This window comes from Zootoca vivipara, chromosome 14, assembly GCF_965207765.1.
Source record: "Zootoca vivipara chromosome 14, rZooViv2.hap1.1, whole genome shotgun sequence".
Lineage (NCBI taxonomy): Eukaryota > Metazoa > Chordata > Lepidosauria > Squamata > Lacertidae > Zootoca > Zootoca vivipara.
In genome coordinates, this window is record NC_142597.1 from 35,403,792 (window position 1) to 36,557,224 (window position 1,153,433).

Here is a 1,153,433-nt window from a genome sequence, read left to right on the forward strand (position 1 = left end):
ACATGACAAGTTTCAAGGCTGGTGGGCTGTGAAAAGCTCTCGCTTTGGCAAATCTCCTTGTTAAATTGGTTCATAATACTGAAGACACAGGAGGAAGGCTGACATACAAGTTCTCTTCTTACTCTTCCATTCTTTGGTAAGTATGTAGACTTGGGCAGCCCAGCAAACTAAAAATGAATCCTGGACAAAACAGACCACCACCATCTAATGAGGGTTGCCACAAAAGGGTCCAAGATCTATTTGACGTTGGGGGAAAAAAGGGTTTCTATGTCTGAGTGTGAGTTGGCTCTCAAATCCTATAGATAAATAGGACCCTCTTGCAGCAAGATGGATTGCTTAGACCAGTGTTTCCTGACTCGACAATGGTTCATGAAGTCCTTATTAAGTAAGCCCAAAATAGCCTTCAATCAGATGGTGTGCTCACAATCCCATGAACAAAACTGTGAATAACCTTGTAAGTCCTATAAATATTTCAACAAATTCCACATTAATAGGGATGCTAAGTACCTTTTCACTTGGATGCCTTAAGGAATGGTTATAAAACTGGCAAACTTATTGCTAAAACACACACACACACCAATGGCTGCCAAAGACCTAAGGTCCAAAATTTGTGTAACCACAGTACTTCTTCACTAAACACATAACTAAGGGCCAACCTAGGCAATATGTTAATCATAGCCTTAGCATCAGAACTGAAGAAGAGACCTGTTGACAAGGCCTTGATATAAAGACCTGATACAAGGCCTTCCTTACAGTGAAGCCCAGAAACAGGCCAGGAGGGCAGTAACATGTGTGATCTGGACTAACTGGTGTTCACAGCCATATGAACTCCGATAGTACAGAGGTAGAACATAGACAACATGACTAGTAGATATTGATGGCCACTGATCCTCTGTGAATTGGTCTAACCCACTTTTGAAGCCACCCAAGTGGGTGGCCATCTTTACCACCCAGTACATCTTTACCAGAAGTACTGTTTGTGGGGGACAGGAGGTGGGCAGGTGTGGAGGACTCCCTGGTCCTGAATGGGGTAACTGTGCCCCTGAAGGACCAGGTGTGCAGCCTGGGAGTCATTTTGAACTCACAGCTGTCCATGGAGGCGCAGGTCAGTTCTGTGTCCAGGGCGGCTGTCTACCAGCTCCATCTGGTACGCAAGCCGAGACCCTACCTGCCTGCTGACTGTCTCGCCAGAGTGGTGCATGCTCTAGTTATCTCCCGCTTGGACTACTGCAATGCGCTCTACGTGGGGCTACCTTTGAAGGTGACCCGGAAACTACAACTAATCCAGAATGCGGCAGCTAGACTGGTGACTGGGAGCGGCCGCCGAGACCATATTACACCGGTCTTGAAAGATCTACATTGGCTCCCTGTACATTTCCGAGCACAATTCAAAGTGTTGGTGCTGACCTTTAAAGCCCTAAATGGCCTTGGTCCAGTATACCTGAAGGAGCATCTCCACCCCCATCGTTCTGCCCGGACACTGAGGTCCAGTACCGAGGGCCTTCTGGCAGTTCCCTCGTTGCGAGAAGCCAAGTTGCAGGGAACCAGGCAGAGGGCCTTCTTGGTAGTGGATGTGGTACTTGGTACTTGGATTTGGAACGCCCTCCCATCAGATGTCAAAGAGGAAAACAGCTACCAGATTTTTAGAAGACATCTGAAGGCAGCCCTGTTTAGGGAGGCTTTTAATGTTTAATAGATTATTTTATTTTATTTTTCTGCTGGAAGCCACCCAGAGTGGCTGGGGAAACCTGGCCAGATGGGCAGGGTATAAAAAATAAATTATTATTATTATTATTATTATTATTATTATTATTATTATTATTGGCAGCTATGCATGGGAGTTGTAGGCCAAAACATCTGGAGGGCCGCAGTTTGGGGGTGCCTGCCATAGACCATCATGGCCAATAGCCATTGATAGTCTTCTCCTCCATGAATCTGTCTAATTTCCTTTGAAAGCCATTTATTAAAGCTTCATTGAATGGGCAACAGATGGGGAGGGCTATTTTCTCCTTTAGTTTCCCCATCCTTAACCCCCACTTCCCCCACACGTATACACACTCCTGCCCTTGCCGCTCAAAGCCCTCCCCAGCCATTGCAGCCTAAACATAAATTTACTGCTTCTCTCACTGTGGGCTCGGGCAATCTCTCTGAATCTGTTCTTATTGATTGAAGGAAAAAGGCTTTGATTCTGTGAGCCGTGGAGCTGTTACTCATGAAACTATGACAACTCAGTATTAGCTGCGAATCAATGAGCTTTTTAAAGGAAGTCGACGCAACAGAAAAACTCTCTCGCTGCCGAAGCCTGATAAGCCCATTGCTGGAACAAGTCATACCTTTATCTTAAATGCCATGTGATCTCTTTCCCTCCCCAGTTTGATAGTTCCATTTACTGCATTGATTGCGATAATAACCCATCTCGGCTACGATTTCACCCTTTCTGGAAGCACTTACACAGAAGGGTAATATTGAAAAGGACTGTCTTCCTTTTCTTTCACACTACAGAAGAATCACAAATAAGACACTTCCAGGAACAGAGAGGCAGGGAGACTCAGAAACTGCTACATCCTAATAAACACTTGTGGTTTTTTGCATGGGGTTTGGCTGAATTACGCATCTTTGCAAAACAATTTGCCCATATGCAATACATTTGTGTGTGTGTTATTTTCCGAATGTATGCATTTTTTAATGCACACTTTACAACACGGCATGCATTTTTGTATATAAAATAATTGGCTGGAAATCTGCATTGCAAAATTCAGGGAAGTGTGAATTTTGAAGGGTGGCCGGGTTTTGGTTCTCATCCTGTTTTCGAAAGTGCAGATTTGGTAGGTTCCATTTTTAAAGTGCAAATGGAATCAGATTTCTCATCCATTCCTACTCACTGTATACATCATTAGCCTTCTGTTTCTTGCCCAGTCCAGATCCAAGTGAATCCAAAGACACTTCTGTTAATAGTTTAGCAGAAGAGCTACGTCTCATCTTCTTCTTGGCTCCCACTGCCTAGATGCGAGAAAAACTTGAAACTGAGTCCATGATAAATGAGGAACGCAAAGCTGAAAATGCTTCTTTCCAAGTGTCCTATTGATCCTCTGGCAAAAATTCCCGTCATTCCTGGATTCTGAGGCTGGCATTTCAAATGAAGAGATGCTTTTATATAGTGGGACAAGTTCTGCTTCAGTATAGTGGTACAAGGTTTGCTCTTGAGTTCAGGAAAGTTTTTTTCTCCTGCTACTGCAGGATGCAGAGCTTCCATTAAGGAAAAGGGACACCCCCTGTCATCTGGGAACATAATTGCTGCTCCTAGTACATTTGACCCTCTTCATGACCCTGATTCCCCCTGCCCTAGCTTCTCAGACTGCAAACAGAATGGCAACATCAAAGCCTTGGAGGCTAAATTTGGCTCGATCTATCTATCTATCTATCTATCTATCTATCTATCTATCTATCTATCATCTATCTATTTATCATTCATTATTTTATTTTATTTATGATTTTCAGTTTTATACATTTCAAAAATTGTACAATCATTTTAACATTTCAAAACTCGACTTCCTCTCCCCCCTTTCCTTAAGTTTATTATTTTATGGTTACAGGTGGGTAGCCGTGTTGGTCTGAGTCGAAGCAAAATAAAAAAATTCCTTCAGTAGCACCTTAAAGACCAACTAAGTTTATATTTTGGTATGAGCTTTCGTGTGCATGCACACTTCTTCAGATACACTAGAAACAGAAGTGTCAGACCCTATATATATACAGAGGGTGGTGGGGGTGGGTGGGAATGGGAGATGGGCTGATGGGAGTGGTAAACCTGTAGATGGATGTTAATGGCTGCTGATGGCTGCAATTAGTCCTGGGCTGAGGTGCTAAAGAAAGCTAGATCATGCATAATGAGATAAGAATCCGATGTCTCTATTCATCCCAGGTGCTTCCATGGTTTTAAGCACCTCAGCCCAGGGCTAATTGCAGCCATCAGCAGCCATTAACATCCATCTACAGGTTTACCACTCCCATCAGCCCATCTCCCATTCCCACCCACCCCCACCACCCTCTGTATATATATAGGGTCTGACACTTCTGTTTCTAGTGTATCTGAAGAAGTGTGCATGCACACAAAAGCTCATACCAAAATATAAACTTAGTTGGTCTTTAAGGTGCTACTGAAGGAATTTTTTTATTTTTTTATTTTATATTTTCTGCATATTCCAAATTAACTTAATTTGCTCATTTATTCATCTACTTTAAACATATATTCTTATAAAACTGCAGGATATTACAATAATCCTATCAATGTTCTTATCTGTTTACAGATTATTTGTAAATATTCAATAAACCAATTCCATTCTTTATTTTAAAAAAGTTTGTTGTCTCGATTTCTTATTTTTCCAGTAAGTTTCACCATTTCTGCATATTCCATAAGTTTTTGTATCCATTCTTCTTTCTCTGGGACTTCTTCTTCTTTCCATTTTTGGGCAAGTAACATTCTTGCCGCTATAGTCACATACATGAATAAATTTTTATACAGGTAGGTAGCTATGTTGGTCTGACGCAGTCGAAATAAAAAAATAAAAAAATTTCCAGTAGCACCTAATAGACCATCAAAGTTTGTTCTGGTATAAGCTTTCGTGTGCATGCATGTGTATCTGAAGAACTGTGCATGCACATGAAAGCTTATACCAGAACAAACTTTGATGGTCTATTAGGTGCTACTGGACAATTTTTTATTTTTTTTATACAGTTTGGGTAGTTCTGTCCATATAATTCCCAAAAGGAAGGCTTCTGGGTGTGGGTGTGTTTTTTACAATGTTATTTTGAACATCTTTTCAATTCATTATATATTGTTTCCCAGTAAGCTTTAACCTTACTACAAGAGTACCACATATGATAAAAAGAACCTTCTTTCTCTTTACATTTCCAACACTTATTTGATTTGGATTTATACATTTTTGCCAATTTACTCAGTGTTAGGTACCATCGATATATCATTTTCATATAATTTTCATATAATATTTATTCAAGGGGTTTCCTGGTGTCATAAGTCACTTACCATTTAAAGAGTCTTTAATGATCACAGCAAAAGAACAATGCAGCCATTCTCAGAATGACAGTATTCCCCATTAAGGCTTCCACCCACTTCCCCCCTCGTCACTTCCGTGCCTTGCAACCTGATCTCACAACCACTGTGCCTTTTGTGTAGCCACCTATTCTGCTCAACCTGACCTTGGACTGATAGGATGAATACTTTCCAGAGAGAGAGAGTCTGTTAGCTCTCTCTCTTCCTCTTTTGTCTTCACTTTGTTGTTCACCCCCCCCCAGTTCTTCCCAACTTTTGTCTTCAGAACTATGCCCCTCTGCAAACCACTGTTCCAAATCTATACTGCTCCACTACTCCTGGGCAGCTTCAGGATCCTGGCCAGGAGCAAGGGCAGGGGGAGGCTCCCACCATTCCTCATCAGAGCAGTATTCCTCAGCCTGGTCTCTGACAAATCACTTGGCAGCAGCTGCCCAGGAGGTGGTGGTCTCAAAACATTCCTTGTTTCTTCTCAGGACAGAGCAGGGTTACTGAAGAATGTGCCTCTGGGAAAGAACAAAGAGGCCTGCCTGCCTGCCTGCCTTCCTTCCTTCCTTCCTTCCTTCCTTCCTTCCTTCCTTCCTTCCTTCCTTCCTTCCTTCCTTCTCCCCCCCACCCTCCATTAGCTATTGAACTGTTTAATTGCCACCACTGAGCAAAGACAGTACATCCAAGACATCTGCTATAATTAAAATGATTTGTGAGCATAGGTTAACAAATTAGTGCATCGTAATGTTGTCGAATTAGGAGAGGAAAAGCCCCAACTTCAACCTTAAGGGAGGGAGGGGTAAAGAAAACTGATAAGAGGAGGCCCCAGTAAGAATGATGTTCAACTGCACTGGCATGGTTGTTCACTTAAAAGGATATTCCCACCAGGAATCCTGCTGCAACCTCAAAAGGACTGCAGGTTTCATGTAACAGACTGCATCCAAAATGTATCATCCATGCCTTCCTTAAGCAATCTGGACCAATCAGTGTGCATCTTCATGTCAGGAACTGTTCTAGGGGTGGGGAAATAGGTTTGATTTGGTTTGGATTTCAATGCACGCCTACCTCATTCACATTTCTTGAACAACTACTATAGGGTTGCCATATTTCAAAAAGGGAAAAACACAAAAGTTGAGCTGTTTATGCCAAATTTGTTGAAGCTTTCTTGGGGGGGGGGGGCGCAAAGTTGTTGAGTTTAGTTTTTTTTAACTTGGGGCAACACCATTATCCAAGAGGCTGGGCTCTATAGCCTCTCTCTGTAAAGATTGAAGTAAAAAAGGACTGTAAGAAACTTTTCATTGTCTTTATACTTTCCTGGACAACCAGCCGGGAGCCGCTGACAGCATCCTGACAAGTTCTGACAGTGATCATAGAATAGAATCATAGAATCATAGAGTTGGAAGAGACCACAAGGGCCATCCAGTCCAACCCCCTGCCAAGCAGGAAACACCATCAAAGCATTCCTGACAGATGGCTGTCAAGCCTCCGCTTAAAGACCTCCAAAGAAGGAAATTCCACTGTCAAACAGCTCTTACTGTCAGGAAGTTCTTCCTAATGTTTAGGTGGAATCTTCTTTCCTATAGTTTGAATCCATTGCTCCGTGTCCGCTTCTCTGCAGCAGCACTTCCGTATGACATCATTTTATATATTTGAACATGGCTATCATATCACCCCTTAACCTTCTCTTCTCCAGGCTAAACATGCCCATCTCCCTAAGCCGTTCCTCATAAGGCATCGTTTCCAGGCCTTTGACCATTTTGGTTGCCCTCCTCTGGACATGTTCCAGCTTGTCTGTATCCTTCTTGAACTGTGGTGCTCAGAACTGGACACAGTACTCCAAGTGAGGTCTGACCAGAGCAGAATACAGTGGTACTATTACTTCCCTTGATTTAGATGCTATACTCCTATTGTTACAGACCAGAATTGCATTGGCTTTTTTAGCTGCTACATCACACTGTTGACTCATGTCAAGTTTGTGGTCTACCAAGACTCCTAGATCCTTTTCACATGTACTGCTCTCAAGCCAGGTGTCCCCCATCCTGTATTTGTGCCTTTCATTCTTTTTGCCCAAGTGTAGTACTTTACATTTGCACCCAAGCAACCCCCACACTTAAACAACACCCCCCCAAAAAATTCTACATCCCAGTTCTGTGTCAAGAAAGCAAAATTCTGCAATCTGCAAGGCTTATGGAAATCCACATTTGTGTATTTCCCCCTTCTTTTGCTATCTGAAGAGAAGACAAACAGTCATGCCTAGCACCACATCACCACACCCCCAGAAAGACCATTCATTCTCTACCACGCTATCCTGCTTCTCAGATTTCACCATGTGTTATCTATACATGCCATGTAGCCTCTTTTCGTTTTAATGTTGCGGATGAGTAGCGGGGGTTTAAAAAACGACAACGCAAACACACACAAACACAATTTGAGATTCCTTGGAGGCTGAATTCCACACCCGGTGCAAATCCCCACCCATCTTCACCCTGGTCCAATTGTTCTGCCTATTGAGAGATGTTTGCTTTCCCCTCATCTTTCTTCCCCTATCCTTTCCTAGTCACTATAATTAGAAACCATGGAGTTTCTGATGCTATTTTGAAGCTCATTAGCCCCGTCGTTTCTGCTCAGGTTCTGTTCAGCCTCCTCCTAATCTCTTTGTTCCTGCTGTTGGGGAAATGAACTGAATCAGAAATAATGTTTATGATAGTGTAATCCCATTATTTTTATATCAACATGCAACACACCCCCATGCCAAGTGTAACTTCGCGACTGTTGCAGGATAACACAAGAAAAGCCATTGGCAGGTAGCAGTGTTCTGGACGGGAGAGCTTTCCAGCTCACACACTTAAGGACCAGGTCCGCTGTTTGAGGGATGCTGCAAGGTCCTGCCTTGGTATCAGAGGACAAGTGCTTTCGGTAACAACAACAACGATTATTTATATTCCGCCTGTCAGAGGTTCTTGCGGCTACTCTTGAGTAACGATGCTCCACACCTGCTTGTCTTTAAGGTGTTTTTATTGTGCATCCTATTTACAATGCAAAGAGTCTGGAAAACATGTCTGCTTAGTCTGAGTCAGAACCTCGCAATGGCTGCTTTCTGTTTCGCGCCCAACATAACAGCTTGGGAACCCCAAAGCGCCTCCCTCTCGCCCTACGGGGTGCCGTGTGCCTCAATTCAGGTGTCAGGGGCAAGGGCCGTCCTTCTGACTGCTCTCCCATCATTTCCTCCCCAGCTGCTTCCTTCTCTACTCGGTGTTGAGGCTCTCGCATGCTGTCCGAACCTCTTCTCTGCCTCCTGATTCCTGTAATCTGATCAGCTACTGGACTTGCTGCTCTGAGAGGAACACGACCTGGTGAGGGGGGGGGGCTGTTCCCTATAAGCCCTCCCCCTTACACCACCCATCTGACTGGGTTGTTCCATCCACTCTGGGCAGCTTCCAACAAATTAAAAACTTCAAACATTAAAAACTTCCTGAAACAGGGCTGCCTTCAAAGATCTTCTAAAAGTAAGATAGTTGTTTATTTCCTTCACATCTAATGGCGGGGTGTTCTACAGGGCGGGCGCCACTACCGAGAAGGCCCTCTGCCTGGTTCCCTGTAACTTCACTTCATGCAGGGAGGGAACCACCAGAAGGCCCTCGGCGCTGGATCTCTGTGTCTAGGCTGAACGATGGGGGTGGAGATGCTCCTTCAGGTATACAACTACCGGTATTTAATTATTATTTGATGGTGTTTAATTTTACTGTTTACTATTAGAGTCTGATGGGTTGCTGAATGTTGCTTGGTTTGATACAAGTTGTTTATTTTAAAGATATTGTGACTTTTATATTGGACCAGAGTGTTACTCTTTGATGTTTTATTATGTTTCTATATGTGTTGGAAGTCGCTCAGAGTGGCTGGGGTATAAATAAATAAAAATTATTATTATTATTAGGCCTAAACCATTTAGGGCTTTAATGGTCAGCACCAAAACTTTGAATTGTGCCCAGAAATGTACTGGGACCCAATCTTTTAGGACCAATATTATATGGTCCCGGCGGATGAACACAAGAAGGTCAGACTAAGAACATAAGTGGAGCTTGCAGGATCAGGCCAATGGCCCATTTCAGACCCTCCACGTGTCCCTATTTCCAGGGACAAACCCAGATTTACAGAAGCCATTCCGGTCTCTGATGTGATCCCTCTCTCCCTCCTTCTTAGGACATCCCTATTTTCATCAGAGAAATGTTGGAGGGTCTGCCATTGAGTCAAGCATCCTGTTCTCATTGTGGTGCCCCTTGGGAAGCCTGCAAGCAGGACCTGAGCCCAGCAGCACTCTGCCCACCTGTGACTTATATTCAGAGGCATAATTCTTCTGACAGTGGAAGTAGAACATAGTCATGTGGCTAGTAGCCATGAGTAGCCTTATCCTCCAGGAATTTTTTGAATCCTATTTCAAAGCCATTCAAACTTCTCTAGCCTAGCATACTGTTTCCCAGTCATCAATCCAGAGGTTCACAGGAAGCAATAAAGCAGCACAAAACCAGGTTCCTAAGCACGGAAAGGATTATGGAGCCCCACCTCCATGTCATTTAAAAGAGAAATGGTACTAAATAAAATAAAATGAAATGAAACATAGCAATCTATAAAATAAGCAAACTTTCAGCACCCTTGGCAAACTACAGTTCCCAGGATTCTTTGCAGGGAGAGGGGATCAAAGTGATTATTTATAGTGTAGATGGAACCCCAAATTACCGTATTTACTCGAGTCTAATGTGCCATCAAATCTAATGCACACCTCAGTTTTCGGAACCCAAAAAGTATTTGCTGGTGAATGTAAATGTGCCATCAAATCTAATGCGCACTTTAATTTTCACAATGTAATTTGGCCAAAAGAGGTAAGCATTAGATTCGAGTAATCTGCACCACTGCTTGGATGACCTGAAAACTTGCTGGCCATCCAGCTATCTCTGTCTCTCGGACCACCCGCTACCACCTTTTCAGCTTCTTTGGGGGTTGGACTAGATGACCCTTGGGGTCCCTTCCAACTCTAAGATTCGATGATTTGCTGGATGGATATATCTGTGACTCTGCCACCACCCTTTCAGGAGCAGGTTAAGCTCACTGTGGCTGTATATCCTATTTCTCTCTAGCTTTCTCTCCCCTTGGCATTTCCTGATCTCCTTCCCCACCCCCCACCCCTAAGTGAACTTCTCATGCTCCAGTGAGCCCAGTCCATCACGAGCCTGCCTTCCGTTCCAACAATGCATCCTCTCTCCCCCCCGCCCGCCCCCCCAATGAAAAAAAGGAGAGGAAAAAACCCGACTCTGCAATTCTGCTATGGTGCATCAACAGATAAATGGCCAGCATTAGAACATTCTGCTAGATAGACGCCTTTGGCGACATTAATGGGCCACTGGAAGCACATCTAACTATAGCCATCACAACTGCCTTAGAGCAGGGAAGTGGGGAGATTATGGAAAGATGATCTGCCAGCCCATTCCTTATCGTTGTATTCCTCTCCCTCTCTCCCCCCCCCTCTCTTTTGTTTATTGCTGGAGAGAAGTATGGTCTGTATTGACTGTTGGGAACCCATCGTCCTTCAACTACAGATAGATGGAGCTATCTGTTTTGCATCCAGTGCTAGTCCTATGCAGACTCATCACAATTAATGGGCATGACTAGCAAGGCTTACCAGTGGCTACCAGCCACAGTGCCTACCTTCTACCCACACAGTCAGAGGCCTTTGGCTTCTGAACACCAGTTGATAGAAACCACAGGAGGGGTGAGTGCTCTTGCGCTGAGGTCCTGCATGCAAGTTTTCAACAGGGTGACCACAGTGAAAACAGGATGTTGGACTTGGGGGGACCATCGGCCTGATCCAACAGGCTCATTTTGTGCTCTTAACTTGGGCCCGTTAATTTCAATAGGCCCGTTCTGAGTATACCTTAGGCCACCTTAGGTTTTGAGCACAGACCGCTTTTAGGGTTGCCAGACTCAATAGTGGACAGGACTTCTGTGCCTTTAATTGGCCTGCTCTCTTTTGAGTCTGGAAACCTTAAAGAGAAACCAGCAGACCCTTTGTTTAATTTCCAAGCAAATGGTCTGCTGGTTTCTCTTTAAGGTTTCCAGACTCAAAAGAGAGCAGGGCAATTAAAGGCACAGAAGTCCTGTCCACTATTGAGTCTGGCAACCCTAACTGCTTTAACCGTCATGGCTTCCCACAGATAAACTTGGGGAAAGTAGCTGGTTATGGGTGCTGAGAGGTGGTTTTTTAGGAGACCTCTGTTGCCCTCACAAAGCTGCCATTCCCAGAGTTTCCTTTGAAGAGGGACTGTTTGTTACACCACTCTGGGAACTGTAGCTCTGTGAGGGGAACAGGGGGTCTCCCCAAAAAACTCTCAACGCCCTTAACAAATGATAGTTCCCAGGATTCTTTGAGGGGAAGCCGGCACTATTTAAAGTGGTAGAATGGTTCTTTGAATATGTGATGGGGATATGATAGCCAGTGTTATTCTTCTAGAAAAAGAGGGGCTGGAACTCATCCTGGTTCTCTTAGAATGGCCATGGTGCCCACCTGAGAGATGCCAGAATTGAGTTCTAGTGAGTTCTGGCAGAAACAAAGCTCTGACCATAGCTGGATACAACCCCTTGTTTCTGAACCATGTCCATTTTTCCATCTGTTCATCCATAAATCACTTCCAGATCTATTTCTGCCATCCAAAACAAAAAAAAACCAGCTGCATGCAAATTTTGTACACATTCCTAAACCTATTTGAACATAAGAGACACATTTTAAAGCATTCTGATGCTTGCCCCCCTCCCCTTTGAGCCAGGAACTGAAGCACAACTTTCAGAGAAGTTGCAGAATCCAAAGGGTCATTTTTTTTCCTGATCCGTGCATGAGGTGTGGATCAGGTCCATTTCCTCCAAGGAGTCACAGAAATTGAATCCCTCAAGCGCCCCCCCCCCACTTTTATCTCTCTGCTCCCTGGCTAAGTGCATCTTCCTTCATTGCTTTGCTCCTGTTGCTGAGTGATTGCTTGGATCACCAGCAAAGTGAGCACCAGCGGAGTGGGAGGGGGTTAAGGGGGGGAACAGCGAGGAGGAGGAGGAGGAGGAGGAGGAAGAAGAAGAAGAAGAAGAAGAAGAAGAAGAAGAAGAAGAAGAAGAAGAAGAAGAAGAAGAAGAAGAAGAAGAAGAAGAAGAAGAAGAAGCTGGAAGAAAGCAGCATGATGAATGCTAATGGTCAGCACTAGCTGGATGCCATGGGGAATGGACTCTTGTTGCCTTTGCTAGCTGTGTTGAGCAAGAGCTATATGAGCAAGAGAAAGGTCGCGAGCTGGGGGAAATGGGAAATACTTAAAGCTAAATGCCAGAGCATCATTTCAGAGAGTTAATGAAACTCAGCGGCCCATGCCTAGAGATGCTATCAAGATCTAGAGTTTACCCTCTTCATCTTTGTCTAAAGAAATACAGAGGTACAGAATGAATAATAAATGTCTCTTTGACCAAACCAAACTTCCTGTTTTTCTTTTAAAGCTACAAGACTTCCAACTGGGCTGAAATTGCTTAAATGTCCGGGAAAATCTGGACGTATGTCAACTCATGTCATAAGTGTTGATTTGGGTGAGGTTCCTTAAAAACAGCTCAACAACTTTTTCCTTTTTTTTAAGAGGAAAAGCTCAACAACTTTGCCAAAAAAAGGCTCAACAATTTTTGCGTCTGGGCTTTCACTTTTGAAATATGGCAACCCAAAGTAAACCCTGCACAAATCCAGAGTGGATTCAGGAGTAAAGCCCAAGGAGAAATCTATACCTGCTGCCTTGTGGGACAACACACTGGCAGAAGAAAATGCTAAGGAGTAAACCCTCCGCAAATCTGGAGTGGAATCCATGAGACGGTTGGATGGTGCCTTGCGCGCCTCCTTCCGGCAACTCCTATGGTCTAGCGGGTGCCAAATGTAATGCTCTGCTTTCCTTTGGACCACATCAGCAAGGCTGAGGGATGGTCTTGTTGTCTGGGGAGCCCAGGACTTCCACACACAGTGCCCAAACTTGTACCCTGGATAAAAAACAATGCAGGAGGCAGCAGTTATGAGTTACCAGTCTCTGCAGCCACAGCAGGTGTTGTGATTTTCCATCGTTTTGACTTCACTCCTGGAGGCACACTCCATTGTCTTTCGAGACAGATGGATGCCAGCAAAATTTGCTTTAGCAACAATTCCTCTCCTCTCCTATTGTTTTATTTCTGCCAACCCTTCCTTTTTCCCTTCTTCTCTACATGCAGTAGCTAATCTGATCTTGAGACGTCCATAATTAGCGCAGTTACTTTGTGCTTGGAGTAATTCCCTTCTCTGGAACTAATACAGGGGAGCTGTTTAAAAAGCCTCTGAGTTGAATACCCTCTAGGAAGCTACAGGTAAGACATGATCGCTACATTATTAATAAATAAATATGCAAAGAGAACCGAAATTCATTTATGCAAACACCCAGGAGGAAACTCAACATATTCGGGAAACAAGATGTGTTGATAGAGGCAAGAGTGCTAAGTACACAGACTATTCTGTTTTATTTTAGGCGAGTCTGCCACCTGATCCATCCTGGATGGAGGCTTGCGTTGGGGAACAGTATTGAGTAAAAACAATGCTCCGAGTCCCAAATCCTGGCTTTGACCCTCAGTCCGAACTAGGGATGGTGAAGAAATTCAATTCAATTCACATTTAAAGGCGAACCTGTCATATTTGTACTTTCCAAAATAATACACGAATCTTTGAAATCCACACATCTCCACAATGCAATTCTGCAGTCAAGTGATGTGTACGAAAAACATATACACAAGGGCTTGCATGTGTCTCTGCCAACCCCCAAACTACACATTTAATCAGGGTTTTTAAGTTTTGGGGTGTCTATTTGAGGGAAGGATGAAGGGAAGACGCATGCTTGTTTGGTTATTACATTTATATACCACCTTTATCTTCTAAGGATCTCAAGGTGGTGTTACATGGTTTTCCTCCTCCCCATTTCACCCTCACAACAACCCTGTGAGGTAGGTCAGGCTAAGAGATAGTGACTGGCCCAACGCCAACCAGTGAGCTTCATGGCCATGTGGAGATTCGAACCCTAGTCTCCCAGGGCCTAGCCCAACACTGTTACTGGGACTTCTGGGCTGCATCAATAGGAGTATAGCATCTAGATCTAGGGAAGTAATAGTACCACTGTATTCTGCTCTGGTCAGACCTCACCTGGAGTACTGTGTCCAGTTCTGGGCACCACAGTTCAAGAAGGATACTGACAAGCTGGAACGTGCCCAGAAGAGGGCAACCAAAATGGTCAAAGGCCTGGAAACAATGCCTTATGAGGAACAGCTTAGGGAGTTGGGCATGTTTAGCCTGGAGAAGAGAAGGTTAAGGGGTGATATGATAGCCATGTTCAAATATATGAAAGGATGTCATATAGAGGAGGGAGAAAGATTGTTTTCTGCTGCTCCAGAGAAGCGGACACAGAGCAATGGATTCAAACTTCAAGAAAGAAGATTCCACCTAAACATTAGGAAGAACTTCCTGACAGTAAGAGCTGTTCGGCAGTGGAATTTGTTACCAAGGAGTGTGGTGGAGTCTCCTTCTTTGGAGGTCTTTAAGCAGAGGCTTGACAGCCATCTGTCAGGAATGCTTTGATGGTGTTTCCTGCTTGGCAGGGGGTTGGACTGGATGGCCCTTGTGGTCTCTTCCAACTCTATGATTCTCAGAGTCCCCATCAGGATAAAACACTGTCTATTTGATTCGCCAAATGAGGAAGAGCAGGAACGGACTCTTGTGTCAGATCTTTTCCTTCTATGGATTCTGGGACTTTTAAGCTCAGTCGAAAAATGCACTCTGTATGTCTGTGTGAGTGCACCTCCACTGACTCCTTCTCCTTCCCTAAAGAACTGATTAAAGTTGGGGTAAGAAGGTGTACCATGGAGGAAGGTGGTTGGTGCTGTCAGGAGGCAAGCAAAATAATGGCAGGAGGGCTCATAACAGCCAGTCTCTACTTCAGTTTGGCTCATAAGCAGGGGATAATGACATATTCCAGCAACGCCACCAGCCTCACTTGTCTGCCTGCTTGCTCACAATCAGTCAAAGAGGAGCTCTGCCTGCGGTTGGCTCTGGTGCCACCTACTGGTGGTCTCCTGGCTGTTCACTCCACCTGTATCAATGGGCACCAGTCACCACTGCTGTCATTGGGTCTGGCGCCACCTACTGTCTGGCTCCCTGCCTACTGCCCTATCAGTCCCAATGGGAACTAGCCGCTGCTGCTTGTGAGGATCTGAACAGAGCTGTTCAACAGCATAAGCGCTCTGCTTCAGATTCCCGAGGCGCCGGACTAGTAGAGCCAGCTCAGATGTGTTCCCTGCAGGAGTCAGAGACAACAGCCCCCCTTCTGAGCTTGATTCAAAATAGTTGTAACATAATGAGCCCACGGTGTGTGGGTGGGTGGGGGGTTGTTGTTGTTGTATAGCAAGAGGGGCTTTGAATCTTTTAAGGGAGAGCATGGAAACATGTTCCTTTGTGGGGAAAATAAATAAATAAAAAGCAAAGGGGGTGGGGGGTAAATCAAAGCCTTGTCTTGCAAAAGCAACATCTTCTCTCCTGGCATTAACAACAAAAGCGCTGGTGCTGTTTGCCTTTTCAGATGAAGTTGCCATCTTTTAAGAGCACTGAAACTACGGTATCTCCGCTGCTGGGCTGTGCAATGACAGGTAGAGTCAACAGCGTAGCAATGCAGACTGCTAGCAGGAGGTGCAACAGGAAATACAGGCCAGGTTTTTTGTACCTGTTATTTATAGGCTGCCATGCAATGCTGAACTGAAGATCATTTGACAATCCTGCCCAGTGGCGGCTAGTGCGGGTGGCATATCCCATTTCACTGCTTGAGGCAAAATGAGAAGTAAAACCATACCCCGCTCTGCCACTCCTGCCGGAATATTGGGTTGCCACACCTCTATCCACCCTGCCACCTCCACCACTGGCAGAGAAGCAGCGCCGGCATCGGTGCTGATTTTTCTGAAATTTCATGAGATCTTAGAATCCTAGAATGGTAGAGTTTGAAGGGATCCCAAGGGTCTTCTAGTCCAACCCCCTGCAATACAGGAAGCCATTCCTGGGTGGGCTCGAACCACCGACTTTCTGGTTAACAGCCAAACTGACCCACTGAATGACAGAGTCCCTTGGGGGCTTGCAAGATCTCACGTGATTTCAGCTGATAGTGGTTGTGGGACACCTAGGGGGTGCCCACGGGACTGCTGCCTTGGTGGCTCCTGGCACATTAAGCTTCATTAGTTTAATAATCTTAACAACAACAACAATTTATTATTTATACCCCACCCATCTGGCTGGGTTTCCCTAGCCTCTCTGGGCGGCTCCCAACAGAATATAAAAAAAAGAATCAAACATTAAAAACTTCCCTAAACAGGGCTGCCTGTTTAAAGTGGCTCCTCCCCTGTGTACACATCATATCTTTAAAGCATATTTTCCCCCGCAAGCAGGATGAGAGTGCATTAGCCCTCTGCTGGCGTTGTTCTCCAACAAATGGTACTCAGAGATGTGATGGTCAAAGGACATTTCCGCTTGAATGTGTCTAGATGAAGGCCCTTGAAAGTGTGAAGGCCTTTCCTTTCCCATCTCCACTGGGAGATCGGAGAAACAGTAAACACTTCTTGCTCATCTCTCAACTTACAGAAGTACGGTAAGATTGGACTGGACCTTCCCTGCCTGGTTTTTGAAAGCTTCCCTCAATCTTCTGTTCAGAGTCTGCTTGCTGAGTGACAGTCCTATACTTTCTCCAACACACGCTTTGATGAAATTATTGGCTGGCTGTGATGTGCCCAAACATGCCTCGACTCTCTGATCATCGCCAGCCAAAGTGCTATACATAATGCACTTTCCTTTCAGAAGCTCTGGCAGATCACGCAGATACGGGCATATCTCACAAAGTAAGTTTGCAAGCCATAGGTATTCAGAATTGGTATCAAGGGGATTTATTCCCTCCAAATACATAGGACTGCAGACACAATCTTAGATCTAAGTTGGATAGGCTTTAAGGACATGTTTTCAGATGTATCAACTTCATCCTCTCACGGTCCCTTCTCGCCCGCTGCCTTCTCTCCCCAGAAACTACTCCTGACTCCAGAGAGTACTGCACACAGATAAAAGGCCTTTTCAACATTTATTCTGATATGCCGTTACAAATTATTCTTGCTTGGGGCAAGGTTCTTGCAATTTCCCCAAGCAATGAGTTACCTTCTCTGTTTCCAGCTATGGAACAAAATTCTTCACAGATGCCAGAGGCTACTCTGCAAATTTGGTACTACAAGATCTTTGTGATACCCTGATTACATCTGAAACTTCATTTTCTTCCAATGAGACATGGAGTCATTTGCACCAGAGCTAGATTTAGGGCTGTGTCAGCAGTGTGTACCAGGTGCTGAGCTAAGAAATTGCTGGGTAATGGAGGTGCTGGGCTTTGGGAAGGAGAAGGGAGGGCTCTAGGACCTTGCCAGAGCCCTTGAACCTCCTTCCCAAAACCGGGCACCTCCTTCCCCACCTTTGGGAAGGCAGTGTGAGGGTGGGGGTGGGGACAGATTTTGGCCTTGCACAGGACCCCATAGTACCCATGTCCACCACTGTTTGCAGAACCGAAACTGAAGCCAATTTCCTGAACACTTCTAAATGGACATGCAGAATATTGTATTGTGAATGGTTCCGTATTCAGCCTTCCTCTTGTTAAGCACAGAGATGAGTGGGTTGCCTGTGTTATGTTCCATTACTAGTTTGTGGATTTGTTCTGCATTGCACATCTCCTGAATTGGAGACCTTCTCAGACCTTCAATTTCTCCACAAAATTACAGTGGTACCTTTTGTTCTCAAATGCCTTGGTACTCAAACAACTTGGAACCCAAACACGTTTGTTTTTTTGGAAGCCAAAGGTGCTCTGTTTTGAGTGCCACGCTTCCGATTTGAGTGCCACACTTCCGTTTTGAGCATTATGCTGAGGTCTGTCTGTTTTTGCTATTTATTTGGCGTTTTTGTTTTTGCGACTCTTATTTGTTTTGTTTTTGTGACAGTGTGGAACCCAGTTCAGCTACTGATTGGTTGGCTGTGTGACTGCAGTACATTGTTTATGGCTTTCATTTTATGGATCAACGGTCTAGTTAGATAGCAAAATTCATGTTAAATTCAGCAAACTTTTTCAGCAGGGAGCTGCTCCACCGTCCCTCAGACCTTGGGGGGGACCGGACTATATTGGGGGGGGGGGAAATTAACGAATTCCTATGCCCCACAAATAACCCAGAGGTGCATTTTAAATAAAGAGACACATTCTACTCATGTAAAAAACACGCTGATTCCCAGACCGTCTGCGGGCTGGATTTAGAAGGCAATTGGGGCGCATCCGGCCCCCGTGCTGTAGTTTGCCTAACCATGAGCTAGCATGTCCACCACCCCACCCCATATTTGGTCATCCCTGCTTTGAGGACAAGGCCATTGATGGCATTCATATATTGATGAAATTGCTTTTGGTGCCAGCACAAAATGGCTGCTCTGGTAAGGCTGCAGGCCACCTTCTGAACTCTTGTGCATGGAAAAAGAGAGCGAATCAGCCACAGAGAAGCCCAGCTGCAGCCCTTGGTGACAATGTTCCAAAAGGACCTCTTCAAAGTGAATGAATGTGCAATAAAACACAATTCAGTGTAAACTAATGTAACGTGATGCAAGTCACACCAAAAATTTTTTATTAAGCATCTAATTTTGTGTTAAGCCATGCTCCACAGCAGCCATTTTCTGTTAACACACACACACCACACATAGCATCCATTTTGTGACTGGTACCACATCGAAACCCTAATTTTGATATGCTTTCATTTTATTTAATTCTTTAAAACCCAATGTAATGAGTAGTATCTAGAAAATGCTAACTGTTTCAGTTTTGATTTTTGATTTTTGTAATCAACATTTCATTTAATCACAAATTCAATAGAGGTGGGTTGAGGGAGATGGGAGGGATAGCAATGGCATTTGACAGTTCCTCAAGATACTAGTAAAGGTAAAGGTAAAGGGACCCCTGAGCATTAGGTCCAGTCGTGACTGACTCTGGGGTTGCAGTGCTCACCTCGCGCTATTGGCCGAGGGAGCCGGCATACAGCTTCCAGGTCATGTGGCCAGCATGACAAAGCCGCTTCTGGCAAACCAGAGCAGCACACGGAAACGCAATTTACCTTCCCGCCGGAGCAGTCCCTATTTATCTACTTGCACTTTGACGTGCTTTTGAACTGCTAGGTTGGCAGGAGCTGGGACAGAGCAACGGGAACTCACCCCGTCGCGGGGATTCGAACCGCCGACTTTCTGATCTGGTTTAACCCACAGTGCCACCCGTGTCCCAAGATACAAGTACCACCACCTTATTACTAATATTTCTACAAAAAACAACAGCAAACATATCTGTTTCAACATACAGATTGCCTATTTTAATATATATGTTTAACTTAGGATTGATTACTCTGCTTGTTAACATGAACTTTTTTTCTTCTGTCTGTTTGTCTTTCTCATATTTGCATTTCTTTTTAAAGTAACACTCCATTGATAATTAGCCATTACATGTTTGCATATACGCCAATTTTATCAGCTCCCTGCTAGGCTCTTCCAACTGCCTATAGAACAAATCCTTAGCGTTCCATCCAAGCAAAACATAAATAAATCCTGCATTAATGACCGGAACTGACCAGCTGAATACAGGGATGGGCGGAACTGCTGGGTTCTACTCTGTAATTAATTTGTCCTTTGAATTAATTACAGGTTCCACTTCATAATTAATTCAGACACTGACAAAGAGGCCACATTAATTACAGATAGCCCCTAGTAAGGCAACAAAATCATGGGTATGCCAGGGCCAAGAATAAACAGAGCAATATATATATTTATAAAGCTACAATATTATGTGCAGTTGCTACATAACCACTTGGATTTCTCAGTTGGTTATAGAGCATGGTTCTGATAACGCCAAGGTTGCAGGTTCGATCCCCGTATGGGACAAATGCATATTCCTGCATTGCAGGGGGTTGTACTAGATCAGGGTTTCCCAAACTTGGCCTCCAACTGTTGTTGGACTACACCTCCCATCATCCTTAGCTAGCAGGACCAGTGGCCAGGGATGATGGGAACTGTAGTCCAAAAACAGCTGGAGAGAGACCCAGGTTTGGGAAACCCTGGACTAGTAGATCCTCAGGGGTCCCTTCCAATCAATTCTTTGATTCTATGAATTAGTGCCCGAGTTTTGCTTCACTCCTCGCTGTGTTCATGCCACATCCTTTCGATTGGATCCTCCTGTTTGTTATTGTTAATTTGTTATTGATGGGCTATAGCTCAGCGGTAGAGCAGAATGTCCCAGGTTCAGTCTGGTTGCCATTGCCATTATAAAAGAGCAAGGGAGGTGTTCACGGTGAGTTCCGGCGGCGGCTCCTCTTTTTCTAGAAAAATAGCACTGGCCAGGACCATATAGGTAACACACATTGGCTCCCAGTACCTTTCCAAGCACAATTCAAAGTATTGGTCCTGACCTTTAAATGGCTTTAGCATCTCCACCCCTATTGTTCAGCCCAGACATTGAGATCCAGCTCCGAGGGCCTTCTGGCAGTTCCCTCACTGCGAGAAGGGAGGTCACAGGGAACCAGGCAGAGGGCCTTCTCGGTAGTGGCACCCGCCCTGTGGAACGCCCTCCTGCCAGATGTCAAGGAGATAAATAACTTTAGAAGACATCTGAAGGTAGCCCTGTATAAGGAAGGTTTAATGTCTGATGTTTTATTAAGCTTTTAAATTCTTAATTTGTTGGAAGCCACCCAGAGTTGCCAGGGCAACCTACTCAGATGGGTTCATTATTAATGGGATTATTATTATTATTATTATTATTATTATTATTATTATTATTATTTCTTGGGTTCCATGATCACTGCAGATGGTGACAGCAGTCATGAAATCAAAAGGCCCCTGCTTCTTGGGAGAAAAGCAATGACAAACCTTGGGAGAAAAGCAATGACAACATCTTAAAAAGCAGAGACATCACCTTGCCGACAAAGGTCTGTATAGTTAAAGCTATGGTTTTCACAGTAGTGATGTATGGAAGTGAGAGCTGGACCATAACGAAGGCTGATCGCCGAAGAATTGATGCTTTTGAATTATAGTGCTGGAGGAGAATCTTGAGAGTCCCATGGACTGCAAGAAGATCAAACCTATCCATTCTGAAGGAAATCAGCCCTGAGTGCTCACTGGAAGGGCAGATCCTGAAGCTGAGGCTCCAAGATTTTGGCCACCTCATGAGAAGAGAAGACTCCTTGGAAAAGACCCTGATGTTGGGAAAGATTGGGGGCACTAGGAGAAGGGGATGACAGAGGACAAGATGGTTGGACAGTGTTCTCGAAGCTATGAACACGAGTTTGACCAAATTGCGGGAGGCAGTGGAAGACAGGAGTGCCTGGCGTTCTCTGGTCTATGGGGTCACGAAGAGTCAGACACGACTAAACGATTAAACAACATTATTATTATTATTATTAAAATATCTCAGGTACAACTTTGCTTGCTATTCAATGGATGCCTTTAGATGTCTTTCTTTCATTCACTACTGGATATTCACCACCACCCCGATTCACTTCACTGGCTGAATTTTTGCATTTTTCATGGAGTGGTTCAAGGCACATAAGTCCTTGCCCCCCCCCCCCACGCTGCCCTCCCAGCTCCTGCAAGGCATCAAGCAGCCCTCTCTGCAGCAATCAACCTTCCTTGCCACGACCCCGCCCCCTTCTCTCCCTCCCCCGCCCCCACCCGCCGCGTTAAAGGGCCAGAGGCTCCCGCGAGAATTCCCTTCCCCATTCATTCCTTCTTCTGGGCTGGATGGAGCAGAGCGCAGAAGAGGCAGCGCGCAAACTCGGCGCGCATGCCTGCAACTTATTTCGCGCGGCTAGGGGAGCTTTATTTCACCCTGCGCGGTGGGGATGGACGGAATGGGGGGTGGGGAAGAGAGAGGAAAGTTCGTCATGTGACCGAGGGGGAGGGAGGGAGGGAGAGGCAGACACACACAGAAAGGTAGGGAAGATGTGAAAGGCGGCTGGATCCCGGCTGCTGCTGCTGCTGCTGCTGCTGCTGCTGCTGCTGCTGCTGCTGCTGCTGCTGCTGCTGCTGCTGCTGCTGCTGCTGCTGCTGCTGCTGCTGCTGCTGCTGCTGCTGCTGCTGCTGCTGCCGCCGGAGGCGTGCGGGGAGAGCCAAACCGAGATTACATCTCTTATCTTCAGCAGCAGCCCCCCCAGGGAAGGATCCTGTATCTCTTGGCCCCTTCTCGTGCCGTTACGTTGTCGCCCCCTCCCCAGTCTGGAGGAGAGGCAGCTTCCCGGAGACTCAGCAGCCCCTTTCCTCCTGTCCCCCCTCCCACCACCAGAGACATTTATTTGGGGTGGTGGTGGATGTTTGGCGTGTACCCCCCTCCCTCTCCATCTCCTCCAGCAGCACCTCTCAGTTCTCCTTTCGGCTGTGTGGCTCCTCCTGGGAGGAGAAAGGGAAGAGAGAGAGAAGGGGGGAAAGAGAGAGAGAGAGAGAGAGAGAGAGAGAAAGAAAGAAGGAGCTTGTCAATTTCCTTTGTGTTTGGATTCTTGGATACTCGGCGTGGATTCCGTGGCGCTGAACTCTTCCCCACCTCGGGCTGCGCGACTTTGAGGCTGCTGGGGCTTCATCTCTGGGGGGGTTGAGGGTGGGTTTTTTTGGGGGGGGGCAGGCAGTGCTAACCTGGAGAAAGGAGGGCCCAGGGGTGCGGGGTGGAGGGGAAAACTTGAGGCAGGTGGGTGTCTCTGCGCTGGCAGGGCACCCACTCGACCTGCTCCAGGACCAGGTGCGTCGGTCTATTCCAGCTGGAGGTTTTTTTTTTCTCTCGCTCGCCCCACCGGATTGAACCACGACGACGAGATTTTCCGGCGTGAAGCAAGACACGGCGGAGGGGAGGAAAAAACACACACACATACCACCAAATCGGAAGCAACTTCTCCCTGTTTAATCCAAAGCATCTAACGGGGCGGGGAAAGAGTTCCATTTACTTATCCGTGTTTGTGTGTGTGAGAATATATCCATACATATTTACACGGTCGCTGCCTTCAATTCTGCAAGCATGAAAAGAAGAAAGGAGCCAACCTCTCGGGTGGAGGAATAGTTTGTCTCCCCACCCCTTCCCTCCTCCTCAATGGATTAAAAAAAAAATCAAACGGGGGGGGGGGTGCGGAATCAAGAGACAACCCCGCCACACACACCCCTCCTCACGCTTGCCTCTCTCTGCCTTTGGATCAAGGCATTCTGTTCCTCTAATTTATTTTCTGCTGCCGAGGTTGGAAGGAATTACACGTATCTATTTTCCCAAGGAAGACCAGTGACCAGCCTTTACTTTCCTGGGTTTGCTCGGAGGAATCTCTCGACATCTCTCTCGCCGCCCCCCCCCCGGGTGCTGACATTCCTTGGGAGTCTCCCTTTCTTGCCCCCCTCCTTCTCCTTCCTCCCCCTCCCTCCCTCCCTGTATTCCACCGGGGGGTGGGGGAAACGAAGTTGGAGGGGGTGGGTAGTTGGGGGGGAAGAGCAGGAGGGAGGGAGGGCGAAGGCAGCGTGGAGTTGTCTGGGGGTGGGGTGGGGGGCCCTGTTGTTGCGACGAGAGCGAGCGAGCCATGGACGGCCCCACACTCTGCAACGGCTTTCGCAAGAAGCGGCGCTCCCGCTCGCAGCGCGACCGGGCGAGGCGCTCCAAACGCGGATTATTACAAGGTGCTGTTGCTGCTGCTGCTGCTGCTGTTCCCGGCGGGGCGGCTCTGGTGGTGGTGGCGGCGGAGCCCAGGCGGACGCCCCCCGCCCCGTCCGTCCTTTCTTCCTCGGGCTCCGAGCTCGACAACAATGGCAAGCCGCCGCTGCCGCCGACGGGCCGGCCCAAGCCCCCCAGGAGGAAGAGGAGGGAGTCGTCTTCGCCCGAGGAGGACATCATCGATGGCTTTGCCCTGGCCAGCTTCGTCACGCTGGAAGCCTTGGAGGTGAGGGCGCCCGGGCTCCCCGTCGGGGGTGGCGGCGGGGCTATATTATAGGGAAGCCCGGAAGGGGAGGGGGCGGCCGGGCTTGCCCTCTCACTCATTGTTTGCTGACTGTGGATGGGGAGGGGGGGTAATGGCAGCATAGAGGGGTGTGTGCACTTGAGGGGGGGTGTCCTCTTTCCTCTCCTCTGGTCCCTACTGCTTGGATAACAATGCAGACCAGGAACCCCATCTCTTTCTTGGCTCCCCCCCCGCCCCCGAATCCCTTGGCTACTCCAAATATTTATAGGTCGAGGTGGTTTCTTCCCCTGCCTTGCTGTGCGCTGAGTGTATTTATTTTTGTTTGGGCTGCAGTTTGATGGATGTGCTGCTTTGAGGAGCGAGTTGGCTGGGTCTCTCTCTCTCCCCCCCCTCTTCCCCTCGCTCTCCCCAGCTGTTGGGGAGTGGTGGTGCTTTATGTGTTCGGAGGTGGGGAGGGAGTCGGGGTGTATTCCTTGCGAGCGAGAGGGGGGGGAAGAGGAGGGGCTTGGAGGAACTTGGAGGTGGGGGTGGGGGCAGAAGAAGAGACGGGCAGTGGCATTGGACTTGCGTCTCCTTTATGCTCCAGAAGGCTTGGTTTATTTATTTGCTGCCCCTTTAAAGTATGGCTGGGATGAAAAAGGGGTGTGTGTCTGAAGAGATGTGCAAAAGAACAGCCCCTGGCTGTCATCTGAAGGGTTGCTTGCAAGTGGGAACCCGGTTGTCAATGCCCCCTTAATCCCCTCCCTCCCCTTCTTTCTTGTTGCAGAAAAAAGTGCTTTTGTGTGTCTGGTGTGGACAAGTGGAGGCTTCTCTTTATTCCTCGCCGTGTGCTGCTTTCTTTCCCCTCCCTCCCCAAAATGCACTTTTCTCCTTTAATGTTTGATTTCTCCTGGGGAGAAAGGGGTATGTGTGTGACATCAAGAAAGGGCAGGTTTGAAGATGATGGGCATCTTATCTTGACATGATTTCTTGGGGTGAGGAGAGGAAATCAGACTGGTATCACTGAAAGACAATGCCGGTTCTATGCACATTGTCACAAACGTGGTGTGCAAGAGAAACAGGAGTTGTGGAAGAAGCATGCAGCTTCCCCTCCCCCCCCCATCTGACAGTTGAGGGTAAACATAATACCATTATTTCCCAGATTCCTTCTGTCTCTTTCTCGCCATCCTTGACCCTCATATCTTAGGCTAATTTCTTGGTTTTGTCAATTTCATTCACTCCCTTTTCCCAAATCAGTTTCACATAACTTTTTGGCCCTTGGGTTTCCTGTTCTTTTTCATGGTGTTTACATTGTATGCCATTCAGGGTTAGACCTTTCAAGCTTAGGTGCCTTTCTAGAGTGAGTTTATGTGTTAATCGAACGTATCCTTGCCTTTTGGTATATCAAGATAGCTAAGTGTTTTATTTCTCCTGTGTTAAAGGCTGATTTGGACAATGGCCCTTTAACTTAAGCACACTACTCTGTTCCCACCCCCCCCTTCAGAATATGTGACAAAAATGCCTCCAGTTCTGATGTTCTCGAGAATTCAAAACAGCTGTTATGGTGTCCCCGGTTGTATAGAAACATTTGTGTACCAGTGATTTCCACTTACAATACCCACCTGGTTGTAAACTTCTTGCATTCCGTTCCTTCAGTCTCTCTCTCACCCCCACATCCCCACCAGTCAAAAATCCCTTCCTTCCTTGATTTGAAAACTAGAGGGATTCAGGGTTTGGGGTTTCTCCCTCAAAAGCTACTGACATGCATATGAACTGCCGAGTAGGCCAAGCCCACCTTATAAACTCTCCGTACTTGCAAAGCATTTTCCTTTCCTGAATTTTTTGGCATTCATTAGATTTAAAACACAAGCAAGGACACTATCACTGAAATGCATGAGGTATGGGATCAAGAAATATTGAGCTGCATGCTTTTATGGTGGGGGTGGAGAAAAAGGCTTGGACATCTTTATGTGGTGGCTTGAGGTTTGGCAAGTGTATACATTCTTTCTAGGTATTAGCGCACAATGTTGCCAGTTGTTGCTGTTGTTTGAGTAGTTTTGGAGTTCTGCTTGTACAGTATACAGTATATCTTGGCTCTATGGCCCCACAGTTTGCACTCTGTATGCAGCTTGGGGGTCCATATACCGGTATGAACATCTCCTCCCATATTTTCCTGCCTGTACAGTTATATCTTTAGCTGAGGCCTTTCTGTCACTTCAGCGAGAGGGGCTTTTCTGTGGTGGCCCCTTGACTTTGAAATAGGCTCCCTGGAGAGGCTGGACTTGTAATTGACACAGTGCAATCTTCTTGGTGCCAGGTTAAGACTTCATTTTTTGCCCAAGCATATATACACACACACACACACACACACACACACACACACACACATATACACACACATATATACACACACATATAAAGAGAGAGAGAGATTATACCACCCAGGAATCCATCTGGATGAAGGGCAGGTCAAAAATTATTAAAATAAATACACTTGAAAGAAGTTTGGGCAGAGATCTGACTCCACAGAAATCAATCAATATTCCATTGATTTTAGTGGACCTTATTCCTTCGAAAAGATGCTTAGGGTGACAGCCTCAGTTGTCTTATGGTGCCAAGACAAGCATACCATTTCAAATGCTATTTTGAAAATAATTGTCGATGAGCAACAACCTGTCATCAATGGGCTGACAGGAGACAACATAGGTGTGCAGAAAGAGGGAGTTGTTTGGGTGGGCGAAACTTGTCACATCACAGTGGATCTGCAAAACTCACATTTGCTGGAGTCCCATGCTCTGTGTAACTAGATGCAGAAGAGCGGCTGTTAGGAAAGTGTGCCAGCACAATTGGCAACAACTGTTACGTCTAAGGAATGTATACACGGGGTGTGGGGAGCATTAACTGGCATGGTAAGCTGGCATGACACAATGGTTCCCATTCCCAGTACGTACATTGGCTCTCAGTACGTTTCCGAGCACAATTCAAAGTGTTGGTGCTGACCTTCAAAGCCTTATATGACCTCAATCCAGTATATCTGAAGGAGTGTCTCCACCCCCATCGTTCTACCCGGACACTGAGGTCCAGCACCGAGGGCCTTCTGGTGGTTTCCTCACTGTGAGAAGCCAAGTTACAGGGAACCAAACAGAGGGCCTTCTCGGTAGTGGCACCCGCCCTGTGGAACGCCCTCGCACCAGATATCAAAGAGAACAGACTTTTAGAAGACATCTGAAGGCAGCCCTGTTTAGGGAAGCTTTTAATGTTTGATGGATTACTGTAATGGGCAGGGTATAAATAAATCATTATTATTATTATTACCGGTGGTATTATTATTATTATTATTATTATTATTATTATTATGGTTAGCATTTCAGAATTGGACCAGAGGGACCTGGGTTCAAATTCTGACTCTTCCCTGGGGCCATGGGTGCCCAAGCACCAAAAAAATTCCCCATGAAGGGGCTGGGCACCCACAAAGGCATGCTGTATGGCACCCATGGCCCTGGGCACCCATGGACACGGGGGCAAGTTGGCACTCCTGGACTCGCTGTATGACACTAGGCCTTTCTCACAGGGTTTTTAGGAAGATAATATTGTGGGGGGGGGGAGTGCAGAGAACCATGTACCGTACCTTGAGTTCCTTGGAAGACAGGCAAGATAGAAATATGGCAAAAGTACAAATAATAAAATTATTATTGTTGTTTCTTCTGGCTGCAAAAATACGAAAAGGACATTGCCCCCAAATTATTAAACTTATGCTGTCTGGGTGCTGTTTATAATCTGGTTGTCATACTGTTACTTATTTATTTGACTCACTCTTAACTTCCATATTTTATAATAAGATATCATATTTTAGATGTGTTTTAATCACTCCTGATATCATTTATGTATTACAAACCTATTTGGATATATTTTGCATATTGTGATATTTTACTTGTCTTGTTGTTGGTTCTGTTTTGCGTGACTGCGCAATAAAGGATCTGTTTTAATAGCGCAGTTGGCTGGAGCATGCTGCTAATAATGCCAACGTTGCAGGTTTGATCCCTATATGGGACAATTGTATGTTCCTATATTGCAGGGGGTTGGAATACATAATCCTCAATTCTACGATTCTATGATTCTAAGTCCACTTAAGTGAATGCATTTTCAGAATCCAGGGGGTTGGTTAACTTGCTTTACTGCAAGTGTTGTGCTGCATCCCTGAATGCTTATTGTCATGACAAATAAATTGTACTCAAGTCAAAAGCTTGTACACCAGAAGTCTGGGTGAAGCCTTTTGCCCTGACATGCTAATTCTCTATAGACCATGAGCTTGTTTGTCATATGGGAATATTCAGTGTTTAGGGTTACTCTCATTTTCCTACTCATATTGAAATACCGCCTCTCAATGAGGCCAAACCTATATTCATAAAATGTTTAGGGGGTATTCATCTCCCCCAGGAAAAAAAGCACTAAAGGTAAAGGACCCCTGACAGTTAAGTCCAGTCATGAATGACTCTGGGGTTGTGGTGCTCATCTTGCTTTACAGGCCGTTTGTCCACTCCCCAGACAGTTTTTCCGGGTCATGTGGCCAGCATGACAAAGCCGCTTCTGGCGAAACCAGAGCAGCGCACGGAAACGCCGTTTACCTTCCCGCCGGAGCGGTACCTATTGATCTACTTGCACTTTTGGCGTGCTTTCGAACTGCTAGGTTGGCAGGAGCTGGGACCGAGTCACCCCGTCGCGGGGAATCGAACCTCCCACCTCCCTCCCTCCCTACTATTCCCCAGATACCCACAGCCTGAAATGGGACACTCCAGGAAAAACTTTGCCATTCAGTGTATAAAATTGGTGCAGTGTAGGAATGAGCAAATCTCCCCATTTCTCTTTCAGTTACAGGGAACCAGGCAAAGGACCTTCTCAATAGTCCCCCCCCCCAATCCCTGTGGAACACCCTCCCATCAAATGTCAAGGAACTAAACAGCTTTCTGACTTTTAGAAGACATCTGAAGGCAGCCCTGTATAGGGAAGTTTTTAATGTTTGATGTCTCACAGTGTTTTAGTTTGTTGGAAGCTGCCCAGAGTGGTTGGGGCAATCCAGTCATATGAGTGACATATAAATAAGTTGTTGTTGTTGTTGTTGTTAAGTGCACACAACTACTCTGTGTGGTTGGGCTGGCAGTTTTTTTGTGCCCGGCTGCAGCACCTCACATATTTAGTCTTCTTAAAGCAATGACCCTGGATTGTGATATTTCTTGGTTTTGCTATTAAGTGTGGCACCGAGGAGGCAGGTTGTGTTTCTGCAGAATAGAATATAGACTTCAGAGTTTGTCCCTGTTGTCTGTAAATGAGTTTCAAAATATTGCTTTCCTTAATATAAAGACGCTCACAACAAGGAGAAGCTCAAATGATCCTCATAAAATTGGTTAAATCAAGTGAACATCCACAGTGGAACATTCACGGAATGGAATAAATAACTAAATATGCACCTGTGATTTGAGAATTATGGGGTAGGAGGGCAGGCATAACTCCTGTGTGGCTCAGGGATCTAAGCCCCTTCAAGGAGATTCCTCCCCGACCTTTTTGTGGATTCTACTTTTCAGAATGACAATCCTTGTCCTTTTGTCAATGGTGGATATATAAGTGTCTAAGTCTATCCAGTTGCTCACTAAAAAAAGCAACGTCATCAAATGCATTTAAACACATGCCCCATCTGCACTATACGTAGGGTTGCCATATGTCCAGAATTTCCCAGACATAACCGGCATTCGCAAGAAGTGGAAAACACTGAAATGTCTGGGAAAATCCGGATGTATGGCAGCCCATGTTGGAAGTGAAGATTTTGGTGAATTTCATTACAAATAGCTCAAAAACTCAAGTTTTTTTTTCTTTTTTTGAGATTGTGCAAATTGTGTCTGGATTTTCACTTTTTGAAATACTGTATGGCAACCTTGCTGTACAGTATCATACCACGTTAGGCAGTCATAGTCATGGCTCCCCCAAAGAATCCTGGGAACTGTCGTTTGTTAAGGGTGCTGAGAGTTTCTAGGAGACCGCTGTTCCCCACAAGCGGCAAGGCCAAGACCAAGGTCTTCCTCCATCCTCAACACGTTAGCACAGGCATAAGCAAACTCGGCCCTCCAGATGTTTTGAGACTACAACTCCAATCATCCCTGACCACTGGTCTTGTTAGCTAGGGGTGATGGGAGTTGTAGTCCCAAAACATCTGGAGGGCCGAGTTTCCTTATGCCTGTCATACTGGTAGCTGTCAAGTTCTCCCTTTTTTTAAAGGGAAATCCCTTATGCTGAATAGGCTTTCTCGCAAGAAAGGGGGGAACTTGACAGCTATGGTGCCTGTATTAGCAAATCAGAGAGTATCTGAGTAAGAATTAGGTAGCTAAAGCTGTGTAGCACCTGTCAGTAGGGTATGAGAGGCTTCTTTCCTTACAGACTCTCTTGAGGGCTAAGGTCATTAGAGGTGGCCCTTTTAGTGGCTCCCTTGTCCTCAGAAGCTGAGGGGGTGGCAGCAAGAGGGCAATTTCTGTGGCAGCCCCATAGCTGTTGAATTACCTCCCCACAGAGGTATGTCTGGCACTTTCCTTATGTAGTTTTCATTATATTTGAAAGACAAGCCTCTTTATCCTCGCAACTCTCTCTCTCTCTCTCTCTCTCTCTCTCTCTCTCTCTCTCTCTCTCTCTCTCTCTCTCTCTCTCTTACGGACCCACCCTATTCTCTTCCTTGCAATCAGTTGTTGCCGTTCCTAATAGAATCGTAGAACTGTAGAGTTGGAAGGGATGCCAAGAGTCATCTACCGTAGTTCGACCTCCTGCATTGCAGAAATCTCAACTAAAGCATCCACGACAGATGGCCATCCAACCTCTGCTTAAACCCACCCCAGGGAGGGAGAGCCCACAACCTCTTGTGGGAATCAGTTGCATTGTCAAACACCTCTTATAGTCAGAAAGTTCTTATTGATGCTCAGTAGGAATCTCCTTTCTTGTAACCTGAAGCCATTGGTTCGAGTCCTACCCTCCAGAGCAGGAGAAAACAAGTTTGCACATAATATTGTGCGTCAAATGGCTGTAACCCACCCCGGGATCTTGCAGTGAAGGGTGGATAAGAAATCAAACCACTATCATTATAATTATTAATACATGTGTACAGTATAAGTTTTGATTTTCTCTGGCCCTCCAGGATAGGGTTCATCAGTTTTGCGTTGCCGAACTTGAACTATTATGCCCGTTGGCTAAATGACCTCCAGAGAAAGTGCAACAGAATCTCCAGGCGCAGGGAACAAATGTTCAGCAAGGCATTATCTTGCTTGCTCTCCGAATCTGCATCATATCATTCCATCCACTGAGTGAGCATAATTGTAAGCAGTTGCTCAATTACATTTCATGTGATCCAGCCAGATGTTGCTTGCAGTTGTTTTGCGTTCTGAACAGAGGAGGAAGAAGAGTGATGCAAGGATGTTTCAGAATAAGAAAATGCATTCCTTTTCGAGACATCTGAAGCATGGTGCTGATGGACAGATATACAGTGGTGCCTCGCTAGACAAATTTGATTCGTCCCGCGAGTCGCTTCGTATAGCGAAAAATTCGTTTTGCGAAGCGGTTCCCATAGGAACGCATTGAAGTGTGGTTACCCATAGGGTGCCTCGCAAGATGGGGGAAAAAATTCGTATTGCGAGGCACCCTACGGGATGAAAAAATTTGTCTTGCGAAGCGCGCCATAGGAAACATCGTCTTGTGAGTCTCCATTGAAATTGCATCTATCTATCGTTTTGCGAGTTTTTCGTCTTGTGATGCATTTGTCTAGCGAGGTACCACTGTATAGGTCATTTTGTGTTTACTATAGCTGACTCACTTTGGTATTAAAAGAATTTGCTGTATAATACGCGCCATTGTTTGTTCTAACATTGTTAGGACGTTATTTGTTCTGAGTGTAAATGGCGTTTACATTTTGGGGATTGTTTTTATGTTGAGGTTTATTTTGGAAGCTGCAGCACCCTGAAGGTCAGCAACCTTTTCTTTCTTTCTTTGAACAAAGGTCACTAACATGTAGTTTTGAACCTACAGTTCTTCATAATGCACTTACCCCCCCCCCCCAAACCAGAGTTGCCAGGTGTTTGATTAAATTTTGTTTCAGTGGGTCACTCCAATGTTCCATGAGACAACAGGAGGTGCCCACCTCAGGCAGCAAGATCCACAGGGGCAGCAAAGCCCGATGGAGATCTTTCTTACCCCCTTGTTCCTGAGGTAGACCTTTGCTCACGCCTTCTTCCCTGGCTGGGAGGGGGACATGGCATTTTGTGGTTTGCCTCAGGTGCCAAAATGTCTTGGTCTGGCCCTGTGTATTGCATTGGGTGGCCTCTTTAATTTTTTAAGTTTTATTTCTAGGCCTGATGATTTTGGTTTGGCAATGAGACCCCGCTGTATCCCACTTGGGAGCTGACCTGAAAGGCGTGCAATTATCTCCAGCTAAATTAGTAGTTTGATCTTCATTTTGAAGCGGAACAATACATTTGAGCCGGATGAACCTTATTAAAAAATAGCCCAAGTGCTCGAGTTCCTGTACAAGTCTCCGATGTAATTAATAAAAATGGAGTTTGGAAGTTGGGAGGGTGGAAATATGAGCTTCCCCTCCCTTTTTTGAGTTGTACTTTAGATAGATGTGGGAAATCTACCTCTTACCTATTTCTATCTATCCATATATTTAAAGTTTCTATCTATCCATATATTTAAAGTTTCACTATTTTGCAGGAATTCTCCATTCCGTAATCCATGAACTTTGCTCGGGGTCCAGCTTGCTAACTGCTACAAACCTTTGTGCCTTTTCTCCTACAAGAAATCCAGTTCAATGTAGTAGATGGGACTTTGCACTGTATATTCATGCTGATCTGTATTCATGATGCTACTATAAGTGATCCTACTTTCAATACTGTTTATTTACTTGTTGCATTTATGGCACGCATGGTACGGACCTTCTTCCTTTACTTTCCACAACAACCCTGTGAGGTAGGTTAGAATGAGTGTCTGTGAGCCCAAGGTCAGCCCAGGGAGCCTTATGGCCAAGTGGGGATTTGAACCCTGGTGTTTCCTAGGTCTCAGTCAAACACTCTAACCACTACACCACACTGCCTCTGTTTGCCTGCAAAAGTTTTGGGGGAAACGTACTGCTTTGTTTCTGACCAGTGCATGCCCCAATGCTTCTGGTTAAGACACTGCACTTTTTCACACCACAAGTGTGGTGTGCTGTTGTTTCAAACTGCTTTTTAATAATAATAGAATCATACGATTGTAGAGTTGGAAGGGACCCCCAGGGGTCATCTAGTCCAACCCACTGACATGCAGGAAGCACATCTAGCTAAAGCATCCCTGACAGATGACCATCCAACCTGTGTTTAAAAACCTCTATAGAAGGAGAGCCCACCACTTAATGAGGTAGTCTGTTCCACTGTCAAACATTCTTACAATTCTTTCTCCACTGTCAAACATTCTTACCATCAGCAAGTTTTTCCTAAGCTTTAGTTGGAATCTCCTTTCTTGTCATTTGAATCAATTGGTTCAGGTCTTACCCTCTGGAACAGTAGGAACAAGCTTGCTCCATCTCCCACCTGACAGCCCTTCAAATATTTGAAGAAGGCTATCATATCACCTCTCTGTCTTCCCTTCTCTAGGCTGAAACATATTGCACTGTAAAAATCGCAGCAAATGGATCTGGCGATAGCGGCTTAACCTGTTTTATAAGAGCCACTTCTCACATTTCATCTTAATCCTTTGTGAGGATAAAATGGGCTAAGAGATGGTGCTGTATTTGTTGGAGGTGCCCTTCAGTGTCATTCACAGTGCCTGGATGAGAGAGTCGGTGGCAATAACAGCCCGTAATGCCCAACCTGTGCAGACATTCGTTTTCAAAGACATGGGAGACGACCTCAGAGCCTCCTGGTGAGGCGGTGGAGCTTCCTTCTCCATCACGACTGCATGAAGAAGTTTGGATGCTTTCATTTTGGTTTCGATGAACTGTGGCTTGCCATATTGTCCTAACCCAACACACTGTGTCAATCTGAACTATGGTTTGTTTTGAAACAACGCTGCTTCAAACCATAGTTTAAAGAAGTGGAAACGAGCCTGCTTTGGATCATGGTTCGGTGGAACTGGCTTGCTTCAACCAGCCATTGTTAAGACGAGCCAAACTCCAGTGTTCAGATATGATGCTTAATTGTTGTCAATCTCAGAGGGAAGAAGAAGCTTCTGATCTCAAGCAGCCACACAGGGAATGGAGTGAAAAGGCCACTGCATTTCACCCTCCTAATTATAAACCAGGCTCCCTCAATCTTGGACCCACAAATATTTTTGGACTACACCCTCCATCATCCCTGACCATAGGGACAGATGGGATCCGGAACCCAAAACCTCTGGAGGGCACCAGGTTGAGGAAGCTTGCTTTGGCATGGCATGCTGTGTCTTCCAAGTATTTTGCGAGCTTCTGTATCACTGATCCCCAAAGCTCCCTGCTCCTGGACTGCTTGGCAAATGCTTGAAGGTCTAGATGGGACCCCTCAATGGTTTTCTTTCCCGCCTATTGTTTCGCAATAGCTGTGCACTGTGATAGGTTCTAAAACGTTTCTTAAAAATCGCACAGAATGCAAAGTTGTCTGCACTAAAATACTGCCGCTAATTTCCTTTTTCGGCCTTCCTTTGTCTATCTTCAGGCTTCCTGCTTTTGCTTCTTGGCAGCAGGCCACAGTGTGAGTGGCTTTAGAACATTATCGTCTTAGGGGAAACCTCATGTGCATTAAAATGGATGCGAGCAAAATCCATCCCATAAGTAGCAGAGAAAATGACTAATGCAGGTTGGAGCTTTGTTTGCCCCTAATGCCATCATGGGCTGCAGCAGTGCCATGTCTCTAGGTGGGCCCTTATAAAGTAATGCATTCATGAAGGTCTCGCGGTTTCTTCCCTCCCTTCTCTCTCTGCTGAGAAGATCTCTCCTCTTTGCGAGAGGGGAGACTTTGCGGATGGGATCTGCTTCCTGTGCTCAGAAGGGGGGGGGGGTGTTTCGGCCTATCCCTATCCCTGTTGCCGCGCCCAGCCTCTGGCTGGCCAATAGGGCCAGCTGGGGGGCGGGGTTTACCTGCAGGGATCACATTCATCCAATGCTTTACCAGCTGCACTGGCTCCTGGTGGAGTACAGGGTCAGGTTTAAGGTGCTGGTTTTGACCTTTAAAGCCTTATGCGGCTTAAGACCCTCGTACCTACGGGACCGCCTCTCCCGGCAGTGGCGGTTGGCGCCCATGGAGTACTGATGGGGCAGAAGGCGGGGAGCCCACCAGTAGGTGGCGCCAGAGTCTATGACAGGCACAGTCAACTCACCCTAGTTTTGACCCCATCCTCCTCCCTGGTGAGGTGCTGTCAGCCATCGCCACCTGCTGGACTGGTCGTTCTTCAGAAGGCAGGCAGGTGATTACTGGTTGAGGAAAGACTGAGATTGATGGGTCATTGTTCCACTAGTCTCAAGTTTGGGGTGGAGGTTTGGGGTGTCCCATCACCAGTGTTGTAGTGAAAACCTAGCTGGCTACTCTACCTGGAAGGGTGTGTAGTGTGGCCTCAGGCAACAAAACGTCTTGGGTCCAGCTGGAGCCCATAACTGCCAACCTGGATTGTGGTAATACTCAATGCGGGTTGACGTTTCAACTTGTGGGACTTATAGTTTCTGGATCTATCTATTTTTCATCTCTCTCTCTCTCTCTCTCTCTCTCTCTCTCTCTCTCTCTCTCTCTCTCTCTCTCTCTCTCTCTCCCCTATCTCTCATCTACAGTATCTACCATCTATCTCCCAGGAGCTGTACCTCTGCTTGTCCTGCTTGCCAGTCTCCTTGCTTTTCTCCCTCCAGATCAACCCCTAGAGCAGAGTTTCCCAAACTTATTTGGCCTACTGCCCCCCTTTCAGAAAAAAAGATCCCAGTGCCCCCTTGGAAATTGACCTTCTTTAAGTGAACAAAGATGCAGCGACAAATTTGTGTTCTTTTATGTATCTATGTATCTCGTACCTACGGGACCGCCTCTCCCGGTATGCCCCGCAGAGGACATTAAGGTCCACAAATAATAACATACTGGAGATCCCGAGTCACAAGGTGGTTAGGCTGGCCTCGACCAGGACCAGGGCCTTCTCAGTACTAGCCCCGACCTGGTGGAACGCTCTCTCTCTCAGGAGACTAGGGCCCAGCGGGAGTTGTCATCGTTTCGTAGGGCCTGCAAGACAGAGCTGTTCCGCTTGGCCTTTGGACTGACTCAGTCTGACCCCGGGGTTACCCTCCCCTTAGGCTTCATCCTACAGATATTCAAATGAGGCTGCACTTGTAGATTCCTAATTTTAAAATTGAATTTTAACATTGTATTTAATCTCTATTTTAATTGAATTGTTTCTTTTATGCTTGCTTTGATATTCTTGTTGTTAGCCGCCCTGAGCCTGGTCTTGACTGGGAAGGGCGGGGTATAAATAAAATTATTATTATTATTTATTTAAGGTGGCGCGGCAGCACTCAAATCCTCTTTCTGCTGCTGCATCCCGTCGGATCTCCCACCCTCCCTCCCTTTAGGTCTTCCTTTTGTGTGTTTGCTTTGACCTTGCTATGGACTTTGGTTGGTTGCCTTGGTTGCCCAAGGGGCCTGATAGGAGTTTTTTTTTATCCATTTGGCTAATTGGCACCGGCCTCTTGGTTTTTTCGCCTACCTCATAGCATAGGGAGCAAGGGAGGCGGAGACATTCCCGCCATCGATCAGGATCCCACAATCGATCTGGATCACCCGGGGATCCTCCTGTCGATCGCAGTTGACCACTTTGACATCTCTGCTCTAGCAGACAGGTCTATAACCAGGTGGAAAGAGTGTCAGGAAAACCAATTTCATCTAGACATTAGGAGAAACTCCATAACTGTAAGAGCTGTTCAACAGTGGAATCAGCTGCCTCAGGAGTTGATGACACCTCCCCCTGCTGGAGGTGTGGTCCCCCCCTCCAAATGCAGAGGCTTGGGTGGTCATCTTTTGTGGATGCTGCCATTGCAACTTGCAGTGAAAACCCTTCCCTGAGTGGGTTGGTGGACTAGACTGGATGACCGTGAGTCCGCTTGGCATGCCAGGAGAACAAAGAGAGCAGGATTTATTTATTTTTTAAAAAAATATAAAAATTGAATGTTGCGTACTGCACTTCTGTAGCTTCTGAATTACGAGTCGAACAATCTGGCACCCATGCAGGGGTGGGGGTGAGAGAAGGATTAGTCATGGAATGTTGACATTCCAATTGGCGCTACTGTTATGTGAAGGCATGTTGCGTGTTGGCTTGGCTGGATGGAAAACCTCGCGCGGGGGCTTGGGCAGGAAAGCCTAAAGGGACTGGGGGGGTGGGGGAAGGCTGGGAGGCGAAGGAGAGCCGCATTTCCCCGCTGGCTCCAAATCTCCTGCCAACGCCGTTGGTTGTGCGCTGCCAGTAATGAAGAGATTCCATAAGACAGTAACAGTATGCCGAGAAGGATGTAATTAAAGCAGAAGCAAATTGGCACTCCTAGATTAAAGACAAGCCGCAAATGAAAACACCTGTATGTTATTCCTTTATGTATCGGCTGTCAAGGGCAGGCTGCCAGATACGCAAATAAAAAAAGACATTGACAAATTTCCTTGCATGTGTGGTTTTCGGAAACCGAACTCTCTTATTATTAACTTGGCATTTGCCTGGGCTTTTTGACAACAATAGAGCTCTTATTTTATGCCGTGCCTTTGCCAGATCAGGAATAGAAGTGTGCAACTAATATTTGGGAGGAGTCAGAAGCCAGGGTGCTTAAATATTTGCAGAGTGAGAGCACCCAAAGGGTAGGTTCGCACATCGGCTGTGATCATCGCTTGATAGCTCGCTGCACCTTGCTCTGTGATTTCCTGTAGCAAGAGACATGCATTGATGGCCTTTATAGTAAAATCGTCAGCTTTGTTTGGTGACAGCTGTTTGACATACAGAAATTGCCTCTTGATAATGCATCACTGGGCATGCCGTGTGTGAACTCCTGGCTAATTAGTTTCCACTCTTTGACATACATTTGCATGACCCATGGGTTAATTAGAGACTGAAACAAAGAGCATCCGGGAAGGTAGGTTGTTGCTATCATTTGTTAGTTGCTTTTCTCACATAGTTGACCCAAAGTGAATTACATTGAAAACAATTAAGGGCAACCTAAAACACACACACATGATTAACAGAGCCCAGCTTACTAAAAGAGGCCACGGTGCCACCTTTCAAATTAAGTGGCAACAGTCTGGGTAAAGAGAAGAATAGAATAGAATAGAATACTTCCGGGTTTTGGCACTCGCGCATGCGCAGAAGCACTACATTGCGCTTTGCGCATGTGCAGAAGTGCTGAATTGCGACCCACGCATGCACAGATGCAGCGCTGCGGTTTGCAAATGTGGTGGGTTGAGAACGTGCCTCCCGCACGGATCATGTTTGCAACCTGAGCGTCCACTGTAAGCTCTGTTTGCGACCACTGACAAATCAGCGAGAGGAGGCAGCCGTTTGAATTGCAAAGGGCTGTGAAAATGGGGAAACCGAGTCTCTTTCATATCATATCTAATGTATTTAGGGCTGAAGAGGAATCACTGGAGAAAATAGGCTTTGCCCAAGACATTTGGCTTTTCGAAACAGAAGAGCAAATTGTGCACAAACAAACAAACAAAATAGGCATAGTACTGAATATTGGAAAATAATATATAATAAGAATAATATAGGAGAAAACTGGGTATTGAAACTTGCTTAATCTAAATCATATATCCCAGTTTACAGTGGCCCTTTAAAGTACGCTTCGCGCAGAGTATACGCAGTCAGAAGTTGACCTGGCTAAGAAAACGCCACCAAGAGCGTAGGGAATTATCTCCCTTATATGAAACCCCTTACTAGCTGCACACTTGTAAAAGTATGCAGATGAAAATACGGTTGGGTTTCTTTAACTGAAATACAAACTGACTCTAAAGAGACTTAAACTAAAGATAAATGCTTTCTCTCTTAGCAATGTTATCTACCCACTTTCCAAACCTCCCACAAAATTCCCACAAAACTCCCATTAAACTACCCGAGAATTAACAGCAAACTAGCATTATAACTAAGCAATCATACTAAGATTCAACTAAGGAATCTCTTAAACTGAGAACAACTGAGAGAGTGATCTACTTAGAGATGAATCAAACTGAAAGATCTAACTAAGAGATACAGAAGGCTTTCTGGCAGAGCCTTATATACAAGAAGCAGAGCCCACGCCTGTGAGCAATTAACAGAAACACCGGCACCTGTTTCTCTTAAACAGACAGTATTTACATTAGACCGGCTCTAAAGTAACTTGACTATTCAAAAAATCCAACACTGAAACCAGGCAAAGTTATGGCCATCATCAATGTCCCACAAACATCTCTTCCTATCCTAGATGTAAAATGCAATGATAGCAAACTAAATAACTGCCCATTTTTGTTGCCCCTTTCATGACACAGCTCACTGAGGAAGGTGCCTAGCCCAGGGACTAAGAGGTGTAATTTCAACGTGACTTTAAATGCCTTGTGTTCAGACCAGCTACTGAAGTGAGATTCTCTTTCTTCCTCGAGCTTCAAAAGAGAATCACTAATGTGCCATCTTCAATCTTCATTTTAGTTCGAAAACTTGATTAATTTTTAAATGAAATTAGAGATGCTCGTTTTGCAGCTTCTTCTAATTAGTCTAAAAAGCTGCGATATTAGCCTTTCTTTAAAAACAACAACACAACACACTTGTGCACATTAAACTGCTTTGCCCCACTCCCTCTGCCCCATTACGGTGACAATGATCTGTCTCTCCCTGGAGATCAAAATTCTGCAAAAACTGGTGACAATTCTTTAGTTGAAACAGGACCCCGAATCAGAGTTTCTGCAGGGAACCTGGCACCTTTTAGCTTTTACCTGCTGGACTGAATTGGAGTCAAACTACATTTGGAGGGCACCATGATGGGGGAAAGCTACCATAGATTAAAAGGAAAAACCAAACAGAGCCTCTCTGCCACTTTGTATCATAAAGCTAAGTCTTCCAGCCCACTCGCTGGATGTGTTTGTTGTTAGAAGGAGCAGCATCTAAAGGCAATCATAGTATTTTTTTAAAGAAAATCTTATGAATGACATTACTTACTGAACATGTGAGGTGTAAAAATGGGATGCACATGCAACCATTGCCCTCAGTGGCTTTGGGCATGCAAGATGCTCTTCAGAACTTTGCCCATTTAGGGGAAAGGTCTCAAGAGAAGTCGATGTGCCCAGGGGCATTGGAGGCACACCCATTAGGCTTAGCCCTGAACTGGCACCAGACATGGCATCCTCCAAGGATGAACCATGCACCCCAAAGTCGAGGACTTTCAGTGGCAGGCAGGGTAGGAAGAAGAAGAGAAGAGTTTGGATTTGATATCCCGCTTTATCACTACCTGAAGGAGTCTCAAAGCAGCTAACATTCTCCTTTCCCTTCCTCTCCCACAACAAACACTCTGTGAGGTGAGTGAGGCTGAGAGACTTCAGAGAAGTGTGACTAGCCCAAGGTCACCCAGCAGCTGCATGTGGAGGAGCAGAGACGCGAACCCAGTTCCCCAGATTACGAGTCTACCGCTCTTAACCACTACACCACACTGGCTCCCTGAAATCTGTGCGGAAGCTCCCCTTATGGGACCTTCTGGGTTGGGACCTGCCAGAGAACCTCTGGAGCTGTCAGAGGGGGAGGTTGAACCACTTAAGAGTGCCAAGAGGTTTGAGTCCAGATTGGCATTGTGGCATGCGTCTATGGACCCAGAACTGCAGTGCTGCTTGTGAGTAAGCAATCCCTGAAATTTTATCAGCCCCTGTGGTCAGGGTGTGGTCCAGGAGATCAGAGTATGTGAGGCCTCTCTCAGTTGTTGGAAAGGTCTTTGGCTCCTTGGTCCATAGCTGCTAAGTCTCCCGTTTTTCGCGGGAAACCCCCCTTTTTTGTTACCGTTTCCCGCTGTTATCCCGAATGGATTTATATCCCGTAAATCCCCCGGATTTGGAATGTCTGGACATGCGTAGAAGCGACTTCCGGTGCCACTCTGCCCATGTCTGGGCACCGGAAACCAGGCAGCGCCGGCACCGGAAGTCACTTCTACGCATGTCTGGACATGCGTAGAAGCGACTTCCAGTGCCGTGCTGATCCCGGATTTTTCAATCCAGGAGTTGGCAGCTATGCCTTGGTCCCCTCGGCCTTGCTCCCGAATTTCATTCCTTCTCCTTTCTGTGTTGCCCTTTGTGGAATGCCCTGCGATATTGAACTTGGGATGCTTCCTGACCTTGCTTCTGGGCCATGTTTGAACATCGCCCAATTTCCTCTGTTTGAACTTGACTTGTTTCAACTGCGCTGCACCAGAAACCCTGCCTGAAATGGCATGTAAGCTTCTATCTCCTGGGGACCGAGGCTCAGTCTAGCCCCTGAGAGCATCCACTGGAGCGAGACATTACCCCTCTCCCTGCTTTTTACTCCTTGTGTGAACACATGGCAGCAACTCAGATGTGTGAAAGCAAGGCAAGTGGGTGTACATGTTTGTAAGTTCCAAGGCAAAAATGTTTTCATTAAGAATGATGCAGCTTTAAATGTTCTTATGCCAAATATACTGTTATAGGCTTTTTTTTGGGGGGGGGGGTGTCATTCGGGATGATACCCTAGCACTAATTTCCTGGCCCTAATTCTTTGTCAATAAGGCTTAGTATCTAGTAGAAGAGGCTCAGTTCTTTTGCCAGGGTAATGGCCTTGGATGTTCAGCGAATTTCCCATCACCTGCATCTTAAAGAGTTCTTCATTTTGTGTTGTAAAAGTGTGTGTGTGTGTGTGTGATATACACACACACACACACACACACACACACACACAGTGGAACCTCGGTTTATGAACACCTCGGTTTATGAATTTTCGGTTTATGAACGCTGCGGACCCATCTGGAACGTATTAATTCATTTTCCATTACTTTCAATGGGAAAATTCGCTTCAGTTTATGAACGCTTCAGTTTATGAACAGACTTCCGGAACCAATTACACCCATGCTTCAGTTTATGAACGCTTTCAGTTTAAGTACTCTGCGGACCTGTCTGGAACAGATTAATCCACTTTCCATTACTTTCAATGGGAAAGTTCGCTTCAGTTTATGAACGCTTCAGTTTAAGTACTCCGGACTGTCTGGAACGGATTAATCCACTTTCCATTACTTTCAATGGGAAAGTTCGCTTCAGTTTATGAACGCTTCAGTTTATGAACAGACTTCCGGAACCAATTGTGCTCATAAACCGAGGTACCACTGTATATAGATAGATAGATAGATAGATAGATAGATATAGATAGATATAGATATATAGATATATATGCATAATACAAATGGTCGGTCTGACTATTGCGCTTTTTAAAGCAGGATGGATAAAAATAAATGATTTTTAAAATATATTTATAAAAAATAGGATTTTAAAAAATTAAAATCAGATTTTTAAAATTAAAACCAGATTTTTAAAATAAAATGCTTTTGGAGGAAAAAAATCTTTCTAAAGACAGTTTTCTATTTAAGTTACATTATAGTCCAAAGGCTATTCATCAGGAAATAAGGATTTGTTTTAAGTTTTTCATGTGTGCTAAAAACAACAACACACGTTTAACCACATCAGTTAACAAACATGGATACATATGCTATATAATGTTACTGCTTTAGTTAAATAAATGGTTTAAATTGTTATTAAGGAAATGATTATTTTTCTCCTTCCGATAAAGTACAGCAGAAAAGTTGTCCAAATATAAACAGCTAACTTATTAAACCTCACAATAATTTCATCATTATCTGTCTATGTATTTCTAATAGTATAACCAAATCAGTAATTTTTGATATAACTATAAAAACTACTCTGAAAATTTATTATTCCAAAAATGAAACCTTCCTCTGGTTGTAAATATTAAGATTATACCAGCAAGAATGAGTCTTTCTGTAAAGAAAATGATTTAAATCAAGTCTTACTGACTAGTGATTTAAATTGTGGTTTAAATTGATTTGATTTAAATCAAATCCACCCTGTTTTAAAGATTTTGGAGTTGGCGGCTTTGGAAATTAGAATCATAGAAATGCAGAAGGTATCCTGAGGGTCATCTAGTACAACCCCCTGCAATGCCCACAGCCACCCCTGGGTGGGATTCAAACCACCAACCTTCTGGCTAACAGCCAGGCGCACTGACTCATGGCGCCACTTCAAGCTGTACCGATTTGCATGAGACTGTCAAAGACCAAACGCTGAACTGTAAATCGTTGACGCCAAGCAGGTTAACGAAGAATCGTGATCTGTTATGGGAGATATGCCACTAGGTAGAGGTTTAACATTTCGGTGTGGCCAACCTGGCGCCCTCTGGAGGATGTTGGCCCATATCATACCTAACCATTGGTCCTGCTGGCTGGGACTGATAGGGATTCAGAGTCCAGTAACAACTGGAGTATTACCTGTTCCACATCCCTCCTCTAGAGGATATAATGACACGTTTTTGAAATAACAATTTCATTAATACAACCACAGCGATAAAGTTCTCTGCAAGCTTTCAGATATTTAATTATTGCACAAGTGACTAATTGAGAGGTCCAGTAGTTAACATTACATAAAATAACACACATCGTTAAGTCGTTTATCTTGACCCAGCTGTAAAATTGGGAACTATTTACTTTTCTCAGCAATGCCGGGGTGGGGATGGGTGGGAAGCGAGATTAATCTCTTGTTTTTGACAAACGCCATCCTGCTTTAATTCTGCTACAATTTCTGTGTTTGCTTTTTTTAATGACTACTGTATATCCAGAACACTACCTGAAATGTAGCCAGCGTGTTATGTGAGGAACTCCTTCTTGGGGGGGGGGGGACTCGATTAGAGAAGTGAATGGATGATGGTGTCATAGCTGTCAAGTTCTCCCTTTTTTTAAAGGGAAATTCCCTTATGCTGAATAGGCTTCCTCGCGAGAAAAGGGAAAACTCGACAGCTTATGGATGGTGTATCGCCACCGAGTAGAATGTGGAGCTACTGCCCTGCGATTGATGACATTGTTGCTTTTTACCTTCATCGAAAGGGTTTTTGGTTTATGAGACCCCTTGCAAGGCTGCGACATCTATCAAGCGAGCAAGGAGGAATGGGAGTTAATTACCCAACACTGGTTATTCTGATTATAGCTAATTATTGGGCTGTTAAATGTTTATCACCCCTTTTAATGCTCCTGCCCCCTTGCAATTGCGGCTACACATCCTTGCAGCGTAAAACTAATAAAAAGAGGAAAGGCGGTTTAAAGCTTAAACGCTGCAAACACTTAAAACAGCGTCTTGTCTTAGTAGGAGTGTCAAGGCAAGATTTGGTTCTTTTTTTATTTTGTGTTAATGAAAGTTAGTGTATTTATTTGGGTAAAGCCGTGCTCCTAAACCAGTGTCTTGGATCTCTTTGGTTACAAATTACTCTGGAGTAATTTGGCTTAGGGCTGATCCACACTTGCTGGCAAAATCCTGACTTTCGTTATTTGGTGGCGCCATATTTTTTTTTAAAATAATTAAACTTTATTGAAATTCAAATCAAAACAACTCCAATCAAAACAAACAGACTCAACTCATAAAAACTCCACTCAAAACAAACAAATTCTACAAATCATACCAAAATATCATATAACCAATTTTAAACATAAATGAAATCAGATAAAAATTCCGCTAGATTTCCTTGGCTAATCTCTTTGTTCCATCTAGGTCAGATAGGATGGAACGAAACATACAATAAATAAACGGCACAAACATAATAAACCAAAAACAAACAATCATACCATAAATAAACATAAATAAATAAACATCACAGACAAAATCTTCCTCTCCTATAAGACTTCCACTTATCGTCATTTTGGATTCTTTAATTTTTTACTAATTACTGCTTCCCTTACCTTAATAAACTTCCCTAATATTTCCTCTTGAATTATAATCCTTACAAACAATACAGAACTTTAGAAATAAATCCAGGATTTTAATCTAGGGCATTGTTTCTTCATGTACGTTTCCGAGCACAATTCAAAGTGTTGGTGCTGACCTTTAAAGCCCTAAACGGCCTTGGTCCAGTATACCTGAAGGAGCGTCTCCACCCCCATCATTCTGCCCGGACACTGAGGTCCAGCTCCGAGGGCCTTCTGGCAGTTCCCTCGCTACGAGAAGCCAAGTTACAGGGAACCAGGCAGAGGGCCTTCTCGGTAGTGGCACCCACCCTGTGGAATGCCCTCCCACCAGAGGTCAAAGAGAACAACAATTACCAGACCTTTAGAAGGCATCTCAAGGCAGCCCTGTTTAGGGAAGCTTTTAATGTTTGATGGATTTCTGTATTTTAGTATTTTGTTGGAAGCCGCCCAGAGTGGCTGGGGGAACCTGGCCAGATGGGCAGGGTATAAAAAATAAATTATTATTATTATTATTATTATTATTATTATGTAATCCCCAAACTTTCCCCAACTTTGGTCGAATTTCTGTTTGCTACAGCCTCTGATTAGTTAATTTCGCTAGATCCATGTAACTGAATAATTTCCCCTGCCATTCACTAATTTTTGGAATACTGTATCCTGTTTTTTTCCAAATGTGGCAATCAGTATCTTTGCGGCTGCAATTGCATATAGGAATACTTTTTCATCCTGCTTATTTACTCCTTCATATAGCATCCCTAATAGAAAACATACAGGACTCTTCTTTATATTGTATTTCAGTATTTTTTAAATTTCTTCATAAATCTGACTCCAATATAGTTTGATCTTTTCGCATTGTGGTGGCCCCATACTTTTGCCCTGGTACCCTCTCCGGAAAACCTGTTTCTTTGCCCACTCTTGGGCACTGCTTAGACTATTTTTTCTGCATATATTTGCCTTGCTCCCCATTTGTGCTTGTCGGGACTCAGAGTGGCTGTTGCTGGGAGGGGCTGCCAATAGCTTTCTGGGCTTGATCGTCCTTCCTTCTCCCTCTCCGTTGACTCTCTCCATTATCTGGAGATACCGGCTCGTTTTATTTTTTTACGGGACAGATTTTCGTCATTATGCAAAGGTGTGATGCAATCTGAACAGAGGCAGGAGTGTTATTCTGCATAGCAATAACCAGGCAATAACCACAACTGTGCAGTTCAACAGTTGGAAACAAAGGAGAAACTGATCTTCGGTGAGCATGGAAAGAAAGAGAGGTATAGCGTTGTGGGGCGTCAGAGGGGCTGTGGCCCCGGGCGCAAAATCCTGAGAGGGGTGCAACCGTGACAGGCTCCTTGCTGAGCTCCTGCTACCTTTAAGAGTTGCAGAGAGGCAAGCCCTTTGCCCTGTGGGGCTGGCTTGGTGCCTCCTCCTCCTCAGACACCCATGCCCCCCCGCCCCTGGGATCTCCCAGTCTGTGAGGCAGCAAGAATGGAGGCAGTGGGGCCTGGGGAGCACTGGGCGCCAGTGGGAGTGGTGGCTGAGAGCAAGGTCAGGGAGGAGGGATCTGTTCTTGCAGAGGAAGAAGAAGAGAATACAGTGGAGGGGGAGCTGGGGTTGCCAGGGTCACTGCGGGTAGAGCGGCGCTGCTTCCACTTGGCGCTCGTGGGACCAACGTGCTTCACAAAATTTGGAGAAGCGCACAACCTGATCAATAGTTACATTCCAGCGTATTTGGAAGCATCAAATTTGGTTGGTGAGCCGCCATAACACAGTGGTACATAATACAGATATACAAAGAAGAAATGTTTGCTCTTGTTTTTTGTAGAAATATTAGCAATAAGGTGGTGGTACTTGTATCTTGGGACACGGGTGGCACTGTGGGTTAAACCACAGAGCCTAGGGCTTGCTGATCAGAAGGTCGGCGGTTTGAATCCCCGTGATGGGGTGAGCACCCGTTGCTCGGTCCCAGCTCCTGCCAACCTAGCAGTTCAAAAGCACGTCAAAGTGCAAGTAGATAAATACAGTGGTACCTCGGTTTACAAACACAATTGGTTCCAGAAGTCTGTACTTAACCTGAAGCGTACTTTCCCATTGAAAGTAATGGAAAGTGGATTGATCCGTTCCAGACGGATCCACGGGGTACTAAAACTGAAAATACTCAAACTTAAACCGAGGTATGACTGTAATTATTATTATTATTATTATTATTATTATTATTATTATTATTATTATTATTATTATTTATACCCCATCCATCTGGCTGGGTTTCCCCAGCCACTGTCAGGGGACCACCAGGGGTCAGCGGAGAGACCCAGAAGTGGGGACAAGGGCTCTCCGATGCAGCCAGAGCCCTGGATGGCAGTGAGGCGGAGCCGTCCACTGGAGATGGTGCTGAACCTCAGGAAGTGGTGCAGACCCTTGAGGATGCTGAGGAGGGAAGGTCCTCAGAGGGAAGCGTTGGAGGGTCGGATCAGAGATCCCAGGAAGGGGAGTTGCCAGAGGAGGTAGCACCAGCCCCCCAGCTGGTCAGTTCCAGTGGGGAGGGTTCTCCAGCAGCCCCATCACCCCAACAACGGAGGGCTGAAAAGAGGCGGGCAGAGAGGAGGAGATTCCGAACGCCCAGTGTGTTTTGCTGGAGGAAGTCACGAAGGGCGGTGCTTCCGGATTCTGACTCAGGATCAATCAGTCATGCTTTTTCTTGCTCTGTCTTGTACATATGTATATAAATAAAACTCTGTAAAAACCAGCCACAGAGTTTGGAGCGGATTACTCGTGAGGAAGCCCCAGCACCATTACAGCCACTCTGGGCGGCTTCCAGCAAAATATTAAAATGCAATAATTCATCAAATATTAAAAGCTTCCCTAAATAGGTCTGCCTTCAGCTGTCTTCTAAAAATCAGATAGTTGTTTATTTCTTTGACATCTGATGAGAGGGCGTTCCACAGGGTGGGCGCCACTACTGAGAAGGCCCTCTGCCTGGTTCCCTGTAACTTCTCTTCTTGCAGTGAGGGAACCGCCAGAAGGCCCTCGGCACTGGACCGCAGTGTCCGGGCAGAACAATGGGGGTGGAGACGCTCCTTCAGGTCTCCTTCAGGTCTGAAAAGCAGACTGAGCAAATTTGTTTTCTTGGGGAAAGGACTGAGATTGGTTTTTTCATGAGTACCCTTGCCGAAGAGCTCTGTTCAAAATGTGTTATGCTCAATGAAGTATTTCCCCCCTGTACCTGTAGGTCTTCCTTCTGCAGACAGAATCTCAAACAAATAGACTCAACTAAAGGTCACCATCAGAGGGCATTTGGTCAACCACGCCCAACTGTTTCACAACTTGCAGTTTTGTGTTAAGTGAATAGTTGCCAGTTGCTTCACTGAGAGACAGAGCATACACTGTTTTAAATATATATACAGCTGTATCTTGGTTCTCGAACGCCTTGGTACTTGTACGTTTTTGGCTCCCAAACACTGAAACCCAGAAGTAAGTGTTCTGGTATTCAAACGTTTTTTGGAAGTCGAACGTCCAACGCGGCTTCCGCTTGAGTGCAGGAAGCTGCTGCTGCCAATCGGAAGCCGTGCCTTGGTTTTCGAACGTTTCGGAAATCGATCCTTTCGGAATGGATCACGTTTGAGAAACAAGGTACGAATGTGTGTGCGCGCACACACACACATTTGGTGGGGAAGTGGAGGGAGACAAATGCTTCAGTTGCTGTTTTCTAGCAAATGTTAGGTGTTGATCAAAATGGCATTTAGGATGAAAGCTGGAAGGCACAGAAGGCAGTAATGCTGCTGAAACTGGATAAAGGTTAATGCGGCAAAGCGTCTGTCATTAAGTACAACATGCGGCCAGCCTGCTGCTCAACAGGTTCTGAACTGGGAGATAATGAGGAAGGTTTAACTCTAATTCGATTATGATGTACAATTGAGTGGCATAATTGATAGTGGTTTTCCCAGCACATGTATCTGAATCCACAAAGGCCTGTGTGTGTATATTTGCTCATGGTGAATTTTGATGTGCTTGTTGCCCTTGAAATAATTTGGATGTAATCTGAGGATAAAGGCCCCTGACCATCAGGTCCAGTTGTGTCCAACTCTGGGGTTGCGGCGCTCATCTCGCTCTATAGGCCGAGGGAGCCTGCGTTTGTCTGCAGACAGCTTCTGGGTCATGTGGCCAGCATGACAAAGCCGCTTCTGGCGAAACCAGAGCAGCGCACGGAAACGCCGTTTACCTTCCCGCCGGAGCGGTCCCTATTTATCTACTTGCACTTTGATGTGCTTTCGGACTGCTAGGTGGGCAGGAGCTGGGACCGAGCAACGGGAGCTCACCGCGTTGCAGGGATTTGAACCTCCGGCCTTCTGATCAGCAAGCCCTAGACTCTGTGGCTTAACCCACAGCGCCACCTGGGTCCTAATCTGAGGATATAAATCATCAAATCATAGAATTGTAGAGTCGGAAGGGACCTTGAGGGTCACCTTGTCCAACTCCCTGCAATGCAGGAATCCTGTCCCCCAGCTGTGGTATGTCTTTGCTGGTTCTGTTTTCACTATTCCCAAAATGCCTCATTGGACAGAGTTATATAGATACCCCATCTTACAGTGCAACCATCTAGGAAGCTTTTTTCAAATTAAAAACTTTGTTTATGGGGAGAGAGTGGAGAGTGCAATTCTTAAAATAGCAAATAAATGGATAGTTCCATAGAACTCTCAAGTGTATGAGCTGGGGTGTGTATAATCAAATATACTGTAACACCAAGTACAAGATTTATTGGCTTGTCTTGTCTAAGCGCCTTAGTGGAGGCAGGCAGATCTTAATAATAATAATAACAATTTATTATTTATATCCCCCCCCATCTGGCTGGGCTTCCCCTGCCACTCTGGGCGGCTTCCAACAAACATTAAAATACATCAAGTATCACAGATTAAAAACTTCCCTAAACAGGGCTGCTTTTAGGTATTTTCTAAATGTCAGGTAGTTGTTTATCTCTCTGACCTCTGATGGGAGGGTGTTCCACAGGGCGGGTGCCACTACCGAGAAGGCCCTCTGCCTGGTTCCCTGTAGCTTTGCTTCTCGCAGTGAGGGAACCGCCAGAAGGCCCTCGGCGCTGGACCTAAGGTGCTGGACCTTAGACACAGGGCAGTCTCGAGCAGGTCGCGCGTCCTGGTGCTGAGGGGCGGAGATCGCTCCAGCGCCCCGCCCTCACAGGGCACAGCATGGTTTCCGCGCGGCTTTGCCACACTACGCCACGCGGGGTCTACCTAGAGCCAGCCCTGCTTAGACATAACAAATGTCTGCTGAATCAGGCCAGTGGCCCTTCCAGTCCTGCATCCTTTTCCCATTATGGGAAGCTTGCATGCAAGATCTGAGTGTAGCAGAAGAAGAATTTGTCAATGGCAGAAGCTCACTTCATTTTAGGCCGTATTCTACAAACCACTGAAGTTAATATCTGAGCCTGACTGAGGAGAACTTCTACTGCATCTCCAGGTTCAATGCCCTTTGCATAGTGTTTACTAGAAGTTAAACACCTGAGTGGATGCATTCAGTCTTTACAGCAGTTGACACAGGGAGCTGCCTTACTCTGATTTTGGCCATTGGTCCATCTCGCTCACTTCTGTTTTTGCTGACCAGAAGCAGGTCTTCAGGGTTTCAGACATGACTTTCTCATACCAACCTAGAGATGGCAGGTGTTATTAAACTGTGGGTGTTTTGCCACCCTGGGTTCATTCAGGAGGGAAAGTGGGATATAAATTAAATTAATAGCTTAATTTTATTCATAGCTCAGTTCATAGCTCAGTTGCTCAGAATGTGGTGCTGATAATGCCAAGGTGGCAGGTTTGATCCCCTTATGGGGCAGCTGAATATTTCTGCATTGCAAGGGGTTGGACTAGATGATTCCCAGAGTCCCTTCCAACTCTACGATTCTATGATTCTATCATTTCACAAGCTGGTGAGACTCATTTTGATAGAGGCAGCAGGACAATGTTGTTATTAATTTTTTTGCTCCTAGCATTGCTTTAACCCAAGGTAAAGGTAAAGGGACCCCTGACCATTAGGTCCAGTCGTGACCGACTCTGGGGTTGCGCGCTCATCTCGCATTATTGGCCGAGGGAGCCGGCGTACAGCTTCCAGGTCATGTGGCCAGCATGACAAAGCCGCTTCTGGAGAACCAGAACAGTACATGGAAACGCCGTTTACCTTCCCGCTGTAGCGGTTCCTATTTATCTACTTGCATTTTGACGTGCTTTCGAACTGCTAGGTTGGCAGGAGCTGGGACCAAGCAACGGGAGCTCACCCCGTCACAGGGATTCGAACCGCCAACCTTCTGATCAGCAAGCCCTAGGCTCAGTGGTTTAACCACAGCGCCACCTGGGTAACCCAAAGAATGGCTTTTAAATTTGTGCAAGGCAGATACAGAGTAAATTCTCCTCCTCCTCCTCCTCCTCCTCCTCCTCCTCCTCCTCCTCCTCCTCCTCCTCCTCCTCCTCCCCCTCCCCCTCCTCCTCCCCCTCCCCCTCTATACCACCCTTCATCTGCAGATCTCTGGCCAGTTCACAACATAAAACCAACAAAATATATCAGTGTTTCCCAAACTACGGCCCGGGGGTCTCATTTATGTGGCCCACAATGATCCCTGCCGCCCGCTGCCACCACCAGCTCTTACCGGTGCGGCGCGGCTGCCCACTTCCGGATTGGAAAAGCACCGGAAATAGCTTGCGCGCATGCACAAGCATCATTTCCAGTGCAATTCCGGGTCGGAGGAGGCCCGTGCGCATGCACACAAGCTATTTCTGTCACTTTTCTGACCCGGAAATGTGCCAGAAATAGCGTGTGCACATGCGCACGGGCGTGTGCCCCCGCCACACCCGAACACTCCCCCACCCTCCGGCCTGCCACGTGATGGGTGCTGCGGGCACCGGCCCAAAGCCGGGCAAGTTTGGGAACCCCTGAAATATATAGTAAAAATAACAACAGCAACAAAGCAATAATCACCCATCCCATTCAAAGGATACAAAGTCCAGGCTTCAGCAATGTGGCTGTTTGTTTTAGGGATGGGTGGGTGGAGGCCTTAGCCTTCAATGCCTTGGCATGAGAACAGGGGTGTTGAAAACATGCCCCCTTTTCATCTGCGAAACTGCAGATGATGTGTGCGGCTGGGAGATAAGAGGACTGCTTTTGCACCGGAAGCGCAGAGAGTTTGATCATCATCAGTGCTTCAAGTACCTAAGTGGCGCTCAACCTTTTGCAGCCCCAAGAGCCACTCCATCACTCGAGTAGAGGCACAAGAGAGACTCGAAGCGCATTTGGCCAGGCAAGGGGAAATGTGTTACGAAATAATGGCCACAGCACTCATCACGCTGGCCAGACAAAGGTCAGCATCAAAGCTGTCCTGCGCTACATTTGCCTTTTACTTTATGGCTTCTTTTATTCATCTGCAAAGAGGAGCTAATTGCTGTAAGTGGAACGATGCCAAGACCTTTTAACTACACCTGCCATTGCTCCTTCTGTTTGCTGCCAAAAGGAGTTGGTTGAAGGATCCAGTGGCTGGCAATCAAACGTGGTGGTGGGGTTTTTGTTTTGGCCTTTCATCATTTCCCCGTGCTTCAGGAAGGCAGGCTATCTGCCACATTTTCATGGAAATGGAGAAAGCAAAGAAAAAAAGAGACAGACACCTGAAGTTACCTAATACGTACTAAACGAGCCTCTAAGTACTAGCTGCTTGGAATCTTAGGTGGGCAGAGTGCTGTTCTGCTCAGGTCCTGATAATGATAATGATAATGATAATGATAATGATAATGATAATAATGATAATGATAATAATAATAATAATAATAATAATAATAATAATAATTTATTATTTATACCCCATCCATCTGGCTAGGTTTTCCCAGCCTTTCTGGGCCACTCCCAACAGAATATTAAAAACACGATAAAACATCAAACATTAAAAACTTCCCTAAACAGGACTGCCTTCAGATGTCTTCTAAAAGTAAGATAGTTGCTCATTTCCTTGACATCTGATGGGAGGGCATTCCACAGGGTGGGCGCCAGCAGCAAGAAGGCCCTTCTTGCAGTGAGGGAACTGCCAGAAGACCCTCAGTGTCTGGGCTGAAAGATGGGGGTGGAGACGCTCCTTCAGGTATACTGGGCCGAGGCCGTTTAGGGCTTTCCACAAGCTTATGGTCAGCCACTGTGAAAACAGGATGTTGGACTCGATGGGCCACAGGCCTGACCCAGCAGGCTCTTCTTATGATAACTCTATCCACTGTCTGAGGGATTCAATTCCAAAATAATCAGACTAATATGGAGATGGGAGCTTGGGTGTTTGCAGTTCCCAATTGTTTTGATGCAGTTGGACAGTGCAAAACATAGAATCATAGAATCATAGAGTTGGAAGAGACCACAAGGGCCATCTAGTCCAACCCCCTGCCAAGCAGGAAACACCATCAAAACATTCTTGACATACGGCTGTTGAGCCTCTGCTTAAAGACCTCCAAAGAAGGAGACTCCACCACACTTATTGGCAGCAAATTCCACTGTCGAACAGCTCTTACTGTCAGGAAGGGGGATCTTTGCCCCGTTTGTCCCTTTCACAAGGTGAGCCAGCTGGTGGTGACTGGGTGGGTGATGGTGGGCTAAGGCAACCTGGCCGGACAGGTGTGTGTGTGTGTGTGTGTGTGTGTGTGTGTGTGTCACACATGTGATATCATGCATGCATGGTGCCCCCACCAAATATTGGGCACAACTCAGCATGCCTGTACTCCCCTAAGTGCTACATTGAATAGAACCCATTAAGGCTACCTATTGCAGAACTGCTAATGGAGTCCTCATTTCAAGGGTGAGTCTGGCAAACGTACTTTAGGACTCGAAGCAGAAAGTCCCACAACTGACAAATCCCACCCCCCTCACTGGTGGTAAAAATAAAAATACAGTAATAAGGAATTGGATAACCCTTTCTTGACACCCACAATTCGCTGCCTGAGGGCAACCGCTTCACCATGCCTAATAACAGGGCTGGGCCAAATTTAGATCGGCTCTGAAATGCTCTGATCTTTTTGCCGATAGCTTGGCTTGTTTCTGAACCAATCTAGTCTGAGTTGGCCACAGGAGAGGGGAAGGAACTTGCCTACCATGAAGAATTTTAGGGCCCCATTTCATGAGACGAAGAAACCAGATGTTCTGTGTTTTGGTTTAATATATCTGACTGCATAACTCTCTCCACAAGTCAGGCTTGTATTGCAGTGTATCTCAGTGAGGCCAACTGCAGCGCCATTGCTACCTGCTGTTGTAGAAACGACCTGGTTCTAATTACAATTTTGCATTTTAGCAAGATTTCTTAAGGCGGGCTTGGTTGCGTGCTCTATTTCTCTCTCTGTTCTCTCTCCCCACCCCCACCCCTTGTGCTGGGTTTTTAAGTCACTGTACATCTTGTGTCTTTAAATAATGTATTAGGAACATTGTCAAGTCTGTAAGTGCTTTTTTAATGAGAGTGTGAAGATTTAATGGGGTTAGATTGCTTTCCATGACATTTTAGAGTGACTTAATTGTAACAGCAGAGAGAGGTTGTATTTTAAAGTTTTCTAAGTATGTCAGCAGCGGATTGCAGTGCAGCGCTTTACAGGCAAGATGGATGATGAGTTGAGAGACGGGGTCCCCTCCAACCCTCTTTGAAATGCTGGCCTTCGTTAAATAATAACATAGTTTTGAATGCAAGTGGAAGTCCTATACTGTTCAGGTATCTTAATAGCCAACTTCTGTCCTGCTCTGTGAAATAATCAGGTGTTCTTATGAGGAACGTCTTAGGGAGCTGGGTATGTTTAGCCTGGAGAAGAGAAGGTTCAGGGGTGATATGATAGCCATGTTCCAATATATAAAAGGATGTCATATAGAGGAGTGAGAAAGGTTGTTTTCTGCTGCTCCAGAGAAGCGGACACGGAGCAATGGATTCAAACTACAAGAAAGAAGATTCCACCTAAACATTAGGAAGAACTTCCTGACAGTAAGAGCTGTTCAGCAGTGGAATTTGCTACCAAGGAGTGTGGTGGAGTCTCCTTCTTTGGAGGTCTTTAAGCAGAGGCTTGACAGGCATATGCCAAGAATGCTTTGATGGTTTTTCCTGCTTGGCGGTGGGTTGGACTGGATGGCCCTTGTGGTCTCTTCCAACTCTATGATTCTATGATTCTAAATGCTCAACAAAGGCTGGGCATGGCCTAACCACCCTGTAAGCTGTGTGCAAGTGAATCAGGAAGAATGCTGAATATAATAAGGTCATCCGGAGGAGACATACAAGTCAGGGAGCGGTGAGGAATGGTGGGAATTGGGAGTCCAGCAACATCTAGAAGCCTACAGGTTCCCCATTTACCCAATCTAGAACAAGCCTTGATTCATTTAAACTGGCTGTGCCAGGGCCCCACATTTTAATAGATGCTCACCTGGCATGCAAAGATGGCTCGCTTTAGAATTGACATAGCACCTAATTTGCAGCTGCTAAACTCAAACTATCACCACTTGGCAAGCAGTTGCTTTTGATTTAACAAACTCCTCTGGTTGTGTGTCTGTGTGTGTGTGTCTGTGTGTGTGTGTGTGTGTGTGTGTGTGTGTCCTTCTTTGGAGGTCTTTAAGCAGAGGCTTGACAGGCATATGCCAAGAATGCTTTGATGGTGTTTCCTGCTTGGCAGGGGGTTGGACTGGATGGCCCTTGTGGTCTCTTCCAACTCTATGATTCTATTATTCTTTCTCAGGACTAAGCGTTCTTTGGAGTGTGGTTCTATCTAATGCCAGGGGTTCCCCCACACATGGGCCAAATACAACCCATAGCCAGAACCAGCTGTCTGGGTCTCCTCCAGGTACTTTGCTGTTCAACAGGGGTCATGCTGAGAGGGAGAAGGGCGTTGGCATTGCCTACTGGCAGAAGATCGAAAAATGAGGAGGAAAGGTCTGAGCAGTAGATTGGTCTTCCTTGCAAATATGCAAAGAGGGTTTTTGGGTTTTGGGGTTTTTTGGGCCAAAATTAGTTTTTGAGCTATTTTAAATTAAATTTGCCAAAATCTACACTACCGACACAGGCTGCCATATGTCTGGAATTTCCTGGACATTTTTGAGCTTTCCACCCAGACGCTGTTTGCGAGGGCTGGATATCGGCTATGTCCAGGAAATTCCAGATGTATGGTAACCCTATCATAGAATTGTAGAGTTGGAAGGGATCCTGAACATCAGCTAGTCTAACCCCTGCAATGCAGGAATATGAAGCTGTCCCATGCCAGGATCGAACCTGCAACCTTGGCGTTATCAGCACCACCCTCTAACCAACTGAGCCATCCAGACTGACATAGTTTTTGCAACTGTGCATGCAGTTTTCACCACACTGGGAAGCAGGCATTGCAGTTAAACTTGTCTGTTGATGATTATGTTGTTCAGCTGGAATTGCAGAGTTTTTTTTCTTGCTTATGGGGACTTTGAGAGCTTCAAGAGGTGTTTCTCCCCTACAAACTTTGTTTAAAAAATATCTGGAGAAAATGGAGAATGGAAGATGAAATATCTTGTAGAGTTACTAGATAAAACACATTAAAAAAATCCTCCCTGTAGCACCTTAGAGACCAACTAAGTTTGTCATAGGTATGAGCTTTCGTGTGCATGCACACTTCTTCAGGTATCTGAAGAAGTGTGCATGCACACGAAAGCTCATACCTATGACAAACTTAGTTGGTCTCTAAGGTGCTACTGGAAGGAATTTTTTTAATGTGTTTTGACTGCATCAGACCAACACGGCTACCTACCTGTAACTAGATAAAACACATGTCTGTGTTTTAAATATGTGATTTTATAGGTCTGTCCTGGGAGTTGGCCATGGTAACTTTCGACCAAGGTAACCCCCCGGAAATTTGTTTTCCCCACTCCTGCATTAATGAATCTTGGGGGTTAGCGGTTCCTTCCTTCCTTCCTTCCTTCCTTCCTTCCTTCCTTCCTTCCTTCCTTCCTTCCTTCCTTCCTTCCTTCCTTCCTTCCTTCCTTCCTTCCTTCCTTCCTTCCTCACTGTACAGAGAAGCAAGGTCTTCTACAAATGGCTGCACATTTTGAGAACTATTCCAAGCAAAGTGGAGCAGCTTTTGCCTCCATGCCTTCCTTAGGGACTTCCTGGGAGCATCTGGCTGGGGAAAGGATGTGAGGTGACGTAGGCTTTAGGTACCCAGGACAGCGATTATTATGTGAGCACTTTCTGTGTTTCTTATCTTTTGAGTGGTGAGAATGTAGCTGATAGAACTGTGTGGGTGTTTGGGCGACACCTCCAGTGTGAAAATGCACTCTCTGGGTTGCAGCTGCTTTTAAAGGGAACATTTCACAAACTGGGGCAGACCGCGGCTACCAGTCCTCATGGAAACAGGCAGCAAATTAGGCATGCCTGCTGTCCAAGTAGGTGAAGTCATTGTGTCCTTGTTGTATCTGTGACATTGTCTCAGTGGAGGCTGGTCTATTAGGGCAAATGGGACGCTGCCCCACCAGGAGTGCCAACGTGGTGTAGTTGTTAAGAACGGTGGAGTTGTAATCTGGTGAACTGTCCTCCACATGCAGCTGCTGGGTGACCTTGGGCTAGTCACACTTCTTTGAAGTCTCTCAGCCTCACTCACCTCACAGAGTGTTTGTTGTGGGGGAGGAAGGCAAAGGAGATTGTTAGCTGCTTTGAGACTCCTTAAGGGGAGTGAAAGGTGGGATGTCAAGTCCGAACTCCCCCCTCCTCCTTCTCTTCTTCTTCTTCTTCTTCTTCTTCTTCTTCTTCTTCTTCTTCTTCTTCTTCTTCGCCCAGCAACTGTGGGTGCCTAGGGAAAGGCCCTGGCACTGAAATTTGTGAGTGCCTGGCCCCTTCATGGGGAATTTTGTGGATGCTCAGTCACCCAGGGTCCCAGGGAATGGGCACCTATGTGCCCCAGCCAAACCCCACTTGCCTGCCTTCTTATTTACAACCAGTCCAGGGGTTGTCACTGCCTGTTAGCTTCCTCTTCCTTAGTCTCAGTGTTTCCCCTTCGTAGAATTCGGTAGGAAGGTGGATGGGGACAAAACTAGAATGAATTGGCTCTGCCTGTCATTGGCTCTGGCGCCACCTACTGTTGGGCTCCCTGCTTTCTGACCTACCGGTTCCAATGGGCGTCAGCCACAACTGACTTCTCTACGTGCATCTTTCCAGTGCTGGCAGACTGGCAGCTATGTGTTTTCTCAGGGTGGAAGCTGGCTTGCAATTGCCCAGTGCACAGATAGACCCGTTAACAAAGTATGCCTAGTCAGGCTTGATTCAATTAGATTAAATCCAATGGCCATGGCATCTGGAGGGTCCAGCATGCCTGCCCCCCCACCCCACGAGAGCTTCCCCAAATCCTATTAGACCAGTTAATCTGATTGGAGAATGCATTCAAGTCCTATCTGAACTTCATTGCAATAATAACTTTCTGTCGTAGTCTAATCCTTTAAGAGAAATTCCCTCACAGTGCTTGAACATCACTTTGTAATGTTTAACCCCCCCCAAAAAAAACCAGAACCTCCCCTTCTTTCTTTTCATATTCCTGCTTTCCACATTTTTTTAAATCCTGGGAATTTTAGCATTTCAGCAGAGAACAGGGGCTGTATACAGAACTATAATTTAATGTACAGTGGTACCTCACAAGATGAAAATAATTCGTTCCGTGGGTCGTGCCATCTTACAAAAAATTTCGTCTTGCGGAAACAAACGGCAGACGGCAAAAAAAGCGGCAAAAAAACCAAATTCCTCTTGCGAGACGTGGCCATAGAAAGCTTCGTCTTGCGAGGCAACAAAGAATCACTAGACGCTTTCGTCTAGCGAGTTTTTCGTTGCGCGAGGCATTCGTCTTGTGAGGTACCACTGTACACGGCTCCCCACTCACACCCAAGAATCCTGGGAACTAGGGTTTGCCCCTCCCTCACAAAACTACAGCTCCCAACACTCTTGACAAACTGCGGTTCCCATGATTCTTTGGGAGGGGAAAAGTGGTGTGCTTTCAATGCGCAGTGTGAACGCAGCCAGTACCCCTTTTATATCCCATTGCTCAGCTGTGGTTTTTTTTTTTTGATGGCAAGAGTTTCTAACCTTTTGATGACAGATGTTTTAAATCAACGAAAAAGCAGCTACTACTGTGTGCTAATTTGCTGTGTTGGTGAATTATATATTTGTTTTAACTGAACAAAACTGATTGCTGGCGTGGCCTTCCTTTGAGGCATTTGATTCATTTCCCATATGGTGATGTGAAGTGGCGAGGAAAAATGCTGTGGAATTAACACACACACACACACACAACACTGCAGACATTTGGGGTGGGGGTGGTTGAATGCCTAAAGGCAGAAGCATTATATTGATTCAGTAATTTACCTGCTTCAAGCGGGGAATCATAATGCGAAACCCTTGATAAACTCTCGGTGTGATGGGGAAACACCTGTTTCTGCCAGTGCCTCCTACTGATTCCCCTGGAAGCTACCTGCTTGTGACAGGTGTTCGCTAAGTGGAAAGCAGATAAAGTTATTAAGAGATAATGAAATAGATCTTCAGACCAGCTTATTTGGGGGGCTGGGGAGACAATGGGCGCCCTGGATGGAAAGATGAATTTAGTATCTTTTTTTTAGGGGTGGGGGATTCAACTCTATGCCACAATTAGGGTTGCCAGACGCAATAGAGGACAGGACTTCTGTGCCTTTAATTGCCCTGCTCTCTTTTGAGTCTGGAAACCTTAAAGAGAAACCAGCAGACCCTTTGCTTGGAAATTAAACAAAGGGCCTGCTGGTTTCTCTTTAAGGTTTCCAGACTCAGAAGAGAGCAGGGCAATTAAAGGCACAGAAGTCCTGTCCTCTATTGAGTCTGGCAACCCTAGCTACAATGTGGGAAAAGGCTTTCCTTAGAGCTCTTCCATTGAAATCTGACTTTCCCAACCTGGTACCCTCTATGAGTGTTTTGTTTCACAACTCCCATCAGCTCAGCCATCACAGCCAGTGGTCAGGGAAGATGGGAATTGTAGTCCCACACAAAGCATCAGGTTGGGGAAGGTTGTTTAACACAGAAATAGACAATGAAACCTACTAAGGTCATGCCATTCCCAGAGATGATGTTTGTAAAAGAGGGTGGGGAGGGGAGAGAAAAGACAGACACTTCCATTTATCATTCCATTCCCTGCTGTGTAGAATCCCCGCCAAGCTGGAGAGAGATTTTTTGACCCAGCTCAAGTACAAAAAGATGCATGGTGCCAGCGTGGTGTAGTGGTTAGAGCAGGTGTAGGCAACCTAAGGCCCGGGGGCCCGATGTGGCCCAATTGCCTTCTCAATCCAGCCCACAGATGGTCCGGGAATCAGCATGCTTTTACATGAGTAGAATGTGTCCTTTTATTTAAAACAGGCATCCCCAGACTCGGCCCTCCAGATGTTTTGGGACTACAGCTCCCATCATCCCTAGTTTACAGGACCAGTGGTCAGGGATGATGGGAATTGTAGTCTCCAAACATCTGGAGGGCCAAGTTTTGGGGATGCCTGATTTAAAATGTATCTCTGGGTTATTTGTGGGGCATCCTCTGTCATCCCCTTCTCCTTGTGCCCTCAATCTTTCCCAGCATCAAGGGTCTTTCCCAGGGAGTCTTCTCTTCTCATGAGGTGGCCAAAGTATTGGAGCCTCAGCTTCACGATCTGTCCTTCCAGTGAGCACTCAGGGTTGATTTCCTTCAGAATGGAGAGGTTTGATCTTCTTGCAGTCCATGGGACTCTCAAGAGTCTCCTCCAGCACCATAATTCAAAAGCATCAATTCTTCGGCGATCAGCCTTCTTTATGGTCCAGCTCTCACTTCCATACATCACTGCTGGGAAAACCATAGCTTTAACTATACGGACCTTTGTCAGCAAGGTGATGTCTCTACTTTTTAAGATGCTGTCTAGGTTTGTCATTGCTTTTCTCCCAAGAAGCAGGCGTCTTTTAATTTCATGACTGCTGTCACCATCTGCAGTGATCATGGAGCCCAAGAAAGTAAAATCTCTCACTGCCTCCATTTCTTCCCCTTCTATTTGCCAGGAGGTGATGGGGCCAGTGGCCATGATCTTAGTTATTCTGATGTTGAGCTTCAGACCATATTTTGCGCTCTAGGCTAGAAGTTTTCTTTCTGATACTACTAGAACTTGTCACTGAAATAGCCATTCAACAATCTCTGTACCTCTGCATAAGCTCTTAATATTTGTGCATCCAGCACAGGAATTATGTCAAGCCTTGTGTAGGCAGAACAGTTCTATTCTTTTCAATTTTTTAAGATGCACTTCTTCTGAAATCTTCTTTTCGGAGTGTGCATATGTGTCAAACTTCCTGCACCTTGAGCAACGCCTGCTGGGAGGATGCTACAAAGCATTTGCTAAGTCCATTTGAATGATTCTGTTTGGGTTCCCTGTGCCCTGCCCCTGCAGCTGATGCTCTTAAAGAGAACTTGCGTAGATTAACTCTGGTGTAACTAGATTTGTTTTTATTTTATTGGCTTTGGAGGATACCCTGCAGGCCTGCTGGCATTGTGTTATCTGGCAAGGAGGGACCTGCTGCAGAGTACAGTAATAGGATTTTGACAGCAGAGATGTCTTCTATTCTGCATACCCTTAAGTGTTGCTCAAGGTGTAGCCTTGCTAGCAGACGCATGCTCAACCTGCTTGGAGCAAGATTGGGCAGGGTAAGCATTATTCTGCCTGGATAAACCAGCGTTCTGGGCAAAGGCGGTCCAGGACCTTTTGCTGCTAGAGGCGAAACAGCGAATGCCACCCTATGCCACACACTGTGGTCATCTGTAAGGGAATCCTACATGGCAGGGACTCGGGTGGCGCTCTGATCTAAACCACTGAGCCTCTTGGGCTTGCTGATTGGATGATCAGCGGTTTGAATCCCCTTGATGGAGTGAGCTCCCGTTGCTCTGTCCCAGCTCCTGCCAACCTAGCAGTTCGAAAGCACACCAGTGCAAGCAGATAAATAGGTAACGCTCCAGCGGGAAGGTAAACGGCGTTTCCATGCGCTCTGTTTTCTGTCACGGTGTCCCTTTGCTCCAGAAGCAGTCTAGCCATGCTGGCCACATGACCCGGAAAGCTGTCTGTGGACAAACGCCGGCTCCCTCGGCCTGAAAGCGAGATGAACGCTGTTACCCCATAGTTGCCTTTGACTGGATTTAACTGTCCAGGGGTCCTTTGCCTTTTACATGGCAGGGTTGATGTTGCCAGCCTTCATGTCATGTTTTCAGGCAGCTTTGTAGCACAGGGTTGATAGTGCAGGTGGATTAAATACAAACTTGAACACACCCACCCACCCATATGTGGGCCTACTTTTCGTGCTGATATTCTAAAGCATTTTGGTTTCAGAAAGTCCTTCCCAAGCAACGATATCTGCAGAGGATCACAAAGCGCAATGAGGCACAACATTGATTTGTCTCTCTTTCTGGGTGATGCTTGAGCATCTTTGACAAGGGCAAGCCATTAGGTCTCAGCTGTGTACTTCATGGCGCTCTCTTCCTTGTCATTCATGATAGCTTTTCTGAGCCATCCATTCTTCTGGGAGCGCACAGGCAGAGGCTCCCACAGGCAAAAGGTCAGCCCACTAACAAGCTCAGAAACAGGCATGTGGCAAAGGAACTTCTGGATAATTAAATGGTTCACAATGCTCCAAAAAAGAAAAAAGAAAGAAAAAGATCTCAGGGCCTCCACTTAACCTATTCAGCAGGTTCTCTCCCAGAAAAGCAGAACTGTCGAAACATTTTGCAGCAGCCTTGTCACCCGCAGAGGGGGCATCTAGTTTAGTGGCAATCCCCTTTGAAGGGGAATTTGAAGGCCGAAGGGGGCATTTTGTAATTGCACATTTTTGTTATGTAAATAGCAGCCACGGGGGAGCCTGAGCAGCATCAAGGCCACAGTAGGTGGGGAGACGCAGACTTGAAGGCTGCTGAGGCACCAGGTAAGGTGGCAGATCAAGTTCAGGGCTCTGAGCCAGCTGCAGGAGATCAGGGGACCACCGCATCAAGACTGGTGGACAGGAGCCCCCAGTGATCTTTCCTGGGCCACCAGTGCCGGAGGAACCAGATGTATCACACCAACCTTCAAACCAGCCCATTGGCACAGGGAGTGCATTAGGTGAGAGGCTATAGAATGGCGGGGGAGTGTTGATATTGGTTCTTTAAAGCTCTGAAGATCTCTTCTCTGGAGACAGAGAATTAAGAGGCTACCGTCTGCTCCCAGTCTTTGTTAGAACAAGTTGCTCAATTGGAGCTGCCTGTGGCAATGCAAATTATAACCAGCTTCACTTTGCCACATTCTCCATGGAATCCAGCACCAGAGTGGAACATGACAGGTCCAAATAAAATTCTGACACCCACATCCCCCCCCCACACCACTTCTATTTGCATTAGCACGGGAGCTACTTCTATAAAGTAGGCTCCACTCTGATTCCAAAGTGATTTCTTTTGGGATCACGAGGAGAGATGAAAGGGTAAACTCCACCTGTTCACCCCAAAGTCCCAGCTCATTTCAAAACTAAGAGTAAAGAGATCTCCAGAAAGGAATAGGCCAGCAAGGCGTGTTAAATTTTCAATGTTCAAATTCCAAAAATGAAGGTCTGCAAAAAAAGTTGTAACATGACTTGGGAATTCAAAGAGATTATGGTTAGATGAATTAGTTTTGCTTGGAAAATAAAATCTGTAAAATTGCATAGAAATCATTAGAAATGTTTGCCAAGTACTTTCTCTCCCTCCCTCCCTCCCTCCCTCCCTCCCTCCCTCTCTCTGTGTTTGTATATGTATGCATGTACACACACACACACACACACACACACACACACACACACACACACAAATATATTTTATATTACCTGACACTTTCTGAAGGTAAAATTTAAATTCTCTGTTCTTCTGAGAGCACTTCATTTGCTTCTAAATCAAACATAGACTTACCAAACTAAATGTTGCTCAGTCACAAAAATAATAGCAGATATGAATTCCTCACACACAAAAACATATTTATATGACCCCCCTCACTGAATAAATTTGCAAAAATTAAGTTTTACCCCCTAAAATGACATGCCCTAATGGGCCAATCACTCAATTTTAGTTTCTTATTTCCGAACCTTAAATTCACATTTCTGTAGCAATTTGTTTTTTTGTTTTGAATAATCCTTATGAAAATTCATTACCATTTTAATATATTGGTTGGAGAGGTGTAAATTGGGTTGTTTCTTATTAAAATGCAAATGAAATCAATTTTCTCCCCCATCACAAAGCACGATCATCTGAGAAGGTTGCAGAGTGCAGATCGCTGGTGAGAGGGATTTGTGGAATAAAGGGAAGGAGACTCATAAAAGCCCATCGGCCACCACAGAAGCTAAATATGCAGAGCACAAACTCGGCACACTGCCCATGAAAATTTCATTGAGCTCCCTCCCCCCATTCATGGTTTCCAAATCTTAAAGAGGAGACCGAGAGGAGATACCATAGCCATCTTCAAATATCTTAAGGGGACATGCCGCCACATGGGAAATGGATCAAGCTTGTTTTCTCCTGTCTAGACAGTAAGACTTGAACCAATGGCTTCAAATGACAAGAAAGGAGATTCTGACTAAACCTCAGGAATAACTTTCGGCAGTAAGAGCTGTTCAACAGTGGAATGGCCTCCCTCAAGAGGTTGTGGTCTCTCCTTTGAGGGAGGTTTTTAAGCAGAGGTTGGGTGGTCATCTGTCATGAATGCTTTAGTTGCGTTTCCTGCATTACGGGGGTCGGGATAGTTGACCCTCGGGGTCCCTTCCATCTTATGATTCTATGATTCTAAGAGATACAAAGCTCTTACATGACCAGCTCTAACTGCAATCAAAGTGTTTCTCCAGTGTGGTGTAGTGGTTAAGAGCGGTAGACTCGTAATCTGGGGAACCGGGTTCGCGTCTCTGCTCCTCCACATGCAGCTGCTGGGTGACCTTGGGATAGTCACACTTCTCTGAAGTCTCTCAGCCCCACTCACCTCACAGAGTGTTTGTTGTGGGGGAGGAAGGGAAAGGAGAATGTTAGCTGCTTTGAGACTCCTTAGGGTAGTGATAAAGCGAGATATCTAATCCAAAGTCGTCGTCGTCTTCTTCTTCCTGAAGGATTGCGTCCAGGCAAATTCTGTGCATTGTGTCATTTGAGAGTTTCTCATTCTCTGTGATGTATCGTGAGATGGTAAGATGCTCCCCAGGTTTCATGCTGCTGCTTCCCACCCCCAGGACTGCCTTGGGTGGCTGTTTGAGCTGTAAGGTAAAAGGTAAAGGTAAAGGACCGCTGGACGGTTAAGTTCAGTCAAAGGCGACGATGGGGTTGTGGCGCTCATCTCACTTTTCAGGCTGAGGGAGCTGGCGTTTGTACACAGACAGCTTTCTGGGTCATGTGGCCAGCCTGACTAAACCGCTTTTGGTGCAACGGAACACAGTGATGGAAACCAGAGCGCACGGAAACGCTGTTTACCTTCCCGCTGGAGTGATACCTATTTATCTACTTGCGTGCTTTTGAAATGCTAGGTTGGTAGGAGCTGGGACCGAGCAACAGGAGCTCACCCCGTTGCGGGGATTCGAACCGCCGGACTTCCGATTGGCAAGCCCAGGAGGCTTGGTGGTTTAGATCACAGCGCCACTCGCGGGCCACCCCTATGTTTAGCAAAATGTGCCACGGAGTCTTTAATGCTTTTCGAGAAGGAAAGCATTCTTTAAAAAGAAAAGAAAAAATCCCTATCAATGTGAAAGGACAAATCCAAACAGTAATGGAAACCAGATGGGCCAACTATTTTTGGAGTTCTTTACGCATATATCGTGTCTCTTATTAGCATTCATTAAGTCAAAGGCGGGGAGGGTGTGTGTGTTGGAGAATAGGCATTTTTTCCCTAGCAGCATTAAACCAATAACCCTGGCATGGAGCCAAGGCAGTTCTTGTGGATTAATTGTTTTATAACTGCTTTAATTAAAACTGTTCAGTGTATGATTAACCTAAAAGTTTTTCATTTTCCACCAAATTGTTGAACAAATGAGACATTAATATTTTACATTAACGGTAGTGCTGTTGCTTCGGCGTTCCGAACAGCTTGGGCTGTGTTTACTGTAAGCAGACACTAATGGATTGCTAAATCGCTCTTTCAGGGACAGACTTGCATGTCCCCGTTTGTGAGCAAAATGCAACAAGCCTTAATTTTTCCCCTCAGTGGGTTTTGGGGCTACTGTACTGCTCTTTTGTAGCTTCTAGCTGCTTTTGTTTAGCAGGGAGAGCTCTGGAGAGGGAGCAGAAATTTGATTTTTGGTTGCATCTTGCAAAGAAATGAATCCACGCTTCTCGAGCCAGTCCATGAACCAAGAGGCCATGATTCTTCAGAATTTGCACCTCTCCGAATTTTGCAATGCAGTTCTTCAAACAACAGATGTATACATAAATGCTTAGGGAAACCATGCAAACGTGCAATATTTTAATGCACACTGATGAGCATTGTACTAAGGGAAATGGCTTTTTAAAATGTATATATTAGTCAAGATTGCATCTAAAACTATGTTTACAGGGGGATATTCACGCTGAAACACTGAGAAATTTGGGGAAGGTTTTTTTTAAAAAAATCAAATTTGTGCCTGAATGCAGAGTACTGTACTAAATTTGTGGCTCTAGGGAACAGAATTTGAATTTAAGGAAAATGAGAACCTGAATGTGAGAGAGTCATCCATCATTAGATAGTCCCGGTTTCTGTTTCCTGATTCCAGTGTGCCAGTTTGAATCTTTTTTTTTTTTTAATTGTTCAATATCCCCCCCAGGATGAATTTCTAGAATTGTCATTCTACTATAACCAGGTGCCTCCCAAGGTCGCTAGAACTTAAATCTCTGATGGGGAGTGGATGGATTTTGTCCTTTTGTGCACATTAATGCATGCATGTTCATTAGAGAATTAACACGCACAGTATGATAGCATGTGGCTCAGACTTTTGCACACTGCAGCTCGAGGTTTCTATGTAATAATTGGGAGCAGGGGGAGCTCAGACAGTGTGCTTTGGTATTAGAACAAGGTTGCGAGTGGGTGCCTATTTCCATCCATGTAAAGCTGGAGTGTTGGGTATGAATTTTCCAATGCCTATCCACAACGGCCAAACATCAGCTCAGCCTCCCTGATGATAATAAGAAAAACTCAGCCTAGTTTCAAATGCTGTCAAGTGTTAAAGACCATTGATTTGCTAATGCTCAGACAGCTAGATAGCATAGCAGGGGCGTAGCCAGGATCAAAACTAGGGGGGGCAAGCCATGGTCGTCCAGGGGCGGGGCCAAGGCACGGAAGGGGAGGGGCCACAAAGTGGGTGGGGCTAAAGGGCCAGCGGGCCTGATGACATCGTGGCAGCGGCAGCAGCGGCCACCTTGTGCTTCTGGGGCTGGTAGCGTTGGCGGCTACCCTGCTTGGCTGGAGAGGACAGGAGGGTCGGGCAGGCGAGAGGGGGTGGCAGGGCGGGCGAGGGCGAGGCAAGACACGGCCGCAGCCACGACGGCTCCGAGGTGTTGCTGCATATCAGCATAATATTTCAACCATGGTTCAAGCCCCACCTTAGGAAAAAAATCCTGCATTGCAGGGGGTTGGACTAGATGACCCTTGTGGTCCCTTCCGACTACAATTCTATGATTCTATTGATATATTACCATAGCATATGCATCATTCTGCTTTCTTGAATTGTCCTACTCCTAGGCATAGCATCCAGCTCCTAGAGGCCTAGGTGCCCCCCCCAATTACTGGTAAATACCGTATTTGAAAGAGTCATCCCCCCATGTTGATGGGCTTTCTATGTGGGGCTTATCTGCCCCCCCCGTATTTTATTAAGGATGGAAGAGGGAGGGAAGGAAGGAAGAAATAGAGAGAGGGATAACTCTGCAGCAAGAGGACAGGAGGGTCGGGCAGGCGAGAGGGGGTGGAAGGGCGGGCGAGGGCGGGGCAAGGCATGGCCGCAGCCACGACGGCTCCAAGGTGTTGCTGCATATCAGCATAATATTTCAACCATGGTTCAAGCCCCACCTTAGGAAAAAAATCCTGCATTGCAGCGGGTTGGACTAGATGACCCTTGTGGTCCCTTCCGACTACAATTCTACGATTCTATTGATATATTACCATACCATATGCATCGTTCTGCTTTCTTGAATTGTCCTACTCCTAGGCATAGCAGCCAACTCCTAGAGGCCTAGGTGCCTCCCCCCCCCCAATTACTGGTAAATACCGTATTTGAAAGAGTCATCCCCCCATGTTGATGGGCTTTCTATTTGGGGCTTATCTGCCTCCCCCCGTATTTTATTAAGGATGGAAGAGGGAGGGAAGGAAGGAAGAAATAGAGAGAGAGATAACTCATATTTGTGGGTGTCTCTGGATGACGCTGTGATGCTGGAACTCTGCATGTACAGGAGCCTTGTAAGCAGCTTTCTCTCTGCTTGATTTACAGCAGGCACGTCCAACAGGTAGATTGTGATCTACCAGTAGATCACTGGATGTCTGTGGTAGATCACTGGTAGGTCACTGGCACCCCTAAAAAAAGCTCACCCAAAATTTTCCTCCTCCCTCAAAAAAGTTGAACTATGACCTGAAGCCCTAAACAAAAATGGGCCTCCCTCCCTCCTAAAAGAAGCTCAACAAGTTTGACCTAAACCCCAAAAAACAGGGCTTCCCTTCCTTTAAAAAAAACTCAGCAGCTTTGACCTGAACCCCCCAAAAGGGGGTAGATCACCCCCAGTTTTAAACTCTGAGTAGATCAGAGTCTCTTGGGAGGTGGCCACCCCTGATTTACAGTATACAGATGCAGGAGGAGGGGCAGACTGGAACACCAATGCTTTTTATAAACATCACTGTGTCTGTCAAAGCTACAGCCTCCCCCCTTTCTTATTCACTTCTTTTTAGCCTTGCAGAGCCACCTTAGTCAAATTGAATCCTCTGAGTCTGCACCCTCATTAAATCGCCAATAGAACTCTTAATGCTCCTGAATGCTCATTAACAACTCCCATTTAAGAACAATAGGGTGAAATGGTCAGCTATCGAATCTTGCCTGGGGATATATGCTCCATTGTCTTAACTGCTTAACTACTGGTAGCCACTTTGCTTTATTTATTTGATGTGTTTTTGTTACTGCTGTGTTCCCCCCCCCCAGCAAGCGGAGACTTAGCTGCTCTTGCTAAAGCAAAGCCCTTTCCACTTCAGTTTTTGGAGGGGAAAAGTGCTGGTTATGGTCTGTAAAATACATTAATTTTTTTGCTTCTAGGGGGGGCAGCTGCCCCCTCCTGCCCCCCCTGCCTACGCCCATGTAGCATAGAACCCACACTCAAACACAAATATCAAGTGTTCCAAAGCTCTCTGGTAAAGATTGACTGTCACAACTGACAGAGGATAAAGTAAGGGCAAATGTCGGCGAGCAAATGGATCTCAACTGCAGCACCATAAGGCTTGTGAAATTCTGAAAAAGTGGGGTGTCTGACAAGCAGTTTTTAAAACAAAACCCCTTCCGCCGTAGAAGGAGGGGGGATTGTGGGCACCACGAGACATTCACGTGCTGGGGGAATGGTTGCCATCCCCCCCAGCCCATTGGCCGGCTCCCGGATACTGCGTTCCCTTGGCGCGTCCAATCCGGACGTTCCAAGGGGGTATGGCTCGCTGATTTAAGCGAGCGCGGCCGGGAGTCTGCCTCTCTTTCGATTATCTCTGAAAGGGTACAGGGGGGGGAGGTTGCTGCCATCACCTCCCCCCAAATGCCGAAGGGTACTCCCTTAAGGAGTCTGGGGGCGTGGCCATTTTCGAAGCCGTGGTAGGTGAGGACCTAAGGCATGCCCCCTGGCGAGTTCCTAGCTGATCTGCATCGCAGGGCTCATCCAACGGTGGTTAACCCTTCACAGACTGCCCGCAGACTGGGCTGGAGTCGGATATAGACAGTTAGATCCAATGCCTAAGCCAATACCTGTCTACATCCGTAATCAATAAAGTTGTGGCCTTTTACGCCCATGAACCTTAGGCAATGTGTCCTGCGTCTTTATTTATTCCGGGAAGGATCGGGGTATCGCCACACAATGAGTTTACATTGAAGTTTTAAACCACACACTTTTGGTTAATGTTGAGTTCTCTACCTGTGGTTTCCAATATGAGTGCTTTGAGGTTCCAGAAGCAGTACCCCTCACTCTCTGGAAGAATAAGGTGCTGCCACATCTAGATGTTGCCTCAGAGGTCTGAGACTTCTGTACGGAGAAAGCGACAGGCTTTGAATGAAAATGACAGTGCTGAGTTTGAAAAAGAACTTTTAGCAGATCAGCAGATACATTATTTGGAATGCAATGTGGTTAAAAGCGAAGGGAGATCTGTTCAGGATGATGAGTGTCAAAATCTGGACAGCCTTTTCTTGCTGCTTTCTCAGATGTGCTCAGGTGGGAACACGCTCTCCTGTTTGCCTCTAGGGGAGTCACCTTAGTGGACTTTGGAGAACCCAGTTGTTGGCGAATTCTGCATTAAACATCAGCCTATGCTGTCACCTTTCAAGTATGTATTTTTCCAGTTGGCTGGTCATCCCCTTGGGCAGGTGCTTGTAAATCTCGTGTACCACAAAGGTGATGAGTTCAAGCGACCAAATGGGACATGCTGGTCCCTTGACCCAAGAAAAAACAACCCTATAAGTTGAAGTGGCAAGAGATGGGGGAAATGAATACACCGGTTAGTTGGATGGGCACATAAATCATACAAATAAGTGAGAGTTGTGTTTCAGGAGAGGTTAATATTAAAGAATGTGGATGGATATATCCACAGAGCAATCTTATTAACCTGACTGCTTAATGATGATGATGATGATGATGATGATGATGATAATAATAATAATAATAATAATAATAATAATAATAATTAATAATATATTATTTATACCCTGCCCATCTGGCTGGGTTTCCCCAGCCACTCTGGGCAGCTTCGAACAGAAAAGTGAAATAAAATAATCTATTAAACATTAAAAGCCTCCCTAAACAGGGCTGCCTTCAGATGTCTTCTAAAAATCTGGTAGCTGTTTTTCTCTTTGACACCTGATGGGAGGGCATTCCACAGGGCAGGCGCCACCACCGAGAAGGCCCTCTGCCTGGTTCCCCGCAACTTGGCTTCTTGCAATGAGGGAACTGCCAGAAGGCCCTCGGTGCTGGACCTCAGTGTCCGGGCAGAACGATGGGGGTGGAGACGCTCCTTCAGGTATACTGGACCGAGGACACATGTGCAGAATCTTATACAACAGGGGTTGCCACCCAGCACTCGTGGGCACCATGCCACCACCAAAGATTCTCATTGGCACCCCCAGTGAAAGACCTTATGTGCTGAGCTTTCATTTTTTGAAAAATAAGTAAGTCTCTAGTCCTCCTGGAAAGGATGTGCTGATAGAATTCTAATCAATTTCTGTAAAGTGAGCCAGTTTTGCTGCTCCTGTCTGTCAATGCTTTTAGCCAATAAGTGAAGTCAGAGTGTGATAAGTGAGTTGTTGGGACACCAGGCAATACGAATCCCCGAGGTCCCAAAGAGCTGCTGTTTCCCCCTCTCCTTTGGTGCACTTTTCCTGCTGTGCTAAACAGTGCGACTAAAACTGAAAACAGTGCAACTCACACAGGAAAAAGGGGGGATTATCAGCAGAGTAGTGAGGGAAATCTCTAAGCTTGTAGTGCAAAGTGGGGGGGGGGGGGGGAGAAGATAAACAGGAGAACCCAAAACAGCACAGTGATGAATGAATGTGGGCATTAGGCACAGGGGAGAAAATTGATTCAGTTTGCATTTAAAGTGGAACCTATCTAATCTGCACTTTCAGAAGCAGTGCACAAACTGAATCACAGCTACCCTTCGAAAGTCACACTTCTGCGAATTTTGCAATGTAGTTCTCCAGCCAAGTAACAGTGTACAACAGTGAATATACTAGGGTAAAGTGTACTGCATATAAGGATAATTTCACTGATGAAATGAGCATTTAAAAAAAATCAATCACAAAGTGATGTGGAAAAGTAGAGCGTCTTGATTCTTTGGCATCCACTGTTGTATTATTGGCAATACTCAGTGGTGGTTTGGGCAGTGGCATAGCGTGGATTGCCAGCACCCGGGGTCATGTGGAAGGGAGGGAGAGGTCACTTCCTGGTTTGCATGGGGAAGCTGTTTTCAATGAGCCCAGCAACAGAAGCACACAGCTGTATTGAGGCAGCAAAATTTTGCGTCCCTAAATTTTTTGCACCCAGGGCAACCTGCCCTGTGGCCCCTCCACACTATTCCACTGGGTTTTGGAGTCCGTTGGAACTGGTAGGGCAGAAGGCAGGGGTCCAATAGTACGTGCAGCTGGAGTCAATGGGGGGTAAGGTTGCCAGACTCAATAGAGGACAGGACTTCTGTGCCTTGAGTCTGGAAACCTTAAAGAGAAACCAGCAGACCGTTTGTTTAATTTCCAAGCTCCTTGCTGAGTTCTACCGGGGCAACAGTGAGACTAAGGTTGGGGGAAAGCCTTGATCCCTTTGTTTAGCATTGTTGTATTGTGCACCTTAATCAGGTCAACTGCACAAAATAGCTATTGGTGGTGGGTTTTTTTTTTTTTAAAAAAATCTATATACTTTAAGCGCATTAAAGTTTTACAGCCCAAACCTGCCTTGTGTGTAATTGGCCTCATTGCTTAAAAATGTAGCCAGGAATGTAACCGAATAGAGCTAGAAAATTAACAACAGATGGTCTGGAGAGGCTCAAAATGATCGGGGGAGATATACAAGTAATGTCTTGACGGAGGGACGAGAGAGAAACTGAAGGAAACATTTGGTTGGTTGGTTTTCGTTGGTTTTGCCCTTTTGGATTGAGATGGTGATTCTATCAATTGCAGAGTAAACCTGAAAACCTATGTTTGCATGCTAAGTGGGGTAGAAAGGTGTTTTTTCTCCTGGCTCCCTAGTATCATAGAGTTGGAAGGTACTTAAGAAGTCATCTCGGCTGGAGATTCACTGCTTCAGCACCCACGACAGTGTTGTGAACAGTGATTTTCAACTCTGATAAATATGAAAGTTCAGAAAAGTCAAAGGCTTATTTGTGTTGATCAGGAGATGAGTTTGTCTGTCTCCAATTAGACCTAATATAAATGAGTTACCTGGCAAAAGCAAGCTCACCTCTCATAGAGATTGTATACATATTTAAGGTATGTATTGAGGCTTGCTTATAATTATATTTTGGGAATGATTCGTGTTCTTCTGTAGCTACATTGTTTTACACTTTTTGGACGTCCCAGTATCATGCTGCAAAGCAGACCCTCCAAGTGTCCCTATTTTCCAGGGACGTCCCTGATTTAGAGAAGCCATCTTGGTTTCTGATTTGATCCTGGAATCTTTCACTTTTCATTAGGATATCCCTATTTTCTTTGGAGAAATGTTGATAGGTATGGAGTCATCCACCCCCTGAGCCGTCTGAAGGTGATCCTGTGCAGGGACGTGTCCCCCCCCCCCCATGTTAAATGTTTTATTATGTTTTAATATATGTTGGAAGCTGCCTTGGGTGGCTGGGGCAACCCAGGAAGATGTGTGGGGTATAAATAGAAAAATTATCCTTATGGAATGGGACGTCCATATTTTCATCAGAGAAATGTTGGAGGCATAGCTGTCAAGTTTTCCCTTTTCTCACGAGGAAGCCTATTCAGCATAAGGGAATTTCCCTTAAAAAAAAGGGAGAACTTGACAGCTATGGTTGGAGGGTATGTATAAAGTAGTTGTGTTCTTCTGTTTTCCAGTGTATTTTTGTTTTCCAAAATAAAAAAAAACATTGGTGAGGACCGAGCAAATTTTTGTTCTGAAAGTGTGGCCCAGAGAAATTTTTTTGAGGGCCACTGCAGTAGACCTTCGTTGAAGGGTGTGGCCTGGGAAGAGCACTGGGGGTAAGAGAGAGAGGGCCCCCCCTGCACCCGAGCTTTTCCCCGAGCCCTGGGAAGTTCCCTCTTTTGATTCAAATTCATTGTGAAAGGACAGCAAAACTGAGGGAGAGCTGTTCTCTATGTTTAATAACGCTGGGCATTGTCACGGAAGTCGCTTAGATCTGTTGTCTAGTTCATGCTATCTGAACAGCCAGCGTTACAATAGCTTCCTCTTATCTCTGCTTCCCTTTGCCTGAGTGGGTCCTTTGCCTTTTGTTTTGGTGTTTTTTCTGTTGTTGAAAGCCTCTCATATGACGGGGGAAACACGCAACTGAAGCATTCTCCGCACGCAGCCTTCTATTTTTCTCTGTGGGGTTTATTCTGAGGGCACCTGCTCTGTGGTCAGGGATGAATCCGACAGTCAACACAGCATTCTTTGAAATGCAGCGATACGTCTCCAAATGAAGAACCTACAAAATACAAGAGCTGCCAGGAGTCAATAGCAGGGCTGAACTAGCTATCCATCACATGCTCTCTCTCTCTCCCTCTCTCTGGGAGCCAGTGTGGTGTAGTGGTTAAGAGCGGTAGACTTGTAATCTGGTGGACTGGGTTCGCTTCCCCACTCCTCCGCATGCAGCTGCTGGGTGACCTTGGGCTAGTCACACTTCTCTGAAGTCTCTCAGCCCCACTCACCTCACAGAGTGTTTGTCGTGATATTAGCCGCAAGCCATAGGAATCCTCTCGCTTCTTGAGAAATGTTCCCCTCAGACCAGCTTCCATCCAGTTCGAAAATGGAAGTTGCACCTCAAACTGAGGTGTGCATTTCAGGCAATTGCTGCATGCTCTCAGATGACAGCGCATGTGTGGACAGCAGCATCAGAGGACTGGAGTTCGGTGGGAAACAAATTGGGCAATGGGCATGAGCTGAAGACGACCCCTCTTTCCTGGCCTGCACAGCCATGTAAGAATGTGACTTGAGATGCGAGCAGGGAGAAGCAGAATGACCTCACTGCATTTCAAGCTGCGAATGTGTCATAGCTGCCAAGTCTCCCGTTTTTACCTGGGAAACCCCCATTTTTCCAGCTGTCCCCAGCCGAAAAAACGATTTTTTTTTGTTTTTCCCCGGTTTATTCTGGCGCGGCGGCCATTTTGGAACTGGGCGGAGCATGCTCAGAAGTGACTTTTGATGCTGCTCTGCCCAGTTCCAAAATGGCTGCAGTGCGACTTCTGGTGCAGTGGCCATTTTGGAACTGGGCACAGCAGCATCAAAAGTCACTTCTGAGCATGCTCCGCCCAGTTCCAAAATGGCCACCGCGCTACTTCCGGTATGCTAATTTCGGTCCGGTCTCTTATTTTTCAGAGAGGAACTTGGCAGGTATGGAATGTGTACATGCACAGTGTGACACACTCAGCTCTGTCCTCCTGGGAGAGGACGGCAGGCAGGAGAAATGGTTAAGAGAGGAGGGCCTGCCACTGTGTACCCACCTGCCCGGTACCCACCCACCATGCATCCACTACAGCAAAATGGCGACCATTCTCTTCAACTCTGAGAGAACAAGAGAGAGATAAGGCTGTCTTCCGTTCCCACAGTCTTCTCAGACAGGCGTGTGATTCACACCAGCCACATTGGCAGCATCGGCTGCTTGAAATACTAACAGCCACCACCCAGCGGAAGCAGTGAGCACACAGCAAAGCAGCTGACAGGAACTAGAGGCAGATCTACAGCCTTTTCCAGCTATCCGGAATCTATCACCTTAAGGCAGGGGTCAGCAAACCTTTTCAGCAGGGGACCACTGTCGGGGCCAGATTGAGAAGGTGATTGGGCCGCATCCGGCCCCCGGGCCTTAGTTTGGGAACCCTGCCTTAAGGCAACCAACTGACCTTGCCTCATGAGCAGGCCGGCCCTGTTTGGGAGCTTCCGCTGTTATGTTTGTTTGTTTGTTTGTTATTACATTTATTCATTTATTAAATTTGCACCTGAAGATTGCAGGGCGATCCGCAACAGCAAAATACAAAATGAAAACACCAATGCATTTTAAAAAGTGTGGGGGGGGGGGAGCAAAGCAAAGCAAAGCAAAGCAAAGCAAATGAAAACGAACTTTTCATCCTCAGCCACCTGGTTGCCTCCCTTCGCCTAATGGTAGGGCTGGGCTGAGCTGATTGGCGGACACTTGTGGATTTGCTAGCATTGCCTTGGACTCCGTTCCTGTTTACTGCTGTCGTTTTCTGTGAATGATTCCCATAAGTAGCCCAATAAGAGGAGGGGCTGCTAGCTGCTGTGGGGAAGTGGGGGGGGGTATTAGGATGTGGCAGCCTTGAGGAGTCCAGACTTGGGATGCTTCTCACATCTGCACATTGAATTAAACTGAATGCTGGGAGATTCCGGAAAGGAAAAAGAAAAGAAAGCCCTTCTTTGTGTAGTGCAAAGATAAACTCTGGGGAACTCACTCCCACAGGAGGCATGGTCACTGACTTGAATAGCTTTAAAAGAAGATTGGACAAATTCACAGGCTCCCGGTGGAGTACCGGGTCAGGTTCAAGGTGCTGGTTTTGACCTATGCGACCTAGGACCTAGGACCCTTGTACTTACGGGACCGCCTCTCCTGTTATGCTCCACAGAGGACCCTAAGGTCCACGAATAATAACAGCTTAAGGGTCCCAGGCCCTAAAGAAGCCAGATTATCCTCCACAAGGGCCAGGGCCTTTTCAGTGATGGCACCGACCTGGTGGAATGCTCTGTCCCATGAGACTAGGGCCCTGCAGGGCTTGATCTCCTTCCGCAGGGCCTGTAAGACAGAGTTATTCCACCTGGCCTTCCATTTAGCCTGATCCCCCATTCCCTTTTCCCTCCCCCTTTTTAAGAAGAAACCCTTCTGGGTCCCCACGTCAAAATTCTTCCCTGGTCTCCTTGCTGGCCGTAGCAGGACTAACTTAGCCAGTTAGCCCTGGTGATGCTACATTGATGTTGTATTTTATGCTGTTTTTTTAAGTCGCTTTAATCAATGTTTTATATTTGTTGTTAGCCAGCCTGAGCCCGGTTTCTAAACTGGAAAGGGCGGGGTATAGATAAAATTATTATTATTATTATTATTATTATTATTATTATTATTACTACTACTACTACTACTACTACTACAGCAGCAGCAGCAGCAGCTATGGCTATCAATGGCTACTAACCTGATGGCTATGCTCCATCTCCATGTGTTGCAGGAAGTATGTTTCTGAATACCTGAAAATGCAAGGAGAGTACAGTGGTACCTCGCAAGACGAACGCCCTGCAAGACGAATTTTTTGCAAGACGAATGCGTCTTGCAATCTGACGGTGACTCGCAAGACGAATTCATTTTGCGAAAAATTTGTCTTGCAAATCGTGGTTTCCCATAGGAATGCATTAAAATTTAATTAATGCATTCCTATGGGCAAAAATAGAAATTTCAATGCATTCCTATGGGAAACTGCGATTCACAAGACGAATTTTTCGCAAAATGAATTTACTCGCAGAACGAATTAAATTCGTCTTGCGAGGTACCACTGTACTGTTGCTTGTGGGCTTCCCATGGGCCCCTAACTGGCTACTGTAAGAACATGATGTTGGACTTGATGGTCCTCTGGCCTGATCCGGCAGGTTGTTCTTATGTTCCCTGGTTTTTGCCTCCAGTGCCAGAAGCAATTTCCAGTATCAATTTCTGTGACTCAGGGGCTGGAGACTGCTTATTGAGCGCACATCCTGCTTGTGCTCTTGTCATAGGCATCTGGTTGGCCACTATGAAAACCAGTGTGGTGTAACCTCCCACCCCACCGCCATTTTGGAGCTTGCAGCCTTGGTATTCCTGTCACACCACACCCTAGTTTAGAAACCTGTGCTTTCCCGGCGTGAGAAACTTCCATTCTCACGGCTGTACCTTTCCGCCAGGAAAGGATGGTGGGCATGCCGTTCGTTTCATGCCGTTCGTTTCAGCAAGGTTTGTGATCTTATCCCCGTTTTCTGCTCAGCACCCCAGCTACGCCTCGCAAGTTAGGAACTTAATTTTCAACTACAGTAAACAATATTTCAGCCTCGACTGGGTTCAGCAGCAGGGTGCGGGGCGGGAGGAATCTCACAGCTTCTACCGTGGTATACTGAAATGGTTTTTCAGTCTTGTACGTATTCATTTTTAGGAAATAAATTGTTTGATCTGCCTAATCAAAAGAGAGGTGGTGTGTGCAGCTCTGTGAGTAGCAAGGGAAAATACCAAAATAGGTAAGGGGAATTTTTGTTGTTTTTATAGTGTTGGCCTAGGAGTATGTGGTACTCTTCATCATATAGAAAGGGCTGGTTCACTATAGCATTGCTAAATTTATATTCATTTTAAATCAGCAGGATCTAGAGACAATTATGACCTCTTCACCAAGAGGTCCCTTTAGCTGACAGAGCACGGACATACGCCGTTCGTTAGTTTTACTTGCAAAAAATAGAATCACTCTTAGGAAATGTCAGTTTTCAGAAACATAGGAAGTCAACATATTCCACAGGGATGAGGATCCTGTGCCTCCACTTCCAGAGGTTGCTGGAGACTCCTAGCTCCCATCAGATCCATTCAGAATAGGCAGTGATCAGGGATGGTGGGAGATGTAAGACGACGACGACGACAACAATAACAACAACAACAATAACAACAACAACGACAACAGGAAACCCTCAGATTCTGCATTCCTGTCCTGGGTAAGACACACAGTAACCTGCCTTATGCAAGGTCAGAGAATTTGTCTATCTAGCCCGGCATTGTATAATCTCGACCGACAGTAGCTCTCTAGAAGAGAAAGACCTTCCATACCTTCTACTTCATGGATGGAGAACTTCCAGCCCACAGACTAATTCTGACCCTCCAGCGGATCCAGTTTTTAGCCTGTGAGATCGTTACCCAAGCCACTCCTGTCCCAATCGTCAGCTGACATCATTTGGGATGTCACCTTGATGGGCAGGATGGTGAGGTTAAATCCTGTGCTGGCTGTGCCTCCATGTTTCCTGCAGAGAACAGCCACATGCAGCCAAAGCAGCAATAATCCTGCTCAGTTTGGATTCCATGGAACCCTTTTCCTGATTCAGGATGGAACACCCTGTTAAAACGAAGTGATTGTTTTATTATTATTATCTATTTAAGGTTTTTATTAAATTTTCATAATTTACACCAATTAATTTCAATTGTCAATTTTTTAGACATTTCTCTTATAATTTGACTTCCTACCTTCCCGTCCATGCTGCTTTTACAACCATCCCTTTCATATACTGCATAATATCACACATTTCATCTGACACATTCGACTCCCGGAACTGTTTGAAAACCAAGGCGCAGCTTCCGATTGGCTGCAGGAGCTTCCTGCAGCCAATCAGAAGCTGTGGAAGCTGCAGCAGACATTCGACTTCCGAAAATCGTTCGAAAACCAGAACACTCACTTCTGGTTTTCAATTGTTAAGGAGCCGAAGTGTTCGGCAACTAAGGTACGACTGTATTAGCACTTTCTTCCTGTTGCTCAGATTTCAACTCGGTTTCATTTGCTTATGATATTTTTCTCAAATAATCCAAAAAAGGCTCTGACTCTTTCATAAATTGTCCATCATATTGATGTCAAGGGATTGTTGTGTTGGGCCGAAGTTGGCCCGCAAGTCAATCCTGGTAAAGATCTAGTCCCTGTTTTACTCGATCCTTTTAACCGGATCTCCCAGCAATCCTCACACCAAGGACCCACGGATCTTTCCCCACAACTATACCCATTATTGAGGGCTTGCGTCCTGCCTTCAGCATGACATCCTTTTGGAAGATTCAGGGCAGGTAAAGAAAGCACTTCCTTACACAGCGCACGGTTAATTCAGGGACTCCCTCCTGCAAGAAGCAGTGATGGCCCCCAACATGGATGGCTTTGAATGAGGATCCGGCAAATTCACGGAGGAAGATAAGGCTACTGGATGGCTATTCTTTCTCTCTATAGTCAGAGCCTTCGTTTCGCGAGGAATGAATGGTGGTATTGTAATATTAGCTAGGCCTGTCTGCTTGCACTCTACAGTGAGAAGGAATATTTGGGGGGAGTGGGCTGAAAAAAAAACCCTGAAGCAGGCCCTGAACCTGAACACTTTTTCTAGATTATCGTGCCATGGGAAACTCAAAAGAGTATCGATTTTAGAAGGAAATCATGGTGGTGAAATGCACTAGTAATCAATCTATAATGGGGAGGAATCCATAAAAAAATTTTTTTTACTTGATGTCTGTCTCCAGCTTTGTGCAATGTGATCACTGAAATTACCCCATAAAAGCTTTTATTGATTTTTATAAGTTGTTTCCTCCAGCCCCACAATCTCCCACCGTTACACGCATCTATACAAGCAGCAACACTGTTTTCTTTCTCCGTATGGCATGTTGCCATTCTGAAAACTCTGAGCAGATATTCATTAATTGTAGCAGTCAAGTGTATGCGGTAAGAAGGAAATTGTTGTGAACGCATCCGATCGTTACAGATGGTGTCCTTTGTGTGGGTTTCTTGCTACATTCAGCAGGAAAGAGGAGGTTGGAATGAACGCCTCGGGATTTGCTGTTGAGACAAGGCAGCAACTTGCCCTCCAAGTATCCCTATTTTCCAGGGACAGTCCTGGAATAACAGAAGCTATCCCTGTGTCTGATTTGATCCCGGAATGTCCTGGTTTCCCTTTTTCCTCCCCTCCACATCTTGGGAGAACCATTAAAAGCAGGGGTCCCCAAACTAAGCCCCGGGGGCTGGATGCGGCCCAATCGCCTTCTAAATCCGGTCCGTGGATGGACCGGGAATCAGCATGTTTTTACATGAATAGAATGTGTCCTTTTATTCAAAATGCATCTCTGGGTTATTTGTTGGGCATAGGAATTCGTTCATTTCCCCCCCCCCCCCCAATATAGTCCACCCCCCCCACAAGGTCTGAGGGACAGTGGACCGGCCCCCTGCTGAAAAAGTTTGCTGATCCCTGATTAAAAGTGATATGTGTGTAAGAGAGAGGGATGGAAAAAAAGCTAGTTCTGTTTATACTGAAAATAAAATTCCTGCACCAAATGAAGGAAATGGAGAAGCTGGCATATGAAATCAATGGATCTTACTTCCAGATAACTGGGCAAAGATTGTGCAGCCTTACACTGCAATCCGAAGCATTTTTACTCAGAACTAAGTCCCACTGAGTTCAATAGGATTTACTTTCTTGTATGTTCCTGATTATTCTCATAGTTTCCGTTGTTGTTGTTGTTGTTGTTGTTGTTGTTGTTGTTGTTGTTGTTGTTGTTGTTGTTGCTATACCCCAACCTTTTCCCTGACAGGGACTCAAGGCAGCTTACAGCTAAAATGCTATTTCATTCCATTTATCTGTGGAAGGTGTTGTACAATATCCCTTCCCTCGCACATTTTCCCTTCACAACAGTCCTGTGCGGTAGGTTTGGTGATGAGGTTGCAATTGGCTCAAGGTGACAGATGTCTATGTGTAGAAGACGTCTATGCGTACGGTGAGATCAAATGCGTGAGAAGCTTCCCGATGTATAATAAAAATGTCCCTATTTCATCGGGAAAATGTCGGAGGGTATGCAGTAAGGAAGTTGTCATCGTTATCCTTATTTGATTTCTTACCATTTATTTGATTTCTTCGCCATAAGGTCCCAGGGTTTTAAAATTCAATATTAAAAATGGTTCAAAACTCATTACGGTCACAGGAAACAGGGTAGGCCCTGAAAAATATACATCTCTTGTATCGTACTCCAGGCTAAAGAGATGCATCCTCAACACAGACGCTCGTTGAAATGGGGCAGCTGTCCCCTTTGTTGTTTAGTTGTTTAGTCGTGTCCGACTCTTCGTGACCCCATGGAACAGAGCACACCAGGCACTCCTGTCTTCCACTGCCTCCCGCAGTTTGGTCAAATTCATGTTTGTAACTTCGAGAACACTGTCCAACCATCTCGTCCTCTGTCGTCCCCTTCTCCTAGTGCCCTCCATCTTTCCCATCAGGGTCTTTTCCAGGGAGTCTTCTCTTCTCATGAGGTGGCCAAAGTATTGGAGCCTCAGCTTCAGGATCTGTCCTTCCAGTGAGCACTCAGGGCTGATTTCCTTCAGAATGGATAGGTTTGATCTTCTAGCAATCCATGGGACTCTCAAGAGTCTCCTCCAGCACCATAATTCAAAAGCATCAATTCTTCGGCGACCAGCCTTCTTTATGGTCCAGCTCTCACTTCCATACATCACTACTGGGTAAACCATAGCTTTAACTATACGGACCTTTGTTGGCAAGGTGATGTCCTTGCTTTTTAAGACGCCTGCTTCTTCGGAGAAAATCAATGACAAACCTAGACAGCTGCCCCCTTACAGTCCTTCAAATAGAAAGACATCTACCCTTACTCATTTTGCAAATGAACAGGGACTTCCTGCCCTCCCCCTCGCAGCTGCGCTCCAATCACAGCCGTGTCAATTCCCCCACTAGGTGATTTATGGTGGTTCAGATAACCCTTCCCCAACCTAACACCAGGCTGGCCCTCCAGTTCCTGAGCGAACCAGCAATCTTTAATGGATCTAATTTCTTCTGTGGCTGCTGAAGTAATAAAAATGTTCTGCAGATGGAACGCTCCCTTGGAGCTTGGAAGGGTTCCATTCTTTTTATTGAAAAGCTCCAGGCACAGTGCAGCGATGTGAAAACCTAACCCGCAACATCCCATGGCTCTTCAGATAGATCAGAGATGACAAAAGGATGGAACGAGGCAAGCAAGCAGTTCCAGGTGCCATCAGAGGGGATGGCCCACAGCTCAGTGACAAAGCAGAGGGCACCTCCGGTGAAGAAGACCATGAAACAAGTGATGGGAAAGACCTTGACTGTAGACTGTCCTGTTCATACTGGGCCTCTCACAGAGGACTTGCCTGCAGGGGTGGAGCAAAGTGACAGTCCTGTGGTCCCAGGCTGCTGGAGGAGGTATTTAGGCAGGCAGGGAGAGGACGGGAAGGAGGCAGGTGAGCAAAAAAGTGGAGGGTGGAGGGAAGGAGAGAAGCAGAAGCTCTCTCAGCTCAGGACCCACACCCTGCAACTCCCCAAAAGCTCAACAACTTTGGCCAACCCTCCTCTAAAAAAAGCTCAGCAACTCCTGGCAATGACAATAGGTAGATCATAGCCAGTCTTTTTATACTATGAGTAGATCGCAGTCTCTTGGGAGTCCAACTAGATTTCAATGTCCGTGTGACAATAATTTTTTTGCACCGGGTACCACCTGACCTTGCTATGCCACTGCTTGCCAGCACTTTCTTCAATGGGGCAACAACCAAAGCAGTATCTAGGGCTGGCCCAATGTCCGAGTCCAGGCAAGCAGAGTCCCCGCCAAAGGGTCATGTGAGAGGCAAAGTCAAAGCAGCCCAAGGTTAGGGTCTGAGCTAGCAGAAGTCATAACAACGGTCAGGCGTGAGGCAGGGTCAGGTCAGAGCACTTCGTGGTTAGGCTTCCGGTCCCACCTGCCTTAATGGAGGCAGCCCCCACGACAGCGGGGGATTGTCGGCAGATGAAAACAAGGATGATAGAGGGTAAATCATCCTTGCAAATTCCCCTCAGGGACGGGGTGAATGGGATTTACTTGCAGTTTGTCTCAGTACCTGGCTCTCGCTCCGGCATAAAATGTGGGAGGCAGGGAGGTGCTGAATGCAAAAGCACTTCACCTGGCGAAAACCCTCCATTAAGAAGCAGAGGTTCTCCATTCAATTGGATCTTTAATTGACTTTAATGGGTAGAAGAAGAAATATGTATGCCACCTTGAGCTCCTTGGAGGAAAGGTGGGATATAAATTAAATAATCATATTAGATCACATTAAATAAAAAAATGTTCTAGCTTTTCCATTGGTTGGACCAGAGACACCAGGTCGCCCTCAAGATTGAGGGGGTATCTAGAGGAGACTGAGAACTCTGGAGGAGCCGGCCGCTGATGCTGCTGTGGTGTCAGAGCATGACACATCCGTGATGCACGCAAGGCCCCCTCTAATAAATATTCAGGGGGTGAAGACACCTCAGCCCCCTAGAGTTGGCACTCCTGTTTGGGACCCCTTTGGCCTCAATGTTACAGGCTGAAAAGAAGTAAGCCAACCTAATTTAACAACTTAAAACTAAACAAGAGAGGCAATAAAGTCCAAGAAGGAAACAAAATGGTAGCATACAAAGTTATACTGGGGGGGGAAGGGGGTCACTCTTCCTAAACAATGTGCCACAGAAGCGCACTACAATGAGCTTGCATACATTGTATGGTAGGCTTGTCTCCCAGCTCTCACATGACTCTCATCTCAGCCATATCCCCATCACTCATCTGGGGAGTTAAAGATGATCAGTCCTCCTTCAAGCTCCATCACAGTTCAGAAACGGCAGGTGATCTGAGCAGATTGGAACAGCCTCCTTCGTTATGCTCAAGCCGTTGATGCTCCACAGAGATGCAAAGTATTGCATGCAAGCTCAACTCTCCTGCAAGAGTTTCTCCTCCCGTTTTCCACAGCCTGCCTTTGTTGGCTCCCACGGTTTCTCCCCTGCAGCAATACATGACAGGGATCAGGTCCTCCTTCCAAGTGTCCCAGGCAAGGCAGGTGGGAAACACTTGCCCCTTGGAGGTTAATGATATGCATGTTAAGTATCTGTTGAGGAGAGAGAGCTCTTTTCCCCGTTAAGAATAGCAGGAGTGGAGGAAGAGGTCATTCCAATCAGCACCAAAGCAGGAGCGAAAAGTTAGAAGTCCCCCCACCTTCACCCCACTCTGCTATGGTCCTAACCCAGCTGCATCCGCCACATGCCAGCTATTTGTTTAAAAATAAATGAATCACTCCAGCACAGTGTCTACTTTGACCCTATAGATGTGCTCTTTGGAAATAATTAACCTAGTTTGTACTGGGGAGGGGGGATGCCTCTAGAGCATTGCAGGTTTATGAAGAGAAGGGTGCAACAAAGAACTGCTATCTTTATTTTAACTCTACATGGAAGATGAATGTTCCCTGGCCTTAATTGCACTTTGATATCCTGACCTGCTTGCTGTTGCAGCGTGTGTTTGTTTGGCTAATAAATTCATGCCGCTTTTGAATGTTGCAGCTTTTTGTTCTGAGGTTTCCTGGTGGCAGTGGCGGTTGGCGCCCATTGAGTACTGATGGGGCAGAAGGCGGGGAGCCCGCCAGTAGGTGGCGCCAGAGTCTATGACAGGCACAGCCAACTCACCCTATTTTTGACCCCATCCTCCTCCCTGGTGAGATGCTGGCAGCCAGCGCCACCTGCTGGACTGGTCGTTCTTCAGAAGGCAGGCAGGTGCTTACTGGTTGAGGAAAGACTGAGATTGATGGGTCATTGTTCCACTAGTCTCAAGTTTTGGGTGGAGGATGTTGTCCCATCACCGGTGTTGTAGTGAAAAGCTAGCTGGCTACTGTACCTGGAAGGGTGTGTAGTGTGGCCTTTGCCTCAGGCAACAAAACGTCTTGGGTCCAGCTGGAGCCCATAACTGCCTACCTGGATTGTGGTAATACTCAATGCGGGTTGACGTTTCAACTTGTGGGACTTATAGTTTCTGGATCTATCTATTTTTCATCTCTCTCTCTCTCTCTCTCTCCTATCTCTCATCTACAGTATCTACCATCTATCTCCCAGGGGCTGTACCTCTGCTTGCCCTGCTTGCCAGTCTCCTTGCTTTTCTCCCTCCAGATCAACCCCTAGAGCAGAGTTTCCCAAACTTATTAGGCCTAATGTCCTCCTTTCAGAAAAAAGAGAGATCCCAGTGCCCCCTTGGAAATTGACCTTCTTTAAGTGAACAAAGATGCAGCGACAAATTTGTGTTCTTTTATGTATCTATGTATCTCGTACCTACGGGACCGCCTCTCCTGGTATGCCCCGCAGAGGACATTAAGGTCCACAAATAATAACATACTGGAGATCCCGAGTCACAAGGTGGTTAGGCTGGCCTCGACCAGGACCAGGGCCTTCTCAGTACTAGCCCCGACCTGGTGGAACGCTCTCTCACTCAGGAGACTAGGGCCCAGCGGGAGTTGTCATCTTTTCATGGGGCCTGCAAGACGGAGCTGTTCCGCTTGGCCTTTGGACTGACTCAGTCTGACCCCGGGGTTACCCTCCCCATAGGCTTTATCCTACAGATATTTAAATGAGGTTGCACTTGTAGAGTCCTAATTTTAAAATTGTATTTAATCTGCATTTTAATTCAATTGTTTCTTTTATGCTTGCTTTGATATTCTTGTTGTTAGCTGCCCTGAGGAGATGTTCTTGTAAATAAGACACTTGGAAGCTTGAAATAATAATAATAAAAAATTATTAAAATCTGCCGGCTCTGTCCGATCTGCCCCATGGACAGGGCTGGCACTGCAGCCCACCTGCCATTGGCCAAATAGGCAGACAAACTGCAATCCACTTCCCAGGCCTGGGTGGGTGAAGCTAAAAAAAGGGTTCACCCAAGTCTGGGAATACCCCTTGCCTCCAGCATGACTGCTGGATCCAGGGGAGGAGGTGTCGCCATCTCCAAACAGCCCCTTACCTGGTGGTAAGCATTGTTACACAACAGACCAAACATGTCCAAATGGGTTTTTTGAAATTTTCTTCTCTTCCACTGCTCCCTTTGCCCCCCATTGCACCCAAGGCTATTATCAGTCCAGTGCCCCTAGGGGGCGGTATCACCCACTGGCCTAGAGCTTTCCCTTCCTATCCCATGAAACTACCAAGCTCACTTTTCAGCTTCCCAACTCCATTTCTCCATGTCATAGAATCATAGAATCATAGAATCATAGAGTTGGAAGAGACCACAAGGGCCATCCAGTCCAACCCCCTGCCAAGCAGGAAACACCATCAAAGCATTCCTGACAGATGGCTGTCAAGCCTCTGCTTAAAGACCTCCAAAGAAGGAGACTCCACCACACTCCTTGGCAGCAAATTCCACTGCCGAACAGCTCTTACTGTCAGGAAGTTCTTCCTAATGTTTAGGTGGAATTTTCTTTCTTGTAGTTTGAATCCGTTGCTCCGTGTCCGCTTCTCTGGAGCAGCAGAAAACAACCTTTCTCCCTCCTCTATATTACATCATTTTATATATTTGAACATGGTTATCATATCACCCCTTAACCTTCTCTTCTCCAGGCTAAACATACCCAGCTCCCTAAGCCGTTCCTCATAAGGCATAAATTCCAGGCCTTTGACCATTTTGGTTGCCCTCCTCTGGACACATTCCAGCTTGTCAGTATCCTTCTTGAACTGTGGTGCCCAGAACTGGACACAGTACTCCAGGTGAGGTCTGACCAGAGCAGAATACAGTGGTACTATTACTTCCCTTGATCTAGATGTCGATTCAGGATCCAGGTGAGGCACTGCAAACCCACTCGTGGGGGCTGTGTTCTGACTTCCTGCAAGTCTACAGGATTGTGAGGAAGTAAGATCTTCCAATAAGGGCTGCGAGACGACAACTTTATGTATGCTGTATAGGAATGTACATACTGTACAGATATATTTCAGAATGGAGGAAAAAAAGAGAGTCTAGTCTCTTAATAAATACTTCCAGGCTACGACTGGAGCTTTCCGATTCCCTTCAGGAATTTAAACCACTTTCTTTGAGATGATAAAACGCCATTATCCCTATGAATAACGGTGCTAAGCCCTTATGCAGCACTATTTCATCAGTGGGATGTCAAAGCAATTTAACGATCGTTATCTTTCGAAGGATACACCCAAACAGTAGCTTCCACTGCTCCTGGCTGGGCTCTGCAGAACTCAAGCAGAGCAGCTCAAAATGTCTTGAGGGAACATGCAGCTTATTGCAGGCTGGGGCTTCAAGCCAGAGCCAGTTCGGGGGCTGAAAGTGGGAGCCTCCTTTAGCTGATTGGAGCACCCAAGCTCCCCAGTGCTGCAACTGTCTCCAGTTAAGCCTTACTAGCGAGGTGGGGACACCGGTGTAGGTGGGGGACCAGTTGGGAGTTTCCTGAGAGACCCCACAAATATAAGTCCTTTTCAGGTGTGCACACTGAGTGTAAGCTAAACGCACGAGGGGATGTGCTCTAGTTATCTCCTGCTTGGACTACTGCAATGCGCTATACATGGGGATACCTTTGAAGGTGACCCGGAAACTCCTACTAATCCAGAATGTGGCAGCTAGACTGGTGACTGGGAGCGGCCACCGAGACCATATAAGACCTGTCTTGAAAGACCTACATTGGCTCCCAGTATGTTTCTGAGCACAACTCAAAGTGTTGGTGATGACCTTTAAAGCCCTAAAGGGCCTCGGTCCAGTATACCCGAATGAGCGTCTCCACCCCCATTGATCAGCCTGGAAAATGAGGTGAAGTGAGGTTACAGGGAACCAGGTAGAGGGCCTTTTCAGTAGTGGCGCCCGTCCTGTAGAACACCCCCCCATCAGATGTCAAAGAAATAAACAACTATCTGACGTTAAAAAACATTTAAAAAGCTTCCCTTCAGATGTCTTCTAATGTTTGATGTTTTATCGTGTTTTTAATATTCTGTTGGATGCTGCCCAGAGTGGCTGGGGTAACCCAGCTAGATGGGCGGGTATGTATGTATGTATGTATGTATGTATGTATGTATGAATAAATAAATTCCTACTACTATTGTTGTTGTTGTTTAGTCGTTTAGTCGTGTCCGACTCATCGTGACCCCATGGACCATAGCACGCCAGGCACTCCTGTCTTGCACTGCCTCCCGCAGTTTGGTCAAACTCATGTTCGTAACTTCAAGAACACTGTCCAACCATCTCGTTGTCTGTCGTCCCCTTCTCCTTGTGCCCTCCATCTTTCCCATCAGGGTCTTTTCCAGGGAGTCTTCTCTTCTCATGAGGTGGCCAAAGTATTGGAGCCTCAGCTTCACGATCTGTCCTTCCAGGGAGCACTCAGGGCTGATTTCCTTCAGAATGGATAGGTTTGATCTTCTTACAGTCCATGGGACTCTCAAGAGTCTCCTCCAGCACCATAATTCAAAAGCATCAATTCTTCGGCGACCAGCCTTCTTTATGGTCCAGCTCTCACTTCCATACATCACTACTGGGAAAACCATAGTGTGAGGGACAGGGGATATCGCGAAGTCCCTCCCCTCCTGAGTTCAAGCCCATCCCCGAGCACAGGGGAAAGCAGAGAGAGTTCCGATGCCAGTGGGGAAGCAGGAAGTCGTGTCCGAGGCTCAGGCAAGGTAGAGGAGCCAGGGTCCCAGGTGGGACAGGAAGGGGCGAATAAGGGGGGGAGACCCATCCCCCCAACTCCGGAATTACGCAGAAAGAGGAGGGGAAAGAGGATGGGTCTGCCAAAGCTTTTGTGTTGGAGAAAGACGCGCCAAAAGCCATTCGGAGGTTCTGAAACCGACTGACCACACCACTCCGTGTAAATAGCAATGACTTCAGCACTGTAAATACGCAGCACCAATAAAAGAATAAAATGCAGAGCTGCGTAGCGTCGTTACTCTGAAGTAGCCCACTCCGGCCACTGTGACAGCAACCTCCGAATCCTTTTTGGGCTACTTTGGAGTTGCCGGGATGAGTGTGTCAGAGGCGGAGAGATGGCGGCAGATCGCGGAGCAAGCCCAGCAAGAACTGCAGCAGCTGTCGCTGCAGGCGCAGGGGGAATTGAAGGCAGCTAAAGAAGAGACTAAGAAGGTCCAGGACGACCGGCTACAACTTGCGGAACAGGTGAGAGCGCTACAGGAAAGAGAGCAGGAATTAAGGGCGGTGGCGGTAGACCTCCAAAACAAGCTGGATGCAGAGAAAAACAAGGCGGGAGGGGCACCCCAAGTCCAAGTGCTGCCAGGAAGGAGAGCCGGGACCCTAGTAAGCAAGTTCAATGGAGACCCGAGGGAATATCAGGGCTTTGAGACTGAGATTGTGTATGCTCTTGAGCTGCACCACGATGAGTTCCCTGATGATGAGCACAGGGTAGCGTTTATTGTGGAGCACCTTACCGGGGCAGCCAGGGAGTGGCTAAGACCGTTAATCGCAACAAAGAATCCTTGCATGAAGAATGTCAAACTATTTCTAGAAGGTTTGAAAACGATGTATTCGTCCGATAGTCATATGGACCAGACTAAGGAGGAACTTCATAATTTACGCCAAGGAAATATGACAGTTCGCGCGTATTGGGCGAAATTCACCATGCTGGTGCACAGATTGGGGTGGGAACTAGAGTCACCCCCAATGCAAGCGGCGTTCTACTTGGGGTTGCATGAGGAGGTGAAGGATGAGCTCTCGAGAGGTCCAAAGCCCAGTAATATGGATCAGCTGAGCAAAGCGGCTCTGGCGGTGGGGGTGAGACAGGAATCCCGGTGGAGCGACAAGCAAGCAACGCGCGCAAAGCGGGCTTGGTTCCCACGGTCGCAGGAGAAGCCACTCCCCCAACAACCCTTTCAAGCCACGCCTGGGGCCAGCCAGGACCAGGAACCCATGCAGATTGATAGCGCGCGCGCGGGCTTTTCAAACCCCAGCGGCGCCAAGACGCAAGGAGGGAAGGGGTGGGAATTGCTTTCTCTGCAACTCCCCCCAGCATCTCGTCAGAGACTGCCCTCATCGCAGAGAGTGGCAAGGAAAGGCGGGAACGGTTGTGCCCTCCCCCACTGACGCAGCACCACAGCAGGGAAATGGGAAAGCCTGGCTGCAGGAGACAAGGGGCAGCAGCCAGGCACAGTCAGCAGACAACAGCCCCAGCCCACCCACCCGCACAGAGAGGAGCAGAGCCAGCCCACCCCTCCCAGAGCAGGAGTGGTTCTAGAAGTGACGCTCACGCTCCCAAATGGCTATCCCCTGACGGTCCTCGCCCTAATTGACAGTGGGGCGTCAGCGAACTTCTTCTCGAGGAACTTTGCAGAACAGCACCAGATCCAGCTTCTGCAGCTGGATTTTCCTCTGCACGTGGCAACCATTGACGGCAGAGAGTTGCTGGGAGGGGCCATCACCCATCAAACCCCCCCCCATGAGAATGACGGTGGGAAGGCACTCAGAGACACTGGCATTCAACGTCACCACCATCTCAGACCCCCCCATCGTCTTGGGCATGAGCTGGCTGGCGCGCCACGACCCCTCCATCAGTTGGCACCAGAGATGCATCACTTTTGGATCGGACTTTTGCCTGGAACACTGCATGCAGCACCAACCAGGGGAGGGGCCTCCGATAGCCACGGTAGCCACCATGCACGTCAAAGGGGGTGAGGCGATACCCAAGCCGTACTGGGACCTGCAGGAGGTCTTCAGCGAAGCGGAGTCCGACCACCTACCCCCACACAGGCCTTTTGACTGCCAGATCAACCTGGTGCCAGGGGCAACTATACCCCCAGCCAAGCTGTACGCCATGTCGGACCAGGAACTGGAGGATCTGCGCGCTTTCATCGACAAGAACCTCAAGCGGGGGTTCATCAGAGAAAGCAAGGCAGCAGGGGGCAGCCCAATCTTCTGGGTGGACAAGAAAGACACGCAACAGTGCCGTCTTGTGGTGGATTTTAGACGGCTGAATTCAGTGACAGAGCCAGTGGCTTTCCCCATGCCCAGAGTGGATGATCTCCTGACAGCGGCACGCAGGGGCAAGATTTTCACCAAGCTAGACCTGAGGGGGGCGTACAACTTGATCAGGATCCGGGAAGGCGATGAATGGAAAACCACGATGTTCACGCCTCTGGGCTCTTTTGAATATCTGGTGATGCCCTTCGGGTTGCAAGGGGGCTCAGCATGCTTCCAGGCCTTCATGCACCACGTCCTGGGGTCCCTCCTCTTCAGGAAATGCTTGGTCTTCCTGGATGACATCCTTATCTATTCCGATGACCCAGTGCAGCATGTGAAAGATGTCAGGGAGGTGTTGCAGCGCCTGAAGGAGAACCACCTGTATGTGAAGCTGGAGAAGTGCAAGTTTCACACCAAGGAGGTGGACTTCCTGGGCTACAAGCTGTCAGACAAGGGGCTGGTGATGGACAAGGACAAGGTGCAGGCCATCCTGGACTGGCACAGCCCCAGGACGCGCAAAGATGCCCAACGCCCACTAGGCTTCGCCAACTTCTACAGGAAGTTCATCAAGAACTTCTCTCGCGTTACGGCTCCCATCACTGACTGCCTGAGAGGCAAGCAGAAGTTCAGGTGGACACCAGAGGCGCAAGCAGCGTTCGAAAGCCTCGAGAGGGTGTTCGCCTCAGACCAGAACCTGTTCCACGTGGTTCAGGACGCGCCCCTACGCGTGGAGACAGATGCTTCTGATAAAGCTGTGGGCGCCATTTTGTTGCAACTGGACGCCAACAGAGAGTGGAGACCCTGTGCCTTCTTCTCCAGGAAGTTGACCCAGCCAGAGCGAAACTACACGGTGTTTGATAGGGAACTTCTTGCGATCCACGCTGCGTTCCAGCACTGGAGACACTTCCTGGTGGGCGCCAAGCACCCCATCCAGGTGTGCACGGACCACAAGAACCTGGAGTTCTGGAGAACTGCCAGGGTGCTCAACCAGCGGCAGATACGGTGGGCAGAGTTCTTCTCGAACTTCAACTTCTCCATACACTACATCCCGGGAGAGCAGAATGTCAGGGCGGATGCCCTCTCACGCAAACCAGAGTACATGGAGGAGGAGGCGCCACCGGCACCCAGGCACATTTCCCCCCCGTCAGCATGGTCCTGCGGAGCAGCAGTGGTGAGCGAGGCGGAGCTCACAGCACTGACGGCAGCGGATGAATTTGCCAACCGCATCTTCAGAGAACTGAGAGGGGGGGGAGCAGGCAAAAGACTTTGCAGAACGCAGGGGGCTGCTTTTCTACAAGGGTGCACTGTACCTGCCCACCACCCAGCTTAGACGTACGGTCCTCAAGCAGATGCACGACAACCCAACGGCGGGTCATTTTGGGAGGGACAAAACCGCTCACCTAGTCATGAGACACTTCTGGTGGCCAGGGGTGCGGGAAGATGTTCGAGACTATGTACGGGGCTGTGACACCTGCCAGCGGGCAAAGGTGGTCAGAGCAGCGCCACCGGGATTGCTGGAGCCCTTAGCCACGCCACACAGGCCGTGGGAAGTGGTGTCCATGGACTTCATCACAGATCTGCCTTCTTCCAGGGGCAAGACCGCAGTGTTGGTGGTGGTGGACCTCATGTCCAAAATGTGCCACTTTATACCGTGTGCCAGGGCGGTCTCTGCAGAAGAGACAGCCAAACTGTTTTTACCTTTAAGGGTTATTTCGGATCATGGCCGCCAATTTGTTTCCAGGTTCTGGAGACGGCTCATGAACCTCCTGCAGGTGGAGGTCAGCTTGTCGACGGCTCGGCACCCGCAGACCAATGGACAGGCAGAGAGGGTCAACGCCATTCTGCAGCAGTACCTGAGATGCTACGTCAGCCAGAGGCAAACGGACTGGGTGGATCGCCTGCCACTGGCAGAATTTGCCTACAACAATGCGGTGCACGTCTCCACAGGGGTGTCGCCCTTTAAGGCCAACTACGGGCGCGACCTCAGATCTTTCCCGGAGAGGGAGGGGGAGGAGGAGGAGGAGGGCCCGCAGGCAGAGGATTGGGCAGAGGAGCTGGAGACGGTGCACCAGCAGCTCAGAGAACACTTGGAGAGGGCCAAGGAAGCGTACAAAAAGGGGGCAGATCGCCACAGGCGACAGGGGGAGGTCATCAGGGTGGGGGACAAGGTTTGGTTGTCCTCGGAGGGCCTTCCCACCAGAGGGAGGTGCAAGAAGCTGGCACCCAGAAGGTTGGGCCCTTTCACGGTCACGCAGCAGGTAAACCCGGTGGCATACAGGCTGGCACTGCCAGAGGACATGAGGGTGCATCCAGTGTTTCATAGATCGCTGCTGTCGCCGTACAGGGAAAGCAGCAGGCTCCGAGACAGCGCACAAACCCCCGAGGGAGGGGGGCAGAGGGAAGGCAGGGAGCAACTCAATGAGGCCACGGCCATCCTTGATTCACGGAGAGGGGTGGGGGGCCTGGAGTACCTCATGGCATGGGAGGATGCTCCACCGTCCCAGAATGAATGGGTCCCAGCCACTCAGATACAGGAGGAATTCCTGGTAGAAGAATTTCACGCCCTCTTTCCCCACAGACCCAAGCCCTGGCACATGGAAAGGGAAGGGGAGGGGGAGGAAGCACGGGAGAGCAGTTCACCATGGCGCTGGGAAGCGGAGTTTGAGGAACCAGAGGATGAGATATGGGTGTCACCGAGATCCACCCAGTCAGGGGAAGGAGCAGATTGGCAGAACATTTTTACCCCTACCAGCTCTGATGCCACGGACTTTTTGGGATTCCCGTCCTCCCAGGCGGAAGGGGGGGGCTCGCAGGACTGGGGGGAGGTGTTCACACCAACGGGCTCGGAAAGCACTGAGTTCTTAGGCTTCCAGTCGTCACCGACACCTGGGGGGGGGACCTGGGGAGGGGTGAAGGAGAGCTTGGGAGGGGGGTGACACATAGCTTTAACTATACGGACCTTTGTAGGCAAGGTGATGTCTCTGCTTTTTAAGATGCTGTCTAGGTTTGTCATTGCTTTTCTCCCAAGAAGCAGGCGTCTTTTAATTTCGGGACTGCTGTCACCATCTGCAGTGATCAAGGAGCCCAAGAAAGTAAAATCTCTCACTGCCTCCATTTCTTCCCCTTCTTTTTGCCAGGAGGTGATGGGACCAGTGGCCATGATCTTGGTTTTTTTTATGTTGAGCTTCAGACTATATTTTGCGCTCTCCTCTTTCACCCTCATTAAAAGGTTCTTTAATTCCTCCTCACTTTCTGCCATCAAGGTTGTGTCATCTGCATATCTGAGGTTGTTGATATTTCTTCCGGCAATCTTAATTCCGGCTTGGGATTCATCTAGTCCAGCCTTTCGCATGATGAATTCTGCATATAAGTTAAATAAGCAGGGAGACAATATACAACCTTGTCGTACTCCTTTCCCAATTTTGAACCAATCAGTTGTTCCATATCCAGTTCTAACTGTAGCTTCTTGTCCCACATAGAGATTTCTCAGGAGACAGATGAGGTGATCAGGCACTCCCATTTCTTTAAGAACTTGCCATAGTTTGCTGTGGTCGACACAGCCAAAGGCTTTTGCATAGTCAATGAAGCAGAAGTAGACGTTTTTCTGGAACTCTCTAGCTTTCTCCATAATCCAGCGCATGTTTGCTATTTGGTCTCTGGTTCCTCTGCCCTTTCGAAATCCAGCTTGCACTTCTGGGAGTTCTCGGTCCACATACTGCCTAAGCCTGCCTTGTAGAATTTTAAGCATAACCTTGCTAGCGTGTGAAATGAGTGCAATTGTGCGGTAGTTGGAGCATTCTTTGGCACTGCCCTTCTTTGGAATTGGGATGTAGACTGATCTTCTCCAATCCTCTGGCCATTGCTGAGTTTTCCAAACTTGCTGGCATATTGGGTGTAGCACCTTAACAGCATCATCTTTTAAAATTTTAAATAGTTCAGCTGGAATATCATCACTTCCACTGGCCTTGTTATTAGCAATGCTTTCTAAGGCCCATTTGACTTCACTCTCCAAGATGTCTGGCTCAAGGTCAGCAACCACACTACCTGAGGTGTACGAGACCTCCATATCTTTCTGGTATAATTCCTCTGTGTATTCTTGCCACCTCTTCTTGATGTCTTCTGCTTCTGTTAGGTCCTTACCACTTTTGTCCTTGATTATGGTAATCTTTGTACGAAATGTTCCTTTCATATCTCCAATTTTCTTGAACAGATCTCTGATTTTCCCCATTCTATTGTTTTCCTCTATTTCTTTGCATTGCTCATTTAAGAAGACCCTCTTGTCTCTCCTTGCTATTTTTTGGAAATCTGCATTCAGTTTCCTGTATCTTTCCCTATCTCCCTTGCATTTTGCTTGCCTCCTCTCCTCCACTATTTGTAAGGCCTCGTTGGACAGCCATTTTGCCTACTACTATTACTATTGCTATTACTATTATTTATAGTGGGAAACTTCTGAATGGAGTCCAATCATTGTAGCTCAGTATTGTCAACACTGATTCATAGAGGCTACCCAGGGTTTCAGGCAAAGGACATTGTCGGCCCTCCCTGGAGAAGCCAAGGATTGGACACGAAATAGATGCTCTGCTCCCAGGGCCAGCCCAAAGCATTTTGGCAAGCCGCAAGATGGCGCCACCCCTACCAGGGAAGAAGGGCTGAGTGAAGATCTACATCAGGATGAAGGAGGGCAGGATAAAGATCTATAGAGGGAACAAGGCTTGGAGGCGACCAGCAGCGCTTCCTATTCCCTAGAGACCACTGTAGAGGTGGCATTGGGAGGGGGGGGTCTGTTGCCAAGGGAGCGGCAAATCCAGTCTCCAAGAAGTGCCCTGCGGCTGTCACTGTTGCTGCAGTAGCAGCCGCAGGTGATGCATTCCTCACTTGCCTCACGGGTGGGCTGGCCCTGTCTGCTCCCGAGCTACAGTCCTTCTCCTACAGAATTTGGATTAGGGGCTCCACTGACCGGCAGCTGCTCTGCAGGGTTTCCGACAGGAAGTCTCTCCCAGCCCTACCTAGAGACACTAGGGCAGGCATCCCCAAACTTGGCCCTCCAGATGTTTTGGGACTACAACTCCCATCATCCCTAGCTAACAGGACCAGTGGTCAGGGGTGATGGGAGTTCTGGTCCCAAAACATCTAGAGGGCCGAGTTTGGGGATGCCTGCACTAGGGCTTGAACCTGGGATTTCTGCTTGTGAGACAGATGCTCTACTGTCACACTATCCGCCTTCTCCCAGGATGCTCGCTCTATGTGCCCTGTGGTTCTCTTCACCTTCCTATTCCTGGAGGCTCAAGTTCAGGGGGAGGAAATCTACATTATTATTTTTTTAAAAAATAGTTTTTATTGAAGTTTTTTTGTGATACAAAACAAACAAATTAGCAAGGAAAGGTACATATAGCACCTCCACTTTCAATTCATTGACTGTTTGTCACAGTTCATCTACATTTGGTACGAGAGACTGTTGTCCTAGACGTTGGGGGGGGGGAAGAGATGGAGGGGAGAGGGAGGAAGGGAGGGAGAGGGGGTGGGGTGGGGAATAATGATCTTTTCATTCTGAATCTAGTTCAGCATCCTGTTCTTACCGTGGCCAACTTATGGGAAGCATGCAAGTGTCACCTGAGTGCAACGGCCATTTCAAACTCTCCAAAGTGTCTCTATTTTCCAGGGATAGTCCCGGATTTACAGAAGCCGTCCTGGTTTCTGATTTGATTCTAGAATGTCCCGCTTTTCCTTAGGATGTCCCTATTTTCATTCAAGGAACGTTGGAGGGTATGGAGTTATCTGACGCACACACACACCCGAGCCAAGGAGGTAAATAACTGTACAACCTTTAGAAGACATCTGAAGGCAGCCCTGTATAGTTTTAATGTTTAATGTTTTATTATGTTTTTATATATGTTGGAAGCTGCCCGGGGAGGTTGGAGCAACCCCCTCAGATGGGCAAGGTATGAACAATCATAAAATAATAATAATAATAATGGCAAAATAGGATGCCCCTATTTTCATCAGAAAAACGTTGGAGTGTATGCCATTTCCCCATTTGTTAGTCATGGTGTTTAGAACCGTATTGTCACAGTGGAGGTAGAGAGTAGCCATCTGGGTTAGTGGCCATTGATAACCTTATCCTCCGTGAATTTGTCTAATCCTCTTTTCAATGCATCCATGTTGGAGGCCATCGTCGCCTCTTGTGGACATTCTTACTCATGACCTGCCCACCGTACTTCTGTTGGAAATGCAGTTTAGTCTTCTCGCTGCATCTCACAGCTGACTCATCATTTATATAATTTCATCAAGACTTGTTTTCCATGTGGTGTTTTATTGACGCATGCATGGATTTATGCGGATCTGTAAAGCACAAGCGGAAGGATGAGTCACTGAGTAATAACATGTGAAAATGGCAAGCCAGTCAGCATTTCAGCACGGAATGAGAATTACGTTTGGCCCAACGAGCTCTGAATTAGCAAATCTTTTAGTGGGGTTGATTGACACCTGTGCAAGCGTGTGAAATACTGGTAACTCTTCAGAAAATCTTACACAGATGCAAAATAATAATAACAATAAGACAGTGTCCCTGAAAATAAGACACTCTCTTATATTTATTTTTCCTCAAGAAGACACACTATGGCTTATTTTCAGGGGATGTCTTATTTTTTAATTACGTGTCCAGCCTCGCCTCTTCCTTGGCGCCCTCCAGAACTGCGCCTATCACTATGTCTTATTTTTGGGGTATGGCTTATATGGCGCAAATGCTTAGAAATCCTGCTACGGCTTATTTTATGGGCATGTCTTATTTTCGGGAAAACAGGGTAATAATAATCACACTGTCTGCTTTTGCAAATAAGCTCCCTGAACTTGCAATGTTCAGAAGGAATATCTGTGAGCTTTGTAGGCCTTCCTAGCTGCAAACAAATAAGAGCCATGCAAAATGGATGAAGTTCCATACAAAGCTGGGACAAGCAGCCCTGATTCTCTATTGCATCAGAGGAAATGGGCCCATCAGGGCTGGGCTACGGGCAGCAGACAGGGACGCGGGTTGGGCCGGGGTGAGACAGGAGCAGTGAAACCAGCCAGTGATTAAGAGCCCCATGCTAAGACTGAGAGACCCATGCTCTGCTACCAGTTCCTGGGAACTTTCTTGAAACAGAGTCACATATCTCTGTTTTTGAAAACAGTATTGGGGAAGGAGGACAAACGTGTTTGGTCTGCATTGAGCAGCACAAATTTGATTGCCCCAGGTTCACATAACGATTGCAATCTAATTGATCAAATTACTTATTTCTCCAAATTCCGTGATGTGGTTTCAAGGTTTGCTTTTAAAATGTACCCAGTAATGCATTTTTTAAAATGTGTATTTTAGGGGAAAATATTATGGAAAGCGGGGACCCAGGTGGCGCTGTGGGTTAAACCACAGAGTCTAGGGCTTGCTGATCAGAAGGTTGGCGGTTCAAATCCCTGCAATGGGGTGAGCTCCCGTTGCTCGGTCCCTGCTCCTGCCCACCTAGCAGTTCGAAAGCACATCAAAGTGCAAGTAGATAAATACGGACCGCTCCGGCAGGAAGGTAAACGGCGTTTCTGTGCGCTGCTCTGGTTCGCCAGAAGCAGCTTTGTCATGCTGGCCACATGACACGGAAGCTGTCTGCAAATAAACACCAGCTTCCTCGGCCTATAGAGCGAGATGAGCGCCGCAACCCCAGAGTCGGACACGACTGGACCTGATGGTCAGGGGTCCCTTTACCTTTTATTATGGAAAGCATACGAAAATGCATATCTAGGGGGAAGATTGGACAAAGAAGGCGACTTAAACAGAATTTTGGGGTTGTGTGTGTGTGTTTTAATCTGCAAAAAAGAGGGGGGTAGAATGGGCCTGCAAGTGAGCACATATGAAGGTGGTATGGAATGGAAACAGATATGATCTGTCTTTCCTAATCCGGAACCTTTGTTTCTTGACAAATACTGCTGTTTGATGTGGTTTCTTCTTAAACCAACTCCAGCCTGGCTAGAAACATAAATATTGACGAATGATGTGCATAGGTGCCAACTCCCTGGGGCCCTGGGTGCCTGAGCACCCACAAAATTCCCAGTAAAGAGGGCAGGCACCCACAAATTTCGGTGCCAGGGCCATTCATGCTCAATGGCACCCATGGCAACAGGCACCCAGAATGTTAAACTGATGGGGACAAGAAGCTGGAAATTCAGATCAGTAAGGACAGTTGGGGCATTTGAATGTCACAAATGGATGGGAAAGCATCAGGAAAAGCTCCCTGTGGCATCTGCAGTCTGTGACTTGCAAAGCTGTGCCTGTGGGATTTCTGCCTGTCTTTACAATAATCGAGGCAAAACAGAGCCCTGCTACACAGGGAGATGGTGATGCAGAAAGTCCCCGATGCTCTTAAATTGCAGGTGGTTTCTGTATAACAATTAGCAGCAAATATTGAGCCTTTGATGGAGGGCAGGGCAAGGGCTTGTCAAAAATAATTCCTTCTCTCTCTCTCTTTCCACCTCTCCCCACCCCTGTGTTTCGTTTCCCCCAAAGTCTGGCTAATGCAAAACAGACCTGACAGCTTCACGTTTTGCTAACAAAGCATTATTTGCTGAATCTGTGCATAAGCTTATTTTCTTTCTTTTGCCATGTCCATTAAAACCAGAGTCTGGCAGGCAGGCACATCATGTGCTTCGTCCCAAAGAGAGTTGCTTGATTGGATTTCAGCTGTTTGCCCTCCTGTGGTCCGCAAGGCACGCGCTGAATGAGAGCTAAGCTAAGCAGCTTGCATAGCAGATGCCTCTGGGTGGGATGGAAAGGGACAGGCGCTCTCTCTGTGTGTGTGTTAGTGAAAAAGGGGGGGGGAGGGAGAGAGGGAGGAAGGGGGAGAGAGAATATGTTGGACCAGGGCAAATAATAAGAGGCTTTAATTCCTGATGTTTTAAACTTGGTGGTAAATATACACCAGTATGAAGGCCAGTGTGGTCTTGTGATTTAGAGAGTTGGACTTGGACCTGGGAGACCAGAGTTCAAAGCTACACTCATAGAATCATAGAGTTGGAAGAGACCACAAGGGCCATCCAGTCCAACCCCCTGCCGAGCAGGAAACACCATCAAAGCATTCTTGACATATGCCTGTCAAGCCTCTGCTTAAAGACCTCCAAAGAAGGAGACTCCACCACACTCCTTGGCAGCAAATTCCACTGTCAAACAGCTCTTACTGTCATGAAGCTCATCGGGTGACCTTTTTAATGTATTTATTTCATAAAATATATACAATTTTTTTGGGGGGGGGCAGCTCAAAACGGTTTATAAAAATATAAGAAAATCAAAGCCTCATAGTTTACTTTGTAATGCACCAATTGTTATTCATCCATCCATTCAATTTATATACAGTGGTACCTCGGTTTAAGTACACAATTGGTTCCGGAAGTCTGTACTTAACCTGAAGCGTACTTAACCTGAAGCGAACTTTCCCATTGAAAGTAATGGAAAGTGGATTAACCCGTTCCAGACGGGTCCACGGAATACTTCAACTGAAAGTACTCAAACCGAAGCATACTTAAACCAAGGTATGACTGTATACCCCAGCTCCTCCTCCTTAAGAAGCCCTGGGTAGCAAACACATCATAGCAACAGAAGTATAGTGTCCAGATCAAGGAAAGTAATAGTCCCACTGTATTCTGCCTTGGTCAGACCCCATCTGTTATGCTGTGTCCAGTTCTGGGCAGTGGGGTTGAAGAAGGATGTTGACATGCTGGAAGGTGTGCAGAGGACAGCGACCAAGATGATCAAGGGCCTGGAAACCAAGCCTGATGAGGAACGGTTGAGGGAGCTGGGTATGTTTAGCCTGGAAAAGAGGAGATTGAGATGAGATAGGATAGCCAACTTCAAATATCTAAAGGGCTATCACACAGAAGATGGAGCAAGCTTGTTTTCTCCTGTTCCAGAGGGGACGACCTGAACCAATGGATTCAAGTTACAAGAAAGGATATTTCAATTAAACATTAGGTGGATGTACTTCCTGACAATAAGAGCTGTTCGATAGTGGAACGGACTGTCTGTGAACTCTCCTTCCTTGGAGGTTTTCAAGCAGAGGTTGGGTGGCCATCTGCCAGGGATTCTTTAGCTGTGATTTCTGCTTTGCAGTGGGGCTGACCTGGACGACCCTTTGGGTAACCTTGTAACTACAGCTGTTAGTAAAGTCTCTTAGATACCAGTCAATAGAGAAGAATCCCAATCACTTTAATGCACAATTTGAACAAAAATAGTATACAGTGGTACCTTGGTTCTCAAACGCCTTGGAACCCAAACACTGCAAACCTGGAAGTAAGTGTTCCAGTTTGCGAACTATATTTGGAAGCCGGAAGTGCTGTTTTGAGTGTTACGCTTCCGTTTTGAGTGTTACGCTGAATTTCTGTTTTTGCTATTTATTTTCCTTTTTTTTTTGCTGCTCTTTTTGTTTTGTTTTTGTGACTGTGTGGAACCCAGTTCAGCTACTGACTGATTGATTGTGTGACTGCAGTACATTGTTTATTGCTTTCATTTTATGGGTCAATGGTCTCGTTAGATCGTAAAATTCATGTTAAATTGCTGTTTTAGGGGTCGTTTTTAAAAGTCTGGAATGGATTAATCCATTTTGCATTATCCCCCATGGGAAAGTGCGCCTTGGTTTTGGAACACTTTGGTTTTGGATCGGACTTCCGGAACTGATTAATTTTGAAAACCAGGGTACCACTGTATAATGTGAGGAGAAAGAAAGCAGAGAGCTTTTGCCCATGCACAGCGTGGGGAGACATTCAGCCAAACACCCAGAGGAAATACTGCCTCCAACCTACACAGCCAACATGCTACATCACTAGAGATCATGCCACTCAGCCTGGTTGCTAAGCTGCACCTCCCTCCTCCCTTGGTTAAATAACTTACTGATAAGAGAATTAGCCCCTAAGTTTCAAACTGAATGATCTCTGCTCCTGCACTTCTCTATTGCTCTATTGATCTCCGTTGCTGCACAATAGCTCCCTGCCCATTCTGGACTCTCCATTAAGGGATATGCAGAGTAAATATAGTTGCATCGTCGCTCAAGAGGTTTAATGCCTTTGTGCTTTTGCTCAACCATTATAATGCTGCATGCAGCTGCTATCGCCGTCTGCTCTCGGTACAATATCTTTTTTTTTTTTTCAATTTAAAAAAGCAAGTTTATTAATCAATTTAAAACATAACATAGAACAGAGGCATAGACGGCAACAGTGTAAGACAAAAACATCCAATCTTATAAATCATGACCATTGCCTATATCTATGCATATCTATGCGAATAAAAAAATACCCCTTCCCCCCTCCCCCCACCCCTCTTTCTTTCTAAACCTTCCCTTACCATCATCCCTCCCTCCCCTCTGTTACCCTCTTTCCATATCGTACAATATGTATGTTATATATATATACAACAATTTCAGAACAAGAAGAGAGAGAGAAAGATCAATAAGAATCATCGAAACTATAAATGTTAACTCCTTCCTGCCATTTTCTAATGTATTCTTAAACTTATGCGAACGTACTACACCCAGTATATTTCTCTATTATACATGTCTAATACGTTCATTTTTCTTCATGCATCAAAAACCATATATATAAATTCAATTTTTCTTTCCCCTTTCTTTCTGTTTAATCAATTATTACCAAATTCAGTGCACCTTTAGTATAGTTTTGAACGTATAATTTATATTTTATCCAATTTTCTGAGAAGTTTTTTTGCGATTTGCCTTTCAGGTTGTTTGTTAATAGGGCCATTTCTGCCAATTCTTGTAATTTACTCTGCCAATCCGTCAAAGTGGGGGCTTCAGTCTCCTTCCAGCTTTTTGCTATCAATAACCTAGCGGCTGCGGTTGCATATAAAAATAGTTCTTTCATTGCCGTTGGAATTTCGTTTCCAATTATACTTAAAATAAACGCTTCCGGCTTCTTAACAAAGGTTGTTCCTAGCATTTTCTTAATTTCCTCATAGATTTGGTTCCAAAATGTTTTGATCTTTTGGCAGGCCCACCACATGTGAAAAAGGTCACCCTTGTTTGCCCCACACCTCCAACAGGTGCTTGATGCGTTTTTATATATTTTTGATAGTCTATAAGGGGTCAAGTACCACCGATGCTGGACTTTGAGCATGTTTTCTTTAATAGTATAACTCGCTGTAAAATTCATGTTAACCCTCCATAGTTGTTCCCAGTCTGCCAACATAATGGGTCGCCCAATATCTTGCGCCCACTTTATCATATTGCTTTTTACAGCCTCCTCCATTACGTGGTAATCCAGTAATAATTTGTACATTTTTGATATAATTTTGTTATTATTATTTATTAAGTTGACTTCTAATTTTGATGGTTTTTTCTCGAATCCTAATTTCTTATCCTTTATGAATAAGTTATAAATTTGATGGTACTCCAACCATGTTGTGAAATATTTTTTAACTTCTTCATATTTTTTAATTGTTATTTGCTCATCCTTTTCTATTAATATGTTGTTATATGTTGTCCAGCATCCGTTCATGTTTCTTTTCTTGACCGCTGTTGCTTCCGTTGGGGATATCCATTTTGGGGTTTTTGGTTCTAAGTATTTTTTATATTTCCCCCATGTTTTTAGTAAAGGATATCTTATTATATGTGTCACAGTGGCCGGAGTGGACTACTTCAGAGTAACGACGCTACGCAGCTCTGCATTTTATTCTTTTATTGGTGCTGCGTATTTACAGTGCTCAAGTCATTGCTATTTACACGGAGCGATGTTGTCAGTCGGTTTCAGAACCTCCTAATGGCTTTTGGCGCGTCTTTCTCCAACACAAAAGCTTTGGCAGACCCATCCTCTTGCCCCTCCTCTTCCTGCGTAATTCTGGAGTTGGGGGGATGGGTCTTCCCCCCTTACTTGCCCCTTCCTGTCCCACCTGGGACCCTGGCTCCTCTACCTTGCCTGAGCCTCGGACACGACTTCCTGCTTCCCCACTGGAATCGGAACTCTCCCTGCTTTCCCCTTTGCTCGGGGACGGGCTTGAACTCAGGAGGGGAGGGACTTCGCGATATCCCCTGTCCCTCACATCCACCCCCCTCCCAAGCTCTCCTTCACCCCTCCCCAGGCCCCCCCCATGTGTCGGTGACGACTGGAAGCCTAAAAACTCGGTGCTCTCCGAGCCCGTTGGTGTGAACACCTCCCCCCAGTCCTGCGAGCCCCCCCCTTCCGCCTGGGAGGACGGGAATCCCAAAAAGTCCGTGGCGTCAGAGCTGGTGGGGGTAAAAATGTTTTGCCAATCTGCTCCTTCCTCTGACTGGGTGGATCTTGGCGACACCCATACCTCATCCTCTGGTTCCTCAAACTCCGCTTCCCAGCGCCATGGTGAGCTGTTCTCCCGTGCCTCCTCCTCCTCCCCCTCCCTTTCCATGTGCCAGGGCTTGGGTCTGTGGGGAAAGAGGGCGTGAAATTCTTCCACCAAGAATTCCTCCTGTATCTGAGTGGCGGGAACCCATTCATTCTGGGACGGTGGAGCATCCTCCCATGCCATGAGGTACTCCAGGCCCCCCACCCCCCACCTTGAATCCAGGATGGCCGTGGCCTCATTGAGTTGCTCCCTGCTTTCCCTCTCCCCCCCTCCCTCGGGGGTTTGTTCGCTGTCTCTGAGCCTGCTGCTTTCCCTGTACGGCGACAGCAGCGATCTATGAAACACTGGATGCACCCTCATGTCCTCTGGCAGTGCCAGCCTGTATGCCACCGGGTTGACCTGTTGCGTGACCGTGAAGGGGCCCAGCCATTTGGGTGCCAGCTTTTTGCACCTCCCTCTGGTGGGAAGGCCCTCCGAGGACAACCACACCTTGTCCCCCACCCTGATGACCTCCCCTTGTCGCCTGTGGCGATCTGCCCCCTTTTTGTACGCTTCCTTGGCCCTCTCCAAGTGTTCTCTGAGCTGCTGGTGCACCGTCTCCAGTTCCTCTGCCCAATCCTCAGCCTGTGGGCCCTCCTCCTCCTCCTCCCTCTCCCTCTCTGGGAAAGATCTGAGGTCGCGCCCGTAATTGGCCTTAAAGGGCGACACCCCTGTGGAGACGTGCACTGCATTGTTGTAGGCAAATTCTGCTAGTGGCAAGCGATCCACCCAGTCCGTTTGCCGCTGGCTGACGTAGCATCTCAGGTACTGCTGCAGAATGGCGTTGACCCTCTCCGCTTGTCCGTTGGTCTGCGGGTGTCTAGCCGTCGACAAGCTGACCTCCACCTGCAGGAGGTTCATGAGCCGCCGCCAGAACCTGGAAACAAATTGGCGGCCACGATCCGAAATAACCCTTAAAGGTAATCCATGCAGTCTGAAAATGTGATCAACAAACAGTTTGGCTGTCTCTTCTGCCGAGACTGCCCTGGCACACGGTATAAAGTGACACATTTTGGACATGAGGTCCACCACCACCAACACTGCAGTCTTACCCCTGGACGAAGGCAGATCTGTGATGAAGTCCATGGACACCACTTCCCACGGCCTGTGTGGTGTGGCTAAGGGCTCCAGCAACCCTGGTGGCGCTGCTCTGACCACCTTCGCCCGCTGGCAGGTGGTACAGCCCCTTACATAGTCTCGAACATCTTCCCTCACCCCTGGCCACCAGAAGTGTCTCATGACTAGGTGAGTGGTCTTGTCCCTTCCAAAATGCCCCGCTGTAGGGTTGTCGTGCATCTGCTTGAGGACCGTACGTCGAAGCTGGGTGGTGGGTAGGTACAGCGCACCCTTGTAGAAAAGCAGCCCTCTGCGTTCTGCAAAGTCTTTTGCCTGCTCCCTCCCCCCTCTCAGTTCTCTGAAGATGCGGTTGGCAAATTCATCCGCTGCCGTCAGTGCTGTGAGTTCTGCCTCGCTCACCACTGCTGCTCCGCAGGACCATGCCGACGGGGGGAAAATGTGCCTTGGGGCTGGTGGCGCCTCCTCCTCCATGTACTCTGGCTTGCGGGAGAGGGCATCCGCCCTGACATTCTGCTCTCCTGGGATGTAGTGTATGGAGAAGTTGAAGTTCGAGAAGAACTCCGCCCACCGTATCTGCCGCTGGTTGAGCACCCTGGCAGTTCTCCAGAACTCCAGGTTCTTGTGGTCTGTGCACACCTGGATGGGGTGCTTGGCGCCCACCAGGAAGTGTCTCCAGTGCTGGAACGCCGCGTGGATCGCAAGAAGTTCCCGATCAAAAACTGTGTAGTTTCGCTCGGGCTGGGTCAACTTCCTGGAGAAGAAGGCACAGGGTCTCCACTCTCTGTTGGCGTCCAGTTGCAACAAAATGGCGCCCACAGCCTTATCAGAAGCATCTGTTTCAATGCGTAGGGGCGCGTCCTGAACCACGTGGAACAGGTTCTGGTCTGAGGCGAACACCCTCTTGAGGCTTTCGAACGCTGCTTGCGCCTCTGGTGTCCACCTGAACTTCTGCTTGCCTCTCAGGCAGTCAGTGATGGGAGCCGTAACTCGAGAGAAGTTCTTGATGAACTTCCTGTAGAAGTTGGCAAAGCCTAGTAGGCGTTGGGCATCTTTGCGCGTCCTGGGGCTGTGCCAGTCCAGGATGGTCTGCACCTTGTCCTTGTCCATTGCCAGCCCCTTGTCTGACAGCTTGTAGCCCAGGAAGTCCACCTCCTTGGTGTGAAACTTGCACTTCTCCAGCTTCACATACAGGTGGTTCTCCTTCAGGCGCTGTAACACCTCCCTGACGTCCTTCACGTGCTGCACTGGGTCGTTGGAGTAAATAAGGATGTCATCCAGAAAGACCAAGCATTTCCTGAAGAGTAGGGACCCCAGGACGTGGTGCATGAAGGCCTGGAAGCATGCTGAGCCCCCTTGCAACCCGAAGGGCATCACCAGATATTCAAAAGAGCCCAGAGGCGTGAACATCGTGGTTTTCCACTCATCGCCTTCCCGGATCCTGATCAAGTTGTACGCCCCCCTCAGGTCTAGCTTGGTGAAAATCTTGCCTCTGCGTGCCGCTGTCAGGAGATCATCCACTCTGGGCATGGGGAAAGCCACTGGCTCTGTCACCGAATTCAGCCGTCTAAAATCCACCACAAGACGGCGCTGTTGCGTGTCTTTCTTGTCCACCCAGAAGACCGGGCTGCCCCCTGCTGCCTTGCTTTCTCTGATGAACCCCCGCTTGAGGTTCTTGTCGATAAAAGCGCGCAGATCCTCCAGTTCCTGGTCTGACATGGCGTACAGCTTGGCTGGGGGTATAGTTGCCCCAGGCACCAGGTTGATCTGGCAGTCAAAAGGCCTGTGTGGGGGCAGGTGGTCGGACTCCGCTTCACTGAAGACCTCCTGCAGGTCCCAGTATGGTTTGGGTATCGCCTCACCCCCTTTGACGTGCATGGTGGCCACCGTGGCTATCGGAGGCCCCTCCCCTGGTTGGTGCTGCATGCAATGTTCCAGGCAAAAGTCCGATCCAAAAGTGATGCATCTCTGATGCCAACTTATGGAGGGGTCGTGGCGCGCCAGCCAGCTCATGCCCAAAACGATTGGGGGGTCTGAGATGGTGGTGACGTTGAATGCCAGTGTCTCTGAGTGCCTTCCAACCGTCATTCTCATGGGGGGGGTTTGATGAGTGATGGCCCCTCCCAGCAGCTCTCTGCCGTCAATGGTTGCCACGTGCAGAGGAAAATCCAGCTGCAGAAGCTGGATCTGGTGCTCTTCTGCAAAGTTTCTCGAGAAGAAGTTGGCTGAGGCACCACTGTCAATTAGGGCGAGGACCGTCAATGGATAGCCATTTGGGAGCGTGAGCGTCACTTCTAGAACCACTCCTGCTCTGGGAGGGGTGGGCTGGCTCTGCTCCTCTCTGTGCGGGTGGGTGGGCTGGGGCTGTTGTCTGCTGACTGTGCCTGGCTGCCGCCCCTTGTCTCCTGCAGCCAGGCTTTCCCGTTTCCCTGCTGTGGTGCTGCGTCAGTGGGGGAGGGCACAACCGTTCCCGCCTTTCCTTGCCACTCCCTGCGATGTGGGCAGTCTCTGACGAGATGCTGGGGGGAGTTGCAGAGAAAGCAATTCCCACCCCTTCCCTCCTTGCGTCTTGGCGCCGCTGGGGTTTGAAAAGCCCGCGCGCGCGCGCTATCAATCTGCATGGGTTCCTGGTCCTGACTGGCCCCAGGCGTGGCTTGAAAGGGTTGTTGAGGGAGTGGCTTCTCCTGCGACCGTGGGAACCAAGCCCGCTTTGCGCGCGTTGCTTGCTTGTCGCTCCATCTGGATTCCTGCCTCACCCCCACCGCCAGAGCCGCTTTGCTCAGTTGATCCATATTACTGGGCTTTGGACCTCTCGAGAGCTCATCCTTCACCTCCTCATGCAACCCCAAGTAAAACGCCGCTTGCATTGGGGCAGACTCCAGATCCCACCCCAATCTGTGCACCAGCATGGTGAATTTCGCCCAATACGCGCGAACTGTCATATTTCCTTGGCGTAAATTATGAAGTTCCTCCTTAGTCTGGTCCATATGACTATCGGACGAATACATCGTTTTCAAACCTTCTAGAAATAGTTTGACATTCTTCATGCAAGGATTCCTTGTTGCAATTAACGGTCTTAGCCACTCCCTGGCCGCCCCTGTAAGGTGCTCCACAATAAACGCTACTCTGTGCTCATCATCAGGGAACTCATCGTGGTGCAGCTCAAGAGCATACACAATCTCAGTCTCAAAGCCCTGAAACTCCTTCGGGTCTCCATTGAACTTGCTTACTAGGGTCCCGGCTCTCCTTCCTGGCAGCACTTGGACTTGGGGTGCCCCTCCCGCCTTGTTTTTCTCTGCATCCAGCTTGTTTTGGAGGTCTACCGCCACCGCCCTTAAATGCTGCTCTTTTTCCTGGAGCTCTCTCACCTGTTCCGCAAGTTGTAGCCGGTCGTCCTGGACCTTCTTAGTCTCCTCTTTAGCTGCCTTCAATTCTCCCTGCGCCTGCAGCGACAGCTGTTGCAGTTCTAGCTGGGCTTGCTCAGCGATCTGCCGCCACTTCTCCGCCTCTGACACGCTCATCCCGGCAACTCCAAAGTAGCCCAAAAAAGATTAGGAGGTTGCTGTCACAGTGGCCGGAGTGGACTACTTCAGAGTAACGACGCTACGCAGCTCTGCATTTTATTCTTTTATTGGTGCTGCGTATTTACAGTGCTCAAGTCATTGCTATTTACACGGAGCGATGTTGTCAGTCGGTTTCAGAACCTCCTAATGGCTTTTGGCGCGTCTTTCTCCAACACAAAAGCTTTGGCAGACCCATCCTCTTGCCCCTCCTCTTCCTGCGTAATTCTGGAGTTGGGGGGATGGGTCTTCCCCCCTTACTTGCCCCTTCCTGTCCCACCTGGGACCCTGGCTCCTCTACCTTGCCTGAGCCTCGGACACGACTTCCTGCTTCCCCACTGGAATCGGAACTCTCCCTGCTTTCCCCTTTGCTCGGGGACGGGCTTGAACTCAGGAGGGGAGGGACTTCGCGATATCCCCTGTCCCTCACAATATGATTATTAAATCCTGTGTGGGACTTGCATTTCTCATAATTTAGGTAGGCATGCCACCCGAATCGGGTGTCATGCCCCTCCAAATCTAAAAGTTCTGTATTTTTCAGAATGAACCATTCCTTTAACCATACGAAGCACACCGCCTCAAAATAAATTTTTAGATCCGGGAGCCCGAACCCCCCCCTTTCCTTAGTATCGATTAATACTTTATGCTTTAGTCTGGGTCTTTTCCCGGACCATATAAATCTTGATAATTCTTTTTGCCAATTATCTAAAAATTCTAATTTTCGTATGATTGGAATTGTTTGAAATAAGAAGAGTAATTTTGGTAACACATTTAATTTAATTGCAGATATGCGCCCCAGAAAGGAGAGGTGAAGTCTATTCCACAGTTCTAAATCCTTTTTTATTTCCCCCCAAGTTTTCCGATAATTATCTTCAAATAGGTTTAAGTTTTTTGGAGTGATCCAGATCCCCAGATATTTTATTTTCGAATATATCTTTAAATTTGTTGCTTTTTCTATATTCAATTGTTCTTCCTTTGATAAATTTTTAACTAATAGCTTTGTTTTTCCTAAATTTAATTTAAATCCCGAGACTTTCCCATACTCTTTCATTACTTCTAATACTTTATTCAAGCTTTCTTTAGGCTGTTCCGTAGTAATTATAATGTCATCTGCGAATGATTTAATCTTATATTTATTTTTCCCTAAAATTATCCCTTTAATCTCTTCTTCATTTCTTATTTTTTGACATAATACTTCCAGGGCTAATATAAAAATTAGTGGGGATAGTGGACACCCCTGTCTTACTCCTTTGTTAATTTCGCATTTTTGAGACACCCTTCCGTTTATTATGATTTTTGCTGTTTGTTTTGTATATATTGCTTTGATGTTGTTATTGTACTGTTCTCCAAATTCCATATGGTGCATTAATTCTTTCATAAATTTCCAGGAGACCCTGTCGAAGGCCTTTTCGGCATCGACCGCCATTAAGGCAGCCGGTTTCTCTATCCGCAAATCTAAATATTCCAATATATTGATTATATTTCTTGTGTTATTATAGATATGTCTCCCTGGTAAGAAGCCTGATTGGTCCCTGTGTATTAATTCATTGAGGACCTTTTTGGTCCTCTCTGCCAGTATACTCGTATACAGCTTGTAGTCATTATTTAGAAGAGCTATAGGTCTATAATTAGAAATATCTAAAATATCTTTCCCTTGTTTAGGTATAATTGTAATGTAGCTTTCTTTCCAAGAGTTTGGCATTTTCCCTGCTCTCGGTACAATATCATTTGCGTTCCTCCCCTTGCCTTTTCATAGCAGGAGCCCTTGCTGTTTTTCAACTGACAAGTGGGTTTGATTTAAAACTGTCTTAGATTAGAATGACACTGAGCTGGAATAGATGATACGTCTGATCCAGCCTGTGCCACAGGCAGTGAGGCACACACCTCCCCCCTCATATTTCTACCCTACCTCTGATGCCCCTGAATGCTGACACCAGGGCACATATTCCTTTATACCTTAAGCATGCAAAATCCAGTGTGCAAGTACTCCTATCTTGTCCATTGCAATCCTATCTCAAACATGCTGTCAGGGTTATTCAGACTACTCCTGAGTAACGACCTTCCACATACTTGTCTTTCGAAAGTCTTTATTGGTGCACATTATTTACAGTGTAGTGAGCTGGCGGTTCATGTCTTCTCGTTCCGTTTCAGAATCCGGCACTGCCCCTTTTCGCGACTTTGACCAACATAAAAGCCTCGGGACAGTGAATCTCCTCCCCTTTCTCCTCCTCCTTAATTCCGGTGTCGGGGGGGGGAGGGTCTATGATCTGCTTTCTCCCTGTCCACCCTTCCCGCCTCTCTCTCTTCCCGCCTGTGGAGCAGGGGCTCTCCTGTGCTGCCAGAGACCTGGCATTCCTTCTCCGTCTCCTGACTAGCCCCTTGAGACCCCGCGCTTTCATGACTGCTTGGAGACGGACTGTTCCTGATGAGGGGGGGGTGTTCTCTATAATCCCTCCCCCTTACACATGCTTACCAGGATGTCGGTTCTGGGGAATCCAATGGAAATTCCCATACCCTCCAACATTTATTTCTTCACTGAAAATAGGGACATTCCATTCTATTCTATTCTTTATACCCTGCTCATCTGACTGGGTTGCCCCAGCCACTCTGGGTGGCTTCCAACACATATAAAAACATAATAAAACATTTTTAAAAAACCCTTCCCTATACAGGGCTGCCTTCAGATGTCTTCTAAAGGTGGTATAGTTACTTATTTACCTGGCTTGGGGGAATCACATAACTACATACCCTCCAACACTTCTCAGATAAAGATAGGGACATCCTAAGAAAAACCAGGGCATTCCGGGATCAAATCAGATATAGTGCTTTAAATGTATGGTGTGAATGTGGCCTACATATAAGGTGTTGTAGCCAAGGGTAGCCCTACTCAGAGTAGATCCATTGCAGTCAATGGGTCTGACTGGTGCAAATTTTTGGTAGATCTACTCACCTTAATTGGACGCAACCATTTGAGCTTTTTTTTGTCTTTTTCAGATTGCTAGAATTTCACTGGGATGTATCTCTACCGCAGCCACAAACATCTTTGGTTCACCAGCCGTTCTCTTTTGTGTTCCTAAATATTTTCATTGAATATGAGAACCCAGATTTCACTTAAAGTAATATTTTCTGTGCAACAATTTACGCTGAATATTTTGGCCTGTGTGTTTCGCCTTGTGCACTGGATGTGATTAAGCTCTTTCTGCCACTTAATGAGTGTGAACTGGTTCCTGCTACGAACACTTTTTGAAACGCTGACCTGTATAATAGCTAATTGCCATGGAGAGAGGGGGGGAAAACACCCCCTGAACATTATATTAATTATAAAGTCTCTTCTGTGAGCCACTAAGATTTGTCCTTGGAAAGGCTTATTAAAAATTGAATTAGCAGCAGATAATGTGCATTTGAGCAGGCCTGCTTCTCTATGCAAACTTATAATTGGGGAGACCTTAAATAGCATCCTCTTACCAGTGGAAACTTCCTTTTCAGTGTTCTCCTCCACAATTCTCCATTTTACACCTTGCCCTCTGCCAGGGCCCACCCAAGCTGTGTTGCCTCTTGAGGCAAATGAGAACATGGCACCCATTCTGTGTCCCTCCTGCCGCTTCCTAAGACAACTGGAGGCAGCCTGGTGCCCCGAAGGAGGCCGGAGAGGAATAGATGGCTGTGGAAGAGGGTCAGGGTCAGTAGTAAGAGCAGGAGATGGTGAGTGGCACTGTCATGGACTGTCTGGATGCAGAGGAATGGTGGGAGGAACCAGCTGGGGAACCACCAAAGGAGGAAAGCTCAGAGCCCAGGGAATGGTGGTGGGTTGACGATGAGTGGCCAGAGGGAAAAGAGGGAGAAGACTGAGAGGAGGGGGCATTGAAAGCTGAAGCGATAACAGGGTTTAGTGAGCAGGAAGAGGCTGTGGCAGAGAGCAGTCTAGACGCAGAGGCTGAAACTGAAGCAGGAGATCAAGAGGAGGGAGGTGAAGAGGCAAGGGTGTCTTCCCCTCCTGCTGAAACATGCTCCTCTTGCCCCCTGACTCCCAGAACCAGGAGAGAAGGAGACACAGATGGCTGTGGGGATGTGGGGAGCTTTAGTCTCAGCAACTGATTTCATGGAGTAAGACCTACAGGGAACGAGCTGCTCTGCTCATCAGGCCTGGTACTCAGCCAACTCTGTGAAGACTTGTGTGTGTGTTTTTTTCCTAATAAAGAGTTAACTCCGACATTGAACTGACCAGCTCCCTCTGTGGCAGGTACATACCCTCGGGGCATGGATCTGCCACCCCTTCCTAGCAGTCCCCAGTCTGCCCCTGGGGCAACTGCCTCACCATGCTTCATGGGCTGGCTCTGCCTCCTGCCTCCTCCTCAGTATTCCATGGCCATTGAGCATGCTCAGTACTCATATTTCGGTGCAATTTCCAGCTGAGGATTTCCTCCTTAAAGAACAGAAAAATCATAAGATGAGCCTGCTGGACCAGGCCTATGGTTCATCCACTCATTCTCTCCCAGTGGCCAATCAGATGCCACAATGGGGATCCTGCACATGAGTGCAACAATGCTCTGCACATCGGGCGATTTCCAGCAGCTAGCATTCAGAAGCATTACTGGTCATTGTGGCCAGTACCCATTGGTAGCCCTATCCTCCATGAAATAAATTTGTATATCATGGAATCATAGAATCATAGAGTTGGAAGAGACCACAAGGGCCATCCAGTCCAACCCCCTGCCAAGCAGGAAACACCATCAAAGCATTCCTGACAGATGGCTGCCAAGCCTCTGCTTAAAGACCTCCAAAGAAGGAGACTCCACCACACTCCTTGGCAGCAAATTCCACTGCCGAACAGCTCTTACTGTCAGGAAGTTCTTCCTAATGTTTAGGTGGAATCTTCTTTCTTGTAGCTTGAATCCATTGCTCCGTGTCCGCTTCTCTGGAGCAGCAGAAAACAACCTTTCTCCCTCCTCTATATGACATCCTTTTATATATTTGAACATGGCTATCATATCACCCCTTAACCTTCTCTTCTCCAGGCTAAACATACCCAGCTCCCTAAGCTGTTCCTCATAAGGCATTGTTTCCAGGCCTTTGACCATTTTGGTTGCCCTCCTCTGGACACGTTCCAGCTTGTCAGTATCCTTCTTGAACTGTGGTGCCCAGAACTGGACACAGTACTCCAGGTGGGGTCTGACCAGATGTTTGTGTGTGTGTGTGTGTGTGTGTGTGAGAGAGAGAGAGAGAGAGAGAGAGAGAGAGAGAGAGAGAGAGAGAGAGAGAGAGAAAGAAAGAAAGAAAGAAAGAAAGAAAGAAAGAAAGAAAGAACTAGTATTGGAAAAACAAATACCTAGTATCAGGGCTAGGGGAGAATCCGATTGCCTCGTGACCATCAGGAACTTCTAAAATCCTGCTTATTTATTAATATTTTTATTTATGTAATTTATATACCACCCATCCTCTGGGGATCATAGGGTAAGTTACAGTATAAGACCACAAAATTATGCATAGCATAATAGCAAGCAAAAGAATTACTCTCCCCCACCTCCCCGGCCCCAGTTTCAAAGGCCATAGATTGTTTCATTAGCCAAAGGCAAAAGGGCTGTGATTCACAAAAGAAATGTCTGTTAAAAGGAGAACTCTTCTTGGAGAGGGGGAGCTGCTGTGTAAAGTACCAGAATGGAATTTGAATCAGTGGCACGGAGTGTCTCTAGTTAATTTATGAGAAGTCTGAAGGAAGATTAAAATCGGACTTGATGCTGATTCAGTATTCATTTTGAGAATCCCCCAGGAGGCTTCTCTCTTAGGCTGATCATACAGACCTTTCTTATATATTACACTTTCATTAGCAAGTGACTTAGGGGGACCATCCTGACAGGTTTGTGAGCCCAGCGGGTGGGGGATGACCATGGAGACTAGCTGTTTGAAAAGGCACCCCCCCCCAGAGACTGGAAACAAAGATCCTGGTTGGTATTTGAGCCAAAAATGAAGGTTTCGCTGACAGACCCCTCATCTGACACCCCAATTTGGCAGAAGATGCCCCTGCTTCTCCTCCCAATCCCGAATGTCCCAATTTTGCTCCCCCACGCTGGTCGCACCAGAGCGAGAGAGCCAAAGAAGGGCATTTTTTTCCTTATTAGTTCTGCTGTGGTGTGAGTCCAAAAACAGGACTATATGGGATCTATAGTCTGTTTGGAATGGGTGTGCCTGATTTTCCCCAAACTCAGAGATCTGTTTGCTCTCATGACCACCCCCACAGAAGAAAACTTCGGCAGTCTTGTGGTGTTGGGGGTTCTTCCTCCCCACCCCACCCCACCCACTGCCCCCCAAGAACCCCTGTTATGTTCTGTGGATTGTGGTGATTACCTCAAGTTATTAGATCCCCGGGCAGCGCGGCTGTCTGGCGGGCGCGGCGCGGCGCCCCCGGAGGCCCCGGTGCCTTAGCGCATTGCGCCACCCAGCCTTGCCTTAGGGCTGGCCCTGGGGACCCCTTGGCTGTGGAATATTGAGGGGGCCAGGCCACCTCATCAATTTTTTTGGGGGGGTCCCTCCTGGCCTCCCCACCGATGGTGCTCCTGGACAGTAGATATGACACCTGGCTGATATTCAAGTTGAGGTCCTTCCATAGAGCAGGTACCCTGATGTCTATATTGTACGGTACGCGCCTCATGATGAGATGGCATCTGCAGGAGGCCCTCATCTGCAGAGTGGCTGGGTATATAAGGGGTCAGGCGATCTTTCAGGCACCCCAATCCTAAGCTGTCTAGGGCTTTGTACACCCAAACCAGTGGCTTGATCTCAGCCAGGTAGCTGTTTTCACCTGTGAAGTGCCTTTGTCGATTCATCTCAGTTTAGTTGGGTCAAGAGACCTCAGAAGATCAGGAAAAGGCAGGGGAGGAGAGAGGAGGGGATCTGTAAATGAGTCATTTGACTTAGAGGCATTGCTGCTCATGTTTCAGTCATTAAATTGCTGACTCTCACAGAGGCTTGTGCAACACAGGGCTTTAATGTTGTTAAAGTGATTTCTTCCTTCCTTCCCTTTTACTGTTTTAATTGTACAAAGGATCCAGCACGAACAATCAGCTTTGCTGAGAAACCTCTTAGGTAAAATTAGCTTATGAATAAGCGGGTTGTTGCACTCCCAGTTCTGGTGGTAAAAGAAGACTTAATAATAAAGGTCTTGATTGTGCTAGGGAGCTAACAAGATTCTTTCTTTTTTTTTCTAAACCGAACAAACCTAAAGTGAGCTACACTAGCATTCAGCAAAAAAATACAGTGGTACCTAGGTTTAACTACACAATTGGTTATGGAAGTCTGTACTTAACCTGAAGCGTACTTAACCTGAAGCAAACTTTCCCATTGAAAGTTACAGGTAGGTAGTTACAGGTAGGTAGCTGTATTGGTCTGAGTCTAAGCAAAATAAAAAAATTCCTTCCGTAGCACCTTAAAGACCAACTAAGTTTTAATTTTGGTATGAGCTTTCGTGTGCATGCACGAAACTGGCTGACACGTTATGAGAACATTGCTCTATGTAGCTCAGAACCGTATGCATGGATGGGTAGCAACTCTAGAAATGAGTATTTTCCAAATGCATTTGGTGATGGTGATAATGATTTCTTATTTATTAAATGTATATGCTGCCCTTCATTTGAAGATCACAGTAATAATAATAATAATAATATAATAATAATTTATTATTTATACCCCGCCCATCTGGCTGGGTTTCCCCAGCCACTCTGGGCAGCTTCCAGCAAAATATTAAAATACAATGGTCTGTTAAACATTAAAAGCTTCCCTAAACAAGGCTGCCTTCAGATGTCCTCTAAAAGTCTGGTAGATGTTTTTCTTTTTGGCATTTGGTGGGAGGGCGTTCCACAGGGCAGGTGCCACTACCAAGAAGGCCCTCTGCCTGGTTCCCTGTAACTTGGCTTCTCGGAGCGAAGGAACCACCAGAAGGCCCTCGGCGCTGGACCTCAGTGTCCGGGCAGAACGATGGGGGTGGAGACGCTCCTTCAGGTATACTGGACCAAGGCCGTTTGGGGCTTTAAAGGGCAGTTTACAACATAAAAATACAAAATGAAAACACCCCCCTTAATATTGCATAACCACCATCACCACCACAAAAAGATGTCAGGCATTTAATGTCCTGCCCACAATCCATACTCTTTACCACAAAATGCTCCCTTTTCCCAGGGGAACTCTGGGAATTGAAGCTCAAGGGCATGGGAATAGAACTCTCAATACCCTTAACAGGGCCGTCTTAAGCAGATTTGGCGCCCTGGCGCCGTGGTGCGACGGATCCCTCCGCCGCCCCCTGCCGCCCCGTTTTCCAGCACGACGGATGGGCGGCAGGGCTTGCTGCTCGGCGGAATGGGCGGCAGGCGGGCAGGTGTGGCTGCGTGGCGCCCCCCTGGCGGGCCGGCGCGTGGTGCGCTGCGCCACCCAGCATGGCCGTAGAGCCGGCCCTCACCCTTAACAAACTACAGTTCTCAGAATTCTTCGGCGGAAGCCATGATTGCTTAAAGTGGTATCATAGTGTGAATGTTGCTGAATTCCGGTTTTGTCTTTATCATCCTCCTTGGTGAGTCTTATAAGGGCATCACTGAGATTAAAGAACAGAAGGTTGATCCCCAGTGCCACTGCCTGGACTGGATGTAAGTAGGCAGGCAGGCAGGTGGAGGCTGGCTGAGAGTAGACTTGAGGTTGGTGGGGCACTGCCCGCTTTGCCCTAATGCATCAGCTACTCCTGTGCCTATTGGCATTGTGTCTGTATTGTTCTGGAGTCTTGCATGAAGGCACAGCTGCATTTTCTGCTTTTTGTCTTCCATTTTGAGCAGGGCCTGTTGCCAAACGAAATGGCTGGCTGACTTGGTTTGTATGCCAGTTCTGATACTACTCTGTACATCCCATGCTCTTTGATCTGTAACAACAGCCTCCGAGTGTTTTCATCGCTGATTTGCTTTCATGGAGGTGTTCAAATCTCCTCATTACATCTGCTAGTTTGTGAATTTGCAGGCACAAACATCTCGAAATGCAAACTTATTACTTGGCTACCCTTGCATGCAAATTTCAAATTTAATATCGGGCTGCAAGGTCTGTTCATTTTTATGCAAATTCATAGAGGAGATTATATTTTGCCGTTGTAAATTAGAAGCTACAGCAGTTTACATGGGTTGTGCATGGGGGGGAAGCAGGGTTTTTGTTTTTGTTTAGTTTAAAATCATTTGAACAAAACACAGGGAAGAAAGGGCTTGAATAGCAAACACCATTCATAGCAGATCATGCTTGGTGCCGAAAGAGAAACAAGGATTGTTGCAAATGCCTATGAGGTTGCCTTGCCTAGTTTCCCTAAACTAGCAGAAAGCCAATGATTTAAAAGCACATTGAGTTGGGTTATAGAGAAGCAAAATCTGCTTGGCTAAAGGACTGCTATTGCCCCGTGCACGATTCCCAGTGTTTTGCTCCAGAGGGTGAGATTGCCTTATTTGTAAAGCCACCATTCCAAACCAAAACATCTTCTCTTCAAAATTTGCACTTCTACGAATTTTGCAATGCAGTTGTCTAGTACAGTAGTACCTTGGCTTTTGAATATAATAATAATAATAATAATAATAATAATAATAATAATAAATAATATGCTATTTCTACCCCACCCATCTGGCTGGGTTTCCCCAGCCACTCTGGGCGGCTTTCAACAGAACATTAAAAACAGAATAAAACTTCAAACAAGTCTTGGAAGTTGAATGTTTTGGTTTTTGAACGCCGAAAACCCGGAAGCAAATGCTTCCGTTTTTGAATGTACCTCGGAAATCAAACAGCTTCTGCTGAGTGTTTCTTAATTAAATTTGCAGACCACCCTTTGCGCCTCAGTTTTTGAACATTTTGGAAGTCAAGCGGTCTTCTGGAATGGATTATGTTCAAAAACTGAGGTACCACTGTAATGTGTACAAAAATGCATATGCAAAGTTTGCAAAAATGCACCTATTTGTGAAAGTAACATAGAAATGCATTCTATTGGGGAAATCGCTTTGCAAAAATGTGCACATTAGGCAGATTTGCATACAAAAATGTGTGCCAGGAGAAATTCACTGGGCACTTTAACAGGCTCCACCTGTGTCCCTGCAGCAAAATGTTGTAAGGAAGCCTTCCTTCTTGCTATGAGAGCCAAGTGGATGTGAACCTGAAGTTAGCCCCACCATAGCCCTACCAGCGTTGACCCAGATGTGCATGGCAAGTCTAAATGGCACCCCAAGGTCCTCCAAAGCCAAGCCAGCATTGGGCAACCCAGGAGTGCCCTTAACCCAGCAATGCCACTGATACTGTATCTACTCCACCAGATGCACAAACTATATTTCCTGCCTAGACCAAAAGCAGAAAAACTTCCATCATTATGAAGCAGGTGAAAAAGGAAGTCCAAGGCCAATCAGGGACTCTCCTCAAAAAAATCCTGTTCTGCCTCTAAACAAGCATTAAGATAGGGTTGCCATCTTTGTTGGTTTTGTTTGTTTCTTCTTTTTGCCAAAGTTGTTGAGCAACTTAGCCATATGTTCGGATTTCCCAGGATATTTCAGCGATTTCTGCCCGGGCAATGCTTAAGGGAGCTGAATAGTGGCTATGTCCGGGAAATTCTGGCATCCCTGGTTAAGAGGCTCATACTGCATAGGTGTCAGGGACTGTGCTGAGGAGGAATGTTGGGAGCCTGTCCCTCTCCCTCTCCCTCCTCATGATCAGGATCCTGAATCTTCCCAGGAACAGAAGGACAATATAGATTTGGAACAGTGGTTTGCAAAGGGACATAGTTCAGAAGGCAGAAGCTGGGAAGTATTGGGTGGGGAACAGCTAGTAGGAGAAGCACTGCGAGGGAGACAGTTAATAGAACACTCTCACTGGAAAGCGTCCATCTACTCAGCCCAGGGTCAAGAAAAACAGATAAGGTGGCAGCACAGGAAGCACAGTGGTTACGAGATCAAGTTACAAGACCTGGTAGTGATGTGGGTGACCAGGGAAGAAGTGGGTGAAACCCTTATTTGGGAGCACCTTCATTCCTAGGACATGGATTCTTTCTTCTCTCACTGTGATTGTTAGTTTCAAACTGGTAAGAAGACCCCTTTCTTTTTGTTCTGCTTATCTACTGCCAAAGGCGGGAAGGAAGCCTGACAATAGGGAAGGTGGAGAGTTTGGGCAGGAGCCAGCTAAACTTGGTCTCTCTCTCTCTCCTTCAGTCTGATTGGCTCCCCACAACCATGTGGCCGCCCTCAACTTCTACCATCCCAGGTCTTCTTCAAAGGGGAGCTGGGGTGGGAACAGCATTCCAAAAAGGCTCTTTCCTTTTGCAGATGAGGGGGTGTATTTTTGCAGAGTTCCCATCTGTGGAAGAAGATCCATAGAAGGAGATGTAGTCTCTCATCTCCCCACATTTGCTCTGTCCACAGTGAAAGTCTGAAAGGGATTCATGGGCAATGATGTAATTAGAGCATGGAGTAACCAGCTAATTTTTGAACATGAGGGAATAATGTCTTGATATTCTTTTTTAAAAGGCAAATGCATACCATATGAATTCAAATGACAAGAATGTAAGATCAGACAAAAATCAAATCAAATATGCAAATATATAAACATGCACAAATGATTACAAATTTCTCCACACAAATTCATATTTAGAAGGTATAAGAGACCGGGAAGGTTAACTATTCATGTGCAATGTAAAATTCCTTCACACTGTTGCATAGTCTTCTAGTTTGGCTTGTACTCCTAAAGTGCACAAATAATTTGAGAGGCCTCTTCTGCACCATACATTTATTCCCAGAGTGGTTAATCAGTCAATCCCTGGGAATTGTAGCTCTGTGAGGGAAATAGTGATATTACAGCAGGTCTCAGAACCTTCAACAAACTACAGTTCCCAGGATCCTTCGAAGGAAGCCTTGACTGTTTAAAGTGGCAGGATATTGCTTAAAATGGATTGTGTTAGTGAAGCCTAATTTACTCAGAAATTGCTGTAAATAACACTTTTGTCCCAGCTCTCTCAAATAAATGCTAATGCATCATTCCATGCCTGTGAAATAGCTCAGTGTGCTGCCATCAAATAAATCATTACGGGCTTACAAAGAGCAACAGAACTTTCTCCAGCCAATAAAGATAATATAAGTAAGCTCTGTCTCTTACGGGGACATTAATATTTGCAACCACTTGCCCCCCAAAGAATTTTACTGCTGGACAGGTTTAACCAGGGGTAGGCAACCTAAGGCCCGTGGGCCAGATGCGGCCCAATCACCTTCTTAATCCGGCCCGTGGATGGTCCGGGAATCAACCTGTTTTTACATGAGTAGAATGTGTCCTTTTATTTAAAATGCATCTCTGGGTTATTTGTAGGGCCTGCCTGGTGTTTTTATATGAGTAGAATGTGTGCTTTTATTTAAAATGCATCTCTGGGTTATTTGTGGGGCATAGGAATTCGTTCATATTTTTTTTCAAAATATAGTCCAGCCCACCACATGGTTGGAGGGACGGTGGACCGGCCCATGGCTGAAAAAGGTTGCTGACCCCTGGGTTTAACAGATGTCCAAGTGAATGCCTCTTTCGTTGCATTTCTGCCAACAGAGAGCTGCTTAACTATTTGTAATTAATTCCATTTCATCATCATCATCATCATCATCATCATCATCATCATCATCATCATTATTATTTAACAACAACATGGTGACTATGGACTTGTCCACACTCTCATTTGTCCCATATCTAGAAAGCACAGGCCTGAATAGTTTTCCCTTTGTACCACTCCTTTCCCAAGGAAAGCCCGCTCTTTCGTGCTAACCCAGAGCAAGCAAGCGTCAATCTAGAGAAAACCTGAATTGCCACTTGCCCTGGCTGAAGAGTGGTTTTTTCCGGGGCGGGGGGGGGGAGGAAGTGGGTCAATAAGAAGTGTGGGCAAGCCCTCTGATGCACAGACAGCTAACCACATTCAAAAAGAACGGGTATAAACATTGCTGCAGGCAGGCTCTCCATTTCTTCAATAGAAACCGTGTGGTGCAGCAGGGCAGCAATATATATAGTGCTGAAAAGAGGAAATTGGTTTCTGTGGGTAAATTTGGACACGACAAAGAATGTTTCTGGGGTCCTTCCTGGTTAACAAAGAATTTGTCATGTGTGAAAATTTAATTTAAAAATGGTTAGACTCTAGTGAGCCTATACGTTCAGTAGAAAATGAATATTTTCTCCTTCTTTCCGGGTCCACAATCTTATTAGAGAATGTTTTGTAGGGGCATATTGTTTCAATGATTGTTTGGTTGGTTTTAACTATTCCCATCCCCGAAAGCCGAGAGCACTTAATAACTACACACACAGTTGGTTTAAAAAAGAAAGGGGAAAAAAGGTTCTGTTGCCAACATTTGTCTAAAGCAGCCTTCTCTAACCTGGTCTTTCCCAGATATTTGTACTATAGTGACGTGACTCCCATTACTTCTGGCCAGGCTGGGCCTGATGGGGACTGCGGTCAACCAAGGTCTCTATAAATGCCTGTGTCTGTACCAAGTTAATCGCCAGAAGACCATCAAGGTGTAAATGTAAAGGGTAAAGGGACCCCTGACCATTAGGTCCAGTCGCGGATGACTCTGGGGTTGTACCTAGTGCTCATCTCGCTTTACTGCCCGAGGGAGCCGGTGTAAAGCTTCCGGGTCATGTGGCCAGCATGACTAAGACGCTTCTGGCGAACCAGAGCAGCGCACGGTAACGGCATTTACCTTCCTGCTTGAAGTGGTACCTATTTATCTACTTGCACTTTGACCTGCTTTCGAAATGCTAGGTTGGCAGGAGCAGGGACCAAGCAACAGGAGCTCACCCTGCTTACATACTATCAATTAAAACAAGACAGTCCTTGCCTGCAGGTTTACAATCTAAAATAATATGACACACAAGGGGAAAGCAACAAGGAGGGTAGAGGTGGGGAAGCAAAATCACACATTAAATTGTTCTATAGTAGTTTTGTGTGACTTGTGGCCCATCGGTGTTGGGAATACAACATCCTCAGGGTTTTCTGTTATCTCCCTACCTTAAGAATCTTACCGAACCAAACTATCACCACCTGCTTTTCTCAAGCCAGATTAAATGTCTTCCCATCTGAAGTGTTGAGTGGAAGGTTGGCTGGCATCCCATACCAAGCTAGGCTGTGCCCATGTTCCCAGGATGTTGAATGTACGAAACACATTTTACTACACTGTGGTTTGTATAAACGGATTAAGACAGCGTCTAATCCAAACCAATATTAACACGACAACCTGGAGTTGCCGACTCCTTTTACATTTAGGTCCTCCTTGAGGATAAGACTGATACTATTACACTGGCGGTAGCGAAATGTCTCTTGGAGGCAGTAAGAATCAGAAATCAATATCTACGGTCTAAAGCTCCTCTGTTGGCTAGCAAGGCCGCTCCTCCACCTTAATAGTTGTCGATATATACCATCGTTGTACTGTGGGTTTATGGACCGCAATAAAGCTGTGTATATGTAGTTCTTATAATGAGCAGCTAGTGTAGAAACATTTCAGGGGCAGGAGGTGTCGGATGGAGTTGGCCTTTCTGCAAACATAGCAGGTGGTTGAGGAAAGAGAATCTCTGTCATCCAGGAGACACCCAGTGCAAGCGACACTGAGGTCGATGGACCAGTGGTCTGACTTGGGACAAGCAAGAGTGCACCCAAAAAACCCCAAGTTTAATGGTCAGCATCTCCCAGCAGGGCTGGAAAGACTCCCGTCTGAAACTCTGGAAAGTTGCTGTCAGTCAGCGTTGGCCAACAGCCTGACTCATTATAAAGTATCTTCCTAGACTGATGTTCAACGGCATACAGCCTCTGCTCTCAAGTTATTCCGCTTTGCCACCCGATTTGTGTGCTAACCATGATGAAAAAGAAAAAGTCTCTCGCGTAATCTTATTATGATAATAATCTCAGGCAGACGCCCCACTCTCCATGCTTGTCAGCAGACAAACAGAGCCACGAAATGGAATGCAATTGTTCAGTGATGTCTGCAGGAGTTGTTTATGACACAAGATAACTTGAGAAAGACCCCCCTCCCGTGCTAGCAAATGAAGTATAAAGATTGACTTGTTTAAGTGGAGGAATAATGCATACCTTAAAAAATACGCCAGCTTTTAAAGGAAGCTTGATGAAGTGGGTTCTTTGTACCCCTGGACTGTGTGTTATTTTCTTTTTTGGCTCCGACACAGCAGGAGGGAGTTTCATATCCACTAGCATTGGGGGTGGGGGTAGACTTGGGCTTGCAGGAGTGTGTGTGTGTGTGTGTGTGTGTGTGTGTGTGTGTGTGTGTGTGTGTGTGTTTTACTCAATCACTATAGCATATCATTCAGACCTGGGGTGAGAAAGCTTTTTCATACTGAGGGCAGCATTCCTTTCTGTGGAACTTTCTGTGAGCTGCATGGCAACAGTGGGCAGGGCAAGGGAGAAAATCATGAGGAACAATTAATGCAAATTTTACCATTGTACAGTCGTCTTCTTTTTCTTTGGCGATCACTTGTAGCCGAGTAAGATTGTCTTCCATAAACACGGTTTTAACAATGGGTCCGTAAGTGATTGTGGAGGCCAATTCTGGATCCACACGTCCTTCTGCAGTGGGGACATTGGTTTCCAGGTGGGAGTTGAACACGGTGTGGATTTGCCAAGCGTGCCTTCCTCTTAGCACGTTTCTCCCTTGCGTCCTGAGATCGAGTTTCTTCAAAGCCCATGACACCTTTGGCAAAGGCTGTTCTCCAACTGGAGTGCTCGCAGGCCAGTGTTTCCCAGTTGTCAGTGTTTATACTACATTTTTTAAGATTTGCCTTGAGACAGTCTTTAAACTTCTTTTGTTGACCACCAGCATTACGCTTTCCATTTCTAAGTTCAGAATAGAATAGTTGCTTTGGAAGACGATCATCAGGCATCCGCACAACATGACAAGTCCAATTAAGTTGATGTTGAAGAATCATTGCTTCAACACTGGTGATCTTTGCTTCTTCCGGTGCACTGATATTAGTTCGCCTGTCTTCCCAAGTGATGTGTAAATTTTTTTGGAGACACCATTGATGGAATCTTTCGAGGAGTTGGAGATGGAGTTTATAAGTGGTCCATGTTTCATAAGCATATAGTAAGGTTGGTAGTACAATAGCTTTGTAAACAAGCATTTTGGTTTCCCTGCGAATGTCCAGTACAGTAGGCTGGTTTTATATAACCTCCACCCAGACAAGTGAGATGCATGAGCAAAGTTCCAGGACACATTTCAACCAGGCACAGACACTTGTGGAGGTTGCAAAGCAGGTGAGGGGGGTGGCCTGGGAACGTGGTGGTGGTGGTGGCCTGGGGAGAGTCTTGAGGACCAGATGGAGAAGACTGGAGGGCTGCATTTAGCCTGAGGTTCCCCATCTCTCTTGAAGGTACAGAAATGCTGTATGTGTAATCATCCCAAAGTGCCATCAATATGCTTGATACGTATTGCACAAAAAGAGCTGCTGCAGCTTACAAACACCGATATAGGAGATGGAAGAGGAGAGGAGGAGGAGAAGCCAGAGATAAACAAGGATGTTGTTGCTTAGTCATTCAGTCGTGTCCGACTCTTTGTGACCCCATGGACCAGAGCACGCCAGGCACTCCTGTATTCCACTTCCTCCTGCAGTTTGGTCAGACTCATGTTGATGGCTTCGAGAACACTGTCCAGCCATCTTGTCCTCTGTCGTCCCCTTCTCCTTGTGCCCTCTATCTTTCCCAGAATCAGGGTCTTTTCCAGGGAGTCTTCTCTTCTCATGAGGTGGCCAAAGTATTGGAGCCTCATGTGATTATTTCAGGCAGCAATCCTATACAAACTTACCTAGCCTTCAGACCAACTGCACTCAGTGCAGAACAGTCCTATACATGCCTACTCAGAAGTAAGACCCATTGAGCTCATTGGGGTGGTTATAGGTGACCCAGCTTTCAATGTTGTGTTTTGGGGGGCAGGTATTGGGGTGGTTATCCACAATTCTGCTTTTGACACAGTTTTGCTGACAGACGTAAAACTTCGTTTCCAATTGGTTCATAGCTTCCTACTGAAATCCTGTAACTTTGTAACTTTTCGAGCTACATAAATTGTTTTGGTTTTGTCCTGTTTTGGTTGGCTAGAGTGCAAGAGTGCTCCTCCAGGCAGCAATAATGCAGTAAAATAGGTGATGCATCGCAGACCAATGAATGATGTGTAGACAGGCCAGTATGTCCTAATGTCCCACAACACCTCAAAGACCACCACTTTCCATATGAACCTACCCAGACCCTGAAATCATCTTCTGAGGACCTTCTTGGTGTGCCTCCACCAAAAGAGGCCCAGAGGGTAGCAACACATGAACACGGCTTTTCTGTAGTGGCTCCCCATTTGTGGAATGCTCTCCCCAGGGAGGTTTGCCTGGTGCCTTCATTATACAGCTTTAGACACCAGGCAAAAACCGTTCCTCTTTAACCAGGCCCTGGCTGGTTGACATCTGATGCCCTTTTAAAATGTGTTGGGGAGGTGGGGATTTTTTGGGTTGTTATTGTTTTTGTTTTTATTATGCATTTTGTGCTTTTATGTTGTGAACCGTCCTGAGACCTGTGGATATAGGGCAGTACACAAATAATAATAATAATTGTTGCATCAATGACATTTTGCAGAATAAATTTGCAAAAAAAAGTGCCAAGTCTAGAGGGGCCTCCTACAAGGGTCTTGTTGCTTGTAATAGTAATAGTAGGCTTGCCATAGTTCAGGGAAGTTCCTGACATGTCCTAGTTTTCGGGTGTAAAAATGGCATCAGGCAAAATGTCAGGGAAAACCCAGGTGTATGGAAAAAGCAGTGGGGAAAGCTCAAAATAAGCTCAACAATTTGGGTTTGCTCCCAAATGGTGGGTTTCTTTTTGAAATATGGCAACCCTAATTACAGTAATAGTAAATTGCAGTCGTGGTTTCACATTCTGTGAGATATACCCATCATCGCAAATGACGATCCTACTATTATTTCTGTGGGGCACTTAACTCTGCGATGAAAGAGAGGTGATTGTTTTCAGGAGTGTCTCTCAATTTAATTCCAATTCACATCTCGCACGTGTAAAAACATCACAGGCTTAAATGGAGTGCCAAGTCTAGAGGGGCCTCCTACAAGGGAAATTCAGGGAAATTCCTGACATGTCCTAGTTTTCGGGTGTAAAAATGGCATCAGTTTCCGAGCACAATTCAAAGTGTTGGTGCTGACCTTTAAAGCCCTAAAAGGCCTCGGTCCTATATACCTGAAGAAGCATCTCCACCCCCATTGTTCAGCTGAGATCCAGCGCCGAGAGCCTTCTGGCAGTTCCCTCACTGCGAGAAGCAAAGCTACAGGGAACCAGGCAGAGGGCCTTCTCGGTAGTAGCACCCGCCCTGTGGAATGCCTTTCCATCGGAGGTCAGGAGATAAACAACTACCTGACATTTAGAAAACACCTAAAGGCAGCCCTGTTTAGGGAAGTTTTTAATATGTGATATTTTAATGTATTTTGGTATTTGTTGGAAGCCGCCCAGAGTGGCGGGGGAAACCCAGCCAGATGGGCGGTGTATAAATAAATAAATAAATAAATAAATAAATAAATAATCAGGCAAAATGACAGGGAAAACCCAGGTATATGGAAAAAGCAGCGGGGAAAGCTCAAAATAAGCGCAACAATTTGGGTTTGCTCCCAGATGGTGGGTTTCTTTTTGAAATATGGCAACTTTAATTACAGTAATAGTAAATTGCAGTCGTGGTTTCACATTCTGTGAGATATACCCATCATCGCAAATGGCGTTTCTACTACTATTATTTCTGTGGGGCATTTAACTCTGCGATGAAAGAGAGACGATTGTTTTCAGGAGTGTCTCTCAATTTAATTCCAATTCACATCTCGCATGTGTAAAAAACATCACAGGCTTAAATGGAGTCGTTCTCCCGCGGGAGCGGACTGCACAAAGAGACACCTTTAAGCTGCATTTTATTTTTTATTTTTTTGCCACTTTGGGCTACAATGCCCACAACGCCCAGGCAATTCTTCTGGAAGCTGTGAAGATCCCTCGGCCCCTTTTCAAAATGCTGGACGGCAATTGCTCCTGAAGTGCCGTGAAGTGGCAAGACAGTTGATTTGTGTAACAATGTAATAAGAGCCTGGAGTATCCAACATGAGTGCCTGGAATCTCCCAGCGGTGATGCGGGGTAGCCAAAATGCCAATCACGGCCTCATAGCTGCTGCTGAGAGCGGGTCCTTGTGCAGCGGAAGGCGTTCCCATGGCAACGGCGGGATTGAAGGGGAGGAAGCGATTGACAAATAGGTTACGGGGGGGGCACTTCATCACCTCTGCCTCAGAAGCAATTGAGACGTGGCACTTTTCTGGTTTAAGCTGGCTTTACGTCTGGAGAGAGAGTGTTAAAATAACAGGTTCGGGTGTGTCGGCTTTGTTTTTTAAAGTGTTAGATACACACACACACACACACACACACACACACACACACACACACACTACTGGGATCCTGCTCACAGTGGCAGTGGAGGGATTTGGGCCCCATCAAGCTCAGTCTGCCCTCAGCCATTCCCCACCTGCCTGCCTATGTTTCTTAGAAATAGGTGACACTTAGAGTTGCCAGACTCAATAGTGGACAGGACTTCTGTGCCTTTAATTGCCCTGCTCTCTTTTGAGTCTGGAAACCTTAAAGAGAAACCAGCAGGCCCTTTGTTTAATTTCCAAGCAAAGGGTCTGCTGGTTTCTCTTTAAGGTTTCCAGACTCAAAAGAGAACAGGGCAATTAAAGGCACAGAAGTCCTGTCCACTTTTGAGTCTGGCAACCCTAAGTGACACTTCCTGTCTCCTTATCCCCAGCTCTCTGTAGAAATTAGCAGGGAGAAGAAGGATGGAAACAAAACCAGAATTAGCTGGCTCCGTTGAATATTGTTTGCAGACTGCGAAGTTGGGGCAAAGATTTCAGGAACAAAGTAGGGAAGAGATCTTATTGGTGGTGACAATGTCACCTGAGTCTGCAAGTGAGTACACTCTTTTTTTATGAACAAGATTCTAGAGTGAGGGTATAAATAGTGCCCTCACTCTGATTTGGCTCCGTAATGATGCCACACGAGTCTAAAGCCAAATGAGAGGGAGGGCAAAGCTAAGGGGATTGTTTTGTTTTGTTTTTTAAACAATGGATTCCAGGAACTAGCCGCAAACATGATTGTTGATGGTGAAGGAACAGTGGAACGCATGATGTTGATGAAAAAGACGAGTCGGGGAAAGGGCAGTTCTCATCTCCCGACATCCCCACTTGCAAACCAAGAAAGTTCTGAAGATCAGCTTTGGTTTAAATTACTTGTTTTATGGGGCTATTTAGCCACCTTCTGGATCTCGGTGGAACTGTTCGAAGAGCTGTCACAGATGACAGAACAAATTTGCTTTCTGCTGCTCCTGAGTCAAGTGACAAGGGAGAGGATTTTGATTAAACACTGAGGCAGAAGTTTCAGGTGGTGCAGGCTGTTCAGCGGAAGCAGCTGTGCCTCAAAACGTGGTTGACTTGCTTTTTTGTAAGATATTTTAAAGCAGAGACTGAGTGGCCAATTTCCAGGGATGCATTGGAAGAGCTAGGTGTCCTTTGAGGTCCCTTCCAAATTGATTCTGCTGCCATGAATAACTAGGGCTGGAACCAAGAGTCCACCTATCTGTGTACCGCTGCCCCAATGTGGTGGTTCTTTACCCTGGTTTTTGACACCTGAGATGTCAATTTTTAGAAACCACCTTATATCTGTAGTTGTAAGTTGTTTTAAACTGTTTTGAACATTACAGGTGGGTAGCCGTGTTGGGCTGACGTAGTTGACACAAAATAATAAAAAAAATCATTCCAGTAGCACCTTAGAGACCAACTAAGTTTGTCATTGGCATGAGCTTTTGTGTGCATGCATGTATCTGAAGAAATGTGCACGCACACGAAAGCTCATACCAATGACAAACTTAGTTGGTCTCTAAGGTGATACTGGAAGGAATTTTTTTATTTTGTTTTGAACGTTGTTGTTTAATTGTTGTAAACTGCCTTAGGACATTAGGTAAATGTAAGTAGTAGTAACAACAACAACAACAACAACAACAACAACAACAACAACAACATCTGTGTCAACCTGCAACAGCATCCACACCTGGTGTAGGTAGCCAATGGGTCTCAAACTCTCAAAGCGACTCTGCATGTAAAGACAGGCTCAAGCAGGTTGAGTGAATGAGACCAATAGTGGGCCAAGCGCTCAAGAAGGCAGTTCCTGCATGTGCTATAGAGGAAATTGAGGGGCAGATGGGGCTCATCATCTTGGGAAGATGGCCCATCTAGGGGAACGAAAACTCTCTGATCCTAAACCTCCACTTTCTCGCGGGATATCTTCAGGAGAAGAAAAGGCTAAGGAGTAAACCCTACACAAATCTGGAGTCCCTGAGATGACTGGATGGCGTGTTGTATGCCTCCTTCCAGCAACTCCTGCAGCCAAGCTGGTGCCAAACATATTGCTCAGCTTTCCTTTGAACCACATCAGCAAGGCTGAGAGGGGGATCTTGTCTGGGTAGCTCAGGACTTCCATAGCCGCTGCCCAGGCTTGTGCCCCGAGGAGGTCACTTTGGTGCTGCTAAACAGCAGTTTGACTTCGCCCCCGAAGGCGCACTCCATGGGCGTACCCAGCACGGGGCGGGGGGGGGCAGCTGCTCCCCCCGAAGCAAAAAAGGGAGAGCACAGCACGACAGGCAGGGACGCTGCCAGCTGTGCTCTGCCTCGGCCTGCTTGGCAGCAGCGGCAGCAAAGCTGCCTCTGTCGAGGGAAACCTGGACCTGGGCTAACTTCCGCCCACACTCCTTCAAGTCACAGCGAGCACAGCACAGAAAGTGCTGCCCCACAATGCTCTGCGGCACTTCATTTGAAGTTAGCCCAGGTCCAGGTCCAGGTTTCTCTCGACGGAGGCAGCTTCGCTGCTGCTGCCTCGTTTTAGTCACCTCTGCCGGTAAAGGAGAGGGCGAGGCAGAAGCACAAGCGCGGGTGGCTCCGTGTACCGCCTCAGCAATGGCTGGAAATGGCCCCCTCCCCTCTGGGGGGCGTGGACATTGACCACGCCTCCTGGGGATCCCAGCCATGTCATTGCCAGCCAGCCAATCGGGTGGCTGGGGTGGGGGGGGCGTGCCCCCCGGTTTTGATCCTGGGTACACCCATGGCGCACTCCATTGTCTCTCAAGACAGACAGGTGCCAGCTGTAACGATTAGAGGCTGTTTTGGCTGGTGGGGCAGAAGAGGAGACAGAATATAGGGACAGACCCAAGTGACTTGGATATGTTAACATATGTATCTCTCTCTGTGTGTGTTTCTCTATCCCTTTGTGGCGTGCCTGTGGATTCTCTGGTGGGCTTGCATTAAGCAGAGCACATCGCCGACTTCATTGATCCAATGTATCCCCGAAGATGTGTAACAGCAACATGGTTTCAAACGGGTTAGCGCAACAACATCTGTCTCCTGTAATATTCTGCATAGTAAAACGTGGTTCCCTTTCCTTGATCACATGTTGCGCCTTTGTTCTCCGGTCTTTGATAAAGGCAGCTTATGCAGGCCCAACAGGAGTCTTCTTTTTTCTTTTCCTTTTAAAAAGGAAACAACCCCCCCCCCCCGGAACAAGGAAAGACACTTCATGCTTTATCACAAACTGTTTTGGAAACACCCATCGCTTTTCAAAATCACAGGACAGTGTTCCTGTCGGTTGAGCACACATCAAAAATTCGATCCCAACCTGTGTTTTTAATACCAAAATGTAACACTGCATTCACATCATTCCCTTTCCCTAGCATTTCCCTTACATTTGAACTTTCACACAACGTAAAATCCACTTTCAGAAATCTGGCGGAATATAGCCGAAGTTTAGCGCTCATTTCCATATTCATCGCTTCCAGGAAATCCATTTGCAGCTCCATTAACCCAGAATAGGGCGGGAGCAACGTGACCAAAATTGGGGTGGTATGCCGGCATATAGTTTTTTTCTTGCCATTTTTGTGGGTGAATCGTGGGGAAACAGAAGCACACAGGTGCAGAAAATGGTAGAGAAGTGGGAGTGCCGTCCTGTAACATTAACTGTTGTTCTGCCACACCCCACCTTCTGGTGTGAATGAACATCAGCATAATGTGAAGGTGTATCAGTCAAAAAGACTCTGTTCCATAAGGCAACAGGTACTGCAAATTGAAAGGAACATTAGAACATGAGGCAGAAACACCAGCCTTAGAATAAGAAAAAACTAATGCATGTTAGTGCATTTCCCACACCTGAATGCACCTATTTTCCTCAATAATAATAATAATAATAATAATAATAATAATAATAATAATAATTTGAAAATTTAGATGCAGTGAAGGTTTATCATTTTTTATGAACCTGTTTGGTGCCATTGCCCTGGTAACTGCTTCTTATTCTATGCTATTCTCCCCAGTGGCATAGTAATGGGGGTGCCGGGGGGTGCGCCACCCCGGGCAGCAGGCTGGGGGGGGCAGCAGACGGGGGGGGGCTGACTACCTCCGACGGCTGCCGCCATGGAGGAGAAGCCCTGATGCAAGCAAGACTGCCTCACTCCGCGGCTTGCTCCGCAGGATTTGCTGTGGCGCTGCGTCACATGCCTCCTGTGTGCGCATGCGTTGCACGTCATGGCGCATGCATCATGCGTCATGATGTGCAATGGACACCCCACCCCACCCCCCTCGGTGAGGTGCCTTCGGGTTTGCCACCCCGGGCAGCCAGGCGGCGAGCTACGCCGCTGATTCTCCCCTCCCTCCCCTCCTTTGCTGATTTAGTCACTTGAGTGATTTTATCCAGTCATGGTCACAGAGGATGTGACCGTGTTTCATGGAGACCATCACCATATTTAGCTATTTAATGATATCAATTGATGGAGCATGCAGACCCTCCTAGTGTCCCTCTTTTCCAAGGACAGACCCAGGTTTACAGAAGCTTTTCCCGGTTTCTGATTTGATTCCAGAATGTCCTGCTATTCCTCAAAAGGCAAAAAGTAAAAGACCCCTGACAGTTAAGTCCAGTCCTGGACGACTCTGGGGTTGCGGCACTCATCTCGCTTTACAGGCCAAGGGAGCCAGCGTTTTTTCAAAGACATTTTTTCCAGGTCATGTGGCCAGCAAATGATTAAGCTGCTTCTGGCGCAATGGAACACCAAAACCAGGGCAGCGCATGGAAACGCCGTTTACCTTCCTGCTGGACTGGTACCTATTTATCTACTTGCACTTTTGGTGTGCTTTCGAATTGCTAGGTTGGCAGGAGCTGGGACGAGCTCACCCTGTCGCGGGGATTCAAACCGCCAACTTTCTGACTGGCAAGCCCAAGAGGCTAAGTGGTTTAGTCAACAGTGCCACCTGCGTCCCCGCTATTCCTTAGGATGCTCCTATTTTCGTGGGAGAGATGTTGGAGGGTATGGAGTTATGTGACCCGTGAGCCAAGGAGCTAAGTAACTACACAACCTTTAGAAGACATCTGAAGGCAGCCCTGAATAGTGATGTTTTTCAATATTTAAGGTTCTGTTATGTTTATATATATATTGGAAGCCGTCCAGAGTGGCTGGGGCAACCCAGTCAGATGGGCAGGGTATAATAATAATAATAATAATAATAAAATAATAATAATAATAATAATAATAATAATAATAATAATAATAATAAATAATAATAATAATAGAATAGGACATCCCTATTTTCATCGGAGAGATGTTAGAGGGTGTGCAAATGAAGACAATGGTAGCAACTCGATAAACTTTTTCCACACTATAGGGAAGGGAAGCATTTTTCTGCGCCACGAAAAGGCCTGCGAAACAACCTCAAAGTGGTTTCGACTCTGCTTTGCTTTCCTGCCTCTTGCAATTTTGAGACGTGCATTATCCGCTTATCTTATAAGCCGATAAACATGAGAGCATCTGATCTCCAGTGTGGGGATGAAAAGCAGGCCTGGCCTTGTTGATTTGCCTAAACGATCTGAGCATTACAATTAGGAAGGGCTGTGTCGGCACAGATGACAACACAATTTAGCAACAATGGGAACACAAAGCAAGGGGTTTAACAAGGAACCAAATGTATTTGACACAGAGATCAAAACATATTGATGGCACCTCGCGACTTCAATAATTCCGCCGAGTCGAGCCCGGTTTACCCCTGTTTCTTTGCACACATAACCCCTGATTAACCGTAAGTGGGTCTGTCATTTTGACAATGCCAGATAAACCAATATCGAGTAACCTATTAAACATGCCAGCCTCAAACCCGGAAGCATGCTTCTTATTACATTGTTTTGGCAGTAATTAGACAAGTGATAAGATCATAAACAGACATGTTTGGTGAGCCTTTCCCTGATAGTATCCAGAGACACCTGGATTAGAGCTGAACATTGCAGACATGAGGGGAGGAAGAAGGGGGAGCTGGAAACATGCCAAGCATGGGATGCAACCCATGGGAAAGCGGGGGTGGGGCAGGGAGTGTGTGTGTGTGTGTGTGTGAGAGAGAGAGAGAGAGAGAGAGAGAGAGCGCAGAAGCTGAGTGATGATTTCTTCAGTATGCACAGAGCAGACTTCTGTATCTCCAATGAAATTAGCCGCAGCCTTCCTTGTCTGAATGGCCACCGTGATGGATAGTCATTCGTTTAATGGGAAATGTACTTCAGCTGTTTTACAGCTTAAAAGCTTGCCTAATTGTGTTTTTGTAGATAAACATCTTCATTCAGACCACTTTTTGAAATAATGACTGTCCTTTTTGAAGAAGAAGAAGAAGAAGAAGAAGAAGAAGAAGAAGAAGAAGAAGAAGAAGAAGAAGAAGAAGAAGAAGAAGAAGAAGAAGAAGAAGAAGAAGAGGCCCATGAGGGTTCAGAGGAGATGTTGCCGAAGTGACACTTCTTGGCAATCACAGCCCTCCCTGGGTATGAAAAAGACCGGCCTGAAACTTTTGCTTTTGAGCCAGTGCCTCAAAGCAAGATGCACGAGACCTAAGGACAGCCAATTCACTCCCCCACCTTCAGTGGCCAGGGTGGTAGCAGTGGCGGGGCTAGCTGCTCGGCGGGGGTCCGATCCTCCCGACGGGGGTCCAGTTGTGGTGTGATCCTCCCTGCAGAGGTCTGATCACAGCACGGCAGCGCGATCAACCTGGTGGTGGTGGTGGGGGGCGATTGTGGCACAGCAGCACGATCCGCCCAGGGGTTCTGTGTCACCCCCTCTGGGATGACACCCGGGGCAGACTGCCCCCACCGCACCCCCTTCCTACGGCCGGGGATGGTAGCTTTGTGGTAGCTCATAAGGCCTGGTTTCTCAACCCTTGATCATCTTGCATACCTTCCAACATATCCCAGAGGAAAACTGGGACATGCATCTTTCAGACCCAAGCTCCTACATGAGTAATGTGACCCGTGCAAGAGCGCAGTGCCCCCCCCAAATGTGCATCTTTCAGGGCCGTGATTTTGCAGGAGCTAGGCGACTTGTGTGAGAGTGCAGCCCCCCCAAATGGGGTGTCCCAATTGAATTGGGACACTTGAGGGATATGATCTTGGTCACCCTCCTCTGCACGGCTGTGTGTGCTTCCTGTTGCTTAAGCAGATGTGTACAGACTGAAATTGTATACCATCAATATGCTCTGTAAAATAATCAATGATTTCAGAGCTCATGTTGAGCTGGAATAATAGATTCTGTGGCCATTTGGGTTCTGTGTTTATGCATCTTGCATACCTTCCAACATTTTTGTCAGGCCTCTTAAGCTGTTTGCATAGATGCGATCGTTTTGATTAATTCGTACCTTGGTTTTGGAACGGCTTAGTTCCCAAACGTTTTGGCTCCCGAACGCCGCAAACCCGGAAGTGAGTGTTCCGGTTTGCAAACTATTTTTGGAAGTTGAAAGTCTGACGGGGCTTCCGCGGCTTCCAATTAGCTGCAGGAGCTTCCTACAGCCAATCAGAAGCCGCACTTTGGTTTCCGAATGTTTTGGAAGTCGAATGGACTTCCGGAACGGATGCCATTCGACTTCCAAGGCAAGACTGTAATAGCAAAGTTCTGCTCTCAGACTATGTACCGGTACCTATTTGCATCAATGCTAGCACGTTCTTAGTGTTCTGATGTTGTTGTTTTTAATTTTAAAAAAGAACAACACCAAGGATAAAGAAGTGTGATGGCAACAGACCACAGACCCCCAACACATCCTTGGGAAGGTGTGAGCATCTCAATTGCTTCGTGGAGAGAAATTTTTCATTGTGTCGCATGCAAGTTGTGGTGAGCAAGTTGGGGGCTTGCTATGGGGAATCTGTTTTGCCATGTTGATGGTAAGGGCAGCTGCATGGAAGCCTGTGTGTTTAAATCGTCTTAATGCCATATGGAACAGATTTGCCACCCTGCCTTTAACATACACAGCCATTGTTTATTTCTAAAAATAAAATGCTTTCTCTGAGTAAGCAGATCACTTGCTCTGCCCTCCTCCCCCGCTGCCTCCATCCGCCATGGGTGTATGTGACTGTTTGGGGCTGTTTGAGAATTCTGTTGCTGCTTTATTCCCAAAAGGGAGCTGAAAATCAACAGCCAGCAACAACAAGCTGTGTAAAACTAGGAGTCTTAAGCAGCGGAATGGCTCAGTTTACCACGGATGCAAAGCGACCAGCAGGGCACCTGGTGTGGTCCACCCCCAGGCAGAAGTGACTTGCGCTCAGATTCTGTAAGATGCAGTCTGATTGATTGTTACAAGGGTGAGCAAGTCAGGCATCTCTCTAAGATTAGAGAGGAGAGTGGATTTCTGGGACAAGCAGTGCCTGATGGCCTGAAAACATATACAGCTTTGAAAGGATGCTCCAGTCCCTCCAAGTGTCCCTATTTTCCAGGGACAGTCCCAGATTTACAGAAGCTGCCCTGGTTTCTGATTTGATCTCAGAAAGTCCTGCTTTTCCTTAGGATGTTCTTATTTTCATCAGAGAAATGTTGGGTGGGGAACCTCTCCATTTTCATCTGAGAATTGCTGCAGCAACCCAATGCGCTCCTTGGCATCCTCAACCAATTCCCACATCTGTAAGGGAATGAGAGCCTTTATTTCAAGCTTTCCCAACCTGGTGCCCTCTAGATGTTCTGGACTAGCAGTCCAATCAGCCTAAGCTCTTGTGGCCAGCGGTCAGCAGCAACGGAAGGACCATAGCTGCCAAGTCTCCCGTTTCCCCTGGGAAATCCCCGTTTTTCCAGCTCTTCCTAGCTGAAAAAACGGATTTTTTTGTTTCCCCCCCGGTTTATTCTGGCGCGGCGGCCATTTTGGAACTGGGCGGAGCATGCTCAGACTTTTGATGCTGCTCTGCCCAGTTCCAAAATGGCTGCAGTGCGACTTCTGGCGCGGCAGCCATTTTGGAACTGGGCAAAGCAGCATCAAAAGTCACTTCTGAGCATGCTCCGCCCAGTTCCAAAATGGTGGCAGCGCTACTTTTGGTCTGCTATTTCCGGCCCGGTCCCTTATTTCTCTGACAGCAACTTGGCAGGTATGGGAAGGACCATAAGTTTCCCATCCTTGCTTTAGAACAGAGGTAGTCAACCTAAGGCCTGTGGGCCGGATGCGGCCCAATTGCCTTCTCAATCCAGCCCACGGACGGTCCAGGAATCAGCATGTTTTTACATGAGTAGAATGTGTCCTTTTATTTAAAATGCATCTCTGGGTTATTTGTGGGTCCTGCCTGGTGTTTTTACATGAGTAGAATGTGTGCTTTTATTTAAAATGCATCTCTGGGTTATTTGTGGGGCATAGGAATTTGTTCTTTTTCTTCTTCAAAATAAAGTCCGGCCCACCACATGATCTGAGGGACGGTGGACTGGCCCACGGCTGAAAAAGGTTGCTGACTCCTGCCTTAGAACAGTAATGGCCAAACTTGGCCCTCCAGCTGTTTAAGGACTACAATTACCATCATCCCTGACCACTGGTCCTGTTAGCTAGGGATGGTGGGAGTTGTAGTCCCAAAACAGCTAGAGGGCTGAGTTTGGCCATCACTGCTTTAGAACTTCAATCCGCACATGAATGCGGAGAGTAGAAGAACTTCAGGAGAGCCTGCTGGATCACAACTGGGGGGACGGGGGGGCATCGCATTAGACGGGCATTAGTCCGAATCTTCTTATGATTGGTGGGAACTTGATTGAGTGCCTGCTCAGTGGTTGCGTCCACATTTGGAACCCCTTGCACAAGACAGCAGAACCTGCTGTAGAATCTGCTGGATCAGGCCAGTGGCCCACACAGTCCAGCATCCTGTTCTCACTGTGGTCAGACAGATGCCTGTGGGAAACCTGAAAGGAGGACCCGAGCACAAGAGCCCTCTCCCCTCCTTTGGTTTCCAGCAACTGGTATTCAGAAGCATTGCTGCCTCTAACCTTTGTTGCTAGTAACCACTGATAGCTTATCCTCCACGAATCTGTCCAATCCTTTTTTTAAAGCCATCCAAGTGGTTTGATTTCCACAGTTTAGCTATGTACTGTGTGAAAAAGTACTTTCTTTAATCTGTTCAGATAAAAGGGAGGCTCATCTGGCCCTTTTATTGATGGACTTCTATGGATCAGGAAAAAAGCTTCTTTTTCATTTAAATGGGCATTTAGCTTTTTCTTTCTTTTCACGCTATCTTTTAATTTGTACCTGTAATTTAATTACGCCATTTTTAGCCGCTCTTCTTTGATTTTATTGCCGTACTGCTGACTTTTTGTGTTTGTGAATTAAGGTGCTTCCAGGTGATTTGATTTGTGATTTATTTTGATTTGTGCAGAAGTTAGATATAGCATTCTTCAAAAGGAGTTACTCAATATAATAATATAATAATATAAGAATAATAATGATTTATTATTTATACCCCGCCCATCTGGCTGGGTTTCCCCAGCCACTCTGGGCGGCTTACAACAGAAACCTTCTCTTCTCCAGGCTAAACATACTCAGCTCCCTAAGCCGTTCCTCATAAGGCATAAATTCCAGGCCTTTGACCATTTTGGTTGCCCTCCTCTGGACATGTTCCAGCTTGTCAGTATCCTTCTTGAACTGTGGTGCCCAGAACTGGACACAGTACTCCAGGTGAGGTCTGACCAGAGCAGAATACAGTGGTACTATTACTTCCCTTGATCTAGATGCTATACTCCTCTTGATGCAGCCCAGAATTGCATTGGCTTTTTTAGCTGCTGCATCACACTGTTGACTCATGTCAAGTTTGTGGTCTACCAAGACTCCTAGATCCTTTTCACATGTACTGCTCTCAAGCAAGGTGTCACCCATCCTGTATTTGTGCCTTTCATTTTTTTGCCCAAGTGTAGTACTTTACATTTCTCCCTGTTAAAATTCAGATTGAGAAGGTGATTGGGCCGCATCCTGCACTAGGGCAATGGAGTCCTTGATGGCACCCTTGGAATCCAGAACTCTGCCTGCCAGGTGTGGGAAGGATCATAGCTCAGTGGTAGGGCATGTGCTTTGTGTGCAGAAGGTCCCAGGGTCAGTTGCTAATGGTGTCTCCAAATAGAACTGAGGATATTCCTCATGTGAAATCCCAGAGAACCACTGAGCTAGATTGACCAGTGGCTTGACTCAGTATAAGGCAGCTTCCTGTGTTTCTATACTTGCCATGAAAGTATTGGTCCAGGATCTGGAAGCTCCAGTTTAAAAGAGAAAGAGAGAGAGTGACTGCACAAAGAACAATACACCCTTTTGCCTTTTTATTCAGTGGAATGGCCATATACCACATACTGAGACCGAAGGAGAGCCTTCAGCAGTGTGTAGCGGTGGACGCAGAGCTCTGGGGCCTTGGTTCTTGGCCAGAGGAATAGAAGGGCACCCCTGTTTTCATCTGTGAAATGTTGCAGTGTGGATTAATCTGGCTTTAGGTTCCATCTTTGCTATGAGGGGCGACTATCTTTCCAGCTGCCTCTTTCTAAGCCTGAGGTTAAGGTACCCTAATCAACTGTATTTTTAAAAGCCTATTAAAAAACATTACATGAAATTGGTTTTCAGCCACGTGTGTAATTAGTCCAAAGTGTCTGCTATCAAAGTTGCAATTAAGGGCCTCTTGGTGCCTTTTTTATTAGTTTGGCTTCGGAGAGGAGAGAGAGAGAGAGAGAGAGAGAGAGAGAATGTGTCAGTATGAACATCTCCTCGTACATGCTCTGTAATTGGCTGGCCTTGGCTATGTTCACTGCAACACCCTTTTCATCTGGGGACTCTTCGTGAGCAGGCTTTAAAATGAACGCATTGTCAGCAAATCAGTGTTTAGGGTGCGACACAGGGCCAGGCCGTTGTGCCTGCATGAAATATTGCCAACCCATGCCTTTATACTGCTGTTCCCAGCAGCTTGTGATGATGTAGGTCAAATCCCTGCCGATGCCCTACTTTCTATTTTTGCATTTACCATCAAGAGATCCTGAGGAAGCCGAGTCCGCAGATTACCCCTGTCTGCTTGGGTAGTCCAGAGCCAAATGTTAACTTCAGCTTTATTACAAAACAGCAGTGCTTGTGGCCAACCTTGGTGGCGAGCATGGTAAAAATCACAAAATGTTTTGCGGAGTACGGACAGTATAACCAGGCCTTTGAAATTAGGAAAACCAGGCGGACTACGCTAACATTTTATCACCCTTGGGTCAGAAGCAACCAACAAGTATTTTTTTAAATTATTATTTCTTATTCTCATTACGATAACAAGGATAGCATAATCCATCTGTTTCCTGTTATATAAAGAGCTATTGCTTTTGTTGTTTCATTAGCCTTTTGAAACACTGTTACTGGGATTTCATTTATTTCAGAAGCAACCCATATAAAAAAGTAGTGAATGCTTTTAGAACTGATTTGTTGGAGAGTAATAGGGACGCGGGTGGCGCTGTGGGTTAAACCACAGAGCCTAGGGCTTGCCGATCAGAAGGTCGGCAGTTCGAATCCCCACAACAGGGTGAGCTCCCATTGCTTGGTCCCAGCTCCTGCCCACCTAGCAGTTCGAAAGCACATCAAAGTGCAAGTAGATAAATAGGTACAGCTCCAACGGGAAGGTAAACAGTGTTTCCGTGCGCTGCTCTGGTTTGCCAGAAGTGGCTTAGTCATGCTGGCCACATGACCCAGAAGCTGTACGCCGGCTCCCTCGGCCAGTAAAGCGAGATGAGTGCCGCAACCCCAGAGTCATCCGCGACTGGATCTAATGGTCAGGGGTCCCTTTACCTTTAATTGTAATAATAATAATATATTCATACCCCGCCCATCTGGCTGGGTTTCCCCAGCCACTCTGGGCGGCTCCCAACAGAATATTAAAAACACGATAAAACATTAAACATTAAAAACCTAACATTAAACATTAAAAACAGGGCTGCCTTCAGATGTCTTCTAAAAGTCAGATAGATGTTTATTTCCTTGACATCTGATGGGAGGGCGCCACCACCAAGAACTCTGCCTGGTTCCCTGTAACCTCACATCTTTCAGTGAGGAAAGTGCCAGAAGGTCCTCGGAGCTGGAGCTCAGTGTATCAGAGCATCAACCATTGACTGCTTGTGCATTCCTGTCAGCATATAACACCTCTGCTGAGATATCCTCTGCCCTGGTTGCCACTTTGCTCCCAGAACACATTCAAGGTGTTATTACTGTAATATAATAGGGACGCGGGTGGCGCTGTGGTCTAAACCACTGAGCCTCTTGGGCTTGCCGATCAGAAGGTTGGCGGTTTGAATCCCCACATCGGAGTGAGCTCCCGTTGCTCTGTCCCAGCTCCTGCCAACCTAGCAGTTTGAAAGCACACCAGTGCAAGTAGAGAAATAGGTACTGCTGTGGCAGGAAGGTAAATGGCATTTCTGTGTGCTCTGGCTTCCGTCGCGGTCCTCCATGCGCCAGAAGCGGTTTAGTCATGCTGGCCACATGACCCGGAAAGCTGTCTGTGGACAAACGGCGGCTCCCTCGGCCTGAAAGCGAGATGAGCGCCACAACCCCATAGTCGCCTTTGACTGGACTTAAACTTCCAGGGGTCCTTTACCTTTATACCTTTTTTATTGTAATATAAAGCCCTTAATGGCCTGGGACCAGTTTGCTTCCAAGATCACTTTCCCCATATCTGCCTTGACCTGCAGAACTGGCATTGCTACAGATCACCACATAACAATGCTTATTCTGCTCTTGTAAGAAACTGATCTTTTAGCATGGCAGCAGCTGAACCCTGGAACTCCCTGCCTATTGACATCAGGCAGGCATCTTTGCTATCCTCTTTTTTGGTACCTGCTTACAACCTTTTTGTTTAGGCAAGCCTGTCCAGACATGGAGGTGTTGATGTGTTTTCATCTCTTTTACTTTTATGCTGTGTTGATCCATATATTTGAATTAGTTTATGTGGAGTCAATTTTTCATCATTATCATCAGCAGCAGCAGCATTCCTGCATTGCAGGGGGTTGGACCAGATGACCCCATGGGGTCCCTTCCAACTCTATGAATCTGTTCTTTGCAACCACTGGTGCAACACTGTGGCAAAGCAAACTTAAGAATGGAAAGAGAGAAGCAGGGAAACCCAAAGCGATAGCTTTGCTTGCTCATGTGCCACTCTGCAGAGTGTGTTCATTTTTTTCGCCAAGAGTTCTTTTTGCAAAGACAGCGGTACCTTTTACCACTCAGGTAAGGATTTGTTTCAAAACCTCAGCCTTTGTCCCTCTGGGGAGCCAGGTTTTCACTGTAAAAAGCACTCTGCTGCTTCGAGTAGACATGTAGTTTTCATGTCGTCTATCTGGCGAACAGCAAATGCTCAGATGAGCTTTCCCTTGGTGACTGGACACCTCCTAAGGGCAGCTATAGTGGGTGGCAAAGAATGGAGCCGAGGTATCCTGCCTCATGTGCTGTCATTTCAGCTAGTCTGCCAGAGGTGTTGTTGTTTTTCAGCACATCAACAATTCCCCAAACGGTTTGGAATGCCTGTGAGATGCTTCTTCCAAGATCTTTTCTGCTCGGGTTATGTATACCTTGGTAACAAAGTACAGGAATGTCACATCAAGGATGAAGCTACATTGATGGGCAAATGGAAAAGGTTTCCTTTCACAGTATTGCCCTTTTAAACATAGAATAAGCTCTGTACAGTCTCAGGTAGATGTCGTTTTGTGGCCCTGCTACCAGAGACCCATTTAACAGGGAATGAAAATGGGACCTTCTGCTTTCAGAGCATGTTCTTCCCTCTTCTCAATTGCTGCTTACAGGTTCATTATATACAGTGGAACCTCAGTTTGCGACTGCCTCCATTTACGCCGAACTCGGAGAGTGACCGCCGCAGACCCGGAAGTATTTACATCCGGGTTCCGCGCTCGTGGATGTGCAGAAACGATCTGCACAACGCGTGCATGCGCACAGAAGCGATCTGCGCAGCCACGTGTGCGCAGAAGCGCTCTATTGGTGCTTCACGCATGCGCAGAAGCGTGCCTTCAGCGAGCGACGAACTCGGGGAGCAACCAGCTCCCCGGAACGGATCGTCATCATAAACCAAGGTACCGCTGTACATACTGCTGCTACCACCATTCTGTCACTTGAGTTTTGAGGAACAAGAACAAGAAAGCCTGATTCTCTTTCGCTGCAAGCCTAAAGCCCCTATAAATTAGTAGCAGGTGGACCAAGCAATTAACTGGATTCAGTTCCAATGCTTGTCCAAAGAAACCACATCAGGATTGAAGAGGTAGATAAGAGGTAGATTTATAAGCACAGGGGTTTTTTTTTAAGCCGGAACTCGCTAGAACTCAGTTCTTGCACCTCTTAGGTGGGTGCCATTGCATAAAAATACGTACCAATGAGAAAAGAGAATTTGGAAAGCGCTGTTAAGAGTGCCTTTGGGAATTGCAAATCAAGACAAAATAACAAAGTTAAGTTAGCCTAGCTCCAATACATTACGAAACCATCAAAGACCCCAAAGGGGGGGGGGAATCACATAAAGGCACAGCACAGGTGTCAACCAGGAAAAATGTGAGGCATCCAATAAAAGATCATGGATATTGTAAGGGGGAGGGCTTATAGGGAACAGCCCCCCCTCATCAGGGAGCAGCCCATCTCCCAGCAGTAATGAAAGCAAAGGGTTGGAAGGGGAAGGTCAGGAGACGGAGAGGGAGTGCCAGAGCTCTGGCAACATCCAAGAGCCACTGCTCCTCATGCAGGAAGAGAGGGAGGAGGAAAGAGAGGATGGGACTCAGACGGGCCACAGACCTTTCCCACCAATGCCGGAATTAAGGAGGAGGAGAAGGGGGAGGAGATTCGCAGTCCCGCAACTCTTATGTTGGTCCAGATCACGAAAGGGGGCAGTGCCAGATTCTGATTCGGACTTATGAGACATGAAACCAGCAGCTCACTTCACTGTAAATAATGTGCACTAATAAAAACTTCTGAAAGACAAGCATGTGGAGGGTCGTTACTCAAGAGTAGTCGCAACAACCCTGACAGATATGTAGCAGGGATTGTGGGTGCTTTTGGAACATAAATGTTGTTGTTGTTGTTGTTGTTAATAATAATTTATTTATTATTGATTGAATATGTACCTGGGGGGCTCAGGATGGTTCACAGAATAAAATCAAGATATAAAACCACAAAATACCTAATAAAAATAAAAATAACAACCCAATAGCACCCCCACCCACCCACCCACAATTTTTATTTTTTTAAAAGGGCATAGGATGTAAATTGGATCAACCAAAGGCCTGGTTAAAAAGGAACATTTTTGCCTGGCGTCTAAAGGTGTATAATGAAGGCACCAGGTGAACTTCCCTGGGGAGAGCATTCCACAGAGAGGGAGCCACCGCAGAGAAGGCCCTGTTCTCATGTTGTCACCCTCCGGACCTCTTGAGGAAGAGGCACATGAAAAAGGGCCTCAGAAGATGATCTCAGGGTCTGGGTTGGTTCATATGAAAAGAGGCTGTCCTTGAGGTATTGCGGTCCTAAGCCATTTAAGGCTTTATAAGTCAAAACCAGTATTTTGAATTGGGCCCAGAAACTAATTGGTAGCCAGTGCAGTCGGACCAGGATTGGTGTAATATGCTCAAACTGTCTTGCTCCGGTGAACAACCTGGCCGCTGAATTCTGCACCAGCTGAAGTTTCCGAATCGAAAGCACGTCAAAGTGCAAGTAGATAAATAGGTATCGCTCTGGTGGGAAGGTAAACAGCATTTCTGTGTGCTGCCAGAAGTGGCTTTGTCATGCTGGCCACATGACCTGGAAGCTGTACGCTGGCTCCCTCGGCCAATAATGCGAGATGAGCGCCGCAACCCCAGAGTCGGTCATGACTGGACCTAATGGCCAGGGGTCCCTTTACCTTTACCTAATGTATCACCAGTGAATATATCTTTGAGCACTGAATATTCATATCGAGAGCTTGCAAGCATTCTCCCCTTTCAATAAAGGCTAGGCTGAAATCTTCCCCACACACCTTCTTTTCTGCTCCTTTCTTAAGAAGGATGAGAAATTCCTCTGAATTCATTTTTTGTAGGCGGTTCCTGCTTACCTAAACGGCCTCGGCCCAGTATACCTGAAGGAGTGCTCCACCCCCATCGTTCTGCCCGGACACTGAGGGCCAGCACCAAGGGCCTTCTGGCGGTTCCCTCACTGTGAGAAGCAAAGCTACAGGGAACCAGGCAGAGGGCCTTCTCGGTAATGGCACCCACCCTGTGGAAGGCACTCCCATCAGATGTCAAAGAGATAAATAACTACCTGACGTTTAGAAGACATCTGAAGGCAGCCCTGTTCAGGGAAGTTTTTGATGTGTGACATTTTAATGTATTTTGAATTTTTGTTGGAACCCTCCCAGAGTGGCTGGGGAAACACAGCCAGATGGGCGGGGTACAAATAATAAATTATTATTATTATTATTATTATTATTATTATTATTATTATTACTTTAGCGGGGTTTGCCAGGAAGCATGTCTGGTGGGAACTGTGGTCCCACAGAGAAGCCATGTTTCCCTGAATGCCTTGGAAGCGACAAGATCTGACATAAATGTTGCTTCCAATGCATTCCAGGACATGCAGCATTTCAGAGGGTTCCCCCCCCCCTTTGAAACAATTAAAAACAACACTAAAACCCTTGGCCACCTCATGAGGTTAAGTTAGGTAAATGCCACCTGTCAGGGTGTGTTGTGACTACTCTTGAGTAACGACCTTCCACATGCTTGTCTTTCAGATGTTTTTATTGGTGCACATTATTTACAGTGTAACGGATTGCTCATTTCATGTCTACCCGCTCGAGTCAGATTCCTGCACTACCCCCTTCCGCGTTCGGGACCAGCATAAAAGCCTCGGAACTGAGAAGCACCTCCCTTTCCTCCTCCTTCTCAATTCCGGCGTCGGGAGGGACGGGTCTTCTGTCCGACCTATTCCTGTCCACTTTTTCTGCCTCCCTCTCTTCCTGCCTATGGAACATCTTTGATGTTGCCAGAGCCCTGGCACTCCCTCTCCAATTCCTGACTACCCCCTTCAGACCCCTCGCTCTCATGACTGCTGGGAGACGGGCTGCTTCTGATGAGGGGGGAGGGTTCTCTATAATCCCTCCCGCTTATGCCACCTCTCCCCTAATTTTTTTGGATACATTTCTCCCTGCCCTATGATATTCCAGGAGGATTTTGTTTTGCCCCACCCATGCAACAAATGGTCCCCAAAGCAATGTTGTGCTCAGCTTTGCTTTCCGTATTTGAAACCAATTGGTTGCAAAACACCCTGTCATTACATTTTACATGTCTGTATGTTTCAAGCTCCCAGGGCATCATTCACTTTGATTTGGTTGGGTCGTGTGTGTGTGTGTGTGTCTTGATAGCGAGTTTGTTGACAGTGTAAAGCAATAGCTCAGCTGCTGGAAAGTTCACTCCCGGAACACAAATCACAGCCTCGACACAATTTATTGAGCTGGCAGGGGAAGAGGTGCGCTGCAAGCTGCTGTTAGTCCATTTTTGCAGCTCTGCAATCTGAGGGCTTTAAATAACAGTATTTGAAAGACATGTCAGAGTGGCACACTTTGGGGATGAAAGGCCATTGTTCTGCCCGTCCCCCCAAAAGCAACACCCAGGTTCCACATGGACTTTCTGCCATATATTTATTTCCTGTGCTGGTTCCAGTCTTTCTTACTTCTGGTTCCCAAGTGTCTTCAGAGCGTGTCTCTTATCTTCAGAGATGCCTGGTGACCCTACACCAGGCACCCCCAAACTGCGGCCCTCCAGATGTTTTGGCCTACAACTCCCATGATCCTGAGCTAACAGGACCAGTGGTCGGGGAAGATGGGAATTGTAGTCCAAAACATCTGGAGGGCCGAAGTTTGGGGATGCCTTCCCTACACCCTTTCGTGGTTAAGGCTCTTCCCATCAATATACTGCTTGCCATCCCCTTTTACTCAGCTGTGAGCTCTCCTCTCTTAATTCACCACAGCCGGTGATGCTCTTTCCCCTTATTCTTGCTTTAGGTCAGTTTGTTACACTTGCCATAGGGGCTGCTGAACGTCCAGAATTTCCTGGACATAGCCAGGATTTGTCCGTCGAAAATAGCGCCTGGGTGTAATTTTCACAAATGTGTTCTGCTCATGTGTGGGGGTGTTTTTGTTCCCCTTTCCAGAAACACCCCCATTGTACCAGCATTGGCTGGATTTCCCCAGCCACTCTGGGCGGCTTCCAACAGAAATATTAGAACACACTAATTTCTTAAAGATTAAAAGCTTCCCTAAACAGGGCTGCCTTCAGATGTCCTCTAAAAGTCTGGTAGTTGTTTTTCTTTTTGACATCTGGTGGGAGGGCCTTCCACAGGGTGGGTGCCACTACCGAGAAGGCCCTTTGCCTGGTTCCCTGTACCTTGGCTTCTCGCAGCGAGGGAACCGCCAGAAGGCCCTTGGCCCTGGACCTCAGTGTCCGGGCAGAGTGATGGAGGTGAAGATGCTCCTTCAGGTATACTGGACCGAGGCCGGTATAAGAAAACGTGTGTCCATTTATGCAAATGCTCTCCCACACATGCCGTGCAAGTGTGGGAGTGCTTGGTTTTTGTGTGCAGGACATGGACAGATCCTGCCTATATCCCCCTGCTAGTTTGGAAATGGAGATGGCGTTGGAGCTCCGAACCATTTCCCCCCACCCCAGTCCCTGAAGTGTCTTTATTTTATTTCCTTAAACAGCACAAGGGTGGGGGGTGGGAAGCATAACCGGAGAATAAATAACTGGGAGAGGGAAGGCTACTCTCAGCTGATCAAATAACGATAGAGATAAAAGATAAGCAGGGCAATTTGTGAAGCTCACCCCCCCCCTTTTGCTTAATGGTCTGCAGTTATTATCAAGAAATGTAGGCCTGAGTTAATCTTCAGACTGTCTCTTTATTTGGGAACACAGAGAGCTATTTCAAACCAAATTAGTTTGCCTTTGTGACTTCTTTGAAAAGATATAAGAGGTTCCGCTCTCCCCCTCCAGTTCTCCTTTCTTTATTTCTGTTGGTAAATTGAAGGGATATGCTCTTCGGTACTTTGCATCCTGCTTCAAAAGTATGGGGGAAATGAGGAAGAGGGAGCGTCGGAATAAATAATCTTTCCAAGTCAAACAAAATGTGTGTGTGTGAGAGAGAGAGAGAGAGGAGGGAAGAAAAGGAGAGGAAAAGAATGAGAGCACTCATTCAGAAGAGGTGCAATCTGTAATTCACTTATTAATATTTCATTGACAAGAAGGTCAAAATCTACATTTAAATGAAAATATTTTTAAAAGGGAGATACCTAATATTTGGAGTCATTGGGCCTTTGATAGCTCCGGAGAAGCAAAGGCTGGGAGCAACTGGGCTGCAAAACGATGGGGCATAAAGGGAATTGTCAGGGAAGATGAAAGGAATCAGCCATTAGCCTCCATCAGCGCCGCTGATACAGGGGCATGCGCTTTTGAGCTGCTTTTAATTTCAAAGCCCCTTTCAGGCATATCTTTTCACTGAGCGAGGGTATACTTGGGTGAAAGAGGGACTTAGACATCACATAGAAATGTTATCTTGGCATTGTGAAGTATAGGTTAGGGGTGGGGTGGGCAGGGCAGGAGCAGAGATGAATTGCGGGGAAAGCAGGCAAGTTAAGGCAACGGCGTAGCAATTTGCTCTTCAAAGGAATTATGCAAGGAATTGAATCCACCGTGGGCTTTGAACTGATGACCTCTGGAGTGGATTTAACCTCAGGTCATCCCCACTCAACTTAGCCAAGGATGAGATGCTCATAACTGCCAAGTCTCCCGCTGAAAAATGCAGGATCAGCAGCGGCGCGGCACCAGAGGTTGCGTAAAGCAACTTCCGGTGCCGCTCTGACCATGTGTGGGTGCCGGAAATAGGGCAGAGCGGCACCAGAAGTCGCTTCTATGCATGCCTGGTGACCATCTTGGTGGTGGCCACATGGCGACGGCCATCTTGGTGGTGGATGCCGCCATGCGGCCACCACCAAGATGGCCACCGGGCATGTGTAGAAGTGACTTCCGGTGCCACTCTGCCCTATTTTCGGTGCCCACACATGGTCAGAACAGCACCCAAAATGAAGGCTCCCTGGCAGGTAGGAAATCTGGGGGATTTCCGGGATTTTTCTCCATTCGGGAGAACAGCGGGAAACGGATTAAAATCCGGGGTTTCCCCGCGAAAAACGGAATACTTGGCAGCTAAGGAGATGCTCCCTGGCTGTTATAAAGGCTTCCAGGGGATCCTAGCCCATGCCCCTAGCACTGCCCCACTAACCTCAGCCTGCCCTCCCCAGTCTACCTTCTTACTTACAACCAGTTTAGACTGGTTTATTATACCAGACTAATGAGAACTTGAAGGATCCAGAGCGAGTGTCGTGATGAGCTTCAAAAGGCAGAAGGGCGCACTGCACTGGGAGTCCAACATGACCAATCATGCACTTCAACAGATGGCGTACATAAAATGGCATGCAACTGCGTGGTATATGCTACCTTAGTGTTCATGCACATGCATTTGCAGCAGTGTTTCCCAAGCTTGGGTCTCCACCTTTTTGGGGGACTACGATTCCCATCATCCCTGACTACTGGATGATGGGTGTTGTAGTCTGAAAACAGTTGGAGACCCAAGCATGGGAAACTCTGATCTACAGGTGTGTGCACCAGAGACTAGATGCATCCACTCCACCAGCAGATGATGTGAGTCTGCGCCACTCACCTGATCTCCTTCCCTCTGAGCTGGGAGAGAGGGACAAGGAGGTGTTTCTTCTTCTTTGGCGATCATTCGTAGCCGAGTAAGATTGTCTTCCATAAACACGGTTTTAACAATGGGTCCGTAAGTGACTGTGGAGGCCAATTCTGGATCCACACGTCCTTCCACAGTGGGGACATTGGTTTCCAGGCGGGAGTTGATCACGGTGTGGATTTGCCAAGCGTGCCTTCCTCTTAGCACGTTTCTCCCTTGCGACCCGAGGAGGTGTTTACACTATGCTGGCAGGTACATCATGGCTCCACCAGCGCATTTGCACCACAACAACCTTGGCACCAACTTGTCCCTCCCCATCTCGTTCCTGGTATGCAGCAGTGACTCGGTCAGAAGGAGGGGGGTGTCATGTGAGCAATGTAGCCCCCTTATACTGCTGTCCAAACAAACAAAACAAGAAGTGAGAAACCCATGGACCTCCTAATGTTGTCGGCATGTGCTATAACACCAATCACCCCAGAGCAGGGGTCAGCAAACTTTTTCAGCAGGGGGCCGGTCCACTGTCCCTCAGACCTTGTGGGAGGGGGGCAGATTATATTTTGGAAAAACAGAATGAATTCCTATGCCCCACAAATAACCCAGAGATGCATTTTAAATAAAAGCACACATTCTACTCATGTAAAAACACCAGGCAGGCCCCACAAATAACCCAGAGATGCATTTTAAATAAAAGAACACATTCTACTCATGCAAAAACGTGCTGATTCCTGGACCGTCCGTGGGCTGGATATAGAAGGCAATTGGGCTGCATCCGGCCCCCGGGCCTTGGTTTGGGACCCCTGCCCCAGAGCATAAGCAGGGGTGGAATCCAACAACTTATGGAGGGCAGGAGAGGGCCCTGCTACAAAGCATTCTGTACTGTAGACTTTGCATTGATCAGGAGCTAGACTTGGTGCCCCACTAACTGACCAGCAACTCTAAAATTCGATGGTGCTGCAGCAACATTTGAGAAGGGAATTTTATCTCCCCAGTGAGGCAGGGGGAGCAAACAAGGTGGTGGAAGGAAATGGAACCACAGGGCCAACAGAGCAAAAACGATCCGCAGTCGATCTTTTGTTGTTGCATGGGTTTTCTTTTTCTTTTTTCTTTTAGCTGTTTGAAGGTAGGAAACAAACATTTCCTCCACCCTCTAGCTAAGATAAATATATAAGATCAAGCCAACAGATGATCGCTTTTTCATTTACTAGCAGCTGCTGGCAACAACATACCCCTCACTCTCATATTCCTATTAACCGAGCAGCCACTGATTTATTAAAGGCTAAGACGCATCAAAACAAATGGCTGAGACATCAGTTATATTGCTGTTTACAGCACTTTAATGGGGTTACATAAGAAGGGCAACATGTCTGAAATGGGAGATTTGATGGGCTCATAACGGGGGAGGGGGAGAGAGAAGGCTCATAAAATTACAAGAGGGGAGAGAGACTTCCTACATCATTTGCAGTGGGTAAGATGTTAAAAGAACCCGCAGTCACGCTGGAGGAAAAGCCGGTGGCCATGTGAGAAGGGTTTCTTTTTTTCCACCCAGAGAACTACCACATTCTTTAAACATTTTCAGAGATGAACACAGGGCAGGGGCAGCTTGTGAGACCCCCTATTCAGGGCTGACCCAGGACATTTTCCACTTGAGACAAGACAGAAACAGGTGTGTCCCCCTCCCCCCCCAGGATGACAGAGGGGAGGGGGAAGAATACTGGAGAGAAGCAGGTGGCGGTGGGTACCATTTTGTGTATTGCTTCCTCCTCTGTTGCGTCCTCACTGCTTGCTCATCTCTGGCCTTCTTTTGTCTCACTTGCCGCTATCAGCGCAGGGGTGGAGGAGGCAAAACAGAAAATGGTGCCTGCTCCATTACTGCCCCTGCTCCTGCCACTTCACTGAAGGCAGTGGGCAGAGGCTGGAGAGGAGCAGATGGCAGTAGTGGCAGAGGAGAAAGCGGGGTGACAAGCACAGGAGGTGGCAAGTGGCATGTTCCTGGCCGCTTGGATCTGCCGCTCCTCCCAGTTTTCCCCAGCCTGGTGAGATTGGGCCTCACTGAGCCTCATGGGCTAAGTATCACTGTAAGAATCTCACTCCCCCATTTGCACTGCAGAAGGTTCCACTCCACCAAGGATTGCCATATTGCAAAATTCAAATTGCAAAATTCACCAAAATCTAGACTTCCGACATGGGTTGCCATACGTCCAGACATTTCAGCAATTTCCACCCAGATACTGCCGTATTCCAATGTATGGCAACACTAACTTCACCCTCATGCTACATTTCTTTACTCTAGGCTAGATTACTTCAGGGCTCTCTGTGATGGGCTGCTGTGATGGGTACAGAACGCAGCAGAAGCTGAATTCCTCCTGGTTCAGGTCATATTATGAGGGAGAGACTGTGAGGGGAGAGAGACTTTCTGCTGTCCACTAGGCATTGGCTTTTCCCAACTGCCTTGCCCCACCCTCCAGCCCTAGGAGCCTTTCCAGATCACGACTTTAGGAACAGCAGAAGCAGCTGGGAAGAGAAGAGTTCAGGGATATATTTTTAAAATAATTTTATCAGTCGTGTGTCTTTGCGTCTCAGTTTGTAATGTGTTATTTATGCACTGTGACTTTCTGTTGTTTTTATTGATTATAGTTTAGAAATTATTTATTGCAATTGTTTAGAGTGAATTTCTGTTTAATTGTTTGTTGCTGGTATTTAACTTTATTGTGGACTATTATATTCCAATGGATGATTTAATGTTCAAAGGCTTGGAAACAATGCCTTATGAGGAATGGTTTAGGGAGCTGGGTATGTTTAGCCTGGAGAAGAGAAGGTTAAGGGGTGATGATAGCCATGTTCAAATATATCAAAGGATGTCATATAGAGGAGGGTGGAAGGTTGTTTTCTGCTGCTCCAGAGAAGCGGACACGGAGCAATGGATTCAAACTACAAGAAAAGATTCCACCTAAACATTAGGAAGAACTTCCTGACAGTAAGAGCTGTTCGGCAGTGGAATTTGCCGCCAAGAAGTGTGGTGGAGTCTCCTTCTTTGGAGGTCTTTAAGCAGAGGCTTGACAGCCATATGCCAAGAATGCTTTGATGGTGTTTCCTGCTTGGCAGGGGGTTGGACTGGATGGCCCTTGTGGTCTCTTCCAACTCTATGATTCTATGTTACTTTATTTGATATAAGTTGTTTATTTTAAGGTTATGTTTTTATTATGACGTTTTTATTATGACGTTTTTTGTATTGGATCATCAGATTGTTATAAGGTGTGCAATCTTTGCTGCTGTTTCAGCTTGTAAACTGCCTTGTGTATGGAAATGTGATATACAAATTAAAAGTGAAGTGAAATGAAATGAAATATTATGGGAAACCCACTAACAGAGACTCTCCTGAAGATCTCAGCAATGAGGCAGTGACTTGAGGAATGAGGTGCCTCTTAAGGTATCCTAGACCCAAGATGTTAAGGGCCATGTCAATTAAAATGAACTTGATGCAATGTGAACTGAAAGCCTGGGCGGAGCAGTGGTTAGACAGCTGGGCTAGAACCTGGGAGACCAGGGTTCAAATCTCCACTGAGCTATGAAGCCCTTTGGGTGACATTAGGCTGGTCATGATCTCCCACCCTCAGAAGGATTGTTGTGAGAATAAAATGGAGACAGGGAGTGGTTTGTACATCATCTTGAGCTCTTTGGAGAAAAGAAGGAATATAAATGCAACAACAACAATTTATTATCTATACCCCACCCATCTGCCTGGGTTTCCCCAGCCACTCTGGGCAGCTTCCAACAGAATATTAAAACATGATAAAACATCAAACATTAAAAACTTCCCTAAACAGGGCTGCCTTCAGATGTCTTCTAAAAGTCAGATTATTTCCTTGACATCTGATGGGAGGGCGTTCTATAGGTCAGGTGCCACTACCGAGAAGGCCCTCTGCCTGGTTCCCTGTAACCTCACTTCTCGCACGGAGGGAACCGCCAGAAGGCCCTCAGAGCTGGACCTCAGTGTCTGGGCTGAACGATGGGGGTGGAGACGCTTCTTTAGGTATACAGGGCAGAGGCTGTTTAGGGCTTTAAAGGTCAGCACCAACACTTTGAATTGTGCTCTGAAACGTAAGGTAAAGGTAAAGGGACCCCTGACCATTAAGTCCAGTCGTGACCGACTCTGGGGTTGCGCGCTCATCTCGCATTATTGGCCAAGGGAGCCGGCGTATAGCCTCCAGGTTATGTGGCCAGCATGACAAAGCTACTTCTGGCGAACCAGAGCAGCACACGGAAACACCGTTTACCTTCCCGCTGTAGCGGTTCCTATTTATCTACTTGCATTTTGACGTGCTTTCGAACTGCTAGGTTGGCAGGAGCTGGGACTGAGTAACGGGAGCTCACCCCGTCACAGGGATTCGAACCGTCGACCTTCTGATCAGCAAGCCCTAGGCTCAGTGGTTTAACCCACAGCGCCACCTGGGTCCCTTGCTCTGAAACGTACTGGGAGCCAAATTAGGTCTTTCAGGACTGGTTATGTGGTCTCGACGGCCGCTCCCAGTCATCAGTCTAGCTGCCGCATTCTGGATTAGTTGTAGTTTCCGGGTCACCTTCAAAGGTAGCCCCACGCAGAGCGCGTTGCAACAACAACAACAGCCATGTACACAGGGGCCAGCGGTGTTGATGGCAGGCTCCACCCGGAACTACATGCTCATTGCAATTCCTGAAGAGAGAGAGAGCTCGGATGCTTGTAGTTCTCTCCCCAGGCTACAGCTTTGCAAATAAATGCACAGCAGCTTTCTGCAGACAGTAGAAAGGCAGGCATGTAGACCACAGCACCTTCAGTTCCCCCAAACTGAACGAATAAAAGGGCTTAGAGCATCCAAACAATAATTCATTGCTTTAAAGTGGCTTCCTCTGTGACCGCCAACAGTTTAGCAGAGGCTGAAAAGTCTCTCTTGCTAGCAGGCTGTCTTGGTTTTAGTTCCTGGTGGAATTATTGCACAGTGTGATGGGTGTTCGCGTTAAGAGTAGCATCAAACGACTGAACATTCCTTTTCCCAGTGTACAGTAGTATTTTCAATGGAAGACTTAGCATGGTTAATTATCAGAGCAAAGTGCTAAGATTTGTTTTCTTTCCCCTAATTAATTGCTTCATCTGGAGTGGAATGTTAATTTAGATAAATGTTCATTTCCTTTATACTACTGAAGTTTCCCCACTTCCCCAGCCCCTTACTGTAATGTTTATTCAGAAAAATCCCTGCTCAGATTTGGCAAAACGATACTGCTTAGTGGGGTGAGGGAATTTTTATTATTATTATACAGTTTGCATGTAAAGCCAAATTTGTCAATTTGCATTTCTACGAATTTTGTAGATCTTCATCCAAAGTGTGTACAAAGACACATAGGTTAGGGGAAAGAGTGTGTAAAAATGGAGATATGAGTGAAAATAGTATATAAAATGTATGGTATTAGGGGAATCGGCTTGTAAAAGCACGGGCATTAGTGATAAACTGTGTATAAAAATGTGTTTATTAGGAGAGGTTTTGCACTAAAATGCTGGTGAATTTTCTTTTTATTTTCTTTTAAAAATGGCTTTATTAAACTTAGAAAGACATAACACAAAATCACAGTTATCCATGAAAAAGAACAACAAAAAACAAACGTATTATCCATTTGTTGCACTCTTACACAGTCTTCTTTTAGTTCCATTGACTTCCCGCCAATTCTATATGTTGTTGTTGTTCTTTAGTCGTTTAGTCGTGTCCGACTCTTCCTGACCCCATGGACCAGAGCACGCCAGGCACTCCTGTCTTGCACTGCCTCCCACAGTTTGGTCAAACTCATGTTCGTAGCTTCGAGAACACTGTCCAACCATCTCATCCTCTGTCGTCCCCTTCTCCTTGTGCCCTCCATCTTTCCCAACATCAGGGTCTTTTCCAGGGAGTCTTCTCTGCTCATGAGGTGGCCAAAGTATTGGAGCCTCAGCTTCACGATCTGTCCTTCCAGTAAGCACTCAGGGCTGATTTCCTTCAGAATGGATAGGTTTGATCTTCTTGCAGTCCATGGGACTCTCAAGAGTTCTATATAGCAATTCTATATAGCATTGATTATATATTTATCTATTGCACTATTCATATCTGTTTTTCATAATTTCTTATCAGAAATATTGTACGCTGATGAATTTTCATGAGGATTTTTTTAAAATGCAAATTGCTACAGAAAGACGTGCTGAATTTATAACTGGAAAGAGGAAAAACGGAACTGAAATTGACAGATCCTTCCATCTCTACTGCTTACCAAAACTAATCTGGAGGTAAAGAGTATCAAAAGTTTTTAGGGTACAAAGGAAGACACTCCAGGTCTCAGAATTACCTTGCAAATCATAGGAAACTGTTACATCCTTAGCTTGGTATTGACTGTGTCAACTTTCTCCAACCTGCTGCCCCCAAGATGTTGCTGGGCTACAGTTCCCATCAGCCTCAGCCAATAGGTCAAGGATGATGGGAGTTTTAGTCTAGCCACATCTAGAGGGCTCCAAGTTGAGAGAGGCTGAGCTACAATGACCAACAGTGACTCATCCATGGTTTCAGGCAGGAGGATTTTTCCAACTTGAGATGCCAGAGTTTGAATCTGAGACCTGCATGCAAAGCATGTTCTGTGTCATGAGTCCTGTAGAAGCAATCCAAGAGGTTAGAGAAGGGCAACTTCTGTCAGAGAGGAAGGAAGAGTCCAACAAGAGAGATGCTGGGGGGGGGGGCAGGACTCAAGCCATCGCGCTGGGAGAGGGCCTACCCACTGGTGTCGCTGGACAACCCAGAAGCGGAGGGGGAGCCACTTGAGCCAGCCCCAACATCACTTCCTTTGCCTGAAGTTTTTAGGGTTGCCAGACTCAATAGTGGACAGGACTTCTGTGTCTTTAATTGCCCTGCTCTCTTTTGAGTCTGGAAACCTTAAAGAGAAACCAGCAGATCCTTTGCTTGGAAATTAAACAAAGGGTCTGCTGGTTTCTCTTTAAGGTTTCCAGTCTCAAAAGAGAGCAGGGCAATTAAAGGCACAGACGTCCTGCCCACTATTGAGTCTGGCAACCCTAGATGTTTTCACAGCAGCCAAAGAGCTGGTTCACCAATCAGCAGGGCCCTGTTAGCCAACACCTGTACCTGACTCTTAGTGTGTGAGGAATGAGCCAGCTCCTAGTGGAACTTTACAGCCGGTTGCAGAACAGAGAGGGTTAGATCTGACGCAGGCTGAGCAGCGGTCAGAGGAAACTTCCCCACCCCTTGGAATGCCAGTTGCCAAGGGAACAACTGAGAGTGGGCTGGAACATAGCCAAAGCTCTCAGGAAGCTCAGATAGGCGCGAACAGGCATAAAGACAGTCTGTCAGAAAAGGAAGAGGCTGGAGCTGATTCAATATGTCCGAGGAGTCGGCGAATAGAAGGGCTGCTAGACAGGAAGCAAAACAAGAGATGTAAGGGGTGATGGTTCAAAATATTCTGTAGACACCAGAAGGAGTCTTCAGAAGGGTCATCTTGAGTCAGGCTTCCTCAACCTCAGCCCTCCAGATGTTTTGAGACTACAATCCCCAGCATCCCTGACCACTGGTCCTGCTAGCTAGGGATCATGGGAGTTGTAGGCCAAAAGCATCTGGAGGTCAGAGGTTGAGGAAGCCTGACTCAAGATGACCCTTCTGAAGACTCCTTCTGGTGTCTACAGTTAGAGGCTGTGTTAGAGCCGTCTGGAGCTATCTCTTTGTTTTTGCAATAAATCCTCCTTTTTAATTACTTATGCTTACTGTGTTAATCAAGCTGGGAACCTGGACTCCTGACATAGTGGCGCCAGTGATGGTTTTAAAAAGCAGCATGATAGCTATGTTCTACCTCTGTTGTTGGAAGTAGAATATTGTTCAAATATGGGGAAATAACGTTAAACACGTCAGTGTAGATCCAGCCTGAGGCTACATAAGGAAATGAAAACCTCCTGGCCTTATGAAGGGACATCCCTTTCAAGAAAGTTGTTGCTGCTCCCTAACCAAATCCGAAGTGTGCACTCTTGTTCCCATGGAAGATTCAAAGTCATCCATTTTCAGCTGGGGGGAAAAATGCATCCATTATTTATTGACTTATGTTTCTAATTTATCCTCAATGAGCTTTTTAGCCAGGCCTGTTCTTCCCTCGCATGCAGTCTGCCCATGTAATGAGAAGATTTGCTTTTAAGATTGTTTGTTCCCTCGTTCAATTTATCTTTAATGGATGTTTTATTTGAAGCTAGGGTTTCAAATGGATATACGTCAGATTATTTGGGGGGGGGGCGTAGAATGAGGGTCTTGCAAAGTAATTTGAATGCAGGTCAGTTTGTTTTAAATATTTGTGGTGGGTGGTGTGGTGGGGTCGGGTTGTGCAAAAACGACCTCCCTCAAATTCTCCATCCTATTGACTGGTGGCAAAATCAAGGCAGGGCAAAGAATAATAATTAAATATTCTCTAAGACGGGGGCAGGAATATCTGAATGGTAATAGGACACCCCCCCCCAAGTAATTTTTATTGGTTTTCCAAATTTGTTACAGATCATCCCTAGATGTGAAATTAATTTTTATTAATTTTAAATTAATTTTAAAATTAATTCTAATTAATTTTCCCCAAAGACCGGTTCCCCACTCCGGTTCTTAGATAAATCCATGGTGTTTCCCCATTGATGTGTATATTACAAATTAACCTCTAATTGGCATCTTTTTTTGTTGTTGTACATCAATTTTCTTAACCATCTGATTATCTGAGACTTGGAGGTCAAGTCTCAGAGGCAGGGAAGTGGCTAGTACAGTGGAGAGATGCAAATGGACGCCATTTATGTGGTGAACACATTTAATAAAATATGCAAGGAAATATTTTGGGTTGCGCTGATGTTCTATGTAATGCAGGTGTGAGATATTCTGATGTTCTATGTAAAGCAGGTTTGTGATAGAAATCAAAGATACTTATAAACATTTTTTTAAAAACTGCTTTGCTAGGGTTGCCATATTTCAAAAAGTAAAACCCAGGACACCCCAAGGTTTTGTTTTTGTTTTTTTTAAAGGAAACCACTGGAAATCTCATTTGACAACCTGAGCGGCAGGGGAACTTTTTCCCTGGAAGGGTTGCTTGATTTGTAACGCATTTCCATGTATCTAACTCTGCATGCTTTGTAGCATATCTATATATATATAAATGTAAACTGGGTATGTTCCTTTGTCTCCAATGTTCAACAAAACCGCTAGACCGATTGAGGTGAAATTTTGACACAATATCACATGCGAATGTCCGAAGGCTATAGGAAAGTTTGCTAAGACAAATGTCACACCTCCGTCAGGTAACCCCCCCCCCCCAAAAAAACCCAGTGTTTCAAAACACACCACTCAGACGAAAATGCATGCTGGGAAAAGAACCAGGTTGCAAAGCAGCGCCCTCTAGCGGCGGCTACACTGGTACTGCTCCTATAAAACCTTCCCTCTCAACAGCACCTCGGCTCCTATTTACATACTAGGCCAAAGTCTTTATAGACTAGGCCAAATGGAGGTACTGACTCGCCTGGGTGGGGGTTGGGGGTGGAGGGGACGGGATAGGTCAGGACATGGTGGGACCAGTCACAGGGATGATCCGGGGGTGGGGAGAAGAGGGAGCGGGAAGAGGGGGCGTGATACGTCATGGGGGAATCACAGGGATAAGCCGGGGGTGGGGGGAGGAGGAGGATACGTGTGTGTGTGTATGTGTACACACACACACACACACACACACACACACAGTGGTACCTCTGCTTAAAAATTTAATGCATTCCGAACGCACATTCGTAAGTAGAAAAAAAAAAGTAAGTTGAAGCAACCCTATCTAAAAAACGTAAGTAGAAAAAATCCTACCTAAACCGTATCCAAGATGGCAGACGGAGCTCCATTCTTAAGTAGAAACATTCGTAAGTAGAGTTATTCGTAAGTAGAGGTACCACTGTATATATTCTGGCCTTCAGCCAAATCAATGAAAGCAGTTCTTGTGCTCCCATGTATTTTGCCTTTTCAATGCCCAGCTGAAAGGTTGGTTTATCCAGTGGAGTAACACCAGGCAAAAGTGGCCGGGTTGGAGGGATTTATTCTCATTGCATGGCTGAAAACCACTTAGGAAGAGGGTTGGGCGCAAATGCATTAGATTATGGTTAAGCAGCTTATGGACGTAAAAACACATTAGAACTTTATAGCACCCTATAAATTATAGGCCTTGCAGCTTGCTCTTTCACAATGGGAGATAATTACATTCATTAATCTACTACTACTAGGACCATAATATTGCCTTCCAAATAGTGCTTGTGTTCCGTTTGCTCTCGGGTTGATCAGCTGGGAGCAAAGCGCCTTGGTGGGGGTGGGGGGGCAACAACAGCTCTTTCCCTTTCTTCCCACCCTCCTTATGACTTTTAAAATAATGATGATTTGTTTTCATTGCAGAATTTTAGATCTGGGTGGGAGCTCATGCATCTTTCAGCTCACTGGTGTGTGTGGAGGTTCCTTTCTGAGGATAAGATTCCAGGGTTGTGAAAAAGAGTAAAAGGTTGTGAGCGAGAGCCTAGTTGAAAACTGCCCTGCAAAGATTGCAAGCAGAATGGCTTCTGATATGACTGGCCCTTTAAGGAGGACCCAATCCACTTATAACAGGAACCAGGGCTGACATTACTTCATGCTAGCTATTTCTCGGAAATGAAAGTGGGTTAATTGGTGAAGTGGCATTTTCGGAGACTTCAGTTGGGCTTGTAATTTCTAGATCGCTCTCAGAAAGAATTCACCCAATGCCTCTGGAGTAGGATTACTAGATAGAGCCATCCAGTCTTTGCATAGCTGCCAAGTTATCCCTTTTTTAAAGGGATTTTCCCTTATGCTGAATAGGCTTCCTCACGAGAAAAGGGAAAACTTGGCAGCTATGAGTCTTTGTGATGAGCTAATTTCTTTGGCTAGGCAGCAAAGAAGTGGCAAAGCGGAAGATCATTTTCAAGTGGCATTTGCACACATTGATTAGCTTGTGGGTTCCGTAATGATGAAGTCCGCTTACATAACCCAATGTTGTGAACACTCTCCTCCCTGCAGTCACATAGAAACAGAGGGAGCTGCCTTTTTTCTGTCTATTTATCTGTCTAGCTTAGCATAGTCTGCTCTGTGCCCTGGTGGCTCGGTGCTAGAACATCTGCTTTGCATGCAGAAGGTCCCAGATTTGATCACCAGGCAGGGCTCTGAGAAAGAACCGTGCCTGATTTCATGGAGAGCTGCTTCTAGTCAGTGTAAATAATGCTGAGTTAGATAGGCAGTTCTTGAGTTTCTACCAATGACTTTCAGCAACCCTCCGGGTTTCAGGGAGGATTCTCCCCCAGTCCTAATCGGAGATGTTGGGTACTGAACCTGGGACCTTTTGCATACAAAGCAGATGCTGTACTGCTGAGGTTTTGTCTCCCCCCTCATTATAATGGTCCAGCAGTCTTAAGGTGAGAAATATATTTCTCATCACCTGCTCTCTGAGTCTTTTAATTGCTGGGGATAGAACCTGGGAACTGTAGTTTAAGGGTACTCAGATGTGATAGGATGTGCGTCTGTTGGGACATGCTCCACAGCAAGTCACGTGACCTGCACCATGATCTCGCTAAAAAAACAAAACACACTGCACTTTTTTGGGGCGTGAACTTGTACAGCCCTGAAGAAGAAAAAAAGCTTTTTAGAGGTGAAAGCACAGCACTCAAAATATCTGTTGCAATCTAGCACAGGAAAAAAAATGGGACATCCCATTTTTTTCCAGGACACTTGGCGGGTATGCAATCAAGCTCTCTTCCTAGGGAAACGTAGCTCTGTGAGGGGAATAGGGGTCTCCTAAGAATTTTAAGAGGCAAAGGGTTCTCCAGGATTCTTTGGGTGTGTGTGTGGTGGAAACCATGAATGTTTAAGGAGTATAATGATGCTTTATATATAAGATGTGTATCTGGCCTTAGTATCTGATAGCTTGAATTTCCAGCCATAAACTCTTAAGTCCTGCCAAACAGTCTTCCTTTCAGGCACTGGTAGGCTGGGACCCCTTCCCTTGTAGCCATTTCAGACTATTCTGTTTAACAAATCAAGACGTCTTTTCTGCAAGTTAAGCAAATTCCGAAATCATAGATTATGAATTAAAGGTATTGATGGTGCATTTTAGCAGGTTATCACGGAGCATTTCGTTCAATCTGTTTAGGGATAAATCTGACATCTAATTCTCCAGTTACTCCGCAATCATCTCTCTATTGATCTCTCCCTCTGCCATGCTTGCATAGTGTTTTATAAACTTTACTATTCACCCAAAGGAGTAGATGGATTCCAATAGATAGCCTGATGGATTTGGTAAGCACATAGCCATATTTAAATAGACAACATTTTCCTTCCACACTAAGCTGATTCTGCTTATATGAACTGATCACATCTGGTTGACGTGTGAAAGAAAGCCCTGTGAGGGGAGAGACTCGCCGAATGGGTGCAGACCCTCTTCATCTGCTGGCTGAATGTGTGGATGATAGGCCCATGGTCTGACAGCAGGGCTGGCCCATGAAGCCTTGCAACCTGGATAGCTCAGTCGGTTAGAGTGTGGTGCTGGTAATGCCAAGGTTGCAGGTTCGATTCCCGTATGGGACAGGGTCCCTTCCAACTCTACGATTCTAACACACACACACACACACACACACACACACACACACTGCAAGTTCTTCCAGTTCATGAGGAAGTAGCCCCTAGTGAGGAGCAACATAATGTAGGCAACCCATAATATATTTACCTCGTTCAGTGCCCATGTAAGATGGGGTATGTGGTGAGGAAGGCAACTGGATCAATGACAGTTGTTTATTGGGTGGGTGGGTGTCCAGACACACTGAGGAAGGAGAGGGTCCTCTGCACACCCCAGGGGTGGACTTTTCCTTCTTTTTGTATTACTTTTGTTAGCTCAGTTGGTTAGAGTGGGATAACTCCAAGGTTGCCGGTTTGATCCCCATATGGGACAGTTGCATATTCCTGCATTGCAGGGGGTTGGATCAGATGACCCTCAGGGTCCCTCTCAATGTTACAATTCTACGATTCAGGTGGGTAACAAATTACCCTAATATACCTGGGGGCAGGGGGCAGAGAAACTGGGATCCTTGGTTCACCAGCGGTTCTCCACCCGAGGCACCTTGACACACCCCACCACTGTCTTGCTGTGCCATTTGCTCTGGCTTCATGCCTGCTTTTCAGCTGAGGATGCCAGGGTCTTAGCAAAGAGCACCAAGATAATCCAGGCAGCTTATAACAGACATGATACCGAGATGACATGGGGCCATCCAGTTTAATCCATCATGGCTGACCTATAGTGTGCTTTGTAGTGGCTGGTTCTGCAGGTCCAGTGGGGCCCAGATGCAGGGGCGGACCCAGGATCAAAACAGGGGGGGGAAAGCCATGGTAAAGGCGTCTGGAAGGGAGGAGTGGGACAGGAATGGGGATTAACACTCCCGCCGCCGCCCAAAGTGCTCCACGATCCTTCGGGGGGGGGCAGCCTTAGGGAAGCCTCCGCCGCCTTATTCACGGCTCCTCCTTGGATCTCTCTCATCGGGGCATGGCGGGCGTGGCACACGCAAAGATGGTGCTGGCTGGAGGGGGCCCCTCCGGCTTGCCTTCCCTTTGTGTGCCATTTCCTTCCCAGCCGTGGCCGCAAGTGGCACTTGGCGAAGAAGGTGCGCCGTGGGAGCGGAGCGGGGTCCTCCTTTCTTTGCGCTTTCTGGAGCAGAGATTAAGGGCGGGCGGGGGGTGGGCTGGCGTCTGCGAAGAGGCTTGGTGGGGAAAGTTGGAGCGAGGCACAGCATTTATTTTTTTTTCTTCTAGGGGGGCAGCTGCCCCCCTGCCCCTTCTTGGGTACGCCCATGCCCAGATGGACAAGAGTCAGAACTTGAGTGCATAGGACCTTGCAGGATGCAATTCCTTTTTGTTCCCCACTTTTATGATCTTCCAACACAGCCAGATGGAGTTGAAGTTTCACTGCATGGGAAAGGTTAATGCCAGGGCACCTCTGTCATTTTGCAAACCTCTGCCTTGGACTGGATTTATACTTTGATTAAGGACCATGTTTCTGGTGGCCTAAATGAATACAGTGGTACCTCTACTTACGAATAACTCTACTTATGAATGTTTCTACTTACGAATAGAGCTCCGTCCGCCATCTTGGATGTGGTTTAGATAGGATTTTTTTCTACTTACGAATTTTTAGATAGGGTTGCTTCTACTTACGAATTTTTTCTCCCAATGCATTCCTATGAGATTCGACTTATAATTTTTTTCGACTTACAAATGTGCGTTCGGAACGCATTAAATTCGTAAGTAGAGGTACCACTGTAAAGGAGCTAGATAGCGGCATGCCCATTGAACTATCTCATGATTCGGGTATGGATGTCTCACCCTGTCTTTTTGGATTATGTGCCTATATATTTTCCTGGTTGGGTTACTTTTTTTGTTGTATTACATAGCGATGATAAGTCTCCCTTCCCCCCGTGGTTCATGTTTAGTTTTTGCAGGATTAGCCATTCTTTTTGTCTTATCGGTAGGTGACCTTTAAAGGCAGAACTTGTTCCTTCCTTCCTTGCCATTGGGAGTAACACTTGTGATATCTTAGATAAGCATTAAGTCCAGCCTTTGTCCTGGCTCCCACTGGATGAAGGGCTTGGACTCGGATTACGTTTTCTGTCAAAACCTTTCATGCTGAGATCAGTGTGATATATAAGCAGGTGCAAAGACATAACTGCAGTTGCGAAGACATTGATCCAACAGCTGACATCCTCCCTGGGCTCCTGTTAGGAGGAAGTGGAGCAGGCACAGCTCTAGCCTGGCAAGCAAGAGGCATCTTTCACCTGAGGGAGCAAAAAGAACTCCGCCTGGTGGGCTGGCCATGAGATGTCTCTTCACAATGGCATTGGTGTCTCTGTGTCCTAGGTGACACACTCCTGGAGCCACTCCAGGAGTGCTGGAGGGGGGAACCCTCCTCTGGCAACCAATGTGGCCCTTTGGTTTCAGATAGCATATGGGTTGTTGTTGTTGTTGTTTAGTCATTTAGTTGTGTCCGACTCTTCGTGATCCCATGGACCAGAGCATGCCAGGCACTCCTGTCTTCCACTGCGACCATCCTAAAAACCCCAGGACACAAATTTTCACAGCCCTTGGAGCAGCTATGGTGACTCATTAACCAGAAGTAATTGAGCATTAACTCTGGGAGTGTATACAGTGGTACTTCGGGTTACAAACACTTCAGGTTACAGACTCTGCTAACCCGGAAGTAGTACCTCGGCTTAAGAACTTTACCTCAGGATGAAAACAGAAATTGTGTGGCGGTGGCGCAGCAGTAGTGGGAGGCCCCATTAGCTAAAGAGGTACCTCAGGTTAAGAACGGTTTCAAATTAAGAGCAGACCTCCGGAACAAATTAAGTTCTTAACCAGAGGTACCACTGTATTCGATTCTGACCATACTAAGCTCCCTAGAGCAAACTATACATAGGAGTCTGACCTCACCAGAACCAACTGCTTTGCAGTTTAGCCATGCCCCTATCTGCTCCATGCCTGATATCTTATATGGCATCAGGTGTGGAGCAGAGAGACATGACTTGGCGTAAATGGGGTCTCCCACCACTGTTCCAGATTGTATAGTGCTGATGGGTCCCAAGTTAATCTTTTCAACTGTCAGGGCTTCTTCCAAAGAATTCGGGGGACTGTTGTTTGTTAAGAGTGCTGTGAGTTGTAAGAAGGTCCCTATTCCCCTCGCAGAACTACAGTTTCCCAAGAAACGATGTTGATTGACAAACCACACTTGGAATGGTTTCCCGTGTGCATGTGCTCTCCCCACTAAGCTATGGCAGCTGCAGAATCTGGTTCAAAAGTTGGCCACCATGTTATTGAACTTGAAAGCTTAGCTGGGGTCTCTAAAAACCTTATACTTGTAGCTGATAGTCTTCCAAAACAACAACAGGATTTCTTTCTCTTTCTCCCCTCCCAACCATTCAGAAGGAGGTTGTGGTGAAGCCTCATGACCTCATGGAGAAGCGTCTGGACCCCTTTGTGAAGAAGAAACGGGACGTGCTCACTAATGGACTGCCATACCACCTGAAAAAGAACAGACTGCACCATCACCACTACAGCTCAGACCGTGAGAATGACCGCAACCTCTGCCAACATCTCAGGAAAAGGAAGAAGTTCCTGAAAGGACTCAGACAGGTAGGAAGCGTTGAAAAATGTGTTGGAGTGGGATGGACTTATTTCTCCACTTTAGGCATACCTGTTTGTTATCTCTGGCATTGTTTTCCCTCCTGGTTTCTGCTGCCACGTCTCTCTCCTCTTGGGGTTGGGCCCTTGAGGTTGCCTCTTGGCAAGTTGGGAATGGAATGTTGAGTCAAAGTTGGGCTGATGTTGTCTTGGGTGTTTCTCTGGCTTAAAGATTCCTAAATGTAAATGAGTTGCTACTCCAGTCAATGGAACTGATGAGACTAGGGTTGTCTCAATATGACAGGCAGCCTAGGGGGGCAACAGACCCTTTCTCTTGTCAGACCAAAATGACCAGATAACAGCAAAGGTTGCTAGATACATAGATGGTGCAATTAGATTAAGGGCCACCAACTGACTGATAATTTCAGATACTAAAATGTGCCTTTTATTCAATGTTTTCATTTGTACATATTGTATTGTTTTATCATTGCTATGACCGTTGGCTATGGCGAATAAAGTTTATTACTTAAAAAAAGGTGGCACAGCTCTAGGGGAATGGCGTTGAGCGCCACGCCAGAAGGTGGTGCATGCAAGTGAGTTTGTAAGCAGGATTGCTTCTGGGATCTGTGTAGGATCTTGTGGGATCTTGCATTTCTGCTTTACGAGATATGTTCCTTGCAGCTGTACAACACAGGGTTGCTGTTGTTGTTTTAATTTTTTTTTTTACTAAAATCCCAGGGGCTTGCAATTAAAGGAGAGAAAAAAATGGAAAATTAATGAACATAGAAGGACAAATGAGCTGGAGATTTCAGGGACAGAAATGGCTGTTTCCAATGGTGATTTTAGATGGAGAAATAGCACCCTATTTCAATTGTTGAGGTTTTATTTATTATATTATATTTTCATTTCCCCTCCCCACCTGGTAGGATCAGAATTTCATTTCCTCCAGAAGGGTTTTGTAAAAATTCCTTTCTTTTTAAGGAAACGGGTCACGGTTTGGCTTTGTTCATTACGACCACAGATGGCTCCAAGTGAGCAACTTGCTCTTACAAAGTTTGGGGGGGGGAGACTGAGGCCTTTGGTGCCCCTGTCCTCAACCTCCTCCAGGCTCCACCCCCTTGAGAGAAATTCAGGGCCTTAACTGGCCAACCTTCTGACCTGAAGACGGACACTCCGCCTTCATTCCATAGTTTTCTCCTGATGTGCTCCTGGTACTGCTGGACTGGTGATGTGTGGTGGGAGGCATCTGGTTCTTCAGGATCAGGGAAAGGTGCCTCTGAGAGCCTGGGCTGTGACCCTATAGGCCCTGGTGGTCTGGGAGGTTCCTCTGGGAGTTATTGTCCAACTGCCTCAGGTGCAGTGACCTCCAGTGATCTTCTGCAGTCTGCTCTGAGCCTGATCTAGATCCTGCTCCATATGTGGTGCCCCCTGCAGCCTCTATGTCCAGTTAACTGCTGGATGCAGGGCTCATAACAGATGTTGACAGGCACAATATGAATGGCATCTTAGGAAGGTGGATAATAGGGTGATGACTTTTTTACAACCTCATTTCCCTGTATCATAATTTGATGAGCTTTCATTAATGATTAGATAAAATCTTACTTTTAAAGAGATTTGATTAAAAAAACCTGACGCACAAAATGATTTTAAAAATTTCATCTATCAGTTTTTTTTGACCATTTTTGAAGTCACTGTAAGCAGATATAAAATTGAACCCAAGCTTTAGAGTCACATATATACAACATCAAACACACAAGGGTCATCAAACACACAAGGAAGCTTTTTTGAGCTGCAGTAACAATATAGACGCCGCTAGAGGACGATGTTTTGCTACTTCTCCTGTAGGTTCTTCTCCCAGCATGCCCGGCAGGGTCTGCTGGCTGAGTTTTGAGGTCCCAAAAAGGGGGCTTTTACCTTGCGCAGGTGTGACATTTGTATACCCTATGTTGCTAAGAACACTCCCCATTGTGGAATGTGGTGTTGTGTCCAAATTTGATACAAAATATATATGGAATTGTTAATACAATTTTATGAAACGGTAAAACGGCATACAAAAAAATGGTTTGTGCGTCACCTTTTAAAATATTTCAGTGGAATATACCTCATTTTAGTCATTAATAGACAAAAGTTCATCCATTTGTGCTACAGGAAATAATTTTTGAGAAAAAAAAATGAAAAAGTCATGACCCTAGTGGATAACCTGTTGTTGAGTACATAGTACAAACGTTGCCTAGATGCTACGCTGGCATGGCATCTCTATGTACTGAGGATGCACTCTTAATCTTGCTGGTTGTAGTGCATGAGCCCATGACTACCTTGCCATGCTGTATGATAGCGCCTTCGCGTTTTCTTACAGGCAAACCGTTGATGGAGTGCTCATAATTAAGTAGGAAGTTTTTTTGGGGGGGGGTGACCATATGGTTTATGAAATAATAGTGATCGTTTCCAGTAGAAAGTGGCTTCATGTGTGCGTGCGTGCGTGTGCAAACACGCTTAGGAAGTACATGCATAGACGCAAACATACACCATGGAACTGCAACACCATTCAAGGAAAAGTTTTGGAGAAAATTTTAAGTGAACAAGTAGGAGATGGTTGCTTAACCTTTTGTATATTTGCCACTCCTTGACATCAAATGGCCCCACAAGTTGTTGTCCGTGCCCAAATCAGATCCAAAATGCATGTTTGCCTGCATTTTGAACTTGGGTGAGAAGGTGAAGCCACTCAGAAGTGGAGAGATGGTGGCCAGGCGTCTGATCCCAACCATTTCTCCTGTATTCCCCCCTCAAAGCTGTCTTTCCTCACGGAGGAAGAGACATTGCATGCCTGCTTATGCTCATTTAAACACAACGTGCAACCTCTCAGTGGTGCTGAATGCCCTGCCTGATGTGAAACAAAAAGAGCTGCCTTATGAATCTTTGTAGAAAAGCTTTCTGGCACAGTTTGCTTCTTGGGAGCCTCCAAAGCATGCAAGGGTTTCTCCGAGATTGCTTAAGGGAGGGTCTAATGCAGGCTTCCTCAACCTCGGCCCTCCAGATGTTTTTGGCCTACAACTCCCATGATCCCTAGCTAGCAGGACCAGTGGTCAGGGATGATGGGAATTGTAGTCTCCAAACATCTGGAGGGCCAAGGTTGAGGAAGCCTGATCTAATGTAAAGGTAGATCCAACAAATTGGACATTAGCAAACCTATTGTTTTGCAAGCTTGCTTAGAACAGTATAAATCACCCTCTGAATATCTGGCAGAAGGCACAAACAAGGATTGGTTGAAATGGAAAAAAAGACTTCTGCAAAGACTGAAACTGTTCTGAACAGTTTATTATAAGAACACTTTTATTATTATTGTTTTATTTCTGTACTTCTTAGTTCCACATAGTAGCATCTGGTTAGAGCCTCGTAAATATTCAATATGTGATGTTCCATGTTTCCAACACAATATTTGGGTGCTGGTGTTCCAAATCTGAGAATCCTGTGAAAAGAAGACGGGAGGTTTTGAGCAGTTCCAAGTAGGAGGGAAATATCACTTGGCGCACAGTCAGAATGAGAAATTCATCTTGTTCCTTGTCGGATTGTGTCACTTTTAATGAACTGTAACGCCAGACTCCAGGCATGTCCATGTCACCCGATGCTGACTACGGTGGTCTTTCCACTGTTCAGGAAATGCTTCCTCAGAAGTGTTGAAGATAGCCATCTGGCCAAGAAGTGCCTCATAATATACAGCTCAGCATTGTGCTTGTGCATCGCAACACACACAAAGAGGAACACCTGCAAGGCTTAGAAGTTTAGAGAAAAGGAGAGAAAAGGGGGATAGGTTGCAGAGGTGTGAATGGTTTGGAGAAAGTGGAAAATCTCCCTCTCACATCATACTGGAACTCAGGGACCTCTAATGAAACTGAATGTTGGGAGATTCAGGACCGTTAAAAGAAAGTACTTATTTGCACAGGGCATAGTTCAGCAATGGCATTTTCTCCCACGAGGGGTAGTGATGCTACTCATGTGGAGATCTTCCTCGTTGCTTGATCCATGCTCAAAAATGCCCTGCCTGATGTGCATCCTGCCTCATCCTGTGCTACATTCTGTTATATTTCCAGAAGTGGTTTTGAGACTGTGTGAAAGCTCAAAGATAAGGTAGAAATTGATAGGGAAACACCCACCAAATGGAATAAATTGTTGTGTGAATGAAGCCTGGGTTGTGTGACAAGGACCCAGCTGCCAAAACTGGGTCTAGGTGTGGGAGAGGATTAAACCATTTTACTTCCTACCCCTTCTTTGTCAATGGTGGTGCACCACCTGTCTTGGTAGAGTCTTAGCAAGACAGCAGAAATTGAAGCTGGGAAGGGGAGAAGTGTCTGATTGGCTGTGCCAACAGTTGGGGGCGGGGAGCGAAGCCGATGAGTTTGGATAGCGTCTTGCTGTGCTGTTCCAAGGCAAGTTGACAGCAGTGACAAGCGATTTACAACATGCTATTTAAAGTTTTGGATTTGCAGCCTCAACGTTGACGCGCGAGTGCTCTTTAGCAACTGCTTTCATTACTCCCCATCCAAGAACTGCTAATTGAAAAGAAAGCAGTGGGTGGGTTTCAGAGAAGGAGGGAAGAACGGATTGACGTGACTGTATCAAATACACAGGCTTCTATCCTGGCTTTATTTTGACAATCTTATTAACTTGAGATTGGACTCCACCAGAATTTATGCTGCCTGCCAATCCCCCCGAAACAAATGTATATGCCTGTCTTCTAGGGACTTATCAGTCAAAGGCATATAGAGCTCCATGGAATATAATCCAAGATGGCTTAAGTATGCTTGGAAACCCTAGTCCTACTCAGTGTTGGAAGGTCAAGGGTGGCGTAGGAGTGTTTGGCATGCATGCAAACATTGCAGTTTTGGGGTGCTCCAGAGCACTGCTGTTGTGCGGGCTTCCCAAGTAGGGTTGCCAGACTCAATAGAGGACAGGACCCTTTGCTTGGAAATTATACAAAGGGTCTGCTGGTTTCTCTTTAAGGTTTCCAGACTCAAAAGAGAGCAGGGCAATTAAAGGCACAGAAGTCCTGTCCTCTATTAAGTCTGGCAACCCTATTCCCAAGGGGCCAGCCAGCCAGGCATGGTTAGAGCAGATGGGTAGACAAGATGGGCCACTGACTTGATGTTCCAGTCATGTTCCTAATAAGGATATCGAGTGTTTAAGAACTTAGAGATCCACCACTAACTCGAATAAGGAGTAGTGGTCTAGATCAGTGTTTCCCAAACTTGGGTCTCCAGCTGTTGTTGGACTACAACTCCCATCACCCAGATCACTGGTCCTGCTAGCTAGGGATGATGGGAGTTATAGTCCAACAACAGCTTGAGACCCAAGTTTGGGAAATCCCGAGCCAGTCTGTGAATTGGATCTCTCTGAATGGATTAAGGCTCCCCTAATGACTCTTAGCAGCACCCTTTACAGATTCCAGGGTTCATTGGGAGAAGCCTCGATTGCTTAAAGTGGCGTGATATTGCTGTAAATGTATAGTACATTTGTATAGATGGGGCTTTGATGTTGCTGTGTTCCTCATTTCCCCCCAAAACTGAAATCTCCTCCTCCCTCCCCTGCTCCTATTTGGAGCAGAGTTTCTTCCTTCCTTCCTTCCATTGACCGTGATCAGAGTTCGCAATTGTCTGCTCCGATCAGAAATGGAAACAAAATACCTCACCTAAAATATGGGCTGGTGGGAGGAACCAGAGCTGCTCTTTTCTTGGATGGAGGCGGGGGAGACTTTATCGCAGATGCTGTTGAATATTGTAACATCTTGAAGAAAATGTGTTAAACTAATTCTGTTTGGTATCTTACCATCTGGCCATGATAGCTTGCATTAAACACACACATATAAAAACATAAAGTGAACACACAGACACACCTTTACAGTTTTGCAGCTGAATCACTTGACTGATGAATCTGAGTTCCATCACATTTTCTTTCAATATGTGCACATGCTAAACCCCCTTTTTGTCAGCATTCCTTATGGATGCGTGTGTCTGAATCAGATAAGCTCCGTCTTCTATTGGGACTAATTTACTCAACAGAATATTGGCTGCTTAGTACCCACATCAGATAAATCTATAATGCCCACAAAGGCATCCGACAGAGAAGAGTCAAACTCTAGTGCTTTTGCTGAAGAAAGATATTCATTGTGGTTACTCTTCATGTTTTGGAGTTCTTCAGGAGTTATAAATTTACTGGAACACCCCTCCCCCCCAAACCCCCATTGTTCTGTAAAACTGAATTCAAAATCTAGCTTTAAACAAGCTATGAGGTAACGTTCTTTCTTTTTTGCATCTCTGCAATGAATCTGAAAGAGTTTTGAAGTCTGAAACACAAATGCAACTCGCACGCCTGTAGTGGGAGCACCAGAACTTGTCTCCACTTTGCCTGACTCATTGTTGTACTACTTTCCTACATCTAATGTATTTTAAAATTTTGTTGGAAGCCACCCAGAGTGGCTGGGGAGGCCCAGCCAGATGGGCGGGGTAAAGGAAAAGGAACCCCTGACCATTAGGTCCAGTCGTGACCGACTCTGGGGTTGTGGCACTCATCTCGCGTTATTGGCCGGCGTATAGCTTCCAGGTCATGTGGCCAGCATGACAAAGCCGCTTCTGGCAAACCAGAGCTGCGCATGGAAACGCCGTTTACCTTCCCGCTGTAGCAGTACCTATTTATCTACTTACACTTTGAGGTGCTTTCGAACTGCTAGGTTGGTAGGAGCTGGGACCGAGCAACGGGAGCTCACCCCGTTGCAGGGATTCGAACCACCGACCTTCTGATCGGCAAGCCCAAGAGGCTCTGTGGCTTAACCCACAGTGCCACCTGCGGGGTACAAATAAATAATAATAATAATAATAATAATAATAATCCGACATACACACAGAAGCAACACAGAGGTTCACTGGGGCATTCAGATCTATCACAGCAAGGACATTTTTATGAGAGGGGTAATTTCGCTAAGCAAATTTTTGTTTATTGACCTGTATGAGTTTTAGTTAATGAATCAACTATTGCTTCCTGTTTGTGTATAAATTAATAGGGGGTGAGGCCACATCTGCACTGCATATTTAAAGCACTCTTTTTATACCTAGAGAATCCTGGGAAGTGTAGTTTGAAAGGGTGCTGATAGATGACAGGAGACCCCCCCCATTCCCCTCAAAGAGCTACAGATCCCAGAGTGGGTTTGCAATCAGTCCTTTCCCCCAGGGAACTCTGGTGTTTCTAGCTGGCTGTGTTGGAGGAAAAGGGTATGGAACTGACTATGCCTTTGGTCTGATTTGGCAGGAAGACTTACAGAGTTTCTCGTTTTCTCTTCCCCACCCCATTCCACACACCTCATTCGATAACTTCTCTCTTGCTTGCAGTATTCGACTTTACTGTGTTGCTTTGTGACAACCAACCCATCTGGAAGAAGAAAGGGCCCAGTTTGATAACATGTAGAATAAATCTGTATACCTGTACAAGAAAATGAGGGAGGGGAGTTAAGAAAAGGGACTTACTACTTCCCACACATGCAGTTATAGAACTCACTCCTAAAACATACCCTTCAGCATTTCTCCGATGAAAATAGGGATGTCCTATTCAATAATAATTATACTCCTCCTCCTCCTCCTCCTCCTCCTCATTTTATTATTTATACCTCACCCACCTGACTGGGCTGCCTCAGGCACTCTGGGCAGCTTCTAACACACACACACACACACACACACACACACACATATATATATATATATATATATATATATATATATATATATATATAAAATAGGGATATCCTACAAAAAAAGCAGGATGTTCTGGGATCAAATCAGAAACTGGGATGACTTCTGTAAATCTGGGACTGACCCTGGAAAATAGGGACACTTGGAGGGCCTGCAAAAAGAGGCAGTGATGGCCAAGAACGTGGTTGGCTTTCAAAGAGGGTTGGGCAAACTCTTGGAGCCTCATGGAGTCTACTAGGTATGATGGCTCTGTTCTGCCTCTGCTTTTGGAGGCAATATGCTTCTGAATACCAGTTTCTGGAAACCACGGGGGGTGGGGGGGGGAAGAGAATGCCATTGTGCTCAGGTCCTGCTTGCAGGCTTCCCATAAGCTTCTGGTTGGCCATGGTGAGAACAGAAAGCTGGTCTAAATGGGGGGGTTTGGCCTGACCCAGGAGGTTCTTCCTGTGCTCCTACATCCTTAAACTTTAGTCTAATGTTCCCTGATACTTGGAGCCTGGGGAAAGAGAGGGCCCATGTGGTATCATGTAAAATATATTTGTTAATGCAAATAGAGGCGGGGAGTTAATAAAACCATATTAATTTCCATAAGCAAAAGATGGATGAAGCTGAGAAAAGCTTCCCCCAGAGGAGCAGCCGTTTAAAGTTACAACCATCTTGAGCTTATGATGACAGTGTATTATTTTGGGTTTTTTTTGATTAAAAGATGATTATTTTCCACTTTTAAAATTTGGCACCGGCAGGGTTGGAAATTAACTTTTTGCATTAGTATTCAATAAATATTGCAAATGGTCCTCGCCTACGTTTAGCTTTCAGATAACAATACCCCCGGGTATAATGATTGGAAGTGCGTTTGTGCTGGAGGTACCGATGGGCCTGCTATTTCCGCAAGCCGCAAAAGAAATGACGGTGTGTTGCGCACTGTTTTAGAGCCCCTCGTAAAACATTTCCTGGGGAACAGAATAATCATCATAATCGTCCATGACTGGAAGATGAGAGCATTAGAATAAACTCTTGCTCACCAATGCTATAAGCATATGGCATGGTGTTCTAATTATTCCTCTCCTAGACAGAATAACTTAAGGGATCAAGAAGCTGGCATAAAGAAAGCAGGTGTGAATTAAGCTGCCGTAAAAGTACACCAGGTACAAACTCCGTCCAGAAGCAGGGCTGTTGCTGGCTGGGTTGCCCAACCCTGGCAGAGGGAAAACAAGATTAAGTTACACCCCCTTTGTGCCAGCTTAACTTGACACTTGGTTGCACATGTAGTGTGCTAAGGATGTTGAGAGCTGTTTGGAGCCCCCACTTCCCCAAACAGAACTACAGTTCCCAGAGCAGTTTAAGCCCCTGGACAGCAGTCTAAGTAAGCACACAGGTGGCCCAGGTACAGTCTCCCAAACCATGGGGCTACAGTTTTAATTTCTACCTTAATCATGTGACCTAAGGTTAAACACTCATGTGAAAGAGCAGAGGAAAGCAACAGTTAATCATTAACCCAGCTAGGAATCTCAGAGAGCTGTCTTCTAGCTCAGTATATGCCAGTGGAATTTTCCAATGTTAAGCCCTTCAGCAATATACATACAGGCATTTTCCATTTCAGTATGCAATTGAACAATTCTACTTAATGGTTTCCAGCAAATGGAATTTAAAAGCATGCTGCTTCCAACTGCAGTGGTTGGACACATCCATCAGGCTGTTGATAGCCTTAATCCTCCATGCATTTGCCCCATCCTCCTTTAAAGCTATCAAAGTTGGTGACTGTCACTGCAGAAGTTTCTTCGGTAAACTAGTTTGGAGGGTGAGGAATCTTTCCCCAACATTATTAAATTCTCAGTTTGTTGGTTGGGATTTTCTGTTTACTCACTATACACTGCAGAAGCCAAGGGGTCCTACATCTTCATTTTATGTCTGCCCTTATAGCAAAGGGGTAATAGAAAATCCAAAACAGTGTGGCCTTAAGAGTATGAATACTGAGTCCTAAGGCATAAATAGATTCCCTCTGTAGTTGAGAATCTTTTATCTCCTCTTCCTTTCCTTGCTGGCTCTTCCTTCTTTCAATATATAATCTTTCTTGGTTCAAGGTCAAGAATCGTATTAGAATGATTGACAGATATTTGTGGCTTGCAGTGGAATAATATGTAGTGTTCCTTGCATTTGATGGATGGATTTTCTTCCTTATTGATGGATGGCTATATAAGCATAGAGGGGCGCAGGTGACGCTGTGGGTTAAACCAAAGAGCCTAGGGCTTGCTGATCAGAAGGTCAGCGGTTCGAATCCCTGTGACAGGGTGAGCTCCCGTTGCTTGGTCCCAGCTCCTGCCAACCTAGCAGTTCAAAAGCACATCAAAGTGCAAGTAGATAGATAGGTACCACTCCGGTGGGAAGGTAAATGGCATTTCCGTGCGCTGCTCTGGTTCGCCAGAAGCAGCTTAGTCATGCTGGCCATATGACCTGGAAGCTGTACGCTGGCTCCCTCGGCCAGTAAGGCGATATGAGCGCCGCAACCCCAGAGTCATCCGCGACTGGACCTAACGGTCAGGTCAGGGGTCTCTTTACCTTTACTATATAAGCATAGACCTGTCTCGTAATTTCCTTATTCATTCTCTGCATTTTTCATTGTATTCCAATGGCAAATAGTGAGAACAGCACAGCAAATGTGACATTTCCCAGTCCCTTTCTCCAGCTGCTCTCACCATCCAGACATCCTGCCTAAATCCCATTAAGGAGATCTGCATGCAGAAGGAGGCTATGGTGAACCTATTCCTTACTGAAACGGAAGCTACAGGTCCAAAATGTGTGTTCATCCAAATGCAGATCTGATGAGTGCATTGTGTTGCTTCCAAGGGAATGGACCCTTTGGGGGTTTGGATTTTGAAACAGGTCAGGAAGGGGGTGGGTTGAAGGAAGATTGAATATTTAATTATTCAGGATAGACAAAAAGGACTGATAACTGGACTGACGACTTTGGAACTTACTGGACTGGAAGGGAAAGGCCGAGACCAGGGGAGGGAGGGGAAAATCATGATATTCAAAATTTGTGAATGCAAGAATAATAAAGAGGTTCTTTGGAGGACAAAAAATAGGCAGGTCAAGAAAAGTAATGAGTAGAGTTGATTATGAAAAGATTCGGAAATATTAATTTAGAATGATTAAAGAGGATTTAAAAATTGGGATAGTTTTTATAATATAAGGTGGAAATTTTTTTTTTTTGTGGCAATAGAATGGGAATAAGAATAAGAATACTGCTAAATAAGAATTGAAAATGGAAATCGGGGTAGGGGGGAGGTTGGGGAGGCCCACACAATGATTATAGAAATATAAGTAATAATGATGTTTTATCTTCTTCTTTTTCCTTTTTAGTCTTATTTTTTCTTCTTTTTTTATCTTTTTCTTTTTAGGGGTTTTTTTTCTTTTTGTTCCCCCTCCTTTTTCCTCTTTGTTTCTTTTTCTTTTTGTTTGGATAATTGGTTGGATGGATGCCCCCCCTCCGTTTCCTCCCTTGGAGCCTCTCGGTGGCAAGGGGGGTGCCGGGGGGAGGGGGAGGGGTGGGGAGAAATTCAACCATAAAATGAAACACTGCCGGCTGCCTACCGTTCGGGGGTCCCTCTGGTGGGAGGAGAGGGCTCTGGGAGGATGGACAGAAGTCAGTGGAAAATATGCTATGTATTTTTTCTTTTGTATGTTTGTTCTCTTTATAATATAAAATCAATTATATATATATATATATATATATATATATATATATATATATATATATATATATAAAGGGAATGGACCCTTTGGAAACACATTGGAATCTGCATCTGGATGAGGCTAGAAGCATTGATTTTGGTTCTACAGCCAAGTGTGTGGGAAGCAAAAGCAATGAGTGCTGTTGTACTCAGGTCCTGCTTTTTTGCTTTCCACAGGCATCTAGTGGGTTGCCATGAGAACAGGATGTTGGACTAGATGGGTTGCTTGGTCTGATCCAGCAGGCTTCCATTAAGTGGGCATCAACCAAGCACTGGGGGTGCAGGAACCAGAGTCAGAACAAGAAGGTACAGCCCGGTTGTCCAGGACTAGGGGGTCACTTCTGCCTCCAGGAACAGACCTGTCCTCTGTGACACAGTATGCATCTGCACACTCAATGTCCCCCCCTGTAAGGCAGAGGAGTTTGGTGAGTGAACTTGCTAGGTGGGCATACCAACCTGTTGGGACAGCTCTATTGTTCCCATGCAGTTCTGAACATCATGTCCTGATCTTGGACTCCTTCAGCTTGGGCTGTTGCTTCCAGACCACCTAGTCCTGCCCTTCCCTCCAGCTTGTGTGAGCTTTGAGGCTGCTATGAGCCTGCACATTTAATCTGCCTCGATAAAGACACCCTCCTTACTCTCATGTAAGTGCCTCTGCCATCGTGGCCTGAGTGGGAGCCCGGACACTGATCTCGCCTACATTTAGGGACAGGCAAATCTGTCAATTTCAGTTCGTCACACTTTCTCATTTTCCCCAGCCACAAGTTCAGTTCCCTACAGTTCCACATCAGTTTGCAACTTCCTTAAACCAGACAGAGGGCCTTCTTGGTAGTGGCACCCGCCCTGTGGAATGCCCTTCCAACAGATGTCAAGGAAATAAGCAGCTATCCTATTTTTAAAAGACATCTGAAGGCAGCCCTGTTTTGGGAAGTTTTTAATATTTACTGCTGTATTGTTTTAATTTTCGATTGGAAGCCGCCCAGAGTGTACAATAATATATTTATTATTATTATTATTATTATTATTATTATTATTATTATTATTATTATTTTATTAAGCCTTCATGAAAATTCATCAGCATTTTAATGTGGATTTCACACAGCACACACATTTTTGTAGGCAATTTCGCCAAATATGTGCACTTTTACAAGCATTGTTTTTCTCTCTAATGTAATGCATTTTTTGTTGTTTTCACAAGTAATATTCATGTTTATGCGTGATTTAGCCTAGCATATGCATTTTTTTAAAACAAATGCACACACACGACCAATGGCTATGTTTTGGCTCTCATATCATTTTGTAAAGTGTGAACTGGGTATGTTTCCCTTCTAATGTGAACTAAATGGGATTTCTTGCCCCATCGCTTCCCCGTGAGTAGACTCTCCAAGTCTGTTTCAAGGAATACAGAAAGGTCACCTGGAAACAACTTTAAATAAGTTGAGGGCAGGCTGAGGTTGGTGGTGCAATGTCCCATTCACCCTAATTGGCCAGCCTTTAAAGGTAATTTGGTATTTAGGGATGAGGAACCCCCACTGAAGAGCCTCTTTCTCTTTCTCCCCCTTCTGCTGCTCCTGCTGCCCTTCAGACAGCGGGGGCACCAGGAAAAGGCTTCAGATCATGATAGCACTGGATGTGTAGATTGTTGTGACAGAAGTCACAACAAATATCTGGGTACTAGCAGTACAGGGTTTTCAAAGGCTAATATCAGCACTTTGGACAGAGCTTGGAAACTTACTGGGAGGCAGGAGTTCTTTCAAGATAGGCAAGGTATGATCTCCTGATCTGGTCCCTGTTAGCATCACAGCCACAGTGTCTTGTGTTTTCTGGGTGGTCTTCAAAGGCAAGACCCACACAGAGTGCATTGCAGTCATCTAACTTAAAAGTTAGCCAGAGCACGGGCGACTCGTCTCCATAGGGGAACTTGACAGAACTTGCACAACACAACCCCGTATTGCAAATTATGTGAAACATAATCTCCATCTATGATGGAGAGTGTTCAGCTTTAAGGAGCTATGAGTTAAGATTTTAATGCTTTATCTATCTGTCCATCTATCATCTTTACACCTATCATATCTATCTATCTATCATATCTGTCTATCTATCTATCTATCTATCATCTATCTATCTATCTATCTATCTATCTATCTATCTATCTATCTATCTATGTCAAGGTGGCTCAGTGGCTCACCCCCTTTTTTAGTTATTGAATTCTTCTGTTTCCCTTAAGACACCCCTCTCTATCTATCTATCTATCATCTATCTATCTATCTATCTATCTATCTAAAGGTGGCTCAGTGGCTCACCCCCTTTTTTAGTTATTGAATTCTTCTGTTTCCCTTGAGACACCCCTCTCCTATTCTATCTGCTCAAGACTATTATAAGGGCTGTTTTGAATGTTGATTATCTGAAAGCATTTCTGGCTTTTCCAGCAAAGAGAATCTCACAGGAGAATGGTGTTCTTAGGTTCTAGCCCCCCCTGCAGACTAAGATGCGAAAATGCTCCTTTTTTTCCCTTTCTAAAACATTTTTGCTGATTCCAACCAGCAGAAGCGAGGAATCAGCTTTTCTCCCTTTTGCTGCAGCCATTTAGGAAATTCCACTCTTGCTCTTACCAAGTGCAGTTTACCCCCTCCCCCTCCCCAAGGCTCTTTATCCATGCATGCTGGTGGGATTTGCCACTGGAAGTCTTCCAAGTCCTAACAGCAGAAGCACATCACACCCATGGAAGACTGCTGGAAATGCAGACACCCACAAGCAGATCTAACTCATTGAATTGTAGCATTGGAAGGGACCCCCAAGGGCCATCTAGTCCAACTCCCTGCAGTGCCAGAATCTCAACTAGATGGCCATACAGCATCTGCTGAAAAGCCTCCAAGGAAGGAGAGTCCACCACCTTCCGAGGGAGTCCGTTCCACTGTGATGGACTCGTGGCAATCTGTTCCTACTGTCAGAAAGTTCTCCCTGGTGTTTGGCTGGAATCGCCTTTCTTGGAACTTGAAGCCATTGGTTCAGGTTCTACCCTCCTCTGGAGCAGTGGAAACAAGCTTGCTCCATTCTCTATGTGACAGCCCTTTAGATATCTGAAGAACTACTTTCAGCTGTAGTTCAGAGAAGCTTGAACTAATTCAGTGAACTATGCTAAATTGAACGAGTTCATTCCAAGCACCGGTAATGGGCCCTTGTCTTTAAAGTGCCTTCTGTTCTTTTCGTTTTGTTTTCCTGCTTTCCACAATGTCTTAAACCTTTTCCCAGCCTCTTTCTGCCTTGTCAGGACTGGATCATTGGCAACAGAAAGTGTTGAGTTTTTGTAGCTTGCAAAGCTTCCGCCCATTAATTCTGGGACACTGTTTGAATCGCTTAAGATTGAGTGCTTTTAAGAAGAAGCCATTGGCCACCCTCTCAATTTGCTTAGTGTGTTTTTGTGTCTGTAAGGAACACAATTGTTTCTGCGGGACTTAGAAAGAACCGAATGTTATTCTTTTGCTCTGGCGTTGCTTGTACCATTCTTTTCTGCTATAAAGCAGCAGCAAGATATTTCAGGATGTTTTCTTGTTGGGAATGACACAAAATCTCACCCAATGGAAAATTTACAAGAGCTTTGGACTTCATTTTCTAATGTGCCATATTAAAGAATGGTTTTTTGGCAGCAACCTCAATTCGTGCCTCAGAATTCCTTGATGAGTTAATTATCAACTTGAACATATAGAAAGGAGTGAAGGATTTTATTTTTTTTAAAGAATTCATGGTGAGTTGACTTTTAATGATCTCCCTTATGCATCCAGTAGATCCCTGTGGTTTGCAGGAAAGTTCCTCTTGCAAGTTCCAAAGATCTCATAAACCTGTTCTACAGTAACTCAAAGCAGGGTTTTTAGTTTGGCTGCCCCTGTTCTGTGGACTAGCATTCCAGTTGAGATATGACCCACTGCCTGTACCTTCTGGGAACAACTGAATACACCCCCCCACCAGCTGTCCAAGCTGAATAAATGGGTCTTTGCCATGAGTATTGTTTTAGTTTTGCTTAGATGGAGTGGCTGGTGTTTTTTTTTTTTTAAAAAAAACAGCTTTTGTTATTTTATTGTACATTGCCCTGAGACGATTGCATAGAAGGAAATCAATAAATTGATGGTGATGTTGATAATAATTTCTGAACAAGTGGATGTAGGAAATGCAAACTAGAAAGTTTGTTTTCCACATGCAATCATTCTGCACCCTGGTTAAGTTGATAAACTTTGTTACTAGTGGAGCTGTTCCTTGTTGCTCTTTAACAGTGTGCCCTGTGGATGGTGCTGTGGTTAAACCACAGAGCCTAGGGCTTACTGATCAGAAGGTCGGCGGTTCAAATCCCTGTGACGGGGTGAGCTCCCATTGCTTAGTCCCAGCTCCTGCCAACCTAGCAGTTCGAAAGCACATCAAAGTGCAAGTAGATAAATAGGAACTGCTACAGCAGGAAGGTAAACAGTGTTTCCATGTGCTGCTCTGGTTTGCCAGAAGTGGCTTTGTCATGCTGGCCACATGACCTGGAAGCTATACGCCGGCTCCCTCGGCCAATAATGTGAGATGAGCGCGCAACCCCAGAGTCGGTCACGACTGGACCTAATGGTCAGGGGTCCCTTTACCTGTGGATTTTACTGTGCTTTATATTCATAACCACTAAGTGTCCCTACTTTGTGGGTCTATGTCAGTGCTAGAGCATTTTCTCTGCATTCAGAAGGTTCCAGGTTCAATCCTGGACATATCTGGGTAGAGAGAACCTCTGCCAGTTGGGAGAAAACTATATTGAGCCTGATGAACCCCAGCGTTTGATCTGCTTTAAGCCAGATTCCTATGCTCCTACTTAAAACAGCCCTTAATTCAGAACCACGGAGACTGGAATCTTACTTTAGTTTGAGAAGAATAACCCTCCTTGAGTGGTAGAGCAGCAGATACTTTGCATGGAAAATGTCCCATGGTGAATCTTCAGCTTCTCCAGGTCATGCTCAGGATAGACACATCAAATTGTTTCCAGCTCACATCAGTTTCACACCTGTTCTTTCATACATATGCTCCATCCACTGAGCCTCTTGGGCTTGCTGATCAGAAGGCCGGCAGTTCGAATCCCCGCGACGGAGTGAGCTCCCATTGCTCTTTCCCAGCTCTTGCCAACCTAACAGTTTGAAAGTATGCCGGTGCAAGTAGATAAGTAGGTACTGCTGCAGTGGGAAGCTAAATGAAGGATGGGGAGAAAACCAGAATTTGCTGGCTCCACCCAATGTTATTTGCAGGCTGCAATGTTCAGGGCACAACTAGAAGCAGTTGTGGCTCTGACTCTAACTTGCATGCGGGGTCCCTGCTTTCCACCCTTCCGGTCTCAGTAAGCACCGCTTGCTACTGCTGCCATTTCTCGAGGTACTTGGGCCACACTGAAGGAGCAGAAGCCTCCTAGACTAGATTTGGGAAGGTCTCCTGAAATGCCATTTTCAAATTGTAAGAAAACATCCCCCAAAAGTGCAATGGAAGGGAGAGAGACCCAATTCATGCAGGGATCTACAAGGAATCGGAGCTAAAAATATGGCAGAGTTCTGGAAAATAGGGGCAGTTTGATGCTACAACTGCTTCTCTGCAGAACTATGTACACTGCTGTCGCTTTCGAGCAAGGTTGTCTTCTTCACCTTTTGGCCGGCACATCTTTTATTAATTTAATTGATTGAGCTCTGCCAGCTGCAACGTGCCTGCCTCCTTCGTTCTGCTGTTTGACCATTATTGCAGTTGACGGGTGTCTGCAGCAGACCATGCCCTGCGGGCCTGTGCTGAAGTTTCTAACCAACATGACGTTTGGGTACAGCATATTGCCTTGGTTAGATGCGGCTTTTTGTGGAATTCCATTTCTGGGAATGATTTGCAGCGTCAAGAGGAATGCCTGTGAGCCAAGGGCCGTCCTGTGGGATCCTAAATGGGCCAGTTGTATATTTCAAGAGGTGGAGGTGGTGGGGAAGAGGACCTCTTTCCAAATGCACTCCTTTCCTAGAATTCACTTTCTTGCATTGGCAGCCTGCGTTGAGATTTAACTCCCAATAAGTGTATAGGAAATGGCTTGGCTGGATCAGGCCAAGGGCCAAGCAAGATCATCTCTGCACTTTCCCCTATAGAATCATGGGATCTGTAGTTTGTTAAGGATGCGGAGAGTTCTTACAAGACCACTAATTCAACTCACAGAGATATAGTTCCCCGAGTGGTTTAACAATAGGAGAATAGAAGTCCGCTAACAAAAGGACCAAGTAGACTTGGCAGGGGAAATCTGTGATTGGTTAGAAATGCCCTTTTCTTGGGGCTTCCCGAAGGGGAGGTCAACTTGTAACCTGAGGGCCTATTTTATGTGGCCCTCAACCCTAATTACCTGCATGTAGCAACGAAAGGGAAACATGTGAGGAAGGAAGAAGGGCAGAGAGATACAAAATATGTCCTACCTATTTTTTTTTACTCAAATCCCACCTACTGGTGGTTTTGGCCCCCGACAGGTTACCCTTGGGGAAATACGGTTGCTTAACTATAAAGACCACTGTCTTGCTAGAGAACTAGCACAATATTTCCCCTGAAAGAAATTTATTCGGATGGGCCAGTTTCCTATATGCAGGATTTGATTTTATTCATTGGAGAGCATTTCGTTCTATGACCATCACCCGTCCCTACAAACATACAGCCCAGAAGGTGCATATTAAAAACCCACCTTAGATCTAAGCTATTCTTGACCATCACCATCATCACCCCCACCCCCATATTTGAAGTTGTTCCAAGACTTCAAAACCTGGGATAAAGTTTGGTGGGGAGAGATTCAGATGTGCCCTTATGCCCAATTAATACATTTGAATTTGGTGGGAAATTCCCTGCTCTGCTTCCATATATTAGAAGTAGCCAGTGAGTAAGCACACTTGCCTGATTCATGCTAAAGTTACTTAATGGGTGGTGGTTATTCCAAGGGCGAGGGACTAGTGTGCAGATGCTTTTTGCCTTCATCATGGCAGCCGGAGGAGAACAGTCGAGAGTTCATGGCCTAATTCAACTAGCCCAGCCGTACACCTCGAAGAGCACACTTATCTTCTCTCCTATTTCAATAGGACTGTCTGTCTATTTTTCCCTCCGAAGAGCACTTCGGAACGCTTTTGGTTTCTCCACTCACTCTGCAAGAATCCTTTTGTCTGTCTGCCAAACGCCGACAGGAGCCTCCTACCCCTTTCCACCATCTTTGGCCTTGGAGCCTTCCACAAATCAAAGCAAATCTGTGGTTTATTTTTAAATACAGCCCTTCTGGAGTGTAATTTCATTAGATTGGCATCCTTTAATTTGGAGTCGCCGCAACAGCTGTCGGTGCCCTGCTTTGTTGCCCCTCTTGTGGATCACGGGCTATGCTGGGTTAACCTGCTGAATAAATACTGTAGAAACAACTATTAGCTACACAGATCATTAGGAGCGAGGGAGATATTTGATTCGGTCCACAGCTAGAGACAAACCTACCTTATTCCTGCTTTCTGAAAACATTTACTTAATGTTCAAATATCAGGATATTGTCTTCCAGGTCTTGAAAGCTGAAAACTTTCTATCTATCTATCTATTTTTGAATTTATAAAATTTATATACCGCCCTATACCTGGAGGTCTCAGGGCAGTTCTCAGAACAAAATCAGAATATAAAACCACAAAATATATAATCAAAATAAAAACAACAACCCAATAACCGCCCCCCCAAAAAAACCCACAATTTAAAAGGGCATAGGAATTCTGAATTGTAGCATATTTTGCAGGAGGCATCTGTATTATTTTTGGTTACGTGTTCATTCATTAAATAAAGAAATACAAATATTTAAACGGCATGGGGAAATGTCTGTGCCCAAATCTGTGGATAAGCAAAATTCCCTACCAAAAAAAAAAAATGTGTCTGTTGGGTAGGAATTTGCACTGAAATGCTGATGAATTTTCACAATGATTTTTTTTAAAAAAGTACACCACAAAGCGATGTGGAAATGTGGAGAATTTGAACTTAATATTGGGAAAAATGGGAACATAAGAGAAACTGAAAGCAACACACTTGCCCATTTCTGCTGAACGTTCTTGGGTGGGTAGGTATAAACCCATTTAACAGCGGGGGTTCCCTTAAGGACCAGTGTGGTGTAGTGGTTAAGAGCGGTAGACTCAGAATTTGGGGGACCAGGTTAATGTCTCTGCTCTTCCACATGCAGCTGCTGGGTGACCTTGGGCTAGTCACACTTCTCTGAAGTCTCTCAGCCTCACCCACCTCACAGAGTGTTTGTTGTGGGAGAAGAAGGGAAAGGAGAATGTTAGCGGCTTTGAGACTCCTTAGGGTAGCGATAAAGTGGGATATCAAATCCAAACTCCTCCTCCTCCTCCTCCTCCTCCTCCTCCTCCTCCTCCTCCTCCTCCTCTTCTTCTTCTTCTTCTTCTTCTTCTTCTTCTTCTTCTTCTTCTTCTTCTTCTTCTTCTTCTTCTTCTTCTTCTTCTTCTTCATGTAGCACCGGAGACCCCTGACTGGGTCCCCCAACCAGCAGCAAAGCGGCAAGTTCATAAGTGCAGGGTTCCTTCATGAGAGTCAAGGCTCCCAGAATTTCTCACAACTGGATGAAGCTTACAAACTACTGGCATATACCATCAAGTATGGGAGCCCTTGGCTTAGGAGAAAGAGCATATCGAGTCAGGTTCAGAGTGGGGAGAAAACAACCTCCACTTAAGAAGAAGAAAACAAGTTCATCTTCTCTGACTGCGTGGAAGTATGCTGGACATTTGTTTTGATGATGGTGGAAGAGAAGGTGGGTAGATTGCAAGTGTAGGGTTGCCAGAATTTCCTGGGCATAGCTAAGATTCAGCTGTCTGTAACAGCGCCTGTCCACAAATTGCTTAAATGTCCGTGAAAATCTGGATGTATGGCAACCCATGTCAGAAGTGTAGGTTTGGGTGAGTTTCCTTAGAAATAGCTCAAAAACATCATTTTAAAAAAAAAGATTTTGCAAAATAAGCTCAACAACTTAGAGCAAACCTAAAGAAAGCTCAGCAACTTTGGCAAAAAACAACAACAACTTAATAACTTTTGTGTCTGGATTTTCACTCTTTGAAATATGACAACCCCATCAAGTCACCTGTTTGAGAGATCTCCAACAGCTCTAACCTGGTTGAATGTAAAATCTGGGCTTGGACCATGCAGGGCATGAGGCAGACAGTCCCCTCAAGTGCCAGAGGACACCCAAAGCCCAAACAGGAAACATGAGTGCAAAGGACAGATGGTCGTGCTTCTTGGCTTTGTTGGCACAGTGTGCAGATGTGAAATATAAACAGTTCTGTTGCGTATGACAATACAAGGCTGGAGAGGGGAGTTATTTGACCTCAAGTGTTCCAAGAATGCATGCAAAAGCTGTTTCAAGAACACTCTCTCCCTCTCAAGGAGTTGTGAATTTGTCTCTGGAAGATCCTCGAAAAAGTCAAGTGTTGTGCATAAGACATGCTTCTAAGACAACCGCCGACAGAATACCACTCTTTCTGAGTTCAAGATTACTTAGAAATCAGGTCCTCCCTACAAAAGGGCATGTGTTGTGGTGTGACCTGGCAACCAAACCCTGTGTTGTGGGTGGCAACGTCTGGATGGCCACAACACCCTATTGGAGGTCCCTCGATCTTGGGTGCAATCTGACCAATGGGATGCCATCTAAACTCTATCGAGGGACCTCTGTTTAAGCCCATGCGCAAGTCCCGGATCTTCCTCTTTTGGGCCAGTGCATTGAAACACCCGCCCACCTCTCCCTATATTTAGGGCTTGCACGCATGACCTTGCTATGCCCTCGTCTGTTGTTGGGGACGGGCACGGCAGGAATTTTCCCCACTTGGCTGATTGGCTGGTGCCATTTGGGTTTCGCCTGCCACGTAGCAAATCGTCACAACTTGTAAGGTTGCAGATATGCTCTGGTTCAGGTGATAGGGGTGGCAGAACGCTCTGGCCATCCCTATGCGGTGGGTATCCAGGGACTCTTTGGTTGGTCAACCCTGAGAGGGGTTGTGCCCTGAGCCTGAGTCCGGAGGACTAGCAGGGCTCCTGCTTTCCACTGTCCCAGGTGTTCACCCAAGGCTGACCTATGGTGTGCCCTGGGTCAGTGCTACCTGCAACGATGCAGGGAGCTAGTTGAACCAGAGCCTATGCAACCACTCACTTGATTGTAATCAATAAAGTTGTGGCCTAAATTATGCCAAAAACCAAACCTAAAATTTGAGTCTTGTCTGAATTTATTTGGGGAAGGGTAAAGGGTCTACACATGCAATTAGATTTGGGCTTGAATTCCACCTAAAGCAGTATTTGAGGTTTTGCATGGGTTGAATCGTTTTCAAGGTGAGCTGTGTTTTTTACACATGCACACACACATATACACAGGGGAACAGACACACAGTTTAACAGTAACTTCACTGTTCTATCAGATACTGGCTGATCCCTAGTGAAGACATTGCACTGCCATACATGGTCTATTATTCAAAACAATTTAGGCTCCAGATATCCTGAACCTATGGTCTGAATTGCAATGCATCATCTACTTCACCATCTATAGTTGTGCTATTACATGCAGTTAGTGTTTAGTGATTATCACACTTAACACTAATGCAACTAGCAAAGGTGTGAACAATATCGACTCCAGAGATGCTTCCAAAATTATTTTCTTTTTGATCTGGCTGTTTCACTGTTCTGCTCCTATTAGTTCCCTGTAAACTTTCTGACATTTGTAGAGGCACATTCCAGGTTCGTGAACCTTTTTGGGGCCAGTGGGCACATCTGCCATTTTGAGATTTGGCTGTGGGCGCCCTTCACACAGTGGCTGCTGTGGGGGTGTGGCACGTCATAAAAAATAGCTGCTCTGTGGGCTTGCTGTAAAAGGCTGAAATATAGCAGCAGCTGAGCAAGTGTGAACAGGAACTGACCAGAAAGTTTCTTGTGCATTGTGGAGGAGTGGCCCTGAGACCCCATAACTCTGGTCCTGAAAGACCTACACTGGTTCCCAGTATGTTTCCGAGCACAATTCAAAGGGTTGGTGCTGACCTTTAAAGCCCTAAACGGCCTCGGCCCAGCATACCGGGTTTTTTCCTCCATAGGACGCACCTGACCATAGGACGCATCTAGTTTTTAGAGGAGGAAAACAAGGGAAAAATATTTTGCTTTCTTGAATTGTCCTAGGCATAGCAGTCATCTCTTACAGGCCTAGGTGCCTTTGCCGCCCCCCCATTAAATATTTGAGGAAGCTTCTTTTGCAAAGGGGGAAAGCTCCAATTTTTTGAGATCAGCTCAAAGTTGCTGAGTTTCCTTGCAAAGGGAACAAATCCTGTTTTTATGGGGTTCAACTCACAGTTCTGCAGCTTCTCTAGGAAAGGGACCCATTTCTACAGTTTCCAGACAGATAATCTAATCAGCCAGTCACATGTCTCTCTCTGCAGACAACAATTGAGACCTAGGCAAGGGGCCGGGAGGGGCCGGGAGGGGCCGGGAAGGGAGCTAGTTCTCTTATCTCTCTCCCCGATCTCTAGCAATCAGCTGCTGAGCGAGTTCCTTTCAACACGCTCATTCCCTCGTTAGCCTTTAGCTCTTTCTTTCTTTTTTTTTAAAAAAAAACATGATCTGCCTTTAGCCCCTGGGCAATTTGGCTCCAGGGACCACACATTCGCTCCATAAGACACACAGACATTTCCTCTTACTTTTTAGGAGGAAAAAAGTGTGCCTTATGGAATGAAAAATATGATACCTGAAGGTACGTCTCCACCCCCATCATTCAGCCCAGACACTAAGATCCAGCTCCGAGGGCCTTCTGGCGGTTCCCTCCCTGCGAGAAGTGAGGTTACAGGGAACCAAGCAGAGGGTTTCGTCGGTAGTGCTGCCCTCCCTGTGGAACGCCCTCCCACCAGATGTCAAAGAGAAAACCGTCTACCAGACTTTTAAAAGACATCTGAAGGCAGCCCTGTTTAGGAAAGTTTTTAATGTTTGATGTTTTATTGTATTTTTAATACTTTGTTGGAAGCCGCCCAGAGTGGCTGGAGAAACCCAGCCAGATGGGCAGGGTATAAATAATAAATTATTATTATATGTTATTGAGACCTTTCACAGGTGTCACAGAGGACATACTGGTGGGTCCTCTGGCGTTCACAAGTGCCATGTTGGTGACCCCTGAGCAATTCTAGTATTAATGTTCTCTATGTTCACTGCTGTCTCTCCCCACTCCTCGCTGGCACTTTCCTGCTAAGTACGCATAGAGTTCTAGGTAATTGTTTTCCCAAGGCCTGCAATGCAAAGCAATCAAAATGAACGAAAGCAAATGGAAGAATGGAAACGCATAAGGTTTCATTTGTTTTTGTTTTCCACTCATTTTCATAGTTTCCATTCTTATTCATCTTCACATGATCGATTTTCACGGAGAGGTCCCTGTGTGCATGACGATCACTTGCAGATGTCCTACCTCCGCTGTTGCAGGCAGAATGCTCCTGAATGCCAGTTGCTGGGAATCACAAGTTGATAGAGCCAAACTTGGGTCTCCAGCTCTCTTTTTTTGGACTACCTTGGTTCTCAAACTTAATCTGTTCTGGAAGTCCGTTCCAAAACCAAAGCGTTCCAAAACCAAGGCTCGCTTTCCCGTAGAAAGTAATGCAAAATGGATTAATCCGTTCCAGACTTTTAAAAACAACCCCTAAAACAGCAATTTAACATGAATTTTACGATCTAATGAGACCATTGACCCATAAAATGAAAGCAATAAACAATCTACTGCAAAATAAAAAAAAATTCCTTCAGTAGCACCTTAAAGACCAACTAAGTTATTATTTTGGTATGAGCTTTCGTGTGCATGCACACTTCTTCAGATCAGTTCCAATTCAGCAACTTCTCTTTCCAGTCTGTTCCTGAAATTTTTCTGTAATAAAACAGCTGCTTTGAGATCTTGTATAGAATGTCCTGGGAGATTGAAGTGTTCTCCTACTGGTTTCTCTGTCTTGTGGTTCCTGATGTCAGATTTATGTCCATTTATCCTTAGGCGTAGGGTTTGTGCATGCACACGAAAGCTCATACCAAAATAATAACTTAGTTGGTCTTTAAGGTGCTACTGAAGGAATTTTTTTATTTTGCTTCGACTCAGACCAACTACTGCTGTCACACAATCAAAAACAAAACAAAAAGAGCCGCAAAAACAAAAACGCAAATAGTAAAAAACAGACCGACCTCAGCGTAGCACTCAAAACGGAGGTTTGGCTCTCAAAACGGAGCATGTTCAGCTTCCGGAAAAAGTTTGCAAACCGGAACACTTACTTCCGGGTTTGCAGTGTTTGGGTTCCAGGTTGTTTGAGTACCAAGGCATTTGAGAACCAAGGAGTCACTCTACACTTCCCATCATCCCTGACCACTGGTCTTGCTACCTAGGGATGATGGGAGTTGTAGTTCAAGAACAGCTGGAGACCCAAGTTTGGGAAACACTAGGATAGAGTGTTGTTGCTCTCAGAGCCAGATTCTCATGAGCATCTAGTTGGCCACAGTAAAAAAAAGGATGCTGGGTGAGATGGGCCATTGGCCAGCAGAGGTGGTCTTATGTTCTTAGATGTGTCCCAGAAAATGGGTATGGTGAAAATGCAGACTGTCAGTGCCATTCTGCCCCCCCCCCCCCCATGAAGAGCTCTCTCCCCACTTGTGCAACCACATCCAATCTCATTTTATGCAGCCTCCCAACACCTTCTGACTCGGCCCTGTTCTTCCATTCCATCGGAATCCCTCCCTTTTCATTTCCTCATTTTTCCTAAACTGAGGCAGTCATGGTGAAAATTGAAGCAGGGGCATTGTCAGCAATAAATCACACGATGTCGGTGAAGTTAACAATTTATTCAAGGAAGCAAGGTCGACTCAAGAGGCTAGGCCTAGTGAGCACAGCAACTTGTCCTGGTAGAGCTAGCTCCTACGAGACAGTTGTGGGGACTGTAGGTACCCGCTTTCCCATAGTTGCCTAAATCTCCTCCTCCCCCTGGTCCTTCCCTAGCAGTTTGAGATCCTGTTGCCATGCCTATCTTTGCTCCTCCCTCTTCATACCTCATCTGGTTCTGGGAGACCAGGAGGGAGGGGAGCCGGTCACTGTAGGAAGGGGAGATACCTTGGCTTCTTCCGCAGCCTGACTCATCTCTGCCTCTTCACCCCCTCCCTCTCCAGCCTCCACTTCCGCTTCTGCCTCTGATTCTGGACTGCTCTCTGCCACAGACTCTCCCTGCTCACCAAACCCTGTTGCCTCTTCAGCTTCTGACACCACCCGCTCCCAGTCTGCTCCCTTTTCTCTTTCTGACCACTCCTCATCATCCCACCACTGCTCCCCTGTCTCTGAGCCTTCTTCCTTTGGGGTTCCCCCAGCTATGCCTCCCCCCCCACTCTTCTGCATCCAGCCAGTTCATAACAGCCAATTTTGATTCTGGATTAGTTCATCCAGAACACATTTTTTTCCTGTAACCAATCATTGACACTCTGTCTCCACCCGCTACATGCATGCAACCCTCCAAATAGAATCATGGAGTTGGAAGGGACCTTGGGAATCATCTAGTCCAACCCCCTCCAATGCAGGAATATGCAGCTGTCCTTTACGGGGATTGAACCTGCAACCTTGGAGTTATCAGCACCACGCTCTAGCCAGCTGAGCTATCCATGCTCAGTCAATAGCTCCAATGGAATGCAGTCATTTGCAGTCAAAAAGTTCTGGCCTGAAAGACACTAATTCCAAATGCAGAGACCAAGACAAGACTTTCTGGAGTGATGCAGCAGAGAACATAGAGGTAAATAATTCTCACAGGTATAAAACTGAACAAAATGCATGCAGGAAGTCAGAAAATGAGCAACATACTTTGCTAGGCATGGGCAAGAAATTATTAATGTTGAGTCACGGTTATGCTTGGGTTAAAGATAAAGGGGGAGATTCTGAATCCTTTGCTTGCTGTCATTGGTGCTTCCAAAAAGGCTTGCTAAGGTCTCCTCTCCAAAGCCTGCCATTGCTTCCCGACCTTGTAATGTGACATGGTGCATCTCGATGTCTAGCTTTCAGCACGTATCCTGTTTCTCACATGTCACCCGATGACATCTCAAGAGAAACCCCCTGGAGTGAACGGTAACATCCTGAATTACAATAGTTAGACAAAGTGGCATTTCATATTTGTGAAATAGGGTGGCAGGCAGTGTTTGTTTACCAGGCCTTTTTTCTCCATGATGACAAGGCTACTTTGACGGCTCATTTGTTTCTTCGTATAAAGTGGTTCGATCCTACTTTTCAGACAGTTGCTTTCTCCCAAAGTGCCTTATCACAGCAATAATAAAAAGAGACAGGAGGCTGTACCTAAAACAGCTCCAGAGAAATTCAGCGGTACAATGACAGTATAATCCCCCAAACAACTATCAACTAATAATAATAATAATAATAATGTATACTGCCCTATAGGGACGCAGGTGGCGCTGTGGGTTAAACCACAGAGTCTAGGGCTTGCTGATTAGAAGGTCGGCGGTTCGAATCCCTGCAACAGGGTGAGCTCCCGTTGCTCGGTTCCAGCTCCTGCCCACCTAGCAGTGCGAAAGCACATCAAAGTGCAAGTGCAAGTAGATAAATAGGGACCACTCCAGCGGGAAGGTAAACGGCGTTTCCGTGTGTTGCTCTGGTTCGCCAAAAGCAGCTTTGTAATGCTGGCCACATGACCCGGAAGCTGTCTGCGGACAAACGCTGGCTCCCTCGGCCTATAGAGCGAGATGAGCGCCGCAACCCCAGAGTCGGACACGACTGGACCTGATGGTCAGGAGCCCCTTTACCTTTACCTTTATACTGCCCTATACCTATAGATTTAAGAGTGGTTCACAACATCAAATTGTGTGGTATATAAATTGAATTAAATATATAAATATAATTCGTTGAGTCGATTTTATTGTTCATGGAGTTTGTGTTTCTGTGTTTTGCCCTCTACACCACTCTGATAGCTTTATGCTGCGAAGCAATTTATAACATATTTATTTATTCACTTAAAAAACCCCTCACCCTTGAATATTGGGCTATGTTGACTGTGCATGATGGGAATTGTGGTCCACCCACCTCTGGGGGCCCAAGGCTGAAGAGCACTGATTTAGATGATAGATGAGAGAGAGGTTAAACCACACAGAGCTCAGAGCTTCTTTAAAATGAGAAAGAGAGAGAGAGAGAGAGAGAGAGAGAGAGAGAGAGAGAGAGAGAGAGAGAGAGAGCGCTCTCACAGAAATGGCAAGTTAAGGCATCTGGGCGTAATTTCCATGCCATGTAAGAAGGAAACATGTTAAGCAGCCCCACAGATTGCTCTTCCCTTACCATTTAGCCTCCACACACCCATTTGCCGTCCTTCGGTTGGGAACTCCTATCTCTTATTCTCCATTTTACTTAAGTAGTTCTGATGGCGGCTGCTAGATTAAACTCGGGAGCTTAAAAGATTAAAAGAAACCACTAAACACAGTTTGAAGGAAGTGAAGCATGTGTTTGTCTGAAGGTTTCTGCTTGCATGCCGGTGACTGATCAGAAGATTAGAAACAGACACTGACCTACAACAGAGCGATCGCATTCGACAGGGCACTGCAGAAAAGTAGCCGTCGGTTCCAGCTCCGCTCTTGGAGGGCAGCTGGCCTATATCTTCTAGGCCTGGCAGATAATGTGGATAAATGCATGTAACAATCAAAATGAAAGGAATCTGATGTCTGTTGGGAATAATAACATGTAATGGTTGCAATGATGGGGTTATGCAGCGACCCTTGGGCCTGGTTGACACATAATGCTAAGTCAAATTAGGGCTAAGTAAGAATGGGTGAGGAACCAGGTGGCGCTGTGGGTTAAACCACAGAGTCTAGGGCTTGCTGATCAGAAGGTCGGCAGTTTGAATCCCTGCGACGGGGTGAGCTCCCGTTGCTCGGACCCAGCTCCTGCCTACCTAGCAGTTCGAAAGCACGTCAAAGTGCAAGTAGATAAATAGGGACCGCTCCGGCGGGAAGGTAAACGGCGTTTCCGTGTGCTACTCTGGTTCACCAGAAGCAGCTTTGTCATGCTGGCCACATGACCCGGAAGCTGTCTGCAGACAAACGCTGGCTCCCTCGGCCTATAGAGCGAGATAAGCGCCGCAACCCCAGAGTCGGACACGACTGGACCTGATGGTCAGGGGCCCCCTTACCCTTACCTTAAGAATGGGTGAGTCTGCAGGGAATCACAGGGAAACGTCACAGTGGTTTTGCTCCTCGTCCAGTCTTAAGCTATGGTTTGGCTTGTTAAATGTATTGGGAATTATATCTCTGTGAAGATTGAACTATAACTCCCAAGATTCTTTACAGAATCCAAGTGCTTTAAATGTATTCCCGTGCCTAGAAAGCACAGGTCCTGAGCTCTTTTGCCTGTTCCTTGCCACTTTCGCCTGGAAAACTTGCTCCTTAGCACTAAAACAGAGTAAACAATCTGGAGAAAACAGAACGGCAGTTTGCTCAGATTCAGCAGTACACAAAGGGTTTACCTGGGGGAAAGGGCATACCGTACTTTTCTGTGTATAACACGCCCCCGTGTATAACATGCACAAAAAACCAGCAAATCGATTGCCCAATTGCTGCAGCGACAGCCAATCAACAACAGCTCTTGCAGCAGCCACCAATAACGATCTCCAACTTGTGCCACCAACCTATTCCCCACAATGGACTACCCGTGTATAAGACAACCCCTAATTTTGAACATGATTTTGGAATAAAAAACCATAGTTGTCAGGGAGGTTGCTGGCTACCCTCGAGCAACGACACTCCTAACCATCTTGTCTTTAAGACTTTTATTGTGAATATTATTTACAGTGCAAGAGCTTCATGAAAACATGTCTACTCGGTATCATCAGATTCTCCCAATGGTGCTTTGCAAGCAGCTCCTCCCCCAGCAGAGTAGTTTGGGGACCCCAAATCTCCGTCCGCCTGTGTTTGCGAGCCGCCGATCACCTCAGTTCCGGGGTGATTTTGAAAGGACGCCCCTCTGATATTTGCCCGCTAGAAACCTCTGCTGGCCCCCTTGCTGGTATCATAGTCTGTAGGCAGTGCTCCTGGATGCTGCCTGAGCCCTGGCTTGCTCCGCTCATTTCCTCCTTCCTGTCTCCTGCCCCTCCATTGTTGTCAGAGCCATCCGAAGAACTGGATTTGATGAGGGGTGGCTGTTCCCTGTAAGCCCACCCCCTTGTTGTTGTTTAGTCGTTTAGTCGTGTCCGACTCTTCGTGACCCCAGGGACCATAGCACGCCAGGCACTCCTGTCTTCCACTGCCTCCCGCAGTTTGGTCAAACTCATGTTCGTAGCTTCAAGAACACTGTCCAACCATCTCGTCCTCTGTCGTCCCCTTCTCCTAGTGCCCTCCATCTTTCCCAACATCAGGGTCTTTTCCAAGGATTCTTCTCTTCTCATGAGGTGGCCAAAGTATTGGAGCCTCAGCTTCACAATCTGTCCTTCCAGGGAGCACTCAGGGCTGATTTCCTTCAGAATGGATAGGTTTGATCTTCTTGCAGTCCATGGGACTCTCAAGAGTCTCCTCCAGCACCATAATTCAAAAGCATCAATTCTTCGGCGATCAGCCTTCTTTATGGTCCAGCTCTCACTTCCATACATCACTACTGGGAAAACCATAGCTTTAACTATACGGACCTTTGTCGGCAAGGTGATGTCTCTGCTTTTTAAGATGCTGTCTAGGTTTGTCATTGCTTTTCTCCCAAGAAGCAGGCGTCTTTTAATTTCGTGACTGCTGTCACCATCTGCAGTGATCAAGGAGCCCAAGAAAGTAAAATCTCTCACTGCCTCAATTTCTTCCCCTTCTATTTGCCAGGAGGTGATGGGACCAGTACGGAAAAGTACGGTACTCTCCATCCTTTCTCTGATGAAAATGGTCTTCTTCTTCTTCTTCTTCTTCTTCTTCTTCTTCTTCTTCTTCTTCTTCTTCTTCTTCTTCTTCTTCTTCTTCTTCTTCTTCTTCTTCTTCCTCTTCTTCCCCAGCCACTCTGAACAGTTTCCAACATATTTATAAAAACATAATAAAACATTAAAGATTAAAACAAGCTTCCCTACACATGTCCTCCTGTCTTGTTCCCTCTACAAAGACCTGAGGAACGAGATTATCAATGAGATTATTACCCCACTTCTACTAACTATCCCAGGTCGCTCATCTGCGGCCATAATGCACTTCCTTTTATCAGACCAAAATGACCAGATAACAGCAAAGGTCGCTAGATGTACATAGCTGGGGCAATTAGATTAAGGGCCCCCAACTGACAGATAATTCGGGATACTAAAACGTGCCTTTTATTCAATGTTCTTTTTTTTGTATATATCGTTGCTATGGCCATTGGCTAATGCGAATACAGTTTATTTATTTATCAAGCTTCCCTATACAGGGCTACCTTTAGATGTCTTCTAAAGGTGGTCTAGTTACTTATCTCCTTGGTTTTTTTGTGGGGGGGGGTTCACATACCTCCATACCTTCCAACATTTCTCTGGTGAAAATAGGGACTGTCCAAAGGAAAACCAAGGCGTTCGGGATCAATTCAGAAACTGGGACGACTTCTGTAAATCTGGGGCTATCCCTGGAAAATAGGGACACTTGGAGGGTCTGCAAGTGGCTGGAAGTGTGGATGAACCCTTAGTCTTAGTGTTTGTGGATGTCAGCAGGGAGGAGGAAGAGGACAAAACTAGAATTATTTTTCTCTGCCTGATATTTGCTCTGGCTCTTGTGCCTGTTGGCCTCTACCCACCCAGGTCCAGAAGGTAGCAGTACCCCTGCCAAACATTTCTTTGCTCCAAATTTCCCTCACCTAAAAAATGCTTTTCTTTAGCAGTCAGGGCCGGGGTGGGGTGGGGTCTTCCGTAGACACACCTGCGTGTGATGTTTTAGCAAGGATCATTCTCTTCCTTTTAATAATCGCCTTGTAGCGCATGACAGATCTAGTTCCCCTAGACTGTGACTATCGCAACTCTTCATGCTATAAGGGTTTTAAGAAGGAAGGAGAAAATATATAAATTGGGGTGGGGAGAGAGAGAGAGAGAGAGAGAGAGCGTGGTGCAGCAAGACTCTGGATTATGAAGAGTAATCTAATCTTTCCTTTTTGAGTACATGGATACAGCTTGCTTGCTTCTTAAGGCAGGGCTCTCAGATCTGCTTGTAGTTTACTCTGTAATACTATGTGGATTTGTGTGGATTTTCCAAGTAAATGCATTATGTATATGGCTTACAGATTGCTTAGACTGTCTGCATCAATAATTAAAGCGGTATTATGAGGGATGATGGGAAGGAGAGCTCCATTTTCTGCCTATGTTCAAGGCATGAAAAACATAGCTCCTCATTTTTATTTTTGGTAGGGAGTATTTCCCCCTCATTCTGAGTTCCATCTCCAACCATCTCTTAGAGGAACGGACAAATATGACAATTTCAGTTTCTCTCATTCATCCCCCCCCCCCCAATATTAGAGCCGTTTCTTCACATTTCTGGAGGAATTTACCTTTCTTAAAAAGACGTCCTCATGAACGTGCACCAGCATTATGTCATTTCCGTCACTTCCACCATCATACTTGATTTATTGACCAACTTCTAGGCTACCATCTCAAGGTGATTTACATACAAGCAAATTAAAAACTGGTCATTTTTTGTGCAGGTTTCTCCTAAAATACACATGTTTTCTATGCAGTTTTGCCAAACATACACAATTTTGCAAAGCACTTTCCCGTAATAAAAAGCTTTTTTTTTAATTAATGAATGAATTATTATGCACATTTTAGCATATGCACTTTTTGCACAGTTTCCTTGGCTGGAGAATAGCACTGAAAAAGATCCAGTAAAGTGCCATTTCCAAAGGGTGGGTATATTTGGGTTTGTGCTCTGTTTTGAGAATGGCAGATTAGGCAGGCTCATCTTTAAACAAAAACTGAGTCAAATCATGTTGTTGTTTAGTCGTTGAGTCATGTCCAATTCTTCGTGACCCCATGGACCAGAGCACGCCAGGCACTCCTGTCTTCCACTGTCTCCCGCAGTTTGGTCAAACTCATGTTGATAGCTTCGAGAACACTGTCCAACCATCTCATCTTCTGTCGTCCCCTTCTCCTAGTGCCCTCAATCTTTCCCAGCATCAGGGTCTTTTCCAGGGAGTCTTCTCTTCTCATGAGGTGGCCAAAGTACTGGAGCCTCAGCTTCAGGATCTGTCCTTCCAGTGAGCACTCGGGGCTGATTTCCTTAAGAATGGATGGGTTTGATCTTATTGCAGTCCATGGGACTCTCAAGAGTCTCCTCCAGCACCATAATTCAAAAGCCTCAATTCTTTGGCGATCAGCCTTCTTTATGGTCCAGCTCTCACTTCCATACATCACTACTGGGAAAACCATAGCTTTAACTATATGGACCTTTGTCGGCAAGGTGATGTCTCTGCTTTTTAAGATGCTGTCTAGGAATGAGTCAAATAATAGAATCATAGAAAATTACAATGTGCCAGACCTTTTGTCCATGTAGCTCATTCATGTCTACACCAGGCACCCCCAAACTGTGGCCCTCCAGATGTTTTGGCCTACAACTCACATGATCCCTAGCTAACAGGACCAGTGGTCAGGGAAGATGGGAATTGTAGTCCAAAACATCTGGAGGGCCGAAGTTTGGGGATTCCTGGTCTACACTGACTGACAGTGACTAAGGTTTCAGACAAGGGGTCTCTCCCAAACCTGCCTGGAGATGCCATGGTTTGAACCTGGGACTTTCTGCATGCAAAACAGAGGCTCTCCTACTGAGCTACGTCCCTTCCCCATGCAATGCCAGCGAAATCCCAGCCATCTGAACACAGAACATATGTGCAATAGCACTACCCCCCTTCTGATTCTCAACAACTGTTGAAGAGATTCACACTGCCTGCAATACTGGAGGGAGCTCACAGCCATTGCGATGAGCAGCCGTTGGTCTCTTTAACCTTCAGTGAATGTGTCTCATCCCCTCTTCAGGCCAACCATGTGGTTTCTCTTTTCTATGATTATAATTTTACTGAGACTTTTCAACATGCAATAGAAAACAAAAACTAGAAATAAGAAATGTGGAGAGTGAAAAGAAGAGCAAACATAGTCATAACAGAATAAAAGAAAATGAAAGAGCCATTTATGTTGTTTCTCTATCTCACTAGGGATGTGGGTGGCGCTGCAGTCTAAACCACTGAGCCTCTTGGGCTTGCCGATCAGAAGGTTGGTGGTTTGAATCCCCACGACGGAGTGAGCTCCTGTTGCTCTGTCACAGCTCCTGCCAACCTAACAGTTCGAAAGCACACCAGTGCAAGTAGATAAATAGGTACCACTGTGGCGGGCAGGTAAACGGCATTTCTGTGCACTCTGGTTTCTTTCTTTTTCTTTTAACTTTTATCTCAGTCATTGACAGAACCCTTTGAACAACTGTCTAAATCAGGGCTGGGAACCCGTGGCCCTTCCATATATTTTTGGATTTCAACTCCCATCCGCTGCAGTCAGTCTGGTCAACTTTCAAGCATGATGGGGAGCTGAACTCCAGTGATATCTAGAGGGCCGTAAGTTTCTCTTTCCCTGGTGTAAATATTGACAGTGTCAGCAGAATATAGCACACCTCTTTGATTTTACATGGACAACCATTACACAGCCTCACTGGTAGATTTCTATGTGATTTATGTTTCTGGGTCTCCTAAGGACAGGGATCCCAGAGTGCTTTTGTTCATTGTTTCAGAAACAGATGAATTCATTCCTCCTTCCTACGCATTCTGACTTTGCTTCCTGGCTTCCTTCATATGCATAGGATCACAGTTTGGTTCAGGAACTGAGCAGGAATAAGAATATGGGTGCCTAAAATGCAATGGGGAAGAATCCATTGATCCCAGACTCATAGAATTGTAGGGTTAGAATTGCACATCATAGAATTTTAATGTTGGAAGGGATCCTGCGGACCATCTAGTCCTACCTTCTGCAATGCAGGAATCTCAGCTAAAGCATCCATTACAGGTGACCATCCAACCTCTGCTTAAAAATTTCCAAGGAAGGAGAGTCCACCACCTCCTGAGGGAGTCTGTTCCACTGTTGAACAGCTCTTGCTGTCAGAAAGTTCTTCCTGATGTTTGGTCAGAATCTCTTTTGTTCTAACTTGAAGCCATTGGTTCAAATCCTGCCTTCTGGAGCAGGAAAAAAACAAGCTTGCTCCATCTTTAGGATATTTCATATTTAAGATATCACACTTTCCTGAATTTTGCAATGCAGTTCTCAAGCAGACTAATGAGTACAAAAAAAAAAAATCACATACTGGGTTCAGAGTGTCTATCAAAAAGCTTATATTGGTGAAAATAACATTATGTTAGGATAAATTGCTTTGCAACATTGCACACGAAAACGTCAATATTAGGAGAAAATTGCACTGAAATGCTCATGATTTTTAATGAGGTCTTTTTAAATACAGATAGATAAATTGCAAACTGATACAGAAATGTGGAGAGCTGAGCTTGAGAATGGCAACATTTTAAACAGAGAGAAACTGAAAATGATGATTCACCCATCTGTAAACTGTGCACACGAGAGAACTTATCTCACTAGGTAGTCAGTATGAGTTTTCTGGAGTGGGGCAGCCTTGAAATTTAATCAACCTACCAAGTTGAAGAACACACATGAAGGTAGCACTGAATCTGGGACGAACGCCAGAGCTCCTTGTAGTTGTTGAACCTTCTTCTAAGAATCGATCCTGTTGGATTTAATCCATAACATTAAGTAGTGCACGGTTCTCTTAATAAACCTCATCATTCTTCGGGAAAACACTGTAGATGTTTACAGGGGATTTAGGGAAGGCATATGGTTTTATTCTCTCTAATCATGGTATAATTCCACTTCCCCACCTTCTATTTAGCAAGAAGGCAAAGGGATCTGCGCTGCTCTTTGTGTTCCTGAAATGATGTGGCAATTAGGAAAGCGCTACAAAAAACAATTGTGATCAAAACATTGGGTTTGGTTTTCTTAGGGCTAGAGTGGAGTCCTTGATTTATCTGTCACACACACACACACACACACACACCCTTTTCTTTTTCTTCTCTTAGCCGTTTCACATAACCTTAAAGACCAAAAAAATTGTCCTTCTTAAAAGTACGTGCACAACATTATTTGAAGCAAAAATCTGTGATGGCCATTAGCCTGAAACATTTAAAGAGGGGATTAGACAGATTCATAGAATTATAGAGCTGAAAGGGACCATGATGGTTATTTAGTCCAACCCTCTACAATGTAGGAATCTTTTGTCCAAGTGGAGCTCAAACCGATGACTCTAAGGGTCTCATGCTCTACTGGCTGAGAATGAGATGGCTATCACCAGCAGTTAGCCACATGGGGAGGGGGTGGCACAATGCCAGCCTCTCCTTGCCCCCTTCTTGATTCCATGTTTAACGTGGGTTCTAAACTCTGATTTGAAAAGCTAGGGGGTGGCTGGGAAGTGGGGTGGGTTGCCACTAGGGAGGCCCAGAGCAAATTGCACAATACAGCGGGGTGGTTAGGGATCTCTACATGCCCTAATTCAGGGGTAGGCAACCTACGGCCCGGGGGCTGGATGCGGCCCAATCGCCTTCTCAGTCCAGTCCGTGGAAATCAGCGTGTTTTTATATGAGTAGAATGTGTCCTTTTATTTAAAATGCATCTCTGGGTTATTTGTGGGGCATAGGAATTCATTCATTCCCCCCCCCCAAAAAAGATATAGTCTGGCCCACCACGTGGTAAGAAGAAGAAGAAGAAGAAGAAGAAGAAGAAGAAGAAGAAGAAGAAGAAGAAGAAGAAGAAGAAGAAGAAGAAGAAGAGGAGGAGGAGGAGGAGGAGGAGGAGGAGGAGGAGGAGGAGGAGGAGGAGGAGGAGGAGGAGGAGTTTGGATTTGATATCCCGCTTTATCACTACCCGAAGGAGTCTCAAAGCAGCTAACATTCTCCTTTCCCTTCCTCGCCCACAACAAACACTCTGTGAGGTGAGTGGGGCTGAGAGACTTCAGAGAAGTGTGACTAGCCCAGGTTAAGAGCGGTGGACTCATAATCTGGGGAACTGAGTTCGCATCTCCCCTCTTCCACATGCAGCTGCTGGGTGACCCCTCCACCTACCTGCCGTTCTTTTATGTGTTTGCTTATTTATTCAGTTGTTGGTTACATTTATATCCCGCCATTCCTGCAAGGTATGTATGGTTCTCTTCTTCCTCATTTCATCCTTATAACTGAGAGGCAGTGACTGGCCCATGGGTCTGTTTCTCAGTTGAAGGGCACTCCTTCCCAGCTGAACAGAAAGATTTCTGATTGTGGTAGAAAAGAGAACTTGAAACACCCCACGTAGCTTTAATTGTCTCCAAGGCAAGCTAGAAGGCACAACCATTTCGGACGTGACAGTCTCATGGAGCGGATAGATGGCTTCTTGATTTGTGTAGTTGTTTGGCATGCACATGGACAGGCCTGTTAACAAGCAAGGATGATTGATCTAGCTGAAGCCGGCCTATTGTGCGATGGTCGCATTTTGGCATAGACAATAGCGGCTGTAAGAAGAGAAAACAAACAAGTTTTCAGGGGGAAATGCTGACACGGGAAGCTTTGAAACAAACAAGGGTGTTATTCTCAAAGCCGTGAAGATAAAACACCCCATTGAGAATTGAGCTGTGATATTTCCCCATGCGCAGACAGAATGGCTGCTATTCACAATCCATTTCATCCTGAGTATTCCTATTAGACCTGCTGTAAGTGTGTTGTGTTATGTTGCAGTTTCCTGAGCATAAATACTTGGGAGGAAGATGCAAGGAACATTTCCCTATACCAAGCCAGATCATTGGTTCATCTAGCTCAGTAAATAATAGAACCATAGAACTGTAGTGTTGGGGGGGGTCACCCAAGGGTCATCTAGTTCAGCTTCCTAAAATGACTGGCAGTGGCTCTCAGGCAAAGGTCTTTCCCTGCCCAACCTGGAGATATTGAAGATTTAAAACAAACAAACAAATTTACAGTGTTCATAGCCCACTCTTCATTGAATATTTGCAAAGATTACAAAGTCATATGAGCAGCTCCGATAAATAGCAAATGAACAATTCTGTCAAAAGGGGGGGGGGAAGCAAAATTACTATGACAAAAAAATAGAATTTCCAATTTAGCCAAAGACCTAAGTAAAATAACCAAACCCAAGACCTTTAAACAGATTAAACCAGCAATGGACTCTAAGTAATACAGTCATACCTCAGTTTAAGTATGCTTCGGTTTGAGTACTTTCAGTTTAAGTACTCCGCGGACCTGTCCTGGAACGGATTAATCCACTTTCCATTACTTTCAATGGGAACGTTCGCTTCAGGTTAAGTACACTTCAGGTTAAGTACAGACTTCTGGAACCAATTGTGTTTGTAAACCGAGGTACCACTGTAGTTCCCATCTTGTTTTTCCCATTTACAACTGCCCAATCACTACCCCTCTATCTCTCACATGAAGAGAGCTCCACCCTGGCTCCCTCCAGCCAGGCCATCAAGGTTTTATTATTTATACTGTCTGGTGTTTGAGTAACTTAGCCCCTTTCATTTCCCAATTTTTCCAACCCATCTAGGCTTTCAGCCTGAGCAGCTAACTCCAGTTTTGTTCTCCTCTCCTACAAGGGCAACACAACCAAGAAGGAGGAAGCTGCCAGACACTGTGCAGCCCCCAGGACTGGGTGCTACTGTGTTTCTCCAAAAATAAGACACCGTCTTATATTTATTTTTCCTCAAAAAAACACACGGTGGCTTATTTTCAGGGGATGTCTTTTATTATTATTATTAAGTATGCCTATCACTATGGCTTATTTTTTGGTATGGCTTATTTTCGGGGTATGGCTTATTTTCAGAGAAACACGGCAGTAAGAAGGCAGGCAGGTGAGGGAAGGCTTTATACCCTCATGGACCGGCCTCCACTGCAGGGCCGGCTCTAGGCCCGCTCCTGGTGGCACGGGGCGCCAGGGCGCCGGGCCACCAGGGGCGCGGCTGCGCCCGCTGAGAGGCGCGGCTGGGGCTGCCCCAGACGCGCCTCCGCTGTTCAGCGGCTTCAGGCCGCTCTCCGGAGGCACGCACGCCTGGGGCCGCCTCTGCTGCGCGCAGGGGCATCGCAACAGGGGGCGGGCAGCGCCCCCTGGCCCAGGGCCGGCCCTACGGCAGGCTGGGTGGCGAAGTGCAGCTGCGCCCGTGGCAGGCGCCCGCTGCGCTGCAAAACAGGCGGGGGGCGCTGGAGGGATCCGGCGCGCCAGGGCGCTGGGCATGCTTAAGACGGCCCTGCTCCACTGAGTATGAAACCTAGAGACCAAGTCCTATGAGGAAAGGCTGAATGTTTATCCCAGAGAAGAAACCCTGGAAAGATAAAGCATAGCTCTCTTTGGACATTTGAAGGTGATGGAGCACATTTGGTTTTCTGTTGAGCTTGAAGCAGTGGGTTCAAATTACGATAAGGTGGATTTTGACTAAACGTTAAGAACATCTTGCTGTGCTGTTGACCCGTGTAACGGTCTGCCTTGGGAGGTGATGGGCTCTCTTTGGCTGAAAGTATTTTAAGCAGGAGTTGGACAGCCAACCTATCAGGGGTACTGTGCTATTGATAGGTTCTTGCATGGAGCACAGAATTGGACCAGAATACTTCTGAAGCCCCTTCTAAGCCTACAATTCTAGAGCCTTATTTCTAGAACCAACCTAAAGCATTCTTTTCACTGGTGTTTTGCCGGCAACATATAATATACACCCACCCTTTATTTTAGGTGTGCGTGGTTATTTGCACTGCTTACAGAAGATGTGTATTTTGATTCTTGGCCAATGCAGGGTGCTTGCTGTGATCTTTAGAGTCCTCAAACCCACAGGTATCCAGGACAACCTCTTACCTTTTTATGGTATTAATCTGCTGTTTTGCTTTTCTGTGTTTTCTTTTTACCACTGTGGGCCATATTCAATGAAATTGTAGTGCTAGCAGAAGCCAGTGCAACGTTTTCTGCTAGTGCAACCAGTGCCAGATTTATGTATAAGCTAAACAAGCTATAGCTTAGGGCCCCACTCTCTTGCTCCCCCCCCCCATTTCACTATTAATATACTTCTTCTTAATTGTATTTCAGTTCAACAATTACTTTGATAAAATACATATTTTGTTATGTGCAAATGGCTTTAGATACCTATGAGGTCCATAAATTACCACATAGCATATCTTCAACACAAAAAACAGCGACAATGTGTTGTTGACAAAACACAGCTGGGCATATAAAGGACCCCATTACCTTCGGTGGGACCCAGGTGGCGCTGTGGGTTAAACCACTGAGCCTAGGGCTTGCTGATCAGAAGGTTGGCGGTTCGAATCCCTGTGACGGGGTGAGCTCCCGTTGCTCGGTCCCAGCTCCTGCCAACCTAGCAGTTTGAAAGCACGTCAAAGTGCAAGTAGATAAATAGGTACTGCTACAGCGGGAAGGTAAACGGTGTTTCCGTGTGCTGCTCTGGTTTGCCAGAAGCAGCTTTGTCATGCTGGCCACATGACCTGGAAGCTATACGCCGGCTCCCTCGGCCAATAATGCGAGATGAGCGCGCAACCCCAGAGTCGGTCACGACTGGACCTAATGGTCAGGGGTCCCTTTACCTTTTACCTTCGGTAGCTTAGGGCCTCATCAAACCTAAATCCAGCCCTGGGTGCAACTCAATCTCTCTGCCTCTCCTCCCTCTGTGGCCTCCAAATATCAGCTCTCGAGGGTTGGGAAGACCCCCAGAACAACACATGGAAAGGGGAAATTGCTCCAACAACAAACTTCTTTTTTTTCTTGCCTAAGGGAACAATCTCCTTAGCACTATAGTGAATACAACCCTAGTAGTTTGTTAAATGCATTTAGTTGCTTTAAACCTCCCAGAAAAAAGCGCTCCTTCCCCTCAAATGTTTTAAAAGAAATTAAGTTCCACAGTATTTGGTCTCACTAGCTTCCCAGCTGCTGTCCTGTCTATTGAAAATGCAGAAAATGAGTCTCTTTTGGTTGACTGTCAGTATGATTCAGAGAAAAAAAGAAAGAAAGTTGGGATGGGGGAGCCAGATAACAGGTGGTTGCTAACTTTGGGTTAAAGCTTCACGTTAAATTACTATACTATAAAATACTATAAATATGTGTTGCCTTTCACTCTGTTAGCAGTATGCTATTGTTTACTAGTCCGCCGTAGTGTGGAAGGCCGAGGGTATGGTTTGGCATTGATCAATAATTTTGATATATATTTCATGTGAGCCGCTTAGAGCTTTTGATGAGTAAGTGGTATAAAAATCTTGCGAAATAAATAAATAAATAAATAATAATAAGGGGGGATTTAGGGAGCAACCCTACAGGCACACCGACCCACATTCCCCTGCTCTGCAAACATTTTAGTTCCATCTGGTTCTATAAAGGGGAGGACTTCAAGGGTTGCAATTATGTTTGGTCTAAGGCAGGCATAGGCAACCTTGGCTCTCCAGATGTTTTGGAACTACAACTCCCATGATCCTTAGCTAACAGGACCAGTGGTCAGGGATCCTGGGAGTTGTAGTTCCAAAACATCTGGAGAGCCAAGGTTGCCTATGCCTGGTCTAAGGGGACTACTTCCACTGACAACCAGGGGTTAATCCCATGCCCACGTCCCAAAACAGATCTGACTCCCCAAGGCATGCTGTTATGAGCCCCTGACTTAATGATCCTGCCCAGAAGATCCCCAGCCAATCATGGCTCATCTGGACTTGAGAGGGAGGAGCTCCAGGCTTAGAGGGAGTAGCTTAGAGAGAGGGGGGGGGGAGAGGGAGAGGGAGAGGGAGTCTATTTTATTGCCATTAAACCCAGGCTAGGGTGATGTTCATTATTTACTCTGGGGCTGCAATGTACTGGGATATAAAAGACGTTTTCTCAAAATGGGAGGCATGTTGAAGGATGCCAGAAGCAAGACAGGGAGGGTGGGAGATGGACCTCACACCGTTCCTGTGATGGCATTTGGAATACAAAAGATTTGACCGCAGAATTGGGAAAGAGACGGTGGCTTTTTGCTTAAGAGGCTTAATAGTTTCTCTGCTATATTTAGTCCTGTAATCTTTTTTTTTTTTCCTCTCCTTTTGAAGTGGAGGAAGAGGTTTTTTCACTGGGCAGGAACCTCCTTCCCTTCTCCCCACGCTTTGTTGTTGTTTATAGGGAAGGCGGTGGGATCGGGACGCGGCGAGTGCAAAGGGTTAAGGCCGCCACCATGGGCTCTCCAAGCAGGCCAGCCAAAAGCCGCTCAGCCTTTGGTTGTCAGAATAATGTTTAGCCAGGTGTTAATCTGTGTCTGGAGGGGGAAGCGATGGAATTCATTATTCATTCCGCCAGGGGAGGTCACAGTCCTGGGTGGCTGCCAGCTCTGAAGCCAGCCTCTTGGATTTACTGACATGTGCCACTTGTGATGAATGCAGCTTGCGGTCCGTTTGTGGAAGTGTCTTGTCAGGCAGCCAAGTCAACAGAGGAGCACAGACGGAGGCATTTTGGACAGCAGTTACGGGGAGGCAAAATCCAGCATTCCTTCAGCGAGGGTGCAGAGCTATCAAGCTGAAAGCGAGAATTTCTTTCCCATTCCCTTTCCTTCCTTCCTTTTTCTCCCTTCCTCCTCCTCCTCCTCCTCCTCTTTTTTTTTTAAACATTCTGCTGTCCGAGAGAGCCCTTGGGATCCTTTTTTTGAAGGAGGAAAAAACATTGCTGGGATCTCCTTTTTCTGGAAAAAAAAGCTTACCTGAGAGTTAGAGACGATGATTAAGTCGAGCTGGTTCTACGTAAAATTCAAGTATGCAGAAAAGGTATGTGAAGCTGTTCTATTTCCTTCCTGGGAGGAGAGGTGCATGTGGGCATCTTTCCTGCATAGCTCCCACTTTTGGACAGGTATTCCTGGTCACTCGTGGTCCTCAGTGCTGCCATGAAGTTTCAAAGGGGCATGTGTTTTCCTTGGCTGTGGTCATTCTTGGGCTGAAATCTGTTCAAAGGCTTGGAAGTCTGGCAATCTGACTTGCCTGCGAGTAACGCGGGAAAATGTTAGGTCTGGTTTGTGACCTGGTTTCTTTGCAATAGCCACAGGAAAGAAGTGTGTGTATATTTCCTGCAAGAGGAGAAAGGAATATTTTATTCTGTGCAGTTGTTGGAGAAGTAAAACTTCTGCAGCATGGCAATGAGGGGGCAGGGGTGAAATAAAAACACTGGTTTTCATTTTATTTTGTCGAATAGCTGAGCGGGGGATCTCCACCTATCTGTTTATCTAGAGCCTCGGGGGGGGGGGGAGAGAACCATATTCCATGGGTCAAATGCAGAGACCAGAATTGCACCCTCTCCCTTACCATGGCCATCATTTTTATTCTTTCCAGCTGGACAACTTATCTAGTAATGTTACATGTCAAGGTTGTTGTTGTTGTTGTTGTTGTTGTTGTTGTTGTTGTTGTTGTTGTTTTGTTCTCTTGCTGCACTCCATGGCTCGTGAACACTGGAAGCTAGCTTATAGCAAGTCAGATAATTGGTCCAACTAGCTCAGTATTGTCTACACTGACTGGCAGCCCCTGTCCAGGTTTCAGGCAGGGGATCTTTCCAGCCCAGCTGGAGATGCCAAGGTTTGAACCTGGGGCCCTCTGCATGCAAAGCAGATAGTCTAACCACTGAACTGGGGCCCTGTGACCCATTGGATGCCCTCCTCCATATGGCTTGGGGCTGCTTCCCTTCCAAGTTGGGGATATCCTATTATTAGGAACATCAGAGACTGGGACAATTCAAGCTAGAGCCTTTGATTGCGTGGTGGCCCAATCAAATTGGTTGACTGGGGACTTGTTCTTGCTCTCATCTGTTTTGCCATCTTTGGAGGGCCGGGGCAGATTTTACTCTTGCAAAAGACCAGGTAGTGTTGCGGGAGGGAGGTTGCTCCCCTGGCACCATGTTTACTTCTTGGGGTGGCTGGTATGGATCATCTGGAGTAATTTTGTTCATCAGTCACCTTCTGTGGGGCATCTTGATTGACAAATTGCGGGATTAGTTTTGGGATCTGGAAGCTGAGGGTAGTCTTGAGAATAGTCCCTTGGCTTCAAGGGTCGTACAGGAATAATGATCGCTAAGGTGTTTGCCTGTCACCCTCCACCCAGGGAAGACATTCAAAGTCTAGTTTGAATGGGAAAAGGAAGTCTTTCTCCAGTGGAGGCTGGTCCATTTGGGCACATGGGGGGCACTGCCCCACCAACTCTGAAGGGCTGTAACTCAGTGGTGGAGTCCATTGCTCTGTACACAGGTTTCAGGTTCAATCCCTGGCTTTTCCAGGTAGGGCTGGGGGAGATCTCTGCCTTAAATCCCGGAGAGCTGGTACCAACCATTGTAGGCAATACTGAGCTAGATGAAGGATCTGACTCGGGATAAGGCTCCTCCCTAGGTTCTTAACTTCAGGCTTAATTCTTCCCATGTGCCTTCTTACTTGCAAGCAATTCAGAGGGTAACCCACAGGTCTGGACTGCTGGTTCACCAGTGCGAGGCTGGCCCATTAGGACTGCCCCATCAACTTCAGTCCGCCTGCCTTCTTACTTGAATGGCTCTGGCTATCACCTTCTTCTTCCTTGGTCTCAATGTTGCCCTAAGAGAACTCAGCAGGGAGGAGAAGGAGGGAGACCAAACTAGAGCGAGTTGTCTCTGCCTGTCATTGGCTCTCGTTGCCACCTACTGTCGGGCTGCATCTGCCTTTTGCCCTCCCAGGCCCAATGGACACGAGCCGCCGCCACCTTCGCTCCATTGTGTTCTTCATGTTGGCGGAGTGGGGGAGAAATGCAAGTTGAGCAGATTTGCAGCAACCCAGAAAGGACAGGGGATGGGGAGGAGAGAAATATTTCCATTGCCAAGGCGTAAATTTTTATTGAATATCAGACAACTTTTACAGCTCACTGCACAACGAAGATGCATGGAAACAAATAAACTTTGCACAGTGGGGTGTATGTAATGGGTTAAGAACAGGCCTGGTGTCACTGTGTAGCATTTTTAGGCACATTCTGGACTCATTAGACATTCCCTCTCCACCGTGTCAATCAGTGCCAGGTGGGCAAGTCTGGGAGCATTTAAATTTTATTTCCTGAAATAGTGGGGCATTCGGGGAAAAAATAACTGATAGCTCCCAACTCACCTGGTCACCATTGATCCAAGGACTTGTTGCCCCTTATTATCACCACCGCCACCTCTTCCTCCTCCTTGCTCAGGCTAGCCCAATGATGTAAGAGAATGCCTATCAGGATGCAGTTTGCCAAGGTCTCATTGAAATGAGGCTGGAGGAAGGTGGAGGACAGGACCCATAGCTCCCCCGTAGCTCAGGGGTCAAGCTCATGTGTTGCATGAAAATGTTCCCGAGATCATTCTCCATCTCCATTTAAAGCAGAGGCTGAGATATGCTCCATGGTGAGATCTCGTGCGGCTTTTAGGGTCTCCTCCTGACCGTCAGCTGTTTGGCGAGGAGTGGGGAGGGCTCTGATGTTCTCCAGCGATGTTTCGCTCTGCAAGAAGATCAAAGCAGAGGGGGGAAGCCCTCTCCACGGATAGGGAGATTGGTATTCTTTGCAAATAAGCAAGAAGTGCCCGGGAATGTTTGCGATTGCATGCCTGTAATTTTGGGGACACAATTGCCTTTTGAAGTTTGAGACTTTTAAGTAGCTGCAGGGCAGGGCGTGTAGTTCAGCTATGCATGGATCATAGCAGCTTAATGCAGAAATGGGATGGAATGGGCTTCTGGGTGAACACATTCAAAAGTGATATGGAAGGGAAACAGAATAACCAAATCAACCCACCCAACAGAATAACCAAATCTGTGAATCCTCAGTTGTTGCTGGGTTCCAACTCCCACCGGTCCCAGCTGACCAGTAGCCTGGGACTGCAGGAGTTGCAATCAAACAGTGTCTGGAGGCTATGGATTCTCCATCTTGGAATAAAGAGACCAGCAAAAGTTGGGAAATTCTGGAATATCATATGGAACCTGGGCATTTTAGGGATTGAATGGTTGTCCATGAGGTCAGGGAATATCACCGAGATTAAAACACTACCTGATGTGTACTCTGTACTCTATTCTGGCTCGGCATTGGTGGCTCGTTGGGGTTGCCCAACACTACAAAAAGATCCCAGTCCTTCCCTCCCTGTGCTACTTTTTATTGCACATTTTACCCCAGTACAGTGGTACCTCGGGTTACAAACGCTTCAGGTTACAAATGCTTCAGGTTACAGACTCCGCTAACCCAAAAATAGTACCTCAGGTTAAGAACTTTGCTTCAGGATGAGAACAGAAATCATGCTCTGGCGGCGCGGCGGCAGCAGCAGGAGGCCCCCATTAGCTAAAGTGGTGCTTCAGGTTAAGAACGGTTTCAGGTTAAGAACAGACCTCTGGAACGAATTAAGTTCTTAACCCGAGGTACCACTGTATATGCATGTTTGTACACATCAGGTGGCTATAGAACGACCTTGCAGAAATCGGGAGAGCACAAATTCAGGGTCTCCTGTTCTCCTACTGTATCTAAAATGTGAATTAGGTTGGTTTGTCTTTAAACGCAAAGTGAACCTTGATTTCGCCTCCATGCCTTCCCTTTCTGCTGTCTGTGGGGTGGGGGTGGGGAAGCAAGCCTATGTGAATGTGAACGGATGCTGCAGAGTGTTAGAAGGGATGTTCACTGTCCAGTGTTAGAAGGGATGTTCACTGTCCGTATCCTTGGGGGCATTGAACAAAGATGAGAGGGTGGTGTGTGTGTGTGTGTGTGTGTGTGTGTGTGTGTGTGTGTGTGTGTCCCCAGTGCATGTGCCTGCCTGGAAGGGAACAGGCTTGTGACGAAGAGAAGGAACAAGAAGACTACACAGAGAAAGGCTCAGTGGGATTCTGTCAAATATGTTGTGGATGGCAGCTTTTGACTTGTAACCCCGAAATACATTTTAGAAGCTACGACGAGTAACAACCAGATGGTTGAATATTCAGGATGCTTTCAGTGTCAAAAGGTGGGCTCGGGGGAGATTGGGTGTCACACGCGGAGTCATTCCTATGTAATGCTTTTCTTTTAAAAGAGAAGAGGAATACTAGACCGCTACCATGTCTAACAACAGTGATGCTGACAGATAACTGGGAAACTATATGAATCCCATCCCCACCCGTTTGCTTTCAGGATTCAGTTGTACTGCAAGCTGAGATCTCGTTTCCTGAAATCCTTACTTTGTTCATCGTTGAACTTGGGATGTATTCTGGGTATATGTGCCCATTTTAACCCAGTATAGCTGAACCCATCGGGCCCAGAAAGTTGACTGTTTGCACCCTAACTCTGAAATGAAGCTGTTTTCAGACTGATGCTGAACTTGAGTTGGGATTTCAAAAATGGGAATGGTTTTACAGAACAGCTACTTAGTTCATTGTTATCCAGATACTCTGTGTTTCGCCTAGGACAGGGTGTTCCCAGGAAACACACTAGAACAGCATTTCCCATTCTGGTTGCATTCAGATGTTCCTGGACTCCAGCTCCCATCAGCCTCAGCCAGTGTGGCCAATGCTCATTGTTTTGGCTTCCACTCAGCTTCGACTCTTGCCTTAAGAGTTCCCAGAGGCTTTATTTGGTTTAAACATTGGGTTGTTGTTTTTAATGAATGTTGATGTGGAAAACTGAATGTAAAAGTGAAGAGAGAGAGAGAGAGAGAGAGAGAGAGAGAGAGAGAGAGAGAGAGAGAGAGAGAGAGAGATGGAGATGAACCAAAACTGTTAGCTATAAATGGATGTGCATGGATAGTAATATACCCTCAACTACTGTCAGGGACTGGCTAGACACTGAGGAGTGGGCACCAGGAGAAGTGGAGTTGGAGACTTGGCTTGGAAGAATGGATCAGGGCTCTGGGGGAGCCTGTAACAGCCGGGAGATGAAAGTCAGAGGCAGGAGAAGCTGCAGGATTGGAGAGTGAAGGACAATTGCAGTAGGAGGGAGACAGAGGTCAGGTTGGTGGAGAGTCAAGGGCTTCCATATCTCCTCCTGCTGCCCCAGGACTAGGAGAGGATTGAAGAGGGAGGAGCAGAAGGTGACATGCAGGTGGAGTCTTTGTCTGCTTGCACACAGCTTGAATGGAGGAGATACATTAGCTGAGGTCAGGGGCGGGGCCTCTCTGTTGAAACAACTGTCTCATTGGGTACACACCTAGGAGCAGCTGAGAGACGTAGGACTGATGGACATGCCTTTCTCTAATTTTTAAGTGTGCTTTTGACAACAAAGAGTTTATTCCTTACTCTGGACGTTCCTGGCCTGACAGCACCGTGACAGCTACTTGAATATATTTTGAATGGTTATTCCCAGTGATTGTGAGTGTCATTGCTCATGTATCCAAAATGGTGTCACTCAAGCAGAAGGGGGGGGGAATAATCTGGCACACTTTGCAGGTGCACAAAACGTATTGCTGGGTGTTTGGAGATCTGAAGGAAGGGATCCCAGAAATAACCCCGTGATGGTTGAGCTGCTCAGTGGACGCACAATGCTGGTTGACAGAGTTTTTGGTTTTTTTTGCTTTGGTGGGGGGATGGAGAACTAGTTGGGAGGGAGGGAGGGAAAATGAACATCCTGGAAAGGGGCATGGCTGGCTGCAGCCCTGAACAGATGCTCTCCATGCTGCAACATTTTGTTGCAGCTTCCAACGGCTACTCAATTGTTTTGGAAGTTGAGGGCACTTCTCTTTTCCTTCTATACCTGTAACAGAAACTAACATGAATCCTTCTGGCTATTCAGTTGATGGAAAACAGGCCATTTCGGCGTCAGTGAGTAAAGCATATAGAAGCCAGTTTGAAATAGTGGGTGGTGGGTGACTTGTGCAGGAATCTTAAGTGCATCCCTATTTTTCGTTTGTGAAATGCTGGAGAATATGCCACAGTGATGATCAAGCTGTGCTTGTGTTTGCAACTCAGGTGGTGGTTTCTAACAGATTTGCTTAAGAGATGGTGAGAGCCGAGTCTTAACTCATTAAGCCGAAATGTTTTATGTCCTTGAGCGAGAGCTGTGAAAGCTCGCTTGGTAGCAAAGCAGGTTCAAAGGTGTGCATGTTATCCGTTAATCCGTTTAAGTGGCTGGGGATATTATTTCTCTGTCTCTGTCTAAAACTCAGATCCGGTAACCTGCCTGTCCCTCTTATTGTACATGCAGAATATACCATTGGTAAGGTGAGCTGAAAAGCAACTCAGATGGCCAAAGTTGTCCATCCAGGAGGAATGTGAGAAAAGAACCTTGAATGCCACTCTCAAGAGAGAGGGAGGTTCATCCCCGCACAACCAATTCTCCTAATAACCCAGTCCCAAATTCTTTAGTTCAGATATGCTTTTATGGAGCCATACATTTTGGACTTACCTGAATTTGTGTTTTGCTAGATTCCTGGATGATTAGCAATTCAGTGCTCCTTTTGTTAGAGCTGTTGGCCTTTCCAAACATTAGTGCATAGAGATTTGGTTATGGCGCCTGGCATCTTTGACAAGCTTGGCTTTTTAATTTATTACTTTTCAACACAAGTCTCTAGGTGTAATTCACAGGCATGCATTTGAACCCAAGAGGATTCTCCTGCTGATACTAGGTTCTCCTGGGAAAAGGGCTTCCATAGTCTCAAAGGCCACCAGCCACATTCTCCTCCTCCTGGTGGACACCAACCACTCGGCAATTATTCTATACCACTTCTTGTTCACTTATGGCTCAGTATAACTCAGCTCATATCCTTTTCATTCTTTTTTTTCCCACAAATGATTTTTATTGATTTTCCCAACATTCACAAAATAAAGAAAAAACGCAAACAAAAACAATTACAAAAACAGGGAAAAAATACAAAAATACAAAACATAAAAAGCAAAACATATTCTTACTATCATTGTTTAGTTAACATTGTTGACTTCCTCGATTCCCCCCACACTGGGTCCATTTTTAAATCCAAATTAAGCAGTTTTCATATTATTTCTTATATCATTCTAACACATTTTAACATTAACAATTTGCCCTAATCTTGCTTCTAATCTAAAAAAAATCAACTATCCACATTCTAGCAATCACTGAATATTCTAAATCCAAAATTACTTTCCCATCCATTTATCTTCTATTTCTCCCCATAGCCTATATTTTTTCTCAAAAATTTCCATCTCAACTAATACTATTTCTACCATGATCACAATTAAACTATTAAATCTAATTCAGTGACCACCCCCCCCCCCGGACTCAGGGTCTCCAGGTGACTCAGCCAGCTCCTTAAATCGTTCCAGTTCCGGATCATTTTAATCAATCAGAAAAATAACATATGTTAATACCCATCACCCCACTCCTACTTTATCCCAGCCCAACCACCACTCTTCCCTCTTCGTCCCCTGCTGCCTCCCCAAATCTTTAACTATCGCACCACACCATCCAACTTTGTATCTACATTTCAGCCTTTTCTCAGTCATATCCTTTTCATTCTTAGGACTTTGGCCCAATAGATTACATGCCCTATGTTCAAATAATAGAACAAGGCTTCCCAGACTGCGATGGCCCACTCTGATCCAGTGCTTCTCAAACTTGGGCCCCCAACCGTTGTTGGACTACAACTCCCATCATCCCTAGCTAGCAGGACCAGTGGTCGGGGTGATGGGAGTTGCGGTCCAACAACAGTTGGGTCTCCAGTTTGAGAAACACAGAAAACGACGACATCTGCATTCTTACTTTTGTCCAAATTCTCAATTTGTGTTCAATTCTGTTTCAGCTCTAGTCACAAATGGTATTAGTGTCACCCAGATGCTCCTGTTAAGAAGCCACTGATGATCAGTATTAGACAAAAAGTTATTAAATAGAGTCTTGCCTAATCTCCTGAGAATTGAATGTCAACTCCACTAAACCCAAAGGCCTCTGTTTTCCCAGAGGGCCATTACCATTCAGCTGACATGGGAGGGGGGAGTTGGACTGTCATGTTTTTGTACTTTCTCCACCCCCCCCTCTTGCTTCCTCTGTCCTGGAGGATAAATGCTACTCTGGGAGTATTTATAGCCTTCATTTTCTTCTCTGTCTGTATACAGAAACTACCAGTGCAAGCTCTGATTGATGGTGTTGCTTCTAGCACAATGTAAATAGCAAGTGACCTTCCATATTCTGAGTTTTGCCTACTGGAAGCAGTTCATTTTGATACTGAAGAGTAAGATGCACTTTCAGTGATCGTACTCTCTTCCCATTTGACCAGGGTGGGAGAATCTGTCACTTTTTGGTTTCTCTTGGTTTCCCATTTTTGCACGCTTACCTTAAGTTCTCCACATTTCCATATCAGTTTGCACTCTCTTAAAAAAAACAAAACAAAAAAACCTCATGAAAATTCACCCGCATTTTAGCCTGAAATACACATGTCTGTCTGCAATTTTGCCTAATATAGTGATTTCCGCAAAACAATTTCCCCTAACAAGGCTGCATTTTTTTGTATGTTGCACAGCACACAGATGCAAGCATTTTTATGGACACTTCACGAGTATATTTGTCTTTACAGACCCTCAACCTGGTATATGCATGTTGGTACACATTACTGTGAATCAGTACACATTACTGGCCTGGAAAACAGCTCTGCAAAATTTAGAGAAGAGCGACTGTGTTTTGAATGTCAGATAGTTTTAGAAAGTGTGAATTGATTCTATTCACCTTCAAAGGTGAACCTACCTAGGTTTTTCCCACATCCCTAGTGTTCCTTACCCAACAAAGGTTTCTTTCTTCAGCCAAAGCTGGAGCAGTTCAGCAGGTCAGTCTTTGGACCTAGGTTAAAAATGGCTGGATCATAACATTGTTTCCACAAAACAAAAGATCAGGAATGAGCTTAGAATGAAGTTTCTGAACTCAGCTGCTGAATTTCAGCTAACACTCAGCATTTGAAGGAGCCAACTACACAAGCTCTTAAGATGTTGCCAGATTTATAACGGTGGTGCAGTCATACATACCTCTTGTTACGAATGCTGTGGGTTGCATACAACACAGAATACATACGCGCCGAACCCGGAAGTTCCAGAATGGGTTACTTCCAGGTTCGGCAGTTCGCACATGCGCAGACGCAGTGAATGACGTCATGCGCAAAAGCATTGAATCGCACTGTGCACATGCGCAGACGTGGCACTTAGTGTTGCGTACTGCTCATGTTGCGTACAGGGCTCCGGTGTTCATTTATGAATTGTTTCCGATGAAGCATTTAAAAGGATTCCATAACAGTACCTTTAGTGTCCCCGGTTTCATATTGTGGAAACTTATTCTGGCAGAACATCTCCAGGCATCCCTGACTGTCCACTTCCAAGGATCTTTTAGAAGGCCTTCCTTCCTTCCTTCCTTCCTTCCTTCCTTCCTTCCTTCCTTCCTTCCTTCCTTCCTTCCTTCCTTCCTTCCTTCCTTTTGCCAACAGGCCTGAACAGCTCTTTTCTATTATTTTCTATTATTTTTATCATGTTTTATTCCAATTGTGTATATTTTTTGTTGTGTACTACCTTGATATCTTATACAGTCAAACCTCGGTTGTCAAACGTAATCGGTTCCGGAAGCCCATTTGGCTTCCAAAATGTTCGACAACTGAGGCACAGCTTCCAATTGGTTGCATGAGCTTTCTGAACTCAAGTGGAAGCTGTGTCAGACGTTCAGCTTCCGAAAAACATTAAAAAAAACCCCGGAGCATTTACTTCCGGGTTTTCTGCATTCGGGAGCCGAAACGTTCCAAAATGGAGGTGTTCAGGAGCTGAGGTTTGACTGTATGAGTTTGCGGTGTGTATATACACATACAGAAAGAGCCAACCAAAAGCTAGCTGAAGCTTCTAGGTCCATGTGATGATCCTTTGAGTTGCAAGTGGCTTCTTTACCAGTGAAGCACCACACCATCAATTGGATCTGGTCAATTGGATCTCCCTGGGCCAATTGGATCTCCCTGGGCAGGACACACTAGAATGGAATTCCTGTTCCAGAGTCTTCCTGGACTCTGCCGTGTGCTCTATCCTTTAGGTTCTGATTTCTGGTTTGCTCCTCTAGTTCTTACATGCTTTTTTTGGCCCTGACTTGGACTTCTTCCTTGGCTTCTTGTTGCTGGACACTCCCGCCTGAGACCCTGGAGAGCTGCTTCCAGTCAGCAGAGACAACACTGAGCTAGATGGACCAATGGCCTGACTCAGTATAAGGCAACTTCCTATGTATTCATTGTCACATCTCTTTAAAAGGATATGTTTTTTGGTTCACCTCAGCACATGACCAATCCTGCTCTTGTTCCTTCTGACCTTTTTTTTTTTTTTTTTTGTACAATTCCTTCCTTCTCCAGAAGGCGTCAGCTGTCATTTCTTTGTATATAACTTGTGTGGTCCACAGGATCTATGAAAATAAACTGGGGTGGTTTCTGCCAGGTCTTAATCTTCCCTATAATGCTGTAATTAAATGCCATTTGTTTGAGGAGTTTGGAAAGTACGGGAATAGGCCCATTCCAAAAAGTATCAGTTCAGGATGCGTTTTGATTAGCTGAAATGAGTTGTTTACAACACTTGTTGGAAAATTAGAGTATTTAATTTGAACAAGAACAGGTAATGACTGCATGTTTTCCTCGGGGGGCCAAAGTAAAAGATAATATGAAACAGATGACGGACCCCTTTTTCATGTTACATTTCCCTGTGTATGTCTCGTTGTGGTCTGTCTCAGCATATTCAAGGGACTCTCTTAAGATCAGCGCAAGTTCACTTTTTTCTGGTGGATTATGAGAGAGTTGAACTGTTATATCTGTTATATACATACATTTATGTAGTAAAGTTGTGTACTGCTTTAAACAGGCATGGCTTCGCCAAAGAGTTATTGGAACTGTAGTTTTATAAGGGTGTTGGGGAGTTGTTAAGGAGGCCCGTAGTTTCCTCAGAGAGTTGCAATTCCCAGAGTTCTCTGAGAGGATGGCTTGATGGTTAAGCCACTCTTGAGAACTGTAGCTCAGCCAGTGTGGTGTAGTGGTTAGAGTGTCAGACTAGGACCTCAGAGACCAGGGTTCAAATCTCCACTCAACTATGCAACTGGGTGGGTGACCTTGGGCATTCTCAACCTAACTTACCTCACCGTACTGTTGTGATGATAAAATGGGGAGGAGAGCTAGGTTCACCACCTTGAGCCCCCTGGAGGAAAGCTGGGGTATAAATGTAATAAAATAGGTAAGTAAGTAAGTAAGTAAGTAAGTAAGCAAGCAAGCAAGCGAGTGAATGAATGAATGAATGAATAAAGTTTACTCACACAAACTTTACTCATTGTGCAATGATTAGTAACTTTCTTCTTCTTGGTTCTGTCTTCCTGCAATGTTAATTAGTAACTTCCTCCTCTTTCCAGTTCTGCTGCTTTCACTCTTGCCTGTTTAACATGACTGGAGATTAAACAGGACACGCATGTCATAAAAAACTATATAAACTAGTAAATACTAAAATCCATGTGATTTTTATTTTTCTTTAAATGCTCAAGAGGACTACATGCTGTTTGTTGTTATTCCTGTAAGGAATTCTCTGCTCTCCCAGTTGAGCCAGTATCCAGAACCAGGGAGAAGCAAATGCAGACTTAGACCTTTGTCTATCGTTCCCACATCTGTGAGTTAACTCTACGTGGTTGTGTTTTTAAAACGAAACCCTCTCTTCCACCTACGCGCTTTCCTTCCTCTTCTATCTATTAGAAAGCTTCATTCTTTGAACACAACTGATAGCATCGTTTGGCAAACCCTTTCCTGCCTTGTGTTTCACTCCACATTGGCTTAAATCTTGGAACGGCTCCCGCACCTTTGGTGACCTCTGACTCCTACAAGGCCTGTTCACTTCAATAAGTCCTCTGTAGTCAGCACTCCAAATGTTGGTGCGCCGCTCAGACACTGGCATCGTATCCGGCCGTCTTTCAGATCCATCCCTGATACATCACATGCTCTCGGGAGTCAAACAAGCCTCTTTGTATTGAGGCTCTGCAATGTTTGGCAGAGAAATATGGCTGTAATTACACTCCCTGGGTTCTTTGGTTTTGCTGCCTTCATCTTCACCCCCACAGATTTATGAAGGCAACCAAGTTCCGAGAGCTGAAATGAATGTCGGGAATGAGCAATAATTTCCCTTCATTTTATGCAGTAATTAGGTTTGTTTGGGGCAAGCGCAACACCGTAGAACAGTGGTTCCCATACCCCGTTTTTTTTTCCATGGACCACTTGAAAATTGCCGAGGGTCTTGGCAGACTGTTTAATGACTTTTCTGCCAATTATAGCAGTTCGAATGCATTGTGGTAGACGCTGCCGTGATTTTTAATTGAATCAAGATTAAACTTCTGAATTCTAGCCTCCCATGAACTTTGATGCCGGGGACTGGCTGGACAAAGAGGAGTGGTGGGAGGCAGTGACCAGGGAACCCCCAAGGAGGGTTTGTCCCTCTCCTGCTGTGACAAACTCCCATCGTCCCTCGTCTCCAAGAACTTGCAGAGTAATGAGAAGAGCAGAAGTCAGAGGTGTACAGATGCAGCTTGAGACTGCTTGGGAAACATCCAGGAGAAGAAGAGCCTTAGATAGGTGTGCAAGGCAGGGAATCTCCTTTCTTTTAAGGAGAGACAGGAAGAGCTGTTTGACAGTAGAATGTTCTCCCTTGAGAAGCTGTGCATTCTCCTTCATTGGAAGTTTTAAAGCAGAGGTCAGGTGGCCATTTCTCATGGATGCTTTAGCTGAGATTCCTGCATTGCAGGGGGTTGAACCAGATGACTTTTTTTGGGGGGGGGGTCTGTTTCGACTCTATGATTCTGGCTGTAGATATTCTCTTCAGAGTGGATGTTACACACAGCTGAGAACCAACCCTCCAACTCTTTCCTGTAGCTCTTTCCCTTAAAATATCTCCTTAAACTATCTGAACGCCCTCTCAGAAATGGCTCCTTTTATATTCCCTCCCAAAGTGCTGCTCCACCCCACTCTTGCTAGCTGTCTTGATACAACAACAACAACAACAACAACAACAACAACAACAACAACAACAACAACAACAACATTATTTATACCCTGCCCATCTGGCTGGGTTTCCCCAGCCACTCTGGGCAGCTTCCAACAAAATATTAAAATACAGTGGTACCTCTGGTTAAGAACTTAATTCGTTCCGGAGGCCTGTTCTTAACCTGGAGCACCACTTTAGCTAATGGGGCCTCCTGCTGCCGCCGCACTGCCAGAGCACAATTTCTGTTCTCATCCTGAAGCTAAGTTGTTAACCCGAGGTACTATTTCTGGGTTAGCAGAGTCTGTAACCTGAAGCGTTTGTAACATGAGGTACCACTGTACGATGGTCCTTCAGATATTAAAAGCTTCCCTAAACAGGGCTGCCTTCAGATGTCTCCTAAAAGTCTGGTAGTTGTTTTTTCCTTTGATATCTGCTGGGAGGGCCACTACCGATAAGGCTCTCTGCCTGGTTCCCTGTAACTTTGCCTCTCGCAGTGAAGGAACCTCCAGAAGACCCTCAGAGCTGGACCTCAGTGCCCGGGCAGAACAATGGGGTTGGAGACACTCCTTCAGGTATACTGGACCAAGGTATACTGGACTGATAGCCAATCAGAGAGAGGCTCCAGCCCTCGGGTGGAATTCCGAGGCACTGCATCACCAGATTCTGGTCTAGCTCAGCTGCCCGTCACAGAGGACTTCTAAGGAAGGGTCATAGATCAGTGAGACAACATGTCCCTTGCATGCAGAAGGTCCTAAATTCAATCTCCCCTACCTCCAAGGTACGTCTGGGAAAGACAGATGCCTGAAAGCCTGAAGAGCTGCTTCCAGTCAGTGTAGATAATGCTGCGCAGGATGCAGCACCCTCTGTTCTTGTGGGGGTGTTTCAGTACCTGTGGGGAGTTAGGGGGTTTACAGGAGGCATTTAGAAACCCCATTTCACTCATAGTGAGTTTCTGAATTCATTATCGGTCTTGGAAAAACTGAGCCAGGCGCACCTGCCAAATCCTCAAGGAAAATAACTTTCATATTTCTTATTTTGTAATAATAATAATTAATAATAATAACAATTTATTATTTATACCCCGCCCATCTGGCCGGGTTCCCCCAGCCACTCTGGGCGGCTTCCAACAAAATATTAAAATACAGAAATCCATCAAACATTAAAAGCCTCCCTAAACAGGGCTGCCTTGAGATGCCTTCTAAAGGTCTGGTAATTGTTGTTCTCGTTGACTTCTGGGGGGAGGGCATTCCACGGGGTGGGTGCCACTACTGAGAAGGCCCTCTGCCTGGTTTCCTGTAACTTGGCTTCTCGTAGCGAGGGAACCGCCAGAAGGCCCTCGGCGCTGGAACTCAGTGTCCGGGCAGAACGATGGGGGTGGAGACTCTCCTTCAGGTATACTGGACCGAGGCCATTTAGGGCTTTTAAAAGTCAGCACCAACACTTTGAATTGTGCTCGGAAACGTACTGGGAGCCAATGTACGTCTTTCAGGACCGGTGTTATCAAGCATAGGGAGATTCACTCATGTTCAAGTTGTATAACTGAAAAGTAGCATCTCATCTTAATAAACGATCATGTATACTAGTGAAACCAATCACCAGCTTTATAGCTCTGCTCTTTCCAATTTAATCCGAAGAGTTAGTCTTAAAAAAAAAAGTTTAGGAACAGTAACATTTTTGGGGTTCAACATGAAATCTTGAGCCCTAACTGTTCTCAACTGCCTCCAAGTAGTAGGATATATTCTACTCTTCTACTTCATGTTTTTCCCTGGGGTGGGGGTGGGGAGGCCTCCCTCCTTAGCACCGCTATGATTCACAGCTGTTGTCTATTCTGGTTAATCTGTTGTGGTTCGCCATTTGAAACAATGTCATATTCAATTAACTTTTGTTAAAGTCTCTCACCTCCAGGCACTCGGCATCTGCAGTGGAGTCTAGTTTGCTTTCAGGATGTTTTGTAAGGGTTTCTCGGGTCTTGGACATGTCCATCTGCCATGTCCGGGCTTACATTACAGGATACAATACTTGTAGATAGAAGGAACTGGTTTGCTGGTCTCACATCTGTACATCAGCACAAACTTTTTTGGTCCAGTTGTGGACTAGCTGGCAAGTCCCATAAAATAGGTTATTTGTCAAGGAGGAGCTATAGGCATAAGCATAGCTGCCAAGTTATCCCTTTTTTAAAGGGATTTTCCCTTATGCTGAATAGGCTTCCTCGCGAGAAAAGGGAAAACTTGGCAGCTATGGGCATAAGTCAGCAGATTGACCAACTGTCCAACTTTACAGAGGCCTTTGAAAGGCCATCGGAAGATAGTTCTCTGTCTGGAGGACTTCCTGGCCCAAGTCTGATTGGAGGGACACCATTCAAATTGAGAGCAGGGACCATATTCTGTTATGGACAGAAAACGGAATAGGCATGTAGGTCACCTGGTCACAGTCTTAAGAATATGAGAAGAACCTGTTGGATCAGGCCAATGGCCCATCTAGTCCAACATCCTGTTATCATATTGACCAACCAGATTCCCACAAACATGACCTAAATGCCCCAGCACTTTGCGCCCCTGCGGTTTTCAGCAGCTGACAGTCAAATGCATTCCAGTGAAGGCAGAAAGGCAGTGATCGTGACCACTGATAGCCTTCATGGATTTAGCTAATCATCTTTTAAAGCTATCCAAGTTCGTGACCATCACTGCCCCTTGTTGGAGCAAATTCCATAGTTTCACTGAAACTCCCAGCATTCAGGTTCATTGAATGTCAATAAATTCTAGTGTTATGAGAAAGGAAGAAAAGTTATTCTTTATCCACATTCTCCACACCGTAATTATTTCATATATGCCTGTAATGTTGTCTCCTACTTGGCTTTTCTCTAAACTAAAAAGCTCCACTTGTAACCTTTCCCCAAAGAGGAATCGCTTGATCCCCTTCCATTAGAGACACCTAGAACATCTTAACCACTTACACTAACAGCATCTAGAACTGGAAATAGAGGTGATGTCCTAAGGGAAAGCAAGAAATTCCTGGATCAAATAACAACTTCTGTAAATCCGGGACTGTCCCTGGAAAATAGGAACTCTTGGAAGGTCTGGATTATGGGAATCTGGAAGGAGGACTCCCTGGTCCTAAATGGGGTAACTGTGCCCTGAAGGACCAGGTGTGCAGCCTGGGAGTCATTTTGGACTCACAGCTGTCCATGGAGGCACAGGTCAATTCTGTGTCCAGGGCAGCTGTCTATCAGCTCCATCTGGTACGCAGGCTGAGACCCTACCTGCCTGCTGACTGTCTCGCCAGAGTGGAGCATGCTCTAGTTATCTCTCGCTTGGACTACTGCAATGCGCTCTACGTGGGGCTACCTTTAAAGGTGACCCGGAAACTACAACTAATCCAGAATGCAGCAGCTAGACTGGTGACTGGGAGCGGCTGCCGAGACCACATAACACCAGTCTTGAAAGATTGGCTCCCAGTACGTTTCCGAGCACAATTCAAAGTGTTAGTGCTGACCTTTAAAGCCCTAAATGGCCTCGGTCCAGGAACATCTCCACCCCATCGTTCTGCCTGGACACTGAGGTCCAGCACCGAGGGCCTTCTGGCGGTTCCCTCATTGCGAGACTTCAAGTTGCAGGGAACCAGGCAGAGGGCATTCTCGGTAGTGGTGCCCGCCCTGTGGAATGCCCTCCCATCAGATGTCAAAGAGAAAAACAGCTACCAGATTTTTAGAAGACATCTGAAGGCAGCCCTGTTTAGGGAGGCTTTTAATCTTTAATTGATTATTTTATTCTTCTGTTGAAAGCCGCCGAGAGTGGCTGGGGAAACCCAGCCAGATGGGCGGGGTATAAATAATAAATTATTATTATTATTATTATTATTATTATTATTATTATTATTATTATATTTATTTTATCCTTCCTGTCAATGAATTCACTCTCTCCTCATGAGCAATAAAAACATATGCACTTGGTTGGGTGCATGGTGTCTCCCTCCCTCCCACTTCCCCGGTTTTCCTCTCTGCAAAAAAAAGGAAGAAAAGAAAAACATATCAGATGTTGTATGAACAAAGATATGGAAATGTGAGAAGAGGACAGCATCTGGAGGTTTTCAAACTCGAGACCACAGCCTGCGTGTTTCGTTTGCTCTTAGAAGAGTGAAAATCTGTTCGCTGTCATTTCCCATCTTGTCACTGGTAGGCTTGGCATCTTGCAGTATCTTCCCCTAGCTGTTTCTGTTTTCTGAGCTCTATAGACAGATGGCTGGAGTTCTTTGATATTTCCCCCCTCCCCCCATGTTCTAAATATCTTGCATCTGTTTCTATCTTTTATGTAGCAATCATATAACTCTGTTGTGCCTGTTATCCTGTTAGGAGAGCAATTGGATTGGGTGGGGGGGGGAGAGGAAGAAGATGGCGTACATAGTATAAACACACATTACCGGCTACTAAGAAGAAAGTCACATTGCAAAGGCCTTTCTAATACCATCTTTAAAGGTAAAGGGACCCCTGACCAATTGGTCCAGTGGTGACCGACTCTGGGGTTGCGGCGCTCATCTCGCATTATTGGCCGAGGGAGCCGGCGTACAGCTTCCAGGTCATGTGGCCAGCATGACAAAGCCGTTTCTGGCGAACCAGAGCAGCACACGGAAACACCGTTTACCTTCCTGCCGGAGCGGTCCCTATTTATCTACTTGCACTTTGACGTGCTTTCAAACTGCTAGGTTGGCAGGAGCTGGGGCCGAGCAATGGGAGCTCACCCCGTCGCAGGGATTCGAACCGCTGACCTTCTGATCAGCAAGCCCTAGGCTCTGTGGTTTAACCCACAGCGCCACCTGTGTCCCTAAGATGTCTAAAAGAAGGTAGGAGCTGAACCTTTACTGGCAGGGAATTTCACAGGGCTTGGCCTGCCTCACCAAAAGTCAGCCCCTAGTAAAGGCTGTCTGAACCTCAGGGGTGTACCGTAGGCAGGGGAACATCAAGAACTGGCCCATCAGAGGGTCTTGGTGTTTGAGGTTGAGCATAAGGGATCAGATGGGATAAAGTATTTGAAATTTCTATCTTACCCTTCCTTCCAAAAGAGCTCATGATGGTCCTCTCCAGGGCAGTAGGTGAACTACTTGTGGACCATAGCTACTTGAGGACTTGGTGTGATACTTGGGTCAGAGGGCCATAGGAAGAGCTGTGGGCCAGCAGCAACACACACACACCCCCAAGCTGAAATGATGATAGTTGATTGCATCCTGCACTGACTGAAGGTGGGTGCTTCTAGGAAGGATCCTGAACTTTGCTCTGACACCACTGTCATGGCCAAGAAATCTGGAACTGCCACTAATGTAAGTGAGAGAGCATAGGTCTTGAAAAGTGGCACCTAGAACTGGACACAGTGTGTGTTGTCCAACTAAGTTCTACTCTTAGCCCAGGGCTGCGAGAGGTAGAGGTTCTGCTACTATTTCTGCAGCAGGGTCACGGTCTCCAGCATCATAGAGGTGCCCAATCAGAATGAGGGTGAGCCTTTTAGGCACTGAGAAAAAGTCTTCTCACCATCAGTGATGATTGGAGTCAATCAGAGTGAAAGGAGGTCAGCAAGCTCTTGAGGATTGGCTCCCAAGGTCATTCTGGAGAAGGCTTGCAGGAAGTATACCGAGGAAGGGTTGTTTTCTATGCTCCAAAGCTAAGCATTTGGGCACACTGAAAATGCAAGGCGCTCCAGTTTCAGGAGAGTGATGTGCAAGTTCAGTTATGTACAATGGAATTTCAATGGAACTGATGCTCTTCAAATTACGTGTGTGTGTGTGTGTGTGTGTGTGTGTGTGTGTGTATGCTGTCTATCTATAGAGTAAAAATGCTTTGACGTGCAAGTGGTAGAATTGACAGTTCAGTACAAATCTCCAATGAGATCGTCACAGTTTAGTTGGTCCCGGTAGAATAAAACCTTGGTGTTGATCGAGTCCCACATTAGTAGAATCAAACTCAATGAAACATTCTATTCCAGAATTGGCAATAGTGTGAGATGTGCTGTATAAATTGTGCCAGCCTGTCAAAGAAATGTTTGTGGTGGTTATCATTCAGGGGATGGGCTGTAGAACAACCATGCCTTCCATTAAGAAGGACTAAGTGTCCATTCCTGACATCTGCAGTGTAAACGATCAGATGGCAAGTGTAGGAACATATCTCATCCTGAGTCCCTGAGAGCTGCTGCCAGTTAGAAGATTGAGCTGGATGAACTCTGAATCTGAATGAAACAGAATTGTTGGGCTTTTTTTTTTTTTGCAAAATCAAAATGATTTTTAATGAAATTTGCCAATATAAAGACTTCCGATAAGGGCTGCCATTCCTCTGGATTTCCCTGGACACTTCAGCGATTTATGCCCGGACCGCCTCAAAGTGGTTTATGAAAAGAATAAAGCAATAAACCTATCATTTGAAAAGCTAAAAAAACAACTGTTTATTTTTTCCCTTTTTAAAAAATAAACTTTATTTAAATTCTTCTTAAAAAAGAGTACGAAGAAACTCAAACAATCCATGAAAAGAGATATACAATCTCATATGCAAAAAAATGTACATAAACGATTGAAAAGAAAAGAAAAAGGAAAAGGAAAAGCACAGAAAAAAAGGGGGGGAGAAAAATCAAAATTTAAAACTGACTCCCAATTGCTTGTACGTAGTTTTCTTTAACAACTGCTTAAAATGTTCATAAAATAATTAAAATCAGTGCTTTTTTCTGGGGGGACGCAGGGGGGACGCATACCCCTAAACATTTTGTGAATCTTTGTACTTTTGTCTATTTACTGTATTTATTTTTCCTGATTTGAACTATAAAATGGTGATTTTCTTCAGTCAAAATGGGAGCACCCCTAAACAATTTTTTTTAAAAAAAACAACGATTAAAATCAATGATATGTTCAAAGCCAGATTGAAGTACATGTCAACATTCTATGTACATGTCTGGATAGGTGCTGGGGAATGTGCAGAGTGCTCACCCTGATGCCAAAAGAACAGAGAAATGTTAAACAGCTCTAGGAAGAGTCAGTTGCTTTTCTGACAGACAAATGCAGTTTCAGTTACATACAGTTGTAGATGCTGCAGGGGCCAAGAGCAAATTGTCCTGAGTCATTCTCACCTGCTTGCCAAGTCATCAAAACACCCAAATTAAAGAGCACACCAAAATTAACCCTTTCTTGTCCTCCCCCCCAGCAAACATAAACACTTATACATTAACAAACATGTTTTAGCAGAAAAAAGTTCCGCAGAGGCACCTGTCAATAGGCAGGGAGTTCCAAGGTGTATAGGTGCCACACACACATCAATTTTTTTAGAAATGTGGAATGCATATAGTTGTTGTTGTTGTTTAGTCGTGTCCGACTCTTCGTGACCCCATGGACCAGAGCATGCCAGGCACTCCTGTCTTGCACTGCCTCCCGCAGTTTGGTCAAACTCATGTTCGTAGCTTCGAGAACACTGTCCAACCATCTCGTCCTCTGTCGTCCCCTTCTCCTAGTGCCCTCCATCTTTCCCAACATCAGGGTCTTTTCCAGGGAGTCTTCTCTTCTCATGAGGTTCTCATTGATCCCCTTCATGGATCAATGCCTTGTCGTGGTGAAGGGGCTTGAATAACTCAGAGAAGCTATGAGCTATGCCATGCAGGGCCACCCAAGATGGACAGGTCATAGTGGAGAGTTTTGACTCAGCGTGATCCACCTGGAGAAGGAACTGGCAAGCCACTCCAGTATCCCTGCCAAGAAAACTCCATGGACAAAGACAACAGGAACGCATATTATGTTGTAGCTATAACAGTTCCACGTCTACAGATCGAAGGGGTCAACTCGGCAAATATGGGGCAAGGCGATATTTCATGCTCATTAAATTTGCTTGTAGCAGGCATCCTTCCTCGCCCCCTGCCCCCAACGCTTTTCTTTCTCTGCCCACCACAATCCTCCTCTCGCTTCCGCGTCTGGCTTCGAGAGGAGAGCCGCGTTGGCAATTTGCGACTGCCGTCTCCTCCTCTCTTTATGATTTTATTTTAATTAGGGAAAGGGCACAGTTTACCCCGAGGGACTTATTTTCTGCCATGATCGGATGAAGAAGGCAGGCAGCTGCCTGAGCTAGGAAAGGTCACCCAGTCACATTGGTTGATGAAAGAACCAGAGAGGCTGTCATCTCGGCCCTCGCTGAGCTTCCCCAGCTGACGGGAGGCCCTGGCACAAAGGCAGTGTGCTACCTTGACAAAGCAAAGCTGTCACTTTGGGCATCTGTCAAGGCCCGCTCCCTTCTTCTGCGCCGTGAGCATCAGCCTGTGATGTAGAGCCAGCCAGGGCGGGGGAGATTGCCAATGGGGCAGTGCTGGGCAGGGTGGAACCCGACTGCCATCTTCGGGGCTCGGTTGAATGGTTTGAGATAGAGATGGGTGGGTGGGTGGGAGAAATTCAATATTGCTTGCATCTTAACCAGAAGTCGTCAACTTCACATTTCTCCAACCAAGGTGGAAACCGAAATGCAGCAGTTCTCCAGATTTGGCAGTGCTGATATCCAACCCCACAATGTGCCCCTCTCCAATGCCATATGTTAGGGGTAAATGTGGATAGAAATGTATATATTACTGGGGGGGGGGGAGACTAACAAAAATGCATTATATTGGGGGAAATGGCTTGCAGAAATGTGTGTTTTTGATCAAAACTGTACACAAAAATGTGTCTGTCAGGAGAAATTTGCACTAAGGTGACAACAAATTTTCGTGATGGTTTCGCAAAAGCAAAGGGGCGAGATTCACAAATAGCTGCAGGAATGTGGAGAATTTAGGAATGGAGGGTGGTGGAGACCAAGTTTATATGAAATATTTGCAGGTTTTAGCAAAGAGCCACAAGAACGTTGTGGTTCTTATTGGTCATGTTTATTGTGATGGAGGAGGAGGATTTCACAGACAATGTTTGGTGGGGGGCATTCAGAAATTCTTTTGTGCAATCAAGTCCAATCTCGAGCCTGCCTAGTGAGGCTCACTCACTTATAAGGTTCATGATAGTGGACAGCTGTAAATGACAATGGACCAGGACAGGTGAATTTAGCTTCTAAATCCCAAGACCCTGGTGACGCCCACACCACAAATTTAATGCTTCCCCTTGAGAACCATGGGTGCTATAATTTACTGCTCCCAGAGCTGCAATTCCCTTAGCAAATTGCAGTTCCCATGATTCTCTGGAGGAAAGATACGTGCTTTAAATGTGCAGTGTAGATGTGGCCATTCTGCCTCTTGAATGCACCATGTTGGGTTGTAGCCTGGGGGACTGTTCCCTTCACGTTTTTCACTCCTCTGCTCAACAACAGGTGCCCTCCATTCAAAAGTTGAAGCTAAATTTGTGTCTGTCTATGCACCCATCTCTTCCTAACCTTACATCATGCCATGTTAATGTCCTCTCTGGTTGATATAAATAGATGTCTCGCTGTCCTCTAGATTTCACACTAATGGGTTTTTTGAAGTTGGATACTCATCCCAGGCAAATCTGACGAGAGACAATGGATTAAAATTAAGCTGAGTAAACAGCGGCACGTAAATAGATCTGTCCTATTAGCTTTGTCAAAACGTTTGTTAATTAACCTCTGATCCCCTCATTGTGGGAGGGGAAAAGAAGTAGTTCTTTTCTTGGGCGAGCCCGGGAGATTGAGCTGGAAATCTGAGGCCTGCTGTTCAAGGCGGGTGGAAGAATCCTTTCCCAGTATGTAAATTAGATTTGTAGCTGAGTGGAATTGATTCTGCTGAGACTAAATTAATCACAGCGCTTAATCACTGTAACCTTTAAATATAGCAGTCCTGACCGCAGCGGCAAGGAGGGAGGTCAGGGGGAAGGGAGAGCCTGGTGTCCATGAGGTTTTCAACTTTTCAAAATATCAAGGTTTGGCTGGTGATAGGGGAGAGCTGGGAAGAGGCGGAAAAGGTGGAGGGGGGGCAACAGTAGGTGGAGCCAATGACAGGTGGCACCGCCCCTTGAACTGGTTGTAAGTAAGAAGATAGGCACCACTTGCCTTAGAGATGCAGCCTCTACAGGACAGGAAAGGTAAAGGGACCCCTGACCATTAGGTCCAGTCGTGACCGACTCTGGGGTTGCATGCTCATCTCACTTTACTGGCTGAGGGAGCTGGCGTACAGCTTCCAGGTCATGTGGCCAGCATGGCAAAGCTGCTTCTGGCGAACCAGGGCAGCACACGGAAATGCCGTTTACTTTCCTGCTTGGAAAGTAAATAGGGTACCTATTTATCTACTTGCATTTTGACGTGCTTTCGAACTGCTAGGTTGGCAGGAGCTGGGACCAAGCAACGGGAGCTCACCCCGTCGCAGGGATTCGAACCACCGACCTTCTGATCAGCAAGCCCTAGGCTCAGTGGTTTAACCCACAGCGCCACCTGGGTCCCCTACAGGACAGTAGACTGGCCAAGATTTCTGGCTCCCACAAGAGTTAAACAACAGCAGCAATAAGAAACAAAAAAAAGGCTCCCCACACTTCCCAATTAATTCCAATCCCTGATCTGCAGTAAATTATATGTAGATCCGTATGCAGGACATTCCAATACAGGAGTAATGGGATTGCACTCTTCTGGAAGGATCAGGTCTGGAGCCAAGCTTGTGGTTGGGAATGCCTGTTTTTAGCTCCAGTTGGTTCTCCAACTACAGACTCCTTTGGTGAGAAATTATTTGGCTACTGTACTCCATGCTCTGGTAACTTCCCAACTGGATTACTGCAATGCATTCTACATGGGGCTACCCTTGAAGATGGCTTAGAAATGTTGGCTGGTCCAAAATGCAGCCGCCAGGTTACTGGATGGAGTTCCATTTAGACTCCATAAAAACCGTGGTTTAAAAAAGCTCTGCAGATTGCCAGAGTATTTCTGGGCACAATTTATTAGTGTTTCAAGCTCTAAATGACTTTAGTATCCTCTTGAGTGCTAAGCTCTCCAGAGGGGACCTCTTGGAAGTTCTTCCATCTTCAGTAGCTCAGGGGTGGCACCCTGGGAGAGGGCATTATTTGGGGCAGCCCCTAAGCTGTAGAATTCCTCATGCCATAGAGGTAAATCTACCATAGAGGTACATTATGCCGTTTTTTGTTGTTGTTTTAAAATAAAAAAAATTCCTTCAGTAGCACCTTAAAGACCAACTAAGTTTTTATTTTGGTATGAGCTTTCGTGTGCATGCACACTTCTTCAGATACAGTGAAATGGAAGTTTCCAGGCACTTATGTAGAGAAGGGGTGGGGAGGGGTGGGGAGGGGGAGGGGGGATCACTCAGAAGGGTGGTGGAAATGGGTGATTGACTGACTGATAGCTGTTGATGACCGCAAACGACTGCAAATGGTTTTGCATGAAAAAGCAAGGGTTGAGATGGCTGAAGATCGCTTATCATGTATAATGAGATAAGAACCCGATATCTCTGTTCAAACCAGGTCCCTCCATGGTTTTGAGCTTGGTGATAAGTTGCAATTCAGCAACTTCTCTTTCCAGTCTATTTCTGAAATTCTTTTGTAGTAAGACAGCTACTTTGAGATCTTGTATAGAATGTCCTGGGAGATTGAAGTGTTCTCCTACTGGTTTTTCTGTCTTCTGGTTCCTGATGTCAGATTTATGTCCATTTATCCTTTGGCGTAGGGTTTGGCCTGTTTGTCCAATATAGAGAGCTGAAGGGCACTGTTGGCATTTGATGGCATACACAATGTTAGAGGATGAGCAATTAAATAGTCCTGAGATGGTATGTTGGATGTTGTTGGGGCCAGTAATGGTGTTGTCTGGGTGTATGTGGCAGCAAAGTTGGCATCTGGGTTTATTGCAGGCTCTGGTACCAGTGTCCATGTTAAGTCTGGTGGTTGTATTATTGTGGGTGAGGAGTTGTTTAAGATTGGGTGGCTGTCTGTAGGCAATGAAAGGTCTTCCTCCCAGAGCTTGAGAAAGGGAGCGGTCATTGTCCAGGAGAGGCTGTAGATCTCTGATGATGCGTTGTACTGTTTTAGCTTGGGAGCTGTATGTGATGACTAGTGGTGTTCTGTTATTTTCTTTTTTGGGTCTGTCTTGCAGCAGGTTCTCTCTAGGTATCTGTCTGGCTCTGTTGATCTGTTGTTTAACTTCATCAGGTGGATATTTTAGTTCTAAAAAGGTTTGCTGTAGATCTCTTAGGTGAGATTCTCTGTCTGTAGAGTTGGAACAGATGCGGTTGTAACGTAAGGCCTGGCTGTATACGATGGATTGTTTGGTATGTTTGGGATGGTAGCTAGAAGCATGTAGATATGTTTGTCGGTCAGTTGGTTTTCTGTATAAGGTGGTGTCTATACGTCCATCCTGTATTTTTATAGTAGTGTCCAAAAAATGTATTTCTTGCATAGATTGGTTCATTGTTAGGTTGATGGTGGGGTGAAAGTCATTGAATGTCTGGTGGAAGGTTTCCAGGGTCTGTTGTCCATGTGTCCAGATAATAAAAATATCGTCAATGTATCGCAGGTACAGGAGAGGTTTGAGTGGGTAGGAGTTAAGGAAACGTTGTTCTAAATCTGCCATGAAGATGTTGGCATACTGTGGGGCCATGCGGGTGCCCATGGCTGTGCCGCTGATCTGGAGGAACAGGTCATCACCAAATTTGAAGTGGTTGTGGGTAAGGACAAAGTGGCAGAGTTTGGTAGCAAAGTCCGCTGTGGTTTTATCTGAAATGGTGTTCCTTATGGCTTGTAAACCATCATTGTGTGGGATGTTGGTATATAGAGATTCTACATCCATAGTGGCTAGTATAGTATTGTTAGGAAGATTGTTCAAATATTGTATTTTCCTCAGAAAATCTGTGGTGTCACGTACGTAGCTGGGAGCACTGATAGCATATGGTTTCAGAACAGAGTCCATATAGCCGGAAACACCCACTGTAATGGTGCCAATACCTGAGATGATGGGGCGTCCTGGGTTTCCTGGTTTGTGTATTTTGGGTAGAAGATAGAAAGTTCCTGGCCGAGGTTCCGCTGGTGTGTTTGTGAGGATCTGTTCTTGGATGTGTAGGGGTAGCTCCTTAATAATCTTGTTCAGTTCTTTTTTGTATGCTTGTGTGGGGTCTGAGTCCAATTTCATGTAAAAGGCAGTATTGGAAAGTTGTCTGTGGGCCTCCTGGATGTAATCAGTTTTGTTCATGATGACGACAGCTCCACCCTTGTCTGCCTCTTTAATTATAATGTCTGGGTTGTTCCTGAGATTTTCTATGGCTCTCCTTTCAGCATGGTTTAGATTTTGTAGTAAGCGATGGTGTTTTCTGGTCACATCCGTTTGGATTCTGTGGCGGAAGCATTCGATGTACAGATCTAGTGTGGTATTGCGTCCATCAGGAGGGGTCCATGTGGAGTCCCTTTTTGTGTAACTTCTTTTCGGTGGTAGTTGGTGGTCAATGTTCTGTTCATTGATGCGTTTGGAGGGTGATGGTTGTTCCCCAGTAAGTTGAGAGGTGTTGTGTTGTGGGGATGTAGTTTGTTCTACTTTGTCTTGTTCTTGTGTGTGATGAAAATACTCCTTCAGGCGTAAACGGCGGAAAAATGCTTCCAGGTCCCCACAGAACTGAATCATGTGTTGGGATTTGGCAGGGCAGAATGATAGTCCCCGTGAAAGGACGGATTCCTCAGCTGGGCTGAGTGTTTGCTGTGAAAGATTGACAATGTTGTTGATCTTGTTTTGATTGGTGGCTTGTAGGTTGGAAAGGTTGCAGAGTTTTTTATTTTTCTGGTTCTTCAGTAACTCCAGTTGAGAGTGGTAAATGGTTTGTTTTTCCTTGTGGAACTTCTGCCAGGCCGGGTGATTCCTGATGGAGTTCTCCAGTGCAGAGAGTTCCTCCTTTATTAACTTCTGTTTGGAATACAGAACGCCGATAAGATGTTTCAGCAGTTTCTTAGATAAAGTGTGGCATAGTTTTCTGGCATATTCTGTGGGATAAGTTGATTGAAGAGGGTTCTTAATTCTAAGACCCTTAGGTACAATGTCCAGGTTTTTGCATTTAGATAGAAAGAGGATGTCAGTTTGTACCTGGGCAAGTTTCTTGGTGAGGTTGATGGACTTTCCATTTGTTGTTGTTTTGTATGCTGAAGACACAGTCTTTTCCTCTAGCCTTTGACACCTGAGATAAATTAATATTTAGAAACACTCGGTTTGCAGAGGACCTGTTGAACTGGCTCTTCGTTTAAATAACAACATTTTAAGTTGTGTGGGGGTGTGGAGCTGTGTTGTAGGTCATCTAATCCAAAACAAGAGGGTCCCAAAAAAAGATGGTTGGCTAGTCTCTACGTGAAGACTTCCATCATGATGGTTGCACTGTCAAATTCTTCTTACCATCAATACAGTTTCCCTAGGCCTCATCCATATTTAAAGCACTCCGATACCCTTTAAACAGTCATGGCTTCCCCCAAGGAGTTCCAAAAACTGTAGTTTGTAAATGGTACTGGTGAGCCCTGTTCCCTTCACAGGGGACTACAATTTGCTGAGTAGTTTAACAACCAGACTCTCTTCCCAAGGAATTCTGGGAAATGTAGCTCCGTGTGAGGGAACAGAGGTATCCTAACAACTCTCAGCACCCTTAACTAACTCCAGTTCCCAGGATTCTTTGTGGAAAGCCATGGCTGTCAAAGTGTAGTACGGTACGAGTGTTTCAAATGTGCTGTGCAGATGAAGCCAAAATGTTCAGCCAAAATTCACCCTATTCTAATTGGTCTGTTAGATCTAGCCCTGGTCACTAGGACAGCAGAGGGCAAGTGTTTGTCCTATTCTCCACGACAGTCCTTGGAGTACCTTGTTGAATGCCAGTGTTCACATTTCTAAACGTATTTTTAAAAATCAAAGTACACCTTTTAAATACAATTTCACATATTTGTTTTGAGCTGAGAACGAGGTGTAACATTCAGAAAGTGCAGGAGCGAGTTGATAACTATGTATTGATCTGCACACTAAGCCAGAAAGTGAAGGTCAGGTGAGGTTAGAGAATTTGTAAAGGTTGAAGTCTTTGTAGGATGTTGGGAGCTTGCAGGTTTACGGTTGCTGGTGTACACCTGGGTGGGTTTTTAAATTTTATTTTAAGAAATGACTTTTGAGCCTTTGGGACACTTTGTGCACACTTCCAATGCAAGAAAGAACATGGAAGAGGATCAATGCTATGTGTATTTCTGCGGTCACCTTTTGCGTTCAAATTACAGTCCTTTGAAAAGCTCAAAAACTGTTTTGAAAGGCGGCAGTGAAAACAAGCCGGTTTGTGGCTGCAGCAGATTATCTATTGTTTAGGGAACTGGAACAGTTTTGCAGAGCAGAAAAGCTGTCCAGTAGCACCATCTGCAGGTTGTAAAGGAGTACCTTGTCTTCTGTGTTTTGCAGGCATAAATGAGCTCGAGGAAGAGAAGAGATGGGAGACTGACAGACTGACTGGAGGGGGTGACATTTCCATAGCTAGCTAAGGTGGCTGGGAAAGTGCCATGGTGATTTAGGTGTTTGAAGTGTTATGCAATCTGTGAGGTGTCTCCTGCTACTTACTAGGTGCGATCCTGAGAAAGTTAGGGCCGCAAGGTAGAACAGAGATGGGCAGAAGGTCGTTCAGTATCTCCTGATAGATCTTGAGGCTTTAGATCAGCAATGGCTTCAGCCTCCCTATAATTACAGGCTGCGTTTCCACAGAACTTTACACTTTCCCCAGCATTTCCTTACCAGATAAGGTTTGCATTTTATGTGAACTTTCACACAATGTAAATCTTCTGGAAATCTAGCAGAAATCTGGCACTCATTTCTGTGTTAACTGCTGCTAGGGGTAGGGGGGGAAGGTTGCAATGCTGTTAACCTGGATATCATGAGAATGTCATGCTGGTAAGGTCACCCACCTGTCAGTCACCTGACATCACAATGATGTCAGGTGAAGACAATACAATGATGGCAGATGATGATTGCTGGGACTTCAAAGTACCACGGACCAGCCGGCTTGAAGTAACCACTTATCAGCTGACTTCAGGCCTGATTTCTGTTGGGATCGTCTGTGTGATCAGGTTCCCCATGGAAACATGGATGTCAGGTGGGGGGGGGAGGTGGGTGTGGCTTTGGGAGAAGTGCCTCCATGGGCTAACTAAGTTTGCCCCACAAGCTGGAGGTTCCCCACCCTTGGTGTGTGTGTGATTGATGTATGTTATCCGGTTTATATCCCAAAAACATGAATGGTGGCTCTTACTTGAAAGGCGTCTTTATCCCAACTCAGCAGCAAGCACAATGCCCAGAAATTCAAGATTCCAAGGTCCATGATTTCATCACTTGACATGCCCCTCCTGCCATGATTTTAAACTCGGGGCAGGTTCCATTTTTATTTTTTATTTTTAAATTAATCTTTATTGAAATTTCATACAGTTAAAATGCAGACAAACAATAATTTTTAAACAATAAAATATATAAGCAAAACAAATCATACATGCCTCTTTTTTGCATAAATCTACTAACAAATATCAAAATCATATATTTAAATCATATGAACTGTCTTAATGTTAATGACTTTTATATAAATTCATATTCAGATCGACTTCCACTCGTCATCCTCCCGGGCTAATAAATTTACTTCTTTTTGGACTGCTTTCTTTTAATTATCATCTTGGGATCTCTACAAAATATTTGACGTAAATCCAAGTCTTTTCAAATAATCTCCAAATTTCCCCCCAATTGTCTTTAAGCTTTTGAATACTACCCCCTCTGATAGAATTTGTTAATTTGGCCAATTTCTATATAACTAATCACCTTTTCTTGAAACTCGGGGCAGGTCCCAGTGAAGTTCGCTCACCCTATGAACCTGTTGCACATGCACATATGTGTTCTAGTTGTTGCTGAACTACAACTCCCATCAGCCCCAGCAAGCCTGGCCAGTGATCAGGGGGATGATAGGAGTTCTACCTCATCAACATCTGGAGGACACCAGGTTGGCTAGTCCAACCCCCTGCAAAGCAGGAATCTTTCTGGCCAACGTGAGGCTCAAACCCATGACCCTGCAATTTAGAGTCTCATACTCTACCGACTGAGCTATCCCAGTCCATAGATATACCCATTTCATATACAAGATGTCGAACCAGATTCCTGTGTGGGGCGCTTCTGGGTTTTCTAAATTTCTGAAGTCAAAACATAATTGGAGGTGCCATCTCAACTCAACGCCGGTCTGACATTTTTAACATCATGTCTTATAGCCGTGCTGTGCTTCTGTTCCACTGTTGAGGGTGTTTGCCTTTTTCTTTTGCACCAGATGGCACTCTTTAGTTCCATTTCAAAAAAAATAAAAATAGAAAAGTGAAAATCTACCTCTTTCCTTCTGGAAGTTTCTCCGGGAGGAGGAGGAGGAGGGAAGGAGAAGAGTCTTATTTCCACAGACTCTTGCCAATTATATGTCTGTATTTCCCCCCCTGTGAAGCTTCATGAAAGCTTGTAAAAGTCCATTGACTCTGAAACGAGGCTGACAAAAGTATTTGGACTCAGCGGTAGTTAGCCAGGAGATTTGAAAGGGCCTGGTGAACCCCAGGAAAAGGGGGCTGAGAATACCTTTGCAGAAAGAGAGTTGTGGGGAGAGGGAGAGGGAGGTTTCACCCCCTTCATATACCACACACACACACACACACACACACACACACACACACGGCCCTTCTGAGCTACAGTTTCACGGGGGCTGCATTTGATTTAAACATATGTGAATCCTTTTCTGCAGCACAAAGCAGAGACTATGCACCGAGGTTGATATTGTCTGGTGTGTCTATTTTTAAATGAACATAGGCACTCTTATGTTCTGTTCCCACCAAGAGAAAAGTGAAGGGCCCAACTGGATGTGGGTTTGTGAATAGGGAATAGGATCTCTCATACCCTTCAACATGGATGAAAATTGGAACATCCTAAATAATAATAATAATAATATTTACTATTTACACACCACTCATCTCACTAGGTTGCCTCAGTCACTTTGGGCAGCTTCCAACATATATAAAAGCAATACAATATTCCCATAAAACTTCCCTATACAGGGCTGCCTTCAGATGGCATGGGGGTTGCATAACTTTATACCCTCCAACTTACTTCCAAATGAAAATAGGGACATCCTAAGGAAAAGTGGGACATTCCTGGATTTAATCGGAAACTGGGGTGGCTTCTGTAAATCTGGGATGGCTTCTGTAAATCTGGGACTGTCCCTGGAAAATAGGGACACTGGGAGGGTCTAATCTCCCCTACTTAGCACCCATGATGCAGCCCAGCAGGAAGCGGTGGCTGGGGCTCACTGGGACCAGCTTGGTGGAAGGCAGGGAGATTGGCAATAGCGTACAGTGGTACCTCAAGCTTCAAACGCCCCAGGTTACAAACACTTCAGGTTACAAACTCTGCTAACCTGGAAGAGTTACCTTGAGTTGAGAACTTTGTCCCAGGATGTGGACGGAAATCGTGTGCCAGCGGACCTCCGAAATGAATTAAGTTTGTAAGTAGAGGTACCACTGTAGTTCTCAAAGCACAGCATTGGGGCCACATCCATGCCATGTATGTATATCACAGCCTATGCACATTTAAAACATATGGCTCCCCACAAAAGAAGAATCTTAGGAACTGTAGTCCATCCCCCCCCCCCGAGCTGCAGTTCCCTACTTTGTGATGTTTACAGTTCATTGTCCGTTGTGAAGGAGGAAGTAGATGGCAGAGACAATTGTTCAGGGGGCATTCAGGAGCTCTGTTGGTGGTTTTGTTTTGTTTTTATTCATATTTTTATTAAAGTTTTCTTGGTTTACAAAGGTATGCACAATGACTCTTATTTCAAGTTAAATTTTCCATAGGTCAGCTGGTCCCATGGGTAATCCGAGAGGCGAGGTCCAGGTCCGGTCCGTGGTCCAAAGAGTTAACGTAGAGTCAGTCCGATGTAGCCGAAGCAGGGTGCAGGGTAGGGAACCAGGCAAGGTCAGGAACAGGAACCACATGCAGGAAACCAGGGCAGGTCAGGAACAGGCACACAGCCAGGATCTGGCAAACAGCAATGTTGTTCCCACAACCTGGGGTGGGGTCTGACCGCCTTTTATCTCTGACTGGGTAATGGCTGGTCTCGATCCCCTGACGACTCACCACCCTGTCTTGCCCAAAGGTGAGCACTCCTCCTGCGAGTACTCAGCTCTCTCCTTCTCTAAGACCTGAGTCTCTGCAGCTCTGGAGATGCCGGTGGGTTACTAAACCCAGGAGCTGCCCCAGCCTCTCCTGACTCAGCCGGTAGTGGGTCAACTGTTGGTGATGACCTAGCTGACGGCAACAAGGTAGGTATTCCCTGCATCTGGAGCCAGGACAGGCTCAGGCCCCTGACTTGGCCCAGCTGGCGCTTGTTGCAGGGGAATCTGTGCAGACTGAGGCTCCTCAGAATCAGGCCCCAGAATTGGTTCAGCCATACCTGCCAAGTTCCTGCCAGAAAAATAAGGGATTGGACCAGAAGTAGCAGACCAGAAGTAGCGCTGCCACCATTTTGGAACTGGGCGGAGCATGCTCAGAAGCGACTTTTGATGCTGCTCTTCCCAGTTCCAAAAGGGCCGCCACACCAGAAATCGCATTGCAGCCATTTTGGAACTGGGCAGAGCAGCATCAAAAGTCGCTTCTGAGCATGCTTCGCCCAGTTCCAAAATGGCCACCACCCCAGAATAAACCGGGGGGGGGGGACAAAAAAAATCTGTTTTTTCGGCTGGGAACACCTGGAAAAATGGTGGTTTCCCAGAGAATACGGGAGACTTGGCAGCTATGGGTTCAGCTGATGCCCGAGGCAGAGGATCCGGTGCAGACCAAGACTTCTCTGGTTCCGAGTCTGAGCCCAAGTCCCAGGCCATCACAGTCAGTTTCATTTGTTGAGACATTAGGGTTACATTAGGAAGAAAAGGGGGGAAGAGGTGGAGGGGGCCATGGTGGGTGGGGTGGGGTCAGGAGGCGGTGTTTCTGTTTTGCTTAATGTATGTGTGGGGTTTTTTGTCAGCGTCATTTGAGCGGGTTCTCTTTGCTATCCGCTTGTGTTCCTTTGGTGGTGAGAGAAATTGGGGTTGGCCTAGGGGGCGGTTGCTTGTTTGTGATTGGCTGTGGTAAACTTTGTTTTCCGTGTGTGAGTGGGGTGGGTGGGGGGTGTTTCTGAATCAGGTTAGCCATATTGATTGTATGCTGTTGGTGGATTCTTGTCATTGTCTTGTTGGGCTGTGTATGTGATAAAGGGGAGCCATACCTGGTGTTGAAACGACAGCTAAACTGGTGCATTTCCTTGGGTGTGGGTGTGTGCTATTCCATATATGGGGAGGACCATTGGCCATGCTTTTCTGGGGATGTTGGGAGTAGGGTTGCTAGACTCAATAGAGGACAGGACTTCTGTGCCTTTAATTGCCCTGCTCTCTTTTGAGTCTGGAAACCTTAAAGAGAAACCAGCAGACCCTTTGTTTAATTTCCAAGCTGGTTTCTCTTTAAGGTTTCCAGACTCAAAAGAGAGCAGGGCAATTAAAGGCACAGAAGTCCTGTCCACTATTGAGTCTGGCAACCCTAGTTGGGAGTTGTAGTTCAGCGACACCTGGAGGGCCACTGGTTTCCCACGCCTGGCCTAAACTGCAGACCAGCAGCTCTTGCATTTCAATGTCACAGCATTTTAGGAAAGCATCCCCAAATGGCCTAAAAAAAATAAAGCGAGACAGAGCAGGGCCAGGATTTACTAGAAGGTTGTGAGTCTCTTGGCTAAATGTTATTAAATGGAGCATATGCTTCTTACATCAATCAAGCCGGTGAAATTAGTGCTGGAACAGGAACGGCTTCACTAGTGGTGACTGAGAGAGATAGCGATTGACTTCCCCGTGGTTCAGCCAACATCAGCATTCTAGCAGCACCCGCCGTAAGAAGCAGAGTTGGCAACTCTCTCCGCTGTCGAGCTGGTTAGCCTTGCCTGTAGGCAGCCCAGATTCTCTCCTTCACTTTGTGCTATCCTCTAATTAGCTTATTTTTGGACCAATTTGCTCAGCTTTAATTAATTACAAACAAAACAAGGGGAAGTCGGAGGGGGAGAAGGCAGAGCGCTGCCCTTTCCTCCTCTTTCTTTTCCCACCACGCTTGGGGCCCAGACGGACCTCTGCAGTTATGAAGTGGCAGCATTTCAGAGGAACCATCTTCCTTCGTAGAGATGAGGAACATATTTTTGGAAAGCTTTCTCTCTCTCCGTTTCCTTGTAAACATATGAAAGAAACATGAGAGCGAGCGCACATAAAACCCACAAAAGACAAATCATGGTTGGAATAAATATTCTGTTGCGCTGGCAAACTTTTTAAGAACACACTGGTGGGTTTTCATAGCTGTAGGCAAGAACTGGATATTTATTGTGACCAAGGCTTGCTGCGGTTTATTATGTTTATAAAACCGTTTAAGGCTACTTTTTCTTTCTGAAAATGAGTTTTTAATTTTGGAGGGTATTTTTTTTTTAAGAGAGGGAGAGAGAGAGCACGCACATGCATTTTAATTTCGTCTAGGATTAGTTTCCAGTCCACAGATGGTTGAATGCTGAGAGAGTATGTGGAGGGAAGATTGTGTGAGAGAAAAGTCCTTGTGGCTGGCTCTCGCCACCACTTCAGCTATTCCCAGATGGACAGAAATGAATGTATGTTAAACTATCACCCTACAAGCTAGAAGTGTGATAAACCAAATCAGTCATTCCTCCACGGGTGGGAGAAGGTTTGATGGGAAGGTCTGGGCGAAGAAATACACATGCGTAGGCATGGAAGGCAGTAAACAATGTGCCTTTCTATCTATAGGACCGCGGCTGTAAGCAATATGCTTTCGCTTCTATATGACTGATTATGCTGCTCAGAGCCGAGTGGGGCGCCGGTTGCATCTGATTACAGTTATTCAAAGCCAGTGCTGTTACTGTAGATGCATCCCTTCTCATGTTCCTATGCTTCTTGAATGATGCTAATCCAGGGGTCAGCAAACTTTTTCCGCAGGGGGCCAGTCCACTGTCCCTCAGACCTTGTGAGGGGCTGGACTATATTTTGAAAAAAAAAAACACCCCATGGCTCTCCCCTCCCTTCTCCACAGCACAGGATGAGCCCCGGTGGCTGCTTACCTGTGCCTTGTGAGTGGCAGGGGCTGGTGGCGGCGGAGGGACGATGAGCGGCACGAAAGGGCTGGCTCCGGAGAGGGGCTGCTTAAAATGGCGCTCAGCCAACTATGGCTCAACAAAGCCCAACCCCCTTCCTCCTCTAGGCAGGGCGGGGAGAAGCCAGGAGGAGGGAGGGAGGAGGCACCGTCGCGGTGTGTGTGAGGAAGGTGGGGAATGACACAGCCCAAATGACCAGAATCCCCACGCCGATCCATGTGGTGATTCCCGGACTGTCCGCGGGCCAGATCTGGCCCCCGGGCCTTAGTTTGCCGACCCATGTGCTAATTCCTCAGATTCCAGCAAGTCTGCAAGTTCCATCCCACACCTCAATTGAAACCGACAATGGACTATCTTGACAGTCGTTCATGTCATTGTATGTGGAATTGATTGCATCTGGATGCATTTTCAACATAGCTGGTACCAAGCAGTGGTTAAAAGCAGTGGTTCCTAATGAAAAATGGGACTGGTGGGGCAAAGGAGAGGGCAGGAGCCAGGATGGCTGATAGCTGGTGGAGCTTAGGGGTAGGGGGTGCCAATAGGCAGAACACACCTGCTATGGACACAGGCACACACAGAGGCCACATAAGCACCTCACATTTAAAGCACTATTATATCACTTTAGAAGTCATGGCTTCTTCCTGAAAATCCTGGGGGTGCTGAGAGTTATTAGGTGGCTCTTGCTACCCTCATAGCGTTACAAAGGGTCTCCGATCAACTCTTCTGTGAAGGGTCCCTAACAACTCTCGTAACAAACTACACTTCCCAGAATTCTTTGGCAGATGCCACAGCTGTTTGAAGTGGTATCATAGTGCTAGAAATGCATAGTGTGGGTGCGGTCTCAAAGTCAGTTCCGCATACATTGAAGGTAAAGGGACCCCTGACCGTTAGGTCCAGTTGTGGACGACTCCGGGGTTGCGGCGCTCATCTCGCTTTATTGGCCAAGGGAGCCGGCGTACAGCCTCCGGGTCATGTGGCCAGCATGACTAAGCCGCTTTTGGCAAACCAGAGCAGCGCACGGAAACACCATTTACCTTCCCGCTGGAGCAGTACCTTATTTATCTACTTGCACTTTGACATGCTTTCAAACTGCTAGGTTGGCAGGAGCAGGGACCGAGCAACGGGAGCTCACTCATCCGCGGGGATTCGAACCGCCAACCTTCTGATGGGCAAGCCCTAGGCTCTGTGGTTTAACCCACAGCGCCACCCGTGTCCCTCCACATACATTAGCAGAAAGCAAATATCCTCCCTCCCTCTGATTTGGCTTTCTGATATTTGCATGTAGCGAATGAGATTTCACTGAGTGATGAGGTCTGAAGCCAAAACAGAGTGATGGGCAAGGAAATACAGTACCCCCCTGTCCTCACTCACCATGGGCAGGTGATGGAAAATGTGAAAAGCTTCCTTTTGAGCCAAGAGAAAAACGTTCCTTGCACATTTTTGGCTCTAGCTGAGAACTGACCTGCCAAGTACATTAAATTAAAGTTGTCATTTAATACACATACATATGAGCCTACTCCCACTTCTTTTGCAATGAATCTTGCTGTTGGCAACAGAGCACAGATAATTCTAACAAAGCTCTCCATTTTTGTTTATTTAGTGTCAGAAAGGAAGGGCAAGAACTTGCCCTGCAGATTCAGTAGCCACATGACAAATGTTTGGGCTTCTTGTCATTAAACTTCCGATTTCTTTTTTGCTCCTGTGTGTGTATTTAAAGGGTATATTTATCTACTAAAATAAAGCTTTGCTTCTGCAGAGCACTCATGCACAACATGAGATGAATATCTCCTCCAGGCCTGACACTTAGGCTGCATTAAGACAGCACTTTATTCCATTCTCCTGACGTTCCCTTACCTGATGATTTTCATGTTTTATGTGATCTTTCGCACAACATCAAAGCTACTTCTGGAAATGTAGCTGAATCTAGCAGAGGTTCGGTGCTCATATCTGTGTTAATTGCTTCCAGAAAAAAACCCCACATTGTTTTAAACCCTGTTAACTCTGAAAATCACAGGGTGCAATTGAGGGCTGTTTCCTGGCATGCAGTTCTTTCACAATGTTTTCATGGGGGGAGCAGAAGCATACATGCGCATAAATGGTCAGGGTGGCACTGACAGAACATTTCCCATACTACCCACTCCTGTGTCCCACATCCCACCAAAGTGAATGAAATTTTCAGCGTATCGGTCAAAAAGCCACAGAGTCCCATAACACAAAACAGGTACAGAAGTGCTAGCATCATAACTTGGAGAAATAATGCAAGAATTTCCTTGTCTTAGGAAAACCTGAGCTTTTTGCACCTGCTTATACAGAGTGATCTCAGCTTGATGGTAGAATGATGTTTTACATGGAGCAAGTCTCCGGTTCAATCCGGTACAAGAAAGAAGATTCCACCTAAACATTAGGAAGAACTTCCTAACAGTAAGAGCTGTTCGGCAGTGGAATTTGCTGCCAAGGAGTGTGGTGGAGTCTCCCTCTTTGGAGGTCTTTAAGCAGAGGCTTGACAGGCATATGTCAAGAATGCTTTGATGGTGTTTCCTGCTCAGCAGGGGGTTGGACTGGATGGCCCTTGTGGTCTCTTCCAACTCTATGATTCTATGAATCCCTGGCACCTCCAGAGAAAAAGGAAGCAGAGATGGAAGAATTTGCCAGTTTTGGGCCAGAAGATGGACTGGGGTGTGGCCTTCCTTTCCCATAATCCCTTGGAGGATTTAGGCAAGACAAGTCTGGTGCCCTTTATTTTTAGGGTCTGGTTCCAGGCCTCTTTGATCCTGCTCCTCTAGGCAGTGAGTGTTTTGCAAGAGGCATTTTGCTTCCATTCGGCCCTTCACCAGCCTTCCTCCACCTTGGCCCAGCAGACCTTGCCATGATGGCGGCAATGCTGTAGGCAACCTTCTGGACCCCATCCATCAATGGGCTTCCATTGCTGGCAGGATGCTCAGAGGACGGGGTAGGGGAAGGAAGGCGACTTCTTGCTGTAGCATTTGGCGAAGTCCTCCCTCCCTTCAATCGACAGCCGCCGAAACCCAGTGCCAAATCCCCGAGTCTCTTCCCCTGCTCCACATCCAGCAGCAATTTCCCTCCCCCCCTCTCCCTCCCTCCCCTTTACAGCCTCTCTTTCTTGGCTGTGCGCTTAGTTTCACCGCAACACTTCTGTGCCAATCCCTCACAAAGAAAACCTGTTTCCTCCTCGCTGCTGTTATGTGAAATCTGTTGTGCTTAGAGGGTTGGATTCCTGCTCTCCCTCTGAGCTACCACCTCCTCCTGCTTTCCTGAGGGGGCATCCGTTTCCGAAGAACAAACTCCTAGCCTCAGGCAATCCTCACTGAACTTTGCTGTTGCCAGTTAAGAGTCAAAGCTTTTATTCCATTTAAATTAAAAGATTTTTCTTTACTTTGAGCTAAATCTTTTCTCCATGCCCATCCCACCACCCCCCACTCCCGTCTGCCTTTCCTCATTTTGAAAACAACCTACAGAATCCTTACACGAAGAGGGGGGGGGCGGAATTTCACATTTCCACCCATGGAGGTGGCTTAACATCGAGCTGTTGGACTCTTCCACCTATCAGGTCCCATTTGGGCTGGGGCTGTTGGGAGTCGATACCCCAGAATATCTGGAATACACTCCAACATTTCTCTGATTAAAATAGGGACGCCCTATTTCATAATAATAACAGCAATAATTTTGTTATTTATACCCCAGCCACCTGTCTGGTTTGCCCCAGCCACACTGGGCAGCTTTCGAACATATACAATATATATATATAATTAAACATTTTTAAAAACTTCCCTATACAGGGCTGCCTTCAGATGTCTTCTAAAGGTTGCATAGTTACTTATCTCCTTGGCTCGGGGGTGTGTGTGTGTGTGTTGTCGCATAACTCCATACCTTCCAACATTTCTCCCATGGAAGCAGGGACGTCCTAAGGACTAGCAGGACATTATGGCATCAAATCAGAAACCAGGACGGCTTCTGTATATCTGGGACTGTCCTGGAAAATAGGGACACTTGGAGGTTCGGAAGGCAACATGATGGATGCCCTGGCTCAGTACAGTGGTAGCTTGACTTATGAAGGCGATCCGTTCCACGGTGCTCTTTGTAAGTCGAAGTCTTCGGTTGTCGAAACGCCTGTTTTGCGCATGTGTGAAGCGCGATATTGTTCTTCTGCGCATGTGCCGACCGCACACGCCGCTTCTGCGCAGGCGCCGAACATGTGCGCTGCTAAAAGACTTCCGGGTTTGCCGAAAGAGAGGAGAATGGATAGACAAACTCTGTGAATATTTAGAACTAGCAAAATTAACTGATCTGATACGCAACAAACCTAGAGATAAAATCAAGGAACAGTGGGAGTGCCTAAATGATTACTTAAGGAAAATAGGAATGGGCAATAGAACATGGCTGTGCTTAGAATAACTGTGTAGGAATGTGAAGGTTTTTGTTTTATCAAGAGGACAAGATATAGAAGTATAGAAGAGTGAAATTCTGTGTAAAGCGCGGTGGAAGTGATAGAGGATGTAATGTAATTAAGCAAGGTACGACTGTTGAATCAGTCAATTAGGTCTTACCTCCCTCTTTCCTTTGTCTTTTTCTTCTTTTCTTATTTCCCCTTTTCTTTTCTTTTCTTTCTTTTTGCTGATTTTTTTCTTGACTATGATAATTATCAATATTATTACTAATAACGTTACTATTATTTCTTTCTTTTTTTATCTTTCTCCATCGCTTTTCCCTCTCTCGACACAACTGCCAAGTATTAGCTTTTTTGGGATTTTAATTTTGGAAAATTGAGTAATAGGAATAATAACGACATAGGTCTGTTTGTACTATGTATATGATGGATATGTAGGAATGTAAGTGCATTATTATTTTTTGATTATTTTTTGTTATTTTCTGTTATATAAATCTATGTGTATTAAAAATAAAATAAATAAAAAATAAAAAAAAGGAAGTCGAAACCTTCAGAAGTCGAGTCATTCAGATGTCGAGGTACCACTGTACTGGAATGTGCCCTCCCCAAAAATGATTACACATAAAGGAATGAGGTCCTCGGGTTCTTTAAAATAAATAAAAATAAATATCCCCACCCCCCCCTGCCTTAAGAGGATGTAGTAATTGTAATTATTTGCTGAGACTTGTTAAGCCAGGGGTGGCCAATGTGGTGCCATGATGATGGTGAATTAAAATTAATTAATTAATTAATTATCTGTCCTTCACCAGTGGATCACAGGGCTGGTTACAACAATTTAAATTCAGAATGGAAAACAGTTTAAACAAATTCTATTCTATTCTGCCCGGACACTGAGGTCCAAAGCCGAGGGCCTTCTGGTGGTTCCCTCGTTGCGAGAAGCCAAGTTGCAGGGTACCAGGCAGAGGGCCTTCTCGGTGGTGGTGCCCGCCCTGTGGAACGCCCTCCCATCAGATGTCAGAAAGGGAAACAGCTACCAGATTTTTAGAAGACATCTGAAGGCAGCCCCTGTTTAGGGAGGCTTTTAATGTTTAAGAAATTAGTGTATTTCATTTTTCTCTTGCAAGCCGCCCAGAGTGGCTGGGGAAACCCAGCCAGATGGGCGGGGTATAAATAATAAATTATTATTATTATTGGACTACAACTCCCATTAACCTTGGCCACTGGCCATGCTGGCTGGAGCTGATGTATATTTTGCACTAAGAGGCTTAGTATTCTCAGGAATGAGTACACACTTCCAGAGTTGACTCTAAATACATTGCTTCTGGGAAATGAGCCGCCCTAGCTGCTTGAGTGCCATGAAAATTTGTGTCCCGGTCTTGGTTGCCAGATGTGAAATATATTGGCATTATTTTCAGCTCTCCTACCCAGAAACATGGGTATCTGGTTGGCCACTGTGAGAACAGGATACTGGACTAGACAGACCATCAGTTTGATCCAGCTATTCCTATGTCCTTATATTCTTATGCTAGATGGGCCTTTGATCTCATTCAGCAGAGATGCCTTCATCATTTTTTGACCCCATCATTTTTTGACCCTGCCATATTCCATTCCTTTGGTTCATTACAGGTTGAGCACACAGTTTAATTTGCCCCTTTCCAATTGAAGAGGGTCTTCCTCGGGGGCCCCAACGCCTGCACCATGGGTTTTGGAGGCCCCTCTGAGAAGCTGTATCACGGCTGCTTTGACTCTGAGGGGGTTAATCGGAGTGACTGCAGCTTTGTACTACAGCAAAGCAGGAAAGCCCGGTCCCACCGCAGCAAATAAAAGTGCATTAAAAAGCCATTTAGTCATGGGAATAAGAGCTAACGAAATACATGGTATGTTGGGATGGTTTATATTAGTGTCATTAACTCTTGTGTTTTGGAATAAGTCCCAGATGAAGAATTATGCTGAAAGGACGATTTAATAGTGCTAATGGAAGCCTTTCTCTACTGCATGCAATTCTTTTGCATATATATATATATATATATATATATATATATATATATATCCATCCCCACTTATTGCAAATTCTCTGTGGTGCAGGGAAGCCTTGGATTACGACCGGGTATGATTACTATTTAGGCTGAGCACATCTTGCTTTAGGCCAAGACAGCTGGGGTGGGAGGAGGAGACGGCGGCTTGAAACCCTTAATATTACCTACCAGGTCAGGGCTGACCTGAAAGTGGGGCTAAGCTATTTCTGAGACAGATATGCAAACTGCCGGATTGCTTCCAGATCGGCTGCAAGGACCACAAAGACCTTGTCTTGCTGGAAGTGATTTAAAAACAACAACAATGTGGATGTGGACCAGAGCCTCGCCTTGCCTTTGAAAAGAGGAAGAGGAAGAAGAAGAAGAAGAAGAAGAAGAAGAAGAAGAAGAAGAAGAAGAAGAAGAAGAAGAAGAAGAAGAAGAAGAAGAGGAGGAGGAGGAGGAGGAGGAGGAGGAGGAGGAGGAGGAGGAGGAGGAGTTTGGATTTGATATCCCGCTTTATCACTACCCTAAGGAGTCTCAAAGCGGCTAACGTTCTCCTTTCCCTTCCTCCCCCACAACAAACACTCTGTGAGGTGAGTGGGGCTGAGAGACTTCAGAGAAGTGTGACTAGCCCAAGGTCACCCAGCAGCTGCATGTGGAGGAGCGGAGACACGAACCCGGTTCCCCAGATTATGAGTCTACCGCTCTTAACCACTATACCACACTGGATGCAATAAACCTCTACAACTTTCTCAGGGGTTACATTCCAGGAATCACACCTAAAGCCAAAAATCACATACTGTATAGTCCAGACCCTCCAAGTGTCCCTATTTTGCAGAGACAGGGATTTACAGAAGCCGTCCCAGTTTTTGATTTAATCCTAGAATGTACCTCTTTTCCTTAGGACATCCCTATTTTCAATGGACAAATGGAATAAGACATTATTATTATTATTATTATTATTAGGGACATGGGTGGTGCTGTGGTCTAAACCACTGAGCCTTGAGCTTGCCAATCAAAAGGTTGGCGGTTCAAATCACCACAACGGGGTGAGCTCCCATTGCTCGATCCCAGCTCCTGCCAATCTAGCAGTTCGAAAGCACACCCAAAAAGTGCAAATAGATAAATAGGTACCACTCTGGCGGGAAGGTAAATGGTGTTTCCATGTGCTGCTCTGGTGTCGGTGTTCTGTTGCGCCATAACTTAGTCATGCTGGCCACATGACCCAGAAAAACTGTGGAGCGGACAAACGCCGGCTCCCTCAGCCTCTAAACCCCAGAGTCGCCATAACCCCAGAGTTGTTCATGACTGGACGTTCTGTAAATCCAGGACTGTCTCTGGAAAACAGGGACACTTGCAGGATCTGTTCTTGGGAAAGTTATAAAACCCAGGATGCTGGCTTTTCCAATCAATGGTCAGTTTTTCTTCTGCTCTTCATTTGTCCATATGTTTTCCTTTGTGGCACCACACTGCTCCCGTTCTCAGCGCTGGCGGATTACAACTTTGCCACTTGCCTTTTGCTTGTTTTATTACGAACTCTCCCCCCTTCCCGTCCTCCGATGTACATCACTGTTTTCACCAGCCGGCCTCAATGGCGGCACACTGCGGCTCCTCAGAACCATGTCGCCCCATCACAAGTTTCGATCTGTGAGAAATTTAGCTGGAGGCATTTAGGCAGGAGTGGAGCGGGCGCAGTGCAGGGTACAGAGAAGGGAAAGGAAAAGAAATATTGCAGCCAGGGAAGCATTTAAGTTAGTGGAGGCAGCCCAGGCTGTTTTATTACTTAGGCCTCTGCCACCTGTGATGACCCACGAGAGTGGAGGGTATTGATCGCTTGTCACTCAAAGGCATTCAGCAGATTGCTTTGACACAGCTTGTCAAGCCTCTGATAATAGCCGGGTTAGTAACGCTGGCAGCGGCTCAAGGGACAGCTCCGACCATACCCATTACTTGGCAGCCTCCGATGCCTGCAGAATTGGGGGTGAGCACTGGCAGGCTGCAGAAGATGTAGCGGGGGAGCTTTCCATTCTCTCCCCACCCCCCTCCAACTCCAAATTCAGTTTCAGAAGACTTCCATTTCATAGAATTGTAAAGTTGGAAGCATAAGAGCCAACTCCTAGGGGCCGTAATATCCATTGTGCAAGTGTAAATTCTTGCACTGGTAGGACATGTTCGTTGGGTGCCATCCCAAGCACACTATCGTTTGGGATCTAATTGGTGTTAAATTAAGACCATCTCTTCCCAAGGCCCAATTGAACATTTTACTCTTTGAAGACTCGGGAGGCCAAGCAAAGGGTGTCTCTAGAACAAGGAGGTCTACCATGTGGCATTTCAGATTTTGTTGTACTACAACTCCCATCAGCCCTGTCTATCAGCCATGTTGGCTGAGACCGATGAGTGTTCAGCAACATCGGAAGCCTAGGAGCCAACTCCTAGGGCTGAGGGGGTCTTCGCCCCACCAATAAAATATTTGACGGGGCCAGCCCCACCCCAAGCTGATGGCCATTGCCATCCAAATGGTGTGTGCGCACCATGTCATGTGATTGATGGCATGGGGCGGGGCTTACCTGGGCCCCCACAATATTTTATTCAAGTTGTTTCGTTGGAATCTCCTTTCTTGTAACTTATGAGTTTGCTCCCGAGCACAATTCAAAGTGTTGATGCTGACCTTTAAAGCCCTAAACGGCCTTGGCCCTGTATACCTGAAGGAGCATCTCCACCCCCATCATTCAGTCCAGACACTGAGGTCCAGCACTGAGGGCCTTCTGGTGGTTCCCTTACTGCGAGAAGCGAGGTTACACAGAACCAGGCAGAGGGCTTTATCTGACCAGTGTAACTTCAGCTGTGCTGCTGGTCACATGACCAAGCTAGGAACAGAGTTTGGCATATGGGTAGGTCTGCACCTGCGCTGCATGCCCCCAGACAGTGGCATCGCAAGGGGTGGGGTGGTTCACCCTGGGTGCCATGTCTGGGGGTGACAAGAAGCCACCCCGTGGGGTGCTCGCCCCACTGCCCCCAGGCGCGGCGGTGCAAGCAGCCTTCGTGCTGCCACAGCCGCATGTGGAGGATCCTCCGTTCATGGCTGCAGCCACGAGAGAGAATCTCGCCACCATCTGTACAGCGCTCGAGTGGCACCGGTGGCAAACCAGTACGTACAACACATGCGCGGTGTCACACGCATGCGCTGCACATAGCAATGCTGAACATGCACTGTACATAGCGGTTTGCTGCTGGCGCCGTCCAAGTGCCGTAGAGACGGGTCAGATCCCTCCATCACCGCTACAGCCGCAAGCAGAGGATCCCACCACTGTCCATATGGCGCTCGGGCATGCATGGTGTTGCACGCATGTGCTGTACATAGCGACATCACACATGCGTCGTACATAGCGGCACAACGCATGCGCAGCCGGCGGTTCCCCCGCCCCAGGTGTCGGTTAGCCTTCGTTCGCCCCTGCCCCCAGAATGCCCCTTTTTTCCAGGACCTACCCTGGCTGTGGCTCAATACCAGCTCAGCACTTACTGAGCTGACTGAATCCTAGCTGAGCCAGGATAGACGGCTTACGTCATCATATCTCTGGCTAAGCTGGGATGAGGAACTTCAGCCAGGGTTGCCCTAGCCAGCTTAGCTGGAGAATCACCTAGTCCAGACTTTCACTCTTCCTGGCAGATCTTGGGTTTGGATTGCACCCTAAACATTAAGCACACCCAGCATGCCAAAATAAGGATGATGGATCTACCAGGTACAGGATTTTTTTTAAAAAAAGTGGGGCTGTCACCAGTATATAGTGATGGGGGGGGGGAGTATTGATGACCACGGGTTTTCTGATTTATTGTGCTGGATCCACTTGTTGGTGCTATCCACATGATGCCATCTGGAACTATTTTGCCTGAATATGCCTTGTTAGGATCTGTGTTGCAAAGCAAAATTATTTTTTTAAAACAAACAAACAAAAAATCCATATTGACAATCTTCTCTCCCTCCGTGGCCCTGGCCAATCTTTCCGCTTGCTTATTCAATCTTGCCCATGTTGGCGCTTCTCTCTCGACGCTCCTTTTTCAGTGCTTGTCAAAGTACAGTGGTTTAATTGATCGAAAAGGGCCCTTTGAATGCTTTTTAAATAGGCCGCTTGGTTTTTAAGAATGAATTACAGCGTTGGAAATAAATGGCTACACTTACAAATGGGCTGCTGAAACGTTTGTCGAGAGATAAACTTTGCTCTGGTTAGTGGCGGCAGGGAGGTGAATTTGGCAAGGACGATTAGGACGCGTTCCCACATCAAGTGAGAATTCATTGAACGGATAAGTCTTGAATTAAGTGGCTTGGAATGCAACCCATGAATGAACTGTGATATTGGTTAGGAGGACTCTCTAGTAGTGACTTCAGCTGGTGAGTGGCAACCACAGATGCCATGTTTCGGTGTGACGAATTCATAGAATCATAGAGTTGGAAGAGACCTCAAGGGCCATCCAGTCCAACCCCCTGCCAAGCAGGAATCACCATGAAAGCATTCCTGACAGATGGCTGTCAAGCCTTCGCTTAAAGACCTCCAAAGAAGGAGACTCCACCACACTTCTTGGCAGCAAATTCCACTGTCGAACAGCTCTTACTGTCAGGAAGTTCTTCCTAATGTTTAGGTGGAATCTTCTTTCTTGTAGTTTGAATCCATTGCTCCGTGTCCACTTCTCTGGAGCAGCAGAAAACAACCTTTCACCCTCCTCTATATGACATCCTTTGATATATTTGAACATGGCTATCATATCACCCCTTAACCTTCTCTTCTCCAGGCTAAACATACCCAGCTCCCTAAGCCGTTCCTCATAAGGCATCGTTTCCAGGCCTTTCACCATTTTGGTTGCCCTCCTCTGGACACGTTCCAGCTTGTCAGTATCCTTCTTGAACTGTGGTGTCAAACAACACATTATTTCAGCACAGAGAGCTCTGAGTTTGAGTTTAAGTATGTCTGTGAAAGCTTGTGTAATTCACATAACTGGCAATAATTTACACCTAATTAGATTGTGTCAACTAAATAATTCTGTCTTGTGTTGTGTTCCATGGTATAATGTAAGCGGTCTCGTCTTGACTCTCAAAATAGCTGTAAATGTCACATTAATTTTGTTGACACCAGCAATGTCTGGGAAAGTCACTTGGCAAGGTAATTTGTTAACTGAGTGTGTTACAATTGGCACCGATGCAAGAGAGGTTTCAGGAAATGAGAATGTCGCTGAGGCTGTAAGGCTGAGCATCCAGATTCTTACCTGGTAGCTCCTTCCTTTGGAACGTGGGCGAATTTTGATTCTGTTCACATTTAGAAGTGGACTCACTCTCTGAAGCCATAGCATTAACCAAAAGTCAGACAGCCTCCTAAATTCGCAGTTCTCTGAATTTTGCAATAAGTTTCTTCAGTCACGTAATGTGTGCAAAATAATAATAATCATGTATTAGAGCAAAGTTCTCATAACAGTGGATATGTTACTAAAAATTTCCTACAAAAAGACTATTATTGGGGGGAACTGATCTGCCCCCCAAAAGTATATATTGGGCACAATTGTGTACAGAAATTGTATTAGGAGAAAGAGACATTACAATGTCGGTGAATGTTCAGGAGAATTTTTTCAAAAAGCAAACTGATGTGAAAAATGAGAAATGAGGGAAATAGAAATGGACTTATTAGTCTGTACCCTGTGAAGGTTAACCAATCACAAAACAGCTCAAAATTGCTGAAGAAATGGAGTGTGTTAATGAAAGTTATCACCATTATTTTCATTTGGTTTTTACCCGTTGTTCAAATGGCAGAATTTCCCGGTGGTGACTCACAACAATGAAAACAATTTGAAAGCATATTAAACAAGGCTAGCCAATGTGGTACCCTCCAGATGTTTTAAAATACAGTTCCCATCAGCTCCAGACATTATGGCTAAGTGGTGAGGGACGATGGGAGCTGTAGTCAAAAACTTCTGGGCAGCATCATGCTGGTTGACTCTGATATAAAACATAAAGGGCATGAGGTGAAATAAATGGACCTAAGACAGCCCTGCTCATTAAATCCCATGGGTCTCCTCTGAGTAAGCCTAACATTGGACACAAGCCCTAATTTATTTATTTTTATTTATCTCACTTTTTTTTTCATTTTTATTTCAAAAATAAAAATCTTACAGCCACAATCACTCAACATGCTTCCAATTACATATATCATTTGGCTTTTATATCATGTTCTTAAAGGTTCTTAATAATTCTTCAGATACCACCTTCTACTCCCCCCCTCCCTCCCAACTTCCCCTCACCCATGTGCGATCTTATTGGTATTTATATTATTGCTTTTTGTTGTGTAAACAGTTGTTTGTACTTAATAATTCTATCCTTTGTAATATTATCTTATATCCTTGTGAAGCTTTCCTTTTATGTTTATATTTAAAAAAATCCATTTCCATATTTTACCATATATGTCTCTACACACTTCCACTCTCTCTTAATTTTTTGCTTGGAGCTGCCTCTAATTGAAGCCATTAAGTTTGCCACTGCCATAAATTCACAAATCTTGGTTTCCCCCCCTTGTTCGTCCATATTTTTGATCATGACCTTAGTTTTTTCTTTATTTAACTTAAATCCCTCCACCTTCCCAAACTCTTCCATTTTCTCTAGCAGCTTTTTTATGCTGTCTATGGGGCACCTTGTCAAAGGCCTTGCTGAAATCAAGATATGCTACATCCACAGCGTTCCCTTCATCTACCAGGCTTGTGACTCTGTCAAAAAATGAGATCAGATTAGTTTGACATGACCTATTTTTCAGAAACCCATGCTGACTTTTAGTGATCACAGCGTTCCTTTCTAGGTGCTCACAGACAGTTTGCTTAATGATCTGCTCTAGAATCTTTCCTGGTTTTGATGTCAAGCTGACTGGGCGGTAATTGGTTCCTCCCTTTCCCCCTTTTTGAATATAGGGACAACATTTGCCCTCCACCAGTCTTCTGGGACTTCGCCTGTTCTCCAGGAAACAAAATAAAACGAGGAGCATAATGCTCTACATCATCAGAACGAGAGCTGTGGGTTCTGTCTGTATTTGTAGAGAGAGTGGGGGGAATTAAAATGTGGTGGTCTGCTTTAGCATGACAAATGAATCCACATGTGTACAATATGTTCTAAAAAAGAACAGCTTTGATCCAGCCCCCCCCCCTCCACTCTTCTGGAAATCTGGCTGTTAAATTTTGCAATCAAAGCAGGCCAAGTGCTGAACACTTTGGAAAATCTGGCCTTCATTTTGGGAGCTGAGCTGTTGAGGGAGAGAAAAAGAAAGAAAGAAAGAAAGAAAGAAAGAAAGAAAGAAAGAAAGAAAGAAAGAAAGAAAGAAAGAAAGAAAGAAAGAAAGAAGAAACTAGGCAAAATTGTGGGTGTCGGGTGTCCGCCTACACAGATGGCTTTTTGAGACTCCAAGCAGAATCATAATCTGGTGTATAAAATAGGGGTGCCAGTTTTCAGAGGGGTTTCCCTCCCCCCTCAAATAAAAAGACAAATCCATTCAAATTCCAGGGAGTGTGTAAAAGATGAGCCTGAATGATGGGAGATGAGTAGGATGTGGAAAGCAGGAAGCATCTCTAAGGATGGATCTGATCTACCTTAGACTAATATCCAATTCAAATGCTCAGATGAGGGATATGATGCAGTACTTCTGGTTAAGATCTTTCAAACTTCCCATAACATGGGAATCTAGAAGCATTGAGGACAGGGGTTTATTTTGCTTACATTTCCATGTGCAGGTATCTCTCTTTCTCTCTCTCTCTTGTGTAAAAGCATTGAAAAATGTGATCCCCACCTACATCCTGGAATGGTGCAGTCCCAATTGGAAGCTGTGGAAGTTGTGTTGGACGTTCAGGTTCCAAAGAACATTCACAAACCGGAACACTCACTTCCGGGTTTGCGGCGTTTCGGGGCCAAAATGTCCGAGTCGCAAGGCATTAGACTTCCGAGGTATGACTGTACAGCATCAAACATTAAAAGCTTCCTTTTACAGGGCTGTCTTCCAGTGTTGTGTAGTTCTTTATTTTTGACATATGATAGGAGGGCGTTCCACAGGGCAGGCGTCACTACCAAGAAAGCCCTCTGCCTGGTTCTCTGTAACTTCACTTCTCATTGGTATCTGAAGAAGTGTGCATGCACACGAAAGCTCATACCAATGACAAACTTAGTTGCTCTCTAAGGTGCTACTGGAAGGAATTTTTAAATTTTGTTTCACTTCTCACAGTGAGGGAACACCCAAAGGCCCTCAGAGCTGGACCTCAGTGTCCGGGCAGAATGATGGGGGTGCCTTCTATAAAAATATTTTATTATTTATACCCTGCTCATCTGGCTGGGCCTCCCTAGCCACTCTGGGCGGCTCCCAACAGAATATTAAAAACACGATAAAACATCAAACATTAAAAACTTCCCTAAACAGGGCTGCCTTCCAATGTTTTCTAAAAGTCAGACAGTTGTCTGTTTGACATCTGGTGGGAAAGCATTCCACAGGCCGGGTGCCACTACCGAGAAGGCTCTCTGCCTGGTTCCCTGTAGCTTCGTTTCTTGCAGGGAGGGAACTGCCAGAAGGCCCTTGGCACTGGATCTCAGTGTCTAGGTTGAATGGTGGGGGTGGAGACACTCCTTCAGGTATACAGGGCCAAGTTTGTTTAGGGCTTTAAAGGTCAGCACCAGCACTTTGGATTGCGCTCGGAAATGTTCCCCCTTGCTTGCAGGTTCCAGGTTCCTAGTATCTCCAGGTAGGAATGGAAGAGACCTCTGCTTGAAACCCTGGAAGGCCACTGCCAGACACTGTATACAAGACTGAGTTGGACGGGCCAATTGTCTGACTCGGTCTAAGGCAGCTTCCTATGGTCCCATGTAATTCCTTGCAGCAATTTGTGGGTGATGAAAAGGCGTTGTCAGGGATGCTGGTGGCTACCCTCGAGTAACGGCGCTCCACGCTGTCGTGTCTTTAAGACTTTTATTAGTGCATACCTATTTACAGTGCAAGAGATAAGAGAAGCATGGCTGTTCAGTCTTTATCAGAATCTCACAATGGCGCTTTCCGGCTACGAGCCCAGCAAAGTAGTTTGGGGACCCCCAAAGCGCCGCCCCTTGCTCCTACGGGAGCTGGCACGCCTCCAATCAGGCGTTGGGGGAAAAGGGTGCCTGTCCGATGCTCCTCCGCTCGCCATTTCCTGTATAGGAGCTCTAGGCCAGTGTTTCCCAACCTTGTGCCTCCAGATGTTTTGGGACTACAACTCCCATCATCCCTAGCTAGCAAGACCAGTGGTCTGGAATGATGGGAATTGTAGTCCGAAAACAGCTGGAGGCACAAGGTTGGGAAACACTGCTCTAGGCTGCAGTCGCGGCTCTTGGATGCTGCCAGAGCCCTGTACCGACCTGCTTGCTTCCTCCTGCCCTTCACTGGACCCGCTGCCGGAGCTCTGACTGGTTGAGGAGCTGGACTTTATGATGGGGGGGGCTGTTCTCTGTAACTCCGCCCCCTTACAGGCATTCTATCTCATAGTTCCGTTTTCTCTTGCTAAATACAATTCAGCCACAAACATGAGGCTTTCCCAATTTAATCCAAGTTCTTGGTTCCGGAGTATCCCCTGCCAGTTGATTAAAAAAAAATCACCCTCCTGTATTGCATTTGTTTATTGCATTACGGCTTCACGTGAGCCGCGTCGACGCTTGACCCCGATGTTAAGTGCCTGCTGGTAGATTTCATTGTATCCCTCTTGCCTGGAATCGCTGCCAACATGCCGGCAGCAAAATCCTCATGGAAAATAAGTGGCAAGAGGGGGGGAGGGAGGGAGATGAGAGGTGGTATGAGTGGCAACGAATACGGTTTTATGGCGGCTGGACAGCCCCAGAGATGCCTCTTGGCATCGGAGTCCAGGCTGTAGAGTGGGTGAGTGAAAGCTGATACAGGGATAATGATTCCGCGGCACAAGCATGGGAATAATTTAATTAATTGCACTGAAATTTCTTTGATGAATAGTTATGTGGTAATAAGCATGGGGTCGAGCAGCAAAATGAGTTTCAGCTTTTTAATGGGCCGGCACAGCTGCAGTTTTGGAAGGGTTCCCGCTCAGCATTTCTTCCACCACCATCGCCACCCACCCCTCCGTGTGCTTCTCCCGCTTCATTTTCAGCTCTGCCGGGTGTCAGTTTCTATCCATATGCTGTGGATTTCTGCCCACAGGAGAGTCTCACTTGCTTTCCAGCCCCACCATCCTTGGTTCTCTTAAAAGTGAGGCAGGGTTTTGCAAAGGCAAGCTGTCTTGTTACTTCATTCCATCTACAGGTGAAACTCGGAAAATCAGAATATCGTCGAAAAATGCATTTATTTCAGTAATGCAACTTACTATATTTTATTTTCATTTTTATTTTTACAAATGTTTTCTTTTGGAAATTCCACAGTAATAAAACAAATAGTTACAATAACACAAAAATAAACATCACTATTGTTGTTTAGTTGTTTAGTTGTGTCCGACTCTTCGTGACCCCATGGACCATAGCACGCCAGGCACTCCTGTCTTCCACTGCCTCCCGCAGTTTGGTCAGACTCATGTTCGTAGCTTCGAGAACACTGTCCAACCATCTCGTCCTCTGTCGTACCCTTCTCCTTGTGCCCTCCATCTTTCCCAACATCAGGGTCTTTTCCAGGGAGTCTTCTCTTTTCAGGAGGTGGCCAAAGTATTGGAGCCTCAGCTTCAGGATCTGTCCTTCCAGTGAGCACTCAGGGCTGATTTCCTTAAGAATGGATAGGTTTGACCTTCTTGCAGTCCATGGGACTCTCAAGAGTCTCCTCCAGCACCAGAATTCAAAAGCATCAATTCTTCGGCGTTCAGCCTTCTTTATGGTCCAGCTCTCACTTCCATACATCACTACTGGGAAAACCATAGCTTTAACTATACGGACCTTTGTCGGGAAGGTGATGTCTCTGCTTTTTAAGATGCTGTCTAGGTTTGTCATTGCTTTTCTCCAAAGAAGCAGGCGTCTTTTAATTTCGTGATCACTATTACATTTCATTAATTACATTCCATTTATAATTGACCCGCCTAACGACAAATATTACAATTACAACAAATTGTTGTTGTTGTTTAGTCGTTTAGTCGTGTCCAACTCTTCGTGACCCCATGGACCATAGCACGCCAGGCACTCCTGTCTTGCACTGCCTCCCGCAGTTTGGTCAAACTCATGTTCGTAGGTTCGAGAACACTGTCCAACCATCCTGTCCTCTGTCGTCCCCGTGTCCTAGTGCCCTCAATCTTTCCCAACATCTGGGTCTTTTCCAAGGATTCTTCTCTTCTCATGAGGTGGCCAAAGTATTGGAGCCTCAGCTTCACGATCTGTCCTTCCAGGGAGCACTCAGGGCTGATTTCCTTAAGAATGGATAGGTTTGATCTTCTCTTCTCATGAGGTGGCCAATTACAACAAAAAAAGGCTTGATATATCTTGCTTTGCATGTCATGCATCTATCTCATATATTGGTTTCCCCTTTTAACTTGCATTGCTGAAATAAATGCACTTTCCGACAATATTTTAATTTTCCGAGTTTCACCTGTATTCACTTCTTCAATTTATATCCCCCCCCAAGGAGCCCACAGCAGCAAATGTCATTAATAAACCTAAAACACACACACAACCCAAACCCTAGTGATCTAAGGGTTGCCAGGGGCAGTTTTGTCTGGAACCAAAGTTGCCCATGTAGCTCACTGCTGTAGACCAAGAGAGGTAGCGGCTTACAAGTCTGCATGCAAAGGAAGTTCTCTGAGATTATATTTGAAACATACCCTCATAGTGGAGGGTACAAAATGGTGGTCAGGCTGTCAAAGCAGTCATTGTTACTTACAGCAGCAGCAAAGCCAAAGCCAAACGCCACACCTGTGCCATATATTTAAAGCACTTTGCACAGCCGTGGCTTCCCCCAGTGAATCATGGGAAATGCAGTTTATTAATGGTGCTGAGAGTTCTTAGGAGACTTCTGTTCCCCTCGCAGAGCTACAGTTCCCAGAATTCCCTTGGTAGGAGGATTGATTGTTAACTCTGGAAAGTGCTATGATACTGCTTTATAGACCAAATGTGGCCCTAGATTCAAGATGAGGGCCAGCAGGGCCAATGAGGTATAAGTGAGGAGGGATGGCATTTTGGGGGGTTGGGGGTGGATCGCTGGGGCAGACGTTGGAGAGAGACACTTCTTCAGCTCGGATTTTGGATGAGTGCTATAAATCCCCCAAGGCTTATATTTCAGAGCCTGGAAGGTTAAGCTGTGCCACGCAGCTGGTGTTCAGGTGCACTGCTTCCTTTGAACATGGTGGTGGCACATAATTATTACGAGTAACATCTGATGGTCCATCTCTCCTCCGCAAATCTGCCTAATTCCCTTTTAAAACATTGGTGGCCAGGCCCATTTCTTGGGGTAGTGAGCACCAGAGGATAGCTCAGATGGATAGACCATGGAGCTGATGACGCCAAGGTCGCAGGTTCGATTCCCATACGGACAACTGCATATTCCTGCATTGCAAAGGGGTTGCACTTAGATTAGGCATCTCCAAACTGCGGCCCTCCAGATGTTTTGGCCTACAACTCCCATGATCCTTAGCTAACAGGACCAGTGGTCAGGGAAGATGGGAATTGTAGTCCAAAACATCTGGAGGGCCGAAGTTTGGGGATGCCTGACTTAGATGATCTTCAGGGTCGCTTCCACGCCTACAATTCTACAATTCTGTAAGTCAAGGATGCACTTTACAGAAAAGCCTTCTTTATAAATATCTCTTGAAACTCCTGGCAACTTCATTGGGTGACACCCTCTGCCCAAGATCTAATATTATGAGAGAAGGAAGAAAAATCTATATATCTCTTTAGGCATCAGATATGTAGATGGATACATAGATTAGTCCGGGGGTCAACAAACATTTTCAGCAGGGGGCCGGTCCACTGTCCCTCAGATCTCGTGTGGGGCCGGAATATAATTTTTTTGGGGGGGGGGAGGAAATAACAAATTCCTATGCCCCACAAATAACTCAGAGAAGCATTTTAAATAAAAGGACACATTCTACTCATTAAAAATAAGCTGATTCCCACACCGTCTGCAGGCCAGATTTAGAAGGCAATTGGGCCGGATCCGGCCCCTGGGCCTTAGTTTCCCTACCCATGGATTACTCTATGTAATCTCCCAAACTAGCCCCCCCCAGCTGTTCTCCTCCCCTTTTAAGCCTCATTTCCTTACCTCTCCTCAGCCTCTTTTTAATACGGACCTGAATTTTATTAACCAATTTATAAGGCTGCATGTGTGGTGGGGAGGAAACGAAGTCCACCATTGGTGAGACCACAGCTCTGTCCTTTGCCAGAAATCGAAAGTAACCTGGTTGTGGCGGGGGAAATGTACGGTTCAAGTTTGAGTCGTCCAGGCCCCTTTCTTCTTTGTTTGGATTTCTGCCCACCTTATTATGAGTTCTGTAGGGAAATGCAGTGCAGCAGTAGCTTAGAGAAATGATGGCTGTTTTCCAACGCTCCCCTTAAGCAAGTGCTCTGGAGTCAGTATATAAGTCCTCTCCCTTGGTTGCACTTATGAAGCGAGCTGACAGCGTAATACGTTTCTAGAAAATGGCCTGCAATGGTTTATTCTGTTTGATGTTGCAAATGCCTTTAGCCCTTGGGGAGATTTTTTTTTTGGGGGGGGTTAATGATGCCATCCTTCTTTCTAAAAGGAAAATATGAACTTGAGCCAGGCACGTGAGCTTAGAGTGGAGAAGGGTGACATCTGTACTCACCATTGCTTTTTGCCACAAGTTATACCATCAATGCATGATCTGACCATAATAATAAATCTGTTTATATTAGTTCAACATGAGTGCTTCCAGATGATCTGCTTATTGAGTTTTTGTCCTGATTTGTTTCCAGGGGGGTTAGACAGCTCTGACTCTTTAACAAGCATTCATTCTTATTCATTTGTGAGGAGGTTAGATGGTGCTGCCCCATCCTTTACAGACCCTCCAAAAATTTCAGAAATAGACTGGAAAGAGAAGTTGCTGAATTGCAACCCATTACCAAGCTTAAAACCATGGAGAGACCTGGTCTGAATAAGGACACTGGATTCTTATCTCATTATACATGATCAAGCTTTCTTTAGCACCTCAGCCCTTGCTTTTCCCTGCAAGACCAATTGCAGTTGTTAACAGTCATCAACAGGTTTACCACTCCTATCAGCCAATCACCCATTCCCACCACCCTTCTGAGTAATACCCCTCCCCACCCTCTGACTATACATAAGGGTCTGGTGACTTCTGTTTCGGTGTATCTGAAGAAGTGTGCATGCACACGAAAGCTCATACCTATGACAAACTTAGTTGGTCTCTAAGGTGCTACTGGAAGGATTTCTTTAGAAATCCTTTAGACCCTCCAAATGATCCCTATTTTCCAGGGACAGTCGTGGATTTACAGAAGCTATCCCAGTTTCTGATTTGATCTCAGAAGGTCCCACTTTTCCTTAGGATGTCCCTATTTTCATCAGAGAAATGTCGGAGGGTATGGAGTTATGTGACTCCCGAGCCAAGGAGATAAGTAACTATACAACCTTTAGAAGACATCTGAAGGCAGACCTGTATGGGGAAGTTGTTTAATGTTCAAATAGCCATGTTCAAATATATAAAAGGATGTCATATAGAGGAGGGAGAAAGGTTGTTTTCTGCTGCTCCAGAGAAGCGGACACAGAGCAATGGATTCAAACTACAAGAAAGAAGATTCCACCTAAACATTAGGAAGAACTTCCTGATAGTAAGAGCTGTTTGACAGTGGAACTTGCTGCCAAGGGGTGTGGTGGAGTCTCCTTCTTTGGAGGTCTTTAAGCAGAGGCTTGACAGCCATCTGTCAGGAATGCTTTGATGGTATTTCCTGCTCGGCAGGGGGTTGGACTGGATGGCCCTTGTGGTCTCTTCCAACTCTACGATTATATGATTCTATGTTTAATGATGTTTTTATATATGTTGGAAGCTGCCCAGAGTGGCTGGGGCAACCCAGTCCATTGGACAGGGAATAAATAATAAAGTTATTAATATTTATTATTAATATGGAATAGGATGTACCTATTTACGTTGGAGGGTAAGTAATTTTCCTAGCACTTTTCTTACTGGTTGGAGCTTTTTGGGAAGCAAGCTTGTTGTGCAAGAGCACCAAATCAGCTGTGATTGTTCAACTCAGATTTGACAGTGTGTGATTGACCTAAGTCAGTGTCTGTTGGTGGCATTCCCCAATGGCAGGTACGTGTTCCTTGGTTTGTGCTGGCAAGCAGATTTGGAGTTCTCAGACTTCTACAGTGGCAATTTGGAGACAGGATTGTTCTGCAGCAGATCACACAACAAAGACCAACTGTTGTGTAAAAGGCTTCTGTCAGTGCAACTGATGCATTGGGTTCCCTTGTTGCACAACATTTAGACTCTGCTATCCGCTAATGCAATGACTCTTGTGCTAGCCGACAGAGAACATTGGGTACAGCCCACAATAATCTGGTTATGGAGAGTTCTGGAAAGTTGGCACGTGTGTGCTGATGGCATACACTGTATTAGGCTAGAGGAGTAGGGATAGAGGAGGAATTTGATACAGTTGACATCGAAAGACAAACCTACCCAATTCACACTTCCCGAAAGAATCTGTGAACTGAAACGTAGCCAGGCCTTCAAAATCTGCACTTTTCTGAATTTCGCAATGCAATTCTCTGGCCGAGTAATGTGCACAACAATAGATACAATGGAGTAAAGTGTGCATAAAAATGCAGATATTCATGAAAGTACAGTGGTACCTTGACTTACGAATTTAATGCATTCCGAACGCACATTCGTAAGTTGAAAAAATCTATAAGTCGAATCCCATAGGAATGCATGGGGGGGGGGAAATTCGTAAGTCGAAGCAACCCTATCTAAAAATTTGTAAGTCGAAAAAATCCTATCTAAATCACATCCAAGATGGCGGACTAGAGCTCCGTTCGTAAGTAGAAACATTCGTAAGTAGAGTTATTCGTAAGTCGAGGTACCACTGTAAAATACAGGCAGACGTTGTATTTGAGAAATTTGCTTTGCAAAAATTCAGGTATTGGGAGAAATTTACACTAAAATGCTGGTGGATTTTCATGAGGATTTAAGATAATGGTGATAATATTGCAAACTGATTTGGAAATGTGGGGAACCAAAGATAAAATTGGAAAAATCTGAAAGTGACAGAAACCAAAATTGACAGACTCTCCCATCCCTAGTCCAGCATCCTGTTCTCCTTGTGACCAATCAGATGCCCGTGGGAAGTTTACAAGCAGGAATTGAGTGTAACAACACTCTCCTCACTTGCAGTTTGCAGCAACTGGCATTCAGAAGAAGACTGCTTCTGACAGAATTGCCTGCTGAGGATTCTCGATTGAGTTTATCTGAACAGAGCTACAAACCCCAGAGTGTTTTAACAAACTGTTACTCTTCCCAGGGAATTCTGAGAATTGTAGCTCTGTGAGGAGAATAAAGGGGTGTGTGTGTCTCCTAACAACTCTCAGCACCCTTAACCAACTGTATATACCTGAAGGAGCGTCTCCACCTCCATTGTTCATCCCGGACACTGAGTTCCTTTTTTTTTTTTTTAAATAAATTTTTATTCAATTTCCAATTTATCCAATTAAAATAATAAAAAAACATTCTTTTATACACAACATTATAAATTTTCATCTAACATTTTGCTCTGCCGAGCTACGACTTCCCCCCCTCCCTTCATGCGGGTTTCTTGTTTACTACATTTTTGCAGTTCCTTTTTAACTGTTTGGTCAATTCGTAGGATTTATTTCAATCCTGCAAGTGTTTTTAAAGATCTACAATTTTTCTCCATATAATCCACATATTTACTCCAGTCTTTTTGAAACCTTGTCTCCCCCTGGTCGCGGATCTTGCAAGTCATCCTTGCGAGTTCAGCATAGTCCATCATTTTAATCTGCCACTCCTCAATCGTTGGAATTTCTTGTAATTTCCATTTTTGGGCTAACAAAGTCCTAGCCGCGGTTGTCGCATACATAAACAATACTTGATCTTCTTTTCTAATCTCTCCTCCCATTATTCCTAGTAAAAATGCTTCAGGTTTTTTTGGGAAAGTATATCTAAACATCTTTTTCAGCTCATTATATAACATCTCCCAAAATCTTTTTACCTTATCGCATGTCCACCACATATGATAAAATTCACCATCTCTCTCTTTACATTTCCAGCAAGTTTTGTCACTCATTCTATACATTTTGGCTAATTTAACTGGTGTTAAATACCATCTATACATCATCTTATACACATTTTCTTTCAAAGCAGTACATGCTGTAAATCTCAACGTTTGAGTCCATAATTTCAACCACGCGTCATAATCAATATTGTGCCCAAAATCTTTTGCCCACTTGATCATCACTTCTTTTGTCAACTCATCCTTCGTATACCATTCTAATAACAAATTGTACATTTTTGACAGAAGCTTTGTTTTGCCTTCTAGCACTTCTATTTGGAATTTGGACCTTTTGTCCTCAAAACCTATTTTCCTGTCTTCCCTAAGAACATCATTTATTTGATGGTATTGTATCCATCCTGTTAAAACTCCTTTAATTTCTTCATAGGGTTTAAGTCTCCATCCTTTATCAGTTCTTATCAAAATTTCCTCATAAGTGGCCCACCTCCCCTCCATATTTACTTTCTTCACTGTTAATACCTCTGCTGGTGAAACCCACCATGGTTTTTTGGTCTCTAACAGCATTTTATTTCTTTCCCACACCTCGTACAGAGATCTTCTTATCACATGATTGGTAAACCCAGTATGAGACTTCTTTTTGTCATAACATAAATATGCATGCCACCCAAATCTATTGTTAAAACCTTCCAAATCTAGCAGGTCAGTATTCTTCAACGTTATCCACTCTTTAATCCAACACATACAAGACGCTTCATAATAAAGTCTTAAATCTGGCAGGGAGAAACCACCTCTTTCTTTTCTGTCTACCAAGATTTTATGTTTTATTCTAGGTTTTTTCCCCTGCCAGAGAAATCTTGACAAAATCTTTTGCCATTCTTGAAATTGTCTTGTACCCTTCACCACAGGTATAGTTTGAAATAAGAATAACATTTTAGGTAGGATATTCATCTTAATTGCTGCTATTCTTCCTAAGAATGACATGTTCATATTAGTCCACCTTTCCAGGTCTTTCTTTATTTCTCTCCATACTGGTTCATAATTGTCACTATATAAGTTAATGTTCTTTGCTGTCATCCATATTCCAAGGTATTTTACTTTTTTTGCCACATCAAAACCATATTTTAGATGTAGCTCTTGCTTTTCCTCTTTCGTCATATTCATTGCCATCACCTTTGTTTTCTGTCTATTTAATTTAAATCCTGCTAATTGTCCAAATTTCTCAATTTCTTCTATAGCCGCTGCAACACTTTCATTAGGATTTTCTAGAGTTAAAACCAAATCATCCGCGAAGGCTTTCACTTTAAATTGCTTTGCACCTACTTTAATTCCTCTAATAGTTGAAAGATCTCTTAATCTATTCAATAGTACTTCCAGGACCATGATGAATAATAAAGGGGATAAGGGACACCCCTGTCTAGTTCCTTTTGTGATGTCAAAATATTCCGTTAATGTGTTATTAATTATCAATCTTGCTTTTTGTTCTGAATATATTGCCTCAATCCCATTCAAAAAAGAATCTTTGCCAACCATCGATTCCAGATTTTTCTTCATAAACTGCCAAGATATATTGTCAAATGCTTTCTCTGCATCCACAAACATTAATACTGCTGGCTTATCTATCTTGGTTTCCAGATATTCTATTACATCTATTATATGTCTGACGTTGTCCTTTAACTGTCTACCAGGAAGAAAACCAGCTTGATCCTTATGTATCATTTCATTCAAAACTTCTTTCAATCTCTTGGACATAATGTCTGCAAAAAGCTTATAATCGTTGTTCAATAAAGAAATTGGTCTATAATTTCTGACTTCTAAGCCATCCGCTCCTGGTTTTGGAATCAATGTAATATACGCTTCCTTCCATGTATTTGGGATCTTTCCTCCTGCAAGAATATCATTCATCACTTCTTCTAAAATCGGTATCAACTGTCCGTTTAAAACTTTATAATATTTTGCTGATAATCCATCTGGTCCTGGGGCTTTTCCTACTTTCATTCTCGTTATTGCCTGATGTACTTCTTGCCTTGTTATCCTATTATTAAGTTTCTTTCTTTCCTCTTCTGGGATTTGTTTCAGTCCATGTTTGCTTAAATAATCACTGATCTTCTTCTCCTCTTCTTTCTTTTTACAATACAACTCTTTGTAAAACTTTTGAAAGGCTTTCTTTATTTCCTTTGGCTCCTCAGTCACTTTTCCTTCCATATTTATCTTCACTATCATGTTTTGATTTTGACGTTTCCTTAATTGCCATGCCAATAATTTTCCTGTTTTGTTCGCTGATTCAAAATTTTTTTGTCTCATCTGCTTTATTTTCCATTCTATCTCCTGACTGATCAACATAGAGAATTGTGTCTGTAACATCTTTATGTTATGTTTGATTTGTTGATTCTCTGGTTTATCTATCAGGTTTTTCTCATTTTCCATGAGACACTTCAGGATTTCCTCCTTCTTCTTTTCTTTCTTTCGTTTCAGGAAACTATTTTGCTGAATTAGAAAGCCTCTCATTACTGCTTTACTTGCGTCCCATACCATATCAAGTCCAGTGTCTTTATGTAGATTCCAATGAAAATAATCTTTCAGGATATTCTTAGCTTTTACTACCACCTCTTTATCTTCGAAAAGCTCCTCATTCATTCTCCACCTAAAGGAATTCTGATCTTTGCTTTTCATTTCCATAAATATTGAATTGTGATCTGATAATGTTCGTGGTATTATCTCTATTTTACTCACCCTGGGTACTAGTTCTTTGGAGATCCATATATGATCAATTCTTCCAGAACTTTGATTTGGTTCTGAAAAGAATGTAAACTGTTTAAGCGTAGGATGCTTTAACCTCCAAATATCCACTAGGCCCAGGTTTTCTACCAATTCAAAGAAAGATTTTGGTAACTTGCCTTCATTCTTCCTTTTCTTTGTCCTATCCAATTCTGGTACTGTCACTCCATTGAAATCGCCCATAAGCACTATCTTTTGGTCCATATACTCTGCTAACCTTTCTTCCAAATTCTTGTAAAATTCCGCTTTGTTCTCATTCGGTGCATAGATTCCCACCACCAGCATTTTTTCTCCTTGGGTCGATATTTGGACCGCTATCACTCTTCCTTCTTCATCTTTAAACATCAGATTTGGATCCAATTTGTCTTTTATATACAAAACCACTCCTCTCTTTTTATTTTCTACTAAATTTATAAATTCTTTACCCAACCTTTTATTTCTAAGAATATAATTGTGTTTTTTCGCCACATGTGTTTCCTGAAGACATATTATATCCAAATTTTTCTTCTTCAAAATATGATCAATTTTATTTCTTTTCACTTTGTTATTCAATCCATGTACATTCCAAGTATGTATCTTCAATGATGCCATTTTACTTCCTAATATCAGGAAGATAAGATTTTATCTAGTCTTGGTCGGGTTCTTTACTTAAATCTTTATCTTCTTCCTCTTCTTCACTCTCTGACTCTTTATCCTCTTCCTCTTTTTTCTGTTCTTCTTCTTCTGATTTCTCTTCCTCTCCTTCTTTTTTCTTTCTTCTTCTTCTTTGTGGTTTTGGTTCTTCTTCCTCTTCTGCAGTCGCTTCAGCTAGGATAGCCAGGTCTGGGCTCAGCTCTCCCAAAAAATTTTCATACTTTCTCAAGAATTTCCCAATGTCATGCATACTTGTCAGCACATGTCTTTTCTCTTTATAGAAAAACATTATTCCTTCGGGGTATTCCCATCTATGCTGGATTCCATTTTTCCTAAGCAGGGCCACCATTGCTTTATAATTGTCACGTTTTTTCAAAAATCTTCCTGGAATTTCTTTAAACACGATTATAGGCTTGCCTCCAATGATTAGCTTGTTGGTGAAGCTCAAACTTAAAATCTCATTTTTCATCTCCATTGTGTTGAGAACCACCACGCAATCACCAGGTGCTTTCCTTGCCTTGGCCTTTGCTGATTTTACCTTAATTCTGAATACATTCACAATTGTCTGGCTCACTTCTTCATCCGTCTTTCCCATCCATTTCGCCAATTCGGCAATTATCCTTGACTTAATATCTTCTCCCGATTCTTCAGGGATACCCCTTAATTTCAAATTCAATTGCCTTTGCTTCATTTCAATTAATGCCAAATTATCAAGCATTTGTTCATGTGCCCGGTCCATTTTCTTCATACTATCTTTCACTTTGTCAGTCTCTTTTTTAACCTCCTTTACCTCTTTTTGGGTCTTCTTGATTGTTTCTTCCATTGTTTTGGATCTCACCGACAAATCTTTTATTTGGGTTGATAATTCTCCCACAGCTCCTTCAATCTTCTTATCGATCTCTCCCAATTTTTTATCCATTCGTTGTTCACTGTGTTTAAATTCATCTTTAATTTTTTGCCATAGAGCTTCTAAATCCTTGACTTCTTCTTGCTTTGAACCTCTTCTATCTTTTGGTGTGCTTGCTGACTTCTTTTCTTCTTTACCAGCCATTCTTCTACAAAAAAACAGAAAAGAGGGGAAATTCCCCTCTTCACCACTAGGGGGACCAGTATTAATAAATTCCTACAGTGTACCTGCAATAACCCAACCACCCCCAGATGGCGCTGTAATAAATTCCAATACCTAGAATCAACAGTTATTCCGTCTGCCACTGGGTGGATTACTCTGAAACCTCAAGTCTTTCCAGTACTTTTCCACTCCCAGAGACAGAGAACCAGCAGTTTCTAGTTACATTAAATCAAACCCTTCTAGCGAGTTCCTTCTTTATCCCTCCAACAGTCAAGTCACCCTTGGAACCTGAAACAAAGAAGCCAAGTCTCGCAACTCTTCAGCCACTTATAGGCTTAATCCACAGTTCGCTCCAATAAAACCCAAAAAAGAAAGAGAAAAGAAGCCAAATACTTCAGCCACTTGTAGGCTTAATCCAAATAAGGGAGAATCCCAGATCCGCAGTTCCCAAGCAATAAACCCCTCTTCAGCCACTTGCTGGCTTAATCCAAAGTCGACCCCCCCTTTCCAGCCTCTCAGTTGGTGGGAAACGTTTTTACTTTGTTCTTAATTATAGCAAAGAAAAAAAAAAGGGCAGCCTCCGTCTTTCCCCCCTTCGGTGCTGCAGCGATACAAGCAAAGCACTCAGGCAACTCAAAGCTCCTCTGCATTCAGGGCTAGAGCGCAGAAACTATAAAGTTCCCAGATCGCTTGCAGTTCCACCCCCAGGAAAGAGACAAGGTAACAATATAAAAGCTCTAAGCAATTCTTTTCCACCCTCAAAAAATTGCCTTGTTACAATGTAATCAAGGACTTCTGAAAAACTCACTCCGCAGGCAATCAGTTTCACTTTCCGTCGCTCAGCTCCTACGATCTCTTCTCTGCGCCATTTTTCCCCGCTGTTGGGACGGACTCCCTTTTTGCGCCCCACAGCTTCATCAATCCGATTGTTAACTTCAATCCAAAATCAATTTCACCTTCTTTATTCCTCAGATTAATTATAATTTAAGGAAGCTTGCTGCTTACCATCGGAAGCCAGAGACTGCACTTAACGGAGTCAGTGGTCTCTCCCCCTTCGCGCCCGCAGCTCTATCCTTCTCCCGGCTCCCACGCAGTAAAAACCGGGTGAAGGAGAGCACGCAGGGCGCTGCTGGGTGCCACGACACTCAGGGTAACCCCCCCTGAGGTTTTTGAGGTCCGCGGAGCCTTCGCGTGACCTCTAAAGGCTCCGTTAAGTTCGGGATTCCCCGGAGGGCTATCCCGCGCTTCCTTCGATGGCCGCAGCTCACCGGAAGTCCCATCCCGGACACTGAGTTCCAGCGTCGAGGGCCTTCTGGCGGTTCTCTCGCTGCGAGAAGCCAAGTTGCAGGGAACCAGGCAGAGGGCCTTCTCTGTGGTAGCACCCACCCTGTGGAACTCCCTCCCACCAGATGTCAAAGAGAAAAACAACTACCAGACTTTTAGAGGACATCTGAAGGCAGCCCTGTTTAGGGAAGCTTTTAATGTTTAATAAATTACAGTGGTACCTCTACTTACGAATTTAATGTGTTCCGAACGCACATTCGTAAGTTGAAAAAATTTGTAAGTCGAATGCATTGGGAGAAAAAAATTCATAAGTAGAAGCAACCCTATCTAAAAATTCATAAGTAGAAAAAATCCTATCTAAACCGCATCCAAGATGGCGGACGGAGCTCCATTTGTAAGTAGAAACATTCGTAAGTAGAGTTATTCGTAAGTAGAGGTACCACTGTATTGTATTTTAATACTTATGTTGGAAGCCGCCCAGAGCGGCTGGGAAACCCAGCCAGATGGGCGGGATATAAATAAGAAATTATTATTATAAATTATTATTACAGGTCCTAGAATTCTTTGTGGAGAAGCCATGTCTGTGAAAGTTCTTTAAATGTGTGGTGGAAATATGGCCTAGGATATTTGCCTTCCTTTAATAAATGTTAACTTCCTGTCGTGCAGGGTTCCAGATCAGCTGGGGAACATTCACGCAGTTTCAGCAGGCTCCCTGCTGTAGACCTTTGCCCTCCATCACCTGGAGAGTGGCAGGACCAGCAGCCGAGGGGGGATGGATGGGGTGAAGTTCGCTACCATGTCCCCCTCTCTCCCTCACCGTGCGAGGATAACACCACTTGAATAGGGCTACTGTCCAGTGTTCCCTGCAAGCAAGAAATTACTGGAGCCTTTACGGGTTGGGGGAGGAGGTGCCAATAAATATTTTCCAGAAGCTTTCTTTGCAGTGATTTAGCAAGGGCCTGGTATAATTTTAGATATTCTTTACAGTTTGTAAATATAAGCCCATAAAAAAAGCCCTAGAAATGAGGAAGCTGTGACTTTAAGCCATTAAGAAACCAATGGTTTGAAAAAATAACAGGAAACAGACAATTTATTACGAGCAGCCCTGGTAGCTCTGGATTATCTATAAAAGTTTTATGGCGCTCCCCCAAGTGGCGAGGGGCCATAAAACTTGCCTGAATGAGGGACTTGTTAATTTACTTGTTAAAGCAAATTAAAAATTTATCAGCGCTTTTAGGTAAATGAGATCTTCTCTCATTGCGGCCCTTGCGGGGTTTCGGGAGCCCTCAGAGGGAGGGGAATGGTGATGCTCAAACATCACAGCAGAACAATAAAAGCTATTAAATTGTTCCCTTTTATTGCTATGGAGAAACACAGCTGTTGCCATGGCTTGCTATGAGATACTTGGGGGCAGGAGGGGGGTTGCTGTTGCAGTGCTCTGCTTTTTAGGGAGTTGCGTCCCTCTTTTTTGGTATCAATGCTTTGAGATGCGCCATCTTGCTTCCATCAGAAGCCATGCTCACGCCATACGTCAAAAGCCCTATGATAGCACTTCAAACAGTCATGGCTCCCCCCACCCCCAAATAATCCTGGGAACCGTAGCTTGTTAAGAGTTGCGAGAGTGGTCAGAAGAGCCTCCCTGTGCCCTCACAGAACTGCAATTCCCAATGTGGTGGTGTAGATGTGGCATAGCTGCCAAGTCTCCCGTATTCCCCGGGAAATCCCCGTTTTTCCTAGCTGAAATCCCACTGTTCCTAGCTGAAAAAACAGGTTTTTTGTTTTTTTCTGGTTTATTCTGGTGCGGCAGCCATTTTGGAACTGGGCGGAGCATGCTCAGAAGTGACTTTTTATGCTGCTCTGCCCAGTTCCAAAATGGCTGCAGTGCGACTTCTGGCGCGGTGGCCATTTTGGAACTGGGCAAAGCAGCATCAAAAGTCACTTCTGAGCATGCTCCGCCCAGTTCCAAAATGGCGATAGCGCTACTTCCGGTCTGCTACTTCCGGCCCGGTCCCTTATTTCTCCGACAGCAACTTGGCAGGTATGAGATGTGGACCTGCATATCGGTGCATGCATGCACATGTCAGGCCATGCTTTTAACATATTACAAGACAAATTTGTTTTCTTTACCCCAAAGAGAAAACATTCTGGTCTACTTTTAAATCAGTTGAGTTCAGGCTACTGTATAGCAAATTAATCCAACTTGCAAACCAAGAGAGTAGAATGTGGAATAATGTACATTAGAGCGGTTCATAAAGACCTTTTTTTAAAAAAAAAAAATGCTTGCTCCAAAGGTCTTATCTTACTACAGTAGAGATTATATAGCTATATCTGAAATTTCATGCATATCAGTTAATATATTGACCCTCCTCCATGAAAATAGCTGTTTACTTGGGCGTTTGCCTATGTCGTGAAGGCTGAAATTTCAATTCAGTGAAACAGGGTCAAGATATTAACTGAAATACATGAAATTTCAGATATAGCTATATAATCCCTAGTGTAGTAAGAGCAGCCATTTTCAAAAAAAAAAGGTTTTTATGAACCACCCTAATGTACATGGACGAAGGGTCATTCTAGACTCTGGACAATGATAATGTACCCCCCCACTCTTTACTTCTTGTTGTGGGGGAGGAAGGGAAAGGAGAATGTTAGCCTATTTGAGACTCCTTAAAGGAAAAGGGTAAAGGGACCCCTGACCATTAGGTCCAGTCGTGACCGACTCTGGGGTTGCGGTGCTCACCTCATGTTATTGGCTGAGGGAGCTGGCGTGCAGCTTCCAGGTCATGTGGCCAGCATGACAAAGCCGCTTCTGGCGAACCAGAGCAGCACACGGAAACGCCGTTTACCTTCCCGCTTGGAGCGGTACCTATTTATCTACTTGCACTTTGATGTGCTTTTGAACTACTAGGTTGGCAGGAGTTGGGACCGAGCAACGAGAGCTCACTCCGTCACAGGGATTCGAACCGCCGACGTTCTGATCGGCAAGCCCTAGGATCTGTGGTTTAACCCACAGTGCCACCTGCGTCCCCATTGAGACTCCTTAGGCTAGTGATAAAGTGGGATATCAAATCCAAACTCCTCCTTCTCCTCCTCCTTCTTCTTCCCCCAGTTCTCATTCTGCTGAGTGGTGATGTCAGGGACTGTGCTGAGGAGGGCTGCATTGAGGAGGGATGGTGAGAGCTCAGAGGGTACAAGCTCAGATTACAAGATGCAGGCGTGACATAGATGAATAGGGACAGAGGGGAGTGTGATCCTTAATTGGGGGAACCACCGTTTCTGGGAGGTGTGTTCTTTGTTCTCTAGCTGTGATTATTAAAGAATTCTAAATGGTAGGACGTTCCTTTGTTTGATCTCCTTATCTACTGCCATGGGGGCGAGGAAGCCAATTCCCCGAAGCCTGACAGGTATCCTGGATTCTTATACCCAAAGTCTTCCCTGATTGTACCACAGTGGTCATGTAGTTTCTCAGGCAGCAAACAAGGCTGCCTGGTGTCTTTGTTTCCCATGCAATGTCACAGAGGGTGTATGCAATGCCTTTGAGACCTGCTGCCCAAGCTCGGGCTGAGCCATCTTTGAGTCATCGCATGCTGTCTGATTCCAGGCAACCCCTCAGATGGATTCTTCTTTCATTCTGGTCGCCGTTCCTCATTTAAAGACGGTGGGATTGTGTGGCTTGTTTCCGGCAGCTCAAGGAAGCACTTTTGATATAACAGCTAGTTCCAAGTGCTGTTATCTTTGATGAGGAACACCACCCAATGCTCATGTCTCGCATGAGCAGAAAGATCATAAATCAGGTCATAAAATATAGGATTTTCGGTTGCCTTTGAAGAACGTCTAGTGCACATGGTATTCATCACAAAGTCTTAGCTGACTTTAGTTCCACCCCCTCCACCCAATACAAATTTTGGCTTCAGCTAAACTGAATTTAAGGGCCATTTCTGATATATTTACATCTCTCCCCCCCGCCCGCCACCCCAATCCCCACCCAAGAACCTAATAAAAAGAGACATGGCACCATTACAAGGGGTTAATCCATGCATTTCAAAAGGAAGACGTAATTAGGAACCGGGTCCCCTTCTGAAATCCCAGTTCTACATATACATCAAAGCCATCCGAGGGGTATATTTATGCCCCGTGGTATGGATGGTCTCTGGGAACGCTCGTGAAGTGCCCCGCTGATTGCTGATTGAAAACAGTTGTTAATTCTCTACTCCACTAAATTCCAAGTGGGGAAAAAAAAAAAAACTTTCCTTAACAAAGAACAGATTGGCGAGACCCAAGTCCTTACTGTGTGGAAATTAATGGCAGATGCCTAGGCTGATAGTTAAAATGTTTCATTAGATGCTAATGTCTTGCTGTGTTTTTAATTGTTCAGAAATTAGCCTCTAGAATATTAAAACCATCTGTTTGTTATCATGATGAAACAGAATACTTAAATAGTTATTAATTTTGTGGGGCTTGTCGACCCCCCCCCTCTCCCTGTCTACAAAACTTTGATCTGTTGAGATTTTGGGGGATGTTGGCAGCAGCAGAAGGAATACACACACACACACACACACACACACACACACACACACACACACCCGCCTTGATACCCAAAATATATTCCCTAGATGTGTACCACCCATATTTCCATGGCTGCTTTCTTTTGTAAATTATTGGTCACCAAGGACGAGCTGACATTTTTTAATGCATGTTGGGAAAGCGCTGGCGCTTGCTGAGCTTGTATAATGGTTGATTTAAGGTGTAATATGGGACATTTTCACATGCTGATGTTCTGTTTGGGGGTCCTGGTGGGCTAATTTAAAGATCAAATCTATCCACTGCTTGGGAAATGTTCATTGTTTATCTTCCGGTGAAGAATATTATGCATCTTTAGTGCTCGATAGGTATTCTATCGATGATCGTTTATTAGAGCAATGTAACCCGCCTCTCCTTTTCGTCTTGGTTTTGCTAATTATCAACTTCCTCTGCTATTTCTTTTTTGGCATTCAAAATTGGCTCACTGTCTTTTAGTGTATGGTTACGGTATTCTAAAGCAGTGCCTATTGGGGCATGTCGTTTGAGGGCAGGCATGCAGGCCGCTGCACAGCAGTAAATCTCCTGCTCTAGAATAGGCTAATAATAATAATAATAATAATAATAATAATAATAATAACATATTTCTTATACCCACACATCTGACTGGGTTGCCCCAGCCACTCTGCATGGTTTCCAGCAGAAGCAACAACAACATCTAGCATTAAAAGCTTCCTGAAATAAGGCTGCCTTCAGATGTCTTCTAAAAGTCCATACCTGCCAAGTCCCGGACTGCAGAATCCAGGACCGGCAGCCGTGTGACACCGGAAGTTGCGTAGACGCAACTTCCGGTGTCGCTTTGTGCATCTATGGGCACCAAAAATGGCCGCCACTGGCTTCGAAAGTCACATCTACGCATGCCCGGAAGTGCGTAGACACAACTTCCGGTGTCGCTCTGCCCATCTATGGGCACCAAAAATGGTCGCCGCCAACACCAGAAGTCGCGTCTACGCACTTCTGGACATGCATAGACGCGACTTTCGAAGCTGGCGCCAGCCATTTTCTGTGCCCATAGATGGGCAAATCAGGGGAAAAAAAGGCCGTCGGCAGGAGAATATAAGGGAGAATAACGGGAGACGACGTGATACGGGGGAACACCGGGAAAAGGTACGAAAAAACGGGGTTTCCTGGGGAAAACGGGGTACTTGGAAGCTATGAAAAGTCAGATAGTTGTTTATTTCCTTGACATCTGACGGGAGGGTGTCCGACAGGGCAGGTGCCACTACCAAGAAGGCCCTCTGCTGGGTTTCTTGTAAGTTCACTTTTCACAATGAGAGAAGGCCTTCGGTGCAGGACCTCAGTGTCCAGGCTGAACGATGGGGGTAGAGATGCTCCTTCAAGTATACAAGGCCGTTTAAGGCTTTAAAGGTCAGCACCAACACTTTGAATTGTGCTCGGAAACATACTGGGAGCCAATGTAGATCTTTTAGGACTGCTGTTATGTGTTCCCGGTAGTTGCTCCCAGTCACCAGTCTAGCAGCTGCATTCTGGATTAATTCTAGTTCCTGAATCATTTTCAAAGGTAGCCCCACGTAGAGCATATGAAGCCTAGGCCAAATATTATTTGACATACTGCGTAGACTCCACCCTTGCTATAGGGCAGGGGTCCCCAAACTTACCCGGCTTTGGTTTTTTTTTTTGGAAAAAATACAGTATTGGCAAAAAGCAGGCACAAAGTAATGTAAGCATGCCTGTTGGAAATTGCATAGTTTTGCTGCAACAACTGAAAGGAAAAAGGGCTTTAAGGCAACCCGCTAAGAGAGGTATGGAACTGAGTGCTTTCTGCAATTGCAACAAATGAAGAGTATTTTGGTGTACTTTAAAGGGTTGAATTGCAACAAAGTATAGGCTTCTCCTGACCCTTTGCATTCTAATGGCTGCACAGTGAGAAATATCACTGTTAAAATTACACCTTGCCAAGCACGTCATTGTATCAATCAGTCTCCCCTTGCTGTTTCGGTACTGCAGAATCGTAAGCAAAGAGCACCACAAGCCATCAAAGCTGATGAGATGAGCAAAGTTTGGCTCCTGCCTGATTCTCCCGCCTTTCAACTTTTCTACGTGAAATAAAATAAATAGAAACCTCCGTTTTCCAGTGCCAGAGTTTCAGCAGTTACCTCCTCTGCCTCTCTCTCTGTGTTGTATATACACACACACATCCCCATAGGCTGCAAAGGTCTGTTGATATATTAGTAGCAAGAATAGCATATATTAGTAGCAAGAGACTATCCAGGGAGGCAGTTAAACCCTCGGATGACAAGGGAGTCAAAGGTATGCTGAAGGAGGAAAACGGCTTAGGGAGCTGGGTATGTTTAGCCTGGAGAAGAGAAGGTTAAGGGGTGATATGATAGCCATGTTCAAATATATAAAAGGATGTCATATAGAGGAGGGAGAAAGGTTGTTTTCTGCTGCTCCAGAGAAGCGGACACAGAGCAATGGATTCAAACTACAAGAAAGAAGATTCCACCTAAACGTTAGGAAGAACTTCCTGACAGTAAGAGCTGTTCGGCAGTGGAATTTGCTGCCAAGAAGTGTGGTGTAGTCTCCTTCTTTGGAGGTCCTTAAGCAGAGGCTTAACAGCCATATGTCAAGAATGCTTTGAGGGTGTTTCCTGCTTGGCAGGGGGTTGGACTGGATGGCCCTTGTGGTCTCTTCCAACTCTATGATTCTATTATTCTATGAGGGTGCTTAGAAGCTTGTTGAATTATCTGCATCTGTTTTCAAAATGGAGGACATAGGGCACATCCCAGTGCCAGAACTATTTCAGGGGGAGAGTCTGAAACGATCAAGGGGATGAAGCAATCACAGTCGAACCTCTGGTTACGTAAACTTCGGGATGTGCGTGCGGCAAACCCAGAAGTATTTTACCAGGTTTCGCTGTGCATGCATGCGCAAAAGTGGTCTGTGCATGCGCAAAAGCGGTCCTCAGGTTGTGGAAACCTCGGGATCCGACCGGACCTCCAGAACGGATCCTGTCCTCAACCGGAGGTACCACTGTACCCTGTGAGGAAAGCTTGCAGTGTTTGGGACTTTTGAATTTAGAGAAAAGGCGAGTAAGACGTGACATGATGGTAGTTTATAAAATTATGCATGGCATGGAGAAAGTGGATTGCATTGCAGATAACATCAGTGTTGTGCGTTCGATCCATGTACGAGCCACTTGTCTATTCCTGCATTGCAGAGGGTGGACTAGATGATGATAATTAATTGAATTTATATACCACCCTGTAACTTGAGGTGCTTCTCCAACTCTACAATTTTATGATTCTGTGAACTTTTAGACAGCAAATGAAGCGGAATGTTTGGAAGATTCGGGGCAGAAAGAAAATTCTTCTTTCTGCATTGCACTGTTAAGTTGTGGAACTTGCTTTCACGGGAAGCAATGCTGGCAGCCAACATGGGAGGCTTTAAAAGTTTGGTGGGAGAACCACACTGCAAAATTAGAATAAGTGCGGATTTCAAAGGATAATTGTCTTTCGGCCAATGCATTCGTTTGGAAAGTGAGAGTTAGGGAGGTTCACCTGTAAATATGAAGTGAATTGCATTTCCTCCCCATTCCTGTTGTTGTTTAGTCGTTTACTTGTGTCCGACTCTTCGTGACCCCATGGACCATAGCACGCCAGGCACTCCTGTCTTGCACTGCCTCCCGCAGTTTGGTCAAACTCATGTTCGTAGCTTCGAGAACACTGTCCAACCATCTCGACGTCTGTCATCCCCTTCTCCTAGTGCCCTCAATCTTTCCCAACATCAGGGTCTTTTCCAAGGATTCTTCTCTTCTCATGAGGTGGCCAAAGTATTGGAGCCTCAGCTTCAGGATCTGTCCTTCTAGTGAGCACTCAGGGCTAATTTCCTTAAGAATGGATAGATTTGATCTTCTTGCAGTCCATGGGACTCTCAAGAGTCTCCTCCAGCACCATAATTCAAAAGCATCAATTCTTCGGCGATCAGCCTTCTTTATGGTCCAGCTCTCACTTCCATACATCACTACTGGGAAAACCATAGCTTTAACTATACGGACCTTTGTAGGCAAGGTGATGTCTCTGCTTTTTAAGATGCTGTCTAGGTTTGTCATTGCTTTTCTCCCAAGAAGCAGGCATCTTTTAATTTCGTGACTGCTGTCACCATCTGCAGTGATCAAGGAGCCCAAGAAAGTAAAATCTCTCACTGCCTCCATTTCTTCCCCTTCTATTTGCCAAGAGGTGATGGGACCAGTGGCCATGATCTTGGTTTTTTTGATGTTGAGCTTCAGACCATATTTTGTGCTCTCCTCTTTCACCCTCATTAAAAGGTTCTTAAATTCCTCCTCACTTTCTGCCATCAAGGTTGTAAGTGAGGCAACCAATTCTTTCTGTCAATCCACCCTCGTGCCAGGCAAACCTCCCATTCAGGGCAGCAGTGGGCAAGGATGCAAATGTAATCCCAATGCTGTGGAATACTATTTAAGCAGAGATTCAGCATGCACTCTGTGTGTGTGTGTGTGTGTGTGTGTGTGTGTGTGTGTGTGTGTGTGTTATCTTACTTCCAGGCATCACACGAAGACTATTTTTTTAAAATGCTTACAGACTGATGAAATTCTCTAAAGTGCCCTTTGATTAGCTAGTTGTTTGATGTTTGCTTTGCATGGTTTTATAATTTTTTCATGTTGTTGCACAGTGCCCTGATGCTTTGTGAAAAGGTGAAAAAATAAAAAATAAAATGGGGCCCCTGTGACCCTCCAAATCCTGTTGGTCTCCAGATCCCATCAGCCCCAGCCAGTGTGGCCAATGGTCAGAGGAGATGGGACTTGGACCCCAACAAAAATCTAGTGGACTCCAGATCCTGCCCGCCCCTTTCCCTGAATCAGATGGCACATCCAGGCCCAATCTAGATGGGTCATGGTCTGACTCAGTCAAAAAACTGTTTCCTCAGGGAAGAAAGATGGTGCTGGGATTCCCACAAACAAACAAACAAACAAAAGCTCAAGCAATGCAGGGAAAGATGGAATGGTGGGTATTGATCCATGGTCCCCCAATATATATATACGTATATATATTTAAAGAAGACATGCAAGAACAAAAGGAGGCTTTGTGGGCTGAGCTATTAACTTGAAAACATAATACTATTTTAAGCCATTTAGCTGTCTGGCCACATAAATTATTCAAGTTTCAGAAGCTTACAGTTGGCTTGCAAGGAGATAATTGGGAAGTTGCAACTGTAATGGCAAAAACAGGGCAGGATCAATCAGACCTGGAGATGTCTAATACCAACAAGGAGCAATTAAGCAGCTATCAAGAGCAATTGTGCTGATCGCCGGTGCCCTTTTAACATGGAGTGCCAAAGCGCAGAGAGCTTTTTGCAGTTTGTCAGGGGCTCCAGCTCCTCTGCTCACAGTTGCAGGAGGCTATTATGGGGAGAATATTTCCTGTATATTTGAATGCACTGAAGGGCAGAGAAGGCGTCTCAACTTCATGTGTAATTTGTGCATGTGTTTATGTGTCTTCTGCGGCAAGAACGTGAACATCCTGAGCAGGGGGGGAAATCAGTTATGGACATGATCCATTACGGTGGGATGACAAGCACTTATTAGTTTAGGCCAGGGGTCCCCAAACTAAGGCCCGGGGGCCCGGATGTGGCCCAACCGCCTTCTCAATCTGGCCCACGGACGGTCCGGGAATCAGCATGTTTTTACATGAGTGGAATGTGTCCTTTTATTTGAAATGCATCTCTAGGTTATTTGTGGGGCCTGCCTGGTGTTTTTACATGAGTAGAATGTGCCCTTTTATTTAAAATGCATCTCTGGGTTATTTGTGGGGCCTGCCTGGTGTTTTTACATGAGTAGAATGTGTCCTTTTATTTAAAATGCACCTCTGGGTTATTTGTGGGGCCTGCCTGGTGTTTTTACATGAGTAGAATGTGCCCTTTTATTTAAAATGCACCTCTGGGTTATTTGTGGGGCCTGCCTGGTGTTTTTACATGAGTAGAATGTGTCCTTTTATTTGAAATGCATCTCTAGGTTATTTGTGGGGCCTGCCTGGTGTTTTTACATGAGTAGAATGTGCCCTTTTATTTAAAATGCACCTCTGGGTTATTTGTGGGGCATAGGAATTCGTACATATTTTTTCCCCAAAATATAGTCCGCCCCCCCCCAAGGTCTGAGGGACAGTGGACCGGCCCTCTGCTGAAAAAGTTTGCTGACCCCTGGTTTAGGCATTCAAAGGATATATCAGGTTAGCTTACAAATCGTGCCGGAGGTTGTGATTTCCCAGTCTCATGCGATCAGGGGCTCCTTGTCCTGGCTCCCAGACAATGCATGCAAAGCCTATTACTTGTAAGTAAGGAGGAGAACTTCATTCAGGCAAGTAATGGAATAGGTTTAGCAGCAGACACAGTGCTCAGGTGACACAGTTCAGAAGCAGGCCAAGAAGTTTGGGACTTGAAAGGGGAAATGAAAATGTCCCAACAAGTTTACCATCCCATCCTGCCTGCTTTTAAAGATTAGGCATGGCATGTTTCCTCAGGGGACTCTCTTGCCTTATCATTGTGTCTGGCTGGTGGGTTTTCTACTACCTGCAAAGGCTGCTGCCTCCTGCTCAGGGTCCCCATTTTGCTTATCAAAGCCCTAACCCACCAGCCTTCACTCAGGCTTTTTTGGTCCACAGGAAGTTCAGAAAGGAGAGCCAGCGTCCCTGCTCCCCCTCCAAAAGGAGTGGAAAGGGGAGATCCCCCTTCTTCAACCCAGGTTCCCACCATTGAGCCCGCTCCTCTGTTTCTGCCTTATCCTGCATCAGATCCTGCCATCCCAAGCAAATCCTGACCATGCTGTGGGGCTGTCAGGGGACCCTGGGAGGGGAGCGAGTTTGCCCAGGGACAGGAACGAAGGGGACCAGCCGAGCAAGAGGAGGGCTGGATGGAGTGCAAGCCGGAAGGCAGTGCAAGGGCTCTGAGCGAGGTGGAGGGGTCTAGGGATGCTACCGATGCGCGTGCGGGAGAGGAGGTGTCCGAAGGGGAGGTATCGGAAGTGGGGGAATTGAGGAGGCTGTTTAGCAGTTTGGGGGAGAGGTCTGGCCCCGCTCCCTCCCCTGAGGTCCATAGATGGAAAAAGCGTCAGGAGCAAAGAAGGAAACGAGGCGAGCCGAGGCTGTTTTGCTGGCGTAGATCGAGACGCGCGCCAGTTCCGGATTCTGACTCGGAATAGGCGGTCATGTCTTTCTGAACTCTGAACTGTACATATGTGGTCTTTGATCCAACCATAGTGGTGATTTGATCCAACCATAGGGTGACAAGAGTCCCATGAGTGAGCTCATCCTACCTTGTTTTTAAATTCTTGGCAAGGGGGGCATACCAACTGTTGGGAACCTTCTGACAGTAAGAGCTATTCAACAGTTGAATGGACTCATTGAGGTTTTTTTTTTATAGAGAGCTTTAATAGACATCTGCCAGGGATTCTTTAGCTATGATTAGTACATTGCAGGGGGTCGAAATAGATGGCACTTGAGGTCCCTTCCAGTTCTACAATCTTATGGTTTTATGACATCTCCATACCTTCCATTTGGTTACGAACTTTCTGCCTTACCTGGGTACAGTGGTATCTCGGTTTACAAACACAATTGGTTCCGGAAGTCCGTACTTAACTTGAAGCGTACTCAACCTGAAGCGATCTTTCCCATTGAAAGTAATGGAAAGTGGATTAATCTGTTCCAGACAGGTCCGCGGAGTATTCAACCTGAAGCGTACTTAACCCGAGGTATGAGTGTAATTGGTTCCGGAAGTCTATACTTAACCTGAAGCGTACTTAACCTGAAGCGAACTTTCCCATTGAAAGTGATGGAAAGTGGATTAATCCGTTCCAGACGGGTCCGTGGAGTACTCAACCTGAAGTGTACTTAACCCGAGGTATGAGTGTAATTGGTTCCGGAAGTCCGTACTTAACCTGAAGCGAACTTTCCCATTGAAAGTAATGCAAAGTGGATTAATCCGTTCCAGACAGTTCCGCGGAGTACTTAAACTGGAAATACTCAAACTGAGGCGTACGTAAACCGAGGTATGACTGTACCTTGGAATCTGGACTTTTTCACTTCCCACTTGCTACTGAGCCTGTACCATGATCAGCCTCAATAAATATCTCTTATTTCTTACAAGTAAGAGATGCTGTCATTGGCTTAGTGATGGGAGTCTGACAGGACCAGACCAATGCTAATCAAATCAATAGTATCCAGGCTAGTGGCTTGTTTGTCCCCCCCCCCCCGCCACCGTTGCTTTGTTTGTTTTACACTTGGCTGCTTGGTCAATGGGTCCATCTGCCATTGGGGATCTGATCTCATTAGGTTGTCAACCAGCTTTAAAACCGAGTAAGGAAACGTTTGATCATTGTTGGTGTTGCTTTCTGCCAACGACCTAACAAAACTCCCGTCACCCCGAGGCTCAGCAGAGGCTGGGGGGATATTCTCTGCACAACTTTCACCTATTAGTCAGTGCTCAGCCAGGCTCTTTTTAAAATTTCCTTCCCCTGGGTGGTGGTTCCAGCTGGTTAGAGGGAAACAAGTGAATCTCAGCAGGTGTCCATTTTTTCTCAATGCAATTTTCATGGAAGCTGGAGGACTGAGACATCTTAAGCCCAGGACTTTGGAGGAGCAAAGCAAATGGTTCAGAGACAAAACAAACCCAGAAAGGAGACCTGCTCCAATGGATGTCTGTCTCTGTTTTCTTTTTCCAGTGCCTGACTACTGAGGGTTCCTTTCCGTTTTATTTTATTTTTTTAATAAAGTTTCAAACTTAAGGCCATCCCACTCACTGCTGTGACTGAGACAGTTGCCTGTCTTTTTTAATAAAGTTTCAAACTTAAGGCCATCCCACTCACTGCTGTGACTGAGACAGTTGCCTCAGGTGGCAGACTGGGGGCAGTTGTGGAGGATGCCACATCTGAGGAACCTCAACATCTGCCCACCTGTGGAGGCTCACCTCCTCCTCCTCTGCTTCTCTGCATAGCTCTGAAGACCCCGAGGAGTGCACTGTTCACCATTGCCTGGAAAGAGCCATGTTGTTGCTGCCACCACTTGTTCCTTTTCTCTCTCCTACTGTCTTTAGCGTACCAGGGCTTCCCTGGGCCACTTAGAATCATAGAATCATAGAGTTGGAAGAGACCACAAGGGCCATCCAGTCCAACCCCCTGCCAAGCAGGAAACGTTGTTGTTGTTGAAGGGGGAGAAGGAAAAGGGTGCCATCTTGGGTTGGTTCTGTTCAAACTAATTTGCATTCATTTGCTCTCTCATAAATGCTTCTGTTTACATTGCAAGACTGTTATCTAGGGCTTAGTAATTGTGAATAGACTTCAGTTCCATAGTGACATACCCCATGTAGTGACTTGGTTACGGTGTGCAAGAGCTGGCACAGGCAGGATTCCCTTATTTGTGTCAGCGCTTAGCCAATAGTTAAACATGGAACAGGAGCCAGGTCCTGACCATCATGAGCTATACAAACATAAAAAGGGCCTTTCTCAGCCAGGCTCAAACTGCTTGCACAGTGGCCCAACAGAAGAGCCCAAGTTCAACAACACTCTCTTCACCTGTGATATTCAGCAGCTGGTGTTCAGTAGCATACTGCTTCTGACAGTGGAGGGGGAATGTAGCCACTGTGAGTCTTAACCTCTGTGAATTTATCTAATCCTCTTTTGCTGGCCGCTACGACATCTTGTGGCAGCAAATTCCATAGTTTCATTCTACTATGCTGTGTGAAGTAGTGCTTCCTTTTGTCTGTCCTGATTGTACAGTGGTGCCTCGCAAGACGAGTTTAATTCGTTCCGCCTGTCAATTGGTTTTGCAAAAAATTCGTCTTGCGAATCGCGGTTTCCCATAGGAATGCATTGAAATTTCTTTTTTTGCCCATTAATTAAATTTCAATGCATTCCTAAGGGAAACCGTGATTCGTCTTGCGAGTCACCATCAGATCGCAAGACTCATTCGTCTTGCGAAAAAATCGTCTTGCGAGGTACCACTGTATAGCTTTATCCTCCATTAATCCATGCCTAGTCCTCTTTTAGAGACACCCAAGGTGTTGTCCATCACTTGGTGATACTGGTGGCAGGACATGGACCACAATTCCAGCATGTTGCGCATGTGTGGAAGGAAGCAGGCTAGGGGGAAGGCAGTTTTGTGTGTTCAGTCACATATGCCCAGTTGGTTGCCTTTGCACTTTTGACTTTGTACATTTTCCACACCTGGTTGATGCCTTCAACGTGAGATCCTGAGACGAGATGCAAACTTTGAATTCTCTTGTTCCACAGCTCAAGCCAGGCCAGAACAGCTGCCGGGACAGTGACAGCGAAAGTGCGAGTGGAGAGTCGAAAGGGTTCCAGCGGAGCAGTTCTCGAGAGAGACTCAGCGATGTAAGTGCAACTCATTTTCGGGCACCACCTTATCTCTTGCTTTTGTTAATAAAATAATAATAATAATAATAATAATAATAATAATAATAATTACTCTGGGCGGCTAATAATAATAATAATAATAATAATTTAAAAAGTGATATCTAAAAGTCAGATAGTTGCTTATTTCCTTGACATCTGATGGGAGGGCGTTCCACAGGGTGGGCCCCACTGCTAAGAAGGCCCTCTGCCTGGTTCTGTGTAACCTTACTTCTTGCAGTGAGGGAACCACCAGAAGGCCCTCGGAGCTGGACCTCAGTGTCTGGGCTGAACGATGGGGTGGAGACGCTCCTTGGGGTATACTGGGCAGAGGCCATTTCAGTGGAGGTTGCAATATTGTGGGGCACTGCCCCACCAACCAATGTCTGCCTTCAGCCAGCACCCTTTCCTGCCTCCTTACTTACAGCCAGGTGGTAAAACTGCCTTTCAGCTTCCTAATGCTTACCTCAGTGTCACTCTTGTAGAGAGCAGATGAGGTCAAAACTAGCATCAGTTGTCTCTGCCTCTCCTTGGCCTTAGCGCCACCTACTGTTGGGCTCCCTGCCTTCCACCCTGCCAGCTCTGATGGGCACCAGCTATCCCTGTTTCGTTTCTATGACTACTGCTTCTAGTATGGAAAGTAGACAAGCTAAGGGCATCTGTTTTTGCTAAAGATTGTTGACTTGGCCTCTGATTCATCTTCTGAACATTTACACAAATTAGCGGCTGAAGCAGCGCTGGCTTCAGAATTCTGGGGGCTCCAGACCTAAAGCTGCAGTCCTTGGCGCTTGCTTCTGAAGACAGGTATTGACCGGTTGATGCTGTGAGCAGATGTGTGACTTTCTTATGTTTACATTGTTTGCCATTTCAAGTTTTCTCCATTTTGAACCATTGCTTTACACGTGTGCAATGGCTTAAATTCTCATTGTTCCTCTTTCAAACATGCAAACCAGACCTTTTGCACATGGCTCTTGAATTTCTGCCCTTTGAAAACTTCCTACTGGGCTGAGTTCCAAGGTGCTGGCTTGGGTGTAAAGGGACCCCTGACCATTAGGTCCAGTCGTAACTGACTCTGGGGTTGCGCGATCATCTCACATTATTGGCCGAGGGAGCCAGCGTACAGCTTCCAGGTCATGTGGCCAGCATGACAAAGCCGCTTCTGGCGAACCAGAACAGCGCACAGAAACACCATTTACCTTCCCACTGGAGCGGTACCTATTTATCTACTTGCATTTTGATGTGCTTTCGAACTGCTAGGTTGGCAGGAGCTGGGACCAAGCTGGGACCAAGCAACAGGAGCTCACCCCGTCACAGGGATTCGAATCGCCGACCTTCTGATCAGCAAGCCCTAGGATCAGTGGTTTAGCCCACAGTGCCACCTGCGTCCTCTGGCTTGGGTGTATACAACCCTATTATACAGCTTGGGACCAGGATACCTGAAATATTGTCTCTCCCCTTATATACCCATTTAATCACTGCATTCTGAAAATATCAATGTATAATACAACTGCAAATACTTGGCAATCATTATTAATTGATTCTATGCAATTTCTCACACCCACCCCCACACATTATTTTCCAATCAAAACTAAATTGTATCAATGCAGCCAAAATATCTTTTGAATCCCCAAGTCATGTGAAAACTTTTTCACAACCCCTCATTTTTGGAATTTGAAAGGTGAAAAATTCAACACACCCTAAGTTTGGATTGTTTCTGCCTTTTATCTAAGCCAGGCTCCACATATTTTAACTCTCCGTATGTCCAATATTCTATTATTTTGATGTATTTTACCAGGTTTGCGACTGTATAATAGCATTTCCTGTTGGCCTCCACCATAGTATGTGGCCCCCAAGAAATTCACCAGAAGCAAATGAGGTCCTCAACTAGATGAACCTTGGTTCTGGTCTATAAGGCTTTTCTTCACTGGTTTATGCACTGCAAACAGTGAAGGCTGGCCCATCAGGTCACTGCCTTAGCAGCCTCAGTCTGCTCTTAGCTGGCAACCACCTGCCCTGCCTTCTTCCTTACTGCTAGTCCAGAGGGTGGCCCTGGCTGGAGGAGGATGGGCACTAAACTAGAATCAGTTGACTCTGCCTGTCATTTGCTCAATGGCCTCCTTGCCTTTCTCCCTACCAGACCCAATGGGCACCAGCCACTACTGAACACAATAAAACTGGCACATTTCACAGAAATCATAGAATTGCAGAGTTTAGAATACAGGAATCATGGGCGTACCCAGGATCAAAACTAGGGGGGGGGCAAGGGGAGGGGCCAAGGCACGGAAGGGGAGGGGCCACAAAGTGGGCGGGAACAGCGAACTCGCGCTCCGCCGGGCTGTGCCCCTCCCTAGCAGCAGGGCTGGTGGGCGGAGGCGGAGCCCAGCCCAGCGGAGCGCGAGTTCAGCGTTCCTGCTCGCCGCGCCGCGCTCCCTGGTTCCCCGCCGCGCTTGGCCTTGCCAGAGGGCGTGACGGGGAGCTGGAGGGAGGGTGCGGCGCGGTGCGGCGGGAATGGCGAACTCTCGCTCCGCCGAGCTGTGCTCCGCCTCTGCCCACCAGCCCTGCTTCTAGAGTAGGGCAGCTGCCCTAACTTGCCGCATGGTGGGTACGCCCTTGACAGGAATCACAGCTAAAGAAACCCTGACCATCCATCCTCTGCTTGAAGACCTCCAAAGAACGAGACTCCAGCATCTTCTGATGGTGAACAGCTCTTACTTTCAAGAAGTTCTTCCTCATGATGCCTTAGCTCACATGTGTAGGCTATAATACCACACAGATGAACACTTAAAAGCAAAAAATAACAGCTCAGCTGGACTTTTCTTTCTCCTGGTTTGGGGTCACCTAATCCTAGACGTTGGCCGAGAGGCTGTAATTCCGTTTTGAGCCAATAAGATTGCAGCCAACTGGCATTCCTATGTATGAGGACATGGAAACAGCCATGCAGACAAAACCATCTATTTTTTTTTCTAAATAAAGAAATATTTCATGAGAGGTACCAAAGATAAGCTGAGAAAGTGGATCATTTTTCTGACAAAACTGAAAACAAAAGTTTGGGACTCGAGTGGTTTTGGCTCAGCATTCATCTCAGCAGCCGGAGCTTTGGAAATGCCCAAGTTCTGGAGACTTTTGTTAAAATCACAAGAACTGACAGCCCTGGGATAAATGGGGTGTGGGTAATTGTAATCCATCCCCACCAAGGAAAAACCTGATCTGTCAAAAAAGCTTGGCACCATCTCCGCTAATAACAATCCTTCACACACTTTGCTAACATAGCAGTAATTTAAGCATGCCTTTCCTCCGAAGCCTCACAATCTCCAGCTTGCTGGTGAATTTGACTGAGAGACATAACAAGCACGCGAGCAGATAAATATCTTGCTAGCCAAACTTGTGGTGGCCTCCAGCCTTTTTGTCAGATTCTTTTCGTTATGAAAAGTAAATAGTCTTCTACATTTTCCTCCAGCTCAATCAAATGAAGAAATATTGTCTGCATTTCTTAGCAACATTTTGTGAGGTTTCCAACTTGTTGTAGGAACAACAAAAATCCCGTCTTCAGCCGGGATTCAGAAATGGTTTCTGTTTGGTGAGCCTTCCTGGGATGAGAGATGGCCCACCGGTTGACTCCTAATAAAAAGGGGGAGATGGGAATTTTGCTAAAGAATATGCAAAGAGCAGTGTTTGTTAATTGAGAGTTATTAGGGAGAGGGATTGTCTGCCTTTGAGGGATGTGTGGGATGAAGGAGCACTTACGATCCTTTATATCAGGGACGGCCAACTCCCAAGAGACTGCAATCTACTCACAGAGTTAAAAACTGGCAGTGATCTACCCCCTTTTGGGGGGTTCAGGTCAAAGTTGTTGAGTTTTTCCAGGGAGGAGGTAAAACATTGAGCTCTTTTTAGGGGAGCCACAGTTGTTCAGCTTCTTTGGGGGGGGAGCCAATGATCTACCAGTGATCTACCGCAGACGTCCAGTGATCTACAGGTAGATCACGATCTACCTGTTGGACACGTCTGCTTTATATGACTGATCCTTTATATGGCTGGATTTGGGCCACATTCATACCATACATTTAAATCACCATGATAGCACTTTAAATGACCATTGCTTCCCCATAAAATCATGGGAAGTGTAGTTTGTTTAGGGTACTGAGAATTGTTTGGAGGCCCCTACTGCCCTCACAGAGCTAGAGTTCCCAGAGATCTAAGTGATGAGGATTGATGGTTAAACCATTCAGTGAATTGTAGCTCTGTGAGGGGAATGGGGAGGCTCCTAGCATTGTTAACAAACTACAGTTCCCAGGATTCTTTGGAGGACGCCATGGCTGTTGTTTCAGCAACCTCTGGTGGGCCAAAGGTTCTCCACATCTGTCTTCCATTGTGGGTGGTCTTGTTTGAAGCCAACCCACAGACGATCTTGTTCCTCTCACTAGTGGCAGAGGTCATTGTGGGTGGTCTTGTTTGAAGCCAACCCACAGATGATCTTGTTCCTCTCACTAGTGGCAGAGGTCAGCTTTGGCTTCCCCACACACCTGCAACCTGAGCGCAAAGGCCAGTCTGAGTCAGGTATTCTTCAAAGCTGTCTACAGCCACTCCTCAAGTCAGTAGCTGAGGTCACATTGCCCTGATGTTCTTCCTGGGAGAGTCAGGTTGCAGCCTTTGTTCTTGTGGTTGATGACCCAGTGACATAGCCCCAAACGTGTCCTGTTGCCGAGCAAGCAGGGACTAGCTAAGTCCCCGAGGAACTCTTGCCTGAGAACAGAATCCACATACAAAGTCAGACAGTCCAGAGGTAAGGGATTCCAGATTGTCACAGGGCCAGGGATGCAGTCCAGAAGTCAGGGAATCCAGATGGAGATCAGGAAGCAGCAAGGTAGGGCCAGGAACTACAGGCGTTGTTTCCAGCATCTGACTGCTGCTGAGAGCTCTGTTTTAAGAAAGCCAGAGCCATCTGGTTCTCAACAGTGCCTTCTCCTCTGTGAAGACTGATGGAGTGACTTCTCCCCCTTTAGGTTGCTGTTCATCAGGTGAAGCTAACTCCTGGCCCATGACACCCAGACTAAGAAACTTAGGTTGCAATAAGAAACCCAGGTAGAGTAAGAAGAAGCAATTCTAACAATAAATACCCAGCAATGCCCTTCAGCTCTCTATATTGGACAAACAGGCCAAACCCTACGCCAAAGGATAAATGGACATAAATCTGACATCAGGAATCACAAGACAGAGAAACCAGTTGGAGAACACTTCAGTCTCCCAGGACATTCTATACAAGATCTCAAAGTAGCTGTCTTATTATAAAGACCTGGCCTGAACAAAGACATTGGATTCTTATCTCATTATACATGATAAAGCTATCTTTAGCCATCTCACCCCTTGCTTTTTCCGGTAAGACAAATTGCAGTTGTTAACAGTCATCAACGAGTTTCCACACCTATCAGTCAAACACCCATCCCCACCACCCTCCTGAGAATACCCCTACCCACCCTCACACTATATATATAAGGGTCTGGAGACTTCTGTTTCAGTGTATCTGAAGAAGTGTGCATGCAAACGAAAGCTCATACCAATGACAAACTTAGTTGGTCTCTAAGGTGCTACTGGAAGGAATAAATACCCAGTTGGCTGAAAACCTCACGAGCTGGCAAAGACTGTGGCTGTGTTTCCACCATTGATTGGTGACAGCTGTGGAGGCAAAGTCAATCTTCCTAAGTGGGTGAAGATGAGGATCGGAGGAATAATGGCTTCCAAACAAGCCTCCTTGTGTTAAGGGAGGCACAGGCTGAGAAAAAAGGCACAAACACAGTGGAGGAACTCCGACTGCATTCTCCGAGACGTCTCACAGAGCAAGCCTTAGATGGGTCATGGTTCTGATCAAATATAGATTTGACACCCCCCCCCCCCCGGTCCCCTCGCCTGTAATTCAGTCAGAGAGAGAGCACATCTCTGAAATAAATTAATGAACAGAAAACTTGCCCTCTGGTAGATTAAGGGCAATTAATTAGCCAACAGCACTTGACACCATGGTGATGAATCCATGTTGAGTCCCCTAAACCTTCCTGCCCCCCTCCCCTCTTGCTGCATCTCTGCTTCTGTTGGCTTTGGGTGGCGGGGAGGATGACAACTTGTTTTCTGCTCTCTGGATAAGGCTGCCCTCGGGGCTTCAGAGACGCCGGAGCTGTCAGCCCTCCCCTTCCTTATGTAAAGCAGAGCTCTGTCGCCAATTCCATCTCATCAAAATCTCGCCTGCAGTAGAATTCGCTCAGCTGAGATTTTGCTCTTAGGCAAGATGGCTGCTCCTTCTGTTTTTCCTCAACCTGGAATTTGAGTCAGCCCAACATTCTCTTCCTCTCCCACTGTCACTTGCTCATATATTCACGCATTTAGCACATTTTCGAGTCTCTCTCCCTCCCTCTCTCTTTCTCCCTCCCTCTCTCCCTTCTTCCCTCCCCCTCCTTTTTTTATTTATTTATAGACTCTCATCTCCACACATCGGTTCTAGAATATTCTAGGGCATTAAGGGAATTTGCTAATGGAGCATTGGAAATTGCGTTTAGAGCTAATGAAATATAGAAAATGCCGCAGCAAATTGGGCACTGGGAGAGAGAGAGAGAGAGAGAGAGAGAGAGAGAGAGAGAGAGAGAGAGAGAGAGAGAGAGAGAGAGAGAAGAAAGTAAACAATTAAATGATCACAACACCAAGGGCTCTGTGTTTGGCTCTTGTTACCAATTGTGGAAGAGATCTGCAAATTAGTGCAAATCACTCCCTGAAAACATTAGCTTAATGTACAGCCAGCGTCAGAAAAGCAAACAATGTTAGGGATTATGTGGTGAAAGGGGGCAGGAGTGTTGTCATAAATTGGACTATTGGCCTATATTGGCAGTGTGCTTCTATTTTGGTGATTATTCATAGTTTATGACATTTCACCACAAGAGCAGTGGAATAGATAGCACAAGCACACACAAATACACATGTTTCATAGAACAGCAGGGGGGGGGGAAGCTGCAAGGGGGGGAAAGGTGTTCCCTGAACTTCAGAGGAGGCAGAGGGGGCCTGGCCCTTAACCGTGCATGTCAGCCCCTTAGTGACTGATTTTAGCAGTATGATTTGCCTGAAATTGGGTGGAGGCTGAGCAGATGGGACTTGTCGATTTCATTTTAGGAAACCTTCCCCGACTACTAAGAGCTAGTAAGAGCTGTTCGGCAGTGGAATTTGCTACCAAGGAGTGTGGTGGAGTCTCCTCCTTTGGAGGTCTTTAAGCAGAGGCTTGACAGGCATATGTCAAGAATGCTTTGATGGTGTTTCCTGCTTGGCAGGGGGTTGGACTGGATGGCCCTTGTGGTCTCTTCCAACTCTAGGATTCTATGATTCTACTGGTCCTGTTAGCTTATCTAGGGATCATGGGAGTTGTAGGCCAAAACTTCTGGAGGGCCACAGTTTGGGGATGCCTGATCTAGTCCACACTTTCAGCAAAGGAGTGGCTGTGCTTGCTCTATAGAAGCAAAACAAAAAACCCAAAACAATAGGCTAATCTGCTGATTGTGCCGTTTTAGACTGGTGTTCAAGCAAATGTGTGAGGGCATGAATTAGGTAGTGGGTGTGAGGTTGTGCGCATATCCCTGCGTGCGCTGGTTCTGCCCCAATATCCCCACATTCACTGGCTCCAACTCTTCCAATTCCAACGGCCATCATTTTTGCATGAAGGTCAGAAGGGAGGTCAGCCAAATGTCTTTTGAGGCTGTCTTGCCAACGTGAGGCTACACTCCTGAACGTGGGGAAGCTTCAAGGCACAACTGGCTGAAGAACTGACCTCCCCGCTGAATGATTGGCGGCCAAGAGTGGGTGGTGCCAGGACATGTGACCTCTAAATCTTTTCTGCCTCTACACAGCTCACTAGGGCTATCGCTGAGTCCACAATAGCACTGTTGAGTTGCATTTATTACCTGCTGGATGTGTACATTCATATGTTGCTTGAATCCCCCAATGTTCAGTTGTTGAGCTGTGGTACTCCATGCCCACTTCCTGCAGGGATTGACCATGTATCCCCTGTTCCCCCTTGGGAACATGATTTCACAGTCGATCCATCTCTACTTCTACCTGCCCCATACTCGTAGCTGCCAAGTTTCCCGTATTCCCCGGGAAACCCCCGTTTTTCCAGCCGTTCCCAGCTGGAAAAAACTGATTTTTTTGTTTCCCCCTGGTTTACTTACCGGCCAGGGGAGGCTCCTTTTGCGCATGTCTGGAGTCTCTGGACATGCACAGAAGTGATTTCTGGCATGGTGGCCATTTTGGAACTGGGCGGAGCATGCTCAGAAGCGACTTTTGATGCTGCTCTGCCCAGTTCCAAAATGGCCACAGCGCGACTTCCAGCGTGGCAGCCATTTTGGAACTGGGCAGAGCATGCTCAGAAGCGACTTCTGAGCATGCTCCGCCCAGTTCCAAAATGGCGGCAGCGCTACTTCCGGTCTGCCGATCCCTTATTCTTCCGGCAGGAACTTGGCAGGTATGCCCATACTTAATGTCCAATACATGGCAACATGGGTGGGGAAATGGCTTCACAGGCCAAATAGGGAGCCTTGGCCAGGTCTAATTGGGTCTTCAGGTTGGAGACTCTCCACCACCCCTTCTCTACACAGAGTAGGGTGTTCCAGCTAGAGATGCAAGAGACTGATGACCTATTCCATGTGCAACATGCACTCAACACATAGCACTAGGGTAGCAAACATGGTTCTCTCCAGACATTGTTGGGATCCAACTCCTGTCGGCTCCAGCCAACACAGAGATGATGAAGGATGGTGGGAGTTGTAGTCCAGGAACATTTTGAGGATGCCATGTTGGCTGCTTCTGCCATAGGCAAATGATGGCTGCAAGCAGTGCTCTCCCCCCCCCCCAGCCACAGCATGCCAGAACTCAGCTCTCAGGTGGGCCCCGTTATGGCCTGGCACTCTCCCTAGCAGCTTTACATACTTTACATACTTCTGAGATGTCCCAAATGAACATTTCAAGTCAAAACGGAAGCTGGCCAGCTTGTGCAAGTCTACACCTTTTTAAAAAAGATCTATGACTCCACCTAGCTCCTAGCCGCTCCAAGCCACAATTGGTCGAGCTACGGGGTGGGGCCAATTTGTATTTCCTTTTCTTCAATCCATCTCCCATGTAGCAGCAGTAGGCTTTAAGCTTTCCAGCCAGGCCTTTACAATTGCACACACACACACACGTTTGCATGAGGACCCTTCCAAGCTGCCTTAGCCACCCGCCTGATCTAAGAGAACGAGGGAGGCCAGGACACATTTATTTGACCTGCACCAGAACCATGGGAGACCCCCAAACCAGCTAGGAAAACACCTTGCCTTAGTTTTTAGCACCTCCACGGGCGATGAGTGTAGCTGTTGTCAAACTGGCATCTGTTCAGGGCTGCCCTGAGTCGCCTGGCGACTTACTATAACAACCTCGCGGTGAGTTCCGGCACCTATTTTCCTTGCAAAATTGCACTGGCCGCAAGCGTAATAAAAGTAGTGCGTCTCAGAGCTCCACCAAATTCTTCTACCACCAAGTCTGCCCAGTCTGCTGAATGACAGCCAGCTCACAATGCACATGCGAGGCTGCGAGGGGGAAGCGCCGCATGTCGCCCCTGTTTTCTTCCGATGTGCTTGTTTTGTGTTTGGGTATGTGCGTATCCGAGGCCGGGCGCTCAGATGCTTTGTTGCATTATGTTAATTCCTCGGCAGTGCAATCAAATTCATGTCGTAATTAAAGCTGTCAGTTGGAAGGCAAACCAATGGCTGCAAAAACACAGCATAACAAATGAAGTGAAAGGCTTCTGCATGTAGCTATACAATGCTTCGCCAGGCATGAAATTAAATAAGTAATTTGATGTTGACATCAGAAATTGAAATGATACCCACTGTTCCTTCATTCTGTCAGACCTGCATAAACAATGGCCAGAACAAACAGGAGCAGCGCAAGTCGCTTCCCCGCCCTGATCCCTCTCGTAATTCACAATATATATGCAAAAGCAGTACAGCAGGCCCACTAAGACCTGAAGGGTGTAATTTCTATGGGTTCTTGATGAGCTCCTGAATACAGGAGAGCTGCTTCTTTTGCATCCCAGGGCCAAAACACTCCTCACTTTAAAACAGCACAATAGCCGAAAGCCTATTGAAATTTGACAGGATTGGATGTTATTTGCGGACTCATCTGTGTTTCCTGTTCCGCTTGTGGGTGCTTGAATCAACCATCGTGTGTGTGTGGGGGGGGGGAGAGTTGTTTTGCTTGTGGTCGGACGAGAAACGCCCCAATTCGCCCACAAACCAAAACACAATTATCATACGAAACCAACGCTTCTCTGAATTTTTGCACCGCCGTTTTCCAGGCAAATAAAAAAAAGGCACATATTAAGGTGAAAGTGTGCCTAAATAATGCATACATTATTTTTTTTAAAAAAAAAAAACCATAGAAAGATGCACCATATTAGTCAAAGGCTACATACAAAAATATGTGCATGTTAGGAGAAGTTCACACTAAACAGCTGAAAACACCTGTCATGAAAATTGCATGTTAGAGTGAATTTCTCCCAATATATATACGGCCTTGGTCCTGTATACCTGAAGGAGCGTCTCCACCCCCACCATTCAGCCCGGACACTGAGATCCAGCACCGAGGGCCTTCAGGCGGTTCCCTCATTGTGAGAAGTGAGGTTACAGGGAACCAGACAGAGGGCCTTCTCGGTAGTGGCACCCGCCCTGTGGAACGCCCTCCCAGTAGATGTCAAGGAAATAAGCAACTATTTTACTTTTAGAAGACAACTGAAGGCGGCCCTGTTTAGGGAAGTTTTTAATGTTTAATGCTGTACTGTTTTAATATTCGGTTGGAAGCCAGATGGGCGGGGTATAAATATTATATATATATATATATATGGTGTGACTAATAGACACACCTTTTCAAGTAACTGGGAGCCAGTGTGGTGTGGGGGTTATAGCATTAGGCTAGGACCAGGGAGACCCAGGCTCAAATCCTCACTGAGCCAGGATACTCACCGAGCGACCTTGGACCAGTTACGCTCTGTCAGCCTAACCAACCTTACTGGTTTGTTGTGAAGATAAAACAGGAAAGGGGGAGAACTGTGTATGCCACCTTGAAAGATGGGATGTAAACATAATCATATTGTTTCCCCTGACAGGATACACTTTTTGTATGCTAATTTCACTAATCTCTGCATTTCTGCACAGATTGGGAAATGGTGTACCATAATTTGGACAGGTGCACATTTGGAAGGACAGCTGTGTTTCACTTCACGTGTTGGTTTGGGAAGTGTGAATTAGGTACTTGCTCATTAAAATGCAAACAGAATCATATCTGCACTGATGAAGAGCTGTGCGCCACATAGTAAAATGTGTTCTGATCCTCTTAACACCTCAGGGCAGCTAATTGGGATCTCAACTTGCAGTGAAATGGTCCACTTCTAATGTTCTGTCCCCTTAAGTCTGATTCATGCTAGTGAGGGACCACTTGCCTTTTCGTGCCATCTCTGGGGATTCATGGGGAGACACCTCATGGTGAACCATTGCAACCAAGCCGCCACTATTGCTTCTCTCTCTCTCTCTCTCTCTCTCTCTCTCTCTCTCTCTCTCTCTCTCTCTCTCTCTCTCTCTCTCTCTCTCTCTCTCTCTCTCCCTCTCCCTCTCCCTCTCCCTCTCCCTCTCCCTCTCCCTCTCCCTCTCCCTCTCCCTCTCTCTCTCTCTCTCTCCCCCCCTCTCTCTCCCTCACTCCCTCCCTCCCTCCCTCCTGCTGCAATTGGAAAATGCTTTAAAGAACACCATATCCCCAAACACTTGGGAAGAGTATTCCAAACCCATAGCCAGCCTTAAAGTTCAGAACCCTGCAAAAATATGTAGGAGGCATTTTATCTGGTCTTCTGGCAGTTCCCTCGCTGCGAGAAGTGAAGTTACAGGGAAGAAGCCAGAGGGCCTTCTTGGTAGTGGCACCCTCCCTGTGGAACGCCCTCCCACTAGATGTCAAGGAAATGAAGAACTATATTACTTTTAGAAAACATCTGCAATGGGAGGCTTTTAATGTTTTGGGGTTTACTATGTTTTTATATATACTGTAAGCTGCCCAGAGTGGCTGGTGAAACCCAGCCAGATGGGTGGGAAATAATAATAATAATAATAATAATAATAATAATAATAATAATAATAATAATAATGTCGTACCTCAGCTCCTGAACACCTTGTGAGTCAAACGTTTTGGCTCCTGAACAATTGGAAACCAGAATTGAGTGTTCTGGTTTTGGAACATTCTTTCGGAAGCTGAACATCTGACAAGGCTTCTACAGCTTCCGATTGGCTACAGGAGCTTCCTGCAGCCAATCAGAAGCCATTCTTTGAAAGTTGAAGGTTTCGGGAGTCAAACAGACTTCTGGAACGGATTCTGTTCGACTCTGAAGTACGACTGTAGTCTGCAGGCCTTGTAAGACAAAATTATCAACTGTTTTCATTTAATTCTTATTTTTGCAGGTGTACCACAACCTCGGTACATCTAAAAATGTTCACAGAACTGCTGTAACAAATGTTTTCTTGTCTTTGGTGCCACAAAATGTAATGCAAGTTTATCTAAATTCTAGTAATGTATTTATGATAACTTATAGCAGTGTTTCCCAAACTTGAGTCTTCAGCTGTTTTTGGACTACAACTCCTATCATCCCTAGCTAGCAGGATCAGTGATCATGAATTATGGGAACTGTAGTCCAAAACAGCTGGAGAACCAAGTTTGGGGGAAAAATGACTTAAAGCAACAAGATTGGCTTTATGTTCATATCATTCATTGACCATAGCTGTGGACCTAAAACACCAGCATGGTGTAGTGGTTAGAGTGTTGGACTAAGACCTCTGAAACTGGGGTCCTGATCTGCACTCAGGCTTGAAGCTCACTGGGTGACCTTCGACCAGTCATTGTCTCTCAGTCTACCCTACCTCACAGAGTTGTTGAAAGGACAAAATGGAGAGGGAGGAGAACCATGTATGCCATATTCTTGCTCCTTGGAGGAGAAGTAGGATATACAGTGGTACCTTGGTTTTTGAGCATCTCGGAAGCCGAACATTTCGGTATTCAAACACCAAAATCCTGGAAGTAATTGCTTCCATTTTCGAATGCACCTCGGAAGTTGAATGGCTTCTGTTGCATGTTTTTCAATTTTTCCAATTGAACTTGCAGCCAGCCCTTTGCGCCTTGGTTTTCAAACGGTCTTGCGGAACGGATTACATTCGAGAACCGAGGTAGCACTGTAACTTTAATAGACACATTAATAAAATAAAACAAAACTGACCTTAAGTGAGAAAAACAACTTTTGACTCTTGCTGTTCTCCTTGGAATTGCCAGTGCAGCCCCAACCAAATATGCAGAAGCCTATTTTGTGAGTTCACCTGCAGAATGGACCAGTGATGGTCTTTCTCTAATAAGGGAGAGAACTCATGCCAACTCATGCTCATTTTAAATTTTCAAGCTTTCCCCCCCAGATTTCACATGGTAGATTCAAATTGTCCACTAACAACTTTCAGCACCCTTAATGAACTACAAATCCCAGGATTCTTGGGGGGCTCCTGTGATGGTTTAAAATGGTGTGATAGTGCTTAAAATGTGCAGATGGGGCCTATGAAAACCAACTGAGCTAACTTTGGGGAATAAGTTGACAAGCAAACTCAGATGTTGCAAAAGAAAATAAGGAAAGAAGTGACATCCATTCATCCAAACCCACGGGGTCTTTTCCCCCTTGAATGCTGTTCATCTAGGGATTCTCAGCCACCCCCATCTCCCACTTGCTCTCATATCCTGCCTGCCCCTTCCCTGCCACAAAGCTAAGTAGCTGGAGTCCAGGGCATCGAATGCCAGCATGTCATGGAGGTTGGTTGATGTGTGTCTATTTAGTCTCAGCATAGGCCGAAATGCCATCATTAATTCATTACCCAGCTGCCTGTCAAATAAATTGGCAATTACACCCACCGCTGGAGTCTGGGTTTTCAGTAAATAGCATGTTACTTTCGGCGAGCTGTTGAGAAATGTAAAAAAAGGGGGTGGAGGAAAGAGTAAGGTGAGGGAAGTGTGTTTGTTTCACTAGCGGATGACAAGGGGCAAACAGTGTTGTGTTGATGAGAAACTTGATTTATTTATTTAAAAAGAGCTGGTGATGAAAGATGCAGGTTTGGAACATGGTAAAAAAGAAGACAAACAAAAGAAGAAGAAGAAGAAGAAGAAGAAGAAGAAGAAGAAGAGAGGGAGAGAGAGGTCTCTGATGTATCTATTTTGTTTTCTCTTCCAGAGCTCAGCCCCATCCAGCTTGGGAACAGGCTACTTCGTAAGTGGATTTCAACTTTTTAGATGGATGTTTTGGTATGGTGTAGGAGATGTCTATACACAAATTCAAGTCAAATCATCAATGCCATAAATATAACCACATATTCTTTCATTGAGTCTTCTGTGAGACCTGGGGGTGGGGGTCAAGTATTTATGTTTCTGTTATTGATCTTGCTTACCTCTCCGACGTTCAACAGAACTGAAATAAAATAAATGGAATGGAATGTGAACCTGATGGATTTTGGCCAACTGTTTAAGTACCTGCAAATACATGGTGGTGGAACAACAGGGCTGCAACCTTCCTAACACTTGTGAATTCAGTCTCTTGTTCCCTCCCAAACTCCTTTTGGGGGTCTGTGCCCCCTCTATTGCCTGGCCCACCACTGCCCAGGTTCCTTGCTGTTTTCCCTCAGAACCACACACCCCCTTTCTTATACCTCTACCCAAATGTCTATACTTTTCAGCTAGTGTCTCTGCAACATTTTGTCTCCAGCTCTGCCCCTACTTATCTGCGGTTTGTTGTTTTTGCTTCCTTTTTTACTGCCAGGAGTATCTCTGGCATATTGTCTAGCTTACCCCTCAAAACAACTTGCTCTTCCTGACCCAGCTGGAACCCGAGACACTCATCTCACTTTCCTCCAAACTTCCCTGAGGGCAGAAGGGTGGCTTTTTTTGGGGGGGGGGTCTTGTTTCCTTTAACTGCATTAGTCTTTATAATGTTTTGACTCTGCTATTTTTGTACTAGCCAAAGCTGCCATAGCTCAAATAAGATGCTTTGGTTATAATTGTCAAGTGTGTGGATGCCAGTAGTTCTGGTTACAGGTAGGTAGCCGTGTTGGTCTGGGTCGAAGTAAAATAAAAAAATTCTTTCAGTAGCAGTAGTTTTGGGTTTTTTTTATGCCAGTAGTTTTGGGTTTTTTTTATGCCAGTAGTTTTGGGGTTTTTTTTATGCTTCACAGAATTTTGGTTTAAGTCAGTTTCCCCCCACCCGCACCAGCTTCCCCCAAACTCACTCTTTTTATTTTTTTAAAAAAATGTATGTATATTTTTAAAAATGTGTGATTTTGCCTTGGTTTGCAATGTATACCAGATGTGGAATGCAACAGCAGGCTGTGTGTGCCTCTCTGTTGGGAGAATATACCAACATGGTACAGTGGGCATTCTGTTCTGGAAAACGTGGCTATTGTATTCTTGGAGTCCTGAAAAACATAAATGTGAAATGTTATTATGATGAAGTCTCACCTTCAAAAATGTCAGCGGCATGGGTATATCAGTGAAACCTTTGTCGGTTGTTGGCAGTGTCTTCTCAAATGGGAATATTTAGAACAGCTTTTTTCCTTGCTGTCATATATACCTGTGCACATTTTTGGGGTGGGGTATGCAGACCCTTGGGAATGGATTGGGTGATCTCAGCAGCTCCCACCTCATCTCTTGTTTTGCTCCCTATCCATATAAAACCAAGGAAACAAGCACTCGGTCTGAGCCCATTTCTAGGGCCCTTGTGAAATGCTTCCCCTCCATTTTGCCCACCCCCACCTCCCATTTGCAGATGTCGAAAGTGGGAGAGGAGTAAAAAGATTTTGGGGGCACGCTTACTGTTGTTCATTGGACGTTGTCGGTGTTTTCTCTTTTTAAAAACTTTGTTTTAGAAGGGAGAGTGACGCAAAGTTAAGCAGTGAGCTTCATGGCTGAGAGGTAGGGCCTGGGTCTTCTACTCCAGCACCATAACCGCTGCACTCTGCTGCCTTTCAGTACTGTTGGCAGCAGTACTGTAGAGCAGACATGTCCAATGCGAGAGGAGAGGAAAGTGGGGTGTGGGGTGCCGATGTTCCGCATTTGGGATGAGGCTGGATAAAAGGAGAGTGCCTTTCCTTCCTCCTCCATACAGAGCAGTCAATCAGCTGTCGACTCCATTGGGGTGATATGTAGAAGAAGGCGATGGAATCAACCATGATTCCATGCTAAGGAAAAAAGGGGTTTTTCCTGGCCACCACCAACGCCTTAACCCTCACCCCTAAAGTGAAGAAGTTGAAGAATGACAATGGGAGGGTGGTGGTAGATCAGTGCTAGGTTTTGAAACTGTATAGTAGATCACAGCCTATTTGAAGTTGGACATGCCTGCTGTAGAGGAAGTCAAAGCCAGGAAACCAGGCATAGCTTCAGGTTTCTGTAGTATGTAAGTAAAACTGTATTGAAACTCTTTCTGAAGCCTTTTGTCCATGTAGCATCCACCTGCCCAGTTTATGTTCATTGGGCAACACTAGCTTCTAACCTTCAATCTTCTGACTTGTTCTAATATGAGAACCAGGTGGGAGACAAACAATGTTAGGAACAAAGAGGGTATCAAGATATCATGTACTGGGAACTTGTTTTTATTTCTTCCTCTGCAAGGATCAGCCTCAGACCTAGGAACAGAAGAAGCTGCCTTCTACTAAATCAGACCATTAGTCCATCTAGCTTTGTACTGTCTATGCTGATTGGTGGTGGGCTTCCAAGGTTCTGACTCTAGGAGTCTCTTCCAGCCATACCTGAATATGCCTGGGACCTTGTGCATGCCAGGCAGATGCCCTACCACCGAGCTACAACCCTTCCTTGCCATTCATTGGCTAAGCCAGGGGTGGGGAACCTGTGGCACTCCAGATGTTGCAAGATTACAGCTCCCATCAACCATGGGCACCAGCCATGTTTGCTGGGACTGAATGGAGACAGAATCATAAAATCAGAGAACTGTAAAGATGGAAGGGATCCCAAAAGTCGTCTAGTTCAACAGCACCACCTGTAATGCAGGAGTCACAGCTGAAGAATCCCACCCAACAGATGGCCACCCAACCTTTGCTAAAGCAACTCCAATGAAGGAGAGTCCACCACCTGCAAAGGGAGTCTGTTCCACTATCAAACATCTCTTACCGTCAGAAAGTTTAGTTGGAATCTCCTTTCTTGTCCTTTGAATCCATTGGTTTCAGTCCTACCCTCTAGAGCAGCAGAAAACAAACTTGCTCAAACTTCCATTAGGAATTAGGAATAATTTATTGGCCAAGTACCAACATACTTGGAATTTTGCTTCGGCTACATTGCAATGTGAACGTACCTTATACAAACACTGTTCCACTCACAATACAATAGCACAGCAAAGGAACCCCACCCATAACTGGCCTCCCCTTCCGCTACACAACTACAAATTTAACAATTTGATGGCACATGGGGAAAAAACTGTTCCTGTGCCTACCTGTTTTTGTGTATAGAGTCCTGTAGCGACGTCCAGATGAAAGTAAATCAAACAGATGATGACCGGGATGCAAGGATCTGCGACAATTCACTCTGCTCTCTTCCTAGCTCAGATACCATAAAGTGTCTCTATTGAAGGCAAACTAGCACCAATTACCCTTTCTGCAATTCTTACTGCTCATTGGAGCCTTTTCTTGTCCATCTTGGAGGCTGTGCCATAGGCTGTCCTACCCCCCTAGAGCAGCAGAAAACAAGCTTGCTCAAACTTCCTTGTGACAACCCTTTAGATATTTGGAAATGGCTATTCTATCTCCTCTCAGTCTTCTCTTCTTCAGGCTAAACATCCCCAACTCCTGCAACCAATTACATCCTGAGGACCACAGGTTTTCTACCCCTGGGCTTAGCTATCCACTCATTCACGTCAACACCCTTGGGTGCTCTTCTTTGTCACATTTACATCTTTCCCGTCTACAGCCATGGCACCTACCTATAGACACTTAACTGGCTTCCTAGTCCTTCCTTCTTTGGTTTTTGCCAAAATGTCAACAGCCTCCTTTAGACCGACTCCCTCTGTACCGTTCGTCTCCTTCACAACAACACCTCTTCCACAACAGCCATCCACCCGTCTGTCATCAGTTACTGAGGAAAATAAACTTTTTTAGCATCCTGGGCATGGTGCACACCTCCTGAAAACAAGACGAGGTGTCAATAGCTGCAGCTGTCATGAAATCTGCAGACCGCTCAAGCTGTCAATAACAGACAGGCTGTGTGCTAACAACGTGGCACTGTCTTTTCTTTTCCCACCCCTGCTGCCGTTTCCCAAAGCATGGGCCACTTTGTGTGAGCGCAGGCAGGCTGGCTCTTTCTCTATATCCATCTCTCATCCCTACTCCTTCCCTTCCCTTCCCCCATACGGTAGGAATTCACATCTTCACTCTTGGGAGATCATGGTGCCTTTCAGTACTCTTGGTTTCTCATGCTTTGAATCTTAAATTCAGTTCTCTACATTTTGTCATCTATATATACCTTTTAAAAAAAAACCATCATTTTAGTGTGAATTTCTCACAATAAAAACATTTTTTATAAGGAATTTCTCCTAGAATGTTATTTTCATTTTTATGCACATTTCACCCTAATCTAGCCATCGGTTGGTTGGTGAACTGCATTGCAAACTTTGGGTACGTGCAAATTTTGAAGGCTAGCTGCGTTTCGGTTCCCACATGGTTTCAGAAAGGGTGGATTTGGTAGTTTGGGCTTCAAACGCAACCCGAATCAAATTTCGCCCTCGTTTTTAAATCTCAGATTTAGTATGTGTAGTTTGCAGAGCATTTCCACGTATAATCGTCCTATTCCAAATGCAGGGTGAAATAAGTCTGCCCATCACTGTTTGCACTGGGCTCCACCACACTGGCTTCCCTGTGCACATCTGAATATATGCACACCCAACATAATCCAGTCACAATTTGAAGACTTAGAAGTCCTGTTGATTTTACGAGGAGAGCTTTGCACATGCTTAAAGCTATCTGCTCTATCTTCTTGCACCATCAAATGGGGGGTCAGCTGCCACACCCCTCTTCTTCTGAGAAGAAGCCTGGAGTAGATTCTTCCAACCGTGGACTTGTAAACCAAATGTCGGGATGCTGTCAGTGGCTCCCGGCTGGTTGCCCAGGAAAGTATAAAGACAAGGAAAAGTTTCTTACAGTCCTTTTTTATTTCAATCTTTACAGAGAGAGGCTATAGAACCTCACCTCTTGGATAGTGGTGTTATCCCAAGTGAATCTCCACCCCCTTCTCTCCCACTTCCTCATTCATCATTCTCATCGTCTCCTCTATGGGTGCTGCTACCGTGTTTCCCCCTTTTTAAGACACCGTCTTATAACTTTTTTTACTCAAAAAAACAGACGGTGTCTTATTTTCAGGGGATGTCTTGTACCTTAAGGCCTCCTCGGAAGGGCCAGGCCACTGGCTCGGGGTGCTGCTGGGCGCTCTGCACGGCACCGAGGCGGCAGGCTGCTGGCTCGGCGCTCCGCCCAGCGCTGCTGGGCGCTCCGGGCGCTCGGCGCTGCAGACCGCCGGTTCCGGCGGCGGGGGGCAGGCCTCAGGCAGCTCTCCCCCCAAAAGAAGAGGCCAGGCGCTGCAAGGCGCTCCGAGCGCTTGGCGCTTCGGAGCGCTCCGCTATGCAGCCGCCGCTTCCGGCGGCGGGGGGCAGGCCTCGGGCAGCTCTCCCCCCAAAAGAAGAGGCCAGGCGCTGCACAGCCCTCCGAGCGCTTGGCGCTTCGGAGCGCTCCGCTCTGCAGCCGCCGGCCTCGGGCAGCCAAACAAAAAGAGAAGAGACCAGGCACTGCAGGGCGCTCCGAGCGCTCGGCGCTTCGGAGTGCTCCGCTCTGCAGCCGCCGGTTCCGGCGGCGGGGCGGCAGGCCTCGGGCAGCTCCTCCCCCCCAAAAAAAGAAGAGGCCAGGCGCTGCAGGGCGCTCCGAGCGCTCAGCACTTCGGAGCGCTCTGCTCTGCAGCCGCCGGTTCCGGCGGCGGGGCGGCAGGCCTCGGGCAGCTCCTCCCCCCCCAAAAGAAGAGGCCAGGCGCTGCAGGGCGCTCCGAGCGCTTGGCGCTTCGGAGCGCTCCGCTCTGCAGCCGCCGGTTCCGGCGGCGGGGCGGCAGGCCTCGGGCAGCTCCTCCCCCCCCCAAAAGAAGAGGCCAGGCGCTGCAGGGCGCTCCGAGCGCTCGGCGCTTCGGAGCGCTCCGCTCTGCAGCCGCCGGTTACAGCGGCGGGGCGGCAGGCCTCAGGCAGCTCCCCCCCCCGCAAAAGAAGAAGCCAGGCGCTGCAGGGCGCTCCGAGCGCTCGCTGCTTCGGAGCGCTCCGCTCTGCAGCCGCCGGTTCCGGTGGCAGGGCGGCAGGCCTCGGGCAGCCCAAAAAAAAGAAAAGAAAAGAGGCCAGGCGCTGCAGGGCGCTCCATGCGTTCACTGCAGCAACAGCAGCCGGTTCCAGGCCCCTCTGGCTGGCTGGGGCGCTCGGCGGTCTCGCATGGAGGTATGTCTTATTTTCGGGGGGTGTCTTAGATTTCACTAATGCTAAAAAATGCTGCCATGGCTTACTTTCTGACTACGTCTTAAAAAAGGGGAAACACGGTACATGTCCTCTGTCTTTGAGCTCTTTGCTCTCCTACTTTTAAGGCTCGCCAGGTTCTGGGAGATGGAGGGTCTGGAATGCTTTCTAATGACAACGTGTCAGCTGGGTGTTCTTCTGGCTCTCCCATAATTTCCCAACTTCCCCCCTCATCCGCCTCTCAGCTGCGACCTCCCTCAAACCCTTGTTGTAAATCTATACTGTCTTTTCCCCCCTCTTCCCTGGAAGGGTCTGGATGGGGAGGTGTATCCACCATTCCTCCTCTGCCCAGTCTCTGACCCCAATAAGGAAGAGGTGCTTGCCAGTCTCCTTAAGCTGGCTGTGCCCCCACTCATCCTTCTTATTTGTAGCACCCACCTCCCCTCACTTTACACGGCGGGCATTGCTAGTCAGTCACCTATTTGGGGGCCGAGTAGGAATTTGGTGTGGGGAGTCCGTGGACACTTGACAGTGGGGCCACAGTGTGCATGTCAAGTTCACATATCCAAGGGTCACATAGCAAGGAGGGAGAATTTCTTTCTAACTCCTTGCTTTGTGGCCACATTTTGCAGCTGTAAACATGTCCAGGAGATTAAAAAAAAGAGGATTCCATCATTTCTTATTGGATAACTCACCTGCCTGGACTCCAGTGATTTGGCTAACCTGTTTACTTGGGCTACGCGGATCCCCTAATTTGTTATATTTAATAAATATAACTCTTTTACCATCGACTTTGCCCCTCGAGTCTTCTTTATGGGTGTGCTGATAATGCCTTCATTTTTATTATTTTATTTATTTTACATTTCTCCCCCGGCTTTCTTCCACAATGGAACCTGAGCTAGCGTTAGTATATCAACACACCATTTTCAAGCCTCTCTCTTTTGAAAGGCTGTGATATAAACAAGTGTGGGTAGGCATTTTTTATTTTTTTTAAGTCTGTGGTAACACCAATTGAGCGGAGGAGAATGACGGTCACTATTGTGTATTAGTTTGGAAACATGCCCTCGTGTGTGTTTAGACAACCCGAATAGTAGCTGCTGCTTTTGATGTTGTGATTACCCAAAGATATGTACAAAGTGTAAATCACTATGTACTAAAGAGCGCAGCGAAAAAACAGCCCCCTTGTGCATTTCAAAGGCTATGTGTGGATATAGCTTAGGCTGCATTCACACGGGAGTTTATTCCGGTTTCCTGACATTTCTGTGACTTATTTTCTGCATTATATCTGAACTTTCACATTATATAAAAGCCATTTCCAGAAACAAGAGTGGAATATAATGCAAGTCTAGCACTCATTTGCAGGTTATCTGCAAATGTGTGTTTTTCTGGAAGCAAAACAACACAGAAATGAGCACTAAATTTGTGCTATATTCAGGAAGTGGCTTTTCATTTATGTTGTTGCTGGCATCCGTCTGTCTCGAGAGACACTGGAGTGTACCTCCAGGGGTGAAGCCAAACGTCTGGAGAATCACAGTGCCTGCTGTGGCTGCAGAGGCCAGTAACTCATAATTGCTGCCTCCCGCATTAGAAGCACCAAAGTGATCTCTCAGCAGTATGTATAGAGGTCTTGGACTGCCCAGGCAACAAGACCCTATGCTTTGCCTTGCTGACGTGGTCCAAAGAAAAGGAGACCAATACATTTGGCACCAGCTTAGCTGCAGGAGTTGCTGGAAGGAGGCATACATGGGGCCATGCAATGGTCTCAGGGACTCCACTCTGGATTTGTGCAGGGTATACTCCTTATCAAACATACAACAAGAACCCAGGTTACAAATGGCAAATTCAGAAATACAATAGCGTAAACCGGCCGATATTCTCACTTACCAATTTATAGACATATAACACCAAATGACAAAATCATGCACACAAGAATATGTAACATTCAAACATCATAGAAAAACGTATGACGAGATTCAGTCCAAATATCAGTCCAAAAAGTATCAAGTGAGTAGAATGCTGTCTATTATAAAGGAATATTATAAAGGAATACATATTACATATTCCTTTATAATAGACAGCATTCTACTCACTGAAGAAGCCAGTTCCGGCGAAACAAGGTATTTTTCTCCTAAAATAAGTTTTTCTTCTAAAATAAGCCATACCCGGAAAATAAATCATACCCCGAAAAAGCCATAGTGATAGGCAGTTTAACCTTGTGGGTTAAACTGTACCATACTTAATAATAATAAAAAGACATCCCCTGAAAATAAGCCACTGTGTGTTTTTTTGAGGAAAAATAAATATAAGACGGTGTCTTATTTTTGGAGAAACACGGTAACCAGGGTAATCTTGTCATCTTATCTATGAATGCGATACAGTGTGTTTGATTTCTTGAAGACAACGACTGCTATCCGATTTCAAGTTGCGCAGTTTCTGTGGCTCTGCTACTTGAGTGTCTCAATCGGGATATAAGTGTATGAATAAATAGCCTATCCGGGCTCTTGCCATTTAATTTTCTTTGAAGAAGAAAATACGTCAGAGAAGGTAAGATTATCAGTCTATGAATGGTAGCCCTTGCATCAGAACTTAGGCCTGCGCTAAACAAAATAAGAAGAAAATGGAGGGAGGGGAGGATGAATCAAATATCTGGAAGAATGAGTGAGTATTTATAAGTTGCACAGAAATTCTCACAATATCTGTTATCTGACTACAGTAATCCAATTGCAGGCAAACTGGAATTTTTTGCATCCATGTATCATTAGCATTCAAACACGAATTTTGGAAAAAAAAAGCAGTCATTACTGTCAAGAAGGAAACATATATTTCGGACTGGAATATTTCCTGCTGAGTAATCACAGTGAATTTGGTAAAGAGCCATTTTATCTTTAGCATGTTGCTGCTGCTGCTTACTGCTACTATAATGGCATGATATAGAAATGAATCAGCCAAATGCATCATTTTTTGTTTCATTTCCCCCCCTGTCAAGATGAAATGCATAGCCTCCGATGGAAATAGGGACATCCTATTCCTTAATAATAATAATTTTATTATTTATTCCTCACCCATCTGATTGGGTTGCCCCAACCACCTGGACAGCTTCCAATATATATAAAAACAAACTGTCCCGGTTTCTGATTTGATCCCAGAATGTCCTGCTTTCCCTAGATGTCCCTATTTTCATTGGAGAAATGTTGAGGTTATGGAGTTGTGCAACCCCCAAACCAAGGTGTCAGGGGTCTTTGCGGCTACTCTTGAGTAAAGACGCTCCACGCCTGCTTGTCTTAAAGTGTTTATTATGGTGCATTCTATTTGCAGTGCAAAGTCTATGGAGAACATGTCTGCTTAGTCTGAGTCAGAACCTCGCAATGGCTTCTTTCTGTTTCGTGCCCAACATAACAGTTTGGGGACGCCAAAGCGCCTCCCCCTTGTACTACGGGGTGCCGTTTGCCTCAATTTAGGCTTCGGGGGAAAGGGCCGCCCTTCTGACTGCCTTCCCTGCCTTTCCGGCCCCTCTTCCTCCCTCTCTGCTCGGAGTGGAGGCTCTTTGACTCTGCCCGAGCCCTGTCCCTCACTCTCTGCTTCTTGCCTCCTGTAATCTGATCCGCTGCTAGACTTACTGCTATGAGAGGAACTCGATCAGATTAGTTGAGGCTGTTCCCTATAAGCCTTCCCCCTTACACAAGGAGATGAGTAACTATACAACCTTTAGAAGACATTTGAAGGCAGCCCTGTAGAGGGAAGTTGTTTAATGTTTAATAGTGTGTTATGTTTTTATATATGTTGGTTAGCCACCCGGAGTGGCTTAGGAGATCCAGTCAGATGGGTGGGGTATAAATACTACTGCTACTCCCAGGCATGGCCAAATTTTGCCCTCCAGATGTTTTGGGACTATAATTCCCATCATCCCTGACCAGTGGTCCTATTAGCTAGGGATGATGGGAGTTGTAGTCCCAAAACATCTGGAGGGCCAAGCTTGGCCATGCCTGACTACTACTACTACTGTTTCTACTAATAGTAATAGAATAGGACACCCCTGTTTTCATTAGAAAAAGGTTGGAGGGTTTGCTAGAACTGTGAGGTGCAAATAACTCTTAACGTGCTTAACAAGCCACAGTTTGCAGGATTCTTTCAGGGGAGGCCACAGCAGTTTAAAGTGGCATAATTCAGCTTTAAATATACAGTTCAGGTAGTGTCATTTTATCCCAACATTCATTTTTAATATTGGTGGATTCCCATATTGGATTGCTGTTCAGTTGCGAATTCTGGAAGGTGAGGTTGGTGCAAGATTATTATTATTATTATTATTATTATTATTATTATTACTATTATGAAGGGGAGTGTTTTGACATTTGCTCAGCAGCTACCAAACAATCTGTCTCTCCAGTTCTCGGCTGGGGAGGCCTTTAATCTGCACCCAATCTGGCGAGAGCTGGGAAGCATACGCTGCAGAAATGCTCCCTTAGGACGCAGCTTTCTCGGCTGCCTTCGTAAAGACGGACATAAAAGGCTGCAAGTTCAACAGCTGTTTGCGCTGTTGCTGCAGATGCCGCTGGGACTCCGCATGGTGCGTTGTTGCATGACATTCCAGAAGCCCTTCCCTGGAGAGTGGAACAAGGAGGCAGCTGTGCTAAGGCAGGGACCCTGAGGAAGAGCCGCCGTCTTTTCAGAGCAGGAACTGAGGGAAAGCTGTGCTTGCACTCTCAGACACAACAGGCCAAGCACAGGCCATTTCACATTCTCACACAGTGATGCAGCACTGTGTGTGTGTGTGTGTGTGTGTGTGTGTGTGTGTGTTGTGTTGTGTTGTGTTGAAGTAAACCAGGCATGCTTCCAGAAATCACCTCTTAGTTTCCCCCAGGTCTCAGAATTCTGAATTACCTGCTCTTGCGTCCAAAGTGGAAGCAACACATTGGGGATTTTCAATTAGATCTCTCTCTCTCTCTCTCTCTCTCTCTCTCTCTCTCTCTCTCTCTCTCTCTCTGTGTGTGTGTGTGTGTGTGTGTGTGTTTCAACCTTGTATAGCCAAGATCTCAGTTCTTGGTGTGACTATTCTTGCAGAGGGTTGGGACCTCAAACAGTCCAAAGAGAACTGAGCATGCTCAGTAGGCATGGAACAGTCTGACTGTTGAGGGTGGAAGGATGGAAAACTTGTGAGAGGAGAGGGAATAGAACAGACTGGCTGGGAACCTGAACAGGAGCACTCCATTCTGCAACATTTTATTGCAGGTCTGAATTCCTTGCTGGAACAGAGCTTATGCCATGTTGCTTTAAGACTGTAGAAACAAGGGCTATTGAAGATTGCTCCGATATATGATTACAGTGGAGACATTGCTATATGCACAAAGTTGGAAAGATGCTGCCTTGCCCAGTACAGTCATACCTCGGTTTAAGTACGCCTCGGTTTAAGTATTTTCAGTTCAAGTACTCCGCGGACCCGCCTGGAACGGATTAATCCACTTTCCATTACTCTCAATGGGAAAGTTCGCTTCAGGTTAAGTACGCTTCAGGTTAAGTACAGACTTCTGGAACCAATTACACTCATACTTCGGGTTAAGTACGCTTCAGGCTGAGTACTCCGCGGACCCGTCTGGAACGGATTAATCCACTTTCCATCACTTTCAATCGGAAAGTTCGCTTCAGGTTAAGTACAGATTTCCGGAACCAATTGTGTTTGTAAACCGAGGTACCACTGTATAGAGGAATGGCTGATAAAACTGTTGGCTGAGATGGCAAAGTCAATGTGGACTGGGACTTTTTTCATGAAAAAGAAAATGAACTTGGTATTATCTGGATCTGAAGATGGGGGGGGGAATTGGTTTACAGAAGATAGAATGGTTGGATGTCAATGAGTGAATACTATATTTAGCTGCAGGACAGAGAACCAGAAATCATGTAATTTTTCTTTATTATCTCTCCTTTTCCTTCCTTCCTTTTTCTTTTTTAATATTCTTTTTGCCTCTGTTCTTTTTTAGGGTAAGTCTTTAGGTGTGTTATAAAAAGGTACTTTGTAATGGGTATCATTTTTTTGGTATATCTTTGGACAAGTGAGTATATCCATATATGAATATATATGACTGTAGAAGCAAGACATCTAGGGGTGGGGGGTTGCTGCGGAAGGAGAGAGCGTTGCTGTTTTAGCTTTGCACGACATTTTCCTACAGACAGCGATAACAATAAACAAGACACATTGGTGTTGCAGACACTTTGCTTATCTACAGAAGCGGAACACTTCAATGCATTTTGCTCATGTGAAAACGCTTATCCATTCCGAAATGAGTGAGTTTGCACAAAGGCACCCTGGTGACTTGCTGTTTGGAAGTGTTGCAGTTAATACACTGCCGTGTCTTTTCAACTTGTGTCTGTGCATATCTTTTGCAAAGGCTGGTTCTTGTTAGTTATCACTTGGCACCATAAATCATGGTTAACAGACCTTAATTTCCTTAGCTCAGCTAATGATGGGATGCCAGGTTTTTTTGTTTTTTTGTTTGTTAAACAGTAATTACCTTTGGTGAAGAGCATTGCACAAGAACATCTTGTAAGCTCGTGTCATCCCGTGTTAAATTGCTGCAGTAGGAAATAGTTGCACTGATTTTGAATTCAGCGGAATTCAAATGACTGAAAACATCAAACTGAAATCTGAAGGCCTGCCAACTGACTTCAGATCTTCCAAGGTTTGACCTCAGGAAGAAGAGAAAAGAAAACCCCCCAGTGTTCAGGCATAGCTTTCTGCTCTTGACCTTAGAAAATATCCCCACCCTAAAATCACCGGAGTTGTAATGCCAGTGTTCAACAGAATCCCAAATCTGGGGGGAACAAAAGTGGGGGCGGTTTACTGTCTTCAAGCTCACATCATGGACTTCCTTGAAGCATTTGATTGGCCCTCATATGAAACATGATGCTGGACTAAACTGACCTTTGGTTTGACCCAAAAGGGCTCTTCACCTGTTTCCTAATAGCTGTGTCAGTGATGTAGTGGAGGGGAGTTCTACTTCTGCCACACAGTTAAGGTTTTTCTATTCTTTTCCCAGAGCAGGACTGATGACATCATTTGTCAGAGCACCAGAACCATTGGCAGACCTCCTTTGAATGAGGTCACAATGAGAGTTTTAAGTTTGTCTCTGTGACTGGTTAGCGTAGAACAGGCATAGGCAAACTCGGCCCTCCAGATGTTTGGGGACTACAATTCCCATCATCCCTGACCACTTGTCCTGTTAGCTAGGGATGATGGGAGTTGTAATCCCAAAACATCTGGAGGGCCGAGTTTGCCTATGCCCTGGCATAGACCAGGTGGTACCTGCCAGATGCCCAACTCCCATCAGGCCTGGCCAGTGGTCATGAACCATGAGGGTTGTAGTACAGCAGCATAAGGAAAATAACCGAGGGGGTGGATACATCTTTCCTTTCCTTCGATGGGATTCCTACTTCATGCTGATGGTAGCACTTCCTTACAAGATAGCTTGCACTTATAATTAAAAGCTAAAAGTTGCATTTCAGTTGGCTGAAGAGCTTTAGTTTGAGCTTCACAAGGTGAATCTAGGCACTCAGAAATAAGCAATACCAAGTTCAATGGAGCTCTGTTCCAGGAAACTACACTAGCGGCCAAAATTGTGGAAACTTTTTGGAAAAAGTATATTTCTGAGGTTTGATGACTCATAACACCTTTTTAAAAACAAAACAAAACAAAACATAAAATTATATATCAATGGAAAGATAATTTAATGAAGAATGTAATGTGACAAAGTTTGTTCAGTTTCCTGTATTCTATCAAAGGTTATAGCTAAATAACTAGAAGAAGGAAGCCCAACTTGCTTAGGTTGATATGCAGTAGCTTTCCTTCATTTGAATGTAGCCAATGAACATGAGTGTTTAGAGAGCCAATCAGGTGTTATGAGCCATCAAACCTCGGAAATACACTTTCCCCAAAAGGTTTCCACAATTTTGGCCACTAGTGTATGTATATATAGAGAGAGATGCTTTTATTTCTAGACTCTTCTTGCAGACATGGAGAGGGTTGTGGCCATGACAATCACTTCAAAATTGAGCGCCACAACCCCAGAGTCGCTCAGGACTGGACCTAATGGTCAGGGGTCCCTTTACCTTTACCTTTACACTGTTGGGGGAATCAAGCTTAGGACATCTGGTTGGATACTATGGGATATAGAAAGAAAGATGAACCATTGGCCTGATCTGCAGATCTTTTCTTCTCTTTGTAGTTGTTTTAAGACTCTAGCAGTTTTGTAACATGCTGAAGAAATCCATGTTGTGTGTGTGTGTGTGGGGGGGTGTTCATTCAGTTTAACCCATTGGCGTCAAGGTGTATTGAATTTTCATTCATATTTGGCTTCTGTAAACCTCCAATGTGTGTTTGTTATTTAGTCAAAAAGAGGTGCAGCCTGGGCCTACTCAGAAGTAAGCCTCTCTGATTTCAATAGGACTGTCTGTCTGGTTTCGGAAGGGAAATTAACTATCATGTTTTCAGTTTGTTTTTTTGCTGCTCCAGAGGGGAGGACCCAAACCAATGTTGAGAAATGAGATTCTGACTTAGGAAGACCTTTCTGATAGTCAGAGCTGTTTGACAGTGGAACCGACTCCCTCAGAACATGGTGGACTCTCCTTCATTTGAGGTTTTTACAGAAAGGTTGAATCGCCATCTGTCAGGGAGTCTTTAGCTGTGAATCCTGCTTTGCTGGGGGTTGGACTAGATGACATTTGTGGTTCCCTTCCAACTCTACAATCCTATGACTTAATCCCACTTAAGCACACTTAGGATGGCAGCCTCAGCATCATACGTGCCCGCAAGAGTGTTCGGCATGATTTCCTGGAGAGAAAACTCTTTGATTGACTTTTTTTTTGCTTCTTTTTAAGGGTTTGTAAACCTTAGTGCAGCTCATCAGAAATGGAGCTGGGAAACGGGGTAATCAGGCTGACACTTCAAGTAATGATGGTGAACTTTGCTCATCTGAAATGTTGTACATGTTCATTTTTTATACTCCAGGAGCCTTTGAAAATTCAGTGCCCTGTTAACTGCATATATAATGGGCCACCATTATCCTGTAAATGCACTTCGCACAATAAAACCTCTCCCTGGGTCAATTAATTTTAATGTTTGTCAGCAGTAGCAGTGCCCCTGATGTATTTTATTTTATTTTTAAGAATTGAGAGGGTCTATTTAAGTAGTCCATATGAAGAAGTGGCCAAGTAAAGGAAGTTCAGCAAACTCTTGTGATTAGATATGGACCCGTTTTTTCTGTTAAAATACTCAAAAGTGGCTTACAATGAAAAACAACAAGTATATATATATATATATATATATATATATATATATATATATATATGAACTATTCAGTATAACCATATGATGAATAGAAACCATATGTTCTTTTATTATTATTATTATTATTTTAAAAATAAATTTTATTGTATAAAAGCACGATGAATAAAAACACAAATATACATAAGAAAAATACAAAACGTTACAAATACTGGAAAAAAAGAAAAGAAAAAAAGAGAGAAAAAAGACAAACGCTAGAAAGCCTTATCTAAAAAAAAAAATCCAACCAAGTCTATCCTCTAGAAAAAAAAGAAAAGATACAGAATATATACACTCATTACCTTTGTACACAGATACTTCCCATCCCTTTTGTTATACATTTTTATCTATCTTGTCTTTCACAGGTTCTTACTAACAGTATCCTTTTTTCCTTTTCTTATCCATTCCAATCATTTCTAATTTTCTCAAACATCATTCAATATCCATGAGTAGAGAGTTATTTGGATAGTATGTTTTAAGATAATTTTTGTACACATTCCACTGTTTTGTAGCTTTTTGCACAGGTATATCTCTTATTGAATCGGCCAGTTTTGCCATAGAACATAGAAACCATATGTTCTAGTTGCACGTTTTGCTGTTTCCAGCAGAGCAGACTTTCTGCGGCACTGACTTGCATCCTCCGAAGCGTCACCCCAAACGGGCGGAGGAAGGGGTGTGGTGGGGACGGTCCGCCCCAGGTGTCACCACTGACGGGGCTGACAAAATGCTGGGCGGCACTCACTGAGGGGCCTGCACCGCACCAGAGACATGCGTCTCTCCTGGGAGTGACACGGTGGCTTGGACGCCCGCAGACTCCGCACTGCCCCAAACAGTCCGCCTGCTGCCCCCCCAGCTGTGGGGAGGATGAGTGGGAGGAGGCAGGCAGACTCCTCAGAGACCCCGTGGGGCATCCTGCCCTGGCTCGGCTTGCCCCATGGGCGTCTGGCTTCACCCCTGAGTGCAGGGCACACATGCCGCCCCAGGCGCCTGATTGGCGTGCTCTGCCACTGACCCCAAAGACTTGGTTTTTCTTTGGCAGCTGCACAAAAGCAGGCATTTTCCAAACACCAGCTCCTTCTATTGGTCATCTCCATTGGGCTCCTCTGGATACCAATGACAACAGTTAGTGCAAATTGCTAAGTGTTGTTGTTGTTGTTGTTTGGTCGTTTAGTCGTGTCCGACTCTTCGTGACCCCATGGACCAGAGCACGCCAGGCACTCCTGTCTTCCACTGCCTCCCGCAGTTTGGTCAGACTCATGTTCGTAGCTTTGAGAACACTGTCCAGCCATCTCATCCTCTGTCGTCCCCTTCTCCTTGTGCCCTCAATCTTTCCCAACATCAAGAGTCTCCTCCAGCACCATAATTCAAAAGCATAAATTCTTCGGCGATCAATTCTTCGGCGATCAGCCTTCTTTATGGTCCAGCTCTCACTTCCATACATCACTACTGGGAAAACCATAGCTTTAACTATACGGACCTTTGTTGGCAAGGTGATGTCTCTGCTTTTTAAGATGCTGTCTAGGTTTGTCATTGCTTTTCTCCCAAGATTCCCCAAGTCCATGCTTGGATAAGCATGTGAATGTAAATACTTTGCATATGGTCTTCTTTAGCTATATGTTCTGCAAGTAAATTGCTAAGTATGGTGATTTAATTTACTGAAATCGGGAATGCTTAAATGCGATACTGTGTGTTTAATTCTGGAATGTTCCCCCAGTAACTCTCATGCGATTGGTTTGCTTTGGTCACATGGGAGGCATCTTATTGCATTCTCCATTTTGTTTTGTTTTGCGAATGACTCGACTGTAATGGCTGCATCTCCGTGAGCTCTGAAGGAGAGGCAGCGTTAGATAACTCTCTCAGTGCAATAGAGGAGAGGAGTGTTAATCTTTCTGTATGAATGCATGTGACAGAAAGAAGTACAGAGGTTGATGTTCTCCCAAGATGCAGTAAGGAGAAGTCTGCTGGAAGGAGAAAGTGGAAACCTCTCAGAAGGAACTGTATGGCCAGGCTGGGTCATGGACAGAAGTCTGAGTGCAAGTCCTGGAAGACACAGTTTGTTTGAATGTTTAAGGAAGAAGCTTTAATCTCCAACTAAGAAAATGAAGTCCATACTTGGATAAGCATGTGAATGTAAATACTTTGCATATGGTCTTCTTTGGCTATACGTTCTGCAAGTAAATTCTTTTGAATATTTTAACAAATGTTCAGACGTCATTTTAATTTCAAGAAGTGAGTCAGTATTGCACATGATTTGGCCTCCAAACGGCAATTTCACTACTCTGCCAATACTAATTGCTGCCTGTGCTGTTGCCAGGTCTTCTGCTCAGATCTGGAACCTAAGGTCTCCTTGGAGGAAAAGAAAAGGAAGCAGTGCACCCTGGAATATTTCATGGGTTCAGACTGTCCAGCAGGTGCCACCCAACCCCATTCCCCAACTCAGATTGGCCCCTGGGGTGGCTCTGCTTAATGCTTTTCCATCATCCCTGGGGAATCAAAATGACAGCCAGAAGCAGGGAGAAGCTGGTTTATGTGAGCCACTGCAGAAGATGTTGTGACCCTAGAGTCCAGCACCGATCAGGATTCTGGGACAGAGGCGGCGGAATCTCCAGGTAAGGAGCCAGACCAGGTTCAGGCCTCTGATCCTGCTGGTGGAGATCAGACGGCCACTGCGTCTGTGACTGATGGACAGCAGCCCCCGGAAGAATTTCCCATGCTGCCATGGCCTGCAGGACCAGAGTCTGGACATAGAATCCTAGAATTGTAGAGTTGGAAGGGATCATCTAGTCCAACCCCGTCCAATGTAGGAATATGCAGCTGTCCCATACGGGGATTGAACCTGCAACCTTGGCATTATCAGCACCATGCTCTAACCAACTGAGCTGCCCACTCTCATTTATGCAAGGGTTGAGGAACCAAATGCCTTGCACAGGACCTGACTCATCCACCAGTGCATGACACACACAAAGTGAGAAGCCGTGGAGCACGGGAGAAATATCTTCAGGTTGTGGTGAGAGCGACCTTTTCAGAGGGTCCCAGTTGAGATGCTCACGAGGCCTGGTACTTCTGGCTGCTTTAGGACTTCATTGGGTTCCTCCTGGTCCCCAGACTATGGTGGAGTTTTCTGTGATGTCCTCTGGAGCGGTCTTTTCTCTGTCGTGGTTGAGCAAGATCCAGACAGTTGTTTTGCACCTATGTTCATGAAGCCTCAGTGCTTGTCCCACAACAACAGGAGCTTTACACTATAGGCAGAATAGTTAATCCAAAGCTGCCTTGGGATAGCCACAGCTCCTCCCCTTCACAGGCTTTAAGAAGCTTCTTTGCAAAATCCCTGCCGTCTTTTTATCACAGTGCCGTGCCTGTGAGCTCGGTCCCCTTCTTCCAGGCATGTCCTAGCAGTGCCACAAATGGTGGGAGGAGTCCCTGTTAGCAAATGTCAAAATCCTAGCAGTGCCAAACTCACATTCCCAGCAAGCCCCCCACCCCACACAACCTCTTGCCAACCTCTCAGTCAATCTTTGTTTAAACACACTTTTCAAAGAGCCCAAGTGCAGTTTTTTTAGCATAATCAAACTTGATTTTTTATTTTGTCAGCTCCCTCTTGGAAAGATTGTAAAGTTTATTCAAGCAGGAAGCAGCCTGAGATTAGCTGTCACTCCAGATTCAGTCTGTCAAGCTAGCTTTATTACAATGAGGCCGTTATTATTATTATTATTATTATTATTATTATTATTATTATTATTATTATTATTATCTTTCACTGGGATGGAATGGATATATTCTTTGCCCATCTCCCCCCCGCCCCAAGCCACTTCCTTCTCACCACCCCACACCTTCCTTTTCCCATGTGACACCAAGCACGAATGCGAACCTCTGAATTAAACCAGATTTGCTTCGTTGATTGCCAGACATGCATTATGGCACTTGGAAACTCAGTTTGGGCCAAATTAGAGTGATTGCAAAGCAGTTAGGCTGTCAGAGACGAAGCCTTCTTTTTCCTGTCGGTCTTGGCTTCAGAAAATTGAAATGTCCTGTTCTGAAGCACCAGCTCCCTTTGTTGTGTCTAGAACGAAAGCCATATATTTGGACAGTAGTAGAACTGGGTGCCTAAACAGCCATACAATGGAAGTCATGGAGGACAAGGCAACCAGCAGCTACCAGCCCTGTTGGCTGGGCTGTGCCTCCACTGTCAACCGCAGTGATGATTCTGGATTACAGGAAAATGCTGGGAATCACAAATGGAGAGAGGGCTGTAGTCCTGAGGTTCTGCTTTCCTGTAGGTTTCTGGCTGACCAACTGAGAGAAGTGGATGCTGGTTCTTTTGCTCATAAGAGATGGGGGGGGGAACCAGGGAACCTAGCTTCTTGGACCACAAGTTTGCCTCAGTGTAAGGTCGCTTCCTAAGTCTGTTTTCCTAACTGATGGCTGTATGGGGACGTTATGGGCAGCAGATAGGAAGACATGCTGCAGACAAAGGAAAGGTCATGTCAAAGGTGGAAATATCTACGAGAGGATGGTAGGTTTGCACAAGTACTTTTTAAATGTGTTTGCCAGTACACACCTGTATGGAGCCCTGTTGTCTCTCTCTCTTTTTTTTTTTTGGCCTCGGTCCAGTATACCTGAAGGAGCATCTCCACCCCCATCGTTCTGCCTGGACATTGAGGTCCAGCACCAAGAGCCTTCTGGTGGTTCCCTCATTGCGAGAAGCCAAGTTGCAGGGAACCAGGCAGAGGGCCTTCTTGGTAGTGGCGCCCGCTCTGTGGAATGCCCTCCCATCAGATGTCAAAGAGCTACCAGATTTTTAGAAGACATCTGAAGGCAGCCCTGTTTAGGGAGGCTTTTAATGTTTAATTGATTATTTTATTTTCCTGTTGGAAGCCACCCAGAGTGGCTGGGGAATATTAATAATAATAATAATAATAATAATAATAATATTATTATTATTATTATTATTATTATTATTATTGCTGCCCATGGCAGCCATTTTCTCCCGGCACCCATGGCAGTTTTATCAAGACAGGTGTAGCAGCACTTCATTTTAATTTGATCGTCTACCCAATCCTCCCTCCCTCCCCCCCCCAAAAAAGAATTTCCCACTGGTTTGCATGATTCAGATTGGGGGTGAGAGGTAAGGTGGGAAATATGAAGTAAGAAAGAAAGGTGAACTGCATTGTGGGAGGCAGAAAAGCAAAAGTCCCCAATCCTCTTCCTCAACAATTTGTGTCAGAGCACACAATTGCTGTCTGATAAAATGTAGGACACAAGATTGAATTACTTCATTGAACCGGCGCTGTCCCCTGCTAATGGTAATTGCGTGGATCTAGTGGTTTTTCTTGGCGCCTTCTCAGATATTTACCTCCCACTGTTTTTCAATTCAAGCCTTTGATGAAAATATTCCCAGTACTTCTTTAAAGCAGACACCCAACTGTCTTCCTTGACAAAGGCAAGGTCTCTAAATCAGTTCCTGGCAATTTGTGACACAGCAGTCTATCTAAATCACCTTTTACCCATGTCACCGTGTCATTTCCTCAAGGAAGGGGGTGGGGGAGGGGAGAGGAAGGGAAGTAAATGCCCATCAGGTTTCTAAGGGCTTGGCGTTCTGCAGGTCCATGGACAAGAGAAGGGACAAACGTGGAAGATTTTGTATACAGCTTTCAGAGAAAGTCATTCAAGACGAGCACTTGGTGGAAGTCTCCCGTGACAGAAACCAAGATGTAAGAACATGAGAAAGGTCTGCTGGATCTGGCCAATGACCCATCTCCTCCTGGATTCTGTTGTTACAGTGACCAACCAGATCCTAGAATCCTAGAATCATAGTTGGAAGAGACCACAAGGGCCATCCAGTCCAACCCCCTGCCAAGCAGGAAACACCATCAAAGCATTCTTGACATATGGCTGTCAAGCCTCTGCTTAAAGACCTCCAAAGAAGGAGACTCCACCACACTTCTTGGCAGCAAATACCACTGCTGAACAGCTCTTACTGTCAGGAAGTTCTTCCTAATGTTTTTTGGCCTCGGTCCAGTATACCTGTGGGAAACCTGCAAGCAGGTGGTTGCCAGCAACTGGTATTGAGAAGCATTTGCTGCCTTCAGCTGTGTGGGCGGAGCATAGCCATAATGGCTAGTAGACCTTGATACCCTTCTCCTCCATTGATTTCCCTAGTCCTCTTCTAACGCCATCTGAGTTGGTGGAAGTGAGTTCCTTAGTATAACTATGCATTGTTGCTATGTTAATGAGCTGCTACAATATTTTGAGGCAGCAACTGGTCAGGGGTCAGTGCAGCTCATGGCCCTCCCAAGGTCCCAGGACTGGGCCCTGAGCAGCAGTCAGGCACCAGAAACTTGAGGAGCAACCTAGATGTCAGGATTGAAGAGCAGACCAGGAAGCAGGAGCAAGCCAAGAGGCAGAGTGAGGAGCAAGTCAGAACCGGGGGTGGGAAGGGGACGGATGACGAAGGTCAAGAAACTGGAGCTAAATCATAACAAAGTGGCTCATGTTTCTTGACCAAGGTTCAACTTGAACAGGAACCTCTCCACCAGACGGATCCATTGGCCAACATGGGCGGGTGGAATCAATCCAGGGTTGTAGAGCAGTTCATTGAGAAGCTGCCACGTAGAGGTCAAAGGTTCACCACATGCAGCGGCCCCACACAGCTCCCAGCTGTTCTTGAGCTTCCAAAGCTGCCTAACTGTACTGACCCCTGCAGCTGAAGCTAGCTGGGTCAGCCCACTCATTCTGGTAGTAACCTGTGGCCACTGCACTGAGACTGCCTGACCCAGTTTTGTCCGGTCTGCCACCCCCATCTTCTCTTACTTGCATCTCCTCCAGCTTCAGAATCAGCAAGGCCTGTCTCCACCCACCTGGCCGTGGAACTTATCTCAAATCTCAAGAGGCCCAATTCCACTGCCAGCAGGATTCTTGCATGTCAGTCAACCTTCTGATAGGGCCAGCGGTGTTGTGAAATTATGGGGTGATTCTGAAATGTGAGCAATGATGCGGTGCTGAAAGATCCATCTCCCTCACCCTGCCTTAATGTGTCATGCCAGTAGCTCTCTCTGAAGATTCCTGATGCAACCATACTGTCTCTGGCTCCACTTCATGCCTTGGATGTGAGCCCTCTACCCAGACCCTCTCCCGTGGATCTTCTGCTTGGCTGACATCAACAGCCACCCAGAAGCGAAGGGCTTTGTGCCTGGCAGCAGCATGGATTAATTTTATGTGTGTTAAATATTTCACTGATGAATGACGAAATTCCCTTTGTAGCCAGTTTTGGAGAATTAACTTTTTCCATTGCAGATTTCTGATTGCTTTGTGTGTGTGTGTGTGTGGAAGTCCCAAACTGCCAACAGGTTTAATCAGTCTCTCCCAAGTACTTCCCTGATTTATTCTACATAGGTTAGTTATGAAGCACTGAGCTGCGGAGATTTGTTGGAAAGGAAGCCGCATTGCGCATGTCTGTGAACACAACTGTGCTGGATTTCTTGACTTCTTTATTTCTGCCATGCTGAGCATTGGGCAGCATTTGTGATAGGTCCGCTATTTTTTTTTCTCCTTTGAAAATGACAATGTATGTATTATGTGCTTGTCACATATCACTTAAGTGCTAGCCAGTGGATATTTTTATGCAGGTATTTATTTAAGCATTTATGTCCTGTCCCATCTGGTAAGAAAGTACCACTCAGGCTGGCTTACAACGTTTAAAATTAAAACAAAGTGCAGGGACAGGCAAGATGCTAGGTACACTCACAAATTCTTTCCATCACTTTCAATAGGGACAAATGTAAGGTTCTGCACTCAGGCAGGAATAATCAGATGCACACATATAGGATGGGGTTGACAGCAATCCATGTAAAATGGATCTAGGGGTTTTAGCAGACCATAAGCTTAACATGAGCCAACAGTGTGATGCAGCAGCAAATATATAAATAAATAAGATGATGATGATGATGATGCAATTGGAGGCTGCACCAACAGAATTAAAGTGTCCAGGCCAAGGGAATAGTAGCACTCTTTTCTTCTGCTTTGCTCAGACCTTCACCGGGAGTTGTGTGTCCAGTTCTGGGCATCACACACATTTACGAAGGATTTTGACAAGCTGGAATGTGTTCAGAGGAGGGTGGCCAAGATGACCAAGGGCCTGGAAACCAAGCTTTAGGAGGAATGGTTGAGGGAGTTGGGTCTGTTTAGTCTGGAGGATAGAAGACTTGGAGGCGATAGAACCATCAAATATCTAAAGGGCTGTCACATGAAGGATGGTGGCAAGCTTGTTTTCTGCTGCTCCATAGGATAGAACTGGGCTCTAGTATAAAGGAATTGGGGGGATTCTGCACACTATGTATAATTTTGCATACTTCCCCCCCTTTTTTCCCTAATCTAAGAAGCCTGAAGTGCTTTTGCCTTTCCTAGTAGGTTGGAACATTTGTGAACATTTAATGGATAGGTCAATTGATCCAAACTCATATGATTAATCAATTAAAATCATTTTATTGGGTTGTACATGTACACGCAAACGCACACATATTGAATTATCCCAGATAGCTGAGCATCTGGTGTCCTGATGTTTTGAAAATCTCTCAGTGCCAAATTATTCCCCCCTCTGTGTCAGAGCCATCCGGCCATTAACAAATGTCACAGTGTATAGTAGCAAATCTCTACAACTGACTGATCCTTGCAATGGGGGTAACATTAATCTTTTTAGTATAGATTTTCAATAGTTAACCATCTGGCAACGTGTACTTTTCCCAGGAAGTTTTCTTTGCTAAGGCCATCAGGGAAAAAGACAGTTCTGCTAAACGAAGACAGAGCTCGTTTCTAGGAGTGTTCACTTACAACGTTGGGCTAGTACTGCTTCTACCCTGAGAGGTTGTGAGTATTCTCAGGAGAAGGCCCATAGTCTACTCACACTATTGGGTGAATACAAACAGAGACATGGGAGAAATACTGTTTTGTTTGCACTTAAATGAGAAACTACCCAAGTCACCAACTAAGCACTGCTATCGTTCAAAATTTGCACTTCCCCGAATTTTGTGATGCAGTTCTTCAGCAAAGAAACATGGACAGAAATATGCATGCATTAGAGGAAAGCGTGTTTTAAAATGCATGCATTGGTGAAAATAACATGCATTATATTGAGGAATTTCTTGCAAAAATGTGCACATTAGTAAAAAGAGCATATGAAAGATGCACAGTACAATAATTAGAAGAAATTCACATTAATATCCTGTCAAGTTTCCATAAGGAATTTTATTTTAATTGCAAATGCCTGCCAAGAAGTGGAAAACTGAATTTACAACTGGGGGAAAGCCAGAAACAGAGAGAAACCAAAACTGACAGATCCCCCCATCTCTAAATATGTTGGGTGCTATTCAACCAACTTTTACTTTGAGTAGACCCATTGAACTTGATGGGCACGACTAAGTTATGTCTATTAATTTCAGTAAGTCTACACGGAATAAAGGGATGCAGGTGGCGCTGTGGTCTAAACCATAGATCCTAGGGCTTGCTGATCGGAATGTCGGCAGTTCGAATCCCCGCAACAGAGTGAGCTCCCGTTGCTCGGTCCCAGCTCCTGCCCATCTAGCAGTTCGAAAGCACGTCAAGTGCAAGTAGATAAATAGGTACCGATCCGGCGGGAAGGTAAATGGTGTTTCCGTGTGCTGCTCTGGTTCGCCAGAAGCGGCTCAGTCATGCTGGCCACATGGCTTGGGACCCTCGTACCTACGGGACCGCCTCTCCTGGTATGCCCCGCGGGGGACCTTAAGGTCCACAAACAACAATACTCTGGAGATCCCGAGCCATAAGGTGGCTAGATTGGCCTCCACTAGGGCCAGGGCCTTTTCAGTATTGGCCACAACTTGGTGGAACGCTCTTTCACAGGAGACCAGGGCCCTGCGGGATTTGTCATCTTTCCGCAGGGCCTGCAAGACAGAGCTGTTCCGCCTGGCCTTTGGGCTGGACTTAGTCTGACCCCTATGTTTTCCTCCCTCATGGCTTGGATTTATGGACTACTTAAAATGAGGCTGCATTTTAAATTTTAATATTGCATTTTAATCTGTATTTTAATTAATTGCTTTTTATGTTTTATTGTAATTTTATTGGTGTTAGCTGCCCTGAGCCCAGTTTTGACTGGGGAGGGCGGGGTATAAATAAAATTATTATTATTATTATTATTATTATTATTATTATTGTGGCCCAGAAGCTGCCGGCTCCCTCGGCCAGTAAATTGAGATGAGCGCGCAACCCCAGAGTCGTCCACGATGGGACCTAACAGTCAGAGGTACCTTTACCTTTACACAGAATAAAACTTAGCTGAATGCCACCAACTGGCAATTTTACCCACCAAGAAGCAAAAAGAACAAAATAGCTATGTATGGCCAACCAAGAGTCGAACAGCTGCATCCTCTGGGACAGTCTTCCCTTACCCAGTATCCTGACTGAGGATGATAGAAGTTGCCATTCAAAACATCTAAAGGTCACCAGGTTGCAAAAGGCTGCTCTGAGATATTATTGGGCCATTCTGCTGACTGTTGCTTCTAGCTTTGTTTATTCTACTTGACAGGGTGGTGGGGAGAGATGATGCCCCTCCCCGTACCTAGTGCCACACAATACTACTAGATGGAAACATTTATTGAAAGAAGTGCTTTCAAATTACATGCAGATGAATGCAGTTGCTGGAATAAATCAAAGGCAGGGTGTGCTTTCCTCTAGCAGGATTGCTGTTCCTAATCTTGCCAATCTCTCAGTTGCTTCAAAAAAACAAACATTGTTTATTTGGAATCACGAGGTTGAATCCAGTGCTAATCACACTCACAGTAGAGCTATTGAAGTTATAGCATCGCTCTATTCCGCCTTGGTCAGACCACACCTGGGAGTCTGTGTTCAGTTCTGGGTGCCACAATTTAAGAAGGATACTGTATTGAGAAGCTGGAACATGTTTAGAGGAGGGCAGCCAAGATGATCATGGGTCTGGAAACCAAGCCTTATGAGGAACGGTTGAGGGAGCGGGGTATGTTTAGCCTGGAAAAGAGGAGACTGAGAGGAGATATGATAGCCATCATCAAATATCTCAAGGGCAGTCACATGGAAGATGGACTCTTGCTCTGGAGGATAGGATTCGAACCAATATTTTCAAATTACAAGAAAGGAGATTCCAACTAAACATCAGGGAGAACTTTCTTATTGTACAAGCTGTTCAACAGTGGAATAGACTCCCACAAGAAGTGGTGGACACCCCTTCATTGGTGGGCTTTTAAGCAGAGCTTGGATGGTCATCCGTCTAGTATGATCTAGTTGATATTCGTGCATAAAGTCATAGAATTGTAGAGATTGGACTCGAGGGTCATCTAGTCTAACCGCCTGCAATACAAGAATACTTTGCCCAATGTGGGGCTCAAACCCATTACCCTGAGATTAAGAGTCCCATGCTCTACCAATTTGCAGAGTGTTGGACCAGATGATGCTTAGGCTCCTTTCCAGCTTGACAATTTTGATTCTATTGTTTTAAGTTAATGGACATGGCTAACACATCCATTAGTTGTGATGGGTCTACTCTAAGTAGAAATTGGCTGGATATACTTAGTTGGATTTATTTTATTTTATTTTACTGCATTCATATGCAACTTTTATCCCATGGCCCTCATGCCTGAGGTCCCCTTATAGTCTATCCCTTATAGTCTATGCCACTCAGGCACTGACAAGAGACCTGATCTGCTTATCTTCAATAAGGTGATCTCATGTGTCTTTGAGGTCCAGGCAGTGGCATGGGAAGGGCTAAACATCCCATCTCTCTCCTCTCTCCTCTGGCTTCTGAGTCAATGTCATAAAGAGAAAGAGGGAGAGAGAATGGATAATATTATCAAGAAAAGTCCCTCTTATGACTGACAATCCTGGCATTACAACAAAGTTGAAACTTAATGAAAAATCAGACTCTGAAGCGCTGGCTTTAGGGATATATTGGAATATGAATTGGTATATATTGTATTAAAAATTTGACAGAGCAAATCTGTTCTGCTTTAGCCAGGCTGGAGATTTGGGGCTCAGGAAGATAAAGGTTCTTTCCTCTGCACTGTCAGTAGTTTGATATGTGTGACCTTGGGGAAATCACTCAGGTTGCCTGTGGTTGTCTATGTGGACCATGGTTTTGCCTTGTTTCCCTCCTGCATCGAAGCCACAGTAGTTGGCCCAATTTGCACATGTCGAACTGGGCATCTGGGTCCGGTCAGATTATGGGCAGGCAGAGCTATAAAAGCATAGTGTAAAGCAAGGCTGGAGAAGCTCAGGCCGAGGGCCTCCAGACCTCCTTAACTGGCCCCTGGGAATCACCCCAGCCACACCCTTCCCCAGCCCTATTTCAAGTCCTCCTCAAGTGTGCTTTGCCTTATACGGTGTGCATTTAAACTCTGAAAGAGCTTCTTGCTTCCCTGACTGGAGGGCAAAATGCGGAGAAGCTTTTGCAAAGAGCCAGGGCTGGCTCTAGGCCCGCCCCCGGCGGCGCGGGGCGCCAGGCCACCAGGAGTGCTGCTGCGCCCGCTGAGAGGCGCGGCTGAGGCTGCCCCAGGCTATTCAGCGGCTTCAGGCTGCTCTCCGGAGGCACGCGGGCCTGGGGCGACCTCCGCTGCACGCAGGGGCGTCGCAACAGGGGGCGGGCAGCGCCCCCTGGCCCAGGGCCAGCCCTACAACAGGCTGGGTGGCGCAGTGCAGCTGCGCCCGCCCACCCGACGCGCTGGGAAACGGGACGGGGTGCGGGGCGCCGGAGGGATCCATTGCACCACAGTGCCAGGGCGCTGGGCATGCTTAAGACGGCCCTGCAAAGAGCTCATGGACGCCCAATGAAGCTGAATGTTGGAAGAGACGTCGAAATCACCTAACCCCACATGTGCCCACTATACCACTTCAGGTGGTATTGGCACTACTACAGGTGCCCCATTATGCCAGCTCATATTATTCAAATATTTTGTTGGAAGCCGCCCAGAGTGGCTGGGGGAACCCGGCCAGATGGGCGGGTATAAATAATAAATTGTTGTTGTTGTTGTTGTTGTTGTTGTTGTTGTTGTTGTCAGATGGGCGGGGTATAAATAATAAATTGTTGTTGTTGTTGTTGTTATCTGAAGTCTTGCTGGATCTGAGAAGTCTTGGATCTAAAGAAAAGGGTGTGGTTCCTGCTTTTCACAGAGAAGATCCCGGTTTCAATTCCTGGCATTTCCAGATGGAGTTGAGGGAAGATTCCCTGACCGCAAACCCTGGCGAGATGTTTCCGCTGGTCAATGCAGACAATACTCAGCTAGGTAGACCAATAGTCTGACTTGGTATAAGGCAGCTTCCTCTGTTGCTATATTATTATGATGATCATCATCATTATTAGCAGCAGCACGTTCTCCAGACAAAATGATTGCATTAATGCGGGCACATCGCATTGCTTACCTTTTGTAGCTCAGTACAATTTTCATAAACTGCCAAAGAAACATGCGTCCGTAAGAAGGGGAGGGGTGAAGCAGAAGAAAAAGAAGAAGAAGAAGAAGAAGGGGAGGAAAAAAACATGACACAGAATTAGAGTTTTCAGAAGATTATTATATAGACATTATTTCCCTCAGGTCACAAGCTTTAGTCAAATTTGGAAGAGAATGGAATTGCCAGCAGTGAAAAAAGCAGACGGGAAGGTATGAGTTCATGAGCAGCGAAATAACATTTTCATTTGTTCCTTCCCCATGGGAAAGATTCAACATTCTGGTAAATGGAGACGGTTATAAGAAATGAATTTTTGTCAGCGGGGAAGTGATTTTAAGGCTCACTTATCCATTGGCAATCTAGATTTCTAACCCCAGGAATCTAGGAAATTGCTACAGAATGTAGTCTTTATTATAAACAAGGTTTTTCTTTTCCCCCCTTTCACTCTTTTTTGGTTTGGAGACCTACATTTCAGCACACGTCTTGGGGAGGAGGGGGAGAGGCAGAGGTCCAGACCACTCTGGGATTACACAATACGGCATTCAAAGCATTTCTTTGACTTGATCTGGGGTATTGCGGAGTAAACCTTCTGTTCCAGAGCTGCTTTGGTCTTCCCAACAAGGTAGTGACTGGGAAAGGCAAGTACCTTTGCAGATTCCACTCCATTGACCCTTTATTTACTCTTGTGTTTTCTTTATCTAAGTGGGCTGGGAGGGATGGTGAAGCCTCCAGTTTGTACAACGGTTATGGACACCGACCTACACATCTTAATTATTGCTTCCAGATCTGGCACGGATTCTGAGCCAGGGAGTTATAGCGGGTGCCCATTTGGGAAAGGAAAGGCACAGAAACTAATCACAGAATTTTAGAGTTAGGAGGGACTTGGAGGGACATCTGATTCAACCTACACCTGCTCAGTGAAGGAATCTACAACATATCTGACAGGTGGCTGCCCAGATAATACTAGGAGTAAGCATTTCCCCCAAACAATTTCAGGTTCATCTTTCAAAAATGCAAGAAAGGAGATGCCAGTTAAACATGGGGAAGAACTTCCTGGTGGTAAGAACTGTTTGGCAGCAGAATGCACTCCCCTGGGAAGTGGTGGAACCTTCTTCCGTGGAGGTTTTCAAATAGAGGTTGGATGGCCATTGTCAGGGATTCCTTAGCTGCAAGACTAGATGACCCTTGGGACCCCTTCAAGCTGCACAGCTCTATGATTCTATGAAATTTGCAGTTCCCTGAATTTTCAGTGTAGCTCTCCAGCCCCGTACTGTGCTGAAAACTGCGTGCATGAAGGGGGAAGTCTGCATACATATGTATATTGTCATGAAAACAATGTAAAAACAAAACAAAATCAAAACTGCTTTGCAAACAATGGTTATTTTAATCAAAGCGGCATATGAAAAATGTGCAGGTTAGGAGAAAGCTCGTATTAAAATGCTGGTGAATTTCCATGGATGCTTTTATAAAAACAAAAAAAGCAGAGGATACCTTAAAGCAGACATCCCCAAACTTCGGCCCTCCATATGTTTTGGACTACAATTCCCATCTTCCCCGACCACTGGTCCTGTTAGCTAGGGATCATGGGAGTTGTAGGCCAAAACATCTGGAGGGAGGGCTGCAGTTTGGGGGTGCCTGCCTTAAAGGCTAATCAATTTATGGTGGCATAAGCTTCCTTGGAGTGTGGTCCACTTCATAAGGTACATGAGTGGGGTGTGTGTGAGAGGGTGGGATTGTAAACAGGAAGGTCGGAGGAAAATGCAATGCAGAAGAGAATGGATAGTAATAATTATGTGATTAAGTACAGCACTTTTCAAAACTGTTGTTGATGACAATTCCTGGTGTTGGTTGGTCAGCCAGTTAACACAATGTGCTATTTGTCTTAGTTCAATCCTAAAGTGATAGCACTGAACCTTTGGCTATATTGCAATTTGCTGGCTCCAAACGGTAGCCTCCCTTTGCAATTCCTCTGCTCCAGAATGAATACTCTAAAGTGACTCACAGAATGTCTTGGGAGGTTGAAATGGATTTATTGTGGAAACTGAATGACAGCCTTCTTGGGGGGTGGGGTGGGGAGTTTGCCCAAATGTGATTTGCCCAAATGTGATTCAATGTTGAGAATAGCTTCCATGGAAAATAATGGATGGGTAAGTGAATTGTTGTTTTTTATACCATCATTTCAGCCAACTGCACCCCGATTGCATTATGCAAGGTGGTTGGGGTCCTAAAGCCTTCATTCAAAATGGTTTCTGTATTGTTAATATCAGCTTTATGACTTGCGTGTGTATTTGGTTCTTAAAAATTTAATAACCTGAAAATATGTACATCTAAAATATCACTTCCCCTGGTGCATTTTTGCCCAGTTTAATATCTCTCTCAGTGCAATAAACCTATTTGCTTTGCATTATTATCAAGGAATTTTATTACCTGCCAAGACCTTACTTCCTCAGCAAACTGCATTACTTGGGTGAGATTCATTACGAGTGTATCTGAGCTATAATGATTGTGAAAGTTCATGAGTGGGTGATTAGCAAATGGGAACAGATCTTGCCAGCTTGGCCCACCGAGTGAGGCTCTGGGGATGCGTAGATCTACATGCCCTTATCTGGAAGATGAATGCAACACTTCCTCTCTTTCTCATAAGTAATTGAAAGATGGTTCCAGTGCTCTCCACGACCTGGACCACAGTGTGCCACAAATAGAGCGAGATCAGGATATTAACTAAAGTGAATCTATCAACATGCAAATGGAAATGACAGTCACCCAATGTGCCTAGTCACTAGCCACCAGGCCACTATTTTTAGTATCATTAGCACTACAGTGGTACCTCGCAAGAAGAAAATAAATTTGTCTTGCCAAGTGCGGTTTCCCATAGGAATGCATTGAAATTTAATCAATGTGTTCCTATGGGGGGGGGGGAGTGCAAAAAAAGGCGCCAACTCACCCACCAAATTCATGGAGGAGAATACTGCCAGTGGTTCCTATGCATGATGGCTATGTGTGGCTCCACTCTCAGAGGTAGCAATACTTTTGAATGCCAGTTGCTGAATACTGCAGGAGAGGAGAGTTCTGTTACACTCAGGCCTTACTTGCAGGCTTCTCAGAGGCATCTGGTTGACTGCTGTGAGTACAGGATGCTGGACCAGTTCCAGCAGGACTCTTCCTATGTTTGCAACATGACTATCGGACTATCTACTTTGATGAAATGGCCTTACAGCGGGCTGGGGTCAGCTGGGGGGAGGCAGCCGATGCGGGAGACACACAGTATGTAGTTTACAAATATTCAATATGAAAATGGTATGGATAAGTCTCCTGGATTTTGTTTTGTTGTTGTGATATGGGAAATTAGGCCAGTAGTTTGCTAGATTATATCAGCGAGGAAGTAAACTGCGGTAATGGGGTGTAAAGAAACTGCACTGAGGGAAAAAAAATGTACATATTTATCTGGGAAAAGTTGGCGCGGGGGGGGGGGTAGAGAAACATGATGGTCTGTGAATTCAATATGATAAGGGGGAGAGATAATTCTCTTTCAGGCAGCAAGAGACTTGGATTCTGGGATTTGGTAGAACTGGACACACTGCTTTAGAGCGAGGGGAGGAATTGGGAGGAAGCCGCATGAAACGGGCATCTAGAATGAAACTGCAGATAATGCAAAATTTTAATGTGTGAGAAAACAAACCCCAAGCCACGATTTTAAGTCCCCCAAAATAGGGGGCGTTTTATACATGGGGGCGTGTTATACACAGAAAAGCAGGGTATATACGGTGCCACTCTTTACAGGATAGCAAGAATACATTTTATGGAACATAATAATAAAATCATAATATTAATAATAATAATAATAATAATAATAGATAGAAAACATAATAATAAAATAATCATAATAGCAGTCCCCTCCACCTCATTTATTTTTTAAAAAATGTATACAGTGGAACCTTGTTTCTTGAACTTAAATAATTCTGGAAGTCAGTTTGATTCCTGAAACGTTCGAAAAACCAAGGCGTGGCTTCCACTTGGCGCAGGAACCCTGGAAATAATAGCCAACAGCTGCATTGGACGTTTGGCTTCCGAAAAATGTTCAGAAACTGGGACACTTACTTCCGGGTTTTCGGCGTTCAGGAGTCGATTTTGTTCGTCAACTAAGCTGTTCGAGAACCAAGGTCCCACTGTATATAAATAAATAAATAAATAAATAAATAAATAAATAAATGGTCATAGATTATTTGATGGCCGAAGGGACCTTGGAGGGCCTTCTCAGTGGCCATTTGTGGAATGCCCTGCCTAGTAAAGTACTGTATGGTTGTCTCCCTCACTATTAACTTTTAGGAGAAACTTCAAAACATCCATGCTTACCCAGGCTGGTACTGGTTCATTTGTATATTCTCCTCTAGCACTCTCAAAACAAACTGATATATAGCTTGGTTTGACAAGGTCATAACACCATGGATTTGTGAAGATTAACCTCTATGTAGCATTTATCAAGGAGATCAGAAGATCATGAAGAATGGCATTATGCAATCCAAAGAGATGCTTCTCTCTTTCTCTCTCTCAAAAAGAAAATCCCCAGTGCATCTCCCTTAAATGCAAGAAGATGCTCCGCAGTGCCAATTTCCAGTGCACAAAACGGAGGAGGTGTGTTGCAAATTTAGCTTCATTTCCCAGGGAATTTCTGCTCCAGATCAGAATGTTAAATGAGATCAGCAGGATTTAAAATGTCACCTTTCCCCCAGGAAAGGTGATCTTCTAATTATAACAATATATTACACTATATTCATTAGAGCGTTGTCTAAGTGTTGCACAATTCAAAATGACAAAACAAAACAAGGTATTGCGGCGTGCAAATAATACATTGCATGTAAACATTTAAACACCACAATCTTTAAGGGCTTTTTATCCTTGAGTGTCTGCTCAGAATTGACACTTGAGATGTGTGGTGGTCAAGGAACATGAAGATCAGCGTTCATATGGGAGATAAGAGGATACCATGTTGTTTGGCTTAATTTCTTGACGGCCATGATTCATGAGTCATCCCTCTCTCACCCAATAAGTACGTATGCTGCTCAGGGGTATAGCATTTCTCTAAAGACCCAACCTCAGAGTTCCTCCAGGGCTGTGCATCTTCTAAGCCAGCTGCAATTGTCAAGAAGATTATCATTAATTCATGAAAAAATATAAATAAAGCAAGGACACTTCACTTTAATAATGCTAATCTCAGGGCAGTCTCGAGCAGGTCGGCCGCCCTGGTGCTGAGGGGCGGAGATCGCTCCGGCGCCCCCGCCCTTGCAGGGCGCAGCATGGTTTCCGTGTGGCTTTGCCGCGCGGCGCCCAGCCTACCAGCCCGGCGCCCTGGCGCCACCGGGGGTCTACCTAGAGCCGGCCCTGGCTAATCTAGCATTGGGCTTAATTCTTTGCTTAGTAATAGGATGAATCACAAGCTTTCTCATGCAGCTGGTGTGTAGAACCTCCAGCCCTTTAGGCCAATCTTGGTCCACCAGGGGAATCCAGGTTACCTGTGAAGCTATTTTCCAAAAACCAAACCGACCCACTCATCAACGGACTTCCCTCCTAATTGGCCATACTGCCTGGGAGTGGTGGAAGTAGGATCCAACAAAATCTGGAGAGAAACACATTGGCTACTCCTGATGTCTAATCTGATTATGTCTGATTATGTCTAAGGAGCTTCCTATACTGCCCCTTTCTGCTCTATGGTTCCCCTCTTGAGATGGATGCAACCATATGCGGTAGGGAAGGGCTGCAGCTCAGTGTCTGAGCATCTGCTCTCTTCTTCTTCTTCTTTGGCAATCACTCGTAGCCGAGTAAGATTGTCTTCCATAAACATGATTTTAACAATGGGTCCGTAAGTGACTGTGGAGGCCAATTCTGGATCCACATGTCCTTCCACAGTGGGGACATTGGTTTCCAGGCGGGAGTTGATCACGGTGTGTATTTGCCAAGTGTGCCTTCCTCTTAGCCCGTTTCTCCCTTGCGTCCTGAGATTGAGTTTCTTCAAAGCCCATGGCACCTTTGGTAAAGGCTGTTCTCCAACTGGAGCGCTCGCAGGCCAGTGTTTCCCAGTTGTCAGTGTTTATACTACATTTTTTAAAGATTTGCCTTGAGACGGTCTTTAAACCTCTTTTGTTGACCACCAGCATTACACTTTCCATTTTTAAGTTCGGAATAGAGTAGTTGCTTTGGAAGACGATCATCAGGCATCCACACAACATGACCAGTCCAATGAAGTTGATGTTGAAGAATCATTGCTTCAACACTGGTGATCTTTGCTTCTTCCAGAATCTGCTCTGCAACCCCTAGTGTCCCAGGTTCAATCCCCAACTTCTCCACATAGGACTGGGAGAGCATCCCTGTCTGAAATCCTGGATAATCACTGCCAGTGAATTAGGTGGTCTGACTCAGTATAAGGTAGTTTCCTATGTTTCCTGTTGTTTCTCCACATCAGTTGCTCTTCGGTGGTGTTGACATGGTGACTAATAATCACTGATGAGACATCATTCATGAATTGGTCTAAGCCGCCTTTGAAAGGCACTTAACTCCTTTACTCATTCTCTTTGGCTTACCACAAAACTTTGACATCTGACACAGTTTCATCTTCTTTTCCAAACTGGTGCTTTTCCAATGGAGTGGATGTTTGGGAATTCTCTTGTGCCACGATAACATTAGTGGTGTGTGTGTGTGGTATATTATTTTCATGAGTCCAAACCCACAGGAGAGAAGTTCATCAGAACAATATGTAACTGGGAAAACTTTGCAAAGCCCATGGAGAGAAAGCAAGCCAGTAACAGCTTTGGCTGCCAAGCCTGACGGCAGGGTGTGAGTAATTTGAAACGAAAGCTATAGGATTTGAAACATTGCTTGAGATGTATGAGACATGTTGCAAGCTCAACATGTCTCTCTCATCTAGATGCAGGCAGAGAGGGAGAGGGAGAGGGTGGGAGATGAACACCCAGTGTTTGGAAGAAAACAGAACCAGCCCCGTAAGATTAGTTGAAAAACACACAAGGAAAACTATTAGAACCACATTATTGGCTGGGTTTTTAATGGATCATTTGACACCCCTGATGTTCTGTTTTAGCAGCCAGTTTTGGTATGAGAATGAGAGTGAGAGAATGTTATAAAGTTTCAGTCCTGTGCTTCTCAGGCATTGGCTTAACAGCTGCGATGTCACAGAACATTCTAAAAGGCAATGGTTGATCTCATAAGTGGCCTAATAAGAGGAGAAGCTGCTAGTTGTTGTGGGGAAAGCAGGGAATAAGGAATGCATCAGCCTCGAAGACTAGGGATGCTTCTAACATCTGCACATTGAATGAAACTGAATGCTGGAAGATTCAGGACAGATAAAATAAAGTAACATGGTTAACTTTGGCACTTGCTCCTGCAGGAGACAATGATGACCACCAACATTAGAAGACGGTTAGGCAAGGAGGAACGTGATTAGTGGTGAAGAATGTGATCAGTGGCTACTGTTCACTATGGTTTTGTTCTATTTCCACTGCTGGAGGCAGTTTCTTTCTTTCTTTCTTTTAAAGTATTTTTTATTAAAGATTTCTTGAATTACAAAGATGTGTGCAGTGTCTCTCATATTTTTACATGTATCATTTTTGCAAATCAGTTTCATTTGTTAAGGCACTAAGAAGAAAGAGGGAAAACGAGGTGGGGGGTGGATGGGGGTGGGATTAGGTGACGATGTTTCTGTTTTGCTTAATATATGTAGGGCTTGATGTCAGCTTTGTTTGTGTTGGTATTCCTTTATTCACTTGTGTTCTTTTGATGGTGAGAGAGATCGGGGTTGGCCAAGGGTGTGGTTGTTCATTTGTGATTGGCTATGATGGTCTTTGTTTTCATGTGTGAGTAGGGGTGGGTGGGTGTTTTGGGTCAGGTAAGCCATACTGATTTGTATGCTGGCGGTAATTTTTTTGTCATTATCTTGTTGGACTGTGTGTGCGATAAAGGGGAACATACCAGGGTGAAGGCATCCTCTTCTATTTGTCCCCGTGACAGTTTCTGAATGCTGCTGGAAACTGCAGTTTTTGTGCTTAGGTCCTGCTTCAGCTAGAGCAGGCACCCCCAAACTCGGCCCTTTCAGGACTACAACTCCCATCATCCCTAGCTGACAGGACCAGTGGGCAGGTATGATGGGAACTGTAGTCCCAAAACACTTGGAGGGCTGAGTTTGGCGGTAACGTTGCCATGCATTTGGAATTCCCCGGACATAGCCAGAATACGGCAGTCTGAAACAGCTAGAGCTCAGGAAGCTATTGCTGCTCAAGCAGGACTGAAATGGGGCGTCATGGAGTATGAGCCATGGAGTCCTCAGGGAATGAACCAAACAACCCCACAGATCGAGGACCAGGCAGGGGCCCCTGAATCCAATGCCGATGATTCACTTTGTAAAGCCCTCTGGGTTGTTACCTGGTGAAGAACCCCTGGAACTGTCAGAGAAGGAGATGAAGGCACCCACTCCCAGTCGTCAAGAGTACCACCACCAAAATCTTCAGATACAGGCCAAAGAGCAATAACACAGTGTGCATCTATGGACCATGAGTGGTTGGTCTATGCATGTGTAAGCAAACCATTATACTCCTCCACTGCCAGGAGCTGTGTTTAGCCTCCCCCTTGAGCCTTCCAGTTGCTGGAAGCAACACAGGTGTCTGGCTCCCTGGAGCAGCTTCTTCTGCTCCAAGAAGGAAGTCCTCCTTCTGGCTGAAATTGACATTTTAGCTGTTTCTTGATGTTCTGTACTTCATCTGCAAACCTACCCTTGTTGATGTTGACTTTGGTTAAGGCACATATATTCTGTAGCTGGGTCCTTAGCCTCTGAGAGCATCCCTTGGAGCAGGACATGAACCATGAAGCCCTCTTACACAGCTGCCAGTTCAGGAAGATCCATTGGCCAGCCTGGGTGGGTGGAGTTAGTCCAGGTCTTTGAGAAACCGAAGACTCATCATACAGGATCAGCTGTCTGCAGATCCCCAGTAGCTCCTGACAGAAGCAGCAGAACAAAAAAGGAGCAAGACGAGGAAATTATTCTTATCCTGGCTAGAGATTCGGTGGAACCGAAGGTGCTTCTTATGCGACTGTTCTGAATGAAATGTCTTAATTTCTGAGCACATCAGAAAAGCACAATATAAATTGAAAGCATTTCCTTAACTCCAGCAAGAGCAGCTTGACAGTTGCTTCCATAAACACCCCATGAACATTGTCAAATTTATGTCTGATACGGCCAATTATCCACCTTTCTGTGACAGAGGTTCGAGTCAGAGGAAAGGCAAGCAGAAAAAACTCATTTGAGGCTCTTGCTGCACCAACCTGCTCCACATTTAGCTTATTTTAATGATCTCTCCCTATTTACCTTGCTGTTTATTATTTCATACGATTTTCTTCCCCTTTCCATTCCTCGGAGAGTATTATTAAATATAATGAATTCACTTAGTTATGGGCACCATGTCCAGGCTTAGCCTTAAAAGCTGCAGCTTCCCTTTGATCTACAACGTACCAAAATGTGTGATTATGCTATAAAAAGATAATGGCGGGAACATCAAAGGAACATTGGGAAGGGGGGGCAAAACTCCCGCCAGATTGGCTTAGTAGCTGCTGAACAGCTTAAGAATAGTGACAGAACATGAAGACAACCTGAGTTGAGTCTTTAATGCATTTTAATAGGGGCTCTGCAAAAGTCTGTAACATTGATATCCGTGAAATATAGGATGTTCTTACTTCCCTCGGAAATCTTATTTCAAATGCAAACTGTATCTGGAAGTCGCATATAACAGCCTTAGTGCATTGGGTGGAACAAATACTTGGGCATTCCCAGAAGGATAAACTTTTGAATCATTTCCCCCCACCCCACTTCCCATCACTAAGCACCTGCCATTTTATTTTCCAGAGTTAGGCACAGATTTGATTTTTTTTGAAGACAAAAATAAGTCTCCGCTAAGAACATCAAAATCTATTTTGGCCAAAGAAGGAAGTTGCAGGGTTAATTTGGGCTTACACATGGTAACCTGCAGCTAACTGCCAGATGTAATTAAATGATACTATCACGCCTTTTATATAGCAGACAAGTGCAGAGCAATCTCTGAAAGCTCTTTCAAATGATTTATTTGAATTCCATCTATTTTCCCCACCCACAAACTAGAATATAAAAGCCATGTGTTGTGCAAATGTAATTGTGTGAGTTAGAGGCAAAGAATGAAGAGTTTCCCCATTTGAGTCCTTGTTTCTTCCATGTCCCGTCCAGTATCCCTCTTCTGTTACGTTGTGCTCAGGTGGGTTTCCCATATGTATCTTGCTTTGAGCTTTCCCTTTGCAGACTTGCCATCAGAAGTGCCAACTGGTTTGGTCACACTTGGCAGGGAATCTCAGGGGTGCCACAAGGGGCTCCACAACTATTACATATATACTCAAGTGTAAGCCTACTTTTTCAGCACCAAAAATGTGCTGGAAAAGCCACCCTCGGCTTATACTCGAGTGAGGCGGGCAGCAGCAGAGAAAGGCACAGGACCAGGGGTTCGGAGAAGCGCTGTGCTGCGACTCCCTGAACCCCTGTCCTATGCTTGCTCTGTGTGAGGCGGCAGAGAGGGAGAAGCGGTGAGGAAGAGATCGTTCCTCGCTGCTTCTCCCCCCCACACACACACCCCGCCACCGACAGCTGGGAAAGGTATAGGATGGTATTTATTTTTATTTTTGAAATTTACCAGTAGCTGCTGCATTTCCCACCCTCGGCTTATACTCGAGTCAATAAGTTTTCCCAGTTTTTTGAGGTAGGCTCAGTGGTTTAACCCACAGCACCACCCACGTCCCTCTGCAATAGTCTTGGGGTATGCATTTCCAGAAGGTGCTACTGAGCTCCTGTAGCTCCAATTTGCAGGGTATACTATTACAGCCAACGCCAGCCTTTCCCACCCAAAGAGATGTTAGACACCCAAGCTCTGGCTTTATGAACCCAGCAATTTTGCCAGTGAGCCACGGACACCTAGTTTCGGGGGGGGGGGAGTTGGGGAGATAAATCATTCCCACTCTAGCAATCCAACCTTTTGGTTGTTGTTGATTTGAAAGCTAGCTTTTCCATTTCTCCGCAACTGATTATGTTTGTATTTTTTCCACCTTTTGCTGGCCATATGTTTGTTTGTTTGTTTTTAATCTGTGCATTTTAATTAGAAGTTTGAAATACCGTGCTGTTTCTTATTTGGATTTTAATTAAAGAGTTGAGAAGATTCTTGCTTTGCTCCATTTAAAAAACAAAACAAAAACAAAACAAAACACAGAGATTATCATGTTAGCAATTACCTAGGGTTAATCATCCATTTCTAATAGGGTTGGGGAACCCTTTTTGGTACTGTTGGCATTTTTTGATTTGAATATATAATCAATAGCTGATGTACCTGGACAAAAGTTGTGACAAACCCCCCACAATTCAGTTTTCTCCCCATTTTAAATTTTCCTCCAGAAAGCCTCTTCTGAAATTCAGGACCCGCTGGTTCACAGGAATTATGAAGCCACCTCTCTCCCCCTCTCTCCCTCTGAATTTTGTTAACCTTTAGAAGAGTTTGATTTTACAGCATTCAAATGGATTTTCATCTTTATTCAAATTGTTCATTTTTATTTTTGCATTTATGTACCACCCACCCAATAGACAACATCCTCCGGATGGTTCCTAAATTTAAAATCGATACAGTTCATTACAAGTAAAAACTTTAAAACTGTCAGTTAAAAAACACACACATTAGAACGCAAAAGTCAACGTAAACCAATATAAGCGCATCACAAAGCAGCATTGCATCAATTTTTACTTACTTTTTTAATTAAAAAAATTGTTAAAACCCGGTTTGGGGAAAACCAGGTCTTGGGGCAGAGGTATTTTTCTTCACCTGCTAATAGTACAGTATAGTTCTTGGCAGATTATTCTATCCTTAGATGGGAGATAACTGCTACCAAGCCCGTCCTCTCCACTTAGCACTTCTCATTTCACCAACCCAACTCTAAGAAGAATTGAGGTCTGTTAGAAGTGTGTGTCCACAGTGATGCGTATGCAGAGGGCAGTGAGGTGGCCGTGGTTTGGGCGCGATCACAGCCTATTAGTTAGAAGCAACGAAGTAAAGAGAACCTTTGGGGATCCATTAAACGTGATGTATTTAAGGCATCTGTTTTCCCCAGGTGGGAAGACCTATTTCACGGGTTTGTACAGTACTGAATAATTGGACTTGGGAAATCAAAATGGCTTCTGGTGCCTGGTTGTGCTCATATTGTGCCAGGTTGTGGGAAACGGTCATATTACAATGTCAACTTTTAAAAAAAAAATATTATGAGTCAGGAAATGGTCTGCTAAGACATGTTCTCTGCTGTTGATGTTAGGAATAATGACAGCAATGATGTAAGAATTACTTTTTGGGCTGACAAAGATTGCGTTCAGAGGATGTCATTTTGCTAGCCCATCTCATTCTATTCTCTCGAGACCACAGGTCTTTGCAACTAAGGTCTTCACTGAATAGAAATGATTGACAATTCAATCAGTGTAAAAGCAACAAGCTGACTCTGTCGGGAGCACATGCTTAATGCACTAATATGCCTGGGATCAGATTCTTAAATAAAACATTATCTGACTTTATTTGTTTATTTATCCATTCATTCATGAATTCATTCAGGAGGGCAAGGTGAAATAGTGGGGAATGTGAGAATATAAATTAGAAATTGTAGACACAAGCTGAATGAAGACTTGTACCCAGGGCAATAATGAGATTAAATTGGTGTTGACACTTAATTTTGGAAAGGCTCTTATTGGTGCACAGGTCACAGGCTGCACAATGGCTGTTGATCTCTCACCTTCATATTCTTCTTGGTAGGGAACAGGGGAAGAGTTTAATATTGTTAACTAGGGCAATCCACTTGGAACATATGTCACCCATGTTGCAATATGCCCTATACATTTTTAGACACAGAGAAAGCATCCCAGCATTTGACCTACAGGTGAAACTCGGAAAATTAGAATATCGTCGAAAAGTGCCTTTATTTCAGTAATGCAACTTAAAAGGTGAAACCAATATATGAGATAGATGCATGGCATGCAAAGCAAGATATGTCAAGCCTTTATTTGTTGTAGTTGTAATTATTTGTCGTTGGGCGGGTCAATTATAAATGGAATGTAATTAATGAAATGTAATTGCAATGTTTATTTTTGTATTATTGTAACTATTTGTTTTATTACAGTACTGTGAAATTTCCAAAAGAAAGCATTTGTAAAATTTAAACGAAAAATTAAAAAAATAAAAAGTACTGAAGTAAATGCACTTTTTGACGATATTCTAATTTTCCGATTTTCACCTGTATATAAAGTCATATGTAGCTTATGACCTGGGTTTCAAAAAGGACCACTTGCTTCCAACAGCTTCTACTTGATCAAATAAATATTAGGGTGCAGTTCAAAGCCTGCATTAAGGTGCATTCACCAATCCAACAATGGAGAAGTATTCTCACTGCCAGGGTGGCATTTAACCCTAGTGAAAGGACCACCAACAGCTCTCTCAGTGCTGGATATCGTGTCAGCCTTGTCCCATCAGAGAGCTTTAAGTCTGTCCCTCTTATCACTTTTGATATGTTGGAGGGTGAATGCTTTGCTTGTGAGTAAACATTATCCCAGATAGTACTGCTTAGTAGACTGGAGTATATTACATCTTAATACTTTTCTAGTAATAATAACTTCAGTGTTTTAACATCAGCCTCTTAAAGAACACACTTGTGTGAGGCATAAAAGCAGGAAATTTATCTCATTCTACAATAATCCCCCCCCTTTTACATTAAAGGACAAAACATTTCAAATTTCTTTAATGGTGGGTACTTTGGTTTATTTCAGAGGCTTTCAACTCCGACAAATTCATACACAAATGACAGAGAGGGAGAGAGTGTGATTTCTCTTGTTCCCCACAAAGCACGAATCAAACGATGTTTACATTTCCTTGGTTCTGGATCTTACAGACCAGTCAGTAGACATCTAGTAATTAGTGCATGTATTTCCTCATTAAAATATCATTAGTGAAGGTTTTCTTCTTTCAAGATGTTCCAAATGAAGGTTTATTGCATTGTGTTGATATCATTATGGTTTTTTGCCAGTAGCCAGATGTTGTAAGAGTTTAATGGTGGGGCATGGTTCCCTATGTGCTTCGAATCACCAGTGTTGTAAGGAGGAGGCTGTAATAAAAGTCCTTTTTGATATGGTCAGATAAAGCACCTATGAAAAAGTGCCCACATGACCTGGAAGGTAGAAGTTTGAGGTTTGATCTGGCTCATAAGAAACAAACCACTTTGAGAAACAATCAGTCCCTCTTCCCAAGGAATGCTCCTTAACAAACTACAGGTCCCAGGATGCTTTGGAGAAAGACACGACATTTAAAGTAATAGAGTAGTACTTTTTAAATGTTTCGTTCAGGTGTGGCCTGAGTCAGTAACGTCTACACTACAACCCAATGATGTCTACACTGATAAACAAGGTGGGAGCTCTCCAGGGAACTAGGGAATCTAGGGGTTTCATTGGACTCACGTTTTGAAGCAGACTTGTTGAATCCTCACTAACTGGACCTATTTTAATTAGGAGATCAGAAATAAAGAGTCAAGACACAAGATATGGAGTATAACTGGCGCTGCTTTATTAACTGCAGCTTACGAGCATTCAAACTTAAGAACCTGAAAACTACATAGGGCAACTGAGAACATGGCTGGATCTCCACCAACCTGTTTAAGGTTAGGTCAAGGTAAAGGGGCCCCTGACCATTAGGACCAGTCGTGACTGACTCTGGGGTTGCGGCGCTCATCTCACATTATTGACCGAGGGAGCCGGCGTACAACTTCCAGGTCACGTGGCCAGCATGACAAAGCCACTTCTGGCGAACCAGAGCAGCACACAGAAACGCCGTTTCCCTTCCCACCGTAGCGGTACCTATTTATCTATTTGCATTTTGACGTGCTTTCAAACTGCTAGGTGGGCAGGAGCTGGGACCGAGCAATGGGAGCTTGCCCCATCGCAGGGATTCGAATCGCCGACCTTCTGATCAGCAAGCCCTAGGCTCTGTGGTTTAACCCACAGCGCCACCTGTGTCCCTTTTTAAGGTTACTAAAACAATATTAGACATATTGTTCTAAAATGTCACAGGACATGCTTGTAAAATGAAGAGTTTCTTACCTCTTTCTTTTTTGTGAGGACACTGTTTCACTACTGCCGGTTGCTGGTTGCTCTGCAGCGCCCTCCGGTCTCACATTTTAATAATGCGTTATGAATGTTAAAAGCTGGACGTCATGTGTCCATATGGTTATCAAAACCATTCCTTAATCCTGCCTTAACATTATAAGCCATAAGTGTAGATCTCCCCCATGTGCAAGGAAATATGCCAATGTTATCTCTCAGGCTCCTACTTGCAGGGGAGTCAAGCTGGCATTAGGCCCAGCTCTTCCTCCCACCCTCTTTTCCCCTTAAGGTTCTGTTCAACTATGGAGACATATTAATACATCAGTTTCTCTATTGCTGGGAGGTGGACAACCTCTGTCTTGAAAGCAAAACCTTGCTAGGCCTTCCTATTTGGCCCGAGAGGCCACTTTGAGGAATCCACCCACACTCCCCCTTCACTTAATGCCATTCATGATGCCTGGTGTGGGGTGTGTAAGGTCAGGGCTTCAAAGGAATCCACCAGGAGCTTAAAATTGGCTTCCAGTTGTTCCTTTGCCGGAGCAAGGTGCATTCCTACTCATCCATCAGCTGATGGGTGATGGGAGCACATCTTGTTCAAGGAGGGGGAAGTAGTTTCCAAATCACCGTAAAACCATTTCTCCCTCACAGTGCTGCTCTTTGAAGCAGCCCTGCGCTGCTCCTTAAACCGCTAATTGGCTGAGGTATATAGGAGCAGCTTCCTAATGGCTTCCAAACGATCCTGTGCTGTGCTTTGAAGTCCTGACAAGCGGGCACCTGTCGGACTGGGCAGAGGAGGAATGGCGGAGGCCACCTCCCCATCCTGACCCTTCCAGGGGGAGGAAGAGGAAGACAGTATAGATCAGGAATCCCCAAACTTCGGCCCTCCAAATGATTTGGACTACAATTCCCATCTTCCCCAACCACTGGTCCTGTTAGCTAGGGATCATTGGAGTTGTAGGCCAAAACATCTGGAGGGCCGCAGTTTGGGGATGCCTGGTATAGATTTACAACAGGGGTTTGAGGGAGGTAACAGCTCAGAGGCAGAGGAGGGGGAAAGCTGGGGAATCATGGGAGAGCCAGAACAACCCCCAGCTGACACATTGTCCTTAGAAAGCATTCCAGACCCTCCATCTCCCAGAACCAGGTGAGCCTTAAAAGTAGGAGAGCAAAGAGCTCAAAGAGAGAGGACACGTAGCAGCACCAGTAGAGGAGACAATGAGAATGATGAATGAGGAAGTGGGAGAGACGGGGGGATGCCGATTCACTTGGGACAACACCATTATCCAAGAGGCTTGGTTCTATGGTCTCTTTCTCTGTAAATATTGGAATAAAAAAAAAAGGAATGTAAGAAACATTTCTCTGTCTTTATACTTTCCTGGGCAACCAGCTGGGAGCCGCTGACAGCATCCTGAAAGCAGCACATCAGCAGACATCAGTTTGGTGCACTGCATACCTGTCAAATTTGGCCCACCTGAGGTGGGGAGATGGTGATATAGCCCACCTGCTATGATTCCACACCCCAGCTCTATTGAAACAGCTCTATATAATTTTGGACTCTGAAATCTAGATGAGGACAATATAGGAAGCCGTATCTGCCTTGATCAACTATGTGTACATAATTATCCCATGGTACAAGTTCTGTTGCAAACTGCTTCCAAATAACAACTAGAAATGTGGAGTTTGGCCTTCGCTTGGTCCCAGGGCCCTGTTTTTGCTTCTCGAAGCCTAATAATATTATTATTAACATGAAGTCAAATGTCTTAACCTACTGGATCACTGCATAATAAGATGTTTCAATTAAACGGAATGGCTGAAAAGTAAAAAAGAAAGTAGATTGGAAATCATCATTTTGAGTTCGTTTTGTATACAGGAGCGTCTGTTGGTTTAAGCCAGTGGATATTTTCTTGGTTGCCCCTGTAATCCTAAAGTGGTGCGTAGATGCCCAGGAGTAAATCAATACTCTGCTCAGCCCTGCCGTCTTACATGAAGCACAGACTGTAAAATAGACACAAAAGACGCATGATACTCTCCAAGGCCCCCAGCAGCTATAATATCCATCTTTGGCAGTTCACTTGACATTTACTCGCCCTATTTCCCAGTCCTTTTTCTTTCCCCTCCTCCTCTTCCCCGCTCTCTAACAGCTAGGCCCTGACTCTCTGGGGCTCACCGACTGGGTGAGCAGATAACAAACCTGTCAAAAAAGGTTTAGCTGGGGAATAAATCCTGAATTCGCCAGGAAATGATGTGTACAATGGGAAAATGGAAGGGATGACATGAGCTTTCCCTTTGGAGACAGTGGCCAGGAGATGCTTAAAATGTTACAGCCTTCTGTTAAATGGGCTCCAGGACAGTTGCTTAGATCCAATCTTTGAGGGTTCAAGTGGCCTTTTACTCTTATTTACGCCCCCCCCCTGGACTGCTCTTTGGAAGAGAGAGAGAGAGAGAGCACCAGGTCTTGACCTCTCAGCAAAAAAGGGGGGGTGTTATTCTTTTTGAGGAATGAGAGAACACTTGAATTTCAATAGCTTTCCAAAACCAATGTTAAAAAATATCCATTTGTTCTTTTTTGGTAGCATACAACATCAGACATGCACATTTGTTCGCTTTGTTAAAGGAAATGGCAACATACTTTAAGAAATTAAGTTTTTCATCAGCAATTTGGGATTTATTGCATTTACCTACGTTTAGTAAGAAGGCAAGGCCTGCAGCGCTGCTTCCATTCTGCTGCAGTTTCTCTTCAGCCTAAAACCATATTAATTGTATTGCAGTCTGCTGTGGCATAATTGCATCACTTATAGAATTTACATTATTGTACAAATTACATGGTCATTGTGTTATTCCACCCCATCTATTTCAGTGCCAAGGAAACACACTGAAAATTAGGTGGGAATGCTATCGTGTTGTTTGCCGGCTGAAAGTGACAACAGAAAATGCCAACCATAATCACTGGATTGCTCTCCATTCTTGACATGGAAGAAATAAGCGAATGTTGGCCATTTTTGCTCCCGTTTCCATTGGATTTCTCCAGCATCCCTACCAGGGTGGGATAAATATGTCAGAGAATCACAGAATTGTAGAGTTGGAATAATAATAATAATAATAATAATAATAATAATAATAATAATAATAATAATTTGTTTATACCCTGCCCATCTGGCTGAGCCACTCTGGGTGGCTCCCAATCAAATATTAAAATCAATACAGCATTAAATAATAAAAACTTCCCTAAACAGGGCTGCCTTCAGATGACTTTCAAAAGTAGGATAGTTGCTTATTTCCTTGACATCTGATGGGAGGGCGTTCCACAGGGCAGGTGCCACCACTGAGAAGGCCCTCTGCCTGGTTCCCTGTAACCTCACTTCTCACAATGAGAGAACTGCCAGAAGGCCCTCGGCATAGCTGCCAAGTTTTCCCTTTTCTCGCGAGGAAGCCTATTCAGTATAAGGGAAAATCCCTTTAAAAAAGGGATAACTTGGCAGCTATGGCCCTCGGAAGTGGACCTCAGTGTCCAGGCTGAATGATGGGGGTGGAGATGCTCCTTCAGGTATACAGGACCGAGGCCATTGGAAGGGAGCACAAGGCTCATCTAGTTCAGGCATAGGCAACCTTGGCTCTCCAGGTGTTTTGGAACTACAACTCCCACGATCCCTGACCATTGGCCCTGTTAGCTAGGGATCATGGGAGCTGTAGTTCCAAAACATCTGGAGAGCCAAGGTTGCCTATGCCTGATCTAGTTCAACCTCCTGCAGTGCAGGAATCCTTCACCCAACATGGGGCTTGAACCCATGACCCTGTGATTAAAAGTCTCATGCTGTACCACCTGAGCTATTATGTTTTCTTTCAGATTTCTACCATAAGTTTGCATCAGTTTGTTGACTTTAAGATGTAATACTGATGCTTAAACAAACAAATGGTCTGGTCTGGTCAGTATATGCTGATTCAGAAGTCTGCTTGAGTCCAAGAGGGCTTATTCCTAGTTAAGTGAGGGTAGAATTGCAGCCTCTGTGAAATGGCAATTCTAGCAACATACAAGAACCTCATTTCTTTCAAACCGGGCATCTGCAAAAGGCAAAAACAGGGGCTGTGATTTAATATGGGCACGTCGCAGAAATAAGGGCTGTCACCAGAGGAGTGTGAGGCAGTCTCATGTCTTATTTCATAGCACCTAGGCAAAGTTTTCTTTGAATGAATAAGGAGCGAATAAAGCAAAAGTCCCTCACCCGTTAGAGGCAACGTCTGTTCCTATGACTGAGCCATCAAGCGTGAATGTGAGTCTTCAATAGTTGTTCAGTACCATTTAAAAAAGAAGAAGCAAAAGGAGGGGGCAACACCCACACATGGTAATATATTATCCTTGTTATTGCTCCTTCTGTTGTTTTCAACAGTTTTTGTTCGGCATGTTTTGTCTCGTGTGTGTAAATGCAGAGCGCGCCGTATGGCAGCCGTGCTGAGCACACTTATCTGCTCGCTACTTCCATTGGGCTGGAACAAAGACTCTGCGTTCTTTTACCTTGTCTCCATTCTCTTTCCTTCTTTATTACATCACATCACATTGTACGGGTGTACCAAAGGCGTTTTCAAACCCTATCTCAAAAATTTTGGGGGGATGACACTGTCCCTTGCCTGCTCCCAATGCAAAATTTGCAAGTGACCTGATACCTGCCTGTCTGCCCAGAATTGCAGGATTTGTGTGTGGCTCTATCATAGGGTGGTGGCCAGTTGAACTGGCCAGTACCTTCAAGCCCTAGACTGAATCCACCTGGACTGGTCATTGGATCCATCTAGGCCTATAAAAAGGCTTCCTGTTCTAGTTGAGCTTTCTGAAGTCAACCTGGTCTTCTTGGGCTCTGGTCTCCTCATCCATTCTTGGTTATCCTTTGGTCCTGCCTTCTGAATGGCCACTTGAGCCTGATTAGTGATTTGTCCCATGGTTTCTGGCTCACCTTGGACTGTTGTCCAGCCACATGCGCCATGTCTCTTTCTGTTGCAAGTGCAACAGTCAGGATCATTCCATGTGCAACTAAACGGTTAATTCTGTTAACCAATGGCAAAGGGGAGAGGGTGAAGGTGTTGCTTAGCAACCAGGGAGGTGGCATGACCCTTTGTGAGGCAGCATGTGCTCTGATTGGCTGTGTAGCTTTGAGGGAGTTTTCCGGCAAGTTTTAGGTTTTATGTCTCCATGCTATGGACTAGAGCAGAACTGCTAAGAAAGGGAAAGCCTCTCTGTTTATTTTTTTCTCAAGGTGGCAAACTGAACAAGAGCAGCGCATAAGCAGAGTATTTACTAGAATTTATTTTCTGTCTGGACTCCAACTCCATTATTTAAGTAATTTTGGTAACATTGTCACCCTGGATAACCATGTTTGAGCAGGGTGGCTATGTTCCACTTCTACTGTCAGATGTCTCCATATGCCAGATGTCAGGATTAAAACATGGGGAGAGTGCTGTTGAACTCGGGACCTGCTTTTGGATTTTCCATAGGGACTTCTGGTTGGCCACAGTGAGAACAGGATTCTTGGCTAGCTGGGACACCATCCTGATTCAGCAGGCTGTTTTCATGTTTGCATTCTTTCAGATCCACAGTTCTCCAAAGTTTGTGATGCAGTTCTCCAACCAAACAATGTGTACAGAAATGCATGGATTGGGAAGCATGTGTGAGTGAAAGCAACATTAAAAAAAAAATGTCATTCTGTCAAGGCAAAATGCTTGCAGAAACATGTATATCTGCCAAAATTGCATTCACGCATTTGTATATTAGGGGGAATCCACACTTAAATGCTGGCGAATTTTCACGGGAACTTGATAAGAATAAAAAATAATTTCAGAAAATGTAGAGAACTGAGTTTAATGCTGCAGAATTGAGGAACTGAGGCACACTTGAGAGACTCGTCCACCTCTCTTCTGAGCCCAGGGCCTTGACATATCCATAGTTTAAAACATTTCATTATTTGAAATTGTCTGTCTTCATGAAAGACGTGTTAGCATTAGCTTCAGCTGGGATTCGGAGGCAGATGATGGGAAATTGACACCAGAAGTTTACGTTGCTGGCCTTGTGGTTCAACTAGATGTAACTACTTCTGAAATGTCAAATTTACAGAGAAATTGTTCCACTATGAGGCCTGTCTGTGTTCCTATCGTCTTCCCTTCCAGTCCCAGAGGAAGCTAATTTAAGAGTCCCTTTCCATGCTCCAATTAAATCAATTCACCAATTCACTCTGTTTTCACATAATCTTAAATTTAGCATTCATTTTCTTCTTAGCTTTTGGCTTCATTTCCTGTTAATAAACAGCCTAGCGCACAACACATGCTCCTCAACAAAGCCATTCAGATGCACAGAGACACCAGTAATTTGCCAGTGCGTCTTCATGTAATTGTTTTAAATTAACAAAAAGAAACACACCACACCCCTGTGTGTGAGACTCCTTCCTTCTTTCTTGTGGTTTGAGATCTGTGCATCTTGTCATAAAACGGTATTATGCTTTGTCAACACCAAATTTTATTTGCCCACCACCTACCGTCACTTTGTATTTTGTAATTCTGACAATTCCACATTGGCACAGAAATGTAGACTTAAGATGCGAGGCTTGACAGAAAACATAGCCAAAAAGCTACTGCCATTGGTACCTTCAAGGCAGGACTTTAGGGCACCACTGGGCCTCTCTTGAGAACCTGGGTCAGTTGGATCACTCGGCAGAACCTGCTCCTTTAAATCAGGGAAAGAGAACCTGTTTTCTTTTGATATCCCATTCTCTTGCAGGTAATATGTTTGGGATGTTTGGGACTTCCTGAAGAAGTGTGCATGCACACGAAAGCTCATACCAAAATAAAAACTTAGTTGGTCTTTAAGGTGCTACTGATGGGACTTCACGTTAGTAATGAGGGATGGGGAAAACTGAAGCCAATGATAGGTGTGGCGTGAGGATGGAATAATATCTGGCAATATTGGTTTCTCTCAGTTTCTTGTTTCTTCAACCTTCCACATTTCCACCCAGTTTCCTCCCTTCCTCCGTCCCCAACTTCCTTACTTCCTTAATCCTTACCTGGATAACTGAATCACAAAATTTGGAGGAGTGTGTGTTTCAGATTACAGGTGAAACTCAGAAAATTAGAACATCGTCGAAAAGTGCATTTATTTCAGTAATGCAACTTATTTTATTTTTATTTTTATTTTTATTTTTCCAAATGCTTTCTTTTGGAAATTCCACAGTAATAAAACAAATAGTTACAATAATAAAAAATAAACAAAAATAAACATTGCTATTACATTTTTTCCGACGATATTCTAATTTTCCGAGTTTCAGCTGTATTGCTATGTTTTCACCCCTGTATTGGTTTGAGAAGTGTGAATTAGGTTGTTTCTCATCAAAATGCAAACAAAATTGGATTGCTGTCATACTCCTACTGGGACACTCCTTTTCTCCCTCCCTCCCTCCCTCCCTCCCTCCCTCCCTCCCTCCCTCCCTCCTTCCTTCTCTCTCTCTCTCTCTCTCTCTCTCTCTCTCTCTCTCTCTCTCTCTCTCTCTCTCTCTGAAATTGTTGCACCATTTTCTGTTCTCCCCACCCCATCAAATCATGCCCTAGGACCCTGGCTGCCCATGCCTGCTTTATGTTGGAATTTGGTGTTAAAGGGGGGGGGGGAAATAAGTATATAAAAGGAAAATTCATGGATGCCTAGATCCAGCTTTGGGGCAAGTAATCTTTGGTGAGGGTACCCCAGCAGAGATTTGAAATCACAAAATGAGCATCAAAGTGTGGAAATATAGGCTGTAAGACCATTAAAATATCCCCATCTAAGTTTCCCTCTTCCCTTAGCATAGAAAGAAACTACACATTTGGTAAGTTAAAAATGGTTTACTGTACTTACAAACTCTTCAAAGGTCAGATTCACATGCTTTTCCATGCTGCAGAGAAAACATAGGCAGTCAAACTTAGGTTACAAAATGGTGAATGTTTCTAATTTACAGGTGAATCTCGGAAAATTAGAACATCGTCGAAAAGTGCATTTATTTCAGTAACACAACTTATTATTTTTTCCTTTTTCTTTTAATTTTTACAAATGCTTTCTTTTGGAAATTCCACAGTAATGAAACAACTAGTTACAATAATACAAAATTAAACAAAAATAAACATCACTATGATATTTCATTAATTACATTCCATTTATAATTGACCCACCTAACAACAAATAACTACAATTACAACAAATAAAGGCTTGAAATATCTTGCTTTGCATGTCATGCATCTATCTCATATATTGGTTTCACCTTTTAAGTTGCGTTACTGAAATAAAGGCTCTTTTCGACGATACAGTATTCTAATTTTCCGAGTTTCACCTGTATTTGTATAGGAACACAAAGATGGCTTGCTTGAGCCAAGCAGTCTGAGCTTGGAGCAACCATATCAGACCTCCTTACTGGTAGGGTTCACATGGTGGAATGGAAGAACAAAGAGCTTGATAACTCTTCCTCCCAGGGTGATAGAGGGCCGACCTAGCTAAACCTAGCAGAACAGCTTGCTGTATGGCTTAACCCCTTCATGCATTAACTAGACTTAAGCATGTTGGGTATATGAGACTGCCTATCCCACACTTTAAACATTCCTGTATAAATGATATTCTCCAGCTTGGTGGAATCAAATAATTGACAATGCTACACTCTTGGGAGTCTGTCATATGGGTGGAACTATATTTTATCCAGATATGCAACAACAGTAAGAGATCCGGGGGCATTTCCAGGTATAAAAATGTTGGATGCTGTTGTCTGTGATTGAATATTTGGGTGGTAAAAGATTATGTACAGTGGTACCTCTACTTACGAATGTTTCTACTTACGAATGGAGCTCCGTCCGCCATCTTGGATGCTGTTTAGATAGGATTTTTTCTACTTATGAATTTTTAGATAGGATTTTTTCTACTTACAATTTTTTTCTCCCAATGCATTCCTATGGGATTCGACTTACATTTTTTTTCTACTTACAAATGTGTGTTTGGAACGCATTGAATTCGTAAGTAGAGGTACCACTGTATTCATAAGGGAGCCCATCTTTAAACAAATCAGAATTATCTGGCAAGTTTTCAAACAGCCTTTCTTTAAAGGGCTTATTAACTTGTGCTGATTTAGGTTATCACTTAATTGACACCACAGAGTCTAACTTCCTCTGTCAGTTGAATTTGCACGGCCTGCATCTGGCTTTGCACGGCTGCTGAATGCCGCAAAGAGAGGTGCCTTCATGCTAAATCAGGACTGACGTTGACTGCTACCCATCATGTTGACCTCCTGATTCCCTTGTTACACCTTGAAAATAATGCTGATGTTATCTTTGAAGCCACCGTAGGAAAGAATACAGTGTGTCACAGCAAAATTCATGTCTGCCATCACCGTTGATGTGAACATGACAACCGCTTAAGAGATTTCTTTGAAGAGTAGGCATGAAGTTCAAAGGAGAGGAAACCCATTATGGGTTGGTGGGCTGTTTGTACACAATTTTCCTGTCAATTTTGCTCATCGAGTTATACCTTAGCAGAGCAGGATAGCAGTTTCTCACTCGTTTTAACTGTTTCCCACTCAACTACATCTATGGTTACGTTAAATCCAGAATGTCCTGCCAGGGGGAGGGGAGGTTCACTATCTGGGCAGGGGAAAAAAGGAGTCACCCAGTTTGATGTGTAAATGGTCAGGAATAATTGCACCAAATGGTGGATTAAAAAACCTGATATAAATTTGATGTCCTTGAAAGAGGAGCATGCTTTTATTGAAAATACCATAAATTCTGCACACAATATACTTGATAGGATACAGTATGCAACTATGGGATTTTACGACAGATTTATTTTTGTAATTAAAAAAAAAGGTAATCAGTTAATTGACTTGCACGTGGCACATAATCACAGTTTATGGATTCTATTAAATCTGTTTCTTGCATAGGATAACAGAATCTGATTATTCCTAACTAATTGTAGAACCTAATTTTCCCCCAACTGAAATTCATTTTGTCAGTTTGGGTCCAGTTCTACAGTTTGTTTAGGTCATCTTGAATACTCATTCTATCTTCTGCGGTAGTGGCTACCCCTCCCTGTTTGGTGTTCTGTTTCACCGGCTTGGACCCACAACACTGAACTCATGGTACCTACAAACTGTGCATCAGAACCATGGGGGGGACCACCTACAAAAATCTCGGTGTAATCAGGCAGGAATATTCCCGTACTTTACCATGTATAAGACAAAGGTGTTGTTTTTTTTACTTGAAAATAATGTAAAAAATCTGGGTTCTCTTTTACATGGATAGTGCAGATGGGGAACAGGCAATTGGTTGCAGCCGCGAGCAGGAGCTTGTCTGCGGTGATTGGGTGGGCGATTGGTGGCTGTGGCAAGTGTTGCTGTGGATTGGCTACTGCTGCGGCAATTGGACATTGAGAGTTGAGAGTTGGTGCCATCTGCGAGGCATGTGATTGTCAGTGTATTTCAGTCGTGTGAGTGATTTTCGGCTCAACAATTCTGGGCAATCCTCCCAAAATAGCTGAACATTTCTGGGTAATCTCCCCCCCCCAAAAAAAGCTCTGGGCCTTCTCACCCTATTTTCTTAAATGGGAGTCTGCAAAAATAGGGGTAGTCTTATACACGGGGACGTGTTATACATGGAAAAATACAGTAAGTAAGAGAAGCCATGACTGTTTAAAATGGTGGAATTTTACATTTGTGGCCTTCTTCAGGAGGCAGGAGAAATTCTACAGAGTCTCAGAGGCAGGAAGTTACCTGGTGGTATTCCTGAGGTGTTACTGGGTACCGCCATCTCTCGCCCTCAAGTCGGTGCTTCTTGAATAGTGTCTTGGCACCCCGTGGAATCATTTGCAGCAAGTCATTATGGGAACATGCCAGCCATCGCTGTCATTTATGCCCATGGCCGAACTATGGATTCCATCTATTGTTGGGCCTGCTCAGATTAGACCTCCTGAAATTGTTAAACCTAAGTTGTGCTCATTGATTTAAAAAGGGGAACTCTGGCTAGTGCTAACATTGGATACAGTCTTATGGGTAAAAAGTAAAGGTAAAGGTACCCCTGACCATTAGGTCCAGTCGTGGACGACTCTGGGGTTGCACGCTCATCTTGTTCTATAGGCCGAGGGAGCTGGCGTTTGTCTGCAGACAGCTTCCGGGTCATGTGGCCAGCATGACTAAGCCACTTCTGGCAAACCAGAGCAGCGCACGGAAACGGCATTTACCTTCCCGCCGGAGCGGTACCTATTTATCTACTTGCACTTGACATGCTTTCGAACTGCTAGGTGGGCAGGAACAAGGACCGAACCGCCGACCTTCTGATGAGCAAGCCCTAGCCTCAGTGGGTTAGACCACAGCACCACTCGCGTCCCTTAGTCTTATGGGTAGCATTCAGTAAAGCTTTGCTCATTGTGGACCCAATGAAATTAATGGACCCAACTTAGGTCTGCTCTGCATGAAGCTTAGTGGAAACCACCCCATGTTTTAAGAAATAAGTCTGATGTCATGTTTTTCATGGTAAGTTGCCTGCCTGACCGCCAACCCTCCCCCCCCCCAAAAAAGGGCAACATTTCCACACTTACTCAAGATGAAAATTTTCCCTTATTTTCCTCTTTTAGCACCCGCTCCCCAATTGCCAGAGAAAAAGTTGCATAATGGAACTCTGCTGTAATTACATTGAAATCCAGGCACACCTTTGAGAAAGCTATCAACAGGCCAGCTAATGGTTCAGAATGACTTTTCACAATATTTTCACTTGCAAGTAAAACTCCCTCATACTGCCTTAATGGGTTACACTTCAGGAAATGACAGCTTTTGAAATTATACAAAATACTTATTTACGCAGCTGGATAAAGTGCCTCCAACAAGTGTGTGTGTGTGTAATGTATTTTTGTAAAAATAATATTCATTTTCCCGGGTAACTTTCCCCTCCTCTCACTTGCTCAGCCTGTCTTGAAAACGGCTTTCCTGCCATCCGCCAGAGCTCCTGTTTGCCTCCACAATTCCGCTTCTCCTACAGAAGGGCGCCCCTCACATTATAATATGCAAAGGAAATCAGATGGCCAAAATTTACTTCATCATGGGTTGTGTGTGACTTAAATCCACAACCAAACAGGGAAATTGATTTTGTAGAAAATGCTGGTGTGTGGTGGTAAATTGTTGGTTATGCCCAGAAGTGATTGCACTTTTGACATATTTCTCCCCCCTCCCCCTCCCCACGTCTCTTCTTTATACATGGTTACATCCACACCATGTATTTAAAGCACCTGGTTCCACAAAACAACAGCAGCAGCAGCAGCAGCAGCAACAACAACAACAACAACAACAACAATAGAACGGTGGTTTGTTAAGGGTATTGTGAACTGTAGCCCTGTGGTGGGTAAACTATGGTTCCCTTTTGGAGGAAATCACGTGCATTAAATGTGCTTGGACACTACCAGCATGGGGAATTTTCCGTGAGGTTTACACACACACACCCAAAAAATCCTGAAAACCGTAGCCCTATGAACTGCATATCCTAGGATTCTAGGGCTTGCCGATCAGAAGGTCAGCAGTTTGAATCCCCACAACAGGTGAGCTTCCTTTGCTCAGTCCCTGCTCCTGCCAACCTAGCAGTTCGAAAGCACGTCAAAGTGCAAGTAGATAAATAGGTTCCTCTCTGGCGGGAAGGTAAACACCGTTTCCGTGTGCTGCTCTGGTTCGCCAGAAGCAGCTTTGTCATGCTGGCCACATGACCCGGAAGCTGTATGCCGGCTCCCTCGGCCAATAAAGTGAGATGAGTGTCGCAACCCCAGAGCCATCCATGACTGGACCTAATGGTCAGGGGTCCCTTTTACCTTTACCTATACAATACATGCTAAAGGTGCATTCAATGTATGGTGTGGTGGGCTGCCATTCATCCGGAATTTCACAGAATTCCCCCTTCAAAAGTGGTGTCTGGGCGGAATTTTCAAAAAGCGCTTGAAAGGTCTGGGGAAACCCAGGCATATGGAAGCCCATATAGGAGGTGTTGATTTATTTATTTATTTATTTATTTATTTATTTATTTATTTTGCGGATTTCCTAAAAATAATAGCTACAAGGCACCATTTAATTTGGAGATTTGGGAAAAAAACAACACCACCAAAACCTTTTGTGTCCGGATTTTCATTTTTCAAAATATGGCAACCCGAATGGTGTGGATGTGACCCATACATAGCTGAATAGTGCTTTCAGGAGCCAAAACGTTAGACTCACAAGGTGTTCGGGATCCAAGTTACGATTGTAATGGACTTCATGTTGCAGCTCGGTGGTGCAGCATCTGCTTGGCATCCCTAGAATCTCCAGATAGGGGCTGAAACTCTGGAGAGCTGGGCAGCGTAGACCAGGCATAGGCAACCTTGGCTCTCCAGATGTTTTGGAACTACAACTCCCATGATCCCTGACCACTGGTCCTGTTAGCTAGGGGTCATGTGAGTTGTAGTTCCAAAACATCTGGAGAGCCAAGGTTGCCTATGCCTGGTGTAGATAATACTGAGCAAGATGGACCATTAGTTTGACTTGGTACGAGGCAGCTTCCTTTATATCTAGCGTTTGTTATTTATCTTGTTTATTCTCTCCCCCTCCCTTTTTATGATTTCTTGTGCTGGAGGCGGTTTCTGGAGCCACACTGCATGCCCACTCTGATATTCCTCGCCATTTGAAAGCCTAGGAAAGTCTTTCTCTTAAGAATCCTGATTTGAATAGGCCTCTTGTCTTCCCTGCCCATATGATACACTGAATGTATCTAAAGTGTAATATTTAATTGCATTTTCTTAATCTTCGCCACTGTATTGCTAAGCTTTCTAATACCTTTAAAATACTGAATCTTAGGCTTATCCTAATTAAAGAATCTCAATTTAATCCATATTGCATGACAATTCAATTTGTTGATTGCTTCTTCCCCCCCTCCAGTCTTCTCTTTCCACCCCTTCCTCCGAATTGCCCCCCCCCTTTGTGAAATTCCCGTCAAATGTATTAATTCAACATGATGAATCCTGTATTCAACCCACTGGAGTGAATAATTAAAATTAGCTGATAAAACTTTCAGCAGAATTACTTTATGAAATTGCTGAACAGATGTGTCATTTTAATGAAAATCCACAGACAAGCTTCTTCCCCCCTCGGCAGGATAAAAATATTATCCCCACGGCACATACTTAATTTGGTGGTAAATACACTCCGAGCGATTGCTGGAAGGAAAAGAAAAAGCAACTTGTCACACTTAGTAACTTGATTTTTCCCCAGCATGCCGTAACAGCTATCTACAGTAATTCATAGCGCTCCATTGTTGCTCCGAGTCCCAAAGAGAACTTATTAAAATGCAATAATCTCCTATTTAAACAGAAACAATAACCATTAAATTTCCTGTGGATCCAAAATTGAGCACAAGCCCCATCTGGTAAGAGTGATTAGAAGACTGATGAGGGAATTTAATTTGCAACATTCAAAGACTAAATCGGAGCCGTTCGGGTCACCTGGGACGCGGAATGCTGCTTGCTGTCGTCTTTACGAAATCTCGACCTAAACTGAAAATGGAATGCAGAAGTGAAAATGTTACCCAGGGGCTGAGATTGACAGAACTGTATTTCATTATGGGCCTCCAACAGACTTGGCGAGCTGCGAGAAATTCGGGGCGGTTTTCCCCCCCCCACCTTCCTTGTCAAGTCTTGCTTCTACGGAGCAGGTTCTAAGGATATCGCTTCCTTTGCTGCCCAATGAGATGTGTTTACAGCTGGCTAATAATCATAAATGTCCCGGCCAGCCGTATTTTGGTGTTAAGTTACTGCTAAGAAGTCCAGCAGTGTGTCTCAAAACATCTCAAAGGTAAAAGAGGGTGGCTGCTTCTAGACTTCATAGCAACTACTACAAACTACATTGATCCTTCTAGACCTAGACATAAAGCGTGAACTTGGCTAGTCTTTTTAAAGGGAGCACGATCCATATGCCTTTACTTAATGGGGACCAAAATTATTGGCCCACGTTAACTGTAAAATTGCCACCAATCTGTTCAGAGGTTTACGCTTTAAGCAAACACCACCGTCACACTCTAGGGGGATCCTCTCAGGACCTAAGATAGGTCCCAGTAATACGAGATTTAAGCCCTGTATTTAGTACAAAGATTTAAACCTTTCCCCCGAAGAACAGGGCTGCAGAGGTCAAGGGCAGAGTATCAGTTTAGGTCCTGGTGTGAAATGGAGGCAAAGTGGTGCAGCAGTCAAAGGTCGATGTCAAATGAAGTTCGGGCTCCAGAATAGAAGGTCTTATGGACTCTGGCTTCCTAAACGACACTCTAACCACACTGCCAGCGAAGGAGTAGCAGCTGGCCCATGCTGTCGGGAGGGGCAGCCAGGTACACTTGCCCTAGAGGGCTAAACAGGCCAGCAGGCCCCGCCGGAGGCCTACCAGGCTTACATTGTTATGCCAAGAACGCCCCAGGCCTCCAAGCCAACTGGAGACTCCTGCCCCGGGCCTCAGACAAGCTTTACACAGGCCTGAGGGATTGCTTACTCACATGCAGACCCCTTGTTCACAATTAGACGTACATAGACATGGGGTACATATGCATTCACTTGGTCATCGCTCTTTGGTCTGGACCCAAACCCTTGGCATCTGCACTCTCAAGGACTGGGGAAGGAGTGCTGCACATTCTCCTCTGGCTCTTCCAAGGGTTCTTCATCATCTCTCAACCCAGAAGACCCTCCAGGAAATATTCAAGATTGGATTCAGGGGGTCCTGCATGCTCTTCAAGCCCTTCAGCCTGTTCACAGTACCTAGGGCCAGGTCAGGGTTAGGCAAGGCAGAAACCACTGAGAACATTTAGCTCAGGGCTAGGGGAAACCTTCCAGATGTTCTTACGATCTAACTCTCATTAGGCCCAGACTGTGTGGCCAGTGGCCTAGGATGGTGGGAGCTGTGGTCCAATAACATCTGGAGAGAAACAGGTTTCCCAGCCCTCATTTAGCTACTCTGAACTTGGGGGAAGGAAACAATAAACTAGGTTTTGGTCATCCCTCTGTCTCAATAGATGATGGAGTGTGCCTCTGGGGATGAAGTCAGTCTGCTGCATTAGAAGCACTGAAGTGACCTCCCTGGGGTGCAAGCCTGGGCAATGTGCGTGGAGATCCTGGGCTACCCAGACAACATGTTTGGCACCAGCTTGGTTGCAGGAGTTGTCAGAAAGAGGCGTACAAGGCATCCAACCATCTTAGTGACTCCACTCTGGATTGGTGTAGGGCAGGCATGTCAAACCTGCGGCCCTCCAGATGTTTTGGACTACAATTCCCATCTTCCCCAACCACTGGTCCTGCTAGCTAGGGATCATGGGAGTTGTAGGCCAAAACATCTGGAGGGCCGCAGGTTTGACATGCCTGGTGTAGGGTTTACTCCTTAGTCTTTTCTTCTCCTGAAGATATCCTGCAAGGCAGCAACGTTTAGGATCTGAGTTTTCCTTCCTACCTCCCCAAGATGAGGAGCCCCATCTGCCCCTCACTTCTCTCTACAACACATGCAGAAACCACCTTCTTGAACATTGTGCCCACTATTGGTCTCGTCCACTCAATCTGCTGAAGCCGGTCTTCACATGCAGAGGAAGTCCCTACCTCACTGAGGGTTGGAGACCCATTGGCTACCCTCACCTGGTTGAGTCAACCAGTCAAAGCCATTTCCTGGAGTGTGGCTGTTGTAGGGTTGCCAGACTCAACAGAGGACAGGACTTCTGTGCCTTTAATTGCCCTGCTCTCTTCTCTTTAAGGTTTCCAGACTCAAAAGAGAGCAGGGCAATTAAAAGGCACAGAAGTCCTGTCCTCTATTGAGTCTGGCAACCCTAGGCTGTTGTCACATGCTTCACATGCCTGGGAGCCACAGGAGGAGCTGAGTGCAAGGTGGGGACCAAAGGTGGACAAACTACCCTAGCAGGAGCATGATGTGTCCTCCACCCTCCCCACAACACCCCATACACCCTAAACCAGATGCTCATCTATTAACAACATAGATTGTCCTGGAGGGCACACTTTTTCATTCAGAAAGGGGTGTGGACCCTGACATTGGGGGAGGTGTAGAGAGATTTTAACCTATTGTCTCCCACTGTGGTCCTGATCTAGATCAGAGGGCCTGTCTGTGCAATTTGCAAAATACGAAAGCTCATATTGGTATAGATTGTCGACCTTTATTGCTACCACCCTTCACTACCCCCCCGCCCCCAGAAAGCCCTGCATGAACATTCTCCTAAACCAGGGGTGTCAAACTCAAATTCATCGGGGGCCGCATCAGCAGTTTGCTCACCCTCAAAGGGCCGGTTGTATCTGTAGGACTATGTGTCCACTCTTTATTATTATAAATTATTGTCACTGCATTCAATTATTACTGTTTTTTGTAATAATGTAAGTAATAACTAGCTCTGAAAGCAAAAACATAGAATAATGGCAAGTAGGTATTCAAATGCACAATTATTGTACAATTTATTGAAAAATGATTTTTGGTAACAGAGAGTATTTTTTTAAAAAAACATACAAATATTGCCAAACACTGTTTATTACACATATGGCAAACACAAGGCATTAACTTTTTTTTTAACTTTTCTGACTAGATTTTACTCGCTTGCGGGGTTCTTCTCTCCTCTTTTATAATGGGCTAATTCTTGTTTTGTTTTTGGAACCGAGAGGAAACGCCTCTTAGACAGACGGCCTCCTCCGGCTCCCTCCCTTCTTGGGTTAGAATGGAAAAGGTGGGGGAGGACTGCAGCTGACAAATATTATCCCTCCTTGCCATCGATCGGAGAGTGTATAGATGTGAGATCTTGAGGCCGGCTGCAAAGCGGCTGCTCCCCCGTTGTCTCCTAGCTCTCTCGCTCTCCCCCTCAGAGGCTCCCGGCTTGTCCTCCTCCCCTCCCTCCTTCTCTCCCTCCCTCCCTCCTTCTCTCTCTCCCTCCCTCCCTCCCTCCCGCCTTCTTTCCATCCATCTCCGCTTGTTCTCCTCCCCTTTCCCTCTCTTTAAAATTGATTTCAAGGCGCTGCCAGCCCGAGAGCAGCTGTTGAGCTCTCCAGAGGGAAAGTGAGCGCTCGCTTCCCTGTCAATAGCCTCCCCGCTTCTCAAACAGAAAACAATCCTCCGTGAGCTGAAACTGCCCGACCAGCCATCCCTCTCTGGTGCCAGCAGAGATCTCTAAGAGATCTCTTTCCCCGTCCCCAGCTCCTCAAGCCCCTTCCTTTGCATCAGCCTGCAACTCCAGCCTTGCCGCCTAGCCGGACTTCTCTCGAAAGCAGCGGAAGAAAGGCAGCGGGTGAATGAGCTGATGGTACCCAGCAGCCCAAGGGTTAATCTGCCCGGGTGGGCTCCGGCTACTTCTCAGAGCCTCCCTCCCTCCCTCCCTGCGTCTCCAGCGGCCACTAACCTTACTCAATGGCTCAGGAAACGATCCACTCTTGCCGCTGCCATTCATTTCAGGGGGCTTTGCAGGGCGAACTCCCATGGAAATGAATGGCGCTTGCGCAGTAGGGTTGGTCGATCTCTCTCTCTCTCTCTCTCTCTGTTCAGCTGGGGGGGGGTCCAGCAGGCACCCCCGGCACTCACGCGGCGGCGGTCTCAGTGGCTCAGGAGCTCTTCGGGCAGTGCGAACACGCTGGCTGCCCTCAGGAGCTCCGTGGCGCGCGCCGTGATGCCTCGCCAGAAGCCCAGCAAAGAGAAATTCTCCCGCTGCAGCTGGACTCCGCCCCCCTGAGCCCTATTGGCTGGCAGAGGGTATGATGCGGCGGCGGGGAGGGGCTGGTGCAGGGGGCCAACTATGCCCCCCTGCAGACGCGGGAGTCGACCCCAGGCAGCACAGGGCGGTGGCGGCGGTGGCAGTGGCGGCAGCGGGCGGCGGGCGGGCTGCTCAGCGCCCCCTGCATTCTGGCGCTCTAGGCCACATGATGAGGTCTCGCGGGCCGCATGGCGAGGTCTCGCGGGCCGCATTTGGCCCGCGGGCCTTGGGTCTGACACCCGTGTCCTAAACTATGTAATCTGGGTATATCTAATTGCTCCCCCCTTCTCTCTCTTTTTTTTAAGAGAGGAAAATGCTCCCAGATAAAAGGGCTTGCTACTTTATTTCAAAGTGTTTCCTTTAAATAAAAGTCTTTCATCTTTGAACTTTAAATGCAGTTTCAACATCAATTTGCATTCTCAATTCATCCATGAGCGGTGCCCCTCCAAGAAAGAGAATATGGGAACTGAGTTATATGGGTTTGTGGAATGTGTGTCTTAATAAATCCCCAAGGTAATCAGAACGAAAGACAGCAAAACGAAACAACTCATGAAATATTCCACTATGTCCCCAGGGAATACTTAATGTACACAAGGTCAAGCCTTTGTAATGTTAATTTAAGACTTGTAGGAAGCAACCCGTCATTCTTAAAGAGCAAGGTTGCCATCCCTGATGGCAAGTTTATGTTTCTGAAACAACTTCAGCCTCTAAAGAAAACAGAAGCCAACAGATCACCTGTATTTCATGCTCACTAGTTCCTCTGGCTAGCAAGTGCTCACATGTGCAATAATGTCAGGTGTGGGCTGCCTGATCACAGATCCTGGTCGGTCTCTTCTGCAGTTACAGGATGAATTTTTCCATGGTAAGGATCCCCCCCCCCGATGGTAGTGCCAGCCCTACCATTAGACAGAGTGGGAAAGTTGTCTTAAGCATCTGAGTTTGGATAGCATGGGAAGTCAACAAATGGTTAGATGCCTTATTACTCCATTTCCACTGCCAGGGGGAGGAAGCATATTTCACCAAATGTCTGCAGGATGAATTCTCTGATAGTTTATCAAGCGTGGGGATCACCATTACTATCAGCAGGAAGAAGATGACTTCCTTATTTTTCGTTTTGTCGTTGCTGCCGCTGTAAATGGCAGCCTGGCTACCATTTTGCATCTAGGGTTGTCCAGACATTGTGCGTATGTGAGGCATATAGAATACTCAGAGAAAGTTCTGCAAAGTGGACTTCTTTTTCAGAGGTGGGGGAGAAAAACAAATCTCAGATGCCCCCTCCCCGGAAAATTGCATGTGCTGAATTAACATGCTACAAAAAATAAATGGATCTGCCTGTCCCTGGGAATATTATGCCAATCCATTTCTCAAAATTTTAAGTCTGGGGGTTGGTGGAAATGCACACAATCTCTCATTTTTCTCTACACTGATTGAATAGGCCTCTACCTTGTCCCAGCTTACTCCTCTTCCTCCTATTTCCAGACTTCAGCTAGCAGCTTCCGGCTGTCTTCTTGACCTCCATGGAAGGTCAGCCAATTCTGAGCAAAGAGGTAAAAGGGTTGGCTTGCATATGGCCTATAGGATTATGTTCCTTGACAAGCTGAACATGAAACATTTTGGTCCTTCTGTACAGCAATAATTTAAAACATGGTGCTGCTATGTTTGGATTAAGAGGAACGTCCTGCATTTATCCTCTTTCTTTCTTTCTTTCTTTCTTTCTTTCTTTCTTTCTTTCTTTCTTTCTTTAAGAGGTGGGCAATATATGGAAATGACTGTGTGTTTGAAAGGTCACAGCGGTGGATGCAAACTCTTAAGTAGACAATTTCCCTTCCATGCATTCAGCATTACTGTTTCTGCTGACGATACCCTTAGGCATCTTTTCCTCCTCGCACAGATGGTCTCACTCAGCCCTAACAAAATATTTTAAGCAATTGCATAAATTAAAGCAAGAGGCCCCCAAAGTGCACCCGTAGCAACAATTTGGTAACAAAACAACTGGAATGCATGCAGAAAGTTCTGGAGTCGAATGGTTAGATATGCAGTGGCGCCTTCCAGACCACCATGGCTATGCACACTCACACTCGCATATACATACATGTACAAATAAACATGCACGTGGACCAGTGGCAGACCTTGGGACCTCAAACTTCAATGGCACTGTCATAGGCGTCTGCGGCTGCTCTTGAGTAAAGATGATCCACTCTGTCTTATCTTTCAGAGTTTTATTGTGCATATTATTTACAGTGCAAAGATATCAGCAAACATGACAGCCTAGTCCGAGTCAGAACCCCGCAATGACTTCTTCCGGGTTCTCGCCCAGCATAAAAGCCTCGGCACCCCAAAACGCTATCCCCTGGCCCTATGGGTGGGAGCGTGCCTCAATTTGGGCGTCGGAGGGAACGGTCTCCTTTCTGGCGGCCTTGTGCCCGACATCTCTCCAGACTCCTCCCCTGACCCTCTCTTATAGTGGGGCAGGGGCTCCGATGCCTGACAGAGCCCTCTCTCCACCCCGCTCACTTCCTCATTCCTTTCTCCTGACTTCCTGCTTGTGCTGACGCTGGGTGAGCAGCTTGAGAGCCAGTGTGGTGTAGTGGCTAAGAGTGGTAGACTACTAATCTCGTGAACCGGGTTCACGTCTCTGCTCCTCCACATGCAGCTGCTGGGTGACCTTGGGCTAGTCACACTTCTTTGAAGTCTCTCAGCCCCACTCACCCCACAGAGTGTTTGTTGTGGGGGAGGAAGGGAAAAGGAGATTGTTAGCCGCTTTGAGACTCCTTCGGGTAGTGATAAAGCGGGATATCAAATCCAAACTCCTCTTCTCTTCTTCTCTTGTCAGGATGAAAGGGGGCGGCTCTCTGTATGGTGCCCCCCTGACAGGCACCCTGTGCAACACCAACGTTTGGTGCCTTGCCTTTAATTCTGCATCATTGCTGTGGCTCCCCTTGTAGCACCTCCATTCTCAATCCACCTCTGCATGTCCATACTGTTACTAAAGTCAGGTGCCTGCTCCTCTCTCTGCCGAGTGGAGGCAAGAGCCCATGGGGTCCCAGGCACCCAAGCAGCACCTGTCTTCCTTCTTCCTCCCAGCACCCCTTGCCCCCCCCCCCCCGCAGTAACCCTGGCAACCTTTAAAATTCCCAGTCTCTGGGGCAAGGTGGAAGGAGTTCTCTTGTATTGTTAATGTCCCTCATTTGTTCTTCTGATAGCCATAGCTCAGCCAGGTTGTTTTGCATAAGCTAGCCTAGGAATTCCTTTGCGGCTTGCATTCACTTGGATTACTGCAATGCGCTCTCTGTGGGGCTACCGTTGAAGGTGACCCGGAAACTACAACTAATCCAGAATGCAGCAGCTAGACTGGTGACTGGGAGCGGCCGCCGAGACCACATAACACCAGTCTTGAAAGATCTACATTGGCTCCCAGTACGTTTCCCAGCACAATTCAAAGTGTTGGTGCTGACCTTTAAAGCCCTAAACGGCCTCGGTCCAGTATACCTGAAGGAGCATCTCCACCCCCATCGTTCTGCCCAGACACTGAGGTCCAGCGCTGAGGGCCTTCTGGCGGTTCCCTTGCTGCGAGAAGCCAAGTTGCAGGGAACCAGGCAGAGGGCCTTCTCGGTAGTGGCACCCAAGTCCCACCAGATGTCAAAGAGAAAAACATCTACCAGACTTTTAGAAGACATCTGAAGGCAGCCCTGTTTAGGGAAGCTTTTAATGTTTAACAGACCATTGTATTTTAATATTTTGTTGGAAGCCGCCCAGAGTGGCTGGGGAAACCCAGGCAGATGGGCGGGGTATAAAAATATTATTATAATTATAATTATTATTATTATTATTACTACTACTACTATTATCCCTTCATATCATAATGACTGACGGTGGCTCTCCAAGTTTTCAGGCAGAGCCTTTTAGGCAATGGGCTCCCCCTTTTATTACACGGGGTTCCATCTCATGCCCCATGCTTTTCAACATCTACATTAAGTTGCTGGGGAGGTGGACCTACAGAGTGCTGCTAATTCTTCTTTCTTCTGTGTATATCCAGCCCTTCCAAATTAGTCCAGGGTGAACACATCAACAGCAATATCTTTTTTAAAAAATATTATAGGAATAGTTACTGGTATAAACCGTCACCTTCTCTCAGCCAGTGATTTACGGGTAGTTGGGAATAGCATCTTTCAGCCATGTAAATGGGTATGTTTTAATTTTGCAAATGAAAGTCAATAATGAGCCTGACAGGGAGGACATTCTGCAAGCATGGAGCCACCACTGAAAAGGCCATGTCAACAGGGCAGGACCCAGTGGCAGCACCACAAGGAGTCAGCTGAGGTGGCAGAGGTGCTGAGAGTTCTTAGATTCAGTAATGGGCTGGATAAGGGACAAGAAAGTGAAGCTCAAGCCCACCAAAATGGAAGTTCTGTAGATGATTTATCTTTTCAGTATGGGGATGAGGCAGCACATATCCCTGAAGGATCTGTGCTTTGCAGTTTAGGAGTGTTCCTAGATCTAGTTTTGACACTTTCCTTATATAATCCATACCAGGCATGTCCAACAGGTAGATCATGATCCACTGGTAGATTGTGGGGTGTTCTTGGGAGATCTTGTAGATCTCTGTCCCCCCAGTGATCTCTCCCCCCCCCAAAAAAAGCTCAACAACTTTGCCTTTCCCCCAGAAGCTACATAACTCTGGCATCCTTTAAAAAAAAAAAGTTCAACAACTTTGGTCGATCCAACAGCAATGGGTAGATCACTGCCATTTTTTAAAAAAATACTGTGAGTAGATTGCGGTCTATTGGGAGTTGGACGTCCCTGAGCTATACTCTCATTTTTCTCTCTGAGGTAGATTGACCAGAGTAGGACCTTATTGCCTAGCTAGATTCCTGCAAGCTCAAACTTTAAAAGTCCAGTTTCAACATTGCTATCCAAGTTGGCAGGTGGATTCATGCACACTAGCAAAGAAATATTTCCCTCCCCCTCCGATAAATAAACAAGAAGAGAAATCTAATCTCTCCCCCACACACACACACCACAGCTTTTTCTATATGTATCAGCTGGCTTCTTTGTTTCAGCATTTCATGTTGTGTGGTAATGGGTGGTGTTGGAAAAAGCTAATGATGCAATCTCTCTCGGCGTTGCTTTACTATGCAGAGTACTGATAATGAGCTGAGAGTAATAAGGTACGAGTCCCTAAAGATGAATTCTGATTACCTTGGAGGTATTGTCCCCTGTACGCTCCTTTCCTCCTTGATGTTTCTGTAAAGAACATTTGGATTTTGATGAGGGTTTTGTGTATTTGACTTTTAATTAGATTTGCAGTATGTTAGGTTAATAAACCACAGCCGCACAGAATCGTCTACGGCCAGGAGTAGCAGGCGCCTTTTCCTACCCCACCTCCCCGTCTTCTAATTATAATGTTGTTGTTGTTTAGTCGTTTAGTCGTGTCCGACTCTTCGTGACCCCATGGACCAGAGCACGCCAGGCACTCCTCGCCAGGCACTCCTGTCTTGCACTGCCTCCCGCAGTTTGGTCAAACTCATGTTCGTAGCTTCGAGAACACTGCCCAACCATCTCGTCCTCTGTCGTCCCCTTCTCCTTGTGTCCTCAATCTTTCCCAACATCAGGGTCTTTTCCAGAGAGTCTTCTCTTCTAATGAGGTGGCCAAAGTATTGGAGCCTCAGCTTCAGGATCTGTCCTTCCAGTGAGCACTCAGGGCTGATTTCCTTCAGAATGGAAATTATAAATCTAATTATAATACTCCATTTTTTGACATCCAAGAGGGTAAGGGTTGCCTCACATTTAGCCAATAAATATTACTTAAACTGGGCAGAAGCTAATGGAACTGGGCACAGGCATCTGCTTGGCCACAGTGTGATGGGTCTAGACTAGATGGGTCATTGGCCTGATCCAGCAGGCTCGTCTTAAGTTATTAGGTGTGGGATCCATTCTGATTCTCCTTGGATACACAGATTTTATAGACAAGCTGTGCTTTTTTTCTTAAGGTGCTGGAACTCACCATGAAGTTGTTACAGTAAGTCACCGGGTGACTCGGGGCAGCCCTAAACAGATGCCAATTTGACAACAGCTGTTTTCCCCTCCAGTGGAGGTGCTAAAAACTGTGGCAAGCTGTCTCCCTAGCTGGTTTGGGGGGTCACCCCTGGTTTTGGTGCAGGTCAAATAAATGTGCTCTGCCTCCCTCATTCTCTTAGATCAGCCATAGGCAACCTTGGCTCTCCAGATGTTTTGGAACTACAACTCCCATGGTTCCTGACTACTGGCCCTGTTAGCTAGGGATCATGGGAGTTGTAGTTCCAAAACATCTGGAGAGCCAAGGTTGCCTATGCCTGTCTTAGATTCTGGCGGATGGCTAGGACAGCTCAGAAGGGTCCTTGTGTGCAATGGTAGTGGCCTGGTTGGAAAGCCTAAAACCCGCCACCGCTACACAAAAGACAGAATGAAGAAAAGGAAATACGAATTGACCCTGCCTTGTAGCTTGACCAATTTCGGCTAGTTGCTAGGCGGAGTCATAGATCTTTTTAAAAAGGGTAGACCCTGACCAGCTTCTGTTTCGACTTGAAATGCTTGTTTTGGGCTTCTTGGAAATACGTAAAGGCAAGACGTTAGCAGGGGAGCGTGTGTCAACCTCTTGGTCCCTAAATTAGTGACATGCATGTGGATGGGTAGGGATGCTTGAAGGATTTGATCATTTAGATATGCGTTTACCTGTGAACACAGATTTAAAGAAAGAAACTTTTGGGACAACGCATGTGCAAGTGAAATGGATATAAAATAAATTGATTTACCCATAATGGTGGTGGTGGTGGTGGAGGAGGAGGAGGAATCCTAATATCCAGCCAGTATCTGAATTTATTTGAATTTGTTTTCTTTCTGCAATTGGTTTTAATATTGTGTGTGTGTGTGTGTGTGTGAGAGAGAGAGAGAGAGAGAGAGAGAGAGAGAGAGAGAGAGAGAGTGTCAATCGTTTTGTATATGTTTTTTATTGTACTGATAAATTGATTTGAGATGTTTCATAGGAGGTTATTCATAAATAAAAATAAATAATAGTGAGGAAGAGGGAGGAGGGAGGAGGAGGAGGAAGAGGAGGCATTGGTGCTAGCATGATCCAGCAGTATAATTGCATGCATTTAATGTTTTTTTTTTCCTGGGGGGACGCAGGAGTATACATACCCCTAAACATTTTGTGAAACTTTGTACTTTCGTCCATTTACTGTATTTATTTTCCCCAATTTGAATTATAAAACGGTGATTTTCTTGAGTCAAAATGAGAGTACCCCTAAACATTTTGTTATTAGAAAATAAAGCACTGCATGCATTATTTCAAGTTGTTTGCATTTTTCAAAGGTCCACGTGAAGGTGAGCAGCAGATCAAATGTTTTATCCCTAACTAAACCATATTCTTAGAATATTATTTCACAACACAGCATCCAAGGGGGATGTGGGTGGATTTAAAAGAAGCGCTTAATACCCTAACCCATTTTAAAAGACAGAGATGCCGTTTTTCCTTCAGAAATCTCCTCTCTGTTTATTGCCCCATTTTTGTTTAGCAAGTTGCTCCGGCAATTTAATCCATACGCTGTTGCGCTCGCTCCTATAATTTAGCTGCCATTTTTCCTTGGGTGAGACAGTGATTGGTTATGGCAGGACTGTAATACGTTGTCAGCCCTGGTTACCCGGCGCTTGTTGACGGTGGCCTAACATTGCCTGAGACACGGTGTCACCGCAAAATTGTTTGACAACATTGATGCCGTGGTTAACGGTGAGCGCTAACAAGGGCCAGGGTTGGGAGAGGGCAGAACGAGAGATGTAGAGCTTCAGGCGGACAAAAGGGATGGAGATGGAAAGCAAATCTGAGCAAGCTGTGAACGTCACTGAAAATAATGCATTTTACTTAGAAGGAGGTTTTTGTTTTTGTATTTTGTTTTTGTTTTGTTTAAAAAATGTATGTTTGCATACTAACGATTTCAAATTGTAGTTCCACTGAAAGCTAACAGGACCTCCAGCTTAACTGCAAGCTGTGTGGCGTCCATGGAGCTGCAGTGATGCTAGCAATTAGAGATGGGGAGAAATAATTCGATTTTGTTCACCTGAGACTACCTAATTCATACATTAAGAACCATTGCACCAACCAAAATGCAGCTAGCCTTCAAAATTCACACTTGTCCAGATTTTTGCAATGCAGTTCTTCAATCAATCAAAGTGTAAAAAAATAATAATTTGAAAATAAGATACAAAAAATACATTATGTTAGGGGAAAGAGCTTTCAGAAATGTGGCTGTTAGTCAAAACACCATATAAAACATGTGTGTTTACATTAAAAATCCACTCTAAAATTATATCACGAATTTTAATGAGGAGTTTTCTTCTTCTTCTTTAATTCGGATTTAAATACGGAGAACTGAATTGAAGATTGTAAAAGAAGAAGAGAGAGAATCTAAAACTGGCATATTTGTCAATCCCTACTAGGATTATTCCAAAATTTATCCAAAAGAGCTTCCATATGCAAAATTGCATATGTAACAAATCAGAATGTTTTATTTTGCAAACAACTCTTTTTGGGTAGAGAGCTCTTGTATACACTTAAAAATAAATAAATACTGAGGACTTTTGCAGACTGTCACATGACACAACAGAGGTTGGGCACATATTTATGTCCTTGTTTTATTTATTGATTTCTGAGATTTCTTACCAACCCTTCACTTGACAGTCCCGGGGCAATAGAAAATAGGGTACAATACTCTTAAACCAAAGGAAAACAGCAGGGCCCAAAAGCAGAGGTGAGTGGGGTCATTTGAAAAGGGGATAGGAACCCTAAGGCCCACAACTCCCATTTCTTCATACCATTTATTACAGTGGCTGGAGCTGAGGGGAAACTTAAGAAGGATATTGACAAGCTTGAATGTGTCCAGAAGAGGGCAACCAAGATGATCAAGGATCTAGAAACCAAGCAATGATGATGAGGGCGTTGCTTATGAGCAATGGTTGAGGGGTTGGGTTTGTTTGGCCTGAAGAAGAGAAGACTGAGAGTTGACTTGAGAGCCATCTTCAAATATATGAAAGGCTTTACATGGAAGATGTAGCAAGCTTGTTTCCTGCTATTTCAGAGACCAGGACCAGAACCATTCAATCCAAATGTCCGGAGCGCAGATTCTGGCTAACCATTATGAAGAACTTTCCAATGGTAAGAGCTATCAGACAGTGGAATGGGCTGCCTCAGAAGGTGGTGGACTCTCCTTCCTTGGAGGTTTAGAAACAGAGGCTAGATGGCCATCTGTCAGGAATTCTCTAGCTGTGATTCCTGCATTGCAGGGGGTTGAACTAAATGACTCCTTTCCAACTCTGTGATTCTGTGAACCAGAAGCCAGTGCAGCTGTCGAAATATTGGTGTTCCATGCTCCCATGGGTGAATACCTGCTAGCAACTCACTGTTGCATTCTGTTGGAACTTGCAGAGCAACTTAAAACACAGCCCCGTCATCTGAGCCAATGAGCCACGCTTGCATGCAACCACTATCACTGCAGACTCCTTTGCGTACACCTAAGCACAGTGCTCATCAGATCCTTCTGCCAATTGATCTCATATTCTAGTGATGTGCAATTGAAATGACAGCCAGTTATTGGCATCCTTGTATAACTCATTACTGCATCAAGGATCTGGCAAGTCCACTGAGGAGAAGCCATGTGTGCTCCTTTGACATCAATGCCTCCCTTTCATTTCCCATTGTCTGTTACACCCAATCTTTGTCTCATCATCCTTCGCGCCAGGTCCCCCCTCGCTCTGCGCCAAGCCAGGAACTTGTCAGAATAATGAGTTATGGTTTATTCAGATTGTGCTGTGGCAGATGTCGTCTTGGGTGGCCTGTTTTTGAATATTTAGGAACTGGGGGTGGGGGTGGGGAGTGTTGAAGAACCATAGCTCAGAGGAAGAGCATCTCCTTTGCATGCAAAAGGTCTCAGGTTCAATCCTGGACATTTCCAGGTAGGGCTAGGAAACCTTTCCTGCCATTCAGAGCAGATAATACTGAACAAGATGGATCAATGGTCTGACTCAAAATTAGGCAATTTCCTCTGTTCCTAGAGGCTCTCAAATGTTACCGGTATGTAGGCTAAGCTTCATGGAGATGGTCTTGGTTCCCAAGGATCTTGCTTGAAGACTATGCCCGATTGCTCTGTCAAGCCTCCCCAGGGCCTTTATTCTACCTATTTGAATGGTGGATAAGTGCCAAGTTCGAATCCACATGGGGAGGTGAGCTCCCATTGCTCTGTCCCAGTTCCTGCCAACCTAGCACAGGGGTAGGCAACCTAAGGCCTGGGGGCTGGATCTCGCCCAATTGCCTTCTCAATCCGGCCCGCAGATGGTCCGGGAATCAGTGTGGTTTTTACATGAGTAGAATGTGTGCTTTTATTTAAAATACATCTTTGGGTTATTTGTGGGGCATAGGAATTCGTTCATCGCCCCCCCCCCAAAAAAAAATAGTCTGGCCCACCACATGGTCTGAGGGATGGTGGACTGGCCCACGGCTGACCCCTTACCTAGCAGTTTGAAAGCACACTAGTGCAAGTAGATAAATAAGTACTGCTGCGGCAGGAAGGTAAATGGCATTTCTGTGTGCTCTGATTTCCATCACGGTGTCCTGTTGCGTCAGAAGCGGTTTAGTCATGCTGGCCACATGATCTGGAAAGCTGTCTGTGGACAAACTCTGGCTCCCTCGGCCTGAAAGTGAGATGAGCGCCACAACCCCATAGTCGCCTTTGACTGGACTTAACCAGTCCAGGGGTCCTTTAGATGATGCCTCCCAAAAAGGTGGTGGTTGTGAGATGATACAGCTCCACAAGAAATAGCATGGGCTTGCTTGATTCCTTTTAACTGAAGGAGATTTTCTCCATTTTCTTTTTGGCTCCCACATTTTTAACAAACATGCTCGCTCGCTATGGCAAAGGAGTCCTTGCACACAGGCTTAGCTAGCTATTAAAAAAAAAAGTGGAACAGACTCCCTCAGGAGGTGGTGGGCTCTCCTTCCTTGGAGGTTTTTTAAGCAGAGGCTAGATGGCCAGCTGCCATGGATACTTTAGCTGAGATTCCCGCATTGCAGGGGATTTGACTAGATGACCCTTGGGGCCCCTTCCAACTCTACAGTTCAGTGATTGTATGATCTGCATGTTGGTCATATCCATGCCCATAGGCCCATCTGGAGTTTGATTTTTTTAAAAAAATCGGTTTTGACCGACTAACTGGAACCTCAGAAATGCAAAGAGCAGCCCTTGGAGAAATGGGGCACTGCCCCAGCAACCTTATTTTGCCCCAGCCACCCCCACCTGCCTACATTCTTATTAACAACCAGCTCAGGAAATGACCCTGACTGTCTCCTCCTTAGTCTCAGTGTTGCCTTGGTAAAACTCAGCAGGGGAGATGATGGGGGCAACCCTGGAATTACAGGTGAAACTCAGAAAATTAGAATATCGTCGAAAAGTGCATTTACTTCAGTAATGCAACTTATTGTTTTTTCTTTTCTTTTTCTTTTAATTTTTACAAATGCTTTCTTTTGGAAATTCCACAGTAATAAAACAAATAGTTACAATAATACAAAAATTGTTGTTGTTGTTTAGTCGTTTAGTCGTGTCCGACTCTTCGTGACCCCATGGACCATAGCACGCCAGGCACTCCTGTCTTCCACTGCCTCCCGCAGTTTTGGTCAAACTCATGTTATTACATTTCATTAATTCCATTCCATTAATAATTGACCCGCCTAACGACAAATAATTACAATTACAACAAATAAAGGCTTGACATATCTTGCTTTGCATGTCATGCATCTATCTCATATATTGGTTTCACCTTTTAAATTGCATTACTGAAATAAATGCACTTTTCGACGATATTCTAATTTTCCAAGTTTCACCTGTAGTTGGCTCTGCTTGCTGCTGCCTCTAGCTCCCTCTGCTGTTGGCCTCCTTGTCTTCTTCTCTCTCTCAATAGGCACCAGCCATCACTCATTGTGGAGTGGGTTTTCAGGACATTTACCACGCGATGAAGTGTCATCATGTTTCTCTCTCACACTTTCCGTTCTAAGGAACATTCAGGGCAGCTACCATGTATAATGTATAAGGAGCAAAACAGAACAAAAGGATGCAAAACGTTATAACAAAGATATGTCATTAAACAGAACAGTAAGACATAAAACAACCCGGGCGTTAAGAATCAGTAGGTTAGGCCCCAGAGCCCGATGAAATTGTCAGGAGTATGGGCAGGAGTCAGGCTCTGGGGCCTGTAGTGCTTTGCAGGACTGGGGCCTGCCTCAGCTTGTGCTGGAGAAGCAAGGCGTGGCCACACAGGTGAAGTCCTCAGCTTGTGCTGGAGAGGCAAGGAGTAGTTACCCAGGTGAGGCCACTTGAGATCTCACTGCACCTGGTGGCAGGAGCTGGGAGGGATAAAAGCCCAGCATTTCCCTTCAGCTCTTTGCCACAGTAACGCTTTCCCTGCCTGGTTGCATCTGGCCTCCTGCTCCTTGGACCCTTGCCTTGCTGACGCCTTGATTCTTGCTCCGTGGACCCTTGCCTTGCTGACGCCTTGATCCTTGCTCCGTGGACCCTTGCCTTGCCGACGCCTTGATCCTTGCTCCGTGGACCCTTGCCTTGCCGACGCCTTGATCCTTGCTCCGTGGACCCTTGCCTTGCCGACGTCTTGATCTTTGCTCCGTGGACCCTTGCCTTGCCGACGTCTTGATCCTTGCTCCGTGGACCCGTGCCTTGCCAAAGCCTTGATCCTCGACCCTTGTACCTTCGCCTTGCTTCTTGTTCCTTGAACCTTCGCCGTGCTTCTTGTTCCTTGAGCCTTCGCCTTGCTCCTTGACTCCCAGACCTTCGCCTTCGCCTCTGCCTTGCTCCTTGACCCTGCGACTGCCTGCTGCTGGACCCTCAGCCCTGCACCTGTTCCTGCTTCTACAGCACCATCTTGCCTCTGGTCCTGACGCCCGCCGACCGGACTGTGACAGAAATGGTATTGGTGTTTCTGTACAGCAGTGGGATGCCACCAAATGCCATGGCACTTCCCAGCCAAAGGAATGCACACAGCAAATAGTTAAGTATTTCTTGTCAAAGTTAACACTTGCAGTCGCTTCTACATCCTTTCAGCTAGGCAGCCATTCCCAGGTTTGCACTCTATGGAGCAGTTGCAGCAACAGGGGACCACTCCCCTCCACCAGTTTATACACCTTCCCCTGATGGGCTGCATACATGTAGCCGGAGACTGTGCCTGTGTAGTAACTTCCTCTGCTCATCCCTTTTCAGTCCCCTCCTGATTCTGGGGTATAGTGGTGAAGGAAAAGATGGGGAAGCACCTGGCCCTTCACTTGCGTGACCTGCCTCTTCCTCCTCTTCTTCCGACCCATCCTGTGCTCCACCCTCCAGCTCTGAAGCTTCCCCTGCCTCTAATTCTTGCCACCTGGCTGGTACAGGTCCCCCAAAACCACTGCCACCCTCTCCTGAGTCAGACTCCAGCCCCCCTGCCCCCACACTCGTCAGCATCCTGACAGTCCCTGAAACCAAAGAAGGGATCTGAGCTTCTTGAGTTCCAGGGAGAAAAATAAATAAATAGAGAAGAACCCTTCTCCCCCACCAACTGTACCCCTGCTCACAGTAGAACACAGAGCAAGGACCCTTTTCCAGCACACATCACATTGCTGGACCACAATCATCTTTGTATCCCCATGCAAGTCAATGGCTAGTCCATCTAAGCTACCATGCAAGTTAATGGCTAGTCCATCTAAGTTACCATGCAAGTCAATGGCTAGTCCATCTAAGCTACCATGCAATCACCAATGGCTGGTCCATCTAAGCTACCATGCAAGTCAATGGCTAGTCCATCTAAGCTGCCAGGATACCATCAGGTAGCATGGCAAGGAATGGCCTCCACCTGAGTCCTTGTAGAGCTGCTGCCAGCTCAGGGATGGGTAACTCGTGGGTTTCCAGATAAGCTGGTGTCCAGTTCTCATCGCCCTGAGATCAGAACCCTGCTGGAACAAGCCAAAGTCCATCTAGCCCAGGCATCCCCAAACTGTGGCCTTCCATATGTTTTGGCCTACAACTCCCATGATCCCTAGCTAACAGGACCAGTGGTCGGGGAAGATGGGAATTGTAGGCCAAAACATCTGGAGGGCCGAAGTTTGGGGATGCCTGATCTAGCCCAGCATCCTCTTCAACCGGAACAACCAACTAGAAGCCCATGAGAAGTCTGCAACCAAAAGCTTGAGTGCAACAACACTCTTCTCACCTGAATTGGAACTCATTACCAAGCTTAAAACCATGGAAGCACCTGGGATGAATAGAGACATCGGATTCTTATCTCATTATGCATGATCAAGCTCTCTTTAGCACCTCAGCCCAGGACTAATTGCAGCCACCAGCAGCCATTAACAGCCATCTCCAGGTTTACCACTCCCATCAGCCCACCACCCATTCCCACCCACCCCCACCACCCTCTGTATATATATATAGGGTCTGACACTTCTGTTTCTAGTGTATCTGAAGAAGTGTGCATGCACACGAAAGCTCATACCAAAATATAAACTTAGTTGGTCTTTAAGGTGCTACTGAAGGAATTTTTTTTATTTTGCTTCGACTCAGACCAACACGGCTACCTACCTGTAACTCTTCTCACCTGTAATTATTAGAGGCGTGCTGCTTTCAGCAGTGGTGGGAGAACTTAGCTAGTTACCATGGCTAGAAGTCGCCGATAGCCTCATCTTCCATGACTTTGGCTAATCCTCTTTTGAAGCCATCCCTGGAACACTGGAAGACCGTTGGTCCATCTAGCTCAGAATTGTTAGCACGGACTGGCAGCTGTTCTCTAGAGATTCAGGCAGAAATATTTCCCAGTTCTACATGGAGCTATTGCATGCAAAACTGATGCTCCACCACTGAGCTGTAGCCCTTCCCATCTGAAGTGGTGGTCATCGCTATTGCATCACGATGGCCAGGGTTGCTGGGACTTGGGCTACACGGACAAATGGCCTGACTCAGATTAAAGCAGCATCTTACGTTCACGAAGTACATCAATGCATTTTCTGAAACTTAAATAAGGCCAGAGACACCCCCCCCCTACACTTTTATTCTCTAGAGAGAATTTCACGTCTGATTAAATAGTTTACATAAACTTAATCTACCCCTCTTGCTCGATGCATTATAATCTCAGATATTATTCATGTAGCGATTCCTCTGTGAACCATAAAATGTTCATTTCTCCAAAATGAATATGAGAACTCCAAAGCATTAGTGGTCTAAGGAGCATAAAAAAAAAAGTTTATTGCTTTTTGCTTAACATTTTTCAAGTTGCTTTTTTATATTTATTTTTCTGATGGCTGAAACAAATTTTGCATTTAGATTAATGGAAGATGTTTTCCATTTGATGGAAGTAGCAAGGGAGCAGCTTTTACACATGCACACACACACTAAAAAGAAAGAAAAATCCCCTAAGGTTCAAGCAGTGGTGCTTTATATGGGTTTATTTTGGTGTGTGTTTTTTTTTTTTTTTGCCAGATCTGTGTTAGCAGAACAATCACTTCTCAGCATGGAAAGGTAACATAATTGGTCTATATAGTGGCAATACAGAAAACGAGAAAGCTTCAGAGAAAGCTAATATAGCTCTACTTAATAATTTCCTTCAAGAGTCTGAATTTGAATGTATATTTCACCCAGCTTGAGGCAAACAATTTGTGCTCGTACGTTGTAGTGGAACTTACCAGGGGGTCAGGCAATCTATTTGAGTTCTTGAAGTTTTCTGAAGTGTGCAGGAGTTAATGGTGGTTTACACACACACACACACACACACACACACACACACACACACACACACACGATCCCATTGGACAATGCTTCCTTTCCTCTTCCCACAAACAAATGCCTCTTCATCCATCAGAGGAGTGGGAATGGCACAAAGTCGGTGCAACTGAGTCTAGCCACCATTTTAATCTCCCCCACTGCCTCCAATGTAGAGTTCTAGGACATTGCGCAGTGATGGAGAGCTGTGGTCAACTGAAATTGCCCATCACCTTGAAAGGCTCCTTCATGCACTCATCTAGATTGTCCTTATCTGATACTTGCAGTGGGAGGGGGAAGGGAACCCCAGGTAGATTTGTGGGCAGGGGGAGCAAGAAACAAAGGGGTAGAAGAAAAAGTTTATTGTCCATTGCATTTCAGAGTCCTCACATCCTCTATTAGAGAGTTTCAAATACAGAAGCTCAATTTTTTGCTATACTATCTTCTGTGCTGCAACAGAAAGAGGTTGGGTGGGTGCTGGTGAGCTTCAAAGAGGCAGAACAAGGAGCAGAAGAGACTTAAAACAGCCCTTTTATGCTCCCTCCTTGCACACATAAATGCTGCATGTGTGATTGACTATGCAGAGTTAGCAAAGCTGACCTGCGGGATCCGTAACCAGGGAGAGACAAAGTTCCAAAAGGAATGGAGTGAATTCGTGGACTATATGGAGAAGAACTGTAGAAGTTTAAAGACACTTGCAGGACTGAAATAAATCCTACGAATTGGTTTTATTAGATGGACTAAAAGGAACTGCGAGATAAGAGTGGGAAAGAAAACCGAATGAAGGGAGGGAGGTCAAAGCTCAGCAGAGCAAAATGAACTAAAACAGGTGAATAGAAGATAATATTTTTTTAAAAAAATGGTTTTTGTTTGTTGTTGTTGCTATTTATTGTTTTTGTTGTTGTTTGATGTTGTTTATTTGGAAATTTAATAAAAATTATCTTGCAAAAATTAAATGCAACATGTTCCCGCATGCTTGTGCCACAGTTGTGCCCCAACTCTCCCAACCTGACCACAACTCCATCCTTACCTGGGACCCTGTGGACCAGGTGCAGGGATGGGTTTGGGGGTCAGAAAAATAATCTGGAGTTTTCCAGTTTGGGTGGCAAAATGTTCAGATCAATTCTGAGTTAAAATGGGGAGAGCATTTTTTGAGCTCTCTCATTTCTAGCTGGAACATACATCACAATCGCTGAAGATCTCTTAATTTTTTTAAAAAATTCTTTATTTAAATGTCCATAAAATCCCCATCCACCTATTCACTCTACACCCCGCCCCCCGCCCCCCACACACACCCTTTGTGATTTCCAGCCTGTTCTCTATTTCAGTTTTGGTTTCCAAGTTCTTTTCTTTACCTTTTCAATCCCTGAAGATCTCAAAGGTCCACCAGAATCTAGTTTGAAAACCTTAGATCTAGCTCAGGCATAGGCAAACTCCGGCCCTCCAGATGTTTTGAGACTACAATTCCCATCATCCCTGACCACTGGTCCTGTTAGCTAGGGATTATGGGAATTGTAGTTCCGGAACATCTGGGGGGCCGGAGTTTGCCTATGCCTGATCTAGCTCACGTCTCTTGGCACTTGAGTGTGTAAACTTCATAAGAAACTTGCAACCCCACCCCCACCAAACAGGGCTTGAATTTCGTTAATGCTGTGACAATGAGAGAGCTAAATAGATGTGACAGTTATGAATGATGTACTGTCATGCACTTCTGCATTTGGGCTCAGCTAAATTGACACTGCTGTCAAACAGCCGCTACGGAAAGGAGAGGCCTCTGATGAACCTTCTAATATGGTAAATGGGAGTCTTAATTCTTCATTAACAAGGAAAAAGGAGATTTGGCCATGCAATTTTCTACATGCTGCCGTTTTTAAAGATTCCAATAACCTAGCATTTACAGCTGAATAGGTAAAGATTGCTTTTTCTTTCTCGCTTCCTCAACCCCCCACCCCACCCCGGACTTACAAATTCCAAGGAAGCGTTGCTTAAACACAGACTTATTGCTTTAGTTATCTTTAATGACTTTGAAATGTATTGGCCTCATTATGGAGCAGTGCAGTTATCAATCCCTCTAATTAGGTGATATGGTCCCATAAGAAATTCTACATTAAAGCACCAATAAAATAAAAGAGTTAGAGGCATCTGTTGCTGGCAACAGGGGTGTCACACTGGGTTTAAAGCTACAGTGAATCCTCTCTCTCCTCTTCCCCTCCTCTTTTGTTGTGATTAATTGTGTTAGGCAACAAGCAGCACAGCAGCCCATTCAATGTACACAATCTGTCTAGATTGTTGTTCTGGTTTCATGACTTCTTGATGCATGGGTCTGCTTGCATTTGAACTATTTGCATTTATTCCATTTAGGTCCCTTTTCATCTCATTGGCACAGGACAACTTAGAGCAGGTTCCCCTGCCCCAAAAATATACCACTTCCCCTTAAGCTCTAAACTCAAAGCATTTTGCAATGAAGGGATAGCAAAAATCAATACTTTACATTACTGCTGGACACTCTGCTCCCATCCTCTGACTAAAGGAATACAAGCTTTAAACCACTGTTCAATGTTCAAGCAAGAGCCCCAGCAAGGGACAATCTAGGCCATGGGTCGGCAAACTAAGGCCCGGGGGCCAGATCCGGCCCAGTCGCCTTCTAAATCCGGCCCACGGACAGTCCGGGGATCAACATGAGTAGAATGTGTCCTTTTATTTAAAATGTACCTCTGGGTTATTTGTGGGGCCTGCCTGGTGTTTTTACATGAGTAGAATGTGTCCTTTTATTTATGCATCTCTGGGTTATTTGTGGGGCCTGCCTGGTGTTTTTACATGAGTAGAATGTGTCCTTTTATTTATGCATCTCTGGGTTATTTGTGGGGCCTGCCTGGCGTTTTTACATGAGTAGAAGGTGTCCTTTTATTTAAAATGCTGGCGCTTCTGGAAGGGCTGCACTCCAATCCCAAAGGATTAGATTCTCCCACTTTCTTAACAGCTGTTAAGAGGATCTGATTCTGCATGGTTCTGCTCCTTCACCAGCGGTTTCCTTTTGAATGCAAAGGAAGTCATTGGCAAGCACCTCACCGGATCAGATCCTTCATAGGGTGGGAAGGAACAGGGAGGAAGAGAGGCGTAGTAGTGGCGGTGAAAGGGTGAGGCCTGGGGTAAAGGAGATGTCTGGGGTTAGAGGCTTACGGCCGAGAGTGATTGTGCTGTGAGTGGCATACTATACTCGAGGAAGCTCTCCAAGCAGTTCAGGGCCCTGATCTTCCATGGGGCTCCCTGCAGTAGACCCCTCCCAAGAGGCTGCAGGAAAAGCAACAGGGACATGCACGAGGGGCTGGGTTCAAAGTCCCCCACACTTCATCTCGTAACGATGATAATTGTGCAGTGTGGAGGAAGAAAATGAGCAAAGAGGGAGTCTGTCCTCTGACAATACAACTCTGCAAGCATCCGGTTCTTTGATTCTGCATCGTGTGCTGGAAAAACAACAACAACAACAACACAGAAAAACGGGATCGGAACACAAGAAGTGAAGAAGAAGCAAGGCAATATGAAAACCCCCCTGCAAGTGACGCTTGCGTGTGTCGTCCCCGTCCCCCACCCCGGCTTCCTTTCTTCCAAATGGATTTCAAAAGTGGTTCTATTATTTAAACGGTTGCATTTAGCAAGGATTCCATGTTGTGCTTGTTTGCTGCTCTCGCGCCTCAGGCTGCCTCAGTGATCTGGATCAGAAGCGGCAGGCTCAAGAGTTTCCAGAGGAATGCGATTCAAATAACATGCTTTCCAGGGACTGCAAGTGTGCTCAGACACTTAACCTTCTGGTTTCCTTGAGACAGCAGCTCAAGCCCCTCCTGCTCCTCCTCCTGCTGAGAGCATCAGCTGTCCTTGAGTCGTCTTCATATTGTTTACGCAGCTTGTATATATATATATATATACATCCATTTTTGCATACTGCATTTTCCAAAAAAAATATTTTACAGCTCAAGTAGTTTCCAGGGTAGAGAGTTCTGCAGCACTCCTAACCCCACTTACCTGGTAGAAAGCTCATACCATTTAATGGAGGTTATTTCTAAGCAGGCATGGTTAGGATTACATACAACAGCCATAAAAACCCACTTGTGTACTTACCTGTTCCAGGTGACTCCACATAATGATGTGAGGCAGGATGGCACCAGCAAGAGGGCCTTTTGAATAGTGGCACCTTGGTTGTGGAATAGCTTTCCCTGAGAAGTTTACCTGGCACCATCTTTGTGGTCCTTTTCAGTGTTGGGTGAAGAAGACCTTTAAAATAACTTTTTTTTTTGGATATATGTATAGGGAGGTTTTTTAATGTTTTATTATGTTTCTATATATGCCAAAAGCTGCCCAGAGTGGCTGGGACAACCCAGTCAAGGTGGGTGAGGTATAAATAATAAATTCATGATGTTGATGATGGTTTTCATCATTGAAATGTTGGAGGGTATGTAATATGTTTGCTGCTACCTTCGGGACCTGGGCATTTGTATGCTTCAGAAATCCCTTGGGTATAGTCTTCAAACGTTGTGTCTTGAATGAAATTCTAATGGTGGCATCCTTAAGCAAAATGCTTCCCCCAAGCAGGTGGCAGCGCCTTTTAATATCTGCCGCTGGTTCCTTGAATGAAGTTGCCCGATCTTCCATCAAAGCAACATATCTCTTTCTTCTCCCTGTCTTTAAAAAACAGCAATTATGTGCAAATGGTGCCTGATTTATTTGAGCCTGAGCCACCGGCCAGTCGTGAGTCACTACAATTTATTGCCAACCGTCACTTTTACATGATAGGTTTGTAACAAATATCTGCCGCATATTGTTAAATTAATCTTCCATTTAAAATTAATGGAGTTAGACTCCCCAGGTTCAATGTAATTTCGTGTTCACGGGTAGAGAGCGGCGTGCGGCGCATACGGAATGAGCGGAGGCCAAACGGCCTAATCTTTCATCACCTTGAACCTGGTGGCGAGGACGATTCCCGGCAACAGCTAATGAGATTGAGCTCGCAAGTCTCCCGAGGATGCTGGCTCAAAGCAGCGTTTCTGCTCAGCTCAAGCCGCCTCCGTCTTATTTTAATAATTCCTCAGATATGACAACCTCGATGTTGTGTATGAACGAGCGAGGCTTTGGATAAAAGACAGAGAGAAGGAGAGATGAAATGAATTTTACATCATTACTTCAAAACCGCTAACTGGCAAAAGGAAATGTGTCTCGGGTTTTGTTTTTTAATGTAGCAAGCATGTTAGCTGTGAAATCACTGCTGTACATCGGAGTCATGCTTCCAGTCCCTATTAGGATACACCTATGCCTTGCGTCTCTTCCACCACCACCTAAAACCTCCCTCTTTTATTCCTTGCCCCCATTTGGGGAGGGAAGAGATGAAAAGGAAGCAGATGAAACAGGATTGCCTGCATAGAACATAGATACTCCTTTTTATTGGGCCTGCCATGTCCTCAGGGTAGTGCGGTGCATTTTCTGTACCCTACATCAGTTCACATATTTAAACAGGGGCATCCTTGTAAAATCCCACCAAAGGGTCTCAGCTCAAATCCTTCCCCTGCTGTCATTCGCATCATTTCATGTCGCTGAAGCTTCTCCTCTGCTTTCTTGGTGCTATCTTCTTTTTACCCTACAATCATTGGCATTCAACTGATTTATTTGTTTTTTTTTTTTAAAAAACTCTCAGAAGGGTGTCATTGTTAAATCCCTACTAGTACCTAAAACCTGGTGGAGACGTCCTTCACCGCAGCCTACTCTCACTTCCCATATTCATACATCAGAGAACATCTTAAACTATTGACTTCAGTTGCAGTGGAACTGCAAAACATATCTATGCTTGCGGAACACAACTTAGGCACCTAGGAAAACACCATATTAAGTCAAGTAATCAGCCCATTTAACTTAGTACAGTGGTAGACTCCGTTTACAAACAGTCCTGTTAATGAATTTTTCGGTTTACGAACTCCGCAAAACCGGAAGTAGTGTTCCGGTTTGCAAACTTTTCCTTGGTCTACAAATGGTGGAAGGGCATTGACAGTGGGAGGCCTCATTAGGGAAAGCGCGCCTTGGTTTAAGAATGGACTTCAGGAATGGATTAAGTTTGTAAACCGACGTACCACTGTATTGTATATACTGATTGCAGCAGCTGCCTAGGACATCAGAATGAGATTTTTTCCTACATTTGTGCACCAACCAAAAGATTTGGCTCACACCCCAGTTCAGTGCTTTAAAACAACAACAACCTAACATCTTGCCTTGGCCTAAAACATTTCAGAAACTGCCTGGTTCAGCTCAGTATCTGAGGTCAAGCTCATTTTTGGAAAAGTAAAGCTTTGTTTTCTCTTTTTTTCCTCACCCCCCCCCAAAAAAAACCTATTGGATTTTTAAATGCCCAGTAACTTTTGTGACAAAGTGAGTTGAATTTGTTGTCACAGTAGCCCATCCAGGTTAGAATAAGTCTAAGCTTCTGGTACTGCTCTGCCTTAATGGAGGCAGCCCCCACGACAGCGGGAGATTATTGGTGAAAGGTGAGGGTAATCATCCTTGCAATTCCCCCCCCCCCAAGGGATGGGGGAAATGAGCTTCAATTGCAGTTCATCTCAGTACCTGGCTCTTGCTCCGACATGGAGGCGCTGAGTGCAAAAGCACTTTGCCTGGCGAAAACCCTCAATGCCGCCTTTAAGAAGCAGAGTTTCTCCTGTTAATTAAAGCTACATGAGTAGAATAGGTGCTTTTATTTAAAATGCATCTCTGGGTTATTTGTGGGGCATAGGAATTTGTTAATCCCCCCCTCCAAAATTTAGTCCAACCCCCCAAAAGGTCTGAGGGACAGTGGACCGGCCCCCTGCTGGAAAAGTTTGCTGACCCCTACTCTATAGCACTGTGGATGGTAAAAGGTTTGTGCAGGATTTGTGATCTCTTCATACCCTTAGACTTTTCCGAGTCCTACCTGGAGATACCAGGGGTTAAACCTTGGATTAAAGTCTGTGCTGTACTATAGAATTATAGCGCCTCCCTAAATCTGTCAGCTCCACGTTCCCCTACATGGATTAGGAACCACGCCTACACTATCAGGAGTTGATTAGGATCCAGTTAACATAACGTTAAGCCTAGCTGAAAAAGGAATGAGACACTTTAAACCGTGTGGCATTACTTTCTCTTCTGCTTACTACCTAATAATTTTTGTACTGCTTAAAAAACCAACCAAGACATACAAGAAAGATGCCTATAAAATTACATATAAGGATTCTGTTTTTTTCTAGCTTGATATAGATCATTGAGGACACATTTTGCACCAAGAAGAGATGGACCTTGCAAAGAATCTTCGGGCTAGATTTATTAGTGTCTTCAATATCTGTTGAAGTCAGCAAAGCTGGAAAAAGCTTTAAGTAAACACTATCAATTTTGATGATAAGGTTTTGATAGTGATTCTCCCCCCCCCCCACATTTTTCTGGTTTTTGTTTTGTTTTTTTAAAACACAAGGCAAAATGATACAACAGAAGTTATTTTCTTCATGGAAATCTGACCAAGATGCAATTAATTGATTTGGTAAATCCTTTTGTTCAAAACACATGTCCTCCAGCTGTTACTATGTTCTAGTCCAGGGGTCAGCAACCTTTTTCAGCCACTGTCCCTCAGACCATGTGGTGGGCCGGACTATATTTTGAAAAGGAAAAAAAAAATTAATGCATTCCTATGCTCCTATGCCCCACAAATAACCCAGAGATGCATTTTAAATAAAAGGACACATTCTACTTATGTAAAAACACGCTGATTCCCAGACCATCCGTGGGCCGGATTGGGGAGGCGATTGGGCTGCATCCTTGCCCACGGGCCTTAGGTTGCCTACCCCTGGTCTAGTCCTATTCCCTAGTAAATCGGGTCCTCCCTAACAGAGGGCACATGTTGCGGTGTGACCTAGCAACTTGACCTGGTGTTGTGGATTGGTGTTTGGATGGCCACAACACCCTACTGGAGGTCCTTCGATGCTGGGTGCAATCAGACCAATGGAATGCCAGCAAATTTGTATTGAGGGACCTCTTTTTAAGCCAATGCACGTGTCCTTGAGCTTCCTATTTGGGGCCAGGGCATCAGAACACCCGCCTACCTCTCCCTATATTTAGGGCTTGCACGCATGACCTTGCTATGCCATCGTGTGCCATCTGTCATTGGAACAAGGGTACGGCAGGAATTTTCCCCATTTGGTGGATTGGCCGGTCTCCATCTGGTTTCCCTTTCCATCTTTGGTGGTGGGGCCACAGCGGCAACTGAAAATATTTGCAGGAGGAGGGAAGGGAGATGTTCCCTCCCTCATTTGGAAACTTGCCTGCTCCAACTGTGCTGATTGGGCTAATTTGGTTTAATCTTGGTTAATTGGTTTCCTGCAGATCCTCAACACTGTTGTATCTTTTTCATAAATATAACCAGGTTGTTGTTTTTACAGCTGGAACTCACCAGAACTCAGTTCAGGTGGGCGCCATTGCCATTATAAGAGAACAAGGGAGGTATTCGTGGTGAGTTTGAGCACCTCTTTTTCAAGAAAAATAGCACTGAATGTAACCTTTCGCCCAGCTCAGTTATTTGTGTCTCAAGTCATATTCATTGGTGTGATGGCAATAGAGACTGTGCTTGACAAATAAGGAGAGTGAAAGTGTCTGTTTTAAACTATGAGGAAAGCCCCATGGCAAATGCCCTTGTTTGAAATCTCTGCAGAATGTGTATGTGGGGGGGTGGGTGGGGGGAGTTGCTTGGTTTAAGTTGTGTAAGGTTTCCCAGCAAACCAGGAGTGTGTAAAATTGGGGGGGGGGGAGGAGAGGTTCTTTCCCTTCCTACACCCAGGCATTTGATTGGCAATAAAAATGACTGATAGTCGCCCATAGCAGAGTCTTTTGTTCAATTCAGCTCCGATTACAGAGCCTATTAGTCGGAGTTACAACCTATTTAAGAGCAGTGCTTACCAGTAATAGGGGCCAAATGATTTTGGAAAGTTCAGATTTACCGGGCTCCCTGCAGAAATGAATTCAGCGCCGAACATATTGATGCCGAGCCGAAGCGAAGACGTCTCCGCTGGGGCCCGGGGAGTTGTGTGTGCTTAGCGAGAAATGTGCGGCTAGCAGAATGAAAGATCAGATAGATGTGAGGCTCAAGGGCAGGCTAAAACTCGGGAGTTCATCACACTGACTTCATCAGGCTAAAACGAGGGCTGTGCCAGCAGGGAGCAGCCATGTGTGCGACAGGAAATTTAGCTTGTTAAAATGGTGCCACGCTCCTTCTACATCTCTGCTTGGAGGTGGCTCGTTCTTGCCGTCTGCCTCCAGGATGGGGGTTCTGGGCAGAGATGGGGAAAGATTTGGACGGCGTTAGCATTTTAATTAGCAGCTGCATAATGCACACTCTTGTCAAACCTGTATGTGGACCAGAACACAGTTATCCCCAGAGGTTCACACCACTCTGAATTGGGTTATGTATGCAGTTTTCCAACCAGTGTGTGTATATTAGGGGAATTTACACATAAGGTTAAAAAAAAAGTTCATGCAAAAATGCATCCTATCAGGGAAAATTCTTGTAAAATGCATATATTAGTCGAAACTGCATACAAAAAAAATGTGCATATTAGGATAGAATTGCACAGAAACACTCAGGGGTTAATGTTTGTTTGTTTGTTTGCAAATTGCTGCAGAATGCAGTGGTACCTCGGTTTACAAACACAATTGGTTGTGGAAGTCTGTACTTAACCTGAAGCGTACTTATCCTGAAGCGAACTTTCCCATTGAAAGTAATGGAAAGTGGATTAATCTGTTCCAGACGGGTCCGCGGAGTACTTAAACTGAAAGTACTCAAACCGAGGCGTACTTAAACCGAGGTATGACTGTATGGAGAACCCAATTTAAGATTGGAAAAGTGAAAATTGTTGGGATTATCCACCCCTAGTTGTGGGTGGCTATGTGTTCTGATGAACCATGTAAAGAAAGCTTTGTAAATAGTATTCTCTCCCCCCCGCCAACCCCCCCATATTGTTGGTTCTACAAAACTGACTCCTACAATTCACCTCTATCCTGTGCACAGATATTGCTGATTTCCGTTCAGCTGAAAAATATCCCAGAGTGTTTTACATGATCAAAAAGGTTTGTATAGAGGGGAGAAACCACTGGTCTCAGAGTTACAATATAAAAGATCCAGCACAAAAAGTAAACAGAGTAAGTGGGGATGAGCAACTTGGGCACCAGTTATTAAAGTTATGTGGGGGGGGGGAGCAATTTTATCAGAAGTGTCAATGGAGAGCCAGTCTTGCTTTCCCCAGCAGTAAGGTAAAGGTAAAGGGACCCCTGACCATTAGGTCCAGTCGTGACCGACTCATCTCGCATTATTAGCCAAGGGAGCCGGCATACAGCTTCCAGGTCATGTGGCCAGCATGACTAAGCCACTTCTGGAGAATCAGAGCAGTGCACGGAAATGCCGTTTACCTTCCCGCCAGAGCGGTACCTATTTATCTACTTGCACTTTGACATGCTTTCGAACTGCTAGGTTGGCAGGAGCTGGGACCAAGCAACAGGAGCTCACCCTGTCGCGAGGATTCGAACCGCCAACCTTCTGATCGGCAAGCCCTAGGCTCTGTGGTTTAACCCACAGCACCACCTGTGTCCCATATAAGCAACATAAAGGTAAAGGGACCCCTGACCGTTAGGTCCAGTCATGGACGACTCTGGGGTTGCAGCGCTCATCTTGCATTATTGGCCAAGGGAGCTGGTGTACAGCTTCCAGGTCATGTGGCCAGCATGACAAAGCCGCTTCTGGTGAGCCAGAACAGCACACAGAAACGCCGTTTACCTTCCTGCCCAAGCGGTACCTATTTATCTACTGTTAGGCTGAGAGGTGGTGGCCAATCCATGGAAAGTTTTATGGCTGAGTGGAGATTTGGTCTGCCCTGTCCTGGTCTATCTGCTACACTATATATATACTTACATAGCCCTAACAAAAAAGTGTTCCTGCTGGAATCGGCTCAATCAGCAGAGCATGAGACTCTTAATCTCAGGGTTTTGGGTTCAAGTCCCATGTTGGGCAATAGAATCCTGCATTGCAGGGGTTTAGAGTAAATAACCTCATGGTTCCTTCCCACTACAATTCTATGATTCTGTGCTCAGGGCTCCAGCTGATCTGTCATGCCTTCATCCAATATGCCAGCCAAAGGGGCTCAAAGAATCCTCCTCCCTGTTTTCTCCCCCCCCCCCCCGGTGCTATGCTTGGATTGGTTTTTCCATGAACAAACCATGATGAGTCAATAATTGTATGCAATATGAACTGCATATGCTTTTTGTTTCTGGGAGGGCAAAAATGAGTGGTTTCCGAACTGCATTACAGTATATGGCCCTTTTAAAAATGCAGTTTGTACACATGGAAACTGTAGCTTGGAACTCATTTGATCAACGGTTGAATTATTGCTCCCCCCAAGTCTGCAATTGCTTTGTAGTTACATCAAATTTCCATGTGGAACACAGATCTCTCGGTTGCCCTGATTTGTAACTGCAGCTCTTATGCTCTCTTGAATATGGGCCCGCTTTTTGGCAGCTAACCTCCAGCATCCAAAAGAGAGAGAAGCTAGTGCATTTATTATTATTATTATTATTATTATTATTATTATTATTATTATTATTATTATTATTATTCCCTGGCCATCTGGCTGGGTTGCCCCAGCCATTCATTAGGCATTCATTAGGCATGCTGTCTGAGCTTCTGAATGCTTACTCAGAAGTAAATGTGCAAGACTACATGCTTCCTCATAGGTGTGAAAAAGCATTGCATCTAAAATGTAACACTGAAGTGAATTCAGACTGCTCTTCACACTTTGCAGTGGATTGTGTGTGTGTGTGTGTGTGTGTGTGTGTGTGTGTGTGTGTGTGTGTGGTGGGGTATTTTGTGAAACTGATTCTCATTCAGGGCATTCTGCTCCTTCCTTCCTTCCTTCCTTCCTTCCTTCCTTCCTTCCTTCCTTCCTTCCTTCCTTCCTTCCTTCTTTTTTAAATAAATAATATTTATTCATTTTATAAAAAGAAAAAAGAACAAATACAACAATACAAACATAACAAACAAGCATATAGAACACATACATACATTTCTTGTATAAACCTAATTTTCATTTACATCATCAAACGACTACCCTCGATCCCTTCCTTCTGAATTTCATTATAATACATCTTTAGTGGTTTATTCACCATTATCTAGTAACCAAATATTAATTTAATTAATCCTTTATCTGTTAACCAATTATTTAAATTCTATATTTACTAACTCTACATCAGAATCTTATTTTTTACGCTTATAGCCCCTATATATCTTCACTAAGGAAAATAACTTTCTATATATTGCAATATTCTTTTCAAATATACTTTGATTTTTTTCCAATCCTCTTCCACCGTCTCTTCCTTCTGGTCACATAGTTTCCCAATCATTTCAGTGAGTTCCATAAAGTCCACTTCCTTCCTTCTTTCTAAAGATGTTCCGAATGTTTCTAAACATTTAGAAAAACTTTCTGGCGGTTGGAGCTGTTTGGCAGTGGAATACATTCCCTCCCACAGGAGGTGGTGGACTCCCAATCCTTGGAGGTTTTAAAGCAGGGGTTGGATGGCCATCTGTCACGGATGCTTTAGCTGAGATTCCTGCATTCCAGGGGGTGCACTAGGTGATTCTATCACAACTTCTTTCATGGTCTGGGCAACCTCAACAATTGCTAATCTAAGAGTTCCAGTTGCTGGTGGGTTGGGATGGGAAATAATTTCAATTCATAATCTATTTCGGACTTCCAGGAAACACTTTGTCCATACATTGGTACCTTGGTTGTCGAACTTAACTCGTTCTGGGAGTCCGTCCGACTCCCGGAGCCGTTCGAAAACCAAGGCACAACTTCTGATTGGCTGCAGGAGCTTCCTGCACTCAATCGGAAGCCGCATCAGACATTTGGCTTCCAAAAGATGTTCTCAAACCGGGAACACTTGCTTCCTGGTTTGTGGCGTTTTGGAGCCAATTTGTTCAGGAGCCAAGCTGTTTGACAGTCAAAGTACCACTGTGCTGAGCCTTCCCCATCCCTACCTGGAGATGCCATTATTTAACTGTGATGTAAAATAGATGCCGCACTGCTGAGCTATGGTCTTTGCCCCAACTCACCTAATCCTTCACATCCCTAACAATGATGTGGGTTGTAGTAAATTCCTTGGGAGCCTCTCTGTTGCCTGCTTCCCCTATGCTGGAGACTCTTGAACTTTATTGGCGGCATTATACTTTGCCTTTAAACCTCTATCTTCTGAGATTCTAACCTTCTTGCAGTAGATTTATTAGCCACACTAAAGCAAAGAGGGAGGGAGAGGAGAGGAGGGGATGCCAAATGAACAGAAGTTAGACGGAATGGTGGGAGGGGAAGAGAGACAGAAGATAAGGGATGGATGGATGAAGACAAATGGTGAGGAGATGTGACAGGGAGGTAGGAAACACAGACCAGAGTTTCTTGCAAGCACGTGGGGAAGTGGGGCCGGGGGGGGGGGGTTTCTGCGGAAAGTGGTGTAAATCAACGAGGAGGAAATTAATAGGGCAATTGTGTAAATGGAGCAGACTCATTTAAGGCCCGCACAATACATCATGGATGATTTAGAAAGAGAGACGCCCATAGGGCACACCTTGCAGTTCACTGAAGGAAGGAAGGATGGTGACACATCAGAAAATGGGGTAAAGAACAAAGAGAAAGCTTGCTGTTTTAAAAGAGAGAGAGATGGAGAGACTATGGAGAAAACAATAAACAGGAAATGTTGAATGTGTGCGACTGAGTCAGTCCACACGTAGTGGTGATTGGTGCCCACTGGAACTGGTGGGCCAGAAAGAGGGAGCCGAGCAGCAGGTGGAGCTACAGCCAATGACAGTCTGAGCCATCAAAAGTTGCATTCAGACGTGGGGTTTATTGCCTTAGGTTTCCTAGCTTTCCCCAACAATTTTGCGATTGTGACAATGCCAGCTTTGTCGAGTCTTACACACACACCAGGCTCTGGTTGTTATAATATGGGGGTAATGAATATTTTGTCTGCTGGCTGGTTGCCTGCAGCGGGGGAGAAAAGTGGCTTTGGTCCAAGGGTGAGACTCTGCTGGTGGAACCTGTCTCCCCCGTCCCCAGGTGAGGGATGAGAGGGGTGTTGTAAAACCCAGGGGAGAGATAGGGGTCCCTGATGGATGGTTTTTCTGTTTCTAGCCTCAGGGTTTATTGACATTAATTGTCAACCCGGTTTGATTGATTGGTATTTTGTGATTCTGTTTTATGTTGTTTTGATTCTTCTTTTTTTACACTTGCTGTACTTTTCAAATGGTATATTTCTTTTGGATTAGGGTGTGTCCCGTTTGTCTGTTAATGCTTTGTTGTTGTTCTGAGCTTTCACTGTTGGGGAAATGGAATATAAATATCAAATCAAGATCATAGTGGCAGAAAGGCTCACAGCACGGTCCCCGGGTGTTGGGGCTTCAATGGCTTCAGCGGTGAGATGCATTTTGCTTATCAAGAAACGTCGTTTGGTCACAGCATCTTCTGATCCTTTTCTTGGTTTCAGTGGGGACATTTTCACAATTGGAGACTTGCAGAGGGAGAAATGATTTTAATGATGTGTTTCCCCTTTGAATCTCCCTATTGCTTTCAGCTCCACTCCCATGCCCTTTGGATCCCTGGAATACTTTGCACATGGGGCTATCTCTCAAAATGCTCCAGAAATTTCAATTGGTACAAGAAACGGCTGCACGATTGCTAACTGCACCATTATTATGCCAACATTTCACTGGCTCCGGGCCCATTTCCAGACCCAACTAAGAGTGCTGGTGTTGACCTTCAACAAGCAAGCTTCTACACTAATGAAGTCACAGACAATGGCCGCAAAATACTTTTGGAGGAACTAGGTGTGGAGTAAAGGTTTAATTTCCTTCATGAGCACAAATTATCCCATGTATGGGATAAGCCAACAGGTACATGGTCGGCCAAGCCAGTTGATATGGCAGTAGCCCAGTACAGTCTGTCTAAGTGATTAAGGCATGTCAGCTCATTGGGTCTGGGGTCTTGTGCAGCTGTGTGTTGGATTCAGTCTTGAGAAGTCAGAATCTGTGTTACATCTTGAAGTTCTGGAGCAACAGAGATCTTCTTCTTCTTCTTCTTCTTCTTCTTCTTCTTCTTCTATCACTCATATCCAAGTAAAATTGTCTTTCATAAACACGGTTTTAACAATGGGTCTGTAAGTGACTGTGGAGGCCAATTCTGGATTGCACTTGTAGCATATATATGTATCTGCAAAGCCTACAAGCTATATGTATATATCAATGTCTGAAACTGTATTGCTGAAGCCCTATCTCAGGGGTCAGCAAACTTTTTCAGCAGGGGGCTGGTCCACTGTCCCTCAGACTTTGTGGGGGGGGGCAGACTATGTTTTGGAGGGGAAAAAATGAACAAATTCCTATGCCCCACAAATAACCCAGAGATGCATTTTAAATAAAATGACACATTCTACTCATGTAAAAAACATGCTGATTCCCAGACTGTTCGCGGGCAAGATTTAGAAGGCGTTTGGGCCGCATCCGGGCCTTAGTTTGGGGACCCCTGCCCTATCTTCTACAGCAGCAAACCATTTTGGACCTTAAGCTGCCTCTGTGTGGTGACTGAAACTGGGGGGAACTTCTGCTGACCTCAGATTCCCAACAAATACATCTTGGGAATCAGACTGCAAAATGGATTCCAGCCTGCCAAGTCCCTATCCAGAAATCATATCTGAAATATGGAACGACAAAATTTGGGGTGGAGTAATACTGGGGGTGGGGGTGGCAGACAGTATGTGACACCTCTGCTGGAATATCAATGACCATCTGTATGCTAGGTTGAAGTCTCTTGGGTTGACATATGAAGCCCTGAGCAACTTGGTGACATCAAGGACAGCCTGAGCCTTGACTTCATCCAGAGGAGTGCTGTTATTTATCTCCTATGTTACTGAGGTCTCGCTCTCGGGGGCTCTAAACAGAGCCTTGCCGGGGAGGGGGGAGCAGCTTTACACTCAGCTGCACAACTATGCCCCCAGAAAGTTCGATCTAGGGTTTTTTCGGAGGTCCGCTGCGCTGGAGCGGTTTTCCCCCACCTTTGATGCGCCGAAGTCTGCAGAGCTCGCAGACCTCCGGCCGCTATGGCGTGCGCTCAATCCGGACGTCTAGTTATCTCCTATGTTGCTGAGGTCCATCTAGCCTCAATCAGAAGTGTGGTACTTTGAATGGCCAGTCCTATAACGTGGCTCACTCTCCCAGCAGAGATTTGGTAGGCATTTTCACAAGTTACAGGCATCTCTTAAAGACTTTTTTTATGCTGACAGGTCCTTGCAACTGTTTACAGTTTTCTTGAGTGGCCACTCTTTTTAATGGTTGTTCTGTACTGAAAATGTTGCTCTATACCACCCTGATGTTTTGTGAGAGGGTGAGATGTAGATACTTTTATAAATAAATAAGCACTCAGAGAAGTGTGAAATCTGATGGATGCTCTGTGCATTCATCCAGGAGGTGAAAAAGTGGCTGGCTTGTATCATAAGTCAGAGAGACTACTCAACCATCTCTTGTACAACCCCCTGCATTAACAACCCTGGATAAAGAGTTCATTCAAAAGGGGATCTCTTCTCCCCCAAACCCATCATGATTTTTCAGCTAAGTAATGTTCCGCTGAGGTCCAGCAAGGAAGCAAATGGAAACCCTTGAAATCTTGAGAAACAAATGACTCCTAGGGAACTTGGAAATTACATTTGATCAGCCCCTTTAATAGAAAGGAAACGAGAACATTTGCATGCAAGCAACTGATCCAATGTTAACTAAGAATTACTTAATTGCCTTAATGGTTTAATTTTATTTGTCACTAATCTGATTAGCAAAGGGGAACTCGTGGGTGGGAGGCTGTTGGAGGTTTCTCCTTTTTTTTTCCTACAAAAAGGATGGCATCATAGAAATTGCAGAGGCAGTTTAATGGCGGCAGCGCCTTTTCTTTTTCTTCCAACCCTCATTCCCCCACCCCACCCCATTTTGCAAGGCTCTCAGTTCCTTCTGAGAATTTCCCTTAAATACAAGCCTCTAATAACATGCATTAATTTCTGTCCTAGATAAGGTGAGCTGCGCTGCTTCTCGCCGGGTAATTTAATAGGGCCTTGGATCTAATTTAATAGATCCTTTATGTCTCTGTCAGAGACGGTTAACATTGATTGGTACAACGTCTTTAAGAAGTCAGTAAATACATTAATCTCCCGGGAACTTGGGACAACAATTCTGTAAGCTGTGGGGGAGAGAGAGAGCTGCAAGGACAGCCCAGCTAAACAGAAGGGGAAGCATGGAGAATGCCCTACATTTGGAAAGCAGACAGTTTTTAGGCTTTAAGACAGCCATCATTAGAGGTAGGGGAGATTTTCAATGCATTTCACATTTTTGGCGCTTACCGAAACAATACGGCAAGGGGGGGGGGGAGCCATCCTTCGACATTTGCACATTTCTGAATTTTGCAATGCAGTTCTGCATCCAAGAGGAGGCGCCACACTGTCTCATTTTAGGTGCCTGCTGAAATCTTTGCTGTACCTACAAGGCTGTATCCAGGCTAGGAATGGGGTGGTGTGGGGATATGGCATCTCAGGCCACAATTTAAGGCGCAGCTACATCATTTGCCCTTTCTGACGCAATATGAGGACTGCAGGCCAGTTACCCTTCAAAATTTGCCTTTCCATGAATTTAACAATGAAGTTTTAAATTGTAAAACAAACAAACAACAAATCCCCACACCTATTAGGGTAAACTGCATGTAAAAACATGTCCAATCCCCAGCATCTCCAGTCAGGGTTGTGAAAGACTCTTGCCTGAAATCCTTGAGAGCTCCTGGGCCAATCAGTGTAGCCTACCTGGAGCTGGATCACCCAGTCCTCTGACCATGAGATTCTTTAACATAATATGCCCTCCACTGAACACTGGGATTCTCTGCTTGCAAAACATGGACTCGAAGCTTAGTGAGACTTGGTTGGAGGCGAGCAAGCCTGCAGAGGTCCCAGCAATGCCTCTGTATTTATGTTTTTGCAATGCAGTTGTGCCCCCTGTGCAAAGCAGCACTTTAAACGAAGTGCTTACGTTGAGAAGAAAAGTAGAAAGTGGGGGGGGGAGGGGGGGAAAACACACAAAACTATCCAGGCTGGGAGATCATGTTATTTTGGATGCAAAGCAGAGGCTTATCTGTCTTACTGTTGCAGCACCAGAGAAAATCAATTTTGACACGGAACTGCCACTTTACAAGCAAATAACTATACTTTCCAATAACCTAATCTGTGCAGAGCCTAGTGAAAATTCCCCAAAGAACTAGTAGTTAAAACCTCCATTAAATCAAAGGCTTTAATATGGGAAGGGAAAAGAAGATGCCGTTTGACTTGGGAATGTAATGGACTCAGTGGGGAAATAAATACGTTGTTTTATGTGTACAGTTACAGAATTTGAGAACACTGCCTCCCATTTCAAAGGGAATTCTCTTGGCTCGCAACTTACTCCTAAACAGATGTGATTTTTGCTTATTCAAAAACATTTAGGTAACAATTACTGCATAATAAATTATAATTGCCATCCCTTTTTTTTTCTTCCTATTTTGCTTGGCGACTCGGTGACTTTGCAAACAAACGGAAAGGAAATGCAATTATCGGAAACCATAAATCCTATTTACAGGGAGCTTTTAAAGCCCCAGTGCAGAATTATCTCTCTTTAAAAATGTTGTTCATTTAAATTGACCTTTTTTTAAAGAAAAGGAAAGGGGGGAAAGGATGTTTATTGCGCTGATCTCTTTAGCAGACCCCAGTTGCCTGATTGATTTAAATTAACACATTTATGTCCCATCTTTCCATTGCAATAAAACCGCAAAACAGCATACAAGTATTGAAATGGCCTACTACCAACCTGGTGTTCTCCAGATGTTTTGAACTACAACTCCCATCGGCCCCGGCCAGCATAGCAAATGGTCTGAGGTGATGGGAGTTCTAGTCCAACAAGATCTGGGGAACATCAGATCTGGACTGCTAGCTTACTACAAGACCAACGGAGGCTGGAACGTTAGGATGAATGGGACACTGCCCCATCTTCAGTCTGCCTGCCTTCTAATGTTGTTAGGTCTCCTGGGCTCCAATACTAAAGGAAAATCAAGGCTGAAATAAATAAATAAATAAATAACCAGCCTTTTGAATTTTGCTCAAAAATGTAGTGGGAGCTGGCACAGATCTTGCCGTCCAGTGAAATGCACTCACTGCAGCACATTCCTTTTAATAGTCATTCATATCAGCCTTACCTTGTGATCTAGCCTTGCTCTCTGTAGACAGCCTCCCAGGACAAATATACAGCTGCCCTCTCCTTGCCTTCCTGACCCTAGTTATTGCTCACTCTTAAGAACTGGTGTCGGAAGAAACCTCCCAGAGCTGCCCTCTTTTCAGATATATGCCTGGCTCAGTGCCTACTTACTGGCAAAGTTCCTAATAACATTGTACATACTCCATTTGAAGACCTTGGCTATGATATTTCAAAAAAAATATAATGCCAAAACAAACACAACAATCTGCCTCCCCTCCTCCTTCTCCTCCTTTCTTCTTCTTCCTCCCTAATTAGTGAAGACTTCCCCAAGGTTAGGAGATCAGATATTTGACAGCCCCAGCCACTTGGCTTCCTGCCTAATGTTTTATGAAAAAATTCTAATCTTGTTATGAGTCCTAAGGAGCTCAGAGGATTGGATGATCAGACAAGGAGGCAAAGTGGGAGGAGGTTGGGGGAGTCCAAACCAAGGGGATATTAGTGTGTTGGGGTACAGGGACCAAGGACCTTGGGAGGAATCTGACCCTCTAGGACAGGTGTCGGCAACATTTTTTGCCTGTGGGCCGGAGGATTCCCATGGACTATCGTCCATGGGCCGAACATGGGCCGCACAGGCGCAGAAGCGATTTCTAGTGCTGCGTTACCCATGTTCGGAACACCGGAAATGGCTTCTGCGTATGTCTGCGGTTGCGCAGAAGCCGTTCCTGGCGCTGCGGACATTTTGGAAATGGGCAGCGCAGCACCAGAAATCCCTTCTGTGCATGTCCGTGGCTGCGCAGAAGCCATGCTGGCTGCCCATTTCTAAAATGTCCGCAGCACCAGAAATCACTTCTGTGGCTGCGTAGATGTGATTTCCGGTGCCGCTCAGCGAGTCCCCGTGCCGTGCTGCGCCGGTTTGTAGCAGCACGCGGGGGACTTGCCAAGTGAGCAGCTCGGTTCACGGCCGGCCTGTGGGCCAGATAAACGGCCTCCATGGGTCGTATACGATCCATGGCCTGGAGGTTGCCGATGCCTGCTCTAGGAGGCCCAAGCAGCATGGGAGGTGGATTCAGGGGAAGGACTGAATGGGCTGTCAGAAAAGTGACCTACCTGAGTGTCACTGGATACTCAGATTGGAATATCACTGCCATTAGACATGAACTAGACCCTTCTGCCCCCAGCAACAAGGAACCATCCTTCTCAGTGGATGAACCTAATGATAGATCTGACATTTAGCTAGTCTCGTGGTCTTTCTCTGAGGACACTGAGGTGGTTCCACCCGCGTGAACAGAACTCTCAAATGCTGCCTACTTGTAGGAGTTTCCTCTGTTTTGGCCAGTCCCGAGACTCAGGAAAATCATTGCACAAATGACTGTGCCAACCCCACTCTTCTGAAGCGGGGCCCAGGGTGTGGAACAATGTCTTAGCTTGCGCCTGGCCATGTAACTCAAGCCACGTAGGGGCAGTGTACTGAAATTTGCAATAAAGCTTATAATCACAACACCGAAGGAGTGAGTCTGAGTTAACAAGGAGGAGCCAGGACAAAGGTCACTGTGATGGACCAATATTTTCATTTGGGGAAAAACAAAACAAAATAAAACCCAGTCTTGTTGGCAAAAGAGTAACCAATGGTTTAGGCATTAATCAATTATATGTGCTTTATAGCGGGCACGCTGAAAGACTGGTGGCAGAACACCATGCATGCAGAACGTCTCACGTTTAATCTCTGGCATCTCCAGGAACAACTGGGAAAGGTGACATGGAACCCTGGAGCGCTGCGACAATTCAAAGTAGACACCACACGGACTTGGAACAAGGCACCTTCTGTTCTGACTTGTTTTTATCACAATCCACGCTGTTTCCACTCCGCTGCATGTCAGTTTCCGCCAAACACTTTGTTTTCCATCACACTGTCTGGTGTTTAATGCAAATTACATAAGTTATGTGACTTACAATCATTTCAATATAAAGAGAATAATAAAAAGGTAATTCTTGACCATGATTAAACATGCAGACTGCAACTATTGCTGCTTCCTCTTGTGTTTCCGATGGAAAGAGTGAGAAGCTCACCAGGCAAGTTAAGTGTCAAGGGATTGTTGCAGCTACTCTCGAGTAAGGACGCTCCAGTCTGCTCTGTCTTTAAGACAGGCATCCCCAAACTGCGGCCCTCCAGATGTTTTGGCCTACAACTCCCATGATCCCTAGATAACAGGACCAGTGGTCAGGGATGATGGGAATTGTAGTCCAAAACATCTGCTTTAAGAGCTTTATTGTGCATATTATTTACAGTGCAGAGACATCAGAAAACATGGCTGCCTAGTCTGATTCAGAACCCGACAATAGTGCTTGTCTGCTCTTGCGCCAGCATAATAGTCTGGGAACCCCAAAACGCCGCCCCCTTGCCCTACGTCTGGGTGCATGACCCAACGTGGGCGCCGGAAGGGGCTGTGTGCCTTCTCCCGTCCTTTGGCTGGAGCATTACACAGGCTCCAACACCTCGCTGCGCTGTCCTTCCTCCTCTGGCCAGCTGGGTTGGTGCCGAGGTTCTGACACGTCTTGGAGCCGCCTCTCCACTCCACTCCATTCCTCATTCCCTCCCCCTGACCCGCTGCTAGCGCTGTTGCTGGGCGAAGTGCTGGTCAGGATGACTTGGGGAGGGTCCCTGTAGGGAGTCCCCCTGACAATAAGGAACATCTGGGGTTCGGAAAGCACTTGCGATCCACTTTTGAATGTAGAAAGAAATGCACACCTCTTCCCCTGACAAACCACATCCTATACTGATATTTAAAACCCTTGCTTAACATCTGGAGGGATTCTTTCTCTCCCCCAAATCAAATGTTTAATGAGGCTTTTTCATCTTCATTAAACATATGCAAGATCATGAATTGGCCCCCAAATCAACCTGGGTTAGACTGAGGACACACTGAAGTGCCAGATTGGACCCTGGATCAGATCAGTGGAGGGTTTTGCACAGCCCTAATATCTCTTAATCTTACTGGGATATAATGTCATATTGCAGATTGTTCCTAATGCATTTTCTCTGCTATATACAGAAACAAAATTGCAGCATTTCGCCCTCCAAACGTTGTCCCATTGACTGGGTGGAATATCTTCTTTCACAAAGGCTAACCATATTTCCTATGAGATCTTCTGTTCATGCACAGTATATCTTTGAAATGAAAACCCCTCAATTCATCCCACTGTACCCAAAGCCTCAAAGCACGAGAACTCCAGTCGTTTGCTCCTGAATCTCCCTGTTAGCTATTAACAAGAACTCTGGCTAATCTATCTCTTAACTGTTCTTCTGTGAGTGGATAGGCATCAATATAGACGTTCTTAAGCCTGTATGGCACCCCCTTCCCAAGCCTTAAACTGTGTCTCTTTGACCACACTGTAGAAGGGATGAGTGATTTAATATGGGTATCAGGTGGAATTCCTTGGCATCAATGGACATCACAAATCTTTGCATTCCACTGAAGTGCACCGTGGTTAATGCACTAGAGAGTTTTGCAACCATATGGAAGTTGGTGGGAAGGGAAGGGAAGGGAAGAGACCCCAAGGGTCATCTAGTCCGAACCCTGCAATGCAGGAATCACAGCTAAAGCATCCATGACAGATGGCTAGCCAACCTCCACTTAAAAACCTCCAAGGAAGGAGAGCTCACAGCCTCCCAAGGAAGACCATTCCACTGTCAAACAGCTTTTAATGTCAAAAAGTTTAGTCAGAATCTTCTTTCTTGTAATTTGAAGCCATTGGATCAAGTCCTAACCCCCCCCCCCAAGCTGGAGAAAATAAGCACACTCCATCTTCCGTGTGACTGCCCTTGAGATATTTGAAGATGGTTATCATATGTCCTCTAAGTCTCCTCTTTTCCAGGCTAAACATTCTGAGTTCCTTCAACCGTTCCTCATAAGGCTTGGCTTCTAGACCCTTGATCAGGGGTCAGCAAACTTTTTCAGCAGGGGGCTGGTCCACTGTCCCTCAAACCTTGTGGGGGGCCAGACTATATTTTGAAGGGGGGGGGGGAGAGAACGAATTCCTATGCCCCACAAATAACCCAGAGATGCATTTGAAGCAAAAGCACACATTCTACTCATGTAAAAACACCAGGCAGGTCCCACAAATAACCCAGAGATGCATTTTAAATAAAATGAAACATTATACTCATGTAAAAAAAAAAAACTGATTCCCGGACCGTCTGTGGGCCAGATTTAGAAGACGATTGCGCAGGATCCATCCCCAGGGCCTTAGTTTGCCTACCCATGCCCTTGATCATCATAGTTGTCCTCCTCTGTACACGTCAGCATCCTTCCTAAGTTGTGGTGCCCAGAATTGCACAAAGTACATCTATATATCTGCATCCTATATATTTCTAACAGTGACTGGAATAAAGCAGGTGGAATATAGAGAGAACAGAAGCGGATAGTACCTTACTAAGGTAAACTGAACAAAAGGTAAATTAATAATAACAATAACAATAATAATAATAATAATAATAATAATAATAATAATAATAATTATACCCCGCCCATCTGGCTGGGTTTTCTCAGCCACTCTGGAGGGCTTCCAACAGAATATTAAAATACAGTAGTCTATTAAACATTAAAAAGCTTCCCTAAATATGAGTAATAATCAGAGATGTCCATCTTTCTCAGGTCAGGCCTACACAAGGGGCGTGGGATGCCTTCAGAACTACTTTCCCCTGAAACTGTTCTGTCTGCCAAATCTCAACAGTCTTCCTCACAGACAGCTAACTCCCAACTGACTAGAACCTCCAGCCAATCAGAGTGTGCTGTCGTAACAGAATTAACTCCTTATGTCACAGACCAAATGGTCTCTGCTGCTGTCCTCCCAGTATCTACAGCTGCATGTCTCCCACCGACAACCTGCAGGATACTGGAACTAAACATTGACTTGTCACCTTTTGAACAAATCCTCATAAAGAAGTATACCATGGTCAGCAGGTGGCATGGAAACAAATACTTTAAATCCGCACTGGATAATCTTCCAGACTTTCCAATCAATCATTGACTGGTAATCTGCAAGGTTTAGACATTTCATCCCATTAAGGTTAATACCAGCTTAATCTCTGCAGCTATCAGGGAGGAAGGGGGGGGGATGAGAGAAAGAATGTGTGGGCTTTCAAACACAAAACAAGTAGATATATTTATGCTGATTGTGTTACGGACATTAGGGTCTTTTCCACTAATGAAATTACAACCAAGCTTTGCAGGCATGGGGATCAGAATTCTAAGAATGTTCATTCTTGAGGATGGAGAAAAAAAACCCATCAAGCTTTGAGCTTGCTGCTACATCTCCATTCTAAAGAATGGTGGAAAGTTTTTTGGTTTTGGTTTTTTTACAAAACCATCCAAGAATTCGTACTTTTTTTAATGCAATTGTGCCTAACATACACAATTCTGTAAACAACTTCTGTACTACAATCCCTTTAACATTTTCTTTTCGCTAATATAGTAATTTTTAACGCACACTTTACCATTGCACGTCATTTAAAAACATAACAGTATCAACTTGACTGGAGAACCGCATTGCAAAATTCACATGAGTGTGAATTTTTAAGGAAATCTGAGTTTCAATTCACATTATTCTGGGAAGTATGAAATAGACAGGTTCCTGATCTAGAAACTGGACCAGTTATTAAACGAAGTTCTAACAGGTCAGCTGCTATACCTAGAAAGGGGTTTGAGAAAAACCACAGAGGTGTTTGAAATATTGTTTCTAAAGTTGTCCAATTTAGAGCTGGGGGTGAAATATGTTAGCAGGTGATGGGAAAGGTTCTTGCCTGAGACTCTTAAAAGCCAACACCAGTCCAATTTCAGAATTAATGGACAAGGGAGGTTCCCAATGCTCTGTTTTTATTGCTACCTTTTGATTTAATTTATGTAAGCCTGCTTTCTCATTTTTCTTTATATTATTCGTTCATTTGCTCTTTGGTTGTTGTTTTTTTTTAATTTAACTTGAGACCTACAGTTGATGGAAAGGGTTGCCAGACTCAATAGAGGACAGGGCTTCTGTGCCTTTAATTGCCCTGCTCTCTTTTGAGTCTGGAAACCTTAAAGAGAAACCAGCAGACCCTTTGCTTGGAAATTAAACAAAGGGTCTGCTGGTTTCTCTTTAAGGTTTCCAGACTCAAAAGAGAGCAGGGCAATTAAAGGCACAGAAGTCCTGTCCTCTATTGAGTCTGGCAACCCTACATCTGAACCAGTCATCACAAGGAAACACAATGCTGTTGTTCTTTACCATGCTTGAAGAAGTCTTGGGGGCAAAGCCGGTCTTTTGTGTGACTGGTTCACCAAAGCCCTTTCCAGATGTTAACTGACACATACACACACATATACCATGCACACACACCCCATGAATGCTGTGTAGTTGTCTGAACCTCCCTAGTATCAGCAGTCCTTCCCTGTTATTAAAGCTAGTTATTTCCAATATTTCAAGACCACTTCTTACCATATCAGTTGGACACCAATCAATAGGACATTTCATCAATCAAAGTAATATGGCCCTTAACAGAAACTAACTGTAGGTAAAAGCGAAGTTCAGTAAGTAAGCATATGGAAATTGACTTAAAATGCCTGAGGAAATGGAAAGGTAGAATCAGGAATCAGGTGGGGTCTGTTTAAGGCATTCTGGACCCAAGCTGTTAAGGGCCTCATAAATCAATACAACAATCTTGCAACTGGTCCAGTAGCCAATTTGGGAGCCTGTGTGTGCAACTTCAGCATGTGAGCTATGTGCTGGTGGTAGTATGGCCTCACCAGGCATCCAGCCACTGCATTTTACACCAGCTGGAGCTTCCAGGCTGGAGCAAAGGGTAGCCACACATAAAGTGCATTGGGTTAATCAAGTCCACCTCACACTTTTCAATAGCAGCCAAACAGATACCTCCAATATGTCCTCAAATAGGGCTTGTAGGAAACAGTTCTCTCTTGCTGTTGATGCGTAACACCCAATATTCATCAATGGCCTGCTTCTGAGCTAGTCCTGGACTGAAATAGATTCTATTATGTATTTATTTATACTCTGCCTTTCTCCCTGACAGGAACTCAATGTGGCTTACAGGTAAAATAAGAACAGCTAAAGACAGCGGGGCGGGGGGGGGACACCCAATAATTTAAAAGCATTTAAACATTGATAGAAGATCTATTAAAAACATGCAGACAATCACAACTAAAACAGCACGGCACCAGCCTTTTCCTTAATAGCATTCCGTTCCTGAAAGCCAATAAGGTCTTTACTTGCCAGTAGAAGGACCATAAGGAGGGTGCCACTTTTAACATCTCTAGGGAAGGAGTGCCAAAATCTGGGAGCAGCCACCAAGAAGGTCCTCTCCCATGTCCCCACCAAGCATGACTATGAGGGTAATGGGACCGCAAGAACAGGCCTCCTCTGAAGATCCCAGAATCCAGTCAGGTTCATACATAGGGTTGCCAGACTCAATAGAGGACAGAACTTCTGTGCCTTTAATTGCCCTGCTCTCTTTTGAGTCTGGAAACCTTAAAGAGAAACCAGCAGACCCTTTGTTTACAGTGGTACCTCGGTTTATGAACACAATTGGTTCCGGAAGTCTGTTCATAAACTGAAGCGTTCATAAACTGAAGCGAACTTTCCCATTGAAAGTAATGGAAAGTGGATTAAGCTGTTCCAGACAGTCCACAGAGTACTTAAACTGAAGCATTCATAAACTGAAGCGAACTTTCCCATTGAAAGTAATGGAAAGTGGATTAATCTGTTCCAGACGGAGCGTGGAGTACTTAAACTGAGGCGTTCATAAACTGAAGCGAACTTTCCCATTGAAAGTAATGGAAAGTGGATTAATCCATTTCAGACGGGTCCGCGGAGTACTCAACCTGAAGCGTACTTAACCCGAAGCATGGGTGTAATTGGTTCTGGAAGTATGTTCATAAACTGAAGTGTTCATAAACTGAAGCGAACTTTCCCATTGAAAGTAATGGAAAGTGAATTAATCCATTCCAGATGGGTCCACGGTGTTTGTAAACCGAAAATTCGTAAACCGAGGTGTTCATAAACCGAGGTTCCACTGTAATTTCCAAGCAAAGGGTCTGCTGGTTTCTCTTTAAGGTTTCCAGACTCAAAAGAGAGCAGGGCAATTAAAGGCACAGAAGTCCTGTCCTCTATTGAGTCTGGCAACCCTATTCATACAGTCTTTCCAATAGCCTGGACCTAAGCCATATAGTGCTTTTTAGGTGATAACTAGCACTTGGAATTGTACCTGGAAACAGACCGGTAGTAGTCAGTGGAGCAGTTATAGCAAATGTGTTGTATGTTTTCTATACCTAATCCCAGCCAACAATCCGGCTGCAGCTGTTTGAGCCAGTTGAAGTTTTTGAGAACTTTTCCAAGGCAGCCCCATGTATGGTGTTTTACAGTAATCCATGCAAGATGTAACTAAGGCATGTGTCACTGTGACCAAATCAGACACCTCCTGCCTGGAATCTTGTATAAACCTCTTGTGGAATTTCTAGTCCACAAGGTTACCCAAAAAAGATAAGCAGAATGAATGTATATAACACCCCATTTTATATGGATTGAATGTTTTGTTCTGTTCTTAGCCCTTCTTTGGCCAGATTTGCACCCTAGTTATACAATCCAGTTGACACTTTTCCTTCCAGCTCTTATCCTGCCATTCCCCGCAGCTGTTTGCTACCAAAGCTCTTTGCACACCAAATTGTTAAGCAACATCTTCTCAACATTTAGATTCCCCTATCTGTCCCTGGTTCTTAGATCATTGTGAAACAGCATAAAAGTAAGATGAGGTAGCATGAACAGAAATTATCTTGGACACAAATACACTGCAAGATGAACAAACTTGCTGTAGAATGGCTAATTGCCTTGGCAAATTGAACCTTGCTCCTTAAAAAAGAGAAAGGTTATTTCTCTTGAAAGTTCTCCAAAAAATGTGGCACAGACCAAACAGTTCTACTAGAGTCCTTGCCTCCCCCCCCAAAAACAACAACAACACCATATGACTTTTGTGAGTGCAAAGCCTCCTCTTTTGCCAAAGTGAAGGTCTGTCCAGATGCACATCGTGAACCAATTAAAGATCCCTTTGACTTCCAAACCACAGCAAATGAGGTCTTCTGCATAGCCCAAACCAGCCTTCCCTTGGCCACCCTTGTGTCATTTGACCATGTTGTTTTTTAGTCATAAAACTGCCAATTTAAGTTAGTAGTTTATTTAAACACATGGTATTGGAAGCTTCCAAAATGCTAGTGGCCAGGGCGTGGAGTTGTTTTTGTTTTGTTTTTTGTATTGTTTGTTTGTCTCAAAGTCTCCTATGAAAACAAAAGAGCCTGTCATTTCTCTTGTGGAGCCCCACCTTTCATGTTGTTTGGCTCCTACACAACCCCAAGAGAGAACGTTTGCATGCATGTATAATTCTACTTCTCGTTTTGTGTTTTTGTTTTAGTGCTAAATTACTTCTGCTAGTTCTTGGCTGCATCTCTGGCTCAGAGCTGCAGACCTCATGCGGAGGGAATGTCTTTCCCCTGCCTTGGCTTCTCTGATGCACAGTGGCTGGGAATTAATCAACTGATGCTCTCCTACTCGGCCATCACTGCTGAAATATGACTTTAGTTGGTGCTTGTCACTTCCTTCCCCACCTCAGCGTTCAAGTAAAGCGGGCTTAATGTTCTCTCCCCACATTGCCCAAATAAGACATGCTCCTACAGTTTTTATTTATGCGCTTATCACTGCCTCATGCTCACAGTTATGAACACTGAGTGCACAACCCTCTCCCCCCCTCCGCCACCCCACCCCTGCTTCTAACCTCCCTCTCCTCCCCCACTCTGGAATTACTAGCAGGTGATAAATAGCTACAGCTTTCCACTCCATTTCGCCAGGCACAGCTTCTTTCTTGCCCTCGTGAGGTTTGTGACCTTTCAGTCAATGCCTTTTTGCAGCCCCCCGGGGGCCTCCGGGGAGCAGTAATGGACTCACGTTAATTGCCTGTTGAAGGACAGAAGCAGTTCCTCGCAGGATGATTGGTGATCCCCTCGTGAACACAGCTGTCCTGGTCACTGAAAAGACAGATCTCCCAGGCGCGCACATGCAAACACGCCAGGTCAATTCATCTCGCCAAGCAGCATGTGCAATAATCAATGTGCCGTCTTGAGCAGATTCCTGCCCTGTGAGCCTGTTTGCTGGCATTGGGGAGCAGGGTGATATATTCTAATCCTCTTGTGGGCCATTGTCATTTAGACCGAAGGTACCCCACAGAGACACAACATAATCCATAAGATTTATAAAGTCCAGTTTCCTTTCCTTTGGCGATTGAAAGAAGACCTTTATTTGCTGATTAGATTTCCAACCACTTACAACTCAAGCATTGCAAGGAATCATTAAGTAGAAGACAAAACAGAGAAAGAAGAAGATCTGAAAGACAAGTATTTTCTCCTTTAGGAATAACAGCAACATCACCATTGCCATCTTGTGAATTTCACCATTTGGGGAGATGGTGATGATGATGCTACAGATATAGTAAGAAACAAAACAGTAGTATCTTATCATATTTCTTGCTCTTTTTTCTTTCTTCACTTTATTTTATACAACTGAATATATTTTAATAAAAATTATTATTACTATTACTAACCAGTGTATCCTTGTTCCAAGTTACAGATGATGCCTATTGATAATAATAATAATAGTAATAATAATAATAATAAAGAAACAAAACAGTAAGACTCTAATTTAATTAATGGAGGACATATTCCTCATTGAAACAAAGAAAATGACTCCTTCCTGTTAGCTGCCCTGTTGAGCGTTATTCTCAGGCAACCATTTTATTTTGTGTCATGGCATCAATGCAAGCTAATTGTTTTGAGGTGTATTTTGACATCTTCAACCAATTCAGCAAACCCTTCAGTTCTGTGGTAAGAGCTCTACTCACTGAAAAGCTTGGAAAAGTAAGCCATGCCGAGACTTGGCCCTAATAAACCACTAGCCTTGTTCAGCAATTCAGCTCACAGGACTGTGAAGAGGAGACGGAGCGGAAGTATGAGAGCCACATTCAAATATCTGAAGGGCAGTCACATGGAAGTTGGAGCAAGCTTGTTTTCTGCTGCTCCAGAGGGGAGGACCTGAAGAGATGGATTCACATTACAAGATAGGAGATGCTGACTAAACATTAGGGGGACTTGGAAGGTGCTGGGCTCTTCTTCACTGGAAGTTTTTAAATAGAGGTTGGGTGCCCACCTGTCAGGGATTATTTAGCTGTGATCAGGGCCGGATTTAGGTTTGATGAGGCCCTAAGCTACTGAAGGTAATGGGGCCCTTTATATGTCTAGCTGTCCTTTGTCAACAACAAATTGCCGCTGGTTTTTGTGTTGAATATATGCTATATGGTAATTTATGGACCTAATGGGTATCTAAAGCCATTTGCACCTGTTGCCATGTAACCACTCCATGCAGAATGTAGGCACCCTATATATAGAAATGAGCAAACCAGTGATATTTTAGGGAACAGGCTCGCAGGTGAGCTCTATTACTTACATCATAGGAGCCTACACAGCACAAAACACTTTTGCTGTATATAGGTTTTATTTTGTTTTTTATCTTATATTTTGGAAATGTGCATCCAGGTGTTTTTTTCCTCCTTTTTTTGGGGGGGGGGGGAGACAGTGGGGCCCTAAGCTTATCGTTTAGCTTATACGTAAATCCAGCACTGGCTGTGATTCCTGCATTGCAGAGGGTTGGGCTACATGAAGCTTGGAGCAATTTCCAACTCTATGAATCTACGCTTCTATGTCATGCATACTTGTATACACTTTGACTCTTACTCTCCCTTCTAAACTAAAATGCGCCAAATGCTGCAATGCCTCCTCCTTACCAGGGGTTACTCCATCCTCTTGGAGTTCTTAGTTTATCTCCACTCTAATAGTTCTACAAGTGTATCCTTGTTCCAAGTTACAAATGATGCCTAAATGTGGAAAACTGCTATTTCTGGAAACGGAGTGGGTTGGGACTGGTTTTGTGTTTCTCTTGACAAGGGGACGGTCTTCAGAAGAGCAAATGTGTTTCATCTAAAGCAGCTTTCATCATGCTTGTGTGTTGTTTGGGGTGGCATGGGCAAGCGATGACATGACAGCAGCTAGAACAGATCTGAAGTGTTTAAAGAAGTGGAAGAGTTCTTTCGGGTGACACATCATTTGAAATTACTTGCATGAAGTGCTTTTCAGTGTGGGCAGAGCTACCTATTTCTAGGTATAAATCACAAAGCCGAGTGCCGGCATGGATGGAGATTGGCAAGGCTGCTCACTGTGTGTGGGTAGCAGCATACCCCGAGGCGGCAGGAATAAATTCTGTAACTTAGCAGCAGCTCTCCCTATCTTCAAGCTGTCATTGAACTACATCTCCCATCATCCTTGACATCTGGAAGGCCACAGGTTAGGGAAGGCTGCCTTGCAGCATTTCAATGACGAAACTGAAACATTCACAGTTACGTTCCAAGGACTACTGCCCAAGGTTTTTCCCCTTCCCAAATTAGACATTGCTCAAGGCTCTTCACATGCCATATTCATTTATTCTGCCATAACTCTGCCTTCCACCCATGTCATGTTAGAATCAATTTTGTTTTTTGGGGGGGGGGAGTTGAGTGGCAGAGCATCTGCTTTGCATGCAAAAATCCCCCCGGTTCAATCCCTGACTTTTCCAGGTTGGGAGAGAACCCAGTCTGAAATTCTGGAGAGCTGCTGCCAATCATTGTGGACAACACTGAACTAGATGGACCAGTACTCCCAAATTTCCAATCTCTGTTTCCAGCGGCTTCATGTCAAAGATAAAACAGGAGACAATACGGTGCCTTGTTGGCTCAAGAGTCAGGGCACTGAGAAACAGTAATCCAATGCTACTCCTGGAACTGTCCCTGGAGTTGAGACTGGAACCAATATAGAACAATGCCTCTGATACCTATCTCCCATAGATGGTCCAGGAGAACCTTGTGGTCAATGGTGTCAAAAGTTGATGCAAAAGAGAAAACAGGGTCGCACCCCACACATCCTTCTTCTGATATAGTTTATCCACCAGAACAACCAAGGCAGTTTTAGTCCTGAACATGGGTCTCAATGCAGTCTAGAATTTGATCACCCTTTCTCAACCTTGGGTCTGCAGATGTTGTTGGGTTACAACTCCCATTATCCCTAGCTAGCGGCACCAATGGTCAAGGATAGGGGCTGATTAAGACCTTTAGAGGCCCTAAGCACTATACGGTGCCCCCATATATCTCTAATTCAAAATATAAACAATAATAAACCATAAAATAAAATTAAAAAATATTTTTTGAACTGAAACCTACATTAAGATGAAAAATAATGTTTATTTTTGTATACTTCCATTTTATTTATATTTGGGGGAGGGGGGGAAATCCTCCTACTTTTTCTAATTGTCAGATCCTCAAAAGCAATTTTATGTAACACATCTGCTTCTATACATGGTGAAGATAAAGAATCCAGCCCGCCTTGTTGCGTAGTTATTCTGTTAGGATTTTTTAATATACTTCAACTGAGAAAATGAAAGCACAACTGAGCAATTTGTAACCATTAATGTTAAAATTCCGCAATGGGGAATTTCGGTGGTGCCCCTCTTCCCTTGGATGTCCTAAGCATGTGCTTATTTTGCTTAATGGTTAATCCAGCCCTGGTCAGGGATGATGGGAGTTGTAGTCCAGCAATATCTAGGGATCCAAAGTTCAGGAAGGCTAGTCCAGAGAACCTGTTTCCTCCCCGAATGCCTGCAGCTGCACCACCACAATCCCTTTTAGTGCCTTGTGCCCAGAAGCAGGGAATTGTAGTCCAGTCCAAGAACGTGTGGAGAGCATAAGGTTGTGGAAAACTGGTTTAAGAGGCTGTGGCAGAGGCTACATGATGAAGAAGAGGCAATTATGCTTGCCTTTTGCCATCAATAAAGTTGAATGCTTGTTTTTAGGTTTTTTTTTTATTAGGTTCCAGCATTTTTAACATATACAATCAAAATACAATTTCATATTTTCTCTTATTTTTTATCAACTTCCTGTCCTGTTTTCCATGGAGTTGTTGTTCCTTCCCTTCTGCAGCACCATATCTATTAAATCATAACCACGGTATTGCAATCTAATAGCTTCTTCTTCTTTTTTTATAAAGTTTTTATAGAACAAATTTAACAAAATACATTATCAATCATTGTAACCAATTACATTCCCCCCTTTTATACCCCTCCCTCTCCCCTACCCTCCCAGGACTTCCCTCAGCTCCCCCCTCTGATTTGTTTGCACATGGACTCCTTGGCAGGCTTTGAATAAACACCCACAATTTATTAGTAGAATATAGGACAGATAAGATAAGGATATGTACAATTTTACAACATGCAGAGAATAACATATGCAATCTAATCACTTCTGTCGCTCATAGTCCAAATCCTGCTCGCGAGTTCAGCATACTATACTATTTCTTTAAATAGTCTGAAAAGGGCATCCATTCTTCCACAAAACACTCATCGTAAGATTCTCTTAATTTTGCTGCTAATTTTGCCAGTTCTGCATAGTCCATTACAGTGGTGCCTCGACTTATGAATTTAATCCGTTCCGAAGGCACCTGCGTAGGTCGAAAAAATTGTAAGTCGAAAAACGCCATTGGAAACGCGATTTCCCCTAGGAATGCATTGGAAACTGAAAAATTCGCACGTCGAAGCAACCCTATCTAAAAATTCGTAAGTCAAAAAATCCCTATCTAAAACCGCCGCGGTTTCCTTTCGTATGTTGAGACATTCGTAAGCACGCAGCCATTAGCCCCTTTCGTGAGTCGAAAAATTCGGTTGTCGAGTCATTCGTAAGTCGAGGTACCACTGTATCTTACTTACCCATTCTTCTTTGGTTGGAAGAATGCTTGTTGTTACGACACACAGTTAAAGACCACAATGCTCCTTGCACATCAGATGACACCCTATGCATGCTCACCTGCTTACTGAGCCCCTTTGAACATGGCAGGACCTAACCTCTGACTAAACGTGCAAAGGATTGGCAGGCTCTTCTTTGAATAAAACAACCAAGACGGAATCTTCCCAGGCTCCTCCCTGGCCTGTAGCTTTATAATTTATGAATCCGATACATGGTGTCCGAATCCTTAGCATGCCTTCTGCAAAACTCCCCCAGCATGCACCAGAAAACAGTCATTGTTACCAAGGCAACAGCCAACAAATTTCTATGATAATGCAAATGGCCGATGCACACACCATTGTGGAACACCAGGGGGGTGGTACGTCGTGTGAGCTAATTGGCTATGTATCTGCACTTGGAAGGTGTGTTAAAGGACGTCTTCTGTGTTTATTATCTGGCTCTCTTCTTTCTGTTCCCTCACTCTGCTCAAACCAGGGATATATAACCTGAGGCTGAATTTAAATGTGATCAGAGAAGAATGCAACAGCCTGTTTTGCCAGCTTACGAACCAATTAAGAATTTCCAGACTGACAGAGAATCGCCCTTTGTCCTTCCTTCATCTCCGTCCTTCCCTCTCCCTCCCCTTGCCTTTTCCTTCCAATCAGATGAAATAAAATGGATGGCGGTGTTGTGGAAACAGGAACAGGGCCAGGGATGGGAGCTGTGTTCACAAGCTGGTTTTGTGGCATCCCATAATTAAAGGTGGGATGGCTGGAAGCTGGCCAGGCAGACCAATAAAAAAGGGGCATTTTCATTTAAACAGGCTAGGAAACGTTTTCCGCAGAGCCAAGATTTAGACAAATTCCAACAGGAGACCCAGCCACACAGTTGTTTGTGACTTGGCCAAGATCCGGCTGAGGAAAGCGTAACCAAAGATTGAGCACACACCGCCTTCGTTGTCTTTAGCAATAGAATTAATAGTAAAATTAATAATAATAATAATAATAATCCTATATAATAATGTCCAAGTTGTCCCTGCGTCCAAGCTGTCCCGTGTGTCCCTGGGTCACTGCGCATGTGCGCTAGGGATACAGGGATTGGACAGCAGAGACTGCGCGCGTGCACTCTCCCCCCCCTCTGCCTCCTCCAACCGCCGCTCCCGCCGGACACCACCTCACTGCAGGGCACGTCAGGGAAGCGAGGGTGGAGGCCGGCGAAGGCCTCCTCACAACCCTCCCTGGCCTGTGAGAGGAGCAGCGGTTGGAGGAGGCAGGGGGGGAAGAGTGTGTGCGTCCTTCCTGTCGGCGGCTGGGGGAGAGGAAGTAAGGAGGAGAAAGCAGCGCTTTCTCCTCCTCCGTTCCTGTCCCCCTGCCGCCGACAGCAAGGACGGGTCCCAGGGTTCGGAGAAGCGCTGCGCAAGCGCTTCTCTGAACCCTGGGATGTCTGCTTCCTGTCGGCGGCTGCGGAAGAGGAACGGAGGAGGAGAAGGCAGCGCTTTCTCCTCCTCCGTTCCTGTCCCCCTGCCGCCGACAGCAAGGACGGGTCCCAGGGTTCGGAGAAGCGCTGCGCAAGCGCTTCTCCTAACCCTGGGATGTCTGCTTCCTGTCGGCGGCTGCGGGAGAGGAACGGAGGAGGAGAAAGCAGCGCTTTCTCTTCCTCTGTTCCTGTCACCCTGCCGCCGACAGCAAGGACAGGTCCCAGGGTTCAGAGAAGCGCTGCACAAGCGCTTCTCCGAACCCCAGGATGTTCTAGCGCCCATTATTAAACGGGCTGAAAACCACTAGTAATAATAATAATAATTTATTTATTTATTCCCCAGCCACTCTGGGCGGCTTCCAACCAAATATTAAAAACAGTGCAGCATCAAACATTATAAACTTCCCTAAACAGGGCCGCCTTCAGTTATCTTCTAAAAGTAAAATAGTTACTTATTGCCTTGACATCTGCTGGGAGGGCATTCCACAGGGTGGGTGCCACCACTGAGAAGGCCCTCTGTCTGGTTCCCTGTAACCTCACTTCTCGCACTGAGGGAACTGCCAGAAGGCCCTCGGTGCTAGATCTCAGTGTCCGGGCTAAATGGTGGGGGTGGAGACGCTCCTTCAGGTATACAGGACCAAGGCCATTTAGGGCTTTAAAGGTCAGTGCCAACACTTTGAATTGTGCTCGGAAACGTACTGGAAGCCAGTGTAGATCTCTCAGGACCGGTGTCCCCCACAAATGGGGAAGGGGCCACAGCTCAGTGGTGGAGCGTCTGCTTTCAATGCATAAGGTCCCAGGTTCAACCCTTGGCATCTTCAGGTAGGGCTGAGAGTGTCCCCAGCATCAAACCCTGAAGATCTGCTGCCAGTGTGGACCAGGGCAGGGAACCCAGTGGCTCCCTCAATCCTCCAGAGAAGGTGGCACCTCCAGAACAGGCCACGCCCTTCCGGTGGTACACTTGCTTGCAGGTGCAATCTTTGTGTCATGGGCGTGATCCATGTGAGTAACAGGCACTGCTTGGCTGCTCAAAAGAAGAGCAAGAGAACGTGTAAGATGCTGAGACAGCATCTTTGTTTTTGTCCAGTCCTGTATCCTGGAATTCCGCGTATGCACTCGAGAGCCTTGTACCCTGTAATCTGTGCTACCGGGAAGTGGGTGGCGCTGTGGTCTAAACCACTGAGCCTCTTGGGCAGGCATCCCCAAACTTCGGCCCTCCAGCTGTTTTGGACTACAATTCCCATCATTCCTGACCACTGGTCCTCTTAGCTAGGGATCATGGGAGCTATAGGCCAAAACATCAGGAGGGCCGCAGTTTGGGGATGCCTGCTCTTGGGCTTGCTGTTTGGAAAGTCGGCAGGGACGTAAGGGAGTGGGATTCTTAACTGGGAGCACCGTCATTTCTAGGAGATGGGTTCTTTGTTCTCACACTGTTTTTTATTAAAGTTTCTAACTGGTAAGAAGACTCATTTTCCTTTGTTCTGTTTATCTACTGCCATTTTTTTGGGGGGGGGGTAGGAAGCCGATTCTCTGAAGCCTGGCACATGTGTTAGAAATGCTTAATGGATATAAGACAAGTAAGTCCTACACATCTATTGAAATGAATACACATGGCTAACTTAGATTCATTAATTTCAATAGGCCTACTCTGAGTAGTAGGACCTGATCCACCTCTCCCAGACTAATGGGCAAACGGGAACATAATTACCCTTTGGGTAGGACACTTCTCCGACTTTTTCCCCCAATTCCGTTCCTGACTTAAAAAATAAAATACCAAAACAGGTTAAAAATGTGTATTTCAAGATTATATATGTATATTCTGATGGAAAGGTATGCTCAAAAGCATGTATTTACAGACACATTTTGATTATATATATATATATATATATATATATATATATATATATATATATATAGTTCCCAACTGACTGTACACAACCTTCAGGGGTTGAATCCAAGTAAGCTCTTCTCAGCGTAGACCCCTTGAAATTAATGAACCTGAGCTAGTCATGCATGTTCGTTTCAAGTTGCCTATTCTGTCTCATGCTGGATAGAACCCAGAGTCTCTTGAGTGGAAGGAATGCTTTAACTCTCTTATTAAGATACAGTTCTATATTAAATGTACCTTTATGTTATAGTCTGCTTGGAGTTCATTCATGCTTTTTTTTTATTTTACTTAATTCGTTTGCAGTTGCTAAAGGACCATTACAAAACTGCTTCGCATGTTCCGAGCAAAAATAGGGTGATGCATTTGTGACCGGGTAATGGGGGTAATGGGAATTATATAATTTAACACTAAGTCTTTTGGTTCCTATTAAAGTTAATGGAAGCTTCAGAAGTGGATTCCCCCCTGTGTACCAAGCTAGATGTGTGTCGCCTTGCCTGCCTCGAGTAGGTATTTCATTTATATTTAATAAGTGGGTGATTGTATGTTAAATACCTGCTGCCTCTTAAAAACGGGTCCCTGGAGAGCTGAGAAGTGCAGAATGCGGGGCTGTTAACAAATTAGAAATAATATATATAGAAAATGGAGACCATGTCACTTGATGGATAAAAATCAAGAGACCTTTAAATCTCTTTTGAATCCCCACGTTTCTTTTATGATGTCCCATGTCCTTCATGCTGATATCCCAGGGCTTTTGCTCTCTGCCATGTTCTGATGCAAGACAAGCCACACCTCATCCAAGGAGCTGGGGGAACCGAGTCACTGATTCCAGACCTGATTCCTTATAACACTTTGAGTGATTATATTACTGAGATCTTTAGAGCAATTGTTAGGGTCCTGTCCCCCGTCCACCCCATGCCTTGGACACGCACCTCGTTTTCAATAGCTAACAGAGATGGGCAATTCTGGGTTTCTCTTACCTTGTCACTTTTTTCAGGCTTCACTTTTCCATATTTCTGAAATTCAGCCACACACATTTGTGCAGCAATTTGCTATTTCACGAGATCCTTCTGAAAATTCATCACATTTTGATGTGAATTTCTCCTAATAAACGCATGTTGTATGCTGTTGGGATTAATGTGCAATTTTTTGTGAGCAAATTTCCCTAATAGGATGTGTTTTTGTGTATCATTCCCCACTAATCTATGCATTTTTATACACATTCTTTTGGCTGAAGACTCCATCACAAAATTCGGAGGCTTGCACATTTTGAAGAGTAGCTTTAGTTTGGTTCTCTAGTTGATTTGCGAATTCAGAGTTGGGGCTCTGGCTTGAGCCCTTTGATATCTCACTACTGTCTGACAAAACTTTGTTATGAACAATAGAGGAGTCTGGTGTTGCTCTTCCCAAACTAAACCATGGTGGAGGAAAGGATAACCCCTGGAATCTATCAAGTTCTCAGAATGTCCACTACACACATGGCTTGTAAAAGGAGTGTTTGATCACATTGAAATGTTACCGAAACTGTATTACTATTGAGTGTGCTTGGAAGGTGTCAAACTCAATAATCCATTGAGTAATGTAGGCATCTGTTTTGCTATCTGGTGTTGTTAGTAATATATTCATGGAATTGGTAGCTTTAATGTCCTTTTCTCAGCAGTAGTCTCAGCTGGTGGGATGTTCTACTGCTCTCATGAAACTAGGGGAAAGCAAAGAGAAAAAACCATCCATTCTTGTTTCGGTGTGTGTGTGTGTGTGTGTGTGTGTGTGTGTGTGTGTGTGTGTGTATTTCAGATGACAAATGCCACATATTTACACTGATACATTCGTATAACCAGAGAGACCAGAGATTGAGAACCTTTTCATCCACATGGGCAACATTCATGGATGAGACCAGAGGCATAAACTGGTGGAGAAACAGGTCTGATTCATCTTTGCAAAGGAAGCTGCACTCCACTCACGCAAAAGTCAGAGGTTTCCACACCCAAACACAAACACATGCCTCTCCATTATCCATCTAGGGAATTCATCTCTGTGCTATAACAGGTTATGGTCACATTCCAAACATGCAAAATCACTCAATGAGAGCACAGAGCATGGTCAATGAGGGGTGTGGCCTGCAGAGAGGGGGTGTGGCCTGGGGAGAGTCCTGAGGCTCAGATAGAGAGGTTAGGACGGGCATAGGCAAACTAGGACCTCTAGATCAGGCATCCCCAAACTGCGGCCCTCCAGATGTTTTGGCCTACAACTCCCATGATCCCTAGCTAACAGGACCAGTGGTCAGGGAGGATGGGAATTGTAGTCCAAAACATCTGGAGGGCCGAAGTTCGGGGATGCCTGCTGTAGATGTTTTGGGACTACAACTCCCATCATCCCTAGCTAACCAGTGGTCAGGGATGATGGGAGTTGTAGTCCCAAAACATCTGGAGGGCTGAGTTTGCCTGTGCCTGGGTTAGGAGGGCTCCCTTTAGCCTGGACCGCTTGCATTAGATAATGAATGCACTGGTCCTTGAGACAGAGAAGCAAAGTCTCACTTCTTGTGTGTGTGTGTGTGTGTGCGTGTGCGTGTGTGTGCGTGTGAGAGAGAGAGAGACCTTCTTCCAAGTCAGATTTCTAAAGGAGCTGGAAATGTATCTGGAAGCTGAAGCAGAATGAAGCGGTCTCAAGGTGCAAATGACAGATCCCCAGGTGATGTCATTCAGGGGTGGGGGCACTTTATCTGACTAGTTTGAAGCGGAAAGCTCATGAGAACATAACCAAAAGCAGTAGCTTCTAGGCATTTCTTTCATCACTGTTTACATTCCTTCCTCCTTTTCCTAATGTGTTGTTGTTTCCCCTTCCATTTGTGTATGCTGAATCTTTATTTGAAGAAGGCGGCTGTGTACACACACAGAACATTTAAAGCACATCTAAAGACCATTCCCATCCCTACCCCCTCAAAACAATCCTGGGAAGTATAGTTGGTAAACAACAGTGTAAACAACAGTTGGCAGGATTCTTTGGGGCGGGAGATGTGCTTAAAATGTTATGGTGCGTATGCGGCCAAAGTCCCATGCCTTCTATTAAAGATGGCAGCAGGAGGAAGCTAAGTGAAAGGAACAAGGGCGAATGGTGGCTGGCTGGCTGGCTGAGCAAAAGACAAGTGGAGCTTAAATAGTGGTGGCTTGTGGGACTGCTGGGGCAAAAGGGAGGGATCCCAGCAGTAGGTGGAGCCAGAGTCAGTGAGAGGAGGAGCCAGCCAACTCTAGTTGGCTCTACAAGGGTGACACTGAGACTAAGGAAAAGGAAGCTGACTGCAAGGACCACCCCCATGGTTAGTGTAAGTAGGAAGGAAGGCAGAGATGAAGGCAGGCTGCAGTTGGTGTGGCAGTGCCCCATTTGCCTTTATGCAGCAGGCTCCCCTGGGGATGGAAAGATCCATAAATTTTGGTTGTCTGTGTTGCTCATCTTTCTTAAAATCTTAAATCCAATTCTCCCCTCATTTTGCAGGCATTCACAATTTTTTTAAAAAGAAAATCCTGGTGCAAACCCATCAGCATTTCAGTGCAAATTTCTCCTAATAAACACATTTCATATGCAGGTGTGACTACTGTACACAGTTTTCTAATGTACACAGTTTTGCAAACAACCTTCCCTAATGGAATGCATTTTGCAAGTCATTTTCACCACTAATAATAATAATAATAATAATAATAATAATAATTTATTATTTATACCCCGCCCATCTGGCTGGGTTTCCCCAGCCACTCTGGGCAGCTTCCAACAGAAAAATGAAATACAGTAAAATAATCTATTAAACATTAAAAGCCTCCCTAAACAGGGCTGTCTTCAGATGTCTTCTAGAAATTTGGTAGCTGATGGGAGGGCGTTCCACAGGGCGGGCGCCACCACCGAGAAGGCCCTCTGCCTGTTTCCCTGCAACTTGGCTTCTTGCAACGAGGGAACCGCCAGAAGGCCCTCGGTACTGGACCTCAGTGTCCGGGCAGAACTATGGGGTTGGAGACACTCCTTCAGGTATACTGGACCAAGGCCATTTAGGGCTTTAAAGGTCAGCACCAACACTTTGAACTGTGCTCAGAAACGTACTGGGAGCCAATGTAGATCTTTCAAGACCGGTGTTATATTCATTTTTTACGCAATCTTTTCCCCTACTGTACACATTTTTGTAAATGTCAGTTGGAGAACTGCTTTGCAAAATCCCCAATAAGTGTGAATATTGTTTCAGAAAGTGCTGATTTGATAGACGTGGCTTTAGAGGCATCCAGAATTGATTTTTCTCCTTCCTAGCATCTGCTAAGCTTGAGCGATGGCATAAGCAAGCTTTACATTACCTCTCAATTTGGGGGATGGTTAGTCAGTGGTTTTACTCATTGGAGATACCACTATAGGGAAGGGCCATAGGTCAGGGGCAGAGCATCTACTTCTCAAGGTCACAGGTTCAATAATGGCACCTTCAGGTAGGGATGAAATCCAGGCAGCTGCTGCCTGTCAGTGCAGACCATACTTAGCTATCTGGACCAATTGAGTGACACAGTATAAGGCAGCTTCCTTTGGTATTCATTAGATATTTCTACTACGAAAATGTTTCAGAACCCCTGTTCTAGCTACTGGCTAATTGTCACATTTCAGATCCCAACCCCTTGTATGATATGACCCTGTGTGTGTGGCCATGGTAGGGTAGGGTGGGGCTGGAACCAATCAGAACAGTTGCATGGTGCTGCTGTTACTCCTTTCTTGCTGCAGAGAGAGGCTCCCTTGCTTTGATTCCGTTTCTCCACAAATTCTCCACCTTCCTTCCTTTTTCTCGTTCCAAAGCACTTGCACCAAGAACAAAGGAGAGCAGAGGCTCCACGCAGCCATTAGCTGGCTTTGGTTTTTTTTTTTCGTCCCCTCCCCACCTGCTTCTGGCTCCTCTTCCCCCCCTCCCCTATTTCTTTGACTCTGCTAAATGCATAAAAGGAAGGAGAAGAAAAACCCCCGTATGAAAGACATTGTCCCGGGCTCAAATGACTGCGGCCTTTTCGTCTGATCGCGTATCAAAGTTCCCCTCAACATGATACTCCTGCGTTTGAGGAACACTGAATCCCAGTTTATGCTAAGTGTTTTCTTTTTATTGGCCTCCTATTGTTGCGGCTCCCCCTGTCCCCCACCCTCCAGCCCCTCTTTGCTTCTCATAAATTAGTGAGATAGATGGAGCAACTGGAGAAGGATGGAGCCATGTTCTCTACCCCTATTAGGCCTGCACAGCCAGGCCTTTAAACAATCATCTGCCATCAAAGTCCTCCCTAATGATGCTAGCAAAAAAAGAGAGAAAAGTTAATCACAGGTGGCGGTGGGCATGAAAAGTGGAGCCTCGTGAGTGATCCTTGGGATAATGGGGGTATTCAAGGCATTTCTAGAAGGGTCCCTTTGTGCTGCTGGTCATGTGCCTGCTGAGCTGAAAGGACTATTTCCCCTCAATTTGTCTAAAAGCAGCTGGCTTGTATCACAGCTGCAGGGGGTTGGCGATTCAGGTTGCTTTAACCCTTCCCGTCCTGATGAGGTTTCTCGATCTCCCAAGGTTCGCTGTGAGCTTGCAGTCTCAGAATGTGATTGTTGCCAGTGTGAGCCAGACTGTGTGGTTACCGCTCTGACACACTGTGCCCCACAGGTGGAGTTTTATAAACTAGTCTAGGGTGCCCTTCCTCCAGCTTCATCAGTGCTCTGATTCCCCCAGCAAACCAGGCAAACTAGGCTGTAATTGGTGGTTAAAGCTCCAAATGGCTTGGGACATGGGTGTACCCAGCGAGGGGTGGGGGGGCAGCTGCCCCCCCCAGAAGCAAATAAAATAAAATAAATGGTTATAAAGTGATGAAATGAAACAAAATTGGGTAGGGCGATGGCAAATAGTCAGTTGTTTACCACACTGAAATGGTGTAAAAACCGAGAGGTATCTAGAGCCACCTAGCGACTGGTAGAGGAATCTATGTCAGCCAGCCATTGGGATTCAAGGAGGGAGAGGTCTCTGGCGGGCTCTAGCAGAGAGAAGAGGGAATCTTCTAGAGGGGTCTAGTGAGTTCCGCGTCACTAAACTGAGCCGCCCACCGCTAAACTGAGCCACCCGCTATTAGTTTACCTTCTTATTTACATTTAGAGGACATCGAGGCTGCCTAAATGGATATAAGAACCTGGTTCCAAAAAGGCAAGTTAAGTAATTTCTGTAGAAAATTAAATTTTAAAGGGTAAAGACCTGGCTCAGAAGTACAATGGGAGAGGACAGACTGACTGGGTTGTGTTTGATGAGCGTCCATCGGAAATTATTCAAGGAAAATCAGGACTGGATTGAAACGAAAGTTTTGAACAAGTTTTCTTCAAACCCAAGAAAAATGATATTAGTATAAGACATGCAACTAGAATAAAAAATTTCAAAAAAATTCAAGCAAATAATTGTAATAACTACTGTAATAAAGCACTGCTATAATTATATATAATTTTCTTAAAATTTTGGTTTCATTCGCCTTTTCCATGCTGAAATGTCGCAACCTGAACGACCATGGCTTGCCCCCCCCCCTAGTTTTGATCCTGGGTACGTCCCTGGGTTGGGATCCAAATAGATGCAAGAACACCTTCTTCCATCTTGCCTTGCCTGTTCCCTTTTGTGTAGGAAGTGTTGGGATGCAACTCGGCTTGTATTGAAGACTGATGGGTCTGCATGGAGAGAAAGTAGAGATGGAGCAGAACCTCCAACCTTCCTAGACTGTCCTTTAACTTCTGCTGACCTTCCCTCAGGTGCTATACTGATGCTCTTGGAATTGCTTTCCTCATTTCCTTTTCCTCCTTCTTCATCCTCACCTTGGGAGATGTGACTTATCTCTCCTGCTGAGAACAAAGAGCATCTCTACTCCAGTTAGATAGAACTAGGCTCTTTTGTATCAAGTCTGCATTTCCTTTAATAAACTGAGCTTTCTTATTTTCTTAAACTTAAGAGCCCCAGTGTGATTATAACCAAGGGCAAAGTCTGTTTCTCCACCAGAGATTCAGAACTCAGTTCAGCTTCCAAGCTGCATGTTCATCCTGCACACATATTCCAAGATTAAGATCAGCAAAGGAGACCCTCCTGGGGGCGTTCTCGCTGCAATACTAGGTACCTGGTGGGGGGCTCCAGGGAAAGGCTTTTTAGTGACAGATCCTCATATGTGGTACTCCATCCCTTCACAGGTGTGTCCAGCTCCATCCCTCTGTAGTTTTAGGTGGTTGGTTAGGGCACTTTATTTATTCATTTATTTTTGTTCCTCCTGCAATTAATAATTGACATTCAGTAATTTGCTGTTATGTGTTTTTAAAAGCTCAAGTGATTTTTATTTCCTGTGTTGTAAACTGTCCTGTGGCTTATGCAAAGGGAAATATTTAAATCATCTAAATAAAACGAATAATAGTAGAGATCAAGCCATTTAAAGCTCTTACATCCAAGTTTGTACCTTTGTTTATTCAACAGCTCTGCGGATGCTTTTCCGGAGTGCCTTGGGACTTTTTGAGGCAGGGACCCCAAAAGGGGTTTCATTCGAACCCTGCATTTAAAGCAGTATCATACCATAAACAGTCATGACCTTTCCCAAATAATCCTGGGAGCTGGAGTTTGCCAAGGGAGCTGAGAGCTATACCTATACCTCTCAGAGAGCTACAATTCCCAGAGTTGCCTGGAAAGAGGAGCTGTTGGCTAAACAGTATTCTTGAAGGGGAATACAGGTTTCCATGGGGGAAGCAATGACTGTCTAAAGTGTTATCATAGTGCCTTTAAATGCATGGTGAGAATATTGCAAGGGCCATTTCAAACAAATACAGCCTGTGGAGGGAAATGAAAGCCACAAGAGTCGTGGCAGATGGATCAGCTCTGGCCAAATAATGGAAACAGACCTTCCTTAGGCTAGCAAGCTTTGAAAGAGTTAATCTCGGCAGTCAGTCAGGAGCTGGACCTCAGCTTTTTTTCTTCTTCTTCCTTCTCTCAGGTCTCTATTCATCTTCCAGGAACTGAATTTTTCATGCAGTAATTAAAATTTGTAGGTCAAGCCTCCCATGGCACCATTTTCTGCTAATATGGGAGAGCAATGGTTGGATTCGCTTACGCGTCTCTTTGCCGTGCTGAGATTTAAAGGATGAAGGGTGACATTTCCCCCCCATTTTGTAAATTAATGCCATTGATCCGCCTAACAAGAACAAAGTTAGGCTTCAAAATACCAAATGATAAAGAGATTTAGACCTGAAATGGCTTTCCAAAAGCACCTTTATGGTAAGACCTGACGCAGAATATTGAACTTTCAATTAGAATTTCTAATAGGCTATTGACTTAAATGGATAAAATGTTGCAAGCCGTCGCTTTTGAGATGGCAAAAAAATTGTGTCTTGCATTCAAGGGATATTGCTTTATGGAGCAAATAGTGCTCTTCAGGTTGAAGAACAATAAGCGGAGACTGTGACAATATTATCCGTTGCCCCCTCTCTACCACGTTCCCCCCCACTTCTTCACCCTCCCTTAAAAATTGGACTCAAACACTCTTCTGATGCCGCATACAACTTTATGATTTGCAATATTTCAACCTCCTTGGAAATTCTTGGTTTTGGGCTCTTCTGGAATCTGTGTACAGCTGCCCCGTGTGCTGAAGAGCTGAACTGCAGTTGAAAGTCTCCTCAGTAAATAATCTTCCAGACTGTCTCCGCCCACCTAGGCTGACCAGTGGATCTTTCTGGACAGGGAAGAACATAAAGGGCTTCCTTTTTCAAGCTGAGCCTTGTTTGAGGGAGGGGGGAAAGCAGGGAGTGGGAACCTTAGGGATCATCCCAATTTGTGTTGAAAGATGAAGACCTCCACTGGTCACTGAAAAGGCAGCAGAGATGGATCCTGTCTAATATTTAAGGTAAATGTACCCCTGACCGTTAGGTCCAGTCACGGACAACTCTGGGGTCGCGGCCCTCATCTCGCTCTATAGGCCAAGGGATGCAGCGTTTGTCCGCAGAGAGCTTCCAGGTCATGTGGCCAGCATGACTAAGCCGAGCAGTGCACGGAAATGCCGTTTACCTTCCCGCCAGAGTGGTACCTATTTATCTACTTGCACTTTGATGTTCTTTCAAACTGCTAGGTGGGCAGGAGGAGCTGTGACCGAGCAACGGGAGCTCACCCCGTCACGGGGATTCAAGCTGCTGACCTTGCGATTGGCAAGCCCTAGGCTCTGTGGTTTAGACCACAGCGCCACCCATGTCCCTTGTCTAATATTTAATGGAATTCCAAAGCATTAAACGGCTGTTTCCTATGCCGTGTGGAGCGAACCTCCCAATAAGATACTAAGCAAAGCTCAGTCAGTGATTGACTGGGAATATAATGGGTGACATAATATTTTAGATGTCCTGATCTGAAGCTACATAGGGCTTTAGACATCACCTGGAACTTAGCCAAGTAAGGTGTAATCATTTTTATTTCTGAAAGCATGGGGAGTAGTGGCTCCCCCTTTGTAGAATGCTTTCCCTAGGGGGACTCGCCTGGAGCCTTCGTTGCATATCTTTAGCTACCAGGTATTTTACTCTCCCAGGCCTTTGGCTACTTGAACCCCTGCTCTCTTTTGAGTCTGGAAACCTTAAAGAGAAACCAGCAGACCCTTTGCTTGGAAATTAAACAAAGGGTCTGCTGGTTTCTCTTTAAGGTTTCCAGACTCAAAAGAGAGCAGGGCAATTAAAGGCACAGAAGTCCTGTCCTCTATTGAGTCTGGCAACCCTATGGGTGGGTTGTTATTTTGTTTGTTACTACATTATGTGTTTTTGTACTGTAAACTGCCCCATGATCCTCAGGTGATGGGCATTACATGCATTTAATAATCAATAATCATAATGATACAAATCATTACACATGGAACGTTACGAGAGCATGGGTGGCTGATGAAAGCTTCCCTCTCTCCAGCTCAGCACTTCTACTGTTCTTCTTCCCTTCCTTCTTGGATGAACATCCGGTCACTTTTGAGAGTAATTGATGCCTTGTGGGGTGAAACGTGGTTCTCCTCCGTTTCTGTGGAATGCCAGTCTGACACAGAGTCATTAGTTGGGAGTGAGTCTGGAGCAAGACATGTGTATTCACTCATAAACAATGAGAAATGCATTTAATAAATCTGCAAAGTAGGCCACTGTTGTTATAATAGTTTGCAAAAACAGAACCCGGCTTCCCTATTCTGGTGTTAAGCACTTTTAAAAAGGAAAGGGGAATTAAAATAAACAAATGAACCTGATCTTTTTTTAAAAAAAATGAGGCGCTCTACCCACCACACTTGGAAAATCAGTGCCTCCTCATAGAATCATAGGTCTGTAAGGGGAATAGAGGTGTTCTAACAACTCCCAGCACCCTTAACAAACTACAGCCCTCAGTATATTTTCAAGTACAGGTAGCGGGGGTTACGATCCAAGGCACTTCACATGTTGGTGAAATCATGTATAATTGAAATCCTTTGGAAAAGCCTGCAAGCCCCCCACCCTGGTTCTTCCTTTTAGTCATGTTTAGTTATGAATTTAAGTGACATCGTTATGACTTCTGGGTTCAGCACAACAGTGCGCATATTGTTCACATACTGAATGTGCACATACACGGTTGTGCATATATTGAATGTGCATAAACTGGGGGCTGCCTGTAGTATAATGATGCTTTAAATGCATATTTGAGAGGGGCTATTTGTTGCACAATTCACTGAACCAAAGTTATGCAGTGATCCAGTTTTGGGTTATTGCCTTTCATGCATCCATTAGCATTAACACAATTACTGTAGTTCTTCACAATGTAACGTTGATTATTATTGCGAATTGCATTTTGTGTGGAACGTTGTGGTCCTGCCTTTGCTTTTAATGCTGCTTCTTATTGTTGCCTTGCCTGCACTCTCATAAGAGGAGAGGCAGATTATGAGAAATTAAAAATAATAAGTGGCAATAAATTAAAGCCACTTAGCAGTTTACTTGTTCCTCGGGGGGGGGGATTGTTTTGTGCCAGTGGGACATTGTTGCACAATAGAATGCACAAGCAGGTTACCCTCCTGTTTTGATTTTTGTATTTTGTATTTTGCTATTAGTCCTGGCTCTGCTTTCAGGAAGAGGAAACTATAAGCTAATAGCCATTACAATACTCTTCCCTCTGTGGCACATATTATGGCCAATTAGCTGTTTGCAGGATTGTGTGTTTGTTCAGAACAATCTGTCTTGTTATTTTTTATTTTGTATACAATGAATGATGTCTGAAATGTCTAAACCGCATGCACACACACACACCTTTGCGTACACACAGGGAATACAATGCCAGGCCTTCTGAGCATGGGCAAATTGCTTGGTGTCTTGACCCTCTGCTCCCCCATCAATATATTTTCAAAGCATTCTCTTGTATTTGTCTGTGTGCGCCCCCCCTTCCTCAAAGAGCAACCATCCCTCTCTAGGATAAAGGGTTAATATTATGCTTATGTTACAGTGCATTAAAAACTCTAATTAAAACAGTATTACATTCCCATCTGCCAATCTCCAGTAATCTTCTTTAATTGCAGTAATTAAACTATATTTACATGTTCAGAATACTTGTAATTTAGCAAATTGCGCACTCTGCTCTCCATTTAATCAAACAACCAGTTCCAGTATATTTAGTGTGGAAAGAAGTAATTTCAGTGTTTTGATTACTATAGCAGATTTGACAGAGTAAGTACCCCTCTAGTCGAGGCTTTGAAAAGGAAGGCAAACATGAAATACAGGCATGGTTTGATTGCCACGTGAACACCTAATTGCATGTTGAGGATTTACTATTAGGGGGTGCAAACCGTTTCTCACTTGATCTTTCTTTCAGGCACAGCTGACATAACAGATAATGGAAGATATCTATTTGGGAACTGCCTGACGAAATACACACAATTTTTGCATTAGGCATCTTAAAAAAAAAAAAAAACCCACAGCGGAAACATAAAATCTGTAGGTGAACTGATGTGCCGTAAGCAGAATCCATTGTTCTGCGGGGAGAGAAGGAAGGAAGGAAGGAAGGAAGGAAGGAAGGAAGGAAGGAAGGAAGAGAAAGAAAGAAAGAAAGAAAGAAAGAAAGAAAGAAAGAAAGAAAGAAAGAAAGAAAGAAAGAAAGAAAGAATATTTCTAATTATCCTGATGGATATCATGTTTCTTCCCCCCCCCATTTTTTTTTTGAAAAGCATTTCCTTCCCATCTTTCCCATCCACACAGATTCTAAAACAACAACACAGAAAATGCCCATGATGGTGCCCTTTCAAGACTGGACCCCTTCAGTCTTGGAGTAGGAGGAGCAGAGCCGACCCACCCATGAGGCAGATGGATGCAGTTGCCTCAGGTGGTGGAATGTCATTGGGTGCTGCCCCCACAGGAGAAGTGGTGGCAGCTTTGGGCAAGATCTTGTGACATCTCACAGAGCTTGCCCGGGATCTCGCGACTGCTGCTACTTCTCTTTGCTTCTCCTGTGGTGGGAAGGGTGCCCCACCCGCCCCTCCACTCATGGAGAAGCAAGGAGAAGCAGCTGTGGGTTTTGGGTTCTGGTGAGATGCCTGAGAAGAGGTCTCACCAGACCCTGGTAAACAAGGCTTGGGTGGCCTTTGACTTGCTGGTGGAGAGCAACACCTTCCCATTTTGCCTCAGGTGGCAAAACAGGATGGGCAAAGTTTCCCATTGAAAGTAATGGAAAGTGGATTAATTCGTTCCAGATGGGTCCGCGGAGTACTCAACCTGAAGCATACTTAACCTAAAACTAACTTTCCCATTGAAAGTAATGGAAAGTGGATTAATCCGTTCCAGATGGGTCCGCGGAGTACTTAACCTGAAGCGTACTTAACCTGAAGCGAACTTTCCCACTGAAAGTAATGGAAAGTGGATTAATCCATTCCAGATGGGTCTGCAGAGTACTTAAACTGAAAGTACTCAAACCGAGGCGTACTTAAACCGAGGTATGACTGTGACAGCAACAACCCCCCTCCCCCCACCAAATCCCAATGCACCATTTCAAGAGTCTGCTCAGCAGCCTCAGCTTTTGTAGCTGGAGTCAGTCCAGGCCCTGCCTTTCTAGACCAGGAGGAAAACATGTGCAAGGCAGGTGCAAGTCTTCTAGGTGTGCTAGTCTTCTAGGAGTCACTGGGGTGTCTACATTCACTGGCAGTGACTTTCAGACAGGACTCGTTTTCCTAGCTCCACATGGAGGTGCCATTGGGGATTCATCCTCAGACCTTCTGCATGCAAAGATGTGCCGCCACTGAGCTATGGCCCTTCCCAACTCACAGTGGTCATTAGGGATGTAATTCGTGATGTCGTCTTGCTTTGTTAATTTTTTTCACAAACCATCGAGCGCATTCTGCTTCACAGCTCTTCCTTTCCCCGTAACCTTTGAAGCTCTTTCGTTCCTGCACACTTTGCCTGCAGAATATTTTGTAATACATTGATGTATCTTTGTTGTAGTAGCACCCAATAAGAAAGTGGTGAACTGAGGGGTTGGATGACTTATTGTTATGTACTGAGCTGAATCCTAGAACAATAGGATTCAGAATCAGCAGTCTGATTGGTCCGCAGGAGCTACCCAATCCAACTCCAGGTGGAAGTGAATCCGCAACCTGATTGGCCTGCATTTATGTAAAGTCTGCACCTGAACACCAGTTTCTGAGGACCACAAGCAGGACAAGGCTGCTGTGCTCATGCCCTGCCATGTCCGTGCCTCGTCTGTGGGCTTTCTGTAATTAAACCCTACTTGTGATTTCCTCCAGTTGAATGCTCCACCCTTCTCAAGCTGAAATAAACAGGAGCAGGTTGGAGGTGGGATCCGGAGTCCCATGACACAATTTTTCAGCACCACTGTGAGTGCTTTCCCTTTTTCTTTAACTTACAACAGCCCTTCTGGAGAAGAAAGAGAAGTCCTCTTTTCCCCCTACTTTCCACCATAAAGTGAAGCTAACATTGGATTTTTTTACAGGAAGAAAACAGAACACAGGGAATAGAGATTACTTGCATAATGAACCCACATAGCAGGATTTTTTAAAAAAATGAAATACAGTGGTACCTCGGTTTATGAACACAATTGGTTCTGGAAGTCTGTTCATAAACTGAAGTGTTCATAAACTGAAGTGAACTTTCCCATTGAAAGTAATGGAAAGTTGATTAATCTGTTCCAGACAGTCCGTGGAGTACTTAAACTGAAGCGTTCATAAACTGAAGCATGGGTGTAATTGGTTCCGGAAGTCTGTTCATAAACTGAAGCGTTCATAAACTGAAGCGAACTTTCCCATTGAAAGTAATGGAGAATGAATTAATCCGTTCCAGATGGGTCCGCGGCGTTCATAAACCGAAAATTCATAAACCGAGGTGTTCATAAACCGAGGTTCCACTGTAAGAGACATGCAAAAAAAGTAAATTTCAGGAAAAAAGAAGGTCCATCATAATCTCATGGACTCTGGAAGAATGTGTGTTGGGGAGGACTTTCAGTAGCAAAATCTACTTGTTCTCTATGCATTTGGTTACTTCTCAAGATCTCAGAGCATGGGCAACTGATGCCTGGCACACAACCCTATAATACATCATCAAACAGATTCCTTTATATATTGTTGCAGATTGTTTTGGATATGAATATTTAAAATGCATTTTGCTTCAATATTGATTCAATGTGTATGCAGAAAAAGACTTAAAACGGTGGAACAAGCCATCTGACAGCAGGGGATTGTTTTCCCGGTCGTTCCCATTGGTATAAATTTTGTGTCAATCATCCTAATGAGTACAGGTTTTGGCTGTTGTACAGCAGCTCTTGGGGGAAGGGGGAGAAAAAATACCTTCTTCAAATGACTCTATTTGAATGGAATCAAGATACAGTGATGGTGTAAGGGTGGATGCCCTGATCTACAGTTATACCTTGGTTTAAGTACGCTTCAGTTTGAGTACTTTCACTTTAAGTACTCCACAGACCCATCTGGAACGGATTAATCCACTTTCCACTACTTTCAATGGGAAAGTTTGCTTCAGGTTAAGTACGCTTCAGGTTGAGTATTCCACGGACCCATCTGGAACGAATTAATCCACTTTCCATTACTTTCAATGGGAAAGTTTGCTTCACGTTAAGTACACTTCAGGTCAAGTACGGACTTCCAGAACCAATTACACTCATACCTTGGGTTAAGTACACTTCAGGTTGAGTACTCTGCGGACCCGTCTGGAACGGATTAATCCACTTTCCATTGCTTTCAATGGGAAAGTTTGCTTCAGGTTAAGTACGCTTCAGGTTAAGTACGGACTTCCAGAACCAATTTTGTACTTAAACCGAGGTACCACTGTACTTTTGTTCTCGTTTAGTTCCACAGAAAACAGATAAGCAATCTCCCTATGATATACAAAAGACTCAACTTCATTCCTGTACCTGCTTGACTGGAAGTAACCCACACCACACTCAATGACTTCTTACTTCTGAGTAGATGTTTATAGGATGGTGCTGCTACTGGACTATAGTTGGCCAGATATGTCTTAGGGCTTTTCTCATATATTCACTTACTTATAGCTCAGCACCATTCAGCTTGGAAAAAGATAGACCTCTTGATGTATGAAGAAAGTTGTACCTTGGGCTAGAGACGGATGAATCCATCAGTTTTCGTTTCTCTCACTTTCTCAGTCTTAAGTTCCATGTTTTCACATCTGTTCACAATTTTACTTTTAAAAAAAAATCCTTATGGAAATATCATCAAATTCCTCTGAATGTATCATCTCTCTATGCAATTTTGCACAATAAACACATTTTTTTTGCAAAACAATTTGCCCTAATAAAATGCATATTTGTATGTTGTTTTGACTAATATATGCATTTTAATGCTCACTTTACCCTCATATGCATTTTTGTACGCATTATTCAGCAGGAGAACTGCACGGCAAAGTTCAAAGGTGTGAAAATTTCAAAGGATGGCTGGTTTCAGTTCTCTTGTTGTTTAAAAGTGAACTGAATCAAATTCATCCAACATTCCTCCTATGGGCAAAGAAAATGAAAGACACAGGAGAAGATTTAAGTACACAGACAGATCCTTGCCATATATGCTCCTGACTTCTTTTATTGAGATGGGTGACCATTCTAGGTTACATCTGGAGTATACATTTAAAACAGTGTCAAACCTCAAAGAATGATGAGAATTGTAGTTTGTTAATGATCTTTTAGAGTAGTTAGGACACACCTATTCACCTTAGAGAGTTACAGTTCTCAGAGTTCCCTGGGGGTAATAGAGGTCTCCTAACAGTACTCAGAGCCCTTGACTAACTATATTTCCCAGAAATATTGGTGGGGGAGCCTTGGCTACCTTATTAAGGTGGTGTTATACTGCTTCAAATGCAGTGCCGATGGGGCCGTAGACTGAGTTTGTTCTGAAAATCTAGCTTCTTAGCCATTGATAGTCTGTTGGAAACAATTCTCTAAAAAAATTATGCAAATCTCACAGATTTATTTTTATTATAATTAAACTTTAAAACCAGCATCTAAATATGTAGTTACCACAGAATCAAAACACTGATCATTGCAGTTATTTATACAGAAGGAAGCTTTCATCGTGGTTTGCCTAGAAATATACGCCAAGGCAAGCTCGCTTTTTTCCTTGCGGTTACATTAATGAATTCATTGCATAATGAAAGGTGTTGATTTAGCAGCATTTTCATTATTCCTACTACATCACTTCACTTCCTCAATGAATCCTTGGTAAGCCTTGATGATGAGGTTCGTCTTCAGATCTCTGAGAAGCTTTCTGTGTGAGATATTATTCTTCCTCTGAGGGTTTTCCTGCCTATCCCCTCCTTGTCTACTTAGCTTCAAAGGCTTAATGGAACACTAGTTTAAAGCAAGTCATGGCCATCCCATCACTCTCCAACTTCAGTTCACCACTGGATTGGCTAACAACAGTTTCCTCTAAAATCTGGCAAATAGCTGAGTTATTCTAAACCCCCATGTATAAGCCATGCCCAACCCTTTGGTGCATCGGGGGGGGGGGATCATCATCCCAGATCATAGCAATCCCATCATTCCCACTCCGTTCTGTTGCATGGGAGGAGGGTTCAGCAAAGACACCTGGTTTGATGAGATAACCCTGGTCTTGCAAGGCTGATTTCATTTCTGTATTTATTTAATAAAATTCATACACTCGGACCCTCCCAAGTGTCCCTATTGTCCAAGGATAGTTCCGGATTTACAGAAGTTGTCCCAGTTTCTGATTTGATCCCAAAAGGTCCCACTTTTCCTTATTTTCATCCGAGAAATGTTGGAAGGTATGGAGTTATCTGATCCCCAAGCCATTTGAAGGCAACCCTGTATAGAGAAGTTTTATATATGTTGGAAGCCGCCTAGAGTGGCTGGGGCAACTCAGTCAGATGGCTGAGGTATTATTATTATTATTATTATTATTATTATTATTATTATTATTACAGTGGTACCTTGGTTTACAAACACAATTGGTTCCGGAAGTCCGTACTTAACCTGAAGCGTACTTAACCTGAAGCGAACTTTCCCATTGAAAGTAATGGAAAGTGGATTAATCCGTTCCAGGCGGTCCGTGGAGTACTTAGACTGAAGCGTACATAATCTGAAACAAACTTTCCCATTGAAAGTAATGGAAAGTGGATTAATCTGTTCCAGACGGGTCCGCGGAGTACTCAACCTGAAGCGTACTTAACCCGAGGTATGAGTGTAATTGGTTCCGGAAGTCCGTACTTAACCTGAAGCGTGCTTAACCTGAAGTGAACTTTCCCATTGAAAGTAATGGAAAGTGGATTAATCCGTTCCAGACGGGTCCGCGGAGTACTTAAACTGAAAATACTCAAACCAAGGCGTACTTAAATTGAGGTATGACTGTATTATTATTATTATTATTATTATTATTATTATTATTATTATTATTATTATTACAGTGCACCCTCGGGTTACATTACCTTTGGGTAATGTAACTTTCGGGTTGTGAACGCGGCAAACCCGGAAGTGTATACTTCCGTGTTTCACTGCGCACGCATGCACAGAAGCGCTCTGCATGTTGCACACGTGCGCAAAAGCGGCGCCTCTAGATGCGGAATTTTTGGGGTTCGTACGGACCCCCGGAACGAATTAAGTTCGTATCTGGAGGGTCCACTGTATTATTATTATTATTACATAATTTATTGAATAGGACATCCCTGTTTTCATTGTGAAAATGTTGGAGGGAATGTACTCTGCTTGACTGATTAAAAAAAACTTTAGAGCGTTTTCTCTCCTACTGGCCCCCATGGCAGCCATTTTGTGTTATGCCACACACTCCATGTCAGTCAGTCCCCAAGATCCGAAATGTGCCTTCTGGTCCGCAAAGTTTGGCACCCCCTGGCTTAAGCTGATTTGCCAGTGGCAAATGGTATTATGGTAGATCTTGTTTCACAGCTATTCTGCATCCTGAGCCCAATTCAATGTGGAAGTGATGACCCTTAAAGCCATGGTGGTTCATATCCAAGTTACAGTGGTCCCTCGACTTACGGAGTACGCAACTTACAAAATTTCGAGTTACGAATGAAAAAAAAATGGCCACACGCTTAAGTTTTTTTTCGACATCTGAAAGGAAAACCGTTGCGGTTTATATGGGGTTTAAGCGACTTACGAATTTTGGATGTGGTTTACTCGACTTACTAATTTTTCCGTTTCCAATGCATTCCTATGGGAAACCGCTTTTTTTGACTTGCAAACTTTTCGACCTACGAATGTGCATTCGGAACAAATTAAATTCATAAGTCAAGGGACCACTGTACATAAAGGACTGCCTGCGCCCATCTAAAAATGCTTGATATCACTATCAGTTACAAAATCCCTCCAACCGGGGAGGTTAAATTTGGAGGTATTAGAGACAGGACTTTTTTCAGTGGTGACTTCAAAATTACTGAACTATTTTGGAAATAGGATTGATACCCCCCCCCCCGGTCTTTCAGACAGGCCTTGAGTACATCCATTTTATTTTTTTAAAAAAATATTTTACAGGTAGAGTACATGTTTTGTTCTAAGTGGCCTGTTTTAGTCTCTCTGGTGTGTGGCTCATCTGATTTTATTGGGTGGTATCCAATGCATTTGATCCATTAGCAGAAATATTTCTGTTTCTGCAGTGGAATATCCCCTGCTCCTCCCTTATGCACCCCTCACAATCTTCAAAGGATTGGGAGAAAAACCCTAGGACAGATTTCAAGGGTGTCAGGGTGAGTGTGTGTGTGTAGGGGGGGGGACATTGCATTTTGTGAAAGCAAAAATCCCCGCACTGGTGAAACAAGTCATGTTGTACTCCTTTGGACACAAGCCACCTTTCTGCTTATTAAGATGGTGTTTTACTATAATATCGCTTTGGTTATCTATGGTATATAGTTGTATGTAATATTGCACATGCTGTTAGTTAATTTTATTAGATGTTGTACGCCACCGTGAGACAAGACCTTGTTTTGAAATTAAGTTTATTGAATCAAATAGATGTAATAATAACAAAACGTTCTATGCTCATTCAACCTAAGGGGGCTACCTTCTAAGTAGACAGGCACAGGATCCTGCTGTTTATGTGGCAAGGCTAATAATATAGGCAAGGCTTCCTGTATATGCAGAATATATAGACTATAGAATCAGAAAGGCTGTGACCACAACAATGTGCCCTGCAGCCTTTGATGAACCGCTGCCTCTTGCAAGAATTTAGCTGATCCTTAATATTCCCCATTTATTAGTAGAATTAGTATGGCGGCCAGCGTCTACAGAGAGGGATGTGCAGGGTGCAAGGAGAGTAATATTTTAAACCAGAGAAATGAAGCATGCAGCTCTGGAAGGGCCCAGCCCTCATTAGCTGAATGGTGGATTTTTCTAATTAGTTCTTTCTTGTGTAATTAGCATGGATGAGTCTAATCATCTCGTGTGCAACCAAATCTTAATGCTTGAGATGGGATGTCCTTGGCCTGTCTTTCAGAGGAATTCCAATGATTTTTTGAATGTTTGCTTTGTTAGATTTCCCCCCTCCTTTAAAGGAACAGTATACATTCTCAGCTTTCGTGCTTGTCTAGAGCAGGCCCATATTGGCTGGCTTTGACTCTGCTATGGTACTTACTTTCCCACAGGTAAGGATAGGAGTTGGGATTTTGAGTCCATTCACATTTAAAGGTGGCTCTGCCTAATTCACACTTACTGAAACAATACGCGTTTAGCACCTGAGCAGAAGACTATGAAGGCACACCATTGACCTGGCCATAGTCTTCTCCAGGATTGTGAAATGCATTGTAAAGGTAAAGGGACCCCTGACCATTAGGTCCAATCGTGACCGACTCTGGGGTTGCGGTGCTCATCTCGCGTTATTGGCCAAGGGAGCTGGCGTACAGCTTCCAGGTCATGTGGCCAGCATGTCAAAGCCGCTTCTGGCAAACCAGAGCAGTGCACGGAATTGCTGTTTATCTTCCCGCTGTAGCGGTACCTATTTATCTACTTGCACTTTGACGTGCTTTCGAACTGCTAGGTTGGCAGGAGCTGGGACCGAGCAACGGGAGCTCACCCCGTCGCGGGGATTCGAACCGCCAACCTTCTGATCGGCAACCCGTAGGCTCTGTGGTTTAGCCCATAGCGCCACCTGCGTCCCCGAAATACATTGTATTTCTATTTAATTAATATAATTTCCTAAATCTGCTTATATACATGTAAATCAGAATTCTCAGCTTTAATGCAACTTTATCTTTTCTTTCTTTTGAGACACAATTCCTGTGTTTTGGATTATTTGTTGGTGGCCCCTCTACCCAAATCTTGGGAGTGCAAAAAACCAAACAAAAAACTGTCTGAATAAGTCATAAGTAAAGCATTCATGTACATTGTGATTATTATTGTTTTAAAGTGATTGTTTTGTGAGCTGAAGGCAATTTCTTATCCAGCATAAAAATATGTTGTCTATGCAAAGCCTCCAACATTTCACAGATAAAAATTGGGATAGGCTTGAACACTGCTGATTAGATCACAGGGATCACTCTCTAAGCTGCATACATAATGATCCTTATGCATATTTTCAAATTCCACTGTTATATCTCTCACATGGATATCTCCAAAAACTGCCATCGCAATACCCAATTTCAAGTTCTGACACCCAAAATAAGATTGACTGCAGACCACATTTTAAGGCACATATTAATTAGCATATACTATATCCTTTAGCTTTATGATTGTGATTTATCCTTATTTATTGTGAATGTTTGAATGAGATGTAATGAAAGCTTGGGTCAGGTTGGAAAGAGAGGAACTGAGATTGAGACAGAAACAGACAGACAGAAAGCTATGTGGACAGTATTTGTGTAATTCAATTTCAATGCGAGATCAAAAGATAATCCAGGATTTTAGAGATTTGAAACCAGAGATGATTTTTAAAAGCCTGTGTTATGCTTAAAAGATCCCTTTGGGTTTATTATGACAGACTTCTGACCCTCCCTCCCTCCCTCCCTCCCTCTCAATATAAATCTTTGTTGTTGTTGCTGCTGTTGTTGCTGTTGCTGCTGCTGCTGCATTGGTTTCCCGTACTTTCTTTGAAGTCTTTATAGTAGGGCTAGCTGCCGCATTCTGGATTAATTGTGGTTTCTGCCTATCCAGGTGTCCTATCTGAGCATGCCCAGAATGAAAAGAATGATGAGATAGAGCACGGTCGTACGTTCTCCATCTCAGCAATTCCACAGACTGAGCATATAGGAAAGAGGGCAAGCAAATGGTCAATGGTGACAGTAGACAGGAAGAGGAGGGTCCTTTCAGAGAAAGGAGAAGCTATGGATACACTGCCCAAAGTCCCTCCCCTCAATAAAAGCCAGACACACTCTTTCACATACCCTGGGAGTAGCACTGGTTGAACATAGGGATGGATGTTTTGGCCTGCAGGCAAAAAGTACAGTCATACCTCATATTGCGTTAGGTTCATGTTGACACTTTTCGGCTTGTGAATGTGGCAAACCTGGAAGTGTATACTTCCGGGTTTCACTGTGTGTGTGCGCGCAGAAGCACCACTCTAGTTGCGGGCTTTTCGGGGTGCGAACAGCACCCTGGAACAGATTGTGTCCGCAAATAGGGGTACCACTGTAGTTGGGGTGTGTCATGACCCCAGAGTCCAGCCCGAGGCAGCCCACAAATGGGACAGGGTGAAGCACCTACCTCAGACAATGGAAGCACAAGAGGCAGTGCTCCACTGCTTCTGCAACTGCCAGAACATCGCCCTCTCACAAGAGAGAGGAGGCATTCTGGTGCATGGCTTTGTTGCTGAAGCACCGTCTCCACCCACATCATTCTGCCCGGACACTGAGGGCCTTCTGGCGGTTCACTCACTGCGAGAAGCCAAGTTACAGGGAACCAGGCAGAGGGCCTTCTCGGTAGTGGCACCCGCCCTGTGGAACGCCCTCCCACCTGATGTCAAAGAGAAAAAACAACTACCAGACTTTTAGAAGACATCTGAAGGCAGCCCTGTTTAGGGAAGCTTTTAATGTTTAATAGATTTTTGTATTTTAATATTCTGTTGGAAACCGCCCAGAGTGGCTGGGGAAACCCAGCCAGATGGGCGGGGTATAAATATATTATTATTATTATTATTATTATTATTATTATTATTATTATTATTCTCTACCCCTGGGGTGGAGAAGATGAGCACAACACCTTGCTGAGTGCTCCGGCTCTCACTCCGATTGGTGAGAAGGCGGGGGCATTCCAGCGATGGTAAGATGAGGGGCAGAAATTGGCACATTTCTCGTTTTGACTTAGGTGGCGAAATGGGATGAGCCACCCCTGAGTCCAGCCATCATCAATTCAGAGTCAGACCCTGCAGAGTCTCCAGCTAAGGAGCCAGACGTCCAGGGCTTTGAGCCTTCTGCTGGAGATTGGGACAGCCCTAGGCCAGCTATGTCACAGTTCACAAACTGAAATATCAGTGTCTGACCCTGGAAAGGGAATACAGTGGTACTTTGACTTACGAACGACTCAGCAACTGAATTTTCCGACTTACGGATGGAGGTCTCGACATCCGGGAAAAAACGAGGCAGTTTTAGATAGGGATTTTTCGACTTACAAATTTTTTGACAGGGTTGCTCGACTTACGAATTTCCAATGGCGCGTTTCCAATGGTGTTTTTCGACTTACGAATTTTTTGACTTACGAAGGTGCCTTTGGAACAGATTAAATTCGTAAGTCGAGGCACCACTGTACAAATGCAAACAATATTTATTTGTGTAGCCAAAGCCATTACCAAAAATAAGATAATAAGCCAAAATAAAATACATTACACAGTTAAAAGAAGTGTTAAATCAGGCGTCCTGTCAGATAACAGTTTGCTCCCTTGTAGAATTTAATTTATCATCCCCACAAACCTTTCTCCTTAAAATTGCTGCTCTAATGGCAAAACAGGCCACATTTTCATAAGGGCAAGGGGGACCTGTTCTCTAATAAAAAGTTAATCAGATACCCAATCGATATCTCAACTGAGAGAAGTTAAATCTTTGGACAAGGCTGCTCTTAAATCCTTGCAGCTTGGGCAAATCATTAAGTAGTGGGGTAAATCTTCAGGCAGATTACCTCCACATGGTTAATCTCTCTCTCTTCATAAGGAATTTGGGGGTAGTGTTCGTCACAGACTGGTTGGATGCAGAGGAATGGTGAGAGGAAACAGCTGGGGAACTCCCAAGGGAAGAAGGCTCCGAGTCAAGGGATTGGTGGTGAGACGATGATGAGTGGTCAGAGGCAGAAGAGGGGGACAACTAGGAGGAGGTGTCAGAAACTGAAGAGGTAACAGGGCTTAGTGAGCGGGGGGAGTCCATGGCAGAAGCTGAAGAAGGAGAAGAAGGAGGCAAAGAGGCAGAGATGAGACCGGCTGGTCAAGAGGCAGGGGTCTCCCCCTCCTGCTGTGATAAGTTCCCCTTCCCCCTGGTCTCTCGGAACCAGGAGAGGCATGAAGAGGGCAGAGCGGAAGTTAGCTTCACACAGGCACAGTCTCAGATTGCTTGGGGAAAAAACCCTGGAGAGGAGGGAACTTAGGCAGCCTGGGAGCAGTTGGAGATGAGTTGCTGTGTTCATTAGGTCTGACACTGCTGTGCAAATTGTCCTTTTTGCTAGTAAAGTGTTAACTTCAACCTGCTCAGTGTAATTTATTGCTGGCTCACTCCTGTCTGCATCCTTCAACTACGGCATAGTGCATAGGCTGGAAGCGCAGAGCTGGAAAGGTTGCAAAGGAGAGATGCCTTTACAGCTCTGGGAAGGGATATGGCATCATTTCTGTTTCCTTTCAAGAGACATTGGTTGGGGGCAGGAGATGGCTAATCTTAAGTAGGTCTGCATGTAAGCAGGATGATTTCTTTTTTTCCTTTGAAAAGAAGTTGTGATGTGACTTCCCTTCCCAAGGCAGGCACTAATATTTCAGTTTGTCCAGCTCTAGCACACCAGCAGCTGCTCAGCTTCTGGCTTGCCTTTAGTTCTTAAAAAAAAGAAAGAAAAACCAGTCATGTTGTCTCAGAGTAAGAATCCCCTACCCTCACCCCACCCCCCACATGAAGGGAATTGCAAAGGGAACCCTACTTATTTTGAATTTAATTTTATTTGAGCAGTAATGATCTGATTATTGAATTGAATGGGACAATTAATTGAAAGGAAATTGATTTTGGAGCAGAATCTATATTATCTGGGCAGTAAATGAGCTGCATAAAATGGATTCGAGTGATCTGGGGTAGTGTTCAAATTAATTCGAGATTATTATTTTTTTTTGTAAATGCGATTTAGGTGGGAATAAAATTGGCTTGCCTTTTGTGGAATTTAAATTCTAGTAATTATTTTTAAGGTGGCATGGGTGTGTATCAATCAGCACATGCAAAATACATGCTAGATTGAACTTCCTCTCCCTCTTTTGGGGTGGTGTTGAAAGGTGGGAATTCTAAAAAGAACATCAGCCAAAATGGAAAATATATATAATTGGTAAAAAAAGAAAGAAAGAAAGAAAAGTGGTAAACAGAAAAGGCCTGAAAACATTTAAGATAATGGGATGCATCAAATGTAAAGCTAAGCTAAAATCATTTAGTGGTATTGTGGGCAGAATGTCACTGCACAAGGACATTACCAAATTGTGCAACACATTGCACCACAATGATCAGATGTTGAGCTTTCTTTTATTTTCTTTTGCAAAATTTGAAGTTTTGGAGCTTTCTGAAAGGAAATTCACCGAAAATTAAACACTTCCTGGAACGGTTGCCATGCATCCGAGTTTTCCGGACATTTTGGCCATTTCCTGCCTGGACACTAATTCCGATGGAAAACCCGGACGCATGGCAGCCCTAGCAAGACTTCATGCCAGCAAACAACACCTGCCTTCAGAGTCCTGCACTAGTTGCCAATTTGTTACTGGGCCAAGTTCAAGGTGACAGTATTTAAAGCCCCCTCAAGTGCTTAGATCTGTGGAACTGGAACAGTTACAGCTGTCCCATAATAACCCCCCACACAAAAATTTGTAATAAATCAACATTTTGGTGTGGCAGCACATACACTTTGGACTCCCTACCTATTGACATCAGATGGAAATCTTCTCTGTTTGCCTTTTGATGCCTTCTAAAAATAAAAATAATTCTCTTTTAGGCAAGCCCACCCAGACATATTGACATGTGTTGTTAACTTGTTTTTAGTTTATTGCTGAGTTTGATCTTTTTAAATGTTTTAAATAGTTGTTTCTATTTACACCACTAATTTTACTCTTTTTGTGAACCATTTTGAGGTGTTTTTTTTTAAAAAAAAATCAAGCGGTGTATAAATTTTATGAAAAAAGAATGAAATACACAAGAAAACAATCCCAACCAAACATTAAAATAAGCACCCATGGTTAAGTGTGTAACAAACCAAGTCCGTTTAAACCACACAGCAATGAAAACAGAATTGAAAACGGGAGGTTCAGGTTGGGCAACTGAGGAGAAGGTTATCTGGGGATGATTCGCAGTGGAACACTCCCATTGTATCTCTCTGTTAGAGGTAAGAATCCAACCTTAGCACCCGATTGGCTCTTACCTGTCATTTCCCCACCCACCCCTCCCACCGCCAACTCAGTCATGGGAAATGTAATATCAGCATCTGGAACTAATATCTATTGTTGACACTTTTCAGGGAATGAGAATATGAGCTATTAGCAAAGATGTTTGCTTGTACCTAATTAATGCTCAGTTGTATCCCCCCCCTTTCTTTATCAGCTCTGCAGTTTCATGCCAGCACCAGCGTTATCTTTCTACAGCTAGCTCTGAAGCTCTCAATCATTGCCCTGCTGAATGCTCAAGGCTCTGCATGCCATATCTGCCTTCTTAATATACATTTAATAGGCCTACCATGATTCTGGCTAATTACCAGCTCTATATCTGATGATAATGTGCTGTGGTTTTGGTTGGGTGGAACTTCACAGATTGACCTTAGCTGTACCCTCTCCACGTGAGGAGCGCTGGGAAGCTCTTCCCTGTGAAAGCAGGCCACACGGAAGTGGTAAAGCCATTGTTGCGTTGTGAGCCTGGCCACAACAAACTGCAAATGCTGAGAACATTGATGAAAGCAACAGCTCAAATTGAATCTGGGAGCTCCTCCTCAAGAGAGACCTGTAGGGCTGTTGAATTGAGGCCGAACGAGTTCTTAAGAAAATGTAGAATCATAGAATCATAGAGTTGGAAGAGATCACAAGGGCCATCCAGTCGAACCCCCTGCCAAGCAGGAAACACCATCAAAGCATTCTTGACATATGCCTGTCAAGCCTCTGCTTAAAGGAGAGCCTCTGCTCCAAAGAAGGAGACTCCACCGCACTCCTTGGCAGCAAATTATACTGCTGAACAGCTCTTACTGTCAGGAAGTTCTTCCTAATGTTTAGGTGGAATCTTCTTTCTTGTAGTTTGAATCCATTGCTCCGTGTCCGCTTCTCTGGAGCAGCAGAAAACAACCTTTCTCCCTCTTCTATATGATATCCTTTTATATATTTGAACATGGCTATCATATCACCCCTTAACCTTCTCTTCTCCAGGCTAAACATACCCAGCTCCCTAAGCCGTTCCTCATAAGACATTGTTTCCAGGCCTTTGACCATTTTGGTTGCTCTCCTCTGGAGGGCAAGGTCTCAGGAAGGTTCATTTAAGACTCCAGAGCTTGGTGGAAGAGCGGAAACATTCTAGGCCAATGGTCCTAGGTTCAATTTCTGGTATCTCTGGGTTGCAGAATCTCAGCTGGCAGGACTAAGAATTCCCTCCCTGGAATTCTGGGAGTTGTTATGGAGCCCCTATTGTCCCCAAAGAGCTGCATTTCCCAGAGTTTCCTGGGAATAGGAACTAAAACTCTGTGGGGGGAATGGGGTGGCGTCTCCTAACAGCTCTCAACACTCTTACCAAACTACAGCTCCCAGAATCCATGACTGTTTAAAGTGGCATGTGCTTCTTTAAATTTGTGGTGTGAATGTGGACTGACTTTCATTTGAGAGCTTGGAGATGTGCTTCCAGGTAGACCAGATGTGGAGAAACTTTGCTGCCACCACTACCCAAATGTTGCTGAACTGGAACTCACATCAGTCCTAGCAAGCATGGCCAATGGCCAGGGATGGTGGGAGCTCAGCAAGATCTGGAGGGGCAAACACCAGCAGGAGACAGGTGTTTATTTATGAAATGCATATCCTTCCCTTCCTTCCAAAAGAATACAAATAAACAGACTACATAGTTCCAGTAGAGTTGGCTTCCTCTGCTGTGCAATGACGACAAGAGGAGATGGTAGGCATGTGCCCATTGGCCAACCCTCTTCAACCCTGGCATGTCTGCTGACTACACCTAAAAAGGTAAAGGTAAAGGGACCCCTGACCATTAGGTCCAGTCGTGACCGACTCTGGGGTTGCGCGCTCATCTCGTATTATTGGCTGAGGGAGCCGGCGTATAGCTTCCAGGTCATGTGGCCAGCATGACAAAGCCGCTTCTGGCAAACCAGAGCAGCACATGGAAACGCCGTTTACCTTCCCGCTGTAGCGGTTCCTATTTATCTACTTGCATTTTGACGTGCTTTCGAACTGCTAGGTTGGCAGGAGCTGGGACCAAGCAACGGGAGCTCACCCCGTCACAGGGATTCGAACCGCCGACCTTCTGATCAGCAAGCCCTAGGCTCAGTGGTTTAACCACAGCGCCACCTGGGTCCCTGACTACACCTACCCATTGACATTTGGCATTCATGAGAAAGGGGCTTTCATGTGCATAAAGCTGTATGCATTTCAGGTTCCTCCGCCTGATTAGGAATCCTGAGAGGTCATACAGCCCTGATGTATATGATATGATATATGATATTCTAATATACCACTTCATTCCCAAATGGCTTCTAAGCGGCTTGCAGAATATAAAAGCACAGGATTGTTAAAAATACAGAATAATAGTTCAAGCACGCCAGAAAACCATCCTGTTGAAATGCTAAAATAGAAATGTTCATGATTAAAATATACCAATAGATACAACCCCATTAAAAACATTGTGGCAAATAAAATAAATAAATAAATAAATAAATAAATAAATAAATAAATAAATAAATAATACTTTATAATGTATACTCCGCCCATCTGGCCGCTTCTCCCCCGCCACTCTGGGCGGCTTCCAACAGACATCAAAATACATTAAAGTATCACAGACTAAAAACTTCCCTAAACAGGGCTGCTTTTAGGTATTTTCTAAATGTCAGGTAGTTGTTTATCTCTCTGACCTTTGATGGGAGGGTGTTCCACAGGGCGGGTGCCACTACTGAGATGGCCCTCTGCCTGGTTCCCTGTAGCTTTGCTTCTTGCAGTAAGGGAACCGCCAGAAGGCCCTCGGTGCTGGATCTCAGTGTCCGGGCTGAACAATGGGGGTGGAGATGCTCCTTCAGGTATGCAGGACTGAGACTGTTTAGGGCTTTGAAGGTCAGCACTAACACTTTGAATTGTGCTTGGAATCGTACTGGGAGCCAATGTAGATCTCTCAGGAGACTTGGGTCAAGTGGTCAAAGGAATGCCTATGCAAACAGGGGCATCTTCAAAAGCCGGCAGAATGCCAATACAGATGTGGCTTCTCGTATTTCAGCAGGGGGTGCATTCCACAACCCCAGTGCCATTAGTGAAAAAGCACACCTCTGCATCAACACGAGCTGATTATCATCAGGCTGTGGTGAGACAAACAAGGTTCCAGAGAGCTAACATTGAGTGCAAGAGGGCTGTGGGATGTGGCTAGCGGGCAGGTGGGTGTGAGAGGGGTGTGGCCATTGTGTTACACTCCTCCTGCCCTGTCAAACATTCATTGAACACATACGGGAGATTCTTTGCACAACTTTAGCATGAGTCAGCTTCTAATTAAGTAGCAACTAAAGCTCTGCAGTATACAGAGGGGGGGTGTACTTTTATTTCCTTGGAGGGGAGTGTTATGATAGCCATGTAATTAGTAAATACAACGGACATGGGCTTTCTCTGTCTCCGCTGTTTGAAACCCCAGAATACTTTATTGGGGAGTCTTTGTGGCTGTGTGAGCTCATGTCTTCTGGCTTGAAGGGAGCTTGCAATCATAGGTGAGAGGATCTCTAGCAACCTTTGTGTAATTTCACCAGCTTTTGCACCTCATTCCCCCCCCCCAAGTTCTCTCTCTCCCGCTTTTTTTCAGCGTAAAGGTCATCATAATCAGTGTAACATTCGCAAGCAGTGTTTAAATGACTGCCCTCATTATTAATGATGGACATTCTGCCCTTTGTCCTTTTCCTTTTAATTAATGTGTGTATGCGGCGCTCAGGAAATTTTTGAATATATGTTTTAGTGGTGTTATATAATGAGCTCTGCATCAGCTTCTCCAATACAGGTAATCTAGGATGGGGTGTGTGTGGATGTTTGTGCTGTTCGTATGTCACAAAGACACTCCTCCTTCTCCTTAACTGCAGCAGTTAAGCTCAATTTTGGAAGAAGGAGCATTTAGCTGGCTATCTGCTTGCTATATTTATGCTCCACTTTGTCCACCAATGGTGCCCTTAGCAGGGTGCCCAGAAAATCCAATTGGTACAAAATGCATTAGATAAATTCCGCGTGTGAGCCTGATTGTTTAGACCAGTGTTTCCCAAACTTGTGTCTCCAGCTGTTGTTGGACTACATCTGCCATCATCCTTAGCTAGCAGGATCAGTGGTCAGGGATTATGGGAATGGTAGTCCAACAACAGCCGGAGACCCAAGTTTGGGAAACACTGGTTTAGTCCATGACTCAACAGCAGAGCACATGTTTGGAAGCCAAAGGACCCATTTCCGATCCCTGACATCCTCAGGTAGGACTGGGGAAACAGAATCATAGAGTTGGAAGAGACCACAAGGGCCATCTAGTCCAACCCCCTGCCAAGCAGGAAGCACTATCAAAGCATTCCTGACAGATGGCTGTCAAGCCTCTGCTTAAACACCTCCAAAGAAGGAGACTCCACCAAAGATTCCCATCTGAAACAAACAGACAAATAAATGACTTTATAAAGCTGCAATTGTGTATATGTTTTCCCACGAGTAAGTCCCACTGAAGTGCAGCTCTCTTTTTTTTGTTACAGTATGTATAGGGCTGTACTGGGGGGGGGGGATTCTGGATGAATGGATGTCCTCTGTTTTATCTCATAATACTGACGAGCATAGAAGCCTACTTCAATCCCTTCAATAAAATATTTGTGGGGGCCAGGGGCCCCCAAAGTTGATGGGCTTTGCCATTCCAATGGTGTGTGTATGTGTGTGCACGTCTTGTGATCAATTATGCAGGGTGGGGCTTACCTGCCCCCCCCCCAAAAATATTTGATTCAAGTTGGCACCCCCGGTGATGAGATTCTGACACCCTCTTGATTTCGCCCCACTTGAAACCTTATCAGCAATTCAAATTTCGGGAAAGTGTTTCCTTTTCACTTCAAGTCTCCTCCTAGAAGAAAACAAGGGCTATAAAGGGGGGGGGGGCGACCAGACCCTGCACCTTCCATTTTGTGGGAAGCACTGGGAGACATACCTGTCCTGTGTATTATCTCTACACTGACCAGCAGCAGTTCAGTTCTCCAAGGGTGCAAACAGAGATCTCACCTAGCTCTATGTTGGGGATTAAACCGGGGGCCTTCTGCATGCAAGGCAAATGAAAAGAAAACAAGATTTGTTTGTGTTTTCTTTTTCTGGGGAGCAGGAATCGGCATCGAGGTATGCCTTCCACTTTTAAATAACAAAAAGCTCTTTAGTACATTTGCCATCCACCCGGGATCCTTATTCTCTTCTATATTATCCCCCCCCCCTTAGCATGGGGTGGGGAGGAGGGGAAGGAAATGGATATAGAGCTATCAGCTGATATTCGATGCTAATAAAGCATTCACTTATACACTTAACCAAAATGAGAGAGAGAGAACCAGAGAGGGATTGTTCCAAGTTTAGACATGTTATACAACCTTTCCTTTTAAGGTTCCATCCCAGCTTGCCCCTGAGACCATTCTAATTGCTTTACAACTGTACAAAGGTTCCTTGTGAGAGGTCTTTTTTGCCTCCATTTGTCTTCTTTCAGACTCTTTGCGAAGGCCTTAATTGGTCTTGGTGGGGCCTCCTCCGCCCCCCCTCCCCTCTATGTACCTTCAGAGCTGAAAATGTTGGGAAAGTCAACATTACCTGAACTGGGGCAAGAGAATGCCATCAATACTTCTTCTTTTACCTCTTAACACTGTAATTAATGATCTTTTAAGAACAAGGAGCAGATTTAACAGGACGTTAAGCCGTCAGGGGTGAGTCACTTAAACGTGAAGATCAAACAGAGGAAAGGTGGGATTTTTTTTTATTCCTTTTTTTTTCTTTTTCTTTGAGGAGCCCTGGGCCTAATTTCCCCACAAAACAATCCTTCAAAGTGCTGTCTCAGGTTGCTATTCCATCCTTTTCAGAGGATTATGTTGCCTCGAATCAATAGTTGGCAGTACTGTACCAGGTAGAGAGGAGGAGGAGGAGGGCAAGGGAAGGGATTGAGGGGAAGGGAAATGTCCTCTAATTTCTGTTTCTTAGCCACTAATGACTGAATAATGCAATTTATTGCTTCGTTTAAAAAGCACCACTTCTTACTTGTCAGCAAAACCGGATGGCGATAGATAAAAACTGTGGAGAGAGATAATTGGGATTCCTTGCAGATAACGGTTGTAGGGATCTTGGAAACAGGGGCTTCACGGGTTATCCTTTTGCTGTTTTAGTGGGACTGTCACGGGTGGCTGTGAATCAGTGACGGCAAGCCTTGCCATAAATGATGCAGCACAGAGGCTCTGAATCTTTGGCCTGCAGAAAGGTTGAAGGCCAGTCAGGAAGTCCGTGTGAAAAGTTTGCTAACACCAGCATGAGGGGCAACTTGGGCTGGCTAGGATTTAGGATTTGGTTTTGCATGTGAAAACTGAATACCAGTTGCTGGTATTCAAGGAGAACATCTGCTTTGCATGCAAAAGGTTCCATGCTCTGTTTCCAGGTAGGGTTGGGAAAGTTTCCTGGCCTGAAACTCTGAAGAGCCACTGACAGTCAGTGTAGACAATACTGAGGTAGATGGACCAATGGCCTAAGACAGCTTTCTATGTTATTAGGTTCCCCTTGTGTGAGGGTTAAACCTGCTTTGAAACATTTGTTGATTGAATGACACCCAATGCCCTTTTAAATAAGTTGTGGGACGGGGAATTACTGGTTTGTTTTTGTTCTTGTTTATATTAAGTATTTTGTGGATTTTCTATGTGATTTTATGTTGTGAACCACCCTGATATCTGTGAGGAGTAACAAGTAACCGAAGGGGTTAACTGTGTACTGTGTAGCACCTGACCACTGAGGAAGATATCATGTTACAGAATGTGCTAGAAGTGTTTCTGTGTGTATCAGTTGGTTTCGTTTTTGCCTGGGAGACGGTCGCAAGATGTCTGCGCTCTCACCAGGTTGTTTGTTATTTTCTCTGTAAAATAAACTCCAGTAGTTATTAGAACACTTTGGACTCTGTGTGTTCTTAAGAGGCTTTTTATCCAACGGCTATACAAGCTTCCGCTGTGTGTGAGAAGAAGAACTCTGCTGTGTGTTTTACTGCCAGCCCGGGTCTACGGAGCAGAGGCGCTAGAGAAAGTGTGCCGGGCGGTAATTAGTGGCTCCTAATTGAGTCATAAACAACTCAAAGGAGTCCTATATCCGTCACAATATCTACTGATGAAGGGCAGTAGTAGTACCGTGTTTCTCATATTATAAGACATGTCTTATATTTATTTTTTCCTCAAAAAAACACACTATGGCTTATTTTCAAGGGATGTCTTATTTTTTTTCTTCCTTCTCCTGCTGCGGCCGGCATTGCTGCTGCACCTATCACTATGTCTTATTTTCGGGGTATGGCTTATATTCCTTGAATGCTTAAAAATCCTGCTATGGCTTATTTTATGGGTATGTCTTAAAATATGAGAAACAGGGTAGTAGTAGTAGTAGTAGTAGTAATGTAAAGACAAAGGTACCCCTGACTATTAGGTCCAGTCGCAGGCAACTCTAATGTTGTGGCGTTCATCTCGCTTTATTGGCTGAGGGAGCCGGTGTACAGCTTCCGTGGCCAGCATGACAAAGCCACTTCTGGAGAACCAGAGCAGTGCACTGAATTGCTGTTTACCTTCCCACCGGAGTGGTACCTATTTATCTACTTGCACTTTGATGTGCTTTCGAACTGCTAGCTTGGCAGGAGCTGGGACCGAGCAACGGGAGCTCACCCTGTCGTGGGGATTCGAACTGCCAACCTTCTGATTGGCAAGCCGTAGGCTCTGTGGTTTAACCCACAGCGCCACCCGCGTTCCATATAGTAGTAGTAGTAGTAGTAGTAGTAGTAGTAGTAGTAGTTAATAATAATGATAATTAGTAGCTTTAAGAAAAGGGTTGTGATCAGTTGATTAATACTGCTTCATGGGATAGATAGGCACTCAGAAGTTAACCAGATAATGCTACCAAATTATCATTTTCTGAAACAATATGCAGACCAAAATACATCCATTCTTCAAAATTCACACTTTCCTGAATTTTGCGATTCAGTTCTCTAGCTAAGTAATGTGTACATAAATGCAGGGGAAAGTGTGCATAAAAATGCATTCATTGGTGAAAATAACATGCAAAATTGTATTATATTTAAGGAAAGTGTGTTGTAAAAATGTGTATATTAGGGGAAATTGCATGCCAAAATGTGTATTGTGGGACAAATTCACAGTATAAGGCTGATAAATTTTCAGGAGGAGATACAGTACATACATGTGTGTGTGTAGTCACAAACTGATGTGGAAATGCAGAGGACTATTCTTAAAAAAGGAAAAATGAGGAGCCCTGAAACCAAAATGGAGAGTTTTGCTGATCCCTAGTAATAATAATAATAATAATAATAATAATAATAATAATAATAATAATAATAATTTATTATTTATACCCCGCCCATCTGGCTGGGTTTCCCCAGCCACTCTGGGCGGCTTCCAACAGAAAAATAAAACACAATAATCTATTAAACATTAAAAGCCTCCCTGAACAGGGCTGCCTTCAGATGTCTTCTAAAAGTCTGGTAGTTGTTTTCCTCTTTGACATCTGTTGGGAGGGCGTTCCACAGGGCAGGCGCCACCACCGAGAAGGCCCTCTGCCTAGTTCCCTGCAACTTGGCTTCTCGCAACGAGGGAACTGCCAGAAGGCCCTCGGTGCTGGACCTCAGTGTCCGGGCAGAATGATGGAGGTGGAGACGCTCCTTCAGGTATACTGGATCAAGGCCATTTAGGGCTTTAGAGGTCAGCACCAACACTTTGAATTGGGCTCGGAAACGTACTGGGAGCCAATGTAGATCTTTCAAGACCGGTGTTATGTGGTCTCGGTGGCCACTCCCAGTCTAGCTGCTGCATTCTGGATTAGTTGTAGTTTCCGAGTCACCTTCAAGGGTAGCCCCACGTAGAGTGCATTGCAGTAGTCCAAGCGGGAGATAACTAGAGCATGCACCACTCTTGCTAGAAAGTCTGCAGGCAGGTAGGGTCTGAGCTTGCGTACCAGATGGAGCTGATAGACAGCTGCCCTGGAAACAGAATTGACCTGTACCTCCATGGACAGCTGTGAGTCCAAAATGACTCCCAGGCTGCGCACCTGGTCCTTCAGGGACACAGTTACCCCATTCAGAACCAGGGAATCCTCCACACCTGCCCACCTGCTCTAGTAGAGAGCTCACATCTTTGGTGTGAGATGGGGTGGATATGTGGATGTGTCTGTTTCTGTCCTGTATCAGTTTTCACGCATGTTTTCATTCATAATTCCATTATATCCAGGTTCAATATTTATCTGTGAATCTTTTTTTAAAATAAAAAAGTACGAAAATTAACTTATAACCGCATTAAATGCATATTTTATCATAGAATGTGTATGCATTTTATTTCAACGTATTTATTTCTAAACATGTTTTATCTTAAAATATGCCTTTTGACATACGTTGTCATGCTTTATTGTACAGTGGTACCTCGACTTACGAACAACTCGACAACCGAATTTTTCAACTTACGAATGGGGGTAATGGCCATGCGCTTATGAATGTCTCAACATCCGGGGAAAAAGTTGCGGTTTTAGATAGGGATTTTTCAACTTACGAATTTTTAGATGGGGTTGCTTCGACTTACAAATTTTTTCTGTTTCCAATGCATTCCTATGGGAAATCGCGTTTCCAATGGCATTTTTTGACTTACGATTGTTTCGACTTACGAAGGTTCCTTTGGAACGGACTAAATTCCTAAGTCGAGGCACCACTGTACTAGTATTTGTGCACTGTTGCCTGTACTGAATAACTGGTCAAATGACTGTGGTGATATTTAGTGCAATGGGATTTAAGTGGTTGAGTGGCAGTATGTAATGAAGGACAGATAAAGAAGCTGGCAGAAACTACTTTCTTGGAATACACTGATAAAATCTTAAGCAAATCATTCTATTAGTCATGGTTATCCTTATCTGGCAGGTCATTATTTACAGTTTCCTGTTTTGTTAACTACAGTTTCTCTCTCTCTCTCTCTCTCTCTCTCTCTCTCTCTCTCTCTCTCTCTCTCTCGGGATAAAATAGCAAAATAATTTGTGGCTAGCTATAATGCAACCAAAATGGTTTGTACCTGATCCTTCCTTCCTTCCTTCCTTCCTTCCTTCCTTCCTTCCTTCCTTCCTTCCTTCCTTCCTTCCTTCCTTCCTTCCTTCCTTCCTTCCCTCCCTCCCTCCCTCCCTCCCTCCCTCCCTCCCTCCCAGTGATGGCTAGTGTCCATTGGGACTGGTAGACTCAGTGATGGAGCTTCATGCTCCGCCACTGGGGGTGGAGAGCAGGCACACTGCCGCCAGTGATGTGGCACACATTCTGGGGGTGGGGCGCGGCACGTGTTTTGGGGATGGGGCATGCCGTGCACAGTGACGTAGCGGCGTCTTTGGGGCGGGGCATGTCGTGCGCAGGGGTGGGGCGGGGCGGGCGTTTTGGGGCAGGGCAGGCAGCGGTGATGGCGCCCCTGGGATCCTGCCACTTGGGGGGCGCTGCCCCCACCACCCCTATCTTTCTACACCCCTGGGTAGACTGCTTTGCAAAGCAGGGAGGAACATTTTGGGGAGGAGGGCAGCATCTCCCACAAATAAAAGGTGGCTGCTATTTTTCTCCCCAAATGCCACTCAAAATGGTATTTTGGGGGAAATCTTAAAATGCTATCCTTTATGGGTCTCTTGAGTGTCACCCCCCCCATCACTGTTGTAGTGAATGGATTGACCTTACACAAAACACTATTAAGTAGACCCATTGGAGGGGGACACTTAATATATGGAATTGCTCTCTGACTCATCAGATTTTTAATTTGATAGCAGGTATTCAGTTCTCAAGACCACCTGCATGGATTGATTTTGCAGATTTGTCTCAGGAAGAGCGCCCGGACCCTTCAACACAGCATACCCCAGACTCCATGAGGACTTTTAATGCTGAATTCATCTTTGCGTTTGGAGAACCCCGAGCAGGTTCTCGGGAGAATGGCTAAGGAATTTAATTCTCTAATAGCACCTGAGACGGTGAATAAGAAGAGCAACCGGAGGTCAGGTGTCACGGCCGGCAGTTGCCAAGAGACAGGGGAATGAAATAATAGGAAAGGGGAAAGTGGCACATTAAAGGAAGCTGTTCCACCATGTGAAGTAAAGTGAACTACATTACACCAGGCATACTGTCTGGAGCAGCTAATTGCTCTTGTGTCTGGATAACTCAGGTCTACCTGAGACCTCCTTGACTCGGGAAGCTATTAAATAGAACAGAAGTTGCTGAAAGCAGAGAGCTTCAAATACTCATACTTTCCTTTGACAAAACACCCCCCCCCCCAACCAACTTCATTTCCTTCTTAAAGCAGCCCTTCCAGAAATGCATAATCTTTTAAACAGACTTATGGGTACTACAAAAGATAAAGTTACCCACAGTTAGACTAATTATTCTGTGGAGTCAGAGAAGCAAAGGAAGCCCCCCCTGCCCCCCAAAATAGGGGAGCCTTTAAGAAGACATTGATGTGGCAAAGCCAAGCTCAGCCAGCGTTTGCAACTCTTTTAATCAAACAAGGATCTCAGGACCCCTCTTACAAATTTAGGATTCCTCCCTTGGCTTTAACTTACTGATGTCTCAAGAAAATGCATGTCGATGCCACGTTTTGATTATTATTATTATTTTCAATTTAATGTAACCTTTAAACCCAATTTAGCACACTTTCTTTGAATCCACCTCTTCCCCTCAGTCAAACATTTCCATTCAGTGACATCTGGCAACTGAGGGAATGAGGGAAAGGATTTGAATGGCATGTAAAATTAACGTGGCATTTTAAGGATTTCCCTCTTCTGAATTTTCCAGAACCAACCCTCCCACCCCCATATACTTGATACACTCTTGAAATATTAGGAGAGTTCAATGAAGGTGGGAACATGCACACTGGTCATGCCCCATAGCAGCCATTTATTTGATGTTAATGAGCAACCTGTCCACATCTGCCTACCTTCTTACTCACAACTAACCCAAGGATTATCATCTTCCTCCTCCTCAATATTGATATGGCAGTTGTAGAACTCTGCAGAGGAAATGATATGGGCAAGCCTACAATTAGTTAACTCTGGCTCCACCTACTGTAATAATAATAATAATAATAATAATAATAATAATAATAATAATAATAATAATAATAACAATAATAATAAATTTATTATTTATACCCCATCCATCTGGCTGGGTTTCCCCAGCCACTCTGGGCGGCTTCCAACAGAAAAATGACACGACTAAACGACTAAACAAAAACAGGGCTGCCTTCAGATGTCTTCAAAAAATCTGTAGCTGTTTCTCTCTTTGACATCTGGTGGGAGAGCGTTCCACAGGGCGGGTGCCACTACCGAGAAGGCCCTCTGCCTGGTTCCCTGCAAGCAACTTGGCTTCTCGCAACGAGGTAACCGCCAGAAGGCCCTCAGTACTGGGCCTCAGTGTCAGGGCAGAACGATGGGGGTGGGAGACGCTCCTTCAGGTATACTGGACCGAGGCCGTTTAGGGCTTTAAAGGTCAGCACCAACATTTTGAACTGTGCTCAGAAACGTACTGGGAGCCAGTGTTGGCCTCCATACCTTCTGGCCTGCCAGTCCTAATGATCACCAGCCATCAGTGTTTTTCATTGATGTTGAAAGTTCAGCATGTTTCTAGTGGGTACATCTGTGTTTAGGCACTTGGCTGGGAGGTACACTCTAACTTACCCCAGCCCTAACATACAACCCAAAAGTCATAGAGCTTTGAGGGTGATTTGTTAGCCATTTAGTCCAAATTGCTGCTGCTGCTTTTTTTGGCGACTACTCGTAGCCAAGCAATATTGTCTTCCATGAATACGGTCTTAGTAATGTGTCCATAAGTGTAAGGGCGCTGAATGGCTTCTCACGAGTAAGAGGCTTCAAACTCCGTAGCTGGTTTTTACAGAGTTTTATTATATACATATGTACAAGACAGAGCTAAAAAGTCCATAACTATTTAGTCCGATGCAGAATCCGGAAGTGTCGCTTGGCGGGAACACTTCTAACAAAGAAATTTTGGCGCCCTCAGCCTGCACTTCTGCTCCCGCCGTTTGTCCCTCCTATGGACTTGGGGTAAAGGGGCGGGAGTGCTCCCCCCCCCGAACTGCTCAACTGCTGAGCAGGTTCCCTGGTCTTTGATGTCTCCCCTTCCACAGCGCTCCGGTCTGACACTTCAGACCTTCCCCAATGCTCCTGTGAGCCGTCAGCATCCCCTGAGCTCTCCTCCACTGCGAGAGACTCAATACCGCCTTTGGAGCGATGCTTTGAACCAGCAGCGTCCTGGAGCCCTTGCATCATCCCTCTGGGCTCCCTGCTGACCCCTGTTGGTCCCCTGACAATAAGTGACTGGAGGCCAATTCTGGATCCACACGTCCTTCCATAGTGGGGACATAGGTTTCCGGGAAGGAGTTGATCATGGTGAGGGTTTGCCAAGCGTGCCTTCCTCTTAGCACATTTCTCCCTTTCTTCCTGAGTTTGAGCATCTTCAAAGCCCATGACACCTTTGGTAAAGGCTGTTCTCCAATTGGATGTGGGCAACCCAAAACTAAAGCCTATAGACAGCTGTCCAGCTTCTGTTTGAAGACCTCTATTGAGGGATAGTCCACAGTCTCCCTCAATCATTGGTTCTATTGTCAAAATAAGCCTAACATGCATTCAGAATTTACCTTCCTGTAACTTAAGATCTAATCCCGCCTTCTGGGACAGTGGAGAGCAAACCCTTTCCCTCTTCTGTTATACACTGCAGCTACATAGTTAGGGTTATAAGAAGACTTTTTAATAGGAGCCTGCTGGATTAGGCCAGTAATCTATCTCGTCCAGAGACCTGTTCTCACAGAGGCCAAGCACAAGAGTGCTGTCCTTTCCAGTTGCCCATGGGACAAATATATAGACCTGAACTTTCATGAGTGATGAATCCAGGACTGAGTTGGGTAGGGAAGGAGCATCTCCACCCCCATCGTTCAGCCCGGAAAGTAAGGTCCAACTCTGAGGGCCTTCTGAGCCCTCACTGCAAGAAATGAAGTTACAGAGGGCCCTCTCGGTAGTGGCATCTGCCCTGTGGAAATAAACAACTACAGTGGAACCTCGGTTTATGAACACCTCGGTTTATGAATTTTCGGTTTATGAACACCGCGGACCCATCTGGAACGGATTAATTCATTTTCCATTACTTTCAATGGGAAAGTTCGCTTCAGTTTATGAATGCTTCAGTTTATGAACAGACTTCCGGAACCAATTACACCCATGCTTCAGTTTATGAACGCTTCAGTTTAAGTACTCCACAGACCCATCTGGAACGGATTAATCCACTTTCCATTACTTTCAATGGGAAAGTTCGCTTCAGTTTATGAACGCTTTCAGTTTAAGTACCCTGCGGACCGTCTGGAACGGATTAATCCACTTTCCATTACTTTCCATGGGAAAGTTCGATTCAGTTTATGAACGCTTCAGTTTATGAACAGACTTCCGGAACCAATTGTGTTCATAAACCGAGGTACCACTGTATCTGACTTTGAGAAGACACCTGAAGGCAGGCCTGTATTGGGAAGTTTTTTTTAGCGTTTGATGTCTTGTTGTGTTTTTAATATTCTGTCGGGAGCTGCCCAGAGTGGCTGGGGCAACCCAGTCAGATGGGTGGCATATAAATAACAAATTTATTTTCATAAGTAAGTCCAGTCATAAGAACATGACAAGCCCTGCGGGATCAGGCTAAAGGCCCATAATAGTACAGCGCAGGGTAATTAAGTTAGTAAGTCCAATCGTATGTACCTAAGAAAAGCCCTTCAAGATCAGGCTAAAAGTACTCTCCCCACTTGGGATTCAAACTACAAGAAAGAAGATTCCACCTAAACATTAGGAAGAACTTCCTGACAGTAAGAGCTGTTCGGCAGTGGAACTTGCTGCCAAGGAGTGTGGTGGAGTCTCCTTCTTTGGAGGTCTTTAAGCAGAGGCTTGACAGGCATATGTCAAGAATGCTTTGGTGGTGTTTCCTGCTTGGCAGGGGGTTGGACTGGATGGCCCTCGTGGTCTCTTCCAACTCTAGGATTCTATGATTCCCAGCAGATGTGGCCCCCAGATGTTGCCATCAGGTCCAGTTGGAAGGTGTGGTCCGAAAACATCCGGAGGACATCATGTTCGCTGCCCTCTGGTATGCAGCATGTGTATATCGTGAAATGAACATTTCAGACTAAAAAAAAAAAGATCATGCAAAACACTGAAGTTTAAATCACGGTTACTTATTCAAGAAACACAGAAAAGTGCGTGCGCACAGACATCGCCATGACAACATGACAACATGACATTCAGATTGACGAAACTGAGCAAACCCAAAAAAAACCTGAAATGAGTTATTGCCTTCTATTTACTACCCGACAGAAAATAAAATTTATTAAAATGATACCTATGGGCAAGACTATGAAGAAAATAAGTCAGGAGGTCGTTTCTGGGGCTTGTATGGAAAGGTCAAAACAATAAATAATATTGTGGCAGATTTTGTTTATCAACAGCCCCCTACGCACCGTCCTTTAATAAACAGGAGAAACTTTTTTTAGGTGATTGGCAGGAGATCTGCGGAGAATTCCCCTCCAACCCTGTACACATTCTGTTCTGAACCAATGTGTAAGGAGACAGCGCTTGCACATTCTTGGCCCAGTATACCCAAAGGAGAGTCTTCACTTAGCCTGGATACTGAGGTCCAATTTCAAGGGCCTTCTGGCGGTTTTCTCACTGTAAGAAGTGAAGTTACGGTGGGAAGTTTCTTCCCACTGTAAGAAGTGAAGTTACAGGGAACCAGGCAGAGGGCCTTCTCAATGGTAGCACTCTCCCTGTGGAATGCCTTCCCATCAGATGTCAAGAAGATAATGAACTGCACAATTTTTAAAAGACACCTGAAGGCCTGTATCAGGAAGTTTTTAATGTTTGATTTTTGATTTTGTTTTTATTTTCTGCTGGAAGCTGCCCAGAGTGGCTGGGGGGGGGGACCCAGCCAGATGGGCAGGGTATAAATAAAATGAAGATGATGATGATGTTTTCTAACAAGCCCATTGCTTTCTCACTTATTATTATAAGTGACCCCGCTTGTCACTTTCTCCCAGGATGCTGAGGAATGATTAATGAGCACTCTTTGCATTCGGTTAGTCGACCAGCTACAAATCCACTTACATCCAGCCCACATTTTACCAGCTATCAAGAATATCATGGGGGACTTTGTTAAAAGCCTTACTGAAATCAATATATACTATGTCCACAGCATTCCCTTGATCCACCAAGCTTGTAACTCTATTTAAAAAAAAGAAAAGAAATGAGATTTGTTTGGTATGACTTATTTTTCATAAACCCATGCTTATGACAAAGGTATGGTGCTCAGTTTGAGAAGCCCTGGATTTTTCATGAGAAATAATAATAATAATAATAATAATAATAATAATAATAATAATAATTTATTTATACCCCACCCATCTAGCTGGGTTTCCCCAGCCACTCTGGGTGGCTTCCAACAGAAGTATTAAAATACAATAATTTATTAAACCTTAAAAGCTTCCCTAAACAGGGCTGCCTTCAGATGTCCTCTAAAAGTCTGGTAGTTGTTTTTCTCTTTGACATCTAGTGGGAGGGCATTCCACAGGGTGGGTGCCACTACCGAGAAGGCCCTTTGCCTGGTTCCCTGTCACTTGACTTCTCGCAGCGAGGGAACCGCCAGAAGGCCCTCGGCACTGGACCTCAGTGTCCGGGCAGAACGATGGAGGTGGGTGAGGGGGGTGAGAGGCATGCCTTACGAGTCCAGTGAGATGGTGGGGTTGGTGACAAGAAGGCCAAGCTTCATCCAGACCCCTGTCCGCAGCTTTCCTGACCATTGGCCATGCTGGCTGGGACAGGCTAGAACTGGTGTCCAGCCACATCCCCATCCATGTTTTGTTCATAAATATACAATAATAACAGAAGTTGCAGCAAATAGGGACTCCTCCAAAGGATAGATCCCAGATTCCCCTTAAAGAGGTTCTGCTCTCCAATGTACTCTTAACCAACTCTTGCCCTGCCCTCTCAGTCTCACACACGGCAGACTTTTGTTTTACACACACACACACACACACACACCTTTCAGCTGGGACCACCAAATTCTAATGACTACTTAATGAGGGGTCGTAACACTTGAGAGCTCTCTAACTATCAGAATATAAAGTCCTTCTTCACAAAGTGCATTGTTAAACTGTGTAATTCAAGGGGCATTGATGGCAATCAACTTGGATGGCTTCAAAAGAGGATTAGACAAATGCGTGGAGCAGAAGTCAATGGCTGGTAACCTCGGTGGCGATGGTCCATCTCCACTGTTGGAGACAGTTTGCTTCTGAATATGAGTTTCTGGGGATCACTGCTGTACTTACCTTCTTCTTGCAGGCTTCCCATTGGAGCATCAGGTTGGCCACTGTGAAATCAGAATGCTGGATAAGGTGGGCCACTGACCTGATCCAGCTGGGCTCTGCTTCTGTCCCTTTCCTGCCATTAGCTCCCATTGGCAAATCTTCCTCCAATGGAATAGCAGACACACCAGCAGTTCTTTCCCACTGTCATTTCCAGTTACCCAGCATCAGGGAAGACTCCAGAATCTGGTTAGCACCTGGTTGTTTTGTATTTAAGCTCTTGATTCTTGTAGGTACAGGAAATTGTGATACGTACATGCTTTTTTGTTTTTCGTTTTTTTTTTTAAAAAAAGAGTGTTTCAATGCACCAGCAGGTTCACATCAGCAGGTGTTTAATGGTATTGTGTACTCTTAATTATCGATCTTCCTGGTTAAGCAGTAAGGCATGAGGAAATGGATGCCATTATCTGGTAATTGACAATATTGGAGAGTTAAGCGTCTGACTCTTCCCGAAGAAGTGAGGGGTGTTTAACTCTTAGCTAAGATCAATTTCAGATTAATGCACGTTTCGCTAGCAAGTAGGAAACATCCAGCCAAGGTATTTATCGGAGAATACTTCTGTGACAGGACTGTGGCTGTTTTAGCACAGCCATATAGATTTCTTTAAAGACTGCGGTCTTGATAAGGGACAGAGTCAGGGCTCCTGAGAATACTCCTACACTAGAAAGAGATGTGTGGTATTCTGTACATACAATAATTGGTTCTAAATCAAAAGAAAGTGAGCCGACTACTGTTAAAGATTTCAGAGCTTCATTTCAGACACCTAAGCCATCTGTGTTCTATAACAGGATTCCATGTGAATGAATGAGATACTTTGATCATGTGCTGAGAGTGCTCTGTTCAGGCACAAAGAATAACCTGACCCCATTTGGTGCAATCCAGTCTCCAGACTCCCCTCACCCTCCCTTCCCTTGGACTAGGAGAAGCCATGTTCCTTTTCAGCCATCGACCATTTGACCGTGGAAGAACGTGGCATCATGGCACCAGGCTCCAGCTGCCACCTATGGGCCATGCCCTACATTCTCCGTCCACTACCACAAGGGCTCTTGCGCCAGTAGGTGGGTGAGTTTTACTTTTCTGCGACACAGGAATCTCATGCAACAGTTGCTCTAGCAGAAACACTCACACAACTCTACTGGAGATCTGCCTTGCAAAATTTGGAGCAGTGTGGATTTCTAAGGGAGACTGTGTTTCAGTCAACATGTTGTTTTTGGAAATCACGAATTAGGTAAATTCAAACAGAAATTTCTCCTCCATCACTAGCCCCTCACATTGTGTTCTAACTTCTACTCTAGTAGACCCAGCAGGTGCACCAGCTCCTAGGGGCCAAGGTAGTTTTGGTCCGCCAAATTTTTTTTTGGAGGGGGCTGGGCCCCTTCCAAAGGGCATTTGGCTCAATCCCTGGCTCCTTGCAATGCTCTCTCTCTCTCTCTCTCTCTCTCTCTGTGTGTGTGTGTGTGTGTGTGTGTGTGTGTGTGAGAGAGAGAGAGAGAGAGAGAGAGAGAGAGAGAGAGAGAGAGAGAGAGAGAGAGAGAGAGAGAGAGAAGAGAGAGAAACCGTGATCCGATGTCATGCTTCGGCTCCCTCAATCATCTTAATAATAAATAAATAAATAAATAAATAAATAAATAAATGTTTATTTATACCCCGCCCTCCCCAGTCAAAACTGGGCTCAGGGAGGCTAACACCAATAAAATTACAATAAAACATAAAAAGCAATTAATTAAAATACAGATTAAAATGCAATATTAAATTTTAAAATGCAGCCTCATTTTAAGTAGTCCATAAATCAAACCCATGAGGGAGGAAAACACAGGGGTCAGACTGAATCCAACCCAAAGGCCAGGCGGAACAGCTCTGTTTTGCAGGCCCTGCGGAAAGATGACAAATCTTGCAGGGCCCTGGTCTCCTGTGAAAGAGTGTTCCACCAAGTTGGGGCCAATACTGAAAAGGCCCTGGCCCTAGTAGAGGCCAATCTTATGGCTCGGGATCTCCAGAGTATTGTTGTTTGTGGACCTTAAGGTCCCCCGTGGGGCATACCAGGAGAGGCGGTCCTGTAGGTGCGAGGGTCCCAAGCCGCATAGGGACCAGAAGATGGTGCCTCTGGTTGACAGTGGTGGGATCGCCAGGGTTTAGGATAGTGTTGAGAGAACAATCAACTTTTTAGGGCATGACACGTGGCTTCCCAATTCTGAGTTGCTCCAAAAAGATGTTCCATCTGAAACATCTAGCCTGATATCCAGAAGCTGGTGGTGGTGGGGGCTTGTGTGTTTGTCTCTGCAACGTCTTGTCCTCTGAGAAATACTACACACACACACACACACACACACACACACACACACACACACACTGTGCTTGGTGGAAGTAGCTGTCAAATTAGTAGATCCAGCCGCTGCAGTGTGCTTTGTTAGGTGCCGCTTAAGTTCACACCAGATCAACTGTGCCCCATCCGTCTTTCTCAGCTTACGTTTTAATTGGCTTCTAGTTAAGTTTTTTAAACACTGCAAGACTTGCTGACATACAATCTAATACCGTGTGAATAATTTATGGGAACCTTTCATGGCATTTCTCCCCCCCCCCTTTCTAATTTGAGAATTAGATAAAATGGCAGATGGGGAGAGGGCATCGAGAGATGAGGGGAAGAGGGCACCGCAGAGGGAGGAAGCCAACCGATTGGCTGGTGTGCTGTTTGCCGAGTGTTAAATGCGGGCTGTTGTTTTTGCTCGCTCTCTCCCCTTCCTTTACACATCTCGGCTGCATTTGGGATTTCGGAGAAGGTTTGTACAACGCAGACTTATTAATAACTATTCTGTCAGGAGAGCACCCAATTAAATTGAATTGGGTTTTATGGCTCCCTCTAGATTTCCTTAAATGTGTGGATAGAAAGCCTTTGCAGCGTGAGTATTGGATAACAAGGGTTGTGTTGTGTGTGTGTGTGTTTTAATGGTTTCTTTTAATGATTGCTGCATCACTACTTAGGACTCGCCAGTTTGAAAATGTGGAACATTTGACACAAACACATATACTATAATATCTGCTCTTATTCGGGAACAGCTATGCTGCCCTTTAATTTCTTCTTCAGTGTCTCGCAAGAAGCCAAGGTTTTCATGCTGGATCCTTAACAGACCCTTTGGGGGATTTTATTCTTAGCATCACGTAAAGCAGGCCGGGTAATTAAGACCTGAGGGATTGCCCTCTCTCTTTTGGCAGGAAGGCACACATTTGCGGAGATGTCTTGAATCTGTTATTTCCAACCCAAGCTGCCTGTGCTTCTTGCAACTTTTGGAAACCTATCCTCTGCATGTGTTTTTTTTTCTCTATCCCCCCGTGTTTGCATTGTGCATTTGGTGGACCAGAGAGCTTTGTCACAAAGGCTCGGTCCAGCTGTTATGACACTGTTTCAGTGTCTGGAATGACCCACTTAATTCCCAAGGGGAGCCGATTGAGATGTCGCTTTCTCATCCAATCCTACTGCCATCGTGGACAATGAGAGCAAGAAAACACTTGTTGCCTGGCAGGGAAAGGCATTATGAAGCCACACAGCACTTCAGAGCCATGAGCGAGCAATAGGGTGAGCTGCAGCCCCATGTTAACAGATCAGGGATGTGACTTTGCCTATAAGATGTCTTGCAACAGGCCAATGAACTGGGAATCGCAGGTGGGGAGATACTGCTGTTGCACTCAGGTTCCGCTTGTGGGCTTCCCATGCACCTCTGGTTGGCCACTCAGAACAGTGCTGCACTAGATGGGTCCTTGACCAGAGAATGAGCAGACCTGTCTATTTCAGCTTCTCGTTTTTCCATTTCTTCAGTCCAGTTCTCCATATTCCCGCAGCAATTTGCATTTTAAAAAAATCTATTTTAAAATATAAATCTTTATTTGCATACTTTAAAAATTGCAAAAACAAATCCAGAAATAACACAAAGGGGAAAATGCAAAGGGAAGCTAAAAATACAAAATTACAAAAGAAATCAAATACAAAGAAAGAATAAGGTACAAATATACCAAAAGTACAAAAAGAAAAAGAAATTTTAAAAAAATTGACTTCCTGTTTTTTGAACATCGTTTTCCTTTTTGAAATTTTATCTTATCCTGCTTTATCTTAACTTGATTACTTTAACATAACTTTCTAACATGATTATCTAGTATAGATATTTTTATCTACTGTGTTTGTCCACAGTCCATTCATTGAAAAATTGAGAAAAAACAAAGAAAGATAATAAAGAAAAAAATTAAATGTTTTCTGACTGTGTTTCAGTCGAAGCATATCACCAAATTTGTATTTATATTTTCTTTGTTAAATAATCTTCTACATATTTCCATTCTACCTTACATTTTTGCTTTGATATATTTCTAATCGCTACTGTCATTTTGGCCAAACTCATGAATTCTACTAATTTTTCTTGCCATTCAGAGATCGTTGGAACTTTCTCTCCCTTCCAATTTTTAGCAATGAGAAGGCGAAATATCCTATTATATGCCTGCGCAGCAGCTCACCTTCTCATTGCATTTAAAAAAATCTAAATAAAAATCATCAGCATTTATGTGTTCCTAATAAGCACAGTTTTTGTGCGTTTTTGACTAGTATACACAGCTTTGCAACCAATTTCCCCATATATAATGCACTTGCATGTTATTTTCACAAATATGTGCATTTTCCACAAGTACACATTGTTTCTGTACACTGTGTTGCAAAATCAAGAGGACTGTGGATTTGCAGGATAGCTGTGTTCTAATTTGTGTAATGTTTTGAAAAGTGTGAATTATATAATTTCTCATTAAAATACCAAAAAATAATAATCTTGAATTTCTTCCCCATTTCTACTTTGGCATGCAGGCTCTTAGTCCATATATATATATATATATATATATATATATGAAAAAACATTGTTATGATGATTTGCATGCCCTAATCTGGGTCACTAAAAGTATTTTACAAAGAGGAACAATACCAAAACCAAACAAACTACCAAGCAAAATAACAATAGCAGCTGTAACAACAATAATAATAACAATAACATTAAACAAAAAATAACAACATGAATAAAATAAAACCAAGAGGGACAGAGGTCAAACCTTCAATCATATTAAAAATCATGGAAAGCCATTTTCACTGTCTGCCCAAATGCCGTAATCAAGGTTGGTGCTAGCCTTGCCATCTTCTTCCTTTTTAAAACGGGGAGCTTTTCACTATTCTCGCGTTCTCTAAAGTCTCCCACACCTCATGGGATGCTTGATAACAATGTTCTCCCGTCGGCATTTTAGAAAGTGTGGTGACACAACAAGCTTCCATGGGAACACTGAGAACAACAGTGTTTTTGTAATATAATAAATCAATATTTCCTTTTAATTTGGGGGGAAAATCATTTCCCTTTCTGCTCCCAAGAAGGAGCCCACAGAGCATGACAGCACAAGGCAGGGCAGTTTTCAGGACCAAGGAGAGCTCCTGGTCAGCAGCTCATTCTGACAAGGGTTAGGGAGGGCTGGGGCCTTTTTAAGCCTCTGGCTCCACTTCCCCTCTCTTATGCTGTGTACCTTTTACTGGACCACTAGTAAATAATATTGGGGAAATCTGGGTGCTAACATAAATCATATATCCCAGTTTCCCAGTGGCCCTTCAAAGTACGCTTCATGCAGAGTTTATAGAAAAACAAAATACGCAAACAGAAGTTGACTTGGCTAAAATACACCACCAAGAGTTTAAAGATTTTTCCCAACCTAGCATGAAACCCCTGACTAGCAGTATACCGTTTAAAGTATACAGAAGAAAAAGAAAAGGTTGGCTTTCTTTAACAGATAAACAAACTGACTCGGAAGAGACTTTAAACTAAAGATAAACACTCTCTCTCCCAGCAACTTTACATACCCACATTCCAACCTCTCCAAACCTCCCACCATACTCCCACACAACTACCACACAAAATGCTTTCCGACAGAGCCTTATATACATGGAGTAGAGCCCACGCCTGTGAGCAATTAAACAGAAATTACCAGCACCCGTTTTTCTTAAACACAGTATTGACATTAGACTGGCTCAAAAGCAACTTTAATTATTCAAGAAACCCAACATAGGGATGCTTAAAGAGTCAACCCTCTAACTTGTAGACGGGAGATCCTCCTTCACTCCATGGCCCCTTGCCTGGTGCATTTCCAGTGTTGTTGATCTGACAAGTTCATGTAGGAGGCACTTGGCTTCCTAAGCCTAGGTATAGGCAGCTATGAAAGCCCCAACTCTTGTTCTATGGGCTGTCATGCAGTTGGATTTTGTTCAGCAGGCTCTGATGTGCTACCCTCAGGTTCAGGTGGCCCTTCATGACCAGCATTAGGCTGAGAGCCAGGAATATGGCCCACTTAAAACACTTGCCTTATGATAGATAAAACCTTCGTTTTCACAAAGAGTATAACCTTTTATCTTCTTTTGCTGGAAATGGAGACCCACTTTTCCAGCCATTATCTTCGCATCTGGAGTTTGCAACAAGACAAAAATAGACCCCAGAGGTAGACTGAGAGCTGATAGTCATGCTATTAGGACAAGACTACGGGACATAAGCTTGGAGCCTCACTAATGTGGAGGAGTCCCAAACGTAGTTGGGCTGGCTCGCCACATTTTGAAGTCAGAGCATAAGAAAAAGAAAAAAAACCCTGCTAGGGCCTCATCTTATTGTGCATCCTGTTTGCACAGCAGCCAGCCAGATGCCTGTGGGAAACCCGCAGGTGGGATTCAAGCCCAAGAGGACTGTCCGCTCCTGTGCTTTGCAGCCATTGGCATTTAGAAGCATTGCTGTCTCCAGCTGTGGAAGCAGAGCATAGCCATTGGTGGCTTCCTCCATTAATTTGTCCAATCCCCTTTTAAAGCTATCCTGGTTGGTGGCCATCACTTTGAAACCACGACCATGTAAAAATACCCAAGCCAAAGGATCAAAGGGGCTGCATTTATTTAACAGGAAGCAATTAGCCCTGCTTTTAGATTTGACCTGGAGAGCAGGGGTGGGGAACTCCAACCCCCATCAGCTCATGCCATGAAGTCCAAGAACGTCTGAGGACTGCAGGCTCCACACCGCTTCCCTAGAGGGTACAGAAAAGAGCTTGATGAGAAGTTGGAACCAGCAATTCTATTTGGAAAACATTTCTACAGAAGCTTGACTCTTCGTCCTGTGCCGTTTGCTATTCACACTGGCAGTAGAAAAGGTGTTCCAGCATTTCTGGTGGTTATTTGATATGAGGAATGACTTCATAACTCCTCAGCAGAGCTAATCACATTTTATTTTATGTTGGCATTTATTCACAAGGAAAGCGAACCTTTATTCCATGGAGTTATGAACATGATTGGAACTAACAGTGGGGACCCAGGGCTAGCATTAGCAGTTGGTGATTCTGGGGTGTTGCGTCCCTATGTAGCCAACCAAGGATGCCTCCTAGTCCCTTAGAGCCTGGTGTCCAGAAGTGTTAATCAGTCCTACAGGCCTGCTTCAGCTGAAGTGGCAACTGTTCAGTTTGATAGAGTGTGGTGCTGATAAAGCCAAGGTCACAGGTTTGATCCCTGTATGGGGCATCTACGTATTCCTGCATTGCAGGAGGTTGGACTAGATAACCATTAGAGTCCCTTCCCATTCTATGATTCTACGAAACAGTGCACAGCTCAACTTTTGCCTTGAAATCTTCGGAAACCGACTCCTTTTCATTTATTTACTTTCTTTTCTGAAGTCACTCTCTCCCTTCCGGAAAATAAATATAAAAACCAGTCCTTCAGCTTGCGAGGAGGGGGGAAGAGAGAGAATGAAATCCAGTCCCCTACCTTGGTAATTCCTCTGGATGATGAGAAAACTATAGGTGGTAGAGAAGAATCAAATTGATCAATTCAGTTCAGATAAGAGCTGGCCTGTGAGTTTTTATGACACTTCTGGCAACCTAGAGGCAGCTCTCACGCATTAGCGACTTCCTGCAGAAAAAAAGGATTGTTTGTCAGAAATGAGTGGGGTCTTCTTCTTCTTCTTCTTCTTCTTCTTCTTCTTCTTCTTCTTCTTCTTCTTCTTCTTCTTCTTCTTCTTCTTCTTCTTCTTCTTCTTCTTCTTCTTCTTCCATCTCTTTGCAAGAGCCTATGAATCAACCACCAACAAGCTAACTTTTCAGTGAATTCTAGTAACGATGTATATGTTTAGCAGGCTGTGTTACTATCTTTGTTATAATGCATATGAAAGTGCAGTGCAATGAAGCCAAACACACACATTTACCTCCCACAACACCCATTGTGTATGCATGCCTATATTGCTCAGCATTGCCATTTGCTGGCTGGGTGGAAGTTTTCCTAGCTGACGGTGGCTCTGCTCTGCCGGAGGGATTCGGAACATATTGGTTGGCAGGTGGAGTCTGTTCAGATGCATTTGCTGTTATTTCAGCACTGACAGGAAACATATATCATATGGGCTTGGAATGCCAGCAGTATATTCCATAGAAACTTGATTTTTTAAGAGAGAGAGAGAGAGAGAGAGAGAGAGAGAGAGAGAGAGAGAGAGAGAGAGAGAGAGAGAGAGTCAGAACCAGGAGAACAAAGCATCTATTCTCCCTATGTGTATCAAGAAATGTTATCACAGAGGTGAGAGTGGTTTCTGGGAAACAATGAGCCATTTGCTAAGCTCAAAACACTAATTCAGGCATCCCCAAACTTCGGCCCTCCAGATCTTTTGGACTACAATTCCCATCATCCCCGACCGCTGGTCCTGTTAGCTAGGGATCATGGAAGTTGTAGGCCAAAACATCTGGAGGGCCGCAGTTTGGGGATGCCTGCACTAATTTATTGAGAAGGATTTGCAAAGATACCAGCATCAGTGCATGTGATAGAGTCTTCCAGGGGTCTTCTTCGGCAGACCCAGTGAAGTCGGAAGGTGTTCATGGTTCCTGAAGTACTAGATGGATGAACCTCAGCACAAAAGCTCTCAAACCTAGCTGCTATACCTCTGATATGGTTGTTACAAGTATGGCTGGGATGGAGAACAAAAAACCAATCTCCTTTATTGGAACAGAAAAAAGTGCATCAAATACATGGATCAGAACACAACACAGTTAACGAAACATAGTAGGAGATACTTTAGGATAAAACTGTCCAGGCGCCATGAGGTCCTTTGATTGATAGGATGAAGAATGTACGTGGCCCTACCAGATTGAAATCTTGGGGACTCAATGGTTCTCCATCCCTGCTCTAGGATCAAGTCCACCTTTGAAGTTGCAGGGATCTGTGTTATAGCTGCTCTGTGATGAAAATCACAGAACTGCAGGCTTTTCAGCTTCAGGCTGACCTTTGGATCACTGGGGTAGAAAGAAATATAGAGGGCTTCCTGTTCCTGCTTCCTGGGCTTCCTGGGTGTGTGCTTGCCTACATCCTTGGTTCTTCTGACTTGCTCATGACTCTCCTTCCTGGTTTATCCTTTAATTCTGGTTTGTGCTTTGGTGCTGACATCTAGCTTGCCCAGTGACTCTTAGCTCCTGGCTCACCCCAAGCTGCAGGGGAAAGCTTGCAGAAACACCCATTATATGATATGGATAGTGAGAATATAGTGCAAGGGAAATCCCGTTCCCCATTTATCCAGGTGGAAATATCTTATTGCATCCATCCCTTGGGGCCTTTTTGGTGTTTCTAAGAGAATAGAAAAGACAGTTGACCTTGCTGGCTATCTGTAGGGGTTTTTTTAATCAGAGATGTTGGGAAACATCAGATCAAACACTCTCAGTGATGGCTAGTGCCCACTAGGAGTGGTAGGGTGGAAAGCAGAGAGGCCAAGGGTAAGTGGACTCAGAACTAATCAAAGGCAAAGACAGGGCCTATGGCTAATTCCTTTCCACTGATGAGCTCTACAAATGCTACACTGAGATTGAAGAGGAGGAAATCAAGAGACCATGGCTGATCTTCTTGACTGGTTGTAAGAAGGCAGTCAGGTGGGGGCAACTGAGATTGGTGGGGTGCTTCCCCATTCACTCTAATGGACCAGCCTCCAGTGAACTATTTGGATCATTGGCCCAAGGTCTTTGCAGGTCTTGCTGGAGAACTTTGCTGGCATTTCTGTTGCAGACTTCCTCTCTCTGATAAAGAGCTCCTAACCTCTTGGGAGGGAGGTCTGTTACTCACTTGGAGGCACAGCCAATATCTCTCTGCCAGCAGCCTTGTCTGTGTAGATTTCCAGCAGCTATAGCTTCAATAGGGGGCATTTTATGAGATGCATTGAGAATTGGAGGTCTTTTGTTCAGCATCTTCCATCTCCAACCTGCTCTGCGGCTGCTCTTTATCGCTAGTGTAACACAATTGAGACTTCCCCAGGTTTCATGGTAGGAAAGGCAGCGACACCAGAGTGGTGAAACTGCAGGGGTTTGGCCCATTTTCCCCCCCTGTCCCACTGAAATGTGGGAGATGCTGTTCCATTCCTGTTGGCATTCTGGAGAAACTGTGCAAATGTTTCCGCACCGCACCTGGTACATTTGGCTGAGCAGCAGGCATCTGCTCTGGCACCGTGCTTGATGACAGCCGACAGCTCTTGCTGGTTTATATGCTGACATTTCTCACCTGCAAGGCTCTGTGGGAAATCCCAAGGCTGCCCTTATTTGACACGGGGCTGTAGGAACTTGACTGCTTTGAAGGAGTTGTCAGGCTTGCCGGTGAATGCCGTGCCAGTCAATTGTTTGCTAAAGTGTTTGTTTTGTTCTCTATTCTTGCTTTAGCGGCAGAACCCTACTCATTTCAAAGTCGGGCGGAAGTATTGACGATGTGACTTTCTCTCACGCTGTTGCCTGCTAAGTTGGTGAGACAGATTGTCTCAGTTTCTGTACATAAGAATCTGTACATTTACATGGACTGTTTCTTTAGATGAGAACCAAACCCTAGTAAGGAAATAAATTCTAGGCCATTAAATACCTACCTTTCTTATCTTATAAAGCCAGTACTTTAGATCTGGACTCTTTTCTTCTCAATTTATGAACCAGGGGGTGGGATGCTAGCTCCTTGTAACCCAGGCATAGGCAAACTCGGCCCTCCAGATGTTTTCAGAGTACAACTCCCATCATACCTGACCACTGGTCCTGTTAGCTAGGGATGGTGGGGGTTGTAGTCCCAAAACATCTGGAGGAGCGAGGTTGCCTATGGCTGTTCTAACCCAACCCTGGGATCTTATGGTGAATGGTAGGTAAGAACTTACATTTATAACCATTGATAATACCCTACCCTGGAATAGGAACTTAGCAAATAGTACCACTGTATTCTGTTCTGGTCAGACCTCAGCTGGAGTACTGTGTCCAGTTCTGGGCACCAAACTTCAAGAAGGATACAGACAGGCTAGAACGTGTCCAGAAGTGGGCAACCAAAATGGTCAAAGGCCTGGAAACAATGCCTTATGAGGAACGGCTTAGGGAGCTGGGTATGTTTAGCCTGGAGAAGATAAGGTTAAGGGGTGATATGATAGCCATGTTCAAATATATAAAAGGATGTCGTATAGAGTAGGGAGAAAGGTTGTTTTCTGCTGCTCCAGAGAAGCAGACACGGAGCAATGGATTCAAACTACAAGAAAGAAGATTCCACCTAAACATTAGGAAGAACTTCCTGACAGTAAGAGCTGTTCGGCAGTGGAATTTGCTACCAAGGAGTGTGGTGGAGTCTCCTTCTTTGGAGGTCTTTAAGCGGAGGCTTGACAGCCATCTGTCAGGAATGCTTTAATGGTGTTTCCTGCTTGGCAGGGGGTTGGACAGGATGGCCCTTGTGGTCTCTTCCAACTCTATGATTCTATGATTCTAAGCCAATGTCTTCTCTGGTGAGATAAGTTCCTCCCACTGAGAAATAAGCTCCAAGGCTGGGAGTTTTCAGGGCTTGGTGGATAGAGCTTAGCTCAGTCAGGTGGCAGAGTTGGTACTTCAGGCTAGGTGTTACCCATGATGCACCAAGTTTTTCTTGCAATGCTTTCTGGCTGAGAATCCTGTGTCAATCCCCAGCCCCGCTCCTAAAAACCCTTAAGGAGGAGAAGGGTGTGAATAATTTCCCAGCTTGCAATGTCTGAGAGAAAGCCAAATGAAAGGACCATTCCCTTCAGAGTTCTTCTCTGGCTTGGATTGCAACCTCAACTGGAGAAGAACTCATCCCTTCCACTTAAGTCCCACTTAGCTGGCTTTTGCATTTACTCAGGGGTCCCCAAACTAAGGCCCGGGGGCCAGATGCGGCCCAATCGCCTTCTAAATCCGGCCCGCGGACGGTCCAGGAATCAGCATGTTTTTGCATGAGTAGAATGTGTCATTTTATTTAAAATGCATCTCTGGGTTATTTGTGGGGCATAGGAATTCATTCATTTTTTTAAAAAAAGTATAGTCCGCCCCCCACAAGGTTTGAGGGACAGTGGACCGGCCCCCTGCTGAAAAAGTTTGCTGACCCCTGCATTTACTGTTGCAGTGGCAAACAGTACTGGTAGGGAAGGGAGGTCAGACTCTCACACACTTACGCCTCTGTCCCCTGTCATGCAGAGGACTGATATAATACTTCAAATGCCAAGAATTTAATGAACCATATAATATGTCACGAGGGCTGAGAGTACTTGGCACCAGGGGAAATGAGTTGTTCCCTGGCTCCTGGGGTGCTACAATAATGCTGTGCCGGGGAGGGGATAGACACCTCTGGCTACTGGTAGAGGAGCAGTGGTTGCAGCCGAGTTCACACCAGATTCACGTTTGGGGAAATGGCTCATTTTTTCCAATAAGACGATTGGGTCAGGAAGGAGCACAGGAGTCATGTGGTGAGAACATCCATACCCCATTACTAGAAACAATATCCAGCTATTCAAATTTATAGACCTGTTAAGAAAAGCAATGCAAATGTGGGTATGCTTATTTTCCTCAAAGCACTAAAATATGCATTATGTGTCGATGCAAGCCATTGACTATCATCCTGCGAAACAGAGTAAACAAATACCTCTTTGCTGCCTTGCTTTTGGTTGTCAATCAGGATTCCAGATCTTGAAATGTTACCCTCTTACTGGTTAGAAGGGCCCCACCACTGGGAACGGATGCCATCTCTGTCTTCACAGGCACCGAAAAAAGTCCTGACATGTTTCATAGCGTTCGTATGTAGAATTCTGTGAAGTGGGGGGGGACCCATCTCTTTCTGTCAAGCTGTCACCGCTATAAGCTTTACTTTCCATCAGAATGACTAAACTTTAAAACGGTGTTTCTTCAGTGCTGGGTATTGCTGTGAGAACTCCTGGGTGTTATCAGAATTTATAGACTCCCAGCAACACAATAGAACAGCATAGCATTTTGTGGGATATTAAAAATTCATTCAGATATTCACTAAAGCATGGATGACAACGAGAGAGAGAGAGAGAGAGAGAGAGAGAGAGAGAGAGAGAGAGAGAGAGAGAGAGAGAGAGAGATGGAAAGAAGGGAGGAATGCCAGCATGGTTTATTGACCTTGATTCCTTGGTGCGCGCGCGCACGCACGCACACACACACACACACACACACACAAAGATAAATGGGGATATATATTTTAACCATTTAAGAAGGTGGAACCTTGGAAGCTGAAGAAGTGCTCATAAAAATGATCCTTAATTTGGCACACAGATTGGCAATTGGAAAAGCTATGGTAGCCAGGGGGATTTATTGCCAGTGTTGACTTGTGTGTCTGTGTTTCCGAGAGCATAGCAGAGGTGCTCCTTTTATACGGTTACTTACTGATGTTATTCTGTGGAGAACTGCAGAAAGAATCAGACTCCTTGCTCTCTCTTTAAAAAAGGACTCCTCCTCCCTGATGGTTCGAGAAGATGAAACACGTTTCTCCAGCGTGGCTCGTGTCCCCTTCCTCTCCCCCGCTCCCCATGTTTGAAAAGGGGATTCAAAAGCCTCGTGCATTCACAAAGAAAGAATCGTTTGCCATGTGGCTCTCCCCTCCACCACCTCTGCCGAAAACAAGGACCTGGTATTCATAATGCTCATCAGAGTATTTTTCCACTGTTTGGCTGAAATCACAGGGCAGCAATGCCTCATTGGTTTCAGATATTAACTTTTGTGCTGAGAACCCAGTTGGAGCTGGTGTGACAAATAGATCTTTCTTTCTCCCCCCTCTCTACCTGCTGATGGAAAACACAGCCCCCTCCACACCTCCCATCTCGCCTAGCCTGGTCCCCAAGAGCGCTGGAAGAGAAAGTTGCCCTTCGGCGCCATCTGTTTCTGCCAGCTTCTACTTTGGGCACTGCCTTTACATCTGTTGAGAAGAGGAATCTTTGCTTGATGATTTGTTTTGAAGAAAACTTTGGTGTCTCTCTCTCCCCCCCCCTCCCCACAGCCCCCTGTTAGATTCATTAACTCTTGCAGCACTGCAGAGTAAGGATGTCAGAGAATTCCAATGGAAATGGAAATTGTTGGTGTTCGCTTGTTCATCCCCTATGTCCAGAACAAAAATCAATCCAGGGAAAGTAATTGGTATTTGCTGTTGATACTTTCGGTCTGCAAACGCTGCACAATTGATTCCCCGAACACATCTATTTGCACTGTGTTTCCTTTGCAACGACACCAAGGGGGTAGAATAATGTAACAATAACGTAATTCTTGTGAATAACGTAAATTATGTGATTTCAACACCGCAGAGATGAATAATGTATTTTTTTGGCAGAAGATGAACTGCAGCAGAATGGAAACACTGCTGCAATGCGGCAAATAAGGGCTGGAATGGAAAACGATGCCTTCTTATGTGCCTGCTACAGAGTCAAAACACCCACTTCTGAATACTCAGCCTGCTTGGCTGGGATTTCACGCAGTTTCTGATGAGACTAGGCACTGGGATGCCATTGTCTTGGATTGCTTCTATCCTGAATTGGAGTGCTACTATATTGGATTTTGCTGAACATAATAAAGAGTCCTGCTGGCTCAGACTACAGCTCCAACTCGTAGCCAACTAAATGCCTCTGGGAAGCCCACAAGCAGGGGATGAGTGCAATCTCTCTCTTCCACTGTCGCTCCCCAGCAGCTGGAACTAAGAGGCATATTTACTACGGTAATTTATATCCTGCATTTCCATTATAAAACGGCACTCAGTGTGGCTAACAACATCTTCCCTCTGAGCATGGAAATTGCATTTAGACCTCCTCTTCCATGAATTTGTCCAATCCCATTTTAAATCTCAGCAGTTGTCTCTGTTCGGAGATGGGGGACGTAGATCTCTGGTTGCGCTTCTGCTTTGTGTTCAGGGAATCCCAGCTTCAATCCCCTGCTTCGCCAGGTGTGGCTGGGAGAGACCCCCTGCAGTCAAAGTGTGTACTCTACTACTGAGTTTTGACCCTTCCCCATGTGTCCCCTTAGCTGTCATTTTTCTTAACCGAAGGGGGTATGATAGATGGGAGGCAGACAGATAGATAGGCAGATAGAATCATAGGTAGATATTTCCTTACTTAAAAGCTGCCAACATCTTATTTTCCACCATCAAGCCCATCAGAGGAGACATTAAAATAGAAAGCTGAGTGATTGCGAATCAACTCACCCCTAAATGATACCAATGGAAAGCAAACTGGCCAAATACATTGTGAGGGACAGGGGATATCGCGAAGTCCCTCCCCTCCTGAGTTCAAGCCCGTCCCCGAGCAAAGGGGAAAGCAGGGAGAGTTCCGATTCCAGTGGGGAAGCAGGAAGTCGTGTCCGAGGCTCAGGCAAGGTAGAGGAGCCAGGGTCCCAGGTGGGACAGGAAGGGGCAAGCAAGGGGGGAAGACCCATCCCCCCAACTCCAGAATTACGCAGGAAGAGGAGGGGCAAGAGGATGGGTCTGCCAAAGCTTTTGTGTTGGAGAAAGACGCGCCAAAAGCCATTAGGAGGTTCTGAAACCGACTGACCACATCACTCCGTGTAAATAGCAATGACTTGAGCACTGTAAATACGCAGCACCAATAAAAGAATAAAATGCAGAGCTGCGTGGCGTCGTTACTCTGAAGTAGTCCACTCCGGCCACCGTGACAGCAACCTCCTAATCATTTTTGGGCTACTTTGGAGTTGCCGGGATGAGCGTGTCAGAGGCGGAGAAGTGGCGGCAGATCGCGGAGCAAGCCCAGCTAGAACTGCAGCAGCTGTCGCTGCAGGCGCAGGGAGAATTGAAGGCAGCTAAAGAGGAGACTAAGAAGGTCCAGGACGACCGGCTACAACTTGCGGAACAGGTGAGAGAGCTTCAGGAAAAAGAGCAGCAATTAAGGGCGGTGGCGGTAGACCTCCAAAACAAGCTGGATGCAGAGAAAAACAAGGCGGGAGGGGCACCCCAAGTCCAAGTGCTGCCAGGAAGGAGAGCTGGGACCCTAGTTAGCAAGTTCAATGGAGACCCGAAGGAATTTCAAGGCTTTGAGACTGAGATTGTGTATGCTCTTGAGCTGCACCACGATGAGTTCCCTGATGATGAGCACAGAGTAGCGTTTATTGTGGAGCACCTTACCGGGGCAGCCAGGGAGTGGCTAAGACCGTTAATTGCAACAAGGAATCCTTGCATGAAGAATGTCAAACTATTTCTAGAAGGTTTGAAAACGATGTATTCGTCCGATAGTCATATGGACCAGACTAAGGAGGAACTTCATAATTTACGCCAAGGAAATATGACAGTTCGCGCGTATTGGGCGAAATTCACCATGCTGGTGCACAGATTGGGGTGGGAACTGGGGTCCCCCCCAATGCAAGCGGCGTTCTACTTGGGGTTGCATGAGGAGGTGAAGGATGAGCTCTCGAGAGGTCCAAAGCCCAGTGATATGGATCAGCTGAGCAAAGCGGCTCTGGCGGTGGGGGTGAGACAGGAATCCCGGTGGAGCGACAAACAAGCAACGCGCGCAAAGCGGGCTTGGTTCCCACGGTCGCAGGAGAAACCACTCCCCCAACAACCCTTTCAAGCCACGCCTGGGGCCAGCCAGGACCAGGAACCCATGCAGATTGATAGCGCGCGCGCGCGGGCTTTTCAAACCCCAGCGGCGCCAAGACGCAAGGAGGGAAAGGGCGGGAATTGCTTTCTCTGCAACTCCCCCCAGCATCTCGTCAGAGACTGCCCACATCGCAGGGAGTGGCAAGGAAGGGCGGGAACAGTGGTGCCCTCCCCCACTGACGCAGCACCACAGCAGGGAAACGGGAAAGCCTGGCTGCAGGAGACAAGGGGCAGCAGCCAGGCACAGTCAGCAGACAACAGCCCCAGCCCACCCACCCGCACAGAGAGGAGCAGAGCCAGCCCACCCCTCCCAGAGCAGGAGTGGTTCTAGAAGTCACGCTAACGCTCCCAAATGGCTATCCCCTGACAGTCCTTGCCTTAATTGACAGTGGTGCCTCAGCGAACTTCTTCTCGAGAAACTTTGCAGAAGAGCACCAGATCCAGCTTCTGCAGCTGGATTTTCCCCTTCACGTGGCAACCATTGACGGCAGAGAGCTGCTGGGGGGGGGGCCATCACTCATCAAACCCCCCCCATGAGAATGACGGTGGGAAGGCACTCAGAGACACTGGCATTCAACGTCACCACCATCTCAGACCCCCCCATCGTCTTGGGCATGAGCTGGCTGGCGCGCCACGACCCCTCCATCAGTTGGCACCAGAGATGCATCACTTTTGGATCGGACTTTTGCCTAGAACATTGCATGCAGCACCAACCAGGGGAGGGGCCTCCGATAGCCACGGTGGCCACCATGCACGTCAAAGGGGGTGAGGCGATACCCAAGCCGTACTGGGACCTGCAGGAGGTCTTCAGCGAAGCGGAGTCCGACCACCTACCCCCACACAGGCCTTTTGACTGCCAGATCAACCTGGTGCCAGGGGCAACTATACCCCCAGCCAAGCTGTACGCCATGTCAGACCAGGAACTGGAGGATCTGCGCGCTTTCATCGACAAGAACCTCAAGCGGGGGTTCATCAGAGAAAGCAAGGCAGCAGGGGGCAGCCCGGTCTTCTGGGTGGACAAGAAAGACACGCAACAGCGCCACCTGGTGGTGGATTTTAGACGGCTGAATTCGGTGACAGAGCCAGTGGCTTTCCCCATGCCCAGAGTGGATGATCTCCTGACAGCAGCACGCAGGGGCAAGATTTTCACCAAGCTAGACCTGAGGGGGGCGTACAACTTGATCAGGATCCGGGAAGGCGATGAATGGAAGACCACGATGTTCACGCCTCTGGGCTCTTTTGAATATCTGGTGATGCCCTTCGGGTTGCAAGGGGGCTCAGCCTGCTTCCAGGCCTTCATGCACCACGTCCTGGGGTCCCTCCTCTTCAAGAACTGCTTGGTCTTTCTGGATGACATCCTTATCTATTCCAATGACCCAGTGCAGCATGTGAAAGATGTCAGGGAAGTGTTGCAGCGCCTGAAGGAGAACCACCTGTATGTGAAGCTGGAGAAGTGCAAGTTTCACACCAAGGAGGTGGACTTCCTGGGCTACAAGCTGTCAGACAAGGGGCTGGCGATGGACAAGGACAAGGTGCAGGCCATCCTGGACTGGCACAGCCCCAGGACGCGCAAAGATGCCCAACGCCTACTAGGCTTCGCCAACTTCTACAGGAAGTTCATCAAGAACTTCTCTCGCGTTACGGCTCCCATCACTGACTGCCTGAGAGGCAAGCAGAAGTTCAGGTGGACACCAGAGGCGCAAGCAGCGTTCGAAAGCCTCAAGAGGGTGTTCGCCTCGGACCGGAACCTGTTCCACGTGGTCCAGGACGCGCCCCTACGCATTGAGACAGATGCTTCTGAGAAAGCTGTGGGCGCCATTTTGTTGCAACTGGACACCAACAGGGAGTGGAGACCCTGTGCCTTCTTCTCCAGGAAGTTGACACAGCCCGAGCGCAACTACACCGTGTTTGACAAAGAACTTCTTGCGATCCACGCTGCGTTCAAACATTGGAGACACTTCCTGGTGGGCGCCAAGCACCCCATCCAGGTGTGCACAGACCACAAGAACCTGGAGTTCTGGAGAACTGCCAGGGTGCTCAACCAGCGGCAGATACGGTGGGCAGAGTTCTTCTCGAACTTCAACTTCTCCATACACTACATCCCGGGAGAGCAGAACGTCAGGGCGGATGCCCTCTCCCGCAAGCCAGAGTACATGGAGGAGGAGGAGCCACCAGCCCCAAGGCACATTTTCCCCCCGTCGGCATGGTCCTGCGGAGCAGCAGTGGTGAGCGAGGCAGAACTCACAGCACTGACGGCAGCGGATGACTTTGCCAACCGCATCTTCAGAGAACTGAGAGGGGGGAGGGAGCAGGCAAAAGACTTTGCAGAACGCAGAGGGCTGCTTTTCTACAAGGGGGCACTGTACCTGCCCACCACCCAGCTCAGACGTACGGTCCTCAAACAGATGCACGACAACCCAACGGCGGGGCATTTTGGAAGGGACAAGACCACTCACCTAGTCATGAGACACTTCTGGTGGCCAGGGGTGAGGGAAGATGTTCGAGACTATGTACGGGGCTGTGACACCTGCCAGCGGGCAAAGGTGGTCAGAGCAGCGCCACCAGGGTTGCTGGAGCCCTTAGCCACGCCACACAGGCCGTGGGAAGTGCTGTCCATGGACTTCATCACAGATCTGCCTTCTTCCCGGGGTAAGACCGCAGTGTTGGTGGTGGTGGACCTCATGTCCAAAATGTGCCACTTTATACCGTGTGCCAGGGCAGTCTCTGCAGAAGAGACAGCCAAACTGTTTGTTGATCACGTTTTCAGACTGCATGGATTACCTTTAAGGGTTATTTCGGATCGTGGCCGCCAATTTGTTTCCAGGTTCTGGCGGCGGCTCATGAACCTCCTGCAGGTGGAGGTCAGCTTGTCGACGGCTAGACACCCGCAGACCAACGGACAAGCGGAGAGGGTCAACGCCATTCTGCAGCAGTACCTGAGATGCTACGTCAGCCAGAGGCAAACGGACTGGGTGGATCGCCTGCCACTAGCAGAATTTGCCTACAACAATGCAGTGCACGTCTCCACAGGGGTGTCGCCCTTTAAGGCCAATTACGGGCGCGACCTCAGATCTTTCCCAGAGAGGGAGGGGGAGGAGGAGGAGGAGGGCCCACAGGCTGAGGATTGGGCAGAGGAACTGGAGACGGTGCACCAGCAGCTCAGAGAACACTTGGAGAGGGCCAAGGAAGCGTACAAAAAGGGGGCAGATCGCCACAGGCGACTAGGGGAGGTCATCAGGGTGGGGGACAAGGTGTGGTTGTCCTCGGAGGGCCTTCCCACCAGAGGGAGGTGCAAAAAGCTGGCACCCAAAAGGCTGGGCCCCTTCACGGTCACGCAACAGGTCAACCCGGTGGCATACAGGCTGGCACTGCCAGAGGACATGAGGGTGCATCCAGTGTTTCATAGATCGCTGCTGTCGCCGTACAGGGAAAGCAGCAGGCTCCGAGACAGCGAACAAACCCCCGAGGGAGGGGGGGAGAGGGAAGGCAGGGAGCAACTCAATGAGGCCACGGCCATCCTGGATTCAAGGTGGGGGGTGGGGGGACTGGAGTACCTCATGGCATGGGAGGATGCTCCACCGTCCCAGAATGAATGGGTCCCAGCCACTCAGATACAGGAGGAATTCTTGGTGGAAGAATTTCACGCCCTCTTTCCCCACAGACCCAAGCCCTGGCACATGGAAAGGGAGGGGGAGGAGGAGGAGGCACGGGAGAGCAGCTCACCATGGCGCTGGGAAGCGGAGTTTGAGGAACCAGAGGATGAGGTATGGGTGTCACCGAGATCCACCCAGTCGGAGGAAGGAGCAGATTGGCAGAACGTTTTTACCCCCACCAGCTCTGACGCCACGGACTTTTTGGGATTCCCGTCCGCCCAGGCGGAAGGGGGGGGCTCGCAGGACTGGGGGGAGGTATTCACACCAACGGGCTCGGAGAGCACTGAGTTCTTAGGCTTCCAGTCGTCACCGACACATGGGGGGGGCCTGGGGAGGGGTGAAGGAGAGCTTGGGAGGGGGGTGGATGTGAGGGACAGGGGATATCGCGAAGTCCCTCCCCTCCTGAGTTCAAGCCCGTCCCCGAGCAAAGGGGAAAGCAGGGAGAGTTCCGATTCCAGTGGGGAAGCAGGAAGTCGTGTCCGAGGCTCAGGCAAGGTAGAGGAGCCAGGGTCCCAGGTGGGACAGGAAGGGGCAAGCAAGGGGGGAAGACCCATCCCCCAACTCCAGAATTACGCAGGAAGAGGAGGGGCAAGAGGATGGGTCTGCCAAAGCTTTTGTGTTGGAGAAAGACGCGCCAAAAGCCATTAGGAGGTTCTGAAACCGACTGACCACATCACTCCGTGTAAATAGCAATGACTTGAGCACTGTAAATACGCAGCACCAATAAAAGAATAAAATGCAGAGCTGCGTGGCGTCGTTACTCTGAAGTAGTCCACTCCGGCCACCGTGACATACATCAAATTTTGGAGAGGTGGAGGAATGGAAAAGTGATTTTCCATCTGAGCCAGGAACACAAAGACCAATTAAAAATGTAGCGAGTTCCAAATGGATATGGTGGCAAATTTGAAACATGTTGCTTAGTACAGAAGTGAAAATATAAAAGCAATGATACAGCTGCATGATGTGCTAAAATACACAGTGTTAGCATTTCATACCCCCTTAACTGGGAGTAAGCCCCCTTGAAATCAGTAGGACTTAGGACTGAGTAGATATTATAGGGTTGCATTCATCTGGACCAATAAATAAAGCATCTTTTCACCACATCTTTTATGTGATATATATTATCCCAAGGATAGCCAATGTGGTGCCCTCCAGATGTTTTGGACCACAATTCCCATTAATATCCCTCTCAGCATAACCAATGGTCAGGTATGTTGGAGTTATGCAATGAGCCCTAGCCAGGAATCCGAAGAATGTCCGACTCACCCTGCCCCAAACACTTCTGATGACTTCGCTCTCAATATTGCACTGAGACTAAGAATCGGGAGGTAGATGCTTAGATGGAGTTACATCCATCTACGCCCATTCACAAAGAATCTCTGTTAGAGAATCTCTGGAATAGCATCTATTCCAGTGGTTCTCTAACAGTACCGCCCCCACACCTGGGCCACTTGAAAATTGTTGACGGTCTTGGCAGATCATTTAATGCCTTGCCTGTTGTAGCAAATGTAGTGTGCTGTGCTAGATAATACATGATTTGTCACGGTATCTTCATAGCTTTGATTTTACACACACACACACACACACACACACACACACACACACACACACACGTATAAATATATATATAATCTCATCTGTCTCCTGAGAAATCTCTGTGTGGGACAAGAAGCTCCAGTTAGAACTGGACATGGAATAACTGATTGGTTCAAAATTGGGAAAGGAGTACGACAAGGCTGTGTATTGTCTCCCTGCTTATTTAACTTATATGCAGAATTCATCATGTGAAAGGCTGGACTGGATGAATCCCTAGCCAGATTTAAGATTGCCAGAAGAAATATCAACAACCTCAGATATGCAGATGACACAACCTTGATGGCGGAAAGTGAGGAGGAATTAAAGAACCTTTTAATGAGGGTGAAAGAGGAGAGTGCAAAATATGGTCTGAAGCTCAACATAAAAAAAACTAAGATCATGGCCACTGGTCCCATCACCTCCTGGCAAATAGAAGGGGAAGAAATGGAGGCAGTGAGAGATCTTACTTTCTTGGGTTCCATGATCACTGCAGATGGTGACAGCAGTCACGAAATTAAAAGACACCTGCTTCTTGGGAGAAAAGCAATGACAAACCTTGACAGCATCCTAAAAAGCAGAGACATCACCTTGCCGACAAAGGTCTGTATAGTTAAAACAATGGTTTTCCCAGTAGTGATGTATGGAAGTGAGAGCTGGACCATAAAGAAGGCTGATCGCCGAAGAATTGATGCTTTTGAATTATGGTGCTGGAGGAGACTCTTGAGACTGCAAGAAGATCAAACCTATCCATTCTGAAGGAAATCAGCCCTGAGTGCTCACTGGAAGGACAGATCCTGAAGCTGAGGCTCCAATACTCATGAGAAGACTCCCTGGAAAAGACCCTGATGTTGGGAAAGATGGAGGGCAAAAGGAGAAGGGGACGACAGAGGACAAGATGGTTGGACAGTGTTCTCGAAGCGACCAACATGAGTGTGACCAAACTGCAGGAGGCAGTGGAAGACAGGAGTGCCTGGCGTGCTCTGGTCCATGGGGTCACGAAGAGTTGGACACGACTAAACAACTAATGAACAAAAAATATATTTTGTGTGTGTATTCACTGTCTCTCACGCTTGTCTATTGTGCCCCTAATCCTCTCCTCACTCCTTTGAAGTGCCTCCCATACCTCACACTGCCAACCATACTTGCTCGCTTCATGGGTGGGCTGCCAAGTTCTTAGAACAAACGAGTAGCCATTGTATCTGCTGTTCACTGTTGCTGCTCCCACTGTTCCTCACAGACATGCCATGGACCGTTTGAGTGAATCCTGATGTCCACTGGTTGCTTGAGGACTGCCAAGGAGGGGGTCACTTTCCCAAGTTTATCCCTCCAAGCTACTTATCAATCACATGCAGGCACCAAACAGGTTACCAGCCTTTATTGGCTTCTTCTCTGGCACCAGCTACAGAACATCAAACAGCAAGCCTTACACACAGCGTGTTCTCTCCCTCCCCTGGCAGAGTCACTCAAAGATTTATGGGGGGGGGGGCTGGGGAATGCTGGCAACCAGACAGCCCCATCACATGTTCCCACTTTGGGGACTAATTGTTACCACCTGCCTGAGGGATCCCACCCAGCGATACTTGCTCACAGGATCACTACTTCATGGCAGGGGCCACAGTTTGGGAGCCCCTGATCTAGTCAATGCAGTTCTGGGCTGCATCAATAGGAGTATAGCATCTAGATCAAGGGAAGTAATAGTACCACTGTATTCTGCTCTGGTCAGACCTCACCTGGAGTACTGTGTCCAGTTCTGGGCACCGCAGTTCAAGAAGGATACTGACAAGCTGGAACGTGTCCAGAGGAGGGCAACCAAAATGGTCAAAGGCCTGGAAACAATGCCTTATGAGGAATGGCTTAGGGAGCTGGGTATGTTTAGCCTGGAGAAGAGAAGGTTAAGGGGTGATATGATAGCCATGTTCAAATATATAAATGGATGTCATATAGAGGAGGGAGAAAGGTTGTTTTCTGCTGCTCCAGAGAAGCGGACACGGAGCAATGGATTCAAACTTCAAGAAAGAAGATTCCACCTAAACATTAGGAAGAACTTCCTGACAGTAAGAGCTGTTCGGCAGTGGAATTTGCTGCCAAGGAGTGTGGTGGAGTCTCCTTCTTTGGAGGTCTTTAAGCAGAGGCTTGACAGGCATATGTCAAGAATGCTTTAATGGTGCTTCCTGCTTGGCAGGGGGTTGGACTGGATGGCCCTTGTGGTCTCTTCCAACTCTATGATTCTATTCTATGATTCTAGTCAAGTTCCCTACTTGATTGGCAGCTGCCCAGAGTGCCTGGGGAAACTCAGCCAGATGGGCAGGGTATAAATAATAAATTATTATTATATTATTACTCAGTGCAGGTTCTGCAATGCAGGAATCAACTACAGCATCGCTGACATAGGTCTGCCCTTCCTCAGCTTCAATGTATCTGGAAAAGGAGAGCCCACCTATCTCTTATGATCCTTCTGTGATGATTTCTCTGAATACCTGAACTGGGCTGTTTTCAAAGCTGAGTCATAGACAACTGTTAGACAACAACAACAACAACAACAACAACAACAACAACAACAACAACAATGGAGCATTGAACTATTCCTAATGCTGTAGCTTCCCTTCAGAAGAAGTCTGGGTAATCGGGAATTCCAAAATATTGGGAGACATTAAAATACTGTAAGGATTTCAGAAGCATCCTTTCCCCCACATCTATGGTCATGGGTGCTATCTGTAATTATCTTGTCTAAACATGCCGCTTGGAAATGGCACAGTATGCATAAGATAAGAACTGGCTGTTCTTGCAATGAAGTGTAATCTGCTTTTGTCTAGGTTAATATATGTGTGTACACACACACACACACACACACACACACACACACACACACTATGCCAGTAGCAATCAGATATATTCAAAACCCTACCCGGGTTGTGTTTGACCATCTTGCAGAAGTAATTTCGACTGGCACGTCAGATGAAAGAACAGCTTTTGGAAACAGTAGCGTGTGTGGCCCTGAAGGTTTTCTCTTGGCTAGTATTCCAGGCACCTTATGGCACTTCTCGGCAGCTTTGCAAAGGCTTCAGATAAAGTATCTCAGGCCTAATGAAAGGTTCAGCAGGCTTCATCTTTCACCTATCCAACTCTGCACAATGCATATCATAAAAATGATATGATGAACAATGAAGGCTGTTTGCTGGTGGAATCCAAGCCAGTGTATTCAGGTGTTCTGAGGGAGGAGGGAGGAGAAGGACAGGCAGACCGACGGACTGTTCAGCCTTGGCCCAGTATACCTGAAGGAGCGTCTACGCCCCCATCGTTCAGCCAAAACACTTAAGGTCCTCCTCCGAGGGTTTTCTGCTGGTTCCCTCACTGCGAGAAACAATGTTACAGGGAACCAGGCAGAGGGCCTTCTCGGTGGTGGGGCCTTCCCTGTGGAACACCCTCCCTTCAGATGCCAAGGAGTTAAAGAACTTCACAACTTTCAGAAGATATCTGATGTGAGCCCTGTATTGGGAAGTTTTTAATGTTCGATGTTTTATTATGTTTTTACATATGCTATAAGTGGCTGGGGAAACCATTATTATTGTCATTGGGTCAAAGGCCTGTCTAGTTCTTCATTCTGTTTCTCCATCTTCGCCGCATTAAGCAGTTGGTCCCCTACCTTTCTCAACCTGATCTGGCCACAGTGATCCATGCGATGGTCACCTCTAGGCTTGATTATTGTAACTCGCTCTACGCGGGGCTGCCCTTGAAACTGACCCAGAAACTCCAGCGGGTGCAGAATGCTGCGGCGAGACTCCTTACGGGGTCCCAGCCATGGGATCACATTCACCCAGTGCTGCACTGGCTCCCGGTGGAGTACAGGATCAGGTTTGAGGTGCTGGTTTTGACCAACAGGACACAGAACACACACCCTCCGCCATCCTGAGAAAGCCTTAGGACCCTCGTACCTACGGGACCACCTCTCCCTGTATGCCCCGCAGAGGACATTAAGGTCCACAAATAATAACATACTGGAGATCCTGAGTCACAAGGTGGTTAGGCTGGCCTCGACCAGGACCAGGGCCTTCTCAGTACTAGCCCTGACCTGGTGGAACGCTCTCTCTCAGGAGACTAGGGCCCTGCGGGATTTGTCATCTTTTCGTAGGGCCTGCAAGACAGAGCTGTTCCGCTTGGCCTTTGGACTGACGCAGTCTGACCCCGGGGTTACCCTCCCCTAAGGTTTTAAGGTTTTATCTTATAATGGTTTGATCTTACTTGTAGATTTTTAATTTTAAAATTGAATTTTAACATTGTATTAATCTGCATTTTAATTGAATTGTTTCTTTTATACTTGTGTTGATACTTTTGCTGTTAGCCACCCTGACTGGGAAGGGCGGGGTATAAATAAAATTATTATTATTATTATTATTATTATTATTATTATTATTATTATTATGGCTAACCAGTTGCTGATGAAAAGCATGCAAGCAGGACTACAGGCACTCTCCTCCTATGATCCTCAGGGACTGAAATTCAGAACCGGGCCACCTCTGATCCCGGAAATGATACATGACCATCACAACTAGAACCCACCGAGATCTTTGTCTCCCACAAATCTGTCTTAACAAAGCATCCTTGGTAAAATGTCAAAATTGGGACAAAGGGGGGCGGACTGGAAAGCAGGCACTGTCCCTTGTTGATGAAGCATACGGTTCCTTCCACTGAACGCTTTTGTTGTTGCTGTTGTTATGATTATTATTTTTTAATGCTACCACTCACACGGCTACCATTTTGGGAGGTAAACGCCGGCGTTTGAAGGCTGCAGCGAAAGCGTGCAGCCAGTTGCCGGGGCTACCCAGGGATGTGAGAATGAGCAGATCTCACACAGCGATGATTTGAAACATGCCTTGTGGCTTTCTAATAATGTGCCAAAGCATTCTCAGCAGTGCGCCACAAGGCCTCCTCTTCTATCTTGTGCGAATGAACTAGGCCCAGCAGGGCTCGGCTAATGCAGGCAGGCCCTGCGCTCTGCTGGAGGAGTGCAGGCTCCGAGATGGCAATCGAAGCTTGATTTGCCAACACATTTCCAATGATTAAAATGTAATTAGCACGGCGGAGTGCCTCCTCCCCGGCTAATTTTAATGCATGCTGTGACAGGCAGGCGGCCGCCGGTGCCGGGGCCCAGCAGCAGATGGAGGCAAAGGCAGCAGGAGAGGAAAGCCATTTTGCGATGCGGCTGTTCACATCAGGAAACCATCAGGGCGCGAGGCTTCTTAGGAAGGCCCTTGATGGCAGCCTGTCAAATTGGCTCTGTCATGTCTGACTGTGGCGGCGGTGGCAGCCATCCTTCAAGATGTCCTGGGACCGCCGGTTGTTTTGCAGGCTTTAACTCCTTCAGGTCTCTGAGCTTCTCTGTGTGCTAATTCTTGTGCTGCTGCTGTTGCTTCTTTTAAAGCGGCACTGTATTTCTGTATCAGACCAGAAACGTGGATAGCGCTGTGATCGGAATTTGTAGCAGGCGTACAAATGCATCTGGTAAAGGGTTCCATTCGCCAGGCTGCGTTAAAATTCTCAAGGAGGGAGAACTTAGAAACCGAGGAAGCTCCCATGGACTGAGCTAGACTGTTGTTGTTGCCATGGACTGAGATAGGTGGTTGTTGTTGTTGTTGTTTGGAACATATGTGAAGCGTAGGTGTGTTCCCACAAGGCAAGACAGTGATAACAGCAAGAACCTTTATTGAATTAACGCAGGCATAGGCAACCTTGGCTCTCCAGATGTTTTGGAACTACAACTCCCATGATCCCTGACCACTGGCCCTGTTAGCTAGGGATCATGGGAGTTGGAGTTCCAAAACATCTGGAGAGCCAAGGTTGCCTATGCCTGAACTAACAGAACTGGACAACAGGGGCAAAGCAACTGCTTCCATACATTTCTGAAGGCCTGGGCAACTCCCACTCCCAACGTGATTGGCTGTCTAAACTTCCTAGCTGCGAACCATGACTCAGAGTTTAAGGGCCAATGGCAGAGGCTTCAAATCCTGAAATGTTCTGTGATTGGATATCATGTATCGAATCAGATCACAGGGGCTCATAATCCTTAGTCCAGACTCAAGCTCAGGCAAACACAGACCACTGAATACATAACAGTATGTACCACACTCTCAAGTCAAAAAGGTTCCCAGAGGGACTTACATATCTTCCAACATTCCCAGTGCTATTTTTCTAGAGCTAGAGTCACCTAAACTCACCATGAACGCCTCCCTTGTTCTCTGAAAATGGCAATAGCACCCCTCTGAGAGGTGCCGGGATTGAGTTATGGTAACTTCCATCTGAAATCCGCCCCCCATTAGATGAAAATGTCAACATTTCTCACTCCCCCCTCCAACTGACCCTCTTTTACGCCCAATTTTTTTGTCCCACCACCGTCGCTAAGAGCATGTCTACCACCACTACACCAACAGGACACAACACACACTCCCTCTGCCATCCTGAGAAAGCCCCTTAATCCAAATTTTATTTTATTTTATTATTTGGTAGATTTACATAAAGAGAAGCACACATATCAATCAATCAATCAATCAATGGACTAGATGACCCCTGGGACCCATTCCAATTTTGCAATTCTATGCTTCAGTGATTTATACATCTGTTTGCAATTATTATTATTCTAAAGGTCCTCATGAAAAACCCACCAGAACTTTAGTTTCTCCTAATCCACACATTTTGTGTGCAATTTTCTCCCAATAGAATGCATTTTTCATATGCTATTTTCACTACTGTGTCATTTTTAAGCACACTTCCCCTTTGCATATGCATTGCAAATATATATAGATATATATATATGGGGAGGGGAGTGAATTTCAAAACAGTTTGTGTCCTGTTTTGGACATCACAAATTTGGTAGATCTGCATTTAAAGGTGAACTGGATCTGATTTCTCCCCCACCCCTTGTGCAACAACTGGTTGCTGAGCCCTGCACAAATTTTCTGCACATGTATGCCTTTTTTTCTGTACCGATTACTTAGCCAGAGAACTGCATTGTGAAGTGTGGAGAATTGCAAATCTTGAACAATAGCTGGGTTTGGAGTTAAAGACTGTGAAGCGCTCATTTGCTACCTCATGAATGAAAAGCAGAATCTGTGTCTGCTGGGGCCGGCCCACCCATGAGGGAAGGTGAGGTGACCACCTAAGGCAGCAGAATACTCAAGGGCTGCAGATGCGGCCTGCAGGGAATGCATCACATGCTACTGCAGTAGCTGCAGTGGCAACAACAGCTGGGGTGTGCTCCTTGAAGGCTGAATCTGCCTCCATCTCAGCAGGCCCCCACAATGCCACCTGTATGGTGGACTCTTGGTGAAGTGGAGATGCTGCTGCTTGCCTCCCACCCTGGCCAGTGTGGTAGAAGAGTTTGGATTTGATACCCCACTTTATCACTACCCGAAGGAGTCTCAAAGCGGCTAACATTCTCCTTTCCCTTCCTCCCCCACAACAAACACTCTGTGACGTGAGTGGGGCTGAGAGACTTCAGAGAAGTGTGACTAGCTCAAGCAGCTGCATGTGGAGGAGGGGAGATGTGAACCTGGTTCCCCAGATTACGAGTCTACCGCTCTTAACAACTACACCACACTGGTATAGTGGTTAAGAGTGGTAGACTCATAATCTGGGGAACCGGGTGCGCGTCTCCCCTCCTCCACACGCAGCTGCTGGGTGACTTTGGGCTAGTCACACTTCTCTGAAGTCTCTCAGCCCCACTCACCTCACAGAGTGTTTGTTGTGGGGGAGGAAGGGAAAGGAGAATGTTAGCCGCTTTGAGACTCCTTTGGGTAGTGATAAAGTGGGATTTCAAAGCCAAACTCCTCCTCCTCCTCCTCCTCCTCCTTCTTCCAACTTGAATAAAATATGGGGAGGGGGCGCAAGTCCACCCCACCATGCATAATTGGTCACAAGACGTGGAACATGCACACCATTTTTAATGGCAATGCCCATCAACTTTTATGGGGCTGCTGCCTGAAATATTTTATTGGAGGCGGCAAAGGAAACTTGGTCCCTAGAAGTTGGCTCCTTTGCTCCCACCCCTAGGGAGGAAATAGGCCTCTGGAGTCTCCTGGGGTCTGTACTTGCTTGGCATGATTTGATTCCCCCCAATACCCATTCCCAATGTAGATCTACACTCAAACACTTGTTCCCAATGTAGATAAGCAAACACCTCCTCCTCAAGTGAGGTGGCTTTCCTTCATTTCATGGTCAGTTGTATGTATGTATGTATGTATGTATGTATGTATGTATGTATGTATGTATGTATGTGGCCGCCGAGACCACATAACACTGGTCTTGAAAGACCTACATTGACTTCCAGCACATTTCTGAGCACAATTTAAAGTGATGGTGCTGACCTTTAAAGCCCTAAATGGCCTCAACTCAGTATTCCTGAAGGAGCTTCTCTACCCTCATTGTTCTGCCCAGACACTGATATCCAGCGCAGAGGGCCTTCTCAGTAGTGGCGCCCGCCCTGTGGAACGCCCTCCCATCAGATGTCAAAGAAATAAACAACTATCTGACATTTAGAATACATCTGAAGGCAGCCCTGTTTAGGGAAGTTTTTAATGACTGGTGGTTTAATGTATTTATGTATTTTTAATCTCTTGTTGGAAGCCGCTGGGTATATTACTTATACCCAGATGGGCAGGGTATAAGTAATAAATAATAATAATAATAATAATAATAATAATAATAATAATATCAACAATTATTATTATTATTATTATTATTTGTAGTGGGTCATTGTGTTTGGCTTTCAGCAGGATTTATTCAGTACTGTTCAGATTCTTAATCATATTGCATTAGCGACATGAGGTTACATTTCCAGAAGATGTGTCTAGCAGGAATGGCTGCAAATCCGATGTAGATTGGGAGTTCATGTGGGACTTTCCCCATTTGCTCATAGGCATGCTGAAGCCTGGGGATGATCATAAGGGGAGAATATTGTGTGTTGCTATTGCATGCTGCAACAGGCCCACATATAGCTTGAATCTAGGGGTGTGTTGTAGATTTCAGTTTCTTCATTTTCCTCCTTCTGTTGTCTCCTTGTTCCTCTGTTTTACCTTCAATTCCAATCCTCCAGAAATAAAGATTTGACAAGGGGAGTTTCAGGTTTTAAATCCAGAAATTGGAGTGTCTTCACTTTCCCACCAGTAGGAGTGGTGCATTTCAGTGATTTCTGATAGGTGGTTTGTAGCTGATTAACTGGTTAAATGCTCATCAATGGTTCTTCATCATCCTGGGAAAAAAAGTGACAAGCAAGGTGCCACAGGGTTCTGTCCTGGTTCTGGTGTTGTTCAACAACTTTATACATGACTTGGATGAAGGAATTGTGGGGATGCCCATCAGATTTGCAGATGACACAAAAATGGGAAAGGTATTTAATACCTCAGAAGACAGAATCAGAATTCAAAATGACCTTAACAGATTGGAGAACTAGACTTAAGCAAACAACACAAATTTCAGTAGAGTCAGACTTAAGGTTCTGCACCTAGGCAGGAATAATCAGATGCACAAATATAGGATGGGGAACACTTGGCTTGCCAGTGGTACATGTGAAAAGGATCTAGGGATATTAGTAGACCACAAGCTTAACAGGAGTCAACAGCGTGAAGCAGCAGCAGCAGCAGCAAAACAAACAAACAAACAAAACCCCCAAAATAAACAAAACACTAATGCTGTTTTAGGTTGCATCAACAGAAGTATAGTGTCCAAATCTAGGGAAATAATAGTACCACTCTATTCAGACATGGTCAGACCACACCTGAGGTCCTGTGTCCAGTTCTGGGCACCACAGTTTAAGAATGCTACTGACAAGCTGGAACATGTGCAGTGGAGAGTGTCCAAGCTGGTGAAAGTCTTGACTAGAGAATCCTCAGGGTCTATGATTCTATGATTCCTTTGTTCCTTCCAACTCCACCTGTCTCCCAAATAAGTGGGACTAGGCCTTCTCAGTGGGTTGTAGCCAATGCTGGTCTTATGCAAAATAGACCCATTGAAGTTAATAGACATGACTAGCATAGGTTCATTAATTTTGATGGGTCTTCCTTGAGTAGATCTTGGTTGGACACAACCCAATAAAAACCCGAGGGAGTGCATTCTTTTATGGGGTGGGCGGTGGGGGTTTCCTTCAAAAATCATAGTACTTTACAGCTTGGGCATTATTAAACCAGGGATGTGGTTTAATCCACCTGTGGTCTTCCAAATGTTGTTAGACTCCAGATCCCATCAGCAGCAGTCAGCATAGCCAATGGCCAAGGATTCTGGGAGTTGTAGTCCAGCAACATCCAGCATATAACTGAGCTAGAGCAGGCATCCCCAAACTTCGGCCCTCCAGATGTTTTGGACTACAACCCCCATCATCTCTGACTACTGGTCCTGTTAGCTAGGGATCATGGCAGTTGTAGGCCAAAATATCTGGAGGGCTGCAGTTTGGGGATACCTGAGCTAGAGAGATCTATGAATAGGCATAGATGGAACGGTAGGCATACATATCCAGCAGGTTTCACATTTCCATTAAATTTGTCTCCGTCTCATTGTAATACACAAGGAAACAACTCTTCCATCTAGCCCTATCTTATAAAATGCATTTCCCCTTCTTTCTTCCTCCCTCCCCCCCCACCCTTTCTTCCTGGTTTATAATTCATTACTGGCATAGTTGTGATCTATTTTACTCTTTATTATTTATGGCAGCTTTTATCTTCTTGGGATGATTTATAATTTAAATTGTCCATGCAAGACCTCGGGGAAAGCAGGGATTACTGTAAATCTAACAGATGTAAACAGGCAGTATGCATACAAACCAATTGCCAGGTTGACATCTCTCCCTTTCTCGCCCCCACCCCAACCCCGCTGCCGCTGCCACAGAGAGAATGAGCAAGTGTGTGTGCTGTATTTCAAAGAGGTTCTGGTTTCATGCATCCTTTGATACCTAAATGCAAAAAATATATGTGCCTCTTCCAGCTATTTGTATTGACCAGAGACGGTCGCTAGTTTTCTTGGACTTGTCTTTGCTTAATAAGGATGGATGAATCTGCCAATATTGGTTCCCCCCCCCCAATTTCTCATTTTCCCAGTACTAAGTTCAGTTCTCCATCAACTATATTTATTAGGCAAGATTCACACTAAAATGTGGATGAATTTCTTTCATGAGGATTTCTTTTTTAAAAATAATAATAATAAATCACAAATTCATGCAGAAATGTAACTGAATTTTAAATGGGGGTGGGGAATGACAGACAGAGAACCAAAATAATAATAAGCACCAGCATCCATTGATTAGTTTTTATGCCTCCTTTCCCGCAGAATCAGGACTCAAGGCGGCATACCAAAATTAAAAGAAATATTGCTAAAAAATGTGTTAAAGGATGTTGTTAAAGAGTAATTAATCTGTGGAATTAAAGCAGTGTAAAAAACATTCCTACAGTGGTACCTTGGTTGTCGAACTTAATCCATTCCGGAAGTCTGTTCGACTCCTGGAACCGTTCAAAAACCAAGGCATGTGTTCCGATTGGCTGCAGGAGCTTCCCGCACTCAAGCAGAAGCTGTGGAAGCCACGTCAGATGTTCAGGTTCCAAAGAAAGTTCGAAAACCGGAACACTTACTTCCGGGTTTTCAGTGTTTGGGAGCCAAAATGTACGAGTACCAAGGAATTCGAGAACCAAGGTACGACTGTACTAAAATGCAGATTTTTATTGGGGGGAGGGCAGGACAGTACAACACACAATTAAGATTCCTTGCCTTAGAAACAAACAAGTCCTGCAGGTCTTCCAAAATAAAAATCAGAAGTCTTCACCTGTTGGAAGAACAAGGAGGGAGTCAATCTAGCCTATCAGGGAAGGGAATTCCAAAGCCTGGGAGCAGCCATTGAAAAGTCCATATCTTGCATTCCCACCAGATGTGAAGACAGCAGCACTGTGAGAAGGGCCTCCACTAAAGATCTTAGAGCCTAGGCAGGTTCATATGAGAGAACATGGTCCTTCAGAAATGGACAGATCCTTCCATCCCTAGCTAAAGTTCATAGAATTGTAGACTTGGAAGATACCACAAAGGTCCAACCAGTTGTCATTCTTCTGCAAGCAGAAGGTTCTAGGTTTGATCTGCTCTGAGTAAACCTAAGCTGAATGCTATCCTGAAGAATGGCAACAATAGTAACTGGCAGTAACATAGTTTTGGCAAGGCATCCCCAAAAGGCAAAAAAGATGGAATCCCAAATCCAAGATAGATTAAATAAATGACAGTGGGAATGGAGGATAAATCTGATTCCAGTCAAATTTAAAGGTAAACCTGCCAAAACCAGTGCATGGGTATGCATACCCCTAAACATTTTGTGAATCTTTGTACTTTTGTCCATTTACTGTATTTATTTCCCCCGATTTGAACTATAAAATGGTGATTTTCTTGAGTCAAAATGAGAGTACCCCTAAACATTTTTTATGGGGCAAAAAAAAACACTGCGCAAAACCCTATGCAAACCAAAACACCACTGCTTCCCAAAATTCACACTTCTCTATATTTTGCAATGCAGTTCTCTGGACAGGACATGTGTACAAAAATGCACAAACTAAAGTGTGCATAGACAGGTATTTAGTTAAAATAATATGCTAACATCTGCTCCTCTTGTGGGTAATTGGTGCCATTTTTGTTACATGCAGTCCAGCCATTAGAAAACTTTTAGTACGTACGATTGCAATATATAGAATCATAGAATCTTGGAAGAGATCCAAGGGTCATCTAGTCCAACCCCCTGCAATGCAGGAATCTCAGCTAAAACATCCATGATAGATGGCCATCAAATCTCTGCTTTACTCCAAGGAACGAGACTGTTCCACTGTTGAACAGCTCTTACTGTCAGAAAGTTTTTTCGTATGTTTAGTCAGAATCTCCTTTCTTGTAACTTGAAGCCATTCGAGTCCTACCCTCCGGAGCAGGAGAAAACAAGTTTGCTCCATCTTCCATGTGACAACCCTTTAGATATTTGAAGATGGCTGGACCATAAAGAAGGCTGATCGCCGAAGAATTGATGGTTTTGAATTCTGGTGCTGGAGGAGACTCTTGAGAGTCCCATGGACTGCAAGAAGATCGAACCTATCCATTCTTAAGGAAATCAGCCCTGAGTGCTCACTGGAAGGACAGATCCTGAAGCTGAGGCTCCAATACTTTGGCCACCTCATGAGAAGAGAAGACTCCCTGGAAAAGACCCTGATGTTGGGAAAGATTGAGGGCACAAGGAGAAGGGACGGCAGAGGACGAGATGGTTGGACAGTGTTATAGAAGCAACCAACATGAGTTTCACCAAACTGCGGGAGGCAGTGGAAGACAGGTGTGCCTGCCGTGCTCTGGTCCATGGGGTCACGAAGAGTTGGACACAACTAAATGACCAAACAACAACAAAATTATATCTCCTCTCCGTCTTCTCTTTTCCAGGCTATACATCCCCAGCTCCTTCAACCGTTCCTCATAAGGCTTGGTTTCCAGGCCCTTGATCATCTTGGTCGTCCTCCTCTGCACATGTTCCAGCTTGTCAACATCTTTCTTAAATTGTGGTGCCCTCAGTTGGACACAGTATTCCAGGTGTGGTCTGACCAAGGCAGAATCGAGTGGTACTATTCCTTCCCTTGATCTAGACACTATACCTCTGTTGATGCAGCCTATACGACAACAGTCTCCTTGCAAGAGCTGTGACAAAAAAATCTCCCACTTTCATTGTTGGCCGGAATGCATAAAAGGAGGGTGAATAGCAAGCAGTAATGCTTGCCACACCATGGTGTTGCATTAGAGGAGTAGTAGTATTTTTTTGTTAACCTTGAGGACCACATTCCCTTCTGGACAAGCTTCTGGGGTCCACATGCCAGGGGTCATAGGCAGATTGAGAGGCAAAAATGGGCAGATCCAGATGTTAATTTTATCTTTGTAGGGTGGGCTTTTTTTCTACACACACTCAAGGCATTCTGGGACACATTATGGCCGGACAAAAACACTTGGGGGTGAAGCAGGACCAATGAAGTCCAGGTGAAGAGTTCTGGAGGGTTGGATTTGGCCCCTAGGCCTGAGATTTCCCCATCATGGCATTAGAGGCTCCCTTCCCAGCTTCTGAACTGCAATGCCTGGTTTTCACCTGCCGTTTCCCTCTCCCCCCACCTTCTCAAGCACAATTTCTAAATGAGGACAGTTGCTTCCCTTTAAGGACGTACAAATAACTTGCCCTCACCTGTCAAGCGTGCTCCTTGTATTTTACTGGGCCCATTATGAACGCAATCTGTCTGTCGAGGATTTGCATACTTTCTTTCTTGAGAAGTAATGACAGCAATTTCTCTCCCTGCGCTCCCTTTCCTGAGTGTCTCATTTAACGGCACCTGCGAAACCGACAGGCGCAGAGATGAGAAGTGAAAGAGAGCAGTTGATTAAATCATCATCAAGTCGGGCCTCCGAAAGTCAATCCTGCTTCCCGTCCGCAATGATATCCCTTTATCTTAAAGTAATGAGCTATGGCACTTCTGCATCGGGTAATGTGATAAGTTCTATTAGCATGTTCCATTTGCTTCGCAAGCAAGGGCAAGTCATCCCGGCAATCTCGTATCGCTGCAATCAAAGCAATTGGCTTCACAGGCAGAGAAGAAAGAAGCAAATGTTCAGGGTGATTTCTTACGGATCACAACACGGTTGGGGTGGGAGAAAAAAAGCAGACGGGCCTGTGTGTTATTTTAACCCGTTACGTGCATCCATCTTTATCTATCACCCCAGTGTGTCATCCAATACCACCGAATTCAGAACAGAGTTATGGAAGGACGTAACACACACATGCACAAATTCAAATCATATTCAGGGTCTGATCTGACCGGGGTAATCTGGGGCAAGTTTGACCTGGATCCAAGCCTTGCAAAGTCATGGGGTTGGAAGGGGTAAGGAGAACAGGACATGCCTTTCCTTCCACCCACCTCCAGACTGTATGTTTAACCAGAGTTTTAAACCCTGGTTAAATATGCAACCAGGAGAGGGAAAGGAGATACATCTCATTCTCCTCACCTACCACTAGACCATCCCCTATTTGACAGCTCCAGTTCACTCCAAATGGACCCAAAATGAGCGAGCTTGATGCAGGGCTGCTTCAACCTTATCCAGCCGAATCCTGAGTCTATCCGAATTGGCTCTGTTCTCAGGGATTTCGGATTTGGTCTGATCTGGTGCAGAGCCCCAGCAAAAATTATTGCATTCTGCTCCATAAGGAAACCAATGTCATGTAGTGGTTAGAGTGTCAGGCTAAGAACTTGAGATCCCTGGAGGAAATGAAAGTTATGCTTTAAAGGGGGATTAGGCATAGTCATGGAGGGGGAAATGACCAGCGGCTTGTAATGGATATAGAGTGTTGGACTTTGACCTGGGAGACCAAGGCTTGAATCCCCACTCAGCCCCGAAGTTTCCGGGGTGACCTTGGGCCAGTCACGATCTCTTAGCCTAACCTACCTCACAGGGTCTGGGTGGGGATGCAAGGAGGAGGAGGAGAACCATGTATACCACCTTGAGCTCCTTGGAAGAGGAGAGCCACTCTGGGCGGCTTCCAATAGAAAAATAAAATACAGTAATCTATTAAACATTAAAAAGCCTCCCTGAACAGGGCTGCCTTCAGGTGTCTTCTAAAAATCTGGTAGCTGTTTTTTTATTTGACATCTGATGGGAGGGCGTTCCACAGGGCGGGCGCCACTACTGAGAAGGCCCTCTGCCTGGTTCCCTGCAGCTTTGCTTCTCACAACGAGGGAACCGCCAGAAGGCCCTGGGTGCTGGACCTCAGTGTCTGGGCAGAACGATAGGGGTGGAGACGCTCCTTCAGGTATACTGGACCGAGGCCGTTTAGAGCTTTAAAGGTCAGCACCAACACTTTAAACTGTGCTCGGGAACATATCTTTGAGTATCAATTACTGGAAGACAACAGGAGGACTTTTGCATACAGGTCCTGCTTGTGGGCATCTCATTGGGGGTGTAGGAAGGAGGATGGTGGACCAGTTGGGCCTTTGACTATTACCATTTCTCTCCTGCCCAGTTATTTGTCTCCACTGCATTTGCACCTCGGCTCAAAGATTCAAGACTTAAGAGGGGCAAACCCTGGTTTTAGTTCCTGCACTTGGGTAATTCACTATCCCTTCTCCTTCCTTGACTCCCACCCCTTTCAAAAATGCATTATATCACATTTTGCAAATAAATAAATAAAATAAAAAATAGTCAAAATTGCATACCTGAATTTTCCGGACATGGCCAGTATTCAGTCCTTTTAAACAGCAGAAATCCCTGAGATGTCCAGGAAAATCCAGACATATGGCAGCCCATGTTGGTAGTGTAGATGTTGGCAAATTTCATGAAAAATAGTTCAACAACTCCTTTTTTTCCTTTGAGATTTCGGGAAGAAAGCTCAACAATTTTGGGCAACAAAAACAAAAGAAAACAAAAAGCTCAACAGTCCATATTTTCACTTTTTGAAATATGGCAACCCTAGCCTACTAAAATGTTTATATTGAGAGAAATTCACACTCTAATGCTGATGAAATTTCAAAATGATTTTAAAAAAAATGCAAACTGATGTTGAAATGTGGAGAACTAAACAAGAAAAAAACAAGAAACTGAGCACAACATGGTCACGTTATATTTTCCTACTGCAAAGAATAACTATTCTGTGTGTTTGATCCTGGATAGCGTAAATCCTCCTGTAACTCTGATCCCACTCTGGTCTCTGTCTGAGAGACTGAAGATGTGGCTCCTCTTTACATACAGCCTTCCTGGTCTAAACTACTCCTGCCTCCTGGAGCCTGTGTTTCTTCTCTCTCTCTCTCTCTCTACATATAAATGAAAGAAATATGCGCAGATAATTGTCTTATTTTTGCATCTAAAAAGATAATACTGAAAACACATTATGAGAAGAGTATTATTTTAAATTACCTGTGAAAAGAAAACAGAGAGGTTTTTGCAGGAGGCAAAATGTCTCAAAGGATGAAAGGCAGACAAAATACTTGAGAGTGTGAATATGTTTGAGGAAATGGAACTCTGTTTTACAAGTTGCAGGTAGGTAGCTGTGTTGGTCTGATGCAGTCTAAACAAAATAAAAAAAATCCTTCCAGTAGCACCTTAGAGACCAACTAGGTTTGTCATAGGTATGAGCTTTCGTGTGCATGCACACTTCTTCAGATACACTGAAATGTATTAGATACACTGAAATGTATCAGATACACTGACCCTTATGAGTGGTAAACCACTGCTATCAGCCAATCACCCATTCCCACCACCCTTCTGAGTAATACCCCTCCCCACCCTCTGAATATACATAAGGGTCTGGTGACTTCTGTTTCAGTGTATCTGAAGAAGTGTGCATGCACATGAAAGCTCATACCTATGACAAACTTAGTTGGTCTCTAAGGTGCTACTGGAAGGATTTTTCTGTTTTACAAGTCGCACATGGCACTTCAGTTGTTTGGGGATTGTGTGAACCCCTAAATGGGAGGAGGAAATGAAAGCTAACATACCATATTACCCAAATATAGGCCGCCCCCATATAAAGACCAGTAAGCCAGTTTCGAGGAGGAAACCGCAGTCAGCATTCAGGTCAATATGGTACACATGCCATTTGCTTCTGAAACCAACTGTTGATCTGTTTGTGTGTGTCTGTTTGTGGTAACACTATGCACTTCTCAAACCAAGGCTTACACACCAGAACATATTACCAAGGATCGGGGGAGGGAGGGGGGGTTCGGTGCGGGCAGACTGCCCCGGGTGTCTTTGCTGAGGAGGGGGGTGACATTTGGCGTGCTGCCCGTCTGTGATTCCCAAGCCTACCCCAAGCCATCGGGGAGAGGGGGAGCTGCTCCACTTTGGCAGAAACATTTCCCCCTTCCCCCTTCGTTTTGGCAGCTGGGGGAGGGTTGGGAGTCACGGGCAGATGGCACGCTGAATGTCTGCCATTGGCAGCTCACTCCGCCCCCGTGGGCGACTCGCTCTGCTCCTGGCTGCAGGGCGTGCATGCCGCTCTGTGCACCCGAGTGGCTATCACACACCTGGGAGGGCACCCTCCGCGCCCGCCCCCCTTGGGAGCGCACCTGTCATGGGCAGCATGCCAAGGATATGAGAAGGCATCATTTCCCATTTCACGCTACGTTCATTGCATGCATCACAGTTTCTTTTCTGCTGCAATTTCTCTTCTGACCAAAATGGCAATCTTCGCCTCACTGTCCACTGCAGCAAAATTAAATAAATCACATAATGAATCATGTAAGTTTTGTTGCCTTTACATTATTTCACCCCATTAATTTCAATACAGAGAAAACAAAATACAAATGGGAGTGGGAATACTTCTCATTTGCGGACTGAAAGTAACAATAGCAGCAAATACTGATCTTATTCCTGGGATTTATTTCCATCCCAGACATGGAACAAATAGCTGTGGTTTAGAAGTTTATTGTCATAGCCAGAGGAGTGACAGACTTGTAGCAATAGTGTTAATAAACTAATACAGAGCACACATTCATAATATAAAACAAAACCCATTATGTAAGAGAGGGACAAGTTGTATTCAGCCACCCGAAATTGAGCAATAACAGGTCTGAGATGCCCTTTGATGTCCAGGGCTGCCTGCACACTACACTGACTGGCTCAGCATGTGTCTACCCTATGCCAACACGGGGCAAATGAACCTTTGTGTCAGGAATGAGCCAGCTCCAAGTGAAGGCTTGCAGCCAACTGCAGAAAGCAGCCAGGAACAGAGAGGGTTAGATGTTAGTCAGGCAGGGGAGGGCCAGCAGCTGCAGACTTTGGCTCTTCCTGACCCCGAAGGGCAGACTGATAAGGCAGTAGCTGAGAGCAGGCTAGAACACAGCCAAAGCTTGCAGGAAGTACAAAAAGGCATGAAAAGACTCAGAGACAGCCTCTCGGAACAGGAAGAGGTTGGAGCTGATCCAATAAGTCCAAAGAGTTGGCGAATGGGAGGGCTGTTAGATAGGAAGCCAAACAAAAAATGTAAGGGTTGTAAGTTCAATATCTTCTGTTGATGCCGGAAGGAGTCTTCAGAAGGGTCATCTTGAGTAATGATGCCGGAAGCTTTGTTAGAGCCATGCGGAACCATCTGTTTGTGTTTGCAATAAATCCTCCTTTTTAATAAACTATGCTTACTGTGTTATCAAGCTGGGAACCTAGATTCCTGACACTTTGCAATTTCTGCTCCTGTGCCTTTTTCCCATCCAAATTCTCCAACATCTCATATTGCGGTCTCTCCTCTCCCTTCTGCGTTCATTCAGTCTGCAAGTGCTCTTCTCCCACTGGTTTAAAAGCTAGAAGTGTATTTGCTCTTGCAAAATTGTCCCAGGAATTGGGCTGACAGTTCAAAAATACATCTCTGGAGCTGCAGTGTTTGTGAAACTGCAGGCCACAGACTGCACCGTGCCTTAGCTTTGTGTGGATGCATGTGCAATAGGGACGAAACACATCCATCCCTTTCCACTACCCCTAAGAGATTTAACTGCTAGAGTCTGGGGAGGAAGTTGAACCCTGAAGTATGACAACCCTAGCAGCTCATATGAAACATCTTAACAAGGTATCCTCCAAAGGCAGGTGCAGACAGGGGTAATAGTGACTAGGGAAGAGTGCAGCTGTCAGTTTTAGTTTATTTCAGTTTCTCGTTCCCTGCCTCCCCCCCCCATCTTAAGTTCAATTACAATCGTACCTTGGAAGTCGCATGGAATCCATTCCAGAAGTCCGTTCGACTTCCAAAACATTCAGAAACCAAAGCGTAGCTTCTGATTGGCTGCAGGAAACTCCCACAACCAATCGGGAGCTGCGGAAACCCCGTTGGATGTTTGGCTTCCAAAAGAACATTCGAAAACCGGAACACTCACTTCTGGGTTTTGATTGTTTGGGAGCCAAGGCGTTCAAGATCCAAGGTACAACTGTATATGGATTTCCACATCAGGTTGCAATTTAGGACTCCCTTGGAAGTTGGTAGACTCTCTTTCCTTGGATATTTTTTTTTAAGCAGAGGTTGGATGACCATCTGTCATGATGCTTCAGTTGAGATTCCTGTTTGGACTAGATGACCCTCAGGGTCCCTTCCAAGCCTGCAATTCTATGATTCTAAGCCCTCATTAAAATTTATCACCATTTTTGTGTGAAATTTCACCTAACATGCAGATTTTTTAATGCAGTTTCACAAACAGAAAGTATGTTTGTATGTTGTTTTCACTGATCTATGCATTTTAATGCACACTTCATCCCAGTATATGCATTTCATGTACACATTCCTGGGCTGGAGAAGGGCATTGCAAAATTCAGAAAAGTGCAGATTTGCAGGGATGTTATGGTTCTCAGAGTGTGTCAGAATGTGTCGATTGGGTAGGTTTACCTTTAAATGTGAGCTGCTTTGAAATTATGCCCCATCCTCAGGCACTAGGATCATTGGACTGGGATTGGCCATGATCAATAGGAAAATTTGGAGTATATATCCTAGTGCATGCTTTGATAAGGGTTTTGGTGCCTCCCTGCTCTCATTCTTAGCCCTGTTTCTTGGTCTGAGTTTCACCAAAGTATAGAATACACCAAAAAGATAATCAATAAACAACCAATACCCTCTGTGAGCTAACATAGAAATAGAATTCAAAAAAACGCTATTGTTATACGAAAACTAAGGTACACTCGTACCTTGGAAGTTGAACAGAATCTGTTCCAGAAGTCCATTCAACTTCCAAAATCAAAGCGTGGCTTCTGATTGGCTATAGGAAGCTCCTGCAGAAGCTGCAGAAGCCCCATTGGACGTTTGGCTTCCAAAAGAACGTTCAAAAACCAGAACAGTCACTTCTGGGTTTCAATCGTTCGGGAGCCGAAACGTTCGAGGACTAGGCTGTTTGAAAACCAAGGTATGACTGTATATGTTTGGCAAAACTGGCTATTATAGTCACAGCTTTGCTACATTTGCACCATAGACTTGAAACACTATTATACCTCTGTAATCACCATGGCTTCCCCCTAAAGCAATCTAGGAACTTTAGTTTGGATAAGGGTGCTGTTAGCTGTTAGGAGACTCCTGTTCCCTTTACAGTGCTACAATTCCCAGAGTTTCCTAAGAAGAGTGATTTGTTGTTTATCCACTCTGAGGATTGTAACCCCTTAAGGGGGGGGGTCCCAGGATTCTTTGGGGGAAGTCATGACTGTTTAATGTGGTGTGATACTGACTGCTTTAAATGTATGGTGCATATGGGGGTCTAAAACACTGGTGAAATGGTTCGGCTGTTCTCCTTGTCAACTGGGCTAGCCAGGGCTGATATGCTAGCAAGCCTCGAAGCTGTAAAGGACTCGTTCTCAAAGGAGCGCCATTCATTCCACCACTCATGCTGGTGTGCTCCTCGCCTGCGTCTGTTTTCATCTGTAAGGTGATTCCCTGCTTCCCCCTTTAGAAGCAAGGGTCTAATTGTGCAGCTAAAATCTAATCTTTGCCCTTTTCCGAAGCTGTCAGCTCGTCATTGGCAGATAGATGACTGAGAATATTGTTAGTAGCAAGGAGAGCATTAGATGAGGTCTGTGGGGGGTTTCCCCCTCCAGTTCCTTCAGATTTCTTAGAGCGGGGGAGAGAGGTGCATTACAATTCCCGATCTGAGCTGCAGAAGGTTTTAGGTGTCAATGATAAATGGATTTGAAATATGAAAGTGCGTTTTCTTTTTTCTTTTTTTCCTGTTCACCTTGCAATAGCCATTGAACGATGCACCCGCCTGGTGTCATTGTAAAACAACAATGCTACGCTCGGCAAATGTCACCTTCTGCTCCAAACTGTGGGTAGGCTTATATGTTAACTTCTCTTTAATGTTGGAAGCCAGCGTTTGTTCAAGGTATGCATGAATGTGCCTTAAACTGGTTCAAAGAGTTGGTCCATCCAGCGGTGGCTGTAATAAGGTATCTTGTGTCCCTGGTTGGAAGATAGAGAGATGCAGGTGGGGACATGGCTGAAATGGAGGCCACTGCAGAAAGCTGTGAGAGTATCCTTCATTGGTCCACCTACTTTTGTCTTTCACTCCACCCAATATTGGCATGTGGCCCTCAAAAAATTTACCACAAGGGACTGTGACCCTCAGGCTAGTAAAAGACCCCCCCAACTCTCTTTTATATGGGATTCCTGAATAGGATTTAATAGAAGCTTAAGGGGTGATCTGATAGCCATGTTCAAATATATAAAAGGATGCCATATAGAGGAGGGAGAAAGGTTGTTTTCTGCTGCTCCAGAGAAGCGGACATGGAGCAATGGATTCAAACTACAAGAAAGAAGATTCCACCTGAACATTAGGAAGAACTTCCTGACAGTAAGAGCTGTTCGGCAGTAGAATTTGCTACCAAGGAGTGTGGTGGAGTCTCCTTCTTTGGAGGTCTTTAAGCAGAGGCTTGACAGGCATATGTCAAGAATGCTTTGATGGTGTTTCCTGCTTGGCAGGGGGTTGGACTGGATGGCCCTCGTGGTCTCTTCCAACTCTATGATTCTATGGTCATATGATAGCCATCTAGATCAGTGATGGGCAACCTTTTGAGCTTGGTGTGTCAAAATTCGCCAAAAAACCGAGCATAGCTCAGGCGGGTAGTGTGCCACTTCAAGAAAAATAATAATAATTTCACGATATTTATAGTTTAAATAACAAAATTGTATAATTGTAATATATCACTGTATTTAATAAACCAAAAACTAATTATTTAACCAAACCAAACCAAAAAACCCTTATTTATCACAAAGTGCCCAGAGTTGTTGAGCTTTTTGGGGGGAGCTGGTGACCAAAGTTTTGGAGGTTTTTTGGGGGTGCAAAAGTTGCTTTGCTTTTTTGGGGGGATGCCCCAAAGCTGCTGTGCTTGGGGGGGGGGGAGAGAGAACAGAAATAAATGGCAAATAATACCTTCGCTGGAACTAACACGCAGCACCGACATAGTCTGCCAAAGCGCCAAAACCCCGGCATAGAACGGGTTAAAAAACGAACCCTGTTACACCCAATCATTGTCTGCCAAAGCGCCAGAAAAACAGCACAGAAAGGGTTAAAAACCAATCTCTGGCTACCAGCAGCAGCAACAACAAAAAAGGATCCAGGTTTTAACAGCGGAGACAAGCTGTAGCGTGAGGAGGAGTGGGAGAACCAATGGGGGGGGGGGACAACAACAGCGCGAATGGGCCATGTCATAGGTTCGCCATCACTGATCTAGGTAAAGGTAAAGGTAATTTGAAGGCTTGTCCTATAGAGTCAAACTTAGTTTTCTGATGCTGCAGAGTTGAGGGCTTCTTTAAACAGTCAACATTTCCCCCAAAGAATCCTGAGAACTATGGTCTGCTAAGGATGCTGATCGGTTCTTTTTTTCTAGAAAAGTAGGTGATGGTACTCATCATGAAGTTTGTTACAGTAAGTGTCACACATTTTAAAAACAAAAAACAAAGGTTTCGGTACTGTGTATTCTTGAGTACACCTTGGGTGGGGGGGAAAGCGCTGATGTTGAGAGATTTGAGGAGACTCCTGCTCCCCATTCCCTGGGACCTGGGATTAACGAACAAAGCGAAACACAACCGTCCTTTGAAATTTGGACTTCTCTGAATTGTGCGACGCAATTCTCCAACAAAACAATGTTGCAACAGTGCATATATTAGGGTGAACATCTTGCCCCCACCCCCACCCCAGCACATCACTAAGAAATGTGCATACAAAAATGGGCTTATTTGGAGAAATTTGCATCAGAGCACTGATGAATTCTTAGGAGGATTTAAACAAAAGCAACACACAAATGGTTGCGGAAATATGGAGAGGTGAATTTATAGTTGGGGAAAATAAGAAACCAAGAGAATCGAAATGGGCAGATCCTTTTATCCTTGACTACCTTATGTAACTGTGCCCATATATCGCCTTGCTGTTGGAACGAAGTGACTCTTCACAGCTGTGGGTTTTCTCTCTCTCATTTCGCCCCCTCATTCTCATCAACACTTTTTTTTTCCCAGAGATGCATGGCTCTGTGTTCAGGGCTCCCAGCATTTCCTCCAGGAGCCTGGCCGGGTGAACATTTGGAGCTGTTTGCCGAGTGTGTTTATTGCCTCTGCATAATTTATGAGCTGGAGGGTCTTTTCTGACCATCGTTCATCTCTGCCAGGCGCTGGCATGGCAGGCTCTGGAGGACTGAGCTGTAAATTGGATGGCCCGATCATGCTGAGAGAACCGGCAAAGTCCTTGGGTCAGTGTGGGAATTTACTGCCACAAATGGAACTTGTTTTCACACTGAGCCATGTGAGCTCTAGCCTGGTTGGACTTCCCTTGGCAAACCCCTATGGCTTGGCGAAGCCACGAAGCTGTCAGTCAACAGGCAAGATGAGAGGCTGGATATTCTCTCCTCTTTTGCTCTCCTCCTTTTTTTTTTTTTAATCGGCTTGGCACCTGTACTGCTTCCATAATGGATATCAGTCGGTCTCGGTCTTTCACCATATGCTTAGCTCTAGAGACAAGGTGCTGCTGGGTATAGCGGTAATGATTTGATGGAGGAATTAAGTGGACCTTGAAATTAGAACTGGACTGTCAGAAGAGGCAGGGAAGTTTAATACATTGGCAATGGAAATGATGGTTCCCGGGGATTGCATTGCTGCTAGCGCGCACTCTGCAGCATCACCGCAGTGCAGGAAAACATTGTCCTGGAAAATTCAGATGGTGTTGATTAGTTTCACAGTGAGATGTAATGAGTTGTGGGATGGGCAGGTGGCAGAAGAGAGAGAGAGAGAGATGCTCTCTTTCCCCAAGTAAGCCTACTACGCTCAATGCACAAACACGTAAATGGGAATGAAATGATACACCAACATGATGTGACTGGTATAACGCTTTGACGGACCCTAGCTCAGTAGCAGAATACGTGCTGTGCAAGCAGAAGTTTCCTGGTTCAATCCCTGGCATCTGCAGGCAGGGCTGGAGAAGTCTGAACCACAGTCAGACTAGATCAAGGGTGCGGAATGTGTGCTCCCTCCATGTTGTTGAACAGCAGCCCTCACCAGCCACAGTCAGCTTGGCCAATGGTCAGTGCTGGTGGAAGATGGAATCCAACAACATCTCAGTGGCTACAGGTTCCCCATCCCTGGAATAATAATAATAATAATAATAATAATAATAATAATAATAATAATAATTTATACCCCGCCCTCCCCAGTCAAAACCGGGCTCAGGGCGGCTAACACCAATAAAATTACAATAAGACATAAAGGAAAAGAAAACAATTAATTAAAATACAGATTAAAATACAAGATTAAAATTTAAAATGCAGCCTCATTTTAAGTAGTCCATAAATCCAAACCATGAGGGAGGGAAACACAGGGGTCAGACTGAATCCAACCCATAGGCCAGGTGGAACAGCTCTGTCTTGCAGGCCCTGCGGAAAGATGACAAATCCCGCAGGGCCCTGGTCTCCTGTGAAAGAGTGTTCCACCAAGTTGCGGCCAAACCTGAAAAGGCCCTGCCCTAGTTGAGGCCAATCTAGCCACCTTATGGCTTGGGATCTCCAGAATATTGTTGTTTGTGGAGCTTAAGGTCCTCCGCAGGGCATACCAAGAGAGGCGGTCCCGTAGGTACGAGGGTCCCAAGGCGCATAGTGCTTTAAAGGTCAAAACCAGCACCTTAAACCTGATCCTGTACTCCACCAGGGAGCCAGTGCAGCTGGTAAAACATTGGATGAATGTGATCCCGCGGCCCAGACCTCGTAAGGAGCCTCGCCGCAGCATTCTGCACCCGCTAGAGTTTCTGGATTAAGAATTCAATGTGGTATAAGACAGCTTCCTTTGTCCCTGTGACTGCTGAGTTTTGCATTGGGCCAAAGCTTATGTGTTATCCTTAACATAAATGTATCCATCCATGATTCTGGTTGCAATCCTAAACACATTTCATATGGAGTAAGTCCCATTCCACAGTGGGACGTGTGAGGATCATACTGCACATTGCTCTATGAGTAACCAGGCCAGTAACCAGGAATTATGTGGTCCAGAGAGCCTAAGAGAGTCGTGAATCAACCAGAAAGCCACCAAATAATTAGACTTATATATAAAAGGATGTCATATAGAGGAGGGAGAAAGGTTGTTTTCTGCTGCTCCGGAGAAGCGGACATGGAGCAATGGAAAGAAGATTCCACCTAAACATTCAAAATAACTTCCTGACAGTAAGAGCTGTTCGGCAGTGGAATTTGCTGCCAAGGATTGTGGTGGAGTCTCCTTCTTTGGAGGTCTTTAAGCAGAGGCTTGACAGCCATCTGTCAGGAATGCTTTGATGGTGTTTCTTGCTTGGCAGGGGGTTGGACTGGATGGCCCATGTGGTCTCTTCCAATTCTATGATTCTATTAATCATGTAATTGCACTCTGTTGGGTTTACTCCCAGGTAATGAAGCCTTCACTTTTAAAACAGTGCTGGGGGATCTGTCATTCTCTAGATGCAGTTGGATTCCAGTTCCCATCGGCCCCGGCCAGCATTGTCAGGGAAGATGTGAGTTGAAGTCCCAATAAATTTGGGTGGTCATAGTTAGCCACCCTTTAATGTGTGTGTGTGTGTGTGTTGGCCTTTGCAGTGGTTGCCATTTCAGATGCAGTGGACAGAGCAAGTTATCATTTAGTTGGAGCAAATCACTATTCACAAGCAGTTGGGGAGCATGCCTTCGCCACATTTCTTTTTGTAGCTCCACAAGTGCAAGGGCTAGGCTTGCTTTAGGAAAGAGAAAATAAAAAAAAATCCTTCCAGTAGCACCTTAGAGATCAACTAAGTTTGTCATACGGTAGGTATGAGCTTTCGTGTGCATGCACACTTCTTCATCTGGTGCTACTGGAAGGATTTTTTTAAAAAAAAATTTGACGGCGTCAGACCAACACGGCTACCTACCTGTAACTAGTATTTAGGAAAGAGAGTGAGAGAACTGAGCCATTGGGGATGATCCTGGAATATCACTGCATGGTGGCCGAAGGTCAGGCCCTGTTAGGGTTGCCAGACTCAATAGAGGACAGGACTTCTGTGCCTTTAATTGCCCTGTCCAGAAGAGGGCAACGAAAATGGTCAAAGGCCTGGAAACGATGCCTTATGAGGAACGGCTTAGGGAGCTGGGCATGTTTAGCCTGGAGAAGAGAAGGTTAAGGGGTGATATGATAGCCATGTTCAAATATATAAAAGGATGTCATATAGAGTAGGGAGAAAGGTTGTTTTCTGCTGCTCCAGAGAAGCGGACATGGAGCAATGGATTCAAACTACAAGAAAGAAGATTCCACCTAAACATTAGGAAGAACTTCCTGACAGTAGGAGCTGTTTGGCAGTGGAATTTGCTACCAATGAGTGGGGTGGAAAGTGGAGTCTCCTTCTTTGGAGGTCTTTAAGCAGAGGCTTGACAGCCATATGTCAAGAATGCTTTGATGGTGTTTCCTGCTCGGCAGGGGGTTGGACTGGATGGCCCTTGTGGTCTCTTCCAACTCTACGATTCCATGATTCTATGCTCTCTTTTGAGTCTGGAAACCTTAAAGAGAAACCAGCAGACCCTTTGCTTGGAAATTAAACAAAGGGTCTGCTGGTTTCTCTTTAAGGTTTCCAGACTCAAAAGAGAGCAGGGCAATTAAAGGCACAGAAGTCCTGTCCTCTATTTAATCTGGCAACCCTAGGCCCTGTAGATGCAGCCCTGGTGAGCATTTGTTAATATATATTACATGAAAAGGTCCTTTGAACCATTCTTGTTCCTTTCCCATGAATATGTGAAAGTTGTGAATGCATGTTCTAGCCAACCTAGATTGTGTTTATGCAAAGATTGGAGTGTCCTTCATGTGTTGCTTTAGGAGACTGGGAACAAAGCGGCAAAACACCATGTATGGGGTAAATACTTTCTACACGCAAAGGAGATGCTCTACTAATATAGCCTGCTTTCCTCAAGAACCCACATGGCTGGAGTCTCACACTTGCTGCAATATGGCAGCCACTTCCTAGAATTGTCGTTCTTTTCCAGCCCACTTTTCGTGGTCTGTGCAATGCGTGGGCCCAGATACTTTTTTTCAGCCCCGTGGAAAAGCTTCGTGTGTATTTTCAGAACTCTCTAGACCTTGGAATTAACATACAGTTCTTTGTGCATTCTTCTTCATCATCTTTTTATTAAAAAAACCCACAACCCTAATGTTTTCCTTTTCCTTTCTATTACAGTGTGACAGTGATAGTGATCAAGAAGAAAAGGTAAAGACAGACTTCCAATGCATGTTCCTGATCTGTTGTTTCTGATGTGTTTCAGGATCTTTCCATCTTCTCTCTAGGAAGCACATTTTGATGTGGTCTGCACATTACGGCTGCATTCAGATGTCACTTCATCCTGCCTTCCCAGAGTTTTTCTTACTCATTTCCATGTTGATTATTCTAAGGGGGGGGGGGGACTATATTTGACATCTTGAAAACCCAGTCCTTGGAGTTTTGCTCTGTACTTTCCCCATGGTTTCCATGAATCACACTACCATGACTCCGAGGGCAAAAAAATGGGGGCAGTATCCTGGCATACAGTTCTTTCCCACCGTGGTGGCATAGGGTTCAAAAAGCCACGGTTCCATAATGCAACAGGTACTGCAATGTAAAAGGAACATTGGAAATCAGGGCATTGGCATTAAAAGCAGGAAAACAAATGGAATTAACTCATTGTCCCCAAATTATTATTATTATTGTCTGAATGCAGCCTATATTTGATGTGCTCGGTCCATCGTGCCTTTTTTAAAATGTTCTACACAAGGATCATGTCCTGTGGTTGGTCAAGGCACAGAGGCAGATTATTCACTCGTCTGCCATACCCTACTGGACCCTTAATCTTCTTTCTTCAAGGGCCTCTGACAATTTTGGAGTCAGACACCCTTGCTTCTTTGCTGAGCCTGTACAGATTTCTCAACATTAATGGAGAAAGATCCACCTCTTAGGAGGTGATGATAACAGAGCCTGACAGGTTCATTTTTAAAGGGAACTAGTTCTATTTTAAGTTCAGCCTGTCCAAAAGGGAACTAATTCCAGGTCATGTTCATCCCTTTACAAAATAAACTAGTTCTTCACAGCTCAATCCAAGTTCATCAAAATGATCCTCAGAAAATTCTTCCATCATTTAGAATGCTGCCAGTTAGTGTTCTGAAGTATAAAATATACTTAAGAAGACTTGGAAAACAGCAACACACACACACACACACACACACACACACACACACACACACACACACGAGTGGACCATAAATTGCTGAATTTATTTCGCCCCAACAATTATGATCTTTAAGCACAAATTTCCAAAGGGTATAAAGAGGAAAAGGCACGTGTAAGAGAGTGAACTTCAAGGTGAACTAGAAATTATTCCAGATTCTGCCCCCAAAATGAACTTATTTTAGTTTACATGACAGGAACTACTTTCAGCTGTAATTGAGAGGTTTTTGAACTAATTCAGTTAACTTTGTTGAACCAAACCAGTTCATTCCAAGGCACTAAGTGAAAGCAGATCCAACATGCGGTTATGGACAAATGGCAAAATATTATGGGTTTTTTTTGGGTGGGGTGGGGTGGGAGAGATCATTCAAGTTCAGATCCAAGTATCACAGCTGTTCTTGCAAAAGCTGTAACTTTCAATCTCTACAATGATTTGGAAGATGTCTGTCGGTCGGTCTGTCTTTAAATGATCGTATCATAAGAGAAATTAAGATAATTTCCTAGTAGATAAATTTCATTTCACTTTACGCTCATGCCATCCTGACGTTGTTGTTGTTTTTTTTACCTAATTCTGAAATAGCATCTAAGAAAAACGTAGCTATGGCCACCTGCTGAACGTGCTCCACAGTTCCAACTGTACTAATTTTTAATACTGTTGTTTGAAAGATTGACACCTGTCCTTTCAACAACATTTTGAAGCTAGTTATTGAATGTTGATGTCTGAACAAAAGGACAGGAAGTATTCCTACTAGCATATTTAATTTTAAAAATACATGGGAATATATTGCATCTTGAGACACATTGATTTTATGCAATAGGACTGATACACTGTGTGAGAACATTTCATAATCAGATGTCATTTGTTAAACCACTGGTCATCAGGGGCTGATCAATGACTACCTATGAACTGCTTAGGTAGGTGAAATATGAGTACTACAACAACCTCCTCTACCAGTCCTGTTGGTTTGGGGTTTTTGGTTTTGGGGTGATGTAAACAGTCATAAAGAATGCAAGATGTCCTCTCAGACCTGTTGCATTATTGAAATATAAGTTAACAACACACACACACACACACACGATAACTCCCATGGCAATATTTGTTGGTATAATGATTTCTTCAAGGAAAGCAACTGTACATCTGATCAGCTTGAGATGGAAAGTGATGCATTTTTGTTAGCTTATCTATGGTTTGTATCAACAGTTCTTTAGCAATAAATTCTTGTTATTCAACTTTTTACTCATCAGGATTCTGCTGTTGGTTGGTTGAATTTTTAAGCCACTCATGATCAAATTATACCACAATGGCTTTTGTTCAGTAACTGCTCCACACTGTCTGTTTGTGTCTGTTGTAAAGACCTTCCAGACTGCAACATTATTATAACTACTATGGTGATCTGATCTTGCATGTAGACTATTATCCCAGCTGCAATAATTTAATACAATTGGATTTGGGGAGGGAAGATAGGGGAGAAAAATACAAAGTATTATATAAATCTCCCACTTTTCACCAACTAGGTCTCAAAGGACCTTGCATGGATTAAAAAATACAGTATTTTTGGCATCCATTTTGTCTCAAGAAACAGTGGATTGTGTGCCAGGGGGTGAAGCCAAACTGTCGTATTAGCACCGAAGGGACCTCCCCAGGGTACAAGCCTGAGTAATGTGCATGAAGGTCCTGGACTGCCCAGATGAAATAACCCCACTCGTGGTCTCATTGGTGTGGTCGAAAGGAAAGCAGAGCAATATGTTTGATACCAGCTTGGCTGCAGGCCTTGCTTGAAGAAAGCATTCAAGGCACCATCCAACCGTCTTAGGGACTCCACTATGGATTTGTGCAGGGTTGATATCCTGCAGGGCAGCGGAGGTTTAGGACCAGAGTTTTCCTTCTCCTAGATGGGCTCCCTTCCCAGGTTGACGAGCCCCCATCTGCTCCTCACTTCCCTCTACAGCAGGCATCCCCAAACTTTGGCCCTCCAGATGTTTTGGACTAGAATTCCCATCTTCCCCAACCACTGGTCTTGTTAGCTAGGGATCATGGGAGTTTTAGGCCAAAACATCTGGAGGGCTGCAGTTTGGGGATGCCTGCTCTACAGCACATGCAGAAACCACCTTCTTGACCATTGGACCCATTATTAGTTTTGTCCACTCAGCCTGCCAGAACCTGTCTTCACATGCACTGGGTCGCACTGGGCATGGAGCCTGTGGGGTGCTGCAGGGGGGAACCACAGCTATGATGTAGAATGGAAGACGAGAGGTGGAGGTGTGCTGAAATTTAGTGTCACACAGGGCGCAGCTAAAATCTGAGACCCCAAGATCTGCCACTGACATAGATCAGGAATTCTATCAGAAAACTAAGGTACAAGGCTTACTAGTTCTAAGCTATGACCTTGTCTCAGCACCCAAGCTTGGCCTTTAGACTGACTTGCTCTTTCAGACTGACTTCCGGTTTGACTTTTGCCCCCTGATTCATTTTAGATTGCTGTCCCTGATGGCAAGAACCTTTTCAGTTGTGGGTCTGAGTCCCACCTGGCACCTTCATTGATGTCTTTTTTGTTGTTGTTATTTTATTATTTGTTGAGACTTACCTTTTATCCTGGGCTTTCATTGGACTGAACTGATTTCGTTCTGTTGCTGGTGTGTTGCCAAAGCTTTCTGCTGCTTTCCCTCCCCTTTTTAAAAAGGGTGTGTTTATGAATTGCAGCCGTTTGTATGAAAATGTTGGCTTGTTTCAATGGTAAACAGCGACTAACAAATCCAATGAATGAAAATAATTTTATTCAGAGGGGCTTTGGCTCAGACCATAAGAAAAAAGCTTGTTGTTTCTGAACAGCATTGGGGCTTAATCTTTGCAAATGCACCCTTCCCAATCCAGAACTTGGCCACATCGCTGACACATTTTTCACGGTAAGACAATGAGTTTTTTTTGGGGGGGGGGGTTGATTTCATTTTGTTCTGCATGCTGGTTTTGACTCAATGGTTGCAAAGTCATTCTACATCTTTTTTTTTTTAAAAAAGCTCCCTTATCCAATGAGGTTGTGGGTACAGAATTGTTGTATATAGACAGATATAGTTGTGGTTGCCCATTGCAGGGATATGACGGCTTGGTGTATTCATTGTGAATTCAGTGTACATTGCCTGAGAGAGAGAGAGAGAGAAGTGACACATCATCATTTGAATGGGTCAAGCATATTCAGATGAAGACGAATGGCGCTTATTTGATTTCTTTAAATCGGAAATGAAAAAAGTGCTCCCTGGAGAAATCATGTTCTCCCTGACTTAGACGATAGACCGAGGCAAGGCCTGCAGATAAGAACAGGCATTTGTCTTTTTTTTTAATAAAAAAAAATCTCTGAAGGACGGTCGAGACTGTCAGCTCGCTGACATGTGCATTATCCATGTCATTTTAAACAAAGTGACCTGGAGAAAAGAGCACTCTGGCGTGACATGATAATGGTCTGTTGGATGACAGGTAAAGTACACGCCATAAAGAGAGGCTGTGTGTTATTCCTTTGTTTAAATGACAAGTCAGAGTTTCCTTTCATCCAGACGGGCGGCGATCTCTCAGATCTTCCTTCTTCGGGGTGTGGGTTTGGGGTAGCATCAGAAAATGACAGGAGATGTTAGCAATAACAATAAAAGAGGGATCCTTAAATACATCACATGGGCAGGTACCAGAAGCTGGCCTGAACAGACACTGGCTGAGGGACCAGGGGATCAGAAAGGTCCATTGCCAAGCCTTCCAACAGTACCCCTGGGCCCCTGGGCCCTATCTGTTGCCATCAGAGATGCTGCCCAGCCTGGCTTCTTTGCCACCAGTTGCTCACCGCCTCTCACTCCTCCCCCAGGCATGCGTACCACTTGCTATGTGCACGGAGCTATTGCCATGTCAGATTGCCCAAGATGCAATTTCCAACCATGTTGAGAAATAATGCGAGGACAGGTGGGGGGGGGGGCGACACACAGAAAGTTACCATATACTACCTTGATTCGTCTAGCTCAGCCTTGCCTACACAGTGACTCTCTCAAGGGTCTCTTGCAGCCCTACCTGGAGATGTTGGGGATAGAGCCTGGGACCTCCTGCATGCAAAACATCAGTTCCGCCAAAGTGTTGTGGCTGCTTTCTGCCGTCGATCCCTCATCTCCCGAGTGGTCATCACCAGTGCTCCCTGTGGTCCAGCCTGCTGTCTAGTGTTTCTTGCCTTTATTTGGGAGAACTGTATGGACAGGACTACTGGTGCAAGGATGGGGATAAAATTCAAGGCCAGCATAGCAGTGTTAAGGAGGTTCTGCTCTTGATACCGGCTGGGGTAAAGAGACAGAGGGGATATGTGGGGCTCACGGGCTTGAACGCCTCCTCAGTAGTCTTTATACGCATCACATTCTCTCCAGAGGTGATGGTACATTCTGTTTCCTGACATATTTTCCCCTTAGCAACTCATTGTCATAGGTATTGGTAACACGAGCCCCACTCTCCCCTCCCTCCCCACAATGCAGGCACACACTGTCCCCTGCCTCCCCCCCTTCTCTCCCTTTCTTTTTCTTTCTTTCTTCTTTTTGGTGCCCATTTTGTGTCGAAAATTTGTATTTACTTTGGGAATGTAATTTGTTCCTCATGGATAATATGACCCTTAGCGGCGCTGGATCATGGGTTAGTTGAAGTGATATTTTCCGCTAATGGTAGTCGTACATCATTGCTGTCAGCTCGGGTTAGGAGGAAAGCACATTACAGCTCCATTTTACCTCTGCAGGCATCGGGGATTATTTGCCATGAGTAAGTGTGACATGACCGCACTACAGAGTGCATTAAAATTTTACTAGCTTCTCCAGCAAGTTCCCCGACTCCTGCCGGCGCTTCAGGCAGGCATGCTGACGGATACCTCCAAGGGCCTAACTGCCCACACCAAGGAGACTCAATGTCAGCGGGGAAAAACAGGCTCTGCTCCTTCTCCCCCTCTCCTTGTCATTTTTACCCCCTTCGGTGGCAAGGCCCTCCTCTGATGTTAGGCTAAACTGTCATGGAAGGCAGGCCACGGCAGGAGCATCTCGTATCCATTCGGATGCAAGCACTGATCTCTTCCCAAGTGAGGAAAGGCAAGTTATTGGACAGAGACTGAATACAAGGCAAGGCAAATCGAGGCAAGTCCTTGCTATGAGAGTAGCATCTAGTAGAAGGGGCATCCAGTATTGCATGGGCAGACTCTCCACCTGTCGGCTTTCAAGTCTCCCTTTTATAATTTAAGGTGCTGATCATAGCAAGCAATGAATGCACACTCCATTCCCCTCCGCAGGCAATCATAGAATGGTAGACTTCGAAGGTGCCGCAAGGGTTACTGCAGGTAGAAGTAAAGGTAAAGGTACCCCTGACTCTGGGGTTGCGGTGCTCATCTCGCTCTATAGGCCGAGGGAGCTGGCATTTGTCCGCAGACAGCTTCCGGGTCATGTGGCCAGCATGACTAAGCCACTTCTGGCGAACCAAAGCAGCACACGGAAACGCCGTTTATCTTCCCACCAGAGTGGTACCTATTTATCTACTTGCACTTTGACGTGCTTTCGAACTGCTAGGTGGGCAAGAGCTGGGACCGAGCAACAGGAGCTCACCCCGTCGTGGGGATTCGAACTGCCGACCTTCTGATCAGCAAGTCCTAGGCTCTGTGGTTTAGACCACAGCACCACCCGTGTCCTGCTCCCGCAATGCAGGAACCACCGCTAAATAATTGCGGACAGATGGCCACCAAACCTCTGCTTCTGCTTCGGCCTGCAGTTCTCTGACCTCTCTGACTTGTTATCCTGAATTGTTATCCTAGGCACTGCTACTGCCTAGTTCTACACTTCCTCCATTTAGATTGACTGGAACATACATGTATCCAGTTCGTTAGATGGTAAATGAAGTCACAAATCACTACGACACATCCTGCTTTGGATACCTTCTTCATTTCATTCTCCATCTCAGTACAGTGGTACCTCAGTTCTCGAATATAATCCACGTTTGGGTTCCGAAAAATGTTTGAAAACAGAAGCAGTTACTTCTGGGTTTTCAGTGTTCGAGAACCGAAATATACGACAACAGAGGTACCTCGGCTCCAGAACACCTTGGGAGTCGGACATTTCAGCTCCTGAACGATCAAAAACCGGAAGTGAATGTTCTGGTTTTTGAACTTTTTTGGGGGGAGCCAAATGTCCGGCATGGCATCCGCTATTGCAATCAGGAACCAATCGGAAGTTGCGCCTTGGTTTCCAAATTTGTCAGAAGTCGAATGGACTTCCAGAACGGATTCCGTTTGACTTCCCAGGTACATCATATTGGACCTTTGGGGCAGGGGCAGTGAAAGTACATCTCCAGGACTGCATTATTTTGGGGGCCTGTTTCCACTACCAGTAGTGATTCTGTTTCAGTACAGAAGTCTGATCCCTTTTGGTTTTCTAACTTGTTTTACTTCTCTTCAACGCTATCCTCAAGACATCCTCCCTGTCCTTCTTATACAGTTGGAGTGACTAATCCTTGAAAGTCTTAAGGGGTCCTGTATATGACAGCCCTCCCCTGCAAATACTTTACTGGATGTGCACACATTTTCCTAGGCAGTGGCACAGCACAAAGAGCACCCAGTCACTTCCGTCACTGGGCTCTATTATTGAAATTGGCCTCTCCATGGCAACCAGGAAGTGACCTCTTCAGACAACGGAATGACTTTTCTTTTCTTATTTATGCAACTATGATCTCCTGGGTGACGTGGGCACTGTTAGGCAGTTAAATGCACATACTGTACATACTCTGTCTGTTTCCCTCCCCACCCCACCCCTCCACGTGGTCCTGAGCACTGGCAACTTCTGCTATGCCACTCACCATGCTTAAGTCATTCCAAGAGTCTACCCATTGGTTCCATCCCACCCTCCATCTGCCTCTATAAGCTCAGGCTGAAAAGAAGTTCCTTAGCCCTGGTTAAATAAGGATTCCTACAATTTCAGTGACCATAGCTGCCAAGTTATCCCTTTTTTACAGGGATTTTCCCTTATGCTGAATAGGCTTCCTCGCGAGAAAAGTGAAAACTTGGCAGCTATGTCAGTGACTATCTGGATTGTCACCAGAGGAAAATAGTAAGCTCCCTCACTGCAGATCAGAAATATTTCACTCTGCGATTAAGCACAGATACGTGCACTTAGAACAATTCAGAAGGGAAAAAAGGTTGAAGATAATCAGAACTTTGGTCTTTTTTTCTCCTAGCATGGGAAAGAATTGAGGGTTTGGGGGGACTGCAGAGATTCTCTAAGAACCTGGCCCAATTGTTCAAGTTATTGAGATTCTTTGCTCTTGTTCAACAGCATTCATAAACAGCTCAATATTTTGAAAGCCTCTAAGCAGTATGCAACATAAACACGATTAAATGATGAAAACCAAAATCCTTTTAAAAACTTCTAGAGCTGTAGTGTGGAATCACATGAAAACAAGAATTCAAACAAATTAAAACAGAATCCAATCTTATGGCTCAGGGAAAACCTGGACAGAAAGTTACAAGACACTAGAAGCAGCTGATGGTTGGAGAAATTGTAGAAGACATTGGAGGCTACCTGGTGCAGGACATACGTAGACATATGGCAGGATTTTTATTGTTCTTTATTGATGAATAAGTGATAAATGGCTAATCTCCTCTCCAATTAGCTGTCTAAGCAAATCTCTACTTGTAATTTGTGCCATGCAGGGAAAGTTGGAGCACCAGAAAATTCCCTCCAACCACCCACTTGGCTGACACATTAGAGCAGTGTTTCTCAACCAGTGTGCCTCCAGATGTTTTGGGACTACAACTCCCATCATCCCTAGCTAGCAAGACCAGTGGTCAGGAATGATGGGAGTTGTAGTCTCAAAACATCTGGAGGCACACTGGTTGAGAAACACTGCATTAGAGTAGAGGTTGACTCCTCAAAGGAGGCTGCTGTAACTGTTTGTACCTCTTCAAATTCCTCATTGAGCATGGAGATAGTGTGTAGAGGGTTCAGGGGGCTCTGGAGGCAAGGTCTCAGGCAGAGTCTAATCCAAGTACTCCACAGGTCCTAAGAATCCAGGGACCCCTGGAGTAGGGCACATCATTTTAAGGTGTGCGCACAACTTAATTCTTGCATGTTTCTTCTGTGAAAGGTCTTAAAAATACGTTTTGGGATGTGAGGAATCCAAACCTGCTCTTATGTTTTGTGACTGGGCAACATTTAGCTTGGTAGGTTGATGTTTGATGAAGAAGCACATGAATTGCTTTCAGAAAACCAATGAATTTTAATTTTACCTTCTGAAAATGCCAGGCAACGCTAAGTAATAATAATATATATCACTGCAAGTACTTAGCAATCATTTTTAATGATTTCTGAGCAATTCCGCACACATTTTACTTACCAAGCAAAACTAAATTATATTAACCTAACCAAAATACCTTTTGAATTCCCTGGCCATGCTACAACTTTTTTTTTTAATGCCCCCATTTTTGGAAGTTGAAAGTTGAAAAAAAAACAACATGCTGCAGTCCCAGAGGCTTTTCTCTCAACTCCTGAACCTGCACCCTTTTCTCTAGCTCTTGCTGACCTGCACCCAGATCCTAGAATCATAGAGTTGGAAGAGACCACAGGGGCCATCCAGTCCAACCCCCTGCCAAGCAGGAAACACCATCAAAACATTCTTGACATATGCCTGTCAAGCCTCTGCTTAAAGACCTCCAAAGAAGGAGACTCCACCACACTCCTTGGTAGCAAATTCCACTGCCGAACAGCTCTTACTGTCAGGAAGTTCTTCCTAATGTTTAGGTGGAATCTTCTTTCTTGAAGTTTGAATCCATTGCTCCGTGTCCGCTTCTCTGGTGCAGCAGAAAACAATCTTTCTCCCTCTTCTATATGACATCCTTTTATATATTTGAACATGGCTATCATATCACCCCTTAACCTTCTCTTCTCCAGGCTAAACATACCCAGCTCCCTAAGCCGTTCCTCATAAGGCATTGTTTCCTGATCCCCAACTTCTGACTGCTGAGAGCAACCTCAGCTGGTGTCAGTGAAGGAACTGCTGACAGAGGAAGGTTTCTCTCCATTGGTGGTACTGAACTCCACAAGTCACTAGCCTTTTCTCCTGAGTCATTCTCCTCACCCTCCCATTCCAGCACATCTCCAGCTGCACTCTCTGCCTCATCCGCTCGCTCCTCAACCCCTTCATCCTCCAACTCCTGCCAGTCCCTGACAGGATGTAGCTATGGTATATCTCTGCCATGGCTGCCCAGTCACCAATCTTTCTCCATTATTTTGGAGCCATGCTACCTGTCCAAAAACATTTCACCATACTTGGGACCAGCGATTTACAACTGCAATCCCATTTCTATAAAATTGAAGATCACAGAAGGTTTGCAGCATCCCTAGATTTACATACCCTTCAACCTTTCTCCAGTGAAAAGAGGGACGTCCCATTCCATAATGATAATTTTGGTATTTTTACCCCACACATCTTACTGGGTTGCCCCAGCCACTCTGGGCAGCTTCCAACATATATAACATAATAAAAAATTACACATTGGAAAAACTTCCCCATACAGGATTGCCGTCAGAAGGCTTGGGAGATCAGGTAACTTCAAACCTTCCAACATTTCTCCAATGAAAATAGGGACATCCTAAGGAAAAGCGGGACATTTTGGGATCAAATCAGAAACCGGGATGGCTTCTCTAAATCAGGGACGTCCCTAGAAAACAGGGACACTTGGAGGGTCTGGATTTTGATGTCATCTTTTCTTAGAGTATGTGGTTCCAGGTGCGTGACTTCCAGACCTCAATGTCTACCATGGCCTGTATCTTTTGATGAGGATGCACGTAAAACGAGAAGGCTTTGTGAATTAGGCCTTGTGGACCACATTCAAGGAAGATGCTCTTCCATAGGAGCAGCAGCCTAATTGGGTTGGCTTATTACAGTAGTTGGAGCAATTGGGCCACATAGAGATGACATTCTTTTTCTAAGGTATCATTTTTAGAATCCAGTTGCATTAGATTCACTGATAAGTGATTTTATCCGACGACTTATCCATTCTGTCAGTTCGCCTGCAGGCAGGGAAGCTGGATAGCTCTGTGGTTAATGCATAGTTGTGACTGTTTCGTAGCTGCAAACCAGTTTCAGGTGCTGGGAGGGTATCGTGTATCTGTGACATATGTAGCAGTTCGGTCATCAGCTGGGGATTTGGGGCAGCATCACGGTAGGTAACACTTAACCTTGCCAGCTAGAATTTGAGGCCTTTTCAGAAGGGGATTTCTGAGAAGCTGGATCCCAGAAAACAACAATGGGAACATATAGAAGAGAGAATCTAAGGGAAGGGCAGATGGAACAGGTCAGATCAATGCCAGGTCAGATCAACTGGCAAATCTGAATCTCTGTCCTCGGTTTGGATATCTAAATCAGCCAATCCTGTTTCTGATTTGGATAGGAGGACATTGAGAATTCCCTATAGTTTCTATTCCCCCCCTGCAATTCCAAATACAGTGGTACCTCACAAGACGAATGCCCTGCAAGATGAATTTTTCGCAAGACGAATGCGTCTTGCGATCTGATGGTGACTCACAAGACGAATTCATTTTGCGAAAAATTTGTCTTGCGAATCGCGTTTCCCCATAGGAATACATTGAAATTCAATTAATGCGTTCCTATGGGCAAAAAAAGAAATTTCAATGCATTCCTATGGGAAACCGCGATTCACAAGACGAATTTTTCGCAAAATGAATTGACTCGCGGGACGAATTAAATTCGTCTTGTGAGGCACCACTGCAATGTACACAATTGTCCTCAACTTTCATTTGCGTCTAGGGCTAGGGGAGAAACTCAGTTAAGGTCACACTGAGACTACCTATTTCATACTTCCTAAAAGGAACAGAAATGCAGCCATTCTTCAAAATCTGCACTACTCTGAAATTTTGCAATGCAGTCCTCCATTCAAGTAATGCGTACAAAAATTTCCATGCTAGGGTAAAGTGGGTGTGAAAGTGCACACATTTGTGAAAACAGCATACAAAAAATGCCTTTTATTCCTTCAAATGGTTTACTTCTTTCTTTTTAACATTAATATTTCAAATGAACTCTTGCCCAATATGCAGTCCAAGCACAGGGCTATCTTGCTTTCCATTCACCATTTTCATTCTAGGAATATGTCAGCCTAGACTTCCTTCCTTTCTTTTTTTACAGAAAACTCTCTGGGTTTGTGTGTGTGTGTGTGTGTGTGTGTGTGTGTGTGTGTTCATGCACACAATTAATATGTAACAAAATGCTTATTTAAATTAATGGTAGACTTTTATTACATTTTATGCGTGTTTCTGTTCAAGGAAAAACTGACTAAAGAGCTTTCAGTTAGCAGCTTTGGCAAATGATTATAAATCCCAGCACTTAACGGCTGTGATAACATTAATCAGAATGAACTGGCTGGCTATTAATGTAGATGTCATATCCAATTCAACAGAAATTCCATTGTAATTTAGCATTAATTAACGTCCACTTATTGTAAATGGCACCAAGCAGCCACTTTTCTTAAAGCAAATGGAAATAAGAATGACTCCCCCTAAAGTCTGTTTCATTTTTTTTAATGGAGAAAAAGAACTCAAAGCCACAAATCCACAGAAGTAGTGATGCCTGCTTCTGGGGGGGGGGTACACAATGGTCATTTAGACCAGCCCCCTGTTCTCACAGCTGGAAATCTGCAAATAGGACCTGGGTGCATCAACCCTGTGCCACTCAAGACATGAAGGAACTGGTGTTCAGAAGCTTACTACCTCTGATACTGATACCCTGAAAAAACAGGACATCCTTTTGTTGTTGTTGTTTCATGCAAGATCATGGCAGTCATTCTGGGTGCTTCCATCTCTCTCTCGCTCACTGCAGTCTCACCTTGCAAAAAGCGCTTGCCCAGGAATGTCCTGGTTCTTGAAATGAAAAAGTTGGACAGTATGCAGGAGTTATTAAAGGAGACCCGTGACTGCTTTAGAAATAAGGGACAGTTGTGACCAAAGCTAGGAAGATTGTGGAGTGTGACCTTTTCCTAGCAACAGGTTCTGCCTTCACATAGCACCCCAAGAATAATTTTAAGCAGTGTTGCTAAGGGATCTATATTACCATGTAGTTGACAGATATATATACCTTCTTGAAACTTCACCATTGAGTCAATCCAAGCAGTGTGCCAAGAAACAATTCTCCATTGTATTTCTTTGAGGACTTTTTTTTTTCTTTTAAAAGAAATGATGGTCTCTTCCAAGCTTCAGTTCTAAAAAAAGAGAGAGAAAGAAACCCAAACTCAAACCAAAAGCACCTTAACTCGTGACCCCGGTCTCTCGTTAGCAGAGAAATACAATCTTTTCTCTGTGTGCTCTGAGTCCCCATGCCTATTATGCTTTCAGGAATCAAAGTTTCTCATTAAGGCTTCCTAGCCTTCTGCCAAACTGAGCAGAGCTGGCAATATGGCTTTGCATTGAGGAGAGGGGCCTACCGTTCTCTCTGTGCTGTCGCTCCATCTTCTGTAGCACAAAAAATGATGCTCTTCAAAAAAAAAAGGATTTAAGTTGAACTACTTCTGTGTGAGAAAAATAAACCCTGTGTATTTCGAAATTTTCTGCTGCTGGAGATGGCTCAGGGTAGCTTGCTTATGAGGAAGAAGAAAGATAAAAATGTCCTCAAATGAAATTGGAGCAGGAAATATGCAATTTGTTTGCTTGACGTGAAAGGGAGGACATGGAAGTTTGCTTATATTATGTCCGGCCATGTCCACACCATAGACTTAAAGGACTATGGAACCACTTTAAACCATCATGGTTTACCCAAAAGAATTGTGGGAACTGTAATTTGTTAAGGGTGCTGCTGAGAGTTGTCGTTCCCCTCAGAGAACTACAATTCCCAGAGTTCCCTGGGAAAGGGGATTGACTGTTAAACCACTGCGGTGACTGTAGCTCTGTGAGAGGGATAGAAGGATCAGATAGCAAGGGGTAAAAAAGAATATCTCTTCTGGCAACACTAGAAGTACTAGGGGATGCGGATCTCAAAAAAAAGTCTTCCTATGTATTCAGTGCATAGCTGCCAAGTACTCCGTATTTCCCGGGAAACCCCCGTTTTTCCTTACCGTTTCCCGACAGTCTCCCATTTCAGCTCCTCTCCCATTAATCTCCCTTATTTTGGCTCCTGTCAGCGGCCATTTTTCTGGTGCTGCTTTGCCCATCTATGGGCACCAGAAAATGGCTGGCGCTGGAGCCGGAAATCGCGTCTACGCATGTCCAGAAGTGTGTAGACGCAACTTCCGGTGTTGGACTGAAACTTCCGGTGGGCACTGAAAATGGCTGGCGCCAGCACCAGAACTTGCGCCTATGCACCTCTGGACATGGGTAGATGCGACTTCCGGCGCTAGCACCGGCCATTTTTGGTGCCCATAGATGGGCAAAGCGACACTGGAAGTTGCGTCTACACAACTTCTGGTGTCGCACGGCTGCCGATCCCGGATTTCTCCGCAAGAGCCTTGGCAGGTATGATTCAGTGGTCTGTGTTTGCCTGAGCTTGCCTGAGTCTGGACTAAGGATTCTGAGCCCTTGTGTTCTGCTTTGCTATATGATATACAATCACAGAACATTTCAGGATTTGGGCCTCTGCCATTGGCCCTTGAACTCTGACTCGTGATTCGCAGCTTGGAAGTTTAGACAGCCAATCACAGTGGGAGTGGCCCAGGCCTTCAGAAATGTATATAAGCAGTTGCTTTGCCCCTGTTGTCCAGTTCTGTTAGGTCAATATCACTGTGTCTTGCCTTTACTACTTGCCTATTATTATTTTATATATTAAAAAAATAAAAAGTACATAATTACAAGTGCACAGAGTAAGAAAAAGTGAAAAAAGAATAAAAAATAGCACCCATGTAGAAAACAAAACAGAACAACAACCACAATTTGTATACATTACAAAAAGTTGTTATTGTAGTTAACCAGGCCTTAACCTAATACGGTATTAAATGAATGAAAGAAAATGAATTCCAAATATTGTTACATTTGTCCATGGCAAGTTATGTTTGTATGCAACTTGTTCACGTGTGGTGAGTTTGTACATATTTTCAATCCAAACATGGAAGGGAGTTTCATTTTTATTTTTCCAGTTCATCAATACCAGTCTTTTTCCTGTAGTAAAGGCACAGAGTCCATTCATAATGTCCCTTTGTTGGATTCAATGCATTGCATATAGGATTCAAAAGGATATTTTCCTCTGCAAATTTAAGATGATCAGGACATTGCTTAAGCCTGGTTTCAAAATATTTGAGAAGCCCTGCCTTGGGCTGAATTCAGACAGCACTTTATTTCATTTCCCAATGTTTCCTTACCTGATAATGTTTCCATCTTAGGTGATCTTTCACAAGGCACAAAAGCTATTTCTGGAAATCTTGCAGACTCTGATGGACGTTTTGCACTCATCTCTGTGTTAATTGCTTTCAGGAAAAAATTCCATTTGCAACCCTGTTAGCCCAGAAAATCATGAGACAAAATTTGGGACAGACATACAGATATTTCTTGCTGTTTTCATGGGGGAAACAGCACATGTGACGTTCACTGTTTTGTTGCACCACAACATGTCATAAGAGGCAAGGTGATATGAGTGCATAAATTTAGGTATGGCATCGAGAAAGTGGATAGAGACAGGTTTTTCTCCCTCTCTCACACAAGAATGGAATTTGTGGACAACCAATGAAGCTGAACGTTGAAAGATTCAGGGCAGGGGGGAAAAAGGAAGTACTTCTTTATGCGTTGCATAGTTAAACTATGGAACTCCCTCCCACAGGAGGCAGGGATGGCCACCAACTTGGATGGCTTTAGAGGAGGATTGGACAAATTCATGGAGAACAGGGCTATCAATGGCTACGAGCCATGATGGCTATGGTCTATGGAGGCAGCAGTGCTACTGAATTCCAGCTGCTGGTTGGCCACTGTGAGAACAAGATGCGGGACTAGATGGGCCTTTGTTTTTATTTCACACAACACAAAACCTCTTCTGGAAATCAATGGAATCTTGCAGAATATTAGTATGCAGTTCCATGTTAATTGTATTCGGGGGGGGGAGGGGGATCATAGAATCATAGAGTTGGAAGAGACCACAAGGGCCATCCAGTTCAACCCTCTGCCAAGCAGGAAACACCATCAAAGCATTCCTGACATATGCCTGTCAAGCCTCTGCTTAAAGACCTCCAAAGAAGGAGACTCCACCACACTCCTTGGTAGCAAATTCCACTGCCAAACAGCTCTTACTGTCAGGAATGTTTGGGTGGAATCTTCTTTCTTGTAGTTTGAATCCATTGCACCATGTCTGCTTCTCTGGAGCAGCAGAAAACAACCTTTCACCCTCCTCTATATGACATATACATTTCTCCCTCCTCTATATGACATACTTTTATACATTTGAACATGGCTATCATATCACCCCTTCACCTTCTCTTCTCCAGGCTAAACCTGCCCAGCTCCCTAAGCCGTTCCTCATAAGGCATCGTTTCCAGGCCTTTGACCATTTTGGTTGCCCTCTTCTGGACACGTTCCAGCTCGTCAGCATCCTTCTTGAATCCATTGGCAGCCCCATTAACTCAGAAACTCATGAGAATGGATGAAATTTGGGGTGGTGTACCACACCTTGCAACACGACATGGCCCAAATCCAGGGTGTCATTTTCTGGGTCCAAACTTATGTGATATTGCGGCCACCACAAAAGCGCTTTTTCTAAGCACGGTGCCCCAAAATGCATGTCTTGGGGTGCCACAAAATAGCAATGCCCTAAAAAAATGCAAGTTATCTTGCACAGTGCCCCAAACACACATTTCACAGTGCCAACCTCCCCCCCCCCGCGCGAATATTCAGCCCCAAATCATGCAAAATCGCAGCGACCATTTTGGCCATTGCTCTCTTGTAAGAAGAAACATGATGCCCCATTTCTTTCCAGGGCAGTTGATGGTTACAAATATACAGGCATGCAGTTCTTTCCTATAATTTCATCAATCAAAATGCCAGAGTTCCATAATGCGACAGGTAATGTAGTGGAGAATGAATGTTAGAAACTGGGCCAGTGTGAGAACTGGGAAAGCAAACACAATAATCCCCACATCTGAACCTTCTGCGCCTCCCACCTGTTAGAGCAGCCATGAGAACGCCAGCCTATGTACCCAATATGTTCCATTGCTATTGAATAGGTCTTTTAAAATTGGTGTGTGTGTCTTTATAGTCCTTCTATGACAGCTCTATTCATAAACCGCCACAGAAAACTCTTATAAGTTCATGCTTTGTATATATTAGTTCTGCCAAATGCTTGATTTTTTTTTTTTTATGTAGGGGGGAAAAAACAACCTTGTGCATTTCACTGCAGCTATTGTACGGGATGTTATTATGCACTTACAAATGGGCTCCTTCCAGCCTTTTTATTGAAACGACCTTGCTGTCACATTTGGAGAATCTTATCAAAGACTTTTTTTGCTGAGCTGCAATAAACCAGAACAACGCTCAGACCTTGATGACTGATAAGCCTCAAAGTGGCAGTTAATTGGCAAAAAGCAACCCTCGTAAAAATCTCCTTCAAGAGGCTGGAGGAGCTCTTCTCCCTGAGCCCCGCTTCAGTCTCCAGCTGCAGCTTTCAAACAGATGACAATCAACTGGGATCCTTGAATTCCCCATCCACAAAAGCACTCTTCCTATATTTCATGCTTCCTTGCAGGCTCGGCAATGTAGGAAGGGCTTCCTATATGCAGCCCCTGATCAATTTGGAGATGGAGCTCGTGTTTCTTTAAGTGGTTTTAAACCACTTAAATAAATATGGGGATGCGTGTGGCCACAGAGCCTAGAACTTGCTGATTAGAAGGTCGGCGGTTCGAATCCCCGCGACAGTGTGAACTCCTGTTGCTCAGTCCTGGCTCCTGCCAACCTAGCAGTTCGAAAGCACATCAAAGTGCAAGTAGATAAATAGGTACCGCTACAGCGGGAAGGTAAACGGCATTTCCGTGTGCTGCTCTGATTTGCCAGAAGTGGATTAGTCATGCTGGCCACATGACCCGGAAGCTGTATGCTGGCTCCCTCAGCCAGTAAAGCGAGATGAGCGGCGCAACCCCAGAGTTGGTCACAACTGGACCTAATGGTCAGTGGTCCATTTACCTTAAGCTGAAGAGTGAAGCAGCAGCGTAGCGTGGGTTGCCGAAGCCCAGAGCAAGGCGAGTACTGCCCCTGTGGTAGACTGGGCAGCTTGGATGGGGGCATGTACTAGGGGGGTGCCACCTCCAACAGGCTCCTTGCATGCTGCTTTTTCATGAGCACTTTCTCAATAGGGAAGACCCACATGAAGCAGCAACATCCTGCGCCTCACAGGATTGAATCCCATAGGATGGATTCCATCCTTTGTGGTGCTGCTTCAGCAAGAAGGGCATCAAGTGAAAAGAAGGAGCTTCAAGTAGGGAATCCTACCTTCTCTAGGATGACCATACCGTCTAACATTTCTCTTATGAAAAGAGGGGTGTCCTATTCAGCAAAAACAGCAGCAGCAGCAATTTTATTATTTATACCCCACCCATTTGACTGGGTTGCCCCAGCCACTCTGGGAAGCTTGCAACATATATGAAAACATAATAAAACATTAAACATTAAAAAGCCTCCCTAAGCAGGGCTGCCTTCAGGTGTCTTCTAAAGGTTGTAAAGTTACTTATCTCCTTGGATCTGGGGTCGCAGAAGTCCATACCTTCCAACATTTGTCCAATAAAAATAGGTCACTGCAGATGGTGACAGCAGTCACGAAATTAAAAGACACCTGCTTCTTGGGGGAAAAGCAATGACAAACCTAGACAGCATCTTAAAAAGCAGAGACATCACCTTGCCGACAAAGGTCCACATAGTTAAAGCTATGGTTTTCCCAGTAGTGATGTATGGAAGTGAGAGCTGGACCATAAAGAAGGCTGATCGCCGAAGAATTGATGCTTTTGAATTATGGTGCTGGAGGAGACTCTTGAGAGTCCCATGGACTGCAAGAAGATCAAACCTATCCATTCTTAAGGAAATCAGCCCTGAGTGCTCACTGGAAGGACAGATCCTGAAGCTGAGGCTCCAATACTTTGGCCACCTCATGAGAAGAGAAGAATCCTTGGAAAAGACCCTGATGTTGGGAAAGATTGAGGGCACAAGGAGAAGGGGATGACAGAGGATGAGATGGTTGGACAGTGTTCTTGAAGCCACCAACATGAGTTTGACCAAACTGTGGGAAGCAGTGGAAGACAGGAATGCCTGGCGTGCTATGGTCCATGGGGTCACGAAGGGTCAGACATGACTAAACATCTAAGCAACAACAAAAGGAAAAACAGGACATTCTGGGATCAAATCAGAAACCGGGACAGCTTCTGTGAAACTGGGACTGTCCCTGAAAAACAGGGACACTCGGAGGGTCTGGAAGGCATGGCTGTTCTGGTAAGTCACTCTCTGCTGTTTTGTGGTAGTCCCCTCCCACAACACCTGCCTCTCCTTCCTGCTTTGACCCACCCCCCTCCCCGATTGCTCTGGTGCACTCAACAAACTCACAGGAATCTGGGTCTGTTTCTACTGCAGTTGCAAGAGTTTCCTGGGAGGAAGAAGAAGAAGAAGAAGAAGAAGAAGAAGAAGAAGAAGAAGAAGAAGAAGAAGAAGAAGAAGAAGAAGAAGAAGAAGAAGAAGAAGAAGAAGAAGAAGAAGAAGAAGAAGAAGAAGAAGAAGAAGAAGAAGTTTGGATTTGATACCTTGCTTTATCACTACCCAAAGGAGTCTCAAAGCGGCTAACATTCTCCTTTCCCTTCCTCCCCCACAACAAACACTCTGTGAGGTGAGTGGGGCTGAGAGACTTCAAAGAAGTGTGACTAGCCCAAGGTCACCCAGCAGCTGCATGTGGAGGAGCGGAGACGCGAACCCAGTTCACCAGATTACGAGTCTACCACTCTTAACCACTACACCACACTGGCTCTCAAGAATTGATTGTTAAAACACTTCAGAAATTGTAGCTCTGGGAGGGATATAGGGGTCTCCTAACAACTCTGAGCTCCCTTAACAAGCAACACTTCCCAGCATTCTTTGAATGGAGGCCATGACTGTTAACATGGTCTGGTACTGCTTCAAAAGCATCGTGCAGATGGGGGCCTTCCGAGCAGAAATCTGTCAACTTGCTGCATTACTTTGTTAGGCACATGCACCTCTGCTTTTCATCATGCAAGAATAAATGCTGATGCCAAATATATATATATAGTAAGAGAATTTAGGATCTTACACTCTTGGTGAGCACGCATGAACATTCCACATTTATAAGGCCCATAAAACACCTTCAGATGTTTTATGGATTCCAGCAAGTAACTGGAGAAGGTATTCAGCTCCTTTGAATGAGCTGTAATGACTTGGACCTCAAAGCTGCCTGGTTAGCAAATCCCTTCTTCTGCTTAATGGTTGCAAGGTGGGTTTTGTTTTGTTTTCGAACCCTTCGTTCGCTGAAGTACTTTCCCACATGTTTCTTTCATGGGCACGCTTAAAGATTTCAGCTCTGTTCTTAAAGGTCAGGAGCAATATAGAGGAGGATGCTGATAATGAGGTGATAGCTTTATTTTGGGGGAAAGTGAGAGCGATGTGGTGTTTTCAACAGTTAGCTGAAAACAATACCCCCCCCCTTCTCGGTTTAATGATTCCCCAAATGCATTTCATAAGTTCACAGCTAGCTGGGGCAGCAGCCACTAAGTCACAGAATCTGATCCTAGATCCTTTTTCTGCCATATTCCCTGCTGTGCTCTGGGCATAGCCTCTTTGAAATGTAAGTTGGAATCAGGGCCAGCCCACCCTGACGTCAAAGATGCATGGAATCAAAGACTGGTCCAAGTCATTTTGTCCCCTTTCCTGGCGACGGTAGCAGGTTAACTCGCAGTTTCCTGCCCTTTTGCGACACCCCAAATCAGTTGCTCACTGAGGCCACCTCCCTGTGCCCGACGATAGGGCCGGCTCTTTTTAGATTAAGGCAAGGTGCTAAAATGCTTCAGACTCTCCTTTTGAAAACTGCACCATCGGTACAACATTTTGAAACGTATGTTGATGAATTGTAGATTGAAGTGTGCGCCTGGGAGAGGCAAGGTTCATTGCCCAATGGTTAGAGCACCTGCTTTGTATGCAGAAGGTCCCAGATTAAATTCATGACCTTTCCACGTGGGGCTGGGAGTGTCCCCCATCTGAAACCCTGGAGAGCCACTGCCAATCAGTGTAGACAATATTGAGGTAGGTGGACCATGGGTCTCACTTGGTGTAGGTCAGCTTCCTATGTTCTTGTATATACTGTATCAGTATTCAAGTCTTGCTAACAAAATTCCACTTCTTGAAACAGAATAGGACCCCAATTTATTGGAATTTTCCCCAGATATTCTCTGACAGGCAGTATGGGAGAAGGCAGTCCATTTGGGTACCCTTGTCCTAGGCCAGGGGTCAGCAACCTTTTTCAGCCATGGGCCGGTCCACCGTCCCTCAGACCATGTGGTGGGCCGGACTATTTGGGGGGGGGGATGAATGAATTCCTATGCTCCACAAATAACCCAGAGATGCATTTTAAATAAAAGCACGCATTCTACTCACGTAAAAACACCAGACAGGCACCACAAATAACCCAGAGATGCATTTTAAATAAAAGGACATATTCTACTCATGTAAAAACACGCTGATTCCCAGACCATCTGTGGGCCGGATTGAGAAGGCGATTGGGCCACATTCGGCCCACGAGCCTTAGGTTGCCTACCCTGTCCTAGGCTCTTTAGTGCTCCAGTAATGCTACCAGAAAATGAGCAGGTTCATATGGAAAGCCTCTTGTCCTTCAGTGTCCCATAATCCGTCCCTTTGGGTTGACATTTTAATCCTTTCCCAGAAGGCTTGAGAACGGTGCTAAATACCATAAACTTTAAGTCAGACTCTGAGACTATGCAGGGGAAGTCCCTAATTCACTGAAGGTTTGAGACCCATTCATTACCCTCACCTGGTTTAGCTGGCCAGTCAAAGGCATTCCTGGGATGTAGCTGCTGTGGGATGCTGTCAGCTTTTGGGAGTCACAGGTGAACTCCCCCAGAAAGTACTTCATTCACTTTGGGTCTACTGGCAATATATATGCAGGAATTCAGGTGCAAGTGGGAGGTTCTGGGGCAGCACATCAGGAATGGTAGACAGAAGTTGTAGTATGTAATTACACCCTATAAAAGGGTTGCCTTCCAGTGAATGATGAATTTGAACACACCTCTGCACAGGACTGAGAGACATCCATCATAGGAACCTTTGTAATTTTTTAATAATTTGTGGACGCCTGGCCCCACTTGGTTCTACAGTAGTTCATATCGACTTCCTGCAATCAGATCAAAGATACCCCAGAAGGCATATATCCAGTCCACCACAGATGCAGGAATATGCTAGAGGAAAGTCTTCAGTGCCTTGCTGCTTATTAGGGGACAAGGAACCAGAGATTATGTTAAAGGTGGCCAAATTTTCCACGGTTGCCATAAAACTTAGGGAACAAGCTGTGCTATTATGAAGATTAAGGCCCTAGAAGCAAATTATGGATAATATTGTAGAGATCAAGACTTCTTAAACCATATTATAACTGCTGCCATAACTGTATTGATTATTGTTATATTGATTATTAATTTAAACTTAATTTTATTGTGTTCCTGGTTTGTTTAGCACAGTATGTGAGTCTGGTCTGGGACTGTAATAAATTCAATTCATTCATTGTCCTGAATTCTAGTTAGAGCAAGTTAAAGACTAGCTTCCTGGAGCGCTCAGTAGGATTGCTTGGAGGGGGAGTTGCCTGAAAACAATTGTTAAAGCTTGTCATCTTAAATGTTGACCATTCCCTGGTGTGGTTTATTGAGAGAACACACACACACACACACACACACACACACAACGAGTTCTGTGCTGCACTCTAATTATATGTACGAAGGTGGAAAACCCTATGGGAAATTAAATAAAATTTACAGCATGATGGCTTTGTGCTCTTGGGAGATGTACCTTCTTAATAAGATCTCATGGCTAGGAAAATTTTTATGTAGTTATAGTCTTATGGGCACTCAAGCATAGATCCAACCGATATATAGCAAGGGTCTTCTATTTGCCCATTCATTCATTCATTCATTCATTGAACAAAATTTGGGCTTATTTTATGGTAACAAAATGATTGCATCATAAATGTATTTATTTGTTTGGAATATTGATGTAGAACCCTTCACCAAATTGATTCCATGGTCGTTCCCCATTTGTTAGGATATCAAGCAGGGTTGTTGTTGTTGTTTAGTCATTTAGTTGTGTCCGACTCTTCATGACCCCATGGACCATAGCACGCCAGGCGCTCCTGTCTTCCACTGCCTCCTGCAGTTTGGTCAAACTCATGTTCTTAGCTTCGAGAACACTGTCCAACCATCTCGTCCTCTGTCGTCCCCTTCTCCTAGTGCCCTCAGTCTTTCCCAACATCAGGGACTTTTCCAGGGAGTCTTCTCTTCTCATGAGGTGGCCAAAGTATTGGAGCCTCAGCTTCACGATCTGTCCTTCCAGTGAGCACTCAGGGCTGATTTCCTTAAGAATGGATAGGTTTGATCTTCTAGCAGTCCATGGGACTCTCAAGAGTCTCCTCCAGCACCATAATTCAAAAGCATCAATTCTTCGGCGATCAGCCTTCTTTATGGTCCAGCTCTCACTTCCATACATCACTACTGGGAAAACCATAGCTTTAACTATACGGTCCTTTGTCAGCAAGGTGATGTCTCTGCTTTTTAAGATGCTGTCTAGGTTTGTCATTGCTTTTCTCCCAAGAAGCAGGTGTCTTTTAATTTTTAATCAAGCGGGATATCAAATCCAAACTCCTCTTCTTCTTCTTCTTCTTCTTCTTCTTCTTCTTCTTCTTCTTCTTCTTCTTCTTCTTCAGTGTGGAGAGCACTGCTGCATTTGGCGGCTCCTTCCAGGTTTTCCATTGGCAATTTGTTGGCTGCTGTGAGAGCAGAAAGCTGAGCGCAGTGGGCCATTGGCTTTTTCTTGTGTTCTTAACGGCTTTGCTTTGCTTCATCCCCTCTCTTTTCCTGCTGTCTTTTATCTTCCACATTTCTTCTTTTAATCGTTGCTAATTAAGGCAGTATTTTAATGGAGAAATTAGGGAATTAATTTGTTAAATGAAGGGAACGGGGAGCCAGCAGTCCTTTATATACTTTTCTAACCAGTCATGGATTACATGTTACATTTGGAAAAGCTGGCATGTTTCTGCCAGTTAACACAAACCTATGTGTGGACACATCGGCCAAAAAGAGAGGAAATGCAAAAAAAGAAAAAGAAAAAGTGCAGTGGGGATTTGCATAAAAACTGTGTACGCTGATTCATATGTAGAGGTGCCAACCTCTGAGAGTGATTTGGGGCAGGGGACTATGTCATGGTGTTGTGTCACATGCATGTGATGTTCTCACATTTAGCAAGTGACGTTGGGGCATTGGGAGGAGCCATCTTCAATGGTTGATGGCCCCTGTTCCTCCTGTTGCGGGTGCTGCCACCAGCACGAGGCTGCTTTGACTCTCCTTCCTCTTCAGGGATGTCGTGGTGCTGTGCTCTAAACCACTGAGCCTCTTGGGCTTGCCAATCGGAGGGTTGGCAGTGCGAATCCACACAACAGACTGAGCTCCCATTGCTCTGTCCCAGCTCCTGCCAACCTAGCAATTCGAAAGCACACCAGTGCAAGTAGATAAATAGGTACCACTGCGGCGGGAAGGTAAACACCGTTTCCGTGCACTCTGGCTTCCATCACTGTGTCCTGTTGCTCCAGAAGCGGTTTAGTCATGCTGGCCACATGACCTGGAAAGCTGTCTGTGGACAAACACTGGCTCCCTTGGCCTGAAAGCGAGATGAGTGCCACAACCCCATAGTTACCTGTCCAGGGGTCCTCTACCTTTTTTTTTTAACCTTACCTCTTCACAGTAGGAGGGAGAGGAGAAGGAATCAGCCATTGGAGATGTGCCACACGGGGCTCTGCACTTTGCCTTCACACTTAAGGGACATCCTACCGCAAAAAATGACGACTTAAACTTTACATTTATGTATTACTAAATTTTATTCTGACTTTCCTCCCAAAGGAGACTAGGGTGGGAAGCACTTATGTAATATTTTTTGGGGGGGATTAAAAATTGGACACCCCCTCCACACCAGCCCAAAGCCACCTTTCCAAAGCGAGGTATGTGAAGCACAGGGCTTTTGGAAAGAGATATGCGGCTCTGGCACAGTCCTAGAGCCCTCCTACCTCCTACCCAAATCCGGGCAAGCACTAACTAAGCTTTGGAAAGGAGGAAGGAGGATTTTGCCCTTTTGCCACCTTCCCAAAGCCCAGCACTTACAAGGCTTTGGGAAGGAGGTGGGACAGCGCTCCATTGGCCCCTGCACCCTGTGCTGGGGAACCCGTCACACTTGCCCTAAATCCATGCCTGCCATTGCTCCACCTAGCTCACTATTGCCTGCAGAGTGGCAATAGTTTGGGGCTGGGGTCCTCCCAGCCCTACCTAGAGATTCTGGGTCTTGAACCTGGGACCTTCTGCAGGCAAAGCAAAGGAGATGCTCTGTCACTGAGCTACAGCCCTTCCTCATTACTGGTTACAACGAGTGGCAGTTTTTCTCCCAAGTTCTAAGGCTGAGCTACTTCCCGCTGAGATGCCTTACTGTCTTTTCTTTGTACTTTGGAACTCCCTGCCTGTTTATACTTGGCAGGCACCATTGACGTATTCTTTTAGACACCTGTCACAAACGTTTCTATTTCGGCAGGCCTGTTCAGTGCTACATCTGTTCTTAGATTTGTTTTAGATGTTTTATTAAGTGTGGTGTTTTCATGTGTTTTGAAACAGCTTTTCAATGTTTTGAATAGGGAATTGTTTCATTTTTCATTTTGTATTCCCCCCCCCAATAAAATAAAATAGACAGAAGTGTTTCCCACCGTAGGCTCCTTTGGAAGGAAAAGTGGAATATAAATTTAACAATACAGTCATACCTCGACATCCAAAGGCTTCGACTTCCGAAGATTTTGACTTACGAAGTCGAAGCCTCCGGAAGACCTCCCGGCATGCACGCGCTCTGTGCCTGCACAGAACGGCGCATGCGGTCAGCGCATGTGCAGAAGTGTGAAATCGCGCTACACACATACGCCGTAGCGGCGCTTCGACTACCGAAGACTTCGACTTATGAAGACGACCGCGGAACGGATCGTCTTCGTAAGTCGAGGTACCACTGTACATAAATATAGAGTTTAGCTGGTGTTCATTAATTGTGCTTTGATGTTGACTGCACTGCATTGCATTTATTTGATTGGGAGCCACCTTCAGAAAGGTTTCAGCCCTCAAAGCAGCCTAGAAGTATGTAAAATATAACTAATTAGTTAACTTGAAGCGAGGAGCCCCACCTTGCTTCTTGAGGATGTTTTTCACTGGAGATGAGGTGTACCTGGGCACCTTTTTGGTGTTCAAAGCTGGCGCTCTGCACACCATTGAGGTGTTCTCATTCTTCACAAAGGAAAGAGGATTGTGGCTTGGTTTGCAAGGAGATTGCTTTATACATACTTTATGCATTTTCCCAGCCATTTAGCAAGATCTTCTCCTCTTCATTTCCCCCCTTTCAGTATTTAAGTGAGATGTCTGGCCTATTCAGCGTGAGATGAAGGAGAAATTTATTAGTGAATGACAAGGCTTCCTGATAATCAGGGAGTATTGAAATCCCAGATTTAATTTGAATATGATATGGAGCCATGTCTCCGTTCTCGCCCTCATTATGAGCAAAGGATGCAGGCAATGATGTATCCCACCCCCTTCCCTAAGGATATTATAAGGTGGGGGGGGGATGAAATTTGATGGACCACTCCAATGGGGTCACCAAGGTTTGGGTATGTCTAAATCAAGATGGATGGAGCTCAAGGTGTTTGAAATGCATGGAAGCAAGATTTGCTACGCGGTACAAATCAAAGCCTAAAAAACGTCACTTATCTCCTAATGATACTTATTGCACAGATTATTAATTTCATTTTAGAAGACCAATGGATTTTACATTTTTTATGACATTGATTAAATGTCTTATCCATCCTTTACATCTTCAAAAATCTATATCAAAATTTCACCAGCAGCGCAGTGTAGGAATCAAATCTCATAAATGCATATTTTCGTGCGTGGGAGAACATGGTTCAAGAACTCCAATCACCTCCGTAGATGTGCCTGTCAACTTTGTGTTAGGGAGCTTTGAGTGAACTGCTTAAAAAAAGAAAGAAAGGAAAAAAAAGAGGGAGGGGGACGATCGTTGGGAAGAAGTCAAAAAGAGGACCCAGATTTGCTTAAGAATTGCATACACTGGTTTTTTATGTGTGAATGAATATTTCAAAATAACAAGTCCAATTTGCACAGAAAGGCAATGCTTCTCACCCTAGTGGGGTCATCGCAGCCTCACAAAATGGATCGGGGCTGGTATCATGGTGGCAGTGGCGGAGCTTCATGCTCTGGCACCGGGGGCGAAGAGCAGATGGGGCGGGGCTGGCATGCGTCCTGGGGCGGAGCACGTCGTCTGCATGGGCATGGCGTGCATTCTGGGGGCATGGTGTAACACCCGCATGGGCATGGTGCACATTCTGGGGGCTTGGTGCACTGCCCGGAGGGGCGTGGCACGCGTTCTGGGGGCGGGGACAGCCACGATGGCACCCTATTGGGATCGCGCTGCCCGGGGCAGCACACTCCCATTGCCTCCCTCTTCCTCCGCCTCTGCATGGCGGCAGCAAGGGCACACCCCACCCCACCCCAGCACATCAGAGCACCTCTATGCCGGGAGCCGTGAAGACACGCTTCGCCGCTGGGAGACCCTTATTCCCCTCAGAGAGCTACCATTTCCAGAGTGGTTCAACTGAGTGGTTCCTCTTCCCATGGAATGCTGGGAGTTGTAGTTCTGTGTGGAGAAAAGAAGTCTCGCAGCACCCTTAACGAACTTCAGTTCCCAGAATTCTTTGGTGGAAGCTGTGGTACAGTAAATGTATTGTGCAGATTAGACACCGGCAAAAGACTTCTGGTGTTCCTGCTGTCTGTTTCAGTTCTGTTTTCCGCAATTTGTGCAGAGAATAAAAATGAGGCATTTTGGTAAAGTTTACAAAGGCAAGAGAAGAAGAAAGAAAATGTGGTTATGGAGATTTCGTGAAGTATTAATTTAATATGCTGAAGGGAGCCACTTGGGGTGGGGGGCTTTTGAAAACCATTTTGTTGTTGTTTCTCTCTCACATACATACACACACACACACGATTCAGCTGTGGCTAACTAATGAACCCCCAAGCAGTGCCCTTTGGTAGCATGATACCTCATTACCCACGAGTGGCCTCCATCTGCCCTCACGAATGCATGGGGAGCCATTCCGATTATGATGGAAGTCTCCGGAGCTATTACCAAGTGGCAACAGAGGGCCTACTGCAGACAGCCTAATGGACTAATTTGTAATTGGGAGAAGGGAAATGGCTTAGCAGGCTCTGGCGTAAGGGGAGAGACGGGGGGCGGCGGAGAGCGATGTGCGCGAGTGTGTGGAAGAAGTGTGCATGCTAAATGTGATAAATGAACAGGAATTGGTTGTTTGTGCAGTGGGTTTTACAAGGCCCTCAATCTCTCCTGGGGAACTGGAGGCATGCCAAAAAGTCTAGAGAAGGAAAGGAGAGTGGCAGGGTGTGTGTGTGTGTGTGTGTGTGTGCGCACAAAGAATGGCTGTGCTAGCAAGGGTTGGTGGAAGTTGTAGTCCAAAATGTCTGGAGGGCACCAGGTTGCAAAGGCTGGTCAAAAGAAATGAATTTGTATATATGTAAGGAAGTTGCTTTTTCCTAGGCAGTTGCCCTCCAGATGTTTTCAGCCACATCTCTCCCTTTCCTTAAACCACTGGCTGGGGTGGGTGGGAGTTGTAGTCCAAAATGTCAGGAGTGCAACAGCACAGGGAAGGCCTGTGGGGAAACAAGGCATTGTGGGGAAACAAAATGGTGGACATCACAAAGTGCAATGGGCTCCCGCTGGTGACGGCCATTTTCCTCTCCACAATGATGAGGACTGACACAGTGTTTTAGATATTGGGGAAAAACAAAATGGTCTCCAGCAGCCAAATTCAGCCTCATGGTGGCTTTCCGTAACATTGCATCAGTGAAGTTCTGTACAGCGGTATCAAGAATCTTACTTTTGCCGGTGTTTCACTGGTGCATGTCTATCAAACATGGCACAAATTCCAGGGGTCTAGAAGTCATGCTCCAGTTCTGGAGTCCATTTCAGTTCAGGAAGAATGGAGCAAAGTGAAGCAGAGGATCGATAAGGAAATAGGAGAACACAGTGGACTTCCGTTCATCTCCAGCTCAAACCAGAAGCTGCCTCTGTAATTTTGGGTGTGTAATTTTGCACCGAAACATCTGGTTTTTATTAATGCAGAGTTGAGCATTTAAAAACCTGGTAACTTTCCCCCTCTTCTTATTTACCTCTCTGGTGTGTGTGTGTGTGTGTGTGTTTTACCATAATGACCAGTGTTCCCACTGGAGTTAGAAATATGGAAATTGAGTTGGCCTGAATCCACATTGAGAGCTAAGAAAAGCCCTTTTGAGAACCTGACCTTGACTGCCTTATTCCACAGGCCAGGAAACCCCCCACCCCACCGTTTGGCAGGGTCTATTTAACCCACAAACAGAGAGCCACATAAGCAGAGGGATGGATCGGTGTACCTAGACACCATCGGAACCTTGTTTGGATTGGTGGGCTGCCTATTTGAGGAACAAAAGGATCACAGTCACCTCAGGTACTTGGGAGGCCGTAACTCAAGGCACAGGGAGTTAGTATGAAGGAGGCTTTTCTCTCATGAATAAGGTGGTTGAAAACAAACTATAACACTTTTTAAAAGAAGTGTTAGAATGTGCCTGACAGTGTTTATCTTCCAAATGGCCTGATGGATGGAGGGCTTAATTTATTTCCTGCTTTGTCCTCCAAGGTCAAGGCAACAAGCTCTGATAGGAATCATAACTGTATAAGTCTAAGAAGGTAGAGGCTTTTGTGACCCTAAGAGGGCTGAATTGAAGGCAGATCCTGAATGTTGGATCACCAGGGCTGCAGCTGCTCAAAAACTTTAGCAAGCTCTTTTAAATAATGCAGACAGGGTCTGGAGAGAGAAAAGAAATCCAGAATACATTTCGCAGAACACAAACAGTGTATAATTTGAGGAGAAAGGAACAAAGAAGTTTATTTTTTCCTAGTTCAGGCCTTGTACCTAGCAGGGAGACATGCAACCAAACATACAGAGGACATACTCCCTGAGAACTACATAGCCAATCAGAGCACATGTTCCTTGGCAAACATTATGCCACTATGCTTGGTTACCAAGCAACACCTCTACCAGCCCCTCTCTTGGGTAGTTGATGTTAACCCTTTAGTTGTGCACAGAATGTTCTCTGCTGTTGCATTTCTAACAGTAAATGCGAACATTCACTCCAGTGTGATCCACTAAAAGTAGTCTACATTTGTGTTGGGGGCTGCAAGGGCATGAAGCGAGACCCAGCAGATCTGTGATCTTTGTGGTGAACCTTGCTGACAGGAGGTTTGAGTATTCCTTATAGGGTTGCCACCTGTCCCTAGAAAAACAGGGTTGCCCCCTTTTTTGGACAAAAGTGTCCCCTGTCTTGTTTGGACGTCAAGCAGGACACCCTTTTTCACATATTTGAGATCAGCTGCCCCAAAATGGCGGTTGTGTTGCTGTTGGTGTGGCTGATGAGGAGGCCGACAATAGAGAAAAGGGGGAAGAAGCGACCTCCTCTCCCTCCCGCACCCCCTCCTTCCTTCCCTCTCTCTGGTGCTCCATCTCAGTCCCCGCCCACCGGTCTAGCATGGTGCGTGTCTGCCACTGCTTGGCTCCCTCTGCCACCCAGACCTGACCTCTTTTCCTCCTTCCACCTGCTCCATGCTTGAGTCTCTTCCAACACCAGCATGGGCAAGAGGCTGGAGCTATGGCTCAAATGGCCCATGGGAGACAGCCATCTAACCCTGGCCCCTGCCCATCTACGTGAGTTGAGCGGAAGAGTGGAGCTAAGGTGGTGGGGGGGGCAGGAGGCTGAATGTCGGGAACCTCCCTCCACAAAGAGCCAAGGACTGGGTGTCATGAGAGTGTGTGTGCCCCCAAATCTCTACCCCCAACCTGTCCCATATTTTGCCCAACCCAAGGTGACAACCCTGGTTCCCTGTCCTGAAAAGGGCTCCTGCCTAACCATGTCCACCTACCTCAATACTGGCCATTGGCACCTCCTGCTTTGGAAGGGCTAGAAGGGCTTTCTGTTTAGCCTGGGGCTTTGCAATGATTGGGGATGGTGGAACATGTAGTCCAGCAACACCTGGAGGGCCCCAGGTTCCCCACCCCTGCAGTAGAGGGTGACCACGAGTGATAGCAAAGACTGTGATGATGCATAGCAACTTTCTGCAAAGTGTCGAGCTCTTTTGAGGTAAGTTGTGAGAAACTTGGATGGGTTCCTTTAATGTCACAGCCTGCCACCTTCACGATTCGGTGGAGGTGTGAAGGAGATGCTTGTGGAAGCCTGAAGTGCTTCTGATGTCTCCATGCATTGCTCACAGGACATTAACATTTGGTGAGGAGCAACCAGAGGACACCTTCGGCGTGGTTTGGCCTTTGCTGTGGTTGTCAAGGAAGCAGGCACGCATAATATAGTGCTAAGCCAGTTAAAGGTCACCAGAAAGAGACTTCATCTTTGAGAGGCCGTCCTTTGTCTTTTCACATCTTGCTCATTCCATTTTAACCTGCCAGGCTGTGCCTCACAAGTGGCAGCTCATGCAATGGGTGGTCCTGAGGTTTGCCTTTCAGCTCCCTCGTGTTGCAAAATGTCCCCCTTCCATTGCATACCCAACATCGCCAGGATCTGCAAATGAATAAAGTATATATTCACGCCACCCTGCTCGGCCTTCCATTCAAATTTGGGTGCTATGTATGTGACTTAAACCAAATGTGAACCTGACCCATGGGGCGGGAAGTTGTCATGACCTCCTCAGCACCTTCAGGCTCAGACCTGGGATAGCACACTCTGGAGGAAGACAAGGAGAAATAAGAGGGCAAGGCTGGGAAACATGGTCGAGTGTTGAGACAAGTGTTGAGACAACGCCTTCATTTATACCTAGTCATGCAGTTAGGTTACTCTGACACCAGTTAACCTGAATGCCTTTTAACCTAATTTATGTATCATACTGATCAATGCATTCAAACCTTTGGCAAAAACTAAGTCGGGGGTCTGAGTACTGTGTCTACCAGTGAGGGCTAAAACATTTAGAAAGGGAGGCTGGTCTGACTCTGTCTTCCAGGACAAATCTACGCTCCCAGAGAATGGAGGAGGCACACCCACCTAGACATAATGCCCACCTGCAGGCTAGACATTTGCTCAGGAATAACAATTCTCATAAATAAGGGGTGTGCCCCACCACAGCTTTAAGGCTTGGCGGTTGGGTGTGCAAACTTGTTGGGAAAGCTTCTCAGCTCCCATGAGTCTTGGAACTTATTGTCACTAATCCTGGACTCTTGAATCTTGGCACTTGCTTCTAGAGCTAGTCCAAGCCCACCAACCTTTTGCCTTGTCAGAGCTGTGGGGCTGGATTGGATCCTGTCCTGCTGCTGAGTTTCTGCATTTACTCTGCTTTAAGAAAAAAACACTTCCTTGCTTACAAGTAAGAACATCTGCTGGAGTGTTTTGGAGGTGAGAGGCAGGACAGAAGTAGCCCTTCAAAACTGCAAGAGTCAACTCAAATTATACATGTTCACGTAGGCGGCACATGTGCAACTCTTTTGAGCTTTACCAAAGTGTTATTGTTGATTCATATATTTTGGATAAGCTGTGTAGGGTTTCCTACCCCCTCTTCATACCCACCTGGGCTTAGGTAAGACAAAGGGAATTTGGTCACAGCTAACAAGAGAGATGGGATAACATCTGAATTGTATTGAGCGGAGAAGGGGAAATTGTATTAACCCACCAAAAACACAATGTGAGCTTTGAAGACCTCTTGGAAAGTTATTGTTAGCTCTTGTCAAAACCTGTCCAGCAATTGCTGGCGAAAAGGTATTCTGTGCACAGGTGTCAAACATATCTAATGAGGCATGAGGAGTCGACAGCAAAAATAACAGAGATTATAGGTAAGGAAGAGAGTGAATGAAGTATGAATAGGCAGCTGGGAGATGTGACTTACATAGCAAAGAAGCTTAAGACAGACTGGAAAAGAAAGATCCATCATTCACTTAAAGAGAATGGACATCTTCAATTGCTTGATTGATATCTTCCCATCCAATAACCCCAGGAACGTCTGAAGGCATTTGGTGTAAAAATAAACTCCACGAAATCATCACTTAATAGTGGGTCTTGTGCTTAACTTTTCCAGGGGAAGGGGAGGGGATGAATAAAATGGCATTGCAGATATGCAGGTAGAAGAGAACTTAAGGAATCAAAACAAAACTAAACCAGCCAGACAAATTCTCCACAACCTTTTGAAATGCATAGGCTAGGGGTGAGGGGTGGGGAGCCTGTCACCTTACGGATGTTTCAGGACCACAATGTCCATCATTCCTGACCCAATGACTATGATGGCTGGGGTTAATGGGAGTCTGACAACAACCGAAGGAACAAAGGTTCCCAGAAGGTATAGGAGTGTTGGGAAAGCTGACTGAAGAGAAGGAAGCACATGGCTGTGCTGGTGATGTAGATGGGTTGGGAAGGATGATTGTGATCTGCAGAAACTGATAGGTGTGGCCAAAGCAACAAGACATTTAGCTGCCTGGGAGGCGGATAGCAAATGCCCCCCGTCAACATGCATAGGGTGTCTAATATCCAACAATAGAGACAACACATTGTCTCTTTCTCTCTAGTGGTAGGGGAAGCCCTGCTTATGGTATTTGATATCTAGAAATTCTGATAAGGAACAATCCTGTAGAATTCCGCCCATGATCTGCACAATCAGAAAGAACTTCAGGAACCAAAAACACGTACAGTGGTACCTCTACTTACAAATTTAATGCATTCCGAACGCACATTCGTAAGTCGAAAAAATGTGCAAGTCGAATCCCATAGGAATGCATTGGGAGAAAAAAAGTCAAAGCAACCCTATCTAAAAATTCATAAGTAGAAAAAATCCTATCTAAACCGCATCCAAGATGGCGGACGGAGCTCCGTTCATAGGTAGAAACATTCGTAAGTAGAGTTATTTGTAGGTCCTCAAATTTAATCTGTTCTGGGAGTCCGTTCGGCTCCTGAAATGCTTCGGAAACCAAGGCGCGGCTTCCGTTTGAATGCAGGAGCTTCCTGCACTCAATCAGAAGCCGCAGAAGCAGTGTTGGACGTTTGGCTTCTGAAAAATGTTCACAACCCAGAACACTCACTTCTGGGTTTGTTGCGATCAGGAGCCGATTTGTTCGGGAGCCAACCCGTTCAACTACCAAGGTAGCACTGTATTGAAAAATGTGATTTTGAAGCCATCTGGCCCTGAAATACCAACTAGACATTCCGTTTTGGTGGCTGTAACCCCGGTTTAAGGAGCTATTTTGTGTCTAGCTTATATATCTGAGTTTCTAACACTGTCTGCCACCCAACACAATCACCTCATTGTGCATATGGTTGACCCTGGTTAATGCACCTTAGTCCCTCTTACATATGTACTGTATTTTTCTGTGTATAAGATGATATTTTTTCCTTAGAAATAATTGGCAAAAATTGGGGGTGTCTTATACATGGAAAGCAGAGGGGGACGGGCGATTGGTGGCAGCAGCCAGCAGGAGCTTGGCAATGGTGATTGGGCATGTGATTGGTTGCTGCGGCAAGGCCTGCTGATGATTGGCTGCGGCTGTGGCAATTGGGTGGTCAATATATGGCAGCAATGAGGCATGTTTGCAATAGGCTGTGGTTGCATCGAGTGGGCAGGTTGGCTTTGGGCTGCGAGCTTGCAGGCGATTGGTGGCTGTGGCTTGTGGGCAGGCTGTAGGGCAATCTCCCCCCCCCCCAAAAAAAAAGCTCAACAACTTTGGGCAATTTCCCCTTCAATTTTTTTTTGTTGTTGTTGTTGTGGTCTTATACATGGGGGCGTGCTATACAGAGGAAAATATGGTATCTTCCAGGGGATTTCCCCCCCTCTCTCTCCCAGTTCCCAAGCAGAGGTGAAAGGGCTGTGATACAAGTTCCCTAGTCAAGCTTTGGGAGCTGTTGGCAGTTCTATTCCCCCATCATTCCATTCCGTACAATTCTCCGCTGGATCGAACCTCGTTCCAATTAAAGCCACATATAGTGGTTCAAGCAAAGTTGTGTCTGCAACCGCAAGGGGCTCGAACCGATGCTGCTGCTCCCGTTGCACCAAATCAAATTGCGCTTGAACACAAACACGTTTTCCAATCAGATGTTCTCGGGTGTAATTGGCTGGCTTCATGCAATGGCAGATGGCTCATTGTTTTGCTTCTTCGCCTTTTGGTTTTCTTCTGTGCGTTTTTTCCCCCTCTAAAAAGAAAAAGAAAAAAAAAGCAGACAAAAATATGATTCAAGAACAACAACAACCCAAATACTGCCAGGATTTGTTTTCTCTGCATGTATGCATGTGTATTTATTAACGAGAAGATAGGCTGGATGGATGTGGGAGATTTTTGGGGGGGGGGCGGGCGGTGTTGACTGCTGTTTGCTTATACTCTGGTGGTGTTAACAAGCACTAGATTGTTAGTGACAATCACACACTTCCTGACACTCCAAGCCGGCAGCTTGATTTAATCGCAGGCTTGCCATTTATTATTCTGTTATGCTATTCCACCAGGGGAAATGACTGATCAAATGCTTGCTCCCTGGAGCAGAGAGGAAGTCCCCCCCCCTTTTTTTTTTGGTAGAGTGGGGCTATGTCTAAATCCTCAGTACAAATTGCAGTATTTCTAGATTCCCAAAGCATCCTATTAGTGCCTGTGGGGCATTAAAAGCTCATTAATACCGCTGTCAGGAAGAGAGAGGGAGAGGGAAGGAAAGAAGGCTAGCCATCCAGTTGCTTTGCTTCCTTAGAAATTGGAAATTAATACATCTGCTTCATTAATATTGGCCTGCATTTGATGTTCGTTAGCTGGCAGCTTTAATGATCTAAGTGCTTACCAGCCAGCATGCTTGCCTGAATTGAATACTCTTTCAATTACCTAAATTTTGTTTTCATCTATCCTCTCCCAACTCTCAGCAGCAAAAGTCATGTTTTAACTAGCAATTCCAGGAGAATGGCATTGCGAGGAGTTCTTCTTTTAGTGCCCCCCCGGGTCTTCTTTTGCAAACATGTGTGATAGCTAGACTTCCAATCTAGCTGTCATTCCTATTTACATCAATTGCTTCTCTAGTCTTTAAACTGTAAAGAGCTAGGTGAGAGCAGCCTTTTGCTGGTTGTTTTGACGAAGAAGGCCTTACGATTAATTGGGCAGGGTCAATGCAGGCAGGCAAGGCTGCTGCGATGGTGTGCAAGGAGAATGCAAACTGGGTGTCTCTGCCAGCTGGAAGAGGAGAGGTGTATGCAGAGGGCAGAGAAATAACAGAGAGTGAATTTGCCATTTTTTGAGACCCATTTGAGAAACTCATCGGACCTGCTGTAGCCTGGAATGTTGGCGCACATTGAATTATTCAACTTTCTAATTCCAAAAATTAGGAGTGCTAAAAAGTTGTAACATAACTCGGAGATTCAAAATGGTTACATTAATATGATTTTGTTTTCCTTAGTAGGTAAACTGTGTGCAAAATTGCATAGAAATCTTTAAAAATGATTGCCAAGTACTTGCAGTTATATTTATTATTATTAAGCATTACCTGACATGTTCAGAAGGTAAAATTAAATTATTTGGGGTCTTTTTAAAAGTGGTTTACGTGCTTCTTCATCAAACATAGGCTTACCAAGCCAAATCAATCACAAAAATAATAGAATGTACTGTATACAAAATTGTAAACAGAAAATATATACATGGGAAGAAATTCATGAGAAAATGTTGGTGAATCTTCATAAGGTCTTTTTTAAAAAAAAGGTTCGCAAACTGATGTGAAATGTGGGGAACTGAATTTATGATTAGAAAAATGAGAAATGGAGAGGAACCAAACTTCTCTTAACTATCCTTACCCCCAGAGAATAAACATGCCAAATTTCAGGTGGCTTGGACAAAGTCCCATCCATTTTAGAGGCAAGTAAACAAAAACAAAGGCTGAATTATTATTATTATTATTATTATTATTATTATTATTATTATTATTATTATTTATTCCCATTTGTCCTCCCTCAACCCCTACTTCATTTTATGACAAACGTGAAACAAAGTTGGGTGTATATATATAATCCTTCAGACATTATGAAAACGAATGTGTGCTCTTAATTTAAGACGTGTTTTACTTAAGGATAAGCAAAACTCCTTGAGGAGATTCATGCCAAAGCCACATCTTCAGGCCGAGGCACAAAGATTTCCATGGAAAATCCTTTTGGATTTCAGCTTGTCTCACTAACCCGCCTTTGCTTTCTGTTGAGGTCCCAGGTGTCAATTACAGCTGCCCTCCTGCGCCCATGGCAGTTTGAAAGTACGAAGACCCCACTATATTGGTGAAATTGTTTCACCTTGTGAAGCGGTGGGTATTCTAGTGTCTGCCTATACCAATATGTGCTTGATTTAGCTTTTCAAAAATATTGTCATTTTTCAGCTGTGTTACATAATCAAGGATAAATAAAGGCAAAGAACTACAACTTCCCACTCTGGAGATATATTCCCCCCTTTAACAATAACAATTCCCACAGGATAATGGCAGAAATTTCTATAAATAGATACTGATTATCTCTCTCTTTGTGTGTGTGATCATAAAATCAATCTGTTAGCATGGGGTGCCCAAACTTTTTTCAAAGAGGGCAAGATTTGATGAAGTGAACACGTGCCAGGGCCGACCAAAGTTCCTGACCCTTTTTTAAGATTGAAGTTGTTGAGCTTTTTTAAGGATTTTACCCCAGGAGATAGACTGCCACAGGGGCTGGATTAGACCAACTGCTGGGCCGGATTAGGCCCCCCAAACTGACTTTTGACATGCCTGTATTAGTATAAACTCTTGGGACTGGTCTTCCACTTTCTTGAAAAAGTCAACAAAAGCACTACTCCCCAGAAAATGTGTCATTAAAATGTATTCTTCTTGCCAGTTGTGACTTGCAAGGCTATAAACCACATGCCTCTATACCAAGATTTTATAAAGTAGGCCCTTTAAGGTATTTCCAGAAGTTGGCGATGGCCATACCTGCTGGTGTTTTAGCATTTTTTAAAGCAGATTCTTCCCTTCCCTGTACACTTCTCCTTGCCCCCTTCCAGGGTCAGCTGGCTCGCTCATGAGGCAAGCTGAGACAGCTGCCTCAGGCGGCAGAACTGCCTGCCCCACTCCCTCCACTGCCAACAGAGAAGCAGCAGTGGCAGCTTCTTGCGGCAACATCTCACAAGTTCTCACTGAAATATTGTGAGATCTCACAAGAGAGATCTCGGTGAGATTGATTTATTTCACAAAATTTATATACTGCTTGGTTGAAGAAGAAGAAGAAGAAGAAGAAGAAGAAGAAGAAGAAGAAGAAGAAGAAGAAGAAGAAGAAGAAGAAGAAGAAGATCAAAGGGGAATCTTCCTGGAACCCAAGAGATCTCCCTAGAAAAAATCAGGGAGAATCAGAGAGAGAGAGAAGAGTGGGATGCCTGCCCCTCTTGGAGGGAGTGACAGACTAGATGCCTGAACACCAGCACCCTCGTGAGGAGGAAGAATACACTACAAATAATACACACTCACACGCACACGCTACTTCTAAAAATCTATTACAAAACCCAGTCTTCAATTTCACAGAGCTGTTTGGTGATTTCAGTCCTAAACTGTGATGTTTCACAACCTACATTTTGCACAGTTTCATCAAAGTTTTTCTACAGCTCACACACGCTTCTTTGTGAGGCATATTCATTCATTCATTTATTCATTCATTCATTCTCTTGGATCAGCAGGTTTTATCTGGTGTGAACAACCTTACCTCTAGCTTAAATTCACACAAAGACTTGCAGGGAAACTGTTTCTCCATTGTGCTGATGAAACACAAATGTAATGTCAGCTTTAGGCCATTCAGACCCTAATGCTCTCATCCTTCAGTTAAGACGGGGGTCTCATTTTCTAGCACTGTTACTATCGTCGGTGCTTTTGGGGGGTTGAGAATGAGGTGACGGTACTCATATCTTGGCAAAAGTGTCGTGTGTGACAGCACAAAATGGCTGCCATGGGCAGCGAAAAGAGACGGTGGTATTCCAGTCCGGTGAGAACCATCACACACCAACACAAAATTCTTGTTAGTAATGTTGCTGTTGCTATTATTGATTAGGTTGGTGTAAGATTTGTATGGGGAAGTAAACCGAACCTCTTATGTGTGAAGATATGAAGGAAGCAAGATTTACAAATCTTGGTTGGAAACACTAAGACCTTACTTAGAACAAAGAGTCTTCCTTTCCCGTATTCAGTATAGTTTGCATTTTATGACTGATTTGTTATGGGCATCACACTGTGTGAGTTGAAGTTTCTCATTTTTTTCTAATCTTAAATTCAGTTCTCCACATTTCAATATCAATTTGCATTTTAAAAAAATGGGCCTCATGAAAAATTTGTCAGCATTATAGTGTGACTTCCTTGTAAAATACACATATTTATGCAATTTTCCTGAATACACACATTTTAGCTAAGCAATTTTCATAATAATAATAATAATAATAATAATAATACATTTTGCACCCCCATATGCATCTTCATGTACATTTTCCCTAGTACTTGCATTTTTTTACACACCACCAGCATTGTAAAATGCAGAGAAGTGTGAATTTCAAAGGATGGTTGTGTTTTGATTCCAATAATGTTGCAAAAGTCCAAATTAGGTAGATTTGCCTTTAAATGCAAGGTGAACTGGATTTCATGAGGAGCCAGCAGTATGCAGTGGTTGGAGTGTTGCTGCAGGACTGAGGAGCTTCAAACCAACTCCCATTCAGCCAGAAGGTCAATGAGGTTCTGAGAACATAAAAAGAGCCTGGCATCTGGATTAGACCCAAGTCCTTTCGAGTCCTGCACCCTGTTTACCACAGTGTGCAAAATTGATCTTAGCACATGGGTGGACTGACAGAAGAAGCAACACTCCTTCAAATATTTAGGTCCTATGTTGCTTAGCAGAACTTTGATTTGGCCACAGCAGCAAATTGGCATGGTCAGTCCATTACGAACCCAATAGGCTGACACAATTAACAGCTTACCTGCACTAGCTGTCGCTTCCAAAGCATCTCCAAGGGCAAAACCACCCTAGAGCCTAGTGCAAGGTCCCAGTGAGATCCCAGTGAGAGCTTGGGTCAATTTAGCAGGGATATCCCTGTCCAGGAATGGCTGTAACCGATGAACCAGGTGGACCTGGTAAAAAGGAATTCCTCACTACAAAGGAACTGTGGCAGTGCTAGATCCAGACTGTGTATCTGCAGGTTCAACAGGAGTGCAACACCATCCAGAACCTGATTCCTATAAACAGGGACCACCAGCCCACAGAACCTCCATCTTGTCAGGATTTTTGCTTCAGCTCACTGGCCTCCTTCCCATTCTAAACAAGGTTTCAGAACTTGGCTTCCAGAAGTGCCAGCAATTATAAAAAGAGGCACACTCTGCTTTAAGCTCTCAAGTGCTGACAGATGAAGTGCTGTGTGTGTGTGTGTGTGTGTGTGTGTGTGTGTGTGTGTTCTGCCTAATAGGAAACAGGTGAAAAAATACCTGAAAACAAAGACCTTTATAATCACAGTTCAGTTATTGTGTTTGATTGTTACATGATGGCAGGCTGTGGGACTGAGAGTTAGGTCCTTTTCCCTCCAAACACTCCCTTGCGTTGGTGGAAACTGAGAGATTGGCGATATTTCTGTTGCCATCCCCACTAAATCAAGACAAAGACAGTTTGAGTCTCCTGAAATATGATTTGAAGGAAGCTGAAAGCTGCATAACTGGCTGGTCATGCATGGACCACTGGAGATGTGAGCAGATCAAAGAGAGCAGTGCTCTCCATCTGCTTTGAAGTAGGGGGTCTGCCCTGGATTTGTCTGAATCTCAGATCCCATACTGAAACGGGTTTACAGTGGTACCTCGGTTTACAAACACAATTGTTTCCGGAAGTCTGTACTTAACCTGTACTTAACCTGAAGCGAAGTTTCCCATTGAAAGTAATGGAAAGTGGATTAATCCGTTCCAGACGGGTCCGCGGGGTACTTAAACTGAAGCGTACTTAACCCTAGGTACGAGTGTAATTTGTTCCGGAAGTCCGTACTTAACCTGAAGTGTACTTAACCTGAAGCAAACTTTCCCATTGAAATAAAAAAAAAAATCCTTCAGTAGCACCTTAAAGACCAACTAAGTTCTTATTTTGGTATGAGCTTTCGTGTGCATGCACACTTCTTCAGATACACGAAAGCTCATACCAAAATAAAAACTTAGTTGGTCTTTAAGGTGCTACTGAAGGAATTTTTTTATATTTTGCTTCGACTCAGAGCAACACGGCTACCTACCTGTAACTTTCCCATTGAAAGTAATGGAAAGTGGGTTAATCCATTCCAGATGGGTCTGCGAAGTACTTAAAGTGAAAATACTCAAACCGAGGCGTACTTAAACCGCGGTATGACTGTACCAGGATTTAGCTGGCTCGAACTGAGGCAACCCTGGCTCCCCCTGGGTCGGATTGCGTCCACCTGGAGTGATCTGGGGCTGTAAAAAAGAAGAAGAAGAAGGTGGCGGTCTGGCTGGCGAGGGAGAGATGCATAAAACTGGACCCACGATACAGAATGCAGCCTGGCTCTAGGTAGATGCTAGCCATGCCTCTGAGCCATAGGGAATTCTCTCTTCCTCAAAGGGAAGCTTCTCTTGAAAGGAGCATCTTTTTAATTGGGAAAATGCTGCAGGTGAAACAGATGAACCCTCGGCTCTTCCATCTCCATGGTCCCACTGAGATACAGACCCACTTCCCCCTTTGGCTGCTGTTATTGTTAAGGAAACAAAACCAAATCTTTTGCCTCGTGGTTAATTTGGACCTAATAGGGTCCAAATTAATAGGGACGTGGGTTAAAACACTGAGCCTAGGGCTTACCGATCAGAAGGTCGGCGGTTCGAATCCCCGCAACGGGGTGAGCTCCCGTTGCTTGGTCCCAGCTCCTGCCCACCTAGCAGTTCGAAAGCACGTCAAAGTGCAAGTAGATAAATAGGAAGGTAAACAGGAAGCAGGAAGGTAAACAGCATTTCCGTGTGCTGTTCTGGTTCGCCAGAATGCGAGATGAGCGCCGCAACCCCAGAGTCGGTCACGACTGGACCTAATGGTCAGGAGTCCTTTTACCTTAAGGAAGAGCTTTTTAGTAGGGCCTCGCCCCCAATGCAGCAATTCCTAGGTCCCCCCCCCCCGCCACACACTTCTCTGCCTCTCCACACATACCTGCCTCTGCTCTGCTCTCCTCTTTTTAATTTTATTTCCCATTTTAAATCATGCATGCTATAATACAATAAGCAGTAAATCATGCAAATTGGTCTAGGTTACATTTTGAAAAATGTTAAGAGGAAACTGTTAAGAGACCAGCTTCTGACAGGCAATGCATTTTAAAGTTGAGGGATTTGAAATATTTCAGCAGTGGACCTAAAACAGCATTATAAATTAGTTCGACTTATCAGCCCCAAACAGAATTATTCATCTTCCAAAAGGGTATTTCATGCCCGCTAGGCCCGAATGATCGTTCACCTTCATTCTTGCCCTGCTCTAAGGGTAGGTCTCACTTTGCTGAATTCTCCTGATTCATTACACTGTGTTACTTTATGAATTTTTTATCAGCATTTTAATAGCTCTTTCAGATGATTGAATGAAACTGATTCTTGTACTAGAGCGCTGATTGAACAGAAAGACGGTAATGTATGTCGTAGGGGTTAGCTCCTAGCTAAGCAACACAATTTTTACCTACAAAACGTGCTCCCTCTCCTTCCCTCTCTCATATTATGGATGTAAGACAATGTCTCTAGGATCATAGGAACCTGCTTTCTGACATACAAGTCCATCTAGCTCAACACTGTCCACACTGAATGGTAGCAGCTCACCAAGTTTTAAAAAGCTTCCCCCTGCCCCCCAAGAATTATTGAATGGAGAGGGGTGAATTAATTACAAGGCAACTTTAGAGGGAGATCACCTATTGCTATTATCTCCCTATCATTTCTTTATGCATTTTTGCCCATGTTCCCATTAGGACAGAACTCTTGTACCTATAATAGCTGTATCACAGGTAGAAATTTGAGAGTTGCCAGGGGTAGGAGAATTTGCACATTCCAAAATTCACTCTTCTACATCAAAGATGAGGAATTTCACCTTCCTTTGGGGCTACACTGAATGAGAGGCACTCTCTAAGGTTATATCCCAACCCTACCTAGAGATGTTGTAGAATGACCCTACAGTCCTCTACATAGAATCATAGAATCATAGAGTGGGGTGGTACCCCAAAGGGTCATCTAGTCCAACCCCAGGCAATGCAGGAATCTCAGCTAAAGCATCCATGACAGATGGCCATCCGATCTCTTCTTTAAAAAACCTCCAAGGAAGGGAAGTCCACAACTTCCTGAGGGAGAGTGTTCCACTGTCAAAAAGCTCTTGCTGTTGGAAAGTTGTTGTCCCCGCCCCCCCCCGAATGTTAAGTCGGAATCTCCTTTCTTGTAACTTGAAGCCATTGGTTCAAGTCCTACCCTCCGGAGCAGGGGAAATCAAGCTTGCTCCATCTTCCATGCGCGAGCCCTTAAGATATTTGAAGTGTTAGGATTCTTGCTCCGTGTTTGCAATCATGAGAATGTTGTCTATCACATGAGGGTGTATGTTTTCATTCCACAGAGTGGGAAGTGACGGAGACAGGGTGTTTTGTACTACTGTGTTCCAGAATGTGAGACTATTGTCCTTTGTTTCTATCTCTTTGCTGCCTGATGAGAAAGAGGAAGGAGCTAAGTCAGAATGCTCCGAGTGTATTATATGTAAATAAAGTAGATTAGCCAAAATGTTGTACTACTGAGTTCTGTTACGCAAACTGCAAATACTCTGCAGGGTCCCTAAGTGTGTTGATGCCTCCTGGTAACAGTCTCTGTGATGTTCAGGGTGGAGAAAGCTTTTGAAGCTCCCGAATGACCAGGAGGGAGAGAACATGCAGTCGGGCATGTGTCTCTACCAGGGTCCTACATGAGAGGAGGACAATCCTAACATAAAGATGGCTATCATATCTCCTCTCAGTCTCCTCTTTTGCCTGATAAAACATGCCCATCCAAACATACCCATGCTAAACATATGTTCTGCCACTGATTATCCCACCCAGTATTGTCTCCTTTATTGTCTCCAAGGGTTTCAGCTCTCAAGGGTCTCAAGCAGTGAGAGGGTTTCCCCATCACCTGACACAGGATCCATTTTCCTACCCGAGGTGATGGATAAGATATCAGCCTCTCAATTCCATGCACAGAAGCCGCCTCTAGACCCTTCTGCATGCAAAGCATGAGTTTTGTCATTTAGCCATGGACCCTTCCCAGTGCTCTAGTAGAGGGGCTCTAAAATCATGATCTCATTCAACCAGAGCTATGGTCAGAATGGCACTCTGGTGGAATAAGAGGTAAGATGCTTCGGTCTTGACCACTGGGAACTCCAGCTCAGCGCTAGGGATGCCAGGGAATTCTGATGGAAATGGGAGCAGAAATTGCCAATGCTTACTTATTTGTCTCATGTCTGGAATGGAAATCAATACAGCGAATATGATTGGTATTCACTGTTGCCGTCACTTTCAGTTTGCAAGCAATATATGATTGATTATCCCCCCCCCCAAAAAAAATTGCATTATGTTTTCTTTGCACTGAAATGAATAGGGTGCAATAACACAGTGACAACATAATTTATGTAATTCCGTAATGTAATTATGTAATTACGTAAAAATTACGTAAGTTATTTTTGCTACAGTGGACAGTGAGACGAAGAACATAGTTTTGGGTAGAAGACAAACTTCAGTGGAATAGAAACTGTGCTGCATGCTAAGAATTTACTTCTACGCCACCTGTTCATTACCCAGGTGAGGGAACACTTTTTAAATAAAACACAAGACCAAGAAAATAACAAGCTGAAGCGTCCTGTGCAAACCTGGTTTATTACAGCTATTGCAATAGGTCAGTCTTGCCTACCAGTTGCTCAGTAAATCTGCTGGCTAGAAAGACTGCCAGAAGGCACATTTGAAAAAAGCTTATACAGTGGTACCTCGGTTTAACAACTTAATCCGTTCCGGAAGTCCGTTCTTAAACCGAAACTGTTCTTGAACTGAGGCATGCTTTCCCTAATGAGGCCTCCCGCTGCCGGTGCCCTTCCACCGTTCGGATTCCGTTCTTAGACGGAGGTAAAGTTATCAAACTGGGACACTATTTCTGGTTTTGCGGAGTTTGTAAACCAAATTGTCCTTAAACAAGACTGTTCTTAAACCGAGGTACCACTGTAATCCTACTCAAGACATAACCATACCCCAATTCTTTAAGTGTAGTAACTGATTCCATACCCTCCAACATTCCTCCGATGAAAATAGGGACACCTCGTTCCATAATGATAATTTTTATACCCCACACATCTTACTGGGTTGCCCCAGGCACCCTGGGCAGCTTCCAAAATATATAAAAAACATAATTAAACATTAAACATATTTTTTTTATAAAAAAAAATCCTATACAGGATTGTCTTCAGATGGCTTGGGGGTTGGATAACTCCATACCCTCCAACATTTCTCCAATGACAATAGGAACATCCTAAGGAAGAGTGGGACATTCTGGGATCAAATCAGAAACTGGGATGGCTTCTCTAAATCAGGAATGTCCCTGGAAAATAGGGACACTTGGAGGGTCTGTAATTCAGAACTTCCAGGAGCTGCCACCTTCCTGCCATCTAGGCAACCTGGTTCTCAGGGTCACCCCACCCCACTCCACCCCTCCTAATATAGAGCTCCAGCTTGGCTGCTTGTTGCTGCTTGCCTTCCTCCTGCCCAAAATACTTGCCCTTATCCTCACCTGAGCACCTGACAATACAGCTTGCATTATTTTGAAAGGCCACCCCTGCTTTTAAAAGCTTCCCTAAAGTCTTTTGTTTGGTGGTTGGGCTGTCTTTGGGGCCATTCCACCTCTTTAATGTTTAATAGTTTGTCAATATGAGGAGATTAATTCCCTGCAGCTCCCCCCCCCCCAGCCACCATATGTATATATATTAATATTGCTTCCTTTTCTTTTTGGATGAATGATTGATGAGCATCTATAGTGGTAGAGCTCGATAGAGTGTTTGTTAATGCAAGGAAACCTTTGACCAGAAGGTTCCTATCCACTCCAACAAAGGCTCTGAAAAATTAATGACTGCACAAGCGCAGTAGCTAAGTGGGTGCAGTGGCTGATTTCTACCCATAAAGTTTGGGGAACAGCACCTCTGGCACTGTGGTTTTTATGGTTAACCATGGGACACATTTGGGGGGGGTGCCTTCCATGTGCAGAAACCACATGCCATGGTCCAAGAGTCCTGCAGCAGTTGGAAGCTGCAGGACCTCTGGAATAAGGAGCCAGACTAGAACACAGACCAAACTCTGAGCCTGGTAGTGTCATGACCCTGGAGTCTGATTCCTCAGCTTCAGGGAATGAGGGTGAGGACTCTGAAGCAGAAGAGAAAGGACATGCAGAAGCACTCTCTGGTGACCCTGCAGGGCCAGTGTGTGTGTGTGTGTGTGTGTGTGTGTGTGTGTGTGTGTGTGTGTCCCCATACCTGAAGACATGGCACTGCCACCTTCTGATTCAAATGACTTCACTGCAAAAGAGCCAAGAAGACCTGAGGCTTCCTCACTCCTTCACTAGGTTAGTGGAGAAGGCATGACCTTTGAAGTAGAGCAGCATCATGCAGCATAGGTGGTGCTCACAAGGAGGCTGGTGCTGCCACTACTGTGTAAGGCCTCAGAGTAACCTCAGAGCTCTGTGTTCCGCCAGAGCACAGCCTGGCTTGCCTTGTGTCCCACCTGAACCTTGTCCCACCTGAACCTTGTCTTACATCCTGGTTGGGCCTTGCTTTGCTGCATCACAGAGCATGGCAGATGAGACCACTGGGTCTGAAGAACAGGAGTGCCTCCCATGCCACTGGGCCAGACAGAGCCAGAGCCCTCATGAATGTCTTTCTCTGAGGAACAAAATGCCTCCCATGGTACCTTGCAGGTCCAGGGAATCAGGGAGCATACTTGTTGAGAGGAATTGCCCGTCTTCAGGACAGTGGGACGATCCTTTACGGAGCTGAAGCCACAAGCAGTAGAGCTTTGGAAGAGATGTCTGTCTTACAAAGTCTCAATCTGCTCTCAATTTCGTTTGATGCATGTTGCCCATTCAGAGCTCTCCATGGTCCTGCAGTTGCTGGCATGGTCAGCCCCATGAGAGCTGGTAAAATAAAAAAAATTCCTTCAGTAGCACCTTAAAGACCAACTATAAAAAATTTTTATTTTACTTCGATCCAGACCAACACGGCTACCTACCTGTAATGAGAGCTGGTGTTAGACTAGACTGAGCATGATGCCCCAGCTAAGTGGTCAACATGCTCAAGGAATTCTGCCTTTGCACATTATGAAATGGTGTGGCCTAATGCACATCTCGAAATGCGGGTGGTGCTGTGGGTTAAACCACAGAGCCTAGGGTTTGCCGATCAGAAGGTCGGTGGTTCGAATCCCTGTGACGGGGTGAGCTCCCATTGCTTGGTCCCAGCTCCTGCCCACCTAGCAGTTCAAAAGCATGTCAAAGTGCAAGTAGATAAATAGGTACCACTACAGCGGGAAGGTAAATGGTGTTTCCGTGTGCTGCTCTGGTTCGCCAGAAGCGGCTTTGTCATGCTGGGCACATGACCTGGAAGCTGTATGCCGGCTCCCTCAGCCAATAACATGAGATGAGCGCCGCAACCCCAGAGTCGGTCATGACTGGACCTAACGGTCAGGGGTCCCTTTACCTTTTAATATACATCTCCCAGGCTAAAGTGCAGATCGGCGAATACGTAACTATCCATCAGCTTTCAAAATTTCTGAAATATTGTGGCGCAGTTCTTAACTCAACAATGTAGCATTGTGCATTTAAAATGGAATATATTGAGAATCATAGTATCGTAGAGCTGGAAGGGACCCCAATGGTTAGATAGCCCAACCCCCTGCAATGCAGGAATCTCAGATAAAGCATCTATGGCAGGTGGCTATCCGGCCTCTGCTTAAAAATCTCCAAGGAAGGAGAGTCCACCACCTGCCGATGTTTAGATGTTTTAATTTATTGATCGTGTGTTTGTTTGTTGTCCTGGTTCCTTTTTGAGGAAGCATGGGGGGAAGTAATAATAGTAATAGTAATAAATAGTAATAATGTTTCTTACAAGCCCATTGCTTTCTCACTTGGGCCTGCATGGATATAGTGGATGTGAATCTTCTACTCGAGGTTTTCTAAATCCAGCACTGGCCTATACAGCCATTTGCCGTCATTTCCTTGTGCTTTCCCCAAACAGATGCCAGAAAGATTCCCTTAGGTCCATCTCGGCTGCCAGGCCAAGGCCCTTACCCAGGTGGGTTTCAGCCAGTTGGCCAAGCTCCTGGTCGTCTCTTAGAGCAGGTTGGCTATGCCAAAGGGCATCTCTCTTGCCTTCTCCCAGCCTCCTGCGTGGCATCTGTGATATATACATGCACACAAAAAAGAGAGAAGCAAAATGTGCAGCCTTGCAGGAATAAAAAAAAATGTTATAGGTTTATGAGGAGAGTGATTAAAAATGTATCAAAGAGCCTTGTAAAGCTTATGGTTCAAGTTAACTGTATGAAGTAAACAGGCTTTAGCGGCCTCCTGGGACGATGACAGTTAGTCTGTGGGTGTTACTGCAACATGGTACGCGTGATTGTTCCGGCCATCCCAAACTAATCACCATCTGTTTGGATGAGTCTCCAGGGAGAGTCTCGTCGTTGGACGATCATGGCTGTTAGCATTTTTAATCAGTTTCTGCACCACACAGACAGAAACCGTATGCTCCCACCTTGGTCGGTCCCCCCCCCCTTGCGTGGGAGGCCGGCTTACTCTTTAGATGTGGAAGAATTGGAGGTGGCTGTGGGCGGACAACGTGTGAGGATGTACCTCTGCCATTCTGGTTTGGAGATTTGGCCCCCGCTGCATTGCTCCTTCCCATCATCTGCCACTTTTCAACACCCTCAGGAATAAAGATGAGCGCTACTTTCCATGCCTCCTGACGCCCACTCTTCTTAGTGAATAATCACCGGCAATCTGTAATGGAAAATTGCAACCAGGGGTGTTTCTGTAGCACAAGGAGGCATCAAACATAAGAAGAACTGGCTGTATCAGGTCAGTGGGCTCATCTAGTCCAACATCCTCTTCTAAACGCGACTAAGCAGATGCCTGTGGGAAGCACAAAAACAGGACCAGTAAAAGAAATAACCTTAAATGAGGGTGTGGGCCACTTATGGTTCTGACCCATGGGGATTTAAGGAGGCAGATTTCCACCCTTAGCTCCCACTACAACCAACATTGTGTGGGATAACCAGCCTCATATAAGCAACATTGTTGTCGTTTAGTCGTTTAGTCGTGTCCGACTCTTCGTGACCCCATGGACCATAGCACCCCAGGCACTCCTGTCTTCCACTGCTTCCCGCAGCTTGGTCAAACTCATGTTCGTAGCTTTGAGAACACTGTCCAACCATCTTGTCCTCTGTCGTCCCCTTCTCCTAGTGCCCTCCATCTTTCCCAACATCAGGGTATGCCATCAAAGCCCAGAAAGGCTCCTACCTTAATTTTGATTCTAGGACTTTAAAACAGCAATACAAACTCACAACCATGTTTTTATACTCTGCATAACAGTGTGAACTAAAGACAAGACACCATCTAAAATAGAAGGAGTGGAAGACAGAAGTTCTTCCTCCTCCTCCCTAGTGCCCTCAGCTTAGTTGATTTATGATATATATGCAAACCCTATTAAAGTTAAACCAAGCTTTTCAATGAAATGAGGTTTTCCAGCTAGTACTTCTCCTTTCCTCCGCTTACAATTTAAGGGTCTCAAAAACTGATGCAGGCAGCTGTAATCGGCCCCATTACCAATAAAGGATATTTGGAAGAGAAGTTAGCGTACTTAACCCATTAAGTGAGAAATGGCCCATAAATCATGCACATTTTCTGAGAAAAGTCACATAAAGACCTTCTCTTGTGAGCTGCGTTAGAATGATATGCTTCCAAGGAGCCATTATGCCTTCCCTGGCTCTGAAAAATCTAAAGGTTAAATATCAAGAAGGAATTACTGCAAGAAAGGATGCGGAAAAAGCTGCTGAGCCACAGTATGGGCTTTGGGCTTCCCCTTTCTGACATGGATGTATGAAAAGCAAACAGCGCTGAAGCCTACAGAGGGGAAATTGGGGACTTCTAACTGGCAATGGCACCAGACTTCAGTGGTGACCCCAATGTGCCCCCAACACACAAAGAACATCTGACCCAAAGTGACTGCACCTTTCCCCCTCACTCCACCAACACCAACACTTTGCACCTCCCTGGTTGCATTTTAGCAGTGGGTGAATGGCAGTACAGTGGCCACCGGCCATTTTTACTTATGCAAAATGCAGCACTGTGGTCCATAGATCTATGGAATTTTGCAGAGGAGCCTGATGAAAGGGATGCCAAGCTGAGTTGGACTGGCGAGGGGACTCCTGAGTTCCCGGTCCTCACTTAGCTGGGCTTCCTCCTATGACAAAGGCCCCTTTCTGGATGTGATCTAGTTTGTCAGTATCCTCCTTAAAATGTGGTGACCAGAACTGGGCACAGCACCCCAGATTCACTCTGGCCTGCATGGAACTAGTGATCTTGACACTGTGCCCTCCAACACTTCTCCAATAAAAATAGGGACATCCTATTCCACGATGACGACAGTGATAATGATGATAATAATGACAACAACAACAATTTTATTATTTATACCCCACACTCTGGTTGGCTACCAACATATACTAAAACATTAAACGTTTTTTTTTTTAAAAAAACTTCCCTATACAGGGCTGCCTTAAGATGTTTTCTAAAAGTTATATCTCCTTGGCTCAGGGGTCTCTTAACTCCATACCCTCCAACATTTCCCTGATGAAAATAGGGACATCCTAAGGAAAAGTGGGATGAAATCAGAAATTGGGGCGGCTTCTGTAAATCCAGGGCTGTTCCTGGAAAACAGGGACATTTGGAGCATAAGATTACTTTAGCTCTTTTAGCAATCACGTCACACTTAAACTCTGTAGGACTCTGAGTAGATGTTCATAGGATTGTGCTCTAAAGGATGCAGCATGGGGCATGCTCACATTCTGTCCAAAATTGGGGATGGGGGCTACCAGCTGAACCATAGGTAAAGGTAAAGGAACTCCTGACCATTAGGTCCAGTGGCGGACGACTCTGGGGTTGCGGCGCTCATCTCGCTTTATTGGCCGAGGGAGCCGGCATACATCTACCAGGTCATGTGGCTAGCATGACCAAGCCGCTTCTGGCAAACCAGAACAGCTCATGGAAACACCATTTACCTTTCTGCCGGAGTGGTACCTATTTATCTACTTGCACTTTGATGTGCTTTCGAACTGCTAGGTGGGCAGGAGCTGGGACCGAGCAATGGGAGCTCACTCCGTCGTGGGGATTCGAACCACCGACCTTCTGATTGGCAAGCCCTAGGCTCTGTGGTTTAAGTCACAGCGCCACCCATGTCCCATAGAGACACTGAACCATAGAGACCCGCTGAACCATAGAGGGTTGCTAATGTATCATTTCCCTTTAAAAACATGCTCTGTTGTGTGGAGCTCCAAAACCCAGAGCCTTGTGGGGGATGAGAAATGTTGAAGCATCCCCACAGCTTTTTGCAACCGTTGCTGTAAAAAAAAAAAATTAGGGGATGGAGGGGGACGTTGTTTCTGCTTCCTATAACTTCTGAAGGCAACCCTCGTTCTTTTTAGTCCTGTGGGGTGCCAAACGAATGCAAAACTATCAGAGAAAATGTTGAAACCTCATTATTTCCCAGAGCCAATTAGAACCGCGACTTGCTTGAGCCATGATTGTACGCCATTACCCACTCTCCCTGCATCTCCATTTTCAGCCTGCAGCTTGTGAAAATACAGAAAAACATGTTCCAAAATCAAAACACTCTTCAAATATTAAAAAATTGGTTTCCCCCCCCTTAAAAAAATATCACAATTTCCTTTAGAAGTGGATGGCAAACAGCCATTTCCCTGCTCCCATTTCAAACAAATGTTGCTCCAATTATTTTCTTTTTTCACATAAAGTTGAATGGAATATTATTTTCCCCATTTCCGGCTGAGCTGAGGCATGGTTTCTTTTGATTAGGCTTTTATGCTTCAAAACGTCAAGGCTTTTGAGACTTAATGGACTTTTTTTTGGATGAGAGTGGCCGTGTATTTTTCTCAAAGTACAGCTGGACTTGTTAGCTTACACTTTAGGTCCATGCTGTGCATGAATGGAACACCAAAGGAGGAGGAAGGAAACATATTGGGGGGGGGAGGTACACAACAACAAAAATACAACACTGAGGAAGTGGACAAGGTTTATGTTGGACCAAAGCCAAGATTGCATACATTCCAACATGTCACAATTGTGGGAATTGGTTTACGCTTGCAGAACGCCAAGGCTGGAATACAATATCTACTTACTGTCATGACCTCTGTGATCTGGTCACAGGGTCAGAAGCTGCAGGGGAACCAGGTGAGCAGCCAGTTCTGAGTCAGGGCTCAGAGCTGATTGCAGAAGATAGGGAAACCATTGCACCTGAGGTGGTTGGACAGAAGCACCCAGATGAACCTCCTAGACCATCAAGACCTGTAGGGCTGGAGTCTCATGGACAGCTTCCACTGATTCTGAAGGACCAGGTGCCTCCCACTACACATTAACTGTCCTGCAGTACAGGGAGCACACTAGGAGGGTGGCTACAGAATGAAGGAGAAGTGCTTGCCTTCAGACCAGAGGGTTGGTCCTAGAAGAAGAGGAGGAGGAGGAGGAGGAGGAGTTTGGATTTGATATCCCGCTTTATTGCTACCCTAAGGAGTCTCAAAGCGGCTAACAATCGCCTTTCCCCTCCTCCCCCACAACAAACACTCTGTGAGGTGAGTGAGGCTGAGAGACTTCAGAGAAGTGTGACTAGTCCAAGGTCACCCAGCAGCTGCATGTGGAGGAGTGGAGATGTGAACCCGGTCCACCAGATTATGAGTCCACTCCTCTTAACCACTACACCACACTTTACAGCTCCAAAATTCTCTCAAGCCTGGAGAAAGTGGCCTGGAGGCAGGGGCGTAGCAAGGGGGTGCGATGGGAGCGCTTCGCACCGGGTGCCACCCTGGACAGGGGTGATACTTGGTGCGCACCTCCCTGGCCTGCCCCTTGCCTCTGCCCGCAGCCCAAGCGGGACGGAGGCAAAGCTCCAAGTGGGTGAGCGAGCAAGCTGCTCAGTGCACGCTTTGCCTCCATCCCGCTTGGGCTGTGGGTGGAGGCAAGGGGCAGCCCAGCGCTGTCGGCAACCCGCTAGGAGTGTGCATGTGCAGCATTGCTACTTAGTGACACATGCATCACACGTAGTGACACTGTGCATGCGCGCTACGTGGTGGTTCCCCGCCCCCGGGGGTGTGTCGTGTTTTCTGCTCCGGGAGCCGGAGCAGCTTTGTTCGCCACTGCCTGGAGGCAGAGGTATAAAAGGCCTCTGTTTCCCAACCTTTGTCAGGGTAAGTCTCTCACTTGGAGCTGTCCGTGGTCCAGCAAGATTTGACCAGCCTTGGTTCTTTCCCTGTGGGTTCCACCAATTGACCAGAATACAATACTCACCTGGGATGAATACAATTACTCATGAAAAACATCTCTTTCTAGGCAGGGGTGGCGTGATTTGAGACAGAAAAATTCTAGCAGGAGCAATGGGAGCAGGAACATGGCAGAGTGCTGCTGACATTTTACAATGGTGCCTTAGCCACTGTTTTTAGGGTACAGCACCACCCACATCTAAACCACCAAGCCTCTTGGGCTTGCCAATCTGAAGGTCGGTGGTACGAATCCCTGCGACGGAGTGAGCTCCCGTTGCTCTGTCCCAGTTCCTGCCCACCTAGCAGTTTGAAAGAACGCCAGTGCAAGTAGATAAATAGGTACCGCTGCGGCAGGAAGGTAAATGGCATTTCTGTGCACTCTGGTTTCCGTCACGGTGTTCTGTTGCGCCAGATGAGGTTTAGTCATGCTGGCCACATGACCCAGAAAGCTGTCTGCAGGCAAACACCAGCTCCTTCAGCCTGAAAAGTGAGATGAGCACCACAACCCCATAACCACCTTTGACTGGACTTAACTGTCCAAGGTTCCTTTACCCTTTACCTTTTACCTTTAAGGTACAAGAGAGGGCAAGGTTTGGCTAAAATTGGGGCTGGGGTAAAACATTTGGATTTCACCGAGTCTCCTTAACTTGGTTAAGTCCTATTGTTTGAGCACTAGCTGAGGGAAACATCGCATGTGTGTGTATGGAGGAGAAGAGGAGCTAGGCAAGTTGGTATTTACCATTTCTAGATGATGTAAACTGATTTGAAGGTCCATAGCTCAGTGGGGAGAGCATCTGCCTTGCACACAGATGGTCCTGGGTTCAATCCCTGGCATGTCAAGGTGGCACTAAGAGAGACTCCTTGTCTGAAATCCTGGAGAGTCTCTGCCTGCCCTTGTAGAAAATTCTGAGCTAGTTGGAACAGTCGTTCCTATGTTCCTATTTGCCCAAAATGCTTGGAGCAGAACAACTCCAGATTCTTTAAAATTTATTCTTGAGGAAGAGCGAAAGGGGGAGAGAATCTTGTTTTCAAGCCTTATTAAGCTCCCACACCCCTCCTTTCTCCCAGAAGCTAAAAAAGCCATCTGTTGGAACCTGTCTGCATGTTTGTTTTCTACAATAAAATGTGAAATACTTCTTCCTGTTAGAGGATTATGCCATATGTCACTCTCTGTAACAAAACCAGAATGTTTATTAATGAACCCAATCGGAGATGAGGATTTAGGAAGATTTAAAGGACCGGCTTCAATTCTACCCCCCCCCTTTCAATATTTAAGACCAAGTGTGTGTCGTGGGAGTGAGGAGGGGAGACTTCTAGTGTCTTGTTAATGTTGTACTTGGGGAGTGTGGGATAATGGTGGAGTGGGGGGGGGGGAGAAACAGGCTATGCTTTCCGTAGGAAGTATCTAATTTGGCAGTAGATGGAGAAAAGGGGAGCTGCATGCTGAAGGGAAAAGAGCCACACTGATTTATCTGCCTGTTTCATGCGTCGAAACCCCCGGCTGATTTTGATCTGCAGTTTATGTGCGATTAATATTTGATTTGATCAGCACGGGTTTAGTCATCAGTCCGCCTCCACCCTTCTTTTCTCTTGTGATAAGCTAATTAAAGAATGAAATAGCAAGCACAACCCCCCCCCTATGTGATTGCAAGTGAACTCAGCAGGATTACTAGGGGAGGGAGGCTTCCAAAATTCTGGATTTTGGAGCTTCTGCAATAAAATGCAGTCTGGTTTCCAGGGTGGAACCAATGGGTTAGGAAATCTCAGCTTCTTCTTCTTCTTCTTCTTCTTCTTCTTCTTCTTCTTCTTCTTCTTCTTCTTCTTCTTCTTCTTCTTCTTCTTCTTCTTCTTCTTCTTCTTCTTCTTCTTCTTCTTCTTCTTCCCAAAGGTTTCCTAGAGCACTGTGCATGCCCAGCTGTTGAATATTGGGGATTTAGGGGACTGCCTGATCTGCTTTATTATATGAAGTGAAATCTCTCTCTCTCTCTCTCTCTCTCTCTCTCTCTCTCTCTCTCTCTCTCTCTCTCTCTCTCTCTCTCCTGATTGAACCCAGAAGATACTGACTAGGCTGCTTCCACCTCCCTTCAGCTGTTTATGTAGATGGCACCATACATTTAAAGCAGGATCGCACCACTTTAATCTGCCTTGGCTCTTCAACACACACACCCGCCCCATAATCCTGAGAAGTGCAGTTTCTAACAGGTTCTGAGAGTCATTAGGAGACCCCTATCCCCCTCACAGAGCTACAGTTCGCAGAGTGGTTCAACAGTCAGTCCCTATTCCCAGGGGAAACTTGGAGAATTATAGCTCTGTGAAGGGAATCAAGGCTTCCTAGCAACCATCAGCACCCTTAACAAGTGACAGCTCCCAGGATCCTTTGGGGGAAGCCATGCCTGTTTAAAGTGGCATGATAGTGCTTTAAAGGTCCAGTGCAGATGGAGCCCTAGTCTGCACTCAGTTCCATTTGTTGGGATTTATTTGTTTTATTTGCTTTATTTATTAGATTTCTATACTGCCCTTCATCATAAGATCTCAGGGCAGTTGACCGAATAAAATACAGCGTACAAACATAAAAATAAACAAAACAAAACAGCAAAACAGTAACCTCCCCCTTCCCACAGACACATTTAAAAGGCTGTGGAATATTAATCAGAGGCCTGGTTGAAGGGGAATGTTTTTGCCTGGCACTGTGTGTGTGTGTGTGTGTGTGTGTGTGTGGCTCCAGGCCAACTTCCCTCGGGAGAGCATTCCACAAACGGGGGGCCACTGCAGGAAAGGCCCCATTCTCATGTTGCCACCCTTCAGACCTCCTGTGAAGGAGGCACATAAAGAAGCACCTCAGATGGTGAACAGAACCTGGGATGGTTTATATGGAGAGAGTCAGTCCTACAACTATTACAGTCCTGAGCCGGATGTGAATAGATGGTAAGAGAGGATATATTTAATAGATCTTATCCTTCCTTCCTTAAGTTTGTGAGTTCAGCAGAGTGCCACAGCTTTGCAGCATAAAGGGAAGCCTAGATAGGCTAGTTTCAGTCCTTTTAGTCCAGGCACAAGCAACCTTGGCTCTCCAGATGTTTTGGAACTACAACTCCCATGATCCCTAGCTAACAGGGCCAGTGGTCAGGGATCATGGGAGCTGTAGTTCCAAAACATCTGGAGAGCCAAGGTTGCCTATGCCTGTTTTAGTCCAAGTAATCCAGGATACATTAAGGCAGACTGATTTCTCCTGGTATTTCCCCCTTCTGCCCATAAAACAATAATCACACCAACAGCCTTGTAAAAGGTAAAAAATAACATTTACTTATTCAGAATTCTTGCTGAACAGTAACACATACAGCAGCTTTGTTCAGGCGGGCTTAAAATTGTAATTGGGTTACAAAGACATACGTAAGTTTAGCTTAAAATGGTGTCTGAGCAGATGTTCTCACGTAGTTGTCTTGATGATAAAGTGATGAAAAAAGAGGGTGTGCTCAGGCAGGTAAGATAATATAGAGCTCTGCCCTCCTGCTGTCAGGGCACAGTGGGAGTGTCTCTCACAGAGTTCTCTCTAGCAAGTTTACTGGGCAACTCTATGAGCTTCAGCTCCTGTCATGTGCCTGTCTAGCAAAACATGAATTGTTGGTTTGATTGTGTTTTTTAAATATCCCGCACCATTTCCAGTTGTGCCTTGGCTGCCTCTTTGCACAAAGATGCCGCTGCACTCAGCTCCTGAAGCCTGTCAACTCTACCCCTCCAAGCTCATGCCGCTACGAAGATTTCCTCCCTAGCTGGCAGGACCTCTGCTGGCAACACACATCGCCTGCTCTTCTTGGTTGCGGGCCTCAGTCACCGGAGGCGCCCACAACGCAGGGACGCCTCCTCACCTCCCTCCCCGCCGCGGCGAAGCGGCGTTGTTATTCTGGCTGCATATTTTGGCTTGTTCCCGAGCACATGCTTTGCAGATTAGCCTGTTTGTACAGCCAATTGAACATGTGCTCCATTAAAAATTAAAGCATCCTGTTTTGAGGACGGAACAGGAGACATCAGCTGCCATCTCGCAGCAGACATGGGAGGCCCCTTGAGCCCATTACCATAGGTTACAGCAAATGTTAATATGTGCCAACGCCGTTAAATAATGCAGTTCGTACAGATGGCTGCTACTACATCGACTCACAGATGTGGCTTCCAGTCCCCGAGGTTGCCGTATCACAGGAGTTGTCGGGAACAGTCAGATTTGATGTTGACGGTAGCAATCAACATTTTTGTGTGCTGGGGGGGGGGGCTTCTTTATCCTTTTATCCGTTTGCCAGACGTACCAGCCAAAGGAGAAATGATGACTGTGTAATACGGAGAGGATGCAACCCGGGAACACGTTGAATGCTAGAAGCACTGAGATAGAGCAGTGGCCCGGCTGTTTTAAGGCAGGGAAGGATGGAGCGGGATAGCATCTACTTTGCATGCAGAAGGTCCCTGGTTCGACCCCCAGGTTCTCCAAGCAAGACTGGGCATGTCCCATTTCCAAAATCCCGGAGAGTGGCTGCCAATGCATATCTTGTCATAAGCAATGCCAGCTGTTGGCGATCACAACAAGACCTGTGCCAGCAGCTGGTGGTTCCAAGAAGCTGGGGAAGAGACTGACCATCACTGCCCTCCCCAAGATTTGTCTTTTGCTGCCATCAGCCTCTTCTGGAGTAAGGATATGGGAGCCAGCTGCATGTCCCCCAACCTGGTGAGAGCAACCTCTCTCCTTAAGGCAGGTTCCTTGGAGTACAGGAAGACCAGTACCAAAAACTTTAATTCAATTAGCTCTTGTTTTGCTTAGTATTTATGTACTTAAAACCTTGTTGGTGCTGTTTCTAAAATTGAATTTATTCTGCCTTTGCTAAACTGCGGATTTTTGACATTTTTCAAATTGCTGACATGCTCTGTAGTTTGTGTATTTGTGTTTTGGATGTTTGCTGCTTTGGGGAAAGTAGCATATAAGTAATTTCAATCCATCCATCCATCAGGCAAGTGAGAGGGTGTTATTGCACTCAGTTCCTGCTTGTGGGCTACACCTATGGCTCTGGTTGGCCACTGGGAGAACAGGATGCTGGACGACAAATGGGTCATTGGCCTGATCCAGCAGGCTCTTCTTATGCTCTTAACTATGGAATTGGTTTGGATTTTGTTTTATGCAAAAGATAACAGAGATGTCACCAGCCTGCCCTTATGCAAGATAATTTATGGATAATAAATTGTCCCAGGTAATTTATGTCCTCTTTGGGGACTCCATCCTCTTAGGTTCATCCATAATTGTTTGCCACTTCCTCAGGGATACATCTACCTTTCCACAGATGGGAAGAGGCAACAGCTTAGTGGGTGAGCATATTATTTGTGTGCAGAAGATCACAGGGTTTGCCCAGCTTCAAGTCAGGTGCTGAGTATCCAAATAATATATAGACAATACTGCTTGCTGCTCAGCCACAGTAAGAGGCAGGCAGAAGGTCAGAGGTTCAGCTTCCAGAACTTCAAGTAAAACAACTCTGCAGTAACTTGACTGGAAAAGACCTTTTGGAGTTTCCGGCTGCTATCCAGAGTAGACAAATGTGGGCTAGATTACTTGAGTACTTTTAATTCTCTCAAATGTAACTGTCCTTGATGGATGGAATTGACTCAACATATTAACATGCCGACACATTTGCAGTGGACTATCTTGGCTTCTGGGAAGGCCAAGCTTGGGAATGTCAGGTGTGATTCGTAGGAATGGGCAAATTTGTCCATTTCAGTGTATCTCCATTTCCTGTTTTTCCAATCTTAAGTTAAGGTCTCCACATTTCCACACTGATAATTCTTCTCTCTCTCTCTCTCTCTCTCTCTCTCTCTCTCTCTCTCTCTCTCTCTCTCTCTTTAAAAAATTAGCATTTTAGTGCTAAATTATTCTGATACGCATATGATTGCAAGCAGTTTTGCCTAATAAGCACATTTTTATGTTGGTTTCACCAATTCATGCATTTTTATACCCACTTTACCTAGGGCTGCCATACGTCTAGGTTTTCCAGGGCTGTCAAATTGGGCTGTCAAAACGGCATCTGGGCAGATTTTCATTGAAATTGGCAAAAAATCAGACCTATAACTAGTACGGTGATTTATTATATATATATATAAATAATATATTTTATAAAATAAATAAAAGCGCTCAACAACTCTTGCACCCAAGATTGGGAGGTGGCACACAGTGTGCATGTGACATCATGTTTGTGACACGTGCCATGCATGTGTGATGTCTTGCATCCAAGCACACACAAGTGGTGTCATGTGAGCATCACATGATGTGCACATGATAGCACATCATTAGAAGGAGGCCGAGTGTGGAGCTCAGTGCAGTACAGCTTCCTTTCTTTTGCTCAGGAGGAGCCAGCCATTGAACAGTGCCATGCTCGGCCTTCTCCGCCCCATCAACATCGAGGGGCCCAGCTCCCTGCCAGCGGATATGGAGGGGGTTGAATACACTTCCACCTGTAGGAGTTGGCGTACCTTCTCAGTATATGCATTTTTTGCACAGTTGTTGGTTGGGGAACTACATTGCAATTCCAAGAAGTTTGGATTTTCACAGACGGCTGTGTTTCGGTTCTCATATTATTTTGGAAAGTGTGAATTAGACAGATTCACTTTTTAAATGGGACCTGAAGTGGATTTCTCCCCGATCCCTAGTGATTTATAAAAGTCAGAGTAGGGGGTATGGAGATGCATGCTGCTTCTCTTTCTCACTTTGAGTTGATCATCAATTCTACTACGAAGTTTCCTGTAGGTTACTGGGAAGACTCTCCTGCATTTCATGGGCCAGTGTGGTGTAGTGGTTAAGAGCGGTAGACTCCTAATCTGGGGAACCGAGTTCGCGTCTCCGCTTCTTCACATGCAGCTGCTGGGTGACCTTGGGCTAGTCACACTTCTCTGAAGTCTCTCAGCCCCACCCACCTCACAGGGTGTCTGTTGTGGGGGAGGAGGGGAAAGGAGATTGTTAGCCGCTTTGAGACTCCATTGGGTAGTGATAAAGCGGGATATCAAATCCAAACTCTTCTTCTTCCTCTTCTTCTTCTTCTTCTTCTTCTTCTTCTTCTTCTTCTTCTTCTTCTTCTTCTTCTTCTTCTTCTTCTTCTTCTTCGTCTGCATGTGGGCCAGGCAGGGGAATGAGTTTGATAACCTGCTGGGCCACTTGCGGCTTTTGGCCTACAAAACAATGAATCAATCAACCATGATATTTGTACACCGGCTTTCCAAAGTTAAAACCATGCTCAAGGCGGCTTGCAACATGTAAAATATTAAATACTTCCAAACATAACAAAATAGTCATAAACTATTACTAAAACTTCAAAATGTACACACTGAACAATTTTCACATAAATCAGAAGGTCTAAAATAAAGATGCAAAAAAATAATATAAGTAACAGCAACAACCCGTCCCAACAGAACCCACTAAAAAATACCCCTGCCCAAGAGTCTGTTCAGCAGCCTCAGTTTTTGTAGCTGGAGTCAGTCCAGACCCTGCACTCCCAGGTCAGGTGGGGGAAAGCCTGCAAGGCAGGAAGCAGCTCTTCCCAGGACTCACAGCCAAAGTGATCTCTGGCCTCTTCAGCAGCCTCAGCGTATTTTATCTGGAGTCAGTCCGAGTTCCACCCCCCCCCAAGCCAGGTGGAAAGAAGGCTGCCTTTGAGGCCATTGCCATCCACAAGGACTGAATGCAGAAAGAGAAAAAACAAGCTGCCTTGCCCCCAACCCTTTCGTGACATTTCTCTCAAAGGCACTGCTGTGAACGCACATCTTGCAAGGAAAATCAGGAGCCAGTTTGGAACGCTGACAAAAATGGGGATCACTTTGTTCCAAACGATCCAGTCGCTGATCAAATGAAGGGGAAGAGATCACACTTCACTAGTTTCAAAAAGAATTTTGCTGCCTTTATAGTTTCCCTTTCTGTGTTGTGTCTTCTTTCATTGTAAGCCTGAGGGCAGGGGATGCCTCCTTTGTACTGATATGTAAGCCACTCCAGCAGCCCCTCTCTTCCTGCTTTTTGACTGAAGATTTAAATATTTAGTTGTATAATTGCATGCAATAAATATTTATGTATTTGCATAAATACATAGCTAAATGAGTTGTGGGGATCTCTGTTCGGAGGGCTGTCCAGTAGTAGGCTTGCCATATTTTGAAGAGCAAAAAGAGGGCGCTATGACGGCCATTCAAAGCAAATAAATGCAATCTGTCTCAAATTTTACTCCTGGAAAAGTGGACGTGTCCTGGAAAAAAGGGACACATGGCAACCCTATCTGTGCACAGGATTCATGCAAAGAGGGAGTCTCAAACCAAACTGGCCTGATTCTGGCACGAACCAGGGCTGTCAGTAGAGGGGCAATTGGCAGGATGGACAAACAGGCATCTTCTGCAAGAAGCTGTGCAGGAATGGATGGTTAACGATGGCTGCTAGCCAAGATGTCTATGCTCTTCTGCCATAGTTGGAGGCAACAATGCTTCTGAATACCAGTTGCTGGGGCTTTAAAACTCTTGTTTATAACTCGACTCAGGAAATCATATAACCAACATTCCTAAGTCTGATTAATACATGAAGGGGTTAATACCATAGAACAGGCTGTCCTGCCAGGTTTAGCTGTGTCCACTTCCGCTCACTTGGGTAGAACTGAGTAATCAAGCCTATTGTTGTAACTTCCTCCCCCAGGTGGGCCCTTTCCTACATCACAGGACTTCTAACCATGGGTGTATATGGCACTGAGGGATAGCCATTTGCATTCCCCAGAGTGCCTGATGTGGTATGATTCTGGGGCATTGCTAGAAATTAAAATAGCTGCCCACTATCAGTCATGCAACCACATGGGGAGGCAGAGCAGTTATCAGTTCCTGTGGGTCCTTTGGAGGCACTGAGGTCTTAGCACCTACTTGACTCTGCCAAGTGATCAATTCTGAGCATTTGTAGAATGGTGATGGTGGTGGGAGGAGAGAGGAGGGCACAGCAGTTTAAGAAGGGCATAGGCAAACTGGAACATGCCCACAGCAGGGTGTCAAAGATGGTGATGGACCTGGAGACCAAGTCCTAAACGGAGGTGCATGTGGTGAACATGGAGACAGCCAATGTGACACCCAAATATGTGATAGAGTATTCCCCCTCCGCCACTTCAGAAGGTGTCAGGGACTAGACTGAGGGGGGCAAGACTGAGGAGGAATGGTGTAGACCGCCCTCCCTCCTCCTGAACTTCCTATAGAAGAGGAAGGCAGTACAGTCGTACCTTGGTTGCTGAATACATTGGAACTCGTATGTTTGGCTCCCGAATGATCGAAAACTGGAAGTGAGTGTTCCGAATGATTTTCGGAAGCTGGACGTCTGGCACAGCTTCTGCAGCTTCCGGCAGCCAATCAGAAGCCATGCATTGGTTCCCGAACGTTTTGGAAGCCGAATGGACTTCCGGGATGGATTCCGTTTGACTTCCAAGGTACAACTGTTTTGAATTACAGTGGTGGTTTGAGGAAGGTCACAGCTCAGAGACAGGTGAACAGAGGAGTTGGGATGTGTTGGGAGGAGAGAAGGGAAAGCAGAGACAGACATGTTATCACTGGAGAGCATTTCTGACCCCCCCCCCTTCTCCCACAACTCAACGTGCATTGAAAGTTGAAGAGTGAACGACTCAGAGGCAATTAGCCCCTGGCGGCCACCGTAAGGGGAAGTGCTGTTGCTAGGAAGGGAAGGGGGAGGAGATCACTTGGAGCAACTCCATTTTTAGGAAGGCTGCATTCCTTCATTGTTCTCTGTGAATCATTGAATGAATAACTTGGTAAGAACTCTTACATTTTCTCTGATTCTGGGCTGCTCCATGGGAGGGAGCTGATTTTACTCAAAGCCTGACAGACACAATGGATGGAAAAACAAGTTCAAATGATGAGAAAGGGAATTTTGTCTGAATGTTAGGAAGAATGTGTTGATCTTACAATGGACATAACACCTTCTCACTGACTTGGAAGGTGGTAGACTCTCCTTCAATAGAGGTTTTTTAAGCAGGTTCTGAAGGGCCACCAGAGTGGATATGCCTCCATTTGCAGAGGGTTGGTTTTCTGATGTCTCTTGTTATGAATCTATGATAGCTGAGGCCAATTCCAGGGGAACGAGTTCCAGATGTGGTTTCAGAAGTTTTCCATGTTAAATCAGAATGTTGGCAGAGTTGAAAGTGCAGGCTGAGTGAACCTGTTAAACAACAGCGGGACAGAGCCAGGGAAATCCACTTTCCCCTGTCATTAAGACGTGTTTGCAAAGACAAATAGGGAATTGTGGGCGCCACTTTATTTTCTGTGCCTCGAATCTTACAACTCCTATTTGAATGGCTTTCCAACAGGCCAGCTGTAGATAATGATCTCCTTTTTAAAAGAAAAAGAAAAAGAAACACTTTTGTGCTACTATCAGGGGAAAGTAACCTTTTGAAAAATGTTTTGAAAGCATTTATCTCTTAAGCATATGGCCCTGCTGGGGTGAAGGTTGAGCTGCATTGGTGTTTAATCCTTTCTGCCTTATCTTCAGAAGCTAGCTCAGCATATCTACCACCCCAGAAAAACCAACAACAGAAGGTGATAGTGGAAGGAATTTGGAGGAGCAACTCCCTTGGGGGAAAAAAAGGCAAGGGAAAATCTTCCTTGTGATACGAGAAAGAGGAATTGGAAAGCATATTTAATAAGAATTTGATGATCTACATCAATCTCCTCCTACCTGGTGCCTTCCAGATTTCTTGGGCTGCAGCTTCCATCAGCCCCTGCCAGCATGATCAACAGGGACTGATGGGAGTTGTAGTCCAAAGAACAGTGGTGGGTGCTGTCCCTTGAGGTAAGGCAGAAAGCAGGGAGCCCAAATGTAGGGGGCACCAGAGCCAAAGACAGCCAGAGCCATAGGAGTCAACTCCAGGGGGCCGGGGGTGCTTCAGCACCCACAACAATACAGTTGTGGGGGCCAGGCATCCCCAAAGTCGGTGAGCAAAGCCGGAGAGAGGCAGCCAGCCTTTGCAGTGCTGCCTCCGAGAGAAAAGCAATTCAGCTCTGCCTTCCACAGCCAGCCAGTGAGGCACCTTTTTTTGGGGGGGGGCTCAGACGCGGAGGCAAAGTCTCTCTGCCTCTGAGTCCAAGCCCCTCTCTGTGAAAAAGGGTGCCTTGTGCAGGAGGTATTGCATGCCTGCGGTACAGCGGCGGGACCCCACAATCCTGAGCGCAATATGTCCTCCTTATTCACCCCCGCTGTATTTTACAATGGCAACACCGAGGGCTTTTCCACCCTTCTGCTTGTCCTGTTCCTAGAAAGCACTGGTTTGAGTGGCTTCCCACTTGACCTAGGTTTCCTAAACACGGGTTTGAGCCCTGCTCCCATTGTCCCGCTCCTTTCCCAGGGAAAACATGCTCTTTAGTGCTAAATCAGAGCAAACATCCATCTGGAGAATACCTGAACTGCCGTTTACTCCAGTTGATTGCTAAAGAGTGGTTTTCCGTGGGGGAGAGCAGCAGGGGGAAAAGGAAGTGTGGGTGAGCTCTGAGATTAAAGCTGAAAGGCTAAACTGATTGCAAATAAGAAGGAGGGAACGTCGAGGCTGTCTGGGAGTAGGCAGAGGTTGCTGGGGCAGTGCCCCATTTGTCCAAATGGACCAGCCTCCACTGCCAAGGCGTCTGGTGGGTCTAAGGCTGGTTTGCATAATACCTCCATTGACGTGTTGGCTGCCGTCTCCGCATTACATCCCTCCTCCTGATTTCTCAACCACTGTCTTTCACTGTCAGTTCTAATAAAGCGTGCTGGTCAGCTTAAACTCCCTGGGAATGCAGAGCCATGCTGTGTGAACTGCATCCGCCTGAGGCGCCTCATGCATGATTTAATGTGCTTTGTAAATGTCAATAGGTGGGGAAAGCGCTCGGCTCCTCGCAGATTTCCTCAAATCCTCGCAGACGCGTCTGTCGATTATGTATAAAAAACCCACTGCAGCTTTCTTTCCAAGGCTGGTCCAGTGCAACACCTGCCTAACATGAGGGGTTGTGTGTGTGTGTGTGTGTGTGTGTGTGTGCTTTTCTGTGGAGGACATGCTAAGCAATTGCCGGGAGCGAAATATTGGCAGATTTTAAACTTGTGCCCACCAGCCAATGGGATGCTTTCTTCAGAGCACCTTAGTTCCCATGAAAGACTTGTGTGATGCTCTCTGGACTCTTTGACATCCTTCAAGTGTTTTGCTTCCGTGCTTTAAATTCATTCAAAGGAGCTTCCCACCCCTAATTTATTTTGAAATGGGAGGTCAGTTTAATTCTGCTGGAGGAAGCATTGTCTTCGGTTCTACTGGGATTACCGTCTCAGCTCCCCAGTCCCTGATTCCCCATAACCTATGGCAGGCATAGGCAAACTCGGCCCTCCAGATGTTTTGGCACTACAACCCCCATCATCCCTAGCTAACAGGACCAGTGGTCAGGGATGATGGGAGTTGTAGTCCCAAAACATCTGGAGGGCCGAGTTTGCCGATGCCTGACCTATGCTTTGGCATTTTTAACTGAAAAGTCCTTCACCTAAGCCCAAATAAGATGAATTACCTTAAGCAAATGAATAGAAAGTCAATTTCCTGTCAATGCTGGTTTGGTTTATTATTATTATTATTGTTGTTATTATTATTATTATTATTACTACTACTACTATTTGTTAGTTCTTTGGTGCAGAGGTGCATTCTCTTGTCATTTTAAGAGTGCCGCACACATAATAATAATAATAATAATAATAATAATAATAATAATAATAATAATATTTATTTATTTATTTATACCCCGCCCATCTGGCTGGGTTTCCCCAGCCATTCTGGGTGGCTTCCAACAGAAAAATAAAATACTGTAATCTATTAAACATTAAAAGCCTCCCTAAACAGGGCTGCCTTCAGCAATAAGTACAGCAACACTACGAACGACAACAACAGTGTGACAGCAGCATTGTATTTTAGAAATGTACTGTACACATTTATACATTTTTAAAAAGTTGATTTTAAACTGCAGTGTAATAGAATCCCACAATGGCTGGTTCAGACACCTTTACTGCCACTTTTATACTTAAAACTGTTGTATGTGTGTTTCTGTATTATTATTATTTTTGGGACACTTGGCAGGTATGGAGCAGTAATATCATTATTATCATTAGCATCATGAACATAACCTGAATTAATACAAGTAAGTCATCAATGAGGACCTAGGGATAAACTGCCCCTTAATGTTTTGGTGTCCATTTCTAAGGCTTTTAGGTTGGTTAGGGGGCTGGTTAAAGAGCAGCCACATAAAAAGATGGGAGTGCCCATTTGTGGCAGAAAACGTCCTGGAACAACACAACTTTCCAGGGCATTCTGGGAAAATAAAATAGCAACCATCAAGAGCCGGCAAGCAGCCAAAGAAAATCAATTTCCCAAAAGGACTGGGAAATGGGGACAAATGTGAGTTGTGAGAAGCAAATCCATTCTTAGTATACCCATTTCGGAAGGAATGGAAATTGAACCAAACGGAGAACCCCTATTTGGTTCCATCTTTCATTTGTCCCCAAACAGACGCATACCCCCCAACACAGAATTTCATGGGCTGATCCACTGGTGGCTGGATAGGCAGACGTCGGGTGTCAAACCAGATAGTCTTTTGATGTGTGAACATCAGTTGCCCTTCAATAACTTCCAGAGGCGATGCAGAATTTGTTTGTAGCATTTGCTTTCCTGCCCCAATCCCCACTCGCTCACGCCAGTGCTGTGCAATCAGTCCTAACTTGCAGCCCGAGTAATCTGATCAGCAATGCTTCTTTCTAAATGGAGGGCTCTGCTTTGGCCTCTGTTGAGAGGGTGACAGCTGTCAGCTACAGATAGTAGCCTACAGATCCTGGCTGCTAAAACCCACTCATTCATTCCTGCCACAGATCATTGCCCACAGCTGGAAGCCTTGCTTTTTACAGACTGCCGATTAGCTGCCAAAGGATCTACATACTGTATTAGCAAGGTCAGCCACTGAGATAAAGGCTAAAGCCTTCATCCATCTCAACTTTTTTTTTTATCAGATAGCCTTGTGGAATAACTGCTTCTTGGGATGTTGCTTCTCCTTGCCTCTCTCCTCCCCCTTTCCCAGGAGCTGTTATAATATCTCTGTGTCATTGCATGGAAGAAAATGGGTTCTTCTTTTCAAATGATGCATGGTACAGTAGAAGATGCTGGCGCTTCTTCTTTGTCACAAAGAAAAATTATGAAGTTGGAGGAAGGGTTGTAGCTCAGTAGTGTGGAGCATTTGCTCTACATGCAGAAGGTCTCAGGTTCAATCCTTGGCATCTACAGCTAGTACTGGTCATGTCCCCTTCTGAAATCCTTGAGAGCTGCTGCCAGTCAGTGTAGACCAGTGATGGGCAACCTTTTGAGCTTGGTGTGTCAAAATTCGCCAAAAAAACGAGCATAACTCGGGCGGGTGGTGTGTCACTTCGAGAAAAAAACCATAATTTCGCGATATTTATAGTGTAAATAACAAAAATGTATAATTGTAATATATAACTGTATTTAATAAACCAAAAACTAATTATTTAACCAAACCAAACCAAAAACCCCTCATTTATCACAAAGTGCCCAGAGTTGTTGAGCATTTTGGGGGGAGCTGGTGACCAAAGTTTTGGAGGTTTTTTGGGGGGTGCAAAAGTTGCTTTGCGTTTTTTTGGGGGAAAGAAAACAGAAATAAATGATGAATAATACCTTCGCTGGAACTAACACGCAGCACCGACATAGTCTGCCAAAGCGCCAAAAAACCCCAGCACAGAACAGGTTAAAAAATGAACCTGTTACACCCAATCATCGTCTGCCAAAGCTCCAGAAAAAACAGCACAGAAAGGGTTAAAAACCAATCTCTGGCTACCACCACCACCACCAACAACAACAACAACAACAACAACAAAGAATTCGAGTTTTAACAGCGGAGACGAGCTGTAGTGTGAGGAGGAGCGGGAGAACAAATAGGGGGCGGGGACAACAACAGCGCGAATGGGCCGATGGGGCACGCATCAGCAGTGAGGGCTCTGCGTGTCACGTCTGACACGCGTGTCATAAGTTCACCATCACAGGTGTTGATAGTACTGAGCTTGATGGACCAATGGCCTGGCTCATTATAAGGCAGCTTCCTATGTTCCTGTTGGCCAGTGTTGGATTTAATACATGTGACCAGCTTTCCACGTCACATAATTGGAATCTAACCCTGATATTACAGGTACTTTTGTCTTCTGAAATACAAAGCTGGCTCAGCCAAAGAAGAGATTGAGAACTATGTGGGATGGCAAGTGGTTGCACAGCCAACGCAGGAGTGAGGAACGTTTGGCCTTCCAGATGTTGCTGAACTACAAATCCCAGCAGCTCCAGCGAACATGGTCAATAGCCTGAAATGATGGTCGGTGCAGTTCAGCAACATCTGGAGTACCAGCACTTAGAGCGCAACTATGCTCCAATGGATTGCAGGAATTGATCTGTTTGATCAGGACTTTTAGAAGGTTGAGGGCTATGGACACTTGAGGAATGCAATCTTTATGAATTCCAATATGAATTGACCTAACTGCCCACTTCAGCTTATGTGCAGATTCCTGGAACTCCTTTATTCACTGGCTTTTGTTCTCATACTTTTCCCAGCTCAAAAATACATTAAAAAAACATTATTAGATATAAGAATTTTTTTAAGGATAAAATGTTATTACACTGTGGCTAGACTGCTGATGGGGGGGACAGGCTATTGCCAGCAAATAACTGTAGTTCTCAAAAGCGCACACTGGCTGCCCAGTGCTACTTCGCCAAGTTCAAGGTTTGTGTATTAATTTACAAGGTCTTGAACAACTTGGTTCCAGGATACCTGAAGGACTGCCTTATCCTTATGTCCTTGCCAGATCACTGGAGTATTTGTAGGACTGACAGTTGATGGTCCCCCATGGTTTGCATGTTCCTCGTATCCACATGCTGCATTTAGTATTGTGGGCCTAATTTTACAAAACTCCCTTCCAGTGGAGGTCAGACAGGCCCTCTCCATGTTGAACTTCCAGTGCTTGCTGAAGACTCCTCCTCCTCCTCCTCCTCCTCCTCCTCCTCCTCCTCCTCCTCCTCCTCCTCCTCCTCCTCCTCCTCCTCCCATAGCTGCCAAGTTTTCCCTTTTCTCGCGAGGAACCTATTCAGCATAAGGGAAAATCCCTTTAAAAAAGGGATAACTTGGCAGCTATGCCTCCTCCTCTTTCTCCTCCTCCTCTTTCTTCTCCTTCTCCTTCTTCTCCTTCTCCTCCTTTTTCTTCCAGTGGTTTTTTATTTATTTTAAAATTGAACTCCAATGCTATCATCTTAATTCAGGTTTAGTCTTATTGCATTGCGCCCCTTGCACACCACATGGAGATGATTGTGTTTAAGCGGGTGTACAAATAGTTGCAAATAATTAAGTAAAAAATAAGTATTCAAATGGGAGTCTGTGTGCTTTTCTTTACATTTCTGACTTATTCAGATATGGGAGACAGGACTTATGGGCAGACAAATGCTAAGGTTAGTCTAGACTGATTTGCCTGTGCAACTTTCAGACTCTGCTTGCTATCCATGTTGCCCACAGATTGTCTCCGATAAGCATATTTACACCATGCACACATACACATGTTACTGATGTTCCACTATGGTCTAGAATGTCCAGGTGAATTTGTTGGTGGGGAGGATGTTGAGCATGGCAATTCAATTCTCTTCCAGTTTTAAGACTCTGTAAAATAGGGTGTTTGATTTCTCCGCAACGGGGTGGGAATATCTCCCTAGGAAACTGATGTCATGCCACTTGGCTTTCAAGGTCATCTAGCTTTCTACATTGTTTCAACATTTTCATGAAAATCAATGGCTCAGCTCACAGGCATTTTGATAGCCTACCCCACCAGTCGGTCTTGCTTGGCCTGTGCTAAACAGAGTTCAAAATTCTCTACACTGAGATCCCTGGAAATGATGTAAATCTTTCTCTGAACAACTTTGAACTCTGATAACTAGATGGGTCCATCCATACAGATCACCAAGTAGAATAATAATTCTGCTTATTATCTAAGTGGAATGGAGAATAAGTTGGTGTCAGCCCAGATAGTGGTTTTTGTTTGGTTTGGTTTTGAAGGCACATCTCTGCCTTTATTTATACATACGGCGAATATAAGGCCTGGGAGGGACCCTAGCTCAGTGGTACAGTACATCATTGGCATGCCATAGATCCAAGCATGCCATAGTTCCATCCATAGCATCTCTAGGTAAGGCTCTAAAAGACTACTGTCCAAAACCTTAAGGTGCCAGCAACCTTCCCCAACCTTGTGCTCTCCAAATGTTTTGGATTACTAGTTCCACCAGTTCCAGCAGTCAAGGATCATGGGAGTTTTGATCCAATAGCCAGGCTGCGGAAGGTTGGTATATAGGCAATCCTGATCTAGATGGACCAGCCGTCTGACCCAGGTTAAGGGAACTTCTGAGATCCAAATCTGTCCCAAGTAGGCAATGGTCAAGCGGGCCAGCGGAAGACGAAAATGTCTAACAGGCTACTGATTTCGAATGAGATATTGTGACTCTGCATTGCTGTTCTTGCCTTGTTCCAGTCCTTCTGTGCTTATCCTCCCCCTTGATCCTGAGAGTGCCAATATACTTTTACTTCAGAGGATTCTGGGTGAGGCCATTGCTACAAGTGCTAAGATATCCTATTCATTGCTGGGCACCTTTTCTGAGCATGTCTTCCTGTCCTTACTTTCTTCGTGTTCAACCAATCTCCTAGTTTTTGTTTCCCCCCAAAATGTGAGGGCTCCCGACTCCAAATCCCATTTACTTCTTTCATTTTCCTTTCGATGCTGCTTTCGAAGGCACCACCCTCTTATCTCTCTCTCCCTAAATAGCTCAATCTGCAAACAAGATGGAACACATCCTGACATTTCCTCTGCTTCTCCCCTGCCTCTCTCAGCTTTCTGATTCCTCATCAAGCCTATGCCTCCACCTCATTGTTTCTGCTTTATCTCTGTATGCCAGGAGAAGAGATGTGTTCTCCAAACTGCCCTTGTTTAGTGCCGGGGAAGTCCTTTCTCCCCACATACCTCCTCACTCTTCTCTCTCTCGCTTGGCCTGTTCATGGTCTAGCTGGCAGTAGAAATTGTACCCCAAGGAGTCCTAACTGCTGGCAAGATTTGGCGTCATGATGTCATAATATGATGTCACTAGTAAGTGAAGTAAGAATGAGGGAAATGCTTCCTGCCCTCACCCGAGAGACTAACAAGGGAGGGAAATGGCACCTTCCAACACTCGACAGCACGTTCATCACCGTGAAATCATTGAAATGCCAAAAAAAGTTGTATCCTGTGAATAGGGAGATAGAAGAGCTAGGGAGAATAGGAGCAAATTCCTAGGGGCCGAGGTCCCTTCAGTCCCCCAATAAAATATTTGAGGGATCTGGGGGCTCCCAAAACTGATGGACATCACCATTCAAATGCTGTCTCTCTGTGTGACCTGTGATCAGTTATGAGGGGGCAGGGCTTACCTGCCCCCCCCCAATATTTTATTCAAGTTGGTACCACTGCTAGGGAGCATTTTGCCAAAGCACTGCTTCGAATATTCTGTGGTCTTGGTTCGAGAGAGAAAAAAAAATTATGTCATTGTATGTATCACCTTACATGTTGCTGAAATGGTTAGGATCTTATAAGACAGTTGATTATCTACATGTATGTGTCTGTGTTGTGTGTGTGCGTGTGCGTGCGTGTGCACACAACACACACACTCACACTCCCAAGCACAAAGGAAAGAGGATGGAGCGGTGGAGAAAAAAACCCAAGTGCTGAAATATTACTCCTTAAAACATATCCAAAGACATAATAAAGCATTAAAGTGAAAATATTGTTGAGACAGCTTTCATTATGCTTGTTCCAGGGCTCATTATGACTTAAATAAAAGTGACTGAGCAAAGGAGACATAACTATATAAGCGCTGAATTTCTATTATGCTGCGAAAGGCCTTGAAGTTTTCTGTCAGTGTCAGGACATAGGGGCTGGTTTCAACCAAAGGTCAGAATCGGCACCGTGCTGAAGGCATTGAAAAGTGTTGCTCCTTCTTTTATGGCCTGCTGACACTCTTGGGCATTGATCTGAAAACCTCGGCGTGGGTATGGGAGGTGGGAAGCAGGCTTACCAGGGCTGAAGGGCCCCCGTTGAATTGGCTGGGATTTGTGCAGCAGACGTACTTGGGCCATTGTGCTTCTGAGAAGTTCTAGGCTTCTCCTTCTCCTTCTTCTCTCTCCCTTTTTCTTGTGCTCTTGAGGGAGATTAATATTTCAGCTATTCCGTTTTGTTCAGGGCTCCTAAACGCATTCGGAATGAAAAGAGAGGTTAAAAGAGGGTCTCCGGGAACGGCTAGCTTCAGAGAGACTAGATCATTTCATGAAGGGAAATCAATTAAAAAAGGTTGACTGTGAACATTTATCCATTTAGCTCAGCTGCTATTGAATTTTCATGATGGACTTCGACTCTTCGGAGAGTGCCGAGTTAATGGCAATTGTTCCTTTCTCTTCAAAATTTATTATCTGGTTTATTCAATGGAAAACACTCCATCAAACCGGAGAGAGGCCTAAAGTCTATTGATAGGTTTGTCTGTGTGGGGTTGGAAACGGGGCGGTTTGTCGCAGATGTCCAGCCTTTGAAAGGAAATTAAACAAGTATCTCATTACAGAACGCTTCAGCGGTCCCTGGAGGTGGCCTTAGAGGCAGCCGATTTAATGAGCTGGGAATCTCAAACCCTGCCAAAGTTTGCCCCGGCCTGTCTTTCTGGAAAAGTCCCCCTATTTAGGTCCACTCAAGCAGAGGAGAATAGCACCCCGCTGCTTCCTCTCTTTCAACTCCAAAGGTGGGGGATAATGCTTCTTTTCCCTCCCCACCCTCCCACCCCCTCCACCCTTGTGCCATGCATGCAGAGGAATTATGTGTGCTAATTTGATTAGGGGGAGATTTGATTAACTGGAAAATGAGGGCTTTGCTAAGACTTTCACACGCTTAATTTATCCCTCGCAAAAGGAGACGCAACATTGTATCATGAAACTCAGGAAGGCATATGGGAACCCTATTCAGGAGAAAAGGCAGCTTTTCAGGGCCCTCAATATCGGGGATTGCCATGGTTCATATTGCGATAATCAGTTTAGAGCATTTGCTTTGCTGTAGAATACAAATTGCATTTGGCATTGCCGGTTAAACGGTTCAAAGAATAATGAGATTAATATAGTAGGGAACTTAGCTGAGCAAAATGTCCTCCTCCTCTCTCTCTCTCTCTCTCTCTCCCTCCCCCATAACTTTTTTCAACGGAGAGGTGTTTGCAGGGGAGGAGGGTCTTGGGTAGTATCCCCACCCAGGATGTGTGCATTACATCTTGAGGCCTGCAAGCTCCTTGACTTAATTATCTTCGTAAACAAGGAGCCTCAGTCCAATGCTTTCTTTAGACTTGCTGGAAAATATTGTTAAAATGAGCATATATACAGTATTAAAATGAGCATATATACAGTATTTTTTTAATGAGGGTGAAAGAGGAGAGCGCAAAATATGGTCTGAAGCTCAACATCAAAAAAACCCAAGATCATGGCCACTGGTCCCATCACCTCCTGGCAAATAGAAGGGGAAGAAATGGAGGCAGTGAGAGATTTTACTTTCTTGGGCTCCTTGATCACTGCAGATGGTGACAGCAGTCACGAAATTAAAAGACGCCTGCTTCTTGGGAGAAAAGCAATGACAAACCTAGACAGTATCTTAAAAAGTAGAGACATCACCTTGCCTACAAAGGTTCGTCTAGTTAAAGCTATGGTTTTCCCAGTAGTGATGTATGGAAGTGAGAGCTGGATCATAAAAGTGTCATCCCCTTCTCCTTGTGCCCTCAATCTTTCCCAACATCAGGGTCTTTCCCAGGGAGTCTTCTCTTCTCATGAGGTGGCCAAAGTATTGGAGCCTCAGCTTCAGGATCTGTCCTTCCAGTGAGCACTCAGGGCTGATTTCCTTCAGAATGGATAGGTTTGATCTTCTTGCGGTCCATGGGACTCTCAAGAGTCTCCTCCAGCACCATAATTCAAAAGCATCAATCCTTCGGCGATCAGCCTTCTTTATGTTCCAGCTCTCACTTCCATACATCACTACTGGGAAAAGTTAAGACTTCTTTTTTTTATTAACTACCAATTTTCAGACAGCAGATTGCATTTTTAATATAGGGATTTTTAGACCTGGTTCATACATAATAGAAAAATTATAGTTTTCTGCCACATGAATGACCCCTCCGGACTTATGCCCTACTGCCTCCCCTATCTTCCTCTTTCACAGAGCAGAGGAGGATGTTTGCAGCATTTGCTTTCAGTTAAACAAGTGGTGGGGGAACTCTCCGGCCCACAGAGCCTCCTCATTTGACCCATGAGGCAGTTTCTGCCTAGCCAGGCCCACTTGCCCTACACCTGATGGCAGGTGTCAGGATATGGTAGAGGTGGGGAAAGTTCAGAAGAGGGCAACCAGAATGCTCAAGGGGATGAAGCAGCTCCCCCCATGGGAAAAGTTTGCAGTGTTTGATGCTTTCCAGTTTAAAAGGTGAGTAAGATGCGAGCTTATAAAATTTTGCATGACACAGAGAAAATGGAAAGGGAAAAGTAGCCATTGATATCCTTTATCCTCCATGAATCCTTTTTTTTAAAAGGGATTCCTACTGCCTCCTGTGGGAGCGAGTTCTATAGTTTAACTGTACACAATGTGAAGAATTATTATTATTTCTCTGAAACTTGAAACAGGTTAAATGTTTCCATAATTGGCATCTATTTCATACCCTCCAAATAGGGTATGTCCCATTCACCACCACCAACAAATAGGAATGTCCCATTCACCACCACCAACAAATTTTATTATTTATACTCTGTCCATCTGGGTGCCTTCCAACATATATTAAAACATTAAACATTTTTAAGGAGAAAAAAAACTTCCCTATGCTGGGCTGCCTTCAGATGTCTTCTAAATATTGTATAGCTACTTATCAGAGGTTCGCATAACTCCATACCTTCCAACATTTCTCCAATGAAAACAGGGACATCCGAAATCAAATCAGAAGCCTGGATGGCTTCTGTAAAACCAGGACTGTCCCTGGAAAATAGGGACACTTGAAGAGGCCGTCACTTTAATTCCTCATGGCCGCTTAGATGTTTGCCAAAAATGGTATTTACTTGTGTCCAGCAAGGCCCAGACTAATGATGAAAAGAAATGAATGAAAGTTATAGATAAATCCTATGAATTGACTTTAAATGGATGGAATAAAGGAACTGTGAGATAAGAGTTGAAAAGAAAACCAAATGAGGGGAGGGAGGGAAGTCAAGCTCGGCAGAGCATTGGGAATGAGAGATTTGGGAAGAATTGATAAAAAGATAAGTGTGTGTGTTGTATTTGTTTTTGAATGTTTGTTTTGTTTATTGTTTTTAATGTGTTTATTTGGAAAATTTAATTAATTGCTTCTTTAAAAAAATGAATGAAAGTTACAACCACTTGTGTATTCTGCTCTTCTGGAATTCACTTTAGGAAATCTCCCAGTTTTAAAAAATGGAATTTTAAAAGGGTGCAATACAGAGAGGAGCAAAGCAGAAGACCCATAAAACTTGGTTGGCATCCGTCTGTCTCAGGACACAATGGAGAAGTATGTGATGCAGAAAATGATGTTTCTACTTTGGACCCCTTTTCAGGGGGCTTGCTTTAAGGAAGCTGCCTCATAGGAACATAGGATGGTGCCGTTTATCAAGTCAACCCACTGGTTCATTGAACTTTGTAGGGTCAACACTGACTGGCAATGGTTCTCCAAGATTTCAAGCACAAGACTTTCTGAGCTCCAACCGGAGAGGCCAGGGAGTGACTCTGGGACCTCCTGAATGTGAAGCAGATGCTCTGCCACTGAGATAGAATCACTGAATCATAGAATTGTGGAGTCGGAAGGGACCCTGGGGATCATCTAGTTCAACCTTCTGCAACGCAGGAATATGCAGCTGCCCCATATGGGGATCGAACCTGCAACCTTGGCATTATCAGCACCAACTGAGCTATCCAAGCTGTGTAAGCTTGGATGCAGTCCTTCCTATGTATATAAGAACGTAACTTTGCTGTGTTGCGTAACCAGAAGTCAATCTTCACAAATAGGGGCCGTGTGAGTTAGGAAGAGAAGCTCCAGCTGCCCTGGCTTCATTATAGTGGCAAGACCCAGACAGATGAGAGCTCTCTGGTTGACTTTGCTTTCTCTCTTCCCCATCTGCTCGCTGTGGTTTTAATTAAATCTACTGAGATGTGCCCCCACCCCGCTTTGCTTTTTTGGCCTGCTCTGAGAAATTGGAAAGTCAGACGTTCTGTGCCAATGTCCACTCAGCTCAGCTCTGCATTGCCAGCCGTTAATGAGCAGGCGCAAAGGGGAATTAAATGCCCACTCTGCTCTTGAGCCAACATCAGCTGATAATAAGCAGGGGACCAAAAGTGGTCCAGGCCTTCTTCTTCTTCATCATCCCCATTCCCCCAACTCCCTGCGCATCTGCAGCATGCAAAAACAAACTCCAGACTGATTCCACTTGCGGTTAGCTTGTTAACAGAAATGACAGGTTTCAAATAACCTTAAAAGCGTGTGGCGTGATGCTTGTCTATCTGATCAGGGCTCTTTTGCTGGCACCTGACATTTCCAATACTGCAGTGGCATTCGTGAGCGTTCTTTCTGAATGCTGTCACACAGAGGCATCTTTCTTCTCTTCATTTGCTCGGAGGGTGTCTGGCGATGCTATTAAGTCTGGTAAGGGGGTGACAGTTAACTGCGGGCCTGTCAGTCTTGCGTCAGATGTCAGCACATCCTTGTATCCATTAGCTGCAACTTCACAAATAACCAGCTCTAATGTACTCTTCCCAGAGTCTGTTTTCACATCCAAAGATAGCATCTGAAAGGGTGTCCTTTCTCATGTGGCTTTGGCCTGCCTTCGCTTTGTGCTCAAGGGCTTTCCTGCGGGCTGATGGGAGATAGCTGTCCTCAAAAGCCCCTCGACTGAATGGATGTAGCATTCGATTATTATTTATTAAATGCCTCTAAACAACTCTGTTCATCTCTGTCCAAACATATTGGTCTGCCTTGCAAGACATTAGACTAAGAGAACTGGGAAGTGGCTCCGCAGTGTTTTAGATGGATGTGTTTCTGCATATTTGTACAATTATTGCAAATAAAGGCAGTTCCTCCATTGTCGTGCAGGTTATGTTCCAAGGCACCATGCATTTAAGAGAAAACGTGCATATTGGGAACACAATTGAAAAATCCTGCAAGCCCCTTCTAAACCTCTAGAAGACCTTTTTTTTAAAACAGCCGCATTTACCAGATCCACCAAATTCTACCACAATTGCTCCCTCCAAACCTCCTTGCTTAAACTTCCAACTCTCCACAGACCTCAAACGTTAGTTCAAGGGCTCCTGGGAATGTACTTGCAAAGACTTGTAGGATTGGTAGGTGCTGTTTTTGCACCTTTTTGCCATTTTCATGCTTTTTTGGGACCATTTTTGCCCCTTTTCATGCCACTTCCGAGTTTGCAGCTGTACACATCTGTACGGTCATGTATGCCTTGAACATGCATAAATGAGGAGTTGCTTGCATGACAATGTCCCGACCCTCCCCATGGTATAATAAAGAGACGTGACACAATAATTAAGGTTAATGGGCATAAAAAGGCGCCACAACGAAAGAAAAATGAAATAATGCCAGCTCACATTGAGGATAAGTATAAACCAACAATTCTAATTCAAACATATTTATTAATATAGGCAGTCCATATTGTTAGCAAAGTCATTTAAATAATGAAGATGGAGTTCAGTGAGAAGGGGGGGGGATCACAGTAGCACTTTACTGAGGAAACTGAACAAAATAATATATAACTTGTGAAGAAAGAAACAAAGAGCCCCCCCCCCTTTTAGGGCAGATCTCATTAAGAGCAGAATTAGATATAAACTGTCCTTCACCAGAAACATCTTCACAGCCAATCAGAGAACCTCCTGCCTGCTAAGGGCTATGCCACCTTCACTGGTTGCTAAGCAACACCTCCACCCCACCACCTTGGTTAGTTGATTTACTGATAAAAGAGTTAACCCTTGCATTGCAAACTGAATGATCCCTGCTGTGCTGCACTTCCAACATATATGTCTAAATTTTATATCCAAATGTGATGATGAGAAAATGTACATTCAGGCATGGAATGGGCAGTAAGTTCTTTTAACCACTGAGTAGAACAGGCATCCCCAAACTGCGGCCCTCCAGATGTTTTGGCCTACAACTCCCATGATCCCAAGCTAACAGGACCAGTGGTCAGAGATGATGGGAATTGTAGCCCAAAACATCCGGAGGGCCGAAGTTTGGGGATGCCTGGAGTAGAATATGGAATGTTATTTATCCTCCCAGCCTTGAAGCAGAAGTCTCTTTGCTGCCTTAAAAGCTTGCAGGATTCACTTTAAGTGTCCACCTGTTGGTTCCCTCATCATAGGAATGGAATTTTAAAATTATATTTAAGAATATAATTTATTTCAAGAGTAAACTGGAATTGAACATGGGACCTTCATCATCCAAAGCCATGTTCGAGCACTGAGTTTTGACTCCTCTCCATGTGTGTGTCATATCAGGTAAAAAAAGAGTAAACCCATTGTTGAAGTGTGTAGACTAACTGATTTGTCCCTAATGTTGAGCGAAGTTCGGAAATCAAATAAGTAGAGAGCTGGCTTGCTGTTAACCCCAGATCATGCTATGCTAACCATAGCTAATGTTATCTACAATTAATAAACCATCATTAAAGTTGAGGTGTCTGACAGTCAATAACTTAAACCTTGGCTTATTACATTTTTTAAAAAAAGCAGCAGCAAAAGCAGCTAAGCCTCAACAGTAGATTGACATATTTTCCTACTCTTGTTCACATTTCAGTAGCTTTCTGGTAGTGACAACTTCTGAACCATAGTTAAGTTCAGGTTCACACTGGCAGTGTGGATGGCTGGAAGCCCAACAAGAGGTGGAGCCAGAACCACTGAAAGGTAGAGCCAACTAATTATGGTTTTCTCCCCATCCTCTTCCCTGCTGTGTTCTTCAAGAGCAAAACCGACATCCAGGGTCACCCTCTGAACTGGTTGCAGGTAAGAAGGCAGGCAGGTCTGGGTTGGCTGAGGGCAGACTGATATTGGTGGGACTGTGGCCAATTTATCTAACAGAGCAGCTTCCAGAAGGCAGAGGGTAGTTCTGGCATCCTCTGAAGTGTGAGGAGTAGTGACCCAGGACAGGACTTCCTTTGTGGCAACGAACACCTAAATTGTGAAACTTCCTTCCAGAAAGGCGGGCCTAGTACCTTTGTTGTACAGGTTCCACCATACGCTGGAGATGTACCTTTTGACAGCTAAGGTATTGCCTTTGGAGAGACACCCCACTCTCCCCTTGGTTGGCTCTATACTGTTCTTCTTGGGTTGGAATGATTTCTCTCCTTGCATCAGGTGTCAGAGAATCTGATCCCCACCCCCTCATGGTAGGCTGCCAGATAGGCAAGGAAAGCTCTTACCAAGTCATTTTATTCAATATTCACAGAGAGAGGCTTAGAAATGCAGCTTCTTGGAGTAATGGCGTTGCTCTGAGTAAAGCTCCACCCCCCCCTTATCTTTTTTTTTTTTTTAAACATACTTTTTATTAATTTTACAAAATACAAAAAAACAAAAAAAACGGTACATACTTAAACCCCTTTTCCACCTCCTTCCTACCCACCCACATGGGTCCTCCCCTGCCACAGAAGTATCCCATGTTTGTGAACAGTCAGAAATGGTCCATTTTATGCTTGGATTTCTGTCCTCCTCCCCCTCCCCTGACCCCAAAGCCCCCCCCCTGCCACCAGGGAGCTCCAGCAAACCAGGGCAGTACGCAGGAGGACATCCATCCAACCATCTATTGTTATACCAAAAAAAGAGAAAAATAGAAATAGGAAAAAAAGGGGAAAAAGAAAGGGCGAAGAAAAAAAAGAAAAAGAAAAAAACAATACAAAACAGAAAAATTTTTCTTGCATTCATAGTTGAAAAACCATATTTTATGGGCTTCCCCTCCCCCCCTTCCCCGGTTTTCATCCCTTTTTTATCATCTGCAACAGTTTCTTACTTTATAAAAATACACCTTTGTATCTTATACAACTTATAAATCAATTGTTAACATTTTCATCTAATATTCAAATCACTGAAAATTCAAACTCCCATTTTCTCTTCCCGTGCCTAATTTTTTTTTTCTCCCTCTATAAGCCTCCATATTTTCACATTTTCCAAAATCCATTCACTTTTAAAACTATAACTATTCTCAATTTAACCTTACATCCCCGATTACCGGCTCCACCCCCCCCAATCCAGCAAATTCCAAAATCAGCAGACCAGTTATAAACCTGTTAATCCATCCTTATAATCACAACATCACTTTCCCTTCACCCCACCCCCTGTTTACAGTCTCTTGCCATCCAGGTCACCATACAGGACCCCTGAATTTCTTCTCTTCTCTGCATATTTTTTCCTTCTTCCCTGTGGGCGTTCTGGAGTTCCAATAATACCAATCGTGCCCCCCTCAAAGACAGGGCACTCCATCCAACTTTTTGTAGAGTAGAGTCATCATTTTTTTCATGGTGTGTTTCATTTTGTGTTGAATCATCACAGTCCTCATCTTCATCTTTTCCTTCCCCATCATTGTCATTCTCACATTGCTCTTTTTCAGTGTCAAAAGCTTCATCTCCTAGAAAATCATATTCCGCCATCACCTCCTGAAATTTCTGCTGTAACTCCTGTCGTCGTGTCTCCTCTTGACATAACTCTATTCTTGTTTCCCACATTAAGGTCAAAACAGACCGCTGGAACTCAGGGGGACACTTTTTTGTTGACATATTTCAGTCCTGCCAAAGTCAAAACTTATCACGTGGGGTGGAATATGATCACAGTTTATTTTCTCGACTCCATTTTAACAAGCTGGCTGCATTCTTCAAGTCTTGTTAACAATAAAGTTCGAACTCACATTTCACAAGCACTTAAGCCAAAAAAGAAATTCCACAAAGTCCAGAAATACAAAGTGAAGTAAAAATTGACTTATAAATCCTGATCAACTCACTGAATTGCCTAGGCTGCCGGCTCCCGAGGGAAAGAAAGGTTTTTCTTAGGCTTTACCTCATTGCTGCAGGGCAGTCATAAACCACAGTCTCTCTCCCCTTTTCACCCTGCATCAAAGGGGATATTCTCTTTGATGCCTTTGAGGGATCCTTTTGAATTACAAATCTTCTGTTTATGGCTTCGGGTTTCTATTTACTGTCTCTTTGTTGCCGGGGGGGGGGGGTGGCTTCCTCTTTTCTCCCCTCTCTCCCAGACCAAATTGTTTTATAATCCAAATCGTGAGGTTACTTACAGTCTTTTCCAATCGTTTTATTTTCGGAAGAATCCAGCGCTCTCCGCCTTCGGCTTGAAGCTTCTCCCTGCTAGAATAACGTTGCCGCTCAAAATGGCCCCCGCGACTTCTACCCTCCTCGCTCCGGAGCTCTTATTAGAGCTAACCGAAGAGTTGGGGAGTCCGGATTGGGTCTGTGCCGAGCAAATTGCCCTCGGGACGCCCTTCCCGAGGTTCTAAGGGGCGCAGCGTTGCTCTCGCTGCCCTCCCCACTCCTAGCAGAGACGGGCCGTCTCGGAGACGAGACGAAACCCCGCCGATCGACGCTGGCGCTGAATCCGGAAGCCCCACCCCCCCCTTATCTCCTCAATCATCAACAGCACCACTCACCTCTGAAACTCACCTACAGGTGGTACCTAACACCAAGAAAACTAGTGCTAATACGCCCAGGAACCTCACCAAAATGCTGGAGAGGGTGCACTTTAGCAGGCACATATTTCCACATGTAGTGGGAGTGCCCCCAAATCCAATTACTCTGGACAACAACCATACAGGAAATAAGTAAAAAAACACCAAGCAAACATTAGAAATGACCCCAGAATTGGCCTTACTAAACATTTTCCAAGACAACCCACTTACTCTCCGCAATCAGAAGCACCATAACCAGACACTGGAAAGACCTGTCAGGAGTAAGCATGAACCAATGGTACCAAATAGTATGGGAAACAACCCTACTAGAAAAATTAACCAATAAGCTGAAACTGACACGGGGACAAATAGAAGAAGACGACTTCACCCCGGTATGGCTCCCCTTCATCACATACACAGCCCAACAAGATAATGACAAAAAATCCACCAACAGCATACAAATCAATATGGCTAACCTGATCCAAAACACCCACCCACCCCACTCACACATAAAAGAAAGACCACTACAGCCAACCATGAATGAGCAATCATACCCTAGGCCAACCCCAACCTCTATCACCACCAAAGGAACACAAGGAAACAACGAAGAACCTGCACAAGCGACGCTGACAAACCCTCCCTCCACATATATTAAATAAAATAGAAACATTGTCACCTGACCCCCCCATCTCCCCCCATCTACTTCTATCCCCCTCTTTCTTCCCAATGTCTCAACAAATGGAACCAATTTGTAAAAATGTTACGAAAAACATTGCATATATTTCTGTAAATCAAGAAGATCTTAAATAAATAAACAGCACCACTCACCTTATGGTAGCTGCTTAGGGCCATTTGCCTACAAGCCCTTTGCTCTCCTACTTTCAATGCTCACCCGGTTCTGGGAGAAGGGGGGGGGGTCTGGAATGCTTTCCAGTGATAATGTGTCAGCCAACTGCTCCGGCTCTGCTTCCCCCCTTCCTCTCCCATTATTTCTCTCAACTCTGCTCTTCATCTACCTCTGAGCCGTGACCTTCCGCAAACCACTGTTCTAAATCTATACTGTCTTCCTCTTCTCTGGAAGGTTCAGAAGGGGAAGGCGGTCTCCTCCATTCCTCCTCTGCCCAGCCCCCGACACCTTGTTCAACTGCTCTTCTTGTTTTTTAACTGTATGATCGCATTATTGCAACCCACCCTGCGACTTTATTATGAAAGGAGGGTAAGAAATCTTATCAGTAAGTCTGGTCAGTGTGGGAAACAGGGTGCTAGTTTAGGGAAGTCTTTGGCCTGATCTAGCATGCCTCTGCTGGTGTTCCTATAGCAAAGCTAAAGTCCACATTCATTTACTTTCCTCCCTTTATTTTCTGTTATTAACATTTTTATCAGCGTCATTTGCACAGGGAAATAGGAAGCAAGTCAAACCGTTGGGCCATTTAGACCCCTAATGGTTGGTAGCAGCTGTCACCAGATATAGTTTAACCTTTAAAAGGAGGTGGCGGAGATGGGACTTTGGCTTGGTGTGTATGCAAAGCAGCTCCTCTCCTACTTTGCTGCAACCCGCTCCCCTGGACAAAAGTCTTTTTCCTTCCTCGCTAAGCCACTCCAGTCAGCTCTCCCACACATCAGGGATTAGAGGGTAGGATCCAGGTCAGAGACTGAGGCCTGGTCCTTCTCATTTTAGAAATTTAGCGCCAGCACTGGAGAGAAACTGTCAGGCTCGGAGAGCATGGCATGAATTTTTCAAAGCCTCAATTGCTACAACTGCAAAAAAGAACGTTATGGTCTCTGGCACCTTTCAGTAAATGGGGCCATACATTAACATTAGACTTACAAGGAAGGGGGCTGAAGGGAGTTTTAAATTCAGCCGCTTGGCAGCTCGGGTATCAATTAAAGTTGGGTTATTTTCATATGTCACTGCTGTGACCCCATCGAAACAGTAGAACGGTGGTGAAATCAGGATGCCTTCCTGACCCTACACTATGCAAATTAGCCAAGGCCAAAAAAGACTTGAAAAGGCTTGTAGAATGTTAATGTGGAAAAGTCTGTGTGAAGCCTCTGCCCGGCTGATGTTCTGCCGGGACCTTTTCCTTCTGTATCTTCTCATTTCTTCAGCAAAGTTGAGGGAGGGAATCAAATGTGCCTTTGCACCTCCTCTGGAGGAATGGTGTCCAAACGTGACCGGGAGGGCTTCAGAGTACAGACTCTTAAGATGCAACTCAAAATTTGTATATCACGAGCTACGAAGATTCATAATTTGCTCCCACACAAGTCCACGATAGCCAACAATCTGGATGGCTTTAGAAAAGCAATAGACACATTTATGGAGTAAGCCACTAGCCACAATGGCTTTACTCTGCAGTCACAGTTTGAAGAAGAGTTTGGATTTGGATATGATATCCCGCTTTATCACTACCCAAAGGAGTCTCAAAGCAGCTAACAATCTCCTTTCCCCTCCTCCCCCACAACAGACACCCTGTGAGGTGAGTGGGGCTGAGAGACTTCAGAGAAGTGTGATTAGCCCAAGGTCACCCAGCAGCTGCATGTGGAGGAGCGGAGACACGAACCCAGTTCCCCAGATTACAAGTCTACCGCTCTTAACCACTACACCACACTGGCTCTCTCACTGGTTTGAGGCAGTAAGCTTGTAAATACTAGTTGCTGGAAACCACAGGAGGCGATGGTGCTATTATGTTCTGATCCTCCTTGTGGAGTTCTCGTAGGCATCGCTTTGGCTAGCGTGAGAAAAGGATGGTGGATTAGATGGACCACTGACTTGATCCAGCAGACTCTTCTTGTATTATGGTATTTAAAGTGCAGGATTCTTTTGTTCAGCATTAAAGACCTACACAATCTTATGGAGAACATCTCGTCCCATTAAGATTAAGTATCGTGTGTGCAAAGCAGATAGAGAGTACCAACTTTCTCATCCTGCCTCATAATTCTAGAATACTATACTGGAAAAACCTGAGGTCATCCTCAGCTGAAGGGTAGGAGATTCAGGACAGATAAAAGGAAGCACTTCTTCACATGGTCAAACTGAGGAATCCACTCCCACAAGACTCAGGGATGGCCACTAATTTGGATGGATGGCTAGAGAAAATCGGGGTGGAAAAGACTATCAATGGCTACATCAATGGTGGCTGCAATGAAACAGGGGACAGGGAGAGGAAGAAAAGAATATCAAAAAGGGATTCAACTTAGTTGTTTAAAAGCTGTATATATAAGGCAATGTTCTACCTCTGCCATCAAAGGCAGTCTTCTTCTTTTTTGGGAATCACTTGTAGCCAAGTAAGATTGTCTTCCATGATCACAATCGAGGCCAATTCTGGATCTACACACCCTCCCACAGTGGGGACATAGGTTTCCAGGCAGGAATTGATCATGGTGAGAGTTTGCCAAGTGTGCCTTCTTATTGGCATGTTTCTCCAATTTTGTCCTGAGTTTGAGCACCTTCAGAACCCATAACACCTTTGGTAAAGGCTGTTCTCCAACTGGAGGCCAGTCTTCCTGGGAACCACAAGTGAGCTGTTCCTGCTTTCTGGCTTCCCTTTGCGACATCTGGCTGGCCACTATGAGAAGGCAATGCTGGACCAGATGGGCCTTTGAACTAACCAAAAGCAGGGGATATTCTTGTGCCCTTATGGTTCTTCATCATTATACTGGGCAGCCCTTCCAATAGAGGACTGTCCTCTGTAAAGGATAATGTATGGATAACATTTTCTTCCTTCCTAATTAGCTGTGAGCTAAAATAGCTGTAAACTAAAATATGCACAATCTATTTTATTAGCTGATAATGTCATGGTTTCAGGTTCGATCCCCATAGGGGACAGCTACATATTCCTGCCATGCAGGGGGTTGGACTAGATGATCCCTAGGGTCCCGTCCAACTCTACAATTCTATGATTTTATTTTATTTTCCTATTTATTTATTATTACGTGTATGTTTCCGAGCACAATTCAAAGTGTTGGTGCTGACCTTTAAAGCCCTAAATGGCCTCGGTCCAGTATACCCGAAGGAGCGTCTCCACCTCCATCATTCTGCCTGGACACTGAGGTCCAGCACCAAGGGCCTTCTGGCGGTTCCCTCGTTGCGAGAAGCCAAGTTGCAGGGAACTAGGCAGAGGGCCTTCTCGGTGGTGGCGCCTGCCTTGTGGAACGCCCTCCCAACAGATGTCAAAGAGGAAAACAACTACCAGACTTTTAGAAGACATCTGAAGGCAGCCTTGTTCAGGGAGGCTTTTACTGTTTAATAGATTACTGTGTTTTATTTTTCTGTTGGAAGCCGCCCAGAATGGCTGCGGAAACCCAGCCAGATGGGCGGGGTATAAATAATAATATATTATTATTATTATTATTATTATTATTATTATTATTATTATTTACATACTACCTCTTCTCCACAGAGCTCAATATGAATATATGTTTCTCCTCCCTCTCAAGGTTACCCAGCAAGCTCCCACGGCTGGGTGGGGATTTGAACCCTGGTCTCCCATGTCCTTGTCCGACACTCTAACCACTACACCACACTGGCTCTGAAGCCTGCTTCTTCTTCTTCTTCCTACACTCCATCTTGAAACCAATGCAGGCCTTGTGGCTTTAACACTAAACCAACTTTCACCCCCCCCTCCCTCAGCCCAGCCTGATGAAGAGTTGTGGAAAACTCAGAAACTTGCCCACTATTTTGCGACTTTTCCGATGGCCTAATAAATAGGGGTTATTCTCCCCCTTGTGGGTCAGCTATGTTTGCTTTTTGCAAAAAGAAATAAATAATTGACACACACACACCCAATCCTGTTAGCGCTACTTAAGCACAATCATGCTTACAGATGACATAACATCTCCCCAGCACACCCTTCAGAGGTCGAAACGTAGGAAGCTGAAGTATAACACACACACACACACACACACACACACACACACACCGCTGTACTTTGCATTAATGAAATGTAGTAAGGAGCGGGAGGAAAGGGGAGGAAAAGTCTAGACAAGCATTTTCTTAAACTCACGAGGGAATCGTTTTAAACTAACTTCACAAGGAAATTACTTCGGTTGTCCACACAATGCCCCATTTAAAAATACACGGTGGCGTATCAGACTATCTCGAAGGGTCAAAACGTCTCCCAATTGAGAAGAATGGATCTCTGTTTAGGCAGGTCAGGGGGAAAAAAGCCTGTCAGACTAATTCATAAACAGTTAAGAGTTAATAAGGCTGGTTAAGGATTAATAATAAATAAAACAGAACCCTCAATAAACCTCATGTTTCCAGCAAATATCTCCTGGTATACAAAGCTATCATTTCTCTCCCGGCTGAACACTGAAACTCAAACCGCAGACCGACAAAATGAAAACCACAGCACTATAACTTGGTGTCAGACAAAAGGGCCCTTCATTTCACTTAGAAAAATAATTTTAAAAATCAAAAATACATGTACTTCACACATCGCTTAAAACTGCATTTCAGCCTCCTTCCCACGGCTGGTACACATCTGAGAAAACCAAAGAAAGCACAAAAGGCAGTTTCTCAGCCCAGTGCATTTTGAGTCTATTTAATTTGAAATATTTCTTAACCATCTTCATCAGAAAGTCCCATGGCATGAAAACAACTCACAAAACGTACACAGTTTAGGATAGAATATGAAAAAAGAGAAAACTAAAAACCTAAGATTAAGGAACAAAGTCCGTTTTGACTAAGGCCAGGTTCACACTGCATTTAAAGCACTGGGATACCACTTCAAGCAGGCCTTTCCTCCCAAAATGCTGGTGATTATAATCATAGAGTTGCTAGGAGAGCCCGACTCCCCTCACAGAGCTACAATTCCCTGGGAAGAGGGATTGAGAGGTAGAGCGTTCTGGGAACTGTAGTTCTGTAAGGAGAGTCGGGGTCTCCCAACAATTCTCAGCATCCTTAACAGACTACAGACCCCAGGATACCTTGGGGGATGTCCTGACTGTTTAAAGTGGTACAATTCTGCTTTAAATGTATAATGCAGATGGGTAGCTGGAATGTAACCCAATGTACAAAGTCTCATATATTGGTGTGCCAGGAACAAGGCGGAAAGAAAGATTGGCCTCGGGATCTGCTGCCCCTGTGAATACCGCCACTTGAGGCAGTCATAGAATCATAGAGTTGGAAGAGACCACAAGGGCCATCCACTCCAACCCCCCTGCTAAGCAGGAAACACCATCAAAGCATTCTTGGCATATGCCTGTCAAGCCTCTGCTTAAAGATCTCCAAAGAAGGAGACTCCACCACACTCCTTGGTAGCAAATTCCACTGCCGAACAGATCTTACTGTCAGGAAGTTCTTCCTAATGTTTAGGTGGAATCTTCTTTCTTGTAGTTTGAATCCATTGCTCCGTGTCCGCTTCTCTGGAGCAGCAGAAAACAACCTTTCTCCCTCCTCTATATGACATCCTTTTATATATTTGAACATGGCTATCATATCACCCCTTAACCTTCTCCAGGCTAAACATACCCAGCTCCCTAAGCCATTCCTCATAAGGCATCGTTTCCAGGCCTTTAACCATTTTGGTTGCCCTCCTCGGGACATGTTCCAGCTTGTCAGTATCCTTCTTGAACTGTGGTGCCCAGAACTGGACACAGTACTCCAGGTGAGGTCTAACCAGAGCAGAATACAGTGGTACTATTACTTCCCTTGATCTAGATGCTATACTCCTATTGATGCAGCCCAGAATTGCATTGGCTTTTTTAGCTGCTGCATCACACTGTTGACTCATGTCAAGTTTGTGGTCTACCAAGACTCCTAGATCCTTTTCACATGTACTGCTCTCACGTCAGGTGTCTCCCATCCTGTTTTTGTGCTTTTCATTTTTTTTAATCTATTTTTTTGCCCAAGTGTAGTACTTTACATTTCTCCTTGTTAAAATTCATCTTTCACTTCACCTTTCCTTGTGGGTGGGCCAATGCCGTTATCACCCTGGATATATTCTGCATTTCAGCTCCCATCATCTGGGTGGAGCTGATGGGAGTTGTAGCCCAAAACATCTGGAAGGCCCCATTTCCATGAGGGCTGAGTTAGAGTGTCAGATTAGCAGAATGGAAATCTAAATTCAAGTCTCCTATCAGTGGCTGAGCATTGCCTCCTCCCTCTGTCCATCCGTCTGTCTGTCTGTCTCCCTTTCTCTCAACCCCAAAGGGGTGTTGTGAAAAGAAAGCCAGCAGTGCCAGGACCCAACAGGACATCCAAGTGAGGGCTCTCTGTTCATTTTGTTATTTGTCTGCCCATTGATTTATTGAACTTCTATTTCACAGTCCACAAAAACTTGTGATTCTACACCCAAGAATTACCAGCAGGCTAGGTGTGTAATTTGGCCCATAATTATAAGAGCCTAAGTAGAGCCTGCTGGATCAGGCCAGTAGCCCTTCCAGGCCAGACCCTGCCCCCTACCTATGTTCCTAGTAGCTATTATTCATAACTTACATAAATAATTGCCATATTTCTCTGTGTATAAGACGACCCCTAGTTTCTTAACCCAAAATTAAGAAAATGCACTATGCACTATCCGTGTATAAGGAGACCCCTTATTTTAAACAAAAAATATGGGGAAAATATAGTCTTATACACAGGAAAATACGATATTTAAACTATGTTAGTGGACAGCGAGATGAATATTGTATTGTTTGGTGGAAACCAAGCCGTGCTGATGCTGACGAAGGCAATTCACAAGGGAAATTTCTGTCTTCTTACATCCCTAGTTATAACACTCTGAGAATGAGAATAACTTTGTCGGGAAACAGTGCTTTGGTTTGAACCTAGATCCGAGCATTGCGCACTGGGCAAATGTGTATTCCACATATGGTAGATCTGATTGATTATTGCAGTCTTCAAGCCAGGGTTAGAAATGTTACATTTGCAGATACGTTCACTGCATCGAAGAGCAGAATAGAAATGCAATGCAGTGGTAAGAAACTCCAGAAACCCATTAAAAGAGAAAAGAACAAATCCTGGGACACTCAACTTATAACCTTCGGCAACATCACTAGCCACAACTATAGCTTGAACAATCCTGCTTGAATAAATCTCTCTCCGTGTGTGGGGGTGGGGGGGTGGGTGGGTGTGGGTGGGTGGGTGTGGGTGTATTGGGGGTGTTCAGAAATTGAGGCTTCTGTGTTGGAGATTATTGGGAGATGTAGCCTTTCTGAAGCTTTCATTCCCCCCTTCCTCTGACATCACTAAATAAATAAATAAATCTGTTACCCACCAGTTCCTTTTCTGATAGGCATTTGCATCAAATGGTAATGGAAGGGCAGGGACTTTGTCCAGTGGGAGAAATGGCTCGATATGAAAGGTCACTTCCTTCTAGCACTTGGTGTGCTTTTGTTCTCCTCCATCGACACCCACACACCGTGCAGAGATTTCTAGAGATTTTTTTTTTCCTTTAAGAGGAGGAATGAACCTTCAGTCTGGAGATCTGAGTTTATTTCGCCTTGACGCCTTCCTTGTATTATCAGGGAGAGAAGTTTGTATTCACGGGAAAGGATGAAACCTCTTTGAAATATTTGTCAGGCAGCCTCTGTTGTCTCCGGAACGTTTTGTAGCAGTTCCTACAGAGACATGTGAAGTCAAAGGGAAGGAGGTAGGGAAGACAGCACAGTGCGAACACAGAGTTTTGGGGTGTAGAAGTAGTTTAGAAGTCTTTTCATGCTATGGAAAAGTTACACTTGTTTATTTTATTCTTTAAAATGATTTATATACTCATCAGCTACAATTGACTCACATGCAGTTTAATATGGGACGTGGTGGTTCTTTAAGTATTTAGGTCACAAATTGTTAAGGGCTCAATAGATCAAAAAGGAAAAGGTAAAGGACCCCTGGATGGTTAAGTCCAGTCAAAGGCGGCTCTGGGGTTGCCACGCTCATCTCGCTTTTAGGCCAAGGGAGCCGGTGTTTTCCCACAGACAGCTTTCCAGGTCATGTGGCCAGTATGACTAAACCGCTTCTGGCCCAACGGGACACCATGATGGAAACCAGAGCGCATGGAAACACCGCTTACCTTCCTGCCGCAGCAGTACCTATTTATCTACTTGCACTGGTGTGCTTTCGAACTGATAGGTTGGCAGGAGCTGGGACAGAGCAACGGGAGCTCACCCCGTCTGGGGATTTGAACCGCCGACCTAATTGGCCAGCCCAAGAGGCTCATTGGTTTAGACCACAGCACCACCTGTGTCCCCTAAATGCTTTAATAGGTCATCCCTAGCACCTTAAATTTGACTGGGTGGCATGCTGCCAGGCAGTGCATCTCCTTCAGAACTGGTGTTATGTGGTCCTGATAGGCTGATTGGGTCAACACACAGGTGGCCTAATTTTGTGCATGCTGCAGTTTGTGGACTGCCTTCCAGGGCAGCCCCACATATATTGCATTACAGCAATCTATTCAAGAAGATGATCCAATGGCCAGTGGATGGAGCCAATGCAGTTCATGGAAAGTTCTTCACTGCGGAGCAGCAGTTGTGTGCTTCACTACATGGAACAGTGGTCAGCTATTCCTCACACATAGCCAGTCAAGGAGGGCACTTCCTCGCTCCATGTTGATGTGCCTCTGCATCATTCCCATTTTTTCACATGGGAAACTGAGGTTGAGAAGCTTCTACGAATCTTCCACCCTCATTCACAATCAGAGGCGTAGGGCCACCTGAAACGTCAAAGGTGTCTAGAGGGGGAATCCAGAGAAGAGGAGGAGGCAAGGGATATTATTGCTGGTGCTTCAAAGATTTGGAGTACAAATTTGCATGTTCTGATTTATATGTACGGATGCAAATTTAGGCCAACTTTCAAATGCAACAGGAAAAACACTGGAGCTTCCTGCTACAGCTTACTTTGGTCTATGAATGGCCAAAAGGATTTTCTGGGCTCAGTGCACTGTGTGTGAATTGAGCCCTCCCACAAGACACAAGGGACGCGGGTGGCACTGTGGGTTAAACCACAGAGCCTAGGGCTTGCCGATCAGAAGGTTGGCGGTTTGAATCCCCGTGACGGGGTGAGCTCCCATTGCTTGGTCCCTGCTCCTGCCAACCTAGCAGTTCGAAAGCACGTCAAATTGCAAGTAGATAAATAGGTACCGCTACAGCGGGAAGGTAAACGGTGTTTCCGTGTGCTGCTCTGGTTCACCAGAAGCGGCTTTGTCATGCTGGCCACATGACCTGGAAGCTGTATGCCGGCTCCCTTGGCCAGTAAAGCGAGAGGAGCACCGCAACCCCCGAGTCAGTCATGACTGGACCTAATGGTCAGGGGTCCCTTTACCTTTACAAGACACAAGTGGGTAGGTGTGTCATACTGGCAGTGCACTTTTGTTAACCCGATTATCACCTTGGTCAAAGATGCTCACTTTTATGTTTCAGATGAGTACCGTACTTCTGACCATATTGATAGAGAATCCCATAGAGAAGTAATAAAACTTGTTGTTAATCTCTATTTCCTGACAAGATAGAGCTCATTGAGGTCCATGTCTGGGTCGACCAGCCAAGCATCCTAGCTCTTCTCAAAGAGATGGCTTCTTCTCTATCCACTTGGGCAAGAGCTCACAGCATACAAGAGGGACACAGGCCAAAGGATGGCGAGAAGGCCAATGCTGAGGGTCCCAGAGGTCACCCAAAGTTGCAGTATGAAGACGTTTGTCAATATAGCTTATGAGGGCTTTGAGAGAGCAGAAGCTCTACTGGCAAATGAAGGGAACAACTGGCATCATAGACCAGACACTGGCGCCCACAGAAACTCTGGTGAGCAACGGCTCAGACAGTGATGAGATGCAGAGGTTCAGCCGCAGACTTCCATAAAGGCTGGGCCAAAATCCCCCCATCGGTTTTGTTGTCCCATAGCCAGACATATCTGGAACCTGAATGTGACTACCCCATGTGGTGAACCACTGAACTGCAGGTGGCAGCCGTCTCAGTGAAGGATCTTCTGGCCTTGGATAGCCTCTGTCCAACCAGCTTGGCTTAATTATCCTTCCTAGGCTGGATGGAGTATAAAAGGGCTTCCAGCTCAAGGAACAAGGTCTCTGAACATCTGTGTGTTCTTTTATCCATGGCTGGCTGTCAAGCCCAATTTCTGGCTTGCTTCTCAATCCAGTCTACTGGTCCATCCTTTGGTCGTGACTTCTAGCTTGTTCTGCTAACCTGTCTTGTTTTTTGCAATTAGCTTCTGGCTTGTCTTAAGCTCCTAGCTCCTGGCTCTTGACTCATCTCAGATTGCTGCCCATAGTCTGACCCCAACTCCCATTCATGAACCATTCATGAATCAGGGTGGAGGGGGGATTTTTGTAATTTATTGGATGCAAGGCAAAATGCAGGGGAAATTAAGTGGCAGCAAGTAGAGCTCTGTCCAATGGCTGCCATCACCCCCCATCTGTTTCAGAACAACATTACCGTATTGGCATGAATATAAGCTGCATCTGCAAATAAGCAGACCTTTAAAATTCAAGAGACAATATAAGCTGCTCCCTTAAAATTCCACAGGTATAAATGGCAAATGTAGAAGAAAATCCTACGGGTGCCATCACCTCATGCTCCTGGGCTGCTTCCTGGGGGGAGTCACGGCGCTTTGCTGGCAACCTTCCCCCATTCCCCCTTCTTTCTGGCGGTTCGGGGTAGGCTTGGGAGCCCCGGCCAGGACGGGCACCATTTTCCCGCAACCCCGACAGCCCTCGTGGGCAGCTCTTTCAGCAGTGATATCATAAGGTTGTGAATATAAGCCGCACTTTAACTTTTCACGGTCAGAATTTTTTTTGGGGGGAAGTGTGGCTTATATTTGGGCCAATACAGTATGTGATGATCTTCTTTTCTCTGGAGGATTGTTGTGTCCCACCCCCAATTCAGTTCCCCACATTGTGCTTGGTGAAGATTACTGAGGGTGGCAATTATGGTCAGTTTTGCTGATCCAGGAGTGACCTATTCTAACAACAGAGTAAAGAAACATCAAATGAATCTGCTGTCACTCAAGGGCTGGTGCAAGTCTGTTGTGTTATGAAAATGGGTGGCCGATAGGTATATCATAAATCCAAAATGGGAATACCATAGGAAAAAATCAGTGATGTTTATCAAGTCACTAAATTCACACTATATTCCACAATGCAGTGGTGCCTTGATTTTCGGACATCTCAGAAGTCAAACGCTTCGGCTTTCGAACGCCGAAAATCCAGAAGCGGTTTTTGAACGCTTTCCGGAAGCCTAACGTGCCACGTGGCTTCCATATTGAGTTTTGTGGATGTAAATGCTTCCATTTCTTGACCACACATTTTTCAGTGCTTTTCCTCATCAGTTTCCATACTGCAAAAGGTTTGTGTTTGTTTTAAAGTGGATTTGTTGAATTTGGGAGACAACGTGCTTTATTTCACTTTAAATGCACAAAAACCCAAGCATGCACTTGAATCTCTCCTGCAAAATGGTGACTTTCCCTTGCAGTGGACACCCATTCAAATAGAGGACGATCCTCTGTTATGTAAAGCATATGCCCGTCCTAAATCTAGGTTGGCAAAAGCACAGCAACTGAACATGTGCAGAGTACTCAGTGCCACTTGACATTTCATGGTAGCTTATTTTTCAGCTGTCTTCAATGGTGGGACTGTTGACCTCACAGGGTTCTCTAATGATTTTTGAAATAGCAGGTTCTGATTTGTGCATCCTTTTCTGCTTTGTAAAGAGAGACAAATCAGTGGGGCTTGAGTAGATTGCTTAGGTCTGGCGCTGGAGATAATCCTTTAGTGTGTGTGTGTGTGTGTGTGTGTGTGCATGCACGCCTCAGCAAATTAGCACAAAGCTGACTTAGTTGGGGCTTAGAGCGAAGCAGATCTCAGCTGGCAAAGAAGGGACAAGGCAGTTCAAGTTTCATGCTGCCTTATCATGGGGATTTAGACATCTTTTGCCTTGTGGAGAGTGAGAATAATGCTTGATGTCCTTTTGATGACTTGGGGCGGTGATCAGCGTGATCAGCTCACAAGGCAAGATCTTTGCTTGCCACCTTTAGTGGCAGGGGATTATTGACGGAGGGAGGACTGCCTGATTCCTGTAAACTCCCAGCAAAACTCTGGGAGTCGGAGGGGCACCGCTGGAAAGATTTCTCTCTGTCCATTTGCTGCAAAGAAGAGGCATACAAGAGTCCTTTGTCCAAGGGGAAATGAGTTTTGGTTTGCTTGTGGGGCTTTTTTTTAAAATCCCATGTTTCATAGAGCTCACTTCTGTGGCTCCTGTTCAATCTTAGCCTCTTGACGTGGCATTTTGGATGGCTTTAGAACAGTGGATCCAGTGTGTTCTTATGTGATCCTATTTGTTTCATCATCATCATCTTCTTTTTGGCATTTCCTTCCCTCAACTGACATGACAGCTATAGTGATTACTTTGGTTGCGGCGAGTCCATTACATGACATGTACAAATAACTGTGGCACTGATCCCAAGATGTCGATACTGTACAAAATAGATCTGCTCTCTAAGTGCGGGCAAGGAGAAGGTAAAGGTGATACACTGTCGGAATAAATATATAATTGCTATTATCGTGCATGCCTTTGTTTGGGCAAGGTGAAGGGGGGGGTTGCATTGTACATCCGTAAGCATGACCGTGCTTAGTAGTGAGCAATTACGAGGCAGGATAACTTTCCAGCAATTAAGAGTTCAGTAATAATGGGAAGTCTATTGTCCTAATTGAGTGGAATTAGCGGTGGCACTAGAAACATTGGAGATGCATTAAGTTTTTCACTTTTAATTAAGAGCATGGTGTTTGTTTCATGGGGCTTCACGGCAAAGCAGGGAGAAGTGTTATGTTAGGTCTATTATCTGAGCGAAGTCGCTTGCAGTTGGAATTAAAAACAGGCCAACATCCAAATCCGCTGAAGCAGCTCCGTTGGCACAACTTGGATTCAGTTTAGCCCTTGGAGCAAGGTCAAGGTTGGCCATTTAGCCAGGTGTAAGGTTGTTCATTTAATGGGGGAAAAATCTTTATCAAGATGTTTCCCCTTAAGGCAAACCAGTGATACTTTGGCAGAACCATGCAGGGTTTGGTAGAAGGTTTGCTGGACATCTGTTCCTCTTTTGCCATTTGTGAGAAACTGTCACTAGACGCAGCAATGTATCAAATGGCCTTTTCCCTCTGCAGTATCTGAAATGAAGCTTCAGCATCTAAGGCAGGTCTCTACAAAGCAATCTAGAGGAGTCTCTGGGCCAGTGTTCCAAAGTGGAGAGGGACACACATTTTATGGTGTTCACTTAATGGCAAAGAATGCCTTTTTGAACCCTACCTCACTCTGTCTCATGGATCAAACCTGCATTAATTTCAAAGGCAGACAGGAGGGTTTTTGTGATATACCTCTAAGGATGGGAGAGAAATTTGATTCGGTTTGCCCTGAAAGATGAAACGAAGAAATGCACACATTTTGAAACAATGCCACCTAAGGACAGCCATCCTGCAAAATTCACTCTTCTGAATTTTGCAGTGTAGTTCTCCAGCCAAGTAACATGTCCGAAAGGTACAAATGCTATGGTAAAGTCTGCATAGAAATGTGCATTTTGGTGACAATAAAGTTTTTTAAAAAATGCATTCTATTAGGTAAATTGCTTTGCAAAAATGTGTGCATTGGGCAAAATTGCATACAACTAAGTATATTATAAGGGACCCAGGTGGCGCTGTAAGGGACCCAGGTGGGGCTGTGGGTAAACCACTGAGCCTAGGGCTTGCTGATCAGAAGGTCGGCGGTTCGAATCCCTGTGACGGGGTGAGCTCCCGTTGCTTGGTCCCAGCTCCTGCCAACCTAGCAGTTCGAAAGCACGTCAAAATGCAAGTAGATAAATAGGAACCGCTACAGCGGGAAGGTAAACGGCGTTTCCATGTGCTGCTCTGGTTCGCCAGAAGCGGCTTTGTCATGCTGGCCACATGACCTGGAAGCTATACGCCGGCTTCCTCGGCCAATAATGCGAGATGAGCACGCAACCCCAGAGTCGGTCACGACTGGACCTAATGTTCAGGGGTCCCTTTACCTTTTTAAAGTATATTATAGGGACCCAGGTGGTGCTGTGGTTAAACCACTGAGCCTAGGGCTTGCTGATCAGAAGGTCGGCGGTTTGAATCCCTGTGACAGGGTGAGCTCCCGTTGCTTGGTCCCAGCTCCTGCAAGTAGATAAATAGGAACTGCTACAACGGGAAGGTAAACGGCGTTTCCATGTGCTGCTCTGGTTTGCCAGAAGCGGCTTTGTCATGCTGGCCACATGACCTGGAAGCTATACGCCGGCTTCCTCGGCCAATAATGCGAGATGAGCGCGCAACCCCAGAGTCGGTCACGACTGGACCTAATGTTCAGGGGTCCCTTTACCTTTTTAAAGTATATTATAGGGACCCAGGTGGTGCTGTGGTTAAACCACTGAGCCTAGGGCTTGCTGATCAGAAGGTCGGCGGTTTGAATCCCTGTGACGGGGTGAGCTCCCGTTGCTTGGTCCCAGCTCCTGCAAGTAGATAAATAGGAACCGCTACAGCGGGAAGGTAAACGGCGTTTCCATGTGCTGCTCTGGTTTGCCAGAAGCGGCTTTGTCATGCTGGCCACATGACCTGGAAGCTATACGCCGGCTCCCTCGGCCAATAATGCGAGATGAGCGCCGCAATCCCAGAGTCGGTTACGACTGGACCTAATGGTCAGGGGTCCCTTTACCTTTAAGTATATTATAGGAGAATTTAGCTCAGAAACACTGATGAAGTTTCATGAGGGCTTCTTTTTAATTTAAGAAATTGCAAACTTATGTGCAAGTATGGAGAACTGAACTTCAGACTAGAACAATGAGAAACTGAGAGAAACCAAACTTGGCATATTCACCCATACCTACTTTTGAGTAATGGATAGAATGGAACAGAACATTTAAAGTTAACCCAGGGGATACTTCAGTTGCTGAGCATTTTGTGTCTTAAGCAAATAACTCTTCTCACAAAATCCCTCCTTTGTTCCCATGTGGATGGATATACTATTCGACTCAGAAAATAGAATGGAGCTTGGTGAAAGTGGTGGGATTTTTCTTCTTCCTCGTTTGGGCATGTTGTGGAAGAAAATACACAACCCCCCCCCTCAAACACAAACACACATTTCTCTTGAGTGCTTAAACCATCCCTGTTAATGACTGAACGAGATGAGTAATTTCAAGGGAAAAGCTTCGAAGTCAGCAAAGAGCTGGTGGGCGTGGAATTGCTATAGGATGAAGGATGCAATCTGCAGTGATAAGTCTGAAAGCTGTGCTGTTTTGCTTCCTGGCCTTCTTATACAAGGAAGAACAAGAATTCAGTATGGATCACTCCCAGGATACCAGAAGGAAACCAAAATTTACTCTCCCCCCCCAAAAAAATAAATCATTCTTTTACATCAAGGGTAGCCTATGTGGGCAACATAGGAAGTTCCTGCAGCCAATCAGAAGCCGTGGAAGCCACATTGTATTTTTTCAGCTTCCCCAAATAGTTCACAAACTGGAACACTCACTTCCGGGTTTGCTTGCGGTGTTTGGGAGCCAAAACGTTCGAGAACTAAGCTCTTTGAAAACCTTTAGTAAGTGCTTCCATCACTCATTCCAATAAGTAAACCACACACACCTCTGGAATTATGTCTCCCATCTAGGGATGGGGGGGGGAGGAATTTGATTCAGTTTCCATGAAAGGTGAAGCTATAAGATCCACACTTTCAGAAATGATACATGAACTGAAAAAGTTGATTCTTTACTGAAATGCTGATGAATTTTCATAAGGACCCCTTTCGTGTGTGTGTGTGTGTGTGTGTGTGTGTGTGTATGAGAGGAAATGTGAAGAACTGGAAAAACGAGAAACTGAAATCGACAAATTTCTCCCATCCCTCAAATTTATTTTATTGTCAAAATGCTCTCCCAGTCTCACTTTTTTCTAATAGGATCCAGTTTTGGTTTAGTTCTGCGCTTTATCAATCCTGCATTGTGGCTTTCTCCGCCTGAACTGCATTCACAACACAAACAGCAACTCTTTAACTGAGAGACCGGCGCTCAACACGGGCGCCTCCTCTCTCTTTGCTGGTGATGCGAGAGGCCCTGATTGTGCACACAGGCCTCTGTGGCTGGCTGGCAGCCAGTAAGAGGAGCCCAAGGGGTTAATTGCCCTATAATATGGAAAATCAGGAGACAGGAGAAGCAACACCAGCGTGCCTCAATTTAGACTCTGTTCCTCTAGAGTAATCGCCTGTCGCCGGTTCTCGCTTTTCTCTCTGGGGGAGGTGGAGGTGTTGATCTTAACTGCTTTGTTAGGGATCAAACATGGAATGTTTTGGTTAGGAGTCTAAAATTGCTCTCCATTCCCCTGTGGTGTCCAAGTCTCAAGGCACTCTCCAATGCAATGTGTGTTTTGTTTCTGAGCGGTGGGTGTCCCGCTGCGGTTACATGTTCCATGGTTGTCGCCTGGGTCGCCTCCATCTGCTTTCAAGTGATTTATCAACAGGTAATATATGGCTGAACCAGTGGGGCGGCATTTCCTCTAAAGGCTCTTTCTAATTTCTTTCAACAAGATTAGCTTCTATCTGGTTTTCCTCCGGTTCCTACCAGTTGGCTTCTCAGAGGTGCGAGAAGCAGATTGAACTCTCTTCGCTGGCCTTATCTGCACTGTATATTCAAAGGAGCACCATAACACTTTCAGCAATTAAGGTTCCCCCAAAGGATCTTGGGAGCTGCAGGCTGCAGCTTGCTATAGCCATAGTCCTCTCCACTATTGTGGGCAGTGCTATTTTTCTAGAAAAAGATGTGCTGGAACTCACCATGAATGCCTCCCTTGTTCTCTTAGAATGGCAATGGCACCCACCTGAGAGGTACCAGAAGTGAATTCTGGTGAGTTCTAGCTGAAAAAGAGAGAGGCTTAATTGTGGGATGGATAGTATTTCTATTTAAAGGCTATCCATCCCACAATTAAGACTTTTTCTCCCCCAGCTAGAACTCACCAGAATTCAGTTCTGGCACCTCTCAGGTGGGTGTCATTGCCATTTAAAGCACTATGATGCCACTCCAACCATCATGGCTTCCCCCAAATAATTCTTGGAGCTATGGTTTGTTAAGGGCGTTGAGAGTTGTGAGGAGACCCCTACTTCCCTCACAGAGCTACAATTTCCAGAGTGGTGTAACAATCAATCCCCCCCTCCCAGGGAACTCTGGGAACTGGAGCTCTGTGAGGGGAAGAGTCTCGGCGAACGACAGTTCCTGTGATTGTCTGGGAGGGAGGTCATGATGGTTAAAGTGGCATGATACCACTTGAAATGTACGGTACAGTGCAGATGAAGAATTTGAGAAAGGGAGGAGGCATGCCAAAACATACATGCCTGGCTAAAATCTGCTGTGTATGGGCAAGCACACAAGGTATTTTCATTTGACTTCTCAGCTCCTGACTGAATTTTAATAAAGGAGAGGAAAATGTTTGGCCCAATTTCACTCCAATGGACCAGACTCCAAGGATGGTATAACCTCCATCCCAGTATAATAATGGGAAGGCGGGCGAGAGACTTGGATTCAGTTCCCATTTAAAGACAAAACTACTTAATTTGCACTTCAAGAAAGTCTTCAAAATTTACATTTGTCTGAATTTTGCAATGTGATTCTGTAGGCAAGCATTGTGAGCAAAAAAAAATGCATATAGTGAAATAAAGTGTGCATATAAATGCATACATTGGTGAAAATAACATGCAAAAGTACATTATTTTAGGGTGAATTGTTTACGCAAAATGACATGCATGGTTCCCACCTTCCCGTTGCATAAGTCTCCTCCTCCCTCAGGTCTTTCCCAAGCAATCTGAGACTACACCAGTGCGCCTGTTTTTGCTCCTCACACTTCATACCTCTCCTGGTCTTAGGAGTCCGAGGCAGGGGAAAGTTTGTCGCAGCAGGAGGGGAAGACATCTTGGCTTCTTCACCAGTGCGACTCATCTCTGTCCTTTGGCCTCCCTCCTCCCCTGCTTCCGCTTCTGCTTCTGCTTTCGGACTTCTCTCTGCCACAGACTCTCCCTGCTCACAAAGCCCTGTTACATCTTCAGCTTCCAACACCTCCTCCAGCCAATTTCTGTCATCCCACTGCCTTCTTCCCTTAGGGGTTCCCAGCTGGTTCCTCCCACCATTCCTCTGCATCCACTATGGAAAAAATAGGAAAGAACTGGGTGCCAGTAAACCACCCCCAATTTTGTCACTTTACTCCCACAAGTGTAAAGGCTTAAGGGGGTTGCAAATGGATTTTTAAAAATGGAATCAAATAACATGGAAATCAGTGCAAAGCATGCACTATATTCCATTCATTACATAAAAAGTAAAATATAATATGGAAATTAACAGTTAGGGGAACGGGGAAATTGAATGAACTGCTGCATGAACACAGCCAGCTTCATACAACTGGGTGGCTTGAGCTTATAAAGGCTCCTCACATTGAGTCAGACCATTGACCCAAGCATGAATCTCACCATCAATCGATGGCCCCTCCCCATTTTCAGATATTTCTTCACAAAGCGCAATGCTTAATAAATGTATAACATTTCTGGGGCCGTTGAGTTTTACACATTACATTAAGAAGTAGGATTCCACCAGAGTCCCTTTGGGTAGTTGTTTGCTATGAGTAATGTTTTCTCAATACTCTGACTTTTCTGTACAATTAGCTTCACCGTAGGTGACTAGTGGCAAATTAAATGGATGAGTGAGAAGCGTTCGAGTGTATGTTGATTTGATCTGTGCTATTCACTGGAAATCCAGCAATATTACTATCAAAGCAATCTATGGGGTAGCAGGAGGGGCACGATGGAGTCAGCAGGGAATAGTATTTTCCCCTCTCATATGGGATATGATGCTTGCGTGCTGTACACAACTAATAATGACTGCACCCAAAGAGGTTTTTCTTTCAAAATTGTAATACAGTGGTACCTTGATTCTCGAACTTAATCCGTTCCAGGAGTCCATTCGACTCCTGAAATCATTAAAAAACCAAGGCATGTCTTCCGATTGGCTGCAGAAGCCGTGTCAGACGTTTGGCTTCCGAAAAACATTCGCAAAACGGAACACTTACTTCCGGGTTTGTGGCTTTTGGGAGCCGATTTGTTCAGAAGCCAATAATAATAATAATAATAATAATAATAATAATAATAATAATAATTTATTAATTATACCCCGCCCATCTGGCTGGGTTTCCCCAGCCACTCTGGGCAGCTTCCAACAGAAATATTAAAATACACTAATTTCTTAAAGATTAAAAGCTTTCCTAAACAGGGCTGCCTTCAGATGTCCTCTAAAAGTCTGGTAGTTGTTTTTCTTTTTGACATCTGGTGGGAGGGCGTTCCACAGGGCGGGTGCCACTACCGAGAAGGCCCTCTGCCCGGTTCCCTGTAACTTGGCTTCTCGCAATGAGGGAACCGCCAGAAGGCCCTCAACGCTGGACCTCAGTGTCTTTGAATTTTGTAATGCAGTTCCCTAGCCAAGTATTGGGTGCAAAAATGTGCATAAAGTGTGCATAAAACATGCATTACGTTGGGGGGAAACTAGTTTGCAAAAATGTGCAAATGAAGCAAAAATTGCATGGTAAACTATGGATATTTGGAAAGAGTCGCACTAAAATACCGGTGAATTTTCATGCAAACCTCTTCTATTATTATTGCAAACCGATGTGGAAATATGAAGAATGAAGCTTAGAAGTGGGGAAATGAGAAACTGCTCTTAACATTATATTTGATTGGGACCTTTGCTCCCTAAGAAGAAACTTGAATAATAAGGTCTCCTTTTGCTTGAAATTGAAACCAGGTTTTTCTTTAAAAATGTGTTGCAGCTCCCCAAACACTACCCCACCAGGTTCAGTGTTGGGATCGATCTTGATGTACAGTGGTACCTCGACTTACGAACGACTCGGCAACCGAATTTTTCGACTTACGAATGGGGCAATTGGCCACGCGCTTACGATTTTTTCGACATCCGAACGAAAACCGCAGCGGTTTTAGATAGGGTTTTTTTCGACTTACGAATTTTTAGATGGGGTTGCTTCGATTTACGAATTTTCCCGTTTCCAATGCATTCCTATGGGAAATCGCGTTTTCAATGGTGCTTTTTGCCTTACGAATTCATAAGTCGAGGCACCACTGCATTGGTTCTCTTACTTTAAGATATAAACCTCAAAGACTTCATTTGATCTGACTCGTCACCAGTGCATTGTTGGAGGCTAGAGGCACCCCCCCCCCCAAATGGAGTTCTGTTTTTGTTGTTATTGCTGAAACAGGATTGATCACACAGGTTAGAGCTGTAAGGGATCAACCTTCCTGCTTATTCTTTTTGGCTTACCGGAGGAGGAGAGGAATAAATGCAATGTAGATATTGTTAGCTGTTTAATAGCCCCCCCCCCTCTTTTGTGTGTTTGCAGCTTGTGTGCATTTTAAGAGATATTTCATTGTAATACACTTCAAAGGCTGCATTTGATCTGCTTGTATATTTCCAGCTTTTATGCACCAGGCATTCCGCTTAAGCAAAGCAAGGCAACATTAAGGAATCGCATGCGGCTGACATGAAAATGAGCCACACAGACGCTGTTGTCTTCATGGCGGTGCTTTAAATGAACTCCTGGTGGACAGAGAACATCATGCTGGCGGATCAAATGGACTTTTGAAGATTTTATTCCCCTCCCCAACTCCTTTTGGTAATAAAAAGCAATGTAATGGAGGGGGGGAAGCTGTTAAGAGAGAGTCATTAAAAAGAAAACTTACCAGGGCTACAGCTGGCAAAATCATCTTTCTTCCTTGACTAGTGCATTAACAGCTTGATCCTGTGACGAAGGCTTAATTTGTAAAACTAGCATGCTGGGGCTCTGGACGGCCTCGATGCCGTTGGTATCGCCATCCCCCCCCCCAAACCACAGAATTGTAGCGTTGGAAGGGGAGACCCTGGGGGCCATCTAGTCTGCTGGGGATTATTAGCTGTGATTCCTGCATTGCATTGGACTAGATGACCATTGAGGACCCTTCTAACTCTGCGTTTCTATGTATGGGTTCAAAATACAAGAAAAGAGATTTAGCTTCAAGATTAACCCCCCCCCCAAAAAAAGGAAAGTGGATTTAGACTGAGCATTAAAAAGAATGTTCTGGTGGTTGTTTGACAGTTGAACAGACAGTTACAAAAGGTGTTGGGATCTCCTTTGCTCTATGTTTTTGAGCAGCAGGTGGTTAGTGCGGCCAATCAGGGATGGTGTGGAGATGGAATTACTGCATAGGTTTTGTCCCGGATTATTGTGACTACTCCTGAGTAACGACCTTCCACATGCTTATCTTTCAAAAGTCTTTATTAGTGCACATTATTTACAGTGTAGTGAGCTGTCGGTTTCATGTCTCCTCATTCCGAATCAGAATCCGGCACTACCCCCTTCCGTGATTTGGACCAGCATAAAAGCCTCGGGACAGCGAATATCCTCCCCTTTCTCCTCCTCCTCAATTCCGGAGTCGGGGGGAAGGGTCTGTGTTCTGCCTGTGTCCTCTCCTCTCTTTCCCTCTCCCTCTCTTCCTGCCTGTGGAGCAAGGGCTCCTGGATGTTGCCAGAGGTCTGGCACTCCCTTTCCGTCTCCTGACTTTCCTCATCCGTCCCTTCGCTTTCATGACTGCTTGGAGATGGGCTGCTTCTGATGAGAGGGGGCTGTTCTCTATAAGCCCTTCCCCTTACAGGTTTGACCAGATGAATCTTGGCGTCTGTGGTTGTATTAGTAAGGCAATTGGTTGTTGTTTTATTACTGCATTTATATCCCACATTTATATCCGAGGAGCTCAATTCACATTTATCCGCCCCCTCTCCATTCATCCTCACAACAACCCTGTGAGGCAGGTTATGCCGAGAGGCAGCGACTGCTCCAAGGCCACCCAGTGATCTCCATGGTTGTGTGGGGATTTCAACCCTGAATTTCAGGTCCTAGACTCTAACCAGTCTAACCACTGCTCCATTCTGACTCTCAGTGTTCCATTACTTTTGCATCAAATACTGTATAGATCTTGCTCTTTTTGCCCCAAATAGAATAAGAGAGGCAGCATGGAGTAGTGGCTAGAGTGCTGAACCAGGAGGATGTTGTAGACCAGCGTCAGATACCCACTCAGCCATGAAACTCACTGTAACAAAACCCTGAATGCTGGGCAGGGGGTGGAGAGCTCAATCACTAGAGCAGGCGTCGGCAACGTTTTCTGCCCGTGGGCCGGAGGATTCCCACAAACTATCATCCATGGGTTGGACATCGGCCGCACAGGCGCAGAAGCGATTTCCAGTGCTGCGCTACCCAGGTCCCAAACACCAGAAATCGCTTCTGCACATGTCCGCAGCTGTGCAGAAACGATTTCTGGTGCTGGCTGCCCATTTGCAAAATGTCTGCAGCACCAGAAATCGCTTCTGCAGCTGCGTAGATGCGATTTCCGGCGCTGCTTGGTGAGTCCCCGCGCCACGCTGTGCCAGTTTACCGTGGTGCACAGGGGACTTGCCGAGCGGGCGGCTCAGTTCACAGGCGGCCCGTGGGCCGGATAAATGGCTTCCATGGGCCGGAGGTTGCTGATGCCTGCACTAGAGCATACGACTCTTGATCTCAGGGTCATGGGTTCGAGCCCCACATTGGAAAAGAGATTCCTGCATTGCAGGGGGTTGGACTAGAGGATCTTTGTGTTCCCTTCCAGCTCTACAATTCTATGTGGTGGTGGTGGTTTTATTTGTGCCCACCATGCCAGTCTGTGCCAGTAATACAAGCTGGGAATATTAGTTTGGTTGTGCATAACTCATAAACATCTTGTATTTGTGTGTGTGTATGTGTGTGTGTGTGTGTAAAACTTTTGCAAATAAAACAGAAAAAAGAGAAACGTTGGCAGCTGACATCAACAAGGAAACTATTCCCTCCACCTTGACTTAAACGTTTAAATTAATGTAGGCTGTCCTTAGGTCCAGAGAGATTTCCAAAGGAGGCTGACAGTTCTATGTTCTGTGTTCAAGCACAGAAGCAACCAACCAGCAGACCACTGTTGATGGGTGTTTTATGCTTGCAGTTTAGGTCTCTTTGTGACCACAAGGGCTTGCAGGGCCCGCTTTTGTTGCCCATCTGTTAATCCCCAAACCACAGAAATAGAATTGTAACATTTGCCTAGGATATTCTGGCTTGCAAGATTTGGCTTTTCTTGCTGCTCAGTTCAAGAGATTTCTCTCTCTCTCTCTCTCTCTCTCCCCGCACCCCCCTCCTGCCCTGCCACACACCATCGGGCTTTCTTAGAGGTGGGGCTTTGCCCACGGAAAGCAGGAGCCGAGCGAACTGATTGCTTAACCTCTTCTGACTCTACCCTTGTGGTAGATCATTAATGGTGTAGAAAATAGGCCCATCTTTGCCTGGCGCAGGGCGGGGCTGTGGGGGGCATCTTTCAGAGATTTATGTGGAGGTCTGAGAAGAGGAGACAGCCCTGCAGTACATCATCATGCAGGAGACATCAGAGACACTCTTCTCCGCTTCGGCGCATTATCATAAAAAGTGATTTAGACCCTAGCTGATTGATGCAAATGGCTCTCTGTTCTTTCCTATCATTAGCGTCCTCTTTCAGTGGCCAGAGGCAGTGATTAAAGCTGTCATTTGGAGCTGCTCGTTAAAGAGAAGCGCCTGAGTAGCGCGCCAGGGGTAGCAGGGAGGGAGGAGGCAGGGGCTGGAGGATCATCCCTTCCTTCCTTCCTTCCTTCCTTCCTTCCTTCCTTCCTTCCTTCCTTCCTTCCTTCCTTCCTTCCTTCCTTCCTTCCTTCCTAAAACCAAAACAAAAGTATAATCCAGATTCCAGTTTTCTATGTCTCTTTGGCATGATGCCACCAGAAAGGAGGGAACTGCTTAATCTTCCATCAGCAGTACTGGCATCATTGAGATGGGCAAGTAAATTCCAGATAGCACTCAAATTCTATTTCAGGAGCCCCAAAGAACAGGTGATTGGGATGCAGAAGGTTCCCCCAAAGTTCAAAGGATCAGGTAGCAAGTGATGGAAAAGATGGTTCTTAGCCTGATATCCTGGAGAATAGCAGCCAGTCAGTCAGTCAGAGCAAGGAACGACTTGCGCTGGAGTGGGACAAACAGACAACAGTACACTAGCTCTGGTCTGCACCTTCCCTTAGCACATTGGCATCAGTGCCAGGTGCAGTGGGGGGGCATAGGAAGTCACCTTCTATTTGAATGGACCATTCTTCCATCTAGCTCAGTTTTGTCTACACTGACTGGAATTGGTTTGCAGCGTTTCAGGCAGGAGATGCTAGGGGTTGAACCTGGGAATTTCTGGACAAAGCAGTTTCTCATGTTTCCCTCTATTTACTTTTCATTCAGTTTTCAGTGGAGATAGTGACCGGGGAGACTGGTCCATTAGAGCAGGAGTCAGCAACGTGTGGCCCATGGGCCGCAGATGCGGCCCACAAAGACCATTTTACCAGCCCACGATCTGCCCCCAAACCAAGCCACTTGCTCAGCGAGTCCCCTGCGCGCCATGTGGGGACCTGCCAAGCGGTGCCGGAAATCGCGTCTGCACACGTCTAGACACCGGAAATTGCTTCTGCGCATGCACGATTTTCGGCATCTGGACATATGCAGAAGCGATTTCCGGCACCGCAGACATGCGCAGATGCGGTTTCCGGTGTCGCGATGCGCCAGTCCGGCCCACGGATGATCTGGCCCATGGCCGGTAAACCTTGCTGACCCCTCGATTAGAGCAAGTGGGGCACTGCCCAACCAACTTCAGTGCCCCCACCCTGCTCACCTTTGTGGGGGAGGAAGGGAAAGGAGATTGTTAGCTGCTTTGAGACTACGTAAGGGAAGGGAAGGCAGGATATCAAGTCCAAACTCCTCCTCCTCCTCCTCCTCCTCCTCCTCCTCCTCCTCCTCCTCCTCCTCCTCCTCCTCCTCCTTTACATCCAGGGTGTGGCACTGCTTTTCATCCTCATCCCCCTTAATCTTGGTTTGCCCTTGTGCAACTCAACAGGGAAGGAGAAGGGGACAAAACTGAAATTAGTTGGCTCTGCCGGTGGCTGCCTCCAACTTTTGGCCTTACGTCCATGTCCCAGTAGGCACCAGCCACCATCAATCATGCTCCAGTACTCTCCTACTGCAATAGAGTTGGGAAGTTTGGGGTCCCACTTCAGATTCTGCAATGGAGTACTCAGACTGGGGACAGCAGGGCCACATCCTCATGCTGGAGAAGCACTATCCCCAGAGATGGTGGGAAGAGGCCCTGTGTGCTCTTTCCCTTCTGGTTCAGAATCCTTGACCTCCATGCCCTGAGGAAGGAGAATCCAGCTCTGGGGTCCATGACTGCCCCACACCGAGGATGTGGGGTAAACATTGCCAGTGATGTTTTCATTGAGTGAGGAAGACAATTTAAAGAGGTTGGAATGATGCATTCTGAGAATTCATGATCTTCACCACAATTGTACATACTATGAAGAAGAGTTGTTGCCCAGTGTAATAATAATATTTCTTCTTCTTCTTCTTCTTCTTCTTCTTCTTCTTCTTCTTCTTCTTCTTCTTCTTCTTCTTCTTCTTCTTCTTCTTCTTCTTCTTCGATTTCTTACCATTAGGATCCAGGGCAGGTTATAGCTATTTAAAAATACAATGTTAAAACCAGTGTAAAACAAATTAAAGTTGTGTGTGTGTGTGTGCTTGTGTGTGTGCGTGTGTGTGTGTGTTGTCAAAGGCCAGGGTAAAGAAGCTTATCTTCAGCATATGACAAAAACAATATAATGTGGATGGTGGGTGCATCTCTGTGGGGCAGTAATTCCACAGCTTGAGGGCTGCCATGGAAAGCGCCCCCTCTTGGGCCGCTATTGTTTTCTATTAACACAAGCAAAACATTGAATTATTGGGGGGGGGGCAAGATAATGACTATGTAGGCCAGGCTTCCTCAACCTCGGCCCTCCAGATGTTTTTGGCCTACAACTCCCATGATCCCTAGCTAGCAGTACCAGTGGTCAGGGATGATGGGAATTGTAGTCTCAAAACATCTAGAGGGCCAAGGTAGAGGAAGCCTGATGTAGGCTGTCCCCACCCCACCCCACCCCCTAAAAAAACAGTTGGGGCAGGCGTTGGCATTTGGTCATCAAGGATAGATGTTCTTTCTAGGGCTTTTGGAGAATTCTGATGGATATGGGATGAGAATTGCTAATGTTTACTTATTTTCCCCATGTCTGGAACACGTTGCTGATATGTACCCAGAGGACGACTTAAGATTTCAGCTGGGAAGGGAATGAAATATCAACTCTCAAAAATATGGCTTTGAGAATGGGAGAGAACCAGGCAGTGGGGAAGGCTTATTCCCACACAGCAAGACCAATGCTAGACTCTCAATATCCAACAGGAAATGATGTTCCCTGCACCATGTTTTACTTTAGGAGACCCTGTGAGGCCTCTCTTGTGCCAAGGTAGTCCCTTATCACCTGTTACGTCCTCTTAATCCATCAAATTAAGGCTTAGGCTACTTTCACCAACCTGGTGCTCTCTTGATGTTGTGGACTATGACCCCCATCAACCCAGACAGCACAGCTGGGGCAACTGGGGCTGGTGGGAATTGAAGCCCAAAACATCTAGAGGCCTCCAGGCTAGAGAAGGCAGTCTTTGGCCACCAATACTGTAAGTGGGAGGGATTATAGAGAACCCTCCCCCCTCATCAGAAGCAGCCCATCTCCAAGCAGTCATGAGAGCGAGGGGTCTGAAGGGGTGAGTCAGGAAACGGAGAGGGAGTGCCAGGGCTCTGGCAACATCAAAGAGCCCTTGCTCCATAGGCAGGAACAGAGGGAGGTGGAAAGAGTGGACAGGAATAGGTCAGACAGATGACCTGTCCCCCCGACGCCGGAATTGAGAAGGAGGAGGAAAGGGAGGCGCTTCTCAGATCCGAGGCTTTTATGCTGGTCCCGAACGCGGAAGGGCGTAGTGCAGGAATCTGACTTGAGCGGGTATACATGAAATGAGCAACCCGTTACACCAATAAAAACATCTGAAAGACAAGCATGTGGAAGGTCGTTACTCAAGAGTAGTCAGAACATACCCTGACAAATACATTGCCCCTTTCTACAGCATGCTTCATCTATAAATGTCAGGAGTTGCTAGGGAATCTTTGAATCTCTATGTGGCTAAAATTGTGTGGTGAGCCACAAGACTGCAAACTTGAGCACATCAGACTTGTGAGTCAAAGCCCTGGATTGACCTCAACTACTCAAGATGGCTATTGGGCCATCCTGGACAGGAAGGACTACCTAAATTTCCTGTCTGAGCTTTGCCATTGCCTGAGAGACAAAGCCTTAATGAGGTCAAGCACATTCTTGTATGGACCTTTGGCCTCATCCTGCAGCTCCAGGGTTTGGCTTGCTCCTTGGTTCTGACTCCTGCTCATTCCATGGATCCAGTACCTGGCTCACTTCAAGTCAGTACCTGGGTTGCAGGATGGGGGGACCTGTGGCCCTCTGGGTGTGGCGGGTTTTTGGCTTGAATCCAGTGTAGTTCAAAGTAGCTCATTATGTTAGAGCAAGGCATTATGCTTGTGCAACAGAACTCTCCCTCCTCTCTGTGTTCACCTTGAAAATTTGTTGTAGGTTTTGTCCCAATTCTCTGGAGAAGATTGGGAGAGGATGCAGGATGCACAAAAGGGGGAGGAGAGAGAGTAAATTCCATTGTTCTTTTTTTTTTAAATCATTTTTATTAAGGATTTTCGTGGGTTACAAAGGTAGTGCAGTGTCTCATGCATTATTTTTACACATCAATTTTACTTGTTGAGACATTATGAGGAAGGGGGAAAAGAGGTGGGTGGGATGGGGAGTTGGGTGTGGTGGATTGTCAACGTTTCTGTTTTTCTTGATATGTGTAGGGGTTCGGCGTCAGCGTCGTTTGTGCAGGTTCTGTTATTGTTGTTGTTTAGTCGTGTCCGACTCTTCGTGACCCCATGGACCAGAGCACGCCAGGCACTCCTGTCTTCCACTGCCTCCCGCAGTTTGGTCAAACTCATGTTCGTAGCGTCGAGAACACTGTCCAACCATCTCATCCTCTGTCGTCCCCTTCTTCTTGTGCCCTCTATCTTTCCCAACATCAGGGTCTTTTCCAGGGCGTCTTCTCTTCTCATGAGGTGGCCAAAGTATTGGAGCCTCAGCTTCACGATCTGTCCTTCCAGTGAGCACTCAGGGCTGATTTCCTTCAGAATTGATAGGTTTGATCTTCTTGCAGTCCATGGGACTCTCAAGAGTCTCCTCCAGCACCACAATTCAAAAGCATCAATTCTTCGACGATCAGCCTTCTTTATGGTCCAGCTCTCACTTCCATACATCACTACTGGGAAAACCATAGCTTTAACTATACGGACCTTTGTCGGCAAGGTGATGTCTCTGCTTTTTAAGATGCTGTCTAGGTTTGTCATTGCTTTTCCCCCAAGAATCAGGCGTCTTTTAATTTCGTGACTGCTGTCACCATCTGCAGTGATCAAGGAGCCCAAGAAAGTAAAATCTCTCACTGCCTCCATTTCTTCCCCTTCTATTTGCCAGGAGGTGATGGGACCAGTGGCCATGATCTTGTTTTTTTTGATGTTGAGCTTCAGACCATATTTTGTGCTCTCGTCTTTCACCCTCATACCACAAATCCTTGTGCTATTGGAACATGTGCAGTGGTTAAATCCCTATGACACCAACTTTCCCTTACTATTGACCATGCTGGCCAGAGGTAAATGGAGCCCCACAAAATATATAGGGCTACAACTTGCCCCCCTCCTCCGCAGCTTACTGCATTTACATTTTGAATCAAGCTGTTGTGTTTACATTTAAATAAGGTTGCATTTTTTAAAGAAAAGAAAAGAAAGAAAGAGATGAGTGTGCTACTTATATAAGAGCCCTTCCTTGTTTTCACTGAAAAGCATGACAAAGCTCCCATTGATGGAGGCAAGGCCCTCAGGTTGTCAGAGTCGGATGAACAGTCAGCAGACCATCCTCCTGATGGGAGGAAGAAGCAGATGACAAAGGCTCCCGCTGCGAGGAAATCTAATTAGTGGGATCAGGCAGCGGTTCTTAAGCTCCATCAGTTCCTCCTTCAAAACAAATGTTTGGAAAGGTTTGCTCAAGTGATTTCCTCTGACCCAGCAATGGAGGTGGTCAGTCCCTGGCATCTCTCCTTAAAAGGACTCCTAGTAGTGGGGACGAGAAAGATCGCTGCCTGAGCCCTTGAAGAGTGGTCGCTAATCCGAACAGGAGATGTCCATCGGTGGTGTGACCCAGTGGAGACTTGTTCATCTGGGCTCCACCAACCTCAGTCTCCCCTGAGCTAGTCCCCACCTACCAAATATGGTTGTTGGGGGGTTTTGTAGCACCTTAGAATCATAGAATCATAGAGTTGGAAGATACCACAAGGGCCATCCAGTCCAACCCCCTGCCAAGCAGGAAACACCATCAAAGCATTCCCGACATATGGCTGTCAAGCCTCTGCTTAAAGACCTCCAAAGAAGGAGACTCCACCACACTCCTTGGTAGCAAATTCCACTGCCAAACAGCTCTTACTGTCAGGAAGTTCTTCCTAATGTTTAGGTGGAATCTTCTTTCTTGTAGTTTGAATCCATTGCTTCGTGTCCGCTTCTCTGGAGCAGCAGAAAACAACCTTTCTCCCTCCTCTATATGACATCCTTTTATATATTTGAACATGGCTATCATATCACCCCTTCACCTTCTCTTCTCCAGGCTAAACATACCCAGCTCCCTAAGCCATGTATGTTTAGCCTGGAGAAGAGAAGGTTAAGGGGTGATATGATAGCCATGTTCACCTTGACTCCAGTTATCTCTGCCTTCCTTGTTTTGGGGGCTGCACATCATCTTTTTAGACTCTACTAATCTAGGTTCTTTCAGATGTAATGTTCTTCTTAAAAAGAATTATTTCTCCTTCAAGAAGTGAAGGCGGGAGCCCTCACCCTCCCACAAAGTCAGATTGATTCCCCCCCACACACACATACACCTCGGCATCGACAGTTAACGTTAGTGAAATATCTCCATTTAAAAGGTTTGACTTCCCACTTGGGACCAACAGTATATCTGTCTGCTGCAACAACTGAAGCTGAGGATGCTTTGAAAGGAATTAAAATGTTCAGTTAAATGGGAAGGGAGCACTCCCTCGAGCGCAACACACTTCTCCCCACAGTGAAATGGAAGTTTTTCTCTTTCTTCATCTGCCATGTTTGTTTGATGGTTCTGGTTGGGGCCCAGTGGCGGCGGCGAGATCTTCTCTCATGGCATCAGTTTTAGTCACAGACTGCCACTGTCGCTTTCGGTTTCTTTCCATTTCTCAGGTCTTCCGATCTCTAGTTCGGTTCTCGGTGTTTCCATGTCAATTGGGGAGTGGGAATTAATGAAGTCCTTGTGAAAATTCTTCAGCATTTTAGTACACATTTTTCCTAATATGCACATTTTCCTAAAGTGATTCTCCTTGGTATAATGCATTTCTTCCCTGAAAACAGGGACAATCACTGGGAAACATAGTTTTTAAGGGTGCTAAGAAATGTTTATTTATTTATTGAGTTTGTATCCAGCCCCTCCTGTCCAAGGAGCCCATGACCGTGCAACGTCATTATGTGGTGGTATGAATTGGTGAATCTGCATAGCTGTCAACTTTCGGATTTTAAAATAAGGGATCACTTGCCGAGTGCTGCTGGAAATCGCCTCTGTGCATGCCTGGGAATGCGCAGAAGCGTTTTCCGGTGCCGGCTCTGCCCATGTCCCGGGGCACTGGAAATCGGTTCTGCACATGTCCAGACATGCATAGAAGAAACTTCCGGTGCCAGGCTGCCCGTGTCTGCATGTCTGGGCACCGGAAATCACTTCTGCGCATGCCCGGGCATGCACAGAGGCGATTTCCGGCAGCACTCGGCAAGTGAGCGAGCAGCCAGCTGCCGAGCGAGGTGTTTTACTGGGCGGCTGGCTGCTTGCTCGCGCATGTGGGGGCACCGAGTGGAGCCTCCCTGGTCAGCAGGGAGGGAGAGGAGCTGCTTCCTTTGAAATCCAGGACATTTATGGGATATTTTACAATCCGGGGTACCAGTGGGGAACGGATTAAAATAAGGGGGTTTCTCGCAAAAAACGGGAGGGTTGACAGCTATGGAATCTGTCAAATTTTGCTTTCTCGTTTTTTCAGTTTCCTAATCTTAAATTCAGTTCTCCACATTTCCACATCAATTTACTTTTTTTAAAAAAAAAGTCCTAATGAAAAGTAATGTTTTACTATGAATTTTAGTATGATTTTCTCCTACAATATGTACACCTTTTCATGGGATTTTGCCTAATGTATACATACTTACAAAGCAGTTGATATGTTATTTTCATCAATATATGCCTTTATCGATCACAATTTACCATATTATTTGCACCATCGTACACCTTACTTGGCAGTAGAACTGTGAATTTCAAAGGACGGCTGTGTTTTGGATCACGAATTGTTTCGGAAGGTGTGAATTAGGTTAGGTTTGCCCTTAAATGTGAGCTGAAACTAATTTCTCCCCCATGTCTGGGCTGGTGTTGGACATTGTTGTGTTCCCTACATCAGTGTTTCTCAACCAGTGTGCCTCCAGATGTTTTGGGACTACAACTCCCATCATTCCTGACCACTGGTCTTGCTAGCTAGGGATGATGGGAGTTGTAGTCCCAAAACATCTGGAGGCACACTGGTTGAGAAACACTGCCCTACATCACTGGTCTTCAACTGGTGGATCGGGACGTACTGGTGTATTGTTGCCTGGACAAAGGGTGGTTGCAACAGGAGCCCTACCACCAATATACAGTGGTGCCTCAACTTACAAATTCAATCCGTTCTGAAGGCACCTCCGTAAGTCGAAAAATTCATAAGTCGAAAAACGCCATTGGAAACATGATTTCCCATAGGAATGCATTGGAAATGAAAAAATTCGTAAGTTGAAGCAACTCTATCTAAAAATTCGTAAATTGAAAAATCCCTATCTAAAACCGCCGCGGTTTTCCCCCAGATGTTGAGACACTCGTAAGCGCGCGACCATTACCCCCATTCGTTAGTCAAAAAATTCAGTTGTCAAGTTGTTCGTAAGTCAAGGTACCACTGTATGGTCAAATATTAAGAAATGAGTCTGCAAATGTATACTTGGGTTAAAAGTGGATCCTGTGGATCTGAAAAGGTTGAAGATGCCTGCCCTACCTGATTCCTTATTGGTTGGTGATTTGGTATCACCCTGGGGGATTGCGGCAAATTAAAGTGGCGACTCATTGAGAAAGATGCACACTGTGGCTAGAGAAAGTAGAAAACATTGTCAAATGACTTCTCGAACTTGGAGCCTGGTGGTTCCCCCCCCCATCTGTGAAATGTTAGAAGGTCCATCCGTCTCCTGACTTTTCAGTGGTCAGTGCTGATAGTGTTAAACTGCCACCAAAAGCTCTTGCAGAACGGAGGGAGCTGCGATGTTGGCATGTTGCTTCTTTTAATAGCCCACTGTGGGGGTTTCTGACTGTCCCACTGAGCTTAATGTTCTGTAAGGAAAATAAACACCAAACTGAAGGATGCCCTTAATGGCTATGAACGCTTAACCCTTTGCTTGCTTCCTCGCCACTGACTCACACAGTCTCTTCCTGATGGTGTAATCTCCCTTAAGAAATGCCCTTTTGCTGTTGCTGATTTGAATCCTTCTGACCTTTCATTCTGCATAGATCTTTTTCGCCTTTAGTACATATTCATAATCATAAAATTATGTGCTCTTATCATCTTGGATGGTAAGCTTGGGTTTATTTCTTGAGCAAGAAAGCCTGTACATTAAGATATTATGATGAAGAAGTTGGAGCAGCAGCAGCAGTAGTAGCAAATTGCCTTTTTCGTGGGTGCCAAATGTAATTTGACCTTTAGATGGGCATTTATTTTATTTTTTTAGAGAAGGCAAAAATCTATGAATGCTGTGATATACTGCACTGAAATTTTAGAAACCATCTGTGTGGGCTCTGTTGACTCCAGGTCCTCCCCATAACTAATTTATTGTGATTTTTAAGCAAACTCTTCTTGGGTCACTTGGAATAAATCTCTAGGAAGAGGATATGTCTATTATCACCCTACCCTTGATCTTTCAGTGTATTCTGGCACTAGGAGTGGATTGGGAAGGTTGACCAAACATTGACATCCCTAAGGATTGATTGCTAGTGATGCTGCCAAGGTCTGAGCAGAAAGGGCTTGAAATATGTATTTTAACAACTCCACAATGCTCTGTTGTATTGCTAGTCGAGCTCCCTTGCCCTTAAATTTATACACTGCAAAACCAGGCTGGATTATGAACATATATGCCAATATCGTGCCTACGTGGTCTGCATCCTGAGCTGGTGTCCACTAAACAGGAAATGTTCAAGATGTTGATTACTTCAACTCCTCAACCTTATAGTTGGCTGAAATTTGCTTGAAATCTTCAAAATGAGAAATGCAACTCAATTGCTTAAGGACTGCATGTACCGTCTGTATTTTGCTGAGGGCAGGTGGATCTGTGCTGTCGTTTTGCTCCCTCTTGAACCCCTACTACTGGGAGGTTTTGCTAGACGTTATGGGAAGATTCTCATTTTTCATGGCCTGCTTCGTTTGTGTCATACCTGCCAAGTCTCCCACTGAAAAATGCAGGATCAGCAGCGGCGCTGCATCAGAAGTTGTGTAGAAGCAACTTCCGGAGCCGCTCTGCCCATGTTTGGGCACCGGAAATAGGGCAGAGCAGCACCGGAAGTCGCTTCTACGCATTCCAAATTTTGAAGTAAGTGAATATCTTGCTGCTCCCTCCCCCATCCCTACCCTCCATAAGACCACCAGGTTAAGAGTGTCTAAACTTATCAATGGAGTGTAACTTAGGGTTGTCATATTTCAAAAGGTGAAAATCCAGACACAAAAGTTGTTGAGCATTTTTGGGCAAAGTTGTTGAGCTTTTCTTTCCTTTTTGTGTGTGCAAAATATCAAAAATAAACCAAGTATTTGAGCTAATTTTTTTTAGGAAGTTAGCCAAAATCTACAGATATGCCATGCATCCAGATATCTTAGTGATTTCTGCCCGGTCACAGTTTCAGACTGCCGAATCCTGGCTAATTCCAGAAAATTCCGGATGTATGGCAACCCTAGCTAGGGATGAGTGAATCTGTCAGTTTCAGTTCCAATCTTGAGTTCAGATCTCCACATTTCCACATCAGTTTGCACTTTTAAAAAATCCTCATGAAAATCCATCAGCTTTCTCCACATTTTCCTCAGTATACAAATTTTTGCAAGCAAATTTTGCCTAATATAATGCATTTGTGTATGTTACTTTCATTAATATATGCATTTTATACATAATTTATCATATTCTGTGTATTTTTGTACACACTACTTGGCTAGTGAACTGGATTGCAAAATTCAGAAAAGTGTGAATTCCGAAGGCTGTCTCTTTTCAATTCACATAGATTTCACATAGATTTCAGGAAGTGCAACATAAAGTTCCCCTTTAAATGTGAACTGAAACTAATTTCTCCCCATCCCAAGGTGTGTAACAGCCTCTTGAATCAGTGTTGACTTGAGGGGTCAGCCTCAGCAGTGCCACAACAAAATTCCCAAGAGGCATTGTGAGGAGGTGTATGGACAAAAGACTGCAAGCCAATTTACAAGACTTACAGGTGGGGGGGAACAGCAATATGCCCCCACCCCAAGCATGCAATGCTCACAATTGTCAATTGAATTACAATTCACGTTGGGGGGAATTTGCACTTCTTTCCTAATTGCCTCTCACGTTGCAAATTCCTTAGTGTGACAAAATTGTGGCCCTAACGGAACACCTGAATCTTAAGAAGACAAAAATTGCCTTGCTGGATCGGACTACTGGCCCATGTAGTTTCACAGTGAACAACCAAATGTCAGCAGGGAGCACAAAATCAATAGCACTCTCTCCCCTATGGTTCCCAAAAGCTGATATTCAAAGACATACTGGCTCCAACAGTGGAGGTAGAACATAACCCTTGCATCTAGCACCCATTGAGAACTTTATCCTCCATGAATTTGTCTAATCCTCTTTTAAAGCCCTCCAAGTTGGTGGCCTTCACTGTCTCTTGCAGGAGCTAATCCCATAGTTTAATTATGTGCTGTATGAAGGAGTGCTTTCTTTTGTCTATCCTGAATCTCTCAACATAATTGAGACTGGAGACTGAAATGGGAGCACAAGGGCTGCCTGCAAGCTCTGTTCGCGGATGGAGGAATTGACCTGGCATGTGTAACAGAGACCTGGTTGGGCATGGCAGATGGGCCTGTTCCTGTTGCTGCTTGCATGGGCGTAACCAGGATCAAAGCTGGGGGGGGCACACCAGCCACGCCCCCAGCCACCCGATTGGCTAGCTGGCAATGACATGGCCAGGATCCCCCCAGGAGGCATGGTCAACGTCCACGCCCCCCAGAGGAAAGGGGGCCATTTGCAAGGCAGCACACAGAGCCACCCGCGCTTGCACTCCTGCCTCGCCCGCTCCTTTAATGGCAGCGGTGACTAAAACGAGGCAGCAGCAGCGAAGCAAATGAGGTGCCGTGGAGCATTGTGGGGCACCACTTTCTGTGCTGTGCTCGCTGTGACTTGAAGGAGTGTGGGCTGAAGTTAGCCCAGGTCCAGGTCCAGGTTTGCTTCAACGGAGGCAGCTTCGCTGCCGCTGCTGCCGTTTCACTTCAGCCAAGCAGGCTGAGGCGGAGCACAGCAGGCAGCGTCCCTGCCTGTGCTCTCCAGCTGCCCTGCTTCTAGGGGGGTCAGCTGCCCCCCTTGCTCCATGCTGGGTACACCCATGGCTGCTTGCCCAACAGGTTTCTCTTCCACACAGCAACCCAGGTCCTGTGGGCGGGGGGGGGAGGGGGGGGTTGCAGTGATTTTCAGAAAGTCACTCGTTTTGGGCTCCTATTGGTATAGAGACCTCTCTGCTGCACCAAGGATTCCCTGCCTGAGCTGCTTCAGGTCATGTTGGATGTTCTCCTGGGTGCTATAGTTCTATGACCTGCCTCAATCTTGGTTGATTTGAGCACCAGCATTTCCTACAGGGTCTCAGGTAGAGCCTGTCCTCATGCATGTAATCCCATATATAAATCCCTCAGTCAAAGCAAACTGAGTGGAAGCAAAATTGGGACACTGGAAGACAGGAGTGTGTTATCATCATGCTCTAGGAGGGGACCAGGAGTTTGCAGAAGTACCCAACAGCCTAATGATGACTGAGCATGCTCAGGAGCCATAGAATGTCACGTACCAGTTGAAAACTAGACAGCCGGAGGAAGGTGGGAGAGGGTGGAATGCCCTGCTTGGTGCAACCCTGACCCCTAAAGAAGGAGCGCCCCTGCAACAATCATCTGCTGGAGCATCACTGGTCATTCCTCGAGTTAATGAGGCTCATTTAACATCAACAAGGAATCAACCCTTTTACTGTCACCAGCCCGGTAAGCTGGAATGCTCTGCCAATAGAGATTCAGCAGGCACCTTCTGTTCCAACTCCTGATGAAAACTTTCCTATTCAATTAGGTGTATGCAAGCAGTTCGGGATATCTCTTTCCACAATAGTTAGCTGAGTTCTGATTTTAACTCGTTTCGTATGGTTTTCATTGCTCCTGTTTTATTTAAAGTTGTGCTATTTTCTTTACGAAGTAGTGCTATATATTAATGTTTTGAATGAATGAATCATCAAACAATGTGCCCCAGGTCCCAGTTGCTTAATTATAATTTCAAGCCCTATACTGTTTGGATCAGTCACCTTGCATGTTAATAATGCCCCACCCTGACTGTCAAATGATCAGGACTGTTGCTTTCATTTGCTGTTTTGCTTTCACACACACACACACCCAAAAAAGTCTGAGCCTCTGCACTAGATTACAGCTCTGAGGAGGAATCTATTGAGGCTGGCATGGTTTGCCTCTGGATTTCTTTTCTCCCCACCGTCCCAAATGGAATCGTAATATTGAGTCCTCTGTCTAGCTGTCAGGACAATGATGTGAGGAAATCAAGCCTTGTTATTTCCTCCATCTGGAAGCCAACTGATTCTCCAGTGGGCTGCCCCCCCCCCAATCTACCTGTTCTTCCTGTCTGTTCTCCATATGCCTCTGCTGCCGTGTACACTCTTTCTAAAGCAGTCAATGCAGCCAGCAGAACAGCTGCCAGAGTCTCTCCTCTTCAGTTTCCTGAGCAGGATAATAAAGAGATGGGGGTGGGAGTCGATTGAAAGGGCTTGCAATGAGGTAGCATTGCATGCATAATTCTGTGTGTGTGTGTGTGTGTGTGTGTGTGTGTGTGTGTGTGTGTGTGTGTGTGTATATATCCATCCATGCAAGGGTCTTAGAAATCATTGTTCTCTGTTAGTTGAGCTGGAGCCAGAGCTGCAATGCTAAAGTCAGTTGTGCCTTTGAGCAGCGTATAACAGCGCCCTTTGGAGACCCATTTCATACAAAATTTGAAGCCTGTGTTTATTGCCCATTAAAGCAACCTTTATTTTATGGCAAATGTTGCAGTAATTGCCTTTTACGAAGAGCACTTTGTAACACACATGCACCGTTGAAAGAAAACCACTCTGGTATTGTCTATCGGGACTTAATGGCGCAATTAATTTTACTCCATCTGTTCCTGAGACTTTAAAGGAAAATGGATTTTTTTTTCCTGAGCACACTTTAATGAAGAAGATAAAGCGGCCCTGCTGGTGTCCCACTGGCTCAGTGCAGTAAGTTCAGATTATTGCTCAGTCTGTCAGAATAGGCTGCGTCCCTCGGCAGCCGCCACAGTGAGCAGCCCTCCCTGGCCCCTTGCCGCGCCATTCCTGATGACATACTGCCAGCCGGCTTCCACAAAAGCACGATTAAAATGTCAGCATAGGATGACGAAGGGGCCAGGAAGGTCCTTGGAGACAAACTGTGTTCAGTATGAGTTAATACTTCACTGCGGCGTTGGGGCTGGGCAACTCCTGCTGCTTTGCAGGCACAGAAAGTAGGGACAAATAAGCTTGTTTTTTTATTAAAAAAAGGATATGGGGAGCTGGGGGCATGGAGGCTCATTGGTGTAAAAGCTGTGTACGGCTTGGCTGATCCACAAGGGCTTTCCAGGTCTCCCACCAGCAATGCAGTCTCCGTCAAGGGAAATGATGGGCTGTCGTTAGGAGACCGTTGTTCCCCTCTCAGAGCTACGTTTTCTCAAAGTTCCCTGGGAAAACAGATTGCTTGTTAAGCCTCAGTAGGAAATAAGTGCTCCGTGAGGTGGACTGGGGGCCTGGATAGCTCAGTTGGTTAGAGTGTGGCGCTGATAATACTAAGGTTGCAGGTTCAGTCCTCGTCTGGGACAGCTGCATATTCCTGCATTGCAGGGGCTTGGACTAGATGATCCTCAGTGTCTCTTCCAACTCTACAGTTCTATGATTCTGTGATTCTTAACACCTCTCGGCTCCTTTAACAAACTATAGTTCCCATCCCCAGAATTCTCTGGGAGAATCCATGGCTATTGTGAGGGACAGGGGATATCGCGAAGTCCCTCCCCTCCTAAGTTCAAGCCAATCCCCGAGCACAGGGGGAAGCAGAGAGAGTTCCGATTCCAATGGGGAAGCAGGAAGTCGTGTCCGAGGCTCAGGCAAGGTAGAGGAGCCAGGGTCCCAGGTGGGACAGGAAGGGGCGAATAAGGGCGGGAGACCCATCCCCCCAACTCCGGAATTACGCAGAAAGAGGAGGGGAAAGAGGATGGGTCTGCCAAAGCTTTTGTGTTGGAGAAAGACGCGCCAAAAGCCATTAGGAGGTTCTGAAACCGACTGACCACATCACTCCGTGTAAATAGCAATGACTTGAGCACTGTAAATACGCAGCACCAATAAAAGAATAAAATGCAGAGCTGCGTAGCGTCGTTACTCTGAAGTAGTCCACTTCGGCCACTGTGACAGCAACCTCCTAATCCTTTTTGGGCTACTTTGGAGTTGCCGGGATGAGCGTGTCAGAGGCGGAGCAATGGCGGCAGATCGCGGAGCAAGCACAGCAAGAACTGCAGCAGCTGTCGCTGCAGGCGCAGGGGGAATTGAAGGCAGCTAAAGAGGAGACTAAGAAGGTCCAGGACGACCGGCTACAACTTGCGGAACAGGTGAGAGCGCTTCAGGAAAAAGAGCAGCAATTAAGGGCGGTGGCGGTAGACCTCCAAAACAAGCTGGATGCAGAGAAAAACAAGGCGGGAGGGGCACCCCAAGTCCAAGTGCTGCCAGGAAGAAGAGCCGGGACCCTAGTAAGCAAGTTCAATGGAGACCCGAGGGAATTTCAGGGCTTTGAGACTGAGATTGTGTATGCTCTTGAGCTGCACCACGATGAGTTCCCTGATGATGAGCACAGGGTAGCGTTTATTGTGGAGCACCTTACCGGGGCAGCCAGGGAGTGGCTAAGACCGTTAATCGCAACAAAGAATCCTTGCATGAAGAATGTCAAACTATTTCTAGAAGGTTTGAAAACGATGTATTCGTCCGATAGTCATATGGACCAGACTAAGGAGGAACTTCATAATTTACGCCAAGGAAATATGACAGTTCGCGCGTATTGGGCGAAATTCACCATGCTGGTGCACAGATTGGGGTGGGAACTAGAGTCGCCCCCAATGCAAGCGGCGTTCTACTTGGGGTTGCATGAGGAGGTGAAGGATGAGCTCTCGAGAGGTCCAAAGCCCAGTAATATGGATCAGCTGAGCAAAGCGGCTCTGGCGGTGGGGGTGAGACAGGAATCCCGGTGGAGCGACAAGCAAGCAACGCGCGCAAAGCGGGCTTGGTTCCCACGGTCGCAGGAGAAGCCACTCCCCCAACAACCCTTTCAAGCCACGCCTGGGGCCAGTCAAGACCAGGAACCCATGCAGATTGATAGCGCGCGCGCGCGGGGGCTTTTCAAACCCCAGCGGCGCCAAGACGCAAGGAGGGAAGGGGTGGGAATTGCTTTCTCTGCAACTCCCCCCAGCATCTCGTCAGAGACTGCCCACATCGCAGGGAGTGGCAAGGAAAGGCGGGAACGGTTGTGCCCTCCCCCACTGACGCAGCACCACAGCAGGGAAACGGGAAAGCCTGGCTGCAGGAGACAAGGGGCGGCAGCCAGGCACAGTCAGCAGACAACAGCCCCAGCCCACCCACCCGCACAGAGAGGAGCAGAGCCAGCCCACCCCTCCCAGAGCAGGAGTGGTTCTAGAAGTGACGCTCACGCTTCCAAATGGCTATCCCCTGACAGTCCTCGCCCTAATTGACAGTGGGGCGTCAGCGAACTTCTTCTCGAGAAACTTTGCAGAAGAGCACCAGATCCAGCTTCTGCAGCTGGATTTTCCTCTGCACGTGGCAACCATTGACGGCAGAGAGCTGCTGGGGGGGGGGCATCACTCATCAAACCCCCCCCATGAGAATGACGGTTGGAAGGCACTCAGAGACACTGGCATTCAACGTCACCACCATCTCAGACCCCCCCATCGTTTTGGGCATGAGCTGGCTGGCGCGCCACGACCCCTCCATAAGCTGGCACCAGAGATGCATCACTTTTGGATCGGACTTTTGCCTGGAACATTGCATGCAGCACCAACCAGGGGAGGGGCCTCCGATAGCCACGGTGGCCACCATGCACGTCAAAGGAGGTGAAGCGATACCCAAGCCGTACTGGGACCTGCAGGAGGTCTTCAGCGAAGCGGAGTCCGACCACTTACCCCCACACAGGCCTTTTGACTGCCAGATCAACCTGGTGCCAGGGGCAACCATACCCCCAGCCAAGCTGTACGCCATGTCAGACCAGGAACTGGAGGATCTGCGCGCTTTCATCGACAAGAACCTCAAGCGGGGGTTCATCAGAGAAAGCAAGGCAGCAGGGGGCAGCCCGGTCTTCTGGGTGGACAAGAAAGACACGCAACAGCGCCGTCTTGTGGTGGATTTTAGACGCCTGAATTCAGTGACAGAGCCAGTGGCTTTCCCCATGCCCAGAGTGGATGATCTCCTGACAGCGGCACGCAGGGGCAAGATTTTCACCAAGCTAGACCTGAGGGGGGCGTACAACTTGATCAGGATCTGGGAGGGCGATGAGTGGAAAACCACGATGTTCACGCCTCTGGGCTCTTTTGAATATCTGGTGATGCCCTTCGGGTTGCAAGGGGGCTCAGCGTGCTTCCAGGCCTTCATGCACCACATCCTGGGGTCCCTCCTCTTCAGGAAATGCTTGGTCTTCCTGGATGACATCCTTATTTACTCCAACGACCCAGTGCAGCACGTGAAGGATGTCAGGGAGGTGTTGCAGCGCCTGAAGGAGAACCACCTGTATGTGAAGCTGGAGAAGTGCAAGTTTCACACCAAGGAGGTGGACTTCCTGGGCTACAAGCTGTCAGACAAGGGGCTGGCGATGGACAAGGACAAGGTGCAGACCATCCTGGACTGGCACAGCCCCAGGACGCGCAAAGATGCCCAACGCCTACTAGGCTTCGCCAACTTCTACAGGAAGTTCATCAAGAACTTCTCTCGCGTTACGGCTCCCATCACTGACTGCCTGAGAGGCAAGCAGAAGTTCAGGTGGACACCAGAGGCGCAAGCAGCGTTCGAAAGCCTCAAGAGGGTGTTCGCCTCAGACCAGAACCTGTTCCACGTGGTTCAGGACGCGCCCCTACGCGTGGAAACAGATGCTTCTGATAGAGCTGTGGGCGCCATTTTGTTGCAACTGGACGCCAACAGAGAGTGGAGACCCTGTGCCTTCTTCTCCAGGAAATTGACTCAGCCAGAGCGAAACTACACAGTGTTTGATCGGGAACTTCTGGCGATCCACGCTGCGTTCCAGCACTGGAGACACTTCCTGGTGGGCGCCAAACACCCCATCCAGGTGTGCACAGACCACAAGAACCTGGAGTTCTGGAGAACTGCCAGGGTGCTCAACCAGCGGCAGATACGGTGGGCAGAGTTCTTCTCGAACTTCAACTTCTCCATACACTACATCCCGGGAGAGCAGAATGTCAGGGCGGATGCCCTCTCCCGCAAGCCAGAGTACATGGAGGAGGAGGCGCCACCGGCACCCAGGCACATTTTCCCCCCGTCAGCATGGTCCTGTGGAGCAGCACTGGTGGGCGAGGCAGAACTCACAGCACTGACGGCAGCGGATGAATTTGCCAACCGCATCTTCAGAGAACTGAGAGGGGGGGGGAGCAGGCAAAAGACTTTACAGCACGCAGGGGGCTGCTTTTCTACAAGGGTGCACTGTACCTGCCCACCACCCAGCTTAGACGTACGGTCCTCAAGCAGATGCACGACAACCCAACGGCGGGTCACTTTGGGAGGGACAAAACCACTCACCTAGTCATGAGACACTTCTGGTGGCCAGGGGTGCGGGAAGATGTTCGAGACTATGTAAGGGGCTGTGACACCTGCCAGCGGGCAAAGGTGGTCAGAGCAGCGCCACCGGGATTGCTGGAGCCCTTAGCCACGCCACACAGGCCGTGGGAAGTGGTGTCCATGGACTTCATCACAGATCTGCCTTCTTCCAGGGGCAAGACCGCAGTGTTGGTGGTGGTGGACCTCATGTCCAAAATGTGCCATTTTATACCGTGTGCCAGGGCGGTCTCTGCAGAAGAGACAGCCAAACTGTTTGTGGATCACGTATTCAGACTGCATGGATTACCCTTAAGGGTTATTTCGGATCGTGGCCGCCAATTTGTTTCCAGGTTCTGGCGGCGGCTCATGAACCTCCTGCAGGTGGAGGTCAGCTTGTCGACGGCTAGACACCCGCAGACCAATGGACAGGCGGAGAGGGTCAACGCCATTCTGCAGCAGTACCTGAGATGCTACGTCAGCCAGAGGCAAACGGACTGGGTGGATCGCCTGCCACTGGCAGAATTTGCCTACAACAATGCGGTGCACGTCTCCACAGGGGTGTCGCCCTTTAAGGCCAATTACGGGCGTGACCTCAGATCTTTCCCTGAGAGGGAGGGGGAGGAGGAGGAGGAGGGCCCACAGGCTGAGGATTGGGCAGAGGAACTGGAGACGGTGCACCAGCAGCTCAGAGAACACTTGGAGAGAGCCAAGGAAGCGTACAAGAGGGGGGCAGATCGCCACAGGCGACCGGGGGAGGTCATTAGGGTGGGGGACAAAGTTTGGTTGTCCTCGGAGGGCCTTCCCATCAGAGGGCGATGCAAAAAGCTGGCGCCCAGAAGGTTGGGCCCCTTCACGGTCACGCAACAGGTCAACCCGGTGGCATACAGGCTGGCACTGCCAGAGGACATGAGGGTGCACCCAGTGTTTCATAGATCGCTGCTGTCGCCGTACAGGGAAAGCAGCAGGCTCCGAGACAGCGAACAAACCCCTGAGGGAGGGGGGGAGAGGGAAGGCAGGGAGCAACTCAATGAGGCCACAGCCATCCTCGATTCAAGGTGGGGGGTGAGGGGACTGGAGTACCTCATGGCATGGGAGGATGCTCCACCGTCCCAGAACGAATGGGTCCCAGCCACTCAGATACAGGAGGAATTCCTGGTAGAAGAATTTCACGCCCTCTTTCCCCATAGACCCAAGCCCTGGCACATGGAAAGGGAGGGGGAGGGGGAGGAAGCACGGGAGAGCAGTTCACCATGGCGCTGGGAAGCGGAGTTTGAGGAACCAGAGGATGAGGTATGGGTGTCACCGAGATCCACCCAGTCAGAGGAAGGGGCAGATTGGCAGAACATTTTTACCCCCACCAGCTCTGACGCCACAGACTTTTTGGGATTCCCGTCCTCCCAGGCGGAAGGGGGGGTCTCGCAGGACTGGGGGGAGGTGTTCACACCAACGGGCTCGGAAAGCACTGAGTTCTTAGGCTTCCAGTCGTCACCGACACCTGGGGGGGACCTGGGGAGGGGTGAAGGAGAGCTTGGGAGGGGGGTGGATGTGAGGGACAGGGGATATCGCGAAGTCCCTCCCCTCCTAAGTTCAAGCCAATCCCCGAGCACAGGGGGAAGCAGAGAGAGTTCCGATTCCAATGGGGAAGCAGGAAGTCGTGTCCGAGGCTCAGGCAAGGTAGAGGAGCCAGGGTCCCAGGTGGGACAGGAAGGGGCGAATAAGGGCGGGAGACCCATCCCCCCAACTCCGGAATTACGCAGAAAGAGGAGGGGAAAGAGGATGGGTCTGCCAAAGCTTTTGTGTTGGAGAAAGACGCGCCAAAAGCCATTAGGAGGTTCTGAAACCGACTGACCACATCACTCCGTGTAAATAGCAATGACTTGAGCACTGTAAATACGCAGCACCAATAAAAGAATAAAATGCAGAGCTGCGTAGCGTCGTTACTCTGAAGTAGTCCACTTCGGCCACTGTGACAGCTATTTAAAGTTGTATGCTAGTAATAGTTCCACTCTATTCTGCCTTGGACAGACCCCTATGTCCAGTTATGGACACCACAGTTTAGAAAGGGTATTGGGCAACCAAGATGATGAATGATCTGGAAACCAAGGCTTATAAGGAACTGTTGAGGGAGTTTGGTATGTTTAGCCTAGATTAGAGAAGACTGTGAGATGAGATGATAGCCATCTTCAAATATATGAAGGGCTGACACATGGAAGATGGAGCAGGCTTGTTGTTGTTGTTGTTGTTGTTGTTGTTGCCGCTCCAGAGGGTAGGATCCAACACAATGGATCCAAATTACAAGGAAGGAGATTCCGACTATGCATTAGAAATAACTTTCTGATTGTGAGAGCTGTGGTTTGCTCTCCTTAACTGAATGTTGTTAAGGAAATGTTGGATGACCCTTTTCAGGGATTCTTTACCAGTAATTTGGGCATTGCAGGGGGTGCAACTAGATGATTCTTGGGGTCCCTTACAACCCTACAATTCTGTGGTTTTATGATACTGGAATGGAAAACCTATCATAGAAAGAGCTACTCTTTCCATAAAGCATTATCCCCACCCCCCTAACAAAAAGCACAAAGAGTTGTATCAAAATAAGTTTTACTTGTCCATTATTTTCAACGGTTCTACTCTTTGTAAGACTTGCATTGGATGCAATCCAATGAATATAGAAATAATAAACATTTATATTTACATATATACCTGTGCATAGGCAAGGATGCAACTTAAAACTAACAATCTAACTAAAACACATCTTGCAATAAACCTATTTGCATATGAAATGCTTTTAAATGAAAACGCCTTATGATTTCTTATGTAGCATATGTGAAAGCTATATTACCATTACTTCTGCATAGATTTATGAAGAATGATGTGTCACCATTAAGTATATTTTTTCATATCAGGAAGCTAATGTCTTTTTTAGAGTCTATTTCCCGTTTCCTTTAGTTTTAAACCAGTTACATAACATTTTAAAATTAGTACAGTTTTGTCATACAATATGAGGCCCTAAGTTATTATATTTGTATACCACACTTCATCCAAAGATCTCTGGGTGTCTCACAGCATACTTGTTGCATGCAGCACTGCTTCTATTCTGCCACAGTTCATCTTCTGCCAAAAATGATGTTATTCATCTTGCTGTGCTTCCTTACGTAAGCTACATTATGAATTACATAAATTGCACTGTCATCTTGCTATTCCACCCCATTTATTTCAATGCAAAAGAAGCACATTGTAAAATGAGGGCGGGAAATAATCAATTATGTATCTTTTGCAGCCTGAATGCAACAGCAATATACAACATTTATTGTATTAGCTGGATTGATTTCCATTGTGGACATGAAAGGGATAAGCAAAACCAGCCATTTCTGCTCCCATTTCTGTTTTTTGTCAGAATTCTCTAACAACCCTGATTCCAGGGACTGAATATTATTTCCCCTTTCAAAACTGCCACACGAAATCATCTTGTCATGGGAGGTGGGGGGATATAGCTAATGGCTTCTACCAGTGGAAAGCCAGTGTGGTGTAGTGGTTAGTGTGTTGGACTGGGACGTGGGAGACCAGGGTTGAAATTGCCACTTAGCCATGAAGCTCCCTGGGAGACCTTGAGCCAGTCACTGTTGCTCAGCCTAATCTCCTTCACAAGGCTATTGTGATGATGAAATTGAGAACTGATGTAAGCCACCTTGAGCTCCATCAAGGAAAGCTGGGGTACAAATAACCATCATTATCACTAGCTGTCAAGCTTCGGAGAATCGGCTTCCTCCCCCGTGGCAGTAAACAAAAGATCAAACTAAAGGAACTTCTTACCAGTTAGATTCTTTAATAACCACAGTGTAAGAACAAAGAACATGTCTCCTATAAATGGTGGTGCTCCCAATTAAGGTTCACTCCTCCCCTCTGTCCCTATTAATCCACGTCACTCCTACATCTTGTAATCTGAGTTTGAACCCTCTGTGCTTTCTGTTCTAACACTTTCTGAGCTCTCTGTGTCCTTGGAGAAGGGAGATTGTTTCAGAGACTGAATCTGTTAGCTCTCTCTCTCTTCTAGTGTTCTGCTAGCTATTCCCCATCCAGTATTTCCCAGCTTCTGCCTTCAGAACTATGCCCTTCTGTAAACCACTGGGGAGATTCAGGAGCAGGAGGAGGGGGTGGCTCCCACCATTCCTCCTCAGTGCAGCCCTCTTCAGCACAGTCCCTGACATCAGCCAATTCTAGGGGCAACAGCAAAATCTCCTGAGGAAGTGTTGGGTTTTGGGGTGGGCTAGACTTTGCAGAGGGATCAAATGCATTTAAGGAATCTTGTTCCGGCTTTCATGTCAAACAACCTCAAGGCAACTTACAAGCATAATAAGATAATATATCAAAGCAGAAATATGGTGTCAAATAACTGCTTAGCAGTCAAGTGCATATGTATATGTATTCATTCATTTGTTTGCTTGTTTCATAGCAAAACATCTATGGGCAGCTTCAGAATAAAAGCTATGATAAGTATTTTTAAAAACCCAGAATTGCATTAAAAGAACAATAATAAACACTGTAAAATGCAACAACAGTAAATGTGGTCAAGAATGAAGATAGTTTTAGTCTAGCAACATCATGAGGGCCACAAAGTTATCCATCCTGAGGTTGGTCTGCCCTCAGAAACTTATTAAATTCAATGGATTCCTGAATGTTCTAGGACAGTGGTTCCCAATTGGTGGGCTGTGTCACCATTCACATAACAAAAACTACCACAGGGCTATCAACATTTTCAAAAGTAGCGGGCCCAGAGCATTGTCTTGCCAAGTTTACCATGTAAACTATGGCAGCAATGGCCGCCAACTTGGATAACTTTAAAAGAGAATTGAACCAATTCATGGAGGAAAAAAGCTATAAGTTGCTTCTCACCTTGATGGCTGTTCTACCACCATGATTTGGAAGCATGGTGCTTCTGAATACTAATTGCTGGAAATTTCAGGAAGGGGGACGGGTGCTGTTCTCATATCCTACTTGGGTGCTTTCTCTAGGCATATGGTTGGTCATGGTGTAGGAACAGGGTACTGGACTAGATGAGCCCCTGGCCTGAGCCAACAGGGCCCTTCTGAAATCCCCGTTTCAAAAAAAAAATCTCAGTCTTTCCTGTCTCCCACACACTTATGTTGCTTCCATATAAAAATATCAATATGTTATGGGAAACATGTATATTAGAGAAATTTGCACTAAAGTATTGATGAATGTTCATGAGGACTCTCTCTCTCTCTCTCTCTCTCTCTCTCTCTCTCTCTCTCTCTCTCTCTCTCTCTCTCTTTCTCTTTCTCTCTCCCTCCCTCCCTCCCTCCCTCCCTCCCTCCCTCCCTCCCTCCCTCCCTCCCTCTCTTTTAGTGCAAACTGATGTGGAAATGTGGGTGGCTAAATTTAAGAAACTGAGACGAGCTGAAATGGACAGATTCACCTATCCCTCCCCTTGATCCCTCTTGGGTGGAGGGAAGTGTATCTAAGTCCAAGAGACAGAGAGCAGCCTTTGTAGTGAAAGGGGGACAAGATTTTGTCTCAGAGCTGCATGTTGAGCTCCAACTGTGCTCCTATTGGGCAGCAGGTGTGAGCTCTCACTATTGTCCCTAATGGTTATTAGCCAATGATAAGAAGGGCAAATGTAAGGTCCTATCTCCTGCTGGCAGGTCAGCAGTGCCAGGATTTAAAGCTCCTTGGAGAGCAGGAAATTATACAGTTGGCACTTACATCTCAGAATGTGACCCGCTCCTTTTTCGATGAACTTTTAAGACTTTGCAGCTATCAGGAGGAAGAAGGCGAGGGTGGTGGGCGGAGAAGAGGCTTATCTGAATTTCAGTGTTATATATTATCTCCTTGAAATGAAAGGCAATCAGAATCATTCGGTGATGATCTGAATAATCAGCATGAGCCTGTCAGTGGTTTGGAGGAGGCATGGCAGCGCATGTGGCAAGGCAAACCTCTGGAGAAAAGGGCACATAGCTTTGAATACTTACAGCTCTTTGCTTTAAAGCCCAATGGCAGTTCAAAGCCAAGGATTGTGGTGTGAAATGGGAAGAGCTTCATAAAGTTTGTTGTTGTTGTTGTTGTTGTTGTTGCTGTTGTTGCTTTTATTGTGCTTTTCCAAGTTAACTAACTATAATCCCTGTTACTTGTAGAAATCCCAATACAAAACAAGAATACAAAACATGGGGAAAGCTACCCATAAAATCTGAGCCATATTCAGTCAATTTTAAAGACTTTATGTACTTAGGGAGTAAGTCTACTCAAAAGAGCTTTTGGTGCCACTGACCCACCTTGTCTCCTCACATAGGTGGTGGTGGTTGTTGGGTTATTTTATTCTATTGCCGACCCTTCATCCTATGTTCCCAAGGTGGGTTACAACAATCTAAAATTCAACATTAAAACCATTAAAAAACTTTCCATTAAAAGCACAGTAAAAAAAATAGGGTGAGTCCTGAAAATATATCTCTCAGGGGTCAAAGTCTGGGATAAAGAGGTTGTCAATAGAGACCACAATCCTGCTAAAGTTTTCTGCCAGGTTCCTAATCTTGTGCCTCTTCAAACCACTCCTGGCTGCTTGTCCTCCCTTTACCAACCCACAACTCACTCACTCGGAAATGTTCACCACAGAAAGGACTTGACTTGTTGCCTAGTCCTGAGCCAGTCGTGGCGCTTTACCAGGGAAAGCAGAAGTGATTTATCTGCAGTTCCAGTCTTTTCTTCTTCCATTGGTTCTCCACTCTCTTCTGCTCCTCCTGAATTCTGGTTTAAGTTGGAGATTTTCTTAGCTCAATCCTACAACTGGAGAATGCATGCTTGGCCATAGCCTCAGTTTGTATGGGTTGTATCCAACAAAGGTTATATGCCTAGGGAGGCTTTCAATGGTCTCCTGGTCACTGCATCAGCGCAAGCATTCTGCTTCCCAAACAGAACAATCCCACTTCTCTTCTCCCTGCATGCCATTTGGGGGTTCTCCTCCAAAGTGGACTGGGGGGATTAGTTGAATCCAGCCTAGAGTTGACCCATTTAAATTCATAAATCACAAATCAGTCATGTCCATAAACTTCTGTGGGTCTACTGTAAGTAGGACTAGCAATGGGTACAACCTTATCTCTATCTCCCATCTTCACTATCAATGTGAAGGCGTGGAATGGTAAAACACTAACAACCACAACAACCACAACCCAATCCATACCTTGATATGATTATTCTACAAATTATTTCCATGTGTGAACATGTTTGTCGGGATGGGCAAGAAATGCATTTCAGTTTGTATTTAAAGGCAGACCCACCTATTTTGCACTTTCTTAAACAGTATTCAAACCAAAACATAGCTACTCTTTGAAATTTGCACTTCTCTGAATTCTGCAATACGGTTCTTTGACCAAGTATTGTGTACAAAAATGCATATGCTTGGGCAACATGTGCCTAAATATCCATATATTTGTGAAAATAGCATACATTGTATAAGGAGAAAGTGGTTTGCGAAAATGTGTATTTTAGAGAAAGTTAGCATAGGGAAATAGGAAAAAATGGTGAATGCATAGCACTAGGGAAATTTTGTAATAGTGTTGGTGAACTTTTTTGAGAATGTTCTTTCTAAAAAAAAATGAACAAAATTGCAGACTGATATGGACACGTGGAGAACCAAAATCAGGCCTGAAGATGTGAGAAACTGAAAATGTACCTGCGTGTAAAAAAAAGGAGTCATAAATTAGCTGAATAGGCTGAAAACTTTAGCAAACTACACATGCCCAGTAGTTTGTACATAATTTAGAAAGAGAGAGCCCTGAAGTCAGTGGTTCTGCTTGGAAATGAGGCTAGATTAATTCAGAACTCCAAAATCCAGAGAGATCTTTACCATGCTAGAATTGGGAGGCATTAATGCTTATTCCAGTAATCTTTCAAAGATTTTTTTTTTTAAAAAAAGGGCTTCCCTCCAGAAGAGATTGTGGATTTTAGCATGAATAATTTACCCACTTGTCTGATTTTAACTGGGTATTTTGGCCACACTCCTACATACCATTATACACACTTAAATGCCGAATGCTTTGAATTTAAATTCGAGTTACTGTGCACAGAACTATACTGTGTGTGTGTGTGTGTGTGTGTGTGTGTGTGTGTGTGTGTGTGTGTGTGCTCTGAAACTTCAAAAGGGGCATTTAAATAACCTATCCACTAAATGCAACCTAATGGTTTAATGAAAATATGGATGGATTGATGGCAAAGTCCAGCCATGGATGACTTAGAATACTCAGAGTGGTTTTACAATCAATCCCTCTTCCCAAAGAACCCTGTGAATTGTAGCTCTGTGAGGGGAGTAGGGGCCTTCTAATAACTCTCAGCATCCTTAACAAAGTACAGAGCCATGGCCATTAAAGTGTTATCAAAGTGTTATCAAAGCATGGTGTGCATGTGACCTTATAGGATTGTTGTAACCATTCTGGCAATAACTTACGCATTTATTCAAAGTATCTATACCTTATGCTTCAGCCAGAAAAGCTCCTAGATCAGTTTACCTATCAATGAAACAGCGCTGTCCCTTCCCCTCCAGATGCTACAACATGGGCATACCCAGCGCGGGGCAGGAGGGGGCAGCTGCCCCCCCCCCTAGAAGCAGGGCCGGCGCATGAGAGAGGCGCTGCCGGCGGGGCTGGTGGGCAGAGGCGGAGCACAGCCCAGTGGAGCGCGAGTTCGGCATTCCCGCCCACCGCGCTGCACCCTCCCTCCAGCTCCTCGTCACACCCTCCGGCATTCCCCTCCTCTGAATGCAGGATCCCACTGCCACCGATTCTGCTGCTGAACTGCGTTCAGCAGGAGGGGAAAAGAAAAAAGGAGAGTGCTTCTGGGCATGCAGGGCACCGTAAAAGGCCACCACATTAGTGCCGCTTGGCGGAGCGGGCGCTAAGAAGCTTGCCCTCTTGTGCACTGTTCCCTGGGAGCAAGTCCCATTGAACTCAGCAGCTCCTGCTGCTGCCGCCGGCGGCCCCCTTGCCTGGCAGCCATCACGCTCTAGCTCCTCCCCCGCCCCACCGTGCACACTTCCTCCCTTCCCTCGCGTGCCTTGGCCCCGCCCCTTGCCCCCCCCCAAGTTTTGATCCTGGGTACGCCCCTGCACTACAATCTAAATAGACATGACATGGAGAGGAAGAGAGGAAATAAGCAGACCCAAGGCAACTGCTGTGAGGTACAACCCATCGGGGTAGACTTTGGTCTATCAAGTTTCAGCAGCACCCTGTGCGAGACCAAAATTCAGTGCCCCGCCTCTCACCTTCCATTCTGCTCAACTCACTATGCCATAGTTGTGCCACCCTGTGGTGCCCCCTAGGCTTGGCGCCTAGTGTGGCAGAACTGGTCAAGCGGTCCTAAATCCACTCCAGAACCCATCTCCTCAAGGAAGCAGAGACTCTGATCCTAGAAGCCATATCTCCCAGAGACACAATCTGTCCAGCCAGTTGTTTACATCCAGTACTGAAAGCACTTTCCCTCACAGTGTACAGTTAAAGGAATTTGCTGGCAACTTAGTGATGGCAACTTAGATGGCAAGGGTTGGATAACTTCTTGGAGGAAAGAGCTAGCAATGGCTTCTACTAACCCTGATGGCTATGTTCTAACCTCCACCACTGGAGGCGGTATACTTCTGAATACCAGTTGCTGGAGATTACAGGAGGGGGGTGCTGCTGCGTTCAGATCTTGCTTGTGGGCTTCATCTGGTTGGCCACTGCCAGAACAGGATGTTGGACTAGATGGACCACATACCTGATCCAGCCGGGCTCTCCTTATCTTCTTATTTTAAAGCTACCAAGGTCATAGCTGCCAAGTTTTCACTTTTCTCGCGAGGAAGCCTAAGGGAAAAGCATAAGGGAAAATCCCTGTAAAAAAGGGATAACTTGGCAGCTATGCAAGGTTGCAATTTAGAAACACTTCCTGGGAGTATGCTCCATTTAACTCAGAGGGACTCACATCAGAGTAGACCTGCAAAGGACTGAGCTTCAAAAGATCATGCTGCACACAGGGGTGCCAACTTGAATAAAATATTGGGGGTAAGCCCCACCCTGATCACATGATGTGGCACACACACCCCATTTGAATGGCAATGCTCATCAACTTGGCGTGGGGCAGCCCCCTCAAATATTTTATTGAGAGGGGTGAAGGGACCTCAGCCCCTAGGAGCTGACACCTATGGTTCCACAACTCCCTGGTGCTTGAAGTGACAGTGAGAGTTTCATGCTGTTCTGTTGACGAAAATGGACAACATTGGCGGTTTCTCTGTCCTGTGCCCGACATCTTCAGAATAATGACTAAATATCACTAAGAGAAGCAGGCAGACCACCCACAGTCCTGCTGCATTTTGGTTCCAGCAGCTGCAAAGATAATAAAGCAAAGGCAGGCTTATGAAATTTTGAAACTCTGCCTGGCAGGCCCAGTTCTACTTCAAGGGGAAAATAAAAATGAAAATCCATGAGTCCAATAACTTCCACAATTCAACTCATCATTATTTTTTTAAAGAATCTAATGGTTCAGAGGGGGAAATCCACATCTTGATATTCTAGCTCCCTTTAAACAAGGACCCCATCTGGACTGTACCTTGAAAGCAGTGTCGTACCACTTTAAACAACCATGGCTTCCCCCAAAGCATCCTGGGAGCTGTGGTTTCTTAAGGGAGCTGTGAGATGTTGGGAGAACTTTATTCCCCTCACAGAAGGAATGGATGGAGTACGCATGCACAGTCAACTGCCTAACGGTGTCCGCATCACATAAATTAGTTATACCCTGCCCATCTGGCTGGGTTTCCCCAGCAACTCTGGGCGGCTTCCAACAGAAAAATAAAATAAAATAATCGATTAAACATTAAACGCCTCCCTAAACAGGGCTGCCTTCAGGTGTCCTTTAAAAGTCTGGTAGTTATTTTTCTTTTTGACATCTGGTGGGAGCATAGCTGCCAAGTTTTCGCTTTTCTCGCGAGGAAGCCTATTCAGCATAAGGGAAAAACCCTGTAAAAAAGGGATAACTTGGCAGCTATGGGTGGGAGGGCGTTCCACAGGGCGGGTGCCACTACCGAGAAGGCCTGGTTCCCTGTAACTTGGCTTCTCGCAATGAGGGAACCGCCAGAAGGCCCTTGGCACTGGACCTCCATGTCCGGGCAGAGCGATGGAGGTGGAGACGCTCCTTCAGGTATACTGGACTGAGGGCGGTTAGGGCTTTAAAGGTCAACACCAACACTTTGAATTGTGCTCGGAAATGTACTGGGAGCCAATGCATGTCTTTCAAGACCGGTGTTATGTGGTCTCGGCGGCCGCTCCCAGTCACCAGTCTAGCTGCCGCATTCTGGATTAATTGTAGTTTCTGGGTCACCTTCAAAGGTAGCCCCACATAGAGAGCATTGCAGTAGTCCAAGCGGGAGATAACTAGAGCATGCACCACTCTGGCGAGACAGTCCGAGGGCACCCGAGGCAACCGCCCTTATGGTCCCACACACACACTACACCACTGGACCCATCTAGTCCCACATACCTGTTCTCACAGTGGCTGACCAAAAGCCTGTGGTGGTAAGCCTACAAACTGGACATGAGCACAAGAGCCCACTGTGATTCCCAGTAACTGGTGTTCAGAGGCATAATGCTCAGAGCTACCACTGCTTAAGTAAATCCTATTGAGTTCAGTGGGACTTACAACCAGGTGACTGTGTCTAGAGTTGCAGCCAGAGGCTGTTTACCCTTTCATTATGGAAGCCTGGCCTGTTCCAGCTCATAATTTCTTTGAGAAACCCTGTTTTTGTGCGTGTGCGTGTCTTGGGTGTGTCTTGGGTGTGAAGAACCATCTGCCTCCGCCAAGTTGGGTAGAAGTGATGCCAAATGAACTTTGCAAAGAGTTATGTAGCCATTGGCATTGCAGTATTACCCGCATGCCTGTTCCCAATCACTCACTGGGAGTTATTTTGTAGTTAACCCCCATAAAGGAGTGTGCGGCTGAACCGAGGCCTGTCAGATTGCGCATTATTTAGAAGCCTTTATTATGATTTTATGGCCTGTCCTTGACAGCTGAGGAAAAAGCCAAGCACTTTAATCTTTCTCTCCCTTTCGTTTGCCGAGTAAGAGCCGAGCGCACGGGGCTTTTGATTAATATGTAACAGAGACGCAATTCTCGGCACAAAATCTGCCGTACTTTTGGAAGCCTGGAAAACAAACGGCACCACAATGGTTTAAATCTCGGTCCATTGTATTATATAGACGTCATAAATAATCGAGAGGAGGCGGCTATTGCTGCAGGCTTCATCTACATAACACATCTGAGCTCCCTGTAATGCGTTCAACTTGTCACTTTTACTACAGAGGAGAGGCGATAAAGCTAACAGCTGACTAAACCATACCAGGCCTGGCTTCCTCTGCTCTGTGGCCAATGCTCATTAAGCAATCTTAGATGTGACTTTTTAAAAACCCATAACTCTTGGAAATATCATTAAAAAGAGAGAGTTGCCGCCAAAAATTAAATGTGCCGTGTGTGTCCACAGCCTTGGTATCTCGGGAGCGTCAATATTTCAATAAATAAATGGAGGTATTTCACAGGTAATGAAAACTGGGGGGGGGGGAAGGCAAGATAGTCCCATTTCCATCCCCTTATTATTCCCGTTGTTCACTCTGCCCTGCATTCTGGTCCTCTTATATTCCAGTCTGATTACATTTACAGTCCTCTGTTGGAAGGACGGTCCAAGTCCAATCTTAACAAACCCTAAGAAGGGAAGAGTGGGGCCTTGAAGTTGCCCGTCAACACATAGCACCAGGATAGTAGACTAGCAAGGCACACACAGGCATAGCTGCCAAGTTTTCCCTTTTCTCACGAGGAAGCCTATTCAGCATAAGGGAATTTCCCTTAAAAAAAGGGATAACTTGGCAGCTATGCACACAGGTCACCACAGTCTTCTGCACTATGGCAGGATCTTGGTAATATAAAGCCAACATTTAACACCCTCCCTCCAGCCCTCGTGGTGCTGGCTTAAACTGAGCTTTGGGAAGGAGGCGTGAGGCTCTGGCAAGGTCCCTTTCACCTCCTTCCCAAAGCCCAGTAGCATAGCTGCCAGGTTTTCCCTTTTCTCGCGAGGAAGCCTATTCAGCATAATGGAAAATCCCTTAAAAAAAGGGATAACTTGGCAGCTATGCCCAGTAGGCACTTGTTCAGCTTTGGGAAGGAGGAAGGAGGACTCCAAGACCCTGTCAGAGCCCTCACACCTCCTTCCCAGTGCCTTGCCGGGCGCCCCCCTTGGCAGTGCGCCTAGTGTGGCTGCACTAAACCCACCTCTGGCAAGATATACAATCTTCTTATTTAAATTATAGTCATACATATAAATTAGAATTTGGACATTTTATGCAAATCTGTTTGCCCTCTTTTTTTGGCGATGTATAAATAGTGTCCGTCTGCTACTCACATCGACTACAGTATATGGTGCAAATATGTTGTTAAACATCACATGGAGAGATCCTCAGTGCGGTCTTTGGGTTGCTTCCCCTACCCCCTCTGTTTTATTGATACACTTTCATGCACATGCGCATCAATAAAGCACTGCATAGACAGCCCTAGAATCATATAATCATAGAGTTGGAGAGTTGGAAGGGACCCTGAAGGCCATGGGGTCCAAACCCCTGTAACATAGGAATCTCAACTGAAGCACCCCTGGTGCAACCATTGGCTTTTTGCAGTGTTTTATCAATGCACTCAAGGGAATGTGTACACCAATAAAACAGTCCACCAAATGAGTCCTGGTGCAATAGTTGCTTTTGGTCAGTCCCGATTGGGGTTACTATCCCTCTGAAAGAACATTTGGAGCTGCTCCTTGGTCCATCTTTGAGTGTCAGGTAGACTCAGTGGCTAGTTGTGGGGCTTTTTGCCATCTATGGCTGGTGTGCCAATTACGACCATTATTGGGCAGAAGTAGCCTGGCCATTGTGAATCATGCACCGGTACTTTCAAGACTAGATTGCTTTGATGCACTCGATGCGGGGAATCCCTTGTGCATGGTGCAGAAGCTCCAGCTGGTACAAAATTCTGCCACTAGACTATTAACGGGGTCAGCACTTAACTCTGGTCCTCAAATGTTTGGACGGACTACTCATGAATGGTACCAGATTGAGTTCAAATTTCTTGTAATAATTTACAAGGCCCTTAACAAATTGGGTCAAGGGTATCTTAAGGACGGCTTGGTCCCTTTTAGACGTTCCAGATCACTAAGATCTTTGGGGCAGTCCTGTTGGTGGTTCCCCCCCAACTCACATGCATCTCCATGAATTCAGTGCTGCATGCCCAAGCTTGAATGAATGAAACCCTCCCTGCTGAACTTCAGGTGCCTGGCAGGTTCCTTGTTCCAGGAGGCATTTTGAAGTAGTGTTCAGGTTTGCGCTAGTTTGTTTTAAATGGATGTGTGCTGTTTCATTCCCTGTATGGTTTATTTTGATGTATACCGCTTAGAAATGCTACTGGCTGAGCAGCATATATAAGTGCTATAAACACTCTGCAAATAGCATGGGTGCTTCTCTGACAGTTGCCTTATATCCCTGAAGGCGGCTGCTGGAACTCTGATGGGGCACATGGCCAACAATGTGTGACACCACTGTTAAAACATCTGCACTGGCTGCCCATCTACTACTGAGCCACGTTTGAGACTCTTGTATGAATTACAAGGCCCTGAACAATTAAGTTGAGGGTAACTTAGGGACTGCCTGGGCACTTAGATCCCAGCTCGATCACTGAGATCATCTGCAGGAGTGTCATTGGTTGTCCCCCTGAGTTGGCGAAGCTCATCTGACATCAACACAAAATAGAGACTTTAATGCCATCAGTCCAGTCCTGTAGAACAGTGGTCCTCAACCTTGGGCCTCCAGATGTTTATGGCCTACAACTCCCATGATCCCTAGCTAGCAGGACCAGTGGTCAGGGATGGGAATTGTAGTCTCAAAACATCTGGAGGCCCAAGGTTGAGGACCACTGCTGTAGAATACTCTGCCAACAGAGATTCAGCAGGCGCCTTTTGTTCCAACCTTTAAATGCCTGTTTGAAAACTCTCCAGGCTTAGGCGGGCAGGTAGGAACGCATCTTTCCACAATGCTTAGTTGACGGTCTCTGATTTTAAACTGCCAAGTGGTTGGGTTTTTTTAATTAATTATTATCTAGATGTTATTACTAAACCACTTTGATATATTCTACTGTTACAGTGATCTCTAATAAATAAGGCTAATAGCAAAAGCCCTTCCCAGGAGGAGCACTTCTTGAAGTTCGTTTAGCTGGAGACACTAGAGAATGAACTTGGACTTTCTGCATGCATGTAAAGCATGTGTGAGAATGACATGCGAGTCCTCCCAATGGTGGCTGGGTGGAAGACAGGGAGCCCAACAGTAGGTGGCGTCAGAGTGAATGGCAGGCAGAGCCAACCTATTCTAGTTTTGTCCCCAGCCTCTCCCTGCTGAGTTCTACAAGGGCAACACAAAGACTAAGGAGCAGGTGGAAACTGATTGGCTTTGTGGTTAACTGCTGGACTTGATATAAGTAAGAAGGCAGGCAGGGGGGGGGGCTTGCTGAAGACAGACTTAGTTGGCGGGGCAGAGCCCCATTTGCCCCAGGGGACCAGCCCCCAATGGTTCCATCAACCTCAATGCGGTCTCCTTTGTCTGGCAGCATCTCTCCAGGATGTCCTGCAAAGGGTTTTCTCATCATCTGCTCCCACATGGAGGTCTTTTCCAACCATGCTACTTCTTATCATTCCTTCTTCATGGTGGACCACTGAGCTATGGGGCTCTCCTGGGTATATATACTCTCAGAAAGAGCTGAAATTGCCAGTGGAGTCTATGGCAGAGCCTATTAATTCTAGTTTCGTCCCTATTCTCAGGGTCAACAACTGAGATTAAAGTGGTCGAGGAGGAAGCTGGCATCCAAGGCTACCCCAAAGCAGGGATGCCAACTTGAATAAAATATGGGGGGCAGGTAAAGCTTGTCCTGCAGAATTGATCACACACACCATTTGAATGGCAATGGCCATCAACTTTGGGGCCCCCGACCCCCTCAAATATTTTATGGGGGGGCTGAAGACACCTTGACCCCTAGGAGTTGGCTCCTATGCCCTCCGGGACCGATTGTATGTAAGAAGTCAAGCAGGTGGGCGCTGGAAGAAGTTGGTGGAGCAATTCTCCACTCTCCGTAATGAACCATCCTCCACCACAATTCTCCTTGTTGCATCCGGAAGTTGTACGTTTCTTTTAACAGGCTCCCTGGGTCCACCCACTTCTGCGGATTCACTGCTGTGCCGTGACTCGAAACATTTTGAAACTTGAAAATGAAGGGGAGGTGTGGCTGGGCCTCTGGCTAGCCTTTGCACGTGAGTGATGTCACTGGGGCGAGCGGGATCCGGGCGGAACCTTTTGCGGAACAGCCTCCCCTGAACTCTTTTGCTGCCTGCCAGATGGCGTGGTGCAGGAACAGCCTTTCGGAATTAATAACTGCTTCTCTGGAGGGAAAGGTTCATTCAGGAACTGTTTTGCATTTTGGCAGGAGGATCTTTTCATGCCTGGCGTTTCCTAGCTGCTTTGGCTCCGAAACAGGAGATGAACCATGCTCCAAAGGAAGGTTACATTAAAAAAAAAATGGGGGGGGGGAATGATGATGCTACTCCCATCTCTCTCTTCCCCCGCACACAAACAACCCCCATACACCCATCAAACCTCCTTCTCTTGGCTCCTAACAGTGCAGCTTTTAATCGAGAAATTATGGTAACTCATATGTGCATTTTGAGAGTATATCACTGCCACAGTTAATTAACAGTTATTAGCGTCGACGTACTGTGCTGTATTATGTGCCACAAATCATTGCGTCTCCCTGTGCAGCTACAGCAATTAAGAACTCCGTCGCACCTTCTGTATAGTCATTTGGTCTGCATCCAGGTCTTTTCAAAACTGGAAATTGCTAATCAAATCATTTCTGCTCTGTGCCTTGGAATCGTTCATTCCGTTCCTAATGATGTGCAACCCCCCCCCCCCGCAGCCCCGCGCACACTCTTCCCCCATCCCTCCTCCTCCTCCTCCTTTGGCCGTTAACGGAGGCATCCGTGCATCTAACCCATTTCACAAGTCGTCATGCTTTAGAGAGGCGATAATGAACTTGCAGGAAGAAGTGTTGGTTCCTCCTGCTCCTCTCCTCCTTTTCCTCCTCCTCCTCCTCCTTTTCCTCCTCCTTCCCCATATTTCTTTCTGCCCCCCCCCTCCCTGCCGCCACACTTTCCACCTAGTAGCAATGTCTCCCCTCTCCTGCTGTTGGGTGATTAAATTCTGAAACTGTAAAATGCATTGACAGGCTTACAAGTCTGACTTGCCAGGGGCTTCCGCCAGCCCCATCTAGCTTCACTCTTAGGCTCGGCAAGATCCCCTGCCTGATCAATTTGTCATCCCTCTAAATGGAAACTAATTACCTCCCAGGGAAAGATTGCAAGCTGATGACACCCTATGCCTCTGCAACCTAGTTCTGCAGGGAGGTTAAGGCATCAAGGGCCAAGGAGATATGTGTGCTAATGGGCCAATCCTGAAACAGAAACAGAAACATAGACAGTTACAGGTAGGTAGCCGTGTTGGTCTGAGTCGAAGCAAAATAAAAAAATTCCTTCAGTAGCACCTTAAAGACCAACTAAGTTTATATTTTGGTATGAGCTTTCGTGTGCATGCACACTTCTTCAGATACACTAGAAACCTGTTTCTAGTGTATCTGAAGAAGTGTGCATGCACACGAAAGCTCATACCAAAATATAAACTTAGTTGGTCTTTAAGGTGCTCCTGAAGGAATTTTTTTATTTTGCTAGAAACATAGACAGCTATGGCAGGGCAGGCGATGAGAAGGCCAATTGGAAGGAAGTAGATCCCTAAGAAGATCTCTCCAGGATCAGCCCAAGCATCCAATATAGAGATGGAGGAGAAATCTGACTCGCTTCCCATTTAAAGGCAAACCTACCTACCTCCTGCTTCCTCAAACATCACATGAACCAAAACCCATTCCTTCTTTAGAATTTGCACTTCTCTGAATTTTGCAATGTAGTTATCCAGCCAAATAATGTGTACAAAAATGCATATGCTAGTATAATGTGTGCATTTTAAAAAATGCCCCTATCGGTGAAAATAACACACAAAAATGCATTATAATGGGGAAATTGTTTTGCACAAATGTGCATATTAGGCACAGTTGCATATGTGCATGTGTATCTTAGAAGAAATTTGTGCTAAAATGCTGCTGAATTTTCACGGGGACTTGCTTTTTAAAGCAAAACAAAAAACAAATCACAAACTGATGTGGAAATGTGGAGAACTTAATATGTGAAAAATGAGAAACAGGGAAATCAAAATTGACAGATTCAACCATCCCTAGTCCCATAGGTTTCAGTTCAGTTGCCAGCTAGATGCTTCGAAGAAGCCTTAAAAGCTTCTTAGACCAAGACTCCATCGCTTGCCCATCAGCAGCTGGTATTCATTCAGGGGCTTACTTGCCCTGTACCAGGAGGTTCAATTATGACAAAACCTCCATGCATTTGCCTAACCTTTCATTAAGCCAGTGGGCCTCATCATGTGCATCTTCAGCGTTTTCCAGATGCACCTCTATGAGGAAGGAATTCCACAGCTTAGAGGTTGCTACAGAGAATGCCCTCTGCCAGGCCACCCCCACCGTGAATTTCTGAGGGGAGCAGAACCATCAGAAGGGCTTCCTCAGCTGATCTGAACACCTAAGAGTGCCTGTTAGGAGGAAGTTTCAGGTATTTGGGGCCTAAGCTTTTGAATTATGGTGCTGGAAGAGACTCTTGAGAGTCCCATGGACTGCAAGAAGATCAAACCTATCCATTCTTAAGGAAATCAGCCCTGAGTGCTCACTGGAAGGACAGATCGTGAAGCTGAGGCTCCAATACTTTGGCCACCTCATGAGAAGAGAAGACTCCCTGGAAAAGACCCTGATGTTGGGAAAGATGGAGGGCACAAGGAGAAGGGGACGACAGAGGATGAGATGGTTGGACATTGTTCTCGAAGCTAACAACATGAGTCTGACCAAACTGCGGGAGGCAGTGCTCTGGTCCATGGGGTCATGAAGACAGAAGAAGAAGAAGAAGAAGAAGAAGAAGAAGAAGAAGAAGAAGAAGAAGAAGAAGAAGAAGAAGAAGAAGAAGAAGAAGAAGTCAAAGAAGAAGAAGTCATTTAGGGCTTTAAATGCAAGCACAAACACCTTGGATTGGGTCCATAAATTAACTGGCAGCCAATGTGACTATTTCAGAACAGGGTTTATATGAGTTCTAAAGGCAACCACAGGCAGTAATCTGGCTGCCGCCTTCTCAACCAGCTGCAATTTCCAAGTCTTCAAGGGCAACCCCACCTAAAGTGCATTGTGGTTATCCAGCCTGAAAGTTATCTGTGCTAGATGACTGCTGGAGTCCCTTCCAATTCTCCAATTCTATGAGAGTGTCGAGTATCATGGTCAAGTAATCTCTGTCCCAAAGGAGCTGCAGCTAGAGAACTAGCTGGAGTTGAAAACAGGCAGTCCTTGCCACTGAGATCACCCGGGCAGTACTCCAAATAGTTTTCTGGAAACTGTAAGAGGGGGAGAGTGGTGTTGTGTTCAGGTTGTGCTTGTAGGTTTTCTATAATGGGCATCTGGTTGGCCACTGATGGAAGCTGGAGAAGATGGACAATTGGTCTGATAAAGCAGGACTCTTTTATGTTATGCCTTGATGGCTCCTTCCAGAAAAAAAAAACCCAGCCCTTTGTTTTTCTGCTTTGATGGGGAAGGGGCTGGAGGCTAATAATTATTTGGCAGGTAGACTGGTTCATTCCTGCAGCAGCTATAACAGGGAATCATTCATCTTCAGCTGTCGTGACAGTAAGATACCAGTGGTGGGGATGGATGTTGGACAGCACAAAGCTAACTTCAGAAAACATTGCCCAGGGTGCAGTGTGAGATGACTTGGTATAATTAGTCTCACGAGGGTAGAAGCCAATGGATTCCCCAAACTGGGGCGAGATGACAAAGGCTTTCATTGCTGCCCTTGACAGACAAAGGGAAACCGAATGACTTGCCCTGTCTTTGACACTGTTGGCCACCCTTGTGATATGACAATAATGTAACAAGAGCTGTAGAGTGCCCTGATTCCCTCAGTGGCCACCTGGCATATCTTTGAGATGCACACAATCCAGACATAGAATGGGGGGGGGACACTTTTTTTTAATGTGTCCCAGACCCTCCCTAGATATCCAGAGGCTTTCTTCTTTTAAACACTAGGCTGCGTCAGGTCCTCCCCAACATGGTCTGGGGCTGGATTCAGTTAGGAATGATATAGATGTAGATCAAGACATAGGAGCAGCTCTTAGGGGCCAAGGTCCCTTCAGCCCCCCCCCAAGAAAATATTTGAGGGGGCTGGGGTCCCCAAAGTTGAAGGGCATTGCCATTCAAATGGTGTGTGCGCACTGTATCATGTGACTGATTACCTGGGTCCCCCAGTATTTTATTCAAGTTGGCACCCCTGGTGGTTGGTCAAGGGGAGCCTGCTGTGCCACCTATGGATATTGTACTCCTCTCAGAGGACTCCACTTCAGGTACCCCAGCTAAACCACAGTCTTCCCCACTCCATCTGAGCCGACAGCTGATAAAGTGGTTAGGGCCACTTTAAGTGTATATGAATCTTGCAACTAAACCAGAGTTGCAGATCCTATTTATGGCTCAGTATGAGCACAACTGCTGCTGGAGCAACACGCCTGCTCTCATGGAGCTGTCCAGGGTAGTAGTGGAGCCTTGCTTGCCTCTGTACACTCCTGGAGTCTCCAGCCTGAGCCACGTGTAGAGCAGACAGGGAGGGTATTGAATCTTTGCCTCTGAACTACTGAAACCATTGCACAAAACACAGCAGCAACATTCAAGTCAGAAAAGAACTTATTTCACTTGCTTTCCAGAATAGTAGCTATAATGGACCATGGTACTGGGGTAGAGGTGGGGAAATCCTCTGTACATTTATTTGAAAGTAGCCCCTTCAATGGCTGCTGAAAATTTTTCCATCCTGCCAACCATGTGCAAGCAAATAAGAAAATATCTTTCCATAATTGTTAATTGACGGACTCTGACTTTAAAATTTTATATGGTTTTCATTACGTGGTTGCTGTAAGCCACTTTGATAATTTTTTTAAAATATCTAATGGAGGTGTACAAATATTTTAATAAACAATCCAGCCAACCCAGTGAGGCTTACTTCAGAGTAGAGGAAGACTAAGTTTAAGCATACTTTCAAAGTACCACAGGAACGGATTCCTGATCCAGATGGTCATTCAATTCTCTGGAGAAGGTTCTGAGGGGAAGGGAGAAGAATGGAAAGTTTTGTTGCAGATGCAGAAGTCTGTTGCAATAGTGGAACAGCAGTATTGGATACAGCCCATGGATTTTATTGTAAACTGCCTTGAGATGCTTTGATAAAAGGAGACGTATAAATACTTTTGATTATAAATAAATACATTTCAGATTCATTTAAGATAGGAGGATTCTACTCAGCTGACCAGATGTTTGCAACTTTTTCCATACTAACTGGGGAACATGTTGTGGGACATTCTATTGTGTGGTTAAATATGCCTCCAAATCGTCTTGAATTGCACTGGAATGATCCAGACTTGATACGTTCTGATCTTGCAGTTTCAAAATGTGCTGACGTTGTTTCCATCATCCCAAACCACACAACAACCTGGTCTTGCCAGTTCTCGTGTTGCTTGTCACCACGAGGAAGTCAACTGCTATAATTTTGCAAAACCTCAGCCTGCCTGACTTTCTGGCATGTGACGGTCATTTTCCTTTTACGAGAAACCATCACAGTCCTATAATTTCATGCTGTCTTATTTTGCTGCTCATTAAAAGGGGAATTATGTGAACCTTGGTGTTTTATAGTGTTTTGACCCCTCTTTATTTAAGAAACTTTATCTGATACCAGAATATGGAGCTTGAGCATCATTATTTTTAAAATCGAGGAGCAGTTATGAATAGCCTGCTACCCATGGATCATGAGAAGTGATGTCACTGGTCGAGCATTTAGGATCCCTTTCTCACCTTGTCCTACCTTCCTTTTAGCCTTGTGGTACAGTCATACCTTGGAAGTAAAATAGAATCCATTCTGGAAGTCTGTTCGACTTCCAAAACGTTTGAAAACCAAAGTGCAGCTTTTGATTGGCTGCAGGAAGTTCCTGCAGCCAATCAGAAGCCACAGAAGCCCTGTCATACATTCGGCTTCCAAAAATAGTTCACAAACCGAAACAGTCACTTCTGGGTTTGCGGCGTTTGGGAGCTAAAACGTTCAAGAACTAAGCTGTTTGAAAACCAAGGTACGACTGTACTTGTCTTGGCATTGATCAGAAACCTAACAACGACAACAGCAAAACTGCCTGCAGTGATTGTGCATTTGGAAACATTTCTTTAAAGGAAACATTGGAGTGGTAATTTAGAGATAAATCCTGGAGAATGGGCAATGGGGTGGGTAGAGCCTGACTGCCTGACGACACACCTATTGAAAACTAGTTGTTGTTCCAGCTCCTAATGAATAAGAATTGTTATATTAAGTACTGGGACTGAGTAATGGACACAAATACTTATTACATGTTGTCAGCAGTGAGATTACACACACTATCCATTGTAGAAAAACCACAAAGTGTTTTGTAGCAAATTAAAGGCTAACACATTCTGGACTTGGATCCACAAAAGCTGATGCCTTAATAAACTTGTAAGCCTGTGGATGTAGCACAACAGAGGTGGGGAACCTGTAAGTGTTGTTGCACTCCAATTGCCTTCAGCAGAGGAGGAAGAGGAGTCACCACTCCCATCCTCAAGAATGCTGGAACACAAAGTTCCAGGGGTCACCTTGTGTGCAAGTCCTCAATGAAACTCCTTCACTACCCTAAGCCGTTGTTCAGGTGAGGTCTAGGAGGCCTGAGACTCCCATTGGAGACTGGGAACAACAGATGTCCTGGTTTCCTTAATTCTGATTCCAATACCCAGCATTGCTAAGCTGCCCTTTGCCTGGACTCTCTACAGTATTGTTGATCTTGGCCTGTAGCTTCGCCTGGTCTCTGGATCACATATTAGATCTGAACTGATGCTCTATGTTTCACCCCAGCTTGTTTGACCCAACCATACTCTCCTCAGTGAGTGTTTTGGTGAGTTTAGACCTTCTGCAACTGGGACTCCCGCTCCAAGGGCCACTCACTGGAACAACAGTTGAGGAAGTTGTGTACTGTTAGAAGAGAAGACTGAGAGGTGGTAGGATAGCCCTCTTCAAATATCTGAAGGGCTGTCACATGGAAGATGGAGCAATATTTTTTTCTCCTGCTCCAGAGGGGAGGACCAGAAGGGGTTCAAGTCACAGGCAATTCCGACTAACTATTGGGAAGAACTTTCTGATGAGAAGAGCTGTTTGACAGTGGTGGACTTGGAAGGTTGTGGACTCTCCTTCTTCTTCTTCTTCTTCTTCTTCTTCTTCTTCTTCTTCTTCTTCTTCTTCTTCTTCTTCTTCTTCTTCCTCTTCTTCTTCCTCTTCTTCTTCTCTCGTAACCAAGTAAGATTGAATTCTTGTCTTCCATAAACATAGTTTAAACAATGAGTCCGTAAGTGACTGTGGAGGCCAATTCTGGATCCACACGTCCTTTCATAGTGGGGACATTGGGTTCTGGGCGGGAGTTGATCACGGTGTGGATTTGCCAAGCATGCCTTCCTCTAAGCACGTTTCTCCCTTGCGTCCTGAGTTCAAGTGTATTCAAAGCCCATGACACCTTTGGTCAAGGCTGTTCTCCAACTGGAGCGCTCGCAGGCAAGTGTTTTCCAATTGTTGGTGTTTATACTACATTTCTTAGATTTGCCTTGAGACAGTCTTTAAACCTCTTTTGTTGACCACCAGCATTACGCTTTCCATTTTTAAGCTCGGAATAGAGGAGTTGCCTTGGAAGACGATAATCGGGCATCCGCATAACATGACCAGTCCAACGAAGTTGATGTTGAAGATTTTGAAATAGAGGTTCAATGGTCATCTGTCAAGGTTTCTTTAGCTGTGTCCTGCAATGGCAGGGGGTTGGACTTGGGGTTCCTTCCAACTCTACAACTCTATGATTATAGCAGTTAAACAGAGCCCCTGTTTCCACCAACAGTCTACCCCAGGCTTCCACAAACTCAGACCTCCAGATGTCTTGAGACTATAATTCCCATCACCCCTGACCACTGGTCCTGCTAGCTAGGGATCATGGGAGTTATGGGCCAAAAACATCTGGAGGGCCAAGCCTGGTCTACCCCTTAGGGCTGAATTCTGAGGAATAGCTTGGCAAATTCTGAGCCAGCGTGACTGGAGTGCGTCACCAGTCGCAGTTGTTGTTCCAAACAGAGGCATTTGTGCTGATGCGCCTCCCCTCCATCACGCAGACTCATGCGCACACACGTACACCAGCCGCACCAAATACGATTTTCCCGGCCTGACTTTCCGCAAACACAATGTCGTGCTGGAAGCATTAAAAGGCAATTCAGTACTCAAAGGATTAAAAGCTCATGTTAAATTGAAGACTACGCTTGGCATAAACATTAAAAATTGACAGAACACCCCACACATTAACTGTGCCGTGCCTCGTAATTAGCATTTAAAAGTAAAACATCGTTTCCTTACTGTTTCCTACTTGCTCATTTATAATGCATTTATTAAAATGGGAATGCAAAGAGGAGGCATCAGCAAATGAAAAATAGACTTGCATTTGGAGCAGGGGCCTCTTTGCGATACACAAAGAAATTGAGATGAAGGTCTTTTTCTTAGTGGGGTGGGGGGGGGGGTCGAAGAAAACAATAGCAAAATGAATCTTCAACTGCTACGGCAAAGGCTAATTGGTGGGGTGGAGCAGTGAAAGCAAAAAATTAGCTTGGCTATAAGAACATATAATACAGTGTTGGAGCACTTTCCTTATGAGGAAAGGCTTGAGCACTTGGAGATTTTTAGTTGAAAATGAACAAGAAATGGGGGGGGGGGGAGACTAAATGTTGCAATGCATTTGCCTCTCCAAGCAGAAGTGCTCTTGTTCAGAGTTACTGCTGTCCTCCAAGTTAGTATGAGTGGAAAGAAGCTCAAGAAGAGCATTCTACTCCCCCCCCCCCACACACCATTTTTCTTTTCTGTAAATATTCCATGACAACGCAGCATGCTCAGTTCTTCTTGGGTTGGGCATTTTCTTTCTGGGGTGGTGGTGGTTAGGTGCCTGTTGTTGTTGTTCTTGCTGTTGTTGTTTTATTTCTGCAAACCTTGTGGTTCCTCCAAGCATGGCAACATGTCCTTCTTGCTGTACCGTGTTCCCATTTTGGCAGTTCCCAGGGTGGCTTAACAATAAATCAAAATTCCCAGAGAATTATGGGAACTGTAGCTCTCTGAGAGGAATAAGGGCTCTCCTGGTGTGGGTAATGTGATTCCACCCCACTCCCTGCCTCTCTCATTGCACTAGAATTGCACTTCAGCCAAGGGAATGGAAGGGTTAAAGGAATAGAGCTGATTCCTAGAAAGGAGAGAGGTGACACAGAGAGGGAACCTAGCTGTGCAACAGGCTATCTGCACCCAGGAAAACACCACTGAGTTCAATTAATTGCATATTTTGAGCTCTTTAAAAAAAGTGCTGAACAGGGAAAACGTGAGAGGTTTTGTTGTTGCCGATGATGACATCATGCAGATGGCCTGTGAAAAGCAATAGGCCCAGGCGCGACTGTTCTGCACACAAAAAACGCCCAGCGTGGAAGCAGATGTACATTTTCTGACCGAGGCAAATAGAATTAAGACACTGGAGAGCTGGAATCAAGCTGCCCAACAGCCTGGCTTGACTTTGAAGTCCAGAGACCTCTTCTTTTCCTCCCCCCCCTACCCCACCTTCCTACTATTTAAAGAGATATTTATCAGGATCTTTGCTTTTCCCACTCTCCCCAAAGGGATTGGGGAGGGGGAGAGATCCTGGGACAGGTGCTGCCGCTGTATTCCCAAAGGACAAGGACACGAAACCTTTGTTGGCGATTCCCGCCAGCCCTCTTAAACTTTGCATCTTTTTCTGTGGTGCTGAGTCAATTGTTTCAGCTGTAAAGGATGGGGCAGAGCAAGGAGACAGAGAGAGAGTGACAGAGAGACAAGAGAGAGGGGGAGGGAGGGGGGAGAGATGATTTTCAGTGTGGAGGACATATATATATAATGGTTTTGGACATGTGTGACTTCTGGGCAACTCGCCCCCTCCCCGCCATTTCAAGTGAGAGATGAGGCCTTTCATCTTAAATGCTCTGGGGGGAGAGAAAAATGTCAAGACAGCTTGCTTCTTACAGGGTTCTAATCTCTGTGCTTCAGGCTTCGGAAAGGTCCTGCTGCATTTGCTGTAGTCCTGCGTTCCGTGAAGGGGACACAACCAAATTAAACATTAAGCCATGGGTCAAATGTTCTCTAGCACATCAAGGGCCTCCCCTTCCATTGAGGAGGGGCGAAGGATATAGCTCCCTCTTTACCCTCTGCTAGTGATAGCTATATCAAGTGATTCCTCCACTCTCAGATCATGGAAGAGGGCTTGGATTAGTGTCGCTGGTTCCCAATAAGCAGTCTGGCTGCAGAATTTAGCACCACCTGGAGCTGCCACATGAGGTGCAAGGGCCTGACTCTGCCTAATGCTGTGTTCTGTGTGCTTGTGTAATATATTCTATTGTTTCTCCAAAACCCCTTCCACTTTCCCCTCTTTTCTCTTCTCTCTTCATCTGCTAGTCACACAGGTCAGTGGCAGGGCCTCTTATTTTCCCTGGTGTCTCCACATAGGGCTTGGAATCTGCTCTACCTGAAATGCTGCAGAGCTGCTCCCTGCCAGTAAAGACAATACTGAGCTATATGTGCAGGGATGACCCCAAAATAGTACCCCCCCCCACTTCCCTATCCAGGAAGAAGTGGTGAGTGAATATCTAAATCAGGAGCAAGGGGGTAGTAAAGATAAACACTGGAATCTGCTGCCCCTGCAGATTCTGCCACCTGAGGCAGTTCATCAGCTTGCCTCATGAGTGGGCCGGCCCTGGCTTTATGAACTAATGGTCTGCCTTGGAATATGAGAGCTTCCTATGTTCCTAGACCAGGCATGTCAAACCTGAGGCCCTCCAGATGTTTTGGACTACAATTCCCATCTTCCCCAACCACTGGTCCTGCTAGCTAGGGATCATGGGAGTTGTAGGCCAAAACATCTGGAGGGCCGCAGGTTTGACATACCTGCCCTAGACCATTGATTTTGGTGCTCCACTGATGAAATAAAACTCCACTGATGAAATAAAACCCACTCCACCCCTCCGAAAATAGCCCCATTCACCACCCTAATAGGCCAACTGGAACTTTGGGGTGGGGGCAAATGGTGTCTGTTGTTGAGGTTCAACCATAGGAGAGACAGGTCAAGATGGTGCTATGGCTATATGGTCAGTGGAGGGTTGCCATTTGTTTCTAAAATTATTATTCAAAGGCAGCATTGGTGCCTATTTAATGAATGGTGTGTGTATGTGTGGGAGAAAGCTTTGTGAGCAGACCTGTGCTGCAATTATTATCATTTTGATCTTACCTGACAAGGGTGAATCATGCATCAAAGTGATGCAAAAGTCATGAAACATACAACTGCAATAAAAAAAAAAGAACAGGGTATTCAAAGGTGAACAAATGAGTGAGTGCATAGTACCAAAAATGATTGATGCAGATAGCAGGCAGTTTACCTCTCCATTAATAGAACTAGGTCCCTGCGCCAGTGGAAAGGCATCCTTGCTTCATCATGACCCCAGAGTCTAGCAATCAGTCAAGAGCCAGTGTGGTGTAGTGGTTAAGAGCAGTTGACTCATAATCTGGTGAACCAGGTTCGCGTCCACGCTCCTCCACATGCAGCTGATGGGTGACCTTGGGCTAGTCACACTTCTCTGAAGTCTCTCACCCTCACTCACCTCACAGAGTGTTTGTTGTGGGGGAGGAAGGGAAAGGAGAATGTTAGCTGCTTTGAGACTCCTTTGGGTAGTGATAAAGCGGGTTATCAAATCCAAACTACTCTTCTTCTTCTTCTTCTTCTTCTTCTTCTTCTTCTTCTTCTTCTTCTTCTTCTTCTTCTTCTTCTTCTTCTTCTTCTTCTTCTTCCTCTTCTTCTTCTTCTTCTTCTTCTTCTTCTTCTTCTTCTTCTTCTTCTTCTTCTTCTTCTTCTTCTTCTTCTTCTTCTTCTTCTCTGTGTCAGAGGCTGCATGGTCTCCAGCTAAGGAGCAAGACCACATTCAGGGTTCTCAGCCTGCTGATAGAGATCAGAAGACCACTGAGCCTGAGGCTGTTGGGTGGGAGACCCCATAAGAACTGCCAGGACTACCGTGGCCTGTAAAGTCGGAGCCTGGACCCTCATTGGTGGCTTCCCCTGAGTCAGAGGAACCAAACACCTCACACAGGATCTCACTGGTCCAGCAGGGCAGAGAAGGCACCAGACAGGAAGCTAGGGAACATGAGATAGTTGACCCTTTAGGAACCGAAAGTTAGCCACAAAGGGGTGGGCCTGGGAGAGGTAGTCTGGGGGAAGAGGATCACAAAGGCTCTGTCTGCTCTCAACCTTTGTCACTTGGAGCTGTCCATAGTGCTGTAGCTCCTGCCTGCCTTACCCTCAGGGTCAGGCATCCGACCTGATCCGAACCCCCATATACTCATCCCTGTCAGTTGATGCTTCCGCTCAGCATGTTACGGGATAAGAGCATAGGATAAAAGAGGAGGAGGAGGAGGAGGAGTTTGGGTTCGATATCCCGCTTTATCACTACCCGAAGGAGTCTCAAAGCAGCTAACATTCTTCTTTCCCTTCCTCCCCCACAACAAAAACTCTGTGAGGGGCTGAGAGGCTTCAAAGAAGTGTGACTAGCCCAAGGTCACCCAGCAGCTGCATGTGGAGGAGCGGAGACTCGAACCCAGATCACCAGATTACGAGTCTACCGCTCTTAACCACTACACCACACTGGCCCTCAATGAGGGGTTGATGGTTGAACCACTCTTGGAAGTGTAGCTCTGGGAGCTGAATGTGTGTGTGTGCGTGGGGTCTCCTAAAGGTGCTAGTCCCTTCACAAAGCTACGGTTCCGAAGTGCTTCAGCAGTCGTCACTGGAACTCTGGGAATTGTAGCTCTGTGAGGGCAATAAAATTCTCCTAACAACTGCTACCCTCCTTACAAACAGCAGTTTCCAGGATTCTTTGGGTGAAGGAAGCCATGACTGTTCAAAGTGGCATCATAGTTTTTCAAATGTGTGGTGTGAATGTGGCCAGTCAGGTTAACCTCATTAACAACCAGCCAAATACTGGGACTAGAAGTCATTTTTCAGCAAGCACCGATAACCAAGAACAAAAGGTGCTTTGGTAAAAGGCTCCTGCTTCTTCTTTGCAACTTGGCAAAAACAGTACCCTTTGTTCCATAGCATTAATGGCAACCCTATACCCCCCCCCACCCCACATTACATTGGTTATTTTTTTTCTGCAGCCTTTGCAAAACTAAAAAACACTTTGTAATCCCTCCCTTTTATCCAGAACAGATTGCAGTTTTAAGCAGAGGGCCATAAACTGCAGGTTCAAAGAAAACTAAAGTGAATTAGCATAAAACGCTGGAATTCTCATTTAGGCAAACAGCAAGGCAGTTGCTCTGCCAGCAATTTTATGAGGGTTCTTTGGGTTGAGGGGTGGGGGAGTTTTCAAATGGAAACAAAGATGAAAAGAGTTGAGCAATCATGCCCCGCTCCCCGGTTTCCCACAAGGGAATCCTTAGATAGTTCAGTGTGGCTGATACTTTCAGCCTCAAGACCCTTCCATTGCAGCCAGATCAGACAAAAGTGCAGATGGTTGTGTAAAACATCCTCCCAGGACATCAGAACCTCCAAGTGTCCCTATTTTCCAGGGACAGTCACGGATTTACAGAAGCCATCCCGGTTTCTGATTCGATCCCAGATTGTCCCACTTTTCCTTAGGACGTTCCTACAGTATTTCCATTGGAGAAATGTGGGAGAGTATGCTGATAGGTAAAGGTAAAGGGACCCCTGACCATTAGGTCCAGTCGTGACCGACTCTGGGGTTGCGCGCTCATCTCGCATTATTGGCCGAGGGAGCTAGCGTACAGCTTCCAGGTCATGTGGCCAGCATGACAAAGCCGCTTCTGGCGAACCAGAGCAGCGCACAGAAACGCTGTTTACGTTCCCGCTGTAGTGGTACCTATTTATCTACTTGCACTTGGACGTGCTTTCAAACTGCTAGGTTGGCAGGAGCTGGGACCGAGCGACAGGAGCTCACCCCATTGTGGGGATTCGAACCGCCGACCTTCTGATCGGCAAGCCCTAGACTCTCAGTCAGATGGGTGGGGTATAAATAATAAAAAATTATTATTATTATTATTATTATTATTATTATTATTATTATTATGGAACAGGACGTCCCTATTTTCAACAAAGAAATTTTGGAGGGTATGGGCCATTGCAGAGTCAGAAAATGTGTAGTAAACAGCACCTGATGTGATCCAGGTGCTGGGCAACTCCTGTGTGAAAAAAGGTTGCAATGTTTGGTGCTTCTATACTTACCGGGGTGGGGAGACATAACAGAAATTTATTAAAGCATGCATGGTATGGAAAAAGGCTCCCCATATTATTTCATGCAATTAGAACCTAGGAACTTCCAGTGATGCTGGATGGTGGGAAATTCAGCACAGACAAAAGAAAGGGCTTCTTCACATTGTGCATGACTTTCAGATGTGGTTTAGCTAATTATTTCAAACTTTGCATCGCCTTGAGATACGTGTGGGTGCTGGTCGATGAATAAAAATAATGATAATAATCGTCGTGCTATTGCAAGAAGCTCTTGTGGCCGCTTGGATGGCTTTTAAAAAGAGCATTAGACAAATTCATGGACATAAGGCAACAATAAGGGCTGCTAGTTGTGAAGACTATGTGCTGCCCCGCCCCCCAGGATCAGAGGAAGGACTTGCTGGGGGACAGGTGTAGGAAAGCATTACTGTATTACACACATAAATAAAAATTGCACCCCCCCCCAAAAAAAAGAACCTGACAACCATCTTGCTGTGGCTGATGATTGAATCAAGCATGTTTTGATGCACATGTGCTCCTGCACATGTAAAATCCCATCAAGAACACTCATACATGGGCTGTGCACCTGATCTGGCTGTGAGCCTGGACCCCAAACTGAATTGGGCAGATTCAGGGGGCATCTGAGCTTTGGACAGATAGATTGGGTTGAGACAGCCCTGGGTCACGTTGGTCCACCAGAGTGATCCAGGTCTGTTAGAAGGCAGGGGCTCAGGCAGCAAGTAGGAAAGTAGAATAATAAAAATGCAGAGTTGGAATGGACCCTGAGGGTCATTGAGTCCAACCCCCTGCAATGCAGGAAACTCAATTAAAGAATTCATGACAGATGGGCATCCAACCTCTGCTTAAAAACCTCCCAGGGAGGAGAGTCCACAACCTCCCGAGGGAGTCTTCCACTGTTGAACAGCTCTTATGGTCAGAAAGTTCTTCCTGAGTCAGAATCTCCTTTCTTGTAACTTGAAGCCATTGGTTTGGTCCTACTCTCTGGAGCAGGAGAAAACAAGCTTGTTCCATCTTCCATGTGATAGCCCTTGAGATATTTGAAGATGGTCATCATATCTCCTCTCAGTCTCCTCTTTCCCAGGCTAAACATACCTAACTCCCTCAACCATTCCTCATAAGGCCTGGTTTTCATACCAAGAAGAGGAACATGACAGCCTTTTCAAAGGGCAACCTGGGGCTGGTTGAAAAAGGGCTTTCAAAAAGCCCCACACTTTGACTATGGGCACCTGTTCTTGGCAGGAGAACAGGAGCACACAGCCAAACTGAGCAGGATTTAACATCCCACTCATCAGGTGGTGAGCAGAGGGTACAGTCTTGGGAACCCTGAGGGAAAGCACAGATGAAGCAGATCCCTGATCAGGCCCTGGATCAGATTTGGGGGTGAGGTGCAGAGCCATATAAGATTCCACTGTGCAGCATTTCAACAATATGCAGAAGCATATTTGCAGTGGAAATAAACAGATAATAATAATAATAATAATAATAATAATAATAATAATAATAATAATATATTATTTATACCCCACCCATCTGGCCGGGTTCCCCCAGCCACTCTGGGCGGCTTCCAACAAAATATTAAAATACAGAAATCCATCAAACATTAAAAGCTTCCCTAAACAGGGCTGCCTTGAGATGCCTTCTAAAGGTCTGGTAATTGTTGTTCTCTTTGACCTCTAGTGGGAGGGCATTCCACAGGGTGGGTGCCACTACCAAGAAGGCCCTCTGCCTGGTTCCCTGTAACTTGGCTTCTCGTAGCGAGGGAACTGCCAGAAGGCCCTCGGCGTTGGACCTCAGTGTCCGGGCAGAACGATGGGGGTGGAGACGCTCCTTCAGGTATACTGGACCAAGGCCATTTAGGGCTTTAAAGGTCAACACCAACACTTTGAATTGTGCTCAGAAACGTACTGGGAGCCAATGTATGTCTTTCAGGACCAGTGTTATGTGGTCTCGGCGGCCGCTCCCAGTCACCAGTCTAGCTGCGGCATGAAAGAACTGAAAGCAGGTTTTTGTATACCATTTTGAGGCTTTCCATTCTAACAGTCTCAAGCGGAATATACATTTTATGAAATATATAAATTTATATATAAAGCTGTCAGCTGCTGAAAAAATGCTCCAGAATCCCTAAATGGATTTTAGAAACCCTCTTGAGCTAAACAACATTTTTGGAAGGCGTGAAACTTGGAGCAGAGTAAGCCCACAGACCTACAAAGGAACAGCCAGGAGAAACAGGCTCATTCTTTAAATATGAACCCTCACCTTGTGGGAGGTGGGGGGGGAGGAACTATTCAGGGGAGGGGTTTCGAGAGTAACATCCCAACAGCAAAACAGCGACAGAACTGGGCAAGGGAAGGGATGCAGAACATCACATCAAACGGAGCTCTATTACGCCTCTGTTAGATAACCAGCAAATCGCAGCATGGGGGCTTGAAGGAAATGAGCACTTGATAAATATTTTCCACAACAAAACACAATTGGTTTCAATGGGATCGTGCTCTGTTTCTCATTAGTTACCCTTCACTTGTTAGACAAGTTCCATATTTCACAGAAACCCCACTGTGATATATATATATCTGGGGGGAAGAGCAGCGATCCATTTAACCACGCGGTTGTTGATGTTTTCAGGCTCCTTCCTTTAAAATATATATACATCTGTTTCGCCTCCCTTCCTCACGCCTCACCTTTCCTTCTCCCCTTAAGGAGGCACCCGAGAAGAGTTTAAAAGCCAGGGGACCACGCCGCCGGCCCTTTTGATGCTGAAGAGGTGCAATAGGCCCCAAAGCCATTATCACGGCCTTGACAGGGTGCTGTAGTATCAAGCCACATACAAAAAAGCACTCAGCTGACACGAGAGGGGGGGATAGGGGAGGGGGGATGCTCACTCTCCTTCCCACCCCACCCCCTACCCCACTGCCTTTTCTTCCCCCCACAAGCAGCCTTTTTGTGCTCATTAAATGCAACCTTATCTCTGAAATGACAAGTGCACCTAATCTCGTTTTCTGACAAGCAATTCTGACAGCACCTTCCTTTTGATTTTGAAGACACGTAGCTAGACATATATTAATCTGTCAGTCACAGCCCCCTAGGAAAGACGGGGGTAGGAGAGGCAGGAGGGGGGAGAGAGAAAGAGAAAAAGAGAAAGAGAGAGGAGTATTTGTCAAAATGAGAGACACACACACAAAAAAGGAGACAGTCAGCCCCAGTATATACAGATCTCTGTGTATTCCACACACAGATTCAAAACATCAAATCCTGGACCAAAGACGGCCATCATTTATGAGTATTCCATAAGGGAGTTACTAGTTTTGAGGACCATAAGTTTTCCTTCCTGATACTGTTTACAGAGCACTAGTTTATGATAGAACTGGAACCTGGGGGTCCCCAGACATGAATAAACTCTCTGCTTTGCCACATAACACTCTTTCAATTAGTAACAATTACTTGGGTCAATCGGGCCCATGTTGGGCGAGCAGCACCCAGCAGGATCGAGCCCTTTGCTCACTAGCCGCAGGGCTGAACCCTTCTGCGTTGGGCTTGAGTTTGCAACATTGCCTGTTCCCCTTCCCCTCCTGGCCAATTGTTGAACTTGGGTTTAAAACTAATGAAACATAAGCCCTATCCCTAAAACTGATTTGGGACCAGATCCAGGCTAGATCCTGGACGGGTTGGGTGTTTCCTGGATCCTTTCGGTTAGAAGGCTGTGCACAGGACTAGAAGTAATGGTTTAGGCAGTGGTGACACGCAAGGGTCCCATTTAGCAGAATAAGCAGGAGGGACCACAATACATAGCTCAGTTGGTTAGAGCGTGGTGCTGATAATGCCAAGGTGGCAAATCCCTGTGTGGGACAGGTGCATATTCTGCATTACAGGGGGTTTCACTGTTGGGCCATTGGTTTAAATACAATTCTCAACATTTATGTTGCAAGCTGTGATTGGGGATATTTTTAATCCCTGTGGAAATTGGGTGTTTGTGTTTTTTCTTTTTTTAAAAAAAATATATATTTGAAGAGCTTCAGATTGCTTCACCTCACCTTGCCTCACCTCAAAGGGCCTCTGCTTCTTTCCAAATATGCCCACCTCACCCTGGGAATCAGGCAAAGCAGCTGTACAGCCCCAGGTCACCCCACGCCTTAAAATACCTTTCCCTGTCATTGTCAGGAAACACAGGATCTCGCCGTCTGGGAACTGTAGTTCATCATCCCACACCAATTTTAAATTCCCAGCACATTAAACTTCTCACGATGGTTTGGGGAAAACCATGTCTCTTAAACCTGTTTTAAATATGTGGTGTGGATGTGAAGCAGTACCATTTCCCATGTAATGCAAACATTACGCTCTTGTTCGGTGGTGAAATACAAAGTAGGTCTCCCATCTGCACTCTGATACATTTCCTAAAACAATGCTTTCATGAGAAAGATGGGAACAATTAATGATTGCATGGCCACATCATGTTGTAGACCCTGTTAGGGGGTTCAGGGTTTGGTTTTTCTTAAGGAGTCAAAACAATCGGAATCTTTTGCAGGGCGCACACCCCAGCCAAACTAAAATGTAGTTTTAAATGTAGAGTTGGAAGAAGTCTTGTGAGACATTGGTGGTTGGAGGTTGGGGGCTCAGGGCAGGAAATGGAGAGCAAGAACACCCCCAACCTATAAGAGCGCCAGATAAGCCCTGCCAATGCAGCAGCCTGTTTTCAGAGGCCAACCAGAGGCCAATGGGAAAACCACACGCCGAACACGGGCGCAACAGCACTCTCTCCACCTGAAGTTCCCGGCAATCAGAGGCATATTGCCTCCAGCAGTGGTGGTAGAATGTGGTTGTCTGAACTCTGGGGCAGATCTCCAGCAAGGTGACCCCCACGACTCTTGAATTTAACTTAATAAATTAATTTAGAATTTATTAAAGTTTACTCACATGTTTGCCTTACCCTGTATGTGCCCACTCAACTACTTCAGTTGTAAGAAATCTTTTTTTTTTTTCTGGCAGCACCTACACTTTGGAACTCCCTGCCTATTGACACCAGGCAAACACTTTCCCTGCACTCTTTTCAGTGCCTGCTTGAAGCATACTTGCTTAGGCAAGCCTACCCACACATGTAGATGTGGCTGCATTGATTTATTCATTTTTTACCGGCAATTTAATTTAACTTTAAATATATTTAATTGGTTTAAACTATTTTTATTGGTTATTTTTTATTGTAGGCCAGGTTTTATTACACTCAAGCAGTATAAAAATTTTGCTCTGGTGAAATGCATCCTAGAATAGTGTTAGGGTCAACTTGAATAAAAATATGGGGGGGGGAGGTAAACCATGCCCTGTGTAATTGATCACATTTTGGGGCATACCTGCACCATCAACTTTGGGGGGGGCAGCCCCTCAACTATTTTATGGGAGGGAGGAGGGACCTCAGCCCCTAGGAATTGGCTCCTATGGCACCCATAGGAAACTCTTATTTCCCAGGATTCATTGGTGTGTTGGGTGGCGGGGAAACCCAGAGTGCTCACGTGGTATTGTACTGCTTTAAATGTAACGTGTAGATGTGACAGCCTGGAGTGCTCAGTTGGGTAGGTGCTGATAATGCCATGGATGCAGATTTGACCCCCCCCCCGTTTGTGGCAGCTGCATATTCCTGCTTTGCATGGGGTTGGACTAGTCACTAGATGATCCTCAGGGTCCCGTCCAATTCTATGATCTACGTGGCCTTTTTGACTGAAAGACACTTTGGGTGTTGTACTTCACTTCCTCAACCTACTTCTCCGGCTTGGGGGGCTCTCTTCTGTTAAATTATTTTCAGGGATTCGTCGCGGGGAGATTTTCTGCCACGCGGCCGCCAGCTGCCTTACAGTTATTCCGCCGGGATCTGTTTCCAACGAAACTCCGGCCTGCAGCCGGACTGGGGAGGCGCGCGGCGCAGCCAAGCGGCGGAGGCGGGGAGCGGGAGGCGGAGCCTGCGCCGGGGCGGAGCGGGCGGGCGAGTCGGCGCTGCTGGCTGGCGGTGGGAAAGCAGCCGTGCCAGATTGCGGAGCCGGCGGAGTGAGCGGGCGCGCGGCAGCCGGCGGACAGGCGCTGCTTTTTTCCTCAGCGGCTTCTGCTCCGGAGCCCCAGGCCGTCCGGGGAGTGGGGCGCGCCTTCGTTTTGGGCCACGCTTTTGGACTTTCTGGATTATGGGATCGCTTCGCTGCCGGCGCGCCTCGGTGCCCATGGAATTCACTTGAAGCGGGGAGGGGGGCAGCTTGGAGAGGCGCTTTGTGTGCGCGAACAAGAGGCGGTGGATCTGGGAGCTCTCGTTCCCCGGCACCCTTTTATCTTCCCTTCTGGAGGAGGCGAGGCAACCACACGGGAACAGTCGACGCCGCCGTCTTTGGGCGCCGGGAGCCTCTCCAAAGCGCGCGGTGCCAAAAGGGGTTCTTTGCGCCCTGGGCGCACATGCTTCCCTTTCTCCTGCCGGCTGGAATCTCCCAGCACGCCCCCTGATTTCCACCCCAGCCCCTCCTCTTCCTTAGCCGCTTTAGCCCTTCGGCGGCTTCTTCTTCCTCCCTAACCTCCGAAGGACCGGCGATTACGCCCCCACCCACCCACTCCGCAAACCCACTCCGTCGCAACAACTCTTCTTCCCGGAATGGCCGTGCGCTCTGGAAGACCTACAACAAGAAAAGGCTCGCTCTTGGATGGAATAGTTTGGTTTTTCTTTTGGGAGTAAGCGTTTCTTCTGAGCAGACGGATCCGAGTTTGTCGGAAACTCAATCTCCACCACGCCCCTCTAAAAACAAAACAAAACACCATGAACTTGGGGGCTGTCAATTGGGGTTAACCCTTTGCGCGATCAGGTAAATGGGCTCAAGAAATTGCGCTCGGGGCAAAATTTGAACGACCCGCTAGGTGTGGTGCGTGTCTCTGTATATCGTACCTTTGCTTTCTTTCACGCACCGTTTGTGTCTGGTGAGATGGAGTCTTAGTTGGTTTAGTACAATGTGTGTGTGGGGTGGGGGGGGGCCAGCGGCTTCGTGCATTGAAAGTTGCCCCCCAGACCTGCCACAAACCCATGGTCTTCCGGAGGCTGTTGTTGCTGTGCTTCTCTCCTCTGTTTTCTTCTTGGAATCAGAATTCCTCGTGGCTAGCTTGCAATCCTCGCTGAAATGGCGCAAGTTGAAAGGATGGGTGGTGTGCCTTTTTGCCCACCACCCTCAAGAAAAATATTCGTGGTGGTGGGGAGGGCTGGGCAGGCTTGTCCCACAGCCACAAGCCTGTCATATCACCTCTGTCCCTTCCTCATCTAAAAGAAAACAAAGCCAACCCAATCTATCAATGCAGAAGAGGGTGTCCTCTTCCATTGGGAAACAACAACAACAACCAGTTTGCTCTTGGAAGTCTGTTTGGGAACAGTGTTCCAGTATCTGGGAGGCTCTTGTTGAATAGATGAGCAAACAGTTTCCATGTCCTGGCTTACTGGCTTTTAAAATAATTGAAGGGAGGCGCTTAATTTCTTGCTCCGTCCTGTTGTGCTTGACTGTGGAACCTGGATTGGGAAGGTTTTGGAGACCGAATGAGTTTGACATCTGCAAATCTCCCTCTTTCTCTCCCTGATGAGCTTGGTGGCGTTATCCTTTGGCTGTACTGTCCCCACCCTCAGTGTATATGGCATGCAAATCCTCATTATTATACCATATTACTGCTGTTACATCCTGACTGAGGCTAGGCTGGTGTTGTGCATAAGGAATTGACTCCAAAGTGACCTCCCCCCTTCTTTCCTTTTCGCTGGTACTTGCTTATGGAAGGTACATAGCAATAAATAAATAAAGCGCTGTTGCACTCCCACCCAAAATAGTATTTCTCTTGCATCTCCACATAGCCTGTCAAGCACACTACTTTGTTATGGGGTGACCTCACTGCAGGCTTTCCTGCCTGGTGTGGGCACCTCTTTTCAAAATTCAGTTCGTGGCTTTTCTATCTTGCCGTTCCTCAGACCTGCTTTGATTTCAGACAAGTTGCCTTATTGTCTGTTTTTCAGACCATGCCTGGTCAGTCCCCCTGCTGCCTGGGTCTTCCGATGTAGATAAACACAGTGACTATCCTCTGGCACAGCTAAAAAGGGTTGTTGTTGTTGCTGCTGCTGCTGCTGCTGCTACTTACTCCTTTTATCTTGCTTTACCTCCAAGAAATCGGGGGGGGGGCACAAAACACACACTTACTGCTGCTCCCTTCCCAGTCCTCACAATACCCCTGTGATAGTTTAGGTTGAAAGAGAGAGGTACCCAAGGTCTCCCAGCAAGCTTTGTGACTGAGTAGTGATTTGAACCAAGGTCAAAATGTAGAGTTCTCTTCCATACACCACAGTGGCCTTCTTTTTTGACATTTACTTGAGCTGTGTGGATGGGTCATTTTCTCTCTCTCCAGAGAGACTGGATTATGGTATAGTAAAGCGCCATCACCCTCAATATGTTGGCGTCCTTGCAGTGGTCTTGCAGTGAGATATATATACACATATCTCCTGACCTGCTGTGGGTCACTTGGACCAGATATATGTCAACAGAACATGCCGTATGCCTTCTTTCAGGTCTCTAAAAACAACCAGAACTTCCATTGTCTCTGCTTTGCCTCCCTCTGTGTGGTGTTGGAAGAACAGGGTGTCTGAGGAATGGAGAGGCTGCTTTCTCGCTCTCTGGGAAGATGGTTATTAGGATTGTGGGGGAAAACAGGTCCCAGGGTTGGGAGGATGACTGTAAAAGCAGCTGGGTGTTGCCTCCCCCCCCCCCGTCTTGTGCTCATGGGCCGAGAGCAGGGGAAGAGGATCTCTGCGCACTCAGCTAATAGGTTGCAGCGTGTAGAGTCTCTGTTCTGCGAGGGCAGGCTTTCCTTGATGCAAAGCAGTCTCTCGGCCCCTAATTATGGCTTGCAGGATTCTCTCTCCCCCCCCCCAGGCGGGAGGTGGCTTGCGGTGGCTGGATCCCACTTTCAAAAAGCCTTTCATGTCAGAGCTGATGTTTTTGCAAGTGCCTGGCCTTGGCTCATGCCAAGAAAGAAAAGCGCCAACCCTTTTTCTGTCTGGACAGGAAATATTTTTTTGAGTAATACATCCCCCTGTATGGCAATAAATTCCTTGATGGAAGAGAGGAGGAACTGATTTTCCTTAGCCTGGAGGTTTGCTGACTTTTAACGTTTGGAGTCCAAGGGGAATGAAGGAGGGGTGTGCTTGGGAGCTAAAAGGTTTAATCTTAAAGGCAAGAAGAAAATGAAAGAGAGAGGGAGGGAGGGAGGTGGTGGCTCCCTCCCCAAACTCATCTTTGTTCGCACAATGTCTGTAGCCAGAAGAGCTGATGAGGCTTTTGTCAAAAGCGGGATTGGATTGAAGGCACTGCTGGGGGAGAAAGGACCATAGTTTTTGGGGTAGAGCATCTGCCTCACATGAAGGAGGTCCCAGTTCAATTCCCAGCATCTCCGGTTAGGATTGGGACAGAGACTCCCTGTCTGAAATGCTGGAGAGCTGCTGCCAGTCAGTGTAAGCAGCACTGAGCCAGATGTACCCGATGGTCTGACTAATAGGATCTATGGGTATCTGTCGAGAGGCTTGCTTGTCAAAATGTATTTGAACTCAGCGTTAGCGCATCCAAACACACTTGGCTCCCCAATGGCAAACAAGCAGGATGTGTGTTTTCCATCGCCTTCTGAAAGAAGGCCTTGAGAAGAAATGAAATGAAAGGGTCCTGTCCCCCTCCTGCCACCATGCAAAAGAGGCCCAGTTTATTGGTCAGAATTATAATTTCCCATCTGAAAAAAAATGGCCTTTGGTAAATGGAACTTTGCAGGAACATTGCCTGTTCCTCTCCCGGAGAGAGCAAATTTCCTGCTGCTGCTGCTGGTAATAAATTTATTTCCTGCCCATCATCCCCCATGCCTCTCCCTTTTTTTATTTATTTATTTTTTGTATATAAAAAACTTGAGTTCGTTTGAAACTGGGACCCATTTGACACCTCCTTATCTTGGCTTCTCCAGCTTCTCTTTGCTGAAGAAAATAGGAAATCATTCAGTGTAAAAGGACAGAGGTTTGCACTTGCAATTTGACTAGAGGAGGAAATGAATCGAATCATTTGTAAGGGAGTTCCCCAAATGCCTCCTGTTTTTACCTCCACCAAATAGTCCAAACACAAGTTCAAGGCAAGTGTCCTCCTTGCCTCTCCGGTGTTCTTTCCCCTCAATAATTTATTTCTTAAATGGTGTTGGGGGGCATGCTACTAAAAGTTGATATGACTGAGTGTAGTGTTGGATGGAATATCTGTTTTGTGTTGTGTTGTGATTTGCAAACATCCCAAGCAACCTCAGCAGCGGCACTGAGAAAGAGTTTCTGCCAGAGACTGCAGGAGTATTCCGTAGATAAATGGCGTTTTCCTTAATTATTTGCTGTCACCGCAAACATGAGGGTGGATGTGTTACATTGTGCATTCAAAGTCTCCAAATGCTGTAACATAGTTTTTACCAAAAATTTCAGTCTGTAACCTTCCTTTAAACAATTGAAAGTTGCAAATTAAATAGGGGAGGAATGAGCACGAAACATGCACTCAAAGCGTTGTTTTGGATCTGTGGGGGAGATCTGGATTCGAACGCATGGCAGCGGATGAAGCCAGTGCGGAAAGCTATTCTTTTGGGTCGCAGATCCGGTTGAATGGCAAGGTTAGGAAAACAACGAGGAACCTCTCAAATTGGGTGAAATAGGTGACTCCTCTCCTCTTGAAGGCAAACTTCTCTCTGGTTGATTTGCTTGGCTGTTCTGCAGGATGAATCTGTCTGCAGGTAATACACCCAACATTTGTAATGGGTGTGTGTGTGTATTTTGTATTGCTGTGTCCTAAACACAAGGAGTTTTAATATGCTGAAATCACTTCAGAATACTGAGAATAAAGCCTTAAAAAACAACAACACACCAAATGAAGAATTACTAGTAAATAAAAACATTTTTGGTCTTTTCAGTCGGTTTTTTCAGTTATAAAGGATGCAGTTCTGTGTAAATTTATTTCAGTGTAATCCCTGTTAGAACTTACCTATAAGTTAACATGTATAGGATCAGCTGTAGAAACAAGTGGTTAGTATCCCCGATGTTCACAAATGTATGAGTGTTGCTTTAATTTCTTCATATGCTACATATTAACGTTCAATTTAACTTACCATTTATCCATTGTTTACAGGCGCACAGAGCACAAATCGCTGGCTTTTGCCGAGTTCTTAATTTGTTTTTCACATGCACAAAGCTTTCTCTTTCTCTCGCACTAATTGCTAGCAGGAAATCTTAATGGCTGGAATGGCATCTTTTCCCACTCTTGAAAGCAATTTCCTATGAGCATGTAGATGGTGGATCTTGACTGTAGCTATGCTTGTGAATCAAGGGCTCTGGAACGTAATCTGGCGGCCGCAGAAGCTGTTAAATCTGAGCCCCGCAATATACTACTACCTGATATATTTTGCATTAGTAAACGTGTTCCATGAGTGAAATAAGAGGGTTCAAATGAGAAGGCAATTGTTAATTACAAGACTGGTTAGAAAGAGAGGCTATATTCCTGTGGCTACAACTGTGGGAGCCTGCCGTTTGGTGTGTATGCTGTATTCTGCTGAAGAGAGTGGGACTCGCTTTCAAAAAACATGCATAGGATTGCACTATGACAGTCAATGTGCTGTCTGGATTCCAACTCTTGCCAGTCCCAAAGCAACATGGCTAATGGTCAGCGATGCTGGTGGTGGCTGAAGCTGCTGGGAATTATCGTCAAAACATTTGCTGAGCACCAGGTTGGGGAAGACTGTGCTAACAAATTAGCTGGATGCTTGTCGTTTGGCAAAGTATCCTAAAACGTGTACATTTGGGTGTCAATTTGCATAGATTTGCTCAATGGAGGCTGCTTTTCTCTTATTATTGGGGGGGGGGTTGCTTTTCAGGAAGTCTTTAGAGAGATTTAAGAGGTGAGATTAGTGTTCAGGTGGCTTCCAGTCTGCTTGTATAATGTCGAGCAGCAAGTGAGCTCTCTTGTAAACAAAGCTCCGGAATGGCTGATTAAAACCGTACGCATTTTATTTCAAATTTGGCATCATGGTGAAGAAACACGCGCCATAGTATAGCGGTTATCAATTCAATTGAGAAAATGGGTTTTTTTTAAATCCTGCTTATTTTGACCAAGATTAATGTATAATTGAGACGGTGGCAACCGTCTGCGGCTTGGTCTGATAAAACATCCCACAGTAGCGATGGGTGCGCACAGCGATGTGAAGTGTGCAGATGCTCTGAAATGTTCCAAGTCTGGTTAATGAACAGGTAGTAAGGCAGAGATGGGAAGGCCACTGCTTTCCTATCCTTGGCCTAAGATGTCTTAAAGGAAGTCAAGGAGTTTGTATGGAGGCCCCGTTGTGGTTGTTTGTGAGATCAGATTATCATCGGCGTGGAAATTTAAATCCTGCGCTCAGTTGTGAGCAGGCTAAACATGCCTCTGTCTAACCTACTTCAGAGGGTCTGTCTTCATGTATGCCTTCTCAGGTCTGCTTGGATGGAACGGGATACAAATGATTATTGCCGTACAGTATCTCTCTCGAATTGCAATGTGGTTTGTAATTGCTTAGAGTTCGTATTGTATTGAGAAAGTACACACAAACACACACACACAATATATGTTTGTGCGTGCGTGCGTGCATGCTGCTGCTGATTTGAATACGCAACAATTAAAAACAGACCGGCAGAAATATTGAGCGTTCTCTCTCTGAACCCCATAAAACACTGCCAGATCTACTGTAGGAATTAAGAAATGGCCAAATAGCACCATCTTCTGGGCATTTAGGGTTTGAGATTCATATTTCACTCTCCTCCACCATAATTTATTTCTGTCTGCGACTTAAAATCTCTTTTTTGTGCCCTTGAAGTGTAAAACAATAAATATCCCCCCCACTACCTTTATGTTGGTATATACTTGACTTAACAATCTAATGTGTATTTCTTTTCAATTGTTGTTTTTTAGGTCTCTGACTCCAGTTCTGAAAAGTTGTTCAACACTGTTGCAAACAAAGGTAAGAGTATAATCCTCCCAGATCTGATTCCAGGCCTGCCTGTTTGCTGCATCACATCTTTGTATGTGCAGTCACAAATTAAACCAAAGGTTTTGTGCTCAGAATCTCCAGTTTTTCCTGAGACACTCCCAGCTGTTTGGTATTTTTGAGCCATTCTGCTGAAAAGTATTTTTTTAAAAAAATGTTAGAAATCTACACAACACACCAGCACCACACATATATTTTAAACATGACGGTGCCACTATAACAGCCATGGCTCACCGCCCCCTCCCCCCTGGCAAAAAAAGGCATCAAGGGAGCTGTAGCATTATTAGGGACGCGGGTGGCGCTGTGGGTTAAACCACAGAGCCTAGGGCTTGCCGATCAGAAGGTTGGCGGTTCGTTCGAATCCCCATGACGGGGTGAGCTCCCGTTGCTCGGTCCCAGCTCCTGCCAACCTAGCAGTTCGAAAGCATGTCAAAGTGCAAGTAGATAAATAGGTACCACTACAGCGGGAAAGTAAACGATGTTTCCGTGTGCTGCTCTGGTTCGCCAGAAGCGGCTTTGTCATGCTGGCCACGTGACCTGGAAGCTGTACGCTGGCTCCCTTGGCCAATAACCCCAGAGTCGGTCACGACTGGACCTAATGGTCAGGGGTCCCTTTACCTTTATCCCCCTCATGGAGCTGCAATTCCCAGAGTACCATGGGAAGAGGGATTGTTAAACCACTCTGGGAATTGGAGTTCTGTGAGAGAAAGGGGTCTCTTAGAAACTCAACACCCTTAAGAAACTATGGTTCACAGCTGTGACTGTTAAAGTGGGTATCACAGTGCTTTTAATGTATGGTGCGCATGAATCCTTTCATAAAGTATATATGGATGGCCAGGCATGAATTCATATGATGTTCAGAAAGAGCATTAAAAAGGCTTCAGTTTTGAGCTCATTTCAATAACATGTCGATTTGGGGAATGTTTAAATATGCTTTGCCTCTTGATCCGCTTGTGTGATTGATACAGAATTATGAATTGCCAGTTTGTAGGGCAGGCAGTTACCGTTACATGATATCTGGAATGTTTGTGGCAGCAGTTGTTACCTGCATGTTTGTCCGGTGGGAATCAATCAGTAAGAGATAGGCAGAAACACAGTTTTAACCAATGCATTATTCCATTAATCCCTTCCAAATGTTTTTCTTTATAATGTTTTCTTTATAATGTTTTCTTTATAATGGAGATCATGGCAAGCATTGCAGTGGTGCTTTGTGGGGTCAGAATTTTGTGTGCAGTGTTCTGATTTTTGATTACGCTTGTCTGGAGGCTGGTAAGTTGGTTAATTCATGTGGCGAGACTCTTTTTGAACTTCTGGTTTTCTCCTCTCTCGTGGATTTTGTTGAGCAAATGAAGTAGCATAGAGAGGGCATTCTTTCGCAGAGTATTGTATCCTGGAAAAGCCTGGCAGCCTTTGTAGAGGTGGGGCTGCATCTTAATGGTGGAATGCTTTGCTTGATCCCTAGTAGCTCCAGTTTAAAAGTATCATGTGATGGGAAGGGCCCTTCCACATGAAACAAAACACAGGAGAGCTGTGAGCAGTCGATGTAGACAAGATGCCCAGAATCTACTCTAGGTGAACCAGTGACCTATCTCACTAGAAAGCGGATTCATACCTTGAGGTGCCTATACAGGCAATGCCAGGAACAGTGAATGCACAATTTATTTAAGGGCAGTATAAGCTTAGTTTATATCAGGGGTTCCCAAACTAAGACCCGGGGGCCAGATGCGGCCCAATCACCTTCTAAATCCGGCCCGCGGACGGTCCGGGAATCAGCATGTTTTTACATGAGTAGACTGTCCTTTTATTTAAAATGCATCTCTGGGTTATTTGTGGGGCCTGCCTGATGTTTTTACATGAGCAGAATGTGTGCTTTTATTTAAAATGCATCTCTGGGTTATTTGTGGGGCATAGGAATTCGTTCATATTTTTTTTTCAAAATATAGTCCGGCTCCCCACAAGGTCTGAGGGACAGTGGACCGGCCCCCTGCTGAAAAAGTTTGCTGACCCCTGGTTTATATACTTAAAACTGTCAAAACCATGTGAAAACACCTTCTTCTTTTTTGCCAGAAGTTCCTCTTCTTCACCTTTAACTTTGGGCAGGTCATGCTTCATCATATCATCCTCTCAGATACCCCTAAACTGCTCTTGGTTTTGAACCTGTTACTACTAAACTAAGGCAGAAGCATAAATGAACGATTGTTGTATAGCAGATAAGAGCTAGCCACTCCTACAAACTGCCACCGATGCAGGATGTAAACAAGGAGCAATGCATGTCTTGTGCTCATTCAACATTATAATTATTATTAGTGGGGTGTCTGGTGGGGAATTTGCACGGTTGCAAGATCTGCTTGAAGATAACCCTGGGCTTTCATTGCCCTTGTGTGGAAGGACTTTGTCCATAAATTTTAAGAAAAAATGTCGTTTCTTTGCAAAATGGTACAAAAATGTACTTTGGGTTATTGGGGTGTGTGTGTGTGTGTGTGTTGAAAAAAGGTAATTATAACCCTTCAGCTATCACAGACCTTGAAAACTATAACACAACACAGAAGTTTCTTATCTTCATATTTGGAGGTGATGGGGATTGCGGTTTAAAACATCCTGGTGTGCGTGGGGAGACTGGTACAGTGGTGCTTCGCTTAACGAATGCCCTGCTTAACGAAATTTCCGCTTAACGAAAGGATTTTTCGAGCGGAGGTTGCCTCGCTAGACGAATGAAAATTCGTCTAGCGAATCGCGGTTTCCCATAGGAATGCATTGAAATTCAATTAATGCGTTCCTATGGGCAAAAAACAATGCGATAAAAATTCAATGCATTCCTATGGGACTCGCTAGATGAATTTTTTCGTTATAAGAAAAGACCCGTGGAACGAATCAAATTCGTCTAGCGAGGCACCACTGTATTGAATCTTACTGCAGTTACGTGCTATATATATATATATATATATATATATATATATATATATATATATATATATATAGGGACCCAGGTGGCGCTGTGAGTTAAACCACAGAGTCTAGGGCTTGCTGATCAGAAGGTCGGCAGTTCAAATCCCTGCAATGGGGTGAGCTCCCGTTGCTCGGTCCCAGCTCCTGCCCACCTAGCAGTTCAAAAGCACATCAAAGTGCAAGTTGATAAATAGGTACCGCTCCGGCGGGAAGGTAAACGACATTTCCATGCGCTGCTCTGGTTCACCAGAAGCAGCTTTGTCATGCTGGCCACATGACCCGGAAGCTGTCTGCAGACACACGCCAGCTCCCTCGGCCTATAGAGCGAGATGAGCGCCGCAACCCCAGAGTCGGTCATGACTGGACCTGATGGTATATATATGAACATTCTGTAATTTGTGACCATGAGCTTTGTGTGGGCTTTTTCAACACACACATCACTTGCTCCTGAGGTGATTTGTAAATATTTCCGTGCAACAGAGCATATGGTCTTAATTGCAGGCGCTCTTATCTCATGGATCATATGTCAGCCTTTTCAACACTACAGTTCCTTGCTCTCCCTCCCACTTGCACGTGCCCCCCCCTTACAAAGTCAAAAGGCCAAACCCTGTACTGTATTCAGTCATAGGTACTTGGAGATGGGAGAGGGGTCTCCAAAATTTGGCTCAGCTTATTAGCCCTAATGTTCCTGCAGATGCCCTGATTGGGGAAAGAGGCAAAGCTCAGTGGTGGAGCATCAGCCTGGCACTATTAGTATTATTTATTAAATTTTTATATTGCCCTTTATCCAAAGATCACAGAGGGCAATCTACGATATAAAACCCCCAAAATACATAACATAATAATGAATAGGAACGATACCCTCTGGCATCTCCTGTTTGGACTTGAAATGTCTGCTGCCTCTATGAATAGTGTAGGAATGCAGGATTGTGCTAGGTGCGTGGAACCTACAAGAGTAGATTGGGGTTGGGGAAGCTTGGTCAGAACAGAAACAAAAAGGGCTTTTGGTTTCCAGAATACCTTGAGAACCATGGATGGATCCTTGGCTGAGATCTTTCTAAATGTTCCCTTTCCAAGGGAGGTGTGGAGGGGGTGTGTGGCACCTTCTCCATGGGGGCTCCCTGTTTTTGGAATGCTCTCCCCAGCAAGATACACCTGGCACCATTGCTACCTGTTCTTAGACACCAGGCAACAACACTTTTATTTACACAGGCCTTTGGATCTTCATTTTCTCCTTACGTTTTAGTGGGGTCGGGGCTGAGTTGGACCTTCTTTCTTATACATATTTTTGGGAGCCTTATAGTTGTCCCCAACTATAAGGGACCCAGAGGGCGCTAAGAGGGACCCAGGTGGCGCTGTGGGTTAAACCACTGAGCCTAGGGCTTGCCGATCAGAAGGTCGGCGGTTCGAATCCCTGTGACGGGGTGAGCTTCCGTTGCTTGGTCCCAGCTCCTGCCAACCTAGCAGTTCGAAAGCACGTCAAAATGCAAGTAGATAAATGGGAACCACTACAGCGGGAAGATAAACGGCGTTTCCATGTGCTGCTCTGGTTTGCCAGAAGCGGCTTTGTCATGCTGGCCACATGACCTGGAAGCTATACGCCCGCTCCCTCGGCCAATAATTCGAGATGAGCGCGCAACCCCAGAGTCGGTCATGACTGGACCTAATGGTCAGGGGTCCCTTTACCTTTACCTTTATAGTTGTCCCTACTCTTGTTTTCGTAAGTTCCTTTGAGTTTACCTTTCAGGGGGTGGGGGTGGCAAGATTAATGCTTTATTGACACGGAAACCTAATTATTTCTTGATTTAAGTCATTATCCCTCTCAAGTCTCTAGTCGCAACCCTCTGCATACCTCTGTAAAACTCCAATGGAATGGATGGGTCTTGCTTCCTAGCTAAAAGAAATATGGGTTAGCAAACAGATCAGTTAGTAGTTAGGAGTATGCAAGGGGGAGGGAAAGCTTTTTATTTTAACACTGTCACTTCCTGCTATTTAGATACTGGTCTTCTGCTGCTATTATATGTGATCCATATTTCTTACTGGCATATTTTAAAAGAGTGATTACGTTGTGATGGATTTTTTTTAATTTTTTGTTCTCGTACATGATTCATACTGCTTACTGGCTTATTTTAAATGTGTAGCTTGTGTTTTGCGATGGATTATTCTGTGTGCACTCCCACCCCCCCTCCCTCCCCGGCCAGTGTCTCTCTAGCCTTAGGAATAGATGCAAGGCTTAATGCTCAAGCCCACTCATTAGGTCTGTGATCCTCTTGGCAATTATGCTGCTCCTTCTTGAAATGACTTTGATGTATATTGAATTATATCTATTTTTAATTGCATAATGGAGCACTGGTCCTGTTTCATGTATTAGCATCCCTTTGAAGTTCTGAACTAAGGGATTTCCCCCCTCCCTACCCCTTTTTAGAGGGGTGGGGGAGATAGAGAGGGGGGAAAGCTAAATAGATTTATTTGCCTTGGCATACACAGATGAGTTTCTTCTTACATTGAGAAGAGGTCAAAATCGGGGAAGGCAAGTGGGGTGGGTGGGAAGACTGTGTTTGTCCAAACAGGTCAAATCTCCCCCACCCTATGCCGCCCCCCCCCCAGTAAACATGGTGAGTGCATCTCTATTTTGCTAATGCCTTCTTTTGAGTGTGTGGAATGCAAGGGTGCCTGATCTTCAGAAAGGAGTCAAACAGAAATGGAAGCCACATTTCGGAGGAAGGGACAGTGACCAGGGAGAAGGCATTGCTCTCCTTCAGAAGAAGGACAGGCAGTGATTGATAGGGAGGGGGCACATTTTCCCCTTCCTTCCTTTCTTCCCTCTTTCTCCTTATTCTCTCCCCCACCCCACCCCAGGCTCTTATTTTGTTTACTTACTTAGTTTGATTCATGCCATCTCTTTGTTTGTGAATGAACCTCACATTGACAGGGGAGACTTGCTTCTCCCGGGTCTTTTGGGGGTTTTGCTGGGGTGATTTAGTTCCCATGAAAGGATTAAGAATTCCTTTGTGTCAGCCTAAAGTCAACACGAGGTCTTTCTTTGCCTTTGGCTTGGGAAGCTGTACACAAATAAGCCTCTTTCTTTCTTTCTTTCTTTCTTTCTTTCTTTCTTTCTTTCTTTCTTTCTTTCTTTCTTTCTTTCTTGCCAATGGCAGATTACGATTTTGCTCCTGATTTCCATCGAAATGGCGACTTTTCTTCTCGGCCGCCAGAATTTCCATCTTTGTGCCATTAGCTAATTCCTGTTGGGTACACGAATGACCAGGAAAGAATCCATGAAAATCCAGGTGCTTCAAAACCAGGATGACTCCATTTTTACTACCAAGTGAGATTAAGAGGAGAGAGAGAGAGCGCCCCCCCTTTCCCCCCCTAAAAGCATAAGGGAACAGTTTTGTTGTAGACGAGGATTAGAATTCCAGCTGTCAGGAAGCAAACCCAGGGAGAGAAGTGCTTCTTTTTGCCTTCCATGGGTAATTGTTTCCAGGTAGGTGTAGGGGGCTTGGAATGAGGTGAATATTTAGCTTGCAGTTTTCAGCTCTCTTTTTCTCTCTTCTCCTATCCCCTGTCTACATATTGCACGGAGAAGCTTGCAGTTTGTGTTTGAAATTCAAGGCCTCTTTGAGTTAGCTTTTCTATCCAGAGGTAAGCAAAACAGCCACAGGAGAGATCGCATTTGCTGTGGGTGTTTAATGAGAGTACAAGTCTTTGTTCTACTTCTTTTCTTGACTGATGGCTTAAGTATGTGTCTCTTTTCTGCTTCAGATCATAGTAACATAAGAAATGCAATGATCCATCTAACTCAGAATTGCCTACACCAGGAGTGGTGGCTAACCTTCAGGTGTTGTTGGACTGAAACATACCTAATCTATTACATATGTCCAGTGTTCAAAAGCTTAAATTGGTTATCCCTATGCTTTCCGGCCAACTTCAAGGTTCTCATATTAATTTATAGGGCCCTTAGCAACTTAGCTGCAGGATACCTTGTATCCCTGCTTGGTCTTTGAGGGAGTCACTGTTAGTGGCCCCCCATGGCTCATTTCCACCAGGAGCTGTGCTGCATTCAGTATTGTACATCCAATTTTATGAAACTCCTTCCAGATGAACTGCTAGCACCTACTGAATGCCTTTTCAAAATTATTATCCCAGCAGACATTTTAACTGAAGTCTGATCTTACAATTTTAGCTGGTTTTTGGGTTTGTTTGCATGGTACCGAGTTTCTGCTTGTTGTTGTTGTTTAGTCGTTTAGTCGTGTCCGACTCTTCGTGACGCCATGGACCAGAGCACACCAGGCACTCCTGTCTTCCACTGCCTCCCGCAGTTTGGTCAGACTCATGTTCGTAGCTTCTATAACACTGTCCAACCATCTCGTCCTCTGTCGTCCCCTTCTCCTTGCGCCCTCAATCTTTCCCAACATCAGGGTCTTTTCCAGGGAGTCTTCTCTTCTCATGAGGTGGCCAAAGTATTGGAGCCTCAGCTTCACGATCTGCCCTTCCAGTGAGCACTCAGGGCTGATTTCCTTCAGAATGGATAGGTTTGATCTTCTTGCAGTCCATGGGACTCTCAAGTTTCTTGTAGGCCAATTAAATACCATCGTAATTAAGTGGTATATAAATTGTCAACATAAACCACCTCCCATTCCCCCTGCCCAGTGGCCAAGCTGAATAGGGCTGATCAGAGTTGCAGCTGTCCAACATCTGGGGAGCCATGGGTTAGCCATTCCTGGTGGTTGCTCACTGTGTTTGCCTCTATATAGTTCCATGCTTATTTCAGACATCGTGATACTTTGATGTATTGTGATGTTTACCCGGTGGTACATTGTGATGTTGAAAACCAGATGTTTCCCAGCTCTGCTCACTGGCAGTATCTCTCCAACATTGCAGAAGGGTCTCTGTGCTGTGCTGAAACGTACCTTCCAATACCTGCAAGTTTTCTTACCCTTGTGTCCAGCCTAAACTGCAGCACTCTTCAGAATGTCTTTAGAATTTCATCAGGTGTGGGTTTTTGCTTACCAAGGCGTCCCCCCTTCCTAAGTTAAAAACAAGCCCAACCTTTTCCCCACAGTGGCCAACCAGATGCATGTGAGAAGCTAGAGAGCTCTTCTACCAAGTGCCTGAGATCGGTGTGTTCACTGGTTTTGGTTTTTAAGGGAAGTTCTTCCTTTTATCCCCACCTGCAGTGTACAGTGGTCCCTTGACTCGTGAATTTAATCCGTTCCGAATGCACATTCGTAGGTTGAAAAGTTTGTAAGTCGAAAAAAGCGGTTTCCCATAGGAATGCATTGGAAATGGAAAAATTCGTACGTTGAGTAAACCGCATCTAAAATTCATGTCGAGAAAACCCCATCTAAACCGCAACGGTTTTTCTTTTGGATGTCGAAAAAAACGTAAGCGTACAGCCATTTTTTTTCCATTCGTAACTCGAAATTCCGTAAGTCGAGTACTTCGTAAGTCGAGGGACCACTGTATAATCTCTGTATATTGGCTGCAGCCTTTTACACTGTTACAGCTTGCCTATTTATATTGTTGTTAAAATGGTTTGCTGAAGCTGTTATTCTTCTGGATTAAGGGTCACCTTGTAATAATATTATATATAGTATATTGTAATAGTAATACATAGATAACATTATCCTCAGTCCATTTAGCGGCTATGGTGCCAACTGGGAAGTCTGTCATCAGGGGCCTGCAATTCAATATGTAAAATGTAGCTTCGTTCCTCTAGTCTGAACCAGAGACTTTGCATGGAAATTTGACACTTGGGGCATCCTTCAAGGTTTTGATCCAAATCATGTGGTGTCACTTTCTTTGGCGTAATTGAGTTCAAGTGCAGTGTCTCCGAAGCTGAAATAAACACCCTTCGATGTTTCAGACAGTTAAAGTGCAAAGCTCATGCGTTTTAAATAAATAAGTGGAGAGCATTCTCTTAAACTGACAGCTCTGCTCTCAACTGGGTGAAGTTTTTGGTCTGTGTGCTGGGGTGCAGTTTCCCTTTGATTGAGAGCGTGTTTTGGTTGCGCTAGGGCTTTCTAAATGTTCGGCTTATGTTTACAGGAGGTTCATGTAAACTTTATGAATCCTTCTGCCTTGGTACATCAGCCATCTGTTAGCAAGATGCGTATCCCAACTGAAAGACAAAGAGCATTGTGCTGGAGGGGGGTGGGTCTTGCAGGGTTTGGATGTATTAGAATACTTCTTGCTGGAGGGGGTGACTATAGGAGAAGAGGATTGTTGCCATCATGTTCTACTGTGGGCCTGCTAGAAACCTCTGTCTCACCGCTATTTGATGCTGGCCTAGAGAGACTTTTGGTTTGATCCAGCAGGGACTTTATTTGGGCTCGGGCCAAACTTGTGGGAACAGTCTAGCTCTTTTGGCTATGGTTTCAAACAGTGTTAGAAATTAGCCAGGCGCCAGGTGCATTTTGCTACTGGCATGGGTCCAGTTGGGGCCACGTAGAGATCTCTGGATGCCAGGTTGACGACTGGCAACTTCATTTTGCTGACCCCTCCAGCTTTCTTAAGCAGGCAAGCAGAAGTGCTTATTTAGTGCCTTTCTATTCCACCTTTTTCTCCAAGAAGTGTATGGTACACCCCGGCCTCAGTTGAACCCCTACAATGACCCTGTGAGGGAGGTTAAGGGGCTGTGACTGACTCCAAGGTCACCCAGTGAACTTCATGACTGAGCCTGATCTCCCAGGGAATTTGAACCCTGATCTCCCATCTCTCCTAGCCTGACACTCCAGCCACTATGCCACACTGACTTCCAAGAGTTCTTTTGCTTTTGGCTAGCTCTATCAATTAAATCGGCAAATAAATATGGGAAAGTCAAATGCCAAGGATTTGAAACATTTCCCTTGACGTTTGAATTTGTTTTATTCTGGATTGTTTCATTTGATGTTTTAATGTGTTGTAAACAGCTTAGAGATTTTTTTTCTGTAAAATATAAAGTGGTAATAGAAACGGATAACAATAAATTTCATTGTTAGAAAAGGGTGCCTAGACATTCCATTGTGGCGACCATAACCCAGGTTTAAGGTGGCATGTTTTGATTAGCTGATATACTACAGCATCTGAGTTTCTAGCACTGGTTTCAAAGTAGTGGCAAGTAGGAAGAGAGTCTGATGGAACAGAGTGGCCTTAATGGCAAAGGGCAGACATTATGGGATGGAAGCCTTGGCTTCCATGTTACTTCTAACTAGGGCTGCATTTGCACATGGGGTTCAGTGTGTTAGATTTCCCGGTTATAATGCTAGTGCTTCAGCCCTGGTTTCTGACATTCCTTTCATACTGCAGTAGCTTGTTGTATTGATTTACAAAACCCTGAACAATTTTGGGACAGGATACGCCAGGGATCACCAAGATCATCTGCAGGAGGATTGTTGATCACTTTTCAAGCTGGTAAGGTTCATTTGATATATTAAAAAACTGAGCCTTTAGTGCCATTAACCCAATAACGTGAAATGCTCTGGCAACAGAGATTCAGTAATCACCTTCTGTTTCAGATTTTAAATGCCACAGTGGTTGATTGATAAGTGTTTTCAACGGTCTATAATTTTTCATATATATAAATAGATACATACATAGAATGTTCATATATGCATACTTTAGTATTTGCAATTTTGTACATGTTACTTGAAGCTACTAACATGAGTTTGTGCAAGAGGCAGTGGAAGACAGGAGTGCCTGGTGTGCTCTGGTCCATGGGGTCACAAAGAGTTGCATGACACAACAACAACAACAACAACAACAACAACAACAACAACAACAACAACAACAACAACACATTACTTGTTTGGAGAAGTATGGATTTTGAAGGGTGGCTGTATTCCAACCCTGGAATGTGTGAATAGGGTAAACTTCCTTCAACTACAAACTTAATTGAACCTCTCCCCCCACCCACAATCCTTATTCACGACCTTCTCTTCAAAAGACTGCAGTGGATCTCTCAACATAGCAAATTGTTGTCCTCTCTATCCATTCACAAAGGTTTTATTTCATCTCGTTTCATGACTGGGCATCCATTGTTAGCTCTCTCGTTCTCTCTCTTTGTGTTCCAAACTGTGTCCTCTTCCTATGCCGAATTCCTCAACTTTGGAAGCCAGCCACTTGGCCAAAGACACTCAGGAATTGCCAGATGGACTCAAACAGGTTTTTGTTGCAAACTCCCCACCACCACCACCTTCTTGCTTGTTGACAACTTCTTTTTGCCATCAAAGAGACCATCCTGGACTGTTGCACTTTTGAGAACTGTGAGCCTGGAAGCCAGAGAAACTCGAGAGCTCTGTGGCTCAGCTGCACAAACGCCAAATTCTCTTGGAATGGTAGCTGAAGTCCAAAATGCCTTGGCAACGGCACTGTCGGAAAAAGAGGTCAACTGGAAAGCCAGAAAACCTTAGCCAAACAAATTGCTAGTTAGGACTTGCAAGGATAACCGGTGGTTAGCAATGCTCAGGTGGAGTGGAATTATTTCCTCAATGTAACTTGAGAAGCTTTTCCTTTGATTTGCTTCTGCGCCTTGAGGGTTGTGAATGAACGAAGGTCAGAGAGGTTTAAAATGTGTCACACAGGGCAAATGACTTTGCATGGAAGTAGCCCCAGTGATGTTGCCAGTTAAAGGGAGCAGGTGATATGAAAGACCTCTGTTCCAGGACTTGGAGAGTCATGGGGGAAGGGCCATGGCTCAGTGGTAGAACATCTACCTAGGATGCAGGTGATCCCCAGATTCAATCCCCAGCATCTTCAGCTATGGCTGGCAGAGACCCAAGCCGAAAATGCTGGAGAGCCTCTGCCAGTGCAGACATTCCTAAGCTAGATGGACCAATGGTCTGACTCTGTATAAAGCAAGTATCTGAAGAAGTGTGCATGCACACGAAAGCTCATACCAATGACAAACATAGTTGGTCTCTAAGGTGCTATTGGAAGGATTTTTTTTAAATTCTGTATAAAACAGCTTTCTGTATTCATACTGTACATTCACTGTCAATCAGGTTAGGGTAGCCTTATCCAAACTGGTGTCTACAGCTTTCATCAGCCCCAGGCACCATTACCAGTGGTCTGGGATAATGGGAGTCAAACAACATCTGAAGAGCACCAAGTTGGGAAAGGTTGGAGAAGGCAATATAGTGGGGTAAGGTAAAGGGACCCCTGACCATTAGGTCCAGTTGTGACCAACTCTGGAGTTGCGATGCTCAGCTCGCTCTATTGGCCGAGGGAGCCGGCGTACAGCTTCCAGGTCATGTGGCCAGCATGACAAAGCCGCTTCTGGCAAACCAGAGCAGCACACGGAAACGCCATTTACCTTCCCGCTGTAGTGGTACCTATTTATCTACTTGCACTTTGACGTGCTTTCGAACTGCTAGGTGGGCAGGACCTGGGACGGAGCAACAGGAGCTCACCCCGTTGCGGGGATTCAAACCGCCGACCTTCTGATCGGCAAGCCCTAGGCTCTGTGGTTTAACCCACAGCGCCACCTGCGTCCCATATATAGTGGGGTAGGAGAGCTTTTTAAAAAAATCGCATCTGGCAACCAATGGACCTTGGGTTTCAGATAGTATATGGGTAGATGAGTCTTAAAATCCCAGGATACCAATTTCCACAGCCCTCTAGCGGCTATGGTGGTTCATTTACCAGAAACAAAGCATTTAGCATTAACTCTGGAAGTGTGTACTCAATTCTGACCAAACTAAGCCTCCTAGAGCAAAAAATACACCAGGACATGCCTGTTTGGCTGCTGCATGAGCTGGGAGATCTGTGTGGCACAAATGTGACTGGACATTCTGTTTTGGCACCCCAAACCCAGGTTCCAGGCGCCATGTGGCACCTAGCATTCCTGGCCCAGTTTTGAACACTGTGTTAAACCACTTCTGCAAATCAAGTGGAAGTTTAGGGCTCATTTCTATGCTAATTGTGTGAGAGAGAAAAGGTTGCAACTTCCTTAACTTGGAAAACCATGGGAATTTTGTATTGATGATAGTTTGGTTGTTTTATTTATTGAATTTCTATACTGCCCTTCGTCCGAGGACCACAGGGCAGTTTACAATATAAAAACACAAAAATACATATCATAATAGCAAATGAAAACAACCTCTCTCTTTCCCCCCCCCCCTGTTTAAAAGGTTGTAGGTTGTTTAATTAGCCAAGGCCTGGGAGAAGAGGGATTTTTTGTGCTAGAAGTTCTGACCACTGAAAATTCTGCTCTGCTGCCCCCCTTTCCCTGGTTCCTGAAATTTGTGCTACGAGGGCCAAAAACGTCATTTCTTCAAAATAAATGATTCCAAATGCTAGATTCTATGCTTAGTAGGAATGGAAAAAGCTGTCATTTTCAGCTCTCTGTTTCTCAATTTCCTAAGGTTAAGTTCAGTTCCCTGCAACAATTTGTGATATTTTTTTTTTAATCCTCATGAAAATTCAATGATTTTAGCGTGATATTTTCCCCCTGAACGACCACATGTTTTAGTATAAAATTCTGACTAATAATAATATACACTTTCTTGCAATCAGTTTCCCCTAATACAATGAATTGTTTATGTTATGGTTTTTCTACCAATATATCCATTGTTGTGCCTTCTCTTCCCCCCCCCCAATATATTCATTTTTGTCAATAATGTTTGGCTCTGCATACAATTGATATCGGTGCACATTTCAAAGGAGATATGTGTTTCGTTTTGCATATTGGTACAAGAAAGTGGAATCCAGTCAATTCTCATGAAAATGCTAACCAAATAAAACTTCTCCTATCCCTAGTGCTCAGTGCTGAATTCTGCGCTTGTAAGGGCTCCTTGTATAACAGATCATTTTGTTTTGACTTTAATTTCTCAGCACTGCTAAAAAAGAGTTGCTTCCTAGTGGGCGGGCAGTGGAGGCTAGTCCAATGGGGGCCCTTCTCTACCAACCTCAGCCTGCCCTCAACCAGCCCTCACCTGTCTCCCATCTTACTTGCAAACCCACTCAGGAGGTAACTGAGCATGTCAGCTGCCCTCTCAGCAGGGAGAAGGATGGGGACAAAACTGGAATCTGCCAGCTCTGCCTGATGTTGGCTCTGGCTCCCCTATTGGGTGGACTTCCTGCTTTCCGCCCCACCACTCCAATGGGCCTACTGGGAAGTATCAACAAGGGATGGACCTTACAGTTTGGCAGGCATGGAGCAAAGGGAGTACACTGGTGCCTCCGTTAACGAATGCCCCGCTTAACGAAAGGATTTTTCAAGCGGATGTTGCCTCGCTAGACGAATTCGTTTTATGAAAAATCCATCTAGCGAATCACGGTTTCCCATAGGAATGCATTGAAATTCAATTACCGTGTTTCCCCCTTTTTAAGACACCGTCTTATAACTTTTTTTACTCAAAAAAACAGACGGTGTCTTATTTTCAGGGGATGCCTTGTACCTTAAGGCCTCCTCGGAAGGGCCAGGCCACTGGCTCGGGGTGCTGCTGGGCGCTCTGCGCGGCACCGAGGCGGCAGGCTGCTGGCTCGGCGCTCCGGGCGCTCGGCGCTGCAGACCGCCGGTTCCGGCGGCGGGGGGCAGGCCTCGGGCAGCTCTCCCCCCCAAAGAAGAGGCCAGGCACTGCAAGGCGCTCCGAGCGCTTGGCGCTTCGGAGCGCTCCGCTATGCAGCCGCCGCTTCCGGCGGCGGGGGGCAGGCCTCGGGCAGCTCTCCCCCCAAAAGAAGAGGCCAGGCGCTGCTGGGCGCTCCGAGCGCTCGGCGCTTCGGAACGCTCCGCTCTGCAGCCGCCGGCCTCGGGCAGCCAAACAAAAAGAGAAGAGGCCAGGCGCTGCAGGGCGCTCCGAGCGCTTGGCGCTTCGGAGCGCTCCGCTCTGCAGCCGCCGGTTCCGGCGGCGGGGCGGCAGGCCTCGGGCAGCTCCTCCCCCCCCCCAAAAAAAAGAAGAGGCCAGGCACTGCAGGGCGCTCCGAGCGCTCGGCGCTTCGGAGCGCTCCGCTCTGCAGCCGCCGGTTCCGGCGGCGGGGCGGCAGGCCTCGGGCAGCTCCTCCCCCCCCCCAAAAAAAGAAGAGGCCAGGCACTGCAGGGCGCTCCGAGCGCTCGGTGCTTCGGAGCGCTCCGCTCTGCAGCCGCCGGTTACAGCGGCGGGGCGGCAGGCCTCAGGCAGCTCCCCCCCCCCCGCAAAAGAAGAAGCCAGGTGCTGCAGGGCGCTCCGAGCGCTCGCTGCTTCGGAGCGCTCCGCTCTGCAGCCGCCGGTTCCGGTGGCGGGGCGGCAGGCCTCGGGCAGCCCAAAAAAAAGAAAAGAAAAGAAGAGGCCAGGTGCTGCAGGGCGCTCCATGCGTCACTGCAGCAACAGCAGCCGGTTCCAGGCCCCTCTGGCTGGCTGGGGCGCTCGGCGGTCTCGCATGGAGGTATGTCTTATTTTCGGGGGGTGTCTTAGATTTCACTAATGCTAAAAAATGCTGCCATGGCTTACTTTCTGACTACGTCTTAAAAAAGGGGAAACACGGTAATGCGTTCCTATGGGCAAAAAAAATTCACAAAAAATCCAATGCATTCCTATGGGATTCGCTAGACGAATTTTTCGTTATAAGGAAAGACCCGTGGAACGGATTAAATTCGTCTAGCAAGGCACCACTGTATGCGGTTGAAATGGAGACACACCCACTGGCCATGCTTCCAGCCACACACCTGCAATTCTGCAGCTTCTTCCCCACAAGAAGTAGAGATTGGGGTGCTTGAGTATCTGTATCTAGAAACCTGCTCTGTGTAAGTAGACTTCCTGCACAATTGTAAATCTTCTTAAGATGATGTGGGAATTGAGATGCTGCTGCTGTTTAGTCATTTAGCCGTGTCCGACTCTTCGTGACCCATGGACCAGAGCACGCCAGGCACTCCTGTCTTCCACTGCCTCCCACAGTTTGGTCAAACTCATGTTCGTAGCTTCGAGAACACTGTCCAACCATCTCATCCTCTGTCATCCCCTTCTCCTTTCCCAGCATCAGGGTCTTTTCCAGGGAGTCTTCTCTTCTCATGAGGTGGCCAAAGTATTGGAGCCTCAGCTTCAGGATCTGTCCTTCCAGTGAGAACTCAGGGCTGATTTCCTTCAGAATGGATAGGTTTGATCTTCTTGCAGTCCATGGGACTCTCAAGAGTCTCCTCCAGCACCATAATTCAAAAGCATCAATTCTTCGGCGATCAGCCTTCTTTATTGAGATGCTACCTGGGCCTTAATAGACACTGATGCAATCAGGGCTGATGTAGATGGATACCTGATAGGCCATTCTTGCTGTGTTAGCCACTGTTCGGGGATGATGGTAGTTGTAGTCGAACATTACCAAGAAGGCTACAGGTTGCTCATCCCTGCTGTATAGAATTGTGACCTTGATAGAGAAGTAATAAAACTCTTTATCTGTGAATTGCTGACAAAATATTTGGGTCTTCTCTGCCTTGGTAGTAGTACAACATTTAGTCAAGTGTGTGTGTGTGTGTGTGTGTGTGTGTGTGTGTGTGTGTGTGTGTGTGTTTATGTTTATGTATCTATACTTCCATGAAGATTTTGTGAGAAATGGATGTTGTGATATCTGTTCTGGTTTCTTAAGAAGTTGAGCCTGTTGATTTTAGCCAAGTCGGTCTAATCTACTAACAGCTCAAAAAAAAGAGAGGTAATATTTACTAATGCATGATTTTTTATCTGTCCTGACGGCAGTGTTTATTTAAGAGATTAAGCTTTTATTTAACTTTCTCAGGAAAGACTTATCAACACCAGATTTTGTGTCTGTCTGTACAGAGTATAAACATTCTGAAAGCCCAGCTCGAAACAGGATTGATTTATCAGGGTGCATCCAGATGGCAATTCCCCAAGTGGCTAATTCAGAGCTGTAGTGCTGACAGGATGGGAATTATCTTGGAGAGCGGAGGACATCTTGCTCTTGGGCCTAGTAAACTTCCTCCCCTTCATGAACCCACAAGGATTTCCTGTCCAGGTCCCAGTGAAGAGCCTATGAGACAGGATGGAGTAAAGCAGGCATCTACCAGACTTTTAGAAGACATCTGAAGGCAGCCCTGTTTAGGGAAGCTTTTAATGTTTAACAGACCATTGTATTTTAATATTTTGTTGGAAGCTGCCCAGAGTGGCTGGGGAAACCCAGCCAGATGGACGGGGTAGAAATAACAAATTATTTATTTGTTTATTGTACAAAAGGTTGTCATGCCCTCATGGACTACTAATTTGCCTTCTTGCTAGTGATATTCCTGGCTGGCTACTGTTCAAAAGCAACTGTCAACTGCCCCGTGATCTTGTGATGAAGGATGCAGGTGGCGCTGTGGTCTAAACCACTGAGCCTCTTGGGCTTGCAAATCAGAAGGTTGGCAGTTTGAATCCCTGTGATGGGGTGAGCTGCCGTTGCTCTGTCCCAGCTCCTGCCAACCTAGCAGTTCGAAAGTATGCCAGTGCAAGTAGAAAAATAGGTACCACTGCAGCGGGAAGGTAAACAGCATTTCCGTGCACTCTGGCTTCCGTCACGCTGTCCCTTTGCTCCAGAAGCAGGTTAGTTATGCTGGGCACATGACCCGGAAAGCTGTCTGTGGACAAACGCTGGCTCCCTCGGCCTGAAAGCGAGATGAGCGCCACAACCCCATAGTCGCCTTTGACTGGACTTAACCGTCTGGAGGTCCTTTAGCTTTTACTTTTTTAATGTAAATCTAAACCTAAACAACAACATGGGGCAGCTATATAAATTAAGTAGGTAAATAAATATGGGGAAAGCAAAATATCACTTAGAGGAGGATCTGAAATGTTTTCCTTGAAAGCTGAATTCGTTTCATTTTGGATTATTTTATTTGATGTTTTAATGTGTTACAAAGTGCTTGGATATATTTTTTTCATTAAAATATAAAGCAGTATAATAATGAAATTAACAACAAAAATCTAATGGGGGGGATGGATGTCTAGACATTCTGTTGTAGCGACCGTCACCTAAGTTTAAGGTGACATTTGGTAATTAGCTTATATATATGAGTTTCTAATACTGTACCTTTGGTATGATTAAACACAGAGTTTGTTATGTTCATAAGCACATGCAAACCACTTGCACTTAAAGCGGCACAACTGCCATGAAATCCTTGCAGAATATCAGGTTTCACTTCTTTTGAGGTTAACAGTTTTTTACTTTTTGAAGTGTTGCTTTTGCAGGATACATTTAACCAGTTGAAAATGTGTTGATTTGTTAAAGGTAAAGGGACCCCTGATCATTAGCTCCAGTCGTGACCGACTGTGGGGTTGCGGTGCTCATCTCGCTTTATTGGCCAAGGGAGCCGGCGTACAGCTTCCGGGTCATGTGGCCAGCATGACAAAGCCACTTCTGGCAAACCAGAGCAGTGCACGGAAACACCCTCCCGCTGTAGCAGTACCTATTTATCTACTTGCACTTTGACGTGCTTTCGAACTGCTAGGTCGGCAGGAGCTGGGACCAAGCAATGGGAGCTTGGGGATTCGAACCGCCGACCTTCTGATCGGCAAACCGTAGGTTTAACCCACAATGCCACCCTTACTTGATTTGTTACTTGCCAGTAAAAAAATGTTCTTAGTCATTAACCTTTTTTAAAAAAGTTATCTAACTGCAATCCTATGCATATGGGTCTTTCTGCCCTTACTATTTCATAGAATCATAGAATCATAGAGTTGGAAGAGACCACAAGGGCCATCCAGTCCAACCCCCTGCCAAGCAGGAAACACCATCAAAGCATTCTTGACATATGCCTGTCAAGCCTCTGCTTAAAGACCTCCAAAGAAGGAGACTCCACCACACTCCTTGGCAGCAAATTCCACTGTCGAACAGCTCTTACTGTCAGGAAGTTCTTCCTAATGTTTAGGTGGAATCTTCTTTCTTGTAGTTTGAATCCATTGCTCTGTGTCCGCTTCTCTGGAGCAGCAGAAAACAACCTTTCTCCCTCCTCTATATGACATCCTTTTATATATTTGAACATGGCTATCATATCCCCCCTTAACCTTCTCTTCTCCAGGCTAAACATACCCAGCTCCCTAAGCCGTTCCTCATAAGGCATCGTTTCCAGGCCTTTGACCATTTTGGTTGCCCTCCTCTGGACACATTCTAGCTTGTCAGTATCCTTCTTGAGCTGTGGTGCCCAGAACTGGACACAGTACTCCAGGTGAGGTCTGACCAGAGCAGAATACAGTGGTACTATTACTTCCCTTGATCTAGATGCTATACTATTGATGCAGCCCAGAATTGCATTGGCTTTTTTAGCTGCTGCATCATACTGCTGACTCATGTCAAGTTTGTGGTCTACCAAGACTCCTAGATCCTTTTCACATGTACTGCTCTCAAGCCCGGTGTCTACCATCCTGTATTTGTGCCTTTCAATTTTTTTTGCCCAAGTGTAGTACTTTACATTTCTCCTTGTTAAAATTTTTCTTGTTTGCTTTAGCCCAGTTGTCTAATCTGTTAAGGTCATTTTGAAGTGTGATCCTGTCCTCTGGGGTATTAGCCACCCCTCCCAATTTGGTGTCATCTGCAAACTTGCTCAGGATGCCTTCAAGCCCATCATCCAAGTCATTGATAAAGATGTTGAATAAGACTGGGCCCAAGACAGAGCAGTTTAAAGCAGTTGACAGGATTTGGGGAGATTTTTTGGCATTCTTTCACACAACATTCAGCTAGTCTTCCAGAATGATGTATTTAGAGAGCGACATGCTTTCCACACACACACACACACACACACACACACCCCACTGCAAGAAAGAAAGGACTGTTGGGAAAGATCAGGAATGGATTCTCAATATCTTCATTTGTGACACGTGTAGAAACATCCTCCTGGTTTCTGTGTGGAGTCATTGGCGGCTGACGGGTGTGGTTTGGAAGACATCTGCTTTTGTTCACAAACCCTCTTGACTGCTGAGAGCTGTCAGTTGGCAACCTCAGTTCAGAGGAGAAAAGTAGCTAGTAGAGACAATAATTCTGGGTCAATGCACTGCCCATGGCAGCGAACATTAGCTGCAGACAAAATTCCATCACAACAACCTGTTTCGCCATGGCTCAGGTAGACACTGAGTCCCTCTTCTAATCTCCAGAGTAGAATTCTGGAACCCTAGGCATTAAATACACCACCTCAAAAAAATGCCGCAAGAAAGATATCTCCTTTGCATGCTCATAACTCTGACATTTACTGGGTGGAGGAACATGAGAGTATGTAAGGGGTGACACCATACCCACAGAATCTTTCCCCGTAGATAGTAGGCACAACCTACTATTAGTGTGGAAAATCCCACACTCGCTCCTTAGTGACAGGTGATGAAATGTGCAGGGTATCAGCTACAAAGATCAGACATCAACTGTATCACTGTAAATAGTAAATGCTTTCAGTGGCACTTAACTTCCAGGTCAGTGTGTATATAGTAAGGAGTAAGCCCCTTGGGAGTCAATAGACCACACTGTCAGGCATTTGTGGGCCTTTTCATGTCCAACAAGAATAACAGAAGCTGATATTCCAGTTGACAAAGCCTTCTTCAACTTGCTTGGAGGCAATCTGCTGAGTGGGCAAGTGGCTATTTGCAAGCCTGAACCAGGCTGTTTTCTCCAAGCACGGACATGGGGAAGCATGCATATTTTGTTAATGGACAATACAAGTTCAGTATCAGCTTGTTCATTGCAGTTTCAGCCCATCTGCCTCCATCAGGCAGCATCCATTAATTGAGAATCTTGAAAAGAAATGGAAATAGAAGATAAACATGATTATTATTATTTTTAGCTAATTCTAGTTAGTTAAACTTTCGGCCCTGAAGGCAGTGCAAGAGAGGCTGTTTGCAAACCTAATGGCATGTGACCTGTGGGTATAAGGCGGTATAATAATAATAATAATAATAATAATAATATGGAAAATTGATCTAATAATATCAGAGTATGGGCTGGACAATGAACTGTGTGTGTTAGGAAGGTTGTTGCTATTCTACGTTGGAATAGATATTTGTACCAGAATAACTATGACGGATCATGTCATTCCTACATTATAGTGAAAATGTTTTGGTTTTTTTTGAAAAGGTTGTCATTGTGCAATGCAGCTTTACCTTTTCTCGGTAGTGTATAGAGGCTTGTTGGCCAATGCGCCTTTTCCTGCCAAAAGAAAATAAATCGAATCAGCTCACTCAAGATAGTGTGCACTCTTCTAACTCAAACTAATTGCTTTCCTAATTGATGTTTGTTGAACTTTCTCCATTTCATTGAGTGATTAGGTACAAAAAGCTAACAGTTGACATCTGTAGGCTCTTAACTGGTGTCTGTAATTACTGTTAATGTTAAATAATTGTTAGTTAATTGGAGTGATAACTGACTGAATGCAATCCAGATTGAGAAGAAGGTTTTAGAAAAGCAACTCCAAAACAAACCCAAGACCTAGTTAAATAAACATACCTCTGTGCTACCCGTAGAGAAAATATATTTCCACGGGGAAAAGAAACACATGACCTCCTATCCAGACGGGAAAAGCTCCCTGCGTTTATGAGAGAAACTGAAAATAGCTTTGACAGTCACAATCTTTTTCTTAAGCCGTGACCATCCACCTGACAAAGCCAGCTCTAGTATAGCTTAGCTGGTAGAGCATGGGTTGTGGGTTCAAGCCCCATGTTAGGCAAAAGGTTCCTGCATTGCAAGGGGGTTGGACTAGCTGATCCACTGCTCCCTTCCAACTCTAGAATTCTATGATTCTATGAAACAACTCAAAGAGGCTCACATATGCATACCCTGGCAAGGGGACAATTCAGAGTGATTGAAAACGTCAGGTATGGATTGCATCATTAAAACGCCTGTGAGATTTTTCACCCCAATAGAAGCATTGCAAGTTGCCTTACACTGGGTCCAACCATTGGTCCATCTTGCTCACTGTTGTCTCCACTGACTGGCAGTGTCTCCCCAGGGTTTCTCAGTTTGGATTTGGATTTGATATCCCGCTTTATCACTACCCGAAGGAGTCTCAAAGCGGCTAACATTCTCCTTTCCCTTCCTCCCCCACAACAAACACTCTGTGAGGTGAGTGGGGCTGAGAGACTTCAGAGAAGTGTGACTAGCCCAAGGTCACCCAACAGCTGCATGTGGAGGAGCGGAGACGCGAACCTGGTTCCCCAGATTATGAATCTACCGCTCTTAACCACTACACCACACTGGCTCCCAGTCCTATGTTGAGACACTAGCAATTGAATCTGGGACCCTCTGCACGAATAGCAGATGCTCTACTACTAAGCCCATTCCAGGCAATCACATGATTTGGTGCCTCTTCCTTCTCTCTACCTACTCTCCAACTGAAATGTGGGGGGTTAGAGACACTGGGGAGCAGTGAAGCACCCTTGTCAGCCGTAGTTGCTGCCATGTGACCCTTCTCTCTCTCTGAGCTGCAGTGAAGACATTCCGCCTCCCCCAGGCCCCATCTATGTTGCCTCCTCCACATAAGAGAATCCCCAGTGGGTAAGGATGGAGAAGGCCAAAGACCCTAACGGTCCCATCCAAATTGGAGCTTTTTTGTGTGAAAACAGAGATCTGATTATAGATCTTCTGAAACTTGGGTAGTTTGGCCTTAAGTCCATTCCTTGTAAGCAAAGAACACATTTGCCGCCTGCTAAGGGTTCTGCGTAACTCAGGACTTCACAAATTGCTTTGTCAAACCCCGCAAACGTTGTCCCACTATCTGGTTTATCTGTTTATTTTGAAATTAGCCTTTATTTTATACCGTGTGGATATGGGGTTGGAAGGTTAACAGTCTTTGTCTTTGCTTCCCCCTCTTATTGTCTTAAAAAATAATAATAATATCCTTCCTACTCACCATAGTTGTCATGGTGGCTTCTGCTTGCCAGCTACTTTGACTCCTCTTATCTGACTCGAGCCCACTAATTTGCCATCTGGATTTTTTTTCAACCCCTTTGCTCATCCCCATCACACCCTGGCATGATCAGCAGCCACCTGGGGACCTCATTATACATTGCTGTCGCAGTGTGGGCCAAAAATAGCTTTTGACAAAGTGTGCTGAACCCCCTTCAGCCTCTAGATCTTTGACAAACAAATAATTGGGTGCATCACACCTTCGGCTCCGAGGAGTTTCTGACAAGGACTGTGAGCTTGCCGATTGCAACAGTCAACTCACTCCTGGTGCGTATCAGGGTGAATTGTTTGAAGAGTCGGTGGTGCTGACATCCCAGAATGACAGCCCTAGAAAACAGGATCCTCATTACCGTACATGCAGAGGCAGGTGTCTCTGGTGACATCTAGGTGTGCTGCTGATTTCCTAGAACAGATGTTGAGCTGGGAGAGTGGGAGCAGTTGTTCCTTTTTACAAATGTGTTAGGCTAAGAACGTAAAGCTTCTCATTTCCCTGGGTTGTTGCTTCTTTAAGGAAAAGACAAGGGAAACAGGTTGCTGTTGTTGCTTACCATTTATATCCCTTCCTTCCTTCCTTCCTTCCTTCCTTCCTTCCTTCCTTCCTTCCTTCCAATGGAACCCAGGGAAGCAGACACATAGAATAATTGCATTGTAGAGCTGGAAGGAACCCAGGAACCATCTAATCCAACCCCCTGCCATGCAGGGATCTTAAGTAGATCATACATGACAGGTGGCCGCCCAACCTCTGCTGAAAAACCTCCAAGGAAGGAGAGTCCACCACCTCTTGTGGGAGTCCATTCCATTCCTGAACAGCTCTTTGCAGTCAGAAAGTGCTTCCTGGTGTTTAGTCATAATCTCATTTCTTGTAACTTGAATTCATTGGTTTGGGTTCTACCCTCCAGAGCAGGAGAAAACAAGTTTGCATCTTCCTTACCTAATAAAACTATGAAAATATCTTAAAACAATTCCAATACAGATCCAGACTAGGGAAGATCTCATCTTAAAAGGCTTCTTGGGTCTTCACAGAATCAGTTGGAAGGGACCACGATCGCCATCTAGTTCAACCCCCTGCACTGCAGGAATCTTATGCCCAATGTGGGCTCGAACCAATGACACTGAGATTAAGAGTCACATGCTCTACCAACCAAGCTATTCAGCAGGCACGGAAAAGACAACAGAGATGGCAGCTGCCTGGTGTGTAACTGGATGAGGGTGAGGTGATCTTTCAGGTCACTTCCTATGAAATATTTGAAAATGACTTCATAATACAGTAGGAACATATCCAAGAGCTGTACCAACTGAGATTGAAAACAAACACCCTGTGCTTGTAGAAGGTCTTCGAAAGGTGCCAAAAAGACAATAGGAAGATGGTGTCTGTCTGATAAATAGCAATTTATAGGTCGCTGTGTAGCTGAAGTCCTCCATACAGCTTACAGATACAAAGGCAAACACAAAACCAAAACAAGAAAGAACCCAAATTCAATTAACACATCACAGTTACAAAACCACAGATCGCTTTAAAATAGCGCAGTGGGAGAAAATCCAGAAATCTAAACTGAATTAAAACTATAACGTAATTTGAAAGGACTGCAACATATTTTTACAGTTCCCTCATTTCCCCGCCATCCCGGCTCTGAAAAAAATTATTAACGTAGGCACCAGGGAGGGGATGTTGCCAAAAAGGCACTTTCGTCCATATTATCCTCGTTCTGTACTTCTCCAGGCAAAGGGCACTTAGAGAGGATGGACTTGGATCGTGAGATGAGTGTTTCGTTAGGTAAATGTGGGAGGCAAAATCTCTTCTTATAATACATGGGCTACATCTCTTATGGTCACAACAAAACTTTATCGAGAGGATGTAAAACCCATTATTTATTTCTGCAGTTCCTCATTCTTTGTCCCTCTGCCCTCAACCCTAAAGGTAAAGGTACCCCTGACTGTAAGGACTCTGGGGTTGTGGCGCTCATCTCACTCTGTAGGCTGAGAGAGCCGGTGTTTGTCTGCAGATGGCTTCCGGGTCATGTGGCCAGCCTGACTAAGCCGCTTCTGGCGAGCCAGAACAGCGCACGGAAACACTGTTTACCTTCCCACCGGAGCGGTACCTATTTATCTACAGTGGTACCTTGACTTACGAATGACTCGACAACCAAATTTTTTGACTTATGAATGGGGCAAAGGCTTACGAATTTCTCAACATCCAAAGGGAAACCGTGGCGGTTTTAGATAGGGTAATTTTCGACTTCTAGGTTGGCAGAAGCTGGGACAGAACAACGGGAGCTCACCCTGTCGCGGGGTGATGGGTGTTGGAATAGTTTTTCATGTTATGATTGTTTTATCACTTGTGCAGTTGTCACTCTGGGCTCCTCTAGGAGCAAAGGTGGGATATAAATTTAATAAATAAAATTAAAAAGGAGTGGGGGGGGGGGAGAGACTAAGAAAATCTCCCTGCCAAGGTTGCAGAATTGTTCAATGATGGTATGAAGTTTAAGCTTGGTGGCAGCTGCCAAAATCAACAGTGACACTTAATGCCCCCCTGCCTTATCTCCGTGGGTGGGGTTTACGCACCCTCAGTCTCTTCAAGAAGATTTAGAGCAGGCATGTCAAACTTGCGGCCCTCCAGATGTTTTGGCCTACAACTCCCATGATCCCTAGCTAGCAGGACCAGTGGTTGGGGAAGATGGGAATTGTAGTCCAAAACATCTGGAGGGCCGCAGGTTTGACATGCCTGATTTAGAGCTTTCGCTTGCCAGCCTGACAAGGAGGGAAGTGTGGAGGTGTGCGTGTGTGTTAAACACAAAGCTAATGTGGCCTTTATGAAGCAGGAGGATTAGGCTGGTAAGTTTATACAAAGCCAAGGAGATCTTTTTGCCGAACGAAATGTGCAGCTGAGAAATATGAGCGGGAGGTCGATTGACACCTGAACAGCCAGGAGGGAATAATTAGGTATTTGCTATCTGTAGCTCCCCATGGCCTCTAGTAGCGTGTGGTTTTCGAATCATTAATCCTATTTGGTGTGTGTGTGTGTGTGTGTGTGTGTGTGTGTGTGTGTGCACCTATGTGGTGGATGTCTTAAACATACATTTGCCATAACTGAGCTGTACTAATGCCTCAACTATAGTCAGGTAGTTGCCTTGCAAGCTTTGACGGTGGAGACCAAGCTTCTAGTCCTGAGTGTTTCAGATGCACTTTATTTAATTTATTTATGCCACCCCCTAGCATAGTTTTCTGTAGGTGGCTTACAATAAATATGTAAGCACACACACACAGAGAGAGGGGGAGCTAAAATGCAAAGTAATACTTTTTAAAGAAAAATGAATGCTACATGAATATAAGGGAAAAGAACATGCCCTCAGTTTAAAAACAGATTTTTTTAAAAAAAACAACAACAACACAGAGGTCCATTCCAAGATTTTATGTAAAGGTCTGGGAACGTTTTTGCTTGGTAGGGATGGAAGAATCCAGCCATTTCACCCATTTTTCCAGTTGTAAGTTCATCTCTCCACATTTCCACACCAGTCTGATAAAAAAAAAAGTTTGTAAAACTCATGAAAATTATTTTTGTTTGTTTGTTTTAAGTACTTTATTGATTGAAAACTTTATAACAGAAGTGTACAATAGATATTATAGACAAAATGAGAAATACAGAATAAATGATTATCCAATCTTTAACTATTGCTTGCTTTGTACATCCATTTGTGATTAAATTTTCAAGACCTCCAATCTTCCCCTTGCATTCCGGAATTAAATCCCTTAAAGACGTGCTTAAGCTTTACTTTCTCCATATTATCTGACTTACTATAAATTTTATTTTATATAATTATCCTATTTACAGACCGAAGCTCCTGGAAATTCACCAGCATTTTAGTGTGAAGTTCTCCTAACATACGCATGCTTGTATGCAAGTTTGCCTAACGCACCTTTTTGCAAGGCACCTTCCCCTAATGTTGTGCATTTTTTCTGTGTCATTTTCACCAATATATTCACTTATATGCACCTTTCACCCTAGTGTGTGCATTCTTGTGCCCCTTACGTGGCCGTAGAGCAGCACTGCAAAATTTGGAGAAGTGCAGATTACAAAGGGCGACTGTGCCTTGGTTATCGCCTTGTTTCGGAGAGGGTGAATTTGGTAGGTTCACCTTTTAAATGCAAAACCGAACTGGATTTCTCACCCATCCCTATCAACCTGGTACCAAAACGATCTCAAAGATGGTGCCAGATGAATCTCCCTGAGAAGGATGCCCTATAACCAGGATGGCGCTACTGAAAAGGACCTCTCCCTAGTGGTTACTCACTTCTCTCCATTTGGAAGGGGCAACCCAAACAGGGCGCCTCCAAAGGAGATATTAAGGATCAGGTAGGTACTTAAGGGGAAAAAACAGTGCCAGTAGCATCTTAAGGTCATCGGGCGCCCTGTTGCAGATCCCTCGGGCACCCCCCCACACACACTTCTTCTTTTTTTAAAAAAGGAAAGCTCTTACCTGGCATGCTGGCCATCTTCCGCGACTCCGGCGCTTGCTGGGTCCACGGCCGTTTCCTTCCCACCAACAGGGCGCTGCGTTTCATTGGTAGAGGTGCTGCCATGTGGCATCGCCTCTACCAATGAAACGCAGCGCCCTGTCGCTGCAGAGCGGAACAGGGTCCTAGTGCCCCTGCTCCGCTCGTTTACCTCTCTCCCCCAAGCAGCGCGGCTGGCGGGCATCCAGGAGGAGGGAAAGGGAGGCCGCCACACAGCTGCCCCACTTGCTGGGGCGCCCCTCGGCGCCACTAGGGCCAATGGGCGAGCCGCTCCTGAACAGTGCTGTTTTTCTAGAAAAAGAGGTGGCAGCACTCACCATGAACGCCTCCCTCCTTCTCTTAGAATGGCAATGGTGCCCACCTGAGAGGTGCTGGATGGAACTGAGTTCCAGTGAGTTTTAGTTGAAAACAAGCCCTTGGGGAGTAGGCAGCATTTTGGGTAATGTGGGCCAAAGTCTGCTTTAGAGCTTTGAAGGTTAAAGCCAGCAGTTTAAACTGGCCCTGGAAACAGTCTAGTTCAGCTGACAAAGCACACACACACTCAATATGAAAAAGCACACAAGGCTAGTCCTATGGGGCCTGCCCCTCCATTCTCAGGCTGCCCTCAAACCACCACCACCCCCAACAAGCCTGGTTTTTAATTTACAACTAGTCCAGGAGGATGGCACCGGCATTCAGCTTCCTTCTTCTCCTCCTTCGTCTCCATATTCTGTAGGAATTCTGCAGGAAGGAGGATAAGGACAAAACCAGAATAATTTGGCTCTTCCATTGGTTCTGTCTCCACCTACTGGGCAGGATTCCTGCACTGCAGGGGGTTGGACTAGATGACCCTTGGGGTCCCTTCCAACTCTACAATTCTATGACCCCTTCCTTCTGCCCCATCAGCCACTGCATTCCTATTGTCTTTGACTTCTCTCTAGAAGCCTGGAAAGAAAAGAAAAGAAAAACACTTCCATATAAGTCTGGGTAAAATGTGCAAACTCTGGAAAAAATTGTGCTGTTTGAACCTACTTCAGATGAAATTTTAAACTTCATGCCTTTGGGCTGCTGGAGGAGAGTCAATAGTATGAATGTGAAGGCATTGATTGTTTTGTTTGCTGTCAAGGCATCAGACGTGCTGATCTAGCTTCCCCGAAGCAAGTAAACTCTTGCCTTCGGTTACAATGAAGAAGAAATTGATGTTGTGAATGGATGCGGCAAGACTCTTCCTAGAAACACCTTTCCAGGTCTAAAAATCTTCTTTTGAGGTCTTGTTGGGTGACAACTAACAAATGATGCTAGTCAGCTGTCTATGAAGAAGAGAGCTTGCTTGTGGTGACACTTCGCTTATGGAGTTGTCACCCCAGGGAGGCTCACCTGGCACCTTTTCTATGGCATTTTTCACGACAGGTGAATAGTTTTTTATTCCTCCGGACCTTTTGCTATTTATTAATTTGTTTGCTGGTTTCTTTTTTTGGATTTGTATCCTGTGTTTTTGCCAAGGCACTAAATAGATGTACAGTAGATGTTGCTAACAGCCTTCCAACATCAGATGGGATATCTGTGTTGATCAATACAGGAGTGCAGTGTGTGTGTGTGTGTGTGTGTGTGTGTGTGTGTGTGTGTGTGTGTGTGAAGGGAAACCTGGGAAAGACCATGAGTATAATCATCAAATTGTTGCTAGTGAACAGGCTAGCACAGGTGTGAAACAATGGCTTGTAGTCAGTAGGGCAACTAAGCTAGTCCCTTAAATGTTCCCGGTAATTTAGAGCATTAAAGCATTAACGCCTGGTGCCCCACTCCTAGGGTTGCCAGACTCAATAGAGGACAGGACTTCTGTGCCTTTAATTGCCCTGCTCTCTTCTGAGTCTGGAGACCTTAAAGAGAAACCAGCAGACCCTTTGCTTGGAAATTAAACAAAGGGTCTGCTGGTTTCTCTTTAAGGTTTCCAGACTCAAAAGAGAGCAGGGCAATTAAAGGCACAGGAGTCCTGTCCACTATTGAGTCTGGCAACCCTACCCACTCCCAAAACCCAGGAAGCTTCTGCCTGGTTTAGGGAGGAAGGCGTGATGCTCTGATGGGGTCCAAGAGCCATCTTGCCACTTTCCCAAAGCCTGCTGCAGCATTCTGTCAGAGGCCTGTTACCTCCTTGCCAAAGTCCAGAAAGCTTCTGCCCAGCTTAGGGCACAATGCTGACATATATATATGCTGGTCTCGGACTGTAATAAATTATCTATCTATCTAATGCTCACGTGTACAACATCACATGCGCAATGTTGCCCCCCTCCTTGCCCTCACAAGCTGCCACCCCCTGGCCCTAACTGTTCCCCTTATGAAGAATTTCACCGCATGCCACTGGTGTGGAGAACCTTGGGCTCTCCAGATGAACAACTGTCATCCCCCCCTGCCAAAGACTCTGCACCCCTAGGCTAAAGCTCAGGAGCAAAACACAGTCTTTGCTTCCCAGACGTTTATGATTCAGTCCTTGGCACCTCCTGCTAAAAGCGTCTGAAGTGGGCAAAGAACTCATTTACCTAAGACCTTGCAAAGACACGCTGTGAGTAAGGTGGGCAAAACTGGGTGCCTCCAGCATCTGAGGCTGCATTCAAGATTACCTGCAGTTTCCCAACCATCTTCTAAAGAAAAGCTACATACAAAACACTGTAGAAGTTATTGTGGCATAGGTTACTGCAGCCAGGCTATCTCCGCTTTGACATATGCTGTCTCTTACTTTGCATATGAGATATATTGAGAGTTGCTTGTTAGCCTGTGAAGTTGTCCACCTTCCTGTCCCCCTTTTGGATGATTGTGACCATGAATACTTGCTATGCATCAGGGACAGTTGATGTGATGATAGCCAAATGCTGGTGGCTACAACTCCCACCATTCCTGACCTCTGATCATGCTGAGGATTGGGGGCTGATGGAAGTTGAAGCCCATGTCTGGAGATGGGAGACTACGTTTGCTTTTATCTAGCTATTTATCAGCCAAGTGAAACATTAAGCAAAGGTTTCCGCGAGGGAGGCGAAGGTCAGAGAGTGCGCATGGCAGCTAGACATGCTGTGGCGTGTCTTACGCTGAGGTGGGGGGGTGCCCCCATGCTGCATCCGCATCCCCGCAGGTATCAATGGGAGTGTACTTCAAAAACCTTGAAGGAGACCCCGTGGACTACCTCTGCTATATAGGATTGTGCACACTAAAGATCTGTAAGGCAATCTTGACTTTGAGCTTTGCAACCCTAACAGACTCTTCCCCATAAAGAAAGTTCTCATTTAGCTTTCTTTTTGTTGTTGTTGTTGTTTAGTCGTGTTCGACTCTTCGTGACCCCATGGACCAGAGCACACCAGGCACTCCTGTCTTCCACTGCCTCCCGCAGTTTGGTCAAACTCATGTTTGTAGCTTTGAGAACACTGTCCAACCATCTCATCCTCTGCCGTCCCCTTCTCCTTGTGCTCTCCATCTTTCCCAACATCAGGGTCTTTTCCAGGGAGTCTTCTCTTCTCATGAGGTGGCCAAAGTATTGGGGCCTCAGCTTCAGGATCTGTCCTTCCAGTGAGCACTCAGGGCTGATTTCCTTCAGAATTGATAGGTTTGATCTTCTTGCAGTCCATGGGACTCTCAAGAGTCTCCTCCAGCACCATAATTCAAAAGCGTCAATTCTTCGGCGATCAGCCTTCTTTCCTTTTAGAGGAAGTTATTTCAGAAGACACCAAAATCCAATCTTGGATGCTTGCTTTAATACTTTCTGCTTTTAATGTGTGGCTTTCCCGCCCTGAGTTAGTAGCTCCTAGAATTAGGGCTTTGTTTTGTTTTTAAAGTACCACTTTTTGATTTAATAATGCACTCTGTTTATCTGCATGTGGAGAAATGGCCCCCTTGTGGTTAGGAAACCAGCTGTTTAAAATATAGATTTGTCCAGGGCTGAGATGGTTTATGTCCCTCTTTCCATCTTTCCCCTCCACAGAGTGTCACAAAGAGTTAGGAAGCTAAACCCATACTGCCCATTTACTGTCTATCCCAAATGACAGCTGAACAAATTCAAGAAGGAAACAACAGAGGGGTATTATGTTCTTGGAAGGATTTGCACTCTAGGGAGCCAGTTTTTAGAGCAGAACTTGGCTGAAGGATGAAAAACACGTTGTTTTATTACCCTAATTGATGGAGGCGGTTGCGTGTTTGCATTTCAGCAGAGGCTCCTGCAATGTCGGCAAGCAAAGCTCATAGATTTTGCCTTCATGTGGCATTTCCAGCACACTTGGAGCCTGTAATCTCATTTCCCATGCTGGGGGAGCAAAGCGTCTTTGAGTGCTGTGCTGGAGGTGCTTATTATAACTTGGTATTAATCTCCTTTTAAAAATTGCAGTTCCCAGAGATGGCAAAATGGGATGTCTGGGAAGCTCAACAGTAGAGGACATGTTTTGCATGCAAACAGGGCTCAAGATCGACCCCAGGATTTCAGCCAGTGTGGTTGGGAAAGACTAACCATCTGGCAGGGTAGACAATGCTGAGCTAGGGGAGACCAGAGCTCTGACTTGACTCACGTCCATACCACACATTTAAAACACACAGCGTCTCCCCAAGAATACCGTGAGTTGTTGTTTACCCCCTCAAGACTACAATCCCAAACACCACCTTTTGCACTGTTAAGTAGACAATTCAAGAAGGTTCCAACCAATGAATGGTTATATTTGTGTGCAGTTACAACAAAATCTGCTGATCCTGTTCTTCTGTAATGTAGTCTGTATAGTGTTTGTAGTTCTGCCACCCTCAAAGGCAGACTTGGTGGGGATGCAGGGGAGGGCCTTTTTGGTGACGCTGTGGTCTAAACCACAGAGCCTAGGGCTTGCCAATCAGAAGGTTGGCGGTTCGAATCCCCACAATGGGGTGAGCTCCTGTTGCTCAGTCCCAGCTCCTGCCAACCTAGCAGTTCGAAAGCACGTCAAAGTGCTAGTAGATAAATAGGTACTGCTCCAGTGGGAAGGTAAACAGTGTTTCCGTGCGCTGCTCTGGTTCGCCAAAAGTGGCTTCGTCATGCTGGCCACATGACCCGGAAGCTGCACGCCGGCTTCCTTGGCCAGTAAAGCGAGATGAGCGCCGCAACCCCAGAGTCGTCAACGGTCAGGGGTCCTTTTACCTTTACCCAGACTTTGGAACTTCCTCCCTAGAGAAATTAGATTGGCTCCCTCCTTGTTGCCCTTAAAATTGTTTATTCCAAGAGTTCAGAACTGTTTTTTTGTTGTTGTTTTTAAAGGAAAAGGCTTTTAATAGTGCTGTGCTGTTTCTACTACCTATATTTTAATAGATCTGTTTACGATATTGTTTCAATTCTATGAGAGTTTAATTAATTTGGCGTGATTATTAGGGCTGGGCGATATCAGCTTCTTAACATTGCGGTATATCACCAGCCAAACTGCAGTCTGACGATATAATGTTGAAAAAACAAGCTACGTTGGCTTCAGCCTGAGAGGCACCGGGTGAAATTGCCACAGCTGCTATCAGCCCTTGCTGGAGGAAGTCACGAGCAAAGAGAATCAGGAGTGGTGGCAGTTTACCAGCGATATACCGCTGAGTGAAGCCGACATCACATTCCGCTCCTCATATGATATATTGCCCAGGCCTAGTGGTTATCCTTTATATGTTTTTTGCTTTTTGTATTTTTCCTGTCTTTTAATTTGTGTAAGCCAGGCATGTCCAAAGCCCGTTTTGGGGGCCTAATCTGGCCCTCCAGCCAGGTTTATCTGGCCCCTGTGGCAGTTTATTTATTGGGGTCAAATCCTTTAAAAAGCTCAAGAAGTTCAATACTAAAATAAGCTCAACAATTTGGGGGTAAAATTGTAAGAAGATGGTCGGCCCTCACGCATGTTAACTTCATCAAATCTGGCCCTCTTTGAAAAAAGTTTGGGCATCCCTGGTAAGCTGCCTCAAGTCCCGGTGTGGGGGAAAGGGTGTGATGTTTATTAGTTTGTTGTTGTTGTTGTTGTTATTTCTGAGCCAAATCAATTTTTTCATGAGAGCAGTAAACTGTTCAGTTTTTGCTACAGTATACAAAAGAATAATATCATCATCTAATGGATGATGAATGGGTGATGAATGGATCAGTTGGGATGAATGGATCAGTCTTATATTGGTTTAAAAGCATAGCAAAGCAGAAAACCTCAGTGAAATTTCCATGTGGGTTCATTCATAGGTGTGTTCTGTCTGGTTTGTGCATCATTCTGCATTTTAGGGGGGGGGATATACCTTGTGCCCACAACGGCTCCGTTCTCCCTCCCCTGTCTATGGCAGTATGCTCAATGTCGAAGGAGTCGACACAGGCAAGAGAAAGTAATTCTGTACACAGTGCATTGTAAATTGATGGAATTTGCTACCACAAGATGTAGTGATGGCCCCCAACTTAAATGCCTTCAAAAGAAGGTTAGGCAGATTCGTACCAATGACTACAAGATGTGCTGGCTTTCAGGACCAGAACCATTATGCCTCTGAACACCAGTTGGTGGAGAGATTTATTGCCCCCATATCCCACTTGTGGGCTTTATGTAGTCTGCCTGATCTCTGTTGAAACAGGATGCTGGACGAGATGGGCCTGATCTAACAGTGCTCTTTATATTGAAATGGGGGACGAAGCCAACTAAATCCCACTCACAGTAGGCCCATTGAAGTGAATGGATCTCATTTAGTCATGCCTTTTCATTTCAGTGGGTCTACTCTGAGTAGGACTAACAATGGGCACAGCTATCTGTCTCTAGAAACAGAAAAACGAGTCCCCCCGTGAGAGCAGTCGATGCGGTTTCATTTACCATGTTCCATTGCATGGTTCTCTTCCATTATTTAGAGACTGCAGCTGAAGAAAATTCAGCTGTTTTTAATAAAGTCTGATTTGCTCGTTGAGCAATGCCTGGCGCTGCCAGCCAGGCTCCCAATTACCAGGGTTTTCCATAATACAAGGCCTCCGATCCTGCTGAGGCCTGGTGAAAGGGGGTGCGGATGGGGGCTGAGGTCAATGCAGACTTTCCTGATCCGTAATGAATGTTTACCCAAAACGACAAGCGTAAAATTGAATCTTTGTACGGGCTGCCAACCCCCTTCCCATCGCTACACCTCCCCATTTTTACAGAGCTAATTTGAGTAAAACGAATATGGTGCTTTCCCTCAACATGTCTTCACCAATTTCAGCAGCCAAGATAAGTCACGAGCCTCTGGGAAGGTGACAGGTGGAAGGCCACGCTCCAAGTTTGCCCTCTGGGAAAGGAGATTGGAAGCCTACACAAGCAAATCCTTTGTTAAGAGAACATTAATAAATGGGCAAAGAAATAGCCTGCCTCCAGCCTCCAATACCCATGTAATCTGGTAAAAGGAACCAACACTGCCGTTCGTACCCCCAGTCAAGTCCTGTTTGATACTGCGACGCTCTGACGTTGCTCCTTAACGTTGCAGGTTGGGGCTGCAGTTGAGAATTCTGATGAGAGCAGGAGTGGAAATCGCCAATGTTCACTTATTCGTACCAGAAATCAAGCCTGCTAATACAGCTGGCTTTCCCGGTAGTTGTTGCTTTCGGTTTGCAAAGGGGAAAAAATGGTTATGTCTCCCCACCCGCCATTTGCATTGTGTTTCCTCTGCATTTAAATGTTTGGGATGGAATAACACAAGGACAATGTAGTTTTTGTACATAACAGCGTAAGTTATGTAGTTTTGCTGCAGCAGACCGTGCAATGAATAATGTAGTTTTTGTTGGGAGGTGAAGTGCAGTGGAATGGAAGCAGTACTGCGTGCAACAAAGATGAGCAGAATGAAAAACATCGTAACACCCCTAGCTGCAGGCTGCCAGTTCCCCCTGCACCAGGCACTATTGGAGCAAATAGATTTATATTAAATTATAAGTTGTTTTATCATTACCTCGGAGAAGGAAAGCATTTTTTAAAAAAAACGGAGTCTGTGTTTCACATTCCTATTCAAGAATCAGACAAATATCTGGCATTTGGGAGAGATTAGGCATCTAATACCCAGGTGATAGTGGAACACACTGTGTGTCAGGGAGTTCCACTGGAAAATGCTTTGTCCCTTTTTTGTGGGGGTGGAGGGAGAAAGTTTCTTCATGAGGGATTTCTAACAGGAAGGCCTAACTCTCTAATTATTGTGATCTCTCCCCCTCCCTTTCCTTCAATATTACATTTTTTTATTCCTGGAAAGGTGGTTCTTGATGGCACTATATCCTGTTTGTTGGCCTCTGTGCTTGTCATGGCATCCAGGGAAGTGGGATGGCGGAAGATTCAGGGCAGGCAAAATAAAGTCCTTCTTCGCACAGCACATAACCTATGGAAATCAATCCCTCAAGAGGCAGTAATGGCCACCAACTTGGATGGCTGTAAAAGAGGATTAGACCAAGTCATGGAGGCTGAGGTTATTCATGGCTGCTAGCCAAGATCACAATGCTCTACCTCCACTGTTGGTGGCAGTGGTGCTTCTGAATTCCAATTGCTGGAAACCACAGGAGGGTAGAGTGCTCTTGTGTTTGGGTCTCGCTTCTGGGCAATGCTAAAAATGAGCACATTTTGCACCTGGCTATTGGCCACTCACAACCAACTGAAGATGCCTTGGGTGCCTCTCCACCATCTGGAGGTGCATGCTGGGAGATTCATGGATCTTGTCTGTTCTCACACACTAACATCCTTTAGAATTCTATCCATGATGTTTTATCTGCACAATCAGAACGAATTTCAGAAGCCCAAAAGTTCTATTGAAAAAGACCACTGACCCCCCAAGTGGCACCTAGACATTCTGTTTTGGCGACTGTAACCCTGGTTTAAGGAGCCATCTGGCACCTAGCTTATATATCCAAGTTTCTAACACTGCTTCTGGGCTTCCCTCTGGGAAATCTAGCTGACCACTGTGATAACAAGTTGCTGAGACAAGATGGGACACTGGCCTGATCCATCAGGTTCTTCTTGCACTCTCTTTTCCCTCCTTTCTCTGCAGCATCCCCTTCTTCCTTCTCTTAGACCCCTAGTCTTTTCTTTCTCTGCAATCCTAAACACACCTATGTGGGAATGAAGTTCATTGGACACAGTCAGATTTATTTCTGAGTAAACTCACATTGGCAAAATCAAAGAAAGAGATAAACAGGGAAATCCAGGAATCCTGACATTTTCATTTTTAGCTGCATGCTTTCCATTGTGGGTCAAAGAGTAGGTTTTTTGTTTTTTGGTGGCGATGGTAGGGGAATTAAATCAGGGAAATTGTATTGAGGGAGGAACAGGTTGCCAGCCCCCCTCTCAGCTCCAATTCTTTGATTAAATTCAGATCCAGCCACAGCACCCTCAAAACATCCAGAGAGCCAATTGTGGACATCTCCTTTCTTTTGGCTCTAAGTGACCTGGGCAGACCAAATTGCACTAACACCCTTGGGTGATAACAGTGTTACTGGGCAAATCTGACCATTTTGGTTGCTCTCTGTTACTCGTTTTCCCAGTTCAGTTTTGCAGATTTCCACATCATTTCGAGAATTATTTTGTTTAGAGAAATCCTGCTGAAAACTCACCAGCATTTTAGTGCAGATTTTGCTAAATATGTTCATTTTTGCGAGCAATTTCCCCTAATATAACATGTATTTTGTATGCTATTTACACAAATACAGTGGTACCTTGGGTTACAGACACCTCGGGTTACAAACACTTGGGGTTACAGACTCCGCTAACCCAGAAGTAGTACCCTGGGTTAAGAACTTTGCTTTAGGATGAGAACAGAAATCGCGCACCAGCAGCGCGGCAGCAGCTGGGGGGGGGGGATCAGCTAAAGTGGTACCTCGGATTAAGAACAGTTTCAAGTTAAGAATGGACCTCCGGAACGAATTAAGTTCGTAACCAGAGGTACCACTGTACAGGCATTCTTATCCACAGTTTATTCTAAGTTTGCACATTGTTGTACACTAGGCTGATGACTTTTTTACAACCTCATTGCCCTGTATCATAATTTGATGAGCTTTCATTAAAGATTAAATGAAATCTTACTTTCAAAGAGATTTGATTTAAAAAAAACCTCACACACAAAATGATTAAAAAAAATTATTTTATCAGTTTTTGACCATTTTTGAAGTCACTGTAAGCAGATATAAAATTGAACCCAAGCTTTAGAGTCACATATATACAACATTATATAGGGTCATCAAACACACAAGGAAGCTTTTTTAAGCTGCAGTAACAGTATGACGCTGCTAGAGGGCGATGTTTTGCTACCTCTCCTGTAGGTTCTTTTCCCAGCATGCCCGGCAGGGTCTGCTGGCTGAGTTTTGAGGTCCCAAAAAGGGGCTTTTACCTTGCGCAGGTGTGACATTTGTATACCCTATGTTGCTAAGAACACTCCCCATTGTGGAATGTGGTGTTGTGTCCAAATTTGATATGAAATATATATAGAATTGTTAATACAATTTTATGAAATAGTAAAACGGCATACAAAAAATTAAAAACTGTGTGTGACCTTTTTTATGTTTCAATGGAATATACCTCATTTTAGTCATTAATAGGCACAAGTTCATCCATCTGTGCTACAGGAAATAATTTTTGAGGGGAAAAAATGAAAAAGTCATCACCCTATTGTACACATTGCTTGGTTTGAGAATTGCCTTGCAAAACTCAGAGAAGTATGAATTTTGCAGGGTTGCTGCATTTCAGTTTGTGTGTTGCTTTCAGGAAGTGCACATTAGGGAGCTTTGCCTTTAAATCCAAACTAAATCAATTTCCTCCCCCCCCCTCCCTACAGCAGATCTCCTTCCACTCAGCTTTACAGTCCTTCATTTCCCTCCTCTTTCCCCAGGAGAGCCCTTGTGTGCGTTCATCTCACCCAAGGTGTACTGCCACTTCTCTTTCACACCAAAATTGGACTGTTTGTGAGTGTTCTATTGCTCCCAACTTCATTTTCCTTGGGGGAGAGAACATAACCGCAGTGCCACTAGTTGAAGGCAGGGGGCGGAATACTAGTTTCAAGATGTGCTGGAAACCCTGGCTTCAGTTTATGATTTCTTTCGTCAGCTAATTTGGCATGGTGTAACCTTAACCCTCTTTTGTGTCATCTCTTCCTTTTTCCAGATACTGATATAGGAGCTGGCATACTAACGGAAAATGAGGACCAAGATGCCAGGGCGTTGGCAGTCCCCAAAATATCGGGATTAGAACGAAGTCAAGAGAAGAGCCAGGAGGGCGGGAGAGATCCGCTGCTTGACCCTGTCACAGCTAAAGAGCTCTCTCCTCAGGTTTCTCAGGCTTGGACCCTGCCTCATTTGGAACCTGCTTCAGAGGCGCATTCTCCTAGCCCTGCTGCGATCCAGCCAAAGGAGCCTCACCACCCATCGCAACCTGAAGCCCCCCAGGGACTGCAGGCCTCGGGAGAGGCTCAGCAATCCACAGGCCCCCCGACTCCCACACAGCACCTGCCAAGGCCGCCCTCTGCCGGGCAGCCTGCCCGTCAAAACCTGCCGCCTGCCCAGCTCCGCCCTCCCTCCCGCAGCCTCGCCCAGCAGTTGTCGGCATATAACAGCAGCAGCTTAAGCCTCAACAGTCTGAGGTGAGTCCTCTTGGGGTGCATTTTCCAAGCATCGGGTGTTGTTGAAGGTGCTACCTAGAGCAGCAGAGGGTGGTCCATTAGGGCAAATGGGGCACTGCCCCACCAACCCCATCAACAGTGTGATGCAGCAGCCAATGCAAAAGCCAATGCAATTCTGGGCTGCATCAATAGGAGTATAGCATCTAGGTCAAGGGAAGTAATAGTACCACTGTATTCTGCTCTGGTCAGACCTCACCTGGAGTACTGTGTCCAGTTCTGGGCACCACAGTTCAAGAAGGATACTGACAAGCTGGAACGTGTCCAGAAGAGGGCTACCAAAATGGTCAAAGCCCTGGAAATGATGCCTTATGAGGAACGGTTTAGGGAGATGGGTATGTTTAGCCTGGAGAAGAGAAGGTTAAGGGGTGATATGATAGCCATGTTCAAATATATAAAAGGATGTCATATAGATTCTGGCTTCCTAGTGCCCTTCTGCTCAGAGGCTGTTCTATAAATTAAGTAGGTAAATTAATATGGGGGAAACAAAATGTCACTTAGACATATACTCCCTGAAGGTTGCATTTGTTTTATACAGTCATACCTTGGGTCAAGTACGCTTCAGGTTGAGTACTTTCAAGTTAAGTACTCCGCGGACCTGTCTGGAATGGATTCATCCACTTTCCATTACTTTCAATGGGAAAGTTCGCTTCAGGTTAAGTACGCTTCAGGTTAAGTACGGACTTCCAGAACCAATTAAGTACTTAACCTGAGGTACCACTGTACATTGATTATTGCCTTCATTTTATGATCAGTGGTCTCGTTAGACAGTTAAATTCGTGTTAAATTGCTGTTTTAGGGGGTGTTTTTCATCGTCTGGAACGGATTGATCCACTTTCCATTACTTTCAATGGGAAAGTTCGCTTCAGGTTAAGTACGGACTTCCGGAACCAATTACAGTGGTACCTCTACTTGCGAATTTAATGCGTTCCGAACGCACATTCGTAAGTAGAAAATTTTTTTAAGTCGAATCCCATAGGAATGCATTGGGAGAAAAAAATCGTAAGTTGAAGCAACCCTATCTAAAAATTCGTAAGTAGAAATAATCTTATCTAAACCGTATCCAAGATGGCGGACGGAGCTCCATTCGTAAGTAGAGTTATTCGTAAGTAGAGGTACCACTAAGTACTTAACCTGAGGTACCACTGTACTAGATTTTTTATTTTTTTAAAAAAAATGTTTCAATGTGCTGTAAACAGCTTTGAGATTTCTTCTTTAAACTATAAAGTGGTATGGAAATGAAAGCAACAACAACAAATTTCACTGGAGAAAGGTGCTTAGACATTCCATTGTGGTGACTGCAACCCAGGTTTAAGGTGCCACTTGGCAATTAACTTATACATCTGAGCTTCTAACACTGAATTGACACCCACTACCATTGATCTGGAGTACTGTGTCCAATTTTGTGTAGTTTGCTTTAAGAAGAGTATATAGACCAAATGAAATAGATTTAGTCAGGAATGCTGAAAGAGCTGGACATTATTAGCTTAGAGAGGAGAAGGTTGAGGGGGTGGGGTGGGCGATAGCATTGTTCAGGGACTGTCACACAGAGAGGGCAAAGCCTTGTTCTCTGTTGCTGGTCTGTCTCGCCAGAGCGGTGCATGCTCTAGTTATCTCCCGCTTGGACTACTGCAATGCGCTCTACGTGGGACTACCTTTGAAGGTGACCCGGAAACTACCATTAATCCAGAATGCGGCAACTAGACTGGTGACTGGGAGCGGCCGCCGAGACCACATAACACCGGTCTTGAAAGATCTACATTGGCTCCCAGTACGTTTCCGAGCACAGTTCAAAGTGTTGGTGCTGACCTTTAAAGCCCTAAATGGCCTCGGTCCAGTATACCTGAAGGAGCGTCTCCTCCCCCATCATTCTGCCCGGACACTGAGGTCCAGTACCGAGGGCCTTCTGGCGGTTCCCTCATTGCGAGAAGCCAACTTGCAGGGAATCAGGCAGAGGGCCTTCTTGGTGGTGGCGCCCGCCCTGTGGAACGCCCTCGCATCAGATGTCAAAGTGAAAAACAGCTACCAGATTTTTAGAAGACATCTGAAGGCAGCCCGGTTTAGGGAGGCTTTTAATGTTTAATAGATTATTTCATTTCATTTTATGTTGGAAGCCGCCCAGAGAGGCTGGGGGAACCCAGCCAGATGGGCGGGGTATAAATAATACATTATTATTATTATTATTATTATTATTATTATTATTATTATTATTATTATTATTATTATTGTGAGGAATTGATTGACAGCAAGAGTAGTCTGACAGCTACTGGGGTGAGGCACTGCCACACTGGAGGACTTCAAGCAGAGGCTGGGAACCTCTCTGTTGGAAGAGGCCCCCACACATCAGCTTGGGTTCCATTTCAGAAGAAAGATTGGATATAAATGTGTGAATGAAGAAAGCCTAGCTCAGGCCCAGGAACCTTCCTTTCTACCTGTGATCCTGGAAATAGTCTGTGAGTCAGAGTGGACTATGCAAGGTTAGATAGGCTCCTGGGCTGGTAGAAGGAAGATCTGCATCTTTTCCAGACTCCTCCATCCTGGTGCAGCTGACCAGATAATAGAGCCACATCTCATCACCATTCCTTGAGATAAAGTTCAGGCCATCTGTTGCTTTGGAGCAAGGGGGACAAGGAAGAGGAGGACTTGGTTGCACTTCATGGTACCATGTTGGGTTAGATGGTTCTCTGTTTTCTTCTTGCTTGGTGATTCTCACACCTTCCAGGAGCTCTGTTTCCTAACATTTCCTCTCCACCTCTTTTTTATTTCCACCAACAGCAGCAGCAGAAGCAGCACTCCTGCCAAGACTCAACCCCCTCCGCATATAGGCCACCACCCCTCAGCATCCCCTTTCCCCCTTTCTTTGCCAAACCACAGCCCGCTCAATACCTTCACCCCCACCATCCAACCTCCTGCGCACGCCCATCACCCCAATATGTTTGCCCCTCCCACGGCATTGCCCCCTCCTCCTCCTCTGACGTCAGGGACATTGCAAGTTCCAGGTCATCCTGCTGGAAGTGCTTACTCAGGTAAGAATGTGCATATACTTAGATACTTTATGCAATGGGGCTACATAGCCCAGTTGGTAAAGAATGAGACTCTTAAATCTCAGTGTCATGAGTTTGAGCCCCACGTTGGGCAAAATATCCCTGCATTGCAGGGTTTGGGTCTTGATGACATTTGTGGTGTCTTCCAACTCTGCAGTTCTACAATTCCATACATACGCACAGGGATAGCACATTCTGGGAGAGAGGGATGGAGAGGGGGATGGAAGGGAATTAGAGAGATGAGTAAGAGGAAGCTGATTCATAAGGATAAATGGAAGCTGATTCATAAGGATAAATGGAGTTCCACCCCCAAATCACAAGTGTCCCCATAGCCTGCTGCCACCTGCCCGCCTTCTTACTTACAAACAACCCAGTGTGTGGTCCTGGCTGTCTGCATCCTCCTCCTAAGTCTCAGTGTTGTCCTTGGAGAACTCAGCAGAGAGGAAGAAGATGGAGACAAACCTGGAATTAGTTGGTTCTGCCTGCCATTGGTTTCGGCTACAGTTACTGGTGATCCTACCAGTCCAGATGGACACCAGCCACCACTGCTTATTCTGGCTGGGGGATCTTAGGGTTCTACTGGGGCAAAAAAAAACCCCAAGAATCGATCTGACAAGCCAGAAGTCTGTCCACATCCACAATATGTATTCTCCTTAAATTTGGGTTTGGACATGTTTTATGCAAGCAGGTTGTACCAAATTCCAGTAGGATAATTTAAAACAGAAAAGCAAGCTATTCTGTTCTTCTTCTAGCACGGGGTTTCCCAAACTTGGGGCTCGGGCTGTTTGGGGACTACAGTTCCCATCATCCCTGACCACTGGTCCTGCTAGCTAGGAATGGTGGGAGTTGAAGTCCAAAAACAGCTGGCGACGCAAGTTTGGGAAACCCTACTCTGGCACAAGGCCGAGGAATCTGTAGCCCGCCAGATGTTGCTGTCCCAACAAACTCCATGGCCATTGCCCATGCCGGTGGCTGCTGTTTCACGTGGGAGTCTATCAGCACATAGAGGGCCATAGGTTCTCCAGCCTCATTCTGGCACTAATCGAGGAACAGAGATGAAGGGAAACGTCCATCTATTAACAAAGATCAATTGCACATTGTGGAAGTGTGATTCAAAAAAAAAAAGGAAAAAGGAAAGACTGAGTGGTATTTAAACGAGAAGGATAAAACCTCATGTTGCCATTGTCTTGGTTTTCAGAGCAAGATCTTCTCCGCCAGGAGCTGAACACCCGATTTCTGGCTTCGCAGAGTGCCGACCGCGGCGCCTCGCTGGGCCCACCGCCTTACCTGAGGACAGAGTTCCACCAGCACCAGCACCAGCACCAGCACACCCACCAACATACGCACCAGCACACTTTCACGCCTTTCCCCCACACGATCCCACCCACCGCCATCATGCCAACGCCGGCACCTCCCATGGTGCGTACCCCAGGCAGAAATGTGAGGATAAGTAGAGCACAACTCTCTTTGGATATTATTATTTTTTCTTTCCTGTTGCAAAATGGCGATAAAATTGTGTCGATGAGGGAAGATGTCCGGGTGAAGGAAGAGATTGTGGGAGGAAGCATGCTCCTCCCGTCTTGCGACTCGGGGAATTCGGAAAGAGAGAAACGTTCGATATTTCTAGGAAGTTCCGCGTTAGAATGTAGAGGCTCCCATGCATGTGACCCCCCCACCCCCCGCCCACCCCTTGTTTGCAAAAAATGTGGTGCAGATTGAAAGTGAGGACCTAAAGCTAAACTTGAACCCTCCTTTCTAACGTAATTGCTTTCTATGTTTTGGCATGGAAGGCAATACTGACAATGTGGCACAGTGGAGTGGCATGGGCCCAGGGGGTTGATGGCCAGCTGGTTGACTGGCATCCGAGTCTTACTTCAAACTGGCACTAAACTCAAAGGCAACAGAAATGCTTAGAGGGTGTGAGGCAGGCTGCCCCCTCCCCCACTGCAAATACTGGTTGGTGCCGACTAATAGAATTTATTAGAGCTCTGGAGATGTTTCAGGTACATAGCTGCCAAGTTCCGGATTGAAAAATCCGGGACCAGCAGCGGCGCAGCACCGGAAGTCGCTTCTACGAGACTTCCAGACATGCGTAGAAGCAACTTCTGGTGCCACTCTGCCCATTTCCAAAATGGCTGCGGCGCCAGAAGCCTCTTCTACGCATGTCTGGAAGTGCATAGAAGCGACTTCCAGCGCTGCTCTGCCCATTTCCAAAATGCCCACAGCGCCAGAAATCGCTTCTACGCAGTTCCGAACATGCATAGAAGCAACTTCTGGCACCGCAGCCATTTTGGAAATGGGCGAAGCAGCACCAGAAGTCGCTTCTACGCACTTCCAGACATGCGTAGAAGTGACTTCCAATGCCGGCACTGCCTGATTTCCGGTGCCCATACATGGTCAGAGCGGCACCAGAAACATGGCCACCGGCAGCAGCTGCTTTCCAGGGATTTACGGGATATAAATCCATTCGGGAGACCAGTGGGAAACGGTAAGAAAATACAGGGGTTTCCTGGGAAAAACGGGGTACTTGGCAGCTATGTTCAGGTACCTTCATTCTGGACCAATCTTAAACTCCTGGGGAAGCGCCACAGAGCAGTGCTAGAACGTAATAAAGTTCCCACTTTCAATCCCTGGCATCTTCCAGTTCCCCACCCCTTTGGCAACTTCCCACCATGCCAAGCTCCACCATGCCAAGCTCCACACCATGTTGGAGACACCATGCTCTAGCTGCAGTGAAAAAGGAAGCAGTGATCTTGCAGAACAGGAAGCTTTCAGTTAAAAGCACAGTAACTCTGCCGTGTCTTTATTCTTTCACTCTGGTGTTCCACACTGGACATTGTGATTGCGTTTTATTGCCAAAATTAAAGGTCAGAAATCAGGCTTGGGGAGGGGGGAGGATGAGAAGAAAACATTGATATACAGCCATTCGGTAATGGCATGTGCATTCTTCCTAAAGGGTGAGTGAGGAAATGATGATATTTCAGAGGGTGGAGGGATTAGTGTGGAATGAACCTCAGCCTAAATTGTTTGCCTAAATAAAGAGGTGAAAAAGAGGTTTACGGGCCTCAGGAACCCATGGCCTTTCCCCCTCTGATAGCAAGGTCAAGTGGTGAGTGTTGGTGGGAGTCCAAATGGACTCACTGAGAAACACGAAGGTGCTGTCAGTATGCTCAGGGAACTGTGGAGTTTATGAACACCACACACACACACACTGGAGTTTTTAAAAAAAGATGCAGGCAAATGTGTGACAGGTTGGAAAGAAAAACATTAAGTGGGAAAATGGAACAGGGTGGGGAGATGGCCCAGGGAAAATGTCCTCCTTGCAGAGAATGGCTGGCTGGAACACTGGTCAGGAGCAGTCCTGTTATGTGGGGAATATATTGTAGTATTAACTTGTTGGTCCCAATCATTCTACTTACCGGTAATTTGCACCTGGAATTTTTGTTATCCAAATTGCTCCTGATCTCTTCCTGCTCTCACTACTGTCCATACTTTCATCTCGGAACACCTGCCCTTTTTAAGTATATCTTCCCCTTTCCCCACATCTCCATTGATTGCCATTTTTTTCACCAGTTAGTCTTCCCAACTATTGACTGAATCAAAGAAATGTATGCTCCATTAGAAAGACAACATAATGAGTTTGTGTTTTGATCCTTTTTGCAGTTTGACAAATACCCTACAAAAGTCGACCCTTTCTACCGACACAGTGTGAGTTCTTCTTACTGCCTTAAAATGTATTATTTGCTTCTTTCCCCATTGGTGGGCTGAGATCACCACTCAGATCAGTGGCAGAACATCCCACTTTCTGTTTCCCTCCCTCTCCCTTTCTGTCCATCACTCTGAAATGTCCATCATTGATATTGTCATTTGCTTTAGTTGTGAAAGATGTGATATCTCTTAAAAAGAAAAAGCAAACTCTGAAGCTATGCCTAAATCTAGCTCTTTAATCGGGGACTGGAGACTACAAAGGTGCCCAGATTCTCTCTGCTATTGGTGCCTTCTCTGCTCATTTCAATGGCGCAAGCAGATCTTTGTGACCATTTCTCTAGCTTCCAATGTGTTAATGAAGATATGAAGTCCTGCGTTGATGAGGGATTTGTTTGCATTTGAATGAGAAACTACCTAATTCACACTTCTTCAACTAATATGCAAACCGAAACAGAGTCTTACCTTTGAAATTTGAAATTCTCTGAATTTTGCAATACAGTTTTCCAACAAAGCAACATGTATAAGAATACGTATAATATGGGGAAAGTATTATAAAAAGGTCTGTATTACTGAAAATAGCATACAAAATGCATTTTATTGGGGTAAGTTGCATGTAAATATTTCAAAACTGCATGCAAAAAAATGTTTCTTAGGAGAAAAACACACTAAAATATTGGTTTTAAATAGCATTTTTGGTAATTAAAAAAAATGCAAAGTGCTATGAAAGATTTGTTAAATTTATAGGGGCCCCCCCCCCATTAGAAAAATTATCTGGGCAGCATGCAAAACTTCATAAAGAAAAATACAAAATGCAATAATGAAAACTAACAAAATAAACTAAACAACAGCAAAACTTTCCTTCTAACAAAGACCACATAAAAATATTTGCAGCTTACCTTAACACCACACTGAAACAGCAAAGACCTAGGGCTGATTTTCTGTAGGAATGTTTTTGCCCTGATATGAAGGTAAAAAGGTAAAGGACCCCTGGATGGTTAAGTCCAGTCAAAGGTGACTAAGGGGTTGTGGTGCCCATCTCGCTTTCAGGCCGAGGGAGCCGGCGTTTGTCCAAAGACAGCTTTCTGGGTCATGCGCCCAGCGCTGGTGTTTGTCCAAAGACAGCTTTCTGGGTCATGCGCCCAGCATGACTAAACCGCTTCTGGTGCAATGGAACACTGTGGCGGACACTAGAGCACACGGAAACGCTGTTCACATTCCCACCACAGTGGTACCTATTTATCTACTTGCACTGGCATGTTTTCGAACTGCTAGGTTGGCAGGAGCTGGGACAGAGCAACGGGAGCTCACCCCGTCGTGGGGTTTTGAACCGCCACCCTTTAGATCACAACACCACCAAGCCCCAAATGAATTGATTCATTCAGCCCTAATGTTCTCCCTCTACTCAGAGGAATAGAGCACCTCCAGGCACATGGAAGATCCTTGTGCAGGCCTGAAGAGGCACATTTGTGGGGCATTTGTGCCAAAGGAACCTTAAGGAATTGACAGCATCTTGAAAGCCAAGCTTTATGGTTGATCCAAATGGTTATACACTCTCTTGTTCTCCAATAGGTGAGAAATCACAGAGAGAATCTAAATGAGCGTTAGGTCATTTGTATTTCTCTTTCATTGCCTCAGATGTATCTAACCTGACGGCTTGTTCCATTTCAACGGTGAACAGAGGTTAAAAGCTACAAGATTAAAGCACTGAAACTTTTAACTTTTAATATTATTAAAAATGCATTAACCAGTGGATTTCACTTAATGGGCCAGATCAAAAGGTATTATGGTCTAAATTTGTAGGCAAAGTAGAATTGCTCCTTTTTCTTCCTTCCTTAAAACATTTGTTGGGGTTTTTACCTTCAGCTCAGGATGTGCTTTCTTAACACAAGATGCTGATTCAGGGAACCGTACGGCATCTGTATTTTTAAACTATGGTTATTATGTTATTTCATTTAAAGAATGCTATTAACCCCCTTTTGCTGCATAATTTAAATTTAAATTTAATTTAAATTTGTTAAATTTGCAGCCTGCCCTTCCTCCCAAAGGAGCCCAGGGTGGTAAATTTCAAAATATTAAAACAAAATAAAAATCCATGTTGAGAACAATTAAAACATAAAAAGGTTAAGATTAATCTACAAAAATGAGACCATTTAAAAATGTGGTTGGTTAATAGTAATCACCATTATTATTATTATTACCCCTCCCCCCATCTGGCTGGGTTTCCCCAGCCACTCTGGGCGGCTCCCAACAGAATTAAAACACAATAGAACATCAAACAATAAAAACTTTCCTAAACAGGGCTGCCTTCAGATGTCTTCTAAAAGTCAGATAGTTCCTTGATGGGCGGGCGTTCCCTGTAACCTCACTTCTTGCAGTGAGGGAACCGCCAGAAGGCCCTCGGACTCGGACCTGTCCAGGCTGAATGCTAGGGGTGGAGACACTCCTTCAAGTATTACTAATGTACCCTGAAATGTGGCTTAAAATACTTTAATAAATAATTAAAAGTAAAAGTAAACCTCAAATAAAAGGCCGTCTACCGGGAAAACTAAAAACCTGCTAAACTATTAAAAGTCTTTGTCAGCCAGTGGAAGGCAATTGTGGTGGTGGGACCAAGCTTCACAGGGCAAGGAATCTGGCCACATCTGGAGGACCACAGTTTCTCCATTCCAGAGAGAGAGAGAGAAAGAGAGAGAGAGAGAGGTGATGAGGATTTTAAAGGATTAATCTAGCTACTGACAGGTAAAGCAGTTCTGCAGGTAACAACTCAGCTAGTTGCTATCGGCTACCAGGAGTTCTACGCAGGCAAGTTGCAGAGGGACAGATCCTGCTATCCTTGGTCCACCTGATCACAGGGTGAAGCCTATTTACTAAAATGCCAAGGAGAGGCAATTCAGACTCAAAAACTGAGACTTAACTTGGGGCCCAGCTAAGATGGGACATTGATAGCTCTCTGCTTTTGTTGACAAGATAGGAATCCAAGCCTTCAAGCAGCAGTGGCAGTTCCAAAACACTCTGAAAGGTCTCCATCCTTTCCCACCATCCATATGTTAACAACCAGCATACAATGGGATTTCTAACATCCCTTCGTTTTTGAGAACTGGCATGTTAATACAGAAAAGTAAGCGTTATGGATGCTAGAGTCTTTAACATGCTCATTTTCAGTATTAAAAAGTGATTGCAGCCCAAGACGCTTGCCTGCCTAATGGGTTCTTGAGAGCTCTGCTATTCAATATCAGCTAATCTTGGAAACATTTTCTGCACCATTGGAAGTTCACGTTGAAGCGAAACAGGATTAAAAGATGGAAATGATATACGAAAGGAGTGGGGAGAGGAACTGGGCCAGGTGGTTGCGTGAAAGCCTTAAAATTATTGCATTTTCTTAATGGTGTTAATTGCCAAAAGAGAGAGAGAGAGAAATGCTTCAGTGTGCTTGAGTGCACCTAATGGAACAATACAATGAAACAAACTATTGTGCTTTTTTAGATCTTTGGCTCAGGCAGGCATCATGAGCCAGTGGAATACATTGGCAAGGGAATTGCACTGAGATTTTGTAGAAAAAGGCCTCATCTGTTGGCCAAAGGCTTTTCCCAAGCCAAACTGCTGTAGGGCAATTCAGGAAAATTGACTAAGGGGCACAAAGGTTCACACTGCCTTCTCACAGCTGGGTAAGATCATGACTGCAGCTTTGCACAGGTAAGGGGGCAGAATAAGTAAATGGAGAATGAGTTTACTCTGCTCTCCATTTATTTATTTATCCCCCCCCCCTCAAGCAAAGCTGCAATTGGGTAAGTAAAATAAGCATAAGATGCAAACTACCTGTGTCTATGCAAATTTGTGTGTGTGGTGTTTGTATGGGTGGGCGGTAGGTTGTGCCCTCTGGTTGCACCCACCTATGTTTTGACCACACCACCATTGGCATGCATCCCGCATTGGGTTCTGTTAACGCCCTACCCATGCCTTGTTGTGAATGTTGGGAAGGGCCACCATTCAGAGGTTGAACACATAACTTGCATGCAGAAGGTCCCAGGCTGAATCTCTAGCATCTCCAGACAGAGCTGGGAAAGACTTCAGTGTGAGACCCTGGAGCTTGATAGAGCCAAGGGTTTGACCAGAAAAGGGCAATCGAAATAATCAAGGGGATGGGGCAACTGCCCTCTGAGGAAAGGTTGCAACATTAGGGGTGACTTAAGCGCTGCGGGTTAAACCACAGAGTCTAGGGCTTGCTGATCAGAAGGTCGGCGGTTCGAATCCCTGCAACGGGGTGAGCTCCCGTTGCTCGGTCCTAGCTCCTGCCCACCTAGCAGTTTGAAAGCACATCAAAGTGCAAGTAGATGAATAGGGACCGCTCCGGCGGGAAGGTAAACGGCATTTCTGTGTGCTGCTCTGGTTCACCAGAAGCAGCTTTGTCATGCTGGCCACATGACCCGGAAGCTGTCTGCGGACAAACGCCGGCTCCCTTGGCCTATAGAGCGAGATGAGCGCCGCAACCCCAGAGTCGGACACGACTGGATCTGATGGTCAGGGGCCCCTTTACCTTTAATTTAGTGTAAGAGGAGACATGATAGAAGTTTATAAAATTATTCTCTGTCTTAGAACACTAGAACTCATGGACAACCAAATAAAGTTGGAAGACTCAAACCAGATAACAAATTACTTCTTCACACAGTTGAGCTGTGGAATCTGCTCCCACAAGAGTTGGTGGTGGCCACCAACTCTGATGGTTTTGAAAGAGGATTAGACCAATTCACGGAGGCCCGTGCTCGTTGTGTCTATGCTCTACCTCCATGGTGAAGGCTGAATTCCAGTTGCTGGAAACCACAGACAGGGAAAGTGCTGTTGCACTCAGGTCATTCTTGCTTATCCCAGAGGCATTTTATTGGCCACTGTGAGAACTGGCCTGATCCAGCAGGCTCTTCTTACAGTCTTATGACTCAATATTAAGGCAGCTTCTTTTGTTCCTGTTGTTTAACTGCTACAGCTAATGCAATTGACAATGAGATCACGTTTCTGCTCCAGTTCCTTCCCATTGCATCCTCTCTTTTTTTCTGTAATGCAGTATTATAATACAGTATAATAATAACCCTCATTATAAAAATCCATTCTGAGACAGCTCTCTATCCCTTACGCTTTCAAATAATCTGTTCTTTCCACACAAATCTGTCCACCTTGTTGTCTAACATTTTGCGAATGTCCATTATATCCCTTATTCATTGCTGTTGTCAGATGCCTTTGTCTTTTTCCTAGGCTTATCGCCACTTCTTTTATTTACCAAGTACCCAACATCAGTGGTCCTGCATTGATTTTTATGCAGTTGGATCACTGGCTGATTAACAGCAGCAATCATGTGAACTGCATAATTCATAAACTGCCTCCTTGTCTCTTTTGCTTTCTTCTGAGTTGAAATTGTATGAAGTGCAATTAGAAAATGTGTGGGGGGTCCTTTGCTGATGTTATCCTCCCTTTGTCACAGTTATTCCACTCGTACCCTCCTGCTGTATCGGGGATCCCTCCAATGATTCCTCCAACCGGTCCTTTTGGCTCACTACAAGGGGCGTTTCAACCCAAGGTAAATTGTAAATATGTTTTGTGTGTCTTGTGTAGACTTTTTCCTATTATGGACATGTGTCTTGTGGCTTTGTGGGTCTCTTGCAGTACCAGGTGTATTCGTGAGGAACAGTGCTTTTATTTGTCTTAGGCCTGCATGGGGAACCTGCAACCCTCTAGATGCTGCTGGAATAATAATAATAATAATAATAATAATAATAATAATTTATTTATACCCCGCCCATCTGGCCGGGTTCCCCCAGCCACTCTGGGCGGCTTCCAACAAAGTATTAAAATACAGAAATCCATCAAACATTAAAAGCTTCCCTAAACAGGGCTGCCTTGAGATGCCTTCTAAAGGTCTGGTAGTTGTTGTTCTCTTTGACCTCTGGTGGGAGGGCGTTCCACAGGGCGGGTGCCACTACCGAGAAGGCCCTCTGCCTGGTTCCCTGTAACTTGGCTTCTCGTAGCGACGGAACCACCAGAAGGCCCTCGGCGCTGGATCTCAGTGTCCGGGCAGAATGATGGGGGAGGAGACGCTCCTTCATGTATACTGGACCAAGGCCGTTTAGGGCTTTAAAGGTCAGCACCAACACTTTGAATTGTGCTCGGAAACATACTGGGAGCCAGTGTAGGTCTTTCAGGACCGGTGTTATGTGGTCTCACTATCAACTCCTATCACCCCTCACTGTTCACTATGCAGGCTGAGGCTGCTGGGAGCTGTAGTCCAGCTATAGCCTGGAAGTCCAAATGTCCCCCGTCGTTGGTTTTGGAGATGGCTCTGCTGGGAGAGAGGAATGAGCATTTCCTCCCTAGGTCAATGTGGGGCACAAAATCATCCCAGAGTTTCCTTTGAGCTTGATGGGGACTCAAACTCTCTTGGGGATGATGATGTGCAAATCAGTTGAAAAGAGCTCCACATGAACCTTCATCATGTGTTCCCTTGATTCACTCGCATTTACTGAGGCAGCAGGGGGGGCTGAGGCAGGGTGGAGAGAGAGATGTGGGCAGGTATGTTGATACTTGCTTTCCGGTAGGCTTCCAGGTGCTGGTTCTTGCTTTTAAAGCCCTATATCAGAGGTGTGGTGTAGTACCTCGGGTCCTTACTGAACTGCAGCCACCATAATCCCTAGCCATTAGCTATGTTGGCTGGGGTTTATGGGACTTGGTTTCCAAGAACACCTGGATAATCACAGGTTCCCCACCGCTTTGCAAAGTCTAAACAAAACATACCTTGGAAAATCTACACTTCTTGGTGATTTTGGCCCAGTTAGAAAAAACTATTGAGCTGTTTTGCCATTACATTTCCAATGTGATCACTGATTGACTAGCTAGGTTTGCACAGAAGAACCAAAATGTGGTAGAGTGGGGGCATACTTGGGCTGAAGCAGTGGCCTAGAATTAGCAGTAAACAAAAATAGGCAGCAAAACTTCCCTGGGGCCATTTTAGGAGCCCTGAAAAAGCATCTTTTTCATCTGAAAAAGTTCACTTATGAACATTTGATGCAATCTTCCATGCTTTCATTTTATATCTTGCCTTTCTTCTATCATGGAACTCAAGGTATTCAGGGATGTTCTAAACTGTTTGTTTCTGCTCTTTTATACCAGGTAATGTATTTCTCAGCTCAGGGGTAGACTGATGTCAGTCTTATGCATTCTGCTAAAAGAACTGCAATCCTCATTGTTCACCAGTGTATTTTAAATTTAATCTTTTGAGGCTATATGTTGAGCTGTGTTTGTCCAATCTGAAAACTATCCCCACTCCACCACTCAAGCTTATTAAATATGTAGATTGTGGTTCATTAGCAAAGGTCCTCATATGTATGATAATTAGGCTATTAAGAATCCATTTGAGCTTAACCATCTACTAGTATGTGGCTGCGTGTATGGTTGTTGTTTTTTAAATGTTGTGTGGGGCTCTTTGCAAGTAAGGTTCTTTTATATTCTCACTAGCTGGCCCTGAACGCGTTGCTATGCGTTAGTCTGTGAAATGGAGGGTAATAGTCCCCCTTCAGATCCCCCTGAGCCTCGGAGTCCCCCTGAGTCGAGGCGAGATACTGTGGAGAGGGCAGGTTTCATCCCCGTGTCTCCCCCCCACCCTGTTCTGACCCATTACGTATCCCTGCCTCCTATTTGGCCCCCATCCCCCCCAGGCAGGCCCCTACCTCCACTTGGCAATGTTGGGCCTTGTTGCTGGAAAAGGCCTGTTTTCAGTTGGTTTGGTCTTCAACACCTCTGCCGGATGGATGTATATGAGTGGTGGATCTCGTGGTGGAGGTGGGGTTTGTGGGTGTGGTGTAGATTTCACAGGGAGGGAGGGGGTGTATGTGGGAGGAAATCCACTTGAGGGTGCTGTTTTACTTTGTGGAAAAACAGGTTTATACCGCCCAGGTGTGAGAGTTGAGGGATTTTTTTTTCTAACAACGCTCGGGGAGTGGCCTGGATCGTTGTGTCAAAATTTCAGGACGATCAGTCAAGTGGTTATGGAGAAAAGTGGAACACCACTTTCACGATTTTTATATACAGTCGTACCTCGGTTTACGACCCGCTCGGGTTGCGAACACTTCGGGTTACGAACTCCGCAACCCCGGAAGTGTTTTCGGCGCGCGCGTGTCCCGTGCATGCGCAAAAGCAGCGATTTTGCAAAAGAAAGCGCCACAACTTTGACCAAAAAACCCTAGGATGGGAGGTACTGTGGTAGGCAATGCTGGAAGTTGTGGCCCAGGAGATGCTGTCGGAAACTACACTCAGATTGCTTCCAGGGGACCCCTAGTGGTGCAAGGGTATATTTACTGTCAGACCTGGAAAATAAATAAGCAAGGCACAGCGTGAATGGTTTTGAGGTACCGTATGTGTGTTGAAGTGGGTATTCTGCTGCATGCATTAGCAGCTCAACAGAGGGAGGAGGCTTGTCTCCAACAACAACTGTGAGCCCTTTGCAGAAGCAACACCTGAGAATTGAAAACCTGTGAACACAACATAGTTTGTTTGTGGGGTTAGAAAAGAAGAAACTGATAGAAAATACGTCTGCATCTTATTAGCTTGCTTTGTGCAACAGTGAGAGAGGTTGGTGGGTTTTTCACCAGTTAAGGCTGTTCGATGGCATCTTGTAACACACAAAAAGAACAGATTTGAATACTCACAAATATAACAGGAAAGCATGGTGAAACTCAGAGAGCTGAGATCTCATTTTCTAAAGCTAAACAAATCTCATTTTAAGAGGTTGGGAAATTCTAAGCCAGTCTTTAACCTTGGACATAAATTATGACTCTGTGTGCACCAAGGCAAGGCACTCTGGAAATGAGATTTCAGAGTATGTAGTCCAAAGGTTTGGAACTTTGACCCTCCAGATATTTCAGGACTCCCCTCATTCCTGACCATTGTCCATACTGGCAGAGGCTGATGGGAGTTGTAGTCCCTATATCTGGAGGGTACCAGGTTTCCATCTCTGCTGTAACTAAATGAATAGATGGATAAATAATCTTCAGTTCCTTTCTTTTTTTATGGAGACCCTCACTTACTGCCTAACTAATTCTTTTGGGGGTCTTCTAAAAGTTTAAAAGTTTGCACATTAAAACTTTGCACATAAATTTACACTGCCGTTGTTTCTGTGTATGTGGCATTTGTAGACTTCGAATCCTATTGATGTTGCAGCGAGACCTGGAGCTGTTCCACACACTCTACTGCAGAAAGATCCCAGGGTAAGTTCTAAAATGTTACAGCCCCTTCAAACCAAGGGCCATTCAACCATTGCATAATGAATGAAGCTGAGGTCATCATCCTAACTCTGCCCTTTATTGCTATTTGACCTGAGCTTAAATTGAGAAAGTGTGGAATTTGGAAACCATAAAGCACAGGATCTAACTTTCATGGTCCTTAAGTGGGCTGGCTGTGAGTGGGAGTGCACAAGGTGTGGCCGATAACCTGAGGGTGCCAGAAAGCATAAGGCTATAGTATCAGGACCACGGATAGCTCCAACCAGGCAAGGTGTTGTGATTACATCTAGAACTCAGCCGAGGTGTTTCATTGCTCTTGAACCAGTCTTCACCTCCAAGACTCCAACCACATCCAGAATAGCAGGAAGGCTTAAAAGTGTAGACTTCTGACCTAGAGGCTCTTACTTCTCAACCTTCTGCATTTCTTTCAAAGGTTTGCAGGCTTTGAAAAGCATAATGCTCTTGGGAGACTCTATCTTATGGGTTTCTGCTTTAGAGAGAGGGTCAAGGTTGACACACTTCAGCTCAGGTTCAGTGTTGAGGCCTGGGTTCAGCACTTCCACAGATGACACTTTTTGTCCTCCAGGTGTCTTCAAGTCAGGGTCAGGCTGATGATGTTAGCCATCTGCAATGTGGAGCACCTGACCATGTATGGTCTTGGGAAGACTCCTTGACACCTCTAATTAAATGACGTTTCAGGTAGCAGCGTTAGAAAAGGCCTCTTCTTGTGACCCAAGAGGAGCCCTCCCATTCAGCATGGGTTTGAATGGATTTGAGGGGGTGGGGAGGGAGTCAAAAAGTATTTTTGTATGAATCCTTTTTATCCACATTTGTTCCAGTGTGAAAATCTGCACCACAGAGCAACCAGTCTATACCAGTCTGTATCATTTGACTTGCTTTTTATAATTGGGTGACTCGGAGCTGGTTTTAAAAGAGGAGGGGTATGTGCAGTCCAGCATTAACCAAAGTGGAGTCCTCCAGGTGTTGCTGAGTGAAGGTTCCTATAACGTTCATAGATGATGGAAGATGAGGTCCAACAAAATTGTGGTTCATCAAACTCTTATCAGACCCCTCATAATGTTCAGAAATGATGGAAGTTGTGGTCCAGCAAAATTGCGGGAGGGGGTGTTGCTCCTCCTGGTGTAATAGTTATGAAAAATTTTCTCTTAGCAGTTGTGTATGGACAAGTAAGCCTCTTCCAAAATTCTGCCCTCCTCTGTATCTTCAAAAGGTCAATCAAAAGGTCACTTTAAAAAATTACTGCACTGTTTCCCATTTTTTACAGTGCTAAATTGAGTGAATTAGCAGACAAACTCCAGGTCAGAATGCCTCTTGGGGGCCATGTTTGGTAGGTTGTCAACACTTGAAAGGATAAATCCTGCAGAGCAGAGAGGGGGAATCTGTGTCCTTCCAGATCTTGTTGGACTCCTAACTCACATCAGTACCAGCCAGCATGGCCTGAGGGCCATGGATGATGGGAGTTGTTGTTTACAACATGGAGGAGCAGAGATGCAAAGGAGTGAACATGGGAGTTATTTCCCCTTAATATCAAGTGTGGGGGACCTGCAGCCCTCCAGATGTATCAGAACTGCAACTCCCATCAACCCCAATGACCAGGGGTGATGGAAGCGGCAATTCTGCAACACCTGGAGAGTAAAAAACCTCCCCACACCTGGTCAAGATGAAGCAACATGCCTGCTAAGACTTTGAAAGAGACTATGAATGAAATGAAAATGCTAATATTTTAATTTCCACTCTCCCAAGTGAAGCAATGCAGATTAGATGAGCAACTGTTTGAGTGGCAAGGTTTTCTTTATTGACTTTCCCTCTTTCTTTCTCTTTGCAGTTGACGGATCCCTTCAGACCAATGCTGAGGGTAAGAAGGCCACTAAGTCTTGGTTGACCTCTGTCTGTCTGTCTTTCCCATCATTCTTGACCACTGGTCCTGCTAGCTAGGGGTGATGGGAGTTGTAGTCCAAAACCCTGCCCTAGGTGCTGGGGAGTGACTGTTGCCTTCATATCTTGCTCCTTGGTTTCCAAGAGGCATCCTGTTGGCCACTGTGAAAGGCAATATGTAGGACTATAGATAGGCTTTTGGTCAAATCTGGTAGGACTTGTATTATGTCCAGCTTATAACAGCCTCATAAGGACAGGGGTTGCAAGTGGAAGATGAGAGTGAAACTTGGAATAAAGAGAGCTGCTTGGTTATTATGCCATTTTGAAGGTTGTATATCGAGTTCGAAAGAACTGATGACATACATACATACAAATATGCATACATAATTTTATTTGTATGCCACCTTTCCATTGTTAACACCATGCTCAAGGTGGCTTACAACATGAAAAAATGCATACCGTGTTTCCCCTATTTTTAGACGTAGTCATAATATAAGCCATAGCAGGATTTTAAGCGTTTAGGAAATATAAGCCATACCCCGAAAATAAGCCATACTCCGCGGAGCGAGACCGCTGAGTGCCCCAGCCAGCCAGTGGGACCCAGCACGCTGGCAAGAGGAGGAGAAGCAGAGAAAGAAGTCACAGCGAAGAGGGATGTCTGGCAAGCGGCGTGGGCTGCCGCCGAACAGGGCCACCGAGGGGGAGGCAAGGGTGTGCGCGGATCCTCCGGGGCCCCCGCAGGCAGAGCTCAGTGCCGGACCTTGCGCTGGACTCCTGAGGGGGGGAAGGAGAGGGGGCGCGAGAGTCACACTGCTTTTTGGCGGATGCCGCTGCGCGAAGCAGCTTTCCGCGTCTCGGGATGGAGTTGCGGGCGAAGAGGCGAACAATGTGAGGCTCGAGGTAGGCAAGACGGAGGGGTTAGGAGAACAAAAAGGCTGGGCAGCAGGCGGCTGCATGCACCGTGGCCTCGAGCGCAGGCTGGGGAAGAGGAGGCGAAGGAGGCGCGCTCAGTGGGGGTTGAGGCATGGTGGAGTGCCCCGAGCCTCTGGGAGCCGGCAGGAGGAGGAGGAGGCTTGCCGGGTCGTCACCCAGCAGCGTGCGTGGAGCGCCCCGAGCCTCTGGGATTGTTGTTGTTGCTGCTGGCTGCCGGAGGCTCGGGGTGCTCTGCGCGCGCTGCTGGGTGACGACCCGGCAAGCCTCCTCCTCCTCCTGCCGGCTCCCAGAGGCTCGGAGCACTCCACCATGCCTCAGCCCCCACCGCACTGAGCGCGCCTCCTTCGCCTCCTCTTCCCCAGCCTGCGCTTGAGGCTGTGACGCCAGGGACGAGCGTGCACTCCTCTCGCTGCTGCTGCTGTCTGGGAGAGTGACGAAGCTGAGCGAGATTCCCCCCCCCAAGTCCCGTTCCCGGTCCCGGTCCCATGGGGAGGCCTGACATCACCGGGGCCGGAATATGCCCCCCGCTGCCTCTGGCTTCAGCCCCTGCACGCCTTCTCCCGGGGAGCCTCGGCGCGGCGCTTTGCAGGCGGCCCCGGCGGGAAGCCTGCAGCTACGGCGGCGAAGGCGCCTTGTGTGGAGACCCGACCTACCGGGCCATTTGCACGCGCCGCAGACGGGAGCGCATCAATTCCCGCAGGTTGCGTGTGCTCGCCCTGCCTGCTCTCTCCGCAGCCCAGAACCGGCGGCTGCTGCAGTGCAGAACGCTTCGAGAGCCCAGCAGCGCCGCGGAGCAGAGAGCCTGCGAGGAGGGAGAAGGAGCAGTAAGAGAAGGAGGAGGAGGACTCCTCTGTGCTGCTTGGCGGTGGCACATTAGCAGCACGGTCATGGACACCCCGGGATAGGGGCCCTTCCTGACAGGGTGGCTGCGGCCCCTCAGCGCAAGCTGAGACCCAGTGTAGACGGGGTGCCCCCTCCCCAGCCCAGCCTGCTCCATCTGAACGCGGGGAGGGAGGGAAGGCATGGGCGTATGTGTATGTGTGTGTGTGTGTGCGCACACACACGGTCCAGCCCGCCACAAGTTGTAATACTGTATTTTACAAGTACTGTAATAAAAACAGTAATAATTTTTTTTTAAAAAAAGACATCCCCTGAAAATAAGACACTGTGTGTTTTTTTGAGGAAAAAAAGTTATAAGACGGTGTCTTAAAAAGGGGGAAACACGGTAGGTACAACATAACAAATGTAGTCATAAATAATAAATAAAACATCCAAAAATGCACAGTCAAATTGAACCATTTCCACATAAATCACAATAAGATCTAGAGATTAAAGATGCAAAAAATTAATATCAATATCAGCAACAACCCCCTTCCAACAATACCCCAACCAAAGGGTCTGTTCATCAGACTCAGCTTTTGTAGATGGAGTCAGTCAGGAATCTGCCCTCCCAGGCCAGGTGGGAAAAGGCCTGCAAGTCAGGAGGCAGGTCTTCCAGGACTCATAGCTAAGATTATGAGAACTTGAGCTTGCTTTTCTCAAGGGTACACTGAGTAGAATTGCAATGTCAGGATATGGAACATGAATGTGTCACCTTTCTGGAAAAGGCAGAAATGTGCAGAGGCACCCCATTCACAAAATTCACATTTTTGCCAAGTCCTTATAAAAGTGTGCTTATTGCATCCCCACAACAAAATGTTTAACTACTGTAGACTTGGAGTGTGTGCATTCAAACAACATTTGCCACATTGATACAGTAAAGTTGTCTCACTGGGACTTCGACTTGAGTGTATGTGCAACACTGTTTAGGATAGGGTTCCCTCCTATAAAACAAACATGAGGTGAATGCAGCCATAGAAGCACCAATCATATGCAGCATTCGGACTCATGAGAAAGTGAATTTTTACTGTGTCGTGTACGGGCATAATATAATCAAACCTGTCCTGGTGTTTCTTGGTTTGGTATGTGAAACATGGACCACTTATAAATTCCATCTCCAACTCCTCGAATGATTCCATCAACGGTGTTTCCGAAAAAATGTACACATCACTTGGGAAGACAGACAAACTAATATCAGTGTACTGGAAGAAGCAAAGATCACCAGTGTTGAAGCAATGATTCTTCAGCATCAACTTCGTTGGACTGGTCATGTTGTGCGGATGCCTGATTATTGCCTTCCAAAGCAACTACTCTATTCCGAACTTAAAAATGGAAAGTGTAATGCTGGTGGTCAACAAAAGAGGTTTAAAGAGTCGAATCTTTAAAAATGTACAGTAGTATAAACACTGACAACTGGGAAACACTGGCTTGTGAGCGCTCCAGTTGGAGAACAGCCTTTATCAAAGGTGTCATGGGCTTTGAAGACACTCAAACTCAGGACGCAAGGGAGAAACGTGCTAAGAGGAAGGCACGCTTGGAAAACTGTGTTTATGGAAGACAATCTTACTCGGCTATGAGTGATCGGCAAAGAAGAAAAGATAATATAATTAATCTCACTAGGTAGCCAGATTCTACTTTCCCACTTACCAGTAAATCAGTAGGAGCTTTACAGCAGGGATCTACTGTAGACCAGTGGGACTTCAGATGTTGTTGAACTTTGATCCTCATCCTCATTGACTACTGCTAGCTGGACCTAATGAGAGCTGGAATCCCACAACAGCTGGAGGATACAGATTTCTCATTCCTGGTTTGCAGAGTACCACTCTATGCTCACTTCTAATGTCTGAATTGTCTCCTTCACCAGCTCAGTCGGTTTCATTATTTTCTCAGTGCACAGCTTTGAAGGTGTATGACATAGCACCACTGAAGCAAAGCAGGTCATGGTCTGGCTAGGGCTTGGATTGGATGGCAACCATGAGAGCACCCTACATTTTACCATTTTAAGATTCATAATGGAAGAAAGGCAGGGCATTTAATGTAAAAAGTAATGACTGTTAAATGAGAAGAGGCTCAGATCTTACTGTTATGGCTAAGTGGTGTCATTTTCATAGCCTCTTGTGTTTTTGCTTCTTTTACAGAAACCAGGAAAATGGTGCGCTATGCACGTCCATATTGCTTGGCAAATATACCATCATCAACAGAAAGTGAAGGTGAGTCCCTTTGGGCAAGTGGAACCTTCTTAAGGGATTACAAAGGAGCATGTTTAGGGGGAGGGGCCAAAGCTACACAGCCAGAGCATGTGTTTTGTATAGAGAAGGCGCAATGTTCAGTTTGTGGCATATCAACTTAGAAAAATCACATAGCAGATGATGGAGAAGACCATTTGCTTCCCAACAGCCAGTGCTAGTTAGAGCAGAGTTAGGTAGTCTGACTTGGTCTAAGGTAACTCTTTATGTTCCTCTGTATTTTGCTCATTACTGATTTATTTATAAAAAATATTTGTATACTACTATTTAAAAAAATCAAGGCGGTTTACAACAAACATACATACAATAAAAGCCATGTAAAAAATTAAAATCAAAGGTCAACTGTTACCCATCAATATTTTCTTAATTCCACACATAAACCTGGTGGCATAGAAAAGTTTTCAGCAGATGTTTCAAGACTGAAACCAAAGCTATCTGCTTAATCTCTGTTGGCAGATCATTCCACTGGGCTGGGCCAATGTCTTGTTCATGATTGTGGTTTGTTTCCCGTTTGCTTTTCCTATTACAGAAACAGATGCAATCAGATCCCCACAAACTGGATTTTGGCCTGAAACCGGAATTCCTGAGTCGGCCACCAGGTCCTAGTCTCTTTGGGGCCATCCACCACCCCCATGACTTAGCTCGGCCCTCCACTCTCTTCTCTGCAGCCAGTGAGTATGCATATCACTGATCCGTTATTGAAGAACATAGTACAAGCCTGCTGGATCAGGCCAAAGACAATCACAAGAGCCCTCTGCCCTCATACAGTTTCCAGCAACTGGTATTCAGAAGCATTGCTGCCTTTACAGTGGAGGCAGAACATAGCCATCATAGCCTTTGTTAGTCTTGTCCTCCATGAATTTGTCTATTCCTATTTTAAAGCTGTCCAAGTTGGTAGTTGTCACTGCCTCCTTCGGGAGCAAACTCCATATGTGCTGTGTGAAGAAATTAAAGGTAGGAACAGGCAAGTAAAGCCAGTCTTCTCAGAGCAATTCTGAAGGAAAACCAAAAACATGCATAGGAATAATCTGTCCCGGTTATGAGTCCCTGGGGATGCCAGAAGCTGTCTTAGTCAGGAAGGTGGCAGGGAGGGTCAGGCTGGAATTTCAGGACCCTGGATAGCTCCGGACAGGCAAATCTTTCCAGTGATTCACCGCTCCCCTCCACTTCCAATTGGAATCAAGTGTGGGTGGGAGTGGGCCCACACCCTTAGTCACACCCTTTCTGCCTAGCCTCACCACCCTCTACGTGTGGGGAGCTGAAGGTCTGCTGCAAGGAGCCTTCCAGACTTGTGCAGACTCCCCATGCAATTTCAGAACCGTGCATAATCATGGCTTTAAAGCTGGTTGTCCCAGGATCTACAACGTGCAATGCGACTGTAGCATCCCTGGCAGAGGGCAGTCCAGCCTCTGCTTAAATACTTCCAGCAAGGGAGTCTCTCAAAAGCCTCCTGTAGAGAGATATGCTAGAAGTGTCCTAATGATACATCTGCATGGGATCAGGTGAGAAGACCAACACAGCATCTGGGTCACCCAAATTTGGAATGCAATCCTAGTTTTGCCAGCAACACCCATGTATAACGTCCAGTGAAAATAAACACGTTCGTCAGCAATTTTTCATCAGACTGTTTACTGGGCTACAAGGAAAGGTCTTGATATACAGTATACCCCTCAGTTCTAGAAGGTAGGACCTTCTTGCAGCAATGTGATGCGTTGGCGCTGTGTATCTTCTCTGAACCCACTATTCAAGTGTTGTTTTATTTTTGCTTTTGAATTTGTCCTGATAGGTGCTGCCCACCCAGCCGGACCCCCTTTTGGCCCTCACCCCCATCACAGCAACTTCCTCAACCCTGCTGCTCATTTAGGTAAGTAGGCATTACCAACTTGTAATGAGCTGCCAAGCAACTGTGCCAATGGGCCCATAACCCTTGAGAGCATTTTTTACATGATTTAGTGCAGAAGGAGCCAACACGATGCCCTCCGGATGTTGCTGCACATTAGCTATGCCGACTGGGACCAAAGGGAGCCAGAGTGCATCAGGACGCCACAACATGGGCTCCCTCTAAGACCCCACCTGCACTATATATTTGAAGCAGCATCATACCACTTTAAACAGGCATGCATTCCCCCCCCCCCAAAGAAACCCGGGAGCTGTAGTTTAAGGGTGCTGAGAGCCGTTAGGAGACGCTTATTCCCTTCACAGAGCTACAACTCCCAAAGTGGTTTATCAATCTGACGCTTCAGGTTACAGACGCTTCAGGTTACAGACTCTGCTAACAAAGTTAAGAACTTTGCTTCAGGATGAGAACAGTAATCGTGTGGCGGCAGTGGGAGGCCCCATTAGCTAATGGGGTGGTACCTGAGGTTAAGAACAGTTTCAGGTTAAGAACGGACCTCCGGAACGAATTAAGTTCTTAACCAGAGGTACCACTGCAGCTCTTATAATTAGGAAATTTGCCTGAGTGTCCAGCTATTTCCCTGCAATCCTAGTCCTGGAAATTCTGCTTTGTCTTCTGCATTTCAGCCCTGCAGGTACACTTCATGGGGGCGGGGGCATCTAGCGACATTCACATATTCAGGAGTGCTATTATATTTATATTATTTTCACATCGTTCTTCAATTCACAGTCATTTGGGCAGCACCTTAAATAAGGGAGTGAAACAAAATGCACTTTAAAAAAAGGCGCCAAAAGAGCAGGGGGAAATACCCAGCGGGAGAAAAGAGGCAGATGGGAGGAAATCATTTTTTTAATAATTTTTTAAAAAATCAAATCTGAAAGGCCAAAGGTTCCCTGTGGGACTACAGTTGCCCTCTTTGGGGAAGAAAAAAATCCTGAGTTTTGCCAGTTGAATCAAAATAAACCTTTGCCTGGTTTAAACGATCCCTGGAATCCCCCCTTCCTCCCCCTGCTCTGTAATAAGGGCTGAAAGAGATTTTTGGGAGCATGTATGTGGAGGAGGAGAGAGAAGAAGGTTCTGTTGTGCAAGAGTAAGTCCTTGTGCTAATGGAATGAGAGCATTGGATACTGCCCCCGGGTTTATTCCTGACTGTAGCTTCTTGTTATGTGTGAACGAGGCCTTTGCTATTTAGTGAGAGTGCACACACATATTCCACTTTTGACATTTCAAAATCTGCAGTTCCTACTGGGAAACAAGCAGAGTGGAGCTCAAGGGATATAAGCATTATGAGACAATATTGGGTGGAAATGGGGAGAAGCCACTTCTTTCTTATATTGGGGGTCATGAGGCAGGACACTGGGATGAAAATTTAGCATCCACCCTAAAGGAATCACCTACCCAAATTATCCGTGGGTGACCCTGGGAAGAATACTGTATCCACCTAAATTTTACTTGGAATAGACCCAATGACATACATGTCAGTGGGTCTATTCTTGAGTCAAGCTAGCATTGGATAGATCAGGCTTCCTCAACCTCGGCCCTTCAGATGTTTTTGGCCTAGAACTCCCATGATCCCTGGCTAGCAGGACCAGTGGTCAGGGATGATGGGAATTGTAGTCTCAAAACATCTGGAGGGCCGAGGTTGAGGAAGCCTGGGTTGTTGTTTTTTTGTAACGCACATCTAGCCATAAATGCTCCATCATAGGTAACGCCCTTCCCATTAGTCTCTTTCCATTTGGTTTCAGAGACATTTAATCGGCCCACGACGTTCACCAGCCTTGCAGCCGTGAGCGGCAATGCCTTCGGGGGACTCGGGAACCCTGCCGTTAGTGAGTAAATTCTCCTAGCTGTGGCTGTGTTTGGTTTGCATTGTCATCAAGGATGCTAAACCATGGCCAATTGGTGTCCCCCCCCCCAAAAAAAAAGAGAGGACTGCCTTTGTTTCTCAAAACCCCTTGGGCCTCCTGAAACCCTCTTCTGTGGCCTAGTTCTCACAGGTATGGAGAACCTGAGTCTAGGGCAGGTATGAGGATCTTAATGGCCCTGCAGGCAGCGCTGGACTCCCAACATCCTTGACCAATCTCTTGACCATGCTGGGTGAGCTGGTAGGAGTTGGGAGTCCGAGAAGTTATAGAGGGACACAGGTTCCTCACTCCTGCAGCACTTCAGACTGTATGTGGAGGGCTCAACATGCATGCATGCTCCTGTACACATACGCAAAAAGTCCCCTGCACATAGAAAACCAGCATGTTGTCCTTTCACTTGATATACTAGCCTTCTGTATGCAAGGAGCATTCATTGTTGTGATGCCTTGCCTGCAGTCTGAAGTAGTGAAATCCCAAGTCGTATTGCTTATATAACAACAATAATAATAATAACTGAAACTGGATATACACATGAGAGTCATAAAATTTAAAAGAACTCACCCTGTGCATTGGGGGGAGCCATCATACCATGGAATCCCTTCATCAATAGTGTTGGCAAGCAGTGGTCCCCAATTCACATGGTGAGTTGTACTAAATGTTAACAGGGGTGGGCTGGGTTTGTTTATTTAAAGAAAACTCACCATAAAGAGAATTTTCAGAAGAGACGTTACCCAAGGCAGGCTCTTTTCAGACATTGAAATGCACAGTTGAGTCCAACCAAGGCCTACTCAGAGTTGACTCACTGACTTCAAGGACAGCCCCAAGTAGAGTGCATTGAAGTAGCCCAGGAAAACAACTGAGGCCAAGCTATTCTGATCTAAGATATACACCTCACTCAGTTTTGCATGCCAACCCCAGTCTACCAAAGGGCGATTTTTTCAAAGAAGGGGTAATCCCATTCTGGAGAAGAATTTGTGGACTTTGGATGCTCTTGGATTATTTTTGGTGAGCTGTTATATCTTGTTTTCAGGCCTGATCTAGTCAAATTTCACCTACATCCCCGGTCCCCAAAATATAAAGGTTCAAGTAATATAGCATATATAGCACTCCTGCTTTTATGAATGTTTTGTAAATCGTGGAAAGTTCTGGTACGTTCTCAAGCTACTAAAAGTAAAAAAGTGGTCATATTTAAAAGGGCTTTTATACAACGGGATTTGCTTGCAAATCACACTAACCAACAGAGAAATCCACAACTTTTGAAAAAATGGGCTTTCAAGTTTCTGAAAATTATGAGATGGAGACTGGAGGGTTGTTTCCAGTGTAGGCCTACTCCCTTGAGTTGGAAAACAAATTCTAGCAAGTGGTTGACCACATGGGTCTTGGATACAGTGTGGGCAAAAGAAACAGCTAGCTGAAAGAACCCAAAATCAAGGAATTAAATTAAATTAAATTGGCTCATCTTCAGCTCTGAAGAGACTCTGGATTTGGGTTTATACAAGGCCCCATCTGCACTACACATTTCAAGCAGTATCATACCACTTGAATCAACCATAGTCCCCCCCCCCAAAAAAAATATCATGGGAACTTTAGTCTGTTAAGCATGCTGAGAGTTGTTAGGAGACTCCTATTCCCCCCACAGAACTGTATTTCCCAGAGTTCCCTAGGAAAGGGGAGTGATTTTCAACCATTCTGGAAATTGTAGCTCTATGAAGGGAATACAGTGGTACCTCATGTTGCATACGGGATCCATTCCAAAGCCCCGTACGCAACATGAGCAGTATGCAACATGAAGTGCCACGTCTCTGCATGTGCACGGCATGATTCGTCGCTTCTGTGCATGATGTCATTCGTCACGTCTGCGCATGCGCAAACCGCCGAACCCGGAAGTAACCGTTTCGGTACTTCCGGGTTTGGCGCGTACGTATCCTGTGTCGTACGCAACCCGCAGCATTTGTAACATGAGGTATGACTGTAGAGGTCTCTTAACAGCTATCAGCACCCGTAATAGACTACAATTCCCAGTTTTCCTTGGGGGAAGCCATGTCTGGCCCAATCTTGTTCCTAGTTTTCCACTGCCTTGTTTTGTTTTGTTTTGCTTTGCTTTGCTTTGTTTTGTTGTCCTGATGGGCCTTTGCCTTGTATTACTGTGTTTGTGTCCTTATGACCATTATGCTTGCTTATTTCTTAATGTATTTATTCCTTTGGTTTTCTCTAGTTGTGTCAGCTGCTTGCTGTGAACAGAAAAGCCACAGTATAAGTGGTTTAAAACATAGCAGGGTTCTAGCCAATGTTAATCCAACTCAGAGTAGACCCATTGAAAATACTGAGTATTGCTAACTTGGATCTACTCCGAATGAAACTTAGTTGACTTGGCTGTGTCCACTGCAACTCATACAACAGAGCAGAACCATTGAAATTAACGACTAACCTAGCTCCATTCATTTCAGTGGAGCAGAAGTTAGTTGAGATAGCTCAGCTGGTAGAGCATGAGACTCTTAATCTCAGGGCCATGGGTTCAAGCCCTATGTTGGGTGGGTGAAAGATTCCTGCACTGCAGGAGGTTGGACGAGATGATCTTCATGGTCCCTTCCAACTCTACAATTCTGTGATTCTGAATACACCCCAAATATTCCAACTGTACCAAATTATCAGAGGCCATCTTTGGTTTCCAGTATTTGTGTCACTAGTAATAATAATAATAATAATAATAATAATAATAATAATAATAATAATAATAATAATTTATTATTTATACCCCGCCCATCTGGCCGGGTTCCCCCAGCCACTCTGGGCGGCTTCCAAAAAAACAGAAATTCTAAAATACAGAAATCCATCAAACATTAAAAGCTTCCCTAAACAGGGCTGCCTTGAGATGCCTTCTAAAGGTCTGGTAATTGTTCTCTTTGACCTCTAGTGGGAGGGCATTCCACAGGGTGGGTGCCACTGCCGAGAAGGCCCTCTGCCTGGTTCCCTGTAACTTGGCTTCTCGTAATGAGGGAACCGCCAGAAGGCCCTCGGAGCTGGACCTCAGTGTACGGGCAGAACGATGGGGGTGGAGACGCTCCTTCAGGTATACCGGACCGAGGCCATTTAGGGCTTTAAAGGTCAACACCAACACTTTGAATTGTGCTCGGAAACGTACTGGGAGCCAATGTAGGTCTTTTAGGACCGGTGTTATGTGATCTCGGCGGCCGCTCCCAGTCACCAGTCTAGCTGCCGCATTCTGGATTAGTTGTAGTTTCCGGGTCACCTTCAAAGGTAGCCCCACGTAGAGCGCATTGCAGTAGTCCAAGCGAGAGATAACTAGAGCATGCACCACTCTGGAGAGACAGTCACTGGCCAGGTAAGGACTCAGCCTGCGTACCAGATGGAGCTGATAAACAGCTGCCCTGGACACGGAGTTGACCTGTGCCTCCATGGACAGCTGTGAGTCTAAAATGACTAGTAAGTGAGGATGTCAGAGAATTCCAAGAAGAGCAAAAAATTGCTGGTATTCACTTGTCCAGTCCCAGTGGAATTAATGGACATGACTAGCTTCAAGTCAATTAAGTCCTGTGGGTCTGAGTAGAACTTGATTAGGTACAACCCAGTATGAAATCTGAAGACCGAGACGACCCAACTAGCCAATATGATGGAGTATCATTTCAAATACTGGGCAAATAAGGCATCCAGAATGGATACAGGGCCAATACCCATCTTACCTCCTTCAGGGTTAAAGGTAAAGGTAAAGGGACCCCTGACCATTAGGTCCAGTCATGACCGACTCTGGGGTTGCACGCTCATCTCGCATTATTGGCCGAGGGAGCCGGCGTATAGCTTCCAGGTCATGTGGCCAGCATGACAAAGCCGCTTCTGCCAAACCAGAGCAGCACATGGAAACGCCGTTTACCTTCCCGCTGTAGCGGTTCCTATTTATCTACAGTACTTGCATTTTGACGTGCTTTCAAACTGCTAGGTCGGCAGGAGCTGGGACCAAGCAACGGGAGCTCACCCCGTCACAGGGATTCGAACTGCCGACCTTCTGATCAGCAAGCCCTAGGCTCAGTGGTTTAACCACAGTGCCACCTGGGTCAGGGTATTCCAAAGCTGATGTGCCACCCTCAAAAAGGCAGTCTCTTTCACGGATGCATAATGCACAAATAAGATTGACTGGCTAGTTGCCTTCCGAATGTGAGGATTACCCAATGCTAATGCTTATCTGTTAATCTCCTTTCCTTTTTCCAGCTCCCCAATATATGTATTCATTTTAAACTCTGAGTGCTGTAAAAAAATTAAAAAAGCTTGGGTTTGATTGGTAAGTACCATCGACTGAGCATATCGCTTCTTCTTTTTTCTTTTCTTTCCCCCCTTCACCATTTCAGCGCCCAACACTATGTTCGGCCACAAGGATTGCCCCAGTATGCAGAGCTTTAGCAACCCACACGAGCCCTGGAACCGCCTGCACCGAACTCCTCCTTCGTTCCCGACCCCTCCGCCCTGGCTCAAGCCAGGTGAGCTGGAACGCAGTTCGTCTGCTGCAGCTCATGAGCGGGATAGAGATGTAGATAAAGGAGACTCTTCTCTTAGTAAAGATGACAAAGACAGGTATGAAAGAACACTTTTCTGAGCATCGTTGAGCGCAACGCCGGGGCAAGGAGCCAAGAGGCTTGTCATTCCTACTTATGCAGCTACCAGGTCTTGCCAGAAGTTGTTGGGCTCCCTAATCATCGGCCACGCTGACTGGCTGCAGAGCCCTCTTCAGACATAGAACGGAACTGCAGCCATAGTATTGGCCCCCTTGATTGGCAGGCTCTGCAAGAAAACTCTGGATCAGTAGAGGCTGGTCCAAGAGGGCAAATAGGGCACTGTCCCAACAAGCTCAGTCTGCTCTGAGCCAGCTCCAACCTGCCTGCCCATCTACTTATAACCAGCCCAGGTGGTGATACTGCCATTCTTTCATCATCACCTCTCGCATGGGCATGTTTTATAGAGATGCAGGAGAGGGCCTTCTCAGTGGCTGCTGCTTGTTGTAGATGAAGGCTGTTCCTTTAGGCTTTTTTGAGGCTTTAGAGAACCAACTTCTTTTTTTTAAATTATACTATCTGCTTTTTAATATATTTGATTTGGCATTGTTTTAATTCCATTATAGTTTAATTACTTTTATCTATTATCTCCTGGGGTGGTGGGAAAAGGTAGGAGATGATAGATGATAGAGTTAGTTAGTTAGTAGATAGATAGATGATAGATAGATAGATGATAGATAGATAGATAGATAGATAGATAGATAGATAGATAGATAGATAGATAGATATAGATAGATAGATAGATAGATAGATAGATAGATAGATAGATAGATAGATGATAGGTAGATAGATAGATAGGTAGATAGATAGATAGAGAGATAGAGAGATAGAGAGATATAGATGATAGATATATGACTACAACTCATTTGTAGAGCATCTGCTTTGCATGTAAAATGTCCCAAGTTCAGTCTCTAGCATCTCCACTGAGAAAGACACCCTATCTGAAAGCCTGGAGAGCTTTTTGCAGTCATTGTGTAGACAATACTGGGATAAATGGACCCACTGTATGGCTCAGTTGAAAGGCAGCTTTCTATGTTCAGTTAGTGTCCCACTGAAAACCTGTTACTGGGAGACATGTCAGATGGTTGACACCTGCCGGTTGAACTTGTGAGAAAGTATCTGGCTGGATACTTTTGAAAACAGGATCCTGGACTAGATAGAAATTTCATCTTACACAATAGGGCCCTTCTTATAGAAAATATTGTTGTTGTCCTGGGACACAACAAAGTGTGTGTTGCCATCCTAACTCACTGTAACTCATTTGAACTTCTGAGTTGTCAACTCTACTGAAATTAAAGAGACTTCAGTGTATAGTAGGTGTGGTGACAATTGATTCTTCAGATGTTGCTGAGCTATAGCTCGCATCAGCCCTAGCAAGCATGGCCAATGGCCATGGATGATGGAAGTTGTAGTTCAGCAATACCTGGAGGGCCAAAGGCTCTCCACACCTGGTGTATGCTTTTGAGCAATGAGTTGCAAGCTTTGGGTTTAGACCTCTACTTTCTGTAGTGTCCTACAACAGATAACTGTTGTGCTTTCCTTCATCTAGGGAGAGTATAGAGAAAAGACACTCCAGCCATCCTTCTCCTGCACCTGTCCATTCTGTGAGCTCCCTTGGACATGGCCGTAGCTCAGCTGAGCAGATAAGGAACCACCTGAACCCAGAGATACGGGAAAAAGAGAAACCCAAAGAGCGCGAGAGGGATCAGTCCGAACCTCGGAAAGATGTTAACGTTGATGAGCACAAGGCAAAGGACAACTATATTTCAGAAAAAGAAGGTCTAACCCATGAGAGCAGACCACTGGAAGAGTCTAAGCAATCATCTCGGGTACCTTCACCCTATACCAGGCCTGCTGTTGTGGAGAACACCAGACCTAACAGCACCTCTAGCCGAGATGCTGAGAAAAAGAGTGAGCCTGCGTATGAGAGTCTGAAGAAATCCAGCGAAGTTAAAGTGAAGGAGGAAAGGAAGGAGGATCATGACATCCCACCTGAAGCACCACAGACACACAGGCCGTCTGAACCACCACCACCACCACCAATGTCCACCTCCAATGTTCATCCAGGCCCTTTGGTGTCAATGCCCATGTCTGTGGGTGTCACCGGCATCCACCCCATGAACACTATCAGCGGTCTGGACAGGACTCGCATGATGACACCTTTTATGGGGATCAGCCCGATTCCAGGCAGCGAACGATTCCCTTACCCTTCCTTCCATTGGGACCCAATGAGGGATCCGTTGAGAGATCCCTACCGAGACTTGGATATCCACCGGAGAGACCCTTTGGGCAGAGAGTTTCTCCTGAGGAATGACCCGTTGCACCGTCTTTCTGCACCGAGGTTATATGACGCAGAGAGGTCGTTCAGGGACAGAGAGCCACATGACTACAGCCACCATCACCACCACCCACTTTCGGTCGACCCTCGCCGTGAGCATGAGAGGGGGGCCCACCTGGACGAGAGGGAGAGGTTGCACATGCTCAGAGAGGACTATGAGCACGTACGGCTCCACTCTGTTCACCATGCAGCTCTGGACGGCCACTTGCCTCACCCTAGCTTAATCACCCCAGGACTTCCAAGCATGCACTATCCCAGGGTCAGCCCCTCCTCAGGACTTCAGAATGGGATCCTCAATAAAAGCCCCCCGACGGCGGCTCTAAGTGCCCCTCCCCCTCTCATTTCTACCCTGGGACCTAGACCTAGCTCCCCACGCAGGACTACCCCTTTGTCATCAGAAATGCGGGAGAGGCCACCCTCGCACACGCTCAAGGACATAGAAGCACGATAAGGCAAACAGAATCAGACCAGGGGAGGACATTTTGTTAAATGGAATGTCAGTGCAGATCTTCTTACTCAACAAATGTAGACTTTGGTTATGACCCAACTGTATAAAAATATATAGACTCCATTGTGCAAATATATTTGTTGTTTTTTTAAAAAAATGATGATGATGATGATGATGGGTTGTATATTATATGTTTTCAGAAACTTTAGACAAAAGCGCTGATGCATTTTCTTTATGCCCCCTAATTCTTTTCTATTGTTTTGAACCCCCACCCCCAGCAGGAGTAAGATGCTGCAAGTCAGTATCTTGGCTCTAAAGGAGCAAAGTGCTCTCTCTTTTTTCTCTCCCCCCCCCCATGCTAAAATGAAGAAAACTGTAGATCTTTCTTTTCCCTGCGAGATGTTTCCTCCCCCCCCCATATTACTTCATGGGTTGATGGGTCATTTATGCAAAATGGGTAAGATGAAAGCTTTACTTTGTAAATATGTAAATAGAAAGAAAGCTAAGTAACATAATACATTAATACTTCTTAAACTGTGCTCTTTGCAGACTTTTAACGGCGTGCAAGGCCACTGCTGAGTTGCCTGCAGCACTTCTATTGTTATAAGACAGCTAAATCCCTTCAGCTATGCAATGAATTCTAGGGCTTTTTCACAAAAGCCTCTTTTAAACTCAAAGGAGCCTTGTCAACAAACTCAACCACCCACTTAGAAGTCATACTTTCCCTGAACATAACTTTTCTCACCTGCTTGCCACCTTTTTTTTTTTTAATGAAAAAAGTAAGCCATCCAAACTTCAGCAAACAGAACTTTAGTATCCGCTGCTGCTGCTGCTGCTGCTGCTTGTTACCACTTTTGTCTTGTGCTTTTCAGTAAAGTGTTGTACAGTATTTGATCATGTCCGTCCTCCTTGTTGTAGCCCTACCGGGTTACTAGGGCTCACGTTTTGCAAATCAGGAACTTGAGTCTGAGGCAAGGACTTGCTCAAAGCAACTTAATGAAGAATCCTTAGCCAGGCCAGGCCTGAACTCATGTCTCCAAGAGCCAAAACCCAATTTCTGTCCATGTTTTTACATTTTTTTTCTCTTTCGCTAATGCCCCATATCTTGCCTGGGAAGTCTCAAAAATGATGGTGCCTGCTTGTGTAAGGGTGCTACATCATGGCTCAGCTATATGTGCAGTGATCTCTTAATTGAGGCCAGTGGGCAACTCCTCCAGTCCCTGATGTCACCTTCAAATTTTTGGTCCAACTATAGGGTTGCCATAACTCTGGGTCTAACATAACTCCATTCAGCAAATGAGGCATTTGACCTCATAGAGTGGTGCTGAGCAGTCACTACCTGTATATCCCACTGGCTGGTTTCTAATCACCGCCTGCTCTTTCCTGCCTGCCAGATGGATGAAGCCATTTCCCAAAGGTGCTAAATTGCTGAGCAACTCATGAGTTGCTGCGCAAGGGAGGGGGTGTACTTCTTAACCACCCCAGTTGAACTTGAAAGAGCGTTGAGACAGAGGGAATAGGAAATAGATGTCTCAGTTGCCCCAAGATATTGGGCCTTGTCCTGGTGACTCCATCCATTTTCTGATATTAGCCGCACCTAGACTATAGTGATGACAAAGCACACCCACATTGGATCTTGCTCCCCAAAATGTGATGGTTTTAACCAATGCTATTTTTTCTAGAAAAAGAGGTGCCGTAACTCACCATGAACACCTCCCTCATTCTCTTAGAATGGCAGTGGCACCCACTTGAGAGGTGCTGGAACTGAGTTCCTGTGAGTTCCCCCCATAAAAAGCCCTGGTTTTAACAGTGTCCCAGGAACAGGCTGTAAAGAAAATAAACAATGGAACTAATGTGTTCTTGTTTCCTTTTGTTATAGAGATACTTACCTTTACTTCTGGAAGCTCGTGGGCTTATTCTGCAGAGTGGCAGGCCATAAACAGGCATTGATCCAATTTATTTCTAAATGCAGGGTGTTATGAACCTGCCGCTTCTAGGGATATGCACAATATAATTTTTAACGCAGCTCTTCTTGGAAATGTCTGGTTATTCTGGATTTCATTGGTGTTGTGGGGACTGAGGGGGGGCAGCCATTCATGCCTCTTGTTTAGGGTTGGGTGCATATTTCCTCTCTTCCCATTTTCCCTGGTCAGCAGAAATCTGCTTTATTAAACAAGACATTTAGGCTGCAATGATATATATGCTTACATGGGAGTCCACCCCATTGAATTCAATGGGACTCACTTCTGAGTAGGCCTGTATGGATTGCAGTGGCTTTTCAGAAACAATTGCACTGTATGTTGATTCTTCTTTCTTGCACAATCAATTATTGGATTAGTTTACTCATTTCATTTTTTTAATTTTTTAATTTTTTGGTTGTAATTTCTGCCATTAGCTCAGCATGTTCTAACCACAGTGGCAATGGAATCACAAGATAAAAGATAAATATATATATTAATTTTAAAGAATGGAAATTGTTTTAGCCTTTTTGAAAACCTCTGTTTTCATAAGTTTTATTTTTTACGTTGTGTTCTGTTTCGAAATAATTTGGAGAGAATATGACTTTATCAGGAAGCTTACAATATCTTGTCTACTACTGGACTGTAAAAAAAAAATATATGTATGGAATAAAAAAAAATAGTTCCATTGGTCTTCTAGTGTATTAAAGTGGTATCTCAAGTTGTTTTCCTGTTTGACAAAAAAGAAAAAGAGAAGTCTAATTACAGACAGCTGTTTCTAATGATCAGAATTCTATTTTAGTAGTCAACTAAAAAAGTTTTAGTTGTAAACTTCAGATTTTTGTGAACTCCAGATGTTGTGCAGTGTTTTATAAAGAACAAGACAAAACGGACAAAAAAAAAGACGTAAGAAAATCCTGGGGCGGGGGGATGTACACTGGCACTGTAGTGATAGCTTTCAGTATTGTAAAGAAATTGTTATATACAAATCTTTTTGCTGTTTCTCCTGTATGTAATAAAGTCCTTTCTAGATCCTATGTGAAAAGGAAACAAAAAATACAAAAAAACCCTGAAGCGACATTCAATCCACAGCATGTTCCCTCATGAGCGAAGACTTGTGTAATGTAAATCTGTGCCATGTTATTAAAAAATGTGAACTAAACTGGTAGGCGCTTCTTTGTTTGGAGTGACCCTCAAGAGGAGGCCTAGAAAGGTTGGTGGGAGCCCATAGGATCTACTGACTCCACCCATTCCCAGCTGTGGCTCCGCCCACTCCCAGTAGGCAGCTCCTGCCAAAATGTGACCATCAACAGAAGTGAAGTCTCCCACTCCTGCTAGAATGGGGAATAGTTGTTTTCTAACATTCCTTTCACTCTGCAATACCTGTTGTGTTGTGGAACGGGCTTCTTGACTAATATACCGGCATGTCATGCTTCAATGTCTTTCGCTCCAGTGCGTGTGGCGTGTCAAAACCCTGAACATCGGTAGGCAATGTTGCTACTTGCCCATCCCTTCCACACAGGCATTCCCCAATAAGTCAGCCATGAAAACGGCAGGAAAGAATTGTCTGCTGGCAGAGCACTCCCCTCCACTTCACTCCTGTGATTTCCCAAGTGAATGGGGCTGCCAACGAACTATTTCCAGAATCAACTCGACGTGGAAGCGAGTGCCAAACTTCCAATGTATCGTGCTAGATTTCCGGAAGTAGCTTCAATCGCTGTGTGACAGCCCAAATATAATGTGAAAGCAAACCGTGGAAGAATGGGGAAATGGAACAAATGGCTGCCGTACTCTTGTTTTCATAGCACATGCTTATATTCCGGGTGAGTGGTTTTTTTAATCAATTCTCCATTTTCATCTCAAGCTTTGGTGATGCTGAGGAAACGTCACATTCATCAGAGTAGCCGCCAGTTTGGTAAGTGATTGCTTCATGCATTCCTGCTGTCTCTCTTTGATCTCCGACATAAACAGACCTAGCCAAGGTTGCCGGTTCCTCAATGTTCATAGGGCCCCCGTGTGCTATGTCACGATGTTGAGTGGGCCCTCTCAATCCTCTGGAGAAGGTGGCGCCTCTAGCCCTGACTTTCCTCCAAATAATCTTCAGAAATGTAGTATGTGAAAGGTGCTGGCTTGTTATCCCAGAGCTCCAATTCCCAGAGTTCCCTGGGAAGACAGAATGCTTGTTAAACCACTCTGAGGAACTGGAGCCATGTGAGGGGACGACGGAGGTCTCCTAACAACCATAGCTGTCAACTTTCCCCCCCCTTTTTAAGGGAAATTACCTTATTCTGAATAGGATTCCTCACGAGAAAAGGGAAAAGTTGACCGCTATGCCTAACAACACTCAGCAGGAAGGACAGGATATAAATTTCATTAATTTAATCAGTGAATAAATAGTAAAGGAAGGGCATCTCCCAGGTTTCTTTGAGGAAAGCCAAGACTGGTCAAAGTGGCAAGCTACATATCATGTAGAATCAGCGCAAAAACAAAAACAAAACTATGCCGTGATAAATCCCTGAAACGAGATATTGATAAAGTTAATACTACTAAAACTCAACTAATGATTACTCAAAGAAACATAATAGGTTTAAATTTCCCAAAAAGAAACTTTGATATAGAAAAGACATGAATTTCTCAAACTAACCTCTAAATAACGTAAACCTTGACGAGGTGCCGGCTAAGTGACTCGTTTCACTGGAAAATCTCTTATCTGTTTCCTCAGAAGGAAAATGTTTAGGGGCTGAGGTTTCTTTATAATCAAAAACTAAACAGGAGCTGTAAACTCCGAGGAGTTTAGTTTTCCTTCTGAGGACGTATCTCTGAGCACCACCAATGGAGATTTCACTGTCCTTCCAAGCCATTTATTTATTTATTATTTACTAACCACTGCCATAATTGTCCGTGTTGAGCTTCATACTTCCACAAGCCACTGCAGGTGTACATTTGAATGCAGAGTTGACATATCAAGCTCGGGTGACGTACCATCTCTCTTGTGTTTCTTCAGTATTCTTCCGTCCACATTCTGCTTTCACAGAGTCCCATCAATATGTGGGTTGAAAGAGAAACAATGTGGTACGGTGGTTAGAGTGTTGAACAAGGACTGGGGAGACCCAGTATCAAAGAAATTTAGCATGGGAAGAGACCTCAGAGGTCCAATACAGGTAGCCCATTGCTGCTCCGGAATCCCTGGTGGTTGGCTTAACAAAGGACAGCCCAGTAACTCCTGAAATTCAAATCTCAACTCAGTCATGAAGCTCTCTTAGTGACCTTGAGCCAATCACTTAGCAGAATAGCAGCCGTATTCAATGTTCTTTGTTCACAGGTGCAAGAGCCCTTGTACTAGAAAATAAATAAATAAATAAATAATGATAATGATAATGATAATAATGATAAAATTTTATTTATACCCCGCCCTCCCCAGTCAAAACCGGGCTCAGGGCGGCTAACACCAATAAAATTACAATAAGACAATAAAAGAAAAGAAAACAATTAAAATACAGATTAAAATACAATACTAAAATATAAAATGCAGCCTCATTTTAAGTAGCCCATAAATCCAAACCTTGAGGGAGGAAAACACAGGGGTCAGACTGAATCCAACCCAAAGGCCAAGCGGAACAGTTCTGTCTTGCAGGCCCTGCGGGAAGATGACAAATCCCGCAGGGCCCTGGTCTCCTGTGAATGAGCATTCCACCAAGTTGGGGCCAATACTGAAAAGGCCCTGGCCCTAGTAGAGGCCAATCTAGCCACCTTATGGCTCGGGATCTCCAGAATATTGTTGTTTGTGGACCTTAAGGTTCTCCGCAGGGCATACCAGGGTTTAAAGCAGGCATCCCCAAACTGCGGCTCTCCAGATGTTTTGGCCTACAACTCCCATGATCCCTAGCTAACAGGACCAATGGTCGGGGAAGATGGGAATTGTAGTCCAAAACATGTGGAGGGCCGAAGTTTGGGGATGCCTGGTTTAAAGGATGTGCAACAAAGAAATTAACACAACTGTTGTGCTAGTAGAAACCTCTTGTACAACAACTGGTTCTTGTTGTGCAATCTGTTGAACAACAATATAGTTTGTGAGGGGAGCTCTATATCTGCAAGAACAGGATCTGCACAAACTTGGCAGCCTAATGAGCTCAGGGACTCACCCCCCAGGAGGTCATGCCCTCATAGATTAGCTACTGAGACTAAAGGTCCCTGCCTCCCCACAGCCATCTATGTCTCCTCCTCTCCTGGTCCCCCCCCCCCCCCAAGCAAGCAGAGACTGCACCTGTCTTTGCTTCTCCTACTTCATGCCTCTCCTGATTTTGGGAGACAAATGGGGAGGGGAGCTTGCCACAGCAGACGGAGACTCCTATGCCTCTTCACAAGCCTGACCCATCCCTGTCTCTTGCCCTCTCTCCTCTCCTCCTTTGTTTAGATTGAGAGAAGGCATATAGAAAGATCACATTGCAACACTCCTTAATACCCATTGCAAGGGGTTAACTGTCCCTTTAGGAACTCAATGCTCCTTCCCGAAGAGGTGCAGCATACAAATTTATTATTACATAATTATTATTATCATCACCATCATTACTATTTATTAATTACCCACCCTTAACCTTGGTATTCCAGGGTGGGGCATGTGTGAGAGAGTGAGAAATCCCTCAATAACCAATAAACTCTCAACTACCTATATTCAAACGAATTGTTTAAACAGTCTAAATGTTTACAACTGCCCTAGGACCCATGAAACCAAATTAAAACCCAGCCTCCTCTGACCCACTTATGCATTGAAAAGCATCTCATAGGCAAACACACACAATTAAACTGTTCATAAAGAAATGCCTAAAATAAAATAGGTGTGTTAAAGAATAATGATCTCAAGCTGATTTCTGAGGAGAATATTTAAAAAAGAGTGCCGCCTGTTGGCTTCTAATATCCCACCAAAGATTGCCAGGTGACTTTTAATTTATCACGAGCCACAGACCACCTGAATGTGGGACAACCACTTAAGGAACCTTAGACAAGAGTTTCAGGTGAGCCAAACATTTAAGTTTTCCCTTGCTCTTCTGCACCCTCCTACAGTCATACCTCAGTTTAAGTATGCCCCGGTTTGAGTATTTTCAGTTTAAGTACTCCGCGGACCCATCTGGAACAGATTAATCCACTTTCCATTATTTTCAATGGGAAAGTTCACTTCAGGTTAAGTACGCTTCAGGTTAAGTACTCCCCGGACCGTCTGGAACGGATTAATCCACTTTCCATTACTTTCAATGGGAAAGTTCGCTTCAGTTTATGAACGCTTCAGTTTATGAGCAGACTTCGGAAACCAATTGTGTTCATAAACCGAGGTACCACTGTACTTTCAATGGGAAAGTTCGCTTCAGGTTAAGTACGCTTCAGGTTAAATACAGACTTCCGGAACCAATTGTGTTTGTAAACCGGGAAAGTTCAATGGGAAAGTTCACTTCAGGTTAAGTACGCTTCAGGTTAAATACAGACTTCCGGAACCAATTGTGTTTGTAAACCGAGGTACCACTGTATTTCAATGCAAAATTGCCTTCTACCGTCTCAGACCGTTTGTCCATCAGGCTTATCATAAGCTACACTCAGTTCCAGCAGCTCCTCAGGATGGACGGCTGCAACATTTCCCATCACCCATTCCTTCATAACCAGTGGTGGCTCGTGACGGTTAGGACTTGTACAGCAGACTGCAGGGAGTCCATTGGTAGGTGGAATCTGTGCCAGTTAATTCTAGTTTTGTCCCCATCGTCTCCATGGCTGAGTTCTGCAAGGGCAACATGGCAGACAAAGGAGGAGGAGGAAGTTTGCAGTCTGGACCAGTTGCAAGGGGGAAGGCTGGCTTGGGGGCAAACTGAAGTTGGTGGGGCAATTGCCTTAAAGGAGAAGCCTCCGTTACTAATGGCAATACGATACACGTATCTTTCAGCCACCATTTCTAAGGTAAGGGGAAGCACCCATTGTGACAAACTCTTTTATTTCTTTTTACAGATATGAGCTGCTATGCTTTAGTGAAGCCGCTAGATGGTGGTGGAGCAAAGATTTCAAATCCTAGCATGCAAGTTGTTTAATTTGAGAAGGGGGAAAGAGTGGAGTTATCCCCAGTGGGTTCAAGTGCAGTGCTCACTTACGCGAAATTGCAATACAAGTCTGATAGTTTGGGAGGGTGAGGGTTCTAGAGTTGCTACCCTTTCTGTTTTAACAGGTGCAAAAGAGCAAGGACAAAGATCTGCATCTCCACTTTAGGGAATAATTCTGTCCAGTGCTTTTAATGGTACAGATTTGGAGGCAAAGGCTCTCTCTGGAGCCAGTGTGGTGTAGTGGTTAAGAGCGGTAGACTCCTAATCTGGGGAACCGGTTTCGCGTCTCCGCTCCTCCACATGCAGCTGCTGGGTGACCTTGGGCTAGTCACACTTCTCTGAAGTCTCTCAGCCCCACCTACCTCACAGGGTGTCTGTTGTGGGGGAGGAAGGGAAAGGAGAATGTTAGCCGCTTTGAGACTCCTTCGGGTAGTGATAAAGTGGGATATCAAATCCAAACTCTTCTTCTCTCTTTCTCTCTCTCTTTCTCTCTTTCTCTCTCAGGACCATCTCAAGCATGTCGGGTGCCCTGGCGCCGTGGTGCGGAGATTGCTCCGGCGACCCTGCCCTGGTGGGTGGGCGCAGCATGGTTTCCACGCGGCTTTGCCGTGCGACGGCACCCTGGCCCCCCGCGCCACCCAGCCTACCCCTAGAGCCGGCCCTGTTCTTTCTCTCTCTCTCTCCTGTTGATCTGTGCTTTGTGGGTGAGGTGCATTTAACCATCTCATTAATGCAAAAGGGGTTCATTGCATTGACATCAGTCCAGTTATTCTGGTTCACATAGAAACATTTTGATGTACACTCAATGCGGTATACAGTGGTACCTCGGTTTACAAACTTAATCCGCACCAGAAGTCAGTTTTTAAACTGAAACTGTTCTTAAACCAAGGCGCGCTTTCCCTAATGAGGTCTCTCGCCACCGGTGCCCTTCCACCGTTCGGATTCTGTTCTTAGACCGAGGTAAAGTTCACAAACCGGGACACTACTTCCGGTTTTGCAGAGCTTGTAAACTGAATAGTTCGTAAAACGGACTGTTCTTCAACCGAGGTACCACTGTACTTTTAATATCCCTGGACAGCATCGTAAACACATTTATTGTCCCTGTGCCTACAGTGCAAGCTTTAAGAGCAGTCATAGTCATGGCTTCCTCCCAAGAATCCTGGGAACTTTCATTCACTGAGGGTGCCGAAAGTTCTTAGGTGACCCCTTTTCCTCTCACTGAGTTACAATTCTCAGAGTTGTTTATGAATCAATCTGTCTCACCAGGGAACTTTGGACTTGAGAGTTGAGCAGGATTTAATACTTATGTCAATATTTCGCCTCCTCTATCAGCATTAATGGGGAGGGAGTGTCTTAAGTGGGGAAGGAGTGGCATTTCATGATGGTTTTTATGCTGATTTATGTGTTGGCATAGTTGTTTGTATTCTGTTAATATGTTACTTTTATTCTAAAATTTTTGAACCACTGCAGTATCCATGCAGACAACAAAAAAAGTGATTTCAATACATGTTCAGAGAGCTGTTTTCAGTGCCTGAAGTGCTCTGTGGCCACTCTAAGGCACTCTGTATAAGTTCAGGGGCCTTGTGCTTCCTTTCTGTTTACCTTACAAGGAGAATTGAGCCTTGATGGGAGGTGATGGGGTGGGGAATAGAGGTGAACTCTTGCTTGGAGGGATATTGCTTTACAGAGGCATAGTTGAGGGGGACAGGGGGCCATGGCCCAAGGCACACATTTTTGATGGGCACAATCCGGCACCCCTATGACAGGTATGGCGCCCTGGCAGCTGAGACATGACAGCAGGTACATTGGTCTAGTGGGCAGGTGGATGGAGGCAGCTGGCAAGGAGCCTGTTGGAGGCGGGCTCTGTTAACCCTCAATGTGGGGCTGTGTGCCCCCCACATGCCCCCACTCCAGCTTCACAATCCACTGGGGGGGCATAAAATTTGCCCTACCCCGGGTGCCAGCAACCTACACTATGCCACTGTTACATCATAATGCCAGTGGTATTGGAATTATCACCGAAATCCTATGTGTACTTACTTAAGGCCTACTGAACGACGAGAGGCTATATTCTGTTTTCTGTTTTGAGCCACAATTGATCTGATGTTGGTATGGTTTTACGTTTCTCTGTTTTATATTGATTGTTTTTTATAGTGTGTGTTTTTTATGCTGTATGATGCTCCAAGAATATTGACATCCCAAAGGTTCCAGGTTCAATTTCTGGCATCTTCAGGTCAGGTAATGTTGGGAACGACCTCTGCCTGAGTCCTGAAAGAGTTGCTGCAAGTCAATGCAGGAAGTCAATGCAGGTCAGACTCAGTGGAGCCTGAGCCATTAGGGTGAATGGGAGATTGACCTATCAACCTCAGCCTGCCCTCAGCCAACAACAACTCGTGAAAGAAACCCAAACTCTGCCTTTTCAGACTCCCTTAAAAAAAAAAAAGAATTTGCATCTCTCACATCTATTTTATTGATGGTAAGGTTTGCACAGTGAAATGGTCGCCAGGTGGTGCTAGAGGCATGGAAATGGGTGCAGAGCCTGAGTCTTACCATAAGCACTCAATGAGCTTAATTCTGTGAGCTACGTTGCTGTGAAGTTCCTCCTCTGTAACAGAGGTGAACCCATCACCAATTTATTCCCCAGCATGAATGGAGCAACTTGCCTATAAGAAGAGGTTACAGGGCTGTTTAGTATAGAGATATGGAGAAAGCTAGAGGGATCCAGAAAAACGTCTACTTCTGCTTCATTGACTATGCAAAAGCCATTGACTGTCGACCACAGCAAACTATGGCAAGTTCTTAAAGAAATAGGAGTGCGTGACCACCTCATCTGTCTCCTGAGAAATGTCTATGTGGGACAAGAAACTACAGTTAGAACTGGATATGGAACAACTGATTGGGAAAAGAGTACGACAAGGGTGTATATGGTCTCCCTGCTTATTTAATTTATATGCAGAATTCACCATGCGAAAGGCAGGACTAGATGAATCCCAAGCCGGAATTAAGATTGCTGGAAGAAATATCAACAACCTCAGATATGCAGATGACACAACCTTGATGACAGAAAGTGAGGAGGAATTAAAGAACCTTTTAATGAGGGTGAAAGAGGAGAGCGCAAAATATGGTCTGAAGCTCAACATAAAAAAAACCAAGATCATGGCCACTGGTCCCATCACCTCCTGGCAAATAGAAGGGGAAGAAATGGAGGCAGTGAGAGATGTTACTTTCCTGGGCTCCTTGATCACTGCAGATGGTGACAGCAGTCACGAAATTAAAAGATGCCTGCTTCTTGGGAGAAAAGCAATGACAAAACTAGATAGCATGTTAAAAAGCAGAGACATCACCTTGCCGACAAAGGTCCGTATAGTTAAAACTATGGTTTTCCCAGTAGTGATGTATGGAAGTGAGAGCTGGACCATAAAGAAGGCTGATCGCCGAAGAATTGATGCTTTTGAATTGTGCTGGAGGAGACTCTTGAGAGTCCCATGGACTGCAAGAAGATCAAACCTATCCATTCTGAAGGAAATCAACCCCGAGTGCTCACTGGAAGGACAGATCGTGAAGCTGAGGCTCCAATACTTTGGCCACCTCATGAGAAGAAAAGACTCCCTGGAAAAGACCCTGATGTTGGGAAAGATGGAGGGCACAAAGAGAAGGGGAAATCGAGGATGAGATGGTTGGACAGTGTTCTCGAATCTACTAACATGAGTTTGACCAAACTGCGGGAGGCAGTGGAAGACAGGCATGCCTGGTGTGCTCTGGTCCATGGGGTCACGAAGAGTCGGACACGACTAAACGACTAAACAACAACAACAAAGTTTAGAGAAAAGGCTAACAAGAGACCTGTATGAAATCATGCATTGTGTCAAGTAAGTGGCTACAGATAAGACTTTCCTCCTTTTCTGTGCTAGAACTTGCAATGAAATTAAATGTTGGACGATTCAGGACAAAGGAAATGACTTTTTCACACAGTGCATAGCTTAACTATGAGATTTGCTTCCCCAGGAGGCAGGGGTGGTGCCGACTTGAATGGTTTTAAAAGAGGATTGGACAAATGCATGGAGAAGAAGACTATCCATGCCTACCAGCCATGATGGATAGGTTCTGTCTCCACATTTGGGGGCTGCATTCCAGTTGCTGGAAACTACAGAAGGGGAGACTGCTGTTGTGCTCAGGTGCTGCTTGTGGGCCTCTCACAGGCATCTGGTAAAACCACTGTGAGAACAGGATGATATGGGAGTCGGAAACCAAGGTAGGAGGCACCCTCATCGCTGTGACTCCTCCAAGGGATAAATCCCTTTGGTGTTTAGCCTTGGAATCCTGTCCATGACTGCTTAAGTTAAATGTAATGACACTGAAATGCTTACAAAAGAGGACTAAGGCAGAATCTGATGCTTTAAAAGAAAACATTGCTGCGGGGCCAAAGGAATTTTAAAGTGACATCAGTCATTTGCTGTCTTTATGGCCTTCATTACCATCATCTTGAAGCCTCCTTTCAGGCTCTAACTCTTTACTCAAGGTGGGTGTGGCGTTTTACCTCTGGGGTTGATTGGTGGGGGAGAGTGAAGAGCCAATGGGAGCTCAGTAGGCAGAGGCAGGGAGGATAGGGGGGGGGGGAGTCGGAAAGTTGGGGGAGAGAGGGTTAGAATAGAGCTAGAGAGGTGAGCTATTATGCTGAGTCTGAGAGAGAATTAAGAAGGGAATTTCAGAGTCTCAGGAGGACGTTGGGGGAACTAGTAGGAAAGGGTAAGTTTAAGCAAATGTACCTGCGAAACTGTGAAGAATTTATTTGCTTGTGAGATCACCTTAAATAAACTTAATTGATTGGTTAACCTTTCACCTGACTGGGATCCAATATATGTTTACCAGTACAGTTACTGGTTGGTGGCAGCAAATGAGTACAAAGGCGTGGGAGGCTCTGGGTCAAAAGACCGTTGAACATCCGGGGGCCCTTTGCCAGTTTATCACGCCACTGTGGGTGTTGCCACAGCCTATCTACCAGGAAGAACCATTTGCAATTATTTGCCTTATAAACTTTGTTGGCTCAAGGCTGATCTGACGTGCACTTCGAGGGTGCAGTTGATGCAATCTGCTTCTGCATACATAGTAAAAAGATACCTGGTAGAAAATGGGAAAAGTTTTATATCAGTTCAGGTCTCATTAATAGTTTATTGTATCCACCAAAGGTCATAACAACTGGGCCCTCACGATACCAATAAAAATTGAATAAAGATACAAATAAAAGACCCACCCATGTGATGCTAACACATTACTGGTCACAAATGCTATGCAAATGAACAAAGAACATTACCCTCCTATCTCTCTTCCCCTCCAACTGCATGAGATCTTAAATGAAAGCATCTCATACAAAACGTAAACAAACTGAGAAAAAGGCTGTATAAATTAAAAAATAGACATGATACATGTACTTTTCCCCGTTTGCTTTTTGGTAACACAAGGAAATGTCTAATAAAAGCTAATTTAAATATATATATATATGTCAAACTGCGAACCATAACTTACACCACACCACAATTACATAATGCAAGGCATCAATGATTTAAAGAAAGGGAGTCAGGATTCATATGTATCATCTGCTAGCTCATCCCTAGCTCAACTGAAGACCTCCGAATCTCCAGCACAATTTATTGCAATATTGTCTATCTCTCTCTCTTCCTAATCTTTCTTTCAGCCAGAGCATAAAGCGCCACTTAATGCGTCACAGACCTGTTACCTTTCGCACACAAGAAACTGAACCATTTCTACCATAGAAAGCCTGCTTCCAGGAATTATGGTAGCAAAGATTTTTGGAATTGATATATTGGATCACCATATAAAGGGCAGATTAACAAGAAATGCATGAAGTTTTTCACCTGAAGTTAGCACCATATGCAGATTTTATATTTATATGGAACCTTATTGACACCAGAAGCTTTTTTATTGGGTATAGTGGGTGAAGAGATACCAAGGGAAGATAAAATACTGTTTATGTATGCAACAACTGCAGCAATAATTATTTTAGCCCCAAAATTGAAACAACAAGAAGTACCAATGGAAGAGGAGTGGCAGATGAAGATGATGGACTTGCAGAACTGGTGAAGCTTACAGAAAAAAATCCAAAACCAGTACGATCAAGTATTCTAAAAGGACTGGAGTAAAATTATACGATATCTGAAAGACCATTGTAAACAATTAACATCACTAGCAGAGTTATCTGAAGACTTGTAATGAGAAGTTTTCAGCCTTTCTATATTTATTTAAATTTTGAGCTGTTTTGTAATGAATTGGAAAATGTACAAAATGCAATGATAAAAAGGTTAACTTTGAAAGCCATGAGGCGGGAGGGAAGGAAAGTCGATAGGCTCTAAAGAGCCAGGGAGGTAAAGTGGATAATAATGATGTGAATGTATATTATTAAATGGAAAATAAATAAAAATTATATATGTAACCACCATCCAAGACCGCTGTGGGCATCACTTGTAATCAGGGCTCCATAAAAGGCAATTTTTAAGGCAGCAGGCATGCGTTTGGTGAAATAACTTGCTCTAAAATGCTCCATTTTCAGAAAGCCCTTCTAGATTCTATCCAAAAGAGCCAATCCTGAAGTTCTTTCATTCATGGTCTGAGCAGAATTCAGCTCTGAGGAGTAAAAACTATTTATGAGGTTTAGTCGTATAGACGTCCATTGTTGGTTATTACCCCATTCCATATAACACAAAGCAGGAAAACATTCAGTTAGCTGAGTTTGCAATTCATTTTGATATAATTTTGCTGGGCACAGTCAGCCATTGTCTTAGTTCTTGGCCACCCCGATTCTGTATGTAAGAGAGCTCCAGAGATACCCAAAGAGAGGGAACAGAGTTTCTGAAGAAATTTATTCTGCCCTATTTCTGAGGCTTTGATGGAATTACAATCTGAGCCCCAAATTTCCACAGCACAAAGCATTCGGGTAATAACCTTACTACCAAAAATCCTCAGGGCAGGTTCAGTCAGTAGACCTCCCTTATTATGATAAAATTTCATCAAAGCTCTTATTTTCTGTGCTTTAGATTTCACTGCCTCCATATGCTATTTTCACGAAAAGGTTTCACTAAAGTGAACACCCAGATATCTAAATGAATTGGTTTGTTCTATAACTTGCAGGTCAGAAAACCATTTATGCCTAGGGCTGTGCCAGGGAAAAACCACAATCGGAGTTTCAGAGTGGTTTATGGATAAACTTTCCTATTTGCAAGACATACAAAAGAAATTTTTGAGACTCAGACGGGAGAAGGAAAGAAGCACCAGTTCATCCGCCTACATCGAAATGAATACCTGCTTATCCCTAATCACTGGGAAAGGAGTTTGCTGAAGCCAGCTGTGGCTCCGATTCATTAATAAAAATGTTTAAAAGGGTGGGAGCCAATATACATCATGGTTATATACATCATGGTTAAAGCCTTCAGTCATACGTCCATTTAGAACAGGCATCCCCAAACTGCAGCCCTCCAGATGTTTTGGCCTACAACTCCCATGATTCTTAGCTAAGAGGACCAGTGGTCAGGGATGATGGAAATTGTAGTCCAAAACATCTGGAGGGCCGAAGTCTGGGGATGTCTGATTTAGAACAACTCTGGCCCTCATTTCTGTATTGCTATCTAATTCTTGAATCGATAGCAAAAGTCTGCGGTCTGTGTTGGAACTTGATAATTTCTCCCACTGTTTCAATTCGTAGAGTCAAAAGCAGCAGAAAGATCAAGAAAGGCTGCACAGAGATTATTCTTGAAATTCTTGAGTGGTTTTTTTAATGTGGTTTAGAGTAAAAGCATTGATTTGAGGGAGAAAGGTTGTTTTCTGCTGCTCCAGAGAAGCGGACACGGAGCAATGGATTCAAACTACAAGAAAGAAGATTCCACCTAAACATTAGGAAGAACTTCCTGACAGTAAGAGCTGTTCGGCAGTGGAATTTGCTCCCAAGGAGTGTGGTGGAGTCTCCTTCTTTGGAGGCCTTTAAGCAGAGGCTTGACAGGCATATGTCAAGAATGCTTTGATGGTGTTTCCTGCTTGGCAGGGGGTTGGACTAGATGGCCCTTGTGGTCTCTTCCAACTCTATGATTCTATGATTCTATGATTGATCCATAGTGCTATATCCTCTCCTAGATTTTGCCTGTTCTTTGTTTGCGACCAGTCTAATAGACCAGTCTAATAATTTTTGTAGAAGATGCTGAGCTTAAAGCTTGGAGGAAATATCTAGGAAGCTAATCGGCTAATAGTTATGAGGGTCGTTCCTGTCCCCCTTCTTAAAAAAGGGGGGGAATGGTGCTCCTTTTCCATTTGGGGGGCACTTGCCCTGTACTATTTATGGCAGGAAGTAAGAAGGCCAGGATGGATGTCCACCAGTCTACAGAATATAATCATTATTTTGCTCTCAGTGTAGGAGAACTGGAAAGTTCAAACAGGCACTGAGCAGGCAGATCAACCACTATTCTCTGGTGGATCATGGATATTTATTGAAACCTTTCATGGCCCAGAGGTCCCTGCCATGCACATGTCCCTGTAAGTCCCATTGAACTCAGATGGGTGCATTTCTGGGTAGGCTGGCATAGGATTTCACCACTACAAAAACACACAAAAGCAGACAAATGGCAGTGGCCAGTCTGTATAGAAAGCAAATGTGGTCGAAGCCCATCTAAGCATTTTATCCTTGCGACAATCCTGTGGGTAGCATCACAGCCTTCAGGTCCTCTGCAGCTGGGGTGGTTGATATGCTAAATCCCCTCTTCCTCTTCTTGACTGTTCGTGCTGCTCTTTTGGTTTGAGAAATATTCAAATTTTAATGGATCATTGAGTTGTTCTTGGTTTTTTTTCTGTATTTTGTGTTTATATTTTGTGATTTTATGTTGTGAACTGCCCTGAGACTTGCGGGTATAGGGTGGTATGCAAATTTGATAAAAAAATAAAAAATACAATAATAATGTTAGGCTCAGAGACTGTGCCTTGCCCAAGGCTACCCAATAAGCAAAGTTTTGAGCCCTTGGCTCCCGGGTCCTAGTCCAACACTCTAAGCACGACACCACACTGGGTACATTTCTGGGTTTGTATGAGAATGTAGAAAAGGTTGCCTAGCTAGAACATCCATTAGCAGGCATTTAATCAAGTCTCTTATTTAAAAGACTTTGAGAATTTGTCCTAAGGCTTTTTTGGGGGGGAAGGGGGTGCTATTGTTGGCAAAAACCCCGTTTCAAGTTAATGTAATTTGTATTGAAGATCGATGCTTTAGCTTTCAAGTGCTATGCAAACATACCTCATTCTGAGGTTGCCCCTGCTGGGATTCAACGTTGCCTCCATCCCAGCCTTCATATTTAATGGATACAGAACTGTAGTGCCAAAATGCTTTTTGATCAGCTGTTTGAACCGCAAATTTGAGGCATTTTTGGACAGAATTTGTGAAAGCGTTCTCGAGAGTAGGGGATGCTTTGGAGAATCTCCCCATCCAATTTTCTCCTTCAATGGATTTAAGGCAGGTTCATTGACCTACTGTATTTGTGAGCTGGTGGGCTCATTTGGAACATCCAGAAAGCGCTGTGGTCTCCAGTCACAAAATGCCTGCTATCATGTGTGTTAGGCCTGGACGATGTATGGATACATTGTCCAGGACTGATTTGAGGGCCAATGTGTGATGGCACCTTCACCAGTTGGTATATCACAAATGGTGCCTTACCTTACCTTACCTTACCTTCTTCGGCTGCCTTCTCCCTCCCTGCACCAAATAGCAGCAGCAGTTTGGCTTCACCCTGATGCTTCATGACAAGGCCAATGTGCCTCCCTCTCCCTCCTCCCTCTGTGCATTAAAAGGGAAAAGGGAAAGGGACCCCTGAGTCCATTAGGTCCAGTCGTGACCGACTCTGGGATTGCGGCGCTCATCTCGCTCTATTGGCCGAGGGAGCTGGCGTACAGCTTCCAGGTCATGTGGCCTGCATGACAAAGCCGCTTCTGGCAAAGCCGCTTCTGGCGAAGGTAAATGTTGTTTACCTTCCCGCCGAAGTGGTACCTATTTATCTACTTGCACTTTGACATGCTTTCGAACTGCTAGGTGGGTAGGAGCTGGGACCGAGCAACAGGAGCTGACCCCGTCGCGGGGATTCGAACCGCCGACCTTCTGATCAGCAAGCCCTAGGCTCTGTGGTTTAGCCCACAGAGCCACCCGCGTCCATTAAACTGTGGTTAATGCTGAACACTGGTTGGTGAAACAAGTCATCATTATTGAGAGTATATGGGGGGGAATTGTAGGAGAGGGGGAGTCTGCTATGATATCTGTTGGGGCTTAATCTCTGCCAGGAATATGACAGATTCCTCAATAGCCTCACTGACAGTTTTGTTTCGCAGATGGTGGAAGAGGGCAACAAGGAGGTCAGCTATCTTCGACCTTATCCTCACCTACAAGGAGGAAGTGATCAACACCCACTTTTTTTTGTCAATGTGTTGTCCCCAAGCATTCTGGTTCTCGGTAAGCAATTCATCTTTATGTAACATGTTTTTGGAAAGCAGTTTCCTTAACTTTTTGTGTGCTCCTTTCCACTAATGTATGTGTTTAAGTTCACATTTTATTCTATTCTAAACAATGCAATTCTGGGCTGCATCAATAGGAGTATAGCATCTAGATCAAGGGAAGTAATGTTGTTGTTGTTGTTTAGTCGTTTAGTCGTGTCCGACTCTTCGTGACCCCATGGACCATAGCACGCCAGGCACTCCTGTCTTGCACTGCCTCCCGTAGTTTGGTCAAACTCATGTTCGTAGCTTCGAGAACACTGTCCAACCATCTCGTCCTCTGCCGTCCCCTTCTCCTAGTGCCCTCCATCTTTCCCAACATCAGGGTCTTTTCCAGGGAGTCTTCTCTTCTCATGAGGTGGCCAAAGTATTGGAGCCTTAGCTTCATGATCTGTCCTTCCAGGGAGCACTCAGGGCTGATTTCCTTCAGAATGGATAGGTTTGATCTTCTTGCAGTCCATGGGACTCTCAAGAGTCTCCTCCAGCACCATAATTCAAAAGCATCAATTCTTCGGCGATCAGCCTTCTTTATGGTCCAGCTCTCACTTCCATACATCACTACTGGGAAAACCATAGCTTTAACTATACGGACCTTTGTCGGCAAGGTGATGTCTCTGCTTTTTAAGATGCTGTCTAGGTTTGTCATTGCTTTTCTCCCAAGAAGGGAAGAAAAAGTACCACTGTATTCTGCTCTGGTCAGACCTCACCTGGAGTACTGTGTCCAGTTCTGGGCACCACAGTTCAAGAAGGATACTGACAAGCTGGAACGTGTCCAGAAGAGGGCAACCAAAATGGTGAAATGCCTGGAAACGATGCCTTATGAGGAACGGCTTAGGGAGCTGGGTATGTTTAGCCTGGAGAAGAGAAGGTTAAGGGGTGATATGATAGCCATGTTCAAATATATAAAAGGATGTCATATAGAAGAGGGTGAAAGGTTGTTTTCTGCTGCTCCAGAGAAGGAGACACGGAGCAATGGATTCAAGCTACAAGAAAGAAGATTCCACCTAAACATTAGGAAGAACTTCCTGACAGTAAGAGCTGTTCGACAGTGGAATTTACTACCAAGGAGTGTGGTAGATTCTCCTTCTTTGGAGGTCTTTAAGCAGAGGCTTGATAGCCATCTGTCAGGAATGCTTTGATGGTGTTTCCTGCTTGGCAGGGGGTTGGACTGGATGGCCCTTATGGTGTCTTCCAACTCTATGATTTTATGATTCTATTACATCTATTTTTATATAGCGGCGTAGCTAGCCGCCTGGCTGCCTGGGGCGGCAAACCCGAAGGCACCGCGCCGGGGGGTGGGGTGTCCATCGAGCACATGCGTCGCGCATCACGACACATGCGTCATGATGCACGACGCACACGTTGCGGCGCACGATGCATGCACGCACAGGAGGCATACAATGCGGCGCCGCGGCAAACCTGTGGAGCAAGCTGTGGAATGAAGCAGTCTCGCTTGCATCGGTGTTTCTCCTCGATGGCGGTGGCCGCGGTGACCGTCGGAGGTGGTCAGACCCATCCAGCCTGCTGCCCCCCACCCAGCCGCCCCCTGCCCTTCCCATTACTACGCCACTGTTTTTATACACACTACTTGACTGGAGAAATTCAGAGATGTGTGAATACTGAAGGATGGCTTTGTCTCTGCTCAAGGATTGTTTCAGGAAGTGTGAATGGGGTCAGTTTGTCTTAAAATTCAAACTGAATTGAATTTCTCCCGAGCCATCCTTCTGAGTGCATATCTAAGTACCTGTTTGCTTTTATGGGTATGCTATTCATCAAAGTTACGCTCCCCACCCACTCATATCGGTTTCACAGTCCACTCTCCTAATGCAATCTTATTCTCTCTTCCTCCCTCCCCAGGATGAAGTCCTATTTACACTTTTGCTCTGTGGTGTCTCTAGGCAACCACCCCACATTTCTCCCTTCCAGATGTCTCAACGTGCTTAACTACTTGAGGTAATTGGGTTGACATAGCTCCTTACTACTTGTTGCTGAAATAAACAGTGAAATAAATCTTGGGGCAGGCATATTGAATAGTCCGATCCTTATCATGGAATGAGGATAGAGGCACCTTTGGATGTAGCTGTTTCTCACCCCCCTACACACACACACACACACAATGTAAAAGGTAATAAATCAAATGGGTATTCACGGAAGACTGTAGGAAAGTAATTTTCTTTTATGACATGCAAATGTGTTCTGCGTTGTGTGAGGAAAGACAAATAATGATCCGGATCAGATGGCTGCCCTTTTTCTTTACCTCTTCTCTCATCCCTTAAATTGGCTTCCTTATTTTATTCATTTATACAGTGTATATGTACACACACACACACACACACACACACACACACTTGTGTTTAGCATTTTAAGCGACTCTGTAGAGCTATGACTTCACAAAGTGGTGTACAATGGGAGGGTTTTACAGTCATACCTCGGTTTAAGTATGCCCTGGTTTGAGTACTTTCAGTTTAAGTACTCCGCAGACCTGTCTGGAACGGATTAATCCACTTTCCATTACTTTCAAAGGGAAAGTTCGCTTCAGGTTAAGTACGGACTTCCGGAACCAATTACACTCATGCCTCGGGTTAAGTACGCTTCAGGTTGAGTACTCTGTGGACCCATCTGGAACGGATTAATCCACTTTCCATTACTTTCAATGGGAAAGTTCGCTTCAGGTTAAGTACGCTTCATGTTAAGTACAGACTTCCGGAACCAAATGTGTTTGTAAACCGAGGTACCACTGTATATGAAAATGAAGGACTGAAGCTCAGTGGCAGAGCATCTGCCTTGGATGTAGAAGGTCCCCAGGTTCAATCCCCAATGGCATCTACGTCCTCTTTGCCTGGAACCCTGGAGAGCCACTGCCAGTCAGTGTAGGAAATACTGAGCTAGATAGACCTAGCGGGTGATGCAGTACAAGGCACTTTGCTGCGTCCTTATGAGAAAAAGCAGACACAGCAGAACACATTGTAGAGATTAAATTGAGAGGCTGCTTTGGAGACACCAAGTATTTGTGGTATTAAAAGCAGCTGGGAAGAGGAAGGCCTCTAAGCCCTGCTTAAATCATGCCAGAAATGAAGGGGGGAAGTGTAACTTTATTGGAGAGGAATTCCATAGTTCTGGAGCCGCCCACTGTGATGGCTCTGGCTCCTGTACATACTAACTCAGTGTGGAAGGGAAGGATCCCTGAAGGAGATCTCGGTGTATGGACAGAATAGATTGGGATGGTCCTTCAAATAGCCTGAACCCAGTATCAGGTTTCTGTCCCTAAACACAACAACAGTGGTTCTCACTTGAGAGTATGGACAAGATTCAGGCTCATAACAGCAGAGGCTCAGCCGTAAGCTGTAAGCCAAGCTTCCAGGATGCATGAGCAAGGCAAGTGGCTCATAATTGGAGCTATGAAGATGTCCCAAGAAGACAACATTCTTTATTGGTCTAACCCACTTGCCAGACGAACTCAGAGGCGGCTAAAAATAAACGAAGGATTAAACCGGATTGCTTTATTGTAACTACCTGGACTAATTAAGAGAAGCAGCATAAATGTGAGATCATCATCAACCCTCCCCTCCCGAACCTCAGAGCATGGGAAGCCAACCAAAGACTTATAATTTGGCATAAAATTTGGATCGTTGGATTATTTTATAATTTGGAATGTTATTGATGTGGTTTTTATTGGATTGTTAAAATGGAAAACCGAATAAATATTATTATAAAAAAGAAGAAGACAACATTCTTACAACTCCACATCTCCCCGGTGTGCTGTCTCCACCTGTACGTGAAGGGATAGATTATCCAATTAGAGTTTACAAGTGTACAAACTGGGAGGCATATTTATGTATGCAACAACTGCAGCCAGGGCTGTTTTAAGATTATCTGGCGCCTTGGCACAAGGACCCCTGCTGCACCCCCCCCCCCCGCATGTTTATCTCTGGGCGGGCAGCAGAGAGAGAGAGTCCTCTTTTTAAAAAAGTGGAAGGGCTGGTGGGGACGGAGAAGCTGGGGGACAAGGCCTTCGGGAAAGAGCTGTGGCCGCCGTGGGGCTGGGTGGTTCTTAAGCGAGCGGGTTCCCCATCGCGGGCGCGTCGGCTGGGCTTCTGGGGCGCGACGGCTTCTGCTTCTGCTCGCGGACCTCGAAACCATCTGGGAGTGCATGGAGGAGCAGCGTGAGGAGGAACGGCCCTGGGTGGCGCCCAGGAGGAGCCCTTGCCATGCTTCTCTTCCTCTGCGCTGCTGCTGCACTCAGGAGAGGTGCAGGCTCCTCGCGGCAAGGAAGAGTCGGCAGCTCCAGGGCTCGCCCTCAGCGGCTGGCCATCTCCTGCCCTTACGCGCTGCAAGGGTCTGGCGAAGCGCACGCGTCGCGGTGCGCCTTGGCGCTTCGCCGTGCCCTGAGGGGCCGACAGGAAAGGCGAGAGGCAGCCCTCCGGATGGGCAGCGGCTGGAGGGCGGCTCCTCCAGTGGGACTGAGGCTCCAGGCGCGGCACAGCAGGGTGGCAAGCTGATGCGGGTAGGCGCCGCGTCCAGCCTCCGTCTCTTCCGTGGTGCCCTCCAGAACTTGGTGCCGTGGTTCCCCGCGCCACTAGCCTCTATGGCTAAGATGCCCCTGACTGCACCCCATGTTTTGTTAACCCTAAAATGGAAAATGAGCAAGGTCCCAACCAAAGAAGAATGGCAACTTAAGTTGAATATGCACAACTTGCAGACTTAACACCTAGAACAAGAGAACAAGAAGAACGTACGTTTAAAGAAGATTGGAAAACGTTTGTTGAATATATGGGAAATAGTTGTGTACATCTGAAAACACTGACAGCATTAAGATAAATTCAACAGTGTAAATAAGTTTGGATGGATGCAATAATGGAAAACTGATTAGTATAGCTTTTGTAAAATATGCACGGATTTAAGATATGTAAAATGAACCATGGAAAGAGAAGAAGGGAAGTCATTGATATGTAAAATGAGTATTTGAAATTGTAAAACAAAATTTAATAAAAATGACTTTTAAAAAACCACAAAATTGTAGGGCTGATTCCCTGATTAAATCAACCACACAGTTGTGCATGCACAGAGATGACATTTGGATTATCCCCCCCCCCCCATGAACAGGCAGAAGTAGAAGAAGTGGGGACACAGCATACAACATGGGAGGAGATAAGTTTTGTGTTCACATGTTGGGTCAGTTGGGATAACTATCTTCTGAAACAGCCCAATATATCTCACCGCCTCATATTTTAATTTCATGTGTAAAAACCAGTAAATCTCCATGCAACCTGAAGACCACAGAGCATATAATGGTCTAGGTTATTGGCCTAGATCAGCTTTTCCCAACCTGGTGCCCTCTAAACTTTTTGGATGATGGCTTCCATCACACCTGATCATTGGGCATGCTGGCTGAGGCTGATGGGAGCTGGAGTCCAAAATGAACGGAAGACATCAGGTAGGAGAAAGCTGGGTTAGGCATTTGATTCTCACTTAGGGTATGAGAAGCCCTGGTTTCATATTCCAGACAAGCCCTGTTATAGGCTAAGTTCATTGTACATTTTAGGAGTGGGGCCATAGTTCAACGCGTAGAACACACGTTTTGCTTCAATCTTAAGCATTTTCAGTTAAATGGATCTGGAAGCAGGTGATGTGAAAGAACCTCTGCTGGACGGTCTGGACAGCCAATTACAGTCTGTGTTGATAGTAATGGACTAAATGAGGAAATAGGTTGGCCTAGTTTAAGGCAGTTTCCTATGATGTAGTGCATGGCTGGGGAGCAAAATCCCTTGCACATCTTGGCAAGTCTCCCCTATCCTGTGAACTGCCAATCTTTGAGGTTTAAAAGGGGATTGTGGGGAGACTTTAAGGCAGCCCCTGCACTCCCATCTAAGGCTCTGGAACAGACTGAAATGGGAGCGCAGAGGGAGGCTGTTTCAAAGCCCTTTGCAAAAGCACTCTTTGAAGCAGCTCTGCTTCTCCTTTATGCAGGCGGTAGGAGTGGGGTAAGGTGAGGGAGTACGCTGCTCATCTACCACCATCATAAAGGAGAAGTGCAAGCGGCTTTTCTTTACACTTATCAGATGATGAGCAGGGATTAAATCCTGCTGCCTGGGATGCCTGATCCATGCTGGGAGTAGGTTGCAAAGCCAATGTCCTTCCACCCAGGGCCGGCTCTAGGGGTAGGCTGGGTGGTGCAGGGTGCCAGGGCGCCGGGCCGGTAGCGGGGTGTCACGCAGTGCCCGCCCACCAGGGTGGGGGCAGCGGAGCGATCTCTGCACCATGGCACCAGGGCACCTTAACATGCTTGAGATGGCCCTGCTTCCATCCATCAACTGACATTGCTGATGGGCAGGTTGGAGTGGTTTGGTGGGTCAAGATTAGCCCCTGGTCCAGAGGTTCTCTAACACTAATGTAGTATTAGAGTTAATATTCTCATCTGAATCTAGAAACTAATGTAACCTTTATTTGATTTTTAAATCAGTCAGAGCAGATAGGAGTTGAAGCCTCATAGCATTTGTAGGGCACAGGTTCCCCATCCTTGGCTTAGAGGAAAAGTTCAGGCAGCATAAAAATAGTCAGCCAGTTCAAGATAAAAACATGAAGTAGATGAATGTCTTTCATTTAGGTGGAGAGGCAGAGAGATGAACAGTATTCCTCCCTAATACAATTAAAGACCATAAGAGCAGGAAGGTATTTTGGACCACAGTGTTGCCATAACTGAAGAATTGAGTACATCTATTTCAAGGGGTGGGTGGGGGCAAGTTTGACAGGTGGTGGTGGGGTTAACATCCCTCTCAATCACCTGACAGCACAATAATGTCAGCTGATGCTTTTTATTTGCTTGCACATGTTGAAATCAAACGGTGCAAGCAAATGCACAGCCCACAAAGTGCTGATGACCCTTCAAAACAGGCTTCCTCAATCTCAGCCTTCCAGATGTTTTTGGCCTACAACTCCCATGATCCCTAGCTAGCAGGACCAGTGGTCAGAGATGATGGGAATTGTAATCTCAACACATCTGGAGGGCCGAGGTTAAGGAAGCCTGCTTCAGAACATATGGAAGCACTTGATAGGCAGCTGATTGCCAGGTCTTGCAGAACACTTTGTAAGGGGCTTTGAAAGACCCGACAATAATAGAATGATAGAGTTTGGAAGGGACCCAAGGCTCACCTAGTCCAACTCCCTGCAACTCAGGAATCTCAGCTAAAGCATCCATGACAGATGCCCATCCATCAACCCGTTTTGGTAACACCATATAAGACCTCAAGTATGGGACAGGTGGGCATGGCTTGGCCAATATGGCTACCCAAGGTCCATTGGTCTGAGGATCCAACAGATTTGATTCCAACTTAAAAAGGTTGCACTTGTGTCCTGTAGAATCAATGATACTTAAGTGAGCCATATACTTTAGGATGGTCTGTGATTTTTGTGGGGTGGGTGGGTGGGGGAGCTTGGATCAAGGGGTCAGTTTATTGAAGGTCCCTACTTTGTGTTTAGGAAGCGGAAGTAGAAGGTATTAGGCTCTCCTCTGACTGTATTACCTACCACAAAAATACCCTGTCAGACAACTTGAACGGAATGTACAGGTGGAGACTTTTCCTCTCTCCTCCTCCAGTTTTTGAAACATTTCACAAAAGCCTTTGTCGGTGCTCTCCTGTTATTAAAACTTGCCCACACAAGGCGGGGTGGGTGGGTGGGTGGTGGTGGATCAAAGTAACACGACTGGATTTTGTAGCTCTCTAGGACAAATGCACTGCAAAAAGCCCACATTTCACCCATGTGTGTGCATGTGTGGGTAGCTCTGTGGGCTGAGACTGCACAGACACTCTCATTATTCCAATCTAGTGTGCAGATGATACAAAAACAGCAGAGAGTGATGGTGCAAAAGAGGCTGTCATAATATGATAGGTTGTTGTTGTTTCCAAACTGAAAACCTGCAAACAAAACCACGAAGAGTGTTACAGCGAAAATAGGAAACTGGAAATGGTATGCTACATACTGCTGGGCTGCTGAGATCCCAGATTCTGCTCAGCTCCCCTCCAATATGTTAATGGAGAGGCATCAGGGACGATAAAAGCTGAAAATATGTTTGTTTTTCCACTTAACAGATTATTTTTTAATATTAAAAAAATATATCTCACCATTTCAGGGAATGTACTTCCCCAAAATAGCTTACAGAGCAAACACTGGGGTTTTGAGCCAATGTTTGCCACACTCAGAGTAGACCTATTGGTTAATTGGCATAATTAACTCCTTTCTAGTAATTTCAGTGGGTCTGCTCTGATTAAAATCTCAGTGGCCACAACCCAATGAAACCCAAGATTGCAATGCATTAAAACAATAAAAATAAGCCAGCAGCGGCACTGAGTGAATAAAATCACCCCAAAGCAGACTGGAAGGGCTAGTGGCTCAGAATCAGAGCATCTGCCTTGCATGCAGAAGGTCCCAGGTTCAATCCCTGGGTGGGGGGGATTGAACATGGGACCTCAGGCAGAGGTGGGGGGACCTCTGCCTGAAACCCTGGAGAGCCTCTGCCAGCCATTGTGGCAGATAGACCAATGGCCTGATTCAGTAGGAGGCAGCTTTGTACGTTCCTATGGAATACAAAATGTAAGCGGTGGCAATTACAGCCTGAACAACTCCATCCAAACATGAAAGATATGCTCTGAGATTAATGAGCATGGCCAACTTAGGTCCGTTGCTGGAGACAGTATGGCTCAGAATACCAGTTGCTGGGAATCACAAGTGGGGCTCATTTCTTGCTTGGAGGCTTCCTAGCAGATATCTGAAAATAGAATGCTGGACTAAATGGGCATTTGACTTGAGCCAAAAGAGCTCTTCTTGTGCTCTTATGTATTCACAGGCTTGGAGGAACCTCATCATTTGCCGTATCTCAGGTGGACTGTTTTGGATTTCCCTCTGAAATCTTTTAATTGGCTCTGATGCAAATTGTGGATACAGAAATCTCCTAACTCCACCCCAATGCCTTGTAGGAATGAACTTCACCCACAATCTGCATGGCAAATGATCCATGCTAACATCCTATCAGCTGATGTTTATGTACTTGTGCAAGCTGTAAGACACTCGCTACTTTCTGAAGCTCCACTTTCCATTTGACGATTGGCCAGATGGGTAGGACCAATACTCAACTAATGAGTTTACACAGTGATAGGACTAGCTTCTGTTCCGTTTCTGACAGCAGTGAGACATCCTCCCAGGGCTTTGTTTACCTGGCACATGTGGATCCTGCTCACATTTCCCAGAAACGGCCTCCCTCCGATCTCTGATAGCTCCTTGGCTTTAAATATTTATCAAGGCAGTGAGAGCTGTGTTTGAGTGAGTCAGCTCTGTGTTCCTCTTGTGCCTGCTGAACAGAAGGGATGCCAAGAGTGTAAGCAGCTTGTTATCTCCCCTGGTGTGATTACAAGCTATTTTTGTTGTTGTTGTTGTTGTTGAAAAAGTAGGGTTTCCTTGCAATGTTTGGTGGATCTGTTTTCATATCCCAGTATTCTCTGCATTCAATTAGGGTAAAGAAATAATTCAGAATATGGCTTCCCGCCCTAGGCCTTGTGAAGCAGAAGCTGATATGACATCGTTAGCATTTTGCTTAACCAAGGGCTATTTCCAAATTGAAAACGGGACATGCTTGTGAGAGGAAGTGTAATGCCGTGGTTAGAGTGGTAAAGCTAGGAACTGGGAAACAAGAAATCACCACTTGGCCACACAGGCATGGCATGGGCGGGGCGAGAGGGACAGCTGCCCCAGGCATTTTTTTAATTTTCAATTTTTTTAGGGTGCATTTTGCTCCTCACAGTCCTTGCCAACCCCGTGCTGCTTTGTGAGTCTGATCCCACACCCCAGCCTCGCAAAGCAGCGTGGGGCTAGCAGGGCATCAGGAAGATGCAGCAGGCATGTGCCCTTCTAGTCAGCCCCATCTGGGCATTTGGATTGTCATTTGGACCTCAGAAGCTTGTCCAGAAAGAAATGTGGCCCTTGAGCTGAAGAAGGTTCCCAACCCCTGGTTTTGACCAAGGATAATTGCACAATGATTTCACTTTCTTTTTTTAAAGATATGATCTTTATTAAGTTTTTCAAATAAACACTGATACAAATCATTTCATTCATTAATATTTCAAATTTCAGTTATTTCAAATATTATATAATAAATTTCACAAAAAAGAAAAAAGAGAAAAAAGGAAGAACTTCCTAACAGTAAGAGCTGTTTGACAGTGGAACTTGCTGCCAAGGAGTGTGGTGGAGTCTCCTTCTTTGGAGGTCTTTCCCATCATGATTTCACTTTCTCAACATGCTATTGTTTGTTGCTGAAAGCTACAGTAAGCACCATTTTTCTGCATTGCTGCATGGTGGGCACAAGGGTTAGGACCTTTTTCATGATTGACTTGTGGCTATGGAACATAAGTTCACTCCTTTCCTTGCTAGCATTCATCTGGGCTCTAAATGTTTCCCTTCCCAATTGCTTTTAGCGGGGGCGTTTGAAGGTAAGCCTCTCTATTTTGATTAGGACAGTTGGCCGACAGAATTGGATTAGAAGAAGTGTTTTGCTGCTGCTGCTATTATTATTATTATTATTATTATTATTATTATTATTATTATTATTACAAGTGTGTATTATTATTATTATTATTATTATTATTATTATTATTATTAATACAAGTGTGTTGCTTTTATACAGTTAAACTTCTTATATGTTGTGTAAGTTGCCATGGGAAGATAATATATTCTGAACAGTGATCTATAGTTGAAATAAATAAAGGAATGAATGAATGAATTTGGTTGCCAGTCTTCCACTGATTGCAAAAACCATCTGTTTGTGTGTTCTTGTTAAAGATTCAAATCGGTCAAGTACGCTCTGGATGCCCCCACTCTAGTGGGCTCCTTGATGAAGGTGGTAGCAGGATGAAATGGATGCCATTTAAAACTTCTTTCTGTCATTTTCCCTGCATCTGGATCCCATCATGCCTCTGAGATGGCTCCATAGTTGGATGAATTACATATCATTCTGCTCATGAGAAAATGTTACATTTCCCCAAGCCTGAGAATTTGGTTTCCCCATCATCTTTCAAGTCTTGGGGTGACTCCCTGGTAGCTTTTCCTCCTCCATAGCCATGCAGGTGCTTGCAATTGCCAAATCAGTTATGGGCCCATTAAGGGACCTTCCAGGGGGTGGAACTACTGAAGATTGGAACCTGCAAACCTTTTAAAGACTTCTTATGATTTTGGTCCTCTGCTGAAGCAACATCTTTACACAGCTCAGCTAGCAGATTGCAGCAGGAGCTATCCATGGTACTGATTGCTGCTAAGACTTATCTTAGGCAATAGTGAACTGACTTAGTTTCAACAACAACAACAACAAAAATCCTTCCAGTAGCACCTTAGAGACCAACTAAGTTTGTCATTGGTATGAGCTTTCGTGTGCATGAACACTTCTTCAGATACACTGAAACAGAAGAAGTGTATCTGAAGAAGTGTGCATGCACACGAAAGCTCATACCAATGACAAACTTAGTTACACGTAGGTAGCCGTGTTGGTCTGACCTAGTCAAAACAAAAGTAAAAAAAAATCCTTCCAGTAGCACCTTAGAGACCAACTAAGTTTGTCATAGGTTTGCCTATGACAAACTTAGTTGGTCTCTAAGGTGCTACTGGAAGGATTTTCTTTTATTTATTTTTTGACCACAGCAGACCAACACGACTACCTACCTGTGACTTAGCTTTGTAATACCTAGACTTACCTATGCCTAGACTTAATGAAGCCTGGCTAACTTTTACCACATCTGCTTAACTGGACCAGAGTTAATCCCACTTGAATCTCCTCTGCTCAGCCTACATCTTTCTTTACAGGGCCCCAACAACATCCCTTGAGGTAGGATCACCAATTGGAGCACGAATTCCCAGACAGGGCCCAGGGACGGCATCGGCTCTATCATGGGCACTGCCAGGGCTCCATGCCCTAACTCACATATATTTCTGGGCCTCTGATTGCAGAAGGTGAGGGTATTGTTTTTGTTTCATATTACGGTATGTATTTTTTGTGTTTTTATATTGTAAATCCATCCTGTGATCTTCAGAATTTTACTACTACTACTACTAATTTAGGGAGCTGGGTATGTTTAGCCTGGAGAAGAGAAGGTTAAGGGGTGATATGATAGCCATGTTCAAATATATAAAAGGATGTCATATGGAAGAGGGTGAAAGGTTGTTTTCTGCTGCTCCAGAGAAGCGGACACGGAGCAATGGATTCAAGCTACAAGAAAGAAGATTCCACCTAAACATTAGGAAGAACTTCCTGACAGTAAGAGCTGTTCGGCAGTGGAATTTGCTACCAAGGAGTGTGGTGGAGTCTCCTTCTTTGGAGGTCTTTAAGCAGAGGCTTGACAGGCATATGTCAAGAATGCTTTGATGGTGTTTCCTGCTTGGCAGGGAGTTGGACTGGATGGCCCTAGTGGTCTCTTCCAACTCTATGATTCTATGATTCTAATTTAATTCCTTCCCAATCCCTGTTGAACAAACATACTCCAACTTTAGTTTTTTTTAAATGTGATTTGATGTCATCCTGGTTTTAAAATATGGCTCTTCCAGCATCACATCCAGTTTGGCTCTACCAATGTAACATGTGACGAGGCCCCGGTTTATTTACTGTTCAAGGCCCGTTACAGTTTTATGTGCATATTTCAGGGATAAATGTAAGTGAGAGGAAAGCAGTGCAGACCAAAATACCAATTCAAAAACATGTCAAATCTCATTCCAACATCTTTCCACCCACTTAACGTGGGTTTGCAAATAAATCCCAAACATTTTAGAGCTTTCAAACACTCTACCACCACTAATCAAATTCTGTGCTGCTTTTCATTTCAGCAAGAATAGCTTCTCTGAAGGTGATTGGTCCAGTATTAGTTTTTCACCCACCACTGCAGCAAGCATTTTGCAGTCCTGTGGTGCAATAAAATTTATGAGGAGTTTTACAAGCTTTCTTAAGCATTTTTCCCCTTGGGTTGCTGTGGGGGTCAGTTAAAGACAGAATGCAGGGGGGTCAGTTAAAGACAGAATGCAGCTTCACAATCTTTTCATCTGAGGTTGCTAAGTTGTTTCAAGTGAGGTACTCTTAGCAACTGATGAAGCAAAAGCCAGGAGTTGCATCAGAAGCACCTGTTGTCTGTGGACTTACAGGTACATGTTCACCAGCATTCTGTTATGTCCCAGGGCTGGTCAGGAGACTCATCTCACAGGAAGTCCAGAGAATGCTGCATTGCAAACAAAATTCTTAATTCATTTCCAACACAGCAGTTCTCTTCAACAGGAGAAAATCAGAATTAAACATGGGAACTATGTTCCACAAAGGTGAACTTCTAAAGCAGTAGAAATTGGAGTTCTTGGTAAAGTCCAGAAATAAACAGTAAATTGCAAGAACTCAGGCCAGAAGAAAAATGGATTTCAAATATATCTTCACAAGGTTTTATTTGTGTGATGAAGAGTTCTTGCATGCCTAGGCAAACAGACTTGGTACACTCTGACCTGTGAATCTTTGCTGACGAAGAATTGTCGAAACAGGGCCTTGTCCTGATTTTTACTGGAATTTATTTTTATTTGCCTACTATACTGGGATTGACTCCTATTTGAACTCTTCATCACACAAATAAAACCTTGTGAAGATATATTTGAAATATATCCTGGCCTGAGTTCTTGCAATTTGCTGTTTATTTCTGAACTTCTAAAGCAGGCATGGGGGGGCCTCAGACCCCTCCACCCATCTCTGTCTGCCTCTTGCCCAGTCCATGCATCCCCCCCCCCCGAGCCACACACCCCTCACTTGCCCCACTTTGCAAGTTTCTTGAATGATTTTGCCTTGCTGAAATTTGTCCTTGAATCTTGATGATTCTTCTTGCATGCCAGGGTGGAGAATAGAGAAGGAAGTGTGGGTGTGAACCAATTAGCCTATGGTAGAAGGGCAACATTCACTTTTATTGTGCCACCCTCTTTTGCCTCTGGCCCCTACCTACAGCCAGCATGTGGCCCTTGGAAGGTTGCCTAGAAAGGAAAGTGGCCTTGGGCTGAAAGATGTTCCTCATCCCTTTCTAAAGTTTAATTCCGCAACTGTTGCATCTGCAGTTAACCACAACTTTCAGTTCATTTGCAGTTCTCTGCTTTTACCTTGACAATGAAAGCAGGGTAGATTGTCAATTCGTGTGGGAGGGAGTTGTCTATGGTTTGATCCATACCTCCATTTGCCCTGCTGCTTCTCCCCTGGGAAACTCAATCTTTAGTGCTGAACTGGAACAAATGGCATGGATTGCTGTTTATTCTGATTTAGCACTAAAGGGTGGGGGAAGTGGCAGAGGCAAAACTACTCAGACCCTTGCTTTCTAGGCAGGAGACAAGCAGAAGTCTGGATGAGCCCTAGGTTGGCAGCATGGGCTACAAAACTCACCAACAGCAGCCAGAATGTGTCATGTTTACTGCTGTTTTCCCAAGAATACAATATACAATTGGTAGAGAGGGCTCTGTGTGATGTCATTTCCCCCTTCTCTCCTGTTCCTGTCTCTCTTACTGTACTTTGACCAGTGTTGGATGCAGACATGCCTCTGCTTGTTCCAGCTTTAGGTACATGCCTGAAGCTGGTTAAACTGTAAATATGAGTATTTTGCCTTCATAGCTTTTACTGCTGCCATTGCAGTAAACAGGCCCGGCTCTAGGTATAGTCCCAGTGGCACGGGGCGCCAGGGCGGAAGTCGTGCTGCGAGGGCGGGGATGCCGGAGCGATCTCCGCCCCTCAGCGCCAGGTCGCCCAACCTGCTTGAGACGGCCCTGGCAGTAAACCAATGCATGATTATAAAGTAAGTAAATATTCTTGTTAAACTTACTTTACAAGTTTTGCCTGATTCTTTCTTAAGTGGGGGAAGCCAGCTTCCTTTTCTAGCAGGACTTGCTCAAAACGAAGTTTCATAGTCTAATTCCCATGCTTTTAATATTGCTGCAAACGGGGGGGGGGGGAATTCCACAAAGCAATGGAAGTCAGGTCTGAGGCCTGTCTGACTCCTTGCAAGACCTCAGAACCTGCCTTCTGGTGCCACCAGAAGTCAAGTTCCAAGGTTGAATGACATGTGACTTCATGACGGCATGGTGCATGTGCTGGGCACCCATAACCTGGGGGCCAAGTCAGTGCCCCTATTGTGGCCCCTTCCGGTTTGATGATTCTAACTGGTTATCCGATGCCGGCATATTAACTACAAGCAGCGTACTGTTTGTTTTCGTCTGCGAAGAAACTGCAAATAAATTTCAGAGAGAGGGTTTAAAGATGGTTATAAAAAATTAAAGAAGCCAGCAACACAGCAAAAAACAAACAAAGAAAAAAAATAACATGGCACATTTTGAAGAGAGATAAGTAGGTCAAGGAACAGGAGGGAATGTGTTTATTCTGCATGGAAGAGTTATAGAACACCTGCTTTTGTTTTCTTTGATGCCATCTTCTATGTGGGTGGGCATTTTAGAACATGGGTGATGACCTTGTATCTGGGTTTAATGGTTAATTTTTTGTGCAGTGTGTAAAATGCTGTAATGAACAGCTGACTCCCCCCCCCGTCTTCTCTTGTGTAATGAACCACGTTAGGGGCTTGTGTTTGGAGGGGAGTGGGATGCGACTGCTTGAAGTGTAGAATGTTAAAGTGAGTGGGAGCAGTGGGGGCTGGTGGGGAACATCCAGCCTATGGGCCAATTTCCCCCCACAATACCATTTCCCCTGATGCCACTGAATGGACTCTGTTTTTCTAGTGTGTTTCCTATGGGGAAGAAATGGCAAAACAGACCTCTGCAGTCAACAGGATTGAACCCCCTGCCCTTCTGCCGAGGAGAGGGTTCAATCCTGCTTAGTTTGGCTGTGTGCACCTGCTGGGAATGGGCATGTGGAGCCAAACTGCAGTGTGGGGCCCTTTGAAAGCCCCTTTGTAAATAGCCCTGCACTGATCTTTAAACCTAAATAAACTGGAGTTTTAAAGAGCAGTGTGGAGCTCTTTGCAAAAGGGCTTCCAAACAGCCCTGTGCTAGGGCTTCAAAATGCAACATGACATGTTGTCACTATGATGTTAGGGGATGGACAGGTTGGTGGCCTTGCTCACCTGTCAGATTTGGCCCTCCAAGACTGGAGAGAGAAGAATCCGGCCTACTGGACAGAAAGGATCTCCCTCCTCTCTTGCAGAACTGGTAGTGTAGAATACTGGAATGCCAATTAGGGTAAAGTTTCCATAGAATTATACACATTAATGAAAATAACCTACAAAACCCCCCATCATTTTAAAGGAAATTGCTTTGCAAATTAGGAAACATTCTCGCTGAAATGCTGATGAAATTTCATGACAACTTAAATTCAGTTCCAGCATTTTTTTCAACAACAACAACAACAACAACAACAACATTGGAATAATATGAAACTAGGGTTGCCATGTGTCCTTTTTTTAGAGGTAAAAAAACTGAGACAAATTGCATTTATTTGCTTTGAATGACCGCCATAGCAGTCTCTCTTTTTTGCGCCTCAAAATATGGCAACCCTAACGAAGAGAAACTGAAATTGAGATATTTGCCCACCCCTATTTGTAAGTTCTTTGATTCTGTTCACTGCAGGGTAGAAACAATAATATCTGTGGGAAGCCATTCCTCCTCCTCATCCCATTCCAAATTTAAGAGAAATGTAGAAACCGATCAGAGCAATACCTGGAGAGACAGGTACAAAAAACAATAAGCTCTATCTCTCTCCTGTGGACTCTTAACTGTGCAAGGGCTGTGATTCTCCACAGCCATTGCTCTTCCTAACAAAGAAATGGAGGATTTAAAGAGAAACAGAAGACCGGGAACATCTGCAAGCAGTTGGGATTTGCTAAGGGGATATTTGTTACAAAGGCCCTGCACAGTTTTAAAGCCCAAGGGATGTCTGCTTTTTGTCAGCTCTGATATTTTTAGGAGGCACGGGTGCCTTGGAAAGTCAAAAACGAATCAGACAAAATATGAGCCTTCAGTATTAGGCAAAATACAGCTACTTTTGGAAGAGCGTAGAAGACAACCAGAATTGTGAAGTGCCTCTGAATATCAAGTCCTATGAGGAATGGTTGAAAGAGCTGGCTATGCTTAGCTGAGAGAAGAGAAGATTGAGGGAAGGCAGGATAACGGCCTTTGAATATCTGAAGAGCTGTCATTCAAAGGATGGAGCGGGCTTGTTCTCTGTCTCTTTTGGCTCCTTCGACCTTGCAGGCCAAAATCGACAGGTGGGAGGGGACACCCACCTGTCAATCTCCTGATATCACAATAGCATCAAATGCAAGGATTTCAAAGCATCTCGAAAGGGGCTGCTAAAACAAAAGGTATTCTCCTTCCCCCCTCTATTTTAGCAGGGCTTTCAATGCGAATCCAATGGGGGTTTGCCTCAGAAGCTTTGCGAAAGACAGGAGGAACAACCTTCATCTTAGCGGGGGGATTGCAACGCAAATCCCTTCCTGAATCAGAGAAGGCTTTGCATGGGATCTGGCTGAACTGAGAAGGACTTAAACCCCCACTGTCTCAGCAGCTAGCAAGCAGGGGTTAAATCCTGCTGCTTTGGCTGTGTGTCCATGTTCCTGCTCAGAACAAATTTGTGCAGCCCCCCTGCAGGGTTTAACCCTGCTCTCTCACCCATCAGATGCCATAATGAGAGATGTTAGCAGGTGGGCAGGTGGACTTCATTTGACGAAAATGGCCTCAGGATGGCTTGGCAGCGCAGGGTTGTCCCATGGGCCTGAGGTCCGTAGTCCTCCCAAACACACACACTAGAGGGCAGGATTGGAACCAATGGGTTGAAACTGTGTGGAAGCAAGATTTCAGCTAATTATTAGGTCCTGATGGTAGCTTCCTGGTGGCAAGAGCTTTTCAGCAGTGGAGTAAACAGACATGGGAGGTGCTGGACTCTTCTTTGCTGTACATATTTTAAGCAGAGGCTGGGCAGTGATCTGGCAGAGGTGCTGTAATTCAGGTGTTGTCAATGTGTCCATCATCAGTATCCCCTATGACAGGCATCCCCAAACTGCGGCCCTCCAGATGTTTTGGGACTACAACTCCCATGATCCCTAGCTAACAGGACCAGTGGTCGGGGAAGATGGGAATTGTAGTCCAAAACATCTGGAGGGCCGAAGTTTGGTGGTGCCTGCCCTATGGCATCCACAAAAGATCTCACTAAATACTTCCTCAAGAATCTACAATGCAAGAGAGACCGTTTTGGTCTTCCTGCTCAGCTCCTATTGGCTCAGGCTCTCCTCTGTTGAACACACCCTCTTAAACATGCCATATGTCACTGGATGCATGGCCATCTTCTCTGGGAGGTGCAAAGAGCTTCTGTCTAGGAGCAAATATGGTCATGGCTTTCCCCCCACACCCAGAATGAAGGTCCAACAGCAGGTATCGGTCAAAAGACTGGTATTTATTAAAATGCAACAAGGAAAGCTTGCACTCATCTGAAAACACAGATGTTGGCAGGCAACCTAAATGGGCAGTTGTTGTTCAGTCGTCTTAGTCGTGTTTGACTCTCCGTGACCCCATGAACCAGAGCATGCCTTGGAAACTCTCACATTCTTCTCAAAGCTTCTCCTTTTTTAATGTCCATGGAGTTATTTTGCCAAGAAAACTCCATGGACATAAAAAAAGGAGAAGCTTTGAGAAGAAACTGGAGTGGATTCCCAGTTCCTTCTCCAGGTGGATCACATTTAATCTAAACTTTTGGCTATGACCTTTCCATCTTGGGTGGCCCTACACGGCATAGCTCATAGCTTCTTGGAGTTATTCAAGCCCCTTCGCCATGACAAGGCGAATGAAGGGGGAATGGGCACTTAGCAAAGGCCAAAGTAGCCTAGACGAACTCCGTCACCCAATTCGTCACCTTTGAGAAGAAGTTATGTGATTCTCCATTGGGGTGGAGCAGACCTATCTCCAACTGATTATTTGTGGCTTATTTCTCATTCATGTCAGTGGGTATTGATGGTGGTGTGTCTGCCCTACTTTGTGATCCTTTCTCTCTTTCAGATGTGGCAGCCATTCTGTTACGATGCACAATCATAGCAGCTCTTTTGTGGTTTGCACCCATGGTATTCTCTCTCTCTCTCTCTCTCTCTCTCCCCCCCACACACACACATTCTAAATGTGCCCACTGTTGGTGGAACTTGCTGTGGCTGTGTAGCTCCTGCATTGAGCAGGAGCTTGGAATGGATGACCTCCAAGTTCTGTGCCGACTTTTTTAAAATATATATATATATCAATTTTATTAATTTTTTCACTTACAAACCAATTATATCATATCAATTATTCCAAATTATACAAATACATATCTATTAAACCAAATATTATACCAAAGCATAAAATTTTTGACTTCCCATGCTTCAAAATCTGAGGGTTCTGAGTAACGATACTTGCTGCCATTCTAATCCAAATTCCAAATTCTTTCCAATCATTATAGTCCAATATAATCCCGATCTTTCCCAACAGTTCTTTCTTGTTATTCTCTTCCTCTTGTCACAGCTTCTGAGATATTTTCAAGTGAGATTTAACACAAAGTCAGGGCCGGCCCTACGTGCAGGCTGGGTGGCGCAGGGCACCATGGCGCCGGCCCGCCAGGAGGGCGCCACGAGCTGCGCCCGCCCGCTGGCCGGCTGGTCCGCCGCGCAGCTGCGCTTGTGGCAGCCGCGCTGCGCGCTGTGCCCACCCGCCCACCGCGCAGGGAAATGGGGCGGGAGGACGCCGGAGAGATCACGCTGTGCCTGCCGGCCCGCCCGCTGCACTGGGAAATGGGGCGGGAGGGCGCCGGAGAGATCGCGCTGTGCCTGCCCGCCCGCCCACCGCGCTGGGAAACGGGACGGGAGGGCGCCGGACAGATCCGGTGCACCACGGCGCCAGGGGCGCTTAAGACAGCCCTGCACAAAGTCACTCTTCCTGTGTGGATTTTCTGTCCAGTCCAGCCTCCCCATAAATCCTTGCATTTCTTTTTCAAACTGGGATGTTTCGCAAGCCGCTCCAACAATCAAAACACAGGCAGTCGCCATCTTGAAGATCTCATAAATCATGTCCCGGCTTCTGCTCAATAAATCCACCGATCCAATTCTAGGATTCTAAGTCAGAGAGGGATTTGGTTCTAGGGAAGAGAGGGAGCTGGCAAACTTCTTCCTGGCAAGGTTCCTCTACTTGTTTTGGTGACAGGTATCATTGTATCCCTGCAAGAAGCAGGTTTTATGGAGGACTTTGTACATTGCGCATTGCACTTTCCTAGAAAGAAATTGTTCCACAATGTCCAAAACAGAACAGAGGTTCATCAAATAAGTGTTACTCAGAGTAGACCCAATGAAATTAATGGACCCAAGTTAGTCATGACCATTATCTTCATTGAGTCTACTCTGAGTAAGACTCGCACTGGATACAACCCATAGTAATTTACTTGCCCGCCAGTGAATATGAGCGTCAATTCTATCAAGCTGTACTGTTTGCAATTGCAGCACAGAAAATATGGGTGAGAATCTTCAACCAAATGCCAGCAGTTTGTAAGCTGAGCAAACCAAATCTATGAGTAACTCCAAAAAGTTTTAAGCTTAATTTTTAACTGATTGCGTTTAAAGCAGTGTGTATATTTATCTGTGTTTTTATGTGTGTGCCAATAGGCATTTTACTGCATTTGCAATGGCCCATGCCTACAAGCAATCAATAGCTCGAGATTTAGCAAGTACAGTAGAGCTTTACCTGGTGGATTCCTATCTGTCACAATCTGCTAAATAGGAGTCTTGGCTATGGTTTGTGTGTGTGGAGTTGGCAAATCTAGGACAGTGCGGACGCCATCTGGAAGAATGAGAACTTTTGTTATTACTCATTCCATTTATAGAATGTGTTGTGTCACTTTGGTATAGCTAAAAGGATATATTTGAGGAGACTCGCCGTGAAAAGTATGTGTGCACATGGTGGAGAGTGCCACCCCGTCCGACTTCACCGTCAAAAAGGTGGCAACAGAAATGCTGGATCCATATATGGCAAAGCCATCCAAATTCAACAGGTCTTTTTTTTCCATATGGAAGTTTCAGAGGCTTGCTCTTTTCTGTTCTCCCCTCTCCCCACCCCAGAAATTCCATGCAGTTAAAAATATGCTAGAGACTCACATTGTCCCCAGTGCTTTGACTGCCACGTGGCTGCTGCTCTTGTGAGATAAACAAGTCTGGATGTGATTAGAACAGTTTTAAGCTCATTTTACTGCAGCAGAATTGAGTTGGGGTTGACAGTTCTTCTGGAAGCCGAAGTCTTTTTTTTAATATATCCACATTTCAAGCATTTTTGTTCTAAAAGTAGCTTTGGTATTCTTCCGCCAACATTAACCCCCCCAACTCCCCCCCCCAAAAAACAAATCAGTGCTCAAATCCCAAAGAATTCTCTTGATTCTTGGTCACTTACCTTTCTTTTAACCCTGTTGGGCAGTGATGGAGAATCTGTAACTCTCCAAATGTTAGAGTCCAGTTTCCATCAGCTGCAGCCAGAATGTTCAGGGATGATGGTGGGGGAATGGCTTTTGACTTCATGTCATCTTTTGGCCAGAGGTGCTATCCTGAATGGGTTATTGATCCACTTTCATGAGAATGATTTGGTCAAAGGGATGGGCCTCATGAAGTTCAGGAGGAGTTGGAGCAGCTATCGTCCTGGGCCCCAAGAGTTTGTAATTGTCTGGTCTGAGATACGACAGATGGGGCTCAGGAAATGGCTTGCTGTTGGTTGATAGTGGATCAGGAGTCAGCAAACTTTTTCAGCAGCGGGCCGGTCCACTGTCCCTCAGACCTTGGGGGGGGGGGGTCAGAATATATTTGTGGAGGAAAATGAACGGATTCCTATGCCCCACAAATAACCCAGAGATGCATTTTAAATAAATGCACACATTCTACTCATGTAAAAACATGCTGATTCCCGGGCCGTCCGCAGGCCGGATTTAGAAGGCGTTTGGGCCTGATCCAGTCCCCAGGCCTTAGTTTGTCTACCCATGGGTAAAAGTAAAGGACCCCTGACAGTTAAGTCCAGTCGCGAACGACTTTGGGGTTGCGGTGCTCAGCTTGCTTTACTGGCTGAGGGAGCTGACGTTTGTCCACAGAGTTTTTCGGGTTATGTGGCCAGCCTGACTAAGCCACTTCTAGCGAAACCAGAGCAGTGCACAGGAACACCATTTACCTTCCCATTGGAATGGTACCTATTTATCTACCTGCTTTGACGTGCTTTCGAACTGCTAGGTTGGCAGGAGCTGGGACCAAACAACGGGAACTCCTCCCGTCGCGGGGATTCAAACTGCCAACCTTTCGATCGGCAAGCCCAAGGCTCAGTGGTTTACACCACAGCGAATAGTGGATCTTATTTCACACATTATAGAATTTGACTGTCTATTCCAGGCATCCCCAAACTGCAGCCCTCCAGATGTTTTGGCCTACAACTCCCATGATCCCTAGCTAACAGGACCAGTGGTTGGGGATGATGGGAATTGTAGTCCAAAACATCTGGAGGGCTGAAGTTTGAGGATGCCTGGTCTATTCCTCCTTCCCACAGGTGACAATTGTTTGTCTTTTTAGGGAAAGGTGTGATCTCTTTATTACCAATCTAAGGGCTTTTTGATCTTGTAGTCAGCAGGTGAGCAGAGTCACATTTAAGGCACATAGCTTCCCCCAGAGAATCCTGGGAATTTTTGTTGTTAAGGGTGCTGGGGATTGTAGCTCTGTTGGGGAGGGGAATTACAGTTCCAAGGATTCTCTTGGAGGGGGGAGCTGTGTGGTTCAAATGTATGGTATTCAGCCTAACTGAGTTTATGCTGGCTCCTTTGTGGGCAGGGCAGTGGATGAGTTAGGTTGGCTGCCTTGGTGAGCCCTCAAAGGCACAAGCACAGTGAATTCAGACTTCCCATTCATTGCTGCTTGGTTCAAGGAGAAACAGGAGGGGGAGCAGACTAGAGGAGCCAGGAGTTTCAACCCCCCAAACGCTGAGCAATGGGGGGGGGAGATGTACTTTGGTAAGTAACCAGGAAGTTCAATGAAAGGCACTGTTTTCTTCTACCGAATGTGTAAAGGCTAGTGAACATTGATTGTGCTCCAATAATCATGACCATTATGCCGACTTGGGTGAAGCCCATTAAAACATGTGTTGTTCATCAGTGCTCAAATTGTTGGAAGAAAGTTTGCAGAGGCCGTAAATTAAATCCATAAACTCTGTCCCTAGACTCCCAGCTAGTTAACCAATTCATACCACTTAAGCTTTCAGAACAGTAGGGAAAGCAGCTCTTCTGCCCCACCCACTTCTGGAATTTGGACTCTCTTTTTTTTAGAGGAAATTGCCTACTGTAGGGAAAGGCCACTTTTAAATGGGTTTGTATTTCAGTCATGTCTTTATTTTATTATGCATATCTACAGTGTCATAAAAATGTATCAACATATTGTACAACATATTAGAATATAATCAGCACGAGCACCACCAAAGGCAAATTATAATAAAATTGAACTATGGTGCTGGAGGAGACTCTTGAGAGTCCCATGGACTGCAAGAAGATCAAACCTATCCATTCTTAAGGAAATCAGCCCTGCGTGCTCACTGGAAGGACAGATCGTGAAGCTGAGGCTCCAATACTTTGGCCACCTCATGAGAAGAGAAGACTCCCTGGAAAAGACCCTGCTGTTGGGCAAGATTGAGGGCACAAGGAGAAGGGGACGACAGAGAACGAGATGGTTGGACAGTGTTCTTGAAGCTACGAACATGAGTTTGACCAAACTGCGGGAGGCAGTGCAAGCAGGAGTGCCTGGCGTGCTCTGTCCCATGGGGTCACGAAGAGTCGGACATGACTAAACGACTAAACAACAATTATAATATAATATAATATAATATAATATAATATAATATAATATAATATAATATAATAATGTATCTATATATTATATGGATTTCTGCATCACTTGGGAAGTGTGTGTGTGTGTAATATACAATATATATATATATAATACAATAATATATAATCATATAATGTAAGTAGTTTTAAGTTTCTTTTTTTAAAAAGAAACTTTTTCTGCTTTTTTCATGAAAAAGATTAAATATGATGGCAGAGGTCTCTCTTCTCCCATCACTCTGCTCACTTTTGGTGCTTGTGTGGGTGGATATGTGTAAATATGTCTGAATGGGTGTTTATCACAGAGTAAATGACTATCAAGGTCTGCTATCCCTACCAGCTATGCTCTGTCTTACTGCTGGAGGCTTCTACATTCCAGTTACTGCAGGAGCAGAGAGAGCTGTTGTGCTCAGGTGCTGATTGCGGGTTTCCTAGATCTGGTTGACCGCTGTGACAACAGGATGCTGGACTAGATGGGATCCCATTGGCCTGATCCAGCAGGCTCTTCTTCTGTAAATTACCTCCAGGATCGGAGTCAGGATGCCTACAATATAAATTGCTGAGGAACCTAAGTGGGGAAGGCATGGCTGCCCTCCTGTCCCGCTTGTGGGCACTGTGAGACTAAATGCTGGACTAAATGCAGAGCCGTCTTTCCCATAGGGCTTAGTTGTGTGTCGCGCCAGGGCGCTGGCCTCTCAGGGGCGCCCCAGCGAGTGGGGGAGCTGTGCGGCTTTGCCGGCGGCCTCCCCTTTCCCTGCATGCCTGCCAGTTGCACCCGGCCAACCATATGGCTGGCGGACATGCAGCTTGCCTCCCAAGTCTCCACAGGAGGAGAGCGATCCCTGCAGAGGCTTAGGCTAGAAGCTGCACCCCGCCAACCATGTGGCTGGCGGGCGCACAGCTTCCCTCCCAAGCCTCTGCAGGGATTGCTTCCAGCCCCTCCCCCAATGGCTGGCAGTGCGCAGCTCCCCCCTCCCACTATCCGTGGTAATTTGGGGGCGCTGGGTGGATATTTGCACCCTGGCACTGCTTTTTGCTAAAGACAGCCCTGACTAAATGGACCACTGGCCAGCAGGATCTTCGTATGGCTCCACTCAACTTTGCTTTTTGCTCCATCCTCTTTGTGCCTTGGCAGTACCAACCACTGGTGAGCACCCAGATCCCATGCAGTGGCACAGCATGCTTTAATGGTGCCCGGGGCTCATGTGTGCTGGGGGTGGGGTGCAGGGCAGAGGGTGAAAGGAGCCCATTGCATGTCAGCCTAGCCCTTGCCACCAACATCACTGGACCTGAGCTGCTTTGCAAGGCCGGAATGTTCCCAGCTTCACAAAGCACCACCGGGCCCTGCACCACTTTGCAAGCTGCACTTTCATTTAAAAATACCACAGCAAGGCAGTATACAGCACAGAACACTGCGATTAAAAGCACCGGTGAAAGATTCAGTAAAAATATTGGTTGCTTTAAAAAGAAATTCGCATTGTGGAGGCCTGTCTGTATCACAGTTTTTAGGAGCCGTCTGAAAGGAGGTGTTGAATGATTCCTACCCAAACCTCTACAGTACTGGCAAGGAGTTCCACAGGGCAGATAGCTTGCCACACTAAAAGCTGGGTCCCCTGGCCTAGCAGGAGAGATGGGATCGATCCAAAGCAGCGCGCGGGGGGGGGAGCTTTCGTCACCATCTCAGGGACTTTTTAAAACCTGGGCATTTGCAGATTAAACTGTGCTTAAGAGGAAAGCTGCCCGGGCTGGTTTAAAAGTTGGCAACCCGCAGGGGTGGGCGAATAGAATTAATTTCGGCAAAAACTGGTGTGCGCCTGTGTCGTGGTGTTCAGAGAGCCTAACTCCTAGGTGCGGGTGTGTGTGTGTGTTTAAACCTCCCCCATAGAACCCCTCTCTTTCTGCCTGCCTGCAGCAGTTGAGAGCATCATTTCAAGCCCGGCCTCCAATCGCGAACCGGTGGCCAATTCCCCTTCTTTTCCCCAGCCCAGGTTTTCTTTGCAACGCCTCCTTTGAGCCATGCAAGGGGGATTTTGTTCTCCCCCTTTCCTGCGAGCACAGTGAAAGCGGATGGCTCCAACGGCGGCTGCGATGGGAAGCTGCGGCCGGGGAGCGCAACGCAGGACCATCAGCCGCGCAGGCACCGCCACGATCACCACAATCGCTGCTGCTGCTTTCTCCTCCTCCTCTTCCTCCTCCTCGCTCGGGCCCCGGAAGATCCCTCGGAAAAGCTTCGTGGAGGCCACGATGACCTGATTTCCCGGGGTACCGCCCCCCCATCCTCCTCTTCCTCCACATCCTCTTCTCCAGCCTCGCCACCATTTAGATATACATCCTTTGCGCACCGGAGGCGAGCTGCGGGGTGGGGTGCTGGGTAGCCGCAGCACCGAATCCCCCTCGGCGGGAGAGGGAATGCGCGTCTGGCGAGCCGGCGAGGGGCTGCGACCCGGGAGGGGAGAGCGAAGGCGAAGAAAGGCGGCGGAGGGTCCTATTATTAGCAACACCTGCTTCCGCCTCCCCCGCCCCCTTCCCGCGATGTCGCTTTCACATCCAGAGCGCAGGCGATTCCCATTTTAGCTGCGGGCGCTGCGCCCTAAAGACCAATTAAAAACATCTCAGAAGGGGGTCCAAGCAGAATGGGAACGGGCGGTTGCTGCCTTTTGCTTCCATCTTTTGCCTCCTTTTATCCGTATCTTTGTTAAAGTCACTTTCTCTCCTCTTCTGTTTCTCTGCAGCTTCTCCCTCCCCCTTCCTACGAAGTCTTTTGTCATTGTCTGTCTGCACGTTTCCTCCCTCTTCCCCCCCACCCCCCCCGCTCCGCATTTCCTAACAATTAGCTTTTTTGAGCCCTTAATTCCCCCTCTCCAAAGGTTCTTAAAGTATCGGGAAAGAGAAGCAAAGAGACGCGTGTTTGTTTCCTCTTTCTCCTTTCTCCTGTGCGCCCCTGTCTACCCCCCACCCCAGTTGTTGGAGAAGCAGGATACAACCTTTCTTGGGGGAATGTCACCCCTCTCACCACCTGGTCCCCTTCCTAAAGTCTGGAAGCGTCCCAGTAACCCCACTTAGGATTCCTCTCCCTCTCTCCCCCTCTGTGTCTCCCCCTCCCTGTGAAAGTTACACTGTATTCTCTTGCCATTCCTTCCTGTTTCCTATCTTCTTTTTCCTGCAACCTTTGAGTCCCTGAGCCGATGCTGTATTGGATAAGGTTCTTCCTTGTCCAACTATTGCTTTATTTTAAAGGACCTCAAGGGTCCCACAATCCTGGGGCCTCCTTCCTTGGGACATTTGGATCTTCGGCTGCCAAGTAAGTTTCATTTCAGAGACCACGGGAGTACAAAGCCTTTGCAACGAAGTTGAATTGTTTCCTTCTGCAAGAGTTTTCATGCAAGTCTGAGCTGTTTGCCTTTCCGAAATCCAGTGGCATCAAGAGGCTCTTGCTGGCAAGTGGGGTTGGGGTGGGAGCTGCTGAAGAGGTCTTCCAGTAACTCCTTCCAACAGGGATCGGAAACTCAAAGGACATTTTCAAAACCTCCCTGCTTCACTGGGACCTGCACATAGCAATGGTTGGCTTGCTTTCCAGGAGCAGGTGCACCTATTTCTGGAGTGGCAGAGCTGATCTGAGCTGCCTTTCAAGATTATCGCCACCTGCAAACATTTGTCGCTTCTCCTTGCTGTGAATAGCCCAGCTGTGCAAGCTGAACAAAAAGGAGGGAGGCTTGCCACAAGGACAAGCTGATGGGGAAATGTGTTCTCACCTCCTCCCTCCTCCTCCTCCTCCTCCTCCTCCTCCTCCTCCTCTTGCTCCTAGTGAAAGTAACCAGAGAGCAGGTCATCTGACTTCTGCTTCCACCCTTCTCCTTTGGTTATTGCCCAAGTAGTCACCTGAGTTGCATCTCCCACTTTGGGCAGTTCTTTGATGGCTTCTCTGAGGCGAGTGAAAGTCCTGCTGGTCTTAAACTTGATTGCAGTCGCTGGGTTCGTCCTCTTCCTGGCCAAGTGCAGGCCCATTGTCGTGAAGAGTGGGGACTCCTTCCACGAAATCCACCCCAGGGCAGAAGTGTCCAACTTGACTGCCCGTGCTGGAAATCCCATCCAGGATGCAGTTTTGAAAAGGCTGTCACTTCTGGAAGACATTGTCTACAGGCAGCTCAATGGTAGGTGTGCAACTCCTTTTTCTCCTCCTAATCTAGAGGAACTTGCTTTCTTTAACATCCTTCTGCTATGGTTAGACCTGCTTTAGGGTGCAGTGCAAAGAAACTGCTGGATGATGGGGGATGAATTGGGAAGATAATGTAACTAAAGGCCAGTGTGCGTGAAATGCATGGATAGGGCTCCAGGTTCCACCCCTGGTACCAGCTGCTTAAAAGATCAGATAGCATGTGATGGGGCAAATTCCTATCTGAGGGCCTGGAGAGCTGCTTCTAGTCAGAGTAAATTATACTGGGGCTATATGGACTAAGAGTCCTAATGGTATAAATGCTTAGGACAACTATAAGGCATCATGGTGCATAGTTAAATTATGGAATTTGCTCCTTCAATAAGCAGTGATGGCCACCAACTTAAATGGCTTTTTAAAAGTATCAGGCAAATTCATATAGGAGAAAGCTATCTCTGATGAGTAGGTTCTACTTTCACAGTCAGAGGCAGAATCATAGAATTGCAGAGCTGGAAGGGACCCTGAGATCGATATAGTCCACCTCCCTCAAATGTAGGAATATGCAGCTGTCCCATATGGGAATCGAGCTTGCAACCTTGGCATTATCAGTGCCACAGTCTAACCAACTGAGCTATCCACTTACAGTATATAACTGTTGTTTGTGGACTTTCCATGGGCATTTGGTTGGGCACTGTGAGAACAGGATGAGGAACTAGGTCAGGCTTCCTCAACTTCAGCCCTCCAGATGTTTTTGGCCTACAACTCCCATGATCCCTAGCTAGCAGGACCAGTGGTCAGGGTTGATGGGAATTGTAGTCTCAAAACATCTGGAGGGCCAAGGTTGAGGAAGCCTGAAGTAGGTGAACCCCCTTTGACATGATCTTGCAGTTTCATCTTATGTTCTTAACTTCCAGTGTTATGAGAAGAGGCTGCAGCCCGATCATAGAGCACGTGTGTTGCTTGCAAATGTTCCCAGTTTTGCTCTTGGCATATTCAGATTCAGGCTTGTATCTAAATCCTTGGAGAGCCATTGGGAGTCGGTGCACATCAAAAGCTGTAGAAGCTGTGGCCTTCCAATGATGCTGGACTGCAAACCCCCAACAAGTAGTCAGAGATGATGGGAGCTATAACCCAACATCTGGAGTCCATTATCTTGTTCACTCCTGATCTAGGTAGGCCCAATGATCTGCCTTGGTAGAAGACAGCATTCTATGCTCCTATATGTTAAATCCTGCACACTCTCTCTCTCTTTTCCTTTGAAGTCTGGTGACGTCTCCCAGATGTTAACAAAGATTCCAAGCTTGAAATGAGCAGGATATGTTCCATGAGTTGAAGTAAGATGTGTGCTCTGAAGTGTGGCGGCTGCTTTCCTCCTATGTTTTTGTAGATATCTACTGCCTTCAGGGGGTGGCGCTGTGGGTTAAACCACTGAACTTAGGACTTGCCAATCAGAAGGTCAGTGGTTCGAATCCCTGCAACGGGGTGAGCTCCTGTTGCTCGGTCCCAGCTCCTGTCAACCTAGCAGTTCGAAAGCATGTCAAAGTGCAAGTAGATAAATAGGTACCGCTCCGGTGGGAAGGTAAAGGGCGTTTCCGTGCACTGCTCTGGTTCCCTCGGCCGGTAAAGCGAGATGAGCGCTGCAATCCCAGACTCGTCCGCGACTGGACCTAATGGTCAGGGGTTTCCTTTATCTTTACCTTACTGCTTTCACTACAGCCCTCTTCCCCTTCCCCACTTAAAATCATCCTTGGGAGGGGGATTATCTGTATGCACAGTGGTTTCAACATGTGTTATCTCTGTGCATGTGTGTGTGTGTGTGTGTGAAAACCCAGCACAATTACCTACTTCTGAAGCACAGAAAGCTTTAGAGAACCTCACTAAGCTTTCAACTGCAGCCATTGTGCGTTTGCTTTTTTGATGCCGACTCCCCACAGGCAAAGTTAATGCTCACTCTTTGTTGCGTCTGTTGGTAGCAAAAGGGGAGGGAGAATCTGCCAGGAGGCAACTATGTTCTATCACTTCAGCAACTTGGCAATAGAAAGGAAGCTACCCTTGAGTAAAACAGATTTCCCTACCCTGGAGTAATGGCTTCCAGCATGTGTTCCTCTCCTCCAGTCCTGATAAGATAATCACTCAGGTGTGATTTATGGAGCACTTTTTTGAAATGCCTGGGGCCACAGCCCTATCACACTTAAGGAGTGGGGGTACAAGTTATGCCTCCACTGTTGAAGCAGTTTGCCTCTGAGTATTAGTTGCACTAAATAGCAACTGAGGAGACATGGGTGGCGCTGTGGTCTAAACCACTGAGCCTCTTGGGCTTGCCAATCAAAAGGTTGGCGGTTTGAATCCCTGCGACGGGGTGAGCTCCTGTTGCTCTGTCCCAGCTCCTGCCAACCTAGCAGTTCGAAAGCACACCAGTGCAAGTAGGTAAATAGGTACCACTCCAGCGGGAAGGTAAACAGCATTTCTGTGCACTCTGGTTTCTGTCACGGTGTCCCATTGTACCAAAAGCGGTCTAGTCATGCTGGGCACATGACCCAGAAAGCTGTGGACAAACGCCGGCTCCGGATGAGTGCCACAACCCCATAGTCGCCTTTGACTGGACTTAACCGTCCAGGGGTCCTTTACCTTTACCTTTTACCTGCTTGTCGGCTTCCCGTGGGGGTGTCAAGTTGACCATTGTGGGAACAGCATGTTGGAGTAGATGGGCCTTTGGTTTGATCCAGCTAAGATTTCTCTTAGTTATTTTATGACCTTAACCATATGCTAAGTATTTTTTTCCCCTGTGTGTATGTGTGAATCCTGGGATAGTTGTGATCCTGTCTTGGCCCCCATCCATTTCCTTTGAAACCCCCAACAAATGTCTCCGTATTAGAAAGCTGCAGATGAATAATGAGGCTTTACCGAAGTGGGGGGGGGGGTCTTGACTTAAGCATGTCACTTTCCCACTTTGTAAGTCAGGGATGATGGCGGCACTATTTCTCTGTAGAAAAACACCAGTGGGGTGTCTAGGCAGCTGTACCTCACGAGAGATGGAATTTGGAGAACACGGTCACATCATGAAGTAAATTGTATGTTAACAATCCAGATGGAATCCAGAAAGATAATAATAATAATAATATAATAATAATAATATATAAAAAATATATTATCACCCAGCCGCTCTGGGTGGCTTCCAGGAAATTAAAAGACAATACAAGAAATCCTTATAACATTTTGCTGAGGAAACAGAACAAAAACAATGTATAATTTGAAGAGAAATGAACAGCGGTTTTTACCTATTTAATTCGGGCGTGCTGCATAGCAGGGAGACATTCAAACAAACATACAAGGGAAAGAGGCCCTCAGAACTACATAGCCAATCGGGGAACATGTTACCTCAGCAAGCATCATGCCACTCCACCTGGTTACTAAGAAACACCTCCCCCCCACCAGCTGACCTACTGAAAACAGAATTAACCATTAAGTTACAAACTGAATGATCTCTGCTGTTCTGCTTCAACAAATTATGTAGGCCTTGTTCATAGCATTTGTCTGCGACTGTATAACATGAAGTTCTGTGGACGGCTTTCAGTAAATAAGTAACATAATAGTCAAAATGCAAAGTAAGACACAGTACAATTGAAAGGGGGAGGACTATACAACAAAATATGTCGTATTTATTTCCCCCGTGTGCTAGCAGGAAATTGTGTGTGAAAGCTCACCACCTTTTTTGCATGATGCCTCCTGCTAGCAGGAGGCTGGTGTGTTAGCTCAGACTTCAGTGGTTGCAGTCATGTGATCAGAGCCAATAGTACCATGACTCAATGGAAGGCCCCTCCAGATGACTTATTTATAGAGCATTCTTTTCTTCTCTTGCACAAAGCTTACACAGAGGTTACATTATATCCAGCCTTTAGTCAGCATTTGTTTGTGGGATGGTTATATCACAATGAGCATTCACTTTCAATTTATCCTGATTCACTTGTGGGGTGTTCACATGCCTCCCCAGTATCCATTCATTCTTCCCACACTTTTAAATCCATCTGTCTCCAAAGCACTGAGGGTCAGATTATTATTTATTAAAAGTGGTTTTGTTGTAGTAGGGCAGACATGTCCAACCGGTCGATTGCGATCTGCAGGTAGATCGCTGGGTGTCCCCGATCAATCGTGTGTCGATTGCGTGATCCTGGGCAAGTAATCTTGTATTTCCCCTCCCCTGATGCTAGTTCCGTCTTCCGCCACTGCCTCAGCAGTGTACAGTGGCGTCATTGGCAACCAGAAATAATGTTCGCTTTAGTGCTGCATGCGATACAGTATTCATCGCTGAATAATAATAATAATAGCTCAGCAACTCTGGGTTCCCCCTCTAAAACAGCTCAAGAACTCTTGGCAATGACAATGGGTAGATCACTGCCAGTTTTTTATACTTGGAGTAGATCACAGTTGCTATAGAGTTGGACGTGCCTGAGCTAGGGCAACCATACTGTACCAGCCAACTCCTAGGGGCCATGAAGGCTTCAGCCCCTACAATAAAATATTTGAGGGGGCCAGGCACCCATAAAGTTGATGGGCTTTCCCATTCAAATGGTGTGTGGGCACTGCGTCATGTGATGGATTATGTGGGGCAGGGCTTACCTGACCCCCCCCATAATATTTTATTCAAGTTGGTACCCTTGAGAGCAACAGAGCCCTTCCACCCACTTAAACTCTATACCAAAAGTTCCAGTAGGCACTTGTTTCTCTCTTGCCAAATACTGATAATCTGGAGGTGCCCGGAGGCTGTGCAAGATCACCTCCCAATGTCTTCCATTTTAGGCTTAATATGCCTGAGCAGCACAGCATCATGGTTAGAGTGTTGGACTAGGACCTGAGAGACCTGGGTTCAAAATCTTACTTGGTAATAAATTTTGCTGGGTGACCTTGGGCCAGCCACTGCCTCTCAGCCTAACCTACCTCACAGGGGCCACAGACAGAAATCTTGCCCAACTCTTGCATTAAAATCACCCACGAGGATAATTTTATCCTTCTTAGGCGTCTCTGATAGGATGGTATCCAGCTGAGAGTAAAACAATTTTTCTTTAATATCTTCATCGGCATCCACTCTCTCAAGGCAAATCTTTAAAAAATGTAGTATAAACACCGACAACTGGGGAACACTGACCTTTGAGCACTCCAATTGGAGAATAGCCTTTACCAAAGGCGTCATGGGCTTTGAAGACGCTAAAAGTCAGGATGCAAGGGAGAAACGTGCTAAGAGGACGCATGGCAAATCCACACTGTGATCAACTCCCACCTGGAAACCAATGTCCCCACTATGGAAGGACGTGTGGATCCAGAATTGGCCTTCACAGTCAGTTATGAACTCACTGTTAAAAACCATGTCCATGGAAGACAATCTTACTTGGCTATGAGTGATCACCAAAGAAGAAGTAGAAGACCACCTCACGGGGGGTTGTGGGTATTCATTGCAGAGGTGGAGAACCATGTATGCCACCTTGAGCTCCTTGGATATAAATGCCAAAATAAAATGTAAATAATAAACCCGTAGTATTGCAGGCACCCAAGAGGATTTTGCACAACACCCGTTGTGATTGCATTCATACCTCGGTTTAAGTACGCCTCGGTTTGAGTATTTTCAGTTTACTCCACTGACCTGTCTGGAACGGATTAATCCACTTTCCATTACTTTCAATGGGAGCATTCGCTTCAGGTTAAGTACGCTTCAGGTTAAGTACAGACCTCCGGAACCAATTGTGTTTGTAAACCGAGGTACCACTGTACCTGCTTTTCAGAAGCAGGTAATAGTCCTACTCTCCAAAGTTTCAGGGTCATAGACAAGATGCGAATCACAAAATTTATTTGGCTAATAATGTTGATGATGCAGCAGGTGTGGAGGTTCATATTGATCAGGGCCCTGATGCAGATAGGGATTTTAAACTTCTTATCTGCCTCCTGTCCCATCACCATCTTACCCAGGGCTCTGATCCACACCGTGACTCCTGCGTTTGCAATCTCTATTTTAAGGAGCCAACAGCACAATTGATCCTCAGTCAGAGGTGTCCCCCATCACTTGACCCTTTCTGTTTAAGACGCAGAGGGATTTGGGAAGACGACTTGGGGCTTTCTGCAAGCAGCACTCGCTCAGACTTTTTCTTTCTTTGTGGTTTCCATTTGACAAGATGCATATACGGCTTCATCGTAGTAAAACCTCTTAGCGGTTCACAAGAAATGTTAGCATCAACACTGAAGAGTGTGAAAAACAACGAAGGACATTTGAAGAGAATTAAAATTAAGAAAACAAAAATTGAAATGCATTAACGTTATATATGTCTGTGTAGGCTCGCCTAAATAAAGAATGTTTTAGGCAGGTGCAAGAAAAATGTGCAGTGAAGGCGGCTGCCTGCTGTCAATTGGCAGGGAGTTCCAAAGTGCATAGGTTCTGCCACAGTTAATGAGTGACAGCTAAGGTACGAGTGTTACATGGCACCTGTAATAATGTCAGTCCCACAATTCAAAGTGATCAAGTGGGCACATACATGGTAAGGTTCCCTCCCCTCTCTTCTGATTTTTCTGGTGCATCTGTGGGGTTTATTTGTGTGTGATTTTAATATTGGGTTCATTTACAGGTTGGTGATATGGGTGTTAATGTTTTATGTACGGTGTCTCCAGTCCATGGAGTAGAGCAGCAATTTCTGATTATGTAAATAAAGCGGAAACATCATGATGTTGGGTAGGGTAGAAAGAGATGGGGATTGAAGGGTTATCAAGTTTATGAAACGTCACCCCCCCCCCGCAACCCCGGCCCCACAATGTAGTGATTTGTACCTTTTGGAACAAGTTAAACAATTCCGCAATCCGTATGGGTCACCCCTGACAGCTGCTAATTAAATCCTCAAGCTACATTTCTTTTTATGGCACAGTGGAGATATTTCTATTACAATCTCACAAGGTACAACGCTTTTGAGATGCAGGGAGGGAGCTTTAAAGCTGCTGTGTGGGATGCAGAAACATGGTTGGAACTTGTAAGGAATCCAGGTGAGAGATCTAATTAAAAAGCTGACTCAAAGGCCACCAGCTCCGCCCTCTCTTCTTAAGCATCCCCTACGGATTTGCACATTGAGGCGTGATCTTGATGCCAAGCACTGTTTTGATAGCTTTGTTTCTTGCAGAGCTTTAAAGCAGTTTGGTGTGTGCACTGGGGAAAAACAACCACCACCCACCCACCACCCTTAACTTTCTGTGCTGTGTGCCTGAACTTCTCTCCTTGAGTTTTGAGCATTAAATTAATGCATGGTTGCACAGGGCTGGAATTGGTGTTTTCTTTGCGAATCAGCTTGGCATTTCAGAGGAGAGGCAATCTTCCTGTTGATCCTTGTTTATACGTGCTCATCCACCATTACAATGATCCATCTGTGTTTTACAAAGAAGAGGTAGAATCTAGGGGGAATGAAGTTCACAGGGACCAGCTCACATCAGGCTGCCATTCTGTAAACTGCAGTGGGAATTGGGAATCTTTCGGAAGATGAGAGATTGTTGATTTTAGTGGAGACTACAGGGCTGGTCCTACCATAAGTCAGAGTGAGTCTCCTGCCTCAGCTGGCATATGGTAGGAGGCAGCAGGGCCCCTTAATTATTCCTCCTGAGCTCCCTGACCATACTCTTCTGTTGGAGAAGAGGTCTGTGTGTGCCATACGTCTCTGAGCACAATTCAAAGTTTTGGTGCTGACCTTTAAAGCCCTAAATGGCCTCAGTCCAGTATACCTGAAGGAGCGTCTCCACCTCCATCGTTTTCCCCGGACACTGAGTTCCAGCACCGAGGGCCTTCTGGTGGTTCCCTCGTTGCGAGAAGCCAAGTTGCAGGGAACCAGGCAGAGGGCTTTTTCAGTAGTGGCACCTTCCCATCAGACATCAAGGAGAAAAACAACTATCAGATTTTTAAAAGTCATCTGAAGGCAGCCCTGTTTAGGGAGGCTTTTAATGTTCAATAGATTATTGTATTTTATTTTTCTGTTGGAAGCCGCCCAGAGTGGCTGGGGAAACCCTGTCAGATGGGCAGGGTATAAATATTATTATTATTATTATTTATTTTATACACCTTGCCCTCACCTTTATGAAAACCCTGCGGTTGTCTTTTTTATTGATTTTCAAAAATATAAACATACAAAAAAACTGTAGAAAATCCAAATATCAAGATTACTCTGAATCTCATGACTCTCCCTCCCCCCATCCCTTCCATGGGTCCTTCTGATTCTATTTTCAACTGAAAATAGTACTTCTCCAATTTTTCATCTTCCTAAGTCATCTATATGTTCTGTTACATTACAAGTGTATTTAAAATCCTGCTAATGTTTTGACCTGTTTACAATGATTTTGTAAAGGTAAAGGGTAAAGGGCCTGACCATTAGGTCTAGTTGCGACCGACTCTGGGGTTGCGGCGCTCATCTCGCGTTAATGGCCGAGGGAGCCGGTGTACAGCTTCCAGGTCATGTGGCCAGCATGACTAAGCCGCTTCTGGCAAACCAGAACAGTACATGGAAACGCCGTTTACCTTCCCGCTGGAGCGGTACCTATTTATCTACTTGCACTTCATGCTTTCGAACTGCTAGGTTGGCAGGAGCTGGGACCGAGCAACAGTGCCTCAGGTGCCTCAGGGTGCTTGCCTCCTCTTCCCTTTCCCACCCACGTACCGTCCAAGTGACTAAACCAATTAAACAAATCAACCTAATTAATTGATACCCACCACTAATGACACCTACCCAGCACTACAATGTGGAGTAAAGGAACCCCTGACCATTAGGTCCAGTCGTGACTGACTCTGGGGTTATGGCGCTCATCTCACGTTATTGGCCGAGGGAGCTGGCGTACAGCTTCCAGGTCATGTGGCCAGCATGACAAAGCCGCTTCTGGCGAACCAGAGCAGCACACGGAAACGCCGTTTACCTTCCCACTGGAGCGGTACCTATTTATCTACTTGCACTTTGATGTGCTTTCAAACTGCTAGGTTGGCAGGAGCTGGGACCGAGCAACAGTGCCTCAGGTGCCTCAGGGTGCTTGCCTCCTCTTCCCTTTCCCACCCACGTACCGTCCAAGTGACTAAACCAATTAAACAAATCAACCTAATTAATTGATACCCACCACTAATGACACCTACCCAGCACTACAATGTGGAGTAAAGGAACCCCTGACCATTAGGTCCAGTCGTGACTGACTCTGGGGTTATGGCGCTCATCTCACGTTATTGGCCGAGGGAGCTGGCGTACAGCTTCCAGGTCATGTGGCCAGCATGACAAAGCCGCTTCTGGCGAACCAGAGCAGCACACGGAAACGCCGTTTACCTTCCCACTGGAGCGGTACCTATTTATCTACTTGCACTTTGATGTGCTTTCAAACTGCTAGGTTGGCAGGAGCTGGGACCGAGTAATGGGAGCTCACCCCGTCGCGGGGATTCGAACCGCCGACCTTCTGATCGGCAAGCCCTAGGCTCAGTAGTTTAACCCACAGTGCCACCCACACTTTTGTATATACATTAAAAACATTTCCCATTCTTGATTCCTGAGCTTCCCAGTTAGTTATGCCGTTTTGGCATAGTCCATCAACTTGATTTGCCATTCTTCTCCGGTCTGGCCTGTCTCTTCCTTCCATCTAAAAACCCTGCTGTGTTATCACTCAGGGGCAGTTTCGTATGCCCTGTTGCTGGTACTGAAGTAGGATTTGCTACTCTGTGTGGAATGGGAGCAGTGCTGGATTTATGTATAAGCTAAACAAGCTATAGCTTAGGGCCCCACTTTCGGGGGGGGGGGGTTAAAGGGGGAAATACTGGATGTACGTTGATAAAATACATATTTTGTTATGGGCAAATGTCTTTAGATACCTATTAGGTCCATAAATTACCATATAGCATATATTCAACTCCAAAAAACAGTGACAATTTGTTGTTGACAAAGGACAGCTGGACATATAATGCCCCATTACCTTCAGTAGCTTAAAGGTAAAGGGACCCCTGACCATTAAGTCCAGTCCTGGATGACTCTGGGGTTGCTGCGCTCATCTCGCTTTACTGGCCGAGGGAACCAGCGTTTGTCCACAGACAGTTTTTCCGGGTCATGTGGCCAGCATGACTAAGCCACTTCTGGTGCAACGGAACAGCGAAACCAGAGCAGTGCATGGAAACGTTGTTTACCTTCCCACTGCAGCAGTACCTATTTATCTACTTGCACTGGTGTGCTTTTGAACTGCTAGGAGCGCCGCTTCACAGCTGATCGCGCTCCTGCAGTGCCGGCCGCATGGAGTGACTCTGCGAGTGGAGGTGCCTGTGGGGGTTGGTTTCAGCGGCGTGGAAGTATGGCTTATTTTTGGGGTATGTCTTATATTTCTCAAATGCTTTAAAACACTGCCATGGCTTACTTTATGACTAGGTATTAAAAAAAAGGGGAAACAGGGTAGGTGCTGGAAATTCCTCTGACTTAGGCAAAGGAGCTATAACCCGTTGCAGTAAAGCAGGAGAGCGGGGAGCTGTCCACAGAGATTCTGCCATGGACAGTGCTGAAAGCAGGCGTTTTTGCTGCCCTGCATTCAGAAGCCCTGCCCGGTTCTCTTAACCATGCATTGGGTCGACTTTCAGAGAGAGAGACAACCTCTTGCCTGTTGGCTCCTCTGAGCCATGTGCTTGGAGTGATGCATGTCTACAAGAAACGGCAAAGCATGAGCATTTCTACAGAAGAGGAGAGCCCATACTGTTAAGACTGTCTCAAAGGGAGTTAGGATATGGCTCTATCTCACCTTTGCCTATCTGTTTGCGGACTGGTAGTACATTAGCTTCTCTCCAGCTAATTTGTATTCAGGGTAGACCCATTGAAACCAAATGGCCCCAAGTTAGCTTTGTCCATTAGGTTCAATGGGTCTGAGATCTGCCCTGTACAAAAGAACAACATCTATCACATTTATTGAAACTGCCTCTTTTCTAGGGAGCTTTGTGTCAAAACTGCCGCTTGCACTGTTTGCTCTTGCACTGATTGATTGGCAGTCTGACGTAAAGCTGCTTTTCATTGATACAACTTGTTAGGACAGTGGCTGAAGCTATTGAGTGCTATAGTGAAGCATAAGAGGCTGGCTCAACGAATGGTGGTAGTTCAGCCCATGGAAAATAATGTGAAAATTAGATGACTTAAAAGGGTGATTAGGGGGAAAATGCAAAAGGATTGGACTGTCAGCAAATATTAACTAGAATAGCCCCAATTAATCCAGCTATTTTTGACGTGCAGGGTAGTGCGGCACACACTTTAGGGCTAAGAAGATCTAGGTAAAGGTAAAGGACCCCTGACCATTAAGTCCAGTCGTGACCGACTCTGGGGTTGCGCGCTCATCTCGCATTATTGGGTGAGGGAGCCGGCGTACAGCTTCCAGGTCATATGGCCAGCATGACAAAGCCGCTTCTGGCAAACCAGAGCAGCACATGGAAACGCCGTTTACCTTCCCGCTGTAGCGGTACCTATTGATCTACTTGCACTTCGACGTGCTTTCGAACTGCTAGGTTGGCAGGAGCTGGGACCAAGCAACGGGAGCTCACCCCGTCACAGGGATTCGAACCGCCGATCTTCTGATCAGCAAGCCCTAGGCTCTGTGGTTTAACCCACAGCGCCACCTGCGTCCCTAAGAAGATCTAGAAATCCTAAATAAATACATGTATCTAAAATGGTTATATATGTAAGCAATGGTGGTTTACAGAAATTAAAACTTCTGTGGTGCCTGGAAAGGAACACATCATTTTTTTAGCTTTTTATATCAGTATGTCCATGTTGTACCTGGTTAGATGTGTGTGTGTGTGTGTGTGTGTGTGTGTGTGTGTGTGTGTGTTGATTCTTCTATTTCCCTTCAAGCTGTTCACTCTTTTTGCAAAAATTCTATTGATAAAAGAGGACTAAAGCATACCTGGAGCCATATAACAGAACAAACTTGGAATAGATCAAACCCAAGCAAGATAAATGACATATAGAGAGTACAATGACAATGTGTACAATCTTCAAAATAACAACCATAATTTAATAATTTATTATTTGTACCCCGCCCATCTGGCTGGGTTCCCCTAGCCACTCTGGGCGGCTTCCAACAAAGATTAAAATACATTAAAATGTCACACATTAAAAACTTCCCTAAACAGGGCTGCCTTCAGATGTTTTCTAAATGTCAGGTAGTTGCTTATCTCTTTGACATTTGATGGGAGGGCATTCCACAGGGCGGGCGCCACTACCGAGAAGGCCCTCTGCCTGGTTCCCTGTAGCTTTGCTTCTCGCAGCGAGGGAACCGCCAGAAGGCCCTCGGCGCTGGGCCTCAGTGTCCGGGCAGAACGATGGGGGTGGAGACGCTCCTTCAGGTATACTGGGCCAAGGCTCTGTATAATCTCCATTTAACATCACATTTAGATGGAATTTGCCATTCCTGTGTTTGTTTTGCCATATAAGTTGCAAGTAGCCATCGCATGGCTGCAAAGTCCACTGGATCCACATCTCTCTGAATAACCCACAGCTGATGACTCGGTTTTTCATATATGGAAATAAACAAGACCTTTTAAAACCAGTTTGTCTCTAAAATTAGCATATGTAAACATACCCTGCCGACACTGAGCTATGACCAAGCAGACAGTGACCAGCAAATGAGTAATCAGAGTTTTACAACGAACATTATCATTCCCACCCACAAACAGAGAATGTAAGCAAAGCTGAGGGTCTAGTAAGAATCTTCAACTGGTAATTAAATCAATTTCCATCACCACTAAACCTCAACTCTTATTTACATGAATACAGTCCCCCTACACATGGCAGTAGGTGCCCTGTATGCTACCCCCCCAACACTGCAGGGAGGAGGGACATGCTTTCAAAACATGATTGAGGCACACTGGGATCATAAGGCACCTGTGAACTTTCTTTAAAGAATTCCCCCTTGCCTACGTAGAATATGTGGTTAGAGCAGGCATCCCCAAACTGCGGCCCTCCAGATGTTTTGGCCTACAACTCCCATGATCCCTAGCTAACAGGACCAGTGGTCGGGGAAGATGGGAAATGTAGTCCAAAACATCTGGAAGGCCAAAGTTTGGGGATGCCTGGGTTGGAGGACCAAATCTTTGACCAATGCGAGGGGGTAAAATCTGATTCCCATGCTAACCATAGATCATTGAATGGGGAAAATTGTACGTGTGCTCCACCAAGGGTGATGTCAAACCGCTGGAGAATCACTGTGGCTGCAGAGACCGGTAATTTATAACTGTGTAGTGCAGATCATTAAGACCAAGTTGTTAAAGGAACTCCAAGATCCCCAAACTAACCTCTTGAAACCCCTAAGGGATTGTGTCTTGCTTACTTTCACTGCTGGGTCTTTGACAGGAGAGGAAATTTGTGCTTCAAAGAGTTCTGTCTACGCCCACAAACTCATCTCAGGAGCCCAAATCCCCACTGGATTTCCTTCTCTAACAGTTGGCTGGAGGGAGGGCTGTAGTTTAGTGCTAGAGCATCTGCTTGCATGCAGAGGGTCTCTGGTTCAATCTCCATCATCTCTAGGTAGGGCTGGCAAAGGCCGCAGTCTGAAATCCAGAAGAGCTAATGCCAGTCAGTGGAGACACTATGGAGGAAATGAACCAACAGTATGACTTGGTGTAAGGCAGGTTAGGAAGAGCCAAGGTGTAGGAAGCTGCAAGGTCTAAGAAGTATGGGAATGGCCATAGTTCAGGGATGGAGCACCTGCTTTTTCATGCAAAAGGATCCAGGTAACTCTAGGAAGGGCTGCTGCCAGTCAGTGCAGGCGATAGTGAGCTAGCTGGACCACCCATCCCATCAGGGGAAAAGGTGGGGTGTAAATAAATATATAGTAATCATCAGCATCAACATCTGACTCTGTATAAGGCAGCTTCCTGTATTCCTAGTTGGATAGTTTATCTCTCTTATTGCTCCAACTGCTCCTACTTCTGGCGATAAATCACACGGTTATTGACCCACGTTCTAACATGGTGGTAGCAGTTATCTAAAAATAATGCAGTAATGAAGTGGCATGATGACCGGAAGTTGTGCCGAAACCAAGTGCAAACTGGGCAAGGATTTCACATGGCGTGTGGAACAGCTGAACTGATAAATTCTACATTTCTTCTGCAGACCATAAAAGGGATGTTTCAAGGAGGAGGGAGAACTTTTCAAGCCCAGGAGCTTGGCATTAAATTGCTCTGTTGTGCTTCTTTCCCCGCAGTGGACCAGAATATGGAATACAGGGATACGTGTCCTATTTTAGAGGACAGTTCTCTATTTGAAGGGATGCCCTGCCCAAGTTTGTTTTTAAGAGAAATTGCCATCATGCCCATATGATGAAGACTTGCGACACCTTAACTGTGGTGTGAACAAATGCTATATTTATTTAAATGTAACAACATAGGGGATCTGCAAAAAAAGCAGAAATAAATAATATTAACTGAATCAACCAAGGACTGGAAGGAATGCATCTTCCTTGCTATGTGAGGCTTGGGCATGTGAATCTGAGAAGTGCCTTGTGGCCCCACTGATCAGCATAAAAGGCAGCCCTAGAGATCCACAAATCAACACAGTTGTAGGGTTACCAAAGGGTACCCTTAACCCAGTGGTTTTCAACCAGTGTGCTGTAGCACCCTGGGGTGCCTTGAATGATAGGGGTGCCATGGGCAACAATGGTCTCTGTCCCTCTTATGTTCCCTCCCTCCCTCTGATGCCTTCTCACATCTCTGCCTCCCAAAGGTTTGTGCGGCTGTTTGTTGCGACAGCCCTGGCTACAAGCTCCCCAGGCGAATGTTCCATTATTACTATTTTTTTACATTAAAATCCATATTATCGTTATTTCAACTTCAGCATTTCTAAACATCCCTGGTGTATTTTAGGATAAAGTGCATTTATAAGTGCATATGTTGAGATGAAATATATAATAAATGCACATTTTCTTTTTTCTTTTTTTGGGGGGGAAGTAGCAGATTAATGGGTGCATATCTAAAAACGTCTTTTATTTTAAAATACGACATCTGGTACTTTTTTCTGAGCAGACGTCAGAGAAGTGAAAAATGGGGAAGATAATTATGTTTCAATTTGCGCATTAGTTCAAGAGCTGTGGATCAGGTCAGTTCGCATTAGTATTCCCAGAATTTAAGCCCCTCAAGCATAACTAATGCATAGGTGCTAGTTAGCTTGTTCTTTTTGTCTGTTTGTTTTGTTTTGTGTGCCTATTTCATTCTCGTCATATACCAATTACCTCATGTTGGCTGTTTTTTCATGGAAAACAGGGTTGCCGTGTTTCTAACAAAACCCCTCATCTTTTAAAGCTACCCCATCCAGTTTCTATTCTCTTTGAAATAACTTCTTTTTTAAAAAATAAATAAATCAGAACATTTAAAAAGTGGGAAATTAGGTGCATCTCTGATTAAAAAGTAATCAGTTTCCTTCACATGTTTGTGGGGTGAATTGAATGTGTTTCTTTCACAGCTCTAGCCTTTCCTCCTCTCTTAAGAGATGATTCCCCAGACTTCCAGCATTAAGTAGATAAGGGAGATTCAGAGCCAAGGCTGCTTTTGAAGAGATTCTGATTTCCATAGCGAAAACAGAGTGACCTACTTAAAGGCAGAAAGAATGATTTTTAAAGACACTCCTTATTTTATTTAACTTTAAAGATCTCTGCTGACAAGTTGCATTTTCTGGCCCTTTTCAGAAGTTTCCCTGGCAGAAACCAAATGAGCATGGAAGCAAATGAATGCATTTTGCCCTCCATGACCTTTCTTGGTTTCTTTAGCTCACACCAACTGTGACAACTCCCTCGAAAAAAGTGCTCTCCACCAAGCAATTAGGCTTGTAAACAGCCTTTCATTGGATGCAGTTTTCAGGACAAAACGGCCAGATTGGAAGGGTTAACACTATCCTCCCCCCCCAAAAAAAATGCCCCCCAAAAGGAGCAATTAGGCTTGAAAGCAGTCACACATTTGCTCCAATGAGGGGAGGCCATAGGTCAGATGGAGGGAAACCAACGGGCCGTAAGTTACTTATGGTTATTGTAAGGGAGGAGTGGGAAAACTTTTCTGATCAGTGGCCCAGATGCTTATCTCTCCATCATTGGAGGACCACATTTGAGAGGTGGGTGGGGCTTCCCACCTGGCCATCATCTGATGACATAGTTCGTAAAATAATAGAACCATAGACTTGTAGAGTTGGAAGCGAGTGCAAGGGTCATCTAGTGCAGGAATCTCAGCTAAAGCATACATTACAGATGGGCACCCCAACCTCTGCTTGAAAACCTCCAAGCAAGGAGAGTCCTGGACCAGTGGTGGGTGATAGAAAGAAAGAAAGAAAGGCAACCTATTCTCCCCTCACTGGTTCCTTCTTGAGTAACTACCCGTAGATGGTTTTTCCTCTCCAACTTGACTTCCTTCCTGCTGTCGCTTCCGTTTATGCCTTGCCTTTTGTGAACCTCCTGACTCTGTGATGGCCACTTCTAAGCTTGTACTCGGAATGGCTTTGTTTGCCAGGACTTGGGAGTAATAAACCTGAAGTCTCCTTATTCTTTCAACCAGCCATCTTACCAGACTATCTCTGCTCTCCACTGCGTTATATATAAGGCAAACTCCAACAAAAGTGACAACGGAGGATGGTTTGTTTTGAAACTCTGGACTGTTGGGTGTGCAACACACAGTGATTTGAAAGCCCCCCCCTTTCCCCCCAGGAGCCCTGTGCTGCCCTTTAAATGCCCAGTTTTCAGAGGTTTAAAGAGCAGCATTGGGCTGTTTTTGAAAGGGCTTCATGAGTTGCTCACATGGCTCTTTGAATCTGCAGTTTTCAGTGGCAGCTGAGGTACAGAAGGCTTGGAATTGTGGGTCAATTTAGAGCCCCTGGTGGGGCCAGCAATGGCCTATGGGTCAGATGTTTCCCATCTCCGTTGTAAGGAATCGCCTGGGCTCAATTGCACTCCTTTGGCATTCACACTACCCACCTCTTTTATGTTGTGATGGATCCTGCTCCAAGAATGGCAGCTCCCATGCTGCCCTGTGGAATGAGGTGTCAGGGTGGGGAGGTGGGATGACAGTGCCACACTGAGGAAAATGAAAACGATTCCTTAGAAAGGATATACAGTGGTACCTCGGGTTACAAACACTTCAGGTTACAGACTCTGCTAACCTGGAAGTAGTACCTCGGGTTAAGAACTTTACCTCAGGATGAGAACAGAAATCGCGCGGCAGTGGCAGCGGGAGGCCCCATTAGCTAAAGTGGTACCTCAGGTTAAGAACAGTTTCAGGTTAAGAATGGACCTCAGGAATGAATTAAGTCCTTAACCAGAGGTACCACTGTATTTAGATACAGGTGAAACTCGGAAAATTAGAATATTGTCGAAAAGTGCATTCATTTCAGTAATGCGACTTATTATTTTTTAATTTTACTTTTAATTTTTACAAATGCTTTCTTTTGGAAATTCCACAGTAATAAAACAAATATTTACAGTAATACAGAAATAAACATCACTATTACATTTCATTAATTACATTCCATTTATAATTCACAAATAATTACAATTACAACAAATAAAGGCTTGACATATCTTGCTTTGCACGCCATGCATCTATCTCATATATTGGTTTCACCTTTTAAGTTGCTTTACTGAAATAAATGCACTTTTTGACGATATTCTAATTTTCCGAGTTTCACCTGTATATCAGAATAACAAAAGCAGCTAGGGAGCTAATTTTGACCTTTGGGTTACAAGGGAGTCAAAGGTATACTAAAGAAGGAAAGGGAGATTGCAGATAAGCTGAATGAATTCTTTGCCTTTGTCTTCACAGCCTATGCCTTGAATTAACTTTCACAGGGAGGCTGAGAATCTGATACAAATAGCAGAGAAAGTTATTCTAAGATGTAATGATAAAACAAAAACTGACACATTGTTGAATTTGGATGGCACCCACCTCAGGATTCTTGAAGAAGTCAAATGTGAAATTGCTGATCTTCTAACGGAAATGCTCCCCCTTTCCCACTCCAAAAGGAGTCCAGTTGGGAACTCATTTGCAGTGGGACCAGAAGACTGGCAAGAAGCCGCTTCTGGTCTCCTGAAGTTGGCTCATTCCAGCACAGGAGAGGAGTAGATGGGAGGGTATTTAAGGCTTCACCTCCCAGTTTCCTTCTTCCAAAAGCAGCACCCAGACTGCCCCACCAGTATGCAATGTGGGTATAACTGGTTGCCAGTTTGGGGGCCAAGAATCTTCTGCTTCCTTCTGCGATTGGCTAACAGTAGGATATATTTCCGACTACTCCACATTGTGGGGTGCGGGTGGCGCTGTGGGGTAAACCACAGAGCCTAGGGCTTGCCGATCAGAAGGTCGGCGTTTCGAATCCCTGTGACGGGGTGAGCTCCCGTTGCTCGGTCCCTGCTGCTGCCAACCTAGCAGTTCGAAAGCACATCAAAGTGCAAGTAGATAAATAGGTACCGCTCCGGCAGGAAGGTAAACGCCGTTTCCGCCTTTCGAATCCCTGTGACGGGGTGAGCTCCTGGAATGTGGCCAATTTAACATGAATCTTTAAAAAGGGACTGCAGAAAATGACCACTCCCCACATCAAATGGGGGGCGCTTTTTGTGTGGTTGTGCACAGCCCCCCGGATCCCAGTGTGACTCCTGGTAGTTTGGGCTGGCCTCATCCTCCCCAGGCTGGATACCTGGAGGTCTCCACCTACCTCAGCCAATCGCCCAATCCCGCCTGGGGAGCCGTTGCTAGGGGATTGGCCAGGTAAGGGGAGGGACCGTCCTGCCCACACAACAGAAGGTGAATCTTACCTGCGAAGCAGCCGTCAGCTCCAGAGCTTCTCCCACCCTCCCCTCCCTCAGTTAAGTCTTCTTTTGCAGATTAACCTATTCTCCACAGGTACGCAGGTGCTGCTACATCAGGGTCGCTGTTGAAGGGCCAGAAATGAATTTTCCTGCATTGGCAGGTTTTGCCTTTCCTGTAGCAAAACACCACAACTTGGGTGGCTTCAGGCCTTGGGTGGAATTCCTTTATCTTCCTAAAGGGGGGGTGTTAAGCGGTGACCCACGTCCCCCTTGATACCAGGGTTCCCCGTTAAAGGGGTCTTGAGGGGAGGCATTGACCATACGCCAAGAGGTTGTCATTGCTCTCCCCTCCAACGGCAGCGAAATGGAGGGCAGGCTCTCTGCTTGAACACATGTTCTCCAGAGCCAGCCCAATCCCCACACATTCTGGATAACCCCAAAGACTCCCAGATCCCCAGCTAGGGACTGGGAAGGATAAATGCCCAAAGCCTGAGCCATGATCTCTCTACAGCTGAAACTTAAAAAAGTTGTGGCCAATTTTAATCCCTTAGCAAGTTGTCTCCAGTCATTATTCCGCTCAGGGGTCGCCTGGGCTTGGGAGAACTCTGCCTGTCCACGCAATTACAGGGTAATCGCCTTAATGCCTGTTACTTGAAAACTGACGGAAAGAAAGGATAGAATTACCGACTATATGTAAATTATTATATTCATAGCTTGCTAGCCAAATCTCTTTTGACAGTTTCATTGATAAGTTTGCATAAATGAAGGCGAGGAAGAAGTAATTCAAGCCAGTTGCCTCTTTAGAACTAAATGATTCATTAATCATTCTAATAAAGGATTTGTGTTTGCATTGAACAAATATTCGATCTTATCTATTCTTAATTTGAGCAATTGTCAATATTACTTAGAGAGAGAAAATGATGATTTATAATTTCCTGATGTTGTAAGATGTTCTTCCATTGAAGTGGTTTGCCGATCTAGTGAATTGACATTATTCATGGTTATTAATCAGCTTATTATTAAATGTTGCATACTGAACCACGGGGCACCAATGTGATGTCATCTACATATTGTTGGACGACAGCTTCCATTAGCCCTGGCCTTTGATTATGGCCCCATCTGCATTATACATTTAAAGCAGTACCCCACTTCTTGAAGCAGTTGCAGCTTCCCCCAAAGAACCCTGGGAGTTGTAGTTTGTTAACGTTGCTTAGTTTTTAGTAGATACCGTATTCCCCTGGCATAGCTGCAATTCTCAGAGTTCCCCACAAAGAGAGATTGATTGTTAAACCCCTCTGAGAACTGTATCTCTGTGAGAGAATAGGGGTCTCCTGATAACTCTCAACACCCTTAACAAACTACAGCTCCCAGGATTCTTGGGGGGAAGCCATGTTTATGATATGATACTGCTTTGATTTAATTTGAGATACTCCAGATGGGACCTTAGCTGAAATTCAATTTGATTCAGATTTTCATGCAAACATGTCTAATTTGCATTTTCTGCAATAACATGTAAGCTGAAATTCGGCTATCATTCACTATTTGCACTTCTCTACAGTTTTGCACTTAAGTTTTCCAACCAAATAATGTGTACACAAATGCATATGTTAGCAGAAAGTGTGCATAAAATGTATATGGTAGTGAAGATGGTGTAGAAGATGCATTATTGCCCCCCCAAAAAATGTGCATTTTAGGAGAAATTAGCACTAAAATGCTGGCTTAATGCAAACTGATTTAAGTTTGGAAAACTGAGACAAATCACAAGCGAAAAGATTTGTTTGGTCCCAGGCTACCTCTGTATCACCTTGGGACAGGGACAGAAATTGCATGCTGCTTTTAATGGAATGAAGGATACACAAGGCAGCATTTCCTGCCCATGTCCTTCTCTAGTGGTAGACCAGGAAGCAACTCCTACTTGAGGTCCTCTGAAACAAAGAAGTGGGATACACAGGCAGCATTTCCTGCCCTTGTCCTTCTCTAGTGGTAGACCAGGAAGCAACTCCTACTGAGGTCCTCTGAAACAAAGGAGTGGGACGGAGCCATTGGATCTTATCTGACCCATTAGGGAAGCAGCCTTTTGTTACTGGCAGTTTGTCGTTTCTAGGCAACAGTTTCCTCTGAGATCCTCCAAGGTTGCCATTTTCCTCACCTTGTCTAGCTCTGTGAGAATCCTTATTGAGATGGGGAAGGATAATTTTCTCTTACGAAGCCCGTGTTTGAGATAATTTCCCTTCTATTTTTCTTGGCCTTGTGGGCTCGTTTCGTTGCTTTAGCTGAATGCACAAAGTGTGAGAAGTTTCAAACTCCACATTTTGTCCGCAGCTTCTCAAAGGTTAATGTGGTGCTGCAGTTGAACTACATTACCCTCATCCGGCATTTGAAATAAATATGGTCAAATTATTGCCATATGTATTTCCCAAGAGCAGGAAGCAAAGCCGGAGACGGGGGGGAGACGGGGGTGTTTGTTTTTGTTGCATTATCTATAGAGATATATATATCTATAATACACACACACACACACACACACACACACACACACACACACACACACACACAGTTGATGATAATGTTGCCTGGCATTGGAGCTTTAATATTTGTGATCCAGCATGCAGGCCAGAAGGTAGGAAGGCAATTCATCTCTTTTAAAACACATTTTACCTCCCTTCTCTCCAGCTGCTGCTGAGAGACTAACAAGAGACAGAGGGTGGGTGGGTGAAGGTTGTGGCTTTGGGGTAATATAATAACAGGTCACTTCATCTTCTTGTTGTTGTTTTTAGAAAGTCCTATCACAGCTTTCCTGTAAAAATCTCCTCAGAGCTGTCAGGATGTCCATGATTTGAGGACTTGACTCTCGCCAGGGCCAAGACCAGCGCATCGCATAATTGGACAAGTGCTAGTGTCCTTGCCCCCATCTTACAAATGACACTGGGTCCCTCCCCCATAGTGAAGGTGCATGTGTGTTATTCCCCACTTTTCTCCCACAAGCACTTACCCGATCGTCCTGAAATTTGGCCACAACCTCAGAGTCACATGTGAACAGGTAATCATGCAGTTACACTGACCAGCTGACACACCTAACACAGGTAAAAACCTGGATTTGTGGTCAAAAAAATGGCGCCCTCCAGTGGACATGCAACGGACAACGGACAAACATACTCCACCAGGAAGAGGGAGTTGGGGGATTCACAGGGATAAGCGGACGGCGGGGGGGACGGGATGGACAAACAGAATAGATTGTGGATCGGGACAAGGTGGGGGCAATCACAGGGATTAGTCACAGCAATGCATGGCAGGGCCAGCTAGTGTGTGTGTGTGTGTGTGTGTGTGTGTGTGTGTATGTATATATATATATATATATATATATATATATATGTATCCGGATGCTGACAGAAGTCATGGTCCCATCCCAAGTGGTTGGATTGGGTGGCATAGCTGTCATTCTAATTTCCCCATGATTAAATATGGTGTGTGTGTGTGTGTGATTCCATTCACATGTAAACTTGCACTTTCCAGCACAATATGTAAAGTGAAGCACATCTGCTTTTTGGAATTTGCAAGTTGCTTTCCTTTGCAGCAGCTGAAAGTATTATCCAGTAGGAGAAAATGAGTGGTGTAGTGGTGTATAATTATTGGCAGGGTTGCTGAGGGATGAGTCGAAGGGGTGGATTTCGGGGAGGGGGGAGGGAGGCCAGCAGGACCTCCAGATGTTTAGCTTTAAAAAGCAAGCCAATTGGGCATTTCTGAATACAGTGGAACCTCGGTTTATGAACACCTCGGTTTATGAATTTTTGGTTTATGAACACCGTGGACCCATCTGGAACGGATTAATTCATTTTCCATTACTTTCAATGGGAAAGTTCGCTTCGGTTTATGAATGCTTCAGTTTATGAACAGACTTCCGGAACCAATTACACCCATGCTTCAGTTTATGAACGCTTCAGTTTAAGTACTCCACGGACCCGTCTGGAACGGATTAATCCACTTTCCATTACTTTCAATGGGAAAGTTCGCTTCAGTTTATGAACGCTTCAGTTTAAGTACTCTGGAACGGATTAATCCACTTTCCATTACTTTCAATGGAAAAGTTCGCTTCAGTTTATGAACGCTTCAGTTTATGAACAGACTTCCGGAACCAATTGTGTTCATAAACCGAGTTACCACTGTAACATCGGAGCACAAAACACAGACATAGCTTCCACACTCTGTAGCGCTAGAACGGACCCCAAAGTTAATCTGTTCCAACTCCCTGCAATGTAGGAATCACAGCTAAAGAATCTCTGACAGATGGCCATCTACCTCTGCTTAAAAATCTCCAGTGAAAGAAAGCTCACAGCCTTCCCAGGTAGTTCCTTCCACTGTTAAACAGCTCTTACCAACATTAGGTTTGGGCCCTACTCTCTGGAGCAGGAGAAAACAAGCTTGCTTCATCGTCCATGTGACAGCCCTTCAAATATCTGAAGGTGGCCTTCATATCACCTCCCAGTCTTCTCTTCTCCAGGCTAAACACACGCAACTCCCTCAACCACTCCTCATAAGGCTTGGTTCCCAGACCCTTGAACATCTCAGTCACCCTCCTCTGCACATAATTGTTTTCGTAGGTCAAACACCTGCTCTCCAATAGTGGGTTGCCCAGGGATTCATTATCTATGTAGAATAGAATCATAGAGTTGGAAGAGACCACAGGGGCCATCCAGTCCAACCGCCTGCCAAGCAGGAAACACCATCAAAGCATTCTTGACATATGCCTGTCAAGCCTCTGCTTAAAGACCTCCAAAGAAGGAGACTCCACCACACTCCTTGGTAGCAAATTCCACTGCCGAACAGCTCTTACTGTCAGGAAGTTCTTCCTAATGTTTAGGTGGAATCTTCTTTCTTGTAGCTTGAATCCATTGCTCCGTGTCCGCTTCTCTGGAGCAGCAGAAAACAACCTTTCTCCCTCCTCTGTATGACCTCCTTTTATATATTTGAACATGGCTATCATATCACCCCTTCACCTTCTCTTCTCCAGGCTAAATATACCCATGTGGTTGGTGGGAGTGGATGAGAGTGAGCCTTGGATGTGGAGGACGGATGGGAATCCTGGATTTAGGCCCAGCAAATGGCGATTCTGTCTGGAGTCCTTGATTAGACTTTGAGGGAAATAATAATAATAATAATAATAATAATAATAATAATAATAATAATTCAAAAAACAAAGCAGGAACTGCTTCATAGGATGCTGCCTCTGTGCTGAGTAGTGTGTGCAGCACATCAGAGCAGTTGTGGTCTTCATGGGTTAATCTCTGGGGAGGTGTGTGGGTTGATGGAAAAGGTTGAACTTGATTGCGTTCTGGTCCCATTTAGCTCTGTAATTCTCTCCTCATCATGTATCCATCATCGGAGCGCGGAAATGCCTGATTTCTGTCTTCTTGTGCTTTGGAAATGTGTGAGGTGGTGTTGACTGCGGAGGAGGTGGCACAGCGTTGTTTAAATTTACCCACGAACAAATATTTTTGCTTCTTTACTCTTGTCTCTCTGTTTTCTCCCCCCCCCCCAATTTCTCCTCTAATTACTGGTAATCGGAAGAAAGCAGAAAGCATTATAAATGACCCTCTAATGGGCTTGGAGTAAATTATCCCTTCCCCACTATCATTTTGCTTTAAATGGGATGTGTTCCGCCTTTCTTCTTCCCTCGTAAATTCTCCTCCACCACCACCACCACTCCCGTGCTATGTCTGCCCTCAGCCTTCCCTTCCTCCTCTTTCAAACAATTAAAATGATTATATTGTTCAGTGTGTAGGGGAGGGAGAAGATCTACATTTTATGATAAAAGATACCGGCTCTCAAACAAAAGAATGACTAGGTCTGTGCTGTGAATTTGGCTGATTTTTTTTTTGGGGGGGGTGATATTGCTGAGTGGTGTACGATTAGTGGACTAGGCAGGCATAGGCAAACTCGGCCCTCCAGATGTTTTGGGACTACAACTCCCACGATCCCTAGCTAACAGGACCAGTGGTCAGGGATGATGGGAATTGTAGTCCCGAAACACAAACAAAGCTGTACTTGATGGATGAAAGGATACATGATTTCTGACATGATTGAGAATCGCATCGCCAGGGACGGAGAACTTTAAAGCATTAAGATTGGAATGTGGAAAATATGAGGACAAGAAGAAGAACAAGAAATACGAGAACAACAAGAAGAAGGTAGGAACCAAGATATTGGAGATATACTTCAGAGGTCCAGAATATTGGAAGCCCAGAAAAAAAAAAGGATTGTAAGTTAGTTGTTTTTTATTTTAGTATTGTTTTAATTGGATTATGATTATGATTTGATGGATATGTTAATTGGCTGTTCTTACTGGAAAATCAATAAAAATGATTATTATTATTATCATTATTTTAAAATAGAAGCGTCTCCACCCCCATCATTCAGCCTGGACACTGAGATCCAGTGCTGAGGGCCTTCTGGTGGTTCCCTCATTGTGAGAAGTGAGGTTACAGGGAACCAGGCAGAGGGCCTTTTCGGTAGTGGTGCCCGCCCTGTGGAAGGCCCTCCCATCGGATGACAAGGCAATAAGCAGCTATCCTATTTTTAAAAGACATCTGAAGGCAGCCCTGTTTAGGGAAACTCAGCCAGATGGGCGGGGTATAAATAATAAATGATGATGATGATCTAAGTCTAGGGTTTAAAAAAACCCTAATTAAATATTATCCCTCCCCTTGAATTCATTTGGGGTTGTACAGTATCTGGGTCAGGTATCCCCCAGGTTGGCTTGGGGAGACCAGTGTACAACCCTAACAGCTATGAAGTTTTGCTGGATCCCGTCGGACCATAGGAAAAGTCTATCAGTGGCTATCATCTATGACAGTGAAATAGATGTTTAGAGATGGCATATCTCCCAATGTGAGTCATTGTGGTGAAATTGAAATAAAACATGCATTATATTAGGAGAAATTGCTTGTAGAAATGTGCACACTGGTCAAAACTGCATGGAAATCTGTTTGGATAAATCCACACTAAAATGCTGAATAATTTTCTATGAGGGTTGCTGCAGAAATGTAGGCATTTGAATTTAGGGTTGCAAAAATGAACCCAAACTGACGAGTCCTACCAGCCCTAATTGCAAGACAGACTATGTGACCCTCTCTGCAACTGGCTCTCTCAAATATATTTTTCAGGCAGGGTAAGAAGTTGGGAGCTACATAAACCATTTGTTATTGGTGGCACAGGCTTGCCATGACTTTGCGGAGTCACTAGGGATTTCTGGCACCAAAAGCTCTAGGAGGTAGCCTTACTTGGAAATGTGACATGTACGTTTAAGGTGATACAAGGCCAGTGCAGAAATAATTGGTTTGGGCAGAATGGCATGATTTCATTGTAAAACAACAACAACAACACACACACACATGGAGGAACGTGGCTGGCCTCCATCTAATGTGTTTCTTCACCTTTGAGTTTACTGAACAAGGAAAAGAAAACATTAGGGTAAAGGATACTGGTCCTAGTATTGGCAGTCTGCAATAGTTACTCTGTCATTCATTTCATATATTTTCCAAGGTTATTTGCCATCTATATCCTGTTTATTAGTGTATGTGCACTACATATGTTTGCATGTGTGTGAGAGAGAAAGTCAATAAGAATTGCGTGTGTGTGTGTGTGTGTTATTGTGTGTCAGTGTTCAAATTCTGGCTAAGTATTTTCAAGCTGTTTCACGAATGTGCTTTGTTTGTTGCTGAGATGCTTTGTTCATTATGTGGTATTTAAGCCAATAACACAATGCAACAAGAGTCAGTAACTTGTGACCCTCCTGCTCCACAAATTTATCCATCTCAGAACAGTGGTGGCTCTCAATATTCAGTGGGCTCCTCTGTTGTGCTGCTCCGCCTGCCCCCAGCGCCCAGTGCAGCCAAACCAGTCATGCTACCCTAAAATTGCCTCCACACTGAACACATTGGCCAGGGCAATCCAAAACATCTGGAGACTCACTGGCTCCCCTCATGTGGCTTAATTCATTATTACTTTGTGCTTGTCCACAGTCCTTAGGTGGGACTGGTGAGTGCTCTGCCCCATCTGAAGCACTGCATAGCCCAGTTTCTTTAAAGTATATTTCCAAAATTGTTTAAATTGTGATACTGCGTCTTTCGTTTTAAAATTTAGAAGTCTGGGTTTTGTTTGAACAGGAAGGTGCATGATTAAATATATCTCATTGGCATCTGATGTCACCTGCCTCCAACAGTTGCACTCTAAATTCCACCTACTTGACCCACTTAACACTGGCAGTCAAATGATGAATGGCAGATCTTTCAAGATCACTTTCCCTTCTTTTTAGCACGTTGAAGTGCTCCTGGTAAAAGAATAAACATCTTTTAGAGACTGTGAGTATGTGGGGGCAGGAATGACTTGAGAACGTGAGGGAGTTCTTACTTAGTGCAGGTGCTCCTTAGAAGCGAAAGCTGGTGCTCATTAGAACCAGTGGGGCAGAAGGCTGGGAGCCCAACAGTAGGTGGCGCCAGAGCCAATGAGAGGCAGAGCCAAATAATGCCAGTTTAGTCCCCATCCTTCTGCCTGCTGAGTTCTGCAAGGGCAATACTGAGACGAAGAAAGAAGAGGAGCCAATATTGGAGAAAACCAACTAATTCTGGATTGGTTCCCACAACTTTCAATGCTGGGATCTGCCCCTGGATTGGTTGTAAGTTAGGAGCGAGTGAGGTGGGCAGTGACCGACTCTGGGGTTGCGGCGCTCATCTTGCATTATTGCATTATTGGTACAGCTTCCAGGTCATGTGGCCAGCATGACTAAGCCGCTGCTGGCGAACCAGAGCAGCACATGAAAACGCCGTTTACCTTCCCGCTTGGAGCAGCACCTACTTATCTACTTGCACTTTGACGTGCTTTTGAGCTGCTAGGTTGGCAGGAGCTGGGACCGAGCAATGGGAGTTCACTCCATCGCGGGGATTCGAACCGCCGACCTTCTGATCGGCAAGCCCTAGGCTCAGTGGTTTAACCCACAGCACCACCCGCGTCCCTGCTCCACCTGTGCACCTGTTTAATGTGCACCTGTTTAATGGGGCATATTCCATTTGCTGCAGTGGAACTGCCTCCACTGAGTACTACAGGGTAAGACAACCCAGACAAGAATTTCAAAAAGAATGGGGGGGGGATGCAGAGAATACTTTACCAAACAGTGCCCCAAAATATATATCTGGACTTGTTTCGATTAATTTCTACAGGAGACTTTGCGGTTTTTAAAAGTCATAACTAGGAAAAATTGTAGTAATCACATATAAAAGAAACAGTAAACAAGAAGTAAATAAGGAGGCCATTTACAGGATAAAGGACGTCTTTTATTTTTATAAAAAAATTCCTTCAGTAGCACCTTAAAGACCAACTAAGTTTATATTTTGGTATGAGCTTTCGTGTGCATGCACACTTCTTCTTCTTATTTTTATGTTATGTTTTCTTTATGTAAGGGGATAGGAGTTTAATTTTGATAATGAAATTGTCAATGGTGGTGGGTTTGTTTGTGTGTATGAGTTGTTGTGTACTATGTTGTAAATAATAAAAGAAAAAAGAAAGAAGAAAGGGTAGGAGTGTTGTCGCAAAGGGAGAGGGAGTTGTGATGTTGCATGCCACAGCTCTGAACTGGTACTGAGAACCAATACTAGGGTAAAGCATGTATTCAGAGGTGCGTTAGAATCAATGCTCCTTAACTCTCCCAGCTGCAAACAACAACAACAACAACCAACAACAACAACAACAAGTCACAATGCAAATCCATAAGAATTTTAGTTAAATATTCAAATGAGGCCATTTCAATCTGGGCCACTTTTGTTCACTCGCATGCCGTACTAATCAGCGGGCGATTTGGAATTTGCAAAGGTATCCAGAAATTAATACACACAAACAAATAGGAACAGGGGAGAGAGAGAAACCTGGAGAAAATGGTAATTCTAGTTGAAGATAGAAGGCTGAAGCCCAAAGTTGTCGAACTCTTCTGCCTTTTGGTGTGTTTGGTTCTTTTGTTTTGGGAATTGGATTTGGTCCTCATCTGTCATGACCCTGGAGTCAGATTCACTGGCAGAGGAAGGGGGTGGGTGAGGACCTCCCTGGGTGTCATCCCTGAGGGGTGATATTGCCCTGCTTCCCCCGGATGCTTGCCATGGGCAGCACCCCTCTGGGACGCTTGTCCCGCCCCCTGGGTGGCTAGCACCGCCCCGGGTGCACAGCATGTGCACTGTTCTGGGTGCCGGAGCAGCTAGCTCCGCCTCTGGTCAGATTCCTCAGCTTCAGAGGCTGGGGGAGAGGACTTTGAAGCAGGAGAAGCTGGGCATGCAGAGGAAGCCTCATAAACACTCTCAGATGAGCTCGCTGGGCCAATGACTTCTTGGCTTTGAGGATGCAGCACTGCCATCCCCTGACTGGGAGGACTCTCCTGCAGAAGACCTAGAAAGCCCTGAGACTCCTGCTCCATTGTTTAGTTGTTTAGTCGTTTAGTCATGTCCGACTCTTCGTGACCCCATGGACCAGAGCATGCCAGGCACTCCTGTCTTGCACTGCCTCCCGCAGTTTGGTCAAACTCATGTTCGTAGCTTCGAGAACACTGTCCAACCATCTCGTCCTCTGTCGTCCCCTTCTCCTAGTGCCCTCAATCTTTCCCAACATCAGGGTCTTTTCCAAGGATTCTTCTCTTCTCATGAGGTGGCCAAAGTATTGGAGCCTCAGCTTCACGATCTGTCCTTCCAGGGAGCACTCAGGGCTGATTTCCTTCAGAATGGATAGGTTTGATCTTCTTGCAGTCCATGGGACTCTCAAGAGTCTCCTCCAGCGCCTTCTGCTTCATTACAGTTGGAGATTACTGGAGAAGGGTAAATACAGAAGCATCCTGCAGTACTGACAATGAAGCTGCTTTGCAGTCATAGCAGGGCTCCGTTTCAGCTTGTTCCTTGCTGGAGCAACTTCAGAGCTCCACATTCCCCCAGAGCACTGGTCTTCAGCTGGGTCATTGTCTGATCCAAGGTGGCTCATAACAGGAGCACTATCACCATGCACATATGTGGCAAAGGTCCAAGAAATGGGTCCCCAAATGCGTGTTTGGGTTAAAAGCGTCTGAAAAAGGATGCAGACTACTGCCCCAGAACCTAGCCTGAAACCTGCCTTACCTTCAGTCAGCCAGAACCTTCTCCCACCTTGCCTCACCTTACCTGCTGGGTGACCTTGCTGTGGCACATCACAGCATCTGATCTGCACTCCAATTAATTGTTTTAACGGGAGAAGTGAATCAAGAAAGTGGCTTCACTCATTGCCACAATATTCTGCATTCCCTTGACTCATTTTCACATCAAGAAAATCTCCAGCAGATCTCTTCCTGGCTACGAAGATGGACATCAGATTTCAGCTTGCAGCAAATCTCACTCTTCCAACTTTTCATAAAAAAAAAAACACTGAATATTATTACTCCTATTTCATGGAAAATGCCAAAAGCGCCCTTACTTCACAACTTAGCAATGTGTCTCTGTAATGACGCATGACGCCTTGGATCTTTTATGACGTTAATATCCTTGAGTGGAGAGAGAAATTTGATCCCTCCGTCTCCACCAGCCATGAATTGTTGTATTTCCTTTCACTCAGAGAAGATAAATATTATGAAGCGCTTAACTGCCCCATAGCCTTCGGTCCAGCTCTCTGATGTAGTTAAGGCAGGGTTTTTTGTGCGTGGTGCTTTGTATCCTCTTCCTTCCTCTATATCTTTAGGAGATGCTGAACGTGATTATTTTTCAGAGCTCAGTTTTGGACTGCCGCAGCACTTCAATTTCCTAAAATGAAATGGACCAGGCTCTCAGCCATAACAGCAGTGGTGCCATATGACTGAGAAGCTTCTCCCCTCACCTTTTAACATGTGCATGCAAGAGACAGAACAGATGCAGTAGATAATGGTGCTGTGCTGTGTTCGTCCTCACTCTTCTTCCTTCACATGCTCAGAGCTTGGAGCCAAACTCTTGGTCCATCTAGCTTAGTCTTGTCTGCACAATGACTGGAAGTGGCTCTCTACTCTTTTCAGGCAGGAGTCCTTCCCAGCCCTACCTTGAAATGCCAGAGATGGAACTGGGAAATTTTGCCTGGAAAGCCAAACGCTCTACCACTGAGCGACAAACCCTGCTTTGTATTGCTGCCTTAAGGTGAATAAAACCATTGATCTGTGTAGGACCCAACCAACGAATTCAAATTCGAAGGAAGGTGATTCCTATTAAACATTAGGAAGAACTTTCTGGTGGTAAGAGTTGTTGAACAGTGGAATGAAGTTACCTGGAAAGTTGGTGGTGGACTGTAATGAGGCTGGGTTGCTTTCTCGTGAGTAACGCGCTCCAAACTCTGTACCTGGTTTTTACAGAGTTTTATTATACTGTATGCATATGTACAGAACAGAGCATAAATGTCCATGACCGTTCAGTCTGAGTCAGAATCCGGAAGTGCCGCTCAGTGGGACTTTCTCCAGCAAAGCACTCTTGGTGCCCTAAATCTCCTCCTCTCCCCTCTACGCTTCCCCCCTCTACGTTGCTGAGGGGGTGGGTGTAACCCCCTCCCCTCTGGAGCTGGACAACTGTTGGGCAGGTGCTTTAGTCACTGGCACCTCCCCTTCTGCAGCGCTCTGGTCCGACCCCCCGGACCTTGCCTGTTGGCTCCTTGTACTCCCAGCACCCCCAAGCTCCTGCGTCTCCATCCCTGGCTCCACACCACCTTCCAAGTGATGCTGTGAACCGTCAGCATCCTGAGGTTCCTCCAGGTGAGAGAGCCCTGGCACCACCCTTCCGGGCTCCCTGCTGACCCCTGGTGGTCACTAGGGGTTTTCATTTTTTATAAAAAAATATGATTTTTATTAAATTTTCTGTTTTACAATTTCAAATAAGATATCAGTGACTCCCCTTCTTCTTTCCATGCTTCATTTTGCATACCTTATATCCCTGAATATTTTAGAAAAACTATACCAATCAGTTTTCCATTATTACATCCATCAAAACTTATTTACACGGTTGAATGTATCTTAATGCTGCCAGCGTACACTATTATTTCCCATATATTCAATAAATGTTTTCAAATCTTCCTTAAACTTAAGTTCTTCTTGTTCTCTTATTCTATATGTTCAGTCTGCAAATTCTGCATATTCTGTCAACTTAAGTTGCCAATCCTCTTTGGTTGGGACCTCGCTCATTTTGCATTTTGGGGATAACAAAACACAGGCTGCAGTTGTTGCATACATAAATAACCTTTTCTGACACTTGGGAATTTCAGTCTGGATTATCCCCAACAGGAAGGACTGTGGGGTTTTTTTGGGAAAGTAAAGTCATTTGGAGGTTTTCAAGCAGAGGTTGGATGTTCACATTCTTCAGCATTGGCGTCGGTGACTGGCAATGACTCTCCAGCATTTCAGACGAAGGAGTCTTTCCCAGTCCTGCCTGAAGATGCCGTAAGATCAGAAGAGCTCTAGGCACTTACTGTGTCACTTATATGATCTGTACAACATCAGGCACAACATGACTGCTAAATAGTCTAATTAGTAGCAGCAGTTTTAGTGGACTTTCTGCAGTGTACAGAAGGAAGCTCTTTAATAAACATTCTTTTTCACATGGAGGAATACTAGGTTGTGTTTTCTTTTCAGTGCTGCTGCAGAGTGCCACCATCACTCAGTCAAACAGAAGTATTATGTATTTTGGATGTAGGAAAAAGGAGAGACAAGTTAAGAGCTCTCTCAATGACAAAAATTGCCGGTGTACAGAAGCTTCTAGATGGAAGGCTTGTATAATAAATCTGAGTGAAAACCTTGAGCATACCCCAGGTCTTTTGTTAATCTGGAGATAGGATGACACAGGAGGGAACTTGGGGTTTCATAAGTGCTCAGATACGCTAAACATCCCTATCTTTGCTTCTTATATTTTTTATTATTTAATATAAGCAACAGCAATCCTTCTGTTTCACTTGTGTTTTGACAACCAGTGGTTGGGTGCATGGCTTGCTCCACCAAGCTTTCGTAAGATTTGCTCAATACTCGGCAACAGACCTGTGCTTTCTGGTTAAGAGCAGCATGGCCTAGAATCTTGGGGAACTCACCAAATCACTTGACACGTTCTATTTCAATCTGCCTCTAGTAAAATTCCAGGGAAGTGCATCATAGCTAAGCAGTCATGGCTCAGTAGCAGAGGACCTGCTTTGCAGCTCAGTATCTGTAGCTCAGTAGCAGATCATCTGGTTTGCATGAAGGATGTCCCAGGTTCAATTCCTGGCACCTCCAGCTTGGGCTGGGGAGACTCTGGAATCCTGCAGAGCCTTTGTTGTATAGTGTTGACAATACTGAGCTTGACGGACCAGTCTAAGGCAGCTTCCTACCTTCTTATGTGCTAGTAAATTCTCAAGTCCGGCACCAATATGTGGCATACTGGGGCAAGGGCCTGGTTGCAGCAGGCCCGTGACCAGCAACTGGGCTTCCCATCATTATCGTCACCACTGCTTGCCTAAGCATGATGTTGTTGTTGGTGCTCAATGGAGCCTTGAACCCCACGTTCAACTCTGTGCCAACAGAGACTTAATTATGGTGTTCAATGTCCCGGCTCCCGGCTGGCTGCTCGCTCACTTGCCGAGTGCTGCCGGAAATCGCCTCTGCGCATGCCCGGGTGCCCAGACATGCGGACACGGGCAGCCTGGCACCGGAAGTTGCTTCTGGACATGCACAGAACCAATTTCCGGTGCCGCTCTGCCCATGTCTGGGCACCGGAAATCGGGCAGAGTCAGCACCGGAAGTCTGGACATGCGCAGAAGCGATTTCTGGTGCCGCGCCGCTGCTGATCCTTTATTTTCCATTCTGAAAGTTGACAGCTATGCAACAGTCCTCCACCTCTCACTGCAGGACTGGAGCAGGGGACCGGTGGCAGCGCACACCAGAGTTTGAGGCCACCTGTACATGAATTTCCTGGTATCGCTGATTTAATTTTTTCCTGGTGTGGGTGTCATTCCAAGATGGAGAACTCTGAGGCCTTAAGTGCGTTACAACATGTGTACCGACTGTTAATACTGCTGGTTTATGTTTTTAAAATTCTGTCTGTATTATAAAGGGTTTTATTGTAAACTGCCTTGAGGTGGTTTAATAAAAGATAACATTTAAGTCAATACAAGTTCACTTCTTACTTGAGGTGGGCTTTCATGAGCCCTTGAAGAACATGTCTGAGCCTGAGCTTAGAGAACTTCACTTTAACTTCTTTTCTTTTGATTAATGTTTTAATTTGGACCAAAAAAGAGATATTCTTTATAAACCCTAATAAAAAACAAACACCTTTTTATCAGAGAACACTGGCATTCCTAGTTGAATGATTGAGGGACTGAGCCCTTGTGTCTGGGACGAAGTGAATTTCTCAGTGGCCCAACAGAACAGGGACTCTTAGTATCTCACGACACCAGAACTTTGGGTCACCCAAGGAAGCTGAATGTTGGAAGATTCAAGAGAGACAAAAGAAAGTACTTTATCACACATTGAACTATAGAATTTCCTCCCACAAGAGTCACGGATGGGTACCAACTGTCAGAGGCACTATGTCCCAGTTGTTGGGAACTGCAGGTGAATGGAGTGCTGTTGTGCTCACATTCTGCTTGTGGACCTCCTATGTGGATCTGGTTGGTTACTGTGAATATTGGACTGGATGGGCCATTGGTCTGATCCAGCAGGCTCTGTTTATTTCCTTATATGTTGTTCTTATGACGGAGGAACTGGTTTTGTAGTAGGGTTAGAATGTAGTAGCCCAGAGTGGCTGGGACAACCCTGCCAGATGGATGGCATCTAAATATATATATATATATATATATTTATTTATTAGCCAATTTCAGCATTGTCAGTCCCCATTGTTGCTACTGACTCCTCTCTGTTTGAAACAGCAAGAGTCTTCCTTTTTTTGTTGTTGTTTACTGGTGGGGAGTGTGGTGGAGGAAAGAGCCTGAAATAAAACCCTTTATGTTTTTCTCATTTTCCTTGCAAATCCTTGAGAGGTGCCTTGAGCGTTCGAGCTTTTTCAAGCATCCCATTTGCAGAAGCTCCCTAGTTTTCAAGGTGAGCTGGCTCTCTGGGAGGGGTTGAAGTACCCATCAACCACCATATACTCACATGAATCAAAGTATTTTCCTTAAGGCAAGCCTTAGGATTGATTCCTCCTTTTCCAAGGCCAGGTATTTCTAAGACAACTTTTCAATCACTGAGGAGTCACATTGTCTTTTTCCAATCTTGACGCCGGGCACTTAATGTATTCCTCCCACCAAGAGCACCTGTCTACGTTTTGCAGATCTGCCATTGCATACACTTTAAAACAAAGTGACACTTTGACTGCCTTAGTGAATCTCTTCTGACAGGCTGATCTGGCAATGGGGAGCGTGGTGAGTGGGATGACGTGCAGGGCTGGGGCAGAATGGGAATGCACATATCCAAATTGTTGCATCTCACCTGAGAACACTTAAATTTTTGTGACAATGGCTCTGGGTGCCTTTTGAGATGTGGGATGGGGAGGAAATGACCTGGAAAGGAGTGTGGCGCAGTGGAACTTTTCCTGATAGGAGTGGACTGGCTTTATGATGCATTGAATTTATTTCACGGATTCCAGGAGCTGGAATTGCTGTGTAAGGCAGCCAATTGATCCATGACTATGGGAACATGTTACAAGATCTATTAAGGAGCCTCTGGGAGGGGCTGCTGCTAGCTCAGCCGGCAGATGCATGTGGAACAAAGTTTTGAAGATTGGGCCCTAGGTCATCAAATTGCGTGCCGAGGTCACCGGATTCCCCCCCCAATAAATTCACACACACACACACACACATGAATTAAGTTTAAGGTTTTTGGCATTATTTTGGCCACAACTTTATTAAAATACAATCAAATGTGAGTGGTTGCTTAGGCATTGGTTAACCCATCTGTCCCCCGCCCTGGGACAGATCCTGCACTGACTTTCTCTAGTCGATTGTGGAAGTCAATAGGTAAACATTCTCAGTGGGAGGACAGAGCCAGGTACCAGGCCCTTCTTGTCCTCCCTCGAATGTTCCCCGAGGCTCAATTTGCTCTGTGTTAGGCCCAATTCCCCTAGCGGGGTACTGACGAGAGCCGTTTGAGCCCCAGGATTCCTTTAACGGAATACCTCTATAAGCAGCAGAAATTTAGCATAATTTTTTCAGCCTTTCCAAACTCCTCTTTCCATACTCCTCTTTCCAGCCAATTTCTTACCAGCCAATTTTAACCAATGTCTAACCGCCAACCGGCTCCCTCGGCCAATAATGCGAGATGAGCGCGCAACCCCAGAGTCGGTCATGACTGGACCTAATGGTCAGGGGTCCCTTTACCTTTACCTTTTTAACCGCCAACCTAACAAGTTGTGACGATTTGCTTATGCAGTAGGCAAAAACCAAATGGCAACAGCCAATCAGCCAGATGGCAAAATTCCTACCAGGCCCCTGCCTCAAAGCAGGCCTCCCCCCCATGACAGGCACAGCAACATCAATACGCAAAGCATCCTCAAAAAAAGGAGGTGGGCGGGTGGGAAATCCGAAGCGCTTGGCAAAAGTGAAACCAATATAGCCCCGTAGGGGGTTTTATAGGCTAGGGGCCGTCCCTTATTTCAAACGGCAACACTCTTTTCGTCCCAGCAACAGCACCAAATGCCCAGACCTGCCAGTGGCCATTTTATCTAATCTACCTAACAACAACAGGGTCATCCTAATTTCCCCTCCCGCAACGCGTGCTCTCCATAATTGGAGAACCCGTTTTACTGAGCTAAACAGTTGGAATAGGTATATTCCAAACCCCCAGAATGCCTGTTTTTGAGCTGAAGGCCTAAATTGGAGGTTTGGGTAAGAAGAATATACTTTAAGATGATTTGGACAGCTTGTTTTTAAGTATGGAAACTGATTGCATTCTAACCATACATAATTGGTGAATATGCAATTCCCTGACATTGCCTCCCCGCCGCCCCCCCCCCCATGCACAGTGCCTTGAAGGAAGAGAACACCAGCATTGCAACATTACATTGGGGAGCACATGAATCCAGGTCTCGTGGCATTGCGCTCTTTTGTTTCTTGTTCACCTTCTGTCGAAATAAAGGAACGCCACAAAAGGCCTGCCTGGAGGGGTCGCAGGGTCCCTCAACCGAAGCGATGGGAAAATAAATATCACCACGAAGAATAAAAATCATCCATCAAAGTGCTCAGTAGTGCCTGACAACGAGGGAGGTGTGAATCTCTCCTAAAAATAAATGTAAAAATGTCAGGTGCTGCTGCTCTCTATAATGCACAGTGAAGCATGTCATAAAATATTACTTTGTCTTTCCATCCTTTCTTAATGTGCTTGGCTTTTCTTTCTTTGACACTCGTTCTTGCCCCTTGGCTCTTTCCTTAAAGAGAGTGGAGCAAAAAGCACTTTGTGTTGCAGAATGTCCAAGGTTGTGTATTATGCACGCTGTGTCCTATTTATTTCTTTGAAAGCTTAAATTGGCCATTAGATCTGCATTCATTTTCGCTCAGTGGAATGGACTACCTTGGGAAGGTGGCGAACTCTCCTTTGGAGGTTTTTTTTTTTAACAGAGGTTGGATGGCCATCTGCCAGAGATTGTATAGCTGTGATTCCTGCATTGCTGGGGATGGGGGCTAGCTAGATAATCCCCCCAAGTCCCTTCCAACTCTGCAATCCTATGATTCATTCACTGAAAAGATAGGTATTTACTCGGCAATTCCTCCCTTTCTCTGAATTAGTCCCTTTTCAGCAAGGCAGTGGGAAGTAGCTAAATCATGATACAGATAGTAGACGGGGGTGGAGTGGAGGAATTGATAAAGGTAAGAACATGGGTAGGCAAACTAAGGCCTGGGGGGGGCGGATCCGGCCCAATCGTCTTCTAAATCCAGCCCGTGGACGGTCCAGAAATCAGTGTGTTTCTACATGAGTAGAATGTGCCCTTTTCTTTAAAATGCACCTCTGGGTTATTTGTGGGGCCTGCCTGGTGTTTTTACATGAGTAGAATGTGTGCTTTTGTTTTAAATGCATCTCTGGGTTATTTGTGGGGCATAGGAATTCGTTCATTTCCCCCCAAAAAACTATAGTCCGGGCCCCCACAAGGTCTGAGGGTTTGCTGACCCCTAGTTTAGGGGGTTTCATTGCTGCTGTTGATACTATTTCCTTTTAATGTTTACTTTTAGATCTTATGATTTATGTGGTAATCTCTCAATTTGGTTGCGTACTTTTAACACATTTTATTTATTGTTCATGACTGCTTTTGCTATGTTTGTAATTAAAAAGATACAAGTTGCAAGCCACTTTGAGCAGAACTTTACCTATGGAAAGGCAGCAGACAAATGACGATGGTAGTGGTAGTGAATCATGTAGGTGTTGCTGGAAGAACTCCAGTGGAACAGAAACGATGTTGTGTGTGACAAATACAAGGTGGAAAAGAAAATGAAACCTTCTTACATCCCTAGAGAGTGTGTGCCATTTTTTCCTCCTTCCTTCTTACAGTTCTTTGTGTTTTTCAAGGCTCAGATTAATTCTGTTGGATATTGCTTTTACCCTAATCACTTGGAAAAGTGAAGCAAATGTGTGTGTGCAAAGACACACACACACACACGATCTGTAACCGGGACAGCTGATCTGGGGAAAGGGACAGAAATTAGCAGGGGAAGGAGTGGGAATCCCAATACACACTCAAAAAAGATGACGTGCTCACAGGCCCAAAAGGTTTAGCAACGCCTGGGTTACATCTTTGATTCTGGGATAAAGAAGCAACGGTTGACTCCCATTTTTGAAAACTGATCCTATTTTTCTCTCTCCAGGTTTGTCCAAATCACTGGGACTCATTGAAGGCTATGGTGGCCGCGGGAAAGGTGGGCTTCCTGCCACACTTTCCCCTGAGGAGGAAGAGAAAGCCAAGGGACCACATGAGAAATACGGCTACAATTCCTACCTCAGTGAGAAAATATCACTGGACCGTACCATACCAGATTATCGACCAACCAAGTAAGTCCCTCATTTCATACTAGGGACTGACGGATCGGTCCATTTTGCTTCTCTCAGTTTCTTATTTTTCTGATCCCTGATCCAGTTCTCCATATTTCTGCTGCAAAATTGTGTGTGTGTGTGTGTGTGTGTGTGTTTGAAAGGGGAAGACGCTGTAGTATTATAAATTGTGAATCATTGTTGGTAAAAAGTATAAGCTAAGGGGAGAAATAATAGCAAGATTAGATATTGGAAATTTTTTAGAGATATGAATTAAATGTTTGAATGTTAATAATATAAATTGGTATTTATAGATGGGTATTGAGTTGAAAGGTATAGAGAGAATTGCAATAAGAGGTTTAAAATATTGTGAAAACTGCTTAAAGGTTAATTTTAATAGGGACCCAATGAGGGGAGATCTGAGGAAGTCCACAATGTGATGAAAAAGTTATGAGTAATATTTTTCTTTCTTTCTTCTTTTGTCTTTTTTGTATTTTTGCTATTGTTGTTTGTTTTTGTGCTTTTTTTAAAATGTGTTGGTGAACTATTTTGTATGGGAGGATTATTAATGTGAATTGATTGTTTTTGTTCCTTTTATAAAATTAATAAATATATTTATATATAAAAAAGAAAGAAATCCTCATGAAACAATTATCAGCACAACATTTTGGTGTGAATTTCTCCTATTCAACAACATATAAAAATACAATAAAGCATTTAACATTAAAAATCTTCCCTATACAGGGCTGCCTTCAGATGTGTTCTAAAGGTCTTATTGTTATTTATCTCCTGGGCTCAGGCGTCACATAACTCCATACCCTCCAACATTTCTTTGATGAAAATAGGGACATCCTAAGAGAAAGCAGGACATTCCCAGAAGGGAGGTAAAGGGACCCCTGACCATTAGGTCCAGTCGTGACCGACTCTGGGGTTGCGGCGCTCATCTCGCATTATTGGCCGAGGGAGCTGGCGTACAGCTTCCGGGTCATGTGGCCAGCATGACTAAGCCACTTCTGGTGAACCAGAGCAGTGCATGGAAACGCTGTTTACCTTCCTGCTGGAGCGGTGCCTATTTATCTACTTGCACTTTGACGTGCTTTCGAACTGCTAGGTGGGCAGGAGCTGGGACCGAGCAACGGGAGCTCACCCCGTTGCAGGGATTCGAACCGCCAACCTTCTGATCGGCCAGCCCTAGGTTCTGTGGTTTAACCCACAGCGCCACCCACGTCTTTCCCAGAAGGGAAGCACCCCTCAAATCCCCATGGATTCCCTGTATAGGGAAGTTTTTAATGTTTAATGTTTTTTTATGTTCTTGTGTATGCTGGGAACTGCCCAGAGTGTCTGGGGGAACCCAGTCAATTGGGTGGGGTACAAATAATAAAATAATGATCGTGATTGAAGATTTATACAAACTCGCAGCGTATGAACAACTTGCATATACAGTGGTACCTTGGTTTATGAACACAATTGCTTCCGGAAGTCTGTTCATAAACTGAAGCGTTCATAAACTGAAGCGAACTTTCCCATTGAAAGTAATGGAAAGTGAATTAATCCGTTCCAGATGGGTCCGCGGCGTTCGTAAACCGAAAATTCGTAAACCAAGGTGTTCATAAACCGAGGTTCCACTGTAAATGCAGACTTGCCACGGACAAATTCAATGATATTTGGAATCCATTCTTACAAATACTGTAATAGGTTTAGATATGGTGGAGTACAATAAATTGGGCCCTCCCTGCAATAGAGGGCATGTGTTGTTGTGGGTCCCGGCAATCAGGCCTAGGTGTTGGGGCGGGGACTATTGGAGCAGCCACAACACCCTATTGGTGGTCTCTCAGACGGGGTGCAATTGGGCTGAGGGCATGCCAGTCTACAGAGTCTGAGAGACCACTATTTAAGCGCTGCACGTGACCTTAGAGATCCTTCTTCTCTGGCACAGTGCATCGAAACACCCGCCCACCTCTCCCTTATTTTAGGGCTTGCGCTTGACCTTGCTATGCCGTCGTGTGTCGCCAACCGTTGGGGTTGGGGCATGGCAGGAATTTTCCCCACTTGGCTGATTGGCTGTTGCCACTTGGGTTTCGCCTGCCGCAAAGCAAATCGTCACAACTTGTAAGGTTGGTGGATAGACTCTGGTTCATGCTGATAGGGGTGGCAGAACCCTAGCCAACCCTTTCCATGGGTATTCATTTAAGTGGAATCCTGGGACATCTGGTTGGTCTTCCCCGGTCGGGGTTGTGCCCCCTCCAGAGTTCGGGGCACATCTGGGGGAACCATGGGCCAGGCTGTCCCAGATGTTCACCTATCCTATGCTGACTGATGGTGCGCCCTGAGTCAGCGCTACTGTAGGTAGCTTTGGAACCAGAGCCTATGCAACAACTCACTTGATTTGTAATCAATAATGTTGTGGTCTAAATTCTGCCCAAAACCAAACCAAAAATATGAGTCCAGTCTGAATTTATTTCTAGGCTGGGTTAAAGGGTCTCCACACACAACAACCTTGTAAAATATACGGTTTTGGGTTCCCTCCCGCCCCCTTTATTTTCCCTTCTCTTTCTCTTTCTCTTTTCCCCTCTTTTATTTATGTTTCACAATGTTTAGTGCACATATGTACTTTTTGAACTTTCAATAGAGATGTTTAAAATCTAAAAATAATAATGATGGCGATGGCGATTCCATGGCTCCCCAGCCAAGAACTTGGGAGTAAATTCACCCTCCCTGTGCTGTGTGAGCTTTGGGTACATGAATCCAACGCAGGCCTTGCTGTCCAGCATTCACCAAGGTGAGCAAGGCAGGCCAAAGAACACACACCCCCACACACAAATACACCCCCAATTCCCTTTCCTTTCCAAACTGAATGCCAAACAGACCAAAGACACAGGTAACGCATAAGCCAGGAGAACCCTACAGTGTGAAGTCAGCAAAAATGGGGAGTTGGGTTCACTGCACTCAAGAAAAATCACTAGATAGCCCCCAGCAATGGTGGCTTGCAGAGAGAGAGAGAGAGAGAGAGAGAGAGAGAGAGAGAGAGAGAGAGAACCACTGTAGAATTATGGGGTGTGTAGAAGCTCAATGAAGAGGAGGGGACGGAATAGGCATAAATAGCTGCTCAGCCACCTGCCTGCCCATGTGGTTCCCCATCCCCTCCCCTTGGGAGAGACCAGCCCTCGGCTTCTCACAAAGGGGTTGTGTGTGTAACAATTTCTTTCCTGCCAAAGAGTGGGGGCAACAGAAACACAGCATTTGAGGCTTTCAGGCAAAACAATGTAGAGCAGGTGGTGCCAGGGTGTTTTTGGCCAGGGATGGAGAAATGGGAAAGCTTGGTCAGGATCTGGGGTTGTAGCGAAACCTGGAGGAAAGGTTTGTATCTTGGCGGTAGAGCTCACTGCATTGCAGGAAGAAGGTCCCAGAGCCAATCCCCGATATCTCCAGGCATTGCTGTGAAAGACTCCCCCCCCCCTTGAAATCCTGGAAAGACCACTGCCGCTCACTGGTGAGCAGCGGTTGGAAGCCGGTGGCCCTCACATCAGCCCTAGTCATAATGGTCAGTGACTTGGAGTCTGAGCACACCTGGATGGTCACATGTTCCCAGCTCGGGCATCAAGAATACATGAGCTAGGTTGGCCAATGGTGCAAGGCAGCTTCCTGGCATCTTCTCACATCACAATTGGTCATTTTTAGTTCTGTTAACCTAACAGCTTGCATGCACTTGGCAGAAGTGAATTTTGGCATGCCTTGAATTTTTCAACTGTGCAGATGTTCTTTTGTAACTGCTCTTCTATCCCTCCCACCCACCTTTGGAACTCTAAATGTTGGGTCTGGCTTCACTTTGAAGAAAGAAAAAAGAAAGCCCTGAACTACTTACAAAAACCGTTTCAAGGCTTTGGGCTGTAAAACCATCTTACTTTTGCTCACGGAAATTAATGGGCATGACTAGCATAGGACCATTAATTTCAGTGGGTTTCCTCTGAGTAGAAATTGGATACAGCCTAACTTCCTTCCTCTTGAAGGAGTGAATGCCTCTCCCAAGATGAATGTTATATTGTACACTTCCCTCACCTGAATGTCATTTAAAGAAAAAAGAAAAAGTACATTTCGCCCTTGTCTGCAAGGTATGCTGTTTAGTTGAGTAAAACTCACATGATTAATCAACTAAGATTTATTTCTTATGCATGATTATATGCCTCTCTCACCACTCAGAAGTACTGTTTCATGTCCTTACCTTCTGATCTGCTTCCAAGGTCTGGCCCCCTTTAACAGATTTCAACAATAAGCCTCTCCCAGAAAGATAGTTGTGTTAGTCTGTTGCATTAAAAAAAGCAAGGTTTCATGGACCAGAATCCACTTTATTAGATGTATGGTGGGAGGGATAAAAAAGAGAGAGAGAAATGTTAGCCATAGGGAAGGGCTATGGGGATGTTGGGTGCAGCGCTGGAGGAAGGGGTGGGTGGTGGGTGCGGTCCGCCCTGGGTGTCAGCACTGAGGGGGGTGACAAAATGCTGGGCGGCACTCACCGCGGGGCCTGCAGTGCATCCAAGCCACGCGTCTCTCCTGGGAGTGACACGGTGGCTTGGGCACACGCAGGCTCCAAGCTGCCAAACGGTCCTCCCGCTGTCTCTCCCCCAGCTGTAGGGTAGCTGAATGGGAGGAGGCAGGCAGACTCCGGAGGCCCCTGGCCCTCATGCCTCTGCTAGGGGGTGGCTATTAACAAATTAGAGTTTGGTTCAGACCAGTGGTGGTTGCCCTGGGTGGAAAATTGTTAGGGGGGCAGGGCGGGAATTTCAACACCTAGTGCTGCTTCAATACAGCTGCACGCTTCGATCGCTGGGCTCTGTTGAAAATGGCTTCTCCATGCGAACCAGGAAGTGACCTCTCCAGACAATGGAACAACTTTTCATTTCTTGTCTCTGCGACTGCTCCTCCTGGAGCTACAATTCTTACATGAAGAGGATTTGGTTGTTAAACCACTCTGAAAATTGTAGCTCTGTGATATTGTTTTAAACGTACAGCGCAAATGGGGGTCTAAGATGGAGGAAAGTTTTGGGGAATGAAAGAGATACACTCCCCGGCTGAAGATACAAACACGCTACCTGCCCACGGCAATTAGACTTGAAAAAAAAGGCTACTATTGGGTATGTGGCCTCACCTCTGCTAGAATTCAGCATAATTGCTGACGGCAGGGAGGAATAAGTGTGGTCAGGGAATGTGTGTTTTTTGCATATGCCTGGCTGTATATGGTACCCACAACAGTTTCTCAGGTTCTGAAATGTGCTTGCTGCCACCCAAAGCCTTTGTGTTCAGTGCCCTCGATATGCTGATGGCACCTAGCTCTGCCACGTTCTCCAGCTTGCCTTATTTACCAGGGGCAGTTCCCTGTGTTCTGGGGACTTGGCAAATCTCTGTCCCTATTTTGTCCTTGTTAGAGAGCCACCCTGTCTCTCGTAACACACGTATATCTAAATGCAGGCAAGCAGACTCTCTGAACAGCACACAGCCTGGTATTTCACCCCCCTGCTGGTGCAGAATTTATATATCAAAAAGTTAACCTATTTTAGGACAGTCATGCTTTTCTCTTTGACAAGAACAAACATGTTGTTGTTTTTTAAATTAGAAAGCAAGCGGTTGCCAAGATAGTGAGTATAGCAAGCAACTTCAATAGCATTAAATGGTGCAGTAGGTGCCTTGGGCAGTGATTGTCAGTACCTGTTCTGATACCCTCACCCCCCCCCCCAATACACACTACTCCCCACAATAGCCAAGCACCCAGAGTGCTTTTTGGCAAAGGAAACAGCAGCCAGCCATGTTTGTCAATTTCTGGAGTCACAAAGCTAAAATAGAGTGGTGGGGCATTTCTAATTTCCCCCGCCCGCACCTGCACTTTCATATCCGTTTCTCCCGCAGGCCGGTTTCAGATAATATGTAGCATGTGTGAACTTAAAGTGGGGAGAGGTTTGCACACAGGTACATATCCTTCCATGCTGACCTTCTCTCCTGACCATCCTTGGAGTTGGGAATCCTAGACAATCCGGGTTCTTGACTGCAGATGGGAATCCACAACAATTGGGGTTCTTGACTGTGTGGCTTGAACACAGTGTCTCCCTGAAGACTCCTTCAAAGAGCAGTGGCAGCGCATAGGGGTTTTGGTTGTGCACCCAAGCAGTTTCAGACCTTTTGTATTGATCTTTTGTCTGAAGAGGACTTGCATGTGCCTATGTGGGACAACTTGCAGGTCGTTCTTTCATTCATGCTCTATCACACACTCTTCTTAATTCTGTATAAAAATGTGCCACAGTATTGCTAGACACGGCTTTTCCTGTTTTCTCCCTCCCTTTCAGAAAGCAAGTTACATGTGTGTGTGTGTGTGTGGGGGTGAGTCTTTTGTAGAAGTTAAAAGCAAATGAGGGGTGGGGAGCCCAAATGCTTAACTCATCTTCGCATCTGATTAAAATATACACAAGTCTAAGGAATTTAGCTCAAATGGGTTTCAAATTGCTCTATTAGCAGGGGAAACTGGCTAAGCCCCCCTCTGGCTTATTTGAAACTGTGTATTAATCTAATCATAGCTCTGGAAGCATGTATAGGCACATAGAAACCACTAGGCAATTTACAAAACCAACAGATTCAAGGAGGCTGGCAGCCTCCCTTCCTGTTTTGTGATCTGCCATTTTCTTGAATAATAATAACAAACAAACAAAAAACCACCTTGCGTTTTTTTCTTTTCAGCAAAAGTAGCTTTGGCCTTTTCTTCAGCTTAAGGAATTTCAGAAGTGCAAAGTAACCTTGGAAGGAAACGTTACTTGATATTAGCCCCAGAATCCATTTGCTTCTGGTGCAATACACCTTGTGTTTCATCACCGTGGATTGGATGATAAATACTGTCAGGAGCTGCGGGGATGAGAATCAAGAAAACCAAGGCACGTTGTAGTGAGTCATGAAGGCTAGAGGTTGAGTAGTGTAATCACGCCACCTCCCTGGGCTTAAAGTTGGCTCACCTCTACAGATCTACAAAAGCTTTCCAGTTCAGGTTGAGAATTTATCTGGGCAAGGGGTCGTTGTTCCTGACTGAGACATTCAAAATTAAGAGCATAAAAATGCCTACTGGACCAGGCCAGCGGCCCATCTCATCCGGCATCCTGTTCTCACAGGGGCCAACCAGATGCCCACAAGCAGGATCAAAGCACAGGAGCCCTCTCCCCTCCTGCAATTTCCAGCAACTATTGTTCAGAAGCATTGCTGTCTCCAACTGAGGAATCCAACACCAAAAGAACCTAGGTCACGTACAGTTCAAGCATAAACCACAAAAATGCAACCTGCTGAGAAAATTACATACAATGTTTAATTTATCTCCACATAGGGGTAAACAATGTAGTAAATAGTAGTGGCACTCAACCGCTCTGTCATGTAAGTCCAAATAAAGTATTACAACAAATGTTCAAACAGGACCCAATATATGTGGATCCTATGAAGTGTGAAGTCCATAAGTAAATGCAAGCAGAGCAAGGTTTTCCGGAATAAAAACAACCTGTTTTGCCTTTTGGCTTCTTCAGCCGCTTGAGGCCTAAGTGGTGTAAAAAGATGTGAATGAAAATCTATTCTTATACATTCATATAACAAAATGATCTATTCAATATTATAAATGTTGTTGTTGCTGTTGTTGTTTAGTCGTTTAGTCATGTCCGACTCCTCGTGACCCTATGGACCATAGCACGCCAGGCACTCCTGTCTTCCACTGCCTGGTCAAACCCTTTTCGTAGCTTCGAGAACACTGTCCAGCCATCTCATCCTCTGTTGTCCCCTTCTCCTTGTGCCCTCAATCTTTCCCAACATCAGGGTCTTTTCCAGGGAGTCTTCTCTTCTCATGAGGTGGCCAAAGTATTGGAGCCTCAGCTTCACGATCTGTCCTTCCAGTGAGCACTCAGGGCTGATTTCCTTCAGAATGGATAGGTTTGATCTTCTTGCAGTTCATGGGACTCTCAAGAGTCTCCTCCAGCACCATAATTCAAAAAGCATCAATTCTTCGGCGATCAGCCTTCTTTATGGTCCAGCTCTCACTTCCATACATCACTACCGGGAAAACCATAGCTTTAACTATACGGACCTTTGTATGCAAGGTGATGTCTCTGCTTTTTAAGATGCTGTCTAGGTTTGTCATTGCTTTTCTCCCAATAAGCATGTGTCTTTTAATTTCGTGGCTGCTGTCACCATCAATATTATAAATACATACCAACATAAGATTATAACCAGGAATACCACAAGTATTTCTAAGGTTTTAAATCCCTTCACAATTTGGTAAGGAACATCCTTTCTTCAATGTAACATTTGGTGAGGAACTTCCTTTCTCCAACTGAGTAGACAGAGCATGGACACCAGGGCCAGTGGCCAAATTGTTCTTTGGCTCGACCTTCTGCTTTTGATTATGAGCAATTTCCCCTACATCAATGCATGCTTGTGTATTGTTTACACTCATATGTGCATTTATACACAGATTGTATAATATGGTTGGAGAACTGCATAGCAAAAGCCAGAAATACAGATTTAGAAGCTTCACATGTTGCTTCAGAAATTGTGGATTAAGTAGATTTGCATTTAAATGCAAATGGAATGAAACATCTCCTCATCCCTGCTTTTCCAGGTCCCAGATCAACACCTCCCTGCCAGGCTCTGCTCATTCCTTGAGGAGCAGAAGGCTCAGAAATTAGCACTCCTTCTCTACTCTGACAAGTCCCTCTCAGCGCATGGTTTGTGCTGCCAGACTGACATTGTATCCCTCGCTTTCAGTGGCTAGTGGGTAGGGCTGGGCAATATATTGACATATTGACCAAAACCAGTTTAAAGTCCTTACCAGTGCCGAGGGCCTTCTGGCAGATCCCTCGCTGTCTGAAGCCAAGTTGCAGGGAACCAGGCAGAGAGCCTTCTCGGTAGTGGCACCCGCCCTGTGGAACAACCTCCCACCAGATGTCAAAGAGAAAAACAACTACCAGACTTTTAGAGGACGTCTGAAGGCAGCCCTGTTTAGGGAAGCTTTTAATGTTTAAGAAATTATTGTATTTAATACTTCTGTTGGAAGCCGCCCAGAGTGGCTGGGGAAACCCAGCCCGATGGATGGGGTATAAATTATAATAATTATTATTAATAATAATTACCATGAAATCGGTTTCAAAATTTTTGACCAGGCAATATATGATGGTGGTGGTGTGGTGGTGGTGTGTGTGTGTGTTTGTGTGCTATCACAGTGTGGGAAAAACCGTGAAGCCAGCCAGAGCTTCTCTCGATTCCTGCAGTTCCTGTTATCTCTGCCGGCTTAGCCCTCCCCTGGCTCCTTCAGGGGGCAGCGAATCACAAGAGCAGGCCCCTGCAAAAATCACAATGTGGGAAGAACCGTGAAGCCAGCCCAGTGCCTCTACGTAGCTCCATCCTTATTTCAGACATTGTGCTATATTGGTATATTGCCATCTTTAGCTGGTGATATATCACAATGTTGAAACCCAGATATCGCCAGTGGTACATCAGAGGGGTGCTGTTTCTGTAGATAACGGGCACCAGAGATTTTATTTGGGGATCTTGGGCTCAGGAACTGCTGAGCTGCTGGCCTTGGCCTGCGTTAGTCCTGTGTTGACCTCTGGTGGTGATGGATCTGGCTGCTCCTTCCTCCTTGGAGCCTGGGCTCCTGTTCTTGATTGGGATCCTGCTAGCTGCCATTTGAAGGGCAATTTATGGCTTTGCTCAGATGCAGCTCCAAGTTGCTTTCCTATGGTTAGTGGAAAGGGGTGTGTGTGTGTGTGTGTGTGTGTGTGTGTGTGTGTTTGTGTGTGTGTGTGTGTGTTACGAACAAAATGTGGTAATCGGGGGTAAAAATTAGCAGTTGAAAAAAATGGGGGTGGAATTAATCATGTTGGTTATATGTGCTTTGTTGTTGTTTAGTCGTTTAGTCGTGTCCGACTCTTTGTGACCCCATGGACCAGAGCACGCCAGGCACTCCTGTCTTCCACTGCCTCCCGCAGTTTGGTCAAACTCCTGTTAGAAGCTTTGAGAACACTGTCAACCATCTTGTCCTCTGTCGTCCCCTTCTCCTAGTGCCCTCAATCTTTCCCAACTTCAGGGTCTTTTCCAGGGAGTCTTCTCTTCCCATGAGGTGTCCAAAGTATTCTCGGTCCACATACTGTATGTGCTTTATTAAGCACTTAAATGACAGGCAATAACAATGATAGCATGTTCAGAATTTATTATATAAGAATAGATTTCACTCAGCTTCCATACTTAACACAAGCAGCAAAAAACACCTTCTGTTTTGAGTGAACCTCCTCTTCTTCACCATTCTTTTCATTGCATGCCCTTAAAGCACTCCCTTTTGTGTGCAGACTCATAAATGAATTTTGGCTGTATAGTAGATTACTGACTCCTCTCCTAAGGAGAAGCCACCATTTACAAGGAGGAAAGCGTATGTTGTGTGTGCTCAACTTTTTCTCCTTTTTCCTTTTTGCAGGGGGTGTCTGATGGGGAAATTGGACAGTTGGAAAATATGCTTAACCCGCCCCGCCCCCTACATGATTGGGTGCAAATAAATAGATTCCATCCCCTGCACACTTTGTTGTGTTGTCTTGCCCCTTCTGGCGTTGGAGGCAAGAATATAGCTTTATGAGTTTGATTACCCAGATTCAACAAGAATACAGAATTTTGGAAGCAATAGACTCTCTCACTGCTGATTCTCTCCCACTCCTTCCTGCCAATACAATACTTCTTTGTTTGGGTATCTTCCTTTGAACTTTGGCATAGAGTTTTCTTAATGGATCTGAAGGTTGATTGTGAATTCTTCCCGCGTGTGGGAGGTAACAATGAGAGCGTGTTAAGGTATGAATAGAAAACATGGTACTGCAAACCCCACGCTGCAAAAGAAAATTTTAAAAAAGGAATGTGCTATAAAAGAAGAGTTTCAACCAAGCAAAAAAAATCTAACCTGTCCCCTTGACAACATACCAAATAGTTTTCCATACAAAAGGAGAGAGAAAGAGAAAGTTCTTGATTCCTTCCATTCTTTTTCCATGAATCTCCCACCCCATATTTAGGGCTCAATGGTTATATCATTTAAGTAATCCTTTAGCAAAATATTGCACTCATGGCCAGAGTACTCATTTTCTCCTCCCAGGTTTGCATCCCCTCTTCTCACATCAACTTGGCATTTACTGGCCACCGAGCATGCTCAGTCCTCATTAGACTCTCACCTCCCTAAAATATTTTTAATACTGCAAACTCTAGGGTTACCCTGAACCTTCTGGTCCATAAGAACATGATAACAGTCTTCGTAGATCAGGTCAAAGCTCTGTCTACTACAACACAAGAAGAGTCAAGAGTTCCTACCTCTTGTGTGTGGTGTTGAGCATGCACTGGGATGTTAGTGGTGGGGCTTGCCAATTTCCACCCACCCACCCATGTTGGGGCTTCATGCATTTGCCCTGAATGCATGAATTGGCCTGAAGAGAGCCTACAAAATATGTGCAGATACCTATATGCCAGGCATCCCCAAACTTCGGCCCTCCAGATGTTTTGGACTACAATTCCCATCTTCCCTGACCACTGGTCCTCTTAGCTATGGATCATGGGAGTTGTAGGCCAAAACATCTGGAGGGCCACAGTTTGGGGATGCCTGCTGTAGGCAGCTTGGACTGAGAGTCAAAATGGCACAGGGAAAACCCCGCCCTGAATGGGAAAGTCTTTTCTTCCTACTCAGGGGGAGCCAATATTTGCACTTCCCTGAATTTTACGATGCAGTTCTCCAAACAGCTGATCTGCACACACAAAATAATGTATTCGGTGTGCAAAAAAGTGTGTACCTTGATGAGAATAGAATGAAAAATGCGTAAGGAAAGTTATTTGCAAAAATATGTATGTTAGTCCAAACTGTGTACAAAAATGGGTATGTTTAGAAAAAAAATCCCTGCTAGAATGCTGATGAATTTTCATGAGGAGTGTTTTTGGGCAGGGAGGGAATTGTAAGTTGCTGCGAAACTGGAGCACTGAATTTAAGATTGAGAAAAGGAGGAGCCGAGAGAATCTGAAACGGCCAGATTCATCTGTCCTTACATGTAACGTAACTCTGGCGCTGCTTCTGTTGCTGCCAACTCTGTCAAAGGATTTCATCATCAAGTCTTTGGGGAGAGGAGCGTCTTTGTTCAGAGGAAAGATTTCTTACCTGGTGCTTCATAAATTACACATAAACTGACTTCCTATGGATGTCTTCCTTTTGAAAGGTGGCAGGCGTAAAGGAACGAGCAAAGCACAAAGGAAAATAAGCATCTAAATCAAAGCATGTCGTTCAGCTTAGGGAAGCTGGGAAAGGGACGTCTCATAAATATAACTCTGAAGTTTCTCTCTCTCTCTTAACGTCTTCTCAGACGCTCCGCGTAATTATGCACAGCTCAGTTAATTTTCTGGTTGATCTCGGTGTTTGTGTGGAAGAAAATTAATCAAGCATCCTTCAACTCGGCTGCTTTAATCGAAGCAATAACTAACACTCTGGGTATGAATGGATATTTGAAAGAGGGTTGTTTTCATCTGAGAATCAAAAGCAACCCGGCAAATAGCTCTTTATTATGAAGAGTAAGTGGTGGTGGACAAAAGCTGTATTGCATTTCTGGGTGATTTGAGGTTATTTTGGGCTTGCCTCTCCACCGCTAACACCTTGTGGCAATTGGTGGTGTGCATTGTTATTTTTATTTACTAGAAATCTTTCCAATTTACAAATGCCTTGCTTCATAAACGGGAGACCTTTGCTATCCAACATATGCTTTGGCAGAGCTGTGGCCAGAGGTGCCAAGCTGTGCCCAAGACTGACCAGCCCATTGCATGCCGAGGTACCAAGACATCCCCCCAATAACTCACACCTCACACAATATTTTAAGCTTAAGGTTTTTGGCATTGATTTGGCCACAAGTTTATTTAAATACAACTGAATGTGAGTGGTTGCTTAGGCATTGGTTCTTGCCGTCTGTCCCCCGCCTGGGACAGATCCGACTCCCACTAGCCTAGTAGGGGAACCAGTAGGCGAGCACCCTCTGGGAGAGGTCGGGGCAGGGGCCCAAGCCCTTGACCTCATCCCTCAGATGCTCCCCGAGGCTCATGCGCGGCCCTGGCCCCTAACAGGGATAAATGGACTAACATGTAGAGCCCCAGGATTCCTTTAAGGGAATACCCCTAAAGGCAGCAGCAACCATGAGGAGCAGGCCCAACCAAATCCGTACCCCTCAACCATCCAATTTGAACCAATGCCTAACCGCCAACCTTACAAGTTGTGACTTATTGTAGCGTAATAGGCAAAAAAACACCTGGCACCAGCCAATCAGCCAAGTGGCAAAATTCCTACCAGGCCCCTGATCCAAAGCAGGCGACCCCATGACAGGCGCAGCAAGGTCAATGCAAAGACACCTAAAATTAGAGGAGGGTGGGCGGGAGATTTGTTGCGAGCAGCAAAAGTGGAACTGAAGCTGCTCTCCAGGCATATATAGGGTAAGGCTGTCAATCAATCACTTGCTACAAGCAATATTTCCCCAGCAACAGCACACCCACCAATTACACATGTGGCCATCCAAACTGACCCACCTCTTCCACCCCTGGGATGTATTGTTAACCCTTCCGCAACCCATGCTCTCCTTTATGGGAGAACCTGCTTTGTGCACTGTGCACATGTGATGTCATGCACATGACATCACATCGTTGGGAGGAGGCCGAGTGTGGAGCCCAGTGCGGTGAAGTCTTCAGTGGCTGGTGGCTCCTCCTTTCATGCACTCAGGAGGAGCTGGCCACTGAAGCCACACTGTGCTTGGCTCTGCTTTCAGCCTCCTTCCGTCTCAGTTCACAAGACAGAAAGAGAGCATGCACTCTTTTCCAAGGGATCTGGATAAAAATCAGAGCCAGTAAAGTGAATCTGCGCCTTGGAGACCACCAAGATGAAAGAGGAAGTGGGAAAGAGCGTTTATTCTTCTAAGTTCCTCCTTCAGCTCTCTGTACTTTTCCAGAGAGAGAAAGGAAGCTATCCTCTACATCTCATGAGCAAGGGGGAGGTGACTTGGGAGCTCAGTGGATTCGTGGGGAAGACCTCAAAGGGGCCATTGCACCCCCTGTTGTAGAAGCACCCCCATGCTGATTGGAATGGGTTCTCCAGATCTGCATGTGAAGATTTAATCCACATTACGCCAGGCTTTCCAAGCAATGTTCTGGTGCTCTGATGTCATTAAGCCAACTATATAGGAAGCATCCCTGACCACTTGAATATGGGAATTTTCTGCCACACCAATTTGCTTGCAAACGAGGGTGGTAGTACGCCTCTCTGTTAAAATGGCAAACACTTAAAAGAATTCTTAACGTGAGCTCTGAAGCTATTCCAGGCAAAACACTCTCGTCCTTCTGTCTCCTATATTCTAATACGGTACCAGAAATCTCTGTGGGATGCAAAGTGGAGGCATTAAGGAAATTTATTAACTTGCTAAAACTGAGCTGCCTTTGCTGCTGCTAGTAGCTAGGCCTGCTCCATGAAAGTTTGGCATAGTTCAGGCGACTTTCCATCAATATAACAGTATTCAAAGGAGGCTCCAATCCAGGCATGCTGTTTATCTCTATAACCAGGAAGGCCATTTGCCTGCTTAGGTCTTTAATCCCACAAGTCATAAGAGGCACATAGAACTGTTGGGGAGAATCCCCAGAGGTGCTTTGCTTCAGAAAGCCACAGCAACGCTTGCCGTAATTCAAAAGCCAAATGTTGAAATATGTTTATGGGCATTTAGTTTAGTGCATAAGTGGAAAAAGTGGAGGTGCCTGAGAGATGTATTGCTGCAATGGTGTTACATATGATAAAACCTACCAGGTACCCCCCTCAACATTCTCCTTAGTCCCCATTTTTGCCATTAAAGGTTAATAGTTACACCCTAGTGGGTATCGTACAGGGACCCAGGTGGCGCTGTGGGTTAAACCACTGAGCCTAGGGCTTGCTGATCAGAAGGTCGGCGGTTCGAATCCCTGTGATGGGGTGAGCTCCCGTTGCTTGGTCCCAGCTCCTGCCAACATAGCAGTTTGAAAGCACGTCAAAATGCAAGTACAGTCGTACCTCAGGTTACGAACACCTCAGGTTACGAACAACTCGGGTTACGAACTGCGCAAACCCGGAAGTATTTTTGCCGCACGCGCGTGCGCAAAGGCAGCACACGCGGTTTGCGCATGCGCAAAGCGCGAAAATAGCGCTTTGTGCATGCGCAAAATGGCGGTTCGGGTTACGAACTTTTTGGGTTACGAACTGCGGCCCGGAACGGATGGTGTTTGTAACCCGAGGTATTACTGTAGATAAATAGGTACCGCTACAGCGGGAAGGTAAACGGCATTTCCGTGCGCTGCTCTGGTTCGCCAGAAGCGGCTTTGTCATGCTGGCCACATGACCTGGAAGCTGTACGCCGGCTCCCTCGGCCAATAATGCGAGATGAGCGCGCAACCCCAGAGTCGGTTACCTTCACCTTTAGTGGGTATCGTAGAGTTGGAAGGGACACCAAGGGTCATCTAATCCAACCCCCTGTAATGCAGGAATCTCAGCTACTTCATCCATGACAGATGGCCATCCATCCTCTGCTTAAAAACCTCCACGGAAGGAGAGCCCACCACCTCCCGAGGGAGTCTGTTCCACTGTCAAACAGCTCTTACCCGTCATGTAGGATTCTACATCTATACAGTTTGCAGCATGAAGTATCTACGCATTCCATCTACTGCTACTTAACAGGGTCTGTTCCTGTTCCCTGGTATCTCTCTGTGAGTTGCTAGAGTTGTCCTCCTTCAGAGTTCGGTCAAAGTTAAATATCAGGGTGAGAAGTGAACTTATTGAACTGCTTTTAGATGGCATGCTAAATCAGGCATCCCCAAACTTCGGCCCTCCAGATGTTTTGGACTACAATTCCCATCTTCCCCGACCACTGGTCCTGTTAGCTAGGGATCATGGGAGCTGTAGGCCAAAACATCTGGAGGGCCACAGTTTGGGGATGCCTGTGCTAAACCATAGTTTAGTGGTAGGAGGATGAGCAGCATTGAAGCTCATGTACTTTCCTTTCATCCACTGCAGCCCTGAGGAGATGGAAGGTTTCTGCTTCTCTTTTATGCTTGATATACTTTAGCATGTTGTAGGAACTTAAATGATGGTTCATTATCCCTATGGTTAGTGGAAACAAGCCAGCTTTGTCAACAGCGTTGTCTCTCCCCAAGTCTTCTACATCTGGTTCATCTCCCAGACATCTTCCACCAGCAAGCCCTGCTTGACTGATGGACCTGATCCTGTAACCGTGCAGGAGGGAAGCCCAGGAGGTCATTCCCAGGATGCTTGAGGAATTCGATTTCAGCTATGATTTCAGACAGGAAAGGACTTGATTTCTATCTCTCAGACTAATGTGCAGGTTGGATCCAGTTTCTCCTCTGGCTTTTGCCCTTCCCAAATGTTCTGATGCAGTTTCTCTGCTCAAATGTGTAACTTGCAAGAAAATAGGTTTGGAAAATATGTATTTAAATGCAAATTTCTACGTAGATTAAAAAACCAACAACAGATTAGCTCAAAATTGGAACAGACTTGTGGGGAAGAAAAAAAAACACAGGCAAAAGTGACATGGAAACAAATTGGCTGATCTGTTCACCCCTGGTTCAATGCAATAACAGTCCTTGCGGATGTTCTGCTTCTGGGGGTTGTAGAAAGTATTCTAAGGGTTGATCTACACACAGGGGGAAAAAAACGCTATAAATAAGTCAGAAATGAAATTGTTATAACAGCATTAAAAAAGGTTGTGGATAATCACCTAGATATTTTTTTGCTCCCCAGCGCCATCTGGTGTTGCATGTTTATAACGCATTCAGAACGCTGTTTTTTGACTAGTGTAGCTGAGTCCTAAGTCTTTGGCTAACTTTGCTTCGCTCCCTCTCTGCCTTACAGGTGTAAAGAGCTGAAATACCCCAAGGATCTCCCGCAGATTTCTATTATTTTTATCTTCGTGAACGAGGCCTTGTCGGTCATCCTGCGTTCAGTGCACAGTGCGGTGAATCACACACCTGCTCACCTGCTGAAGGAGATAATTCTCGTAGATGACAACAGTGACGAAGGTGAGTGAGCTAATACCTTTGGAGGACAACACATGCAGGCCATTCTCAAATTAGTCACCCTTTGCTCTAATGGACCAACCTCCACTGGATGCTCACTTGGACTCCAGAGCATAGCTGCCAAGTCTCCCGTATTCCCCGGGAAACCCCCGTTTTTCCAGCCGTTCCCAGCTGGAAAAACGGATTTTTTTGTTTTTCCCCGGTTTACTTACCGGTCTGGGGAGGCTCCTTCTGTGCATGTCTGGAGTCTCTGGACATGCGCAGAAGCGATTTCTGGTGTGGTGGCCATTTTGGAACTGGGCGGAGCATGCTCAGAAGTGAAGCGACTTCCGGTGCTGCTCTACCCAGTTCCAAAATGGCGGCAGTGCTACTTCCGGTCTGCCGATCCCTTATTTTTCCGGCAGGAACTTGGCAGGTATGCTCCAGAGCTACCTGCAAGTTACGCAACTGTCCGCTGCCTTTCATAGCATCCTGGCACTCCCTTGTGTTCAAACCACACATCTTTATTTTGCCCTCTTATCTCCTTGCCTCACGAATCATACACGATTGGCCATCCAGAAATCCACTAGGAAGCACCAGGTGTTGAGGGAAGGGGCATCCTTCCTAGCAGTAGCTCATTTTGGGACGAGAAGGGTAAATTTGATATATACTTCCTTATGTATATATCTGCCCTCCTCCCCATGCCTGGTGCCACAGATGCTATCAATAAAATGTAGACTATCTGTGGATCATTCAGTTGCATGGGAAATTCTAGATAGGGCATCTTGTGTTAAGGCATTTGAACTGAAAACCCTCAGCCGAACTTGTTCAGCTTGAAAGGGTGACCTTGGTGGGCTGGGTGTGGGAATTTCATACCCAGCAGCGGTGGCCGGAGTCCATTGGGAGGCAGGGAGTTCAAACAGTGCATGGAACCAGAGCGAAGGACAAATAGAGCCAACCAAGGCCCCATCTGCACTATACATTTAAAGCAGTCTCACACCACTTTAAACAGTCCTAGATTCTATGCTGAAATGGCGAAAATGGCCGGAAGAGTCAGAAATCAGGAAGACCAAAATTTTAATAAGGAACGGGGAGAATTTATATCTTAAAGACCACTGTTAAAATCGTTAGTAGGATTGGAATATCACTTGTAGTTAGTAGGATTGGAATATCACTTGTAGTTTAAGGTTGAATTATGGACGTAATGGAAGAGGTAAAGGATTTGGATCATCATAAAAGATGCGGGAGGAACTGATTAATAATAGGACCCACAAAGGGGAGGGTGGAAGTCCAGGAGATTCCTTGGAATCCTGTTTCTATGATTTATATTTGATATATCTCTGTAAAATTTTAATTTGAAAAACCAAATATATACATTTTCAAAAATTTTAAAAAAGCAGTCCCATCTTTCCCCAAAGATTCCTAGTAACTGTAGTTTGGGCTCTCTATTATTCGTTTACATTACATCCCTCAGCCTCTTAATGAATGTAACCTCAATAGATGCAATGTAGCATCAATTCTCTGAGTAAGGATAGGCAGATATATATTGCCTCATTGTTGAAAACTTTAAACGGTTTTGGCTCCCCCCCTCCAAAAAAAAAAAAAAGGATCATGGGAACTATAGTTTAATGGTGCTGAGATTTGTTAGGAGACCCTTATTCCCGTCACAGAGCTACAGTTTCTAGACCCTTATTCCCATCACAGAGCTACAGTTTCTTGACTGGTTTAACAATCCATCCATCTACATGTGGAATCTCAGAATTGTAACTCTGTGAGGGGAATAGGGTGCCACCTAACAACTTTCAGCCCCTTCACTAACTACAGTTCCCATAATTCTTTGGGAGGGGGAGCCATGATGGTTTGAAGTGGTATAATGATGCTTAAATGTATAGCACAGATGGGGCCAGGCTGTCAGGGGACACTCCAGTCTTTCAGACTGTTCTTTCCCATTCCTACCTGGAGGTGCCAGGAATTCAACCCACTGCGCTGCAAACTCCCACTTATCTTGCTTGCATTCTACTTTCAGCTGCCTCCTGTTCCTTCATGAACAACTTAAACCTTGTTTTTTTGCAGCTTCAGTGGTGCTGAGCCTGCGCCATAAGCCTGCACTTTGAAATATTAATGGCATTGCCTTATGTCAAAACAATGCTATGAAGAAACCCAACACCAGCCTTATGGGACTTAGAGACAATTTATAATCTCTGCCTCTTTGAATTTTCTCAGAAGGGAAGTGACTTCCATTTAGAGGGGCAGAGTGGGAATCTGCCACGCAGCTGCTTTGACGTCCCCCTTTTGTTCCTGCATCTTCACTTTGGCATAAAAGGCAGAGCAATAAACGGCGGGCAATGGCTGTGTGGTGTGTGTGGGGGAACTGTGTCCTGCAAATACAGCTTTATTTGCACACACAAGAAGTCTGCGCATTCAAAGTGCAAGCCATGAACCCATTTCATTTGACGCCATCTCAGCCTGAGCCCATGAGGTTTCGCTCTGCTGTTTACCACTCCTTTTATTTCTTATTCCTACATTCTCTTGAAGTAGCAGGCTGCTTTGCCACTTATCTCCAAAGCATGTTGACCTTGCAAATGTCTTTACCAGCAGTAGACTCTGAGAAAGAGAAACTGGAATAATTCCTGAAGTTCTGTAGTGAGATTCCCGCCCCTCCCACCAGTATTTGTAGAAGAAAGTGGAACAAAAGAACCTTTTGGGGTACGCAGGAGCTAAAGAGCCAATTTCCCACCCATATGAACCATTTCATATATTTTTTTATAATAATTTTTATTAGTTTTACAAAAATAGAACAAAACAGACAAATCAAATTCATCCACCTTTTCCGCCCTCCCCCCACAGCCCCCCCTGCCACGAGAGAGCCCTATGCAGAGAGAACAGTCGAAGGTGGTCTATTTTGTGGCTGGGTTTATCCCCCCCCCTCCTCTCCCCCTGAGGCCACCTCTGCCACCAGTGGGCCCTAGGGTGATGAGAGAAGGCAGAGAAGGATGTCCACCCAGCCCTCCATCCATCCATGTCCTTAAAAAAGAAAAAGAAAAAAAAGAAAAAGAAAAAGAAAAGATATAGAAAAAAGAAAAAGAAAAAAGAAAAAACCTCATATAACATAGCCGTCATGGCTAATAGCATGACTAATCTTCATGAAGCCATCCAAATTGGTGGTCATCACTTGCTTCTTGTGGGAGTGGATTCCATAGTGTAATTGTTCTGTCTGCAATCTCCTAACATTTAGCTTCACTGAATGCCTCTTGAGTTGCAGTGGGAGAGGGGTGTCTTGCCCAAGGCAAGGGTTTGTTTGTTTTTTAAAATGAGATTCAGAAGCATTACAAAATACACAAGTGAGTGAGAAGATTAAAAATTTTATTCTCAAACAGCAAGCAATGTATACATACCAAGCAAGCACTCCCACCTGCCACTTGGAAGCCCTCAAGAAGCGGCGAAGCGACTCCCCCAGGTAGCCTCAGTTTGCATGGCTGATCAGTCCATGCACGAGCTTCAAAGAAACTATGCCCAAACCATCTGATTTTATAGATAGCCTGTGTGGCTTGCCAGACATGCAGATCATCCATTAGCCACCCCCACCCAATGCCTCACTTTCTCAAAACAATGTCCAACATCAAAGAAGGTACCCGGCATTATCCTCCACCACTGATTAAGGCAGCTGGGATTTCACCTCCTCCCTATGTTCTCAGGATATTGAAGACTGTTCTCAAACCATCAAAAACCTTAACAAGAGCGAGGGAGGGAGAAGGAACAGAGGCAGGAAGGGTAACCATGTCAGATCACTAACTCCTTGATACATTTTTGTCTTCTGGGTGCATTTCCCATACAGAGGGAATCAAACTTTTCCCTATTTGCTTTCTCCATGCTACTTTTACAGCCTTGGTAGCAACTGGCTTCCTACATGGGCGAGTTTCTAAATCAGGCATCCCCATCCTCCAGATATTTTGGCCTACAACTCCCATGATCCCTAGCTAACAGGACCAGTGGTTGGGGATGATGGGAATTGTAGTCCAAAGCATCTGGAGGGCCGAAGTTTGGGGATGCCTGTTCTAAATCACCTCCCTCATTTCACCTCTGAAGATCTAAGGCTTCTCTCTCGCTGTGTGTGCCTCCCTCTCTCTCTTACAGTTTTAGTTAAAAAATGAAAATGGGGAATTGGATTTCCCCAATGTTGAGCATCAAATACAAACTATTTTCTATGCTGCTCTTCCTAATGGAAATGGTGAGTGTTTAGGGCTGGAGCAGAAGAATGCTTAAAATATATTTCCCAGCCTTAACTGCAACGAAGTACTTTGTGTGAGGAACAAAAATAACTTTTAAGTGCACCGAACGAAAAAAACTCTTTTGATTTAGTGCTTCTCTCAAATTAGCCCCGTCTTATCTAATTATTGAATGAAAATCATGCCTCAGTCAATTTGCCATCTTCAACTGCAATGAAGTAGTTTGCTGTGGTGCAGCAGTGATTTATAATTGAATTAAGCCAGTTGCAGTAGGTTGGGGTTGCTGTTCCCTTGGTTTTTGTAGTGACACATCAGTGCTTTTAACAGCTTCACAACAGACAGAAATTAGATGGGTGGGGTTTCCCCCTATATATATTATTTGATGTGGAGTGCTGAACCTGTTGAATAGTAGCCTGCCATGGCTTGTTTGGGGAATGTCAAAGAGAGACTGGGCAGATGAAAAGTGTAGGAGAACATCTCAGCTTCTGCTTTGACTCCCAAAGTCTCCACGTCACTCCAGTTCTTTGGGTTTCTCTTTCTCATTCTAGAGGAGTTGAAGGCGCCCCTGGAAGAGTATGTCAACAAACGATACCCTGGCCTGGTGAAGGTGGTCCGCAATCAGAAAAGGGAAGGCCTCATCCGAGCTCGCATCGAAGGCTGGAAGGTCGCCTTGGGCCAGATCACTGGCTTCTTCGACGCACACGTGGAGTTCACAGCAGGCTGGTACGTGAAGCGCTTAAGGCTCCAGGGCTAACTCATTAGCAGAACAATGTGTTGGTCATCCTGCAAGGGAGGTGGCTTTCAGGATAGTGTGACCACTGCAGTCTCTCTAGCCGTCACACTGCAGGGGGTGCCAGAACAATACTGCCCAGTGTACCAGAAGGAGCTTCTCCACCCCCATTGTTCAGCCCGGACACTGAGGTCCAGCTCCGAGGGCCTTCTGGCGGTTCCCTCACTGCGAGAAGCGAAGTCACAGGGACCCAGGTATAGGGCCTTCTCAGTAGTGGCACCCACCCTGTGGAACGCCCTCCCACCAGATGTCAAGGAAATAAACAACCATGTGACTTTTAGAAGACACCTGAAGACAGCCCTGTTTAGGGAAGTTTTTTAATGTTTGATATTTTATCGCATTATTATTATTATTATTATTATTATTATTATTATTATTATTATTATGTTGGGACCTGCCCAGAGTGGCTGGGGAAACCCAGCCAGATGGGTGGGTTTTAAATAAACTATTATTATTATTATTATTAGCAGGATGGGGCGCCAAATTTAGCATCACACAGGCCGCTGCTGAAATTTGAGAGCCACTGTTTGGCAACCAGGATGTCTGTTTCCATTTAAGGCTGCATTTGTAAATGCATTTGAATAATATATGTATTTGGGCAAGCAATTCTCCCTAATACAATACATTATATATATATATATATATATATATATATATATATATATATATATATATTCACTCATACATGAATTTTTGGGTGCATTTCTGTATAATATGTACATTTGTTGTTGTTGTTGGAGAACCGTATCACAGAATTCAGAGAAGTGAAAATTAGGTTGGCTTGTATGAAGATGTAAAAATAAGAACACATTCTCCCTCCATCTCTACCCCTCATTGCCTCAAATTCAGCCTCATGATCTCACACCAGGAACATGCTGGATGGGGTTCACCTAATGTACCCCACCAGTGAGAGCCCTTTGCAAGGACCTCTGCTTAAGCAACTGGGCTTTCCGTCCATTTTCTTTCAGTGCACCCCATGTACCCTAAGATTGGCTTGGGGTGCGTGGGAGAACCTCCAGAACCCGGGGAAGGGGGGCGGAGAGGGAAGATAATACCACCTGTCAAGCTGCAATGTTTGCATGGATGGAACATTTGTGGTAGTGGAACAATGGATCCTGCCCTTTAAGTCAGTAATAGTTACATTAGCCTAAGTCTCCCACACTAAAAATAAGTGGGAGGCAGCAAAAAGCCATTTAAAATGCTTCTCCTGGGGCTTCTCCAGACATCAATGTGCCTTCATAATAATTTGTGCTCGTGATGGCATTGGGATAGTTATGCAAGGCCATGCTTTCAACGCTGTTTGTATCTGCTAAAGTTTTGGAGAAGACATTTGGCTTAATTTCTAATGGAGCTCCCTTTGCTCGGTCCCAGCCCTGCCCACCTAGCGGTTTGAAAGCATGTCAAAGTGCATGTAGATAAATAGGTACCAGTCTGGCAGGAAGGGAAACAGTGTTTCCGTGTGCTGTTCTGGTTTCACCAGAAGCGGCTTAGTCATGCTGGCCACATAACCTGTAAAAACTGTCTGCGGACAAACGCTGGCTCCCTCAGCCAGTAAAGAGAGATGAGTGCCGCAACCCCAGAGTCGTTTGTGACTGGACTTAACTGTCAGGGGTCCTTTACCTTTACCTTTTACCTGTCACATTCTGCTGCAATCCTGCCAATTTTCATAACGCAGATCATAGAATCATAGAGTTGGAAGAGACCACAAGGGCCATCCAGTCCAACCCCCTGCCAAGCAGTAAACACCATCAAAGCATTCTTGATGTTCCAGGTGTTGTTGTTTTTCCGTCCCACTATTGTTGTGCTATAGTACAAGAGTGCCCTGCCAGAGAGTGATAAGGTAGTATTATCATTCAGGAATCCCCACAAAAGAACGAGCCACAGTGGCTATGTTCTGCCTCCACTGCCAGAGGTACTATGTACATCCCAGATGGCTCAGATGGTTAGCACGTGGTGCTCATAATGCCAAGGTTGCAGGTTCGATCCCCATTTAGGACAGCTGGTCAGGGATGATGGGAGTTGTAGTCCCTAAACATCTGGAGGGCCGAGTTTGCCTATGCCTAGACTACATGGTCCTCAGGGTCCCTTCCAACTCTACAATTCTATGATTCTATGACGCAGTGAGGACTTTTGAATACCAGTTTCTGGGAATCACAGAGGGGGAGAATTCTCGTACCCTCAGGCCCCACTTGCAGTCTTCTGGTGGCCCCTGTGAGAATAGGGTGCTGGGTTAGTTGGGGCATTGGCCTGATTCAACAGGGCTCTACTTAAATAAATGTTCAATATGCAGCCTTGCACATGTTCAATATGCAGCCTTGCATATGCACACCGCGCCAAACCCGGAAGTGACCCGGAAACATCACAAAAAGGGGTGGAACGGGGTATTTGCAGGCTTTTCTCAGAGGTGTTTCAAATAGATAAGACTTCACAGATGCGTGTGGTGCCCTGGAACGTAACCCCCACGTAAAGGGGTGTGTGTAAGTGCGTGCGTGCGTGCACATTGCCTATACTTATGGATTGTCACCAGCTAAGTTCTACTCAGAGTAAAGCCATTAAAAGTAATGAGTCTAAGTTAGTGGCACCTATTCACTTGAATGGGTCTAGCAGTGGATAAAACTCTTTTAAGTTCTTAATAAGGAGAAATGCACAATATCATAATAATTTAATAATAATTTATTATTTCTACCCCCCCCCATCTTATGGGAGGGTATTTCACAGAGCGGGGGCGCTACTGTATAGACAGTCTAGGATAAATTCACTACCAATTTGTGTCAATGACATGTTGCAAAATGCTTCCACAACACACACACACACACACACACACACACACACACACACACACACACACACCAGCCTAGAGGGGCACTTGCGGAGATTGTTTGCTTCTGGAGTGTCAAGGCTATATGAAAGGGCTTTGTGCTGAAAGGGAAGTGCTGCCTCTCTCTCTCTCTCTCCCCCCCCCCCTTCCTCTTCCTATGTTTTTACAACAAAACAGGTTATGTTTCTTTTTAAAAAAGAAAATTCCATCTCCCTTGTTCTTGAAAAATGTGTGACACGTGAGCCTATAATGCATGTTTCATTGTGTGCTTTGAAAAAGAATGCAGAAAGCACCCAGGAGTAAAATAGTGGCATATCTACACAACAAGCAAGGTGGAGGAGAGACAGATTTTGAGTGGAGTCACCAGAGCCTCCCTTTGAACAATAAAGCTGAAGGATGTATTCAGAAGGCTTATTTTCAATGCTTGCACCTGTACGCCGAGCTAAGCTAAATGCTATTATTGCTCGTCACTTGCTCTTCAGAACTGGGTTTTTTTACTCGGGAAGAGCAAGGAGGACACTATAATTGACTGAGCTCCTATGTTTTGAAAGGGCTTCTTTGAAGTATGGAGCATTGAATTTCCCCTTGTGTTTTACTACACAGAGAGCAGGACTTTGCTTTGGATTATGTTGCTGTTTTTATTATTATTCATTTCATTTCGATACTGCTTTATATTTTTAAGTGGGGGGGAATCTAAAAGCTGTTTACAACCTACATCAAATAAAACAATCCAAAATAGAACATCACAGAAGGAAGTCAAATATAAAACGTGCATTTAGAACAGCATAATTAGCAAGGGAATAAATAGCTCAGTTGGTTAGAACATGGTGCGGACAGCTCCACGGTTGCAGGTTCGATCCCTGTAAGGGATTCTAAATTCCAATGTAAGAGGTTTGGACTGGAGGTGCTTTCTAACTCTATGATTCTGTGTGATGAAATGTCACCATAAGCATAGAACATATCTGCTGCTGTTGTTGCTGATCCTGAAAATGGTGGTTCATGGCGGGCAGCATGGAAGCTCAACCTCGATGCCCTGGGTCTGCAGCCTCACCTTTCGTAGATGGAATCAGTCAGGTGGGAAAAGGCTTGCAAGGCAAGGGGCAGGTCTTCTGAGTCTCACAGCCAAGATAGTTATGGGGGTGGAGAATATGAGTCTAAATGGGGGAATCCATTGTTTTATTCAAAGCCATAAGATATAGAAGGGACCTCCAAAGATCATTGACCCCTTCAAAATCCCAATGTATGTGTGCAAGGTAGATGTTCAGAACCAAATGGAAGCTATGAAGGTGTCCCCAAATTTAAACACACACCTTCTACCCAAATTTTTAAAAAATTCAGTAGCACCTTAAAGACCAACTAAGTCTTTATTTTGGTATGAGCTTTTGTGTGCATGCACACTTCTCCAGATACACTTGAAACAGAAGAGTCAGACCCTTATATATATATATACAGAGGGTGGGTGGGAATGGGTAGGAATGGGTGATGGGCTGATAGGAGTGGTAAACCTGTTGATGGCTGTCAACAGGTTTACCACTCCTATCAGCCCATCACCCATTCCCACCCACCCTCTGTATATATATAAGGGTCTGACTCTTCTGTTTCAAGTGTATCTGAAGAAGTGTGCATGCACATGAAAGCTCATACCAAAATAAAAACTTAGTTGGTCTTTAATGTGCTACTGAAGGATTTTTTATTATTATTTTGCTTCGACTCAGACCAACACGGCTACCTACCTGTAACCTTCTACCAAGATTTTGAAGTTGGGGTCGGGGTAGAATTATAGAATCATATGCATACTACTTTAATAGTCAATACTTCTCACAAAGAATTCTGGGAACTGTAGTTTAAGGGAGGAAGGGGGCTATTGATTTGTTCTTATTATGCATTTTGTGTTTTTTATCTTGTAGTTTTATGTTGTGAACCGCCCTGAGGTATACAAATGAAGGAGCGTCTCTACCCCCATCCATAGCTGCCAAGTTTTCCCTTTTCTCGCGAGGAAGCCTATTCAGCATAAGGGAAAATCCCTTTAAAAAAGGGATAACTTGGCAGCTATGCCCCCATCATTCTACCCGGACACTGAGGTCCAGTGCTGAGGGCCTTCTGACGGTTCCTTCGTTGCGAGAAGCCAAGTTACAGGGAACCAGGCAGAGGGCCTTCTCGGTAGTGGTGCCCCCCCTATGGAACGCCCTCCCATCAGATGTCAAACAGAAAAACAGCTACCAGATTTTTAGAAGACATCTGAAGGCAGCCCTGTTTAGGGGGGCTTTTAATCTTTAATAGATTATTTTATTCTTCTGTTGGAAGCCGCCCAGAGTGGCTGGGGAAACCCAGCCAGATGGGCAGAGTATAAATAATAAATTACTACTACTACTACTACTACTACTACTACTACTGGGTACTACAACAATGGTTCCCAAGTTATTAGAAGACTCTGTTCCCCTTACCGAGCTACAATTCCTAGAATGGTTTGCAATCAATCCCTTTCCCCAGGGAACTCTGGAAAGTGTAGCTCTGTGAGGCAAATGGGGGTCTCCACATAACTTTCAACTAACCTAACAACTCTCAGCACCCTTAACAAACTATAGCTCCCCGACTCTGTAACTGTTAATGTGGTATAATAGTCCTTTAAAAATGTAATGCAAATGTGGCCTTCCTTAAGTTACCCCCACCCCCAGTGTTCACAGTCTCAATAAGAATTGGCTTAAACAAAAGCATTATTATTATTATTATTATTATTATTATTATTATTATTATTATTATTATCATTATTACGATCCTGAGAGCACCATCATAAATGCTTTGTGAAAGCAGCGGGTGATGCTGCTGAAGGGCTTAGCATTTTAGCTACCTACATTTCATGTTATCTCAAGGTGACTCAAGTACACGGTCTCTCATCTTCACAAAAGCAGAGGAAAGCTTTAGGGCAGGATGTATAAATCAAATCAGGCAAATGAACACCAAATACGGATTTAGGCTGTAATTCTGTACTCTCTTAATGGGGGGGGGGCTGTCCCACTGAACTCAATGGGGCTTGCTTCTGATTAGACATAGCAAGTGTAAATACCTTCCCTGAAGCAGTCTGTGTAAAACCCCTGAACACACACAAAAATAAGCCTTGCAGCCATATACCTAGGGTTGTGCAGGTTGTCGGAATTTTGATGCATCTCATTACAATTCAAATGCAAATATCATGCATAGATGATTCTATTTATATCCTGTCAGAATCTATTGCCGTACTAGATTTGGAATTTTGTTTTACTCAACGGTCCAAAGTTCTTATGTCATTCAGCGATGAGTGTGACATTCCTAGGGGTCTGTCTGGGGGAAACCCCACAGCACGGCTGCAGTAATCCGCAAGCACCTACCTTTTTGCCCTCGTCGATGTGGGCAGGTAGGCCTTCAGAAGCGAAGGAGCAGCTGTCACTTCTCATCTGTGTGACGTTTTTATGCTGTTTGTTACAGCTTTATCAACCCGACCCATCAAGGGTTAACTCAGACTCCCTGTCGACTGACTGGACATTCCATGAGGGGAGGAGAATGGTTGAATGTTTAAAGAGAAGGGACAGCCATTTGGTCAGTTGAGAGGGTACTGGGGGCGCAGGAGTGTGAGGGTGGTTGTAAAGAAGATCTAGGAGAGTAGGTTTAGGTTAGGTAGTCATTAGGTTATCTAGTACAGTGTTTCTCAACCAGTGTGCCTCCAGATGTTTTGGGACTACAACTCCCATCATTCCTGACCACTGGTCTTGCTAGCTGTTGTAGTCCCAAAACATCTGGAGGCACACTGGTTGAGAAACACTGATCTAGTAGATGAGTAACAAGGTTATTACCATTGAAACTAAGCTTGTACAACAGGAATACCTTAAAGCAACCATTACGTTCTTGAGAAATAAAATTTCCAGCGTTAAAGTGCCAATCAGAAAATCGTCTGTGTTATTTTCCAGCCAAGGTACATGAAACTCATTCATGAGGACACCCATTAAAAAGACAACATTTCCTTCAAGAGTGGAACTGTTAGTTTGTATCTTTGGGGTGCACCAAGGGGGCGAGCCAGGCAGACAGACCCAGGGTGTCATAAAGTTACCTCAGGGAAGGGGCAAGCTTTGACAGGAAGGGATTCTTAGAGGCAGAACTCCCTATACTGTGGGCACAAGGGATAGTCTCAGATACAGCCCTGAACTTTAATAGGTACCTGGCCCCGGTTGTGCTGGAAGAGGACTCTCTTTTGTATAGAAGAAGAAGAAAAAGAAGAAAACCCTCGAGTGCATGAGGGAATACAGAAAGGCTAAGGGGAGCAATAGGGGGGAGGCTCGGTTTACCCCAGACCATCCATGGTAGTTCTTTTAATAAGTGAGAGGTAGAATAAATAAAACGGAAGCAATTGTCTTTCGTCTCATCTCCCACCCCACTTAGGATTGATATGCCTATGTCCTTCAACACTGTTTTGCTTTCCTTTTCAGGGCTGAGCCCGTTCTTTCACGGATCCAGGAAAACCGGAAAAGAGTCATTCTTCCCTCTATTGACAATATCAAGCAGGACACCTTTGAGGTTCAGCGCTATGAAAATTCAGCCCATGGATACAGTTGGGAACTGTGGTGCATGTACATTAGCCCACCGAAGGACTGGTGGGATGCTGGAGACCCCTCACTACCCATCAGGTTGGTTGCAGAACAGCATGATGTGAAATTGCAGGCCTTCCAGCTAGAATCCGTCAATTCAGATTTACCCACATTAAGATTCTGGTTATAAATTACTCATCACATTGGTGTGTCAGCCAGTCTTATGACTGGAGAATTCGGAAAACATCTCCCAGAAACAAGTGGAGAAATTGGGAAGGGACAGTGGAGCTCCTATTGACCTTTGTCCATTGCAGATCTTCTCTCTTCTGGAAAAGCTGAGTCGGTAGAACATGCAAGTCCTAATCTCAGGGTCATGGGTTCGAGCCCTACATTGGGGAAAAGATTCCTGCATTGCAAGGGTTTGGGCTAGATAACCCTCGGTGTCCCTTCCAACTTTACAATTTTATGATTCTGTGGCTGTTCTCCATAAGAGATGGGAAGGGGGTGGAGCAAGCATTGTGATATGTCAAGGAGAGATACGATGAGGATAAATCATAACACTTTAAAGATGGCAGGTGGCTGAACAATCCTTTCCAGCTTTCCATGCAATCTCTAGTACACAGGCATAGACAACCTTGGCTCTCCAGATGTTTTGGAACTACAACTCCCATAATCCCTGACCACTGGCCCTGTTAGCTAGGGATCATGGGAGTTGTAGTTCCAAAACATCTGGCGAGGCAAGGTTGCCTATGTCTGCTCTAGTAGAACTATCAGATTTTTCAATAGTTTAATTGTGGATACTTTCCACATGAAGTGTGAAAGATGCAGCCCATATCTTATTTTAGATTACTTTGAATGGAATGGAAACATTAGCACTTTGGAGGCCTTGCATAGTCTGCCATTCTTGGAGCTATCTTCCTTCTTGTGTTCTTAAAGTTTTAAAACTCCAAACATGAGTTGAGTGTAGCAGTTAATAGTAAAAGGGTTGGGATGTACTGTGTGATATTTGGCGACTAGCAGGAGTCTTGAAAAAGCTGATCCAACCCAGATACTACAGGCTTGGAGAGCTTTCAACCAACTGAACCAAAATTATGTTGGCTGTACGCAATAGGAAAGGATTACGAGTGAGAGCAATCCTTCATTTATATAGAATTTGCATACTGGCATGCATCTGATGATTTTGTCACATAAACAAGTACTTTAGGTGCATAATGGGCTGTATTGCAGAAGTTCCCAAATTGTGGTCTGTGGCTTGCCAGCATTCTGTTAGCTTAAGTCAGTTGTCTTGTGTCATGTCTGCTTTAAATATACGTTTTGATTTTTAATTGTATTTTTATTGCTTCTTTCAGTTCTTCCATTGCATTTTGCTGTATTGCAATTAGAATTCTATATAACACAGATTGCAATGCCATAAAATACATTTTTTAAAAAGAACCAGCAATTAAAAATACACTTAAAATCATACATCATCTAGCACAGCACATTTCAATTGCTACAACAGCCAGACAAATCTTTTAAGCGGTCCATCGAGATCATCAGCAACTTTCAAATGACTCATGGGGAAGAAAAGTGTAAGAGCCACAATGGCCACCTACGGTACTTCATTTGTCTGTTGTGTTCACCCTTTTTCAACTCTGGTTTCCAAAGAGGAATGCCATTGCAAGATTTTGGCAAAACAAATACAATTAAAACAAAAAAGCGTTTGTTGGTTAAAGATATGGGGACAGAATAAGATGAGTCTTCCTCCCTCATCCTCTGATTTTGCCTCTGCAGCATATTTTGTGAGCCTCATTTCCCTCCCCCCCCCAGGGGGGAAGACAAAATCAGAGGGGATGGGTCCTTCACGGGCAGATTGACATTCCTCCTTGTGATGCAACCCCTCCGTACAGTATCTGTCCCCATTCAAATAAATGGAGAAGAGGTGTGCCATTAGACTGCATGACAGTGGGCAGAAAGGGACTCCCACTCCTGAGCCCTGGGCTCAATCTGAGAAGACGCTGGAGAACTTTCCCATTTCTATTAGCACAGCCTGTCCAACTGTGTTGGAAACAAAACAAAACAAAACAAAAGTGAAATTAGAGCATCACATGTGTACAAGAGGACAGATGAACCCCAAAGCTTGGAGTTGGGCAAGATAAGATCATCAGAGTAGAGTTAATGTTTTTTGTAGGCTGAGTCATCGTGGCGGCTGGTGGAAGAACAACTCCCCTGAGAAAGCCTGGTATATTTGAAACACATTTTTCTCGCACACTGTCTGTGCAATGGTTTTCCTTTGATTGAAGAAGCATACAGGATCTCTCTCATGGGGCAAATTGTCTGGAATCAAACAAAATGCTTCATTCAGAAATGAACTTCAGGTGGAGGTTCTAGGAAAGTGCTTGATCACTATGGCAGAAGATGAAAGCAAAATACTTTCTGTGCAAGTGGTGTCATCAGTAACTTTGTGTTGAAGATCAGAAGGAAGACCAGTTGAGGTTCATCCATTAAGGTGAATGGGGCACCAAAGCTCAGTCTGTCCTCAGCCACCTTCCTGTCCTCTTACAACAGATCCAGAGGTGTCACAGACGTGCATATTTTAGAGGGAAATGTGCATCACAATGAAAGAAATGAGTAAAATAACATACAAAAAAACAATCATTTTAGAAGAAATGTACACTATACATTAGGGGGGGAGGATTTTTACTGAGAGAAATTCGCACTAACATGCTGAATAATGTTCCTGGTGAATTTGTTTTTATATAAAAATAAATAAATTGCTGTAGAAACGTGAGGAACTGAATTGAAGAATGTAGAAATGAGAAGCTATGAGAACCAAAATAGACAGATCCTTCCGTTCCTGTTCCTAGCTATATCCCAGTTTTGAACTGTCTGGAAAAGAAGGTTCACATTTCATGTGTGTATGTATGAGAGAGAGAGAGAAAGCCAGATTCCAATCAATATTACACATCCCCTGGAAGACGTCGAGACGCAGAAAGCAGATGGTTGGCTCAAGTGGATAGCAGACTCAAAAAGATTGTTCCATTCATTCAATTTGCCATTTCTGAACCAACTTTTTTTTTTAAAGAAACCTACACATGAGCAAATCAAGTGGGGAAAAAAAAGATGGCCTGAGAGAACTGTGTACAATTTTAGAATTATGATGGAAGGAGCTGGAGGTTCAACAGTCCTCACCTTACAGGGCGTACCCAATCCAACTTCCATTCATCGTAACAGTGTGCTTGGCAGAATTCTCCTCCACCTCTGTTCCTGGTGATTTTTTTGGCATGAGTTGGGACTGTGTGACAGAGATGTATGAACAAAAGCAGCCCCCCCTTTTTTCCATTTTAGCAGATGAGCTATGTTGAAATGTGCGTCTGCGTATCTGCTTCCTCTCCCTCCCACACCACTGTGCAGATTAGTAGATTAAGGATGTGACATTTCTAGTGCTGCAGATGCTGCAAACTTGAGTTCATTTTAACTGTGTGTGTGTGATGGGGGTGAAGACAGGAACAAAATTCTAATAGCAAAATCCTAGGCATGTTTACCATTTCATAAGAGGACTAGCTGGCCCGGCCATGCATTGCTGTGGCTTATTCCATTATTATTATTATTAAAATTCTTTAATGAAAATCATTTAAAAGTACAACATTGTACAAACACAATATTCAAGGCTATTCTAATACATACTAAAAATTCCTTCAGTAGCACCTTAAAGACCAACTAAGTTTTAATTTTGGTATGAGCTTTCGTGTGCATGCACACTTCATCAGATACACTGAAACAGAAGAAACCAGACCCTTATGTATATTCAGAGGGTGTGGGGGGTGGGGGTGATGGGCTGATAGGAGTGGTAAACCTGTAGATAACTGTTAATGACTGCAATTGGTCTTGCGGGGGGAAAGCAAGGGCTGAGGTGCTAAGGAAAGCTTGATAATGTATAATGAGATAAGAATCCTATCTCTCTGTTCATTCCAGGTGGCTCCATGGTTTTAAGCTTGCTAATGAGTTGCAATTCAGCAACTTCTCTTTCCAGTCTGTTTCTGAAAGGGTCTGGTTTCTTCTGTTTCAGTGTATCTGATGAAGTGTGCATGCACACGAAAGCTCATACCAAAATTAAAACTTAGTTGGTCTTTAAGGTGCTACTGAATGAATTTTTTTATTTTGTTTCGACTCAGACCAACACGGCTACCTACCTGTAACTAATACATACTGTTTACCTACTAATAGAAAAAGAAAAAGTATTAAACACAAGCTAACAAAAATTAAAATATTTCCAAAGTTTCCCTTCCAAGCTTTGAACATAAGATACCGTGTTTCTCCAAAAATAAGACACCATCTTATATTTATTTTTCCTCAAAAAAAACAACAACACAGTGGCTTATTTTCAGGGGATGTCTTTTTTTAATTATTAAGTATGGTACAGTTTAACCTACAAGGTTAAACTGCCTATCACTATGGCTTATTTTCGGGGTGTGGCTTATTTCGGGGTGTGGCTTATTTTCAGAGAAACACGGCACTTCCAACCTAGTTCGTTATACCTAGTTTCTTCCATCCTAGATTTCCACAGGTTTTTATTACCATACCTTCTTTTTTATTTTTTCCATCTTAATTATTTTGTTCATTTTCCTTTACAAATATCATTCCAGTTCTGCCAGCAAGGGGCTGTTGTCATTATAATGATTAAAATATTCTCTAACTATAATCCACTCTCTTGTAACTTTCTGCTTCTCCGCTCCTCGTACCCAACCCGTCAGCTTCGCTATTTGTAAATATTCTATCATTAAAATCTGCCTTTATTATTTATATTGGCCTTGGAACCACTTCTCCACCACATTAGAAAAGAAGAAAAGATAAAGGGCATCAAATTAGGAAAAAACACCTATAAGGTCAGAGCATTTGCAGATGACCTGATCATCACAACACAAGACCCAGAACAAGGAATCCCTGTAGCCTTAGATTTAATTAAACAATATGGAAGAGCTATGGGATTAAAAATAAATTATCATAAGACCAACATGCTGACCAAAAACTTATCTAAGGAAGAAAATAAAAAACTTCAAGAAATAACAGATCTGGAAATAAATAAATAAAGGTAAAATATCTAGGAATCTGGATTTCGAGTAACAACCTAAATTTATATCAAGACAACTATAATAAGGTATGGAAAGAAATTAAAAAGAGCATGGAATCATGGAATAAGCTACACCTAGCCCTCTGGGGACGCATCTCGGTAATAAAGATGAATGTCCTGTCTAAGATGATGTTCTTGTTCCAAACAATACCTATATGGGGGGGGGGGAACTGTTTTACAGAATGGAAGAGAGACATAACAAGGTTTGTTTGGGATGAGAAGAAACTGAGAATTAAATACCAAATATTAATCAATAAAAGAGAAAGGGGGGGGGGTTGCGTTACCGGATCTGGAGATGTATCATGCAGCTGTTGGATTAGTATGGATGAGGGAATGGGTAGTATTGAAAGAAAAAGAAATGTTAGATCTGGAGGGCCACAATATAAGATTTGGTTGGCATGCATATTTAATATATGATAAAATAAAAGCACATAGGTGGTTCCTAGACCACGCTATGGCTTATTCCTGTGATTCCCCCCCCACCCTGTCCTGATCCATGACGTACCCTGCCCCCTCCTCCCCCACCCCCACCTCATCCCTGTGATTCCCCCCACCCTGTCCCAATCCATGACGTATCCCGCCCCCTCCTCCCCCCCAAACCCCACCCAGGCGAGTCCCCACTTCCATTCGGCCTAGTCTGTAAAGGCGAGCTGAAGTGCTGTGGAAAGGGAAGTTTTTCTAGCTGCAGTAATAGTGTAGCTGCCACTAGAGGGCGATGTTTTGTAACCTGGTTCTTTTCCCAGCATGCTCGACAGGGTCTCCTGCTGACTTTTTAGGTCCTAAAAATGTGTGACATTTGTATATCCCATGTAGCTAGGAACACTCCCATAGTGGCATGTGATGATGTGTCCAAATTTCATCGCTATCGCTCAAGCGGTTTCAGTGAAAACTGGAAACCCATGGACATGGCCAGTTTACATATAGATAGATAGATAGATAGATAGATAGATAGATAGATAGATAAGAAGAATTCTGGTGGACCAGAACTCATCTAGTTCAGAACTGGAGCCCAACAGCACTCTTCCCACCTGTGATTCCCTGCAAACTGTTATAACACATCCAATAGTGGCGTGTGAACGTAGGTATCCTGTATAGTAGCTGATGATAGCATTATGTTCCATGAATTTGTGTAACTGACTACATTGTAAATGCTATGTTTAGTTCAATCGGACTTGCTCCCAGGTATGTGGGTAAGGCTAGCAGCCCAGAATAGGTTCCCCAGATCTGCGTGTCACTGGGACATCATGAGTATAAAGTAAATATCTGCAGGGAACCACAGGGAAGTCCTTTGCCATGTGAATTAGGTATAGACCACTTCTGAATAGGTGAGCATTCCATGACATCACAGCACCTCAACCAATGGCCATTAAGGCTTGTTTCAACCAGGCTTCAGGCAGACCTGACCTTTTGGGCTCCTGTGAACCCACGGTGATTCAGTATATCATATTGGTCTTGTTAATCCCTTCTAAAACAAACAGGGATGGCTTGCAAATTTATTCCTGGGGGTTTGTTCCCCATTTAGAATAAACCTACACCCAAATGAACACTTAGCACCATGCAGTGTTTTAGAGAGAATAAGATGTTAAGCAGTATGTGACTATTTCCTTTGCTTTCCAGCAGGTGGGTTTTCACGGATACACAAGCATGAGAAAAGTCGTATTTTGAGCTAAAGGGTGATAATTTATTAAAGCTGATCTTGAAAAGATAAAGTACAAAAAATTTTTAAAATAAAACTTTTAAAAAATGCATTGCAGTCTCTTCCGCTTGAAGAAAGCTACATGCATAATGCCGCCAATGGGGTTTTAATGGGCAATGTTCTGTTTCGATTTTTGTTGCCTTAAGTTGACTCGACAAGAACATGGCACTAGATGCCAGAACAAAAAGGGCCCACGGTGAGGCAGATCCTAATAGTACTTTTGCTGTTGTTTAGTAGTTTTGTTTCTTCCAGACGCAGATGTGTTCTGTGGGAGTAGTTCACCAGAAACGGTTATGCTTTTGCAATAACCCAGCCAGCCAGCCAGCCAGCCACCCCATCAGTATGTCCACAGATAAAAATAGGTAGAGGCTCATAACTCCCTAATTCTCATTCCAAAACTCACTGGCCACTCCCCCCACCCCACATGATTCTTTTTGTGGTATACTGGTTAAGAGCGGTAGACTCGTAATCTGGGGAACCGGGTTTGCGTCTCCGCTCCTCCACATGCAGCTGCTGGGTGACCTTGGGCTAGTCACGCTTCTCTGAAGTCTCTCAGCCCCGCCCACCTCACAGAGTGTTTGTTGTGGGGGAGGATGGGAAAAGAGAATGTTAGCTGCTTTGAGACTCCTTCGGGTAGTGATAAAGCAGGATATCAAATCCAAACTCCTCCTCCTCCTCCTCCTCCTCCTCCTCCTCCTCCTCCTCCTCTTCTTCTTCTATAAATAGAATTAATCTTTAAAAAAGAAGAAAGAATATTGGGTTCCAAAGGATCGTGCAGCCCATCACAGATCAATTTTGTTTAGTTGCAAATTAATATAATTGAAACTTCTGCCATTTCATAACTGTACCATTAAAATTGCATTATCCTTCTGTCTAATTCCGTCACACACCTTCCAGGCCATGGTAGGTGCATCAAGTCCACCATTCTGTTCCCACAGTGGCCAGACAGATGCCCTCTAGCTTGCCCCCCTCCTGCATTTTCCAGCAACTGGCATTCAGAAGCAGTACAGGCTGCAATGTTTTAGGCGCATCTGATATGTGTGCGACTGTGCCGAAGCCAGAAGTGAACCTGAAAAGTCACAAAAAGGGGCAGTGGGCGGGGGGAATGGGGGAATGGGATGTTTGCAGGCTTTTTCAATGGTGTTTCAATTACAGTGGTACCTCAGATTAAGTACTTAATTGGTTCTGGAAGTCCGTACTTAACCTGAAGCGTACTTAACCTGAAGCGAACTTTCCCATTGAAAGTAATGGAAAGTGGATTAATCCATTCCAGACAATGAAAAACACCCCCTAAAACAGCAATTTAACACGAATTTTACTGTCTAACGAGACCATTGATCCATAAAATGAAGGCAATAATCAATGTACCATACTATAAAATAAATAAGACAGTATTGTAGATTAAAAAAAATAACATTTACAGTAGTACCTCAGGTTAAGTACTTAATTGGTTCCGGGGTGGCATTCGCACCCCAAAAAGTACTTGACCCAAGCGGTGATAGCGTGTGTGCACGAAGCGCTGATAGAGTGCTTCTGCACATGCGAAAAATGCGCAGAACACTTCTGCACATGTGTGCACGGCAGAACCCGGAAGTAAACACTTCCTGGTCCGCGGAGTACTTAACCTGAAAGTACTCAACCTGAAGCGTAGTTAACCTGAGGTATGACTGTATACCAGATTTCACTTAAGCACGCAGTGTCTTGGAACGTAACCTCCGCATAAATTGGTGAGGCTAACCTGTGCTGCCTCTGACTCTGAAGGCAGGACAGAGTAATAGCAGCTAGTAGTCTTCGATAGCGTTATTCTCCATGAATGTGTCCAATCCTCTCTTTTACAGCTGCCCAGGTTGGTGGCCAACATGTTTGCTGTGGGAGTGAGTTCCGCAGTTTACTTACGAACCTCTTTTCTTGCAGTCTGATATTGGTCCTCAAAGCTGTAGTTTACTTTAAAGGACAGATCCCAGAAAATGTATTTACTATAGCCCTAGTAAATTGAGACAGTGGGAGCACCTGTGCACTCAGTCACATGGCACATACTTATACACTGAAATTTGTTCCCACAAAATGTTATGAAGGCCAGCAGTTTGAGTGGCTTTAAAAGAGGATTAGAGCTCTTGCACACCTACCTTTTGCACCATGCTTTTTAAGATGAGGTCCACCCTTCAAAGTACCACATCCAAGCTCTTTTGTTTTGCCTTGATGCTCTCCCCAGGAAAACCTGTTCTTTAAAGCTGAATTGGAACAAAAAGCAATTTGGTTTTTTCTGTGGATTGCCGTTTCCTCTGATTGAGCAGTAAAGAGTAGATTTTCACAAGGAAGGTGTTTGGGCGGGGGGGGGGGGACTGCTGGGACATGGAGCTTTGTGTGCCAAGGCCTTGCAACCCGCAGTTCCCTGATGGATAATAAACACACGGGCACAAGTATTTTGTTTTATGGGTTCAAATGGGCCACAACTTCATTGGTTACAGACGTGAGCAGTTTGGCTTAGGCACTGGGGTGAAGCCGGGCTATATTACACTCCTGCCCACCTTCAGGGAGTCCATCTAGGGGTAAACCACCAATAGGGTGACCCTTACAGTGGCGAATGGTGCCGCTTGGCTGCCCAGGGTGGCAAACACGGAGGTGCCTCCTGGGGGCGGGGCATCATGACATCACAACACACACATCAGGACAAATGGCGCATGGAGTGCGCACGCGCCGGGATGTTGCACATGCACAGTCAGTACGCGCTGCTCGCACACAGCAGCCTGTAATGGGCTGCCGCTCGCAGGGCAGCTGGCACAGACAGCATATGTCTGTATGGCACGCGCGGGCGGAAGCGAGGGGCAGGGAGGGGTGCCCCTGAGTGGAGTCCCCCGAGTGTAGCCCAGGGCAGCCTGCCCCCATCACCCCCTTGCTACGCGCCTGGAGCCCTATGACTTACATCAAATAGGGGCACCCCGAGGGGTCCCCACTGGGGCCGTGGCATGGCCCTAGCCCACGTTCGGGCATTGGACAGAATCCACACCCCTGGATCCCTTTAACTGGATACCCTTAATGAGGAGGGGCAGATGGAGGCTACAACCTCCCCTCCATCCAAACAAAGGCTTTCCCAATGCCTAAAGCACAATCAGTGCCACAAAACATGGAGTGAAAGAAAGTCTGGATGTGCCCTTAAGACAAAACCATGTTGGCTAAAGGCTATCAAGGGCTACTGATCCTAAGGGTTATGTTCTGACTTCAGTGTGCAGATACACTTCTGACAGCCAGTTGCAGGAGAGCAGAGTGCTGGTGTGGCCAGGTCCTGCTTGCAGGATATCCCATAGATATCCTTTTGGCCACTATGAGAAGAAAATGCTGGCCTGGATGGGCTGCTGGCCTGATGCCGCAGGGCATTTCTTACAATCTTAGCGCCTTATAGCAGGGCAATATGTTGAGATGTGGAGAGAGAGAGAAACTCTGCGGGTGGCTGTATTCTTCGGTTTGACGGCAGGACTGTTCTTCAGTCAGTGACACGCCTGTACTTTTGGATAGCATTCTCTCCGTCACCTGTGCTTCTGCCCCAAAGGTTTGTGCTGTTTGCCAAGCTTTCTCAAAAGGGTACAGCTGGCCCCGCAGAGCACGTAATACACCTAAATGCCATGCATTGGGTTTCCAATGCACATTTCCTTGCTCTGAGCTTGCTGAAGGTATGCACGTCGGAGGTGGGGTGGGGTAATGAGCAAATAGCTGCCAAATTTTGGCAGACAATTGCTGAATAGCCTCAGGAAAGCCTCTCATTGCACAATAGATAGCGTTTGATGTGGGAGCATGGAAGAATTTACAAACTGGAAGACAATGATCTGTGGAATAGGAAAACGTTTTTTTTTTCTCCCTATCTCGTGCGGAAGGCCGATAGAGGTCAGAGACAAATTGGAACAGTTGCAGCTGCTGTATAATGCAAGTGTAATGAGCATTGCTGTATCTGGTAGTATCTGATCTTCCGTTGTTTAGGATGTGTTTCTATTCACACTTACTTTGGTAGTGAGCCTTGTTGAATTCAAGGAGCTTTGCTTCCAAATTACTTGTACAAAGCAGCAGGGTGGCCATCACTGTCGGGGGGGGGGACGGTCAAGAGAGGCCTAATCTAGTTGCCTAAAATTTGGAGATGCTAATTTCTATGTGTTGATTCAAAGTTAGGAATTATCACACTTTAACTTTAACTGCGGCCACATCCACACTGTACTTTTTAAGCACTATTATACTGCTTGGACAGTCACAGCTTCCACCAAAGAATCATGGGAATTCTATGGTGCTCAGAGTTGTTAGGAGACCCCTATTCCCCCTCTCAAAACTACAATTCCCAGAGTGGTTTAACAATCAGTCTCTCTTTTCAAGGAACTCTGGGAATTGGAGCTCTGTGAGGGGAATAGAGCTGTGGGTGTCGAATACAGGATGGAATGGAAAATGATGCCTTCCTGCATCCATAGGTCTGACTTTATAGGAGACAGCCTCTTATGCCTCCATGGTCCCTGAATTCAGTAAACTTGTGATTTTTGTGCACACTGAGTTCCGGGGCAGAAAAGGAGCTAGCATTATCATGCAATTTACTATTATAGCATAGCAAGTAGGTCTTGCAATAATCTCTCTGTTTCCACAATTTGGTTAAGCTGCCCTTAAAAGTTTTTGCTACCTAACACGGCATGCATAATTCTGCTCTTGGACAAATAACTTGTGGCATTTTGATGTGCAAAATAAGCAGAGGCACAATATGCTTAAATTTATCCACGAAATCTTCTGAGATGTGCTGTGAAATAATATGATGTGTAGCAATCCCCACTCCCTGTTTATATTCCATTTCCCTTTGTCCTTTATGTTGCCTTCTTTTTGCGTTGTGATGCAAACAGCATTGCAGAGCTTCAAATAAATAATTTTAAAAGTTTGAAAATGAGAAAGTGGCTCTCCAGGGTTTGAAAAGGGTTTCTTTTATCCAGCTTTACCTGGAGATATCAGGGATCAAACCTGGGAGCTTCTGCATGCAAAGCAGATGCTTTATTATTTGAGCTGTGGACTTCTCCCAAAAGGCATACCTTCAACCTTCCTGATTTCAGCAGGACATCCTGGAATCACAGAAGCCATCCCGTTGTTGTTTTTTTGGTCCAGCTCATGCCAGAGCTCTGGGCCAATGATGCTCATTGTTTCGTCTCACACTCTTATATGTATCGGCTGATTGGCATGAGAGCTCAAGACCCCCAAAAATGAACATTCCGATTTTGAATAGTGAGATGTTGGAGGGTATGCAACCAAGTAAACATGGAAACTTGATGGCTATCCAAAGATGGGGAATAAGAACCCTCTTGACCAGATGGATACTAGAATCAACAAGGGAAACCCACATGACCTGAAGGTGTTGCTGTGCAATGCTAGGTCAATGATTCATAAGACCACTGCCATCCATGACTTGATCATGGATGGAGGACTTGACCTGGCATGTGTAACAGAGACCTGGTTGGATGAAGCAGATGGGCCTGTCTTAGCTGCTGCTTGTCCACTAGGTTTCTCTTACGCACAGCAACTCAGGCCATCTAGGTGGGGAGGGGAGGTTGCAGTGGTTTTTAGGAAGTCACTAGCTTGCACCAGGCGTCCTACTGGGAAGACCCAGTTCTCTGAGTGCATGTTCTGGAAGTTGGGCAATAGGGGCAGTACAGGATTCCTTCTGGTGTACCGACCTCCCCGCTGCACCAAGGATTCCCTGCCTGAGCTGCTTCAGGTCATGGCAGATGTTCTCCTGGAGACACCTAGTTTGGTTGTCCTAGGGGATTTCAACATCCATGTTGACACGACCTTACAAGGGGCTGCTCGGGACTTTGTGGAAAGCATAACCTCCACAGGTTCCTGAATAAGTTTGGCCCAGCTCATAGTCATGGACATGCCTTACACCTGGTGTTCACCTCTAGTGACGTGGGTGATCTGACACTAAGTAAAAGTGAAACAAAAGAAGTGCCATGGTCAGATCACTTGCTGGTGCAACTGGACTTCTCTGCGACCCTTCCCCTCTGCAGGGAGGTGGGACCAATTCGGATGCTCCGCCCCCACCACTTAATGGATCCAAATGGTTTCCAGAGAGTGGTAGGGGATGCTTTGTCCCATGTTGATGGCCTTTCATCTGATTCCCTGTGGTCCGTTGGAATGCGGAGTTAACCAGGGCTATCGACTGTCTGGCTCTGAAACTCCCTCCGTGGTTTTCTTCGGAGCTGAGGGCAAGGAAACAATCGCTGAGTTGGCTAGCCATACACTTCTAAGCATCTATTCACACTGTCAAAAACAAATAAACAAACAAATAAATATATTTTATAAATGTATAAAAAGAAAGGAAATGACAACCCACATCTCTCAGGATTAATCCTGGTCCTTATAACAATCATGTATGGAATGTGATTGCAGAATACAGTTAAAGTATTGGGGTCACTTAAACACCAGTTAAAGTCAACCAGAAATAAACACCAAAGGTATAAGATTGTGGGTATCTAAATGAGCCCGTAAACATGTTTTGGTTTTTTTTAAAAAAATAAATAAAAATAAAATAATCATGGCGTTAAAACAGTAATTGTAGGAAAAGGAATACACATATACACAGGGACACAACACACTCACAGTAACATTGCTGCATGTTAAAACTTGGTTTTCTGGTATCAACTCCTGAGTTACATTACAAATAAATGTTACATCTCTTGGGCTGACGTATGATGTACTCTTTGCGGAATGGTGATGGCTGGAATGGAGTAATGAATGCAGAGAAGCACAGCCTGTTCTCCATGCATAATGGATGAGGCAGAGTTTTTGCGACCATACTAGGAAAATACTTTTTGTCGCTTCGAAATTAGGTCCCCTGGGTTTTGTCTAGGGAGCTGTGGAGATTGGTTATGGCCTGTATCAAGCTTAGGAAGACCTTGGCTTCTTACCATGCAGGAAATAGATGCTGGCAATTCCATATATTACTTCTGTCATACCTGAGACCATACCCTCCAACATTTCTCCAATGAAAAGAGGGAAGTACTAAGGAAAAGCGGGACATTCTGGGATGAAATCAGAAACTGGAATGGCTTCTGTAAATCCGGGGCAGTCCCTGGAAAATAGGGGCTCTCTCTCTCTGAAACAGACTTACTCATGTGGTAGTCATGGACACCAGAGCTCAGTCTGAACATACTTTGGGGCTTGGAATTTGCTAAGTTGTGATAGAGGAGAGAAGACTGTTGTGAATAGTGAAGACATTTTGGGTGGTGTTCAGCTAAGTCCTACTGGCAGTAAAGGTAAAGGACCCCTGGACGGTTAAGTCCAATTGAATTCAACCCTGGGGTGCAGTGCTCATCTCTGCTTCCAGGCCGAGGGAGCCAGTGTTGGTCCACAGAAAGCTTTCCAGGTCATGTGGCCAGCATGACTAAACCACTTCTGGCGCACAAAACACCATGACAAGTGTCAGAGCTCATGGAAACACCACTTACCTTCCCGCCACAGCAGTACCTATTGATCTACTCACGCTGGCATGCTTTCAAACTGCTAGGTTGGCAGGAGCTGGGACAGAGCAACGGGGGCTCACCCCATCGTGTGGATTCAAACTGCCAATGATTGGCGAGCCCAAGAGGCTTGGTGGTTTAGACCACAGTGCCACCCACGTCCCTTTCTGCCGGCAGTAGACACACTGAAAATAACAAACCTAAGTTAGCCATGTCTGTTAATGTCAATGGGTCTTCTCTGAGCAAAACCTAGTTGAATACCACCCACACTTACTACAGACTCAGTTCCAAGTGGCAGCCATGTTTGATCTCCTCACATATCGGCCCTCTAGGAAGAAACATAGAAAGCTGCCTTAAACCAGGGAAAGCAAGGAAGCAGTGAGATTGCCCTTGGTAAAGAGAGATGTTTGTATTGCTTTTAATTGACAATAGGGGGTTGCCATATTTGTTCGACTTGAAAGAGGTGAGGCGAAGAAGGAGTGTAGCCTGAGGAAAGGGAGTGGGGAAGATTTTGTGGCCATGGACACCTGGAAACTTGGAAATAACCCTGATTGGAGCACCTGCTGTAGGGCCTTAATCCTGCTAGATTATTATTTATTATTATTTTTTTACCCCCCAAAAAACAATTGAATTTGAGTGTTGGGCAGCCAACAGAAATAGCAAACCTGGATGTATGTTGCAGTAAGTATCCTGTGGGAGACCGCAAACATGTTAAGGATTGCCACATTTCTAGTTTTGTGGAGGCCTTGGCTTTAAACCATATGGAAGATAATTGTGTGGCTTGGCTGAACTGGATTGCATTGACTCAAAATATATGTCATGTTGCTAGGTTGTCAGTTTTGGTTTCTTTCAGTTTCTTAAGTTCAGTTGTCATCTGTTTGAGATTTTTTAAAAAAGTCCTCATGAAGGTTCTTAAGCATTTCAGTGCCAATTTCTCCGAATATACACATTTGTATGCAATTTTGCCTAGCGTACATGGCTTTTTAAAAAAGCAGTTTCCCCTAAAATAATGCAAGTTTGTATGTTAATTTCACTATCATGTGCATTTTTATGGGCAGTTTACCTCAGTAGATGCTTTTTGTACATTTTGTGTTGCTGAAGAAGTGCACTGCGGAATTCAGAGAAGCGCAAATTTTGAAGAAGGATGGTGATCATTTGCTTTCATGAGTCAATTTTTTCACAAGCACAGGATGGCTGTGTTTCAGTTCTCATTGTTTCTAAAAGTGCAGATTGTGTAGGCTCACCTTTAAAGGCAAACTGAATAGAATTCCTCCTCCTTCCTTAGTAGGGATAATGATCCAGAATGATGGGAATTGTAGTTCAACAACATCTGAAGTGTGGGCTTCAGCCCCAATTCAGCTGTGGCCCCTCAGACACCTGCTTTTGCAATAATAATAATAATAATAATAATAATAATAATAATAATAATAATAATAATAAATAAATAATAATATCTTTATACTCCCGCCCATCTGGCTGGGTTTCCCCAGCCACTCTGGGCAGCTTCCAACAAAACATTAAAAGACAATAATTCATCAGATATTAAAAGCTTCCCTAAACAGGGCTGCCTTCAGATGTCTTCTCAAAATCGGATAGTTGTTAATTTCTTTGACATCTGATTGGAGGGTGTTCCACAGGGCGGGCACCACTACTGAGAAGGTCCTCTGTCTGGCTTCCTGTAACCTCACATCTCGCAGTGAGAGAAGTGCCAGAAGGCCTTTGGAGCTGGATCTCAGTGTTCGGGCTGAACGATGGGGGTGGAGATGCTCCTTCAGGTATACAGGACCGAGGCCTGAACATGTGAGCCACCCCATGGAAATACACCCTCAATGTTTTGCTCAGTTCCCCTTTGTGAAATAAGACCTTGGCAGCATACCTTGGAGGGTTGTTGAGGGAGCAAAATTGTTGCTTATGCCTGGTGTTTGGAGATGTGGCCGCTGGTGTGTTGTGGTTGCTAAAAAGAATGGTGACCCAACAGACATCTCTAGCTCTTTGAAGACCTCAGCAAAATCTACTTGTGGTCCCCACTTTCCATCTCTCTCTGCTTAGCCTGTGCAATCCATTTCACCACTTATATTCTGCAGGAATCTTTTGAAATTTGTTTGCATGAAAGAAACATGTTGCGTTGTAGCTGGGCTAAAGGAAGAGAGTGATTTGGAGAAATGTGGGTGTGTATGTGAAGAGGGGGGAAATGAGAGGAATAAGGTCCCAAATTGTAAATGTCCCGGGTACCCCTACACACATACACACATACAGTCATACCTCGGTTTAAGTATGCCTCGGTTTGAGTATTTTCAGTTTAAGTACTCCACGGACCGTCTGGAACGGATTAATCCACTTTCCATTACTTTCAATGGGAAAGTTCGCTTCAGGTTAAGTATGCTTCAGTTTAAGTACGGACTTCCGGAACCAATTACACTCATACCTCGGGTTAAGTACACTTCAGGTTGAGTACTCCGCGGACCCGTCTGGAACGGATTAATCCACTTTCCATTACTTTCAGTGGGAAAGATTGCTTCAGGTTAAGTACGTTTCAGGTTAAGTACAGACTTCCGGAACCAATTGTGTTTGTAAACCGAGGTACCACTGTACACACATCAACACCGCCCCCCCCCCAATCCTTCATCTGGTTTGTAATTCAACACAGAACTGTGAGATTCCAAAGATAAAAGGGCAACCTTCAGAAGATGGAACAACTTCCCCTTTGACAGCCTTTCAAAGCACCGCACTGTGTGCACAAATGCTGCTCCCACTTGCAGCTTTTTTTGGTGCCTGAGTCCTCGCAAGGCCTGCAGTCTGCTGGAACGTTGGTTGCCAGGGCTGACTGCAAACCCCACCACTTCAGACAGATTGGATGCTGCCTTGAGTTTGAGGTGCAGCAAAGTTAAATGTCTAAACTCTGACCTGCATCACGGTGGGAAACAAAAATATCTGTGACCAGAAATGCAAATGGCAGCATACTCCTGATGCTTTCACAAAGATTTTCCATTGGCTTCCCCCCCCCCTCTACTTTCCCTGAAAAGAAATTAAATATCTATCCACTAATGCCTTTGTTCTCCTCAGGCTTTGTCGTTCTGTATTAAGAATAGATATAGAAAAACCATCGTCAGGAATCAAGATAGGGTTCCATCGCCCCCACTTCAGAACGGCATTAGGCTCTGAGACGGCGGTGTGTGTGTGTTTCAGGGCAGCAATCTTGCACAGCTCCCCAAAATGAGTGTTTTGAGGTGCTGTGCCCCGCCATCACTTTTTGTGGGTGGATCTCACATGGGTCATGTGACTCACACAGGAGTGCAGCCCCGAAAGACAGTGTCCTGCTGTTGGGCCACTTTGTATTGGAAGGTATGAAACTGCCGCTGGAGGAGAGTTCCATGGTCAGGTTATTAACCTGGGGCGAGATGATCTAAGCATATGAAACCCAAACATGTCATAATTGCATTGGCTTCCGATAAATTTCCAGCTTCAATTTGAAGTGTCGGTTTTGGCCTATGAAGCCTAATACAGCTCACGACCCCAGGACCTCAAGGAGGCCGCCTATCTCCACTTGAACCTACTCCGGTCCTGCACTACTTCTCCTCCTCCTCCTCCTCCTCCCTCCTCCTCCTCCTCCTCCTCTCCTCCTCCCCCTCCTCCCCCTCCTCCTCCTCCTCCTCCTCCTCCTTCTTCTTCTTCTTCTTCTTCTTCTTCTTCTTCTTCTTCTTCTTTCTTCTTCTTCTTCTTCTTCTTCTTCTTCTTCATTTTTATTAAGTTTCACAATATTTATCCACAGAAAAGCATGATACAATTCCCAAATTCCCCAACCTCCCTCCCCATGACATCCCTCAGCTCCGTCTTCTGGTTCATTACATATTAACTTCTCCTGCTTGTTTTATTATATCTTAATAATGCTTTCTTTGAATTGAATATTATTCTGATCTTATCATTTTTATATTATAATTGTTTCCAAATTGCCTCATGCGCTTTGTTGTTTCCCAATTATTACATCTTAATATCTATATTTGTTTTGTTAATTGTAAGTGTTTAATAATCAAACCCTGCTAGTGAGTCCACTTCTTTACAATATTTCTGTAAATACAGCATAAATGGTTCTCAATCTTTTAAAAAGTCTCTATTGTTCTTATCTCTAAGTTTTCCTGTTAGTTTCACCATTTCCGCACATTCCATCAGTTTTTCTTGCCATTCTTCTTTAGTTGATATCTTGACTTTCCATTTTGGGACTAGTAATATCTTAGCCACTGTTGTAGCATACATGAATAGTTTCTTCTGCTCCTTGTCCAAGGCCTTCTCACTGTGCCGTCAACAAGAGGATGGAAACACCAGAAGAGACCTTTTCAAAGGTGTCTCTTTGTAAACTGCTTAGAGACTATGATAGTTAAGCCATACTGTATATAAATTGTTTGAATAAATAATACAGTACTTGGTTTCAGAGTGGGTCACTTTTGTAAAAAAGGGGAAAAGGAAAAAGGTGTCCAATAGATGTAAATAATTAGAATCATCATCATCATCATTCTTTATTCGACCGTCTTTCAGCAAAGATACATTTCTCAGTACAAGATTAAAACATCTAAGACATCTAAAAAAAACACTAAAATAAAACATGGGCAGCACTAATAAATGCTATACAGATAAACCCACATCAATGCAGTCGATTTTAATTTTACGACGCTTCAGAGTTAGGATGAGAAATTTGGCCACCAAGGAAGCTGTTTTCCCAGTGGGATTATTCAACAAATATACAGCCTGACTTTCTCTGGATAGAGAGCTGAGCTGAGATAGGCATGGGGCTATGAGATATTTCCTTGAATCTACATAGAAAGGGCAACTCGGGAGGAAATGTTCGGTGGACTCTACCTCTCCCAAGGCAAAATAGCAAGTTCTCTGGTCATATGGAACTTCTCTGTACCTTCCCCATAATACCGCAGATTCGAGGACGTTCAATCTGGCCACAGTGAGGAGTCTACGGTATTCCACATAGTGGATTTCCACTAGATAAGGAGCTGGTGTAACCTGATAGATCTGCTCCCCCAGGAACATCCCTGGTTTCACAGGGACTATGTCCTCTTGTCTAGAAATATTGCCCAATCTCTGGGAGATCACAGCTCTAGCTTGGCTGTATGTCATAGACTCCAAGTAAAGGTGATTAATAATAATCTTTCCCAAGCCATGCCCGGTTCCCCCACACCTGACATTGTACATGGCCTCAGGTGTGGGTACAGGTGGAAGCATGGAATGCAATACCTCAAGGAATGCCTCTGGACCTTGTGATCATCACCTGAGACCCTTCTTTGTGTGTCTCCTCCATAAGAGGTCCAGAGGGCAGCCAACATTAGAGCAAGCATTTTCTGTGGTGGCTCCCCATTTGTGGAATGGCTAGGGAGGCTCGCCTGGCACCTTCGTCACATATCTTTAGGCGCCAAGTGAAAACTTTTTTCTAGGCCTTTTAATGCATTTGGGGGGTATTGGTTTACTTTTGTTTTATTCACAGGTAGGTAGCCGTGTTGGTCTGAGTCAAAGCAAAATAAAAAAATTCATTCAGTAGCACCTTAAAGACCAACTAAGTTTTTATTTTGGTATGAGCTTTCGTGTGTATGCACACTTCGTCAGATACACTGAAACAGAATCCACCAGATCCTTATGTATTTTGTTTTATTGATTTATTTTGTTTTATTGTGTATTTTGATTAGTCGTTTAGTCGTGTCCAACTCTTTGTGATCCCATGGACCAGAGCACGCCAGGCACTCCTGTCTTCCACTGCCTCCCGCAGTTTGGTCAAACTCATGTTCGTAGCTTCATGAACCCTTCATGGATCAATGCCTTGTCGTGGTGAAGGGGCTTGAATAACTCAGAGAAGCTATGAGCTACGCCATGCAGGGCCACCCAAGATGGACAGGTCATAGCCGAGAGTTTTGACTAAATGTGATCTACCTGGAGAGGGAACTGGCAAGCCACTCCAGTATCCCTGCCAAGAAAACTCCATGGACAATGACAACAGGCATATTGTGTATTTAGTGTTCCCATTTTATAGTTTTATGTTGTGAACCACCCTGTGATCTTCAGAGGAAGGGTGGTATACCAACTTTAATAATAATAATAATAATAATAATAATAATAATAATAATAATGCCAAAGAACAGCGGGGAGTCCCTTGGCAATGTCAAGGGATGCTTGCTGTCAATGCCAATAAGCTGACGGTTGGTGACAGCCGGCCTGCGGTGATGGGCTCTGCTATACAGCTCCCCACTGGGAACTTTGTAGCTCAGCTGATCCCAGCAGGCTTCCTCTGTGTGCCAAAGATTTGACGTTTTTCCAGCATCATTCTCCTGCTACATTGGCCCCTTTCCACTTGTCATATCCAAACTGTTCGCAGCCATCCGAGATTTATGTCTGAAAGGGGACCTGCATATATTCTCCCTCCTAAACTATCTGTTCCTTGAATTTCTCAATGTTCAGTTACTTAAGAAGAGGGAACATATTCCGCCTGTCATCTGCTATATATTTTCCAGCCCTTGAATCATTTCTCCCCATGTATATTAAAATATTCAGTTATTGATCTCTGCTTGCAGTTCCAAAATCTCGTAACACACACAACCTTTCTCAGGCTTCATTATCTGTAGGGAAGTCAGCAAAAAATCACTCTTGAGGGAATGTAGAGGGCTTACAAGGTGGCATAAATGTTTTTGGCACAGGCAGAGCTCATGTCAGCCCCTGGCATCCTTGGGCACCTGTCAAGGCCCCATGACTCTGGCAGGCCCCACTGCTGGAGCCTGTCCAGCCTCTCTTATTTTTGTCATCATTATTTTTTACAGCCTGGCGTTCAGAGTAATGTCAAGCAACTAGAATTAGACAATCCTTTAAATTATAATGCCACTGTCTTGGGCAATGTAGCAAATGTCGTGTGAGTAGACCCATCCACCTGGCTACTTCCTGGAGAACTTCCATTGCAGCTTAGTAGACCAAGCAGTGCCTAGTGTTATTGGAAGAGTTCCACCAAGGGCTGCTTTAGGTCAGTGGAACAACAGCAAGAACAACTTGTATCCCACCCATCAGACTGGGTTGCCCTAGCCACTCTGGTTTCCAACAGAGTATAAAAGAACACATGGGAACGCGGGTGGTGCTGTGGGTTAGACCACTGAGCCTAGGGCAGGCATCCCCAAACTGCAGCCTGTTTTGGCCTACAACTCCCATGATCCCTAGCTAACAGGACCAGTGGTCAGGGATGATGGGAATTATAGTCCAAAACATCTGGATGGCCGAAGTTTGGGGATGCCTGGCCTAGGGCTTGCTGATCAGAAGGTCGGCGGTTCGAATCCCTGCGACGGGATGAGCTCCCATTGCTCGGTCCCAGCTCCTGCCAACCTAGCAGTTCGAAAGCACCTCAAAGTGCAAGTAGATAAATAGGGACCGCTACAGTGGGAAGGTAAATGGCATTTCCGTGCACTGCTCTGGTTTGCCAGAAGTGGCTTTGTCATGCTGGCCACATGACCTGGAAGCTGTTCACCGGCTCCCTTGGCCAATAACGCGAGATGAGCGCCGCAACCCCAGAGTCGGTCACGACTGGACCTAATGGTCAGGGGTCCCTTTGCCTTTACCTTTATAAAAGAACACACAATACATCGGACACTAAAAACTTCCTGATACAGGACTGCCTTCAAATGTCTATGAAAGGTAGCCAAAAAGGTCTACTGGACACAAGCATTTTCTCTAAGTGGCCAGGGCAGTTTTGACCCCCTGCATATATGTTTTTAGGGGGCCAGGCCCCCTCAATATTCAGGGGATGTTGCACTCAGGCCCATCCAATCCTACTGGAGAATTGTCTTACAAGGTGAAGTGCCAACCAACATTTTTAGATGACCCTTGGGATCCCTTCCATTCTACAATTCTATAATTCTGTGACAGTCCCAAAGCCCCACTCTTTCTTGGTCCTCAGACACCCACATCCTCCCATTTTAACTTATGAAGACTGGTTTCTAGAGATATTTCTGTCAATCTCCTGTTCCCTGGCCAATCAGCTCTCTGCACCATTTAGCCAATTTCCAAACTGGAGGGTGTTCCATTTCTGGACTCCTCTTGCACCAATAAATACACCAGCATCATTTTAAAGCAGGTCTGAAAAGCTTTCAGGCCTTCAGCAGCAAGATTAGGCTTCTAAAACCTGTGCTTTATATATATAAAGGCTTGTTAAACTCCTGCAGAATTAAGGGTGGGAGATACACTTAATCTAACAGCTCTTTTATGGGATCTTCTCTGGTGTTTTTAATTTGCTTCTCAGATACCCAAGCTGTTAGTGAGAGTAGGAAGAAAAGTCCATTTGAAACAGATAATTAAGCCAGGTTATTGGTGCACAGCAAGGAGAATTTATGCACCCGGTCTATATTTGCACATTGGGAGACAGTATTCACTAAGGCTGTGCTCCAGAGCCTGCTTCAGCCCTTCTGATTGGCCTCCTAATTCAATTCAGATCTCTGGGAAGGGGTGCTCACCACAGACCCAATATCCAGAGCAATATTTGGAACACCAAACCATCAGTCTTCCCATTGACTTTCATTGGGAAACCAAATGGACCCTAACTCTGTGGCTTGTTTCACACATGTGCACAGAACCTGCTGATATAAAGGTTAAGGTTAAGGTACCCCTGACCGTTAGGTCCAGTCGTGGACGACTCTGGGGTTGCGGTGCTCATCTTGCTCTATAGGCCGAGGGAGCCAGCGTTTGTCCGCAGACAGCTTCCGGGTCATGTGGCCAGCATGACTAAGCCACTTCTGGCAAACCAGAGCAGCGTACAGAAACACTGTTTACCTTCCCGCTGGAGCGGTACCTATTTATCTACTTGCACTTTGATGTGCTTTTGAACTGCTAGGTTGGCAGGAGCTGGGACCAAACAACGGGAGCTCACCCCGTCGTGGGGATTCGAACCACCGGCCTTCTGATTGGCAAGCCCAAGGCTCTGTGGTTTAGACCACAGTGCCACCCGCGTCCCTACCTGCTGATATAGTAGCCCCCAAAGAAGGGATTAACCTTGCCAAATTCCAGATGCGTAGATGCAGGCGGTTCTGGGCTAGCTGCAATGAAAGCTTGTTCCCCAAAAAAAGTAGGTTTGCAATAGTAAACCGTAATTGTCTACTTTATAATAGCCTACTAGGTGGAAATGAAGAAATTAAAACAGCCTGGTCCTAGGACAGATGGTGTTTCTGGATGGCATTCATGCCTCTGAACTGGAACCTGCTTTGTGGATGAAATGATATAAATTGAATGTGAGTGGGGGGAGGATGGTCTCCCCAGCATAGCTTGCCTTCACCGTGCTGGTTCTGCACCCCTGATTCCTCTATCATAAAGATTGTTGGTACTGATAGAGTGGTGGTGTTGTGATAGAGGGGAAGGTTGTGTTTGTGCCCTGCTGGCAGGCTTCCTGGAAAACACGTGGCTGGTGACTAGGAATGCTGGGCTAGGGAGGTCTTTTGTCTGATCCTGTGGGGGCGATTCTGGTTTTGACCATTAGTGCCTACAATGGGGGAGGATCTTTATACCTCGTTGTGGTCTTCCTGGATCACATGATGACTATACTAGATGGTCTGAGCAAGAGGACAGTTCCAATAGTCAGAAATAATGATGCTATTAAGAGTGCATGCGTTTCTGTACATTGAGAGAATGGGAGACTAAATCTCGTTCAGTAAAATGCTTTCATGGAATTGTAGGGTTGGAAGGGATCCCGAGGGTCTTCAATCCAGCTCTCTGCAATGCAGGCATCTCCACATGACAGATGGCCATCCCACCTCTGCTTAAAAACCTGCAATGAAGGAGAGTCCACCACCTGCCAAGGGAGTCCGTTCTGCTGTCGAACAGCTCTTCGTCTGTCATAATGTTTAGTCAGAATCACCTTTATTTCCACTTGAACCCACTGGTTCAGGTCCTACCTTCCAGAGCAGGAGAAAACAAGCTTGCTCCATCCATGTGATAGTCATTTAGATATTTGAAGATGGCTCTTATTGGGTGCACCAACTCGTAGGGGCAGAGGTTTCCCCCCCGGTTCCCTCAATATCTGCTGGCAGGGGGCCAGGCCCCCTCAATGTGGATGGGGGGCAAGAGGAGACTAAGTGCAGAGCTGAGCGTGGTGCAATTCAGTGGCTGGCTCCTCCTGAGCATGAAAGAGGAAGCTGTGCCGCACTGGGCTTCACCATGCCTGGCCTCCTCCTTACGATGCCATGTGTGCATTGTGCATATGACGTCACACAAACACACGTTGTCATGTGTGTGAAGCGCATGATGCGTACCGGGCCCCCTCAACCTTAGGTGCAAGACAGCACAAAAAGAAGTATGGATGAGCCCTTAGTGGACGCGGGTGGCACTGTGGGTTATACCACAGAGCCTAGGGCTTGCTGATCAAAAGGTCGGCAGTTCGAATCCCCATAACGGGGTGAGCTCCCGTTGCTCAGTCCCAGCTCCTGCCAACCTAGCAGTTCGAAAGCACGTCAAAGTGCAAGTAGATAAATAGGTACCGCTACAGCGGGAAGGTAAATGGCATTTCCGCGTGCTGCTGGTTTGCCAGAAGCGGCTTAGTCATGCTGGCCACATGACCCGGAAGCTGTACGCTGGCTCCCTCGGCCAATAACGCAAGAAGAGCGCTGCAACCGACCAAATGGTTAGGGGTTCCTTTACCTTTACCTATATATGTAAATGGTAATGGATTAATTAATAATAAAGAAGCAAATTTCTTTGGCTTGCACTTGTCAACCAAGAGCTTCATGGCTCAGTGGGAATCTAAACCCTGGTATCCCAGGTCCTAGTCCAGGCATCCCCAAACTGCGGCCCTCCAGATGTTTTGGACTACAACTCCCATGATCCCTAGCTAACAGGACCAGTGGTCAGGGATGAAGGGAATTGTAGTCCAAAACATCTGGAGGGCCGAAGTTTGGGGATGCCTGTCCTAGTCATACACTCTAACCACTATACCACACCTAACAACTCCCTTTTAGCCATACATCTTCCTCCCAAACAGAAAGCCCAGCTTACTTCTGCTTTCTGTTCCCCCACAACCAAGCCCCTTCCAAAGTCTTTGTTAACTTGTTCTCTTCTGGAAGCCAGTGGCTTTCGCCTTTGTCTTAATTCTTGCTCGTAATCAGGAATAATGGAGCTGTTAAGAGTCTGGCACCTCTAATGTTATTATCACTTTGAAAATTAATTGTTTCAGCTTATGGTAGTTATCGTGCTACAACTTAAATCAGTGAAATTGGATTCTTAAATAGCAAGCCACGAAGCACTGCAGTGTGTCTTGAAATCCAGCTTGAGTTGGCCATCCATCTCTGTGAGATTCCAGTCATTTCCATGGTCTTATTAGTGAAATCTGCAGAATAAAATAAATCTTGCTGTCTCTTAGAACAAGGGAAAAATACAAACTAGGAGTGGGGCTGGAGGAGTCAGCTCAGCCTCTCCAATAGAATTGTCCGTGTTGGTGTTTCAGTTTTGTTGGGTGAAAATTAAGGAAAATGCATTTGATTATAACAGATGCTGAATTAAATTTATACAATCACAGTATTATAGAGTTGGGAGGGACTCCAGGGGTCATCTAGTCCCTACACTCCCTCCCTCCAACTCTTTGATTCTATGAGTTGTATGAATCAACTGAACATGTGTTGCGATTGGATCATGAATGGAAAACTATGGTTTAGATTAAATGAACTTGAGTTTTCTAGGATTCCTTCACCAATATAATGAGAAGTTTTGTGTTTCTTTTCCACCTTCTCCCCTAGGACTCCCGCTATGATAGGCTGTTCTTTTGTGGTGAACCGGAAGTTCTTTGGAGAAATCGGACTTCTTGATCCAGGAATGGATGTTTATGGTGGAGAGAACATAGAGCTTGGAATAAAGGTCAGTGAGAAGCTTGCAATTAGATGATGAAAGTTGGGAGCCAGTAAGACTGAAATCCTTCTACTGCTTCCTCTCATGCCACCACTTTAGAAATATGATTTGTGACATATTACATGCCAGTTTTAGGATCTTTATTGCAAAAAAGTCGTAGTACATTTCACTCAATGGTTCTCAATAAGCTTCTCATTTCAGACCTAGGCTAAGTACACACTAACCCAGGCACCCCCAAACTTCGGCCCTCCAGATGTTTTGGACTACAATTCCCATCATCCCTGACCACTGGTCCTGTTAGCTAGGGATCATGGGAGTTGTAGGCCAAAATATCTGGAGGGCCGCAGTTTGGGGATGCCTGCACTAACCCATCTCTCTCTCTCTCTCTCTCTCTCTCTCTCTCTCTCTCTCTCTCTCTCTCTCTCTCTCTCTCTCTCTCTCTCTCTCTGTAAAAACGGCATGTGGGTGGGTGTCCACTTTTCACCAAAACCGCCTGACCGATTGCGCTCAAATTTTGACACAACATCACATGTGAATGTCCGAAGGACCGTAGAAAGACCTAAGACAGATGCCACACCTGCGCCACGTAAAACCCCCAAAACAACATCTTCCAGAACACACAACTCACCCAAAAGTGCATGCTGGGAAAAGAACCAGGTTGCAAACCAGCGCCCTCTAGCGGCGGCTACACTGGTACTACACCTATAGAATCTTCCCTCTCAACAGCACCTCAGCTGCCGTTTACATACTAGGCCGAAGCCTTTAAAGACTAGGCTGAATGGAGGTACTGACTTGCCTGGGTGGGGGTTGGGGGGAGGAGGGGACGGGATAGGTCAGGACACGGTGGGGCCAGTCACAGGGATGACCTTGGGGTGGGGGGAAGAGGGGGTGTGATACGTCATGGGACAGGACAGGTTGGGGGGAATCACAGGGAAAACCCAGGGGGTGGGGTGAGGAGGGGGCGGGATACGTCATGGATCGACACAGGGTAGTGGCAGTCACAGGGATTAGCCATGGCAACGCGTGGCAGGGCCAGCTAGTCTGCAACATAAAAATGTAGTTTTCCCTCAATCTGGAATCATTCATGCTCTTCCTCAACATGCTGCTTCCAATCTACATTGCTTATATATCCTGACCTTCACAAGGATGGGAATGGTGACTTGATACACATTTGAAAACCCTCCTCTTGGTTAGGTTACCCATGTATTTCCCTCCCTGTGCATTCTCCAAGTGAATAAAGAAGGAAGCGGTGATTACAGTCTTGTTCTAAGCCCCCCCCCTCCACAACAACATTGTCAGGTGTGGATAAGCATACACCCCATTGCGGGGGACCACAAACATTTGTTTTCATCTGTTTTCAAATAGACACATTATGGGACAACGAGGAATCAATCTGCAACGAGCTTTTATTTTTGGAATCGAACCATTTTTTCAGGAAGGGCAAAGAATAAGCCATAGATTGAGATTGTGGGGACTACATTGGAAAATCAAGCACTGAGTCTCTATTGATTCTAGAATAAAATGTCACATGTTTGCAGCCTACCAAAGCTGAAGAAATTCAGCCTAGGTTGAGAGGTTAGTCAAAGGGAAAGAAGTTCAAGTGAAGGAGTTATCAAGGAGCAGGCAACATTAAATCTAGTGGCAATGGGGGCAGATCAGCTCTGACTGGGCTTGAGAGATGAACTATACCCCCTAAATGTGTACAGGGAAGGGGGAGTCATTTTCCTCCAGCTCCAACTATGAGACAAATCAGACCCTCTGTGCACCCACTCATCTTGAGTTGCAGTTGGGAGATTAACATTTGGAAAGTTGCTTATGCAATCCAACAAATGTCTTTTTTGGGGGTTAAATTTAGAATTGGCCACATGCAGAAGGCTTAAAACAATCAGCAAAAGTGCTGGAGTCATTTCAACATGGAGATGCTAAGAGGAGAATTAATTTGTACCTGATAATTGCCTGAGAAACAAAGGCATATCTCATCTGCACTATATTTTTTTAAAAAAATGTCAAAGGATATAAATAGCTGATGAGTCTGCATGTGAATTTTCCATTATATCTGTTGCACAAGCAGCCCTTTTGGATCCCACCCACCCACCAGAACAATGAATCTGGCTTATATTATATTCATGTAAAACCTTTTCGCTGGGGGCACTTGTAGTTACAATGATGCCCTGTTATCATTTTTATAATACAATAATGTGTCACTGAATTTATGACTTATGACTGGGTTGTACTTCGAATGGTGTCATGTTCAGAAATAGAAGCCGGGCACTTCTTTCACTCTGTGATGGTATTCTGCCCATCTGAAGCCTATGTGGCCTTACCGGCTTGGAACAGACAGACTCCCCAATTCTCATACCTAGAAACTACTTTATTCTGCTCTGGTCAGACCTCACCTGGAGTACTGTGTCCAGTTCTGGGCACCACAGTTCAAGAAGGATACTGACAAGCTGGAACGTGTCCAGAAGAGGGCAACAAAAATGGTCAAAGGCCTGGAAACAATGCCTTATGAGGAACGGCTTAGGGAGCTGGGTATGTTTAGCCTGGAGAAGAGAAGGTTAAGGGGTGATATGATAGCCATGTTCAAATATATAAAAGGATGTCATATAGAGGAGGGAGAAAGGTTGTTTTCTGCTGCTCCAGAGAAGCGGTACAGATCAATGGATTCAAACTACAAGAAAGAAGATTCCACCTAAACATTAGGAAGAACTTCCTGACAGTAAGAGCTGTTCGACAGTGGAATTTGCAAAGAAGAGTTTGGATTTGATATCCCGCTTTATCACTACCCGAAGGAGACTCAAAGCGGCTAACATTCTCCTTTCCCTTCCTCCCCCACAACAAACACTCTGTGAGGTGAGTGAGGCTGAGAGACTTAAAAGAAGTGTGACTAGCCCAATGTCACCCAGCATCTGCATGTGGAGCTGCTACCAAGGAGTGTGGTGGAGTCGCCTTCTATGGAGGTATTTAAGCAGAGGCTTGACAGGCATATGTCAAGAATGCTTTGATGGTGTTTCCTGCTTGGCAGGGGGTTGGACTGAATGGCCCTTGTGGTCTCTTCCAACTCTATGATTCTATGATTCTACTTACCCACACTGTCTCTGTCTTAGCAGGATTCAGGTTTCAGCTTATTGACCCTCATTCATTTCACCACTGCATCCAGGCAGAGGTTCAACTTACGCACAGCCTCTCTTGACTCAGATTTAATGGAAAAGCACCATCGTGCTGATGACAATGTGCCCCCAAATCTCCTGGTGATTGTTCCCAACAGATTCATATGGAGGTCAAATAGCATTGGGGACAGAATCAGGTCTTACTGCACCCCAAAGCTAAGCTGCCAAGATGTCTCATGTAGTCCCCCAATACCAGTTATTGCAGGTAAGAGTGGAACCACTGTAAAACAGCGCAGAGACAGTCCAGGAGGATCCCATGGTCAATAGCAGAGAGATCTGACAGCAGCTTCAGAGTTGCAGTCTCTGCCTCGAACACGGTCATTTTCCAGGGTGACCGGGACCAATTCCCTTCTGAACCCAAACTGGAAGGCTCCAGGTAACGTTTCCTCCAATGGTGCCTCCATACAACTAGAGGGAGCCCTGGTTGATTATGTGTCTCAGCCCCAGCTGACAAAGGGTCAAGGTGAGTTAGGCAGATGTGTGAGTTCAGCAGCTGAGTCGCCAGGGCACCCCACTCTGCCCAGCAAAATCCTAAACTCTCAAGAACTAAAACAAAGAAACACGAAGGTAGGAAGCTTGGGGGCTTTCCAGTGTTTTGCATTATCTGCCATATGTATGACAGTCTCCTCATTGGGTATGACTAAAGTGCAGTGAGCTCCTGGCTCTCTGGGGACAAGTTTATTCCCTTGAGGCCAAGGTGGCAGACATGGAAAAGGTAAGAAAGGTAGAGAGAGTGGTGGATGGTGCTTTTGGGGACATTATAGCTGTGTCCCACTCCCATGATGACATCTCCCCTGCTGATGGGGACAATTAAGGTATCTCAGAAGGAGACCATCACCTCGAGGAAGAGGGAAACATTCCCTTAGAAGGGACCCATTCCTTGAGGGATGAACATCTTTCCTCACATGCGGAGGATAGTACTACAGTGGGTGGGGGACTCCATTGTCACATCAGGGGGGAGGTAGAAAAAGGTAAGAAAGGAAAATGCTGACTACTAGGGCTTGAATGTGTGGAGCAACTACTGCAGAATATTTGCCCTTCGTGCTCTGCAAAAGGATTAGAGCCTATATCAACTAAACAAATCTTGAATTGGTTCTAAGCTATTATCTGTGTAGAGTCACTGGTCAGATTAATTATGTTTTGATAGAGACAATGTTCAAGAGGCAATCAGCATCTATTGGGGAGACCATTGATGCCTGGAATTAGCATACAGGAATGATTAGAGATCTGAAAGCCTTCTCCGAGCAGACTTCTCTCCCTCCCTCCCTCCCTCCCTCCCTCCCTCCCTCTCCCCCCCCTCTCTCCTTCTCTCCTTTTGTAACAGGACCTTTCCTTTCAAACAACTGCTCTCCATATCAATCCTTGAGCAGGTTAGAAAAGAGAGAATAAAACAACCTTTATAGCTGACAGTGGAAATCGTACTAGTAATACTAAGAATATGCTGCTTGGAAGTATTGAATGGAGGAGCAGTAAAGTTTCAGATCTTCAAGGCAGATGGTGTCTCTTGCAAAGCATTTCTGTATACTGTACATCATTGCAATGTGGGTCAAGCCCAAGCCAGGATGTATGTCTGCCAAATGTGGAGGTGTCCTGTGACAGTTTTGCCTTTTGGATTTTTGCACCTTTCAAAATGGGTGCTTAATTCTGACCTATAGAGAGGGATGTGAGAGGGCATCGTTTTCCGCCCTGCCCTGTATTTCTTGCCTGCAACACCTGCTTCTGTTCCACTGCAGTTCCTCTTCTTCCAGAACTACGTTATCTGCCCCATTACCTACCGTGGTGAAGCCATGAATATTGCATTGCTGTTACATTATTCCATGCCATTCATTTCAGCGCAAAGGAGGCAAAATGGAAGCAAAAGTAATCAATTGTGTGTTGTTTGTAGACTGGAAGCAGAAACAACAGCAAACACTGATCATTTGCACTGGGTTTAATTTCTGGTTTGGACGAGGGATGAATAAGTGGCAATTGCCCCTCCCATTTCTGTTTTTATCGGAAATTCTCTGGTATCCCTATCTGTAGTAGATACTTTGCACTCAATTTTATTATCATCTTTTAATTGCTTATCATTCCGTATTTAACAAATATCTGAATTCCAATAAAACCAATCTACTGTGCCCTATTACAGGGCTGCTGTTATGATCAATATATTCTTCAAGTGGCCATCATGACATCCATTTACAATGTATTTATTACTTCATAAAGTGAATCTAATTCATTCCAATATTTTTACTGTAGCAAAAATAAAATAAAATCAAAACATCGTTTTATTTCATTTCATCTGAGGAAATGGAGAATATTTAAATGGCCATTATAGACTGTCCATCTTCCAATTGCACAGAGTTACTAAAGCTTCTGAACAGCCTTTCTGATTCTTCTGTATATTTCAAGTGGTGATGGGCTTCTGCAGTCCCTGTACAAGTAAACCATGAGACTGGATTACTGCAAAGTGCTCTATTGTGCAAAATTAACATTCTCCCTTCCGCTACTGCAAAAATCATAGAACTGAAGAATTGGAAGGGACCCCAGGAGTCATCTAGTCCAATCCCTGCAATGCAGGAATCTCAGCTAAAGCATCCACGACAGATGTGTTTGTGCTGGTGGACACAGAATGTTAGATTCACCCCTCTGTTTGCATTTAGTGCTAGTCTGCTGTTTTGGGGGATAAAAAAAAATGCCAGGTGGATAAAATAAGGAAATATATACCTTATCTTACCAGATGAAATAGATTAATGAGATCCTGTGACCAAGTTGTATATAATATCAGCCATCAGTATGTTTCCTTTACATTCCTCACCACTGGTGTTTTGGTGTTTGAAAAGCTGCCTGTTTTGTCACAAAAATAACCAACACAACACTGGTACTCTATGTTTAAAGGTAAAGGTAAAGTACCCCTGACCATTAAGAACAGTTGCGAATGACTTTGGGGTTGCGACGCTCATCTCGCTTTACAGGCCAAGGGAGCCGGGGTTTGTCCGCAGACAGCTTCCGGGTCATGTGGCCAGCAATGACGAAGCCACTTCTGGCAAAACCAGAGCAGTGCACAACAACGCCGTTTCCCTTCCCGCCGGAGCGGTACCTATTTATCTACTTGTACTTGACATGCTTTTTAACTGCTAGGTTGGCAGGAGCTGGGACCGAGCAACGGGAACTCACTCCATCATGGGAATTCGAACCCCCGACCTTCCGATTGGCAAGCCCTAGGCTCAGTGGTTTAGATCTCAGTGTCATCTGCGTCCTTTTGCCCTACAACCACCCTCCAAATTAGAAAGTTGCATCATCCTTGCCCAAAGTTTGCATTCTTGCAAAACCAAAAACCAGAACAGCAACAACCCACACTTCTTTAAAGGTTCTTCTTCTTCAAGAACAAGTCACTCTTGGCACGGCAGCATAATATAAATATTCCATATGAAGTGCTGGAATAGAAAAGTTAATCCCCCTCCCCACAACAAAATAATTGAAACCATTCCTCGCCCCAGATCTTGGCTGCTTTCTGACATAGTTCTCCTCCCTGGCAATTCTTCAAAGTTCCATGAACTTTAGTTGATTTCCAAGAGACTTCAGTTTCTGCCAGCTGACAGACACATTTTATGCTCAGAGCTGTTATCCCATCAATTCCTGACATTTAGGCATGAGATCCATTGCTTCTTTAGCAAAACAGCACCACAGTCAAATCTTCTATGGTAAGGGGAGATAAAGCAGTGAAGACTTAGTGCAAAGCACTGATTGATACTGGCAGGCTAATGCATTGAAAGCTGTTTGATTTATTGAATTTTACTTGAATAAAAATTAGGGTTTTGTAAAATGTAACATTAAGGGCTTACTGCTTGTCAGTGATCCTGTCTTTGCGATTGGCCTGAAGTTTGGAAAGGGGCATTGCTTTTCTTCTTAGAGGAGTCCTCTGATAGTAAGGACTTGTCCATACTTTTGCTTCTTCCAGGCCTAGAAAGAAGGGGGGGTCTGAGCCGTTTTCTCCTTGTCCTGGACTTTCCGGGCACAGGTTCAAGCAGTTGTACGTTTTCCCCTCCACTTTTACCTCTAAGTCAGAACTATCGGCAATCCGTGAAAAACCTGATTACAGCTTGCTCCGATCTGGCACTAAAGCATGGGTTTCCCCCAGGAAAAAGCAGCAGGGCAAATAGAAGTGGATGAGTGTTGAAGGTGAAGATTTACTGGGATTCCTCAGTTGTTGTTCCACACACCTAGAAGGAGTGTGATCTCATAGTAGCTCAGTGGTTGTCTGCACTGATTGTCAGTGGCTCTATGGAGATCCAGACAAAGTTCACCCCAACTTGACCTAGAGGTAGGGATGCAAGAAGGCATCGTTTTCCATTCTTCCCTGGATTAGTCACATGCACCGCTATTTCCACTCTGATGCAGTTCATCTGCTTGTGCGTGCTTTGGCGGGGGGGGGGGTTTCCCTGAGAGTCCCCTCCCCACCCGAATAGCTTTCTGAACTTCTGAAAACCTTGGGAATAACCCTGAGTCTGCTGATTTCTCTCCTGGGAAGACTTGGCGTCACTATAGCTGCATAAGCAGCAACACTGATAGCCTGGATAACAGAAAGACAGGAGCATGGGAAACTGTCTTATACTGGGTCAGACCCCTGGTCCATCTGGCTCAGTATCACCCACACTGTCTAGCAGTGGGTCTCCAGGGGATTGAACCTGGGACCTTTGTCATGCAAGACAGATGCTCTACCACTGAGCTACAGCTCTTCCCCTCACTTCTCTATGGAAAGAAAAAGGTGGAGGAGGAGGAGGAGGAGGAGGAGGAGAAGGAGAAGGAGAAGGAGAAGGAGAAGGAGAAGGAGAAGGAGAAGGAGAAGGAGAAGGAGAAGGAGGAGAAACAACCCAGGGAAGTTAGCAAGGGCACAAGGGCATAGGCCAAAGTTTGTGGTCTGGTAATTGTCTATTGCAGGGTGAACTCAGAACCCACTATCTCCAATGCACTAGAAACCTATATACAATAAACGGGTTCTGCTGAGAATTCATTTGCAAGAATAGGCCACAATCCAGTTTAGAGGTCTCCTATTGAGTATAGTAAGTGTTGCATGGAGAGGTGGTGGATGCATGACTTTGTATCTTACAGTAGGGGTTCTGAACTTTTTTCAGGCCAAGGACTGTATTAACCATCTAGGCAAAGGGGTGGGGCCAGAGGCAATGTCATTTTCTGGTCCAGTCCTGGAACCTGCAGGGAATGCAGCCAGGTTGCTTGAAGGTTGCTGGACCATGGACAGCTCCAAGTGAGAAGCTTTCTCCTGCAAAGGTTGGGGGTAGATTGAAGCCTTCTAGGTATCTGTCTCCAGCCTATCTCCTCCAGAATCCAAACCCTTGAGGGGACTTCAGTGCCTTAAAGGGCCAACCATTATTTGCTCCATAGGCTCCCTTCTGGTGCTGCTAACCTTCTGATTCATGGTGAGAGGCACCTGGTTCTTCATGTTCAGGGAAAGATGTTCATGAGGGCCCAGTTCTTGTCTAGTCACCTCAGGTCCATGGTCTCCTTCTCTTCCACTATCAGCTCTGAGCCCTGAACATGCCCTGGCTCCCCATTTGGTGCTCCTGTAGTCTCCATCTCTGTTTCCAGTTCAGTGCTGGACACTGAGGCCATGAAAGGCAAAAGCAGACAAAGCAACAGGTGTAAGTTTTGCCTTTGAACAGTTGGCTAGTTTTTACATACATTCAGCAGGAAATAAATAGATTTTAGAACCAGTCTTGTAACACAAAAAAACATCCAAAAATGACATAACTGATAGCAAGATGTGTGTGCGTGTGTGTGTGTGTGTGTGTGTGTGTGTGTGTGTGTGTGTGTGTGTGTAAGAAAACAGATTCAGCACAGTACAGAGAGAACTCCCACCCTAGGTAATTCTGCTCACTGTAACCTCCTGTTATTTCACTCATGTCTTGCTCGCAATTCCCTGTCCTTCTAATCATTTTTTTTCATCATGCTCAGCTTTAAATACCGCATTCACTCTCTCATCATCAGAGCTGATAGACTGACTAATAGATTGACACTGCCCTTTCTCTTGAAGCAGTAGGTGAACATGGGGTCTATAGAAAATTAGATTGGCTTTCAGGATCCTGGGATTTAAGGCTCCTTCTTTCCACTCGGTTAAGTGTGAGCAGAAATTGAGGTGCCATCTGCATTCGGGTGAACAGAAAAACCCAATTCCAACCCTCTAATTGAATTCTTACTTGTTAAGAGTACTTTCATTCAGCTGGAAATCATAGCTCTGCTTCCACTGCATGTTAAGGGCCTCTGGCCAGAGCTGGATAGGAGATTAATAGGTTAGGATAGGAGGTTTCATTTCAAGGTGTGAGTCCCTGCCCCCTTTCATTTAACTGCTAGGGATATATGAAGTTGCTTTGTGCAGAGTCCATCTAGCTCAGCATTGTATGCACCAGCTTTCCTCAAGCTGATGCCCTCAAGATGTTTTGAGCTACAACTCCCATGAGCTCCTTGCCTTCTGCTTTGGTGACCAAGTAGACCCACCACTGTTCTTACTTTTACTGAGGCTTCAGAGAAGACACAGACTTCTTTGTTCGGGTGGCTATGAGTGAGATTAAAACATAGCTGCATGGGGATTGAGACTTCCCAGTGAACATTTAAGAAACTTCCCCACATTTTCCGCTCTTGCTATTTGCTGGTGGATGGTGGAATGTCTCAGGCTAGAGCTACGTTTCCCAAACTTGGGTCTCCAGCTGTTTTCATACTGCAGTTCCCATCATCCCTGACCACTGGCCTTGCTAACTAGGGATGGTGGAGACCCAAACAGCTGGAGACCCAAACAGTTGGAGACCCAAGTTTGGGAAACACTGATCTAGAGTCTCTGAGGAAAACATTCTCACTAGGAATTGCTCCTGTTTAGTAACATAGGATGCAATTCCTATTGGGTAGGCTTTTTACTGTTGACAAGATGCCACAATCGGACAGGTGAGAAAGCATTGCTTTCCATTCAGCCCTGTGGAATGCAGTACTGTTTCTGTCCCTTGGCAATCCATCTTCTTGCAAAAAAGTATATTATTCATCTCATTCTCTGCTGTGACAAAATTACGTGAATTACACGAATTACTCATGTTTTCTTTATACCGCGCCCTTCATTTAAATCAGTGTTTCTCAGTGGGTCTCCAGCTGTTGTTGATCTGCAGGTTCTGCTAGTTAGGGATGCTGGGAGTTGTAGTCCAACAACAGCTGGAGACCCAAGTTTGAGAAACATGTATTTAAATGCAATGCAAATGGGGTGTGCGTGTAATCAATTACATATTTATTGCAGACCTAAAGCACCAAAAACAAATACTGAATGTATTTCAATGTCTGCTCACATTTCTGTTTTCATTAAGAGTTCTCTGATGTTCTTAGTCACACACAACATTACAAGTGGAAGCGAATTTGCCCAACACCAGCTGCCTCCTGGGAAGAAGACTCAGAATGGTTTTTCCCAGGGGAGGAGCTGGGGAAGGTTCACCTGGGTCCTTGGGCCAATTGGGATGTAGAGGGAGCTGGCTTCTCCTATTGGGCAACCTGAGTTCACCAGCACTCTGCCCACTTGGAATTGCCAGCAACTAGTATAAGAAGGTCGGTGCTTCGAATCGCTGCGACGGAGTGAGCTCCCGTTGCTCGGTCCCAGCTCATGCCAACCTAGCAGTTCAAAAGCACGCCCAAAGGTGCAAGTAGATAAATAGGTACCACTCCGACGGGAAGGTAAACACCGTTTCTGTGTGCTGCTCTGGTTCCAGTGTTGCATTGCGCGGCTCAGTCATGCTGGCCACATGACCTAGAAAAACTGTCTGTGGACAAACGCTGGCTCCCTCGGCCTGTAAAGCGAGATGAGCGCCGCAACCCCAGAGTCGTCTGCGACTGGACTTAACTGTCAGGGGTCCTTTACCTTTTTAGTATCCATAGGAATCTTTCTACTGGTATGAGTTGTTTGGCAGTGGAAGAGATTGTCTCTGGAAGTAGGGTGCTTTTCCTCATGAGAGGTTTGTCAGCAATGCGTGGATGACTCCCTTTCAAGGATGCTGTAGTGAAACCCTGCACCGAGCAGGGTTTGGCACGCTGGTCTTTTCCAGCTGTGTAATTAAATGAAGTAAGTTTTTTCCATATCCACCCCCCCAAAAGAAAAATGACTGTAAAAGTGTTCTTACATCCCCATTGCTGTTATCAACTATAATGGCATATAATTAGGTCCTAGTGCTCTGGTGATTCAGACCGGGGGCTGGCTGTTTATTAGGATAAGGAATGGCCTGGGTGAACAGATACTTTTCTTCTGTGTTTTGGGCTGAATCTGCACTACATATGTAAAGCACCATGATACCTACACCCCACACAGAGCTACAATTCTTGGAGTGGCTTACCCATAAATCCTCCTTCTCGAGGAACACTTTAATTTTATCAATGCTTTATATCAGGCATGTCCAACAGGTAGACCCTGATCTACTAATAGATCACTGGACGTCCGTGGTAGATCACTGGCCTCCCCCCAAAGAAGCTCAGCAACTTTGGCTCCCCTAAAAAAAGCTCTACATCTTTGCCCTGAAGCCCCCAAAACAGGGCTTTCCTTCCTTAAAAAAAGCTCAACTTTGACCTGAACCTCCTAAAACATGGATGGCTTTCCTTCCTAAAAAAAAGCTCAACAACCTCGACCTGAACCCCCCAAAAGGGGGTAGATCACTGCCAGTTTTTAACTCTGTGAGTGGATCGCAGTCTCTTGGAAGTTGGCCACCCCTGCTTTATATTATTTTTTAAATGATTGTTTATTTCCCCTATGTTTTTAGCGATTCTTGTTTTTATCTGTAAGTTGCCCTGTGCCCCATCAAGGGGGGAAATGGAGTATAGATGATGATGATGATTATTATTACAGTGTTACCTCAGGTTACAAACGCTTCAGGTTACAAATGCTTCAGGTTACAAACTCCGCTAACCCAGAAATAGTACCTCGGGTTAAGAACTTTGCTTCAGGATGAGAACAGAAATCGTGCTCTGGCGGCGCAGTGGCAGCGGGAGGCCCCATTAGCTAAAGTGGTGTTTCAGGTTAAGAACGGACCTCCAGAACGAATTAAGTTCTTAACCCGAGGTACCACTGTATTTTTTAATATTATTACACTGGCAATTGGAGGTCTGTGAGGGGAATTGGGGGAGGGGATCCTCCTAACAACTCTCAGCACCCTTAACAAACTATGGTTCCCAGAATTATTTGGGGGAAGCCGTGACCATTAAATGTATAGAAGCTATAAATGTATAGTGTAGATGGGGACTCGATGTAGACCCACCAAAATGATGATGATGATTGTAAGGGAAGGGTCGTGCAGGGACCGACCACACACCTTACATTCCAGCTCCAGTAATGAGGCAGACAGCAGCGAAGGGGGAGGAGAAAGGGAAGAGTTCAGAGGCATGGAGGAACAGGGCTCTGACAACGTCCAGGAGCCATCCCTCTAGCCCTTGTTGTCAGGAAGGGAGGGGGAGGAAAACTCAGGAGCCTCGAGTGGAGAAACATCAAAGGGGCGCCCTTTTAAGTCCTTGCTGGAACTGAGGAAGTCCTCCTCTCGCAGACGCTGTTATGTTGGCAATGTTCCCGGCGGGGGGCATTGGGAGAATCTGAAGGAAGCAGCTAGACATGTTTTCTTGAAGCTCTCTTTGCACTGTACATAGAATGCACAATAAAAGCCTTAAAGACACGGAGGCTTGGAGTGTCTTTACTCTGGAGTAGCCTACAACACCTCTGACAACGATTATTTATTATTCCACCTTTCTTCCAAGGGATTCAAATGGCAGACATACTTCACATTTGGATCTAAGTCAAATCAGCCAAAGGCCTGATGGAGAGGAATGTTTTCTCCTGGTCCCTAAAGATATCTAATGAAGGCGCGAGGTGAACATAAGATACGATCCTCTTGTGAAGCAGCTGGTCATAGATGTTGCCTTGCTTTCTCTGGCTTCCACATTCTCCTTGTCTGTCTCCCATTTTCTCTCCCTCTCCCTCTCTAGGTATGGCTCTGCGGTGGCAGCATGGAAGTCCTGCCCTGCTCTCGAGTTGCCCACATTGAGCGCAAGAAGAAACCTTACAACAATAACATTGGCTTTTACACAAAGAGGAACGCGTTGCGGGTGGCCGAGGTGTGGATGGATGACTACAAGTCCCATGTGTACATTGCATGGAACCTGCCACTGGAGGTACAGTTACAGAGCTTCACTCATGGGGATCTCCGTGGGGGTTGCCTGTTTTGCACAAACACCCCAACTGTGTGACCAGAGCAATGGTCCCCCGTCACCCACCACTCATACCTGTGAAGTCTCCCGCAGAAAAATACGGGATCAGCAGCAGCAGCGGCACCGGAAGTTGCACCGGAAGTTGTCCAGCGGCCATCTTAGGGGAGGCCATGTGGCCACCTCCAAGATGGCCGTCGCCATGTGGCCACCCCTAAGATGGCCGCCGGGCATGCATAGAAGCTATTTCCGGCGCCAGCAGCGGCCATTTTCTGGTGCCCATAGATGGGCAAACTGGCACCAGAAAAATGGCTGCCGGCAGGAGCGGATTTAAGGGAGATTTACGGGAGAGGAGCTCAAACGGGAGACCGCCGGGAAATGGTAAGGAAAAATGGGGGTTTCCCGGGGAATACGGGGTACTTGGCAGCTATGCTACCACTATGCCACTGGGTCCCCAATCTAGGGATAACCGCTAAAAAGGCTCCTGTTCCATGCTCCTGTCAGATGCACCAAGTAGATACTAATTCATTGCATAGATCCTTCCATAGTTTTATATGGGAGGAGTTTATATTTTAGATAACCTGGTCCTAAACCCTTTTTGTATAGGGCTAATTCGGCATCAGTAGGTTGGGAGTTCATATCACCTGATCCTCCTTACTATTACTTATTAAATTTAAATAGCTGCCCATCAATAAACATTCCCGGATAGCTTGCAACAAAAAATAAAAAGGCAAAATATGTAATCATAATTAAAAACGAACTATTAATGACAAAGGACAGGATACTGGCAGCATTAAATACTTTATAACTCAGATTTAAAGCATTTTAAAAATGAATGACTGCCATGCTTGCAAATTTCAAGCACTTATGCAAACAACAACAACCCAGACTGTTCCATTAAAAATGTGTCCCTCTCAGAATGTTTCGTTATTGCAGGTGCCTAGCACAAAACTCTGCACACCTATTTTTCTTGAATTTAGTAAGTGTTGCTCATTCAGGAGCTGTTACTATGACTTCAGATTTCACCAAGTCATGACAAATGTTACGAGAGACATTGCACATATTTCTGTAAATCAAGAAAATATTTAATAATAATAATAATAATAATAAGACAAAAAGACATGGGGCGGCATGAAGCTTTGATTTTCCTAAATTAGGGTTCAAATTAGTTCCCAGTGTGAATCAGACAGCCACTGAAATTCTATTCCAAAATGCCATACTGGGGGGCCCCACACCAATCTTTTAAGGACCAATAATGTATTTCTTTCAGAATCCTGGAATTGATATCGGAGATGTTTCAGAGCGGAAAGCACTCAGGAAAAGTTTGAAGTGCAAGAACTTCCAATGGTACTTAGACCACGTCTACCCAGAAATGAGAAGATACAACAACACCATTGCGTATGGAGAGGTAATTAGGAGAGGAAAGCATGGCACTGATCATGCAGGCCCATTCTAGGGACTCAGGTTGAATACATGTTTCTGTTTGTTTCCAATACTTTTAATGAGATCTATGGGGGATTTCTGAAGGTACCCAACTCTCTTAAGACCATTCTTAGAATCATCTTGGCTGGTCACGATAATCTTTTGCCATATTCCTTCCTTTCAGATTGGAGGGGATCAGGTGGGTTGTGGGCATCACTCGATCTAATTGCATTCACCCCACATTTCAGTTACAGTGAATTTAATTGTACCTCAAATAAACCCTCTGTTACACCTGGGAAATGGCTAGGGAAAGCCATCCTTTAGAAGTGTTTGAACCACTAGTGTTGTTAGCTCAGGAAGACTGTGATGCTCTCATTTTAAAGGAAAGAGACAAAACTAACTCAAGCCATGAATCATTTCCTATTGACAGTGCGTTCCAATTGCAAACCATCACTTAGGATTATTTTTTTTGTCCAAATAGCACAATGTGTTTTTTGTGAAAATTCATATCCTCTTGGTTACCATTTCAAATGGGGCTGGAGGGGGAAATTTTCCATAGCTCCCAAGTTCTCCCTTTTTTTAAGGGAAATTCCCTTATGCTGAATAGGCTTCCTCGCGAGAAAAGGGAAAACTTGGCAGCTATGCGGGGAAATCGTTATATTAAGATCCACAATAGGGGAAGGGAGTCAAAGGGGATGATATATCTATGTATTTAATTTGCTTCTTTATGTATAACAGAAAATGCAAAAATAAAATTTATATTTAAAAAGAAGGTGGTGGAGAGAGACAGGAAAGTAGGAAAGACAACAGGGATGTGAGAGTGCAGGGAGGTACTATCCCATTTCCTGCCTATGCTTCACCTCCAGAAACTTGTAGCATGCTATGCGCTCCCTCCAATCTGGTTTCTGCATCCGGTTCTGCTCTCCCAATACTCTAAAGAGAGATCTAGGCACCTTCTCTACCTGTTGTCTCTTACTTAGAAGCATGATTTACATGGGTACCATTGTTGGTACCTGTCAGGGGGTTGTTGCGGCTACTCTCGAGTAAAGACGCTCCAGTCCACGCTGTCTTTAAGAGTTTTATTGTGCATACTATTTACAGTGCAGAGATAGCAGAAAACATGACCACCTAGTCACTTTCAGAGTCCGGCAATGACTTCCGTCTGCTTCGGGGCCAGCATAAAAGCCTGGGCACCCCGAAACGCTGCCCCTTAGCCCTACATGTGGGTGCGTGCCTCAATTCAGGCGCCAGAAGGAGAGGTCTCCCCTCTTGCTGGCTGGGGCCGTGCCTGGGCTCTGACGTCTCACTGAGCCCCTCATCCGCTGTCCCCTGACCAGAGCGGTGCTAAGGCTCTGACACATCTCTGAGCCCTTCCTGCCCGCTCTGTTCTCCAGAGCGTTGCCAGGGCTCGGACGCCTCACTGAGCCCTCCCTCCATTCCGCTCCATTCCTTGTTCCCTCCTCCTGACTCGCTGCTCATGCTATCGCTGGGCAAAGTGCTGGTCAGGATGACGGGGGAGGCTCCCTGTAGGGAGTCCCCCTGACAGTACCCATGTCAATGATCCCAAGGCAACTAAGGCTGCTGTCCTAGCCACACCTACCTATGAGTAAGACCACTTAATTCAGTAGGACTTCTGAGTGGACATGGTTAGGATTGCAACCAAATTCGTGTCAACTAATGTTTTAACGGCGTGTTTGGGGGGGGGGGAGGAAAATCTTGACCATTGTTTTAACTATGCTGCAATTGGAATTCATTGTTGGTGCTTGTAAACATTATTCCAAGACAATTAAAAAAAATATGAAACCATCAATGTCCTGTAAGATAAAGGGGAGGCACAGCAAAGATGCTTGGCAGGCATATGAAAAAGATCCAACCAGATTAGGAGTTGGATTTTCAGTGAATTCCAACAAAAACTGAAATGGGGGCAGCAATTGCCAATGTTCACATATTTGTTCCAAGGCTACAGTGGAAATAAATTCAGTGTTGTTGCTTTCAGTCCACAAATGATAAGTAATTGATTGCATTTTCACCCCCATTTTGCATTGACTGAATGGGATGGAATAATGCAATGGCACTGTAATTTACATAATTGTTTACGGACAGCAAGACAATAAGTGTAGCCTTGAGTGGAAGATGAACTGCAGCAGAATGGAGACTGTGCTGCTTGTGTCAAATGCTGAGTGGAATGGAAAATTAATCATTCTTGCATCCCTAATAAAGAGGAACAAGCAGAAGCCCCTTGGTACACAGCTCTCTGAACTGGGACCCCCATAGGCAGCACATCTTGAACCAGAATTCCCTAAAGGGCCTCCAGGTCCCCATTGCAGAATTCCCTAAAGGGCCTCCAGGTCCCCTTCCTGCAAAAACAGAAGTCAGGAACTGCTCAGAGGTGACCGAGTACTAGCCTGATGGTGAATTATTCATGTACTAGTAATACATGTAACAAGAATCTAGGGGTCTTAGTGGACCGCAAGCTAAGCATGTCAACAGTGTGATGCAGCAGCAAAAAAACCACTACGCTAATGCTATTACAGGCTACATCAACAGAAGTGTAGTGTCCAAATCAAGGGAAGCAATAGTTCTGCTATATTGGACAGAACACACCTGGAATACTGTGTCCAGTTCTGGGCACCACAATTTAAGGAGGATGTTGACAAGCTGGAACATGTGAAGAGGAGGGTAACCAAGATGATCAAGGGTCTGGATACCAAGTTTTATGAGGAATGTTGAGGGAGCTGGGGGTGTTTATCCTGGAAAAGAGGAGATGTGATAGCCATCTTCAAATATCTTAAGGGCTGTCACATGGAAGATGGAGCAGGCTGGTTTTCTCCTGCTCTGGATAGCTTCAAGTTACAAAAAAGGAGATTCCAACTAAACATCAGGAAGAACTTTCTGACAGGGGAAAATGTTTGACAGTGGAATGGACTCCCTCAGGAGGTTGTGGACTCTCCTTCATTGGAGATTTTTAAGAGAGGTTGCACAACTATCTGTCAGGGATGCTTTAGTGGAGATTCCTGCATTGCAGGGGGTCGGGCTAAATAACCTTGGGGTTCCTTCCAGCTCTACGATACTATAATTCTATGATTCTATTCCTTTAAGGATCTCCACTGTTTTGGAAGCAGTTGGAGCTACGGAGCAATAGTCTGTTTCAGGCTTTATTGGACCATATGATCTGCAACCCCTGGGAGGGGTGGCTAATACCCCAGAGGACGGGATCACACTTCAAAATGACCTTAACAGATTAGACAACTGGGCCAAAGCAAACAAGATGAATTTTAACAAGGAGAAATATAAAGTACTACACTTGGGCAAAAAAATTGAAAGGCACAAATACAGGATGGGAGACACCTGGCTTGAGAGCAGTACATGTGAAAAGGATCTAGGAGTCTTGGTAGACCACAAACTTGACATGAGTCAACAGTGTGATGCAGCAGCTAAAAAAGCCAATGCAATTCTGGGCTGCATCAATAGGAGTATAGCATCTAGATCAAGGGAAGTAATAGTACCACTGTATTCTGCTCTGGTCAGACCTCACTTGGAATACTGTGTCCAGTTCTGGGCACCACAGTTCAAGAAGGATACTGACAAGCTGGAACGTGTCCAGAGGAGGGCAACCAAAATGGTAAAAGGCCTGGAAACAATGCCTTATGAGGAACGGCTTAGGGAGCTGGGTATGTTTAGCCTGGAGAAGAGAAGGTTAAGGGGTGATCTGATAGCCATGTTCAAATATATAAAAGGATGTCATATAGAGGAGGGAGAAAGGTTGTTTTCTGCTGCTCCAGAGAAGCGGACACGGAGCAATGGATTCAAACTACAAGAAAGAAGATTCCACCTAAACATTAGGAAGACCTTCCTGACAGTAAGAGCTGTTTGGTTGTGGAATTTGCTACCAATGAGTATGGTGGAGTCTCCTTCTTTGGAGATCTTTAAGCAGAGACTTGACAGCCACCTGTCAGGAATGCTTTGATGTTGTTACCTGCTTGGCATGGGGTTGGAATGGATGGCCCTTGTGGTGCCTTCCAACGCTATGATTCTAACCCTGATCCACTATCCATTTGCATTGGTTTTGGCTCAGTCACCACACACTCACGGACAGGACAAGCCCAAATTCTGAGATACCTACCAAAGTCCCAAAGCAGTTTTATGTGTTTGCCTTTGTGCATCTCTGTACACCGCATTATGTGTGATTATTCTTCAAATGATCTATGCAGTGATTAGTCTTTTGCCTTCATTACAGCTGCGCAACAACAAGGTGAAAGATGTCTGTCTTGATCAAGGACCACAGGAGAACCACACAGCCATCCTGTATCCGTGCCATGGTTGGGGGCCACAGGTTAGAATACACGCAAGCTAACTGTTATGTGATACCAGCAGCTCTCTGAATTCAGGGGAATTCACAATATGCCTCTGCCCCATGTGGCCAAATCTGAAACCAAGAAAAATGAATTCCCAGAATTATTTGTAGCTTAGCAAGAGCCTCGGCTCCCTCTTCCTTGGCAGTCATCCCATACCTTTCCTAATAAATAGAAAAGACTAAAAGCTTGAGGGAGGGGGGTGACTAAAGAGACTTTGTGGGGCCTATCCTATGTAGGACCCCTTCCTACCTGTAGTCACTTTCCCCAAGGTAAGGTGAGGCTTTCTTTTTTTTTGGAGGAAAAACAGGTGGGGAGGACCACACAATTTGTACCCTGCCCTCAATGTTAAGGTGTGAATTTGGTCTAGCTCTAAGTGAGTCAGACCCATCTGGAAATGGACCAAGACCATTGGGGGAGGGGGCTGGGGAGTTTCCACATTTTTGAGCTTCCCCAGTCCACATCACTCCAAGGACAAGAATTACAGGGGTAGAGATGAAAAAAAAAACAACCCACCAGTTTCTTTGATCAAGTGGTTCTTTTTTATATTTCCTTGTTAGGACAAGGGTGGGAAAGCACAGACTTTGTGGGACTTGTGACACTCTCCAGACCCCTCTGTCTAGCTCCCAGAATTCTCCCTGGGCCCCAACACTCACTGACCCTGATTTGTGTCTCAAGTATTTTTGACTGACGGCAGAGGTGCCAGGTTGCCCCCAAGATGGAGGGGGCCTGGCATGTGCCATTTGTGTGTGACATCACACGAATCTCTCAATACTGCGTAGGCCAGTGCTAGTCTCCGCAGTGTCTCCCAATGCTGTGCAGGACAGTGCGACCTTGCACCAGGCCACGCCGGTCCCCACAACGCCTCCCGACATTGCACAGGCTGGTGAGCAATGTTGTGTCCTCTAGAGGAGGCCGAGCCCTCTGGTGTAGCCGGGTGCTGAAGCTGTGGTGCGTGACATCATGCACATGTAATGCACAAGAGGCCCAATATGGCCTGACTGGAATGTGTCCTTGAGCCATGATAACGTCTCCTGCTTGCCTGGATGGAGGCTAGAAAGAGCTGTGGATGGCAGTGGCCACTAGCTTTCTGAACAAGGGCCAATATTACATTCATTGTTCTGCCTGCTTTTGCCTCTGGTCCCTCCCACCACAGACATCTGGCTGTGAGAAGCTTTCCCAGACAGGAATGTGGCCCCTTCTCTGAAAAATGTTTCCAACTCCTGCCCTAGAGAGAGGATAAAGCAGACCCCTTTCCCTCTGGCTGCCAATCCTTTCTCTTTTTTTCAGTATGGTGTTATGTCCTGACTAGGCTGCAGTACTGGGTTCAAATTCCCCCTCAAAGGGCTCTCTGTCTCTCCCCTGAACTTGCTTCACAGGGCTGTTGTGAGCGTAGGAAATAATAATAATAATAATAATAATAATAATAATAATAATAATAATAATAATAATTTATTATTTATACCCCGCCCATCTGGCCGGGTTCCCCCAGCCACTCTGGGCGGCTTCCAAAAAAACAGAAATTCTAAAATACAGAAATCCATCAAACATTAAAAGCTTCCCTAAACAGGGCTGCCTTGAGATGCCTTCTAAAGGTCTGGCAATTGTTCTCTTTGACCTCTAGTGGGAGGGCATTCCACAGGGTGGGTGCCACTACCGAGAAGGCCCTCTGCCTGGTTCCCTGTGTGAGCTTCCTTGAGAAACCGGGGGTTAAGACATACTGGGGCTGAAGTAGACAAGATTCACAATTCTAACCCGGCCTCTTTTCCCTCCCCACCTATTCCCATCCAGCTTGCCCGCTACACCAAAGAAGGGTATCTTCACTTGGGTGCTCTTGGGACCACAACACTTCTGCCTGATACCCGCTGCTTGGTGGATAATATGAAAAACCGATTCCCACAACTCCTGGACTGTGAAAAAGTCAAGAGCAGTCTCCATAAGCGCTGGAGTTTCATACAGGTTCGTGACTTCCATCATTTCGCAGAGAGTGTCACAAGGCATCATGCTAAGACGATGGCTCCATCAGCATGCCTGATGAAATAACCTCTCCTCTCCTCCCCTGTGTGCTCTTCTGAGGGTTCTCCTGAACCCCGTCAAGCCAGTTTGGGGTGTGGGGGACATGGGGACATACAGCCAAGTGGAAGAAATTTATTTGCTTGTCCTCCAGTTGGGATTCTGAGACCACTGAATGTGCCCAGTCCTCACTGGGTCTCCCAATGAGGGGTGGTAAAAGGTAAGTAGGTAAATGACCCATGGATGGTTGAGTCCAGTCAAAGGTGAATGTGGGGTGTGGTGCTCATCTCGCTTCAGGCCGAGGCAGCTGGCGTTTGTCCACAGACAGCTTTCCGGGTCATGTGGCCAGCATGACTAAACCACTTCTGGTGCAATGGGACACTGTGACAAGTGCCAGAGTGGACAGAAATGCCATTTACCTTCCCGCCACAGTGGTACCTATTTATCTACTTTCACTGGTGTGCTTTCGAACAGCTAGGTTGGCAGGAGCTGGGACAGAGCAATGGGAGCTCACCCCATCACGGGGATTCAAATCGCCAGCCTTCCAATTGGCAAGCCCAAGAGGCTCAGTGGTTTAGACCACGGTGCCACCTGCGTCACATATGGGATGTGTGTTTTAAGAAGTTAGACTGATGGCTAATGGACATACTTTTCCATTCTGCCCTATATTTGTTACGTGCAGCTCTGTTTCTGTTCTGTTGCAGTTCATCTCCTGTGAAAAAAAAACTACATTATTCATCTCATGGTGAAATAACATGACTTGCATTATTCCTCCTTATTCATTTCCATGCAAAGGAAGCGCAGTGCAAATGGATGGTTAATCCATCATGTGTTGTTTGCAAACTGAACGCAACAACAAACAGTGTGTACCACTGGATTGCTTACTATTCCAGAAATAGGATAAGTCAACACTTACAATTCAAATCTCTGTTTTTGTTTTTGTTTTGTTTTGTTGTGATTCTCTAATATCCCTACTGATGGTTGCATACATTGATTTCTTTCCCCTTTCTTTTTCAGAACGGTGCAATTCTAAACAAAGGGACAGGCCGCTGTTTGGAAGTTGAGAATAAAGGCATGTCAGGTATGGATCTTATTCTTCGAAGCTGCACAGGACAAAGGTGGACAATTAAGAATTTCATCAAGTAGAATGCCCTTTCTCCTTTGCTCAAGAACCGACGGAATTCAGATCTTTCACAAGGGTAGACATCCTTCCATCTCCTCTGCTCTGTTCACAATATCAGGGAAAACTCTTAAGGGAAGAGAATATTTTCTTTCTTTTTCAAAAAAAATAATTATTTATTGAACTTTGATTATCTCTCTGCTGACTTCAACCAACTGGAAGAAAACATTCTAGGTCTGCAGTTGTTATTACGTGAGCACTCAACTGGCATTTCTGCTGAAGAACTGTAATAAATGCTTTAAACATTTTCCAGAGCAATATTACTTTCCCCAAATGGGCCAGCAGAAGATGCAGGAGAATCAAAGAATGAGCAATTCGCAAGTGATAATATATTAACCGTGAAGGCCACGATTGCTGTAGAAATATTCCTTCAATCCTCCTTCAAGCTGGTTTTGAGACACTTTGCGGAGAATCCTGGACTACTAAAGGCACATTTCATAAGCTTCTTGCAGAACCTTTTCCTCCATACTAAGCACAACTTGCTGTTGTTGTTTTTGTGAAGCCTGATGTATGTGTGAGGGGGACATCCTGAATGCCAATCGTGCACTGCTGCAATAAGCAGAATTTACAAAAAAGGCCCCTTTTGGCATTGGCACTTCACCCAGTCATTAAGAGAAGTGTGCTATTTTCCACTAACATGCCAAGAGGGAAGGGAAGGAATAATTTCGTGACAAATCCCCACCCAAAGCAACAATGATTAATTGGGTGTTTGAGTGGTTTTTAAATGTGCAATAATCAGATTAACTTTGCTTCTCCTAGTTTAATTTTGTGCAATTGTGCTTTAGAGACCAGAAATGTTCTCCTATGCCACGTCTGTGGCCCCGGAGGACAATTTTCTTCCTTAACCAGGAGCTAGTGATAAAGGAGGGATTTGAGAACACTCCCTCAAAAAAAAGGAGGGGTTAGGTCACTGATGGTTAGAGAACATTTTCTCCATTTCTCCATTTCCTAAGCCATTTAAAAAAAAGCTGATGGCCAGTAAATTCAGATTAGACCACATGTTGGGAACATTTTGTCCTCCAGGTGTTACTGAACAACAACTACCACCTCTGGCCATTCTTGCTAGGGCTGGTGGGAGTTGTAGCTGAGCAACATCTGGAAGGCCAAAGGTTCCCACTGCTGGGTTAGACTAAAGAAGCTACTTCTTATCATTGTGTGGGAACAGGGCAGCTGTGCCCCTCCAGATGTTGGGAGACTACACACCCATCATTCCTGACCATTGGCCATGCTGATCGGGGTATAGGGTCACCTAAAAACCTGGTGAATCCTACATAGTGACATACAATAAAATTAACTTCTGGAAACTGCTGCCAGACAATACAGTGAAGTAGGATTTCCGACATGGACTGCCATACATCAGGAATTTCCTGGACATTAAAGTGATTTCCGCCCAGATGCTGTTTACAAGGGCCGAATACCGGCTATGTCCGGGAAATTCTGGACATATGGCAACCTTAAGTGAAGGCAACCAACTTACATAGCTTTGGAAGGGAGTTATGTAAACTCAAGAATCTGGGGGCTTCAGTAAAATTTCAGGTGTTTGTGAAGGGACAGTTCAATATGAAAGTCCAGTTGCTTTCCAGATGCATCCAGTTGACCACTGGGAAGACAGAACTTCCGTCTGAAAGGAGAGCTCTTCTTATCTTCAGATGCAAGGCCGGCTCTAAGGCAAGGCTGGGTGGCGCAATGCGCCAGGGCGCCGGGCCACAGGGGGGCGCTGCGCTGCTTGCTGCACCCACCAGACAGCCGTGCTGGGAATCAGGGGGGGGCGGGCGCCGGAGGGATCTTTGCACCATGGTGCCAAGGCACCAGATACACTTAAGACGGCCCTGTTCAGATGTCTGGACATTCATTTGAGTTCCAAATCCCTGCGTGTGCATTTTATTTTAAAAGAGCAGGCCTGTTTGGCCATCCCAAAAGTCGCAATGTCATAAGAACATAAAGAGTCAGTTGAAGGGAAATCGTACGAATATCCCCCTCCTTTCAATGTTTGCTCAGCCATAAAGCCTGCCAGGGGGTATTTGGCCAGTCACTCTCTTTTGGCCTAACTCTGGCTGCACTCACACAAAAGTTTATTCCATTTCCCAGCTACTTTCTGCAGTCTATTTGAGCTTTCATGCAGCGTAAAAGCCACTTTTGAAACTCTAGTGGAACATAGTGAAAGTTTACATCTGCTACCCAGAAAACCGTGAATGAAATGACAAAATCTGGGGTGGTATACTAGCATACAGTTATTCCCTGCCGTTTTCGTGGGGGGCTCGTGGGAGAAAACAAAGCATGCACGTGCGGAAAGAGTGAGGGAGTGGAAATGTTGTCCAGCAATGTTCATTTCTGCATCACACAACACAGACTGATGTGTGCAAAATTTAGCACGCCGTGTCAGTGTATTGCTCAGAAAGCAACAGTTCTGTAACACAGCAGGTACTGCAGTATGAAAGGAACGTGAGAAAATGGGAAAGAAGCACTGGCATTGTAATCAGGAAAACTAAAGCAACATTCCCTGTGTCTTCCAAGTGTTTCCCTAAACTGTGACATTTTCAAAGAAAACCAGAGCCTAGCATTTCAGCCCCTGGTGGCGCTTGCTAGAGTTCCAGCAGCTTTGAAAATAAATAAATTCCCAACTGGCTCTAAAAGTTTTGGCCTCATTTTGGTTGGCTTCATGACCGTGCTGCCTGATGATGAGTGAGGAGGGTATGTCTGCTTCCTGCTCTGCTGTGAAGGAGGAAAAACAAGAGCAGCTGTCAGCCACGAGATGTCACTGTCACCCACTCCACGAAAAAGTTCAGCTGGCAGGTTGTTCTACAACACCTTTTCCCTTCAATGCCCCCAATTTCTCCTTAAATGGTTTGTGGAAACTACAACTTTGTCCTAGGGGTATCGCCATGTATGACTGCGCTCCCTAGTTAGGATAAATTGATACTGGGGATTTTTATTTTTCTTAAAAAGGGGAAGAATGAAGAACAGACTCTCCTGCTGTGTGTTGCAAATGGCTATTGACAGTCACTTCAGGCTCACAGCTGAGAGACACAGAATCAAAGTTCTCAGTCCTTTGGATCTCTTCTTTCCATGAAAATTGATTTGAATTTTCTGGTCTGGTAGGAGGGTCTATCCTATGCTGGTGATGGGGACTGGTCCTGTGTGGGTGATGCTCCCGAAGCAGCATTCCTAAAGGAAACCTGCTTGTGGAGCGTCACCCACACCCTTCAGGATTGACCCATCTGTGGAACAGCTGTTAAACATATGGGCCCATCCAGCAGGAAGTTGGGCCTACCTTCAACTGGAAGACACAGCCAGTGATCACAGGTTGGTCTTGTCCTTTTTGCGGGGTTTTTCCCCTGCCCTGTTGGCCCAGCCTCTCCTTTCTGCCTCATGACCCATAATGATGATGATGACGATGATGATAATTTATTATTTGTACCCTGCCCATCTGGCTGGTTTTCCCCAGCCACTCTGGGCAGCTCCCAACAGAATATTAAAAACAGGATAAAACATTAAAAACTTCCCTAAACAGGGCTGCCTTCAGATGTCTTCTAAAAGTCAGATAGTTGTTTATTTCCTTGACATCTGATGGGAGGGTGTTCCACAGGGTGGGCACCACCACCAAGAAGGCCCTCTGCCCAGTTCCCTGTAACCTCACTTCCCGCAGTGAGGGAACTGCCAGAAGGCCCTTGGAGCTGGAACTCAGTGTCCGGGCTGAACAATGTAAGGGGGAAGACACTCCTTCAGGTGTACTGGGCCGAGGCCATGTAGGGCTTTAAAGGTCAGCACCAAGACTTTGAATTGTGCTCGGAAACATCATGGGAGCCAATGTAGGTCTTTCAGGACCGATGTTATATGGTCTCGACGGCCATCTATGGATCCACCTGGGCCATCCAACCCAACTTACAGTGATCTGTGGTTGTCTGAACCCAACTCGTTCAATGCCCAAATCCCTCCAGATAGGCCCGATTTGCCTTCTCTGCCTTTCCCTGAAATGCTCCTTTTCACACAGACTTACATCTCATCTTGCAGAGTCTGAGACTTTTCAATTGAGAAAAAAGGCAAACAAGAGCTGACAATATAAAGATTCATAAAATTACTCATGGCATGGAGAAAGTGAACAGAGCAGAGTTTTTCTCCCTCTCTCATAGCAATATAACTTTGTGCACACCCAATGAAACTGAATGATGGAAGAGTGCAGGGTTCAACTATGGAACTCACTCCCATAGGAGGCAGAGATCCACCAGCTAGGGTGGATTTAAAAGGAGATTGGACAGATTCATGGAGGAGTAGACTATAAATGGCTGATGTTCTCCCTCCACTGTCGGAAGAGTAATTCCTCTAATTTCCACTTACTGGGAATCACAGGTGAGGAGCATCTACGTCCTGTTTGTGGGCTCCCCACAAGCATCTGGCCAGCCACTGTGAGAACAGGATGTTGGACTAGATGGGCCATTGACCTGCTCTAGCAGCCTCATTTTACAGTCATGTCCCCAGCCCTCTCTGGAATATTTCATGCAAACGTAACATTATTTGGTCAGTTTAAGAGATAACCCCAGGGTATTTACCAGCAACCTGCAAGGCAGTGGTAAACCTTAATGCTTGGGCTTTTTATTTTCTGCCCTAGGCCAGTTGAAAGGTTCTGCCCTTTGTAGAGCTGTGAGCCCTAAAATTAACTACTTTACTGTTTTCTCATTTCCACATTGTCACGTTTCCAACCTGTCAGGCCTTCTATATCCCTCTGGCAGCTCAACGATATTTTAATTCCATTCTCCAATTCCTACTTTTAGATTTCATTGCTCCGGAGGGTGGCGGGGGTGGGGGGTGGGATGACACTAATCCTTTCACTTGAGATGTAAGAAAAAGAATGTGGGCAGAAGATATTGCCCAATTGCAAAGCCCCCAAAGCGTAGGCAAGGGAAGCTTCTGTGAGCCCTGTTTGGAAGTGGTGGATGCCAGGTAGCTGAAGGGCATCATGTCAATTCCCTGCAATGCCTTCAAGCTTTATTTAAATTTTTAAAAACAGTTGAACTGCCTGGTGCTCTCCAGAGAATAGAGCTGGATTATATATATAATTTTTTTTAAAGAAAAGGGCAGCCATGAGAGACATCAGCAGTGGGCCCTGCCAGTGGCATAGCGTGGTTTGCCCTTGTCCGGGGCACTCACACAAACACCTGGGGAACAGGTGTTTTGGGACTACAATTTCCATCATCCCTGACCACTGGTCCTGTTAGCTAGGGATGATGGGAGTTGTAGACCCAAAACAGCTGGAGGGCCGAGTTTGCCTATGCCTGGTGTAGAGGGTGAATGGATCCCACAATGGCAGCCCAGGACTCGCCGATGACATGACCCCCCCCCATACTGGAGCCAAGCACCACCTGCCAGCCCATGTATTGAGGAGCTCAGCTGATGTGGCCCTTGCAAAGCAGCTCGGGGCTGGCAGGGTGGTGTGAAAATGATGCAACAGCCACACATCCTTTGATCCCAGCCTCGCTAAGCAAGGGCGAGGCTGGGATCGAAGGACACATGGGTGTTGCATCCTTCTCATGCCACCCTGCCAGCCCCGAGCTGCTTTGTGAGTCTGAGATCTGATGTGAAAGATTTACCCGGTGATTCATTCAGATCAAATCCCAGCCTCGCAAAGTGACACAGGGCTGGCAGGTTGATGTAAGGAGCCAAATGTGCAGTGGCCCCCAGAAAAATGTGCCCAGGGCCATTGCCCCAGCACCCCCCCCCATGCTACTCCCCTAGGTCCTGCCATCCATGGGGCCCTGCCATCCATGTGACCCATAGGTGGTCAAATGCCCAGTCCTACATTGCATCCCCGCAGGCAGAGACTTTCTCATGTCAATTGCTTTTGGAGCCTTTTTGCTAAAATGTTCTTTCAAAGCTACTAGGATAATTGTCCATTGCTGAGGGGTGCTCTTTGCATGCTCGTACATTAAGCTAAACATTTCTTACTTGAAGAGAAAGCAAGGTTAACAGATCAGGCCTAGCTGCGATTCTGAATGCATTCAGCAACATTTAGCCCAATTCAGTAAACACCCAGGATAGGGATGAGGGAGAAATTTGATTCAACTTGCATCTAAAGCACTTTCCGCAGCATTACAAAAACTGAAACACTGCCATCCTTTGAAATTTGCACTTCTCCAAATTTTGCGATGCAGTTCTCCAACCAACCAATGTTGACAATAATGCATGTATTGGGGAAACTGTGCAATAGATATAAAGATACTAGTGAAAATAACATGCAAAAATGCCTTTTATTGGGAGAAGCTGCTTGCAAAAGGTGCATACAAAAATGTGTTTCTTAGGACTGGACCACTGGTCCTGTTAGCTAGGGATCATGAGAGTTGTAAGCCAAAACATCTCGAGGGCCGCAGTTTGGGGATGCCTGCTCTACGGGATAAGTTCATCAGATATCATGATGAACAATAATATCATTTCTTATAAAGCCTGTAAGAGAATATTTTGCCCAAAAGATCCAAAAATCTAAAAGGCCTTGGAATGGTTGTAAGAACCAGGAAAACCACTTGGTGGGAGGCATTCCATAGATGGGGCAGAACTACCAGAAAAGCCACCTACCTGGAGGTTGGTCCATTAGGGTGATGGGGGTACCACCCTACCAACCTCATGTCTGTCCTCAACCCCACCCCACCTGCTTTCCGTCGAACTTGGATCCAGTCAATGGGAGGAGCATTGGCTGTCAGCTTCCTTCTCCTCACTCTCAGTATTGCCCTTGTAAACCCCAGCAGGGAGGAGAGGATGTTGGGGACTATTCTAGAATGAATTGGCTCTGCCTCTCACTGACTCTGCTTCCACTTCTGGGCCCCTGTCCTTTTTCCATACCAGCACGCATCAGTACCAGACACCACTGTACATTAGGGCCAGGGGGACATGGAGGAGGGCCTCTCAATCATCTGTACTCCAAGCTCAACGTGCCCAAGGCTTTCAACTTTTTCTTCGTAGGACTTGGTCTCCACGCAGAGGCGTAGCAAGCCCAGGTGGTACCCGGTGCGGAATTTTTTTTTTTGTCACCCCCACACGCGGCTCTGGCTCTGGTGAAAAGTGAAAAACATGAATTGCAAAAAAAAAAACCTAGAGCTTACAGACCAAAACCGACTTCAGATATGAAATCAGCATTGAAAGAACATATAAGAACAGTTGAAACATATAAGAAACAGTGGTTATGTTTCGACTTCTTTGCCTGGGTTGGTCTGTATCTACAGGCATGCACATTAGTCATGGTGGATCTCTTTTCCACCCTTCCCTCTCAAAGGTGTAACTTTTATGGACCCCAAAGGCGAAAATAGGGAGAGGTGGTGGTGGTAGCGGTGGCTGCACACAGTTTAAAGTAAATGTCTGAGCTGTTGGTGGAGATGGAAAGGCACTCAACTCCCATTATGCCTGGCAATTGGCTGGTGCGAGTCGGAAGCACCCAGCACAACAATCAGGCAATGACTCATCCAGCTTTCAGCTGTGAGCAGAAAATGGTATGGCTGAGGTAAACAGTCCTGAAATGTTGGAACTCAAAAGATTTTGCTTTGTTTTGTTGTACTATGGTTGGGGAAGACTCACCTTGCATAAAGATGCACATGGTTGACCTGTTTGCTATGTGCAAGTTGTCTGCATGGCCACTTTTCATTTTAGAAAAAAAAAGAGAGTGACTTAGATTATGCTCTAATGCAGGGGTCCCCAAACTAAGGCTCTGGGACTGGATGCAGCCCAATCGCCTTCTAAATCCGGACCACAGACGGTCCGGCAATCAGCATGTTTTTTTTTTCATTAGAATGTGTCCTTTTATTTAAAATGCATCTCTGGGTTATTTGTGGGGCATAGGAATTCGTTCATTTTTCCCCCTTCAAAATATAGTCCGGCCCCCCACAAGGTCTGAGGGACAGTGGACCGGCCCCCTGCTGAAAAAGTTTGCTGACCCCTGCTCTAAAGGTCTTTCTGGCTGATGTTTCCATAAAATGGGTCTTCCTGCCCCCACTTCCCTGTGTTAAAGCAGATGGATTAAATGGGCAATGGCCTGGTTTGACTGACAACAATCAATCAGATTTCTATCCCCTTAAAGTAGGAATGTAGTCTTCTTTTTTAAAAGTTTCCTTTGTTTCCCATGTTGTCCTGGATTTTTTCAATCTGGTGGTGAGTGTATACAGAAATTGTGGATGCCTTCTGTATTCCTACAAATAAATTTTAGCAAATTGACGAGTCTTGTCTTCTCTCATTCATATGATGTGAATCCTGTTTGTCAAGTTTTTCTGCCTGTCCAGTTATCCACTGCTAATATTGTACCTTTGCACCTGAATCCCAAGTTACACAACTAGAACAGGAGTCATGTTCAAAAGTCACTTTTGACACCCAGGAGACTCAACAAGGTCCAATGTATAAACCCCAATCTGTTTTATACATTGGGGTTACCAAGGCAATTTTCTTTTCTTTTCTTGTCTTTGGAATTTTGATTTTCTACTTAAAGGAGCCATCTTATGCAGCAACTGATGCATATATAATAACTTACCTTTTAACGCCTGAAGCTGATAGTTAAGTTGTCCTAATTTTTACTCTTGTGCCAATAAATAAGTCACAAACACTTCTGCTCTCAGTTTTTAAGACAGGCACCCCCAAACTGCGGCCCTCCAGATGTTTTGGCCTGCAACTCCCATGATCCCTGGCTAAGAGGACCAGTGGTCAGGGATGATGGGAATTGTGGTCCAAAACATCTGGAGGGCCGAAGTTTGGGGATGCCTGATTTAAGAGATTATGTTTACCTTACCTTACCAGCATTACAAATGTGGGTGAAATGGAATAGGTCTGAAAAGAGAGCTACCTGGTGCCCAGCATTTCAGTCTTTGTAACCTCCTTTCCAAGATATCTCTAAGGAATGTACTGCATGCATTTCAGAGGTCAGTTTTGGGCTATAAGTCAAAAGGAATGTCATCCTCTTGTTGACCTCAGCCTTGGTGCATAAATACATTCAGTGCTTTTTTTGTCAGCATCTGAAATAAATATTAAAATGTGGGTAGTCTGTTGGTCTCAACTGAATTTATCTTCCCCCAGCCATGAATCAGAAGTTTTAGAATTTTCGTTGAATAAACGAAAAACTCAAATAAAGGAGACGCGTCAAATAGCAGTTTCTAAAACATCATTACCGTATCTAGGATTGAAAAATCACCAAGGCAGTCTTCATGACAAAACAGGAAAATTAATGGAACCACAGGATGAAAACAAATATCATTTTAGGATTTGACTATTTCCCCATGATTTGCACCCAACGCGGGGGAATAACATTTGTTTCTGCTTGGAACATCATTTCCTGAAGGTAAGCTAGCGACACTAAATTTTGACATGGTAATTCTTCTATTATTGTTTTTTCTAAGTATTCTCAGTATTATAAGTATTCTACGGTAGCAAGCAAGGAGTGGGGGGGGGGATGTGCCCAAGAGCTCAATATAATTGAACATGGTGCATGTAAACAAAATAATGCACATTATGCAGAAATTAACAAACTACAGTGTATATAATCTATCGCATTTCTACCGATATATATGATAAACATTGATGATGCAATGTGTATAAATTGGAAAAGACAGGAGGGGTTTCACTCCCAAACTGACCATTCACTGTCTCATTCTGCCCTCTGGTGGTTAACTGCTAATTTTAATGAATTTATTGTTTTTGAACAGGTGGCGGAAAGATACCAGAACTCAAAAGAAGAAAGCAACTTTATTACTATTGCATAAGTGATTAAAATTAGACTTTTTTTTTATACAGATAAGATATTTACAGTGCTGTTTGGTTAAATAGGCAGGATATATGGCAGTTTCTTCCCTTTATATATTTTGTACAGTGCAATAATATATAATGTGTGTATATATTAAAATAAGTTCTTTTCTTAAAAAAGGTAGCATGCAAGGGACATTATTTCAAAATTTATTCCTTTGATTTTATCTGTACCAAGGTTTATTTGCCACCATTCCCACCTCCCCTGCACTTTTGCTTGAAAGAATGCTTTGTCGACATAGGAGGAAACGAACATTGCTGGAATCGAAGGAATGAAAATGGACGAGAGCCCTTTTCACACGTTCAATGGGAGAGATGGTCTATATGCTGTCCGAGGTCCAAGTCTTTTTCACGTTCAGGCAAGGACCTGCATATAATTGGAAAACCTGCCTGGGGATCTTCCACAGTAGGACTGTGCACCAGCTTGGGCTGAAGCCCAAACCAAATTGAACTGACTCAGGTGCGGGCTGGTTGCCCAGGGTGATCTGGAGATGTCAGTGGGTTGGGGTGTCAGGCAGGTAGGAGAGGCAAGGTGAGGCGGGAAGAAAGACAAGCTATATTGCAGGGCTCTGTTCGCAAGGGCCTGAAGGCGCTTCTCCTTCCCCTGCAGCTGACTGTATGTTTAGTTAGGATTTTTACAAACCGGAATTAAACATTACACACACCTCTGAATTGATTTGGGGATGGAAGTCTCTGGGTTCTGATGGCTGTGCACAGTTCTGTTATACAGAACTACAGGCTGAATTCAGGTCTTCAACTAAATGAGTGTAATTTGAAGGGGCAGCATGATTCTCCCTGACCCCACCATGCATACAATGCAATCTTTAGTTGTGAGAATAGGGCGAAGGCTTTAATGGAGTACCAAACCATTCCCCCCCCCCTCCAGTTCTAATACAAAATCCTTATAATTCTTGGAATAAACTAGAACAACCAGACCCCGCGGCATACTATACTCTAAGAAACTATCTTCTATAATAAATAGAAACACTTACAATGTGCTTAAGATGAAGGGTACAACTGGGCCTGCCCATGTTTCCACTTCTGACAAAAATATCTTTCTAGGGATGTTGTTGAGCATGAGAGAAGCTGACTAGGATGAGACATTTCTACTCCACCCCCCTCCAAAAAAACCCCTCATCAATAGTAACTTAGGGTGCAATTAAATTTCAAGCAGATGATATGCTGAATGCAAGCTCTTGAAATTGATCTAGACCCTTGGTTGGCCCATCCAGCCATCCACCTTCTGGAGTCTACACAGGCCTGTAACTGTTCAGGTTCTTGGACATAGATCAGGCATCCCCAAACTTTGGCCCGCCATCACCCCTGCCCACTGGTCCTGTTAGCTAGGGATCATGGGAGTAGGATTGCCAGACTCAATAGAGGATAGGACTTCTGTCCCTTTAATTGCCCTGATCTCTTTTGAGTCTGGAAACCTTGAAGAGAAACCAGCAGATCCTTTGTTTAATTTCCAAGCAAAGGGTCTGCTGGTTTCTCATTAAGGTTTCCAGACTCAAAAGAGAGCAGGGCAATTAAAAGGCACAGAAGTCCTGTCCTCTATTGAGTCTGGCAACCCTACATGGGAGTTGTAGGCCGAAACATCTGGAGGGCCGCAGTTTGGGGATGCCTGACATAGATCCTTCCTAGCTCTGCTCACCTGTATATGCAAATGGTATTGCCTACCATTGAACTACAACTTCTCCCAATTAGCACTGTGATACTTCTGCAGCAGCAAGGCTCAAGTCTGGACTAGTTAGGCCAAGCAAGAATTCATTGGTTTTGCAACCTTCTCAACACCTGTGCAGGATCAGGGTTTGAGCAATGATAATGGGATTCAACCACATAATGGAACAGCTGGGGCAGGGAAAGTATATGAATGTCTTCGTTTCATTTTAGGTTTTATAAATATACTATCACATTGGCGTCGGACTGTGTTTTGACATCAAACTGGGCTGTTGTTGTTTAGGGGAGGAGGTGTAAAATTACTAAACCCCATGCAAAAATTGTGTTATGATCAAATCTGATCATAATGCACACAGAATGTAATGAGACAGGTTTTCTCATATTCCCAGTGAGGACAAAACTATGGCCAGTGTGGAGGAGGGTCATTCACACACATTTCTTTCTATTTTTGTTAATAATTTTGCTCCTTAAAACCCTTCCTATTTGCTACTACGATTGAATAATACCAATGCATGTGGGTATGTTTTAGCTATTTATATCATGCCTTGTAAACCAATGGTTTTGCAGTGAGGCTTCTAATCAGAGTAACAAAGTCTTAGATAGTTCCTGTTTCAATCTATGCACCTGAGTAGGGTTGCCATACGTCCAGAATTTTCTGGACATAGCCGGGATTCGGTTGTTGGAAACACTGCCTTAAATAGCTTAAATGTTTGGGGAAATCCGGATGTATGGCAACCCTACACAGGTTCATTAAAAAACAAAACAAAACAAAAAACCTTCATTTTTCTTTGTTGAGATTGTGTAAGAAAGGCTCAAAAACTTTGCCCACCCCCAAAAAAACCCACCTTTTGTGTCCGGATTTTCACTTCTGGAAATATAGTGACCCTACTCCTGAGCTGCCATTAACAGTATTTGAAGCCCCATCTGCACTAAGTAATACCACTTTAAACGGTTGTTTGTTAAGGATGCTGAGAACTGTTAGGCAACCCCTCTTTCCCATCACAGAGTGGTTTAGCAATTACCGTATATACTCGAGTATAAGCTGACCCGAATATAAGCCGAGGCACCTAATTTTAGCACAAAAACTGGGAAAACTTATTAACTTGAGTATAAGCCTAGGGTGGGAAATGCAGCAGCCACTGGTAAATTTCAAAAATTAAAATAGATACCAATAATCATCTTTTTAAATGTGCCTGTCCTTGCGAGAGGCGGGTGGCGGCAGCAGAACCAGTGTTGAGAAAGGGCTCCTTTCTTGCCGCTCGTCCCTCCGCCGCTGCCCACCTCACTCGAGGGGGGCTTTTTCAGCACCAAAAATGTGCTGAAAAACTAGGCTTATACTCAAGTATATATGGTAGTTCCTCTTCCCAGTGAACTCTATAATTGTAGCTCTATGAGGTAAATAGGGAATTCCCTAAAATTCTTTGAGGGAAGTCACAACTCTTTAAAGTGGCATCACAGTGCTTTAAATTTATGGAATGAATGTGGCCATTATCTGCTAATACAAGGTAAAAAAAGGTAAGGTAAAGGACCCCTGGACGGTTAGGTCCAGTCAAAGGCGATTATGGGGTTGCAGCACTCATCTTACTTTCAGGCCGAGGGAGCCGCCGTTTGTCCACAGACAGCTTTCCTGATTACATGGCCAGCATGACTAAACCGCTTCTGGCGCAACAGACAACCGTGACGGAAGCCAGAGCGCATGGAAACATTGTTTACCTTCCTGCCACAGCAGTACCTATTTATCTACTTGCACTGGTGTGCATTTGAACTGCTAGGTTGGCAGGAGCTGGGACAGAGGTGTCGCGGGGATTCGAACTGCTGACCTTCCTATCGGCAAGCCCAAGAGGCTCAGTGGTTTAGACCACAGCACCACCAGAGTTCCTATCTGGTAATGCAGACAAAGGCAGGTTCTCGAACTGTCTTAAATAAATATTAATGGCTAAAGGATGACATTTGGATATTTCTTTTTCATCCCCATAGTTTGCAAACCACTTTGAGTAAAGTAGTAACGAAAGGAGGATTGCAAGTTTTCTTTTCTTCTTTTTTTTGGGGGGGAGGGGGGCTTTTGCAGCCCTGCCTCTACAGATATTGTGATGAATTCTCTCCCTTCAATCCTTATTTTCAAAGAACTCTGGGAATCATAGCTGTCTGAGGGGGGATCAGTGGCAGAGATCAGGCAGGGGCGGGGCTGGTGCACATCCTGGGGGCGTGGCACATGTTCTGGGGGCATGGTGCACCGCCCGCAGGGGCGTGGTGCACGTTCTGGGGTGGGGACCACCGCCTGTGGGGGTGGGCCGCCCAGCGCGAGCAGGGGAGCAGCCGCAATGGCACCCTACCGTGATTGTGCTGCCTGGGGCGGCGCACTCCCATCGCCCATCTCTTCCTATGCCCCTAGGGGGATACAGTTCTCCTAACAGCTCTCAGCACCCTTAAACTACATTTCCCAGGATTCTTTGCGGAAAGCCCTGACTCTTTAAATGCTGTGATGCTGCTTTGAATCCATAATGCAGATGGGCTCATAATTGCCATGCCTCTTCCACCACCACCAAAAAGTTTGTTCAAACCTAATTAGCCCCAACGGATCTGCATTTTTTTTGAAGGTCCACTAGATCAAAAGCTTTCCATGGTTGGAAAGAACTCTTTTCATACATGGACAGCTATCTGGCTTGTTGACCAGATTGGAAGAATTGACAAAAAAAAAAAAAGTGTGTATGTACATTTTAATTAAATGGCTACATTTGCACAGGTGCATTTACTGCCTGAAAAGGAGGCATGTTTTCAATATAAGTATAATTAATTGTATAATATCCATATGTTTACATTTATATATATATATAATGGTTTGTATGTTTTTATTGGGGATGCTAAGTAAAAAAGAAAAAAGACTGAAATCTTTCAGTCAGGTTTACTCCCAGTAAACCTGGTATATGATTACAGCTTTAAGTTGGGAACTCCTCAACAGACACCTAGGTATCAGAAGTTGTTTGAAACTCAACCTTGGTCACCACTTTTGAGCAATACCTGTTCTGCAGAAATAAAAGCTGCTCCTGTCAATGGGTTCATTCAGCTCCTGGCATGGTTCAGAAGAACATAAGAAAACTTTGCTGGATCAGGCCCACAGTCCATCCAGCTTGGCATCATGCTCTCACAGTGTCCTACCAGATGCCTGTGAGACTCCCTCAGGTAGGAACCAAGCACAAGAGCACTCTTCCTTCTTGTGGTTTCCAACAACTGATATTCAGAGCCATAGTTTCCCCAACAGTGGAGGCAGGGCGCAGCCATCATGGCTGGTGGCCATCTCTAGGCCTCTCCCTCCATGGATTTTGGAAACCAGTTAGACTTACTCCCTGGTCAATGGGTTTAAGACTACTGAACTGAACAGCTGGGCAAAACTCTTGGGCTACGATTGCAGCTTCTCAAAAGGAAATGTACGTCTACAATGGCCTTAATTTCCCAGATGTACAAAACAGTTTAATCCTATTGAGTGGACATTTCATCTCCTTATAAAGTTTCCTCAACCAGACTTTGGAACAAAATAAAAAAAAATTCCTTCAGTAGCACCTTAAAGACCAACTAAGTTTTTATTTTGGTATGAGCTTTTGTGTGCATGCACACTTCTTCAGATACACTTGAAACAGAAGAGTCAGACCCTTTTACCACTCCCATCAGCCCATCACCCATTCCCACCCCCCCACCCTCTGTATATACATAAGGGTCTGACTCTTCTGTTTCAAGTGTATCTGATGAAGTGTGCATGCACACGAAAGCTCATACCAAAATAAAAACTTAGTTGGTCTTTAAGGTGCTACTGAAGGAATTTTTTTTTTATTTTGCTTCGACTCAGACCAACACGGCTACCTACCTGTAACCAGACTTTGGAAGAAAGCTTTCGACAGCTATTAAACCAGGCTGCCCATGGCTTCTAGCCATGATGCCTATGCCACTGCCATTGAGATTGTGCTTCTGAATACCAGTTGCTCTGAAAACGCAGGTGGACAGAGATGCGTGGCACTCATGTCCTGCTTTCAGATTTCTCACAAGCATCTGGCCGACCCCTGAGAGAACAGGATGCTGGATTGACACATATCAGGCTACCAGGTTCTGATCAATAAACCCCCTGACAAATCATTATGGGGCTTCAGGCCATCTCCCCTAAAGAGCCTGCTATTGCGCTCCCCAAATCATTTGATCTTCTCTCTCTATATATATATTTTTAAAGATGCATTTCCTCTAGTTATGGATTGGCTTTGTAAAATGGGAGCAAATGGTGACTAGGTTCAGAAACATTTGAAGAAGACGGACTAGAGGAAGGTCAATAGACTGACTGTACATTGAATACGAAGCCATTTATGAAGTAGGTGCCTAGCACAGCACTGTTTCAGAATGTGGTAGGAAGACTTCATTGGCCTTAAATCTCCAGGGTGCTGCATCTGATTGAAAAGAACCCGATGAAAAATGAACAAAATCCTCCGGACTGCATAATTTGTTAATTATGCGTTTGATTGTCCCTGTACAATCCCCCGCAATGCCAGCGGGGTTAAACAGAACCATTGAAGTCAGACGAAAATAAGCAAAAATGGATGGTTTTTTAAGCTTACTATGGTGGTATAGATTTCAATTTCCTGGGAAAGCTGAACCATTAGAAATATATAGATATAGATATAGATATGCTTCAGAGTTTCTGTAAGATAGCTAGCTGCAAAACTGTCCCCAGTTGGTGTCGCATTTTTTGGGTGGCCACAAAATACCGCTGGGTGAATGTGAATCCTCACTCCGATCTCCTGCCACCACGCCAAAAAAAAAATCAAAAATAAAAATAAAAATTCAGGGCTCTTCTGGGTTGTTTTTTATTGCGTTAAGAAACAAAAACCATTAAAGCATTAAGACAGCCCTTTTATGTCCCTGCCAAGGGGTGTAGAGTTGATTTACAGGTACGCTGCTGGCCTGGGGTTCTCTATCGAACCGCCTGTCCTTATCCATCGGCCATTCTGTCTCTGCTCTTGTTTTCCCCATTTGTTTGTAAAGTTGACCAGGGAGAAAGTTCACCGGACAGCATGCGCATGCGTGGATCATTTTGTGTTTCACAGTGTTATATGGCTACTCCATGCCACTTCGGAGGATCTGGTTGGCTGCAATCAACATGACACTGATAATAAAGGCCATAGCAAAAGCGCATATTAAGCTTTTCCGTACACAAGTCTGTCGGTTTTGTTTTTGAGAGTGCACTAGGAGAGAAAGAGAGAGAGAGAGCATAATGACCTTTTCGTTTTAAAGTTACCATATTTTTCCATTTATAACAGGCATCCCCAAACTGCGACCCTCCAGATGTTTTGGCCTACAACTCCCATGATCCCTAGTTAACAGGACCAGTGGTCAGGGATGATGGGAATTGTAGTCCAAAACATCTGGAAGGCCAAAGTCTGGGGATGCCTGATTTATAAGATGCCCCCATGTATAAGGACCCCCCCATTTTGGGGGACTCAATTTTAAGGAAATGAAGGGAGATGGCCCAAAGTTGTTGAGCCCCTCCCCCCATGCAGCTGTGTGCAGGAAACACTCCCTAGATCAGGCACCCCCAAACTTCGGCCCTCCAGGTGTTTTGGACTACAATTCCCATCATCCCTGACCACTGGTCCTGTTAGCTAGGGATCATGGGAGTTGTAGGCCAAAACATCTGGAGGGCCGCAGTTTGGGGATGCCTGCCCTAGATCATTTCCTGTGCTTTAGCGGCATTGGCGGGTTGGCAGGAAGGCAACTTCCCCTGATGCCGCTGCGTGCAGGAAACGATCCAGGGACTCCTGTCAGCCAGCGCCCCATATCGCTCCCTGCTTGCTGTGGAATCAGGGAAAGCTGTGGGCCACCAGCCAGTTCCCCCAGTTCCCTGGACGCAGTGACATCGGGGGAAGCTGAGTGCTGCCAGCCTGCGTTCCCAGATTGCTCCCTGTGCGCAGCAGCATCAGGAGAAGCTGCGGGCCGCCAGCCAGTGCCCCAGATCACTCCTTGCTCGCTGCGGCATTGGGGGAAGCCACACACCCACCAACCGGGCGCACTGCTTCTCTCACCCCCCCCCATGCCACTATCCATGTATTGGACGACCCCAGTTTTTAGACATGATTTTTGAGTCAAAAAACCTCATCCAATACACGGAAAAGTACTGGACTTATCAATTTGCTCATTATTGATACATGTTATGCAGCATGCAGAAAGTAGCCCAGCCGTCCATTGTAATTACTTTGATTGGAATTGAGTTGGATGCAACCCAGAGTAGGCCCACTGAAATTAATGGACCTATGGTAGCAGTCATGTCCATTAATTTCAATGGGCCCACTCTGCGTATGACTAGGGTTGGGTGTGACCCATAATTACAAAGCCTTTAACCATGTGAGTCCAGGACCTTCACTTCAGAAACAAAGCCTGGAAATTTAGAATCTGAAATCTGGATGCATCTCTATGTACCGCCCAAAACGATGTGGCCCAAATCTGGGAAGACGTCTTCCGGGTCGGCACTCCAGCACATGACCCATGTGAGATTGTGGACCCGAAATTCAACTCGGGATTGCAGTGAGATCTTGGCCCGGAAGCCTGCAAGTCGCCCAAAATGGCTGCCATGCTCTTGTGGGGGGGGGGACAGGATGTCCTGGTTTTTCTGGGGCAGTTGATGGGCATGTCCCTATGCAAGAATGCCTTAGACCGCGGCACAGTTGCCTTAAGTTGCCTTTGGCATGTGAGGTGAGTGGTCTGAACAAACTATTCTGCCTGAGATATGCAAGAGAATCTCACCTTCAAAATCTGTTTGACAGTTGCCAGTGTTCTCATTTAAGCTCTCTTCCTCAGTGATGATGATGTTTTCAATATCTTTCATTGTTAAGTGGTCTTGGAACGCATGGTACAGTATATGTTTCAGCTCCTCCAGAGTTATCCGCTGCATGTCAAACTGTGGGACGTCAATGAGAACTTAGTTAGAATTGTCATTCACTCACTACATGTTGAGGGACCCAGGTGGCGCTGTGGGTTAAACCACAGAGTCTAGGGCTTGCTGATCAGAAGGTCGGTGGTCTGAATCCCTGCAAAAGGGTGAGCTCCCGTTGCTCGGTCCCAGCTCCTGCCAACCTAGCAGTTCGAAAGCACGTCAAAGTGCAAGTAGATAAATAGGTACCACTCCGGTGGGAAGGTAAACGGCGTTTCCGTGCACTGCTCTGGTTCGCCAGAAGCAGCTTTGTCATGCCGGCCACATGACCCGGAAGCTGTCTGCGGACAAACGCTGGCTCCCTCAGCCTATAGAGTAAGATAAGTGCCGCAACCCCAGAGTCGGACACGACTGGACCTGATGGTCAGGGGCCCCTTTACCTTTACACTACATGTTACCTTTCACATTTGAATCAGAACAACTACGCCCTCCCCCAATAAAAAACTTTTTGCCGAAGTTTGAGGGCCACATTATCTTGTGGCCAGGCTTCCTGGAGTTACGTGCCAATAACAGGCAGGCAACAGGCAAGCATTGGTGGCATAAAGGATGTGACACTCAACTTTCTCATGACTGTGAGGAATGAGGACAGGGCCGTCTTTAACCGGGGGTGCAAGGGGTGTGGGGCACCCGGGCGCCAATTTTTGAGGGGCGCCAGACACCCGCCACTGAAACTGCCTAAACTCTTAACTATCTACCTGTTATGAAATAATAAATAATTTTGATCAAGATAGAAAAACAAAATACATCTATACCTAGGTATTACCGAAATAAGAGACGTGGGTGGTGCTGTGGATTAAACCACAGAGCCTAGGGCTTGCCAATCAGAAGGTCGGCAGTTCAAATCCCCGCGACAGGGTAAGCTCCCTTTGCTCATTCCCTACTCCTGCCAACCTAGCAGTTCGAAAGCACGTCAAAGTGCAAGTAGATAAATAGGTACCACTCTGGCAGGAAGGTAAACGGCGTTTCCGTGCGCTGCTCTGGTTCGCCAGAAGCGGCTTTGTCATGCTGGCCACATGACCCGGAAGCTGTACGCCGGCTCCCTTGGTCAATAAAGTGAGATGAGCGCTGCAACCCCAGAGTCGTCTGCAACTGGACCTAATGGTCAGGGGTCCCTTTACCTTTATTACTGAAATGTATAACTACTGTTTCACTAAAGGGATTTCGACTTTGTGCGCTCATTTACTAAAGGTGCACCGCACCAGCGGTGACGCTTGTCATTCACAACGGCAGTGCTTGTCAGAGTAAATGACAGCGCTTGTCATTCTGAACGGCACCATGCACATGAAATTAACTCTTACAAAATATTATGTCACGCATTGTGTTGAGCTGCTATGTGGCAGCGGGGTCAGCGGCACCTTTGGCACAACTGATCTCGCGCTGCCTGCCTGCCGGTTGCATGCAACCCACGCGAGATCAGTTGCATGTAAAAGGTGCCGCTGAGCCCGAGTGAAACCTTGCAAATTCCGTTTTAATTTCATCACTTACAGTTCAAATTCGTTTAGAGAAATCGTTAAAAATTAATGTTTCTTTTCACTAATTGCCGGCATTTTCTTTGACTAACTACTCAGTACTTAGGGCTCTACTACACATGCATTTCAGCACGCGATTTTAGTTTTCCATTTCCGCAAAAATGCGCCTACAGCACGCACACACTATGAATTCTGCAAGCTCCATTTTTTCTTCATTTTACAACAAATGCTGAAGTTAATTTGGGGGCTAAACTAAATTTGGGGGCGCTGGGCAGATCTTTGCACCCTGGCGGCGTATATGCTAAACAGACAGCACTGAATGAGGATGTTGCTTTTTCACATACAAATATAACAGTTGGGGCAACTGTCAGCAGTCCAGGCAGTCCAGATATTTAGAGCTTGTAGTCAGAATGTGGTTGCAATAAGTCAGGCAACCCCAAACTTCGGCCTTCCAGGTGTTTTGGACTACAATTCCCATCATCCCTGACCACTGGTCCTGTTAACTAGGGATCATGGGAGTTGTAGGCCAAAACATCTGGAGGGCCAAAGTTTGGGGATGCCTGTACTAGAGAGAGAGGGAGCCATGTTCCGTGCTCCGTGTCTGTTTATGTGTAAATAAACTATCTTAGCCAGAATGCTGAGTTGCTGTGGTCTGTTACGCAACTGTGCAAGTATCTGCAGATGCTAAGAGTGTGTTGATGTACTCCCACATCAATCACTGGAAGTCCGGGGGCTGAGGAAGGCTCGGAAGCTCTCGAACGATCGCCCAGGAAACAGGGAACATGCCAGTCAGGCAGGGCCGGTGCTAGGGTTTTTCGCTCCCTAGGCGAGATCACCTTCTGGCGTTCCGCCCCCCATTAATAGAAAATAGAAAAAATAAAAATAGAAAATAGAAAAAAGTAGAAAAAATAAAAATAAAAAACAGCTGAGAGCTGCGGCAAGGTGGCCCCAGGCTCGCACTCCCCGCGTGCCTCCAGAGCTTCGCGTGGGGAGCGCGAGCCTGGGGCCGCCTCCACGGCGCCTGTCAGCTGTTGCTGAGCGGCTTCAGGCCGCTCTCCAGAGACACACGCGCGCCTCGGGATAGTGGCCTGAAGCCGCTCAACAGTGACAGGCGCAGTGGAGGTGGCCCCAGGCAGCACCGGGGGGCAGCGGACGGTGGCGGGCAGGCTGGCCAGTGCCCCCTCCATTTTGGCACCCTAGGCAGCTGCCTAGTTTGCCTTAATGGACGCACCGGCCCTGCAGTCAGGCATGTGTCTCTGCCAGGGGTCTCCTTGTGAGTAGGCCCTTTTCCTGACAGCAGTTTGGGGATGCCTGCAATAAGTAGACAAGTGTCAGCAGTTCAGATCCACTCAGATATTGACGGCTTGTGATTAGGATGCACATAAATGGGACAGTTTGTGGCTGAAAGACAGTTTATTGTAAGCTTCAGCAGATATAGAACTCGCTTACACATGTTAGTGGTCAGGATGTGGCTCTGTCACTTAAGCCAGTATGTAAATGCATAGAAATAAAGAATCAAATAAGGGAAATGTTGATAGGAATAATTAGGCGGTCGTGATAGAACCTTGCAGTACCCAGCCAATGGGGAGACAAGGAAGGGAACCTGCCACTCCAGGTAAAAGGAGTATAAGCTTATGTTTTGCCAATTTTGGGGTATGCCTGCTTTGGACACCTGCTCTTGCAAGAATGTTTTGTATTCAATAAATTCTTTGCTGCTTCACCCATTCTGCTCAGATTTTATTTTGAGGGTCTCAAGTCCCACTTCTAACATGACTGGAATGTAGGTTACTGCACAAAGGGAAGGAGTTCGTACACATGCTCCTCTCCATCTCCACCCTCCATTTGGGCAAGAGAGAGGCATGACAACGTTTCATGGTCTCATAGGGCTGTGCACAGGATTTGGTCAAACCCTGAATTCAATTAGGGCAATTTGGGATGATTCATGCCCTGTTCAGATCAGGTCAAGCAACTACAGTCATACCTTGTGTTGCGTCCACTGCGGGTTGCATTCTTTCGTGTTGCGAACACGGTGGACCCGGAAATGTTTACTTTCGGGTTCCGCTGCGCGAGCATGCGCAAAAGCATTCTGTGCACTTCGCACATGCGCAGAAGCGCTCAATCGCATTTTCGTGCATGTGTGAAAGCTCCGCTGAGGTTGTGGACTTTTCAGGGTTAGAACGGCACCGCGGAACAGATTGGGTCCGCAACCCGAGGTACCACTGTACAAATCACTACAGAGTGGACCAGGTTGTCCCGAATTATTTTGTAGCAATCTACAGCTCAAACCATTGTTTCAGAAGACCAGGCAGACAGTCTCAAATACGTTGCAATTATTAATTAAAATAACACACAGAACACAGGGCAGGTATCAAATCTGATCATAATGCACAGGGCTAGGGTAGAATGTTCTCACCTTAACCAAGAACCCCCTAATCAAAATGCTTGTGGAAGGTGGTGAAATCTTAGAATGAAGAATGTGTTTGGTGGCACTGGGGTGCCGTCATCCCCCCCCCAACCTCGACAGCCTACCTAGTGCAGAAAAAGTCTGTTTTAATTGGCAAAATCTCTTGTAGGTTCTCAAGCAGAAACGTTTCCAACTCATCTAACCACAAGCTGGAGATGTCTGGGAATAGACCTGGGACCTTCTTCCTTTTGTATGAATCATCAAATACATTTAAAAAAATGTGAGCAATGTTTTCATTCATAAGAAGAACCTGCTGGGTCAGGCCAATGGCCCAACTAGTCCAACATCCTGTTCTCGCAGTGGCCAACCAGATGCACCTATGGGAAGCCTGCAAGCAGGATCTGAGCACAAGAGCTCTTTTGCCTCCTGCTGTTTTCAAGTAATTGGTATAGAGAAGCATTACTGCCTCCAAGCATAGGGTCAGAGCATTGGCATCATGACTAACATCCACAGATAGCCATAAATTTGTCTAATCTACTAATGCCATCTAAGTTGATGACAATACAGCCTCCTATGGGAGAAAGTTCCATAATTTAACTCTGCACTCAACAATGAACTACAGTCTGGTAGGGTTATATACTGTGTTTCTCCGAAAATAAGACACCGTCTTATATTTATTTTTCCTGGGGAAAAACACACACTATGGCTTATTTTCAGGGGATGTCTTATATTTTTCCTCCTCCTCCTGCCGCGGCCGGTATTGCTGCTGTGCCTATCACTATGTCTTATTTTCGGGGTATGGCTTATATTCCTTGAATGCTTAAAAATCCTGCTATGGCTTATTTTATGACTACGTCTTAAAATAGGAGAAACAGGGTATAGGCAAATTTTCTCATCAGAATGGCTTTGTTCACTGGGGGACGGGACGGGGGGACGACATCATCCTGAGCTGAGCAATTATAAGAAAAAGCACACTATACAAGCATAGAATTGTAGAGTTGGAAGATAACGTGATGTTCATTTAGTCCAGGCATCCCCAAACTACCCCTTCATGGATCAATGCCTTGTCGTGGCGAAGGGGCTTGAATAACTCAGAGAAGCTATGAGCTATGCCATGCAGGGCCACCCAAGATGGACAGGTCATAGTGGAGAGTTTTGACTAAACGTGATCCACCTGGAGAAGGAACTGGCAAGCCACTCCAGTATCCCTGCCAAGAAAACTCCATGGACAAAGACAACAGGCATATAAAAGTTATGACGCTGGAAGATGAGCCCCTCAGGTCGGAAGGCGTCCAACATGCTACTGAGGAAGCGAAAGGAAAGTCCGATGCTGTAAAGAAAAATATTGCATAGGAACCTGGAATGTAAGAACCATGAATGGAGGTAACCTGGATGTGGTCAAAAATGAAATGACAAGAATAAATATTGACATCCTGGGCATCAGTGAACTAAAATGGAAGGGAATGGGCGAATTCAGTTCGGGTGACTATCATATCTACTACTGTGGGCAAGAATCCTGTAGTAGAAATGGAGTGGCCCTCATAGTCAACAAAAGAGTGGCAAAAGCTGTAATGGGATGCAATCTCAAAAATGACAGAATGATCTCGATACGAATCCAAGGCAGACCTTTTAACATCACGGTAATCCAAGTTTATGCACCAACTACCGGTGCTGAAGAAAGTGAAATTGACCAATTCTATGAAGACCTACAACACCTTCTAGAAATGACACCAAAGAAGGATGTTCTTCTCATTACAGGGGATTGGAATGCTGAAGTAGGGAATCAAGAGATAAAAGGAACAACTTGCAAGTTTGGCCTTGGAGTTCAAAATTAAGCAGGGCAAAGGCTAATAGAGTTCTGTCAAGAGAACAAGCTGGTCATCACAAACACTCTCTTCCAACAACACAAGAGACGACTCTACACATGGATATCACCAAATGGGCAGCATCGAAATCAGATTGATTATATTCTCTGCAGCCAAAGATGGAGAAGCTCTATACAGTCAGCAAAAACAAGACCTGGAGCTGACTGTAACTCAGATCATCAGCTTCTTATAGCAAAATTCCAGCTTAAACTGAAGAAAGTAGGAAAAACCACTGGGCCAGTAAGATACAATCTGAATCAAATCCCTTATGAATACACAGTGGAAGTGAGGAACAGGTTTAAGGATTTAGATTTGGTGGACAGAGTGCCTGAAGAACTATGGATGGAGGCTCGTAACATTATACAGGAGGCAGCAACGAAAACCATCCCAAGGAAAAGGAAATGCAAGAAAGCAAAATGGCTGTCCAACGAGGCCTTACAAATAGCGGAGGAGAGGAGGCAAGCAAAATGCAAGGGAGATAGGGAAAGATACAGGAAACTGAATGCAGATTTCCAAAAAACAGCAAGGAGAGACAAGAGGGTCTTCTTAAATGAGCAATGCAAAGAAATAGAGGAAAACAATAGAATGGGGAAAACCAGAGATCTTTTCAAGAAAATTGGAGATATGAAAGGAACATTTCGTACAAAGATTACCATAATCAAGGACAAAAGTGGTAAGGACCTAACAGAAGCAGAAGACATCAAGAAGAGGTGGCAGGAATACACAGAGGAATTATACCAGAAAGATATGGAGGTCTCGTACACCCCAGGTAGTGTGGTTGCTGACCTTGAGCCAGACATCTTGGAGAGTGAAGTCAAATGGGCCTTAGAAAGCACTGCTAATAACAAGGCCAGTGGAAGTGATGATATTCCAGCTGAACTATTTAAAATTTTAAAAGATGATGCTGTTAAGGTGCTACACCCAATATGCCAGCAAGTTTGGAAAACTCAGCAATGGCCAGAGGATTGGAGAAGATCAGTCTACATCCCAATTCCAAAGAAGGGCAGTGCCAAAGAATGCTCCAACTACTGCACAATTGCGCTCATTTCACACGCTAGCAAGGTTATGCTTAAAATTCTACAAGACAGGCTTAGGCAGTATGTGGACCGAGAACTCCCAGAAGTGCAAGGGGGATTTCGAAAGGGCAGAGGAACCAGAGACCAAATAGCAAACATGCGCTGGATTATGGAGAAAGCTAGAGAGTTCCAGAAAAACGTCTACTTCTGCTTCATTCACTATGCAAAAGCCTTTGACTGTGTCGACCACAGCAAACTTTGGCAAGTTCTTAAAGAAATGGGAGTGCCTGATCACCTCATCTGTCTCCTGAGAAATCTCTATGTGGGACAAGAAGCTACAGTTAGAACTGGATATGGAACAACTGATTGGTTCAAAATTGGGAAAGGAGTACGACAAGGTTGTATATTGTCTCCCTGCTTATTTAATTTATATGCAGAATTCATCATGCGAAAGGCTGGACTAGATGAATCCCAAGCCGGAATTAAGATTGCCGGAAGAAATATCAACAACCTCAGATATGCAGATGACACAAATTGATGGCAGAAAGCGAGGAGGAATTAAAGAACCTTTTAATGAGGGTGAAAGAGGAGAGCGCAAAATATGGTCTGAAGCTCAACATCAAAAAAACCAAGATCATGGCCACTGGTCAAATCACCTCCTGGCAAATAGAAGGGGAAGAAATGGAAGCAGTGAGAGATTTTACTTTCTTGGGCGCCTTGATCACTGCAGATGGTGACAGCAGTCACGAAATTAAAAGATGCCTGCTTCTTGGGAGAAAAGCAATGACAAACCTAGACAGCATCTTAAAAAGCAGAGACATCACCTTGCCGACAAAGGTCCGTATAGTTAAAGCTATGGTTTTCCCAGTAGTGATGTATGGAAGTGAGAGCTGGACCATAAAGAAGGCTGATCGCCGAAGAATTGATGCTTTTGAATTATGGTGCTGGAGGAGACTCTTGAGAGTCCCATGGACTGCAAGAAGATCAATCCTATCCATTCTTAAGGAAATCAGCCCTGAGTGCTCCCTGGAAGGACAGATCGTGAAGCTGAGGCTCCAATACTTTGGCCACCTCATGAGAAGAGAAGAATCCTTGGAAAAGACCCTGATGTTGGGAAAGATTGAGGGCACTAGGAGAAGGGGACGTCAGAGGACAAGATGGTTGGACAGTGTTCTCGAAGCTATGAACATGAGTTTGACCAAACTGCGGGAGGCAGTGCAAGACAGGAGTGCCTGGCGTGCTATGGTCCATGGGGTCACGAAGAGTCGGACACGACTAAACAACTAAACAACAACAACAACAATCCCCAAACTGCGGCCCTCCATATGTTTTGGCCTACAACTCCCATGATCCCTAGCTAACAGAACCAATGGTCAGGGATGATGGGAATTGTAGTCCAAAACATTTGGAGGGCTGAAGTTTGGGGATGCCTAATTTAGTCCAACCCCTTGCAATGGAAGAATCACAGTTAAAGATGGCCATCCAACCTCTGTTTAAAACCAGTGACGGAGAATCCACCACCTTACACTGAGAATTTGCAGTGGTTTTCCCAAGAGTTTACCTTTTCCTATAAATTTTATTATATAAATATTTCAGATCCTCAGTCTGTGGAGGGAAAAAAATACCACAATCTTAAGCAATGTAGAGGTCAAATCCTGTAACTCTGCAGCTGCTACGTAAAGGCTGCATATTTCAGAGAGAAAAAATAAGAATGAGCAAGCTGTTCTCGAAATGCCCACAAGAGGATGCCAAACACAGGATTTTTAAAAAACCCACAACACCTCAGTTTTATGAACGGTGGTTGTCATGAGTAACACTGCTTTTATATTCATTCTAGAAGAAAGTGCAATAGAGAAATATGAAGCTGCAAATTACCTGGCTTACAACTAACTCAACAAGCCAGCCAGGTGAGTGTCACGGAAGACACAGGATTAAAGCTGGAACATGCACTGCAACTGTTTGCCGCTATTTTTAGTAGCATCATGCCAGTGAACTGCCTAACAATCAGGGTTGTGTTTTTGGGGGGGGGGGCAGCAGTGGGGCGGAATCATGCCAACTTGCTTGATTACAGAAAAAATGCTTTCCCCCCACCTTCCTCAATCGGTGATTAGTATTCTGTGGGAGAGCAGCTGATAGCATGGGAATTGGCAGGTCATGAGTAAGAAGAGAAAAACAATATTCTGGTTAGAACTGCAAGCAGCAAACAGCAATGGCTGCTTTTAAGGTCATCATGAGAGGGCCCAGGATGTTTTCAATGATGGTACCTTGACTGTAGACTAGACTCCCCCAGAGATGAACATCCTGGCATCCACTCTGCAAGCAGCAATCTATACATTACCTTAAGTGTATAGCTTGCCCTTGAAAGTCTGATACTTCTCCTTTTGAAATAGCAATATGACTGTGGGTTCACACATCTGGGCAGCATCAATAGGAGTATAGCATCTAGATCAAGGGAAGTAATAGTACCACTGTATTCCGCTCTGGTCAGACCTCACCTGGAAAACTGTGTCCAGTTCTGGGCACCACAGTTCAAGAAGGATACTGACAAGCTGGAACGTGTCCAGAGGAGGGCAACCAAAATGGTCAAAGGCCTGGAAACAATGCCTTATGAGGAACGGCTTAGGGAGCTGGGTATGTTTAGCCTGGAGAAGAGAAGGTTAAGGGGTGATATGATAGCCATGTTCAAATATATAAAAGGAGGTCATATAGAGGAGGGAGAAAGGTTGTTTTCTGCTGCTCCAGAGAAGCGGACACGGAGCAATGGATTCAAGCTACAAGAAAGAAGATTCCACCTAAACATTAGGAAGAACTTCCAGACAGTAAGAGCTGTTCGGCAGTGGAATTTGCTACCAAGGAGTGTGGTGGAGTCTCCTTCTTTGGAGGTCTTTAAGCAGAGGCATGACAGGCATATGTCAAGAATGCTTTGATGGTGTTTCCTGCTTGGCAGGGGGTTGGACTGGATCATAGCTGCCAAGTTTTCCCTTTTCTCGCGAGGAAGCCTATTCAGCATAAGGGAAAATCCCTTTAAAAAAGGGATAACTTGGCAGCTATGGACTGGATGGCCCTTGTGGTCTCTTCCAACTCTTTGATTCTATGATTCTGTGAAACAGTAAGCTGTGGTTAACATTACCTGTGGTTTATAAACCAACCACAAACCATGGTTAACGAGCAACCAAGTTTATATAGCATAGCTAAAGCTAATAAACCATAGCTATGCTGCTGAGCTGAGTTTATACGTACACTAATGTTGGAGTAAAAAATGGGGGTCGCTGTGTTAGTTTTGCTGATTGTAATGGCAGCGCTTCCCTCTCATTTCGCAATATTCCTTTTACTCCTGTTGCATTATGGAACGTTTTTTTTAAAAAAAAATCAATCAATTAATATACCACCATGTCACACTAAATTTAATTCGTACCAGTGGGTATAGCATGTGACAGAACAGTGGTTGTCACTAGACGTGTCACCACCCTGTATCCACATAGATGCTTGTGTTCCTCCACGATTTACCTGTGAAAATCATGGGAAATACCTGCATGCCGGAATATGGCCCCAAATTTTATCACATGGCATCTCCCATCCCTAATCTTCAGGTAGGACTGGGAAAGTCATAGAAGTATAGAAGCACAGCACTGGAGAGTTGGAAGGGACTCCAAGCGCCATCTAGCCCAATGCAGGAATCTCATCTAAAGCACCCATGACAAATGGCCAATCAAACTCTGCTTAAAAACCCTCAAGGAAGGAGATTCCACAGCCTCTTGAGTGAGTCCGTTCTACTGTCCAACAGCTCTTCCTCTCAGAAAGTTCTTCCTGATGTTTAGTCCAAATCTCCCTTCTTGTAACTTGAAGTCATTGCTTTGGGTCTTACCCTCCAGAGCAGTAGAAAACAAGCTAGTTCCCTCTGCCATGTGACAGCCCTTCAGATATTTGAAGATGGCTATCTTATTTTATTTTATTTTATAAAAAATTAGTTTTTTCCATAACAAACATCATATAAAATAAACATCAATAAAATATCACAATGTGGGATTTTTCCAATCCCTTGACTTCCCTCTACCATCTCCATGGTTCCATTATTTTTGGTTATTTCAAGCATATCCAAGTTATATTTTCCATCTGTATATATCTAATTCTTATCTATCTTCATAATACTGTACTGCAAATGTTTTTAGAATCCTGCTGATGTATCAACTTGTATACAATGCTTTGACATATATGCAATAAAAATTTCCCATTCATTTTTAAATTTGTTATTCTTCTGATTCCTGAGTCTTCGTGTTAATTTTGACATCTCTGCATAACCCACCAACCTAATTTGCCAATCATTCTTCGTGGGATTTTTCCTCTTTTCAGCATTGGGCTATCAATATTCGTGCGGCTGTGGTTGCATACATAAATAGATTTTTATAATTTGGGAGTGTTTCCCTTCCTGTTACTCCTAATAAAAAGGCTTCTGGCTTTTTAACAAAAGTTATTTTAAGCATTTTTTCCCCCAATTCATTATATATCATTTCCCAAAAATTCTTTATAACTTTGCATTGCCACCACATGTGATAAAATGTACCATCTGCCTCTTTACATTTCCAACAAAGATGGCTATCTTATCTCCTCTCAGTCTCCTCTTTTCCAGGCTAAACAAAGCCAGCTCCTTCAACCATTCCTCATAAGGCTTGGTTTCCAGACCCTTGATCATCTTGGTTGCCCTCTGCACATGTTCAGAGTGTCTGAATCCCTGGAGAAGTGCTGCCATTTAATGTCAAGAATACTGAGCTGGAGTAATGAACTGCCTGACTTGGTATATGACAGTTTTCTGTGTATATTGCTATGGTTAAGCTGTGCAAGTTAACCAAGACACAGAAATAATAAATGATTGTTACAAGACAAGCAATGCGTTCCTTGGGGTTGAATACTGATCTCCTTTTACTTTGGCCAAGGGGAAAATGGTCTACCCCCTGAATACATAACTGGACTGCCCCTCCCTAGGAAAAACACAAAAGGAATCCCTTCTGTCCTAAAGGGATACTAGTAGGTCCTAGCACCTGCCTATCTGCAAGAGGCGAAGTTCTGTAACGAGAGCAAACTGTTAGCCATGAAATGGAGAGATGGGTCAAGTCCCTGGTGGTTGACTTGCAGAAAGATCTGCTCTCATATGAACCATCTTCAGTGGTGCATAAGGCAGGCTCGTTCTTCTCTCTCTCTCCTGGGAGTGACAGATGACATTAAAAAGAAATAATAACCGTCATCTGTTTCTCACTATGGTGGGAGGACACTTCCGTGAATCATACAAATGGCTTCGGTGTGGTTGGATGACCGTTTTCTGCTTTCTAGTACTGATAGTTGAGTTTGACCTTTTCATTCGATAGTGGAAATGGGACCCGAGAGTCTCAAGGTGGCTCTGGTAAGCTTTGCATTTGCTCTGATGTTTGATAACCTCCTTTCCAAGATGGGATGAAGGATGCCCAAACTGTTCAGGGAGCCATGCGGGAGTTTGGAATGTACAAATACAGTGGACCCTCGCAAGACGAATGCCCTGCAAGACGAATTTTTCGCAAGACGAATGCGTCTTGCGATCTGATGGTGACTCGCAAGACAAATTCATTTTGCGAAAAATTTGTTTTGCGAATCACGGTTTCCCATAGGAATGCATTGAAATGTAATTAATGCGTTCCTATGGGCAAAAAAAAAAAAGAAATTTCAATGCATTCCTATTGGAAACCGCGATTCGCAAGACGAATTTTTCGCAAAACAAATTGACTCGCAGAATGAATTAAATTTGTCTTGTGAGGCACCACTGTATTGCCACAAGGAGCAAAAGTTTGCACTACACACACACACACACACACACACACACACACACACACTGTGAAAACCTAGACATAAAAACTTTTACATCAATATTAGGATTCAAGTTTGATAAACCCAAATCTTAGGGAGAGGCATTTGCCAGCTCTTGCTACCCAATATCCTTTGGGTGTGAGATGCCAAGAATTGAAACTTGGACCTTCTGCATTCAAGGCACATGTTCTACAGCTGATATAATGTTCCTTTCTTCAATATAGTTTGGAACACTATTAATATACTATTTCATAATTAGCACTTTGTCATTTGGTCCCCAGGTAGAGTTACACTACACCAGGCATCCCCAAACTGCGGCCCTCCAGATGTTTTGGCCTACAACTCCCATGACCCCTAGCTAACAGGACCAGTGGTCGGGGAAGATGGGAATTGTAGTCCAAAACATCTGGAGGGCCGAAGTTTGGGGATGCCTGCACTACACCAAGGTGTTAGTACTAGCATGTTGTTGTTGTTTTGTTGTTTAGTCGTGTCCGACTCTTCGTGACCCCATGGACCATAGAACACCAGGCACTCCTGTCTTCCACAGGAGCAGAAGACTACTAGTTCCACAGTACTAGCATACAAACCCCCCAAATGGCTTGAGACACAAGGACCTAAAAGAACACGTTCTCCAACATCTCATACCCTATGTGTGAGGGACAGGGGATATCGCGAAGTCCCTCCCCTCCTAAGTTCAAGCCAATCCCCGAGCACAGGGGGAAGCAGAGAGAGTTCCGATTCCAGTGGGGAAGCAGGAAGTCGTGTCCGAGGCTCAGGCAAGGTAGAGGAGCCAGGGTCCCAGGTGGGACAGGAAGGGGCGAATAAGGGCGGGAGACCCATCCCCCCAACTCCGGAATTACGTAGAAAGAGGAGGGGAAAGAGGATGGGTCTGCCAAAGCTTTTGTGTTGGAGAAAGACGCGCCAAAAGCCATTAGGAGGTTCTGAAACCGACTGACAACATCACTCCGTGTAAATAGCAATGACTTGAGCACTGTAAATACGCAGCACCAATAAAAGAATAAAATGCAGAGCTGCGTAGCGTCGTTACTCTGAAGTAGTCCACTCCGGCCACTGTGACAGCAACCTCCTAATCCTTTTTGGGCTACTTTGGAGTTGCCGGGATGAGCGTGTCAGAGGCGGAGAAATGGCGGCAGATCGCGGAGCAAGCCCAGCAAGAACTGCAGCAGCTGTCGCTGCAGGCGCAGGGGGAATTGAAGGCAGCTAAAGAGGAGACTAAGAAGGTCCAGGACGACCGGCTACAACTTGCGGAACAGGTGAGAGCGCTTCAGGAAAAAGAGCAGCAATTAAGGGCGGTGGCGGTAGACCTCCAAAACAAGCTGGATGCAGAGAAAAACAAGGCGGGAGGGGCACCCCAAGTCCAAGTGCTGCCAGGAAGGAGAGCCGGGACCCTAGTAAGCAAGTTCAATGGAGACCCGAGGGAATTTCAGGGCTTTGAGACTGAGATTGTGTATGCTCTTGAGCTGCACCACGATGAGTTCCCTGATGATGAGCACAGGGTAGCGTTTATTGTGGAGCACCTTACCGGGGCAGCCAGGGAGTGGCTAAGACCGTTAATTGCAACAAGGAATCCTTGCATGAAGAATGTCAAACTATTTCTAGAAGGTTTGAAAACGATGTATTCGTCCGATAGTCATATGGATCAGACTAAGGAGGAACTTCATAATTTACGCCAAGGAAATATGACAGTTCGCGCGTATTGGGCGAAATTCACCATGCTGGTGCACAGATTGGGGTGGGAACTTGAGTCCCCCCCAATGCAAGCGGCGTTCTACTTGGGGTTGCATGAGGAGGTGAAGGATGAGCTCTCGAGAGGTCCAAAGCCCAGTAATATGGATCAGCTGAGCAAAGCGGCTCTGGCGGTGGGGGTGAGACAGGAATCCCGGTGGAGCGACAAGCAAGCAACGCGCGCAAAGCGGGCTTGGTTCCCACGGTCGCAGGAGAAGCCACTCCCCCAACAACCCTTTCAAGCCACGCCTGGGGCCAGTCAGGACCAGGAACCCATGCAGATTGATAGCGCGCGCGCGCGGGCTTTTCAAACCCCAGCGGCGCCAAGACGCAAGGAGGGAAGGGGTGGGAATTGCTTTCTCTGCAACTCCCCCCAGCATCTCGTCAGAGACTGCCCACATCGCAGGGAGTGGCAAGGAAAGGCGGGAACGGTTGTGCCCTCCCCCACTGACGCAGCACCACAGCAGGGAAACGGGAAAGCCTGGCTGCAGGAGACAAGGGGCGGCAGCCAGGCACAGTCAGCAGACAACAGCCCCAGCCCACCCACCCGCACAGAGAGGAGCAGAGCCAGCCCACCCCTCCCAGAGCAGGAGTGGTTCTAGAAGTGACGCTCACGCTTCCAAATGGCTATCCCCTGACAGTCCTCGCCCTAATTGACAGTGGGGCGTCAGCGAACTTCTTCTCGAGAAACTTTGCAGAAGAGCACCAGATCCAGCTTCTGCAGCTGGATTTTCCTCTGCACGTGGCAACCATTGACGGCAGAGAGCTGCTGGGAGGGGCCATCACGCATCAAACCCCCCCCATGAGAATGACGGTTGGAAGGCACTCAGAGACACTGGCATTCAACGTCACCACCATCTCAGACCCCCCCATCGTTTTGGGCATGAGCTGGCTGGCGCGCCATGACCCCTCCATAAGTTGGCACCAGAGATGCATCACTTTTGGATCGGACTTTTGCCTGGAACATTGCATGCAGCACCAACCAGGGGAGGGGCCTCCGATAGCCACGGTGGCCACCATGCACGTCAAAGGGGGTGAAGCGATACCCAAGCCGTACTGGGACCTGCAGGAGGTCTTCAGCGAAGCGGAGTCCGACCACCTACCCCCACACAGGCCTTTGGACTGCCAGATCAACCTGGTGCCAGGGGCAACTATACCCCCAGCCAAGCTGTACGCCATGTCAGACCAGGAACTGGAAGATCTGCGCGCTTTCATCGACAAGAACCTCAAGCGGGGGTTCATCAGAGAAAGCAAGGCAGCAGGGGGCAGCCCGGTCTTCTGGGTGGACAAGAAAGACACGCAACAGCGCCGTCTTGTGGTGGATTTTAGACGCCTGAATTCAGTGACAGAGCCAGTGGCTTTCCCCATGCCCAGAGTGGATGATCTCCTGACAGCGGCACGCAGGGGCAAGATTTTCACCAAGCTAGACCTGAGGGGGGCGTACAACTTGATCAGGATCCGGGAAGGCGATGAATGGAAAACCACGATGTTCACGCCTCTGGGCTCTTTTGAATATCTGGTGATGCCCTTCGGGTTGCAAGGGGGCTCAGCATGCTTCCAGGCCTTCATGCACCACGTCCTGGGGTCCCTCCTCTTCGGGAAATGCTTGGTCTTCCTGGATGACATCCTTATTTACTCCAACGACCCAGTGCAGCACGTGAAAGATGTCAGGGAGGTGTTGCAGCGCCTGAAGGAGAACCACCTGTATGTGAAGCTGGAGAAGTGCAAGTTTCACACCAAGGAGGTGGACTTCCTGGGCTACAAGCTGTCAGACAAGGGGCTGGCGATGGACAAGGACAAGGTGCAGGCCATCCTGGACTGGCACAGCCCCAGGACTCGCAAAGATGCCCAACGCCTACTAGGCTTCACCAACTTCTACAGGAAGTTCATCAAGAACTTCTCTCGCGTTACGGCTCCCATCACTGACTGCCTGAGAGGCAAGCAGAAGTTCAGGTGGACACCAGAGGCGCAAGCAGCGTTCGAAAGCCTCAAGAGGGTGTTCGCCTCAGACCAGAACCTGTTCCACGTGGTTCAGGACGCGCCCCTACGCGTGGAGACAGATGCTTCTGATAAAGCTGTGGGCGCCATTTTGTTGCAACTGGACGCCAACCGAGAGTGGAGACCCTGTGCCTTCTTCTCCAGGAAATTGACTCAGCCAGAGCGGAACTACACAGTGTTTGATCGGGAACTTCTGGCGATCCACGCTGCGTTCCAGCACTGGAGACACTTCCTGGTGGGCGCCAAGCACCCCATCCAGGTGTGCACAGACCACAAGAACCTGGAGTTCTGGAGAACTGCCAGGGTGCTCAACCAGCGGCAGATACGGTGGGCAGAGTTCTTCTCGAACTTCAACTTCTCCATACACTACATCCCGGGAGAGCAGAATGTCAGGGCGGATGCCCTCTCCCGCAAGCCAGAATACATGGAGGAGGAGGCGCCACCGGCACCCAGGCACATTTTCCCCCCGTCAGCATGGTCCTGCGGAGCAGCAGTGGTGAGCGAGGCAGAACTCACAGCACTGACGGCAGCGGATGAATTTGCCAACCGCATCTGCAGAGAACTGAGAAGGGGGGGGGAGCAGGCAAAAGACTTTGCAGAACGCAGGGGGCTGCTTTTCTACAAGGGTGCACTGTACCTGCCCACCACCCAGCTTAGACGTACGGTCCTCAAGCAGATGCACGACAACCCAACGGCGGGTCATTTTGGGAGGGACAAAACCACTCACCTAGTCATGAGACACCTCTGGTGGCCAGGGGTGCGGGAAGATGTTCGAGACTATGTACGGGGCTGTGACACCTGCCAGCGGGCAAAGGTGGTCAGAGCAGCGCCACCGGGATTGCTGGAGCCCTTAGCCACGCCACACAGGCCGTGGGAAGTGGTGTCCATGGACTTCATCACAGATCTGCCTTCTTCCAGGGGCAAGACCGCAGTGTTGGTGGTGGTGGACCTCATGTCCAAAATGTGCCACTTTATACCGTGTGCCAGGGCGGTCTCGGCAGAAGAGACAGCCAAACTGTTTGTGGATCACGTATTCAGACTGCATGGATTACCCTTAAGGGTTATTTCGGATCGTGGCCGCCAATTTGTTTCCAGGTTCTGGCGGCGGCTCATGAACCTCCTGCAGGTGGAGGTCAGCTTGTCGACGGCTAGACACCCGCAGACCAATGGACAGGCGGAGAGGGTCAACGCCATTCTGCAGCAGTACCTGAGATGCTACGTCAGCCAGAGGCAAACGGACTGGGTGGATTGCCTGCCACTGGCAGAATTTGCCTACAACAATGCGGTGCACGTCTCCACAGGGGTGTCGCCCTTTAAGGCCAATTACGGGCGTGACCTCAGATCTTTCCCTGAGAGGGAGGGGGAGGAGGAGGAGGAGGGCCCACAGGCTGAGGATTGGGCAGAGGAACTGGAGACGGTGCACCAGCAGCTCAGAGAACACTTGGAGAGAGCCAAGGAAGCGTACAAGAGGGGGGCAGATCGCCACAGGCGACCGGGGGAGGTCATTAGGGTGGGGGACAAAGTTTGGTTGTCCTCGGAGGGCCTTCCCATCAGAGGGCGATGCAAAAAGCTGGCGCCCAGAAGGTTGGGCCCCTTCACGGTCACGCAACAGGTCAACCCGGTGGCATACAGGCTGGCACTGCCAGAGGACATGAGGGTGCACCCAGTGTTTCATAGATCGCTGCTGTCACCGTACAGGGAAAGCAGCAGGCTCCGAGACAGCGAACAAACCCCTGAGGGAGGGGGGGAGAGGGAAGGCAGGGAGCAACTCAATGAGGCCACAGCCATCCTGGATTCAAGGTGGGGGGTGGGGGGCCTGGAGTACCTCATGGCATGGGAGGATGCTCCACCGTCCCAGAATGAATGGGTCCCAGCCACTCAGATACAGGAGGAATTCCTGGTAGAAGAATTTCACGCCCTTTTCCCCCATAGACCCAAGCCCTGGCACATGGAAAGGGAGGGGGAGGGGGAGGAAGCACGGGAGAGCAGTTCACCATGGCGCTGGGAAGCGGAGTTTGAGGAACCAGAGGATGAGGTATGGGTGTCACCGAGATCCACCCAGTCAGAGGAAGGAGCAGATTGGCAGAACATTTTTACCCCCACCAGCTCTGACGCCACAGACTTTTTGGGATTCCCGTCCTCCCAGGCGGAAGGGGGGGGCTTGCAGGACTGGGGGGAGGTGTTCACACCAACGGGCTCGGAAAGCACTGAGTTCTTAGGCTTCCAGTCGTCACCGACACCTGGGGGGGACCTGGGGAGGGGTGAAGGAGAGCTTGGGAGGGGGGTGGATGTGAGGGACAGGGGATATCGCGAAGTCCCTCCCCTCCTAAGTTCAAGCCAATCCCCGAGCACAGGGGGAAGCAGAGAGAGTTCCGATTCCAGTGGGGAAGCAGGAAGTCGTGTCCGAGGCTCAGGCAAGGTAGAGGAGCCAGGGTCCCAGGTGGGACAGGAAGGGGCGAATAAGGGCGGGAGACCCATCCCCCCAACTCCGGAATTACGTAGAAAGAGGAGGGGAAAGAGGATGGGTCTGCCAAAGCTTTTGTGTTGGAGAAAGACGCGCCAAAAGCCATTAGGAGGTTCTGAAACCGACTGACAACATCACTCCGTGTAAATAGCAATGACTTGAGCACTGTAAATACGCAGCACCAATAAAAGAATAAAATGCAGAGCTGCGTAGCGTCGTTACTCTGAAGTAGTCCACTCCGGCCACTGTGACACTATGATAGAGAGTTGAGCCCTAGTTGGTGATGCCCAGTTGGCATTGACCCATACCATAGCAGCGCCTTTTCAGTGGCAGTTCCCCATTTGTGGAATGTCACCCCTCCACCCAGTGAGTTGTGCCTGTCTCTTCACTGAGTTTCAGGAGGAGCTTTCAAACATTCCTGTTTACCCAGGCATTTGATGAATGGCAGACACTGTTCAGAGAACAGCCTGACAAGGTCAGCTCCAAGGTCAGCAGGAACGAACTCTTCACTTATCAGCTGGCAGTCCAGCACCCAGCAGGATTAAACTTTGTGCCCGCTCATCAGCTGATATCATCCAGTAATGTCAGCTGACTGACAGGTGCGGTTGGTTTCGGAGAAATGGTCTTGCGGGTCAAATTGGATTCCTTGGCAGACCAAGACTGGCCCGTGGGCTGAATGTTCCCCTGCCCTGGAACAAAGTGTGCCACTTCTGTCTTTTTACAGAGCCAAAGGGCAGCTTGTCATTGTTAGGGGCATACCTTCCAACTCCCGGTTAGAAAAATCCGGGATCAGCAACTTCTGGTGCCGGCGCTGCCCGATTCCTGGTGCCCAGACATGGGCAGAGCGGCACCGGAAGTCGCTTCTACGCATGTCCAGACATGCTCAGAAGTGACTTCCGATGCCGCTCTGCCTGATTTCCGGTGCTCAGACATGGGCAGACCTCCCGAAATTTGTTCTGCGCATGTCCAGACATGCGCAGAAGGAGCCTCCCTGGCAGGTACTGAAATCCGGGGGATTTACGGATTTTTTTCCAATCCGGGCTGCCAGCGGGAAACAGTTTAAAATACGGGGTTTCCCGCGAAAAACAGGAGATTTGGCAGCTATGGCCAAGGGAGAAAGAAGGAGGGCGCGGGGGTGCGGTCTGCCCCACATGTCATCCCTGAGGGGGTGACAAAATGGCACACCAGGGGGCACTTACCGCAGGGCCTAGCTTGCAATGCGCCAGAGCCACGCATCTCTCCTGGGAGTTACGTAGTGGATCGGGGCCCCGTGCTGTCTGAAACGGCAGCATGGGGCTTGAGCCCGTCAGGCGGACTCCAAGGGCAGTTCACTGTGCTGTCCCCCTGGGCGGATCGCTGCGGTGCCCCCATGTGCAGATCGCCCCGCCGCCCCCGTGGGTGGATCGCCTTTCCCCGTTGCTCCAGGTGCCAGAGCAGCTAGCTATGCCTCTGGTGATTGTCACACACATTCACCTTTAATTGAAAGACAGAGATCAACTTTATACCTGTAAGGTTACTTTGTAGAAATTAAATACTCCCCTACCCCCAATTCCCTATAGAAACTCTGGATCAAAAAACAAAACTACCCTCCGAAGCATTTTTCCTGCTCTGATAGAAGGGGGGGGGTACATATCAAGGCAGCTTCCCCTCCATCTGCACCCCTAAATTCCACAAGAAGGAAAAGCCATTTCATCTTCTCTGTTCGTTCCCCCCTCCCCCCGCAAATCCTCATCGGAGTACGACTGGCGAACCCTTTCAGACTGCAAAGATTATTCTGCAATCAAAAGCAAAGCAGCCAGCAGACCAAAAATATAATTGTAAATGAACCTTTCCTTCCCAAACACAGGAATGAGATACTGAGCAATTTGCATTGGCAAGCGAAATCCCAATGCCGCAGACCAACAGAACATTTTGTTGCTGGTCTATGTTCAGGGCCATAGGGAGTCCCAGCCAGCGCATACTCCAATGCTCAGACCGACATTAATTGAAGCGATTTAAGGTCGCAGGCCCAGTAGACTGGAATATATATTTTTTTCATCCTCAGTTGGCCAACTCACTCAGCTTGGAAATCAATATTAACAAAAGCATAAGTGTTCCAACAACCGAGAGTTTAACGTTGCCCAAGAGAAGCCACTGGCTTTGGGGACATTGCAAATGCACACTATTTATGGTACATGAAGCAAAATATGTACAGACAAATTGCTCCTGGAATGTAGAGGAACAATTGCTATAATTCCTGTGGCCCAGTGATGTCCCATTTTGTTCTTGCTGACCAAGTATTTCGCAGGCAATCCAACATTTCTCTGATGAAAATAGGGCATCCGATTCTACATCAAAAAGTCCCCCCCCCCTGCATTTGCTTTCATTGCACATCAATTTCATATACAGACACCAGTCACCTCGAGCCAATTGCAACCTCTCTGTTGAACCTACCTCACAAGAGCGTTGTAAAGAAAGATGTGCTAACCCTCCAAGTGTCCTGATTTTCCAGAGACAGTCCCGAAATTACAGAAGCCATCCTGGTTTCTGATTTGATCCTGAAATGTCCCCATTTTCCTTTTTCCTCCCCTCCATGTCTCAGAGAACAATTAAAAGTGTACTCTCTGTGTTCGAGTGTGTGTGTAGGTGCAAAAACAAAGTCCTGCACTAAATGAAGGCACTAAATGAAGAAAATGGTGAAGCTGGCATACGAAGACCTTCTTATAATTTTGGAGGGAAATGTAGCCAATCCTCTTTAAATTCTTTAATTACAATGCTTCTACAGCCAGCCACCCCACCCCCCAGGAAACACGGGGCGTGTTGATTCATTTGTTGTAAATGGAGCATACCTGCCGAGTCTCCCATTTTTCACAGGAAACCCCTGTTTTTAAAGCCGTTTCCCGCTGTTGTCCCGAATGGCGAAATATCCCGTGATTCCCCCAGATTTTCAAAAATTGGGCAGAGCGGCACTGGAAGTCGCTTCTACGCCATAGCTGCCAAGTCTCCCGTATTTCATGGGAAACCCCCATTTTTCCAGCCATTTCCTGCTGGCAGCCCGGATTTTTTTTTTTAAAAAACCATAAATTCCCAGGATTCTTACCGGCCCGGAGAGGCTCCTTCTGCGCATGTCTGGAGTCTCTGGACATGCACAGAAGTGATTTCTGGTGCTGCGGCCATTTTGGAAATGGGCAGAGCATGTGTATAAGCGACTTCCGGTGCTGCTCTGCCCAGTTCCAAAATGGCTGCAGCGCGACTTCCGGTGCCAAACCCAGATTTTTCAATCTGGGAGTTGGCACCTATGTTCTACACATGTCCAGACATGTGTAGAAGCAACTTCCGGTGCCGCTCTGCCCATGTCTGGGCACCGGAAGTCGCTTCTATGCATGTCTGGACATGCGTAGAAGCGACGTCCGGAGCTGCGCCGCTGCTGATCCTGGATTTTTCAGTCCGGGAGTTGACGGGTATGAAATGGAGCTGTACAGTGTCTACTCAGAAAGAAGTCCCACTGTATTCAATGGAGCTTACTCTCAGGTACCTTGTTCAAAACTGGGCAGCCTTAAGCCGCAATCCTAAACATTTTTAAACATCTGTCAGGGAAGCTGTAATCTACATCCTGCCTTGCAGATCCTGTACTGAGAGGGTCTGAACTACACAACATTTGAGGTCCTTTCCAAATCTAGATTTCTTTTTATGGAAAAAAGAAAAGAAAAACTCAGACAAAAGTATTAAGCGCTGGTGGTTTTTGCTCACAGAAGGTCCCAAATCCAGTCCCTGGCATCTCCACTTAAGACTGGGAATGTCTCCTGTCTACCAGCCAGTGTGAACAATCCTGAACTAGTTGGAGCAATGGACTGACTCAGTATAAGTCAGCTTCCTGATTTCCAAGATATGGATAGGGAATAATAATAATAATAATAATAATAATAATAATAATAATAATAATAATTTAATTATACCCCGCCCATCTGTCTGGGTTTCCCGAGTCACTCTTGGCAGCTCCCAACAGAATCAAAAGCACAATAGAACACCAAACATTAAAAACTTCCCTAAACAGGGCTGCCTTCAGATGTCTTCTAAAAGTCAGATAGTTGTTTATTTCCTTGACTTCCGATGGCAGGACGTTCCACAGGGCAGGCACCACTACCGAGAAGGCCCTCTGCCTGGTTCCCTGCAACATCACTTCTCGCAGGGATGGAACTGCCAGAAGGCCCTTAGAGCTGGACCTCAGTATCTGGGCTGAACGATGGGGGGTGGAGACGCTCCTTCAGCTATACTGGGGAAGGGAATACCTTGGTTTTGGCTGGGTTTCTTTTGCGGGAGGTGGGGGGGAGAGACTGCAGCTCAGTGGTAGAGCTTCTGGCTTGCAAGCAGAAGTCCTGGCATCTCCAGCTCCCCCCTAAAGCCCTGGGGAGCCACTGCCAATCAGTAGAAATAATACAGGCAGGGCTGTCTTGACCATATCTGGCGCCCTGGTGCCAAGATCCCTCTGGCGCCCCCCCCCCCGTGAGTGAGGCGGGAAGGAGGGGCGCGTGGGGAGCTGAGAGGCGCAGAGGAGGCAGCCACAGGCTCGTGCTCCCTGCGCGCCTCCGGAGAGCGGCCTGAAGCCACTCAAAAACTGAGAGGCACGGAGGAGTCGGCCCCAGGCTCCCGCTCCTCGTGTGAAGTTCCGGAGGCATGTGGAGAGCGCGAGCCTGGGGCCGCCATGCTGCGCCTCTCAGCTGTTCAGGTGGTCCTAGGCCAGCGCTCCCTGCGCGCCTCTGGAGAGCGGCCTGAATCCGCTCAATGGCAGAGGCGCACAGAGGCAGACACCAGCGTTCCGTGCCCCTTCCGCGCCCCTGATGGCCAGGCGCCCTGGCGCCTTGCGCCACCCAGCCCGGGCCTAGGGACGGCCCTGAATACAGGACTAGGTGTATTAATGGGTCTGGCGTAAGGCAGGTTCCTATTTTTCCTGTGTTCCTAACTAAAGCAATTCCTGCGGTCAACTCATTTCCCACCCACCCCCACCCCCTTTCGCTGTCCTTAAAATAGCCTCATTGAAATAATAATGGAGTGCATATTATTTGTGTGAGAGAGAGAGACTTCACATTGCACTGCAGTGCTCCCATCTCCGAGGCTGTTGCACACATTCCGCGGGAAGCCTTCCAGAAGCTGGAAAGAAGTTCATAAAAATCAGAAGAGCTACACGGCAGAACGAGTCATGCTCATATTTCCATGGTAACCGCCTCATTACTATGCCGGGTGCTGCAGCAGAGAAGGGAGGGCTACCTGAAGCAAGAATGATACAGCCTTAGAAAATACAAGCACCATTTTTTTTGGGGGGGGGGGGAATTGACAGCAAAGCATACACTAATGGAGCCCTAATGCAGGTGTGTTTGGCTTGCTTGTTTTTTTTTTTTTTTAAATAACCATTGCAAGCGAGAGGAGGATTTACAGAGGAGACACAGTGATGGGAAGCAGTGCTACGTATTGCATGCAAACACACTGTTATGAAATTAGGAGAATTCTGATTAATTTTGACGTCGGCAACCTGCACCAGCTGAGTGACATTTCACTCGGGTTGTAAAAGGCACGGCAGAGGACCCCCTGCCATTATTCAAAGGTGGGCAAGACCATATATAAACGCAAAAAAAATCACCGACAGCTGTATTGTTCTCCAGAACTCAATCCCTGATGTCCTGTGACCCTCCAGGAAATCACATACAAAACCAAGAAATGACACTTTTAAGGCTCCTGCTTAGAAGTTCCCTGGAAGTGTTGCTTCAGCCGAATGCTGATTTTTACTCTCCTGCCCCATGTAAGATCAGCAGAAGGCAAGGAGAGGAGGCAAGGTGAAGCTCCTGCCTTGAGCGGCAAGAGTCTTAGGTGTGGAACCTGCCTTTCCTCTTCCATCAGGGTCCAGTCTGACTCCCCCTCTCTCCTTATAAGAACTTGTATGAAAGTGGCCTGCCCAACTTTTCTCAAAGGCTCATATAAGATCAGTACAAACAGTTAGGTCCCCAACCTTAATCTGCGGTTGCCATCTGACTGGATTTCACTTTGATTCCGATTTGATTTTAGGATGTATTTTAATTGACGGCCTGATTTTATGTTAATATGTTATATATTTGATGTTAGCCGCTCTGAGCCCGGTTTTGGCCGGGGAGGGTGGGGTATAAATAAAATTTATTATTGTTATTGTTATTCCACTGCACCCACCTACACTGCCAGTGGAGAAGCGGCCCTGGCAGAGGCCCTGGTTTCCAGAGAGAGGCCATAATATCTTGCCAAAAACTCACAATAGTGCATGAGATCTCCTGAGATCTGGACAGAAGTTGATGCTCTGCTGAAAATGCACATAAGAGAGGAATGGCACTGGCAGTGGGAGTGCGGGGAGACCCATTCCCATTTCACCTCAAGCAGAAATGCAGCATGCACCAGACGTGTATATCAGGAAGAGGCTGAGTGACTTCAGAAAGCCAGTGGGGTGTAGTGGTTAAGAGTGGTAGACTCGTAATCTGGGGAACCGGGTTCGCGTCTCCGCTCCTCCACATGCAGCTGCTGGGTGACCTTGGGCTAGTCACACTTCTCTGAAGTCTCTCAGCCCCACACACCTCACAGAGTGTTAGTTGTGGGGGAGGAAGGGAAAGGAGAATGTTAGCTGCTTTGAGACTTCTTCGGGTAGTGATAAAGCGGGATATCAAATCCAAACTCTTCTTCTTCCTCAGAGCAGGCTTCTGATATCTTTGGAAGAATCATAGTGACCAGCTGAATATTTATATTTTTCTGTATATAAGAGAATATTTTTTGATTAAAAAAATAGTCAAAAATTGGGGGATGTCTTATACACAGGGGTTCGGGCTTTGGTAACCCTAACTTTGGGTGATCTCTACAAAGAAACTCAACAACTTTGGATGACCCCCCCCCAAAAAAAGTTCAAAGTTGTTCCGTTTGATGTTTAAAATATTGATTTTGGGTTAAATCTTTTGTGTATGTATGTATTTATTTATTTATGGAATTTATATACCACCCTATACCTGGGGGTTTCAGGTCGGTTAACAGAATAAAATCAAGATATAAAACCACAAAATGCATAATAAAAGTGAAAGCAACAACCCAATCTTCTAGGGCATCTTCTAGTCCAGTCAAAGGCGATTATGGGGTGCTGTGCTCATCTTCTTTTTCAGGGGTAAAATTTCTTTCCAGGTGGATTTTTCAAATTTGCCAAAATGTCTGTGTGGCTATACTTTCAGCATGAGATACAATATTGACATAACTGGTGAATGAAGACTTGCTTCCCTCCTCTCTTCTCCTGCCCCCTCAGCAATGTATCACAGCTTCTATAGCCTACATATAGTAGGGGTAGTTAAAATAAGGGTCGTAATAGCGTCCTCTTTTTTGCTGTTCAAAACATAGCGGCCCTCATGGGGGCACCTTATACATGGAAAAATACAGTATAAGGAATAAAGCGGTACCTTGAGCAATCTGATCTTGGGCTGTGTATATCCTTATATGTGAGTAGTAACACCTTGAACCTGACTCAGTAGCAAATTGGCAGCCAGTGATCATCCTATAATTAAAGTGCTATATGATAGCAGTAGTAAAACTAAAGGTAAAGGGACCCCTGACCATTAGGTCCAGTCGTGACCGACTCTGGGGTTGTGGCGCTCATCTCGTGTTATTGGCTGAGGGAGCCGGCGTACAGCTTCCAGGTCATATGGCCAGCATGACAAAGCTGCTTCTGGCGAACCAGAGCAGCGCACGGAAACGCCGTTTACCTTCCCGCTGGAGTGGTACCTATTTATCTACTTGCACTTTGACGTGCTTTCGAACTGCTAGGTTGGCAGGAGCAGGGACCAAGCAACGGGAGCTCACCCCGTCGCGGGGATTCGAACCGCTGACCTTCTGATCAGCAAGCCCTAGGCTCTGTGGTTTAACCCATGGCGCCACCGGCAGTAGTAGTCACAAGCAAACTAACCAATATGTTCTGCACCAGCTAAGCACATTGCACTAATCCAGGCTTGAGGTTGTCAGTGCATGGACAAGTGTAACATTAGCAGCAAACATCTTCCCAATTTAGAACGGGTTACTTGGTATTCAACTTTCTGGATTCTAGCAGGAAAATAAGGTTTATTGGACCAGGTTTATATAAACCCAGGCCCCTTGATGCATGTTATTAAGCCAGTTCTGTAGCAGGATAGTGCCCCAGTAGATAATGGGTTGTATGCTAATCTTATGTCAATTCAATTAACCTCATAGAATTAAAATAAAACAAGGAGAAGAAAATATGATGAAAAGGAGAAAACAGTTGGGATGACTTAGAAGCTACAGGATCTAAGAATCCTGCATGCATGTCGGTCCCCCTGCCTCCGAATTTTAAATCTCAATGGATGCTGAAAATGGATTTACTCCAAATCAAAGGGAACACATAATCTTGCAAAGTCTTTATTTTCTAGTCCAGACGTGTGAGAATTTCCCAACGGATTAAACTTGCAAGTTTTAATTGGAAATCAACTAAGAAATTATAAATGGCACCATTTAGCACTCATGGCTTCTCAAAGAAATGGAAATTTTCATGCAAATGTTATCTCTAAAATATGTTTATAGACCTCAAACAGCAATTACTCTCCTATCAGTGTCTACTTCATATTAGTAATTCAGCTCTACATTAATCTTCGTTATTCATTTCTCACATTTATATTCCCACTTTCCTCTAAGGAGCTCAAGGGAGTGTACATGGTCCTTTTTTCCTATTTTATCCTCAAAACAACCTTGTGAGGTAGATTAGGTTTAGAGACAGGGACTGGCCCAAGGTCACCTGATGAGTTTCACAGCTGAGCAGGGATTTGAACCCTGGTCGCCCAGATGCTAGTCCAAGCATTCTAACTACAACATTATTCCATAGTGGGAAAGCAAGCATATTTACTACAATAGTCTTCATTGTCCCAAAGCTTTTTTCTGCACTGTGCTTCATGTATATGTCAAGCAAAAACCCAACATGATACGCTATTGCCTTCTAAATGGTACAAATAGCACAAATAATAATAATAATAATAATAATAATAATAATAATAATAATAATAATAATTTATACCCCGCCCATCTGGCCGGGTCCCCGTTCCCCGCCACTCTGGGCGGCTTCCAACACACACTAAAATACATTAAAATATCACAGATTAAAAACTTCCCTAAACAGGGCTGCCTTTAAGTATTTTATAAATGTCAGGTAGTTGTTTATCTCTCTGACCTCCAATGGAAGGGCATTCCACAGGGTGGGTGCCATTACCGAGAAGGCCCTCTGCCTGGTTCCCTGTAGCTTTGCTTCTCGCAGTGAGGGAACCACCAGAAGGCCATCGGCGCTGGATCTCAGTGTCCGGGCTGAACAATGGGGGTGGAGACGCTTCTTCAGGTGTACAGGACCGAGGCTGTTTAGGGCTTTAAAGGTCAGCACCAACACTTTGAATTGTGCTCGGAAATGTACTGGGAGCCAATGTAGATCTCTCAGGACCGGTGTTATGTGGTCCTGGCAGCCGCTCCCAGTCACCAGTCTGGCTGCCGCATTCTGGATTAATTGCAGTTTCCGGGTCACCTTCAAGGGTAGCCCCACGTAGAGCACATTGCAGTGGTCCAAGCAGGAGATAACCAGAACATGCACTACTCTGGTGAGACAGTCTGCGAGCAGGTAGGGTCTCAGCCTGCATACCAGATGGAGCTGATAGACAGCTGCCCTGGACACAGAATTAACCTGTGCCTCCATGGACAACTGTGAATCCAAAATGACTCCCGGGCTGCGCACCTGGTCCCTCAGGGGCACACTTATCCCACTCAGGACCAGGGAGTCCCCCCCCCGCCCACCTCCTGTCCCCCAGAAACAGTACTTCAGTCTTGTCAGGATTCAACCTCAATCTGTTAACCGCCATCCATCCTCCAACCACCTCCAGGCACTCACACAGGACATTCACTGTCCTCACTGGTTCTGATTTAAATAAAATCAATAAAATAACACTCACCACTACCACTTCAGATCTAAGGTTTGCTAGGAGAGTAAACTTCCAGCAGATGCCATTTCTTAACATCTTTTAAAGACGGTGAACAGGAAATATCTCACTAAATAGAAGACTGCTTCTGAGCTGAATAAACATGCATGGGGTCATAAGGTAAAAGGTAATGGAACCCTGGATGATTAAATCCAGTCAAAGGCGATTATGGGGTGTGGCGCTCATCTCACTTTCAGGATGAAGGAGCTGGTGTTTGTCCACAGACAGCTTTCCAGGTCATGTGGCCAGCAGGACTAAACCGCTTCTGGTGCAACAGAACACCGTGACGGAAACCAGAGTGCATGGAAACGCCGCTTACCTTCCTGCCACAGCGGTACCTATTTATCTACTTGCACTGATGTGCTTTGGAATTGCTAAGTTGGCAGAAGCTGGGACAGAGCAATGGGAGCTCACCCCCTTGTGGGGATTCAAACTGCCAACCTTACGATCAGCAAGCTCAAGAGGTTCAGTGGTTTAGGCCACAGCGACACCCGCAATACCTAATTGCAATATCTAATTGATTTTTACCTAATTTTTAATGTAACACACACACACACACACACACACACACACTGATAGTATTGTATGGTGTGCAAAAATGCAGGAAATATTTCCTTGTGCTGATAAACCCATTCAGAGATGAAAGACAAATGCCCTCCCACTCCAAATATAGAAATATCGTTCTTTTGCTACGATGGTTAGAAGAGGGAATGAGACATTGCATCTACTTCCCTTCCATCTAGAGTGGGGTGGTGGTGGTTTCAATCTTCACAGGTTTGCAAAGGATTGTACTGCAGGTGAGTGGAGGAGTCCCCGAAAGAGCGCCCTGCTTGCAAAGAAACACACTGCCTTCCCCCTCCCCAATTGAATAATCTGCTCAGTAACCATGGAGTGGAGGATTCAATTCTAAGGGGTGCTGATTCAGGGGGTGGGGCATCAGGAAGGAAGGAGAGGCAGTCAATGGATAGGAAAGGTGAGATGGAAAATGTTATGTATTCAGTGGTCTGTGTTTGCTTGAGCTTGAGCCTGGACTAAGGGTTCTGAGCCCCTGTGATCTGATTCGATACATGATATCCAATCACAGAACATTTCAGGATTTGGACCTCTGCCATTGGCCCTTAAACTCTGAGTCACGATTCGCAGCTAGGAAGTTTAGACAGCCAATCACGTTGGGAGTGGGAGTGGCCCAGGCCTTCAGAAATGTATATAAGCAGTTGCTTTGCCCTGTTGCCCAGTTCTGTTAGTTCAATAAAGGTTTCACAAAGTTTCCTTCTTTCCACCCACTTGACTTTCTTCTTTCTGCCTACCTGGCTTCCTTCTTCCCACCTAAAGCCTGCTTCTCTTATTGCCTGTCAGGGACTGAACTGGAGGAATGGGAAATGAGCCGTCGGTCTGATTGATTCCTCTCAGAGGAGGAGGAGGAGGAGGAGGAGTCTCCAGCAGTTTCAGGAGCAGAGGGAGACAGGGATGATGTACATCTGAATAAGGAAATCCCGAGTTATAAGATAGTGGAGGATGAGGAGGGGAAAATTAGAGAGCAGACAGCAGGGACCTCCCCAGAGAGTATGAGAGACCCTCCCAGTTCAAGGGCTAGAAGGTCCCTCTGCATTCAAGAACAGAGAATGTGGAGGGATGTGACTCCTCTTACTTCCTGTAGGTTTCCAGGATGTTGTGGGAGATGGAAGAGGAGGGACTCAGAGTAGTGGAATTGCCCCAAGATAAAGGACTTCTGGGGAAAGATTTATAATGAGTTGAAAAGGGTATTGAAATATACATTTCATAAAAAGCCAGAGGCCTTTTTGCTTGGGATGGTTGGAGAGGAAATTAATGTAAAAGATAAGACATTCATTTTGTATGCCACAACTGCAGCTAGGTTGTTAATAGCTAAATTATGGAAGACGCAAGAGATACCGGCGATAAATGACTGGCAGATGAAGATGATGGAGTATAGGGAACTTGCCGAGATGACTGGGAGACTCTGTGACCAAGAGGAGGAAGAGATGGAAGAAGAGTGGCAGAAAAAAAAAACCACCATTATAATATATAAGATATCCGAGGGAAGTAGAAGGAAGTTTTCAGTTTGTTCTAGAATTAGTTTGTGTTGAAAATTGAATTTAAAATTAGGTTAGGATAGGTTTATAAGATGAGTCTGCTAAAGAAGTGATAGAAAAAGAAGCTCAGAAGGAGGAACAGAGGGAAGTCCCCCCCCCATGATGGAACAGTAAAAAGTTAGTAAGGATAAAAGAAATTTTATTGTTGTAGATTCTTTTTCCTTTTTTGCTTCTGTTTTTCTTTTTTGTTTATCTTTATTTGTGATTGTATTGTTTGTTTGTCTTAATTGTATTTTTGTTATTTGCATATTTGTTATTGTGTATATATAAATTTGTGAAAAATACCACTGTATTCTGCTCTGGTCAGACCTCACCTGGAGTACTGTGTCCAGTTCTGGGCACCACAGTTCAAGAAGGATACTAACAAGCTGGAACATGTCCAGAAGAGGGCAACCAAAAAGGTCAAAGGCCTGGAAATGATGCCTTATGAGGAATGGCTTAGGGAGCTGGGTATGTTTAGCCTGGAGAAGAGAAGGTTAAGGGGTGATATGAAAGCCTTGGAATTTGCTACCAAGGAGTGTGGTGGAGTCTCCTTCTTTGGAGGTCTTTAAGCAGAGGCTTGACAGGCATATGTCAAGAATGCTTTGATGGTGTTTCCTGCTTGGCAGGGGGTTGGACTGGATGGGCCTTGTGCTCTCTTCCAACTCTATGATTCTATGAATAAAAGTATTTTTTAAAAAGAGAGAGAGAGAGAGAGAGGAGGGACTCAGAGTAGCCAACGTCTCCTATGCATGGAGACATGGATCCTTTGTCTGGTGACTGAATCAAAAGCCATACAATATGAACTGTTTGTTCTTCTTGCTTCTGAGGCTACCGAGGGAGGAGAGGAAACTCCATGCCTGACTCTGCCTGACCACCACCGCTTGACCGGCTCAGGACATTCTAGGTGGCCCAAGGCAATTCAGGGCTACCTACAGTTGACTTAGGCAAAGCCTGGATTCTCCCGGAATTGGCCCAATTCATTTTGAGATTTGGTCAAATCTGGTGCTCAACCCTACTGGGAACAAACGGTCCACCTGCCTGTGTGGTCAGCCATCCTCACCTCTTTCAAAGTGAGCTACTCACAGCACATAACAACGTAATCTTTTGCAGGTTTGAATTTGATTAAAAAGAGGTGACGGGAACTTCTCAGAAATTACAACAGCAGCAGCAGCAGAAAAATGCCCACTTCAGTTCGCTTTCCATTCTGAAGACAGAGATTTATGCAGCTTTGAAATAACATTTAAATCAGCTCAAAAATCAAAATAGCTGAGCAAAGATGCTCCTTTTATGGGCCAAATGCAACCGAGGGCATATAATTAATGATATTGCTTCTGCTGACACTTCACATTATTGCTTCCCATATTGCGTTATTTATTTTGCCTCTAGAGACAAGATCGATTCATTTTGATCCACAAACATTTCAGACGGAGAAGGCTATTTAAAAAGTTGAATACAATGGATAATTTCCTTTTGTATTTTGGCTGGGCAAACCGTGTGGGTGGGTGTGCCAATACACATCAGAAGTAAGGAACTGGATCTGGCCACCTCCACTTGTCCCACCCACTTGTCAATCACCTGCTGCCATGATTCCACTGGCCAACATGCTAAGGGGGTTGCCCCAACCACCAATCACCTGACTGGTACTGGAAGCATGATTGTCAGTTACAGGGTCTCTGCAGAGGGGGAAATGCTTCATTTTTTTGGAGCACTGTGCCCTCTGCAGAGATCAAATTTATATTTGATCTCCCTACTCAAAGAAAAAGAAAAGAAAAGAAGATGTATTTGCGTGTCTGTCTTTGGTTTTAAGTTCTCTTGTAGCGTGCATGACAAAGAGTTGCAAATACCGTATTGGCCCGAATATAAGATGCACCCACAAATAAGCCGCACCTTTACAATTGAGGGGGGGGGAAATACCCGGGCTGCTTACTGGGGGCGGAGGGAGCAGAGCCGCTTTGCCGGCAGCGTAAGGTCATGAATATAAGCCACACTTTAACTTTTCACGGTCGGGATTTGGAAAAAAAAGTGTGGCTTATATTCAGGCCAATATGGTAAAACATAAAAAAAGCCCATCACTCTCCAAACAGAGAACATATAAAGAGCCCTGCTGGATCAGGTCAAAGGCCAATCTAATCCAGCATCCTCAAAGCGGCATATGATCTCACACCACCTATATGCATAGCTGCCAAGTACCCCGTTTTCCCCAGGAAACCCCCGTATTTTCTTACCGTTTCCCGCAGGTGTCCCAAATGGCAAAATACCCCGTATTCCCCCGGATTACGGAGCTCCTGCCGGTGGCCATGTTCTTCTGGTGCCGCGCCGGCACCGGAAGTCGCTTCTACGCACTTCTGGACATGTGTAGAAGCGACTTCCAATGCCGCTGTGCCCATTTCCAAAATGTCCGCAGCGCCAGAAGTTGCTTCTATGCATGTCCGGAAGTGCGTAGAAGCGACTTCCGGTGTGGTGGCGCTGCTGATCCCGGATTTTTCAATCCGGAACTTGGCACCTATGCCTCTACGTGTTTTCATAAACAGTGTGTGGCAGCTCTTATACCATTCCATAGTTTAGCTACTGGGTAGCCTTGGGCGTAGCGGTACCTGATGGAGCCTAGTGTACCTTCTTGGATAACAGGGCAGGCCCGGCTCTAGGTAGACCCCCAGTGGCGCAGGGCACCATGGCGCCGGCCTGCCAGAAAGGCGCCACGAGCTGCGCCCACCCGCTGGCCAGCCAATCCGCCGGTCCGCCGCGCAGCTGCGCCTGTGGGAGCTGCGCTGCGCGCTGCGCCCACCCGCCCACCGCGCTGGGAAACGGGGCGGGAGGGCGCCAGAGAGATCGCGCTGTGCCTGCCTGCCCGCCCGCCGCTGCACCCACCCGCCCACTGCACTGGGAAACGGGGCGGGAGGGCGCCGGAGAGATCCGGCGCACCACAGCGGCAGGGGCGTTTAAGATGGCCCTGTAACAGGGTTCCTGTTTAGCATCCTGACCAGTATGTTATAAAATGGTCAAAGGCCTGGAAACAATGCCTTATGAGGAACGGCTTAGAGAGATGGGTATGTTTAGCCTGGAGAAGAGAAGGTTAAAGGGGTGATATGATAGCCATGTTCAAATATATAAAAGGATGTCATATAGAGGAGGGAGAAAGGTTGTTTTCCACCTAAACATTAGGAAGAACTTCCTGACAGTAAGAGCTGTTCGACAGTGGAACGTGCTGCCAAGGAGTGTGGTGGAGTCTCCTTCTTTGGCAGGGGGTTGGACTGGATGACTCTTGTGGTCTCTTCCAACTCTATTATTCTATGATTCCAAGAAGATAAGAAGAGCCTGCTGGATTAGGCCAATGGCCTGGGCACAAGAACAATCTCCCCTCCTGCATTTTCCAGAAAGTGGTACCCAGAATCTTTGCTGCCTCTGACTGTGGAGGCAGAGCCCACAGGTCCTCAGAACTCTCCTCACTAATGTGATTTTCCTTCTCATGCAATTCAGTCTTGTACAGGAAAGCCTAGCTGCTGGGCTTTTGCAATTACATTTTATTTGGTAAGGTGACAAATCTAATTGTAACAGCTACTCAACTGGGCTTTATCCCAAGGTGACAATTACCTGACCAGGGCAGCACTTTATGAGCATTATTTTGCAAATGCAGTCCCCCGCTAATGCACTTCTGCGCACTAAGAGGCTTCAATTTCACTAATTAAGAGAAGCAAGAGAGAGATGCCTGCCCCCCTCACTCTTCTGCACGGTGCTGATACAGATCTTGGTGATATTGGTAAGATCTAATCATTGATCAAAGCTGGAAACTAAACCATATAAGAAATGATGGAGGGAGCTGGGGATGTTCAGCACGGAGAAGACTGGGGTTTGTGTGTGATTTGATACCCTTCTTCAAATATCTGAAGGGCTGTCACATGGAAGATGGAACAGACCTGTTTTCTGCTGCTCCAGAGGGGAGGACCCAAACCAATGGATTCATAGAATCATAGAGTTGGAAGAGACCACAAGGGCCATCCAGTCCAACCCCCTGCCAAGCAGGAAACACCACCAAAGCATTCTTGACATATGCCTGTCAAGCCTCTGCTTAAAGACCTCCAAAGAAGGAGACTCCACCACACTCCTTGGTAGCAAATTCCACTGCCGAACAGCTCTTACTGTCAGGAAGTTCTTCCTAATGTTTAGGCGGAATCTTCTTTCTTGTAGTTTGAATCCATTGCTCTGTGTCCGCTTCTCTGGAGCATCAGAAAACAACCTTTCTCCCTCCTCTATATGACATCCTTTTATATATTTGAACATGGCTATCAGATCACCCCTTAACCTTCTCTTCTCCAGGCTAAACATGCCCAGCTCCCTAAGCCGTTCCTCATAAAGCATCGTTTCCATGCCTTTGACCATTTCGGTTGCCCTCTTCTGGACACATTCCAGCTTGTCAGTATCCTTCTTGAACTGTGGTGCCCAGAACTGGACACAGTACTGTACTGCTCTCAATCCAGGTGTCTACCATCCGGTATTTGTGCCTTTCATTTTTATTTTTATTTTGCCCAAGTGTAGTACTTTACATTTCTCCTTGTTAAAATTCATCTTGTTTGCTTTGGGCCCAGTTGTCTAATCTGTTAAGGTCATTTTGAAGTGTGATCCCGTCCTCTGGGGTATTAGCCACCCCTCCCATCATAGAAGGTAAAGGTAAAGGACCCCTGGAGTCCTTTCAAAGTCCAGTCAAAGGCGACTATGCGGTTGTGGTCCTCATTTCACTTTCAGGCTGAGGGAGCCGATGTTTTCCCATAGACAGCTTTCCGGGTCATGTGGCCAGTATGACTAAACTGCTTCTGGCGCAACGGGACACCATGACAGAAACCAGAGTGCACAGAAATGTCATTTACCTTCCCACTGTAGTGGTACCTATTTATTTACTTGCACTGGTTTGCCTTCGAACTGCTAGGTTGGCAGGAGCTGGGACAGAGCAACGGGAGCTCACCCCATCGCAGGGATTCGAACCACCAACCTTCTGATCAGCAAGCCCAAGAGGCTCAGGGTTTAGACCACAGCGCCACCCACGCCCCTGCTTTAAATATGCTGATGCCAAAAATGGGATGGACTTAGGAGTGAAGTACATGTGAAATTGGCTTGGGCTGGCAAATGATTGACTCTACCCATCCCTCATTTGTTGTTCCTGGCAGCCTTTCCAGCTGCATCGTCCTCTGCTCTCCCCCCCCCCCCCCAAGCAATTTGATGCAACCCCCTGAGGTTTGTTTGCTTTTAATTAACATTTTGCAATCCCCCCCCCCCAGTATTAATGTGCCACCAGCAATTGGGCTGGGAACATCTACCAAATAAGCATAATGCCCTGTGGACCACTCTCCATTTGCCTGTATTTACAGCACAGCATTTATCTACTTGCACTGGCTTGCTTTTGAACTGCTAGGTAGGCAGGAGCTGGGACAGAGCAACGGGAGCTCACTCCATTGTGGGGATTCGAACTGCCAGCCTTCCGTTTGGCAAGCTCAAGAGGCTCAGTGGTTTAGACCACAGTGCCACCTGCGTCCCTTAGAATCGTAGAACTGTAGAGTTGGAAGGGACAATGCAGGAATCTCAACACACAGCCCCCCACTCAATTTGAAATCATACCGGGTGGACCCTGCAAATCTGCTAGTGGTTTTATTGCTGAAAAGAAAGGAGATTCCAGTTAAACATTGGGAAGAACTTCATGAAGGTAAGAGCTATTTGACAGTGGCCCAAATAAGAGTAGGCATTTTAGCAGCACTGTCACAGAGCGCTCATGGCTGCAGAAGCTCAACATTTTCTCGTACAGTGGAACCTTGGTTTTTGAGCATCTCGGAAGCTGAATGATTCGGAACCCAAATGCTGAAAACCTAGAAGTGAATATGCCCATTTTCAAACATGCCTTGGAAGTCAAACAGCTTCTGAACTGTGGTTCTCTATTTTCTCAATAGACTTTGCCGACTGCCCATTGTGCCTCGGTTGCCGAACATTTCAGAAGTCAAACAGTCTTCCGGAACGGATTACGTTCGACAACCGAGGTTCCACTATATGCTGGAAAATAAACGGTTTAGATATACAGCACCACAAGGAAGTTAGCACAGACGAGCCTGAATTTAACTCCACTCAAAATCTTCATTACCCTTTTCATAAAATTCCCCAGTATTTGTTTTAGAGTTCCCTGCTGCGTTCAGCAGCAGCCTACAGCCCCTCACTGCTGAAAAACAGCTCTCACTTTTAAAATCCTTCCACTAGAATGTTCTTCAACGTGTAACAAAAACACATTTTATTTTAATCAATTGCGTTTTATGTTTTATTGTAATTTTATTGGTGTGAGCCGCCCTGAGCCCGGTTTTGACTGGGGAGGGAGGGGTATAAATAAAAATTTATTATTATTATTTATTATGTGGAAATGGGGATCAGGAAAAGAAAGTTAACTTCTCAGAAATGCCAACATCTTCTCACTTTGAGCACAACTTTGCCACCAACCTGCCAGAATATGCTGTCAATTGTATTCCCCAGAAAACCATCCCGTCCTTCTGATGACACCAGTTTTGGTCCAAGGATTGTCATGAATTCGTCAAAATCAACTTGACCATCCCCTGGAAAGAAAGGCAGACAACAACAAAATGCTTTTATTAACATTGCCATGCTAAGAGATTTTATCAATTTCTGGCTCAAATTTATAACACATCTTTCTGCAAATTGCAGCCAGGGGAGCTAATATCATACCCACATCATACTTAGAAGCATAGAATTGTAGAGTTGGAAGTGACCACAAGGGTAAACAAAAAACCCTGCAATGATGGAATCCTTTGCCCAACATGGGTTCTCGAACCCACGGCCTTGAGATTAAGAGTTTCATGCTCTACCAACTGATCTTTCCCAGCTTGTTCTAAAGCAGATGGCTCCCCACAAAGACTCCTGGGAACTGTATTTGTTTTAAGAGTGTTGGGACAAACTGTTGTTTCCCAGAATATTTGGGGGAAAGTAATGGTGCAGATATGAACTAAGAATGGGGGGGGGATTAGTAAGAAAATGATGGCAGAAGAAACATATGGGGTCTGGTAGTGGTTTGCTTCCCTAGTAGCTTCTTTGTATCTGTCACTAGGAGCCAAGATCGTCACAGATACCAGCCCCACATGAGAACATCAGAAGAGACAGCTGGATCAGGCCAATGGCCTATCTAATTCAGCATCCTTTTTTCAAAGTGGCCAACCAGACATCAGTGGGAAACCAGTAAGCTGGATTCCAACACAAGAAGACTCTCCCCTCCTGTGGTTTCCAGCAACTGGTATTCAGAACACTGTTGCCTCCAACTGTGGGAGTAGAGCATAACCATTTGTGGCTAGTAGCCATGGATAGTCCTCTCATCCATGTATTGGTCTAATTCTTCTTTTAAAAGCATCCAGTGTGGTCAACCATCATTGTCACTTGTGGGAGCAAGTCCTCCAGTTCACCTATGGCCACAACTGGGCCACTCTGGGCAGCTTCCAACATATATAAAAACATTAAACATTATATATATACAGGGCTGCTGTCAGGTGGCTGTAAGCAACCCCCACAGCCAGTTGCCAGGAACGTACAAAGACAAGGGAAAGTTTCTTACCACCTGTTTTTTATTCAATATTTACAGAGGGGGGCTTGGAACCCAGCCTCTTGGATAATGGCGTCGTCCCAAGTGACACCCCACCCCCTCCTTTCCCCCCACTTCCTCATTCGTCCTTGTCATCACCTCCCCTATGGGTGTTGTTGAGGGCCCTCCATCTCTAAGCTCTTTGCTCTCCCAACTCCCTTCTCCGTATACAAAACTTTGTTTTAAACTGACACCTTCCAGTGTCTGTCCCCCCGCCTGCCCCCCTCAACCCCTGCTTTATTTAAGCTTGTATTAAACTGCAATGTGTGGGAGCAGGAAAATGCAGGAGGTTATAATGGTTTGTTTGCAGAGGGTAATCAAAAAAGAAGGGGAAATCACGGGCCTGGGAGTGAAGGTGAAAAGGGGTTCAAAGGAAGGTTAGAGAAAATTACATCGGAAATGGGACTGGGAAATTCAGTAGTGAGGTTAGTAGTTGCATGGAGTGGGAACAGAAAGGATCAATGCATTAATCCAGGGAACTGATGTGGGTGGGTGGGAACAGCAAGGACTTGACTAACAGAGTGGGGCAGCCCCTGGTCTGCTATAGCTGCAAAACTAACATCAGTTGAGATCAACTGTTTAAATAACCATCTCAATATGTTTCCACAGAGAGAGAAAAGTAGCAATATATACTTGCAAAGGAGTTCATTTTCAACTAATTTTTAGTTTCCGTCTGGAAGGTAAATTAATACAATCAACTAGCAATGCCAACTTTTGCCAGGGCATTCCCCACCCCACCCCACCCGCGAAATGCCGCGAGGAGCAGCAGGGCATTAAGGAGTTTGGACCACACACAACCCATAAACCCGTAAGCGATTTAATATGCCACAAAATCGTGCAACAGGCGGCAAAGGTTGCAAATGAGCTCTGCAGCTGTTTGCAGTGTTTCCAGCTACTACATAAAATGTCGTTATGGGGGTTATTGTTGCTGAAGGAAAGCTAAATCACAGTCTTGTCCAAATTAGGTTCCGACAGAAGGATACAATGTGCCACAGGATAAAGTGTTGTAGATAATATGTACATAATTGGGATGATTCTAAAATCCAAAGAGGGCATCGGCTTGGACCTGTAACTTAGAGCAGTAGTTTATGCAAGTCACGTGTTTATGACTGATCCGGTGCAAGCTTTATTAGGCCTAGTTCTGTGTTGGTGAATCCTTTTCACTTTACTAGAAGAATTTCAACTTGTTAAAGTGGTCCTCTTTTTGACCTTATTACATTAATATAAGGTAGGGTGACTCACTTTTGAAGACCCAGCAAAAAGAGATTTTTTTTAAAAAAATAAAAAATAGGGCCACACACAACTGCTTAAGAAAATGAAAGTAAATGAAGGGTGGAGCCTTGGCTACATCCCATAATAACTGTATCCCACACAGTGGTACCTCGACTTATGAACAACTCGACAACCGAATTTTTTGACTTACGAATGGGGCTAATGGCCGCACAATTACGAATGTCTCGACATCCGAAAGGAAACCGTGGCGGTTTTAGATAGGGGTTTTTCGACTTACGAATTTTTAGATAGGGTTGCTTCGACTTACGAATTTTTCCATTTCCAATGCATTCCTATGGGAAATCGCTTTCCAATGGCCCCTTTCGACTTACGAATTTTTCGACCTACGAAGGTGCCTTTTGAATGGATTAAATTCTTAAGTCGAGGCACCACTGTAATAACCGTCACCCATTACTACATAGTCAGTCACTTTATGTAAGACCAGGGCTGAGAATTTTTTTTGGTGCAGCAACCAAATCTTTATCTGGCCTCCCCACCCCCCAACCCCATGGCCCAACTTGGACAGGTGTGTGTGGAAGAAGCCACCTTTCAAGTTGTCACAGGGTTGACTGCTGGGGTGGTACCACCCGTTTCCCTTCACTGTTAGATTTTGATATGCATGACACGAGTTGCACACCCACCAAGTATCCCAGAAAAACATCCCCATTTTTTCTGCGCAAGATGGCAGCAGCCATTTTGGGCGCTGCGCTCTCACATGGCCTCATAGCTGCCAAGTCTCCCGTTTTTCGCGGGAAACCCCTGTATTTAAATCCGTTTCCCGCTGTTATCCCGAACAGAAAAAAAATCCCGTAAATCCCCCAATTTCCTACCTGCCAGGGAGGCTCCTTCTGCGCATGTCTGGACATGCACAGAACCGATTTCGGGTGCCGCTCTGCCCATGTCTGGGCACCGGAAATCGCTTCTACGCATGTCTGGACATGCATAGAAGCGACTTCCGGTGCCACGCCACTGCTGATCCCGGATTTTTCTTACAGGGAGTTGGAGGGTATGCATGGACTCAAGCCGTGCTTTTGTCTGTACCCCCCGCCGCTATTTCAGGGTAAGATTGTGGGTGCAGGCCATGTGACTTGCCCACTGCCGGATTTACATATAAGCTAAACAAGCTATAGTTTAGGGCCCCACTCTCTTGGGGTCCACCAAAATATTTAAAGGGAAAAAACTGGATGTACATTTCCAAAATATAAGATAAAAAACAAATAAAACCTACATACAGCAACAGTGTTTTGTGTTGTGTATGGACCCAATAGGTCCATAAATTACCATATATAGCATATATTCAACAACAAAAAAAAGTGGCAAATTGTTGTTGACAAAGGACAGCTGGACATATAAAGGGCCTCATTACCTTCAGTAGCTTAGGGCCTCATCAAACCAAAATCTGGCCCTGGACCTGCCCAGGGGTACACCCCAGTTTTGCAACTGAAAAGGTTGGGTGGGCATAGATTCACCAAATGGCTCTGCAGGCCAGGTTCCTCACCCCTGCTTCAGATTCTAGGGGAGGGCTCACATGACTGAAGATTTCTACATGAAAAAATAACAACCACAGACAAAGCGGAGGGAGGATACTTTCCAGGGGATGCAGAAATGTTGTTCCAAAAGCTATGCCCTGCCTTCCAAGTATAATGTGTAAAAACTAAGCTCTCAACTCGGTTTCATTTGTGACCTGGTCTGGACAGAGAGGCTGATCTGCAGAAGGGCACAGCCTCGTATCTTTCAAAGCATCTCTTTCAGAAAGATAGGTCGGACTCCTTCCTCCTTTTTGCACAGGGACATCAAGTCAGATTCTATCAGTCACACGGCACTTTGGATTACCAGCAACTGTGTGTCATGTAAAGTGACAACGCAGTAAAAGACAATTTACACAGTGGCAGATCACTTGAAAATGCAATGATAAAAAGAGAATGTGAGTGATATGCCACAAATAAAGTTAAATGAATTAAGGTGGACGCCGACCCACTCCTAATAAATTTGCAACCTGAACAATCACTTCCCGGTTCCTTATTTGTGCATTTGTTTTGGCTTCGGGGGGGGGGCTTTATTTTTCAAAGGACCCCTTCCCACCCTCCATGCTTGGGCTAGGGCACTGTTTCCCAAACTTGAGTCTCCAGCTGCTTTTGGACCACAATTCCCATCATCCTTGATCACTGGTCCTGCTAGCTAGGGATGATGGGAGTTGTAGTCCAAAAACAGCTAGAGACCCAAGTTTGGGAAATCCTACCCTAGGGCAAGCATTGGCCCAGTTTTTTTCTGCATCGTGGAAGATAAGGTCATCAACAGCTACTAGCTATAAAATAAAAAAAGTCCTTCAGTAGCACCTTAAAGACCAACTAAGTTTTTATTTTGGTATGAGCTTTCATGTGCATGCACACTTCGTCAGATACACTGAAACAGAAGCCACCAGAAAAAAAATTTAATTTTTTTTTTCATTTTTTTTATTTTGTTTCGACTCAGACCAACACGGCTACCTACCTGTAACTAGCTACTAGCTATGATGGCTATGTTCTCCCTCCACTGTCAGAGGCGATATGCTTCTGAATATTAGTTGCTGGAAACTGCAGGAGAGGAACATGCTGTTGTCTGCTAACACTTCAGAAGTTACATTGATTTTACATTTGTAGAATGTAAACACCCTTCTGAGTAACATCCTTCTTTTTTAGACTATAGAACAGATCCATATGTCTCTGTAATATTATACAATATTATGCAAACATGAGGCACTACGGATTTTCAGTTTAAATTCCTGGTGGACACAGTGGCCAGCTTTATTCAGCTGCATATCTGCAACATCTGCTTCTCATACGGTAATTAATGATTAGTCACATTAGAATACAAACTCAAAGTCATTATAAATTAGGTTTCATGCAAGCGGTGTTTATTCTGTTTTGCCTTGAGAGTAGTATGAGGATTAGGGTGATGACTTTTTCATTTTTTTCTCAAAAATTATTTCCGGTAGCACAAATGGACAAACTTTTTCCTATTAATGACTAAAATGAGGTATATTCCATTGAAATATTTAAAAAGGTCACGCACAAACCGTTTTTAATTTCTTTGTATGCCATTTTACCATTTCATAAAATTGTATTAACAATTCTATATATATTTCATATCAAATTTGGACACAACACCACATTCCACAATGGGGAGTGTTCTTAGCAATATAGGGTATGCAAATGTCACACCTGCGCAAGGTAAAAGCCCCTTTTTGGGACCTCAAAACTCGGCCAGCAGACCCTGCCGGACATGCTGGGAAAAGAACCTACAGGAGAGGTAGCAAAACATCGTCCTCTAGCGGCGTCTATACTGTTACTGGAGCTAAAAAAGCTTCCTTGTGTGTTTGATGACCCTATATAATGTTGTATATATGTGACTCTAAAGCTTGGGTTCAATTTTATATCTGCTTACAGTGACTTCAAAAATGGTCAAAAAACTGATAAATATTTTTTTTTTAATCCTTTTGTGCGTGAGGTTTTTTATCAAATCTCTTTGAAAGCAAGATTTTATCTAATCTTTAATAGAGGCTCATCAAATTATGATACAGGGAAATGAGGTTGTAAAAAAGTCATCACCCTAATGAGGATAATATCTGAATGAAATATTCAATAATCCTTGGTAAGCGTATAGTATACATGGTGCTTAGAGAATAACTTGCACCTAAATATTAGTAAGACAAAGGAGATGGTGTTGGACTTCTGGAGAAAGAGAGGGGAACCTGCCCCGTTGTATATCGGGGGGGGGGCTGTGTGGAGAGAGTCTCCTCTTGTAAATTCCTGGGAATTTACCTTAGTGAGGACCTCACTTGGAAAATCAACATAACTCAGTATCAGAAGGAGCAGCTCCACCCACACAGAGCTGTTCAGATGTAAAGATCTGCAAGGGAGACCCCAGGAGTACCACTGCCCTGTGGTGAGCAAGGGGCAATTTTGATTGAGGTGACATTGCCTGTGATGGCTTCCAGTTTGCTGAATGGGTTACCTGTCTCAAGACATTGCAAGCCTCCAGTTGCTGGGTCAACTACTATACCTTTTTGCTCAGGCTTTTGATGGTGGAAAATGAAAGGAATTTTTTTTTTATAAAAAAATGACCCTCCCCTTGGCAGATCTATTACATCTGATGGTTGCTCAGTTTTTTTTAATTTTAATCTGTTATGTTGATTCTGTATGTGCCTGATCCCAGGACTGCATGGAGAAGGGCAGGTAATAAATACACATGTTAAAGAAAAGAAAAGGAAACTATCTTCTTGCAAACCTTCCAGATGGCTGAAGGACGACATATACACCAATGAACAAGTGAAACCAGCACCTTGATTTGAGCCTGGACGTGGCGGAATAGTCAGTACAGTTAATATAAAATTAGTCCCAGTCATCTAACCCAACCTGAAGGAGAGCTCATACATCATACTGCAGAACCGAAGGGAGATGAAAGGCAATTCTGTTATGAAACTTCCAATTCCATTACAAAACCTAAAGCACCATAGCTAAGCAGATGTATGAACCTACCAAGCAACACCTGAGGCCAGTGGAAACTGTTTGTCAAAAACGAATGAGTTGTACTTGGAAATGAGCACAGAGTAATCAGCATGGATTGGTACGTTTGTCAGCTACGGCATGCGCCCAACCCTCTGCACTCCCATTAGCTTTTCCGGTTTGCCAAATGGATGGACGCAAATGTTTTGAAATAGAAAATAGCAGCTTTGGTCTGAATTCCTGCTCCTGCCCCCTGCCCTAATTCAGTGGGAAGTAAATGCACCAAAGGCACTCATATATCCTATAATTATAGCATCGAAAGATCCTATAATTACCACTATTTAGAAAAAAAAAATAGGTTGAAAAAATATCTGTAACCCATTGCTTATTCCTACTCAAGAGGTGACCTATTGAAATCAATGGACAAGACTAACTTAGGTCCAGTTATTCCAATGGATCTCCTCAGAGTGTAATTAATTTATTATAACTCATTCCATTGCTCCTTCACCAGCCTAGCTCCCATGATAAACTGAGACTTCCACAACTACAAAGACTAAGCAAGAAAATGAAAGAAGTGAAATATGTGGCCAGAGATTTCTCAGCCAGTGGAGGCTGGTTCATAAAGGCAAATGGGGAGGTGTCCCACCAACTTCAGTTGTCTTTCTTCCAAGCTCACCTGCCTGCCTTCTTACTTATAACCCATCTTGGGGGGGGGGGTCCTGGCTGTCTACTCATTCCTCCTTCGTCTCAGTGCTGCCCCTGGTAGAACTCAACAGGGAGGAGGATGGGAGGTGAACTAGAATGATTTGGCTCTGCCAATCATTGGTTTTCTCCACCTGTCACTGGTTCCGGTTCTACCTATCGTTGGCTTCTCTGTTTTCTGGGCGCCAGCCACCACTGCTCTCAGCATTTCCTCTACTTTGCTTCTACACGCACACGTGATATTAGGGGAATATTCCATTGTATGGAATGGACTGTTAAAATTTGGGCAGATGGAGTATATGTTCTCTGTGAACATTTATGCAGCTTCATATACTGAACACAGTACAGTGGAACCTCGGTTTATGAACACCTTGGTTTACGAATTTTCGGTTTACGAATGCCCCGGACCCATCTGGAACAGATTAATTCACTTTCCATTACTTTCAATGGGAAAGTTCGCTTCAGTTTATGGACAGACTTCCGGAACCAATTACACCCATGGTTCGGGTTAAGTACACTTCAGGTTGAGTACTCCGTGGACCCGTCTGGAACGGATTAATCCACTTTCCATTACTTTCAATGGGAAAGTTCACTTCAGTTTATGAACGCTTCAGTTTATGAACAGACTTCCGGAACCAATTGTGTTCATAAACCGAGGTACCACTGTATATGCAAAGAGAAACTAGAGGACAAACGTTCTATGTAGAAAGGACACCAGATTAAGTCAACTGGAACCAATAGTTTAATCCTAGATATGAAGAGTTTCATTGTAAGCTTGATAAAAGTTTGAGCAGCTTCAGACATTGTTTCTAGAAGTTTGAACAGACATAGGCATCATGGAGAAGACCATGTTATGGCTAATTCTCATCTCACTTCACTCATGAATTTCCTAAGCTTGGTGGTTTCCCCCAAGCCAGTTGCTTCCCTTGCTATCCACCCAAGAATTCCTTCAACCGGATACCCTCTCCACAAATTATGGAGAACCTAGATCAAACCAGATCTAGCTAGCTCTCCAGGGTTTCAAACAGTGGTCTTTCACCATCTGCACCAGAATGTGGTACCTGGGACTTTCTGCATGGAAGTGATGTGAAGAATGCAAAGGAACTGCAGTCATTCCCCCTCCCCCATGACATAAAACCATGATGAAAGCAAAGAGGACTCACCATCCATGTCAAGGCGCTGCATGATAATTGCCAGTTCCACCTCGCTAGGCATGTATCCCAAGGAGCGCATCGCCATCCCCAGCTCTTGTTTGGAAATGAAGCCATTGCCATCGCGATCCAGTACCCGGAAAGCTTCACGGATTTCTGCAGCAAAGGGAGAGAAAGATTGTGCACTGAATTCCTTTAGAATTACTTTCTGAATCAAAAATAAGGCAAGGGGGTTCCCAGGGGTGAAGATCAGAAGAGGGGGTCCTCTTTGTTGGTCTACTTCCCTCAGAAGTTCCAGTGGTGTTGGCCAAGAAGACAGCATTTCCTGTGGCAGTCCCTAAGTTCTGAAATAACCTTCCCACAAAGGTGTTTCTGATTTCTTTACTACTGTATATAACTTTTGGCAAATGCTCAAGACACACCTCTTTGACACCTGAGATGTGTGGTTTCAGCGACCATCCAATTCATGTGACTGTACTCTGCTTTAACTCTTTTTAATTTTGAATTCTCTTTGCGGTGAGGGGTGGGTAATAATAATTATAACAATACTTTCAAGCCAGCAGCTGGTTACAAATAGTGAACACCAGCAGCCTTCAGGGAGCCAAATGAAGGAAGTTTTTCTAAATGATGAGAGAGTGGGTTGATTGTCCCTGATGACTGGCCATGCTGAGTGACAGTGATGGTAGCTGTAGCCCAAAGCATCCAGAGAACACCAGATTGGGAAATGCTTAAAAGTTGTTCATAAGCACAACAGAAACTCATCTCAAATGCTTGCTACAGATCAGGAAGTCCAAGAGGATGGTAGCATGTTTGGTAAGCAGAGTCAATCTGGAAGTTAACCATGTGCTCAAGGCCATAGAAGGAGGAGGTACACTAAACACATAAGTTGTCAAAATAAATCCCCCATCTTTGATATATAAGACTAATAAAACAGATTGCTTCGTAGTCTCTTTTTCTCTCTCTCTCTCTAGGAAAGGAGATTGGCAACTCTGTGGCAGAACACGCAGATGCAATGGAACAACGAGATGCAATTCAACAGAGCCATATTTCCTGTGGGAGTAAAACCCATACGCTCCCTTGGTTAAGTTCTTAGCTCGGAACACAGTGGCACTATTCCATCTCTTGAGCGAGTCCTCGAGATCAAGATGGAAAAGGTTTCGCTGGGTGAGAGACACCAAACACATTTAAAGCAAGCTTTCAGTTCCAAGAACTTGACGGTGAATTTAGTACAGCAGGTTGGGATCAAGGCCTGCTCCCCAATTGTCCAAATATTATTGGGTTGAACACACAAATGTGTCCAATGGCTTAATTGTGTATGAATGAACCAAAACAACCTCCCATGTTTTCCCCCAATCTTTTTTTATTACTTTTATTTGTTCAGTTCCTCATTAAACAACTTCTGAAGACATCATACAAAAAGGAAACCTATCGCCATAATACTCACCCATCCCAGATCCACAAAGAAAGTTAAAAACCCAACCCAGCATAAAACTCAAATAAAAAATGACCAATAGAATAAAGCATCATACTAATCAAATGAGGGGGGGGGGACAGCAAGCAAAGACAGGGACCATGGCCACCAAATAAGAAATTAAAACAATCATGCTCTGTAAAGACTGTTGTTGTTTAGTCGTTTAGTCATGTCCGACTCTTCATGACCCCATGGACCAGAGCACGCAGGCTGTCCTGTTGTAATTAATAATAATAATAATAATAATAATAATTTATTTATTTATACCCCACCCATCTGTCTGGGTTTCCCCAGCCACTCTGGGCGGCTTCCAACCGCATATTAAAAACAGTACAGCATCAAATATTAAAAACTTCCCTAAACAGGGCAGCCTTCAGTTGTTGTCTAAAACTAAAATAGTTACTTATTGCCTTGACATCTGCTGGGAGGGCGTTCCACAGGGTGGGTGCCACTACCGAGAAGGCCCTCTGTCTGGTTCCCTGTAACCTCACTTCTCGCAATGAGGGAACTGCCAGAAGGCGCTCAGCGCTGGATCTCAGTGTCCGGGCTGAATGGTGGGGGTGGAGACTGTCTTCCACTGCCTCCCGCAGTTTGGTCAAGCTCATGTTAGTAGCTTCGAGAACACTGTCCAACCATCTCGTCCTCTGTTGTCTTCTTCTCCTTGTGCCCTAATTCTTTCTCAACCTCAGGGTCTTTCCCAGGGAGTCTTCTCTTCTCATGAGGTGGCCAAAGTATTGGAGCCTCAGCTTCACGATCTGTCCTTCCAGTGAGCACTCAGGGCTGATTTCCTTCAGAATGGATAGGTTTGATCTTCTTGCAGTCCATGGGACTCTCAAGAGTCTCCTCCAGCACCATAATTCAAAAGCACCAATTTTCCACCGATCAGCCTTCTTTAAAGGCACATAGAGACAAATAAGACCTAGCCAGTTGTCATGCAAAAGTCCTTAGAAAGCTATTGCATAGCTGGTATGAGAGCACCACCCAAAGGCCCTGTCTTCTTACATCTTCCCTCCAAACTGCAAACTGAGAAGGGTTTCCCTTGATTGTAATAACATCTCTTCTGGAATTCCTCTTGATGTGAACATACCCTGGATCTTCGGAGACCTTTCCCCAGCCCCCAGCCCATCCACTGAGGGGGGCTTGGAGACAAGACAGAGGGTCTTCTCAGTTGCGGCTCTCCCTCTGTGGAATGCTCTCCCAATGAAGTCCACCTAATACATTCTTTGGTGCCAAGTAAAGACTTATCTCCCTGCTCCCCAGGTTTTCCTCGACTAAGGAGAAGGGTTTAGGAACTACCCACTTCCTCTGGGCTCTGTTAACTGTTCTCCCCTCCTCTTTCCCCTCCTCATCCATTTCTACCTGGCATTCCATGCCTGCACCAGGTGATGCCTTGAGACTCATGACACACATCATAGCCTTGGGCCATCATCATGTTTCAAGGGAAGCCGGTTCCCTCCTCCATTGCTTCCCCAAGCAATGTTGATTTGAAAGCTACCACGCCTTGAAAAAGCAACTGGAGGTTCCTTGAACATTTTCAAGGGAAGCCAAACAATAAGGAAAAATTCAAATCAGTGGAGTTCTGTCTTCACTCATTAAAACTGCTTATCTTGCAATCTGGTCGTGATTATTGGCTGTGTGTGTCAATGATTTCGCGCTGTTCTGGCTTGTTTGAGAAGGATCTCGGATTTTCAAAACGCCCATACAAAGCTCCCGTTTAGCTCCTGTTTAGCTCCACAGCCTGCAAGGGCTTTCATGATTTCCTACCAGGGCTCAGTATCATGTTTAGAGCAGAGAGTGGGCTTGGGCTGAGTCACGGCTGCAGCTTTTAAAGGAGTCTGGCAGAACATGCTCTGTGTGACGGAATTTAGGCTTCAAAACAGAACCTAGAGACTCGGTCCAATGTTTCTAGTAAGCTAGGGACTCTGCTGGCCCAAACCACAGCATCTCTTTTTTCCCCCCTGGTGTGTTAAGGCTGCCAAGTCTCAGGGTATGACCTGAGAGATTCAGCCTCCTTGTGCCATAGGCAAGGGATTTAAATTATGGGTGCTCTCTGGGGAAGAATCTGGAGCCCAAAGAAGGACAAAGCAAAATCTACACCAACATATAAAAGTATAATAGAGGTGAAAATAAAATACAGCGGTACCTTGGTTCTCAAACGCCTTGGTACTCAAACAACCTGGAACCCAAACACTGCAAACCTGGAAGTAAGTTTGCGAACTTTTTTCAGAAGCCAAACATGCTCCGTTTTGTGTGTTAACACTTCCAATTTGAGTGCCACACTTCCGTTTTGAGTGTTAGGCTGAGGTCTGTCTGTTTTTGCTACGGTATTTATTTTGCGTTTTTGTTTTTGTGGCTCTCTTTGTTTTGTTTTTGTGACTGTGTGGAACCCAGTTCAGCTACTGAATGATTGATTGTGTGACTGCAGTACATGGTTTACTGCTTTCATTTGATGGATCAATGGTCTCGTTAGATAGGAAAATTCATGTAAAATTGCTGTTTTAGGGGTTGTTATTAAAAGTCTGCAACGGATTAATCCATTTTTGCATTACTTTCTATGGGAAAGCGCGCCTTGGTTTTGGAACACTTTGGTTTTGGAACAGACTTCCGGAATGGATTAAGTTTGAGAACCAAGGTACCACTGTAAAATAAAATAAGGGGATTCACGAGTGCAGTGATTTACCAGGGATAGGAAATTGCTCTAGGGAAGCAGAGACAATTAGGAAGGGAGGTAGCTCGGTGGCTGAACATCTGTTTGTATGCAGAAGGTCTGAGGTTCAATCCCCAGAATTTTCAGGTAGGGCTGGGAAAGAACCCTTTCTCAAATCTTGGAGAGGCACTACCAGTCAACATAAACAGTTCAGACAGCAAAGCAGTCCCCATGAAAACATTGCACGCTCTATGTCATTTCCACAGAACATATTTTGTGAGGAGGCAGCAAAAGTATCACTTCACATGACCAGTTTCTCTCCAACAGCTATAACTGTAACTATGGCTGGTGGCAAGGGTGGGGAGAGACATAAAACTGGAAGAAAACACCATGCATTATTTACAATGTTTTTCTGGGTTAGGCAGCGCTGCCCATCTGTCTAACATCTTCCTTGAACTCCTCTCTCAATGCTGAGAAACAGCAGCAAAACCAGGCTCCGAAAACTTAAGGTTGGCACTCACCTGACAGATATTTTCCAAACAATTGAATGAGTCCCGATTCCAAATGAAATTGCTAAGCAAGAATTGCTTTCCTCCACACTGCTAGTTCCAAACTTGCTCAATCCACCACCACTCAAACTTGCATGCAGATTGATTTTAGTGATCTACTCAGTTTTTGCATTTCCAAATTGTTCTGGTGCAGTTCTTGGCTCAAACAAAGGAACAGGGAAATCTGTCCATTGTTGTTTCTCCGAGTTTCTCGCTTTCCAAATCCTAAATTCAGTTCTCAGCATTTCCACCTGAAAATTCACCAGCATGTTACTGTGAATTTCTCCTTACGTGATTTTTTTTAATGCAATTTTGCCTAATATGTACATTTGTTTTATTTTATTTTTGCAAATCAGTTCCCTAATATAATGCATTTTTTTATTAAAAAAATCACTAATTTATGCCTTTCTGTGTTGGAAGCATTGGGATGCAACTCAGCTTACACAGTAGGCTGACCTACCTGCATAGGAGGGAAGATGGAGAAGCACATCCAACCTCCCTAAAATGTCCTTGGGCTGACCTACTGATCTTCTTTCAGTGCTACACTTGCTCTCCGCACTGTTTAACTCATTTCCTACTTTGATCTGCTTCATTCCGTACCTTGGAAAAAGAGACATCTTTGTGTGTTCCTCCCAAATGAAATGAAAGGGCAGGAATGGCTCTTTGCATCTCCTTAGTTAGTTAGAACTGGGATCTTAACCATCAAGTATGTGCTTCCTGCAGTACGTTTCCGAGCACAATTCAAAGTGTTGGTGCTGACCTTCAAAGCCCTAAACGGCCTCGGTCCAGTATACCTGAAGGAGCGTCTCCACCTCCATCGTTCTACCCGGACAATGAGGTCCAGTGCCGAGGGCCTTCTGGCGGATCCCTCACTGCGAGAAGCCAAGATACAGGGAACCAGGCAGAGGGCCTTCTCGGTAGTGGCACCCACCCTGTGGAACGCCCTCCCACCAGATGTCAAAGAGAAAAACAACTACCAGACTTTTAGAAGACATCTGAAAGCAGCCCTGCTTAGGGAAGCTTCTAAGGTTTAATAGATTATAGTATTTTAATATCCTTCTGGAAGCTGCCCAGAGTGGCTGGGGAAACGCAGCCAGATGGGCGGGTATAAATAATAAATTATTATTTGTTGCTGCTGTTGTTGTTGTTGTTGTTATGGTTAAGAGCGGTAGACTCATAATCCGGTGAACCGGGTTCGCTTCCCTGCTCCTCCACATGCAGCTGCTGGGTGACCTTGGGCTAGTCACACTTTTCTGAAGTCTCTCAGCCCCACTCACCTCACAGAGGGTTTGCTGTGGGAGAGGAAGGGAAAGGAGATTGTTAGCCACTTTGAGAGTCCTTAAGGGGAGTGAAAGTGGGGGTATCAAGTCCAAACTCCAACTCCTCCTCCTCCTCCTCCTCCTCCTCTTCGTCTTCTTCTTCCTCTTCTTCTTCTTCCTCTTCCTCTTCCTCCTCTTCTTCTACCAGATCAGACCATTAAGTCCAACTATCTCAAAATTATGTAAATGGACTGGCAGGTTTTCAGGAAGGCGTCTCTCTGCCAGCCCTACCTGGAGATGAGAGGGATTGAGCCTGGGACCTTCTGCTTGAAAAAACAGGTGCTCTGCCGCTGAGCTGCAGCCTTTCTGTGATTTCCCCCGCACCCCTGATAAGAGACATTCCCACTGTTGTACAACAAGGAATGTATAATCACTTGCCTGCCTTATCCTGTTTTAATTAGGAAAATAGCATGGTTGAGGACTCCAAGCACAGCACAAATTAAACCACCACCTCCACCTCCAATCCAGGAGGGAAGGAACTGAAATGCTCACACTGATACAGCAGAATGCACATATATTTGAAAAGGATTATTCTTCCTCCTTCTAGAAACGGGAGTAACCTGAGTTCCATTATTTCCAATGCTAAGACCACTACTTATCACCCTTAAGACAAGAGGAAGGTATAAAATCAGAGTTGGAAGAGACCACAAGGGCCATACAGTCCAACCCCCTGCCAAGCAGGAAACACCATCAAAGCATTCCAGACAGATGGCTGTCAAGCCTCTGCTTAAAGACCTCCAAAGAAGGAGACTCCACCACACTCCTTGGCAGCAAGTTCCACTGCCGAACAGCTCTTGCTGTCAGGAAGTTCTTCCTAATGTTTAGGTGGAATCTTCTTTCTTGCAGCTTGAATCCATTGCTCCGTGTCCACTTCTCTGGAGCAGCAGAAAACAACCTTTCACCCTCCTCTATATGACATCCCTTTATATATTTGAACATGGCTATCATATCACCCCTTAACCTTCTCTTCTCCAGGCTAAACATACCCAGCTCCCCAAGCTGTTCCTCATAAGGCATTGTTTCCAGGCCTTTGACCATTTTGGTTGCCCTCCTCTGGACATGTTCCAGCTTGTCAGTATCCTTCTTGAACTGTGGTGCCTAGAACTGGACACAGTACTCCAGGTGAGGTCTGACCAGAGCAGAATACAGTGGTACTATTACTTCCCTTGATCTAGATGCTATACTCCTATTGATGCAGCCCAGAATTGCATTGGCTTTTTTAGCTGCTGCATCACACTGTTGACTCATGTCAAGTTTGTGGTCTACCAAGACTCCTAGATCCTTTTCACATGTACTGTTAAAATTCTTCTTGTTTGCTTTGGGTCCGGTTGTCTAATCTGTTAAGGTCATTTTGAAGTGTGATCCTGTCTTCTGGGGTATTAGCCACCCCTCCCAATTTGGTGCCATCTGCAAACTTGCTCAGGATGTCCTCAAGCCCATCATCCAAGTCATTGATAAAGACAGGCTTGAGAAATCACAATGGCTTGCAGAAGTATGTTTTTTTTAAAAAAAAAACTTTGGGGAGGAGGTCGGGGAGAGGGGGTCTTTAAAGCAGCCCAATGAGTCTGAGCATGTTCACTGGTTTGGGAATGCTACCGGTAGCTGCTTGTTTGGGAGTAGAAAACCAGGTGGAAATGGAAGGTTGTGTCAAAAATCCTGTACACAGCAACATTTTGTTGCAGCTCCCACTCGTTATCTCTGTCTTGCCCCCAACTATTATTTCTGACGTCGGTCCTGTCTACATCCAATTCACCAAGATAAGCGATCCACTATGCATGAATATGTCCAAACTTGAAGCACTGGTCTCTTAGCAACCGGAGTACCCTTTGTATTAAAACATAGCTGAAGGGAAACAGCTGCCATTTCCTACAGCCTTACACATACCAAACCTGCAAGTACCTATAAAAAGATTGACAGCCCTGCAAACAATGATTAAACACAATTCCACTCCGGACGTCATTTCGTGTTTGACTTACCAGTGCACTGAAACTGGGCACATAAGAGCCCTTTACTCTGTAACAGCTGAAGAGGGAAGCATGGCAGAGTGTCTGGTGAACACATACAATCACATCAAGGTTGGGTTTGTGCAGTCTTTAACTGATGCTCACATGCGCTCTTGCAGAATGCACTTTGGCAAAAATAACACTCGGAAGGAATAGTGATACAATCACACATACAATTGCATCCTGATTGCTTTGTTTCCCTGGCAGTGTTTCATAATTAGAACATCGGTAAGAGGGAAATGGTGCAGAAAGAAAGAAAGAAAGAAAGAAAGAAAGAAAGAAAGAAAGAAAGAAAGAAAGAAAGAAAGAAAGAAAGAAAGAAAGAAATCAAAGTGTTGGTACTGACAGTTAAAGCCCTAAACGGCCTCAGTCCTGTATACCTGAAGGAGCGTCTCCACCCCCATCATTCAGCCCGGACACTGAGATCCAGCACCGAGGGCCTTCTGGCGGTTCCCTCATTGCGAGAAGTGAGGTTACAGGGAACCAGACAGAGGGCCTTCTCGGTAGTGGCACCCGCCCTGTGGAACGCCCTCCCAGTAGATGTCAAGGAAATAAGCAACTATTTTACTTTTAGAAGACAACTGAAGGCGGCCCTGTTTAGGGAAGTTTTTAATGTTTGGTGCTGTACTGTTTTTAATATTCGGTTGGAAGCTGCCAAAAGTGGCTGGGGAAACCCAGCCAGATGGGCGGGGTATAAATAAATTATTATTATTATTATTATTATTATTATTATTATTATTATTATTATCTCAATTTTGGAATTAATTTTGGAAATTCTTCTAGCTAAACTAGCGTTCAGATTCAGAGGAATGGAATTTGGGGCAGAATGAACTTGCATGTCAGCTACCTCCTTCTTCAGTCTCCAAGGATCCTCAGAACACCAAGTGGCCTCAGAGATTTCTTCGTGAGACCCTTACTGCCACGGCTTGGAAATCCCCTTCTCATCACAGGACCCCATTTCTATTTTAATTTCCAAGGTGTAGTAGGGCTTTCCTGCATCCACTTGGTATTGACCCACAAAGCCTTAAATGACTCCGGACCATGAAACCTCAAGGACCACCTCTCCCCACATGATCCAACCTGGATCCTGTGATCTGGAGCCTTTTCTGTGGTGGCTCCGCACTTGTGAAATGCTCACCCCAGGGAGGCTCGCTTGGCACTTTCACTGAATATCTTTAGGCATCAAGTGAAAGCGTTCCTCTTCTCCTTTGGCTAATTAAGCAATCTATGTCCTTTGAAACTGGGAGAGGGGTATTGTTTTTGTTTGTTACTATACTAGGTATATGTGTTTTTAGATTGTAAACTGCCCTGTGATCCTCGGATGAAGGGTAGTATAGAAATATAATAATAATAATAATAATAATAATAATAATAATAATAATAATAATAATGGCAGCCTAGTAGTTCCCTTCACCTGACCACGCAATTCAACAATGTTTACTTACTTGAGGGTTACCCCAAAGAATCAATTTATTTTACAGCATGCTGCTGATAACGCCAAGGTTGCAGGTTCAATCCCCATATGGGACAGCTGAATATTCCTACATTGCAAGGGGTTGGACTAGATGATCATCGGGATCCCTTCCAACTCTATAATTCTACGATTCTATTTCGCCTCTGGCTGTAAGTGCAGCTGCTCCAGTTTTACTCCATGCTGCTTCTAAGCTCTGTTCTCTTCCACTCATCCATTTCCTGGGACCTCTCCCCCCTCAAGCTCCCATATCTTGCTTTTTATGTAGCCGCTCTGGGCATTAAACCTAAACAAAGGCAAAAGCATATAATGCTTTGGCAAAGCAGCACAGAAGTGTGCTAAAGGGCTCTGCATGGAGAGCCACTGATACAGCAGGGGTCCCAGTTGCTAACTCTCCCCCCCCCCCCATGGTAATTCATAGTCTAAGCATTAGGTGCATCTGCCCACACAGGTGATGAAAGTAATGGTAAAATTATAGGGGATTCTACCCCCTGGTTCAGTTGCTGATCAGTATAAAAGGTATGCATATGAGTTTCTTCTTCCTCTTCCTCTTCCTCTTCCTCTCCTCCTCGCTAGTGGCCGCCGAGACCACATAACACCGGTCTTGAAAGACCTACATTGGCTCCCAGTACGTTTCCGAGCACAATTCAAAGTGTTGGTGCTGACTTTTAAAGCCCTAAACGGCCTCGGTCCAGTATACCTGAAGGAGAGTCTCCACTCCCATCATTCTACCTGGACACTGAGGTCCAGTACCAAGGGTCTTCTGGTGGTTCCCTCGCTGCGAGAAGCCAAGATACAGGGAACCAGGCAGAGGGCCTTCTCGGTGGTGGCACCTGCCCTGTGGAACACCCTCCCACCAGATGTCAAAGAGAAAAACAACTACAAGAGTTTTAGGAGACATCTGAAGGCAGCCCTGTTTAGGGAAGATTTTAATGTTTAATAGATTATTGTATTTTAATGTCTGTTGGAAGCTGCCCAGAAGCTGCCCAGCCAGATGGGCGGGGTATAAATAATAAATTTATTATTATTATTATTATTATTATTATTATTATTATTATTATTATCTTCTTCTTCTTCTTCTTCTTCTTCTTCTTCTTCTTCTTCTTCTTCTTCTTCTTCCTCCTCCTCCTCCAGGGGCACAGGGTTATGGGTTATTGTTGCTGCCCCCCTTCCTTCTTGCTGATCACTATCTGCCTTGCTTCACACGCTTTGCTCAAGCAGAAGACTACAAGGCTTCCCCAAACTGGCAATTGTGAATTTTGTTGGTCTAATATGAAAGGGAACTTAGAACTGTTTTACTGCTAGACGGTCTAGAAGTTGTTAGGAGAAGATTATGCCATTTACTCTGATTGATTACTTTGCCAATGCTATTTATTAGTTCTATTTGCACATTGTATCCAATTGCTTTAAGCTGCTTTAAATTTCATAATATGTAACTTGTTTCCTTTCCTGTGAATTCTATAACTCTTCGTAATTCCATTTCATACTGTTTAATAATGCCATTAGGCTTTGTTTATTAACAAACTGACTGGTTCAGTTCAGTTGCAATGAGCTGTGTGCAGCTTTTGCTGGGTAAGCCTCACTCCTGGTTCCACTGAATTGCTTCTGAGCAACTCTGAACCTCAACTGGAATCCAATGGCTGCATTGGCTAGGATCTGGCAGGACATGTGCTGAAGCTGGTTGGATTTTGAGATTAACAGGCATCAGGAGAACATCTAAAAACAATTCCACTACAGATACAGGCTGGGGAAGTTCTCTACTGTACTTTAAAAGGCTTGTTGGAAGAGGAAGGTCTTCAGGAGGTACCAAAAAGACAACAGAGATGGAACCTGTCTAATATTTAACTGAAAGGAATTCAGGCGCCATCACACCTGAAGGAACATCTCCACCCCCATCATTCAGCCCGGACACTGAGGTCCAGCACCGAGGGCCTTCTGGCGGTTCCCTCATTGTGAGAAGTGAGGTTACAGGGAACCAGGCAGAGGGCCTTCTCGGTAGTGGCACCCGCCCTGTGGAACGCCCTCCCAGCAGATGTCAAGGCAATAAGCAACTATTTTACTTTTAAAAGACAACTGAAGGCAGCCCTGTTTAGGGAAGTTTTTATTGTTTGACGCTGTGTTGTTTTTAATATTCAGTTGGAAGCAGCCCAGAGTGGCTGGGGAAACCCAGCCAGATGGGCGGGGTATAAGTAATAAATTATTATTATTATTATTATTATTATTATTATTATTATTATTATTATTATTATTATTCCCATGTTCCTCTGTTGTACAGGATGGACCACCCGATCAAGTGGTATCTGCAGTGATCAATTGGGTATGTAAGGGATGAGGTGATTTCAAGGGCATGAGGGCAACAGTACTGCCCCACTTGTGATTCCCAAAAACTGGGGAAGGGCCATAGCTCAGTGGTAGAGCATGTGCTGAGCAATGGGGTCTGTGGGGTGGTGAATGCTTCCCTTTGTGAGGAACAGCTGTCTACCAGCTCCATCTGGTAATCCAGCTAAGGTGTTCTGTGTTCACAGTTTGCCGCAGCTTTCAGCTCGTCTCCCCCCACACCCTGAAACAACCTTGAAAGCACAGTGCGAATGACCTTACTGAGATCTGCTCACTTTCAGATGCAACAGCATTGCTCTTTGGCAACTGGGTTGAGTCGTTGCCCTACTTCCACGAATCACAGCCCAAACCCAGCAATTAAGCAGTTAAACAAGCAAAAAAAGTAGCAGTACACAAGCCTTGTAAACAGGCTGTTAAGGGAATAATATTTTTGACTGGTGGCATCTAAAAATATCTTCAGAGAATTCAGGAACAGTACAAATGGGTTCTATTCCAATGAGTGAATCACACCCTCTGCCACACACACAAAAAGTAGGATAGCGCTCTCATCTTCAGCTTAGAAGGGGAAGGATCAACAGTGAACTTAGAAGGTAGCCCCGGTATATGGAGCATGGCTCAAATTGGGGGCAGGGAGGACATTAAGAAAGCCCACAAGACACCCCCCTCACCTTCAGGCAAATAATAGCTTCTAAAACCAGCAGATACTGGGGATAACTAAAAGTACAGGCTCTTTTCGACCTCCCTCTGAATGCCACTTCCTGGGGATCAGAATTGTAGAGTTTGAAAAGACCAGAGGATGAACTCTGCTAAAGACAGGGTGGCACAACAGCATCCTTGAAAGATGATGATGATGATGATGATGACGACAACAACAACAACAACAACAATTTATTATTTATACCCCGCCCATCTGGCTGGGTTTCCCCAGCCACTCTGGGCGGCTTCCAACAGACATTAAAATACAATTATCTATTAAACATTATAAATAATCTATTAAACATTATAAGCTTCCCTAAACCGGGCTGCCTTCAGATGTCTCCTTGTAGTTGTTTATCTCTTTGACATCTGGTGGGAGGGCATTCCACAGGGTGGGTGCCACTACCGAGAAGGCCCTCTCCCTGGTTCCCTGTAGCTTGACTTCTCGTAGCGAGGGAACTCAGTGTCCGGGCAGATAGTCCAGCACTGGTTTAAAAATCTCTATGAGCCTACCACCTCCAGAGGAAACCTGTTCTGCTGTCAAACTCATGCCAACAGGAACCCTGCTAGAGGTAAAATGCATCTGAATACCTGTCACTGGGAATCACTGGGGTGGGGGGAGCACTACTGTGCTCAGGTCCTGTATGTCGGCTTCTCGTAGACATCAGGTTGGCTACTGTGAGAACAGGAGGATGAGGTAGACGGGGCTCTTTGCATGTTCTTACAGGGGCTGCCCTATGTCTCCCCTTAAATCAAATCAAATCAAATCAAATTTTGTCAGCATGAGGAAACATCCATGTTCTAAGCCTCAGCGACACTGGAATACACGGTACTGCTCTCCTTTCCACTGGCTTCCAGAGAGACCTATCACGGTCTTTCAAGCTTATATTTTCCTGCCTCCCTGAACTGCAGCTGTGCAGAGTGTGGAGCTAACAAACATTAAAATGCAATATTCAAATGAAATGAAACGAATTTGCGCAGATCTGAACAAAAATAAGTGAAACCTGAATGAATTAAAGCCTATAACAGACTTTAAATTCAGAATGCAGCACCCATTTTTCCAGGATTTCCTCCTCCCATCAGTACCTGTAGCCAGTGTTTGTTTGTGTGTGTTTTTTCTGGGAGGACGCAGGGGTATGCATACATACCCCTAAACATTTTGTGAATCTAAGTTTGGCCTTATTGAGGGGCAGTATTTCAATATGAGTAGGAAAATGAGAGAACCCCCAAACATTATTATTATTATTATTATTATTATTATTATTATTATTATTATTATTATTATTATTGAAAAAAGCACCGACTAGAGCTAAAAAACAAGTGCCTCCTTCAGACTTGTTGTTAGACTTCTTTCCATCTTTCCCCCAAATACGTTCCAAGTATTGCTCTCTCAATGCATTTTATAAAGGGTGATATATCATGATATGAACCTTCAGCATGAGGTCAATGCATCAACTTATAATCAAAATTTTAATTTACACCTCAAGGGGAGGGGAGTAGTTCCAAACCTGTGCATAAAATTTGGTTGGTGGATTTACATCTGTTGCATTTCAGTTCCCATCAGCTCCATCCAACCAACCTGATCAGTGGTGAGATGCAAGTTGCAAACCAGCAATATTTGGAGGGCTATAGATCCCCAATTGCCATCTTAAAAGAAATCCATCTGAAGAGGCCACAGCAGATTCTTCATCACAGTATTTGTTGTGATGGAGATGTGAAGAACAGGGGGCCAGAGTTCTTGGCCTATGTCTATGGCAGAAGGATGCTAATGCAGCAGTTCAGTTTTCACACTTCGTTTAGAGGCATTATGAAGTTAATTGGGCCACAAAGTTGAGTCTAATTGATATTTGTATTGATTTAGCAATCTCCATGTCTCAATCCTGCTTGCAAGCTACGCTTGGAAATAGAAGCCTGTCATAATTAAGACAGGAGGACAGGTAAATTAATTGATGTCTATGGCCATAACAAAATGCCTTGCTCATCCATCTGAATTAAACCAGTGGCCAGTTCAATGCTGTGTCTGACAAGGGTGAACTTTGGAATGAAATTTATATCTACAGTGGAACCTTGGTTTATGAACACCTCGGTTTATGAATTTTTGGTTTATGAACACCGCGGACCCATCTGGAATGGATTAATTCACTTTCCATTACTTTTAATGGGAAAGTTTGCTTCAGTTTATGAACGCTTCAGTTTATGAACAGACTTCCGGAACCAATTACACCCATGTTTCAGTTTATGAACGCTTCAGTTTAAGTACTTCGCGGACCCGTCTGGAACGGATTAATCCACTTTCCATTACTTTCAATGGAAAAGTTCACTTCAGTTTACGAACGGTTACTCCGCGGACCGTCTGGAACGGATTAATCCACATTCCATTACTTTCAATGGGAAAGTTCGCTTCAGTTTATGAACACTTCAGTTTATGAACAGACTTCCGGAACCAATTGTGTTCATAAACCGAGGTACCACTGTATATGTGTCTTAGTTAAAATGTACTCAGGTATTAAATATGGCAATAAGCAATTTCCTTACATTTTTTTCTCCTTTGCAACGATGCAGGATCATTTTACTTTGTGACCCTAAATTTAATCACAGTCCCCCAAACACAGCCTAACACACACAGTGTAAAGTAAAACAAATACTTTTCACGATCTGGATTCAGTATTTCTATTAATGTATTAAAAGCCAAAACATACTGCTCAGCCTTTGTTCAACTAAGAAACCTAGATGCCTAGCACAAACTGCAATTCTCAACACCGTTGTTACCTTTCAAGAACACAAGCAAAGCCTTGCTAGATCAGGCCAAAACCCCCTCAGGTCTAGTATTCTGCTCTCATTGTGGCGACCAGATGTTCAAGAAAAACTCACAGACAGGACCAAAAGGGCAATGAACATCTCAGGAACTGGTAATAGAGACATACAACCTCTGACAGTGAAGGTAGGGAAAAATAGCTTCCATCAGATCAAGCAAGCCAGACATCAATGCTCATAACAGATATAGATTCAGGTTGACATATTTTAAACAGCAAAAAAGAGGACGCTCTGGCGACTCTCATTTTAAACACCTCTGCTATATGTAGGCTACAGAAGCTGTGATATATTGCTGAGTGGGGCAGGAGAAGAGAGGAGGAAAGCAAGTATTCAGCCACAAGTTGAATTCCAAGTAACCCGTTCTAAATTGGGAAGATGTTTGCTGCTAATGTTACACTTGTCCATGCACTGACAACCTCAAGGCTGGATTACTGTAATGTGCTTATTTGGTGCAGAGCATATTGGTGTTTTTTTTTTAAAAAAAATCGTTTTTGCCTTTAATGTGGCAACACTGCCTTTTTGTTATTATTATTTTTTAAAAATTTTTATTGGATTTAAAAAAGATGCAGATAGAAAAGAAAAAGAGAACAAAACCACTTTGTCCATCCTTATTCCCCCAAATTCTTCCCATTTCAAAGACAATTAAGAATAATAAAAAGGCTAAAAAAGAAAATACAACAATAAAAATAAAAATACAGTGACATCATTCTAAGACTTCTGAACTTATCCTTTCTGACTTCCTCAATTCCCCCTCTTGAGCTCTTATTATTAAAATAATTCTCGCAGTTCCCAAATCTAACTTCACATTCTTTTTTTTCTAAATTTTAACTTCTTCATTGCTATTAACCATACTTTTTATACTTTAACTTCTTTATTACTAACATCCTCTCTCCAAAATTACTATTGTCTAGCTACTAATCTCTACTGGTTAGTTCGCTTGTGACTACTACTGCGGGTGGCGCTGTGGGTTAAACCACCGAGCCTAGGGCTTGCCGATCAGACGGTCGGCAGTTCGAATCCCTGCGATGGGGTGAGCTCCCGTTGCTCTGTCCCAGCTTCTGCCAACCTAGCAGTTCGAAAGCATGTCAAAGTGCAAGTAGATAAATAGGTACCACCACGGCTGGTGTGCTAATATAGGTGAACTAGGACACTGCCTAGGGTGCGAAAATTGAGGGGCGCTTCTCTGTCCAGCCCACCCGCCGCCGCCACCCGCCACTGCCTGCAGGGCCATCTCTAGGCTCAGGCTGGCGGGCGCCAGGGCACCTGGTGAACAGGGGCACTGTGGGGAGGAGGACGCAGGAGGCGATCCTCCTCTGAGGCTGCCGCTGCTGTGTGCGCCTTCTGGAGGCTGGCCTGGGCGGCGGATGCTGTCTCCGTGCTGCTGCCGGCATTGCTTCTTTCCTACTCTCGGCCGCTTCCGGCCGCTTCCTCTCGCTCGGCTCACCTGGACAGAAATTTCACCCCTGAAAAAGAGGATGTGTTCTGGAAAAAGAGGACGTATGGCAACCCTAATTGCAAACTGTATCAGCCAGTGAGGAAGGCATACAATCCTGCCCCAAAATTCATTCATAACAGAAATAAACTTGGCATGAGCTTAAGTGCAGCAACTCTCTAACTGTCAGGAGTATGGGCAGGAGTCAGGCTCTGGGGCCTGTAGTGCTTTGCAGGACTGGGGCCTGCCTCAGCTTGTGCTGGAGAAGCAAGGCGTGGCCACACAGGTGAAGTCCTCAGCTTGTGCTGGAGAGGCAAGGAGTAGTCACCCAGGTGAGGCCACTTGAGATCTCACTGCACCTGGTGGCAGGAGCTGAGAGGGATAAAAGCCCAGCATTTCCCTTCAGCTCTTTGCCACAGCAACGCTATCCTTGCCTGGTTACATCTGGCCTCTTGATCCTTGCTCCGTGGACCCTTGCCTTGCCGACGTCTTGATCCTTGCTCCGTGGACCCTTGCCTTGTCAACGCCTTGCTCCTTGACTCCCAGACCTTCGTCTTCGCCTCTGCCTTGCTCCCTGACCCTGTGACTGCCTGCTGCTGGACCCTCAGCCCTGCACCTGTTCCTGCTTCTACACCACCATCTTGCCTCTGGTCCTGACGCCCGCCGACCGGACCGTGACACTAACCCTATTAACACTGATTGAAGACCACACAAAACTGATTTTAAAAAAGGAGTGCCAAACTTAGTAGTTATTTAAAATGTGTAATTTGTTTAAGTTAATGCTAATTGAATCAGAAAAAAGGGGGAGGATATGAAAGCCAATTAAGGCATTACAGTAACTTCAATAATGTCTTGGAAGGACGTGAGGACACTGGACTAGAGGGGCCACCTCTTCCCCCCAAAAACATGGAATATGCATTTCAAGCTCTGCTGAGCCACTGGCCCCCATCTTCCCTTCTTTCATGCAGTTTATTCTGTTTCATTCTGCCCACAGGCCTACAGTTTCATCAGTTTCCCCTCATTGTCATTCTCTTGCACTAGCAGATCTATGTATAGTCAGATACCTCCCCAATATATCTCTCACCATGGTGAGAAAGACTGTGAGCAGTTGAACTATGTGCCTGCTCAGCTTGCTCTCCAGGTGCCACTGATGGGAATTTCAAGCCCTTCCTTCTGAGAGGTCTTTCAGTGGTGGTTGGTGCCCAGTGGGACTAGTAAAGTAAAAGGCAGGGAAAGCAAGGGAGATGGAACCCCAGGACAGGCACAGCCAATTAATTCCCCAAGGGCAACATTGAGACTAAGGAGGAGGTAGCTCACAGTCACTGCTACTTCCTGCATTGGTTGTAAGAAAGAAGGTGGGTAGGTTGGAGCAGTGCCCCATTCACCCTAATGAACCAGCCTCCATTGGATTCTTTGCCTTTAAACCACTCTCTGACCACAGCGCTTTTCAAATGAAAGTAAGATATATTTTAGGTTGCATCCAACTAAGTCAGGATTGCCATATTTCAAAAAGCAAAAATTCAGTTTAATGAAATTCGCCAAGATCTACACTTCCAACGTGGGCTGCCATATGTCTGGATTTTCCTGGACATTTCAGTGATTTCCACCCAGACGCTGCAAACAAGGCTTTGTCAAGGAAATTCCGGACGTATGGCAACCCTAAACTAAGTCTGTGTAGACCCTAAACTACTCTGTGTAGACCCACTGAATTTTCAACAGGTCTGCTCTGATTAGGACTAGCACTGGATGCAACCTATATGCACCCTGTGGGTATCAGGGGAATGCGGGTTCTCCTTCATGGAGAGCACGTGTTGCGGTGGGGGCCTAGCAAACCACCCTGAGTTGCTGGGGTGGGGGCTATGAGTTGGCCACCATTCTGACTGGACCCAGGCTGTTGCTGGGGAGAAAAGCATGTTTCAATTTCAGAGGGACAGCCAGGGGTATATAAGGCAGGCACGTGGTTTATTCCTCCTCTTGGCTGCGTTCTTCGGATCACCCGCCCTCCCTCCCTATGTTTAGGCCTCTGTGTTGACCTTGCTGTGCCTATCATGGGGTCGTCTGCTTGGCAGGGGCCCGGTAGGAATTTTTCCATTTGGCTGATTGGCTGGTGCCATCTGGTTTTTGCCTACTGCATATCAAATAGTCACAACTTGTAAGGTTGGTGGTTAGGCATTGGTTATTTTGGTTGTATGAGGGCTCTTGTTGACTGTGTTGGCCCCTCAAGTTAATGCCTGCGTGTTGGGGAAATTCCGGTCAGGAATACAGGGGCTCGATATGCAGTGTCCGTAACCCCCGGTTGGGGGCCAGGGCTGCGTGAGAGCCCCTGGGAGCCTGAAGGGAGAGGGGAGGGCTAGCACACCTGGCTCTCTGTCTCTCCCTATAGGGTTTCCCCTTGCTGACTTAAGGCTAGTTCTGTCCTTAGGGGACAGTTGGTGAATCAATGCCTACGCAACCACTCACAGATTTTGTATTTTAATAAAGTTGTGGCCAAATTCATGCCAAAACCCCAAAACAAAAATTCTGTCTGTGGTGTGAATTATTTGAGGGGTGGTTTGGGCAGGCCCGTCCTAGCCATAGAAGCTAGTGGCGTGGAGAACCATGGCGCTGGGCGCTGGAGGGGCGCCAAGTGAGCGCAGGGTTCCGGCGATCTGGACAGGACTGTGCTCCACGAGTTGAGAGGCTGCACCGCGTCTCTCTACTTCTCCGAGGACTCCGCGCTGCGCCTCCTTCTCGTTTCCCCAGCACTGGGTTCCGCTCAGTCGAGCTTTGCCACCAGCGCGCGCACAGCGCCCAAGCAGCTCTTGCTGGTCCCGCGGTGCGCGCACTGGTGGCAAAGCTTGACTGAGCGGAACCCAGCGCTGGGGAAACGAGAAGGAGGCGCAGCGCGGAGTCCTCGGAGGTGGCCTCCCGCTGCTGCCGCGGTCTGCTTGTCACTCCCGGGCCCTTGGAGGGGCTCTGGAGGGGGGTGCTGGAGAGACCTTAGAGCTAGGGCGCTGGATGAGCTTAAGACGGCCCTGGGTTTGGGGGACCTCGACACGCAACAAACCCCCCAGGCAGAAAATGTAAACAAGCCAGATCCCCTTCCAGAGCTGCTGCCACACAGTCAATTTTGAGAGCCTCCACCCACAACAGTATTGTGATAAATGGACTGAACGAGATGCATAAAAATAATAATGAAGCCCTACATTAAAATTGCATGAACACTAATAAATGATTTGCATTTTTTTAAACAACAACAACAACAACCCCCAAACTTTCTGGATGACTCAGCATCAAAAACGTACCCTGTGGTTCTGTGCACAAAGTCCTTTTTAGCAATACAGAGGAAAGTGCTGTCAGGTCACACTGAGTTTAATAACACAAGACTATAAAAAGAAAAGAGTTTGCTATGAGAGGTCTGCTATTGAGATCACTGTGGGACATAAAAAACACTTCCTCCTAATTATATAGGACCTTAGTCACAGGTACAGATCATAGCTTTCAGATGCATATTCAATGATGTGCTAAAATGAGAATGGGAATGCATGGTTAAGCGCTCAGATGATCCCGGCTGGGGGAGCGGGGGGAACGGACGGGACACACAGCTTGTAAATAAAACATTTAAAAATGGCTGCATTTTGTTCCCCTCAGTGCATTATTCATTTCTGTAATCACCATTTAAGGAAACGGGGGGGGGGGGACTCACAAACCTATAAGAACTGCAGAGTTCAGGGCTGTCTTAAGCGCCCCTGGCGCCGTGGAGCGACGGATCCCTCCACGCCCCCCCACCCCGTTTCCCAGCGTGGTGGGCGCGCGCGCTGCGCTGCGGGCAGCTGCCACAGGCGCTGCTGCGCGGCGGGCAGGCACAGCGCGGTTGCCGGCGCAGCTGCGCGTCAAACCAGCGGACCGGCCAGCCAGCGGGCAGGCGCAGCTCGTGGCGCCCTCCTGGTGGGCCAGCGCCGTGGTGCCACGAGCCGCCGGGGGTCTACCTAGAGCTGGCCCTGGTAGAGTTCCTAGACCACATTCAATGACTTGTATCTAATGCTAGTCTTGTGCAGAGTAGATCCGTTGAAAATGAAGGACATGACTAGGGCTGGGAGATATCTGTTTTTCAACATCATAATATATCACCAGCTAAACGTTGTGATATACCAAAATATCACAATGTCTGAAATAAGGATGGAACTATGTAGAGGTAAACATCAGGGTTAGGCAATATTTGGCTTTCAACATTGCAATATATCACCAGTTAAGCATCACAATATACTGATATGTCATGATGTGTGAAATCAGTATAAAACGATATACTCATATATCATGATGTGTGAAATATGTATGGGTATTGGCTACTTTCACAGTTTTCCCTGCATTGTGATTTTTGCATAGCACACACACACACAAAACACATCATGATTTGTGATATATTGCCAGGTCGAAAATAATGAAACCTATATAACAATATGGACTTCAAACTGGTTTTGGACAATATATTAATATATCACCCAGCTCTAATATCTAGCTGTCTACAAATCATGCAGTTTGTGGGGGAAGGGCTGTAGCATCTGCTTTACTTGCAGAAGGTTCCAGGGTCAAGCCCCAACATCTCCCGTTAGGGCTGAGAGAGAGCCTAGACTGAAACCCCCGAGAGCTGCTTCCAGTCAGTGTGGCCAATACTGTGATGGATGGGCCAATATTTAAACTCAGTATAAGGCACCTTCCTACGTCCCTTATGCAATGTACATAAACCAAGCAGGTTCACACATATAGATTTATAGTTAAACCCAAGAATCCTTCCCAAAATGATTGGTGAAGTAGAGACAGTTTAGCGTTCCCCTGGGTTGGAATTAATAAACACAAGAAAGGGGGTCCAAAGTTGCTTCAAATGCGTCATGCTCCATGTCTCTCCTAGCCAGTCTGCACTGCTGTGTAACTTGCCAGCTGGCGTCAGCAGCCAGACTCTGTCATACCATTCCTTTAGGGACAAACTTCTCATCGACTTTCCAAAAGGGAAAGCTATGTGCAGCTATGAGAAGATAAGAGATTGAATTCTTACAGATTGAATTCCTAGTTTGATCCTAGAACAAAGCACAAAGAGAGGCTCGGATTCACGTACCTGCCTTGCTGCACCACAGTCCCTATAACCATGAACATACTTTTTTTTTTTGCAAAAAAACCCCCCACCCTTGAACACTCTCACAAGAGAAGCAGTGGAGGCCCTCATCCCTGACATCTCCTCCCTTCCTGATGCAGAATCATAGAATCATAGGACTGTAGAGTTGGAAGGGACCTCAAAGGTCAATGCAGGAATCACAGCTGAAGAATACCTGGCAGATGGCCATCCAACCTCTCTTTAAAGATCTCCAATGAAAGAGAGTTCACCACCTTCCGAGATAGTCCATTCCACTGTTGAACAGCTCTCACCATCAGGAAGTTCTTCCTAATGTTTTGTTGAAATCTCCTTTCTTGCCATTTGACTCCAGTAGTTCAGACCCTCCTCTCAGCTTGCTCCATCTTCCATGTGACAGTCCTAGAGATATTTGAAGATGACTATCATATCGCCTCTCAGGTAGGTAGCCGTGTTGGTCTGGGTCAAAGCAAAATAAAAAAATTCCTTCAGTAGCACCTTAAGAAGTGTGCATGCACACGAAAGCTCATACCAAAATATAAACTTAGTTGGTCTTTAAGGTGCTACTGAAGGAATTTTTTTATTTTATATCGCCTCTCAATATTTTCTTCTCCAGGATAAACAACGCTCATAAGGGGGGGGGGGGCTTTGACGAATGGTTGAAGGAGTTGGGAAGAGAAGACTAAGAAGCATCATGATAGCCATCTTCAAATACCTGAAGGACTTTCGCATGGAAGATTGTGCAAGCTTGTTTTCTGCTGCTCCAGAAGTCCCTACACCCAGAATAAGACAGAACAGAGCACATGTTTCCACTGTGCTCTGTGCTCACACTGCCATAGTGAGGAAGACTGTGATCTCAGTTTGCTGTCCACCAATGGTGCCCATTGGGGCTGGTGGGGCAGAAGATAGGCAGACCAACTGTAGGTGGTGGCAGAGCCAATGACAGGCAGAGCCAGCTAATTTTGTCCAATCCTCATTGCTGTTAAGTTCTACAAGGGCTTCAAAGCGTTTGTGCTTGACTGGAAAAGGGGTCACGGCCTTTCTTTCATCGCCTAGAAATAATAGAAATAGAAATACTTTATTGACACTGTGCCACTTGTTTACAGTGAGATTAAACGAGTTTACAGATGATGGCAACAGTGATTGATACCGCTGTGCAAAACTGAACGAGATCCAGAAAGGAGGAGGAAGTGTATAGGCATGACCACATCTGTACTGGTCATAAGTAAGAAAGCAGGTAAGTGGAGGGCTGGCTGGGGATGGACTGAGGTTGATTGGGCAGTGTCCCAATTGTGCTAATGAATCACCCTCCAATGTACACGATTGCAGCCTGCACTCATTTACCTGAGCAAGCCATTTCCCTCTGAGCTTCCACACTTCCTGAGCAAACTATTTGCCTCTGAGCTTCCACACTTCCTGAGCAAGCCATTTGCCTCTGAGCTGCCACACTTCCTGAGCAAGCCATTTCCCTCTGAGCTTCCACACTTCCTGAGCAAACTATTTGCCTCTGAGCTTCCACACTTCCTGAGCAAGCCATTTGCCTCTGAGCTTCCACACTTTCTGAGCAAGCCATTTCTCTCTGAGCTTCCACACTCTGAACTTCCACCTCCCAAGATACAGCTTTGGGACCTGCTTTGTTGCAATGGCAATCCAATTACTTTCACCATTAGCTTGTATAAATACCAATATTGTTTAGCCCTGGCTTTGCCATTCACCCACCCATCCTGGCTCAATGGGCTACATGCATCACTGCAGTTTCCCAACTCGCCCAAAGCCCACCTAGGAATTATGTGATTCCCCCCCCCCCAACATATATTTATTATTCTCTCTCCTCCTTCCTTTATCCTTTCCAACAATAGCCCATTATTATAATGCCTCCTGTAGGGGTGACTCAGCAGTGATGATCCCATTCACTGTTAGATATATTTCCAATCTGCGAACAACATTTTTAGCCATTTGCAATATTAAAAGGAGCAAAGGGGGGCATTCAAGACAAAGGAGTTTGCATAAACCTGTCTGAGGCAGTGCAAGAATTGCCAGGCGTTTAAGCTGAAGTGGTGTTCCAGCTGCCTGAATTAATTCGCTCAAACGTAGACATCATTACCCATATGGCACAGTTTTAAATAGAAACCCTTAAAGCATCTCAGAATCCTCCCAAGACACCTGTTATGAATGGCATGTCAGTTTCAACCTGGCAATTTACTCTTGAGTCACACAATTTAATATCAATTAAAAATAGCCTCATTGTGTGTTGATTTTTTAAGAGTTCTCTTTCAAAAGGTACGTGTTTAGGGGAAAGGTAAATAAAAACCCAAATACTTTCACACTACTACAAATAATAAATTCCAAATGCAGTCACACCACAGATTTGTATAATGACATTATGATATTAGCAGCCCCTCCCCCCGTTCCTTTCCTAATGATCCCTGGCATGAAATTTTCCCTTTTCGCAGCTGCCACACATTGGATCTAGGAGTCACCTCCAAAATCTAGCAGCCAGGGTAACAAATGGACAATGAGATGTACCTATGCCAGGAAACAAAACCAATTCACCACTGCAAGCTGGCTACAGGAACTTGCCCAGTCTTGTCAAGGCTTACTTTTGAGTAACCTGCATAGGATTCAGTGCCGGATTTACTTATAAGCTAAACAAGCTATAGCTTAGGGCCCCACTCTCTTGCCCCACCCCCAAAAAATCCACTATTAATATACTTCTTCTTAATTGTATTTCAGTTCAACAATTACAGTGGTACCTCTGGTTAAGAACTTAATTCGTTCCAGAGGTCCGTTCTTAACCTGAAACTGTTCTTAACCTGAAGCACCACTTTAGCCAATGGGGCCTCCCGCTGCTGCCGCACGATTTCTGTTCTCATCCTGAAGCAAAGTTCTTAACCCAAGGTACTATTTCTGGTTTAGCAGAGTCTGTAACCTGAAGCGTTTGTAACCCGAGTGTCAGAGGGCCTGATATGGCTACTCTAGAGTAACGACTCCAGCATGGTCTTTTAAGGCTTTTATTAAGTGCTGATTATTTACAGTGTTCAGAGCAGTAAAAATGCATCCTTAAGGTGAGGTGTCAGAACCTCCGAATGGCGATTGGCGCGTTTTCTTCCAGCACCAAAGCTTTGGCAGACCCAACCTCTTCCCCCTACGTTTGCGTCGCAATTCGGGAGTTGGGGGGATTGGCCTCCCCCCCGTGCGTCCAACTTCCTGTCCCACCTGCGGCATGGGCTCCACAACCTTGCCTGAGCCTCGGACACCACTTCCTGACTCTCCGCTGGAGGCAGAGCTCTCCTTACTCTCTCCAGCGCTTGGGGATGGGCTGGAACTTAAGATGGGAGGGACTTCCCTGTATCCCTTGTCCCTCACACCGAGGTACCACTGTAATTTGATAAAATACGTATTTTGTTATGTGCAAATGGCTTTAGATACTTATTAGGTCCATAAATTAGCAACCTTTCATCTAACCACTGCACCACACTGTTCTATTCCATAAGCCAAGCAATAAGTATTGCACACATCAACCACTAGGTGGTGCCCTCTGCAAACAATTAAGCCCCCCCCCCAAAAAAAACGGCCTCCAGTATCTCATGTCAGAGGTAGTTGGTGCCATAGGATTTAATGGGCAGTAAAAGCTTGAGTAATTTTGAGCACTGCTTGGAACTTCACAAAATGAATTAAGGCTTGCCTTACCTGACAACAATAAATAATGTGCATCAGTAAGCGAGGTATACGAAATGCCCGTTTAAGAAAATGAGTGAAATGGTCAGTGCATCCATTTTCAACATTCTTAAACTTCCTATACTTGTGGCATTTTTTAATCAGAGGCACCTGAAATTTGGCATATCTGCGGATGCCATCAGTCAGATCATGCATGGCAAGTTTCAAGTTACTAGCTCAATGGTTGCCATCTTTTCATAAAATGTATATACTGCTTGACTGTAAAAGCGGTTTACAAAAAAAAGAATAAATCAATAAAATCATAAGTAAAGCAGTTTAAAGCAGCTATTTAACATACTGTACTCAAACAGTAACTAAAACCAGTGATCGGCTAAAAACGGATTTAAAACACAGTAGGCTTGTCTAAATGGACATGTTTTGAGTAGGTGCTAAAAACAGTACAGTGAAGATGCCTGATGTCAAAAAGCAAGGAGTTCCAAAATGTGGGTTCTGCCACAGTAAAATATCAACGTCTTACAAATGCAGAATGAATATTACAGTGGTACCTTGGGTTAAGAACTTAAGAAAGCCACCGGTTTGGGAAGCCTTGACATCAAACTTTGAGGTTTATAATAGCTGAACCTGACCTTGGTTTGGGGTGGGTTCTTTTGAGCCAGTCACCTTAGCTAAAGGGGCAGCTACAGTATGTGCTGTTTAAACACACCCAGCTCACCACAGTGGGCAATTCAATGACCTGGGTGCAGTGTGCTGTATCTTTAAGCCAGCTTTAGAGCAGACAGCTCATCTCCTAGTTGACTGACCTTTGTAAACTGGATCGCCTGAGTGCCTAGGCTGGGCTGCAATTTGTTCCCAGGCAAGAGCGATCAGTTCTGCCCTAGTTCACACTCAGCTGGGTCCATTTGTGCCCATGCTATACTTCTTCAGAGCATAAGGAGGGGATCACATGAGTGAATTATTATCTTTGCAAAGCAATCTCCATCACGTAGAACATTGGCACGTCAGGGGGAATGGGTCTCTCTTAGTCTTCTTGCAGATGTGGTAGTTTTACGCGGTAGCTCTACGCGGGGCTGCCCTTGAAGCTGACCCAGAAACTTCAGTGGGTGCAGAATGCCGCAGCGAGGCTCCTCATGGGGTCCTTGCCGCGGGATCACATTCATCCAGTGCTTTAGCAGCTGCACTGGCTCCCGGTGGAGTACAGGGTCAGGTTTAAGGTGCTGGTTTTGACCTTTAAAGCCCTATGCGGCTTAGGACCCTCGTACCTACAAGACCGCCTCTCCTGGTATGCCCCGCGGAGGACTTTAAGGTCCACAAATAACAACATTCTGGAGATTACAAGCCATAAAGTGGTTAGATTGTGCTCAACTAGGGCCAGGGCCTTTTCAGTATTGGCCCTGACTTGGTGGAACGCTCTTTCACAGGAGACCAGGGCCCTGCGGGATTTGTCATCTTTCCGCAGGGCCTGCAAGACAGAGCTGTTCCGCCTGGCCTTTGGGTTGGATTCAGTCTGACCCCTGTGTTTTCCTCCCTCGTGGTTTTGATTTATGGACTACTTAAAATGAGGCTGCATTTTAAATTTTAATATTGTATTTTAATTAATTGTTTTCTTTTCTTTTATGTCTTGGTAATTTTATTGAAACAAACAAACAAAAAATTCCTTCCAGTAGCACCTTAGATACCAACTAAGTTTGTCATAGGTATGAGCTTTCGTGTGCATGCACACTTCTTCAGATACTTCTTAAAGCAATTTCACAATGAGAGAGAGGGGGGGAGAGAGAGAGAGAGAGAGAGAGAGAGAGCGCAATTTCATATGCAAAATCTTTCAAAACCAAACACAGATACCTGCTAGGATGCAAATCTTCACGTAGGAATCTTGTTGAAAAAAGAAAGCCTTCCACCAGTGGCATTGATAGTCTTACACTCCATGAGCTTAGGGGATGGTGGCTGGTGGGGGTGCTAGGCAGGGACGTAGCGTGGGTTGTGTGAGCCCCGGGCACACAGTTTTTGAGGGGGCACAAAGTAGGTGCTCACACGCATCCCCGGTACAGCTGGTGTTCCTCTCTGCCCACCAAGGGCCACACCAACTCGCTCCTCCCCCCCCCCCCCGTGTGGGCAGGCAGACAGCTCACCGTGGCCCTGCTTTGCTCTGGTATGGGTGGGGTTGCTGTAGCAGTGGCAGCAAGGGCTGGGATAGCACCCACTTGGGAAGTACACATGCTTGTGTGCCCACCCTGGGCACTGGTAACTGACACTACACTGCTGGTACTAGGGAAGGCTGCTGAGAAAGAGTACACCACCCTTTGAACTGGACCCTAAACTAAAGTTTCATTCGGTGAAGTTTGGTTTTGAGACTCAGCACCATTCATAGCTGCCAAGTTATCCCTTTTTTACAGGGATTTTCCCTTATGCTGAATAGGCTTCCTCGCGAGAAAAGCGAAAACTTGGCAGCTATGGCACCATTTGACATGGGAGGAGACAGAGACCCTGCTGAGCCCTTAAGCTTATGGGCTGCTCTGCTAGCAAGAAAGATAACACAGGTAGTTATAAATAGAACAAAACTACTGCTAAAAAGTTCCAGGGAGAGATCATCGTTCCAGCTTTTGTTTTACTTCAGCCAGTATTAAGGGGAACAAGCATTCTACCCATGAATGCTGTTATAGAGATCTTATAGAGAATCCAAGTCATCTTCAACACTGCCTCTCATTTTTAAGTGCCCCTAGGAAGCAAATGTTTTCAGCTTAGCTGAAAGACTGGAACATCACCGGGAAGCTACGATTGCAACAAAAAACTGTGCTGGGGGGAGAATGCATTGGGAATTCCCATGAGAAACTGATTGTCTAGCAGGTGAAGAAAAACAGACTATTAGCAAAAAGCTCTAGCGACATTATGCAAAAACAAAAAACAAAAAACCCACACGTGCACAGATACTTCATGCAACTCAAGCAGGGGGGTGGGGGTGGGGACAAGGCAGAAACCAATGTGCTGAATTCACACTCACAGTTTTTATAACACAGCTATCAGAGAGAGAGAGCATCCATTATGTCTCTTTCCACTACGGAATTTCATTCAGAAAGACACGTTTCCGTTCATAACAAAGTCTACGAGTCGAGCCCATCTACAAGTTCAGAAGAAAGATGTGCCACTGCGAACAGTGTGTGTGTGTGTGTGTGTGTGTGTGTGTGTGTGTGTGTGGAACAGGTGACCGTTAAAGAGAACCCATTCCTACCCAAAACTCTCTGTAAGATTAACCAGAATGGAGGAAGTCAGGTCTGAAGCATTGCCTTCACATCTACACACCTGCCCTGTCCGAAAGTAAACATTAAGAAGGGACTGGTCATGCTCAGCTCTCATGTGTGTAGAGCTGAGAGCCAGTGTGGTGTAGTGGTTAAGAGCGGTAGTCAAGGAGTCCTGGCTGTCTCTGATTGTGAAAACAGCATGAAAATATAAGCATGGTCGCTGAAGAATTGATGCTTTTGAATTACGGTCCTGGAGGAGACTCTTGAGAGTCCCATGGACTGCAAGAAGATCCGACCTATCCATTCTGAAGGCTCCAATACTTTGGCCACCTCATGAGAAGAGAAGACTCCCTGGAAAAGACCCTGATGTTGGGAAAGGTGGAGGGCACTAGGAGAAGGGGACGACAGAGGACGAGATGGTTGGACAGTGTTCTCGAAGCTACTAATATGAGTCTGACCAAACTGTGGGAGGCAGTGGAAGACAGGAGTGCCTGGCGTGCTCTGGTCCATGGGGTCACGAAGAGTCGGACACGACTAAACGACTAAACAACAACAACAATCTAAGCATCAAAACCTTTGGAAAGAAACTCTTCTATCAAGTATTTGCCTTTGGGAAATCAGAGAGCAGAACGTGGCACAACAGCATTCTCCCCTCGTGATTTCCAGCAACTGGTATTCAGAAACATTTCTGTCTCCAACTGTGGGGAACCGTTGAGAGCCTTCTCCTCCATGAATCTGTCCAACCCTCTTTTAAAACCATCCAAGTTGCTGGCCATCACTGACTCCTGCGGGAGCGAGTCCCATAGTTTAAATATGTCTACATGACATACATTTCATTTATCTGTCCTAAACCTTCCAACATTCAGCTTCAATGGATGTCCCCGAGTTCTAGTGTTATGAGAGGGACAAAAACCTTTCTCTATCCAATTTCTTCATGCCATGCACAAGTTCCTAAACTTCTATCATGTTGCCTCTTACTCGCCTTTTCTCAAATTCTGCAACATTTCTCTGTAAGGGAGTTGCTCCATCCCCTTGATCATTTTTGTGGCCCTTTTCTGAACCTTTTCCAACTCTACAATATCCTTTTTGAGGCGAGGCAACCAGAACTGTCCACAAGTTCTCCAAATGTGGATGATTCTGTCAGTTTGTATTTCTTAGTATTGATCTGATGTGCAGAGATCTTTCCTATTCTAATTAATTCAAGAGGGTTTGGGAAGCTTCTCTGTGTGAAAGAAACAAGCAGAAGATTCATAATATTTGGGTTATTGCTTCAGAGAAGCTGAGTACAACTGGTTTAAATTGCTTCTCTTATCTCTTTCTGTCAAGGTCATGCTGACTATAAAAGTAGGGCCAGAGGGAGCCTGGGTTTCGCTTTCTCTTTCTATCTCTCTTCCTTCTGGTGTGGTGTTCTCTGCATATTATGCTTAGTGTTAAGGTTTAGGCTTATTATAAGTTATTGTAAGTCTAAGTTACCGTAACTCTGCTGCAACTCGATTTCTTATGGACAGTGCCAATCCTGAATGTATTGGATTTGTGACCATTGTGCTCATTTGCCTTCAGTAAAGCTCTGCTGGATGAAATACAATTGCCTCTGGTCTATTTTTGGGAATCCTGCAATGTGTTTTAAGTTTTTTATTCTGCTAGCTATACAATGGAGTCTGCTCTGGATCAATATTGAGTAGACTCCATGACAGTACCATAGCTTTGTATAATGGCATGATGATATTGGCAGTTTTCTGTTCAACTTCTTTCTTAAAGATCCTTAGCATGAAATATGTCTTTTTCACAGCCTTGGCATGCTGGGTTGACATCTTATTTGAGCTGTCTACTGTGACCCCAAGCCTTTGCTCCTGGTCTCTCACCTCCAGTTCAGACCCCATGAGTGCATATATGAAATTAAGAGGGTTGGGGTTTGTTTGTTTTTGTTCTAACATGTATCCTCTTGCAGCTTCCCAGTTTGCTATCTGAGAAAGGGAGGAGTTATCTTATGCCATCTTCAATTCGACTTCAACAGATGCATGGGAAGATGGAATCAAGTCCCTGTGATCAGTGATCTCACATTTTTTTTTAAAAAAATTAAGTGAATATTTTAAATTTGTAGACACACTACCAAAGTAACCATTTCCTGACCCATCCCATGCATATCTTTCAACTCACAACTTGCAAGGTCATAAGGATTTAATTTTTTAAAATGGAGTGCCGTGATTCTCCAACTTGTTGGTGAATCATCCTTACCGTCCAACTCTTCCACTGAGATGTTGGCCAACTGCTCACTGTCACTGCCAGCTGAGAGTGACCGGTTCAGATAGTTCCCCTTGTACAACAGCCCAGCCGTGACATGGTGGAATGGCATCTTCTCCCTAATGGGAGAGAGAAGAAACTGTATGTGAGATCTCCTTTGAATAGCAGTCCAGGCTTCTTCAGGAAACAAAACAACAGCTAATTCTGGAATGAGTAATAAAACAAAGGGTGAATTAATTTGACTGAATAATAGAGACCTTTGAAGAGTTAAGGTGGTTGAACACCACTGTAATGTTTTTTATTTATGTTCTGAAATATTGTGTCCTCTCTTTCCCAAGGGGACCTCTAAGACAGCTTACGGAAATGTGAACACCAAATACTAAATATGTGACAAACAGCATCAAAGATCTCCACTGCATCCACATCAGAAATACTGCTTTACATGTGGATAACTTCAAGCCATATCCTTCAACATCCCAGCCTTAACTTATCCCCAAAATCTTTCCTTTAGAGCCAAATATGTATTGCTTGTCAAATGGTGAGCAGCCTTTGATGCAAGTGGGCTTTTGTCAGGGACTGGGCAGAGGAGGAAGGAGGAAGAGGAAGACAGTGTAGATTTGCAACAGGAGTTTGAGGGAGGTAGCAGCCGAGAAGCAGATGAGGGGGAAAGTTGGAAAATCATGGGAGAGCCAGAGCAACACCTTGCTGGCTCATTGTCATTAGAAAGCATTCCAGATCCTCCATCTCGCAGAACCTGGCGAGCCTTAAAAGTAGGAGAGCAAAGAGCTCAAAGACAGAGGACATGTAGCAGCAGATGATGAGAATGACGAATAAGGAAGTGGGAGAGAAGGGGGTGGAGATTCCCTTGGGATAACACCACTATCCAAGAGGTGGGGTTCTATAGCCTCTCTCTGTAAAGATTGAAATAAAAAAGGACTGTAAGAAACTTTTCCTGTCTTTATACTTTCCTGGGGAACCAGCCGGGAGCCACCGACAGCTTTACTTGGGAGGGTGTTCCATAACTGTGGTGACATAGCCAAAATGGCACTGGCTTTTGTGCCTACCCACCTCACCAGTGACTCACAAAATGCGAGAACATAAGAACAGCCCACTGAATCACGCCAATGGCCCAACTTGGACAGCATCCTGTTCTCACAGGGGCCAATGAGATGCCTTTGGGAACCCGAGCAGAAGAGCACTCTGCCTGCCTGTCACTCCCAGCAACTGGTATTCAGAGGCATACACATTGGAGGTAGAATATAGAAATTGTGGCTAGCAGTCATCCACAGCCTTCTCCTCCGTGATTTTGTCAAACCGCTGGAGAATCACAGTACCTGTTGGGGCTGCAGAGACCAGGAACTCCCATGTCATCAGCACCACCATAGTGACCTCTCTGGGGTGCAAGCCTGGGCACTTTGTATAGAGGTCCTGGGCTGCCCAGACAACAAGACCCGCTCTCAGTCTCACTGATGTGCTCCAAAGAAAAGCATAGCAATACATTTGGCACCAGCTTGGCTGCCACAGTTGCTGGAAAGATGCCATCCAACCGTCTTAGACACTCCACTCTGAATTTGTTCAGGGTTTATGGCTTGGGACCCTCATACCTACGGGACCGCCTCTCCTGGTATGCCCCGCGGAGGACCTTAAGGTCCACAAACAACAATATTCTGGAGATCCCGAGTCATAAGATGGCTAGATTGGCCTCTACTAGAGCCAGGGCCTTTTCAGTACTGGCCCCAACTTGGTGGAACACTCTCTCCCAGGAGACCAGGGCCCTGCGGGATTTGTCATCTTTCCGCAGGGCCTGCAAGACAGAGCTGTTCCGCCTGGCCTTTGGGTTAGACTCAGCCTGACCCCTGTGTTTTCCTCCCTCATGGCTTGGACTTATGGACTACTTGAAATGAGGCTGCACTTTAAATTTTAATACTGTATTTTAATCTGTATTTTAATTAATTGTTTTTATGTTTTATTGTAATTCTGTTGGCGTGAGCCGCCTTGAGCCCGGTTTTTGACTGGGGAGGGCGGGGTATAAATAAAAACTTATTATTATTATTATTATTATTATTATTATTATTATTATTATTAGTTTACTCCTTAACCTTTTTCTTCTCTCAAAGATGTCCCACAAGGTATATTACTACACTGAATGTATATTGTAGACGGGAACCTATGTAAATAAATCTGAAGCTTTCACCTCAAGGCTGGATTACTGCAATGTGCTCTATGCAGGGCTGCCCTTGGCAACCTGGTTTGGAAGCTCCATCTGGTGCAGAACGTAGGCTGCAGATGAAGGCATCTGGAGAATTAGGAGTGACAGCCTGCCCATCTACTACCGAGCCAGGTTCAAGGTCCTTGCATTGATTTTACAAAGCCCTAAATAAGTGAGGTCCATGGTGCCTCAAGGACTACCAGAACCTTTATATTCCAGCTTAGTCACTGAGATAATCTGCGGGAGTGCTGTTGGTCATTCACTGAGCTGGCAAGGCTTTAGCATTATGAGCCCAATATTTTTGGAACACTCTGCTAATACAGATTCATTAAATGCCTTCTGTTTTAACTTTTAAATGACTGCTGAAGACTTTCCTGTTCACAACTATGCAGGCAATTAAGAATACATCTTTCCACAGTAGTTAGCCGATTTCTGATTTTAACCTTTTAAATATGGTTTAGAATCGATGGTTTTGCATACAGTTGTTGTGAACCATTCTGATATTTTCTTATTAGTGGTTTGTTTCTTTGTTTGAATATGTGTGTAAAGGACCCCTGACCATTAGGTCCAGTCATGACCGACTCTGGGGTTGCGGCGCTCATCTCGCGTTATTGGCCGAGGGAGCCAGCATACAGGTTCCGGGTCATGTGGCCAGCATGACAAAGCCGCTTCTGGTTAAGCAGAGCAGCACACGGAAATGCCATTTACCTTCCCGCTTGGAGGGGTACCTATTTATCTACTTGCACTTTGACGTGCTTTCGAACTGCTAGGTTGGCAGGAGCTGGGACCGAGCAACGGGAGCTCACCCCGTCGCGGGGATTCTGATCGGCAAGCCCTAGGCTCTGTGGTTTAACCCACAGCACCACCTGCGTACCGGCATAAACCACACACACACACACACACACACACACACACATATATATATATATATATATATATATACACATACACACATAAAACATTTGATTCCAGTAGAAGTGCCCATTTATTTCCATTTACACATTATGAAAACTGCAGCAGTTTTCTTTGCTATCAGATCCTTACCCTGTTTCCCTGCCACAGAGAGTTAAAGGCCACTTTGCATCCCAATCTATCAAAACTGCACTTCCCAAGTACCAACTTACTCATCAAATGTCCTATAGAAAAGAAAAATCGATGCACCTTTTGCCAAGTCTGAAATACCGGATAGTTTTTGGCTTGCTTGTTTTCCTAGTGGACAGAGTGTTCCAAAATTGTCCCATCTTATCAGCTATTGTCCCGTACCGAGCATATGGATGTAAATTACATCAGCATCTTTCCCCCCTGAACTTGCTGCAAAAAACATTACAGTGAAGGGTTTTATTAATGCCAGTTTATTAAGTTAAGATATGGCTTCAAACCAAACACTTAAAATTCAAGATGCTCACATATATTGCATTGGAGACCTGATTCAAAAGAACAGCTAAAATCAACACCCCAAAACCACTGCCTTCCTTCTTAGTATCTAGGACCCCTTGGGTTAATAGCTGTTATTAGGAACCACAAGCCAAAGCCTTAAGATCGCCAGTATCAAAAGCTTTGGGTCCAGGCTAAAGAGAAATGATATGGTGCATTAGCCTACTCATGAGTAAGACATCCCCAATAACTCCTGCACTGCCAGTTGTTGTTGTTGTTGTTGTTGTTGTTGTTGTTGCAGACCCATAGTATAAAATGCCTTCTTCTTAAGCCTTCTAGTTGCTAGAGACAACAAAGGCATCTCTCTCCTAGGTGCTTTGCCTTGCTGTGCCTTGCCTGAACTTCCTATGATATCAACAGCAGAGTGTTGGTTGACTTTGTCTCTGGAACATGTTTGGATCTAGACTGATTCTTCATTAGGGTGATGACTTTTTCATTTCCCCCCCCTCAAAAATTATTTCCTGTAGCACAAATGGACGAACTTTTGCCTACCCTGTTTCTCATATTTTAAGACATACCCATAAAATAAGCCATAGCAGGATTTTTAAGCATTCAAGGAATATAAGGGTATTCATGACTAAAATGAGGTATATTCCATTGAAATATTAAAAAAAGGTCACACACAAACCGTTTTTAATTTTTGTGTATGCCGTTTTACCATTTCTCAAAATTGTATATATACATATATATATATATATATATATATATATGGACACAACACCACATTCCACAATGGGGAGTGTTCTTAGCAACATAGGGCATACAAATGTCACACCTGCGCAAGATAAAAGCCCCTTTTTGGGACCTCAAAACTCAGCCAGCAGACCCTGCCGGACATGCTGGGAAAAGAACCTACAGGAGAGGTAGCAAAACATCGTCCTCTAGCGGCGTCTATACTGTTACTGCAGCTAAAAAAAGCTTCCTTGTGTGATTGATGGCCCTATATAATGTTGTATATATGTGACTCTAAAGCTTGGGTTCAGTTTTATATCTGCTTACAGTGACTTCAAAAATGGTCAAAAAACTGATAAATAAAATTTTTAAAATCATTTTGTGTGTGAGGTTTTTTTTATCAAATCTCTTTGAAAGTAAGATTTTATCTAATCTTTAATGAAAGCTCATCAAATTATGATACAGGGAAATGAGGTTGTAAAAAAGTCATCACCCTATTCTTCATCCCAGCCCTCATTGCTTGAAGAAAGGCATACATTTTCTGTAACCCACCCCTTGTCCCCACCTCCCCCATCACTACCACCACATCCTGTTCAGCCCCCATGAAGACTAACATGGTCCTAGACCTCATGGGGGGTACCGAGGGAAGGAGGTCATGGCCCCCACAAGGCAGCCTTATAAAGGTGTTGCTTTACCCCATTGCCCTACACCAGGACACAGCATATTCTGAATCCACATACCCCATTGCATCCCAAAACGGTGGGGGCAACCTTCCTCCATTTGGAGGAGCACCATCCTCATGCGATTAATTCCTTGTTTGAAACACATGCATGGAAAGTGGTTCTGAATCTTGCAACCTGCCTGGGCTGATCTTCCCGGCTCCCTTTTGAAAGTGACATTCGAAGACCTTCTAATCGAGTTAATGCAAACCTTATCAAGCTTCTGATGTTGTCACGGGAATGTTGGGGGTGACCCTGGTTCGAGCAAGGGCCCAATTTGCACGCAGAGAAGTTCCTTGCTAACCCAAGGTCATCTCTCTCGTCCCCAGAAAACTCCATCAGCAAATGCAGAGCCTCAAAGTCACTTCAATGCTCTTTGCAAACTAACACCTTGCCAAGCACACACACCACTGCAGCTGGATGCCAGCCTCCTAATTTGCTAGCTGCCAGAAGAATGGTGGTTGAACTCCAATGCAATTGGTGACATGCCAGAAGCTGGACCTCAGGGGGCACACAGGGTGTGAGGCGAATGTGATAGCATCGAGAAATAAAGTGAACAGCGATCCTGAATTCACCTTTGGTCTGATCCTATCCAAAGTGGGTGAGCAGGTGTTGGAAGCGGGATACACAAAGACTGGTGTAAGGTTGCATCAGCATTCAACGAAGGAAATGCCACAAAGAGGAAAAGATCAAAACACTCCTCCAGTAGCATCAGGACCCTGATCAGATTGTCCTCCTAACGCCGTTATTTCAAGGGCTAAACTAGATCAGAGGACAACTGTGTCCTCGCATCTTAGTGACTGCTGAAGTGTGCATGTTGCCAACCTCAGGTTTTGGAATCCCCATGCCATAGGTGCCAAGTTCTGGATTGAAAAATCGGGGATCAGCAGCGCCGCGGCACCGGAAGTCGCTTCTACGCACTTCCAGACATGCGTAGAAGTGACTTCCGATGCCGCTGTGCCCATTTCCAAAATGTCCGCAGCACCGCAAGTTGCTTCTACGCACTTCCAGACATGCATAGAAGCAACTTCCGATGCCGCTGTGCCCATTTCCAAAATGTCCGCAGCTCCAGAAGTTGCTTCTACGCATGTCCGGAAGTGCGTAGAAGTGACTTCCGGTGCTGGCGCGGCACCAGAAGAACATGGCCACCAGCAGGAGCTCCGCAATCCGGGGGAATACGGGGTATTTTGCCATTCTGGACACCTGCAGGAAACGGTAAGAAAATACGGGGGTTTCCCGGGGAAAACGGGGTACTTGGCAGCTATGCCCCAAGCGCCTAGACACTTGGCATTCAGGTTACTGGGAGGGAGAGCTGGCAAATTGTGCAGAACATTAGGGGGTGATGACACAGACATGATGGTGTGATGGCGCATGATGTCAGGACATCAGAAGGAGCCCGGGGGAGGAGCTGAACGCACCAGTAGAGTGGCTTCAATGGTCAACGGCTCCTCCTCTTCCACACCCAGCCTCCTCCTCCTCTTGCTTCTGCCATTGGCTGGGGACTGCTTCCCCTTGCCTTCCCCTTACATGGCAGCAGCAGGAGAAGATGCCACTGAACTTCCACTGTGCCTCACTCGGCTCCACAATTGGCCTCCTCTTTCTCCTCCCACTGCGACCACTGGCTAGGGGCTGCTTCTGCCCTCCGTGGTAGCAGCAGGAGCAGCCAGCCACTGAAACCATGCTATACTCAGCTTCCTCCACCCCCTGATCATTCTGAACATTTTTGGGGGGGTCATGGGGGGGGCAAAAGAGCTGGGCCACTAGGAGCTGGTGCCTATGCTGGGAGTTTAGGATTGGAGTTATAAGTGACCAGTGCAATATTCTGGGGGAGGCTCAGAGAGAGTGCAGGCTGCTGCGACATTCTGAGTAAACCACAAAGGTGAATGGAGGCGTTCTGGGGCAATTAAAATTAATTTGTGTGAGTTGCAGCTGGGCAATGAAGAGGACTTGAGAGGTTCTTTGGGGCTTCACCTCCTCCAAGCTCCATGGCTCTGAGGGCCAGGGCCCAACAGTCTTCAGTTCAACGGACACCTTTCTGGGTTAGAGGGCAAGTGAAAAGTTTTGCAAATGATGTATTTGTGTGCCAGAGAGAGAGAGACAGAGAGAGAGATCAACAGGATTAGAATAGGCATGGGAAGATAGTTTAACACTTTCCTCCCCGGCTAAAATCCTAAGGAAAATCTCCATTGCCATTCTTTTCCTCCCAATGCAAATATCAGTTTTAGAGAAGGAATTCTGTCAGCCAGGGCCGCAACATGGGAGGAAACAGTTAAATTCACTTTCCTTGCCTACTTTGTGTCAAATTATTAATTAGTTTTATTTATTCCAGCCATTTATCACCATGGTCTCTAAGCCATGTACAGCAAGGTTAAAAGATATAGGCAAGATGAATTATGTGAGAACTAACCATAACATGACAAAACTTGCTTAAAATGCTTGCTGAAATATATCACCTGACACCAGAAGTTTGTCCAAAACAGTTCCCATGCGTCGGAAGGTTTCTTTAAAAAAAACCAATGTTCCCCAGTATGTAGCAAATCCAGATCCCTCTTCTGAGCAGCAATATCTCATCCCCACATTGAGACTCCTTGTAATGTAATGTACTGAGTTTGACTAATTATTACACTTATAATATTGCTTTTGCATTCACCCTAACATGTACTTCTATTGTTTAAACCCAGAACGGAAGTTGGATAGTTTGCTCTGCAAATCTGATAAAAAAGGACAAAGCATGGCTTTTCCGTCACCACTTTCTGGCTGCAGTGCCTTCACTGAAGACAACCAGCTGCTTCTCCATTACTCCAAAGTGAAGTGAATTTAGGGTGGCTCTGCTCAAGGGCAGGGGGAGGGGGAGTGAGACACATTTTATTTTGCAGCAATCTCTGAAATTCTGAATGGGTGAATTCACCGCAAGCATGTTAGACCTACAGAACAAACAAACCAACTCAGAAAATCAATGTGAGCATTTTTGAAAGTTCCCAAAGGAAGTCAAAGCTTGAGCGATGGGGCCAGGGCGGGGGTGGGGAAGGCTTGGGAGGCAGCAAAAGATTTCACAAAATCGCAGTCTCCATTCGACTCTTTTCCTGCTCCCACTAATACTGTAATTTCCCCCTGTTGCTCTTCTCTCTCTCTTTCTATCTCTCTCGTTCTCCCTTCCTTCCTTTCCAAGACCCTTTGATGCCTCTTTTTTTCCCCCCGAGAAGAAACTTTGCTTCCTTCTCCTGCTCACACTCTCACAGTGCCATCTTAAAGACTAATCAGAGTGAGGGCAAAAGCGAGAACAGAGTGAGGGCAGCAAAACATTTCTCCCTGACAGTCAGAATAGGAGCAGAACGATCCATGGCTGGGAGGGAATCGACAGCATAAAGACTCCTACCCACCCCCAGCCTCAGCAAAAGCACACACACACACACACACAACCCTACACCCAGAATACTTGCACACCGGAAAGAAGACGAGGCTGAACATTTTCTCTCTGCTAGAATGTTCAACAAGCTTTTTGTGTATGGAGGGGCATCCTGACATTGACACCCTAACATGCAATTTGAAGTTAGTCATGCAGGCACGGGTTGTCCAACTCAGTGAGACATTTATGGGTATAAATAAATTCCATTCAAGGGGCTTTGTGATCACAGGAACACAGGGATCTGTTGTACACTGAGTCAAATCATTAGATCCATCTCTCTCAGGATTGCCTACCCTAACTGACAGTGGCTCTCCAAGATCTTCCCAGCCCTGCCTGGAGACACCAGGGGTTGAACCTTCTGCAAGGCAGGTGCTGAGTCTCTGGAGCTACAATTCTTCCCCATTGCGCTCCCCTGTTGAATGCTGAACCCTTCAACAGCACAAGAATCTCCATCCCACCCAAAATGAATCCATTCTGAGTACCAAAAGCACTAATATTCAACTAACATCTTTTCTCCTTTCCTGCGGTAGCATTTCAATCCTTTAATCTCTTTTTCAAAAGCAGGATGCACTTAATGAAAAGCAATCGTGTCAAACGGTACGTTTTCCAGCATAGCCCCCCTTTTATATATATATACGCCAATAATCTCATTACGTAAGATTTCTGTGCTTTCTTCACAAGATGCTAACGAAAGTCAAAAGTTGTGACCGACACCAATTCTCTTCAGCTGTCAGCAAAATACCCATTTCTCCTGGCAATGGTTCAACTGCCTCTACCCCCTGTCAAAATGCAAGATCATTTATATTGTGACTAATGCACTCGTAAGTTGACTTTCACTGTGATCCAAAACTATTTGGCAAAGGAAAGTATGTGAAAGTGGGGGCAAAGAGATTATAGAATTGTAGAGTTGGAAGGGACCCGAGGGTCATCTAGTCCAACGGCGTGCAATGCAGGAGGATGAAAAGATACATCATATTTCAAACTAAATAGAAAGCAAAACCCACCCATACGGTAGGTTGTTAGCGTGGTGAACAGATTTTATTTTTCCTCCTTTTCAGAATGCAAATCGTTTGCTTGACTTAAAACACTGACCGTGGGCCATTCCTATGTATACACACAAATTGGACACTGTGCAGTTGTTGCTTTCAGGCTACTTGCAAATTAGAAGAAACACAAATGTTATTAAGGCGTTTAATTGCATGTCGGTGGATAACCACTGTACTCTCATCAGCCTTTAAAAGAAGGTGGGGAAAGAAGAAAGGATTTAACCTGGCTGGAAAGGCAATGGACGAGAGTCTTCAGCCTGAATGAGAAGCACTTAAGTTGTCAACTTAAAAACAAGTTCATTCTCTTTCTTTCTTTTTAAATATGCTTTTTATTAAATTTCATAATTACATTCCATTACATCCCACATTGTGTATTTTAACATTCTTTCTCTTTACTCCTAAGAGTTTGACTTCCCTTCTTCCTTCTTATGTCTCTTTCAGTCATCTTTATCTTTCGCTTTATTCTGTCACACACACACACACACACACACACACACACACACACATACATACAGCTTTTATAAACAGTATATAGTACAACATTTGATATTTTGTTTTGCTTGCTCATACCTTACATTTTTCTTCCTTAATTATGACTCTGTTATTCAACCTTCAATAACCATATTTTATTGTTTTACACTGTTATATCCAATAAACCTGTGTCAGTATTATTTCTGAAATTATTTTCTGAAATTTCTGCTACCTCATACCGGTAACTACGAAAAACCTTTTCGGTGCCAAGAACACAGTGAGATTTTTAAGGACATTGCAAGTACATTTCATTGCCTCTTTCCAATTAAACCATCTTTTGCCAGGGATGAAAAAGTGTCAGCAGAAATGGAATACTGGACAGAAACATGCTATGTGATGTAATGAAATGACTTGTTTATTTTACGGCATTTGTAGCCCAATATTTCCTCCAAAAAGCTCAAGCTGGTGTACATGGTCCTTTCCTCCCATCACAACCCTGTGAGGTACCATGTTTTCCCTTTTTTAAGACACCGTCTTATAACTTTTTTCCTCAAAAAAACACAGGGTGGCTTACTTTCGGTGGGATGTCTTATTTTTTTAAATACCGGTACGGTTTTTATGGCTCAGGCCAGGCAGAGGCCGCTGGCTCAGGCGCTCCACCCGCCGCTGCAGCTCCTTGGCCGGGCCAAGCAAGGAAGAAGCAGTGAGCCCAGCGGTGGTGGCAAGCACGGAAGCGGCAGGGACGGGAAGGCGGAGCGTGGGGATGCAGCCAGCAAGGCGGGAGCACGGTCAGCTGTTAAGTGGAGCTCTTGGAGCATCGCTTCACAGCTGATCACACTCCTGCAGTGCCGGCCACATGGAGTGAGTCTGTGAGTGGTTTCCATGGCACAGAAGTATGGCTTATTTTCGGGGTAGGTCTTATATTTCTCAAATGCTTAAAAACCCTGCCATGGCTTACTTTATGACTATGTATTAAAAAGGGGGAAACAGGGTATGTTAGGCCGAGAGGTAATGGCTGGCCCAGTGTCACTCAGTGAGCTTCATGGCTGAGTGGGGATTTGAACTGAGGTCTCCCAGGTCCTAGTCTAACACTCTAACCGCTACACCACTCTGGCTCTTTTCTCTTATAGGTTTTGAATGAATCATGCTTTGCACGGTGACAACCAAATGCTATTCAGAAGCCTGCAAAGGAAGGCAGCAAAGCAACAGCCCTGTTATACTGTTGCTCTGCAAGTATTCAGTGGAATTCAGAGTAAAACAGAAACTAAAACAGATCCTTTCTCTGTCTTCCAGAGAACTTCAACTAGTGGGTGGGTCATCCATCGGTCAGTCACCATAGATCATTGTGACATCAGGTGCCAACTTAAAACAGGCTCACGAAGCCCATCAAAAGGCCAAGCACCAGTGCCTATGAGCTGACTGGCACCAGGAGTCAGCTTCTTGAAAGACCTGCATTGGCTCCCAGTACGTTTCCGAGCACAATTCAAAGTGTTGGTGCTGACCTTTAAAGCCCTAAATGGCCTCGGTCTAGTATACCTGAAGGAGCGTCTCCACCCCCATCGTTCTGTCCGGACACTGAGGTCCAGCGCCGAGGGCCTCACTGCGAGAAGCAAAGCTACAGGGAACCAGGCAGAGGGCCTTCTCGGTAGTGGCGCCCGCCCTGTGGAACGCCCTCCCACCAGAGGTCAGAGAGATAAACAACTACCTGACATTTAGAAAATACCTAAAGGCAGCCCTGTTAAGGGAAGTTTTTAATCTGTGATATTTGATGTATTTTAATGTTTGTTGGAAGCCGCCCAGGGTGGCAGGGGAAGCCCAGCCAGATGGGCGGGGTATAAATAATAAATTATTATTATTATTACCAAGGAGAAGGCTCTCAGCATTCATCAGCTGATTCCAAGTACCAGGTTTTAAACATTAGAAAAAATGGGGCCACCATTACCAGTCATGGTGGACCCTTTGGGGAGTACAGACCCTAGACCAGGCTTCCCCAAACTCTGCCCTCCAGATGTTTTTGGCCTTCAACTCCCATGGTCCCTAGCTAACAGGACCAGTGGCCAGGGATGATGGGAATTGTAGTCTCGAAGCATCTGGAGGGCCGAGTTTGAGGAAGCCTGCCCTAGACTCTGCCTGCCCACATACCCTCCAACATTTTTCTGATGACAATAGGGACGTCCTATTCCATTATTATGATTACTACTACTCCTATTTGCACCCCACCCATCTGACTGGGTTGGCCCAGCCACTCTGGGCAGTTTCCAACATATATATATAAACATAATAAAACATTAGACATTTTTTTTTAAAAAAAAACTTCCCTATACAAGGCTGCCTTCAGATGGCTTTGGGGCCAGGTAACTCCATACCCTCTAACATTGCTCTGATGAAAACAGGGACGTCCTACCACACCCACCTCCAACATTTCTCCAATGAAAATAGGGACGTCCTAAAGGAAAGTGGGGCATTCCAGGATCAAATCAGAAACCAGGATGGCTTCTGTAAATCTGGGACTGTCCCTGGAAAATAGTGACACTTGGAGGTTTTGCTGAAGAAGGCCCATTTATGTGAGAGGCTAACATTGGGTTTCTACAGCTGTTGTTTCCTTAGAGTACTTGCTACCTGCCTTCAGAATGGAGGAAAGACTTTCTACCAACCTACAGGGATTGATAGATCCTTTTCCGTGGATCCTTTTAAAATTTTATTTTCCGTGGATCCTTTTAAAATTTTATTTTAGCCAACATAATACCAATTGTCGATCTTCTAGCTCTTTGGTCCAAAGCTTGATGTGATGAGAAGCATTTTCTTTGAAATACTGCAATATCAAACGAATGCCACACAGGCAAAGCAACAAACAAATATATATATCAAGTCCTGAAACTTCATCCTTTGACACTTCCATTTAAATCACAGTTCCCCTGCTGTACTAATTGAACTTTAAAAGAAAAATCAGGCGCCACTATCGCTCCAAAATTGTTCTCTGTAAAGGCAGGTAAAAAAGCAGATACTTTGCTTTTCCCAAACAGGAGTGTACGGACTACATTAGACTATAAGATTTTGTTCGGATACCAATTTGGCACTTCAGTATAGCAGCCCTCAAAAACCTGAGGCTGCCCAATTTGACTCAGGGTCTACCTGAGGATGTGATATATTTTTTCACCTCCCTTCATTATTTGATTTGTGCAGGATTTACCCCTTAGCCTTTGATTCTGCTGAAGATATCCCGCAAGGCAGCGAAGGTTTAGGATCAGCATTTTCCTTCACATGGATTATTCAACATGACCATCCACAAGAATCTCAATTCTTCTCAACCGAGAACTTCACCCGACATAACCTCTTTCCCCTGCATCCCTCGCGCCATACACAATTCAGCATAGAATCCTTCGGAATCAGCGGAGGACATAAGCTTTCTGAGCAAATTTTCCTAATGGTTGAGTAAAAATTAATGTGCCGTCATGAGTCAGTTTTTCAAAGCAGGACCCAGATGTATTCCAACCATTGCACAGTTGTTTAAACCAAACACAGGCTGTGCCATAACACTGTGCATAGAATTGAAAAGGCAGCGGTGTTTACAGATGCTCGAGCCAATTAATATTTTCTATTTGACTTCCTTTAGTAATGCTTTCTTTCGAAACGTTTAAGATCTTTTCTTTCTTTCTTTCTTTGCCTACTTTGCTGTGCTAAATGTGCATTCTGTAGTTGACCTCCTTTGCAATGCTTTATTCTGAAATCCTAAAGACAATATTTTAGTTTCCTGTTAATTACGTTGCTTTGAATGCGCACGTATGTCATGGCTGACTTTCCTCGGTAATGTTTTATTCTGTTGATGTTTTAATGTGTTGTGAACTGCTTTGGGGTTTATTTCCTTTAAAATATTAAGTGGTATAGAACTATTATTATTACTATTATTATTCCTGCAAAAAGAAATCAAATCACAGCACCTGACTAGAATGGAAGGAAGGAAACCAAAGCAAGGAATATGGGATCTACAGGAGTACATGTGATCAGTGTAGCTTTAGCTGTTAAAGAACTACTGCAGTGTGTTCGTGCGAGAGTGAATTTTCACTGGAACACAAGAAGAAGCTTTATCCCCGGTCAAACCCTCCGTCTATCATGCTCAGTAATGGATGCACTGAGTATCTGACAGCAGTTCTCCAGGGTTTCAGACAGGAGAGTAGACCCCAGCATCCTTGAATGCAGAACATACACTATACTACTGAGCTACAACTCAGGGCAGAAATTGGATCCGGTTCATATTAATAGGTGGAACCCAGCTAATTTGAAACGGAAAAACAGTCATCCTTCAAAATCCACACTTCTGCACATTTTTCCAAGTGAGGTATATGAAATTGCATATGCATGGGGTTAAGCGTGCATAGAAGTGCATATATTAATGAATCTAGTTTACAGAAATGCATTATTAGGAGAAATTGCACTGCAAAAAAAAATGTGTGCAAAGGTGTATATGTTAGGAGAAAGTTCCACAAAGGTGCTGATGAATTTTCATGTGGGCTTGATTTATATTTTTTAATCACAGCCTCATGTGGAAATGTGGAGAACTGAACTTAGGACTGGAACAAAATGGGAAAACCGAAATTGATTTGCCGATCGCTTGCTAAAATTCACATTGCCCTTTGTCAGGCTGGCAGCTACCGGTAATAGACTCATGTGCTCTAGTTAGCTCCCTCAACACCAGGAACAGTCCCAATTTTCCAAAGCCTGCCCCTGATGGACCAGTCAGGCCCAGCATCACCCAACACCACCCTGAGAGGCCACTGCCTGGGTCTCACCATATTTGTCCGACCAGGATGTGAGAGAAGTGGGTCATAGGACCTTAAGACCGGTCATATCTGAGCTCAGTCTCTCTCAGAGCTGCTGTAGGAATAACGGGGGTCTTTGGAGGAAAGGTAGGGCAGAAATATAAATTCAAACACATGCATACAGGTGTGAACTCATCCTAAGTGCTATTGACGGAGGGGGCAGTTTGTGTTCATGCCATTATTATAGGCTTCTCTGGCTGTCCACTGCCAGGTACAGGATACGGGGCTAAAGGGATTTCATGTGATCCAGAAGCACTGATGATCACCTTAACAATTAGGCTAAACCAGTGGTTTTCGACCAGTGTGCCGTGACACCCTGGGGTGCCTTGAATGATGGCCAGAGGTGCCGTGGACAGCACTGGCCACTGCCCCTCTTTCTTTCTTTCTTTCTTTCTTTCTTTCTTTCTTTCTTTCTTTCTTTCTTTCTTTCTCTCCCTCCTCTGATGCCCTCTCACGTCTCTGCCTCCCAAAGGCTTGCAAAGCGGTTTACTGCAGCAGTCCTGGTTATAAGCTCCACAGGTGAATGGTGCCTCTGGGAGGTACCTCTCTTTGGAGCAAGGGGGGCAACGCAGAGACTAGGGGTGGCGGCAGCAGCTGCCCAGAGGACTCCCAAGGAGAGGGGAGAGAGGAGGAGGTTGAGGGAACACTCCACAAGGGAGGGTATTTGGAAAAAGGGTGAGAGGCTGCCAGCTTTGCAGGCAAGGGCTGACTATAGGTGCCAACTCCCAGATTGAAAAATCCAGGATCGGCAGCGGCGTGGCCATTTTGGAACTGGGCAGAACGGCACCGGAAGTTGCTTCTACGCAGGCTCTGCCCATTTCCAAAATGGCCGCAGTGCCAGAAATCGCTTCTGTGCATGTCCAGAGACTCCAGACATGCACAGAAGGAGCCTCCCCAGGTGGGTAAGAATCCGGGGGATTTACGGGTTTTTTTAAAATCCGGGCTGCCAGCAGGAAACGGTTGGAAAAACAGGGGTTTCCCGGGGAATACGGGAGACTTGGCAGCTATGGGGCTGACATAACTGGGCTCCTGAGCCCTACAGGGGTGCCACAGAAAGAATGTACAGTGGGACCTCGGCTTACGAATTTAATCTGTTCTGCATGCTCACTCGTAGGTCGAAAACTTTGTAAGTCAAGTTTCCCATAGGAAAAGCAGTTTCCCATAGGAACGCATTGGAAATGGAAAAATTCGTAAGTCGAGGAAACCACATCTAGCCGTGAATGGGTTTTCCTTTTGGATGTCGAGAAAATCGTAAGCGTGCGGCCACTTTTCCCCCTTGTAAGCCAAAAACGTTGGATGTTGAGGAGCTCGTAAGTTGAGGTCCCACTGTTGGTTAAGGAACCTGTGGACTCAAAAAGGTTGAAAACCTCTGGGCTAAACCATTCATCCCTCTAACCCAGTATAATCACCATTATCACCCTCATTTTATAAACTTCCAGCTCATTCAATATATAGATCATAAAACCATTAAGGCATCATAAAATTATAAAAACATAAAGTACAGAACAAATGACTAACAACGAATCAAATTAAATCTCTGGAAATGAGTGGCGAAACTCATTGTGTGCAGGCAGCAAAATATCAGACTTGTGGGTGCCTGCCCAATTTCACTGGGGACTGTGCCAGTTCTAAAGTGCTGGTGCCACTATGCTAAAAAGCTGTAGGACAGTCAGGAGGGCTGCTTGAGATGATCACAGTCATCTGACCAGGGTATAATACTATGCAATTTCAAGAGGATCTGTTTTACTGGATCAGACTTGTGCCTGCATGTACACAAAATCATAGAATCATAGAGTTGGAAGAGACCACAAGGGCCATCCAGTCCAACCCCCTGCCAAGCAGGAAACACCATCAAAGCATTCCTGACAGATGGCTGTCAAGCTTCTGCTTAAAGACCTCCAAAGAAGGAGACTCCACCACACTCCTTGGCAGCAAATTCCACTGCCGAACAGCTCTTACTGTCAGGAAGTTCTTCCTAATGTTTAGGTGGAATCTTCTTTCTTGTAGCTTGAATCCATTGTTCCGTGTCCGCTTCTCTGGAGCAGCAGAAAACAATCTTTCTCCCTCCTCCATATGACATCCTTTCATATATTTGAACATGGCTATCATATCACCCCTTAACCTTCTCTTCTCCAGGCTAAATATCAGTGAAGGTGAAACCTCTGCCTGAGTCCCATACTGAGCAACATGGACAAAGAGGAATCTTTTCTCATACCGGGTCAGACTTTGGACTAGTCACTGTCTTTCAGAATTAACTACCTCCCAGGACTGTTGTAAGGATTGCACCATGTGGGTCTGGTCCAAAGCTCTAGCTGGTGCATAATGCAGTGATGAGATAACAGATGGGGGCAAATAGAATCATAGCACTGGAAGGGACTCTGAGGATCGTCAAGTCCACACGCCTGTTATGCAGGAATATGCAGCAGTCTCATACGGGGATCAAACCTGCAACCTTGGAGTTATCAGCACCATGCTCTAACTAGCTGAGCTATCCACGTGGATGGCTGCCAACATGTGACACCATGGATAAAAACAACCGCACTGGTAGCCCATCTACTACCGAACCAGGTTCTTGAATTAATTTACAAAGCTCTAAACAACTTAGGTCCAGTGTCCCTCTGGGACTCCTGAACCCTTATACCCCAGCTTGATCACTGGGAGCATCAGCAAGGGCACTGCTGGTTGTCGCTGGAGTTGGTGAGGCTTATCTTTCATCAAAAGCAAGTCTTCGGTGCTTGTGGTCTGCTCCCGTGAAGTGCTCTTCCGGTGGAGATTCAGCAAATGCCCATAGCTGCCAAGTCTCCCGTATTCCCCAGGAAACCCTCGTTTTTCTAGCTGTTCTCAGCTGAAAAAAAGGATTTTTTTTGTTTTTTCCCGGTTTATTCTGGCGCGGCGGCCATTTTGGAACTTGGCGGAGCATGCTCAGAAGCGACTTTTGATGCAGCTCTGCCCAGTTCCAAAATGGCTGCAGTGCGACTTCTGACATGGCGGCCATTTTGGAACTGGGCAAAGCAGCATCAAAAGTCACTTCTGAGCATGCTCCGCCCAGTTCCAAAATGGCGGCAGCGCTACTTCCGGTCTGCTACTTCCGGTCCGGTCCCTTATTTCTCCCACACGAACTTGGTAGGTATGCAAACGCCTTCCATGATAACCTTCAAACATTTGCTGAAAACTTTTCAGGCTATGCAAACAATTAAGAAAAGAAACATTGCCCATAATAGTTAACCGGTGATCTGCAGGACTTTTATCGCACTATAATTGTTATTCTTTTTTCTTAACCAAATTGCAATATACAAATATTTTTAATAATATTTTTTTTTAAAAAAAATGAGACTGGGTGGGTGGAAGAATCATGTACGTTGTCATGAGTTCCCTGGAGGAAGACTGAAATAAAACTATAGCCTATGAGTTTAGATAAAAATAGTTGCATAAGGAACCCTACAGGGCAAGCAAATTGCAGCAGACAACACAATAAATGGGTCAGGGAGCTCTGAGTTCAAGCCCCACCTCTGTTGTGGACTTACTGTAAGGCTTAGGAACATAGGAAGACTTCTTATAATGAGTGAAACCAACGCTCTGTCTAGCTCAGTAATGTCAACGCTATCTGCCAGTATCTCTCCAGGATTTCAGGCAGGATTCTCTCCCAGCCTTACTTGCGGATTTTTGGGATTGAAGCTAAGACCTTCTGCGTGTAAAGCAGAACTACAACCCTTTGGGAACACCAGTCTTTTCTGGTCTCAGATCTGTACAGCAGAACAATTGCATTGCCTCAAGAGATAGCCTGGAGAAGAGAAGGTTAAGGGGTGATATGATAGCCATGTTCAAATACATGAAAGGATGTCATATGGAGGAGGGAGAAAGATTGTTTTCTGCTGCTCCAGAGAAGCAGACACGGAGCAATGGATTCAAACTTCAAGAAAGAAGATTCCACCTAAACATTAGGAAGAACTTCCTGATAGTAAGAGCTGTTCGACAGTGGAATTTGCTACCAAGGAGTGTGGTGGAGTCTCCTTCTTTGGAGGTCTTTAAGCAGAGGCTTGACAGCCATATGTCAAGAATGCTTTGATGGTGTTTCCTGCTTGGCAGGGGGTTGGACTGGATGGCCCTTGTGGTCTCTTCCAACTCTATGATTCTATGATTCTATGAGATTGTCTTCTCTGCAATTATAGCATAGATCAGAGATGGGAAACCTATGGTCCTCCAGTTACTGTTGACCTACAACACCACCATCCCCGAGAATCAGTCATGCTGTCTGTGGCTGAAGGAGTCCAACAACATATAGTGGATTACAGGTTCCTGCCCCGGACATAAATGACAGGTGTTGACCTAGAACAAGGGTTTCTGAAACTTTGATCTTTGGCTGTTTTGGGACTACAACTCCCATCATCCCTAACCACTGATTCTGCTAGCTAGGGATGATGGTAATTGTGGTCCAAAAAAGCAACCAGAGATCCAAGGTCAGGAAACCTTGGCTTAGAAGAAGGATAAAACCCCAAAGACAACTCAAGAGTCACAACAGAGTGGACAGGTTTTTATCCAGAAATGGAAAAAGGCCTGATGATGAAGAGTGTGGGAGAACTTGAAAGCTAGTGACTTTGGGGGTTGGTCCTAACAAAGACGTGGGTGGCACTGTGGTCTAATACCACTGAGCCTAGGGCTTGCCGATCAGAAGGTCGGCGGTTCAAATCCCCATGACGGGGTGAGCTCCTGTTGCTCGGTCCCAGCTCCTGCCAGCCTAGCAGTTCGAAAGCACGTCAAAGTGCAAGTAGATAAATAGGTACTGTTCCAGTGGGAAGGTAAATGGCGTTTCCATGCGCTGCTCTGGCTTCACAAGAAGCAGCTTAGTCATGCTGGCCACATGACCTGGAAAAACTGTCTGTGGACAAACGTCGGCTCTCTCAGCCAGTAAAGCAAAATGAGCGCCACAACCCCAGAGTCGTTTGCAACTGGACTTTAACTGTCAGGGGTCCTTTACCTTTAACAAAGATGTTGCCCTACTGTGGGTTTTGGAAACATCTAGATGGTAAAACATTTTGAAAATCCCAAAGTGCTGTAGGAAGACACGATGACAGTACATTGATATGTGGCTGGGTACATGACTGGAGCTGGTTCCTGGAAGAACTGGGAGGTGTTAATAGCATCTGTTCATTGGAACACTGTGATGCAAAGAAGGCTGTTCCAGAGAAGAGCAATGTTCTCAAGACAAACATACAGCCTAGCAAACATATATTCTTTAGGGAAACTATTAAACCATGAAATAGCTAAGGGTTTGCATTGTTAATTCAACAAAGACCACAATGATCCCTAGTATCCTTTACAGTACCTAAGGTCGAGAAGCAAAAGCAAAGCGAGAGCACAAGGAAGAGGCTGGAGATGGTGCAATAATAATTAGGAGTTGACATTCATACTTGACATTCCGGTAGTTTCTCAGAATGCTTGAAGCATACACATTATCTTGCTGCAATCCTTAAAACAAACCAGCAATTTAGGTCAGCGTCACTGTCACCTCAAGGTAGCCAAGGCTTACCTGTGGCCTCCAGGTGAAGTTTATGGAGGTGGAGTAATTTGACCTGAATTTTCCTATTCAGAGCTCACTCACCCACCCAGCATCACACCAGCTCTCCACGTTTCAGTGGGTCGTCATGAACACCCAAGATGCAAAAATGTGGATTGATTCTGGATTCAGTGGCAGGGCATGCAGTTTTGGGGTAGTAGGTTAAAATCTTGTGGGATTATACTGGTCAACTCTGGGAGTGGACGGAAAAGAAAAACTTCAGAGTGTTCCTCTCAACTAAGGGTCTCTAACTAGAATTCTATCATCTATCTATCTATCTATACCCCACAGTTCATCCCAAAGGGGCTCAAGGCAGTAGACACATCAACAATAAAAAGCATTTTTAAATGCATTCTAAAACAAGTTAAAAAGCATTCTCTCAACCAGTGATTTCATGGTTGGCAGGAACAATACATTTTTCCCATGAAATTCCTCTCAAAAGTCAACAATGAGGGACACACACACACACACACACACACACACACACACCACCATCACCACCACCAAAGAGGACATTGAACAAATGGTGAACTACCACCAAAAAGGCCCTGTCACAGGTCAGCACCAAGCGGGTAGCCCCCAGAGGTGGCACTATCAACAAGGACTCATCTGTCAGTCATAGGGTCTCAAGTAACTGATACTGGGGAAGGTGTTTGGGTACCTAGTGCATTGCTGCAATCACATTAGGGTGTTATGTGAATTTAATATCTAATAAGTAAATAAGTGTGTGTGTGTGTGTGTGTGTGTGTGTGTGTGAGAGAGAGAGAGAGAGAGAGAGAGAGAGAGAGAGAGAGAGAGAGAGAGAGAGCTCTTCTTTCTGACAGCAATCTCTATGAAAATAGTACACACACTGCAATGAATTATTAGGGTTGTGAATAGACGCCAGTAGGATCTTTTTCTTTTTCTATAGAAGTGGACCATTTTTGTGGAGTACATATACAAAGAAATGGTTAAAACTGCCCCTCCTCATACTCTGCCATCTCAATAAAATAAAAATCACTCCCTGGACTTAGTACTAAGTAAACTAACAGCCCAGACATAATTGGCAGTGATGAATTTGCAATTTGTCTATCTTTTTAGGCATTTATTTTGAAGCAACACCTTTTGAAACAACCTTTAGGGCTGCAAGTCTATACACCAGGTATCTTCAACCTTTTCGGACCCGTGATCAACTTTTAACCCAAACAGGTATTTGCAGACCGGACCCAATTCTTAACCTTTCACCATATTTTTGCATGGTGGTTGTGTTCCTATGGCAACCAACCTTGGATCAAGCCTCAGCCCACTAGTGGCTCCCTTCCAACCTGTTGAAGACCAGTGATGTTCACGCTTACCTGAATTAATCCCCACTCAACTCAGTGGCATTAACTCCCAAGTAAACACATCTGTTGAGACGGAAAAGTGTGACTGTCCAATCAAACTTATATTCAGCATTTCAGGATAAGAAGGTTGCAAAGATAACACTTTGAGTGCCTATGCCAAAAAAAGGTGCTAGATTGAGACCAAAGCGTTATTAAAACTTCTCTAATTTGTCCATTTCTCTATTTTAATATTTTGAATATTTTATGTCAGGGGACCTTCCTACAGGGAACCTCCCCCCCCCATCCTGTTGACCAGCTCTTCGCCCAGTGAGAGCAGCAGCAGTGGGTCAGGTGGGGGGAATGAGGAAGTTAGCGGTATGGAGGTGGCAAGGCTCAGTGATGTTGGAGAGCCTTTGTGCCGCCTTGACCAAGAGGTGGAGGGAAACAGGCAGCCCTTTCCGGCGCCCAAATTAAGGCATGCCACTAAACGTAAGGTCGGGAGGAGGTGTTTCGGGGTGCCCAAGCTCTTATGCTGGTCACGCAACAGGAAACGTCCACTCCCGGATTCTGCAAGTGACTAGGAGGTCATGTTTTCTGCTCTCTCTGCACTGTAAATACTATGCACTATAAAAAAGATAAGCATGGACTTGGGCGTCCTTACTCGAGAGTAGCTGCAACAACACCATTACATTTTACTTCTAGCTCCCAAGCCGAGAAGCTATTTGCATTGCCTCCCCACTCCTTTTCATATGCACCATAGCTCCTAAACTTCCTATAAAATCAGTAGGTATTTGGTATTCCTGCATCTTGGGCAGAAATGCCATTCGTGCAAACAGCTGCAGGCACGTCCGTGTGGAAAGCATGAACTCTCTGAATAGAGAGCATGCTCTGAATGCAGAACGCCCTCACTGCCTATGGGTACAAGGATCTACAATCCCAGGATTTGACTTGAGAGCACAAGAAGAGTCTTGCTGGATCAGGCCAAAGACCCATAGAGTCAGCATCCTGTTCTCACAGTGGCCAACCAGATGCCTTTGGGAAGCCCACAAGCAGGACATGAGCACAACAACGTTCTCCCCATCCTGCGGCTTCCAGCAACTCATATTCAGACACATTGCTGCCTCTGACAAGTAGGAAGACTGCTGCTTGGGACCTCTGAGACAGCCCTATGCTCTGCCTGCCTGCCAAAACAGCTTGCTCCCTGAACTGTATTTCTGTTGTGTACAGAGGCCAGCCATGAATTAAACCTATTTGCCATAAGGAAGAGAAATGAAGCCAAGAAGCAAACCTACAACAGGTCTTGAACAAGAGGGGCCATTGCTCAGAGATAGAGCACATGTTTTCCCCCCACCGTAGAAGGAAGATGATCTACCATTGAGCTATGGCCCTTCCCTAATCTAGAAGGATTAGTAGACTGACTTGCCTGTATAAATGCAGCTGACCTTCCAATGCTCATTTTAAATTGAGTCTGCCCTATCCAAGAGCCTTGGAATACCTAATAGCAAAGTCTCTGTGTAATGTTCTCTTGGGTCTTTGTACTATACACAAATTAAGGCCCGTCCAGCGTTAAACACATACATAAATTGACATGCAGCCTGACATCCTGTTGATTACTTAATATCCCACCTTTCCTGCCTAAATCCCCCACCCCCATTTTCCTCCTGAATGGACCTACCTGATGCTTAGCAACTTCGTGGTTATTTTTGAAACCCAACCATCTTTCCCAGCACGCTCAGCCCTAGTCAAGCGAGGTTTCCATTATGAGAGAAGCCTCAGATCTCCTGCAATCCTGCAGAATATGTGCATCTTGGACAAGGAGGGAAATTTGAGAGGGATGGAAGGGGTGGTAGTGAGTGAGAGAAAGGACAACACTGAGATGTTGTTGGTGTTGTTGGTGGTGTTTTTTTTATGGTCTACCCAATGATTTCCACAGCTGGTTGCCCAGGTAAAACATGCTGCTGTGTTAGGAACATAAGAACCTGCTTTCTACTGAGTTGTGTCCATCTAGCTTGTTGTGGGTCCATCTGTTTAGTTGACTGGCAGCGGCTCTCCTGTCCCAGCCCTAACTGGAACTGCCTGGGAATGGACCTTTCTGCAAGCAAAACAGGTGATCTACCACAGAGCCAAGGCCCTAAGCAATTATGTTTTTATTAACTAAACACAGAAGAGAGAGAGAGAAGACTACAAAGGCAAGAGTACATGAGGGTAGATGAGACCACTTTCCCCATACAACCACTCTCACCCTTCCCAAATAGGAAACGAACCCTTCCTGTGACTACTGTCCCTCATTCCTCTGTTAGCATCTTATACCCAGAACACAGTTTTAAGAACAATAATCTCTTTCCAAGGTAGAAATCTGAGGGTACATTTTTCACCTGACACTTAAGCCTTTCCCTGAAGAGCAAAACCTCCCAACCCTAGAAGGTGAATGCCAATTTTGGAAGAGAGCCTTCTCTCAAACCCAAAGCTCAAGCCACACTAAAGAGAAGGAGGCTCTCTCCCTACTCAGAGGAGACCCATTGAACTCAACAGGCATGGCAAACTTAGGTCCATTCCTTTCACTACTCCGAGTATCACCAACATGGGAAGCAACCCGGGGGCACTGAAAAGGAATCACATCCCAGTTATTATTATTATTATTATTATTATTATTATTATTATTATTATTATTATTATTATTATTATTATTATTATTATTATTATGATCTTGTGGCCCCTTCAGAAGAACCAACAGCTTGCTGTGGCTTCCGTGCTCATGCTGATTTTATGTAAGCACCTTCCACACCACACACGGTAACCAAAACCCACAGAGCGGCTCTCACTCCGAGGACGCCGCTCACACCCAGCCCTGGAGGGGAGGAATGTCAGCGGCCACCGACACAGCAGACCCAAGCCGGATCAACTCCATCGCTCCTCCGCCACCCTCTCCAGCGTCTTTTGCTCGCTAACAGGTCTCCCTCGCCAGGATCTCTCCCACCCTCGCCTGTCCTTCAGAAGGAGCGGCAGCAGCAGCGGCTGCCGAGAGCCGTCGTGAGCCCCCGAAGCCAACCTGATCGCTCATCTCCACCGCGGTCCTCGCGTGCCCGAGCGAAAAGCATCGCCGTGCGCCGCGCTCTCTTGGGCACATTTGGAGAAAGAGCCTTGCGCGGTCAGGCGGCGGCGGTGCGCCGAGGAGGAAAAGCAGGGCGGGGGCGGTTGGGTCTTACCTTCCAGGCAGGCGGCTCTGCTGCTCCTACAGGTCTGAATCCCGCCGCCTCCTCAGTCCTCCCTTCCGTCGTGCTTCCCCCTCTTTCTCCGCGTCTCTCCTTGCCTTCTTTTCTCCGCCGCCCCGGATCTCTCACCCGACAGAGAGAGAGAAAGAAAGAGAACCTGCGCCGGCCCCCCAGGGGGTCCCCAGCAACCTCCGCATAAAACCTCCCTTTTCCGAGGGACAGCGGCGGGGGAGGGAGGGGGGCGCACAGCTCGCTCCAGCTCAGGTGCGCCCAGCTGGTCCCCACAGTTGCCCGGCCGGTCCCCAACGAGCTGCGCTCCGGGACAAATCTACCCAGCAGGTGGCCATGGCAGATGCCGGCCCCACCCGCTTCCGTGGGAATTGGGGGGGGGAGCAGCGACGCACCTTTGCCCAACGGCAGCTCAGCCACCCAGCACAAGCTCCTTTCCGTGGAAGCCTGGAAAGGGGGAAAGAAATCCTGTTCTAAACAGCCCACCCACCCCCGGCGTGCGCGCTTTCCAGCTCCTCCTGCCTCGTCTCGCCCACGCTAAAACTCCAGCACTAGAAGAGGAGGAAAAAAGCAGACGGCTGGTCCTCGTGGTGCCTGGACGCCGGGGTCTCACAGTAACCCGTTCCTTACCAGGGATCAATAATCACCAACCTTGTCTGTAGATCCCCCCCCCCAATAACCTCTGCCGAAATGCGAAAAAGGAGGGGAGGGTCGTAGCTCAGTGGCAGGGCATCTGCTTTGCATGCAAAAGGTGCCAGATCCGACCCAACCCCCCCCCAACCCCCCGCATCTCCAGGTAAGGCTGAGAATGACCTCTGTGCTTTGTATGTTCTGATTCAAAGACCTAACAATATGATACCCAGAAGCGTTGCTATTAAGGTATATAGAGACCCTGTATATGGGGCAAACGCTCAATTGAAAACGCTCAATTGTCAGCTGCCTTTGTACTGACAAGTCAGACCACAAATTCTTCTTGGGAAAGGCTGCAGCTCAATGAGTAGAGCATCTACTTTGCATGCAGAAGGGCTCATGTTTGACCCCTGGTGTCTCCAGGTGGGGTTGGGAGAGACTCTCTGCCTGAAACCTGTACAGCCAGTCAGTGTAGGTGACTAGATAGACAGATGGCCTGACTCTCTGCAAGGGAGCTGCCCGTGTCCCAAAGGATTTGAAAACACACACATACACCAACAAGGAGATTAGTAGTTGCCATCTGATTTCTATTAATCACTGGGTGCTTCCAGACCATTGCTGTGCTGCGGTGTGGTTCGATCACCTCTTGGGAAACTCAAGTCGTGCAATGAAAGCTGGTTGCTCTTCCACCTTCTAAAAACTAGTCCAACTTTTTGCAATATGGAAAGTGATGGGGGAAAGTGTTGTGATACTTCTTGCTTGATGCATCTAACCTCCCCACAAAGAAATTGGGATCATTCTCAGTAAAGAAGTCATCTAGAGGCAACCTTTTTTCCAAGATCCAACATCTTCCCCGTTGAAACATGGTTATTATTATTATTGTTCTTATTTGTACCACTCCTCCTGGAGAATATTGCAGTCAAGCTCATGTCTATTCTTGAAACCAATTCAGAACAAACAATTAAACTAATGGCATACAGTGCAAACCTATGCATGTCTATAACGACTTCATTGACTTCACAGACTATTGTAATCAAGACTGGAGATACAAGTGCAACTGTCCAGGCTCATTGGACAGAGTCTCACAACTAAAATACTTTGCATCACATGCTTAGAAACATAGAAAGCTGACTTTCACTGAGGGAGAACATTGGTTCGTCTAACTCAGCATTGTCCACACTGATTGGCTGTGGCTTTCCAAGGTTTCAGGCAAGGAACCTTTCCTAGCCCTATTTTCAGATGCTGGGGACTGAACCTGGAACCTTTTGCAAAGCAGATGCTCTGTAATAATAATAATAGTAATAATAATAATAATAATAATAATAATAATAATAATAATAATTTATTTAAACCCCACCCATCTGGCTGGGTTTCCCCAGCCACTCTGGGTGGCTTCCAACAAAAGATTAAAAATACATTAAAACATCAGTTTTTTAAAAAAACTACCCTAAACAGGGCTGCCTTCAGGTGTCTTCTAAATGTCAGGTAGTTGTTTATTTCTTTGACATCTGATGGAAGGGTGTTCCGCAGGGCGGGTGCCACTACCAAGAAGGCTCTCTGCCTGGTTCCCTGTAACTTTACTTCTTGCAGTGAGGGAACCATCAGAAGGCCCCTGGCGCTGGACCTCAGTGTCTGGGTTGAACGATGGGGGTGCAGACCCTCCTTCAACGAGCCACAGCCCTATCCTGTGTCGTCAGTCATTCTCGAGACAAAAATATCCACCCAATGAAGGGAAAAAACAGATCAACGAACTGGTGCTCAGGAACTATCTGCTACAGCCACTTCCAGGTCCCAACGAACCAAACCTTGAGCCAGTCACACTCTCTCAATGAGAGGGGGAAACTCCTGTATGAAGAAAGGCCACAACATCTGGGGCTTTTTAGTTTTGAGCAAAGGTAGGTGAGAGGCAATATAGTAGAAGGGTATAAAATTTATGCGTGGTATGGGGAAAGTGGACAAAGGGTGTTCTTTTTATCTCCCGCTCTGGTTGTTGTTGTTGTTGTTGTTGTTGTTGTTGTTGTTGTTGTTGTTAGCACCAGAACTTGGGGGGCATTCAAAAAAATCTGAGTGTTGGGATATTCAGGATAGGCAAAATAAAGTAGTTCTTCATACAGTGCATGGTTAACTGTGGAACCTGCTCCCATAGAGGGTAGTTGTGATTTTAAAAGAGGAATAGCTCAATTAATGGTGCCTGAGGGTATCAAAGGCTACAAACTAATGACTATGGTCTACCTCAGGGTCCCTAAACTAAGGCCCAGGGGCCGGATGCGGCCCAATCGCCTTCTAAACCCGGCCCGCCAATGGTCCGGGAACAACATGTTTTTCATGAGTAGAATGTGTCCTTTTATTTAAGATGCATCTCTGGGTTATTTGTGGGGCCTGCCTGGTGTTTTTACATGAGTAGAATGTGTCCTTTTATTTAAAATTCATCTCTGGGTTATTTGTGGGGCATAGGAATTCGTTCATTTTTTTTTCAAAATATAGTCCGGCCCCCCACAAGGTCTGAGGGACAGTGGACCGGCCCCCTGCTGAAAAAGTTTGCTGACCCCTTGTTATACCTCCATGCTTGTAGGCAGTGATGTTTCTGAACATCAGTTGCTGGAAACAACAGGAGACAGAGAGTGCTCTTGGGCTTGTATGCTTCCCTTTGGCATCTGGTTGGCCACTGTGAGAAAAGGATGCTGGACTAGATGGGCCACTGGCCTGATCCAGCATACTCTTATCATCTTCTTATCGTGAAGCAACATCCAGCCCAACAATCAACGATGTATAAGGTTGGGCCAAGACATTTTAGCACCACAAAATGGCGCACCCCTCAACCAGGGAAGAAGGGGTGAGTGAAGTTCTACAACCAGAATGAGGGGGATCTACATCGGGAACAAGGGTAGGAGGAGATCAGCAGCACCTCCTATTCACCAAGAGGCCACATTGGAAGGGGCTATAGCAAATCCAGCCTCCGTGGAGCATGCCACAGCTGTCCATGCTACCACAGCAGCGGCAGCAACAACAACCGTGGGCGATGCATTCCTTGGAGACTTGATCTTCTGTCCCTGTGGATCCTGCTACCTGAGGCTGTCACTTCACCTCACCTCATCGGTGGGCCGGCCCTGACCATGTAACAAAACTAGGTAAAAAACAACAACCCTGCACAATAAGAAAGAAACATGGCTACGAAGAAACACACTTTAGACAAATACACAGCCACAACATCCAGCAAACAGGAGCAAAGCCAACTCCATGGGAAGCCCTGCCTACCACTCCACATGTATGATAGAGGCAGAAGTCTCTAACGCACACCAAATATGCTGATCCTGGAAGAAGATAAGAGGTGGATGGAATGCCCTCGGGGAGACATCTAAAACCAGAAAATCGTGGTAAGGAAAAAATAATCAATTTTGCCTCTGCTCCTACCCTTTGGATCTTCTTCAGCACTGAGTGCAGAAGTACTCATGAGCTAACTCTGGGGTCATTGATCTCTCAGCATTGGAGAACATGGGCACCAAAAAGTCTGTACCCCATTGCTCTCTGGTCTAGGTCCAGACTTTTTGGTGCCCATGTTCTCCAATGCTGAGAGATGGCTCCACCTCATCCTTTGACAGCTCCACAGGTTCTCCAGCAGGTCTCCCGCCAGAGGGGCCCTGAAGGGGATTCTCAGGACTGTTTCTCAGAGACCCTACCTGCTCCTGAGGATCCTCAACCTGTGGGGTGTCTGGTTCATCCTTAGAGGACTCCATGTCTGGCACCAGGTTAGGGCCAGGAGTTAGAGAGGGGAAGTAGAATCTCATTTGGCATGCAGAGAAATGGCGCCCTCTGGGTCACTCTCACTTCATTGAACAATGCAGCTGGTAGTTAAATAATAATTTAAAACATAAACAGCTACCACTGCCGTTACTTGTCACAGCAAGCATCCCATCCCTAGACTGCAAATAATTGTTCCAGCCAGCCAGGAATATTCCTGGAAATGCTGCTCCACTACAGCTTGTGATTAGGCCCAGACCCACTTAGTTTCATCAAGCTTGCTGCATAATTTGCTTTCGGACAACACTTTGGGCTCAATAACTTATTCCTGCAATGTGGCTAGGAACTAAAGTGATTTAGAAATGGCATGCTGTTCAACACGTCTCAGATGAAAATAGGGGCATTCTATTCTACATCAGAAAACTTCTCCTGCATCTGATCTCTGCACCCACATAGATGTCATATATACATCTACACCTGTCACCGTGAGCCAATTACAGCTTCTCCATGAAAACTACTGAGCGGGATTGTTGTAAAGCAAAAATGTGTGAGGGAAGGGATCATGCACAACATCTTCAGCAGATAAAGGGAATGAAATAAAATTGTAGCTGTAAGTTGCCTTGAGTCCCTCCTCTCAGGGAAAAAGGTGGTATATAATACTAATACTAAAATACTAATACAAATGGAAACTGTGAGAATGTTCAGGAACATACCAGAGAGTAAATCCTATTGAACCCAGTGGGACTTAGTTCTGAGTAAAAATGCTTCATATTGCAGTAAGGCTGCACAATCTTTACACAATAACCTGGGAGTAAGCTCCATTGAATACAGTGGGGCTTACTTCTGAGTAGACCAAATAAGGCTCGTTTACAATAAGGGAATCAACATTGCTTAAGAAGTGGCTGGCTGCTGAAGAATTTAAAGTGGATTGGTGACCTTTTCCTTCAAAGTTATTGGAAGGGCTTTGTATGCCATCATCACCATTTCCTTCATTTGGCGCAGGAATTTCATTTTCAGTATAAGCAGGACTCTGTTTTGCACCTACACACACAACTTTAAATTGTTCTCTATAGGTGTAAGTTTAGCAGGGGATTTGAGGGATAGCTGCCAAACAGGTTTGTGTATATAGAACACCTGGGGAAGGTAAGCCAGGGAATTCCAGAGACTATCTCCCTGCTTCGGCATTACTCTGGTGTTTTTTTGAGTATGCCTGCGCAGTGTTTTGGGGAAGGGGAGAAAATGTAACAGACTGGGCTGGCTTGCGATAGAACCCCAGGGTGGAAAGTGTTAAACCCAACCTCCTTGTTGAGTGACACATTCCATTCCTGAGGGGCGGGACTGCCATGAGTTTAAAAGGAATGGGGAGCAGTTATTTCAGTTGATAGAGTTGAGAGGGGTTTTGGGGAGCGTGAGCGTGTGGATAGTAGTCGGAGATATTAGAGTGTTTTGGAGAAGTTTACTAGTATTAGAACTATATTATTCAGCCAATGTTATCTGTAACTAAGAACATGATCTAAGAGCTTATACGCATGAAATCATTACGCATTTTACATGTCCTCTAGATTAATAAAGCTTTCTTAAATGTTACTTTTAAAAAAAACTTAAAATTGTTCTCCAAGATGTGGAGGGGATGAAAAAGGAAAAAAACGAGACATTCGGGGATCAAAACAAGAAACTGGGATGGCTTCTGTATTTCTGGGACTATCCCTGAGAAATAGAGACACTTGGAGGGTCTGAAATGGTTCTGTACATGGGAGAGATGCTCCCTCGCTGGATGGAGGGCAGGATCAGTTCTGGGCAAGACCAGCAGGGAAAAGAAGCTGAGAAGATCTGACTACGGTAGTTTCAGTTTTGTAACTGCTACCCAACTGTTACACTGCTAAGTGAAGTTTGTTCCTTCTAATCCAGTCAAATACTAGAATTTTACCACCAGGAGATTGCTAAATTTGATAGTGTAAGGACCACACACATCAGGGGCGTACCCAGGATCAAAACTAGGGGGACGGCAAGGGGTGGGGCCAAGGCACGGGAGGGGAGAGGCCACAAAGTGGGAACGCGGGCAGGGCTATGGAGCCCAGGTGGAGCACGCAGCCGTGGGCGAGAGCGGCGCTGCCGGCAGGGCTGGTGGGCAGAGGCGGAGCACAGCCTAGTGGAACGCGAGTTCGGTGTTCCCGCCACGCCACGTCCTCCAGCTTCCTGCCGCGCTCTCTGGTTCCCCGCTGCGCTTGGCCTTGCCAGAGGGCGCGATGGGGAGCTGGAGGGAGGGCGCAGCGCGGTGGGCGGGAACGCCAAACTCGCGCTCCGCCGGGCTGTGCTCCACCTCTGCCCACCAGCCCCGCCAGCAGCGCCGCTCTCGCCCACAGCTGCGCCGGCCCTGCTTCTAGGGGGGCAGCTGCCCTCCCGCCCCACGCTGGGTACGCCCATGACACACATAATGATTGAAGTATTTTTTTTAAAAAAAATCCCCAGGATCTGGCATGAGTAAATCGGAAGTGATCACCTGGCTGAAATCAAAACAAGGTGATTAATGCATGTAAATTGGGAGTGTGATAAGTAAAACTTTATTATCCCCGCCTTCTGTTTTTCTGTGTCTAATGCTAGATTAGACACAGGAAAACAGCTACATTCCAGGACACCGGTTGGGCACATGTCAAGCTGGTTTCTCTTTGAAAACACACACAGAACATAATGTCTTTCTGGCAGCCTACTGGAAACCGAATCATTGTTTGAGATGTGGGATCAACCAGCATATCTTTTTGAAACAGTTTGATTTTGATAAGCGTGGTAGAGGTGTACATCGGCTGCAAGATTTGGTCTGCAAACCCTGATTCAAGGCTTCAGAAACCAGTCCACCTCGACTTGTGGCATTTCATAGACTGCCCAATTTGGCTTGGGACCCATCTGAGCCTGCTTCGTCTCTCCACAATGAGGATGCTTTCCCCTGCATAACATTCCCCCCTTTTTGATAGAATATTAAATTTGCAGTCACACTAGCCTCTCGAAGAACAAACCCTGGCAAATTACTGGCAGATGGACCTAGGGACTTTTGTGCTGGGCACCATTAAAAGCTGATTCTTGAATGGGAAGAACAATTAATACTCCACAGAAATCAAATCCTATCACCGCCATCATTTTTTCCCTCTTATTTCTCACATAGAATCCAAAACAGCCTAAAACATCTGCAAATGTAACATCAAAATACGATAAAATCACTGTCACGGATTTTGGGCTTGACCTGTTGCTCACAATGAAGCTCTGCTTCTGCTCTCTCTACCCACCCACCCCCCACCCCCGGTCCGTCCTTAAGCTTGGAGACATATGTTCTGCTTTTGCAAAGCTGCTTTGTCCCCAAAGCTCTAGGATTGGTTGAGTCTTGGTAAATCATTCCCTCTGATTACAAGCCAGACCCGTCAGTTGTGAAGCAGCTCTGCCTCCCGCTCTCCTGATCCCAGAACTAGAGACATAAGTTCTGATTTTGCCAAGTTGGATTTTTTGGGTGGTGGTGGGGGGGGGGGTTGAATAAAAGCTGTGTTTTTTGTTTTTTGTTTGTTTACTTTCCAGGTAAAATTATTCTCTCTGATTGCGAATTTGACCTGTCAGTCACAATGGAGCCCTCCCTATACCCTCTCTCCCACTCGGCTCACGGTTTGCCCTTTCCCCCCATCAACCCACCCTGGAGCCATGACATTATGGTAAGCTTTGAGGCATTACTTTCTCTTTCAACCAATGCTTGCCTGCAGCATTATTATTATTTTTGAAACCTGGATCACAGAGGAACCACAAAGCACTTCAGAAATCAATTTATGTTGCCTTCTATAGATGCCACTTTACCTGTCATGAATGCGTGGTTCTTCTGAATTCCCCCCTTGCCCTCCAGCTCAAGAGTCATGCTAATATGTTGCACACTCCATGTCTTACACCACCATGTAGGAAGCAGTACAGTAAAACAGTCACCTCTGTGCACCGATATATATCCTCTGTATATCAGTATGTTGACACCAGTTCCAGCCCCTCTCGTTCTAAAGACTACCGAAAATAATTTTTAAAAGTCTATGGAAACAGTGAGGGGAGGGGATTAGATACCACTGTTGCACACTGATTTGAAACATGTAATGGGTGTGTACAGAGAACATGGAGAGTAGCTGCCACTTTAGAGGACATTATTGCACACTCACATCAACGTTACTCTTCCATGGTTGTTTCCATAGAATCATAGAAATGTAGAGTTGGAAGGTTCTCCAAGGGTCATCTAGTCCAAGCAATGCATAAATCTCAACAAAAGCACCCATGACAGATGGACATCCAACCTCTGCTTGAAACCTCCAGGGAAGAAGAGCCCACCACCTCCCGAGGGAGTCCGTTCCACTCTTGAACTGTTCTTACTGTCCTAAAGTTCTTCTTGATGTTTAGTCAGAATCTCCTTTCTTGTAATTTGATGTCATTGTTTCAAGTCTTACCCTCCGGAGCAGGAAAAAACAAGCCTGTTCCATCTTCCATGCATGACAGCCCTTTAGATATTAGATGATGGCTATTATCTCTCAGCCTCCTCTTATCCAGGCTAAACATATATTTATCACTCAAGGTCCTGCTCAGTGTTCTGACACTGAAGAAGTCTTGACAAGTGATAACAGAAGATGGGGACTTCTTGGTGGCAGCACCTTCGCTGTGAAACTCTCCTAAGGATAGTCTGGACTTCATTTATGGCTTTTATAGGCAATCCAAACATTTAAAAAATCATAAATCTTTAATGGTATGTTTGACTCTGTGGTCCGTTTTAATTTTGTTGGGTTTCATAGTAGTTTTAATATTCTCGTTTATTTATTTGCTTTTTCCACAACACTGTAACAGTTGTGAACTACACTGGAGCCTCTTATGGGTCAGGAAGGAAACAGAAAGATCTGAAAACCAAGATTCTAACAAATTAAGAAATTTAAAAGATATGCAAAACTGGGAATTCCAAATGGAACACATTTGCTTTGGCAACAAGACCAGCTCATCTGAATTTCCAGAATGTGGGGCGAAATCCTGAAGAGCATTTCAGAAGCTAATTTCAACCAGCTAATTTCAGTTGGGCAGCTGTGACATTAGATAGGAAATAAACAAATGAGAAAGCAAACCACACCAAAGCATCAGTTTAAGGCAGGCACCCCCAAACTTCGGCCCTCCAGATGTTTTGGACTACAATTCCCATCTTCCCCGACCACTGGTCCTGTTAGCTAGGGATCATGGGAGTTGTAGGCCAAAACATCTGGAGGGCCGCAGTTTGGGGATGCCTGGTTTAAGGCTTTGCTTTCACACTCACACACACACACACACACACACACACACACACACACACACTGCCAAGTTCTGGTTTTCAACAAATGGAATGGAAGCTGACCTATAATAGGTGCAATAAGGGCATGCCATGCGTTGTCTTAGCTTCAGATGCTGTATGGAAATCACAATGGATCCTTCTAAGGAAAGATGCCTCATAGATTGCATATTTGGTTTCAAGGTTGGACTTGTTTCCAGTGAGCATCACATGATCACTCTGAGCTGCTGAATGGCTTATCTTATATCTGTTGGGGTTTTCTCTCTGTGTAGATTTTGTTTTCGTGAAATATTTATTTCATTCATTCATAATAGCGTGGTTCTTTTTCTGCCTTGTACAGTGCATCAATAATTAGTCTTGTGCAGTGCATCAATAATTAGTCATTGCCCATCCCTGCTCCTTTGCACTCACCTAAATACTCTCTCCCACTTGGCTCTACAGAAAGGCATGTAGAGGGAACCTTCTGGTTGCAGGTGAGAACGCTGCTCGTTGAGAGTTTTGTTGCCTGTCCTCTGAGGTCTTGCAGAGAGTCTCTGTTAGTGGCCTCCTATGTCTCAGCCACATGACTCATAACAGCTAGAAAATGTGCATTCAGTGTTCTGGGTCTAGGCCTGTGGAACTCCCTCCCAACTGAAATAAGACAGAAACCCTCCTTGCTGAGCAGCAGGTGTATGACTAAGACACTCTCGTTCCAGCAAGCATTTTAAGTAAGTGATAATTTTGTTGTTATTGTATTGTCCCATTTTCTGCAGATAGTTTTTATGTGCACCAATTAGAAATGCACATAATTTAGCAGTATACAAACGCCTTAAATAAATAATAATGATGATGCCTTTTTCAGCAGGGGTCAAGGAATTCATAACCATGGACAGCTCACTTTGGCCCTGCTGGCTAGAACAAGCAGGCAGGCAGGCGAGAACTGGCTGGTGACACACTGAGGTTGTGGGAGATAATATCCCATTTGCCCCAATGGACTAGCCTCCGTTGCCCTTTTTGCTTTGTTCCCCTGTGGAATGATTTGCTTCTGGGGGGTGGTGCCATTAGAAAATCAAGAAAGAGAAAACAAATAAAACTAACCAGTTGGAAAATTCCAGCTCTCTGTTTCTCTTCAAACAATCTTCCAGTATCCTCTCGTTGGAAGTGGGAGAGTCTTCCCTTTGGTCCTCCTCTGGTTTGGGCTGACCCTCCCCATGTTGTGCTGTCAGCCTCATTGGGCAGAAGAAATGTTGCTGTTCCCGGGAGAAGCTCAAGTGTTTCAGGACAACGTCAAAGGCAGCAATGCGACTCTGGAAGAAATGTGACGGGAAGTTAACTGCACCAGTTTATAGTTTATTTAAAACAAACTATTTCCCCCTTATTATTCATGCTGCCCTCCTCCTCCACCCCTCCTTTACAAAACAACAATTAATTCCTTTGCGATAGCAGGCAAGAGCGAATCATTGCAACTGTGCAGCAGATGTTTGGGGAGTCATAAAAGCTCGATGCTACCAAAGCATATTTGTTTGTAAATGGCCCGCATTTATGGATATGGCCTCAGCTATTTACAAGTCACAAGGAGTTATTGCTTGAATGGCATTTTATTTGCTTGCTTCGTAAATGTCACATTTGGAGAGGTTGTGCCAGTCAGGGCTTCATTACAACAGAAATTTAGAACCGGGGGAGCCTTGGGAATTCTGCATTTCTCAGGCATCCCAGAAAGCAAAGTGGTGGTGGGGACCCAGAGTAGAACCTCAACTTTAAAGAGGAAGCCTTATTGCTGCTGCTGCTGCTACTGCTCCATACTTTGGGTATGTACTTTTCTTTATACACTTTGTTTTGTATATTCTGTTTTATTCCACAATATGTATGCGGGTAGCTCAATTCTGTTATCATTCATTGGTTGTATGTTTTGTATTGTATTTTCAGCTGATGAAGACTATCATGAAACACTAGTATCATTCCGGAAACACTGTCCTTGAGACTTTGGGGACATCTTCCATTGAAACTTTTGAAAAACTATTGAGAAAACTTTTTAGACTTTTGAGACATCTTCTGTTGAAACCTTCGAATAACCATTGTGAGATTTGACCTTTGGTGCCTACTTTGAATGTTCTGCGCCACTAGTCTGTTACATTGTATATATGAGCTCTTAATAGTTTTATTTCTACCTTTTGAATGATATCATTATTCTATTATATATGCTTTAACGGTTATTAGCCTACGTTTTGCGTCGATATTTCTGTGACTGCTCCATACTTAACAGAAGACTCTTCCTAGATCAAATGTACTGTTGCCTCACAAATGCCTCTGTGAAAGATTATAGGCAAAGAATGAATGCAACGACTTTTCATCACTGTGTGTCCCCTTCAGCAACTATTATCCTTTGGTAGGGACAAGAGAGAAATCCACTTTGGTTCACATTTAAATGTGAATCTACCTAATTCACACTTTCTGAAAGAATATGCAAGTAGAAACAAAGACATCCTTCAAAATCCGTGCTTCTTCAAATTTTGCAATGCAATTCTCCAGCCAAGTAATATGAAAGTGCATTTTTAATAGTACCTGTATTCATGAAGACAATGTACAGTGGTACCTCGACTTACGAACTCTTCGACAACCGAACTTTTCGACTTATGAATGGGGGTAATGGCCACGCGCTTACAAATGTCTCGACAAAAACAAACAAACAACTGTGGCGGTTTGAGATGGGGATTTTTCGACTTACAAATTTTTAGATAGGGTTGCTTTGACTTACAAATTTTTCCGTTTCCAATGCATTCCTATGGGAAATCGCGTTTCCAATGGCGTTTATTGACTTACGAATTTTTCGACTTATGAAGGTGCCTTCAAAATGGATTAAATTCATAAGTCGAGGCACCACTCGTACAAAAAAAATTCGTAAGTCGAGGCATCACTCGTACAAAATACATTATTTTTGGGGGGGTACTGCTTTGCAAAAATATGAATATTTAAATTGCTAATAAAAATGTGCAGATTAGGAGATATTTGCACTAACATGCTAATGAACATTCATGAGGACTATGGACTGGCACATTGCCTCTGAACCTGGAGAGAACTACACTTGATTTATTTATTTGTTAATTTTATATCTCGACTTTCCTTCCAAAGGAACCAATGGCAGCAAACAACAAGTGATAGAAACAATTAAAAAACCATTAAAAACAATTTCAATACAGAGGCAAGCTGTGAAAGATCTTGGCTTAAAAGACTTCTTGAAAGAAGAAGGTCTTCAATAGGTGATGAAAAGAAAAGAGAGGGAATTCCTGTTAACTAACAGGTTGAGAGGCAAATCAAGACAGGAGTATGCACAGAGTTGGGATAAATACAAGAGATACGGACAAAGATATACTAAAGGGTTTATGTCTATGGCAGCTTTCGACTGATCCTGATATAAGGAATAATAGGAGAAATAAGACTAAGGTGATAAAATGCTGTTAAGAATGTAATAGATAAAATATATAGAATAGAGGAATAAAGTTGAGTACATTCGATGTAAGAAATAAAATACACAATAGGACTTGACGGGAAGTTAGGTAGGAGGATTTTTGTTAGTAATCTGTCTAAGAATTTTTGTTAATAATGGAACAGAATTTGATAAAGAATAGAGATAATGTTCTTGTTTATAAGTATGTAAGGAAGACAAACACAGGGTTTTTTATGTATTGGTATTTTTTATTTCTAATTTTTTGGTGTAAACAGTGAGAAGTTTGTTTATCACAGATGTGTCACATATGTGTAATGCTTTACAAATTTATTTAAAAAGATTATTTATTAAAAAAGAATAGGGAGGTGTCACAGGCGATGCGTTGCGACTACTCTAGACTAACGACTCTCCAGACCTTTGCCTTTTCATGCTTTTATTAAGTGCAGGCTATTTACAGTGCTAGAGCTATACAGGATACATCCTCTTAGTCTGACCCAGGAACCCTGGAATGGCGTGCTCCACGTCCTCTTCCAACATAAGAGTCTGAGCACACCAAATCTCCTTCCGCAATTCCGGAACTGGAGGGGAAAAGGGCCTCCTTTCCCTGTTTTCCTTCTCCCCCTCTTCCCCCCCTCTCTCTTCCTCTCCCACGTGCAGCAGGGGCTCTCCTAATCTGCTAGAGCCCCGTCTCCTCCTTCCTCCTTCCTCACTGGACTCTTCCCCCTCCCCGCTGACGCTACTGCTGGTGGATGAGCTGCTCCTGAATATGGGGGGGGGGCTCTATGTACCCTTTCCCCCTCACAGGAGGGAATTCCAACTATCCACAACACTAAAGGTCTGATTTCTACATTGTGCTAAAAAGAGCAAAATAAGCTCCTGATAAAGGTGGTGCCTGCAAGAGGCCCTCATATGCAAGACACAGTGATTGGATATATGACAGGTGAGATTATTTTTCTAGCATCCTGGTCCAAATTTGTATAGACCTATCAATAAAGATGGCTGGATGAACATTCCTTCATGGCATTGGGGCCCTTGGGTGCTCAACAAGAGAGCTAAGATAAAATATTTCCCTGACTGCACCACCTCCAAGTTGTATCCAGGGAAGAGGAAGTTTTATTATTATTATTCCTTTCCCATTTAAAGGCTAACCAACCTAATTCACATTTTCTGAAACAATGCACAAACCAAAACACAACCTTTCTTCAAAATTTGTGCTTCTCTGAATTTTGCAAGGCAGTTCGTCAGCGGCGTAATACATATAAAAAGACATAGACTCCTGGAAAGTGTGTATATCATGCAAATGACAAAAAATGCATTATATTAAGGAAAATTGCTTTGCAAAAGTGGTGGGTATTGGGGGAAATTGCATGTAAGTGTGTATATATTGAGAGAAATTCACACTCAGGCGCTGATGAATTTTCATGAGGGCCTCTTAAAAACAACAACAACAAAGAACTAAATGTAGCGAACTGTATGACTGGAAAAATGATAAATTTCTATGCGGAGTTTCCTGAAAGTCAAAAGCAAGGATTCCTGCAAAAACTGTGCTGGAAGAGTATTTTTCACCCCATGGGACCAGCGACACTAAATGTCTAACTTCTAGGTGTGGCCAGTTAGGTCTCTGTAGCATGGGAGGAAACTAAAGGCACTACTCTGGATAATCTCAGTGATCAAGTTGGGATATGAGGCTAAAGTAGTCCTTAAGGGAACTTGGTTCAGATTGCTCAGGGCTTTCTATATCAACACAAGAATCTTGAACCTGCCCTGGTAGGATATAGGCAACCAGTGCAGATGTTTTAGCAGAGGTGTCATGTGTCACCAGCCATCTGTGCCCATCGGCAGTCCAGCTGCTGCATTCTGCACCAGTTGGAGCTTCCGGACCAGGCTCAAGGGCTTCCCCACATAGAGCGCATTACAGTAGTCCAGCCGCGACAGGATTGTAACGCCTGTCACTTGCAGCAGTCATGACACCAAGGAGGGAAGAGGAAGGACGCAGGCCCAGTCCATTGGTGCTGCAAACTGACTAGCATCTTTCATTTACCCTCTCCTTGAACTTTCCCATCCCAGTTGGTCATTAGAACAGCTTGCAACTCAGAATGTGAAGCTGAGTTTGCTTATTTCCTCCTCCCTCCCCAAACCATTTTCCTTTTGTGTCATGCATGTCTCTTTTGCTTTGTAAACATGAACTGCTTTTTGTGCTCTGGGAAGAGTGTGACAAACACAGTCCTGTAGCCCAGTGACCTTGATCACACAAACACAGTTCAAAAGTGTCTTATTGAGGTGTGTGCATACAACTAGTGTTTGCTGTGAGTGCGAGGTTTTCCACTTGTGCAGTGGGACATCCCCCCCTTCCCCTCCCACCCACCGCATGCCCTCTCCCCAAATATTGGGGTTCTAGCGACCCTCCAGAGCAGAAGGCATGAGGGGAGGAAAGCAAGGCAGTCATACTGCCAGGACACTTTACTCAGTACTACTTTGGATACAACCCACAGTTTTTGTTCTTCTGCATACTGCAGGACACCTTTCTCCTGCTTCATAGTGACCTCACTATGGCACTAATACTATTTTTGAAAGTAGAGGCCATAGAAGTGAACGCTCGCTTCCTATCAAAAAGACAGAGGCTAAAACAAAACTCCGTAAGTCACCAAACTGGCATTCAGGGAAGAAATGCACATGTTCCGACTTTATAACTACGAGCTCTCCTAACTACAAGCAAACCCACCACCTGGCACACACATTTTATAATACAGAGGCTTCCTCCACAAAGCATTTTTAAAAAAATTACCATACACACGAGAAAAGGAAACTTAAATATTCTCTTTAAAAGTAGAAGACCGTATTATAGATACCTTTCAAATCCTGTTATCGCAAAGAAAGGATTTAGACCTCTTTTCTGTTAGCGAGATCACTTTCACAAAACCATGTTGTCTGCTTCCAAAAGCAATTCATATAAGGCAAAGTTTAGGAGGACTATAGCTGCACTCATTTGTTCACCTGAACCTACTGTAGCCAGCCCAGGGGTCTAGAATTTTTATCAATCTATTACCAGTTGACTTTTTTTAAAAAAAAGGAGGAGGAGAGAAGAAACAGGCGATGAGCTCTACAATGCTTTTCTTGTTTAAGAACTGACTCTCTCCCCCCTCCCCCAACCCCGAAGCAGTGTCGCATGAAACTGTTCAAAAGCTGGACTGGGTTACACAGTGAACCAAGCCAAAAGCTAAATCAGCATTTCTTCAGCCTTAAGTTCTTTCAACGGCAATTAATTAGAATCTTCTACTGCTTAGGAGCTGGGAATGAGTCTTGCTAAATCACTAGAGCGGCTAGTCGAATGAGGAGTGGTTGAAAGAGCCTTGATATGATATGCTGCAGCACAGAGAAAGATATGGGGAGGCATGGTTGGTCTTCGGTGTTAGGACAATTACCACCAGTTGATAACTTTTCCTTCATGGGTAAGGTGATTGAGAGGATGGTTGCCAGAGAGTGTCAGGCAAACCCGGGGGAAGCTTCTTGTGGTTTCACTTAGAGGTTCTGCTACTGTCAAGCGATAGATGCATTTTGTTAAATAAATCAAATAAAACTGATTATCTAGACCAGTGTTTCCCAAACTGGGGTCTTCACTGTTTTTTTCACATACAACTCCCATGATCCCTAGCTAGCAGGACCAGTGCTCAGGGATGATGGGAACTGTAGTCCCAAAACATCTGGAGGGCCGAGTTTGCCTATGCCTGACTTAGAGGTTCTGCTACCATCAAGTGATAGATGCATTTTGTTAAATAAATCAAATAAAACTGATTATCTAGACCAGTGTTTCCCAAACTGGGGTCTTCACTGATTTTCACATACAACTCCCATGATCCCTAGCTAGCAGGACCAGTGCTCAGGGATGATGGGAACTGTAGTCCCAAAACATCTGGAGGGCCGAGTTTGCCTATGCCTGACTTAGAGGTTCTGCTACCATCAAGCGATAGATGCATTTTGTTAAATAAATCAAATAAAACTGATTAGCTAGACCAGAGTTTCTTCAGCTGTTTTGGGACTACAACTCCCATCATACTTAGCTAGCAGGACCAGTGGTCAGGGATGATGGGAATCATAGCTGCCAAGTACCCCGTTTTCCCCAGGAAACCCCCGTTTTTACTTACCTTTTCCCGGTGGTCCCCCGTATCACTTTGTCTCCCATTTTTCTCTGTTATTTTCTCCTGCCAGCGGCCATTTTTTTTCTTTCCGATTTGCCCTTCTATGGGCACCAAAAATGGCTGCCGCCGGCTTCAAAAGTCGCATCTACGCATGTCCGGAAGTGCATAGACGCGACTTCCGGTGTTGGCGGCGGCCATTTTTTGTGCCCATAGATGGGCGGAGCGACACCGGAAGTTGCGTCGACGTACTTCCTGACATGCATACAAGCGACTTACGTTGACGCAACTTCCGGTTTCACACGGCTGCCGGTCCCGGATTCTGCAGTCCGGGAATTGGAAGGTAAGATGGGAATTGTAGTAAAAAAAACAGTTGGAGACCCATGTTTGAGAATGCCTGATCTAGACCCATCTCAATCTGGTTGATAAGAGGAGATTGGTGGATGAGGCCAAGGACCCATCAAGCCTGATACAGTATCCTGTTCTCAAAGTAGCCAACCAGGTGCCTATGGGACGCCCGCAAGCAGGACATGAGCACAGGCGCATGATCCTCTCCTGTCATTTTCCAGCAACTGATGTTCAGACCTTTGGCACTCAAACAGCCTCCAAGGGAAGTGTAAACAAATTTTTGGATTTTGTAGATATTGTCCCCCCCCCATTTAATTTATTTCTACTCTACATTGGAAACAAATTTCCCAACACCCTCTGAGAGAGAATGTGATGCCCAGGCTGGTAAGTATGTAGAGAAGCAATGAGATACCATGCGAATTTTACATTAATTTTACTCTCTGGTCATTCTGTTTGGAACATCTGTTTTTTTGCCTGTGCTCAGAACCCAACTCTATTGGTACTTAACCTGCCCGGCAGCTCCCTTGCCTTCTCAGAGGGCCGGAATGGGACATTGGCTCGTGGCTTATGTTCTTCACCGCTAACACTTGTCCTACATGTTCCAACACATTTTCCTTTCACACCATGTTATGGAAATAGATCCAATTTTAGGACTATTAGAGAGTTCTGAATCGCTGAACATGAAGGCCCTGAATTCTCCAAAGGGACTGCGCCTGGAACAGCTGTTGATTCTCGTTTTAACGGTATTTGGAAACTGACGCTGTTAATAAAGCTTGAAATTGCCCTAGTTTAGTCACATCATTGAGCAGATGTGAAATTCCCTTAACATGAAATCAAGCATGAAAAAGGTGGGAAACGCTTGGCTCATAGGCACTCACTTGCAGCTTCAACACGGGTAAAGACCTTCCTCTCCAAGAATGGCTTATAGTGAATTTACAAGCTGCATGGTGACAAGGTTCAGGTGTAAGAAGTAAGGAGCCAGAGACCTGTGCTGTTTCCAGAAACAGGAAGGCTCAAGGAGGAGGCCATACTCTGGTCTCCTGGACCAAACCCCAACCATAACTGCTGGAACCAAGATGAACCAAGATGATAAAGGGTCTGGAAATCAAGCCATACGATGGACTGCTGAGGGAGTTGGGTATGCGTAGTCTGAAGAAGAGAAGATGGAGAAGTGATATGATAGCCATCTTCAGTTATCTGAAGACATGTCAGTTATCTGAAGGCACATTGGAGCAAGCTTGTTTTCTGCTGCTCCAGAGGGGAGGACACAAGCTAATACATTAAAATGACATGAAATGAGATTCTTCATCACTTTCTGATGACAAGAGCTGTTTGACAGTGGAATGGACCACCTCAGAAGATGATGAAGAAGAAGAGTTTGGATTTGATATCCCGCTTTATCACTACCCGAAGGAGTCTCAAAGCGGCTAACATTCTCCTTTCCCTTCCTCCCCCACAACAAACACTCTGTGAGGTGAGTGGGGCTGAGAGACTTCAGAGAAGTGTGACTAGCCCAAGGTCACCCAGCAGCTGCATGTGGAGGAGCGGAGATGCGAACCCGGTTCCCCAGATTACAAGTCTACTGTTCTTAACCACTACACCACACTGGCTCTCCTTGGTGGACTCTCCTTCATTGGATGGCCCTCTGTCAATGATTCTTTAGCTATGATTCCTGCATTGCTGAGGGTTTGACAAGGTGACCCTTTGGATTCCTTCTGACCCCACAGTCCTCTGTTTCTATGATGAAGATGTTTCAGGGACAGCTTGCAGTCAAAGAGACCCAGAGTCTCCAGGCACCCTTACTCTCAAGTAGAGTTGTTGTTGTTGTTGTTGTTGTTGTTTTCAATAGTATACAATATCAGAATCCATTTCTTTTTTATATAGTCTTACGTCTAGTACTCCACACTTCCACACCAGTTTGTGATTTGTTTATTTTTAATGTCCCCATTAAAATGCATCAGCATTTTAGTGAGAAGTTTTCCTAATACATGCATGCTTGTATGCGATTTCCCCCAGTGTATACCTTTGCAATGCAATTTCCCCTATTAAAATACAGCAGGATAGCAGCGAGAGGCCAATGATGTGACAAGTATATGTCAAAGAAGCATTGAAGAAGGAAGGCAGGTACAATTATTCTGTGAAAACTATTGTGCTAGTTTACCTGATTATAATGTCAGCACTTCTGCACCACTTTCTAATGTTCCTTTTACATGGCAATACTTGTTGTGTTATGGAAAAGTGGCTTTTTGATCAATATATGACCATGTGATGCTAAATTGTAAGCAATGGGAAAGAATTATATGACAGCATTATTATTTTTTAAGTACCCCTGACCATTAGGTCCAGTCGTGACCGACTCTGGGGTTGCGGCGCTCATCTCACGTTATTGGCCGAGGGAGCCGGCGTACAGCTTCCAGGTCATGTGGCCAGCATGACAAAGCTGCTTCTGGCGAACCAGAGCAGCACACGGAAACGGTGTTTACTTTCCCGCTGGAGCGGTACCTATTTATCTACTTGCACTTTGACGTGCTTTTGAACAGCTAGGTTGGCAGGATCTGGGACTGAGCAACGGGAGCTCACCCCATCGTGGGGATTCGAACCGCTGACCTTCTGATCGGCAAGCCCTGGGCTCTGTGGTTTAACCACAGCGCCATCCGCATACAACATACAGCCCCACATTTTGTTGTGTGAAATTACAATGCAGACCTTCCCCGATTTTCTGACTTAACGAGGTTGCAAATTGATTTCCCCCAGAAACAATTAACAAGGAAATGCATGCTAAACATCTGCTAAATTCCACTAGACTTCCAGAAGTAGCTTTTATGTCCTGTAAAAGGTCGCATAAAACATGGAAATTAAGATGTAAGGAAACACTGGGAAGGTGGAGTAAATTGCCTTCTGAATGCAGCCAGAGAAATTGCAAGAGAGGCAAAATGAAATATTAACAATAAATATGCTGTAAAGCTCCCAGAGTCTTTGTTTCCAGGGGGCACTGATGACGAAGTATAGAAAAACAGAGGTGGCAAGAGATTGTGTGTTAGAGCAAAATGACAATTAAAAAGAAAAAAGAAAAAGCTGCGAGTCACCAGAGTGTGTCATTCCCTCGGAAGTACTTAGATAACTCAAGTACGAAATTGTTGATTTTTAAAATAAAACATCTAAGTATATCATAAGATATACTAAGTATATCTGCTGCTCCAGAGAAGCGGACATGGAGCAATGTATTCAAACTACAAGAAAGAAGATTCCACCTAAACATTAGGAAGAACTTCCTGACAGGAAGAGCTGTTCGACAGTGGAATTTGCTGCCAAGAAGTGTGGTGGAGTCTCCTTCTTTGGAGGTCTTTAAGCAGAGGCTTGACAGCCATCTGTCAGGAATGCTTTGATGGTGTTTCCTGCTTGGCAGGGGGTTGGACTGGATGGCCCTTGTGGTCTCTTCCAACTCTATGATTCTATGATAAGAAATTAAAAGGGACCTTGCAGGAGTCCAGGAAACTGCAGAGCAATCAACTGTCATCCCAGGTAAAACTGCCAGAAGGGGCTGTTGCACCATAATTGTTATTCAACATACAGAAGAATAATCCATGCTGAGGGTGAATTCAGCATGAATCCGACAGCCTTTTATAATTCTTTGAGAAAGTGGAACAAACATGTAGATGTGCAGCTGCTGGGTAGAAATGGTATAATCAATCATTTACCAGCTCTGAAGATGGCTTTCATATCACCTCTTAATCAGCCTCAATCCATCCAATGTGGTCTGGAGCCAAACCACCACCCCCCCTCACTGCCCATATTATCAGTAGAAATTGCTTCCATTAATCTGATTTGGGGCCTTTGTCACACAACTGCAGTAAGTCAGATAAGATTCTGCAAAGGAAGTCTCTGACGATCTTCTGGGTATATGACGTATGCAAGTCATTTATCTTTGGGAAGCTTTCAACCTACCTTAAGTGTTTCAATGCTTATTATTTTTTTATTAATTACATTTATTTATTATTTTTATGCAGTGGTAACCCGGTTTTCGAGCGTCCTGGAAGCCAAATGTTTTGGTTTTAAAACACCGAAAACCCAGAAGTAAATGTTTCCGTTTTCGAACGTGCCTCAGAAGTCGAAGGGCTCCCGCTGTGGTTTTTACCCCTTCAATTTTCTCCCCTTTGCGCCTCGGTTGTCGAATGGTTCAGAAGTCGAACGGTCTTCCGGAACGGATTACGTCCGACAACAGGGGTACCACTGTACAGAATTAAATTTACATGTCACCCTGCCTCTGAAGATCACAGGGCACTTTGCAGCATAAAAATACCAACTGAGAACACAAAATACATGAAAAAAACAAACACAAACAAATAGACCGATAACCCCACCTCACACAAACACCTTTAAAATGCTATATGGTTTAATCTACCAAAGACCTGCTTATAGAAGAGCATTTTTGCCTGGTGCCTAAAGCTATGGAATGAAGGTGTCAAGCAAGCCTCTCTGGTGAGAGCATTCCACAAATGGGGAGCCACCACCGAAAAGCCCATTCTCATGTTGTCACTTTCTTGACCTCTTGTGGAGGGGGCACACAAAGAAGGGCCTCAGATGATGTTCAGAGGTCCAAGTAAGTTTTGTTACATTTACAATATTATGATTTTGAACAACCACTCTATGCTAAATCATTTTTATTGATTCCCCCCTCCATTTTTTTTTACCAAGTCAGCCACATAAAAACAAATTTAATACAATTTTTCCAAAGATTGGATTCCCACGCTCCGTTCCTGATGAGTCCAAAGGTTCTTCTTGTTGCTGCATTATTTCCCTAGTTATTTCTAATTCACATTTTTAATACTTATTGTCCTTAACCAGGCATCCCCAAACTGCGGCCCTCCAGATATTTTGGCCTACAACTCCCATGATCCCTAGCTAACAGGACCAGTGGTCGGGGAAGATGGGAATTGTAGTCCAAAACATCTGGAGGGCCGAAGTTTGGGGATGCCTGGCCTTAACCATCAGCCCTGCACGCATAGCTGCCAAGTTATCCCTTTTTTAAAGGGAAATTCCATTATGCTGAATAGGCTTCCTCGCGAGAAAAGGGAAAACTTGGCAGCTATGCCTGCACGTACAGTATTGAACATTTACAATATCTACAAGTAAGTTTAGTCAACTGATTATCAGTCCACAATAAATCAGTAATTACAATTTCTAAAATACTTTCCCTTCGTTCTGCGTGTAGGAAAGCCTAATGGTTCACATTTACTAGATGTATAGCAACTTTATGAATGAGAAAAACTAAGTGAAGGAAACAACATGATTTGGAAGATAAAATGGCATTTTACAGGAGTGCTGTGCCCATTGGTCCACAGGCACCATTCAAACCTTATCAAAGGTTGTGGTCACATTGTAGCCTTGTAACCCAGCAGAATGTATGCAATCAAGGCTTCTGCCTAGTTGCCATTAAGGATGGGAGAGAAATTAGATTCAGTTCACATGTAAAAGCGAACATTTAATTTGCACTTACTGAAAGAAGCGAAGTCAGACACAGTCATCATTTAAAATTTCTAATCAATACCTTGATTTTGCAATGCAGTTTGCCAGCCAAGTATGTACAGTATCTCCAGCCAACATTATTTTAAACCACTTAAGAGTTGTTGTTGTTGTTTTACAATAGAGCATTATATAAAATTTGCTAAATAAAGCAACAATAATGAGCACAAGGGTGCATATATTGGTGTAAAATGCACATATAGTGCTTTTTTCTGGGGGGGACAGGGGTATGCTTACCCGTAAACATTTCGCGAATCTAATAGAAGAAGAAACTATTTTTAAAAAATGTTTCTTCTCCAGCATGGTGAATCGTCAGTTCCGTTGCTACCCCCGATGGCGTCTTCCTTTCCTTTTTCGGTGTTTCATGAGTCCCAGATGGAAGTGAGCGTTTAATGTGTGAAGAAGTGTGGAATGTGAATGTGTGGTGTTTTACTGGTGAAAGTTTGGCCTCATTGAGGGGCAGTATTTCAATATGAGTAGGAAAACTTAAAGAGTGGGGAAATGAGAAACAGAGAAACTCAGGGCCGGCCCTACGTGCAGGCTGGGTGGCGAAGGGCACCACGGCGCCGGCCTGCCGCACAGCTGCGCCCACGGCAACCGCGCTGCGCCTGCCTGCCCGCCTACCGCGCAGTAGCGCCTGTAGCAGCCCACCTGCTGGCCGGCCGGTCCGCCGTGCAGCTGTGCCCACGGCAGCCGCGCTGCGCCTGCCCCACCTGCTCGCCCGATGCGCAGCAGCGCCTGTAGCAGCTGTACTGTGTGCGGCGCCCGCCCGCCTGTCGCACTGGGAAACGGGGCGGGAGGGCGCCGGAGGGATCCAGTGCACCACGGTGCCAGGGGCACTTAAGACGGCCCTGGAGAAACTAAAATCAACATATTCTACCACTCCTAATTGTTGTGTAAGAAAGACCATAGCAGAATATGAGAACTCTGGAGACAGAGCCATTTTGGGGTGGAAACCTCTACAGCTCCCTGAGAACAAGTGTGGCAATTCCACCAGCTTCTGCCTCCCTGCCTCCCTTTGTGCCACTATGCTTGCCACCTAGCTAGATGCAGCAACTATCTTCGGAAACAATAACATGTTTGCATGTGTATGATTGAAAGCTCTTGAACAGGTGGAATTAACTGAGAACTCTGGTGCCTTGGACTCTGTGCCTCTCCCCTCCAGTCCCAGGATGCATTCATGACACCTTTTCATCATTCTCCATCAACTCACAACTCCCAGATCAGACACGTCTGTTTCTGAGGTGTGATGCACGACACATTTTGCTTAAAGATGTTCTACCGTTTCATGAACATTTTTAATTCATAAGTCTAATTTAAACTGTCAGCCGTCAGGCTGATACATAGGATTCGTTTGATATATACCCCTAATTCAGTGCAAAATATTGTGACTATAAAGAATAAATCTCTGACACCTCATTCAGATTTATTTATTTTATTGTGTGCCTAGGCAAATATCTTAGCTTTCAAACAGTGCCAGATTACCAGATAGGCAGAGCCTATGGGCCCCACACCTTTTAGGGGGCCTGCCCCTTGGTTTATTAAAATTGTTGGCTGGTAGAATAAAAAACAAATTAGGAGAATTTGTGAGGGGGTTTCCTGAGATTTCGACTGCCTAGGGACCTCCGCAGGGTTTAATCTGGCACTGCTTTCAAATATGGTGTGATAATGGGAGGGTTCTTCCACTGGCGAGGAATGGGAGGGCAGGGGGAGCGAACCGCACCATTGGGGAGGGGGGTACCATTGCGGCTGCCCCCCTGGACATGTGCCACACACACACCCCACTGTGCCTGGCGCCATGCCCCCACGGGCAGCGCGCCACACCCCTGGGACACACATCATGCCCCCATGGGCACATGGCACACCCCCGGGACGCACACCACACCCCTGGGACATACTTCAGCCATGCCCCCACCTGCTCTCTGCCCCCGGTGCCAGGGGCATGCAGATTCACCACTGGGTTTCCCCCCACACACACACCTACACAACTGAGCCTGCTATTTACCCTGTTAAAGAAAATGCACGTTTGCAAGTGATGTTGCATAAGAACATATTACTAACCTGCAGAATCAGGCCAGTGGCCCATTTAGTCCAACATCCTGGTCTCCAAGTGGCCAACCAGGTGCCACTGTGGGAAGCCAAAAAACATTTGCTAGGGGGGAAAAGGGGGAAATCTTGGAAGTCAGGCACTCTGAGCCCTCATCTCATCTATCTTGGCCATATTTCATGTTTAGGCAGAATTTCAATCGCAACCATGCACACAATGTTTACGAAGGCATATCTATTCTGTTCTAATTTAGGAAACGTTTGGCTCTCGCAGTAAACAACAGCAGCAAGATACCTCGGTCCCTGCGATTTCCCCAGTCATGAGCATGGTCTGTGTGCCATCTGTTCCATTCTCTTCTTTTCCCTGAGCTTTACATGACACCCTCAATGAATTATAGCTCGGAACATTTTGAAAATGTTCCAAAGCCCCATATCAATTAAGATGTAAGAGCCGATAATAAACATGAGACCCTGGGGTCACCCTCCATAAAAACCCTAGAAATACTCGCTTCCTGATTTAAGCACTTCAAAAGAAGAAATAATTTTAGAAACTGGTTAGAACTTCTAACACATGACTCAAACAGCACACAAACTATCATTATTATTTTTTAAAGCCATCTTCCCAAGCTCCATTTTAATTTATTTGCCCAGGTCGATTTTAATTTTTCCTATCAGGTGAGGATGTCTCAATACCCACCCACCCTCCAGCCGATTCCTTTTTTGTCACTCAGATTATATGAGCACAGAACGCAGAGTTTAATTAAAGAGAACAAAAGACCTAATTTATAGCCATGGCTGATAATCCTCAGCATTCTCAGAATCCACGGTAAATAAAAGTCAGGCCCCCATAATCTAAATAGATCTATCCATCTGCCAAGCTACTTCAGCCTCAGATTTAACAGAAGAAATGGAGTTGCGTTTTGTGATGTTGAAATTAAAGACCCTGACAACATTAAGAAAGAGTCGTCTGGGGACCGCACAAAGCCTACCTCAAGTATGGGGCCCACTTTTAAATCCCTGGAATTCCCAAGCCCCATAGTGTTTGACCCCTAAAATCACCCTTCCCCAAGGGCCCTCATCCACTTACGTGTGTGGCGCTGTGGTCTAAACCACTGAGCCTCTTGGGCTTGCTGATCAGAAGGTTGTGAGTACGAATCCCTGTGACTGGGTGAGCTCCCAGCTCCTGCCAACCTAGCAGTTCGCAAGCACGCCAGTGCAAGTAGATAAATAGGTACCGCTGTGGCGGGAAGGTAAATGGCGTTTCCATGCTTTCTGGTTTCCGTCACAATGTCCCATTGCACCAGAAGCAGTTTAGTCATGCTGGCCACAAAACCCAGAAAGCTGTCTGAGGACAAGCGCTGGCTCTCTCGGTGTGAAAAGTGAGACGAGCGCTGCAACCCCATAGTCGCTTTTGACTGGACCTAACCATCCAGGGGTCCTTTTTTGCCATCCCCTTACCCCACCTCACAAACACTATCTTCCCCCTTTCCGTAAAGTCTCACATGGCTTGGATTAAGGATGGATAAATCTTTCAGTTTCAATTTCTCCCAGTTTCTCATTCTTTCCTATTTGCATTGCTGGGGATTGAACTAGGTAACCCTTGGGATCCCATTCCAACTCTACACATATATGCTTCTATCATTCCATGTTCTCCACATTTCCCATATCAATTTGCTATTTATTTTTTATTAAAAAAGAAACCATCACACACAAAAACCATCACCATCGTTTTAGTGTAAATTTAGCAGGCTTAGAAAATAAACTCCTCTCTGCCGACCTCCCATTTCCTCCAAAATGCTATTTCCCACATAGCCTTAGCAGGGCAGGTGTAGGTAAATGTCCATGTGTGCAGTGAGAGGAGGAGAGCAAATTGTTTAGTCCAGACTCCCTTCCTGGCAAGCTGGTAAGCTGAATCATTGGGGAAGGGCTGTGGCTCAGTGCATCTACCTTTTATGCAGGGGGTGGGTCCAAGGATCAATCCATTTCATCCCCAGGTAAGGCTAAGAGAGACTCCTGCCTGAAACAATAACTGGAGGGCCAAAGGTTATTCATGCTTGCTGGAGATAGACAAAACTTTCAATTTTGCTTCTCTTAGTTAAGCGTTTTTCCGAGCTTAAAGTTCAGTCCTCTACATTTCCACACTAGCTCGCAAAACTCTTAGGAAAATGCACCAGCTTTTTGGCGTTATTTTCTCCAAATAAACATTTTTTTCCCTTTTTTTCTTTTTTTGCAGTTTTGACAAATGCACACATTTTTGTAAGTGGTTACCCCCCATAATTTAATTCATTTTTGTATGTTATTTTCACTAATGTCTGCCTTTATACGCACAGTTTACGGCATGCATTTTTTCTACCCATTATTGGACTGGAGAACTGCGCTGCAAAATTCAGAGGGGAGCGAATTTCCCGGCGGATCGCTGTATTTTGGTTTGTTCGCTGTTTCAGAAAGTGTGAATTGGGTGAGGTGCTCTTTAAATGGAAGCTGGTTCAAGCATGTCTCCCACCCCTAAAACAATGCACCTTCCTGCAACTATCCGTTTGGCGTTCCTTCTATCTGACCTCCTTCCAGCCCTCCCATAATTCATCCCTCGGTTCCCTCCGTCATACAGGGAGAGGAGCGCTTGTAGCTCTGCTAAGATGAAACAACTGACAGCTCTTCCGCCACCTTTTTCTTCTGGAGTGAAATGCCTGAGGCAAAACACAGATTGTTACCTGACCTGCTTCTCGGGCCTGAGCAGGAGCTAAGACTCTTACCTTGAAAGGCATTCGGCCTACAGTGCACCTGGCCATGATCTCTGCACAAACAAGCAGACATCAGTGGCATGAAAGGAGAGGTGACAAAATAGCTCCTTTGTCCCCTTCTACAGAGGGTGTGTGTCACCACCACCAGCAGCCTGTTCTGCTGCACTGCCTTGTTCTGTGCGGAATTCATACTTGAAAGGAACTTGGCTGCAACCTCTTGCAAAAGAGGGCAATGTGAGTGTGAGAGGAATTATTAGCCAAAAAATGAGGGAGGGGGGGCACATAATGAAAGAAAAAGCCACAGGAACCCAAGTGACAATGACATTCCATAAAGATTAAATGCTATACAGTAGTACCTCGGTTTACAACCAGAATTGGTTCCGGAAGCGTACTTAACCTGAAGTGAACTTTCCCATTGAAAGTAATGGAAAGTGGATTAATCCGTTCCAGACAATCCGCTGAGTATTTAAACTGAAGCGTACTTAACCTGAAGCGAACTTTCCCATTGAAAGTAATGGAAAGTGGATTGATCTGTTCCAGACGGGTCCGCGGAGTACTTAAACTGAAAGTACTGAAACCGAAGCATACTTAAACCAAGGTATGACTGTATAAGGTTTATTATTTATTGTGGATTACAATATTTTATATATGCCAGGAAGGAAGGAAGGAAGGAAGGAAGGAAGGAAGGAAGGAAGGAAGGAAGGAAGGAAGTTGTGAGACCTTGGGCACTATTCAACTAACCTGTCCCATCAGTGCAACCACTTCCACTTGTAAAATGGGACTTCCATCCCTTCTCTCACCCCTGAATAGTCTGCACCTTCCCCAAACACACTCCAGGGAGTTAGGGAAAAACCTTAGAATAGATTTGGGGGAGTGCAGGGGTAGAACATTCCAGTCCTAGACATTTTGGCATCTGAGGCAAACCACAAAATGGTGCCCCCTCCAAGGCCAGATTTATGTTTGATGAGGCCCTAAGCTACTGAGGGTAATAGGGTCATTTATATGTCCAGCTATCCTTGGCAACGACAAATTGTCGCAGTTTTTTTGTGTTGAATATGTGCTATATGGTAATTTATGGACCTAATAGGTATGATAGGAGCCTACACAATGCAAAACACTGTTGTTGTGTGTAGGTTTTATTTTATTTGTTTTTTTATCTTACATTTTGGAAATGGACATCCATATTTTTTTTCTTTAATTTTTTGGGGGGGCCCAAAGAGAGTGGGGCCCCAAGCTATAGCTTGTTTAGCTTATACGTAAATCGGGCACTGGCCCCCTCCCTTGCCAGTGAAGATGAGGAAGTGAATTTCTACTTCCGGAAGAAAGGGGAGAGGGAGAGTGAAAATCTGCATTGGGAACAAAGGGGCGGGTGAAAATAAAGATCGACATGTGATGCATTCCTCGGAGGCCTGATCTGTTACCCCGTGGTTACCCCATGGGTCTTGCTGCCTGAGGTGTGTGCTTCACTTTGCCTGATGGGCAGGCCATGCCTGCAACCAGAAATTCCTGCATAGATGGTGTGTTTACGTAGCACCACATTGGATTTCTCCCACTGAAGGGGTTAATGCTTGCAATTCATAAGCTATTCTCCAATTTGATTCTGAAGAAGCAGGAAACGAGATATGATCTTGGAATTCTCATCAAATATTTTCTGCATTGTTCGGCGAAGCTCTTTGTTATGTATTTGCTACAGCTTGGAGAATTATATTTGTACTTCACAATTTTGTATTTTGTATCCACACAAGCTTACATGCATAGTTGCTCATGTTTAGATAATCTAGATTTTCGACATCATATCTGCACTATACATTTAATGCAGCATCCAGCGGCTTTAAACAGCCATGAATCCTGGAGACTGTAGTTTGTTAAGAGTGCTGTAAATTGTTAGGAGACCCCCTAGTCCCTTCACAGAGCTACAGTTCTCAGAGTTCCCCCGAGAAGAAGGATTGGTTGTTAAACCACTCTGTTAATTGTAGCTTTGTAAGGGGAATAGGGGTTTCCTAACAGGAATCAGCCCTGAGTGCTCACTGGAAGGACAGATCCTGAAGCTGGGGCTCCAATACTTTGGCCACCTCATGAGAAGAGAAGACTCCCTGGAAAAGACCCTGATGTTTGGAAAGATGGAGGGCACAAGGAGAAGGGGACGACAGAGGACGAGGTGGTTGACAGTGTTCTCAAAGCTACTAACATAAGTTTGACCAAACTGTGGGAGGCAGTGGAAGACAAGAGTGCCTGGTGTGCTCTGGTCCATGGGGCCACGAAGAGTCGGACACGACTAAACAACAACAAAACAGCATTCGATACCCTTAACAAACTATGGTTCCCAGAATAATCTTTACTATTTAAAGTGTAATGATACTGCATCCAGTGTATAAAACAGATAGGGCCCAAATTTCATTGAATTAAATGGAATTTGCTCCCAAGTAAGTGTACATACGTCCTCGACTTCCCAGACCTGTGCCCAGGGGGAACTCACTGAAATATCCAGGGAAATCTGGACATATGGCAACTCATATCAGAAGTGTAGATTTTGTGTCTGGGTTTTCACTTTTTGAAATATTGCAACCCTAGTACATTGGATTGCAGACTTAATATGCTTTTGGGGTGATGACTAGTGCCATCCCAATACATTTTCCTGCTGAGGCCAAGGACAAATTGCCCTCCCATTTCAGGCACGTAAGCTGATTGGACTGGTGGTTGATTCATTCATCAGCACTGGCGCCCAAGCACATAGTAGCCTAGCATAGGAGGTGCTTGGTAGCTAACATGTTAAATACAGCTGTATCATCCAGAAGAAATCATCCTCAGGCCCAGGGAAAGTGCCTGGGGAGAAGCTCTGATTATACTGCCCTACAAACATGCACATACCAGGTTCAATCCCTGCCATTTCCAGATAAGGCTGGGAAAGACCACCAGCTGAAACCTTGGAGTACCACAGCGACTCTGTATAGACAATAACTGAGATAGATTGACCAAAGGTCTGATGAGGTATAGCTCCTAATTTAAGAATTAAATTGCATAGGACCCCAGAGTTTGTCTTAGGAAACTGGTGTTTGTAACAAGACCCAACCACAACATGCATTCACTCTGTGTATACTTCTAATGGTGGCTTGGTTGGTGAAGCATACACAGTAAAATTTCCCTGACCTCTGAATTGCACCAGGCAGTAGCACCCATGAGCAAAGCATGGCTGCACTTAGATTTCGGCTCCGGAACCTTGAAAACAAAATAAAATTAAGCCCTGTTCTAATGTGACATAAATCTGTAATGCATTATTGGTTTGCGTGCTAAGGGAATTGAAAGCAAGTGTATGTATGTATGTATGTATGAGAGAGAACGAGAGAGAGAACGAGCGCTGCAGATTTTTAACTCTTCATAGAATCATAGAATTGTAGAGTTGGAAAGGAGCCTTAGGATCATCTAGTCCAACCCTAGTCCAATGCAGGAATATGTAGCTGTCCCATACAGGATTCAACCTGGAACTTTGGAGTTAGGAGCACCACACTCCAACCAACAAATCATCAAGTGGAAGACAAAATCTGAGAAGATCTGCCACTTTTAATGCCCCCTTCCCTGCCTCTACTTTCCATCTGGGCTGTGTGGACTGGTCCACTGGAGCAAATGGGGCACGGCTCCACTGACCTCAGTCTGCCCTCAGCCATCCCTCACAGGCCTGCATTACAAACAGTCCTTACAAACAGTCCTGGCAGCCACCTTCCTCCTCCTTGGTCTTGCCCTTGTGGAACTCAGAAAGGAGGATGAGGATAGAGGCGAAAATAGAATTAGTTGGCCCTGCTTGTCATTGGCTTTTGCTCCCACTACTGTTTGCTCCCACCACCCCACCAGTCTCAATGGGCACCAGCCACCCCTGAATCAAGGAGAACTTCTACATTCACCTAGAAATTCCCCAGTGCTAAGACGAGAAGCTCATTAAAATAAAAGAATGTTAATGGACAACTATGAGATGGAAATGAAGGAGCGCCAATCAATGCATAATTTAAGAACAGTTCAGCTGTTGGGAACTAAGAATTAATGTTTGTTTATTTATATCAATTTATTTATTTGTATTTGTTTATGGCCTGCCCTTTGTCATGTGTTTCCCAAGCCGGCCAAATTCAGGTCAATGGAACACGTAAACTTTAAAGCATGTTATACAGGGCGCTTCTAGACTGTCACTATTTTCGAATGAGAATCACCGACCTACTGGAAGATCCAGGTTGTGAAATTCCAGTTGATTGGGAAGTCTTATGCAACAAACCCGCTCCCCAAAAATATCTTGCTTTTTGCAACAGAAAATATGCACTGGAAATTGTAGGATAAGAAACGCTTGCTTCAACACAATGGCATCTAACCCTCCTGAAAACAAATCAAACAGAACGCTCATTAAATAGCGAGCATCGTTGTCTAATCTTCCTGCAAACACATCATGATGAATGTTCGCTGAACTGGTCATCGGGAAGTGCCCACAATATTCTTCCATAGTGATATGCCTCTGCTGAGAACAGTGCTCTTGGAGGAAAAGAATAATAATCCATTGGCCGATGTGGTTAAATGCTCTTCTGACACAGTGCAATGACTAAGAGGCAATTTATAAACACATCCATTACTACTATGCAGCAGTGACTATTCTGTACAAAACACCCCTATAGAAAGTGCAGAAAATTTTACTGCTGCCAGTAATTTATACTATAAAGAAAAATACTTCATAGTAAGAACCCAATTAATTGATGAATTGGGGCACGGGGGGTTTAATAAAGCAAATTTATATAGTTTTATGGCCGTCCAAAGGGGGGGGGAGACTGAAAATTGTAATGGATTTTGTTTATCAAAAGTATGGTGATGGTCACTTATTTGACTTTTTTAAAAAAAAGGATTAGCTGCATAGGTGATAGGTTAGGAATGATGGGGTATGCATATTTTTAAAATTGGGCTTTCATAATCTGGGTTGATACACCACCAATCGGATGGTGATGTGGGGTAAATGGTGAGATAGCCGGCTGTTGAATTTCCCCTTTTGACCTGGCTGGCCACTGCTGTAGACCTCTAGTGCTGGCACACATCTCCCTTTGATCTCATCTCGCAAGGTGTGCTCTCTCAGAACACCGAATGGGTAATCACCACAACTTCATCACCTCCTACCATGAATGACAGGTCTCAGACCAAGTGGAACCACAGAAACCACAGCATGAAACTAAAGTCAAATGTTGCTCTCCCCAGCAGAAAGTTACGTCCCTCGGGTTATAAATCAAGAGGCGACACACCTTCTCCTTCTCTCAATCACTGGACAAGAAGGGGGGGAGAGCCAAGTTTCCACATTGAACGCAAAGGCAGAAGCACAATACGAGGAAAAGGAATAAGATACGCAGGGGGGGGGGAATGTCAACCTTCCTTGCCTGCCCCCCACCTGCACATACATGGATATATGCCGGCTGCAAAGCCCCCACCTCCCCAGATTTTAGAAAGAAATCTTACCTAGTCAGGATGCTGGGGAAGCCTCTTTCATAATCCATGGTGTGATGGCTGTGGTTGGTTAAACTGTTCCGAAGGAGCCAGAATGAGTGCAGCAACTTGCAAAGACAGAATATAGGACAAGCTTAATTAAAAGAATCCGGAGGCTGCCTGTCTCCTTTTTTTTAAAGTAACTGATACCATTTAAAGAGCTAAACTCCCAATTTGCTACAACGTCTCCCCGAAGAGCCATCTCCTGGCACCTCCCAAATCCAGCCCTGCCAATGGTGAGTCAGTAACCCGAGTAGTAAAAGCAACGGTAGTAGTTTACTCAGCGGCAGCGAGCAACAAATTGTAAATCAATAATACGGAGTGTAAAGCACAGTAAGCAAAGATGCTGACGAGAGAAGAAGATGCTACATTTCTGGAACGGGGATGGGGGGAAAGTACAGTAGTTTGTTAACTGCAAGTTGCATGCCTGAGTTTATAATAAGATCACTTCCTTCCCCATCTATTTGTGTTTGTGTGTGTATATATAACACAGCAATCTCCTTTTTCGAAGCAGGCCCGTAACACTCAAGAAAGAAGGCACTAGGGAAGTAGTTATTGTAACTTCCACCTTGTATACATTTCCTCTCCCTTTCACAAATCAGATATTTTACAGTCATTGCAGCTGCAAATAAATGAATAAATGAGCGGAAATTCATCCAAAGTCATTCTGTTTTCAGCGCAGACAGCTGGGACTGGTTTCCTGACCCTGACCCTGACCCTGACCCTGACCCTAAACCCTAAACCCTAAACCCTAAACCCTAAACCCTAATCATATTGTGTTCTTTCTTTTTTAAAAAAGGAATAACTAAAAAAACAATACAGTGGTACCTCGGTTTACGAACTTAATCCGTTCCAAAAGTCCGTTCTTAAACCGAAACCATTCTTAAACCGAGGCGTGCTTTCCCTAATGAGGCCTCCCACTGCCGGTGCCCTTCCACCGTTCAGATTCTTAGACTGATGTAAAGTTCTCAAACCAAGACACTATTTCTGGTTTTGCGGAGTTTGTGAACCAAATTGTTCTTGAACCGGACTGTTCTTAAACCGAGGTACCACTGTATATATTTTACTGTATGAATGTTATGGGCTCAGAGTAAAATGGATTTGCATTGGATACAACTCTAATGAACTTAGCTGCCAACTATCCCGTTTTTCGCAGGAAACCCCCAGATTTTAATCCGTTTCCCACTATTCTCCTGAATGGAGAAAAATCCCGGAAATCCCCCGGATTTCCTACCTGCCAGGGAGCCTCCATTTTGGGTGCTGCTCTGCCCATGTGTGGGCACCGGAAATAGGGCAGAGCGGCACCAGAAGTCGCTTCTACGCATGCCTGGTTGCCACCACCAAGATGGCCGCCGCCATGCGGCCACCACCAAGATGGCCACCGGACATGCATAGAAGCAACTTCCGGTGCCGCTCTGCCCTATTTCCGGTGCCCACACATGGGCAGAGCGGCCCCGGAAGTTGCTTCTACGCAACTTCCGGTGCCACGCCGCTGCTGATCCCGCATTTTTCAGCGGGAGACTTGGCAGGTATGCTAATAAAGCATGGTCTAAGAATGTCTGAATGTGCTTGTTTTCCTCTTCTCTCTTATTTATTTATTAATCATTAGCCATGTCAGCTCTGCTTTTCAGGTGCAAAGGATCCAAGATTGTCTTGCAGAAGGTTGATAGAAGCAAGAGACTTCCTGTCTGCACAATGAATTTACAATAGAGAGACATCTTTAAGTCCACACCCTCCAATGTTTCTTTGATGAAAATAGGGACATCCTATTCAGTAATAATAATAATACTAACCGGGTAGCCCCAGCCACTCTAGACAGCTTCTAACATACAAAAACAATACAGTGGTACCTCGGGTTAAGAAATTAATTTGTTCTGGAGGTCCGTTCTTAACCTGAAACTGTTCTTAACCTGAGGTACCACATTAGCTAATGGGGCCTCCCGCTGCTGCCGCATGATTTCTGTTCTCATCCTGAAGCAAAGTTCTTAACCACTCTACCACTGTAAAGCATTACACATTGAAAAAACATTCCAATACAGGGTTGCCTTCAAATGTCTTCTAAAGGTTGCATAGCTACTTATCTCCTTGGCTCAGGGGTCACATAACTCCACACCCTCCAATGAAAATAGGGACGTCCTAAGGAAAAGCGGGACATTCCAGGATCAAATCAGAAACCAGGATGGCTTCTGTAAATTCGGGACTGTCCCCGGAAAATAGGGACACTTGGAGGGTCTGTAAGTGGGGCTCCTCAAGAATATGTACTGATTCCGCCCCCCGACTTATTCATAAATAATCTGGAGTTAGGGGTGAGCAGTTTGGTTGCCAAATGTGTTGTTGACACCAAGTAATTTCAGTCAGAGTGATAGAAACAAGAAGTAGTTGTGAGGGATTCCAAAAAGGTGGGGGGAAATCACAGCACAGTTAATAAAGCAAAAGAATGCATGTGGACACTACAGTATAAATCTTTCATTAACACACTACTACTGCATCAAAGATGCTTTGCAGAACACGCTCATCAGACAAACAAAAAACTGGGAGGGGGCTCTGTGTTTACATTTAAATTATATTATTTTCTTCTAAGATTACTTAACACATGGGGATTTTATGCAAATCCATGTCCTTTTGGTTGCATGTCCTTGTTTTGGTGGGACGTGGATGGCGCTGTGGGTTAAAGCACAGAGCCTAGGGCTTGCCGATCAGAAGGTCGGCGGTTCGAATCCCCACAACGGGGTGAGCTCCCGTTGCTCGGTCCCAGCACCTGCCAACCTAGCAGTTTGAAAGCACATCGAAGTGCAAGTAGATAAATAGGTACCGCTACAGCGGGAAGGTAAACGGTGTTTCCGTGTGCTGCTCTGGTTTGCCAGAAGCGGCTTTGTCATGCTGGCCACATGACCCGGAAGCTGTACGCTGGTTCCCTCGGCCAATAATGTGAGATGAGCGCCGCAACCCCAGAGTCAGTCACAACTGGACCTAATTACCTTTACCTTTATTATGAGGTAAAGTGTCCCTATTTCCTAGGGAAATCCCTGATTTAGAGAAGCCTTCCCAGTTTCTGATTTGATTCCGGAATGTCCCGCTTTTCCTCAGGATGCCCTTATTTTCATTGGAGAAATGTTGGAGGGTATGGAGTTATCCGACCCCCAAGCCGTCTGAAGGCAATCCTGTGTATATAACATTTTTTAAAAAATGTTTAATGTTTTATAATGTTTTTATGAGATGAGCGCCGCAACCCCAGAGTCGGTCACGACTGGACCTAATGATCAGGGGTCCCTTTACCTTTAAGTGGCCAGTCTCACTCTTTTTATGACTGGGCCTATAAACATCTTGGATGTTTGATATCGCTTCTTGTAGGGAGATGAGAAATGAATTCTCAAATGGCAGCAGTCCAGGAGTGAATCAAGTTCAGGATTCTAATACCTCGGGCAGATTCATTGTTCTGAGAAACTATCATCTACAACGGCAAGCCTGAAAGACTGTATCCCATCTCTGAGCCTGCAGTGTAACCGTTCTGCCAACCTTTCAGTTATAAATGGTGTAAGGCTGTGAATGCCAAGTCAAAACTCAATTTCATCTCACTTCATAAACCCCACTGCAAGGCCTTGGTTTAATCAGCAGATTTTCAACTGACGGATAGCAGGAAACAGTATTCAAAGCATGCCGAAGTAGGGCAGAATATAAAGATATAAAATGAGCCCTAATGAATCAGGCCAATCGCTCATCTAGTCCAGTGTTTCCCAACCTTGGGTCTCCAGCTGCTTTTGGACTACAGTTCCCATCATTCCTGACCACTGGTCTTGCTAGCTAAGGATGATGGGAGTTGTAGTGCAAAAACAGCTGAAGACCCAAGGTTGGGAAACACTGATCTAGTCCAGCATCCTGTTCTCGCAGTAGCTAACCAGATACCTGCGTGAAGCCTCCGAGCAGGATCTGAGCACAGAAGAACTCTCATTCCCCGAGGTTTCCAGCAATTGGAATGGGATCTCACATTCATTCCAAAGGAAGCAAAGGAGCATGGTCAAGTTCAAGTAGGGGTAGGTGAGACATTCAATTCAGTTTGCATTTCAAAGTGAATTTTGCAACAAAAAATAGAGCCTATTTTTTGGGGGGGGTGGGGTGTTTCAGAAAACAATACAGTGGTACCTCGGGTTAAGAACTTAATTCATTCTGGAGGTCTGTTCTTAACCCAAGGTACCACTTTAGCTAATGGGGGCCCCCACTGCTGCCACGGCACCGTGAGATTTCTGTTCTCATCCTGAAGCAAAGTTCTTAACCCGATGTAGTTCTCAGCCTTTTGGCTAAGATCAAGTGCAGTACCACAGTATATTTAAGCAAGCATTCTCCTGAATTTGGATTTCCTGATGTAATTGCTTTGGGTTTTTAAACGGTTAATTTTTATGATTTTTACTGTTTATTGTACCTTTTAATTACGGGTGTTTTAATGCTGTGGTGGAATTGCTTTATTTTGCTTTTTTAAGTACAATTACTTTATAATTGATTTTATACATTCAAACCAAATAGTAGCCATTCTGGCACCTAAGCTAGACCCACCCTCCTCATTTTATTATAGGATCAATTTCCCACCATATCAATGCATCTGTCTTGAACTATTTTCTAGATGACTATGGTTTGAGATGCAGCAACGTTGCTTATAATGACATCTGCACAGCTGCATTTTGCTCGTTAATATAAAAACACTGCTTTAGAAACATGAAGAAGTATTTCTTTTTCTCCCCGGAAAATGAGGACCATTCTACCAAGTTGCAGTGCTGGCAGAGACGGAATAAACCTGGAGACTTGAACCTTCAATTCCCATCAGAGTGGATTGCTTTCTTTTCAAGAATCTACAAGACAGTTGGCCGCTCTCAAGCGGGCATCAATTTTTAATGCCCCCGTTGGCATTTGTGGATTAATACATGAGAGTGTATGTACTGATAGGATCTGAACCGTCTGTGGCTAACCAGAAATGAGATCTTGGGTTTATCAACTCTTGCAGTGGTTGGAGAAAAGTCAACATGAAGAAAGGCATTGCAAATAAAAAAAGCCAGTAGTACCAATATGCTTTTTATGTAGTGTGTTCACTACAATGTTTTCAGCAGCTGCTAAACCTTTCTTTGTTTCAGGTAGCCTAACTAGGCATGTATTTTCCTTTTGAATCATTTTTTTTTTTAAATTGAGGTTCTCTAAAAAGATATGAACAAGCGATTCTAGCCTACTAAGTTCAGACCCACCGAAATTAATGGACCCAAGTTAGTCATCTTCCTTATTTTCATTGGGTCTACGCTGCACAGGAGAGCAACAAATGCAGCACAATAATTGAAAGAAATTTGTGCAACCCCAGAGAACCTGGAAGTAAATGGCCGTATGCAATATAACATAAGGTGAAATAAATCATAGAATTTTCATGGAATTATATAATTGTGAAGTTGGAAGGGACCACGTAGGTCATCTAGTCCATGGGTAGGCAAACTAAGGCCCGGGGGCCGGATCTGGCCCAATCGCCTTCTAAATCTGGCCCACGGAAGGTCCGGGAATTAGTGTGTTTTTACATGAGGATAATGTGTGTTTTTATTTAAAATGCATCTCTTGGTTATTTTGGGGGCATAGGAATTCATTCTCCCCCTCCCCCCCCCAAAATATAGTCCGGCCCCCCACAAGGTCTGAGAGACAGTGGACCGGCCCCCTGCTGAAAAAGTTTGCTGACCCCTATTCTAGTCCAATCCCCTGCAATGAAGGAATTTATTTATTTATTTGCCAAAGGTGGGGCTCAAACCCACGATCCTTTGATTAAGAGTCTCATGCTCCACCAACTGAGCTATAAAATAAAGAAATAAAGAAAAATAACATTCATGTTTTCTAGAACCCTTTTGAACTCCAGACACTGCCATGCCAGGTATCAATGGTTGTTGTTGTTGTTTAGTCGTTTAGTCGTGTCCGACTCTTCGTGACCCCATGGACCAGAGCACGCCAGGCACTCCTGTCTTGCACTGCCTCCCGCAGTTTGGTCAAACTCATGTTCGTAGCTTCGAGAACACTGTCCAACCATCTTGTCCTCTGTCGTCCCCTTCTCCTAGTGCCCTCAATCTTTCCCAACATCAGGGTCTTTTCCAAGGATTCTTCTCTTCTCATGAGGTGGTGACCCTCTTTAAATGTGTTTGTCCTCTAGACTATATGCAGGAATGGGAATAATCAAATAAGAAGAAGCTGCTGGATCAGGCCAATGGCCCATCTTGTCCAACACCCTGTTCTCCCAGTGGCCAACCACTGGGAAATCTGCAAGCAGGACCTACCTGAGCAAAAGAGCTCTCTCCCTTCCCCTTGGCTTCCACAAATAGTTTTCAGAAGCATTTCTGTATTTGATTCTGGAGGCAGAGCACAGCCACTGCAGCTGGTAGCCATTGATATCCATTGGCAAGGATGGCTGGATCTGTTAATTTGGATCTCACAGTTTCTCACATGTACAATCTTCAGTTCTATTCTTATGTTCTAACCTCCGTGATATGTTACTGAGAGCAGCTGGCATGGTTATGTCACCAGGAGGGAATATACAGTTAATGGACAGTATAACAGAAAACAAACGAAAGCTTTGATTGCCTGACGGCCACCGATTCATAAACCTAACTTCATTGGGTTTTTTGGAGGCCGACAACATTATCTGAACCACTAATGCAACAAAAGCCTTCCTTTTAAATGGAGAATATTAAATCACAGAAATAAACCTCAACATGCTCAAGGTTTTAATATCATTAAAACTATATTTGCAATTCCCTCCCTGATGCTGTATATTTCATTTAGATTTTTCACATTATATTTTATAGCCCACTCAGTTAAGTCCATTAAACTACAGAACTGCAGAAGCAGGAAGGAATCAATTTAGGCTCATCACAGCAATATGTACAATGTCCAGAAAAGCACCCGGAAAAATAGCATGATGTTGCCATTTTTTTAAACATACATGTGGCCTCCTCCTGAGATACCACCAAACTTGGCATGATGGTTTCCGGGGGGGGGGGGCAGAGAAACAGTTTGTGAAGGAAGCTGACACAGAGCTACAATTTCCAGAGGTCCCTGGAAAGAGGGATTGATTGTTGAACTACTCTAAGAATTGTAGCCCTGGGAAGGGAATAGGGGTCTCCTACCAACTCTCAGCACCCTTAGCTATCTACAGATCCCAGTGTTATAGGAATTCTAAGGTCTCATATAAGTATATAAAAACATATGTTCATAAATTTACAAGGCAAACACATACATAAGTATATAAATCACATGTCTGAAATGGTACAGGAGAGCAATCCTGAAACCATTTTGACTCTCCGAAATTGACCTCAAATGTTTCTCTGCAAGGAGGAAGGAAATGGGGAAAGCCTTCCCGTTCTCTCTTTGCTCACAAATCCTGTTTTAAGAGTGTATCTGTGTAGGGTGAGCCTGTGATCTGGATTCAGGAACTGAGTATTTACCATCACAAAAGAATGGCCAGGATGCCTAGGTAAAAGCAATCAGTGACCATTATCAGGTATCCTGGCAGATAGGTTTTCTGCTGTAGACTGCCCCTTCAGTAATGTATGTATGATGTTTTGGGGGGTGGTCTTGAGCCACAGGGGAAGCAATTTTCAAAGGTCTATATAAGAGCTTGCACACCAGTGTTCTAGGTTCCTCTCCCCCCTCCCTGCGGGGGGTGAGCAGGGGACCCTGTTGCAACAGTTTAATAAAGATCGTGCTTATTAGTTGCTTTGCTTCTCAATATTCTCTGGTTGGCCTCTGTTATTTTCTCCTACCCATAGAGAACTTACTTAAGGACCATAGCTGCCAAGTCTCCCGTATTCCCCGGGAAACCCCCGTTTTGCCAGCCGTTTCCCGCTGGCAGCCCAGATTTAAAAAAAACCTGTTAATCCCCAGATTCTTACCGGCCCGGGGAGGCTCCTTCTACACATGTCTGGAGTCTCTGGACATGTGCAGAAGCGATTTCTGGCACTGCGGCCATTTTGGAACTGGGCAGAGCATGCGTAGAAGCAACTTCCGGTGCCACTCTGCCCAGTTCCAAAATGGCTGCAGCGCAACTTCCGGTGTGTGACGCTGCCGATCCCGGATTTTTCAATCTGGGAGTTGGCACCTATGTTAAGGACTCTTGGATGCCCCATAATGGAAAAAGGAGCAGGTTTTTTTTCTTATAACACCAGGATTATTTTAGAAAAGCCATGAGTGTTAAAATTGTCCAATAGTGTTTTAATTATATGGTATGAATTTGGTCATTGCCTCTCAAAACACACATTTGCAATGCATCTTGTTGTGGTTCTTCAGCTGAGAACTTTATTGGAACATTGTGGAAGAACAAAGGTGGCACTTTGGTCTGGGAGGTGCAGATAAAAAACCAGTTCATGGCTAGAAATGTGTAGATATTGAAGTTGTCTCTTGAAATCCCAGGAACTGGACCTGAGACCTTCTACTTGCAAAGCATTGCATCTGGGATAGCTCAGTCAGTAGAGCATGGCATTCTTAATCTCAGGGTCATTGGTTCGAGACCCACCTTGGGCAAAAAAAAAAAACCCCTGCATTGCAGGGCGTTGGTCTAGAATAGATGACCCTCATGTTCCCTTCCAAATCTAAAATTCTATGATTCTATAAGCCCTACCACTAAGCTATGGCCTTCCATCTGCAGCATAAGGTGAGAGCACTGATATATTGTTACTGGGATGATAGAAATAAATCTATTTAATGTGTGCATTAATGAGAAGCTGTTACCTGAGGACACGCTGTTTCATTGACAGCATGATTAAAGGGTTATACAAATACAATAAACATTTGTATGAAAATTAGATTGTAACTATCCATTTACCAATAAATCAGGTATGAGCAGTTCAAAAGATCAAAGCAGTAAAACACTGCAATGTACAGGATGCCTCTCAGAATTAACTATGGGCTGCACCTGATGAGTGTCTTTCATACAAAGGCAATTTTGCCAGTGACTTCTTAAGATGAAATGGCAGAACACCTCTTTCTCTCTCTCTGATGTGAAAAAACAATGTATATTAGCAGAGATGGGTCTTTATTTTGGAAGAATTTCAAAGGACTGTAACTGCATGGTGTTACAGACCAATATTTAATACAGTATTTGACCCCTTCTTTTCAAGATTAACCCAGTACCACACATAACTGTGAGTTTAGATGATGTTTGATTGGGATTTTCTTAAGGAACATGCTTGTCTGTTTCTACTTAAAACTTAAACTCCTTTTAAAAATCGCCTTCCGTTAATCCCTAATGTACATTACATCAAAGCAAATCCCATCATTCCAATGGAAATGTAGCTAATGTCTCCGAGCAGAGTTTTCCATTAACAAATGTGAAATTACACCAATTCAAGTCAGAGGCCACAGAGGAAAGATTAACTGTTTGTGCAGCTGTTACCCTCTAATCAAGAACTTTGGGGATTTCATCCGACTTCCCATTCATCTTTCTGAAAGAGGTTTCTGTGATGCCTCCTGGTCTGCCTCCTGGTGACCCAGGAACCAGAGGAAGGTGGTGTGTTGATTAGCCAATCAGGAGAGAGAAAGTGGAAGTTAGATGCTGACAGTTAATGGCTAGATAGGGACCATTTGGGAGAGAGCAAGCCTGGATTTCCTTTGGTTTAGACTGGGACCAGGGATTACAGTTAGGGACCTTCGGTCTGAGTGGGCAGAAATAGTCTCTCATTATCTGAGTAGACTCAGATAGGGTTTATCTCTCAGTGGGATCAGATTGTAAATTGTCTCAGTTAGAGATTGGGATTTTGTATTGGCAGGCAAGGTTCTGTCTACCTGAAGGGAAGGTAGGGTCTGTAAGGGTCTGGGAGTGTTTTACGCAGTGTTTCTCAACCAGTGTGCCTCCAGATGTTTTGGGACTACAACTCCCATCATCCCTAGCTAGCAAGACCAGTGGTCAGGAATGATGGGAGTTGTAGTCCCAAAACATCTGGCGGCACACTGGTTGAGAAACACTGGTTTTACGCATAGCCATCCTAGAAAGAATTCCAGCAATGGGCCTCCAGGTGGGGAATGGCAGCTCAGGAGACAATTTTCAATTGAACTACAGAGAAGTGGCTTCTTCTGAGAAATGAAAACCAAAACTTATTACACCTGGTACCATCATTATCAATCTTTAAGACCCAGGTGAAGAGGCAACATTTAGTTTTTAATTGGGATCATATGGTATTATTATTAATAATAATAATCAATAAATTATACACACGCATACACACCACTTACATGACAAAATGACACCCTAGCCTGTTGTCCCTTATGATATTGCCAGATAAGCACTTGTCCTAAATAATGCCACTTTATTCAAGTAGTGTTGTTTTCAACCTTTGCATTTGTATGTCCTTGTCTCTTCGAGGCATTTTATGTAGTAAGTGATGAATAAATGTAAATAAAAACAACACAGTACACATGATTCATACATTGCAAGGTTTGTCCCATTAGGGAGGAGAGGAGAATAAAAGCAATGTCTGTACAATGCATAAATCCCATTCCTAGCTACAAAAAAGAGCAGAAGAATAATGTTGCAATTACTTGGTTCATAATGTAACTTCGTCCTGCTCATAATATTTCCAACAGCCCTGTTCTGCCATTCATTCCACCTCCGTACTGGCTGGCAGGGTGCATTTGTAGCTCAATGGCCAAAAGAAGCAGCCCCCTATTTAAGGGCTAGCCAGCCACCTCCCACCCACTTCTCTTTGCAGCAGCAGCAGCTACTCTCCCTGCGTCCCTCCCTCCCTGTCTCTCATTGTGATTTATTTGCTCACTTTGGGCCTGAGGAGGAATGTTTGGCTAACACACGTTTTGGCTTGTGGGTTGGTTTTATCTCCTAAAGCAGTGGCCCTCACTCTTGGGCCTCCAGATGTTTTGAGACTACAATTCCCATGATCCCTGACCACTGGTCCTACTAGCTAGGGATCATGGGAGTTGTAGGCCAAAAACATCTGGAGGCCCAAGGTTGAGGACCACTGTCCTAAAGGAACCCCTGACAGTTGAGTCCAGTTGCGGATGACTCTGGGGTTGCAGCGCTCATCTCGCTTTACTGGCCGAGTGTCAGGGGACCACCAGGGGTCAGCGGAGAGTCCAGGAAGTGGGGACAAGGGCTCTCCGATGCAGTAGGAGCCAAGGATGGCAGGGCTTCAGAGCCGTCCGCAGGAGGTGGTGCTGAGCCTCAGGCAGCGGTGCAGAGCCTTGAGGATGCTGAGAGGGGAGGTTTCCCAGAGGGAAGCATTGGAGGCTCGGACCAGAGCTCTCGGGAAGGGGAGGTGTCAGAGGAGACAGCGCCAGCCCCACAGCTGGGCAGTTCCAGTGGGGAGGGTTCTCCACCAGCCCCATCACCCCAACAGCGGAGGGGTGAAAAGAGGCGCGCAGAGAGGAGGAGGTTCCAAACATCCAGCATGTTCTGTTGGCGGAAGTCACGAAGGGCGGTGCTTCCGGATTCTGATTCGGGATAGCACAGTCATGCTTTTTGTTGCTCTGTCTTGTACATATGTATATAATAAAACTCTGTAAAAAGCAGCCACAGAGTTTGGAGCAGATTACTCGCGAGGAAGCAGCCAGCACCATTACACCGAGGGAGCCAGCGTTTGTCCACAGACAGCTTCCGGGTCATGACTAAGCTGCTTCTGGCGAACCAGAGCAGTACATGGAAACAGTGTTTACCTTCCCGCAGGAGCGGTATCTATTTATCTACTTGCACTTTGACGTGCTTTCAAACTGCTTGGTTGGCAGGAGCTGGGACCAAGCAACGGGAGCTCACCCCATCGCGGGGATTCGAACCGCCGACCTTCTGATCAGCCAGTCCTAGGCTCTGCATGGCCAAACTTGGCCCTCCATATGTTTGGGACTACAACTCCCATCACCCCTAGCTAACAGGACCAGTGGTCAGGGATGATGGGAATTGTAGTCCCAAAACATCTGGAGGGCAAGTTTGGCCATTCCTGCACTAGATGGTCCGCCATGTTACTTAATTTGGTCTTCAATTCGGCCACAGTGGGCGATTAGGTGCAGGAAAGGGAAAAGTTTAGCATCTTTCAAGGTGATGGGTTGGTCCCAAAGCTTGCTACTGGGGTTCTGGAGCTGGATAGGGGCCACCTTTGAGGCAAAACTGCCTCATCTGCTTGGTGCTATGGGAGTCTAGGGGATGGTGATACAGCAAGTCCTTCCTATTCACCTTCATGGTTTGGCCTGGGAAGAGGGAGGGGCAGGCTGCATAGCTATAACTCCATTTCCTGAAGGCACAACTTTTATACTACACAACTTGTAGAAGAAATCTGAAGGCAGCCCTATATCAGGAAGTTTTTAATGCTTGAAATTTGTGTGTGTGTGTGTGTGTGTGTGTGTGTGTGTGTGTGTGTGTGTGTGTGTGTGGAAGACACCTAGAGTGGCTGGGTAGTAAATAATAATAATAATAATAATAATAATAATAATAATAATAATAATAATCACTTCCAGAAATATAGTGAAACACTGAAAAAACTGAATGATCATTTCTGAGTTTGCTTCCAGAAGAAAGTTAATTTGCAAATAACACTCAATTAAGTGCTAACTTTGAGCAATACTTTGGTATATTTCCAGAAATGGTATTTATGTTGTGCGAAAGCTCAAATGTAATGCAGATACTAACAGTTAGGGAAACATCAGGAAAATGGAATAAATTGCCATGTGAATGCAGCTTACATCTGATATCAAAGATCTAGGACCTCCTGACTTGGCTGGGCTGTGTCTAACATAAGGCCAAAAGTTCCTATTTTCCTTTGCTTGAAAGGTTTACAGGATGTTGCTACAAGTTTGCATCAAATAGACAAGGTCTTTTGACTGTTTAATCACAGTTTATCTTTGTCTGGAGGTCCAATCTGCTAGAGAGAGATTATCCTATCAATCAAGGAAAGTGATTGTCCTAAGGGTGATGAAATTGCTGATTTAGCAACTTGGACATTTCATGGTAAATCCCTGAATTTAGGAACTGCTCATAATATGACTAATTGGACACTCTTTGACTTTTAAACTCTGCTTTAATTTACATTTGCTAATAGTTGAAGGTAACCTAGAAGTATTCCTTGGTTAAGAGAGGGATATTTATCCAACAGTCCTATGGCACCTGAAAGTGTAACATATATATCTACTCTAGCTTTGCCCTCTTCTGGTCAGATAGCCCAAACTCCAATTATCCAAACCCTGGTATTCATGCAGTTAGATCAGGCACCCCCAAACTTCAGCCCTCCAGATGTTTTGGACTACAATTCCCATCACCCCTGACCACTGGTCCTGTTAGCTAGGGATGATGGGAGTTGTAGGCCAAAACATCTGGAGGGCCGCAGTTTGGGGATGCCTGATCTAGATGGTTGCAATGTATTATATATGGGGTGCACTTGAAGACATTCAGGCACTTCAGTTATGATATAACTGGTAGGAACTGTTGCCATGTTTGCTCAAGGAGTTGTGTATCTGATACACATCTGAAACTGATTCCAGTGTCCTGTAAGCATTTCTATCTGGTACAAGAGAGAATTGGGGGAATCAGTCTGGTACTAGGGAACCACTTCCCACTGCAGGACAAGTAGCTATACATCTGGTAGAAATGGTTCAGAAAATGAGTACTCAATGAACAGGAACTATGTGTGGAAGCTTAGGATCTTTGGGATAGAGCAGGTGTAACCCTACAGACGTTGGTGAACTACAACTCCCACCAGCCTCAGCAAGAATGGCCGATGGCTAAGGATGGTAGGAGCTGCAGTTCAGAAGCATCTGGAGGGTCAAAGGTTTCCTATACCTGGTTGAGATAGAAGGAAGAAAAGACAAAACTGGCTCCTGGCCTTAATCAAGAAAGGGAGTTCATTAACTTACAGACCAAGAAGCATTAACTTACTTGATCAACTTAGATGTGACTTTAGATACGTCTTTCTATTTAACACACACATTAGTTTGAAATTCAAATATCTCTCCCTGGGGGTCTGATAGTTATTGAGGTCACAGCAGGTGGGAGTGGGAGTTCAACATTTTATTTCTATTCTGTGGTACTAATGAAAAATTATGCCTCCAACGCAATTTACATTTTCCCATTTTGTGCTGGGGGGGGGGCGTTTCCTAGAGAAAGGCCACAGTATGTGGCTCTCATTCACACTTTGCTTCTTTCACTCCTTCAAAGACCTCGGATTTAGCTTTCATCCAAGGTCAGATCCATCTACACTATACATCTAAAGCACATTCAATGAAGCTTTAAAGCACATGGCTTCTCCCAAAGAATCCTGAGGACTGTAGTTTGCTAGGAACTTTATTTCAGCGAGAGGGAAACTACAGTTCCCGTGATTCTTTGGGAGATGTCATGCGGTTTGAACAAGTGGTTCGAATCCCTGTGATGGGGTGAGCTCCCGTTGCTCGGTCCCAGCTCCCGCCAACATAGCAGTTTGAAAGCATGTCAAAGTGCAAGTAGATAAATAGGTACCACTCTGGTGGAAAGGTAAAAGGCGTTTTCGTGTTCTGCTCTGGTTCACCAGAAGCAGCTTCGTCATGCTGGCCACATGATCTGGAAGCTGTACGCCAGCTCCCTCGGCCAGTAAAGTGAGATGAGCACCGCAACCCCCGAGTCGGTCACGACTGGACCTAATGGTCAGGGGTCCCTTTACCTTTACCTTTAGATGTGTTGTTTATTCATTTCATAAATTTTACATACCACTTGATTGTGTAAGAAACCTCAAATAGGTTGACAAAAGATAAAATAGTATAATCAAGAGAGAGAAAAATGACAACCCTGCTTTAAAAAACACAATGGTTAAAATACTAAAACAGATTAAGATGACCTCAACTTGCTAAACCTCTGGGTAGACTTGCCTAAACATGTATGGTGTGGATCTGCCTTCAGATACCATCTCTATATACCGTAGCTACAATAGGAGAGTGGTCTCCAAAAAGCAAGGCTCACTGGGAGTTGTCCATGGTGCTGATTTCCTGATCTCTACTTATGAAGACCTGGATTGAAAGCAGTTCAGCCAAGCATCTCCAGTGTGCAGTTGGCCTATGGGGGGGGGGTGGCCTGTTAGGGTGAGTGGGGGCACTGCCCTATCAATGCCAATCTGCCACAAGCCAGTCCTTATCTCCCAACCCTCTTACTTACAACCAACTCAGGAGGTGGTCATGGCTGTCAGCTTCTTCCTCCTCCTTAGTCTCAGTGTTGCCCTGCTAGAACTCAGCAGGGAGGCGGAGGAGGATGGGATCAAAACTAGAAGTACTTGGCCCTACCTTTAATTGGTTCTGGCTTCACCTCCTGCTTCGGCTCCCTGCCTTCCACCCCATCAATCCAAATAGCCAGCAGTGGAGTTAGCTCTCTTCTGGGCCAGGTTCCCAAGCAGGCTGACCCCCTATCAGGCTGACTTCCCCTACTGATCGTGTGCTCCCCAGACAGATTCAGACAGCTCACTGAACAGTAGCACCTACATTAAAAGGAATCTTCATAAGCCACCTGTGATATAGTATGGGGAAGCTTAGCGTAAAAAGGGGTGAGGAGGGAAACCAAGTTAGACTGGGCATATGCCATTGAGTGAACCTTAAATAGCCCTTTAAATGCTAAAGATCCCTTTGGGTATCTGCTTGTGCAGAGTGTATATATCCAACCACATTCACACCATACATTTAAATCACTGCTATACCACTTTAACAGTCACGGGTTCCCCAAATAATCCTGGGAGTTTGTTAGGGGTACCGAGAATTGTTTGGAGACCCATATTCCCCTCCCAAAGCCACAGTTCCCAGAGTGGTTTAACAAAGGAACTCTGAGAGTTGTAGTTCTGGGAGGGGAATAGGGGTTTCTGAGCAGCCCTTAGCACCCTTAACAAACTACACTTCCCAGGATTCTTGGAAAGAAACCATGATTATTGCAGTGGTATGGTAGTGCTTTACTTGTATGGTGTGGATGTGAGTGTGGTTTTCCAGATCAAGTGCTTTAAAGACTTCATGCTTGAAAAAGTTTCCACAATTGGGAGAAGACGCATCTGATTCAAGTAAACAATCAGATCGAGTGGAATGTTTTTTTAAAGGGGCAAAAAAAAAAGCAAGGTTAAATAACAACTCCCCCACCCTCCATTTCCGAATTATCCCATGATAATTATGCACAAGGCTCCTTCTCTCTGTGTAAACAACTATTTATGTGGGACATACTCTCAGCATGATACATGTGCAAGTCCTCCCAGCATCCAATATTTCAGTCTTATTTTGTTTGAAAAAGCAGCAAGACGACTCCTGTCCAAATCCTTCCCAAGGAACCAAAAGTAAGCACATATCTCAATAACAAAAGTGGTCATTTTCACTGGGGGAAATGCTACCCAAATAAACAGAGGCTACAAGTCTGATTGCAAAGATGCAAGTGCCCAATTTCATTTGTAAAACGATACCTCGTTTCAGAGCATCCCGGAGTGGGTTTTAGAAAAGGTGAGGTCAACTCACCCACTTCACCTGCATCAATGAACTGTTAACATATCCCCCCACCCAGAAGCACACCAGTAGGGTGTGGGGAGAGTAATGGGGCTAGAGTACAATTCTCCCCCCTGAATGCAGCTAGTGGGGGGAAGGCAGCTTGCTCGATCCCAAAGGTGGCAAAGCACTGCAGCAGAACTAGAAAAAGCATATAAATCTTACCTTATGGGGAAAGGAGGCAGATTGACTTAATCTGAAGGCACCTGAAGAGAGTTTTGGACTGGATCCTAGCTGTAGTAATTGAAAGGGCCGCTGGCGTTCAGGAAGGGATCCTGGTGGTATTGGCTAAAAATAGATTTGGATGGTCTTGAAGGAGCCGAGGCTCTGCTTGGAATAAGAGAGGGTAATCTTAAAGGCACAGAAGAGGCTTTTGAAAGTAGAAAGGTAGAAAAGCAATGCTTCAACATGAAAGGAGTGCAAGAGTAGATGTTTATGAATACCAGTTATGTAATACCAGCTACTGGAGGCGGCAGGAGGGGAGAGGTGCTGTTGCGCTTAGGTCCTGTTTGTGGGATTCCTGGAAGAGGCTTCTGGTTGGCCACTCTGAGAGCACAATGCAGGGCTAGAGGGGCTATTGGCCTCACCCAGCAGCCTCTTTGAAGTGAGTGCACATGCTGTTAGCTACTATGCATATGCATCCTGTGGCTTCTTGCTTGCTTGATGCAGTTTCCCTCAAAACAGCTTCCACCTGATTTGCAAATGTAAGCTGCCTTCATGCCCTGCTTTTTTTTCTTCAAGGAACTCAAGGTAAGCTTCCTCATTTAAACCCCAAAGCAACCTTATGAGGTAGGCTAGGCTGAGAGACAGTCAGAGGCAGAACAAGGTGGGTCCGGTGGGTGTGGTCCACCCCGTGCTTCATCCCTGAGGGGGTGTGACATCACCGCAGGCGGCAACCCCCGGGGATGTGTGACACTGCACCCCCATGGGCGGCTAGCCCTACCCTGGCGAGCCGCTCCGGGTGCTGGAGCAGCTGGCTCCGCCTCTGAAGACAGTGATGGGCTTTCATGGCTGGGTGAGGTTAGAACCCTGGTCTCTCAGGTCCCAGTCTGACACTCCAGACAGCCATTGCACATGAGCAGAAGGCAGCCCATGTGCAGATGAACTGGAGTCAGGTGGGGTTGCAGGCGGCGGGAAACAAATCAGTTAATAATAATAATAATAATTTATTATTTATACCCTGTCCATCTGGCCGGGTCTCCCCCACCACTCTGAGCAGCTTCCAACACAGATCAAAATACATTAAAATATCACAGACTAAAAACTTCCCTAAACAGGGCTGCCTTTAGGTATTTTCTAAATGTCAGGTAGTTGTTTATCTCTCTGACCTCTGATGGAAGGGCGTTCCACAGGGCGGGTGCCACTACCGAGAAGGCCCTCTGCCTGGTTCCCTGTAGCTTTGCTTCTCGCAGTGATGTGCAATTGGGTGAAAGCATCGTCATCCCCTTTCTCTGGTGTGCACAACATTGTAAACATCCAAACTGAAATGCAGCAACAACCTCGCTGTATTTCTGAATGTTAATCTGAGCATAGTTTTTGGACTTAACCACAGTTCCCTTTGTTCAGCATCTTCTTCTTCTGCTTCTACTGTGTGCTGGTCCCTAGAGTTACCCAAGATTCTGGTCCGTGGTCTGAAGGTTCAGGGTCAAGACAGTCCGAAGCAGCCGAAGCTGGGAGCAGGGCAGGGTGTCAGGTGAGGCCAGGAACATGTACGTACGTAGGAACTAAGGCAGGTCAGAAGTGCGGGCAGGAAAGCAAGGCAGGTCGAAGGCAGGAACACTGGCATGGTCTAGCAACCAACAATGTTGCTCCCACAACTCGGGGCGGGGTTTGGCCACCTTTTATCTAGAATGAGGTAACGGACAACCCCAATCCCCTGGTGACTCACTTCCTCGCCTCGCCTGGAAGCGAGCACTCCTCCTGCGAGTACTCAGGTCTCTTTTTCTATCAGCCCTGAGTCTCTGCAGCTCGGGACATGCCGGTGGCTTACTGGACCCAGCAGCCGCCCCAGCCCCAGCCGGCAGTGGGCCAGCTGCTGGTGATGACCCGGCTGATGGCAACAAGGCATAGCTGCCAAGTCTCCCGTTTTTCGCGGGAAACCCCCGGATTTTGTTACTGTTTCCCGCTGTCATCCCGAATTGATTAATATCCCGTAAATCCCCCGGATTTAGCTCCCGGCTGTCTGTGCATGTCTGGACATGCGCAGAAGCGATTTCTGGTGCCCAGACATGCAGACACAGGCAGCCCGGCACCAGAAGTCGCTTCTGCACATGTCTGGACATGCGCAGAAGCGATTTCTGGTGCCGCTCTGCCCATATCTGGGCACCGGAAATCGGACAGCGCCGGCACCGGAAGTCGCTTCTACGCATGTCTGGACATGTGCAGAAGCGATTTATGGTGCCGCTCTGCCCATATCTGGGTACTGGAAATCGGGCAGCGCCGGCACCGGAAGTCGCTTCTATGCATGTCTGGACATGCATAGAAGCGACTTCCACTGCCACACCACTGCTGATCCCGGATTTTTCAATCTGGGAGTTGGAGGGTATGCAACGAGGTATCCTCTGCATGTGGAACCAAGGCAGGCTCAGGCCCCAGACTCGGCTCAGCTGATGCTTGCTGCAGAGGAGGTTGAGCGGACTGAGGCCCCAAACTTGGTTCAGCCGATGTCCCAGGCAGAAGATCCAATACAGGCTGTGATTCCTCCGGCTCTGAGTCCAAGCCTGAGTCCCAGGCCATCAAACCCTGTGCCAATGGACGTTTGCTACGATTCTGTGGGAAACAACCGGTTTCCCTGGAGAAAGCAACAGGGCTAAAGAAAAACCACACAGACCTGTGCTGAGGAAGCACAGAACAAGCGGAAGTATGGATGAGCCCTTAGACTGCCAATGGAGGAAGTGTGTAAATATGGTCAGGGAGCAGGAATATCACAATTGTGATTGCGTTGTTGTTCCTTCCACTAGTGGCGAATCATGCCAGACCCATCAACACAATGCTACATTTGGGAGTGCTCCTCTTCCAGAAACTTATTTTAGCCTCCACTTCACCTCCAGTTTTCTGCTCTTCCCAAACAGGCACTGAGTATTCAGTACCTACTGATCTTCATTGGGCTGTGTCTTGGGGGGGGGGGCAGTTGCCCTCTATTGACTTATTTTCCCTTTAAATGTGTTAGGTATTTATTAGTTAGTTAGTTTTGGTACTTCAAAAAAACATGGTTTTTTTTTTTTTTGCAAACTAGTTACTGCCTCCCTCTTGTTTATGGGCAATGCTATTTTGTAAGGATCGACACTCACCAAAACATCACTAGTAAAATAAAAAAAATTCCTTCAGTAGCACCTTAAAGACCAACTAAGTTTTTATTTTGGTATGAGCTTTCGTGTGCATGCACACTTCTTCAGATACAGTGAAATGGAAGTTTCCAGGCACTTATGTAGAGAAGGGGTGGGGATGGGGAGGGGGGATCACTCAGAAGGGTGGTGGAAATGGGTGATTGACTGGTAGCTGTTGATGACCGCAAACGACTGCAAATGGTTTTGCATGAAAAAGCAAGGGTTGAGATGGCTGAAGATCGCTTATCATGTATAATGAGATAAGAATCCGATATCTCTGTTCAAACCAGGTCCCTCCATGGTTTTGAGCTTGGTGATAAGTTGCAATTCAGCAACTTCTCTTTCCAGTCTATTTCTGAAATTCTTTTGTAGTAAGACAGCTACTTTGAGATCTTGTATAGAATGTCCTGGGAGATTGAAGTGTTCTCCTACTGGTTTTTCTGTCTTATGGTTCCTGATGTCAGATTTATGTCCATTTATCCTTTGGCGTAGGGTTTGGCCTGTTTGTCCAATATAGAGAGCTGAAGGGCACTGTTGGCATTTGATGGCATACACAATGTTAGAGGATGAGCAATTAAATAGTCCTGAGATGGTATGTTGGATGTTGTTGGGGCCAGTAATGGTGTTGTCTGGGTGTATGTGGCAGCAAAGTTGGCATTTGGGTTTATTGCAGGCTCTGGTACCAGTGTCCATGTTAAGTCTGGTGGTTGTATTATTGTGGGTGAGGAGTTGTTTAAGATTGGGTGGCTGTCTGTAGGCAATGAAAGGTCTTCCTCCCAGAGCTTGAGAAAGGGAGCTGTCATTGTCCAGGAGAGGCTGTAGATCTCTGATGATGCGTTGTACTGTTTTAGCTTGGGAGCTGTATGTGATGACTAGTGGTGTTCTGTTATTTTCTTTTTTGGGTCTGTCTTGCAGCAGGTTCTCTCTAGGTATCTGTCTGGCTCTGTTGATCTGTTGTTTAACTTCATCAGGTGGATATTTTAGTTCTAAAAAGGTTTGCTGTAGATCTCTTAGGTGAGATTCTCTGTCTGTAGAGTTGGAACAGATGCGGTTGTAACGTAAGGCCTGGCTGTATACGATGGATTGTTTGGTATGTTTGGGATGGTAGCTAGAAGCATGTAGATATGTTTGTCGGTCAGTTGGTTTTCTGTATAAGGTGGTGTCTATATGTCCATCCTGTATTTTTATAGTAGTGTCCAAAAAATGTATTTCTTGCATAGATTGGTTCATTGTTAGGTTGATGGTGGGGTGAAAGTCGTTGAATGTCTGGTGGAAGGTTTCCAGGGTCTGTTGTCCATGTGTCCAGATAATAAAAATATCGTCAATGTATCGCAGGTACAGGAGAGGTTTGAGTGGGTAGGAGTTAAGGAAACGTTGTTCTAAATCTGCCATAAAGATGTTGGCATACTGTGGGGCCATGCGGGTGCCCATGGCTGTGCCGCTGATCTGGAGGAACAGGTCATCACCAAATTTGAAGTGGTTGTGGGTAAGGACAAAGTGGCAGAGTTTGGTAGCAAAGTCCGCTATGGTTTTATCTGAAATGGTGTTCCTTATGGCTTGTAAACCATCATTGTGTGGGATGTTGGTATATAGAGATTCCACATCCATAGTGGCTAGTATAGTATTGTTAGGAAGATTGTTCAAATATTGTATTTTCCTCAGAAAATCTGTGGTGTCACGTACGTAGCTGGGAGCACTGATAGCATATGGTTTCAGAACAGAGTCCATATAGCCGGAAACACCCACTGTAATGGTGCCAATACCTGAGATGATGGGGCGTCCTGGGTTTCCTGGTTTGTGTATTTTGGGTAGAAGATAGAAAGTTCCTGGCCGAGGTTCCGCTGGTGTGTTTGTGAGGATCTGTTCTTGGATGTGTAGGGGTAGCTCCTTAATAATCTTGGCTCTCTATATTGGACAAACAGGCCAAACCCTACGCCAAAGGATAAATGGACATAAATCTGACATCAGGAACCATAAGACAGAAAAACCAGTAGGAGAACACTTCAATCTCCCAGGACATTCTATACAAGATCTCAAAGTAGCTGTCTTACTACAAAAGAATTTCAGAAATAGACTGGAAAGAGAAGTTGCTGAATTGCAACTTATCACCAAGCTCAAAACCATGGAGGGACCTGGTTTGAACAGAGATATCGGATTCTTATCTCATTATACATGATAAGCGATCTTCAGCCATCTCAACCCTTGCTTTTTCATGCAAAACCATTTGCAGTCGTTTGCGGTCATCAACAGCTATCAGTCAATCACCCATTTCCACCACCCTTCTGAGTGATCCCCCCTCCCCATCCCCACCCCTTCTCTACATAAGTGCCTGGAAACTTCCATTTCACTGTATCTGAAGAAGTGTGCATGCACACGAAAGCTCATACCAAAATAAAAACTTAGTTGGTCTTTAAGGTGCTACTGAAGGAATTTTTTTTATTTTACTTCGATCCAGACCAACACGGCTACCTACCTGTAACCATCACTAGTAAAGGAAATGATAGCATGCCACAGGAAGATGGTAGATCAAGGGTGTAGGGAACTTTTGACCTTCCAGATGTTGCTAAAGTACAGCTCCCATCGTCCCCCGGCCATTGGCTGCTCTTGCTGGGGCTGGTGGGAGTTGTAGTGGAGCAACAACTTAGGGGGTCAAAGAAGCATCAAGGGAAGGAAATGGCAAGATGGAGAGTCCCTTCTGACACCTTCCTACAAGGGTTCCAGATATGTGGTTCCAATCCTAAAACAGACCTGAGATCCTGAAAGGGAAAGCAGGCATTATCACTAGTAATAGGAAATCTTTCCTCAACTTCATTCAGAATAAGCTTGTCAAACCACCCTGTGTTTTCTGAACCATTTGATTAGGGATTTGAGATGGCCTGAAATTCACTTGGCTTTTAGGACCTTTTGATCTCCAGATGCGGAAGCAATAGTATAGGGATACCTGTCTAAGGAATTAAACATTTGAGACCTGATTTACACATTCCAGACTAAAGGTGCAGACTGGAATCTAGCTACTCATTTGCTTTCACACCTCCCAGATTTTCCAGGGCAGTTCTCAGTTGATCGATAAATCAATAAATCGATGTGTGTGTGTGTGTGTGTGTGTGTGTGTGTGTGTGTGTGTGTGTGTGTGTGCAGTGCTTTTTCCCCCTAAAAATGTTTAGGGGGTACTCTCATTTTCCTACTCTTATTGAAATACTGCCCCTCAATGAGGCCAAACTTAGATTCACAAAATGTTTAGGGGTATGTACCCCCAGAAAAAAGCACTAGAAATATGCATTGAGATAGAATATGTTTTAAAAGACATAACTGTTTAACAGCCATTTTTGTGCAGGTCTTTTTTTTTTTAAGGACTGTTAATGTAAAGAGAGAGGAAGAAACAACGATCTTATCGGTGAACCCATATGACCCACTAGGGCAGTGCTTTGGGGCAGCGGTGAGATGGATGAAGGGGAAAAGGCTGAGCTTGAATCCTGACAAGACTGAGGCATTGTGGGTCAGCAGTTCCTATGTCTGAGAAAATTCCCAGCTGGCTACTCTGGATGGGGTTGCACTCTCCCCACAGGAGCGGGTTCACAGTTTTGGGGTGCCTGTGGATTGAGCCCTGTCCCTGGAAGCTCATGTAGCCTCAGTAGCTACAAGTGCCTTTTGCCAACTGCAGCTGGTTCAACAGCTATGACCATTTCTAGGCTGGGAAAGCATTGCCACAGCAGTTCATGAACTGGTTACTTCAAGACTGGGGCCTTGCAATGGGCTCTACGTGTTGCTTCCCTTGTGCATGATCCAGAAGCTGCAGTTACTGCAGAATGCTGCAGCATGATTGCTTACAGGACAGAAACCTTACTGGCAGAGATCTGAACTAGTTGCTAGTTTGCTACCAGGCCAAGTTCAGTATGTTACTACGGTATTAGTAAACAAAGACCTTAAAGCAGGGGTCAGCAACCTTTGTCTGCCATGGGCCGGTCCACTGTCCCTCAGACCGTGTGAGGGGCTGGACTATATTTCGGGGGGGGGGGGGAGGGATGAACAAATTCCTATGCCCCACAAATAACCCAGAGATGCATTTTAAATAAAAGGACACATTCTACTCATGTAAAAAACACCAGGCAGGCCCCACAAATAACCCAGAGATGCATTTTAAATCAAAGGACACATTCTACTCATGTAAAAACACACTGATTCCTGGACTGTCCGTGGGCCGGATTTAGAAGGCAATTGGGCCGGATTCGGCCCCCGGGCCTTAGGTTGCCCACTCCTGCCTTAAAGCTTGGGATCATTTTACTTGTGAGATTGCCTTATCTCATGTATGTCCACTTGATCATTTCATTATGTTACAGATGCCACATAATACCCATTCTGCATTTGTAAGAAATCAATCGTTTTGTGGCAGCACCTGCAATCAAGTTGTGAATGAATCTAACAGCAGCAGCAGCAGTAACAACAACAACAACTGCTACTACTACTTTATTTATACCCCATCCCTCTGGCTGGTTTTCTCCAGCCATTCTGGGAAGCTTACAACAGACATAAATTTTCCTTCTCCTCCTCCTCCCTCCTCCTCATTATTATTCTTATTATTTAAACTAGAACCACACTAATTTATCTATCCCTTAAAACACACACAGAAAATTATTTTCTACAACTCTTCTAGCTTATTCTGTTTAATATTCATTACTTGTTACACTTATATCCTAGCTTCCCATTAAAAAAAAAAAAACTAAAACATTTACGGACAAAAAGACCCTTTAAAATCCACATGATGTAATAAGAAGAAGCACAATAAAACTGTGTGTACAAAACATATTAAGAACATATAAAATGTCAGAAAGAAATGTCAGCCAGCTGAAAATATAATTAAATTAAAAAATGTAGCTTAAAACAGAGCTCAGCAGAGATTAATGAGTTTGTGCCTGCACTGCACATTTAAAGCACAAACACATCACTTTAATAGTCATGGCTATCCCGCCCCCACCAAAATCTGGGAACTGTAGTTTGTTAAGGGCACTAAGAATTGTTAGGAGATACCTATTCCCCTCACAGAGCTACAGTTCCCAGAGTGGTTTAACAACCAGTCCGTCTTCCATGTGAACTCTGGGAATTGAAGCTCTGTAAGAGGCAATGCTACATGCAATGATAATGCAGAAGTACAATTGAAAGGGCTAATCCCAAAGGGAGTACAATTGGAAACTTGGACTAGGGGAGAGAGAAGAGGTCTGTGCTCCAGAGGGAGAGATTCTGCCATTTCCAGCAACTTAGAGAAAAATGCTAACTCAACAAGCACAGGCTTTTAAAGCGTGTATAGCCAATTACAGGAGCAGAAGGCAGAAATAAATATGGCAAGAGATAGAAGCACGTTTGATTGAAACGATCTACAAAGAAGGAACAACTGTGCTTTGAAGGCAGCTAAATAAGCTTTCTTTCTGCCTCTGGGAAAATAATTAACACCTCAAAATCAAAGGAGGCCAAGTTGGAGTATTTAGCACAGCAAAACAACACTGCTAAACTAGCCTTATTCTCTCTCCTTCCTCCTCTCCACTCCAACGAAGTATGGGTTACATTAAGGATGGAGATTCTTTTGGTTTGAGCACCAGATCTTTCTTTGGCCCTTGTGGGTCAACTTTGGCAACCTCTGTCATTGACTAGCAGGTTGTGCCTCTCACTTTTCACAATCCCTTCCATTAGGTTATCTGACAGCCAGGTTCTTGGAAACCTCAGTGCTAGGGGCATTGGCAAACAGTAAGCATAGGGCTGACAAAATGCTCAAGCATCAGGAAGAGCAGAAAGAAAGGTGTCTTTTGCCGGCATCAGCTGTGAGGAAAAGTCTAACCATTAGATTAACAGAGGCCATACCTTCCAACATTTCTCCGGTGAAAATAGGGATGTCCCATTCCATACTGATTATTTTACTATTTATACCCCACACATCTTACTGGGTTGCCCCAGCCACTCTGGGCAGCTTCCAACATAATTAAAACATAATAAAACATTAAACATTTTTTAAAAGACCTTCCCTATACAGGATTGCCTTCAGACAGCTCAGGGGTTGGATAACTCCATACCCTCCAACATTTCTCCAATGAAAATAGGGACATCCTGAGGAAAATGGGAACATTCCAGGATCATATCAGAAACCGGGATGGCTTCTCTAAATCACAGACGTCCCTGGAAAACAGGGGCACTTGTAGGGGTATAAATAGTAAAATTATCAATATGGAATGGGATGTCCCTATTTTCATCGGATAAATGTTAGAGGGTATGTCCTTGGCCTCTCTACAGCTTTTGATATCAATGATAGCATTCTTATCTAAAGCACCTTTACTCTGCTTTTCAGCCCCAAAGTGTCACAGAATGGCATATAGAGCCATAAAGACAAGGCTGTCTCTGCCTTCATCCTTCTTCTGGACTTGGCAGGAACTGTTTTGTGGTGGCTTCAGTTCCACCTGCTGGATGGGTTCCAGAAGGTCGTACTGCAGCTCTGTCCATAGTTTTTATCCTCTAGGGAGCGACTCCCAGGAGATGTGGTCCAGGGTGTGAATCAGCAGCATGGCACCCCTGAGCACTGAAGAGCTCTTGATGTCTTCCCCAGGCACCCCCAAAGTCTCTGAGCTCCCCATCCCCCCCCCAAACTCACTGCCTTCAAATCAGAAGCTGGGATGGCTTTTGTAATTCTGGGACTGTCCCTGGAAAATTGGGACACTTGGAGGGTATGTGGCTACCACTTCCCTTCTCAGATCAAATCAAGGTGCTAGCTTTGGCCTTTAAACCCCAAATGATTTGGTACCAGAAGATCTCAGGTGTCACCCATACACCCACACACTCCTTCCTTCCATTAGAGAGGCTCGTCTTTGAGTTGCATTGTAGCTGAAATGAAGTGTGTAAGTGTCCACAACAAAAAGCTATTTAGTTACGGGGCTCAGGATTCAGATCACCATTCTGAAAAAAAAGTATGTGTTGTCCCCAGACTGCCTGCTTTTATGCGGTTGGTGAAGACAACATTATTATTATTATTATTATTATTATTATTATTATTATTATTATTAGGGAGGCTTTGCTTTTGCTGATCCTCTGTTCATAATTGATTATATCTCTGCCACTGCCGAATTTGTTGTGAGTTCGGGGTTTTTTTTAGGATCAGCTTTAGTGCAGTTTGTTCATTTGTTTTAAATCTGGAGCAACCCACCTTTTATACCATTGTAAAAAGGTAGAATAGGAAGAGATTGATAGTTAAAATGGGGGGAAAGAAAAAGAAAGAAACCTAATATGTTATTACTGCATATAACTGTAAATGAATTTTTAAAACCAATCCCCTAGTACTGATGAGGTATGACTCATGATTTTTGAAGGCATATGTCTTGTAATGCTGCATTAATCATAAAGACAGAGACATTTATTTTTAAATAACAATGATTCAACTGACAGGATCCCTGCATGATAATTGCAAGGGTTCCATTATTCATATATATATATATATATATATATATATATATATATATATATATATATATATGCTTCAGTGAAACAAAATAGGCAGCGATCCTGTGATTTAGATTGAAAACAGCAGTAGGTGTTGAAGGAGAAGATAAAAAGGAAGAGGGCTAACGATGAATGGATATGTGTGCCTTGCTTCAGAAGACCCAAACTGAGCTTCATTGAATCTTAGATCTTTTCTTCCCAAACCCAGTTGGGAGACTAGAACTGTCCTGATGGTCGTTTAATCTGCTCATGCAAAAATGATCTAAGATCCTCCTGTTGCCTTGAGAACATAAGGCAAGCTCTGCAGGATCAGGTCCAAGGCCCATCTACTTGTTCTTTCACTGGGCAGCCACATGCCTATGGGACGTTTGCAAGCACAACAACACACTCCCTCCTTGAAAATCCCTATAACTACAGAGGCACACGTATGCCAACAGTGGAGGTAGGCTGGAGGTAGGCTGTGTGCTTTTTCACCTTTGTTGTTGTTTAGTCGTGTCCGACTCTTTGTGACCCCATGGACCAGAGCACGCCAGGCACTCCTGTCTTCCACTGCCTCCTGCAGTTTGGTCAGACTCATGTTGGTGGCTTCGAGAACACTGTCCAACCATCTTGTCCTCTGTCGTCCCCTTCTCCTTGTGCCCTCCATCTTTCCCAACATCAGGGTTTGTTCAGGGAGTCTTCTCTTCCCATGAGGTGGCCAAAGTAGTGGAGCCTCAGATTTTTCACCTCTTGAGGCCAAATGAGAAATGTCGTGCTGGGCAGTGGCATAGCATGGAGGAGGGGCTGGCGAGGGTCATTGCCCCAGGCACACTTTTTTGAGAGGGCACAACAAGGTGCCTCCACAACAGGTTATCTCATTGAGAGAAGCCACACCCAGGCCAAGCCTTTAGGGCTGAGGTGACAGCGGCAGTGGCAACAACGTATTAGGGTTGCCCCTGAGCTGGCTGAGGAGGGGGCACAGCCACCAGCTGGCTGCAGCTTCACTCCCGGGTCAAGCCTAACCCAGGGGCGGAAGCTTCTGATGGAAGGTTAGCATGGCCTCAACCAGAGATGGAGGAAAAGTTCAACTCCGTTCACATTTAAAGGCAAACCCACTTAATTCACACTTCCCCAAAGAATACGCAAGCTGAAATGTAATCATCATTCAAACTTTGCACCTCTTCTCCAGCCAAGTAGTGTGTATGTAAAAAAATAATGTACTACGGTAAAGTGCATAGCTGCCAAGTTTTCCCTTTTCTCGTGAGGAAGCCTATTCAGCACAAGGGAATTTCCCTTAAAAAAGGGAGAACTTGGCAGCTATGGTAAAGTGTGTGTGTGTGGGGGGGGGGGAATGTATACGTTGGTTGGAAAAACCATGCATAAATGCACTGTATTATTAGGGGAAATTGGTTTGTAAAAATATGTATATTAAGCAAAATTGCACAGAAAAATCTGTACATTTTTTTGGGGGGGGCAGGAATCGTACTAAAATGCTGATGAAGTTTCATGAGGACCTTTTAACAACAATAACAACCTGGTGTGGAAATATGGAGAACTTAATTTAAGATGGGGGGGGGGCTGAGAAACTGAGGGAAACTGAAATTGGCAGATTTGCTCATTCCTCATCTCAGCTGTGGATGTTAATTGTCTTCTTTATAATAACTTCTCTCTTTGTTCTGGTATCCTCATATGCATCTTTTGTATCTTTAGTTTCCTACTCCTCTTCCCTCATATCTCTATAGTTTCAGTATCTAAACCTATGGGCAGTACCTATACCTCTGACTTTCATTTATACACCAACACCTGCCTTGCGTGCCAAATAATTAACATAAACTCAGTTTCTTTTCTATGAAAATCGCAATAAAAGGGGGGAAATAAATTAAGAAATAAAGGGTGATTTGAAGCACTCATGTTCCGCTGTTGCGATGGGCTTTTTGATAACCTGTCGTTAAAACCCTGGCAAACTATTTGAAGCACAGTAAGGTTTGTCTGCTGAATGTAATGCTCAATAAAGATGATTTAGTATAATCGCATTTGGAAATTAAACAGTCTTTCAAAAGCCACTGAAGGTGTGGTGAAGAGAGAGTAGATCTACGAAAAGGGTAATTATTATATTATGGATTTTCTTTTCTTTAACCAAGGCCTCTTAAATCGTCCTGCCAGGAAGCTTTCCTCCTTCAAGTGGGGCTTCTAATGTTTGAGTTCTATGTCAACATGATAATTGAATAGTCATTAAAATTCCAAGGCAGAGAGACACAGAGAGAAAGGTCAACAGAACCGGTTGACTGAGTCCATGCAGCCTGCAGAGGCACCGAGTTATTCTATTCCCCAGCTCCTGAAGGCTCTCTGCACTTGTTTGGCTTGGCTTTTTGTAAGACATTAAAATGAACTGTCCTGTAAAAGTGAGGCAAACTGCTGATGGAATCCGTGCATCTAAAGAGCCAATTGTCAATGGCCAGTCTAGTCCAGCGTCCTGTTCTCACATTGGCCAGCCATATAATTATGGGAAACCAGCATACACAAAGCTACTCCCCACCCCCATGATTTCCAGCAGCTGGTATTCAGAAGCATTATTGCCTCCAACTAAGGAGAAGAGCATAGTCATCATGGCTAGTAGCTACTGACAGCTTTAAACATGGTTCTGATGTGGCCCATGGGACGCGGGTGGCGCTGTGTGATAAACCACAGAGCCTAGGGCTTGCCAATCAGAAGGTCGGCAGTTCAAATCCCCGTGACGGGGTGAGCTCCCGTTGCTCGGTCCCAGCTCCTGCCAACTAGCAGTTCCAAAGCACGTCAAAGTGCAAGTAGATAAATAGGTATCGTTACGGCAGGAAGGTAAATGGCGTTTCTGTGCGCTGCTCTGGTTCACAAGAAGTGGCTTAGTCATGCTGGCCACATGACCCGGAAGCTGTACCCTGGCTCCCTCGGCCAGTAAAGCTAGATGAGCGCCACAACCCCAGAGTCGTCTGCGACTGGACCTAACGGCCAGGGGTCCCTTTACCTTTACCTGTTGTGGCCCAGTTCCCAGGATGCCTTCGCCACATGATCCTTGTGAACATGTAGATCAGCCCTCCGTTACGAACAGGTACTTCCTGCCTGTATCACTAATGCCATCTTTGTCTTTGATCATCACACCTGGTGATTCTAGATATGGATGCTGTATTTTCAGGTTGGCACCCATTTATTCAAAGAGTCCGCCACTCCAGCATCTGTGTGTGCCACTGCCTTCTTCATGTCAAAATGAATCAATCTCGCAGAGAGACACAGCTACAAGGGAGCAATTCCCCCCCTTCCCCACACATCCCCCCCCGAGTTATTTTTAACTTCTTTAACTTTTGTTGAGGTCAAATGGCTCTTCTTCATGATGATACCCTGGAGAGCTGTGGGATTTTCATTAGAACATCTCCACTAGTGCAGAAGAAGGAGCACTTAAATGAGTTCATTTTCTTCTTCTTTTTTTTACACTACAGTTATCGTATGGATAGGAAAAAGCTTGAATGATGCATAATGCTCTCATCTCCCCCCCCCAAAAAAAGGTTGATGGACTTAACTGTGCTATATAAAACACCCTGCTGCATAATGAAGGCTGTGGCATCACATTCACATGCCCGGAACACGCTAACAATGCTATGCCAAGGACTGATATTAGAGAGTTTGCTTAATTTCTGGCTCCACAGATCACTTTTCAAAGCAGATTATGTCCAACCAAGCAACCACATCTATGCTTTCAGTTTTCTCCTCCGCTCCACTTCCACCTGCCATTTACATCATTCAGTCTTTCTTACCTTTTGCGTCCTAAAGGATCAGCCATGCCCCTGCCCATCTGTCACGTCCATCACGATCAACGCTCTGCATCTTTTTGTAGCTTGGGATGCAGGGAATGGTGCATTTTTCATGATGACTTTTCTGCCTCCTGCAGGGGCAACAGATGGCCCATCTTTTTAAGGGACAGCCTTTACTGAACAGCATAAAACACAGAACATCATAACTCCAAATGTACTCTGTGGCTTGACAAGAATACCTTTTTTTGGGGGGGGGGGAATCATTAGGCCGGAATGGAAATCTGTGGGGAGAGGACAAATTTAAGATTTGAAGGGACTTATATCACCTCTAGAATCTTACTAACCAGTGCACTTTTGCTGTCCTTGCAGAAATACAAAAGGGTATGCCCTCTCACCACAAAAAGAAGCTGGCTAGTGTGGCCGTTGTTTATTTGTTTGGTGATGCAACATCCCCCTTCCACCACACCTGAGGACAAGAAGATCAGTCTGTTATTCATATCTTACAGGTGAGGCAGAGAGATTGTGGCTAGAGGCCACAGAGTCAGCCAATGGCAGGCAAGAAATCTGAATCGAGCTCTTTCCATACACAGGGCAAAACTATTTCAGCAGTGGTGGCTAGTGCCGTTGAAGAAGCAGGTGGAAAGTAGACAGTGGGTGGAGTCAGAGCCAATGATGGGCAGAGCAAACGATTGCTAGATTGATCCCTATCCTCCTCCTCCCTGCTGAATTATGCAAAAGAAATGCTGAGACTAAGGAGGAGGAAGCTGAAACCAAGGATGTTGAGAACTGGATTAGGTTGACCCATTTGCCAGAATGAACCAGCCACCACTTCATCTCAGTTTACACGTGTACATCCCTTTCGGACAAACAGAAAAAACTCTGGCTAAGGTGAAAGTAATACAGCTTCTGCATACATTTTACACTCCATTACCAGTTTGCTCCTTTAAAATTAAATCAGACTAGACACTCCTTTAGCATTGCAGGCTGTTAAAACGTGGGCTTTCCAGAGCATGGCGACTATATTTTACTTGGCTTTATATGTCTCTGATTATCGTCTTTCAACTTCTATCAGCATAAAAGCTTTAAAGGCACTGCCAACCTTCTGAAGGCTTACAGCCAATAAAGGAGAGGGGAGGGCATTTTTTTTAATTATTATTCTGGAGCTGGACCAATAAGCAATGCTGGTTTCAGCAGCCAAGAAGAGGGCGAGTAGTACAGGGTGTTCTGATTATAAAATGAATGCTGAGCAAAGGGATGTTTTAGGTGAGAAAAGGAATTTGGGGACTCTTCGAGATGGAGATAATGCAATATTATGGTGCATGCTTTGCTTGTTGAAATTCCCTTGCTGATATTGCTCTAAGTGGAGGTTTTGATCATATAGTTTCCCATTTATAGTACACCCTGGGTTAGATCTTCCATGTGCCCTTTAGGCCACCTTAGGTTGGTTGCAAAGGCTTTTGATACATTGTGGGTGGTGCTGTGGTCTAAACCACAGAGCCCAGGGCTTGCCGATCGGAAGGTTGGCGGTTCGAATCCCCACAATGGAGTGAGCTCCCATTTCTTAGTCCCAGCTCCTGCCCACCTAGCAGTCCGAAAACACGTCAAAGTGCAAGTAGATAAATAGGTACTGCTGCAGCGGGAAAGTAAACGGCGTTTCCGTGCGCTGCTCTGGTTTGCCAGAAGCGGCTTAGTCATGCTGGCCACATGACCCGGAAGCTGTACGCCGGCTCCCTCGGCCTATAGAGCAAGATGAGTGCCGCAACCCTGGAGTCGTCCGCAACTGGACCTAATGGTCAGGGGTACCTTTACCTTTACCTTTGAGCAGTCTCATTGGGTCACCATCACTTCTCTCCTCCCATCAAGGCAAGATAGTCCATCAGAAGTCTCTGTGATGACAGGTGGGCAGAGAGAGGGGGGCACCCCTTGGAGATGCATGGCAACAGCCTCACCAGGACATATTTCCTTAGATAAAGGGTCACAACCTGCCCCTGGGTCTGAGGTTCCATATCCCTTCACTTAGACTGACTCTGCCCAAGGGTAGCTGGTGCCCATTTGGACTCGCAGGGAGCCCAACTGTAGGTAAAGCCAGAACCAAATACAGGCAGAGCCAACTTTGGTCTCCACTTCCTCCTTCTACAAGGGCAACACTGAAAAGGAGGAGGAATTGGAGGCAGTTGACAGTCAGGGCCACCTCTGGACTGGTTGTAAGGCAAGGAGATGGGGGCTGCTTGAGGGCAGGGTGAGATTGGCAGGACATTTCCTCCTCTGTCCTAATATACCAGACTTCACTGACTCTATTCATAGAGAGACAAAACAGGATGTCCGGGGTGGTGGTGGTTCATGTTCCAGTTGAACATTGTTTGAGCAACAGAGTCTTCCTGAGTTCTCGTATGCTCCTGAATTCTTGGTTATTTTTCAATTTTGCCTCCTGCTTTGCTTTCCAGCTCTTTTAACTTGCTTTTTGGCCCTTCGCTCATGGTTTGAACTTCCTGATTTGTCTTTTGATCCTGGTTGCAGCTCCATCGCCATCTTCATTTTTGTTCGACTTTATTATCCAAGCAATTTACGGCATATTTCAGAATGTAAATATAACTACATGTGTACCATAAAAACAAAGCCCCACAACTCTGGGGAGCTTTTGCAACACACCAGGAATGAAACAGGCTCACACCAATATCTCAGCCTATCAAAAGGCGTGGGGGTGGGGGTGGGGAGGCAAGTCTTCACTAGCATCCAAAAGTCAGCAAAAACACCAGTCAGGCCTCACCAGAGAGAGCAGGGGTCAGCAAACTTTTCCAGCAGGGGGCCGGTCCACTGTCCCTCAGACCTTGTGGGGGGCCGGACTATATTTTTTTTAAAAAATATGAACGAATTCCTATGCCCCACAAATAACCCAGAGATGCATTTTAAATAAAAGGACACATTCTACTCATTTAAAAACATGCTGATTCCCGGACCGTCCGTGGGCCGGATTTAGAAGGCGATTGGGCCACATCTGACTCCCAGGCCTTTGTTTGGGGACCACCTGACTCTGAGAGAGCATTCCAAAGAAGGGGAGCCACAATAAGCCACTATATTTTCACAGGGAAACTTCTTTGCCCCTGGGGAAAAATAAAGGATTTTTCTGCATGAGAGCACAGTGGTCTGGTATGTCTACTTTGCACCTGAGTCGACTGCATTCCTCTGGGCCAGTGCTTGGAATTATAGAATTATAGAGTTGGGAGGGACCTCAAGGATCATCTAGTCCAACTCGCAACAATGCAGGAATATGTAGCTGTCCCATACAGGAATTGAACCCGGATCCTTGGCATTATCAGCACCATACTTTAACCAACTGAGCTAAAGACATTAGCTGCATCAGGAAGTGATTGCTGGTGTCAATTGGAAAATAGCCATGGCTCAGTGGTAGTGCACTTGTTTTGTATTCAAAAGGTCTCCAGTTCAATCTCCAACAAGGTAGGGCTGGGAGTATCCCATGCCTGAAACCCCCAAGAGCTCCTGCCAGTCATTGTAGGCAGTACTGACCTATATGTACCAATGGCCTGACTCAGTATAAAGCTATGTAGGTTTTTAAAATGGGTTTGCGAATCACTGAACAGTACTTTGGCTTCTGATCAGTCCTGACTCATACAATTACCTTGGCTTGAGATTTCCAAGTAAGAAAAATTCACATCACGCAGGGCTGGGCATACACTGTGCAAATCTAATCTTGGTGGAATCAAGTCACGAATCTTGAAAGACCAGCTCCATCAGCCCTTCTCCCTTCAGCTGCCAATTCTGGTTTCTCTCAGTTTCTCAATTTTCCAGGCTTAAGTTCATTTCTCCACTTTTCTCTCTCTCTCTACACCACCGTGATACCTTTTTTTAAAAAAGATCCTCATGAAAATTCACCTGCATTTCAGTACAACTTTCTCCTAATATTGTGTTTGCAATTTCCCCAAATATGCACATTGAATATAATGCATTATGGGATGTTATCTTCATGGGAAGCATGTATTATTATGTGTTTTGTATCCTGCTGCATGCATTTTTTGTAGGCAATACTTGACAGGAAAGCTGCATTGCAAAATTCAGATGAGCGTGGATTTTGACAGAGGCTGTGTTTCAATTCGTATAGTTTCAGAAACGGTGGATCAGGTAGATTCATCTTTAAATGAATCAATCATTTAAATGAATCAATTTTTAATGAATGAATGAATCAATTTTTTTAACTGTATCAAATTTCTCTCCCATCCCTGTCACCTATTAGCACCTTGAAGACTGCATGGGGTTGGGGAAAGAGAATGATCTGAGGCAGGGCTGGTGTATCACCTCTGCTGAGAGACCTGCTCCCTTTGGCTACCCCTCTCCCTGACCCATTTTCATTCAAGCTGGCTATTTTTAAGCATCACTGCAAAACTTTAAGAAATGATGCTTGAGTTTTCCTCCCTTTAGTGCTGTGTCTTGTAAGATTGTAAGCCTGAGCAAAAGGGACTGTCTTGCTTGTTACTGATCCATATGCAAGGTGCTCTGACAGCCTCATTTCAGCTGAAGAGTAGGGTAAAAAAAATTGCTTTTGCTTTAAATAAATAAATAAATAAATAAGTTAGGTGGTTGCTGGAATTAAATAAAATGGAACCCTCCAGGACCAATTGTTCAAAATGGGTAACTTTGCCTCGTAAACAATCGACCACTTTTAAAAGATTGTCAAGCAAACCACACACACACACACACACACACACACACACACACACAAAAGTGGCATGCCTTCATGCTACAGTTCCCATATTGCAGCAATGTGCAATATTTTTTTAAAAAAAACTCCTCATGGAAATCATCAACATTTTAGTGCAAGTTTCTCCCAATAAACACAATTATTTGCACTTTTGACTAATGTTCACATTGCAATTTCCTGCAATAGGATGCATTTTTGTACGTTATTTTCACCCATCTTGTCATTTTTATGCATAGTTTCTCCTAATTTATGCATTGTGTAAATATTGCTTGAGTGGAGAATTACATCGCAAAATATGTGTGAATGTCAAAGGATCACTCTCTATTTGTATATTGTTTCAGAACGGTGCGAATCTGAGAGATTCACCTTTAAATGCACACCAGATCGGCTTCCGGTTCAGCGCCAGCGCCGATCGGCGGGGTCTCGTCTCGTCTCCGAGATGGCCCGTCCCTGCTAGGAGTGGGGAGGGCAGCGAGAGCGACGCTGCGCCCCTTAGAACCCCGGGAAGGGCGTCCCGGGGGCAAATTTTGCTCGGCAGAGCCCTAATCCAGACTCCCCAACTCTCCGGCTAGCTCTAATAAGAGCTCCGGAGCGAGGAGGGTAGAAGTCGCGGGGGCCATTTTGAGCGGTAACGTTATCCTAGCGGGGAGAAGCTTCAAGCCGAAGGCGGAGAGCGCTGGATTCTTCTGAAAATAAAACGATTGGAAATAAGACTGTAAGTAATCTCACGATTTGGATTATAAAACAATTTGGATCTGGGAGAGAGGGGAGAAAAGAGGAAGCCACCCCCCCCCCACGGCAACAAAAGAGACAGTAAATAGAAACCCGAAGCCGTAAATAGAAGATTTCAATTTAAAAGGATCCCTCAAAGGCATCAAAGAGAATCTCCCCTAAATGCAGGGTAAAAGGGGAGAGAGACTGTGGTTGTGAGTGCCCTGCAGTAAGAGGTAAAGACTAAGAAAAACCTTTCTTTTCCTCGGGAGCCGGCAGCCCAGACAACCCAGTGAGTTGATCAGGATTTATAAGTCAAATTTTTATTTCAATTTTTATTTCTGGACTTTGTGGAAATTCTTTTTTGGTTTAAATGCTTGTGAAATGTGAGTTCGAACTTTATTTTTAATAAGACTTGAAGAATGCAGCCAGCTTGTTAAAATGGAGTCGAGAAAATAAACTGTGATCATATTCCACCCCATGTGACAAGTTTTGACCTTGGCAGGATTGAACTATGTCAACAAAAAGGTATTCGCCTGAGTTCCAGCGGTCTGTTTTGACCTTAATGTGGGAAGCAAGAATAGAACTATGTCAAGAGGAGACACAACGGCAAGAGTTACAGCAACAATTCCAGATGGTGATGGCAGAATATGATTTCTTAGAAGATGAAGCTTTTGAAACTGAAGAAGACGAATGTGAGAATGACAATGATGGTGACTGTGATTTGGAAGGAAAAGATGAAGATGAGGACTGTGATGATTTAACACAAAATGAAGCCCACCACGAAAAAAATGATGACTTTACTCTACAAAAAGTTGGATGGGGTGCCTTTCCTTTGAGGGGGGCACGATTGGTATTACTGGAATTTCAGAATGCCCACAGGGAAGAGGGAAAAAATATGCAGAGAAGAGAAGAAACTCAGGGGTCTTGTATGGAGGCCTGGATGGCAAAAGGTTGTAAACAGGGGGTGGGGTGAAGGGAAAGTGAAGTTGTGATTATAAGGATGGATTAACAGGATTATAACTGGTCTGCTGATTATGGAATTTGCTGGATTGGGGGGGGGTGGAGCCGGTAATCGGGGATGTAAGGTTAAATTGGGAATAGTTATAGTTTTAAAAGTGAATTGATTTTGGAAAAATGTGAAAATATGGAGGCTTATAGAGGGGGTAAAAATTAGGCACGGGAAGATAAAATGGGAGTTTGATTTTTCAGTGATTTGGACATTAGGTGAAAATGATAATAATCAATTTATAAGTAGTATAAGGTATAAAGGTGTATTTTTATAAAAGAAGAAACTGTTGAAGATGATAAAAAAAGGGATGAAAACCGGGGAAGGGGGGAGGGTGGGGAAGCCCACAAAATATGGTTTAATAATTATGAATGAAAGAAAGATTTCTTCTGTTTTGTATTGTCTTTTTCTCTTTTTTGATATTTTTTTCTACTCTTTTTTCTCTTTTTTCTATTTTTACTCTCTCTTTTTGTATGATAATAGATGGTTGGATGGATGACCTCCTGCGTACTGCCCTGGTTTACTGGAGCTCCCTGGTGGCAGGGGGGGGGGCTTTGGGGACAGGGGAGGGGGAGGAGGACAGAAATCCAAGCATAAAATGGACCATCTCTGACTGTTCACTTACATGGGATACTTCTGTGGCAGGGGAGGACCCATGGAGGGGGGTGGGAAGGAGGTGGAAAAGGTGTTTATGTATGTACCGTTTTTTTGTAATTTGTAAAATTAATAAAAATTATGTTTAAAATAAATAAATAAATGCACACCAGATCAGATGCCTCCTCCATCCCTACTTCTGATTCAGATTCTTCCTTGTCAATGTCACGAATGTGCCATTTTGACACTGACTCCGTAGACTCCAAACAGCTGGAGTACATTGCCTAGCAGGGTCACCTCTGCCTTGCCCACTATAAACAAAAAGAAAGATTAATCCATTCCTCCTGGCCTGACTTCAACTGTTAGATACCTGTATTCAGTTTTTAAAAGGACACAGTGCTGCTCAATAATAAGCAGCAAAAAGAATGACAAGCATCCTCAGATAAGGCAGGTTCGCTGAGAAAGACGGTTTGCCACCTCTTGAGAGATAAAGCCATCTTCAAAGCAATGTAACAAAAACAAAACAGAGCTGAATGGGCTACATATCATGCATCTAAGGGTCAAGGGCACAGGAGACAAGCAATCAGCCACATAGGGGATATGATTTCCTTGCCCTTAAAGTGAATGTGACAATATAGCCCAATGCAGGCAAGTCTCCCTATAGGCAACCAGTGGAGGCTGGGTCACTAGGGCAACTAGGGCACTGATCCCACCAACCTCACCCAGCCTCCACCGGCCTGCCTTCTTACTTGCAACTAGTCCAGGGGGTGGCTGCACTACCTAACACCTTCCTTAGCCTTAGAGTTGCCCTTGTAGAACTCAGCATGCAGTAAGGCCTTACTTGTCGTTATATTCCAACACTTCCCTTGCATTTGTCACATTGAAATGAGTTTCCTAATATCTATCTATCATCTATATATCATCTATCTATAGCTATCTATCTATTTATCTCTCATCTCTCTCCCTCTCTCCCTCTCTCTCTCTCTCTCTAATCATATCTATCTATCTATCTATCTATCTATCTCTCTATCTACGGGACGCGTGTGGTGCTGTGGGTTAAACCACAGAGCCTAGGGCAGGCACCCCCAAACTGCAGCCCTCCAGATGTTTTGGCCTACAAGTCCCATGATCCCTAGCTAACAGGCCCAGTGGTCAGGGAAGATGGGAATTGTAGTCCAAAACATCTGGAGGGCCGAAGTTTGGGGATGCCTGCTCTAGAACTAATTAAGTTCTTAACCCGAGGTACGTACCACTGTAGTGAATTATCCAAACTCCTTCCTCCCTTTGAGATCAAGTTGCCAGATACAATGTTGGTCTCCCCCCCCCCCCCAGTGCTTTGTCTGCTGGAATGAACAAAGATTAATATCTGGAAACTTCCTAACACAGACTGTGACCATTCAGAGCTCTTTCTCCAACTTGCATAGCATTTTGATGTCTTGGACATCCTGTATACCTGAAGGAGCATTTCCACCCCTGTCATTCAGCCCGGACACTGAGATCCAGCACCGAGGGCCTTCTGGTGGTTCCCTCATTGCTTGTAGTGAGGTTACAGGGAACCAGACAGAGGGCCTTCTCGGTAGTGGCACCCGCCCTGTGGAATGCCCTCCCAGCTGATGTCAAGGCAATAAGCAACTATTTTACTTTTAGAAGACAACTGAAGGCGGCCCTGTTTAGGGAAGTTTTTAATGTTTGACGCTGTACTGTTTTTAATATTCGGTTGGAAGCCGCCGAGAGTGGCTCGGGAAACCCAGACAGATGGGCGGGGTATAAATATTATTATTATTATTATTATTATTATTATTATTATTATTATTAGAAAATGTTTTCTTCTACCTGATAATTTGAATGATGAGCTAATAAGTGCATCAAGTGAAAGATCAGTTTACTGGACACACAAGTAGTGACTGAGAATTGATGTCCTGCATTTGAGAAGTCTGTAGAAGGAGGTTCTGCAAAGTTGCAACCAGAAAGCATGGAGGATCTGAAGTATCTATCGTCAGTTGATTCTAATGACTTGAAGAAGAAAAATCACAAACTATGTTGGCATCTTCACCCTTACCACTCAACCCCACCCACATTTCAAAATCTAGGGGGGAAACTGGATACTTAAGGCAAGAAATTGGATGTGGAGGTAGTTGGTTGCCGAATTACTCATCTCCTCCAAGGGGCAGAGAATCAAGTTTCCACTGTGAGCATTAGCATCCAGGGACAGAAAAGGGCAAAGTGAATTAAGTCTGAAAACAAGTCAATGTAGTAAAAGTGCTGACTTTGGGAAAAAACAAAAACAAAACAAAGCACTCTTTGCCAATTCCGAGTGCAGCCAAAACTCATATTGAACAGTTTTCCCTTGGAACAGTACCCTTGAATGCTGACTCTCCAAGGATACTCACTGTCCTATGTCCTGCACATGCCTCTCCAGCCAAATGCTAATGGACGGGAACAATAAAATCAAGATAAAATGAGGTGACAATCTCTTTGATGGCCTGGATGCCAGCATCTCAGGTAAGTCCAGTTGGACTTGGGGAGGGGATGAAGTTGTCCTTTGTGAGATCTTGGATTTACCTGCCAATAAATGTTAATTTGAGTCAGGGTCAACAATTCGGGTTGTTGTTGTTTATTAAATTTGTATACCGCCCTTCACCTGAAGATCACAGGGTGGTTTGCCACATAAGAATACAAAATGCAAGCATACAAGGTAAAACAAAAGCAAAACCAACCTGTAGCACGCCTCCCGCAGAAACATTTGAGAGGTCATAGAACATCCATGAGCCAACACCTAGTTGAAGAGAAACGCTGTTGCCTGGCACCTAAAGGTGCTATGTGAACCTCTTTGGGGAGTGCTTTGTGCACACCAGCAGAGCTGCATAGGAAGCTGTTTAACACTGAGTCAGACCATTGGTCCATCTAGCTCAGTATTATCTACACTTATTGGGAGTAGCTGTCTCTCAGCCCTACCTGGAGATGCCAGAGTTTGAAACTGGGACCTTCTGCATGCGAAGCAGATGCTATACTGCTGAGCTATGGCCCTTCTCAAGGCTTCTTTTGAAGGCCAGGTTTAAGTTATAAGTAGATATAGGCAGACAGACAGACAGAAAAGCTAATCATTGCGCACAACTAAGTTTTGCACAGAATTGGCCCATTGAAATCAATGGGCCCAGTTTAGTACTGTTCATTATTTTCAACATGCCTACTCTGAGGAGGCCTATTGAGCACTGAATAAAACCCAATGGCTAATATCCAAACTAATGCATTCTAATGCAAGGATTCATACCTGCTCCACAAAAGGTCCCCCCATTTCCTCAGATTACACATGGGTTCCATGGCCCCAAACATTTTGGGAACCACACTTAACCAGACGTAAGTCCCACTGAACTCAGTGGGGCTCACATTTGAGTAGGCATGTATAGCATTGCACTGTTTTCTCATGTGAGGAAGCTATCATCTGAAACAGTGGTCTAGTTGGTGGTCTGTGGATTCTAAAAACTGCTTAATAAAAACAACAACAGCTGACATTTACCTGTGGCACATACTTGTCAATTATCCGGGGCATCCTGTTTGGCGGGGGGGGGCTCATGCTCCCATGCAGGAGCACAGCATCCAAAAATGTGTGAGATTGCAGCTAACCACGACTCTTGCATGAGATCACGGTGTCCCAAAACATGTTTTTGGGTGCCATGCTCTCGCAGGGTCATGTTGGAGAGCAGCTCAGAAGATGCACATCCCAGTTTTGTGCTGGGACGTGTTGTGAAGGGAGAGAATTGCCAATTGTATTATTGAGTTAATTCTGATCCTATGGTTTGCATTGCCAATATCCTATAGTTATCCTATAGTTTGCATTGCCCCCCCAATATTCCTCCTAAAATGCCTTTTAAAATGCTTTCCTCTTTGCCTCTATGCCTCTGTGTGTCAAAGTGCAATGCAACAGTGAGACTTGCTATCAAGGCTAAGAGCTGGCCTTGTCTGGAGGAGAGAACGAGAGGCAGAGAGGGGCTTATTATCAGCGATGATGCTAGCTTGATGCGTAAACTAACCTTACTGAAGGCTTACTGAAGGCTGAAGGCTTTGTTGAGTCAGCATGTGTTTATGCACAGGACCGGACACAGGAAGATCCTTATATATACTTGTGACCCCCTTGCGTGTGCACATTTACAGAGGAAAGGAGCCCAAGAAGTGTATAAGAAGCTTTGCAATTTGTGTTTCTTTACTCTTGTCGTGAGCTGATCACCTTGAGTCTCTTATTAATAAGAAATTAAATTCTTTCTCTGAATTCAACCCCCGGTGTCATTATTGCCTATCTCTGTCCTGCCTGGGCGCAACTTAAAGGACCGTTAGTAGCTGATAAGGCTACAGTTGGAGGGTATAGTGGCACTATTCACATAACAAAAGCTACCACAGAGATATCAACATGTCCGAAAGTAGGATTTCCATGGCTTGGATTCTCAAAAACTGTGGATCTAATTGGTAACCATTGATCTAAAAGTTTAAAAGAAGACCTCCACTTTCCCTCTCCATTTCAAACGTCTTGTTTATGGAAAGCCAAGCTGGGTTAGAAAACCTCGAGAAAACTGCAACAGCTGGATTCTTTGCTCTAGTTTTCTTTTTACAGTTTCTCAACTGGAACAGCTGGAAATCAGTTGGCTTTTCTGCAGCTTTATTTCCTGACGAACATTTCTCCAAAGATAGTTGCTGCTTTGGGTAGTGCATTTATTCAAAGGAAGTGGGGAAAGCTCTGTGATTTGATTGGCTGAAAAGGGAGACAGACAGACAAAATAGATGAAGCAACTTTCCACCAAAATGACTTATTTGTGGCTACCTCAAAATAATACCGCTTTGCTTCAGCAGGTGACAAACCCTTAAAGTCCTAGCATTTTTGTGTCATTGAAATTGCTTTTCTTTCTTTCTTTTTTTGGAAGAGAGGTCAGAATTGTGTCAAAATGCTTTAAACAAAATCCACAGAATTATAAAACCATAGAAACATAGTGTCCCAAGGGGCTATAAAGTTCATCTGATCCAATGGAACTTCAGTGCAGGGTGCAACAATAGCATCTGTCCTGACTCCCATTCTTGGACACATCCCTTGGACTTTTGGCTCAAGGAAAATGGAACACTTATTCAAAACATCTGCACACAGCACAAACATTAGCACAAGACACACAATACATGATTCATAAGTCTACAACAGAACTCTTAAGTTAACATCCCTAATACATGTCCCTCCTGCTCTGCTTTTAAAGTGTGAGGAGGAGCTAGGTCATTCATGCCAGTGGTGTAGCATGGAGGGAGCATGGGAGCAGTTACCCCGGGTGCAAAATTGTTAGGAGTGCAGAATTTCAACACCCAGTGCTTCCGCCACTGGGCTCCATTGAAAACGTCTTCTCCATGCAAACCAGGAAGTGACAACTCCAGACAATGGAACAGCTCTTCTTTTCTCTGTGGCTGTGATCTCCTGGGTGACGCGGACACCATTAGGCAGTTGAATGCACATGTGTGTTCTGTTTCCCTACCTCTCTGCAGTCCTGGGCTCTGGCAACCCATGCTACGCCACTGATTCATGCAATCCAAAATGAGAAGAATGTGCTTGCAGGCATGCACTCCTACAGAGAGGAGTCTGAGTCCTAGAAACACCACATTATTGGCATCACGACCTGAGCCCTACCTTCTGACTCTCCCTTTGCCACATCTTCATTTGACCCTGCAAACCTGACAGCCACCTCTTCAGTTACCATGGAGACTTTGCTCTCAGATGGTGGAGTGGAGTCTGAACCAGATGGCTCACCCTTCCTCTTGTGATGAGGTGGACACCTCTACCAAGCCAATGCTTGAACTCTCTCCTCCTCCACCCTTGGGCTCTTCCTCCTCCTCCTCCTCCGATATTGTCTTAACCCCAACTCAGCAGGTGCTGTGGGATTAATGACAGCATCCCTGACAGATGGCAAACTGGACACAGTACTCCAGGTGAGGCCTGACCAGAGCAGAATACAGTGGTACTATTACTTCCCTAGGAGTATAGCATCTAGATCTAGGGAAGTAATAGTACCACTGTATTCTGCTCTGGTCAGACCTCACCTGGAGTACTGTGTCCAGTTCTGGGCACCACAGTTCAAGAAGGATACAGACAAGCTGGAACGTGTCCAGAAGAGGGCAACCAAAATGGTCAAAGGCCTGGAAACGATGCCTTATGAGGAACGGCTTAGGGAGCTGGGTATGTTTAGCCTGGAGAAGAGAAGGTTAAGGGGGGATATGATAGCCATGTTCAAATATATGAAAGGAGGAGGGTGAAAGATTGTTTTCTGCTGCTCCAGAGAAGCGGACATGGAGCAATGGATTCAAACTTCAAGAAAGAAGATTCCACCTAAACATTAGGAAGAACTTCCTGACAGTAAGAGCTGTTCGGCAGTGGAATTTGCTACCAAGGAGTGTGGTGGAGTCTCCTTCTTTGGAGGTCTTTAAGCAGAGGCTTGACAGCCATATGTCAAGAATGCTTTGGTGGTGTTTCCTGCTTGGCAGTGGGTTGGACTGGATGGCCCTTGTGGTCTCTTCCAACTCTATGATTCTATGATCTCTGCTCAAATTATTACAACAAAGGGGAGCCACTGCGTCCCGAAAGAAAACAGAACAATGGAGGAAACTGAATAAGGAGGGAATGGAGGAAAGCGAATATGTAAATTCTGTTTCAGACTCAATTTCTGTTTCCTCTGCCTTCAGGCCATGCCTTAACATCTAGCTTTGCTGTCCCAATTTAAACCTATGGAAGCATAGAAAACCAAGAGGCTTGCAAGCGGTAAAGGATCAAAATGCTGATCCTGCTCGTTCACAATGTTAAAATTTTCATGCTACTGTTTTCAATTCAAAACCAAGAGAATAGTTCTGTACAATAAGCCATCAGTAGCAGCATGATAAAATATGACAAGCATAAAGCATTGGCAATTGGAGGTGGGGAATGCATCAGCTAATAACTAAGCACATTGTATATGTGCCTTTGTGGGGGGGGGGGCTGATCAAATTTGTAAATATTGCAATCAAATCTGTTTGTTGCTTTGAACAGTGTTCATCCTAAACATTAATTTTCCTTAGTGAATATACGATAGAGGGAAAAATTATGTTTGCCTTTTCTTCTGCTATGAATTGCTATGTTAAATGGAAAATAGTTAGCTAGAGTCTTAAGAAATGGTGGTTCCTTTTAAATCTGTTACTGCAACACTGGTTTTTAATTAAACCATTCATTTAAAAGCCACATCCAATCAAAATCCAGAGTCATGAAGCACACTCTGTAACACTTTTATGGAAGCTCAGATTGATCTAGACATCACAAACTTCATAAGCGCCAAGACCAGGAAGCAGACTGTATTTTAAATGCTGCATTCACATTTTAATTATAGGTAGCTGTATTTTGGTAAAATGGTTTTCCCCCTTTTATCTTGCTGTAGCTTTTATTTCCTTGTTCCTTTTTTAAATGAACAGTACAATGTCAATTATTTTAATAACTAAGAAAGGAATTATACCCAAATACCATATTTTTCCATGTATAAGACTACATCCCCCCCCATTTTTTTCAAGTTTGAAACTAGGGGCCGTCTTATACACAGATAGTGTATATGGGGATTTCTCTATTTGGAGTCCCAAAAAATAGAGATCATGTTATACACGAAAAAATACAGTAATATATCTACTCACCAGAAAAATCAGTACATTATTATATGAGTACTGCATTAAGCAACATTATTATTAAGATGGAGCAAGCTTGTCTTCTCCTGCTCTGGATGGTAGGACTTGAACCAATGGCTTCCAGTTACAAGGAGATTCCCACTAAACATCAGGAAAAACTTTCTGAGAGTAAGAGCTGGTTGACAGTGGAGTGCTCTCCCTTCCGAGGTTGTGGACTCTCTTTCCTTGGAGGTTTTTAAGCAGAGGTTGGACGGCCATCTGTCATGGATGCTTCAGCTGAGATTCCTGCATAGCAGGGGGTTGGACTAGATGACCCTTGGGGTCCCTTCCAACTCTACAATTCTATGATTCTATTTTCAATGCATTCACAGATTTGTAGGGTTTTATTTGCAGCTTAAAATGTATCAGAAAAATAATGCCCTGTTCTTACAAGACATTTTTGTATGTGGGTTCAGGCTTGAACTCTTGCTCAAGTGCAATGCGTTAAAATAACATGTTATGTTATGTAATATTTGCATTTACATGCACCCTCTCTCCTAATATAGAAATTTTTGTACACATTTATTGGCTGCTGTACTGCATTGGTTTGGCTTAGCATTAAGCTCAAAATGTGCCAATAACTAAATTGTGACTTAAAAGCAAGGAAAATCCCACCAGCGTTTTTTTACACGTTAAGGTAAGTATTCCTAATAGAAGCTTTGCAGGGATTAGAGAGGGATCAGGTTAGAGATCTGAGGATTCTAAAAACTGCTTACTCAGAGAGAGAGAAAATGTTGCTGTCAACTTAAACATTTCTAACAGGCCTTACTGGAAAGCAATAGCAGCTTTTTCTTCACTTCTGGAAGACAGCTCTTTAAAAGCAATCGTGTTGGCTGCTCAACACATGTTAAAATGACAGAGCTTGCGTTGGTTGGCAGTAAAAAAAGAACAGAGGATGGATCTAAGATTCTTTCCTCCGTCCATATTTATTCCACCTTTTCAATATGTATGTACACTTTTTATTCAGATCATTAGTACATCAACTACAAAAAATTCAACTAATTTCTAAATTATTTTTAATAGGACTCCAAGTATGTAAGTATAAGAAATAACAACATGCGCAAAATTGAAAACAAGCTCAAATATATTCCCAACATGGGATGGTTATAAGGTTATAGATAAATCACAATAAAAACAGTTTACCTGGTATATGGCATCCTAGAAAATCCAGTGAAGTAGGCTGCAGTCGTCTCTCCACCCTACCACCCAAAATGTGCACTTCCCCATATATATATTTAGGTGATTTTATTCTTTATTCCAGCTTTAAGGAAATGATACATATGCAAAATCCAGCCTTCTATGCTAAAAAATACCCCCAGATTTCCAACTGGATTTTTTTTTAAAAAAAATATGATTTTCAATTTTAACCATTTCAATAATTCTGCAATCATTTTAACATTTTGAAACTCTGCTTCCTTCACCCTCTTTCTGCGGTTCCTTAAATTTATTTTTTAAATATTTTCTGCATATTCCAAATTAACTTAACTTACTCATTTATACATCTACTTTAAACATATACTCTTATAAAACTGTGGGTTATTACAATAATCCTGTCAATACTCTTATCTGTTTACAGTTTGTTTGTAAATATTCAATAAACTATTTCCATTATTTTATAAAAAGTTTGTTATTTCTCTCCCCCCCACCCCACCCCAAGTAAGTTTCACCATTTCTGCATATTCCCTAAGTTTTTGTATCCATTCTTCTTTCGCTGGGACTTCTTCTTCTTTCCATTTTTGGGCAAGTAACATTCTTGCCGCTGTAATTGCCAACTGGAATTAAACCAAGGTAAAACCAACCTGTTGATATAAAATCCCAGAACACGCATGGAACAAAACTGTTCTGTTCTACTCATCCCTAACAGACATTTGATCAGAGCTCGCTGTGGGATAGGGAAAAGGACTGTGTGCTCTAAAGGCAGAAAAGTTGCTGTGAAAGATCCCCACCACTCTGAAATGTCATAGCTATTTTCATCCTAAAATGCCTTTATTCACACCAAGGATATCCCCATCCCCACACAATGGGAGGTGTTATCTCTCTGCCAGGAATAGCCAGCTATTTTTTAAAAAAATTGTGTTAGGTGTGAATTCCAGCTCTGGAGAAGGTTGTGTTGTTGCTGTTTAGTTGTTTAGTTGTTTCCGACTCTTCGTGACCCCATGGACCAGAGCACGCCAGGCACTCCTGTCTTCCACTGCATCCCGCAGTTTGGTTAAACACATTTTAGAAGCTTCAAGAACACTGTCCAACCATCTTGTCCTCTGCCATCTCCTTCTCCTTGTGTCTTCCCAACATCAGGGTCTCTTCCAGGGAGTCTTCTCTTCTCATGAGGTGGCCAAAGTATTGGAGCTTCAGCTTCACGATCTGTCCTTCCAGTGAGCACTCAGGGCTGATTTCCTTCAGAATGGATAGGTTTGATCACCTTGTCGACAAAGGTCCACATAGTTAAAGCTATGGTTTTCCCAGTAGTGATGTATGGAAGTGAGAGCTGGACAATAAAGAAGCCTGATCACCGAAGAATTGATGCTTTTGAATTATGGTGTTGGAGGAGACTCTTGAGAGTCCCATGGACTGCAAGAAGATCAAACCTATCAAACCTGGAGAAGGTTAGCAGCAGAGAAAGGACCAGGTCCAGGGGGCAGCGGCTGAATTACATTTCCTGCTGTATTCTGGCAATAAAGATGGCCAATCAAGTGTGTGGCAGTTTTGAAAAATCCAGGGCTGCCTCAGTCCAATAAGGGAGAAGTCAGGATGTGCTTGGTAGGCCGTCTCAATAGTTATGTCTGCAGAATCACCATTTATCATGTGGTTTGATTTAGCCACCTGATAGCTGGGAAACCGTGACGTCCCTTATAGCAGAAGTACTTGTGTCTGGTGTTGGTGGGAAGTGACACTTTCTTTCTGGATCGTGTCCAATAAATTAATGGTGGCTGTAGAGTCCCTGAGAGGAAAAAGCAACAGTTTCTAGAAAGGTCCAACTGCTACAGAGTGAATAGACACTTAAGGGGCAGAAAATCCATATCCTCCCTAATTCTAAATTGAAAGAGATCAATACCAGCTTTCAACCAACGAGTGAGAGCTTGAGGGGAGGGGGGAAATGGGAAATTGTTTACTCCTGCTCTCCAGCGAGAATGACAGGGATAGATGATCTGCTGTAGCTAAGTTTTCGACACAGTTTATGCAAGGGGTGAAGGGGACACAAGGAGAAGGGGAGGACAGAGGACAAGATGGTTGGACAGTGTTCTTGAAGCTTCTAAAATGTGTTTAACCAAACTATGGGAGGCAGTGGAAGAAAGGAGTGCCTGGCGTGCTCTGGTCCATGGGGTCACAAAGAGTCGGACATGACTAAACAACAACAACAACAACATTCAGCCACTGAGAGGGTGTGTGTGTGTGGCATTGCAACTGGGTCTGCAACAAACAAACAAACAAACTTTGTGATAAGTTTTCCCACCTTTTTCCAGAAAAAAGCACTGCTCACAAGCTATTATTATTATTATTATTATTATTATTATTATTATTATTATTAAATTTATATACCATCCTATACCCAGAGGTCTCAGGCTAGAGGATCCACAAGTTTGCTCTGCATGTATGCACAGTCAACAAACATGTGGTCAGCAGTGAATGTGATAGGAGTGCCCAGTGTGATCAGGTGTAGACTTGTGCCCCACAGTCCTGTAACCCCTCCCCCCCCACAAACATTTTTTTATTGCATGATGGGGCTCTCCCACTACCACCACCTTGGGAGAAATATTAAGGTCCTGTAACAGGGCCTATAATAATAATAATTTATTACTTTGGGCGGCTTCCAACAGAAATATTAAAATGCAATAATTTATTAAACATTAAAAGCTTCCCTAAACAGGGCTGCCTTCAGATGTCCTCTAAAAGTCTAGTAATTGTTTTTCTCTTTGACATCTGGTGGGAGGGCGTTCCAAAGGGCAGGTGCCACTACCGAAAAGGCCCTCTGCCTGGTTCCCTGTAACTTGGCTTCTCGCAATGAGGGAACCGCCAGAAGGCCCTCGGCACTGGACCTCAGTGTCCGGGCAGAATGATTGGGGGGGGGAGACACTCCTTCAGGCACACTGGACCAAGGCTACATGAGAAATATAACTACATGAGAAATGTAAATAATGGAGAGATGGTAGCAGAAAATGAACCAGCTCCAAGCTCAGACAGCAAATGAGCTTCTTATGGCCCTGGCCATAAACCTGGATTGAAGCCACAATTCCTTTTTAATGGCTCACAGATTTATGGTGACAAAGGGAAAGATGGGGGTCAGAATTGTACAAGTTGCAGATACTGAAATAGCAGTGCTTGTTGCAACTCATACTGATTCCTCTGTTGGATCCTCAGTTAAGAGGGGCAGTTATCTAAATATTCTATCCAAAGAAGATTCAAGATGTACTAGCTCCCAGTTGACCTACAAAATGGAGAAGATTAAGCATTAAAACTGGATTTTTCTTTCTTTCATCCTGGCCAAATGCTAAAGACCCTTTGGGGATGGGAAATGCTAGCATCAGCCAAAATTCAGATTAAAAAAAATATTTTAATTGCTCCGAATAAATGCCTCCACATATTATTGAATGTAAAGAAATCAGTGGCTTACATCCAAAGTTCTTCCTGTCTCAGCTTTCTCCAGGGGAGTGACCGATTTTCATCTCCCCATTTCTGCAGTTTCATTGCAAACTGCAAAAAAAAAATGGGATTCAGAGGGTTCGTCCAGAGTGACTTGCTGGGGGCTCAGAGACTGAAGATGGAGTGATTGATTGATTGATTGATTGACTTCCTCGTATGCTTCTTTTCCACAATGAGCTGTGCCCAAAGCAATTTACAGCAAACATTCAAAAATCTTTAACAAAAAAAGGAAAAACAACAACATCGAAATGCGGCGCATTTGAAATACCGATATCCAAAATGCAGAAAATGTCACTAATTTAAAAAGCGACGAAAAACAACGATTTGGCAACCACAAGAATCAATGCGATATTTCAAAGGCAAGCAAGCAAACAAGCAAAAAAACAAAACAAAAAAAGCAATCTAGGCTTAAGTGCATAGATGCATAGCAAAACAAGAGTTAACCAGCAATAAAGTTTATGGTACTAGTGTTTCTGCACGCCAAAGAACCTGGCTTAAATTCAGTTCAGAGGGGAGGGGTAGATGACATATAGATGGCTCCCATGTCTTTACTACAGAAGAGGCTGACAGCAGCAAAAAAAGCAAAGGGGGCAGGGAGATGTAAAGTTTATTTCCCAGCCTCCTGGAAATACCAACTGCTAGTGCAGGTCTCTTGCTGATGTTGTGCATCTTTTGAATCCAAGTTTGATTATTCATTCCCCACTTGACCTTCCTTTTTTGAATATATCTTGTGCATAAAGCTCTAATTGACAATGGTTGTAGAAAACCAGTATTTACAACTGGGTGTTTGCTTTTTTTTTTCTAAAGCCATCCTTTATAGAGCTGGCTAACCTCCTCACCTTTCTTCTTTCACTGTCAATTTCATAGCAGATAGCAGCTGTTGCAATAAAAAACTTATTGCAGCTCAAACCCACAGCAAACTTGTTTCTTACAAGGATGATATATTGGAAAATAAATCTTTGGACATGATTAAAAACAAAAGGTTCTATTTTTTTATATAAAATAAAATCAAATCATTGGCCGATGAACAGTTTTTGAAAAAAGTTTGATCTCCAGCAGAAGTTTGGGCTCCAGAAGAACCGGTTGGAAAATGAACGTGAGTGGAGCAATAAGGATATGTTCATACCGGGGATGTCAGAAAATTCTGACAAAAACAGAAATGGAAGTTGTTAACACTCACTTATTCAGCTCATGTCTGGCATGGAAATCAATGCAGCAAATGTGATTTGTATTAGCTGTTGCTTTCAGTTCACAAGAGATACATAATTGATAACAACACACACACCCGTATTTGCATTGAAATGAAAGAGGTGTAATAATGGAACAACAATGCTACCTGAAATTATGCAAGTTATGTATTTTTGTTACTGTGGACAGTGAGCTGAATAATGTAGGCTTTGCAGTGCAGGATTTCCTTATAAGCTATAGCTTAGGGCCCCACTTTCTTGGAGGCCCCCAAAAAAATTAAAGGGAAAAAACTGGATTTACATTTCTAAAATATAAGATAAAAAAGAAACAAATGCCACTGTACCTCAGGTTACAAACTCTTCAGGTTACAGACTCTGCTAACCCAGAAATAGTACCTCGGGTTAAGAACGTTGCTTCAGGATGAGAACAGAAATTGTGCGGTGGCAGCGCGGCGGCCCCATTAGCTAAAGCGGTACCTCGGGTTAAGAACAATTTCAGGTTAAGAACAGACCTCTGGAACGAATTCAGTCAGGCATCCCCAGACTTTGGCCCTCCAGATGTTTTGGACTACAATTCTCATCACCCCTGACCACTGGTCCTCTTAGCTAGGGATCATGGGAGTTATAGCCCAAAACATCTGGAGGGCCGCAGTTTGGGGATGCCTGAATTAAGTTCTTAACCAGAGGTACCACTGTAAAATAAAACCTACATAAAGCAACAGTGTTTTGTTTTGTGTTGTGTAGGTTCCATGATCACTGCAGATGGTGACAGCAGTCACGGAATTAAAAGACACATGTATCTTTGGAGAAAAGCAATGACAAACCTAGACAGCATCTTAAAAAGCAGAAACATCACCTTGCTGACAAAAGTCCATATAGTTAAAGCTATGGTTTTCCCAGTAGTGATGTATGGAAGTGAGAACTGGACCATAAAGAAGGCTGATCGCCGAAGAATTGATGGTTTTGAATTATGGTGCTGGAGGAGACTCTTGAGAGTCCCATGGACTGTGAGAAGATCAAACCTATCCATTCTGAAGGAAATCAGCCCTGAGTGCTCACTGGAAGGACAGATCTTGAAGCTGAGGCTCCAATACTTTGGCCACCTCAAGAGAAGAGAAGACTCCCTGGAAAAGACCCTGATGTTGGGAAAGATGGAGGGCACAAGGAGAAGGGGGCGACAGAGGACGAGATGGTTGGACAGTGTTCTCGAAGCTACGAACATGAGTTTGACCAAACTGTGGGAGGCAGTGGAAGGCAGGAGTGCCTGGCGTGCTATGGTCCATGGGGTCACGAAGAGTCGGACACGACTAAATGACTAAACAACAACAGGCTCCTATGATGTAAGTAATGGGCCCCGCCTACTATGCTACTCCCTAAAATATCACATATAAAGGGCCCCATTACCTTCAGTAGCTTAGAGCCTTATCAAACCTAAATCTGGCCCTGAGGCTTTGGGGGAAGGTGAACTGTGGTGGAATGAAAACCATGTTGCATGTGACCGGGGGGGGGGGGGGATCTGTATACAACACTAATGTCTCACAATGAATGTAAGACAGACTCTATAACCTGAATAAAGAGACGGTGCATGTACTTTTGTAAACCAAGAAAATCTTTAATACATATATTTTTAAAGGAAAATGATGCCTTTTTACATTCCGGTGAGCACTAAGTTGCCATGATATTAGTATTTTCCCATCCACTAGGGATGGGGGAGAAGTTCGCTTTTCTTTTCATTTCAATGTGAAACTGCCTAATTCGCACTTCTTGAACCATTATGGAAACCCAAACACAACCATCCTTAGAAATTCAGACTTCTCCTAATTTTGTGATGAAGTTTTGCAAACAATGTTTACAAAAAATGCATAAATTAGGGGAAACGGTACATAAAATGCAGGCATTGATCTCTGCTGATCTATTTTACACAACTCTGTCTTATTTCAGTTTCTTTTTCATATGGATGTTTTCAGTGGCATCACTCTATTTTCTTTGAATGTTGTAATTATAACTTTAGGATGTCTTTGTTAAGGCCATCCTGAGATCTTCACAAAGGGTGTTAGGGCATAAATGCCTACAAACAAAATAAATCATGCAAGTTTGATTCCCAACGTAATGTTAATCTGCTGTGGTGGAGAACTTTGTGTGGCAATGTCCCTCCCTCCCCGGGTCTGACGGAGGCGGGAACTCCCACCTTGCGAGGGGGCTGAGCTCTCAGCCCCCATCGTGAGAGTTCGGTCGGGGCCTGCCCACAACACCACCTCCGTGGGGATGCGGAAGTGGTTTTTCCCAAAGCCACCTTCTGTCCAATTCTATCTGATTTGCTTCCCATTGGGAGTGTGTGGGGGGTGGGGGGTGGGGGGTAGTGGAGCTTATTGACAAATGAAACACACATATTACAGTATAAGTTGGGCTGCATGTAATAAAATACCTCATAAGCCATCAAGAAGCAAACACAGGTAGGTGATATGTCAATAAAAAAAACGAATAAAACAGATCAAAAGAACAGCTGGCTGATATAACTGCAACATTTACAGTTGCCATTACAGTCAACTTATGAGGGCCTGAGCTGCATCCCTAGAAACTGCCACGGACACACACAAACAAACACACACACACAAACACACACACACACACACATTTTTTATTCATTTTCCAATAATATCATATCAATCATATCATATACTTTATCACCAATTATATATTCTAAATTCAATTAATTTCCAAGGACTCCCCATGTTCTGGTTTCTAGAGGTAATGTCTTTTATTTATGTTCTGCTTTCTTGCTTATTGGTTGCAATTTCAAAATTCTAATTGTCCATCTTCATCTCATCAATCTGTCGGTCTCTGATATGTGACTCAAAATCTTGCTTTAACAGGTCTTTATATCTAATTAGCACGCAGGGGGCTTTTATTCCATATTTCCTTTGTTAGCTGATTTTTGAAAAGGAGTTCTCTCTCGGCGATCTCTCCTTCCGCTGAAAGTCCTGGGCTTTCATGAGTTGGATTCCAATAATATCTGGAGGGTCACAGGCTCCCCATCCCCAGCATAGGTTTTTCACTAGTAAGCTTAGCCAGGCCCTGTTGGTGTTTCTGCCAAATGGTGTTTCCTGTCCTAGCTACACCTTGTTTGAGTGTCATGGGCTCGCTGGGCTTTGGTAAGTTTCTGTAGTCCTTCAACAAGTATGTTGAAGATCCTATATTCAATCTTCAGGTAGGGTTGGGGCTGATTTGAAACCCTGGAGAGTCACTTTAAATCAGTGTAGACAGCACTTAGCTAAGTAGGCCAATTCAGCATGAATCATCTTCCTAATGTTCCTATGATTCTGACTTCCAGTTCATTTTTCAGTCCTGCTTTCTCATTTGCCCTTTATTTCTGACTTACTTTTTGGTCCTGAGTACTGGTTTGTCCTATGGCTCCTAGCTAATCAGTGGGAAGAGTGCTGTTGACTCAGGTCCTACTTGTGAGCTTCACATGGGCATCTAGTTGGCCACTATGAGAACTGGACTAGATGAGCCTTTGGGCTGATCAAGCAGGGCTCTTATTGCATTCTCAATCTGTTCCTGCCAGTTGGAGGGAAATAATCAGAAAAGGTGCTGTGAGGGACAAGGGATACAGGGAAGTCCCTCCCATCTTAAGTTCCAGCCCATCCCCAAGCGCTGGAGAGAGTAGGGAGAGCTCTGCCTCCAGCGGAGAGTCAGGAAGTGGGGTCCGAGGCTCAGGCAAGGTTGTGGAGCCCATGACCCAGGTGGGACAGGAAGGGGGGAGCCCGGGGGGAAGGCCAATTCCCCCAACTCCGGAATTGCGCCGAAAACGTAGGGGGAAGAGGCTGGGTCTCCCAAAGCTTCTTTGCTGGAAGAAAACGCGCCAATCTCCATTCGGAGGTACTGACACCTCACCGTAAGCATGTATATAGATCGCTCTGAGCACTGTAAATAATCAGCACTTAATAAAAGTCTAAAAGGACTATGCTGTGAGGAGTCGTTACTCTAGAGTAGCCACATCAGCACCTCTGACAGGTGCCATACATTTTTTTTATCATTATATCCTAAGCTGACTGTTATAGCCACTGTAAATGTTGCAACCTCATCAAGTGATTGCTCTGTGTTTATATATTGATTGTTATCTTGTATTTTACCGTTAGCCAGCATGCACACCATCCGATAAAAAGCTATTACATTTCACAAGTAAATAAATGTAATTCCACTGCTATTTCCAAACTTCAGTGGATATGGTTAACTGAGGTACATGCAAGTTTCACTGTTCCATAGCAGAATGGCAGGGGTGCTTGGTGGGGTGGAAGTCAAGAAGACCAACTTTAAGTAGAGCCACAGCCCATGACAGGTCAAGCCAACTAATTCAAGTTCTAAGGGCAACACTGAGATGGAGGAGGAGGAAGAAGAAGCTAACAGCTAGGGCCATGCCTGAAAGTAAGAAGACAGGCAGGTAGGGGCTGGCTGATGGCAGATTGAGATTGGTGGGGTAGTGCCCCATTCACTTGAATGGACCAGCCACCATTAGCCAACTGCAAACAGGAGATGCTTGCCTGAACTACTTTCCTCAACAACTTCTTAGGGAAGTCAGGGGAGTCAGGACCATGGACAACTCCCAATGGGCCCCCTTGGCTGGGGCCATCCTTCCTATTGTAGCTGGTGGGGGCTGGCTGAGGGAAAACTGAGGTTATTGTAGCAGGGCCCCATTAATACTAATGGACCAACCCCCAGAACCCAATTTGCAAAGGAAGACTCTTCTAGTCAGTGGGTCCCAAACCATCAGATTTTAGTTCAAAACCAGAGCATGAGAAGGTTGGCTCATTCTTAAGAAGTTTATTATTGCTACTTCCCAAAGTGTTACTTCTGCTGTTAAAAAGAGGCTGGCAACATTATCCATTCAAAGGCAATTACCACTTCCATTAGGGAAGTGCCGTATGCATATGTCTTCATCAGAAGTCCCAATCTTGTCGTCATACTCCTCCCCCACCCCAGTCACTATATTTTCATAATGAATTTATCTAAGATAATTAAGTGAATGCTGCAAACTGCATTTTCCCTTGACAGTCCTAATTGCATGGGGGGTAAAGATAGATGCTTTGCAAGATTAATATGGCAGGATAAAATATAGAACATTAAAGGGAGGGAAAAGTACAAAGAATGCTAAACGCAAGAAATGGAAAAGTAGCCAAAAATCAATCCATCCCCTTCTAATATGGATAACTCTATCACTAATTTAGAATAAAATTAATTAGGCAGATGCTGGGTTGTCACTTCCTTTACCCTGGTAGTCATTTATATGTTGGAGGCACAAATCAATGAACAGTGCGGGGCTTTTTCATTGTTGGCAAAGAAGTGGAAAGATTGTATTCCACCATCTCTTTTTGTGGTTGCTTTGGAGGCACCAGGCTTCATTAGGTTGTTCATATGAGACAGGATTGGGAGAACTGTGGCATCCCTGAGGTTGCAGAATACCAGCTCCCAATAGCCCGAGACATCCTGGCTAATGGTCAGGGATGGAGGGAGTTGTAGTCAACATCTAGGTGTCTGTAGGTTCCCCATCCTGGAATTCAACTGAATTTTGTATAGAGCAGACCTTTTGAAACCAATGAACATGACAAGGTCAGGTCAATTAATTTTAAGTGGTCTCATAGAATTGCAGAGTTGAAAGGGACCCACAAGGGTCATCTAGTCCAACCCCCTGCAATGCTGGTCTGCTCCAGTTAAAACTTAGAGGCATTTTTTCAAACATCAGGAAGACCTTTCTGACAGCAAGAGCTGTTGGGCAGTGGAACAGTCTCCCACAAGGAGGTAGTGGACTTTCCTTGCTTGGAGGGTTTTATGCAGAGGTTGGATGGCCATCTGTCATGTATGATCTAGTTGAGTTTTCTGCGTTGAAGGGGGTTGGACTAGATGACACTTGGGGTCCCTTCCAACTCTACAATTCTATGATTCTGTGATTCAAAGCAACATTGATTGCAGCAGGTCCATAACACTTCACATTGCTCTGCAAGAAAGCACCATACACTAAAATATAAAACCATCCTTGTGGAATCTCTGTCTGCCATATATTAAACTTTATCCCGAACAGATTATAGTGAATCAGAAATGCATTACTGTAATGCTTTTTCCTTGCTTTTTTCTTTCTTTCTTTCAAAGAAAAGGAAAGCCATAGCAACCTTACTAAAGAAGTTTCTCAGTGGCTCATTAAGAGTGACATTTGCTGAGACAAACTTAATTCCAATGGCTAGAATGGATTGGAATTGGGACAAGCGTCACCACCTCTCTTTTTAGGACACTATCAGTTCAAATATCTCTACAGATCCTGCAGAAGTTTACTCCATAACCTGTGCCTCATTTCTTTATTTCTGCCCTCCTAACACAATTCACCTTTGCAACAGAGTTTCTTGAGCTTAAGTTGGGGGTGGGTAAACTTTTTTCAGCCCAAAAACTGCATTATGCTGCCACATAGTACCCATTCCACATTTGTAAGAACTCAATAATTTAATGTGGCAGCATCTACACTCTGGAACCCCCTGCCTATTGATATCAAGCAGGCACCTTCACTGTAGTTTTTCAGTGCTGCTAAAAATGTTCCTAGTTTAGGCCAGCCTACCCATATGTTCTCAACAGTGTTCTCAAAACTATGAACATGAGTCTGACCAAACTGCGGGAGGCAGTGGAAGACAGGAGTGCCTGGCGTGCTCTGGTCCATGGGGTCATGAAGAGTCGAACACGACTAAATGACTAAACAACAACAACCCATATGCTTAGAAAAGCTGGTGAGAATTTCCGCCTGTTTTAGCATTTTAACTTTTTGTATGTTTTAAAGTATTGCGATTTCCCCCTTGAATTTCTTGTTTTTATTGTTTTGTTTTTTTAAAATGCTTCAGTTTTGTTTTTACAATCAAGCAGTGTGTACATTTTATGAAGCAAGTAAATTCCCTTCCAGATCACCTTCAAAGAACCACATGCAAGATCAGAGATTAAAGCAGGCTGAGCCACAAATGTAATGTTTGTGCAGTAGGCTCTTTCATCTTTTTCCTCCACTCACACAGCAAGAGGTACCGTATTTACTCAAGCCTAATGCGCCATTGAATCTAATGCGCACCTCAATTTTCAGAACCTTGAAACCAAAAGAAGTATTTGCTGGCAAATGTTAATGTGCCGTCGAATCTAATGCACACCTTCATTTCCACAACATAATTTGGCCCAAAAAGGTGAGAATTAGATTTGGGTAAATAAGGTATTATCCAAGTTCAACAATACCTCCCAGCCAGCAGGGGGCAGTGAGGGGAGTGACCTGGGAGAACGTTAAGGGCCAGACGCAGGTGGCGCTGTGGGTTAAACCACAGAGCCTAGGGCTTGCTGATCAGAAGGTCGGCGGTTTGAATCTCTGTGACGGGGTGAGCTCCCGTTGCTCGGTCCCAGCTCCTGCCCATCTAGCAGTTCGAAAGCACATCAAAGTGCAAGTAGATAAATAGGTACCGCTCCAAGTGGAAAGGTAAACGGCGTTTCTGTGCGCTGCTCTGGTTCGCCAGAAGCAGGTTTGTCATGCTGGCCACATGACCTGGAAGCTGTACGCCGGCTCCCTCAGCCAATAACGAGAGATGAGCACCGCAACCCCAGAGTCGGTCACGACTGGACCTAATGGCCAAGGGTCCTTTTACCTTTACCTTACCTTTAAAATACATGTGACATACTTCCTAGTTATTTTGATAGGAAAGAGCAAGCTAGTTAACAAATAAATAGCTGAATGTTTATCAGAGTTAAATAATATCAAATGAAACACAAAACATTATGTAGAGAAGCTTACAAATGTTATGTTGGTCACTGAGCCATTGACAGGTCAATCCTCCAGAAATTTGTCTAATCTTCTTTTAAAGCCATCCAGCTCTGAGTGCTCACTGGAAGGACAGATCGTGAAGCTGAGGCTCCAATACTTTGGCCACCTCATGAGAAGAGACTCCCTGGAAAAGACCCGGATGTTGGGAAAGATGGAGGGCACAAGGAGAAGGGGACGGCAGAGGACGAGATGGTTGGACAGTGTTATCGAAGCCACCAACATGAGTCTGACCAAACTGCGGGAGGCAGTGGAAGACTAAACAACAACAACAACAAATTGGAATGCACAACTCTTTCAGAAACAACTCAACACATGTGGTGGATTTGACATCCTGAGAGAAGATCCAGGGACCACTCTTTTCTCTTGGTTGCCTCCCTGTTCTGTAACTGTGGGCTTGTTATTTAATGCCTTGAAGCAGATTTATTGCTCTGACAGTCAAGAGGGCCGACATAGGAGGGAACACCTGATCTCACCTCCTGACCCATGTCAAATTAAGGATTAGTTGAGTGTTTGAGAGGGAAAGAGAGAGAGAGGGAATTAACTCTTCAATGAGATTTTAATTACTAGAAGCACAAAGTGACTGCCTTCACCAATTAAAAAGGAAGGGGGGGCAGCTTCTCAGAATTGGCTCTGTGCCAGACTACATGGTTCACGGATGCCAGAAACAGCTCTCAAGCAAACATCCCCAAATATACTGCAACCTTTGCGCTGTTTTTATGCTGATCTGGTGGTATTATGGTTCAACCTGCTGTCTAAAATGAATTATAAATTAGGACGGTGTACAGCCCACTGTCAGGGTTAGAGTCAGGCATAGGCCAGCTACAAAAACAATAAAGCACCCGAGGCCAGTGCAGTTAAATATTTATTCAAGGAAACAAACCACAGCTCAGGCCTAGTGGTCTCAGCAACTCTTTCTAGGAGGTCTTGCCCCTGCTGAAGCAGTTGTGAGGAGTGAAGGTCCCTGCCTTCTCAGTGTCCACTAGGACGGGGCAGTGGCGGAGCAAGCCAATTGGGTGCCTGGGGAGGCGTGCGTACCCTGTGCCCAGGGGCGGGGTGAGCCGGGGCAAGATGCTCTGTGTGTGCCTCCTCCCACTCAGCTGCCCTACAGCTGAGGGGGAGGCGGCGGGCGGACTGTTTGGGGCAGCGTGGTGCACAAGCTACCACGCCACTCCCAGGAGAGATGCATGGCTCGGGTGTGCTGCAGGCCCCGTGTTGAGTGCCACCTGGCATTTTGCCACCCCCTCCCTCAGTGGTGACACCATGGGGGGCCCACCCCCACTGCACACAGCCCTTCAGACAGGGTCTTTCCCCACGCAGTCTCAGGCCGTGTTTGCGCACAACCACCCTTCCCAGAGCGGAAGGGGGCTGATTGCAGCAGGAGGTGGAGACTCCCTGGATTCTTCTGCACCCTGTCTCTATGCCTCTTGCCCTCTCCCTCCAGCTTCTGCTTCAGTCTCAGAGTCCAAACTGCTGGTGTTTAATTAGGCTTTTGAACTAATAAATCATGGGGGATGGGGGCATCTGGCTACCCTACCTGCTGCTGGTAGGTATCTCAGAGTCTTCTCAAATCCAAATGTTCATAGGGAGAAAAGAGGGTGGTAGATCCAAGGACCACTGAAGAAGTGCTCCTATAGCCACCTTCGTTTGGAGATCCCCTTGTAGAGAACTTCAGAGCTTTAAAGGGCCAACCCTCTGGCCAGTCCTCCTCTTTTCCATAGTCTCCCACCCACAGCTGTCATCGTTTCCCTTTTCTTGCAAGGAATCCTATTCAGAATAAGGGAATTTCCCTTTAAAAAGGGGGAAAGTTGACAGCTATGCTCCCACCTGGTGCGCTTCCTGAACCACTGGACTGCTGACTAGTGGTGGGAAGCATATGGTGCCCCAGGAGAATTTGCCCAAGAAGGACCAGGCTCTCACACCACAGGCCCTAGTGGTTCCTCTGGGACCTCCTGTTCATCACCCTTAGGCACAGTGGTCTTCCTGTCTTCTGGAGTCAGCTCTGAGCCCTGAACCTGACCTGGCTCCCAAACGTGGTGTGCTTGCAGCCTCCGGCCTGTGTCCAGACCACCACAGGGGTTGTGACACCAAATGCCAAGCAATTCCTGGATGTTCAGGATGGCTTGACATCGGAGAAGTTAAGAATGAATTGCCTTCGCCTATTTTGTCAGCAAGCAAACAGAGCAGGGAGCCAGTTTGCTTCTTCAACCCCTTCTCCATTTGATTGCTTTGATGATGCTGTTGCTTGGCAACTAGAAAGGGGGAAAAATATGTTCTGGTGTCAAGCCTACTGCATGTTATACATATGAACACCCTAGTTTGATGTGCAGCTCAGTACCCTTGTTACGGTTTAATTAGACTGCCTATCAAAACTAACCAACAAAACAAATCACTATTTGGGCTCCTGAGTGGCACAGAGGACCATTCCATTCCCTTGTCAGAGAAGCAAGACGGGGAGAACAAAAATACAATCTCAGTTGTTCATGTGCTCCTACTACTGCTATTTATGTGCCAGGGCCAGTTCTTATTTCTTATGGTACCCAGGAGGGATGTTTTTCAAGATGCTCTCATAATAAGAAACCTTTTCAGGTCTGGAACATAGGAAGCCTTAGACCACTGATCCACATTGCTCAGCTTCAAACATTCTATTATCATTCCAGTACCTAAGAAATCTTCCATCAGTGTGATGGACGATTATAGACCGGTTGCTCTAACATCTGTGGTAATGAAAGTCTTTGAGAGACTAGTGTTGGCCTATTTGAAAGACTCTACTGACCCTTTGCAATTTGCTTATCGAGCTAATAGGTCAGTAGATGATACGGTCAACATGGCATTGCACTACATCCTGCAACATCTGGATTCCCTGCGGGCCTATGTGTGAGTTTTATTTGTAGACTTTAGCTCAGCTTTTAATGCTATTGTTCCATCTAAATTGTTTTCTAAATTACTTCATCTTAATGTGCCTGCTTCTGTTTGCCAATGGATATTCAGCTTTTTAATGGACAGGAGCAGAACAGTCTTAAGCATATCCAGGCCGTGGTGCAAAGATCCCTCCGGTGCCCCACCCCAATTTCCCAGAGTTTCTCTCGCCCTACAACTTTGGCTCCAAGCGCTTTTGGCACCTGCAGGCAGTGAGCGAGGAAATAACTCTGCTGGCCCTCCTAGGATACTTTCAGCCGCTGGCGGCCACTGCACTTTGCCGGGTGGGGAAGGTGGGCGAGGCCCTGGGAGGGGCAGGCTCGGCTGGGTCAGCCAAGGATGGGGGGAGCACTTTGCTTCCAAACAACCCTGCCGCCTTCCATGGGCGTAGACAGGGGGGCAGGAGGGGGCAGCTGCCCCCCCCTAGAAGCAGGGCCAGCGAAGCGGTCGTCGGAGGCGTCACGTTCTGGAGGGTGCCAAAGAAGTGGCGGAGGCTGGACGCGGCACTCTCATCCACCCGCCATGCCTCTTCCCTGCCAGAGCGCCGCCCTCCAGAGCCTCGCCGGCAGCGCCGCCTCCACTATGCCGCCCTGCACTGTGGCCAGAGTCTCAGTCCTGCTGGAGCCACCCTCCAGTTGCTCCCCGCCTGGAGGGAGACGTCCCTTCTAGCCAGCTGGCTATGGGGCGGGCGGAGGGAAAGCCCCAGAGCCGCGCAAAGCATTTGGCTGGCTTTCCCTCCACCCGCCCCACAGCCAGCCAGGGAGAAGGGAGACGTCCCTTCTAGCCGGCGATCGCGGAGGGGGAGGAGGGGGTCAGAGCAGCCCGATTTCGGGCTGATCCTGGCGCCCCCTCGCCCTTGCCGGTCGCAAGGGGGGAGGGGGTCGGAGCAGCCCTATTTTGGGCTGATCCTGGCGCCCCCTGGCCCCTGAACGACCATGGCTTCCCTTGCCCCACTGTGGCCCCTCCCCTCCCGTGCCTTGGCCCTGCCCCTTGCCCCCCTAATTTTGATCCTGGCTACGCCCCTGCCGCCTTCTCCTGCCGCCTTGGCCATGGCTTGTCATCTCTTACCGCAGCTGCTCCTCCGCCTCAGCAGGCACCTTTGGCCGGGTCCAGCTGCCTGCTCCGTCCGCTGCGGCGAATATGCTTAAATCTTAAGACGGCCCTGGTCTTTCTAAAACGTCAGCTGTCTGGTGCAGCAGCGCAAACATCAGCTTCTGGCGCAACAGTGCCCCTGGTGGTCAGGCACCTTGGCGCCTTGCACCACCCAGCCCAGGCCTAGAGACGGCCCCTGGACAGGAGGCAGCAGGTGAGGTTGGGGGAAATTATATTGAGCAACAATACCATCAAATTGTTAAATTCGTAGTTGTGTAGCGTAAGGGGAGGCCAGTTATGGGTGGGGTTCCTTTGCTGTGCTATTGTATTGTATGAGGAACAATGTTTGTATAAGGCACATTTACATTGCAATGTAGCCGAAGCAAAATTCCAAGTATGTTGGTACTTGGCCAATAAATAATAATAATAATAATAATAATTATTATTATTGCCCACACTGATTGGCAGCAACCCATCTAGTTCTCACAGGGAAACCTGCAAGTAGGGTATGAGCAAACCAGCACTCTTCCAACCTGCCCAGCAGCTGTATTCAGAGGTATTACTGCCTGTGATCGTGGAGGCCACGGTCATTTTGTCATACTTACAAATATACAAAACTCCATTTTCTTTTTTACCTGGGAGAGCACTAGTGAGTACATCATTACCTAATTTCCTCATAAGAACATGTCGCCTCAGGTCGAAACTACTAGCAACAAAGGCAGTTCTGGGGGGGGGGTCCTTAAATAACCTTAAATAACCTTCCCGGTCTTTTGCAGAGATTTCCGTCTCCCTCTGTCCTTATGAATGATACGGATACATAAATGCCTCTCAAGGAGGCCATTTCAGCGTAGTTAAGGCACTCAGCTGAGGGTGACTTAGGCCAAACATGTTTTGGTGACATATTTATTTTGAAATAATGACTATTCAAGTAAGTAGCATAAAGGAAATGACTGAAACATCAAAGAAATAAGTCATTTTTCCTGTTCCTTTTAAGGAACAATCTCTTTGTAGCTGTGTGTTCTCCTGCTATGTTTGCAATACACATAAATTCTCTTTCTTTTATTTTACATCCCTATGCCTCATTAAAAGGCGCTTGAAATCACAAAGAGCTCACTTCCAAGGCTATACTCCAACAGATTTATCTCTCTCTCTCTTTTTCTCTGTTTACAGGTAGGTAGCCGTGTTGGTCAGGTGCTACTGAAGGATTTTTTTAATTCTTTTTCTCTGGCTCAGTTCAGATGTTATATTCTACAGTTTGCAATGCAAGCTATGGTTTGGACATCAGGAGCATGCCAGAGCCTTGTGCATGCTCTTCTTCACGCCCATGTGCAAATTCTAGCCATGTTGACATTTAAATACCACTTTAAAAAGGCATGGCTTCCCTCAAAGAATCCTGGGAGCTGTAGTTTGTTAAGGGTGCTGGAAGTTGTTCCTCTCGCAGAGCAAATTTTGCAGAGTGGCTTAACAATCTACCCTTCTTCCCAATGGAACTCTGGCGATTGTAGCTCTGTGAGAGGAATAGGGATCTCCTAGCAATCCTCAGCACATTTAACAAACTACAGTTCCCAGGATTCTCTGGGGGTAGTCATACCTATTTAAAGTTGTACAATACTGTGTTAAATAAACTGCTTTTGTAAACTACTTTGGGGGTCTTGTTGTTTTTTTTACAATCAAATGGTATAAAAATTATCTTAGTGCTGCAGCAATAAAACTGCTAGAATCATAGAATTAGAAGAGACCACAAGGGCCATCCAGTCCAACCCCTTGCCAAGCAGGAAACACCATCAAAGCATTCTTGACATATGCCTGTCAAGCCTCTGCTTAAAGACCTCCAAAGAAGGAGACTCCACCACACTCCTTGGTAGCAAATTCCACTGCCGAACAGCTCTTACTGTCAGGAAGTTCTTTCTAATGTTTAGGTGGAATCTTCTTTCTTGTAGTTTGAATCCTAGCTAGCACATTTGCAAAGCTAAGCAGGGTCCAGTATGGTTTAAAATTAGATGGGGTACTATGTGTTGAAATTTCCTGTTAGCAGGGGGTTGGGCTGGATGATCTTTAGGGTCCCTTCCAACTCTACAATTCTATGATTCCATTTAGGAATAAGATCTGAATCCATGCAAAAATCAAAATATTTATCCAAGGTTTCTGTTTGTTGTTGTTTGAGTATTTTGTTTGTTTGTTTGTTGTTTGAGTATTTATTTTTGTATGCCTTAGTTAGCATAATGGATCAATAGTTGAAACAAGGGCACTTGAAGATCACAGTAGAAGCATAAATAATCTCTTATGTTTTCAACCACGAACAAGAGTGTAAGAAGATCGGTTTCCTCTTCAAGGCAGCCTTCCCCATCTTGGTGCCATCCAGATGTTGAGCTTCAGATCCCATCTTCCGCAGCCATCATAACCAATGGTTCAATGGATGATGGGTGGTGATAGTTCAACAATATTTGGAGAGTTCCACCAGCTCTAGTCATCGTGACCAGTGGTCCAGGGTGATGAAGGTTGCAGTTCAACAATATCCCTAATGCCAGGGTTGAGCCAGGCGAGGAGGAGTGGTGGCAAGCCCCCCCTGGGGAGAATATTCCCACGGGAGAATCTGGGTAAAAGGAGGAATTCATACCTGGAGTAGACAGGTGGCGGCACTCCTCAGAAGAGGAAGAATCAGATAGGGAAGAGGGAAGACCAGAACAGGAGGTGGAAGGAGTCGAGTCAGAATCAGGCCCTTGTGAGGAGAGGAGCCGGTGGGTCCCCTCCCCTCCTCCCTTCTCAGCTGTAGAGCATAGAGCTGAGAACCGTAGGGAACAATTGGAGGCAGCTGCAACTCGTAAAAGGCGTGGTGATGAGCCAGCTACTTAAGAAAGGCCGGCTGCTCCCTTTGCCAGCACCTGCAACTGCTGTGCTGACGCATGTGGCTGCCCTTGCTCGTCCTGTTCCTGGTTCCAGTGTTCCTGACTTCAGCTTCTCCTTACCCTGGTACTGATACCCAACCTCGGCTGGTTCCTGACCTGGACTGTTGGACCTAGGCTCCATCTGCATCTGCCTTCAGCACTCAACCACAAAAACAGACATCAAGTCCCTTGCTCCCATAGAATACTGTAGGAAGTTCAAAGGTATGCAAGAGTTCGTTCCAACGATAATGCTTGTAAGTATTGCTAGTCCATGAAATAAGAAAGTAATTCTCAAAGGTGTACAGCACATATTGCGGAGTCCAGCGAAAGTTCTGTAATCCCGCCAATCCAAAAAATGCAGTTGAAAGTCTCACGAAGAGGCCCACAATCCAGGGACAAGGTTATCTGGATTATAGTCCTTGTTTCGCCCAATTAGCTTCATCAGCAAACAGGTATACTATGTGTTGTGAAGAGATAAAAGACAGTTTTTTTGTAACCCATCTATACATTTTTACATTCTTTTAACTAATAAAAAAATTATATGTATATATACCAGTAAGGGTTAGAGTAAAGAAACAGACCAGCACAAGCTAAGGATTCAAATCACAAACATCATATAAAATGAGCTATATATAGGTCATATTGTTACAGTCACTGGTGTTGTCAATTCAGACCTCTCTAAAAAAAAATCTTAAATGAGAAAGAGTCAAGCGATAATAAATGTACAACAGACAAAATAATAATATGACTCTAGAGACTCTAGAAGGAAGAATGGACCATGAAGTGAAGCTTATTATTTCTTGCAGGTCATATAGACTCCAGTTATGCAAAACAGTTTTACAGTGGTACCTCGACTTACGAATAACTCGACATACGAATGTTTCGAGTTACGAAGAGAGTTCCGTCCGCCATTTTGGATGTGGTTTAGATAGGATTTTTTTGACTTCTGAATTTTTAGATAGGATTTTTTCGACTTACGATTTTTTTATTCCCCCCCCATTAGCTTTGACTTCCGATTTTTCGACTTACGAAGGTCTGTTTGGAACGGATTAAATTCGTAAGTCGAAGGACCACTGTAATCTATATCGGTATTTAATCCAGCAGGGTGCAACGTATTTAATAAAAATATAAACCTTGCTTCTTTTTGCAGTAATCTCAATTTTGCTGCTCCTGACCCAGACTGCTCCTGACTCCGGCTTCTCCTGACCCCAATACTGATACCCAACCTCGGCTGGTTCCTGACCCGGACTGTTGGACCGAGGCGCCATCTTCATCCGGCTGCTGCCTTCCCTTCAGCACGCCAACCTGTTGGCGCCCTAACACCTAAGCCCTCACCCACTAATTCAGAACAATTACTTCTGAGCACATCTGAATGCATTCTGATTAAAACAAAAGGAAACAAACAAAAAACAGCAACAAGCAAATCAACTCCCAGCATGAAGAAAGCTTGCATATTCGAGGAAAGAGTCTAAGCTGAGCCTTCACTCTTTCTTATACACTAGGGCAGACATCCCCAAACTTCGACCCTCCAGATGTTTTGGACTACAATTCCCATCATACCTGACCACTGGTCCTCTTAGCTAGGGATCATGGGAGTTGTAGGCCAAAACATCTGGAGGGCCACAGTTTGGGGATGCCTGGATTAGGGTGATGACTTTTTTACAACCTCATTTCCCTGTATCATAATTTGACGAGCTTTCATTAAAGATTAGATAAAATCATACTTTCAAAGAGATTTGATTAAAAAACCACACACACAAAAGGATTTTTTTAAAAATTATTTATCAGTTTTTTGACCATTTTTGAAGTCACTGTAAGCAGATATAAAATTGAACCCAAGCTTTAGAGTCACATATATACAACATTATATAGGGTCCTCAAACACACAAGGAAGCTTTTTGTAGCTGCAGTAACAGTATAGACGCCGCTAGAGGACGATGTTTTGCTACCTCTCCTGTAGGTTCTTTTCCCAGCGTGCCCGGCAGGGTCTGCTGGCTGAGTTTTGAGGTCCCAAAAAGGGGCTTTTACCTTGCACAGGTGTGACATTTGTATGCCCTATGTTGCTAAGAACACTCCCCATTGTGGAATGTGGTGTTGTGTCCAAATTTCATACGAAATATATATAGAATTGTTAATACAATTTTATGAAATGGTAAAACGGCATACCAAAAAATTAAAAACGGTTTGGGCGTGACCTTTTTTTAATATTTCAATGGAATATACCTCATTTTAGTCATTAATAGGCAAAAGTTCATCCATTTGTGCTACAGGAAATAATTTTTGAGAAAAAAGAATGGAAAAAAGTCAGCACCCTATTATACACTATCTGGATCAGCAGGTACCGGAAGCTTAGCTGAAACACGTGGAGGTCCACAAGAATGGGGCGTTCAGAAAGTCACATGCAGAGATGTACCCACAACCTGCAGTCTCGATGCCTCTGAACAACAGCTGCTGAGTGAAGGCAGCCAGCCTGAGGGCTGGGGCATCAGAAAAGGAGGAGAGTTAGATGGTATTGGGAGAAGATGCAGCCAGCAGTCATGTAGGTCTCGGCCTTTGCGTGGGTTTTGTCTCCCTAAACCCAGAGATTCCCTGTGCTTTGAAGATTTGAATAGGAGGGCTACATTGATTGCATAGGAAATCTCCGTGTTTAGAGGGGAGAGAGGGTGGGGCAGTGGGAGTGGGAGGAGAACATTGCTTGGATGAGGGGGAATGGAAGGAGACACAAAGAGTTCACATTAAGCCAAGGGATGGATGTCCCTAATTAGGTTCAGGTTCACAATGCATATACAGGCTGCTACTAAATTTGAAATCAAGGCTCTGCCTAGTAGGTAATGGAAACTAGTCCTCTCCTCAAAGGCAGCCAAGCAAGGAGGGGGGAAATCCCATCTCATCACAAGTTAACTTTCTGGACTTTTTGCTTCTCTGGAAGATTATATATATACCCTTCCATTTTCTTTTTTGCAATCTTTTGAGCAGAGACTGCTGGAATAAAGGATTATTTATGGAGCAATTTGCCAAGAAGATTGTTTCTTGGAATTAAGTTATTTTACATCCTTGACATGCTGCAAAGCATTGAAAAAAAGGAAGGGCGGGGGGAATTAGAACAATGAAAGACATTGCAGCAGTAGATGTATAGTAGCCAAAGATGGAATAAGTTGCTTAGCAAATCTTGGGTTTAAAGCTTTGAAGCATCTGTACCCAGCGTTTCCCAGAAGGCATGCCAAAGTAAATTGTTATGTAGCAGAAATGTCACTCTTTGGGCTGTCTGAGTTAACAAATGCTCTGGTAAGTTGGAATAGGACAGGTGTAATGGAAAAGAGTTGTAGAAAATAGGTATGGAAGCATCTGTTAATTTCAGTTTCTCATTTTCTCCGGACTTAATTTCAGTTTTCCATGTTTCTGCAGTGGATTACATTTTAAGCAAGCAAGCAAGCAAACAAACAAACAAACAAACAAACTTGTCAACATATTAGTATGAATTTCTCCAAATAGACACATTTTTGGTATGCAGTTCTGACTTAACTACATATTTTTTGAGCAATTTATCCATATCCAATGCATATTTTCTATGTCATTTTCACTCATGTGTGCACTTCTATGCACACTTTCCCCTAACGTACAATTATTATTATTTGCACACATTGGTTGGTTGGAGAAGTGGATCGCAAATGCTGGAGGAGTGCAAATTTCAAAGAACACCTATGTTTTGGTTGCATTAGGAGAGCAGAAATAAAGAGGAGAGACATATCGTATGGGATAAACTAGGGCCATTTTATTAAGTGTAGCTTAAGAACAAAAGAATGATAGAACTCAATTACTTCAAAACTTCCAAGCTGCTTAAAAGGAACAAGAGTGTGGTATCCTGTTGTAGGGGGCATCTTTACATTGGAGGGAGAGAAACTTTCCACTGAACCATTTTCTACTTTAAACAAATGGATAGTACATAAGAGATTTAAAGAAAGATATCTCACAACACCTTATCTCCTATGTGTCCAGTAGGTCACTGTAGTCTGTGGGAGAGCTTCTGCTCGAAGTCCCAAAGATAGCAGGAACCTACTGCACAGTAAGGGACATGGGTGGCGCTGTGGTCTAAACCATTGAGCCTAGGGCTTGCCGATCAGAAGGTTGGTGGTTCAAATCCCACAATGGGGCGAGCTCCCGTTGTTTGGTCCCAGCTCCTGCCAACCTAGCAGTTTTAAAGAACGTCAAAGTGCAAGTAGATAAATAGGTACCACTTTGGCGGGAAGGGAAATGGTGTTTCCGTGCGCTGCTCTGGTTCACCAGAAGCGGCTTAGTCATGCTGCCAAATGACAGGCTAGTAAAGCAAGATGAGCGCCGCAACCCCGAAGTCGTCCATGACTGGACCTAACAGTCAGGGGTCCCCTTACCTTTACTGCACAGTAACTTGGAGCAGTGGTGTGGCATGGGCGGTAGGGGGGACCATGGTCCTGGATGCAAATTTCTGAGGGGGCACAATCAGGCACCTCCACAACAGGTTCCCTCATTGAGGCTGGAGCCATGGGAAAGTAAGCTGCACTCAGGCCGGACCTTCAGGGTGGGGGTGGCAACACTCCCTTCTCATTGTGGTTGGCAAAGGGACACCCACATGCATTCTGCCCCTCGGCCGGCTGGGAGGGAGGGAGGGAGGGAGGGAGGGTGCCACTGCCACCCACCAAAGAGGGAGGGAGGTAGAGGAAGGTGTAAAGCAGTGCTAGAGCCACCTGCATTGCCCACTGCAAGGACCTCACTGCAAGGACAGGAAGGCAAGACGACACAGCGGCGCTCCTGGCTTCGTGTTTTTCTGCCTTATCTCTGCTCCCAGGTTGGGGCCTTGTTTGCAAAGAGAGACTCCCTTGATTAGACACTAGCTAGCGAAAGGACTGACCGCTGCGCAGTTCCCCAGGGTGGTGCAATACTTGCCCCGCCCTGGGCACCAGCAACCCACGCTATGCCCCTGACCTGAAGCTGGGCTTTTAGTTTGGCTGGTCTTGCACTACGGAACTACTGTATCTGCACTTTCCAGAAGCCACTGAAGACATTTTTGTTCCAATAAGCTTTCTCAACAGGATGAATAGGTCCCTGCCATGGGCGTCTACTTTGTATTGATTTTGAATTTCTCTGCTGTTATTCTCTGTGTTGTTTTTAACTGCTTTTTTTTATTGCATTTAGTGCATTGCCTTGAGACATGAGTGTGGAAGGTGATCAACAGGAACAGCAATCTTGGTACAGTATTAATAGGCTAAATGTTTAACTTCCCCATTAGAAACGCAAGGAAGGTGGAGAAAAATATATTCTCCTACCACAAGATGATTAATACAGCAGTATGAAAGTTGCAAAGAAATGTCACACCGACTCAGTTACTTTGCTCAATATATATAAGGGTGCTAAGAGCATTGGTAGCTGGGATTTCTGTGGCTTTAAGTGAGCCACATTTCAGCTCAGGTGGAGTAGCTGGGGTTACATATGAAACAGATTGCAATGATATGGCTCAAGTGAAAGAACATTTTTAAAAAGCCTCATGGGTGAGTCAGACTTTCAGTTTCTGGGGCCCACATACAGACACACAGTAATAGCAGATTGCTGGTGCATTTCCAAAAAGCAAAAATGTCAGCAGTTTTTAGTACCTGACTTAACACACTTAATGAAAAACAAAACTGTATTAATTGTCGTGCATGATATAAAACAGGAGGATGGAAGAGCCGTATTTAATAACTGCAGTCCATGGCTATTATCAATCACTTTAACAACTGTGCTATTTTTAAAAAGATATTAGCTTCTCATTATTTACCCAGAGAAGCAGATGAGGAACAGTGAAATCTCTTCCCAAGGGAAAAAGTGGGAGCTAACAAGTGTCAAGAATTAATTTTGCAACCAAAGCTACAGTCTATCCAGAGGGCAGTATCTGACAAGCATTGTCTGAGATTGGGAAGAGAGATGTACTCCCTTCTGGTTTTCCAGTTTGTGTTATGAAACCATACATATAGGCCATATCCTGAAATGCCCATCATCAGTTAGGGACAGATTACAGGGTGAGATGATGTCATGCTACTATGTAGCCAATCAGCTCGGGTGCACCAAGTTGCTTACAAGACACATGGATGTGGTCCCTTCGTCTATTGCACAATAAGTGACTATGGTTGGGGGGGAAGTGCCATATATGTCATAATGGAGCAACCTTCACTTGGAGAATATGCAACAGTCACACTATAAATGGAAAGCAGTTAATTCAGGGGAAAGTCCTGCAAAAAAAGAAAACGTAAAAAGAAAACGTAAAAAGAAATGTGGCGGCTTCACTGATGGACGTATCAAGAAAGCGTGCAGAAAGAAATTCTCTGAGTAGGATGCTAATGCATCACTCGGCAAAAGGAAAACAACAGATGTCAACTAATAGCTGTGTCTTGCTCCAATAACATTGACAAATTAGTCTTCTAAATAACCCTTTGTAGAAGCATCTAAGGATGCTGCACAGTTCAGCTTGACAAAAATATCGGTAATTAGACAGCCATTAGCAGTGGCAAACATGTGGCATGCTTTCACCTATCTGAATTATCAGCCAAGACCAAGAGATGAGAAGAGAAGTAGGAAGTGCCTTCTTACTGCTTCTCGTAATATGCAAAATGCATGACATTGGGACTTGAAGCCCATATGGAAACCACAGAAATGACCCAGAAGATTTGTTCAACAGCACAACACAAAGGGTTGGGTTGGGTCTATACCCCATGTAGGGGAAATACTCTGTCTGTGCTCACAGGAATTCACAAGTTTTATGTTAGTGGGGGGACAGGGAATATACATTGTGAACGACTCAGGATTCAAGCATCTAAATAGATTTGGCACACACTCAGGGCCGGTGCTAGGGTTTTTTGCGCCCTAGGCAAGATCACCTTCTGCCCCCCCCATAAAATAAAAACAAAAAATAAAAAGTAGAAAAAATAAAAAGTAGAAAAATAAAAAGTAGAAAAATAAAAAGTAGAAAAAATAAAAATAAAATAAAAAACAGCTGACAGGCGCGGGGAGGTGGTCCCAGTCTCCCACGAGCCTGGGGCCACCTCACTGTGCCTGTCAGCTGTAGCCTGTAGAGCGGCTTCAGGCTGCTCTCCGGAGGCACGCACACACCTCCGGATAGCGGCCTGTAGCTGCTCTACGGCCGACAGGAACAGTGAGGTGGCCTCAGGCTTGCACTCCTGTGAGCCTCTGGAGCGCCTCCATGCGCCTCCGAAGCTGCTCACTGCTCAGCACCGGGGGGGCGGCAGGTAGGCTGGCCAGCGCCCCCTCCATTCTGGCGCCCTAGGCAGCTGCCTAGGTTGCCTGAATGGACGCGCCGGCCCTGCACACACTCCTCCACCCATACATCAAACCACCCATACATCAAATAGATTCTTGCATCAACTGCCCACATAAACCTGTACAGGGATGTGCCACACATATTGGATGGGAACCACCCTCAACCATTCTTGGACCATGTAGGATTAACACAGCTGCAGATTGCCACGGGTCAGGTTGCCTGGAATGATCATGAGCTGTCAAGAGGCTGCAGAGATCTGCTTTCACAGCACATTCCCCACAGGGAATACACTGGGGAAGCAGCAGCAGCAGCAGTAGGACTGAATTCTCCATTCAACCTCAGTTGAGTAAAGGATTCAATCCTGCAGGTGGCGTCTTTCCTTAGGAAGGCAGCCCTCACTAAGACAGTCAGTTAAACTCACACTGCATACCACAAAAGTGGGTTGGGTGCCATGTCCAGAGAGAAAGACGAGGAAGGGATGAGTGGTCTGGTTTTAAAAACATCCACCAACCCCTCTCACTAGCAGGAATTGCCAGCTTCTGGAGACGTGCCAGTCTTCTAGTTCCACTCAGGAGGTGATCCTGCCCAGACTATTTTTCAAGCTGGGTGGAAGAGTGATCTTCTGAAACAAGATGAGAACAATACTGAGCACTGAGTGGTAAGATGGTCATCTTTAAACATCTAAAGGCTTTTCACATGGAAAATGAGGGCAAGTTTCTTTTCTGCTGCCCCTGTGGGTATGACCCAAACCAATGAATTCAAATTTCAAGAAAGGAGATTCTGGGTTCATCCACACTTCTGTTTGTCCCACTGGGTCCAAACAGTTTTCTGCTTGACCCATGCTTTTTAGCCATGTATCCAAGGGGTTTCCCCCTTGCTCTGCTCATGTCCCTGAGAAAACCTGATCTTTAGCTCTAAATAAGAACAAACAACCATCTATGGAAAATGCACATTGCTGTTTGCTCTGAGCACTAAAGAGCGGTTTCCCCTGGGGGAAGGGAGCAGGACAAGAGGAAGTGTGGATGAGCCCTCTAATTAAGCCTTAGGAACAGGGCCGTCTCTAGGCCCGGGTCCGGTGGAGCGGGGCGCCAGGCCACCAGGCCACCAGGGGCGCCTCTCAGCTGTTCAGCGGCTTCAGGCCACTCTCCAGAGGCGTGCGGGCCTGGGGCCTACGGCCAGGCTGGGTGGCGCAGGGGGCCGGCCCTCCAGGTTGCAGCCGCGCTAGGAAATGGGGCGGGGGGCGCCGGAGGGAATCCGTCACACCACGTCACCAGCGTGCCAGGTATGCTGAAGACAGCCCTGCTTAGGAAGAACTTTCTGACTATAAGAGCAGATTGACAGTGGAATGCATTACCTTGAAAGGTAGTGGGTTCTCATTCATTGCAGGTTTCTAAAGAAAGGTTGGATGGCCATCTGATAGAGATTATTCAACTGTGATTCCTACATTGCAAAGGGTTGGAGAGATGGTCTTTGGGGTGTCTTCCAACCCTATAATTCTATGTTTCTATGATTCTATAACCACTTAGAAGCCATCTATTTTTTCCTTACTGTTCAGTTAAACTGTCACATTTAATGAGGGGTTCTTTTTTATCCTTCTTTTCTTTTATGGCATCAACCTTTGACAGTTACCCTTAGAAGTCCATGCTTATTATGCACCCCAGTGGCCAATTTATTCAGAAGAACTTGCTTCAGGCTTTCCTCCCAGCCTCCTCTTCTGACCAGAGGATCCCAACTGCTGCCACCATTTTTGGGATCCCTTCTTCTGCAGTAGAAAATTAGTAATGGTGTGGAGGAAAGGGAGGTTTTTCTCTTGCTCTAAGTAGGGATTGGGGCACGAAATTGATCCAGCTCTTATTTAAGGCCAAATTTGTGAAATTCACACTTTCCAAAACAATATGAGAACCAAAACACAGACATATTGCAAAATTCATGCTTATTTGAATTTTGCAATGCAGTTCATGGAAGAGGCAAATTCATTGAGGAAAAGGCAATCTGTGGCCGTTGCTATTGTCAAAGGCAATGTGCTCTGAATACCAGTTCTTGGGAATCCATGGTTGATGAGTCCAAGTCCTGCTTTGAAGACTTCCCATGGTCATCTAGTTGGTCACTATTGAAACAAGAAGATTTGACTAGATAGGTCTTGGGCCTGATCTAGCAGGACTCTTCTTGTGTTCTTACTATCTGAATAATTTAATTATTTAATACCCACTGTATTGTGAGGGAAAAGCCCCTAGAGAGCCAGTGTGGTGTAGTGGTTAAGAGCAGTGGACTCGTAATCTGGGGAACCGGGTTCGCGTCTCCGCTCCTCCACATGCAGCTGCTGGGTGACCTTGGGCTAGTCACACTTCTCTGAAGTCTCTCAGCCCCACTCACCTCACAGAGTGTTTGTTGTGGGGGAGGAAGGGAAAGGAGAATGTTAGCCGCTTTGAGACTCCTTCGGGTAGTGATAAAGTGGGATATCAAATCCAAACTACTCTTCTTCTTCTTCTTCTTCTTCTTCTTCTTCTTCTTCTTCTTCTTCTTCTTCGTTAATTTATGTAGGAACAGGAAGCTAAGTAGTCTTCCAGATTTGTCTACTTTCACTTTCTTTCCATATTTCCGCCATGCTTCTGTCATAATCAGCAATGCCTGATGGTAATAAGTAAAACATTCAGTTTAAAGTTTACAGCCATGTCTGCCTTCAATGTGAGCAAAACCCACTCTGTAGTAACACTTATGTCAGAGCACTTTGTTTTTAAGGGTAAAAGAATGGAATGGAACGAAATGTAAACCTCAGTTGCCTAATATGTGCTAAACTTCCAGGCAGAAATGTGCATCCAATTTATATGGAGGATAAATGGACTTTTGAAAAGTGGTGCCTGTTCTCAGATGGAGGGAATGGAGAAGTGGAGAAATCTCAAAGTCAGAAGCTGGGAAGACATGAGGATAGTTCAATTAAAACATTTGGTGGGGAGGTGTACTTAGATAAAGGGTAGTGGAATCATCAGAGCGTTGTTATTATTATTAATCTCCTCACAATTCAACTGTGTGGTTCCCCCCCCCCCCCGCCCAGGTCCAAAGCCATACCAGTGAAAATCTTTTCCATCCTGCCTCAGTAACCAAGTGGGAGAACTTGCTCCCTCTTTTCATTATTCTGTCCTATATTCATCCTTACTTTTTGCTGACCAAGTATTATGACTCAGGAAAAGTAGGGGGGGGTGGCATTAAGAAACAATTCTGGGTTTCAGGGAAGGGATGTGGTATGAGAAAAGTAGAGGTGTCAGAAAAGAACGGAACAAGAGTGGCAAATATCTCACCTCCTAAAATAGGCCAGGAAACTTGCCTCTTTCGAAATAGACAGCTACTATGGCATCAGGGGAGGTTGATGTGTTACATCAGGGTTCCTAATATTCAACTGGGGCCACATTCACATCCATACATTTGAAGCACTATGATGGATACCACTTTAAACAGTCATGGCTTCCCCCAAAGAATTCTTGGAGCTAAAGATTGTTAAGTGTGCTGAGAGTTATTCGGACACCCCTATCCCCCTCACACAGCTAGCATTCCCAGAGTTCCCTGGGAAGAGGGATTGGATCAATTAATAAACTGCTCAGGGAATTGTAGCTTTGTGAATGGAATGAATAAACAAACAAAGCTGAGGGTATTAGGGGTCTCCTAACAACTATCAGCACCTTTAAGAAACTACAGTTCCCAGGATTATTTTGGTGGGAAGCATTGACTGTTTAAAGTTGTATGGATTGCTCTCTCCAGGGAGCCTCACCTGGTGCCTTCATTATATATTTTTGAGTGCCAGAGGAAACATTCCTTTTCAACCAGGTCTTTGGTTGATTAATCTGCCCCCTTTTGGGGGGGTTCAGGTCAAAGTTGTTGAGCTTTTTCAGGGAGGAGGTAAAATGTTGAGCATTTTCAGGGGAGCCACAGTTGTTCAGCTTCTTTGGGGGGAGCCAGTGATCTACCAGTGATCTACTGCAGATGTCCAGTGATCTATCGGTAGATCACAATCTACCTGTTGGACTTGCCTGTTCTACAGTAATTAAGGGTCCCAGGGACCCATGGAGGTCTGAGAAACGTACCCAGGGGTTTCTGCAGCCCCATCCTTTGCCTTTATTCTGTGAACCACCCTGAGATCTTATGATGAAGGGCAGTATATGAAACAAACAAACAAACAAACAAACAAACAAACAAACAAACAAATATCACTTTAAATGTATAATGCAGATGCGGTCTGATTAAGTTGCACAATTTAGGTCAAATAAGGAACCTGGTCTTACTAAGCAGAAAGCATGGGCAATCAGGAGGAAGATTCAACAGCACGCACCATTCCCCTGCCTCTATTTGTTTTTTTTAATTGTTTTTATTAAGGGTTTTCTTGGTTTACAAAGATAAGAGCAATGTCTCTCTTAACATTTTTACAGCTCAGTTTCGTTTGTTGAGACATTGGTGAGGGGAGGGGAAGGATAGTAGGTGGAGGGAGGGAGGGAGGGAGGGTGGGATGGGGTGGGCTTTTTCTTGTCAGCGACGCTTGCATAGGTTCTCTGTTGTTCGCCTGTTTTCCTTTGATGGTGAGAGATGCTGGGGTTGGTCTAGGATATGGTTGTTCCTTTGTGGTTAGCTGTGGTGGTCTTTGTTTTGTTTGTAAGCAGGGGGGTGAGTGTTGTGGGCCAGGTTAACCATATTGATTCGTATGCTGTTGGTGGGTTTTTGTCGTTGTCTTGTTGGGCTGTGTATGTGATAAAGGGGAACCATACTGGGTTGAAGCCATCTTCTTCTATTTTTCCCCGTGTCAGTTTCAACTTATTGGTTAATTTTTCTAGTAGGGCTGTTTCCCTGCCTCTATTTGTATCTCAGTGGAGTATTTTTTGGGGGGGGGGATTACCAGAGACTTGGGGTCCCGCTTCATATTCTTCCCCTAGTGCTATGCCTTGCCCCCCCCCCCAACACACAGAGGGTCAACTGCACACCAGTGGCTAGCCTCCAATCACATAGCAACCTTATGAATTGCGTAATAGAATTGGCATAAAAGGGTCTTTCCAAGAATGCTCTCCCAAGAGAGTCTTACCTAGAGCCAACTTTAATGCCCCTTTAGTGCCTGAGAAGAACTTTTTTTGTTTCCCCATGCCCCTGAATATTTTTAACACCACTTCACGTTACTGTATTTTTCCCATTGCTGGTTTTCTTCTAGTCTTGTAATGGGTGACAATTATTCTTAAAAAAAGAATAAGCCTGTTGTTATATTAGTAGAATTGGTTGCCAGCAGCTGATTTGTGGCTGAGTTGGCTTTTATTGCAGGATTTCATTGCTGAGCTCGTTGCTGGGTCCGTTTTATCGTTGAATTGTCGATTCTGGTTGTGCTTCTATTTTCTGTTTCTACTGTTATTGCAAGGCGCATAGGGAATGTTTTTTAATTAGGTGGCCCATAAACGGAAATAATAGCTATATAATAAATAAGTATGTTCATTGTCCATACGGAAGAAGCATCTTTTACCTCTGACTGCAAGTGTAAAGGAAACATGCTGATAAGAGGACTCTTATTTTTTATCTCAACTATAATTGGATCATATTTCAAAAAGCCTGGGTGAAAGAGGACAATTTCTCATTTCCTGGTGTATTAATCATGTCCATTACAAGGGTTAGTGGCATGTGGGAGAGTTATCTATCTCAATTTCATTTCTGCTTTCTTTTTTGAACATCCAGTTGACCTTCTTGGGTGAAAAAAGAAACCAATATTGAGTCTCCTTATTTGGGCTACGTTATGTGTGGCCTAATGATGAAGGTTTACACTTTGATACAAGTTTTTAATGATTTCAAGCGCAAAGAACCTATAGACCTTAGTAGCGTTGTAAATGAGATACACATCATATGGATGAAAGACTTGGTGGGAAATTTTGAGCCTGCCCAGATTACTTCATTATTATTCCTATTACCTCTGAGTTTTATTTAGGCTGCAGTTCTATACCAGGGTGTCCCCAGGGAACATAATATCTTCATCTCTGGTTTTCCAACCAGGGTCAGATCCTGTGGCCCAAAACCCATTGGAACAATTGGGCCCAAAAGAGGATGTGCTGAGGGAGAACTGGGAAGCATCTTAGACTTTGGGATGCTGAGAATTCTGACAAAAACGGAAAGAGAGTAAAAATTTGCCAATGTCCGCTTATTCATTTGATGTCTGGAACAGAAATCAAGCCAACTGTTGTTTTCAGTCTGCAAACAATATGAAATTGATCACGTTTTTCATTTTCATTCATTTTATTTTAATAACTCGCAGGGCTCTAAATATAACAAAATCTCGAAGTGCTTCACACTAATTACAATTGTAAAATCACAAGCAAAGAGTCAGGGTACGTAATGTCACAATGAAATAAAAATAAAGTAAAACATTATCCAAAACATTAATACTGAATCCCCTTCCCCCCACAAAATATTCCATTGTGTTCTTTGTATTGAAATGAGTGGAGTGGAATAAAAAAACCACACCATAAATTACACAATTAATTACGTAAGTACTGTACAGTGGTACCTCTAGTTGCAGACGTAATCCATTTCAAGGTGCTGTTTGCACCCCAAAAAGTCCGCAACTAGAGTGCCTCTTCTGCACATGTGCAGGATGCGATCGAGCGCTTCTGCGTGTGCACAAAGTTTGCAGATCGCTTCTGCGCATGCACAGGCGGCGAACTCGGAAGTAAACACTTCCGGGGTTGCCGTGTTCATAAGATGAAAGTCAGTAACAAGAGCGGAACGCAACACGAGGTATGGCTGTAGTTTTGCCACAGCAGAGAGGGACAAATACTGCAGGTTTTTTGGGTGGAAGGTGAAGTATAGCAGAATGGAAACCAAGGGATCGAAAGGATCAAAGCTGTTGAGGTCCCCTGACATGCTCCCATTCCAGGAAGAAATCTAGACATGCTCAAGAGCATGTCTAAACCTCTACCACTCCTCTCCCTCCAATTGTTTTATATTTCCCTTTCCACTGTAAACAAGCAAACAAAATATGGAGTGGAAAGAGACAAAATCTCCACGCTCTCTTTCACCCTGCTGGCTTGAACTTAGCAGGGCAGAGAAGAAGGCAGATAGCAGAATGACGGGACAACTGAGTCAGGCTGGTAAGAAGCCTTTCCAAACTCCTGAAGCTTAATTTGGCTGCATGAGCTAGTGCCAGGCTTGGCAGATTGCTGGAAGCCTGGATGGTGAGGGGGTCTGGAAATGGAGTCCCGTGAGGAACAATGGGCAAAGCTGGGTATGTTTAGCCTAGAGAGGAGAAGGTTAAGTGCTCTACAGATTGACCCAGTGTGCAGCATCTCTGAAAATGCAAATCCCCTGCTAGGGATCATTAGGGAAGGGACTGAAAATAAAACTACAGATATGGCAATGCCGTTGTACAAATCTATAGTGCAGCTGCATTGGAATACTGTGTGAGGTTCTGGTCGCCACCCCTCGAAAAGGTATACAGAGAGGATATAAAGGAATAGTATAGAGTTGGGCAAAGTTCAGAAACAGGCAAGATCATGGAGATGGACCAACTTCCCTAATGAGGAACGATTGCATCATTCTTCGTTTGGAGAAAGAGGATGTAAGAGGTGGCAGGATACAAGGGTATAAAATCTTGCACGCCAAGGAGGAACTGGAGAGAAAGAAGTTTTTCTCTCTCTCTCATAGCTGAGAACTCATGGACATCCAGTGAAGCTGAACATTGGAAGATTCAGGACAGATTTAAAAAGTACTTCTTCATGCAGTGCATCATTAAAACAAGGAACTCACTCCCACAGGCCCCAATTTGCATGGTTTTAAAAGAGGACTCAACAGATTTATGGAGGATGAAGCTACCAGGGGCTACCAACCCTGATGGTCATGTTCCACCTTCATTGTCAGAGGTAGTAATTCTTCTGAATACCAGTTGCTGGGAACTCCAGTAGAGGAGAGTGCAATTGTACTCAGGTCTGGCTGGCCACTGTGAGAACATGATCCTGGACTGGGTGAGCCATTGGCCTGATCCAGAAGGCTCTTTTTATGCTCCTTCATGTATCCAAACTAGATCAGATTTTCCCTCTCATCCCTAGCTCTCTGTGATCCATAATACACTGGTCCTTCTGTGTAGCGTCCTCTTCC

At 45.4% G+C, this 1,153,433-nt stretch overlaps 3 protein-coding genes across 6 annotated transcripts; 2 read left to right on the plus strand and 1 right to left on the minus strand.

Annotated features, from left to right (window-relative positions):
- The first annotated feature begins 23,686 nt into the window (after positions 1–23,686).
- Positions 23,687–757,787, plus strand: AUTS2 (activator of transcription and developmental regulator AUTS2). Of its 4 annotated transcripts, none has more exons than XM_088657874.1 (19): positions 23,687–24,112; positions 166,527–166,736; positions 288,447–288,548; positions 302,869–302,904; positions 513,017–513,046; positions 682,669–682,717; positions 721,081–721,555; positions 724,367–724,617; positions 725,834–726,075; positions 728,299–728,343; positions 733,814–733,909; positions 737,517–737,588; positions 739,450–739,479; positions 743,450–743,521; positions 744,087–744,228; positions 745,344–745,421; positions 747,200–747,283; positions 751,681–751,903; positions 753,431–757,787. In XM_088657874.1, exons 1-19 carry the CDS (start codon positions 23,756–23,758, stop codon positions 754,668–754,670), a joined length of 3,834 nt encoding a protein of 1,277 aa, XP_088514000.1. In that variant the 5' UTR covers positions 23,687–23,755; the 3' UTR covers positions 754,671–757,787. The 4 variants fall into 4 exon arrangements, with proteins under 4 accessions (XP_088514000.1, XP_060139013.2, XP_088514001.1 ...); XM_060283030.2 differs by having other exon boundaries at positions 725,834–726,054; XM_088657875.1 differs by having other exon boundaries at positions 166,530–166,736.
- A 41,385-nt stretch (positions 757,788–799,172) lies between these two features.
- GALNT17 (polypeptide N-acetylgalactosaminyltransferase 17) lies at positions 799,173–920,612 on the plus strand. Its single transcript, XM_035139012.3, has 11 exons — positions 799,173–801,264; positions 839,868–840,051; positions 856,973–857,139; positions 861,890–862,064; positions 869,407–869,604; positions 895,528–895,645; positions 908,794–908,979; positions 910,283–910,420; positions 914,672–914,767; positions 916,578–916,745; positions 917,817–920,612. The coding sequence occupies exons 1-11, from the start codon at positions 801,027–801,029 to the stop codon at positions 917,943–917,945; spliced, it is 1,797 nt and encodes a 598-aa protein (XP_034994903.1). The 5' UTR covers positions 799,173–801,026; the 3' UTR covers positions 917,946–920,612.
- Positions 920,613–933,740: 13,128 nt separating this feature from the next.
- On the minus strand, positions 933,741–1,021,101 carry CALN1 (calneuron 1). The gene is made up of 6 exons (XM_088657765.1): positions 1,020,970–1,021,101; positions 1,013,477–1,013,601; positions 982,501–982,644; positions 973,733–973,845; positions 936,199–936,352; positions 933,741–934,643 (listed from the first exon to the last, which is right to left on the minus strand). The coding sequence occupies exons 2-6, from the start codon at positions 1,013,592–1,013,594 to the stop codon at positions 934,516–934,518; spliced, it is 657 nt and encodes a 218-aa protein (XP_088513891.1). The 5' UTR covers positions 1,013,595–1,013,601; positions 1,020,970–1,021,101; the 3' UTR covers positions 933,741–934,515.
- Between the last annotated feature and the right edge of the window lie 132,332 nt (positions 1,021,102–1,153,433).

Excerpts from the sequence above, each read along its gene's own strand:
- CALN1 (XM_088657765.1), bottom strand. The coding sequence starts at position 1,013,594 with ATGCCATTCCACCATGTCACGGCTGGGCTGTTGTACAAGGGGAACTAT. Across the intron at positions 936,353-973,732 it reads TTGACAGCATATTCTGGCAG|TTTGACATGCAGCGGATAAC; the intron begins GTTGGTGGCAAA and ends GACGTCCCACAG. Across the intron at positions 934,644-936,198 it reads CTGTCAAACAGATTTTGAAG|TGCACTCTCAAAAACAAAAC; the intron begins GTGAGATTCTCT and ends TTTCTCTCCTAG.
- AUTS2 (XM_088657874.1), top strand. The coding sequence starts at position 23,756 with ATGGACGGCCCCACACTCTGCAACGGCTTTCGCAAGAAGCGGCGCTCC. Across the intron at positions 513,047-682,668 it reads ATAGTGATCAAGAAGAAAAG|GTCTCTGACTCCAGTTCTGA; the intron begins GTAAAGACAGAC and ends GTTGTTTTTTAG. Across the intron at positions 737,589-739,449 it reads TACTGCAGAAAGATCCCAGG|TTGACGGATCCCTTCAGACC; the intron begins GTAAGTTCTAAA and ends TTCTCTTTGCAG.
- GALNT17 (XM_035139012.3), top strand. The coding sequence starts at position 801,027 with ATGGCTTCTCTGAGGCGAGTGAAAGTCCTGCTGGTCTTAAACTTGATT. Across the intron at positions 857,140-861,889 it reads AGATGACAACAGTGACGAAG|AGGAGTTGAAGGCGCCCCTG; the intron begins GTGAGTGAGCTA and ends TTCTCATTCTAG. Across the intron at positions 914,768-916,577 it reads GCCATGGTTGGGGGCCACAG|CTTGCCCGCTACACCAAAGA; the intron begins GTTAGAATACAC and ends ATTCCCATCCAG.